The sequence below is a fragment of the Culex quinquefasciatus genome, chromosome 1 (genome assembly GCF_015732765.1).
Source record: "Culex quinquefasciatus strain JHB chromosome 1, VPISU_Cqui_1.0_pri_paternal, whole genome shotgun sequence".
Lineage (NCBI taxonomy): Eukaryota > Metazoa > Arthropoda > Insecta > Diptera > Culicidae > Culex > Culex quinquefasciatus.
This window is the reverse complement of record NC_051861.1, coordinates 47751311-48848402: the sequence shown is the minus strand read 5'-3', so window position 1 is coordinate 48848402 and position 1097092 is coordinate 47751311. Positions and strand designations below refer to the sequence as shown.

Sequence of the window (1097092 nt, the reverse complement as noted above, 5' to 3'; positions counted from 1 at the left end):
GTGTTAGGGTGGTCTGAAAAATGGCCGTTTCCGTCGATTTTTGCAAAAACCACTTTTTTCAAAAAAATCATCTTCGCACCATTTCATCCGATTTTAGTTGTCTTAGACGCAAAAGAAAGGTTATTAGTTTGGCTATTTGGGAAAAACAGTAAGAAGTTTGAATAATCTAGCTTAATATTTGAAAAGGTCGTATGAAAACTTAAAATGCTGTTTTGAAGGTCTGAAAATATTTTTACCTAATGGCCAAACAAAAAAAGGGTCTTATTATTTCGGCCATTATTTTTGGGGGTTCTAGAAAACTTGTAATAACGAACTAGGGGGCAATTACCACCACTACTTCATTAATTAAAAATGAAATAAAAAAACAGAACTTGAAACTCTTGGAAATGAGAGAGAGATATAGAGATCTGCAACTGCTCACATTTGACGTGGGGAAGGAGAATTGTACCTACCCTTTCAGAATCCTGGTTCGATTCAGCTCATCGCACTGTCCTGGCAAAAAGAATCTCAAAATATCGTCGCTTTGGTTTATGGAAAAAGTCAAGTCGTTTATTGCGTTTTAAGAGCGAGTCCACGAACAGGGCATACCCCTTTGTATGGGACGTCGTTTGGACCTCACCAATCTGCCTGAAATTTTCAGGGGTTGTTTGTACATATAAAACTAGCATCTAGCCAAAATATGAGCACTCTAGGTCAACGGGAAGTGGGGCAAATCGGGACACAAAGTTTGAAGGTTCAAAAACGTCAAAAATCGTAAAAAGGCTGTAACTTGGGCAAAATTCAATTTAATTTAAAAATTCAAAATGCGTCTGAAAGAGCTTAAAAAATGCAACAAAATGCAGGATAGAGCACCCCAATTGGTTAAATCTAAAGGGAGTTAATGACATTTTAGTGAAAAAATAGCATAATTTTCAAACTTAAATAAAAAAGTGTTCCATCCACATATCAACTCGGTTCGACCTGCATCTTGTAGGGGACATCTGGGACTACCATCTGAGACTGAGAACGCTTTGGGTAAGGTTGTTTAACATATTAAATAGACACTTTTACTTTTAGTGAATTTTTTGGTTGTACATTTTTGCTCGGGGGACCCCTTAGGGTGGATTTTCATGGATTTTTCGATGACCGACATCGAAAGCGGCTTTTGATGCTCGTGGTCAAATTTGGTCGAAAACTCATATTTTTCGACCAAGTTAAGTGGTAAAATAGTTTTGATTGATTGTTCATGGCAGTACGAACAATAAAAACAAATACTAATTGCCGGAAAGCCCCGAAAATGTGATTTTCCGACTTTTGATTTTCGATGCACGAGCATCATAAGATGACCGACATCGAAAGCATAGTCACTACCATGCTTTGCTAAAATGTCAGTGCATCGTAGTTCGATGCCTGTCCTGTCAGCCATATTGCTGCCCCGACACCATGGACACAAACCAAATAACGCTGTGAAATATTTCCGTGAATATTTCAAGCAGGCAAGCGTTTCACGCGTTTTGTGGCAAACACATGAGATTTTTCCGATGCCAAAATGGCAACAATGGAATCGGCTGATGTTGATGTCGACAAAGTTTTGAAAAGAGGCGATAGGCTACCTCAAATTATTTAAAAGTGGGTTTTTACGTTTTCAAATAACAAGAAAGAATTTTGATTTTATTTCACAGCATGAAATGTATGTCATTCAAGGAAAATGTTGATTGCCACCTATGATACTAGTGTTTCCCATACACATAGAACATTTTTAAACAGTACGCTAGATCAAAGTGTGTACGGTTTACCATGCACGGAAAGTTGAAAACATGGAAAAAAAATAGATTTTTTTTCATATTTATTTTTATGGAATAAATATTTGATAATTGCATCATAGTTCTAGCTGAAGGTTAGAAGAGAGGGAGAAATTAAGAAGAAAAGCAAGTAAAGAAAAAAATAAAGAAATAAAGTAATAAAGAAGTAAAGAAATAAAGAAATAAAGAAATAAAGAAATAAAGAAATAAAGAAAAAAAGAAAAAAAGAAATAAAGAAATAAAGAAATAAAGAAATAAAGAAATAAAGAAATAAAGAAATAAAGAAATAAAGAAATAAAGAAATAAAGAAATAAAGAAAAAAGAAATAAAGAAATAAAGAAATAAAGAAATAAAGAAATAAAGAAATAAAGAAATGAAGAAATAAAGAAATAAAGAAATAAAGAAATGAAGAAATAAAGAAATAAAGAAATAAAGAAATAAAGAAATAAAGAAATAAAGAAATAAAGAAATAAAGAAATAAAGAAATAAAGAAATAAAGAAATAAAGAAATAAAGAAATAAAGAAATAAAGAAATAAAGAAATAAAGAAATAAAGAAATAAAGAAATAAAGAAATAAAGAAATAAAGAAATAAAGAAATAAAGAAATAAAGAAATAAAGAAATAAAGAAATAAAGAAATAAAGAAATAAAGAAATAAAGAAATAAAGAAATAAAGAAATAAAGAAATAAAGAAATAAAGAAATAAAGAAATAAAGAAATAAAGAAATAAAGAAATAAAGAAATAAAGAAATAAAGAAATAAAGAAATAAAGAAATAAAGAAATAAAGAAATAAAGAAATAAAGAAATAAAGAAATAAAGAAATAAAGAAATAAAGAAATAAAGAAATAAAGAAATAAAGAAATAAAGAAATAAAGAAATAAAGAAATAAAGAAATAAAGAAATAAAGAAATAAAGAAATAAAGAAATAAAGAAATAAAGAAATAAAGAAATAAAGAAATAAAGAAATAAAGAAATAAAGAAATAAAGAAATAAAGAAATAAAGAAATAAAGAAATAAAGAAATAAAGAAAAAAAGAAATAAAAAAATAAAGAAATAAAGAAATAAAGAAATAAAGAAATAAATAAATAAAGAAATAAAGAAATAAAGATATAAAGAAATAATGAAATAAAGAAATAAAGAAATAAAGAAATTAAGAAATTAAGAAATTAAGAAATTAAGAAATTAAGAAATTAAGAAATTAAGAAATTAAGAAATTAAGAAATTAAGAAATTAAGAAATTAAGAAATTAAGAAATTAAGGAATTAAGAAATTAAGAAATTAAGAAATTAAGAAATTAAGAAATTATGAAATTAAGAAATTAAGAAATTAAGAAATTAAGAAATTAAGAAATTAAGAAATTAAGAAATAAAGAAATTAGGAAATTAAGAAATTAAGAAATTAAGAAATTAAGAAATTAAGAAATTAAGAAATTAAGAAATTAAGAAATTAAGAAATTAAGAAATTAAGAAATTAAGAAATTAAGAAATTAAGAAATTAAGAAATTAAGAAATTAAGAAATTAAGAAATTAAGAAATTAAGAAATTAAGAAATTAAGAAATTAAGAAATTAAGAAATTAAGAAATTAAGAAATTAAGAAATTAAGAAATTAAGAAATTAAGAAATTAAGAAATTAAGAAATTAAGAAATTAAGAAATTAAGAAATTAAGAAATTAAGAAATTAAGAAATTAAGAAATTAAGAAATTAAGAAATTAAGAAATTAAGAAATTAAGAAATTAAGAAATTAAGAAATTAAGAAATTAAGAAATTAAGAAATAAAGAAATAAAGAAATAAAGAAATAAAGAAATAAAGAAATAAAGAAATTAAGAAATTAAGAAATTAAGAAATTAAGAAATTAAGAAATTAAGAAATTAAGAAATTAAGAAATTAAGAAATTAAGAAATTAAAAAATTAAGAAATTAAGAAATTAAAAAATTAAGAAATTAAGAAATTAAGAAATTAAGAAATTAAGAAATTCTGAAATTCTGAAATTCTGAAATACTGAAATACTGAAATTCTGAAATTCTGAATTTCTTTAATTATGAAATTAAGAAATTCTGAAAATATGAAATTAAGAAATTAAGAAAGAGTTTCAGAATTTCTCAATTTCTAAATTTCTTAATTTCATATTTTCAGAATTTCTTAATTTCATAATTTAAGAAATTCAGAAATTCAGAATTTCAGAATTTCAGTATTTCAGTATTTCAGAATTTCAGGATTTCAGAATTTCTGAATTTCTGAATTTCTGAATTTCTGAATTTCTGAATGTCTGAATTTCTAAATTTCTGAATTTCTGAATTTCTGAATTTCTGAATTTCTGAATTTCTGAATTTCTGAATTTCTGAATTTCTGAATTTCTGAATTTCTGAATTTCTGAATTTCTAAATTTCTGAATGTCTGAATTTCTTAATTTCTGAATTTCTGAATTTCAGAATTTCAGAATTTCAGGATTTCAGAATTTCAGAATTTCAGAATTTCAGAATTTCAGAATTTCAGAATTTCAGAATTTCAGAATTTCAGAATTTCAGAATTTCAGAATTTCAGAATTTCAGAATTTCAGAATTTCAGAATTTCAGAATTTCAGAATTTCAGAATTTCAGAATTTCAGAATTTCAGAATTTCAGAATTTCAGAATTTCAGAATTTCAGAATTTCATAATTTCATGATTTCAGAATTTCAGAATTTCAGAATTTCAGAATTTCAGAATTTCAAAATTTCAGAATTTCAGAATTTCAGAATTTCAGAATTTCAGAATTTCAGAATTTCAGAATTTCAGAATTTCAGAATTTCAGAATTTCAGAATTTCAGAATTACAGAATTTCAGAATTTCAGAATTTCAGAATTTCAGAATTTCAGAATTTCAGAATTTCAGAATTTCAGAATTTCAGAATTTCAGAATTTCAGAATTTCAGAATTTCAGAATTTCAGAATTTCAGAATTTCAGAATTTCAGAATTTCAAAATTTCTGAATTTCTGAATTTCTGCATTTCTGAATTTCTGAAATTCTGAAATTCTGAATTTCAGAATTTCAGAATTTCTGAATTTCTGAATTTCTGAATTTCTGAATTTCTGAATTTCTGAATTTCAGAATTTCAGAATTTCAGAATTTCAGAATTTCAGAATTTCAGAATTTCAGAATTTCAGAATTTCAGAATTTCATAATTTCATAATTTCATAATTTCATAATTTCATAATTTCATAATTTCATAATTTCATAATTTCATAATTTCATAATTTCATAATTTCATAATTTCATAATTTCATAATTTCATAATTTCATAATTTCATAATTTCAGAATTTCAGAATTTCTGAATTTCAGAATTTCAGAATTTCAGAATTTCAGAATTTCAGAATTTCAGAATTTCAGAATTTCAGAATTTCAGAATTTCAGAATTTCAGAATTTCAGAATTTCAGAATTTCAGGATTTCAGAATTTCAGAATTTCAGAATTTCTGAATTTCTGAATTTCTGAATTTCTGAATTTCTGAATTTCTGAATTTCTGAATTTCTGAATTTCTGAATTTCTGAATTTCTGAATTTCTGAATTTCTGAATTTCTGAATTTCTGAATTTCTGAATTTCTGAATTTCTGAATTTCTGAATTTCTGAATTTCTGAATTTCTGAATTTCTGAATTTCTGAATTTCTGAATTTCTGAATTTCTGAATTTCTGAATTTCTGAATTTCTGAATTTCTGAATTTCTGAATTTCTGAATTTCTGAATTTCTGAATTTCTTAATTTCTGAATTTCTGAATTTCTGAATTTCTGAATTTCTGAATTTCTGAATTTCTGAATTTCTGAATTTCTGAATTTCTGAATTTCTGAATTTCTGAATTTCTGAATTTCTGAATTTCTGAATTTCTGAATTTCTGAATTTCTGAATTTCTGAATTTCTGAATTTCTGAGTTTCTGAGTTTCTGAGTTTCTGAGTTTCTGAATTTCTGAATTTCTGAATTTCTGAATTTCTGAATTCCTAAATTTCTGAATTTCTGAATTTCTGAATTTCTGAATTTCTGAATTTCTGAATTTCTGAATTTCTGAATTTCTGAATTTCTGAATTTCTGAATTTCTGAATTTCTGAATTTCTGAATTTCTGAATTTCAGAATTTCAGAATTTCAGAATTTCTGAATTTCTGAATTTCTGAATTTCTGAATTTCTGAATTTCTGAATTTCTGAATTTCTGAATTTCTGAATTTCAGAATTTCAGAATTTCTGAATTTCTGAATTTCTGAATTTCTGAATTTCTGAATTTCTGAATTTCTGAATTTCTGAATTTCTGAATTTCTGAATTTCTGAATTTCTGAATTTCTGAATTTCTGAATTTCTGAATTTCTGAATTTCTGAATTTCTGAATTTCTGAATTTCTGAATTTCTGAATTTCTGAATTTCTGAATTTCTGAATTTCTGAATTTCTGAATTTCTGAATTTCTGAATTTCTGAATTTCTGAATTTCTGAATTTCTGAATTTCTGAATTTCTGAATTTCTGAATTTCTGAATTTCTGAATTTCTGAATTTCTGAGTTTCTGAGTTTCTGAATTTCTGAATTTCTGAATTTCTGAATTTCTGAATTTCTAAATTTCTGAATTTCTGAATTTCTGAATTTCTGAATTTCTGAATTTCTGAATTTCTGAATTTCTGAATTTCTGAATTTCTGAATTTCTGAATTTCTGAATTTCTGAATTTCTGAATTTCTGAATTTCTGAATTTCTGAATTTCTGAATTTCTGAATTTCTGAGTTTCTGAATTTCTGAATTTCTGAATTTCTGAATTTTTGAATTTCTGAATTTCTGAATTTCTGAATTTCTGAATTTCTGAATTTCTGAATTTCTGAATTTCTGAATTTCTGAATTTCTGAATTTCTGAATTTCTGAATTTCTGAATTTCTGAATTTCTGAATTTCTGAATTTCTGAAATTCTGAATTTCTGAGTTTCTGAGTTTCTGAATTTCTGAATTTCTGAATTTCTGAATTTCTGAATTTCTGAATTTCTAAATTTCTGAATTTCTGAATTTCTGAATTTCTGAATTTCAGAATTTCTGAATTTCTGAATTTCTGAAATTCTGAATTTCTGAATTTCTGAATTTCTGAATTTCTGAATTTCTGAATGTCTGAATTTCTGAATTTCTGAATTTCTGAATTTCTGAATTTCTGAATTTCTGAATTTCTGAATTTCTGAATTTCTGAATTTCTGAATTTCTGAATTTTTTTGTTGTGCTCTTCTAAATGCTGCCAAACATTGTTAATATTAATATTATTTTGTTCTATCCGGAAATAAATTTTGAATGGTTCTAAATTAAAAGTTCTCCTGCATTTGTCTAAAATTTTTATCTTTGGTTTTTCCGTGCACGTGTTGCTTTGTGTTGACGTTTCCCCAAGCGTTTCTCTCCCATTTTCTACCGTTCCTTCTTGAAACGCTTGCGGGAAAAATGGCGGTCTGCCCGTTATTTAGGTTTGAGTCATAGCTATGTCATAACGCCATCCAAGAGCATCGTAAAAATTTCGATGCTCGTGCTTACGATGTCGTTGCATGATCCATGAAAATCCAGCCTTAGATCCCATTTTCTGATGATAATTTTATCATATTCGTGTTCCTGAGACAATTTCACAATAGAAACATGCATAAAAATGTTTATTTTCATCCATTTTAACCCTTTGAAAAATTAAAGTTAAAAAAAATTTAGATGCTGCTTTTTTCTGGTGTCATCTAGTATCCTTGGAAACGAACTTGAATTTCAATAAATGTGAATCGAAGATTTTTTTTTAACTTTCATTTTTTAAAGGGTTAAAATGGATGAAAATAAACATTTTTATGCATGTTTCTATTGTGAAATTGTCTCAGGAACACGAATATGATAAAATTATCATCAGAAAATGGGATCTAAGGGGTCTCCCGAGCAAAAATTTACAACCAAAAAATTCACTAAATGTAAAAGTGTCTATTTAATATGTTAAACTGCCTTACCCAAAGCGTTCTCAGTCTCAGATGGTAGTCCCAGATGTCCCCTATAAGCTGCAGGTCGAACCGAGTTGATATCTGGATGGAACACTTTTTTATTTGAGTTTGAAAATTATGCTATTTTTTCACTAAAATGTCAATAACTCCCTTTAGATTTAACCAATTAGGGTGCTCTATCCTGCATTTTGTTGCATTTTTTAAGCCCTTTCAGATGCATTTTGAATTTTTAATTTGAATTGAATTTTGCCCAAGTTACAGCCTTTTTAAGATTTTTGACGTTTTTGAACCTTCAAACTTTGTGTCCCGATTTGCCCCACTTCCCGTTGACCTAGAGTGCTCATATTTTGGCCAGATGCTAGTTTTATATGTACAAACAACCCCTGAAAATTTCAGGCAGATTAGTGAGGTCGATGCGAGATGGGTATGCTTTGCTCGTGGACTCGCTCTTAAGTTGTCCTAATTTATTGATTTTTCGTCGTTTTAAATCTAACCTAACCATGTGTGTGTGTGTGTGTGTGTGTGTGATGTTCGTGTGTTTTAGTGTATCCCGCGGTGGTCGAGTCAAGTCGGAGGTTCTTCCTCCGGCCAGGCCTGGCGCAGCAACGGTTTTGGTGTCTTTGGTTTTGTGTCTTTGTCTTGGATAAAAACCTGTACAGTATTTAAGGTTTGTTTCAGTACTTGTGCTCTCGTGTCTAGTGGTTAAACCAGGGGTGCCCAAACATTTAACCCTGTGGGCCAGATCTGATTTTTCTGATGCAGTGGCGGGCCGGAACTAATGATGGTAAAAGTAAACATATTTTTTCATAAGGTAAATTTTGTTAGGTTGTTTCAAGTAAACAAATAAATAAAGTAGTGTTGCAAATAAAATTCATGTATCTTGATTTTAAGAAAGAAAAACAAGGATAACTATCAATTATGTGTTTATTAAATTTATTTTTATTTGCTCTGGTTAAAATCGTATTGTATATTATTGACTAAAAAAATCTAATTTCGTCGATGCATTTTTTTTAGTTTGAAAAATCAACGATACAAAATAAAATGTATTAAATTGAAATTTGAATTCAAATCTTCTTTGCGAAAAAATAATTGTTGCGTTGTTGTGCATCTTTATTCAAATATTTTACAAAACATTTTAAAATGATTTTTGAGACACACAATTTAAAACAGTATAGAAAAATATATTTCTGGTATTTTTGTAATCGTCATTTTTAAAATTTCTTATTATTTATTATTAAAATTTATGAAAAAAATATTATTGGATTTCTTGACGTATTATGATTATTTTAGTATTTTTTTTTAAATTAGCAACGATCTTTATTTTCGACTTGATTAAATTTATGTTTTCAAACTTTTTTGCCAGCAAAACTTTATCATTGAAAAGTTGTTCTGAAAGAAAACATAATTTTTGCATATGAAAAAAATAAATTAAATTAGAAGAATAAATTAGAAAATATTATTAAAATAGAATTAGAAATGAAAACAGCCAAAACTTTAAGAAATTTAAATTTAGTGTCTTTCAGTTTTTTTGCCCATTTTTTAAATAAAATAATTTATTATGAAAATATAAGGCTGGAACAAATATTTTTAAAAGTTATTGTCACCCCCCCCCCCCCCCCTTCAAAATTGGCCCGAAAAATCAGGGGGCAAAAAAATATTTTTACAATAAACTTCAAAATTTCAATGAAAATTCAAGTGCAAGCAACTGAAATCAAATTAAAATACATTTTCCTGCGTTTAAAATCATTTTTAAGCATGTTTGGGTTTATTAAAAAATCTTAAGATTTTTTGAAAATTTTCGATGCAAAAACTTTTTTTTTCGATACAATTTTTGTTTTTGTCAGATCTTAGATTTTTAGAAAACTAATGATTGCAAAACAACTGAAAAAGTGTAAAATGCATTTTAAAACACTTTTTTCATTTAAATGTGAAGACTATGGCTTGTTATTAAAATTTTTATATTTTTTTATTTTTTAAATATTTGCATCGGCCTAAATATAAAAATGATAAGAATTAAATTCAAACATAAAGATTTTTTAAATCTGAAATAAAATAATTAAAAAAAGGGCGTAATATTGAATGTTTGGCCCTTTTAAAATGTAAGTCTTGATTTTAAAATTTTGAAAATATTGTTTTCGAGAAGATCGAAAATTTTACAAATGTTTCATATTTTAACATTGAAAATCGGACCATTAGTTGCTGAGATATCGACATTGAAAAATGGTGGGCTGTTTGGGTGAGACTTAGGAAACATCAATTTTCCGGTTTTTAAACCTTTGCATTGCAATATCTCAGCAACTAAAGGTCGTATCAACAAAGTCCGATTAAGCAAAATATAGAGAATTTTCTCAGCTTTTCAAAAATATTTTTGTCAAAAGTGGGCTATCATGTGCACTTATTTAAAAAATGAAAAACTTCGACTATTTTCAAAAAAGTCACCTAAATATGGATTTAACTTGAAAACGGTGAACTTTATCAAAATTTCAGTAAAGTACTTTTTGATTGCAAATTTGATTTTACATCGAAAAATGAAGTTGAAATGAAGTTTTTGAAAAAATCAATATTGATTAAAAAATTCATGACTCGGTCAAAGATTTTTTGCACAACCTGGAAATTTCAGAAAAGTTGTCATGTTATGTCTTCTAAAACATATCAAAAAATAAAAAAAAATTAAAAATTGTGTTTTTTTTGCAAATCAAATTTTTGGTGATAAAAAGTTAAATAAAAAAATCACCAATTTTTTTTTACCGTGTATTATTTTTTCCCGTGTAGTCCATATCCATACCTACAACTTTGCCGAAGACACCAAATCGATCAAAAAATTCCTTCAAAAGATACAGATTTTTGAATTTTCATACATCATTTTTGTATGGACAGCCGCCAAATTTGTATGGAAAATTATATGGACAAACTAATGATGCAAAATGGCTTCTTTGGGCATATCGAAGGCATCAAAAAAGTTTCAGTCGGAATAAAAAATATAAAAATTAAAATTGAAGAAAAAAGACCGATTTCATAGTCATTGCTCAAAACTATGAATTAGCCAAATTTTTTGTAATAAGCAAAAATAGATCAAATAAATGTTTTGTTATTTCTAAAAAAAATATCTCAGGATTATTTTTCTAATTTGGACACTCAATTTATTTATTGAGTATTTCATGAACAGCATTTAGGGCCAGTTACAGAACTATTTTCAAAATGCCATCGCAGGCCGGATAAAATGGCCTCAGGGGCCGGGTCCGGCCCGCGGGCTGGACGTTGGGCAGGCCTGGGTTAAACAATGAACTCACCGGATGGCTTCCGCCATTGCGCTCTACACAATTCTCGGGTTGGCGCGATTTGCCAACTTGAAGGTTCTGGAAGGAGTTCACTTTATGTGCTTGTGCAGATTTTACAATTTTTAGATCAATAATTACCACTATTTGTGACACATTATGCACCACCAACCAAACGACCTATTTTTACGTTGAGTGCGGTCCTTGACGGTTAGTTTGGATGGTGCGTTGTTTTGACCAACTCCCTGACACTAAATTAACAATAAAAGACACTCTTTAGACACGACTCATATAGTTAAGGACACTTATTAACCATTTTGCCGGCTACTGGAATGCTGTCAACATTTAACACTGTTTTAACGTTTACACTGCACTTTAAATTACGAAACATTAACAGGTTGGACTAGAACATATGTAACGGGTTCAAGTCGGTAGCGGCAAATGAGAAATAATCAAAATGACAAAGTCCCTTTTATCAAATCTTAAGCTTTTGTTTGCGTACTTCGAACTTTACGCGTTAGAGATGTGAGTCGTGCTTACCGAAGGGATAGCTTGTGTGTTTGTTTTTATGTTGTTAAAGTGTAACGGTTAATTACAATGTCCTAACTTGTCCCTACGGTTCAGTTTGACAGGATTATGCGTAGCATTGTGACCAGAGATTGTACTACGTACACGCGATAGGTTACAAACTTTTGAGCCCGATCGGAGAACTTTTTTTTCGGATCATGCTGTTTTCGTGGGGAACAGTTTTTCAGGTTTTTATTTAACATTTATCTTGTTCAAATTATGTTTGTTTCTTATAGTATTTGGTTTATTCTAGCACTCCCTCTCATTAACATTTGAATTTCTAGGGATTTTCACGTGTTCTGCTATGGAACGATACTATTGTCATTTAAATTGTTGAAAAATTAGTGGAGACATAGTCTGGGACATAAAAAAAAATTACTGCAGAAAAAAAACATTAAAAAAATCAAAGTCTCATAAAACAAGTCAAACCTCTTACCCTTATTTTTTATAATTTTCAATAGGTTCAATAGTTCAATCTATTTTTAAAATAGTTTAAAAATAGATTTTTGGTGAATTTTCAGATCTAATTTGCCTAGTGGTGGGGTTGGGTTGTAGAGGTTTGAAATACATTTTATATACATTAACAGTATGTAAAAAAGTATTTACTCCTCTTGGGCACTATGCATATTTTGTGATGAAACAATTTAAAATTTGACAGAAACCTAGTACTACGTTTTGTTCAGAAACTCATGCCAAATATGTTGCTACAAAAAGCTAATGAAAAGATGATTGCTATAAAAAGTTCTATAACAAATACTATTACAAAAATCAAAAAAGGGCCAAAAAATGTTTGTAAACCTTTCGTAAAATTAATATAAATAAATTTATTTTTTTGCAAAGCACCAAAAATCCAGTCTCCCAACTCCAAATAGGCATTCTTGACTGATTAAAAAAATAATTTGGATTGAATATTAAGTTTACTAACTACTTAGTATAAAAATTTATAAAACTTTGGAAATTCTATATAAAACTTATTTATACTTAATTTTGCAAACTTTTAATTTAACTACATGTCAATATATTATCATAGATTTACTAAATAAACATTTTGGAGTGGGTATAACATTAGTTTTGGGGTCTTTGAATCGCTAGAATAGATTTTTCGTTGGAATTTCGTACCAACCCGGAATTACGTCGTAGGAAAATCCGCCGGCATCCGAACCGGTCCACAATCCACGATCTTTTGATACCCATTGACAGGAGCAAGATAGCAACACACTTTTATTAATTTTCACAATTTTAACGCGTTTGTTAAAATTTCAATTCAAACGAAAAATAACAAAATCAAACTACAAATAAACTGCCGCTCTAATCAAGTCCGTCCCATATGTAAAAACAGCTAGCCGAGAAAAACGCAAGTCAAATTTGTCCCGCCCATTAGGTTATGTGTTGAAATTTCACCACAATGTGAATTTTGTACGGTTTTTTGGAACAAAGTACTAAAGTTTAAATGGTTTTTCTGACAGTTCACATGATTTCGATGCAGTCATTACCTCAAAATTGACGAAACTTGTTTTGAGTGGCAGTAAAGGTGGCAAACAAATTACCCAGCCCCTGAGGTAAACACCCCTGAAGACTACTGAAGAGTATTGGGACCGGATTGAGGTTTCGTGATATGGTCCAAATTGCGATGATACACTACCTTCTTCCAAAAGGGATAAGATTACCAGTTGTGTCAGTCTGAGCCAGTATTTGATCCCCAATCTAGGAAATCAAAAACGGTGGATAAGTAAATAACTCAAAACTCACCATTTCTAACACTTGTTTCTATACAACAGTTGTTAAATTTTTGATTCTGTCTTATACATTCTCCAAAGAGCACGAGGTAAGCGGAAAATTTGCATCAGACAGATGAGGTCAGCGGATCACAGGCCAAACAGTGGAACTGAACATAAAAATGAAGTTTTTCTGTAATTTCGCATGCAAACATGTCATCTCTGAAAGTGCGTACATGCATCTGAGAGGTGAGAAATCGATACGGCACTTAAGGGCAGTTAATTGCGCCATAAAACGGTTATCGGGTTGAACTGGTGAGATAACACTACCGTGGCGACTGTGTGTGGTTGATGTGTAACAACGACCTTTATTGGTTAAATGTGTTGACCGTGTCATTGGTTAATAAAAAAAAGCTTAACGATCAATTTAATATTGCTGGAAACGGAATACCTCTCCGATTTGATCCATAATGTGATTATACAATGAGTAAATTGTGTCACTTATCCCGTCCTAGGATAAACTTTTCGAATGATGCTAACAAACCTGATCGTATGTGATAAGTTTAGCCTAAATTAACAGAGAAACTTCAACTCTTTTCAGTGGTGTTAGCTGAGATAACATGGATGGATTTATGAATCCTAATTCATTACAATTGTTTAAGAATTTGCGTTATCTGATAAATTTCCAGCTCAGTATTTACTCTGCCAAGATGTTTTATGATCGCTTTACCTGCTGTTCCATTGATCGCCATGGTTACTGATGAAATTTTTAAGAAGCTGCCAAATTGATATCGTCAAGTATCTCATATTTGATTTTTTTCGGTTGTGTTTTTATAAATTGATCTCTCTGATAAAAAAAAAACGATGGGGGAGCGGTGGGTGGATTGAGATTTCCAAAAAAGTGTCCACGTGGTTTATGGATACTCCCATAAAGGTTGGTTTTGTAAGAAACTCCGTCTTTTATTCATTTTTATTTTGAAAAAGTAGATAAGACGACTCTAAAAGCAGTTTTATGGAAAATATCGTAATTAACATAATTTCTATTAGGATTCTGCTGAGTTATGAATTGATTTTAGTTGAAACTGACGATCGTTTATTCTTATCGAGTTCCAGGGAAAAAAATCGTCTAAAATTCATTTAAACTTCAAACAGAAGTGCCAGACCCTGTCTCAGCCAATCCAGCTCATATTTGGAATTCAAATTTGCAACGATGTATAAAATGCCCGAAAATTTGACTTTTTGTGTTACATTCTAAAATCTAGGGTTAGTGAATTTTCACGATTTCACGGACTGCGTGAAATTCGTGAAATTCGAGGATTTTCGTGAAATCCCGTGTAATTTGGCTTTTGGCTTTTTCAACCAAAACTTGTTGAAAATGACTGAACTGATTTGAAAAAAAAAAATATATGATTCCATAAGAGTAGAGAAATATATTGAGAAAATAGATTTCTATTTAGAGATTCAATAATAGTTAATCAGTTTTTTCTTAGGAAAGCACGGAGAATAACGAGTTCCCAAAATCGTGAATAAGCGTTCATGAAAATGGGAAACACGAACAAAGTGTTCAGATTTCATGGTACGTTTTCAAAATCGTACCATGAGAAAACTTTGTTCGAGGTTCCCATTATCATAAACACTTGTTCACGATTTTGGGAACTCTTTTTTCTCCGTGAGCATAGCATAGCATAGCATTGGTGTCTACCCGCATTTGCTACTTCGTTATTGACCAGGACCTCCAAAAATTGCTACGTGGACCACAGATGAAAAGTAGGAAACAATCATCACCCCTTCGCAATTTCCAAAGGTCTCTATCATGCTGATCAATACCGACGCCGGCCACGACCATTGGTAAGACACGAGAAAGTGGATGGGAATGTTAGTCCGATACTTGAGTGATGGGACCGCTGAATTGGCTGCGTCTCCGACAAAGTATCACATGAGTTTTTTGGGGGTTAGTAAGATGGGTATGAGGTCAGGATTCACTTTGGTAGGTGATGCGATCATAAGCTAATTGTTTATCTGTTCAAATCAGTGGTCTCTTGCACCGCGTTTTTAACGCTTTCTCTGTTTTCTGTACTCGATCAAACACCAGCACCGCGTTTGTACGCGTACAAGCAAACCTAAACTCTGCCGTGTACAGGCTGTACCCGTACCCGTAAACCTCCAGTTTAAACCGAACCTTGCAGCTCGAGTACAAACACCGTGCAGGCTGACGATGCAGAAAAGAAACAAAAATAGTTCTCTCACGCTCTCTCTGCTGTAAAATGTTGCCGCAGAGAGAGTGAGAAGCAGTAATTTTTTCGTCTCTTTATACGCTCTTCGCTCGCACGGCGTTGTACCCGAGGTGTGCACCCCGTGTTTACACCGCGTGTAAATTTGAGTGCGTCGTGCAAGGAGTCATGATTCGTCATGATTCGAAATCCGGACACTTAGTAGCAAATCATTTTTGTTAAAGCTGACAAAAAATCATGTAATAAGTTGAAAATGTAGAAACATCATCAGGAGTATAAACAGTCAGTTTCAAGAAAATGCATGCAAAATATGTCTTTTCTCACATTTTTTCATCAGAATTTTAAAATTAAAATGACTTGTTGTGCTTCGAATCCCGGACACTGTTAAAAGCTGATTCGAATTTCGGACACTTTTGCTTCGAATTCCGGACACTCGATTTTGCTTATGAATCGCACAAATTAGGACTGAAATGTTAGTGAATGGCATTCCTTAGGTCTCAAATAAGCTGTTTACATCAAAACAATCGATAGTTTATATATAAATTTGCTAGAATTTAAGGAAATCGAACCCATAAATTTCTGCTTTGCCTTCCCGGTGCTTCGAACGCCTATGAAATATTTCAAGTGAAATGTTTCGCATTTTTGGTAAAATTATAATTTTATTGTATTTAATTATTTTGGCATTAACTACAGCGTTCAAACAAACTTTAAATGAAAGTTGATGTTGAAATTCATCAAATAACACAGTTATGACATTCATAATGCGAACTTATATCCAAATAATTGAAATTATAATTATTTGCTTATATTGGCAATTTGCGGCGAGAAATATTAAGCTAATTTAGGACAGAAAGAGGAGAGACAGAATTGAAGATCGCGACAACAGTTTTTTCAAACCTTTTGTCACATGGTGGATAGATCCAGACAGGGCGCTGGCAGTTATAAGGGGAAAGGAGGTGAAGAAGCTAAGGGCCATTCATTCTAAGTGTAATATTTGGTTGAACTAGCTTTTTAGGGGTCTTCCATTAACCGACACAGAAGGTGTCGGAGAATGTCCCACATAGTTGATACACGATAATTTCTTTTCGTGTTTCGTCATCTATGGGACGACCCCCAAAAAGCTAGCTCAACCAAACTCGCTATATACTCTTAGGGTGCCTACAGAGTGGACGCTACAAGCGATGCTACAAGCGACGCGACTAATTTGACAGACCAAGCGACTATACGCGACAACGCGCGACTGGATTTTTGCCCCAGAGTGGACGCGACTAGAAGCGACTCCAAGCAACGCGACTGAAAGAAGCAATTTCGATGCAAACATAATATCTTTTGATGTTAAATGCAGTATTTGTTGTGCTCTAGTTCCAGAAATGGTTCTCCGAAATAATTTGGTGGCCACTCCAGAACCGATACTGAATGTCCCCGGGAACAACCGAAGAGGCCAATATCTGATCAGAGCAAAACCTGTCATTATTGGAATCTTTTTTTCATTTTGGAAGGACATCTCAGACATGGACAACCTAAATAATTGAATAGCCACTGGCCACTTTGGAACCGGTTCTGAATGTCCCCAGGGAACCACTGATATGACCAGTATCTGATCAGAGCAAAACCTGTCAAAATTGGTATTGAAATTCTTTTCTTTAGAAGAACATCTCAGAAAAAATATTTTGGAAGAACATTCTGAAAATTTAGATTGACCTGGCCACTCCGGAACCGGTTCTGAAACACATAAATTTAGAAATTCAAAATACAAATACAGAGCAAATGTTCGCTAACCGAAACGAATTCGAATTAAAAAGCACTCAAATGTTATAACCAGTTGTCAAACTGGCTTCGAAATTTCAACCCCATTGTTCGACGATATCCGAGCACGTTAATTTGCTTTTTAATTATCCGCACAATCCGTACTATCCGGATATTTGTAACAAAACATAATAGTTTTGGAGATTTTGCCTAATATTTTTTACTTTAATCATTATCTGGGGTGGATATGGTAGAGCACCCAGAAATCGCCATGCTCCAGTATTCACCCACTTACAGAGTTTAAACTGTGTTTAACTAACTTATACCATTTTGGATAGAATGCAGGTACTTAGCCGGGTCCGGTGGCGCAGTGGTTAGCGTGGTAGCCTCTCACCCCAGTATGGCCTGGGTTCAATCCCAGACGGACCCGGTGGCATTTTTCGAGACGAGATTTGCCTAATCACGCCTTCTATCGGATGGGGAAGTAAAACGTCCATTAGCGTAAAAGAGGTTTTGAGTGACTCACCACACATAACCTTCGGACGCCTAGAAATGAGTAGAAACTTGCAACAGAGCCCACAAAAGACCCGGGGGTCGTTAAAGTGGATTGCTTTTTTTGCAGGTACTTATTTATTGATTTCCAACACTTATCCAATTTTTTAAAACTAATGATTGCAAAACAACTGAACTAGTGTAAAATGCATTTTAAAACACTTTTTTCATTTAAATGTGAAGACTATGGCTTGTTATTTAAATTTTTATATTTTTTTATTTCCTCTTGACCTCGGCCAGGGCCGAGGGACAAAAACTTTTTTAAATATTTGCATCGGCCTAAATAAAAAATAATAAAAAAAATATTGAAAAACTAACATAATCCACCTATGTGGTTGATGCCTTCCTCTTTTTTTACCAACAATGGGTAATATGAGTGGTTTGGACACATACTTCAGCTATTTTTTTGAATCCAGAAAAAAACGTACACACATATAACATAAGTAATCATAACTCGAGACAGGGTTGCCAGATCTTCAATGTTTTGGACTCGTTGGAAAGGTTTTTCGATAACCTAACCAACGATTGGTCGGATGGTGGATCCGGACATAGTTTACATACATTTAAGTGGGATCCGGCTTCAAAAAAGTGCATCAATATCACTTAAGTGGACATATCTCGAGACAGGGTTGCCAGATCTTCAATGTTTTGGACTCGTTGGAAAGGGTTTTTCATAACCTAACCAACGATGGGTCAGATGGTGAATCCGGACACAATTTACATACATTTAAGTGGGATCCGGCTTCAAAAAAGTACATAAATATTACTTAAGTGGACATATCTCGAGACAGGGTTGCCAGATCTTCAGTGTTTTGGATTCGTTGGAAAGGTTTTTCGATAACCTAACCAACGATGGGTCGGATGGTGGATCCGGACATAGTTTACATACGTTTAAGTGAGATCCGGCTTCCAAAAAGTACATAAATATTACTTAAGTGGCCATATCTCGAGACAGGGTTGCCAGATCTTCAATGTTTTGGATTCGTTGGAAAGGGTTTTTGATAACCTAACCAACGATGGGTCGGATGGTGGATCCGGACATAGTTTACATACATTTAAGTGAGATCCGGCTTCAGAAAAGTACATAAATGTCACTTAAGTGGCCATATCTCGAGACATGGTTGCCAGATCTTCAATGTTGTATGCTCGTTGGAAAGGTTTTTCGATTACCTAACCAACGATGGGTCGGATGGTGGATCCGGACATAGTTTACATACATTTAAGTGAGATCCGGCTTCCAAAAAGAGAATCAATATCACTTAAGTGGCCATATCTCGAGACAGGGTTGCCATATCTTCAATGTTTTGGACTCGTTGGAAAGGTTTTTTGATAACCTAACCAACGATGGGTCGGATGGTGGATCCGGACATAGTTTACATACATTTAAGTGAGATCCGGCTTCCAAAAAGAGAATCAATATCACTTAAGTGGCCATATCTCGAGACAGGGTTGCCAGATCTTCAGTGTTTTGGATTCGTTGGAAAGGTTTTTCGATTACCTAACCAACGATGTGTCGGATGGTGGATCCGGACATAGTTTACATACATTTAAGTGAGATCCGGCTTCAAAAAAGTGCATCAATACCACTTAAGAGGACATATCTCGAGACAGGGTTGCCAGATCTTCAATGTTTTGGACTCGTTGGAAAGGTCTTTTGATTACCTAACCAACGATGGGTCGGATGATGGATCCGGACATAGTTTTCATGCATATAAGTGAGTTCCGGATATATGTGAAAACACATTTTTATATATAACTTTTGAACTACTTATCGAAACTTCAAACAATTCAATAGCGATGTATGGGACCCTAAACCAAGTCGAATGCAACCGGTTTGATTAAAATCGGTCCAGCCAGTGCTGAGAAAACTTGGCAAGAATTTTGAACACATACATACATACACACACACACACATACACACACACAGACATTTGTTCAGTTTTCGATTCTGAGTCAATAGGTATACATGAATATAGGTCTACGAGCTGTATTTCAAAAGTTCATTTTTCGAGCAGGATTATAGCCTTACCTCAGTGAGGAAGGCAAAAGGAGCAAAATAATCAAAAGTTTAAAATCTTCAAAAAATTATCGGTTTAGAACATAACAATTAAAATTTTTATCATTGCTATATAAGAATTAAAAAAACGAAGAAATTATAATTTCAAAAAAAAATTAACTTTTAAAAATCAATATTTAAAAAAAAATTAAGTACATTAAAATAATACGAAATCTCAACGTTTCGTACTCCGTAATTAATTTAAGAATTTAAGAATTTAAGAATTTAAGAATTTAAGAATTTAAGAATTTAAGAATTTAAGAATTTAAGAATTTAAGAATTTAAGAATTTAAGAATTTAAGAATTTAAGAATTTAAGAATTTAAGAATTTAAGAATTTAAGAATTTAAGAATTTAAGAATTTAAGAATTTAAGAATTTAAGAATTTAAGAATTTAAGAATTTAAGAATTTAAGAATTTAAGAATTTAAGAATTTAAGAATTTAAGAATTTAAGAATTTAAGAATTTAAGAATTTAAGAATTTAAGAATTTAAGAATTTAAGAATTTAAGAATTTAAGAATTTAAGAATTTAAGAATTTAAGAATTTAAGAATTTAAGAATTTAAGAATTTAAGAATTTAAGAATTTAAGAATTTAAGAATTTAAGAATTTAAGAATTTAAGAATTTAAGAATTTAAGAATTTAAGAATTTAAGAATTTAAGAATTTAAGAATTTAAGAATTTAAGAATTTAAGAATTTAAGAATTTAAGAATTTAAGAATTTAAGAATTTAAGAATTTAAGAATTTAAGAATTTAAGAATTTAAGAATTTAAGAATTTAAGAATTTAAGAATTTAAGAATTTAAGAATTTAAGAATTTAAGAATTTAAGAATTAAGAATTTAAGAATTTAAGAATTTAAGAATTTAAGAATTTAAGAATTAAGAATTTAAGAATTTAAGAATTTAAGAATTTAAGAATTTAAGAATTTAAGAATTTAAGAATTTAAGAATTTAAGAATTTAAGAATTTAAGAATTTAAGAATTTAAGAATTTAAGAATTTAAGAATTTAAGAATTTAAGAATTTAAGAATTTAAGAATTTAAGAATTTAAGAATTTAAGAATTTAAGAATTTAAGAATTTAAGAATTTAAGAATTTAAGAATTTAAGAATTTAAGAATTTAAGAATTTAAGAATTTAAGAATTTAAGAATTTAAGAATTTAAGAATTTAAGAATTTAAGAATTTAAGAATTTAAGAATTTAAGAATTTAAGAATTTAAGAATTTAAGAATTTAAGAATTTAAGAATTTAAGAATTTAAGAATTTAAGAATTTAAGAATTTAAGAATTTAAGAATTTAAGAATTTAAGAATTTAAGAATTTAAGAATTTAAGAATTTAAGAATTTAAGAATTTAAGAATTTAAGAATTTAAGAATTTAAGAATTTAAGAATTTAAGAATTTAAGAATTTAAGAATTTAAGAATTTAAGAATTTAAGAATTTAAGAATTTAAGAATTTAAGAATTTAAGAATTTAAGAATTTAAGAATTTAAGAATTTAAGAATTTAAGAATTTAAGAATTTAAGAATTTAAGAATTTAAGAATTTAAGAATTTAAGAATTTAAGAATTTAAGAATTTAAGAATTTAAGAATTTAAGAATTTAAGAATTTAAGAATTTAAGAATTTAAGAATTTAAGAATTTAAGAATTTAAGAATTTAAGAATTTAAGAATTTAAGAATTTAAGAATTTAAGAATTTAAGAATTTAAGAATTTAAGAATTTAAGAATTTAAGAATTTAAGAATTTAAGAATTTAAGAATTTAAGAATTTAAGAATTTAAGAATTTAAGAATTTAAGAATTTAAGAATTTAAGAATTTAAGAATTTAAGAATTTAAGAATTTAAGAATTTAAGAATTTAAGAATTTAAGAATTTAAGAATTTAAGAATTTAAGAATTTAAGAATTTAAGAATTTAAGAATTTAAGAATTTAAGAATTTAAGAATTTAAGAATTTAAGAATTTAAGAATTTAAGAATTTAAGAATTTAAGAATTTAAGAATTTAAGAATTTAAGAATTTAAGAATTTAAGAATTTAAGAATTTAAGAATTTAAGAATTTAAGAATTTAAGAATTTAAGAATTTAAGAATTTAAGAATTTAAGAATTTAAGAATTTAAGAATTTAAGAATTTAAGAATTTAAGAATTTAAGAATTTAAGAATTTAAGAATTTAAGAATTTAAGAATTTAAGAATTTAAGAATTTAAGAATTTAAGAATTTAAGAATTTAAGAATTTAAGAATTTAAGAATTTAAGAATTTAAGAATTTAAGAATTTAAGAATTTAAGAATTTAAGAATTTAAGAATTTAAGAATTTAAGAATTTAAGAATTTAAGAATTTAAGAATTTAAGAATTTAAGAATTTAAGAATTTAAGAATTTAAGAATTTAAGAATTTAAGAATTTAAGAATTTAAGAATTTAAGAATTTAAGAATTTAAGAATTTAAGAATTTAAGAATTTAAGAATTTAAGAATTTAAGAATTTAAGAATTTAAGAATTTAAGAATTTAAGAATTTAAGAATTTAAGAATTTAAGAATTTAAGAATTTAAGAATTTAAGAATTTAAGAATTTAAGAATTTCAAATGTTTAGATTTTTAAAATTTCAGGTTTTAAAATTCTATAGAATTTTAGAATGATGATCTCGATGATGATCTGTTTTCCTTGAGAATTAGTGACGGCTTCACCTGAATTGCTTTTTACATTACCATATTAGTCCTACATTTTTACCAATGAATCAAGATTTTGCATTGTGTCCAATGTCCATACAAAAATGTTTTCAAAATACAAATTCAAAAGACGCTTACTGAAAAGTGTTCTGATCGATACGATTTCTTTGACAAAGTTTTGCAGTCCAGCCTCGATTATCAGAAGGTTTCTATGGGACTTTGGGGTTCTATGTGGACTTCCGATAATCGTATAAAATTTTTGTTTTGTTTTTTTTTGTATTTTGTTACTTTGAACAAATTTAAGTTCTGCAACTCCATTTTATTAAAATTCAAATGGTTGATTGTCATCCAAGTACATTTTCCTTATGAACGCCATGGACCATTTCCGAGATGTCCTTCCAAAATGAAGAATTTCGATACCAATATTGACCGGTTTTGCTCTTATCAGATATTGGCCACTTCGGTGGTTCCCGGAGGACATTCAGAACCGGTTCCGAGTGGCCAGTGGCCACCAAATTATTTCGGTGGACCCTTTCTGAGATGCCCTTCCAATATGAAGAATTTTGATACCAACATTGACTAGTTTTCTTCTGATCAGATATTGGCCACTTCGGTGGTTCCCCGGAGGACATTTAGAACCGGTTCCGGAGTGGCCAGTGGCCACCAAATTATTTCGGTGGACCCTTTCTGAGATGCCCTTCCAATATAAAGAATTTTGATACCAAGATTGACTAGTTTTCTTCTGATCAGATATTGGCCACTTCGGTGGTTCCCCTGAGGACATTTAGAACCGGTTCCGGAGTGGCCACCAAATTATTTTGGTGGACCATTTTTGAGATGTCCTTCCAAAATGAAGAATTTCGATACCAATATTGACCGGTTTCTCTCTTATCAGATATTGGCCACTTCGGTGGCTACCCGGAGGACATTCAGAACCGGTTCCGGAGTGGCCAATGGCCACCAGATTATTTTGGTGGACCCTTTCTGAGATGCCCTTCCAATATGAAGAATTTTGATTTTTTTTATTTTTTATTTACAATTTAAAATTCATTTCGAACCATTTTGCAATTTTTTAATTAAATGTACTTAATTTATTGCATTAAACAATTCTTCTGCTCATTTTGTTCGAAATTTTGAATAGCGAAAAGCTGAACAAAACATCAGAATCAATTTAAATCGCTTGATTTGCAAGCGACTGACCTCGGTTTGCACAGGTCGGTCGCGCGACCAATTTGACAGTTGCTTGTTCGTCGCTTGTAGCGCAGCGAAAAATCGCTTCTAGGGTATTTTAACCATTAGTGGACCCCCTAGTAGAGCCGAAGCACATTTTTCACAAATTTTCAGTATTTTAAGCACTTTTTCATAACCCTTTGTACAAAACAATGAAATCTGAAGTCTTTTGAACAATTTTGACTATTTGTTTCATAAGTTATTTGATTTTGAGCAGAAAAATAGCCATTTGAAAAAAAAGTTTTTTTGCCTTGTTATGGACCCCCTTTTCCTATAGTGGACCCGGGTCCATAATCCGATTGTGGACCCGGGTCCACTATAGGCAAACTGTTATTTTTATACCAAATTTAACCGATATTTGATGTTTTGATGCATGGTGTAGGTCTAATGATAGATATAATGAATAAAAGATGGATTTTGCTCACTTTTCATTATAAACAAATATGTTTTGTGAACAAATTTGGCTTTTAACAACAAAAAACCTAACAGACATTTAAACACATTTATTTCCGAAAAAGATCAGAGAATACGTTTCAAAACCCACTATAAACATAAAAATAATTTTAAAAAAGTAATCTTGATGCAAATTTTTCCATATTAATTAAAGAAATGGTTGACCGAAACTAAATAATAGATTTGTTTACAGTTGCTGGTAAAACCACGCATGTTTATTTAAAAAAATGTTTTGTTATTTAGTTATTATTATAAAATATCATTTTAAACTGCAATTATGATGCTTCAGTTAAGTACAATTAACTATAGTTTTGATTAATTTTAAATTTTTACGGCTTCAGCATTTTTGGTACTTTTAACATGAAAACAGCTATATTTATACTCATAATTGAAAAAAATATGCGTTTAGGTTGATAACAACAAGCATTTATTGCATGTTTTAGAGAAACTTTTGCTTAAATACAGAGTTTTCTTCATTTTTGAAGGTTAAATTAACAAGGGTCCACTTTTGGAAAAGTTTGGATTTCGTTGTCCTATATTGGACCCCCCCTAATTTTTGCTCGAAAATGGCAGTTCTTCGCTTTATTTTAGTAAAGATCCTTTAACTTACATTATTTCGACTTGATGAAGTTAAATAATCAGTCAAAAATTGATTGGATGGTTAATTCAATCATAAAATATAAATGCAGTGTTGTTGTGAAAATGCTAGTGGCCATGGCTGATTTCAGATGTCGAACTCAAAACACTTATTTTGGTGAAAAGGACAATTCAATGTCAGTCAACATTGTTTTGAATGATGCTGAACATGCCAAATAAATGATTTGTAGACAACAACACGCTTGAAATTGTGATTTTATTGAATTTTTCATCAAAAACCCTTCAGAGGGTCCACTATAGGAAAGGGGTCCACTAATGGATAACGTACCCTACTCTGAATAGGCGAGCGATTTCTGCTGGCCGCAAATGAGTCGCGCGTAGTCGCTTCGCCTGTCAAATTAGTCGCGTCGCTTGTAGCGTCGCTTGCAGCGTCCACTCTGTAAGGGCCCTTAGTGGCGCACTAATTGATAAAACAAGATGAAGTGTCCGGGTTTCGAAGCGTCCGGGAATTCGAATCATGACGTTACTCGAACATGGTGGCCTGGTGTGTTTGAGATTCATTTGCACTGAAAACTTGTACGGCGTGCGTGCATTTCAGGATGACTGGTTGAAATTTTTAAAAAATCTTAGGCAGCCGGCTGCGGAAAGATACATAATTGATTATTAAAAAGTTTTTCAATCCAACGCGTGCCAACCGAGGAGTAGTGCTATGGGCTGAACATATCAGCATATTTGTACTGTTAATACAATAACGCGGGAGGGCCCCGTGGCGCGGTGGTTAGCGGCTTCGGCTACCGATCCCTAAGTTGCCGTGGGACATGGGTTCGATTCCCGCCTTATCCTCCTGGCATTCTATCGGATGGGGAAGTAACACGTCAGTCCATTTGCGTTAAAGAGGTTTTGGGTGACTCACCACACATAACCTTCGGACGCCTAGAAATGAGCAAAAACTTGCAACAGAGATCACAATAGACCCGGGAGTCGTTAAAGTGGATTTTTTTGATTTTTTTAAGATAACGCGAGTAAATTTCAAAAAAAGTAAATAAAAGACGCTTTACTCTTCATAAAATGGATAGTTTGATGAATTAAAACTTAATCTGCCAGTTGGAATAAATTATTTAGATCAACAAATTTGAACGAAAAGAAAAGAGGACACCGCGTAAACGAATGTGATGAAATTAAAACAATAACTTTAACGAACTAAACCAGCGGCGTGCCTTCCGATCAACGATGTTAATAAAAATAAAATATCAAATAAAAGGCTCCGAAAAACAAGAGTGCAGAGTGACCGCGGGTCCCGAGTTTATCATTTTTTCTTAGGAAACTAGCTAAATAGAGTATTATTATCACTTGCTGTAATAACAACACAGTAAAAAAAATCTGTGTAAAATCGCATGCAAAAGCATGCACATCATCTTAGTGAGCAAAAGCTATCTAGCCGCTGTTAAGGATCAATGCCATTTAGTGTAGCTCCGTTTGGTATAAGCCTTCTCGACTTGTGATAACTGCTGACACTAATTTATTTTTTTCATTCTTTAAGAAGGGAAAACTCTCTTTACTAGGGATAACTGCTAAAAGAAAATTCAACTTGTGTCAGCATGCTGCAGTTATTACAAGTCAACTTTTGGCAGACAGTTAAGAGAGTAGACCCCTTTTTAAAGAATGCAAAATTCAACTTTAAAGGGAAAATTAATTTTTTGTCAGCAATACTGACAGGTAAGTGAGTTCTCCCTTCTTTAAAAAAGGGAAAATTCAAGTTTGAAGGGAAAATTCAACATTCGTCAGCAATTATCACATATCAAGAGAGTTTTCTTTTCTTAAAAGAAGGAAACATTTAACTTTTATCAGCAGTTATCACAATGAAGGCGAAATCTAAATACTTCACACAGTCAAACTGATCATTTTTTGAAATAAAGTAAATTCATAACAAATAAACTTTTCTGGGGAATGGGTCATTCTGGGGAATGGATTTCTGGGGAATGGCATTCTGGGGAATGGGATAGAATCGTTTTATGTTTTGATCTATATATATAAAAAATTTCGACGTTTTTGTTCGAACGCGAATCAGTTCAATATGGAGCGTCGGATCGAGGTGCTTTTCGTTGCGTTGGGTTCGTATAAGCCCATGGAAGGTTCTTACGCTAACTAATTGACACTTTGGCCACTCTGGAACCGATTCCGGAGCATCGGCAAATTGTATGGAGAAAGTTACGTAAAATCATATTTTTATCACTGGAGGCTGAATAAGCAAAAAATCAAAAAACGTCAACAAACGAAAAAATGGCAGAACGAAGTTTGTTGGGTAAGGCTTGTTTTGAATAATAATTAATGATTTTTCAGGTCCCCGAAAAATTTAGCGTGAAATATCGCTAAGCCTACTAGGGGAACAGCATCTAATTCCAGCGTGCCTCTAATGTTGACAGGTCAGAACTTTGACATTCAATTAAAGCTAATTAAAAGCGTTTTCAACTGAAATCGAGTGATAAATAGCTCAATAAGAAGTAAGCAAGCAAGTTTCTATTAAAAGTTTTGCAAAATTTGTTGTTTAAATAGTAAAAATCAGCAAATTGGATGGAGTTAGGAGCGAGAGCTTAACCTGTCAAACATACGAAAATTTCCCCTAATATCCGACGATTTTTTTTCTCAAGAATTATGTTACATAATTCCGTAACAGTTTTTAAACAGCCTCCGGCTTCGGTGATTAAAACAAAGCATCGTTGGCACACCGCCACAAATCGACCATAAATCATGCGGCAATCAAACAGAACCATAAACAATAATGCCTTGATTGTAACAACAACAGCCGCAGTGCCTTCTCCCAGATCCTTGCGGCGACGCTCATTACCCACCATACCGCCGCAGCATGTTACATAAACCGCCCCGTGTAATACTACATAAATTTCATCATACCTTAACTCCTGAACAACAATATTCACACCACCACCTCGAAAAATCATACAATTTTTCCCTTTCACGTGGAGAGCACAAGCCCCGCCCTCCACTTTTGCTCGGTCTGGCACCGAAAATAATTAGCCGAGACATTATTGAAAATTAACAAATGTCAAACCAGCAATAAATAAACCATAACACGGTGAAGTGAATAAATTTAATGACACCCGGACCCCTGAATAAGTCGTAAGAAAGGGTAGCAGTATACTTAAGGGTCTTGAAGGTACTGATTCGATTCCTTTTGGTGAAAAGTGCAAAAGTTTTCGGGCTAGAGTCTGTCACCAGCTGCTTTTTCATCCCAATCGCGCCCCTTTCCAACCCTTTCAGTGGTCACCACCGGCAGGGGTCTCCCAGAAAAGGCCACTCGCTTAAAACAAGATTTATTCATAAAAACGTCGTAACTGTGCAAACTACCACATTGTAATGATTTATACACTCGGGTGGGCCTGATTGTCTCCCCAAACCGCCCACTTCACCCCACCCTCCCGTTTAAAGGGATTGCTTCGGAGGAAAAGGGTGCTCTGATTGTTGATTACATTTATTTCATAACCAAACGTCTCAAACGTGGTCATTTACATCCACTTAACAGAAATTAATTTCTACTCATTGGCGATAAAAATGAGTTTTTGTTTTGTTTTTCATCTCCTCTGGTCTACTAGTAGTAATAGTAGTAGTAGTAGGTACCTGGTAGTGAAGGCGCACGACGGTGGCGCTTATCGTGGCCGCAGGGCATCCACCGCGACGCGACGCTGACGCTGATGCTGTTCTGGTCAGGCCCTTAATTATGCAACCATGTCCATGTTTTTGAAGAAAACAGTTTCAGCAAAAGCGTGGTTGTTTTGGTTGATTGAATTCCGTGAACAATTAATCCAAGTCGTGGTCGGTGGTCTAGAGACACCGGTAATGATGGCAAAAGGAACAGATGAAGAAGTTTTAAATGGAAAGAAGTGTATTCTATTTTATCGAAATTTGATATATTTAAGGGTTTTTTAGGGTCAGATGATTGATTCAAATGAGGTATAGAGTGAACAAAATTTCTTTTTATGGGTTAAATACATCTAATATGTTAAATCTTAAATTATTTGCATAATATGCGAAGTCAGAAAACATAAACTAAATCACCAAACTGTAATTGACCGATTCTTCGGCTCCTTTTCAAAAAATCCCAAGTTTTTTTCAGCGTTTTGGCTGTAGTGGCACAATTAAAGAAGAAACCCCCCAATGTTATTACAAAAGATAATTGATTTTCAAACATAGAAATGACATGCATAATGAACAATATTATACCTGTGCTTCTCCTGAAATGAAAATGTAGCGTGACGGGACAACATCGTAAAACTGGAATTTTAAAAGGCACACCAAAAAAATCGACACAGTTTTGCCAGATTGATTTTTTAAAACTTTTGCTCTTCTACACATTATCACAAATTGAAAAACGAATCTTTTGCTCCTTGAACTGAAAGATTTGGTTGAGATTTGAGTTTTGCCAGCCATTTCTTTTCGTGACGGGACAACGAAAGGAGCAGATTTATGAAAAAACTCCTCTCCCATTCAATGACTTGCAGACCTTATTTGGTCAATATTTTTGGCATTTCAGATAAGAAAACGCATTTAAAGCACATTGCAATTATTAGATCATAATTGAAATGAAATTTTTCATATAAAAAATCACATTGAAAATTGAAAAAAGTGACATTTTGGTGTAGCTTCGCTAAGAATCGGTCAATTAATGACACGACCACAAAAAAGGGAAGCCAAAAATATACGTTGTGTTTCGTAGAACAAACATGAAAGCAGGGCTCTAATCCGAACAACTTTTGTTTTGAAGATTTTTATGATTGTGCAGGATCTCTTGATTCAAACATATTTTAAAATGTCATGGTTTAATATGGCAAAGGTTGCAAAAAAAATATGTGTGGGTTCAATCAATGTATCCGGTTAATGTGTTGCTGGATTTTCATGGCAAATCGTACAAAGAAATGATTCACAGTCTTGCCCCGGTTTTGCACTGCCCCGGTTTTGATCAGCTGCCTCGGTTAAGCACGGTTCAGTGCTTAACTGAAGCACAGATCTTATGGGATTTTGGCTATATGGGAGACATTGGCTATCATCGTATGAAAAATCATGCAAACATTAAAAAAAATATAGTGTTTTGAAATCAGGATAATGGCAGCTATCCCTTGTAATTATAATTACATTAAAATTTTCACAAAAATACGTATTTATCCTGTATTTTGAAAATGCCATGTTTGTCGAAAAAATATTCAAAATTATTTTTATTGCATTATGGGTATAAAACGATCGGAAATGTGTCACACATTTTCAATGTTATAAAATATTTTTTGAAAATACTCAAAATTTTCTTAAAACTACGTATTTTCGAAAAAATACTCAAAATTTTAGTTTTTCGCAATATGGGAATCAAATGATCGGGATTTTTCTATACATCTCGAATGGGAAGACAATTTTTTTGAAAATACTCAAAATTTTCACAAAACTTCAAACGATCAAACGATCGGGATTTTGTCATACCAATACTAAATTATTATTTTATTAAAACTCTGGCATCTTTTGTAGAGTTTCAGATCGCAAGTTTCAGATGTAACTTTCAGTATTGCTTGTAGTTTTTAATATTCTTCTTTTAACTTAATATTTACAGTAGACTTATAAAGGAAGAAAAACAAATTTCAAATACTACTTTGTATCGTTGCTCGTCATAAATCATAAATTTTAAGCTTTCAAAAAACAAAAAAAAAAGTTCTCCAAACGGACTAAATTTTTTCTGGGGGATCTTTGGCCAAAATAAATAGACCCATATATTTTTGTTTGGCCATTAGGATGACCGTGACAAGGTGGTTCCAAAAATGGCAATTTTCGTCATTTTGAGAAAAAAAAACATTTTTCAAAAAATCATAACTCCATGCCATTTCAACCGTTTTTGGTTGTCTTGGACGCAAATGAAAGGTGATAAGTTGGTCTTTCTAGGAAAAAATGGTCTAAAGTCCGAAAAATGTAGCCCAACATTTGAACAGGTCGAATGAAAAAATTAAAATGAAAACGAAATGAATGCCGTTTCGACGGTGTTCGATGCCGTTTCGACGGGGTTCGATCCCAGAAGGTCCCGGTGGCAAATTTTGAGACGAGATTTGTCTGATCACGCCTTCCGTCGGACGGGAAGTAAATGTTGGCCCCGAACGACTTAGGTCGTTAGCTCAGTCCAGGTGCAGGAGTCGTCACCCTGGGTCTTATCTTGGTGGAGTCGCTGGTAGGCAGTTGGACTAACAATCCAAAAGTCGTCAGTTTGAATCCCGGGGTGGATGGAAGCTAAGGTGTAAAAAGAGGTTTGCAATTGCCTCAACAATCAAGCCTTCGGACACTTAGTTTCGAGTAAGAATCTCGCAATCGAGAACGTCAAGGCAATGCTGTAGAGCGAATTATTTGATTTGATTTTAATTTTTTTGATTTTTCGTGTTATTTAAAGGCAAAACATAACTTTAAATTCACTCAAACCCCGATGGTTTGACAGCAACTGTTGTCAAACGAACGGGTTCACTTTTTAGTTTGATACCCCTTTTACACGGAGTTCACACATACTACCTAACGTTTGTTTTGATAGTGTGCGTGAGCGTCGTGTAAAAAGTGACAGTTCGTCACTTTTTAGTTTGACTTTGACCAACCACGGGGTACAAACTAAAAAAGTGTCAAACGAAAAAAATGACCATCCACCGGGGGTTGAGTGTACGATTCGTTTGACACATACTTCTTTCACCACACACACCTATCTGGTTGTACACACGTTGCTCTTTTTGGCGAGCATGCGCGCTTCTATCGCTCATTGACAGTGCGGCTACTTTATTTAGCGGCTAAAGCAAACAAACCACACGTTCAGGACGCAGCCTCTAATGCCGATTCGCGGTGTTTGTGCTTCACCAATACTGGCACGATTTTATGGGCCTTTCTTGAAAACAAATTTGGGGGTAATAAAACTCGAAAATAAACATTTTAATGCTGATCTGCTCGTATGAACCTCTATAGTTTGGAATTTAAAGATATAAAAGAAGCGTTTGCTAGAAGCGTCGTCGTAGTTTCAGTGAACAAGTGTGATCTATCCCTCTGAAGTCTCCCAATCCAATCCAGACAATTTGTGTATCAAAGAAGACAAGTCGCACATAACTTGAACACAAACACACCTCCACGTGATAAAGTAAACGCGATAGAAACAGGTTTATCAAATTTGCAGAGTGTGTGTTTGGTTGTTCCCTCTGGTATCAAACACCGGCTCTGTTTTGACAGTGGTCTACAAATTAAAGCAGATAACAGACTCCATACAGGAGTAAGAACCGTATGTAAACACTCACACACGACAGGGAAGGCACAGTTTTTTCTTCGAAGTTGCGATTTTTAATACACGATTTTTGGCTAAAAATAACCAGTAGTGCTGCGGCTGTGAACGCGTTTAGATCGAGTGTGACCGAAGGCCCGGAAAGTTTAAGATTGTCGACCAGTTCCAAGTGAAACATATAAGATGGCAAACCCCAACCAGGAAATCAAATACACCAAGGTAGGAGGGGGAGTTTGGTTGTTATAGTTTCAATTTGTCTCAGTTTTTAACGTTTTATTACAGAACTTTATACACAATCTAAGCAATGCTAGTCTGTGTTGAATTAACAGTTAACACAATTTAAATGTTTTTTTTTTTTATGTGAAAACTTAAAAATACACCCACATGTACTAACGAAGTCGACTTTATAGCTGTCAGCCGCTATTGCTAGTACCAACTACTAGTGTCTTCCTTTTAACTACAAGGACTTCGCCGCCCTGGGCTCCTAAGTGTTTGAAAACGGCACGGAGTCACCTCTGGATTGTGAGTCCAGGGCGCTGTCCGATTGATCCACACGGGCGGCACCTCCCACATGTACTACGTGTGCCGGGAACCGACAGAATTTCAATTTATATTTCAAATATTATTAAATCGTAAAGTTTATATAAATATTCATATTTTTAAAGATATTTTCGGGCATTAGCATTAGCATTAGCATTAGCATTTGGAGGACGCCCCACCACCGGAAGGCTCCACAACGCTTATCCCACTGTTTGGTGTGGTTGTGTTAGACCCTCATCCAGAACAATAATCCAATACGGGAAATACCATGTCTTCATCTTTTGATGAGTGTGTAATACAACCCAGGGCATAAGGGGATCCTGGCCGGGTCCAAGCTATCTTCAGGGATGGGAAGGATCGTTAGTAAACACCTATCTAAAGTGCGCAAGGACCCCTACGTCACCTTAGTGGTATAGATGTTTGTAGGGAGGTTTTGGACTCAATGTTAGTAGGAGAGGTAGAACCCTAGGATACACCTCGAAAGGCGTTGCGAGTTGGTTGTAGCAGTATTCCTAATTCCAGTTTATGCTCAATACGTCGTTATGGCCTAGTGGTTAGCATTTTTGCTTACCAATCCAAAGGACGGGGGATCGAACCCCGCCTCGAGCGACTTTGGTTTTTCGTTCATATTCATCATTTCAAATTTCTGTGTTCTTAACTTTCTCGTTGGGAGCAGATGGGATTCGAACCCAGAACCATTCGCTTACAAAGCAAACACCGTAACTAGTCAGCCACGGCCGCTCCTATTTTTAAAGATATTTTCGGACAGGGCAAAAAAAATCAACATTTGCTATAAAACTTGTTCTACTGGAAAACTCTATAAATTTAAAAATATTTTTAAACGTATTTGCGAATAATTCAAAACAAAAATCTACATTTTCGTGCAACGGCGAAAGCATGTTATTCCGCTCTTTATTATGGTCTGCCGCATAAAACAGCGCTCACAGCTTCGTTTTTGGGGCGTAACCAGTAGCATATCTCATCAACATGTTTTCGGTTCTCGCGCCGCTGCTGCTGTTTCTGTCCAGTGCTGGCAGTTGAAGCAGCATCCTTCCCCCCGAGGGCTGATGGCACGGTGGGGGGGCGCATCCAAAGTTGACAGCGTGAAAAATTAAGAAATTATATTTAGCACTAATTTCGGTGCATTTTCGGGGTTCCTTCGGGCGCATCCCTCAGGTTGTTCCGCGACCGGGGGCAATTTTTGGTCTCCGATACAATCAGGCCGTGGCAACAAAATAACCGGTTCCAGATGTGATGCACTCATCATCATTACTCACAATCGGTGAGTGCTCCAACTACCGAGTCGGGCAACATGTTCTGGAAGATCCTGTTATTCAGTTCATCGGGCTGAGCACACGTGGGAAAGTGAGCCCGGCTCTTTTGATGTGGTGCATTTTGTGGCCTACAACTTTCACTGGCATTTGACCTGGGTGTAGGGTTGATTTTGAATACAATATTGCACAATGTTGTCATGCTGAAGAAAATATAGTATTGTATATTATATCACTTTGTGGTTCAAAAAAAACTTGCAATAATAAATACTAAAATGTGTACTGTTTTGAAACCTGGAAACGGGTCAAAAAATATAATTTGAAAATGTTTTTGAAATGTTTAAGCCATTATTTTGTCAATAACAACAAAAGAAAAAAAGAAGATTTAAAAAAAAATCATGATAAAATTTTTGTCATGTAAACTTTTTGAAAAGTGTTATTAAGAATTGTTACTACTCACGGTGGGTATGAAGGGGATTATTATGCAACTTGCATGCACCTCGGAAATTCTTTCTGGAGGTTGTTGAGGTTGTATTCTGAGTCAGGAAAAAACGATTCCCAAAATATGCTGTCGATGAAAACTGATTTTATCTCAATTTGAAGTTAAAAACCTAATATATCTCCTAAATCTTCAAAAATACGTCTAAAATCTCAGTCTAACTCTGGACAAAGATGTAAATTTTCATCAAGATATCATTTCTTAGTTCCTAAAACATATTTCTGACATAGTAGACCTTAAATCGACCCATTGCTTGAGTTCCAGCGTCATCAGGAGGTGTAAAATAGTGTTATTTAAAAAAACCCGATTTAATCCCACCAGGGGTGAGATAGAGCCTTTCTTACTAAAGAATATAACTTCTTTCAACATCGACTTGATACAAAAAATCTAATGATAAAAGCAAGGTATTATTAATGATGTGTTTCCTAAAAGAAATTGAAAACGCAATTTTCACCATTGGGACCATCCATAAACCACGTGGACACCTTAGGGGGTATGGCGATTGTCCACGCTCCATACAAAAAGTTTTTTTGTATGGACAATTGTCCACGAAGGGGGGGGGGGGGGTTGAGATTTCCAAAAAAGTGTCCACGTGGTTTATGGATGGTCCCATTAGAATATTTTTAATCGTACAAATTCTTAATCAAACAAGCGTTTATGACAAACGCTAGCATAACTAACTTCCAATGCGCAAGTGACGACACACACCGCGGTTTTGGTGTTCTAGTTTTGGTATGAGCCCAAAAACCGAACAAAGCAGGCGCAAAGCAAAACCGAGTTAACCGCACAGTGGGAAGCTTGCCATTCAGCATCTACAAAAGTGAGAGAGTCAGAGATAGATATTTTTACAACCGCACAACTACACACTCAATCGCAATACCTTAGGTAGATAGCCATTGGCGTTGCGAGCATTGAAAACTTTGAAAACGATATAAAGCTTAGAAGCTTCGAAAGCTCCTATTGGAATCCAATGAACTCTGTTAAATAAAACGACACGACAAATGAAGCCTAATTAAAGGCGATTTAAGGAAAACCCGGGAAACAAATTGTTTGTACCCGGATGAATGTCCTATGTCAAAAAAGTTTTTACATAAACATTGGACAGTTATGCAAAAACGGACTGGGCAAAAGAAACCGAAAAGCTACGATGTCTTACATGTTGTAGGAAACATCGGTAGACAAGCAACTACAAACGAGTATAAGTCGAGCCAAAACTATATGCGCCAGCATTCTTGTGCCAGTATTCGAAGCTCAACTTGACCACTTGTCGGCTTGGCGACGAAGCGTCGAAAATCGATGCAGTGTGATTTTTAGCGATTTTTCGGATTAAAATTCATGCTGAATCGACATATTTACGAAGCTGGAAATGATGTCCAGGCTTAAAGTAAAACCTATACCTTTCTTTAGTAAGAAAGGCAAAAAGTAAATCGTTCTAAAAATTGATCGGGATTGCCGATCGATGTCTAATTTGTTTCAGATGCTCACTCATGGTCTGTACTATGAATGTAGTAAGAAATTTCGGATAAAATCAGAAATGAAAAATGTTGGCGATGGTCACCAGGTGGGCTTTTACCTTTTTTTAGGAATTTTTTTTCTTATGGTAGGTTAATCAAACGGCTCTAACTCCAGAACCATATTATGAATCTGGATGAAAATTTGGGAGGTTGTACAGCTCAAAAAATGCAATTTTTGAGATAAATAAAAGATATGAAACTGAAATTTTTTTTCCATATTTTCATTTGAAAACTGTGTATTTTGTTGAAAAGTCTGGCCGCATCCGAAAACAGATGGATATTTCGAAATTTGCGCGGCAACTCGCCCAGGTTCAGCACACTAGCTTTCATCTGCATTCAGAAGAATCAAAATCGGATTCAGGGGAGCTGAGAACGGCGCGACACAAAATTTTGCAAAATTTTACCACATACGAACATCACTCGACCTCCACGGAATTTATTTTCTCAAAATTCAAGGGTTCGAGATAGACGAGTTCTGTCAAGGTGAATCGATAGAGCGTCGAAAATCGATGCAGTGTGATTTTTTAGCGATTTTTCGGATTAAAATTCATGCTGAATCGACATCTTTACGAAGCTGGAAATGACGTCCAGGCTTAAAGTAAAACCTATACCTTTCTTTAGTAAGAAAGGCAAAAATTATTTCAATTTGCTCTGTCAAATAAACTGTCATGTCTGAATTCAAAAACTAATGTTGTAGCATTGTTGCAAACAAAATAAAGAACAATTTTACAGAAAAAAAGTATGACATTATTTCCATTTTCAGTAATGTTATGTCTATTTAAGTGGGAAAATTTCTGCCAATTTTCAAAATTCTTCGATATTTAACTCATTCCTGTTATAAACAGCTACTATGATCAAACTCGGTAGAATGTAACAAAAATTACATTTTGGCGGTTATTTAGGGGCTGGTTACGGTGGGGATACTGAGCTCAAATCCCAAATATAAAGTTGATTGGCTTTAACAGGAACTGGAACTTTGCATTTGAATTTTTAACATTTTTTTTGCATTTGAATTAAAACATTTTTTTTTTCAAAAATGTAGATTTTTTAAGTCACTATGGCCACTAAAGCGTTCATTTTCAACATCATTGGCGTGTAGATCAGATTCTTTGGTATATATGTTATATAGGGGAGATGGGGGTAAGACGGCCACCCTAAGGGAGAAGTCTAATAAAATTTACACAACAGATTATTTTGATCTCAAATTACGTACATATTGTTCTACTACTAGTCCATTATAGAAATGACATAAATTAGTTGGTCTAAAAACCAATTATCAATACTTTTCAGCAATTTTAAAAAAATAATTGAAATCGTATATATATGAAATACACGGGGTAAGACGGCCACTTATGTGGGGTAAGACGGCCAATGCTATAAATTAACTTAATAACTTTGCTAAATCCACCCAAACACCTATATGGTTGGTTCAACAGACTTCTCCGAACATCATAACTATTTTGGTTGAAAAAATCAGGTTTGAATGTGAAGAAAAATGCTGTTTAAAAAATTTCATTTTTTGGCTCAGTGAATTTCATATTATTGCGACCACATTTTATGAAAAACTATGAATTTTTACTACAAAACAAACACAATTTGATACAAAAAAATTAGTTTGTGTATTTCAATTAGAATAAGTAAATCAAAATTATATAAACAATATTAAATTAGCTATTTTTTATGAAAAAATTTATAGGATTTCATACTATTCAATGCGTTTTGCTATATCGCAGTAAAGAATGTTGTCGAAATTGTAGTTAACAGCATTTTGATTAAAAATGGATAGTTTTATTGAAAATGCTTTTCCATTATCTACAAATATGTCTTAATAGTCAAAAACCGTCAAAAATATAACCTATATCAAATAAAATCTACAAATTACGGGTGGCCGTCTTACCCCCGGAGGAGGTGGCCGTCTTGCCCCCAAATAAATTATTTTTTTAAACATTTTTTGTAAACAGTTCATCGCATTTTTTGAACTTTTTCGAGGGACATAATCTAGGAAAACTTCAATTTAACATGAAAAATATTTGAAGACAGGAAAACATATTGTTATTTAACAAAATGCCTAAGTTGTAATTCATGAAAATTACATCCAGTTTCAAGTTCAAAAATTATTTGTTTATTTTGAGCTATTTTTATACTATTTCAAACAATATTTCTGGCAAAGGGTACTCCATATGCATTATTTAGCATGAGGAACAGTATTGCTGAACATTTTAGTAATATTCATTAGCATACTAATTAAAACACTGGGGTGGCCGTCTTACCCCGCCTGGCCGTCTTACCCCCAGCTCCCCTATGTATTGGTATATATCACATTGAAGTTTTGAGCAAAATGAAATCGTGCGACGCCTATCTTTTCTGCAGAGTCGTTTTTTTTCGAAAAAAATCAAAACTTTGAAGGCCTGTACAGAGCCTTTTATGATTGAGAAATTTTGAAAATTGGCAGCATTTTTCCCACTAAAATAGATATAACATTACTAAAAATGGATAAAATGTCATACTTTTTTCTGCAAAATTGTTCTTCATTTTGTTTGCAACAATACTACAACATTAGTTTTTGAATTCAGACATGACAGTTTGTTTAACAAAGCAAATTGAAAATATTTTTTTTTGAATAGTACTCTTTTACACCTCCTGATGACGCTGGGACTCAAACAATGGGTCGATTTAAGGTGTTCTAGGTCAGAAATATATTTTGGGAACTAAAAATTGATATCTTGATGAAAATGTCATCTTTGTCCAGAGTTAGACTGAGATTTTCGATGTTTTTTGGAGGTTTTAGGAGATATATTAGATTGTTTAACTTCAAATTGAGATAAAATCAGTTTCACCGATACAATATTTTGGGAATCAATTTTATCTAACTCAAACCTCTAGAAGTAATGTCCGAGGTGCATGCAAGTTGCATAATAATCTTCTTCTTACCCACCGTGCCACTCCCTCAATTCTTACCTGTGCGTTGTTTATGCCTCTCTGCATAGGCCTTATTTTGACTTCACTCTGATTATGCGACCATACTGAATGTAGACTAGTCTACAAACGATAACTTTATCAGCCCATTGTTAAGGCAGGTTATCTTACAGCTTTTAAAAATATTGAAGCAGTTAATTACTTCGAAAACACACCTCTTAGCAACAGATTCAAATTTGCTTGTGGCTTTGTTATCTTGCACGATTTTTAAATCGTTCTGTTTCTTCATGGAAATTTACCTCGATAAACATCAACCCCCAGGTCATCAATAAATAAATTCATACAAAAAAATACAAAAAAAGACAAAATGCCCACAAACAAGACAAATGACTTTCGTAATGCGATACGATGTAACTTGCGATGGCTCATCAACGCAAAAGAAGAAAAAGCCTTAACACCAAGATTCAACTAAAAAAAAGTGTCGAACCCCGTTATCTGTGTCATGTACTAAAGTGTTGCGACGCGTTACCGGGATCTGACAAGCTGAGCGCGATGGCACTTGCAGATTTATCTGCTTCAGGATCTTCAGGACCCTCTTCGGCCACCAAACCACCCAGACCAAGAACGGAGACGATCCGCGAATACCTTAAATTGTTTATGCATTTTAGCGATGAAAATGTAAATTATGCTCAGGTCATAAAACTGACTCCCAGCCCGGCCCCCACCACCGGCGGCATGACCCTTCGAAACTGTTGCCAGGAATTTGTGGCGAAAAGAAAGACAAGAGAGGCTCCGTTGTTTAAGGTCTCGACAAAGTTTCCTGAAGGGGGTGACGAAAGTCGAATGATTTATCGACCGCGCCCAATCGAGGCTATTTTTAAGTTTGTTTTATTGACTTGAACTGCAGCCTTTGAAAAATTAAATAATGAATAAATATTATTGACAAAAAACTAACAGTTAAAAATGAACAGTTTTACAAATCACTAATCTATCTTTAGACAACAATGAAGTATTCAATTTACTACCAAAGTATACCAAAATTGCATTCTCAACAACTACATGGAAAGGTCATTCCTCTTTCTCTGTTGTCGAACAAGTTCTTGCCCCCGTGAGAGTCATTTGTCTTCCACTTGGGGTCTTTCTGGCGTAGTTGCACAATCGGCGGAGAACTCAACAGTTGCATTATGCAATGCCAGAGATGCACCACACCATTTGGGGATTTGTAAACAACAACTGTGAACACGAAGAAAACACCGCGAAAACCAAAGTCTTTTGTTTTATTTCAGCTTCAAAAGTTAAACTGCAGCTGGGAGTGCTGCCTAGCAGGATATTTAAGGGTGAAACATGTTCTTACTAATTTTGTCATGTTTCGTTCAAGTTGGGCTGAATGTACTCTGATTTGTTAAATCACGGCATGGCACAAGAAGTTTCTCACGTTTTCTGTTTCGCGACATTTCAGTAGCAGATATTGGACGGGGTTAAGAACTGCAAATCACGCAATTAAGGTGTTCGACAATTGAATGGAATGAAACATTGGCCGGCCACAATCCTACCTTAAAACTTCAGTGATTTTTTTTATCTTTGTTAAATACTGACAGAACATATTTTTTTTTGAATGAAATATAAACGACCAAAAATTTAAGAATACGTGTAAATTTCAAACTAGAAGAACTAATGCAATCCACCTACGATCCGAGTTCATCCGATGACTTTTGCATCCGAGTTGATCAGGATCAACTCGGATCTGCTTGCACCCTTGGACAAAGTTGTAGGGATTGAATTTCACTTGAACAAATCTGGGCGAGACCTGCGCCACCATTTCCTAAACTTCAACGATAAAAAACGACCCTTAAACCTTAACCGATTAGGCTCAGTTACTTTTTTATTGTCTAATCGAGCCAGGGGGTATCTCTTGAGATTTTCCCAAATATTCTATTTTTCTTGTCACCCTAGTGGACAACTATTTTTGAATTTTCAGATAAATATGGACAAATGCTATGGAAAATATGTAAGGTGGTCATAAATAAAGACAGGTCTGGCCAGGTATTTAAACTTCAAGACTTGTTGGAAGGATCTTTCGATTTTCTTCCAATGTGAGGTCGGAAGAAGGATCCAGACAATGTTTCCATTTTCGCATAAATGTCCCATACCCAAAAACAGCAAGCTGAGAAAAAATGCAAGACAAGTTTGTCCCACACATAAGGCTACGTGTTAAGTTTTCACGAAAAGAACTGGGATTCTGCTTAGTTTCTAGGACAAAGTACAGTCATCCCACATATTCGGAACGGTTTACAGATCAGCCAATGTTAAAACAAAAATCAAAGAAAATCGAAAGTTGAACATAATGATTTGCTTTTATCGTCATTTGAAAAGTTTTCCTGTGATCTTTGGATTGATGTATCGACCGATTGTAAAGTTTTACGTATTATATATATTTTTTTTTAAGAAAAACATTAACCCTTGAAATCAACAAATTTTTAACACTTTTTGCCTTTCTTACTAAAGAAAGGTATATGTTTTACTTTATGGCTGGACATCATTTTCATCTTCTTAAATATTACAATTCAGCATGAATTTTAATCATAAAAATCACACTGCATCGATATTTGACGCTCTATCGATTCATCTTGACAGAACTTGTCTATCTCCATCCCTCGAATTTTGAGAAAATTAATTTCGAGGAGATGGAGTGATGTTCGTGTGTGGTAAAATTTTGCCAAATTTTGTGTCGCGTCGATCTCAGCTCCCCTAAATCCGATTTTGATTCTTCTGAATGCAGATGAAAGCTAGTGTGCTGAACCTGGGCGAGTTGCCGCTCAAATTTCGAAATATCAATCTGTTTTCGGATGTGATATTATCACATTGTGATAAGACTTTCCAACGAGTTACACAGTTTTCAAATGAAAATGTTGTAAATCGCAAAAAAATCACATTCCATCGATTTTCGATGTCGTTTTTTTTTTGTAAAGTTGAGCTTCGAATACTTGTGCGAGAATTCTGGCGCATATATTTTGTGGCTCGAGATATACTTGTTTGTAGTAGCTTGTCTACCGATGTTTCCTACAACATGTAAGATATCGTAGGTTTTCGGTTTCTTTTGCCCTCCATTTTTGCATAACTGTCCAATGTTTATGCAAAAAAAAAAAAAATGTGACGTAGGTCATTCATCCGGCTACACTCAATTTGTTTTCCGTGTGCTCCTAAAATCGCCTAAAAGTAGGCTTCATTTTTTCGTAAGTTAATTTTTTAATAAACTCCATTAGGAGCTTTCTAAGCTTTTCATCTTATATATCAGTTTCAAAGTTTTCAATGCTCGCGACGCCAATGGCTTTCTACCTAAGGTACTCGCGATTGAGTGTGAAGTGGTGCGGTTGTAAAAATATCTATCTCTGACTCTCTCACTTTCGTAGAAGCTGAATGGCAAGCTTCCCTGCACCGTTCGACATACGCGGTTCACTTATACCTCGGTTTTGCTTTGCGCCTGCTTTGTTCGGTTTATGGGCTCGTACCGAAACTAGAAAATCAATTGTGGTGTGCGTTTCCACTGGAGTATAGGAAGCTTGCTAGCATTGTCATAAACGCTTGTTTGATTAAGAATTTGTACGATTAAAAATATTCTTTTGGTGAAAATTGCGTTTTCAATTTCTTTTGGAAAACACATCATTAGTAATACCTTGCTTTCATCATAAGATTTTATGTATCAAGTCGATGTTATGAATTGAAGGAAGTAAAATTCTTTAGTAAGAAAGGCTCTATCTCACCCCTGGTGGATTAAACCGGGTTTCTTTCGCATGTAAACAAACTTTAGTTCTATCCAGGAGTACATATTTTTAACAAAATAATGATTTTACACACTGAAACCAATAAAACTAAAGCTTAATGATGTTTATACATGGTCTGATAACTTTTTTGTGCAAATATCAGTTAAATTCAGGTGTTCCACAATTGTGGGAGACACAATAACATCCCACAACTATGGAACAGGCAATTTGGAGGCAATTATTTGCTGTTCTTGATAAAATAGTCTTGAAGTGAGGTTTTTTGTTAAAAAAAATACTACTTTTACTAGTGAAATAGCAAGAGAATTTCCAAATGAAGGTCCTTAAAATAGTAGGGTCAATAGAATGGCTGTATTTGGCATGCTTTTGACAAATTATCACAAAAGTGTTCCGAATTTGTGGGTGTCCTGAATATTTGTGATAACTGTATTGGATTTATTAGGCTTTTCTGAAACGTTCATTGTTTATTTTAAGGGTTATTATTGTTTACTCGTCAAGCTTATGTAGACTACTTACATTTTTTTCTTACATACTAGATATTATTTCTATTGTGCAGATTTTTTCGTAGTTCCGGTTTAGACATGTTCTAAAAAGTGGTGAATGTCTAAAAGTACGGCTTGGTTAAGTTTACGTTGTGCGTACAAGCAGATTATCCCAAGCAGCACACGATTTTAAATCCAACTGCATTAATAACTCAAAAGTGATGAAAATGCAAATGGGACATTTATGCGATCAGGGGCAATTAAGTGGTCATAACTTAATTAGGTTAAGGTTCAAATTTAAGATCCGGTCTTCTTTATATCAAAATTTGTTAGATCTGGCCTTAAACAAGTGTGCGTTTATCACTTAGATGGCTATACTGCCCATGTTCGCATAAATGTCCCATATGCAAAAACAGCAAGCTGAGCAAAAAGCATTTAAAGTTTGTCCCATACATAAGGCTACGTGTTATGTTTTCGCAAAAAAAACTGGATTTCCTCCTGATTTCTAGAACAAAGCACTGGATGTTATAGGCTCTTTTGAAAGAGCACACGATTTTGAACCAAACTGCATCAAAAACTCGAAATCGATGAAAATGCATATGGGACATTTATGCGATCAGGGGTTGGTTCAAGGCTTTTTAAAATAATTAGTCAATCATAAATTTTCCTAATCACTATAGAGCATTTTGGGGTCAAATTTAAGTTCAATGATCTTAAGCAATACAAGGAATATTGTTTTACTTGATTCGGCTAAAATCTGGACTCTAATCGTAATTCCTTTAATTGAAAAAATCAAGTATTTCACAAATAAAAAAAATCTGCGTTACCCAATTTCAAAACTGATCACTTCCGGAACGTTTTCCAGCTGACAACCAAAGTACAGCAGCGTGCCCAATTGCGCGCGATGATTTATCTCGTGTACCCAAAACGGCGCGTAATGGTGATAAAATCGTAAATATTGGGTCACACCATGCGAGCAGCAGCCCTTTACAATAAAATTATGAAATTAAGTTATTAAGTCCACAAGATTTATGAACCGTGGAGAAAACAGAGTTGCGTTGCGGTGTGATGTCCGTCCGAGCAGAAAAAGGGGACGACCAGTCGGACGCATGCCACCGCCACCGCCACCGTTGATCCTGTCCTTCTGGGACTGACTCAAGCCCGTGGAAAATGTTAAGTAAGTTATTTTCGCATCCTCTTGCAGCAACTCCAAACTGCCTTTGGTCGGGGCTACTCCAACGAGTTTTGCTCTCATTTTTTTTCGGGGCAGAATACTACAATGTCTCATGCTTCTCCACGATTTTCCTGCTCAAGAGTGTTCGCCTAGGGTGGTTCACCGGGTGTAAAAGGCATTTTTCCAAAAGGATGCTAAATTATTTGCTCTTCACAAATTGTGCTTGATCCATTTAGGGTGTCTTAGGGAATCTCAACATCTTATCATTTTTCCGAATAAGTAAATGATTTGAGAGCCTTTTGAAATCTTTCAAATAAACTTAGGGTAAAGGATGGCAAGAGAAACAATTGCTATACAACATACCATTCCTCTTGTCCCCTTTGATCGTCTTGTCTCACTTTGCCCTATTTGTTTTTTTGAGTTTATTTTCCAAGTTGGAATCTAATACAAAAATCAAACATGAAACTTCCAAATCAGTTTCAAATTTACATTTCACATCCTATACACAACACACATAAGTGAACCACCCTACTGTCCACCTTTTTCGTGGTGGTACTAACTCGCGGCAGCCTTTCCTGGCGGGGTGATGTTTTATGGCTAATTGCTTGAACTCTGCCGGCCACGGCCGACCGACAAGATCGAAAACATCGTGTTCGGAGCGGGAGGAAAACCTTGAGTCACATTTTTGACCTGAACCACATTCTGACATTCAGACAAAAAATAATGAGTTGCGGTTATGACCACAGCCCACTATGGGGTATTTCCATATAAGCGAGCGGCCAAAAATATTTTTTTGCTTTTTTGTGACTTTTTTGTGTTGTTTGTACTTAGTATAATGAAAACAAATGAATTTTGATATTTTTCCAAAAAAAAGTTTAATTTTCGATTTTTTCATATATTTGAGGCCACATGCATTAAAGTGGTGAATTTTAATATTCTTGCTCTGTCTATTTGATGCACGAAATAGCGGTTTATGCTATGTTAATGTTTCTGATTTACGTTCAATCTCCCTCCCCTTTTTCTTGAGTTAAAATCCACCTCTCTTTGAAGAACCCCCCCCCCCCCACCCCTCCCTCTCCAATTAAAATTTTGATTTTTGCGGTGTTTAGAATTTTAGACTGTTTATTTTATGGAACATTGTATGGATTCTCGTCCACGTTTTTGGTTGATCCACTTGCAAAATTCACGTTTTCCGCAATAAATTCTTCTAAATCAAAATCACTATGTAACCGATTGTCGTTAGATAACTTAAAATATGAACTTCTTCTATGGGCTTTTGTATACCTCGTTTTGAAGCTACAGAACAGCATGCGTAGTTTTTCTTCTGTGGTTTTTCCCTGAGTTGATCATGTGATGGTTCTGCAATGTTGTAATTCTTACAAATATAATCGAAAGCAGTTCTCACGTTTTCAGAATAGTGCTTCGTTATATCGTACAGGGACACTACGGTATTATTATCCATACTTTCAAAAGAACACAACAACGAACTGATATGAATATTCGACGAATCGTTACTGTAAAATACTTTGAATAGGAATTTCTAATTTTGTTAAACGTACCTAAGTACCGACAAAATCATGAATATCAAATCAATTTCAAAACATACATAGCTTTGCCTCCACAGGTAAATAATGCAATTTTAACCAAGCGTATACGCGAAATCATTAATTTTCTTGCATGAATCAAAATGTTCAAAATGGCATAACTCAAAAAGTGCACATAAGTGCACTTTGAAATTTGGAGACAAGTTAGGACATGGTTCAAATTTTAAGCTGCAAAATTTTCAGATCGCACAAATGCACACAAAAAAAGTACTCCATTAACAAAGTTGAAAAAACTAAATTTTGAATAAAAATCCATCTTTTTTGATTTTTATTATTTTTTTAGCCTGTAAAAGTGTGTTTTGTAAAATGTTATTGAAAAGTTGAATCAATTACCTTTCTGAATATATATAATGATGCAGGAAAAAATACATACAACTATGACAAATAATCATTTTTTTGTCAAAAAACATGTTTTTTCTTACCATTTTCGCCTTTTAAGGTCTGCAATTCAGTGAATTTTGAACCTACAACTTTCAAACTCCGGATTTTTCTTAGTTAGAATGTTTATTTTCGAAAAAAAATACCAAAAAAATAATTAGAGTATGTCGGTTTTTCGATTTATGGCCGCCTGAAACCCCATAGTGCAGCCTCTGCAGCAGCTGCACCATAATGTTCACACAGGGGACTCCCGCGGGCGAACTCATTTCCCAGTAAGGAACCGTAGCTTATGCAATTTGATTAAAGTTTTTTTCAGTGGAATGAAGGTGAAGGTGAAACTGGGGATGATACTGGCTGAAGGGGGGAAAAAAGTAAATTTACATTTCAATTTTTGTTTTCGGCATTGCGTAATCATGAGGCCAAAATTTTATGATGATTTATGGTAAACACGAACCATAATTATGCCGATCTTAAAAAAGGAGCGATTTATATGAAAATGCAATTGACAATAATGCTCAGCTGAAATATGTCTTCATTAAAACATGTTTTCGCTTTTAAGGTTCCTAAATGTATAGCTAATGTTTGTATAAAAATACAAAAATACCAAAAATACCAAAAATACAAAAATACAAAAATACAAAAATACAAAAATACAAAAATACAAAAATACAAAAATACAAAAATACAAAAATACAAAAATACAAAAATACAAAAATACAAAAATACAAAAATACAAAAATACAAAAATACAAAAATACAAAAATACAAAAATACAAAAATACAAAAATACAAAAATACAAAAATACAAAAATACAAAAATACAAAAATACAAAAATACAAAAATACAAAATACAAAAATACAAAAATACAAAAATACAAAAATACAAAAATACAAAAATACAAAAATACAAAAATACAAAAATACAAAAATACAAAAATACAAAAATACAAAAATACAAAAATACAAAAATACAAAAATACAAAAATACAAAAATACAAAAATACAAAAATACAAAAATACAAAAATACAAAATACAAAAATACAAAAATACAAAAATACAAAAATACAAAAATACAAAAATACAAAAATACAAAAATACAAAAATACAAAAATACAAAAATACAAAAATACAAAAATACAAAAATACAAAAATACAAAAATACAAAAATACCAAAATACAAAAATACAAAAATACAAAAATACAAAAATACAAAAATACAAAAATACAAAAATACAAAAATACAAAAATACAAAAATACAAAAATACAAAAATACAAAAATACAAAAATACAAAAATACAAAAATACAAAAATACAAAAATACAAAAATACAAAAATACAAAAATACAAAAATACAAAAATACAAAAATACAAAAATACAAAAAACAAAAAACAAAAATACAAAATACAAAAATACAAAAATACAAAAATACAAAAATACAAAAATACAAAAATACAAAAATACAAAAATACAAAAATACAAAAATACAAAAATACAAAAATACAAAAATACAAAAATACAAAAATACAAAAATACAAAAATACAAAAATACAAAAAAACAAAAAAACAAAAATACAAAAATACAAAAATACAAAAATACAAAAATACAAAAATACAAAAATACAAAAATACAAAAATACAAAAATACAAAAAAAAACGTTTCTTAATCCACCATTAGGTGGGTGGCGCTTTCCTCATTTTTATAAAGTAATAATGAAAATAAGTTTATGAAAAAATATATACCTGATACAGACTTTGCCAGAAAACATGCAGACTCTCATTTGAAGCAATATGGCAACCGGGAGTTTCGCATATGGCGTGACTCTCGCACGTAAACAAAAAGACCCGGCCTTTTGAGGTTAGGCAAAAAATCACCCTTTTTTGAATCTACAAAACCTTTTTCTTGGCATAACTTTTTAAATACTTAACTAAACGGAATAAAATTTAATAGGGTCTTAGGGGACCCCAAAACGAACAGAATAAGGCGGATCCGGCTAAAATCGGTTCAGCCAGTTCTGAGATAATCGTGTGGAAAAAAATCATGTCTACACACATCCCCATAGACATTTGTTCAGAATTTGATTCTGAGTCGATAGGTATACGTGAAGGTATATCTAGGAGTCGTATTTAAGAAGTTCATTTTTCGAGTGATTTTATAGCCTTGCCTCAGTGAGGTGAGGAAGGCAAAAATACAAAAATACAAAAATACAAAAATATAAAAATTCAAAAATACAAAAATAAAAACAATTGGTTGCATGCATGAGAGCAGGAACAAAACTATTCGATTGTGAAATACAGATAGTCATAAGATTATAGTAATGAATTGAACATAAATCTATAAATCGCTCTCCACCACTAACCAACAAGGCGTGCAAAATCAGCCAACCTATTGGCCTAATTCCAATTAGGTAAACAAATGCGTATGCGATCAAGATCGTTAGCTGGCCAACAACCACCACCGGCTCGCGCGGCTCGGTTGACTATGGCTGGTTGCGTTAAAACCTGCAAAATGGAGCCACACACTATGTTACAGACCCGCAGCCCGTTTCGCACCCTGGGAGGCCAACAACGTGATACTTATCGCTGTCAGCTAATTGTGCGCGCAAACCCGAGGACTCCCTGGACATTCGGGACACCGGCACAAGCAGCTGCCAGCGTTGGCCAACCGTGAGCGCCACGAGTGTATTTAATTGGTGCGATAAAATCACAAACGTTCAACCCCGACAGATGGACCTCCCTCGTGGTCATCATCCATCTTTTTGCGAAAGATTTGCCTCCACGAATAACCAATAGTGGCCGCGACGGAAGGAAAGCTTCCAAGGGAAAAATTGTTCGATGGCACGCCAGAGATTCCAGCTTTTTGATTAAATCGGAGAGATTTGACGCCTCAGATTACGCTGCCCGGTGCTGGGCCTCGCAGACTCTGATGACCATGAACGACTAATTGTCGCACCACGCAGTAATGTGTGTATCTAATTAGATGACGCGATGTAAAAGTTTTCTTCTCTACATCCACTTTACGTGAGGTTGGCTCTAGGATTGGTTATTAGCGGTTTGCACTAAGTTCCGTTTCGATCGGAGGAAGTGCGACAACCGAAAGTTGATTGACCTGAACAGGCAAGCTAAATTTACCTACTTTTGAAAGAAATAATAATAATAATAATAGCAATAATACAAGGCTATGGAGTTGGAGCCCGAATCGGTGAGAAGTTAGAGTCGGGATCTGAGTCAGCTAAGTTTCCACAACTTTGCAAAGGAGTCGGAACTCAATGTGTCGAAATGGCTAGACTTATAATAAAAAAAAGTCTACTTAATATGTTGGTTTAAATGTTCCAGATTCAGAGCATTGAAATGAGGTTCTAGTTTTCTACACCCAAAGTTAAATTCCATGCGGAAAGTCCGAGTAAAGTACTCTCGGTAATTTCGGGATTTATTTTCTCTGTCGGTCCACAGTGCCATTTTACTACCTCTCGCTTAACGATGCCCAGTTCTGGGTGTATAATTTTGAAAAGAACGGGTTAACTTCATAGTTTTAATAGATTTTTTATGGAAACGAGCGCTGAACCCCAATGCGAGAATTTCGATTATTTTCTGTTTTTGCAGTGAACTGCAAATGCGCAAAACACTGATAGAAAAATGTAAACAATCTTTTCGTAAAATTGAGTCACAGTGACGAGCCCCGTACAAAGGTCTTTTGGAGAGTTTCGTTAATTTAATAATAACAACCTTTAATCACGTGCACAAGATAACCCCAAATAACCCAATTAATCTTTGACGCAATTCTTTCTGCTTTCTTAATTTCGCAGCTCTTTATCAACAACCAGTTCGTCGACTCGAAGAGCGGCAAAACGTTTGCAACGATCAACCCCGCTACCGGCCAGAAGATCATCGATGTGGCTGAGGGTGACAAGGTGGACGTTGAGGCAGCCGTTCAGGCGGCCAAGACGGCCTTTGCCCGAAGCTCTCCGTGGCGTCAGATGGACGCGTCCGGTCGCGGCAAGCTGCTGAACAAGCTGGCCGATCTGATGGAGCGTGACATCAACGTGCTGGCCAATTTGGAATCGCTGGACAACGGAAAGTCTTTCGGAGATTCCGTATTCGACATGAATTGTGCCATAGATACGTTCCGGTATTATGCTGGCTGGGCTGATAAGATCCACGGCAGTACGGTCCCGTCGGACGGTCCAGTGATGACGTACATCCGGAAGGAACCAATCGGCGTGGTTGGTCAAATCATTCCCTGGAATTACCCGGTGCTGATGCTGACCTGGAAGTGGGCTCCGGCGCTGGCCGTGGGTTGCACTCTGGTTCTTAAACCCGCAGAACAGACCCCACTCTCCGCACTCTACATGGCTGCGTTGTCTAAGGAAGCTGGTTTCCCGGACGGAGTTATCAACGTGGTGAATGGATTCGGTCCCACGGTTGGCGCCTCCATTGTTAACCATTCGGAGATTCGCAAGGTGGCCTTCACGGGATCGGTTGAAACGGGTCGCATCATCACCGAGGGTTCGTCCAAGTCGAACTTGAAGAACGTATCGCTCGAGCTTGGAGGAAAGAGTCCGCTGGTTATCTTCGATGATGCCAATTGTGAGTTAATCAAAATAATAACGATTTCTCTATAACTCATTCATTTGTTTAAATTTACAGTGGACGAAGCAGTGGAGATTGCCCACAATGCCATCTTTGCGAATCACGGCCAGAACTGCTGCGCTGGAAGCCGCACATTTGTACAGGAGGGCATTTATGATGCGTTTGTCAAGAAGGCTGCCGAAATGGCCCGTGCACGAAAGGTCGGAGACGCCTTCGCGGAGGGAACCCAGCAGGGACCGCAGGTCGATGAGGAGCAGTTCAACAAGATCCTGGGCTACATCGAATCGGCCAACAAGGAAGGTGCCAAGCTACAGGCCGGTGGTAAGCGTTTCGGCAGTGTGGGTTACTTTATCGAACCGACCGTCTTTTCGGATGTTACGGACAACATGAAGATCGCCCGGGAGGAAATCTTTGGACCAGTGCAGAGCATCTTCAAGTTCAAAACGCTGGACGAGGTCATCGAGCGGGCCAACGACACCGAGTACGGCCTTGCCGCCGGTGTCGTCACCAACAACATCAACAATGCGCTGGTTTTCACGAATGCCGTCCAGGCCGGTTCCGTGTGGTAAGATTTATCCTCCATTGCAAACAATCAAACAGTTATTGATGGTTTCGATTGTAGGGTCAACTGTTACGACTACGTCGTGCCAACCACTCCGTTTGGAGGATTCAAGCAGTCGGGCAATGGTCGCGAGCTGGGCTACAGCGGAATCGAATTGTACACGGAAACCAAGTCCGTCACCATCAAGCTGCCAACGAAGATCTGAAAAGGTCTCAAGGAGCAACAAAAATATGGAAATTAAGCAGAAATCTGTCTCAGGATCTTCTCAGCCTCTGTATGCAACCGTTTATGTAATCAATTAAAGTTTAAATTCATTTTTCAATAATCGTGTTGAGCGTACAGTTACTGCGAAAGAAAGTTTCGATTGCGAACGGTGCAATATTCAATAAAGCACAGCGAAGCATGTAATAAAGCATAAACTTGGTAGGATGCTTGTACTTTGTCTTTCGGTTTTTTTTTTCTTGTCTCATTATGACAGTAAATTAATTCACTTTCAAACGAAAACGACAAGCCCAAAAATAAACACACGAAAAGAAAGTTTACTGCTGCTGGCAGAATTCTGAGAAAGCTGTCGAAACGAAATTAATGAACTCGATCGGTTATCGGCTCACCAAGGACAGTACTCAGGATGCAGTGTTGGCTTGGTTATGGAATTATTTTTGAAACAAAGTGGGTGAGCAGTAGAAAAGAAATGATCATGCATGAAGTAAAACCGGATAAAATTCATACTGAAGCTTCAAGCTATCGACCCATTTTTTGCTTTCATCTATTAGCACATTGTTGAAAGGATGTCAATAGAATGACGACACACATGATTAAAAACTCAATTTTCGCATATAAGCAGTTTGGATGCCTTTAGTACTTAGTTTGCAGAGTTAGTTTTTGTTCCAATTAGAAGTGTTGACGTTTGTGAACCAAATGAGTTTCACATTTGAATGTCTTCATCTATTTGCTAACAAAATTGCAGGATTAGCTCGGATTGCTTTCCGGTTTTCAACAAACTTTAACACAGCTTTAAATTTCTCGTAAAATTACTCTCATATCTGCCATATTGTTAGGTTGTTGTTGTTATTATTTTTTGCTTCTCTTCCATGGCATTTGAACACTTTTCTCGTGGCTTCCAATTTCATGAACGCTTGTTCACAATTCTGGGAACAGATTTTTCTCCGTGTGGTACGACTTGGTTTGATTTTTGAATGAATCAATCAATGAAACTAGCTTTTATTACAAAAATCCATGCTAGAAGAACTTACACGAATTCACTTCATCCTTCCAGTGTTCATAAACGCTACGAATATGACCTGCAGTCTTTCTCCATCTATCCATCATTATGTTGCAGTGACGCGATGCTCTCAGGGCAGCATCGCGTGCCTTCAAGAAATAAGAGACAAGCCTGGTAGTACCTAGTACACCTTCTTCCTCTTCAGCAGCAGTAGCTATACGTTACAACGCGTTATGTAACGATCACGGAGCGATTTGTACGCGCGAGCATCATCCAAGTGAGAGAGAAGAATATAATTACGGTTGTGGGGCCCATTTTTCTTCCTATCCTTATGATCCGCTGCCGGCAGCTGCCGTTCGTGGTCGTGGTCCGCTTCCCATGATCTCGAAGTGAACATCTCAACGGTTCAAGCGCATCGCATCGGAGAAGTAGTCCTCGCGTAGTCTCACGCGCGTAGAGAAAGAAGTTCATCAAATTAACATACACTTCAGTGACTAGAGAGTGCTCTCACTATGCAATGATACGGGCATTAGAGTGAAATATCTAACGCTCGTACCTCCTTCAGTTCCACGAACTCACGACATCTAATTTGTCAGAATGTCCCTGTGTGTGCTCGGCCGGGCACAATGATCTGCCGTGCGAACCCATCTTACCCCACGTTCTCGGCCTTTGCCCCAGTTGCGCCTCCAGCGTTGACCGCGTGTGGAGGAAAGCGCCGCTTCGACGTCACCGGGTGAGCAATTTATGGCAATCGATTTGTGCGAGATTTCACCCTTTCGGGACCAAAACGCTTCCTTCTCGTCGTAGCACGAACCTCTGCTGCTGCAGAGAACGTCAATGATATGCGCGCCTTGATCAGCACCAAACGCAACATTGGAACTTGGACCTGGGGCAGAAGGGAAAGAAAGCGCATCTCTCAAGACATATCGCTGCAATTTTGCGAGAAATTCTCGGAATGCTCTTGAGGAGCGTGGGTGCGCGATCTTGTTGCCAACGCGTTGTGATTGATGGTGGCCTGGCCAGAGGCTACCACGAAGAAATGTTTCGCCTTGGCTCCGAATGATGAAAATTGTTCTGGACATCCCAATTGGGCGATGACATCGAAAATAAGTGTGAAAATTACATTCCAAATAAGGTAAGTTATAAATTTGAATTGGACTGCCAAACATCGCATTGAAGCTGCGAGGCGCTTTTTTTTAACCGTAGAAAAAAATACTTTCAATGTAAAAAAAATCTGGAAGATGCATTTGGTAACAAAAGTTGTAAGCTTCAAAAATTTTTAAAGTATTTTTTTATCTAACAACCCCAGATGAAAATTACCGATGATTTTATGTTCTGAACATATACAAAATAGAAATCAGTAGGGTATTGACCTAAAATTCCGTAGTACCAGTTCAATAAGGCAAATCTGCGTTTGTAAACAAGCAGTCTATTCCCCTCTTACTTTACCGGGACTGTCACTTGAGCATAAAAGATAGACTGATTGTTTACAAACGCAGATTCGCTCTATTGAACTGTTACTACGGAATTGAAAAAGAAGTCTGAGTCAACAAATTCTGAAAAGCATTGAAATTCTCCAGAGTTCGCTCCCAGTCGGCCCCGGTGCCATTTTCGAGACAAGATTTAGCTGATCACGTCTTTCATCGGATGAGGAAGTAAACTTTGGTCCAGCCAATCTAGAAGTTAGGTCGTTAGCTCAGTCCAGGTGTAGGAGTCGTCTACCTGGGTCATGTCTAGGTATAGTCGCTGCTAGGTAGTAGGAATCACACATTTTTGGTTTGGATTGCCTCACCGTTTCAAGAGTTCGGACACTTAGTTTCAAGTAAGAATCTCGCCAAAGAGAACGCCAAGCAATATTGTAGAACAATCATTGCGCCCAAATTATATGGTAACAATAAAAAAATCGACTTCAGGGATATCTTTTGACACGATTCCTAGGACAAAAATAAGTAATTGTGCTATTTTTTTGTCAAATCGGTTAAGGTTTAAAGATCGTCAAAGTTGATAAAATCTCTTCATACAAAAACGTCTTTTTTTAAACGTTGATAACTCGTCAGGGGTAACTCGGATCGTTTGCGATCTTACCTAAGAATCTCATGCTTGACAATGATCTTGACCTTTTGGTAGAAATTTAAAAAAATGTTTTTCCTCATACATTTTTGCAAATTTTTGCATACAAACTTCAAAGATCAACCGACACTTAAACCTTATCCGATTTGGCTCAAAATTGGCAGTTACTTATTCTTACCTAAAAAATAGAGATTTGCCAAAATTTTCATTTTTTTCTTTTTACCCTAAGATACATTGTTAGGCCCTAGGGTGGACCTAGCTAAGGTAGGGCGGTTTCAGACAAGATGAAAAATCGAAAAAATATGATTCCACGTCGTTTTTACTGATTTAGCTTTAATGGAATCAAGTGCAAAGCGATTAGTTGGGCTTTTTGGTAACATAGACAGTTAATGTTACAATGTTTACACGTAAAATGTCACTTATCGAAAGTTATAGCTAGAATCAAGAGTGATTTATATAAAACTGATGTTTTGAGCTTTTTTAATAATTTCTACACAGTCTATAGTCTACTTTTTCACCAAGAGTCCTACTTTTATTTGCTCCAGTCCCAGGGAACTTGCCACAAGAAGTGAATATCCTACTTAATTAATTGAAAAGGACGTCTATACCTTGGAATCAACCAGAAGCCTCTAAAAGACCCACCCTGCCGCCATTTGCTTCATGGTTGACAACTTTAAGCACATTCGATGGCACTTGGACTGAAAAACCGCAGCCAAAACATCCCTCGGAGGGTATCACTTACGAGTTGGTTAAAACTACTTTTGCTACCAAAGCCCAACTCTTGGCCATTGTCGACAGCCACAGCCTACAGGGTGTCAACATTTATTAATCTCACGTTTTGCGGTTGACACGGTTGGTAAATTGAATTAACTGACACATCAACGGAAATGTACCAATCGGATGTATGATAAACGGTTGGCTTCTTAACACGACGCTGAAATTGTCTTATATAAAAAATCTCAAAATAATCTGGTTTAAAAAGCAAGAAACAATGTTGTCAAATAGTCCTCCAGGTAGATCAAATCAAACAAGAATTTACACGATCAATTTCCGCTCAATGACAACTGAGTGCTGTTTTGCGGTTTACGTTAGATTCAACAACAGTTGCGCCCTAGTTTAAGCACTTATCATCGAGACACACATTTTGGGACACGTGATGTAGTCTGCTCAATTTCACTACGATAGCCACACACTTGCATTGCTTCAATCAACAATTGTAACATTATCCTCCAACAACTTTGTAGGTGTGTCACTTCGGATCATCGAATACCTCAAAACTAGCGTCTCGTTATTACATCTTCCAAGCCTGGGGGTTTTCATCCACAACATCATCTTAAAAATCGATCGTGATGATTTGTGACAGAACGTCCCCAAACATCGACGCCCATTCTTTTTTGGGAAGAAAGCGAGCATTTCGATCGATTCCAATCGTCCGATAAATCACGCGCGACCGTGGGTTTAATTAAAGATTGGAACCTTAAGATAGCTGTTGCATCATCACGTCAACCCAATGAATTATGCCGACCTCGTCGATTTCATAGTAGAGCAACCATATACTCAACACTTGGCGGTATGGATTGCGCAATGACTTCCGTTTGAATGAAAAAAAAAAAAAAAACAGTTTGACCCGTATTTAGAGCGCACTCGGAAGAAAAGCATAGTGATACTTTTGTGCATTGATTAAAACTCAACCACAAGAATTCAATCAACGATTAGCATTCAACAATCAATAATAAACCACAACAATCAACAATCAATGATCTAAAATCATCATTTTAACGCACTTTATCCCACTGTGTAATCAGGAATCAAACATCGATCAGTGAGGAAATGCGATCACCGAACCGTTATGAATGAACGAAAGTGCGTAAAAACCCTTCTTCATTCTGTCTCTCCTCTTTGGTGTCCGCTACGAGAAGATCAACCGTATTAGCAGGCCGTCAATGCCCAAATCAATGACGTACATGGTCGATCATTTCCCATTCTCTCTCTCTCTCAACATAATTTACGCTCGATCTGCTGACACTTTAGCCCCAGAAAGCTCGATCGCACGTCGATCACGGGTGAAATGTGGATTTCTGTTTTTTTTTTTATTCGCAGTTCAGGTCAAGATATCCGAATGAAGTGGATGATGCAACCCTATGGTAGGACGGTGAGTATCATGACGACTGTTTAACCCAAACTCACCTTTCGGTAGCATTTCAAGCGATCCCGCGGAGAGTGATTTGTCGTTGGGTCCAAATTAGTGTGTGACATACACACGACGGATGGCGGCAAAAGTGACAAATTTTACGGTCAATCTGTCACGACGACGACGACCGGTGGCCACTGCAATGTGGCTGTGGGTTCTCATAACATTTTGTCAGTTGGTTGAAATGTGGATCTAACCGAAATGGAAGGCTTATTACCTCAGAGAGCGATTGGAATGTCGTGCAACCGATGACCTGGTCCCGCAGGGGTCGTAATCAACGTGACCGAATCGGACCGACGTCACTTTGCGAACATAATAGTTTTTTTTTCTGTTAGATTGTTGATACAGATGTCACTTGGGGTATCAGCGCGTGCTCGTCAAGGGGTCCCCAAATGCAACTCAACGATGTGTTCCGGTCACACTAGAAGCCACCCACCGATTGGTTCCCAAAAGGGGAAAGTAAACATCATCAGACATCAGCACCGAACTACTCTAGTAATTATGCTGGCCGGTACAGAGTTACAAAATCAATTGCCCTAGCCGTTGGCAGCTGAGTAATTACACCTGATGGAACCGATTCCCAGCGTGGCAATTAAAGACCCAAGCTCGCGCACCGCGGTGGGATCGATTTCGTCATCATCGACAAATAAACACTCCATCTGAGTGCGAGAGAGTGGTCAAGCATGCGGACTAACTGAATAATCAAGTCTGGCACAACAGGGAAGAGGACGCACAATAATTGCACACTCGGCTGATTAAACAAAAATTACAAGCAATGATCCAGTAACGAACTCCTCCAGTAGTGTACACACACATGGGACCTGCCAGAGTCTGTTGATGAGATGCCGGAAAGGCAAACAAGCCACTTTAAGTCACTCGGACGCGCTAAGGACCCTACAATTTGCAAAGCACCGTAATCGAATCCTTGAAGGTTAAGAGTGCAAAACATGTGAACGATTTACACCACGAACGCAAGTGGAAATTATTCTCTGTTTTTTTAATAATAGTAATATTTTTCAAAGTTTATGTCACCACCCCCCCCCCCTCCCCTCCCTCTTCAAAGTTGGCCTGAAAAATCAGGGGGTAAAAAAATATTGTTTCGAAAAACTTCAAAATTTTAATGAAAATTAATGTTTAACCTACTGAAACCAGATAAAATGCATTTTCCGCGTTTATGATCATATTTAGCATGTTAGAACTCCTTTGAAAACATTTTAAATCTTTATGAAAAAAAAAAAATTTAGGCGAAAAAAAATTCCGTCAATACTTCAATATTTTCAAAACTAATGATTGGAAAGCAACTGTACGCCTGTAAAAAGCATTTTAAAACACTTTTTTCATACAAATGATGAAACCTAGGCTAGTAATTTTAATTTTTATATTTTTTCATTTTTTTGCCCCCACCCTCGACTTTGGTCAGAGCCGAGGGACATAAACTTTGAAAAATATTTGCAACGGCCTAATGCAATGGTAATAAAAAAAACCTACTGAAATTTTGTGCAATTCTTTGATAACTCGACAATGTTGAAGTTGACGTCTGTAAACGCTTCAGTTTCGTCAAGGTATGGCTCCCTGAACACGCCACGATCGACAGAATTGAATTTTAGTAATTTCCCGGCCCATCAACAAAACTGTAAATTTTGGGTATAAATGAAACTGAAGCATTTATTTACTGCCATGTCCAGTTGTGTTTTCCATGCACATTATGAATGAAGAAACCATACGGCCCTCCCAAAAAAAAAAAGAATGTTTAAATTTCAAGTGATTCTGGGGACCTTTTAATGTATGATTCTCCATTATTGAAGCTATTTAGTTTTTTAATTCTCGCCACACTCTCTTATATAGAGTACTAACAACTGAATATCAGAAAGCATGTTCGCGTGCATGGATATCAAATTTCACAGGAATGTTTATGTCGTGTTGACATGCGGACGATCTCTGTGTTTATAGCTTGCATACAACAAAGTTGCAAAATAATTGACAGAGCTTTGTTAGCGGACAGGGTAAAAATAAGGTTTTTTTAGGTAATCAGCTTAATACTATTGTATCATTATAATGCAACCTAAACAGAATGTAATGATGTTGCAAACGTTTAAGTGACACTGCTCAAGAAATGAAAACAAAACAATGTACCACGTGGCCCGTGTTGGAAACCAGTAAACAACACGCAAAGGGTCCATTATTATCACTCTAATGCAGCTTACCAGAACAAAAAGCACATTAGGCTGGATAAAAAGGGGGCTTTAATTCTGTCTGGTTTAGTCTGGTGATCCACGCTGCAATTATGCAAGACTGCACAAGGAAATCTAAACTTAAGCAAACGTAGCTTAGAACGATCGTGAGGACGTGGTTCTTCCGCGAAAACACAGTTTTATGTGGAAAATAAAGTACATCGGAGAACGACATGTAAGGTACAAACAATCTTGCTAATATGTTTTCCGTGTGCTTCCAAAAGGGGAGATGACTAAAATTATATGACCAGAACGCATTATGCTGCAGAGGAGGGTTGTTGTCAGTCCATTGCATTGGCCAGAAACCATGTTCGTCCAACGAAACAACGATATCACTGGTGGTGTGGTATCATATTTCCAGCGAATGTTCTAAGCGTTGCTGGCTCTCCAGAAGAGATACAATGTATATGGTTGGGAAAATTATGTGTGTAATTTGTGTAACAAATAGAGGTACAGGTTTTTTTTTTTTGCTCTAATAAATGTAGTTTGGTTCTAACGTTATCGAGAATCGGTAGTTCTTCCACTTGGCAAACATTGTTGTAGTATTTCTTTTCAAATCTCCTGATTTCATCTACTTATAATATTTATTTTTGTTAAAATATTTAAAAAATTCTAATAATTTTATCATCTTTAAGAATATGAATGGCTTTCACATTTGCTAACATTAAATTACATGATAAAGACTGAGTGCAGCATTACCCACATATTATTTATCTTTACTGCTACTTTATAAAAAAAAGTAGATAAGCTATAAATTAAAGGAAGATGAAATAGAAACTTCCTCGTTGCATGAAATCTTTTCAATGACCACTTCCGTGTGATTACCGCACAAGCGAAATTCATTTCGATCTGTGACTGTTTAAAATATTACAGCAGGTGTGCACTTTGCTGCACGACTTTTCAAACATCAAATTCCGAACCGGAACAATGCCAACTGTTGCAGTTTCCGACTCAATAAATGTACCATTGGCAGATGGTCGGATCCAGATTTGAATGGTCCATTCAAGTTGGCGTTCCACTCACGCTTTCAGCATTCTTCTACTCCTTACCTCCTCCCGTCTGACAGTCATTAACCGTACTACCCCGCAACCAAATGTCTTGATGGAAATCTAAATCATTGGAATTTCTTCCCAGCTAAACTGACATCATAATATATTGGATAAATTTTCCCGCGAAAACTACATTGAATAGCGTTCCCAGCGAGCAGCACAGAAAATGTCTCAATTGAAATTTCTTAGCAGCAGCCCGGCTGGGCATAGGGCAAAAGTGAAGTTTGGGCTATTCAACCTGGTTATTCCTTCCGAGGAGCTACACTGCACTTTTCTCCCAAAGGTGGTACACCAGAGCAGGTTAGCACAAAGTGCACAAAAACCGCACCAGCAGCGTGTGCGCGCGCGCGTGACTTCTGAGAAGCTCTCTCGATTTGCTGACTTCAACGAACCTGTATCGCATCCCGAAGGAGTCGGCTGGCTGCGTTGGGTCACGCCACCGGCGATAGAAAGGCACGCGGCGGCGGCGGCCGCACGCCTGATGTCTCAACACTTTGGCGGCCTTTAACCCTTGACGTTGTGACTAATGGCAAGATTGTGTTTTGTTACAGTAACTTATACTTGGAAGTAATTTTGGCCACTGCAGTTCAATTGTACACAGAAAAAAAACGTGGTAATATTACATCTGGAAAGGGGTACATCTTTTATGTCAGAAAAAAGCTTTAATTTTACCACTAAAAATGTGTAAATTTACCCTAGAAAATACTGAAATTTACCCAGGAATGGAGAAAATTATATCTAAAAATGTTTAATTTTAGTCATTTTCGGTAGAGTTGCGAGAGGAGAACTGTCATTCAAGTGAAAGAACATAAACAAAACATGAATTAAAGTTTTTTTTCTTTAATTTGTTTATCAGGGGTCTTTTTTTGGACATTTGTTTAATTTTAATTTGAACTCTGACGGGGATGAGAGAGGCGAGACTGGTGCCAGCCCGCCAGATTTATACACATCCTCTCGAACAAGTTGTCTCGATCGTTGGATTTGATGGTGGTTTGGCCAACTGGTTTGGGAGTGTGGCCGATGCTTGCGTTGGTCATCCGGATGTTGTCTCACAACGCCGACTGTGTCGATCTGATCCTCAACGACGGAATGATTGGACCCGTTCGGATGGGTTCCGTTGGCCACCAGCTGAAGCAATCCGTTGGTTCTTCCGTTGTGTGGGAATCCGTTTTATTTTGGACGCTCTGACGGGGATGAGGGAGGCGAGGCAGGTACCAGCCCACCAGTTTTGAACGCTTCCTCTCGAACAAGTTCATGGTGGAAATCTGTGAAATAAATGATATAAATAAAGCTAAATGTTTTCTCGTTGAAAAAAAAAATCTAATCTCTTACGTTGCTGTTTGGAATTTTCGATCGTTTGATGTTGGTTCGGCCACGTGGTTCGGGAATGTGGCCGATGCTCGCGTTGGTCATCCGGGTGTTGGCGTACGATACTCCACCAACGCCGGCCGTGTCAATATGATCCACAACGATGGAATGATTTGGACGGGTTTCGTTGGCCACCAGCCGAGGCTATCCGTTTTTACCTTCGTTGCAATGACCCAGGGCCGTCACCGGTCCGTTGGTAGTTGGGTTGGAGTGTTAAAGCAGCTTCAGGATTTTAACCCTGTCACACCCGTTGTGATCAAACTTGACCAAAACAGCTTAAGAAACGCTAGAGCTGAAAAAAAGAAAAGCATAATAAATCGAGATATGACTTAACAGGGAAGCAAATATGAAGCACATTCTACGCATCACTGCCCCAGCTGTCGCTATTTGCTCTACATGTCGGAGGCCAGTTCCACTGCCTTCCTCCAAGGAGAAGTCTGAAATCAGAAGCTAAACGCAGCTTAGAAGAAGTTCGGTCTGGCCGTGCGTCAACCTTAGCGAGAGCGGTTACAATATTCCGATCGTGGCATTCTTAAATTCTTAAATTCTTAAATTCTTAAATTCTTAAATTCTTAAATTCTTAAATTCTTAAATTCTTAAATTCTTAAATTCTTAAATTCTTAAATTCTTAAATTCTTAAATTCTTAAATTCTTAAATTCTTAAATTCTTAAATTCTTAAATTCTTAAATTCTTAAATTCTTAAATTCTTAAATTCTTAAATTCTTAAATTCTTAAATTCTTAAATTCTTAAATTCTTAAATTCTTAAATTCTTAAATTCTTAAATTCTTAAATTCTTAAATTCTTAAATTCTTAAATTCTTAAATTCTTAAATTCTTAAATTCTTAAATTCTTAAATTCTTAAATTCTTAAATTCTTAAATTCTTAAATTCTTAAATTCTTAAATTCTTATATTCTTAAATTCTTAAATTCTTAAATTCTTAAATTCTTAAATTCTTAAATTCTTAAATTCTTAAATTCTTAAATTCTTAAATTCTTAAATTCTTAAATTCTTAAATTCTTAAATTCTTAAATTCTTAAATTCTTAAATTCTTAAATTCTTAAATTCTTAAATTCTTAAATTCTTAAATTCTTAAATTCTTAAATTCTTAAATTCTTAAATTCTTAAATTCTTAAATTCTTAAATTCTTAAATTCTTAAATTCTTAAATTCCAAAATTCTTAAATTCTTTAAATTGATGTTAAATTTTCGATTTTTTTAAACATGGTTTTTTTTGTAATTTCCAAATTTCTGATTTTTTAAATTTCTGAATTTCTACTTTTGATTTCTTAAATTTTTAAGCCATGAGTTTTTTTAACCCTAGAGTTTTTTAAACTTTTTTTTTTAAATTTTGGAATATTTATTTTTTTCTGTTATTTTTTTTCTAAATTGCAGATTTGAAAACATGTTGTTTTTTTAATGTGTATTTTCCAATTTCTAAAGTTCTAAATTTTTGCTTTTTACTTTTGTTTTCATTTTTAGAATATTAGTGTTGTTGAATTTTAAATACCTGATCATTTTTATTATTGACTGTTACTTCTGGAAAATAAGTGAGAATATGCCAATTAGAACGAATTCGCCTTTCAAACATATAAAAAATTCCCCCAATAAACATTCTCAATCACTTTTTAATGAATAATCTTTAAAAAAAAAATGGATTCCGAATGAAAAAAACTCGTATCACATCGTAATATTCATATTGGTAAAATTCGTGATATACAATAAACTTAAACATCAAATCGCCACTCTCACCTAACGATTTCGGAAAACAACCGTGCCCCCCCAACATTTTGGACTAGTCGGCGCCTCTGTTCGAAACAATGTTGGGTGCAATATTGCATCGAAATCGTCGTAAAATTACACTTTCCATCGGAATTTTAAACATTTTAATAGTAAAATCTGTTAGGCAAAATTTTTCGGTGACATTTCGTCTAAAACAGATGTAATATTACACGCAAAACCGCCAATGAGAATTTTCTGAACGTTGGTATAATTTTTTTGAACGTTTGATGTTCACAAACGATCATGCGCATTCGATGTTCAAAGCGAACTGACCATCCGATGTTCAAAAGGATTTTTGCCAATTTGACAGCTCGTTTCAGTGTATGCGTGTCGTCGTGAACAAAAAAATCGAAGTTTCCTCTACTCACCACCGGTGGCGCCACTATACGTAGCGGTATCTGGGTTAGTTCCACTTTTCGCCACCAGATGGATTTATTCGATACCCCAGGATGCAAACCAAAAATCATCAGAGATTATTCATCGAAACAGTCAATTTGTCCTGTTAACCACAAATTCAAACTAAATCAATCGAAATTAAAAAGAAATAACGACCGATTAAGTTTGATTTTTGGTTTAACAGGACAAATTGGCTGTTTCGATAAATATTCCTCCCAAGGGAGAAAATAGCTTATCAAAAACCATACAGCACCTCTTTTTATTTGTTATAACATAATAAATCAATTTTCTTATAGTTTAATACAAAGTTACACAAGCTTTTAAATGTAACTAAGTTGTTTGGTCATCCCTATGACAATAATTAATCACGAGAACGCAGAATCAGTTTGCGCTTGCAGTCCACCAAATTTCCGGCGATTTGTGTGTCGGAAAGGTCCTTCAAGTCCTTTGCAGATTCGAGCCGGTGATTAACCCTAGAGCCTTAGCTTCGGTGTTGTCGATCAGTCCCCCGAATCGGCGATGGCGACCTCCTGAGGACGCTGGGGTTTGTTTCGAGGGACCAACAAAGTCGCGCACACTCAACTTCTTGTGCTCGTAGTTCTTGTGACCCAATAGTCGTACCCTTGCTGTTAGAAAAGCGCCTCCGTCCGTTCAGTTTCGCGATCTCGTTGAAGGTACGACGACGCGATCCGCGGTCGGGAAGGGAGGAGTGATCCGACGGCTGTGCCGCGCAGTAACGATCATTGCCGGCCAGCACTGTATCTTCTGAGTGACGCCATGGTGGGACCAACTCGGCGGACACTGTCGACGGCAAACGGGCTTCGACGTCATTCAGGCGAGCTTTGGTTGACACGAACTACGTCTAGATGTCGCGAATAGTGGTCAACGGACTAACGTGGTCATCAACATCGGGGTGTTTCCCGTTCCATACATTCCGTTATGAAACCCTCCTAAAAAAGAAAACCTATGTCACAACCTTTGTTTTGATTCAACCTCTACAACTCGATTAACTTACCTCTCAGATAAATCGTGCCACTTCGGTCCAAAAATCCTGTCCACCTCCAAAAGCGGAATGTAAAAGCGCTGGGTTTTGCGCGACTTGAACCGCTCAACGGCTTGTCCGTATCCTTGGTGCTGCTCTCGAGCGTGTAGATGGTCACGTTAGGGAGAAAGTGCTTCATTTCAGCGAGCGCGTACAGCTGCTTGGCACAAACCGGAACCGGGCGGACCGGGTTGGGCTGAGGTGGTACAGCAGCAGGTTCAGCGTGTTTGCGAACTTGGTGCAGAGTGCGCTGCGCTTGGCCAGCGGGAAGGTGCGGACGTCGACGCCGCCGAGGATGATTGCGTGTAGAAAGCGTACCACGCGGGTTTCCCGGTTGTCCTTGACTTGAATCTTCTCGACGGTTTCTCCGTACAGCACCGTTCGCGGCGATGGTCTGCCGCAGGGGACGACTGCCGTTTGGGATGTTTCCGGACAAACGGATTTTTTCGTTTTGGCGAATTGAGCAGCGTAGTATTGACGTCCGCGGACGGAGCAAGTGTCGATTTGTGGTCCAACTCCCAGAAGCCCAATGCTTGTCATGGACAAACTCGTGGTCGATCTGGAGGCTGGCCAGTTTTTTGTTGAAGTTGACCTGGAAATGATAGAAATTGGATTTGGATGAGTATCTTCGCCACCAGCTGCAGAATGTCGTAATCCTGGTTGGACTCGAACATGTCCGAGCACTTGTTAAGGCATTTCTGGCACACGACGTAACAATCTGAATTGGCTGGCCGGGGAGTGCACAGTTTTAGGGTCTAAACCTTCGCGCACATCCGGGTCAGGGTGAAAATTAAGCCCACGCTGAACGGCATGTACAAATCAAAGACCTTGATAACTGCGTTTCCCCCGGGACGGATCACGGTCACAGCGAACTTGACCAGCACCAGCCTCGAAATGACACAAAATGTACCCCGGGACCTCCGTCCAAATACGTACCGAAAGTAAATTTACTCCTCCTCCTCCCCACAATCCTCCTCAACCAACTTGCACAACTCCCACCTGAAAACTTGATCGCGGCAAGGTTAATAAACTGCCCGGCCTTAAACTCGACGAAGTTGCTCCGATTCCCCGCCGTCTTAATCCAACGAGCTGCGCAACGGAAAACTTCCAGCACCAGCTGCTCATCGCGGGTTTCGGAGGTCATGTGGACGCCAAACTGCAGCCAGCTTGCTGGGTCCGGCACCGGAAGTGGATCCGTGGAAAAGGAGAGCAGTTCTGCAGAGGGAACTTTTTGATTAGAAGAAAATCACGGGGCTCAAAGTTTACCGCTAATAAAACGTTCCTCACGCTTTCTTCGTTCTCATTGCTCACTAAACATACCTTATAGAATCGGAAAACACTTTTGTCCACCTCCAGGAACCACTTTCAGGCACGCGTGCGGTGATCACGGAATCACCGGCTGAAAATTTTGCAGTCTGATTGCAAAAAATCTGAAAATGCTACTGCGAGAAAAAACGAAACGTCAAACTGCTCATGAAGAAGAGTGGGCTATTTTAAAAAGGATGAAGAAGAAACTCTTCGCTAGACGGCACGTTGCCCGCAAATATCACACACACTAGGCCGTACTGCTGTAGTGTGCGTAATTTTAGAAATGCTTTGAACGTCCGATGCTCAATAATATGAACATCAGATGGGTTAGGTCGGATGAGCATTCAACGTTCACCGGAATTTCTTTGCGTGTACACATTCCTTTATTAAACATTCCATTTTAAAGCTTCCAATTTTACACAATTTTTTGCGGTGAGATCATCCCATCATTCGTTTTTTTTTTTTGAATTAAATATACTTTATTGAATCTTTTTTATAATAATTACATTTGGTTTACATAATAAGTGGTCAGCTATGGCTCTTCAGCTTTAGTTTGCTTTTCGTGATTTAAACACTGTTCATTTTCTTAACTTTAAAAGTATATGATTTATCATTTTTGTAACACTAGGTACAATGAGGAAAAAAAAATAAATAAATTTAAGAAAACATAACCTAACCTAAAACTAACTTAATCTTACCATAAACTAAACCAATCCTTGAATCAAGGGGTATTCAGATATAGCACATTTTTCCCTGAATTTCAAACATTTTTCTTGAATCTTCTGATCCAACATTTTTACTTCTGCTAATTCATGAACCTCACTTGATCTTGTCCAGCCAGGAACATTCAAAACCATTTTGAGTACCTTGTTTTGGACACGCTGGAGCTTCAATTTATGAGTTCTAGCGCAACACTCCCAAACAGGTACTGCATACTCAATAACGGGGTAAATTATTTGTTTGTAAACTGCTAGCTTATTTTTCAAAGATAGCTTTGATTTTCTGTTAATTAAAGGATACAAACACCTGATGAGAATGCTGCACTTGTTCAATATTTTGTCTACATGCTGCCGAAACAATAGTTTCGAGTCAAGTATGAGACCTAAATAGACAACTTCCTTTGACCAGGGTATTGAAACATCATTCATTTTAATCAAAACATCATCCTTTGGGACAAATCTGGCCGATTTGGAAAGTGGAAAAATGCCCATCATTCGTTTGCAGTAGTGCTGCAAATAAATGTCAGAAGCATTTTCATCATATAAATGTAGCGGATTTTTGTTTGGGTTTACCTCAACCGCACTACGGATTAATGATCAGTATACTGATCGGTTTAGGTAAACCCAAACAAAAATCCACTTCATTTATATGATGAAATGCTTCTGACATTCATTTGCAGCACTACTGCAAACGAATGATGAGATGATCTCAACATCTGTACAATTGAACTGTATACACTAGGGTGGGTACGTTTTTCAAAAAGTTCTCGGATCAAGTTTTAGTATGGTTCCCCTTGTAGGGCATGCCCATAGGGACTTTCATGCCAAATATCAGCTCATTTGGTTGTAAACTGGCTGCGCGCATCAGGGTTAAAGTTTACATGGGAATTATTATGGGAAATTGGAACTTTTTGTTCAAACGCTCCTACAGGTCTGGGAAAATCACGCGCCAACTTCTGGTATGGTCAGGCCTATGGGGAATGGTCTGGAGAACACTTTTCCTGAAGAGAGCATATGGATTCGTTGTCCCTAGACCTGGCGCATCGGCAAACAATCCGATGTCTCCGGAATCAACGGTTTTCCCTCAAAAAGCATCAAATTTTCCTTAGCATGCTATGAAAGCTTGATGAACACCGCGACGCCATACGTCAGGTAGCCACGTGGGTGAGAAACGGCTGGAATATTCAATTGCAAATCTTCTTTTATCTAGAAAATGACCATTTCGAGTAATCCTGATATTATTTAGACGAATTCAGAATCTTTGCATAACAAATTTGTATTTTTTGCAAATATTTCAACCACGTAATTATATAAAAAAACTTTTTGTTAAGTAGATCAAATATTTTTCTTCAATATTAAAAATTCTGGCAGTTCTTCAAAATAGTTTAAAAATAATTGTGCTCTAATCTCCGTATATTTTGAAACCGTATCAATTTATCAGTAAACCGCCAAAAGTGCATGGTCCTGTAGAAGGTTAATGGAAGTATATGTTTGGCGAGAATCGCAATCTCTGGTGCATAGATACTATGCACAGAAGACTACCTCAGGGTGGCTATTCGGTGATTTTCTTCCACAAACGAATTTCCCGTTTCCCGCCGCTCAACGTGAAAGATATTGCCCACCCTTGTAAAGCACGAACCAACAACACTCCACGGCCCATGGACTTGTAAATCTCTCGCCACACGGCACGGCTGGCAGGACGGCCCGTTTGGGACGGCCAGTGTCGTGGAGCTCCCTTATGACTGCATATTACACGATGCGTAGGTGAAAGTGTTAATAAATTTTATAATGCAGTTTTGTTTACATGCAAAAATGGGTAGAAAATCCGACAGCTACAACCGCCATCAACAACAGCAACGGCGGCAACACACAGAACAATAATTCCACTCTCTTCCCCGTGGGTCTACTGTGGTGTTGGTGGCCAAGCAGAAGTTGTGGGCCCCCTTCGGGGACACGGTCTAAATGGAACCTGGTGGTCCGGTCGTCCGCGTTGTGCCGTGGCTGGTGGAACTTGGCTTGTACACAAATGAAAAGTGATGTTAAAGTGGCATTTGCCAAAGTGGAAATTTGAACAAGTCAGTGGGCGCGAGATTATGATGTTTGAGCTGGGTTGGGAGGTTGGGAAGTTTCGGTTTAAATCGCAGCAAATTGTGATTTGAACTGACGGCTAGATAATTACAGTTTTACGATGCAACAAAACTGTTTGTAATGATTTGTAGCTTTCATCCCAGGAATGCCATGTGCAGTTTTGCATTATTGTCGAATGTTGTTGTAAAAAAGAAACGAAATGGTGTGAAATCTTAACAAGATGAAATTAATTTCAATAATACAATATTCATTATTTCAATTATAGATTGTCAAAATATGGAAAATAGCTCTCGAAAACATTATAAAATTCGATATTTTCAAGAGGGCGCTGTTGCACACATCTTTAAAATTGCATGTAATATGTATGTTGTTTTTTTTTTTTTTTTTTTTTTAACTTCATCATCCCGGTACGAGAATCGAACTCACGACCTCTGGATTGGAAACCCAGCACGCCGCTAGTCGAAACCCATCCCCTACCGGTCAGTATTCCCAGTGAGCATATTTACTCTTTTAAGGGATCTGACATTGCCGAGCCAGACAGGAATCGAACCCATCACCTTCCGCTTACAAGGCGAAACCCGTAACCTCACGGCCACGGAAGCTCGGTTTATTGAACTATGGTGACTTGAACTGAATTGTGGACATCTGTCACAAAATGTGTATGAGGAACGAACTATTCCTGTTCTTCATGTAAAGATTTTAGTTTGTTTTTAATTTGAGGTTTAATATTTTTTCTTAGGAAACCAGACATTACGTTAAATACTCCCTAACATTTCGCAAAGGATCATAAAGCAATATTCGACTTCCAATTACTGAGTCACAACTGCTGCAATCGGGCAATTCCTTTTATTGTATTCATTAAATTTAATTCACTTCATAAGCTCATGCCAATTTCACAGGTAGCTTTGCGACCACGATCTTACCATGTGTCCACCACTAGCGGGGATCGTAAAACTCAGTTCGAGTCCATAATGCTACCCGTTGAAAAGTGTCTGATCGTGGTTTGGTCGCACCGACTCGCATTGCTCCAACGATGTCCGCATGCCGATAGGGATTTCACAGCTTTAAACTGCCAATCGAATTATAATGAAAACAAATAAAGTTCTCAGAGAAAGCGTATCTTCGGTGGGACCGTGACGACTTAGGATACGATAGAATATTGTCGGTTTCTCTCGTTTGTGGATATTTCTCTGACAATTGTTCGGAAATTTGGAGTCAAAGGGACTTTTATGTAAAATTGGTCATAGTTGATTACGGCCGCTCAAAGCACCCACGAGAGATGCAAACGACAAAACAAACTATGTTTTGCAAATCTTTTTTTATAGAATCGCGATAACCGGTGATGGTTACAAGCCAGCTTATAATATACATCATTTTATTTTGTAATTTTCTGCTCTAAAATTTGTAGGACATTGTTAAAACACGAAATTTTAAAATGAAGAATTTAGTTTTAAATGAAAAAAAAAAAATACATTTTTGGGTTAATGCAGATTCAAAAATTATAGGATCGTACCACCCCTTCGTCACAAGATATCGAAAAATGGAGCTCGGATACGTGATCAGGGACAAAAGTTACCCCTAAGCTCAAAGTTTCACATAAATCGAAAAGGGATCGAGATAACTGCTGTGTGACCGAAGTATCGAAACGATCACATTTTTCCATGCTGATACTGAGATAAGAATGATTTTCATGGGGAAAAAAGTCCCCAAGTTTTACATTTTCCTTTAAACATGTTTTTAAACGTATGAGCGAAATCGTGAATTATGTTTTTCAGATTGATTGTAAGCTCAACAAAAGGCGCAACAAGAAATTTCTGAAATGAATCTGCTCTCAGAATTGAGCCAATGTATCGAAAAATCGATTTTTGGTCATTTTTTGGGTTTCCATGTAAAATTATCATTTATGACCAAAATATGACCAAAAATCGATTTTTCGATACATTGGCTCAATTCAGAGAGCAGATTCAGATTCAGCGGGCAAAACTAAATGGAAAAGCATATATTTGGACAATTTTCAAATTTCGTTAGGGTGGTCCCATATGATTTTCCCTTGAAAATTAGACTTTTACAAATGAAGATATCTCGAGTTTAAAGAAAAACACCTCTGAGATTTTTTCAGCGTTTGTAGTGCTAGATTTCCTCTTTCAAATGCAACCTGGTGCTTAAAATTTGGCTTGCGCCTTTTCGAGATATTTAAGTTTTAAATTTGCATCTGTCATTTGTCCAAATTGACATATCAACAAATATAAATGTGTGATTTTTAGAGCTCTAAAAGTGCTCCGAATTTCACTTTTCTCTAAAACTTAACCTTTAGAGCGAGTCCACGAACAGGGCATACCCCTTTGTATGGGACGTCGTTTGGACCGCACCAATCTGTCTGAAATTTTCAGGGGTTGTTTGTACATATAAAACTATCATCTGGCCAAAATATGAGCACTCTAAGTCAACGGGAAGTGGGGCAAATCGGGACACAAAGTTTGAAGGTTCAAAAACGTCAAAAATCTTAAAAAGGCTATAACTTAGACAAAATTCAATTTATTTTCAAAATTAAAAATGCATCTGAAAGGGCTTAAAAAAATCAACAAAATGCAGGATAGAGCATCCCAATTGGTTAAATCTAAAGGGAGTTATTGGCATTTTAGTGAAAAAATAGCACAATTTTCAAACTCAAATAAAAAAGTGTTCCATCCAGATATCAACTCGACCAGCAGCTTGTAGAGGACATCTGGGACTACCATCTGAGACTGAGAACGCTTTGGGTAAGGCAGTTTAACATATTAAATAGACACTTTTACTTTAAGTGAATTTTTGATTGTAAATTTTTGCTCGGAGGACCCCTTAGATCCCATTTTCTGGTGATAATTTTATCATAATCGTGTTCCTGAGACAATTTCACTATAGAAACATGCATAAAAACGTTTGTTTTCATCCATTTTAACCCTTGAAAGTAAAAAAAACTCTGATTCACATTTATTGAAAATCAAGTTCGTTTCCAAGGATACTAGATGACACCAGAAAAAAAGCAGCTTTTTATTTTTTTTAATTTTATTTTTTAAAGGGTTGAAATGGATCAAAATAAACATTGTTATGCATGTTTATATTGTGAAATTGTCTCAGGAAAACGAATATGATAAAATTATCACCAGAAAATGGGATCTAAGGGGTCCTCCGAGCAAAAATTTGCATCCAAAAAATTCACTTAAAGTAAAAGTGTCTATTTAATATGTTAAACTGCATTACCCAAAGCGTTCTCAGTCTCAGATGGTAGTCCCAGATATTCCCTACAAGCTTCAGGTCGAACCGAGTTGATATCTGGATGGAACACTTTTTTATTTGAGTTTGAAAATTGTGCTATTTTTTCACTAAAATGCCAATAACTCCCTTTACACGGAGAGACCGGCCGGGGCAAATCTAAGAAAATCTTGGTTAATTTAACTAAAAGTATGGGTTAATTTTTTACACAGCTTTTTTTCAACAATCGATTGTTGATTTTGTTAACCCGAAATTGCTGACCACCGATAATTAAAATTAACTAAAAAAATACTTGGAATTGCCATTTTTGTTGGTTAAATGGCCGAAAAAAAATTCTAGCAGTCGACTGCTAGAATATTTTTTTCTGAAAATTAACTAAAAATTTCTTGTTTTCAGCTGAAATACTGTGGAATATTCTGTTGACGACTGGCTGGGAAATGTTTTTCAACTTTTTTTCAACAATTTTTTTTCGTTGTATCAACGGAAATATTTTTGCATGCAGCAAATTATTAGTATTTTTATAACAAAACATTTCTTAATTAGACATAATTTATGTAAGTGTTGATATATATTTTCTTTAATTATCTAACGATATAGGCTGGGCCGAATTTCTAGCTATATTTTAACTATTGTCTTACTTGAATTCAGAAAAATATTCGTACATGTAGTCAATAACTAGCAGTTGTTAGCGATATTTTTATTGAATTTGCAGTAAATTTTGTAATAATGCCTCACAAATTAATGCTGAGTGTTTTTATTTTCGCATTTAATCTGCCTAAAAATTTAACGTTTTGTACCATTTTTTTTTTTTTTTTTTTTTCATGAAGTTGTTAAGTTATTGTTAAAAGCATCAAAACAAAACTTTTTTTTAACTGCTGTTATAAAACATGTAAAGTTTGATTAATGTTTTAAAAAATTACGTTGCATTAAACTAAAAATAATGAAAAGCATATTACAAATTTTGTTAAACATATTTAAAAAAGATGTTTAATTTAACATGAATTCCTGAAAAATAGAAATCGAGCAAAATTTTCACCAAGTTTTAAGCTTATATTTTTATTATGTTGTATAAAATTAAGTGTTGTATCCACTTACCATCACTGTGAAATCATCCGATAAGTCATCATCATCTACAATGGTCTCAGGTTTAGTTATTTTTCTTGTGGTTGGAAACAGAATTTTCACTAAAGTGAACCTTTTGCTGCAAATAGACATGTGAAATGTATTAGTAATTTAATGCAATTCAATTCAATTAGAGTTTATTAGTAAATAATCAATTTACAATTTCGTGTTTCTTATAACATAATAGAGTTTTGGAGTTCCTTTCAACTATGATTTGAACTATAATTCATTTTGATGTAATTGGATATTCTAACAATGGATTTGACATTAATTTAATACAAAATTCTTAATTTCGGCTATAAACTGAAAAAAGGAACGTAAATAAATGAAATTATATTGAGGAAAGAAGAAATATCATTTGCATTTGATTCAATTTATTCAACGTACTTTGATTCCTGAAAAAAATATGTTGAGCTTTACTTACCAGTTTATTGAGCAGTCGTATTTGCAACAAAACTTTCAAGATAATAATTATCTTCTTTTATATATTTTATATATTTTTATTTTTTTTTATATTTTACTTCATCTCTATTTTTATGTTGTTTATGTTGCTTACACATGGCATTTCTATGTATTTAATAATTGATGATTCTGGAAAAAAATAATGGTTCATTAAGATTTTATCCGTCGTAAGCACGAAGCTTTTAATGATTCAGTTTTCTAATAAGAATCACATTAGATAAATTATTGTGCAAAAATAAACCCATACTTACTTGGATTAACCAACATTTTGTTAAATTTGCCCGAGCTGCTCTATCCGTGAAGAGTCGGCCCGCATTTCCCTTCTATTGCCCTCTCGTTCCATCAAACATTCTTCTAACAAGTTCAACTCACTCGCATTGGAGGTCCTCATGGCAAATCGTCCTCTTGCTCTTCATAGTTTATCACCTGCAAAGAAATCATCAACAAACCTACTCACCAATTCCACCTCCCCAGTTGCAACAATTTGATTTGCCACTTCAACATTAGCTAAATAGTGTAAGTTTCACCTTTCACATCCTCTCACTTCATAATTAACAACACAAACTCAACAAATCGACCGCTCTCGTTCGAATCCTGACTTCAAATGACAGACGTAAACAAACCCAAGTTCATCTTTTAAATATTCAACCAAATGTAAATTATATTCAACCAACAAAATTTTTGATTTTCCTAAAACCAAAGCTAACAGTCGAGCACGTTCATTCGAGTTCGGGAAATCTGTTCAACAAACAGGTTATTAAATTAATACTAAATTTTAGTTATTCTAACGGAATATTGGCAGTAACAAGTACGTTTTTGTTAAAATTAACGAAAGTAAAATCAACAATTTTAATTGTTAAAATTTCTGGGCACGGTCTCTCCGTGTAGATTTAACCAATTGGGATGCTCTATCCTGCATTTTGTTGGATTTTTTAATCACTTACAGATGCATTTTTAATTTTGAAAATAAATTGAATTTTGACTAAGTTATAGCCTTTTTAAGATTTTTGACGTTTTTGAACCTTCAAACTTTGTGTCCCGATTTGCCCCATTTCCCGTTGACCTAGAGTGCTCAGATTTTGGCCAGATGCTAGTTTTTTATGTACAAACAACCCCTGAAAATTTCAGGCAGATCGGTGAGGTCGATGCGAGATGGGTATGCTTTGCTCGTGGACTCGCTCTTAATTGCAACGTTCAATAAACTGATTTTTGAAAGGTTTGCTCAGATGCTTTCTATAGATTTGGTCATAGAAGGCGTAGATTAAGAGATACAAGTCTTCGACAAAGTTGCTTGAATTGGCAAGCCCAACAACTTTCTAGAAGACAAAAAAATCCCTTAAATATTCCTGTAAAGTTAGATTTTCAAAATCACCCTAATCGTGAACCACCCTAATTTTCAACCAAATCAAAAGTTGCCCCTTTCCATTTGCAACAACTCTTCTCAAGACACCAAAGCTCTAAAACTTAACTATTTTTCGGAAAATCCATTTTCCACTTAATTTTGCGATCAGGACTACTGTGCATTGTGAGTCTCTCAATATTTCAAATAAAATGTGCAAATTAAATTCATAACTTCAAGTGAAGCATCAGCAAAAATGCATTTAATGTTTTTTTTTAGAAAATCCACGATTAAATCTTTGTTTGAAATTTACAAAATAAAACTTTGAAATAAAATCCTAGAAAAAGATTTTCCATTAAAATTTATGTTTCAATTGCTTTAAAACCAACTTAATAAGTTTTTTCATCTACTGAAAATGCCAATTTATTTAAAGTTTCCACCGAACTTTAATCTTTAAAACTTCAAAACTTTAATCAAGAAAAGTCTAACCTGATTCACCCTTGTTGGACCCCTAGGAACAACCCTAGATGCGACCCTGGATGAGCGACACTGGTCGTCATCCCGTTGACATCCACGACCGGAAACCAGTTGTCATAATCCGCGAGCTCAAGAAGACACACGCATAATTTTTAATAAATTTAACGTGTAGACTTCCATCATTGTCATGATTTTTCGTTCAAAGATATAAATTTTGCGTTGCTATCAATATTTTGACAAAATTCCTTTAACAAGTTGTTAAGAATAGTGCCCTACACATGCTGATTCCTTTTGGTAACGATTATCCCATTCCTTGTGAAGTTATGGAAATCGTCATTAATCAATGATTGCCAACTAGATCGGCAACGACTGTGCCACTAAATATATAAATTTTGAAGCACAATTGATTTACAGTATGTAAAAAAAGTATTTACACCCCTTGGGCACTATGCACATTTTGTGATGAAACATGTAAAAAAATTAAAGTTTGACAGGAACCTAGTACTACGTTTTGTTCAGAAACTCATGCCAAACATTTTACCACAAAAAGCTCATGAAAAGATGATTTCTATAAAAAGTTATATAACAAATACTATTACGAAAATAAAAAAGGTGCAAAAAAAGTTTGTACACCTTTCGAAAAATTAACATAAATAATGTTATTTGTTGACAAATCACCATAAATCCAGTCTCCCAACTCCAAATAGGCATCCTTGACTGATTAAAAGAAGAATTTGGATTGAATATAAAGTTTACTAACTACTTAGTATAAATGTTTATATAACTCTGGAAATTATATATAAAACTTATCGAAACCTAATTTTGCAAACTTTTAATTCAACTAAATGTCAATATATTACCATATAATTGCTAAATAAACATTTTGGAGTGGGTATAACACCGTTTTGGGGGTATTTGTATCGATATAATAGATTTTTCGTTGAAATTTCGTACCAACCCGGAATTACGTCGTAGGAAAATCTGCCGGCATCCGAAACGGTCCACGATTCACAAGTCAACCTATGTGGAATCGGAAAGGGCATAAAATTTCCGATCTTTTGATACCCATACATCTAGGTTTTCTTTAAAACCTACGTTTTAAAATACCTAAGCAAAAACGTTGTTATGGTTTCGTTTGAGCAACCTGCCAAAAATGTATGGAATTTCGTAATTTTTGTTCTCGTAGATCAAACTTACTTTTTGCCCAGGTATTCAAAAACGTAGGTTTTAAAGAAAACCTAGATGTTTGGGTATCAAAAGATCGGAAATTTTATGCCCTTACCGATTCCACATAGGTTGACTTGTGAATCGTGGACCGGTTCGGATGCAGGCGGATTTTCCTACGACGTAATTTCGGGTTGGTACGAAATTCCAACGAAAAATCTATTCTATCGATACAAATACCCCCAAAACGGTGTTATACCCACTCCAAAATGTTTATTTAACAATTATATGGTAATATATTGACATTTAGTTGAATTAAAAGTTTGCAAAATTAAGTTTAGATAAGTTTTATATAGAATTTCCAGAGTTATATAAACTTGTATACTAAGTAGTTAGTGAACTTTATATTGAATCCAAATTATTTTTTTAATCAGTCAAGGATGCCTATTTGCAGTTGAGAGACTGGATTTATGGTGATTTGTCTACAAATAACATTATTTTTGTTAATTTTTCGAAAGGTGTACAAACTTTTTTTGCACCTTTTTTATTTTCGTAATAGTATTTGTTATATAACTTTTTATAGAAATCATCTTTTCATGAGCTTTTTGTAGCAAAATGTTTGGCATGAGTTTCTGAACAAAACGTAGTACTAGGTTCCTGTCAAACTTTAAATTTTTTACATGTTTCATCACAAAATGTGCATAGTGCCCAAGGGGTGTAAATACTTTTTTTACATACTGTAGATCAAAAATTCCTTCAGTGGCTTCAAGAAGGCAACAACCGGCACACGCTGATTCCTTTTGGTACTGAAATTCGTCAAATTGAATACAGAATATTTTATAGTGATGATCAATTTTCTTCGAAAATGATCAACGGCTTCACCTTAACTATCTTCAATGAATGTTTCATTATTTCTCTCCACTCGCGTGTATCATTTTTGGCGACGAGGATGGGATCCTCGACGAGTCTAACCGGAAAAAAGATTAGTTGAGAAATTTCTTTTTTATCCATTCTTTAATTGCTGAAGACGTCCTTGGTCAAACCTTGGAAACCCTGAAAACGAAGTAATTTAAAAAATATCATAAAACAACTGAAAGATTGCATTTTATTATTCATAAGGCTGGTACAAATTATATTTTAAGTTTTTTTCAAAAAAAACTACAAGTACAAAGTTGAAAATGCTTTTTTTTCATTGTAACTACCGGATCGAATACAATAACGTACGTACGGAATGTAATGGAATCATACTGACCATGGTAGAGACGTGTTCAGAGTACTTCTAAAAAAAGTTTTCATAAAATTTTGAAAAAACTTAAACAGTTTGTTAACTATGATAATATTATAAATATTACGTGTTTTTGAAATATAATTTAAAAAATCATAAAATTTATAGGCATTTTCAGTGGAACAAATTTGATTTAAAGTGTGATAACTTATGATTCGTGTTATGAATTCAGTTTAAAATGCAATATGGATCCATAATATTCTAAACAAAACTAGTTTAAACAAGTTTCAGGCAATGTTCTGATTTTTTCAATATTTTTTCCCATAGTTTACAGAGTGCATAATTGACAAAGGGAGCGCGTGGTCGTAAAAAATATTCGGAGTGAAAAGTGATTTTTTTTTGTGCGTGCCTTTTGTTTCGCATTTTTGACGTGTACTGTGTGCTGCGAGGAGAAGATTGCCCTCTGAAAATGCAGCGTCATCCGTGCATAATTGGCAAAGGGAGCGCGTGGTCATAAAAAATATTTGGAGTGAAAAGTGATTTATGTTCTGATTTTCAAAGCCCTTCCTATATCATCGTTGATCGGAAGGCACGACGTCGGGTTGATTGTGTTTAAATTTTTCGAATAAGGTTTTATTTTTTTGCGGTGAAAAAGCCATTTCTATATAATGAACGAAAGACGCACTGACAATTTGGATCGTTGAGTTTATAGTGGAGCAAAATAACTGTGTGTGAGCGATTTTGTGTGTTAACCAGAAAGACCTTCCCATAGCATCGTTGCTCGGAAGGCTCGCCGACGGGTCTGTTATGAAAGTCCTCCCCATAGCATCGTAGCTCGGGAGGCATCGAAAAGCCAATACCTTATCCTACTAACCCAAAAAAAAAAATGAATCACGTGATGCTTGAAGGAAATGCTGTGGATTCAACGGTCTTAAGCGGTATCAACAAGTATAAAGCGAAAAACTATGTGCTTGATGAGTCTGCAACTTCAACTGCAGGCTTCTTGGGAGGGCGCCGGTATTGACTAATAAAGTAGAGATCTTCAGAGGTTAAACAGTGAATGGATGGTTGGCTCCCACTGATCATTTTTGATTCACTGTTTAACTTCAGCTGATCTGTCAATAACGGAGTAGCAGCTCATTGGCAGTCAACCATGCTCATGCTCATAATTTTTCCATAGTTTACATATGTTTTGCTTAAAAAGCTTACAAACTTTGTTAACTAATTATGAACATTGATTTTTTTTAAAGTATATAAGCAACATTAGTGATTTAACGTAAAATAAAATGCGAACATTTTAAATCTGATTTTAACAAGAAAAACTATGAGTATCAAAGTCCCCCCCCCCCCTCCGTTTTATACACATAATAATCAGGAAAAACAAAATATTACAAAATTAAATTGAAATCCTATCAATTTCACCCAGGTTTACGGTACCCCAGGTTGAGAACCGTTGCAAAATGGGATTGAAAGTTTTAAGATAGATCGAGAGTTCTTCTGGTTCTTGCTTCTATGTTAGGCGGGGACAGACAATACCCAGTGTCCACGGAATTGGACCGCAAGCAGCTCTGTCATTCTGAAATGGATCATTGGAAGCAGCGCGAGGGCTAATACCATCATTATATTAATTAATTATATTAATCCGGGACTGCGATAAGCTGTATCAGCATACACAAAGCCTGATACAAACTATACTTCCCCATAATGTCGTAGTCGACCTCCGGATATTGGATTGGTTGAACACTTACACAAACAACTTTTCAAATCTAAGATTACATTTTTAAATTTGATCGATTTTTCCATTAAAGTCTTATTAATCACCTATTTTGCGTAAGAGGGAGCTGAAATCGGTTGATATGACGTGGAGTTATGATTTCTGTATTTTTTTTGCTGAAATAGAAGTAAATATGAATTATTAAGACCACCTTAACACGGCGTAGGTCATCGTAACGACCAAACAAAAGAAAAATACTTGTCTTATTATTGAGCTAAGAAACCTCCAGATTTACACAGCTTAAAAACTAAATAATAATAATACACGAATGAACAAATTATCAAAATTAGACACTCAAATTAAATGTCTAGATCATCGCCGAACTATTGCGCCGGTAGCAGAACTGACTAGCGCCTACACGAAGAAAAAAAGAGTTCCCAAAATTGTGAACAAGTGTTCATGAAATTATTAACCACGAACAAAGTTTTCAAATGTCATGGTACGTGGCATTTGAACACTTTGTTGTAGTTCCCAATTTAACGTTCACGATTTTGGGAACTAATTTTTCTCCGTGTATGTACCTACATTAAACATGGGACCATCTAGTGGCGGCTTTTCATTCAACTAGCGCGCGCGCCAGACAGCAAGTCGAAGATTGCAGGCTTATTCGGTGAACCGCTAAGGCGGCTTTCGAGCCGCTAAGTTGGGACAGGACTCTTGGTCACCCAGTCGCCTTTATGCCGTAGAAGGTAGCGCCAGTCAGCTGCCGGCGAAGAGCATCGCGATAAAATGATTAATCAGAGAGGTGTGTGCACAGGCCAGATATATCCTCTTAAATTAATTTATTATAATTAAAATAAATATTTATAAACGAAATTAACGGGTTGTCATGGATCGCACTGATAGCGACGCTGGCAGCAGCGGTGACTTGCACGGTGATGAAGAGGAGGTTCAAATCTGGTGAGTGAATGTTTTATGGTGGGAGATGAGTTGCAGTACGCAATGCATTGCGAATGTTATCTCAACTATTTGTCTCATTTAGAGTGTTTTTAAACAGTGCAGAGACGATAATCCGAACACGTATTTTTATAGGACTGTCGACATGTGCTTTCGATTTTTGTTTTAAATCTTTTGATCCAGACAATCAAATCAAAAGGATGTAGCCAAGTTGAAAGACAAAATGTCTTTGTTTCGATGCCTGGAGACGTGTTCTGACTTCAGATACGACCACTCTGAAGAAAGAACATCTGTTTCCATTCTTTGCTAAAAAAAAACCATGCAAAAACTCTTAAGAAGCTATGAAAGACTTCGCAGAACAAAACGCATCCCGAGCAGACGGAAATAACTTGGGAAGGTCAGTTTTTGATATTGTGAGAAGATCGAAATATGTTATTGGGATGATCGGATTAGTTGTTAAAATAACAAAAATCAATAACAAAAATTTGTTCGAAGAATAACTTAAACTGTTATTATGTTGTTATTGCAATAACAAACCAATAACACAGAAGGAATCATGAAGGAATAACAAGATTTGTTATTTTGTGCGGAGAGGTGGAGCAGCATAATAACAAAAAATGTTATTGAACTGGTATGTCTCCATAACAAAAAAAGTTATTGTTTTGGTTTATTTGTAATTTGCAAATAAACCTGCAGTTGCCATAACTCCTCTGTACTAGTCAGGGCTGCAGAGTCGGGTACCTCCAAGCGACTTTGAATCCATACTTTGAAGACAACTTCGACTCTGGATGCAGGATATGACGTCACCACGACTTCAGCTCTCTAAAAATACCCGACTTCATGGATTCCGACTCCAAGTAAAAGTTGCTGAAAATTTGCTGAATCCGATGCAGTCTCCGAGGTCTCACTCCAGCTCGAACTTCAACGTCAGCTCCGACTTCCTGGCTCTGTGAAAATAATAACAGTTTTTGTTATTCACACATCAGAAATTCTCATTAAATAAATCAATTCCGTTAGGGAATAAAACAAAATTTAAAAAAAATGAACTCTCAAAAGTTAATTTTATCGGATTAATTTTAGCTTGAAACCCCATTTCATGGTGAAATAAATGACCCCGACGAAATTGGTCAAAATTATTTCATAGTTCTAGCCAATTTTAGTAGAATCCCTTAGGGGGTATATCAAATAATTAAAAAAAAATCAACTTTCAAAATTTCAACTTTTCAGAGTAATTTTAGCTTAAGAACCCCATTTCATGGCCAAAATAATGACCCTGACGAAATTGGTCAAAACTATCCCATAGTTCTAGCCAATTTTAGCAAAGTCCCTTAGGGGGTATATCAAATAATTAAAAAATCAACTTTCAAAATTTCAACTTTTCAGAATAATTTTAGCTTAAGGACCCCATTTCATGGCCAACATAATGACCCCGACGAAATTGGTCAAAATTATCCCATAGTTCTAGCCAATTTTAGCAAAGTTCCTTAGGGGGTATATCAAATAATTAAAAAAATCAACTTTCAAAATTTCAACTTTTTACAATAATTTTAGCTTAAGGACCCCATTTCATGGCCAAAATAATGACCCTGACGAAATTGGTCAAAATTATCCCATAGTTCTAGCCAATTTTAGCAAAGTCCCTTAGGGGGTATATCAAATAATTAAAAAAATCAACTTTCAAAATTTCAACCTTTTAGAATAATTTTAGCTTAAGGACCCCATTTCATAGCCAAAATACTGACCCCGACGAAATTAGACAAAATTATCCCAAAGATTTAAATATATTTAACAAAAGAAAAAATAATAACAGATTGTGTTATGGACACTTAGAAACTTTTCCATTTGTGCGATTTATGGTAATTTTATTTCTAAGTCAGTATACCGAACGAATACCAAATTTTGTTATTAGGAGAGTTTTTGAAATGTATGACATTTCCTATTATTAGCGTGTTATTAAACATTTTCAATATAATATCACTTCAATACCAAATTTTGTTATTTTATCAGAAACTGTTATTTTTTTTTCTTCTTGAAGTTGAACTTCAGGATAAAATAATATCACTTTTTGTTATTTTAACAGGATTTGTTATTGAAATATTATTAATTTTGTTATTACCGTCTGCCCGGGATCAAAGGATTGTCTGTAAAGTTATATATAGCGTTGGCCTTGAGACTAATGATCGTGTTATGCTGCTTCCTCTTCAACAGAGTCTTGCGTAAAATTTCTAGATTCTTGAGACTGAATTGGGCACGGAAGAAATGCATAAGTTAAACCATGCTTTGGGTACTATTTGCCTGAAAAAAAAACACGAAAATTTTAATGTTAATTTATCATCATCACAAGGGGCATTCCATCACTTCAATCATTTTCAAATTTGTTGGTTTGTTTGTATCATCAAAACAAGAAATAATTCCGATTGTTATACTTTTTTAAAAACCGAAATCAATGGTTATATGAGGTCTATCCTTATTCTGAAACAAATTTACGTACAAACGATTGATTAAAAACAGTTTACACTGAGTGTTATCCAAATGGAAACTGAATATGAATTGAATGTCTCTTAATACCATACATTGCAGGGATTGATCAAAGAATTCTGTGCAAAAACCACTGAACTTGTCTGTGAAAAAAGCAGTTGACCTATTTGGAGTAAAGCATGTCACTATAAAGTAAAAGTAGCTCATTACACCTGTTTGCTTGACCTACCTGAAATGTTGCTCGATATAACAATTACCTTCAGCTCTCAGTAAATGCAGCAGAAATAAGAAAGTTTTCTACTTAATTTCATATAATCATTAATTAAATAACCATAAAAACCATCCTTTTCGTGATAAATACCAGCATTACGGATCTCCTGCTCACTCATTACCGCCAAAATTAAGCGGTTTCCATTGCTGCCGGGTGGCGACAACCACGGCGACATATTTGCATAAAGAAAATTGCTTCATCAGTTTCTGAAGCGCATGAACCTGCTGGAGGCAGGTTCGAACCAAATACAAAAAAAAGCAAAAAAAATGTCACCCGGAATGCACATTTCGAAGGGTATTCGAATGCCACCACAGGCATGAGCAATTGTGAAATTGGCAGGTCGCAGCGGTCTAGATCGACGAAGTTGTCGTCGCCAAAAGAGGGAGTTTTTTTTTTCTTCTCTGGGTTGAAGTCGGCAGAATTCATTTCGTGCCACAGATCGATCATTATTTCGTCGGGAGCAAAGGTATTGAAACACAAACATGCAAAAGTAGCAGCAGGTTCAAAAAGACTGTTAAACACAAGCTGACGTTTGTGATTTGGGAGTTGAGGCCAGTTTGAACTGAATAAATGGATTTAACGATAATGGATAAAACCATTACTTAGTTTAATTCAAAATTTGGGTACGATCTAAACTCTGATGAAAAATTACGATTTTTATTGAGAAATTACGAGTGCTCCATCACTAACATTTGACCCTACATGGTTATTAGTAGTAGGGTAACTACTAAGGTAACTACTTAGCTACTAGTACTAATCGGTTATTGCCACACGGCAGAGTTGGAATCGCAATGTAAAATTCATACCTTCCTTGAGTATTTTGTACATTTTACAAACTTATGACTGAAACTATTACATTAAACTCAACATCCATTGAAATGATAATATTTAACATCTTTTATAAGGTTTTTTTTTTTTTGTTAAAATTTTAAGGGGTAGTCCAAAGACACAATTCTGTTTAACCTTTTGTGGTATGTTTTGAAAATACAAAGTATACTTATTTTTGTTAGAAATCCACAATTAATTGCTGCAAAAATAGATTCATTAATTTTCTGTACATTGAACGTAATGGTTTTTGTAAAAGTCAATTTACGTCGTGCATACACAGCTTCATCAACGAACACTCCCGAGCTTATGAATGATCCACACAGCGCAACGAACCACGCTGGAATCAGATCAGAAAAGATTAAAATCTCTAACGAATGTGCGAATAATGTTTCGGATTGCTTAACACAATGAACTTATGCCGTCATCAACCAAGAATCCCAGACTCGAAGAGTGCCTTCAGAACAAAACCGTCAACTCTCTACGAAATCGGCCGATTTCGACCATTTTTATTTTTTGTATTTTTGGATTTGACTCAAACTTTGTGGGAGCCTTCCCTATGACCAAATAAGCTATTTTGTGTCATTGGCTCACCCATACAAGTCTCCATACAATTTTGGCAGCTGTCCATACAAAAATGGTATGTAAATATTCAAACAGCTGTAACTTTTGAGTGAATTTTCTGATTAATTTGGTGTCTTCGGCAAAGTTGTAGGTATTTTTGAGGACTTTTGAGAAAAAAATAGGTACACGGAAAAAAATTGCAATGAATCAAAAATGATCAGTGGGAGCCAACCATCCGTTCACTGTTAAACCTCTGAAGATCCCTACTTTATTAGTCAATACCGGCGCCCTCCCAAGAAGCCTGCAGTTCAACGAAAGGGAGGAATGTTAGTCCGATAGTTGAAGTTGCAGACTCATCAAGCACATAGTTTTTCGCTATATACTTGTTGATACCGCTTGAGACCGTTGAATCCACAGCATCTCCTTCAAGCATCACGTGATTAATATTTTTTTGGGTTAGTAGGATAAGGTATTGGCTTTTCGATGCCTCCCGAGCTACGATGCTATGGGAGGGACTTTCATAACAGACCCGTCGGCGAGCCTTCCGAGCAACGATGCTATGGGAAGGTCTTTCTGGTTAACACACAAAATCGCTCACACACAGTTATTTTGCTCCACTATTAACTCAACGATCCAAATTGTCAGTGCGTCTTTCGTTCATCATATAGAAATGGATTTTTCACCGCAAAAAAATATAAATAAAACCTTATTCGAAAAATTATACAAATTTACCCGACGCCGTGCCTTCCAATCAACGATGATATAGGAAGGGCTTTGAAAATCACAAAACAATTAATTTAGATCACAAAAAAAATCACAAAAACACCAATTACTCAACGAAAATAACGCTCAAGACACAAATAATTCCATAAGTCATGCTATTATTCGATTACAACAATCACTCACCCCATACAAACAGCGACACAAAAGCACACAAAAAAATTAACCTGGATAATCACGATTTCCAGATTTTTTTCTCAACTTTTTTAGCACTAAAACTCAATTTCCCAAAATACAGTATGTAAAAAAAGTATTTACACCCCTTGGGCACTATGCACATTTTGTGATGAAACATGTAAAAAATTTAAAGTTTGACAGGAACCTAGTACTACGTTTTGTTCAGAAACTCATGCCAAACATTTTGCTACAAAAAGCTCATGAAAAGATGATTTCTATAAAAAGTTATATAACAATTACTATTACGAAACTAAAAGGTGCAAAAAAAGTTTGTACACCTTTCGAAAAATTAACATAAATAATGTTATTTGTTGACAAATCACAATAAATCTAGTCTCCCAACTTCAAATAGGCATCCTTGACTGATTAAAAAAATAATTTGGATTGAATTTAAAGTTTACTAACTACTTAGTATAAAAGTTTATATAACTCTGGAAATTCTATATAAAACTTATCTTAACTTAATTTTGCAAACTTTTAATTCAACTAAATGTCAATATATTACCATAGAATTGCTAAATAAACATTTTGGAGTGGGTATAACACCGTTTTGGGGGTATTTGTATCGATAGAATAGATTTTTCGTTGGAACTTCGTACCAACCCGGAATTACGTCGTCGGAAAATCCGCCGGCATCTGAACCGGTCTACAATTCACAAGTCAACCTATGTTGCATCAGAAAGGGCATAAAATTTCCGATCTTTTGATACCCATACATCCAGGTTTTCTATAAAACCCACGTTTTTGAATACCTAAGCAAAAACGTTGTTATGGTTTCGCTTGAGCAACCTGCCAAAAATGTATGGAATTTCGTAATTTTTGTTCTCGTGGATCAAACTTACTTTTTGCCCAGGTATTTAAAAACGTAGGTTTTAAAGAAAACCTAGATGTATGGGTATCAAAAGATCGGAAATTTTATGCCCTTTCCGATTCCACATAGGTTGACTTGTGAATCGTGGACCGGTTCGGATGCCGGCGGATTTTCCTACGACGTAATTCCGGGTTGGTACGAAGTTCCAACGAAAAATCTATTCTAGCGATACAAATACCCCCAAAACGGTGTTATACCCACTCCAAAATGTTTATTTAGCAATTCTATGGTAATATATTGACATTTAGTTGAATTAAAAGTTTGCAAAATTAAGTTAAGATAAGTTTCATATAGAATTTCCAGAGTTATATAAACATTTATACTAAGTAGTTAGTAAACTTTATATTCAATCCAAATTATTTTTTTAATCAGTCAAGGATGCCTATTTGGAGTTGAGAGACTAGATTTATGGTGATTTGCCAACAAATAACATTATTTATGTTAATTTTTCGAAAGGTGTACAAACTTTTTTTGCACCTTTTTTATTTTCGTAATAGTATTTGTTATATAACTTTTTATAGAAATCATCTTTTCATGAGCTTTTTGTAGCAGAATGTTTGGCATAAGTTTCTGAACAAAACGTAGTACTAGGTTCCTGTCAAACTTTAAATTTTTTACATGTTTCATCACAAAATGTGCATAGTGCCCAAGGGGTGTAAATACTTTTTTTACATACTGTACGTATTTTTGATTTTTGAGATTTTTTGATATGTTTTAGGGGACAAAATCCGCAACTTTTGAGCCATAGAGAAACATGGTCAAAAAATCTGCCGCCGAGAAAAAATCGAAGTTTCATGCAAAAACAAATTTGACATTATTTTTTAATGCAAAATTGAATTTGCAATCGAAAACTACTTTACAGATTTTTTGATAAAGGGCTCCGTTTTCAAGGTATAGCCACCGAAAGTTTTATTTTAGCGAAATATTTGCAGTTTTTCAATTTTTAAAAATAGTGACCATGAGTGACCATTTCTAAAAATATTTTTTTTTGAAATGTTCAGAAAATTAGCTATTAAATTGTCTAAGAGACATTGAAGATTGGACCTCTGGTTGCTGAGATACAGCGGCGTAAAGAAAAAGAAACACGAAAATTGAAGTTTTCTAAGTCTCACCCAAACAGCCCACCATTTTCTAATAACGATATCTCAGCAATTAATGGTCCGAAAATCAAGCAGAAAATCAAATCGATACTGACCGTTCAATGCACCCAATAATGTTCAACGACGCCGTAATATTGCCACTGTTGTACTCAACATGCACGATAACTAGCGAGGGAAGCTTCATTTTATGAAACACTTCAGTTCCCAATTAAACGGACTGTTGGTGGCAAGTCGTGTGAATGGTTCTCCCTCTAATACCAGATAAATTTGTTGCAATAGCTGATTGCTTCCAGGTGGATTGCTGCAGACATGATACAGCCAGCAATCGAAGGATTCAACTTGTTGCGAGGTCAGATACTTTACCACCACGACGGTGTAGTTGGCTACGGATTGCTCATACCCAGAATCCTCCGAACAACGTGTTGGGTAAAGAAATCCTGTCAACAGTACAGCAATAAGAAAAGGTTATTGACCACAGATTCACTCTCCTGCGAAATGAAAAGTTCGCAAGAGATGTCGAACAAATTAAACCTTATTCCAAACCTTTTTGGAAACTTTCAAAGGTTCTTAAGAAACCTCAAAAACCCATCCCTTCTTTAAAAGATGGTGATAATATTCTATTAACTAATGGGGAAAAAGCTCAAAAACTTGCTCAGCAGTTTGAGAGTGCTCATAATTTCAACTTGAATGTTTTGAGTCCTATTGAAAATCAAATTTCAATAGAATTTCAGAATATTGTTGAACAAGAATTTTCATCAGATGAAGTTTTTAATACGGATCTGAATGAAATAAAATCTATTATCAAAAATTTAAAAATATGAAAGCCCCTGGTGAGGATGGCATTTTTACATTTTAATTAAAAAATTACCAGAAGCAACTTTAAGTAGCTTGGTCAAAATTTTCAACAAATGTTTTGATTTGGCATATTTTCCCAGTAGTTGGAAAAATGTCAAAGTAATTCCGATTTTGAAACCGGATAAAAATCCTGCTGAAGCCTCAAGCTATCGGCCCATTAGTTTGCTTTCATCTATTAGTAAATTATTCGAAAGAATAATTCTTAATAGAATGATGACGCACATTAATGAAAATTCAATTTTCGCTGATGAGCAGTTTGGATTTCGCCTTGGGCATTCAACTACTCATCAGTTGTTGAGAGTTTCAAATTTAATTCGAAGCAACAAATCTGAGGGCTATTCTACTGGCGCTGCTCTTCTAGACATAGCAAAAGCATTTGACAGTGTTTGGCATAAAGGTTTGATTGCGAAATTGAAAAGGTTTAATTTTCTGATTTATATCGTGAAAATTATTCAAAATTATTTGACGGATCGTACTCTGCAGGTATGTTATCAGAATAGCAAATCTGATCAACTACCTGTACGTGCTGGCGTCCCTCAAGGAAGCATTTTGGGTCCAATTTTATACAATATTTTTACTTCTGACTTGCCTGATTTGCCCCAGGATGTCAGAAATCACTTTTTGCTGATGATACAAGCATCTCCGCCAAAGGTAGAAGCCTTCGTGTCATCACAAGAAGATTACAAAAAAGCTTGGATATTTTCAATTCTTATTTGAAAGAATGGAAAATTACTCCAAATGCTGCAAAAACTCAACTTATTATTTTCCCTCACAAACCAAGGGCTGATTTTCTTAAACCAAAAAGTCATCACATTATAAAGATGAATGAAGTAAATTTAAAGTGGGAGGATCAAGTGAAATATCTTGGACTTGGTTTTGACAAAAACCTTACTTACAAGGATCACATTGAAAGTATCCAGGTTAAATGTAACAAATATATTAAATGTTTGTATCCACTTATAAACAGGAAATCTAGACTTTGTCTCAAGAATAAACTGTTAATTTATAAACAAATTTTCAGACCTGCCATGCTTTATGCTGTGCCAATCTGGACAAGCTGTTGCTTAACCAGGAAGAAAAAACTTCAGAGGATTCAGAACAAAATTCTGAAAATGATTCTGAAACTTCCTCCCTGGTTCAGCACCAGTGAAATTCATCAATTAGCCGAAGTTGACACTTTGGATGTTATGTCCAATAAGATAATTGATGCATTTCGACAAAAATCATTGCAGTCTTCAGCTGCATTGATCCGCTCTTTATATAGTTTATAAGTTAGTTTTAAGGTATCCCTTTTCCCTTTTGTACATGTAGGACCTCCTACATTTGAAATCACTGAATAGCGAAAGCTACAATATTTCATGAATAAATGAAAGTTGCTAGTATTTAAAATTGAGGTGAAAAGTCATCGTTTGTGATTGGACACTCAATAATATTTTAAATGAATGAATGTACATGGAAATTTGAAATTTGAATAAATATAAATTTAAAAAAAAAAAAAAGTACAGCAATAAGGATACGCAGTCGACTTTTCTGGCCATAGTCAAAGAAATATTCCACTTTGGATTTAATCTAAAGTATAAATGATGGCAATTTTGATGTATGTAGTGCATTACATTTTTTTATTCTCAAATCTTATATTTCATCGATTACACCGTTAATATCTAGGGACCTTAAATCTCATGCTTTCACATGACTCGTCTAGGTGTGTAAATTAGTTCTGAACGGTGTTACTGATAAAATATTGGAATGTCATGGGACTCATGGGATTTCAGTGATAATATCGTCATGAAAACCTGTAGATGATTGTATTTTTCATATCTTAATTGATTTCAGTAGGTACACCATATTTAAAACGGACCAACACACCACCTTCATTTAAAAAGTGTAAATTACACTTACGAGCTGAGTATTCATCCAAGTTTTCCCAAATCGGATTTTCTTTGTATTTTTTATTCAGATGGAACTTTGTAATTAATGTGACACCTAGCTACGATTGCGACTGCGTAATGCATTACAAAACCAATTTGCACTTATTCCATGAGCGCATACGTAACCATCAAGGTCTATCCTCCAACATACGATTAACGTCGGAAATCAGTCCTCACTCGTACTTTCATCTAATTTCACCCATTCACACAGCAAGTCAGCAGCCGGGTTGGTGTCCAAGTATCGGTTAGTCATTTCTTCGCCCAGGAAGCAACCACTTACGGGTCGAGATTTCCAGCGCATTTATCAAAATCACTAGCCTGGGCGTATATATTAATAACCGTGGAACAGCGTCCGTCTCTAGTGTCTTTTCGAGATTGTTTGGCACAAAGTTCACGCTCCACACCACGCAGCAGCGTTCAGGTTCAGGTTCAACTTTTTCCTCCATCCTTTGGCCACCGCTGGGCAGTTCTCTAAGGTTTTGGGAACTGATTTTTTTCCGCCGTATCTTCCTTTGATCTGTGATAATCTTTGTTGAAATTGAATCTTACGTATACTACGCTCTAAAAATATATTGTTTTGAGATTGAAAAATATTTGCCCATTCAACTTCAATTGCGTTGCACATTGCTAGAGAATTGCTCTTGCAAGGTTTGGTAACCGTGGTACCTGTTGCGCCGTATACGCCGGTCAAATCGCGATCGAATTTTGACAACCAATAGATCACTTGCGCGCCATCTCTCACGTTGTTTAGCCGCTGCCCCGCAAATCTCTCCCATCATCATCGTTCAATCAATGGTAAATACCAGTTATTTCACCGGCTAAATCATATGCGCCCGGAACCGTCTGACGGACGCGGACGGATTGTGAGCGATTTGAGGCACCGCCGCTACAGCTCAGTCTGGTGGTGTCGATAGCGACGACCAACCGCGACGCTTAAGATGGGGAGGTTCCGGAGGGCGGACGCCAAGTCATTGAACTCCGCGATCGGTGGATAAGGGGGGGGGGGGGGCTTGGCAGTGACCAAAAACTACGCCAAGTTCAAAACCGGTTCCCGAACGCGAACTGTTTATTACACTAGCTGGTGGCGGCATAGTGGAGGACGGAGCGTGGACGCCTCCGGAGATATCCTGCCGGATTCGCCAATGACCAGACGGACCGCCGCGGTGGAACATTACCGACAAATGATCTTCCTTAAATGGAGCACGGTGCGCTTATTGCTCGGTGAAAGGATGTATCCCGGAGGGGTTGATCTTACCGTACAGTAGCAAAAGGTAATAAAAAAGCATGAGTTGGAAGCATTCTTGATGCTTCTGAATATATATATATATATATTTTTTTTGTTTTTGAAGACTACCTCATTGACATTGACAAAATTGAGCCTTGAGGTTTTATCGAATGAATCGATATTTATATTATAATTTGATCATACTCTATGACCAAATTTTACAAGCCACATGTTACAGTAACCCCAGGTCGAAGATACCGAATCCATTTATTTTGAAGAAGCAAGATCATCACACCCCTGTTGACCACACTCTCGACTCTGCGCGTCTTATCGCGATTTTTAAATCCACCTGGATTTATGACGGCCAATTGGCTGATTTGAGACGAGCTTTTCGAGTGAGCTTGACTTCTTTCTACCCCAGATGGGAGGTTTTTCTCGGGATGAAAGCGAAATTTTCGCAAATTTATGACTACCGCAGTGGTCATGCTCACGCGGAACATGACTGATAATCAGGGGGGCTAAATGGGTTTGAAAAAAGAAAATAAAACGGACGCCCAGACGAGTGTAATTTGGGTGTTTGCGCGCGGAGCAAAATAATAACATTACGTGAAGTTTGCCAGGAGCACTTTTTTCGCTCCGTTGAACTTTGAAGTAAAGTTGTAAAAGGAAACAATGAGCAATGTGGTATAAAACAGTAATTATGTTGTAGGGCAGGGAATGAAGCCATTCGAACTTCGTGTGCAGTAGGTCGTAAAATCACGGTTTTAATTTTTGATTTTCACTTCAAGGTTCGATTCTTCCGAAATCCGTTTCATCAGGGACCACACCATGACTGACGATCATCGTCTGCTGACCTAGCCCTGATGCTGCTGGCGCCTCTGAGGAAGCATTGCGTCATCCAAACTGACACATTTGCTCATTAGGGTTTCACCTTTATGAAGAATCATGAGTCGCTCAAGAATTATATTCATCACATCATTTGGAAACGATGATCCATCCAAGCCCGAGAGTTCACTGTCCCTCAAGGGATACTGATGCGTCACGGTGTGAGCTTTCGGTCGATGCTCAAGAAAGAGTTGATTTACCGCGCACGTGTGTGTGTGTGTGTGTGTGTGTGTGCTTCTTAAGAAACGTGGTGTTTATTTATACACTTGTGCCAAAGCTGCTGTGTATAAAGTTCACACCAAGGGTCAATATCTGACGGGATCAATGGCCGTCGTGTTCCTTGCCGACGATCTACCGTCGTCTAAACTGCCACCTTCACAAGCGTATCCTCCTTCTTCACACCATGGCAAGTTGCATCAACTTGCATGGGCTGCAGCAGTCATTTTAAAAATCTCAATGAAACACGGAAAATTAATTAATCACTTTTGCCTGTATTCTTGAAATATGATTTTGCTTATTAATCATTATTTATTGATCATCGAACTTTTCACAGTCACTTCAAAATAGAGACAAAATCATATTTGAAATCTTAATTCCTACACTTTCCGTGCAGAATAGCCAAGTTTGAAGTGCACGACCGTATGACGCGCGGAGGTCGCTCGCTCTCCCTTGTGTGATGCTAATATCCGACCCTCCGCGTAACCACTGCTGGTCGATTCTGCCGTCCGAAGGCCGCAAAATCCCGAACTAACCCGGACCAGCCAGCCAGTCAGCAAACAAACTTTCCTTTCGACATAAAAGGGACCAACGACGGCGCGATCGGACGGACGGATGAAGCGCTTTTTACACCTTCCTGACCGAGCGCGCAGGGGACGGAACAAGGGTCGCGTGCACACGCGCGACTTGGCCAGTTTGCACCAGCTAGGAAAAGAACCCCGCGAAAACCGCGAAGAAAACGAATAATGTCACGATTTTTCGTAACATTCCTCAGGGTTTTCAACCCTAAAGTCTCATTTCAGTGGACCACGACCGGGGTGATCGCAATCAAATGGGATCGGCGAGGTCCTTCTTTTGGGGCTCTGCACTTTTAACGTCTGAGCAAAGTACTGTGAGCTAATGGAATCGGTGTTTTACTGTTTGTTCTGGTGCACATGTTGTGTGAAGGGAGTTTACCCGTTTCTCTGCGGTCTGATATAACCTGCCTCACCAGTTGGCGGTTTTGAGAATGGAACTTCATGTCCAACTGCTCTGCACTTATCGTTTAGAACGCTTTGACGGATTGAGGTTAGGATCGTTGTACTTGAGCATTGATTATACGAGGGGCTTTTTTGAACTTTTTTACAAATAAATGTATTCAAAATTCAAAAAAATATATAATTATGGTTTAATGTGTTTCAAAAACTTCTGTCTGCAAGAAGAAAAATATTGTACTAATTTAATGAAATTTAACTCACTTCCAATTTGGTAGTCCCTCGCTGTGCAAATTCCTCCAAGCACCATTAGAACTCAAGAACAGTTAGCTAAATTACTGGGCAACCCAACGAGTGCGCTTTACCGGCGGTGATTTATTGCTCACGACCAACCACAAGCTTCCCGTCGATTGTGACTTGGTAATTTTAGGTCTACATTTGATTTGCTATCGAGTTGTCGTCCTTCGCTTCGCTAAACTCCCGCGTAAGAGACGATCTAGAATGATTCTAAAATGAGAAAAAAATCACCTTGCCAAATCAAATAATCGTGATATTTCTCAAAATTCCATTATTTATCATTCAGATGGCATCCCCCTTGATGATTTGATAAATGTGTGTCCATTGCCGACTGTAACAGCGCTCATTAAATCATTCGTTCGTGCACTTTTTATTACCATCATTACAAGCACCGGTTGGAGATGAAATTTGAAACGAAGTCAAATGGAGAATCTCTCCAGGACATGGAATCAGAACGCAGGCTTCGGAAAAAGCAGAAAAGTTGCTGTTACGTTGAGCGGGATGAGAAGTACTAATCCTGATACTCAAATCAAGGACTACTGTAAATGGCCTACCTACAATCACTTAGCTTAGAGAATTGTAATTAGCTTAGGAATTAGGATCCATGGAAAACAAACTAATCTTCTAAAATGGCAATGTAATCAGTAGAAACGTGACGCATGGTTTGGAAAATTTCAAAATCTACGGTATGTTGACGTTTCCACATAAAAGGTAAATAAACAACTGCATAGCAACGTTTTCTGAGTTGATTGTAGATGACAGCCGTAAGTTGCGTACTTTTCTAAGAAATTTATCCATTTTACGTTACTTAATTATCCTAAGTTAAGTGACTTTAGAAAGTCCATAAGTGCCACAGAAGCCTTATAATAGTAGTTTATGCAACAAGTTGCAAAAAGAGCATTTTTTCTGCACGAGTCGTACATTTATCCAACGAGGTTTACGAGTTGAGCATGAGCATGAGCATGAGCATGGTTGACTGCCAATAAGCTGCTACTCCGTTATTGACAGATCAGCTGAAGTTAAACAATGAATCAAAAATGATCAGTGGGAGCCAACCATCCGTTCACTGTTTAACCTCTGAAGATCTCTACTTTTTTAGTCAATACCGGCGCCCTCCCAAGAAGCCTGCAGTTCAACGAAAGGGAGGAATGTTAGTCCGATAGTTGAAGTTGCAGACTCATCAAGCACACAGTTTTTCGCTATATACTTGTTGATACCGCTTGAGACCGTTGAATCCACAGCATCTCAAGCATCGAGTGATTATTATTTTTTTGGGTTAGTAGGATAAGGTATTGGCTTTTCGATGCCTCCCGAGCTACGATGCTATGGGGAGGACTTTCATAACAGACCCGTCGGCGAGCCTTCCGAGCAACGATGCTATGGGAAGGTCTTTTTGGTTAACACACAAAGTCACTCACACACAATTATTTCACTCCACTATTAATTAATTCAAAATGTCAGTGCGTCTTTCGATCATTATATAGAAATGGCTTTTTCACCATTAAAAATAAAACCTTATTCAAAACATTGTACACAATTTACCCGACGCCGTGCCTTCCGATCAACGATGATATAGGAAGGGCTTTGAAAATCACAAAACAATTAATTAAGATCTCAAAAAAAAAATCACAAAAAAACACCAATTACTCAACGAAAATTACGCTCAAGACACAAATAATTCAGTAAGTCATGCTATGATTCGATTACCACAATCACTCACTCCATACGAATAGCGACACAAAAGCACACAAAAAAATTAACCTGCATAATCACGATTTCGCGTCCCCACTTCCAGCGCACCATTCTTTAACCAACGAAGTTCACCGAGTTGGATAAAAACGAAGAGTGCTGAAAAAATCAAGTTTTTGCAACGAGTTCTATACAACATTTTTTGCAATTCCAAAAAACACACATAGAGTGAAATTTTATGTCAAATTTTCATGTATTTTGTCAATAAATCGTTTAAATAAAAAAAATGTTGAAAAGTGTTACTTTTCGAAACAAGTGCTGAAAAGTTCAACTTTTCAGCACCCATTTGAGTGATGAAAAGTAGAACTTTTCAGCATTTATTTTGAAAAGTGTTGCTATTCGATTCTGTTATTTTTGTTACAGAAGAGTAGGCTATTTCGTCGTTCAAGAATGACAGGAAAAGTAAGTAGTTTCACGACGGAATTGCAAAAAAAAGCATTTCGATGCCGGTTTGCTCATTTCAAGCTTGCTGGGATTCCTATATAGATTGAACAAAAGAGCACACCGGCATCGATTTGCACCAACTATGAAAGTTTACTTGTAAATACTTACTTTGTCGTGATCCAGCTATTGTGTCCAATGTGAGTTTTGGGCCAGATTGAGTTAAGAACGCCATTTTGTGCAAATTTCAATGCCTCACCTTATGACCTACGCTGATTCGCAAAATTCGATTTCAGTCCTGCACAGAAAAAAATATTGTAAATTTGGAAGCTGTAATTTTGGAAGGTTGAATATTACCTCTTTTATGATGTAATTTTACCTCAATTTAGGCTGAAATAGTGACATTACACCAGAAATGTGGTAAAATTACACCTTTCCATAGGTAAAATTACAACTTTTTGCTAACAAAAAAGATGTTCCCCTTCCCAGATGTAATATTACCATGATTTTTCTCTGTGTGAGGGATTCAACAAAGACGTTAAAATCCCGCGTAGTAATTCTCCATCAACTCACACATCACCCCGACTCCTCTTCGATTTGCGTGAACTTTGTCCAACGATGACTAATATTTCAAAACATGTACTCATAAAATCGCAATAACTCGTAATGGTTTCAAGCAGACCCCTTATGTTTACACATAACATTATTAATAATTGTTTGCTCTACAACTTTGTGGAATATTGTCAGACTCTAAAAAATGAACCTGCTTTCAAAGAATCTGCAAAATGCAAAATTTTATTTTCAATTCAATTCAATTCAGGTTTCATTGGTGAAAAATCAAGATACAATTAGTTTATGTTAGTACATAACAGAGTTTTGGGGTTCCTTTCAACTGTGAGTTATTTCATAGTTTATTTGGAAACTCTAATTGCTTTTTACTAAGGACTTAGCTAATGATAGAAAAAAATTCAAAAAACTATCTGAACTTGCTTAGGAAAGAGGATAGCGAGAGAGGAAAGCTTAAAACTATATCAATGCAAAAATTTAAAATGAAAAAAAAGTTCTTAAATGAATAAAATAAAACTTCTGGGCTGTTGAAGATTTGAACAGTACATTGAATTCAATGTATAAAGTACATTGTACATGTACATTCATATGAAATGACCAGCACAAAAAAAATACAGTTGATGAATGTAGAATTGCAACAAATTTTAATCGATTTAAGTTGTTTTTTTTTCGAAGAAAATACTGTTTTTCAATTCTGAGTACGCCATCCATCAAATCAACCATTCAATTGTACATAAAACTTCCTTTGAAGCCAAATTTTCACATTTAATCTTGTTATTTCTCGAAATGACAAAAAGTTACGTGCGAAAAGATAGCATGACCCTGGGATGGGATAAACAAAGAGTAAAAAACCTATTGTCAAACTAAACCACTTTCAACATGGCCGCTTCTGTCAACCTAAACCAGTCCTTTCTTATGAGGAGAAAATGAGAAGTATTGTAATTTGAGTTGAAAAAAAAATAAAACGAATTTAAATCAATTGCACAAATAATTGAAAATTGCATTAATAGATTGATTAAAATATTTTCAATTGAAAGGCATTTATTTCTATCGTTCACCGAATGTTGTCTTATCAGCATTTTCATTTTAAAAAACAATACATTTCATGAACCGACTATTCTTTTGCCCATTTAAAACTTTTGTTATATTTTTTTGCGCGTTACATAGAAATGTCATCTAGATTGAACAATATTAAACCTGTGCTTCCCATGAAATTAAAATGTGGCGTGAAGAAACAACATTGTTGAACTGGATTTAAAAAGCAAACAAAAATAATGGCCACAATTTAGCCTATTTGATTTTTTTCGCACTTTTTTATTTCAACACATTGCCACAAATTGAAAAACAAACTTTTATGCTCTTTGAAGTGAATGAATTGGTACAAATTTGATTTTTTTTTCCAGCCATTTCTTTCGATTCTGACACCTTAGGGCGTGCGACTTAAGGAATGTTAACTTTCTTTTAAGTTGAGTAAAAATTGCCGTTGAATTCGACGTGCTCCTCTTTGGGGAACTGGGAAAGATTTATTTACTTTCTTTGCGTAACGGGACAACGACAGGAGCAGATAAAAAAAAATCTCCCCTGCCATTTAATGACTTGCAGGCTCGCTTGCAGGCTTTTTAGGAATTTTTTTAGATTGATGTAAGAAAACGCATTGAAATCGTATTGCATTTTTCACATCCAAATGAAAATGAAAAATCTTTCATATAAAAACACATTAAAAATTGAAGAAATGAACATTTTTTGACTCATCTTTGATTTGCCAACCATTTCAAGTAATTTGTATCCGGAAGCTCCTTATGAACGGATCCACGTCGTCGGATCCACCGTAAAACGATGGAATATAAACTCAGGATTCTCCACCCACGTCCAACCGCAAATTTTAACAGCCAAATTCAAAAATAAATCAGCGAGGAGAAACTAAACAACAAGTCATCCACATGCTTGAGCACTGAGTTGAAAAACATCATCAAGAAAATTTGAATTGTCAAGCTATCTAAATCATAGATTGCTTGATATTTGTTTTCGAACACGAATTTTCTTGCAAAAAACAGAAGAAGAATACAAACGTAAACACTCAATAAGAAGACTCTATCCAGCCGTCCCGTCCCAGGCATGACCGTGCCGACTTGAACATTTTGCGTTGGTTTTATGAATGTTAAAGCCATTTTTGGCAGTTTAACAATTGTATTACCACAGTCGGCCAGATGAAAAATGGTCGCTGTGGTTACCCTAGTGTTACCCCAGTGTATGATTTATGCTTTTTTGGAACATATTCGCAACGGTCACCTTTTTAATGCAAAAGCTTGTACTGATCACTGCGGGAGAAACAGAGAGTCCAAATCGCCACTGTTTTACATGCCGTTGCATGTTGGGACTGTTTGTGATGAATAGCGTTGGATAACATTTTAAACATTTGCTTGAGCATTTTGAAGAATCAGAAAACATCTATTACTCTCGTCGAAGAGAGTGAAGAAAATGTTGATGTTTTCAGCGGTGGTGTTATAAATTCAGTAACATTTTAAATAGTCAACGAATCTATTCGCACTCTCATGAGTTTTTTAAAAAAATGCAAAAATCGTTAAGGGCCTCAAAACTGGTGAAAACCAAAACGCATCGATTTTACGGGTTAAATCCCATTTAAGCTTCAAATTCAAAGCGGGTCCTGTTGCAACCGATCGAGCTCATATTTGTGATTCTAGCTCAGTACACATAAGGGATCATACCCGGAAATGCCCGGAAAAATTTACCCGTTTTGTTGCATCCTAGTAAATATACCATGTTATTTTAAATTAGCGATCCTTAATGTGAAAATTGATCCAAACTGGTTAGACGCCTGACCGTGGATTCTATTGGTAAAACTAAATCATCGTCACTGATCATGCTGTTACCTCAAGGTGTTCAAAATGCGTTTCCAACGGTACCGATCTGAGAAAAAGGATTTTTCAATTGTAATTCAACTGACAGCCGCTACATCATGCTGAGCTTCTGCTGCAACAATAACGGACGGTGTCTGCCCGACGATGATGCATTATCATGGCAATAAATGCATCTCTGAGTCCCATAACGTGCGGGGGCAGTCGGCAAGTCAAGAGGGAAGGTCCCTGATAGCTCCAGCGAGAAGATTCCTACACGACAGACAGATAGAACCTGCAACTACAAGGTGTAAAGATACACCTTCACATGGTCTCTCTGTTAGTAACACTCTTTTGAGCAGTGGCATATTGATAGTTAAGATGATGGGGAAAGGTGCAAAGTTAACGTGATCTTGATTGTATTCAAGATTAAATCTACTGAACCATGCCTTCATGACTGCCATAACAAAACATTGAAAAATAAACAAGTTATAAAGTTGCCAAATGTGTTCACCAGTTTTGCACCATCTTGGTCCTCCTGAAGGTATACGAGTCCCGTAAGCTGCCGTAAGTTAAGTATGCGAAATGGATGGGTTCGCATTTTGAGGTTCAGGCAGAGAGAGAGAGAGTTGCAAGACTCCCGACGACGCTGCTGCTGCTGAAAACGGTCCATAGGCGGCCAGGTCGATGATATGGGACGACTCCTCGACCGGTGTGTGTCCCTCTGCTGACCGGCCAAGAGGAGCCCCCGAGATATACCCATGTCACGTTCAACGAAACATGCCATCGGGCTAATGTTTCAGTTTAAACAAACAGACGACAGGCAAAATTTGTGTGTTGTGTAGGGAAGGTGTTAAAATGTGAATTAGGTAATCACGATAACACGAAAGGCTGCCAGTGCCAAAACACACACTCACACATTCTGCCACGGGACATCAGAAACATTCGCACTCACAAGATGTTATGCGGCGCCGACGACAAGCGATAGAAGGGTGCTGATTTTAAGATGACGTTATTAGTGTCGTGTTTTTTCCGCTGGTGTTTCAAAGATTGTTAGCCGTTTTACTCTGCAGACAAATAAAACAGCAGTCAGGCTTAGAGCCAACAGGATGATTTTAATGTGGGATTAAGTGATGAGAGTTCAGACTGACGGCCGATTTCGAGATGAATAGAAATATGTCGGGTTATTTTTTTGTATACCTGGAAAATTAAACAGATGAATCGGGACGGAATTCAAACCTAGCACCAACAGTAAGGACTGGCGCTTTAGTACACTCGGCTATCAGACTGATGATAAACAGATGAGATAAACGCATATATGGGCTTGGCATTTCGGTCAAGTATATTTCCCGTACTGATGGGCTACATATTTTAGAGTGTAAAATTGCATAAAATAATTCAATATTTATTTTACACCCAGGCCTTTTACACGTTGCATGATTACTACTTTTGTAAATCAACAATTTTAATTGTTAAAATTTCTGGGCACAGTTTCTCCGTGTAGATGTCGATCAAAACATTAAAAACAATGAATCAAAATAAACATTGTTATGCATATTTATAATATAAAATCGGCTAAGGAAATCTAATTCAAAAAACATCATAAGATAATGGCAAACGAGAGGATAAATAGTACGGTTCGGTTGTAAAATGGTATTGTGAAAGACGGAGAGGATAAATCCCGAATTTACCGAGAGTTCTTTACTCATGTTTGTGTGTGGCAACCAACCAAACGGGATCACGTTGTCGCTTCTTACAAATAGAGTTGTTTCCATGTATTTTTAGATCTACATTCTATACATGCAAATATTTCGCATAGGCATTTGGAAGGTGTTATCTATGCCAAGCTTCGGTGACCCATTTCTACGCTGGCTAGCCGAGCGCGAGTTACCTCAGTTTTTTATCGACAAGCCCCGCCCTGAAGAACGTTTGCATCAATCGGATTCAAACGTTATTTAGAACTTCCGAATCCTTGTCAAATAGACAAAGGCCCAGCGCGTATAATGTTAATAGTAACAGTATTCTTAGTCTCAGATGGTCCCTTCTCCCTCGTCCCTTCTAGATATTTACGAGTTGATATCCTGAGGGAACATTTTTTTTATTTGATTTTCTAGATTTTACTATTTTTTCACTGTAGTGCTGATCATTCTTTAAGTTTTTGTTTGCATTTTCAAAATCTCACGAGTTTATAGCTCGTGTTCCAGGGAACAACTTTAGAATGTTACAGAATTTATAACACCACGGCTGAAAACATCAACTTTTTCTTCACTCTCGCAAAAATAATGAAAAACATTAGTGTTCCAAACTGACGAAAACCAAAAACGCACCGATTTTACGGGTTAAATCCCATTTAAACTTAAAATTCAAAGCGCTAGGTCAAGTCGCAACCAATCAAGAGATTCGGGTTCAGTATAACTAGGGGATCATGCCTGAAGTGCCCGCAAATTCACCCATGTTGTTGCATTCTATTGAATATCCTTTAACTATTTGTCCCGATTTTCTCCTCTTCCTGTTTACCAAGATCAGCTCATATTTAGCCCAGATGCATGGTTCATACGACATCACTACCAAAGGTGTATCCCTGTTCATGGACGTAATATACAGAATTCATACAAAATCCTCTTGATATATACTGTTCGCCAACAACAACTTATGAATTCCAACAATGTAACTTTGAGTAAATTTGACACATTCACTGACTAACGTTTTCGTTCCAATCACCTCCAGCCTCATTTCCACAGATCCCAGCCTAGATTGCAAACACGCGAATTTTCCCACTCCATCATTCTCGCGTCTCGACTATGGGGTCACGAAAGGGGGCAAACAAGGGTAAAAGACGTCGACATGCCCTGCTGTGAAACATGCACACGCGGACCCCAGAAGATCACCCAACCGCCGAAGCCTGCTGTGATCGATGCGTGCCAGAAAAGCGCGGGAAAGCATATGCTGCTGCCTTGTTGAACCTGCCTGGCTGCAACTTCACACGATCCACCTCCTAGTGCGACTGCCAGCCAAATGTCGAATCCTCCGGCCCCTCAGCAGCTCGGCAGTTTATCCCTACGATGACCGGGGCCGCGGCAAGTTGGAAAATGTTTTTTTTTTCAATTTACCCAAGATAAATCGTTGATATGATTACGAATTTTATTAGCGCTTTTACAGCGGTCATCTCGGTTAATTCCGCATAGCTCGCGGTTGAGGGTGCAGCATTTTTGCCGCGTAAGAAGTCGTCGTTGTCTTCATCTGACGTGAGCCGCAAGAGATATAACGCAGCGGCGGCCACCAGCGTACTGTAGTCATCGGGGTACTGGACCAACGCAAGGGATGAAGTCTATTAAAATTTGAAACTTGTTAGAAAACAATCTTAAGTAGCGTTCTAATAGAACGCCCAACCAAACAACATAACTTTTGAATTCATGGCAGAATATCTACCATCGATCGACCCTGTTCAACCCTGGATCCAATAAATCCGACTGACATCCATTATGGGTTCGCGACATGTCTAATCTCTGTTTGCAGTTCGGTGCGGACATCGGCGCTGAACTCCGCAGACACCCCCTAGTGACCATTGCTAAAGTGGCCAGAACTGCAAACGTACACTTCACTTGCAACTCCGTTGATCCATTTTGTTCAGGCAAATTTGCATCGCAATCATTCAGTGCTTGTGGCAAGCGCCGAGTGTGAGCGCAATTTGATTGATTTTGGTTTTTTTTTCTCATCGCTTCTTGGCGGTTCAAACACGGCTCGGCAGGGGCACGGAAGGAAAGCTTTGCTAAGCATTTCCGTCGTCGTTAGGGGCAGCAACAGGATTCGTAACTCCGTCTATCGCTTGGTTGGTTCCGCCGTCACCACGTTTGATGGATATTAAATGTCAGAAGTCAGCGGGAGGGTTCAATTAGAAGTGGAGCTCAGATTTGATTAAATTTACCTAATGTTTAAGTTCATAGATATTTTTTAAGTGTTGATGAATCATTAAATTAAAAAAGTTAAACAAAAAACACAAGTTTATGCCAGTTGAAACACGCCGCTTCCGGGAATGCATAAGCCCTGTCCTGTATTGCAGACTTATTTTTGTGCATACTCTCCTAAAGGCACTCTGCTCAGGTGGAAACTCAGAACACATTAGCGTTGGGCCAATTTTGGTTGCTTTGCGTGGCATGGCTAAATATTTAATGACAGGTGTGCAGAAGGGCATAATTCTTCTTTTTTGTTACCATCTGCACTTGAAAAATACAGTTCAACAAAAAAGCGTTCCGACTGGAATCATCTCTTGCCGTGAGCTATATTCAATTACGAAAATTATTATTAGCATTGTGTGTTTGGTGCGTGAAGCAGCATGCAGCCTCCTCAAGCATAACACAATTAAATTCTCCTACAGGAAAAGATAACCTTTCTTTGATTGCATGGTTGCTGTTTGTGACTGAACGTGAAATTCACGTGGTTTTTATAATTCAAGGTTGTTCACATTTTGTTTTTTGGTACAGTTACAATTAGTGCAGATTTAAGCAGGTGACCAGTACTGCTAGTAAAAATTTCAATCATTCACAATACTTTTCCCATAACATGCATTGAAATAGTAAGATTTTTCTGATCGTCAGTTTGTTGATAAGGTGTAATCAGCTTTTGTCTTATTTTATTGTTATTACTTATATTTGTGAGCACCTTTTTGGCAGAGGGATCGTGTTTGCCTTCAGGAAAAATGTTACTCATTTTATTTTTGGTTTCACTGATGTTAAAGCATAGCTGAATTGAATGAAAAAGGTGATATTCGCAGAAACATATTGCGTGTTGCAGTTTCTTTTCAAAAAGACGATTCGGTGAAATGTGCTGATATTTTCCTACGCTTTAGGGTTGTGTAATTGTTTGACTAGGACTGTGTATGTCTATTTTACTGAAAAACTATGTTAGAATTTTACTTCTAGCGCAAAACATGTGCAAAAAAATCAAAACAAAAAAAAATAAAAAAAAGCAAAAAAAAAAATACAAACATAAAAAAAAAATAAAAAAAAACAAAAAACAAAATAACGTAGCTCGTCGGGCATCCCGAATGATAAACCTATCTTATTCCTTTAAAGAAATGTTCGCAAATATGCGTGCTTTGAAGCTCATCCCCCGTTTTGCGCAGGTTAAACTCTCTAATGCCGTTTGCACATTTCTGCAAACGCGTTTGCGGGGGTGTTGTACCGATTTGCCGCCGGGGCCTGACACTGTCCAGATGCAAAAGAGTTTATCCCGCGCAGACATTTGCGGCGGCGGCATCATGTCAGAAAAGGTGTCTTACGAACCGACATTAATTGTAGGCACGAGGACTGCCAACGCACACAGGTTGACCCAGGGCAGGCAAGGGGAGAGCTTTTGCTGCGATGAGTTCTACGCCACTGCTGATTGCTGGCAAGCAAATTTCAGTGTGCTGCTTTTTGCGCATCTCAGCACCAAGCTGCCAGGTCAATCCGCGCGGAGGCTTAGGGACTTGAGGTGTTAAGCCAAAAGTGCTAGACAGAGATAGATGTACATTGTACACGTACAAGGTAGTAGGTACCGTCGAGTGTATAATGTCTTATTAGAGTCAAAAGGTTGCGCAAGACTAGAGTGAGTTACGATAAGTGCCGTGTACTACTAGTGCACACGTGAGTGGGTGGATGAAGAAGGATAGACGGATGAACTAGCGAGAGCACAGAAAGTACCATCAACTGCCACCGAAGACCTACCGACGACTGACTTACTGAGAGGTGACCGCGGGTTGCGGATGACGGTGTGCATCAATACTTTGCGTAATCTTAGAGTGCAAAGTGCGCACCGGAGGAAAAAGCACTCCTGGTTGGCACAAGTGTGAACAACGCTAGTACAGATTTGAACAAGAAATTGCTTTTCAATTTCCTTTCACGTCGCTGGGGATAGTGTATATTGTATCGAAGTTCATTTTACTTACTCATCTAAATTAATCAGGAAGATATAGCACATCAACATTATTACGTTACGTACCACAAACCACGTGACCTTGATAGGTTGTAGATTTTATTGGGCAAAAATGAAAATGCGAATTAACACTTGCAGCACCAAGAGGTATCGGATAGAAATTTTAATTCTAACAGCTGTATCTCATTAAAAGATTATCCTCATATTTTTGCCTCATTTGATCCGGGAGAACTATTAGAATGATCTCCCCCAAGGTAGGGGAAATATACCCATTTTAATCACACTAAGCCGTTCGATGAATTCTCATCACTTTTGCCGTTTTCCGCTATTAAATCAACATTTTCAGATGTATCATTAATAAAGAATTGCTTGCTCACTTTTATTTGAGCTATTTATTACTATGAAACAGTCAAAAACACTGCACTTTTGCCACTAGTGAACAACAAAAACATTCCCTCCCAAATACCCACGGGACTGTATGGGCGTAGCCTTGGAGCACAGTGTGGAAATTTACGTTCTTAGATATTCTTGGTTGTACCGGGCAGCAATCAAATTGTCTAAGAATATTGAATTGACCATTGTGGCACCCCCTACAGCGTGGTGCAGACCCGTTATGCTATGCTATGCTATTATGGACCTACCTTGTTGGAGATTTATTTAGAAATTCATCTGGATCAAATGTACTTATGTTTGATTAGAAATGAGTACAGGTGCATTATTTGAAGTTGCATATCCAACTTGTTTTAAATACTAATGGAATGGCATAAAGTCTTAATCGTCTAGATTTGTCAACATTATTTTCTTGAGCAAGAGTCGACTCGATTATTAAGGCAAAATAAATCATCTGTGTCAAATAAATTAAAGCTTAGGGATCGCTCTAACAAAATCGGTGGGCCTAACAACTAATTTCCTATTTGAAAACTATTTGTGGTATAGTTCACTATCCCACAAATATTTTTTACTACATGGGGAATTTGTTGTTAGGTTTACTGATATATTTGGTCACTGTCTAACATTAAAAAGAGGGTAAAAAAATCTGTTCATACAAAAACGATTTTTTTAAATCGCTAATAACTTTTCAGTATCAACTGAAATTGCATTGCACTTTTAGACAAAATTCTAGAGCATTAAATTTCACATTAGAATCTTACTCTTGAAAAATTTCACATAATTAACGCAGGTTGCGTTAATGGAGACTAATCGATTTTTTGTCTCCAATTATCTCCAATCTTTTTATTAATTCTAATAAAAACTTCAACTCTCAACAGAGATTCCTAAACCTTAACAAAGTTAGATTAAAATTGACAAAGATGCTTAATTTTACCCCGAGGAATCAAGCCAGAGGGTTTCACCTAAGATTTTCCAATATTTAACATTTTAATTGCCACCCTAATGATAAATAATCATGGTAAAAAAGCCTAAAATGGTGTGTGGAATGGAAAATCTTAATACATGGTTGCGATCGGTAGATCTGTCCTCCTGGCTCCGAGTATGGCGTTATAACATGAAAAAGGTAATATTCAACCAGGTGTAATTTTGTTACACCTTCCAAATTTACACGTTTTTTTACTGTGATAGGCATAATATTTTTTTAATTTTCAAACAATTTGTAACAGGCTTTAAACCGATAAATTTTGACAAATTTGGGGTCGCTGAACCCAAATAGGTATAAACAAATCGTTCCCATACCTGTTACAATTGATTGCACGTTTCAATTTAAATTTTGTTTATTTTTGGTGAACAGCAAAAATATGTGAAAAATGGGAAGGTGTAAAATTTGTAGGTTTATTATTACCTTTTTTATGATGTAATATTACATAATTTTAGACTAAAAAAGTGGCAAAACACTAAAATGGTGGATGTTTTACATTTTTTAGGGCAAAATTACACATTTTATTACAGTATTTTTTGGGATTTTTGTGGTTGAGCGGTAAATTATCTTCATCAACAAAGTTTCAAGTAGCTATTACGGAGAGATAATTTAGAAAAAAATACCGGCTCTCTACACTCAGTCTAATTTTATAGTTTCAAGTATAAAAGCTAAAAGGCTTTCTTTGAAGCCAGCAAAATCTCGCATTGAGCGATTCTTACTCGCTTCGATGTCAATTTGTCCGAGATGCAAGTAAAATTCCACACGAAATCCACACTAATGGTTTCACATTCTCAAGGTTTTTGTCAGCCCCAGGTGTATGCGCACGCGGTGACCCGTAGTGAAATTAAATCGAAAAATTTGCCAACCTGAGAAAAGGTAAATTAAATTCAAAATAGAAAGAGATATTGCATCCCTCAGCAGTCGCGCAGCCGGCCACACAGTGTTGGGATTGTGTAAGACTTCTATCAAACCCAACCGCCACCGCCACCACCAAAGTGTAAAAAGTCACTTTTTTGTACTGCGCTAGGGGAGGTTGGTGCGTAGTGCGCGTTGGTTTTGTAGACTTTTTTGAAAGAGACGGTATTATTGTATGGTTAGGAGTCAACAATTGGTCAAGCCCTCTTACCACTTATGTCGAATGGTTAAATTGAACTGGGTTTGTAGGCAAATCTTCGGCGACGACCTGGTCCGTCAACATGAGCTATCCGAGGGACCCTTCGATGAGGTGGGGGGAGGGGGCAGAGGACCCCTCAATTGCACTGACTGACAGATCGAACCCTCCCCCTAAAATTGGCACTGCTGTCCATTGTGGAGGCTTCGATTAGGTTTCGATTCGAGTTGGACTTGGACACACTGACTTGGGCAGGCGATGGTGGCCGCATGTGGTTTGGATGTTTGTGTTATTATTACGTATGGGGCGGTATTTTGGCCACAACCAAAAGCTCATTTGCCTATCATCGCCAATCCAATGAGGCATTACACTGAGACTGCATGGTTTGCACTACTGGCACACTGACTGACTGACTGACTGGCTGTTTTGTGGCCTGGCTAGACGAAGTAGGGCTCACTGCCTTGGACAAATTTGTGCGTAACGGCTATATCGCGCCAAACTGGTTGGGGTCTTTTTTAAGGGTTGAGCCGAACCTGCGCCCGCGTGGATAATTGGTTTTTTATTATTCGTATAATCGATATTGGGTATTGGGGCAGGTACCCAATAAATGTGATAATTATCTGATTTGGACCTGTTTTTCTTGCGATTGCTGTGTGTGAGGAACTCTATTAAATCTATCGTAGCTACAATTAGGCTCAACTAGGCCATCGAAGACCTTGGTTGTTGGAAGTGCGATAAAAACATGCTCGGGTATTGCGATGTTTATCACTGCTTTTTCAGCTTTGTTAGACAGACTCGACAAGGTTCGGGAATTGGAATGTATACGGTCGTAATAATGTTTTTGTGGATGGGTGACTCGACAAGATCACTTTAGGTGTTAATAGCTCAAATCAATATGCTAACCACGGCATCAACACCAGCGATTCTTTCTGGGGTTACGAAGCCTTATTTAACTCTAGCCTAGCATAAGTTTAAGATCTGATGATCTAGATAATTATATTACAAAACGTTCTCGGTCAAAACGCTATCCACCATTTACTCTACTCTACTCTACTCTACTCTACTCTACTCTACTCTACTCTACTCTACTCTACTCTACTCTACTCTACTCTACTCTACTCTACTCTACTCTACTCTACTCTACTCTACTCATGAATAAATTCCTTTGTGGTTCTGACATTCGCGTACTCAATTCATGATTACGAGAATTGATTTTTTTTCTGTGTATAGATTACTTTATTATAGGGGGAGAGGGGGTAATATGCACCCCCTAAGGGAAAACTGTGATTTCTCAACCATAACAGCATTTCTGTGAAAGAATTTCGTTAGATGTTCATAAATAACTATTATTCAACGTCATCCAAGTGAAACAAGTCTTTAAAAACCTCAAAATTATTTAAAAATAACAGATTTCTAAAAATATTTTTGATTCATTTTAAACAACAATGCGGGGCAATATGCACCGCAACATTGGGGCAAAATGCACTACAACAACGGGGCAAAATGCACTGGCTAAAAGCAGTTTTCACTAGTCACCACTAGATGACACCGCTGTTTTTACAAAGGAGCTTCACAGCGGTGCATTTTGCCCCGACCACGCTTTATGCAGAAAATTTAATTAAAAATGCATTTTTTGATGTTTTTGGGCTCATCTATCTACACAATAATAAAGATTATGGCAAAATCGATATACCTCAACACTTTTAAAATAACAATAAATGCTTTTTATATTGTCCAAAAATCATAATGAAAGTTCAATGAAAACTAGATGAAAACACAACATTTTAAAGTTTTGCAAATAACTTAAAATGTTTTTATACCACGATGCTCATTTTTTTTCAGCATGGTTTAGGATTGTTAAGCCTCCAATTTCTATGATTTTTTCCCCGGAAAATTCATCTAAATACAGAGAAAAGCAGGGGGTGCATTTTGCCCCGGGGGTGCATATTACCCCCTCTCTCCCTAAATTTATGCTTTACTAAAACTTTATTTAGAGTATAAGGACGAAATCGCGGTACGTTACAACGATGACTTTAGACAGAATAGACGCTCCTAGCGCCAATCACATAAATTTCCAGCAAAATCTGCGTGCATTGCGCACATAAATCTTCATCCTCGAAAAACCAGCCCCAAGCCGTCGCTTCGTTTGAGGCAGATGCAAACAGACGCAAAGTTGACTGCGCGCGATGCGCAGATTAGACGAAAGTGAAACTCTTTCCGTTTCAGAAATCTGACAGGAACCATCGCAGTGGTGGATGCTCGAGGCATGATGACGGCACTCTCTGCTAAAGGCTCCCAAAGAACTCAAAGCGAAAGTGCTCCGCGGGATGAGGGTAGATGAGCTCTTCCCGAGAGTTATAGCTGTTGTATGGCAGAGTCCCGAGTCAGTCTCTGCATTGAAGACCAATCAGATCTTCATCTAATGGCAGCTCTCTTTTCGATTCCTATTAGTGTTATTGAATGGAGTTTATTCAGCGAAAGGTAAAACCTGAGCGACAGCGGATTAATTTGATCGGCAGCAAGGCAGGCCGCCACCGCCGGAGCTTCTTATGCTGGACCAAAGCAGAACATAATGGCTAGTAGGCAAAACCGACCATGGTAAATGGGCATAAATGAGAGAGGCACAGCATAAATTTTAGTCTGCAAGCTCATGCAACGATGAAGATGCTGCCCAGTTCCGTCAGCCCACCAAAAAGCATCATGCCAAGTGGCGCGAACGAGCGTGAGAGTGCACCGAGATGACTCATCAGATATCGGATGGATTTATTGACCACCTGCAGGGGAACTGGTGTGTTGTGTTATGCTGTTTTGAATATCATCGAAACAGTGATTGCTCCAGTTTAAGGTGTTGAACTTTCAGTAATACATTTTGTGACTTCTGTCAAACAATTAATCCAAAACATATACGTTGATTGAAATCTCTGAAATTTTGTGATACAATTCTTATGATTCTTTTGATCTTCATGATTCTTATGATTCTTTCGACGCTGTCGTGCTATCTTGTCACACGTCACTTTTTAACGTATCGAGAAAAACGAATTTTAATGTTTGACCTTGAATAAACAAAAAATAGAGCACGCATAGTAAACAATAACAAATACGTTTTTTTTACCATTATTTGCATTGTCCCTAAGTTTGGTTATAATTGGTTGCCATAATCCCGAGTTAAAATTAAAAATGTTCACAGTAGCCAGGCGTGTACGTGTGTCTAACTCATTCGGACCCAAAATCCCTTAGGCCAGTTGTCGCACTTACGGCAATTTACAGGGTGTGTCATGGTAGAATGATCAGATTGAAACTTCTTTCATATGAAGAGAGATCATACTCAATTTAGCCCAAGATGCACGTGTGACAAGTTAGCAAGACAACGACGTTATGATTTAAAAGATTCTTATAATAAAATTACATTTCTTACTTTTGTAAGTTGATGTGCGTCGAAATGATCTCATATGACCCGAACGACACTGGGAATATGCATCCTAGAGATGTTTATGCAAGCTTTCTTTTCCATTTTACAATAAATCCCCCCTTTCAAAGCTAATCAGGTGTTACTTTCATCTCACGAGCTTGGCCGCAATCCTTCTACTCCATTCAACTTTGCTCCATTGATTGACTGATCATGCCCGTTTTCCGAGGCATTAGATAACATCTCCTGCATCTCAACACCCCTCGTGAGCAAAGAACATCGTCTCACGTCTCTAACTGGCTTCATTTCACTTTCTGCCCTCGTAACTGACAGCCAGTTCCTGGCCCCCCTCCCCTTCAATTGCCCCATCCAGCTTTTATAATTGAAAGTATGCATCCTTGACACCTTAAAGTGTGGAACCGATTAGAACCCCAATCGCGATCGATCTTTGGAAGCGATTTTCACGCCAAGCTGACTGATCATATTCGATGCACGATCGTCTCAATCGAACGAAAAAGTGGCATAATAATGGAAATAATAAAGAGAAAAAAAGCTTGAAAGTAAGAGTGATGAGGCTTGAGGAGTCTTCGAGCCAAGATGAGACACCTGAAGGAGATTGTCTCGAGGAGGCGACGATGACCGATTATTTCAGCATTAGGGCGGCTGGAAAAGCGACTTTTTGAAAGGAAACGTTAAAACGCGATCATGACCTGTCTGTCAGAAAAAAAAAACGGTTCCCTCGTCTGCACAGCAAGCCCCGAAGCTCTTTCTAAGAAGCACAGAAGAAGGAAGGTGTTATGCATGCCCGGAAGGTTCCCGGTGAGGCTTTTGTGGTGAATTAAATATTTGCTGGTTTTAAATTGGAGTATGCTAAAGGGAAGCGGATAGTGAACTTTAAGCGCTCAGTTGAGAAGATTAGATGAATTTAATATATTAATATGGATGTCCTTTGTGATCCAAAGTAAAAGATCGATTTTTGATTTGGTGGGGAAATCAGAAGAACTTTCCGGAAAAAATCTATAAGACTGAGAAATCATGTCTGTCACATAGAAATGACCAAAACCCACAAAAATGCCTAAATCCCTATTTTTTCAACATTAGTGCAGTGCCTGTCCTATTTTTTCGTGTTAAATTTTAGTTCTACTGTGTCGCTGATTATGTCAATGGGGTAAGTGATTCTGGTAAATGGTCTTCATATTAACTAGACATTAGTTATTATGAGTACTCTCCAAATGCTGCTTCATCTCAACTTAATACACAAAATATTTGCTTATTTTGCTCCATCGTACAACAATACGACCCACCCGTTGGCCAAGACATTCAACGTGTCACTGCCAAATTTAATGACTTCCCAATTTGCTTACGCAGGACAACAAATTCAATTATCTTCGAACGACCCCCTCTAGCACTCATTCATCAGCTCTCGTGAAATCCCCACAAGCGAAGACCCTACATCAGGTGGGTACTCTAAATCAATTAGTCTGATGGACCCGCGGACATCCTTCGTCAAACTGACCTTCGGGCAAAGCATAAACCATCGGTTAAAGTAATAATAATAATTATTAAAACACTCCCATTTGAGAGTATTCCGGTAACGATTGACTAGCTCGGGCTGAAATGTTTCAATAAAGAGCAGCTTTGAGTTGGGTTAGAACTGTAATGTTGGAACAATTAACTTTAACCCCCTACAACCCAACCCACCTCTAGGTCTATAGGATCTAAAAATTTGTAAAAAAATATAGCTCTCAACCATTTTTTTTAACAAACATTTCCTCTACATATACATGCAGTAATTTTTGTATGCAGTAATTTTTGTAGTGTACCAAACTACACAAAAAAGAGGGTAATATTCATCAGGAAATAGTGAAAGATTTTGTATAAAAAAAAAAGATTATTTTTTTTGTAATATCAAAAAAAGATAACGTCATGATTCGAAATCCGGACACTTAGTAGCATATCATTTTTGTTATAGCTGGCAAAAAATCATGAAATCAGTTGGAAATGTAGAAATATCATCAGGATGTAGTATAAACAGTCAGTTTCAAGAAAATGCATGCAAAATATGTCTTTTCTTACAATTTTTAATCACAATTTGAAAATTAAAATGACTTGTTGTGCTTCGAATCCCGGACACTGGTAAAAGCTGATTCGAAATCCGGACACTTATGCTTCGAATTCCGGACACTCGATTTTACTTATGAATTGCACAAATTTGGACTGAAATGTTAGTGAAAGGCATTCTCTAGCTCTCAAATAAGCTGTTAACATCAAAACAATCGATAGTTTATTTAAAAATTTGCTAGCATTTAAGGAAATCGAAACCATAAATTTCTGCTTTGCCTTCCCGGTGCTTCGAACGCCTATGAAATATTTCAAGTGAAATGTTTCGCATTTTTGGAAAACTTATAATTTTATTGTATTTAATTGTTTTGACATCAACTACAGCGTTCAAACAAACCTTAAATGAAAGTTGATGTTGGAATTCATCAAATAACACAGTTTTGACATTCATAATGCGAACTTAACGTCATGATTCGAAATCCGGACACTTAGTAGCACATCATTTTTGTTATAGCTGGCAAAACATCATATAATAAGTTGGAAATGTAGAAATATCATCAGGATGTAGTATGAACAGTCAGTTTCAAGAAAATGCATGCAAAATATGTCTTTTCTAACAATTTTTCATCAGAATTTTAAAATTAAAATGACTTGTTAAGCTTCGAATCCCGGACACTGATAAAAGCTGATTCGAAATCCGGACACTTTTGCTTCGAATTCCGGACACTCGATTTTACTTATGAATCGCACAAATTTGGACTGAAATGTTAGTGAATAGCATTCTTTAGGTCTCAAATAAGCTGTTAACATCAAAACAATCGATAGTTTATATAAAAATTTGCTAGAATTTAAGGAAATCGAAACCATAAATTTCTGCTTTGCCTTCCCGGTGCTTCGAACGCCTGTGAAATATTTCAAGTGAAATGTTTCGCATTTTTGGTATACTTATAATTTTATTGTATTTAATTGTTTTGGCATTAACTACAGCGTTCAAACAAACTTGAAATGAAAGTTGATGTTGGAATTCATCAAATAACACAGTTTTGACATTCATAATGCGAACTTATATCCAAATAATTGATAAAACAAGATGAAGTGTCCGGGTTTCGAAGCGTCCGGGAATTCGAATCATGACGTTATATCCAAATAATTGATAAAACAAGATGAAGTGTCCGGGTTTCGAAGCGTCCGGGAATTCGAATCATGACGTTATGATATTCAACCTACCAAATTTTCAACATTCCAAAATTCAACTTTTTTTCTGTGTATGCCATTTTTTAACAATTTAAATAATAATGGTATCGTTCTATAGTATAGAATGTACAAAACAAGCAAAAATTCGTAAAAGTGACTGTATAAACATAAAACTAGATAGGCAATAATAATAGGAGGTGGTAGAGAAAGCCAAATACTATCAGAAATAAAAAAAAATGTTACAAACACTAAAACGCGTTTTTCTCGGATTACTTGATTTGGCATAATAGCCGAATTTTCAATTATGGGCAGCTAAGAGAAAACTGTAATTTCTTAACCATAACAGCATTTCTGTGAAAGAATTTCGCTAGATGTTCTTAAACAACTATTATTCTACGTCATCCAAGTGAAAAAAAATAATTAAAAACATCAAATTTGTTTAAAAATAACATATTTCTGAAAACATTTTTGATTTAACGGGGCAAAATGCACCACAACAACGGGGCAAAACGCACCGGGTTATAGCAGTTTTCACTAGTCACCACTAGATGACACCACTGTTTTTTTTTTTTTAGAAGACCATTACAGCGGTGCATATTGCTCGGACCACGCTTTTTGTAGAAAATTGGATGTAAAATACATTTTTTTTTTAATTTTTGAACTGTTGCATAATTAAGATTACGGCAAAACCTATATACCAACCTATAAAAAACGCTTTTAACATTGTCCAAAAATCAAATCGAAAGTTCAATGAAAATTAGATCAAAACACAGCATTTTAAAATTATGCAAATAACTTCCCAAGTAACATTTTTTGTTGCGGATTCTTAAATGCAACTATTTCGTAACACCCAAAATGTGTTATCACAACATACTTAGAACACTCGTGGTGCCCTAAAAAGCGCACTAAAATTTTGTGTTGGCAACATTTAGCCGCTTGTTTCAACTTTGTTACGACGAAGTTCCAGAAACAATTTGTTTGTCTAAATATGTCGGTAAAGTAGTTTGTTGTGTTGTCATGATGTTGCCATTATGTTGTCGTCTTATTTGCGCGAAACAAAAAAAATCTTTTTAAACAAAAAAACATAAGTGCCCCTGTCGGGATTCTGGACTGGTATCTTCAGATCTTCACACCTTGCCTCTACCACTGAGCCACGGAAGAATTGATGAAAGGGGATATGGTTGCGCTGAACTGTATCTAAGGATTTTTGGTTTCAATATTATTCTTCCCAAGTAACATTATCACGCAAATCGGGCTAAGTCACATGTTGCAACAATGGAACAAATAAGTTTTCAATATGTTTCGATTACAAAACGAAATGGATTGTTGCAAAGTTGTTATCAATTCGAAAGGTTTGCAACATTGCAACGTATTGTTGCTAAAATGTCATTTTCATGTTTCTACAGCAAAACAAAACAAAATCTGGACTTAGTCAAATTTATCATGTTGCCAAATGCTACTTGGGTTCAGATGGTTTAGTACTACGATGCTCAAATTATTCCAGCATGGTTTTGCAATGTTGAGCTTCTAATTGTTATGTTTTTTCCCCTGAAATTCTTCCCAATAGCGAGAAAAGATTTTTTCCTCCGGGGTGCATAATACCCCCTCTCCCCCTATAATCAAATTGTTTTATGGGAACATAAATCGACCAAATTAATCCGTCTAGAAATAAATTGATAAACAATAAAATTCATGCTTATCAATGCAATATCTATTGGCTCAAAGTCAACCCATTTTTTGTTATTTTTGTGCAATCTATACAGCAATTCCATTTGAAAAGAGCCTAAACCAAAAAAAAAGTTCTCCGATCGGGCTCAAAATTTTTCTGGGGGTTCCTTGGCCAAAATAATTAGACCCGTATTTTTTTGTTTGGCCATTAGGGTGGCCTACATCGTGCTAGGGTGGTTCAAAAATGGCAATTTTCGTCATTTTCGCAAAAACCACTTTTTCTAAAATCATATCTCCGCGCCATTTCATCCGATTTTAGCTGTCTTAGACGCAAAGAAAGGTGATGAGTTTGGCTATTTGGGAAAAATAGTAAAAAGTTCCAAAAATCTAGCTTAACTATTGAAAAGTCGTATGAAAACTTAAAATGGCGTTTTGACCGTGTCTGGACCAAAGAGCCTATGTCTGAAAATATTTTTATCGGATTCCTCGGAAAATTTCACATAACATATCAAAAATTGGCGATGTCGAACCGTACGTTTCGAGATATGATTTTTGAAAAAAACTGCGTTTTTCGACGCGCCACGCGCAAAAACGGGAAAATGACGAAATCGGCAAAAAATCAACTTTTTCCACTAAAACTGCGATAACTTTAAAATTTCAGCGATGACCTATAGATGTTATGGTACCAAAAGTTGCGTCTCTCAATTACGAAAATTTTGGTACCCAGACATGTATAGGTCATCGCTGAAATTTTAAAGTTATCGCAGTTTTAGTGAAAAAAGTTGATTTTTGCCGATTTCGTCATTTTCCGTTTTTGCGCGTGGCGCGTCGAAAACGCAGTTTTATTTTCAAAAATCGTATCTCCAAACGTACGGTTCGACATCGCCAATTTTGATATGTTATGTGAAATTTTCCGAGGAATCCGATAAAATATTTTCAGACATAGGCTCTTTGGTCCAGACACGGTCAAAACGCCATTTTAAGTTTTCATACGACTTTTCAATAGTTAAGCTAGATTTTTGGAACTTTACTATTTTTCCCAAATAGCCAAACTCATCACCTTTCTTTGCGTCTAAGACAGCTAAAATCGGATGAAATGGCGCGGAGATATGATTTTAGAAAAAGTGGTTTTTGCGAAAATGACGAAAATTGCCATTTTTGAACCACCCTAGCACGATGTAGGCCACCCTAATGGCCAAACAAAAAAATACGGGTCTAATTATTTTGGCCAAGGAACCCCCAGAAAAATTTTGAGCCCGATCGGAGAACTTTTTTTTTGGTTTAGGCTCTTTTCAAATGGAATTGCTGTATATTTACATGACTTGAAATTCCCTGATGTAGGAGTTTTTTTTAAGTATTAAGGTATAAACTTGTAAATAACCACGCTATAACCACGGCAAATAGTGTCCAGGGCATTCGTGGAAATACAATGTCCCATCCCAGAGGGTCCCGGAGTACCAAACCTTCTTAGCATGGTGCTCCCAACGAATACAACCAATTCTCGGAGCGTATGGTGGTGTGTCCCCACGCTTCTTCCTCCCCTGTCGATTCAGAATTGTGTTGTTGTTCGAACACTCAGTGCTCAAACTCAACCCAATTACGAGTCATCTCTGCGATACGGCTTTACGCAGTAGGCCTGGCCGCTTTAACGCTTGTGATGTTTCAATGCATTCCGATGCAATGGTGCACTACAAATGTTAATAAATGACAAGAAGAGTGCTAGGCGTCATCTAACCTATGGCACTCTCCAGGATCCCTTCGAAAGATTGGCTGCGCTAGGGTCTGATTAGATTAGATTAGATTAGATTAGATTAGATTAGATTAAGGTATAAACTTGTAAATAATGTTCTCAAGTCACTTAACTTAGGCCTAATCCGACTAAGTCAGTGCCGTAAATCGTTTTTTATATCATTCTGCTACATTTTAGTACAATGAGTTGAGTTGGAGAATTTGAACGGTGCGCGTCGCGGTCATCACGCAGGATTTTCGTTGCCGTTTCCGTCTTTGTTGTCCCCCCGATTGTGTGTGTATTTCGATCCGGGCGGTTTCGGGATGTTTGACAGTTGCGTTGGAGAATTTGAACGGTGTGCGTCGCGGTCCTCGCGCAGGATTTTCGTTGCCGTTTCCGTCTTTGTTGTCCCCCCGATTGTGTGTGTATTTCGATCCGGGCGGTTTCGGGATGTTTGACAGTTGAGTTGGAGAATTTGAACGGTGCGCGTCGCGGTCATCACGCAGGATTTTCGTTGCCGTTTCCGTCTTTGTTGTCCCCCCGATTGTGTGTGTGTATTTCGATCCGGGCGGTTTCGGGATGTTTGACAGTTGCGTTGGAGAATTTGAACGGTGTGCGTCGCGGTCCTCGCGCAGGATTTTTGTTGCCGTTTCCGTCTTTGTTGTCCCCCCGATTGTGTGTGTATTTCGATCCGGGCGGTTTCGGGATGTTTGACAGTTGAGTTGGAGAATTTGAACGGTGCGCGTCGCGGTCATCACGCAGGATTTTCGTTGCCGTTTCCGTCTTTGTTGTCCCCCCGATTGTGTGTGTGTATTTCGATCCGGGCGGTTTCGGGATGTTTGACAGTTGCGTTGGAGAATTTGAACGGTGTGCGTCGCGGTCCTCGCGCAGGATTTTTGTTGCCGTTTCCGTCTTTGTTGTCCCCCCGATTGTGTGTGTATTTCGATCCGGGCGGTTTCGGGATGTTTGACAGTTGAGTTGGAGAATTTGAACGGTGCGCGTCGCGGTCATCACGCAGGGATTTCGTTGCCGTTTCCGTCTTTGTTGTCCCCCCGATTGTGTGTGTATTTCGATCCGGGCGGTTTCGGGATGTTTGACAGTTGAGTTGGAGAATTTGAACGGTGCGCGTCGCGGTCGTCACGCAGGATTTTCGTTGCCGTTTCCGTCTTTGTTGCCCCCCTCCGATTGTGTGTGTATTTCGATCCGGGCGGTTTCGGGATGTTTGACAGTTGAGTTGGAGAATTTGAACGGTGCGCGTCGCGGTCATCACGCAGGATTTTCGTTGCCGTTTCCGTCTTTGTTGTCCCCCCGATTGTGCGTGTATTTCGATCCGGGCGGTTTCGCGTTTTCGCATTTTAGTTGGTTTTATCTTTCCACAGTCGGCTGTCTAAGATTAAATCATTTATGCTAAACTCAACACCAAATAACCGGGAATAGTCTCATCCGCATACTCCGACTGTTTGCCTTGAGAATGCATAATACATCACACCATTAAACAAAATTTATTGATTATTGGGTCGCATCATCATCCTCTATGTTGAATCCTGGCCATTACCCTTACCCACTAACAAAATCCCAAGTAGAAGTAGTTTTCCGGCACACGCGGGGGTGTGGATATCGTATAGAACCCACCCTTGGTAGCAGCCTGTGCTAACTAACATTTCCGTCCCATTCCCTCGAGATCTACAAACTGACATGGCGGGCGCCGTTGGTGGCCAACGACTGTTTCCTATTCGCACCGGCTCTAGTTTTGATGATCGTGATGTTTTATCTTTTCAGCGCATTCATGCATGCTGTTGATAAGGGAAACATCATTTGATCGTTGAAGCGTGTGACCGGTTGTGCTGATGGGATATTATGGTCCTGTTCAGCAACGGAGAAGGACAACCATGGGTGGTCTCTCATGCTCATGCTCATGCTCATTCTGCTACATTTTAGTACAATATAAAATCATGACCAGTAACGTTTTGGAGTTTAAACATTGAAACTTTGAAGTTTTCCTACGCAATTTATATGCGATTTTCCCATAACTTCCACTCAAAATACTAAAACTGACCCTATTTGAAATTTCTGCCGGCAAATATTTTGAAACTAGGCCCAACGGTGCAGAATTGTCCCAGGAACCTTGGACATGGTTGGACATGGTCATTGGTTTGGGTGGATTTTTTTTTTCATAATAACGGTCTAAATCAGAGCAAAAGCCATCCAAAAATTAAGGTTGAGATTTAAAAATGTGTCGATTGTCATATACTCTTTGCCAGTACTTTTAATAATTTTAAAGCATGAAATGAGAAAAAACAGCATAAATCAAATGGTTAACTCTAAAAGTGAGAGTAACACGAGGTGCACGATGTTCAACCACTCTGCAGCGCTTGCAAATTTCGCAATAATTGCAACTTTTCGAACAGTTCAAACGTGAACTCGCAATTTTGCCAGTGTCAATTATCGGTCAAGCACCGCCGCAGTAATCAAAAAAGCTTAGAGAGTATAGCTTGAAGCATTCCTACACGCAACGCAAAAATGTGATACATAATTGAAAAATATAGGCGCACCGGGAGCTGTTGCTGGTGACATTTTAGCGAGGTGCGCACTCGAATCGGAATGCTCCCACAGACCTAGATATTGCCTAACATGTGATCATCAATTTTAATTAGCGAGGAGCGTGAGGCCCCCGGGACCGGTAGTATTTAATTAAGAACGCGCAATGAACTGCACAGGTATGCTTGCCCGCGTCCCGTGTGGTGGGATTTATTTGCTGAAATTGAGAGGGGACATTTGGGGCAAATATCTCGGAGGCAATATTTTCTGTTTAAAAATATACAGTTTCTAATCCAAAATGTGATCCATCAATAGCGATTTTAAAGTAAATTTAATGAATAATTTAAATATCCCAAATCTACACCCCATCAACCTCATTTCATCCGTTTTCCCCTGCCACCTTCATCGGCTCGGCAGAGTTACTACTTCATTCCAGCTTGGCACCACGCCGGCCATGGCAGACAGACAGACAGTCGCAGTCAGTGCAGAGTTAGTCCGACAGGTAGTCGTCGTCTGACCAGGCCAAAAGCTTCCTGCTGTCCACCGGTGTTCCACTCATTATGTTCCTTCACGCATATTACTCACTAACATGTTGGCCACACCACCAACAACCCCCCTTCGGATATACCCCAACGACGAACTACTCTGCACGCTTTAAGCTCGCACACTACCCCCCAGGGTGCGTGAACCACTAAAGCTTTCATAACTTCAATCCAGAAGAAATTTGCCAGAGTGAAAAGGGTACACATTTTAAAGATATCAACGAAAAAGCTATTAAACTGTCTATAAGTGTTGTTAAAATTTGTGTTCATGTTACAAAAATAAAAATTCTATCCGTGGGACCAATTTTGAGAACAAACGATCACTTCAGGGACACTCTTCATTCAAAATCAAGAAGTTTTATATGTCGCACGACTAGTTAATGATGATTGCCAAATACGGTCCTGATGCGGCCATCAGAAATTCGTTTGTCCAGTCTAGTCCACTTTTTGCAATGTTTCATATATAGTTTAGCAATACGACATACTATAAATTTGAAAGAAATAAATCTGATGAGAATTACTTAAAATTTAATCTTCCGGTGGTCCAAACTAGAGATCCTAAACAGGGAGACTAATCGAAGTGAATTTGACGTACCCAAACAGACACGAGTTTGACGTATCCAAACGAGCATTTGCCTTTACGCCCAGCAAAACTTATCAGTGTTGCCAAGCTCAAAACATACGTTGCCAGGCCGATTTAGCAAACTTAGACCAGTCTTCCTATTTAGGGTCTCTAGTTCAAACGGGTCGGCACAAATCCCAAACATGAACTTGATTGCTCGTGACTTGAATTGGTACTTCACAGTTGAATTTTAAATGGATTTTAATGCACGATATTATTTTTAATTTGATTATTTCCTCTTGTAAGACAAAAAAAAACTGCTGAAGGAAAATACAACTTGTGTCAGAAGTAGTCACAAGTCAAGAGAATTTTCCCTTCTTTGAAGATGGGGAAATTCAACTTTTGCCAGCAGTAATAACAGTCAATAGAGATTTCTCTCCTAAAGAATGGGAAATTCAACTTTTAGGGGGTAATACAACTTTTGACAGCAGTTATAACAAGTCAAGAGAGTATTCCTTTCTTTAAAGAAGTATTCAGTCTACTTTTGTCAGCATCTATCACAATAAAAGCGAAATCTAAAAACTTCACAATTTAAAAATATTAATTTTTTAAAATAAGTACATAACGAATCAAAAAGAAACTTGCAATAGAGACCACAAAAGACCTGGGGGTCGTTAAAGTGGATGGTTTGAATTTTTTTGTGTGTTTGATCATATAACAGTATTTGCATTTTTAATGACCACTTTTTGTTATTTTTTTAAGCAACATAACTATTTTTTCGAAAACACTTACTTTTACCCTTTTCCTGTCATTTTTAAGTGACGAAATTACCTACTTATCATCACCAAAACTACAGTGCCGAAAAGTGTAGTGGAAAATGTGGAAAAGTAGCACTTTTCGACACTGTTTTGGTTTTTGAGATGAAGCCAATCTAGGGAAAAGTCGCATATGTTTTGCAAGTTAAGAATTCGGTTCTATTTCCATCAAATTTGCTGATTTTTCAAAAAACAACTGTTTTGCAAACATTGATTGCAACTTGTTTTCTCACTTCATACTGTGTTATTTATCATTGGATTTCAGATGAAATCTCTTTTTAAATGCTAAAAGTTTACCCAAAAATTATGATCATAAACATTTATTTGATCTGAAATATGTTGTGTTTAATTAATGTTGATATTCGATCAAAACCAGTCAATTTCTCTTTTTGTTAATACTTAGGTAAACACTAATTATGAGATTCATTTTTCACATAAAAAAATCATGTTACAAACATTCGCATGACGATCAAATGTTGCTAATTCTGATATACGGTTTTTAAATTCATATAAGCATAGCATAGCACAACGGGTCTGCACCACGCTGTAGGGGGTGCCACAATGGTCAATTCAATATTTTTAGACAATTTGATTGCTGCCCGGTACAACCAAAAATATCTAAGAACGGAAATTTCCACACTGTGCTCCAAGGCTACGCCCATACAGTCCCGTGGGGAATTCTGATACGGTTTTTAAATTCAATATATTTTTTCACCTTCACCTATTTTTTTTTATTTTGTTTTTTGTTTCATTTGTTGCTATTCAAAGCTACATTTATTTTTTAAAGGAATTCGAAGTGCAGTCAATTCAAATCTATTAAAAATATATTTTCTGACATTGTTCAAAATTTAACTACACTTGAAATCAATTAAGAATAATTTATAAAATAGTGTTTTTCAGTAAATTTAAATTTTAGATTGTTAAAGATACCTTAAACATTAAAAATGTTTACAATGATAATTTTTTAGTAATATCGGGATGTTCATTACAAATAATGACAATCGAAGGTAAGTAAATAAAAAGTTTTTGTCATGGTTTATTTATTTTTTGCCCTTTTTCTAACATATTTTTAAAACATAACAATCCAAATTGATTTTCAATTAAAATATCACACGAAGACGTCGTCGTTGACCAACGATAAAAATAAAATGTGCAAATAGCACCAAACTACTCGCATACTATCTCATTTCACTCTTTCTCCCTTTTGGCCGATCGAGTCAACGATGCACGATCATCGGACGCAGCGTGTGCGTGTGCGTTTGTGCGCAAACTTTTGCTTCTTCTGGACGAAGCACGCGATCTTGGCCGCGTGCGAGCCGCTAGTGCTGCTCATCGATGTTTACACACGCTGCTGCGCTCCGAGAAGGGAGATCGAGCCTTCTGCTCCGCTCACCTCACTGGCACCTCACTGCCACAATGTGACTGGTGTGCAAAGAGAAATAGCGTGTAGCGGCCGTGTGTAAAGCATGGCATGAGTAAAGGTGTATTACTACTAGCTTGTTTACATTCGCATGCCCTGCGGCCCCAGTCGAAGAGAGTGAGTGAAGAACCACGTGGAGCAAGAGGTAGCGGAGGGGTGGCATTCCAGAGGCTCACCGCGTGGTGCTAAACTCTCTGCCGGGGAGATTATGCTTTCAGCTTTGGCGAAATAGCGAACATTGCACAATTAGAATAACATAATTACAATATAATTTTAGCGCATGGCTAATTGTAGTAAATGTTTAAAAAAAAATCTTAATTATTCGCTCCACAGCATTGCCTTAGCGTTCACTAGTTTTTCAAAGTATTGTTCTCCGAAAAGTAATAAGAAGTTTTCATAACATTTTAACAAGTTTAAAAAATAGTTTAAAAAAAAAAACGAAGTTGACTTTATAGCTGTCGGCCACCATTGCTAGTACCAACCACTAGTGTCTTCCTTTTATCTACAAGGACTTCGCCGCCCTGGGCTCCTAAGTGTATGAAAGTATGGCACAGAGCGACGGCGCCGAATACCCATATTTACACAAAGAATTTTAGAGCGCCCGCCGCGGGATTCGAACCGGCGACCTCTGGATTGTGAGTCCAGTGCGCGGTCCGATTGATCCACACGGGCGGGACGAAAAAAAAAGTTTACTATACTTAATAATATGTTTATGAATTGTAACATTTCAATATTCTCAAAATGGCATGATTTATTCTATGAATATGATTTTGAATCGGAGAACGGGATACATTTTTGGATTCTTTGGACAATTTTCTACTAGGAGAAGATAAAATAAAATTTCAGTAGAACCAATTTCACACAAAATGTGAAAACTTTTCATTCGTGTTTGGAATTCAGTTTAAAATGTCATGCGAATCGATTATTTTATAAACAAAATATTGTATGTATTGTGTTAAAAAAGCAAAAAATAAATAAACAGCAGTTGTCCACGAAAACAGCATGGGGAAAAACAAAAGTGCTCCGATCTTGCTCCATTTTTTTCTGGGAGTTGTCTGGCCGAAATATTTATACCCGTATTTTTTTGTTTGACTTACGCCGCTGGTAAAAAAAATGGCCATTTCGCCGATTTTCGCAAATAAAAACACTTTTTTCAATCGCTTTAAGCTGTATTATACGCAAATGAAAAGTGATAAGTTTCAAAGCAAAATAGTAAAGAGATTCAAAAATCTACCCTAACATATGAAAATGCCTTATGAAACATAAAAAATGTCGTTTTGACGGTGTCTGGACCAAGAAGCATATGTCTGGAAATATTTTTTTAAAATTCCTCGGTCAATTTTACGTAACATACTAAAAAATGGGAGGAATTCATTACCAGGATTACGAGATATGTATAATTTTTTGAAATAAAATCCGGGTTTTTCGACGCGCCGCGCGCAAAAACGAGAAAATGACGAAATTGGAAAAAAAATCTACTTTTTTCACTAAAACAGCAATAACTTTAAAATTTCACCGATGACCTATACATGTTTGAGTATTAAATTGTTCGTAATTGAAAGACACAACTTTTGGTACCCAAACATGTCCGGGACCCGTGGTGAAGGGATATGCGTGGTTGCCTCTCACCCAGTCGGCCTGGGGTCGATCCCACAAGGTCCCGGTGGCATTTTTAAAGACGAGATTTGCCTGATCACCCCTTCCGTCGGACAGGGAAGTAGATATTGAGTCGATAGCTCAATCCAGGTGTAGGAGTCGTCTCCCTGGGTCCTGTCTCGGTAGAGTCACTTGTAGGGAGTTGGACTCACAATCCAAAGGTTGTCAGTTCGAATCCCGGGGTGGATAGAAGCTAAGATGTAAAAAGAGGTTTGCAAATTGCCCAACAATCAAGCCTTCGGACACCTAGTTTCGAGTAGGAATCTCGCAGTCGAGAACGCTAAGGCAATGCTGTAGAGCGAATAATTTATTTATTTATTTTATTTTTTACTTCAGAGAAATGAAAAGGTTTGTCGCTTGGCGCATATTGAAATCCACACGTTGGTTTTCACTGGCGATAATAGTAACTTCCATGTCCCCTTTTTTGCCTTCCTCACTGAGGTAAGGCTATAATCCTGCTCTAAAGATGAACTTTCTATTAAAAGCTCCTAGACCCACATTCATGTATACATATCTACTCAGAATCGAAAACTGAACAAATGTCTGTGTGTGTATGTGTGTGTGTATGTGTGTGTGTATGTGTGTGTATGTATGTATGTGACCAAAATTCTCACTGAGTTTTCTCAGCACTGGCTGAACCGATTTTGATCGAATTAGGTGCATTCGACTTGGTTTAGGGTCCCATACATCGCTATTGAATTGTTTGAAGTTTCGATAAGTAGTTCAAAAGTTATGTATAAAAATGTGCTTTCACAGATACCCGGATCTCAATTATATGCATGTAAACGATGTTCGGATCCATCATCCGACCCATCGTTGATTAGGTAATTGAAGGCCTTTCCAATGAGTCCAAGACATTGAAGATCTGGCAACCCTGTCTCGAGTGATGACCACTTAAGTGATATTTATGTACTTTTTTGAAGCCGGATCTCACTTAAATGTATGTAAACTATGTCCGGATCCATCATCCGACCCATCGTTGGTTAGGTAATTCAAAGGCCTTTCCAATGAGTCCAAAACATTGAAGATCTGGCAACCCTGTCTCGAGTTATGACCACTTAAGTGATATTTATGTACTTTTTTGAAGCCGAATCTCACTTAAATGTATGTAAACTATATCCGGATCCATTATCCGACCCATCGTTGGTTAGGTAATTAAAAGGCCTTTCTAATGAGTCCAAAACATTGAAGATCTGGCAACCCTGTCTCGAGTAATGACCACTTAAGTGATATTTATGTACTTTTTTGAAGCCGGATCTCACTCAAATGTATGTAAACTATGTCTGGATCCATCATCCGACCCACCGTTCGTTAGGTAATTGAAAGGCCTTTCCAATGAGTCCAAGACATTGAAGATCTGGCAACCCTGTCTCGAGTTATGACCACTTAGGTGATATTTATTTACTTTTTTGAAGCCGGATCTCACTCAAATGTATGTAAACATTGTCCGGATCCATCATCCGACCCACCGATGGTAAGGTAATCGAAAGACCTTTCCAACGAGTCCAAAACATTGAAGATTTGGCAACCCTGTCTCAAGCTATGACCACTTATGATACCACTTATGAGCCCTTGAGTGATATGTGTTTTTTGTATTCTGGAACTTAACGAAATTAGACGAAATTTGTGTGCAAACCCACCATATCACATATCACCCATTGTTGGAAAAGAGTGAGGAAGGCACCAACCACATAGGTGGATTAAGATAGTTTTTTATCAGACATTTGTTAAAGATTTGGTTAGAGGCATCCACAAATAAAGTAACCATATTTTATTACCTTACTTGTGCATTAGTGTGCCCCAAAAAAGGCGATGTTGTGGAAACTTTCGAACTAACCTGGATTTCGATAGATTTTTGCCTTAGGAGCAATGTTTTCATACAACGAAAAACTCAAAAAAAAATCGTTAGAACTCGCGATTGTCGATCAATTGGAAAATGGTCTGTTTTCAAAGACAATATTATGAAAACCTTGAAAATTTCAATTAGGAGTCCTACCAATAATATTTTGTATAAATATTGATCCAGGAAGTCGTCATTTTGCATTGGCAGTATGTTAAAGCTGGATTTTTTTTTGTCTGAATTATTAAACGAATTTCTCTCAAAAAAAAAAATTCAAAACCAAAACCATCGTGTTGTAGGCAACTTCTTTCTAAGCAATTTTGATTGTTGGACCATTAGTTTTTGTCACTTCAATTCGCTTTTTTCCCCTTCCTACCTTACTTTGTGTTAGGTTATAAAAGTTATAAGTTCGTCTTTAAAAAGAAATCGTGCCGTAAAAATGCACCATTCGTAAAAATGTACCATTCGTGATAGTGTCACTTTATTAATAACTGCTCGAAACGAAATCTTTCAGTTACTATTTTTTGCAATTCTGTCGGTCTCGTAGATTACTATTTTCGGATCATTTCGTCATAAAATCCTGCAACACGATGAAATCATTGCAATCCTCACTATAAAATTTTGATATAATTCATTTGGAAACCACAGAAAATACAATTTAATATATTGCTTAAATAGTAAAAGGAGGAGCCCTTCTCAAAGCGTCGTTGCTCGGAAGGCACGCCGACGGGGGAATGAATGATAATTTGGCGCCGCGTTCGAATTAAAACTATTTCTAAATCAATGATTGTGTATCTTTCCGCAGCCGGCTGCCTAAGATTTTTAAAAATTTCAACAGATAAACAAATTGCTTATGGTCGCATCACCTACCACAGTGAATCCTGACCTCATACCCATCTTACTAACCCTCAAAACTCATGTGATACTTTGTCGGAGACGCAGTCGATTTGGCGGTCCCATCACTCAAGTATCGGACTAACATTCCCATCCACTTCCCCGTGTCTTACCACTGGTCGTGGCCGGCGTCGGTATTGATCAGCATGATAGGGACCTTTGAAAATTGCGAAGGGGTGATGATTGGTTCCTACTTTTCATCTGTGGTCCACGGAGCAATTTTTTGGGGGTCCTGATCAATAACGAAGTAGCAGCTACGGGTAGACACCAATGCTATGCTATGCTATGCTAAAAAGAAATCGTTAGCCATAGAAAGGTATTTCACTTGAAAGGTTCTTGAGATATATCTGGAGTTTTTTTTTTGAAAAGGACCAATAAACCAAATTTCCAGTTTTTGCTTTTTGGGTGTTTTTCAATACCCCTGACTCAAGGCGGTTTCAAAAACACCCAAAAAGCAAAAACTGGAAATTTGGCCAAGTCCTGCCAAGGCGGGGGTTCAAATACATACATACATACAAACACAACTCGGTAAACCTCGTTGGATAAACTACTATTTCGAAATTATTTGAAGATTATCGCTAAGGAGGAATATCGTCATGCTTCAGTCCCGGACGCTTCGAAACCCGGACACCTCATCTTGTTTTATCAATTATTTGGATATAAGTTCGCATAATAATTGTAAAAATGTGTTAATTGATAAATTCTAACATCATCTTTCATTTAAAATTTGTTTGGACGCTGTGGTCATTGCCAAAACAATAAAATAAAATTATAAAAATAGTTTACCAAAAATATTTCATAGGCGTCCGAAAGCGAAGCAGATTAATGGTTCTGAATTCCTTAAATTCTAGCGAATTGTTTTACATTAATATCGATTGATTCGTTGTTAACAGCTTATTTAAGACCTAAAGAATGCCATTCACATAAATTTCAGTCAAAATTAGTGCGATTTATATGCAAAAATTTGAAACAAAAGTGTCTGGATATTGAATCAGCATCAAAGTATATCAAGTTATTTTAATTTAAAAATTCTGATGAAAAAATGTTAGAAAAGTCATATGTTGCATACATTCTCTTAAAATTTACTTTTCTAATAATATTTTAATATTTCCAGCATATTACATGATTTTTGCCAGCTGTATTAAAAATGATATGCTACTAAGCGTCCGGATATCGAATCATGACGTTACATAATTTTATAATTAGATAAAATATGTTTGAAGTAAAGCTTACAGTAAAAAAAATACTTTTTCAACCGGAATCCCAAATCAGACACACCGCCAAAAAAAAAGAGTCGCGATCAGCCGGTTGCCACAGACAACGAACCTCGTCGTTCGGATAGCCGACTGGCCACGCCGCCGGTCGATCGTCGTCGGGGGCTTTTCCAGCCGAGCGCACTGTCGATCGCTCTCAGTTTCATTCTGTCGCACGGTCGCGCCGGTCGCAAAACTGTTTTCCTCCTCATTTGGTGGTTCGTTTGTTTGGTTGATCGTTTCGTTTCGGTCGTTCGCGAGTTTCGAGCTTGTTTCGGTACTGAGTTGCACTTTTTTTCTGCTGACGACGAAAAACGACGAATTGCGCGCGCGCCAAGTGCGCACATTTTCGCAACTTGTTTGTGTGTGATTTTTTCTGCAGTTGCGGTTTTTTGAATTTTCATGCACTCGCTCTCTCTCTCTCTCTCATGGACTGTCAATTTGAGTGTGTCTCTCTCTCTCCAAAAACGACTCCGGCGTCAAGAGTTTGTTATTTTTTCTCGTTATTTTCTGCGTAGAGTGTCGTGTTTTGTTGTCGCGATTCGGCTTGTATTTCGCTTTCGATCGCACGTTTTAAGTTTTTGTTTTGGGAAGGTTTTCCTTACCCACAAACATACACACACCCACAGACACTCCGTCACGCCGAGTCGGCGGCAGAACAGTAGAGGAAAACATAACAAATAGGGCGCAAGCACCTTGGCCGGTGTTTTTGTGGTTGTTGTTGGCTGCAAGTTAGTGTTTTGTTGTTCTGCGAAATTCGTCAAGCGTGTGTTTAGTTAGTTTGTTTTGCACACCGCGAGAAGTTAAGGGACAGTTTGACCAAACACGAAAAGTGCGTGGTTCAAGTGAAAAGGGCAGGGACATTTCAGTGACCTTGGAAAAATAAATGAACAGGAAAAAGTAATGTGATATGAAGCATTTTAGTGAATTTCATTAAGTTCTTGAATCAGGCGTTTATTTATTAAAAAAATAGTTTAAATAAAAATCCAAAATCCAAACTGAAACTACAAGAAATCCTAATCAGTTTCTGAACAGAATATAATCTGGCAAAAAATAAGCTCAAATCAATGGTTTAACTGCCTTAATAAGTATATTTTCAAAAACAAAAGATGGAATTGCTATAAAAAAATTAACAACATAATAAGGAAAAAAATCACATTTTCCAACAACAACATCAAAACAAAAAACTAACTTAATCCACCTATGTGGTTGTTGCCTTCTTCGCTTTTTACCAACATTTGGTGATATGATGGGTTTGGACACAAATTCTATCTATATTCTATATATATATATACAAAATTTCGACGGTTTTGTTCGAACGCGAATCAATTCAACACGGAACGTCCGATCGAGGTGCTCTTCGTTGCGTTGGGTTCGTATGGTAAGTTTGTGAGGAAGGTTCTTACGCCAAAAAGTTACAACTTTGGCCACTCTGGATCCGATTCCGGAAAATTTGCAGATTGTATGGGAAAGTTTAAAATCAAGTTTTGATCACAGGAGGCTGAATAAGCAAAAAAGTCAAAAACGTAAACAAACGAAAAAAGGCAGAACGAAGTTTGTCAGATAAGGCTTGTTTCTCAATAAAGAAATACACAAATGTCACTTAAGCGGTCATAACTTGAGACTGAGCGTTGTCAGATCTTCAATGTTTTGGATTCATTAGAAAGGTCTTTTGATTACCTAACCAACGATCGGTCGGAAGATGGATCCAGACATAGTTTAGGGTAGGGTAGTCATCAATGAGACACTTTTGGTTTTCAACTTTCAACGATTTTTCTGATTTTTTCATCAGCATGTTTTAATGAGCTTTTAGTTGCATTATCATTCTTTCAATGTGTTCTAACATTGACAAAAATATGAGATCGATCCGACATCTACAGCCAGAGTTATTCAACTGTCTCATTGTAGACGCACTTGGCAGGAACAATGAGACAGGTGGGGAACAATGAGACACTCTACAAAAATCAACATTTTTCTAGCAAAACATCATGTTTTTGTATTGTTCCATTGCAGGTGACTTGCCTTGAACATTTTAGAGCAATTTTGCCAACATGAAACTTTTAATAACAAAAGTTACACTAAAAAGTATTTCAATTTTGTAAAATCGATATATTAATACCAAATAACTTTGTATTTTTGATTTAATGAAGTTTAAACTCTATAAATATGCAAAAAATCACTATTAATTCATGTTTTGAAAGATTTCCATCGATTTTGAAAAGTTTATTGAAGAAAAATCAAAGTGTCTCATTGTTACCCATGGGCTGAAATGAGTGGGGAACAATGAGACAGCCCTGGATTCTGAGTTTATTCTAAATTTTGGCCAAATCTAATGAAAGGACATTGTAGCCCAACTTAATCCCTATGGAACGTCGAAAGAAATTTGAAGAAATATTAGTTTTGGTGTAAATGGCAGCCTACGAGCGAAAAAGTAATTTTTGTCCATAATTTACTTTTACAACCCAGAATCAAACATTTATGAATTACTTTTCAAGGGAGCGTCCATAACCAAAGCCACTAATATGGCAGACGTGTATCCAGTAGACACACCTTTCCCCCAAATATGAGCCTGATTGGTTGAAACTACGACTTGTGAGAGCCATTTTATCATTGTTCCCCGTGTCTCATTGATGACTACTCTACCCTACATGCATTTAAGTGAGATCCGGCATCAAAAAAGTACATAAATATAACTTAAGTGGTCATAACTTGAGACAGGGATGCCAAAACTTCAATGTTTTGCACTCATTGGAAAGGTCTTTTGATAACCTAACCAACGATGGGTCGGGTGTTGGGTCTGGACATAGTTTACATGCATTTATGTGAGATCCGATTCGCAACTCTGACACTTTTGTATACGTAACTTTTGAACTACTTATCGGATCCTCAAACAATTCAATAGTGCAGTATGAGGCACCAAACTGGATCGAATGCAACTTATTTGACTCAAATCGGATCAGCCAGTGCCGAGAAAACTTGGCAAGAATTTTGAGCACAAAGGGGAAAACGCACACACATACACACACACACACACACAGACATTTGTTCAGTTTTCGATTCTGAGTCGATAGGTATACATAAATATAGGTCTACAAGCTATTTTTCAAAAGTTCATTTTTCGAGCAGGATTATAGCCTTACCTCAGTGAGGAAGGCAAAACCAAAGTTGTCGTCAACGGAAATCGAACCAGAGACCTTTGACATATTATCCCAATGACTTAACTGCCTCGGCCACCACAGCTCGGTGACTAAAGATTGGTCAGATGTCGATTTATGACACTTGTTGGAGATTTATTTTTTCAATTAACAAATGAACACATAATCAGAACGTGAAGATAATTAAAAATAATTTCCTACAAGCTGCATGTGTTGATTTTACTGAGATTAATAGGCTACCCTAAATTAAATGAGTATTTCTGCAAAAAGTTTCATAAATCCGCTTGGTAGAGACTACAACTTTAATTTTGGTTCAATATCGATAGTGCATTTAAATCTATAGACAAAAACCTATCGTTGAAAAAAATACACACCTGATTGAAACAGTTTTTAGTATTGATTCCAAGCGATTTTAGAAAATTTGTTCAAAAGAGGGACCTTTTTCAGTAAATCGGGGGTGCGAAAAAGTATTTTATTATTTTTTCTTGTCTAAGAAAACATCATAATCTATCATTTAAGAAGTGAGCAACCAAAATTGCTCGAAATGACCTCAAAATGAAACGAGCCATTGAGAATGCGAATTAACCTTCGGATTTTGGTTTTCAGGTGTTTCATTCGATTCACGAAAAATTGTTTAGTTAACATTTCCCCTCCATTCAAGCGCATTTTAAAATATTTGGAATGATTAATCTAAAAAACTTTTCTCACAAAGGTTATGTGTAGTGCGTCCATCCCGGGAATTCTCGGGACAAAAATCCAGGGATTTTTCCAAAACAAGGAATTCATAGTAATCAGTAAGAATTTTAATGCATTAAAATTTGTTTTTTAGTTCATATCTAGCACTATAAATATTTTCAATTTAAAGTTTTATGTTTTTAAAAGACTGGGAATTAAATTTACGTATATTTATGATTTTAAATTTGAAAAAAAAAATCTTTTTCAATTATTTAAATCGCCGCAATCTGGGCCAAATCAGTCCAAATGTAAGCTAAATTTATTACAAAATGTGTTAAATGACTTCATTCAAAACAGGAACAGAACAAAACAATAAGTCCGCCGATTTCCGGCTTTATTGTTTTAAAACTTCCTTTACCTATTCAGACTGTTTACCCCAGTTGGCAGTAGTAACTAAAAGAAAATTTGTTAAGTATGTTTTTTTATAAAACATGAAATTCAAAATGTATCTCAAATTTTAAATTGACTTGTATAAGTTTATTTGTTTTTCAGACATTTTCAAAGAAATTTTTCAAGTTTTCCCAGCCATGTCATATAAAAATATATAAAAGATTTATTTATTTATGAAAGACTTATGTCTTTTATTTGAATCACATTGGATAAAACATTGTAGTTCATTTAAAATCAAAGCACATCAAGGAGCATCAAAATCCATTTTTAATTTCTTTTGAACTTTTAAAAAACTATCGTCCTTGTTAAGTGTAGATTATCACCAATTAATATAATTCAGCTTATTCTATGATTTAAAGCTTGATAAACATAACATATATAGAGAAACATAGATTTTATGACTGTTTCAAAAATATCCCGGGATCCCGGGAATTCCCGGAATTCCAAAAATAATTTTCCCGTTTCCCGGGAAATTAAAAACCCGGAAAAATTGGACGCCATAGTTATGTGCTGTTGCATGCAATTTTGCTATATTTTTCTGTGTAATTGGACATTTAATTAATTAATCCATTATTTAATTTATGTGAGACATTTTAATGCAGTGACATTATCGTTTATTGCATTTGATTTGACGTCAGTTACATCTCTCATTATAACGAGCTACGCGAGAATTTAGCAAATTGTGTACTTGAAATCTGATAGTATTATCAGCGCATCGATACAAAATACAAATTTATTTGTAAACACACTGTTTGATCCTTAATCAGATTATGCAACAATTACCATTTTAAGCATATTGATACCGTTTGCAATGCTATTGCTCTTTCATTAATGGTTTCCAAAATCACTTAATCAATTAAATTATACCAATCACCCAACGCTAACAACATAATTGTGTGAAAGTCAAGTGCACAGCAGTTGTGCCCTCGCTTGAATCACTGCATCCTTTACATAAGCGCTCTGCACTGCACTGCACTTCCCCCTTCAAGTTGCTGCCATAATTTAATCGGCAATTTTCCACCACCTCATTAAATCGACCACCTGTTTAAAAACGGGTGGCGCCCCCTGGCTCGGCACAATTGAATTTCGACCAGATGGCAGACTCATTGCTCCGAAACGGCTTGTGACAGTGTCTCAGGGAGCAGCAGGAGTGTAAAAAAAACGGAACCAAGTGTTAAACAGTGGAAATAACAGACCGAAAGCTCAAAACATCAACAAGACCCAACTATGTACGAGCCAGCAGAAATAATAACAACAACAACGTTATAAAAAAGCAGCGTACAACTTTATACCCAGCGACTGTGGCTGGTGTAGTGGCGACTGTGGCTGGTGTCGATCGAAATTTTCTTTGCAAATCTACCAACACTTAAGCACGGGATTGAAACTCGTCTGAAAAACATGTATCATTTTCTCATTCGAAACAGTGGCGCCACGTGGTGGTAGCTGCCCTGTTTATTACACTGTGAAATTATCCATGGCCAATCCAAGGAACCAGAAGTTGACAACAGAAATGTCCGTCCAAAAGGGGTTCTGCAAAAAAACTTATTATTTTTAGCAAATTTTCGAACAAATCAGCAACAAATTACAAGTTTGACAGTCGAACTACACTTAAAAGTTGGTTTTGTTATTTGTTTTTGCAAACCCGCATATTTTTTACGAAAGTGCCAAAAATATTCGTAATCACCATTTGCCTCTTGGTGGCGCTTTGTGTGTGGTCGATGTTTGCGGACGTGCACGCAGAACACAGAACAGTGAGAACTAGCAAAAATGTCCACTTTCTTCTGATACAAGTCGCCATATTGAAATTGCTTGAAGATTCATACCCGTGACTTTAGACTAGTCAGCTCAAGCTATGCATGGTTTGATGCTGAAAATGACGCGTCAAAAGGGTTGGGAAAATCTTGGGAAAATGATTCCATTATAATTTTTTTATGATTATCCATGTCCTAACATTACACTTACCACCAGTACGGTTTCGCGAGAAATATCTTTCAAAATCTATGTCGCCTCCCATCCTAAAAATTAGCTCGAAAATTTTCGAATTTTCTATGATAATGGATGTCTAATCATCTTCAAATCCTTTGATATAAATTTTCCTGCGTCGTGATTTGTTTCTAAATATTTTGTTTTTAGCTTGTCGAATTCGAATTTGATATTAAAAGTAAGAAAATACCTAGTTTTGTTGCAAATTTAATACTCAATAGAACAAAACAAATTAATAATGAACTGGTGTAAATGTGCCCAACCGAAATTATGTGTTTCTCCGCAGAATCTCGACACCCTCGCGTGTGTGCAAAACGTGTCCCGTAGAGGGGGCGCCGTCGCCTGTTTGCCGGGTCACAATCAATTTCGGGTATGAACTCATAGACACATTCCAATATTGACCACAATGACCACCCAGTATAGCTTCGGACAGTTCTACCTCTAGGCGGTGAAGAGTGCGAGCAGAGTGCGTGGGTGATTTTGGTGGTGTTGTTTACAAATTCCGGTGACCGGTGGGCCGCGCGTGTTAAATTAGTGACCGCCGTGTTGTAGAACACACAAACACAGGAACTTCTGTGAGCTGGATCGCGTCAACTAGCCGTAACTCAAGTAGGCAGCCAATCAAACTGGTTTACTCAAAAGGTAAGTCGGGGAAGTAGTTGTTTGCAGCACCAGGTTTTCTGGATTCCGTGGCGGCGTTCTCCGCATGAGTCATTGATTGGAAGTGACGATTGCTAAAATCTTGGGCCTGAGAAATTAAAACTTAAAATCGATTTTTATTCGAATTGAGATTCAAATGCCAGATTCTGGACAAACGCGAGAAAAGGACGTATCAATATCTTGAAAATTTGAGCATAGTTTGCGGTGTATTTCGTAGAACAAACTAAAGATAATAAAAATTGGCAGGACTGATATTTGGCACCATGAAAGAAGGGCTCTTTCCCTATGTTTTGCGAGGTTTACCAAAATGCTTCGTCTCGAGCAACTTTTTTTAAAGTTTATTTTTAGATTTTGTAGTCGCAGAATAGTCGCTGAAATTAACACAATTTCAGACTAGTTTGAAAGGTCTCTCGATTGCCTATCCAACAAAAGGTCGGAGGATGGATTGTTTATTGTTTATATACGCCATCCCGCCCGTGTCGATCAATCGGACCGCGCACTGAACTCACAATCCAGAGGTCGCCGGTTTGAATCCCGTGGCGGGCGCTCTAAAATTCTTTGTGTAACACTAGTGGTTGGTACTAGCATTGGTGGCCGACAGCTAAAAAGTCAACTTCGTTTTTTTTTGCATACAGACAAGTAAGATTCAGAAAATTACATAAATATCACTCAAGTCAGTTGTCACCAAACTGCGGCTCGCTAAAATAGTTGTCATGTTAAGATAGTATGCTATGCTTGGTGTCTACCCATAGTTGCTACTCTGTTATTGACCAAGACCTCCAAGAATTGCTCCTTGGACCACAGAATAAGAGTAGGAACCAATCATCACCACTTCGCAACTTTCAAATGTCTCTATCATGCTAGTCAATCACAGCGCCGGCCACGATCAGTAGTAAGAAACTGGGAAGTGGATGGGAATTTTAGTCCGATACTTGAGTGATGAAGATCGCTAAATCGGCTGCGTCTTCGACAAAGTATCACGTGAAATTTGAGGGGGTTAGTAAGATGGGTGTGAAGCCAAGGCCGTTCAAAGTTATTAATAGTCCTTAATTCTTCGTATGTTCTTAGATTCGTCTAAACAGCTTTCTAATTCGGTTCACCAAGCTTTTTAAGGTGAATTCTAGTCGTGTGTAAAGTTCAATATTCGCCTAACGAGTATGCAATCGAGTATGTTCTTGAATTCAACTTTTTATTCAATATTACAAGTCGTGTTCAAAAGGTTCTCAGATTCCAATCAAGTTTCTTGGATTCTTATAGCATTCTTAATCCTTCTAGTCAACTAAGCCTTGATGGTCTGGTGGTAAGCATTTTTGTATTCTGACCCAAAGGACGGGGGATCGAACCCTGCCACGAGGTAATGAATTTTTCGTTCATATTCAACAAGTGTTCAAAACTCCTTCTTTCCATAATTTTTCGATAGGATCAGATGATAATCAAACCCACAACATTCCGCTTACAAAGCGAACAGCGAACCATTTAGCTACGCCTACCCCTATTTGTCATGTCAAGATCTCTCGAAAATATAAATCAAATAAAAAATGTGATACCACACTCAACTTTAAATAATTACACAGAAAAAAAAACAATTCTCGTAATCGTGAATTAAGTTCACAAATGTGAGAACCACGAAGAATTTTATTCATGCGTATGGTGCATTTGCACTTTAAACGTGAATATATTCCTTCGTGGTTCTCGCATTCTTGAATTTAAATCACAATTTCAAGAATCGATTTTTTCCGTGCACAATATTTAATAAAAATTGTGATGTATAAAATGGACATTATCTCATTTTCAAGCAAGAATTTATGAAACGTTAAAATTTTCGTGAAATGAACATATTTAAACACTATTATTTTCAATTCTAAAACTAATACTTTGTAACATTCAATTATTCAAAAATCATGATGCTAAATTAAATCGCCTTTTGTCTAAAAATAAACGTCCAACAGCTCAAAACTTCGGGTTGTACCACCCCCTATCTTCATATAATGTTCAAAATTATTCCAGTGGGCCTAATTCTGTCGATGGTGATAGTGGCAGTTTTAAATAAGAAATTCTGAGTTTTTTGAGTATTCCCCTAGATTTAAAATAAAAAGATATAATAAACTATAACACTAAATAAAAAGTGCGGTACGGTCTTCATAAAAATACATAAAGAAAACCTTGAGAATTAAAAGAAATGTTTAAATTCTTAATTTGTTTATTTGTTAAAAAGAACATGAATCAATATTATTTATCAAGCAGGAAATATATATTAAAATCATATTGAGCAAAATTGTAGTACCACGGATGGAATAATGATGTTTTCGTATTTATTTAAACTTAACGCCAAATTTCACTTCGAAAATCATTGTTGTCGCTAAAAGATGCAGTAAACTAGTGTTTATTTTTGAATGGGTAATTCTCCACCAACACACGCAGTAGTTCTCCCGACCCTACTTCGATTTGCGTGAAACTTTGTCCTAAGGGATAACTTTTGTCCCTGATCACGAATCCGATGCCGTTTTTTGATATCTCGTGATGGAGAGACGGTACGAACCCTTCCATTTTTTGAACATGCGAAAAAAGAGGTGTTTTCAATAATTTGCAGCCTGAAACGGTGATGAGCCAGAAATTTTGTGGTGTTTTGTTATGTAAAATTAGACGCCCAATTTCATGGCGTACTCAGAATTCCGAAAAAAAAACGCATTTTTCATCGAAAAAATACTAAAAAACTTCTAAATCCCTGCCATTTTCCGATACTCATTTGAACACAATTTTTGAACCATTTGATTTTATTGGAAATTTTATGTACTTTTCCCAGAAGGGTTTTTACATTTAGAACAAAATTTTTTACTTTAAAATTTCGTGTTTTTTCCAAATTTACAGGGTTATTTTTTAGAGTGTAACAATGTTCTACAAAAATATAGAACAAACAATAAACAAAAATTTGATATGTAAACATAAAGAGTTTGCTTATAACCATCATGAGTTATCGCGATTTTACGAAAAAAAAGTTTTGAAAAAGTTACTTTTTGCGTTTCTCTTTGTTTCGTCGTCCGTGTCTGTCGCGGGTGACCATGAACGGCCATGATCAACGATGACCAACTTTTTCAAAACTTTTATTTCGTAAAATCGCCATAACTCGTGATGGCTACAAGCAAACCCCTCATGTTTATGAATATCAAAATTTTTGTAATTGTCTGCTCTATATTTTTGTAGAACTGCAAACTTAGGAAAAACACGAAATTCTTTAATGAAATATTGTGTTCAAAATGAAAAAAATACCCTTTTATGTCAATTTAAATTCCAAAAGTATATTGAATTTCCGATAAAATTAAATGTTCAAATTTTTTTTACAGTTGAGTAACGGAAAATGGCAGAGTTTTTAAAAAAATTTTGAAGTTTTTTTCGATGAAAAATACGTTTTTTCGGAATTCTGAGTACGCCATCAGATCGGGCGTCTAATTTTACATAAAAGTTCCTTTGACACCAAATTTCTATCTCATCACCGTTTCAGGCTGTGAATTATTGAAAAACACCTCTTTTTTCGCATGTTCCAAAATTGATGAGGTTGTACCGCCCCTCCGTTGTGAGATATCAAAAAAAGGCATCAGATTCGTGATCAGTGACAAAAGTTACCCCTTTGGACAAAGTTTCACGCAAATCGAGTCTGGGCAACTTTTCCCGATTTCGTGTGAGTTGGTAGAGCCCGAATATAAAACTAGATTTTTTTAAGGTCCAATAATCATATAAAATACAATAGCTAATAGGACCTTTAAAAGGCTTCGGCTGACCATCCCTAAGCTGCTGGGGGCGCGGGTTCGATTCCCGCCTTATCATCTTGGCCTTCTATCGGATGGGGAAGTAAAACGTCGGTCCATTTGCGTAAAAGAGGATTTGGGTGACTCACCACACATAACCTTCGGACGCCTAGAAATGAGCAGAAACTTACAACAGAGACCACAAAAGACCATGGGGTCGTTAAAGTGGATTGTTTTGCTTTTAAGACCTTTAAAAACACTCTTTAAATGCTCAATACCTTAAACATCATTTAATTGACTTTCAAATAACAATAATGCAAACAAAAGTTTATTTGGAACAATGCAAACTTTAATTTCATACCTTCAAAATTGTCCTAATAACTGAGAGGGCAATTTTAAGAGAAAATTTGTGGAATCGATCTTTGCATTTGCATTCATTTGAGGCACTTTACAACTTTTTAGAATCATGAACAAAAACATTTTTTTCGTACTCTTTATTTTCTTAATTTTAAACACAAAATTTAAGTTTTGTGACCCAATTTTTAAATTTAATAGTATTTTTAATACGCATTTCTAGATTATTTTTAATTTGGTCCCTATAACCAATGTAAACATTGAGTGTATTCCTCTCACACCTTATGTCAATGTCCATCTGAGTAAGCGGGTTACATTCAGTGTTTACAATTTTTTTATAGGATCAATAAAAAAATCAAGTTTTTTTGAAAACTTCATTGCCACCATTTTGGCCGCCATTATGGATTTGAAAATTCTAGAGTAGTTTAGAGGTCATACATGGACACACATTAGTTCTGAAAATCGTGAACAATCGTTCAAGGAAATAAAAACCAGGACAAAGTGTTCAAATTTCATGGTTTTAGTTCATTCCACTTAATTACCATAGAAATTCAGTTTTTATTAATTTACTGCACGACCTTAAAATTACACAAATGCAGTTATTACAAAATATAAATTTTTCGATAGCTTGAATTATCTTTGCATTTATAGGGACTGTATCATAAGAAGAAAAGTGAGCTGAAAGCTATTATAATGAATAAAACGTTTCTCACCTCAAACTTTGATCAACCGCTAACGGCTATTGAGGTAGGCTTAGCTGCATGCAAAAATCCAATTGTTTTCACATTAGTTCCTTTTTTCTTTGGTGTAAAGAAACGATTACTTTCGTTCTGTGAAAACAACCGCCTGGCACCCTCGACTCGACCAGCAGCTAGACATGAAAGGCCACAGTTTCCGCCAAAACGAAACCTCCACCAACGCCCATTTTATGCTCTTTTATTGATATAATATCTTCTTCTAATGCCAGTTAGAGGCCGGCCAGCAATAGCTGAAGCTGTTCAGTGCGCAATAGTTTAGCGGGGAAAAAAGTTCAATTTAGTTATCCATTCCGCGGCCGCAGCTCAACCAAGTATCAACCAAGCGCCGCTTAATGGCCTGTGGAAGAAAACGGTTCATCGTCCAAGTTGGCGGGTCCTGAGTCAAGGGAGCACATTTCGCGCTTTATTATCGCACAATGATCGGAACGACCCTTTCGAGACCCTTTTGCGCCCGCGTCACCCATTGAAGCAAATTGCAGCACGCGAGGAGTGCATCCACTTCCTGCAACAAAACTTGTTCAGCAATTGTCGTAAAACGGTTCTCTCTCTTGCCCAATGCCTCTCCAATGAGTGATGCTTTCTTCGACGAACGACAAAGCGGTCATTTCCGCGTCAAAACGGCGTCCATCAACCGGTAAACGGTCACCATTTCGAGTACACAACACACACACATTCACTCACTGAAGACATTTTGGCCATTGGGCAAAGCTGCCAATCTCGTGTGAAAGCGCATAAAACATGATCTGGCTACGGGGCCACCCGTCCCGGCCGCCGAAGAAAGGTCCACAAGCCCGCATCGATTATTGGAACATCGCATAACAATAAGAGCGGTTCGCGTGGGGAAAAAAGCAGTCCATTGATTTTAGTGGTTATTGCTTGGAATATCTTTCGAATCTGGAATTGATCTGAGCCAGTAATTGTTTTTTAACAGATTTTGTTTGGATATTTTAAAAATCAAGTTTCTAAAATTCCTGATCTTGATCCTGATTCTCTCTGCTAAACAGTTATTCGTTAAATCAGTCCATCCCAGTCATGACGTTTTAGTAGGATTTTAGCAGAATTCTTACAGAGCTCCACTGTTCAAGCAGGATTCTGAATGACTCTGAATTTTGACTGTAACTTTGAGAATAACTCTTTGAGCAAATAAACCAAATTAAAACTCAACATTAAAATTGGTGAAAACTCGAGTTCACCAAAACATGACCTTTTTGTACAGTCTTGACGATTATCCGAAGACTTTGGAAAAAATTCACTTCGGATGATCGAATACGAAAAAAGGTTGTTTCTTTATTTTATGTTGAATGTATGACCCCCAAACTTCGCTTAAGTGATCTAGAATTTCTATATCCAAGATGGCGGCCAAAATGGTGGCGATCGACTGTTTTGTGCGTGATTCTATTATCCGATGTCCCGTACAAACCTTTGGAGAATCGATCTTCGGACAATCGAAACTTCGAATTATCGAGTCTGGACTATATTCCTATGACCTTTTTAAGATCAAGTCGTAGCGCTTAAGGTTCTTCAAGATAGTTGTAGTGCATTTTCTAATTAAATTCATATAAACCCCTTCTTCAAGCGTCAACGGTTAAATACGTAACGATTTTGCTTGTATTTAGCTTTGAATTCCTCAGGAATCGATATTTGGCTTTGGGAAGCAAGATTTTTAATCAATTCCACATATTCTAAGAACCCTACACTGCTGCTCTAATCGGGTCCGTCTCATATGGGTCATTCCTTCCAAAGTGACCACGCGTCCAACATCGACCTTCACCTAATCAGCTCATATTTGGTATGGGGGTTGTTTTTGCCCCAAAAACAAAGAATCCCAAATTTGGTAACATTTGGTCAACCCCCGCACCCGTGGCACCCCCCTCTTTTTCTGAGATTTTTGAAAAACCTTATTTTTAAAATGCATTTTGCTAAATAAATACATACATACATAAATTAAATAGTGGGATATTCACTTACTTCAAATTTCAAGCTATAACGCAATGTACTGTTGAAAATTGATGGTTAAGTAAAACATTTGCTATGACATACAGGTTTTTCCAACTTAAAAATGTGATATCTCTAGAAATATTCAATTTACCCTGAGGTTTTGATTGAATTTAATGTAAAAAACGTTACTTAATCCATATTCATAAAGTCAATACATTCAGTAAAAATAGCAACATGTTTAACAAATCAGCTATATTACTCATTTCTTTTGATAGTGTTCGCAGACCTTCAATATTTCTGGCTCATCGGTAAGGTCTGATAAAAAACCTATTCAACGATAGTTCGCATGGAAGATTCAGACAATATTTCTATCACAATATCTGAAATCTGGCCTCCAAAAAGTGTATAAATAGCACTTAAGTGCTAATAACTTTTGATAGAGTTGTCAGATCCTAGATGTTTTAGGCTCATTTGAAAGGTCTTTTGATTATCTAACTAACGATAGGTCGCATGATGGACCCGGACATCATTCTTATTGAAATATCTGAGATCCGGCCTACAACAAAGTGTATAAATAACACATAAGTGCTAATAACTTTTGGTAGGGATGCCAGATCTTTGATGTTTTAGGCTCATTTGAAAGGTCTTTTGATTATCTAACTAACGATAGGTCGCATTATGGACCCGGACATCATTCTTATTGAAATATTTGAGATCCGGCCTACAACAAAGTGTATAAATAACACTTAAGTGCTAATAACTTTTGATAAGGTTGTCAGATTTTCGATTTTTTGGGCTCATTGGAAAGGTCTTTTTAATATCTTTCTGAAAATGTATAATATGATAGGTTTTCTTGCAAAAAACACCCTTTTTACAATCTTCCGGACATATCCCAAAATCGTTTTTTTTAGCATAACTTTTGAAGTACTTAACTAAACTTGCTGATTTTTAATAGAGACCTATGGCACCCCAAGACGGATTGAATGAAACTAATACGGTCAAAATCCGTTCATCCAGTCCGGAGATGATCGAGTGACAATTTTTTTGTCCACTCACCTACACACATCCACACAGACATTTGCTCAGAACATGATTCTGAGTCGATATGTATACGTGAAGGTGGGTCTACGAGGTAATATTAATAAGTTCATTTTTCGAGTGATTTTAAAGCCTTTCCTCAGTGAGATGAGGAAGGCAAAACTCTCAGCAATTGAATGCAATTGTCGGTTTTCCCGTAAGTGCTCGTCCGAAGGGTTAAAAATGCATTTTATAATTAAAAGCGCAAAATTTTCATATCTGGCAACACTGTCCATATCCAAAAGTTCACTTTTTGTAAACTATTCTCTTAGCAAAATGCATTTTAAAAATGAGGTTTTTCAAAAATCTCAGAAAATGCCAAATATGAGCTGATTAGGTGAAGGCCATTAGGGTGTAATATCAAAATCGATTTTCCAGCACAACACTTTTTGAGTTCCTTTTGGGGTCCTAAACAACTCCCCACAGTTCATTGTTATCCGAGCATTCGTTGGTGAAGGTTGTCTGAATCAACATGACTCGTCGCGTCCCGGCGCAAAACGCCGGCAATATTGCCCTACCTGCGGCTCAAGCAGGCAAAAAAAAGGGAATTTCCAAAAGGAAGGTTGAGGCCTCAACTGATGGCCAAAAACCGGGAATTTCCAAAAGGAAGGTGCTTTTGGAAGTGACATCGAACAGCAAAAAGACGAAAAAGAGCGACGGTACTGTACCGATGGATGAGGAGGAGGAGAACTCTTCATCGCACGAGGAGCAGCTTTTGAAGAACAACAAGTTTGCTGGACTGCCTGACGAGGACCAGGTAGCGGAAGCAAAGGAGAATGAAGTGAAACAGCGAAAGGAGAAACTGCCTCCTTTTTATGTGAGGCAATCAGCAGCAACGATCGACTTTCGTGCGGGGCTTGTTGAACTCATCAAGTCTGGGAAAGTCCAAGGCAACATTCGTCTGTGTCAGGACGGATTTAAGGTGCTGGTGCAATCCAGGCAGCACTATCAACTGGTCAAGGATTACTTGACCGAAAACGAGGCGGAGTACTTTACCCATGATGTCGTCATGGATAAGCCGTACAAAATCGTCGTCAGAGGTCTGTACGACATGCCAGTGGAGGAATTAGCTGCCGAGCTAAAAGTTTTGAAACTGGATGTGTTGGCCGTGCACAAAATGAGCCGACGCAACAAAGACATCAAGTACCGTGACCAGCTCTACCTGCTGCATTTGGCTAAGGGATCGACGACGCTTCCTGAGCTGAAGGCAATCCGAGCGGTTTTCAACATTATCGTGTCGTGGGAGCGATACCGACCAGTGCATCGTGACGTCACACAATGCTTCAACTGCCTGGGCTTCGGGCACGGAGGTAAGAACTGCCACCTGAAGCGTCGTTGCGCCAAATGTGGTACTGATGCGCACATCACATCCCAGTGCATCCAAGATTCGCTGGTGAAGTGCCTCAACTGCAACGGTGAGCATTCGTCAACCGACCGAAAGTGCCCCAAGAGAGCTGAGTTCGTGAAAATTCGGCAGCAAGCATCGACGAAGAATCAGCCTCAGCGTCGTAGAACTCCTCCAGCCCTGGTGGAGCAAAATTTTCCACCTCTTCAACCGCGACGCCAGGTCCCGAACTTGGCACCGTTGCCGTTGGATCCCAGGAAGAGAGCTGAGATGAATCATCCACGGCCGGGTTCCAGCCAGGAGCCGAGACCGCCACCACCGGGCTTCAGCCAGGAGCCAAGACCAACCCAAGAACCAGCAGTTGAGGAAAATGGTAATGATCTTTACACCTCAACCGAACTCCTCAATATTTTCAAACAGATGTCCGCTGCACTGCGTGGATGCAAAACCAAGACCCAGCAGATTGAAGTGCTGACCTCGTTCGTCATCCAGTATGGATCGTAGGTCCCTCAAGCTGCTGAATTGGAACGCTTGCTCCATTAGGAGGAAGAACTTAGAGCTGGTGGATTTTCTTCGCGAGAAGGAGATCGACGTAGCTGCCATCACGGAAACTCATCTGAAGCCCGGTGAAAAAGTTTATCTGCAAAACTACAAGATCGCGACGCAGCTCGATAGGACCACCTCTGGAGGAGGAGGTGTGCTTGTCGCTGTTCATCGTGATCTCAAGCCACGCCGGCTGCCACACTTTAAGCTGGACATCATCGAGGCCGTTGGAGTGGAAATTCCCACTTCGGTTGGCCCAGTACTCTTCATTGCTGCATACTGCCCACGTCAGGTGAATGCCAGAGATGGTTCAGCAGCAAAACTGAAGGGCGATATCCAGAAGCTGACACGGCGGAGCGCAAAGTACATCATCGCTGGTGACCTCAACGCGAAGCATGAAGTTTGGGGCAACAGCAGGAGGAATCGGAACGGAGTGATTCTGCACAACGATCTGCAAAACGGATACTACAACGTTGTGAGTCCGGATCGTCCAACGAGGGTGGCTCGGTCTGGGAATCACTCAATCATCGATTTCTTCATTACCAATATGGCTGAGAACGTGGCTCATCCTGAGGTGTTTGAAGAGTTGAGTTCTGATCACTATCCGGTGGTTGTGGAGGTTGGAGCTTCCGTTACTCCGCAGCGGCAACCAACCCGGAAAGATTACCACAACGTTGACTGGCAGCAGTTTCAGCAAGTGGTAGACAGCAACATCGACTATGATCAACACCCGGAAACTTCTGCTGATATTGATCGTTCGCTGGAGGTGATCCAGCAGGCTATCAACCAAGCAGAGGCTGCCAACGTTCGGGAGGTTCCTGTTAATTTTAAGGTAACTGATATTGACGTAGATACTAAACACTTGATTAGACTTAGGAATGTTTATAGGAGACAATATCAACGGACTGGGGACTATGACAAAAGATTTCAGTTAACAATTTGAACAAAATCATACAAGACCGACTTGACAATATCAGAAATCAAGAATTTTCAAAACATGTAAGCCAGCTTGGGAATTATTCAAAACCATTTTGGAAACTTTCAAAAGTTCTTAAAAACAAACCAAAGCCTATTCCTCCTCTTATTGTTGAGGATTCTCCTTTGATTACATCCGAGGAAAAGGCAAATGCACTTGGGCTTCATTTTGTTAGTTCACATAATCTTGGCGCTTCCATGACCAGCCGTAAAGAAACATCAGTTGCCAATAGTATTTCAACAATCAATGACTCTACCTTTGAATTTCCTGCAGATTCCCATGTTTCTGGTGAGGAAGTCAAAGTTGCAGTTAAACAAATGAAAAATATGAAAGCTCCTGGCTTTGATAACATTTTTAATCTAGTGTTGAAAAAACAGAGTGATCAGTTCTTTCAACATCTAGCCAATATTTTCAATAAATGTTTGCAACTTGCTTACTTCCCCACCAATTGGAAGCTGGGCAAAGTCATACCAATTTTGAAGCCTCAAAAAGATCCAACATCGCCAACAAGTTATCGTCCCATTAGTCTTTTGAGTAGTCTGTCCAAACTCTTTGAGAAGGTCATCTATTCAAGGCTTTTGGATTTTACCAACGATAATAATATAATTTTGAATGAGCAGTTTGGCTTCCGAAAGGGCATAATACTGCTCATCAGCTTACGAGAGTAACTAAAATCATCAAGCAGAACAAGCTTGAGTCTAAATCAACTGCTATGGCTTTGTTGGATGTTGAGAAGGCTTTTGACAATGTTTGGCATGATGGTTTGATACATAAACTGTATTTATACGGTTTTCCAATGTATCTTATCAAAATTATCCAGCACTATCTTTCGGAGAGATCGTTCAGGGTTTTTCTGAATGGGATTGCTTCTGGATTATTCAACATTGATGCTGGGGTTCCCCAAGGAAGTATTCTTGGCCCACTTCTGTACAATATTTTTACATCTGATTTGCCTACTCTTCCTGGTAATGGTGTGTTGTCACTTTTTGCTGATGACACTGCCGTTATTTATAAGGGTAAAATAACCAGATATTTAGTTGGCCGTCTTCAGAAGGGTCTTGACGTTCTTTCCGAATACTTTGGCGACTGGAAAATTCGCATAAATGCAGCCAAAACTCAAACCATCATTTTTCCACTTTCCAAATCGGCCCGATTTGTCCCAAAGGATGATGTTTTGATTAAAATGAATGATGTTTCAATACCCTGGTCAAAGGAAGTTGTATATTTAGGTCTCATACTTGACTCGAAACTATTGTTTCGACAGCATGTAGATAAAATATTGAACAAGTGCAGCATTCTCATCAGGTGTTTGTATCCTTTAATTAACAGAAAATCAAAGTTATCTTTGAAAAATAAGCTAGCAGTTTACAAACAAATAATTTACCCCGTTATTGAGTATGCAGTACCTGTTTGGGAGTGTTGCGCTAGAACTCATAAATTGAAGCTCCAGCGTGTCCAAAACAAGGTACTCAAAATGGTTTTGAATGTTCCTGGCTGGACAAGATCAAGTGAGGTTCATGAATTAGCAGAAGTAAAAATGTTGGATCAGAAGATTCAAGAAAAATGTTTGAAATTCAGGGAAAAATGTGCTATATCTGAATACCCCTTGATTCAAGGATTGGTTTAGTTTATGGTAAGATTAAGTTAGTTTTAGGTTAGGTTATGTTTTCTTAATTTTTTTCTTCATTGTACCTAGTGTTACAAAAATGATAAATCATATACTTTTAAAGTTATGAATATGAACAGTGTTTAAATCACGAAAAGCAAACTAAAGCTGAAGAGCCACAGCTGACCACTTATTATGTAAACCAAATGTAATTATTATAAGAAAGATTCAATAAAGTATATTTAATTCAAAAAAAAAAAAAAAAATACTCCCCACAGTTTGGGAATGATTGGTTTAGTTCTCACTTTGCGCAAAGCGATTCAATTTTCTATGGGAATTTGTATGGGAAAAACCATTTTTTTGGATTTTGATATTTATAAAATCCAAGTTTCACGCTGTACTAAAACCAGATTCATAGCCGGATGCTCTGAAAGGTGCTCTACAACTTTCCGGAAGAGAGTATGGTGCTAGCTTGCCCCTGGAACAAGATACAACGTCCTCAAAACTCGTCTAAAACGCAATTTTCGAGCTAAAAACACGTTTTAGACGAGTTTTGAACGCGCTGTATCTTTTTTAGGAGAAAGTTAGCACCATACTCTCTTCGGGAAAGTTTGTAGAGCACCTAAATATGAATCTGGTTTTAGTACAGTGTGAAACGTGGATTTTATAATTATCAAAATCCAAAAAAAAATGTTTTTTTCCATGCAAAATCCCATAGAAAATTGAATCGCTTTGCGCAAAGTGAGGACCTTAACCAATCGTTCCCAAACTTTGGGGAGATGTTTAGGACCCCAAAAGGAACTAAAAAATTGCTGTGCTCGTTAAATTTGAACAACTTTTTTTTTAAATTTATATTTATTCAAATTTCTTTTCTATGTACATTCAGTCAGTTAAAATATTATTGAGTGTCCAATCACAAATGATGACTTTTCACCTCAATTTGAACAACTTTATTTTTTCCATACAACCATATTACACCCTAATGACCCATATGTAAAAATAGCAAGCCGAGAAAAACGCATGTCAAATTTGTCCCACCCTTAAGGCTTTGTGTTAGAATTTCACGAAAAAGAGGATTTTCTCCGGTTTTCTAGAACAAATTACTAAATTTTATTAGTTTTTCTGATAGATTACATAATTTTGAACAGAACTGCATCGTTATCTAAAAATTGACGAAATTACATACGGAACGGACTAGTTTCGAGCGGCAGGCCAGTTTATACCAAAAAGGATTGAAAAGTAAAAAAAAATACTTTCTTTAAAAACGATTCCTTGTATCGATATTTACAAGAAACGATGGTATACAAAGGACTCGTTTAAGGGGTTACATACTTGTAAACAGGCCCGTAGCCAGGGGGGGGGGCTTCCGGGCTGCAGCCCCCCCCGAAATTTTTTCCAATTTTTTTTTAAATTGAACTACTTTAAAAAAATCTTAAATCAATGATTGTGTATTCTCTTCCCAGAAATAATTTGTAAGATAGAGAATCAAGAATTGATTGATCAAACTAAGTAATTTGCCTGTCCATTGCCGGGCTCAGTTTTTGTAGATTATGGATCCAAAATTTGGATATTTAAAAATTGAGCTGCAGATTTGAACATTGTTCCATTCAGTAACATCTCATTTATCTTGTAGTTTTAGCATTACATTGGTTAGGATGGTCCAAATCTGGGCTTACTTGGGGCTATCCCCTGAAATCAAAGATTTACGCATCACTAGCCTAAGTTCCAAAATTTGAGCTTTTTCTGACCACTGACCACCAAGTTTGGGCAAAATCGTCAAATTGTATGGAGAAAAGCTACTGTTTCAGTTTTTGACCAATGGAAGGCGCAATAACTATCCAGTTCTTATCAATTTTCAGATCTAATATCTTCTTTAAATTTGGAAAAACTTTCCCGAAGACACCTTATTTTTTGGGTTTTTGCTAAAGTTATTAACCTTCGAAAATAGCAATTTCCGAGCGGACTGCTCTAAGGGGCTACATAGAAATAATTACCGTCATCTGGGGCGAATCGGGACTACAGTCTGAATAGGGACAGCAAAAATCCTTAGATCTTGTTGTCTTATTTTTGATTGTAGAACTTAAGTATGACCCCTGAAGAACCATAAAATAATTTAGAATTTTTGGATTCAATGTGGCGGTCAAAATGGAGGTCAACCAAATTTCCAGTTTTTGCTTTTTGGGTGCTTTTAAACCGTCAGGGGTATTAAAAAACACCCAAAAAGCAAAAACTTGGTGTATTGGACCATTAAAAAAACAGATGCCGAATTTGATGTTAAAAACAAGCAAATAAAACATGCCGATTTCATTTGTTCCTGATTCGGTTATCCGAAGTCCTTCGAACTTCGGATAATCGAAACTTTGGATAATCGAGGCTTCGGCTAGTCGAATTTGGATTGTAAAATTAATAGCCCTCCTTTATTTGCATTAAAACCTTTAAACTGTTAATACATGTTTTTTCTCTACATTTTTCAAAATTTATCATAATTTCTCAAAAATATTTAGATTTTGTTTTCAAAAACGAAAGCATTTAATATGAAAAACATTTGAGTGAATTTTGACTATTATCAGAAATACAATTCTAATTTTATCGTTTTGGTTTTAAGAATATGGTTAGTAACATATCTAAGACCTTAGAAAAAATGCTTGAGAAATATCTGTGTGTTTTTTTATTACTTTTTCGTAAACCTTTTTCCGAAACCACTCGTCCAAAATTCTTTCTTCTGGTCACATTTTTAGTTTCCACCGTGGCCAATCTCAATTTTTATTTAATATATCAAAATCGGAAGATCAACTAAGTGAATACTTATTATCAACTAATTTTCACTTTGTGCATGAGCTTGCGATTTTAAAGGAAAAATAAAATGATTAAAATATTCAAAACGTTAAAAAATTTAAGCTTGGATTCAAAAACTCTGAAATTAAATTAATTAAACATCACTTTCAAATTATATAATTTCTGATCAATAATTCATTTTTAAACTATTTAATTTCTATTTTTGATTTTACAGATTGGAATTTGCATTTTGAAAATTTTAAAATTTCTTTATTATTTTTATAATTTCTTATTTCTGAATATCATTTGTAAATATTTTCCAAAGTTTATGTTGCCACCTTTTCAAAATGGACCAAAAACAGAGAGCAAATACAATATTAAAAAAATAGCTTCACAATTTTAATGGAAATAACTTATTTCGATTAAGTCTTTTAGGACCAGCGACCAGGTCGGTCCGGAAAACAAATTTGAAATGTTTTTCCTGCTTTGATAATCATATACGACATGTTTGGGCTCGTTTAAAAATATTTAGAATTTTTGTAACATGTCGCGGAACCGCGGAAAGTTTTTTCTCACGAAAAAAGGATTTCGCCATCAGCTAGATATTTTGAAAACTAATGATGCAAAACAACTGTACTGATTTAAAGTGTGTTTTGAACACTTTTAAAATAATAAAACCATAGCTTGTAGTTTTGATTTGTAACCCTCTCAACTTTGGTCAGAAATTAGTGACATAAACTTCAGATTAATATTCGCAACGGCTAATTGAAGATTTAAAAATTTTACACTTTCAAATTTCTAAATTTTCATAATTTTTGATTTAATTTTTTTTGGTATAAGACAAAGAAATGCCAGAAATCAAAAATAAAAATAATAAAAACATAAAAAATTTAAGATAACAATTCAACAGAATAATATCAAAAAATCTGAAATTCCAAAAATTAAAAAAATTTAAAACTGAAAAATTAATAAAATAATTGATACTTAAGAAATCCTAAACTAAAAAAAATATCATTTTAAAATTAAGTTATTCAAAATCCAATAAATTATGTTTTTTCAATCTTAATTTTTGGATGCTATAAATATTTTTATGTTTGAATTCTAGTATTCCTAAATTAATTTATATTTACCAGAAAATTAAGTGAGTGTAATGGCTTTTCCCTTATTTCAGCATTTTAAGATTCAGCGTTTTGATAGTCAGCTTCATGAGCCAATTCTTCAATATTATTTAAGCGAATACATTATTTTCAAACGTTATTTTCAGTCGCATCCAAATAAACAAATCAAAATCTCATCAACACATATTGCTCCCGAAGAAATATCAAACGACGCTTTTTGTTTCTGTTCCTTTTCAGCTGCGTACCGCTTAAGAGAAGTCTTTTCGTAAACCTTTTCTTGACCGTTCCTTGAGATTGGAGTTTTAAGAGCCTCCGTACTACAGGACATTTTTTAAAATTTTCGTTTGAAAGTAAAATATAGTTCTAGTAGCAAAATTCAGACTAAGATTTGATTTACAGGAAAAATGTAATTGATTTAATAATTCTTACATAAAGTATTCTTTACTTAAAAAAAAAAATAAGATAATAATTACACATGATAATTTCAAAAAAATCAGAAATTCCAAAAATGAAAAAAATCAAATACATAAAAAAATATAAAATAATTACAACTAAAAAAATCCTTAAATTATAAAAAACATTTTTTATCATTTTTAAATAAAGTAATTAAAAAAATAATTTTCAATCATTTCAATAAATTATGTTTTAATAATCTTATTTTTTTGATGCTTCGAATATTGGTATGTTTGAATTCAAGTGCAGACTAAGATTAGATTTACAGGATAAAACTAATCAATTTATGAATTCTTACATAAAGTTTTCTTTATTTTTAATTTAGCAACGTTTCGTAAATATAAAATTTCTAAACCTTAAGGAGCGGCCGTGGCTGACTGGTTACGGTGTTCGCTTTGTAAGCGAATGGTTCTGGGTTCGATGCCCATCTGCTCCCAGCGAGAAAGTTAAGAACACATTTGAAATGATGAATATGAACGAAAAATCAAAAGTCGCTCGTTACGGGGTTCGAACCCCCGTCCTTTGGATTGGTAAGCAAAAATGCTAACCACTAGGCCATAACGACTTGGTGAGCGTGGACTGGAATTAGGAATACTGTTACAGAGAGTGAGTTGTGGCGCTATAACCACGGCAAATAGTGTCCAGGGCATTCGTGGAAATACAATGTCCCATCCCAGAGGGTCTCGGAGTACCAAACCTTCTTAGCATGGTGCTCCCAACGAATACAACCAAATTTCGGAGCGTATGGTGGTGTGTCCCCACGCTTCTTCCTCCTGTCGATTCAGAATTGTGTTGTTGTTCGAACACTCAGTGCTCAAACTCAACCCAATTACGAGTCATCTCTGCGATACGGCTTTACGCAGTAGGCCTGGCCGCTTTAACGCTTGTGATGTTTCAATGCATTCTAATGCAATGGCGCACTACAAATGTTAATAAATGACAAGAAGAGTGCTAGGCGTCATCTAACCTAAGGCACTCTCCAGGATCCCTTCGAAAGATTGGCTGCGCTAGGGTCTGATTAGATTAGAATATAAAATTTCCAAACCATAAAATGTTTTGTTCCTAGAGTCAAGATATTGCTTGAACAAACATCGATTTTAATAAATGGTTACAATCCTAAATTATTAAACATGTATATAGATTAAAATTTTATTAAAAATATCTTTAGAATTGAGATCTGATTAAATTATTTTGTCATGTTTTAAAATTTTATTTTTGCTCAAATTCTGGACCAATTTTCAGAATACAATGAGTAATGAATTTGAAAATGGCGTTTAGTCGGAATATTAAAATTAAACATGATTCGTTTTAATGTTTGATGCAATCGAGGAAAATTTTAACGGTTACATATGCATTTAAAAATGGTTACATATGCATTATTAACAACTCTTCCAGTGAATATTTTGGCGTTAAAAATTGATTTAATACATTTTATCTAAATTTTTTAACACATTAAAATTAAACACAGGCACTGATCTTTTTTCTTCAAATATATATTTATTATAGGCCTACACAGAAAAAAATGTGAATTTACTCGACACGGAAAAAATGAATCACATGTAAACTCAGTTGATGTAAACTTGAGATTCGACGTAATTTTTTTGTTGCCATGGAGACACTTCAGAAGCTGAAATTTCAACGATTATATTTTTTGTATTTCATTAAAATTATTTATTTTTGAGAGCACCAGGAGCTTCGCAAAATATGAAATGGCTTCAATAGCTTAGAACAATTAAAATAAAACATTGTTTAAGTTTGTTTATAAAATTTTAAGAAAAACAAATATTCCAGTTATGAGTTTTATGTTGTGCTAGAAAAAATGAAAAATGTTAAATAAACCATCACAATTATCACACAGCTGAAAATGTAAATCCAGACGGTTTAAAATTTCTCTCAGTATAAAATACAGAAAACATAATACTTATGGTTACATAAATCGATATTTCTTTTAAAAAAAATTTATGCTTTCAAAAATTTGATTCAAGTTAAGTATATTTTAAATTTAGCGACGTTTATCACGAAATTGGATTACAATTAAACAATTCAAGAAAATGTTAAAAAAACACTTTCTCTACTCCTTTAATACAAACTAGCTGGTAAAATAAAGAAAAAAAATGACGAACGAGTTTCTTCAATAAATACATTGATAACTTAATATGAAAATCTTGGAAAACTTTTTTGCATACATTACATTAAAATTTTACAATTCATCTCAATAATTGTACCACAAACCAAGTGATAGTATAAATGATTTGCTGATTTTTATACTCCTTGAATTTTTGCACCCAAGCCCCCCCCGAACAAAAATCCTGGCTACAGCCCTGCTTGTAAATCAGCAAAAATGCCAGAGGTTGGTATGAACACACACTAGAACTTTTTTAAATCTGTTTTCAGAGCATTAAAATATAAATTTTCATCTATTAACATAACAAATTTGAAGAAATTTGGTTGTATCATTGCCGAGTTATAGCTATTTGAAGTTTCAAAAAACGGGTGCAACGATATCTCAACACTGCTTTGACCAAATCGGCTCAAAATTTTGTTGGAGACTCGTTAAAATTGTCCCGTGTGCATGACGAAGGCTGATTTTGAAAAACCTATTTTCAAGAAAAGATAAAAATAATTGTCTATTTTTCATATTAAAAATGGTCAGTTTTAAATTTTTGTATTTAAAAAAAAGCGAAATTTAAAAATCGGGCTTCGTCTAAGCCAATTTGGTCCATCCCTGATTCGGCAGAGAATACGCAACCAATTGGTTAAAATCCAAACAAAAAAAAAACACCCGAAGGCCGAACCAAAGTGACCACAAAAAACCGGGAATGAGTTGTTGGTTTCTGCGCTATTAATTATACCATTATACCACACCAGTGGGCTTTGAACGGGAGAGAGATTTTCGGGGGCCAACATTGATCGAATCGGGCCGTGGAACTCAAGACGACATTCCAGCGCGCGCGCACACGCGGTTTTGCGATGTTATCGGGATCATCTCTCGTGTGCGCTTTACGGCTTATAGGGAGAGATGTCCTCTGCAGCGTTGTTCGGTGATGTCTGTAGCACGGGGCAACAATCTATTGAATATGATAACCAGGTGAGCCTCACGCGGATGGCGCTAGTTTAACGGCCATGAGAAATATGTGATGTGTGTTTGGCTGTGTGTGTGTTTAGTTTGAATTAGGTTGTGCACTAATTTCCCCAGGTATTGATCGATCACCGCGAGCGTGCGCTCGTAGACTTGGCCAGGTTAAGTGGTCCGGGAGTTGTTGCATGGTGAGATTTGTGACACTTTTAAATTATTAAACAGAGATCGTTAAGTTTATTTTGAGCATGAGCTTGGAATGGGCAGAAAAACAACAATATGATCTCTGGCAATCTCAAAATTTAGTATTCAAGTGTTGCAAATCATTTTTTTTTTTTGCGAACAAATAAGGTGCTTGATTCCGTATGAATATATGAAAAAACTAACTTAATCCACCTACGTGGTTGATGCCTTCCTCACTTTTTACCAACAATGGGTAATATGAGTGGTTTGGACACATATTTCAGCTTTTTTTTTAGATCTAGAAAAATACGTACACACATATAACTTAAGTAATCACAACTCGAGACAAGGTTGCCAGATCAAAATGTTGTGAGCTCGTTAGAAAGGTTTTTCTATTACCTAACCAACGATTGGTCAGATGATGGATCCGGACATCGTTTACATACATTTAAGTGGGATCCGGCTTCAAAAAAGTGCATCAATATCACTTATGTGGCCATATCTCGAGACAGGGATGCCAGATCTTCAATGTTTTTGACTCGATGGAAAGGTTTTTCGATAACCTAACCAACGATGGGTTGGATGATGGATCCGGACATAGTTTACATACATTTGAGTGAGATCCGGCTTCCAAAAAGTACATAAATATTACTTAAGTGGCCATATCTCGAGACAGGATTGCCAGACCTTCAATGTTTTGGACTCGTTGGAAAGGTTTTTTGATAACCTAACCAACGATGGGTTGGATGATGGATCCGGACATAGTTTTCATGCATATAAGTGAGATCCGGATAAATGTGAAAACACATTTTTATATATAACTTTTGAACTACTTATCGAAACTTCAAACAATTCAATAGCGATGTATGGGACCCTAAACCAAGTCGAATGCAATCGGTTTGATCAAAATCGGTCCAGCTAGTGCTGAGAAAACTTGGCAAGAATTTTGAACACATACATACATACACACACACACACACACACACACACACACACACACACACACACACACACACACACACACAGACATTTGTTCAGTTTTCGTTTCTGAGTCGATAGGTATACATGAATATAGGTCTACGAGCTGTTTTTCAAAAGTTCAATTTTCGAGCAGGATTAAAGCCTTACCTCAGTGAGGAAGGCAAACATAAGGGTGTTGCTTGTATTTAACCATCACGAGTTATCGCGATTTAACAAAAAAAAACGTTTTGTCCATGATCGTCAATGTTTTGGACTCGTTGGAAAGGTCTTTTGATAACCTAACCAACGATTGGTCGGATGATGGATCCGGACCAGCCGTCCCCTAACATGACAGTTTTCGTGAGTTGCGCATGATGGCATGTGGACCTCGTCGGAGTTCGCCCATTAAAAACGCAACTCAAAATTTGCATGGGAAACTTTTTTTCGTGACGGCTTTCGCGGCACACTCCCCCCAACTGTTCGAGACTAATATTTTAACGTGACGTGACGAAAATGATTCCAGAATGCTTATTTTGTCGTTTTAAACCGAAAGTAGGCAAAAACTTTATTAATTTAAACTATTCGCCATTTTCAACTGTTTGGCTAGATGATATCAAAGGCCGCCATCTTAGGCCCACTGGGCCCACAAAAAGAGGTACGCTCAGTTTGTATGGGAGCTGTCAACATGCTCCCGGGCTGATCCGGACATAGTTTACATACATTTAAGTGAGATCCGGATGTATGTGAAAACACTTTTTTATACATAACTTTAAAACTACTGACCGAAACTTCAATCTGTATAAAACTCGATCTATGGAACCCTAAACCAAGTCGAATTCAACAGGTTCGGGTCAAATCGGTTCAGCCAGTACCGAGAAACATGAGCAAGTTTGTTGGTCACACATATACATACACACAGACATTTGTTCAGTTTTCGATTCTGAGTCGATATGTATACATGAAGGCGGGTCTACGACGATTTTATACAAAGTTCATTTTTAGAGCAGGATTATAGCCTTACCTCAGTGAGGAAGGCAAAACGAACAGAAAGTTTGACAGTTCGTTTTGCGCATGGCAAAAATTTTAACTTAAAAAGTTTCTTACTCAGTTTAATCATGAAGTATCTCCATGAAACAGTAGTGATTGAAAATCATCTTTTTAGTGGATTTAATAAGTTTCTGTATTACGAAATTTTTACCCCTTAAGACAAAAATTCGGCAAGTCTGATATTTTGCACCATAAATGAACCAAAATTGATACTTTTTTTGGAAATTGTTCAGAAAACTGTACATTGAAATCAATTCGAAAATGTTTTAAAATGTAGTGGTGTAATATGGCAAAACATTGAAAAAAAATTAGGAACCTTCTGGGTAACAAATAGCTTTTTAAAAAAACTACTCTAAGTTAAGCAGTGTTTTAAGCTCAAATTTGTATTTGGACAATTTGCTGTATTTTCATGACAAATTATACAAAGAAAAGATTTTTATTCGGTTGTCTTGATTCTTCAAGCATTGATTTTGGAGTTATTTCAAAGAAAGCCAAAAATCCGTTAAATTTGGATCGGAATATTTTTAAAGAAGGTCAAATATTGGTCGAATATGTAAGTTAGAGTCTCCTTAGGCATATTCTTAAGAAACTTGATGGATATCAACATGAATGCACCGATTTTCAGTGACTTTTCTGAAGAAAAAACTATAAAATCGAAAAAAAATCATCTAAAAAAAGGTGTTTTAGACCCCCCGACGAAATATTTCGGTATACTCCGCAAAATGTCGAGAAAGAGCGCATCTTTCATGGTGCCAAATATCAGACTTGCTGATTTTTTTGTCTTAAGTTTGTTCTACGAAACACATCGTGCAGAGTTGCCAGAATCGCTTTCAGGATTTCTATCCATATGTCATATTTATATTAATAGTATGTTTGTCCATCACCATGCAAAAGTTTTATACTAAAATTTCAACAATGATATTTTTCTTCTATCGTCTTTCCAATCAAAATCAAATAACTTTTCCCATCTAATTCTCCCTGAAGGTCTTTTCCAGTTACAGCACCTTCAATGAATGTTCTCTTTGCTCAAAATACATAGCATGTCCCAAAATTATCAATTGGCTATAAACACTGGCCCTATTAATATAGCTGCGCGGAAAAATTCACTCTCGCACAGTCACAGCCCTGGCTATCTGGGCTAGTTTACCTTCTTACACTAAGATCTACTCCAACCCCAACCAGCCAAACCCACACCAGACGGACGCAGTCGGTCAGTCAGTCAGTCAAACGACCAGGTACTTCTAAGCGAGAGACTGGGAAAGGGCTCGCTGAGAAAGGATTGATAAACTATTGGTGACCACCAATCAATGACCATACCGGGGTATCGGACCGGCATCGGCGGCGCTGGGGCAGTACTGTCCGGTCCCAGGGGTCGATCCATTACGTGCGAGAGACAGACCCTGACTCTCTGCTCTGTGGGTGCCCAACCGGCAGCAGCTACAGAGCCAGCAGGACTTGGACACGGTGACCGATTGACTCTTCGAAAAACGCCTCGAAGCAACGCGAAAAAGAAAAAAAAGAGCTCGTATTTTACTGCTATTGAGTAGTAGGAGTACATAATTTGCAAATTGAGTGTAATATTTTTCGATAAATCATTTCTGGTTACATTTTGTTGCTGTGCCGAGCTGGTCACGGGACTTCCCCCAGCAGGGTCCTGAGGTCCTGCGCTGTGTAGAATGGCATTTATTTGTGGCGAGGGCTTTGCTCATTTCTGCGAGTGCCTGAATAACCGTTATTCTCGATTTGCGAAAGAATGAAAAAAAAAGTTGGTTGGTAGAAAGCGCCGGAGAAGACGATAATCATTCCGCAGTCCGTCAGTGGCCCTGGAATTTACCGTGAAAATTGGCTAAATCTGCAATCTGCATACCTGGTGGCGTAAGATGACGATTGAGGTGGAACTGAACCACGCAATGATGGTGTCAAACTGTGCACTCCCGGTGCATGAGTCATGTGAGATTCGAGAATCCTGCTAGGCTCCCGTTCATATTTTTTTTTCTTGAAAAATTCTAAATGGTGGTTTTAGGGAACCTTAACACAGGGATTGGCTTCGTTTCGTCCATTCACTTATGGTATTAGGGTCTATATCTATAAATGTTTGGCTACCAAAATTCGGAATTTTCACCGATTTTGGATCTTTTTACCACAAATCAAAGTGGCCGTGCTATCTTGTTCCACACTCCTTTCAGAGAAAACGTGTTTTAAGGTTTGACCTTAGTTAAACAAAAAAATAGAGCACGCAATGAAAAACAAAAACGAACACGTTTTGTTTTGCTGACCAATCTGTGCATTGTCTCAAAATTTGGTAAAATTTAGTTGCCTTCGTCCCGAGTTACAATTAAAACTGTTTCCGGTAGTCGTGCGTGTACGTGTGTCAAACTCGTTTTGAACCAAAATCCCTTGGGCCAGTTGTCGTACTTACAGAAATTTTCAGAGTGTGCCAAGATAGCACGACAAACTTAAAACATCATTCAAATTATGAAGAATGACAAAAATGCACGGAGTTTTTCCGGTTGCTTCTATTGAATATTCCAAGATTGAAATCGAATTTGAGGAAAGGTCATGGTTAAAAGGTGCACAAAATGGCGTTCTAAACTCAAATCAGCCCAAAATGCACGAGCGAAAAGATAGCACGACAACAACTAAATGAAAGATAAGAATGAATTTTTTTGCGGTTCTGATCCGGAAAACCCAATCAATGACACTGGCACCGCGAACCTGCTAAAACTGAAAAGGACCTGACTTTTTGAACCTCTATCTCCGAAACGATAACGACGGGTTGCTTCCGGTTGCATTAGATGGGTTATTACTTCATTTTATTAGTGTTACGTCTTTTATGTCAGATACTAACTTAATCCACCTATGTGGATGAGACTCGAGATAGGGTTGCCAGATCTTCAATGTTTTGGACTCGTTGAAAATGTCTTTCGATTACCTAACCAACGATGTGTTGGATGATGGATCCGGACAAAGTTTACATACAACTAAGTGAGATCCGGCTTCAAAAAAGAACATTAATATCACTTAAAAGGCCATAACTCGAGACAGGTTCGGTTTCGGCCAGTCGTGGACAATCTTAAACCGGATCAAAAGTAGAATCAGAATGGTTCCAATAATGGTCTCGCTACAACCCAGTCATGTTGCATATCAAACATTATGAAATTGAAAGTTATGACCATCCTTTGACCAATTAGACCACTCCGAAACCGGTTACCCGGAAGCAGTTTGTATTGAATTTTGGGACCTTGTTGAGCAACTGTTGAAAATATGAAAATTGTAAAAGCTAACCATAAACTGGTATAAATGATTAATAAAAAAAAGACCCGATCACGCGACATATCAAACATAATTAAATTGGCTACGATGACCTTCTGAGGTCATGCCAACGTCCTTAGATTCAACCTGGCTACTCCGGAACTGATTAGCGGTGGCTTCTTAAAACTATTTCTGAAATGGATGGCTTATTCTCGAAATGTCGTCTTCAGTAGAAACCAGGGGTGTGTTTGATGGGCTTGAGCTAGGTAGATGCGCATTTGGCTGAGGGCGCCTACAGTGCATATATGATTTTTAGGGCGCTGACAGTCACTAACTGATATGTGAGGCGCTTATAGTGGAAACGTATTTTTAAACTTAAAAATAAAACAAAATCCTAAAGTACCTAAACATACACATGGTTCTTGATGGTTAATAAACAAAGCGTAGATTAAATTAAAAATTAAAAAAATTATGGTAAATTTACCTATTTTAACAAAGTAGTACATATATAACTTAAGTTTAATTTTTGGGATTAAAGATTACTATTTTTGCATAAATTTTATTTTGGTACGATTTCTGCTGATATTTTTTTCTGTGATTTTGAATCAATATTATTAGAAATTAAAAAAGTCTTGTCGCAAAAGAACGATACACGCCTGTGAATCCGTTGCCGAAACCGCAAGGTTTAAGAGGGCTAGATTATAAGGTGTTACGTCGATTCAACATTATCAGAAATAAAAGTTATTTTATGTTTTTGATTTTTTTTTCATTCAAAAATGTAAGCACCTTCCCGCAAATTTATTTTAGGAAAACATAATAAAAAGAATTTCAAAATTCTTTAACGGTTAGTAAGGTAATTCGCTTGGCTAAACACTTGCTTGAAAGTGTCAAAGATTTCAAGAACCTATAGGTTTGAAAACATTATTTAGTAAACTTCAAATATAAGATCAAAACAGACAAACAGTGACTTTTGCCCTTAACATACACAAACTTCACATTATTTTTGAAAATTCATAAAATTGACTCTAAACCTAGTCGTAAACCCTTTCTTTGTCCCGTCCTACTCGATAATGAAAATGCCCATCCCCCAACAAATAAAAATGTTTTGTCTGCAGCGTGGAAAAACGCAACCCATTGCAATGAAACAATAGAATCTTTTAGTTATTTAAAATTTTTAAGGTCGCACCTATCATAAAAGATAACTCTATCTACACATAATTAAATTTGATCCATTTTGGAATTGATAATAAAAACTGACTCTCACGTATTCAATCCAGAAGTCAGAATTATATATTAACAGGGTATCCAGATCCACGGTAAGTTTCGGAGAACAAATCTAAGATAAAAGTGAATATTTTTATCGATTTTAATGTATATTTCTATGGAAAAATCACATGAAATTGATAGAAACACGTACATTCATATTTATCAAATTTGTCATGAACATGCCTGGAATGACTTGAACAGGACCATCCATAAACCACGTGGTCACTTTAGGAGGGTATGGTGATTGTCCACGATCCATACAAAAAGTTTTTTTGTATGGACAATTGTCCACAAGGGAGGGGAGGGTGGTGGAGGTAACAGATTCCCAAAAAGTGTCCACGTGGTTTATGGATGGTCCCAACTTGAAAATAACATATAAAAATCCTTATTCAGCTATCCGAAAAACACAATTACTTAATAAGGAAAGGAGGCAGAATTCTTAAAATAAAGGAATTTCGTACTTTTTTTATTTCAGTGTATGGCTTTTGAACTTTAACTTTGCAATCAAATCGGAGAAAAAGATTGACTAGCTCTCAATAGAATAATCTGATGCGATTTAGTATTACATAAAGCGTCCATTTCCCAGGGTTACAAAATTCCCGGAAACGGTAAATTTTAAATTTATCCAAAATTGTTCTTATATTGGTTCTGGTTAATATTCTTTAACAAAATTGTATAAAATAGCAACATAAATGATCAAATTAAGTGCGAGGGTCAATTAATGTCTTAACTTCTTGCAAAAACATTTTCAAGAAAATATATTGATATTCTAAATCTAAAGACTATTTCTAAATTTACTAGTATTTTTTTTTTGCAGTGATATTTTTCCAATCACAGTCTTTTGACGGCGAGTAAAATGAATCCATGCTTCAAAACCATAACATTGCTATACATTATGGTTCTGTGAACAGTTTGAGAGAATATGATAAAGAATAATATTGAGCCGACGTTGAAATGAAAATAAAAATAATGAAGAAAATATGGATTTGTTGGCAAATCTTTTTCTTGAACAAATCTTACTTCTTTGAGCTCATAAATAAATAGATAAGCATTGGATTCACCTTAAATATCAGCTTTTTCACTTGAAATATCATTTTCATAAAATCACCTTCTACATAATACGGAGTAGTTTTTTTTAATGATTCAGCTTAATAAATGATTTCGTCTAAAAGAATTTTCATAGCAATAAAAGAAGTTCAGTTCATATTAAATCTCTTACGCCCTTGTTAGCTCAAGTTTTTTTCTTGATATTAAACTGTTAACACTTTTTAACAAATTTCCCAATTTTTTTATTTGGAATGACCCTCTCTGAGACATCAATTGATATTTTTTCAATTTTCATCCAATTTGGCCATGGTAAACAAAACCGTAAAAAACATAATTTGATCTTGGCAGAACAGGATACCTAAGTTTCAAAGGATATAACAACAATTTTTGTTTAAAAAGCTAACCAGAATTATAATAGTTAATTTTCATTTCATAATATCGTAATTTTTGTTGCTCAACGAATAAACAAGATCCCAGTTGTGAAAGCTTCAGAAACTAATATTTTTGAAATATTTATACTTTGATATGAAATTTTCAGGCGAACTGAATGGTTATAAGAACAATAAATCGAAATGAATAAAATAAAATTAAGTTTTTCATTACTATTTTTTTGAAAATTTAAAAAATGTGCCAAAAAGTTAAGAAAATTATGAAACTATATTATGTGCAATTATCGTTACTATTAACGGCATTGCTTTATTGAGACAAAAAATTGATATCAAAATTTTATTTAATTTCTTTAAAAAATAAATATGAGCATTCAAAATGTCTCAGTTAACGCTTCCTATTGTGTAACTAAGCGAAATTCGCATATCTCAGCTAGTAACGAACAAATACTGATATTTTATTATGAGAACTTGTTCCGAAAATTGTTCTTAGAGATCTAATTGATAAAGTCTAGATTATACAAAGTGGAATCAAATTAGATAATTTAGAAGAATATGTGCAATTTGCATAGATTATGTATATGTATTAGGATGTAACAAAAATTACATTTTGGCGGACATTCAGAGGTTTGTTCCGGTGGTCATACTGAGCTCAAATTCCAAATATGAGCTTGATTGGATGTAACAGGAGCTGGTGCTTTGCATTTGAATTTTAAATGGGATTTAACCCGTAAAAGATTTTTTTCAAAATGTAATTTTTAAGGCACTTGGCCACTGAAGCGCTTATTTTCAACATCACTGGCGTGTAGGCCCGATTCTTGCACATCTTTTGGTATATATAACATTGATTTTGGGGCACCCCGGAGCTCAGTACAGACCTTAAAAGTTTGGCATTTTTCGAAAAATCGATCCCAGTATAATCAAATAGTATCTCGGACGCCGCGAGATGCGACGTATATCTTTTACGATTCAGTAGCCAAAGTGCTTAACAAATATAATAAGTATATTGTTTCAATCAATTTTCAGTGACTTTCCAAAGAAAAATCTTATAAGATCGTTATAAAATTCTGAGATTCTTAGAAGAAGTTGCACTTGGCGCTAAATATTATATTTCAATTTAACCCTCAAAATTTCGGGAAATAGACTTTCTTACAAGGTGCAAAATATCAGACCTACCTTATTTATCTAGGAGAACTCTAAATAATCACACCGTGTACATTGTACACTGTATGACTTAATAAAAATCAAACTATGTTTCATTTCCCATATCAGTTCTCGATCTATAAAGTAAACGAAATCATTTAGTAAAGTCCTCTACTAGAATAAAGTTGCCACATAGAGCGATTTATTTTGAGTCCCTATCACTTCAAAAAAACTTTAACCAGAAGCGAAGATCTCTTTCATCAAAAAATAAAACAGCAATAAAAAAATTAATATTAATGGTACTGATTTCAAAAGTATTCTTTTTTTCAAAGCTTAGGGGTAAATGTTCCGAAAAACTCTACCCGTCAAAAATCATCCTCTGTTAGAGGATTCAAAGAGTAAGTCAGCCTACACAAGTCATCTGTTGGAAACATGTTGACAAAGCGATGCATAAAGTTTGCATGCCCTGTGAGGCTGTTGCTGCGAAGTGGTTGTTCAAGAATGCTACACCGTTAAATACTGTAAGCACAGAATTAAAGGATGAATAGCACGTATTTACAATATGAAAGATGATAATGTTCTCATAAACATTGATGATCGTGCCAAAAAATAAAACGCATTACGCAAATGAATGACGAATTAGATTTTGCGCACTTCCAAACAAATAAAAAATAAATCAATGCGATTGTGCTTTTAAAACGAGCTCCAACATTTTTACCAATTCGGAGTATCGAATCACCTGAAGGGTAGGCTTACTCCTTCAATCTGAGAAAGTCATTTGAAATCATTGGTCTAAATTTGATACATTTTGGTGAGCGAGTCGGCTTCTCTCGCTCTTGGGAAACATATAGTTGCGTGCGCACAACAACCAAAAATCATTTAGTCAAATAAAAAAAAAACAACCAAACCACAAAAAGAAACTTATGCATCGCAAGAGTGACAAAGCTAAATTTAAATAAAACAAACAACAAACCATCGCGCAGCGATCGCGCATCGACTTAGCGACTTTGCGACTGACTGCGACAGCACTACCTTGGAACATTGAAATGTTTGGTTGACTTTCCAGAAAGAGTGCATATGACTTGAAAAAAAGAAAAGGGCGCTTCAAAATTGAGCCAAGAAATTGGTGAAACTTGGTGCAAGCCCTTTTATGGTCAAAAATATCGTTTAACTTGAATATTTTTCCTTAAAAATAATTAAATTTAAGCAAACAGCTAAGTAGATGTCATCTACTCAAATCTACCCATAAGCACACCCCTGTTCAATTTTTTTCAGCCATAAGGGCGCCTCCAGTCAAATTTTCATATTGAGAAGTTTAATAATTTTTTTAAGTCGTCGCCTCCAGTCAAATTTTCATATTGAGAATTTCAATACATTTTTAAGTCGTAGGGGCGCCTCCAGTCAAATTTTCATATTGAGAATTTCAATACATTTTTAAGTCGTAGGGGCGCCTCCAGTCAAATTTTCATATTGAGAATTTCAATACATTTTTAGTTCGTAGGGGCGCCTCCAGTCAAATTTTCATATTGAGAAGTTCAATACATTTTTAAGTCGTAGGGCGCCTCCAGTCAAATTTTCATATTGAGAAGTTCAATACATTTTTTTAAGTCGTAGGGGCGCCTCCAGTCAAATTTTCATATTGAGAATTTCAATACAATTTTTTAAGTCGTAGGGGCGCCTCCAGTCAAATTTTCATATTGAGAATTTCAATACAATTTTTTAAGTCGTAGGGGCGCCTCCAGTCAAATTTTCATATTGAGAATTTCAATACAATTTTTAAATCCTAGGGGTGCCTTCAGACAAACTTAATTTAAAAATATCGCTCCTCGACTTGGCGACTTTGCGACTGACTGCGACAGCACTACCTTGGAACATTGAAATGTTTGGTTGACTTTCCAGAAAGAGTGCATATGACTTGAAAAAAGGGCGCTTCAAAATTGAGCCAAGAAATTGGTAAAACTTGGTGCAAGCCCTTTTATGGTCAAAAATATCGTTTAACTTGAATATTTTTCCTTAAAAATAATTAAATTTAAGCAAACAGCTAAGTAGATGTCATCTACTCAAATCTACCCATAAGCACACCCCTGTTCAATTTTTTCAGCCATAAGGGCGCCTCCAGTCAAATTTTCATATTGAGAAGTTTAATAATTTTTTTTAAGTCGTAGGGGCGCCTCCAGTCAAATTTTCATATTGAGAATTTCAATACATTTTTTTAAGTCGTAGGGGCGCCTCCAGTCAAATTTTCATATTGAGAATTTCAATACATTTTTTAAGTCGTAGGGGCGCCTCCAGTCAAATTTTCATATTGAGAAGTTTAATAATTTTTTTAAGTCGTAGGGCGCCTCCAGTCAAATTTTCATATTGAGAATTTCAATACATTTTTTAAGTCGTAGGGGCGCCTCCAGTCAAATATTCATATTGAGAATTTCAATACATTTTTTAAGTCGTAGGGCGCCTCCAGTCAAATTTTCATATTGAGAAGTTCAATACATTTTTTAAGTCGTAGGGGCGCCTCCAGTCAAATTTTCATATTGAGAATTTCAATACATTTTTAAGTCGTAGGGCGCCTCCAGTCAAATTTTCATATTGAGAATTTCAATACATTTTTTTAAGTCGTAGGGGCGCCTCCAGTCAAATTTTCATATTGAGAAGTTTAATAATTCTTTTTAAGTCGTAGGGGCACCTCCAGTCAAATTTTCATATTGAGAATTTCAATACATTTTTTTATGTCGTAGGGGCGCCTCCAGTCAAATTTTCATATTGAGAATTTCAATACATTTTTTTAAGTCGTAGGGGCGCCTCCAGTCAAATTTTCATATTGAGAAGTTCAATACATTTTTTAAGTCGTAGGGGCGCCTCCAGTCAAATTTTCATATTGAGAAGTTTAATAATTTTTTTTAAGTCGTAGGGGCGCCTCCAGTCAAATTTTCATATTGAGAATTTCAATACATTTTTTTAAGTCGTAGGGGCGCCTCCAGTCAAATTTTCATATTGAGAATTTCAATACATTTTTTTAAGTCGTAGGGGCGCCTCCAGTCAAATTTTCATATTGAGAATTTCAATACATTTTTTTAAGTCGTAGGGGCGCCTCCAGTCAAATTTTCATATTGAGAAGTTTAATAATTTTTTTTAAGTCGTAGGGGCGCCTCCAGTCAAATTTTCATATTGAGAATTTCAATACATTTTTTTAAGTCGTAGGGGCGCCTCCAGTCAAATTTTCATATTGAGAATTTCAATACATTTTTAAGTCGTAGGGGCGCCTCCAGTCAAATTTTCATATTGAGAATTTCAATACAATTTTTAAGTCGTAGGGGCGCCTCCAGTCAAATTTTCATATTGAGAATTTCAATACAATTTTTAAATCCTAGGGGTGCCTTCAGACAAACTTAATTTAAAAATATCGCTCCTCGACTTGGCGACTTTGCGACTGACTGCGACAGCACTACCTTGGAACATTGAAATGTTTGGTTGACTTTCCAGAAAGAGTGCATATGACTTGAAAAAAAGAAAAGGGCGCTTCAAAATTGAGCCAAGAAATTGGTGAAACTTGGTGCAAGCCCTTTTATGGTCAAAAATATCGTTTAACTTGAATATTTTTCCTTAAAAATAATTAAATTTAAGCAAACAGCTAAGTAGATGTCATCTACTCAAATCTACCCATAAGCACACCCCTGTTCAATTTTTTTCAGCCATAAGGGCGCCTCCAGTCAAATTTTCATATTGAGAAGTTTAATAATTTTTTTTAAGTCGTAGGGGCGCCTCCAGTCAAATTTTCATATTGAGAATTTCAATACATTTTTTTAAGTCGTAGGGGCGCCTCCAGTCAAATTTTCATATTGAGAATTTCAATACATTTTTAAGTCGTAGGGGCGCCTCCAGTCAAATTTTCATATTGAGAATTTCAATACATTTTTAAGTCGTAGGGGCGCCTCCAGTCAAATTTTCATATTGAGAATTTCAATACATTTTTAGTTCGTAGGGGCGCCTCCAGTCAAATTTTCATATTGAGAAGTTCAATACATTTTTAAGTCGTAGGGGCGCCTCCAGTCAAATTTTCATATTGAGAAGTTCAATACATTTTTTAAGTCGTAGGGGCGCCTCCAGTCAAATTTTCATATTGAGAATTTCAATACAATTTTTAAGTCGTAGGGGCGCCTCCAGTCAAATTTTCATATTGAGAATTTCAATACAATTTTTAAGTCGTAGGGGCGCCTCCAGTCAAATTTTCATATTGAGAATTTCAATACAATTTTTAAATCCTAGGGGTGCCTTCAGACAAACTTAATTTAAAAATATCGCTCCTCGACTTGGCGACTTTGCGACTGACTGCGACAGCACTACCTTGGAACATTGAAATGTTTGGTTGACTTTCCAGAAAGAGTGCATATGACTTGAAAAAAGGGCGCTTCAAAATTGAGCCAAGAAATTGGTAAAACTTGGTGCAAGCCCTTTTATGGTCAAAAATATCGTTTAACTTGAATATTTTTCCTTAAAAATAATTAAATTTAAGCAAACAGCTAAGTAGATGTCATCTACTCAAATCTACCCATAAGCACACCCCTGTTCAATTTTTTTCAGCCATAAGGGCGCCTCCAGTCAAATTTTCATATTGAGAAGTTTAATAATTTTTTTTAAGTCGTAGGGGCGCCTCCAGTCAAATTTTCATATTGAGAATTTCAATACATTTTTTTAAGTCGTAGGGGCGCCTCCAGTCAAATTTTCATATTGAGAATTTCAATACATTTTTTTAAGTCGTAGGGGCGCCTCCAGTCAAATTTTCATATTGAGAAGTTTAATAATTTTTTTTAAGTCGTAGGGGCGCCTCCAGTCAAATTTTCATATTGAGAATTTCAATACATTTTTTTAAGTCGTAGGGGCGCCTCCAGTCAAATTTTCATATTGAGAATTTCAATACATTTTTAAGTCGTAGGGGCGCCTCCAGTCAAATTTTCATATTGAGAAGTTCAATACATTTTTTAAGTCGTAGGGGCGCCTCCAGTCAAATTTTCATATTGAGAATTTCAATACATTTTTAAGTCGTAGGGGCGCCTCCAGTCAAATTTTCATATTGAGAATTTCAATACATTTTTTTAAGTCGTAGGGGCGCCTCCAGTCAAATTTTCATATTGAGAATTTCAATACATTTTTTTAAGTCGTAGGGGCGCCTCCAGTCAAATTTTCATATTGAGAAGTTTAATAATTTTTTTTAAGTCGTAGGGGCGCCTCCAGTCAAATTTTCATATTGAGAATTTCAATACATTTTTTTAAGTCGTAGGGGCGCCTCCAGTCAAATTTTCATATTGAGAATTTCAATACATTTTTTTAAGTCGTAGGGGCGCCTCCAGTCAAATTTTCATATTGAGAAGTTTAATAATTTTTTTTAAGTCGTAGGGGCGCCTCCAGTCAAATTTTCATATTGAGAATTTCAATACATTTTATTAAGTCGTAGGGGCGCCTCCAGTCAAATATTCATATTGAGAATTTCAATACATTTTTTTAAGTCGTAGGGGCGCCTCCAGTCAAATTTTCATATTGAGAATTTCAATACATTTTTTAAGTCGTAGGGGCGCCTCCAGTCAAATTTTCATATTGAGAAGTTTAATAATTTTTTTTAAGTCGTAGGGGCGCCTCCAGTCAAATTTTCATATTGAGAATTTCAATACATTTTTTTAAGTCGTAGGGGCGCCTCCAGTCAAATTTTCATATTGAGAATTTCAATACATTTTTTTAAGTCGTAGGGGCGCCTCCAGTCAAATTTTCATATTGAGAAGTTTAATAATTTTTTTTAAGTCGTAGGGGCGCCTCCAGTCAAATTTTCATATTGAGAATTTCAATACATTTTTTTAAGTCGTAGGGGCGCCTCCAGTCAAATTTTCATATTGAGAATTTCAATACATTTTTTTAAGTCGTAGGGGCGCCTCCAGTCAAATTTTCATATTGAGAAGTTTAATAATTTTTTTTAAGTCGTAGGGGCGCCTCCAGTCAAATTTTCATATTGAGAATTTCAATACATTTTATTAAGTCGTAGGGGCGCCTCCAGTCAAATATTCATATTGAGAATTTCAATACATTTTTTTAAGTCGTAGGGGCGCCTCCAGTCAAATTTTCATATTGAGAAGTTCAATACATTTTTTAAGTCGTAGGGGCGCCTCCAGTCAAATTTTCATATTGAGAATTTCAATACATTTTTTTAAGTCGTAGGGGCGCCTCCAGTCAAATTTTCATATTGAGAATTTCAATACATTTTTTTAAGTCGTAGGGGCGCCTCCAGTCAAATTTTCATATTGAGAAGTTTAATAATTCTTTTTAAGTCGTAGGGGCACCTCCAGTCAAATTTTCATATTGAGAATTTCAATACATTTTTTTATGTCGTAGGGGCGCCTCCAGTCAAATTTTCATATTGAGAATTTCAATACATTTTTTTAAGTCGTAGGGGCGCCTCCAGTCAAATTTTCATATTGAGAATTTCAATACATTTTTTTAAGTCGTAGGGGCGCCTCCAGTCAAATTTTCATATTGAGAAGTTTAATAATTTTTTTTAAGTCGTAGGGGCGCCTCCAGTCAAATTTTCATATTGAGAATTTCAATACATTTTTTTAAGTCGTAGGGGCGCCTCCAGTCAAATTTTCATATTGAGAATTTCAATACATTTTTTTAAGTCGTAGGGGCGCCTCCAGTCAAATTTTCATATTGAGAATTTCAATACATTTTTTTAAGTCGTAGGGGCGCCTCCAGTCAAATTTTCATATTGAGAAGTTTAATAATTTTTTTTAAGTCGTAGGGGCGCCTCCAGTCAAATTTTCATATTGAGAATTTCAATACATTTTTTTAAGTCGTAGGGGCGCCTCCAGTCAAATTTTCATATTGAGAATTTCAATACATTTTTAAGTCGTAGGGGCGCCTCCAGTCAAATTTTCATATTGAGAATTTCAATACAATTTTTAAGTCGTAGGGGCGCCTCCAGTCAAATTTTCATATTGAGAATTTCAATACAATTTTTAAATCCTAGGGGTGCCTTCAGACAAACTTAATTTAAAAATATCGCTCCTCGACTTGGCGACTTTGCGACTGACTGCGACAGCACTACCTTGGAACATTGAAATGTTTGGTTGACTTTCCAGAAAGAGTGCATATGACTTGAAAAAAAGAAAAGGGCGCTTCAAAATTGAGCCAAGAAATTGGTGAAACTTGGTGCAAGCCCTTTTATGGTCAAAAATATCGTTTAACTTGAATATTTTTCCTTAAAAATAATTAAATTTAAGCAAACAGCTAAGTAGATGTCATCTACTCAAATCTACCCATAAGCACACCCCTGTTCAATTTTTTCAGCCATAAGGGCGCCTCCAGTCAAATTTTCATATTGAGAAGTTTAATAATTTTTTTTAAGTCGTAGGGGCGCCTCCAGTCAAATTTTCATATTGAGAATTTCAATACATTTTTTTAAGTCGTAGGGGCGCCTCCAGTCAAATTTTCATATTGAGAATTTCAATACATTTTTAAGTCGTAGGGGCGCCTCCAGTCAAATTTTCATATTGAGAATTTCAATACATTTTTTTAAGTCGTAGGGGCGCCTCCAGTCAAATTTTCATATTGAGAATTTCAATACATTTTTTTAGTTCGTAGGGGCGCCTCCAGTCAAATTTTCATATTGAGAAGTTCAATACATTTTTTAAGTCGTAGGGGCGCCTCCAGTCAAATTTTCATATTGAGAAGTTCAATACATTTTTTAAGTCGTAGGGGCGCCTCCAGTCAAATTTTCATATTGAGAATTTCAATACAATTTTTAAGTCGTAGGGGCGCCTCCAGTCAAATTTTCATATTGAGAATTTCAATACAATTTTTAAGTCGTAGGGGCGCCTCCAGTCAAATTTTCATATTGAGAATTTCAATACAATTTTTAAATCCTAGGGTGCCTTCAGACAAACTTAATTTAAAAATATCGCTCCTCGACTTGGCGACTTTGCGACTGACTGCGACAGCACTACCTTGGAACATTGAAATGTTTGGTTGACTTTCCAGAAAGAGTGCATATGACTTGAAAAAAGGGCGCTTCAAAATTGAGCCAAGAAATTGGTAAAACTTGGTGCAAGCCCTTTTATGGTCAAAAATATCGTTTAACTTGAATATTTTTCCTTAAAAAATAATTAAATTTAAGCAAACAGCTAAGTAGATGTCATCTACTCAAATCTACCCATAAGCACACCCCTGGTAGAAACTCATATACGTCATAATTACGAGAAACTCGCCTTGCTCTGCGCTCCAAGGCGAATCGATTCTGTTTCGTTTCGGTTCCCCCTTTTGCGGTATACAGCAAATCCCTGCAATATTGTGCAGAGAGCAAAAGCGGGAAATTTATAAGTCATAAACGTACCGTCCAACCAATCCTCGCGAGGGAACGGGGGCGGTGGTAGGAGCCGGCAAAAAATGCAAGGAAGAAAAGCTTCGTGGCCGGTGGTCAGAAGCCAGCCAGTAGTCAACAGGTAATTTAGAGAAAAAAAAATAACTTTTGCCTTTCGCCTTTTGCTCTCTGCGGATGGATGAGGCGCGCGCGCGAACGAAACTTGCTCGCTGGCGCAGATTGCGGTTTTTTGAGCGGGGAATAATTTTGGCCCAGGAATCGGAACGAAAAGGCTTCGGTCAATCGGATTCGAAAGGTTTGGGTGTTGCGGTTTCATTTCTTCATATTTTGTTGTTGTTTTTGTTGTTGTTGACTGGACTGAGGTTTTGTTTGCCTCGTCGTTGGCCCGGAGTCCCAACGGTAAAGTCTGAGTAATTGGCGCAATTGTTGTGGAAAATGTGCGATATTAATCTATGGCGTGGTGAATTTGCAAACGATGTAAAACTCATTTGGCGACATTGTAGCTCTATACGGTTATGCTTCGGTATGATGTTCGAAAGTATGCACATTATGTAAACTGTACCGCGAACAACTCAAACAAAACACAAGGTGAATGCAAACAACATCGCTAGACTAACAGTTTTCACTTGTTTTAAAACAGTTTATAAATATTGACTTGGGCATCGTACAAGTATAAAAAATATGTCCTTCCGGACTTAAATAAACCAAAGAAAAATTAGCAATGCAGTTTCACTAACAACTCCTCTTATTATTTTGTTGAGAGTACGCGTTGTTCAATTTCAACGTTATTTTTTTTTTTTTTTTTGAAAATTGTATCATTTTGACAAAAAATAGAACACGTGATGTAAACAATATCAAACAAGGTTTGTTTGGCAGATAATTCTGGGCATTGTTCCGGAGTTTGGTAGAATTTTATTGCCGAATTCTCGTATTCTAATTAAATATATTTTTAGTTGTTGGGCATGTACGTGTGTCGAACGCGTTCTGACTAACATCCCTTTGGCCAGTTGTCGCACTTGAGCTGTTCTCTACGGAATCGGTATTTTTTTCTTTAATTTTAATTTTTGTATTTTTTCATCCGGCTGAAACTTTTTTGGTGCCTTCGGTATGCCCAAAGAAGCCATTTTGCATCATTAGTTTGTCCATATAATTTTCCATACAAATTTGGCATCTGTCCATACAAAAAATATTTGTGAAAATTCAAAAATCTGTACCTTTTGAAAGAATTTTCTGATTGATTTGGTGTCTTCGGCAAAGTTTTAGCTATGGATATGGACTACACTGAAAAAAATGATACACGTAATTTTTTTTGTGAACTAAAACTTGATTTGCAAAAAAAAACTATTTTTTTTAATTTTCAGAAATGTTTAAGAGGAAATACAGTATATAAAAAAAGTATTTACACCCCTTGGGCACTATGCACATTTTGTGATGAAACATGTAACAACTTAAAGTTTGACAGAAACCTAGTACTACGTTTTGTTCAAAAACTCATGCCGAACAATGTGCAACAAAAAGCTCATGAAAAGATGATTTCTATAAAAAGTTATATAACAAATACTATTACAAAAATAAAAAAGGTGCAAAAAAAGTTTGTACACCTTTCGAAAAATTAACATAAATAATGTTATTTGTTGACAAATCACCATAAATCCAGACTCCCAACTCCAAATAGGCATCCTTCTGATTAAAAAAATAATTTGGATTGAAAATAAAGTTTACTAACTGGGTAATTCTCCGCCAACTCACACAGCAGTTGCCCCGACCCCTCTTCGATTTGCGTGAAACTTTGTCCTAAGGGGTAACTTTTGTCCCTGATCACGAATCCGAGGTCCGTTTTTTTGATATCTCGTGACGGAGGGGCGGTACGACCCCTTCCATTTTTGAACATGCGAAAAAAGAGGTGTTTTTCAATAATTTGCAGCCTGAAACGGTGATGAGATAGAAATTTGGTGTCAAAGGGACTTTTATGTAAAATTAGACGCCCGATTTGATGGCGTACTCAGAAATCCGAAAAAACGTATTTTTCATCGAAAAAAAACACTAAAAAAGTTTTAAAAATTCTCCCATTTTCCGTTACTCGACTGTAAAAATTTTTGGAACATGTCATTTTATGGGAAATTTAATGTACTTTTCGAATCTACATTGTCCCAGAAGGGTCATTTTTTCATTTAGAACAAAATTTTTCATTTTAAAATTTCGTGTTTTTTCTAACTTTGCAGGGTTATTTTTTAGAGTGTAACAATGTTCTACAAAGTTGTAGAGCAGACAATTACAAAAATTTTAATATACAGCAATTCCATTTGAAAAGAGCCCAAACCAAAAAAAAATTTTTCTGCCTTGGCCTAATTAGACCCGTATTTTTATTAGTGGCCTACATCGTGCTAGGTGGTTCAAAATGGCAATTTTCGTCATTTTCGCAAAAACTTTTTTCTAAAAATCATATCTCCGCGCCATCATTTTAGCTGTCTTAGACGCAAAGAAAGGTGATGAGTTTGGCTATTTGGGAAAAATAGTAAAAAGTTCCAAAATCTAGCTTAACTATTGAAAAAGTCGTATGAAAACTTAAAATGGCGTTTTGACCGTGTCTGGACCAAAGAGCCTATGTCTGAAAATATTTTTATCGGATTCCTCGGAAAATTTCACATAACATATCAAAAATTGGCGATGTCGAACCGTACGTTTTGGAGATATGATTTTTGAAAAAAACTGCGTTTTCGACGCGCCACGCGCAAAAACGGAAAATGACGAAATCGGCAAAAATCAACTTTTTCCACTAAAACTGCGATAACTTTAAAATTTCAGCGATGACCTATAGATGTTATGGTACCAAAAGTTGCGTCTCTCAATTACGAAAATTTTGGTACCCAGACATGTATAGGTCATTGCTGAAATTTTAAAGTTATCGCAGTTTTAGTGAAAAAGTTGATTTTTGCCGATTTCGTCATTTTCCCGTTTTTGCGCGTGGCGCGTCGAAAAACGCAGTTTTTATTTTCAAAAAATCGTATCTCCAAAACGTACGGTTCGACATCGCCAATTTTTTGATATGTTATGTGAAATTTTCCGAGGAATCCGATAAAAATATTTTCAGACATAGGCTCTTTGGTCCAGACACGGTCAAAACGCCATTTTAAGTTTTCATACGACTTTTCAATAGTTAAGCTAGATTTTTGGAACTTTACTATTTTTCCCAAATAGCCAAACTCATCACCTTTCTTTGCGTCTAAGACAGCTAAAATCGGATGAAATGGCGCGGAGATATGATTTTTAGAAAAAGTGGTTTTTGCGAAAATGACGAAAATTGCCATTTTTGAACCACCCTAGCACGATGTAGGCCACCCTAATGGCCAAACAAAAAAATACGGGTCTAATGATTTTGGCCAAGGAACCCCCAGAAAAATTTTGAGCCCGATCGGAGAACTTTTTTTTTGGTTTAGGCTCTTTTCAAATGGAATTGCTGTATATATACATAAGGGTTTTGCTTATAAACATCACAAATTATCACGATTTTACGAAAAAAAGTTTTAAAAAAGTTGGTCGTCATCGATCATGGCCGTTCATGGTCACCCGCGACAGACACGGACGACGAAACAAAGAGAAACGCAAAAAGTAACTTTTTCAAAACTTTTTTCGTAAAATCGCGATAACTTGTGATGTTTATAAGCAAACCCTTATGTCTATATATCAATTTTTTGTAATTGTCTGCTCTACAACTTTGTAGAACATTGTTACACTCTAAAAATAACCCTGCAAAGTTAGAAAAACACGAAATTTTAAAATGAAAAATTTTGTTCTAAATGAAAAAATGACCCTTCTGGGACAATGTAGATTCGAAAAGTACATTAAATTTCCCATAAAATGACATGTTTCAAAATTTTTTACAGTCGGGAAACGGAAAATGGGAGAATTTTTAAAACTTTTTTAGTGTTTTTTTCGATGAAAAATACGTTTTTTCGGAATTCTGAGTACGCCATCAAATCGGGCGTCTAATTTTACATAAAAGTCCCTTTGACACCAAATTTCTATCTCATCACCGTTTCAGGCTGCAAATTATTGAAAACACCTCTTTTTTCGCATGTTCAAAAATGGAAGGGGTCGTACCGCCCCTCCGTCACGAGATATCAAAAAACGGACCTCGGATTCGTGATCAGGGACAAAAGTTACCCCTTAGGACAAAGTTTCACGCAAATCGAAGAGGGGTCGGGGCAACTTTTCCCGATTTCGTGTGAGTTGGTAGAGAATTACCCAACTACTTAGTATAAAAGGTTATATAACTATGGAAATTCTATATAAAGACTTATCTAAACTTAATTTTGCAAACTTTTCATTCAACTTAATGTAAATATATTACCATAGAATTGCTAAATAAACATTATGGAGTGGGTATAACACCGTTTTGGGGGTATTTGTATCGCTAGAATAGAATTTTCGTTGAAATTTCGTACCAACCCGGAATTACGTCGTCGGAAAATCCGCCGGCATCCGAACCGGTCCACAATTCACAAGTAAACCTATGTGGCATCGGAAAGGGCATAAAATTTCCAATCTTTTGGTACCCATACATCTAGGTTTTCTATAAAACCCACGTTTTTAAATACCTAAGCAAAAACGTTGTTATGGTTTCGTTTGAGCAACCTGCTAAAAATGTATGGAATTTCGTAATTTTTGCTCTCGTGGATCAAACTTACTTTTTGCCCAGGTATTTAAAATCGTGGGTTTTATAGAAAACCTATATGTATGGATATCAAAAGATCGGAAATTTTATGCCCTTTCCGATGCCACATAGGTTGACTTAAGAATTGTGGACCGGTTCGGATGCCGGCGGATTTTCCGACGACGTAATTCCGGGTTGGTACGAAATTGCAACGAAAAATCTATTCTAGCGATACAAAGACCCCCAAAACGGTGTTATACCCACTCCCAAATGATTATTTAGCAATTCTATGGTAATGTATTGACATTAAGTTGAATTAGAAATTTTCAAAATTAAGTTTGGATAAGTTTTATATAGAATTTCCAGAGTTATATAAACTATTATACTAAGTAGTTAGTAAACTTTATATTCAATCCAAATGGTGATTTGTCAACAAACTTTTTTTGCACCTTTTTTTATTTTTGTAATAGTATTTGTTATATAACTTTTTATAGAAATCATCTTTTCATGAGCTTTTTGTTGCACAATGTTCGGCATGAGTTTCTGAACAAAACGTAGTACTAGGTTTCTGTCAAACTTTAAGTTGTTACATGTTTCATCACAAAATGTGCATAGTGCCCAAGGGGTGTAAATACTTTTTTTACATACTGTATAATGCCAACTTTTCAGAAAGTTTGATTTTTGATTTTTTGGAACAACACTATTAAAAAAACTAACTTAATCCACCTATGTGGTTGGAGCCTTCCTCACTTATTACCAACAATGGCTGATATTATGGAATTGTACAAAAATTTCATCTATTTTTAAGATCCGGAATAAAAAAGTACATAAATATCACTTAAGTGGCCATATCTCGAGACAGAGTTGCCAGATCTTTAATGTTTTAGACTCGTTGGAAAGGTCTTTTGATAACCCAACCAACGATGGGTCGGATAGTGGATCCGGACATAGTTTACATACATTTAAGAGAGATCCGGCTTCCAAAAAGTACATCAATATCACTTTAGTGTGCATATCTCGAGACAGGGTTGCCAGATCTTCAATGTTTTGGACTCGTTGGAAAGGTCTTTTGTTAACCCAACCAACGATGGGTCAGATGATGGACCTGGACATAGTTTACATACATTTAAGTGAGATCCGGCATCCAAAAAGTACATCAATATCACTTTAGTGTGCATATCTCGAGACAGGGTTGCCAGATCTTCAATGTTTTAGGCTCTTTGGAAAGATCTTCTGATAACCTAACCAACGATGGGTTGGATGGTGGATCCGGACATAGTTTACATACATTTAAAGAAGATCCGGCATCCAAAAAGTACATAAATATCACTTAAGTGGACATATCTCGAGACAGGGTTGCCAGATTTTCAATGTTTTGGACTCGTTGGAAAGGTTTTTTGATAACCTAACTTACGTTGAGTCGGATGGTGGATCCGGACATAGTTTACATACATTTAAGTGAGATCCGGCTTCCAAAAAGTACATCAATATCACTTAAGTCGGGATATCTCGAGACAGGGTTGCCAGATCTTCAATGTTTTGGACTCGTTGGAAAGGTTTTTTGATAACCTAACTTACGTTGAGTCGGATGGTGGATCCGGACATAGTTTACATACATTTAAAGAAGATCCGGCATCCAAAAAGTACATAAATATCACTTAAGTGGACATATCTCGAGACAGGGTTGCCAGATCTTCAATGTTTTGGACTCGTTGGAAAGGTCTTTTGATAACCCAACCAACGATGGGTCGGATAGTGGATCCGGACATAGTTTACATACATTTAAGAGAGATCCGGCTTCCAAAAAGTATATCAATATCACTTAAGTCGAGATATCTCGAGACAGGGTTGCCAGATCTTCAATGTTTTGGACTCGTTGGAAAGGTTTTTTGATAACCTAACTTACGTTGAGTCGGATGGTGGATCCGGACATAGTTTACATACATTTAAAGAAGATCCGGCATCCAAAAAGTACATAAATATCACTTAAGTGGACATATCTCGAGACAGGGTTGCCAGATCTTCAATGTTTTGGACTCGTTGGAAAGGTCTTTTGATAACCCAACCAACGATGGGTCGGATAGTGGATCCGGACATAGTTTACATACATTTAAGAGAGATCCGGCTTCCAAAAAGTATATCAATATCACTTAAGTCGAGATATCTCGAGACAGGGTTGCCAGATCTTCAATGTTTTGGACTCGTTGGAAAGGTTTTTTGATAACCTAACTTACGTTGAGTCGGATGGTGGATCCGGACATAGTTTACATACATTTAAGTGAGATCCGGCTTCCAAAAAGTACATCAATATCACTTAAGTCGGGATATCTCGAGACAGGGTTGCCAGATCTTCAATGTTTTGGACTCATGGGAAAGGTCCTTTGATAACCTAACCAACGATGGGTCGGATGGTGGATCCGGACAAAGTTTACATACATTTAAGTGAGATCCGGCATCCAAAAAGTACATCAATATCACTTAAGTGGACATATCTCGAGACAGGGTTGCCAGATCTTCAATGTTTTGGACTCGTTGGAAAAGTCTTTTGATAATCTAATCAACGATGGGTCGGATGATGGACCTTGACATAGTTTACATACATTTAAGTGAGATCCGGCTTCCAAAAAGTACATCAATATCACTTAAGTAGGCATATCTCGAGACAGGGTTGCCAGATCTTCAATGTTTTATGCTCGTTGGAAAGGTCTTCTGATAACCTAACCAACAATGGGTTGGATGGTGGATCCGGACGTAGTTTACATACATTTAAATGAGATCCGGCATCCAAAAAGTACATCAATATCACTTAAGTCGGGATATCTCGAGACAGGGTTGCCAGATCTTCAATGTGTTGGACTCGTTGGAAAGGTCTTCTGATAACCTAACCAACGATGGGTCGGATGATGGTCCCGGACATAGTTTACATACATTTAAGTGAGATCCGGATATATGTGAAAACACATTTTTATACATAACTTTTGAACTACTTATCGAAACTTCAATCTGTATAAAACTCGATCTATGGGACCCTAAACCAAGTCGAATGCAACAGGTTCGGGTCAAATCGGTTCAGCCAGTGCCGAGAAACATGAGCTAGTTTGTTGGTCACATACATACATACACACACACATACACACACACATACACACAGACATTTGTTCAGTTTTCGATTCTGAGTCGATATGTATACATGAAGGTGGGTCTACGACGTTTTTATTCAAAGTTCATTTTTAGAGCAGGATTATAGCCTTACCTCAGTGAGGAAGGCAAAATCGAAATATTAGTCGCAGCAATTTTTCAACTTCATTTTTCGACTTAAAATAAAATTTGCTATCAAAAAGTACTGTAGTGAAATTTTTATAACGTACACCGTTTTCAAGTTATAGCAATTTTTCGGTAACTTTTTTGAAAATACAGAGAAACTTCATTTTACTCGATGCGTTACGTTTTTGTAATTTGTCGATTTCTCTGGAACGACACAATATTTCCGCAATCTTTTAAAAGCAATTTGTAGTTTGTTTTTTTTTTTCAGAATTACCAGACGCTTTTTGAAGCTTGCAAAAATAATGTATGGTTTAAAAGAAATCGACGAAACAAAAAGCGTAACGTAACCACGTAAAAAGAGGTTTCTCTGTTGTCGCAGTTATTAATTTTTTTAAATAAGTGCCTATGTTTGCACACCCTTGAAAAACAATTATTGAAAAGCCGAGAAAGTTTTCTGTAGTTAACTTGTTCGAACTCTTTTGATCCTTAGTTGTTGATATATTGCCATGCAAAGATACAAAAACGGAAAAAATATATTTTCCAAGCCTCACACAAACAATGTTGAATGTTGAAATATGAAACATTCGTGAGTATTTCCGATCTTTTCGAAAACAATATTCATTTTTTCAAATCAAGACTTACATTTCAAAATGGCCAAACATTCAATATTACGCCCTTTTAAAATGTTAGTCTTGATAAAAAAAGAAAATATTGTTTCACGAATATTTCACATCTACACATAGAAAATTGTACTATTATTGCTGAGATATCGACATTAGAAAATGGTGGGTTGTTTGGGTGAGACTTAGAAAACATAAATTTTCCTGTTTTTGAATCTTTACATGGCAATATCTCAGCAACTAAGGCTCCCCCCCCCCCCCTTTGTCATGCTTTCCTATACTTATAACATGCAATGTCACACTTGCTCAGACCCCCCCCCCCCTCCTCCCCTAGAGCGTGACATACTTTATGGATGACGCCTAAGGGTCGTATCAACAAAGTTCAAAAAAGCAAAATATAGAGAACTTTCTCAGCATTTCAAAAGTAAAACTGCGACTATTTTCAAAAAAGTAACCTAAAATGGCTATAACTTGAAAACGGATCACTTTATAAATTTTTTACTTAAGTACTTTTTGATTGCAAATTCGATTTTACATCTAAAAATTAAGTTAAAATGTTTTTTGCGACCAATACTTTGTTTTTTTTTTTTGAAAAAAACAGTAATGATTAAAAAAATTATAACTCGATCAGAGTTTTTTTGCCCGTTCTGGAATTTTCTGAAAAGTTGACATTTGATGTCCCCTAAAACAAATCAGAAAACATAAAAAATAGTGTTTTTGCAAATCACCAAAAAAATTACCGTGTATCATTTTTTTTTTTTGGAGTGTAGTCCTTATCCATACCTTCAACTTGCCAAAGACACCAAATCGATCAAAAAATGTCTTCAGAAGATACAGATTTTAGATTTTTTTTTTCATACAGAGTTTTTGGTATGGGCAGCTGCCAAATTTGTAAGGAAAATTATATCGACAAACTAATGACGCAAAATGGCACCAAAAAAGTTTCAGGCGGATTAAAAATACAAAAATTACAATAAAAAAAATAACGATTTCGTAGAGAATTGCTACTTTAAATCATTTCGACGAGATCGTGATATCTTGTCGCATTTCGTTTTTTGACGTCCCGGAAAAAAAAGTGTTCTTATGTTTGACCTAGAATAAACAAAATTTAGAACACGCAGTGTAAACAATATCAACCACGTATTGTTTGGCTGATGATTCTGTCCATTGTTCCGGAGTTAGGTTGAATTTTGTTGCCGGATTCCGGAGTAATAATAAAACATATTTTCAGTTGTCGGGCATGTACGTGTGTCAAACACGTTCTGACATACATCTCTTTGCCCAGTTTTCGCACTTTCATAAATTTTCTGGGTGTTGTTGAATATCTTAGGATTGAAATCGAATTTTGGGGATCTGTGAAGGTCAAATGGCTTGAAAGCAACACAAAATGGCGTTCTTAACTCGATTTGGCCCTAAATCACGTCGATTTGCTGATAAATTTGTTTGCTTATTTACATATAAATTTATCAAATTTCTCAGTGGGATGACATTTGATACAATAAATTTTCAATATAATTGAATAGAATTTAACTCACCACGGATGCAAATGCAATTCTCGAATTCAGCGGTTTACTTGATTTACATGGTAGGGGGTACCAGCCTAGAACAAGGTTGAGAATCGCTGCTCTAACTTAAAGCTTTTAAATATTGAAATGGATGTACATATTTTGCTGGCCTGAGTCTGTTATAACCGAAACCAACCAGAAAAATCAAAATATTGTGCTCAAACATGGTTAAAACTGCTGTCCCAATTCGCTCCATGTGTCCCGTTTGACCCCAGTTTACCGGTATTAGTGCAGTAAATCTGCTAAGCCTGCTCTTTCTAAGCCATAGCCGGGCAGGTACTCAGTCAGCGCTTCTGAAGCCATAATTTCAATTTGCTTAATTCGTAACCGTCAGTTAGGATTTAGAAACATCAAAGGGCGTCAAACTGCGCCAAACATTTTTCCTTCGAGTTTCCCAAGACGATGCATCGTGGAGGCTAGGGTGGTTCGGGTAGTAAATCTCCAACCGACCCCCAAACAACCCAATCACATCCGAAACAAATGAAATCTTTCTTAGAGTGCTTGAGTGCTTTGCTGTTTGTATACTCTTGAGAGGCCTGGTGTGCCCATGATGTGCGATAGAAGTTTTTAAGATCTCGCTCCGATGATTGCGGCAAGATTGAGAGAAGATGGATTAAAAGAGTGCACCCGCGTGGTTGGTTTGATGCACTTCAACTTGACACCGGCGGCTGCCGAATGGCTTGAATATGCTCCATTCAAACTGTCGAGATGTTTCAAGCGACAGATTTTGAGCTAAGCCAAATCAAACAAACATTGACTTAGGGTCACTCGAAATATGTCAAATCAAATTATTTGAATATTTTGTTTTTGCTGCTTTAATAATTGTCATAAAATTATGGCAAGATGTTCCAATGAAATTCTGTTCAATTGTCTTCAGGTACCTACACCTGTTTCAGCAGTCGGATTACAAACTTACAAAACGGACATCGGAGTGCCCATCAAATCGGATTAAGTGCAGAATACGTTTGAAGCGCTGTGACCTCGTTCGGTAGGCTTTAGCCCGACTCGGAGAATGTCTGCAATTGGATCGTTTCGAGGAGCCACCCTGTCGGCCAGACAGCTTTCCGCGAAGAAAAGCTCATCCATTATCCGATTACAACCGCGGTCCTCACCAGGGATGCCAGATACACAGATTTGTCTGTGTTTCACAGACTTTTGAGCTTGTGTCAGACAAATTTTGAGGTGCACAGACTTTTAAAAAACTTCATTAAATTAATATTTTGTAATCTTTTTTGTTGAAACATATTTCGTTAGACTTTAAATGCTTGAAAACGCAATTTTTGATGGATTTCAATGACCGTGAATTGATATATTTGGATTTTAGACAAATGCACAGACATACACAGACTTTTTTACAGACATTTTGAAAAACCAAGTGGCATCCCTGGTCCTCACAGTCTCTCGGCGGTGCTTTCTTCCCAGGAGAGGACCTTGAATAGGACACACACACACGCACCCGTAAGTGTTGGGCGTCGCAAACCTTGGACAGGTTGTTGGCCACGTTTTACAATGTGTTTTAAAAATTGGAACATAAATATTTGTCAGAGGGTAATTTAAGCCCATCAGCGGAACTTGTTTTGCTCTGTACTGAAAGAAGTGAGGTAGAATAGTCCAGCTTGACAGATTGTAATTGCAACGGAACCTGACAAAGTGGGAAGATATATTACGAGGCATAAATTTTGATAATCTCCGATTGCGATCAGGGAAAACATGACTTCTGTCATGTCCAAAAAAACATATTATGCATAATGAATTCTACAATTCAAGTTTAAAGGCTATCCATTCAAAATAGCAATTCTTGTAATGACTTTGTAATAACACTTGTAAGAAAGGCCAAAACACGCGCTTCCGGTGGGCAAACTGAGTCCAACTTGTACAAACATCGTAACCACGACTCCTATAACTCAGGACTCCGAACACCAAATTCAACAAAATTTTGGGACTACGCTCAGAATATTCATTTAAACAAAGCGTGTTTAGAAACCATGTCTCAGTAAAAATGTTTTAGTTTTCCTGACCTTTGGCTAGCTAATAAAATCAAGTTACTTGTTCTCAATTCACACCAAATTATGGAAAAGTAGATCAAACTCGAAATTGCATTATAAAGTTAAGCCCGAATGACATGAAAAGTGAATGTTGCAAACGCCGACTGTCTTGCATGTGACGCCGAAGCCGACGTCGCCGCAAAGGATTGGCCGGTCTCTTCGGCTTACTCACTGAAAGGTGCAACGGCTACCGGTTGGTCCTTTCGGCCAGTTAATCCGATTACCGTCGGGGTGCGCACTCGGGGCACGTTCGAACCAAAGACCGATTTCTGCGGTAGCCGCAAAAGTCCAAGCCCAGACACGTGCTCAGGCTCGTCTTATCAAATCGCAGTTTGTAGCACTTTTAATCGCGTTATACAAACGCTATTAAATAGTGCCATTTTTTTGTTTGTTCACTCTCTTCCTTCAACATAAAATTGTTACACAACAGTTTGTCAGCTCGGGCGGCTCTTTTCCCACAGCTGACTCTCTCGGGGGACCGCACCTCATTGAACCCCCCCCCCCCTCCCTTTCTCTCCCTCCTACGGAGGAACCGCCCTCCCTTGGGGGGATTTGTTTGAGCGGTGTGTCGTTAATATGCTGAATGGTTTATGATATTTATTTGCAAAAGCCACCGACCAACTGTGAAGAGAGAGAGAGACACACACACACACACACACACAGATCGTTAAAAGCCAAAGATCCAATTCAGCTGTCAAAAAATCAAACCGCGAAAAGACCCATTGATGCGAAACGTGCGAAGCCACTAAATAGAGTCCGCACAAAGCTCCAGTTTTGATACCCTCGTCAAAGCACCTACGGCTGGGGCTCTTGAAAGGCCTTTCTCCAGGCGGTCGAAACTAACATGCGATGACCGCGAGGAAATAATGTAACTTTTGGATGATTTTATGGTTTTCCCATACTTAAATTTTGCTAAATCAGTTGCCCTAACCTGTATTGACCTGTGTGGATGGCTTCCGATTGAGCTGTTAAGAGAGAGAGAGAGAGAGAGAGAGAGAGAGAGAGAGAAAGAGAGAGAGAGAGAGAGAGAGAGACCATTTTTGTTGTTTGTATTTTTTTTATATGGCTCAAACTTTGTGGGGACCTTCCCTATGACCAAAGAAGCTATGTTGTATCATTGGTTCACCCATACAAGTCTCCATACAATTTTGGCTGCTGTTTATACAAAAATGGTACGTAAATATTCAAACAGCTGTAACTTTTCAGTGAATTTTCTGATCAATTTGGACAGTTTCCACGCAAAATCGACCACTCAAAATCCGGACCATCTCCAATCTTAATGAAACTTGCTGGATTGTTTGTCCTACTCAAATCAACAACTCCTGTGCACTCAGTTTAGTAATTCACAATGGCATTTGAATTTTACAAATTCTTTTAGTTTTCAATTGTTTGTTATTACGTTTAAATTCAAAAAATCATATCTTTCGAAGGAGATGTTCAAAAAAATTGATCGAAAGATTTTTCCGAAAAACTAAATTAGGGTGATTCCTGTCGCGTCAGGGCAGTTCAAAGATGACAATTCTGAGTATTTTTTTATTTTTTTTTCCTGGAATTAAGTATGTCTTTATTAAACATTTTTATCATAATTACATTTCATTTACATTCAAAGTGGTATGGCTAAATGCTCTTCATCTTTATTGAGTATTTTTTGAATAATCATTGTCAAACGCTGTTTGAACTGAACTCATGCATATTTTTCCTTGAAAGTTTAATTCACTTTTCTTGTACAAACCGGATACCTAAAGTTGGTTGAAACAATGTCAAGTAATGGTTTTGGAAATATGCGTTTTCTTTTTTTGAAAAATCGTCATGATTGCCATTTTAAAGCACACCCTGACGTGCTAGGAACCACCCTAATGACCTAAGAAAAATTATGTATAAAACTATTTTGGGAAGAGAATCCCGAAGATTTGAAGCCGATTCGAGCACCTTAGAGTTTGGCCATTCCGTTTTGAAAAATAGTGATTTTTGGAAAAAATCGAAATTTCATGCAAAAACAAATTTGACTTAATTTTTTAATGTAAAATTGAATATCCAATCGAAAAGTACTTCACAGATTTTTTGATAAAAGGCTCTGTTTTCAAGATATAGCCACCGAAAGTTTGATTTTTACGAAATATTTGCAGTTTTTTTTTATTTTAAAAAATAGTGACCATGAGTGACCATTTCTAAAAATACTAACATTGAGCCAAACATTGAATATTACGCCCATTTAAAATGCTAGTCTTGATTTATTTATTTTTCAAAAAGATTGGAAAATGTCACGATTGTTTCATATTTTAACATTGAAAATCGGACCATTAATTGCGGAGATATCAACATTAGAAAATGGTGGGTTGTTGAGTGAGACTAAGAAAACTTCAATTTTCATGTTTCTTATTTTTAAGCCGCTATATCTCAACTTTTCAAAAGAAACATATTTTTGAAATGGTCACTTATGGTCACTATTTTTAAAAATCAAAAAACTGAAAATATTTCGCTAAAATCAAACTTTTGGTGGCTATACTTGAAAACAGAGCCACTAATCAAGAAATTTGTAAAGTACTTTCCGATTGTAAATTCAATTTTACATAAAAAATTAAGTCAAATTTGTTTTTGCATAAAATTTTGATTTTTATCAAAAATCACTATTTTTCAAAAATTCATAACTTGGCGGCAGTTTTTTTTACCATGTTTCTCTATGGCTCAAAAGTTGCAGGTTTTTGTCCTCTAAAACATATAAAAAAAATCTCAAAAATAAAAAAATACATACTTTAGGAAATTGAGTTTTTGTGAAAAAAAAATTGATTGAAAAATCCGCAATTTTTGTTCCGTGTACATTTTTTTCACTAGTCCTCAACAATACCTACAACTTGAGCCAAATAAAAAAATACAAATAAAATCCATTTCCGGTTTTGGTAGAGAATTGCTCAAATACTTAATAACGTAATTCAAAAAACTTGTGAAAAATCCAAGAAAAAAAGAATGGTAAAAAAAATACACAAATATCTTAAAAATTACAATGGAAATTGAAGTGCAACCAACTGAAATCAATTTAAAATACATTTCTTTGCGTTTATAATCTTTTTGATCATGTTTGGGTTCATTCAAAAATCTTTAGAATTTTTGTTAATTTTCGATGTACAGTACCACAAAATGTTTTTTTCGCCAACATTATTTTAAAAACTTATGATTGCAAAACAACTAAACCAGTGTAAAATGCATTTTAAATATTTGTTTCATTCATATGTTGAAACTATAGCTTGTTTCTCCATTTTTGGAGAGCCTCGTGGTTCGGTGGTTAGTGGCTTCGGCTGCCGATCCCTAAGTTGCTATGAGGCGCGGGTTCGATTCACACCTTATCCTGGGGCTTTTCGTTCAATGTTTGTCCCGGATAATACTAGTATTCAGTCTGCAAAGACGGTGCGATTGTTTTTTTTTTCAGAAACTAGGTACTCGAATGCTTGAAACAGTGAGGCAATCCAAACCTCTTTTTACACCTTAGTTCCCATCCACTCCGGGATTCGAACTGACGACCTTTGGATTGTGAGTCCAACTGCCTACAAGCCGAGACAGGACCCAGGGAGACGACCTGGACTGAGCTAACGACATAATCTCTGGATTAGGCCGGAGCCGACTGGGAGCGAACCCAGGCCAACTGGGGTGAGAGGCAACCACGCTTACCACTGCACCACCGACCCCGATCATAAGCTTTGATAAAAATAAGTTTTGAGGAAAAAGCTTTTTTGGTACTGTACATCAAAATTCAAAATAATTTTAAACGGATCCAAACATGAAAAAATATTGTCCTTTGTTTTTCTAGTTTTGAAAAATACTTGCAAATCATTTTATACGATAAAATGTTTAAACAACAGCTTACGTATGACTACGGGAAAGAATTGGTTATTATAACGATTCTGGGACCCAGAATTGAATTATAAGATTTAAAAACAATTAAAAAAAAATCAAACGATTGCCGGTACTCATAGTACACCTACGCCAGTATACCGCCAAGTGAACTCGTTCGAACCTCCAAACCATTCGGGCAAAAGCGTAAGGCGCATTGATTGGCACGTTCCAACGGCGCTACATTCCACAACGCGCAACGCGATTACGGTGCCAAGTTCCGCGCCAAGGTCAAGGCTGCCAAATCGCTCCCGAAACAGGCATCGAAGCAAAATTTGCATCATTATCTACCCGCCGTCCAACAGAGGAGGCACAGACAGATTGACGGAGCTGGCGTGCCGCCGTGGCCAAGTGTCCACCAGTGGTCATCTCCCACTAATGCCACCGCTGTTTGGGGGGGAGGTTTCCAAAGTGGCGAGGGTCGATTACGGTCAACCCCAGCTCACAGTGTCTTTTTAAAGGTTCGGTTGTTTGTAAATTATAGCCCATGACCGCGTGGTCACTACGTGGGGTCCGGAGAGGGTAACATAGTCGTGTGGCCAACTCAAATGCTCAGTGCAGAATACACCTACAAGTTGTAGACGTCGTATTACATTAGCACACTTTGACGTTTTGTTCAATGATTGAATGTAGGGTAGGGTAGTCATCAATGAGACACTTTTGGTTTTCAACTTTCAACGATTTTTCTATTTTTTTCATCAGCATGTTTTAATGAGCTTTTAGTTGCATTATCATTTTTTCAATGTGTTCTAACATTGACAAAAATATGAGATCGATCCGACATCTACAGCCAGAGTTATTCAACTGTCTCATTGTAGACGCACTTGGCAGGAACAATGAGACAGCTGGGGAACAATGAGACACTCTACGAAAATCAACATTTTTCTAGCAAAACATCATGTTTTTGTATTGTTCCATTGCAGGTGACTTGCCTTGAACATTTTAGAGCAATTTTGCCAACATGAAACTTTAATTAACAAAAGTTATACTAAAAAGTATTTAAATTTTGTTAAATTCGTATATTTATATCAAATAACTTTGTATTTTTGGTAAAATGAAGTTAAAACTCTATAAATATGCCAACAATCACTTTTAATTCATGTTTTGAAAGTTTTCCATCGATTTTGAAAAGTTTATTGAAGAAAAATCAAAGTGTCTCATTGTTACCCATGGGCTGAAATGAGTGGGGAACAATGAGACAGCCCTGGATTCTGAGTATATTCTAAATTTTGGCCAAATCTAATGAAAGGACATTGTAGCTCAACTTAATCCCTATAGAACGTCGAAAGAAATTTTAAGAAATATTAGTTTTGGTGTAAATGGCAGTCTACGAGCAAAAAAGTTTTTTTTGTCCATAATTTACTTTTACACCCCAGAATCAAACATTTATGAATTACTTTTCAAGGGAGCGTCCATAACCAAAGCCACTAATTTGGCAGACGTGTATCTAGTAGACACATCTTTCCCCCAAATATGAGCCTGATTGGTTAAAACTACGACTTGTGAGAGCCATTTTATCATTGTTCCCCGTGTCTCATTGATGACTACTCTACCCTATGTCTTGTGACAAAATTTAAGTGTGGATATGACAAAAAGCCCAAATTAATGCACAAATATTCAGGATTAAACCAGAGATGCCGAGTCTCAAGAGACGTTAAAATGCGGCAAGATAGTACAACGGCAACGGAATCACCTTTCGGTAGGACCTTGGACGGATGCGATCACGTTTCGATCGCGCGCGCTCCGCTCGGCAGGATTAATGATTTACAATCAGTAAACACAATTCGATAACGGATCTTTCCGACATCCTCCGATCTTTGCTGGAATCTGCGGTTAAAAATAACTGCATACAGAAGGTTTTGTGCAGAACATAGGGTGACAAATTTGTATATTTCACGACGTAATTTTGTTTGTAGAGTAATTTTAAGTAGTAATGTTAAACTGGGAAATGTCACTCAAATTTCAAAACAATTTCCAACTATTTAGATGAAATTCAATTTTTTAAAAACGATTTTCTAAATAAAAGAATCAAAAATTTTTAATTGAACTATTTAAAACAAAACAGAAATGCACTATCATTTTTTTTATTGAGTCTCATCCGTGTCTAAAATTCCATACGGAAATAAGTAGATCTTGTGAGAACAAATTGATGACCACCGGATAATCTATAAACATAGTTAAGGGCCCACCACAATCTGCTAAAACTTGCTTAGCTCTCCACGAAATGTCCATTTGGTTCACTTAATTCACTTAGCTGACTTTGCATAATAATCCAATTCTTATGGAAGTATTCCGACAAAGTGGGAGCCCTATCAGCTGACTCGCCAGCAAAATCAGCAGGTAGAAATGCTTCGACGGCAGTTCGATTAAAGTTCACGCCAACGCAAGAATCGTCAAAATCGAGTCGATCTCGAGTCGCGTTTCTGATTATAAATTCCGTTCGACCGACGTCTTGTGCAGTTATTGGCTGGGAAATTAGTTCCTGGCGCCAAAATCGTCGTGAAATACCACTCTACTCTACGCTGGAGTGGTTTTCTACACTCTCGTTGAGAGTTGCGTTCAAACTCTGGCTGGGACCGGAAACCACCGGCATAAAACTTTGGGGTACCCACGCACGCGAATTCATCTTTCTGTTTTCGATCGATTCATTGAACTTTTTGAAGCAAAACGGATGACAGGTTTGAGTGGTAATGAAGTGGTTGATTTTAGTGGCGTTGTAGATATTTTTATCTTGGGAACCACCGTGTGCTTTGAAACTAGAATTTATTCTAGTTTATGGATTCGGAGTCGGAGTCGCTGGAGTCGAATACTTTTCAGCAGGCCTGTAGAGTCGGAGTCGTCGGGTCTTTTTGAATAGTTGGAGTCGGGTATTTTTGGATAGCTGGAGTCGGAATCGCTCCAGATAACGTCATGATTCGAAATCTGGACACTTAGTAGCATGTCATTTTTATTACAGCTGGCATAAAATCATGTAATAAGGGTCTATACAAGCCAGATGACACATGTCGCCATTTTGAATTTTCTTTGTGCTAAAATTTAGTGCTCATTTAGTGCTATTTAGTGCCCTATACCCCACATTTAGTGCCCTTATAGTTTCCATACAAATTGCCATACAAAACTTGAAATACAAGCCAGATGACACATGTCGCCATTTTGAATTTTCTTTGTGCTAAAATTTAGTGCTCATTTAGTGCTATTTAGTGCCCTATATGTATGGCGATTTGTATGGAAACTATGAGGGCACTAAATGTGGGGTATAGGGCACTAAATAGCACTAAATGAGCACTAAATTTTAGCACAAAAAAAATCAAAATGGCGACATGTGTCATCTGGCTTGTATTTCAAATTTTTGTATGTCGATTTGTATGGAAACTATGAGGGCACTAAATATGGGGTATAGGGCACTAAATAGCACTAAATGAGCACTAAATTTTAGCACAAAGAAAATTTAAAATGGCGACATGTGTCATCTGGCTTGTATTTCAAATTTTGTATGGCATTTTGTATGGAAACTATAAGGGCACTAAATGTGGGGTATAGGGCACTAAATAGTACTAAATGAGCACTAAATTTTAGCACAAAGAAAATTTAAAATGGCGACATGTGTCATCTGGCTTGTATTTCAAATTTTGTATGGCATTTTGTATGGAAACTATAAGGGCACTAAATGTGGGGTATAGGGCACTAATTAGCACTAAATGAGCACTAAATTTTAGCACAAGGAAAATTCAAAATGGCGACATGTGTCATCTGGCTTGTATAGACCTGTAATAAGTTGGAAATGTAGAAATATTTCCAGAATACAGTTCAAACTGTAAATTTTAAAAGACCGCATGCAAAAAATATGCTTATTCGAACCATTTTTCATCTGAATTCCAAACCAAAATGACTTGCTGTGTTTCGAATTCCGGACACTGATAAAAGCTGATTCGAAATCCGGACACTTGATTTTGCTAATGAATCGCACAAATTTGGACTGATATTTAAGTGAATGGCATTTTTTAGGTCTTAAATAAGCTGTTAACATCCAAACAATCGATATTTTGTATAAAACATTGCTAGAATTTAAGGAAATCAGAAGCATACATTTATGCTTTGTCTACCCGGTGCTTCGAACGCCTATGAAATATTTCAGCGAAATGTTTCACCGTTTTGGTAAATTCATGTTTTTATTTAATTTAATTGTTTTATCATTGGCTACAGTGTCCAAACATATTTGAAATGAAAGTTGATGTTAGAATTCATTAAATAACACATTTTTGACAATGATTATGCGAACTTATATCCAAATAATTGATAAAACAAGATGACGTGTCCGGATTTCAAAGCGTGCTTCTTCTGCTTTTCAGGGCCCGGAGTCGGAGTTAGAGCTGGCTAATGAAGTGTGCTAACCTGCTAAAACTTAAAATGATTTATGAAATACAATTACATACACTCTTAAGGCTTCAAGCCAATCTATACAATGCAAGCATTTCAAACCCTGTAATGATAAGTTTCACCTAATCATTTGAACAATAAAGGGTCAAAAAGAAATATTTCAGCTTTATCTTATCTCAAATCTCATTTGCATCAGGATGTAACCGACAGGTAAATTTGAAATGAAAAACTCAATTGTTCCAACCTCCTAAACCCCGCACCACCTCGTTGAGCAGAGATTCCGATTGGGCAGCGTAAGAAAAGCAGCACGGGCTGTGGGGTCGCCACGGGGACTCCAGCTTAAGCTCTGAATGCACATAAGTGATACCCTAATCGGATAATTTGCAGATTGTCTCTGGCCGACAATCCCCGCGGTTCCAAACGAGCTCCGGAGTCACTCGATGGCGGTGGCTCGGTTCGACCTCTTTGGTTGGGTGAGGTGGAAGTTACTTAGCGGTTACTTTTTTTCGAGTAGAGAGTTTTTCATTTGAACCATAATTTATTGCCGTTGCCCGCTAGAAGTTGGAGTTATATTTTTGTAATTTTTGTTTTTGGTGTTGGACTGGACACTGAAATGATGAAGGAGGATGTTTTTGAAATTTTAAATTGTAATTAAGATTTGAATATGACTGTCTTAATCCAAAACTTAAATTTATATTCAAATAAATTTTCAGGGAAAACTTTAAATAAGATAACCGGAGGTAAAGGAAGCCCATAAAAATGTTAATAATAAAAGCTCACAAATCAATAAAATCAAACCCAAATCAAACCATCCACTTTAACGACCCCGGGTCTTTTGTGGTCTCTATTGCAAGTTTCTGCTCGAACCTAGGAGTCCAAAGGTTTGAATGGGGAGTGCACCCAAACCTTTTTCTACTATAGTAGAATACTATATAGTACACAAGAAACCTTACACCCCAGGGTTTCAACAGATGACCTTTGGATTGTGAGTCCAACCGCTGGCGAGATTCCACTGGAGCAGGCTTCGTTTGATGTGTTGTTTGTACTTATAGCATGGAGACTACTCCTAAAATTGAAAAGACTTAACGACCTAACAACAACTGAGGCCGGGAGCGACGTTTTACTTCCCCATCCGATGGAAGTTTGGAGCAGATGGGAATCTAACCCACGATAATCCACTTACAAAGAGTGTGCTGCACTTATAAGTTCCAAATTTAGATATTCTAAAATCATTTCATTACGACTATGTAGTATAACAATAGGTTTTGTTTGTTTTTTTATTCGATTTAGTTATATTCTTTAAATGCACACAATAATTACTATTAAAATATTAAGATACATATTTATATCACCTTATGAGATTCGAGGATCAAATATATAGTTTTGTTCAAGAGCATTTGTCTGTTAATCGCTTGAAGCCATATTTTTCTATTATCGTTTGTAACATTTCTACCATTCAAATTTTTTTCTAGCTTTGTTCCTATCGAAAAACGTTTATAAAAGTATATACAAAATTTCAAGCCTGTTTTTCTTACTATGGAAGCAAAGAGCATCGCAACCTTTTTAATTAACACTGAAACTGCTATGATCTTCCATCCAAATTCATACCTTTTCGAACTTGACCTTGTCACGTTTAATTAAAGTTTGTCTGAAATGTCTTGAAAAAACAATTGATAAGTACAGTCATCCCACATGTTTGGAACACTCACAAACTTGGAATATTTTTGTGGCATTTTATAAATAGTTTCCATAAAGCAACTTTTTTTAACCTTGTTTTTACCTTAAGACTTACATGAACTTTTGTTGGTCATTTTCTTGTCATTTCTCTGTAAAAGCAGTTTTTTTCAACGAAATACTGCATTTTGAGAGCGTTTTATCAAAGGCAGCAAAAAAGTACCTGAAAATGTCCTGTATCATAAATGCGGTTTGTCATTGTGCCTTTCACAATTATGAAACATCTATAGAGTAGAGTGAGGCAAAGGTGCGCACCTAATGTCAATCGTTTTGTCGCCGGTGACCATACAAAAAAATTTATTCGTTATAGGGGGAGAGGGTGTAATATGCACCCCTGGGGCAAAATGCACCCTCTGCTTTTCTATGTATTTGGATGAATTTTCCGGGAAAAAAACAAAGAAATTGGAATCTTAACATTGTAAAACTATGCTGGAAAAGTTTGAGCATGGTAAGATAAAAACAGCCAAAGTTATTTGCAAAACTTTAAAATGTTGTGTTTTGATCTAATTTTTATTGAACTTTCAATATGATTTTTGGACAATATAAAAACCATTTATTTATACTGTAGGTGGTGAGTTATATAGTTTTTGACATAATTTTCATTTTTCTGTAGATAGATGAGTCGAAAAACATCAAAAAATGCATTTTTAATTAAATTTTCTGCAAAAAGCGTGGTCGGGGCAAAATGCACCGCTGAGAAGCTCCTTTGTAAAAACAGCGGTGTCATCTAGTGGTGACTAGTGAAAACTGCTTTTACCCGGTGCATTTTGCCCCATTGTTGTAGTGCATTTTGCCCCGTTGTTGTAGTGCATTTTGCCCCAATGTTGCGGTGCATATTGCCCCGCATGGTTGTTTGAAATGAATCAAAAATGTTTTTTGGAAATTTGATATTTTCAAATAATTTTGAGGTTTCTTAAGACTTTTTTCACATAATAATAGTTGTTTAAGAACATCGAACAAAATTCTTCCACAGTAATGCTGTAATGGTTGAGAAATTTCAGTTTTCCCTTAGGGGGTGCATATTACTCCCTCTCCCCCTACTAGGATTTACCTCAAATCGCTTCTTCCTTCAGTCATTGAATTTTATTGACTAGGGGAATTTTCATACATCATATGTTGTCAACAAAACATGCTGCATCAACATTTTATCACTCAAATAGTCGTCGGAATAAATGTTTCTGGTAAAATCCTGCCATTTCTTAGTTCCCCAACTATTCGCTAAAAAAGCAAACAAAATAACCAGACAGCCACTTGAGATTTCCTTTATTTAATGCAGGGGTGCCCAACCTTTTGGCCCTGTGGGCCAGATCTGATGTTTCTGAAGCAGTGGCGGGCCGGAACTAATATTTGAAGAAGTTAACACATTTTTGTTCAATTTTTATTATTGGGTTCTTTTAAATAAGATTCCTAAATCTTGATTTTAAGAATGAAAAAAAAAATTATTAAAAAAAAACATTCAAATTTCAATGGTCGTTGCAATTTTTAAGTTTAATTTGAATGAGACATGATAAAATTTATTCAAAAGAAATTTGGACTCGAATATCCCTTTTAAAAAACAAACTTTTTTTTTTATTCAAACGAAATTTGGATTCGATTATCCCTTTTAAAAAACAAACTTTTTTGCGTTATTGTGCACCTTTATTCAAATATTTTAAAAAATATTTGAAAATGATTTAAAACACAAGGTAAAATTAAAAAGTGTAAACAATATGTATTAAATAATTTTCATCCCCCATTGATACATTATTTTTATATTTAAAAAAAAAATTGGCAGCGATCTATTCTCAGTATGGATGATTTGCATTTTTAGGATTCATCAAAAAAACTTTATCCCTGAAAAGTTGTTCTGGAAAAATTTATTAGCTTTTGCTTACTTATTTATTTAAAAATATAGAAAATAGAAAATAAAAACTTCGATTTGAATTAAACACAGTAAAAACCGAAACAAATTGAAATTTAGTGTCTTTTTGTACATTTTTGGACAACAATCCAAGATTTTTAATAAATTTCACAATTTTACGTAATGGGTCATTTTGTTTTCTTGCAATTTTTTTCAGTTTGGAAATATCGATGAAGAAATTATAAGAATAAAATTCAAACATGAAGAATGTTGTTAATTGATCATTTGATCTTAAGATTATTTTTTTTTTAATTCAGACAATCAATTTATTTATTTAATATTTTATGAACAGCCTTAAGGGCCGGCCATAGAATTATTTTGAAAAGCCGTCGCGGGCAGGATGAAATGGCCTGGTCTGATTAAATGTGTAAGTAATCTTATTGATTTGCTTCTCAATAACATTGTACGCCTAATAATTTACAAGAATATTCAATAGATAAAAATACACCAACCAAGTAACGAAATATACGAGCAAAGCTGGTTCTACCAGAACCCTGCTAGAACGGTGGAACATTTCTGCTAGAATGCTGTTAGAATATCTAGCTCTATAAGAATTCTGCTAGAATCCTGCTAGATCATCGTGACGGAGAATGAACATCGCAACTCAATTTTGATGACAATAATTTATTTCAAATTCGAGCATTCCCGTTGATATTGAACTTTCCAGTAAGGGCGCGGTCGAGTGGCCAAAGCAGCCGCCGTGGAGCCCTCCGATGTGACTGATTCCACGGGCTTTAAAGCTCTTGCGGTGCACACTGAGTAGAGCCGAACCTGAATGAAAAGCTCATTAAAATTATCTCCCCGTGGCGTATGTGTGCACGTGTGTGTGCTAAGCTTCTGGTGCGGATCACTCCACAGTCTAGCCGACTTGGCCGGCTCTCAAGCCCCGGTTGCCAGCAGCAGCCGTTGGTCAGAGCTTTCGCCTTCTTCTGGGCTCCATGGTGGCGATTTTTTTCCTCTCTCTCTTTTTCTATTTGGACTCATTGTTATTGCTTAAATTGTAATTCATGTGAAATAAGCATAAACTGGAAATTAATGATACGTCGGCGCGAACGCTCTCTGATCCGATGCTGCTGCTGGCCCAGCATGGCAAGAAAGAGAGCTAGGGCTTATTTATGGTTTTCTAGTGTAAACAAATTACTATGGTTCGATCTCGGTAGGAATTGGAAATAAAGTATTCCCAGCTGGTAAAATATTTGATTAATAAAGCATGCAAATTGGACATGCGAGTACTTTTACTTAGGCAATCAGTTGATTTCGAATCGTGGCCATAAAAAAGTTGAACGTTTAAAATTAATGTCTTAGCAGCAGAGTTTTTAGCAAATATTTTGGGTACAAATTTGGTGGGAAAATTCAAACTGAATGGTGTAGGTTTGTAACGAGATGCTTCAAAACTATTTGAATGATTTAAATTTGCTTTGCTATAAAATCAATTTATTATCTTATAAGTTACAGAAATTGCGTTAAAAAATCCAAGGCGTTTTGATTAAAAATACAGGAGTATTTATCATAAACATTGCCAAAGTTGACCCCCGAAAATCAAAATTATTCAAATTTAGTCAAAGTCATGTAAACATAAGTGGGCAACTGAACCCATTAAGGCAATGTAATTTCAAATCTTATTCCAGTTCATCCAAGTTATAAGAGCGTCTTTATCAAACCATTTTATCAAGTGTACGCATCGTGCGATAAAATAAAACGTTCCAAATGTGGTCAAATAAATCAGAACCCGTCGAGTTCCTTAACCTTGGAAACGTTGCACCAAGCAAACGCAGTTTCACAAAACCAGCAAATCTGGAAATTTGACACCACACCAACCTGGGGACATTCTGGTAGGTACAGTCAGTGTCAGCCCATGGCTGGGGCGCGGGAAACCACTGACGACTGTCAGCCAGTGGAGACAGTGTGGCCAGCGCCAGTGTTGCCAGCTTGTACTCATTTGCACCACCTTTTGGGAAGAGTCATTCGTTACTTTTATGGCGCACTTTGGAGTGAGATTTCGATTCGAGCGTGTGTTTTGTCTGACTTCTGCAGCATGTTTTGGTCGCGAACAATCTGCGAACTTGGAAGTTGGCTATAGAGTTACACGTGCGATGGCAGTAAGAAGCAACGACTGGTTCAGTGTCTTGCGAACCTTCGTGGTGAACGGACACTAGAGCTGCGGTATTATTTACTACCTAAGCTCAGAGTTATTTCAAAACAAAATTCACAGTCTTTTTAAAGACTACCTGAGTTATTTTCCAAAATTCTAAACAGTCTTTTCAAGACTAACCCCACCTGAAATTTTGTTGTATTTTACAAACGAAGCCATCTTTTAAGAGAACTTTGCTTGCAAAATGCGTCAAAACAAAGGTAAACGCAAATCTTCTGAAGATTTGGTCGTTACGTCGGTGAAGCGTTTGAACGCTAAACCGGCTAACGGAAACAGAAAAAGAAAACAGCCTCTTCTGAGGTCTGATTCTGATTCTGAATGTGAGGTCAATCCTCCAATTCCATTGACAAACAGTTTCGGTGTTTTATCCGAAACTGATGACAAGGAACCTTCTCCTCGTACTGAGCCTTCTGCCGTCGAGAAACGAGTAAAGGCTCCGCCAATTGTAGTGACTTCCGTCTCCGATTTGGCCAGCTTTCGAACGCAACTGAAGAATTGCAAGGAAACTTGCAATTTGAAAGTTTCGTTCCAGCTTGGTCGAAGAGGAGAATGTCGCTTGTTGACGGAATCTTTACAAGATCACCAAACTTTTGTTGGTTATTTGAAAAACCACAAACACAATTTCTACACGTATGAGACCAAGAATGCTCGGCCATTCAAGGCGGTCTTGAAAGGTCTCTCCAACGACTTGTCGGTGGATGAGATCAAAAACGAACTTAAGGTGTTGCTTGGCTTTGCCCCATCCCAAGTAATACCAATGAAGAAAAAATCAAACGGGAATATTTCTCGCTTTGGTTTGACTTCACAATTTTATCTGATTCATTTCAACAGAAATGAAATCAACAATTTGAAACTTTTGGACAAAGTTCAGTTTTTGTTCCATGTACGGGTAAAGTGGGAGCATTTTAAGAAACATGGCGGTAATGGCCAGAATCTGACCCAGTGCCGGCGTTGCCAGGCATTCGGTCACGGTACTGATCATTGCGCCATGGTTCCAAAATGCATGGTTTGCGGGGATTCTTCTCACGACAAGGACAATTGTCCCGTGAAAGAAGTCACCCAATTTAAATGTGCAAATTGTGGTGGAAATCACAAATCAAATTTCTGGGATTGCCCCATCAGAAAAAGGTTTTGGATTCTCGTGCTAAGCATCAGCCGAAATCCAAACCGAAATTTTCTCAAAGTCAGGTTGTACCTGCATCTTTAAATCAAACGTTCGTGCTGTCTCACTCGAACAATTCTAGAAATACCCCTACCGTGGAAAAGTTAGGTAACAACAATGGCATTTCTTATGCTAACGTCGTTTCGGGTTCATCCACGAATTTTAAATCCTCTACCAATCTTTCTGAAATTGGGCAGGTACCTCAAATCTCATTTGAAAATTTTTCTGCTGGCAACGCTTTGGGATCTTCTGATCTCGGCGATGTTACGTTTGAAAAATGACTTTTTGCAAAACTCACTGTTTGGTTTGATTCAAACAATGAGTAATGCTACATCCATGATGGAAGCAATCCAGATTGGATTAAAATTTGCGAATGATGTTGTTCTTACCCTGAAGTTTAATCATGGATCTAAGTAATTCCATCAATATTATGAATTTTAATGCTCGCTCTTTAAAAGCGAAAGAAAATGAATTTTTCAACTTTTACGAGTTCATAACGTGCATGTTGCTGTTATAACCGAAACATTTTTAAAAACTGGCACTTATTTGAAAAGTGATCCAGATTATAAAGTTATAACTAATAACCGAATGAATCGAAATGGCGGTGGAGTTGCAATAGTTATCCACCGTAGTATGACTTATAGCACGTTACGTGACTTTAAGTTAAAAGTTATTGAAAGTTTGGGCATTGAACTTGAAACTTCTTTTGGGAAAATTATGATTGCAGCTGCATATTTGCCATTCCAATGCACTGGGGAAAATAAAAATTATTTCAAAGGGGATTTGAATAAACTTACTCGGCATAGATCTCGATTTTTGATCATCGGTGATTTTAATGCCAAACACCAATCTTGGAATAATTCAAAAGTAAATTCCAATGGTAAAATTCTGTTCAGAGATTGCACTTCTGGTCTTTATTCGGTTTTATACCCGAATGGGCCAACTTGCTTTTCTTCTGTTAGAAATCCATCAACAATTGATTTGGTTTTGACAAATCAAAGTCAGTATTGTGGTCCTTTAGTGACTCATGCTGATTTTGATTCTGATCATCTTCCAGTAACTTTTTCACTTTCTCATGAAGCAGTTACCAGACCCAATAGTTCTGTGTTTAATTACCACAAAGCTAATTGGGACAGGTATCAGCATCATATTGAGAATAATTTAAATCATGATTTTGTTTTAGAAACCAAAGCTGATATTGATTCAGCCTTGGAATCTTTAACTAATGCAATTTTGGATGCTAGGAATATTGCTATTCCTAAAGTCCAAGTCAAATTTGATTCTCCCATTATTGATGACGATCTTCAGCTTCTGATTCGTCTGAAAATGTTCGCCGAAGACAGTATCAACGTTCTCGTGATCCTGCACTGAAGCGAATTCAAAAGATTTGCAAAAGGTTATTGACCACAGATTCACTCTCCTGCGAAATGAAAAGTTCGCAAGAGATGTCGAACAAATTAAACCTTATTCCAAACCTTTTGGAAACTTTCAAAGGTTCTTAAGAAACCTCAAAACCCATCCCTTCTTTAAAAGATGGTGATAATATTCTATTAACTAATGGGGAAAAGCTCAAAAACTTGCTCAGCAGTTTGAGAGTGCTCATAATTTCAACTTGAATGTTTTGAGTCCTATTGAAAATCAAATTTCAATAGAATTTCAGAATATTGTTGAACAAGAATTTTCATCAGATGAAGTTTTTAATACGGATCTGAATGAAATAAAATCTATTATCAAAAAATTTAAAAATATGAAAGCCCCTGGTGAGGATGGCATTTTTACATTTTAATTAAAAATTACCAGAAGCAACTTTAAGTTGCTTGGTCAAAATTTTCAACAAATGTTTTGATTTGGCATATTTTCCCAGTAGTTGGAAAAATGCCAAAGTAATTCCGATTTTGAAACCGGATAAAAATCCTGCTGAAGCCTCAAGCTATCGGCCCATTAGTTTGCTTTCATCTATTAGTAAATTATTCGAAAGAATAATTCTTAATAGAATGATGACGCACATTAATGAAAATTCAATTTTCGCTGATGAGCAGTTTGGATTTCGCCTTGGGCATTCAACTACTCATCAGTTGTTGAGAGTTTCAAATTTAATTCGAAGCAACAAATCTGAGGGCTATTCTACTGGCGCTGCTCTTCTAGACATAGAAAAAGCATTTGACAGTGTTTGGCATAAAGGTTTGATTGCGAAATTGAAAAGGTTTAATTTTCCGATTTATATCGTGAAAATTATTCAAAATTATTTGACGGATCGTACTCTGCAGGTATGTTATCAGAATAGCAAATCTGATCAACTACCTGTACGTGCTGGCGTCCCTCAAGGAAGCATTTTGGGTCCAATTTTATACAATATTTTTACTTCTGACTTGCCTGATTTGCCCCCAGGATGTCAGAAATCACTTTTTTGCTGATGACACAAGCATCTCCGCCAAAGGCAGAAGCCTTCGTGTCATCACAAGAAGATTACAAAAAAGCTTGGATATTTTCAATTCTTATTTGAAAGAATGGAAAATTACTCCAAATGCTGCAAAAACTCAACTTATTATTTTCCCTCACAAACCAAGGGCTGATTTTCTTAAACCAAAAAGTCATCACATTATAAAGATGAATGAGGTAAATTTAAAGTGGGAGGATCAAGTGAAATATCTTGGACTTGCTTTTGACAAAAACCTTACTTACAAGGATCACATTGAAAGTATCCAGGTTAAATGTAACAAATATATTAAATGTTTGTATCCACTTATAAACAGGAATTCTAGACTTTGTCTCAAGAATAAACTGTTAATTTATAAACAAATTTTCAGACCTGCCATGCTTTATGCTGTGCCGATCTGGACAAGCTGTTGCTTAACCAGGAAGAAAAAACTTCAGAGGATTCAGAACAAAATTCTGAAAATGATTCTGAAACTTCCTCCCTGGTTCAGCACCAGTGAACTTCATCAATTAGCCGAAGTTGACACTTTGGATGTTATGTCCAATAAGATAATTGATGCATTTCGACAAAAATCATTGCAGTCTTCAGCTGCATTGATCCGCTCTTTATATAGTTTATAAGTTAGTTTTAAGGTATCCCTTTTCCCTTTTGTACATGTAGGACCTCCTACATTTGAAATCACTGAATAGCGAAAGCTACAATATTTCATGAATAAATGAAAGTTGCTAGTATTTAAAATTGAGGTGAAAAGTCATCGTTTGTGATTGGACACTCAATAATATTTTAACTGAATGAATGTACATGGAAGAGAAATTTGAATAAATATAAATAAAAAAAAAAGCAACGACTGTTTTGGGCCAAAATATGTACCTGGACATTGTGTATCGGAATTTTGGGAAACAAGTTGACACGGCTTGGTGTCTTCTGATGGGATTGTTTTTTTTCTGTGGGTGATTTTGCAAACATTTGGTGGGACAAGTGTCAATCGTTGGATCATATTTGTGTAACAAAAAATGATATGCTAGGTACTAAATGTCCGGATTGACATGACGTTAGACCGATTTGATATCGCTTGTGCTCATTTGTTTGAAAAAAGTAAATTTTTCCAATGACTCATGAAGAGTATCGGGGCCGCATTTACAAAGCCAATTCAGTGGCTGTTTCTTAACTTAATGTAAACATGTTAAGGATAATGTTAACATTCCGTAGGTCGCCTTTTCTAAGGTGATTCCCTTGTGATGATACACTATCTCCCCTTTACTAAGCAATCGAATCCAGAAGGGAAACGATCACCAGTTGTGTTGGTCCCGGGAGCCGGGATTTAAACCCCAATCCACCGCTTACGAGGCGGAAGTGTTACCACAAGGCTACGAGGCTCGACATTTCAAAACACTGTGCAAAAATAATTTGCACTGCGAACATTTGAAATTGATTTTTGTTTTAACCATTTTTTTTAGATCGAAACCCGTCTAAAGGTGGAGTTGGAACGTGAATAGGAGTAAAGCTGCAGAATCCCGCAAATATATTCGTTATTTATTTTGTAATTATTATTGTGATTTAATTATATGAAAAGCCATTATACATCATATGTTTTTTTCATAAAATTTCGGGGGCATACAAACATACAAAATGAACATGTGAATTATCCAAAATAGAAAAGGACATCTCATCAGTTATTCAAACGTAGAAAGTTGTTGAATCAAAATCGGTAAAATTTGCGTTTTTGAAAGTTTTAAGGTTTTTGATTTTTTGTACGGATTTTTGACTGACCTGGTATAAGGCCAGTTGAAAATACGTACAAAATCAATTGATCCGAGGATCGATCCTTAAACATATTTTTTATGAAAGATTTTTTGAGAAAGTTCTTCTTCAGCCACGCCATGTGTTAATTATGATTTTGGGAAAATAAATAACTCAAAAATATTAAATCAAGTAAAGCGAAAAGCAGAGAAAATGTCCTACAATTTTCAACTTAGTTGATCAAACTGCTGGTGTGTGAGTTACAGTCCCCTATAGATTTTTTTTATGTCACCTGATTTACCCTCATTTTTCAAATTAAAAATCAATCTTTTGTTAATATATTGCTTTTCCGATTATAAACAATTGTGAATTAAGGCATGATTTCAAAAAATGTTACTCTTAATTTCTAAATTTTGAAAAAAGGCGTTGCAAATATTTTTTAAAGTTTACGTTTGCCCCAAGCAATGCTCTACCAAAACTGGAAATGGATTATATTTGCATTTTTTATTTTACTCAAGCTTTGTGGGGGTCTTCCCTATGACCAAAGAAACCATTTTGTGTCATTGGTTCACCCATACAAGTCGTCAACAATTTTGGCAGCTGCCCATGCAAAAATGGTATGTAAATATTCGAAAATCTGTAGCTTTTGAAGGATTTTTCCGATCAATTTGGTGTCTTGGGCAAAGTTGTAGGTATTATTTCAGAAAAAATGGGTACGCGGAAAAAGCATTTGCCAGTTTTTGCCTTTCTTACTAAAGAAAGGTATGGGTTTTACTTTATGGCTGGACGTCATTTCCATCTTCGTAAATATTACGATCGCAAAAATCGTCAAAAGATTACACTGAATTGCTCTATCGATTCATCTTGACAAAACTCGTCTATCTCCAACCCTCGAATTTTGAGAAAATAAATTCCGCGGAGTTCGAGTGATATCCGTGAGTGGTAAAAATTTTCCAACATTTTGTGTCGCGTAGTCCTCGGCTCCCCTATTTTCGATTATGATTGTTCCTAGTGCCATCCAAGTTGATTTGAGATTCAAATTACTTTCAGACAGTTAAGTTTGGATTTTTGATTCAAGTTAGTTAATTTTCCATAAATGAATAATTGGATCAAAATGATTAGTTGATTTGGTCGAAGTGTTCTATTTCATTGGCAGATCTGCTTCTAGTTATAATGTAAGACATTATTTTTGACGGATGCGACAGGACGGGGCCCAGAAAAAAAGGCCTCAAGATTTATGTTCTTTAGACAAGTTAGTTTTCATCTTTCGACTTCCAGTATATTTTTTATTTCCTTTAAATTTGAAATACATCATAGGTTTCTTTTGTATAAATCTCCGATGAGTTACATCTTCTTATTTAATTCACTTTTATTGAATGTTTTATCCTAAGAAGTAAATAACTTGAAAACGGAGCTAAAACTTCAGGAGTTGGAGTTCAATGTGGCGACGGAGCAACTTAGTTTTTAAGGGCTGAAGTCGCTTTCAAAATGGATTTTTGACGGCACATCACATTCCAGCTGCTACAGATTGAATGAATGGTATGGGGCATTGACACTTGATTTTGGTTCGAAATATATTTGCAGATTTAGTTAGTTTGATCAAAATCAGAAAACTGATGTGTCTAAGTCAGAGATTTCTAATTTCCAAGGAGGCCACTCAAAGACCCATTCTGCCCAGAAACACTGACAAAGGCAAACTTTCAATGTAACTTGTCATGGAGCTCCCGACTCGAACACCACGTGACACTGGCAGCGTGTAACGAGCGTACAAAATCCAACTCTGCACATCAGCATATTTTATTTATTTTGAAATCTAAATCAACAGCACTCGGTCTCGTTCGGAGAGAGGGAGACCGAGAAGCCTCGTGATTCCACTCAACCCAAGCATCAGGTTGAGTTTTGCTGTGAGTTGTGTTTGACTTGGTACGCGCCAACTCAATCTGTCCAATCGGGTGAAATAAATAAATAAATTTGCATATTTTCCCAGCCCCAATTCTGGCAGTCTCTGGACTCCATCGAGCTCCAGATGTACGGTACACACGGGCGCCTATTAGGTTAGGTATAGAGATCAAGTTTGTGAGTTGAAACGATGCAAAACAAGTGCCACGAAGTTGCAATTGATTAAGTAGATACAGGGAAGAGGCGAAGAAAAGCACTGCGAATTGAAGATGCATTTGAGCAATTTCCGTCCGATGGCCGGCGCCAGATTGGGGAAGCTCAAATTGCAATTTCTAGGTTATGTCGCTCGTTAATGGGATGTGCTTGTGCGACGGACTTGTTTTGGAATATTTTAATTTTATCATTTAATCGCTTCGCCTGCGAATCGCATTTCGTTACCCTCGGGAGGCAAATCGAGCCAACGACGACACCTGATAGCACAGTCTAGGTTAAGGTTTCCCGGGTGTTGCCGAGACCATCACAGAGAGAAGGTATCTCTCACTCTCGGAACGTCGGTTGAATATGAGGTGCCATAATATGAATGTAAGTGCCGGGACTAATCTTCCTCAATTGCATTTATTAAGGCAACAGCAATGCAGCATTAGATAGCTAGTGTTGAGGAAAAACGTTAGCTTCCTAGTGGTTACGAATACTTCTGAGAAACCGGAGAAATGCCACCTTATACGGTGTCCGATTACAGATTTATTATTTCATCACAAATGATCTCGATTGATGAAGCAAGCAAGTTCTTACAATTAATAAAAAAGTACTATTCCTTGAGTTGTCACTAGAATTTTAACAAGCATTACATTATTAAACATAGTGATATAAATTTGTTTTTTTTTTTTAAATTGAAAACAAGATTCTATATTCAAGTTTATTGGCTACATTATCAGCATGGTCACACAAAATTTTGGTTCAGGGAACAAAATCTTCCGAGAGATTAAATCATTACGCACTCTTCAAAGTTTTTTTCCGGAGCACAAACTGATATCAAAACCAAACTTTTTGTTCTAACAATACATTTTTTCTCTTTTTATTTTCAGATAAAACACGTTTCTTTATCTAGCTATAATCTCAAATAAATTTTAAATTTTGAAAAAATAAAATAATATGTTACCAAATAATCTCAACTGAAAACTTCAAATATACTTATTACTCTTATTAATATATCAATTTCTTATCTGGTTTGATTGTTTCGTTTCTAGGGAACAAGCCATTTTTTGCTTTTATTTTCTCTATTTTAGTCTATTATTGTTTCAATAATGTGAATAAAAATTGAGATTTTTTTAAATCCGAAACTAAAAAGTGCAAAACAAACAGACTTTTCGAAAAAGGAAGCCTCACCCATATGTAGCCCAAATGTTTCCGCGAACGACATTCCGATGCATTGGCATCTGAAGGGCCCCCAGAACCCTCCAGAATCAGCCAAACCGGCGGAAGAGGAGTGCAACCAGCCCTACAAGGACCTGCGATCTGGCAACTGGAAAATGACAAATTTGAACAAACTCAAGGTGGTAGTCATTGGCAGCTCCAAAGTGGGAAAATCAGGTGAGTCGAAACAAGGGAACTTGACCATGGCGTTGGTGGTTGAGGTAATTAAGGTTAAGTGTTATTGTTATCGCGCACTGTTAAACGTTTATTGTTGGAGGGTGGTGGTGAGTACCTCTCCCTCCTTCGGGATGACCAGTTAAGCTAAGATTATTATTGCTGTTGAATTGTTTTACTTGAATTTAATTAGCAGCCTATAGTTGGAAAATGTTCTATTTGTGTGGAGTGGTTATGCAAAGCTGGGCGATTCCTAATTGTTTATCTGTGTTTCCCATTTACTACAATTTAGATAATGGATATTGATTTTCGTCTGAAATGGATATGCACTTTTTTTTACCCTCTTGTATTTCTTGTAAGAATCTTAATCAATATAAGTAGAACATTATTTACCTAAGCATTCAGACTGCTGTCTCAATCAAACAATCCCCCATTTTTTAATTTTAGCTAAACAAATAAATCTTGCGCCGTCATGTGGGAACACAGTCACTTTTAGGTTACAAAGTAGGTCAAGAAACTTTGGTAGAGTTTCATATCGTTATTAAAAAAGAAACAAAAAAACATTTGAAACATACACACCACTCGATTGGTATGACCTTGGAGCAACTCTAGGTGAAACCCAAAAGCCAGGACAAAGGTCATTGATGACATTGTTGTGTGAGGGTAATATGAACACCCCTATGGGGTAATTTGGACATGCCTTGTGGGGTAATATGAACAACTTTTGTAGGGTAATTTGAACACACGTTGAAGAATAAGTTTGACATTTGATTTTTTATCATGTTTTGTATACTTCAACCTGATTTTGTGATTGCTTTATATTTTTAAGTGTTTGTTTTGCTTACAATATTTCATCAAATATTTAAATTATGATTTTGTGATAGATCTACATTTCAATAAGTAGATAACAAATATTTCCCAACCCTCAAATATTAGAACTTAAGGCAGTGCCAACCGGCCTTTGAAAACTTATACATCTTATACCAAAACTACTTAACCTATTCCAACTTTTTTGGTTTGTCCAGAGTCCAAAGCCATTACTAGTACTAGCCTTATCACTTAAATTGCTGTTTTCACTACACGGAGAAAAAAGAGTTCCCAATATCGTGAACAAGTGTTCATGAAAATGGGAACCACGAACAAAGTGTTCATTTTGATATCATTCATGCACTTTTTTTAAGGGTGGACCCGGGCAGACGGTAATAACCAAATTCATGCCATTTCAATAACAAATACTTTTAAAATAACAAAAAATGTTATGGAATATTCTTGTAAAATCCATTTTTGCATAAGAGCTTAATAACAGTTTATGTTATCACAACAAAATTTGTTATTGGTCTGATATTGGTTGAAAGTCAAAACAACTTGGGAATAACATTTTTTGTTATGGAAGAATAACTTCAATTGTTATTGGGATGATCAGATTAGTTGTTAAAATAACAAAAAATAATAACAATGATTTGTTCGAAGAATAACGCAAAATGTTATTAGTCTGTTATTACAATAACAATCCAATAACAAAAGAATCATAACGGCGAATAACAAATATTGTTATAAATAACATGAAATGTTATTGGCCTAGTATTTTCAAATAACAAAAAATGTTATTCCCACGTTATTTCCGTCTGCTCGGGGAATGATTAATTTTGTTAAATCATTACAGCCATTCAATATATACTTTAAACATGAGAAAGTCCACACTTACTGCAGTAATGTTCCACAATCGTCGTCCACGTCAACCTGTCCGGCGAACGCAATAAAACAATACTCGTCCAGCCGGTTGGTACGCGCGCTCAACGCGCATTTTTATTTTCAAAATCAAGGTCCCAATTATTTTAATCACTCCACGTGCAATTTGATTTTATTTTCCCCGTCCACCACTCCGCGTCGATGGACCTCCTCTCCACTTCCTCTGGTTTGACTCGACCTGCGGTTAACAGAGACATGCAAAAAAACATGATAGGAGGAGGGAAAAGTTGACGCATTACCGGAGAATATGGGAGGGGACTTTTAGAGTAAAATAGACCATCAATTTATAAAAAATATAATTCCAGCGTACCTTTTTAAAATTTTCATGTTTTTTTTTCAAAAATAAAAGTTATTTGAATAGATGCATTTTAAATGTTAGTGAACTATCAATTTGGCAAATTCGATCATTTCACCCAATCGTTCCCCTCGAATAAAAAGTGAACGCGCAAATCGCGATTGATGCGTACGTTTGTCTGGCGCGTGTGTTTTATTTTATTCCATGCTGCCAACTTCATTAGACCCGATGGATGGGTCGGGGCCCGTTCGGACCTTTCTTCTTACCCCGGCCAGCACAGCTGACTGCTGGCGACCGTTATGGAAAGTGAAAAATAAAAATGTGCTTAAAACGGCACTGTCGAAATCGTAAAAGGTAAAGTGACCGCAAAATGGGCCCGAGAGCTCACGCGCCACCGAGAACTTGATTGAAATGCGTGTAGCAAATGCAAATTACCGAGCTCATGAAGTGATGCGGAGACGCAAATCGATTTAAATTTATTTTCATGTGGCAAATTGACACATTGCGCTTCGGTAGACATTTTGACATACTTTTTGTGTTGTTCGCCACGCAAGTTGCATTGATTTTACAACGTGAAAATATAATTTAAAAAAAAAATTAAGACTACTAAAATTGTTAATTTTTAAAATAACATCTGATTAAGAGTAACAAAATTTCTGCGCAGACTCATCTCGAGGGGAAGCATGAAGTAATAAAAATTTCCTCATTATTCAGAATGTTATATGGCTAAATTTTGATATGATTTTACACTCCTTCTAGGTAGAAGAATACAAACTTTGAAAAATAATACTAACTTATTAGAGTTGACTTTTGTCATGCCTAATTAAATACGTTAAAAAAAATCTTAAGCCAAAACCTTGACCTTTGCATGGCGCCGCCACCACCGCCGCAAATCCTCTAGTACCTGCCATTGCTTGCACATTTCAACTTAATAAGCCATTACTGTCCGTCCGACCAGCCCATCAGTCCATCTATCGACGCGGCGTGACTAGTTCTTTTCCCTCCCCGCGTGCACGTTTAGTGTCAATTAATTGAAATAAACCTGTCACTGTGAGGTGACAGGCCTCTCTCACAACAAATCTCGGCTGCTGACGAAGGGAGGAAGAAGGTGCAAAATCATCGCCAGCTGAAGAAACGCGGGCTTGCTATGTTAGGGTGGTAGGAAATTTTTACTTTTAACATGCTGATCGCATATCGAGATAAAGTGACATTCCTCTACTCGAAGTACAATCAATGTCGGATCAATTCGAATCCAAAATTTCTGCAAGACGTTGACTATCTTCGAGCGCGAAATATGCGGGACCAAATTGCGCTAGTCATGTTTTGAACTTTTTCTTTTGACGAATAGCATGCGCATGAGCAAAAATCTTACTGATGTAATAGATCTATGCAACAAAAACTGACTGTCATTATAGTATGCATTTTTGAATTCCGATTACGTAAGTTATTGCATGTTCAAAATCAGTCTACAATTTTTAACAAACTGTTCTCAACAACTAGCGCAATCACAAAATCAAACAAAATGAACTATCTTTTTTCATAAAATCTTTATATCAATCACTTTATCATATTTACTAATTTTTATCATCATATTTGTACATGCACAATAGAATCAAAACTTTGTTGTCATATACTCTGTGCTCAAATGAATCATCTCTGCAGTAAACATTACGTTTACAGAAAAGACTAGTAAGGCAAAATGTAATTATGAGAGGTGGTAGAATAGGCCAAATATTATCACAAACAAACATAAACTAAACAAGATAAATTAATATAAATACTCAAGAGCGAGTCCACGAGCAAAGCATACCCATCTCGCATCGACCTCACCAATCTGCCTGAAATTTTCAGGGGTTGTTTGTGCATATAAAACTAGCATCTGCCCAAAATACGAGAACTCTAGGTCAACGGGAAGCGGGGCAAATCGGGACACAAAGTTTGAAGGTTCAAAAACGTCAAAAATCGTAAAAAACTGTAACTTGAGCAAAATTCAATTTAATTTCAAAATTCAAAATGCATCTGAAAGGGCTTAAAAAATGCAACAAAATGCAGGGTAGAGCATTCCAATGGAGCACTTCCATTCGAGCAGTTTTTGCTTTTTTCTACAATGTATTTCTTATGGAGCGAACTGTCAAAAACTGCTCGACTGCGGATGCTCCATTGGTTGAATCTAAAGGGATTTATTGGCATTTTAGTGAAAAAATAGCACAATTTACAAACTCAAATCAAAAAGTGTTCCATCCAGATATCAACTCGGTTCGACCTGCAGCTTATAAGGGACATCTGAAACTACCATCTTAGACTGAGTACGCTTTGGGTAAGGCAGTTTAACACATCAAATAGATACTTTTACTTTTAATGAATTTTTTGGTTGTAAATTTTTGCTCGGGGGACCCCTTAGATCCCATTTTCTGATGATAATTTTATCATATTCGTTTTTTTTGAGACAATTTCACAATAGAAACATGCATGAAAATGTTTATTTTCATCCATTTTAACCCTTTAAAAAATGAAAGTTAAAAAAATCTTCGATTCACATTTATTGAAATTCAAGTTCGTTTCCAAGGATACAAGGTGACACCAGAAAAAAGCAGCATCTGGTGAAATTGTCTCAGGAACACGAATATGATAAAATTATTATCAGAAAATGGGATCTAAGGGGTCCCCGAGCAAAAATTTACAGCCAAAAAATTCACTAAAAGTATAAGTATCTATTTGATGTGTTAAACTGCCGTACCCAAAGCGTTCTCAGTCTAAGATGGTAGTCCCAGATGTCCCCTACAAGCTGCAGGTCGAACCGAGTTGATATCTGGATGGAACACTTTTTTATTTGAGTTTGTAAATTGTGCTATTTTTTCACTAAAATGCCAATAACTCCCTTTAGATTCAACCAATTGGAATGCTCTACCCTGCATTTTGTTGCATTTTTAAGCCCTTTCAGATGCATTTTGAATTTTGAAATTAAATTGAATTTTGCCCAAGTTACAGCCTTTTTACAATTTTTGACGTTTTTGAACCTTCAAACTTTGTGTCCCGATTTGCCCCACTTCCCGTTGACCTGGAGTGCTCATATTTTGGCCAGATGTTAGTTTTATATGTACAAACAACCCCTGAAAATTTCAGGCAGATTGGTGAGGTCCAAACGACGTCCCATACAAAGGGGTATGCCTAAGGCTACCAACTGTACGGATTTTTTCCTTACCATACGGATTTTCGGACCTCTTCGCGGATTTTTAACAGGCCGGAATTTTTGTAGGGAATTTTACGCATAATACGGATTTGTACGGAATTTCAACAACTTTTTAATCATTGAATTGCTTTTTTGATTTGGTCGAAGCTTTTGTAAACTACACAGAAAAAATATGTGAATTTACTTGACACGGAAAAAATGAATTACATGTAAACTCAGTTGATGTTAACGTAAGATTCGACGTTAACGGTTGAATCACACGTAAAATCATGTTTTTACGTATAATTTGTTGCAAATTTACATCATATTGCATTTAAATTTAAATGTTTAATGACGTGCAAAAGTGTTACATCATAAATGATGTAACATTTGGAAATATTTTTTTGTGTGTAGAAATTTTTATTTTTCTGTGAGTTTGATTTAAAAAGGGAGAGTTTTCCTGGGTTTCCTCAATTCAAACTTTATTATCAGTAATTCTAGAGTTTTTGAACTATTGTCTTTCATATGTTGATAGGACCTTTAAAAAAACTCTAGAATTGTTCTTTTAGAAATTCCTTACTATATATATTTATCCATTTCCAAAGGCTTTCTAAAACTTGTGAAAACATTTGAACATTTGAATTAACAAATCTAGAGTTTTTTAAAGGTCCTATAAATTGATGTGTTTCACATGTTATAGGGCCTTTTCAATAAAAAAAACTCTGGAAAAGTGTTCGTGAAAACACTAAGAACGATATTATTCGTAAAAGCAAACTTGACATTTTGTAAACTTTAAAACGTTTAAGAAAAAACATTGAAGAACATAATGATTTGATTCAAATCACGGTTTATTTTATGAATACTTTTAAACGTGCAACGTGTGAAATTTGTTAGCTGTAAAAACGACACAGTTTTATGTTTTTAATTTTCAAATTTATTAAATTTAATTTATATAAATAATTCATTGACAATTTTTGTTATACCATGGTGTCATATCGGCAAAGTGTACGGATTTTTGCTCAGCAAGAGCTGGTAGCCTTAGGTATGCCCTGTTCGTGGACTCGCTCTTAAAATGGAACAAGAAAAACATAACACAAGAGAAGTTAAGTTTTTCGTGGAACAAAAGTTTATCAAAATGACCTCCTGAACACGGGAGAAATAAAAATTTTCGGTAAAAAATGGGCAGTACTTATTTTTTACCAAAGAATTGAGTCAAGGGGTATGCCTGATGTTTTAATTGTCACCCTACTACACAGGCTAAGCTGGAGAAAAAACATGAACTTTAGGTTCCCCAGGAAAACGTGCACTTTGAGTTTTTCAGAAAATATTTTGAGAGTGCCGAATGTTTTTTTTTCAGCGTTTGTATGGGTAATTAGGGCAGTAGTCGTTTGACAAACTAAGTTGTTATTCTAAAGAATTAAAATTTCTATTCGAATCTTTTAAAAGCAATTATAGCGCAGCCTATTTTTTGAAAGGATCGTGGAGTATGCCTAACATTAAATTACCTCCATCGTTCATCTTGTCATGTATTACCATTTGTTGTGCGCCATTGCATTATAATCCATTAAAGCATCACAATCGTTAAAGCTACCAGGTCTACCTGGTTTATACTAGCATTAAATGAACTCTATATGAGCATATATAACTGGAATTGAAGATAAAACTGTAGCTCAGCAATTCCCCACGAAAACAGAATGATTCGACAAAAAAGATCTCCGATCGGGCTCAACCATTTCCGATTTTAGCTGTCTTGAGCGCAAACAAAAGGGATAAGATAGACTTATAAGGAAAAAATAATTAATCCACCTATGTGGTTGGTACCCTCCTCACTTTTTACCAACATTTGGTAATATGATGGATTTGGACACAAATTCCATTTGTTTCTCAATAAAAAATACACACATATCCCTTAAGCGGTCATAACTTGAGACTGAACATTGCCATTTCTTCAATGTTTCGGACTCATGAGAAAGACTCATTACCTAACCAACGATGGATCGGAAGATGGGGACATCTTAGGCATTAAAAAAAGTACAAAAATATCACTCAAGTGGTCACATCCCGAGACAGGGTTGTCAGATCTTCAATGTTTTGGACTCATTGGAAAGGTCTTTTGATTACCTAACCAACGATGGGTCGGATGATGAATCCGGACATAGTTTACATGCATTTAAGTGAGATCCGGTTTTAAAAAGGTACATAAATATCACTTAAAGAAGTCAAAATTCAACTTTAAAGGGGAAATCAAACTTTTTTCAGCAGTTATCACAAGTCAAGAGTGTTTTCCTTTCCTTAAAGAAGGAAATATTCAACTTTTGTCAGCAGTTATCACAATAAAGGCGAAATCGAAGTGTTCGGACACTTTAAAACTGTTCACTTATTGAAATAAAGTACATTTATAATAGAAATAAAACTTTTCTGGGGAATGGCATTCTGGGGAATGGAATTCTGGGGAATGGGTCTTTCTGGGGAATGGGATAGAATCGTTTGGATAATTGTTGTCGGCTGTGTTGACGATGTTGGTGGCGTCGATCAATTGCGCGGAAAGCAATTTTTATTACTTATACTTGATATTTTTTCGAGATTTTAGCTTATATCATTAAATATTCACTGATAGAAGATTTAAAAAAAAGTTTTCCTGACTCGAAACAGTCGCCTCAACATGCTCCAGAATGAATTAGCGAGGTTCATTCAAGTTTTGAATGAAAATAACCTTTAGACAAGCCGTGACTTTTGAAGAATTCGAATAAGTGGATGATAGATTATTCTCTATATTTTATGAAAAGACTTATTAAAAAATAATCGAATTATATTAAACACGTTTTCAAAGCAAACGTTAAAGCAACACAATTTTAAAAAAAAGTTGCTAAATTAATGTCATTACATGAATTACTCACACACACACCCGTGCCACTGCCACTTCCCGATATATATTGTAATGTAATAAGCCTAATTACAGGTCTTTCATCCACACTAAATCAACAACATTTAATCTGGACCCCGGCGGGGTCCGTCTGGTTGGTGGCAAGTTTGTGCAAGCGTGCGAAAAATGGGGAGGGTCTTTGGGTGTTTTCCCAAAGTCACGGTGTTGAGGGCGAAGAGGATGAGGAGCAGGTGATTAACGGTGGATTTCATCTTAAAATAGGCACCTTGCTGAACGCCTCAAAGCCGGTACCAGCCTCGGTGGGCTGGCGTACTGCCTCGGCCCTCCGATTCGTTTGGACAAGATCATAATAATTAAAATTAACGATAAAAATAAAATAAACGGCCACCAGGCAGCAGCGTGAAGTATTTTTGCTTCCTTCAGCAACATGGCTTGTCGTCGCGACAAAGTTACTTTTTCTTCTCGCTTGCAAAAAAAAGGTGGAATTGATGCTGTCGCGGCATCCAAAGTGCCATATGCGAATGCCTGAACATACAGTAATGCATGTTGGAAACGTTGCTGGCTGGCTGGCTGAATAGCACGTGCAGGACATATTTCCGACCGCGGTGAAGACGCTAATGAGGTGGAGATCTTCATCGCGCGTTGGCAGAATTTTCTTTATGAGTGACAAGGTTTCAACGTAGCCTTGAACTTGAAAGTGAAACTAGGTGAAGTTGAAATATGGTGTTATTTTTTTTATTTCAGTATTTTGCTGGTTTTTTTTTTTTTATTTTATTAAAGCTTATCTTGTTGAACTAATTTTTCGGGCTTAGGTCTCGGAGTTTTCCTTTTTTGATTTTTGGAAAAAAAAGCTTACTTCTAAACCGAATCTATTTCATTTTTCTGACGTGATGAGTTTCCTGCACTTTAACATTGTTAAATAATTAAAAATGTTCTTTCGTTCCAGCCGTCACCGTGCGATACCTGACCAAACGCTACATCGGCGAGTACAGCTCATCGCGGGGTTCGTCACTTATCCTATTATCGTTCATTCAACGTCAGCCTTAGTTTAACGTTTGATCTTCTCACCTTTTTCAGATTTCGTCTACCGACACGGAGTCATCTACGACAATGTTACAACCGAGGTGGAGATCTTGGACACGTCTAAATGTGATGTAAGTACCCTCTACGGGTTCAATTAAATTCACGGTCAACTGGGTAACTTTTCGTTCAATTTTCGACAGAAACGAGGTTGCCTGTACGAGCATCTTCGCTGGGGCGACGCGTTCGTCGTGGTGTACTCCATCTGTGATAAGGCCAGCTTCGAGGAGGCCGCTGATTATTTGCAGCAGCTGACCAAGCTCAAGCTGCCCTCGTACTACACGATCCTGCTGCTGGGCAACAAGAGCGATCTGGACCACGCGAGGTAACTTTGTTAGTTAGTTTGTGAAGATACATACGCAAATTATACTAAATTGATCATACAATCGTGATACAGATTGCCAAACAATAACGTAAGTTTCTCACCCCCCGCAGAGAAATCTCCGTCAACGATGGCCAGGAGCTGTCCTTCCGCTACTCGTGCCAATTCTACGAGGTGTCGGCGGCAGAAAATTTCGCCGGAGTTTCGCTCGCGTTTCAGTCGCTAATTAGGGAGGCCCGCTCGACGCAGCTCTTTCGGGCCCTGCCCCTGCGGAGGAAACTGGGCGTCAACTCGGTGTCCAAGGCCCTCGGGAACATCTTCGGCAAGAACAGCAAGGGCGAGCGCAAGAAACGGCCCTCGCTCAGCATATGACCGACGACTATGCCGACCACGACGGCAGAACTTTTTTCCTATTATTTAGCTAAAGTAGACTTCAGTGTTGATAGCGCCTGTAAATATAGCTTTTTTTGTACAGAGTTAAGGCTAAAGTTAAGAGCATTCGTTAGAAGAGATAAGATAAATGAGAATATTTACGACAACCATTCCAGAGTTGAACATGTGCCATTTTATGGCCAATTGCATGCACAAAAGATTTTGTAAATAAATAGAGTTAAGCCATGCTCTCTACAAACTGATTAAACTGACAACTACTCTAACAATATCCTGACAAACGAACAGGGAACACCAATCGTTCCTATTTCATTTAGAGTTTAAGTTAAAAATTCAATTTGCAAAAAGACAACAGAATTACAAAATTTTGATTGGATTTATTTGTGTTTTATTCCAGTCTTTATATAAATATCACAACCTATGTCTTAAATGTTTTTTTTTGTTCGAAAAAAAAATAGCTCCTAATTCGATTATCCGAAGGTTTGTCTGGGACTTCGGGTAATCGAATTACGAACAAAAAAATTGTCTTTCGTTTTTATTTACTTTTCTTGTTATAAAAAAACATCAAATTCGAGTTCTGCGACCCCATTTTAGTCAAATTTGAATAGTTGATAGCCTATAAAAAACGGAATCGACGTAACACCACAGACAAACAGACGTGACTCTCCATACAAATTATTTTTGAAATCCATCGTCCTTCATCAAATCACCAAATCACGGCGACGCCAGCGCTGCCTGGTGAGCTGATGCGAAATAGATAAATCCAATTTAAACCTACCGGAAATAATCCCCACGATTGGCGTTTTGGAAATTTACACGGGGAACGTGTCCACGGCGCAGTTAAGTTGCGTCAAACAACAAAAGCAAAAAGTGGCAAAGATTCTAAAAAACGCTGCCACAAAATTTACATCGAAACAGAACCACAGAAACTGAACTGGAAAAAGATTGAGTGGCGCAACATCTCCAAAAGGCCAATCTGAGCAGTAGTCCACGAAGGGTAAGCAGGTTGCTTCGAAGGAGTAACTCCACCACAGGATCCGGCTTCCTCCGCACCAGCCGGCGCCTCAGCAGCAACCTCGACATCGGCAGGCAGTTGAGCAGGCCTACCGAGTTAATAGTGGGGCAAGAGGCTATGGCCAAGACTGCCCCAATTTTGTCCTGGACCTGGAAAGCCTGGATTGTGAAACACGGTTAGAATTCCAGAACTCCATAAATATTTGTGCTCTCATTTGCTGTTTCGCACGTGCTCACGCTCAACTTAAAAACAAAAACACGCTTTACACACACTGAGAATAGACGGGCGAGCTGTCACGACAGCAGCGCCATCAGCGCCGGGTGAGCGGATGCCGAAACAAAATTGCATTTGAAATAACCGTTTTTGGAGGACGATGGTTCGGCACTCGAGTGTCCCGTGTGTGGTGTTACCACACACCTTCTAATGTGGCCTTCTTAAACCTTGCGGTTCCGACAACGGATCCACAGGCGTGTATCGTTCTTTTTGCGACAAGACTCCGCCTCCCGGGTCTCCTAAGTGTGAAGGTATGGCACGGGGAGAGGGCACCGAATACCTATATTAACACTAAGAATGTTAGCGTCTGCCTCGGGATTCGAACCGGCGACCTCTGGATTGTGAGTCCAGTGCGCGGTCCGATTGATCGACACAGGCAGACGTTCATGTTTTCAATATTTCGTCACCGCCATATTGGCCGCCATTAAAAATTCTAAATCACTTTTGCGTAGTTTAGGGGTGTGACAGTGATTTTTTTTTCGTGATTTGATTATCCGAAGTTTCGATTATCCGAAATGATTGTTTTCCGAGTCCTTCGGTAATCGAGTCTGGACTGTACGTACAGCGATTCCGCATCAAACCAGCAGGATCCAAATCAAAAGTGGAGACGATTTTCGCTAAAACCACTTTTTTCAAAAAATCATATGTCTGGAACGATGCAAAATAAAGGTAATAAGTTGGGCAACCCTCCCCCTTTCTAACTAAGACATTTTAAAAACATTGCTGAGTACTGGAATGGAAACTTTATTTTTTTGTAGTTTTTTCCAGGTTTTTTTTTTACTTACACGATTTTTTCAAAAATCAAAAAGATCACGGACTATTGTTTTTTTAAGTCCCTTAAAACACATACAAAATCGAAAATTGAAAAATATATATTTTGGGAATTTAACAAGGATAGAATAAAAAAAAACAGTTTTTTTGTGATCCCTTTTTTCCTAAATTCCTGATCATAACCTATAACTTTACCGAAGACACCAAATTGACCAGAAAATGCCTTCTCTTGATACATTACACATACCGAAAGGGAATGATGCCTTTCAGAGCCTTAACTCCATGTTGCCGATTTGACAGCTCGGTTATGGTGGCACGATATGCAGATCAATCCCACTTACCTAATTAAGAAGTCAAAGGCTGGGCTTGAAAAACTTTGATGTGTTGTCTTTACAGTTAGGGGTCATCCAAAGTCCACCAATTAAAGGGAGAGGGGGGAACAAACATTGGCTGATGCAAGTGATTTGTTTTTTTTTTTTTTTTTTTTGGTACCCTCCGCAAACGTCAAACCATACAAAATTGCTGCTGGATCTTTTCCGGGAGGGATCCGGAAAAAGATCCGTCAGCAATTTGTATTGATTTGACGTTTGCTGAGGGTGCTGAAAAGCTTGGTTATTTTCTGCTTATAAAAGACAATACTAGTGTGGCCAATGTGCCTCAAAAATCGTCATTTTCGGAAAAAGTTCTTTCTACGGGGTTAACCCAATTTGAAATTCTTGAAAAAATATATTCATTACACATTTAAACAAAAACTCAATTTTTTATTACTCTATACACTAGGGTGGGTCATTTTTTTTCGAAAGTGCTCGGATCCGGCTGAAATAAAGTCCATCTTGTAGAGGGTACCCATAGGGACTCTCATACCAAATTTGAGCTCATTTGGTTGAAAACTGGCTTGTCGCTCGGGGGTTAAAGTTCACATAGAAATTACTATGGAAAACGCGAGCTTTAACTTCAAACGCTCCTACAGGCTAAGCGACAAACTATAGTGCACACTTACACTAGGTAGCCGTGTCGGGGGTGGTCCAAGGAACATGTTTCTCTAAGGGTTCATGGTCATCCGTTCAACCCTGAGCTTGCGCAAAGCCGAAACATCCGGTGACGCCGGAATCCTACGAAATCTCAGTTTTAACGGTCAACGCATGCTACGAAACTATGACAGAAGCATTGTTTGAATGAATGAAAACGCGACGCCGAACGTCAACAAACTAAAATGGAAGCAATAAGTGAGGGGTTGCGCTCTCCCAACAAGGTGTTTTTACTTGAAAATATGGTAATAAAATTTAATAAGCAATTTGAAAATAAAATTCAGCGGATCGGATCAAAAAGCTAAACTCTGATGAGTCCAGTTTCAGATCAAATGGTAGGGCTGCGACGATTCCGGAAACTCCTGGGAACCGAAGGAAAATCTCAACTGCCAGGATCTTCTGGAAAAATTTGCGCACGAGGAAGGTGAGAAGTGGGCCAGCAGCTACGGCAAGCGATCTTCGACGGACTCTTACTCAAACATGGAGCGTTTGAAGTTAAAGCTCGCGTTTTCCATAGTAATTTCTATGTAATGTGTTTTCAACCAAATGAGCTCAAATTTGGTATGAGAGTCCCTATGAGTACCCTCTACAAGATTGACTTTATTTCAGCCGGATCCGAGCACTTTCGAAAAAAATGACCCACCCTACTATACACCTAACTGCTCTAAAACATGTATCACTTCGGCAAAAACCTCGCGAGACACTTTTGAACAAAACTCACAATATCCCTTATTGCAGGTCAACCTGCGCCAGTGCGCATAACCCATACTCCCGTTACGCGTCCCGTTACATTTGGCTGAGTACTTTAACAAGGGATGCCAGATTATAGAATTTTGTTGATGCGTGCAGATTAAAAAATATGGTTGCAGGTAATTTCCACGTGCTAACTTATAAACTCATATTGTTTTTTTTTAAGTTCAAAGTATCAAAGTCACTAACAAAATTGGATCATCAGACATTAAAAAAATAAACTTTAGAAATCCCATTGAAAACTGCCTGCAAAGAATCCGCATAGCAAAATTGTCTGCCAGAAATTTAGAATAAGGCTTTCTAGGCCCAGTGAAAAAAATATAATTTAACTCAAAAATGACGAACTCCTCGTCACAGTGTCCTGATGCAAACAATGATCGAGCTGTAGCTGTCACAGCCCTGCGAAGTATGTTGGCTGACATATCGGGCAGTCAGTCAAATAAACCAGCTAGAAGTCGCTTGACAAAAAAATTTTGCTAGAAAGAGATAGGAAACCTGATGCAAACAAACGTCCAGCTGTCATGTAAACATACTTTGAATGTGTTGGTAAATTTCTGACTAGAAAGCCTTATATCTGCATATTTGCAGTGAAAAATTTGCAAACCTGGCATTCCTGCCCGATGCGTTACCTTGTTTACATTCGATCAGCTGTTTTGGGGCATCGTAACTGTCATCGTGCCGCGACGACGTTTGCGCGCTCAGTTTTGTTTTGATTCCGCGCGTGTTTGTTGTGTTTTTCGGACCGGCGAGTGGTTTTCAATCGTTTCGCGTGTGATTTTGAATTTCGGGAGTGATTTTAAAGTGGTTTCCGGAGGAATTTTGCGAGAAACAATGACCAAAACGAAGCAGACGGATGAACCGGCGGGGAAGATGCGGAAGGGGGCCCTCACGGTGGCCCAGATCAACGCCGATGAGCTGACTTTCGTGAGTAGCAGGTCAAAATTTGTATGTTTATTTTTTAACAATTCTTACTTTTAGTTGGCCAATCGCTTCTGGGCTCCGGACACAGCCGAAAGCCACGAGCCGTACAATCCGGCAATTGTGGAGGAAATCTACCGGCGTGAAATCTGTGAGTCTCGGTACTCGATGCGCCGGATTATGATGCTGGAGTTTAGCCAGTATCTGGAGAACTACCTGTGGCCAAACTATCGCGGTGAAGTGGCCACCCGGGCCCACCTGATGTCGATCGTGGTGATGTTGAACGAAAAGTTTCGCGAGAAGGTCGAGGTTTGGAAGGTTTTCAATGTGAACGGTGAGCAATTTCCGGAGTTCTTCCAGCACGTGCTGGAAGCTTGCCTTGAAGAATCCGCGGTCAGTGAGTACAACATGCGCGAGCAAACGTCGCTGCTGGTGTTTCTGAACCATTGCTTCAACAGCATGGAGGTCGAGCTGTGCCGGAACCAGGCGAAACGGCTGGTTTCACTTGCCATGTGGTCATGTCTGCAGCCCAAGAGGCGTGACCAGGAGCTGAAGGAGATTCCCGAGTGGCGCAAGTTCTGGAAGAAGCTCCAGAAGCGTGACAAGCCGGACCAGAAGCAAAAGCTTGAGTGGGAGCGGCACTTTTTGCAGAATCTCACGATTAAGTTTATGCACATCCTGGAGTCGATTCCCGGCGAGGGACCGGTTTGTGAGGAATCGGTACGGTACTGTGAGCGTTTTTTGGAGTTTCTCATTGATTTGGAGGCACTGCTACCGACGCGCCGCTTCTTCAACACCGTGATGGACGACTGTCACGTGGTGGTGCGGTGCTCGATGGCGCCACTTTTGCAGCGGGACGAAGGGAATCTGTTTGCTCAGGTGAGTTCTTTAAAAACTTGAAGTTACATCTGATAGCTTGAAAGATAAAACAAGTTTTAAATGTTTAGTTTAGACACCCACCATCTGCTACATTTTGCTTAGCAAAGATATATACCAGGAATTTCCAGTACAGCGCTTAAGCGGCCTAACGTTCTGCTTTTTGCATATCCATGGGGCGTTATGACATCGATATCAATTGCATCACTTCGATAACCGATTTCACTACGCAGTTAAAGAGGACGATCTTAGGTTGAACAACATTGCACAGTTAAAAGTCTGCTCATCGTCACCTGTAACCGGTTAAAAGACATTCAAAGCAATGATACGATCGAAATAATCTTTCTTGCCCTTTGTGAGAGATCTCCATATGTAGCATGCTGTAACACTTTTGGCTTAGCATTACGGGAAAATATTGAGCTGTTTTGAATTAGAGTTAGTGAAAGTGTATAATGGTTTTACTAAATCCTTCTGCGGCTTAAACACAACAGACTTGTTATACTGTACTGCATATCAGTTCGGGCCGTTAGTTAGCCATATTGCTGCGCAAGCGTCACCATATGTAGCATGCTGTAACACTTATAGCTTCGTTGATTTTTGCAAGGTATTGATACTGATAGTTAATTCATCCTATTGTTTCTCACCGTTAATATTGTTGTATTATTGTAAATTAGTATTTAGTTTTACGGTTAATACGAGTGGTCTTTCGTACCAACTGCTGTTCTCAGTCGATTAGCATGTGCAACGATATGTCTCCAGTAGACCAGAGTCCTTCAGCGATGCACAAGTGCTACTAGAATAAAACAGCTCAAATTATAAGCAGACCTAGCAAACAAAAATATGCGTAAAGTATTTATAATCCCAGCAGGGCAAACCACACTGGTTCTACAATTTAAGGCTTATTTCCAATCGCTTATGTTTGGTGTTTTGAAATGTTATGCATATTCGTTACAACGGGATTTTATGACGACACTTTTTTCATGAGTGAAGACTGAACAACAACAGAACTGCTGGCAAGGATCACTTACCCGGTTAGCTCTTCAAATATTGAGGAGAGAAACTGGCAATGGTTGTGCTTCAGTGTATGATTTCCAAGATCTGAGAGGAGGCTGGCGATGTATAAAACACTGAGTAGACCGGTAGTCCTTTATGGCCACGAGACCTGGACAATACGGCAGGTGGACGAACGTGCCCTTGTACATTTCAATCGGAAGCTGATGCGAACGATATACAGTGGAGTGTCTTTGAGGGCAGCGGCCACGCCAGGTTTTGGCCACCACCGTCGAAATGGCCATTATCATGTTCAGTATCAAAAACCATGAATTGTGATACCCATATTGCCACAACTCGTATGGTTCTGTAAAAGGCACTCCGGGCCCCGGGGGAACCTGTCGGTCCGCTTCGCTCGAATTTCCTCCTTCTGCTGCTGCTGGTGGTGCTTGTTTTGGTGGTCCTCTTCTTGGCTGCTGCTGCTGCTGCTCCGCGCCGGCCCGATGTACCCGGTTCGAGTGCTCGTTCCAAAGTGACTTGCTTTTGCGAAATTTTCTTTTTAAATAGCGGCACAGCCGGAGAACGGCACAAAAGGGGCGCAGCCTCGAATGCATACGCTCGCTCTGATTGGTCATCTGTCCGATTTGTACTGAAAAATTACTCATTTTGATTGCATGTTTTAAGTAAAGCACTATGTTTAGTCAAACTTTCTATGTAGTTAAACGATAGCTGAAGTCTTCCCCTTTCGATTGGTGGTTCAACCGTCTGGATTAATTCACAGGAAAAAAAGTTATAAACGTTCGAAATGTCCCCTTTTTTGAACGCTTAAAAGTGACGCTTTGGATCGAATTTCTGAACTGGCCCCCCAATATAGTAAGTAGAGACATAGGCCTATGTCAAAAAGTCAAACCAATCTCGGATGATTATGGCACGTTTTGAAGTGCCTCAAAAGACCTTACGAATGCATTTAAAATAATTGGAATTGATCAAGTTTCAAAGTTTCATCTAAATCGGAGCACCTCAATACGACCTCTAGAACAAACCGAGCAAAATCTTAAAAAAAACTGCATCTTAAAAGTCATTCGAGCAACTTTCGCTATACACAAGATAACGTGATGAAAAAAAATGGTTTCACAATTTATCAATTAAAACAACCCACTAAGCATACAATATCCTAACCTTTATTGAGTCTCTTTGTTAGTGTTAGTTCACCTTGAGTGTTTTGCGTTTTGCCTAATTCTAACTTAATCCTACAACAACAACACAAATTCTTCTTCGCACAAGCCACATTTTGTTCTAGCATTTTATTTCTCTCAAAAAGTTTTATCTTACATCGAGTAGCAGCAGCGCGTTCTTACAAGCTAGTGTTAATAATTTATAGCCTAGTGAAATTAGAGAAAAACTGGACGTTTGTTACGAGATTCTATCTTATGACATAATGCAGCACTTTTTGTATGTTAGGCAACTTCTTGTAATCTTCGATTCAGGAATGTCTGTTTTGTAAGTAGATTTCTTTTTTGGAAGCCGCACAAGGGAAGTTCAGGCAGAAGTTTCTTTCCGATAGATTCCCAGCTCGCTACTGTTGAGGCTCACGAGATTCATCGATGCTTTCCGCCTTCCGCTGATGGTGGCCACAGCTCGGGGTCAGTAGTCGCCCCCGTTCATGTAGGTCATCTCGTCGCCCCAATCGGAACTTTGCGGGGGCTCGTTGTAGCAGCAGGACTTTTTCAGCAGGAAGGTCACGTGCTTCTGCCGCAGAACGCACACGTATAGGATAAAGGGCGCTTGCAGGGCGTTGATCACGATGTGGGTGTATAGCAGGGCGTCGTAGTGCAGCCAGGACAGGATCAGAAACAGCCACGAGGTGGTCATGATGAGGAAAAGCAGCGAGAACATGACGAAGCTGAAAAGAAAAGAGATGGTGTTAGGGTGATTGCACTTGTTTAATTGCGTAAATTTGAACTCACTTGTTCTTCAGTTTGTGGTGAATCCTGCCGTACGTGTTCATCCGGTTGATAAACTTCAGCGTCGTAACGTAGAAGAAGATGTTGACCAGAATGATGAACGCAATCGGCGTGAAGAACACCGCAATTCCCAACCATCCAATGCTGTCCTGATCCTCAAAAATACTCGAGTTCTTCCTAGCATTCGCCCCGTCCAAAAAGAAGTGCGAAAAGATGGCCACTCCGGCCATACACCCGGTAGCACCCCAAGCATACGCCGAGTACCAGCAGTACTTCCGGCCGTCAGTCACCCGCAGGAACACATTCCGCGCCCGGAAAGTCTTCCAGATGTAGTAGCCCATGCTGTTGAGCCAGAAAAAGGCGGCCAGCATGCTGATGTAGAAGAACGAATCCGCCACGACGAAGCTGACGTGGTTGCTGAACTCGGTGAAGATACGCACCAGATCGGCCGCCTGGCTGATGATCAGACACACCGTGATCGAGGTGACGATGTTGCCGACCAGGTCTCTGTGGGTGGAAAAATGTTAAACATATGTTTTTATTTGAACCATATTTTCCAATCTTATTGCTATAATAACACAGTCCGACAAAATTTTGTATCTAATTTATGTTGAACTTCTTTGTAGACTGATTCCATGGGATTATTTTTTTTAAATGTCGTGGAAAATATATATATTTTATGATAAGGACTTAAAAAATAAACAAAAACCAAATATTTATATTTTTTCTACCTTGTGTCACTAAAAGTTGAATTCGTAAAATACATATTTTTTAATGTTCGAAATTTGTTGATATCAGAATTTTTTAAAGGTCCTTAAACAAATGTAAACATTGAGTTTATCCCGGATGACTAATGAATGGCCCGCGGACCCATTTTGAATGCGTATCTTAAATGGCCCTTTTCCCATTTTCATTTTTAATTTATTTTTTTGACCTAGAATCGAACATAAATCATAAACACTTATCGGGATTTTTAAAATGCAAAAAAAGACTGAAATAATTTGATTATGGCACTTGCATCTTTAATTAACTATTTAATTAAATTTTTGATTTAATTTAAATTATACCAGCGTTTCGGTATAGTCAGAAGAAATGAAAATGTAAATGACACATTCTCCGGCAATGTACACCTTGGGATGAATTTTTGAAAAGCGTGTATGAGCTATTTGGATATTTTTCCTCGATTAGACTACTTGAAGCTTCAAAAATCATGGTTTTCATTAATTGATCATTTGAATATCATTTTGTACAAGTTGGTTAAGTTTTGCATCAATTCGTGATAAAATCATCGATTTAAAACATTTTTCTAAAAACTCCTGGTTTTCAGCGAAATAAAATCCAAAAATTATTCTTTTGATTGCATTTTGTAGGTTTTTAGATGTACTTAACGGAAATGTCATGGATTTGCAGTTTATCTTAAGTTAAGTATTTTTTCGAACTAGTGTAAGTTTACCATTTTATTGCGTTGCAACGTCACGAAAAAGGGACAGTTGTTTATGCCAACTGAAAACTAAACATTCAATCATTTTGATATTTTGGATGCTCTTTGTACTTGGAATGAGCTTTCAAATGCAACCTAGAGCGACTAAATTGGTTGTTAGGTTTAGGTTTGCGTTGCAACGTCACGAAATTTTAAATCATATTAGTCACATGGCAAAAAAGGTGTATGCGTAGTTGGTTTTTGAAAATAAAAGGATACTAAATATTATATATTTTTTATATAATGTTTTCGAGCATATTTACAGAAGAATTGTACATGGGTCATTCACAAATTCCGTTACTTAAGTTTGTATGCAACTCGAATAAAAGTAGTTATTTTATGAAACTTGTTGAACAAATCAAAATAGACCGATAGACCAGGGGTAAAAATTCTAAAACTTTCTTAAAAGTAATCACGTGGTAACTGAATGGCCCCTTTATGATAAACTGATTTACGTGAGGGTTCATTCTAATACAACGCAACGATTTTTTTATCCCACACCCTTACGTAGGCCAAATTACATTAAAATTCACTAAACAATAAAAATCACGTGATTCGATTGTTTTTTTTTACAAACTTTTGTCACTTTATTGTTGGACGAACCCTTACCTAAATAAGTTGTATGCATCGTTTAGTTGTTCGCAATTAAATATGTTATGTTGCGCAGGCAAACAGTTTTATTATTTCCTCAAATTTTATTTAAAAAGCACAAAAGTTAACAAAATAAGTTACGTTGTTTGCAGATCACCCCTTAGGGGCCATCAACACACGATATGGGCACTTTATTCATAAATTTCAGCCCTCCTGAAAACTTGAAGCTCCCCCTTCCATTTTAAAACTTGCACGTGTTTTGTAAATTGCTCAAAACCATTAAAATATTTAGGGAGCGTTCTTGCATTACGTAACAAAATATTTATATTTTTAGACCCCCTCCACCCCCTGGGAATACATTTCCGATACATTTTTTTGTATAAATCTTGGACCCCCCCCCCCTTGATATTACCCCGTTACGTAATGCATGGACGTCCCATTACATGGATAGAGTAGAGAAGAGGGGGGGGGGGGTCCTTCGTGATAATGGAATAATACAAATATTTATTTTTACTTTGAAACGCATTGTAAAACTGTGTAAATCGTACTGCTACTGAGCAATTCTCTACGAAATCGGTCTGTTTTCTTCAATTTTAATTTTTGTATTTTTTAATCCGACTGAAACTTTTTTGGTGCCTTCGGTATGCCCAAAGAAGCCATTTTGCATCATTAGTTTGTCCATATAATTTTCCATACAAATTTGGCAGCTGTCCATACAAAAATGATGTATGAAAATTCAAAAATCTGTATCTTTTGAAGGAATTTTTTGATCGATTTGGTGTCTTCGGCAAAGTTGTAGGTATGGATATGGACTACACTGGAAAAAAAATGATACACGGTAAAAAAAATTTGGTGATTTTTTTATTTAACTTTTTATCACTAAAACTTGATTTGCAAAAAAACACTATTTTTAATTTTTTTTTTAATTTTTGATATCTTTTAGAGGACATGAAATGCCAACTTTTCAGAAATTTTCAGGTTGTGCAAAAAAATTTTGAGCAAGTTATGAATTTTTTAATCAATACTGATTTTTTCAAAACATCGAAATATAGGTCGCAAAAATTTTTCAACTCCATTTTTCGATTTAAAATCAAATTTGCAATCGAAAAGTACTTTACTGAAATGTTGATAAAGTGCACCGTTTTCAAGTTAAATCCATATTTAGGTGAGTTTTTTGAAAATAGTCGCAGTTTTTCATTTTTTTTTTTAAATTAGTGCACATGTTTGCACACTTTTGGAAAAAATATTTTTGAAATGCTGAGAAAATTCTCTATATTTTGCTTCTTCGGACTTTGTTGATACGATCTTTAGTTGCTGAGATATTCCAATGCAATGGTTTAAAAACAGGAAAATTGATGTTTTCTAAGTCTCACCCAAACAACCCACCATTTTCTAATGTCGATACCTCAGCAACTAATGGTCCGATTTTCAAAACAATATTTGAACAATATTTGAAAACAATATTTTCAAAAAAATTAAACCAAGACTAACATTTCAAAAGGGCCAAACATTCAATATTACGCCCTTTTGATATGTTAGTCTTGGTTTAAATTTTTTTTAAATAATGTTTTTGAAAAGATCGGAAAATTTCACAAATGTTTCATATATTAACATTGAAATTCGGACTATTAGTTGCTGAGATATCGACATTTAAAAATGGTGGGCGGTTTGGGTGAGACTTAGAAAACATCAATTTTCCTGTTTTTAAACCTTGCAAACATGTGCACTAATTTAAAAAAAATGAAAAACTGCGACTATTTTCAAAAAAGACACCTAAATATGGATTTAACTTGAAAACGGTGCACTTTATCAAAAATTCACTAAAGTACTTTTCGATTGCAAATTTGATTTTACATCGAAAAATGAAGTTAAAAAATTTTTGCGACCAATATTTCGATTTTTTAAAAAAATCAGTATTGATTGAAAAATTCATAACTCGCTCAAAGATTTTTTGCACAACCTGGAAATTTCTGAAAAGTTGGCATTTTATGTCCTCTAAAACATATCAAAAAATAAAAAAAATTAAAAATAGTGTTTTTTTTGCAAATCAAGTTTTAGTGATAAAAAGTTAAATTAAAAAATCACCAAATTTTTTTTACCGTGTATCATTTTTTTCCAGTGTAGTCCGTATCCAAACCTACAACTTTGCCGAAGACACCAAATCGATCAAAAAATTCCTTCAAAAGATACAGATTTTTGAATTTTCAAACATCATTTTTGTATGGACAGCTGCCAAATTTGTATGGGAAATTATATGGACAAACTAATGATGCAAAATGGCTTCTTTGGGCATACCGAAGCCACCAAAAAAGTTTCAGTCGGATTAAAAAATACAAAAAAAATCGAATGACCGAAATCCTAGAGAACTGCTCTACTGTGAAAGCGATATAGGGGGAGGGGGGGAGGGGGTCTTACATGGGCGGGCCAGTCAATTCACATGTCCTTGTACTGTGTATTAATGTCTTATAATAAAATCTTAACCTAAAGTTGTTCAAACTAACAAAAACTATGATTTATTTTGAAACTAAAATTTCGTGACGTTGCAACGCAACGAAAACCCCTGTTTTCAAAAACAAAGCGTTGCAACGTCACGAAATGTTAGTGGTCTTTAAAAATCGAGGTTTGATTTTTTCGTAAAACTAATGATTGCATTCGATTTGTTGGTCAATTTTACATTAAAAATGGAAGGAGAACTCAAAATTTGTCGTTTAACACAAAAAAGCAGAGTTAATGGCAAAACATAAATTGGGTCAGGATTGAGAAAAAGTCACGCGTTGCAACGTCACGCTATATATTCCCCTCTCAAAAATAGAATATTTACCTAAAATAATGTTTCAACACTGCTTCTTATAGGAAATTTAATGCCCTTTCCGAATCTGTAATAACATATATACCTTTTTTATGTATTTTTTGAGTTACAGCCGAAATACTAAAAAAAGAATAGTCAAAGCGTTGCAACGTCACGGCGGAATGTGTCAAATATAATGCATCAGATTCAAAGAATCAAAAATTAAAAGACTGACATTTGAAACTAACCTCCTCCTTCAATCGCCCAGTGCTTGTTCGTTTGAATTTTACTTAAATTCCAATCATTTGCCCCATGACTGCATTCAAATGATTGCTGTCAACAGACTTTCTCACAAAAGCAAAAAAGAGGTAGGAAACAAGAGAAAAAGCATGTTTCGTCGTCGTCCTCGTTTACACTCGAGCTCTGTCAAATGTAAGCAATTTCTGTCAGTTAGCGATGCCTTTTCAGTACTGACATACATTTTGATTTTTAAAAATTGGTCAAAATGATAGCAATTTCTTTGAAATGCTTTTTTTTGTAACTTTTCGCAATAAGAAAATCCTTTGTGCAAAAAGCACAGCTCTGCAAAAATATTTTTGCAATTCCGTCGTAAAACTACTTACTTTTCCTGTCATTCTTGAACGACGAAATAGCCTACTTTTCTGTACCAAAAATAACAGAATCGAATAGCAACACTTTTCAAAATAAATGCTGAAAAGTTCTACTTTTCAGCACTGAAATGGGTGCTGAAAAGTTGAACTTTTCGGCACTTGTTTCGAAAAGTAAAACTTTTCAACATTTTTTTGATTCAAACGATTTAAAATACAAAATACATGAAAATTTGACAAAATTTCACTCAATGGGTGTTTTTCGGAATTGCAAAAAATGTTGTATGGAACTCGTTGCAAAACTTGATTTTTTCAGCACTTTTCGTATTTATCCAACTCGGTGAACCTCGTTGGATAAATGTACGACTCGTGCTGAAAAAATCCTCTTTTTGCAACTTGTAGCATAAACTACTATTTCGAAGAGCTGATTCCCTACAATTTTCCTTTTATGACATTGTTGATCAGACTGCTGGTTGCTGAGATACAGTCTCTTAAAGTTTAAATTTAGTGATTCGCGATATCTGGAAAACTTTTGTTTCGATTTTCAATGGTAAAAATTTAAACATTTGTGAAATTTTCTGCTCTTTTAAATTGAAATAATTTCAAAATTATATAATCAAAAAGAACATTTTTAAAGAGTTTGTAATGCTTTTGAAAGAGCAGAATATTTCACAAAATATTCTGCTCTTTCCAAACATTGAAAATCGAACGAAAAGAGATATCGTGGGTTAGAAAATTAGAGCAGTAGAAGTATGAATGAGTAATATTCTATTTTCGTATAATTTTATTTTTTTATAAATCTTAGCAAACAAAATTTCGAACAACAATATAAACAAATACAAATTGAAGATTTTTTTAAATAGCTGGCAACAATGTTTAAGGTACCTTTTGAAATGCCGCGCGGCGTGTCACTTTGATAGAAACGGACAATATTGTTGCTTTGAGTTTTCAGCTAGCCGTGAATTTATCTTGCATTAAGAAAAAAAATTAAATAATTGAAAAAATAACTTTTTGAAAAAAATGCTAAAAATGCCCATTACTCGAAACGAATTAATCATTCTCGACAGAAAATTTAGTTTCGCATCCTTAAATACTCCAGTGTAACAAATGCTTTTTTTTAATAAAAATAACTCGACAATTTGAAAAATGACATATTTTGGGTATCAACTGTAAGTAACAGTCAAGTAAAAAATATTTTTTTAGGGTGCATTTTTTTTCAAAAAAGTCTCAAGCATTAGGATTGGTGTTACTTTCCTATCATTTGTTCAAATTGGACAATTCATGTTTTGAAGCTCGTTCGCCCTTGCGAGTCTTCCGATATCCACAGGTTGAAAATCCAATCAATCAAACACTCACCTCAACGTGGGCAGCACAAAGTACACAATCGCCACCAGCAGCAGGATAATCATCGCGATGCCGTGACAAATCGGGTTGATAATTTTGCGCAGCAAAAAGTCACTGTCCGTCCAGCGGATGGCCTTCTCCGGCGAGCAAACCGTCGCGTACAGCCCGTCCGACTGGTGCTCGTTGCTGGCCACGACCTTGTCCATGCAGTACTGGCCCTGCTCGTAGTCGTACTGGAAGGGCGCCTCCGAGTGCAGCCCGGCCGCGTACAGCTGGTCCCACTCGTCCTCGGGTTCGGTGCGCGCATGCGGATCCACTATCAGGTGGCGCAGCTTCCCGTCCGGGAACAGGATCAGTTTGTCCTCGCTCTAAAGGCCCAAACGGAGAAAGAAGAAGAAGGGGAAGCATTGTTTGAGCAAGTAATTTAACGCTTGTCTGACCTGCTGATCTTGGTTGCGCTGTTTTGTTTCGCTATCATCAACAACGCGAGGCAGGATAACGGTACAGTTGGTGCTTGGGACAGTGGCGTAGGTCAGGGTTTTCGTTTCAGGGAGATTCAAGATAAGGTTCGTCTTTCGCAAACTTATCTACGCCACTGGTCATCTTTTCATCATCCAACTACACCGTCTGGTTATGACACCCTTTGCACTAAATCTTCCACATTGTGAATAATGAAAAATCGGAAAACTACATTGCTAGCACCCTATCCGCTGTGAGCAATTCTCTAGAAAAATGACTTTTGGAATTTCTTTTGACTGTTATTTGATGATTTTTTTTTGGCTTTTTGCTTATTTTGAAGCTTGATGTTTTATCATCAGTTTAAGTTTAAAAATCTACATTGAACAAAACTTTTTTTTCTAGAGAATTGTATGAAATCCCTCTTCCCCTTAATAGACTCTGTCCTTCCATATACATGACTCACCTTTTCGTAGTGGAAGATGGGCCACTTTTGCATCGAGCCACAGTCCGGGGCGCCGATAACGTACCGGATGGCTTCGACCTGAACGTTCTGCTCGCCGTGACGACCGGTGAACTGGGGAACCCAGGCAGCTGTTTGGACGGGCAGAGAGAGAAAGAAAACCATTGAAAAATAACGAAACTGCATGGGTCAAACTGAGCGGGAAAGGAAGTGCTAAAATGCAGCTGCTGCACTTTGCGCCAAAATTTATACGATCCACACTCCCCGGGGAAGCAGAGGTGGCCACCGACAGGACTCTGGACAGGACCATGACAGACGTGGAAACTTGGAAGGAAAGAAAGAAAGAGCAAGAGCCAACGTGGCCGACGATGATTTAGGTCAAAGTCGGCAAAAGTCTAAAAACATTGCACTGCACGGAGCAGCAGCAGCAGCAAAAAAAAACGGCCGCGGGCCAAAAGTGTGAACTCGCTCTCTCTCCTGGGAAGACCCCCGGAAGAAGTTCAAAGAACAATGAGAGTACCTTAATTATTGTCGTTACGGCCTCTGATTTCAAAATGATGCATTGCTACACTGGCACTAGGGTTGTCACAAGGGAAACACCTCCAAGAAATCCTAATCTTATTTTTATTTTTTACATATAAGAATTTTCATAATCGCTCCCAAATATTTTTCTGAAGTTTTCTGAAAATTTTAAAAGGCTCTTAATTTGCAATGATTATTTGTATAATGCCAATTTCTAAATTCATCGAAGGTGCCTAAATCAAATAGAGCAGAAGTACAGATTTAGATACCTCTTTTAAAATTTTAGTATACTATCTGGATTGTTTGATCTAAGAAATATTGCAAATCCTTAAAATTAAATAAAATTAAAGGAAACCATAACTCATAAAATTCTTTTCTTTAAATAATTCTTTAAAATTTTCTTCAAATGAAATCATTTGCTCAACAACTTGGTCTTGGTAGTCCAATTGCAAATTTCCGACTCTGCTTTACACGTTCAAAAGCTTGATTATTAGCTTAAAAATATTTTAGTGATTCCGTTTTGAAAATATTTATTTTTTCTGTCACTCTTTAGTGCCAAAATGACCTGCTCCTCATCACCATAATAACAGTGCTGAAAAGTTTAATGTAGCCCCAACGGGGTCAAACAAGTTGGAAATGAAACTCCACCGGCTCATACAATCCTTAGAAAAAAAGTTGGAAATGCCTTTTTATTATAACTTAAGGTAGACGAATCTGTTTTGGTGATTCTTGTCATTCTTCCGGATCGAATGCAATAAGAATCATCCAAATCGGTTGAGTTTTCGCCGAGATACAGCCGGTTGAAGTTGCATTTCCAACTTTTTTTACCCCCTTGGTGATTCGCTTAGGGGAGAGATTTGATCCCCTTTTTTGTATCGCACATAACTCTGTCAATATCTCACAATACTTTGAACTTGATAAGGGCTATTTCATCAGATGCACTCTTCGAATCATGCCAAGCGTTTTGAAAAAAAAAAAAAAATTAACCGGAGTTTTCAAAATGTTAGGGAACAATTCTCTACGAAATCGGTCTTTCTTCTTAAATTTTATTTTTTGTATTTTTTAATCCGACTGAAACATTTTTGGTGCCTTCGCTATGCCCAAAGAAGCCATTTTGCATCATTATTTTGTCCATATAATTTTCCATACAAATTTGGCAGCTGGCCATACAAAAATGATGTATGAAAATTCAAAAATCTTTATCTTTTGAAGGAATTTTTTGATCGATTTGGTGTCTTCGGCAAAGTTGTAGGTATAGATATGGACTGCAATGAAAAAAAAATGATACAAGGTAAAAAAAATCTGGTGATTTTTTTTAACTTTTTGCCAATTTTTCAGAAATTTCCAGGTTGTTTAAAAAATCTTTGAGTGAGTTATGAATTTTTGAGTCGATACTGATTTTTTCAAAAAATCGAAAAATTGGTCGCAAAATATTGAATGTTTGGCCTTTTTGAAATGTTAGTCTTGGTTTAAAAAATTTGAAAATATTTTTTTCGAAAAGATCGAAAAATTTCACGTTTGTTTCATATCTTAACATTGAAAATCGGACCATAAGTTGCTGAGATATCGACATTAGAAAATGGTGTGTTGTTTGGGTGGGACTTGGAAAACATCAATTTTCCTGTTTTTAAGTCTTTGCATGGCAATATCTCAGCAACTAAGGGTCGTATCAACAAAGTTCAAAAGTGCTAAATATAGAGAATTTTCTCAGCTTTTCAAAAATATTTTTTTCAAAAGTGGGCAAACATGTGCACTAATTTAAAAAAAATGAAACACTGCGACTATTTTCAAAAAATGCACCTAAATATGGATTTAACTTGAAAACGGCACACTTTATCAAAATTTCCCTGAAGTACTTTTTGATTGCAAATTTGATTTTACATCAAAAAAAATGTAGTTGAAAATTTTTAAATCAGTATTGATTTTAAAATTCATAACTCGGGCAAAGATTTTTTGCCCATTCTGGAAATTTCTGAAAAGTTGGCATTTGATGTCCCCGTTGGTGCTACAAGTGTTAAAGATTTTAAAAAATTTAAAGATTTTAACATCTTAAAGATTTTAAAAAAGTTGATGATTTTTTATAAATTAAATATATTTTGAAGATTCAAATAAATGTTTATTTGTTCTATAATTTTTTTTAATAAGATTTTTTAAATTTTAGATTTTAGATTTCAAAGACATTTTTGATTTTTTTTTCAAATAGTTAACTTCAAGTTTATTAAAGATTCTATCATCACCATTCACTCAAAACATCAGTACCTCTGAGATCTTAAATCTTAAATAAACTTTTTTTTACTGTAAAATCTATTCAAATTTTCAATAATTTTAAAATCATCAAAAACTTTTATTTTTGCCTTCCTCACCTTACTGAGGAAAGGCTATAAAATCACTCGAATCTTCAAAAACTGTTATTTTTGCCTTCCTCACCTTACTGAGGAAAGGCTATAAAATCTCTTAATTCGACCTCGTAGACCTACCTTCACGTATACCTATCGACTCAGAATCAAATTCTGAGCAAATGTCTGTGCGTGCGTATGTCTGTAAGTCCGTGCACCAAAAAATATGCACTCGATTATCTCCGGACTGGCTGAACCGATTTGGACCCTTTTGGTCTCATTCGATCCGCCTTGGGGTCCCACAAGACCCTAGTTAATATTATGAAATTTTGATAAGTACTTCAAAAGTTATGCTAAAAAAACAATTCTGGCTAAAGTTTGAAAGATTGTAAAAAAGGTGGTTTTTGTAAGCAAACCCGCCCAAAAGATTGAAGATCTGATAACCCTATCAAAAGTTATGAGCACCTAAGTGTTATTTGTACACATTTTAGAGGCCGGATCTCAAATATGTTGATGAAAAAGTTGTCCGGATCTATGCGGAGATCTGGCTCCCGGGATTTTGTTGATTTGAATTTCCCGGGAAAAATGAACAGATTTTTTTTTACTGCCTTAAGGCTTACAAAACTTTAAAGTTATATAACTTTTCATGAAACAGCCCCGTAGGTGTTGCTCTAATATTACGTCCAATGATTTTTGGGATTCTAGACCCCATGCTCCATGTAGATATGTTGTAAGAAGTACAATTTAGATAAAATTTGTAGGTTTGACATTCTTACTACAGAAACAAATATGTACATAATTGTGAGGAAGGCACCAACAACCATCGGTGGATTAAGTAACGTTTTTTTTTTCAAAATACTTTCATCTTGTAAAATATAAAGTAAGCTTGGAAAATTAAGTGAAACTTTTAGTTTGCTATTTTTGGTTTTTTTTTTTATGATTCGGAACAACCCTCAATTTATCACCTCGTTTGCACCGAAATTATGACCGTTGCATGGTTCGGAAGGATTTAAGCCGATTCGAAGTCGTCATTAACAAGCGAACAAGCCGGATAAGCACTATTTAAAAATTCACTCTCTAGGGTCGCTGGCCAAACATTCCACCAACGCACGCAGGAAATGGCGGTCGCCCGAAGTCGCTGCACTTTTTTCGCTCACTTTCAATGCAGAGCGGGTTGATTTTTTTTTCGTCGCAATTTTCTGCTTATGCAATACACTTTTTTAAGGGGTCATATTAATGTGTCGAGTGGGTATGTGTGTGTGCTCAATTTCAGCGCTCCGCATAAAGGTGTACGCAAATACAGGCATAGCATTGCATACATTCCGGAATGTTTGAAAGTAGTTTCGATTTGGATTCGAGTGCTCCGGAATATTCACCGGTAGCAGGACCGGAATTGTGGGAATAGTTGAGTAACCGAGTTTCTATGTGGCGGTGTGTACTTTAGTTGAGGGAGGATACAGCGTTAACGTCAAGCTCAGTTGTCTCAAATTTATGTTTTTAATTCAAAGATGTCAAAATAATAGATAACTTTGGAGATAAGAACAAAAAAGTTTTTTTAACGATGTTAAATTTATTTGTTCAAATGTGTTGAATAAGTCAAGAGAGCAAACTCAATTTAATATATGCGTCCTATGGGATTTTTTGTGCCCTCCGTGTAGTTGCACCGAGAGCAAAAAGGAAAGGAACAAACCAAATGCATGGAATGCAGTATGCATATTTGGACCCTTTTTGTGGCACGTGGCGCAATGAAATTTCATTTGATGATAAAACGAGCATTCGCGCTGCCCCCGGTTTGAGTCTAGACGGTTGTCATTCAAGAGGGTTTTTGAGTTTTTATTTGGGCCCACAAAATGATGCACTGTGCCAAACTTCGTCACGGGGAGGTCGCGTTTTGGCAGAATTTTCATTTTATATAGTGTCCCCCGTCGCTACCTGAGAGGATTACCTGATTATACTCGCGAAGGTGCAATGTTTTGCCTGTTATTCGCTTTTAATTTGCTCAGTGGGGATTATAATGAGGGCGTGTTTGAATTATTAATGCCAGCCTTTGTGTGAGCCTTTTCAGCATAATTAGAGTTATGCAATTGGGATGAGATTTTGATTATGCTTGTTTGTGCTTTCAGTGAGACAAAAGACAAATAAACAATTGAATGAGTGTTTTGTTTTCGAGTTTGCTGAAAATAAATAATGAGTTACTACTTTTTATAATGCGATTTTCAGCATTCGATGCACGGTAACCATTGTTGCCGGGTTACCAGGTCTGGATATTCAGCTAGAATAATGTGTATCAGAATAAAATTAATTATTGTCTGTGCCAAAATTGAATGATTTTGACGAAATTTTCATTTTCTAACAATTTTGAACAAGTTTTTAATGAAAAATGACAAATTCAATTTTTAATTGAATCATTTAGCAAATATTAAACTTATTTTAAATGTAAATGAATTCTTTGTGAGGCCGTAAAATTAAGTAAGCAAAGTAAATCATTCCTAGTTCCTGAGGGGAACACCCTTGAAGAGTATCGAGGCCGGCATTTACAAAGCGGATTCAGTGGCAGTTTCATTCTCAACTTAATGATAACATGTTCAGGTTAATATTAACATTCGATAGGGCGCCTACCTAAGGTGTCGTGATAAGGTCCATGTTGTGACGACACACTACCTTCCCTTTGCTAAGCAATCGATTCTAGGAGGAAAAAGATCGCCAGTTCTGTTGGTCCGAGCCGGAATTTGAACCCCGATCTACTGCTTGCGAGGCGGAAGCGTTAACACTGGGCTACGTAGCTCGGTCAAAATTAAAGTAAACCATCTAATTATTCGCTCTACAGCATTGCCTTGGCGTTCTCGATTGTAAGATTCCTACTCGAAACTAGGTGTCCGAAGGTTTGGTTGTTGAGGCAATTGCAAACCTCTTTTTACAGCTAAGCTTCCATCCACCCCGGGACTCGAACTGACGACCTTTGGATTTTTAGTCCAACTGCCTACCAGCGACTCCACCGAGGCAGGACCCAGAGAGACGACTCCTACACCTAGATTGAGCTAACGACCTAACCTTCTAGGTTAGACCGGGGCCAACATTTACTTCCCCATCCGACGGAAGGCGTGGCCAGACAAATCTCGTCTCGAAAAATGCCACCGGGACCGTCCGGGATAGAACCCAAGCCGACTGGGTGAGAGGCAACCACGCTTACCCCTACACCACGGTGAAATTTGGAGAATATATTAGTGTTACCTTGTCAGCAATAAGTCTTAACTTTTCAACTGACTCTCTCAAATATCGATCCGATTTGTAAAGTAATAATTTTTTTTCAAATAGTTGAAGTTCATTCATCAACACTGCAGTGCACTGCTTTATCTTGACCTCTTTTTCAACAGTACTAAAACTCCACCAGATTCTCTTCGCGCACAGAATTTCCCACGTACAGGATTACCCCTCGAGATATGCAATTTGTCTAGACTGGTAGCGCAGCTCTTGCTATGAGAAGCCTTCCACAAACAGTAAAACCGGAAATCCCTTCAGCTCAACTCGACTCTCGCCATCACCAAGTTCATATATATCTGCGATGAAGCATGAAAAAGGCACAGACATTAAAACGTCAGATGATCTCGTTTATGACACACTGCCCTAGAACGACTCAATTTTGTTTTTTTTTCTCACTATCCGCTGCTATAAATCACGGATTTCCATTCTTATGGACCAATTTATTCGCTTTTATCTCGAACTTTTGCTGTTCTGGAATCGTTTCACTTCTCACCAAAAAACGAAGGCGAACTGATATTAATTCTCCAAAAGTGAAGACCATCAAGAACTGAGCAGTAAAAGTGGGAGGAGGCACGTTCATAAACGACCTGTCGTAAAGTGGAAAAACTCTGCATCGCATCGGAATGGTTTTCAAAATTAAATTTCCTCCCCATTCTGTTAACGACCCCCCAGCCTCATCTTTCGTGGTTGTGTGGTGAAGGGACTCACGGGGAGGGCCGGAATTCATAATGTTGTTTCAATGTGTCGTCATGTACCGGCATACAGAATTTTCTCGTGAGTTGAAATCGTCTAGACCGTTTCCTAAATTTTGGGTCGTTTTCGCTCTCCCTCCAAATGTAAAAAACAGACGCCGAAAATTGGCGACCTTTTAAAATTTACTACGCGATCTGTTGATCCCATTACGGTTTTTACGAGAGCACCAGCTAATGATTACCCTACTTTAGGTTGGGGGCCGGATGTCGAAAAGTTCAAATTTCCTTCTAAAAAAAAAGTTCAACAGAGCAGTTTTTCTTCGTTTCACGGGCGATTCTAAGGAAAACCTTTTTTTCTGTCGAGGAGGCAAAAGCGACCTGCAGTTATTGTTTTAGATAATTTTTTTTGATGAGCTTTTACCTTTCTTATCAAAGATAATATTTTATGTTCAAAGAATCTTAAATAAGTCGAAAGTCGCCAAGTCGTTCCTCGAACGCATACGTTCGACAACTCTCAAAGTTTCCCTTCTAGTAGATTCAACCAAACCTCCAAGCGCACCCGGCTGATGGTTTAGTGTCAAAACATAGAACCGAGCGAGGTAACGCGTGCCAAGACCGCGCGCTGCAACGTGCCATCACGAGAAGAGTAAAGTAGAAAAGTTTTGGCAGCCGCCAAAACGCCGTGTGGCTGAGGTGGAGTTTTCCGGGCTCCGGATTCGTCGTCCCGTTTGGTGCTTACATTTGAGTCAGCCGCGAAGAGTGCTGTTCCCCGTACTGCGATGTGGTGAAACTTTTGACGGAAAAACTTGCCCCTGGTGCTTGGCGGTGAAAAGCTTCGTGTAGTTGTTTGACAACAATTTTGATCAGGGGAACGTGCTTTTTTTGTGAGATGATCAAAGCTTTTTAAATGTTGAGATTGCGGGATGTTTTTGAAATGTTTGAAATAATTGAAAACTTATCAAATGAAACATCTTTGACTTTTTTAAAGAGGTATCACGCAAAAAAAAAGTTAGATAAGAAAATTTGCAATTTTTGAACAAAATTTGAAAGTTCCGTACAAATAAGAAGTTTAATTGTTTTACTTGAATACAATGTATAAATGTCATGTATTTTCATCACTTTTAAGTTAATTATGCTCAAAGCATGCAAGCTTTAGGAAAAGCTCTATTGACCAAAAATTACCTTTCGGAAAATAAACCTACTCAAGAAGAAAAAAAAAAATCATCACTTTCATTGTTGTTTATGTCAATTCGATTCTTGTTTTGATTCTATCGTGATGTTTGAGCATTATTTTAGTTTAATTTGACGCAACATTTTTCAGAATATTAAAAAAAATCAAGAAAATATTGTTTATCCTAAATGCCACTTTTGATGAAATGTTAAGAAAAAAAAATTATTGAATAAAAAATAAACGTTGATCAATGTATCCTTATTAGGTGAAGTCGCAGAATAGTAGTTTATGCAACAAGTTGCAAAAAGAGGATTTTTTCAGCACGAGTCGTACATTTATCCAACGAGGTTCACCGAGTTGGATAAATACGAAGAGTTCTGAAAAAATCTAGTTTTGCAACGTGTTCCATACAACATTTTTTGCAATTCCGAAAAACACCCATTGAGTGAAATTTAAAGACAAATTTTCATGAATTTTGTCAATAAATCGCTTAAATAAAAAAATGTTGAAAAGTGTTACTTTTCGAAACAAGTACTGAAAAGCTCAACTTTTCAGCACCCATTTCAGTGCTGAAAAGTAGAACTTTTCAGCATTTATTTTGAAAAGTGTTGCTATTCGATTCTGTTATTTTTGGTACAGAAAGGTAGGCTATTTCGTCATTCAATAATGACAGGAAAAGTAAGTAGTTTCACGACGGAATTGCTAAAAGTATTTTTTGCAATTCCGTCGTGAAACTACTTACTTTTCCTGTCATTCTTGAACGACGAAATAGCCTACTTTTCTGTACCAAAAATAACAGAATCGAATAGCAACACTTTTCAAAATAAATGCTGAAAAGTTCTACTTTTCAGCACTCAAATGGGTGCTGAAAAGTTGAACTTTCAGCACTTGTTTCGAAAAGTAACACTTTTCAACATTTTTATAATTTAAACGATTTATTGACAAAATACATGAAAATTTGACATAAAATTTCACTCAGTGTGTGTTTTTTGGAATTGCAAAAAATGTTGTATGGAACTCGTTGCAAAACTAGATTTTTTCAGCACTCTTCGTATTTATCCAACTCGGTGAACCTCGTTGGATAAATGTACGACTCGTGCTGAAAAAAATCTCTTTTTGCAACTTGTTGCATAAACTACTATTATGTTTATAAAGTCCAAAATTGTTATATGTTTATGGAGCCCAAATCTATCATACCTTGACGAAACTAATGCGTTTACTGACAGCAACTTCAAAAAGGTCGAGTTGTATAGCAATTTCGAAATAAAAACTAACTTAATCCACCTATGTGGTTGGAGCCTTCCTCACAACAATGGCTGTACACAAGTTTAATCTATTTTTTAGATCCGGCTTCCAAAAAGTACATCGCTATCACTTAAGTGGCCATATCTCGAGACAGGGTTGCCAGATCTTCAATGTTTTGGACTCATTGGAAAGGTATTTTGATAAGTTAACCAACAATAGGTAGGATGGTGGATCCGGACATAGTTTACATACATTTAAGTGAGATCCGGCTTCAAAAAAGTACATCAATATCACCTAAGTGGCCATATCTCGAGACAGGGTTGCCAGATCTCCAATGTTTTGGACTCATTGGAAAGGTATTTTGATAAGTTAACCAACAATAGATAGGATGGTGGATCCGGACATAGTTTACATACATTTAAGTGAGATCCCGCTTCAAAAAAGTACATAAATATCACTTAAGGGGCCATATCTCGAGACAGGGTTGCCAGATCTTCAATAATTTAGACTCGTTGGAAAGGTCTTTTGATAACCTAACCAACGATGGGTCGGATGATGGACCCGGACATAGTTTACATACATTTAAGTGAGATCCGGCTTCAAAAAGTACATCAATATCACTTAAGTGGCCATATCTCGAGACAGGGTTGCCAGATCTTCAATGTTTTGGACTCGTTGGAAAGGTCTTTTGATAACCTAACCAACGATGGGTCGGATGATGGACCCGGACATAGTTTACATACAGTTAAGCGAGATCCAAATATATGTGAGAACACATTTTTATACATAACTTTTGAACTACTTATCGAAACTTCAATCTGTATAAAACTCGATCTATGGGACCCTAAACCAAGTCGAATGCAACAAGTTCGGGTCAAATCGGTTCAGCCAGTGCCGAGAAACATGAGCTAGTTTGTTGGTCACATACATACATACACACACACATACACACAGACATTTGTTCAGTTTTCGATTCTGAGTCGATATGTATACATGAAGGTGGGTCTACGATGTTTTTATACGAAGTTCATTTTTAGAGCAGGATTATAGCCTTACCTCAGTGAGGAAGGCAAAAATGAAGTTTGCACTCCAAGCTCAAAGAACATTACTCGTACTTTTTTTTCAAATCATGTACTAATGAACAGGTAAAGTTGGGCTCGTGCATTTCTTCAAACGTTGATTCAACTCAGAAAAGATAAAATTGACTCAAAGTTATAATGTACACTCTGACACTCGCAAAACTTTGAGATCATTAAAGATTCACTCCCCCTCGTTTGAATTACCCCTGCCTCGTCCCTCCCGATACTCACTCTCATTGACCGCCACGGTGCACTTGCCGTCCATCATGACCTCGAACCGCTCGCAGCACTTGTTAATTCGCACCGCGTTGGGATTAAACTTTTGCACCGCCGGCACCGACGAGGACACGGACCCCACGGCAAGGGTGGCCAGCTCCAGCATCGTCAGCAGCGCCACCACCAGCATGGGCATCGTGGGGGACATCCGACGGGCGATTAGTGGCCTTTTTCGGCTTTTCCCAGAGGGACTTGGTGGTGGTGACGAGGATGACCGCAAAGTGCTGCTCCGTCGACGGGGTTGCAACATCCTTGTGTCGTTTCTTTCTTCTTGCTTGAGGGGGGAAAAGCCTTGCTGGGATCAACCTTGATACACACTGCAGAAAAAATTTGTCACCGCGAGTAAGGAAAAAAGGAGCAAACTTTAGAGCTCACGGCGTTTCTTGATGGAAGGAGATTTTGTTAGAGAGATGAGGGAGTAGACTGTTCGCTAGCAGTTTTGCTTTCTTCGCTGCTTCAGACGGTTTCTTCTAAGCTCACGTGGTTTCATTGGACTTTGTGCAGCGGTACAAATGTAATTGACTTTTCAGTTACGCTGAGGTAGTAGAACTGTCTGCGGGAAGCTTTTATGGTGGATTGCCTGTGGATGAGCGTGAGATCAGCTCATTGCGTTTTATTTGTGTATAAGATTTTCTTCCTGCGGTGGTGGCAGGAATGATTCTGATATGTTGAGTGGATGATCTGAAAAGAGATAATTATAAAAGAGTTTTGTAAGTAAAAATTCAAACCGGAATGAATTTTAACTGCAATAATCTCGTGTTTCAACCAGGTTTTGGTTGTAGTCCTATTTCCATACGAGAAAATAAGTACACGAAACAAAAGTTTCATATATTTTTGTTTGCCGTTATATCATTAAGAGCGAGTCCACGAACAGGGCATACCCCTTTGTATGGGACGTCGTTTGGACCTCACCAATCTCCCTGAAATTTTCAGGGGTTGTTTGAACATATAAAACTAGCATCTGGCCAAAATATGAGCACGCTAGGTCAACGGGAACTGGGGAAATCGGGACACAAAGTTTAAAGGTTCAAAAACGTCAAAAATCTTTAAAAGGCTGTAACTTAGGCAAAATTTAATTAAATTTCAAAATTCAAAATGCACCTGAAAGGTCTCAAAAAATGCAACAAAATGCAGGGTAGAGCATCCCGATTGGTTAAATCTAAAGGGAGTTATTGGCATTTTAGTGAAAAATAGCATAATTTTCAAACTCAAATAAAAAAGTGTTCCATCCAGATATCAACTCGGTTCGACCTGCAGTTTGTAGGGGACATCTGGGACTACCATCTGAGACTGAGAACGCTTTGGGTAAGGCAGTTTAACATATTAAATAGACACTTTTACTTTTAGTGATTTTTTTGGTTGTAATTTTTTGCTCAGGGGACCCCTTAGATCCCATTTGCTGGTGATAATTTTATCATATTCGTGTTACTGAGACAATTTCACAATAGAAACATGCATTAAAATGTTTATTTTGATTCATTTTAACCCTTTAAAAATAAAAACTAAAAAATATTATTAAGCTGCTTTTTTCTGGTGTCATCTAGTATCCTTGGAAACGAGCTTGATTTTCAATAAATGTGAATCGAAGATTTTTTTTAACTTTCATTTTTTAAAGGGTTAAAATGGATGAAAATAAGCATTTTTATGCATGTTTCTATAGTGAAATTGTCTCAGTAACACAAATATGATAACATTATCATAAGAAATTGGGATCTAAGGGGTCCCCCGAGCAAAAATTTACAACTAAAAAAATCACTAAAAGTAAAAGTTTCTATTTAATATGTTAAACTGCCTTACCCAAAGCGTTCTCAGTCTCAGATGGTAGTTCCAGATGTCCCCTACAAGCTGCAGGTCGAACCGAGTTTATATCTGGATGGAACACTTTTTTATTTGAGTTTGAAAATTATGCTATTTTTCACTAAAATGCCAATAACTCCCTTTAGATTTAACCAATCGGGATGCTCTACCCTGCATTTTGTTGCATTTTTTGAGACCTTTCAGATGCATTTTGAATTTTGAAATTTAATTAAATTTTGCCTATGTTATAGCCTTTTAAAGATTTTTGACGTTTTTGAACCTTTAAACTTTGTGTCCCGATTTGCCCCACTTCCCGTCGACCTAGAGTGCTCATATTTTGGCCAGATGCTAGTTTTATATGTACAAACAACCCCTGAAAATTTCAGACAGATTGGTGAGGTCGATGCGAGATGGGTATGCTTTGCTCGTGGACTCGCTCTTAATAGTTGAATTCCCAAAACATGAAATATTTTGACTTAATTCAGAGGACTAAAAATGCATCCTTTGCTCTACAGATTGGGATGAAGATGCAAAATAACCGAAAATTTAATATTTTGGAAATTTGTGTTTTTTCGAGAAAACTGTCAAACAAAATATCAACAATCTATTTTACTGCCGTTTTACGGCGATATGATGTATACGCCATTTTGGACATTTTCAATTTTATTGTACAGTCCGATAAAGAATCTCATAAGCTACCTCCTGACGAAAGAATTTTTTTAAAAAACTGCTCTGGGGCCCATTTGACTCATCATGATGTATGTATACATTGAGAATTGATAGAAGTCAAATTCAATACTGTTTGAATGTTGATTTGAGATTTTGGGACCAAATCAATATTTTATTACATTATTTTGATTTAATTCTTAAGGGGACATCCATTAGGAGTCATCCATAAAGTACGTCACGTTCTGAGGGAAGAGGGGGGTTTTGAGCAAGCGTGACATTGCGTGTTAAAATCATAGGGAAATCGTGACAAAGGGGGGTGGAGTAATTTTTGGTTGATTTTAATGTGACGTGCTTAATGGATGACACCTTATCCACATCCACGTAGACAGTTTTTTGAAAAGTGTCTTGCGGACAATTGTTCATGCTGAAAATGTGTTTATGGAACGTAGACAATCGCTAAGGGAGCGTTCTTTTATTACGTAATGCAAAAAAAATCGGATTTTTAGACCCCCCCCTCGTAACAAAATTTCCAAACAAATTTTAAAAATTTTGTATGGAGCGTAACACGGCCTCCGACCCCCCCTCCCCCCCAGCTGCGTTACGTAATAAAAGAATAAAAGAACGCTCCCTAATGCCCTCTCTCCCCCTTAAAGTATCCACGTGGACAATGCATTAAGGGATCCGCTCAGCTGTCAAAATAGCAGTCACCTTGGCAGTCACAAAAAATATAGCCTGCTTTGATCGAGCAATGTATGCATACATCATTGGGAAGGAAAAGTAGTGATTTTTTATTGCTATTTTTTCGGCCAAATGATGTTTGTGGTTTAAAATCGTAGGGAATAGGAAAAAACAAGAAATTATGTAGGGGTCACATTTTAATTGTACTTTTCAACAGTTTCTACAGAACAGACCTTAAATTAGTCATTTTAAATTGAAAAAAAATGAAAAAAAAAAAAACAGAAAATCGTGTCTACAGCAAAACCACCTCAATGGCGTATACATCATATCGCCGTAAAACGGCAGTTTAGATGAGCAATTCCAGCCCAAAACAGGAATTTTTTAGGCACTTTATTTTCTCGACCCTTTCCGATTTCAATGAAACTTTGAGGACATGTTATGCTACGCTTATATAAGCTATTTTTGTGTATATGGATCCAGTTTCACTCGATAAAGACATTTGAGAAGGGCGGAAGTGTTCTAAATATTTTTGTATTTCGTAATTTAAATATTGCTGTATCTCGAAGCCGTTGTATCGTACCAAAAAGTGAACATAGACAAATTTGTAGGACATTTGACGGGCTTTCCGAAAAAATACACTGAAAAAAACACGCAACTTCTATTAGACTTTGAGATTTTTAAGTTTAAAAGTCAAATTTAAAGGTGGCTCATGATTTTTTTTTCGTTAAATTTTTTGTGGAAATTGCCTAAGATATTACATATTATTAGATTAGATTAGATTATATTAGATTAGGAAATTGCCTAAGATATTACAAAAAGACTTACAAAAAGCATTCAGGATGGAGCAACTCACCTGAAAAACACAAAAATCATTTACTGAAACTTTTTTTTTAAAGTTAAATCGATTCTCTAGACATTTTTTTAAGTTTCCTGGCCTAAGGCTTCATCCATAAAGTACGTCACACTAATATCAGACAATTTTAACCCCCCCCCCCTCCCCCCTTTTGTCACGCTTTTCCTATACATATAACACGCAATGTCACACTTGCTCAGACCCCCTCCCCCTAGAGCGTGACATACTTTATGGATGACGCCTAAGTCAAATCTTTGTGAAGTTACAGCGGTTTAAAAAATAAAAATGTTGAAAAAATGGTTTTTTGATGGTTTTTGACAACACAGATAAAAAGTTAAATTTTGGAATGTTGAAAATTTGGTAGGCTGAATATTACTTCTTTTTTTAAAGTAATATTACATAAAAAAATGTGTGAAAACGTGAACCATATGAAAATTCATCATTTTTTGGGGTAAAATTAATAATTTTTTTGACACAAAATCTGTCACCATTTCCTGATGAATATTACCATAATTTTTTTCTGTGAATTTCTATATGACAGACTTGATTTTTAGTCTTGTAAATAATTTTACCAGAAAGCTTGTCCAATTTGCCTTAAGATTGTATTTGACCACATTTCAATTTAAAGTATTGCCTTACAAACATAAGCTTATTGCATTGCTCATAACTGAAACAGAATATTTTTTTCAGTGCGGTTCAGTGAATGGTAGTAACCAGGATAGTAAATTAGCTTAAATCATAAAAAACGAGTTATTTTGAAAAGTGGTCAAAGACAATCTTATCTAATGGGAAATTGGACTAGCTCACCGGTAAAAATATTAACGAGACTGAAAAATTAAGTTTGTCATGAAGAAATTGTAAAAAATCATCAAAACACAATTTTTTCAACATTTTTATTTTTAAAACCTTCACCAGGGATCTGATACGCACGCAGTTTCCTGATGTCCCCACCAAAGGCGTAATATTGTTTACGTATGGTTTTTGTAAAGGTCGTATGAAACAAATTATTTTTATTCCCAAATCATGGTTTTTGTTAGTTTCTACCTCGGTTTTTACTTTTTTTTTTGCATATATATGCGAGATAATAACAAGCATTACGTTATTTTTTTTACATTTAACATTTATTAGATCAATAAAACAAAGCTCTACTTGGCCATACAAGAAAAACAACATAACCGGCGATGGAATAGTCATCATCAAAAGAAAATCTTTGGATGTTCATCAAGAGAAAAAATCTGAAGGGAGCTACTACACTTACAAGTGTAACGTCACACGTCAAAAAATGACCTTTCACATTTTGTAGATGAGCAATGTGTGTAAACAAAGTTGAATAAATATTTTTGAGTGTTGCTGACACGGAAATTCACAACAAATCTCAGCAGATTGATTTTCTAGGAGAATTTCGGGAGAGATCTTCTTTTGCGTGATTTGCCTCCTATCTCTTTCGCGAGTGAAAAAAGTTCGCAAGCGAATTTTTTTTTTGCGATGATTCCATCCCTGAACACAACACACTGAACTGAACTAAAAACTGAATAGCTTCAGTTTCCTTGGAACAAAATAAAATTTGTTTGTTATTTCCTGTCCGTTGTATTAAAATGAATTTCGCTTTTAGAATACTAACTAAATTTCTGTCGAAAATGCTTTAAACTAGCTGTAACTGAACACCAAAGTGCTGATATGCCATTATTAGGTTCTCGTTGGAATTATATGCTGTTCCCCTAGTTCAAATTTATGTCCTATGCGCATACGACCTTTTCAAATGTCACGCGCTAAAAACTTGGTTCGATCTTGGTTCGATTTTGACTTCACTCGCTTTGTATGTGGATGACAGTCGTGTCGTAACCGTGAACTTCACAAGGATTGAACTTAGGACAGTGGTCAATATGGAGACTATTATGTAAATTATCTGGAGAATCGATTCCCGTAATTGGTTTTTGAAAATGTTGAGGTTTAGAGCACTTATATAAAAAAAAAAACAATTTCAGTTAATGATTTTAGGTGAGTTGCTCCATCCTGCATTTTTCGTTAGTCTTTTTACAACATCAAAAAATTTTGAACGAAAAAAACTCGTGGGCACACCTTGAAGAACTTTTTAACTTAAAATCCAAAAATCTCATAGAAGTGGCGTGTTCTTCTTACATTTTCATGTTCTTTGTTCGATCAAACTAAAGTAATTTTTCAGCAACACTTTTCACAAGAATTCCTACCACTAATCACACCATTAGCTATTTGTCCCTTTTTAAGCCCCCCTGAATGTCACAGCATTCAGCGCAGAGAACACCACTTCAGGGAAATTGTGCCGTTGCTCGCCGGGGAAAAACTCTACCAAGAAGGAAGGACCGGGCCAATAAGTACTTGTTTCTGCTGCTCGTTTCGAAGATCTTTTTTGCTTGCTGGCTCTCGTCACATAACGGGGCATTCCCAGTGGGACAGTGCCAAATATGGAATTAGGCCTCAAAGTGGTGGTCCATCCATAGCAAACACAGCCAGGTGGACACATCTCGATGTCGTTCGGTCGGAATCGCTGGGAGGGTGGGATGCATTCACCTGTCAGTGTCAACTGACTGGCTATTTACATGAATATTCTCCTTGAAATCGGCAATTCAAGGTTACTCTACCATGAATTTTGAACCGATTTTCTGCTTCTAAGCAAACTGAAAGCAATTCTTTTCGTAGAATTTCAGGCAAATTATATTCAAGATGATGAGTAGAGTTTGTGCTGCAGCAAACACAGCATCGTTGGCCATCGTTATCGTAGCTACGGCCGGTGACAAAAACGAACGACTCGCCATCATCAGTAGAATTGGCAAAAAAAAAAAATAGTCGGAAAAGGCACGATAATGAAAGGGCTTTGGTTCTCCACTTTTTCATGCCCGGCAGTGCCGGAATTTCTCGCGTACTTTGGTCCACCTAGTCCGTGTCCGTGGGTGGACAGTTATTGTTAGATACTACTTCTCCAGGGAACGAAAGGGGGCACACGCAAGAATGCGCAACTCTTCCGCGAAATTGCACTTTTTCCACCAATTTACGCGAAAAACGGACTCAGTCCGCGTGTCCTGAAACTGGCAGCGAAGATCCTGCGGCGGTAATGAACAAGCCATAATTTTGGCGGAATGGAATTATAATGCTGTACTCTCTGGCTCACTCCCCCGCAGCAAGACATTGTCAACCCGCGGAGTACAATGCGTCAGGAAAAACGGGGAAACACGCTGAGAGCTGACAAGTAGACGTTTTAATTGAGTTGCGAATAACTCGTTTCTTGTTGGCAGCACTGCTGCAGCAGTGGAAGCAGAATAGTTTGGTAATTCGTTCAAGAGTGTTGTTCAGTTTAAGTTTTCCGTAATGAAAGCGTTTTTTTTAGTGCAGCATTTTCGCATAAGGATTTTCCTTTCGACGTTTATTGTGGCACTTGGTTTGCTAGGGAGGTTACTGGAGGTAACATTTTATGAAGAAAATAAAATTTATGTCGATAAATTTTATATTAATTTGTTTTGTCATTGTTAGATGTCAACAAATGTGTCAGTTGTAATTTTAGCAATTTAAGCAATATACATCGTATTAACACCAATTCCAACTACTGAACCCACCCATATCGACGCTGGCTCTCTTGGCTTCTCTGCACCTGCGACTCCAAGAGCGGCTGACGAAGCCGGCTTTGGCATTCACGATGCTCAAAATACCGTTATTATGAAAAAAATGCAATCCGAGATTTTGGTGTCTCTCAATTCCTTACACCATAACACACCTCTGAGCAAAAAATGAAAACATTCGTTGATGTAGTTTACGAGATACAGCCCTTTTAAGATATTACATCCGATTTTCAATAAGAAAACCATAACAATCTATACAATTTCGGCATTTCAAAGAATATGCATTTCAAGATAATGACGAGTTTTGCTTCATATGACTGTCAAGTATCTCTGGGCAACCTTTCAGAAGTTTTGCTGATGTAGTTCTCGAGATACAGCCATTTAAAAAAGTTATTTCCGATGTTTTCTGAGAAAATCTTTAAAATCAATACAATTTCAGCATTTCAAAGAATATGCATTTCGAGATAACAATGAATTTTGCTTCATATGACTGTTATGTATCTCTGGGCAAAGTTTCAGAAGGTTTGCTGATGTAATTCTCGAGATTCAGCCATTTTAAAATGTTATTTCCGACTTTTTCTGAGAAAATCTATCAAATCAATACAATTTCAGCATTTCAAAGAATTTGCATTTCGAGATAATGATGAATTTTGCTTCATATGACTTTCAAGTATCTCTGGGCAAAATTTCAGAAGGTTTGCTGATGGAGTTCTCGAAATACAGCCATTTAAAAAAGTTATTTCCGACTTTTTCTGAGAAAATCTATCAAATCAATACAATTTCAGCATTTCAAAGAATTTGCATTTCGAGATAATGATGAATTTTGCTTCATATGACTGTCAAGTATCTCTGGGCAAAGTTTCAGAAGGTTTGCTGATGTAGTTCCCGAGATACAGCCATTTTAAAATGTTATTTCTGAATTTTTCTAAGTAAATCTATAAATCAATACAATTTCAACATTTCAAAGAATATGCATTTCGAGATAACAATGAATTTTGCTTCATATGACTGTTAAGTATCTTTGGGCAAAGTTTCAGAAGGTTTGCTGATGTAATTCTCGAGATACAGCCATTTTAAAATGTTATTTCCGAATTTTTCTAAGAAAATCTATAAAATCAATACATTTTAAGCATTTCAAAGAATATGCATTTCGAGATAATGACGAATTTTGCTTCATATGACTTTCAAGTAACTCTGGGCAAAGTTTCAGAAGGTTTGCTGATGTATTTTTCGAGATACAGCCATTTTAATATGTTATTTCCGACTTTTTCTAAAAAAATCTATTTAATCGACGTTAAAAGTCGGAAATAGTATGTTAATACGGCAGTATCTCAAAAACAACATCAGCAAACCTTTTGAAACTTGGCCTAGAAATACTTGACAGTCATATAAAACAAGATCAATCATTATCTTGAAATGCATATTCTTTGAAATGTTGAAATTGTATCAATTTTACAGATTTTATTAGAAAAAGTCGGAAATAACATTTTAAAATGGCTGTATCTCGAAAAATACATCAGCAAACCTTCTGAAACTTTGCCCAGAGTTACTTGAAAGTCATATGAAGCAAAATTCGTCATTATCTCGAAATGCATATTCTTTGAAATGCCGAAATTGTATAGATTGTTATGGTTTTCTTATTGAAAATCGGATGTAATATCTTAAAAGGGCTGTATCTTGAAAAATACATCAGCGAATGTTTTCATTTTTTGCTCAGAGGTGCGTTATAGTGTAAGGAATCGATAGACTTCAAAATCTCGGATTGCATTTTTTTTTCATAATAACGGTATTTTGAGCACCGTGCGCATTGCTTTGCTTGGTAGCAACGACTAAATGGCACACACACATACGTGAGTGAGCGTGCGGGTCTGTTGCTCTGTGTCCAACTCACTGGACTGTGTCAATCGGACCGGCCTTTCTTCGCCATTTCTCTTTCTGCACGGTTATAAAACATATAGAAGTTTTTCAGAACAAAATATACTTTAAAAGAAACTTTTTTCTTAATTATGAACTTTTAATTAGACGGTATTTTGAGGTGTTTTTTTCAACTGTGCAAGTTTGTGATTCATGTTTATGTACCAACGTCGTTTTGTTGCTGATTTTATGCTATCCTCCCCTGCACCCCGATTCCAGCAACCGTTTCGTCATCATTCACTGTTATGTTTCACTCAGGTTTTGTGAGAGTGTGTTTCTTCTTTTTATCAACCGTTGAAACAGGTCCCCGAAAGTAGTCCTACTGGCTTGTTTTGTTGTTTTCCCTTTTTCTGCTTAAAGTTTCGCACAATTTAAATTTATCGAGTTTTCGACAGAAAAGACACTCGTTTTGCTTGGAAATGTTAAACAGGTTTCGTGGGTTCAAATTTCCATTATCATTTATCATTTATTGCTTTAGTCATGTTTTCGATTTTTAACACGAGATGTTCCGTTTAGTTGTTAAATGAAAAATAATTAATTTAAACTGGTTTTTGCAGAAGTTCAGAGCATCCATGTAAGTGCTACCTTAACTTTTTAAAACATTCAACCTCATCTCGCAAAAAGGGCTCTCTGCTCGATCAATGATGTTCCCCAAAGGATGCGTGGGAGAAACTTTGCTACACAAACAGTCAACAGGTTAATTGCTTCTCTCGGTTGGGTTCCTTTTGACAGAGGTAATTGAATTTTTTCGTTCACTTTACCTGATGCCAAAGTGACCGGTAGCATTCTGACATTTTTGGTTGTACTCTCAGTTACATATAAAAGTAACTGTAGACAAAAAAATCGGCGTATCAAATGGACATCATTCAATTCAATAAAATGGTTTGTTATTCTATACATTTTTCTCAAAAAATAAAATTCTACTTTAATAAGCCGAGTGTATTTCCCACTTTTTACAACAAATGTGCTTAAAATTTAAGAGAGCAAAAAAAAAACTCAATTTGACACTTTTGTTTCAGCTCATCCCAGTCCTGCTTCGGACAGGCTCGTTTTCATTTCAAATTGTACCGTGGCGACCACGTGCCCCACGTGTTACAAAACGCGGTGATAACTATGCGCCAGCCCCCGAATTTTGGGCGCCAACCCTCCTCCCCCACCGAGCTGATATCGATCATCACATCTGTGGATTGCGTCATTATGTGCAGTCGTCGAAAAGCGAAACAACTTTCACGGCTGCGGAAGCGGAGCCGAAAAAAATCAAAATATTTTTTTTGGGTCGCGCTTTTGCACAACTTTTGCGGGCAAACTTTTTCCGAGCGATAAGCTTTTTTTGCTTCAAATGTATAACCAACCATAATTGCGCAACAGAGAAGAGCCAGCCGATGCAAAACGGACACGGGGTTGGTTGGGGTTTTCTATGTTGGCTGGCTCACACATGGAACAACCAAGGCTGTTCTAGTCGTATGGTTTGGCCTAACATTGGCACCGATTAAGAAGGAGGAAAAAGTGGTTCATGGGTGGTGGTGTATGGTAAATGGTTTTATGCTTTCTGTTTCGAGACTGCCGGTGCGTTTTAATTAAACGATTTAGATTGGATCGTTGTAGAAGATAGTGCTTCCACACAGTACTCTGTGGTGCTCCTTAGTTTGGATTGCACATTGAGATCGTTTCTAGAAAATCCATTGCCGGCCTGTTTCACTTTAGGGGGCAATGATTGGGACTTCTTGAAGATGTTTCACTTTTTAAGGGGACATGGGAAATTCTCCACGGTATCCCCAAATAAATTTGGCTTGGAGTTAGATGGTTTTTTTGGAAGGCATCATCTAAGAAGCCACCATAGCCGAGTGGCAATGATCATGTGCAAGGAATCCTTATTTCATCGAATTATCAGGGGTAGGAAGAAGACGTGGACATACCGTGTCAAACGCTTTGATTTATTTATAGGTACAGTGGTGACTGGTGTGTAGGGGAATCGTTTTGGAAAGTGATAGTTTTATTATATTGTAAATTATCTTGTTATATTATTTAATTACTACCTATCAATTTACTAATGAAGTGTTAATCCCTCGGTGACAAAGTGGCTCAAGTCTACCAATCCAAAGATGTTTGTTTGAATCGAACCTGATTCAATTCGCTGTTGTTCATATTTAAAGTTTAATTTTAGTCGAATAATTTCAAGAAAACCGGTATGGAATTAAATCCTGGACCTCCCACTTATGAGGCGGGAGCTATTGCCATTATGCTAAAATATGCTTTTCTTTTTTTTGCAGGTATTGCACTAGGATATCAATTTGACTACATACTAAACTCACAGGTAACATATATAAATGGATATCGAGGATCAGATTAGATTATTTTGCAGCTGAGCAGTTCTCTAGGATTTCGGTCATTCGATTTTTTTTTTGTATTTTTTAATCCGACTGAAACTTTTTTGGTGCCTTCGGTATGCCCAAAGAAGCCATTTTGCATCATTAGTTTGACCATATAATTTTCCATACAAATTTGACACTGGACTACACTGGATAAAAATGATACACGGTAAAAAAAAAATTGGTGATTTTTTATTTAACTTTTTATCACTAAAACGTGATTGGCAAAAAACCCTATTTTCATTTTTTTTATTTTTTGATGTTTTAGGAGACATAAAATGTCAACTTTTCAGAAATTTCCAGGTTGTGCTAAAAACCATGAAGGGCGTAATATTGAATGTTTGGCCCATTTGAAACATTAGTCTCGATTTGAAAATTTTGAAAATATTGTTTTCGAAAAGATCCGAAAATTTCACAAATGTTTCATTATTTAACATTGAAAATCGGACCATTAGTTGCTGAGATATCGACATTAAAAAAATGGTGGGCTGTTTTGGTGAGACTTAGAAAACATCAATTTTCTTGTTTTTAAACCTTTGCATTGCAATATTTCAGCAACTATAGAGCATAATATAGAGAATTTTCTCAGCTTTTCAAAAATATTTTTCCCGAAAGTGGGCAAACATGTGCACTAATTTAAAAAAAAATTGAAAACTGCGACTATTTTCAAAAAAATCACCTGAATATGGAATTAACTTGAAAACGGTGCACTTTATCAAAATTTCACTACAGTACTTTTTGATTGCAAATTTGATTTTACATCGCAAAATGAAGTTGAAATTTTTTTGCGACCAATATTTTGATTTTTTTTAAAATTAGTATTTATTCAAAAACTCATAACTCAGTCAATGAATTTTAGCACAACCTGGAAATTTCTGAAAAGTTGGCATTTTATGTCCCCTAAAACATATAAAAAAAATGAAAATAGTGTTTTTTTGCAAATCAAGTTTTAGTGATAAAAAGTGAGTATAATTGAACAATGCCGTCATAAGTGCAGTGCTTCTGGGGACGCGCAGTCCTGTTTTTTTCGCGATAATTTTCGTCTCTTTTGTGTGGGAATAATGTTCCGTCAGCGCAAGTGGATGGTTGTGTGTGTGTGTGCAAAATGAAAAAAAAAAACAAATCAGGATTGTGAGATGGATTTTTGTGGTGTTCTTTTTGTGCTGTATTCGCGATCGTGAAAATCAGGAATGAGTTGCGCTGTTGCTATAAAACAAGATCGATATTGGAATTTATTTATATTAATCGGTGAGTTAGTGTGTGCTTAAAGCCCTTTCTTCATCATCGCTGTTTGGAAGGCAATTTGACGGTTGAGTTCGTAAGTTTTATCGCGTAAAAAATATTTTGATTCATCAAGAACGTTGTGTGGTGCGCGAGTCTTTTTTTGTGTTGAAAAGACCTTCCCATAGCTCCGTAGCTCGGAGGGCTCGACGTCGGTTGTTTGTGTGTTAAGCCCTCTCCATAGCATCGTAGCTCGAGAGGCAACAAAAATCAATACCTCATCTAGCTAACAGAAAGAAGATCGGAAGGCATTGTTTGGTTGAGTTCGTAGCGTCTATTCCGTAAAAAATTTATGAATTAAATGGTTATATAATTAAAAATCAGACTACGCTATCATTGCAGAATTGCGTTTAACACCTCATTCTATAAATAAACATTATGTGGCTTTATCTTTCCACAGCCGGCTGTCTAAGATTAAACCATTTCAATAAAGATTTAACAACAGTTAAAAGGGAAATGTCTCATCCGTAGCATCCGATTGTTTGCCTTGAGAATAATATATAAAACCTTTCAACAAACACTATAATTTTATCAGCATCATCGCATCATCATCTTCTACGATGAATCCTGACCAAGCACCCTATCCTACTAACACATTTTCAGGTTCCTGGCGCTTGTGGGGTGTAAGCACAGAGTAAATCAGCTGCCCTAGTAGCAACCTGCGCTAACTAAAATTCCCGTCCCTTAAAATCGAGATCAACAAACTGACATGGTGGGCGCCGTTGGTGGCCAATGACTGTTACCTATTCGCAACTGATCTAGTTTTAGCAATCATGGTGTTTTATCTTTTCGGCGCATTCATACATGCTATTGATAAGGGAAACATCACTAGATCGTCGAAGCCTATGATCAGCAGTGCTGAAAGGATATTACGGTTCTGTTCAGCAACGGAGGGGCAACCATGGGTGGTCTCTCATGCTCATTATCAATTTTTTTTACAGTGTATCATTTTTTCCAGTGTAGTCCGTATCCATACCTACAACTTTGCCGAAGACACCAAATCGATCAAAAAATTTCTTCATAAGATTTTTCCTTTTTTTTCTTACTTTTAACGTAAAATTCAAGTTCTGCGACCCCATTTAAGTCGAATTTGAATGGTTGTTTGCTTATAAAATACAAAATGTATTTTTTTTTTTCAATTTTTAATCACCGCCATTTTGGCAGCCATCTTGGATTTAAAAATTTAAAACCATTTTAGCGCAGTTCAGGACATACAAAAGCTTAACAATCAAAAATAAGGCTACGATTTTTTTTTCGTGATTCGATTAGACGAGGTGAAATTTTGCCAAGGCCTTCTGATAATCGAGTCTGGACTGTACTCAGAAATCGTTAACAATTTAATAACATTTAAATTTGATTAGGTATATATCAGCATCGATTTTATCGATTCACAAAATGCCTCATGCTTTAATTATATGCGATTTTTTTATACATATTTTAAAAAGACCGAGTTTTCAGTTCATGTATATTTATGACATTCAATTTGAAAAATTATCAAATATTATAAATCAAGACCAGCATTTTAAATGGGCGTAATATTCAATGTTTGGCCCTTTTAATATGTTTGTCTTGATTTAAAAATTTTCAAAATATTTTTTCGAAAAGATCGGAAAATTTCACGAATGTTTCATGTTTTATCATTGAAAATCGGACCATAAGTTGCTGAGATATCGACATTAGAAACTGGTGGGTTGCTTGGGTGAGATTTAGAAAACTTCAATTTTCGTGTTTCTTTTCCTTTAAGCCGCTGTTTCTCAGCAATCAGAGGTTCAATCTTCAATGTTTCTTAGACAATTTTATTGCAAATTTTCCGAACTTTTCAAAAAAAAAAAATTTTTTAGAAATGGTCTCTCATGGTCACTATTTTTAAAAATCAAAAAACTGAAAATATTTCGCTAAAATCTAACTTTTGGTGGCTATACTTGAAAACAGAGCCCCTAATCAAGAAATGTGTAAAGTACTTTTCGATTGGAAATTCAATTTTACATTTAAAATCATACGTCAAAGTTGTTTTTGCATGAAATTTCGATTTTTTTCAAAAAATCACTATTTTTTCAAAAAACAACTCGGCGGCAGATTTTTTGACCATGTTTCTCTATGGCTCAAAAGTTGCGGGTTTTTGTCTCCTAAAACGCCTGTTAATTTTAATTTTTTTTTTTAATTAAATATACTTTATTGAATCTTTCTTATAATAATTACATTTGGTTTACATAATAAGTGGTCAGCTGTAGCTCTTCAGCTTTAGTTTGCTTTTCGTGATTTAAACACTGTTCATTTTCTTAACTTTAAAAGTATATGATTTATCATTTTTGTAACACTAGGTACAATGAGGAAAAAAAAAAAATTAAGAAAACATAACCTAACCTAAAACTAACTTAATCTTACCATAAACTAAACCAATCCTTGAATCAAGGGGTATTCAGATATAGCACATTTTTCCCTGAATTTCAAACATTTTTCTTGAATCTTCTGATCCAACATTTTTACTTCTGCTAATTCATGAACCTCACTTGATCTTGTCCAGCCAGGAACATTCAAAACCATTTTGAGTACCTTGTTTTGGACACGCTGGAGCTTCAATTTATGAGTTCTAGCGCAACACTCCCAAACAGGTACTGCATACTCAATAACGGGGTAAATTATTTGTTTGTAAACTGCTAACTTATTTTTCAAAGATAGCTTTGATTTTCTGTTAATTAAAGGATACAAACACCTGATGAGAATGCTGCACTTGTTCAATATTTTATCTACATGCTGCCGAAACAATAGTTTCGAGTCAAGTATGAGACCTAAATAGACAACTTCCTTTGACCAGGGTATTGAAACATCATTCATTTTAATCAAAACATCATCCTTTGGGACAAATCGGGCCGATTTGGAAAGTGGAAAAATGATGGTTTGAGTTTTGGCTGCATTTATGCGAATTTTCCAGTCGCCAAAGTATTCGGAAAGAACGTCAAGACCCTTCTGAAGACGGCCAACTAAATATCTGGTTATTTTACCCTTATAAATAACGGCAGTGTCATCAGCAAAAGTGACAACACACCATTACCAGGAAGAGTAGGCAAATCAGATGTAAAAATATTGTACAGAAGTGGGCCAAGAATACTTCCTTGGGAACCCCAGCATCAATGTTGAATAATCCAGAAGCAATCCCATTCAGAAAAACCCTGAACGATCTCTCCGAAAGATAGTGCTGGATAATTTTGATAAGATACATTGGAAAACCGTATAAATACAGTTTATGTATCAAACCATCATGCCAAACATTGTCAAAAGCCTTCTCAACATCCAACAAAGCCATAGCAGTTGATTTAGACTCAAGCTTGTTCTGCTTGATGATTTTAGTTACTCTCGTAAGCTGATGAGCAGTATTATGTCCCTTTCGGAAGCCAAACTGCTCATTCAAAATTATATTATTATCGTTGGTAAAATCCAAAAGCCTTGAATAGATGACCTTCTCAAAGAGTTTGGACAGACTACTCAAAAGACTAATGGGACGATAACTTGTTGGCGATGTTGGATCTTTTGAGGCTTCAAAATTGGTATGACTTTGCCCAGTTTCCAATTGGTGGGGAAGTAACCAAGTTGCAAACATTTATTGAAAATATTGGCTAGATGTTGAAAGAACTGATCACTCTGTTTTTTCAACACTAGATTAAAATGTTATCAAAGCCTGGAGCTTTCATATTTTTCATTTGTTTAACTGCAACTTTGACTTCCTCACCAGAAACATGGGAATCTGCAGGAAATTCAAAGGTAGAGTCATTGATTGTTGAAATACTATTGGCAACTGATGTTTCTTTACGGCTGGTCATGGAAGCGCCAAGATTATGTGAACTAACAAAATGAAGCCCAAGTGCATTTGCCTTTTCCTCGGATGTAATCAAAGGAGAATCCTCAACAATAAGAGGAGGAATAGGCTTTGGTTTGTTTTTAAGAACTTTTGAAAGTTTCCAAAATGGTTTTGAATAATTCCCAAGCTGGCTTACATGTTTTGAAAATTCTTGATTTCTGATATTGTCAAGTCGGTCTTGTATGATTTTGTTCAAATTGTTCACTGAAATCTTTTGTCATAGTCCCCAGTCCGTTGATATTGTCTCCTATAAACATTCCTAAGTCTAATCAAGTGTTTAGTATCTACGTCAATATCAGTTACCTTAAAATTAACAGGAACCTCCCGAACGTTGGCAGCCTCTGCTTGGTTGATAGCCTGCTGGATCACCTCCAGCGAACGATCAATATCGGCAGAAGTTTCCGGGTGTTGATCATAGTCGATGTTGCTGTCGACCACTTGCTGAAACTGCTGCCAGTCAACGTTGTGGTAATCTTTCCGGGTTGGTTGCCGCTGCGGAGTAACGGAAGCTCCAACCTCCACAACCACCGGATAGTGATCAGAACTCAACTCTTCAAACACCTCAGGATGAGCCACGTTCTCAGCCATATTGGTAATGAAGAAGTCGATGATTGAGTGATTCCCAGACCGAGCCACCCTCGTTGGACGATCCGGACTCACAACGTTGTAGTATCCGTTTTGCAGATCGTTGTGCAGAATCACTCCGTTCCGATTCCTCCTGCTGTTGCCCCAAACTTCATGCTTCGCGTTGAGGTCACCAGCGATGATGTACTTTGCGCTCCGCCGTGTCAGCTTCTGGATATCGCTCTTCAGTTTTGCTGCTGAACCATCTCTGGCATTCACCTGACGTGGGCAGTATGCAGCAATGAAGAGTACTGGGCCAACCGAAGTGGGAATTTCCACCCCAACGGCCTCGATGATGTCCAGCTTGAAGTGTGGCAGCCGGCGTGGCTTGAGATCACGATGAACAGCGACAAGCACACCTCCTCCTCCAGAGGTGGTCCTATCGAGCTGCGTCGCGATCTTGTAGTTTTGCAGATAAACTTTTTCACCGGGCTTCAGATGAGTTTCCGTGATGGCAGCTACGTCGATCTCCTTCTCGCGAAGAAAATCCACCAGCTCTAAGTTCTTCCTCCTAATGGAGCAAGCGTTCCAATTCAGCAGCTTGAGGGACCTACGATCCATACTGGATGACGAACGAGGTCAGCACTTCAATCTGCTGGGTCTTGGTTTTGCATCCACGCAGTGCAGCGGACATCTGTTTGAAAATATTGAGGAGTTCGGTTGAGGTGTAAAGATCATTACCATTTTCCTCAACTGCTGGTTCTTGGGTTGGTCTTGGCTCCTGGCTGAAGCCCGGTGGTGGCGGTCTCGGCTCCTGGCTGGAACCCGGCCGTGGATGATTCATCTCAGCTCTCTTCCTGGGATCCAACGGCAACGGTGCCAAGTTCGGGACCTGGCGTCGCGGTTGAAGAGGTGGAAAATTTTGCTCCACCAGGGCTGGAGGAGTTCTACGACGCTGAGGCTGATTCTTCGTCGATGCTTGCTGCCGAATTTTCACGAACTCAGCTCTCTTGGGGCACTTTCGGTCGGTTGACGAGTGCTCACCGTTGCAGTTGAGGCACTTCACCAGCGAATCTTGGATGCACTGGGATGTGATGTGCGCATCGGTACCACATTTGGCGCAACGACGCTTCAGGTGGCAGTTCTTACCTCCGTGCCCGAAACCCAGGCAGTTGAAGCATTGTGTGACGTCACGATGCACTGGTCGGTATCGCTCCCACGACACGATAATGTTGAAAACCGCTCGGATTGCCTTCAGCTCAGGAAGCGTCGTCGATCCCTTAGCCAAATGCAGCAGGTAGAGCTGGTCACGGTACTTGATGTCTTTGTTGCGTCGGCTCATTTTGTGCACGGCCAACACATCCAGTTTCAAAACTTTTAGCTCGGCAGCTAATTCCTCCACTGGCATGTCGTACAGACCTCTGACGACGATTTTGTACGGCTTATCCATGGCGACATCATGGGTAAAGTACTCCGCCTCGTTTTCGGTCAAGTAATCCTTGACCAGTTGATAGTGCTGCCTGGATTGCACCAGCACCTTAAATCCGTCCTGACACAGACGAATGTTGCCTTGGACTTTCCCAGACTTGATGAGTTCAACCAGCCCCGCTCGAAAGTCGATCGTTGCTGCTGATTGCCGTACATAAAAAGGAGGCAGTTTCTCCTTTCGCTGTTTCACTTCATTCTCCTTTGCTTCCGCTACCTGGTCCTCGTCAGGCAGTCCAGCGAACTTGTTGTTCTTCAAAAGCTGCTCCTCGTGCGATGAAGAGTTCTCCTCCTCCTCATCCATCGGTACAGTACCGTCGCTCTTTTTCGTCTTTTTGCTGTTCGATGTCACTTCCAAAAGCACCTTCCTTTTGGAAATCCCCGGTTTTTGCCATCAGTTGAGGCCTCAACCTTCCTTTTGGAAATTCCCACTTTTTTGCCTGCTTGAGCCGCAGGTAGGGCAATATTGCCGGCGTTTTGCGCCGGGACGCGACGAGTCATGTTGATTCAGATAACCTTCACCAACGAATGCTCGGATAACAATAAAACGCCTGTTTTTTCTCAATAGTCCTCAATAATACCTACAACTTTGCCGAAGACACCAAATTGATTAGAAAATTTACTCAAAAGATCAGCTGTTTGAATATTTACGTACCATTTTTGTATGGACAGCAGCCAAAATTGTATGGAGACTTGTATGGGTGAACCAATGACACGAAATAGCTTGTTTGGTCGTAAGGAAGGCCCCCACAAAGTTTGAGCCAATTAAAAAAAATACAAAAAATAGTCGAAATCGGCCGATTTTGTAGAGAGTTGCTCATGTAATTTACTCATAAGCTAAGATTGGATTATTTCAAACATATACTGCCGCAGCTTTAGTTGCCCAACAGTCAATAGAGATCCGTTGATTACAATCCCCTACATTGTGGCTGCTGACAACTCAACTTTATTCCATTTTCTGATCTTTTATTCGCCTACCCATTGTCCATTAGGAACCACTCAGTTACATTCTCCTTGGAGCTTTTTTTTTTGGTTCGTTCAAAAATCCATTTCCTCTCCCATTCAATATTAAAGTGCGTGGGCTTGGGCGTCCTTTTAACTTTCGAGGCTTTTTCGATCAAATCACAAACTAAACGTACACTTTTGACCAAAATCCGTCCGATATGGATCCCAGCTGTCACTGACAAAGCCATCAGCCACTCGCTAGAGGAAATTTTCGTATGTTTGGCAGGTTAATCACTCGTTCCTGCGTCCATCTAATTTGCTTATTTACTCTATTTAAACTACTTATTTTGTAAAACTGTTGATACAAACTTGCCTACTCACTGCCTATTGAGCTATTTATCACTCAATTTCAGTTGAAACCCCTTTTTATGAGCTGTTATTAAACGTCAAAGTGCTGATATGGCAATATTAGAGGCACGATGGAGTTAGATGCTGTTCCCCTAGCAGCTTTGATCCTTTTTGGACCTTCTGGAGGTGTTGGGTGGTAGTTGGAAATAAATTTCGACCAGCTAGAGAAATGGTGCTCGGTGCCTTTGATGTGCCTGGCGAGAGCGATCGAACTCGCCAATAATGCACGGTTAGGTTCTGATTGATACACTCGAAAATGGTTGATTGCAGTTTTTTTCTTCAATCTGAAAACAACTTTTTAATTTACTTTTTAACAAATTAATGTCAACATTCTGACATTTTGGAAGAAATTTAAAAAAGATTTTGCCTGAGATTAATTTTGAGTGTACCTTTTAGCAATTGAAGCATGAATGATTCAGCACCCGTCAATGCTAGGAACGCTTGATATTAGTCATTGCTTGGCGGAATTGATATCAGCTTCATGCGATGCCAGAATCAGATTGTACTTAAGTTGTTTAGTTAGAAGCAGCTTCTCGTATGATAAATTTTCCTTATTTTGAGCGGCATCAAAAGTAACGTAGGCATCGATTTTCCAATAAATTACCTCAGTGAAAAATTGATTTTCTGCCAGTGAAAAAAAAACTCTTTATCGTCCTGGCTTCTTTCATGTTTCGCGCGCAGCATCCGTTCACCGGCGTTTTGCGATAACCGATAATAAATATTCAACGAAAAGTATTGGATCTCACGATATCTACAACGGCATGGTCCTCCACGGTGACATGCTGGAATTGCAGATTAATGGATTTTTGAGCTTTCGGTTCAACAGCTGCTTGATTCTTGTCAATATTAAATTTAAATTTTTTTTTTTATCTCGTCTTTGGAAAAATACGATACGCATCGAAATATTTTAAGCGGTTGTGGGGTTTAATTTGGCAATTTGTTACTGTGTATTCAAATGATTACCAACCGTTCAACTCAACATAAAATTAAACAAAAAGGACAAAACAATACAAACCGTTGTTGACTGATGGAGCGGGGTCCACAACAACAATTTAAATGTGCCAACCCCGAAATGGTAATGGCGGTGTTAATGAGGCATGTACAATTACAGAGAGAAGCCGGTCCCGGCAACGATGGTTAAATTGGACCATTGGGATTAGAACCGAAACAGTACAGGCTGATGTTTGTTCGTGCAGACAAGGCCGACGGTCAGGACCTCTAGCGTGCGGTTGCTGTTCGTAGTTCATATCAAAATAAATGTTTTTTTTTACAAAAAAAAAAATCAAACAAATTTTTAAAATCTGTAAATTTAAGAATTTTAAAAATTACTGGAAAAAAATATGTAGAATGAAAATCTTATGTTTCTCTCAACCTGAATCACTGTGCAGTGTTTTCACGAACCAGGCAGCGCAATTGTTTGTTTTCGTGCCGGATAGAGATTAGAGTGTAATTTTTCTCGGTTTTGTTTTAATTTTAATCGTGCTCGGTGGATCTCGTTTGGGATTTTATGTATTTTATTTTTCCTAAGCTATAATTTTCCATAGCTTACACATTTCTCAGAAAATTTCTGTATTTTTTTCAAATCTTCAAAAATAAGATCAATAACCTTATTTTTATTTAATTTTTTTCTCGATACACTAGGCAAATAAAACAAATTGTTATTAGAAAAAGATTTATGGCAGGCCATTTTCTGATAATGTGGAAAGATGTTTTGTTTGAAAAAATCTGTTGTTTGTCCTAAATCAAAGTGTGAATTGGCGTCTTTATGTGCAGTTTCACTTTTGTAATAAAACAATGGAGTAAAATTATCTTAAAAATAAAAAGAGTAGTTTACTTCAGTAAAAATACTGACAGATAATAAAAAAAAGTTTATTTTTTCATGTTCTCTACTTTTTCCAACACGTGTTGATTCGTTAAAAGTTTACTCATCTCACTTTTGATTGATTACACTTGACAAAGTTTGGGTCGTTCAACAGTTCATCGATCAAACTGATGTTCTCATACAATCCAGTACCGCGCCCTCTTTCGCTGTGATGAAACAAACCTTTCACGAGACCGACTTTTTCCGCAGATGTCACGAACGCATTGTGTGCACTTGACAGCTCAGGTTTTTCTCTGCTGACCCCGCGGGGAAAAGTCACAATTTATGACTCGTCCACGTGTTTCAAATGGCTTTTTTCGTGTTTTTTTTTTGCTGCAAATATAAATTCAGGTAACTGAAACCGCACACCTTCAGCATGTCCGGTCGATAAAGAACGGAAAATAAAAGCAAAATTGTTATGACAAATGAGTTGGATTAGAACCATGCCGGAATGGGTACCACAATCCGTGGAAAATACTTTCTCTCGTCCATAACGACCGCCACCACCTTAATGCTATCACTCAAATCGTCTTAAAGCTCAGGGAATGGAGCTTATCGTGGAGGTAGAGTGGCAAAACAAACCGGCGAATGGCTTGTTTGTATCGTCCCTTTTTTTTGGAGGCATAGAAGCCAGAATTAGTAGTCACGAAAGCAGTCTGCCAACGGTGCATTATTTGGAGGGGAGGATAACCCTTAATGTTCAAGCTTGGAACTTAACATTTAATTTTTCAAAAATCAAAAATCTTATTATTCGCTCTACAGCATTGCATTGGCGTTCTCGATTACGAGATTCCTACTCGAAACTAGGTGTCCGAAGGCTTGATTGTTGAGGCTATTGCAAACCTCTTTTTACACCTAAGCTTCCATCCACCCCGGGATTTGAACTGACGACCTTTGAATTGTGAGTCCAACTGCCTACCAGTGACTCCACCGAGGCATGACCCTATACCTGGACTGAGCTAACGACCTAACCTTCTAGGTTAGACCGGGGCCAACATTTACTTCCCCCGTCCGACGGAAGGCGTGATCAGACAAATCTCGTCTCAAAATTTGCCACCGGGACCTTCTGGGATCAAACCCAGGCCGACTGGGTGAGAGGCAAACATGTTAAAATAAAGTCCATGAAATTGGGAAAAGGAGAAGGGAAAAAATCGATGGTAAAATCGCATTGAAAACCATGCAAAATTCACATCACTTTGTTGTGATAAGACTTTTGACATTTACACACTGATTAAGGAGATTTTTAGCAAACAAACAAATATTTCAATCGTGCCGCTATAAAGAATAATGACCGGCGTTGACGAGAAGGCAAAGGCAATCCGATTTAATCAATTTCCACACCCCGTCGAATCGTTTCGTGACGGAACGCAAAAATTTAAGTGTCGTGGCGCTCAATAAATTTCGGGTGCCAAACCTAGCTGCGGTGACATCAAATTGTGGCAAGGTCATGGTCAATTTGATGTTTAGTCAGTGGACTATGGTTTGCGGAAGGTGGCAATTCGATTAGACTTGTTGTTGTGGCTTAAATTGCTCCAAATCGAGTTAATCCATGTTTGCATACAAAGTGCATCCGCTGGTAAAATGTTTAATCCGCTTAGCTCTTGTCAGCAAGTTTGCTATGCATTGCCTCGGAATTGCTGCCACACCGGGAAAGTTCTGTTATTATCCGCCATTATCTCGAGGTTATTGAATCGAAACTAATTTAAACTTGAGCGCGAAACTTACTGTTGGTCGGGTTGGATACCGGTTTCATTCGTAATGTCGGAAACGTCGATGCAACCCGGGCCAATGGCACCAAAGTTTAACGTTGGGTTGGCTGCTGGCAGAGACGCGAGGACCTTCCAGTGAAAAGGTTAACGTTTCCGCAAGGGTGCTTCGCGGGGAGAATATTGTTGTTACTTTGGACTTTTTGCATTTGTTTGTTTTTAATTGGAAATGATTCTTGACTTGATTCATAAACTTTGATATTTTGTAGATACCTTTCTAAAAAAGGTTAAAAAAATTAACAAATGAAAAAATATAAACATGTGTTGACTTTTTGCAAACGATTTCCTATGAGCCAAATGATTTATGTATGCCTGCCTGTGAGAGAATATTCAGCAGATTTATTCTTGCCGAGCCCTAGTTTCACTTGCGCAAATGTATCCCAACAACGTGACTGATAAGAAATCCAAACTCAATATCCAGATTTTGTTAAGGAACAGAGCTAGAATATGCAAAATTGCACAGAGGAACTTGCTTGGTATTGATTTTTTTTTCGAGATGAATGTGATGGAAAGATAACTCTGCTAAATCTACTAAGAGTTTTTTTAATGTACTCATTTACTTAAATTTTCTTTTTTTTTCTCCGTGTTATTTGATTTGCAGCATAGCATGAATACAAAATTTTCCAACTTGCATCCTGTGCTCAGAACTCGGGTGCGATAAAATCAGAGTATCGAACCAACTTTCAATTTTCACCGGCCCCAACGAAGTTCGTTTATTTGCACAAACTCGATAAATAAAATCGAATGAAATCTGCACCCAAGGTGGAAAGCATTATAATCCAGAAACTTTTACGATAAAATAAGAATCCCGCTCCGTGACAACCCAGGCATCCCACACCCTCACACTCTGTAGATCTGCTTTATCTCATTCAAACCCGACTGTGTAGAGGAGAAAAAGAAGAAAAAACAAACCTCCGGAAGTGACACACTTAAAGGAGGAAACTGCCTTCATGAGGCGACCGGGCCGAGCTCGTTATGATTGAACTTGGGGCGGCATAATACAAAAAAAGGGTTCCGTGGTGCGCGTCCTGCGGTGATGCTAGACGGAAGTGGCAATCTGGAACTCGTCACGAAACTTAATTATGAGAGTTCACAAATAGACACACGTTGTTCACAGCTGAGGCTGGCATCTTGAAGGTTGTGTAGGAAAAGAAGATTATGAAAAATATTTGAAAATATGTTTAAGTTTGTAGATCTGGTAATTGTTACTCGCGACATTCGACTTCGGTGGAAGCTCTACATTTTTTTTTTTGATGGAAGAACTTTCTAATCAGGAAAAGATACTGAGGTTCTGGCAACCCTGGTTAACTAGATAATTAACGGAACAATCCTAAGATATACCGTTATATTTTGTGGTGATTCTTGATACGTCAAAAAGCAACGTGCAGTAGCAGGATCTCGTTTATATGGATAAAAGGTATTTGTAAGACAATCTGTTATTCTGGCATAACCTCTTAAGGTCGTAGAAGGTGTCTTTCACTTTTGGGACAATGACTGTCAATGATGGTTCTTGATTCAGGAGCTAGAAATAGTAAATTGATGTGAAAAAATAATCACTATATACAAAATCCTTTTACAAACAACACACTATTTTTGGAGAGAAACATTCTGAATCAAGATTTGAATGTTTTTTTAACAAGATTTTAGAAAGGAATCTGTCTTTATTACTCATTAGACAGAGTTCCTACGTCTTCAATAATTATGGCACTATGGCAAAGCATAAAGCTTCACCAAATTGGAATAGCTGATGGTAAAAGTACAGCTACATCCCCTAAAGCCGCCAACCTGCAGATGACTTCTTGGCAGATTTGTGACAGCGAGAGCGCTCAGGTGCGAGCTCCGGCTTACGTCATCATTTCCAGCTAAAGGAGAATTGATTCACCTGGATAACGTTGCGTGATCACACGTGCAGAGATACTTTACCTGTATGTAAACAAACGGCGCGGGGCCAAAGCCGGCACCAACACACCAGTACGTTGTGGCGTGCGCGCTCTCTGGTGCTCGGCATTTGTACTATATGCAAGCATATAAAATAAAAACAACGCGGAGCTCGGAATTTGCATAAATCCCCTACACGCTACACGAGTGTCCGACTGTCTGTCTGTTTGTCTGTCATGCCAAGCCAAGCAAGGAACGTCGAGAAGCAAATGAGAATTTTCTGCAATGTGATGTTACAATTTCCAAGTAATCAAATCTGTGCTCCAGCGAGCACCGCGCGTACCCGTATCACTATGGTGTGCATAAATCCGCGGATTAAGTTTTTTTATACGATCACATCTTCTCCGAGGCTCCCGGTAAAAGGTCGGTGGGGTTTTGGCTTGTACTCGCGCGCTTGCATCATCACACCCTGGGTGGCGCTTCTAGAACGTGTATCTGGAGCGACTTAAAATTGGGGCAATATAGAGTTTGGGATTCTTTAAGCGATCCAGTCAAAATACTTGATTAAAGCTGATTAAACTGTTTTTTGTGTCAGCAGTACTAAAAGTTTTAGATTTGCAGAACAGACAGACATTTGATTAAATTTTAAGATTCCCTGCAGTAAATTGAACGCTCTTACGATTCGTTCAATTTTAGTTAGGTCAAAATTGTTAAGTGAAACTTTGAGTAATGACTCATCTTTTCATTGTAAAATTTTCAGGCGCAATACGAACTGCAAGCATGTACGAGAGAAGTTGAATTATTTTGCGCACTTGGTGCCTCCTACATCGTGAACCCCTGACTGTGCTGTACCGGACGATGTGAAAATATTTCCGTCTATCAGGGATCTTCACGCGGTTGTGATTACCAACCAACGTGGATATATTTTATCTTAACTAGGGTTGTCTTCTAGTTTATTTCGAGAAATCATTCAAAGAAGCAAGTTTGAATCATTTTACACCAAAAAGCTATTTTTTCTATTTTCCAATAAGATACATGTTTGAATTTATATAGGGACCATCCATAAACCACGTGGACACTTTAGAGGGGGTATGGCGATTGTCCACGATCCATACAAACAAAGATTTTTGTATGGACAATTGTCCACGAAGGGGGGGGGGGGGGTATCAGATTCCCAAAAAAGTGTCCACGTGGTTTATGGATGGTCCCATAAGAAAAGCTTCATATATACAGAAGCTGATATTTGTTCGCACAATAAATTTCATCATTTTAAATAATGGTTGAACGCTTTATTTTATAAGGCTACATCCATAATCTAATAATATAGATTTTCAAAGTTGAGGTATTTTAAACAAAATGTTATAATAACGTTTAACAAACGTAAATTTTTAAGGACAAATCAACAGTATTTTTTCCAAAAGAAATCGGATTGTCAAAGCTCATGACTTAATGGAAAAGTATCTTAAATACCTTGAAAACTTTGAACTTATAATTCCGGAATTGAAATATTTTATAAATAATGCAGGGTGGCGGCCACCTCAAGAAAAACCGAAAAAAGTGCGAGTTTATTCCACTGAGAGAAAATTGTTCAAAATGGGAAATTCGACTGACAAAACGAGACAGTATTCTAAATTTTGTTAAATTTCGACAAACTTCTCTCAAATTATTTCAATAAGTTCTTTTCTCTATTAGCATATTATTCTAGTTATTCTAAAGGAATAATTCGGGAAAACTATGTTTGATTTCTTGTAATAGACTCAAGCTTTTTGCTTTAGATATTTTTTTCTGCTGAGTATCCCATAATATCTTTTTTGGGAATTTGTTATTTTTTTATTTGAAATAAATGTTAAATAAGATGCATGTTTTTCGATCAAATTTGCGTACCCATAGTTTTAAGAATCAAATTCAAAAAGTTTACACAGCCATACGATTTTTGATTTCCATAAATACAAAAAAAAAATCCGACAAATTAATTCTTTTCATTTTGTAATGTATTTCAATATTCACTTAAAAATAACAAGAAAATTAAAAAAAAACAATAATAATTTTAATAAATTTAAAAATAATGCTTGAATTGTATTTTAAAATTGTAACAAATTTTCTGATATTTTAAAAATCAATATTTTTAGAATTCTACTGCAAAAAAGTTGCTTTCAATACAAACAAGCTAGGTGATGAATAGAGACATTGAGAACACTTTGTTTACATCTACAAAGTAGGAGGCTGTTCAAGCACAACATGACTTTTTTTCTTACTGGTAAATGACCTGTTTTATAATCAGTAGTATGTGATTTATATTAGCTAGTTTTTGACATATTATTGCTGGAAAATTGTCACTTTTCGATCGGTTAGAAGAGATTTTTCTATTTTAATGGGCGACGAGGGACTGCGGCGAGGGTGCCATTCTACGATGTCGCAAATAAATTCTCTGGCTGATTTTGAAATCCTGCAGCACTTCCTGGTCCAGCGAAAAAACATCGTTAATTCTAGCGAAACTGATCCAACAAACAGAGATAATTTTCACTCACCCAGGTTTTCAAACGGAATCAAACAATAGAGACTGCTTCTGAATGGATACGACCGCATCGACTCCATAAACAACATCCATTCCTAATTATAAAAAATGACGATCTTGCCTTCAACTTTCTTAAGATTTCTTGACTTCAACTCCAGGTTCGGAAAAGCCACACCTTTTTCATTCTCGCAAAAAAAAAGCTATTTTTATTGATCGATAACTATACTCGCTAATTTTGGGGAGCAGTATATTGGTTCCACTTTGACGATTCAAAATTGAGGCCGCTTTGCGAACCACTATTCAGCACCCAGCAAACAAGGCGAGTAAAAATAAACAAAAAATAGTTCTTGTCGGTTTAAATTCGACTCTAATCTGAAAAAAATCGTATAAAAATGTGTGACTTTTTTCAGACGGTAACAGAAATTGATGGGCTGTTCAAAATCGCAACACGGTCAACTCAACTCAAAAAATTTAAAACATCTTATAAATAATTTCCCTTTTTATGTAAACATTAAAAAAGGTTATCGTTTTTAGACAGTTACATTTATATAAATTTTAAAATTTAAACCTTGATGTAATTTTCAAAATCAAAACGATTTTGTATTGATTTTGTGTAGGGCATAAAGATAAAAAAAAATCTGAAGCACTATGGAAATTGGCGGTTTACCTTGAAAACAGTTAAAAACGATTTTCCTTTCGTTTACAACTTGTACTTAAGATCTTTTTAAAGCCTTTTTGAGAAATAAAAATATTAAACCAAATGTATTTAATGTGAACCTGAAAAAACAATGTTTTTTGATGTAAAACATTTTCGAGGAAATTCCTTTTTGTCTCGGGAGAAAAACGGATAAAAACAGAAATTTGGATACCGAAATCTGGTGGCCACCCTGATTATGCAATTCAAGGCCTCCAAACGCATGTTCTGTAAACCTACTTCAAAAAATGTTTTATTATAATGTAGAAATTTGTCTAAATATCTTCATTAAAATCAAGTCATTTCAAAAAGGGTAAGGATGATTAGTTTTTCGAGCAAATTTTGTAAAAAATATTTGCAGTGGCCTAAGGTGAAAAATACTTGACCCGTACCGGATTTTAAAGACTTCTGAATAAAGCATTTTTTCCCCAATTCAAAAAAGACAATTTATAAATTTAGGATAAAAACACGAAACAAGAAATTATTTATTATGACAAAAGTGATCGATTTGACTGATTCGTTCACTGAAAGCAGCGTAAAAGAATAATAGCATGAAAACATTAAAATAATGGTTTTAAATTGAATAAATTTTAAAAATATCAATTTTGAAAAAACTAATCTGTGGACAATAGCAAAAATTTAGTCTGTTTTGTACAATCTTCTGAAAAATCAAATATACAAACGTTTTATCCAGCATTCATACTCAACTGCATTCCATTTCGATGCAAGACCTTTAAGGCACTTTGCAATTTGTTGACGCTGAAAAGTAAAAACCTGCAAAAACAAACCTACGTCGATAATCGCCAACGAACGAAAAACTTAAAACATTCCACCGGATCATACGAAGGCCATTCCGTTGACGTCGTCTTTGCCGACGATTATGACGATGGGGGCATTCCTAGTCGCGATTAATGCGATATTCGCCACATAATACATACTGACTGCGAGCAACAAAAACATCACCACTATCCAGAGCACCACCAACACTATATAAGGTTTCCGTTCTCGTTCTTTGACGATATTCTTGCCGGATTTCACTTCCACAACTTTGCTGGTTACGTCGATTATTGCCGGCCAGGCCTGGTATTGAGTGTTTTGTTCCTTCTTCTTTGCCCAACGAGAAAAGGAAACGTCAGAGCCGGTTATCCAGCGATTCCAGCGACGGGTCTGCGTTCTAATCCAGTTGAGAGATTTTCTTAACATTTTCGGAATAATATGCTTGTTGAGTGTTGACGTATCATTCCAGATTTCCTGAATACACAACACTCTCGTAACACCATAACAAGCAATCATTGAACATTGCTACACGCTTGGAGTGATTAATCGGGAAATCAAACCCAAACTCCCCTCCCCTGAATCACACTCTACCACCAGATGAGATGATCCTCACCAAAACATTTGACTGCTTCTGCTCAGCTTGGTGCAACACCACCCGACATGGTTTCCGTAGCTATAGGCTAATGCTACTGCTGTTGATGACTCTGTTGTCGTTCAGCGCAGGAAGGCACACACGCGGTTCAATTACACGACCATAAACATTACAAACACGTCGACGTCGTCATTGGTTGTGTTGGACCATTACCACCCACACCTCACTCATGCACTCCCAACTCCCGAAATCGTTGTTATCATTCGACGGCGACGACGACCTAGAGCGACGCAACGATGATGATGATGACGATGCTCGACGACTTTTTGTGCAAACGTGTAATGCACGACAGCAGTCAACCCCACACCGCCGAAAACCGAACCCAAACACTCCGACCGACCAACGAATGCAAACTGAATGGATCCGACCGGTTCCAAAGATTCAACACGATCGGTACAACACCTCTACCGTATTCCTACCTTACTTGGTGGGTTCACCTATAACTGCTGTTACACACACGTGTACGTGAGCTTACAATCACAAACTTCCATATAAAAAAAAACATCACAAAGCGAACACACTATACATACCTATAGACTCTCCACACAGTATAGACCTATACCAACGTGCCACACTTTGTGGAACATGATGAGAGAGAAGTTCAACCAACCGACGGCGACTCATCAGCTTTAAACGCTTTAATGTGGTTGTTATTGGTGCTAGTGGTGGTGTTTGTGGTGTGACGTTTGTGATGCTAGGTTGGTTAGTTTTATTAGTTTGCGTGTACACAAATTACCGGACGGACGACGGTGCGCCTCTGGAGTGAGTGGTGTTGTGGTGTTCAGTGGCAGTCAGTCTCGTAATGAGGGGTGATCGAGAATTTATTGAATGGTTGGGGCACGATTTCATTCAAATACGAGTTTGATAAGGTCCAATAAACCAAATTTTCAGTTTTTGCTTTGTGGGTGTTTTTAAAACCGCCTTGAGTCAGTGGTATCATATAAAAATTACTAATAAGATTTGTGCAAAGACTCCTTTTTTCTATTAAACGTGTTCACTCGTTGAAACAAACCGTGCAACTTGAACACTTAGTTCGTGGTTCCTAATTTCATGAACGCTTGTTCAAGATTTCGGGAACTAATTTTTCTTCGTGTGTCATTAACAAAGGCTGGCCACCAACACAACCTGCAGTGCGTGTAAGAGTGAGCCAGTGATGCCAAGAAACTTTCTCTCTAAATGCCACTTTTCGTGAGTTTTCGCTTAAAAAATCGTCACAAATGGCAGCTCTAGGCAGACAGAAAAGAGCGCTGAAAGAAAAAAGAACTCAGCCAATAATAGAAATTGTGTGGACTCTAGTGCATTATCGTTCTCGTGAAATTTTTTAACCAAATTGTGTATGAAAAGTTGCCACGTGCATAATTTTATGGTTTTCATTATAAAACTCAAAATTGAATTATATTGTTCTCCTGATATAAACTTATCAAATCAAAATCAAGAGGACATTTCTCCTTAACATATTTAACAAATCAACCTTATTACTCATTTCTTTTGATATGGTTCGCATACCTTCAATATTTCTGGCAAATCGGCTAGGACTGATAGAAAAACCAACGATAGTTCGCATGGAAGATTCAGACAATATTTCTATCACAATATCTAAAATCCAGCCTCCAAAAAGTGTATAAATAACACTTAAGTGCTGATAACTTTTGATAGGGTTGTAAGATCCTCGATTTTCTAGGATCATTTGGAAGGTCTTTCGATTATCTAACTAACGACTGCTCGCATGATGGACCCGGACATCATTTTCATTGAAATATCTGAGATCCGGCCTCCACTTACTTTTACTGCTCAGACAACCCCCGGGTCATGAGCTGTCTCCAGATGCGCTGCCACTGAACTCGGTCTTGGGCTGCTACTCTCCAATTCCGACTCGGGACTCCCACACTTCGAAGATCTTCCTCCACTTGGTCTAACCACCTTGCACGTTGCGCCCCCCTCCGCCGCGTTCCAGACGGCTCCGAATTAAACACCAACTTCACCGGATTGATAGTCTGGTTCGGTTGGCGCGCATCCAGCGCGTCCGGCATTCTCGCGACGTGTCCGGCCCACCTGATTCGGCCAGCTTTGGCGACTTTCCGAATGTTTGGCTTGCCGTAGAGTTGCGCCAGCTCGTGGTTCATCCTTCTCCTCCATACCGTGTTCTCACGCACGCCGCCAAAGATCGTCCTAAGCACTCGCCGTTCGAAAACTTCAAGCGCTTGCAGGTCCTCCTCGAGCATCGTCCACGTCTCGTGCCCGTAGAGAACGACCGGTCTTATCAGCGTTTCGTACATGGTGCACTTTGTACGCCGGGAAAGATGACCAGACCGTAGGGTCTTGTGGAGTCCATAGTAGGCACGACTACCGGTGATGATGCGCCTCCGAATTTCTCTGCTGCAGTTGTTGTCCGACGTAACCAACGATCCGAGGTACACAAACTCCTCCACGACCTCGAACTCGTCGCCGTCGATCGTCACGTTCGGTCCTATGCGAGCCCTAAGGGACTCGGTTCCTCCTGCCAGCAGATATTTCGTCTTCGCCACATTCACCTTCAATCCAACCTTCTCTGCTTCCCGCTTCAATTCGGTGTACCGCCTGGCCACCTCCTCGAACGTCCTGCCGACAATGTCCATGTCGTCGGCGTAGCAGATGAACTGGCTGGATCGGTTGATAATCGTGCCCCGCATGTTGAAGCCCGCCCGCCTCATTACACCTTCAAGCCCAATGTTGAAACAGAGGCCGGAGATACCGTCGCCTTGTCGCAGTCCCTTGCGCGATTCGATCGGGTCGGACATCGCCCCCCGAAATCTTCACGCTGCACCGTGCCCCGTCCATCGTTGATTTCACCAGTCTGATCAGCTTCCCGGGAAAGCCGTTCTCGTACATGATCTTCCATAGCTCTTCGCGATCGACCGAGTCGTACGCGGCTTTGAAATCGATGAACAGGTGGTGCGTCGGGATCTGGTACTCGCGACATTTTTGGAGGATTTGGCGTAGCAAAAAAGATTTGGTCCGTCGTCGATTTCCCCTCCACAAAACCGGCTTGGTACGGCCCAACGAAATCCTTTGCTCGCTCCGACAGACGACAGAAGATGATCTGAGACAGCACTTTGTAGGCCGCGTTGAGAATAGTGATGGCTCGATAGTTCTCACATTCCAACTTGTCCCCCTTCTTGTAGATCGGGCATATTACTCCCTCTTTCCACTCCTCCGGTAGCTGTTCTGTGTCCCAGACCTTGACAATCAGCCGGTGTAGACAGGCCGCCAGCTTGTCCGGGCCCATCTTGATGAGTTCAGCACCGATACCATCCTTACCCGCTGCTTTGTTGTTCTTCAGCTTCTTGATGGCATCCTTAACTTCCCTCATCGTGGGTGCTGGCTCGTCCTCGCCGTCCACCATACCGCTGACGTCGTTTCTCCCGTCGCCCTGGTACTCCGCCTCTGGGCCGTTCAGGTGCTCGTCGAAGTGCTGCTTCCACCTTTCGATCACCTCACGCTCGTCCGTCAAGATTCCTCCGTCCTTATCCCGGCACATTTCGGCTCGCGGCATGAAGCCAGTCCGGGATTGACTGAGTTTCTTGTAGAACTTACGCGTTTCGTTGGAGCGATACAGCTGCTCCATATCCTGGAACTCCAACTCTTCCAGGCGGCGCTTCTTGTCCCGAAAGAGATGGGTTTGCTGTCTTCGCAACTGTTTGTACGACTCCTTGTTCCCACGGGTGTTGCGCAGCAGCCTCCAATAAATGTATAAATAACACTTAAGCGCTGATAACATTTAATAGGTTTGTCGGATCTTTAATGTTCTAGGCTCATTTGGAAGGTCTTTGATTATCTTACTAACGACAGGTCGCATGATGAACCCGGACACCATTTTGATAGGGTTGTCAGATCTTCAATGTTTTGGGCTCATTGGAAAGGTTTTTTTAATACCTTTCTAAAAATGTATAACTGTTTCTTGCAAAATCCACCCTTTTTACAATCTTCCGGATTTACGCCAAAATCGTTTTTTAGCATAACTAAACTTGCTGATTTTAAACAGAGACCTATGGGACCCCAAGACGGATCGAATGAGACTAATACGGTCAAAATCCGTTCATCTAGTCAGGAGATAATCGAGTGACAATTTTTTGTCCACCCATCTACACACATCCACACAGACATTTGCTCAGGACATGATTCTGAGTCGATATGTATACGTGAAGGTGGGTCTACGAAGTCAAATTAATAAGTTCATTTTTCGAGCGATTTAATAGCCTTTCCTCAGTAAGGTGAGGAAGGCAAAAAGTGTAAAAATGTGAACCTGATGAATATTTCCCAGAAACAGATGTAACATTGCACATTATTTGGACACAGAATCTGTCATCATTCCTTGATGAATATTACCAAAATTTTACTTTCCGTACACAGAAAAAAAAGTTTAATTTTGGAATGTTGAAAATTTGGTAGGTTGATTATTATCTCTTTTTTTTTTTAGTAATATTACATAAAAAATGTGTAAATATGTGAACCTGATAAATATTCATCAAAAACTGATCAAAATTCTTCATTTTCTAGGGTAAAATTAATCATTTTTTGACACAAAATCTGTCACCATTTCCTGATGAATATTACCATCATTTATTTTTCCGTGTAATTACGACGAGTGCTGATAATAAATAATTTTTGCAACGGGTGCTCATTTTTGACAGTACCGAACTACTGAAACTTCTTACTTTTCCTATCATAAATATCAGAATCGAAAAGCAATACTTTTCGACACAAGGGCTGGAAAGTTGAACTTGACAACATGTATCGAAATGGTAGTTTATGCAACAAGTTGCAAAAATGATTTTTTTCAGCACGAGTCGTACGTTAATACAACGAGGCTCAATACGACGAGTGCTGAAAAGATCTAGTATTGTAACGAGTTGCGTACAATGTTTTTTTTTTGCGATTCGGAATAACAAATTTTGATTTGGATTTTTTCAGTTAAACGCTTGTTTACCCGCTCGAATGTTATTTGCTGTCAAGATAAATGTAAGACTTGACATTATCGATAAGTATTACTTTCGTTACAAGTACTAAAAAATTACTTTTCGCGACTAGTTAAGGATTTGTTTTAGCAATTTCATTGATATTTGCAAATTTGTGGCAGTAGCAAAACTGTAAGCATTTTGTGATACTTTATGTTTATGCTTGAAATTTAAAATTAAGTTTATTTAAGTTTTTTTTTTTATTTGAACCAGCCTAGCTTAACTTTTACAAATTTCCTAATTGTTGTCGATACATAGGTTAATATTGAAAATCTCATTCATACTCTAACATGAAAAAAACATAAATTATGTGTTTTACGCCCGCATTTAACATTGTTGACACACAACCCGAAATTGTTATGCAAGTTAAATTGCTTTTAATAAAGGTGCAGATTGTTCCCAATACAAATAATTTCTCATAAGTTTTTTTTTTAAATGACTTGATTTGTTTTCTAAATAAACAAATATAACGTAGAATCAATTTTATTTCAATGCTGCAGTCATAACATCAATAAAACGCCTTCAATTCTGCATTCTGCAGAGCTCATCGTCATGTTTATTCAATGTAAGCGTAAAGGCAACGATTTGAACGCAATGCAGACGGTGCTTGCAAAAACGGCAGCCATTTATCTTTAATTAACTGGTTCAGCTACAAAAACTCAACTGGCAGAAAACGGTAAATATTTTCCATTCACAGTCACATGAATGCACTCTGAAGTGCTCACTTTTCCAGAGTTTTCCTTCACTTTTTGCAGTACCCAGCATTAAAAAAACGAACAAACAACTAACGCATTTGCTGTGTATTTTCACTAACGCTCGACTGCGCAGCTCTGACAGCCTCGCGAAGAATGGTGAGGGGCAAATTCAAATGCAAACTTCGGTGTGGTGGCAGCAAGCACGTGATGTTGGTTCTGATGAAGAACCAGCTGTACCCGAACTGGTGCTCGTCCGTTAGGGCATGAAACTCGTGGTTAAGGTGCAGGGAAGTCTGCAGCAAACACACCGGTCCACGTGACTGTGTGTGTTTAGTTCTGTTGATCCACCACACAGGTATGCAAGGCACATTCGTACACATCACTGGTAAATACGACACCAGTCACTCATGTTTGTGGAACTGGGGCAGATGCGGTAATTACGTAACGATGGAATTTCTTAAACTCGTTTTCTTATATTTAGGCATTCGAAAATTGGTTGTAAGGTAACTTACCTTAATGCGTTACGTAATAAAAGTATAGTCCCCATAGTCAATCGGAAAGGACAACTGGAATGTAGTGAGTTCTGTTTTTTTGTTAACTAACGCTCATGGCACTCTCTATTCTGGACGGACGTGCGGAATGCGGCTGGAAATGTGTGGCAAAAACAGCAAACACTAGACATGAAAGGGACAAACGTAACTTGGTTAAACGGACCAGTAGCTGGTTGTTCAGAACCACAGCAAAAAAAAAAAAAGCCAGTTAGAAGACCATTTTACGCAACAATTTTTTGTTCAAATTGAATCGTATTTTGATTGAAAATAAACAAGGAACGACTTTTGATTAATTTTAAACTATGTGCACTGTTAGAAAGAATGATTCGTTCAATTTTATCCAATAAAATGTTTCTTTACCGTGAGTTCACTCCATTGCGAAGCACCTTAATCAACGACGACGGAGAAGGCTTTGGGTGGACAAAATTTACGCCCGACTATAAATTAAGGTTTCATTCACAAAACGGCACAGCACACACGGTTATGGTGCATAAAATACTTCAGCTGGGCGCATAAAATACCTCAAGTGTCAGTATCGAATTTTTGTGTGAGCCGCGGCTAAGAATGACGAACGCAATTTATGAGCATCCCCTCGGCTTGAGTACGCCTTAAGTTATACTGCATGGCTGCCGTTTGCGTTCTACATACTGAACAAGATAGGGAAGTTAGGGATCCTTTATTCTTCAATGTTGATAGACATTTTTTACCATACTTGGCTTCATAAAGTATAAAAATCTTCATTACAATCAGTGTTTACAAAAAGCTCTGTTAAATTTTAAAGTGTTCTAAATAGATAATTAGAGTTGTTTTTTAAACTATTTTTTCCACCTTTCCATACGGCTTTTGCTAGGTTTTTCCCCAAGAGCATTACACCGGCAAATTCCCAAAAATCGATTTACTGAAAAAAAACATAATATTTTCATAGCAAATATCATATTTCATTCTAAAACATTTTAACATCAAATTGCTCCGAATTTCACTTTAAATCAAAGCTGGGTTTTCAATAATTTTCTGCACTCAGTCGCCAGCCAGCGGCAAGTTAAGACGTGTTTTGCTCGTGTTGTCATCTCGCATGCTTGGAAGTTTTTGACAGATGGAGGTGGAGGAATCCTCCGAGGAGGAAGATTTTCGTCCCGTCCGCGGGAATCGGAAGCGGAAGAAGTCCAGCGAGGTCACTGGAATCGGCATCAAAGGAGAAAAAGTTGAGAAGACCCTGCTCAACAGCAACAAATTCAGCGCGCTTTCGGGCGATAAAAACAACAACAATGTCAGTCCAGCAGGAGGAGGGGACGCCCCGATGGTTCCACCAGTCGGCCAGTCGGCAGGTAAACAAAAGCAACCACCTTTTGTGGTGAAGAACACCACGGATTTTTACAAGCTCGTGGCGATAGTGGAATGTTGTAAACCTGGTTTCAAACCGATTTACAAACCAACCCGATTTGGAACCAAGGTGACCTGCTTCTCTGTCAAAGATTTTGATAAGTTGCAAGAGCTACTCAAGAAGAAGAAAGTGGAATTCTACACCCACGTTCGGCGGAGCGAACGAAATCATCGGGTGGTTCTTCGTGGTTTTCCAGATGAAATGAAAAAGGACGAGGTCAAGTACCTTCTGAAGAGGGATCTCAAGCTGGACGCGCTGGAGGTGCATATCATCAAGCGGAAGGAAAAGTCCACCGTGGACGAAACTCCGTACATTGTGGTCTTCCCCAAAGGATACACCAATCTGAAGAAGCTCTCTGCTATGAAAGTTGTGGCAAGCACTATCATCCGGTGGGAGGCCTACCGGAACAAGCGGCCGAACGTGACCCAGTGCAGGAACTGCTTGCAGCTGGGTCATGGGACCAGGAACTGTCACCTGAAAGGGAGATGCAACAACTGTGGGGATCCCCATAAGACGGACGAGTGCAAAGTCCAAGAAGACGAGCCGAAGCGGTGTGCCAACTGCTCTGGTGCCCACGAAGCCACGGACCGCAGCTGCCCTAAGCGTGCGGACTTCATCCGGTGGCGCCAGCAGGCGTCGAAACCGAAACCGCCGGCAAGGAAGGCGGAGAAGCAGAGTCCAGCAGTTCCGGCGTTCACGCCGGCGGAACATCGAAGGATCGCCCTCGCCCCGCAGGAAAAAGCCAAGGAAGCAGTGGCTCTTGAGACGGTGGAGCCACGAAGGATGAAGCCGGGGAGGTGCTCTACAGTTCGGCTGAGCTGTGGGGCATTTTCTCCGAGTACATCGGCAGGTTCAAGACCTGTAAGACCCGCTTGGATCAAGTAACCCTGGTCAGTTAAACTCCAGAAATGGTCGATAAGTATTTTAATCAGTTTTGAGTTATTTATGCAGTTTGTTTCGAAATCATGTACACTTTCAAAACTCAAACAAACCGATGATTTTAGCTAGAATTGTGATTTTTTTTCTGGAAATAGAAATATGACAAACTTTTTTTGCATCTTTCTCAACTTGTTGTCTTTGCATATGGGACGTTTATTAGAACATGGGCAGTGCAGCTGTTTTAGTAAAATCTAAATGGTGTATTCAGAACAATCAAATCAAAATCAAATCAAATCAAATTATAAGCTCTACAGCATTGCCTTGGCATTCTCGATTGCGAGATTCCTACTCGAAACTAAGTGTTCGAAGGCTTGATTGTTGAGGCAATTGCAAACCTTTTTTACACCTTAGCTTCCATCCATCCCGGAATTCAAACTGACGACCTTTGGATTGTTAGTCCAACTGCCTACCAGCGACTCCACCGAGGTAGGCCCCAGGGAGACGACTCCTACACCTGGACTGAGCTATCGACCTAACCCTAAAGGTTAGACCGGGCCAACATTTACTTCCCCATCCGACGGAAGGCGTGGTCAGACAAATCTCGTCTCGAAAAATGCCACCGGGACCGTTTGGGATCGAACCCAAGCCGACTGGGTGAGAGACAATCACGCTTGCCCCTACACCACGGTCCCGGCACAATTCATAACAGCCTTATGAAAATTCGATTTAATAATTTACATTTATATTCAATTTTTTGCCATAATTTTCATGTTCCCAAACCATTTGTGTAGTTTTTATACAGCAATTGAGATGCAAAATCGATAATCTTGATTTATTTGACTTTGTGACGTAAGTGCCATTATGAAGAAAGCATTTTTAATCAACTGCATTTGTACGTCAAAATTGTTATTTTTTATTGGTTGGACACCATAATGTTAATTATTCAATATACCCTTCTAATGAAGAATACCTGGCAACACCTCCAGAAATTTTTGTTTATGCATCGTTGGATTTGTTAACCATGAATTTAAAACAGTCAACAAGTTGAAGATCTGACAAAACTGTCATGTGATAGTGAGGCAAATTTAGAATGATAAAACTATTCAGTCACACATTCTTCTAAGACGTTCCTTCCGCTCAGCGACTTAATCAAGCGATGCAACTTGCTTGTCTCAACAAAATTCGGCTTATTTCTATCGAAAACAATCAAAAAGAGAACAAAAAATGACACGATCGCTATAAAACATGCAAGTAAAAAAAATGTCGACGCAATTTGATTTAATCTTCAAACAATGTAAAAATAATGAATCTTCCCTCTTTCTTCCAGAAAGAGTATAACATAAACTGTTTATTCATTAAACTTATGCATATATCTGTGTGTATGTGTGTTGCCGAAATTGGCACTTAGTTTTTTCTAGCACAAGCTGTACCGATTTAGACCAAACCGATCAAATTTTAATTGATTTAAGGTCCCATAGATCGAGTTAAAAAAATAGTTTCGATATGGGTCATTCCATCTGAAATTTGAAAATTACCATCTCCGATTCTGCTAAAATTTGGCAGAACTGTTAAGACTATCAAAACATACAAAAATCTCGAATTTCATTCAAATCGGACCACCCCCCCATTTTTGTACCCTCCCAAAAAATCCTCTTTTTGGCGATTATTGAGTGAAATCCCTATCTTCAAACGACGATAACTCAGGAACCACAAATCTCAGAAGGTCGGTATTAGACTAAATTTTGAAGGAATCCACTTCCGTGATCAAAACTTAGATCTAAATATTTTTTTCTACCTGTATTGCGCAATTGAAAACTTTAAATGGCCGTATCTCAAAACAGCCCTAATTATTTTTTAAATTTGATCTCACCATCGTATTCCCCGTCCGATTTTACATAAGAATCACTTATCGACAGAACGATATCGTTCCACAGATATCGAATTTTAAAGTTTTGAGTATTTGAGATTACCTAAATTAGCTACACTCGCCGCATATGCAGAAGCACTCAGTCGTGCTGATCAATAATTACTACCTGGTGTTCTGTAAGCTGAATTATTTTTATAATTTTATACGATTTTGAGATAATCAATACCTTGAACAATCTATTTTTTGTTTAAGGAATATTTATTAGGTAATTTTTATGCACTGTTTTTCCTGATCACAGTCATTGAACCATATTAAGTAAAATTTTAACTTTTAATATTTATTTGCAAATGCTACAACGTTTTCACAACATATTTAAAAAAATTCTATTGTTTTCATATTTTTCTTAATTCCATATTCCTTCCCACTTTATCAAATTATTTCTTTTATTTGAAGTGAGAACAAATGTAGAGCTGGCTGTAGTAGATGAAATAATTCTCATGGGTTCTAGAGCTTTTGCCATGTGCGGTAGTGAAATAGTGCATTTCAGCAAAAAACAAAAATCTGCCTTACGGTTTGAATGATTGAGCATATTAAACCGATCTTTATATTGTGAGCCAGTTTCATCTGAATAATTGATGTTTTTTATCAATTCTGGTACATTTAATTTCAAAAACAAAACCATACACTTCTGATACATGTGGACAGCACCTGTATCGTCTTCCAAGATTTCGAAATGGTTGACAAACAAAAAAAGATTATTGTTCGGACGGTGTCGAAATCAACTTCACCGAATATGATCTTAATCAGATAATAAATCCGATTAATATTTGTGATTTTCTTACATTTTTCAGTTTTATACTGTCCAGAAATCCTCCTCCTTAATCATGCTTCACGAGAGTATTATTCATGTTGATTCATAATTTTTAACACGATAATTTATTATTCACTTTTTCTAACGTGTTACTTACAAGATCAATTGCAATTTCCTGCTAGCTCTGCTGGAATTCCATTCTGCCCTGTATTGCGTGTCGTTCTTGCTCTGTTCTGTGGGCTAGCACACAAGTTCACCGTATACTATTTTTTTTTAATTTAAGATTATGCAGCAGTTTGCTACAGTGGTGTACATTCATTTTTTGTTTAATTTGATAATGATTTTGGGGTGAAATCTTATTTCAATAAATAACCAGGTAGCAGTTATTGATCAGCGCGCCCGAGTGCTTCTAGCAGATGCGGCAAATAAAGCAAATACAGGGAATCTCAAATACTTAAAACTTCAAAATTCGATATCTCTGGTCAAATTTAAATAATAAATAGGGCTGTTTTGAGTTACGGCAATTTAAAGTTTTCAATTGCGCAATACAGGTAGAACAAATATGTTAATCTGAATTTTGATCACGGAAATGGATTCTACGTCCAATTTTATTCAAAATTGAGTTTAATATCGACCCTCTAAGACTTGTGGAGCCTGAGTTATCGTCGTTTGAAGATAGGGGTTTCACTCAAAAATCGCCAAAAAGAGTATTTTTTGGGAGGGTACAAAAATGGAGGGGGTGGTCCGATTTGGATGAAATTCGGGATTTTTGCATGTTTTGATAGTCTTAACAGTTCTGCCAAATTTGAGCAGAATCGGAGATGGTAATTTTCAAATTTGCATTTTTTCTTGCACACTTCAGGTGGAATGACCCATATGTAGTTCAAAAAATATGTATTCAAATGTGTATCGCATGTATCGCATTTGTTAGATGCATGAACCTTCCAAAAGAATCCAAAAAATTGAAGAAGGCAACCCTGCATCAAGTTATGTTTTTTTAGTAATATTTCTGTAGTTTTTTTTTAAGCCGGATCTCACTTATCTGTTCAAAAACATTATCCGGATCTATTATAACCTATACCTTCCAAAAGAGTCTAAAAAATCAAAGATCTGGTAACCCTGCCAATAGTTTTTGACACTAGATCTTAATTGAACTCAGTTGATTCCATACCTGAATACCTTGATTTCTGCACACTTTGTTTCCAAAAAGTTTAAAATCCAGATGATAATTATTTCCGGATCTTTTGTGTGACTTTTATTTGGTTTAGAGTGTTTAGAGATTTCTTGGGTTAAAATGTAGGTATTTCATGGGTCGTTTTCTGTCGTTCCACCTCGTGATTTCTTCCATGTACTAACCAATCAAATACAGAATGGAAACGGCCATCAGTTCGACGCTTTCGTGCTATCATGTCGCGCCCGCCATTTCGACGTTCCGAGAAAAACGAACCTTGAATAAGCAAAAACGAGAGCACGCAATGTAAACAATAAAAAACACGTTTTGTTTGGTTGACCATTCTGAGCATTGCCCCTAAGTTTGGTTGTATTTGGTTGCCGGAGTCCCGAGTTATAATTACACATGTTTACGGTAGTCTCACTTGTACGTGCGTCAAACGCATCCTGACCTGAAATCCCTTTGGCCAATTGTCACACTTACCTAAATTTTCAGGGAGTGACAAGATAGCACGACAAGATTGAAACTTCTTTCATATGAAAAGTGACAAAAATCCGCGGAGCTTTTTTGGTTTTTATTTAATATCTCAGGATTGAAATCGAATTTTAGGGATCTGTGAAGGTCAAAATGTGAGGCATTGTGAGCTGCACAAAATGGCGTTCTTAACTCAATTTGGCCCAAAATGCACGTACGACAAGTTAGCACGACGGCGACGAGGTGTGTTGATCTAAGCTGGGGATTGAACTCTCGTCTTTCTCGTCAAACTCGACTCAAACACATTTTTATTTTAAATTTTGGGAATCTGTTCACTCCGGCAGTGCTGTAGCCTCTTAATGATGGCTAAAATCGTACAATTTATTTCGGTTTTCTTTTATCAACGTGAAATTATCCTGTAAACGGATTTATTAGATGAAAGCAAATGGTAAAGCAGTGCTATGAATTCAGTAAATATGATTGAAGAGAAACTTTGAAGGATTTTCTTTGGTAAAAAGTCTACTCTTAGTGTCATCAGTGTATGACTAACTCGAAAAATACCAAATTCTGTTAATTTCGAAGTTTCTCCCTGCTTTATGTTGTTTCAACAACTAATGTTATTTCAACTTTTACTAGCCTAATTAAGTACAACTTCTTCAACACGATGTTTATTGTTTCACAAAAAAGTGCTCCTCGCTTACTTTATGATTAAATCATACTTGGCGTATTCTCGACCTGAAACGAGATAGGAAAAAAATACGGTCACAAAAACAGAAACCCATTAAACTCGCCTCACTTTTCTCAAGTGGCTCACCGTCGTCGGCCGCTAGCTGCTCCTGCTCGTCGTCCCGCAGCTCGGACCAGCTGGCCGGCCCTCGGAAGCACAGTATCCGCCGACCGGACAGTTCCCGCTTGATGCGCTGCCGCCACACGATCAGCACCAGGAAGATCAGCACGCCGTGCAGACAATTGATCGAGTCTATGAGCAGCCTGCGTGTTTCAAGTGGAAAATCAAGTGGACGTTTAGGTTTGAGGGAATCAGATGGTTTTGTTTTCAAAGGGCGAAACTTACCAGAACCATGAACGGTGTGTGTGGCCCTCCTCGACGTGGAACGAGATAATTTCGAAAATCCAGATCAACCCGGCCAGTAGAAATAGCTTCAAGTAGAGCATGCATCTGGGGAGGAAAGTGCAGATAACATTATTCTTCAGTGGAGTTGATTACTTGAACTCATATGCAATACGAGGTTCGACTGTACAACGATACAACGGTGACGTTGGAAAACTTGAAAATTTCATTTGTCAACACACGAAAGAACCGACTAATTCCGAGATAGGCCGAATTAGGACCAAAGAAACCTGGTGGGGATGGTGCGAGCATACTCACTTGTAGCGTAGTGCCTTCTTCCGGTCCGGGCTAATGTCATCGCCGCTCGTGTGCAGATGATAGCTGGTCCATACGAAGAGGAAGATGTTGATGCTCAGCATGATACTGAGCGGCAGATACACGAAGAAGGACTGCTCCCGTTCCGCTGCAATGAGTGGCGGCTTAAGTGAGGCAAAAGAAGCAATTGTGGGGGTAGGGGCGGACAAAAAAGTGAGACTTCCTCCGGTGAAATGGACGCAGCAAAGTTCGGAACGGAACGAAAGACGTGGGTGCGCGCGCCAGGGAAATGGTTGTGTAATTGAATTGCTCCAGCAGCCAGCATATTGGGTTGATGTAACAATTTACCCTTGGCAGGGATGTAACTGGGGAAATCATCGATCATTCTGAAGGGTGGGCGAAGTCGAGTGAGTTAAAAAGTGTTTGGTCTGTTAAATCAATTCTTCATGTTTTGGGGTTATGTTTTTCGATCATAGTTTAAAGCCTAGAATCAAAAAGGGGAGCGGCCGTGGCTGACTGGTTACGGTGTTCGCTTTGTAAGCGAATGGTCCTGGCTTCGATTCCCATCTGCTCCCAACGAGAAAGTATAGGAAATATAAATCTTGAAACTCTGAACATGAACGAAAAATCAAAGTCGCTCGAGTCGGGGTTCGATCCCCCGTCCTTTGGATTGGTAAGCAAAAATGCTAACCACTATGCCATCGCGACTTGGTGAGCTATAACTGGAATTAGGAATACTGTTGCTACCAACTATATACGCGCTGGGTCCTTATCCATTTGACAAGGGTTCGGAAGTTCTAAATAACGTTTGAACCCGATTGGTGCAAACGTTCTTCAGGGCGGGGCTTGTCGATAAAGCTGAAGTACCTCGCGCTCGGCTAGCCAGCGTAGAAATGGGTCACCGAAGCTCGGCAGAGCTAACACCTTCCAAATGCCTATGCGAGTTATTTGCACGTATAGAATGTAGATCTAAAAAAAAAATACATGGAAACAACTCAATTTGTAAGAAGCGGCCGCGTGGTCCCGTTTGGTTGGTTGCACACACACACACATAGTTTAAAGCCTAGAATCAAAAAGTCAAGGTTGAAAGATTGGATATACATAATTTTGCATTTTCTATCAAGACTGCGAAGCCCGGCGTTTCATTGGTTCCAGTATGTGAGGTCATTATTTTGTAGAAAATATGTACTCCTGGAGATAATCAGAGTTTGTTTACATCCGTAAGAAAAAAGTGTTCCGAATTTGTGGATTTCAAGGGTCAATGTTTTTCTTTAAAAATTTGATATTAAACGAAAAAATGAACAGCCGGTCTATACATCAATCGAAAGATCCCAAAAAAAGCTTTCACATGTAGGTAAAAGCGAATCATTATGTTCAATTATCGATTTGCTATGATTTTTTGAACATTGGCCGATCTGTAAACTGTTCCGAATATGAGGGATGACTGTAACTGAACTGTCAAAAATCAAAAGACATGTCGTTTTTTGCGGATGTAGGTACTTCTCGAATCTTCAATAACCCATGTAGAAAAACAATCATTTTCAAATTATGTGTTTTTTAAATTCAATTTTCTACATAGTCTCTAGTTTGCACCGCCCCACCGTCACGAAATATCAAAAAATGGACCTCGGATTCGTGAGAAGGGTCCAAAGTTACCCCATAGAGTAAAATTTCGTGAAGTTAGGAAATCAAAAAGGGATCGGGTCCACTTTTCTAATGATTTTAATAGGGGTTTTGAGAAAAAATATCCGGATACCAACGGATATCGGATAATTATCCGTCTATACGGAGCTCCGGATTTTGGATATCCGGATACATTCAAAGTCCCAGCTCTAGTGCCCACCCGCAGTTGCCACTCCGTTATTGATCAGGACCTCCATAGGTTACATCCACGAGCCGTGGAAGATGGGTGGGAGCTATCTTTCCTCGCTTCGCAACTTCTCAAAGGCCCCTATCATGCCGATCAATACCGGCGCCGGCCACGACCAGTGGTAGGGTCACGGGGAAGTGGATGGGAATGTTAGTCCGATACTTGAGTGATAGAGATCGACTGCATCTCCGACAAAGTATCACATGAGTTTTGAAGGGATTAGTAGATGGGTATGAGGTCAGGATTCACGAGTGACAGTGATGTGACCATCGGTTATTTTTCGGTTATCGGTGTTTATCGGTTAAAATGTTTAAATCTTAGACAGCCGGCTGCGGATAGATAAATAATTGATTATTTAAAAAGCCAACCGAACAGTAGTGCTATGGGCAGGACTTATCAGTATATGTTCACTGTTTGTACAATTAAGATAACGCGAGCAAATTTCAAAAATAGTAAATAAAATACGCTTTACCCTTCATAAAATCGATAGTTTGATGCGTTAATACTAAACTGCCAGTTGGAATAATTTATTACGATCAACGAATATAAAGAATAGAAAACAGGACACCACCTAACCGATTGTAATGAAATTAAAACAATAACTTAAACGAACTAAACCGGCGGCGTGCCTTCCAATCAACGATGATAAAAGAAGGTCCCGCTACTCACAATCGAATCAAAAAATTCAAAAAAACGCGCGATTATGGTATATCCTAAATGTCAGCGTGTCTTTCGTTAAACGATTCTAAAGAAATGAGTTTTTCACCGTGAAAATTTACCACATTATTTGAAAAATAATTGCACAATTCACCCGACGCCGTACCTTTTGATCAACGGTAATATAGGAAGGGCTGTTAAAATCACAAAACAATTAATGTAATCTTAACTAAAGCACAACAAAATTTAATATTTGAAAAAAAAAAACGCTCGAAACACGTATAATCCTGCAAGGCGTTAGTCATCGTATAAACCTTCCTTGGGCTTATACGAACCCAACGCAACAAAGATCCGACCTCGATCCGACGCTCCGTATTGATCTGATTCTCTGAATTCTGAAAATTTCTTCAAACAAATAGGAGGCGAAAAACATATTTTGTTTACTCAAATTGAAAGTTTCATGCAAAAAACTCAAAATCGATTGTAAACTATCCAGAAAAGATTGCGTAACGCTTATTTGTGCATTTCCAATAAAGAAAGACTTTTTCATATTATAACAAATTTTAAATACTGGAACCACATATCAGCAAAAGAAGTAAGCTCTGAAAAAAAGGTGTTCACGAGTTGATTTTTTTTTGTGAAACATAAATGTTACGGTAGCATAACTGTAATCTTTTTGCGTTACCTTTTGTTTCAAAATTTTGAAAATAAGGCTTGTAAAATGTAGTTTTTTTTTTGCTATCCTGAGTACTATCCTCTCGTAATTATCAATATTCTGAATTTTATTGTTTATTCGTCAAGCTTATGTAGACTACTTACAATTTTCTTACATACTAGATATTATTTCTATTGTACATAAAATTGTACATAAAATAGTATTGGGTAATTCTCTACCAACTCACACGAAATTGGCAAAAGTTGCCCCGACCCCTCTTCGATTTGCGCAATACTTTGCCTTAAGGGGTAACTTTGTCCCTGATTACGAATCCGAGGTTTGTTTTTTGATATCTCGTGACGGAGGGGCGGTACAATCCCTTCCATTTTTGAACATGCGAAAAAAGAGGTGTTTTTCAATAATTTGCAGCCTGAAACGGTGATGAGACAGAAATTTGGTGTCAAAGGGACTTTTATGTTAAATTAAACGCCCGATTTGATAGCGTACTCAGAATTCCGAAAAAACGTATTATTCATCGAAAAAACACTAAAAACGTTTTAAAAATTCTCCCATTTTCCGTTACTCGACTGTAAAAAAATTTGGAACATGTCATTTTATGGGAAATTTAATTTTTAGAGTGTAACAATGTTCTACAAAGTTGTAGAGCAGACAATTACAAAAAAATTGATATACAGACATAAGGGGTTTGCTTATAAACATCACGAGTTATCGCGATTTAACGAAAAAAAAAGTTTTGAAAAAGTTACATTTTGCGTTTCTCTTTGTTTCGTCGTCCGTGTCTGTCGCGGGTGACCATGAACGGCCATGATCGATGACGACCAACTTTTTCAAAACTTTTTTTCGTAAAATCGCGATAACTCGTGATGTTTATAAGCAAACCCCTTATGTCTATATATCAATTTTTTGTAATTGTCTGCTCTACAACTTTGTAGAACATTGTTACACTCTAAAAAATAACCCTGCAAAGTTAGAAAAAACACGAAATTTTAAAATGAAAAATTTTGTTCTAAATGAAAAAATGACCCTTCTGGGTCAATGCAGATCCAAAAAGTACATTAAATTTCCCATAAAATGACATGTCCCAAAATTTTTTACATAAGAGTAACGGATTATGGGAGAATTTTTAAAACTTTTTTAGTGTTTTTTTCGATGAAAAATACGTTTTTTCGGAATTTTGAGTACGCCATCAAATCGGGCGTCTAATTTTACATGAAAGACCCTTTGACACGAAATTTCTATCTTATTACCGTTTCAGGCTGCAAATTATTCAAAAAACACCTCTTTTTTTGCATGTTAAAAAATGGAAGGGGTCGTACCGCCCCTCCGTCACAAGATATCAAAAAACAGATCTCGGATTCGTGATCAGGGACAAAAGTTACCCCATAGGACAAAGTATCACGCAAATCGAAGAGGGGTCGGGGCAACTGCTGTGTGAGTTGGCGGAGAATTACCCTATTGTAATAAAATTCTCTCAGTACAGTACGAGGTCGTTTTACTCTCGGTGTGATCAACGATCAATTGTGAATGCGTAAACATGTTGATTTATTGTTGTGAAACCATTTCGAACCAGTAAAACAAGTTTAAATCTTCCCATATAACTCTGTGGCGGTCATTGTGTTCTCACAGGGAAGTTAATCTTGTTAATCTTTTGTTTTTATTATCGATTCCAACCAACATTATTTGAAATTTCAATTAACTTTATACCACATGTTCACCTCACCACTAAATAACCGGTAATAACGTGGCCTGCACAACAAAGTGGCTGCTTGTTTCCGTGACGAATGTTCAGACGCCACCGTTTTTAATTAAATCAACTTTTGTTGTGCTCAATTTGTTACGACCACTAAAAATAACGCCTCAGGTCAATTTAAATAGAGCATTGCATGCAACGCAGTGAGGATACATGTCAAAAAGAATTCTAAATACAGAATGAGTTAGAAAACAGGAACAGTTTTGTAAAAGGATCTAACGATTCCAAGTTAAACTTGATAATGTGCACAAAACAAGTAACTGTTCAGCAAAACGGTGGTGTGCAAACACGTTAATTCCTTGCGCGATAATGAAGCACATTCAGCTTGCTTTCACCCAATTACCCAACCTGCGGGTGGTGGTGCTGGTTAGTTCTGTAATTACTGTGTTTAAAGCCAAGTGAGCTTGTGGCTTGAAACTTTACCGCCGTCCGCGTACCGCTTCCGCGATATTAACCCTGGCGAGGCATCTTCCGTTCCGTATTTGACTCTGTTTTTGTCCCAACCCTCCCTCCCCATTTGGCATGCAAATATATGTGGTCGTCCTTACAGTTGAACCAGCAGGATCCCACCCCGAAGGTCGTGTTCATCATGTGATAGACGTACACCATTGCCGTTAACGTGAGCGCCACCGTGTGTGCGTAGATGTGGTTCAGGATGTACCAGGTTCGCTCCCTAATTTTCCACCGTCGTGCGCTGAAATGGGGAGGTGAGAATAAAGTTTTTGGGGAAACAATATTTTTGTTATTTAAGTTGGGGAAAATAAAACGCTTATCTGTATGTGAACAGACTTGCGAGGTAGGGTAGGTGACTGTGTTCTGGATTTTTGTTGATTTTGTACAACAAGGTCAAAGTAACAAGTAAAACCTTACATCCCGGAATGGTTCTGACTCAGACAAACGAAACGAAACTTCATTACTTAATGTGATGGATCAAAAACCGTAATTTCAATCGAAATTTGAACAAATTACAGTTCTGGTATGGCGTCACGTATGTTTGTCTGTGCCACTCTCAGCTCAAAAGAGGAGGAAACCTTTGCGGTACGTCTTCTGTTGACAGTGTCCGCGCGTCAACCCACGGCGAGTGGACACAAAGCCTTATCGAGTGTGGGCATCACGTCCACCAGTGCTGAGAGATATGAATTTCACCCTCGGGGGATTCGCGCGAGCACGTCACTTTTGACGGATGATTGCGGCCGTGGTCACCACACACGTGAATGGGTCATCGTTTACCTTGCGGTGAAAAGAACTCGAAGAAGCAAGCAAGCAAAAAAAAATCTCATTACTCACACTGTCAACTTCCAGACGTTGGCCATCACCATGTTGAGCCAGGCAAAGTAGCTGATCAGGAAGAAGTACATCGGGAAACCTGCGGAGGTGACGAAAGACGAACGTAAGTGTGATGGTCCGGAAATGAATCAGTATCCTTCAGAAATGATAGACGATGAGTTGCGTTAAGTCTGCTTCTACGCGTTTGAAGCATATGAAACCGTGTTGAAACACGTGTTTGCAAATATGTACCACCAAAAATATATGCGTTATTTTTTCACTAGAAACGTTATCGGAGCACAACAGTCATCATACCAAACCAGTACTGGAAAGCCCATCGTTTTGGAGACTGTGGTAAACATAAATTTAGGCTTGTCCCATCTCGTGTGCCATCAGCTTCTGACAATAAATTTTCGGTTTTACCTTCTCGACCGGTGACATGCATTGCTCTGAATCATAAAATTAACTATGCCTCCATATGAAAAAAAAATGTTTTAAATTTATTACATATGGGTAAGTTGAACATTTATTTTGGTAACCCTATTTTTTCATTACTTTGTGCTATTATTTCTTGTTGTTCTTGTTGAAAATGTTTTCCGAATCTGCAAATATTAATTCATTTCTAAAACTTAATGGGAGCCAACACTTTGACGTATTAATTCTTTGCTATTCTTTATTGGCTTTGAGTGATTTTTTAAGGTTTAATTAATCCATCTGCGCCCTTGTTATTGGATATTTTTTGTCAAAAAGAGAAAAAAAATAAAAATATAGCTAAACCTCGAAATATTTATTGAAATTACTTGTACAATCCTTTGGAAACTAATGATAATGCATTTCAAGATGTAATGGGGGGCCAAATTTGAAGCTAACATGTGGCCAAATGTGCGGGCCTCGTGGCACGGTGGTTAGCGGCTTCGGCTGCCGATCCCTAAGTTGCTATGGGGCACGGGTTCGATTCCCGCCTTATCTTCCTGGCCTTCTATCGGAAGGGGAAGTAAAACGTCGGTTCATTTGCGTAAAAGAGGTTTTGGGTGACTCACCACACATTACCTTCGGACGCCTAGAAATGAGCAGAAACTTGCAACAGAGCCCACAAGAGACCCGGGGGTCGTTAAAGTGGATTGCTTTGCTTTTTTTCAAATGTGAAAAATTGTTTATTTGAAAACAATAAATAACGTTATTACAATCTATAAAAGTGAAAAACACATCAATCAGCTGAAGTTTTGCTTTCAATTTCACTTATCTTTTACATTTTCGTCGTTTAAATATTAGAGATCAAAAAATGACAATTTTTCAACAAAAATCAAATTATTCGTTCTACAGCATTGCCTTGGCGTTCTCGATTGCGAGATTCCTACTCGAAACAAGGTGTTCGAAGACGTGATTGTTGAGGCAATTGCAAACCTTTTTTTACACCTAAGCTTCCATCTACCCCGGGATTCGAACCTTTGGATTGTTAGTCCAACCGCCTACCAGCGACTCCACCGAGGCAGGACCCAGACCCAGCTAACGACCAGCAGACGCAGCTAACGACCTAACCTTTTTAGGTTAGTTCGGGGCCAACATTTACTTCCCCCGTCCGACGGAAGGCGTGATCAGACAAATTTCGTCTCAGAAAATGCCACCGGGACCGTCTGGGATCGAACCCAGGCCGACTGGATGAGAGGCAATCACGCTTACCCCTACACCACGGTTTCCGGCCAACAATATTATTTAAAAAAGCTTCTTATCATTTGGTTCAGCTTTATTTAAGTAAACAAAACCAAAAAAAAAAAAACAAAAAAAAAATATCCATAAGCTTTTAATTGCTATTTGCATGCCCCAAAACATTGATTGAACGTTTTATAACTCACTTCCAAAAAATATTTGATGGGAATTTTGACGGATAAAAATTTTCAATCATATTTAAACTTTCAATAAGTTTGATTTTTCAACAAAATATTTTTGTCGTATAATCGGGATCAAATCATGGAAAACCATTACTTTCAAATGAAGGTTGACATTTTTTTTTGACTAAACCTTAATTTTTAAAAATTAAAAATTTGTTGCTGTTCGTTTTATTAAGGTGAATAAGTTCAAAAAAGAATACCTATAACTTCCGCGATAGAATCTGCCAGAATCCTGATAAAATGCATCAAAAATTTCTTCCAGAATCCTGTTAGAGCTTATATCAACATTATTAAGAAAATCACAAATCAAATCAACTGCATAAAAAACGTAGGCTAGGTTAAAAAACAGTTAACAAATAAAATGAATAAGTTCATGAGGAAAATATATATTTTCAAATAAAACTGTGCGATAGATTTCCCACCTCTAGGTGGATTACGCAATTTATGTTTGTCAAGGGACACATTTTGACGAGGCATCGTTATACGTTACGTCCGTCTGTCGATGGCGATAATGCGTGCCAAAATGTTGTTTTTCTTTTGATATTGATTCCATTCTTGAAAGTAATTTTTGAATCATTATATCAATTATTATCATTAAATCAATCAATCACTGAATTTCAAACATATTTCTAAAAATCTTTCCATTCCGTGCCAATTGTTCAATATATCGAGCACAAACCACTATCACAGAGGGTATCCTAGCAAAACATAACAATGTGTGATATTTGAAAATTGGCCATCCATGTCATGTGTCAAATGTCCTCGAATTCTGGCGGAGGAGAAACGTGCTTGGTCTGAGCTCTGTTCCTGTCGATGTTTCGGGTAGGAGGGTAGCAGCGTATGTGCTCTACATATTTTCCGCCCTCCCTCTCACTTTCCAAACCATGCGTGCAGATTGGTTTCAATTTAAGGGATTTTTCTCTCTTTTAACTTTGTGACACATTGTCGTTGGGAAGTGGTGCGCACAAACACACATGAGACTGTGAAATTTTTCTTTGAAGTTCGTTGCGATAAGGGATGCTGAGTTTGGTCGAATTTGGTGGAGTCAGTCTTGGACAAAGGACCATAAATATCGATTTGAGAGGTCGAACCCGGTCGATAATCGTTCCTTAATGGAGTTTGCACTGTTGCAACCAGGGCCATTATCTGCCAGATAAATCTGTTCAAACAGGTCGTTAAAATGCAGAAACCAAAGTCACATCCTGGGAAGCCTAGGAATGTCTCGTTGCATTTTACGGTCACAGAGAATGGTATTACGATACACACGCTCCATGAAGTCAAGTCATTGCCGACCTGATGAGCCATGTGAGTGCCGTAATATTGCAGACACCGGTGCATTCCGATCCGTTGGCCAAACCGTGCCTTGCATAACCCGGTGGTACTCCGATAACGTGCGCGCGATAAAGCGTAATGTACACACACATAATCCGTTGCATATCCACGTGGTGTTCATATGCGCTTTATGTAGCTACAGTTTAGTGACGGTCCGCGAACCACGCTAAGCTTACCTATGAATTCGCACACGATGCCGTGGATGAAGGAGGACGAACCCAGCTGGACGAGTCCTAGCAGCAGCATGAAGAGCATGAGAGAGGCCACCGCTATGGACGTAACGCGGTCCTGGGTTTCCCGCAGGTCCGGAATCAGGTAGTAGATGTACAGTGTTATGGCCAGGAAGAACACCGAAATCAGCATCATGACGCCCTTCATGAAGAAAAACGTAACACTAGCTCCGTACTCATCCCCGTTGAAGCAGACCACGAACACCTGCTGAAACCCGTCAGCGTCGCTAACGGTGGCCGAACAATAGCTGGAATGATGACGAGTGGGTGGTCGTAAACAAACACTTTCATAATTTCATATTGCTGGGCACTTGGTTATATATACTTTACACTATCCCTAAGGGTCATTTGATATCGTAAAAGGCTTTCAATAATATGTGTAGAGCACTGTACCGGGACACTTTGTAATAATCACAAACTCTTGATAATTCCTGGGTAATTCAACACTTTACACATTTTTTTTTATTGAGAAAATCTCGTTAGTTAAGATTTGTTGACTTTTGCTTTAAACCTGTCCCAAAAACAAACAACATTCACCACTTTGAAAACTTACTCATCCCAGGCCACCTCGTAGCTCCCGTCCACCAGGTTTCCCTTTGGTCCTACGTGCACCTCCTGCTCCACCTCCCGGTAGATCAGGTAGTGCGAGGTGCAGTTCAGCGGCGTCTTGTACGTCGAGTTGCCGGTACCACCCTGGCATCCGATGTGCTCGAGCGTCAGGAAATCTCCCTCCTGGCAGCATCGCTGCTCCTTCACCGTCAGGTCGCTGCTGCTGCTAACGGCTGCCAAAGTCGGCGGAGGCAGCAGCAGCAGCAACAGAAGAGCACTCCCGGCGAGCAGCAGCAACACGGATGGCTTTGATATGGTTCCATTCCTGTAACCCTCACAGAATTTTTCTTTCCGCATTTTGTTGTCGATCACCTTAGCTCAGGGTGGTTCATTAGAATTTTTTGGAAATTTTGGCACTTTTATTTTCCTTTTCTTTTTTCAAAAACACATTTGTCACTAAAAGGCAGCGATCATCACTTTCCGTTAAACGGAGTTAACTTAGAATTTGGACTATATTCATCGAACCATCGTTAATGTTTGCTGGACGCCACCTATGAATCAACCGCTCGCCAGCTCGGCTGGGTATGAACTGCAAAAAGAAGTAGAAGGATCGAATTATGAACACGCTAGCATAATGTTTGTTTTTGCTTCAAGTGAATGGTTTTTTTTTTTGCTCCCTAAAGTATTGAATCACAATACGGCCCCTAAAATGAATGGAAATATGTAGGTATCTAATTTTTTTTTAATGTTTAACCTAAATGTTTTAAGTTAATGTAGTTGACAAACAAGATCTTCCATTGAGAATAACTTGTTTCACTGTCGCAGAACATGTTATATAGTCCACTACATCTGAAAGCAGAACGGCTAATAAGATGCTCGGTTGTCTGGGAACAAACCAAACGCCGATCATATCAATTGAAAAATTTCAAGCGAAACAATGTAAAGGGGACAAAGACCAAGTGTAAAAAATAAGTCCATCCTGTTCACGTCAGTTGACGTTCCGATGTAGACAAGCAGGTTAAACTGTTTGTTTACAAATGTGTACTCTATCTTTGGTCCATTTACATTAATTGTTTAGCTTGATTTCTGTGACAATGTGTGAATCATCACATTCTCAAAAGAACTTCAAATAAACGTCTTTCTCACAGATTCGTGCTTAGCAAACACGAACTAAAATAACACAGGACGGGCTAATTTAATAAAGAAGTGACACTAACAGAGCATACAATTAAGAATTCTGGGGAACTGCATAATGAATCGTTGATTTGCCTAATTTATCGAGACTTTAAACTAGGGAGGTATTTTTTTTATTTTCATCTCAATTCTGTTTTTTCCCTATGTGGTGAACTTTTGGTAATTCAAAACCAAACAAAAAAAAGTTGAGTAATTATGTCAAGGATCCATAAACTGGTAGAAATTGTTTGCTTTAGTTTTATATTTTTGACAAAATATGTTTATTTCAATTAAACTAATTGAATTTGAAACTAATTTTTTAATTCAGACATGTTGATCTTAAATTTTCTCATAATTTTTAGTTGTTGATAATACCAATGGATGTTTTTTTGTTTTGTTTGGCGATTATGTTTACCCTAGCCAAGCTCACGTTGTTTTCAAATGCGTTTTGGTAATATATACGCAAAATCACCAATAAAAAATCCGCAATAACAATAAGAACAAATTTAAATAAAAAAATGTTTGCTGCTTGGGACAATCTTTCTAAAAAACAGGACACGTCTCTTAACATTTCACACCGGTGACGACTCCACTCGTCTCGAAAAATGCCACCGGGAGACCTTCTGAGATCGAACCCAGGCCGACTGGGTGAGAGGCAACCACGCTTACCCCTACACCACGGGTCCCGGCTTAAACGAAACAAGCGTAGTCAAAACAGCTGAAACATGAGTAAAGTACGTGCAGGCACGTTCTTTCTTTGCTTTTTGCATGTTGGTCAGCATCATTCACAATCTCGTCTCGCAGATTTTTGTATCGGTCCGCAATAACTTGTTTATACATGGCAGTTAGCATGAATGAATATGCTGAAGAAAGCAAATCGGATGCCGACCGAGCTTGAGTCTCGTTTTCGTGAACAATCGCATCGTGTACACACAGAAAAAAAAATCATGGTTATATTACATCTGGGGAGGGGTACATCTTTTATGTCAGAAGAAAATGTGTAATTTTACCTCTGGAAATGTGTAATTTTACCACTTTTCTGGTGTAATGTCACTTTTTCAGTCTAAATTGAGGTAAAATTACATCATAAAAGAGATAATCTTCAACCTTCCAAAATTACAGCTTCCAAATTTACATTATTTTTTTCTGTGCACAGTAAAAAATTGTGTAAATTTGGAAGGTGTAATTTTGGAAGCTTGAATATTACCTCTTCTATGATGCAATTTTACCGCAATTTAGACTGAAAAAGTGACATTACACCAAAAAAGTGGTAAAATCACACATTTTCAGGAAAAAAAGCCGCCGCCGAGTTATGATTTTTTGAAAAAATAGTGATTTTTGGAAAAAATCGAAACAAATTTGACCTAATTTTTTATGTAAAATTAAATTTGCAATCGAAAAGTAACTTCAACTGATTTTTTGATGAAGGACTCCGTTTTCAAGATATAGCCACCAATAGTTTGGTTTTGGGGAAATATTTGCAGTTTTTCGTTTTAAAAAAATAGTGACCATGAATGACAATTTCTAAAAATCTATTTTTTTAAAGTTCAAAAAAATGCTTTACAATTGTCTAAGAGACTTGTGGTTGCTGAGATACAGAGGCTTAAAGAAAAAAAAAAACGGTCTCACTCAAGGCGTAATATTAAATGATTGGCCCTTTTGAAATGTTAGTCTTGACGGTTTTTTGTTTAAATTTTGTTTTTGAAAAGATCGGAAAATTTCACGAATGTTTCATGTTTTAACATTGAAAATCGGATCATTAGTTGCTGAGATATCGATATTAGAAGATTGTGCGTTTTTTTTGGGTGAGACTTAGAAAACTTCAATTTTCCTGTTTCTTTCTCTTTAAGCCTCTTTATCTCAGCAACCAGAGGTCCAATCTTCAATGTCTTTTAGACATCTTTATAGCAAATTTTCTGAACCTTAAAAAAATATTTTTAGAAATGGTCACTCATGATTACTATTTTTAACAATCGAAAAATTGCAAATAAATCAAACTTTCGGTGGCTATATTTTCATCAACAATCTGTAAAGAGCTTTTCGTTTGCAAATTTAATTTTACATAAAAATATTGGGTCACATTTTTTTTGTATTAAATTTCGATTTTTTTCTACAATCACTATTTTTCAAAAAAATTAAACTTGGCGGTAGTTTTTTTGACCATACTTCTCTATGGCTCAAAAGCTGCGGGGCTTTGTCCTCTAAAACATATCAAAAAATTTCGAACAACAAAAAATTACGTATTTTGGGAAATTCCAGAGTTTTTTTTAAATGACCAATAAACTATTGTCTTTCGTATGTTTATAGGACCTGATCAAAAAAAAAAAAACTAGAATTGTATTTTTGTGAAAAAAAAATGTTAATTCAAAAATCGGCAAATTTGTTTTTCCTTGTACCTATTTTTTTCTGGATAGTACTCAACAATACCTAGAACTTTTCCAAAGACACCACATTGATCAAAAAAATTCACTCAAAAGTTACAGATTTATGAATATATATACGTATAAATTGTATGGAGACTTGTATGGGTAATCAATGACACAAAATAGCTTTTTGGTCATAGGGAAGGCCTCCACAAAGTTTGAGCCAAATCAAAAAAATAAAAATGCTCGGCATCGTCCGATTTCGTGGAGAATTGCTCTAATACACTGCCGGTCAAAAGTATATAAACTTGAACGATTTAATTAACTTTCACTTGGTTTTCAACCAAATATTATGACATTTGTGAGGCTTACCCCTCTTGTTACTAATACAGTGCCGGTCAACAGTATATTAACTTGGACGATTTAATTAGTTTTAAACCAAATATTATGACATTTTCAGCATAAGTATTCTGGAATGTTTACGTTCAAACGTAAGCTTCAAACGAATGCTTCCGAAAATTTAAAAAATCATAAATTTTTGTTGAGACCCAAGCAAACGACGTCCAATTCAAACGAATGCTTCCGAAAATTTAAAAAATCATAAATTTTTGTTGAGACCCAAGCAAACGACGTCCAATTGAATTTGAGCAATATGAAAAAAAATAAACGTCGAGTGACTCATATTTTTGACCGGTACTGTATACAAACCATTTTTACATTTATTTTTTCACATAACTCGTTTTCCTCTCGTGCCTGAGATCGGCTTATTCTGGACAGTGTAAAACAAATGGTCGTAATTATCGCCGTTGATTTATTCAATGTTAGCCATTCTTCTTTTCAATATCAACAACCCTTAAGTGGGAAACCAGGCTCACAGGCGTGCCCAGCCAAATGACGTTGGGTATTGCAGCGCACGCGTCTTCGATGACTGCAAGCCATTGACATCGAGCAAATATTTGCGAAACCATATTTGTCAAATGCCCTGTCAACTGTGGCATTCCTTAAGGATTTGTGCATCGCCACTATGTTACTTCGGTGTGCCAAGTTGGTATAGTGCTGAAAACATTTAAAGAGTTCATTTGTTGTCAAAATTATTGAAACATTATTATACTTGAGTCCCAAGCTGTCCAGCAACCAACTGAGAGAAAATAGCTCTCAATTTGGTTTGAAAAGTTCTCACAATCCAAATCGAGAATGATTTATTCGTCCTTTCTAGTTTGAATGCAATTTGTATTCGTGTATTTGTAATCAATGTTTATGACGTAAATGACAATCAAATCTTAGATATTATCAGTTTCAGGAAGAAACCGTTGCAATATTTATTTATTTGCTCTGGCGATATTTTGCTGTAAATTAATATCCCAAGGGTATGTTTGCCATTCGGGCGCGTCTGGTTTTAATTTCTTGGAAGGTTCAAGCGGATTTTTACACGAGACTAATGTACGTCAATCAACGATCTACCCAAGATAATGCTCTATTGAAGCTGGCTTATAGCTGTCGGCTTCCGCTTTGAGCGCAATCAAACTATAAGTGGAATAGGAGCGATAGGTGTGACATGCAGATTAATTGTAATTTATCTCGATGAAACGAAACTATTGGCACTACGCCCCCCGGGGCATGGCCTTCCTCTAACGTGGGATTTCTGCTCCAGCGCCTCTGACGAGACAGGAGAAACCGGGACCGACGTTTTACTTCACCATCCGATAGAAGCTCAGTGGATAAGGCGGGAATCGAACCCGCGTCTCATAGCATCATCGGGATCGGCAGCCGAAGCCGCTACCCCTGCGCCACGAGACCCACTCGATGAGATCATATGTTAATTGGAATTCTTAGAACGTGTTGTTTTGTTCGAATGGTTTTCCGCACCACTCTTACAAAATTTATTTATTTTTTCATCATCCTATTAGCTCAAAAAACTTTTTCAAAACTTTCTTTAACATTCATCAACTTCTTAGACAAATGCAATACGGTTCTAAAAATGAGCCCGTCACGCTTAAACGCCCCCAACAAATTCTAGTTCATGTGAATTATTGTCGCTGGCTTTAATGAATGAAACTCTATCCACGATGCCAAGGCCGTTCTACTTCAGCTGATTGTAAACAAATGTGTTCTCATGAATGGCAATATTTACGCCATGTAAATATTAGCCGTTTTGATATCATGCATTATATTTGTTTACCACGAGACAATGTTTATTGAGCTGGTAATACTTATTAATTAGGATTCTTTTCTTCTTGTTTTGTGACGTACACGGAGAAAAATCAGTTACCAAAATCCTGAACAAGCGAATATAAAATTCTAAACCAAAAGCAAGTGTCAAAAATGTTCCATGCAGTTTTAACATATTTGGATTTTTTTTTCTCTCTGTTGGTTACACAAAAATGCTGATTTTGTCACCCTACATTTCACCAAAAAAACTTAAAAAGACAAATGAGAAAATTATGTGTTTTTCATTACTAAGAATAACAGTCACTTAAAATTCAATCTGAATCATGAAATTAAGCAAGATGGTTCCATTATATCCCAAATTCATGTCTGTTTCTCCGTGGCAACCTCGACCATCGGCATCGATCGACCTCCAGGGAAGCCAATAACGCCGGAATATGTGGCTGATGTGACCATGAATTGCTTTGTTTTGTGGCAGGTATGACGCAGCCACCTGGAACATTGCCAATATTTACGGTTTATAATCAAAGTGCGCCACCGTTGCCACGGTGGCCTCACCCTCCTACGCCACCTTTGCTTGGTTTATCCAGCCTTGACGACGACGTTCAGTCTGGGACCCGGTCTGGAAAGTGCATAGAAATGGGCGGATTATCGTGGATTTCCGAGGCCGCGAAACCGTGTGCAAAGCTGACATTTTTCTCACGAAATAACACTTACTGGCGTTAGTGACATTTTGAACTTTCTTGAATTCAGGCAAAAATCTCAAATAGAGTAAAATTTGAGTAAATTTAAACTATGTTGGTGCTTACGTCGCTTTGCATGTCGACGATAATGAAGCGGCATGTTTATTTGTGTTGGTAAATGGATTAGAACTCGTGTAGCGGCTGTGTCAGATGTAACTTATACTTGTAGTATGTGTGTTTGTTTCAGTGTATGTATATAGATAATTACCAACTGCGTAGTCAAAATTATTATTTTTGATTTTTTTTAGATCTGGCAACACTGTCATATGTTAAGAATAATAATCAAGTGGTTTATTAATTTAGTTAAAAATGTGTTCTGAAAGGATTATTTTGTCCAACTGGTTTTAAAAAATTCTTCCAATAAGCTATCTAGTTTGACTACCTGGAAGTACTGTCTTGAGATTTCGTCACTTTTTAATGCCTATAGTTTTGAAAATTTGGCTGATAATGTTTACCAGAACCAACTTGCTACCCATCTTTAGAATGGTAGTTTGTTGTAGTGAATCTTACTAAAATCATATCCATTTAATTTTTTTACAGTCTATTTGTTATAAGATCACATTTATAATATGTGTTCGACTATAATTTTCTAACATATGGTGTGAGAATGGCGTAAATATCCTTGACAGCTAGTGAATTAAAAAACCTAAGATGCTCTCATCGCACTTCTCAAATGACTCATAAATTTCCCGCACGGATAAATCAAATGTTTATCCCAAAAGCCGCCTCGCTTCCTTCTGGGAATACTCAATCTGTACCCGGAGGGGCCATTTAGCCTGACAGCAGATGCCATCAATAAACTATATCTCCCGATCTTGTTTATGCGGGTTAACCATGACCGAACTGACGTAACTGGATTAATTAACACGTTGTGTGGTTGCTGGATTTTAGCGACGCAACAGATGGGACTTCCCCAGATGTTTGCTCTAGAAATTTCAACCAGAGGAGAACGGTCAAGGTTGCGACGATCGTCATTATTTGGCGCTAATTTAATTATCGTTAAATTTTGCGATCGCCATTGAGTGCTAGAACGTGTTGGACTTTGACTTCTAACATTGGGATTATTTTGAGATCGAAATTGATTTGTTTCAGCCTGAAGCACTGAGCAAAGCATTCAAATGATCCAATTAATAGTTGTTGGCGTTCTGATCAACATAAAGCCAACCAACTTGAAGCTCTAGAACGATTACGACAAATCGTTTATTTTGACCCCAAACTAAATTCAGAGTATCAAATGCCTCATAAAAGTTATGGCAGCTGTTTTTGCATGAACCCACTATAAGCGGATCGTTTTTTCGTCTTCCCGACTCTGGAAAGCGAATTTATTGCATTACTTGAAAAGTTTTCCAGCAAAAATAAAAAAAAGAAATTCCAACGGTGGTTTGGGTTCCGGCTCACTTCCATCACTGGATAAACATATAAAAGAAACCCACTGCAAAAATGCAGTTAAACTCCTTCTTACAAAAAATACTGCCAGTTACCACCCACGAGCAAAATTGCACGGTGAGTTTTATGGAAACACAATTCAGCAAAAAAAATATTATTGATTAAAAAAAAGTTGGATACATTTTTGGAAAGTTCTACATAAATAAATATTTATATTTGAATATCTTGAGTAATACGTATTCCGTCTACTTCTTGCAGACTCCATGATAAGGTCTGCAATTGGTAGACGAAATGCGTTAAAATACATAAATTCACATAGACGCCCTTGCTCCAATCACGAATTCACCTCGTAGTTAATTCTTTGCTGACAAAATTGACGTTAGACTACGACACACACTCACATTCAAAATTGCTCAAATCAACCAAATTGACAGAATTTACAAAATTGAATAAATAAAAAAATTACAAAATTGTCAAAATTTACAAAATTTACAAAATTTTATTTTAAAACACACCGTGAACCATTTTTTGCATATCTTCGCAGAGCAGGATGAGCCGTGACAACAAATCTTGGCAAACAAACGTAAAAGAAGAGCTTCCTCGAGAGTTTTCATTCTTAAGTTTACGGGTATAAATGTTTCATGATGTTTATTACGAGCTACGCAAACAAGGCTACGAGAGACAGAGAGTGGGTAAATACGAACGGGGAATCAAGGGCGCACTGGTAAAAGGAGGAAAGCGGAATCAGTTGGAAAAGTTCGTTTTTGCCCTGTTTTCCCCCGGGAAGTTGGTGCTCAACAATGCCCTTTCCTTTGGGCCGCAAACATAATTTCTGTACAGGGCCTGCCCGTTGCATACGTTGCAAAGTTTACAAAGTTTGCTCGGAAATTAAATTCAATTCATTGTTTTTTCGTAGTTTGCGGGAATGTCGGATGAAATTGGGTGTACTCACAGAAAAAAAAAATCTTGTTTTGTTCAGCTTTAGATAAAAGCCATTTTTCAAAATTGAGTAATTTTGGCTTACTGTGCACCAGCAGCCAAGTGAAACTAATGCGAATTTAGGCACATGCTCGTAATTGGTTTTTGGTTTTGCATTTTGGATATGAATGCTTGCAGAAATATCCAGCGAGGAACCACTTGTGTTTTTGTCACTTTTCCATTTCGTTTGTTTCGTTCTGCAAGTTTTTCTTGTGTTGCCATTTGGCAGTCACATTTTAGTTTCATTTCAAATTAAAGATTTTTTTTTGCCACGCAGCATCTGTTGCAATCAACGTTGCGTGTATTGACATCCTACAGCGAATTTCAATTTGAGCAATTCTCTCAGATTTCGGTCATTCGATTTTTTTGCATTTTTTAATCCGACTGAAACTTTTTTGGTGCCTTCGGTATGCCCAAAGAAGCCATTTTGCATCATTAGTTTGTCCATATAATTTTCCATACAAATTTGGCAGCTGTCCATACAAAAATGATGTATGAAAATTCAAAAATCTGTATCTTTTGAAGGAATTTTTTGATCGATTTCGTGTCTTCGGCAAAGTTGTAGGTATGGATACGGACTACACTGGAAAAACATGATACACGGTAAAAAAAAATTGGTGATTTTTTTATTTAACTTTTCATCACTAAAATTTGATTTGCAAAAAAACACCATTTTTATTTTTTTTTATTTTTTGATATGTTTTAGAAGACATAAAATGCCAACTTTTCAGAAATTTCCAGAATGTGTAAAAAATAATCGACCGAGTTATGAATTTTTTAATCAATACTGATTTTTTCAAAAAATCGAAATATTGGTCGTAAAATTTTTTCAACTTCATTTCTCGATGTAAAATCAAATTTGCAATCAAAAAGTACTTTCGTAAAATTTTCATAAAGTGCACCGTTTTCAAGTTAAATCCATATTTAGGTGACTTTTTTGAAAATAGTTGCAGTTTTTCATTTTTTTAAATTAGTGCACATGTTTGCACACTTTAGGAAAAAATATTTTTGAAAAGCTGAGAAAATTCTCTATATTTGCTTCTTCGGATTTTGTTGATACAACCTTTAGTTGCTGAGATATTGCAATGGAAAGGTTTAAAAACAGGAAAATTGATGTTTTCTAAGTCTCACCCAAACAGCCCGCCATTTTTTAATGTCGATATCTCAGCAACTAATGGACCGATTTTCAATGTTAATATATGAAACATTTGTGAAATTTTCCAATCTTTTCGAAAAACTAATTTTCAAATCAAGACTTACATTTCAAAAGGGTCAAACATTCAATATTACGCCCTTTTAAAATGTTAGTCTTGATTTTGAAATTTTGAAAATAATGTTTTCGAAAAAATCGGAAAATTTCACAAATGTTTCATATTGTAACATTGAAAATCTGACCATTACTTGCTGAGATATCTACATTAAAAAATGGTGGGTTGTTTGGGTAAGACTTAGAAAACATCAATTTTCCTGTTTTTAAACCTTTGCATTGCAATATTTCAGCAACTAAAGGTCGTATCAACAAAGTCCGAAGAAGCAAAATATAGAGAATTTTCTCAGCTTTTCAAAGATATTTTTCCTAAAGTGTGCAAACATGTGCACTAATTTTAAAAAATGAAAAACTGCGACTATTTTCAAAAAAGTCACCTAAATCTGGATTTAACTTGAAAACGGTGCACTTTATGAAAATTTTACGAAAGTACTTTTTGATTGCAAATTTGATTTGCACCCTTTCAAGTTAAATCCAGATTTAGGTGACTTTTTTGAAAATAGTCGCAGTTTTTCATTTTTTTAAATTAGTGCACATGTTTGCACACTTTAGGAAAAAATATCTTATGAAAATTTTACTAAAGTATTTTTTGATTGCAAATTTGATTTTACATCGAAAAATGAAGTTGAAAAAATTTTGCGACCAATAATTCGATTTTTTGAAAAAATCAGTATTGATTAAAAAATTCATAACTAAATCAAAAATTACTGATAAAAAGTTTAATAAAAAAAATCACCAATTTTTTTTTTACCGTGTATCATTTTTTTCCAGTGTAGTCCATATACATACCTACAACTTTGCCGAAAACACCAAATCGATCCAAAAATTCCTTCAAAAGATACAGATTTTTGAATTTTCATACATCATTTTTGTATGAACAGCTGCGAAATTTGTATGGAAAATTAAATGGACAAACTAATGATGCAAAATGGCTTCTTTGGGCATACCGAAGGCACCAAAAAAGTTTCAGTCGGATTAAAAAATACAAAAATTAAAATTGAAGAAAAACGACCGATTTCGTAGAGAATTGCTCTTTAATACCACCTCCTCTGCAAGATGATCATTTCGAAGAAGTGGAATACAGAAATCTAACCGTCTTCTAATCTAATCTAATCTAATCAGACCCTAGCGCAGCCAATCTTTCGAAGGGATCCTGGAGAGTGCCTTAGGTTAGATGACGCCTAGCACTCTTCTTGTCATTTATAAACACTTGTAGTGCGCCATTGCATTGAAAATGCATTGGAACATCACAAGCGTTAAAGCGGCCAGGCCTACTGCGTAAAGCCGTATCGCAGAGATGACTCGTAATTGGGTTGAGTTTGAGCACTGAGTGTTCGAACAACAACACAATTCTGAATCGACAGGGGAGGAAGAAGCGTGGGGACACACCACCGAGATTTGGTTGTATTCGTTGGGAGCACCATGCTAAGAAGGTTTGGTACTCCGGGACCCTCTGGGATGGGACATTGTATTTCCACGAATGCCCTGGACACTATTTTGCCGTGGTTATAGCGCCACAACTCGCTCTCTGTAACAGTTTTCCTAATTCCAGTCTACGCTCACCAAGTCGTCATGGCCTAGTGGTTAGCATTTTTGCTTACCAATCCAAAGGACGGAGGATCGAACCCCGCCTCGAGCGACTTTGATTTTTCGTTCACATTCATCATTTCAAATTAATGTGTTCTTAGCTTTCTCGTTGGGAGCAGATGGGCATCGAACCCAGAACCATTCGCTTATAAAGCGAACACCGTAACCAGTCAGCCACGGCCGCTCCTAAACACAGAGATCTAACCGTCTTTGGGGAAAAACTTTGCGCACACCGCACATGTGTGTGCGCGCTCGAGCAGTTGCGAATTTTCCCGCCTTCCGTTGACGATTTTCTTGGCGCAAACTTTAATCCCCAGCCCGTCGATACCCGCACGTTTTGCCAGGGCTTGTTCGACCTCCATAACTCAACGTTGAAAGTTTTCAACTGGTTGTAAATTCTACCGGCTGCTGGAAGCGAAAAGCGATGTTTTCCACTCCCTCTGGTGGGACACCCCGGAAGGTTGACTCCATTAGAGTTCATTGCAAAGTGCCATTTGTCTGGCAACACTGCTCATATTTCATTGGAATCGGAAGAATAATTGAGAGAGGATAATAACTGTTTAAAATTAATTTCAAATTTTGTGTTTATGGAATTTATACTTATATTTCAAATCTTCCACCGAGTTGCATCCAATTATTTGAAGTGTGCAAAAAGTTGAAACGTTTTATAACACTCCACTATGCTCCGTAGATTTCCACCTCCGCACTACAGAAGTCAAATTGCAAGATTGTGTCATCGTTCTGGTGTAGGATCCATTAGAGAAGCGCTCGGTAAAACGACAAACAAACCGACTGTGTCGTGGTTATGCTTTGGTGACGCATATGCTACTATGGTTGTCAAACAAGAAAAGAAAGATTGAATAAATGATGGACAGTGATCAATACAGCAAAATTCTCAAAAATGAAATGGAAATAAAACTTCTTGATGATAATTCAGAGTTTTTGGAAGTTTTTTTACATATAAACTTCAAATTCGGCTTTGGCATTGCAATCTAATGGGAAGACGGAAAATTGCCGATGCTTCTGTTTTTTAATGGGACGAGGAAAATTCTCCACGGCATCTCTGAGAAAATTTTGCTACAGGAATTCAGTCTAAGTGCATTTAAGCTAACAAGTGACAACGGCACCAGTAAAAGACAACGGCGGCAAACCGTTTACAATGGAAACTAAAAGGCATCGAACCAGCAGAGACCAAATATGTCGCACTGTTCTGGGCGCCCTTGACCGTGTCGTCTTGGCACTTTGCCCCGAAATGGTCTGGAGGTGTGGGATTGTTTCAAGCGACAAAATGAAACTTTGTTTTGCTACATTTTTGCCTGTTTGTTCTTTGGTTTTTGATTTTAGGTATTTTTTTGTCATTCTAAAATGATAATAAAATGTAAATCTAAATTAAATCCTGCATGTAATTTCCGTTTTAGCAACAAAAAAACTAGTTTCTAGATCTCTGTGCTCTTGATTTCCTCTACACTGTTTGGTGATTCTGAGTCTCGCATACGAGCACCAAACACACATACACACTGTCGTTTCAGCAATGGAAAGGCGATAATGCTCGTTAAAGTCGAAAACTTGTTGATTTTGTTACGCTCTTGCACACCACAATTCTGGAAGTGTAATAAATCCTGGTTCATTGTCCCTGCTGTGAACAGTGGCGCGATGGCGTGGTAGCTATGAATTTTGTAGATTTAGCAAACTTGGGATTAGCAATATTTACGGCCCATAGAATTCAATTAAATGTGGGTAAGAAAACCATAGAAATTGTAGGGGAATCTGAACATATATTTTATGTAAGATTTTTCGATTTTTTACCGTTTTTTCGGTGTGCTGCAACTAAGACATGAACATTTAGACATAAGACTTTTTATACATTGAAGCTCGCCAAGTCCAAACCATTACAATTGTTGAGTTGGATAAATAACTTAAAATTTACATGTGTCTGAACCAGATGACTTTTTGAGAATGAATCCTTCTTCTGTTACCATTACACATAATTCACAAACTTGATCCTTTCTCGTGTTTCAACCCTTTTAATTTCCTTTCCCCTCTTGAAGAGGAGCCAAATCCAGGGCATGCTGTTTCAAGAAATCTGAATAACCATAAATTCATTTCCTTCATCGTGAGAATCTTTGCTGATCTCAGAGATAACGGTAGATGAACCTTTATTCTAATTTTTTTCATTCTATACAAAATTGCTATTCGTACCTTGTGGACTTTTGAGAGTTTTGACATTTTTTTTTAAATAAAATGTTCATATTCTTCAAAAATTGCTCTTACATTAAACTTTCCGGTCATTTCTTCTCATCGCAATAAGCATTAACGCACGTTTGGGCTTTGCTTTGATTAAAAACAATCTAAAGCTCGCTTCGAGACTACAAACGCGACAGCATACAAGCAAGAAGCACCCACTTTTGCATAATCTGTACGCAATCAAAAACCCTCATTACTTTGGCGATTTGGGATCATCTGCTTGAAAGGGGGGCATCCTTAAGTCATGCGATTAAAAAACACAAACTCAGCAAAAAGTCTTCAAAAATATGTGATAATTGGGAGATCTAAAAGTTGGCAACAACGACATTTAAGGACGACCCCCAAAGCTCTGGCAGGCTGTCTGGCTTGGGACGAATCTTTCCTTTGTAGAATTTTGATATCGTCACATCGAGAGCCAGCTGAGAGGAACAACTTTCGACATAGATTGAAAGGATACGATATCTACGTGATGCTATTTCGGGCAGGCCAAAGTTTACCGCCACTGTCGGAGTGTTGAGAATTTTATCTGACTTGGGCAATCCCGGTTTTGGGCGAGGATGAAAATCCCCTCACTTCTCCTCATTTCTGCATGTGAAATTTCACTTTGTGTGATTTGTCTCGAAGAAATACGGGGGGCTCATGTGGTGAAAGTTTAAGGGGTTTGATGAAGAAGTCATTCCAAAGTTGGTTCAAGTGGTATTTGGATTTACAACCACTCTACACTAAAAAAAAGTCCGAATGGTTTCATCACTTTTGCTTAAGGGGTTACATACATGTAGAAAATCACAAAATTTCTTATTACAGAACATTTATAAAATCCACTTAAAAGATGATTTTCAATCACTCCTGAAAGTTTCATGAAGAAATGTTACGATTTCAGCTGAAAATTTTGCGATGCGCAAGGCGAACTGTCAAAATTGGCGAGCGTTTTTCTCTGAACTCCGAGTGGATTTACGGGTGCCACGATATCTCATTTTGAAAAGTTGAAAAGATTAGTTAACTATTATTAAGAAAATGTTGATGAAAGGCATTATTTCAAACTTCTTAAAGTGTCATGATTTTCTTAATGAAGATTTTTTTTGAATCGGAAAACGGAATCCATTTTCGGATTCTTTGCACAATTTTCCATGAGGAGAAGATATAATAATTTTGTAAATATTAAATAATTTGTGTTTTTGAAACATAATTCAAAAAAATCTCCAAATTTATAAACAATTTCAATTTTACAAATTTCATATAAAGTGTGAAAACTTGTAATTCGCGCTTCAAATTCAGTTTTAAATGCTATATAAATCGTTAATTTTATGAAAAATACTAGATTTAACGAATTCCAGGCAAAATTCCGACTTTTAACAATTTTACCTAAAATTTATGTGTGGGTAATTCTCCGCCAACTCACACAGCAGTTGCCCCGACCCCTCTTCGATTTGCGTGAAACTTTGTCCTAAGGGGTAACTTTTGTCCCTGATTACGAATCCGAGGTCCGTTTTTTGATATCTCGTGACGAAGGGGCGGTACGACCCCTTCCATTTTTGAACATGCGAAAAAAGAGGTGTTTTTCAATCATTTGCAGCCTGAAACGGTGATGAGATAGAAATTTTGTGTCAAAGGGACTTTTATGTAAAATTAGACGCCCGATTTGATGGTGTACTCAAAATTCCGAAAAAACGTATTTTTCATCGAAAAAAACACTAAAAATGTTTTTAAAATTCTTCCATTTTCCGTTACTCGACTGTAAAAAAAATTGGAACATGTCATTTTATGGGAAATTTAATGTACTTTTTACATTGACCCAGAAGGGTCATTTTTTCATTTAGAACAAAATTTTTGATTTTAAAATTTCGTGTTTTTTCTAACTTTGCAGGGTTATTTTTAAGAGTGTAACAATGATCTACAAAGTTGTAGAGCAGACAATTACAAAAATTTTGATATATAGATATAAGGGGTTTGCTTGTAAACATCACAAGTTATCGCGATTTTACGAAAAAAAAGTTTTGAAAAAGTTGGTCGTCATCGATCATGGCCGTTCATGGTCACCCGCGACAGACACGGACGACGAAACAAAGAGAAACGCAAAAAGTAACTTTTTCAAAACTTTTTGTTGATGTTTACAAGCAAACCCCTTATGTCTTTATATCAAATTTTTTGTAATTGTCTGCTCTACAACTTTGTAGATCATTGTTACACTCTTAAAAATAACCCTGCAAAGTTAGAAAAAAACACGAAATTTTAAAATGAAAAATTTTGTTCTAAATGAAAAAATTACCCTTCTTGGTCAATGTAGATTCGAAAAGTACATTAAATTTACCATAAAATGACATGTTCCAAAAAATTTTACAGTCGAGTAACGGAAAATGGGAGAATTTTTAAAACTTTTTTAATGTTTTTTTCAATGAATAATACGTTTTTTCGGAATTCTGAGTACGCCATCAAATCGGGCATCTAATTTTACATAAAAGTCCCTTTGACACAACATTTCTATCTCATCACCGTTTCAGACTGCAAATTATTGAAAAACACCTCTTTTTTCGCATGTTCAAAAATGGAAGGGGTCGTACCGCCCCTCCGTCACGAGATATCAAAAAACGGACCTCGGATTCGTGATCAGGGACAAAAGTTACCCCTTAGGACAAAGTTTCACGCAAATCGAAGAGGGGTCGGGGCAACTTTTCCCGATTTCGTGTGAGTTGGTAGAGAGTTATCCATGTACTTTGTTAAAAAGCTTATAAAATTAGTTAACTAAACATAAACATTGATTTTTTTTTTCTTAAAAACTATATCTGCAACCTTAGTGATGGTACATTTAACGTAAAAATAAAGTTTGAACACCTTTAATCGGATTTTAACAAGAAAAACTACCCCGGAATTTAAAATAAGAACTTTTAACGTAACTAGTTATCTAAATATTACAGATTTTTTTAAATAGTGCATTCACTTTGTGTGGCCTACCCCAGTACATGTTTTAAAAATAATAATGTCTGAGAAAAACTTTAACAGTTGGAAAATATTCCGGTTTACGGTAGCTGTAGGGGAAAGTGGGGCAAGTGTAACAAGCTAAGGAAATGCTCGTTATAACCCATTAAAAAGTTAAAAAATCTGTCGGATTTTATTATAATCATCTTATTCTAGATCTTTACTAAGACTTTGTTTAAACAAGTTTTTAAAAAATCCTGTTTTTTAATGTGAAAAATTGATTTTAAAATTTTTGATTTTCCGTACGTTCTACTCAACTAGTGGGGCAAGACGAGCAACCCGTTGGGGCAAGAGGAACAATGCATGAAAAAATATGGTAATTTGCTAACAATTGAACTGTTATCACTTAGATACATCAGATTAGAATGTATTTGAATGGTTTCTTCCATTTTTAGATTAAATAATAATATTTTACTAAAATTTTTATCGTTTTTACGAAAAAAAATACTACTTCGATGATAAATAGTAAATTTTCATAATATCACTATACTTTGTATGTACAAATTTTTTTAACGATTGTTTATCAGTTTTAAGTACTTTCATGTATTTATTTCCCAATAAAATATGTTGTTGCAGCAATTCGTATTTTTTTCCATACTAAAAATCCATATGGTACACTTGCCCCACCTGAACAAGATTTTTTTAAAGCTCTCAACAAAAATAACCAAAGATTAAATCATACTTTGTAATAGGTGCATGTCACTACTGATCTAGGAAAAATTGCATTTTGATAAAATGAGCCTTAAAACGAACCCTAAGCCTTATTTTGTACTTTCCAAATATTATAAGAAAACAAAGGTTTCGAAAAAAACTTCATTAAATCTTATGCCCCGTGGCGTTTACGTCATTTTGGCAGTTATGTGGTAGTAGAATCAGCTAATTGCATTGCTAGCAACAATTCCTCATACTGGAAATAATCAAAATTGTACAAATTACGGCCGTAGAAGCGATTGTTCCTCTTGCCCCATATGGTCGTCTTGCCCCACCTTCCCCTATCTCGGCAATGATACAACCAAATGTCAAATTTATTTTGTTAACAGTTGAAAATGTAAGTTTAAGTTTGTGCTCAAGCCAACTTCTGCCATTTTTGCCGATTTACATGTATGAAACACCTCAACATTCCAACGCCCAAGGCTCCAAAAAAGTTGGAACGGTAACTTCAACTCAATGGTTCTCGGGCATAACTCAACCAATCTAGATTATTCTTCTTTCCAGTATTTTGTTAGGATGTCTAGATGATTCGGTCGGTCGGTCGTTTTCGGTCGCAGACATTACAGATTTGTTGAAATCAAGTTCTGCAAAATTTGAGGATCATCTAGACATTCTTAAAAATCACTGGAAACAAGAATCGTCCAGATTGGTTGAGTAATGCCCGAGAACCAGCGATTTGAAGTTACCGTTCCACCTTTTTTGGGAGGCTTGGGCGTCCGTGTATGTTGGACATGCGTTGAGCGTTCCAGTGTTAATTTTGTTAAATAGTATTTTTCTAGTATTTCTTATCTTTCTTGCCTTTTCTGTCTTTCTTGTCTTTCTTGTCTTTCTTGTCTTTCTTGTCTTTCTTGTCTTTCTTGTCTTTCTTGTCTTTCTTGTCTTTCTTGTCTTTCTTGTCTTTCTTGTCTTTCCTGTCTTTCTTGTCTTTCTTGTCTTTCTTGTCTTTCTTGTCTTTCCTGTCTTTCTTGTCTTTCTTGTCTTTCTTGTCTTTCTTGTCTTTCTTGTCTTTCTTTTCTTTCTTGTCTATCTTTTTTAAACTTGTTTTTCCAAAACGATAACTATCTTTATTCTTAAATTCCAAAGTTAACCCTTTCCAATAGCTAGACAATCACAACAAGTATCCTTTTACTCGTTCCCAAATTCCTATTTAAAGCGAAAGTATCACCAAGCAGCTGCTGTCGGCAAAGGGCAATCTCGATGAGCATAAATTTCCACCCAAAACCTGGTCAGTGCACAGCAAAATTCAAATCGCCAGCGCAGCATCCTAGAGATTCTAGCCCCAAACAATCTGGTAATCTGGTCTGGTCTTTCGTCCTTCCCATGCTCGCCCGATAGAATCCAAATGGTGATTAAAATTCCTCCGGTTTGGTTTGGCCAAATTCCACCCCCAACCGGCTTCGTTCCGTCGTTTTCGACTCAGAAAGCAATTATTGACTGACCACTAGGACGGCAAACAGAGCAATAAGCAAAAGCCGCAGGATACTGTAGTTTATTGATTTTGGGGGTAAATTTCGACACAGTGCTGTGTTATGGATGGCTTTGAGGGGATCCTGGAGGAGAGCCGGATTGTGGTTTTGGTGGGAAAAGCCATTTTTCGGCCACAGTTTCCTCATCTCTGTGCGGCATGTGAGTGCTTGCGACCAAATGGGAAAAGTAATTAAGGAAAAACCACTGGTTGGATGCAGAATTTAGCCTGTTTCTTCCTCTTTTTTGCATCATTGATAATGATGCACTTTCGAAGCAGTGTTGCAATTAAAATGTCAACCCTGATGGGGTGCTGTCAGACCGGCTTTTCCAGCATTTTTTTTTTTGTTGGTGCGGTGACGCCGTCGGCAAGCAGCAGAGCGGTTTTCCGTCAATTGTATTGCGGTTGATGTGTGGTTTTTTCCGTTGTCTCCCACGAATCGTAGGGATCGAATAACAAATGGGTTTCGCAATCCATGGGAATGGAGGATAAGTTGAATAACTTTTAAATTTGGCCTATAGATGTCGCATATAAAAAAAAAATAATGCAAATTTGTATCAACATCACAAATTAAGGAATAAATTAACAAAACATTCTCATCATTGGTAATCTGAAATCAACCCATGGTTTTCTTTTTCAATTGGGTCACGATTAAATCATAAAAACAGATATTTCCCACCGGCAATCATCGCAATGATTGATTGTCACCTAATGGAACGCTCGAATGGAGAGCAATTATCCGTGTGAATCGTTTGGAAAACTTGCAATTATTTGCAGCACCAGTTTTAATTGCGAAATGTCAACTTTTCCATTGTTTCTCTGAGGGATGCCAAATGGTTATTCAAAATGTCTGTAAAAGTCTGCATCTGTGCATTTGTACAAAATTAAACAAATCAATTTAAAGTAATGGAAATCTATAAAAATATGCGTATTTAAGCATTTGAAGGCTAACGAAATAAGTTTAAGTTGATATTTTTACAAAATATTAATTAAATAAAGTTTTTTTAAAGTATGTGCACCTAAAAAACGTCTTGGACACAATTGAAGTGTCTGTGAAATACAGACAAATCTGTGTACCCATCTGGCATCCTTGCTCTGCACCCATATATAGTTTAAACCATAGCGACACTATGTTTCACAAATCAATCAATCTGTGAAACACCCTGTGTACTCAAAAGAACAGGTTTGATCGCTGAATCGAATCGACGACACGATAGAAAAAGTTGATTGAGATGCTGCACGCCAGGCTTGTGTTATAATTATAATTTTTATACATCGATGTCACTCATTGTCAAAGTTGTTTAACGACGTCGGTATTGAACTAGCTTTTGGGGTTGTGCAGAAATCTAGAGCAAATTTTCAAAACAATTTAAGAGTCATGGGTTTCCTATGCAGATGGGACCTTTTAAAAATTCAATCTAAAAATGTCGGAAAATCTGCTATATTTTTTAAACAATCAGAAAGGTCACCATATAAAAAAAAGAAAAACATCATATTCAAATATTTAAATTTAATAATTCAAGAAAATGTAAACTACCTTAAATTGTCATTCTGCTAATTGAAATAAAATAAATAAATAAATTGTTCACTCTACAGCATTGCTTTGGCGTTCTCGATTGCGAGATTCCTACTCGAAACTAGGTGTCCGAAGGCTTCATTTTTGAGGCAATTGCAAACCTCTTTTTACACCTTCGCTTCCATCCACCCCGGGATTCGAACTGAAGACCTTTGGTTGTTAGTCCAACTACACAGCAAAAAATCCGATGGTAAAATCGCATGCAAAAGCATGCACATCACCTTCGTCAAAATAAACACTTAATATTACACACTGCATGTACAATTTTTGCAAACACAAAAAAAAAGTTGCAACCAACGGGATTCAAACCCGGCACCAACCGTAAGGACTGACGCCTTAGCCCACTCGGTCATCAGACCGATGAAAAGATGTAAGGATAAACGCATATATGAGCTTGACATTTCGGTCAAGTAGGTTTCCCATACTGATGGGCTACATATTTCAGGGTGTAAAATCACATAAAATTGCATAAAACAAGTAACATTTTAGGTTTTAAGTAGGCCATAAAAGCCCGTTAAGGCCGTATGAGGGGTTTCAGAACCATGATAAAACCTGTAAGTTTAAAAATGTTACTAGGGAATAATGCAATATTTATTTTACACCCAGGCCTTTTACACGCAGCTGGATTACTACTTTTTTAGCTGTGTACCTACCGACGACTCCACCGAGACAGGACCCAGGGAGGCGACTCCTACACTTGGACTGAGCTATCGACCTAACCTCTAGGTTAGACCGGGGCCAACATTTACTTCCCCGTCTGATGGAAGGCGTGGTCAGACAAATCTCGTCTCGAAACATGACACCGGAACCATCTGGGCTATTTAGAAAAATATGGGTTCACGGAAAAAAAAATCCGATTTTCGAATTCATTTTTGGTCAAATATTTAATTTCCCAAAATCCGTTATTACATTTTTAATTTTTTTTTATTTGTTTTAGGGGACAAAAAATCGTAACTTATGAGTAGGGTAGGGTAGTCATCAATGAGACACTTTTGGTTTTCAACTTTCAATGATTTTTCTATTTTTTTCATCAGCATGTTTTAATGAGCTTTTTGTTGCATTTTATTTCTTTTAGTGTGTTCTAACATTGACAAAAGTATGAGATCGATCCGACATCTACAGCCAGAGTTATTCAACTGTCTAACTGAGACGCACTTGGCAGGAACAATGAGACACTCTACGAAAATCAATACTTTTCTAGTAAAACATCATGTTTTTGTATTGTTCTATTACAGGTGACTTACCTTGAACATTTTAGATAAATTTTGCCAACATGAAACTTTAATTAACAAAAGTTATACTAAAAAGTATTTAAATTTTGTAAAATCCATATATTTATGCCAAATAACTTTTTATGTTTGGTTAAATGAAGTTAAAACTCTATAAATATGCCAAAAATCACTTTCAATTCATGTTTTGAAAGATTTCTATAGATTTTGAAATGTTTAATGAAGAAAAATCAAAGTGTCTCATTGTTACCCATGGGCTAAAATAAGTGGGGAACAATGAGACAGCCCTGGATTCTAGGTATATTCTAAATTTTGGTCAATCCTGATGAAAGGACATTGTAGCCCAACTCAATCCCTAAGGAACGTCGAAAGAAATTTGAAGAAATATTAGTTTTGTTGTAAATGGCAGCCTACGAACGAAAAAGTATTTTTTGTCCATAATTTACTTTTACACCCCAGAATCAAACAATTATGAATAACTTTTCAAGGGAGCGTCCATAACCAAAGCCACTATTATAGCAGACGTGTATCCAGTAGATACACCTTTCCCCCAAATATGAGCCTGATTGGTTGAAACTACGACTTGTGAGAGCCATTTTATCATTGTTCCCCGTGTCTCATTGATGACTACTCTACCCTAATATATGTTTTTGCTTCAGTTTGCAATGAAAATTTCAATCGAAAAGTACTTCACAGATTTTTGATAAGGTGCACCATTTTCAAGATGTAGCCACATAACGTTTATTTTTAACTAAAAAAATCTCGATTCTAAGGACATTGATGATTGGACTGCTGGGTACAAACATTCCCACATTTTCTTTTGCCATTGTCTCAGCAACTAATTTTTGTGTTTTTTTTTGACATAGGACTATGTCTCTATTTACTATATTGGGGGGCCAGTTCAGAAATTCGATCCAAAGCGTCACTTTTAAGCGTTAAAAAAGGGGACATTTTGAACGCTTATATCTTTTTTCCCTGTGAATCAATACAGACGGTTGGACCACCAATCGAAAGAGGAAGACTTCAGCTATTGTTTAACTACATAGATAGTTTGACTAAACATAGTTAAAGCACTTAAAACATGCAATCAAAATGAGTAATTTTTCAGTACAAATCGGACAGATGACCAATCAGAGCGAGCGTATGCATTCGAGACCGCGCCCCTTTGTGCCGTTCTCCGGCTCTGCCGCTATTTAAGCAGAAAATTTCGCAAAAGCAAGTCACTTTGGAACGAGCACTCGAACTGTGCACGTCGGGCCGGCACGGAGCAGCAGCAGCAGCGGCCAATAGAAGAAGAGGACCAGCAACCAGAAGGAAGAACCACCGGCAGCAGAAGGAGGAAATTCGAGCGAAGCGAACGGCGTGGAAGTCGCTATGATGCGGCGGTTCTCATGAAAAATGTCGAATTGGTGGTGGAAAAAACCTGGAGTGGCCTCGAAGTAGGTTCCCTCGGGGCCCGGGGGAACTTTTACAGAACCATACTAGTTGTGGCAATATGGGTATCAAAATTCATGGTTTTTGATACTGAACATAATAATGGCCATTTCGACAGTAGTGGCCACAACCTGGAGTGGCCGGTGCCCTCAAAGAAGGTTCCCCCGGGGCCCGGGGGAACTTTTACAGAACCATACTAGTTGTGGCAATATGGGTATCAAAATTCATGGTTTTTGATACTGAACATGAAAATGGCCATTTCGACAGTGTTGGCCACGACCTGGAGTGGCCGGTGCCCTCAAAGAAGGTTCCCCCGGGGCCTGGGGGAACATATACAGAACCATACGAGTTGTGGCAATATGGGTATCAAAATTCATGCTTTTTGATACTGAACATAATAATGGCCATTTCGACAGTAGTGTCCACAACCTGGAGTGGCCGGTGATCTCAAAGCAGGTTCCCCCGGGGCCAGGGGGAACTTTTACAGAACCATAAGAAGAAACGAAGTTGACTTTATAGCTGTCGGCCACCATTGCTAGTACCAACCACTAGTGTCTTCCTTTTATCTACAAGGACTTCGCCGCCCTGGGCTCCTAAGTGTATGAAAGTATGACACGGAGTGACGGCGCCGAATACCCATATTTACACAAAGAATTTTTAGAGCGCCCGCCGCGGGATTCGAACCAGCGACCTCAGGATTGTGAGTCCAGTGCGTGGTCCGATTGATCCACACGGGCGGGACATAGTAGTGGCCACAACATGGAGTGGCCGGTGCCCTCAAAGAAGGTTCCCCCGGGGCCTGGGGGAACTTTTACAGAACCATAAGAGTTGTGGCTATATGGGTATCAAAATTCATGGTTTTTGATACTGAACATGAAAATTTACATTCCGACAGTAGTGGCCACAACCTTGAGTGGCTGGTGATCTCAAAGCAGGTTCCCCCGGGGCCCAGAGGGTTTTTTACAGAACCATACGAGTTGTGGCAATATGGGTATCAAAATTCATGGTTTTTGATACTGAACATGAAAATTTACATTCCGACAGTAGTGGCCACAACCTTGAGTGGCCGGTGGTCTCAAAGCAGGTTCCCCCGGAGCCCAGAGGGTCTTTTACAGAACCATACGAGTTGTGGCAATATGGGTATCAAAATTCATGGTTTTTGATACTGAACATGAAAATTGACATTTCGACCGTAGTGGCCACAACCTGGAGTTGTCGGTGCCCTCATGGAAGGTTCACCTTGGGAGAACATTTATGATAATTTTGCCGACAAATCTATGAAACAAAATAAAATAATCTTATTCCAGATTTCACTAGCAATCCAACAACACATTCAAATTGTTTGGTCCTATGTCTTTCGGTTATGTCTCTGACATACCATCTTGAACTTTTTTTTAATGAAAAATACGTTTATTTTTTCGAAATTTTGAATACGCCATCAAATTGGGCGTCTAATTTTACATAAATGTCCCTTTGACATCAAATTTCCGTTTCACCTTAACACTACGTCAAACAACTGGTTCCTATGCCACAAAGACCGCTTTATTATAAACGCAAAGCTATTGTTAATGTAATTTCACCCCCGCACTGTACTGGCAAACCTCACCTGTATTCAAACGAACGGGCAAAGCTAACTAATCGAATTAGTTTCCAATTAACACGTTGCACACTCTTGTACTGGCGTGGTATCGCTCCAGGGATATCTAGTCATATACTAACCCATCTAGTACAGAACAAACGAGTTCTGCGGAAAAAGAGGATATTCAACTGAGCTATCGCAGTGTTAAATAATTGAATTTCCAGTGCCTACAAATACAAGTGCTATGTTGGCAAAAATAACAAGACAGCATAAAAGGCTGAGCAAATTTAAATTATTTATCAAAGAGACAAACTTTTTCTCCTGAGCATCAGTCAAATTAGCTTTGCAACAGATTTAAGTTGCACGTGTGCAAGCTAACCCTTGGCTCATCAGTTTTGATGTAAGACAAAAGAATGTGCTTCAGTTGTTAATTAAACTTTTATAAACTTTTTTATTCAATGTTTTGGTTTCTTAAACAGTTTTCTTCTTTAAGAAACGTCATACATGTCAAAGACAAGTACGCGCTCCGAACTTTGCGCCACATGAGATTTCTTCGTGGGGGGTTGCCTCCCCTACGGGGCAGCCTTCCCGGACAATTAGTATGTTAATCAAATACTCATAATTTTGTTACACTTTTATTAGAGCAGCGTCAGTGTGTTCCTCGTACGTGCCTTTCTCGGAAAAGGGCTTACATTTGCCGTCTCTTTCCGTCTCATTCGCCGACCAGAATGGAATGTGTGTGCGTGGAAAATAATTTCTAATTTATATCCAGGTCAGGGTTTCCAGAGTCTTTGTTGTGGGCTCCACCACATCGTCATCTACCCTGCTCTGATTTGGTGGGGTCGAAAAGGGCAGATCGCTGGTGGTAAAATAAACAACATAAATGCAGGTCTTAGAAATTTCTGTCGCCAACTTTGTGGGGACCCCAACGGCAGACACAGACACTTGGTTCGGCGTGGGCTGGAATGTTGGAAGTATTCTTTATGTGTTTAGTAAGCCAAATTGCACTTCACAAGTTTCTGCTGAATGAATTTGCAAGTTTATTTGGCATTTCGATTTCTCGTTGATTATTTTGTTGCGTCCTTCGTTTAAAATAAACATGTTTTGTTTTGTGTCATTAATTTTGTATCAAACAAAAGGTCTTAAAAGAGGACATTTGTGTGGAATTTCCATTGAATTTAACATTAAAACTTAACATAACTGAAAATAATACAAATCAAATGTATTATGTACACACCTATAAACAAATTAAAATTTAAAATTTATAGTCAAAGATTTCCTCAAACTTAATCCACCTATCTGATTTCTGCTTTCCTCATTTCTTACCAAAAAATAGTCATAGCAAAAATCCGGAAATAATTTACATCTGACATCAAATTTTTGGTATAGATCTACCAAAGAGTAATGGGGTTATAACTTGAGAACAGATAACAAGATCTTCAGTTTTAGGGGGAAAAACATTCAAAACATTGGACATTAATTGCCATACAGATATATATTTGTTCATTTTTTATTCTGATTCGATAGGTATAGCTGGGTCTACGTGCTTCTGTGAAATGACCTCTCTAATAATGTAATTTTACTACAATTTATGTTCAAAATAACGGAATTACAAATGAAAAAGGTTATATCAAACATTTTATGAGTTAAAAAAAAGATAAAAGATAAAAGATTTACCCATTCCCAGGTGCACAGTCGAAAATTGTTTAATTTTGGAATACCTCTTTTACGATGTAATTTTACCACAATTTAGACTGAAAAGGTGACATTACCCCAGAAAAGTCAAAATGGGATGGTACAGTATCACCAAGATTTTCTACAGATACTTAACCTCAGCTTATAAAAAAAAGTTATTTCAAACATTATATGGGTGATAATATTTATTTTGATTACGTCTGATGTGCGTATTGCGGAAGTATTTTTGTTTGCTTCTTTTTATTGAATTTATTTTAGTGATGTGCTTTCATTGATTATATTCAGCATTCGTGACTTTAACTGTCTTGTTTGTTTTGCCACACAATGCTTGCACGACGACTTTTAAGAACGATTTATATAAGCAATGTATTCTTGTCATGTTTCAGTCCACCCAGAACAAGTTTCGAACGATTTGCGAAGAAAACTTGATCATGAAACGTTTGTTCTGCTATTTCTTGTGGTATGTCATCAAAGATTTAATTAAATATGACATCAGCAGTTGGTGGGTCTCGTGGCGCAGGGGTAGCGGCTTCGGCTGCCGATCCCGATGATGCTATGAGACGCGGGTTCGATTCCCGCCTTATCCACTGAGCTTCTATCGGATGGTGAAGTAAAACGTCGGTCCCGGTTTCTCCTGTCTCGTCAGAGGCGCTGGAGCAGAAATCCCACGTTAGAGGAAGGCCATGCCCCGGGGGGCGTAGTGCCAATAGTTTCGTTTCAGTTGTTTCATCGATATTAGTATCTTGTTTAATTAATGTGATGGTACAAACTTGTTTTGAAAGGTTCAATCATGAATTATGTAATACCGCAAGGGTCCTGATTGCTCAAAATCAACCACTCCATTCGCGAGCACAAATAGCAGGCGACGCGATACTGCCCTGATGAATTCCTACCGTTTGTCACTCTATCATTCGCTCTCGAACACTCTCTTTTCTACTCTTCTCTCTCTCTGATCGGCTCAGTCTCCGAACGGCTCAGGCAGGCCGAACGTCGCCGATTACTCTGAACTGAAAACATTTTTTCTCTGATGCGCTGCGTTATACTCATTGATTTGGGTTGCCTAAAATCAATGTTATCAATTAAATTGTGCATTTATTTTGATTTCATAATATTATAGACACCATTCAAAGAAACATCCACCAAGAAAAATCAAATTGATGGCAAACTGAGGGCGTGAAGACAAAAAGACTGCCGCGCTGGCATTTTGTGAGAATGGCTCTTCGCTGAGCATGGTAGTGTGTGAGTGTCGTCGAGCGACGGAGTAGGCAAATATTTTCACGATGTATTTGTTCGCTGAGTGAACAGTTCGGGCCACTCGCTGGCTGCTTGCGAGACTCATTCGCTCATGAATGCTAGCGGGTTGGAATAGGCGACGAATGGATAGGCGATGAGTGAGTGGTTTCTGTTAATTGAACCGAAAATCAGGACCCTTGGTAATACCTGATCCAAACCTAATTAGTTGAGCTTTTTTTAATTTGCTTCGCTTCATTTTTTTAACAGAAAGAAACCACAGTTAAAGTTAATTTCTTTAGGGGAGAGTGGGGAGACTTGATCCCCGGGAACACTTGATCCCAAGCCTGTATCTCGTCAGCATATGGGTAAAACAATAAGCTTTGTTCTAGAAAGTTGTGCGAAATTGACTAAAACTCATTGTAGAAAACAAAGAAAAAAATTAAAAAATGTTTAGATTGAGTTACACACATTTTTCTAAAAAGTGCTGCAAAAAACTTCCAAGAGATCATTTTTCTTTGTTTTGATATGTATAGAAAACACTCAAAAATTATTCAAAAAAATATGTTTTATACGTGAATTGTTTGATAAACATATCAACTCCAAAATCCTTACGCATTTGACGTTAAATTTATCGTCGTACTGTTTTTACAATCAATTGTTTAAAAAAGTGCGTTTAGGGAGACTTGATCCCTGCATTTTTACAGTCACTGGAATCAGTCTCAAGATTAAATAATTGGGCTGGGTTTTCTTACAAAGTTTCCTTTAGTATAGTTGTACATAACTTACTGCAGTTTGAACCATTTTTCAAAAGTTTTGTAAACAAAAATTACCAGCTTTTGTAAACATGCTCAATTTTGGTCAAAAAAAAATGTTATGTTTTTAAATATTTTACAAACTAACCTTGTTATATTTTGAACACAAACGTACAGGTTTAATGCGAAATTGCTGTAACTTATAGAAAATTAACAGTTTGGATGAATAAGAAACATTTTGCTTAACATTTCATAAAAATGTTGAAAGGAGGATCAAATTACCCCCAACATTTTGAAAATGCCGGTTTAAAATATTTTTTTAAAACGCTTGGCATGATTCGAAGTGTTTATCTGATGAAATACCCTTGTCAGCCAAACATAGTTAAATGTTTAAGCTTTCAATTCATGCAAAAAGTTCAAAGTTTTGTGAGAAACTGACAGAGTTATGTGCGATACAAAAAAGGGGATCAAGTCTCCCCTATGTCATGCTATTGAACTACCGTTAGTGGGGGTGACTATGGGTCAAAAAACGATACACTTCTCGTAATTTCTTAATAATAAAAACAATTTATATAACATCGAACATATTTTATCGTAGAATTGTTTTTAGATAGTTTACTAACATTTTACCAAAATATGGTGTAATTTGATGGACTTTACCTTAAAAAGCAATCGTTTGAAAAATTTTCGAGAGGTCATTTTTGGCCAACTTTAGACAGCTTCTAAAACCACAGGATTTGTTCTTGGAACGAGTCACCCCCACTGACGGTACAAGAACACTTTTTCAAGGAATAATATCAGCACAAACTGCCGGTTCCGCTACCGGTGACAACATATAAATGACAAACGATTTGTTTTGTTTGCAAAATAATTGGATTATGACACCCATAGACTTCGCGCTTCGCTAGATAGCAGCAGCATAGTGGATAAATACGAAGCATCCTGGTAAAATGACGACATCCTTTAACGGAATGTATCGTCATTATGGAAACATTCCACGTTCTGGTTTCTTGCTTCAGCTGCTGGAGGAGAGACAAATTTTGTCGCATGGGTAAAACATATAATGAATTCGAATTTTGCCAGAAAAAAGGTTCTTAAAAATAACTAGATGAATTTCAAATTATTTAGTGTTGTGAAAATGTTTTATATTGTAGGAAGAATCTCAAATTTCTTAGAATGAATTTATGTTGCTGTTTTGTTTGATTTGTTTTGAAGACGGTACAAAGTTATGCACATTATTTATTTCCGCATAACACAGAATTTAGGTGGTGATGCGTACAAAAAAAAAAACAAGCAAAAACTTTCATTGAATGTTGTTTGGTTAATATTTTAGTCACGATACTATTTTATGGTACACAACCATTTCTTGTTCCTCTCATTTTGATCAGATTTTTGTTGGCAAATACATCGGTTTGCTCTTTACAAGTGAAATGATCCATCAAATTTTATCCACCCCCTGACAATGTGTCCGGTGACGGGCCAAACAAAACAGAAACACGAAAGCGCTTTTCTTTTCATTTCTCCGCTGTGGTAGAACCCATCCTTTTCAAAACAAAACGGGTTGCCACAATCTGGGAAAATTCATCAGCGTGACAAATAAAGGTTCCGCGGATCGTAATCTTGTGGGGAAAAATTGGTTTTGGATCCCTCGGTTATTGATGGTTCGATTTTTTACCACGCTCATGTGGTATTTTTCTCCATAGTCATGTGAGCTTTGTTGAATTAAATTTTAAAAAATGTTTAAATTCAAAAAAACTCTAACTTTGTCTAGCTTCAAAAATATCTAATTCAGCTCAATTTTGACATAAATCTAAAACATTGTAGCCCTCCCACCATAACGAGCATAAAAGCGCATAAAGGACCATGCGAATAAATTGAAAATTTGGTGGGGCGATAAATATTTGCGGCTTAATGTTTTTTTCCACTTATTCGTCGCAAAGAATCCCAGTCGGTCGGAATTTTGTGTTCTCGAAACAGTCGTCTTAAAATAATGCAATTCAGCAGAGGTTGCCGTGGCAACGGCTCGGTATTCTGGCCGGCCAACCTTGGCGGATCGAACCGCGTTTCTTTCTTTTATGTGTGCATTTTTAGCGAAAATAAACAGCTTCTGTCAAGAGTGTATCCGTACAAACACACAACACTTGACTGCATAAAACAAAGAAGGGCTTTTTCGATTCTATAATTATTATTGATGCATTGACTTTGACCTTTTCAACCTTTTACACATAAAGTTAATAGATATTTAATGCTTAATTGAAACCCATACCATATTTATCTTTAAATTATTCAAGCTTTAACATCATTTATACTGATTGAGAGTTTTTTTAAAGGTCCTATAAACGAAAGGGATTCCATAACTAGGAAATTAAAAAAAAACTCTAGATTAGAGATTCCAATACTTTAAATTTTCTCGTTCAAGTTTTGTAATTGGTTTCATAAAACAAAATCTTTCATTTTATTCAGCAAAAAATATATAAACTCCCTAAAATCTTGTTTCATGTTTATTTAATAAACTTGTGCTTGATTTAACAAATAACTGTTACTTAGTTATTAATTTGAGTCGACATTGATTTAATTCTGACTTGGGAAGTGTTTCAACTTTTGTAAGGGTAGGGGAAATATACCCATTTTAAGCCTAATAAGCAGTCGTGTTTGAATGATGCTGGATAATCTGGAGTGTTCCTTGAAATTTACTAAAACCAAGTACACCAACGAGTAGAGCAACTTTTTGTGAACATTTCTGTTTATTTTCACTTTTATTAAAAGTTATGCTTTTTCTTTTACAAGCATTTAAACAAAAATATTTCCCAAATACATTCTTATGAGTCGAGTGCATTGGGCCACGCCCATTTTTTTATTTTCAGCTTAGTTCTTTTTTTCTTCCAGTGCTCTTTTGGGTCTGCTTCGTGGTGCCAAAATTGATGAAATTTTAAGCGAACACATACGAAAAGTAGCATTTATAGAGAAAATTTCCTGGCATCACTGGCTTATTAAAACAGGCGCACCCTTTGTACTTTATTTACCTTCGCTTCTCGCTCGGTTTTCTTCAGCCTTCGATTGGAATGGGTAGTCAAAATTGAAGCGTCAAAAGACTTAGCGCGTTTGTTTTTTGGATGGCGCTTGCTAATTATTTACATGTTTCGGGATTATTGTTCAAGTGAGTGACTAAAGAATGTACAAAAGAACATGTTGCCGGTAGTTGGAAGCAAGTTTGTATCTTGAAATTTGAAATCGTTAGCGCAAGTGAAAAGATATTGATGGCGACTTTCGTTAAGCAGTTAACCTCTCACCTTGCGTGTGGATGTGTGTGCTACCAAATGATGAGAAATGGTCTCGCAAAATACAAATTATGATCAAAAGTTCAATAAATTTGATCTTTTTGGCCAGTAAATTGCATAAATTTGTGTGCTTACTCGAGGCGGTGCCGATGCTGGTAAGTTTACATTCTAAATAGTATTTTTGGGAGCTTTAATCGAGCATCAAACTCTTCATATGACGAAGATAGGTGTTTGATTGGAAAGGGTTTACTTCCCCTAGTACCATACATTTTTTGAATGAAACATTTTACATCAATTCCCTTGCCGAAAGAAGTCATTTTGAAATTTTTGGCAATGGTCTTATAATAAAGACATGGGAATGTTCCAAAACCTGTATCTTGAGAAGGAATTTTCGATTTGGTGTCTTCGACAAAATTGCAGGGTAATGTTTCAAGTTTTCAAGTTTTTCAATGATTTTTAAGTTTTCTTTTTTTATTTAGATTTAGAAAATTTCTTGCAATCTTAATTTTTATAGTGTTAATCGTACTTTTAGTAAACTGAGTGAGTTTTTTCTTAGCGTTATCTAATTTTCCCTAATTTTTCAACTCGCGATATCTCGGGAACTACCAGTTCAGTTTTCAATGTTAAAAATAAACTTTTGTAAAATTTACGCCTTTTTTTGAATAAAAAAAAATTAGAAATGATGGAATCATGACCATGACCATGGTTGACTAATTTAGAAATTTTAGAATCAAGAGCTAAAAATACATATGCTGGACATTTTGAAATGTTGGGTCAGATTTTCTTATTTGGAATGGATTTTCTTTGATGTCCTTATCACAACCTGCATTTTGCTAATGGCATCAAAACGATCAGAAAATTGCCTTGTATGCAGGAAAATGATGATGATGCAAAATGGGTTTTGTTCAAATAAACAAAAAAAGAAAGGAAAGTCGATTTCGGAAAGTAGAGAATTAATCTATTATTATTACTTATTAGTTTCTGTGTTTCTTTTTTCATAACTTTTTTGCTTTGATATTTTTTTATTATATTTTTTCTTTAAACAATACCAGGAATTTCAAAAACAAAAATGAGCTAAATACAAAAAAGTTTTAAAAATTCTATGGCATTGACAGGCTACAAAGAAGAATATTTGTGGATGGCACCTCACTAGCTTAGTGTAATAAAAGTTGTTAAAATATAGATTTTAAGTTTTTTTTTTGCGAAAAATAAGTTTAGATTTGTCTCCCCTGTAAATGAATTTAACTTAAATAGAAAGCATTTATTTGGAGTTGTTAGTAGAAAAAATCATCAAGAAAACCTGGAAGAAAATGCGTCTCCAGCAATGTTAACTTTCATGGTGTTGCATGGTGTCTATCATTTCGACGAAAAAAATTACAAAACTGGTTCAATTCTTTTTAATAAAACCAAAAATTAATAAAATCTGGATGTTATAAGAACCTATTTGTTCTCCTTTTTTTCATATTTCTTCAAGCTTATCACTTTAATGTATCACTGTTCCACTTTTCGCTTGAGCTTTCATGAGATATTCCATTAAATCCATTAGAAATCTTCAAATCGGTCGAGTGTCGATCGAGTGTCTCACTAAACATATTTTTCTTCGATGTTGGATCCTGTTGAATTTAATACAGTATTCATTTTAATCAATAACATGCTATCATATTATCAGCACTTTCATCAAGGTTGAGATGTTTTGAAAATATAGTGTTTTCATAGAAATAAGCTGCCAATTCATTTAATTGAGATGGAGATTTCTTTGAAGAAGATATTTTTTATCATCCATCACTTTTGAGATTACTGCAAATTAGGCAAATTATTTCGGGAAAACATCCATATGAAATTATTTTCATTGTTTCCAGTTTTACTATTTATGAAATTTAAAACAGAAAAAACCAAATAAAATGCTTAAACTATAAATGTTTAAACAATATCGATACAACACAAGTTGAACATTACATGATTGATGATTTTCGCTATTTTGTAAATTAATGGATTAATCATTTGATTAAATGTTTTGGCCATAAACTTTATTTTTGAAGACATTTGTTTATTTGTCTCAGTGTTTGCTATGGCAAAAAACTTGCTCGATTCTTCAAACAACTTACACCCAACACCTGTTATCGCTTCCAAGCCACTTTCGATACCTTGGGCAATGCTTTTTTCCAAATAAAAATGCTTCGCCTGATAAGATACCACTTTCCTGGTAGATTTGCTCTACCAACCGTCTGTTGTTCCACCCCGCACACCATTTCCACCACAACAATGAGCTCCATTGCTCAACCTGGCCTGATTGCCTTCGACTCATGTTCCACTGCGAGCCGTTTGATGTCACATTGCACATCAGAACTGGTTCGCACTCTCAGGTGACACACACACGCAAGCCGCCGGCTCACCGGTTTGTTTACCTTTGGCCACCTGTCCTGTCTATCGACGTCGTCGACGTATCAACCAGCAGCGATAACGCGTTGATAAACAACGGTTACAATCCACGCGGTGTTTGCACGGAATCCCGGCGACGACGAGGAACGTGTCGGAAATACAACCGTTCCGTTCGACCGTAGCGTCTAGACTGCTGGCAGTGGGAACCAGTTCTTGAGTGGTGATAAAGCAGCAACTAAAGGGGAGAGCAGGCTATTCTGAAACGTGTTTTCCAAATACCTCTAGTTTACGTCAGCTTTTTGGAAAGAACCTCTCAAAATCCATTCCAATGGAGACGCACGGGCTTTTAGTACAATAAACAACCATGCGTCTTGCGCCAAACACTGAGAAATCGAATTCTTTCAAACTGCATCAACCGTTTTATTGTCAAAAGATCTGCCATCACTTGTACCGTCGCTATCCATCGTTGCTGCTCTGTTGCAGTTGTGTTGGTGGGCGCGTTCGGATTCTTACTTGTGGTTGAACTCGGAGAGCACGAGAGAGCGTTTGTCCTTGGACCACGTGACTGAAACGAAGATTTGTTTGTAAATCCTAAAAAGCCGGTAGCTGGGCACGATAAATTTTGATACAAGTTCTCACCGTGTTAAATCTTATCTTACTTTCGTTGAAAAAAAACTAACTTTCCTTAAGGTTTATGATGTGAAAGCACTCCAGATTACCACATTGATCAAACTTAAAAAAAATCAGTAAAAAAAAACAAAGGCGATTAGTGTTAAGCCTCGTTGTATTGGTGACCCCTTTGGTGGAGGCAGCGATGCGTGCCACTTGAAATGCTAATAAATACTAACTTGAGAATCAACGATGATCGAGGGTTCGCGAAAACCGAGCGAGCGTGGTATAATTACGGGGATCCACCAGCCAGCCAGCAGTGGTCACTTTGAAAGAACCGTAAGACAAGCAGAAAAGTTGAATAATTTGTGGGTTCAGTTCACCTACTGAGTTACTTTTTACAGTTTAACAGAAGCTTTGGTGTGGTTTATTTTCTGAACAAATAATATTAACACAGAGGAGCAAAACTATTTCTTTTTTTTTAACTAAAAACTAAAAACTAAAAACTAAAAACTAAAAACTAAAAACTAAAAACTAAAAACTAAAAACTAAAAACTAAAAACTAAAAACTAAAAACTAAAAACTAAAAACTAAAAACTAAAAACTAAAAACTAAAAACTAAAAACTAAAAACTAAAAACTAAAAACTAAAAACTAAAAACTAAAAACTAAAAACTAAAACTAAAAACTAAAAACTAAAAACTAAAAACTAAAAACTAAAAACTAAAAACTAAAACTAAAAACTAAAAACTAAAAACTAAAAACTAAAAACTAAAAACTAAAAACTAAAAACTAAAAACTAAAAACTAAAAACTAAAAACTAAAAACTAAAAACTAAAAACTAAAAACTAAAAACTAAAACTAAAAACTAAAAACTAAAAACTAAAAACTAAAAACTAAAAACTAAAAACTAAAAACTAAAAACTAAAAACTAAAAACTAAAAACTAAAAACTAAAAACTAAAAACTAAAAACTAAAAACTAAAAACTAAAAACTAAAAACTAAAAACTAAAAACTAAAAACTAAAAACTAAAAACTAAAAACTAAAAACTAAAACTAAAAACTAAAAACTAAAAACTAAAAACTAAAAACTAAAAACTAAAAACTAAAAACTAAAAACTAAAACTAAAACTAAAAACTAAAAACTAAAAACTAAAAACTAAAAACTAAAAACTAAAAACTAAAAACTAAAAACTAAAACTAAAAACTAAAAACTAAAAACTAAAAACTAAAAACTAAAAACTAAAAACTAAAAACTAAAAACTAAAAACTAAAACTAAAAACTAAAAACTAAAACTAAAAACTAAAAACTAAAAACTAAAACTAAAAACTAAAAACTAAAAACTAAAAACTAAAAACTAAAAACTAAAAACTAAAAACTAAAAACTAAAAACTAAAAACTAAAAACTAAAAACTAAAAACTAAAAACTAAAAACTAAAAACTAAAAACTAAAAACTAAAAACTAAAAACTAAAACTAAAAACTAAAAACTAAAACTAAAAACTAAAAACTAAAAACTAAAAACTAAAAACTAAAAACTAAAAACTAAAAACTAAAAACTAAAAACTAAAAACTAAAAACTAAAAACTAAAAACTAAAAACTAAAAACTAAAAACTAAAAACTAAAAACTAAAAACTAAAAACTAAAAACTAAAAACTAAAAACTAAAAACTAAAAACTAAAACTAAAAACTAAAAACTAAAAACTAAAAACTAAAAACTAAAAACTAAAAACTAAAAACTAAAAACTAAAAACTAAAAACTAAAAACTAAAAACTAAAAACTAAAAACTAAAACTAAAAACTAAAAACTAAAAACTAAAAACTAAAAACTAAAACTAAAAACTAAAAACTAAAAACTAAAAACTAAAAACTAAAAACTAAAAACTAAAAACTAAAAACTAAAAACTAAAACTAAAAACTAAAAACTAAAAACTAAAAACTAAAAACTAAAACTTAAAACTTAAAACTTAAAACTTAAAACTTAAAACTTAAAACTTAAAACTTAAAACTTAAAACTTAAAACTTAAAACTTAAAACTTAAAACTTAAAACTTAAAACTTAAAACTTAAAACTTAAAACTTAAAACTTAAAACTTAAAACTTAAAACTTAAAACTTAAAACTTAAAACTTAAAACTTAAAACTTAAAACTTAAAACTTAAAACTTAAAACTTAAAACTTAAAACTTAAAACTTAAAACTTAAAACTTAAAACTTAAAACTTAAAACTTAAAACTTAAAACTTAAAACTTAAAACTTAAAACTTAAAACTTAAAACTTAAAACTTAAAACTTAAAACTTAAAACTTAAAACTTAAAACTTAAAACTTAAAACTTAAAACTTAAAACTTAAAACTTAAAACTTAAAACTTAAAACTTAAAACTTAAAACTTAAAACTTAAAACTTAAAACTTAAAACTTAAAACTTAAAACTTAAAACTTAAAACTTAAATCTTAAAACTTAAAACTTAAAACTTAAAACTTAAAACTTAAAACTTAAAAGTAATAGGGTAATTCTCCACCAACTCACACGAAATCGGAAAAAGTTGCCCCGACCCCTCTTCGATTTTCGTGAAACTTTGCTGATCGCAGCAAACCGTGCGCGAAGTCGGAAGCGAAAATTTTTAGCTGTCGTTTTTTCACCGATTTTTTTGTGAAAAAAATGTATTACTGCGGGCGTTAATAATTAGAATTTGTTGGCGTTGGTATGACCGCATAAAAATGGTCGCATGACAGCCGCATGACAGATAAACTAACTGAACTGAAACTGAAACGGCACAGCAAGCATTGAAATGAATATAATTTTCACCAACAACTGTCATTCTGAGGAAAATATCGATTCTTAACCTTTCAAGGTGGTATTTTTTTTTTAATATTAAAAGTAAATTTGAACACAAATCAATTGTTTTTTTAGACATGGCGCATGCTCGGCAGGAAGTGCTTCACAAGCACGCTTCACCCAACACGGCCCTCCATTGCATTTACGACTTTTTCTACTTAAAACTAAGTAAAACTAGATTGGCCAAAATTTATGGCAAGCACCCATCTACGATTTCAAACTAGATTGAAATGCACGACGAAAACGAGCTTTGCTCGAGAAAGGAAAGGGAGCAGGTTTATATAAAATTTTCACCGTCCGGAAGGTCATATTAGATCGACCTCCTTCTGGACGAGGCAAAACAATGTTTCAGCTCAAGTTCGGCTAGCAAAAATGCATCACAACCATCAATCGCATATTGCATGCCGAAGGATACATCTGGAAAGTTCTGAAGCATCGATCGGTGCAGTTGCGGACTCAAGATGTGTGCCCGGTATCAAGCTGAACTATCTGTTCTGATGTGGGTCATTCATAATTTGAGTTTCTTGGCGAGTTTGCTGTTGACAACCGAGGAATATTGAGGACCAAGGGGTACGCTCCTATTGGAGAGCGGATCGTGTTCCGAGGCGAGCTTACTCGCCGTTCAAGAGCTTCAATGCTTTGTTTTCTGGGTGTTAACGGAATGCTCGAGTCGTTTTGCAACATTTTGGAGTGTGCAGAGATTGTGGATACTTTCCGGGGGGTCTCTTTGATCCAAGTGTGGGTTTTAATAAGGCTCTTAAGGTTTAGCATTAGTTTTTATTGTACATGAAATAATTGTTGAAATGAAGTTTGATTTTCGAATATATTCGCCTTTAAACGGCTTTTCTTTTGCCTCTTGCTTCCTGACGGCTCGTTCAATGTAGACAACCCGTTCTGTAAGTCGTACAACAAGATCAATCGTCAACATTTTACAAACTGAAACAGATCAATTACCTTTCTCTTGGAAACCGATCTTGGTTTAAAGCCGGAAGCACGTGGTTCGCTTGCGTTGTTCGTCTCTTCTCTATTCCCCGACTGATCACGCGCGAAAAATTCGTTTACGAGGTACGAAGCAGAATCGGCCCCATCACATCGATCCAGTAGATCCTCGTAGCTCGACTCGTCTTCCGATGAATCGGATGCAGAGTTCAATGCGTCATATGTAATCAAATCATCTTCAGGGTATAACATTTTAGCTATACAAATAAATAACTATTAGTAACAATAAAACTTATCAATTTTAAACCAAACCTTCGGGTGAACAGCAAATTTCTTTTTATAAGCAGGAAAAAGCCAACTCAATAAAAAAACATTTGATTAGTGACAGATATTTTCATAGAACAGAATATTTAACGGTTGCTATGATCGTATTTTTTTAACAGGCCACGTCATGCGGTCATACTACCCAGACGTTTTGTAAAATCACTGAAATTGATATTATCTAGATACGCGCAATATTAATAATTTCAAGAAAAATTAGAATCCTGCGCTCCAATTAATCGCCGCAGAAAGATATCGCCGCAACGGAAAAACCTAACGAAGGCAAGTGAAAGTAGGCTTAGGCAAACCAAAATTGTTTACATAAAGTTACAATCTGAGAAAATCGTGGGAGCTTGTTCGGCTGGCTGGCGTTGGCTTTTTGGTTCTGCCTGCGGTTGCCTGGGTTCGACGCCGGACACAGTGGTTCTGCAGCCTTCGCGGTCAGCTAAGAAGTATCCGTGGATGCAGTCTCCGTACCGGGTCGGATGGACGCACAACGGACGTTGTTTGTCCCGTCCGGCAGGCTTTTTTCTCGTTCTCTCAAGCATCTGCTGAACCGGATATGTCGAGAGGGGATCTTCTTTGACGGTTAAGACCAGCGATGTCATCCTAGAACTAAATGGCGCGAGGAAAGGAGATGGTGGAGGTGGTTTGTTGAAGATGAGATGTGGAGAGCCACATGGAATTCACACTGTCTAAGCCGACTAAACCCAAAACGGACTTGCACTCGCGAAACCTCCAGGTTCCACCATTGGTACACTACCGTAGTGACTCACGCCGCAACTGAGTGAGACTAGCTGCTTCCTGTAGCTCAGCCTCTCCGTCCAAGCAAGCAAGCAGACCAACGCCAATCCTTCACCAACACGAGGCCAAAGCTGCCCTGGTACTACATGCGCGCGCTGTGCCGTGTAGTCGGCAACGCCACCGAGGACAACTCTGGAGCAGACGTGACGCAAATCACTCCCGAAAAAATCTTGGTCGGCTGAGCCCGACCTCTTCGGTGTCCCTACTAACCGGCTATCGCTGTGGCAAGCAATTCAATGGGAGTCCAGTTAGAGCTGCAAACTGTGGGCAACGGATTATCTTAACTTGACCTTAACCAGCTCTAGCACATCAACGATCTGCACCGGCAGCCGAACCTTCTGGTCGGCAAGCTGGTCCTCCTGAAACAAGATAATTTTCTGTCCCTCCCCCTCTCCGATGGAGCATGTGCCGTATCACCGTCCAGTCGGACGGACTGGTGCGGGTCGTGCGCGTCAAGGTTCCGTCGGTCGCTGTATACGACCGGTCAGATGTGAAAGAGTGCATATGATATCCATTAACAACCTCTCACCAGCGAACAAACCCGAATTAGATGAGTCGCCCAGCCATTCGGCGACCTCCCAAGACAAAGAATAAAGCTAGTTTATAAGAAGTGTGAGATGTAATTAACAAGTTTAGATTAAATTTAAATGGAATCGGGATTCGATTGGTATACCGGTCACCGGGTTGGGGCCGAAAATTAATTATGAACCTGAAGGACCCCATTTTGCGCTCGGTTGTGCACATGGCCTTGAGACTTGCTCCTGGCGTATAAAACCCCGATCGAACCCTGTAACCAGCTCTCAGCTCTGCGCCTCATGGCAAGAGATCGTGAATCCGTCCGCTCGACATGATTGTTATTCACCATCCGGAAGTAGTCCGTTTAATATATTCCCCTGGCCCTTTCCCCTGTGTAGACTGGACTGCGAAGTGGTGCCTCGGCGTGGACACCTTGCAAATGAAAGAAGCAGATCAATTATTGAGGATACACAGCATTTTTTTTTATTTTTTCGTTCAGTTTGAAAACAAATTAACATAAAAAGTTAAGTTGAACTGACAGCAATGAAAAGCGGAAATCAAAACGGTTACTGCGATGGATTGGAAAAATGCTTGCGCTCTTATCTTAGAGACCCCTTCAAGATAATCACCAAAACTGATTATTTCTTAGGACGCGCAATATTTTAACATTATGAAGATCAACGCCCAAATTTCTGATGATGGCCAGTGGAAGTTATGGAAGTGGAGTTTTCGTGATTATCTGGACCAGTTCTCTTCAATTTCTCAAGAGTCGTCGCCGGATGAAATGGCAGTTGTGGCCAGATAAGGCCTGCGGTCCGGATCCCCTTTCTTGGCCGGAATCTTTAAAAGCAGTTTCAAATTCCCGGATACATCCAGAGAAGCTGCCACACTTATGTTTCGATTTCGTGGACGTCATTTCAAGCGAAAATTCAAGTGCTGAAGTTCACCTGTGGATCAAACGTTCACGGAGTTAGGAATCAACGCTTGACGATTGAACGGGAGCTTGTCTTGAAGATTTTGTTGGAATTTGGTGAGCTCGTTTCTTTTGTAATACAAATATTCTATCATTTACTCTGACTTACTCTCATTTCAACTAAGACAACCACGCCAATATAACTAAATACGCGGTAGGTTACTACCCTGGTCGTTCGCTGTGAGTGTTCGATTGCCGGCACTCTGTTGAAGGTTCGGCTATGGGTAGTATGCTTATTAATTTTGCGACATATCATACCCTTAATGTCGTGACTGTTAAACAAGGGCGTCTGTGTGATGTGTCCCTACACCCGTTACAAATTTCCGTTGCTTTGGGGGGATGGGAAATTTTTTGTGATATAAGCACTGGTATTTGTAACAACAAAATTCGTACAAAAAAGCATATGTACGTGGGTGTACAGATTACTGAGCATAAGATGACGATCTGTTTGATCAAGCGAACACCTGTGAACTGGACCAAGCCGCCGGCGGGTATGAGAATTATTCATTCATTCATTTCATTTCATTCCTAATTTCTGTGACAATTAAGAGGGAGAAATGGTACAGAAACTTCAAAAATATCTGCATTTGTATTATTGTTCTAAAAATAGTCTATGACATATGATAGCTAAACCTGTCCAGTTTTTTTTTCAAGCAATCATTGTTCAAATTCTTCACGGCAGCCCAAAAGATAACTTTGCAGAGCAAATCATAAGGACAATTACCCGCTGTACCAAGTACCCTTCCCCCGAATTATATCGAACGAGTCCCAACAGGGTACTACAACTACTCAACAATGTTGGGCCGGCCGGGTGGGCGGACTAGCAAACTAATCGAGCCGCTTTTCTCTTTCTTCTCGAGGACGGCGTCCTGACAAGAAGCTTTTGTGTTTTACACGAAAAAGGAGATCCGAAGGAGAGTCGTGTCCATTCATTCATTGCTTGAATTTTCTTCCTCACGATTGTTGGCAACTGACGGCCCCAACAAGCCCAAGAAGTGGCTTTCTGTGTCTGTGTGTCTGAGGATCCAACGCACATCGCATGTTGGGAAAGGTTTGCTACTTCTTCTTCTTCTTTCATTTCTAAGGAACTGGGGCGAAGGGCAAGGACACTGTGTCTGGTGACTGTGCTGCTGTGGGAGGAGGAAATCAAAGACGGATAAGAGATTAGGAAAAGTTGGTCGTTGCCGAGATTGCTTTTCCTTCGTCACTGAACTTTGTGGATGCGTTTTGTGAAGACCAACTTCTAGGACTGCCTTGGTGCACTCGGATGTACAAAAAAATACCAAAATAATATATATGTTACGAAATATACCAAGTATAACTAATGCAATTCAGGCTTGTAGGTTATTGATTGGGAAAAAAAGAAATTCAACCCACTTCAATACTAACCAAAGGATGTATTTTTTTTCATCTTGATTTTTATACTGAGTGCATAACAAGGCACGTCCTTCTCCGGGATGATGCGTAAAGTGAAAGTGGACTGGTAGTGAGAGAGGTCCCCATGCGGGTGTTATCATAAAGTTTTCCCGCCACGCGTTTCTTGAAACTCAACTTGGAAGATGAGGGGGCTCGCCTCTCAAGGAAACTAAGATAAGCAAAGACCCAAATTTTGCCATCCAGCCGGCTGAGTGTTTGTTTTGGGTGAAGTCGCATGGCCACGGTTGATTTGATTTGGCCAAAGCCCTGGCCGGGGTTTATCGTTAATTATGTTTATGCAAATAAAGTTTACATCCGGCGGGGGACAAATTTGTGCTGATTCTTCACGATGCGATGACGCCTAAATTGTGTTTTGATTAACTTTTTGAGAGTCGTTGGGACAAGTATGTCCAGGTATGTGGTGTTAAATTTGGTTTATTCAAGTATTTTAAACAAAACAAGATAACCTGAGTTGAAAATATAAGCCCAACATTTCTAATCTAATCTAATCTAACACAGCTTTTCTGTCCGAAGAAAGCATGTCGTAGGGTCAGATTACGCCCCAGGTACTTTTCTTGTCAATTTTGATAATTGTACATCAGTTGTTGTTGTTGATTTTATTATGGGAACTTTAACTCTATAGGTCATTCACTCCCGTTGGTAAAATAGGACATCAGAGAAAACCCAAAAATGTATTATAAAAATTGAAGCGACGTTTTATGGGAAATTTAAAAAAAATTATTGAATCGAACCAGGACAAAGTTTTTTGGAGTCTTTTTGGGCATCGGGGTTAGTTACCCCTTAAATTTTGAACTGATTGGTTGCGTCCACTTTTTCTGCATTACATTTTAAGTTCCTATGGAAAAACTTATTCTTACAATACCGATAAAATTGAGAATATCCTCTAAAGCATTCCCGTAGAATGTATTGTGCATTTTGGCTCCTGTCACAAGTTACAGCGTCCTCAAAACTAATCTAAATCGTGTTTTTTAGTCGAAAATCGCGTTTTATACCAGTTTCGAGAATGGTTCTCTATGATTTCGCAAATGGACTTTTCTTTATATTTTTTTATCTGTAAAAAAGAAATCATTTTGCATCATCAATTTTTTATACAACTTTGGGGTCAAAGTCTTTGGCAAAGTTTTTGGTTATGATTAGGACTTTTCGGAAAAAAAAAATAGTTACACGGAATTAGAGGTGGGCAAAACCGCTCTTTTTTTGGAGCCGCTCGATTTTGTTCGCTCATTAAAAAGAACCGCTCTTTTGAACGGCTCTTTCGCTCTTTTTCAATGCTTGGGTTTTTTTGAGAATCGTGTGATTTTATAAGTTATTTCACATTGGACTTTTTTAAATTATTTGATAAAACAAATTAAAACTGAAAACGAGATGCCCTTGGAAACCATAGGTATTGGTGGTCTCTTTGCCAAGATTCCTACTCGAACCTAAAGTTTCGAGTAATTGAATGGCATCCAAACTTAAATCTAGGATGCTGGAAAAAATGATTAAAATTGCGTTTATTTTTGCAAGAATTGAACTAATGCTGATGTTTTATTTGAAGAAAATATTCTGTGAAGTCTTTTCTACATTCTGATTTAATCGATAAAGTTTTCTCGGACCAAAGGGTTTATTTTTTTCAAAAATCTCTAAACTATTCATTAGATTTTTGGTAATATTTTACAAATTATGCAATTTGAAATGCTCAAATTCATATTCTGGTAATACTTTAGTGTTAAATCAGTTGTACAATGATTTTTTTTTTCATTTTGTTTAGACAATCATTTACTTTAGAGATAAATTTTTATTAGCATTTGAATATGCATTTTCAATTCACAAAAACAAATTTATTACAATTTTTTTGAAATTCAATAAATTATATTTATAACATATATCATGCCATCTTGAAACGGTTCTTTCAAAGACCGAAGTTTAAAAAGAACCGCGGTTTTGCATATTCGGAATCCTCGGAAAATTTCACGTTAGTTAGAATTATTGGAGTTGTAAATTTGATTGGAAAAATTGCTATTTAGAATGAATTAAAATATTTTTAACAATTTGTTGGATTAGGGGTAAAACAGGTTTTCGCCTACTTGATACAGCATTTGACGTATTGATCAAAGGGAAATAAGATCTATTTATTTTTTCAAAAATGTTTTATTTAATTTTTTTTTTAAATCAAAATTACAAAATTGCATCAAAATCAGTTTTTTAAAATCTGTTTTATGTTTACAGAGGTTTTGACACGTTTTATCTAATATTTTTTCGGAAATAAATTAGTTTAAAAGTCTGTAAAGTTTCTATGTTGTTTTAAGCCAACAGATATGACAAAATTGATTTGTTTACAGTGATAAGTTAGCAAATGCCCATTTGTATTCTTTATATCTTTAACAAGCCTTATGGCCTATCTACAATCACTTAGCTTAGAATAGTTAAGTAAAGTAAAACTTAGAAAACGTCAACTTACCGTAGATTTTGAAATTTTCCAAACCATACGTCAAGTTTGTAATTTTATTCCTTTTCATTGTAGAAGATCAGATTCATTTCCATTGATTCAAACTCCTGAGCTAAGTGAAATTTTCTAAGTTAAGTGATTGTAGATAGGCCATTACTCGACAAACTTCGTCTTGACTTTTTTTGTTTCTTCACGTTTTTAGTTTGTTTGCTTATTCAGCCTCCTGCGATCAAAATTTGATTTACGTAAATTTTCCCATACTATCTGCAGAGGCTCCGGAATCGGTCCCAGAGTCGCCAAAGTGTGTTTTTTTTTTGCATATCAATCTTCCTTGGGCTTATACGAACCTAACGCAACAAAGAACACCTCGATCCGATGCTCCGTATTGAACTGATTCGCGTTCGAACAAAACCGTCGAAATTCCACGGGTCCACTATAGGAAAAGGGGGTTCATAACTGACAAGAAACACTAGTTAAAATTTAACCCTATGAGCAATTCTCTACCAAAACCGGAAATGGATTTTATTTGTATTTTTTTATTTGGCTCAAACTGTGTGTCATTGGTTCACCCATACAAGTCTCCATACAATTTTGGCCGCTGTCCATACAAAAATGATATGTTAATATTCAAACAGCTGTAACTTTTGAGTGAATTTTCTGATCATATTGTTGAGGACTATTGAGAAAAAAATAGGTACACGGATTTTTTTTTTGCAGATTTTTGAATCTCCTTTTTTCACTAAAACTCAATTTTCCAAAATACTTATTTTTTGATTTTTGAGATTTTTTTATATGTTTTAGGGGACAAAAATCCGCAACTTTTAAGCCATAGAGAAACATGGTCAAAAAATCTGCCGCCGAGTTATGAAAAATAGTGATTTTTGGAAAAAAATCAAAGTTTTTTGCAAAAACAAGTTTAATGCAAAATTGAATTTGCAATCGAAAAGTACTTTACAGATGGGTCATTCCAGGTCAACTGAGTACACTTTTGGACTCGACCTTCACTGATTTGGACCAAACTTGGAGGGAACGTTTATCTATCGATAGTTAACAGAAATCCCAAGTTTGGTGCTGATTGGACCATCCCTCTATTTTTGGCACCGCCCTCTTTTTTGGCGATTTTGCTAAAAAATTTTTTTTCTTTTAAACATAACTTTGCAACTATTTGAGCAAAAGACTTTCTACAGGTTGCATTTTATAAAAAATTGTACAAAGAATTCGATAAAAATAAAATGTAAACCCTTAAATGCCCACTAATATTATATTTTATCGTTTTAAGTATAAAAATTCAGTTTTGACCAATTGATTATATTTTAATTTTTTTTATTTTATCTCCATCGTGTTCCCCGGACAATTTTACATTATAATCAATGTAGACTTCAAACTAAAATGAACTATTGACGAGATATAGTGATTTTACTGAAAAAAGTTTGATTTTGCACAGCACTCGGAAGTTCATGGTGTACTTTTCAACAAAAAGGAATGAATCTCGCATATTTCGGTTTTTACATGTGAGAAACTTATTTCGGATTTGAATTCATAGGACAGAGTGCAGTGCAAAATCAAACTTTTTTCAGTAAAATCGCTGTATCTCGCCAATAGTTCATTTTAGTTTGAAGTCTATATTGATTATTATGTAAAATTGTCCGGGGAACACGATGGCGATAAAATAAAAAAAATTAAAATATAATCAATTGGTCAAAACTGAATTTTTATACTTAAAACGTTAAAATATAATATTAGTGGGCATTTAAGGGTTAACAGTTTATTTTTATCGAATTCCTTGGACAATTTTCTATAAAATGCAACCTGTAGAAAGTCTTTTGCTCAAATAGTTGCAAAGTTATGATTAAAAGAAAAAAAAGTTTTTTAGAAAATCGCCAAAAAAGAGGGCGGTGCCAAAAAAAGAGGGATGGTCCAATCAGCACCAAACTTGAGATTTTTGTTAATTATCGATAGATAAACGTTCCCTCCAAGTTTGGTCCAAATCGGTGAAGGTCGAGTCCAAAAGTGTACTCAGTTGACCTGGAATGACCCAGATTTTTTTGATAAAGGGCTCCGTTTTCAAGATATAGCCCCCAAAAGTTTGATTTTAGCGAAATATTTGCAGTTTTTCGATTCTTAAAAATAGTGACCATGAGTGACCATCTCTAAAAAAAAATTGTTTTGAGAGGTTCAGAAAATTTGCTATAAAATTATCTAAGAGATATTGAAGATTTGACCTCGGGTTGCTGAGATAGAACCGCTTTAAGAAATAGAAACATGAAAATTAAAGTTTTCTAAATCTCACCAAAACAACCCACCATTTTCTAATGACGATATCTCAGCAACTAATGGTCCGATTTTCAATGTTAATGCATAAAACATTCGTGAAATTTTCCGATCTTTTCGAAAAAAAACTATTTTGAAAATGTTCAAATCAAGACTAGCATTTTAAATGGGCATAATATTTAATGTTTGGCCCTTTTAAAATGTTAGTCTTGATTTTAAAAATTTCAAAATGTTTTTTTCGAAGAGATCGGAAAATTTCACGAATGTTTTATGTATTAACATTGAAAATCGGACCATTAGTTTTATTTTCTTTTAGTTTGTTGTTTAATTTCCAACCTATTCTAATTTCCTCATTCTACTTCCTCTTCCAGCTCCTGGACATGCTCAAGTTCTACGCGCGGTTCGAGATCAATGACGAGACGGGCGACCCGCTGACCGACCACGACATGACCCAGTTGCACTACTCCAAGATCAAGGCACTCCAGAAGGCGGCGTTTGCCAAGTTCCCCGACTTGCGGCTGTTTGCCCTGTCGAACGTGGCGAACGTGGACACGCGCGAATCGCTTGAGAAGCACTTTGGCGCGCTGGATGGTAAGAGCCTGAAGGAGATTGCGTGCTACCTGAACCTGGTGCCGGAGGAGTTGGCGGCGCCGTTCGAGTGGCATCGGCTGGATGAGCCGTTTTTGAGGGAGCTGTTGATTTCGAGACATGAGCGGCGGGTTTCGCAGCTGGAATCGCTGAACGAGATGCCGCTGTACCCGACGGAGGACGTTATTTGGAACGAGAACATTGTTCCGACGGAGTATTACTCGGGGGAGGGGTGTCTGGCGTTGCCCAAGCTGAATTTGCAGTTTTTGACGCTGCACGACTATCTGCTGAGGAACTTTAACCTGTTCCGGCTGGAGTCGACTTGTAAGTTAAAATTGTTCACTGTTCAAGAATTCGTTTTTAATTACATTTAATATTATTTTAGATGAAATCCGTCAAGACATTGAGGACGCCGTGAGTCGTATGCTGCCGTGGCAGTCGGAGGAAGGTGACGTTGTGTTTGGAGGTTGGGCTCGCATGGCACTGCCCATTCAGTCGTTTGCCGTGGTTGAGGTCTCGAAGCCTCACATTGGCGAGAAGAAACCGTCGCGGGTGCGTGCGGATGTGAGCGTCACGTTGAACGTTCGCAAGGAGATCCAGGAAGAGTGGGAGAATCTACGCAAGCACGATGTCTGTTTCTTGATCACTGTTAAGCCGACTAAGAACATCGGCACCAAGTATAACTACAAGGAGCACTTTATCCCGCAAGTTGGGCTTGTCCACGTGAGAGGGTGTGAAATCGAGGGGATGTTGGACGCTAATGGACGAGTCATCGAGGAAGGAATCGAACAGCGGCCACAACTCGCTGGTGAACAGCGAACCTACCGCGTCTGGCTGGACTCGAATCAGTACCGTGTGGATATGGACCTTCTCCAGACCGGAGGGGATGACGTGTACGAAGGGTTCAACATTATTATGCGTCGTAAGCCGAAGGAGAACAACTTCAAGGCGGTGCTGGAGACCATTCGCCATCTGATGAACACGGAGTGTGTGGTTCCGCCGTGGTTGCACGACATTCTGCTCGGCTACGGCGATCCGGGAGCGGCTCATTACAGCCGAATGCCGGACCAGGCGAGGGTGATGGATTTCAACGATACCTTCCTGGACATTGACCACGTCAGGTCGAGCTTTCCGGGCTACGAGGTGGTGGTGAATGAGAAGGACCCGGGTAAGCTGGTTCGTCCGTTTCGGTTGGCCTTTGAGGACGTGGCGGAACGGGTTGACAGCAGCGATGAGGAAGAGGACGACAAGAAGGTTGAGCTGCCCAAGCGAATCATCGTGGAACCGTACGAGATTCCGAGACGAGGTCCTTACAAATACAATGAACCGAAGAAGTGAGTAGTGACTTGAAGTAGGTATAACATATCTTTCCAACATAAACTTATTCGTTCTTCACTTTCCAGAAACGCAATCCGCTTCACTCCCACCCAACTGGAAGCCATCCGTGCCGGTATGCAGCCGGGTCTCACCCTGGTCGTGGGTCCTCCCGGAACGGGAAAGACCGACGTCGCCGTCCAGATCATCTCCAACATTTACCACAACCATCCAAACCAGCGAACGCTGATCGTCACGCACTCCAACCAGGCGCTGAACCAGCTGTTTGAGAAGATCATGGCGCTGGACATTGATGAGCGGCACCTGCTGCGTCTGGGTCACGGCGAGGAATCGCTCGAGACGGAGAAGGACTACAGCCGGTACGGGCGGGTAAATTACGTGCTGTCGAAGCGTATTGATCTGCTGGGGCAGGTGCAGCGACTGCAGGACTCGATGGGCGTCGTTGGGGATGTGGCTTACACTTGTGAGACGGCGGGCCACTTTTATTTGTACCAGGTGATTGCTCGGTGGGAGAAGTTTTTGAGTGAGTTCGAGGGTAGCAAGGAGTACAAGGAGGCGGCAGCGTTTGAGGAAGCGTTTCCGTTTACGAAGTTTTTCCAGGATGCTCCGCAGCCACTGTTCCGGGGCAGTACGTATGAGGAGAACATGGAGATTGCGCACAGCTGCTATCGGTACATTTCGCACATCTTTACGGAGTTGGAAGAGTTCAGGGCTTTTGAGCTGCTGCGGAGCGGTTTGGATCGCTCAAAATATTTACTGGTGAAGGAGGCGAAAGTGATTGCGATGACCTGTACGCATGCGGCTTTGAAGAGGAAGGAGTTGGTCAACATGGGTTTCAAGTATGACAACATCTTGATGGAGGAGTCTGCGCAGATTTTGGAGATTGAAACGTTCATTCCATTGCTGCTGCAGAACCCGATGGACGGCTACAACCGCTTGAAGCGTTACATTATGATCGGTGATCATCACCAGCTTCCTCCGGTTATCAAAAACATGGCGTTCCAAAAGTACTCCAACATGGAGCAATCGCTTTTCACTAGATTGGTTCGCTTGGGCGTTCCAACTATCGACTTGGACGGACAGGGTCGTGCTCGGTCCGGAATCTGCGAACTGTACAAGTGGCGTTACAACAAGCTGGGTGACCTAGACCATGTCAAGCAGTGGCCAGAGTACATCAAGTGCAACCCTGGCTTCATCTACGACTACCAGCTAATCAACGTCGAAGACTTTAACGGAGTCGGCGAATCCGAACCCAATCCTTACTTCTACCAGAACCTTGCCGAGGCCGAGTACGTCGTGGCCGTGTTCATGTACATGCGCCTCATCGGCTACCCGGCGGAAAAAATCTCCATCCTAACAACGTACAACGGCCAGAAGCACCTCATCCGGGACGTGATCGAAGCTCGCTGCGCTGAAAACACCCTCATTGGCAAGCCCCACAAAGTGACCACCGTTGACAAGTACCAGGGCCAACAGAACGACTACATCCTCCTGTCCCTCGTGCGCACTAAAACCATCGGTCACATCCGGGACGTGCGCCGTCTCGTTGTCGCCATGAGTCGTGCCCGGCTCGGGCTGTACATCTTTGGCCGCGTCTCGCTGTTTAAGAACTGCGTTGAGCTTCAGCCGGCGTTCAAGCTGCTTACCAAGCGCCCCCTCCAGCTGCATCTGGCCCTGGACGAAACCTTCCCCGGCGAGCGTAAGCTGGACGACAAGCCGGCCAAAAAACCCGAAGTCATCAAGGACATGACCGAAATGGCGCAGTTTGTGTACACGCACTACATGAAGAAGGTCAACGTTATTCGCGGTGAAATGGTAAGCAGTTTCTCATACCAAATCCGTTTTAAAAACTAATCAACTTTACAAACTTGCAGGAAAAAATGAAGGACCTGTACGAGCAGCATCAGAAGGAAAAGGCCGCTAAGGAGCTACAATCGGAGCAAGTCGGCAAGGCAGCTAAAGAGCGCGAAGCCGCCAACGAGTTGGCCCAGGAGCAACCGAAGGAGTTTGTGGCGCAGCCGATTCGGAACGAGATTGACGTTGACGAAGCGCAGCTAGAGCTGGTGCAGAAGCGCCCGAAGAAAAAGGCAAAGGTTGTCCCGCAGCCGGAAAAGATGGTTGTGGAGCAGGAAGTTGAGGAAGAAGAGGAAAAGGAAGAAGAGGCAGCGGGAGCAGCTGATCAGCAGGTTGAGGAGTCTGATGAGGCTACCGAAACTGCTGAAGAAGCCGATAAACAGGATGACGAAGGTAAGACTGCTGAAGCTGAAGAAGCTAAGCCCGCAGGTGACGCTGATGCAGAAATGAAGGAGCAGTAAGTTTTCCATCATTTTCCATATTTTCCACTTTATATTCACTCAATAAAAGTATTAAGCATTTGATCCGAACAAACATTCTTCATTTGAAATGAATTTTGAGAAATCCATAATTTTAATCGATTTAGTTGATATAAAGTCCCACCTATCTACTATCTAATACAAAAGTGATTTCAATACCGGCGCCGGTTACGACCAGTCACGGGTTACTCCGTAATTGGTCTCACTAAGTTGACCACCACAGGCATGTAATACGCAATCACAAATAAAACAAAAGAAAATACTAAAAATTACCCACACGGTATCGCGTCCATAGTACTGACGAAATGAATGTTCAATTTGGACAATGGCGATCAAAATCAACTAACTCTTTGTAGGGATTATGGGTTGCAGGATTGAATATGGAACAAATTATTAAATGGGTATTTATTATAAGATTGATATAATTCATAGATAAGATTTAAGAGCGCAACAAAAAGAGCGCACCTTTATGAATATTGCCTTGTTAGCAGACAGATTGCAGATTGAGTGCGAGAGCGCGCTAGCGAGCTGCGAGAGAGAACAACGAGCGAGAAAACAACGAGATGCGCGCGGCCGGCGAAAGAGAGAATGAAGATTGTCAAATCAGTTTTGTGGTTAATTTGTGTGGAATAAGACGTGTTGTTTGTTAATTGCGAAATATCTGTGTTTTTATTATAAAAGAAAGTCTCCGATCACGACACTCTTCAGAAAGCTAATTTTAGAACATAGAAAAAACAACAGTGGCCTGGTCACGTCAATAAATTAACATTTTGCCTTGTTTACAAAAGAAAAGTATAAGGTTTGCTTTTGGAAAAACGCTTGACTCGGAATAAAACAATTTTGTACCGGTAAAAATAGACAAAACAGTTTTATAAAAACACAAAAAATAGGAAACATGCGCCATAAACTGCTTGTGCCCACAATTTCAAGCTTTTTCAAAATTTATTTCCAGAAATACATCAACTTTAGTAAGCAAAACCAAATAGTTTTTTTGTGGGTATGTTTTTTCAACTAATTGTCAACACCGAAAATAAACGCATCAAAACGTCAGGTAGGGGAATTGCATCTAATTCCAGCGTGCCTCTAATATTGCCAAGACATTCAATTACAGCTCATTAAAAGCGTTCTCTACTGAAATCGAGTGATAAATAGCTCAATATGAAGTTAGCAAGCAAATTTCTATCAAAAGTTTAGCAAAATAAGTTGTTTAAATAGTGATAATCAGCAAACATACGAGAATTTCCCCTACGTCACCTCATAGATGGACGTTTTTGAAAAAAAAAACCCATTTTTCATTTCAAATTTCAGTTAAAATTCAAATGCAAAGGGCAAGCTGTTGTTAAGTCTAATCAAGATAATATTATTTCCAGTTGTAATGATGCAAAGTTCTGGTACTTTGAGGCATTCGCAAAGTTATTTGCTACTTCAAAACATTCCAGTGCTAATTTAGTACTGAATTAGTACTTCAATTAAGTGCTTGTGGTTACTTTGTAACATTGCACTTCAAAAAACTAGATGGCAGCACGATGTAACGCCACGTCAAAATGTAGTAGCTACTAGGATGTAACAAAAATGACTTTCTGGCGGGCATTTAAGGGTTTGTTCCGGAAACGGAATCGACGTAACACCTTATAATGTGGCCCTCTTAAACCTTGCGGTTTCGTCAACGGACTCCGCCTACCGGGTCTCCTAAGTGCGAAGGTATGGCACGGGGAGAGGGCACCGAAACCTATATTAACACTTAGCGGTTAGCGTATTGACCCCAAATTCAAAATATGAGCTTGATTGGACGTAACAGGAGCTGGCGCTTTGCATTTGAAATTTAAAAGGGATTCAACCCGTAAAAAAAGATTTTTTTCAAAAATGTCACTTTTTATGGCATTTTGGCCATTGAAGCGTTTAGAGTAAAGCGGTGCCTGTGTGGACGCGCAGTCCTGTTTTTACGTGTTATTTTCCGTCTCTTTTGTGTCGCTGTTCGATTGCATGGGGTGATTGGTCATTATAATTAAATAATGGCATCAGTAGTGCGGTGCCTGTGTGGACGCGCAGTCCTGTTTTTTCGTGTTATTTTCCGTCTCTTTTGTGTCGCTGTTCGGGTGAGTGCATAGTTGGCAAAGGGAGCGCATGGTCGTAGAAAAAATATTCGGAGTGAAAAGTGATTTTTTTTTGTGTGTGCCTTTTGTTTCGCATTTTTGCCGTGAATTGTGTGCTGTGAGGAGAAGATTACCCTCTGAAAATGCAGCGTCATCAGTGCATAATTGGCAAAGGGAGCACGTGGTCGTTAAACAAATATTCAGAGTGAAAAGTGATGTTTTGTGATTTTTCAAAGCCCTTCCTTTATCATCGTTGTTCGGAAGGCACGGCGTCGGGTGTACTGTGTTTAAATTTTTCGAATAAGGTTTTATTTTTTGCGGTGAAAAAGCTTTTTCTGTATAATGATCGAAAGACGCACTGACAATTTGGATCGTCGAGTTAATAGTGGAGCAAAATAACTGTGTGATTTTGTGTGTTAACCAGAAAGACCTTCCCATAGCATCGTTGCTCGGAAGGCTCGCCGACGGGTCTGTTATGAAAGTCCTCCCCATAGCGTCGTAGCTCGGGAGGCATCGAAAAGCCAATACCTTATCCTACTAACCAAAAAAATAATCACGTGATGCTTGAAGGAGATGCTGTGGATTCAACGGTCTCAAGCGGTATCAACAAGTATATAGCGAAAAACTATGTGCTTGATGAGTCTGCAACTTCAACTATCGGACTAACATTCCTCCCTTTCGTTGAACTGCAGGCTTCTTGGGAGGGCGCCGGTATTGACTAATAAAGTAGGGATCTCCAGAGGTTAAACAGTGAACGGATGGTTGGCTCCCACTGATCATTTTTGATTCATTGTTTAACTTCAGCTGATCTGTCAATAACGGAGTAGCAGCTCATTGGCAGTCAACCATGCTCATGCTCATGCTCATGCTCATGCTCATTTTGGCCATTGAAGCGTTTATTTTAAGCATCATTGGCGTCCTTGCGCATCTTTTGGTTTATATAACATTGACCCAAGCAAAACCAAATCGACGTCGTCGTGCTATCATGTCGCACCCGCCATTTTGACGTTCCGAAAAACACGCGTTTTAATGTTTGACCTTGAATAAACAAAACGGAAGCACGCAATGTAAACAATAACAACAACGTTTTGTTTGGCTGACCATTCTGTGCATTGTCCCGAAGTTTGGTTGAAGTTGGTTGCTGGAGTCCCGAGTTATAATTAAAAATGTTTACGGTAGTCTAACTTGTACGTGCGTCAAAAGCATCCTGACTTGAAATCCCTTTGCCCTTTGTCGCACTTACATCAATTTTCAGGGAGTTACAAGATAGCACGACAGGATTGAAACATCTTTCATATGTAGAGTGACAAAAATTTTCGGAGCTTTTTTGGTTTTCATTGAATATCTCAGGATTGAAATCGAATTTTGGGGATCTGTGAAGGTCAAAAGATGAGGCATTGTGAGCTGCACAAAATGGCGTTCTTAACTCAATTTGGCCCAAAATGTACGTACGACAAGTTAGCACGATGGCGACGAAATTGCGTCTAGAGCGTCGCGAGGCGCGACGCATATCTTTTTAGCCGGGGCCGATTTTTCGAAAAATGTCAAATTTTGAAGGTCTTTACCGAGCTTCAGGGTGCACCAAATTTCAATGTTATATATACCAAAAGATGCGCAAGGATCTGGCCTACACGACAATGATAATGAAAATAAACGTTTCAGTGGCCAAAATGCCTAAAAAAGTGACATTTTTGAAAAATCTTTTTTGCGGGTTAATTCTCATTTAAAATTTAAATGCAAAGCGCTAGCTCTAGTTACGTCTAATCAAGCTCATATTTTGGATTTGGACTCAATACGCTAACCGGAACAAACCCTTGAATGCCCGCCAAAAAGTCATTTTTTTACACTCTAGTAGCCACTCACTTGGCAGTCAACCATGCTTATGCTCACTTCAAAATGTGCCATACAGATCTAAATCGAGATGTTAAAAGTTACTGCGCATTTTCTATCGAAACTTCCGAAGATCATCGAACTCTTGTTGAACTTTCTCTGTTAATATTGGCATGAGCGCAACAATGTAGGTCAACGCAATCCCTTGCAAAACGTGGCCAAACTTTTGGCGGTTGCTAACAAACTTCTCCACCACCCTTCCATGAACAAACACCTGAACCTACCTGTTGATTTATGCTAGCAGGAGGCGCGTCTTGCATTCCAGCGTAGGCAATGTAACGAACAGATCCTAGCAACCGGCAGTTCCGGTTACCCCAGTGATGTCAGTCCGCGCTGGCAGTTATTTTGTTTATTTTGCTACTCAGTGTGTGAAAATTTTACCAGAAATAAAGGAATTTGAATTCTTTGGAAAAATCTTCTGAATTCCACCATGGCGGAGCGTAATATTGAGCTGCAGACGACTTTGGTGCGGTACAACAATCCGGTGCTGGTGGTGAAACACACGGAAAAGAAGGACACGCCACCGGATGTGTCGAAAGAGCAAACGGGTCGTCCGGGTTCGGGTGGGGCGGTGGTCGTCGAAAGCCCGCGGGAAACTGAGGAAATTTTGAACTGCATTCTTCCGCCCAAGACCTGGGAAGAGGACGGCCAGTTGTGGACACAAACAGTGTCAAGTACGCCGGCCACGCGCCAAGATGTAATCAACTTGCAGGAAATGCTGGACACGAGACTGCAGCAGACGCAAGCGCGCGAAACGGGCATTTGTCCGGTGCGGAGAGAACTGTACACTCAGTGCTTCGACGAGCTGATCCGCCAGGTCACGATCAACTGCACCGAGCGTGGACTGTTGCTGCTGAGAGTCCGCGATGAGATCGCCATGTCGATGGAGGCGTACGAAACGCTATACTGTAGCTCGGTCTCGTTTGGCATCCGGAAGGCACTGCAGGCTCAGGAGGGCAAGGAGAAGCTCCAGGAGCGCATTCAGCTGCTCGAGAAGGAGAAGGAGACGCTGGAGAACTCGATCAGTGACATGAAGATCAAGGCGGATCAGGCTGAGAGGAGAAACGCCGAACTGAGGGCGTCCGAAGAGAAGAAGCACGCGGAGGAGATTTCATTCCTGAAGAAGACCAACTCGCAGCTTAAGGTCGGTTCTTCAGAAATGATTTGTTTCACTGTCAACTTAACATTTCTTTCTTTTACAGGCCCAGCTGGAAGGAATCATCGCCCCCAAGAAATAAACGCTTAGTCACTAATTTTAGATAACTAGAATTGTTTAGCCATACAAAATCACACCTTTATTACATACTCTGAGGAAATGCATCAGTTTTCTAACAATTTTATTTCGGAAAGATTGTTGTTACACAATCTCCTCCGAACGATCCCGAATCAAAGCTTCCGATTGTCTGGTTGTCTGTGGAGGGGAGATATTTACAAACTAATTCGCGCGCGGGCGCCAAAGCCCACTCAACACTTTTCGTTCATCTCCGGCACGGCCTTGAACAGATCGGCCACCAGACCGTAGTCGGCGACCTGGAAGATCGGAGCCTCCGGATCCTTGTTGATCGCCACGATCGTCTTCGAGTCCTTCATACCGGCCAAGTGCTGAATCGCCCCGGAAATTCCAACCGCCACGTACAGCTCCGGCGCCACAATCTTGCCCGTTTGGCCAATCTGCAGATCGTTCGGGACGAATCCGGCATCAACAGCGGCACGCGATGCACCCACGGCGGCGCCCCACTTGTCGGCCAGGTCGTACAGCATCTTGAAGTTGTCGCCGGACTTCATGCCACGACCGCCCGACACGATGATCTTGGCGGCGGTCAGCGAGGGCCGGTCGGACTTGGTCAGCTCCTGGCTGACAAACTCGGTCGAGACGCTCTTGAAGTCACCCTCGGGGGCCTTCTCGACGGCGCCGCTTCCGGACGAACCGGCCGGTTCGAAGTTCGTTCCTCGGACGGTGATCACCTTGACGGGGTCCTTGCACTTGACCGTTTGGATGGCGTTACCTGTAATTTGAAAGATTTCAATTTATTTCAGAGCAAAATGTTTGATTTGTCTGCGTTTTCTTTGTAGCTGAATTTTTTTGAGTGTTTGCTGTATCTTTTTACCAGTTTAGAAGTTATCCAAACCTTTTTTTATATTTAAGGTCGTTGCAAATATTTTTTGAACCGGAATCAACTGGGATTGAACCCAGGAAAACTGGGTAAGAGGCAGTCACTACACCTCCAACCGCGGTAGGTTAAGTTAATATTTTTGTCGAGAATTTTCGATGCTTCACTTTTAACAGGATAAGGAAAAAACTTCACGGGACCCTCAAGTACGTTTCGGTTGAAGTTGGACGATTTTTGAGCTGGCGAATGGTCTAAGGAGCCACCCTATGAGTGTGTTAACGACCGTTTGCATTGTTGTTCCAATTCTTCGTGTGTTCTCTCATTTCTAGTTGCAAAACAGCAAGCTCAGAAAAACGCATTTAAAATTTGTCCTACACATAAGGCTACGTGTTAAGCTTTTGCGAAAAAACTGGATTTCCCTCAGATTTCTAGGACAAAGTACTGAGTGTTTTTGACCTTCGTCTAATTTTATTTGGGCAAATCCTATACTACGTGCGTTGTTCTTGTCGATCATGTTCTTCAAATCGCTTGGCATAGTTGCCAAGCATTGATGGAAGAATCATCATCACAAGAATATCTTTGAGCGTTTATCAAGAGAACAAATCCGAAAGGAACACTGCTCTCCTCTCTCGCGCACAAAAGATCGGTAAAAGGAATCTAAAAAATCCTCGTCTCGATTATTTAGCGAAACATCTTTTTCACTACAGTCATCCCACATATTCGGAACACCCACAAATTCGGAACACTTTTATGATAATTTGTCAATAGCATGCCAAAAGTAGCTTTTCTGTCGACCTTACTATTTTTAGAACCTTCATTTGGGCATTATCTTGCTATTTCACAAGTAAAAGTAGTACTTTTTGAACAAAAAACTTCATTCCGAGACTATTTTGTCCAGAGCAGCAAAACACTGCCTTCTAATGGCCTGTTTCATAATTGTGGGATGTTATTGTGCCTCCCACAATTGTGGAACACCTGAATTTAACTGATATTTCCATAAAAAAGTTATCAAACCAACTAAGCTTGAGTCTTATTGGTTTTAGTGTGTGAAGTCATTATTTGGTAATAAATATGTACTCCTGGAGAGAAAAAAAAGTTTGTTTACATTCGTAAGAAAAAAGTGTTAAGAATTTGTGGATTTCAAGGGTCAAAGTAATTCTTCAAAAACTTCATATCAAAGTTAAAATTTGCAGATGGTCGATACAGCATTCGAAATATCGCAAGAAAAGCTTTCAAATGAAGGTAAAAGCGAATCATTAAGTTTAATTATCGATTTGCTATGATTTTTTGAACATTGGCCGTTCTGGAAACCGTTCCGAATATGTGGGATGACTGTAGTTTAATTTAAAAAAATAATTTTGCTCCTTTGAAAAAAAAAATGCAAAACAGATAACAAACTTAAAGCTGTATGCTTGCTCTCCCAAATGATGACATAACGAGAATGACTTAGCAATTTTGCTAGGCGTTGAACAGACAGAACAAAAACATTTTTTTTGTGAATGCCTTATGAAGTTTCTATAGTAAAGAGCTATAGTACCAAAACTTGATCTAATCTACTACCTAATCCCAAAGTTCACTCGCATCGTCACTTGTTTACCTGACCTTTGCCCCCTCCTTCAAACTCACCCGCATAGATCGTCCTCACAAAGGTATCCGCCGACTTGATGTCGATAATGTCCGACACGGGCGAAACGTCCAGCTTGGCAGCGATCCGCGGCAGTACGGCCTTTCCAAACGCGGACGCTCCGGCCACAATGTGGGTAAACTTGAACTGGTTCTGGGTGGCCAGAACCAGCGGAGTGACGGATTCCGCCAACAGTCCCTTGAACACATCACCCTCGGCTACGAGCACCTTGGCCACTCCGTCCAGCTTGGCGGCCGCCTCGGCAACGGGTCCAACCTTGGTTCCGGCAACGAGAACCGTCACGTCTCCGCCCAGCCGCTTGGCTGCGGTCACCGCGCTGGCAGTAACCGGGTTCAGGACTTCATTGCTATGCTCGGCCAAGACCAGCGTACTTTGGAACCGGCGAAGCTGCAAAATACGAGAAGATCCTTATGTAATGTAGAGCAGCTTCAAGGTTCGCCAAATCCATGAACTCAAAGTTTAGTCGTCGACTTCTTCTTTTTCTACACCATCCGTATGGTCTGTTCGCAGTTGTCTTGCTATCAGTAATCAGCACTATCCTGATATGCTTCCACGTTCAGACGGTAAGGTAACATATTCTCTCTTTGAGCTGATTTCGTAATGGCCAGCGACGAGATCTCTTTTTGAACGTGAAGGATTCTTACCTGGGCGGAACGAGCAATGTTGGACGAATATCGGGTGAACATTTTGATTCGCTGCGAACAAAAAAAAAAGTTCCAAAACTTAATCAACCGAACGATTTAATTTAATCAAATCAAACGGGAGAAACTCGGTATTTTGGTTCCTCTGCAGGCTGTGGATGATGAGTATGTGGGACTGACTGAACCAGAAACAGACGTCGACGATGGCAAATACACAAAAGACGAGAAACGATGGAAGATGTTGTACTTTGGACGACACGAATACATGTACAGAGTGCTTACAGTAGGGTGACCTGGAGGTTTTAGCATTCGTAGTTCAATTTAACCGCGCGCTGGACTAGACAATTTTATACGATCGTGGTTCACGTATTGTATTTACATATTCTGTTTTTTAATACATAACAGTTTTTTTTAATTTAAAATTCAGTAGGTACGATCGAGTAGACACTTGAGACCACAAAAGACGGGGGTCGTTAAAGTGAGTGGTTTGTTTTGGTTTCTAACTAGATGGGATAAGAAGACCGAATGGATTAAATCTGGAGTTTTTTTACCTTCTTGGTTATTCGTTGCCCTATAGAATGGCCTGGTCTGCCAAACATACGAGAATTTCGCCTAGTTCCCAATTTTTCGTATGTTCTTGGATTCATTTTGAAAGCTTTCCCGCTTCCGTTCACCAAGCTTTTGTGCTGAATTCTGGTCGTGTTGAAAGGGTTGCAACTAGTAAGTGTCCTTGAAACTTCGCCACGTTGCGTTCATATTCAAGTGTTCAGAATTCCATCTTTCCATAATTTCTCGATAGGAGCAGATGGGAATTGAACCCAGAACATTTCGCTTACAAAGCGAACAGCGTAACCATTCAGCGACGCCTACCCTTTGGGCCAGAGAATTGATTTTGATAAAAATCAATGCAAATTTCGTGATTCGATTGCCTGAAGTAAAATTTTTGCAAAGACTTCAGATTTTCGTGTACACCTGTATGTCAAAACGAAAAATGCGACAAAATGTTATGACAAACAGGTCTCATAGACCATGAGCTCAATTTGATTGGAAACTTGTATTATTTTTTACTTATTAGCCACAAAAATATATTTGCTATTCACAAAAAAATCAGACGAATATTAAATACATTTTAAGCAATAACAACTGCGTTTTTGTAAACTGGGAGGAGCACTATTTAAGGTTGCTCTATACCTTAACCATTCAACAAGTATAAGCGTACCTACACAATACCTACACATCTTTTTTTGTTTGTGTTTTGACACAAGAAATGTGATAGAAAGAAGGTAACTGAGGTTACAATTTGGTTTGTGTTAGTTGAAGGTTTTGTTACGTTTTGAAGTTGATGATTTAAGAATATTTGGATTATTTACAAAACAAGGCAAATATTTTTTTATTTGATTTTAGAGAGTCAAGTTTAACTAAAAATTATCTTTTTTCGTACCTGTTTTCAATCAAAAATGAATGAACCTTTTTCTTTCAAATCAAATGCTTCCAACATAAAATAACGTTTATAACCCCAGTAACGACCCAATTTGTACGCTCTACAGGAACATACTTTTGGTGTTATTAAATATCAAAAATACAGTCATCCCTCATATTCGGAACAGTTTACAGATCGGCCAATGTTCAACAAATCATAGCAAATCGATATTAAAACATAATGATTCGCTTTTACCTTCATGTGGAAGCTTGTCTTGTGATCTTTAGATTGATGTATTGACCGACTATATTTTTTTATTTTTTATATCAAGTTTTTAAAGAAAAACATTGACCCTTGAAATCCACTAATTCGGAACATTTTTTTCTTACGAATGTAAACAAACTTTGATTCTCTCCAGGAATACATATTTTCTACAAAATAATGCATTCACACACTGGAACCAATGAAACTCAAGCTTAGTAATGTTTTATGAATGGTTTGATTACTTTTTTGTGAAAATATCTGTTAAATTCAGGTGTTCCACAATTGTGGGAAGGGTCGCCAGAAAAGATGCATTTGACATTCTATTGACAAATTATCACAAAATTGTTTCGAATTCGTGGGTGTTCCGAATATGTGGGATGACTGTATATACAGTCCAGACTTGATTATCCGAAGGTTTGTTTGGGACTTCGGAAAATCGAATCGTGAACAAAAAAAAAACGGATAATCGAATCGTGAACAAAACAAAAACGTATTTTTTTATTTTCTAATTTAAAACATTAAATTCGAGTTCTGTGACCCCATTTAAGAGGCAGTTTTTGTAGATTTTGCTCGGTTTGTTCTAGAGGTTTGGATAAAGCTTTCAGCGTTTGTTTGTCATCCAAATTGGAGCTCCTCGATACGACCTGTATCACAGTGGTGAAAAACTCACTCTTAAGTGAAACTTGAGTTGTTGATTGCCTTTCAGCATACCAAATACAACTTTTCAGTATTTCAACCTCGCCATTTCAGTTGCCATCTTAGATTTTTAAAATTCTAAGTCACCTAGGAGCATGTTTGGGGTCATATCAATAACAAGACAGCTAAAAAAAAGTTTTTTTTCGTGATTTGATTCTCCGAAGCGAAATTTTTCCGAGGCATTGCATTGTTTTTTATTACTTGTTTGTGTAGGTTGCAAAGGGACTATTAGGTATAATATCTGAAATTTGAGAAAATACTGCTGAATAATTAAAAAATACAATAATTTATGTTTTAGCTCATTCAAAGCATTCAAGTTTTTTTTTAAAGGTCTAATCTAATCTAATCTAACCCTATCGCAGCCAGTCTTTTGAGGGCATCCTGGAGAATGCCTTAGGTTGATTGACAACTTTTCATTTTTTTGGGACGGCCTAATTAACATGCATTGAAACATCACAAACGTCGAAGTGGCCAGGCCAACTGCGTACAGATAACCGCAAAGATGATTCGTCGAATGGGACTGAGTATGAGCACGAGTGCTCACACAGCAATACATTTCTGAATCTACAGGGGAGGAAGAAACGTGGGGATCCCCCGCTCACGTTCCTGTTTGTTTAGGCAATAAGTCGTTGGGAGCACCATGCTGAGAAGTTTTGGTGCTCCGGGACCCTCTGAGATGGGACATAATATTTCCACCACTGCCCTGGACACTATTTGCCACAACTCGCTCTCTGTTTTTTTTTAAGGTCTAATAAACAATGTTTTAATTTATTGCTTATTGGATGTTTTTGAAACCGCCTTCAATTTTCAGAAATTGTTTGTTTCAAGGTTTGACTTGTTTTTTCTAGTAATTTGGCCAGTGTTTTCAAAATTGATGTTTGGTCAGGTCAAAATTTTAGTTTATTTTTTTTTTTTGTAAAAAATTGGGTTGGTTTGGTTATAATTACACTACTTAGTTTAATAACGATTTGGATCGAAAGACACCAATCCGGCCAAAATTTGTTCTGCCAAAACAAAGAAATTAAGTGCACATTTTTGTCATACACATCCCTACACAGTGGCAGTGCGTGGCCGAATGATTACGCTGTCCGCTTTGTAAGCGGATGATTCTGGGTTTGATTCCCATCTGCTGCAACCTTCCATCGGATGAGGAAGTAAAATGTCGGTCCCGGCCTTGGTTGTTAGGCCGTTAAGTCATTCCAGGTGTAGAAGTTGTCTCCATGCCATAAGTACAAACAACACACCAAACCAAGCCTACTCCGGTGGAATCGCTGGCGGCGGTTGGACTCGCAATCCGAAGGTCGTCAGTTCAAACACTGTGGGGTGGAAGGTTCCTTGGAGTAGAAAGAGGTTTGGGTGCTCTCCCCATTCAAGCCTTCGGACTCCTAGTTTCGAGCAGAAACTTGCAATAGAGACCACAAAAGACCCGGGGGTCGTTAATGTGGATGGTTTGATTTTTTTCCCTACACCCACACATCTACAGACATTTGATCAGTTTTTGATCCTGAGTCGATATGTTTACGTCAAGGTTGGTCTAGGAGGGTTTCTTAACACTTTAGGGCCTAAGATTTTTTTTAATGAAAATTTCTTCCCTTTTCTGGAGCTTGAGAGTTTCGGCACTTACCCTTTGTAACACTCTAGACAGGCTTCGATCCAAAAATTTGCCAAAAATCCATTTGGTTGGATGTGTGACTTGTTTTATGTAACTTTTTCCAATGTTTTTAATAATGTCATTTTTTCTCGGGTTAACTATGCCTGTGTTTTTTTAATAACATTTCCTATATTTTAAGTAAAAAGAAGTATGCCGTAATTTTTATAGTGTATAGTTATAGTACCTCTAGGCATTTTTTTTACAATTTTATAATGGTACTGTTCTATAGTAGAAAATGTGAAAAACGAGCTTGAAAAAGTGAAAAAATGACTGTAAAAACATGAAAAAACTAGATAGGCAAAAGGTGATGATGGGAGGTAGTAGAGTAAGCCAAATACTTTTAGAAACAAACATTAACTAAACATGATAAATGCAAGTAAAAATACTAAAATGAAACAAGAAAAAAATAACACAAGCAAAGTAAAGTTTTTCGTAGAACAGGAGTTGCTCAAACTGACCTCCTAAACACGAGAAAAAAAAATGAGCAGTAGAGGGTTAACAAGAACATTTTTTGAGTGTTGTTAGTGACAACCTTTTGATCGAAATTAAGATAAATTTGTTTTGCCTTCTGCATTGCTTTGAATTATTTTGGAAAAAAGTCAAAATGACCTTATTGGGTTATGATTCAAAGGAAAATAGTTGGAAAAGGATGTTTAGAGATTCACGGATGGAGTTGGCTGGTATTGAAAAATGCATAGAATTTCTCATTATTTTTTAGTGAGTCAAAACACTTGTATTTTAAAATATTCAATTATTTATTTTACTTACACTCGTACCTCAGACATTTGGTTTTTTCCTCACCTAAGCATATCCAAACAATAACATAGTTTTTTTTCGAGGAAATAATAAACTAAAAAAAATATGGGAGTAAAATAATCAGTTAAGGCAACAGTTAGAGAAAAAAAAAATAAAAAAGAATAAATTCAAATACCCTCAATCTTTGTACACATTTCCAACGTGCAATGCACGGACACCACGAGAAATACACGTTCACGTCTTAATATAAAGCTTTCCGCATTCAGTTTTAAAACAAAAGAATAAATTACGCCACACAATTCTCTAAAACGCGCTTCCACCACAAATCTAAAAGGTTAATCGAGCTGCGTTCGCTTCGTCGTCGATCATTTTTTTTTTTGATTAATTGTTGTAAGTTTACTTCATTACTAGATATTTAACTACAGTTTTTCTTCGTTTCTTTTGTTTGAAAACTTGCGGAAAGAAAACGGAACACAAACTTTGTTTTTTTTCTCAACATTTCACTAATGGTTGGCTCTCTGTGATGCATTTATTTCAACCTTTTTCAAGATTTCCGCTTACTTACGTCTCTTAAAATATTCGCTAGCTGCGTAGTCATATAAAACAACTAATGGTTTATTTTTGTATGATTTTTGTTTTGTTCTCTTGTATTACGTTACTTTCTAGCTTGATCTCTTTATAAATAAGTGTGTTTGGAAATAAACGAACGGGACATGCTTGGTTGACTTGGTTGGAGTTACATTTACGGGTTTTTTTTTTCTGTTTGCACTACTTTTAAGGGAACGTAAACTATTGGACGGTGGTCTATGTTGAAATCAATCGACGTGTGAGAATGATTTCCAACTTTACTATTCGAGGAACTGAGTTGAAAGGGGGTGGAAAAACTAAAACAAAAGAGTAGGAAAGGAAAATGCGTTTAAAGTAGAGAAATTGACTAACAACTAAAATCACATTTTGGAAAACAAATAAAGGTTGATGTTTTGTATTTACAACACATTTGTATTCGAGTTTGGTTGATGCAAAAAGTCAAGGTTTTACAGAAAGTTGTTCAACTATTTTCGGAGTAAAACACACGGTTTACGAACTAGTTTTCATCATAAATTAAACTAACTCTAGTGTGGTCTAAAAAAGTGTTTCGACTCAAGTGGAATGATGCTGTCGATGTTTTTTTTGTAATATAATTGGTTGCTGGTTTGGTGCTTATTTGTTTTGGACTGTTTGACTGACGAAATCGGAGATGAAATCGGCATGGCCGCGTGGTTTGTGATGTTTTATCGTGAGATTCTTTTGCAAATCAAATTTGTTTCCCATTTTTTTGTCTAATTTTCTTACAAGCTCACAGACTTAGTAGTAAATTGTTTTGGTTTTTTACCCCCAATTAAAAAACGTGTTTTGCCATGCAGAATTAACGGGTTTTGGAGTTTTCTTCGGAGAGATTCTTTGTTTCTTTCAAGTGGAATATCTACAGCTTGTTCTATTTTGTATGAGTGAAGTTGAAACAAGATGATGTCTGGGGTAATATTGTTGTAATTTTCAAGATATTTTCTCGTACATTTTTGTCCACGCCAATCACTTTAAAATACTCTCTCGTATGCAATTGGATCAGTCCGATCGCGCTGTATTGCTCTAAGTTGATTAAAAATCGTTTGCATTCGATTGTGTTTGATTATTATCAATATTGCAAAAATGCAAATTAAATGTTTCCGCAATATCAATTAACAATTGACTGCAAATAACAAAAAAAAAAAAAAAAAAACAAATCAAATTATTCGCTCTACAGCATTGCCTTGGCGTTCTCGATTGCGAGATTCCTGCTCGAAACTAGGTGTTCGAAGGCTTGATTGTTGAGGCAATTGCAAACCTCTTTTTACACCTAAGCTTCCATCTACCCTGGGATTCGAACTGACGACCTTTGGATTGTTAGTTCAACTGCCTACCAGCGACTCCACCGAGGCAGGACCCAGGGAGAAGACTCCTACACCAGGATTGAGGTCACGAACTAACAACTCTAGGTTAAACCGGGGCCAGGCATTTACTTCCCCGTCCGACGGAAGGCGTGGCTAGACAAATCTCGTCTCGAAAAATGCCACCGGGACCGCCTGGGATCGAACCCAGACCGACCCCTACCCCTACACCACGGGTCCCGGCAAATAACAGTAAACAGTATTAAATTGAAGATGCACTAAAACCCCGGTGATTTGACACTGATTCGTGCCTTCCATTGCATTAGGGCACACAATTTTAACAAGAATGTATCCCTCTCACAATTTATGTGTCATTTGAGCCACTGGCATTTGAGTGAAAGGGATACACTTTTGTTTTCAAAAGTTATGTGCCATTTTGAAATGTTAGGACACATTTTAACTGTTTAGCAGTTTGCCTGCCTTGCTGGTTTGCCTCGTAGCTTTCTGTAAATTTTAGTCAATTAATCATTTCTAGAGAATCGAATCGATAAATGTTCATAAGTCTTTTTTCCAAAACGCTTGAAATTTTCAAAACTTTGTCCAACAATAATCGCCAAAGACATCACCCTAAATCCACCCCACTCGCCCGTGACGATAGAGAGGCTAACCGTCACCATTTCGCTACACACCTCGACCCCTCTTACTTCGCAAACGTAACATTGTACGTTCGCAGCTCCATCGGCTCCAGGAAGATATCCCCGACGGATCGCACCGGTTCGCCCGCGTGCAGCCCCGTCAGCGAGGTGCCGCTTATGTGCTCAACCCGGACGCCCCCAAACAGCTGCAGCTGCCCTCGGTGTTTACTACTCGAGCTACTACTGCTGCTACTGTTACTGCTGTTACAAAAATAGTTGACTACTTCGTCGCCGCCTATCCGGCAGTTGTACCCCTGCCGATGAAGCACGAGCAGAGCCGAGCTGGACGGGAACAGCGGCAGGTTGCTCTCCGTTAGCGTCCGCAGGTTGAGGATGTGCAGATCGCAGGGGAACGGCGTGGCCAGAAGTTGGACGGCCCTGTTAAGCTCGATCTGGTTGCTTTCGTCGTACTTTTCCACGATGAATAGATTGGCGGGGTAGTTAAGTCCGTTGGCGAGGTTGTTGGCGAAGATGCTCGGGAGTTGGTACTCGGCCGGTTTGGCATCGCCGGGACCTTCACCTTGCTGGCTGGGAGAATTGTTCGCTGCGGGGGCTGCCGCATCGGCTCCGCGTTCGATTGTCTCCAAGATGACCCAGAAGCGGTGCCGGGTTAATCTGCTGTCCACGACGCCTTCGCCCATACCGCGGTAGTCATCGTACAGAGTTCGTCGATCGAGCATGACTTCGAGTTGACCTGGTTCCAAACTTGCAGCGCCCTGGGCGTGGGTCGTCAACAGCGTAAGCCGCATTTTGTCGTCCTGAATAAAAGCCCCGCTGGTGATGGGGAAGTAGTTTCCTTCGATGCCGATCGAAGGTACCTTTACCCGCTTCTGGTACTGGAACCCGTTCAAGTCGGAGTAAAACTCTGGATTCTCACTCCCACCGTTCTCAATGTCCGTAACGAATCGCATAAACAGCTCCGTTTCGCGATTCTTTGGCGGCATCTCAAAGTCCACGTCGTTCTCGATGTTGATCCCGTTGTCCAGCACAGTGTTGGAGTTGAAAATCCGCACCGTGTGTGCCAGGAACGGTCCGTAAATCGCCGTCACATCACTCGCCAGTGGACCCGAAGTGATCAAGATTGTCATATCGTTGTACTGCTCCAAAACCTCCTTCTCCGAATTCCGTTGTTCCGGATCCGTCTTAAAAAGATAAGCTCCCGAGTGGAACTGCGCACTTTTATACGCCGCAAACTTGATCGCGCACTGAATCTGCTTGCCCATGTTCTTCTTCGTGACCGACTTCAAAAATCCACTTTGCTCGTCAAACAGCAGTCGCATCTTTGTATTCTCCAGCTGAATATCACCCGGCTGCTTGTTCCGAATCTCGAAAATCTCATTCTTCTCGTCCTGGCAATCGTTACAGTACAACGTCGCCATCTTGGGCTTGAACCCATCGTCATAACTCGCGGTGAACGTCGTCAGCGAAAGCGGTGCCAACTTTGCCACAAACATAACCTCGTACTCCTTCTCCGACGGGATGATCTTTCGCGAAGCGTAAGACGTTTCCGTTATGTTCCACACCGGATTGATCTGAATGTCCATCATCTTCCCGGTCGGATCCAAAATCTTCACCCTCGGTGTCAACGTCCGAATCAGCACCACCTCCAACCGTTCCTGCGCCAACGCATTGTAAACCACAAAGTCGGTACTCCTCGCTTCCGTCACGATCAACGGAGTCTTTCTCGGCAGCTTTCCAAAATTGTCCCGCTCCAGCTCCCCGATCAAAAAGTTCAACTCCGTATTCTTCTTCCGCTGCACAAGCAACTCAATCGTCTTCTCCTGCAGCTTCACCGTCTCCTGGATGCTTTCGAACAACCGCAGCGCGTAATCCCTCATAACATTTGCCTTCGAAGTTCCCGTGATCGCGTCATGGTGCTGGAACAGTCCCAAGTTCCGCCTCGCAAGAATCATCTTCTCGTAGTTCTTTTCGTAAATCTTGAACGCATTCGAGTTGCCACCCTGTCGAGCACGGTTGAACGCCAGCGTGAACAGAATCTCCAAACTTCTCAAATTATGCTCCAGCTCGCGACTCAATATCTTGTAGTAAGGCCGGGTCGTAAAGTAGCCCGACCAGTACGCCGGCCGACCCTCGTTGAAGATGTCCGCATACACAAAGAAGTCACCCTTGAGCGTGGGGAACTTCTCGTATCGCTCCTTAATCGCGTTGAAGTAGTCTATCGGCGTCCCAAAGCTGATCTCCGTCTTGTACTTGTGCCGGTTCTCGTTAATGTAATCGATCAGTTTCTTGTAGTTCGTGTATTGCTGCTCCATCTCCTTCTCCTTGTTGTACCGGAAGTCATCCCCGACCGGAATGAGTGCCACGTTGTGCGGAAACAGCGAGGCCGTCCGCGAGTACTGCTCCATCAACAGATCCGCCTTGGACTCGATGTTCTCCGGCGTAATAAACTGCGCCTTGATGGAGTACTCCGTGTACTCCCCCGGAATCTTACGGAAGTCAAAGTTTAAACAGATGAACGGATGCGGTCCACACGAGTGCTTGATCGAGTAGATATCGAAAGGCATGTTGTGCGTTAGCAGCGTGTGCTGCCGATCGGGAGAGCCCGCCTTGCTTTTCCAGTACGGCGTCCACAAAAAGTCTCCGTACCGGTGTTGGGCGAACCACTGCTTCCACGCGTAGTGTATCCGCTGGATGATGGTGCCCTCGAAGCCGGAAGCGGCGAGTAGGTACGGAACGGTGCTGCCGTGGCCGAACGGATCGATTGACCAGCCGCTCTTGGGCGTCACGTTCAGGTTCGTCTTGACCCATTGGTGGCCTGCAAAGAGAGAGATAGTTGTTGTTGTAGTACGCTTAATAAATTACTGTGTTCAGCAAAAAACGCTGTTCCACCAGAAAGATTTAAACGAAACATTTAAGTTAAGGGTAGAATCTTAGAAGTTCTGTAAAACTCGTCAGTGAGATCATATTGCTGTTTTCTGCAGCACAAAGTAGCGGCCGTATGGCGTCATCCATAAAGTATGTTACGCAAAAATCGGCGAAAATTGCGAGTATTTTTTTTTGAGTATTTTCAAAAAAATATTGTTATTACATTCGAAATGTATGAAAAAATCCCGATGGTTTGATACCCACATTGTAAAAACGGAAATTTTGAGTATTTTATTCGAAAATACGTAGTTTTGTGAAAATTTTGAGTATTTTCTAAAAATGTTGTTATTACATTTGAAATGTATGAAAAAATCCCGATCGTTTGATACCCATATAGTAAAAATTGAAATTTTAAGTATGTTTTTCGAAAAAACGTAGTTTTGTGAAAATTTGGAGTATTTTCTAAAAAATTTGTTATTATATCCGAAATGTATAAAAAAAAACCTGATCATTTGATACCCATAACAATATATTTTTCAGAGAAAAAAAAAATGCATTTTAAAAATACAGGAAAAATACGTATTTTTGTGAAAATTTTCATGAAATCATAATTTTTCATCATCCCGATTCCAAAAAACTATAATTTTTTGATGTTTGCATGATTTTTCATACGATTAAAGCCAATGTCTCCCATATAGCCAAAAACCCATAAGCTCTGTGCTTCAGTTAAGCACTGGGCCGTGCTTAACCGAGGCAGCTGAACGGTGCAAAACCGGGGCAGTGCAAAACCGAGGCGTGCAAAACTGAGGCATGACTGTATATAATTAATTATAATATGATACCGTCAACTTTTTACTGATGTTAAATTTTATCTGAGGGTAGAACAAAGCTGCACAGATAATTCAACAAAAAAAAACGAACTTTGATTTCAACTCAAATAAATCGCTAGCTAGTTATATCATTCCATCTTTGGTAAAACATAACATTCCACAACATGAAAATACCAACAGTACCGCGCAGTTTGCAACACGTGTCAGCGTCAATAAAACAATTAGATACCCTCAACCAGCACGGCGTAACGTGCCAAAACACCTTCGCAAACATTCCATAGCGAGGGTTTCCCAGAGAAACCAAAATTCATGATCCGATAAGTTAGATCGATATTATCCGCCGTCTGTTTGCGCTTCATGATACAGTGGAATTTGTTACTTATTTTGAGGAATTTGACGTAAAATGTCTGCACCTAAGCCACTTCTGAATGTCGAAAGTCTCGCACTGACCAACAAAAAGATCGCCGAGCTGAAGAAAAAAGTCCAACTTGCCGGTAAGATTTAGCTTTTTAAACAACCTTAAATTTGGTTATATAATCAACACTCTTATATCCACAGAGGGTCAGAAAAAGGCTTACACCGAGGAGTATGCAGACTCTAAAAAGATTCAATGCGAAAAAATCGCCGAGCTTAAGAAGCAGGTTCGCGAGCTGACCAACAAGTTGTCCTACCTGCACAACCCAAACAGTGCCAAAACGCAGCGGAATGTGCAGGAGATCAAGCGGCGGGTGCAGTTGCCACCGGGCGCGAAAACCGTCCAGGATGCGTTGACCGTGGTGGACTTGAAGATTATCGATTTGAACAAACAGGCCGATGCTACAGAGGCAAAGCACAAAAAGAGGGAGGCTTACTACAGGAAGCTGGTCGAGCAGTATCACATGCTGATGGGGTACAAGAACTCCAAGAGCGACGGGTCTAATCCACCGGAAACGGTTGAGGAGGATGCGAACCGGAAGTTGATAACACACCTGGAGAACGAGATTCACCGGACGTCGGTACAGTGGATGGAGGCGGAGCATATCCGGAAAAAGTATCGTGGGATAAAGCTGGCACTAATGGGGGATGCGGAAAAGTTTGAGAGTTCGCTGTTGGAGTTGGAGCAAGCGATTACGGAGCAGCTGGCGGAGATCACGAAGCTCGAGTCGGTCCACAAGGAGGCACTGCAGATGAGGGACAGTACCAAATCGGTTCTACAACGGCAGGAGCAGACGACGCACTACGCGTACAAGTCCCGGGAGAAGCAGTCGCAGGACTTTAGACGCCAGGTAGAGGAGAGAAAGCTGGAGTTGGAACGGCTGGAGCGGAAGATTTTCTCCTCGGGAAAGACACTGATCCATCAGGAAAGTGCTCTGTCCGCTTCCGGCGAGGGTGATGATGCGGCCGGACACGGCAAAGATTCGGCCACGGAGATGGAGCAAAAGTTCAAGAAGCTGATGCAAGCCACGGGGGTCAGTGCGGCCAGCGAAGTCGTGGATCGCTTCCTAGCTCAACGGGAAGCTTCCGCTCGGTTGACGTACCTTCGCACGGTCACCGAGAACGAGAAGAAGCAGCTGGAGTCCCAGCGAGAGCTGATGACGGCCCAACTGGATTCGTTCAAGTTCGCTGACGTCAAGGACAGTGATGTGTGAGTATGGCTGATGGTTAAAGTGTAGGAAATGGATGATTTACGGGTTTCTATTTGCAGCAACCAAGAAGAGCTGGAAAAGTTACGCAATTCGATCGAAGAGCAGAGGGCACGCCGTGAAGAGTGTGAAAAAGCGAGCGGTTACACGTTGAACGTGTTCAACACGATCAAAGACACGTTGGTCGAGCTGCTGATAGCACTGATCGAAATGGAAGAAAACTTGGGGATTCAGTTGATGCGCCGCTCACCCACCAAACAGGCAGAAATGGACGATATTTCCGCCGGCAACATCTCAATCGATGATCTGGGAAACATGCTGGAGGAGAAAATCAAACTCGGAATGATCGCGAGTGGTCAGCTGGCCAACGACGCCGACAGTGGACTGTCCGAGGACGAAGGGGAAGCACCTCGCCCTCCTCCCAGCGCTCTCCAAGTTCCCGCGCCCAGTCCATCAGCCACCGTGTCCTCTGTGGCTCAAGATGATCGAGACAAGCCGGCCGCTTATCCGCCGGTTTACATCAGCTTGGTCACTGGCAGGGCAGCAGCCCAGCAATCGGCCGCTTCGCCAGGCCCCGGAGCAACGGTCGTGCTATCCGATGACGAAGCGGAAGTTCCGTCGCGGGGATATTTGAAGCGGCAGGCGAATATGATCATTGAGGCCAAGTCCCGGCGCAAGGGCTTCCGAATGCCACCGCCAAAGAGGCGTTGAACGTAATAACTTTAACTTTTTGCTTTAGTTGAATAATAATAATGATTGCAGAACACTAGCGTGCTCAGCTCTTTGAGGAAGGTGGGGCAATAATATGGACGTTTTGAAAAATACGTAATTTGTGGACATCCCCTACCCAAATTTAGAACAAATTTCTGAGGATGGTGGGGCAGTTGCCCCGTTAGGGTGTAATATGGTTCTATGGAAAAAAAATAAAGTTATCCAAATTTGGCTAGCACAGCAACTTTTTGGTTCCTTGTAGGGTCCTTTACAACTCCCCAAAATTTGGGAACGATTGGTTTAGTCCTCACTTTGTGCAAAGCAATTCAATTTTCCATACAAATTTGTATGGGAAAAATCATTTTTTTGAATTTTGATATTTTAAAAATCCAAGTTTCACGCTATATCAAAACCGGATTCATATTCGGATGCTCTGGAATGTGCTCTACAACTTTCCCGAAGAGAGTATGGTGCAAACTTGCCCCTATAAAAAGATACAGCGTCCTCAAAACTCGTCTAAAACGTGATTTTCGATTAAAAAATGAAACGAATATGAATCTGGTTTTAGTATAGCGTGATACCGTAATCTGGGGCGAATCGGGACTACAGTCTGAATAGGGACAGCAGTTTTTAGAGCACTTAATGCTTTTAAATTTGGAAATGGATGTACACATTTTGTTGGTCTGAGTCTGTTCTAACCGAAACCAACCAGAAAAATCACAATATTGTGCTCCAACATTGTTAAAACTGCTGTCCCAATTCGCCCCATGTGTCCCGATTGACCCCAGTTTACGGTACTTGGATTTGTATGGAAAATTGAATCGCTTTGCACAAAGTGAGGACTAAACCAATCGTTCCCAAACTTTGGGGAGTTGTTAAGGACCCCAAAAGGAACTAAAATATTGCTGTGCTGGAAAATCGATTTTGATATTACACCCTATTGCCCCATGTTGCCCCACCCTGTGCAGTGTGCACGCTAGTGTTGCAGAATGTGATTTTGTGTTGTTTTCGAAGAGTGTTAGGACCACGTTTTTTCTTCAAAAGAATAGATTGTCTAATATGTTGAACACAGTGATAAAACGTAAGTTGGCCAACGATTAAAATCAAATCTGAGAACCCTAGATTAGTCATGGGACTTTTAAAGATATTTTGTTTGTCAAATTTATGCGAGCACGATTTATAGGATCAGTTTTTTTTCTCTTTAATAAGAATTTATCAAATCAACAACCAGAACAGATGTCAAATGCCAACCATCAAAGTTTACCAGTAGTAAAACATACAGCTCACGTTTTGATTTCAAAAATAGTTTTGATTTGCAACCCAAACAAAAAACCACAGTACAAGTCCGAACTCATTTAAATACAAGCTGTTATTTAAAAATTTATTTAATTATCTAACATTCCAAACTTAAAATGATTGACATGATTATGCAACATTGCCAAAAATGAAAGAACTCCAGTATATATGTCCCAAACCATGACTCAACAAAAACTTTATTGTTAAAAATGATATGGCTAAAAATATTGAAAAAGGTAGAAAAGCAAAAACCAAATATCAAACTATTGCGGTTCAGGCCAAATTCTTGAAATATACAAAAAATAGTCTACAAATGGCCATTAAAAAAAAGAAAGGAGCAAACTGTTAACTTTTCAGAAAAAAAAAAATGAAATGGAGAACAAGTTTAGAAGCCAACTTTTTTAACACACGAATTTAGTTCAAATAGACCCACTGGCGGTACCAGGCTCTGATAGAAGGGGTGGCACGCGTATAAGACAAATTTAAATTACGGAACTTGAGAACGACCCCCGGAAAAATATAGAAAAAAAATCAGTCTAAGGGGGAGCGACGCGACGCCCAGCCTTCCTGGTACCGCCAGTGAATAGACCTCATTAGTCTAGAGAAAATCAAAAACAAATAAAAAACTTTAGTCAAAATTGTTTTTTTAGCAGAACTTTCGGTTCAGCCAGTCTCGAGATAATCGAGTGACAATTTTTTTATCAACATCCCACCACACACACAGATATTTGCTCAGAATTTAATTCTGAGTCGATAGGTATACATGAAGGTGGGTCTAGGAGGTCTAGTTGAGAAGTTCATTTTTCGAGTGATTTTATAGCCTTTCCTCAGTAAGGTGAGGAAGGCAAAACGTTACTCAATCCACCCTTAGGTGGTTGGTGCCTTCCTCACATTTAGAGGGTAATGCTGTCCAAAATAGATATAAAAGGGCGGACCTTTTAGTATTCTATCAACTTTATTCATTATTCATACCATCAGGGCACTTATGTGCTTACAACTTTTGATAGGGTTGTCAGATCTTCAATATTTTGATTTCGTTTTAAGGTCTTTTGATAACCTATCCAACGACAGGTCGCATCATAGATCCGAACAACGTTTTTGTCAAAATATCTGAGATCCGGCCTCCAAAAAGTTCATATATAACACTTAAGTGCTTATAACTTTGGATAGGGTTGTCAGATCTGCAATCTTTGGAATTCGATGAAAAGTTCTTTCAAATACCTTTCTCAAAATGTTTAACATGACGATAAAACAACCTTTTTAAAATCTTTCGGACTTTTGTTAAAATCTTTTTTTTATTATAACTTTTGAAGTACTTCACTAAACTTTATAGTTTTCAATAGCGACTTATGGGACCCCGAGACGGATCGAATGAGACTAAAACGGTTCAAATCGGTTCAGCCAGTGCCGAGATAATCCAGTGCAAATTTTTTTGATCAACATCCCACCATACACACAGACATTTGCTCAAAATTTGATTCTGAGTCGATATATATACATGTAGCTGGGTCTAGGAGGTAAAATTAAATGACTTTATAACCTTTCCTTAGTAAAGTGAGGAAGGCAAAAGCAGAGTGTGAAACCGTATTATGCTAGTTTAATTGTAGATTTCATAAGAACAAAATGTTCTGTAGATATATGTGAAAAGGAAGAATTCGTAGTGTCAAACACCATATTTTTGTATTTTTAGCACAAAATAAAAAAAATAAACGTTACATAATCCTTTTATAACCTTCTCACATTTATATAGTAAATACATTTTTTTTTGAAATTAAATATGTCTTTATTGAACTTTCATATAATAATTACATTTCATTTACATTCTAAGTGGTATGGCTACATGCTCTTCATCTTTGATATATTTTTCGTTTTCTTATTATCTGTTCACATTCATTTATTTACTTCAAATTGTTTTACATTTTTGCATTGAATCGAATACATTTGGGTTAAAAAGAAAAAAAATCACTTTAACAACTAATCCTAACTTAAAACTAAAAAAGCAAATTCATTGAAATATTCAAAATCATTAGAACGAGTAAACTACGAACTGTATTTTAAGATAAATTCTCCAAGCGTTCTTACTTGTTCCGCACGAGTTTTGCAACCACGCAGTGTTGTTGTCATCTCGATGAAAATGTTCATAAATTCTTGTGGTGAAAACAGGTCACTACTGCCTTCATCCGTTGATGCTGGTTGGTTTTCCCTCGGTTGCTGACTGAAGCTAGGAGGTGTTGTATTCTCTGCAACTTTTTGGCGCTGATTCAACGGCAATGGCTGCAGATTTGGAACCACTCGAACAGATCCCGCTCCAGGTGACGCCAAAGCAGGAAAATCCACGTCCGTGAAAGTTGGTGATGTTTTGCGACGATTTGGTTGGTGCCTCGTCGTCGCTTGCTGCCGAATTTTTACACACTCAGCTCGTTTTGGGCAGCTTCGATTCTTGGTAGAATGGTCGCCGCCGCAATTGAAGCATTTGGCTTCGATGTTCTCGTTGATTGTTTCGCAAGCTTGAGTTTTGTGCTCACCTCCGCATGTTGCACAACGTCTCTTGATGAAACAGTTCCTTCCACCATGTCCAAACTGCAAACAGTTCGAACACTGTGTCACGTCTCGGTGCACTGGACGATAACGTTCCCAAGTCACGATGATGTTGAAAATTGCTTTCAGCTCAGACGGCGTTGTAGATACTTTCTCGAGATGAACCAGGTACAGTTGATCACGATACTTGATGTCCTTGTTGTGTCTCGTCATCGATCACGTTCAACTTAAGAGTTTTGAGCTCTTCTTTCAGCACACTCACATCCATGTCGTACAGGACTCGGAGGACCTGTTTCATGGGGCGTTTACCTGGATCGTCATGGCTGTAGTATTCAATCTTTGTGTTGTTCAGGAAATCCCGAACGTAGTTGTAATCCTTTCTGGTAGGTAGCAGAATTTTGAGTCCATCAGCACACAAGCGAATGGAAGCTCGTAAAGCACCAGATTTGATAAACCCGGTCAGCCACTTTCGCATCGAATCCGATGACGATGTTTTCACAAAAATGGGTGGCAACTTTTCCCGTCATTCAAATTCTTCCTTCTCGCTCACGTCCACAGGGAGGGTAGCGAACTGGTTTCCAGACAATTTTTGAGCGTCCTTGCTCAAACTGCATGGCTTTGCAGGTAGCGCTTCTTTAGCTTCTTCAAATCTGCCGATCCTGCTGGAGAGGACCGCCTCTTTTTCTTGCCGTTAGGCATTATTTGCACTTTTTAGCACTTTTTTGGTTTGTGAGGGACGCACGTCTGACTCGCTTCTCTGCTGATCGCAGACTCTAGTAAATACATTCATTTTGGTTTGTTTGAGCGTTTTAGCAGAATGCATTATTGTGAATACAAAGAGACGAATTGTTTCTTTTAATACCGACCGGGATTTGATCCCTGAGCCTTCTGCTTGTGAGTAGGAGTAGGTAGGTCCCAATGGTTTGAGCAAAACTACGCTTCGAAAAAAATTGGGCCCTTTTCAAAACCACGTGTTTTTAAAATCTTAACTTTTTGCATTTTTAACCGGTTTTTAGCTCTCAGGGACTGGGCCCTTAAAAAAGAATTTTTCGGGGATAAAAAAATTATTTGCAATTTTTAAATTTGATAATGTGTAAATTCATTTCTACCTAATTTCTTTGAAAATTTTACACCATGTTCAGGAGATCATTTTGAGCAACATTTTGTCCAATTTATATTTTTTCACTATCCTACATGGCTAGGACCACCCTAATCCCCGAAGAATAAAATTCAAGTCAAATTACTTGACCAAATCGTCGCTAGCATTGCAAATAGCGCCATGTCCATGCTCCATACATGGAGCATATGTTAGCAGTGAATAAAGAATGATCAGCCATTTTTAAATTTTGAATTATTACTTTCATATTGATTTAACAACAAATATTATCTACAAAAAAACTAATACCGAAACAACCAAATCTACAAACATTTTAACCAACTTACCCTCGATCAACTGGTCCACCATGGCGTACAGATGGGCGTTCGCTTCGTCCGTCATGACCCATCCTCCAGTGGTAATCTCCAACCTTCCGGATTTGACCAACTTTTTCAAAATCTAAAAAATAAAATGACAAATTTAAACCCTTTTTTTCTCTAAATCCACCTCCTTCGTAAAACAAACCCGTTGCTTGGTCGGATGCGCCTGGTCCCACCACAGCTGCAGAAAGCTGATCTCGCTCCAGATAAACGACATGTTGCCGTACTCAGGCATCTTGGTGACGGCCAGGTTCAGGATCTGCCGCGAGTCCGACTGAAAGTAGTTGACGAACGTCTTCAGCCAGCCCGGATCGTTGTGGGAGTGTGGCACGACCACGATCTGCGAATTGATTTAAAAAAGTAGTTAATTGTTTAGCGATTAGCAATCATCCCCGAACTACGCTCGTTCAAAAAATTTGTAATTCAACACTTCAGCACAACGACGACCGTTTGTAGAGGCTAACTGCTATTTCGGGTCGGGACGGGAAGGTCCCCAAACTGCCGTCGCCTTTCTTCGCTCACACAGTTTAAATTAATTTGCATAAATAATCACCTTCAGCGGGGGTCGGCCCGGGTCCTTTTGCAGCTTCTCGTAGCGGCTCTCAAAGTCCTTGTCCCAGTACTCCTTTGTCTTCATCCATTCGGGCTGGGGTGATTTTTTGTTTGTTTGACCAGGATTCGTCCGGGAACCGAGAAGGAGAGAAAGAGACAGAGGAAACAATGTAGAAAGATTTGATACAATTAAATTAAAAACCAGCGTTGGTCCGTCCGTCCCCCGTTGCTGTTGTTGATCATAATTTGAATTGGTAAAGTTTTTCCGGTGTTTTTCTGCTCGTTTGTTTTTAGGTTTTGGTAGGCTACGGTTTGTTGCCCTTTTTCTCTGGTTATGAAAGGTTGTGAAAGAAGATATCTGAAGTATTTTTTTTGAAAAGGTCCAATAAACCAAATTTCCAGCTTTTGCTTGTTGAGTGTTTTTGAAACCGCCTTGAGTCAAGGGTTTTAAAAACACCCAAAAAACAAAAATTGAAAATTTGGTTTATTGGACCTTTTAAAAAACAAAACAAACTCCAGATATGTTGTTTAAAAGTGTCACTGCAGATTTTCCAGACCTTCAACCTCCTCTTGGTATTAAAAAAACCAAACATATGGTATTTGAGTCCCTTTCGACCCCAAGATTAAAAAAATCGCCAAAAATACAGTTTTGACTAGGGCGTCCAATTTTCCCGGGTTTTGAATTTCCCGGGAAACGGGAAAAATATTTTTCAAGTCCCGGGAATTCCCGGGATTCCGGGAAATTTTCTAAAATGTCATTAAATCTATGTTTTCATCAAATTTGTTTTGTTTTTCAAGCTTACAATCGTAGAATTAGCTCAATACTGTTAATTGGTGATAATCTTTACTTCAATCTGAACAAGAACAGCAGTTTTCAGTTAGTTAAAAAAAATTGTTTTGTTTTTTTGTTCTTTGTTATGCTTTGGATTTTTTTAATGAATCATAATATTAAATCCAATGTGATTCAAATTATTTCATATTAATAGTCGTAAAATATTAATTATATCTCTTCATTTTTTTATGTGAAATCAATGCAAAAGCTAAAAAAAATCACAGTAACTGTAATAAAAAACAAGAAAAGAAAACAAATAAAATGAAACCATCCATGTTAAATTTTATAAAGTTTAGAATTTCATATTTTCAAAACTATCTTTAAGCCACTACCGCCAACTGGGGGAAATCGGGACAGCAGTCTGAATAGGTACAGAATATTTTAGAGCAATAAATTTGAATATTGATGTACTTGTTTTGATAATTAAAAATATATCAGAACATCATGCTGTCTTAATTAGTTACTATTGTCCTAATTTGTTCCAGATACCAGATGAAAAATAATTAAATATGATTTTTTCACGTTTAAAGCCATCGTTAAACGTAAATATTTAAAAAATAAATAATGTTTAATGAAAAATATTTTAAGCGCTAGGCATTTTGGGGATCCGTAAACTAAAATTAAAAAAAAAAATCCATTATAAGCCAAATAAATGTTGATATATGCCGAATACAAATCTGGAGTTTTTTTTTGAAAAGGTCCAATAAACCAAAATTTTAATTTTAGCTTTTTGGGTGTTTTTAGAACCGCCTTGAGTCAGGGGTATTCAAAAACACCCAAAAAGCAAAAAATGAAAATTTGGTTTATAGGACCTTTTCAAAAAAAAACTCCAGAAATTTGCTAATGCTTTAAAATTGATATCGATTACTAAGTATTCAACTGTTCATCTATTTCCACAACCTAATCTGAGTTTTCAGACCAAAAATGATTTGTTTTCAATTTCGGGAATTCCCGGGACAAAATATCAAAAATCCCGGGATTCGGGAATTCCCGGTTTAGGAAAAATCCCGGGATGTTTGTCCCGGGTATTCCCGGGATGGACGCACTAGTTTTGACCAAATCCTCTTTCCAAAACCAAAACCGGATTTGATTACTGTGGCTACCGGGAATCTGCTACCACCGAAAAAAGACCTTTTTGGGACCCCAACTTTGACGACCTGTATCGCCGGTAAATTTCAACCAAATAGTTTTCCTGTTTTCACGTATATGCGATTCTACTTCACTCACGATAAGTGACGTTGATCCATATAACTTAATTAACATTCCAACGCCCAAGGCTCCAAAAAAGTTGGAACGGTAACTTCAACTCAATGGTTCTCGGGCATAACTCAACCAATCAAGATAACTCTTCTTTCCAGTGATTTGTTAGGATGTCTAGATGATTCTAGAACTTTGCAGAACTTAATTTGATCAAATCTGTAATTTTTGCGATCAAAAACATCGTTCCAACTTTTTTTTTCGCGTGTAAAAAAATCGCCAAAAATTCCGCAGAGGCAGTCGTTTAAAAAAAGGGGGAACGATGTTTTCGGTCGCAGAAATTACAGATTTGTTCAAATCAAGTTCTGCAATATTTTAGAATCATCTAGACATTCTTGCAAATCACTGGAAACAAGAATCGTCCCGATTGGTTGAGTAATGCCCGAGAACCAGCGAGTTGAAGTTACCGTTCCACTTTTTTTGGGAGGCTTGGGCGTCCGTGTAAGTTGGACATGCGTTGGGCGTTCCAGTGTTAAAATACAATACACGTTTGCAAGGATCACTCTGCAGTGTTACTGATCTGTCCCAGGTAACCTGGAACCGGTTCCCGGATGCCCGATTAACGGCCAACCTGACTTTATTGACGAAACCACATCATGTTGCATTAGGGTGTAATATCAAAATCGATTTTCCAGCACAGCAATTTTTCAGTTCCTTTTGGGGTCCTAAACAACTACCCAAAGTTTGAGAAAGATTGGTTTAGTCCTCACTTTGCGCAAAGCGATTCAATTTTCCATATAAATTTGTATGGGAAAACCCATTTTTTTAGATTTTGATATATATCAAATCCACGTTTCATGCTATATCAAAGCCAGGCTCATATTCGGACGCTCTGGAATGTGCTCTACAACTTTGCCCAAGAGAGTATGGTGCTAACTTGCTCCTGAAAGAAGATATAGCGTTCTCAAAACTCGTCTAAAACGTGATTTTCGAGCAAAAAACACGTTTTAGACGAGTTTTGAACACGCTGTATCTTCTTTCAGGAGCAAGTTAGCACCATACTCTCTTCGGCAAAGTTGTTGAGCACATTCCAGAGCGTCCAAATATGAGTCCGGCTTTGATATAGTATGAAACGTGGATTTGATAAATATCAAAATAAAAAAAAATGGTTTTCTCCATACAAATTTATATGGAAAATTGAATCGCTTTGCGCAAAGTGAGGACTAAACCAATCATTTCCAAACTTTAGGAAGTTGTTTAGGACCCCAAAAGGAACCGAAAAGTGTTGTGCTCACTAAATTTCAACATTTTTATTTTTTTCCATACGATCATATTACACCCTAATGTTGCATATCAAACTTCATGAAATTGAAAGATATGACAAACCATGGGCATGCCGTTGTTTGCTGAAAAATTCTAGCCAATCTGAAACCGGTGGCTCCTTGGGGACACTTCCCGAATATGAGAGAAACCTTATCATCTGACACATCAAATTTCGTGAAATTGAAAAATATTTCAATTTTTGGTCATGTCATTGTTCTCTGACCTTTTCAGACCACTTTGGAACCAGTAACCGGTGGCCCCTTGAGGACACTTCTGGAATAAGCAAAAAATCATCCGACATTTCTCAAATTCTCCAGAAGTGTCCCCAAGGTACCATTGGTAATCATTTACCAATACATTTGACCATTTTGATGATTATGTAAAATGGCCCGTTGACCACTTGTAAAATGATTCTATACTTGTTCAAAATTGAGTTTTATTATATACTTTTTTTAGGCTAATATTCTATATTTTTTATTAAAAGCTAATGATTAATCAATATTTTGATCCACATTTTAGGACACAAATATTTAATTCAAAAATCATAATAATAAAAACAATTTCACACGTTTCAATGCGAGTGAAACTAAAAACATTTCTGGAAATATTTATAAAACACTCAAATTTGACAAAGACAGAAATCTATAGTAATATGAAAGTCATAATAGAGCAGTTCTCTACGGAATCGGTCTTTTTTCTTTAATTTTAATTTTTGTATTTTTTAATCCGGCTGAAACTTTTTTGGTGCCTTCGGTATGCCCAAAGAAGCCATTTTGCATCATTAGGTTGTCCATATAATTTTCCATACAAATTTGGCAGCTGTCCATACAAAAATGATATGTGAAAATTCAAAAATCTGTATCTTTTGAAGGAATTTTTTTATCGCGGTGCACGGGGATCACTGGAAAACATCAATTTTCCTGTTTTTTAACCTTTGCATGGCAATATCTCAGCAACTAAGGCTCGTATCAACAAAGTCCGAAATAGCAAAATATAGAGAATTTTCTCAGCTTTTCAAAAATATTATTTTCAATGGTGGGCAAACATGGGCACTATTTTTAAAAAATGAAAAACTGCGACTATTTTCAAAAAAGTTACCTGAAAAAGGTTATAACTTGGAAACGGTGCACTTTATCAAAAATTTACTACAGTACTTTTTGATTGCAAATTCGATTTTACATCGAAAAATGAAGTTGAAAATTTTTTGCGACCAATATTTCGATTTTTTGAAAAAATCTGTATTGATTCAAAAAGTCATAGCTCGGTCAAAGATTTTTTGCCCATTCTGGAAATTTCTGAAAAGTTGGCATTTTATGTCCTCTAAAACATATCAAAAAATAAAAAAAAATTAAAAATAGTGTTTTTTTTGCAAATCAAGTTTTAGAGACAAAAAGTTAACTTAAAAATCACCAATTTTTTTTACCGTGTATCATTTTTTTTTCAGTGTAGTCCATATCCATATCTACAACTTTGCTGAAGACACCAAATCGATAAAAAAATTCCTTCAAAAGATAAAGATTTTTGAATTTTCACATATCATTTTTGTATGGACAGCTGCCAAATTTGTATGGAAAATTATATGGACAAACTAATGATGCAAAATGGCTTCTTTGGGCATACCGAAGGTACCAAAAAAGTTTCAGCCGGATTAAAAAATACAAAAAAAATTGAATGACCGAAATCTCAGAGAATTGCTCAATAACCCTATTATGAACTAACCCTCAAAATTACTTTGTACTTAGAAACCTTCCCTCGAGATTCGTAATCATGACAGTTGGATAACGAATCTGATTACCAACAAAATGTTGAAATCGGTGGAAGAAGGCTGTTGAAAATATGTTACAAAGCTTTTGTCGACCAGCCCTCTCCTCTCCTACGACTTAAAATTGCGAGTGCTTAAAACATTTTCTTACATTTTTGCCTTCCTCACTGAGGTAAGGCTATAATCCTGCTCTAAAAATGAACTTCGTATAAAAACGTCGTAGACCCACCTTCATGTATACATATCGACTCAGAATCGAAAACTGAAAAAATGTCTGTGTGTATGTGTGTGTGTATGTGTGTGTGTATGTGTGTGTGTATGTATGTATGTGACCAACAAACTAGCTCATGTTTCTCGGCACTGGCTGAACCGATTTGACCCGAACTTGTTGCATTCGACTTGGTTTAGGGTCCCATAGATCGAGTTTTATACAGATTGAAGTTTCGATAAGTAGTTCAAAAGTTATGTATAAAAATGTATTTTCACATATATTTGGATCTCACTTAACTGTATGTAAACTATGTCCGGGTCCATCATCCGGCCCATCGTTGGTTAACTTATCAAAAGAACTTTCCAACGAGTCCAAAACATTGAAGATCTGGCAACCCTGTCTCGAGATATGGCCACTTAAGTGATATTGATGTACTTTTTTGAAGCCGGATCTCACTTAAATGTATGTAAACTAGGGCCGGATCCACCATCTGACCCCTCGTTGGTTAGGTTATCAAAAGACCTTTCCAACGAGTCCAAAACATTGAAGATCTGGCATCCCTGTCTCGAGATATGCCCACTTAAGTGATATTGATGTACTTTTTTGAAGCCGGATCTCACTTAAATGTATGTAAACTAGGGCCGGATCCACCATCCAACCCATCGTTGCTTAGATTATCAAAAATCCTTCCCAACGAGTTCAAAACATTGAAGATCTGGCAACCCTGTCTCGAGCTATGGTCACTTAAGTGACATTTATGTACTTTTTGGAAGCTGGATCTAATTTAAACGTATGTAAACTATGTCCGGATCCACCATCCGTCCCATCGTTGGTTAGGTTATCAAAAGACCTGTTCAACAAGTCCAAAACATTGATGATCTGGCAACCCTGTCTCGAGGTATGGCCACTTAAGTAATATTTATGTACTTTTTTATTCCGAATCTAAAAAATAGATTAAATGTTTGTACAATTCCATCACATCAGCCATTGTTGGAAATAAGTGAGGAAGGCTCCAACCACGTAGGTGGATTAAGTTAGTTTTTATCATTGAATTGATAAAATTCTGGCTCTTAACGATTTTTCATTGTTCACCTCTCAAATTGAGGATAAAATTACGTCGTTACATGCATTGTTCAGATGATTACATGTCACCATTTTCGAAATATCAAAATTGAAAACACAAGTACATTTAGCTGCAAACTTTTTTTCAAATACTTAAACAATAATATTAACAATATTGATTCTGTTGTTTTTTAGTTGTTTTTTAGTAACGAAAATATTCAAAAAAATACAGAAATTAAAAAGAAAATAACATATGGTTGTATTTTTTAGTATTTTAAATTAAAATTAAGTAGTTTAATTTTTTTTTAAATAATCTATTCTGTAAAATTGGCCCGCAAGCTCATTTGAGTTTCAAATTTGGCCCGGCCTCCAAAATCTTTGAGCACCCCTGAATTATACCGTGAACCAGGTGAATTGAAACGAGTGGTATTTCTGATTTGCTGATTTCCATATCCTTTGAATTTTTGTTCAATGAGATAACCAATATTACAAAGAAGATTTTAAACAAACTAACTATCATGTTTGAATAAACTTTCCTTTATATTTTTTTTCCAAATTGGGTACCCTATGTCAATTTTTATGTACAACGGTAAAAAACACGATTAAAAACCATTTCTGATCACTTTTTTTCATTTTAACACAATTTTTTTTTTGACAAGACAACATTTTTTCGATGGATCAACTATGGTCCCCTTGGAACGAGCTGTCAAGTAGGAGCTTTTCTGTCAAGAAGGACCGCGAGGTTAATTTTTCAAAATTGATTTAAAAATCAATTTTAAACTTTTTGTGGTCGTACAAAGGGTCATTGTACTCAGAAAAATAAGCTTTATCGCTGTAATCAATAATATCACCAATCTAAGCTTCATTTTAGGACCCAATTGTTTGATACGACGATAAAAACTACTGAAATAAAAACCCGCGAGTTTGCTCCTCCAGCATGCCAAAGGCTGGTCGTGGCCGTGGCAGTTCGAGTGCGGTCTCGAAAAACCCGCGAAGTTCTTCTACTGGCATAGTGCACAAAGGTAAACACACCAACGCCGCATCGACCGCCATCGCGCACAGGAGCGTGCCCAGTGACGTCACCGATTCATCGTTTTTACACGTGTCGTACCGTGTACCGTGGTGAAGAAGTTGAAGTTACGAAACTTCAAATTCTTCACATTTGACCCTGCAGAGAAGGTCCCAGTGAAGATCGTCCTTCAGGGATATCCGGACCGCCCGATCTCCGACCTAGAAGAAAACCTGACGGGCATCAAGATAAAGCCTCGAGAGATAAAGGTGCTCTCAAAATCGACAACGGTGTACCTCCTGTACTTCGATCGGGGGTCTGTCAAAATTCAGGACCTACGGTGGATCAAAGCACTGGACGGCTTCTTTGTGACGTGGCGATTCTACACGAAGAATCAGTCAGAAATTTGGACACGGCTCAAGAAACTGCAACCTCCAATTCCGGTGCGTAAAGTGCGGTGAGACCCACTCCATGGAAAGGTGCAAACTTCCGCGGTAAGACCAGCTGGGGGAAAACGCCCAGCAGCACAAGCGCGGAACAAGTACCTCAAGGAGCAGAACAAGAAGAAGAAAGCGCCACCGTCCCGCCAACCTCCGAAGACTTCGAGCTCAACCGCTGGCGGAGGAGCGATTCCATCGACCAACCCAGCGTTCCCTCCCGGTTGGGTAAGTTCGTACGCTAGAGTAGCTGTTTCCGGGAGCGGTTCTCCCTCGGGACAAGCTGATGTTACCGGTGATGATCTCTTCACGCTTCCTGTGTTTTTCGCCCAATTCCAAGCTCTCAGTGAGCTCATGATGAAGTACATCTACAACGGATAAGCTGTCTTGTGCAGCGAAGCAGTTCAATAGACAAAACATACTGTGATTTAGTTTAAAGCTTTTCTATTTCTATCCTTTTCCTTAGCAAATCTAGGAGTTTTTTTTTCCTTCTCTTGCCAAATCCATTGTTAGAATATCCAATTATATCAAAATGGATAATAGTACAAATCATAGTTGAAAGGAACTCCAAAACTCTATTAGGTTATATGAAATACGGAATTGTAAATTGATTATGTACTAATAAAATAAATTGAATTGAATTGAAAATAAAAACATTTTTTACAAGAGAACCATAAACAATTCTTCTCGGGTTAAACTTTGCCAATTTTCATCAAGAGTATATTGAAAAACTATCTTTCGAAAAATAATTGCCCACCGCAAGCACCAAAACTCATCACCGCGATTTTATCTCACCGGAGAAATGTAAACTTGGCCCAGTTTATAATCTGCGAAATTGCTATTTTATAACAACCGACGGCGAAAGCAAAACTTCATCTTTCACCAAAAAGGCATAAATTCTCGCGGCAGCCAGTTCACGCTGAATCAAAGTGTGATCTGGCCAAGATGATCTCGCGAGTTTTCAGCACCCTTCCTTGGCTCTCGAACTGCGCCGAACCATCATCCCGACTCTGGAAAACTTCATCAAAGGTTCCCGGCGTTTTTGGCTTTCACTACTGGCTTGTGTTTTGCGAGGCTTCCCCCGGCAATGCAGAAGAGTAAGGTTTTTTTTTTGTTTCGACTTTTCTCCATTTTCCACCGTTCATCTCGTGGTGTCGAAAGATTGATAGGCGATAAAAAGTTTTTTTTTCTGAGATATTTCCCTTCTTTGGTAAATTTTAGTTGGGCGAGTTTTTGATTAAAATTTTATTTTTAGCCCGTAAAGTCGAACCTCATTAGAAGTTAGTTCGTTTGCGCGAGGAGGTGAGGGGGAGAGCGAAAGAAAACGGTTAAAAGTGGTGAAAATTGTTTTACTTTATGCTTGGAAGGGTTTGCGGGATGGAAGTTTTGCGTTCGAGAAGGACCTGGAATGATTTGCGGATTTTCTCCGCGATAAGAAAGTTCCTAATCTTGAAGACGTGCCTAGAATGTTTGATTTCTAACTCTCTTTTAATTTTTGAATTTGATAAATGTTTAGGGCTTAACTTTCTCAAAGGATACTAAAATTAATTTTGCAGGTTCATACAAACTGTCTCCACTGTTATAATAAAATCGTGTGTGTACTTGAATGTCTTACAGATCAAATTCAGTCCTAACAAGTAACATGCCTTTTTCGTACAAAATATATATTTGCTCCATTCTGTGATGTTGTTTTTCCCTCGCAGGATGATTCTTGTTTGGGTACTGGAAAGGTCCGTCAATATGGAAATTCCAACCTTATGGTAAAATATTCATATCACCACTGCCACGTAGGGGATGTGCATAACTCAACTCAACTCATCTCTTTTCACGATGTAAGGAGGAAAAGTAGCAAAAACAATATGCAAACCACCCGGTCAGGTTATTGCGAAAAACATTTTCATTCTTCAACTCATCAAAAGTTTTTTTTTCTCTAAAAAATAGGATTATTTCGTTAGGTAAGCAAACACAATGCAAGTTCGTTGCTTCGACATTGACATCCGTTGTCTCCATGCCAAAGTAACGACGAATAGTTAAAGTCTGCGGTTCGACTTTCCACCCCGAAATCTACCATGAAAAATACGGTCTGCGGATTTTCTATCAAATCCCGCTCTTCTTTAGCACCAACTTCTCCCACCCAAGGATAGCGACGTCAATCTGCAACACACAGGGGGTAGCGAAGAAGCCGCCATCTTGGAAGTTCAGATAACAAACACTCAGAATCAGTATTATTCATATTACTTTGGTAACACGAAGTGTGTTATCCTGGTTAAACTCAAAAGTCCCATGCAAATGTGTAAAACCAAACTGAAAAATGTGTAATGCCGATTCAGAGTGTACGGGCGCTACTTTGATCGACCAAAAGAAAAAAGCAAAAAAAGGTAAACAGAAAAATCACTTTTTTCGATATGAATTTTCAGCCAATATTGGGATGGAATCTCCAAGGATATGATAGAATTTGGCATCAGCAACACAATTCACCTGTTTTTGCAGGTATTTATCGTTTGAATTGCGGGAAATTTTAAAATCAAAAACCCAAACAATGATTTGTTATGGGCTACCATTTGACAGCTAGTGCTTTTGTTGTGGGCTCTCATTTGACAACCGTGCTAATGTCGACTGTTGTCAGTTTGCTTTGGTCGGAATAGGGTTGCCATCCCCCCGGCAACACATCAAGTGGGATGCGCCCAAAGAATGGCAATGATGATGGTTATGATGACGACGACGACGACGGCGACGACAATGATGATGATGGGCTATTGCTCCCCTTCAGTTTTCAGATCTGGTGTTGACGGGGACGATGACAATGGCATATCACCTTACTTGCAGGAGGTCACACAAGTTGATGACGTTTTGTTGTCTAGTCACCGTCTGAACGCTGTCCTCGGGATCCAAAGCTCACCCGAGTCCTCCGCACCTGACCGACAAATGGTTTCGACCCGTCGTCGTTGCATGGTCTTTTCGGGCAGAATGTTAGCGAGGCGACGTAAACTGGTAGTGAATCGATAAACAGCTTATACTGAATTATAATTCTATTTATCTTAATGGTTGTGCCGAAAAGTGGTAGCACTGAAGTTTAACTTTAACTGTGTAGTTTGTCATCAAAAGACTTTATTATTTTTTTTATGAATTGCCAGCTTCAAGCAAAATAATAAAAACAAAATAATGAAAACAAATATAAATAATTCAAGGTCGATTTCAGACATACATCGGCACTAAGAGCTCTTCCTAACAGAACTCACCTTGTTCAAGATGGCGTTTTTGTTTAAAGTAATGTTTTGCTTGTTACCCGTTTTAGACGACTTGTTTTTGACAGGAATAATCTGTAGAAATCATTGGTTCATTGAAAAAACGATTTGAGCTATATTTTCATGTGACTGTGTTCTTAAGCTCTCAAGAAGAACTTCTTAAAGCTCTTTAAGTGCTTAAAGGTTTTTACCCAATATCTCACTTGGTTTCAACATAACCCCTCCGGGTTTCGGGAGCTTGAAAGATTGCTATGAAGTGTACTCTAATCACTGGAACAACATGCTGGGAATCATTTAAAAGTTCTTCTAAAAGAGGAGTTAGAGCGCATGCAAGTCTGGTCGAATTATCTACTGACCTACGAAAATTGACAAAAATATAGTTTTGAAAACTCAAAGTGCTCGTGTTTCTGCGGACCCCAATGTATATGCTTTCGCTTGAGTTGAGCCTGCGCGGAAATTTTGTTTGTTGGCTGGATTAGCAGAGTAACGAAGGCAGCAGGGAACGCGAAAAGGAGGGACGAATCCGGTTAACTTTGCCGGAAATAAAATACGCACGAGCAACAACAGAACTTGTCTTTATTGTTGCGAAGCTGGCTTAGAAACTAACTGTTTGTGTGTGACGTTTCAATTTTCTCTTGAACGGCAGCACCGTTGTGCGCAGGGTTGCATCCGCGCACGTCACCTACAATAGGGTGGCTCAACATTGTTGGCCGGTGTTTTGGGCACTTGATGTTGAAATTTATTTTTGAGATATTTGAATTTTTGTGGATGATTGGATTGTTCCTAAGAAACCTTCGGATAATCGAAACTTCAAAATGTAGGGGCTTTGGATTACTGAGTCTTTACTGTATTTGAGACAATGCAGAAAAAAAGAAGAAAAAAAAAACAATTTCACCACCAACTATGTTTTGCGTCGGATGGGTACACAGCAAAAAAAGGTAGTGCAGTCACCCCACAAATTCGGTACAGTTTACAGATCGACCAATGCTCAAAAAATCATAGGAAAACAATGATTCTCTTTTAGCTTCATTTCAAAACTTTTGTTGTGATCCACCAAATTATGTATCAATCAATTGCAAATTTTAACTTTTATTGTAAGTTTTTGAAGAAGAACATTGACCAAAAATTGGAACCCTTTTTTGTTACAGATGTTAAACAAACTTCGGTTCTCTTCAGAAGTGAATATTACAAACAAAAAAAAAATACTACAAACTCTGGAACCAAAAAGTTATAAGGTAATCGATGGTTTTGTGAACAGCTTGATATATTTTTTAAGTGGAATGTTCAGTTAAAGCAAGGTTGTTTCAATTGTGTCACGTTCCCCAGAAAAGTTTCTTTCGCGACAAATATGAGGGATAAGGTCGCTAAGAAAATTCAATGCTGAGATTTTTTTAGAATATCTTAGAAAATAGAAAATTGGATAATTTTATCTTTGCCAAGAAATTTTTCATTCTTTTTTTTGATAAAATAATAGAAAATGTAAAAAATCTTAGTTGAAAATAAAATTGGAATATGGGTGTCATTTAGCATAATTCCATTTGAAATCATGGACGTTTCACATAGTGCTCATTAGAGTGGTCCAAATAAGGGCTTTTTTGGGCTACCCCCTGAAATCATAGATTGACCCATTAGTAGGCTAAATTCTAAAGTTGAGCTCATTCTGACCAAGGGAACCAATCCACTATGGGGTATTTCCATATAAGCGAGCGGCCAATAATATTTTTTTGCTTTTTTGTGACTTTTTTGTGTTGTTTGTACTTAGTATAATGAAAACAAATGAATTTTGATATTTTTCCAAAAAAAAGTTTAATTTTCGATTTTTTCATATATTTGAGGCCACATGCATTAAAGTGGTGAATTTTAATATTCTTGCTCTGTCTATTTGATGCACGGAATGACGGTTTATGCTAGTTTCTGATTTACGTTCAATCTCCCTCCTCTTTTTCTTGAGTTTAAATCCACCTCTCTTTGAAGACACCCCCCCCCCTCCATCCCCCTCCAATTAAAATTTGATTTTTGCGGTGTTTTAGAATTTTAGACGGTTTATTTTATGGAACATTGTATGGATTCTCGTCCACGTTTTTGGTAGATCCACTTGCAAAATTCACGTTTTCCACGATAAATTCTTCTAAATCAAAATCACTATGTAACCGATTGTCGTTAGATTACTTAAAACATGAACTTCTTCTATGGGCTTTTGTATACCTCGTTTTGAAGCTACAGAACAGCATGCGTAGTTTTTCCTCTGTGGGTTTTTCCTGAGTTGAACATGTGATGGTTCTGCAATGTTGTAATTCTTACAAATATACTCGAAAGCAGTTCTCACGTTTTCAGAATAGTGCTTCGTTATATCGTACAGGGACACTACGGTATTATTTATCCATACTTTCAAAAGAACACAACAACGAACTGATATGAATATTCGACGAATCGTTTCTGTAAAATACTTAGAATAGGAATTTCTAATTTTATTAAACGTACCTAAGTACCAACAAAGTCATGAATATCAAATCAATTTCAAAACATACATAGCAGGTCATCATTTCTGCCTCCGCAGGTAAATAATGTGATTTTAACCAAGCGAATACGCGAAATCATTAATTTTCTTGCATGAATCAAAATGTTCAAAATGGCATAACTCAAAAAGTGCACATAAGTGCACTTTGAAATTTGGAGACAAGTTAGGACATGGTTCAAAGATCGCACAAATGTACACAAAAAAAGTACTCCATTAACAAAGTTGAAAAAAACTAAATTTTGAATAAAAATCCATCTTTTTTGATTTTTATTATTTTTTTTAGCCTGTAAAAGTGTGTTTTGTAAAATGTTATTGAAAAGTTGAATCAATTACCTTTCTGAATATATATAATGATGCAGGAAAAAATACATAAACAGCTACACAGTACAACTATGAAAAATAATCATTTATTTGTCAAAAAACATGTTTTTTCTTACCATTTTCGCCTTTGAAGGTCTGCAATTCAGTTAATTTTGAACCTACAACTTTCAAACTCCGGATTTTTCTTAGTTAGAATGTTTATTTTCGAAAAAAAATACCAAAAAAATAATTAGGGTATGTCGGTTTTTCGATTTATGGCCGCCTGAAACCCCATAGTGCAATCCCTCCAATCGCTTGAAATGTGTATGGGGAAAATCGTCAAAATATATCAAGAATGCAACTGTTTCAGTTTTTTACCTGCGGAGGGCGCAATATTCGTCCAATTTTCATCAATTCTTATATGTAAAACCTTCATTGAGTTTTGAACAACTTTCCCGAAGACACGTGTGCCCACGCACGTGCTTTTAACAATAATTGTTTCTAGATAGCCCCTTAGAGCCGTCTGCGTAAAAAGGGTCCTTTCGGAAGCTAATAACTTTTCAGCAAAAAATCTTAAAATCATGGTGCCTTCGGGAAAGTTGTTCAAAATTGAATGAAGGTCCTACATCTGAGAATTGATAAAGATTGGACGACTATTGCGCCATCCACAGGAAAAAAAACTGAAACAGTTGCGTTTCTCCATACATTTTGACGATTTTCCCCATACAAACTTTAAGCGATTGAAGGGAGGGGTTCCCGTGGCCAGAATGAGCTCAAACTTGGAATTTAGATGGGTCAATCTATGATTTCAGGGGGTAGCCCCCAAAACAGCCCGGATTTGGACCACCCTGGTGCTCATTTTGCATAATGATATTCAATTTTCAACAAAAAATCAATACTACACCCAAAACTGGGCATCGGCATACGAGAGAATAAAGAGCACGATTCGGTAGTAAAATGGTACTGTGTGTGGACTGAGAGGATAAATCCCAAAATTACCGATAGTGCTTTACTCATGGGGTTATCTTTAAAAAAAGTTCATCTATCAAAAAAAAAAAAAAGTACCGGTACCGAGACTCGAACCCAAGACCTTCGGCATATTGAACCGTGCCTTTGCCGTATGGGCCACCGCGGTTCGGTGACAAAGTGGCGGTCATTTGTCCATATAAGCCACTCAATAGGATGAACTGTTCCAATACACGCGAGAGGACTATACTCTAGCAAAATAGCAGTTTCCTCACGTTTCTTTTCATTATGACTATCATCTCGTTTTTTAACTTTGGGTGTAGAATCGCTTCAAAGTAGACATTCTGAATTTGATTTAAGGTGACAAAAATCGAATTTTCCTTTTTTATAGAAAGGAAACTGACTTACGATGACTGCTGCCTCATGGATAATTCACCCTTCTTTAAAGAAGGTTGAACTCTCCTTACTTACACAAACTGAATTTTACCTTCTTAAAAGAAGGGAAAACTGTCTTGACTTGTGATAACTGCTAACAAAAGTATTATTTTCTTGTTTCAATAAAGAAAAACTCCTGCAACATATTGAAAAAAGTTGTGTAAGTAGTCAAGAGAAATTTTCCTTTTTTAAAGAAGGGAAATTAATCTTGTGTTAGCAGTAATCACAAGGCTAGCAAGTTTTCCCTTGTTTTAAGGATTAAATTTATCATGTGTCTGTCAGGAGTGTTTTCCTTTCATTAAAGAATGGAAACCAAAGAGTGTACCTGCGGACATCATTTAACGTAGTGCTTATTGCATTCGATCGTAATATTTCTATCGTTATTTCTCGCATCACGATCGTAAGTTGCCAATGATAAGTAAAAAGAAAACTCAAAGCGTCACAAATTTTAACATTTGAAATAATTTCAAAAAAATTTAACCAAACTCAAAAATTCAAAAACCAAAATTTAATAAAATATAATTTAATTCGCATATTTCAAAACTTGCAAATTGCAAGAAAATGGCCACATTAATGGGTCCTGAAAATAGTAGGGTCGAATGTAAGTTATATTTGGCATCTTATAGACAAATTATCGCAAAAGTGCTTATTAATGGTTGCCTTTGCAAAATGCCATTATAACCTTTAAAAACATACAATACATTTTTATTCTCTTCAATTGAATGGAAAAAAATAACTAAAACTATTTTTTAATCAATCGGTGGCCAATTATGCCCCGCCAGTCAGTTCTGCCCCCCCCCCCCCACCTGCCCCTATAAATTTTATTGCAATTAGGTCCTGTGGAGGGTAATTTCTGGTTTCATCGATATGATAATTTATTATATTTTTTAATTTTATTCGCGAGCCAAAACGAGGAGGCGATTCGATTTAGATAAAAATCTGGATTCTTGAATGTAAATTTTTAAAATAAAATAAAAAACGATATGCAATCGTGCAAATAAGTGCAATTATAACTGGAAACCATGAAGAAATCTGTTCACTTTGAAATAATAATTCCAACCATATACTACTAACAACTAATACTACTACTAATTTACCAATCCTTAAGTATCAGGCAAAACCTCAACATAAACCTCTACAAAACAGTTTCTCCTTTTCAATGAGTACCTACAGGAGTCAATCATCCTCGAATGAATTCATAATTACCATCATTGGCAACCGCATGAATATTCCATCATTTCTATTAGACCCTGCATAAATGTAGCATGGTATTCATATGAATGTTTGAACGATGACGAACGGATCAAGCCTCTCATCAAATGCAAAGTAGCAACTTTTCCGCAGCGCCCCAAAAATTATAACATTCAACGAATGGGAGACGCATTTTCCGTTTTCCCATCCCATGTGCAGATCATTGCAAATTTGCCCAATTCATAGGCTTATCCCAACTCTTCCTAGCCCTTCTCCCTCGGATCACTCACTCACCTGGAAGTCAAAATTTCCATATTCATCACCGGTGGTGATATCGGTGGGCGTTTCCTCCAGTGCGGCACATTCGTCCCACTTGGCGCTGAACCGGGCCGGCGAGGCTTGGCTGCCGGAAAATCCACTCTCGACCTGCTGCTGCTCCTCCTCATCGCCGCCGCCACCGGTTTGGTCCGGAAGCTGCGCCACTCGGCGTCCTTCTTTCTCGCCACCACCGCCACCTCCTCCACCCCCCGGGGGCCGGTCCTTACCGCTGCCAACCGAATTGAGATTGTTCCGCAGCCAGCTATGCCACGATTGATTTGCATTATGATTGCCGACGCCACCGCCGCCATGGTGCGCATCGTGAACGTTGCTTAATCTGGAATTATTCAAGGGTGAAGAAAAAAAAAACGCTGTCAGAAAACTCACTGGAGTGCGGAAGAATTTTGGAGGAGTGAGAGGTTTTGCCGGTGGTAAAATGAGGCATATTTTTCGATAAGGATTCAATTCCGGTAGATGGAAGAGGGAGGACTCTTACTGATTTTGAATTGTTGGTTTGGCCACAGAAACAAATGTATTTTTTTTGTAATTTTTTTCCTCGTGAAGCATCTTATTGTAAAGATGAAGAAGAAAAAGCAATAATTATTGAAAATTGTTTGGATGAGTTGAACAATCACAGTTCGCTTTGGTTTGTTTCTGAGACCAGACTTGTTTTATCAGCAGTGCGAGTTTCTTTATTCAAACAGTTGTTCAAGGTCACAGTGAAAAATGGATGCCAAGAGTGTCCATCTTAACAAACATGCCATCGGACAAGGAGATCAAAGCCAATGTACACAGAAAAAAAAATCATGATAATATTACATCTGGGAAGGGGTACACATTTTATGTCAGAAAAAAGGTGTAATTTTACCTCTGGAAATGTGTAATTTTACCACTTTCTGGTGTAATGCCACTTTTTAAGTCTAAATTGAGGTAAAATTACACCATAAAAGAGGTAATATTCAACCTTCCAAAATTACAACTTCCAAATTTACATTATGTTTTACTGGGTACCTCTTTGTGCTCCGTACATTGTATACTGTATTTACTGCATATACGGTACATAGAGGTACGTCGGCTTTGATCGTACAGTTTTCACAGCGGCGAGTTGGCCGTGCGGGTTGGGGCGCGGACTTAGTAAGCTAGATATAGCTATCGCCGGTTATTTTTTCCTAGCGTCTACCAGATGTAAATTTACATTTTAAAATTAAAGCTTTTTTCTGACATAAAAGATGTACCCTTTCATAGATGTAATTTTGCCATGTTTTTTTCACTGTGTTGAGTGCCCAGCTACGGCAGCGTTCCAGTATGAGGACGGCGAAAGTGTTGAAGTTACATTTGCAACAGCTCGGGGCGAATATCAATATGTTCGCATATTTGGACTGATTTAAAAAGAGGTTTTTTGAAAAAAAAAAAAAATACGAAATTGGGGCGGTGTTAAAAAAAGGGTGGTCCAATTTGGTTAAAAATCGGGATTCTTACATGTTTTGATAGTATCAATAGCTCCACCAAATATGAGCTCGATCAGATAAAGTCGATTTCGAATTTGTACTTTTTTGTGTACAGTTGAGGCGTATACCGTTGACTTATTGTATGGAAACAAATATCAATATTTGTTATGACAAATAAATACCTGGAAAGACATCTTATAATTTTCAAACAATAACAATCCAAACAAACTTTACATTTCGCTTCAAGTGAATTACAGTTTCATCAGTTAAATTTAGAATCGATGCTTCAATTTGAATAGGGAGAAGGGAATAGGGGCATTTTTTTTAAATTGTCTCAAAATGTCAGGAAATGGCACATCTCACTAAAATAAATAAGATGAAGAATTTTAGAGAATTAGTTTTTTTTTGGACATAGCTCTAATGTTGGTAAGTTATAATTATTCTGTATCAAAATCGAAAAAGACAAGTGCGAGGAGCAGTTTATCACGATTAAGGTCAACATTTATTCCCGAGGTAAAAAATAACGAATAAAAAAGCTTATCAAAATGACTTTCGTTAATTGTATTTGTTGTACAAGTTGCAACGGAAAAATTTAAGTTTTGCAAAAAATTCCATTCAACATATTTTGCAACTCAGAAAACACCTCGATTTTCAAAGAAAATTTTCATATTTTATTTTTTCGTCGATGCGTAACCTCAATTTACTTTTTTTTCGGTCCAGTTGCCTCTGGCTTTTGGAATGTTTACTTGTCACATGTTTTCAAGTGCCGAGTCCGTTGGCGTGGTAGTCTCTCACCTCAGTAATGCATGGGTTCAATCCCAGACGGTACCGGTGGAAACGAGATTTGTCTGATCACGCCTTCTATCGGATGGGGAAGTGAAACGTTGGTCCATTTGCGTAAAAGAGGATTTGGGTGACTCACACCACATAACCTTCGGACGCCTAGAAATGAGCAGAAACTTGCAACAGGGACCACAAAAGATCCGGGGGTCGTTAAAGTGGATTGCTTTGCTTTTATATTTAAAAAGTAGAGCTAATTCGTAGTTTTATTAAGGAGTTGCATAATCATGAATCATAAATTTTTGGTGCAATCAAAAAAAGTTTTTTTTTCATTTGGATGGATACTCTTTAATACCGTAAACCGGGGTGACTTTGATAGGATTTCAATTTGTTTTTAGAATATTTTTCAACAGGTAAGGTTTTTCTCAAGATTATTATTTTTAAAACATATACTGGGGTAGGCCACACAAAGTCCATGCACAATTTTGGAAAAAAAAGTTTTTTCAATTGTGTTTAGAAAAATAGTTACGTTAAAAATTCTTAGTTTTAATTCCGGGGTGACTTTGATAGTCATAGTTTTTCTTGTTAAAATCATTTTTAAGATGTTCAAACTTTATTTGTACGTTAAATGTACCATCACAAAAGTAGCTGATATAGTTTGCAAGAAAAAAATCAATGTTTATGTTAAGTTAACTATGTTTATAAGCTTTTTAACTAAATACATATAAATTTTAGGTAAAATTTCACATTTTACATGAAATTTGTTCAATTAAAAATGCCTATAAATTTGAAGTTTTTTTTAAACTGTGTTTCAAAAACAGATAATATTTATTATTTACAAACTTATTAAACCTTCTCCTATTGGAAAATTGTCCAAAGAATCCGAAAATGCATTTCGTTTTCCGATTAAAAATCGTGATCATTGAGAAAATCATGACACTTTGAGAAGTTTAAAATAATGACTTCCATCAACATTTTCTTAACTATAGTTAGCTAACTTTATAAACCTTTCAAAATTTATGAAAAGTTCTTCTTGAGGTACTTTGAACACTTCTCTACCACGGTCAGTATGTTTCTGAACCATTCCTTACGTATTTTAATTGTACTCTTCATTTTGCGGAAAAATCGCAAACCTATCAAAGTCACCCCGGCTATCAAAGTCACCCCGTTTTACGGTACCTAAAATCAAAATACTTATTTTTGCCTTACAAAATTTCATATCCAATCAACAAAAAACGCCAAGAGACATAAACTAAGTAAAAATGCATCGGCTTCATTACATTTTTGTACATTGATCGAACTTGAAACACCATGCACCTCCACCAAAAATAACTTGAACAAAAATGACCTTATTTTTATGGAGAAGTATGGGACAGCGAATTTTGGTTTGCCATTTTAGTAAAATAAGAAAACTGGATGTGATAAATTTATCATTACTTTTGCTGGATTTCGGCAATAAACGAAAACATTGCTGACACATCAGTAGGGTTAGTGAGATTTCACGATTTCGCGGACAACGTGAAATCCGTAAAGTTTGGCTTTTTCCGCGCAATCCCGTGAAATTATATGTTTGTGTGAAACTGTAACGATTTTTCTCAAATAATTTATCAAGCTCAAATAGGAATAAACAAAATCTTATGAACTTCTGTAAAATTAATCAGATGAATATCCTTGTTTAATGAAGCGGATGCGGATGAATACCTTTGTTTAGTGTTAGTGTTTTTTGACTATTTTGTCATTTTTTCTTTTTTTTTGAGTAAATTTTATTAGTTTTCAATTGAAAAGCTTTATACGAACCATTTGAAGAATTGTTCAGATTTTTCCTTGGATATTTCAGTTTTTCTAGAAACTTAGTTTAGTAATATTTTCATTCGCTGTTATGAAAATTTTTCTGCTATTTTATTTGAAAGATATAGTTCCAAAAGAAATTAAAAGAATCAAGCTTTGTTTTATTCAAAATAAAATGAAAGCTTTTAAATTAACTTTTAAAATCATTACAGATTTTGTCTCAGTCCTGTTAAGAAATTTTTTATTTATTTGGGTGGAATATCGATTCCCGTGAAAGATAAAATACAACTTTTTGTTTTGATTTTATTCTGAGTTAAAATGTCGATTTCGTTACAAATTATATTATTTTTGCCTTTTAATTTAAATTTTAAATTTTGTAAAGGGAGATAAAATATTTTAAACAAATATTAATGTGCCAAATGTCACAAAACAATCAAATTATTTCACTCATTTTTTGCTGGACAAGATTGTTAAATCTTGCTTTGAAATGAAATTAATTAAATAAAGCAAAGCAGCGAAAACGCTTTTTTAATTTCATAAGTTGAAGATTTCAAAAAAGCAGTTTAACACTGGAACGCCCAACGCATGTCCAACTTACACGGACGCCCAAGCCTCCCAAAAAAGTTGGAACGGTAACTTCAACTCGCTGGTTCTCGGGCATAACTCAACCAATCGGGACGATTCTTGTTTCCAGTAATTTGTAAGAATGTCTAGATGATCCTAGAACTTTGCAGAACTTAATTTGATTAAATCTGTAATTTCTGCGACCGAAAACATCGTTCCACCTTTTTTCAAAATGACTGCCTCCGCGGAATTTTTGGCGAATTTTTTTTTGTACGCGAAAAAAAAAGTTGGAACGATGTTTTTAATCGCAAAAATTACAGATTTGATCAAATTAAGTTCTGCAAAGTTCTAGAATCATCTAGACATCCTAACAAATCACTGGAAAGAAGAATCATCTTGATTGGTTGAGTTATGCCCGAGATCCATTGAGTTGAAGTTACCATTCCAACTTTTTTGGAGCCTTGGGCGTTGGAATGTTAATAAATGAGATTATGCATGCCCTGCATTTTAATTCAAAATAAATATAAAGCCTGCCATTAACTAGGGCAATCATTTTTGAAAATTTGGAGATTTTTTTTTGTGTAACGTTTAAATTTATAAAAGGTTTTTTTTTATTTATTGAACAATAATATATAATGAAACACAAAAAGTAGTTTTTGTGATTTGAACATAAGATTTTCAGAGTAATTTTAACATTTTTATCGTTCCTTGAAGTTTACGTGTTTTGAAACAAGGGGTTTCCAGCATCGTGCCAGACTGGTCACTAATCCGGAATTACTTGGAATTTGAGCAAGTAATTCTGTAATTCCGGATTTACTGAGTAATTCCAGGGTAATACTGGTAATTCTTAACAATCCCAGTAATCCTGGTAATTCCATTATTCTTTTTTTGTGAAAAAATACTTCGGAAAATAGAAAAATAATAGAAAATAACTGTTTCAAAAGATAATTTCGATAAACCTTTTATGATTCTATTTAATTCCTATTAATTTTCATGTAAGAAAACATAGTTATTGCTAGTACGGGATCATTCAGATTTTGAGTAAGTAATTCAGTAATTCCAGAATAGATTCGCAATTCTCCAGTAATTCCTGTAATTCTGGAATTACCTAGTAATTCCGTAGTAATTCGTGTAATTCCATAGTTACTCAGTAATTCGTGTATTTCCCATCAATTCAACACAGAAAAAAGATGAATTTTGGAATGTTGAAAATTTGGTACGTTGAATATTACCTCTTTTATAAGTAATATTACATTAAAAATGTGTAAAAATGTGAACCTGATGAATATTCATCAAAAACTGATGAAAATGCATCATTTTCTGAGGTAAAATTAATATTTTTTTTTGACACAAGATCTGTCACCATATCCTGATGAATATTACCATATTTTTTCTGTGAAGTAATTACTAGTGAGCAGTTCTCTCAGATTTCGGTCATTCAATTTTTTTTGTTTTTTTTTTTTTAATCCGACTGAACCTTTTTGGTGCCTTCGGTATGCCCAAAGAAGCCATTTTGCATCATTAAATTAAATAAATCCATACAAATTTGGCAGCTGTCCATGAAAATTCAAAAATCTGTATCTTTTGAAGGAATTTTTTGATCGTTTTGGTGTCTTCGGCAAAATTGTAGGTATGGATATGGACTGCACTGAAAAAAAAGATACACGGTAAATTTTTTTTTGGGATTTTTTATTTAACTTTTTGTCACTAAAACTTGATTTGCAAAAAACACTATTTTATTTTTTTTAATTTTTTGATATGTTTTAGAGGACATTAATTGCCAACTTTTCAGAAATTTCCAGGTTGTGCAAAAAGTCTTTGACCGAGTTATGAATTTTTTAATCAATGCTGATTTTTTCAAAAAATCGAAATATTGCTCGTAAAAATTTGTCATTTTCATTTTTCGATGTAAGATCAAATTTGCAATGAAGGTGACTTTTTTGAAAATAGTCGCAGTTTTTCATTTTTTTAAATTAGTGCACATGTTTGCCTTTTAAAAACTTTTAAAAAAATATTTTGGAAAAGTTGAGAAAATTCTCTATATTTTGCTGTTTGGAACTTTGTTGATACGACCCTTAGTTGCTGAGATATTGCCATGCAAGTGTTTAAAAACAGGAAAATTGATGTTTTCTAAGTCTCTCACCCTAACAGCCCACTATTTTCTAATGTCGATATTGCGCAATTCTCACTAACTTGGACTTCGCACTAAATTATTGCTATCGATCGCACTATTGCGACTTGTCAAACTGGCTTGGGAAATTTTAATTTCCTCAAAAAATGATCAAAGCGAGCCGATGTTGCTCACCTGTCAATCGCAATTTTAAAGTGCGAATGTCCAGTTTGGTGGAAACTGCGACTTGAAATGTAAATAAACAACTGCTGGTTGCCTAGTTTTTGGAAATCTTGTTGTCAAAAGTGCGAAAGAAAAGTGCGGGCCAAATCCGAGTTACAGTGCAAGGATCAATATCTCAGCAACTAATGGTCCGATTTACAATGTTAAAATATGAAACAGTGGAGCATTTTTCCGATTTCTTCGAAAAAAGTATTTTAATTTTTTTTAAACCAAGACAAACATTTCAAAAGGGCGTAATATTGAATTTTTGGCCCTTTTAAAATGTTAGACTTGATTTAAAACTTTTGAAAGTATTTATTCGGATGAAAAAGCACTCAAACGTCATAATCAGTTGTCAAATGTCAAAATCAGTTGTCAAACTGTTCTTGATATTTACCCCATTATTCGATGATTTCCAAGTAGGGTGTCCAACTTTCCCGGGTTTTCAGATTTCAGAAAAACGGAAAAAAAAATTATTCCCCGGATTTTTTTTTTGAAAACGTCATAAAATCTATGTTTTCTTTACATTTGTTATGTTTTTCAAGCTTTAAATTTATTTAATTAGCTCAATACAAGAATAGCAGTTTTAATATTACCTAAACCAATTTTTGATGTTCTTTGTTTTGCTTTGAATTTCATATGCACCACATTTCTAATTCAAATGAAATAAGTATCTTATAAATATTTTTTTATTTATTTCTATATGACGTGACTAAAACAGCTTAATGAAAAATGACAACAAAAAAAATGGTACCAATTAATGTAAAATTTTAGAAATGTTTAAACTTATAAATTGTAAAACTAATGTAATTTCCAGGCCAAATAAAGATTTTTGTTTGATTCTGGGAATTCCCCGTGCAACATATAAAAATCTCGGGAATTTTGTGCAGGAAATTCCCGGGTTGGACGCACTAATGCCAAGCACGTGATTTTGTGCGTTTGACAGCTGTCATTCGATCCAATCCCAAAGACTTTTCTCAATATTCTGGAAGCTAGGCAGTAATTCAAAGTTATTTTTATAAATTTGAGCAATTCTGCGTGGTTTCTGGTAACCCCAAGTAATTCTGGGAGATCATAGTAATTCGTGACATATTGCTAGTAATCCTGGTAATTCCAGTTAAACTGGTCAGTAATCCTTGATGCTGGAAACCCCTTGTTTTGAAATTTAGGTCCCCGTGAAATTTACAATATTCGAGCGTGAAAAATCACTAAGCCTACACATCAGTTACAGTAAATCTGTCAGCCCAAGCAACACACTTTGTCAGATAAACGTATTTCCTAACTGGTTGTATAACCAATCCGCCTCAGAGTAAGTTGTACAAATGTATTTGAAAACAATGTGCTATCTAACACGAGATTCAACGAAAAAAAGGGGGCGTGGTTTACGGCTGTGCTGTCAAATCAAAGCGCACACTAGAAAGGGAAGTTAGATTGAAAACAGCTGTCTAACCGTCGACTAACGTACATGTAAACAAACGTTTCTTATTAGAATTTCAATCAACAACGAAGCTAATAAAAAAGTAAGCTTGTTTTTGCCACATTTGTTTAAAATAATTCGAAATTGAATTCAAAAAAAAAAAAAGAAAAACAATCATGACGCGCAGTCTACCTGTGATTAGTGTGAAATACCCTGCATGGAGAACTTATAATTTTTTTTATGAACTTCCTCTTTCCCAAGATTCGATCCGATGACTTCGACGATTTGTTGTTATCTCCACGGCAGGTCCAGGCGCCTCCACATCTCTCCACGTGGCTTCATAGTAAACAAGCTGGTCCAAGCGTCAATAAGAAGGCTGCTGCTGTTTTGTTAGCTAAAGAACTTATCTCCAACGAAGGCTGTCATTGGAATTGAAGTTATATAAGTTTGTTTCAAGTCAATTTTTATAACACTTTATAACTTTGTTATAACAAACCGTTTCAACTGTCATTTCGATTAACGTACCACGGCTTAAGCTGGAATGTCACTTTAACTTGCAGCCAAGTGCAAATCCTCGTTCAAATGTGTTGGGTTTGATTTTTAAATATTTTATAGTGATTTTTAGAGAGAAAAAGGCATGGAAATGATAAAAGCAAAAGTCTCGATGCTAACCAGTTGTTTTTCCGGGTGTGTAAAATTGCTCAAACCATTAACTTTTTCCATACGAAAAACAATAATAACTGCAAGTCTCAATGTAATCAGGATTGGAAGAAGAGCTGATAAAAATTAGATTTTAATGGTATTGTATTATTTCAAATGTAATTTGAGAAATATTTGTATCAAAAGCAGCATTGGAAACATTTTTAATGACAACAGAAATCAAATCTTAATAGTAACACGGATGAAAATCCTGTAAGCAAATCCGGTAATACTGTCTTGTTGAATTGTTGACAACATGGAAATGCTTCCAAAATCTTCATATTTTTTCTCGATTTCGAACAACAATGTTATCGATTTTGAAAACATTTGCAGCGAAATCGAGGAAAATGTTGACGATTTTGGAAACATTTCCATGTTGTCGAATTCAACAACACAGTATTACCGGATTTGCTAACAGGATTTTCATCCGTGTAACTGAAATACCAGCAACGAATGCTGAATCTTCAGCAAATGATCTGTCAAACACAAGAAAATAACTGAATTTTCAGCAACATTATTTGACAAATCTATTGATGGTATTTCAGTTAAACCATTTTCAACCATTTTACTGAAATTACAATAAAAAAAAAATTGTCAGGAGCATTTTTTATTTGGATTCCCTTGTTTTGACGTGTTATTGCTGGATTAATTGAGTTGAAACCCATAAGAGTTCAGTGTTGGCAGTAGTCGTAAACATAAATGGATACAAATCATATGAACATGTTATCTTTTCACGTTGAATCAGGCCAAAATTGTAATAAATAGTTTATTTTCAGTAATCCCAGCCTTTTACACAAAGTTAAGTTGTGATAGCCCAATTTCGTAGCGGAAAATCCAATGATATATCATTGGATTTTCCGCTACGAAATTGGGCTATCACAACTTAAAACTTAAATTTCGTAGCGGAAAATCCATATCATTGGATTTTCCGCTACGAAATTGGGCTATCACAACTCAAAAGTGTCGACAACGGGAATCGAACCAGAGACCTTTGACAACACAATCCAATGACTTAGCTGCCTCGGCCACCACAGCTTGGTGACCATGGAGAAGTCAGAAGTCGATGTATGACACTTGTTGGAGATTTATTGATTCAACTAACGAATGAACTCATTTGTTATGATGGTGTGAGTTGGTACCATTATTCTATCGATTTTGGCACTGAGCCCTCAATAAATTTTGAGAGAACGATTATCTCGATCCTGAATTTTGGGTGTACTACTTTTTTTTGCCTCTTCAATTCTTATGTATGTTTGAAATTGTGGTCTCATTGAAGCGAGAAATGCACATGAGCAAATAGGGTGTAATATCAAAATCGATTTTCCAGCACAGCACTTTTTCAGTTCCTTTTGGGGTCCTAAACAACTCCCCAAAGTTTGGGACCGATTGGTTTAGTCCTCACTTTGCGCAAAGCAATTCAATTTTCCATATAAATTTGTATGGGGAAAATCATTTTTTTGGATTTTGATATTTATCAAATCCACGTTTCATGCTATATCAAAACCGGACTCATATTCGGATGCTCTGGAATGTCCTCTACAACTTTGCCGAAGAGAGTATGGTGCTAACTTGCTCCTGAGAGAAGATATAGCGTCCTCAAAACTCGTCTAAAACGTGATTTTCGAGCAAAAAACACGTTTTAGACGAGTTTTGAAAACGTTGTATCTTTTTTTAGGGGCAAGCTAGCACCATACTCTCTTCGGCAAAGTTGTAGAGGACATTCCAGAGCATCCGAATATGAGTCCGGTTTTGATATAACATGAAACGTGGATTTGATAAATATCAAAATCCAAAAAAATGGTTTTCCTCATACAAATTTATATGGAAAATTGAATCGCTTTGCGCTAAGTGAGGACTAAACCAATCGGTCCCAAACTTTGGGGAGTTGTTTAGGACTCCAGAAGGAACTAAAAAAGTGCTGTGCTCACTAAATTTGGACAACTTTATTTTTTTCCATACAACCATATTACACCCCAATGAGCAAATAGATAGTGCCATATCTTTCAAGTAAACCTGAAAAAGAAGTTTCTGGCACGACAAAAAATTGCTAATCATCAGCAAAACCCCCAACTGGCTGGCACCACGTGTCCTGCAGCTTTCGCATATCGAAAGCTCCAAAGCTCGAGTGTCTGCGTGAAACGCAGGGCACGGTAGAACCAGCCAGAAACTGCATACGGATGGCACATAATGAAGAGATAATAAGATTGGAGTAGAGAGCTTACGAACCAGCTCCAGCTCCATAACGGGCATGTAGAACGCACACAGCATGCCCGAATAAAGCAAGGATAAAAACCGGGCTTCGGCGCCATCAGCTGGTGCCATGTGTTTCGCCCGAAGAGGAAGGAGGGTTGCCTGACGGGCGGCACCGAGGGAACATTTTGTCACAGTTGTAGGATTAATGTACTCTGTCGTGTAGCAGTCCGGAGTCGAGTCCAGAGCCGAACAGTAAAGGAGAAGCTGATGCAAGCAAGTGTTACTAATAGCTGCTGCTGGATTGGAGTGTGGGTGGAGAGAAAGGATATTTTTTTTTTACTTTCTTCAAGCAAAACTATTTGGAGCGAGAAAAATTGATTGGGATACTTTTTGACGCTTCGCAACAGAACTTTGGCTTGTGAGAAGTTGCAAAAGATAACGGATTTTTGGTGGTTGTATGCCCATTCAATGTTGACTTAAAGATAAAATGTCAAAATAGTCACAGAAAAAGTAAAATTTATGTTTATGCAGCCTGTTTTAACAGTACTTACTTTTCCTGTAATTCTGTAAAGGCGAAATCGCCTACGCCAGACAAAAATTAGATGACAAAATTAACAGAGCTTAATCAATCAATCTAAAATGTTTCCATCAATAAATTTTTAGCAGATATATTTATTTTTGATTTAACAGCATTGGAAATGAAAACTCAGTTAAATAAATTTAAAAAAATGTTTTTTTTCGGAGAGATTTGTTACAATTAACTTTAAGTGGATTAACTTGAAAACGAATGCATCGTTTATACAAAAGTCTGAAAAATTCTTCCGATTGTGAATTTTATATTTGATTTTTATAGTGAAAAGTAAGGTCAAAAAATTTTTTCGACTAAAATTTCTTTTAATGAAAAATACGATTGTCTATTCCTTTCTGTGGCTCAGAAGTTGCGATTTTTTGATTTTGGGAAATTTATCTCAATAAAAAAAATAGAGATACAGATTTTTTTAATACCTACGTAGGTACAATTTTTGTAGCTGTCAAAATTGTATGGAGCCTTGTATCGGTGACATTATGACACAAAATGGTTTCTTTGGTCTTAAGGGGAGAAAAAATATAAATAAAATACATTTCTGGTTTTGGAGGAAAATGATTAGATTAGTTTTTAACTAGTCCCATCATTTTATCATTTTAGACGTTTTAAAAAATATTTTGAGAGCTCTCACCTTTTAAAGAATGTTCGACTTTTTATTGTATTTGGCAAAAAATGTGCTTCTGCTTATTTATATGACACTATTAGTAATCCAAATGAAAATAAAATCGACAGAAATACTTTTTTTCAACTAACTAAGAGGTACTCTACCGAAGTAGCCTTTATAAAACCATGAACAAGCTTTTTAGAAAAAGAACATTTTTTGGAAAATAAAACTGACTCAAGTTCACATTTCGCTCGCAAATGGCAAGCGAAACCCGTTTTCACCAGAAAATTACAAGAACCCTTACAGCACAAAAAAATAAATAAAAATAAACCAAAAGCAATACAATAAAAGCTCGGAGCGTTCATATGTTTTCGCATCATTTAACCTTCATAATAAATATAATAGAGAAAACGTTTCGCCGTAACGCAACAGTACAATGGTCCGACGATCGGTGAGTTGCACTGCACGACGAAAATAGAAAAGTGTGGAAAATGCTTCAGGGAAAATAGTGGTGAAAAAACCAAACTCCCGGTTTCGTTGGAAAAACCTCCAACTGACTGTGGCGTCGCATGCGGGGCGCGGGAGGAAAATTCTGAGTTCGAGGCACTCCGCAAAACCATTCAACTATTCCAGCAGTCGCAGAATTTGAGCTGGGCGAGAAGAAAAAAAGGAGTAGAGAGTATTTATGCTCCAGGTTTTGGGGCCAACCGAAACAGAATTTTATATGCAGTACATTTTTTTAGGGGAGAGCCACCTATTGTTGGAACGTTAAGCTTTGATTTCTTAGCATTACGCTGATTCCTAAATGAATTTCAAAATACTCAAAAGGTGACAACAATAGGCACTTTCCCCCTATGTGTACAGTAGGGAGAAAAAAAAACAACTTTGGACCATTCAGGGGGTCCAAAACGGTACTCAATGTGCATTCATGTGCGCTAAAATACTGCTCTCTGGTGTGGAAGAGGGCCAATAATATGCAAATGATTTGAGTTACTTTTCGATTTACTACTACCGAGTTCTGGCGAGATGGTGAAGTTTGCCGGTCCACTTGGGAGCCATTTGAGCCATAGTTGAGCTTTATTATTCGTACAGCATTTGAATATTTGTGGCCATTTGCGACGGTCAATCGTTGCCGTCAATGGTGATCATCGTCGTCGTTGTCGTCGTCACGGTCTCGGCTCTCCATAGTCTCTGTTACGGTTCATTGAGATCGATCTATGGCGGAATGTTTTGCACGTTGTCTGTGATTCATAATATTAATCTAAATGTCAGTGTGAGGGGTTTTGATTGAAAGCCCGTATTGGAAAAAAAAATATTGTAATTTATGCTATATCAAGTAGAGATTTTCACTTAAAGTGGAGCAAATTCTAAAATAAAATTTCACTAAAATTATGCTTAGTTTTGGTAGCTGATGGTAGCTCAAACGAAGTTTATTGAGTTTATTTTGATTTGGAGGCCTAAAGCTGAATTTTCAACTGATTTTTTTTATTTCTTAAAAAAAAAATCAAAACAATTCATTTAGAACAAAGAAGTCCGTGAAGAGGCAGATCTCACTATTGGCATTTTTGCCATTTAGGTTTAATAATTAATTATTGCTCCAGCTTGTTGCTCCAGTTAGGCATAATTTCGATTTTTTTGGTTTCAGATTGTTGAAATTAAAATTATGTCACTTAAGCGAGATTTTTGCAAAATCATTATTTTTTAACGAGTTTTTTTAGTTCCGGTTTTTTATACAATGTCAATTTATTTATATCTGGCAGCTTTGTCCTTCAAGATCATTTGCTGCCCAAAAGTAATACAGTCCAGACTCGATTATTTGTAGGCCTTGACAAAATTTCACTTAGGACAATCGAAACTTCGGATAATCGAATCACAAACAAATAGCAGTTTATGCAACAAGTTGCAAAAAGAGACTTTTTTCAGCACGCAGCGTACATTTATCCAACGAGGTTCACGGAGTTGGATAAATACGACGAGTGCTGAAAAAATCAAGTTTTGCAACGAGTTCCATATAACGTTTTTGCAATTCGGAAAAGCACTCTTTGAACAGAATTATTTTACAAATGCCCATGCATTTAGTCAATGAATCGATAAAATGAAAAATGTTGAAATGAAATGTTTAACTTTTGAGCAATTCTCTACCAAAACTGGAAATGGATTTTATTTGTATTTTTTGATTTGGCTCAAACTTTGTGGGGGCCTTCCCTATGACCAAATAAGCTATTTTGTGTCATTGGTTCATCCATACAAGTCTCCATACAATTGTAAGTATTCAAACAGCTGTGTGTCTTGGAATATGCTAGACACATCTCAAGGGGGCTTTTGTCCACCTCCTAATAAAGAAAAATGAAAAAAATGTAACATTTGAGTGAATTTTCTGATCAATTTGGTGTCTTCGGCAAAGTTGTAGGTATTATTGAGGACTTTTGAGAAAAAATAGGTACACGGAAATTTTTTTAGCAGATTTTTTTTATCAACTCTTTTTTCACTAAAACTCAATTTCCCAAAATACGTATTTTTTTTATTTTCGAGATTTTTTGATATGTTTTAGGGGACAAAAATCCGCAACTTTTGAGCCATAGAGAAACATGGTCAAAAAATCCACCGCCGAGTTATAAATTTTTGAAAAAATTGTGATTTTTGGAAAAAATCAAAGTTTTTTTACAAAAACAAATGTGACATTATTTTTTAATGCAAAATTAAATTTGCAATCGAAAAGTTCTTTACAGATTTTTGATAAAGGGCTCCGTTTTCAAGATATAGCCACCGAAAGTTTGATTTAAGTGAAATATTTGCAGTTTTTCGATTTTTAAAAATAGTGACCATGAGTGACCATTTCTATAAATATTTTTTTTGAAAAGTTCAGAAAATTTGCTATAAAATTGTCTAAGAGACATTGAAGATTGGACCTCGGGTTGCTGAGATAGAGCCACTTTAAGAAAAAGTAACACGAAAATTGAAGTTTTCTAAGTCTCATCAAAACAACCCACCATTTTTTGATGTCGGTAACTAATGGGCCGATTTTCAATGTTATAACATGAAAATATTCCGAAAATTTTTAAATCAAGACTAACAAAGCCGAGCTCCTGTGGTCTAATGGTTACAGGTTTCGCTTTATGAGTGGAAGGTCGTGGTTTCAAACCCACATGGCTTGGCAAATCCTTTCCCAGATTATTCGAAAAAAAAAATACAAAAATCAGTTACTAAAACTGTTTTTTTGAAAAGTGGTCTAAACGTCAAAATTTTTAAAAACCGGTGGTGGGAATCGATTCCCTGGATAATTTTACAAAAAAGTCTCCATATTGACCATTGTCCTATGTCCAATCCTTGGGAAGATACAGCGGCTTTAAAAATAAAAATGTTGAAAAAACGGGATTTTTTGTGGTTTTTGACAATTTCTATATGAAAGACTTGGTTTTTCAGTCTCGTAAATATTTTTTACGGAAAGCTCGTCCAATTTCCCATAAGTTTGCCTTTGACAGCATTTCAATTGGATGTAAGGGCTTACAGATTAAGCTTAATTACATTGCTTATAACTGAAAATAGAATATTTTTTTCAGTGTGGTAGAAACCAGGATAGTAAATTTGATTACGTAAATATAAAAACGATATAAATCAAAAAGCTGTCAAAGGCAAACTTATGGGAAATTGGACGAGCTTTCCGGTAAAAATATTTACGAGTCTGAAAAACCAAGTCTGTCATATAGAAAATGCCAAAAAGCACCAAAAATCCCGTTTTTTCAACATTTTGCCTTCCTCACTGAGGTAAGGTTATAATCCTGCTCTAAAAATGAACTTCGTATAAAAACGTCGTAGACCCACCTTTATGTATACATATCGACTCAGAATCGAAAACTGAACAAATGTCTGTGTGTATGTGTGTGTGTATGTGTGTGTGTATGTATGTATGTGACCAACAAACTAGCTCATGTTTCTCCGCACTGGCTGAACCGATTTGACCCGAACTTGTTGCATTCGACTTGGTTTAGGGTCCCATAGATCGAGTTTTATACAGATTGAAGTTTCGATAAGTAGTTCGAAAGTTATGTATAAAAATGTGTTTTCATATATATTTGGATCTCACTTAACTGTATGTAAACTATGTCCGGGTCCATCATCCGACTCATCGTTAGTTAACTTATCAAAAGACCTTTCCAATGAGTCCACAACATTGAAGATCTGGCAACCCTGTCTCGATATATGGCCACTTAAGTGATATTGATGTACTTTTTTGAAGCCGGATCTCACTTAAATGTATGTAAATTATGTCCGGCTCCATTATCCGACCCAACGTTGGTTAGGTTATCAAAATACCTTTCCAATGAGTCTAAAACATTGAAGATCTGGCAACCCTGTCTCAAGATATGGCCTCTTAAGTGATATTGATGTACTTTTTTGAAGCCGGATCTCACTTAAATGTATGTAAACTATGTCCGGATCCACCATCCGACCTATTGTTGGTTAGGTTATCAAAAGACCTTTCCAACGAGTCTAAAACATTGAAGATCTGGCAACCCTGTCTCGAGATATGGCCCCTTAAGTGATATTGATGTACTTTTTTGAAGCCGGATCTCACTTAAATGTATGTAAACTATGTCCGGATCCATCATCCGACCCATTGTTGGTTAGGTTATCAGAATATCTTTCCAACGAGTTTAAAACATTGAAGATCTGGCAACCCTGTCTCGAGCCACTTAAGTGATATCGATGTACTTTTTGGAAGCCGGATCTAAAAAATAGATGAAACTTGTGTACAGCCATTGTTGTGAGGAAGGCTCCAACCACATAGGTGGATTAAGTTAGTTTTTATTTTTAAAACCGCTGTATCTTCCCAAGGATTGGACATAGGACAATGGTCAATATGGAGACTTTTATGTAAAATTTTCTGGGGAATCGATTCCAACGTTTTTAAAAATTTAGACGTTTAGACCACTTTTCAAAAAACCGTTTAAGTAAATGATTTTTGTATTTTTTTAGGAGAGACATACCATCCTGCATTTTTCGTCAGTCTTTTGGTAACATCTTAGGGTATTTCCTCAAAAATTTTGAGCGAAAAAAATCGTGACATCACCTTCAAATTTAACTTTTTAACTTAAAAATTGAAAAATTACATAAAAGTGGCGTGTATTTTTGTTTCAGTATATTTTTATCAGAAAGCCCGTCCAATTTCCTACAAGTTTGTCTTTTACCACTTTTTGATACTTTGCAACGGCTTCGAGATACAGTAATTTTTAAATTGCAAAATACTAAAATATTTAAATACCTTACGCCCTTCTCAAATGTTATTCTCGAGTACTATTGGCTCCATATACACAAAAATGACTTATATAGGCCTAAGATAACATGTCTACAAAGTTTCATTGAAATCGGAGAGGGTCGGGTACAAAAGTACCAGAAAAAAACCTGATTTGAGCTGGAATTGCTCAGAAATGAATCATCGTATTTTACAAAATGCATTTTTCTTGATTTAATCTCCACAATGTTGTCCACCATCTTTGATTTTAACAATCTAAATCACTTTAGCGTAGTTTAAGGGTCATACTTGAGCACGACAATTAATTTTGATTGTTCAAAGTGATTTTTTAAGGCCTTCGGGTAATCCTAAATATCCAATGCTTTTAAAAAATTCATAAACTTGTTGAAGTTTTTGAACATTTTTAAATAAAACAAAATAATTTCTATCATAATAGTGACTTCTGATTTAAAATAATTCCACAAAAAATGTTGATACTCAATTGAAAATAAAATCCCTTCAAACACGTTGAAATTTTAAACAGGTCAATTCAGTCAATCACTTGAAAGCGGTCATTCGTTCTTCCTCGTTTCCCTTGACTCCTCCTCGTTGTACCGAACATATTGGAAGCAATATATTGATTTTCGTACAACCGCTGCCCATCGCCAGTGGCAAGTCCTTCCAAGAAGAAAGTTTGAAATTCAATTTTTTATCCAATTAGACTGGCAACGGGAACAAAAATAACCTCCTCTCTCCCAAAGCGGCACCCCCCCCCCCCCAAGGTAGAAAAAGAAAACAAACGAAAATAAATGTTCGCAAAAGATGGACGAGAAACTTCTCCTCAGAAGTGGACAGGTGAAACGAACAACCTACTCAGCGCGGATCACTCTGGAAACTTCCTCCTTTTTGGACCAACCAAACCGGCGCTAGTTATTGTTCGTGGAAAACCGCAGCAGGAAAATTCTCTGGGTTCTCTCAATCAAACTATTTAATTTGTTTAGAATTGACAAAAATTATGGAATGATTCTATATCTTACTGGTCTTTTCTATTAGTAAATATTTAAAAAATCATACTTAATATACTGAATCTAGTTTTCAAATAAATGTTATGCATATTGTTCCAATAAAAAAAAAACTATGTTCTCAGAAAACTAAAAGTTCATTTTCCGTTTATACTTTTAATTGATTGACTAGTTTACGTTTTCCACGAGAACAGCTCAAAAGAGGCTGCAGTCCCAGCAGGAAAAGCTGTTGGCAACAAGAAACACTCCCTCCCCCTTCCTCCCAAGAGGACACATTTCTATGCCTTTTCGTCCAAACAGAACAGCATCAGGAAGGAAGGAAGGCAAAATTTTAAAGAAAAGAAACTTATTTCAATTTTATTATCCGCGTTGAGCGACCGGCAGGGGCGTGCGCCCAACCGTTCGAGTGACAAAGTAAAATGAAAATGGGATTTTTCTTTGCATTTTCTTCTCTCTTATTTTTTTTTTGTTTTCGACCGCTCTCTAGGAGCTGGTAGCAATTGAAGTGCTCCCACCAGCCCCTCAGGATGATGGCGGTGCTCGGTTACCCATCTGACAGATACAAGGGTGTTAAAGAAAAGGGCTTCCTACTACAGCTCTTTGTGGTCTTTACAGCAAAGGGACTTCTCCCATTGATGGTGGACCAACAATAGGCGAGATTGCAGTGGAAGAAAAAAAAAACATACAAAACGTTGCGTTAAGGAAAATGCTGAGAAAGTGTGTGGGGAAGTAGAAAATGCTTTAAATTAGTAAGTCTAGTCAATCTTAGTGTTAAGTTCGGTTTATATCAATAAAGTCGTAAAAATTTCAGCTTAGCATCTATCTACTAACTCTATACCGTATTTTTTTTTGATTTTGTCGTTTGTGTGTGTGTTTTACGGATCTGATTAAAAACAAATATCACGTCTAAATGATGTCTAGATTTTTTTTTGAAAGGGTCCAATAAGCTATTGTCTTTCATATGTTTATTGGACTTTATAATAAAACTCTAGAAGTATTCTTTTTATGAGAATGTTTCTAAAATGCATAACCTTTTTAGACCAAAAGTAGCATTTATCAAACCCATATGGGCGGAACCCTCTCCGATCCTGCTTAAATTTGGCAGGTACTATCAAAACATGCAAGAATCCTGAAATTCATCCGAATCGGACCACCCTCTCCATTTTTGTACCTCCCAAAAAAAACGACTTTTTGGCGATTTTGGAGTGAACCTCCTAGTTTCAAACGGCGATAGCTCAGAAAACACAAATCTTAGAAGGTCGGTCTTGAACTCAACTATGAAGGAAATTGGACGTAGAATACATTTCCGTTATCAAAATTTTGATTAATTTTTTTTCTACCTGTATGACGCAATTGAAAACTTCAAACGCCCGTATCTCAAAACCCTTCAACTTATTTTTTTATTTGACCTCACCATCGTATTCCCCGGACAATTTTACATAAGAATCACTTATCGACAGAAATGAATATATCGAATATCGAATTTTAAAGTTTTGAGTATTTGAGATTACCTACATAAGCTTCATTCGCCGCATCTGCTAGAAGCACAAAGGCGGGCTGATCAATAACTGCTATCTGGCCATTTGTTGATATGATATTTCATCATAAATAATTTTTACCAAATTGGGCAAAAATTTACTGTATAACACTGTAGGAAACAGGAGTTTAACAGTCAAAACCCGAAGCCTGCAAAATGCGTTACAGTAAATTTTCGCAGGCTTGGGAAATATGCAAAATAGCACCAACTTCAATGTTTTATAGTGTTTTGGAATTGTCAGAATGTCTACTTTAAGGAAAAAATATGCAAATTAGATTGCAAATTAGATTTTCGCGAATGTGTATCTGCTCAAAAAAAAAAAAAAAAGAACAAAAAATGAAGTGAATTTCTGTGCTAACCTATCTATCCTATAGGACAGAGCATTAACGACACTCAGTAGGGGAGAGTGGGGAGACTTGATCCTCGGGGAGACTTGATCCCAAGCCTGTATCTCGTCAGCATGTTGGTAAAACAATTAGCTTTTTTCTAGAAAGTTGTGCAAAATTGACTAAAACTCATTGTAGAAAACAAAGAAAAAAAAATAAAAAAATGTTTGGATTGAGTTACACACATTTTTCGAAGAAGTGCTGCAAAAAACTTCCAAGAGATCTTTTTTCTTTGTTTTGATAAGTATAGAAAACAATCAAAAATTATTCAAAAAAATATGTTTTATGCTTGAATTGTTTGATAAACATATCAACAAAACCCTTACAAATTTGACGTTAAATTTATCGTCATACAATTTTTACAATCAATTGTTTAAAAAAGTGCGTTTAGGGAGACTTGATCCCTGCATTTTTACAGTCACTGAAATCAGCCTCAAGATTAAATAATTTGGCTGGGTTTTGGTACATAGTTTCCTTTAGTATAGTTGTACATAACTAACTGCTGTTTGAACCATTTTTAAAAAAATTCTAAATAAAAATTATGTACCAGCTTTTGTAAACATGCTCAATTTTGGTCTAAAAAAGAAATTTTCAAGTTTTTAAATATTTTGCATGCTAAACTTGTTATATTTTGAACACAAACGTACAGGTTTAATGTGAAATTGCTGTAACTTATAAAAAATTAAAAGTTTGGATGAATAAGAAACAATTTGCTTAAGATTTTTTTTCAAAATGATGAAAGGGTGATCAAATTACCCCCAACATTTTGAAAATGCCGGTTTTAAATATTTTTTTAAAACGCTTGTCATTATTCGAAGAGTTTATCTGATGAAATACCCTTATCAGCCAAACATAGTTAAATGTTTAAGCTATCAATTCATGCAAAAAGATCATAGTTTTGTGAGAAATTGACAGAGTTATGTGCGATACAAAAAAAGGGGATCAAGTCTCCCCACTCTCCCCTAATGGGCAGAATTGTATTCCCACGGAGCGAGCAGGAAAATGCAAGTAATCTTGTTACTAACACTGAACAATAAGTGCACGATACATTATTGAGTTAAATACACAGAAAAAAATAATGTAAATTTGGAAGCCGTAATTTTGGATGGTTGAATATTACCTCTTTTATGATGTAATTTTACCTCATTTTAGACTGAAAAAGTGACATTACACCAGAAAAGTGGTAAAATTACACATTTCCAGAGGTAAAATTACACCTTTTTTATGACATAAAAGATGTACCTCTTCCCAGATGTAATATTACCACGATTTTTTTTCTGTGTATATGAAATGAACCCGCCCGTGTGGATCAATCGAACCGCGCACTGGACTTACAATCCAGAGGTCGCCGGTTTGAATTCTTTGTGTAAATATGGGTATTCGGCGCCGTCGCTCCGTGCCATACTTTCATATACTTAGGAGCCCAGGGCGGCGAAGTCCTTGTAGATAAAAAGGAAGACATTAGTGGTTGGTACTAGCAATGGTAACCTACAGCTATAAAGTCAACTTTGTTTCATATGAATTAAAATGAATACAATTAGTTGATACGTTGTATTCTAGTGAAGGACGATCACAAAGAGTAGGGAAAAGATTTCTGGAAAGTATAAAACTGAAAAACTAACTTAATCCACCTATGTGGTTGATGCCTTCCTCACTGTTTACCAACAATGGGTAACAACAATGAGTGGTTTGGACACATATTTCAGCTATTTTTTTAGGTCCAGAAAAATAAGTACACAGATATAACTTAAGTTGTCATAACTCGAGACAGGGTTGCCAGATTTTCAATTATGTGGACTCGTTGGAAAGGCCTCTTGATTACCTAACAAACGATGGGTCGGATAATGGTTCCGGACATCGTTTACATACATTCAAGTGAGATCCGGCTTCAAAAAGGTACATAAATATCACTTAAGTGGTCATAACTCGAGACAGGGTTGCCAGATCTACGATGTTGTGGACTCGTTGGAAAGGTCTCTCGATTATCTAACCAATGATGGGTCGGATGATGGATCCGGACATCGTTTACATGCATTTAAGTGAGATCCGGCTTCAAAAAAGTACATAAATATCACTTAAGTGGTCATAACTCGAGACAGGATTGCCAGATCTTCGATGTTGTGGACTCGTTGGAAAGGTCTATTGATTATCTAACTAATGATGGGTCGGATGATGGATCCGGACATCGTTTACATGCATTTAAGTGAGATCCGGCTTCAAAAAAGTACATAAATATCACTTAAGTGGTCATAACTCGAGACAGGGTTGCCAGATCTTCGATGTTGTGGACTCGTTGGAAAGGTCTATTGATTACCTAACCAACGATGGGTCGGATGATGGATCCGGACATCGTTTACATGCATTTAAGTGAGATCCGGCTTCAGAAAAGAACATAAATATCACTTAAGTGGTCATAACTCGAGACAAGGTTGCCAGATCTTCGATGTTGTAGACTTGTTGGAAAGGTCTTTTGATTACCTAACCAACGATGGGTTGGATGATGGATCCGGACATCTTTTACTTGCATATAATTGAGATCCGGATATATTTGAAAACACATTTTTATACATAACTTTTGAACTACTTATCGAAACTTCAAACAATTCAATAGCGATGTATGGGACCCTAAACCAAGTCGAATGCAACTGGTTCGATCAAAATCGGTTCAGCCAGTGCTGAGAAAACTTGGCAAGATTTTTGAACACATACATTAGGGTGGTCCAAATCCGGACTTTTTTGGGGCTACCCCCTGAAATCAAAGATTGACCCATCACTAGGCTAAATTCCAAATTTGAGCTCATTCTGACCACGGGAACCCCTCCCTCCAATCGCTTAAAGTTTGTATGGGAAAATCATCAAAATGTATGGAGAAAAGCAACTGTTTTACTTTTTACCTGTGGAAGGCGCCATAATTATCCGATTCTTACCATTTCTCAAATGTAGAACCTTCATTAAATTTAGAACAACTTTCCCGAAGACACAATATTTTTTGGATTTTTTCCCGCGAAGTTATTAGCGCCCAAAACTGACCATTTTTGCGCGGCCAGCTGTAAGGGGCTACCTAACAACGATGTTTATTTCCAATCCGTACACGCACGTGCTCTCTCTCAGGTTCACTCTCTCACGAGCTGCTCGCCTGCCTGCCTGCCTGCCTGTTTACTTACAAGCACGCGCGCAGTTTCTCTGCTTGAACTTTTGTCGTCGTCGTCGTTTTCGTTTGCCGTCCGCTGCGCTGCGTTCCTGGCATGTTTATTATAATTTTCAACAAAAATAGTCGTATTGAGATATAAAATCAAATGTAATATGTGAACAACAAAACGAAAAAAAAAACACAACAAAAGATATCATATTATAAGAGCGTCTGAGAAAGAATACAAATTTGATGAATTAGTTCATCCATGAATCGTCATCTGTTCTGATCCAAACCTAATTGCAAACGTTTTGGATTTTAATTTATCTGCTTTTGTTACAAAAAATACCATGAAGTATTTTTTAGATAAAAAAAGGAAGGAATTTTCTTTAGATTTTTTTTAAAAACTGAATCCAAAAGAGTATCTTAAAGGAAGGCCGCAACTGCAAGATCTGAAGGTTGTTAACGATTGTGCAGAAAGAGATGTTTCCTGAAACGAAAAATTTACAGGTAAACTGACAAAAAATGATAAACAGTTGCAATATTTGTTGCAGGTGGTCTAGAAACACAGAAAGAAATTTCCAGAAAGAATAAAAAAATAATTTTAGAGAGTATGAATGAAAATTTGCAGCAATAATTGTAAAATTGCCTTGATTTGTTCTGATTTGTACTAAAGTATATTTTTGTTAAAGCAAACTACCTAAAGGAACAACATTTGTATTACCTGAAGATTTTTTTCAAATAATTGAATCATTATCATGTTTCTTTAGCATATACGAAAAACTGCGTGTAGTGCTTGGAAAAACAAACAAGCCCTGTTGACATTTGCTGTATTTTTTAATTGAGCCTAAGCTGTGTTTTCTTTAAACTATTTTTTCAGCGCAGTTTTTATTTTTGACATAATTTACGAAATTATATGCTAAATATATCTCAAAACAATCCTGCTATTTTAGTTGAAAATTATAATAAAAATGCCAGAAACGCAGCGCAGCGGATAGCAAACGAAAACGACGACGACGACAAAAGTCCAAGCAGAGAAACAACGCGCGCTTGTAGGTAAACAGGCAGGCAGGCAGGCGAGCAAGCTAGTGAGAGAGTTTGAACCTGAGAGAGAGCACGTGCGTGTACGAATTGGAAATAAACATCGTTGTTAGGTAGCCCCTTACAGCTGGCCGCGCAAAAATGGCCAGTTTTGGGCGCTAATAACTTCGCGGGGAAAAATCCAAAAAATATTGTGTCTTCGGGAAAGTTGTTCTAAATTTAATGAAAGTTCTACATTTGAGAAATGGTAAGAATCGGATAATTATGGCGCCTTCCACAGGTAAAAAAGTAAAACAGTTGCTTTTCTCCATACATTTTGACGATTTTTCCCATACAAACTTTAAGCGATTGGAGGGAGGGGTTCCCGTGGTCAGAATGAGCTCAAATTTGGAATTTAGCCTAGTGATGGGTCAATCTTTGATTTCAGGGGGTAGCCCCAAAAAAGTCAGGATTTGGACCACCCTAACATACATACATACACACACACACACATACACACACACAGACATTTGTTCAGTTTTCGATTCTGAGTCGATAGGTATATATGAAGGTGGGTCTTCGAGCTTTTAATTAAAAGTTCATTTTTAGAGCAGGATTATAGCCTTACCTCAGTGAGGAAGGCAAAATGTAAGAAATTTACAAAGTTTGATCTGCTGCAAAGCGGCTAATTCCCCAAAATATGGCGCGATGATTTCGACACCGTCCGAACAACAATGTTTTTTTTCTTCTATTATTCTTGGATTCTTGGAACACAATATGGCTGCTCTCTTCACGTATAAGGATTTTATTTGATTAAATTTAACTTGACCAAAACCATCTTTTAATTAAATGGAGCTGGCTCACAATATAAAAATTTATTTAATATGATCAATTCATTAAACCATAAAACAGATTTTGGAGTTTTTGCTGAATGGCACTTTTTTGCTACCACCCATGACAAAGGCCCTAGTCATGGCCTCGGAGGTACTCAAAAACGGTTTGCAACACGTTAAAAACGGTGCATTCAAAATAACCCAATAAATATTCCTTACACAAAAATAGATTGATCAAGGAATTAGCTATTTGAATAAATATTTGCGTAAAATTTTAAAAATAGAAATTAAATTAATCGTCTCCCAGAACACCAGGTAGCAGTTATTGATCAACCCACCTTTGTGCTTCTAGCAGATGCGGCGAATGAAGCTGATGTAGGTAATCAAATAAAAAAAATGTTTGGGTGTTTTTAGATACGGCCGTTCGAAGTTTTCAATTGCGCAATACAGGTAGACAAAATAAATTAATCAAGATTTTGATCACGGAAATGGATTCTACGTTCAATTTCCTTCAAAATTGAGTCTAAGACCGACCTTCTAAGATTTGTGGTTGCTGAGCAGATGTACATCTGGGATCGAACTTATGTGAAAACGCTTTTGCTCTAAACAAATGCGTAGCATACAATCTTGCATCAAAGTAATAAGGGTGAGCAGGATACGCTTGGCGGCGCCACCGTCACAGCTGAGAATACTTGGATTAACATTGTAGAATGGCTCAATAAACTTGTTTACCACGTTTGAATATAAAATTCACTTCAGTGCAATTTTAGTTGACTAAAAGTTATGCAAAAATACATTAACGCCAACAAATACAGAACAGAATCCTAAATCAAAAATGATTTTTTAAGCGAAAACTTAAAATAGTCCCTTTAGACATGTTAACCCCGATTTCGTTTTGTTTACCTTCTTTCGCGCGTAAATTGCAACCCTCTGATAAAGGACAGTCAGACATTGGTCTGATGTCGTTCGTAAGGGAATGTTTTGGGCAGTGATTGGATGGTCAAACGTTCTGCTACTGTAGATATCATGATTTTGAAAGTGGCGCTATCTAGGCGGATGGTGCGCACCCTAGCTCTTTTCAACGTATTTTGGTTTGAATTTTTACACACGTTTTTGAATGCTGTTTGTTCAATGATGTTCATCTGTCCTCTGTGTCATAACCAACCGACAACACCAAATCGATCAGAATATTCCTCAAGTTACAGATTTTTAAATACTAACATTCTCATTTTGTATGATTATGCTTAAAATTGCATGGAAAAGTTTATGATGCAAAATAAATTCCTTTGAAAAAGTTTAGACCATTTTTAAAAAACCATGTCTGTAAGTTTTTGATATAGTGTTTTTGATTTTGTAATTGGATGAACCATACAACCAAAACCACACTTTTGATTTGTGTATTTGTGTATGGTCTTCACAATTTTGTCTCTATCACAAACTTTTATTAAATATTTGAACTAATATCAAAGCAAGTGTCTGTTTGAATCAATCAACTTTCACCGACTAAGGATGAAAGCAAAAAAAAATATATATTTACAAAAAAAAAAAACACAAGAAAGGAACAATACTCAAAACCACACCAACAGTCAAGAGAACCACTTGTTTTGGCTCCTTTCTAGCAGTGCTGGTGAAAACTCTTTTGCGAGACCGTTTCCCGTTTTAGAAATAGATTGCTTGGCGTCGGCTGCGACTTATTTTTCCGGCTTCTGGCAAATTCCTTCGGAGTGTGTGTCACCTCATAAAAAGAGCCGGTAAAGAGCCAGCACAATGAATGTGAAGATGTTAGACTTGAACACTGCGATGATATTGTGCTTTCTTTGTACATATGGTATATTTTGTTGTGTTTTTTGCAAAAGTTTTAGATATTTGCTATTGGACAAGCAAAGAATTTTATAAATTGTAACATGTATTCTTATTTTTTTAAGTATTTCAGTAAAATATGAAACGACTGCCTCTCACAAAAAAAGCAAACCGACACGTGCCTTCTGAGTGTCTCTCTCTAATGCAATAAAGAAAGGGCAAACTTGCTTACTTATTGCTGTCCTACAGGATGAGTGAAGTGGGGACGCTTGGGAAAACTTGAAAGGTTTTCTTTATTTTTGCGCCGAACAATGTGGACCAATCTGTATTCTTCTTTTGTGTGTGCCTATTCTTTTCAATATTATTTCCCTTTTTTCCTTTTCCTTTGAAGCAAAGTGATGAAAAAACAGATTTTTGCTGGCCTAAGTGTATCTTTTCGGTGGGACAAAAACCCCATCTTTCAGTTCCATAATGCGATAGAAAAGACGCAACATTTTGTTTTCAAGACCAGTTAGCAATCTGCTGCACAGTTAAGTAATGAGATTTATGTTATACATTTGGTTAAACCCACTTTTTTATGTTGGGAGGGGGAGAACAATTGACTCTGATACCTAACAAGTTTTGATGTCATTTGTACATGCGCAATGTGAATATGAGAGCAATTCAAGTCACTTTCCAACGGTATGCCATCCGATCTACTATGCTATGGAAAATACATTTTTGACATTAAATGCACATTGGATGTATGTAAACAAAATACTTTGGAATTTTAAATTAGAAAAAAACATAATTACTATCAGGTGCTGGCGCTTAACTCGCATTCTTCCTTTTTAAAAAATCCTTTATCCAACTACCAAGGTCGACTAATCCCAATTTTTCACCGTCAAGTTTACCCTCCGATTCACCTGAGTTCAATTATCGATATCTTTATGGTTGTTCGAGCAAAACACAAAATTTTCGTGTCCTTGATAGTTTTTCCCTCCGGCCCAGCTGCTGTCCGTGTACCTCCAATTTACAAATATTCCAAGATAACTTTTGTGTATGCAAATTGTTCCGTGCCATGTTTAGTAAAACTTGAGTCGATTTGCCTGTCAGGTTTCGCTTCTCGCGCTGGCTGTGCAAATGTCAACCCGCGCCAGATGTCGTTCCGATATCGATTCTGTGTGCGCCACAAGCCAAAATTTCCCAACTCAACGAACGAAAAAAACACGAGAAAAGCTTGACTTTTCGTCGACGACAACGTCGGAAACTTTTCCCGTCCCAGTCAGTTGAGAAAAGTCCGTCGGCCCCGCACACGGAGGGGGTATAAAAATAACGCATTCGCCAGTCGTTTCGAGCGGAAAACGTGCACAAGGACTGGGATCTCCCCCCCCCCCTCCACTCGAGGATGAGGTCCAGGACGACGACGCACATGCTGCTGCTAATGGCCCGATAATAGGGATATTATCTAGCGTGAAGGGGCAATAAAAAGCTCTGTTCGTTTTGGCTGCTGCAGGAACACCACCCCGATATATAGTGGCGAAACATTTTAAGTTCTTGGCTCAGTTTTGCGTTTTGTGTGTGTGGTTGTGGGTGAGTTGGAGAGAAAAAAAGGCGTGAAAAGTTGGCGCGGTTTATTTATTTTGAACTTTTTAAACTATGATTATGGTTTGGACTTTTAGTCATTAAAGTCCAGTTGGCCTGTATTAAATCAGGACTGTTAGGTTTGTGTAATACTCACAGCAAAACATCAGTTGGTTAAATCGCATGCATTTTCGAGAGATCTGACTTAATTTTACACAGTATAGCATGTAAAGTTTTTCTACACACAACAAAGATTGCAGCCGTCGGGGTTCAAACCCTGCATTTACAGCGCCTAAGTGTAATATTACCATAAAATTTTTCTGTTTAGGATAAACGCCTATATTAGCTTGGTGTTTCGGTCAATCGGGTTTTCATACCGATGGGCTACATTTTTTAGGGTTTTTCAATTTTTTTTTATAAATTACGTAAAATTTATTTTACACTCAAGACTTTTTTTTTGGCTGTGCTGTTTTGAAGTTGAAAATGCATGTTTTGAACAGATTTTGAAGCATTACTTATGAAAAAAAAAAACAAAATAAATGTTAAAGTATTACAGCAAAAAATCTGGTGGTAAAATCGCATGCAAACGCATGCACATCACCATTGTCAAAAAAGACACCTAATATTACACACTGCATGTTATTTTTTTGTAAACACAAAAAAAATGCAGCGGATTCAAATCCACCACCATCAGGAAGGACTGGCGCCTTAGCCCGCTCGGTCATCTGACCGATCAAAAATCGGAAGGATAAGCTTGAAATTTCGGTCATTAGATTTCCCATAGTGATGGCTACAACGTCCAGAGTGTAATGTTACATAAAATTTCATCAAATAATGCTAAATTAATTTTACAGTCAGGCCTTTTACGCGTAGCTGGATTACTATTTTTATTGCTGTGTAGAAATTTTGTGTAAAAACGACGTTTGTGTTAATTAATTCACTTGATGGTGTACTCAAAAAAAATAAAAAATAAAAAAAAACATATTTTTCACCAGAACAGATCGAAAATTGCTGCCAGTTTTCCGTTACTCAAGTAGAGTAATGAAAATCATGAGTCATGTAATTTTATTGGTAATTTAATGTTAATTAAGAATCTGCAATAACTCAGGAGGGTATTTTTTCATTAAGAACAACATTTTTCATTTTGAAATTTCGTGTTTTTTCTAACTTTGCAGGGTTATTTTTTAGATTGTAACAAGTTCTACAATGTTGTACAGCAGATACAAACAAATTTGTACGTTGTAATCGAGATGTAGTACGTTGTAAAAAAATCGTAAAAAAGGGTATTTAGAAGACCGTACAAGTCCAAAACATTGAAGATCTGACAACCCCATCAAAAATTATAAGTATTTAAGTGTTATTTATGCACTTTCCAGAGGCCGAACCAAATATTTTGATAAAAAAAACGTTATCCAAATTTGTCATGCAAGTCATGCTATTGTTGGATGGGTATTTTTTATATGTTCAAAAGACCTTTACAACGCGTCTAAAAGATTGAAGATCTAATAACCCTATCAAAAGTTAGGAGCACTTAAGTGTTAATTTGACACTTGAGCAATTCTCTGAGATTTCGGTCATTCGATTTTTTTTGTATTTTTTAATCCGGCTGAAACTTTTTTGGTGCCTTCGGTATGCCCAATGAAGCCATTTTGCATCTATAGTTTGTCCATATAATTTTCCATACAAAATTGGCAGCTGTCCATACAAAAATGATATGTGAAAATTCAAAAATCTGTATCTTTTGAAGAAATTTTTTGATCGATTTGGTGTCTTCGGCAAAGTTGTAGGTATGGATATGGACTACACTGAAAAAAAATGATACACGGTAAAAAAAAATTTGGTGATTTTTTATTTAACTTTTTGTCACTAAAACTTGATTTGCAAAAAATACTATTTTTTTTTATTTTTTTGACATGTTTTAGAGGACATCAAATGCCAACTTTTCAGAAATTTCCAGAATGGGCAAAAAATCTTTGACCGAGTTATGAATTTTTAAATCAATACAGATTTTTTCAAAAAATCGAAATATTGGTCGCAAAAATTTTTCAACTTCATTTTTCGATGTAAAATCAAATTTGCAATCAAAAAGTACTTTAGTGATTTTTTGATAAAGTACACCGTTTTCAAGTTATAACCATTTTTAGGTAACTTTTTTGAAAATAGTCACAGTTTTTCATTTTTTTAAAATAGTGCCCATGTTTGCCCACCTTTGAAAAAAATATTTTTGAAAAGCTGAGAAAATTCTCTATATTTTGCTCTATTGAACTTTGTTGATACGACCCATAGTTGCTGAGATATTGCCATGCAAAGGTTAAAAAACAGGAAAATTGATGTTTTCTAAGTCTCACCCAAACAACCCACCATTTTCTAATGTCGATATCTCAGCAACTATAGGTCCGATTTACAATGTTAAAACATGAAACATTCGTGAAATTTTCCGATCTTTTCGAAAAAAATATTTTCAAAAATTTAAAATCAAGACTAACATATCAAACGGGCCAAACATTCAATATTACACCCATTTGAAATGTTAGTCTTGATTTTAAATTTTTGAAAATATTTTTTTCGAAAAGATCGGAAAATTTCACGAATGTTTCATGTTTTAACATTGTAAATCGGACCTATAGTTGCTGAGATATCGACATTAGAAAATGGTGGGTTGTTTGGGTGAGACTTAGAAAACATCAATTTTCCTGTTTTTAACCTTTGCATGGCAATATCTCAGCAACTATGGGTCGTATCAACAAAGTTCAATAGAGCAAAATATAGAGAATTTTCTCAGCTTTTCAAAATATTTTTTCAAAGGTGGGCAAACATGGGCACTATTTTAAAAATGAAAACTGTGACTATTTTCAAAAGTTACCTAAAAATGGTTATAACTTGAAAACGGTGTACTTTATCAAAAATCACTAAAGTACTTTTGATTGCAAATTTGATTTTACATCGAAAATGAAGTTGAAAAATTTTGCGACCAATATTTCGATTTTTTGAAAAATCTGTATTGATTTAAAATTCATAACTCGGTCAAAGATTTTTGCCCATTCTGAAATTTCTGAAAAGTTGGCATTTTATGTCCTCTAAAACATATCAAAAATAAAAAAATTAAAAATAGTGTTTTTTTGCAAATCAAGTTTTAGTGACAAAAGTTAAATAAAAATCACCAAATTTTTTTACCGTGTATCATTTTTTTCAGTGTAGTCCATATCCATACCTACAACTTTGCCGAAGACACCAAATCGATCAAAAAATTTCTTCAAAAGATACAGATTTTTGAATTTTCACATATCATTTTTGTATGGACAGCTGCCAATTTTGTATGGAAAATTATATGGACAAACTAATGATGCAAAATGGCTTCTTTGGGCATACCGAAGGCACCAAAAAAGTTTCAGCCGGATTAAAAAATACAAAAATTAAAATTAAAGAAAAAAGACCGATTCCGTAGAGAACTGCTCACTTATGAGAGGCCGGATCTCAGATATGTTTATGAAAATGCTATTCGATTCATCGATTCATGTTGTGCGATCCATCGTTGGATTAGTAATCAAAAGACCTTGCCAACGCATCCAAAACATGGAAGATGAGCAGTTCTCTACGGAATCGGTATTTTTTCTTTAATTTTATTTTTTGTATTTTTTAATCCGGTTGAAACTTTTTTGGTGCCTTCGGTATGCCCAAAGAAGCCATTTTGCATCATTAGTTCGTTCATATAATTTTCCATACAAATTTGGAAGCTGTCCGTACAAAAAGGATATGAGAAAATTCAAAAATCTGTATCTTTTGAAGGAATTTTTTGATTGATTTGGTGTCTTCGGCAAAGTTGTAAGTATGGATATGGACTACACAGAAAAAAATCAATTCTCGTAATCGTGAATTATGTTCACGAATGTGAGAACCACGAAGGAATTTATTTTTGAGTATGGTGCATTTGCACTATGAACGTGAATATATTCCTTCGTGGTTCTTGCATACGTGAATTAAATTCACGATTTTGAGAATTGATTTTTTTCCGTGTACACTGAAAAAACATGATACAGGGTAAATTTTTTTGGTGATTTTTAATTTCACTTTTTGTCACTAAAACTTGATTTACAAAAAATACTATTTTTTTTTATTTTTTTGACATGTTTTAGAGGACATCAAATGCCAACTTTTTAGAAATTTCCAGAATGGGCAAAAAATCTTTGACCGAGTTATGATTTTTTGAATCAATACAGATTTTTTCCCAATAAATTGAAATATTGGTCGCAAAAAAGTTTCAACTTCATTTTTCTATGTTAAATCGAATTTGCAATCAAAAAGTATTGTAGTGATTTTTTGATAAAGATCACTGTTTTCAAATTATAACCATTTTTATGTGACTTTTTTGAAAATAGTCGCAGTTTTCATTTTTTTAAATTAGTGCCCGTGTTTGCCCACCTTTGAAATTTTTTTTGTTGAAAAGCTGAGAAAGTTCTCTATATTTTGCTTTTTTGAACTTTGTTCATACGACCCTTAGTTGCTGAGATATTGTCATGCAAAGGTTTAAAAAAACAGGAAAATTGATGTTTTCTGAGTCTTACCCAAACAACCCACCATTTTCTAATGTCGATATCTCAGCAACTAATGGTCTGATTTACAATGTTAAAATATGAAACATTCGTGAAATTTTCCGATCCTTTCGAAAAAAATATTTTCAAAGATTTTAAATCAAGACTAACATTTTAAAAGGGCGTTATATTGAATGTTTTACCCGTTTGCAATTTTGATGTCCTCTAATACATATCAAAAAATAAAAAAAATAAAAATAGTGTTTTTTTAGCTAATCAAGTTTTAGTGACAAAAAGTGAAATTAAAAATCACCAAAAAATTTTACCGTGCATCTTTTTTTTTCAGTGAAGTCCATATCCATACCTACAATTTTGCTCAAGACACCAAATCAATCAAAAAATTCCTTCAAAAGATACAGATTTTTGAATTTTCACATATCCTTTTTGTATGGACAGCTGCCAAATTTGTATGGAAAATTATATGAACGAACTAATGATGCAAAATGGCTTCTTTGGGCATACCGAAGGCACCAAAAAAGTTTCAGCCGGATTAAAAAATACAAAAAAAATCGATTGACCCAAATCTCAGAGAAGATCTGATTACCCTATCAAAATTTTTAAGCACTCAATTGTTATTGATCACTTTTTTGAAACCGAGTCTCAGATATGTTGATGGAAATATTGTCCGGATCTATTATGCGGATTATTGTTGGATAGGTTATCAAAAGACCTTACCAATTAGTTAGAAAGATTGAACATCTGAAGACCCTATCCGAAGAAATGAGTAATGATTTTTTCGACGTGTTATGGGGGAATGGTGCAATTATGCGTGAATGTATTCACTTTATGAATGTGAGGAAGGCACCAACCACCTTATTATGGATTTAGTATTGTTTTTTTTTTTTGAGTAGGTGACGATTTTGACCATTTTGACCAGTTTTTCAGAGTTTTTTTTGCAAAAGTTAAGAAAATTTTGCAATTTTTCGTCATTTAATATTAGAAAATTTTGTTTTGTTCAAACAAGCTTTCAATCAATTGGTTTTTATTGAGTTAAACAGAATAAAAAAAATATGCTAAACCATAGTTTTATTCATAAGCTTTTCATTACATTTTTAATGCCACATCAAACATTGATTAAGTTTTTGGCGCAACATTTTTTTTATCAAATATAATTTGTAAGGTCTGAAAAAAGTTTTGAAAAATTGATGCAACGGCGTTATTTTATTTTAATATCAAGTGCCACTAATGAAAAATCCGTGCAAAAGTATTTTCCAACAATCATTCCTCTAACGTCAATAACATTTCCATAAATTATTTTTAGTCACTCAGATTCGTTATCCAAATGTCATAAGTTAAAATGGTTTTAAGGTGAAAGGTGTTTAAGCTCAAAATATAATTGAAGCTCATTCTATAAAATGTGCTGTGCTATTACTTGTAAATCATACGGATTTCTTACTTTTTGCTATTACTACACCCAAAGTTAAAGAACGAGAGGATAGTCCTCACGAAAAGAAACGTGAGGAAAGTGCTATTTTGCGAGAGTATAGTCCTCTCGCGTGTTCATTCGTTCATTAGAACAGTTCATCCTATTGGGTTAGTTTATATGGACACATGACCGCCACTTAGTCACCGAACCTCGGTGGCCCATACGGCAAAGGCACGGTTCAATATGCCGAAGGTTCGAGTCTCGGAACTGGTACTTTTTTTTATAGATGAACTTTTTTTGAAGATGAACCCATGAGTAAAGTACTCTCGGTAATTTTGGGATTTATCCTCTCAGTCCGCACACAGTACCATTTTACTACCGAATCGTGCTCTATATTCTCTCGTATGCCGATGCCCAGTTCTGGGTGTAGGACCTTGAAATTATACTGCTTAAATGACCGTATTTTTCCGGTTTATATGGTCGAACCAAACCCTCCCGTAAACCACGGAGATTTCCACTTTTTATATCTTCCCACACAATGTTATCCCTTCAAATGAGTGTGTTCCGCTCGTATGTGTGGGTAAAAAAGTTCTCATGAAATTTTACGTTCTAGTTTAGAGGGATAGAGCAATAAAACTGCAAACACTTTCTCCTTCGCATTCGCCAACACATGAAATAACGCATTTCTTTGTTTTCTCCCCTGTGGCAAAGTACCTTAATAAAAGTTCATGAGAGCACACCTGTGGAGGAAGGGTGGCGTCCCAGCAAACGTAATCTACCGGTTTAGGGTTGGTAGTGCTAAATAAGTTCTTATTGAGTGAAGGATCCTTTAGGGTGGCATCAAACATATTTTAAGGGTTAGGATTTTTACTTTAAAAAATAAGGAGATAGTCCCAACAACATAATTTGAATCATGTAACGAGTACTGACCTCTTCTGGTGCTGCATTGCCACACCGGAACCGGAACCGGCCGTCGGCGTTGTCGAGGGTTGTCCCATCGAGATGTAGTAGAGGCAGAGCAGAATAGTGACGAACGCCGACAGCAGCCCAATGCAGCGTGCCGAACCGCGGCGGAAAATTTTCACGGTCATTTTGCTAGCTCGCTACTTGCCCTCTGGAGGGCACTTATTCTTCTCTAGGTGGGTTGGCTTTACTTTTCCCACTAACAACCAAACACCCCACTAAACTGCACACACACACACACTCCTCCGGGAACACTCTGGAGCCTAACCGTGCTGCCAGCAGTCACTCATTTATGGTGACTTTTTTTTATTTTTTTTTCCGTGATGTCACCAGAGCAACTGCAGAGGGCCCCTGGAGGCTATGAATTTTCACGACTTTTTCCAGATCCTGTTGCTTCACTGCCGCTGTTCACAGCTTTGATGGCTCTTTGATGAGGGCACACTTTATTTTATTCGCCGGTTTTACCGCACTATGACATTTGTTTTCACTTTTTCTTCACACCGCACTTTGCACAACTTTGTTGAGGGCTTTTCAGGCGATGATCACATTGTTGGAGTGTTGTTCTGTGCGGAGAGGAGAGAAAAAGTTTCAATTAGTTTTCGTTCAGAGATTTTTGAAGGAGATATTTTTCACGGATGTTTAGATTTGGGGGTGCCTTGGGGGTCCAGATGCTTGGTAATTGCACTTGCAATCTAATGATCGTGAGTTTGAATCCCGATGTGGACAAGTGCTTAGTTGTGATGAAATATTTCGTCGCTGTCGTGCTATCTTAACACGTGTTAATTTTGGGCGATATTTAATTAAGAATGCAATTTTTTGCAGCTCACAATGCCCCACTTTTTGACCTTCACAGATCCCCAAAATTCATTCTAAATCCTGAGCTATTCAATTTAATCCAAAAAACTGACATTGTTGTAACTATTCAAATGAAAGAAGTTTCAATCTTGTCGTGCTAACTTGACATACCCTGAAAATTGCTGTAAGTGCGACAACTGATAAAAGGGATATCAGAACAGAACGCGTTTGACACACGTAAAAGCCCAATAACCGTAAACATTTTTAATTACAACTTGAGACTCCGGTAACCAAATTTAACAAAACTTCGGGACAATGCACAGTGGTCCAGATGGCAAAATAAGTGGAAATTGGATATTCTGAAAAATGGTTAAGTTTTGGAGCTTCGGTGTCTTCAGAAGAGTTGTTACAAATGGAAAGAGGCAACTTATGGTTTGGTTTTAAATTAAGTTGGTTCACAATTAAAGTGATTTTGAAAATCTAACTTTACAGGAGTATTTTTGGAATTTTTTATGTCTTCTAAAAAGTAGTTGAGCTTGCCAATTCCAGCAACTTTGTCAAAGACGCCAAAATTTTAGCTAGTAATCTACCCTTTCTATGACCAAATTTATAGAAAGCATCTGAGCAAACCTTCAAAAATCAGTTTTTTGAACGTGGTAATTTTGGGTTAAGTTTTAGAGAAAAGTGATATTCGAAGCTGGGTCTCGTGGCGCAGGGGTAGCGGCTTCGGCTGCCGATCCCGATGATGCTATGAGACGCGGGTTCGATTCCCGCCTTATCCACTGAGCTTCTATCGGATGGTGAAGTAAAACGTCGGTCCCGGTTTCTCCTGTCTCGTCAGAGGCGCTGGAGCAGAAATCCCACGTTAGAGGAAGGCCATGCCCCGGGGGGCGTAGTGCCAATAGTTTCGTTCGATATTCGAAGCACCTTTAGAGCTCTGAAAAACGAACAGTTTTATTTATTAACATGTCAATTTGGAGGGCAGATTCAGATTCAGCGAGCAAAACTACATGGAAAAAATATATTTGAACAATTTTCGAATTTCATTAGGGTGGTCCACCTTTTCGAGATATTTATGTTTTAAATTTACATCTTTTTTACCTTAAAATGGCTGTAACTTTTGACGTTTAAGTCCAAATTGACATGTTAACAAATAAAAATGTTTGTTTTTTAGAGCTCTAAAAGTTAATATGATTTTTCTCTAAAACTCAACTCTGAATTGCCACGTTTTAAAAACTGATTTTTGAAGGTTTACTCAGATGCTTTCTATAAATTTGGTCATAGAAGGCGTAAATTACGAGATAAAACAACTTTTTAGAAGACATAAAAATTCCCAAAAATACTCCTGTAAAGTTAGATTTTCAAAATCACACAAATCGTGAACCACCCTAATTTTAAACCAACCCAGAAGTTGCCCCTTTCCATTTGCAACAACTCTTCTTAAGACACCAAAGCTCCGAAACTTAACCATTTTTCGGAATATTCATTTTCCACTTAATTTTTGCGATCTGGACCATTGTGCAATGCACAAAACAGTAAACAGCGTGTTTGTTATCGTATACATTGCGTCCTCTATTATTTTGTTTATTCAAGGTAATCATTACAACGCGTTTTGCTCGGAACGTCAAAAAGCGACGTGCGACAAGATAGCACAACAACGTCGGAATGTTTGAATTGCCTATCCTTCAGCTCATCATTTGAATAAGCGTGTTTGAGGGTATTTCAGCACATATTTTCCCACACGCAAACAAGAATAGTTTCATCGATTCGATTCTATCGAAACTTCCATCAAAGCCCATCGAGACGGGGTGCGGTTCCAATACTTCAAAGTCGACCAGACGCCGCCGCCGCCGCCGCGGCAACCCAAATTGCGTGAAACTGACAGCCCGAGCCGACGAGCCAGCACGTCAAGTGGATCGCTGTATGCTATTTCAATTCACGTGCTAATTCGAGCGCCTTAACCCCCACCATTAAACCCGTTCAGGATAAGTACGACTCGGTGTGAGCGGAGGAAGGACTCTATCATGTTAACCCCATTTCACTGACTAAACTCTGTTGTTACAATACAGACGTATGGAAGTTTGTTGAACATATTTTGAATCATGTTTTTATTTTTTTTTGAGAACTTTATAAAGACTTTTGAAATAAGTTTGGAAAGAGATTGGAAAAATTTCTTTCAAAATATGTTTTTCATGCAACTGAGTGTTCTTTCAGGGATCCTGAGTGGCAACAGGCAAACCGTGGGGAAATGCCTATCGCTGGAAAATTGTTGGTTGAAATTATTTAAGACCCTTCCTCCCGGCAGGGTGTTTCATGTGTCTGGCAAGAGTCATTCTCACGTCCGTTCGTGACGCGCCTCTTCCAGAGTCCTTTGGCAGGTTCGTTTAACCCGCCAACACTCGCCGTGCACATCACAATTCTCGCCCCTTTTCTGTCACAAGTCTCAAAGGGTGCGCTGTTGGCACGATTCAATTAAAATTTATAGAAAAATCAATTTGGAATAAAAAAACGTGGCCTTTTCTCTGTTTATACACACGCGTGCGTTGGCCACAGAGGAAATAATTGAGTAGGTTTATTCGAGGACCGTGTACGGATTTCAATTATTGTGAACCATATAGACAGGGCTGACGAGGGCGGTGATGTTGTCGAGTGAGGCGTGCCGCATGAAAGACATGTTCGTTTGGCAAAATGCATGCATTATGAATGATGAGATGAGCCTACGACAGGATATTAGAAAAGCCACCAGGAATTTACTTGTTAATGGTTCGATGAAATTGTGCCTAATCAAAAATTAATTTAAGACTAGTCATGGTGCTTTGTTATGATTCACTGGACTTGAAGTTTATGGTTTAACGTGGAAATTTATAGTAGATGAAATAATTCTCTCTATAAAATCATACAGGGGTCATTCCATGTCAACTGACCTTCACGATATCTAATCTAATCTAATCGAACACAAGCGCAGCCAGTCCGAAGAAAGCATCCTGGAAGAATTGCGGTTAGATTACGCCTCAAGCCCTTTCTTGTCTATATTAATAATTGCAGTACATCCGAGTGACCTCAAAAATGTACAGCAAAAATTAAAGCGGCCAGGCCTACTGAATTGCATTAACCGCAGAGACAGATTCGGTGAACGAATCACATTTCACAGAATCAACAGGGGAGGAAGGATGCGTGGACATACCGTACCAAACGCTCCGAATCAGTTAGGTGTGGTGTGTAAGTGTAAATTGGCAAATAATTATATTTTTAGGAGGGAAGTGGAATTGGGCAATTCAAGTTGGGGAAAATGGGAATTGGGAAAGGGATAATGGGGAAGGGATAGAAGGGTTATTTAATTTATAATATCATAATATAGGGGAATATAATGATTTACCAACTTATGATGGAAAGCTCTCACCAAGAAACAGCAAATCTTTAACATAAAGCTCAAATCTTCAAAAGCCGCCGCGAGGCGGTATCACGATCGTCTGATTCCAGGTTCTTTTCAGGAGACATGCCGATCGTTTGACGTGAACATTTTCACTTTTGCACTGAGTATGTCCGCTCTCAACCAATATTTCCCCATGGTTCGGTGGTTCTAACAAAGAAGTTGCACTTAAAACGATAGAAAATCTTATCACAAGAAAATGTGAAACAACAACTTTTATATTCTCTAGAAGCATTTCGAGCCGTCAAAAATCGTGCTGCAATTTTTTCCCCAACCGTTCGCGCGCGCGGCTTACTGGGATCTCCATGTCAACGATATTGAACCAAACTTGGAGGAGACGTTCGTCCAACGATAGTTAACAGGAATCCCAAGTTTGGTGGCGATTTGACCCTTCTGCCCATACTCGATAGAACTGTCAAACCCACGTGGGTGGAATTGCATGCAAAATTATCTACAATCCCTTCTCTTTTCTCAAAAGCATCGTGAAAACAAGCATGAAATCACGGAAATTTCCCACACCGAATCCTCGCTCAGCCGGAAATCGCATTTCGAGATCGCATTATTAGCTCGGAAAATGGTGCGCTCTAATGTGGTTCCAGTGAAGTGTGTATTTGTGGGAGGAAGTTCAGAACGACGAACGACGATTGCAATCGTACCAAAGTCCTCGAATGGCGCGGAAGATTCTCACTTCCGGTCGCGGACGGTCGGTCGGTGAATAGAAATCCGACGTCGGGCTGATAATTTTCGCAATCGTGCGGAAAAGGGGTTTTCTCTGTGAACGTGAATGATGTGCACACATGCAGGCACAATTTGCGAGGCACACACACGTGAATCAAAGCTCTCATAGCCGAACGAATGATGAACGTGAAATTTCGCTGAACAGGTGCCTTCAAATGATGACCATAAATAATGGTTTGTGGTATTGGAAGGCATCCAATTACCTGTGATTTATACCGATAACAAATATTCATAAATAATAAATAGCTAACAGTTTGGGAATCTCGAAAATTACATTTTGGTTGTTGTAGACCAACTGATTAATCATTATTTAATTATTAAATTTCATCATTTCCATAAAAATACTCTTTTTGAGAAATCAAATGAATGCAATTAATTTGATTCAGTTTTGCCAATGAACAATGATCACCACATTGTGTGGATGTGCTATTTTCGAAACAAATAAAGCACCTACAACATTAATTAAAATGGTACCTATCAAACCAAGTAAATTTAAGCTGTAAATGTGGGGCGCGTACGTCATTTCGCGGTGGTCCTTTTATCGGCTCACTGTCGAAGGATTTTCCACATTTTATGCCGTGGATTGTTTTTCCGCGGTGGATCTTTTTATTTTTAAAACAAACATCAACCAACCGTCAGAACATCGATAAGCGGCAGCAATGTGGGACGGTGGAACATCAATAAAATGGAGGGAGAAAAAAAAAATTGCCCGCAAAATGAATTGTGTTGTTTCACGGTTTTGGGATGGAAATTCCGTGAAAAGAGGGGGTGTGGGGGGGATGGTTATGTTTTCTTATGGGCCGGCAGACGAGCAAAAATCTCGGAAATTTATCATAAAGTAAACAATTCAACGGTGGGAAATTCGCTGAATGGTGAATTGCTATTGGGGGAGAGAGATTTTTCCTGGATATAGTTACATAATTAATGTTAATTGCATTTTTATGCCACATCATTTGAAATGGAGTAAAATTCTTGGAGTTTTCATTTTTAAATGAAAAATAACTGAAATCGAGAAAAGGTGAATTTAATGATTTTATCTAATAAGTTTTCCGATTTCCAACAATTTCACAAGCTTTTATGAAGTTTTCTTTTTGTTTTCCGTTACTTTACTCACTCGTTTAATCGCCTTGTTTGTGATTAATAGTACACAGTGCACAGTGGTCGAGATCGCAAAATTCGATAGAAAATTGATTTTCCGAAAAATGGTGAAATTTTGGAGCTTTGGTGTCTTCAGAAAAAATGGAAAGGGGCAACTTTTGGCTTGGTTGAAAATAAGGGTAGTACAAGATTAGGGTGGTTTTTTCGTGCTATCTCGACACATAATGAAAATGTATGTATCTAATTGCGACAACTGGCCAAAGAGATTTCTGTGCAAAACTCGTTTGACACACGTTCATGCCCGATTACCGTAAACATTTTGACTTATAACTCGGAACTTCGGCAACCAAATTCAACCAAACTTCGGGACAATGCACAGAATGGTCAACTAAACAAAACGAGTTTGTTATTGTTAACATTGCGCGCTCTCTTTTTTGTTTATTCAAGGTCAACCATTAAAACGCGGTTTTCTCGGAACGCCAGAAAACGACATGCGAGAAGATAGCACGACAGCGTCGAAATGCTGAATGCCAAAATGATGATTTTTACCTTTGCTGAGTTGGATAAATACGACGTGTGCTGAAAAATCGAGTATTGCTGCAAGTTGCACACAACTTAAAATTTCATACCCAAATTTAAGCTTGCAGAAAACATAGATTTTTCGGACTTTCTCTCAGTTGTTGTATAGTTTATAATCTGATTATTGTTAGAGTAATTGTAATATTTGAAACGAGTAGTGATCCAGTTCGATATACCTTTATTGAGTTCATGAATGATGTCCAGATTTCAATCATCCATATCCTCGAACCAGTATAGTGATGTACTCACGAGTGTGGGATGCACCAGCAGCAGCTAGTAGCCGTTAGTGTATTAAGTGAATGTACCAGAAGCACGCAAAGTGCCGATGAAAACGCGGTTGTAGCCACAGGAAGTAGTCATAAAAAAGATAAATTCATGCACCTATCAGGTAGAAAACTTTTTTTGATCTTAAAAAAGATATTAAAAATCAAATTTATCATGAACTTCTACAGCATTTTTGAAAAATTCAAAGTAAAAACAAAACAGCCCTTTTGAGTGCGATTCAGGTGATAAAAAAGCACAACACGCGACGAAGCAACTAACCACCCAACACCAACAGAATGCTGGATCGTTCTGAAGCTCGACAAAAAAAGTCGTGAAAAAGATATTATAACCTTTCCTGTCTGTTCTCTCCTTCACACAATTTACGCCGTTGCGCTTTGGTTTACATGTTTATTAGTGTTTTCATTCGATTGACAAATTGATAATTATTGAATCGCGGCGGGATCTGGTCTCCTCTGTTTTCCCCTTTGGCTTCATTCTCGTTCATTTTTTTTCTGTGTTGCCAGTTTGTGTTTGTGACTGCATTAACCCTTAGTTTGTCAATTTGTCAAAATTCAATGGGAAAGTATATTTTTTGCATTTTTTAATTTCGATAGATTACAACTAAATACATGAGTAATGTCAAAACTCCAGTTTGACATTCAAACACCGCCGCTGTTTCCGTGTTGCGAAGAATTCATGAACACAGTCTGGAGTTTTTTTAAAGGTCCAACCAAATTTTCAGTTTTTGCTTTTTGGGTGTTTTTGAAACCGCCTTGAGCCAGGGGTATTCAAAAACACCCAAAAAGCAAAAACTGAAAATTTGGTTTATTGGTCCTTTTTTTTAAAAAAAAAACTCCAAAAGTGAAAAGAGCCGCTAGATCAGCGATTCTCAACGGGGGTACCGGGCCTACTTGATTTACATGGCAGGGGGTACCGGCCTAGAAGAAGGTTGAGAATCGCTGCGCTAGATGAATAAGACTGATGATGATGTTTCTGTAACTTTTAAATCATCTTAAAAAATCCGAGTCATGAAGGGCAAAACAATATCTAGCCCTACTTTCATTTAACATTGGAACATTTGTAAAATAATCATCTTTCACGAAGGATTTTGCAAAAATAACATAGTTTAAGAATGCTTTCCGCCTCGGTTTCTGCACTTTTCACATATTGCGTCAGAAAGCTGCGTATCTGTCAAACCGTGTGTTTGACAATCGCTGATCGCTGAACGAAATCAGAACGAAAATGGGAAAGTGCGTTCTAATTTGAATTCTTGGTGACACGTCAATTAGCCGGTGATTTATTGTTATATTACTAGTACCAACCACTTGTGTCTTCCTTTTAACCACAAGAACTTTGCTTCAACGTGGCTTCAACGTGTTTAAGTTCGGCACGGAGCGAAGGCACCGGATACCATATTTAGATTCGAACCAACAACCTTTGGATTGTGAGGCCAGTGCGCGGTCCTGTTGATTTATACAGGTGGGACAAGTGATGTAATATTATGTAAATTTAGACTGAAAAAGCGGCATTACAATCGAAAAGTGCTAAATTTACACATTTTTAAAAGGTTAAAATACATTTTTTTGGCATAAAAGATGTAATTATTCCCGGAGATCGAAGTAAGCTATTCGCAAGCCAGAATTTCAACATTTAAGTGAAAAAATCTATTGGAAAATGCATGCAAATGCATACACCGATATAGTTGATATGCAATCATTAGTTCTCAAAAAAAAATATCATTTGACGAAAAACTAATATTTTGAAAAAAAAAAAAACATTTTAAATAAACTCAAACATGCTAAAAATTTGGGCCGTAATCTAATCACAAGACTTTCCAGCATGCTTTAATCAGACTGGCTGCGTTTGTGTAAGCTGTCGGTAGTTCCAACTGACGAGACCGGATTCGCAAATTCAAATGCAGTTTTATTGGAATTTACAAATTCTTAAATCCATATAGAGTTAAAATTATTTTCAACCAAAAGTGGGACCCAAAGACCAAGGGATTAGAAGCTTCTAGCTTTTGCACCAAATTAAAGCTTCCCCGTGCTAATGGCAGGCACGAATGATCACGTCGATGGCCCGGCCCGACATCGCGCTTGAAATTGCATGCTGTCATGAAATAAACCTTGTAACAAGCTGCTGCTGCATCGTGCCGCAACAACTTCCCAGAAACCAATCAGGGATGTGGTACCGGGTTAAGAGTTGTTTTGTTGTTCCCGCTGATTGAACTGCTCCGGGGTTTGGAATCTGGAATCAGTTTTTTCCAGAAGTTGACATTTTCAAAATTGACTCCCACAAACCACCTTAAATGCAATCAAACACAGAACCTCAACCGTAAAATGTCTCGTTATTTACCGGAGTGGATCCATCCAATCATCTGCCATTGCGGCGTCCAACATCAACCGCAGAAATGCCTCCAAATCCAATTAAAAGTTTGTTTATAATCCAGCGGTACAATTCTCTGTGCGCGGCCGCAACAGAAAAAAAGACTCAAAACGATTTCCCACTCGGGTTGGCTGGGTGACAAATTTTCCATCAAACGCTGCAGCCTCTTCCGAATGATGGCTCCTAAATATTCGTCACAGCGATTAATTAAGCAGAATTTACTCCCACCAGTATGTCCCTAATTACTGGGTGACCTTTGGCTTCAAACAGGACCTGCTCCAGTTGGTTGGCGGGCTTCCCCTTAAAAGGTTCAACTCCTGAATAGCATTAACTTTCGTCCCGTGTGGTGACGGTTTCACCGAACTGCGTTGCTGGGTGACAACGATTTGGGGAACAATTTCGGCAGTTCAACACGGATCCATCCGGGATAATGAAAGTCCTTTTTGTACCTCCTTCCCCTTCCGAATTTACAGTTCAGCATCGCTGGTTTGACAATGACTTCAGGTTAAACGAACTGGGTCACAATTTAGCTTTACTCAAGTCAAACTAGCGTGGTTTCCCTGTACCTTGTATCCTACTCCTCTCACCCAAACCTGCACAGGAGTACGCCGGGATAGACAGAATCCGGAATTGCTAATTAAATGAAGCGCTCGTGTCGGCTTCTGCATGTCGACATTCCATTAATTTTCATCCCCGCAACTTTTGTCTCATCGACGGTGGGGGAACCAATGCTGGGACGCAAATTTCTCGCGGGATGCGGAATATTTCGGTGTTTGGTTTTTTAATTATGATGAAAATGGAGAACCAACGGAAATCGTTTACATACATTTCAAGTGGAGGTGGTTCAGCGAAAAGCTTAATTAATGCTGCATGGTACTGCGCATGAGGTGTTGTTTAATTTGTGTAAAAGTGTAATTTTACTGCGTGAAATTCTTCGAAAAAATAACTAAAATTCCCAGTTTTGAAATTTAATATTATGAGATGAACAAATGAAACAGAGCATACCTTTTGCCTTCTTCATTGAGGTAAGGCTATAATCCTGCTCTAAAAATGAACTGTCCATAGAAAGCTCGTAGAATTACCTTCATATAGGGTGGTCCAAACCCGGTTTGTTGGGCTACGTCCTTAAATCAAAGATTGCCACATCACTAGGCTAAATTCCAAATTTGAGCTCATTCTGACCACGGGAACCCCTCACTCGGATCACTCGGAAATGGTCTCAAATCGAACCAAATAACATCATATTAAATATCGTTTGATTGGTATTCAAAAGACCTTTTCAATGATGGCAAAGCAATGAAGATCTGGCAACCCTGTCTCAAGTTATCAAAAACCTTGATGATGCTATAGATGTAATATTTTTAATGATCATTTGTGTGATATATTTTTGTTATAGAGTGAGGAAGGCACCAACCACATATGTGGATTAAGTTTTTTTTTGCAACTCCGTCGTGAAACTACTTACTTTTCCTGTCATTCTTGAACGACGAAATAGCCTACTTTTCTGTACCAAAAATAACAGAATCGAATAGCAGCACTTTTCAAAATAAATGCTGAAAAGTAACACTTTTCAACATTTTTTTGAATTAAACGATTTATTGACAAAATACATGAAAATTTGACTTAAAATTTCACTCAATGGGTGTTTTTCGGAATCGCAAAAAATGTTGTATGGAACTCGTTGCAAAACTTGATTTTTTCAGCACTATTCGTATTTATCCAACTCGGTGAACCTCGTTGGATAAATGTACGACTCGTGCTGAAAAAATCCTCTTTTTGTAACTTGTTGCATAAACTACTATTTTAATATCAGGTTGACATTGAGGCTTTTAACATAAAAAATAGTTTTGCTGTTAGCATTGAAAACTACCTCAGCAGTACAATTTCATGCGAAGTTTGGAGAAAAAAATCGTTGTTCAGCGATATTTTCCACGGCACTAACAACAATGTGAATCGCTAAATGTACTGCATTATGGGGTTGGTTTCCACCATTAATTCGGCAATAACTCATTTTTGCCGGGAAGATTAGTGTCTCGTAAATCTTTCCGGTCGGCTTTAATTGGAGTGGCCACTATATTGGGGTGGAAATGCCAAAATAAATAATCCATAAATTATGGCGATAACCCTTATAATGTTAGATAGCGATATCTCACACGTACAGAACCATACTCTTTTTCGTGTAGTCATCGTATGAATAGTTAGTTTTCATTGGGACGCAAGAGCCATGTAATTATCTTATTAGGTTACAAGCCCCAATCTATTGTTACAAATGTGAATTTTACGAAAATGATGCTTCAAAAAGGTATTACCTAAAACTACAAACTGAGAGGTGAGATCAACCGCAGGCTGTTTAGTTTACCCTATTTAAAAGTTTGTGGTCCATTCGAGCCTCTGTGGGTTAACATCATGAGTCTCTATCACACCAACTCCTGATGTCACTGTTAGCTTAGTGAGAATTTACTTGTTTGTTCAGTAAACTACGGGAAGTATTACCCTAGACGTCAATGTACCATTTCAGTTCATGACTTGGGCCGAATTTGCACCACAAATGACACCCAAAATGGACGACCTACTCCTCACCCAGAAGGGCTTTAATTATCGAGATGGGTTTTAAATTGGCTTCTCGTGGGGAACCCATTCCGAATTATTTGGCAAAAAGCAGACACTTTTTTGGGGATACAAACCAAGGATGAGGTCCAGAGGTCATACATGCTGTATCACACACTTCAAACGGACCGCTGCTGCCCGGCTGCTTTTTAGACGGAGCTGGTTATGGTGGTTGCACTAGTCAGATAACTGACTTTTATTAGTCTGACAAAGTTGCCACCAATTAATGTGTGCCCGACTAAATGATGTAGACGGGCCGCTTGATTGACAAAGTGTGCCGAATTGTTTGAAATTAGCAGTTTGAATTTGAGCTGATGAGTTCTAAATACAGTGACATGATAAGTGTTCATTAGGGTGCCCAGAATATGAGACTTTTTTTTCCAAAAACTCATATGGGAAAAATCTGAAAAATTTATGAAAACTCGAGTTGCTTACTGTTTTGTCTGCAGGGCATGCTACTTTCATCCAAATATTCTCAAAAGTGAGATTCATATTGCCAAAACTGTAAAACTCGATCCTGAAAAGTTATTAGCAATTTAAAAATGTATTTTTTGCTTGAAAAATATTTCACCAGCTTTAGGCTCGAGTATCAATGGGTTTATTCTATCCAATTTTGCTTAAAATTTACATAGATGCTTAAAATAACAAAAAAATCTATTCTGCTTGTGAAGCACGGGGTCATTTTTCCTGGGCACCCTCCGAATGTTACATCATTTATGATGTAACACTTTTGCACGTCATTAAACTTTTAAATTTAAATGCAATTTAATGTAAATTTGCAACAACTTACATGATACATGAAACAAATCTCAAGTTTACATCAACTGAGTTTACATTTGATTCATTTTTTTCGTGTCGAGTAAATTCACCTTTTATTCTGTGTAGTCAAACTTTGCAGATCATGCAAACTTATTTTGGGATATCAATACTTCACAAGATTTATCAAGCATTCCTTATCGTTTGGTATTTGTGTGTGAAATCATTCCCAAGAAATTGTTGACCCACTTTTTTCCACAAATGCTCACATCATGAGCAGTTTCGTCCTTCATCCTCGTTGACATTAGCACATTTCGGTTGTCGCCTGTCGATATTCGTCAGACGCAATATTGCAAAACCCATCTCAAACAATCGGCTCAAATAAACCGGAAACCGGAAGGGGGGAGGTATGCTACAAACCCTGGCCATCACTCACTCCAATTGACACTAACATTCACACATTCGCCGAATTCCGCCCGCTGCTTGCTGCCTCCTCCCATTTGTCAATCCCACTAATACCAGCTCTATCTGCCGTGTTGATTCAATTGATCCCGGCTGATCTGATGCTGTTGGGGAGCCTCCGAAAATTAGTTAGATTATCGCGCGAAATGTGATTGGTTTGACTGTGGGCAAACAATCCAATTAATCAACGTTACCAATTCGTCCTGAATGTATGGGTTTGCGCGCGTAAAAGAGTTGTGTGTATACGTGTATGTGTGTGTGAGGCGGATGAATACTTTTGAGGAAGATTAATTACCCCAAACGGTGCGGATGGAACCGGACTCTGGTGATTGGATGGACGGACATGGGGGTGGAGATCGTTTGGTAGTTGTGTGTTTGCAATATGTTTGCAGTTACTAATTGGTGAGTGAGTGTTTCACTGGCATTGTGCTGATGACCTGATAAGTACATCTTTCCCTGTTCCTGAGAGGAACACCCGTGAAGAGTATCGGGGCCGGCATTTACAAAGCAGATTCAGTGACAATTTATTAATCAATTAATGTCATTTAACATGTTAAGGTTAATGTTAACATTCCATAGGTTGTCTTCTTAAGGTGTCTTGATAAGGGTCCAGTTTGTGACGATGCACTACCTTCCCTTTACTAAGCAATCGAATCCAGAAGGGAAAAAAATCATCAGTTGTGTTGGTCCTAGCCGGGATTTGAACCACTGGGCTACGTGACTCGGTGATGACCTGGTTGGGTGTTTCAAATTGTAACGCATTGAAAGGGGTGTACCCTATTTGGCATAATGGACATTTGGCATAACGGGTTTTCAAGAAGGACGTTTGGCATAATGGACGTTTGGCATAATAGACATCAGGGACGTTTGGCATAATGGACATTTGGCAATAATGGACATTTGGCATAACTCGTTCCAAAACAATCAAGGACGTTTGGCATAATGGACATTTGACATAAGAAACGTTTGGCGTAATGGACGTTGGGCATAATTATTACTTGATTATTTTTGTTTTATTTGTCCCCAATAGTAAATAGTTTCCTTTTTGAATAATTCACAATAAATCTTTTTAATGAAATTTTGATATTTTTATTGAAAGTTTTGCTTAAAAAAGGAAATATCCATTGTTAGCTTTACATTTTTCCACAATCAATATAATTAGCAATGATTTTTTTTAAAATAAAATTTTCTCTTCTTTTATATGAAATTCAACTTAAAGATGAAAAAACCTCTTCAAATCTTTGACAATTAAACTGTTATAATGTAATTTTCCCTTCTTTTGATCATAATTTAACTTGAAGAAGGAAAAATCTCTAAATAAATTCACATGTTTCCCTTATTTTTTTTCGAATTCAATCTAAATAACCCAGAACTGGACAGCACTCGTCCGACAAGAGAGTAGCGGTAAGATTTACAGACACAGAGAACACAGTTGTAGATGACCGATAAAATTATGCCATCGAGTCCATTTCAAGGAAAAGTTCATCCATCAAAACAAAATGTGTAGTCTACGGGAATCGAACCAGGGACCTTTAATAGAATAACTCAATGACTAAACAGCCTTGGCCACCACAGCTTGGTGACACAAGGGAAGTCAGATGTCGATGTATGACTCTTGTTGCAGATTTAATGTTTTTATTAATTAATGAAATTGATTGTTTTGCAGGTGTGAGTTGGTAACATTATTCTATCGAGTTTAGCATTGAGCTCTCTATAAATGTTGATGGAACTATAATCTCAACCCTGTATTTTGGGTGAAGGGATGTCGATTTAGCCTTTCTTTAAATATTTTGCAATAATGTTTTTCTATGCAATTTTCCCATCTTTTTTCTATTCAACTTGAAGAAGGGAGATTCTCTTACAGATGTTCTCTTTAAACATTTCTATCATTTTTGCACATTTTTTGTCTGTTGCTTTATTTTTTGCAATAAAGTTGTTTATACAATTTTCCCTTCTTGTATAAAGTCAAAACTTATCTTAAAGAAGTGACAATTGTTAAAAAAATAATTGCTAATTAAATAGATTTTTTGAATAGAGGTAGGTGAAAAACATGAAAATAATGCGATTTTCAAACATATAAAGAGTGGCAAAATGTGAATCTTTGAAGAGACTTTTCCTGCTATAAGTTGATTTTATATACAAGAAGGGAACAAACTCAATTGTCAAATATTTCAAAAGTATTTTTTTAGAGATTTTCCCTTCTAAAAGTTGAATTTAAAATAAAAGAAAGTTTCATACTTTCATAACTCATTTGTAACATATTTAAAGAAAAAAAATGCACATCCCTAATTTAGGTTGAATATTAAAGAAGGTAAAATTGCATAAAAAACAATAATTGCAAAATATTGACCAAAATACACAAACTGAGCATCTTTTGAGAGATTATGCCTTCTTTTCGTTTTAAAAAAAGGAGAGAAAATTGCTTTAAAAATTTTAATTGCATTTCTTCAAAGAAGAGCAAAATGTACATACATTCTTTTGGTTGAATTCAAAAAAGGAGGGAAAATAGTATAAAATCTTTATTGCAAAATCTCTTTGTTTATTGAATTTAAAATAAAAGAAGGAAAAATTTAATACAACAAATTAGCTGCAAAGTATTTCAATTGGAGAAAAATCTTAATATTGTTTAGACTTTTTCAAAAAAAAAAAATAAAAAAATATGAAAAAAAAAATGCATTTAAAGCTTTATTAAGAAATACTCCAAAAAGGGGAAAAATCACATAAAAAAATCTTTTAAAGTAAAATTATCTGTTTAGAAAATAGGAAAAAAGCTATAAGTTATTATTCTTTACAAAAAATAAATACTAATTTAACAAAACAAAAAATGCTACAATAATTATGCCAAACGTCCATTATGCTAAACGTCCATTATGCCAAACGTCCTTGATGGTTTTTGAACGAGTTATGCCAAACGTCCATTATGCCAAATGTCCATTATGCCAAACGTCCTTCTTGAAAACCCGTTATGCCAAATGTCCATTACACTGAAAATATGCCACACTTTTTATTCAAGTGCCCAAACACTTGAATGATTGAATAAAGTCACATCGTAGATCTAATTGGTTTGTGTTTCAACATCAATCCAAACCACTATCAAATGCAAGTGTTTGGGCGGTTGACTTTTTGGTATTTTTTGACATGTTATTTTCATTCGGGTGGCTCAAGCTTTTCAATTGTTTTGCTCATGAATTTGTCCCACCTTCTTGAACTATTCAAAGTAATGAGCAAAACACTTGAAAATGATCTTAAGATCTACCCAAAACAGGCACTATTCAAAGTCAACGTGATTATCCACATGAATTTAATGTGTTTCACTGATTGATTTTTGCGCGACATTCATCGATGGCTAGAAGCGAGGCAAGAACCAATAGCACAAAAAACACTCACGTATTCAACTGGCCGGCCGGCGCAGTGGTAGCGTGCACGACTAGCAAGCGAGAACCTGTAAATCGCTTGCACGTACTTTTTTTTTTCAACGCCATTTAAAATTCAAGTGTTTGGCTATTGACATTATTTCATGGCCAATCACCGAAATTTCAAGTGTTTTGCGATTGATATTTGAGTGCTCTGTACAGCAGGGCCAGATCATGTGTAGAACACTTCGTTGAGCTGTGTAAGTTTTGCTCAGTGTATGCCAAACGTCCTTCTTGAAAACCCGTTATGTCAAATGTCCATTATGCCAAATGGGGTACACCCCATTGAAAGTATCAATTGTGCAATGTTTGGATTCTTAAAACTTTTAAGATGGGGTTTCAAATTAATGTTAAACAATTTGAGTTGAGATAATTAATGTAACAGTCAATTATACTACGTCAAAGGGGTTAGATTAGGCTGGAGAGGTGAATTTGGGCCAACGTGTTTTTAAAAAGTTTAGCCAATAGCTCTTAATTAGAGGGTTTCCTGAGAATCGAGAGTTAAATTCGGGATCAAAGAGCTTTATTGATTTTCGAGAATGTTTTATGTAACATTTCCAAAAATGGTAAACATGCATTTACAGGATTTTGAGAAATTATATGAATTTACCTTATAAAATAATCGAACTTAAAGTGCCATGCTTCTCCATCGATATATTCTTAACTTTTGGCAAGTCCGGTGGGGTGTTGGTTAGCGTGGTAGCCTCTCACCCCAGTAAGGCCTGGGTTGAATCTCAGACAGACCCGGTGGCAATTTTCGAGACGAGATTTGCCTGATCACGCCTTCTATCGGATGGGGAAGTTAAACGTCGGTTCATTTGCGTAAAAGAGGTTTTGGGTGATTCACACCACATAACCTTTGGACGCCTAGAAATTAGAAGAAACTTGCAACAGAGACCACTAAAGTCCCGGGGTCGTTAAAGTGGATGGATTTTACATTTTGTTCGAGACGCATGGTTTTTTATGTCCGAATAATGTATCAAAATCCGGTTATTTTTTTGTATAGATCTCATCACAGAATTCTGCTAAAATGTTGGGGTATAAAACGCAAAACATCAAGAAAATCATTTTTTCAGCTTTGAGCTGTTTGGTCCCCAAACATTCAAATCACCAAATGTTTTGTACATTTGATCAGTGAGTGAATTCTGCTACGTCTCAGTTTTTTTATATGAAGCCCATATTCTAGCCTTATTTTGAGGGCTAAAATTGGTTAAGCCGTTTAGGATACATAATTTTATGAAAAATGAGGTTTTCGAACGTAATTTTTCGTACCACCCTATTTCGCCAAACAAACAAAACACACAGGTTTAATAATGTTGGCCAAATTTGAGTCGAATCGGAGCACATTCGCTCTGGACCATGCTGGTTTGACGTGGAATCGCTAGCCAGAGAGTAACGGAGTACCAAATCATCCTAGCATGGTACTCCCAACGAATAAACCAAGTCTCGAAGCGCATGGTGGTTTGTCCTCACGCTTCTTTCTCCCCTGTCGATTCAGAAATGTGTTGTTTGCACACTCCGTGCTCAAACTCAACCCACTTCAACGAATCATATATATGCGATACAACTTTAAGCAGTAGGCCTGGCCGCTTAAACGTCTGTGATGTTTCAATGCATTCTAATGCAATGGCGCACTACAAATGTAAGTAAATGACGAGGAGAGTGCTAGGCGTAATCTAACCTAAGACACTCGCCAGGATCCCTTCGAAAGATTGGCAGCGCTAGGGTTTGATTAGATTAGATTAAAATCGCTGAATTTTCGAACGACCCCTAATTCATCGTCGCATCGTTAAAGTTTTATTCGAATTTAGACTGCAAAATGCCTAATTCCTGGTTAGCTATTTGTCGGACATATTTCTTTAAGCAAATCATTCAAATCTGAATCAGAATACATTCATACAAATGGAGATTTCCAAAAAAAGTGTTCACGTGGTTTATGGATGTCCCTAGGGGACATTTGAGCAATCTTTGCTGAGAAAATCTCGCTCATAGAACAAATCATGCCATTGTGGCAGCTGTCTTAATTTGAGGTTCATATTTAGCCAAAAATTACCTCTCAAAAAATCAAGCTTTTAGGAAATATATTTTTTGAAATTGCTCGAATCAAAATATTGTAGTTTGTAAATAAGATGGCATGATTTATCATATCTTTGCATTTTAACATCATTTCAGTTTCATTTGAAGCAACCAATTTGTTGGGATAACAACAAATCACTAGGTCTATTCCCGTACTGCAGAATTCTGCAATTCTGCACAAAAACGGCAGCAGAGCGTTTCCGTACTTTTCTGAAACAAAAGTAACTTTTCTCTCAGGTAGAACTTCTGCAGTGAGAGAGGTAGAAGTTGCAGCAAAACCGTTCCCGTACTTTTCTGCAAGCTCTCTCTTCTCTTTCTTGTTGAAAAGTTACTGCAATTTGGTGTGATGGATGTTGAGTACACGCTTACATAAAAGTTGCAAGTTGGGTGAAATTATGCATTTTATTATTAGTTGCAATAAATTTAGTAGTTTTTTTGAAGGGACGTTTGTATATTTTGAATTAATGGATTTTTGGGGTAGTTTTTTTAAATGTCTGTTTTTATTGAGAACGATTTCAGGCTTAGTTCATTATCTTATAGCGATTTTTTGAGTGTTAATATTTTAACTTGACAAAAAAAAGATAACTAAAGTCAGTATTACAGCACGGCTAATACCTCAACCAAAAAAATGTATTATACAAACAAACTGTTTTAAAAAACTTGTAAAAGACACATTTCTTTGTGTGTAATAATTTCAAATAAATATTTGTTTAGGAATAATTTTTGATCTTCAATTGTTTTTGAATAGGCTAAATATGTGTGTTTAAATAATAAGTAAATTTAATTGGCAAATAATACATTGTACCTTAAACGGTACTACCAATTTGTATTCTTATATGAACCAAAAAATTCGATGTAGTTTTGTCGAATTCTTCTATTTTAAGAAATTTAAATTCTAAAATTCGGAAATTTTTAAATGCTGCCATCTTGAATCATAAAAAGTACAATTTTTATTGGAGTCATATTTTAGGTTATAAGCTCAGATTAGAGGTTTTAGAGGTTGGAAATTTTGACAAGTTCTTCGGAAAATAGAGTACTAATCTCGGTACTAACTGTTTCTATTTTTTGAATATTTGAATTTTAAAATTTTTGATTCACAGAATTTTAAAACTTTACTTATTTTTGAAATTTTTTAGTATCTTTAATTTTCTTTTAATTGTAGCTTTTGAATTTTTGGTGTTCTGAACTCTGAAGTATTCAAACTTTTGATTTTTTTATTTAGAATTTCAAAATATAAGAATACTTAAGTTTAGGAACTTTTAAGTTGAAACCCTTTATTTTTGTTTTATTTTGAATTTTTAAAATTATGATTTTTTTTGATATTTCAAACATTTTGATATATTTAATTTTTAATTATTTGTATTTTTCAAGCTTTGAACGAGGCTTTGAATTTGTGTTTTATTTATTTTTCTGATATAAATAAGAGGATTTTTAAATTTCTCAGATATCAGATTTTTTTTAAGTTTCTCAATTTGAAAATATAAGTTTTTTTTTTGTAAATATTTTTAATCATGAATTTCTAAAAGTCAATGTCTATGTGTAAAACGTACCTGCATCTCTCACTATTTTTTACCTAATGTAAAAGTTTTGAATAATTTCTAATGTATAATTTCATCCTAAGCATAATTAATTTCTAGTTACCAAATAAATGGTACATGCTTGATCTTTCAAATAAAATTTTGAGTTGAATAAAAAATAATGCCCCCGTTCTAGAGGTAAACTCCTTTCAATTATTATTTTTCTCAATCCCTTTATTTGAATGTTTTGAAATAATTATAAAACCTTAAGACCCAGTTTGAGTAAATCTACTCAACTGTGTACAATATTGCAGAAAAAGTACTGGAACGCGCTACCAAAAAAAAGAGAGAGATGAAGAGAGCGAGCTGAAAAGTACGGGAACGTGCTGCAAAAAAGTGACTTATGCTGGCTGCAGAATTCTGCAATTCTGCAAGTACGGGAATAGACCTACTATTAAGGCGGGATAGTTTTGACTTTTAAATTTCGATTCAAAACAATATGAAACTTCGCGCTAATGAGCTATTAAAAGAGGTGAGAAATATGGCTGCTGAAAACAAAAATGGACCTTCGTCGTCATCTGCCAGATGATAGGTGAACCATCAGAGATTCGCCAGCAGCAACAAATTTCAACGATATCTGGCGCGTGTCCAAAGTAAATGACGCCACAACCTGGCCAATATGCTACGCTGCCGTCGAGATTTCCTGGGGGGTCATTCCCGTGCTACGTCACACTGGTAGCTCCAAATGAGTTTGCTTGTAAATTCTACGACGTTTAGGGAAGACCCCCCGCAAGGGGCAAGCAGTGACGGTGCGCCCGCCCCGTGATGAATTAGCGATATTTATCATTGTGAAAATGCTGTTTCTATTTCCGTTGGTCCCTTTTCAACCTGGGCCCAATGGTAGAAGAAGCAGCAGAGGGGCAGTCCGCGAAGGGATAATTACAATTGCAGTGACGTCAATGTTCTAGCGAGACCAGCATCTTCTTCATCGGCAACGCAGGTTCTATTTTTGCGTTCGCAAGCATTCGCAAATAAGCGTTGTTTGCACTTTTGGTGTTTATTTAGGGCACACACTTACCTTTTGCATGCGCTTGACGAACGTTCGCATCTGGAAATAGAAAAGACAACGAAATTAGACGAATGTTGAATTATGGAATTTGCACAGCGAATGAGAATGCTACCACTTTTGCAGTTAATTTGAATTATTTTTTTGTGCTTTTCTAAAGCTTCAAGCTTGCAGTTCGTAAAGAATGTCTCTTGGAAGAAAATTTATCTTTATTGCTTTCCTCGGTAAGAATAGCTGAGAGTAAGGATTATACAAGTTGAAAATAATCAGGATACAGCCAGTTGCTATTGAACAGGATATCTAATTTAAACTAAGAGTATTTCTAATGTCAACCAATAAATATCTTGAGTGTCCTTTGCAACGTTTGATGAAATTACAAATCATTTTCTTATATTGTTATATGACTATAATTATATGATCCAGGTTGTCGATTATGGACACCTACCCTAGTTGAAAAGCTTATTGATTTTTTTCAAGCGCCTGAGTCTGCCAGTTTCATCGAGGACCCCACGAAATGCTGTATGGCAATAGCAATAGTAATTATTCTTGAAAACGTTCTCACTTTGGTTCGAGAAAGCCAACAGAAAACAAAAGCCGGACTTGCAAACCCTAACCTCCTTTGAAATGCAGTTTCATCAAGCTTCCAGAATGGGTACTATTTCAAAGCCAGAGACGACACTTTCATTAAAATTGTATTTTCCAAACGACATTTGCCATACAAAAAAAAAAAAGAAGTAAAAAAAAAACTGTTCCCATTCATTGTTGGAGGTTCCATTCTCTATGCAGGCCATGTTTGCAGAAGCTGGTGGAGAGAGCAAATTGCTCATTGTTTGCGTAAAAGTCAACCTGAACGACATCGTTGTCGAGGGAATAAATTAGACGCATTTGAAAGTCTGATGTCTGATGTGCACAAGTTGTAGGTCAAAATGCTGAATGTTCTCGAATTGAGTTTGCTCCGAATCTTATGCAGCGCACAGAAGCTATCAAGAGAGCTTAACTTGTTGTTCCTCAAAAGGAATCGAATAATGACTCGCTAGAGGTTTTCAAGAATTTAAACTACTTTGTTTCTAAAAATAAGAGATAACTTTTGGAGAAAGGCAAACTTTCAAAGCATGACCCTCTTCAGCAAAAGGGAGAGGATACATTCTTATGCACACACCGGTTCGTGATGTTTGGATTCTTGAGCCAGAAAACCGCATGAAAAAGGACTTTTTTTGGGTTGAGTGCTTTTAGGAAGAGGAGTTTGCTTAGCTTGACATAAAATGACAAGTTTTGATACACCCAAAGAAAGCTGCCGTCAAAGGATGTTCAAGGGATCATCAAATTTCACAACTACCGTTAGCAGGGCCGGGACCGTGGTGTAGGGGTAAGCGTGGTTGCCTCTCACCCAGTCGGCCTGGGTTTGATCTCAGAAGGTCCCGGTGGCAAATTTTGAGACGAGATTTGTCTGATCACGCCTTCCGTCGGACAGGAAAGTAAATGTTGGCCCCGGACTAACCTAAAAAGGTTAGGTCGTTAGCTCAGTCCAGGTGTAGGAGTCGTCTCCCTGGGTCCTGTCTCGGTGGAGTCGCTGGTAGACAGTTGGACTCACAATCCAAAGGTCGTCAGTTCGAATCCCGGGGTGGATGGAAACTTAGGTGTAAAAGTGGTTTGCAATTGCCTCAACAATCAAGCCTTTGAACACCTAGTTTCGAGTAGGAATCTCGCAATCGAGAACGCCAAGGCAATGCTGTAGAGCGAATAATTTGATTTCGTTAGCAGGGGTGATTTCGGTCATACAAAATTGACGAAATTTGTATGATTCAATCCCACTCAAAATTTATATCACTTCTGCCGATGGTACACTAATTGTAGAGTTATGTTGAAAAATACTATAAATAATCAATTATGGTAATTTGGTTTAATATGAGGAATGGGAATACTAAATTATTTTTCAAAATCTCAGGTCTCTGTTCATAAATTTTCTCAGGATCATTACTAACCTATGTACAATGATTGATTCTAGGTGATTCTATGATAAAACGTTCATCTTCCGAAAAAATCACGACTCAAGTTATAAGGAGTGACACCAGATGGCTGGGAAAGTGCCACCCGCGGAGCGCTTTTTGGGAAATAAGACTGCCTCAAACTATCATATGCAGATGATATGCGCGGGATGATGGCTTTTGATGGGATTTTCTCGTTCGTCGAAGTGAGCACAAGACAAATGGAAAATGTATTTCGAGGCTGTTTTTTGTGTGTGTAGATGATGTTGATGTAGACATGATGAGCTTTGAATGATCGATCATTTTTTTGCAACGATTTCTTTAAATATTTCAAATTGTTTTATTTATGTAAAACATGCGAACGTTGAAATTGCAAATTAACTTCAATTACCTCTCAAACGTTTGCTCTCGCGAGGATAAGATTGAGTTTTATGACCTAAGAACGGACTCAATGCATACCCATTGGGACCAAAATTGGCAGCATAATTTTCCGCCGGCAAAAAGGCACAAACAGCCATAAAAGCCCCATTAGCTCAGCGAGCATGGTTCGTACACTGGCCGTACTTGTGGTAGTCAACCAAACCAGCAGCGGTCCGTGTTCCGGAGATTTCGCCACAAAGGCAAAAGTTTGATCTTCTGCTCTGTGTGCTCTGCTTTTTGGTGGAATTACGTGATACTCATCCATTATTAATCTGATTTTTATTTCGCTGGTCCCTCACCACCCCCAGCAGCACCTCCACCCACGCGGTTCAGCTGACCATATGTGATGTGGGTTTATCGCGGAATTTAGGTTTAGGTGGTAGGATTGTGAGTTTATGGATGTTGAGGGGTGGGAGATGATCCTGAATACTTTTTTGGGCGTTCTCCACTGATACGGATCAAATCTGGGGCATTAGGAAAACTTGCATTGCACTTTTTAGGTTGAAGGCTCTTTATGTACAGTATAATGTGCTTTAGTTTGAAAACATAGGTAAATTTTGATCAGATTTGGAACATCTTTCATTGGGTCTCATAATTGTAGAAATATGTTGCTGTACGATTTTTCGAACGATTAAAATAGTTTTTTTTGATCCTGAATTAGATATCGATTTACTGAACACTCGAGCGTCCCAAGTCTTGCAATTTTTGATAAATATTGTATGTGGAAACATTTCCAGATATGTCGATTCATGCCAACATTAAAATTGCAGAAATAATTTAAACTAAATAACTGTTCTTTTTTTTAACGATTTATGTTAGATTATGGGTAGCAACAGATTACTGGATAAAATATGTTTTTATTTTTTTAATCCTGTAAGTTTAAGTATTTTCATCAAAATCTCTACATCCAAACAATTCACATGAATCTTTTCCCTACCTCATCCCATCGCAAACAGTGTCGTGAGACTAGAGCGTCGAATTTCCCGTCCCGGGAAAAAAACTCCCTGGAATTCTTATTACAATTCAAGTAACTTTTTTAAAGAATAATTGGATATCGAATAAAGTATACATAAACCCTTCACCGCCAAAGCGAAATTGAGATTTTGTTACAAGAAGAATTACTTCAATTCGATCAAAAAATTTAAATTTTATGTAAAAGAATTATGGAGCACTGGTGCAACAATGGAGATATGAGACGCGGGTTCGATTCCCGCCTTATCCACTGAGCTTCTATCGGATGGTGAAGTAAAACGTCGGTCCCGGTTTCTCCTGTCTCGTCAGAGGCGCTGGAGCAGAAATCCCACGTTAGAGGAAGGCCATGCCCCGGGGGGCGTAGTGCCAATAGTTTCGTTTTGGTGCAACAATGGATGTTAGAAGGTTTAACATAAAAAAGGTAGAGGGATGATGCCAATTTATCTTAGAATTTAAATCATGTTTTCGTTCTATGAAAAAACATTTAACAAAAGTCAATTATAAACTTGAAAACCATGTGGAAAAAAACATAACAAAATCATTTAAAAACTACTTTGTATTGTTTAAGAGGTGCCCGAAAATACAAACATAGTTTAAAAACTTGCTCCTAATATGTTAAAATATTGAGTTGTTTGATGTAATACAAACACGAGAAGTTTAATTTTTAAGGAAAATCTAAAAAGCGCAACCATTTTGTTCAAGAGTTGAAACCAGTATAACTTGGCTTAGAAAAGTTATTTGATATAAAAAAAAATAATTTCTAAATGATTTTATTCGATTCAACATAATGTATAAAACTATACACTCTTAAACAGGTCACAGAGGCAAGTTAAAAAAAAAAAAAAAATTGTGGAGTATGGGTTCATTTTACTAACTGTTCTGAAACTTTGATGAAAAAATCTTGTCAACAAAAGATATCAGAGATCATTTTTTTTATTTATTACACGATTTGAGCTTATAAAATTAGAAAAAATAGACATTTTCTTGTAGTTGCATGAGTTAGTTGATCTTAACACTTATTTTAACCATTAGTGTCGCGTTCCTATTCAACTTTGATGCAAAATATGATTCAGATCCAAGATTAGAACCATTTTCAATAAATTTAAAATTTCGCGGGATTTCCCGGGAAATTGGTAGAAAATTTCCCGTTTCCCGGGAAATTTGTACCCCCGGGAAATTGGTCGCTCTACGCGAGACCTTCAAGTTGTAAAGGGTAAGGCCGTTTCAAAGACGCTAGTGACGCAAATGAGAGAATAGTTTGCACAGCATGAAAACATCCCGAGAGCTGGTAAACTTCGTGCTTGCCAGTTCATTAGGGAACATAACTTTTTTAGACAAGAATGCGTCCCTGTCATTCGAGTGAAAGGGATACACTATTGTTTACAAAAGTTATGTGCCATTTTGAAATGTTAGGCTCCACTTCGTCACGAGACTCACGAATCACGAAAATGAGCGAAGCATCAGGCAGTTCATGCGTGCTGAGTTAAGAAGACACGACACCTGGAAAGCGCACGCACACTGGAAAAAATGTTCAATTTCTAATTTCTCAATAGGGTCCTAAAGCTCTATGTATTTTTTTATATACAACGGTAAAAACACGATTGAAAACTTTTCGTGATAACTTTTTTGCTTTTTAAATCAAATAATAAATTGACAAGACAACATTTTTTCGATGGATCTACTATGGTCCCCTTGGAACGGGCTGTCAAGTAGAAACATTTCTGTCAAGAAGGCCGCGAAGTTATTTTTTTTAAATTGGTTTAAAAATCCATTTTAAATCTTATGAAGTCGTACAAAGAGTCATTGTACTCCCAAAAATAAGCTGTGAACAAAAATATCATTTTAGGACCCAATTGATGTTGATTTAGTTTGTTTAAGATTATTTATAAGCCAGGTAAAAATAACTACTATAAACATAACTTGTTGTGTGATAGCAAAGAATACCAAATACAAAAATAACCATTCTGTTAAGGCGAAAATAGCACACACTCAAGTGTAGGTTTAGTTTAATAGATGACTTTTTTTCTCAAAATGCTAAAAATTGAAATGTGTGCTGCTCTCACAGCAAATTTACAAACGCAATTTACTTCATGGTATTCGGTACTGATTTCCGAGTTCCATTCGTCAACCCAAGCAATCCTCTGTCTAAAAGCACACACCTGTGTACTGCCCCCAAGGGAGCGCTCGTTCCCTTAACTCGAAAATAAGACACTATTTTTAGACCCTTCCTACAATTCCTAACGGTCGAGCACGCACGTTTACCAGGGTTTTGTTGTTTTATTTTATCTTTTTCCATCATCAAAAATTTAACAGCAAATCCAAACGAGTGTTGGCGCTCGCGACTATGTGTGTGTTTTTGTGTTTGAATTGGAGAAAAAAAGGTGCTCCAAAATGAAACCATTTTCCACCGTGGGTGTCCACTTGAGGGAGAGGGGAAAATGGAGGGGAGGACATGCAGCCAAGTTGAAAATAAGGTTTTGGAAAATTGACGGCCACCGCGTTATAAACATCGTATAGATCTCGTTTCGTGTCGTCAAAGAGTGTGTGCTGCACACACACACACAAACACACGTGCACACTCTTTTACAAACATCCAACGAGTAGACGTCATATTTTATTTAGGCGCACTCACGTGAGTAGCACCGAAAGCCGATTTATTACTTAATGGCAGTTTTCCGTTCTAACCCCCGACCCCGGCCCACTCCCTCCCACCACGTGTTTGTTTGGCGTCGCGACGCCAATCGACGTCAGACGACGCCCGCCGTCGTCATCGTCGTCGTTCGTCGTAGGCAGTGTATAGATTAATGACCTGTGAGGGGGATAGAACTTGACGAGATTTTGTGATGGATTTATCCACGTTTTTTTCCATTTTTGATGGTTCTTTTCAAGTTTTTTTCACGGGTCGATCACGGAGTTTATCACCAGTTCAATGATTGGAAAGACATTTTTTTGAAAGAATGTTGCAAAACTAAAATACTACCATTATTTTTTAAGTGACCTAGTTCTACAGTATGTAAAAAAAGTATTTACACCCCTTGGGCACTATGCACATTTTGTGATGAAACATGTAACAACTTAAAGTTTGACAGAAACCTAGTACTACGTTTTGTTCAGAAACTCATGCCAAACATTATGCAACAAAAAGCTCATGAAAAGATGATTGCTATAAAAAGTTATATAACAAATACTATTACAAAAATCAAAAAGGTGCAAAAAAAGTTTGTACACCTTTCGAAAAATTAACATAAATAATGTTATTTGTTGACAAATCACCATATATCCAGTCTCCCAACTCCAAATAGGCATCCTTGACTGATTAAAAAAATAATTTGGATTGAATATAATGTTTACTAACTACTTAGTATAAAAGTTTATATAACTCTGGAAATTCTATATAAAATTTATCTGAACTTAATTTTGCAAACTTTTAATTCAACTAAATGTCAATATATTACCATAGAATTGCTAAATAAACATGTTGGAGTGGGTGTAACACCGTTTGGGGGTTTTTGTATCGCTAGAATAGATTTTTCGTTGGAATTTCGTACCAACCCGGAATTACGTCGTAGTAAAATCCGTCGGCATCCGAACCGGTCCACGATTTACAAGTCAACCTATGTGGAATCGGAAAGGGCATAAAATGTCCGATCTTTTGATACCCATACATCTAGGTTTTCTTTAAAACCTACGTTTTGAAAGTCCAGTGCGCGGTCCGATTGATCCACACGGGCGGGACAAAAACTAGAAGACGACGTCAAAATGATGCAAGAATTCTACCTTTCAAGATAAATTCGTAGATTTTAATGATTTCAGCCCGCTTATTTTTCTTCATTTATATTTCCGATGGAACCAAAAAGAAGAAATCAATGCATAATTTTAAATGCATTCAACTTTACATACCACATTTCCACTACCTTCATCCTGAAATCCCGTGAGCCATCGGCGATCGATTTTCACCGCCCATTAATTCTTCCATCTTTTGTTTTGTTATACACTTTGCCGCATGTGGCCCCTCTCAGCAACACCGGTGGTCCCAACGCCTGTAAATAAAATAGAGCAAGTAACTTGGCATTACGTGGCCCATTTTCTGTGCTCGGCTTTCCTTGCAGCAACTTTAGGTTCGAAAAAGAGTAGAGATGAAATTCCATGTCCCAGGTGAGAAAAGGCAATGCGAAACAACTGATGCTTGTTCCTTTGTTTGTTGAGAATGCAAGAATGTTTTTTTTTTTGAAAAAAAAAAAAAAAAACCGAAAAATGTTCATGAATATAATTTAACTTAAACGTGGAAATGTACTTGTTTAGTGAATTCTGGGACAAAAATATTTTTCATACAAAAAAGACTTTTTTAAATCGCTAATAACTTTATAAGATCGAGTTTTACAGCTTTGGTATGTAGCACAAAGTTGTAGAACATAAAATTTTGGATTGGATTGGATTTTCCATGCATTTTTTTCGATTTTTGTTGACCAATTTTGCTCATATTTGGCCGAGAGTCTTAAAAGGATTTTTTTGGTTTTTTTTTTTGAAATTAAATATGTCTTTATTGACTTTAACATTCTTATAATAATTACATTTCTTTCATGATAAGTGGTATGGCCTAATGCTCTTCATCTTTGTTGTATTTTTCGTTTTATTATTAACTGATCACATTTATTTATTTGCTTCAAATTGTTTTACATTATTGCATTGAATTGTATACATTTGGGTAAAAAGAAAAAAAAAATCACTTCAATAACTAATCCTAACCTAAAACTAAAACAAAAACAAAACAAAAATAAATCCATTGAAATATTCAAAATCACTAGAACGAGTAAACTACGAACTGTAATTTAAGATGAATGCTCCAAGAGTTCTTACTTGTTCCTGGCGAGTTTTGCACCCACGCAAAGTTGTTGTCATCTCGGCTAATCGAATAATAGCATCATTAGTGCGCTGGAAGTGGGGACGCGAAATCGTGATTATGCAGGTTATTTTTTTTTGTGTGCTTTTGTGTCGCTATTCGTATGGAGTAAGTGATTGTGGTGATCGAATAATAGCATGACTTACTGAATTATTTGTGTCTTGAGCGTAATTTTCGTTGAGTAATTGGTGTTTTTTCGTGATTTTTTTTGTGATTTTTTTTTGAGATCTTAATTAATTGTTTTGTGATTTTCAAAGCCCTTCCTATATCATCGTTGATCGGAAGGCACGGCGTCGGGTAAATTGTGTATAATGTTTTGAATAAGGTTTTATTTTTAATGGTGAAAAAACCATTTCTATTTAATGATCGAAAGACGCACTGACATTTTGGATTAATTTATAGTGGAGTGAAATAATTGTGTGTGAGTGACTTTGTGTGTTAACCAAAAAGACCTTCCCATAGCATCGTTGCTCGGAAGGCTCGCCGACGGGTCTGTTATGGAAGTCCTCCCCATAGCATCGTAGCTCGGGAGGCATCGAAAAGCCAATACCTTATCCTACTAACCCAAAAATAATAATCACGTGATGCTTGAAGGAGATGCTGTGGATTCAACGGTCTCAAGCGGTATCAACAAGTATATAGCGAAAAACTGTGTGCTTGATGAGTCTGCAACTTCAACTATCGGATTAACATTCCTCCCTTTCGTTGAACTGCAGGCTTCTTGGGAGGGCGCCGGTATTGACTAATAAAGTAGGGATCTTCAGAGGTTAAACAGTGAACGGATGGTTGGTTCCCACTGATCATTTTTAATTCATTGTTTAACTTCAGCTGATCTGTCAATAACGGAGTAGCAGCTCATTGCTAGTCAACCATGCTCATGCTCATGCTCATCTCGATGAAAATGTTCAAAAGTTCTTGTGGAGAAAACAGGCCACTGCTGTCTTCATCTGTTGATGTTAGTTGGTTTTCCCTCGGTTGCTGACTGAAGCCTGGAGGTGTTGTATGCTCTGCAACTCTTTGCCACTGATTTAACGGCAATGGCTGCAGATTTGGAACCACTCGAACAGATCCCGCTCCAGGTGACGCCAAAGCAGGAAAATCCACGTCCGTGAAAGTTGGTGGTGTTTTGCGACGATTTGGTTGGTGCCTCGTCGTCGCTTGCTGCCGAATTTTCACAAACTCAGCACGTTTTGGGCAGCTTCGATTCTTGGTAGAATGGTCGCCGCCACAATTGAAGCATTTCGCTTCGATGTTCTCGATGATTGTTTCGCAAGCTTGAGTTTTGTGCTCACCTCCGCAGGTTGCACAACGACTCTTGATGAAACAGTTCCTTCCACCATGCCCAAACTGCAAACAGTTCGAACACTGTGTCACGTCACGGTGCACTGGACGATAACGTTCCCAAGTCACGATGATGTTGAAAATTGCCCGAACTGCTTTCAGCTCAGACGGCTTTGTCGATCCTTTCTCGAGATGAACCAGGTACAGTTGATCACGATACTTGATGTCCTTGTTGTGTCTCGTCATCTTGAAGACTTTGGTCACGTTCAACTTAAGAGTTTTGAGCTCTTCTTTCAACACACTCACATCCATGTCGTACAGGCCTCGGAGGACCTGTTTCATGGGACGTTTACCTGGATCGTCATGGCTGTAGTATTCAATCTTTGTGTTGTTCAGGAAATCCCGAACGTAGTTGTAATCCTTTCTGGTAGGTAGCAGAATTTTGAGTCCATCAGCACACAAGCGAATGGAAGCTCGTAAAGCACCAGATTTGATAAACCCGGTCAGCCACTTTCGCACCGAATCCGATGACGATGTTTTCACAAAAATGGGTGGCAACTTTTCCCGTCGTTCAAATTCTTCCTTCTCGCTCACGTCCACAGGGAGGGTAGCAAACTGGTTTCCAGACGAATTTTGAGCGTCCTTGCTCAAACTGCCTGGCTTTGCAGGTAGCACTTCGGAATTCTTTAGCTTCTTCAAATCTGCCGATCCTGCTGGTGAGGACCGCCTCTTTTTCTTGCCGTGAGGCATTTTTAAGCACTTTTCAGGAGCTAAAATCCAGGAGTACCTCACTGAATGATGGTCCACAAAGGAATGGAATTTTTTTGGTTGATTTGGTGTCTTGGGCAAAGTTTTAGGTATTGATATGGACTACACTGAAAAAAAAGATACACGGTAAAAAAATTGTGATTTTTAATTTAACTTTTTTGACACTAAAACTTGATTTGCAAAAAAACTCAATTTTTATTTTTTTTTTTGTTTTTTGATATGTTTTAGGTTGATGTCCCCAACTTTTCAGAAATTTCCAGAATGTGCAAACCAACTTTGACCGAGTTAAGAATTTTTAATCAATATAAATTAAAAAAAAACGAAATTTTCGTCGCAACATTTTTCAAATCAATTTTTCGAATATTGTAGCGTCGTGTGGAGTCCACACATCAAAACACACGAAACCCGTATTGAATCAGTGCAAAAACAATTTTTACTATTTGCTCTTCGTAAACCCTTCCTTCGTATATGGCATGCTGTATGTTAATAAGCTTAGAAACACTTGCAAAGCGTCGTGAATTTGCCTCTCTCTCGTTCGTAAATGATCTTATTGCAAACCGAATTAATTGTCCAGAGTTGTTACAAACATTAAATTTCTATGAACCCACACGCGTATTGAGAGCACGTGAGCCTTTCGCATTGCATTTTCACAGAACTGACTACGCTAAACACGGGCCCATGAATAGAATTATGGAAACTTATATCAAATATAATAACATAATCGATTTCACAATGACAAAATCCACCATGAAAAAACAGTTCTACAATCAAAGATAGATGTTCCCCCCTTGTAATTAGAAACTAAGCAACGATCATGTAGTCTACGTATGTTTGACGAATAAATAAATAGAGTGCACAACAAGGAGTCCGATGTAAAATCAAATTTGCAATCAAAAAGTACTTTAGTGAAATTTTGATAAAGTGCACCGTATTCAGGTTAGTGTCATATGCCGGATGCCAGCGGATTTTCCGACGACATAATCCCGGGCTGGTACGAAATTCCAAAGAAAAATTTATTCTATCGATACAAAGACCCCCAAAATGGTGTAGAACCCACACCAAAATGCATAACCCACTCCAATAGCAGAATGTTTGGCATTAGTTTCTGAACAAAACGCAGTTCTAGGTTTCTGTCAATATTAATTTATTTCGATTTTTCATCACAATATGTGCATTAGGGTGGGTACGGATTTTGAAAAGTTCTCAGATCAAGTTCTGGTGTGGTTCCCCTTGTAGGGCATACCCATAGAGACTCTCACACCAAATTTCAGCTCATTTGGTTGAAAACTGGCTTGTCTCAAGCGGGTTCAAGTTTACATGGAAATTACTATGGGAAATTTTGAATTTTCGTTCATTCGCTCCTACAGGCCTGGGGAAAACATGTAGAAACTTCTAGGAAGGCCAGAAATGAGCGGAATCGTGTGGAGAACAACTTTCCCTAAGGAACCAGGTCGATTCGTTCAACCCCCATCGAGCTCAACGGCAATATATCCGGGGTTTTCGGAATCACCCGTTTTCCCCAGCAGAGCATCAAATTTTCCTTAGCATGCTATGAATGCTTGATGAACACCGCGACGCCACATGTCAAACAGCTACCACGTGATTGTAAAATTTTCACCATAACAATTTTTTTCTTATTTGGAGGTTAAGAATACAGCTAAATAGTATCAGGATCACCATAAATGATAATTCTATAGTTCAAAAGTAATAAAAGTTATTTTTATAGGCGATGCTAGTCCACGTGGTAGCTGTTTGATATGTGGCGTCGCGGTGTTCATCAAGCATGCATAGCATGCTAAGGAAAATTTGATGCTCAGCTGGGGAAAACGGGTGGTTCCGAAAACCTCGGATGTATTGCCGTTGAGCTCGATGGGGGTTGAACGAATCGATCTGGTTCCTTAGGGAAAGTTGTTCTCCACACGATTCCGCTCATTTCTGGCCATCCTAGAAGTTTCTACATGTTTTCCCCAGGCCTGTAGGAGCGAATGAACGAAAATTCAAAATTTCCCATAGTAATTTCCATGTAAACTTGAACCCGCTTGAGACAAGCCAGTTTTCAACCAAATGAGCTGAAATTTGGCGTGAGAGTCCCTATGGGTATGTCCTACAAGGGGAACCACACCAGAACTTGATCTGAGAACTTATCAAAATCCGTACCCACCCTAATGTGCATAGTGCCCAAGGGGTGTAAATACTTTTTTTAATATACTGTAGAAAGCATAAATTTTCCTGTTTTTAAACCTTTGCATGACAATATCTCAGCAACTAAGGGTCGTATCAACAAAGTTAAAATAGCAAAATATAGAGCAGCTTTCCAAACGTGGGCAAATTTGTGCACTTTAAAATAAAAAAAAAATAAAAAAAAACTGTGACTTTTTTCATAAAAGTTACCTAAAAATGGCTTTCACTTGAAAACGGTGCACTTAATAAAAATATCACTGAAGTACTTTTACATTGCAATTTTGATTTTGCATCGAAAAATGAAGTTGAAAAATGTTGGCGATCAATATTTCGTTTTTTTTAATCAGTATTGATTAAAATTTCTGAAAAATTAGCAATTGATGTCCTCTTTAACATGTAGAAAAAAATAGAAAAAATAAAAAAAAGAGTTTTTTTACAAATCAAGTTAAAGCGACAAAAAATAAATAAATAATCACTTCAATTTTTATTACCGTGTATCTTTTTTTTCAGTGTAGTACTTATCTATAACTATAACTTTACCGAATTGGTGTCTTCTTGATAAAAAAAATCCTTCAAAAGACACCGATTTTGGAATTTTCATACAACATTTTTGTATGGACAGCAGTGATGTCAACCATCGCGGAGCTCATTTTAAATTTCCCATAAAATGACTTGTTCCAAAAAATTTTACAGTCGAGTAACGGAAAATGGGAGAACTTTTAAAACTTTTTTAGTGTTTTTTTGGATGAAAAATACGTTTTTTTCGGAATTCTGAGTACGCCATCAAATCGGGCGTCTAATTTTACATAAAAGTCCCTTTAACACCAAATTTCTATCTCATCACCGTTTCAGGCTGCAAATTATTGAAAAACACCTCTTTTTCGCATGTTCAAAAAAGGAAGGGGTCGTATCGCCCCTCCGTCACGAGATATCAAAAAACGGACCTCCGCCCTTACCCCTTAGGACAAAGTTTCACGCAAATCGAAGAGGGGTCGGGGCAACTGCTGTGTGAGTTGGCGGAGAATTACCCATTCGTCAAAAATTAACACTATGTTCAGCAAAGTTGTACGATTTGGTGTGTTCTACAAGTCCTTCATACACAACTTTGGCAAATTCCGTAACTGAAAAGCACTAGAAACAAAAAATGTGCCGCGAACCAAAAATGGGCGTCGCGATGGTTAACATCAAAAATTATAAAAAAAAAATATATGGACAAACTAATGATGCAAAATGGCTTCTTTGGGCATACCAAAAGCACCATAAAAGTTTCAGCCGGATTAAATTAAAAACGATTTCGTAGATAACTGCTCTCTATCAGACAATCTCAATGACACAACAGTTTCGGTCCCCACAGTTTTGTAGAGTTAAGTGTGGTCAGGTGTCGATGAACGCTTGTTGGAGATTTATTGTTTAAATTAGGGAATAAACATATTTGTTTTAACACTTGGTGACGTGGTTCGCTCGAGTTAAGCATTAAACTTTCAATAAGATTTGAGAGAACGGAGCTCGCCATGACTGATTTTTTAAAATCTTTCTGGTTTTGGTGAATAGTCTTGTCGAAAAAGAAAAACAGATTTTTTCTATGTCACCATGTAAAAATAGTTGTCCAATTGGCTATAATTGGACTTGAGATTCCTTGGCTGAAAAAATCAGAACCGTATTTTTTTGTTTGCATATATGGTGACCTACGCCATGTTTACGTGGACCATTGACGTCGATTTACGAAAAAAAAACCATTTTTTTCAAAAATCATACCTTTCTTGAACGCTAATTAAAGGAGCATTGGAGGCAAAATAGTTTGAAGTTTTAAAAATATACCTTAACGTTTGAAAAGGTCGTTTGAAAACTTTAAATGCTATTTAGGTTTTCGCGACCAAAGTGGCCCGAAAACCTAAATGTTTGAAAATTATGCTTATCGGATTCCTCGTAAAATTTTCAAAAAAAAACAACGCATTTTTAATCGTGAATGCTCCCAAACAAACTGAGTGTACCCCTTTTTAGTGGGCCTAGTGGCCCTAAGATGGTGGCCTTCTAGAGAAACATTTGAAAATGGCAAATAGTTTAAATTTATTTATTATTTATTAATTTTTTGTCTTGTTTCGGATTAAAACGAAAAAAAGCATCTTGGAATCATCTTTTTGAAAAACTAGTTTTGGGTAAGTTGGATCGGTGAAGATAACTGAATAAAATATTTAATGATTATCATTTTCACTGATATTTTTTAAAGCAAGCACGAAGCAAAACTCTTCCATGCAACATGTGCATAACAAGAGCATCTTAGAATTAGCTCAATTAGTCTCGTAATTCGATCATAACATTTATCTCTTTAAGTTTGAAGAAAAAAAAAGAAATTCTTTGCGGTGGTGCTATAAACTCTGTAACATTCTTAATATTTGACGAATCATGGGCAATTAAAAAATGTTTTATTTATTTTTTGAAGGAAACCATTTTGAAAAACCTTTGTTAAGTATTTAAAACCACAACAGCGTTATAAATTCCAAATCTATGCCAAAAACCACAAACGCATCGATAACGAATTTCATCCGAGCTTTCAACAGGGACTAACACGCGAAGATAAAGTTTGGCTGACCAATGGTTCTGTTTTCCGCCATTTACCAAAGCATGTTTTTGGCACAGGAAATTTTTTCCCCTATCCAGTTTCGCATATCTTTCCGATATCCCTCGGTGTATCACCGTCACCAGATGGACCTGACGGCAAAGCCGCACAGCCATTACTCGCAAGCGACCACAAAAAAGGGCCCGGCCAAATGCATTTTGCAGTACTTTCAAATTGGTTTAAATCTAAATTTGAGCAGACTTTTATAGCCCAATGGTCCGTGTGTGGACCGCCGTTTAGTGCCTGGGTTCGGCCATTAAAATCAATTTGGTAAGAATCGTTGTCTTTTTTTTGGTCGTGGAATCCCAACAAGTTGAAAGGAAGCAATCCCGTGGACTTTAAAGCTGATTTCTATTCAGGACAGCGACAACCGAGCATGACAGTGAACGAGAAAGAAAACATCACTTTGTTTGTCACGTCGGTTGGGGGAAACCCCTTTGGGGTTCTTTTTTTTGTTGAGTGGCAAACCCCGGGAAATCTTCTTATCCGCAAACAACGTTCGTGCTTGGGTCTGGTTGGGGTTAGACTGGTTGAAAAATTCAATTAAAATTCTGTCTATTTTCACACGTACTTTATGGAGCTGTCACGATGGCGTGCGCGTTACATGACAGATTTGTTTCGTCATCGGACCCGACATCCCTCTGTTGGTTTTGCTACATTCCGTCACGACTTTGAGGAGCTGGAAAACTTTCTCGAAACAGTAAATGAGGTTGACTGGAAAAAGTGGAGTAATTTTGCCAACCAAACTTGACATGAGTATTTTCATTTAAGTAGGAAACATTTTTGTTTGTACAATTAACTTTAGATAGAGTTGCCAGATCTTCACTACAGAGCGAATTCGTTAATTCTTATGGAACTGTATTAGGATTAGCGAATCCTAATTCGTTAATTGGAACGATTGACAGCTGTCAAAAGCATGAAACCACGTGCTCGGAAAATGACAAAGAGGTCGAAATGAAATCATTAATTTTACCAGTCAGTTTTTACACATGAGTGATTTTAAATTCGATAACGTTTGAGCTAGCAAGCATTCGAATTAGCGAACACTAGAAGTAGTGAAATTCCAATGAAATTTTTTAATGCAAATCTGTGGCACTCTGTACATTTTGTGTCGTCATTTCAATTAAATTAAACGGATATACGATACAAATAACAAATTGAATCCATCTGTTTTGCGTAAATTGCGTAAAAATACAACAAACGCACTAAATCAGCCGGGATCATCTCCACACAGCCCTTAACGGTTGCAAATAAATTACCCATCTCTAGCGTGAAAAACGCCAAACCGGGCGGCAGAATTAAAATTGAAAATCACATCAATTTCCAGCCACTGGAACCAGCCAGCTCGATTGCCGCTTTCAACTCGACGAAAAGCTGCTTCTTCTCGTTTATTCATGGATTGATGGCTTTTTGCTGCTTTTCCTGCTCTCCTCTTGTTGGTTACCCAAATTCCCCCCTAGTTCCATCAAGTTCCGCCGGGGGGAACCGGAAACGAAAATGGATGTACACGGGCATTCCGGAACAAGATAGAGCTTTCTCTCTCTCTGTCTCCCTTTCCGACCAGAGGGTAACTTCGACGGGCAATCACGGCACATCCCGAAAAAGGGAAAAGAGCAAGCAAAAAGAAGGACGTGTTTTCCCTAACCACCCACAACATCCAGCCCTCGGAAGTGGGAGTAGAGTAAAAAAAAATATCGCCATGGTGAAAGTCGAAACCAAAATACCTTGGCAAAACATCTCCAGTCAAAAGGAGCTTCAGTTGACTGGCAAACCGGGGGAAAAATAAGCATCTGGAAGAAACAGACGGCAGCGTTCTATTCAGTTTTGCTCAATTAGGCTCTGATTTATTTCCACATGTGAATACAACGAATCGTAAGTCTGGTTTCGGTTTCACCTCTAGTGGGGTGGGGCTGGGCGTCCTGATAGGGGAATTTCGGTTTTCTTGGAGGGGTGGATGTCTTTAGCGTCAGATTAAGATTTGCTTTGAATGATCAGGATATCGTCGCCATCGTGCTAACTTGTCGTACGTGCATTTTGGGCCAAATTGAGTTAAGAACGCCATTTTGTGCAGCTCACAATGCCTCACCTTTTGACCTTCACAGATCCCCAAAATTCGATTTCAATCCTGAGATATTCAACAAAAACCGAAAAAACTCCGTGCATTTTTGTCACTTTACATATGAAAATAGTTTCAATCTTGTCGTGCTATCTTGTCACTCCATGAAAATTGATGTAAGTGCGACAAAAGACCAAAGGGATTTCAGGCCAGGAAAGTCAGGATGCGTTTGTCGCACGTACAAGCTAGACTACCGTAAACATTTGTAATTATAACTCGGGACTCCAGCAACCAACTTCAACCAAACTTTGGGACAATGTACAGAATGGTGAGCCAAACAAAACGTGTTTGTTATTGTTTACATTGCGTGGTCTCGTTTTTGAATATTCAAGGTCAAACATTAAAACGCGTTTTTCTCGGAACGTCAAAATGGCGGGTGCGACAAGATAGCACGACGACGTCGATATAAGGAATTTAATTTAAATTTTCTGGATATTTGGACACAAATCAATTTATTTGTCAAGTCTCTTTTTGTCGCTTTATAAACAATTTCACTTGATCTTAACTTAAAATTTAAAAAAATCGGCAATTTTGGATTTTCATACAAAAACGAATTAATTAAATCGATTTTAAATTTTCAGGGTCTACTTTTACAGCTTTGGTATGCTCTACAAAGTTGTAGAGCAAGCAAAATCAAATTTAATACTCAAATCTATTGGAAATTTAATTACTCATATGAACTTAAAAAAAGCACATTGGTGAAAAAGAAAAATCATTCCATCTTGAAACGGTTCTTTCAAAAGACCGGAGTTTCAAAAATAACCGCAGCTCTTTTTGTGTGAGGCATGGTTCATTCGCTTTTATTATTGAACCGGCTTTTTGAGCGGCTCGCTCTTTTTTGTCCACCTCTACTTAAAAACATGCCATAGTAAAAATCCAAAACAATGGAAGGGGTCGTACCACCTCACCGTGACGAGATATCGAAAAATGGACCTCGGATTCAGGGTCCTTGATGACCCCTTACAGCAAAGTTTCACAGAAATCGAAGAGAGGTCGGGGCAACTGCTGTGTGAGTTGGCGGACCCACTAGCTTTTTAATTATTTATTTTCTAATTTATGTTTGGAAGTTTCGTTTGTGAATGGCTCCTGGCATGAGCAAAAATTTTGCATTTACTCATACTTATTCGCAATACAGTTTTGCTCAATTCTTTGCATTGCATAAAAATAATGTTTTTAAGTTTCAACGCAGTTTCAGATTTTGCCGTTAAAGTGGTAGATTTTTAATTTACAAATTGATAAAACATTTTCCTCAAATTCCGGGATATCCAACATAAAACATACAGTATGGGTCATTCCACCTGAAGCGGAACACCTTCTAAAATTACCATCTCCGATTCTGCTCAAATTTGGCAGAGCTGTTAAGACTATCAAAACATGCAAAAATCCCGAATTTCATCCAAATCGGACCACCCCCTCCATTTTTGTACCCTCCCAAAAAATCGACTTTTTGGCGATTTTTGAGCGAAACCCCTATCTCCAAACGACGATAACTCAGGAACCACAAATCTTAGAGGGTCGGTCTTAGACTCAATTTTGAAGGAAATTGGACGTAGAATCCATTTCCGCGATCAAAATTTAGATTTAATTATGTTTTCTACCTGTATTTCGCAATTGAAAACTTTAAATGGCCGTATCTCAAAACAGCCCTATTTATTTTTTGAATTTGACCTCACCATCGTATTTCCCGTCCAATTTGAGTCTAAGACCGACCCTCTAAGATTTGTGGTTCCTGAGCTATCGCCGTTCAAAGATAGGTGTTTTCCTCAAAAATCGCCAAAATGTCGATTTTTGGGAGGGTACAAAAATGGAGGGGGTGGTCCGATTTTGATGAAATTCGGGATTTTTGCATGTTTTGATAGTCTCATCAGCTCTGCCAAATTTGAGCAGAATCGGAGATGGTAATTTTCAAATTTGCATTTTTTTCTTGCACACTTCAGGTGGAATGACCCGTATGTAAAAAAAGTATTTACAACCCTTGAGCACTATGCACTTATTGTGATGAAACATCTAAACAATTTAATGTTGACCGAAACCTAGTACTACGTTTTGTTCGGAAACTCATGCCAAACATGTTGCTACAAAAAGCTCATGAAAAGGTGATTTCTATAAAAAGTTATATAACAAATACTATTGCGAAAATAAAAAAGGTGCAAAAAAAGTTTGTACACCTTTCGAAAAATTAACATAAATAATGTTATTTGTTGACAAATCACCATAAATCCAGTCTCCCAACTCCAAATAGGCATCCTTGACTGATAAAAAAAAAATAATTTGGCTTGAATATAAAGTTTACTAACTACTTAGTATAAAAGTTTATATAACTCTGGAAATTCTATATAAAACTTATCTAAACTTAATTTTGCAAACTTTTAATTCAACTAAATGTCAATATATTACCATAGAATTGCTAAATAAACATTTTGGGTGGGTATAACACCGTTTTGGGAGTATTAGTATCGATAGAATAGATTTTTCGTTGGAATTTCGTACCAACCCGGAATTACGTCGTCGAAAAATCCGCCGGCATCTGAATCGGTCCACAATTCACAAACTTTAGCAGGTTGCTCAAACGAAACCATAACAACGTTTTTACTTAGGTATTTAAAAACGTGAGTTTTATAGAATACCTAGATGTATGGGTATCAAAAGATCGGAAATTTTATGCCCTTTCCGATGCTACATTGGTTGACTTGTGAATCGTGGACCGGTTCGGATGCTGGCGGATTTTCCGACGACGTAATTCCGGGTTGGTACGAAATTCCAACGAAAAATCTATTCTATCGATACTTATACCCCCAAAATGGTGTTATACCCACCCAAAATGTTTATTTAGCAATTCTATGGTAATATTTTGACATTTAGTTGAATTAAAAGTTTGCAAAATTAAGTTTAGATAAGTTTTATATAGAATTTCCAGAGTTATATAAACTTTTATACTGAGTAGTTTGTAAATTTTATATTTAATCCAACCCGGGCAGAAAGTTGCTTCTTGGAAAAATCTACCCATGTTCGTAAAAACACGAACAAGTCAAGTTCACCCCAGGGTATGGTTAAGAGATAACCGAACATGGCCACGAACATAAATTGTTCGAGGCGTATCTGCGAAAAATCTTGTTGAGTTTATTTGACCAACAATGCCACATCAAGTTGAGTTTATAGTAGCAAACAACTGAAATCTTCCAAAAATCATATCAAGTTCATAAAGTAGATTTTGATCCCAAAAATAATTTTATTGGTTTTTATTGCACCCCGCCACAATTCAGACCCCCTCCCCCCCCTCCCCCCTTCTTCCTCTTCACAAATATGAGTAATATTGCAGGAATATACGCACTTACATCAAAACAAGATTTTTCAAAGTTGAAACATTATTTTACTTTAAAAACTCATTAAAAAATTGTGGAGAAAGCGTTGAATTGCCAAAATGTCATAATAATTTTCCAAATCACGAAAAATCCAAAGTCTCTATATTCCATTTTTTTAAATTAAAAATAAAAGTTTATGAAAATATTCTTAAAATTGCATAAGTCCAAAAATCCACAGTAAAATTCCAAAAAGCCTGGTAATGTTTCTTATCAAAATAATTTTTCAAAATGTTGAAAAATATTCAACTGGCTGAGAGCAAAAATTTCGCAAAGTCCTGAAAATATAAAAAAAATCTACCAAAAATCTTATCGTGATACTGATCCCGTAAATTTTCTAAGTGCCGGAACGATTTTTGTAGGGGGTATATCAATAATTATTAAAAACCAATTTTCGAATTTCAAAATTTCAATGAAGACGTTTTGTTAGGGACATTATTTTAGGAACAAACTGATGTTTTTGTAAAAATCGGACGAAAATTTCCTGTAATTTCGACGATTTTTCCGAAATTTTACTGGCCAAAAGTCAAAATTTTGCTAAGTCCAAAAAATCAAATAAATTCTACCGAAAATCTTGTCGTGATACGGATCCCGTAAATTTTCTAAGTGCCGGAACGATTTTTGTAGGGGGTATATCAATAATTATTAAAAACCAACTTTCGAATTTCAAAATTTCAATGAAGACGTTTTGTTAGGGACATTATTTTAGGAACAAACTGATGTTTTTGTAAAAATCGGACGAAAATTTCCTGTAATTTCGACGATTTTTCCGAAATTTTATTGGCCAAAAGCCAAAATTTTGCTAAGTCCTGAAAATCTAATAAATTCTACCGAAAATCTTGTCGTGATACGGATCCCGTAAATTTTCTAAGTGCCGGAACGATTTTTGTAGGGGGTATATCAATAATTATTAAAAACCGACTTTCGAATTTCAAAATTTCAATGAAGAAGTTTTGTTAGGGACATTATTTTAGGAACAAACTGATGTTTTTGTAAAAATCGGACAAAAATTTTCTGTAATTTCGTCGATTTTTCCGAAATTTTGGTTCAAAGCAAAAATTAACATCAAAATAATTTATCATGTTTCCAAACTCCCGAAAAATGCTTTTTCTGTAAAAAGTAAAGAATTAAAAAATATACGCAAAAATTTCAAAGTCCAGCATAAATAAAATCAAGCTTTAAAATATCAGCTCATGAAGATTATTCGAAGTGTCGGAAATTGAAAATTCTGTCAGTGACTGCAAATTTTGCTAAGTCCAGTTTAAATTTGAAATAAAGTCAAAATAATCATTTCATGATGTTCGGGTAAAATTTTGGAAAAAATAAAATTTTCGAAATTTTTGCTAAGTCTAAAAAAACTACCACTAACTCAATATCAACTGTAGATAATGCAGTATGATCATGGAATATACTTTCCATGATACGCAGTCGGTTTCAAAAGTCGTCATAACTCGAAGAGTTTACAGCAAGATGCGAATAAACAAGCCAAGATAGTTCGAAGTTATATCCACCAACTCACTTTCCGCCCGGGAAATTATTTTTTTAATCAGTCAAGGATGCCTATTTGGAGTTGGGAGTCAACAAATAACATTATTTATGTTAATTTTTCGAAAGGTGTACATCTTTTTTTGCACCTTTTTTATTTTCGTAATAGTATTTGTTATATAACTTTTTATAGAAATCATCTTTTCATGAGCTTTTTGTAGCAAAATGTTTGGCATGAGTTTCTGAACAAAACGTAGTACTAGGTTCCTGTCAAACTTTAAATTTTTTACATGTTTCATCACAAAATGTGCATAGTGCCCAAGGGGTGTAAATACTTTTTTTACATACTGTATTTCCAGGAACCGGGGATCATTGCAAACAAATCCAAAACAAATGTTTCCGTTCTCTTTTATTTTTGAAACCAAAATAACAAAAAAGTTTCTGAAACTGAAATGAAGTTGAAAAATGATCTTTTTGAGTAAAGAATGCTCTTTTTGAATCTTATTAAGGATACATGATTTGTTTTGAACAATTTCTGACATCTCAACCAAAATGTTAAAAATTTACGTTGGTTTAACCATGTCAAGATTGAACGAAGAATAGAGATCATGGATCCTGAATAAATATATCTGTGAGTTTTGAATGAAATGTAAAGAGTTTAACACTCCATACAAAGTTGAAACAAATTATCTAGGTTCCAGATCGTTGCTCGTTGCAAACTGTGCCCAACATGACAATTGCGTGAAAAGTCGATAACTCGGCGCAACTACCAAAACTGAGTCCATGTCCGACGTGATCCCTTCGGTGTGTTGGCTCGCTGTTACATTGCCCTACCGCCGGAACTGGAACACGAATGTTCAGCGCAAAACTGTTAACAACTCCTCTACCTGTTTAACCCCCTCTTTTCACGAAACAAAATAACATCGCACAGGACACGTGCACGAAACAACTCTCCGGGAAAAGCCAGGATTATGTGCGCTTGTTAAAAATTTAGTTACATCACCCAAAGATCGACCAACGCCGATGTGGTACAACAGTTAGATGAAGGGAAAATAGGCTTTGGAATTTTCCTCGATGCCTGATCTATTCATTCCATGCTTCACCGAAGATTGATAAGCTAATTTAAATTAGTTCCGGTTCAACTCCTTTTCTAATCATGCTAATCCAGTTATCCGGTTTGATTAGTGTGTGGTTGTGCGTCTGACCAGGGTTAAATCGTTATGATGTACCATTTAGGTAACGTCAAAGGCTTTCTGACATGCTGATGCACAGTATATAATAATTGGTTATTTGCATTTTATGCATTTAATTATTCAACTTTACAAGCTTTTGAAGTAAAGTAATGAACTTTGTATTTAATTTCACTAAAACCTTTGTACACCTCAAATCCATTACAATATTTTGCACTGTACCAGACTCACGGCGCTCACATCCATGTGTCCATTCCAGTACCAGGATCCGTCGGTAGGGGCCGGAAGCCCAACCAGCAGAGGCCACAAAGCCACATACGAACAACCACTTTCCGCTCACGTCGAAGCGATTTGTGATATGTTTATGTGGTTGTGTAAACTTGTTTGTGTGTTTGTAAGACTAGGTGCTGAGCTGGGAACACTTGCTGGATACTGCTGGGGTGATGAGGTAGGTGGTTTGAAATGAGTGGGGCATGTCAACAATGAAAGTCCCAAATACAAATATGAAGTTCACACACAAACTCTCGGAAAACTTGCAGAAGAAAGGGCTGATGTTTTTAACTCTCACTTTAGTGGTTGTACGTGGAATTTGAGTCGTGTTCGTGATTTCACTAAATTGTATGAAACTGTGAGTTTGGATACTCTTCGAAATATTCCTAAAGGGTAACCGGCTTATTGATTGCTGAAAAGTTCATATTTTAAGCACTTGTATTGAAAACTAAAACTTTTCGGTACTGTTTTGATAAACACTTTTCTTGGCCACAAACCATTCAAGTTGTAAAACTATATTTTTCAGCACTTGTTGTATTTATCCAACTTGGCAGAGCCTCATATCTCATTACAGGAGGGCACAGAGGCATCGAAATTTACGACAATTGCTGAAATAATAATCATTTTCCAACTTTAAACTACTCAAATATAGTATATTTGTGTTGTTAAATTTCTAGTCTATTTTCCATCTATGTTTTATAGTTCTAAAACTACCATTTTACACTATAGTTTTTTTTACTGTAAAAACTATTCATAAACTGCAATCCTGTGATTGAAAATGTCATCACTTTGAGCGAGTTTATTTTTTCGGGTATCAATCTCCAATGTGTTCCCACCCATAAAGTGCCCACTCAATCGCTCAACTCACAGCAACTGGCGTTGCTCACATTTTGAATCGCCTTTGATGGCAACCAAGTCCGAGCGCGGAAAATGAAAAGCCCTTTTCGCACTCGTATTTCAACACGGGGCAAGTGATGAAATGTGAAAAATCTCACTACTCGATCGTCTCGCAGTGTATTTTTCCGTCCGCTTTCTCTCTATCTTTTTTTTTGCATAAACCTCAATTCGTTTGCGATAGCACGTTTTCCTAGATTGAAAAATAACGAAAATTGATGGTGATATGTGCCTCAAGGACCGGGGCCGATGTTCCGTCTATTTAAAGGGGTGAACATTTTGCTGTAGCAAAAGTGCAGGAAGCTCGATTGAGGATGAAAGACAATTGTCTGAGACACGTGCACGTACGTTGCAGAAATGGTGAAGAAAGTATGAATTTATGAGAAGAAATATTTATTTAGTTATTCATTCAATTTATTCCGTTGAACTCGATGCACTATTCATTCGGAATGACATTTTTTAGATTTAATTCAAGCTGGACAAAACCAAACATCAAACATGAAATAGCTTTTCCGGGAATTGGTCTGAAAGAATTTTTAATTTTCAGCTTTTCCCAAACCCACTTGGCATCATTTTCCGCGAAATAAAAAAAAAAATGACGCAAATTCCTCACTCGACGGTTTACAGTACCCGCGGGCCATGGTCCTTACACACAAAAAAAGTAAAAAAGAGCTTTTATCCTGCCCGGACTCCTCGTCAAAGGTAATCAATAAATTGGTGTGTATGTGCATTACTTGCTTTCCCGGGGAAGTGCTGTTGAAACCGTAATCCCCGGATGAACAAAAAAGATCGGTAGTAGTGTTCGTAGAGCACGTGTGTGAGTACACGCCAGAGTATGTGCTTGGAAAAAAAAATTAACTGCGACAAAAAGTGCATCCAGTTTTTTGTATGCAGGATATTGCTTTCAGCTTTGTCGCAGCATCCCAGAGCTTCGAGTGTCACACTTCAATAGGAGAGCTGTAGATTGACGCTAGTGATTTTTATTGAATTCGTTTGCCTTCTGGATTAGCTGAGCGATACTTACTTAGGGGTGGATTTCTGAAATGGAGAAAAAAAATAAAAGGTCAACATATTATGTGGTTTTTTAAAAATATTTTTAGCAGAATGGTTGAAAGTAATAGCAAATATTATTTTTGGTAGACTGGAAAACGTTCTGAAAAGAGGAACTTTTTGGAACTGAAGTGAGCCAGATAAAGTAAATAACACGGACCAACAAAATTTCTGCGCAGGCTCAACTTGAGGGGAAGTATGAAGTTTGAGGTCCCCAGAAACACGTGCACCTTGAATTTTTCTAAAATATTTAGACAGAGCTGATTGTTTTTCTCCAAAGTTTGTATGCAGAATTACACAAATCAACATTTTTGAAGGTGATTTCAGTAAATGCTTAAATTTCGGCAATGTATCATTGATTTTGGCTTCCAGAACACGCTCTAATCAATAAAATTAAATTTCAGTGACTTTCCTTTGTAAAGAATAAAATTGTAAATTTTGTGTACAAATGATATGATAAATTATATAGCATTTATACCTGACATATAAGCATGTAACAAAATTGACTCTTTGGCGGGCATTAAGGGATTTGTTCCGGTGGGCATACTGAGCCCAAATCCCAAATATGAGCTTGATTGGACGTAACAGGAGCTGTCCGCCCTTCAATTTTAAATGGGATTTAACCCGCAAAAATACTTTTTTTCAAAAATGTCTATTTTTACCAAAAACATCAGTGTCGTGTAGGCCAGATCTTTGCGCTTCTTTTAGTATATATAACATTGAAGTTTGGAGCACCCTGGAGTTTGGTACAGTCCTTATTAGTTTTTTTTTTCATTTTATCGAAAAATCGTCCCCGGCAAAAAAGATATGCATCGCGCCTCGCGACGCCCGAGACGCCATTTAAACGCAAAGGTCGAGGTACTTGAAGACTAGCAATCGGAAACGCCAAGACAATGCTGTAGAGCAAACAATTTGATTTTTTTAGAAGTTCTAGTTGCTGTTTACCCGGGACCGTGGTGTAGGGGTTAGCGTGATTGCCTCTCACCCAGTCGGCCTGGCTTCGATCCCAGACGCTGGTCGCTGGTAGGCAGTTGGACTAACAATCCAAAGGTCGTCAGTTCGAACCCCGGGGTGGATGGAAGCTTAGGTGTAAAAAGAGGTTTGCAATTGCCTCAACAATCAAGCCTTCGAACACCTAGTTTCGAGTAGGAATCTCGCAATCGAGAACGCCAAGGCAATGCTGTAGAGCGAATAATTTGATTTTTGATTTTTGATTTTTAGTTGCTGTTTACCATGTGTGTGTGTGGTCCAATCCAATACCCGCTAACCAGTAGCGATATTATGGGAAAGTATAGTTTGTATCAGACTTTGTATATACCGAATGCTGATACAACTTATCTACGTCCCGGGTATTAGGTGGTGATAGCCCTCGCGCTGCTTCCAACGACCCGTTTCAGCATGACAGAGCTCCTTGCGGTCCAATTCCGAAGTCGCTGGACATTGTTCGACCCCGCCTAAACATAGAAGCAAGCATCTGAAGGAAACTCGATCTATATTTAGACTTCCAATCTCGTCAGGCAAATCAGGGATCAGCGCGTATTTAATATGAGAAGATAGCATGTTTCGACACTACGGATCAATTCACTGCTAGAGTGTAAATCTTCTGATGGCCGACTGCGAGTTCGAATCCCACCTGATTCATTTTCGTTTTTGTTCATAATCAAAGTTCAAATTCCTGATCCCAAATTTCAAAGATACTGGCCGGGATTTGATCCCTGAAACTTCTACTTGAGAGGCAGAAGCCGTAACCATTAAACCACGAAGCCGGTAAGTTCTAGTTGCTGTTCACCATAAACCAAAATTAATCATATATAACAGTACATTTCGCTACGGATTGCATGGAGAAATTGAGAATACACTATAAAACTATATTTTAAAACAAACTTTTAAAGTAAGAAATTAAATTCATAAATACCTGACTCCATCGCTGAACATTCCTAGCAACAATGATACGAAAACAAATAGTGAATATAATAGCATTTTCAAATTTAAAAAAAAATGAGCGTTTCGGTATTCAACGTTCAAAATCACAGAAGCTTAGTTTCAAGAACAACATTTTGACAGTCTCTATCATTTTGATCGAAAATACCACAATTTCTGATACGCCAAGACGACATACAGAATGGTAGCAAAATGCATTCATCATGTCAGCATTCACGTGACGGTTCGGGTCCTTCAATTACCATACACTGGGATGCAATTAGATAGTTGCACAATGTACGCGTATGTACGTATGCAGTATGAATCTACCTGGCCTATAGTCCAAGTCCAAGTCTATTTCGGTTATCACGTGCGTGGGCACTGACAAGGTAGCACTTTGGAGGCCGAGTAGTCTGTGATGTTTGCAGGCTACGCCAAAGATGATGATGATGATGATGACGTTGCACGTGTAGAGAGCTGGAGAGTACGTGTATGAAGTAGTTCTGCACTCTAGTGCGGCGCTCTGTCTGTGCATCCAAGCTAACCCTTTTCCCTTAACATCGTCAGTCAGCCCCCCAACGGTTGGCTGACTTTCGTTTGCGCAATTTGCATACAACATTCTGCTGATGCAGCGTTGCAGGTCCTCTGGCCAGTCCTGGCCCAAGTCAGTACGGCCGTGGCTCATCATCTCGAAATCGTTAAAAAGGGAGCCCAATGCTAACGAGTCATCCCTTGGTGATGTTTTCAGTTATCAATTTTATAGCAACGTAGCTTGGATGGCACGTCGATGAGTTTGCTGATAATTTCTATTTTTCAACAAAAGTGCCCCATCCTCTAAAACTTGAAATTGTGACAAGATATCACAACGCTACAAAGTACACGCCAAGCTCTACTAGAGGTCTCAAGGCCTGCGTTTTCTAAAGCAAAGAAGCGAAGGATCACCATTTGCAGAATTGGCCCTTTTCCACACGCCTTGTTCACGCGCTCTCGCGACCGAAAGTGAGTTTGCTAGGCGGCCAAGAACAGGAACTTTTGATGAAAGCCTCGCCCTGCTCGACTCGCTGCTACTTCTATTTCATAGCGTGTGTCACCCTCTTGTGTTTGCTTACCACATGAGCAAAATATTTTTTTTTGCTTAAGTTTACTTCTTCTATCTCTTGTCATAGGCCGCATGAAAGAAATTGTGTTGATTTAGTGGGATCAGCGGGAGAGACAAAAACAGGGTACACGGAGATTAAGTCAAGTAGATCAAGCTTTTGAGATGCAAATTCAAAATCGATTCATCTGACGAGCTCTGGCAACAAACTAGTATGGTTTTGCCGATACGTAGCGTGTTTGTAACAGTTTTTTTATTATATGCGTCATTTACTTAATCTGAAAACGCAAATTATGGTGTTTTCGATTTGAAAATACTTCATTTTCTGTCATTGTAATGTGAAAATGAAGTCTAATAATTATCACCAAAAATGACAGTCCTGAAAAAATCTCTAATTTGATTGCTGAAACGTTCAACTTATTTAGAAATGATTTTCAGGAACTTCTAATTATTGCTGTAAAATCCACATCGCAATTAAAAAACAAAATTTCAAATTAGATTTCCAAGATCGTTTCCAAATCCAAGCAACGACACAAATATAATATTCATCCTTCATTAGTAGTACCACTCCGTAACCATTTAGCGAAGTCATTTGTCGTAAGTCGTAAGAAATGAAAGCGATAATGTTCTGTAAATAAATACGCTGTTTGCATGGAAAATTTGTATACGACAAATGAGGGCCATTTTAACGATCTCCTTTCTTCAGTTCTACTTTTTACCACTCCCTTCTATGGTTTGCGATAAACCAAGCTTTCGCGCAACCAAAGCGAGAGCTTTTGGTTCAATGTTTTCCCAGACCAATGATATTGTAGAAAGAAAAAAAAACACAGTTTATGCGAAATACTTATGCTGAGTCGCGTCGTCGTCTTCGTCGTCTCAGCTTCGAAGCTGTAATATAAAAATGCCGTTGAGGGAAATTTTCACTCGACCCACTCTGCCCCGAAAAAGTATGCATTAATTTGCTGTTAAGATAGAGACGAAAGGAGAATGGATTTGAGGGCTGAGAAAGCGCTTTTTCATAAAATTTGTAGTCAACGTTCTGAAGTAATCCCCAAAGAAGTGGTGCGAAAAAAATCCTGCTTTGAGTTGCAAAGTTTGATCAAAACTATTTACACCAAAAATGGACATCCATCAATGTAACAGTAGTTTCCGGAACACCTGTGGTTGTGCACATTGCTTCGCATTTCAACTCCCCACCACCATCGGAAAGCAGACCAAAATATTCAAATCCAAATCGGATTAAATTTTAATTAATTGATGTAAATGTAAGCCACCATGCATTCCTCCACCGTTTGCAACAACTGGTCCTGGTCCCACTGTCGAGAGGCAACGAACGAACGAACGTTCTGCTCTCCGGTTCTGGTCTTCTGGCCATGGAAACGGGGAGGATTCAAGGATTTTTGGTTTTCTCGGAACATGAGCGATGGCCAATCGAAACGGAAAGTACTCGTACATCCAGAAGAGTGCTCTTATGGTTAACCCTTACAGGACTTGTCATCCAAACTCATGTTTTTTTTTCAATTATTAGAAAATAATAAACGATTTCAATTTAAGTTAAAACCCTCATCTAGGGTGAATGGGGACTATAGTTTCAATAACGACAACTAGGGAGTTCAATTTTCCCGGGTTTAGAATTTCTTGGGAAACAGGAAAAATATTTTCTGAATCCAGGTAATTCTCGGGATCCCGGGAAATGTTTGAAACAGTCTTAAATCTATGCTTTTCAAGCTTAAAATCATAAAATTACTCTATACCATTGAGTGATGATAATCTACACTTCAATCGAAACAAGGACAGTACCTTAAAATGAATAAACAAAAAAAAATGTTTTTTTGTTGTCTAAGGCAGACATATTTTGAAAGAAATGAGAAACTTCAATCCAATGTCATTTAAATTAAATAAATCTCTTATATTTATATTTCTTTCTATATTTATATTATATTAAATAACATGTTTTGAAAAATCTTTGAATATAAAAAAACAAGAAACGACAACAAATTTAATAAAATGATACCACACAGTGTAATATTTCAAGTAAGTTTAGAATTTCATGTTTTATATAACATTTTAAGGTCACTACCGCCAATGGGGAAAAATAGGGACTACAGTCTCTTTAGCATTTTTTTCTGATTTTTTCTAACTCTTCCGAAACTCTGTTATGTACCTCAAATGAATTAATTGCATCTTTATTATTCACCCATAAAACATTATTGAACTGAAAAATTGGGACTACAGTCTGAATAGGCACAGGAGATTTAAGAGCAATTCACTTAAAAAATCGTAGTACTAATTTTGGTTTTATCTAACCCAAATAAATAACAAAAATCAAAACATTAGAGTAAACCGGGGCAAGAGTGCGCACTAGCCTTTTCTAGCCTAAATTGCAATGAAAATTACCAATATTTGACAGGTGAATGTCTCTAGGGGTACACCCAAAATTCAGAGTCGAGATAATCGTTCTCTCAAAATTCATTGAGGGTTCAGTGCCAAAATCGATAGAATAATGGTACCAACTCACACCATCATAACAAATGAGTTCATTCGTTAGTTGAATCAATAAATCTCCAACAAGTGTCACACATCGACTTCTGACTTCTCTATGGTCACCAAGCTGTGGTGGCCGAGGCAGCTAAGTCATTGGATTGGTTTGTCAAAGGTCTCTGGTTCGAATCCCGTTGTCGACACTTTTGGTTTTTTGTTTGACGGATGAACTTTTTTTGCAAATGAACCTCGAGAGAATAGTTCTATCGCCCATCTCGAGCTGTGTTCTCTGCGTCCGTGAATGGTACCACTATTCTCTCGACTCGAGACCATCATTCTCTCGGACTAGCGCTGCCAGTTTTGGGTGTTAAGCGTGTTTTTTTTTTCAGAGCAAAAATGATTTTTTCACTATTTTGATAATAAATTTCAGGTTTCAAATACAAGGTTTACAATACCTAAGATTAACCAAATAAAAAAACTAGTATGCAACTTGATAACTGAGGTAATTACTAGTAAAATCGTTGCAAGACATATTTCTCTAAATTATACATTTCAAAAATGAGAAAGTGTACGGGGCAAGTTTGTGCCCTTAAATTTCCCATACAAATGTTAAAGTTGGTTCAAATCGATTGATTCATAACAGAAATATGTTAAAACGATGAAAAAATTACAAAAAAATAGTCAATTATTGATATTCGTAAAAGTAGTTCGGATAATTATCCGTATTTATAAATCCCAGAAAAAAATATTAGGATGTCCGTGTATCGAGAAAGTTTTGTTCAGCATAGTATTGCTTACTATTCCCTCCTGTTCTGGTTATTTAAAATCATAATTTCCCGTTCTTGTTATCAATCAAAAACATATCTGGATATCTGAACCTGAACCCAGTCTTTTTTTAAATATATTAATTCAGTAGAAAATATTTACTGCACAAGGCATTTTGCGGATCCGTAAACTAAAATTTTAACATTTTTTCCTTACTACCCAAATCTGAATTTCCAGACAACAATTCGTTTTTTTTAATTTCGGGAATGCCCAGGACAAAATATGAAAATTGTCGGGATGGACGCACGAAGGAAAACCCTTTTGGGATTTGAAATTTTAAAATCAATTTATTAATTTTGTTGTTCTGTATCTTTTCTAATCAAAACCAATCAACAATATCAAAATATTGTGCAAAACATGGCTAAGGCAGCTATTCCAATTCATTCCAGTTTGCGGTAATGTATAAAACCTCGCATACTTTTCCAAAAAGATCTCATGTACATAGGATACTCATGGCTGATTGGTTGTTTTGAAAATGTAAAGTTTAACGTTGTTGTTGTGATTAGCTGAAATAAAATTTTAAATTAAGGAACAAAAAAAAAATAATCATTTTTCATTCATCTCGGTTGAAACGGAAATTAAACAAAGGCATAAGCACGCCGATTTCTAAACTCAATACTGCAAACATTATTGTCCCAATCCATATTTTAGTTCCGATTCATCCCATGTGGCATTATAACCTAAATGGAGTTGAAAAAATAAAGATATTTGCTATACTTTTTTCTAAACTTAAACAAAATTTTACATCGACTGGATGTTATTCTTTTTGATCATATTCGATAAATAGGTAGTTGTGGTTAATTGAAAATCTCGAGCACAAATTTCTTAGTTTAAAAGCTTTTCAGTTTTCAGTTAATAGACAATTTCAAAAATATCCCGGGATCCCGAAAATTTATTTTCAGGATTGCATCATTTACTGCAGAGTTCTTCACACCAACATATAAATCTTTTTTAGTTTGTTGGTAGAACTCGTCTTCAAACCCTCACCAGACGAAGTACTCGCCTCTAGTGCAGCTCAAATCCTGCACAGAAGAAGGACAAAGATGAGAACACTCTTCACCGTTGATGACGACTGTAGGTATCTTTTGCCAGAAGTAGCTACCTAGCTGTGTGAAAGTATTCGATGAATATTATTGCAAGATTAAATTTTCCATCTCTATTGAGTGGCTCTCGCCTCCTCGACTCACTTGGGATTGGGGTTCGGTGGTTGATCTTCAACCAGGATAGCACTTGTATGTGTGCATCCGGCTGTATTTGGGCGGAAGTGGCAAGTGGGTGGTGGTGACGACGACGACACGGTGCATACCGATGATGGGAACCGGAACAGTTGCCAGTTATGACTGAGTGTGTATTTGGGCGGTATGTGTACGTCGACGTGCAAGTATGGTATGATTTATGTGTGTGTGTGTGTGTGTGTGTGTATTTGTGTAGGTGTTCTTTTGAAAACGAAATTACAACGTGAGGGATTTGCTGCATGAATTTTCAATGATGGATTTTATTTACCGATGTGCACGTTTGATTGATTAAAATTGCATAGTATGATGCTGCTGGTATGTATGCACAGTTGGAGAGCAATTCCAGTTATGATCGTGTGTGTTTGTACATCACAGCAAAGGATTAAAAATAGACTCGTTTTAGTATGAATGATGGGAGATGAATTTTTGGTGTGTTATCAATCACAATTTTGAATAAATTTCCTTTGAAAAGTGAGGTGCCTTCAATCCATCACATTATGTTCGCATTGACAAACTTCAAAAACGCCCATCCCAACATCAACATCACCCAAATAAATTAAATTCCAACCGTTTTTCGAAGTAATCAAAATGTTTAAAGTCGCTCAGTGCATCCGAAAGATTTTAATGGAAAACCACGACCCATCACCTGGATGCCATTCATTTTTTTCCCAAAGACCAAAGGCACAAAAACTTGAGAAAAAGTTGGCCAGCGAAGGAGACAAAGACTAAAACCAAAAAAAAAATCAAAAGAGGGAGCTGCAGCGCAAGTGATTTAGCTGTCAATGTCTCGAGAAGGGCGCGCGCAGCGGTAGCCAGAAAACAGCACTCATCACACTCACACGTGTCTAATTCGTCAAATTGAAACCTGACTGAGGTCCCGCGTCCATCAGCTTCCGCGCCGTGGAGACGGTGGTTGTTGGCATTAACCCTGTCAGTCTCTGGAAAGTGTAACTTGACAAGAGTTTGTGCCCATCTATGATGGTTCCAAGGATTCGTGATTTTTAAAATATTACAAAAAAAAAAAAAAATGAAATTTGAGCACTTTTTGTTTTTTTTTTAAGTCTGGAAGCAATCAATGAGTAAATTGAGAAAATAGAAAAAAAATGTTGGCATTCTTATTTTATTTTAAACTTTCTTAGGCCTTTGCAAATATTTTTCAAAGTTTATGTCGCCTCCCCATGAAAATTGATCCAAATCAACTTAAAACAATCTAAAACGCACTTTCCTGCATTTATAATTGTATTAAGCATGTTTAGGCTGGATTAAAAGTATTTTGATTTTTAATAAAATTCCAATGCACAGCACCGCAAAAACTTTTTTTTTGCAAAAAAATAAATTTTCGTCAATACTTAGGTATTTTGGAAACTAATGATTGCAAAACAACTGGGCAGGTGTAAAATGGATTTTTAAATACTTTGTTCATTCAAATGTTGAAACCATGGCTCGTAAATTCAATGTTTGATTTTTTATGTTTTTGCCCCCACTCGACTTTGGTCAGAGTCAAGGGACATAAACTTCAAAAAATATTTGCAACGGCTTTATCGAAGTTTTGAAACTCACATTTTTTAAATATATATTTCGTGACGAAGGGGTGGTGTGAACCCGTCTATTATTGAACATTTGAAAAAGACATGTTTTTTTCAAAATTAGCAGCCTTTTTAATTCTGAAATGAACCAGTACACTAAAACCCCAATGCACAGTGGTCCGAAACCGAAATCTAGCGTGACAAAATTGATAGCGGCCACACGTTAAGATTTAGAGCTTTGGTGTCTTCGGGACAAGTTTTGGGCCCTTCTAGACAATTGTAGAGCTTGTCAAAATGAACATTTTTATTCTTGAAAAATGAATTTTGGTCAATTCTATCAAAAGTTATGGGCAAAAAACGATTAAAAAATGCTCATTTTCGAATTGAGATTAAGAGCGAGTTTTTCACCGATGTGAAACAGGTCGTATCGAGGTGCTCCGATTTGGATGAAACTTTCAGCGTTTGTTTGTCTATACATGAGATGAACTCATGCCAAATATGAGCCCTCTATGACAAAGGGAAGTGGGGTAAAACGGGCATTGAAGTTTGAGGTCCAAAACACATGAAGAATCTTAAAATTGCTCGTATTTCCGTAAAACTTCATCAATTCCAACTGTCGTAGATGCATTTGAAAGGTCTTTCGAAGCACTTTAAAATGGGCCATAGTCACATAGGTGGAACTTAATTTCAAAAAGAGAGAATCGTACGGTCCTGCCTCTAGTGGTGGAGAGCTGCAACAATTAGACAAGATTTTCTGCCAGATAGGATCGAGGGGTTTCAAAACTGTGTAAAACATTAAGATTGCAAAATCTATACCCCTCGTATATTGCTACCCAGTGAAACTCTGGTATAAACCTGTCAAAACACAATCAAAGTAATCCATGGATGAAACTGAGACAGTCAATCAAAACGATTGACAAAATAAATAAAAAATGGTTGGATATGGAATAATCCTAAAATTTCTTTAGATATAATGCCGTTCAAATCATTTATGTTTATTAAACCTACTTATAAGTTTTCCATATTGCTTTCACGCAAGTATAAATCTAACATAATTTGTGGAGTTGCTGCTAATGTTTTTGGTGATTGGTCATTGGACATGTACTACAGACAGTCGTGTTTCTTCAAGCAGCTTGACGGGGTCAGCAACTTTTCCTATGTGACTTAAAGGAAGCTTCTACAGTAAGATTTCAGTAATATTACTTGCTGAAATGTTTTAGTTGAAAATACCTCTCAGCTGCGATTAAAAAGTACAATTTTTCGCATCCGTAGAGCTTAGCTTAGCGTAGAGCAGAGCTTGATTGTTTACGTTTGGTTTTTGTCTATCTGGTATAGTGAAATTTCTTTGGTCAAAGGATGCCATGACAATGTCGTGGACAAAATCCTTATTATACCACTAGACAAATCTTTCCGGGCCCACTTTTTAAGAGAGAATTTGTACGGAGTTCCACGTATGTGCCATAGTCATCCAGGATCGGGTTGACTTTTTCTGATAGCTTTTGCAAATAACTGTTAAAAATTGATTTTTTTAAAACCTTAATAACTTTTGGCAACAGCCTCCAACACCCATACTCCCATAGATCAAAAGTTAGGGAATTTCATGGACTATAAGCCTACGGTATTAACTTTTTGGCCAATCGCAGTTTTTCTCATAGTTTTTCGATTTTTCTAGAACAAACATTTTACAACGTTAGTTTTTGCCCTGTAGGCCAAGAAGACGGCACTTTTTGGTCTCAATTTTGTCATATTCGGAATCCTCGGTCAATTTCACGTAAGTTAGAAGTATTGGAGTTGTAATTTTGATTTTAAAAATAATTAAATAAAACATTTTTGAAAAAAGAAATAGATCTTATTTACCCTATCATCAATACGTCAAATGCTGTATCAAGTAGGCGAAAACTTGTTGACCCCTAATCCGACAAAATTCTAAATAATATTTTAATTAATTCTAAATGGCATTTTTTCCAATCAAATTCAAAATTCCAACACCTCAATCTAATGTAAAATTTTCTGAGGATTTCGAATATGTCAAAATTGAGACCAAAAAGTGCCGCTATGGAGGCCTACAGAGCAAAAACTAACGTTGTAAAATGTTTGTTCTAGAAAAATCGAAAAACTATGAGAAAAACTGCGATTGGTCAAAAAGTTAATAACGTAGGCTTATAGTCCATGAAATTCCCTAACTTTTGACCTATGGGAGTATGGGTGTTGGAGGCTGTTGCAAAAAGATATTAAGGTTTTAAAAAAATCAATTTATAACAGTAATTTGCAAAAGCTATGAGAAAAAATCAAACCAATCCTGGATGTCTATGGCACATTTTAAAGTGCTTCAAAAGACCTTTCGAATGCATCGAAGAGAGTTGGAATTGATGAAGTTTTACGGAAATGCGAGCAATTTTAAGAATTTTCATGTGTTTTGGACCTCAAACTTCAATGCCCGTTTTACCCCACTTCCCTTTGTCGTAGAGGGCTCATATTTGGCATGAGTTCATCTCATGCATAGACAAACAAACGCTGAAAGTTTCATCCAAATCGGAGCAACTCGATACGACCTCTAGAACAAAACGAGCAGAATCTACAAATACTGCCTCTTAAATAAGTTAAACAAAAAAGACCCCCGAGATATTTTCAGCAAATGTACTCTAAAATGTGTACTTTCAGATGCTTCTAAGAGCGAGGTCAAACTCTACCACCTTTTCGAGTTATTCACATTTCAAAATGGCGGCTTTTTCGTCGTATTTTGGCTATAACTTTCGTTTTAAAGGTCCGATTTTTACTCTCTTGGAAGATAAATGTGTGTTTTGATAAGTTCTACAAATGTCTAGAAGACACCAACTCGCTACGACACAAGCCTCTTCAGCAAAGTTGCTCAAAATGGTGTTCTATACAACTTTTCCCGCTAAAATAAAAATTCTGAACCACCCTAAAATTTGGACCACCCTAATGCCCACCATACCAAAAGATGCTCCTATTGACCCTGATCATTTGTCCCGAAGACACCAAAGCTCTAAATCTTAACGTGTGGCCGCTATCAATTTTGTCACGCTAGATTTCGGTTTCGGACCACTGTGCAATGGTTTGACACCAATCGTTGTCAAATCAACTCTTTTAGTTCGACACTCAGCATTTTTATTTTTAAAACCACTGTATCTTTACAAGGATTGGACTAAGGCCAATGGCCAATAAGGAGATTAAACTCCACAATCGGTTTTTGAATATTTTGACGATTAGACCACTTCAGAAAAAACACAGTTTAAATAAATGATGTTTTTATTTTTTAGAAGATATTATTATCCTGCATTGTTCATGAGGCTTTTTGCAACATCTCCTAACAATTTTGAAAGAAGGAAATTTTTGTTTTGGGTGTCAACAAAATAAAGAATAATAAAGAAAACAAATCTTATATTCGGAGAGAATTGTTCAGGTAAAGCCAGGTTTAGACTTCATGTGCATTTCGTACCGGCGGTCTTCTCTTTCACTCTTTGCTGTGACAAGCAGTACAAATGGGATCACTAATTTAAACGAATTGTCTCCTTTGACCCCACTCCGTTCCCCTTCTGCTCGCCCATGGTCACCGCTGATGTGAGCATTTAAGAAATTCTCTGTCTTTGTTTCAGATTGGTTGGCATCTTTCTTGTCAACTTCCGTCGGGCGTCCGCGTCCGTCTTCATCTTGAGTCTCTTTCCTCTGTGTGACACTTTCGGTAGCCAAAGTGTGTGAGTGTGTTTTTTTTCAGACTGGATTGTCGCCCTTCACTGGCTTTGTTTGGATTTCTTTTGCTTAGGGACATACAGTGTTTTTGTACACAAAAAAAAATACTGAAATTTGGAAGGTTGACTATTACGCCTTCTTCGATGTTATGTATTTTAGATTATTTTAAGTAAAATCTGTAAAATCACTCACTTTTTCCATCGCAAAATCTGTCAAAATACCGAGATCTGTTTTCAATTCATAAGCATTTATTTTTTATTTTTTCTTGCTTGATTTTTTGTTGTAATTTGCCCAACTCTATTTCAAAACTTGCTGTTTTCAAACTGCTCCACCCTGACAACAGAAAACTGAATCACAAACATCTAGGTAAATAGCCTAAATAGTATTTTTGAAATTCCGTCATGAAACTACTTACTTTTCCTGTCATTCTTGAACGACGAAATAGCCTACTTTTCTGTACCAAAAATAACGGAATCGAATAGCAACACTTTTCAAAATAAATGCGGAAAAGTTCTACTTTTCAGCACTCAAATGGGTGCTGAAAAGTTGAACTTTTCAGCACTTGTTTCGAAAAGTAACACTTTTCAACATTTTTTTGATTCAAACGATTTATTGACAAAATACATGAAAATTTGACATAAAATTTCACTCAGTGTGTGTTTTTTGGAATTGCAAAAAATGTTGTATGGTACTCGTTGCAAAACTTGATTTTTTCAGCACTCGTCGTATTTATCCAACCCGGTGAACCTCGTTGGATAAATGTACGACTCGTGCTGAAAAAATCCTCTTTTTGCAACTTGTTGCATAAACTACTATTTTGTAGCTTAAATCGAGCATCAAACTCTGCATATGACGAAGATAGGTGTTTGATTAGAAAGGGTATATTTCCCCTATCATGGTTAGAATACCGAAATGCACTTTACACCGGGCCTTTCATCGAGCTTGGAAGGAGTGCATAAATTCTCGGCGGAGCGTTTAAAATTTCGAAGGGGACAGCCAGAATGCTCACGGCACGTACACAATGAAGATGACGACAACTGCCACAACCTGGCATGTTGTTTCCACCCATCAGTCCCTTCGACCTCCATGCTTTTTCAGCTGAAACGGTGTGTCGCCATCCTTTGGTGTGGTTGTCGGCTGATTATTACCCATGGCAATACACGTGGCCCCGCAACGGTGGAGGAGGAAGAACTTTTGAGCCCGTTTCCAGCAGAAAACCACAATGCGACAATTAGCGAAAATGAAGTTCAGCTGTGTGTTGAGCTTGTTGCAAAAGGGAAGAAAATGTACTGAAATTGAAACTTTTTGTTGCAATCCTTTGTAACACAACTTTTGTTTTGAAACAAATTATGTTGGCTTGTCTGGTTTTGTTTCAAAGCAATTCTTTGACGTGTATGCTATTTCTGTTTTTAATAAACAAATGTTTAGTACAAAAACCTATGAAGTTAATTATTCATCAGAATTATTTAAAGTACGCTTGACAAAATTTGAAAAAATAAGGTGGTAAAAAACTTTCAGTGTTAAATGGCAACCAGAAAACACGAGCACGAAAGGAAAACTACGCTGGTAACTGGTTGAATTTATGGTCGTACGTGAGCCATGAAGACCCAACTTTGCGGGTGAGCTTGAATCCCGGTCGATTCCAGTTGAAGTTAGTTAAGGGAAGGCAACAGAGAATGAGAGATGGTTAAATTTGGGAGACGACAAGTACCTCAACAGATGTTACAAATCTGAGCTGTAGTACATCTATTATTCTTGGGATTGGAGCTGATTCACTTTTGATTTTAGGGAGATCGTGGAGATTGAAGGTACTTTATTGTCAATGATTGACCATGGTGTGACAGAAATATGTAGTTGTTCTGCTGAAACTTATATTCATTTCTCGACAAAATTGATTTGTACTCTGTTTGAAAAATTGGCAAACATAAACGCGAGTAATGTTCATCTTTTTTTAATGAAACAGAACTGACAACGGATGTCAGCAGACTGGTCAGTATTGAAGGTCGTTGGACTTGGATTTGGCGGAACATTAAACTAAGTATCATTGACAATACTTAACTCCTGAGTTGTATTGTTAATTCAGCATCTATCACATTGATCACTGTGGTAGAAAAGTATCCACCGGTAGCTGCTTTGGTGGATTTTTGACAGTTCGAATTATTTCAAGAAAACCCACCGCGGGTAACCAAATTAAATCAACAATGCAACTCTGAATTCCATTCAAATTTTCACTCTTTCAAAGAGCTTGGGAGTTTAGCGAAGTGAGGAAGTTTGATTTAATTATTGTTTTAAGACAATTTGTTTGAATTGTTTGAATCGTTTTTTCTTTTTTTATTTGGGTAGAGGACCCAGTTTTCGCCCTGCTCCAGTTTTCGCCCACCTACTGGATTTAATCTGTATTTAGCTAACTTATATCATTTTTGGTTTAATTTATTATGCAGGTTTACATATTCATTCATTTCTAGCTCTAACTGAAACATTACTAGTGAATTTCTATTGTTTATTAAGTTTTTATAAGCATTTAAAAAAAAAGCCTTATTGCAGCCGCCATATTTTTGTCAATTTCGACTACAGCGGGTAATAATGTTAATGAAGGGAAACAACTTATTTTGTCCGCAAATAATGAATAGAATAATTCATTGCTTCACTGTATGTCTGAATTTCATGAAAATCTAGTGATTTACCTGTTTTAATAGTTTACCAAAGGTTATTTCAATAAAATAAAGTGGGCGATTTCTGGGGTCATGAAAAAACATGAGATCCAATTTTCGCCCAGGGCGAAATCTAGTATTGTGTTTTCAGATTTTATTTAGAACCAGTTTTCGTTCACCATAAAAACTTATATAATCGCAGCGAAATGTGCTTGAAAACATTTTTGGAACATTCTAGGCTATTTTTAAAGGTTAAATAATCATTTTATATTATTTCATTCATTAGGGTGTTTTGGTGAAAACATCAGTTCAAAAATTAACCTAAGCTAAGGTATGGGACATGGGAAGAGTTTACTGGTACATAGGAGAAAAAAATGAGCAGAGGATGGAAAAGTAGTTACACAATATCCTTCAAAATAGCACATGTGCTTTAATATTTTTATTTAAGAGGTACTCGAATTTTTCTATTAAGTCAATTCGGGAGCGAATGACTCATGGGGTTAAAGTTCCCCTAATAAAATCAACAACAACATGGAGCTAATTGTAACTGTAACCTAAATTTGTTTACTACAATATATGTGCACATCAATCAAATTGAGCTTCTGGAACATGTTATGTATCAACAGGAGACCATATTTGCTTAGCTTTGTGCCAAAATTTCGTCTGATTTCTTGATTTTTATCGTGGGCGAAAACTGGTTCCAAGGGTGGGCGAAAATTGGATTTAGAGAGGCGAAAATAGGCACTTCAGAGCACTTTATTGAAACGCAAAATTTCAACAAAAATGAACCCGTAAATACGAAAAACCTTGTGGAAACTTAAAATGAAATAGTTTATCAACGTTTTACAACAAATAGCACCGAAAACCATATATTGTCATTAAATTCTCGTCAAATTTCTTAGATTCCTACTATAAAGTGGGCGATTTATGGGTCCTCTACCCTACTTGGTTAATATTCTTTTGAAATCATTTAAAAATAAATGATAAGGTTAACGTAAAATTCCAAAACAGATTTATTTAAATTTACAGTTCACAATAATTTGTACTGTCATTTTTTATGACGTTTATTATTCTCAACTACACGTTTTAAAATAAATTAAAAAAACATCACTTTCTTAATTTTTGATTAAATTTTACAGCTACATGTGGAGTACATAAGAATATTTTTCAAAAGATGGGTCAATTTAAAACTGTTCAATTTTTTGCCAAATTGTTTTTTTTTTTTTTTTTTAATTTATATTTATTCAAATTTCTTTTCCATGTACATTCATTCAGTTAAAATATTATTGAGTGTCCAATCACAAACGATGACTTTTCACCTCAATTTTAAATACTAGCAACTTTCTTTTATTCATGTAATATTGTAGCTTTCGCTATTCAGTGATTTCAAATGTAGGAGGTCCTACATGTACAAAAGGGAAAAGGGATACCTTAAAACTAACTTATAAACTATATAAAGAGCGGATCAATGCAGCTGAAGACTGCAATGATTTTTGTCGAAATGCATCAATTATCTTATTGGACATAACATCCAAAGTGTCAACTTCGGCTAATTGATGAAGTTCACTGGTGCTGAACCAGGGAGGAAGTTTCAGAATCATTTTCAGAATTTTGTTCTGAATCCTCTGAAGTTTTTTCTTCCTGGTTAAGCAACAGCTTGTCCAGATCGGCACAGCATAAAGCATGGCAGGTCTGAAAATTTGTTTATAAATTAACAGTTTATTCTTGAGACAAAGTCTAGAATTCCTGTTTATAAGTGGATACAAACATTTAATATATTTGTTACATTTAACCTGGATACTTTCAATGTGATCCTTGTAAGTAAGGTTTTTGTCAAAACCAAGTCCAAGATATTTCACTTGATCCTCCCACTTTAAATTTACCTCATTCATCTTTATAATGTGATGACTTTTGGTTTAAGAAAATCAGCCCTTGGTTTGTGAGGGAAAATAATAAGTTGAGTTTTGCAGCATTTGGAGTAATTTTCCATTCTTTCAAATAAGAATTGAAAATATCCAAGCTTTTTGTAATCTTCTTGTGATGACACGAAGGCTTCTGCCTTTGGCGGAGATGCTTGTGTCATCAGCAAAAGTGATTTCTGACATCCTGGGGCAAATCAGGCAAGTCAGAAGTAAAAATATTGTATAAAATTGGACCCAAAATGCTTCCTTGAGGGACGCCAGCACGTACAGGTAGTTGATCAGATTTGCTATTCTGATAACATACCTGCAGAGTACGATCCGTCAAATAATTTTGAATAATTTTCACGATATAAATCGGAAAATTAAACCTTTTCAATTTCGCAATCAAACCTTTATGCCAAACACTGTCAAATGCTTTTTCTATGTCTAGAAGAGCAGCGCCAGTAGAATAGCCCTCAGATTTGTTGCTTCGAATTAAATTTGAAACTCTCAACAACTGATGAGTAGTTGAATGCCCAAGGCGAAATCCAAACTGCTCATCAGCGAAAATTGAATTTTCATTAATGTGCGTCATCATTCTATTAAGAATTATTCTTTCGAATAATTTACTAATAGATGAAAGCAAACTAATGGGCCGATAGCTTGAGGCTTCAGCAGGATTTTTATCCGGTTTCAAAATCGGAATTACTTTGGCATTTTTCCAACTACTGGGAAAATATGCCAAATCAAAACATTTGTTGAAAATTTTGACCAAGCAACTTAAAGTTGCTTCTGGTAATTTTTAATTAAAATGTAAAAATGCCATCCTCACCAGGGGCTTTCATATTTTTAAATTTTTGATAATAGATTTTATTTCATTCAGATCCGTATTAAAAACTTCATCTGATGAAAATTCTTGTTCAACAATATTCTGAAATTCTATTGAAATTTGATTTTCAATAGGACTCAAAACATTCAAGTTGAAATTATGAGCACTCTCAAACTGCTGAGCAAGTTTTTGAGCTTTTTCCCCATTAGTTAATAGAATATTATCACCATCTTTTAAAGAAGGGATGGGTTTTGAGGTTTCTTAAGAACCTTTGAAAGTTTCCAAAAGGTTTGGAATAAGGTTTAATTTGTTCGACATCTCTTGCGAACTTTTCATTTCGCAGGAGAGTGAATCTGTGGTCAATAACCTTTTGCAAATCTTTTGAATTCGCTTCAGTGCAGGATCACGAGAACGTTGATACTGTCTTCGGCGAACATTTTCAGACGAATCAGAAGCTGAAGATCGTCATCAATAATGGGAGAATCAAATTTGACTTGGACTTTAGGAATAGCAATATTCCTAGCATCCAAAATTGCATTAGTTAAAGATTCCAAGGCTGAATCAATATCAGCTTTGGTTTCTAAAACAAAATCATGATTTAAATTATTCTCAATATGATGCTGATACCTGTCCCAATTAGCTTTGTGGTAATTAAACACAGAACTATTGGGTCTGGTAACTGCTTCATGAGAAAGTGAAAAAGTTACTGGAAGATGATCAGAATCAAAATCAGCATGAGTCACTAAAGGACCACAATACTGACTTTGATTTGTCAACACCAAATCAATTGTTGATGGATTTCTAACAGAAGAAAAGCAAGTTGGCCCATTCGGGTATAAAACCGAATAAAGACCAGAAGTGCAATCTCTGAACAGAATTTTACCATTGGAATTTACTTTAGAATTATTCCAAGATTGGTGTTTGGCATTAAAATCACCGATGATCAAAAATCGAGATCTATGCCGAGTAAGTTTATTCAAATCCCCTTTGAAATAATTTTTATTTTCCCCAGTGCATTGGAATGGCAAATATGCAGCTGCAATCATAATTTTCCCAAAAGAAGTTTCAAGTTCAATGCCCAAACTTTCAATAACTTTTAACTTAAAGTCACGTAACGTGCTATAAGTCATACTACGGTGGATAACTATTGCAACTCCACCGCCATTTCGATTCATTCGGTTATTAGTTATAACTTTATAATCTGGATCACTTTTCAAATAAGTGCCAGTTTTCAAAAATGTTTCGGTTATAACAGCAACATGCACGTTATGAACTCGTAAAAGTTGAAAAATTCATTTTCTTTCGCTTTTAAAGAGCGAGCATTAAAATTCATAATATTGATGGAATTACTTAGATCCATGATTAAACTTCAGGGTAAGAACAACATCATTCGCAAATTTTAATCCAATCTGGATTGCTTCCATCATGGATGTAGCATTACTCATTGTTTGAATCAAACCAAACAGTGAGTTTTGCAAAAAGTCATTTTTCAAACGTAACATCGCCGAGATCAGAAGATCCCAAAGCGTTGCCAGCAGAAACATTTTCAAATGAGATTTGAGGTACCTGCCCAATTTCAGAAAGATTGGTAGAGGATTTAAAATTCGTGGATGAACCCGAAACGACGTTAGCATAAGAAATGCCATTGTTGTTACCTAACTTTTCCACGGTAGGGGTATTTCTAGAATTGTTCGAGTGAGACAGCACGAACGTTTGATTTAAAGATGCAGGTACAACCTGACTTTGAGAAAATTTCGGTTTGGATTTCGGCTGATGCTTAGCACGAGAATCCAAAACCTTTTTCTGATGGGGCAATCCCAGAAATTTGATTTGTGATTTCCACCACAATTTGCACATTTAAATTGGGTGACTTCTTTCACGGGACAATTGTCCTTGTCGTGAGAAGAATCCCCGCAAACCATGCATTTTGGAACCATGGCGCAATGATCAGTACCGTGACCGAATGCCTGGCAACGCCGGCACTGGGTCAGATTCTGGCCATTACCGCCATGTTTCTTAAAATGCTCCCACTTTACCCGTACATGGAACAAAAACTGAACTTTGTCCAAAAGTTTCAAATTGTTGATTTCATTTCTGTTGAAATGAATCAGATAAAATTGTGAAGTCAAACCAAAGCGAGAAATATTCCCGTTTGATTTTTCTTCATTGGTATTACTTGGGATGGGGCAAAGCCAAGCAACACCTTAAGTTCGTTTTTGATCTCATCCACCGACAAGTCGTTGGAGAGACCTTTCAGGACCGCCTTGAATGGACGAGCATTCTTGGTCTCATACGTGTAGAAATTGTGTTTGTGGTTTTCAAATAACCAACAAAAGTTTGGTGATCTTGTAAAGATTCCGTCAACAAGCGACATTCTCCTCTTCGACCAAGCTGGAACGAAACCTTCAAATTGCAAGTTTCCTTGCAATTCTTCAGTTGCGTTCGAAAGCTGGCCAAATCGGAGACGGAAGTCACAACAATTGGCGGAGCCTTTACTCGTTTCTCGACGGCAGAAGGCTCAGTACGAGGAGAAGGTTCCTTGTCATCAGTTTCGGATAAAACACCGAAACTGTTTGTCAATGGAATTGGAGGATTGACCTCACATTCAGAATCAGAATCAGACCTCAGAAGAGGCTGTTTTCTTTTTCTGTTTCCGTTAGCCGGTTTAGCGTTCAAACGCTTCACCGACGTAACGACCAAATCTTCAGAAGATTTGCGTTTACCTTTGTTTTGACGCATTTTGCAAGCAAAGTTCTCTTAAAAAGATGGCTTCGTTTGTAAAATACAACAAAATTTCAGGCGGGGTTAGTCTTGAAAAGACTGTTTAGAATTTTGGAAAATAACTCAGGTAGTCTTTAAAAAGACTGTGAATTTTGTTTTGAAATAACTCTGAGCTTAGGTAGTACAAAATACCGCAGCTCTAGTGTCCGTTCACCACGAAGGTTCGCAAGACACTGATTGCCAAATTGTTGAAAACGACGAGAACAAATCTTTACCTAAATGAATGAGTGAATTAAAGGACTTCCAATATTTGTAACGTTTGGTTCGCATTACCCCCGACTGGAACGTGAAATAAAAGTAATGAGTCAGCACCGGCCGCCATTAAGTGGGGCCCCTGTCACCTAATTCGATTTAATAAACACTGATTAATGGGTGTCATTTTGCAGCACACCGGGAGGAAAAGCTTTACTTTCCCCTGCTCTTCCAAATGGGAGCAGGCAATTTAATTCGATCGATTCTTCCAAAAAACTGTGAGCGCCTGTAATTACACAATTACGACGGGGAAAATTTGGAAATTTAGCCGAAATGGAAATTGCTATGGAAATTGTGCGGTTTCGTTTGCCAGCGTCTCCCGTTCACGTGGCTACTGTAATCGATTAGAGTGTAATTAAATTTTTGGGAGAAAATGCGATTGTCGTGACGGTATAGTATAGTTTGGCGTTTTCAGGGGGTTTAATTATAACATTTTTACGCTTAATTAAACTGTGCTGAAGGTTGTGAATGATTACCCTTAACAGATTTGTGAAAAGAGTGTTGAAAGCCGTGGAATGTAAGTGTCATCTGTTAAATTAACACTGGAACGCCAAACGCATGTCCAACCTCCCAAAAACGTTGTAACGGTAACTTCAACTCACTGGTCTTGAGCATGAGCATGAGCATGAGCATGGTTGGCTGCTGAAGTTAAACAATGAATCAAAAATGATCAGTGGGAGCCAACCATCCGTTCACTGTTTAATCTCTGAAGATCCACCTTTTTATAAACGACTGCCTCCGCGGAATTTTTAGCGATTTTTTTTTCACGCGCAAAAAAAAATGGAACGATGTTTTTGGTCGCAAAAAATAGAAATTTGATCAAATTGAGTTCTGCAAAGCTCTAGGGTTATCTAGACATCCTTACAAATCACTGGAACCAAGAATCGTCTCAATTGGTTGAGTTATGCCTGAGAACCAGCGAGTTGAAGTAACTGTTCCACCTTCTTTAGGGCTTGGGAGTTGGAATGATGATAAAATATGGTGAGTACCAAATTACCAAAAGTTATAATACGGTGTTCATGCGAAAATTAAATCAAACCAAAACACGAGAAAGGCATAAGATGTATTTTGTTCCAAACATCATTTAGTCCTCTCTCTTCTATTTTTAATGTAATTGAATGGTTATCAATGGGCAGAAAATTGGTTAATTAACACACCAACAATTTGAGTAAATAAAGAAACTTTTTTGCAAATCATGTTGGTATCCATAGGAAAGAGTTTTGAATTAACAAAGGTATCATTCAAAGAAATGTATATTTCCATGTCTATGAACGGTAATGGACTTTCTTCATCAAATGTTTTTCAAATTGCTTTTGAGATTCCTACTTTTGCAATTTTCCACTCGGCCACCGGCATCGGCATGTTTGGAATTGAAAGGATATTGTTCTTGTCGAGTTTTATGAGGTTGTCCAGCTGAGTCGGTCTTCCAACTGGTACCGAAGGTACATTGCAATGCTGTCCGACTGTCTGCGTTTGGTTTCCCACCTCATCGAACTCCAAAACAACAGCAGCACCAAAAAGAAGCACCATCTTCACTGAAACGAGCTATTTTCCATACGTTGAAGCCGTTGTCTTTGAAGCTGCTCGTTCGTATGGAAAAGGTACCCCAAGATCAAGACATGTACCGAGCAGAACCTTGTTGGCCCATCTTGTGGATTTCATTTAGATTATCATAGCAGCAATCATAAGAGGGAGCGAGGAAAATTCGAGCAGCATGTCTTCCCATGTAATATCTAACCGACAATGTGGAATACTGCAAAGACGAGCAGGGTTTTCCTCAGGTTTTCCAGACGGTCTTCGGTCGGCTCAGAATTGAAAATAAACGTAGCCCATGAAATGCGAAACGTCCCGATTCCATTTGCCTGCTCTTGTTTTTTTTTTTTGTTGGAAAAAGGAATGAAATTATATGTAAATTAAGATCTTTCCGAATACATGAGAAAATTCGCTGCAACCTTCGGTTGCCAGACGGACTTACATTCTTGGGACTCTTTATTGTACTTCTGCTTGGAAGTCCCATTCCAAGATGCTTGGTACTTGTCTTAGGTTACGACATCTTGGGACAAACGAAGAGAAAACCGTCTGCAGTCTGGCAAAAAGCAATAAAATATACCGGCATTAAGAAATTTGCTTAAAGTGTCAAAAAAGAGTTCAAGTTCAATTTCAATTTTAACAACTCTTTTCTTTCGGTGACCTTTAAGATAACCTTAACGATTTTCACAAAAAAAAATGCTCAAACTTCAGACCATCCCTCACCAAAAAGGGTCTTGGACAATGCGCACATAAATACCCCACCAGAAAATTAAAACCTTGATGAAGAAACAAAAGAAACCCGGGAATAGTAAAGTAAACGAGAGCAAATAACTTGACTGAAAAGTATTTTGTGATACTCGCCGGCGTCGTCGTCGTCGTCGTTCCGAGAAACAAATTAAAATTGCACTCCCGACCACGAGACGTTTGCTTTGGCGAGGATTGTCCAGACTTTTTGTTCAGCGAGTTGTCTTACTATTGGCCCCTGTAGGGTGGTGGTGCGTTGTTTGTATTCCGCTATCGTTCCCGAGGAAGGCACTGGCCGGGCACTCGGGTGCGGCAGGATTTTTTTGGCAATGGTTCGGAATGTCAGCGTGTTTTTGGGTTGAATTGCATTTTTCTATGTGTGCGCTCAGTCGGTGTTCGCTTTCTTTTGAACTTTACATGCAGTTTTAATGAGCCTCGATTCAATATTTTTAATCCAAAGTTTTTCCACCTTAAAAATAAGTTTTGAAAAAAATTATCTGTATTTTTTAGCCAATAATCAGAAATAAAATTCATTGAGGAAACTTAAAAAATTGCAAAATCCGTAACAAATCAGAATAAACCAAATCAAATTGAATGTTTTAACACAATTTAGTGCTGTCTGATAATTCGGAAAAAATATTGTAGAGTAAAATTGTCCTTATATCTTTACCCTTTAAACTAATACTTTATTTTACACTGATTACTCTGCAAGTTAGTGTTACCACATTTTAAACCTCAAGACGCCTAATTTGATTACAAATTGGAACCTGTTTTGACGATTCTCATAGAAAGCCAAAAATTTAAATTAGTTCACGTTCTTGGATTAGGCTTAAATTTTGAATGCATTTTCTGAGCTGTTGGCACTATAACCAAAGCAAATAGTGTCCAGGGCATTTGCGGATATACAATGTCCCATCTCCGAGGGTCCCGGAGCACCAAAACTTCTTAGTATGGTGGTTTTTCCTTCCTGCCCTATGGATTCAGAATTGTATTGTTGTTAGACCATTCGAGTTCAAACTCAATCCAATTCAACGAATCATCATTGCGGATAACTTTACGCAGTTGGTCTGGCCGCTTTAACGTTTGTGATGTTTCAATGCATTCTAGTGCATTGGGGCACAGCAAATGTTAATGTTGACAAAAGGATGCTATGCGTTACACAGAAAAAAGGTGAATTTTTGAAGGCTGAAAATTTGGCAGGCTGAATATTACCTCTCGTTTGAGTAATATTACATGAAAAACGTTACTTGATCCATCCACCGTAAGGTGGTCAGGACCTTCCTCACTTCCATATATTGAATACATTTATTAAAAGCTCTCCATAGATCCCTACAACGTTTTCATCCAAATTTCCAAGATCCGGCTTCAAAGATGTGCGTAAATAACACTTAAGCGTTTTTAACTTTTGATAGGGCTGTCAAATCTTCAATGTTTTGGACCCGTTGAAAAGGTCTTTCAAAAACCTTTCTAAAAATATATTGCATGCCAAGTTTTCTTACGAAAACCACCATTTATTGTAAAAAAACAATTTTCTACCCAAAATCGTTTTGATAGAATAACTTTTGAAGTGCTTTACTTAACATCATTATTTATAGATAGTGACCTAAGGGACCCCAAGACGGATCAAATGAGCCACAACGGTCAAAACTACTACTACTTTACTTGATTCTGAGTCGATATTTCGACAAAAAAATCTTTCGAAAAAATATCTGTCACCATTTCCTGATGAATAATGCCATCATTTTTTTCTGTGTTGTCAACCTAAGGCATTTTCCAGGATGTCCTCGAAATACTGGCTGCGCATGGGTTAGATTCACTAGCGTACACAGGGTGGGGCAACATTGGGCAACATGGGGCAACTGCCCCATCATCCTCAGAAATTTGTTCTAAATTTGGTCAGGGGATGTCCACAAATGACGTATTTTTCAAATCGTCCTTATTATTGCCTCACCTTCCTCAAAGACTCACTTTTAATTGCTCGATAGGTTTTACTTTATGGCTGGACATCATTTTCATCTTCGTAAATATGACGATTCAGCATGAATTTTAATCGGAAAATCGCTAAAAATTAACCTGTAGCAATTTTCGACGCTCTATCAATTCACCTAGATAGGACTCGTCGAATTTTGTGAAAATAAATACGTGAAGTTCGAGTGATGTCCGTATGTGGTAAAATTTCCAGCAACCTCTGGATTGTAAGTCTAGTTTGCGGTCCGATTGATCTACATGGGCTGGACATTTCAGCACTTCATTCTAAAACGAGGTTCTAGAAAGGTCTAGTACAACCATCACATTTTGAAAAAGATCTCTTTTGTTACGATTATTTTTGTAATAAAATCCTAAAAATTAACTAAAATGTGTTATTTAGTTGTTTTGTATACCTTTTTAAACGATTGGTCGATCCATTATAGTACGGTGCTTCTGAAAAGAGAGTTAAAAGTATAATTAGTGGTATGCTTGTGCAAAATTGACAATGTTTAAATATTTACTACAGAAACACAAGTAATTTGCAGCAAAAAAAATAAAGTTTACGCTGAAACTCGTGGGAATCAGTTAACTGACAGTTTTGTCCAGGTAACGAGCAGGTATTATTGGTAAAAGCACGCTTGAAGCTTTTCCAATTTTCGCCTCATGTATCTAATTTTGTTTACAATAAACGCATTCCAACACACACACAATTTGCTCATAGAAACACAAACACGCACCGTGTTTGGCTTCCACCCAGTGCTAATGAATTGAGCGTTTAATGTCTTAATGAAGCTCGTGCCATCATGCAGTGCCCACAAAGGGGAGATTTGGTTTAATCTATCAAAAGTTCCTCTTATTTCTAGGGATTTCCATGCTAAATAAATGTTAAAAAGTAATTTAAAAAATAACAAGCAAAAGAACATTACGATAACAAAACTCCACTCTCCCCTACAATATTATGTGAAGCTACTTCGTCAAAAATTTGTAACAGGCACGTGTGAGCGCTCTGGCTCTGGGTAAATTTGAAATCGAAACTGTGGAAAACAATGCTTGAAAATGGTGGAACGAAAAGAGCCCGGAAGGGGGTGCTTTAAGTGCTGGTACGATTGAGAGACCACCAGCAAAATCAGACCCGCTTCGTCTGTAGTGATTAGCACCTCTCTTCTCTTCGGAGCTGATGAGCAATAATAATAGGAACGCGTTGAATGGTTGGGTGAATTGAACTGGGTAACTCAGTAGCTACAAGCAGCATTATTAGTAAACAAAATGTGTGAGGTTCGAGGTGGGTGGCTATAGGGTTGGATTTTAAACTGCACGATTCTGATGGTTCAATTTAAAGCATTTTCATTCAGTTGCGTGAATAGCAGAAGCTATCTTTCGAAATATTATTTTAATATATTTCAGTAATAATGTATGTGAGGAGAAAAGTTTGTTATCCTGATAGTTTGATGTATTCCAAAAATTTCATGATCATTTCATGAATCATTAAATATTTTGCAAAATTCTTACAAACCCCAAGCGTTGAAAATATCCATTCAAGAGGAAATTCAAACTTTGTTCACATTCCCAATAAAATAGTTTTCCTTGATTGGAGATTGCATTCACCACGATGATTCCTTTTTCGGTGGATTTTTAAACATTGGATGATATTTAATTTGTATCGAAATTTTGGGAAGACAGTTTTGGATAGATAAGCTTTTAAAAAATGAAAAGTTAGTCAACTTTTGCACACATTAACATTCTACTTCACAAAACCACTTGTCAGCTGTGAGTTTCCAAACAAAACGAGCGTTCTTATTGCGATATTTTTCATCGCAATTTTTACTTCTTCTGCCATTCACCAGGGCCACTCGTTCCCAATTCGAACTTTTCAGCGATCTTGTTGTGTGAATGAACTTTTTTTCGCACACCAAAAAGTCAACAGTCTCACACACCGCAAACTCCGTTTCCCATTCCCAGACTGTATCGATTCGACCTCAACCAGAAAGCAAATAGAGAATGGAAAGCAAAACCGCTTGAAATACAGAACTAGAGCAAAAATCTCACACACAAAACCGCTACTAGCAAAGTGACTTACTGAGCTATTTCGTAGTGGAAACACACAATCACACACATTTACACACTTACACATTCCGTCGACTTCTTCCGTCGTCGTCGCGTTTCATTCATAAAAAAGCGGAAAACAAAAATCTCCCGGTCGGATTTACGTTCTTCAGTGGTGATTGTTTTGGCAGACTTGTCTCGTCTGAAATGTGTTTGTATGTGTGTGTGTGTTTGTGTATGTCTAAAAAGAAGAGAAGAAGAAAAATGCAGCAAAAACAAGAATTATGTTGCCTGCAGTGCATGGGTACAGCGAGAGAGTGGAACAATAGGGTGTAATATGGTTGTATGGAAAAAAAATAAAGTTGTCCAAATTTAGCGAGCACAGCAATTTTTCAGTTCCTTTTGGGGTCCTAAACAACTCCCCAAAGTTTGGGAACGATTGGTTTAGTCCTCACTTTGCGCAAAGCGATTCAATTTTCCATATAAATTTGTATGGGAAAAACATTTTTTTTGGATTTCGATATTTATAAAATCCACGTTTCACGCTGTACTAAAACCGGATTCATATTCAGATGCTCTAGAAGGTGCTCTACAACTTTCCCGAAGAGAGTATGGTGCTAACTTGCTCCTAAAAAAAGATACAGCGTGTTAAAAACTCGTCTAAAATGTGTTTTTTGCTCGAAAATCACGTTTTAGACGAGTTTTGAGGACGCTGTATCTTCTCTTAGGGACATGCTAGCACCATACTCTCTTCGGGAAAGTTGTAGAGCACCTTCCAGAGCATTTGAATATGAATCCGGTTTTAGTACAGCTTGAAACGTGGATTTTATAAATATCAAAATTAAAAAAATTGGGTTTTCCCATACAAATTTATATGGAAAATTGAATCGCTTTGCGCAAAGTGAGGACTAATCCAATCGTGCCCAAACTTTGGGGAGTTGTTTAGGACCCCAACAGGAACTGAAAAATTGCTGTGCTGGAAAATCGATTTTGATATTACACCCTAGTGGAACAACAGTGCCAGCATAAGTTTACGCGCGCGATGTTCTCTTTGTTTGAAAGGGTCGGTCGCTCGCAAAAGCATAATCTCAACCGCAATCATAGAGGTGAAATGTGCGATGCAAAATTAATGCTTTTTAAAATGCAATGCCAAAAACGATTTGGGTCCGATCGGGTCAAACGCAAATCACACAATCACACAATTACGGAAAGGGTTGGTTTCATTGAACATGGCATGATTAAATATTTAACAACAGTTGATGCTTTTATTTGTTGTGCGCGGTGATTTCATTAGTATGCAATAGTGCACACGGGAGTCAAATTAAAAAGCCATTTAAAAAGCGCGAACACGTGCGATCCCTAAAATAATGCATTATTTATTCATCAGCGGTGGCAGTTACATTGGTGCACTTAATATTTTACCAATCATGTGGACAGAACTGATTGGAAATATTGAATTGTTAATTGAATGAGCATGAGTTGTTGTAAATTCTCACACAAATATTTACAGACAAATAAGAGTCTATGATGTTTACCCTTTCATACAGCAATTGCCAGCAAACTTAAGGCAATACGGAAGGATACCGAAATACCGTGACTTAGAATGTTATGTGTGTTGCAAACGACAAATAGAATGATCGAAAGCGATCTGCCGAGTTCAGAAATTGTCAAGAATAAAGGCTCAAGACTCAAGACTCAAGACTAAAGACTCAAGACTCAAGACTCAAGACTCAAGACTCAAGACTCAAGACTCAAGACTCAAGACCCAAGACTCAAGACTCAAGACTCAAGACTCAAGACTCAAGACTCAAGACTCAAGACTCAAGACTCAAGACTCAAGACTCAAGACTCAAGACTCAATACTCAAGACTCAAGACTCAAGACTCAAGACTCAAGACTCAAGACTCAAGACTCAAGACTCAAGACTCAAGACTCAAGACTCAAGACTCAAGACTCAAGACTCAAGACTCAAGACTCAAGACTCAAGACCCAAGACTCAAGACCCAAGACTCAAGACTCAAGACTCTCATGAAACCTGAAAACTCACCAGTTGTAAAGAACAGACAATTACCGGATGTTTCGATATTCGCTTTTTTAGAAGAAATCATCAATGCAATCAACGATTCAAGTTATCCACCGCCACATTTCTCACCACGTCGATGGTTCTCGGAAGATATTCCACTCGGATATCGCTTCACTGGCAGCGACCTTCAAACAAAACCCAGAGTTCCATTAAGAATCACCCAAGCCTAACGAAATCCAATTACTTTACGCCACTGGTCTGACTCGTCCCGATCAGCACCAGCTGATTTCCAAGAAATTAGCGAATCATCTCGGCACCAAACGTTCCGCCTTTCGGGTGCCGAAGACGCTGCTGTCATGTCTCGCGTGCCGGAACATGCCTATCTCGGAACTCATCGTGTCAAATTATGTTGTACGTCAAAATTATCATTCTCCACATCCGCTGCTACCACCCGCTGCTAACTGTCTACACCTGTTTTGAGTCTGGCGGAAAAGCTCTCACCGAACGAAGCATAGGTTAGTCAAGTGTGAAAAAGAACGCTTCTCTCTTCCCACATTACTTCCCCTTTTTTCGAAAATTTTAGGGTTTGTGTTCCTGTGATTGGTTTGTCGTAAATCGGTTTACTTTCCAAGTGTCGAGCTATTGAAGTTTTACTGTATTCAATTAAAAATTGAGACAAGCAAACACATGATCTACGCCAAAAAACGATACACTTACCCTATAGATATTTGCAGTTGCAGCCAAGCGGCAAAACATAACGATCATAATCAAAGTGCTTCGCCGTTTATGCTAATTGAAAAGTGTGGTACTCGAGCGTTCGTTGTGGTTATTTGAGCGGATGCTGAACGTACACAGTTGTTAGTTCAAACGAGGGCTGGTTGTTTGACGCGTATAAACCTTAGATTGCAATGTTTTGAACAAATTATTGTGAAATCTTTCGCTTTTTGCTTTTTTATTTCATGATTGTTTTAAATTATAATTTGTAAATGTGCTCTTTGAAATACATAGCATATACATCTAGAATATATTCCAGGTAAAGCAAACCTTAAACCATTCAAATGCGTCATTTGGCGTTGTTTTTGACGCATCAGATGAATGCAAATATGTAAACATACATCTCAAGGACCTAGTGAAGTCCACCATGCTATGCTACTTTCGAATTTGTTCGTGCGAACACTTTACATTTCTACCAAATGGACAGCTTGAACTCGGCAGCTACATCCGAACGTTACTCGTCCAACATTGTAAATTATTAGCCAAGTCCATTAGTGAAACCACAATCTCGGCTTACGAAACCTGGAAGCGGAAGTAATATGGAAACGAAAACTCCCACTGCCTGAATGAATTTGCGGCTTTCTGGACACTTGTCTTACTTCTTGTTCTTTTCACAACAAGATGTTCATAGCATTTTCATTACCATTTTCAAACGATGGAAAGTAATTGCGAACGCAGGTCCTGATTCTTATGGGAGAGTGTCTGCACTTAGGTTTAAGAAAGTTTAGCTGATATCAACAAACAATAATTCTTAGATGGGCTTCCTAGCTGGGACCTATTTTAGTCGGTGGAGTCAGATTTTTTCAAGGTAGTTCCATAAAATAAATGTATCTAATACACCGCCCAAACCATCTACTTTTATTGAGCGCTTGTTACTAAACACGCTGTCGAAGCCACACATATGTCGCCACTTGGTAGCATCTTGTTTTAATTACCATACTATGCTTGCACGATTTCCACCCTGATTATATGCACTCTTTTCACTCTACACTGCAGTGTTGCACTTGCACACCGCAAAAACATATCACCCGACGGTGGATGACACTTAACTTCACACGTCACAGCAAATGGTCCCTTCTCTTCTTTCTACCAACTCTCCTCTACCAGCAATACATCATAATTTGATTTATACGTTTCATGCCTCATAGTGTACAGTAATGAATGTCATGTAGCCTGTCCCATTTTGAGGTCATGTCGAGGAATTTCAGGTGCTCACTTCTTAAATGATAGATTATGATGTTAGGAACAATGTTTTCTTAGACAAGAAAAAATAATAAAATACTTTCTCGCACCCCCTAGTCGATTTACTGAAAAAAGTCACTTTTTTGAACAAATTTTCTAAAATCGCTTGGAATCAATACAAAAACTGTTTCGATCAGGTGTGTATTATCTTCAAACGATAGGTTTTTGTCCATAGATTAAGATGCACTATCAATATTGGACCAAAATTTAAGTTTTGGACTTTCCCAGGCGGATTTGTGTCGAAAAAATCGCATTTTTTAGAAACTTTTTTCAGAAATGTTCATTTAATTTAGGGTAGCCTATTTTTCCCAGTGAAACCAATACATGCAGCTTGTAGGAAATTTCATGGCGAACATTTTTCCCTCTGAGAAAATGCAATTTCGACACTCCAGAGCCGAGATATTTGAGTTTTAGTGAGGAAAAAAGTGCCAATTTTCAAAATTTCTCAGAATTCAGAAGCAAGGCCTACTAATTACACGATGTAGCAAGCATATGTCTCAAAGGTCAGGGTATGCTTTTTTATAGTAATTTTGGCCGCTGAATCCGAATCTGAAATCAAATTTCGTGTAAACAGTGATGTTTTGGAGCTACACCCTTTTGGAATGCTATTTGCGTGTTTAAGAGGCAGTTTTTGTAAATATTGCTCGGTTTGTTCTAGAGGTCGTATCGAGGTGCTCCGATTTGGATGAAACTTTCAGCGTTTGTTTGTCTATACATGAGATGAACTCATGCCAAATATGAGCCCTCTACAACAAAGGGAAGTGGGGTAAAACGGGCATTGAAGTTTGAGGTCCAAAAAATATAAAAAATCTTAAAATTGCTCGAATTTTAGTAAAACTTCATCAATTCCAACTCTCTTAGATGCATTCGAAAAGACATTTGAAGCACTTCAAAATGAGCCATAGACATCCAGGATTGGTTTAACTTTTTCTCATAGCTTTTGCAAATTACTGTTAAAAATTGTTTTTTTTAAACCTCAATATCTTTTTGCAACAGCCAGCAACACCAAGTTAGGGAATTTCATGGACTATAAGCCTACGGTAATAACTTTTTGGCCAATCGCAGTTTTTCGCATAGTTTTTTCGATTTTTCAATAACAAACATTTTACAACGTTAGTTATTGTCCTGTAGGCATCCATAGCGGCACTTTTTAGTCTCCCTTTTGTCATATTCGAAATCCTCAGAAAATTCAAACTTCAATGCCCGTTTTACCCCACTTCCCTTTGTCGTAGAGGGCTCATATTTGGCATGAGTTCATCTCATGTATAGACAAACAAACGCTGAAAGTTTCATCCAAATCGGAGCACCTCGATACGACCTCTAGAACAAACCGGGCAATATTTACAACAACTGCCTCTTAAACACGCAAATAACATTTCAAAAGGGTGTAGCTCCAAAACATCACTGTTTACACGAAATTTGATTTCAGATTCGGATTCAGCGGCCAAAATTACTATAAAAAAGCATACCCTGACCTTTAAGACATATGCTTGCTACATCGTGTAATTAGTAGGCCTTGCTTCTGAATTCTGAGAAATTTTGAAAATTGGCACTTTTTCTTCACTAAAACTCAAATATCTCGGCTCTGGAGTGTCGAAATTGCATTTTCTCAGAGGGAAAAATGTTCGCCATGAAATTTCCTACAAGCTGCATGTATTGGTTTCACTGGAAAAATAGGCTACCCTAAATTAAATGAACATTTCTGAAAAAAGTTTCTAAAAAATGCGATTTTTTCGACACAAATCCGCCTGGGAAAGTCCAAAAACTTAAATTTTGGTCCAATATTGATAGTGCATCTTAATCTATGGACAAAAACCTATCGTTTGAAGATAATACACACCTGATCGAAACAGTTTTTGTATTGATTCCAAGCGATTTTAGAAAATTTGTTCAAAAAAGTGACTTTTTTCAGTAAATCGACTAGGGGGTGCGAGAAAGTATTTTATTATTTTTTCTTGTCTAAGAAAACATTGTTCCTAACATCATAATCTATCATTTAAGAAGTGAGCACCTGAAATTCCTCGACATGACCTCAAAATGGGACAGGCTAATGTCATGTTTATTTATACTAGCACACATACACACTCAAACGCACACACCACAGCCTTGGAAGTCAGCCGGCCCGGCAGCATCATCATCCTGATTTTCCAGCATCCCGAGACCAAACTCTGTTTTGCTTTGACGCCGAGATGAGAGGAGACCACGGGATGACACAGTCGACCGACGACGTTGACTAAGATGATCTCCGGCTCGGCTGGGCATCAAGAATGAAAACACACTCCTCGAGGTGTCTCTTCTCGCCCTACATCTCAAGTGAGTGACAACAAGACACCCTCCTCTCCGTCTTTGTCTCTCCTTGGCGTGACGGGCCACGATGGACGTTTAAAATGTTTCACTTGATTACTGGTCCAGACTTGTTTCAAATGGTCACAAATGTGAGCAATACCATTTTGAAATGTTAACACTTAAGATTTAAAGCAATTTAGAGAAAATGTATCAAATCATGCATTTTTAAATATTTTTTGTAACAATTCCACACCTCTATTTTTAAAAACAACTTCTATAAATTCCTGTAACAACATTTCATATTGATATTATCCCCAAGCAGGGGAATGTGGGGCAAGACGACCATATGGGCAAGAGGAACAATCACTCGTACGCCAGTTACTTTTACAATTTTGATCATTTCCAGTATGAGGAATTGTTGCTATCAATGCAATCAGCTGATTCTACTACCACATAACCGCCAAAACGACGTAAACGCCACGGGGCATACGATTTATTGAAGTTTTTTCAAAACCTCCAATTTCGTATAATATTTGGAAAGTACAAAATAAGGCTTAGGGCTTTTTTGAGGCTCATTTTATCGAAATGCTATTTTCCCTAGATCAGTAATTTCCCTAACAATGACTTGCACCGATTATTAGGTATGATTTAACTTTTGGTTATTTTTGTTGAGAGCTTTCAAAAAAATCTTGTTCAGGTGGAGCAAGTGTACCATTTGGATTTTTAGTATGGAAAAAAACGAATTTCTGTAACAACATATTTTATTGGGAAATAAAAAGGGGAGAGTGGGGAGACTTGATCCCCGGGGACACTTGATCCCAAGCCTGAATCTCGTCAGCATGTGGGTAAAATAATTAGCTTTGTTCTAGAAAGTTGTGCGAAATTGACTAAAACGCTAAAACTCATTGTAGAAAACAAAGAAAAAAATAAAAAAAATGTTTAGATTGAGTTACACACATATTTCTAAAAAGTGCTGCAAAAAACTTACAAGAGATCTTTTTTCTTTGTTTTGATAAGTATAGAAAACATTCAAAAAAAAACTTCAAAAAAATATTTTTTATACATGAATTGTTTGATAAACATATCAACTCCAAACCCCTTACGCATTTGACGTTAAATTTATCGTCATACTATTTTTATAATCAATTGTTTAAAAAAGTGCATTTAGGGAGACTTGATCCCTGCATTTTTACAGTCTCTGGAATCAGCACCAAGATTAAATAATTGGGCTGGGTTTTCGTACATAGTTTTCTTTAGTATAGTTGTACATAACTTACTTCATTTTGAACCATTTTTCAAAAGTTCTGTAAACAAAAATTACCAGCTCTTGTAAACATGCTTAATTTTGGTCGAAAAAAGAAAATTTTAAGTTTTTAAATATTTTGCATGCTTAACTTGTTATATTTTAAACACAAACGTAAAGGTTTAATGTGAAATTGCTGTAACTTATAGAAAATTAACAGTTTGGATGAATTAAAAACATTTTGCTTAAGATTTCTAAAAAATGTTGAAAGGGGGATCAAATTACCCCCAACATTTTGAAAATGCCGGTTTAAAATATTTTTTTAAAACGCTTGGCATGATTCGAAGAGTTTATCTGATGAAATACCCTTATCAGCCAAACATAGTTGAATGTTTAAGCTTTCAATACATACAAAAAGTTCATAGTTTTGTGAGAAATTGACAGAGTTATGTGCGATACAAAAAAGGGGATCAAGTCTCCCCACTCTTCCCTACATAAAAGTACTTACAAACTTATAAACAACAAGCTCTTCCCGGCAAACTTCGTTCAGCCCTTTTTAGGTTTCCTAACGTTTCTTGCTTGTTTGCTAATTCAGCCTCCTGTGATCAAAATTTGATTTTACGTAACTTTTCCCATACAATCTGCAGATTTTCCGGAATCGGTTCCAGAGTGGACACATTTCTCACTTTTTGGCGTAAGAACCTTCCTTGGGCTTATACGAACCCAACGCAACAAACAGCACCTCGATCCGACGCTCCGTATTGAACTGATTCGCGTTCGAACAAAACCATCGAAATTTTTTATATATATAGATTGTAAAAAAAATTGTCAATGTAAAATAAAGTGATATTATGATAAATTACTATTTATCATCTAAATATTTTTTTTTCGTAAAAACGATCAAATTGTTAGTGAAATATTATAATTTAATCTAAAAACTAAAGAATCGTTTCGAATACATTCTAATCTGATTTATCTAAGTGATAACAGTTAAATTGTTGGTAAATAATCATGCTGTTTCAAGCATTGTTCGTCTTGCCCCACTAGTTGAGTGGAACGTACGGAAAATCTAAAATTTTAAAATCATTTTTTTACATTAAAAAACTTGTTTTATCAAAGTTTTAGTCAAGACCCGAAATAAGATGATTATAAAAAAAATCCGACAGATTTTTAAACGTTTTTAATGTGTTATAACGAGCATTTTCTTAGCTTGTTACACTTGCCCCACTTTCCCTTATATCCCTAAAAACAGCCCTTAGCTTACGGCCTCATAAGCGAACTCACACAGCTTTGAACTGATAGTCTGAGACTCAGATCGTTTGGTATGGTATGTCCACGCCTTCTTCCTTCCTCTGATGAATCTATGGAATATGGGTCTGTCACATGCGATTAAAACAACGCTGTAGGTTTGACAATACATTTCGCGGTTCTCGAATGTACTACTAGAAAGCTCTTGGGGCGTAAAATAATCACAAGTTCTTCCAGACTTTTGTGTGCATCAGCGTCGTTAACATGTTTTCAAGGTCAGGAACCAAACAGCAAAGCTTCTCAATACCATTAAGAGGCAGTATTTGTAAATATTGCTCGGTTTGTTCTAGAGGTCGTATCGAGGTGCACCGATTTGGATGAAACTTTCAGCGTTTGTTTGTCTATACATGAGATGAACTCATGCCAAATATGAGCCCTCTACGACAAAGGGAAGTGGGGCAAAACGGGCTTTGAAGTTTGAGGTCAAAAAAACCAGAAAAATCTTAAAATTGCTCGCATTTCCGTAAAACTTCATCAATTCCAACTCTCTTAGATGAATTCGAAAGGTCTTTTGAAGCCCTTTAAAATGTGCCATAGACATCCAGGATTGGTTCGACTTTTTCTCTTAGCTTTTGCAAATTACTGTCAAAAATTGATTTTTTTAAAACCTTAATATCTTTTTGCAGCAGCCTCCAACATCCATACTCCCATAGGTCAAAAGATAGGTAATTACATGGACTATAAGCCTACGGTGTTAACTTTTTGGCCAATCGCAGTTTTTCTCATAGCTTTTCGATTTTTCTAGAACAAACATTTTACAACGTTAGTTTTTGCCCTGTAGGCCGCCATAACGGCACATTTTGGTCTCAATTTTGTCATATTCGGAATCCTCGGACAATTTCGCGTAAGTAAGAAGTATTGGAGTTGTAAATTTGATTGAAAAAAATGCCATTTAGAATGAATTAAAATATTTTTAACGATCTGTTGGATTAGGGGTAAAATAGGTTTTCGCCTACTTGATACAGCATTTGACGTATTGATCATAGGGTAAATAAGATCTATTTCTTTTTTCAAAAATGTTTTATTTAATTATTTTTTAAATCAAATTTACAACTCCAATACTTCTAACTTACGTGAAATTGTCCGAGGATTCCGAATATGACAAAATTGAGACCAAAAAGTGCCGTTATGGCGGCCTACAGGGCAAAAACTAACGTTGTAAAATGTTTGTTCTAGAAAAATCGAAAAGCTATGAGAAAAACTGCGATTGGCCAAACAGTTAACACCGTAGGCTTATAGTCCATGTAATTACCTATCTTTTGACCTATGGGAGTATGGGTGTTGGAGGCTGCTGCAAAAAGATATTAAGGTTTTAAAAAAATCAATTTTTGACAGTAATTTGCAAAAGCTAAGAGAAAAAGTCGAACCAATCCTGGATGTCTATGGCACATTTTAAAGGGCTTCAAAAGACCTTTCGAATTCATCTAAGAGAGTTGGAATTGATGAAGTTTTACGGAAATGCGAGCAATTTTAAGATTTTTCTGGTTTTTTTGACCTCAAACTTCAAAGCCCGTTTTACCCCACTTCCCTTTGTCGTAGAGGGCTCATATTTGGCATGAGTTCATCTCATGTATAGACAAACAAACGCTGAAAGTTTCATCCAAATCGGAGCACCTCGATACGACCTGTTACACATTGGTGAAAAACTCGCTCTTAATTAAACGTCCACTCAGAAGAAACTTTCATGAAGTACCTTGTCAGAAGATAATCCTTTCATAAAAGCTCTTCCCATCGTTTGCACCTGAAGTGCAAATAGTTGGAAAATGAGCCTGTGGAACATCATACTAAAATAGACCTGCAAGAAAAGTTTAAACTCATTCACTTGAACTCATCGTTTAATTCCATCGAATCAAGCACCACCACAAAGCAGCTTCAAAACCAGCCAGCTTGAGATGCTGCTCGGTAGAGGGTGGAATACACGTCGGAAAATACTCATCAATTCTCAATTTTCAACATTGCCAACCGCGACCAAAGTGTTGATCCAAATCGCGAAAAAAAGGAGTGGGGTGGAGTTGCCGATGAGAGCAGAAGATGCTGAAGGGCATCAGAATGATTGATGATTGCATCGCGGAAATTGGATCTGCTGTGAGAGCATGGCAAAAGTTCGCGATACAATTTGTTGTATCGAAGAATGTCACCTTGTCGAGTGACGCAAATGGGTTGTTGTTGAAATATCCTTTAAATTTCAGCAAAAATTACTTGAGGCTTTTGAAAGCATTTTAAACATGAGTTGATTTTCAACATTGAAAATTTATTCACTCAGTCCCAACACGAGAAGCATTTCGGTACGGAATGCAACATTGTGACCCATTCGCAACATAAGTTTGTAGGCCTCAGCCAACATGTCCGGTAAAACGTCACCGTGCTGCTCATCGGTAACAACCCGCGAACCGGTCAAAGTGTCAAAATTTTACACGCCATCCACAGCAAACTGCTGCGTGATGAGATCACAGTCGCAGGGCGTTGTGCTTGCCTGACGCATTGCTTGAGGATCATCCATAAACCAGGCGGACATTTTTTTTTGAAATCTCCGGCCCGTTCTCTCCGTGAAGTTTCTGTAATTTTCAGCTTGGAAGTCGACGTGCTCGTGCTACCTTGTCGCACGTCACTTTTGACGTTCCCAGTAAAAAATCGTTTCAATGTTTGATCTTCAATAAATAAAAAACTAGAGCACACAATGTAAACAATAACGAATGTGTTTTAGGCTGACCATTCTGCAACATTAAATTCCCTTTGGCCAGAAATTTGAAGAATGTTTCACGATAGCACGATCAGATCGATCGATGACACCCATGTAGCACAAAATCGTATGGTTCTACCGTCTTTGATGAAAACTTGGTCGGTATTAACACTTTTGACGGCTAACTGTTGACTGCATGGTGCAAAATTTTCGCATAAAGTTCTTTGTCAAAAATCATGACAATTTGAAAGATTGATGATCTAGGTAAAAAAGTACGTTAGATAAAAAATGAATCAACTCCATGATTCAAATCAAAACAAAATATGACAGCAAAGCACGTCGTGAGCATTTCGCATATCGGTGGCGGCTGGGCGGTGCACTAATGGACCAAATCCCGGCATCTGCTCGGATTATGGCCGTTCCGTACCCACCTCGCACCGTATCACACAGCTGGACTTCGCGTGGTCGGCGAGATCTGCGGCCACGGGGCATGGCAGCAGGCCAAACGGCTGTCAAAATTGTGCGCGAAATTTGATGGGTACGATTCGGCGGCCAAAACAAACAACAACAACAGCCATGGTCCTGGGTGCATGGTCCAGACAAACGGCGAGCTGCCAGTGTGAATTAAGCATAACACACGTCCACATGTCCCGCCGGTGGATGGACCCGATGCATCAAAATTGGACAGGGTTGAATCGTTGAAGATTTGTAAGTTATCTTATACAGTAATCGATTGGGCATCCTTTGGGTTAGTATTACTTTAGGTTTACAGCACTTCTGCAAACAAAAGTGTGTGTCCATTGCTAGATTAAAAATTCAAATTCATCCCTGGTAAATCTTGTCAGAATCTACGCTGATTCCAAACCAAGCAGGCATCTTCCCAAAATATCGGGTAGTGCAAATGCATATTTGAAGCGTTAATAACAAACAGCATGAACCAATGACGGACAAATCCAAACTGGTATCAACAAGGATGAGTTGTAGTAATGTATGAAAAGTTGTAAATAAGAGCCATTTCATGATTTACAAATTACGCTCAATGATGTTCAGACTGATAGTCGAAGATAATTCAACAATTCAACCAATGCAATTGAAGAAATAAAAGCAAACTCATGTTGAACAAATCACTGTTAGTACAACTTCAGCAAGTTAACATAAACTGTACAAAGTGATTGCAGAAACGCAAAGCACATCTTCCCCTAACGAACTCCCCGGAGGTGTTGATGAAATAAAAATATTAAAATGTTTATTTAGATAACACGGCAAATAGTCTGCTTCTCGACACTCCAACCCAAAAAGGGACGACGACCAGGGAGAAAGTAGCTGTGGCTTAAACGAATTCGCCAGCGTGGATTGCGCGGAGTTTACACGGTTTTACCACCCACGCTGGTGTGTAGTTAGAAAGACGTAGCCGAGCACTGAAAAAGGTACCGTCTTGGGGTGAATGAAACTTCTCGGCTGAAAGAACGAGGTCAAATGATAACGTCATGATTCGAATTCCCGGACGCTTCGAAACCCGGACACTTCAACTTGTTTTATCAATTATTTTGATATAAGTTCGCATTATGAATGTCAAAACTGTGTTATTTGATGAATTCTAACATCAACTTTCATTAAAAGTTTGTTTGAACGCTGTAGTTAATGCCAAAACAATAAAATAAAATAAAATTATAAGTTTACTAAAAATGCGAAACATTTCAACGGAAATATTTCATAGGCGTCCGAAGCACCGGGAAGGCAAAGCAGAAATTTATGTTTTTGATTTTCTTAAATTCTAGCCATTTTTTATATAAACTATCGATTGTTTTGATGTTAACAGCTTATTTGAGACCTAAAGAATGCCATTCACTAACATTTCAGTCCAAATTTGTGCGATTTATAAGCAAAATCGAGTGTCCGGAATTCGAAGCAAAAGTGTCCGGATTTCGAATCAGCTTTTTCCAGTGTCCGGGATTCGAAGAACAACAAGTCATTTTAATTTTCAAATTCTGATGAAAAATTGTTAGAAAAGACATATTTTGCATGCATTCTCTTAAAACTGACTGTTTATACTAAATCCTGATGATATTTCTACATTTCCAACTTATTACATGATTTTTTGCCAGCTATAAAAAAAATAATATGGTACTAGGTGTCCGGATTTCGAATCATGACGTTATTGGCAATGGCAGCAATACTTGCACGCACACCTATAGATTTGGCTCTTAAGAGTTCTTGTTTGGTTAGTAATACGCAGGAAATGGGAGGACTTTTCGCCAACCTTGAAGGAAATTTCAGTTTTAAAACACGCCGAGCTTACAGGAAATTACATGGTCGATTCAGGCGTAGGTTCGATTTCGAATTTTTGTGTTATCGATTAAAGCTCGATAAAAATTCTCGACTTGCCGAATTGACATCGCCTCAAAACGTCTTCATTTCTAGTTATTTTTTCAAAGACCTCTAGTTATTTTTTCAAAAACTCTAGATTTCCACTTATCTAGTATCAACTACATGTAGGTTTTATTGATTTTTAGATACTCTCGTACGATCCAAAACCTGGTTAGTGGTCTACCTAAACCTTCCTATGTGTTAGATGGGTTCATTTCTTCAACTCTGAGTAGAATGAAATACGACCTCAATTTGATGAAAACTCGAGCATCCCAAGCCAAGCAAATTTTCCATACAATTTTGTGGAGGAATTGTCACATTTCCTAACACTTCATATGCATGTAGACAAACTTTTTCGGATACGAAATTGTTAATCTGCATCTTGACTCTCTCTAGAAACATTTCTGTTCAATTTGGCATTTTTGTTGGAAGATTTATCACCTCAAACAAACAAAGCTTTTTTTTACGAAAAATTTGTCTATGAAATTGAAAATGCTTACTTCAAAATATGTTTTTTAAACGGTTATTGCATAATGAGTGATTTACATGTTATCACAGTGTTCGTAAATACAAATTTTACAATTGACTAACTTTCCTGGAATGAGTTTTAGAATGTTAGTGTCTTCGGGCAAATTTCAGTTATGACAGAGAACGCTTTGTGTCGTTAAGGGTTTGATGATTATTCCATCTTATAAAAATATATTTTTCTTTTTTTTTATTAATTGACTCGTAATGATTTCGGCAAAGTTTTTAAAAGAAAAATAAAAAAACTACATTTAAAAAAAGTAATAATTAACCTGCGTGTGAATGAAAGAAAAATTGCATTATTTTATGAAATTTTATGTAATATTATACCCTGAAATATGTAGCCCAAACATACGTTTATCCTTTCCATTCTTTATCGTTCCGATGGCCAAGCGGGCCATCCTTACTGTTGGTGCTGGGTTTGATTCTCGTCGGCTTCTTTTTTGTGTTTACAAAAATAACAGAGAACAGATGAACATCATTGAACAAACAGCATTCAAAAACGTGTGTAAAAATTCAAACAAAAATACGTTGAAAAGAGCTAGGGTGTGCACCATCCGCCTAGATAGCGCCACTTTCAAAATAATGATATCTACAGTAGCAGAACGTTGGACCATCCAATCACTGCCCAAAACATTTCTTACGAACGACATCAGACCAATGTCTGACTGTCCTTTATCAGAGGGTTGCAATTTTACGCGCGAAAAAAGGTAAACATAACGAAATCAGGGTTAACATTTGTAAAGGGACTATTTTAAGTTGTCGCTTAAAAAAATCATTTTTGAATGAGGATTCCGTTCTGAATTTGTTGACGTTAATGTATTTTTGCATAACTTTTAGTCAACTAAAATTGTACTGGAGTAAATTTTATATTCAAACGTGGTAAATACCTTGGTAAATACGTATTTTCTTTCAAAATTATTGAGCCATTCTACAATATATAGCGGAATTAAAAGGAACAACTCGTCTCTTTGTATTCACATTCTACAATGTTAATCCAAGTATTCTCAGCTGTGACGGTGGCGCCGCCAAGCGTATTCTGCATACCCTTATTACTTTGATGCAAGATTGTATGCAACGCATTTGTTTAGACCAAAAGCGTTTACACACAAGTTCGAACCCAGATGTACAAAAATTGTACAGGCAGTGTGTAATATTGCCTTTTCACAAAGGTGTGCAAAGCATTTGCATGTTTTTGCTATTGTTATTTTTTGTTGTGTGTTTTAAATTTTTTAAACAATTTGTGGGATTGAAAATCATAAGCAATTTTTTTTTTCGAAATAAAAATATCTGTCGATCGAAAATCACATTAAAATTTACTGATCAAATCAACTATTTTTAAACCAAGCATCAAGCGATATTTTAAACCAAACATTCCGAAGATTAAGTCTAGGTTGTTTTTGTTTGCTCCGCTCTGGCCAAGAAGCAAACACTAATCAGAATTCAATGGAGCATCGTTATTGCCTCGTCTGAGTCCGATATAAAATCCTCATTCACCAGACATCAAACAGCCCATGGCATGGAGAGATCACTCGCCAGTCGTAATCTCCTTTTCGAAGAAAGCAATCAAATGCAATTGAACAAATTTATTTGCACGAAAGCTCTCTTCCTGAGCAACTCAAGTACGTGTGTGTGCAAAATATGCTTCCAGAACATATTTTGAAAAATTGCAACTACTTCAAGAAGACACAAATGCATCATCGTCAAAAAGAAAAGATCTTCTCTCGGGCAAAACAGAAACATCCAACTCGTGGTTCCCAGGTCTCCGCACAGATACTCCAGGTTCGCCCCACCTCTTCAAGGTGAATTTCCGCTACGCCTCGGTACGGTACAATGACTTTGGTGGTACTTTTGCAGCTCAGCCACAAGCGGTTTACCTGGAACGCGTGTAAGAGACCTCGGACGACGACGACGAAGACGTGAAGAAAGAAACCTTCAGAATGAAAGAAAAACAAGTCGACGACGATGACGACCGGAGGAGGACACGATGGCCGCGGCACTGATGCGAGATTGATGTGAAGTAACCCACACAACCGTGGACTTACCGCAGAATTTGCCTGGCTCTCACCCCACCGCCACCACCCCTAGCGATTTTTTATCCCAGTTTTGGGAGGAGAGTGGGGGGATAATAACGGCAAGGAGATTTGCAAAGGCTGAGCCTTTCTTAGCCGGGAAAGGATGTTATTTTCGGCAGGGGATGTCATTAAAAAGCTTTTAGACTTATAATTGATTACACTAGATTTTACGTGTGGTGTAATCGGCCGAATTAGGATGTGAAACGCATTAATAATTTAGTCAAATATGCATCTGGTTTTGCTAGGATATTGAATTGAAAATTTTCTGATATTTTTCAGATATGCTAAGCTATGGCAAATTCAAAATTGTCATTTTTCGAAAGCAAAATTGGCATCAAATTAGAAGAAAATCCCCACCACCTCTCTACGTGAACAAGTTCAAACTTTGTTTCCAACCCAAGCAAAGCTCCAAGAAAACGACGACAACCGTCTGAAGTGGTCCCAGGTCGCATTATTATTGCTTCGGAGAGCTTGACTTTGCTCCGGTGGTGGTAACAAAGTACTCTTCGCTGCTGCCTCCCAGTTTCTCCTCCTCTTCTGGGACACCCCATCAGTGTACTACTGTTTTCTGTGTAAGCTGCTACAACGATGATGATGGTAACAACAACCACGGGAACGAAGAACTTTTCCTCCCAACATCATGATCAGATACGCCAAGTGGATGAACCAAGAGCTTTTTGACTTTAAATGCAGCTTGGACGGACGCATCTTCGGGGGGTATTCCATTCTATGCCGGCCGTATTTATTATTATTTATAATAATAATTTCAAAATATATACATTTCCAATATCAGAAAAGTGCCTTATACTTATCAGCGATATTTCATTCTCGCCTTGGACGCCGCCGGGGACGGTCGTATCGTAATACACGGAGAACGGAGAGCCAGGGTTGAATAATTAGGATTTTTGAATTTTTACGAAATGGAATTTTGCTCGAAAATAGCACGATTGTGGTGCATATTTGATTCCAAAGGCTTATTTTAAATATAAAATCAAAGGATAGAACTCGTTTCACCCCTGGACAAACCTCGAGAAACATCTGGCCAATCTTTTGAAGCTAATTTTTCATGTACCTGTGGGTCATCAGAAGTCTTAGCAAAGAAAGCCGAAGCCTTGCATCGCCCGACTTGCCCGACAGTCAAATTATGTACGTAATGATATCGTCACTGAATAAGCCAAAATGTGACAAAGTTCCCCAGTCTCCACCCCGAAAACAACAGGGCATGTAAAAACGAACTGGGTGGGACAAAGTAGTCGATCCCTTAGCAAAGAAACAGAAATATTTTTTTAAGGTTATATCTCTCATCAACGTGACACCTGAGCTAAAATGCTATATCAAACATCAAACTAAACTTTTCAACATCAATTTCAACAAAGAAGCCAAGGGTTACCGCCTGAATGGTCAATCTTTGGCCAGGCATTGGTCACACACATGCTCCAAAGAGACGACGACGACGACGAGATTGATGTTTTCTGATCGGTGCTCGTTCATTTCGTTGAGCTCCTCGGATGTGGTGGAGGGTAGCGAGATAAGAAACATCGAGGCAATGTCGAGAAAAATGGCAGCCCTCTAGGCGGGGCTTGTCCTTCTGCTGCCGAGAGATTTTTATCCCAAGGATTGGACAATTGGGCTCCAGCCGGCCGGCCGGTGTAATTGTACGGGTAAGCCGGAACGGCGCAATCGACTCGACGGATCAGGTAATTCAGCATGCCTCGAAAGCCCAAATTTGGCTTATCTGGGGAGTTTAATCTGCCGGAGAACTTGTGGGTTCGAAGGGGTCTTTTGAGAATTTCCTTAACTTTTTCCATAATTTTAAGCAGTACATAAAAAGCAGAGTTTACAAAAATGTTAAATTAAATATGAAAGCGTCTGCATTTACTCCTGCTGTGGCAACACATCATTTGCATGCCAAGTTGTATTTGCAGATTATTACCACACTTTATCGGCTTAAAGTTAGAAAGTCTATAGAACAGGCAATTTCAAAACTCTAGATAATGATTGCTGTTGTTTTGCAATCATAAGTTTAAATAAAACAAAGTTTGGATTCAAAATTGTTTTTACCAAAATGGTTCGGTGAATCAGCGCTACAATATTTTGAAATTATTAAAAAAATAATTCTCCCAAAAAAAGGAGACAAAGAAAAAAAAATTACCATTGGAAAAAAATTGCAAATGTTATATTTGCATTTGGTGGATTAGCTTAAAATTATTAAAATATTTTTTCTAATTAATGTTTATCTTAAAAAAAAATAACATTTATTTCTGATACCTTTAAGGTGCAGCCGTTGATAATTTTCGAAGATAATTGATCATCACTCTAAAAAGCTTAATATCTAGGCAAAAACGTTGTTATGGCAACCTGCCAAAAATGTATGGAATTTCGTAATTTTTGTTTTCATGGAACAAACATACTTTTTGCCCAGGTATTCAAAAACGTAGGGCGTCCAAATTTCCCGGGTTTTGAATTTCCCGGGAAACGGGAAAAATATTTTTGGAATCCCGGGAATTCCCGGGATCCCGGGATATTTATGAAACAGTCATAAAATCTATGTTTTTATTATATTTGTTATGTTTTTAAGCTTAAATATATTTCTTTTTTATATGACATGATCAGAACAGCTTAAAAAATTTATTTGAAAATATCTTTAAAAAAAGACAAGAGGCGACAACAAATAAAATGACAACAGTCAATGTAAAATTTTAGATAAGTTTTGATAAGTTTTGAATTTGAATTAGCGACTTTTGAATTGATTTTTTTTTCCATAAGTAAATAAATACACCGTTAAAATTAAAAAAAAATATATAAAATTTGCTTATTGATGCTTGTATTGAAAAGTTCAACTTTTACAACAAAAAAAACTTTTGCAGAAAAACATATTTTAAAAATTATCTTTAAGTTACTAGGAAAAAACAGGAATACAGTCTGGATAGATAAGTAGATTTTAAAGCAAAAAATTTAAAAATCGGTGTTCTGTGAAACTGTTTTGTTCTGTTCCTGTTTTAACCAAAGTTATTCAAAACATCATGCAAAAAATGACTAAATAAGTGTCTTAATTCGTTTCATTTGTTCTGATTTGCCCCTCCTGGCACTGTTTGATGAAAAATAATTTGATTTGATTTTTATTTTAAATCATAAATATACCTGGGTATTTCAATCTTTTTTTAAAGCGCTAGGCATTTTGCAGATCGGTAAACTAAAATTTCAACAGTTTTCCCTAATTACCAAATCATGCTGATATATGCCGAATACAAGTTAAAATGCATTAAAATTATTATCTTTCATGAGGTATTCAACTGTTCATCTATTTCCACAAGTAAATCTAAATTTCCAGACTAAAAATTGTTTTTTTTTTTTAATTTCGGGAATTCCCGGGACAAATTATGAAAAATCCCGGGATTCGGGATATCCCGGTTTGGGAAAAATCCCGGGAATTTTGTCCCGGGAATTCCCGGGATGGACGCACTACAAAAACGTGAGTTTTATAGAAAACATAGATGTATGGGTATCAAAAGATCGAAAATTTTATGTCCTTTCCGATGCCACATAGGTTGACTTGTGAATTGTGGACCGGTTCGGATGCCGGTGGATTTTCCGACGACGTAATTTCGGGCTGGTACGAAATTCCAACGCAAAATCTATTATATCGATACAAAGACCCCCAAAACGGTGTTATACTCACTCCAGAATGTTTATTTAGCAATTCTATGGTCATATGTTGACATTAAGATAAATTGAAAGTTTGTAAAATTAAGTTTAGATAAGTTTCATATAAAATTTCTAGAGTTATATAAACTTTTATACTAAAGTATAAAGTAAACGTTTTGCAATTCCGTCGTGTAACCTGAAATAGCTTACTTTTTTTACCAAACTAACAGAATCGAATAGCAACACTTTTCAAAATAAATGCTGAAAAGTTCTGCTTTCCAGCACTCAAATGGGTGCTGAAAAGTTGAACTTTTCAGTACTTGTTTCAAAAAGTAACACTTTTCAACATTTTTTTTTGATATAAACGATTTATTGACAAAATACATGAAAATTTGACATAAAATTTAACTCAGTGTGTGTTTTTTGGAATTGCAAAAAATGTTGTATGGAACTCGTTGCAAAACTTGATTTTTTCTGCACTCTTCGTATTTAATGTACGACTCGTGCTGAAAAAATCCTCTTTTAGCAACATGTTGCATAAACTACTATTATATTCAATCCAAATTATTTTTAAAATCAGTCAAGGATGCCTATTTGTAGTTGCGAGACTGGATTAATGGTGATTTTTAAAAAATAACTTTATTCATGTTAACTTTTCGAAAGGTGTACAAACTTTTTTTGCACCCTTTTTGATTTCTGTAATAGTATTTGTTATAAAACTTTTTTATAGAAATCATCTTTTCATGGACTTTTTGCACCAAAATGTCGTGAGTTTCTGAACAAAACGTAGTACTAGGTTACTGTCAAACTTTAAATTGTTTACATGTTTCATCACAAAATGTGCAAAGTGCCCAAGGGGTGTAAATACTTTTTTACATACTGCAAATGTCTGACTTTAATATCTGGCAACCAACTTCAACCCGTTTTTTGAACAATGAAAACAAACAAAACGTGTATGTAATTGTTTAAAATGCATGTTGTACACAGCAAAAAATCCGATGGTAAATCGCATGCAAAAGCATGCACATCACTTTCGTCAAAATAAACACTTAATATTACACACTGCAAGTACAATTTTTGCAAGCACAAAAAAACTGCAACCGACGGGATTCAAACCCAGCATCAACAGTAAGGACTGGCGCCTTAGCCCACTCGGCCATCAGACCTATATAAAGTTAGAAGGATAAACGCATATATCAGCTTGACATTTCGGTCAAGTAGGTTTCCCATACTGATGGGCTACATATTTCAGGGCGTAAAATTAGATAAAATTGCATAACATAATGCAATATTTATTTGACACCCAGCACATTTACACCCAGGTGGATTACTACTTTTTTAGTGCACAGCTATGCTTATTCAAGGTCAAACATTTAAACACGTTTTTCTGTAGATTCAAAGAAGTTTGCAAATATATTTTAGAATCTAGATGCACTCCCTATAACCATTCATCATTTCTCAATAAAATGTATTGCATTAAAAACGAAACAAATCGCTTACTCTCAATTCATTGCTGTTGTGCAAACTTGTCGCAAGTGCAGTTTTGAGCCAAATTGAATCAAGGACACCATTTTGTGTAGCTCACAATGCATTACCTTCTAACCTTCACAGATTATCAAAAATCAATCTCAATCCTAAGATATTCAATAAAAACCGAAAAAAAAAACAAAACTTGTTTGATATTGTTTACATTTCGTGCTCTCGTTTTTGTGTATTCAGGGTCAAACATTAAAACGCGTTTTTCTCGGAACGTCAAAAAGCGACGTGTGACAAGTTAGCACGACAGCGTCGACTTTCTGTAGACAAAACTCTTAACCAAATCATCAAGTGCCTCTGTCGAATACAAATCAAAACAACTCGGAAATCCAATCAACCAACCATTTGAGTCAAATTTCCATACCTTGACAATAAGCAAAACTTTATGTTACAAAGGCAAATCCGGTGGCCCAATTAGGGGGAGAAAGAGTTTGTTCAGTCAAAGGTGGATCGACTTTCCGTTGGTAATTCTTTGAGTTTTTATCCTCAACACCAAGCTGTTTGATTTGTTTCCGGACCTCAAAGGAAAAAGCAGCGTACGTTTTTGATTGCTCTTAAAAACCAACAACGTGAACTTTGTAGAAGAAAGACAGAATTTTGAGTTTATTTTTTTTCATCTTTGTACAGGGAAATCTCGTTGGTTGACAACAACAAGGCAATTACTTGTTTGACGTACAATCTAGTCAAATATAGGAAACAAGTCTGCAGAGAAAATATTGAAAGTTCATAAACGTTGTTTAACTGTAATATTGCACGAGTGGCGAAAGGGCAGGTCGGATGCATCATCAAAAACGAGTTTTCGAGTTTGTTTCTTCAAAAATAAGAAACGAACCAGCGAACAAAAACACAGCCAAGAATAAATAAATCATCAATCTTGTGAGAAGTTCCGCACAAACCCCTTCGCGTGATTCAGACGAAGGGATTCTGCGGAGGAGTCGTCGTCGTCTCGCGATGAGAATCGCTACATCATTCAGGAGTTGCACGAGCACGAAGGTCGTCGGAAGAGGGCAGAATCAAGGCGCTCGGGATTAACACGGTTGGGAATGCCCCTCGAGGTCTTTTCAAGAGCACAATAAAGAGGATTGGGGGGGGAGGAGGTCCCGTTCAGGGTTGTAATTTAACTGCCATTCGGAGTCAGCTGGGATTTGCAGCGGAAAAGCACTTAAAAGCGAATCTCGACGACCGTTTCTCGTTCCGCGGCCGCGCTAAGAAGTCCAAGTCCACGTCGTTGCCGGTAGTCATGGCGAAAAGTCTCGAGGAAGATTCGTGGGTACCTTTCCAAACGTGTGCTAATCTCGAGAGTTGTTGTGCTCGCGCCACGTGCCAAGGTGGTGGTCCATCTTGGGGGAGAACCCAAGAATGGCTGCAAAGACACTGGTGCTGGTAGGATTGGTGTGTTTCTGCGCGTTTTGCAGCAGTGCCCGCGGAACGTTTATTCTGACAGACATGAAGCAGATAAGATTATTTCACTCGCATTATAAGTACCTACTGCTACAAGGAAACACACCAAGCTATCGTCGTCGTCGGAGTTGGCGAAAGCTGCTTGCACGTGGTTGGTACAATGTTGTAAGTGTGGTGTCTAGGAAAAATAGTAAATACTTGGAGTATGGAATGGGAACTATCCTCTGTAACTTTGTATTGTATTCTTTATGAATGTTTTTTTTTGCAATTATCGAAAAAAATTATTCAAAAAACACAAGCCGATATCCATATTTTCAATAAAACATACAAATCACATAAACTTGCAAAAATTAAATGAGCTTCTAGAGAATGCATTTTAAGATTAACGTGTAAAGATCCCATGGTTTTAAAAAGGAATTCATTGTTTGAAAAACAAGGTGATTATGAGATCCTTGAACGTAATGATTGTACATTATTTGTTCTGGAACGTAAACTCTAGTTCCACGGTGTAATCGAGTTGAGATTTGTTTGAATACTGTATATATGTATAATACTGTTTAAATGTGATTTAATTCGAATTATGTATTATTGCTTGATGTAGCTTGAAAAAATAAAATAAAACTCTAGTATTTAAAAAATCCATGGAAATTGTCGAACACATTGAATTACCGATTCCGATTTAAATTAAAACAATTCGGAGCACTTCAAAAGCTTTATGTTATATTTTCAGGAATGAAAAAAACCCCTTTTTGTACATCATTAAATAAAGTAAAAGTGAAGAGTATCGGGGCAGGCATTTACAAAGCGGTTTCAGTGGCAGTTTATTAATGAACTTAATGTTAACATGTTGAGGTTACTGTTAACATTCCATAGGTTTTATTCCTAAGGTGTCTTCATCAGTCCAGTCACCAGTTGTGTTGGTCAGAGCCGAAATTTTAACCCCGACCTACGACTTACGAGGCAGAAGCGTTACCACTGGGCTACGTAGCTCGGTCAAACATAAGGTTTGTTTTAAAAAAATCGCTCCTCTACCATTTGATACTAGATATTCGAATACAGCAAACCCATTTTTATATCATAAACAGCCTTCTGACAGACTGCTAAACATGCTAAACGATAGTAATTTCCTGGGAAATGTACTATTTTCACTTTCATATTATCCTGTTTTTTTTTTGTTGAACTTACGACACGTTGCGACAAAAAAAACTGCACGTCGTTATACTTTTCTGTACACACACTGACTGACTAGATAAACATCGCACAAAAGCTGTGCATGTTGAATTGTGTGTGCTGTTTGTGTCTGCTCTCGGGGTCACCGCAATTAAACCAACCAAGGTTCTGTTATTATGAGTGTGCTGCTTCAGGGCTGTCTACTAATCCAGATTAAAGATTAAATTGTTGTTTTGGTCGGATTTCAAGGGTTGTTATTGGTTACTAGAGAAACTATGATGGCATCCAAAAAAATATTCTCTAAAGAAACCTGTCGAACTAATCGCCCTAATCTAGCCAACTCAAAGCATTAAGCATCGCAAATGTGAAACAAGACGTACACTAACACACCACACACAACTTATTTGGAGCGTTTGGTACGGTATGTCCACGCATCCTTCCTCCCCTGTTGATTCTGTGAAATGTGGTCCGTTCACAGAATCTGTCTCTGCGGTTAATGCAACGCAGTAGGCCTGGCCGCTTTAATTTTTGCAATACATTTTCGGGGTAACTCGGATGTACTGCAATTATTACTATTGACAAGAAAGAACTTGGGGTGTAATCTAACCACAAGTTCTTCCAGGATGCTTTCTTCGGACTGGCTGCGCTTGTGTTCGATTAGATTAGATTAGATTAGATTAAATGTGAAACAAGACGTATCGAGGTGCTCCGATTTGGATGAAACTTTCAGCGTTTGTTTATCTATACATGAAATGAACTCATGCCAAATATGAACCCTCTACGACAAAGGAAAGTGAGGTAAAACGGTAAAAAAAATGATTGAAAAATGCCATTTTTAATAAATTACAAAAAATAACATTTTATCGGATAAGGAGAAACACGTATTAATCACAGGGTAAACTAAATCATTTTTTTTCTCCAAAAAGTTTGATGTTTTTTTTTGTATCATAAATCAAATTTATCACTCCGACACCTTAAACTATCGTGGAATTTCCCGAGTATTCCGAATATGTGAAAATTGAGAAAAAAAGTGCCGTCTTGTTGGCCTACAGGGCAAAAGTTAAAGTTGTAAAATGTTTGTAATAGAAAAATCATAAAACTGTAAGAAAAACTGCGATTGGCCAAAAAGTCAATTCCGTAGCCTTGTAGTCCATTAAATTACCTAACTTTTGACCCACAAGGGTATGGGTGTTGGAGGCTGTTGCAAAAAGATATCAAGGTTTTGAAAAAAAAAAAACAATTTTTAGCAGTAATTTGCAAAAGCTATGAGAAAAGTCTAACCATTCCGAGATGTTTGTGGCTTTTCGAATGCATTTAAGAGAGCTGGAATTGATGAAGTTTTACGAAAATGAGGATGATTTTGAGTTTTTTAAATGTTTTTTGTAACTCGAAATTCATCACCCGTTTTACCCCACTTCCCTTTGTTGTAGAGGGCTCATATTTGACGCTGAAAGTTTCATCCAAATCGAAGCACCTCGATACGACCTCTACACGGAGAAAAAAGAGTTCCCAAAATCGTGAACAAGCGATCATGAAAATGGTAACTAGGAGCAAAGTGTTCAAATCCCATGGTACGATTTCCAAAAACGTACCATGGGATTTGAACACTTTGTTCGTGGTTCCCATTTTCATGAACGCTTGTTTTGTTTTGTTTTTGTTTTTTTTTTATTTGGAGGTGGGGAAAAGCCCCTTTGAGTTGTGTCAGAGGACACCCTCTCAGAGGGGCACAAAACCACCTCGTCTTAACGCATCAACAAGTTTACAAACTCCAATGATACAAGACGAGCATACTTAAATCTAACAATTATTACAATTAACGATTAACATTTATGTCACTTTCCTTAAAAATAATATCACAGATCTTCGCTACAAATTCCTAAGATGATTGAGGACTCGATTTTTGATAGTGTTGCGAGGGAGAGAGAAATCAAAAAAATCAGAACAGGAATTGAAAATACGACACATGCTGGATAGTGGCTCATGATGTCCGTAATTCGTAAGTGCTCGGGGAACCCTCAGAAAGTAGTGGGTGCGGAGAGTGCGCCGGCGTATGTTGAAGTCGATGAGTTCCAAAACTTGTTCACGATTTTTGGGAACTCTTTTTTCTCCATGTAGAACAAACCAAGCAAAAGCTACAAATCTCTCTTAAACACCAGCCATTTACTAATCTGCACTGCCACTATAAAGCGCGCGCCCATCAAAACCTGGCCGGGGTTTTCCTATTTATGGCACCACAATTGTCCATTCACAGAAGGTAGTATTGAATTAAACTGTCGCCAAGCCCAGTAATGAGTGGTTTAATTAGCATCCAAATGGCCCACCGAGCGCGGACCAACCGTCCCACGCACGAGCACGCTATATTGTACTATGCAAGCAAGTAATTATGGTGTGGTGTGGTGAATGAGTGTGTGTCTGGGTGTGCGTATGTGATGTTCTGGTTTTATGCGCTTTGGGACACAATGATTTGCGGATTTGGCGGATTCATTGTTTTAGTGCGATTTAATTTATGTGGTCGTATGTTCCGGATTTGGTGGCTTCTAAGCCGGTGGAAAATGTGTACCAGGAAGTCGGATTTTAGTTGGTTTCAATGTGAAACTAAAATTGTTACATTATTTAATGCAGGAAGTCTATTGTTTTCATTGTTGGTCCGATTTTCCAGAGGTGTATCATTTTTCAACTCAACCTATTTTCAAGAGTTAATTCAAAATTCTGAACTATCATTTTGTTGAGAATCACAAGGAATAATTTTTGAATTGATGTAATTAACGTTATACTTCCACTTTTTTGTAATGCGTGTTAAGACCTATATTGGAACATAGTTATTTAAAAAATACTTAATCTTCAAGAAAACAAAAAAACGTTGAAGAACTTTATGACATAGATGCAGTGTGATGAGAAATCTATCTTTTCAACCGTTTCGGAAGCAAAATTCACCACTTTTTGCCACCGTTGGCCTAAAATCATCCATTCCGCAGTGCCATAATACGGCCATCAGTGCAACGATGATGTGCAAATATCGCATTTTGTCTGTGCCATGAGCATAAAAAAGCTGCTGCTGCTATTAGCTTGATATTTTTAGTACACCATTATCGCGCTATGAAGCTCATCAATTATCTCCACTTTGAGCACAGCAGAGTGCAGCCAGGTAGTTCATGATGTTCATGATGGCGCACACAGGAAACTGAAATCTCACTGCACCAGCACAAGAGGTGTACAAAAGCGCTTAATGATTATCCTCACACTCTCACGGCATCGAGATGCCCCCAAAACACTATGCGAAGCCATGTAATAAGGTTTCCATTCCCCGTTCTTAGCTGGCGGATCCGTCAGGCAACGTTTTCGCAAGGAAGGAGGAGCTCCCAACGTCGTCATCGTCGTCGTTCGGGAAGCTATCATGTGCAGCTTACATATTTTATACATCAAAAAGATCTATGCAGCTAATCTGGGCCGGGTTCACATTCCAGCAGCAGACTCTGGAGTCGCCACCACAAAGGCCTTCGCCGTAATCGTCTGGACTGGGCGGGAACCGGGCAAAACCGGGAAAGCTCACCCAGGAACATCAGAACCATCAGCAGCAGCAGAAACTTCAAAGTTCTTAGCCACACGTCGTCCTGTACTCCTTGCCTGGTGGATGTTGCGCAAACTACTACCTTCCTTTCTATACGTTCTAGAGGGTGGGTGGGGTATCGAGAAACTGTGTAGTCTCTTGGATATAGAAGGCACGCTACGACATCACTGTAATCATACACCTGCCAAGCTCGCTGACTTGCAGGATTTCCACTGTTGGAGGAAGCTTGCATGTTTATGAACTTGATGCCCCCGGCTCGGGTCTTCGGGACATGTCGTCTTACTTCCGGAAGTTCAGGAGTGCTTTCGGTGAACTTTGTTACACAGCTTGGCCTTTCTCATCTTGATTTCTTTAAATTTTATTAAAGGTAGAAATTTAGACCCCACATTAGAACTGACTAGTAACGATCCCAGAATACATCCCTGCTCGGTCTCCAACCATGAAAGGCTCAGTGCAAATAATCAGTTGCTGCAGCAGGTTCAAAGGTTGCTACACTTGCAAGACATCTTCCACCAACTCTTTGCTGTTGTTGTTGTTGTGTTCTACCTTATTCGTCCTCGCCAGGAAAAGGATATGTTAACAACGTAATTATCTGTTCACACTACCATAGATGGCGTCATAGTCGAGGCACCTACTAGTACATACCTTTCTCACTGAATGAGGTCTACCTTTTGAGGGTAGAACGGGTGCGGCGAAGCAACATTTAGACGACCGTTCTAACGGAAGCAATCATCGTCGTCGTTGAAGGAGTCATCAAGAGGAAGCAAATCCTTGCGATGGTGGATTGTAACGAGGGAAAGCGCAGAATCCACAGTTCTATTATGTATGACAGGGCATAGAAGCGAAAATCTCGAAGACATTTATTACAAACGTATCAAAATACGATGTTGTTGGAGGAATCATCCTTAGAATATTTCAAATCTGCATTCACTTGCAAAAATGTTTCTGAAGGAGATTTGAGTCTCACTTTCTTTCCATAGCATCTTCACTCGGAAGGCACGTTGACGAGTGATCGTTCCAACAGACTCGATTTTATTTAACCCAATAATTTAAAATTCTGAGCCATAATACCCAATATTGACAGTGCCTTCGCAGTGCCTTTAACCAGATTTCCATTCCGCAAGCTCTCCACCGGGCACGCTTAAGCATCTGTGTATGGTCGTTAAAGCTAACCTCGTTAAATTATCGGCACTTGGGAAAGTTTTACCTCACAGATTGGCGTGGTCCGCGGAACAAAAACCCAACAAAAACAACCCCAAAACGGTCAGCAAACTTCCCGAACCCGTCATCAAAACGTGTCCAGCGGCTTTATGGGTTCGGGCATCGTATCGAACAATATTTTTATAATCCTTGCTGTACGCGCGCGCACGGCTCATGATTCTTGGGGGCCACAAATTCTGCCAGCCCCATCCGGACGAACCGACTGCATCGCATTTTATGGCAGGCCGCGGAAAGGATCAACATTTGCCAGAGAGGCTTTCCGTGAAGAACGCAGCTGTGGAAGATGACACTGGCTCGGAAAAATTGGTTTTTTTAGCGCAATAAATCAGTCTTTGTTTTAATTTTGGAAATAAAAAGTATTAGAAAAAAATAAAAAATAAAATGTATTGCCTTGGCGTTCTCGATTGCGAGATTGCTACTCGAAACTAGGTGGTTGTGAGTCCAACTGCCTACCAGCGACTACACCGAGGCAGGACCCAGGGAGATGACTCCTACACCTGGACTGAGCTATCGACCTAGCCCTTTAGGTTAGGCCGGGCCAACATTTACTTCCCCATCCGACGGAAAGCGTGGTCAGACAAATCTCGTCTCGAAAAATGTCACCGGAACCGTCTGAGATCAACCCAAGCCAACTAGGTGAGAGGCAACCACGCTTACCCCTACACCACGGCTCCCGGTAGAAAAAAATGTTGTTGTCAAATGACCAAACCTCAATAACATTTTTTTTACTAGAACCAGTGTAATCACCAGCTTTTATAAGGAGCACTTTTGGGGTGTGCTTTCGAGTTCCGAACCGTTTACTGCTGCTGGCGGCCAAAGCGATCGGCGGACGATGGCCTATAAACAAAGCTTCGATGGCAGTGCAACATTGTCGGGCGAAACATGGAACGTGGAACGGATTTGGGGCGAAGGGCTGAGAAAAGAAGGGTTTCGAGATCACCCCCAGAATCGAATCGTGATGGGGGCCTTATTTCGGGCTGACCAAGGTCAATATTTATTCTGGCGAGTGTGTATTGAGTGGGGAGCCTAGGATTCTTTGTCTGACAATCAGTTGCATCGATATTGCGAAGAATGATATGTAAAGGCGTAACTATCCTATAATCAATGTTGACAATTTCGAAAACATGCATTGTTTTTGCTAACAATTATATCTTAAATTCGGTTTGCATATCCACAAAACTCGATTTCAAAACTGAGATATAAAACTGAATTCGAAAAAGTCCATGCAATTCTGCCACACCTCATACAACATTTCATTAAAATTTCGTTCAGGTTGCTATGCTACAGACATGACCAATATGGCAAAAAGATTTTTATTAAGTGAGCAGTTTTCTCAGATTTCGGTCATTCCATTTTTTGTATTTTTTAATCCGACTGAAACTTTTTTGGTGCCTTCGTATGCCCAAAAAAGCCACTTTGCATCATTGAATTCTCCATATAATTTTCCATACAAATTTGGCAGCCGTCCATACAAAAATGATTTATGAAAATTCAAAAATCTGTATCTTTTGAAGGAAATTTTTGATCGATTTGGTGTCTTGGGCAAAGTTGTAGGTATGGATATGGACTACACTGATAAAAAATGATACACGGTAAAAATAACATTCCAAAAACATTTTTTTCAAAAGTGAGCAAACATGTGCACTAATTTAAAAATATGAAAAACTGCGATTATTTTCAAAAAAGTCACCTTAAAATGGATTTAACTTGAAAACGGTGCTTTTTATCAAAATTTCACTGGAATACTTTTTGATTGCGAATTTGATTTTACAACGAAAAATGAAGCCGAAAATTTTTTACGAACGATATTTCGATTTTTTTAAAAAAACAGTATTGATTAAAAAATTCATAATTCGGTCAAAGATATTTTGCACAACTTGGAAATTTCTGAATAGTTGGCATTTGATGTCCTCTTAAACACATGAAAAAATAAAAAAAAATAAAAATAGTGTTTTTTTGCAAATCAAGTTTAAGTGACAAAAAGTTAAATAAAAAATCACCAAAATTTTTTTAACGGGTATCATTTTTTTTCAGTGTAGTCCATATCCATACCTACAATTTTGCCGAAGACACCAAATCGATTAAAAAATTCATTCAAAAGTTACAGATTTTTGAATTTTCATAAAACATTTTTGTATGGACGGCTGCCAAATTTGTATGGAAAGTTATATGGAGAATTTAATGATGCAAAATGGCTTTTTTGGGCATACGAAGGCACCAAAAAAGTTTCAGTCGCATTAAAAAATACAAAAATTAAAATTCAAAAAAATACCGATTTCGTGTAGAATTGCTCAAGTGACAAATTTTAACCGCTTCTAACGAAAGCGAGCATTATCCCGGTGGATTTGGCAAACTCAACGGTTTCAACTTATTTTTTTGGGAATCACGAAAAATCTAGCAAAATTATTATTGAAGCTTGGCACTAATGTCTTAAACCGATCTTGTTGTTGTTGTTGAATTTCATGTCGTTTTTCGGGAGTTCACAAATTTGAGGATGTACGAAAAAGTTATGGAAAATTGAACGTGCACTATTGATTAGAAACTAATCTTACACCTTTGATCATTATTTCACGAAGATCGGGTAGAGGTTGGGGCAGCTACTGACATATAACTGGGTAATTCTCCACCAACTCACACCAACTTGCCTGACCCCTCTTCGATTTTCGTGAAACTTTGCTCTGAGAGGTAATTTTGGTCCCTGATCACGAATCCGTGTTCCATTCTTCGATATTTTGTGACGGTGGGGCGGTACGACCCCTTTCACTTTCATTTGTAGCTCCCAAACGTGAAGAGATAGAAAAAAAGAGGATTTTTTCAGTACGAGTCGTACATTTATCCAACGAGGTTCACCGAGTTGGATAATAACGAAGAGTGCTGAAAAAATCAAATTTTGCAACGAGTTCCATACAACATTTTTTGCAATTCCAAAAAACACACACTGGGTGAAATTTTATGTCAAATTTTCATGTATTTCGTCAAAAAATCGTTTAAATCAAAAAAATGTTGAAAAGTGTTGCTTTTCGGAACAAGTGCTGAAAAGTTCAACTTTTCAGCACCCATTTGAGTGCTGAAAAGTAGAACTTTTCAGCATTTATTTTGAAAAGTGTTGCTATTCGATTCTGTTATTTTTGGTACAGAAAAGTAGGCTATTTCTCGTTCAAGAATGACAGGAAAAGTAAATAGTTTCACGACGGAATTGCAAAAAAAAACAGTTTTAAAATCGCTGCCATTTCCCGTTACTCAACTGTCGAAAATCGTGAGACATGTCATTTTATGGGAAGTTTAATGTATTCCTAGAATCTGAAAAAAACCCAGAAGGGTATTTTTTTCATTCAGAACAAAATTTTTCATTTTAAAATTACGTGTTTTTTTTTCTAACTTTGCAGGGCTACATTTTAGAGTGTAACAATGTTCTACAACGTTGTAAAGCAGACAAAAACAAAAATCCAACAATCATCCAAGGGGTCATTCTTATGCAAAATTAGCTGAGCTTTCCGAAAAAATACTTTCAAAAGCACACAATTGAGTTTTTGGAATAAAAAATTCAAAAAACTGGTCAAAATCATAACTTTTTCAAAAAACTTTTTTGTAAAATTCTGATAACTCGTAAAGAATACATGCAAACTCCTTATGTCTATATATCAAAATTTTTGTTTTGTCTGCTCTACAACTTTGTAAAACATTGTTACACTCTGAAATGTAACCCTGAGATGTTAGAAAAAACACGGAATTTTAAAATGAAAATTTTTGTTCTAAATGAAAAAAATACCCTTCTGGGTTATTTTAGATTTGAAAAGTACATTAAATTTCCCATAAAATGACATGTCTCACGATTTTTGACAATTGAGTAACGGGAAATGGCAGCGAATTCAATACTATTTTAAAACTTTTTTGATGAAAATTACGTTTTTTTTTGGAAATTTTGAGTACGCCATCAAATCGGGCGTCACAAAAGTTCCTTTGACACCAAATTTCTATCTCTTCACGGTTGCGAGCTACAAATCACTGAAAAACGTGTCTTAGTAAAAAACCAGAAAAAATGAAAGGGGTCGTACCGCCCCACCGTCACGAAATATCGAAAAATGGACCTCGGATTCGTGATCAGGGACCAAAATTACCCTTAGAGCAAAGTTTCACGAAAATCGATGAGGGGTCGGGGCAACTGCTGTGTGAGTTGGCGGAGAATGACCCAACTGAATTATTTGTTGAACTTCATTAATGTTGAATTTCAAAATTATGTGTTTTACATTTCTCTGTTGACAATCTCAAAATAAATTTCATGTGCATATATTTACTCGTGGCATGCAAAGGTTATTGTTTACAAATCCAATACAAAGCACATGCGGGCCAAGCTCCTAATCCTGCTAATACCTTGGTTCGCCCTGGTCTGTTTGTTATCAATAATCGTCCTGAGTGCCATTGAAACATAATTCGTGACAAGGACATTATCCCCCGTAGCAATCTGGCTCGGAAGGGCGCCTACATACGAGGACGTGTCGACGTGAGTGGTTTTCTCCCGAAAAAAGTTTCCTGCCCAAAAATAAAGCAAGCAAGGCCAGCAAACCGTGTGGCATGGCACGTGTAGGAGTCGAAGGAGCAGCGTTCAGCTTATTTGTTTGCTTTGGCCCCGGAGAGCAACGCCTTCAGCATCCCACTGCCACAGCATTATCGACTTATGAGAGAGGGGTATCGGACTGATATGTCACGTTTAATAACGTTAATCCGACGGTTTCGGTTTGCTTTCGTCATAAGTCCGGGGGTTTTGCCTTGGGACGACCGACCACGACCGATTTAATTTGAGCGGAAGGAAAACAGTCATTCTGAAGGGGCAGGGGTGAAAGTTAACGCACTTTGAACGGATTCATTGTGTAAGAGTGTCAACGAAACGATTTGTTGTTTTGGTGCTTAATTCCGTTCGTTTCCATTTCTTCTTGTGATACACTATGCATTAGTGGGTTTTGTTGATTGAGTGTAGGATGACACACTTCCGGTGAGGTTGAGCAGAACTGTGATCTCGAGAGTAGGTCGATGAAATACGGATGAAAATTGAACATTTTCAAATTTATTAATAGCTAAGAAATAATAAATAAAAAAAACATTGAAATTTAAAACAAGACCTGAAATAAGAAATTTTTAATTTAAAAGTTTTTCACAAAAATGAATGTAAATATTCGGAAATAAGTATCTTGAGAACATGTTTTCTATTTAGTTTCATTTTTTTGTTGTCTTACTATTTTGAGAATGAACTTCAAAGCCAGTGAAATTTCATGCAAGCTACGCTGTACGATATCACCGGTCACAGGGCTTTTTACCTGAAAAGAAATAAAATAAAAAGCCAAGCATTAGTCCATTGTTTCAAGTTTAAATGAGCATGACGATGACACTTTTTATAATCCGTTATAAATTTAGGTACTAGGTAAAAGACAAGTAACAGTCTCAATGAACATAATTTGCCAGCAAACGAGCTCTGGCATAATGGTTCAGGTTGCGGTCTGGTTGTCTTCTAAAGTAAGCCCTTATCCGTTTCCTGTTTCCTTTGGTTGATGCAATTAAGTTCAGAGCTACTTTTGCGGTTGTAACTAGTTTGGAGAAGATAAAGCTTGCGTATAAAATGGTAAGATATCAAATAGCTCCTTTAGAATTGCTAACCAAAACCACAATGGAAACTTGAAATTCGAGCATATTTAGAATTCTCAAAACTGCGACCTCCTTCATTGATTGATGATGACTCCTCAAACCGAGTCATGATTAATTGCCCTGGTCGAAAATTTGTCACATATTTCGCCCCTTAATTTTGGCAAATTAGGAGGGAGGGGTCGTCACTCTGTTGACGCAGGTAGAAGTTTGCCTCGCTTCGTCGTCACGTTACGTCTTGACATTGTTGCTTGCGGCTCACGACAGTGACAACTTGCTGGCCAAAAAGGATTATCGATCGAATTTTATGATGAATTACTGTTTGCACAAGCGGAACCGTCTGCCACTTTGTCTCCCCGGACGCATCCGTTTCATAATTTGTTGAGGTTCTGCTATCTTATCGCATTGAGAACAATGCGAAAAAAAATGTGCAGTTTCTATGACAAAAAATGTAGTAAGTGTGGCAACTTTGCACCTAGTTTTATAAATATATTCGGCAACCATAACTCAATCAAATTAGTGATTGTGACAACTAAGCACAATGTCAACGATTTGGTTATCTCATCGTTGTGGAATACTCGCTTGCTAGCCATGTTTTCCAGAATATTCGATGCATCCGTACTCGTCCTGCTGCTACTGGACCGATTGGCCCGTTCTCGAAAAAGGTGCAAGTTTTTTTGTTCAACAAGACCCACACGTGGCACCGCGTTTCATTGTTGTTCACAAAGTTGTTTTATTCCGGAATGGATGTGCCGTTCACGCTAGTGTCGGCTCTTGGCCGCCGATCTTGGTGTAATTGATTGCCGTAGTGCTGCTCGTTCCGAGATGAGCCGTCTCTCGGAACATCGGACAGCTCGGTCCGTTGCGGGACATGACCTCATCGGAATGACCAACGAATGCGGTTGCACGGTGAAATTTTAAACAACAAATTTGAAACAAAAATTTTGAAAACGTGCGATTTGAACTCGAACGTTCCTAATGCTGAAGTTTGGTTTGGCAACTTTACCAACTGCACTGACACTAGCTGACCAAAATAGGATTGCAAACCTTTTTTTTGTGTTCGCCGGAATCAATTTAATTATTCCCATGATTTTTTTAAAACAAAAATCGCATAAAAAGTCACCGCGAATGCACCGGGGCTGCGGTGAGTAATTCTTTTTCCCTCTTCACAACGCCGGGAACAGGCCGACTCATCGATGATGGATTGGGCTGATGTTGTTGATGCTGACGAGGCTGCTGCTGCTGTGCGTACGAGCGTGGCTTACCCCTTTTGCCAGAGCTTTGGTGCGTGTACCCTAAACAAACATTCATATTCGATTCCGTGTGAGTGAGTGGTTGGTGGTGTGTCACGGTCTCCGCAATTCCCGGGCAAAACTTTCGGCGCAAATGTTTGCTACCGGAATAGGAGGGGGCCATTCGAGTCAACACACAACAGCAATCCGCAACAAAGAATCCTTCAGCTAGATAAATCGATTTGTTGCCGAGTCTTTTGTGCCGCGGACTAACAAAGTGTTGATTTGTACGGTACGCATTATTTCAGAAGAATCTCTTTTGAAAAGTGATTTCTCGTGGGGGCTCAATTTCAGCGAAAGTACTCGTTAGGTGGCACTCGATAATGTTGCCTCGAATTTCAATTTGTTGGCAATGCTGCAAGTACTGTTATGGAGCCAACTGTGACAAATAACAAGCGTATTGCAAAATCGAGAGTCCTTTCCACTGAAAATGTTCTGAAGAATTCTTAATTATTCTTCAACATAATATGAAAAAGTACTGAGATAGAAATTCTGTTAACAAATCCGGTAACTCTGTGTTTTCAAATAAGAAAAATTTGAAAATGTATCCAAAGTTTTCAATATTTTTTTTTATAGATTTTGAAAACAATGTTGTTGGTTTTGAAAATTGAAAAATCGATTAAAGTCTTCATTAGACTTTTGTCAAATGTTTGGCTAGATTGTTTAAACTTTAAACTTTTTTTTTAATTTGAAAGACCAACTAATCATCTGTCATTTGCGTTCAAGAGAGACAAAATTGATTTAAATGGAGTTGATTTATTGAAAATTCGTTTTTTTTTGCGAAAATCGATGATAAAGGCCACTCTAACACGGCATAAGTCGCCCTAATGACCAAAAAAATACGGGTCTAATTATTTTGGCCAAGAAACCCTCTTTTCAGTTGGTTTGATCGAAAAACTTTTTTTTCGAATGATACTGTTTTCGTGGGGAATTGCTGTAGGTATTTGAAAATACTACTGGAAGGATCATTTAATAGATTGTTATTGTTATTTCAGTTGTAATTTTATCTGGCTTCGATATCCTGTTTGTCAGACTTTATTTTATCAGCGAAAGGAGTAGTACAAACCGGAAATTTAAATTAGGACAAGCAAAATTTAGAAGTTATAAATCGTGTACACACATAAAATGAATGAATTTATAGCCTTTTCTCGGTGATAATGGTAACAAAATAAAAATGTTTGTATTTTCAAAGTTAAAATAACCGTTATTAGATTTTTGCTGGGTGATGAATAGAGAGAATGCGTAACGTGATTTCCGAATGATCCTACTTTGTTTTCATCTTCAAAATATTGTTCAAGCACAAGCATGATTTTTTTCTTACTGGTAAGTGAGCTGTTTCATAATCAGTGGTATGTGTTTTATTTTGTCTATTTTTTTTACTTTGCTATAAAATTTTGTGTGTTTTCAAGTTTTGATCGGTTAGAAGATGATTTTCTTTTTTACGGGTGACGGGTCATTCTGCGTTATCGCCGAATATTTCCCTAGCTGATTTTGGAATCCTGCAGCTCTTCCTGGTACAGCGAAAAAACATCGCTAATTCTAGCGAAGCTGATCCAACAAACTGAGAAGATTGTCACTTAACCAGTAGGTTTCAAACGCGCTCAAACAATTAAGACAGGTTCTGGATATATACAACCACATCGACTCCATAAACAACTTCCATTTATAATTATAAAAAGATTTCTTGACTTCAACTCCAGGTCCTCAACAGCCACAAATTTGTTATTCTTGCAAACAAAATTGTTTTAATGATCGATAACAATACTCTCTACTTTTGGCGAACAGTAAATTGGTTCCACTTTGACAGTTCAAAATTGAGGCCGTTTTGCGAACCACTATTCAGCACCCAGAATTCTTGTATAGCAGAAAAAATAAATAAAATGCCGTATTTTGGTAGCTAACAATTAAAGTAATTAAAGAGGCAGGTGTCAAGCTTAAGGGTATCGTGGCGCGGTAGTTAGCGGCATCGGCAGCCGATCCCTAAGTTGCTATGGGGCGCGGGTTCGATTCCCGCCTTATCCTCCTGGCCTTCTATAGGATGGGGAAGTAAAACGTCGGTCCATTTGCGTAAAAGAGGTTTTGGGTGACTCACCACACATAACCTACAGACGCCTAGAAATGAGCAGAAACTTGCAACAGAGCCGACAAAAGACCCGGTGGTCGTTGAAGTGGATTGCTTTGCTTTTTTTGCGTCAAGCTTAAAGCCAACTATGACAAACAAACAAACTTACACTTTTTCGTGTTTGAAAGTTTGCCAAACTCCCAAACATGATTTCTGCAAACTCGCAAACAGCTCAAAATGACGTTTCTGCAAACAAAGCAGACAAACTGTCAAAAGTGCGAGTTGGTTTTTTTTTCATAGTCTAATACCTGCTGAAGCATGCACGCTTGGTTCAATTTGAACATAAAATGATTTTGTTTTGTATGTTTTCAGCACAACTGAACTAAAATTAAGATGATATTTCGAACTGATTTTTATTTTTCATCGTTATTGCTAAACAGTTATTTCCAGCTCAAATTTATTTTCAAAAATTCAAATATTCACCGAAAACCCACAATCAATCAATTAATCAGCCACGTTGTTTGCTCGGACGAAAAGCTGCAAAGAGTGTTCCGATACAGCTTCAAAGCCTAAAAGTACATTGCACCCAATCAAGCTGAAATTGAAATCGTAATGGAAATATGAAACACAAAAGCTCGCAGCAACATACATGTTTGCATACTCGCAAACACAGAGAGGACATAAACAACAATCCTATAAAGTGAGTGGGGGAGGAGGAGGTCCTATGCGACAGTGACTGTTAGGTGTTTGCCCATGTTACATGATGGAAAATGGTAAAGAAACAGTACAAAAAAAAATCGCTCACTGCAAACTGATTCGTTCAATTTACTAAACAAACACTCCAATCCATCCTGACATTTATGTAACAATGAAGTGAATGGATTTGCAGGCTTGTGTCTGGATGAGTTAGGAGGGAAAAGAAAGCAACGACGAAGGACTGACGAACTCGAATGCTGCCAGTAGCGGTGCAGTTCAGCGCAGAGTGAGATTCTTGTGTTGTTGTTTTCTTGGTACGACACCGGAAGCAGTGCATCCTTTCCCCTCCCATGGATTGTAAGTTGAGGTAGAGGGAGAGAAAAAAAGGTACTGGTTGAACCGTTATTCCACTGAACGAACACCAGAGGAAAACTGACTGTTGCTGTATGACGTTTGTTTGTTGGCTCTAAGTAATATTAGTTTGGATTTGACAGGTGGATGGATAAAGGGTTAGACCAACCGGCCATGAGAGTTTGCATTTTTCTCATACTGACCTCTGTCTGGATTTATTGCAAGCTGGATGCTCACATAATCAAATCACGTCAGGTGATGTGCACTTAAGTGCATTACTGAAACATTGGATGGGTTGGAAATGAATTGTTTCTGACTGTTCGAGTTTAGGAACTCTTTTTAACATGAAAAATTATGAAAGTTTTCCTACAATCGATAACTTATAAAATCAGTACTGTAGAAACTTTTTCTTTTCTATTTTTTAACAAACAGCGAATTTAATTTTAATCCTTCTACTCCATTAGCATTGCAAACAATCTGGGAAAACACACTGATTGAAACCGCAGAATATCAGAGCCCACCGATAGACCCATTATCTTAAAAAAAGTTGTGAACAGAAAAAAAACCTAGGCTGACGTCGGTATCGATCAACACTGCCTCCCTTCTCTCGCAAAACCACTTAAACGAATCGGACCCGATAGGGCAATTCGTCTTCATTCCATGCCCCCCCCCCATCCACCCCCGCGTTCGCTGCAATTACATTGAACAACCGATAATTGAATTTTTATTTGCCTCCAGTTGGAGGGTGGTCCACTAGGCTGTGATGAGGGGAATATTTGCCAGGTCCAGCTAAAGTCCCTTGTGGGGGGGCGTGAGGAAATTTGCACCACAGAAAAAGTTTTCAGTCTTCTTCGTGGAGGGAAAATGGAATGCTAATGGAGAACAGCGCAGGAAATATTTAAATCATGGTCAGCTATATTTTATTTTTAAAATTAACAGAAAATTGATTTAAATTTTAGTGCCTCATAAGCAGAAGGTTCAGGTTTCAAATCCCGACCGGTACCTTTGAAATTTATAATCAGGAGTTTGAACTTTGAATATGAACAAAAACGAAAATGAATCAGGTGGGTTTCGAACTCCCACCTCTGGATTGGTGGTCCGAGACGCTATGCAATCGGCCATCAGAAGGTTTGCACTCTAGCAGTGAATTGATCCGTAGTGTTGAAAAATGTTATCTTCTCATATTAAATACGCGCTGATCCCTGATTTGCCTGACGGGATTGGAAGTCTAAATATAGATCTAGTTTCCTTCAGATGCTTGCTTCTATGTTTAGGCGGGGCCGAACAATGCCCAGCGACCTCGGAATTGGACCGCAAGGAGCTCTTTCATTCTGAAACGGGTCGTTGGAAGCAGCGCGAGGGCTATCACCACATAATACCCGGGACTGAGATAAGTTGTATCAGCATTCGGCATATACAAAGTCTGATACAAACTATACTTTCCCATAATATCGCTACCGGTTAGCGGGTATTGGATTGGGCCACACACACACACACAAGAAAAAACGTGTAAGGTCAAACAGCCCAGATTTTTTTTTAGTATATTTTGCAAACTTTTTCCCACAGTGCAACAAACAATCAGGGAGAAAAGTTTTTCCAACGCTTGACAAGCAGTTGTGTGGGTTGGATGGAAAAGTCTACAAGGGTGTGGTGTAACGGCGTACAATCAGTTGCATGAATATAAAAATTTCTCAGTTCGATGTTGTTTTAATTCCTCATTTTTTCCAAATTTTAATCAAAATTCAGTACGGTTGGTCCAATGAAATTTTAGTTATTGCTATTTAAAAAACGTCACTGAAGTGTGATTAATAATTCAAGGAATTATAACTTGGCATCACCCTAATGAATCACTTGAATTTTGGGTTCATTCCCAGTGAGAAATTTGTTTCGAAATTGAGCAATTTTGACAAGTGAGCAATTTGACAGTTATTTATTTGAATTTGAATTTAGCTCAAATTTAGTAGGGCCTTCCCTGTTACTAAAAATGCCATTTTGTGTCATTGGATCACCCATACAAAGCTCCTTACACTGTTGTGCAGCCGTCCATAAATTGAATTGAAAAATGTTACGAAAATATTTGAACATCTGTATCTTTGAAGGAATTACATTATCATTTTTGTGTGTCCAGCAAAGTTGTAGTTATTGATGTATTCAAAATGTTCAAACGCTTTCTTTCAAAGAGTTCAGTAAAGTTTACGAATTTTTGTTGTTTAATATCGAAAAGTGAACCTTTAATTGCTGAGATATTGCCATTACAAAATGGAGGGCAGTTCAGGTGAGACTTAACGAAGGTCAATAAACAAAAGCAAACAAATCAAAATGTATGCCGGCTGACGTTACTGCAAACAAATGAAGGCAAACAAACAAAGCTGGCAAACATTCAAAAAGGGTACGTTTGTCATAGTCTAATTCATTCTTGAGAAAACTACATGGTTCTTATTCTTTTATTCGCTGTATTATCAGCAACTAGAGGTTCAACGTTCAATGTTCTTAGATAAATTTATTGTATTTTTTTGTTAAACAAATCTGTTTAGAAATTGACACTCATGAACTTAATCCACCTAAGTGATTGATGCCATCCTCACCCCTAACCAAGTATGGGCCAACGAATTTTTATATGAATTTTATGATCTTTGAACACAAAGTGCGCAAAAACCAAGGTTTTTGTAATTGAACCAACTAAGTTCAAATAACCCTCTACAACCCAACCCCGCCTTTAGACGGGCTTCGATTTGAAAAATCACCAAAAATCCATTTTTCAACCAATTTTTGATCTTTAAAAAGCATTGGAAAGAAGAACTCTTAATGTTTTGGAAAATTTATGGGTTAGAAGTTTTACTTGTTTTATGTGACTTTGCCAATGTTTTTAAAAATGGCATTTTTAAAGGGTCAACTTTGGCTGTGTTTTGCCTTCCTCACGGTTTCTCCTGTCTCGTCAGAGGCGCTGGAGCAGAAATCCCACGTTAGAGGAAGGCCATGCCCCGGGGGCGTAGTGCCAATAGTTTCGTTTTCGTTGCCTTCCTCACTGAGGTAAGGCTATAATCCTGCTCTAAAAATGAACTTTTTATTAAAAGCTCCTAGACCCACCTGCATGTATACATATCTACTCAGAATCGAAAACTTAACAAATGTCTGTGTGTGTGTGTATGTGTGTGTGTGTATGTATGTATGTGACCAAAATTCTCACTGAGTTTTCTCAGCACTGGCTGAACCGATTTTGATCGAACCAGTTGCATTCGACTTGGTTTAGGGTCCCATACATCGCTTTTGAGTTGTTTGAAGTTTCGATAGGTAGTTCATAAGTTATGCATAAAAATGTGTTTTCACAAATACCCGGATCTCAATTGTATGCATGTAAACGATGTCCGGATCCATCATCCGACCCATCGTTGATTAGGTAATTGAAAGGCCTTTCCAATGAGTCTAAGACATTGAAGATCTGGCAACCCTGTCTCGAGTTATGACCACTTAAGTGATATTTAAGTATTTTTTTGAAGCCGGATCTCACCTAAATGTATGTAAACTATGTCCGGATCCATCATCCGACTTATCGTTGGTTAGGTAATTGAAAGGCCTTTCCAATGAGTCCAAAACATTGAAGATCTGGCAACCCTGTCTCGAGTTATGACCACTTAAGTGATATTTATGTACTTTTATGAAGCCGGATTTCACTTAAATGTATGTAAACTATGTCCGGATCCATCATCCGACCCATCGTTGGTTAGGTAATTGAAAGGCCTTTCCAAAGAGTCCAAAACATTGAAGATCTGGCAACCCTGTCTCGAGTTATGACCACATAAGTTATACATTGTGTTCTTTTTTTCTGGATCTAAAAAAATGATGAAACCACTCATATACCCATTTTTGGTAAAAAGTGAGGAAGGCATCAACCACATAGGTGTATTAAGTTAGTTTTTTACTTACATTTCCTATGTTTCAAGGTAAAAGAAGCATGCAATATTTTTTTAGCGTCCCAAACTGTTCCTCTACGCATTTATTTACAATTTGAATGATAATGGTCCCATTTTGTAGCAGAAAATGTGAAAAACAAGTAAAATTGATAAAACAAACATGAAAAAAATAGATTGGCAAAATACAATGATAGGAGGTGGTTGAATAGGACAAAAATCACCAAAAATAAAACTAAACAGGATAAATGCAAATTAAAATACTGAAAATGAAACAAGAAAAACATAAAACAAGAGAAGTAAAGTTTTTCGTAGAACAATAGTTGCTCAAAATGACCTCCTGAACAAGGGAAAAATAAAAAAAACGAAAAATAATTTGGGCAGTAGAGGGTTAAGATCTATTCTCAAAAAGTATAAATAGAATTATCAAATCTTCGATCTCTGAGTAATTTGAAATGTCTTCGATAACCGTTCCGGTTTTAGTGATATAATTAAGTGGTCCTTACTTGAGACAGGGTTGCCAAATCAACGTTCTTTTAGACTCCTTTGGAAGGACTTTCAATTACCTATCCAACGATAAATCGGATGATGGATCTAAACAGGTTTTCGTACAAATAAGTGAGATAGTCTCTGGACGAAATGTTTGAACAACCCCTATGCAGAACAACATAAAATATTTTTTTCTTTTTTTTATTCATTATGTTAAACACAAATGTGCTACGAGATATTTTTATGAAAATGTTCTCTTATTTTGCGAGCTGACAAGAAAATGCTGACTTTGATTTTGAACTAGTCATTAAAACATTTAATCTTGACTTTTAATTTGCGACTGAGTTCAGCAGTGCATCCTATCGACAACGACTACGAGAAGCGCAAAACTAGGCTGCACAATTAAAAAAGACGTTCTTCTTCCCCATCTTAGCCCCACCCAATCCAAACAATTTCCCCAAGCAGAAATTCAATACATCGATGGTGGCTCGGCTTTTTCCATTTTCCGCCGTTGTCGTCGTAGTCCTCCTCAAACTATTGTTGTTGAGAAAAAGCTCGGGTCGGGTGTCGATTCCGAACCGATGGGGAATGGCTCTATTTGCAGTTACTTTAATGATTTCCCCCTTCCCCATCACTCTCCTGCACTGACTTACTGTTGTCTGGGAAAAGTGACGTAAGCGACGGCAAAAATCTGGCTGTTTTTGTCACTTTTTCAGATTATTGCACTCAGAATGAAGGGCCAGACAAAGTTTTCCATCAACATCGAGATTGGCCTTCTTTTAGACTCCTCCCCCCCCCCCCCTTGCCACAAACAAAACGATTTCAAAGCCAACGTGAAGTGGCCCCGGGGAAAAATGGGAGGATAGTTTTCCGCGAACTCGACCCCCCATCCCCCAAAGGGGCGCTCGAGCAAAATTAAATGAGAGCGAACAGAACACTCTCTCGGAATGGAAGTTTTTAATCTGTGCTGAAGCAAAAATTGAATCGAAACCATGTTAATTAAGTTATTCGGAAATTTTGCAGTGCGACTATTGTTCGAAGCTTTTAGGCGCACCGACCAGCAGAGGAGGTGCCCTAATTGGACGGGAAGAATTATAATTTGGCATTAATTGGCCTCCTTTTATCGAGTCCGAACGGATCCTTCCAGCCCGGTAAAGGCAAGGCCCGTACGGGACAAACGATAATATCAGTAATTATCGGGGGATTGACTTGAAATTATACCTCATAGCACTCTGCAGCAGCAGCAACAGTCTCTGTTTGATTATATCGGAATAATTGTACTCGTTATCGTAATTGTGTGATGGTTGCCCAAAAATGTGAAGTTATTTTGGGGCGTTTATTACAATTTTCGTTTTATGTACTCAGACCAAAAAAAGCATTTTCCTGTCTAACGCTGTTTTCCAAACATCTACTGCCACGAGACAAACAACACCGGGGTTGGCAAGTAGCAATCAGTATGCAATGTTTACTAGCTGCTGGTCAGCAACGCAAACACACCGCCGGGAAGCTTTTCGCTGACTCTGGGACCGCTGGCTGGCTGGTGGTCATCACCAACAACGGTGCTGTAGAAAAACAACTGTTGATTGTTGGTGCTCTGCAATTTTGTTTCCAGGCAAAACATGAGAAAAAAGTGCCAATTCTGCGGTGGTAATTGAAAACACCCAAATTTATTGTTTATGTTTGTAAAAGTTGATGCGAGGTTTGAAATTTCTTGGGAGAAAGGCCATGCAAATAGTTTGTATATTGACCGTAATTTAAAACAGCTGAGTAGGGGAAATTCTTGTATGTTTGGTTGGTAAAGCACTCGCTCATAACTTCGATTTGTTGATTTTCACTATTTAAACCAGGGGGTCGACATCTATATCTCACTAAAGGCAGCTCACCCGCAGCCAACACAAGCTATCAACTTCGGCACCAGAACAAAAGGGAGCTGATAATTACGGCACCAGCACAAAAGAACAGCTGTTCGTTACGGAACCAAAACAAAGCTACTGCGCACTGTAAAAAAAGTACAAAAACTGCAGGCATAAAATGAAAATAAAGTAATTATTGTTTTTATGTAAAATTGTACCGCAATGTACGTTTAAAAGTAAGTTTATGTTTTTGAGGTGATTTTTATCAATTTATTTGCAAAATAAACTACTAAAGTTGCGATATTAAGCACACATCAGGCCGATGACCTCATTTTAAGTTGTACTTTTATCACATGAAACGTTTAACTTTTCTACTGTTATTATTATTAGTTTTATTAAAGACACTTTACCATTGCAATGGCATTCGTGTCGTAACTTTTCTACTGTGTCATTTGACTTATACTACAGTAATTCTTATAACAAAAAATGAATTATTATTTTTAAAAATATTTTAGTTTTCACTGTGCACAGTTTGCGCGCGTTATCAATCTCAATCACCCAAGATGGCGGCTTTTAGCATCCCCCTGATTTAAACACCATATTTTGTAAAACTGTTGATAGAAAATTGATTGCTCCCTGAACACGCTCCAATCAACAGAGTTTAATATAAAAGCATTTTCTGCGAAAAGATAACTTTTAAAATTTTGGGTATAATTGCTATGGAATTAACATAAGAGGCAGCATTCGTAAATTTTGCTCGGTTTGTGTCGAGGAAGTTAAACTAACAAATAACTTGAAACGACCAATAATATTTTAATGTTTTCTTTTTACAGTAAAAACACGACTATATACCATTTCAAATGTTTTTTTTTTATTTTCATGCAAAAAAAAATCACATTGTAACATTTTACGATGGAGCTGTCAAGTAGGATGCTTTTGTCAAGAAGAGCCACAAAGTCAAGGTACGTAGATTAGATAAGGGAAGGCGGGATCTTCACACTTTGAAAAGATCTATGTTTTCTTTCTTAAAATCAAGATATACGAATCTCATTTGTTACACTAGTTTATATATTTGTTTACTTTAAAAGCAGGTACCTAATAAAAACAACAAACAATCTATCGAGCCCGCAGGGCCAAAAGGTCGAGCACCCCTGTTCTAATGCATTGAGCTTGACCCATGTTTTTCTGTAATCATTTGTATTTGTTCCTATTTTTCAAGTCATGAAAAGCATAAGTTCGACAGAACTAATTTTTTTATCTAATCTAATCTAATCGAACACAAGCGCAGCCAGTCCAAGGAAAGCATACGTGATGAACTTATGGTTAAATTACGTCTCAAGTTCCTTCTTGTCATTATTAATGTTTGCAGTACTTTCCAGAACCCCCGAAGTATATTACACTCATTAAAGCGGCCAGGCCTACTGCGTTGCATTAACCGCATGAGAGAGATTCTATGAACAGATCCCACATTTCAGGGGAAGAAAAAGCCGGGGACAAACCGTACCAAACGGTACAACTTATTTATAGATTATAATGGTGTGTGGTGTGTAGGGGAATCGTTGGGAAGGGATGTTTGTATTATATACTAAATGACCTTGTGACATTATTTCACTACTTCGGATTAATTCACTCAAGGAGTATTAATCCCTTGGTGGCCGAATGGCTAGAGCATCCGACTTCCAGTCCAAAGGTGTGAGCTCGAATCCCACCTGATTCAATGCGTTTTATGTTCATATTCAAAGTTCAATTATAGTCGAAAATTTCAAGAAGACCGGCCGGGAATCGAACCCTAAGCCTTCCGCTTATGAGACGGGAGCTGTAGCCATTAAGCCACGGGCCGGTCCAAAGGAAACTAAATTTTTTATGTGAATTTTTCATTTTGATTTTTTTTCTGATAGTATTACACATTAAAATGTTGATTACAAAACATTTCGCAAAAATAAAAAATAAAGACACTGTTTAGCTAAAGACATGTCCTTACAATAATTATTTGGCTGTTTTGATATTAACCATGATGTATTAGTATTTTTGCGAAGACATTTTTTTCCGCAGAACATCTTTCCAACGCGTTATGAGGTTGTTGACATTTTCGCCTTTTCTCTAGTCACAATCTGTCGCCAAATATCAACCATTAGCGAAGCCACACCCTGGCTCTAGTCACAAAACCAGTAATCAAGATGTTAGCAACCAGCAGCGGTATGGTACGACTTCAAAATCAGCGCTTCAAAAGTGAATCTCCGATTGACACATAATTTGCATTCTAGCTTGACTCAAACTACAGGAGGTGATTTGTTGTATGTAAAAATACCAAAAACCTACAAATAAATCCCGTATTTATTGTGCAACCCTGAACCTACTACTTTGTGTTCGATTCCACGGCGAACCCTCAACCAAAAACAGTTAGTTTTCGCGGGCGCGTAGCAACGAGCCAGCATTGAAATTCAAATAGTTGTTTCCGATAAAAGTTAAATTAATTTGCATAATCAAAACATCCCAAGCCACTGGGGCCAATGGGCTTGTCCATGTGACGGTAACGGCGGCGGTCAGATGAAGTTCTCTCTGCTGTAGCGCTGTTTTGTTCTGTTCGCGACGCCAGCATATGAGGGGCCAAATCCCGCAACGAAAAAGGTAAAAGTGTTCGGGTTTACGACCCCTTTGGAACCAACGACGATGAACTCTCTGTGTGGGAATGTATGGAATATGGTTCGACGCAGTTGACACCGTTACGCGGTGGGGCTTAATTAGAAACAGTTGACACAAAGTTTAAATAAAGGTTTATTTTATAGCTAGTATGAAATTTCGGAAAACCATGCAAACAAAACTTAAAAATATAAACAGTAATGGTAAAACAATTGAAAAATAAACATAACTTAAATAAAAAAATATTCTAAGTATTAATTTAAAACATTTGAGACGACGTTTTTTTTTCAAAGCACCCACACCGTGCACACTGGAGTACAATTCTAAATCCCTACAAAACAGGTTGATGAACTGAAATAACTGAACGCACGGGACAGTTGTGGTTGGGTTGCAGTTGTAGTTGAAAGGTGGTAACCTAAACTAAATTGTTTTACAGTAACAATTGAGCTAGTCTGTTCCACAGCTTGTTGCCGGTTATGCGGTACTAAACTAGAGTGAAAGGGTTCATTTCATCGGAAGTTTTCCAGTTAACCGTTGGGTGCGAAACTAACTGTTGCTTTGTTTTTTATGATGCAAAAAATGTGTCGTCAGATTTATGGTGGGTAGGGGTCCAAACGCAGGGTTACTTAATGAAATCAAATTGATTCATCACCAGCCTAAATTCCTAAGTTGAGCAAATTCTGTCCACGAGAACCCCTCCCTCTAAGCCCTTGAAGTTTGTATGGGTAAAATTGTCAAAGTGTATGGAGAAAAGAAACTGTTTCAGTATTTTACCTGTTGAAGACGCATTAACTATTCAATTCTTACCAATTCAATTTTTTGGTAAAAAATATAAGCTTCCGAAACTGATCATTTTTGAGCGACGAGTAAGCCTGGATTTGGATCACCCCAATCATGGGCGTCACGTAACTTAAATGAGTTAATGTTTTAATGTCGATTTGTATCGTTAACAGAATCAGAGAAAACTCATTATGATCGATTAGGGAAATATCGAAAATCTGTCCAAAGTGAAATTTCTAACTCAAATTTACCTGATCAAACAAAAGTGGGATCGATTTAGTTAAAGCACAGACAATAGAACGAAATCTCTATCAAACTCTATCAATTGACAATTTAACTGTCAATGTGGAAGCACATTATCACAAATTAAGTGCGCTGCGCACGTTTACAGGTAGATGCTTCAGATGGGTTTCTGAAGCAGTCAGAAGGCTGGAAAAGTGTTTGATTAATGTAGAACACCGTACTTTAAAATATTTGGGTGCGGTGCTGGTGCATATTTTTAAAACAATGTTACTATGACTTGTCTTTCTTTGATACCACAGAAAAAATAACTGTTATCAACATAATCATTTAGAACTTGGTTTTTGGTCAGTTCCCAGCAGATTCTGTACTTCTTGGGGAGCAATGGCATGTTACAATGTGGCCATAATTAGACATCAGTGACCGAATTGTGAGTGTAGATCTTGAGAAGAAAACGGCTTCGAGTCCTATTTTTCAACAGACTTCCAAATTGGTAAAAAAAACACTGCCTTCAAGCGACTTTATTTAAACTTCTACCCGGAATAGGGTCAATTTGCGTGGAGGCACCAAATCCTTCAAAAAGATGAGACAGAAGAATGTAAAATTGAACCGTGAGTTATACAAGATGTTGTTGGTGGAGCTATTTAAACCTAATGAAGAGCCAATTTGAACGCTGGACACAATCCCCGATCTCTATGAGAAACGTTTCAAAAATGTCATCCGTCAATTCTCGCAAGGCCAAATCCGTGCTGAGGGAAATGCTGTGGCAATTCTTCCAGTTTTCAAAAAAATCCAAGAAGCAAGAAGAATGATATTTAAACCAAGAGCTACAGCAATTATCTCCAGATCTACATACAAATTTCATCAACTTAATGCCGAAATTAAAAAAAAAAACGTTGCAAAAAATAAGCACCTTCAATCTGGGGGTGCTTATTATAAGCACCCAAAATAATGGGTACTGGTGACACCTAAAGCACTGCACCTTTGATATTTCGCGCCTATGTTCGTTTCCTGATGTATATATGTGGCCAACAAACTAGCTAATGTTTCTCGGCACTGGCAGAACCGTTTTGACCCGAACCTGTTGCACTGAGTTTAGGGTCCCATAGATTGAGTTTAATACAAAATAAAGTTTCGATAAGAAGTTCAAAAGTTATGTATAAAAATGTGTTTTCACATATATCCGGATCTCACTTAAATGTATGTAAACTATATCCGGGTCTATCATCCGACCCCCATCGTTGGTTAGGTTATCAAAATACCTTTCCAACGAGCCTAAACCATTGAAGATCTGGCAACTCTGTCTCGAGATATGGCCACTTAAGTGATATCGATGTACTTTTTGGAAGCCGGATTTCACTTAAATGTATGTAAACTGTGTCCGGGTCCATTATCCGACCCATCGTTGGTTAGATCTTTTCCAACGAGTCCAAAACATTGAAGATCTGGCAACCCTGTCTCGAGATATGCCCACTTAAGTTATATTGATGTACTTTTTAGAAGTTGGATCTCACTTATATGATGTGTGACATTTATGTACTTTTTTGAAGCCGGATCTCACTTTAATGTATGTAAACTATGTCCGGATCCATCATCCAACCCATCGTTGGTTAGGTTATCAAAAGACCTTTCCAACGAGTCCAAAACATTGATGATCTGGCAACCCTGTCTCGAGGTATGGCCACTTAAGTGATATTTATGTACTTTTTTATCCCGGATCTAAAAAATAGATGAAATTTTTGTACAATTCCATCATATCAGCCATTGTTGGTAATAAGTGAGGAAGGCTCCAACCACATAGGTGGATTAAGTTAGGTTTTTAAAGGTTGAAGTTCCTTATACATAACTTTATATATAAATCAAATTTCAATCAGGCATAATTGCTGTTGTTTTGCTATCATAAATATTATAGAAACTCAGTTTGGATTGAATTAATTTTTATGATCTTAAATCTATGATGATACTAATCTAGAAATGTCCAATTCGTCATGGGTTTTCTATGTTGATAGGTGTTTTTGAAAATTCAATCTCAAATTCCAAAAAATCGTAAAAAAATGAATTAAAAACCAATTCAAATTTACTAACAAATTCAACAAAGAAGGATAATATAAACAGTTTTCAAAACACTGTCATTTATTGAAGTTATTGAAAAAAGTTATGTATTTTTGCTCCATGATTTTTTTTTACATTTTTAATTTTTTGAACAAGTTAGCAACGATTTTTTGTTTTCAGGAAAATTAATTTTGTTTTATATTTTTTTTTTGCTGGTGTAATTAAGAATAAGCCATGTAATTGAATTTGGAACATATTATTTATATTAAAAAAAAAGTGCGCAAAATCAATGTAAATTGTTTTTGAATCAGCATGATTTGATTGTTGTATCAAACCAATATTGTTATTCTTAAATAAATGTTTCATTTAAAATAAGAAAATTTAATCTCATATAAATTATTTGAATTTAACACTTAACTAACTTTATAAATAATATTTAATGAACATTCTAAATGGCCAGTCATTGAGTAATTAAAAAAATCATTACCTGACCTCTCCCGTGGACCAAAATTTGGGCAACTCAATTTAGAAGACTGCACTTTCTACTTCTACTAAACTTCTATGCTTCTGTATCTGGACATAACTCAACGAATCGACGACTAAAATCCCATTGCTACGCCTAAGTCACGTACAAACGTCCTAAAGCCAGCCAAGGGGAGAATAAAACAAACAAACGGTAATTCCAATCGCCATCCTGAGGCTTGACCTAACGATTTCCTGAACACCCAATGTCCTAAAGCAAGTTACACTGGGTGACAAAAATTGAACGATTTTTCCCCCTTTTTAAGAACAAAACTAAATTAGTTCAAAAATGATCATAAAAAAGTACAGAGTTTATTAGAGTTCACTGAGTTTGTCATCAACAAATATATAATTTTACCCAGAGCTCAAGGGTTCATTTCAAGCGGTCACCACTCTGAATCAACAAACGAATGGAGGCCGCCGCAGCGCAGGATTCGCCTCTTTCTGCCTAGGTCGTCATCTTTCTCCAGAAGCAGACCACAAGTCAGCAGTTTTTACGGGCCGAAGTCATAGCACGACCGACGACTCCTTCTGCTGCAGCATCGCACATTGTTATGACTCCACGTGGTGGCTGACCAACGAGGTCTCCCCCACGGGGGAGGACCTGTGCGTGACTTAACCACTGAGAAGGAGGACCATCATCAAGCCATCTTACGGGGCGGCGTTGTCATAGTTCCGCGTATCGTCCTCGACGTCGGTGTCACGCACGTGAGTGAAATTCACATTGATTCATTGGTTATTAGCTTGAGCACCCTTCTTCAAGGGGAGCCGCTGCTGCCACGTGGGACGTGGGAGTTTGTGGGTGGTCTCCAGCTCGGAAGTGGATCATTATTGAGTTCAGTTCCGAGAGCGGTGCAATAGAACTAGAACGTTGCCATTGAATAAATGATGTGCAGGCCTGGCCTGTGTCGCTCTGTTTCATGACACTCTGGAGGAAGCTCGCGCTTAGGAATAATTAACGCAAGTGTGCTTACTGAAGCGTACTCACGCGGGGAGATTCAATTAGTGAGAAGGTACCAAAGTAAAGGTGAAGATTTGACTGTTGAGTTTAAGGCTAATCTGAATGTTTACAAACAACAGGCACATAATTTTCAATCAATTTTTGTTGAGATGGATGACTGCCAAAGAGTTTATGCGATACCTTTTAAGCTGTGAAGCGATGAAAAGGACTTTAAAATCTTGCCTTCAGATGCTAAAGGGTGCTTGGCATAGACACAAGCGCGAGAAACGGCAAAAGATTTATAACATCAATTTCCGATTTCAAAAACACTTATTTAAATAAACTTTACCGTCAGTGTGCCTTTCAAGTGACATAAGTATGGAACGGACTTATATTAAAGTGAGCATCTGAGCATGTATAATAGCATGGTCCAAATCCGGGATTCTTAGGGGCTAAAAATATGGTGTCTTGAGGAAAGTTATTCGAAATTAAATGAAGGTTCTAGGTACATCTGAGAAATGGTTTGAATCAGATAAGTATGGCGCCTTCACAGGTAAAAAAGTAAAACAGTTGCTTTTCTCCATACGTTTGACGATTCTTTCCATGCAAGCTTCAAACGACTAGAGGAAGGGGTTCCCATGTTCGGAAAACTTCAAATTTTTCTTCAAGCTCTGCTGGCAACTATCAGCTTGCTTGGTTGCATGAGCGTCGTGACGCCTACCCTGATTCTTTTCTGCCATAGCAGCAAGTGCTGCCAGAAGAGAGTGAAGAAAAAATGAAATTTTCAGCGGTGATGTTATAAATTCTGTAACATTCTTTATGATGTGATAAAACTTTTCGCACTCTTCGGCAAAGTTGTTCCCAGGAACACGAACTATGAGCTCATGAGATTTTTGAATAATGTAAAAAAGAGGCTTAAAACTGGCAAAAACAGAAACGCACAGTTTTTACGAGTTAAACTTAAAAGTTGACTTAAAAATCTTTTTTTTTTACAAAATGCCGTATTTCATCGAAAATACTAAAATTTTATAACTCGCAGTATGGGTATCCAACGAATTCAAATTTTCACAAAATGCTGTTTTAGAGTTTATTGAATGAAATTGTCAAATTTTCACAAAATACCATATTTTATCGAAAAAAACTCAATTTTTTATAGTTTGCAAATATGGGTATCAAACGATTTCAAATTTTCACAAAATACTGTTTTAAAGTTTTTTTTTAATTAAATACAGTCCAGGCTCGGTTATCCGAAGCCTCGGTTGTCCAAAGTGAAATTTTCCCGGGGACTTCGAATAATCAAGTCTAGACTGAACTCACATTTTCACAAAATACCGTATTTTCTCGAAACAGTTAAGAAACATGCAACAATTCGAATCGTTCGATACCCAATTGCAAATTATGAATTTTTGAGTTTTTTCAAGTCAATACGGTATTTTGTGAAAATTCGAGCATTTCTTCCAAAAAACTCTGAAACAGTTAAAATGCATACTAAATTTCTAATCGTTTGATACCCATATTGCGAAATTATATTTTTTTAGTATTTTCGAAAAAGTGCGGTATTTTGTGAAAATTTAAGTGCTTCATTCAAAAAACACTTAAACAGTTTAAAAACATGCAATTTTTTTTTTGATAATTTGGTAATTTTCGAAGCATAAATACTAAAAATAAATGTCAAAATACGGTACTTTTTTGTAAATACTCAAAATTTGCAATATGAGTATCAAACGATTCGAAATTTGGCATGCATTTTTACTTATTTAGAGTTTTTTGAAAACTCAAATTTTCACAAAATACCGTATTTTCTCGAAAATATTATTTTTTTATAATTTGCAATATGGGTATCAAACGATTTCAAATTATGCATGTATTTTAACTGTTTTAGAGTTTTTTGAATGAAATACTGAAATTTTCACAAGATACCGTATTTTCTCGAAAATACTAAAAAAAATATAATTCGCAATGTGGGTATCAAACGAACGTTTGATACCCATATTGCAAATTATAAAAAAATTGAGTACTTAAAAAATGTGGTATTTTGTAATTTATTTTTAGTATTTATACATTGAAACTTACAATATTATCAAATAATATTTACTAAGGGTTGTAAGCTTCCCCTAAGTAAATATTGTTATGATAAAATTGTAAGTTTCAAAGTATAAATACTAAAAAAATCACATAATACCGTTTTTTTAAGTACTCAAATTTTTGTAATTTGCAATATGGGTATCAAACGACTTGAAATTTTGCATGCATTTCCACTGTGTTTCATTCAAAAAACTCTAGAACAGTAAGAATACATGCAAAATTTCGAATCGTCAACATAGTTTGGTAGGTTTAAGTCAGTTTTAGAAACATACTGAATATAAGTTATCGTCCATTATCTTCGATAAAATTATCGCCAAAAGAATTATCGGAATAACGATAACGATGACGATAGATTATCGTTATCGTCCCGGCGATAACGATAGAACTATCGTTATCGTTATCAAACGTCGATAATTTTATCGTTAACAACCTTGATTGGAACCCTGTTTTGACAGCTCGATTGAAACCCAAAAACTCTGGCAGAGAGATATGGCTATCTACCTGAAGATGATGCCAGAGAGTAACATTTTGCCTCTCCTTATAGATTCTCTTATTACTACCCACTGGGCTCCAATCGAGCTGTCGAAACAAGGTTCCAATCGAGCGAGTATAGTATAGTATGTTAGTATAAGGTTGGAATTTGATCAACATATTTTTGGTCGAAATATTAAAAATTTGCTGAAATTTTTGTCCCAAGAAATGTTTGCTGCTTAAAATTTCGTTATTCGATCGAAAATTATCTCTAGTGATTCCAACCTTAATCTTGCAAGGTCTTGTCACTCGATTCGAACCCCACTCCATATCTAACCAATGAAAAGTTGATTTGTTACAAAAATTCATTTAATATCCTCAAAGGTTGGCCAGTTCACTCCATTTGTTTGAAAATATGCTTGGCTCCAGGGTTGCCCAGATAAATCTGGCACTGCCGGATCCTTTGATTAAAGATCTAAAACAAATCAATATTTCTTCCAGATTAAGTAAGACAATTATTTTTTATTTATTTTGTGAAGCTATGATACCTAAAAAGTGAAAATACACCATTTTTGGATACAATTTTGCTTATACATACTTTGAGAAAAGTGACCTGCAAGATTTTTTCCAGATTTTTTTCAGATTTTTTTTCTGCTCAGACCTGGTAACCCTGCCTAGCTCAAGAAGATGTGATTGGATGTGTGAAAACAAAAAAATTAAAAAAATGTTTGCGAAAATGATCAGGTTGAAAAATCCATAAAAATTATGTGTCTTGATGAATTGAAAAAAAAGTTAAAAATAAATACTCAATTCAATTAAATAAAAAACCTCCATTGTTAAGCGTTCTGCTTTATTGGAGTACAAATTCAATTAAATTTGAAGAGCATACTATTCAATTCCGGTACAATTGATTCCATCGCGATTACTGCTCAAATAGCAAGCCTTCGGCAACCCATTACCGATTGATTTCTTTTCGAGTCTCTTGAAGCACACGGTAAAGGCAAGTTAAACCCCTTTTTAACCACATTTAAAAAAAGAAAGAGAGAACCCTTAACAAACCGCTTTCTGCACGCGGCGCCCAAAAAACTCGCACACAAAAAAAATGAACTAAATTTCATTCGAAAACCACCGGAACGGCCCGTGAACCAATCCAGAGCGCGCGTCCCACCGGGGCCGGGGGATCAAATTAGATTTTCCGACAAACACCGGCTAGTTGGGAAGCGGCCTCCCACCGGAGGGGAGAAAAGGTCCGGATTTGTTACGGTCGCATGCAAACGTACTTAGCCAAACGACTGACGGTTGAATTTGTGCAATTTGTGTTCATTCCCCAACGACTCCCAAGTCTGCGGTAATGGGGAAGGGGTGGTTTTGAGAGAGAGAGAGTGTATTTCGATATCCCGGTTAAAAGTTATTGACCAACAATGAAATTTATGTTGATTTTAATAAAATAAAACGGGCCGGTGGGCAATTGAGTGCCGGACAAATTCGATTGGACATGATTTGGCGGTTATTTTCGGATGATTCGTATTCGATACGTACCGTAAAATGTCTCAGTCTAGAAAAAAAGTTTTCGGAGAGTGTAAAGGATAACATTTTGAAACATTTGAAACTTCTAAGTCTGAAACAAAAATTCTTATGAATAATTGTAATCGTAATTGTTGTCCCTATTCACCCAAATACACGGTTTTCCGTAGTTTGGTCCGTTGTTGTCAGGCGCCGGAAGATTAACATTCCGGGTGAGTGTACGTTTTCGATGATGGCATTCGCGGTTCTCGTGGTCACCTAATAAAATTTGTATTTATGTTTGAGTGGTTTCGGTGCGTCTCCTGTCCTAGGCAGCGTGTAGCATCTGGGGGTGTATACATTTTAGACGGCAGGTTTTATGGCTTGGTGAGTTTATTGGTTTTGGCTAGATTCTTGATTTGTCAGTGAGATTGTAATCTGTCTTGTTTTGGGTATTGCTGTTTATTTTTTTCGGGAACGCTATGATGGCGAAACCACTTTGAGACTGTAAAATGTGATGTATTAGGTGATTTGATAAGTTTTCATGCAAATTTCTTTACGTCTTTTTGTCATCGCAAATCCAAGCCATTTTAAATTTGGATTTAAAACTAAACGCAATGAAATATACAATCGCAAAATCATGATCGTTACCGTTATAAAAATGATAAAAATTAATATTTCGGAGAAAAATCAGTCAGCGAAAAAAAATGCAGAAAAAGGTAATTCTAAAATAATAATTTCATAATTCAAAAAAACAGCTAATGTGCACATCGCTAGGCTTAGTGATTTTTCACGCTTCAAAATGGCAAAACAAAATAAATTTCACGCAAATTTCGCGGAACGTGAAAAATGTTAAAATAACTCTGAAAATCTTATGTTTAAATCACAAAAACTTCATGTTATGCTTCATTATATCTTATTCTTCAATAAACTAAAAAAAACTTCACTTAATTTATACGTGACAGAAAAACAATATTCTCCTAATTTTCAAAAAAAAAACCACCTGGTTTATGGATGAGCTCTTTATATTTTTTGAACAAAATGTAGGGTTTGCCGAGAGGGTTGGGCGCGGACTTGGTAATCTAAATATGACTCTCGCCAGATTTATGTTATTTTTGGTGTGAGCAGACCTGATTTTTATTTCTTCGGTACATGCCTTTTGTGTACACATTTTCTCATACAATATTAGGGGAAATTCTCGTATGTTTGGCAGGTTAAGCACTCGCTCCTAATTCCGTCCAATTTGCTGGTTTTCACTATTTAAACAACTGATTTTGCAAAACTTTTGATAGAAACTTGCTTGCTCACTTCTTATTGAGCTATTTATCACTCGACTTCAGTTTAAAACGCTTTTAATTAGCGTTAATTGACTGTCAAAGTTCTGACCTGCCAACATTAGAGGCACGCTGGAATTAGATGCTGTTCCCCTACATGCTTTTTCTCACAAAGGTGAGGTGCATGCTTTTGCATGCGATTTTACCATCGGATTTTTTGCTGTATACTTTAAAAACACAAAAAAAAACATCTCAAAATAAAAGTAGAGCAACAACGAGTGACCAATTGCTAACCGATACCCGCTTAACCTGAAGCTTCTATTTTCCGCCAAACTAGTTTGGCTTTTTTTCCTACCTGTGTCACCAACAGCACCGACACAGTGACAGCAAACCAATTTGGGCTCTTCTGCGTTTTCCCTCAGGGTGGTGCATGGGTGGAAACAAGAGCATAGAACCAATCGTGAAGGATTTATAGCTTAATTTTACCCCCAGAATGGTAAACGACGACGACGAGGATGCTGCTCACACAAAAGCCCGGGGTGAGATTTCGCCGGAAGTTGTCATTAGGTGATTAGTCTGCCGGATGTGTGTGTGGGTGGTGAATTATGGAAATTAGGAAAACAATTTTTCATGCTGCTGTCCGCTGCGGCAATAGATCACCCGGTGCGGGCAAAAATTTGCATGCGAAATTCGACTTTTATGCCATTTTGGAGAGTTTTTCGCATTCCCACAATGTAGGTCAGAAGTAGGCAATGGTTCAGTTTTGGTTTGACAAAGTCAGTCACCCACAGCTAAGGTGCTTAATTAATAATTATCCAAGTTTTCACATAAGCTTTGCCCATTATTGGTTCACACCCCCTTGCTGCGAATGGGCCATAATAATTTGCCAACAATGGCGCTAAACATGCCGAGAAGACAAAAAGTGAATGGGCTATGAACAAAAGTATGACGAAATGAGTCTATAGTGAGACGTTTTGCTGCATCTGGGTTTGTGTTATCGTGGATAAAGTTATCTCATTTGTCAAAATAATAGACGCAGTGATTGGGCAATTATTGCGTGAAACCGTAATATGTTCGAGTGAGAAGTTATTTTTTATGGATTATATTTATCATCTGTTACATTTTTTAAGGGTAAGGAAGAAGTATTTACTTAACATTCCAACGCCCAAGGCTCCAAAAAAGGTGGAACGGTAACTTCAACTCGCTGGTTCTCGGGCCTTACTCAACCAATCAAGATGATTCTTCTTTCCAGTGATTTGTTAGAATGTCTAGATGATTCTAGAACTTTGCAGAACTTAATTTGAACAAACCTATAATTTTTGCGATCAAAAACATCGTTTCAACTTTTTTTTTGCGTGTAAAAAAAAATCGCCGAAAATTCCGCGAAGGCAGTCTTTTTAAAAAAGGTGGAACGATGTTTTCGGTCGCAGAAATTGTTCAAATTAAGTTGGTTCAAAGTTCTAGAATCATCTAGACATCCTAACAAATCACTGGAAAGAAGAATGATCTTGATTGGTTGAGTTAGGCCCGAGAACCAGCGAGTTGAAGTTACCGTTCCACCTTTTTTGGAGCCTTGGGCGTCCGTGTAAGTTGGACATGCGTTGGGCGTTCCAGTGTTAAAATTGGTGATTTTACTGTTGTTACAATTAGAACTTACTATTAATTTTGAAGAGTGTTTGACAGCTTTCTTACCTGCAAATAGAGAATATAGTTCTTCAATTAGCAATGAAAATAAGTTATTAGTTATCACAGTTTAACCCTTTCATGTCTGAATCTTTATGATAATATGTATTATGACTTATCAGGCCTGAAAGAGTTAAGTGAACAATTTGATTTATTCCCATTTTCCCATCCGTTTCCTGTGTGCGGTGCGTTGAAAAATCCAGATTTTATTTTCAATAAATAATTTGCGATTTTTTGCAGTTAAGTAACACATATAAGCGGAGGTTTTAAAACTATTTTAGTATACAGCAATTCCCCACGAAAACAGCATGATTCGAAAAAAAAGTTCTCCGATCGAGCTCAAAATTTTTCTGGGGGATCCTTGGCCGAAATAATAAGACCCGTATTTTTTTGTTTGGCCATTAGGGTGACCTACGCCGTGTTAGGGTGTTTCGAAAAATGGCAATTTTCGTCGATTATCGCAAAAACTACTTTTTTCAAAAAATCATATCTCCGCGCCATTTCATCCGATTTTAGCTGTCTTAGTCACAAATGAAAGGTGATTAGTTTGGCTATTTGGGAAAAATAGTAAGAAGTTTCAAAAATCTAGCTTAACATTTGAAAAGGTTGAATGAAAACATAAAATGCTGTTTTAAAGGTCTCGGGACCAAAGAGCCTATGTTTGAAAATATTTTTATCGGATTCCTCAGAAAATTTCACATAACATATCAAAAAATGGTGAAGTTATGTTTTCGATACTCTGAGATACGATTTTTTGAAAATAAAAACTGGATTTTTCGACGCGCCACGCGCAAAAATGAGAAAATGACGAAAACGGGAAAAAATCAACTTTTTTCACTAAAACTGCGATAACTTTAAAATTTCAGCGATGACCTATACATGTTAAAATACCAAAATTTTCGTAATTAAAAGACGCAGACTTTTGATAGCATAACATCTATAGGTCATCGCTGAAATTTTGAAATTATCGCAGTTTTAGTGAAAAAAGTCGATTTTTTCCCGTTTTCGTCATTTTCCCATTTTTGGGCGTGGCGCGTCGAAAAATCCAGTTTTTATTTTCGAAAAATCGTATCTCAGAGTATCGAAAACATAACTTCACCATTTTTCGATAAGTTATGTGAAATTTTCCGAGGAATCCGATAAAAATATTTTCAGACATAGGCTCTTTGGTCAAGAAAATCTGATGAAATGGCGCGGAGATATGACTTTTTGAAAAAGTGTTTTTTTTTGCGAAAATCGACGAAAATTGCCATTTTTCGAACCACCCTAACACGGCGTAGGTCATCCTAATGGGCAAACAAAAAAATACGGGTCTAATTATTTCGGCCAAGGATCCCTCAGAAAAAAATTTAGCTCGATCGGAGAACTTTTTTTCGAATCATGCTGTTTTCGTTTTCGTTGCTTTATTTTTTTTTATAAAAAAAGGTTTTATCAAAATATAAAACGTTATAAAATCGGGCGACCAATTTAACAAAATGTTTCTCTGACACCAAATTTCCACACCATCACCATTTCAGGCAGCATATTTAATGGTGGCTGTCAATCAGGGTTACCGTTTTGACTTTGACCTATCCCGCGACACAATCAAAATCCGTTTCCTTAATTTCCTCAAGTCCCTCCCCTGACGATACACATGTAGATTTTAGAACACTGTGATATTTTTGTTAATTTATTGAGTTAGTTTTAAAAGTGAACCCGTCTTGTATCATTTGAGTTTTGTGTACTTGTTGATGCGAAAAGACGAGATGGTTTTGTGCCTTTTTGAGAGAGTGTCTTGGAATATGCTAGACACATCTCAAGGGGGCTTTTGTTCACCTCCTAATAAAGAAAATGAAAAATGAAAAGAGTTACCAGGTCAAAATTAAAAAAAAAAATCTGACAAAGTATCAATTATAAATCTGGAAAAATCTGGCAGACGAAAATCTAGCAATTCTGAATGGTAAAGGGAAGGGAGGACATGAATTAACTCGAAAGTTTGTAGAAATAAGATAGATAGATTTTTTAAGGAAATCCCATTCTTTTATATTTATTTCAAATAAAGTTCGTTTATTTTAATTAAAAGTAATTTTAAAATGGGCACAACATTGAACAATCTGTCAATATCCGGCACAGAGAAGGTTGTATCTTTATTCTGGCTGACACTTGAAAAATCTGGCAATCTGGCAACCCTGGCTGTCGCGAGAAATCGAAATATGGACCACAGATTCGTGATCAGGATTCAACTACCCTGTAGGACAAAGTTTCAAGCAAATCGAAGAGACAGGACATCCATCGAGTCTTTGTAAGTTTTTATCCATTTCAGGTACAATCCAATTCCGCTTCTAAACGTGTTCAGAATAAACATTTTTTTTATTTCATTGGGACCATCCAGAAACCACGTAAATAACCCTTAGGGGACCCTCAGTGGGGGTTTTGCGCTCCATTCAGTCAGGATTTTTTTATAATTGCCCACATGATGGGAAGGAGAAGGAAATCTGAAATTTCTAAGAAAGTGTCCACGTGGTTTATGAATTGCCCCTCACGGACAATAAAATCTGGAATTCATAGTATATGGTCAGAAATAAAATGCATAAAAAAAAATATGCAATTTTTTAAGTATTTTATCGAACGCCGCTTGTGACATGTATCAAGCAACTTAGTTTTCAATTTTTTTAAAACAGTGCCCAAAAATAAACAAAAAAAAAATATAAACGTTTTTGTCATACTAGCCTTTCCACTCATTCTCATCAGTTTTGCAGTTTTCCGCTATTCAAACTTCATTTTCAGATACATCAACAATAAATAGTTGCATGCTCACTTACTTATACTAAAACTGTAATTCATGACCAAACAAATAAAAAAAAACAAATTAATAATTTCTAAAAATAAACGGAATCTGTTTTTGAGAAACAGCTTTTTTTAAAATGGTTCAAAAAACGTGTGTGATAAGCAGGGCGGTAAAACAAAATCATTCGAAGAGAGCAATTCTCTACCAAAACCGGAAATGAATTTTATTTGTATTGTTTGATTTGGCTCAAACTTTGTGGGGGCCTTCTCTATGACCAAATAAACTATTTTGTGTGATTGGTTCATCCATACAAGTCTCCATACAATTTTGGCTGCTGTCCATACACAAATGGTATGCAAATATTCAAACAGCTGTAACTTTTGAGTTTTAAAATATTTTTTTCGAAAAGATCGGAAAATTTCACGAATGTTTCATGCATTAACATTGATAATCGGACCTTTAGTTGCTGAGATATCGTCATTAGAAAATGGTGGGTTATTTTGGTGAGATTAAGAAAACTTCAATTTTCGTGTTTCTTTTTCTTAAAACGGCTCTATCTCAGCAACCCGAGGTCCAATCTTCAATGTCTCTTAGAAAACTTTATAGCAAATTTTTTGAACTTCTCGAAAAAAATAGTTGTAGAAATGATCTATTTTTTGAATGTTTTTTTTTTAAATTGAAAAATTACAAATATTTCGCTAAAATCAAACTTTCGGGAGCTATATCTTGAAAACGGAGCCCTTTATCAAAAAATCAATAGAGTACTTTTCGATTGCAAATTCAATTTTGCATTAAAAATAATGTCAAACGTGTTTTTGCATGAAACTTCGATTTTTTTCAAAAATCACTGTTTTTCCAAAAAAATCATAACTCGGCGGCAGATTTTTTGACCATGTTTCTCTATAGCTCAAAAGTTGCGGATTTTTGTCCCCTAAAACATATCACAAAATCTCGAAAATCAAAAAATACGTATTTTGGGAAATTTAGCTTTAGTGAAAAAAAAGTTAATAAAAAAATCTGCTACCTACAACTTTGCCGAAGACACCAAATTGATCGGAAAATTCACTCACATTCATTCATTCATTCACTACAGCTGTTTGAATATTTACATACCATTTTTGTATGGACAGCAGCCAAAATTGTATGGAGACTTGTATGGGTGAACCAATGACACAACATAGCTTATTTGTTCATAGGGAAGGCCCTCACAAAGTTTAAGTCAAATCAAAAATACAAAAAATAAAAATGGTCGAAATCAGCCGATTTCGTAGAGAATTGCTCAAGTACAATTAAAAACTAGTTAGCTAGCATATAAATTTTAAAAAATGAAAGTAAATTTTAAGCAATTAAATAAAAAGTTCCAATTTTAAAAACAACAAAATTTAAATTTATTTAGAAAATTGTTTTGCTGAAAATACGTTTAAATAATAAGATATTTATGATTTTTGTTTATATAACGCTGAAAAGATGTAGCATAGAACAACGAACACTTATCTATCAAGCTTTGTATGGTTCCATACTTTTTGTATTCGCGTAAGTGTGAACTGAAATGTGAGTGATGTGATTAATTCAAATTTTAAAATATTTTAAATAAAGATTAGGTGTTGGAGTCGGAGTCGGAGCCGGAGTCAACATTTTGTGGAAAGCTGGAGTCGGAGTCGGAGTCGGAGTCGGCTAGAGTCGGAAGGCCGGAGTTGGAGTCGGAGCCGGAGTCAAAGTTGGAGTCGGCTTAACTCAGAAAGCCGGAGTCGGAGACGGAGACATTTGAATGCTTCGATAAGATCAGTTCTTCTTTCTATACGCAAAGATTATTTCCACAGGCGCCTCTCATCATTAGTCGTACAGATCCCTTGAATTCCTGAGAACGCTAATTACATTTATCCCCCATCAGATAATTTATCATATCGTTCCTCAATTGTTTACCTCATCTGTATTTTTTTTTGTCATAACACATGCGATTTTAATTCAATTCTCGCGAGCCCGTGCAAATTAATCTCTAAAGACCGTCGCAAAGGGAAATTATTTTTAACCTTTGACAGCTTGGCTGGTCAGCTCTCATTCTCTGCCTTCCTCTGCCGCAGTCAACAATGCAATGCAATGGTGCAATAGGCTAGTAGACATTCATTAGTTCAACGACAAATAGTGGAAGTAGCGGTGGCAGTGGTTACAGTAAAAAATACAAAAAGCACCTCTAATAATGCGCACACATTAAGTGCAAAACTGTGTGCACTGACTACTGGCAGCAGGGACCGACCGGCTGTGCTGGGGGTAATTAAAAATGCTTAGTAACTGTTATTCAGTGGTGTAAGGGTTAGGTTTAGTCTAGTTTGGCATACTAATTTTGTTGCCTAACGTAGTGAATTTAATGTTGGAAAAAAGTTTTTTTTAATGTTATCAATTTAGACCAAAACGAAACACCTTGGTACCATCAATATCTAGCTTTCCAATAGCCTGTAATACCTTTATTTTATGCTAAACTAAATTAAATAATTTTAAACAACATTTTAAGCGACAAATTCATGTGTTCATCAGCAATAAACGGCTATCATCACCCCCTTCTGGGACGCTCAATCGAGCTGAATAACCACGGCAGCCCTGCGTCTGCTTCTCAATGGTTGTCACTGCTGCGGCGGCTACCCCATAGAAGTGAACAATCACAGCGGTTTACAGCTGTGGGGGGTGGGGAACGCCCGATTTACAGATTACTTACACCTGGCCAGGTCGCCGACAAGCGTATGCGACAAGGGCAAAGCCGCAAAGAGCTGCTCGTTAATCACAATTTCCGAAACAATGCGTGGTGGCGGTCCACCCCTTAGGAAAAAAAAGTGAGGCAAAAAAAGGGTGCAGAAATGCCTGTTGCTCTATCGACGAGCTAGGAATGACGGTAAAACAATGAACCGGCTGGGAATTTTGATTTGGAGTTCTTTTTCGAGTTTCAACCCTTCGAGTGAAGGATGATGGTTGTCGCGACGTGGTTCAATTGAAGAAAGGTCGATGAACTGTGACGGTTCTTGTTGAAGGAAACTTATGGAAGAGGGAGAAGAAAATGTAACATAGACGCCCTTGTTTACATCCCAATATGATTAAAGTGTGGTTGCGCCAATAGAAAATACAATAACATTGCACTCAATATCAAAAGATAAGCATAACCTTTCAGGAATACAATCTATCAGTATCTAATACGCTTTCATCTTTGCACATTCATTCTAAGAAAACATCCAACATGGACCGCCCTAGGATACTATCGATATTGACATTCTAATTACGTGAGCTGTGCACCGTTGAGGCAGGTCGTTACTTCACTTCTCTGTCACTTCGATTCGTCGTGCACCCGTATGTAACTGGATGGTGGTGTGATACATAACCAACAGCTGCCTGACTGACTGACTGACTTTGGTCTGAGCCATATCAGCACTCCCTTGATGGAAGGCGTCACAACGCTCGAATTGCAATTTTATGTAATTTCCTATTGCTCACGAAGACTCGCCTTCGCTCGGCAGGGCAGCAGCAAATGAAGATTGTTCTGCTGCGTTGAGGACTGACAAGAAGGAAGACCCTGCGAGACGTTCTGGAAGAAGGACCTGATGACACAACCGATGGTTACATGTACAAACTTCCAATGTTTATGTGTCGATGGCAGTGTTGAACTAACTGACTGACTGTGAGCGAAGAAACTGGAAAAGACACAAGAAGCTTGCAAGATACTCGAAATGCTTCCTATACCACCATTTTCCAGGCTTCCTTTCCACGGGGAGCACTGGTTTCTTAATGGCTTCGGGGGGCGTAATGTGATCGATAAACCGAGTGACGACTTTGGCACATAGTCTGGGACTTCGTTGGAGATTTGTGTTTGATAGAAAGTAGGGCATGGTACCATCTCAAGACGATTGCCTGGAAATGAACAAACCTCAAAGGGGCATTTACATTAACGGGGACTGATGGTTCGCATGGATTCAAATTGGATTCTTATTCAATATTCATGATAAGTCTGCATCAAGTATAAATACTATCAATACACCACAGTGATTTATCATTCAATGTGGTGTGTTTGGTACTCAAACTGTTAGAGGAGTAAATACTTTGTTAGTCAAAGTTTTTGTTTGATCCGCACGATATGACAAGATGTCCACGAAAAGGAGATCCACCACCAAATCCGTGGAGAGATTTTCCTGGTTTGATTTTGATGATATTTGTCCAAAAATAATCCATAAGCCAACCGCTGAGCAAAATCAAAATAGCAACTTAGTTCTGCTGGATTGCTTTCGCTAATAACTGCTGATAATATTTGACAGCAGTCAAACTAGCGAAATTTTTCACGATTTCCAGCGTAGTTCTATGTGGTTCTATTCAACTTTGGCAGAAATTCTACTGGAAGGGGTAGCTTCAGAAATGACAGTTGTCATTCTCAAGTCCTGAAACAATGCTTTTGACAGTATCGTTGAATTGATGAATCAATCGAAATTTATAAATCTCATCGTGCTGATTCATCACAAAAAAATTAAAAATTTGAACGCTTAAGTAAAGATAACCCGCAGAATTAAGTAGAAATTTGTTTGTTACCTTTACAAAACAAATAGCATTATGTTTTGAAAACTTGGTCAACATATATTCATTCGTTCGAAAATGTCAATATAACTTGAAAATCATCCGATATTAATTGTGTTATCGTTTATCACAGCTCCCAGTACTATTTATTTCTAATGTTGAGATAGGCCGTCGCAAATATTTGTCAAAATTTATAGCGTAAGACAATTATATCTGGAAAACTTGGCTAAGAAAACTTTGGAAATGGTACAGTAGTTGATTTCGAATGTAAACTAAGGTAGAAACGATGGAGCAACAAGAAATAATACGACAAAGTTTTTAGAAATGGATTTGTTATCTTTGAAGAATACCTAAAAATAAACAGTCTTTAATATGGAAAAAAAAACACAAATACTAGCATTTTGGGCCGCTTGACCAGCGGATTTCCCGAAACCCGCAGATCAATTTTTGGTTTACTTTGGCGCAAGCGACTACCGTCGGAAAAAAAACTAGAGGTCGGTGAAATATCAGTAAAAAATAGCTGGACATTCCCAAAATCACACAGCAAAAAAAGTGTAAATTTGGAAGTTTTAATTCAAAAAGGTTGAATATTCCCTTTTTCATGATGTAATTTAACCTCAATTTAGACTGAAAATGCGACATTACACCAGAATAGTGGTAAAATTAAACATTTTCAGAGGTAAAATTACACATTTTTTCTGACATAAAAGATGAACCCCTTTCCAGATGTGATATAACCATGATTTTTTTTCTATGCACTACACGCAGAAAAATAAGGCATATTTGAATCAACAAAACGTTTTGTTGTTTGAAAATCAAGAATTGATAAAATCAAGGTTTGTTTCAATGCAAAATCGGCGTTGATTATATTCGTACAGGCAAATTCTATAAAATATTTATCTGCGTGTAGTTTTTCCTTACAAGTCTGCGTATAAATTAGAAGGCTTTCCAAAACAAAACTGAATAACCTGTATGTTGCATAAGAAATCTTGTACCAAAAATAAAACACAAAACTGATCAGAAAATCACTCGCATACAACTGATTTTTGCATGTTTCTACACAGTAAAAAAGTAAGCTGTAATTTTGGAAGGTTGAATATTACCACATTTATGATGTAATTTTACCTCAATTTAGACTGAAAAAGTGACATTACACCGGAAAAGTGGTAAAAATACACATTTCCAGAAGTAAAATAACACCTTTTTTCTGACATAAAAGATGTACCCCTTCCCAAATGTAATATTACCATGATTTTTTTTTCTGTGTATAAAACTATGCCATTACGCTCCGAATAACAATTAAGGGGTTACATACATGTAGAAAATCACAAAATTCCATATTACAGAAAATACATTAAATCCACTAATAAGATTACTTTCAATCACTCTTAAAAATTCATGAAGATATTTCTTGATAAAACTTAGTAAAAGACGATTTGAGTTTGAAATTTGTCATGCGCAAAGCGAACTGTCAAACTAAGTGAACGATTTTCTCTAAGACCGAGTTGATTTACAGTTGTCACGATATCTGAAAATGGGATGAACCAAATTGGCTGAAAGTTGGAATAAAGACTCTTATAACATATTTCGTGTGTATGACGAAGCCCGATTTTTAAAGCTTGCTTTTTTAAAAAATACAAAAATCAAAAACTGACGATTTTGTACATCAAAAACTAAAAAATATTTTTATTTAAAAAAAAAACTTTTTGGAAATTGCCTTTTTTCTTGCACTCAGAACCGTTTTAACGAGTCTTCTTGGACAAGTTTGGCAATTTTTCGAAAAATCAACCCCGGCAAAATCAAATGGCGTCTCGGGCGTCGCGACGTGCGATGCATATATGTTTTACCGGAGTCGGTTCTTCGAAAAAAAATACCAAGGTCTGTACCGAGCTCCAGGGTGCTCCAAACATCAATGTTATCTGTACCAAAAGATGCACAAGGATCTGGCCTACACGGCAGTGATGTTGAAAATAAACGTTTCAGTGCCCAAAATGCCACAAAAATTGACATTTTTGAAAAAAAAAAACTCTTTTTACGGGTTAAATCCCATTTGAAATTTAAATGCATAGCGCCAGCTCCTGTTATGTCCAATCAAGCTCATATTTGTGATTTGGGCTCAGCATGTCCACCGGAACAAACTCCTGAATGCCCGCCAAAAAGTCATTTTCGTTACACTCTAATGTATATAATCCCTTAAGTTACGGTTAAGTTGTAGTAAATATTGATGAGTCTACAAAAAAAAATCCTGGAAAGCTACGTCTTTTTCTGATCTCAAAAAAAAAAAAAGAAAAATTAACGTATTTTAATTTTTTATAATAGTTTATAATCGGTTATATAACATATTTCTTCAAAATTTAAACTTTCAGCAATTATTTTTGTTTGATTTAAAAATTTAAGTAACATGAGAAAACAACTTTAAATTAAATTTGCACTGCCTAACATATTAATCTTCCCTAATCTCGGAGCTCTATGTAAAAGTTCCATTATCTCCAGCAATGCCATTTTGAGCACTAATTTCAGTTCAATTAACATGCCAGCAAATGAAATCAATCTTGCTACAATTGATAGTTGTTGATTGGCCTTCTACCTTCTCCTTGAGACACTGCAATCAAACCATTTCAATTATTTCAAGTAAGGATCCAGTTACTATCGTTCCCATCAGAATCAGCAAAAGGCAGCGACTAGAGCCAAATCGTCTTGTAATTTCACACTTTTTAACTTTGTAGCTCACCCAGAATTCTCGTGCCACTTGTCATGTCGAGTGTCAAATTGAACCGCACAACACACATACACACTTGAAACAGTTGAGGGTAATAGCACGAAAAATCACCGTTAATCCATGCACATAACTTGAAACGGCACCCATCCAGTGATTCTTGTGCGCGATTTTAGGGCACATCGTCAAGGAGTAGAAGGACTGAGAAATGGCATCGCTGACACCCATCAATCGTCGTCAGAGTGGTTGGCACACGGGACGATGGCTCTTCAGCCAACCAGGGAAATTTTGATTGTCAACGTGGTTGAGCTAAACTTAGTTCATATGCTATCATTTTTCGTTGTTTCGATCTTTACAATGAGTCATAGGAAATTGAATTTGTTTACTGTTACATTGAAATTTTGTCTTTGGCATTTAAATGTTTTGTTCCCTTTTTAAACTTTTTTGATCGTTTTTTAACAAGTACATATGAATCAATCTCTGCCATGAGCAGAGAATAACAGCATAGGTTAAAGCAGCCAGAAATAAAGAAATCACAACAATCTCTGTCACTTCTTGAAATTGCATGCTAAAGATTGAGCACTGTTGACTGTGCCTCGTTTCACGAATCAATCAAATCATGTTTCCATAATGGGTAACAGATATGCCAATTTCAGCTCGAAACTTAACTACGGGTCGCTATGGTCAGTCTCGAAACCTGACTCTCCAGTCGATTTGTTTGCTCTAAACGGATCCATACGTTGGTTCAATGAGGTGCACCCGGGTAATGATTTTATTTTGATCAGCTGATTGCGTTCAATGTCTTTTTTTCTGATTGGAATCATACATTTGGAATACTGTGCGAAACACTAGTCATGTTAAAAAAAGTTACGAATAAATATCAAATTTGAGCTACATAATCTAACAAAGTCTCTTTTACTAAGCCGCTGTAACTACCTCGAATTCAAAAAATATTCATTTTTCATTAAAAACATAGTTGAACGCTCATTTTAAGTTAATGACTGAGATTTTGTACACTAATTGAGATCTGAAAAGGCCATCGCCACTCTTTAGTGCCATGTAACTATGGATTTAACAATTAATTTCTTGAAAGTTTCACAACATCTGTTTTCATTTAAGTTTTCAGTATTATTCATTTGTAATGATAAACAAAAACACTTCCAGTATGTAATACTGAGTACTTTAGTTTGAATACTTAAACAAAAAATCACATAAACGTCATGTCATTTGACTTAGGACCGTGGTTAAGCCCACATGGATTGACACATCCAATGAGTATGGATCGTAGTAAGATTATACACAGTAGTTTGATTACTTTTGATTTGATGATGAAGACGTATCAAGATTGAGTTGTATTCTTGTCGTCGCAGCTTCCAGCTCGTTGGGTAATGTGTTGCAATTATCGATGAAGTTGTAATCGTATTTTCGCAAGCGGATCTGTATCAATGCTCTGTTCTTTGGTAGCAATCTTCCAATACAACGAAACGCGGATTTGCCGTGTGGAATGAAGAACTGCTTTACAACGAGGTCATCCGCTCCTCCAGAAGGGGCCTCTTTTTTGCTCACTACTTGTAGTCTTGTTCCAATCCGGACAGACAAACACAAATATTAGATGACCTGAAGTGGGGTGTAGTAACTGGACCGGATACGGACACGCACCAAATTCACTGCAAAATCACTGCACTGTTCAAAACATTTTTCCCAAACACACACGTTCTTCTTGACGTTTCCCCAACTGGAGACCAAAAAATCACCAAATTTTAATCACATCCAATAAACATCTTTTCTTCTCCCTTTCTGGAGAGAGAGACACACACACACCAACAACACAACACCGCAACACTACGCTCAGCAGGAGAGAATGAGAGCGTCAAAGGGAATGAGAACAGCGCAAAACATCACAACATACAGGACACACACGGGGCCAACTTTGACGCACGCCGCTGTCACAAGACAAGGACAAACACCAAAACTGCTGTTTTTTTAACAGACACACATCCGCCGTCAAACGCCAAAATCTTCCTGTCAAGGGGAGAGAACCTTCCTGTACCGAACCGATCCGTTGAAACTCCGGAGTGCCAACCGACGAAGAAGACGACCGAACGCACGGACAGTCCAACGACGAATGAACGCGAGAGACGGACAACAACACGGGCTCAGCTCAGTCTTGAAGTCTTCTCAGCAGCAGTGTGCGTGTGTTCTGCCGTAGCAGACTGACAGTTCTGATGTTGTTTAGCTGCGGCGTCTGCCGCACAGGTGATTGCGGGTGTGGTGGTGTGGGTGTTGTTTCTTATGTTGCGTACATGTGAGCGAGAATGTTCTCGCTAAGTAAAATGAGAGAAAGAGAGAGAGAGAGAACCTGGAGCGGGAGAGGCATTGGTTTGAGTCTAGGATAGGGCATGCGCATGCCGTGTGACTTTATGCGTTACACGTGTACGTTATGTCTGTCAGGCGTGTTTGACGACCCTGTAGAAAAATTCTCACGGTTGTTATACGTTATGTACAGCGGAGTAAATATCCTATTTTTATGCAACACAAACCCAAACGGTGTTATGAAGTTAGTGTCGATGTTAAGCAATATTTTAATTTTGGTATGTTTAAGGCTGGTACAAATAGTTTTAAAAGTTTTGTCAAAGTCATCTTTTTAGGCTCCAAATTATTGATAAACATGTCTTTTATCGCGTGTTCAAAAATTGAAGGGTTCGTGATCAGGGACAAAATGTACCCCTTAGGACAAAATTTCACGTAAATCGAAAAAGGGTCAGAGCAACTGCTGTGCACTATGGAAGACCAAAAAAAATGTTACTTCTGAATATTGTTTTCGCCGATGCTGCATTTTAAATAAGAAAATTCCAAATTTCAAAGCTGTAGGTGCTATAGCATCCGAGATACAGGTTAATTTATTTTTCAAAAAAAAAATCTGTAATTTTCAAATGGTCATATTTAATTGAATTAACCATAAATTTCAAATATTTTAAGAGTTTTGTAAAGGTAACTTGATAAATTTTCTAAATTGACATAATGGTAAAATTTGTTTTATGTTTTGTTAAGACAACTATTAATTTGTCAAAAAATAAAAATAAATACCTTCGTTAATCCAGTGCTATTCTTCACTTTTAATTAATTTGTCGTAAAAATTGGAATTCAACGAACATGGTCATCTTTATAAAAGTTGCGCAAAAATGCGAAAACGGATTAAAGCATTTATAGCTAAAGCTAACAATTTGGATTTTGGTATGGAAACTCTCCAGTCTCCATAGTGCTGTGTGAGTTGGCGGAGAATGACCCACATTCCCCTGCGTTAAGAATTATTATACACTAAACCCCCGGTTTATGCTCAGGCGTTACCTAGGGCGTTACTCTTTTTATTAAATTGATTTTTCTGGAACGACGCAACATATTTGCAATCTTTTTAAAACAATGTAAACGGCATGTGCAGATCTAAAACCTAAGTAAACCAAATAAAAAGCGTTACGCCTGCCCACCAAATTGACTCATTTTATTACAGTGAAACCTTTTTTTATGCGGTGCGCTGCGTTTTTCTAATTCTTCGATTTCTATGGAACGACGCAGCATTTTTGCAATGTTTTAAAAGCAATTTGTAGGTTTTGTTCAGATCTAAAAAACGCTTTTCAAAGGATGCAAAAATATTGTATGGTTTAAGATACATCTACGAAACAAAAAGCGTAACACGCGATAGTGTGCAAAGACGTACGCAGTGGAGGAGTTCTCTACGGAATCGGCCTTTTTTCTTTAATTTTAATTTTTGTATTTTTTAATCCGGCTGAAACTTTTTTGGTGCCTTCGGTATTCCTAAAAAAGCCATTTTGCATCATTAGTTTGTCCATATAATTTTCCATACAAATTTGGCAGCTGTTCATACAAAAATGATATGTGAAAATTCAAAAATCTGTATCTTTTGAAGGATTTTTTTGATCGAGTTGGTGTCTTCGGCAAAGTTGTAGGTATGGATATGGACTACACTGAAAAAAAATGATACACGGTAAAAAAAATTTTGGTGATTTTTTATTTGACTTTTTGTCACTAAAACTTGATTTGCAAAAAAACACTATTTTTAATTTTTTTTATTTTTTGATATGTTTTAGAGGACATAAAATGCCAACTTTTCAGAAATTTCCAGAATGGGCAAAAAATCTTTGACCGAGTTATGATTTTTTGAATCAATACTGATTTTTTCAAAAAATCGAAATATCGGTCGCAAAAATTTTTCAACTTCAATTTTCGATGTAAAATCGAATTTGCAATCAAAAAGTACTTTAGTGAATTTTTGATAAAGTGCACCGTTTTCAAGTTATAGCCATTTTTAGGTAACTTTTTTGAAAATAGTCGCAGTTTTTTATTTTTTAAAATTAGTGCCCATGTTCGCCCACCTTTGAAAAAAATATTTTTGAAAAGCTGAGAAAATTCTCTATATTTTGCTTTATTGAACTTTGTTGATGCGACCCATAGTTGCTGAGATATTGCTATGCAAAGGCTAAAAAACAGGAAAATTGATGTTTTCTAAGTCTCACCCAAACAACCCAACATTTTCTAATGTCGATATCTCAGCAACTATAGGTTCGATTTACAATGTTAGAACATGAAACATTCGTGAAATTTTCCAATCTTTTCGAAAAAAATATTTTCAAAAATTTAAAATGAAGACTAACATTTCAAATGGGCGTAATATTGAATGTTTGGCCCGTTTAAAATTTTAGTCTTGATTTTAAATTTTTGAAAATATTTTTTTCGAAAAGATCGGAAAATTTCACGACTGTTTCATGTTTTAACAATGTTAATCGGACCTATAGTTGCTGAGATATCGACATTAGAAAATGTTGGGTTGTTTGGGTGAGACTTAGAAAACATCAATTTTCCTGTTTTTTAGCCTTTGCATAGCAATATCTCAGCAACTATGGGTCGCATCAACAAAGTTCAATAAAGCAAAATATAGAGAATTTTCTCAGCTTTTCAAAAATATTTTTTTCAAAGGTGGGCAAACATGGGCACTAATTTTAAAAATGAAAACTGCGACTATTTTCAAAAAGTTACCTAAAAATGGCTATAACTTGAAAACGGTGCACTTTATCAAAATTCACTAAAGTACTTTTGATTGCAAATCGATTTTACATCGAAAAATGAAGTTGAAAATTTTGCGACCGATATTTCGATTTTTGAAAAATCAGTATTGATTCAAAAATCATAACTCGGTCAAAGATTTTTGCCCATTCTGAAATTTCTGAAAAGTTGGCATTTATGTCCTCTAAAACATATCAAAAATAAAAAATTAAAAATAGTGTTTTTGCAAATCAAGTTTTAGTGACAAAAGTTAAATAAAAATCACCAAAAATTTTACCGTGTATCATTTTTTTCAGTGTAGTCCATATCCATACCTACAACTTTGTCGAAGACATCAACTCGATCAAAAATTCCTTCAAAGATACAGATTTTGAATTTTCACATATCATTTTGTATGGACAGCTGCCAAATTTGTATGGAAAATTATATGGACAAACTAATGATGCAAATTGGCTTCTTTGGGCATACCGAAGGCACCAAAAAAGTTTCAGCCGGATTAAAAAATACAAAAAAAATCGAATGACCGAAAACTCAGAGAATTGCTCAGTGGCGTTACGCTTTTTATTTCGTCGATTTCTCTTCAACCATATACAACATAGGCTTCATCCATAAAGTACGTCACGTTAAAATCAGTCAAAATTTACCCCCCCCCCTCCCCCTTTTGTCACGCTTTCCCTATACTTATAACAAGCAATGTCACACTTTCGCATACCCCCTCCCCCTAGAGCGTGACATTTTTTATGGATGACGCCATACAACAAAACCTACAAATGAGCAATTTTCTACGAATCTGTTAATTTTCATTGTATTTTTTGATTGATTTGGTGTCTTTGGCAAAGTTGTAACTATTGGTCATAGGTAGATCGACAAAAAAATTGTAATTTTTAATTAACTTTTTTTTTCAAAAAAAAAATCTCAGAATCCGTATTTTTTTTTATTTTTTTATTGTATTTTACATCTTTTAAACCATCCAGAAGTATAGACCAAAATTTTGAAGACGAGTTTAGATTTTTTTAAACAGTGATTTTTGTAAAAAAAAATCTCTTGCTTTAAATTAGTTTACCTTTTTTATTTAAAAATAAATGGATTTGCAATCGAAAAGTAGTTCACATTTTTTTGTTTAAGTGAACCGTTCAAAATAAAGTTATTCTAAATTAAATGTTGTCCAAAAAATTCCGGCTTTTAGATTTTTTTAATAGTGTCCATGATTTTTCAATGCTGAAAATATTTTTTTTTAAAAAAAAAGGTCAGAAAATTTCCTACAATTTCGTCTAACAAACAGTAAAGATTGAACAAATGGTTGCTGATATACAGATATACAGAGGATAAAAAATGGAAAAATTGTATTTTAAGTCTCACCCAAACAACTCTAAATTTTCTAATGTCGATATTTCAGCAACTATCTCCATAAATTTAAACGATTTTTATCATACAAACTTCAAGCGATTAGTGGGTGGGATTCCCGTGGTCAGAAAGAGCTCAAATTTCTTTCAAATCTTTGAATTAAGGGGATAGAAAGCCCGAATTTTGACCACCCTAATGGACAGCAAAATAAAACGTGGTTGTTATTGCTTACATTTCGTGCTCTTTTCATTATTATTCAATATCAAATATTAAAACGTGTCTTTTCGAAATGTCAAAAAGCGGCTAACAACACGACATCATGAGCGATGAGTTATTCAAAAAAAGTTATTTAGCCCAAGATTGATATTTATCTTCTGTTGGAAACAAGATGTGAGATAGGCATGAATCCCGAAGGTGCTTCTCTAGCGTTTTTTATACGTCTTTTTTACATAGAAAAAACATGTTCTGTTTTCGGCTGTACCTGAAATTCAAAACAAAGTTTATTTTTTTCAGTTTGCTATCCAATAGTTCATTAAATGTTGCAACATATTTATAGATTTTAAATATCTTTTTTAAATGTAGTAACAAAACGATGATCAAATAAAATCTAAATATCGTTGCTTGTGTGCTGTTTTGTGAAACGTCTTATTCTAAAAATATGCACTCGATTATCACGGCACTGAATGAACCGATTTTGATTAAGTACTTCAAAAGCTATGCAAAACAAAAACATTTTGATTCAAAAGGGTTGATTTCAAAAGAAACCCCTTCATATTGAATATTTGTAAAACAAGAATTTGAAAAACTTTCCAACAAGTTCAAAAGTTTGAGGATCTGACAATACTATCAAATGTATAAGAGGTCAAATTTTGAAATTATGTGTAGATCTATTTTTGAAAACTTATAAATGTAAGAAAGACATCAACCATTCTTAGGTGGATAATTTATAGTTTTTTTTATATTTGGTGCTTGAACTTTTTTTTACTCATAATTTTTATATTTTATTGTTCCATTTTTAACTTTTTCAAGTTATGATTTTGAATCACAATTTCATTTACTATAAACGAGTTTATTTTTAAACATTTTTTTTCATTTTTCATCTTTTTATGTTTTATTTTAAAGATATTTGATTTTGATCTATTTGTAATATCTCTTTTTCAAACTTTCTGAGCAGATTTCTAGATTAAATTTTCAAATGGTTTTATCTGCATCGGAAGCCCATGACTCATAGTTTGTTTTGAAAATTTACTCTGGATTGTTTAAACAGTTTTAAAAAGATTTTTTTTTTAAATTTGGGTGTTCCGTGCAAAGCAAATAATAAAAATTGTTATGGGGACATCTAGTAAGGAGTAGTGTAAGCTTTTGTTATTTCTTGGGATATTTTTGTTCAATTTTGTCGTTTTATATGAAGTTTTTTAATTAAAAAAATTACTGCATGTTTCATGATTAAGCTGATTCCTATATTTTAATCAATTGTTTGATTTTATCTTTTTGCTACCATTCTTAAAAATTCCAACAATATTACCAACAACGCACACTAACTTCATTTTCCTCAAATCACCGACAATGACAACCGGCTTTTTCCTTCTCCCTCTCCTGTCAGATAAAAGCTCTCTCACGGAATTTTATCGATTTTTCCTCCCCCTCGCCCACTGTCACTCTATTTTTTTTCGCTCTCACTCTCTCTATTTACGGCACTTCCGGATAAACGCGCAACCCCTTTTTATCCCAAACCGGTCGAGCCGACTTGGAGGACGTCGTTGGGGACGTCCTTTTTCCTTGTGCGTTCAATTCCTCTCCAGCCACTATCCGTGCAACATCGTCGACATCGTCCAGCCAGGCAGGAGCAGTCAGTCAGTCATACAATCGATACATCTGCAGAGGCAGAGCCAGCAGGCAGTGTCTTTGTGTGTGTGACTGTGATTTTTCCTTTCTTTCGTTGGAAAAGTTGGGAAAACTTGAATCGTGGTTTTGAATTTAAGGGTTTTCTCGTGCGCAATTTTGGGAGTTTCCCACTTTTTGGGGACTTTTTAACTCCCCGTCTGGTGGAGGAGAAAAAAAAAGGAAAAGCCCATTTTCCCCTCCTGCTGGAAGAAGAAGTGAAAGAACAAGCAAAAGTGGTTCACCAAAGTGTTGTAGAAGAAAATTTATCGATTGGGTATTTCTGTCTGCTGCGCGTTCGACGGTCCCGATAGGAAAAGTGGGTAAAACCCTTACCTACACAGTCGTTGCAGGGAAAATTGTTCGTGGAAGCATGTGGTGAATTATCAAAAGTGCGTGTGCAAAAAAGAAGGAAAAACGACCTTGTCGGTGTACCTTTCGAGGCTTCTCCACCAGTGGGAAAAAAAACGAGAGATTAAAAATTAAAAGGATTACTTTGAAGAAAAGCGCCTCCCGTGGAAAATGATCTCATTTATTGGTTCACTGAACGCCCACTCCAGAAGAAGCAGCAATTCCACCCTCATCAGCAGCAGCAGCGGTCGCGTTTGATTGAGGAGGACCCGGAAGAAAATCGATAACCACGGATTATCGACTTGGGTGGCGGACAGACGGCAACGGTGACGCGTGTGAGGCCCATACGTAACAAACCCTCAACCGTGCGCAAGCAAACGGCAGAGCAAATATTCGGAAGACGAAACTTCCTTACGAAAAGAATAAAAAAGGGGATCAACATCACCTAGTCGAGAGGTTCAGGACATCTCTTCGCCAGTACACAATCTAACTACTCTGGTGTGACTCAGCGAGAGTACCTCCTAGTCGACCGCGGAGTCCTTTTTGCTTCTACGCTCTTCATCCACTACTACTTCTTCTTCTTCTTCTTCGGTGTGTGACCTGTTTATCCAGGGAAACCAGCCTTCATGATCGGATCATTTTGGAATCTGTGTAGAGCGTGTCCTTCAATGCCTGTAGATAAGGTGAGTGAGATCGAGTGTTGCCTGACATTTCATAAATTAGGTATTGGAGCCATTCCCCTAATAGGTTGATGCTGTTCAAAATGGTTTATTTGAAAACAATTTGCATACCAAAAATAAAAATAAGAATTGAATTAAGAGATCAGGATTCATTATCCACGAGTATCCGGATAAATCCTCTAACTACTTCAAAACATCTGCTGTCTGAATATTTCAGCCTTAATACATTTGGATATCCGCAAATCTCAAATAGTTATCTGTCAACTGGGATGAATCGTGACTACAGTCAGAATTGGGGTAGTATATAGTACACAAACATGGCTAAACCCGCTGTCCCAATTCACCCTATCTGTTCCGATTTGTCCCAGATGAAGATCTGAGTGATCTTAAATCTATTTCACGCCCATACTGCTGCACCGAGGTCCCGTCGTCAGTGCGTCGTCAAAGAATATTTCGTAATTCTCAAAACAAATTGCTCTCTTTTGAGTTCAACATTTATTTGTAAACAACTCCGACTTTAGTTACTCTGATTCCGACTCCAACTTCAGTTCTCGAAAAATTGCCTAAAATAGCTCTCCTGAAAAGTTGCTGACTCCGACTCTGTAGCTCTGCTATCAATATTCCAAAATAGAAGTTTACTAAAATCATAGAAAGTAACCTTCCTCGTGAAAATTTCAATATAAATTCAGCAAAATCAAAATCATTACATATAAAAAACGTCACTTAATCCACCCTTAGGTGGTTGGCGCCTTCCTCACATTTAAAGGGTGCTATCCAAAATGCAAAAAGTGCTTAAATAACACTTAATTGCATAAAACTTTTGATAGGGTTGTCAGATCTTCAATGTTTTGAACACGTTGGAAAGGTCTTTTGAATACCTATCCAACGATAGGTCGCATGAAAGATCCGGACAGCATTTTCATCAAAATATCTGAGATCCGGCCTAAAAAAAGTGCGTAAATAATTATAATTATCAGATCTCCAATGTCTTGGACGCGTTGGAAAGATCTTTTAAATACCGTTCTAACAATATATAACATGATGGGTTTTCTGACAAAAACCACCCTTTTTACAATCTTCCAGACTTTTGTTAAAATCGTTTTTTAAGCATAACTTTTAAAGTACTTAACTAAACAGCATGATTTTTAATAGCGACTTATGGGACCCCAAGACGGATCGAATGACGCCAAAACGGATAAAATCGGTTCAGCCAATGTCGAGATAATCGAGTGACAATTTTTTGATCAACATCCCACCACACACACAGACATTTGCTCAGAATTTGATTCTGAGTCGATAGGTATACATGAAGGTTGAGAAGTTCATTTTTCGAGTGATTTTATAGCCTTGCCACATTGAGGTGAGGAAGGCAAAAAGGAAAAATCCTGCCCTGCACACTCTTCCAAGCAGTCAGCTCTCCAAGAAAAATCGCAATTTCTCACCCCACGTTCCGCGAGCATTTTTTTTCAGAATCGGGGCGTCCCCTCCCCTCTTCTCTTGAGGGTGCGAATGCGTCTGTGTTTGTTCTGCATATTTTCCTGTCTGGTACTCTCAGGAAATGGCAAGTGCTTCATGTATGAACCGAATGCGCTATTTACACATCGATGCCTCTGTGCTCTTTGGTTCTGGGTTCAGTCAGTCAGAATATAGGTACTCTTCCTCTAGTACTAGCAAGGAATCTAAGGGGGCGGAATTTGTTCTGCAGAATATTGCCCATTTATCATCGTTTGGTTGGGGGTCGGTCGGTTTCCAACGACGAATTGCGCTTTCCTTCGAGATTTTCCTTTCACTCGAAAGAGATATCCTGGAAGGAGAAACAGCTGGTAGGCGCAGAAGATCAGGGGATTTAGATGATCGGTTATGAGTTTGTGAACTAGGTCGAGAAGAAAATTTTATTGGAAAATGTTCGTTTTTCTTTTTTCAGCATGACAAGTACAAAACCAGTCCCAAAATTCATCGAATATTTAAGAAACGAAGTTGACTTTATATCTGTCGGCCACTATTACTAGTACCAACCACTAGTGTCTTCCTTTTTAACTACAAGGACTTCGCCACCCTGGGCTCCACAGTGTTTGATTACGGCGCAGAGCGACGGCACTGGATACACATATTTACGCTTAGAATTTTAGAGCGCCCGTCGCGGGATTCGAAACAGGAACCTCAGGATTGTGAGTCCGATTGATCCACACGGGTGGGATGTTTTAGTGCTAAGTACAACAAATTCGAGATGATTATTAAAATTTACAGAAAAAGTATCACAAAATTCATGATAACAGTTATGCTACTGTTAAAATGCAAAATATTTAAGAACTCAAAACAAAACTATTATTTTATTGAAGTTTTACGACTTTTTTCCCATATTCCCTAAATGTATGAATGCTTCAATTTCATTTTTTTTTCGTTCTAGCGAGAACCATCTAGACCAGTGTTGCAAATGAGTAATAAAAAACTTACGTAATCCACCTATGTAGTTGGTGCCTTTTTCACTCTTTTCCAACAATGGGTGATATGTGATATGATGAGTTTGGACACAAATTTTGTCTAATTTCGTTAAGTTCCGGAACACAAAAACACGCATACATATCATATTACATACATATCACTCAAGGGCTCATAAGTGGCATCATAAGTGGTCATAGCTTGAGACAGGGTTGCCAGATCTTCAATGTTTTGGACTCGTTGGAAAGGTCTTTCAATTACCTAACCATTGGTGGGTCGGATGATGGATCCGGACATTGTTTCCATACATTTAAGTGAGATCCGGCTACAAAAAAGTACATAAATATCACTTAAGTGATCAGAACTCGAGACAGGGTTGCCAGATCTTCAATGTTTTAGATTCTTTAGGAAGGTCTTTCAATTACCTAACTAACGATTTATAAAATGATGATGTTTGGTTCAGATTACTGCCATTTATTCAACTTCCGAAAATATGCGAAAACATTTTTATACATAACTTTTGAACTAGTCATCGAAACTTCAAACAATTCAATAGCACGGTATGGTACCCTAAACCATGTCTAATGCGACTGGTTTGGTCAAAATCGGTTCAGCCAGTGCTGAGAAAACTGAGTGACATTATTGGTCAATACACACAGACATACACACACACACATACACACAGACATTTGTTCAGTTTTCGATTCTGAGTCGATATGTATTAGGGTGGGTACGGATTTTGAACAGATCTCAGATCAAGTTCTGGTGTGGTTCCCCTTGTAGGGCATACCCATAGGGACTCTCACACCAAATTTCAGCTCATTTGGTTGAAAACTGGCTTGTCTCAAGCGAGTTCAAGTTTACATGGGATTTACTATGGGAAATTTTGAATTTTCGTTCATTCGCTTCTACAGGCCTGGGGAAAACATGTAGAAACTTCTAGGATGGCCCGAAATGAGCGAAATCGTCTGGAGAACAACTTTCCCTAAAAGACCAGGTCGATTCGGTCAACTCCCATCGAGATCAACGGCAATACATCCGGAGTTTTTGGAACCAACGGTTTTCCCCAGAAAAGCGTCAAATTTTTCTTAGCATGCTATGAATGTTTGATGAACACCGCGACGCCACATGTCAAACAGCTACCGTTTGTTTGTTAAACCACGAACATATCGTGGCAGACAAGAATGTTAAACGGCTCTTCATAAATTACGATCAAGGTGTTCGCTCAAAAAATTTTTTTTTCTTGATTTAATCCATTCCTTTATTTGTGAATAGTGTCGCTTTACGATACTTTAACTACTATTTTTTGTAATTTATTAGGAATACGCCATTTATGAATGATAATAATATGAATGATGGATAATAAAAAAAATATCACCCGCAAAAAAATCATTCTATTTCCTAATTATGCCTTTGGGGTTTTTTCAATGATGTTTGAGTGCTAATTAACATCGCTTGCTCTAATACTGCTGCTGGTTCCTGGGGCTGCATTTTCAGTTTTCCTTTTTGATGAAGAATGCTAAGGGCAAGAATCGAACTCAAGATCACTCCAAATGTCAAGTCCGGGCGCGCGTCTCCTTCTTTCCACGAGGGGTTATAATGGATGAGAAGGCCTAAACGTCAATAAGAAGTCTGCGGTCATTTAGGTTTTACCAAGTTCACTAACAGTTTGTTAAAATTTCTTTTGAACATAAGCTGTTTCTATTTTTAGAACTATCTGTGCTTGTTTCATCAACATGTTCTTGCTCGGTTTTTAAAACACGAACGCGATCTACACATAAACAACTTTTTTACGTGAAATCCCATCCAAAGCCAGAGGTTAATTCTACTAAGTTATCATGTTTAGCAAACTGAAATGAAACATCATGTCTACAAATGTCATTTTGCTTTTCGAGTTCTACAAGCATGTTCCATTTGAGTCAGAAAAATCTTTAAAATGAACTATTCGTAATCTGTTGCTAGATTTGGCATTTGTGTTACACAACCATGTTGAACAATGGTTTTTTGATCAAAATGAGAACAATTGACCAAATTTTATGACACTTGTTCTATAATTAACGTATAAAAACGCATGTGCAGCAATTGTTCAACAAAAAAATAAAAAACGATGTTTAACTTGCTACTTGGGAAATTTTTATTGGTTTAAAAAAATCAAATGCATTATCAACTATACTGCCCATGTTCGGATAAATGTCCCATATGCAAAAACAGCAAGCTGAGAAAAACGCTCTTAGAGTTTGTCCCATACATAAGGCTACGTGTTGAGTTTTCGTGAAAAAACTGGATTTCCTCCTGATTTCTAGAACAAAGTACGGGATGTTATAAGCTTTTCTGGAAGAGCACACGATTTTGAACCAAACTGCATTATTAACTAAAAAATGATGAAAATGCATATGGGACATTTATGCGATCATGGGCAGTATAGAAAAGTCCAAAAAATTAAACTAAAGGTTCACTTTTAAACATTAAAAATCTTAGTAATAGTTAACAATACATCCTGAGAGGCTTGATTTTAGCAACCAACAGTCGGATTAGCAATGGCAACAAAGTTTATTTCACAGTTAAATAATGAAAACAATCAGAGGTATAACAATATTTTTTTCGGAATTACGCCATCCAATCGGGATAATATTTATTCAAAAAATTCTTTTTGACACAACATTTTAAAATCATCACCAATTCACCATCACCAAACATATCAAAAAATTTCAATAATCAAAAAATACGTATTTTGAGAAATTGAGTTTTGTGGAAAAAAAGTTCGGCATTTTTTTCCGTGAACCTATTTCAAATCTTCAACGATACCTACAACTTTGCCCAAGACATTAAATTGATCAAAAAATTCACTCAAAAGTTACAGCTGCTTGAATATTTACGTACCATTTTTGACTGCTGCTAAAATTGTATGGAGACCAAATGAACCAATGACACAAAATAGCTTCTTTGATCATAGGGAAGGCCCCCACAAAGTTTGAGCCAAATCAAAAATATAAACAAATAAAAAGGTCGAAATCGGCCGATTTTGTAGAGAATTGCTCATATCTTGAACTGATACTTTAAGATACATACTTAATCGATCAGAAAATCCAAGATATTTCTTTATATTAACATTCCCATTTTATATGAAAAACCCCTAAACTTTGCCTTGAGACTTGCATTGAAAAGTTTATGATAAGGTTTAGTGATTCATCATGATTTAGATTAAGCCACGTAATCCGTAAAATTTGCTGTAAAGTTGGTAAAAATCGTCAAATGCCGCGAATTTCGAAATCAAGTTTTTAAAGTAAAAGTGTATCCTGCTTACTCCTAATTAGAGGGTGGCGAGTGGGACTTCCCGGGAAATTTACCATTTTTTAGATTCTCGATTCCCAGCAAATTTAGTAGAGTCTCCGGGAGTTTTTATACTCATAAATATTGGGTAAAAAAAAAATCAAAATCCAATTAGCGATAATAGAAGCAAGAAGAGTTAAATCGCAGAAAATTGCGGATGAGAAAACTTGACTAAATAATATTGAATGGCTCAGAAATTTCGAAAGAAAATAAATGTTTACCTTGTTCAAATATAAAATTCATTTCAGTACAATATCTGTTAGTTAGAAACGATGCAAAAAATCATTGACATTATCAAAAACAGACTAAAAAATTCATTCTTTATATATATTTTTTTATCGACAACTTATAATAGTCCCTTTACACATGTTATCTCCGATTTTGTTTTGTATACATTTTTTCGCGCGTGAAATTGCAACCCTTTGATGAAGGATAGTCAGACATTAGTCTGATGTCGTTCATACGGAATGTTTTGTAAAGTGATTGGATGGTCCAACGTTCTGCTACTGTAGTCATGATTTTGGAAGTGGCGCTATCCAGGCGAATGCTGCACACCCTAGCTCTTTTCAAAGTATTTTGGTTTGAATTTTTACACACGTTTCTATCAACGTTTTTTTAGTACTTTTATCATGAATTACAGCTTTCATAAAGTGTTTTTGACTGTTCCAAAGTAATAACTAGCTCAAATAAAAGTGAGCAAGCAACTCTCCATTGTTGATACATCTGAAAAACGGCAAAAGTGATGAGAATTGGTCGATCGGCTTAGAGTGATTAAAATGCGTATAATTCCCCTACATCTGTTCTTTGTGGTTAAATTCCATGCACAGAAAACAAACACATAGCCATTTTTAAATTTGATTCTATCATTGCTTGTTTGATTAGCAAATTCAGAAAGTGGAAAACCAAACTTGTACATAAATCTCAATATTTGAAATTGATGACACGACCACTAAGTTGGGGAGCTCAAATTTAACCTACAAAACTAGCAATAACAGCCCAGAAATAAAGAATTAAGTTTTATTTTGACCTTCAAAGATCCCCAAAATTCGATTTCCATCCTGAGATATTCAATAAAACTAAAAAATCCCCGGAATTTTTTGTCACTTTTCATAAGATTTTTTTTTTAATCTTGTCGTTCTATCTTGACGCAGCCTAAAAATTGATGTAAGTGCCAAAGGGTTTTCAGGTCAGAACGCGTTTGACACCGATACAAGCTACTCCGGCAACCAAATTTAACCATACTTCGGGGCAATGCACAAAATGGTCAACCAAACAAAACGTTTTTGTTATTGTTTACATCGCATGCTCTCGTTTTTGTTTATTCAAGGTCAAACATTAAAACGCGTTTTTTTCGGAACGTCAAAAAGCGACGTACAACATGATAGCACGACGACGTCATTGTGGCTTTGAGAATTTAGAATAGAAATAAAAATCGGTACTGTTTAAAAAAACATGGAAACCATTGATTAAACTTGTACTAGCAGATTTGGGACGCTTTTTTAACAAGAAGAAAGTAATACACAAAGTAATTGAAATTTTGATACTAAACATATATTAAAGAATAACTATGACTCAATGATATTAAATGCCAATGTTTAAAATGTGTTGTAGTTCTTTCAAATTTTGTCCACAAATCAATTGTTTTTGCCCAAAAAAATCCCGGGTCCCGGAAATTCCCGACAAATTGCAAAACTAAGCAAAACTAATGGGCATGTTGTTTGCTGTTGCTTACATCGAAATTTAACAGTATACGTAGGAATCTCTTTGAATCTATTCAGCTTACACATATGTAGCAACAGTTTTCTTTTTTTCAAATCTGCCCTTTGAGATTCAACGAGGCTTTCTACCTTTCAGAAGCTTTTCGGTTCTCAATATACTTTTCCATTCAATACCACTTTCAGTACCACTTTTATGTAACCAGCGAGCCATAATCCGTTCACCTACATTTCGCCACTCATTTCTCGCCAGGGAAGGTTTCTTCCACCCATTGTTCGTCGTACATATGCTCATTTCCCTCGAGAGCAAAAAAAAAAAAGCCCTCGACCGAAACTAAAACGCCAATGTACGACACACCTACGGGTTGATAAAGAGTGTCGGGGGAGGGGGAAATGCCGTCGGAAGGACTAATAGGGCACAGCCGCACATTGGAAAATTACACCGGCATTTCCATACCACACGAATACTCACACACACAACTTGAGTCTGCGTTTCCCTTACACTGGGAAATGTGGCCTCTGTGTGAGTAGATTTTTCTTGCTGTAGTAGTATGCGTGCAATGGCTTTCGGTTGTGGTGGAAAACACATGATTCGTGGTGCCGCATCCTGTCGGCGCTGTCGGACTGGAAGAAAAATTTCTTTTTTTTTTATTTTGCTGAAAGTGCTGCCAAATATCTTCCTTCTACGTAGAAAAACCTTGATAGTCTCCAAGTGGGAAGGTTTTTTTTTGTGTTTGGCGAATTGGATGCTCATGTCTGGTGTACACTAGCCGTTACGATGTTTGCCAGCATAATCGAATTTTTGCTTCGTGGAAGGCCGCATGAAATTTGAGGTATTTGCCATTTCGACCGAGATATGATGTCACGAATGAGAAATGTTTGAAGGGATTGGAAATAATTCCAGTCGCGCCTTGTTGTCGATGTCGTCAATACGTCAATCTTTTTTGCTTTTGCTCACCTTACTGAGGAATGGCTATAAAATCACACGTAAAATGAACTTCTAAATTAGACCTCCTAGACCCACCTTCACATTAGGATGTTAGGATTTTACCTCCAGCGCCACCCTTCCGAACATCCGAAAAAATCTGACAAAGCTGTATAAACAGGACTCGCTCGCTGGAGGGAGCTTAAAAGGGCGCGGCAGACAACCATTCCCTAAGAATAGTATACATGATTATCTATTTTCTCCTTGTATCACGTAGGATATCCACGTTAGCTCATCCAGTTTCCGCCATTACAGCATGCTGTCCACTACCCTGGTGCTCCCTACCCATTCACCGGCATTGATATACTAAAGAACAGAAATTCAAATAACAAATTCTCTATACAAAGATAATTTTGAAATTCTGAAAAAGTTTACAACAGTAGGCAAAGATGATATGAAAAGTTTTAGAAAACAGGATCAACTCAAGAAGAAATTGCTTTCAAGGCGGACACATGAACAAAACATACAATACAGCCTCTGTACTGATAATGACTCTTTTTTTTTCAATTATCATCCCCTCACCACCGCTTGCAATCACGTTACAACAAGAAACACATTGAGCTTGCACTGATGCCACTAAACTAGAAAAAAGATGAAAATGACGCGAAAAATAGGACTGCGCGTCCTCACAGGCACTGTACTAATTCTTTTTAGACCCACCTTCACGTGTGTATAAATTCAAGTTTTTTAATTTTATTTTAAAATTCGAGGTTAAACTAATGAATATTTCAAAATTTGCTCAAAATTTTCTAAATTTAGACTAAAAAGTAGAACTTTTCAGCCCTTGTACCGAAAAGTATTACTATCCAATTTTGTGAAAAAAATTAGGCCATTGTGGCCTTCGAGAATGACAGAAAAAGTAAGTATGTAGGTAGCTTCACTTTGGAGTTGCAAAAAAATGATTTACATCCGGAAAAATACTATAAAACCCGTTAAAAAATCCGTACATTGTTGACACTCATCACATAAAAAGTTATTCTACTGCTTACTTGATATTCAAGACCCTATCCACCAAATGTAAAGGTCAGCTTTCAGCTGGAAAATCTGAGCATCAAAGCATAAGAGCAGTTCTCTACGGAATCGGTCTTTTTTCTTTAATTTTAATTTTTGTATTTTTTAATCCGGCTGAAACTTTTTTGGTGCCTTCGGTATGCCCAAAGAAGTCATTTTGCATCATTAGTTTGTCCATATAATTTTCCATACAAATTTGGCAGCTGTCCATACAAAAATGATATGTGAAAATTCAAAAATCTGTATCTTATGAAGGAATTTTTTGATCGATTTGGTGTCTTCGGCAAAGTTGTTGGTATGGATATGGACTACACTGAAAAAAAATTATACACGGTAAAAAAAATTTGGTGATTTTTAATTTAACTTTTTGTCACTAAAACTTGATTTGCAAAAAAACACTATTTTTAATTTTTTTTATTTTTTGATATGTTTTAGAGGACATAAAATGCCAACTTTTCAGAAATTTCCAGAATGGGCAAAAAATCTTTGACCGAGTTATGATTTTTTGAATCAATACAGATTTTTTCAAAAAATCGAAATATTGATCGCAAAAATTTTTCAACTTCATTTTTCGATGTAAAATTGAATTTGCAATCAAAAAGTACTTCAGTGAATTTTTGATAAAGTGCACCGTTTTCAAGTTATAACCAATTTTAGGTAACTTTTTTGAAAATAGTCGCAGTTTTTCATTTTTTAAAATTAGTGCCCATGTTTGCCCATCTTTGAAAAAAATATTTTTGAAAAGCTGAGAAAATTCTCTATATTTTGCTTTATTGAACTTTGTTGATACGACCCATATTTGCTGAGATATTGCCATGCAAAGGTTAAAAAACAGGAAAATTGATGTTTTCTAAGTCTCACCCAAGAACTCTATAATAAAGAATAAAAAAAAAAAAAGTCTCACCCAAATAACCCACCATTTTCTAATGTCGATATCTCAGCAACTATAGGTCCGATTTACAATGTTAATATATGAAACATTCGTGAAATTTTCCGATCTTTTCGAAAAAAATATTTTAGAAAATTTAAAATCAAGACTAACATTTCAAATGGACGTTATATTGAATGTTTATTTTTTTCGAAAAGATCGGAAAATTTCACGAATGTTTCATATATTAACATTGTAAATCGGACCTATAGTTGCTGAGATATCGACATTAGAAAATGGTGGGTTATTTGGGTGAGACTTAGAAAACATCAATTTTCCTGTTTTTTAACCTTTGCATGGCAATATCTCAGCAAATATGGGTCGTATCAACAAAGTTCAATAAAGCAAAATATAGAGAATTTTCTCAGCTTTTCAAAAATATTTTTTTCAAAGATGGGCAAACATGGGCACTAATTTTAAAAAATGAAAAACTGCGACTTTTTTCAAAAAAGTTACCTAAAATTGGTTATAACTTGAAAACGGTGCACTTTATAAAAAATTCACTAAAGTACTTTATGATTCCAAATTCAATTTTACATCGAAAAATGAAGTTGAAAAATTTTTGCAATCAATATTTCGATTTTTTGAAAAAATCTGTATTGATTCAAAAAATCATAACTCGGTCAAAGATTTTTTGCCCATTCTGGAAATTTCTGAAAAGTTGGCATTTTATGTCCTCTAAAACATATCAAAAAATTAAAAAAATTAAAAATAGTGTTTTTTTGCAAATCAAGTTTTAGTGACAAAAAGTTTAATTAAAAATCACCAAATTTTTTTTTACCGTGTATAATTTTTTTTCAGTGTAGTCCATATCCATACCTACAACTTTGCCGAAGACACCAAATCGATCAAAAAATTCCTTCAAAAGATACAGATTTTTGAATTTTCACATATCATTTTTGTATGGACAGCTGCCAAATTTGTATGGAAAATTATATGGACAAACTAATGATGCAAAATGGCTTCTTTGGGCATACCGAAGGCACCAAAAAAGTTTCAGCCGGATTAAAAAATACAGAAAAAATCGAATGACCGAAATCTCAGAGAATTGCTCATAAGTAACTGCAAAATATCAAATATTAAAATTGAAAAAGCATGCACATCACCATTGTGAGAAAAGTTATTGTATATTATACTAAAATTAGTTTGACTCCTGATCATGTTATACTTCCATACTATTGGGCTACATGTTAATGCATGTTATGTAACATTAAATTTTATAAAATTATGCAAAATGTATTCAAAATCCAGGCATTTACTGCCACCGTGGCCGAATGGTTACGCTGTCCGCTTTGTAAGCGGATGATTCTGGGTTCGATTCCCATCTGCTGCAACCTTCCATCGGATGAGGAAGTAAAATGTCGGTCCCGGCCTTGGTTGTTAAGCCGTTAAGTCATTCCAGGTGTAGGAGTCGTCTCCATGCCATAAGTACAAACAACACACCAAACCAAGCCTTCTCCGGTGGAATCGCTGGCGGCGGTTGGACTCGCAATCCAAAGGTCGTCAGTTCAAACACTGGGGTGAAAGGTTCCTTGGAGTAAAAATAGGTTTGGGTGCTCTCCCCATTCAAGCCTTCGGACTTCTAGGTTCGAGCAGAAACTTGCAATAGAGACCACAAAAGACCCGGGGGTCGTTAATGTGGATGGTTTGATTTTTTTGCATTTGAACGCAGCATAATCTACCAAAAATAAAATTTGTTTGAAATGCTTCTTTTTTGTTTTCAAAACAAAACATGAAAGTTGACGATTTCTTTTAACTCAAAATTATGTAAACTCAAAAAAAAAATCGAATTATTCGCTCTACAGCATTGCCTTGGCGTTCTCTCGATTGCGAGATTCCTACTTGAAACTAGGTGTCCGAAGGTTTGGTTGTTGAGGCAACTGCAAACTTCTTTTTACACCTTAGCTTCCATCCACCTTAGGATTCGAACTGACGACCTTTGGATTGTTAGTCCAACTGCCTACCAGCGACTCCACCGAGGCAGGACCCAGGGAGACGACTCCTTTACCTGGATTGAGCTAACGATCTAACCATCTAAGGTTAGACCGGGGCCAACATTTACTTCCCCATCCGACAGAAGGCGTGGTCAGACAAATCTCGTCTCGAAAAATGCCTCAATTTAGTGCAAAAATAGAAAAACATATTTCCTGATCCCATACTCTCGTTAATAGGTGTACCTTAACGGCAGGTGCTTGCCTTAAAAAAAGACACAGCCCATTCGCTCTTGCAAGGAGGGTTGTGTTTCAATTTTGCTAGGATCATTTCGGAAATTTAATGCTAATGACGCACACCGACGAAAGGTGGAATCGGCAAAAGGTCAAGTGAAGCAAAATGTGCTGAAAAGGATTACATGAAATAATAAATGGCATTTTAAGACCGTTAACGAGATTCTGCAGGTTTTTCGGAATGAATACGGGTTTTTGCATGGATCGTAAAAATGGTGGTTTCAGGAAATTATATTTCTTTATTTAGCAATGACCGACTGCTGAGCCAAAAGCAAATCAGTTTATTATTTCAATTTCTTGGCAGTATCAATAGTTATGTCATTGTGTTTGTTTTCTAAAATTGAAACAACTTATATTTTATGAGCTCATTCAACATTTGACAACTAAATACACTGCATATCTCTCGATGATTTTGACTTTTATTTTCAGTTCTTGTGGATGTTTTGTTCTAGGAGCAGCATGACACGCTAAACACTGAACCCGTAGTGTTGGCTCCCGGGGTTCGGTTGTTGGTCGTGGTCGCGTGCAACTGCCAGTGGCATGACTGTAATAACCTCAATCTTGATTTGGAATTCGCTCCCAAACATGCATCCAGTATTTCTTTTTTGCTTTCCCTAGGGCCGAGCCTTTTTAGTACTTTTCGTCAAACCAATTCGTTCAGTGGGCACAGAAAAAAAAGTTAGTAGGATACACAACGATGAAGCTTAAGTATTTTTGCAGCATGAATTAAAATTTCAATTTTAAAACTATTTAAGATATGCCTCAATAGAAGCGATAAAATGAAAAAAAAATCTGAGGAAAAATTCCATTTGAAACTTTTTTTCACTGTGAAAAATCCAGCAAAAAAAATAAATACAGAAATAAAAAAAGACTCTCGGGCCAAGGGTCGTCGGTTGAGCTATCAAAAAAGTTGCTCCAAACATGTGAACAAACACATTAAGGAGAAAAGAGAGCTGATTCGCTGGCTCCGGCAGAGGAAAAGTCAATATTTCATTATAAGAATTATAATATTCAATATTTCTTATAAGAATTACGTCATTTGGGTTGGCTCCCGCTTGACCGGTCGGAGGGGGGGCAAAACGTTGACAAAAAAAAAAAAAAAAAAAAATGCGGGTCGGATTGGATTTCGCAATTTTTGAGGATTTTATGGAAGCTCTGGTATTTTGGTGTAGAACATGTTTGAGTGCAAAAATGAACGAATACTGTACCCAAAACCGGGGAGATTTTGATAGGTTTGAGATTTTTTCGCAAAATGAACACTGCTAAACTGCTAAAAGTCTCATATGCATTTTCACCACTTCGTCGCCGTCGTGCTAACTTGTCGTACGTGCATTTTGGGCCAAATTGAGTTGAGAACGCCATTTTGTGCAGCTTACAATGCCTCATCTTTTGACCTTCACAGATCCCCAAAACTTGATTTCAATCCTGAGATATTCAATGAAAACCAAAAGAGCTCCGAAATTTTTTCTCACTTTTCATATGAAAGAAGTTTCAATTTTGTCGTGCTATCTTGCCACTCCCTGAAAATTGATGTAAGTGCGACAAAAGGCCAAAGGGAGAGGATCGAAGCAAGCCGTGCGTGCGTGTTGACGTTTGTATGTTTCACTCTACGTTTTTTTCTCAAATTCAAAAAATCGGTGAATTTTCTTCCAAAAAATGAAATCATGGTGATACTAGGTGGTCAAAAAAAAAAAAAACGGTCAAGGCAAAGTGATTTATGATTTATGATTTATGATTTATGATTTATGATTTATGATTTATGATTTATGATTTATGATTTATGATTTATGATTTATGATTTATGATTTATGATTTATGATTTATGATTTATGATTTATGATTTATGATTTATGATTTATGATTTCTGATTTATGATTTATGATTTATGATTTATGATTTATGATTTATGATTTATGATTTATGATTTATGATTTATGATTTATGATTTATGATTTATGATTTATGATTTATGATTTATGATTTATGATTTATGATTTATGATTTATGATTTATGATTTATGATTTATGATTTATGATTTATGATTTATGATTTATGATTTATGATTTATGATTTATGATTTATGATTTATGATTTATGATTTATGATTTATGATTTATGATTTATGATTTATGTTTTATGATTTATGATTTATGATTTATGATTTATGATTTATGATTTATGATTTATGATTTATGATTTATGATTTATGATTTATGATTTATGATTTATGATTTATGATTTATGATTTATGATTTATGATTTATGATTTATGATTTATGATTTATGATTTATGATTTATGATTTATGATTTATGATTTATGATTTATTTTTAAATCGTTTTCTTGTTTTGTTTTTAATTGTATTTTTTTCAATTTTTTATTTCTTAAAGCAGACAATGATATGAAATCAAAGAAGATATTGTATTTCAGATAAGTATATAAAACGCAGCAAATATTCCTTTAGTAGCTAAAGATAAGACTCTTAAAAATAAGAGTAAGATGATTTTTTTAGAACTCAGGTGTTGTAAGAGTATGTTAGAAAAATGAAAAAGAAGGAAAATCTGTTCACTGATTTTTGATTTAGCTTTTTACGCAGTAAAGTTTTTGCAAATGAATACTGCTGCAATACTGCTCGAAAATTTGCAATCCGTTCCCTAGATTATTGCATGCTTCTATCCCAACAGTAAAGCTTGTGTGTCTTGGGAAAACTTTTGTGGCGAACCCCAACCGTTCCAGGAAAAGGTTCCCAACCAGCACACCGAAGGAAATCCCCGCCTCATTTCCATATTAAATCCATTTTAATGCAGCCGGTCGTCCGGTCCAGTTTGGCACTTTGGCGTGTTCTCCAGCACAATAAACTGTTATTACATCATAATTTATCTGTTCTCCCTTTTTTTCTTCCTCCTACTTGCAGCTCCATTCGGAATATAGAAGCACCTATCGATGGCACGAGTACACCGGGGGTCCCGAGGTCGTCCGCAAGCCACCTGTGCCAAACCAATTCGGTAACTACACGTGGCCACCGTGTGCCGCTCACACGCTTACTACTAAAAGTTTTCAACTTGATTATTTTTCGGTCACACTTTTCCATGTTCTAGCCATTCACGCTCTCTTACACCTGCCATTAGAGGAATACGATTTGCATACTTAAATAGTCGATAGAGCAGATTTCAACTACAGAAAAGAGAAAGTTTAGCAAACATTTAGCACAGTTCATTGTACTTCAATTTACTTCTTTCATTACTGTTCAACAAGTTTGCAGTTGAAACGAATCTTTTGTAATATTTTTTCACATTTTCATTTGATGGATTATAAGGGATAACGTGTTATGAATTCAATTTCTTAAGATAACCTAGACCTTAAATAAATTTCAGAACTAGACTTCAAATTTATAATTAACTACTAGTTTAACAGGGATCGTAGAAAAAAAAAAATGCAATTTATTTCATTATTTATTTTTACATTCAAATTATATCCCACGATGATCAGTTGTTCTGTTGTGTTGTCTTCCTTGGGCAACCAAATGAAGAAAAAATTAGCAAAATGTTTTCCAAAATATGTAAAATGAGCGGAAATTAGAGAACACTTCCATGAATAATATTGATTGCCATACAAAATATTAATTGAAACATCAAACTCGTCACATGTTACTCGCGACTTACAAATAAAGTAGGGAATTGGACTTAATCGAATGCTACCAGCACTTCCTCCTTTTTAGAAGGAACTCAACGATAAATTTGTCTGGAACGATCGTAAAATGTTTTATGTTTATGCTCTCCATACCTTCCTGCTAAACCTGTGTTAAAACGTGATTCGATCGATGGTGGCAAGCTTGACGCCACTTTTCCTCGGGTTTATGAGGCAAAGGGAAATTGGTAATGTGACAGACTATTGGCACACAGCAGTTGGGAATTCGGGCAACTTTCAAAGTCTGTGATCCAACGGGATTGAGCTCCACTTTGTTTTGGTGAAGTGTTCATGCCAGTTGATGTCGTTAAAAGAAAAATATTATAATCAGATATAGGATGATCAAGTGGGACTTTTTGAATCTTTGATGATTTCCTATGCATTTTGCTCACCTTCTTTTCTTTGTACCCTAAATCAACAGCCAGCTCAAAGGCGGACTTTTTCTCTAAATCAACGGAGGATGATAAGTTCATCGAAGGTGAATCTTTCTGTCTGTCTGTAACTTCATCATACCCTCTTTTTTCGCTGCTGTCGCTTCCCTTTTTTCAAATATCCTCTCCCACTCAGCTGCTCATTTTCCAACTCTTGTTCTGCGCTGATTATAATTTTTGCGCAATGGATCTTTTTCATTGCATAAACCTCCTCCTCCAACGCGTAATTTTTATACTACATGCTGAAAAATAATGGAAATGTCAGAATTAATGCATGTTTGCTTGCTTCGCCCCCTCGTCACCTTTTATGCTATCTAGTTGTGCCTGACTCATATCCTTTCCCTACAACTTTTTTTTGAATCCCTTTTCTGTAGCTGGATTTGATTTTTTGTTCTCTCTTAACTCATGATTATAATCAAGCAACGACATGCTGAAACATGCAAAATTGTTACCTAAAGGGGCGAATTGTGCAAAAAATTGCATTTTTTTTCGAGCACACCAACCCAGCTTTTTTTCTGTTAACTTACCACCAGAAGTGTTATGTAGACTTAAATGAAAGTTTTGAGAACATAACAACTAATAATAATATAAGAAATCTTTCCAAAAAACAGTTTATTAGTTCATCTCGAAATCCAGAAAGCATCACTCTCTAAATATTTGCAAAGGCTTTCAACCTTTTGCACTCATCGCATAATGGGTACGGTAAACAAAACGTAGATCTAAAATAGAATAGAACTGATTGGTATGTTGCGCCCACGTTGAACAACCGAACCCGAACGTTGATTGAAATCTAGATATAAATGGTTATGGCGTCACAATCAGGGACAAATAGTCTACATATATTTTGTATGTGGCTCCACGTGATTGGTGCCTCATCACAAATGTTGGGTGATTGAAAAACGTCACGGAGAGAATTCAATTACATTTACAGCAAAATCAATTGATAGCTAAAACCGACTGGGTAAAACAGAAGATATATCGAGGATTTTTTTCAACTAAATATGAACTACTTTTGATTTTCTACCAATTTTTCTCAATATCCAGCCTACACAGGGTGGGGCCTGAGCTAGATGAGGTAGTTGCCTCTCCATCCTCAGACATTTGTTCTGAATTAGATAGATGGCCATAGACAACGTTGTTTTTAACACATCCAATATTGAAAAAAAGAAATCATTGGAAAGGCGGGTACTATCCATTTCTGTCAAAATCGACATTTTTGCTCCAGGTGGTACACAGTAAACAAATTCTGTGTTAAATCGCATGCAAAAGCATGCACATCACCTTTGTGAGCAAAAGCATGTAATATTGTATGAGAAAACGTGTACACAAAAAGCATGCATGGAAGAAAAAAATCAGAACTGCTCACCCCAAAACTAACATCAATCCGGCGAGAGTCATTCTCAGATTACCAAGTTTGTACCCCAACCCGCTCGTCTATCTCGTCGCTGTGAAAATGGCTGGATCAATGCTAATGTAACAGTAGGTTTTCCGTACGTCATATACTATGTTGACTGCATACGATGTATGGGGAACCTACAGCTACATCGGTGAAGATCCTTCCATATTCTTAGCGGCGAGATAGCCGAGGGGGTTGGGGCGTGGACTCGGTAATCTGGATATGTTTCTTACCGGATTGATGTTATTTTTGAGGTGAGCAGACCTGATTTTTTTGGTACATGCTTTTTGTGTACACGTTTTCTCATACAAGGAGAACCCCGTGGCGCGGTGGTTAGCGGCATCAGCTGCCGATCCCTCATGTGTGCTAAGGGGCCCGGGTTCGATTCCCGCCCATCTCCTCTGGGTGTTCTGTGTTCGTCCCGTTTGGTTAGTAAATTCAGTCTGAAAAGACGGTGTGATGTCTATAAAAAAATATTACATGCTTTTGCTCACAAAGGTGATGTGCATGCTTTTGCATGCGATTTTACCATCGGATTTTTTGCTGCATCTTCTAAAACTTGAACGTAAATAATTCTCCGCCAACTCAAACAAAAGTTGCCCCGACCCCTCTTCGATTTTCGTGAAACTTTGCTCTAAGCCACTAAGCGATAATGTGGGTCCCTGATCATGGATCCGTGGTTAATTTTTCGTTATCTCATGACTAAATTTTTTGTTGATATCTAATTTTTTGATATGGCGGTACGACCCCTTTCATTTTTCTGGATACTTACTAAGGTACGTTTTTCAGTGATTTCTGGCATGAAACAGTGAAGAGATAGAAATTTTGTGTCAAAGTACCGAGAAAAGACGTACTTTTCATCAAAAAAGTTAGAAAATGGTTTTATAATCGCTGTATTTCCCGTCACTCAATTGACAAACATCGTTAAACATTTCATTTTACGGGAAATTAAATGCACTTTTTGAATTTTAAATAACTTATAAGGGTAATTTTTCATTAGTTTCAATATAAAAGTTTACTGCCGCTCGAAGCTAGTCCGTCCCATATGTAATTTCGTCAATTTTGAGGTAATGATGCAGTTTGGTCATGTAAACTATCAGAAAAAACCAATAAAATGTAGTACCTACTTTGTTCTAGAAAGCAGGAGAAAATCCTTTTTTTTTTCGTGAAATTCTAACACGTAGCCTTATGGGCGGGACAACTTTGACACGCGTTTTTCTCGGCTCGCTGTTCATATGGGACGGACACGATTAGGGTGGCAGTTTAGCAAATTTTGAATACCTAGCCCCCCCCCCCCCTCCCTCTTTATCCTTTAAATGCATTTTAAGTCAAATTTCGGTTGCACTTTTGGCATATTTGAAACTTTTTACATCTTTCAAACATCTAGAAACCAAAAATCTCGAAATTTTTATTGAATTTTCGTTAAATATTCTATAGTTTCAACTACATGAGAAAATATAAAATAACTCAGTCCCTTTGAAGTAGTCCAAAGGAGACACCTATTTTCGCATTTAATGTCGCATGGCATGTCGTTGATCCATTTTTCCAGTCTTTTTTGTCACCTCAAAAACAAGATAATTAATTACAGCCCACCTAGTGCTCAGTCGTCCAATCGCCGCCGTGGCTGTGACAGCCGACCGTGGGGCTGAAACAGCTTTTGTGATTTATTTTCTCCCCGGAGTTAAGTGACGACAGCAAGTGCGGCACAGAAATTGTGTGTTTGCATGTGGAATTTTCTTTTTTATGAAAAAAAAAAAAATTACTCAAACCATCATGAGTTTAAACTGGTTGTTATTAAAATCGTTCAAAAATTTGTTTGAAATTGAAATTGAACAAAACTACAAAAATTGTTTTGTTATTTTTTTAAAGAACCGCCCTGATTTGACCATGTTGTGCGAGTTATTGCCATTGCCGAAGAGAGATATATCGACTCGTGACCGGGAAAGGACTTTTCTCCTTTATTTATTCGCAGGTTGTATTGTATCGGTCCCCTGCTGTCATGTCACTTTCAATTAATGATGAAATATTCAGTCCTTTCCTGTGTGTTTCGTTCTATGTGCCCTGTGGAAGCACGAAGTCGTTTATTCACCTTTTTTCACTTTCTTTTGGAAGGATTTTTTTCCCTTTCGCGGTAGAAGCTTTTATTTTGTGCGTGAAAATATTTTTTCTCATTATATCAAATGAGCTCACATTCAACTTCACCACTTGTGTTCAGTTAAAGGCAGATTTTGCGCCACTTCAATGTTGTATTTTTATCAATGTTTTATTCGGTTCCGATTCCGTGATTGATGATGTAATCGGAAGCTCATTTCACGTTCTGTTACCTCAATTTGTATTTATAGCGGTATCGCACCACGCTTGTGCGAGACAGTAAAGTTTAGCAATTGTGTTATTAATAATGCTGATACATTTTGAAACGTCCTCTGCTGACAGGTCCTTATTTAGAATCATGTTTATGTTTTGCTCACTCCGATAATGTGCCAAAAGCTGTTCTTCACGAGTTGAGTCTAAACAGCCCTCGAAACCTCGACCAACAGGATTTCCGTTCAGGCTTAAAATACACCACCCCAGCTTATCGCACGCCCTGCAGGCTCGAAACTGATGGGAGAACCCACTCACTCCAATGTGGGTTCATAATTTTGGAATATCGCTGGCGGGCTTTGTCTGTGCTGGTGATGGAGCTTTCTTCCCTTTCACACGTGTTCTCAGACTTGATGACGATGATGAGATGTTGTGGATGAAATGGGATGGTGATGAATTAATTTACTGCTTATGCCAACCTGTCGAGATTGACGTAATGGAGGTTGAGCGAGGATCCGGAGATTGCACCGCCCCCACCACTTTCTTTCGTCGTCTGATGGTAATAATTTATGGCGAGTACAACGGTTACGAGAAGCGTTAACGCAGCTTGACGGGACTCTTAAGTTATTAGAGTTAATGCAAGGTAACATAAGTGGATTTGGCATTTAAGGTGCTTGAACATACTTGATAACCAGAAAAAACTGTTGAAAGAAAATTAAAGAAAATTATTTTTTCAAGCCAAACAAATTTTTTTTCTGGTTATTAAAATTATTAAAATAAATCTAAAACCGAAAACCGTAAGCCGTGAAACCGTAAAGAAACTGAGGAAACTAAAGAAACTAAAAAAACTAAAAAAAAACTGAGGAAACTAAAGAAACTAAAGAAACTGAGGAAACTAAAGAAACTAAAGAAACTAAAGAAACTAAAGAAACTAAAGAAACTAAAGAAACTAAAGAAACTAAAAAAAACTGAGGAAACTAAAGAAACTAAAGAAACTAAAGAAACTAAAAAAACTGAGGAAACTAAAGAAACTAAAGAAACTAAAGAAACTAAAGAAACTAAAGAAACTAAAGAAACTAAAGAAACTAAAGAAACTAAAGAAACTAAAGAAACTAAAGAAACTAAAGAAACTAAAGAAACTAAAGAAACTAAAGAAACTAAAGAAACTAAAGAAACTAAAGAAACTAAAGAAACTAAAGAAACTAAAGAAACTAAAGAAACTAAAGAAACTAAAGAAACTAAAGAAACTAAAGAAACTAAAGAAACTAAAGAAACTAAAAAAACTTGAATTTTGGTCCATGATCCAGAATCATAGGTAAATTTTTCGATATCTCATGTTGGAGGGGCGGTATGACCCTTTCAATTATTGATCGTATTATTTAGGTGTGCTTTTAATCTTTTTTCAAATCGACTTATTGTCACATTGGTGTCTTATTCTCAAAATTATGAATATTTTTATATTCCTAATGGAGAAATGGTCTCTAAATTTAGATTACTTTATTGGTAAAAACGCTGTTTTACAAAAAAAAAAATAAAACAATTCATTACAATTCAAGCAACCAAGAATTGAAACCACTTCCTATAAAATTGTAAAGGTAGATGGTAGAAAAGTTGTTATGCTACACTTGACCAATATGACAAAGAACTGTTTTTAAAGCTCTTAAAAATAAATTTACTTTCGTAATCAGTGTCGTGTCAACAATCAGTTTCACGAAGTGGGATTCAAAGAAAAATCTTAGATACCTTAAAATTGAATAATGTGTTCGGGAAAGGGTGCGTAAACCTATCAGGGACCAATAATCCGCTTTTTCTGATTTCGATTTTCTCAAAATAGCCTTACTGAATTTTGATGAGATAATATAAAATTGAAAATACGCAATTGAAACATGGAGTGCATAAAACATTGTTAAATTTTTTAAGGTTAGCGTCGGTAAGAGTATAGAATGTAAACTGACTTTAGAATTCTATTCTTCAGCTGTTGAAACGCATCTAAAAGTAGATAACGTTGCTACTTAATATACATAGTGCATGTTGTTATCTAATTAGGCTAGTGGATTATAATGTCTATCGAAATTAAACTTTTCTGGTAATTGGCATAAAACGTCAAGACATTGAATCCTTTCATCTTTGCTGCTAATAGTGATAGAAATATTTCAAACTAAAATCACAGTAGAAAATGCTGTTGGTGTTTTTAGCTGTAAAAATCCATCCACAAATCTCAACCGTCAATATCCCCCTCTCTTTTCATGGACCCCTCCTGCGACAGCTTCGATCAACGAACCGCCCTTGCCGAGACGGAAAAAATGTCCCGAGCTGGCCTACCGGTCACACGAGTTCATGTCGAGCCGGGGCCAGGAGCACGCTGGCGGAACCGGTGGCGCCCAAGACAGGCCGGATGCCGCAACGACTCACTCACGTGCAAGGGTAAGTGCGGTGGTGCAAGTGTAGAGTAGTCGATGAGCGTAGTCCAGCTGTTGTCTCCTGTTTCCTTTAGAGTAAGGTAGATCGTCTGAGGGTGGGGTTCTGGGGGGGATGATGGTGGAAAACAATCCAGGATGAAAACTGGGCTTCCTCTGAAACGTCATCTTCACCCAGACGCCACCGAGACGACACGACACTAGAGATTTATGTTTTTCTGTCCCCAGTTTCAGATGAGCCGAATAAAACTGTTTTTTTTGTTTTGGTCTTTTTTAGTTAAATTTATTTTGTTCAACTTTATGGTTTGGATTTAGTCTGGCAACTGTCGAAGTCATCAACGGGGGCAATTGGAACTGTTTTGCGAGGATTTGGGACCTTTTTTCAAATTGAAGTACTGATGAGACTTTTAAAAACTATCTATAGTCTACTGAAGACTCTACAGTAACAGTGAATAGCGTGCAATAAGCTTGAACACCAGTCATAACTTTTAAGTTTTTGTTTATCTTGTAAAAGATTTTTTATAGCAGTTTCCTAAAAAATAATATTAGGATTGATATTCGTTAATGATAGTGGTTTTATTATCATATTTTTAAATAAATGAGAGAAGAAATAAGAATATGGAAAGTTGTTATCGAAAATGTATTTTGTACAATGATGTAAAATCTATTGGTAAAATCAAATTGTTTGCCCTGCAGTGTGGCCCTCAGCGGTCTCTATTGCAAGATTCCTACTCGAACCTAGGTCGAAGGCTTGACTGACCTAATGGCCTAACCTTTAGGTTATTCTATAAATTATATCTAATTTCCCTTTTCTTTCCATAATCTAAGTGATTAAGACATTATGATTTGATCTAACCCAAAATCGCACAGAACAATGAAAATATAGTCGTTTAAACAAACGGTCCAATGACATTCTTAATCCAGGGCACAAATGACCACCATTTGGCTAAAGTTCAAAATCAATAATGACGTAAAAGCTTAGAACGTTTCGGCGATGGCAAAGTCGTGTGTGTTTGAATATGTCTCTGGCGGTTTGTTTTTTGTAGGTTGCCTCTTGTCAAAACCAGCTGGCTGGCTGGCACAGAGTGCATGCAGCTCGCCAAAAATGCAAATAGACACGCAATTTGAAGCAGACATTTGGTTGCATGCACTTTTTTTCTTTCTTTTTCGATCCCTCTCGAGGGCGCTGAAAATGTGTCAGTTGGGCGATTGGTTTGGTGGGGGGCATGAGTGTCCTATTTTCCGGAAATTACAGGTTCTGAAATTATAGCTTGAGATTATTGAGAAATTTCAAATTATGGATTCAAGCGACAGGATAAACTGGTTGGAAAATTGTTATTTTAGCTTAGTTGATATTTAAGAAGATTCTTTGAAAATTGTTACTAAAACTATTTAAGATTCCGATACTTTATTTTGATGATTATTTAGTCATACAAGTTAACATATTTGAAATAGTATGGTAATTTTCATTTTAAATCCAGTACAGTTGTTGCCCACGTCATAACAAGTCGAGTGCCCCCATTGATGATTGTTGATTTCGTTGCCCTTATTGTTGTTTGGTTGGTTTTATTTGATATTAATCAAAATCTCGATGTTCAATTAAACTTGCAAAACACACATTGTGTTTTGAAAGCAATCAGGATAAACTCTAAAAGCATTACAAACAAAAAAACCAAATTATCACATTGCGCTTCTAGAAATCAGCACACAACGAATAAACTTACATTTAACATGCACACATCACTTACATTCACCATCACATCACATCACAGTAAAAATTTGCTAACATTTAATAACTAGTTTGCTTCTCGTTACTCAAATCACGTAATCAGTTGAAAGTATTGTAGTAGAAATAAAGCAAAAGCAGCAGCGCTAGAATAATTTGTAAAGACAAAAATATATGTTTAAAACATCGTATAGGTAATTGTTAGTAAATTTTTTATGGTCGATTGTATTTGTTCGGAAACACCGCAAAGAATGTCAATTAAAATGAATACGTTATTTTGAAGTGAACCTCTTTCGATCCTGTTTCAAATTTTAATAGAAAGTATAGAAAAAAACCATAATGCATAAATCTTTTTCGATAATATTAACTCACGTTTTTTTTTGTTTCCTAATTCGCTTTTCTAATATGTCATAACCGTTCCTTACGTTGAAACGTTATTTATGCATGTGCTGTAATTAGTCATATAGTTCTTGCTCTATCATATACATCGCTACTCATTAAATCACGTAAGAACGATTAAAGAAAAATACAATGATTAAAATCTCTTGAAATTGAATTAACAATCATTCAATAGTTACTCATCTTTATCGTTTTATTACGAATTTTTATTTATAAGCGTAAAACTAATATTTTTGTGTGTGCCGCTGGCCGGCAGCGAAATTATGGGAAAGTATAGTTTGTATCAGACTTGGGTTGAGCTGATACAGCTTTTTTTTTTTTGATGAATGATCCTAGCGGCCCAATTCCGAGGTCATTGGGCATTTTTTGGCCCGCCTAGACATAGTACAAAAACCAGACGGGTACTCGACCTATCTTTAAACTTCCAATCCCATCAGGCAAAACAGGGAACAGCGCATATTTAATAATTGTTGAAAAGTAGTCAAAATGTGAAAATTTCAGTTTGGATGGATCTCATCAAATTTCTGGTTTCTGGTAGTCCTAAGCCCCGGGAGTTGTCTCCTATTTTGGTCGTATGCGTCCGGAATTCCAGTTGCGCTCACGAGCCTCTATCACGAGCAGCTTGATCTCTTGCCGACACGACTCACATCCTGGCGTACAGATATGCTGGCAATTCTTGGTCAGCTGCTGCTTCAGCACGATATCCACGTTCTCGGACCAACCTCAATCGATCACAGACCGCGCACCAAGCTTTGCTGATCTTCGAAGTACTTTTTCTCCATCTGCAATACCTTCTACAGTATCAGATAATGGCTTGAGCGCTGCTTGATGTCACTTCCAAAAATATTCCTTGGCAAACTGCTTTTATTTCTTTCGCACTATTTGACTTTTGTAACGCGATGAATACCACCCTTAGAACGAGTAAGCCCACATCACACTAATACTACTGCAAGAGCGAAGCCGCCGTGATGAACTGTCAAACCCTTGACCAAGCGGCGTAGAAAACAAAAATCGCGAAAAACTGTCAAAATTCCCAAAAACTGCAGGAGATCTTCACTTTCCACGTGAAATCTGCACATTGTATAATCTGTTCACTACTTTTCACGCGATTTACTATAAAAACTACCGACTAAACAATTCAAATTCCGCGGACCGCACACCGCCAGCCTCTGCTCTCGATGACAGGGCTGCCAACTCTCCAAGCGTAAAACTAATATTTTTACATTTGAAACAAATGTTTAACTGTTTGTTTCATTTATTTGGTACCGTCATCAGGGGGTGAGTTACGAATTTCACCACTTTTTTATGACCCAATTTACCCATCAGACTCAATTTCAACCCTGATGACCTAACATTTTTAAACTATAGTTCACCTGAAAATATTTGGATGCAAACATACGCAATTTAAGGGGTTGCATACATGTGGAAAATCCCAAAATTTTCCATTAAGGAAATTATTTAAATCTACTAAAAGATGATTTTCAATCACTCCTGAAAGGTAAAATGAGTAATAGACGATTTAAGCTCAAAATTTTGCCATGCGCAAAGCGGCCTGTCAAACTTTCTGAGCGTTTTTCTCGAAACTCCGAGTTGATTTACGGGAGCCACAATATCACGAGATGAGATGGACAAAATTGGCTGAAATTTGAGGTGAATACTCTCAAGATATATCTCGTGTGCACGACGAAGCGCAATTTTGAAATTAAAAAAAAATACAGTAACCAAAACATTTTGAAAATTGGCCTTCGTCATGCACACGAGACCACTTGAACGAGTCTTCACCAAAATTTTGAGCCGATTTGGTCTAAGCAGTGTTGAGATATCGTGGCATCCGTTTTTTGAAACTGCTGACTTAAAATAGCTATATTTCGGCAATGATACAACAAAATCGACGTCGTCGTGCTATCTTGTCGCACCCGCCATTTTGACGTTCCGAGAAAAACGCGTTTTAATGTTTGACATTGAATATTCAAAAACGAGAGCACGCAATGTAAACAATAACAATCACGTTTTGTTTGGCTCACCATTCTGTGCATTGTCCCAAAGTTTGGTTGAAGTTGGTTGCTGGAGTCCCGAGTTATAATTACAAATGTTTACGTTAGTCTAGCTTGCACGTGCGACAAACGCATCCTGACTTTCCTGGCCTGAAATCCCTTTGGCCTTTTGTCGCACTTACATCAACTTTCATGGAGTGACAAGATAGCACGACAAGATTGAAACTACTTTCATATGTAAAGTGACAAAAATGCACGAAGTTTTTTCGGCTTTTGTTGAATATCTCAGGATTGAAATCGAATTTCGGGGATCTGTGAAGGTCAAAAGGTGAGGCATTGTGAGCTGCACAAAATGGCGTTCTTTACTCAATTTAGCCCAAAATGCACGTACGACAAGTTAGCACGATGGCGACGAAATGTCTTCAAATTTGATTTGGTAATAGATGAAAATGTATATTGTAATGCCCTGAAAACAGATTTATTTATTTTTTAAATGTGTGCTCATATCAACCTTGGACATTTTAGACGATTTACATGTATGTAACCCCTTAAAACAAATCAAAAATAATGTTTTCTCGTTGACACTTTTTATGTTTGTACTCCATAGGTTTGACAAAGTAAAATTCAAAAGTGACCCCTTTCTTTTGACAACAGTTGTTGTCAAACCATCGGGGTTTCAGTGTAATGCTAATCGATAAAGCTACCTGAATCATGAAAAAAATAATTCATGTTTTTTTCGATTTCCATTCAAAATTGTCCCGAGGAGTTCACTTCAACTAAAGGGAAGTTTATTTTTATTTCATGTTGGGACAATGATTCATATGGTGTAACGAAAATGATAGGTGAAATTGGTTTGTTGGTCATGTATGACAATTCAGGCCTGATAGGTATACATAAGCAAGTTTTTTTTAATATTTTGCAAGTTTGTATAAACTTGTTTCACTCTGACAAAACTTAAATTTACCAAAATCATGATTATTTCGATTAAAAAAATATTTTGAGTTCGAAATCGGATGTCAAAGCATTCAAACTATTTTTTCAATTATCTTTTGAAGAATTATGAAATGTCATATTGACAGACACATTTTTTACAAAATTTTCATTTTTTGCTGCTCATCAATTCTATTGACATAAAAAGCATGCAAACAGACAGAAAATGCTATCATACAGCACACAAGTACACTCCTACACCCTTAAACTGCCTATCTAGAATCTGCGAAACTTTATAGCTGTCATTGGAATTTCCGTTGGTCATGTTTATTTATTGTTAATGATTTCCTGTTTATTATAAATATCCATTTTACGACAGGAAGTCGATAGTTAACCCCTGCCTAATTGGATTTCCTCTTTCGATAGCCAGATAAAAAAAGTAAAAGAAGATTTCCTCTGCGAGTGTCGTAACTTCACGAAGAAAAGCAATGTATTCATTTTAATTGCAGTCTGAAGAGCGTGGAACACCTTCCCGTCGCAGTAAATCGGAAGGACCGCCAGGTGTCGCTAACGGACGGCTTCCGACCGGAACCGGAATCGCTAACGGAACGCACGAGCCGGTCTCGGTCGAGGGCGGCGGCAGAGTGCAGCAACAGGTAACGTTTACGGACCGACCCTTTCCCAACAGATTCAGAGCAAATAAATGTGCGAGTTATCATTTTTTTTTGGTTAAGTCAATGTCGTTGCGCAAAACACCTGGGAAAATACACACACACACCGACACTAAACACTCACACCACCAGATCTAATGTGATGTTTTGAGGTACCTGCCTCGCGTGCGAGAGTGTTGCCGATTTGTACAATGATTGATGTTTGAGTGATGGTGAATAGCTCACACCAAAACTACACTAACACTTACACTGTACACTTTATATGTTGCTTTTGATTTAACTCACTGCTTTAGATGTTATAAGCTCGATAAAGGAAACAAATATAAGAATCAACATTAATTCACAATATTGAGTATTTTGTTTCAATCAGTTTTTATTCAAGATTATTTTCTAATTTTTGTTTTACTATCCTTTTCAGTTTAAATTCAGTTTAAACATCTTAATATAATAAAAGACTCGTATAAATAATTGGTACTTGAAAAAAAAAAAGTTTTATGATGGAAACTAAAATGTATTCAAATCGCCGTGATCATAATATCTTGTCGTATGTCATTTTTTAACATTCCGAAAAAACGCGTTCATATGTTTGACACTTAACAAACAAAAACTAAAGCAGAGCTTAAATTCCCTTTGGGATGTTGCCGCATTTGCAATGAGTTTCAAGATAACACGATCTGATCGAAAATACATTTTATATGTAGAATGGTAACAGTGCACTAGGCTTTTAAGTTTTTGTTGAATAACAAAACAATGACTTAAACAAAAATCGCTAAAATTTTCCCATAATTCTAACCAGATTAAGCACAGTTAAAAAACCGATTTAATATCACCAGAGGTCAAATAGAGCCTTTCTTGCAAAATGATGAATCTCCGAAAAATATATTGGTGCAATTAATTTTACAGAAACATAATAATACCACCCAGTGAGAAATTGGAGGGCCTCGTGGCGTGGTGGTTAGCGGCTTCGGCTGCCGATCCCTATGTTGCTGTGGGGCGCGGGTTCGATTCCCGCCTTATCCTCCTGGGATTCTATCGGATGGGGAAGTAAAACGTCGGTCCATTTGCGTAAAAGAGGTTTTGAGTGACTCACCACACATAACCTTCGGACGCCTAGAAATGAGCTGAAACTTGCAACAGAGCCCACAAAAGACCCGGGGGTCGTTAAAGTGGATTGCTTTGCTTTTTTGAGAAATTGACCTGAAGCTTCGAATCTTTTTAGACTAAACCTCGAATGCATTTTTTTAATTGAAGAAGAACATTCTGTGTCGCAAGATAATTATATTTGACTAAGAAAAACTTATTGGATTGACATTATTAGAAAAAAAAAATAAGTCTTTAATGTTAGCCTATGATTAACTTAAAAAAATATGTATCGATATTGCACTTTGTCGATCTATTATTAGAAGCCAGAAAGAACACTTTCACGCGCAGCGTAAAACGCACAAGCGTAAATGTGCTGGCGTTTATGCTACGATTTGACGACTTGTCGATCTTTCGAGCGAGAACGAGCCGGGACTTCGAATTTTATGTTCATTATATGATGAAATATTTTTTATTTATCTCTTTATATTTGTAAAAGTCTGGTTATTACATTTATGAATATTAATAATTTAAAAAATCGAAAAAATATATTAAACTATTCAGACTTTAGTCCCGGTTTTCCCCAGTTGGCCAAAGCAGCATAAAAAACCAAAAAAATATATATTTTTGATTTGTTTTAAGAAAATGCAAAAAAACTTATTACAGAAAATTTATTAAATCCACTTGAAAGATGATTACTCCTGAAAGTTTCATGAAGATATTTCTATTTAAACTGAGTAAGAGACGATTTAAGCACAAAATTTTGCCATGCGCAAATCAAACTGTCAAACTTTGTGAACATTTTTTTCTCAAGATAGGATGGACCAAATTGGCTGAAATTGGGGAGAAGACTCACAAGACCTCCCGTGTGCATGACGATGCCCAATTTTTGAATTTTACGTATTTGAAAAATGCAAGAATCAAAAGCTCTCTAGCTTTTATATGAAAATCATGAAATTATTTTTATCTCATTTCAAAATAAACTTTTTTGAATATTGGCATTCGTCAGGCACACAGAACCAGTTTAACGAGTGTTCACCAAAATTATGAGCCGATTTGGTCAAAGCAGTGTTGAGATATCGTGGCACCCATTTTTTTAAACTGTCAACTTCAAATTGTTATATCTCGGCAATGGTACAACCAAAAGTTTTCAAATTTATTTTGTTGATAGATGAAAATATATATTTTAATGACTTGAAAATTGATTTAAAAAAGTTTAAATGTGTTCTCATCCCAACCTCTGACATTTATGCCGAATTACATTTATGTATCCCTTTAAGCTATTTAAAAGCTGTCGTCTATGTTTAGATTGATGTGTAGATTATCACCAATTAATAAAATTGAGCTGATTCTATGATTTTAAGCTTGAAAACATAACAAACATAATGAAAATATAGATTGTATGACTGTTTAAAAAAAAACGGGATCCCGGGAATTCCCGGGATTTCAAAAATATTTTTCCTGTTTCCCGGGAAATTTAAAACCAATTTATAACCCAAGTTTTGGGGATGTTATTATTTTTTTCTTCTCATCGGTAAGGTCATAATTTTTCGATAACAAAATGAGATATTTTAACAAAATTTGTTACAGATATGACCTCCGTTTTTTTGTACAAAGGTCAAATGGAAACTTTATTTTCTAATTTGATGGATCTCTAGAAAGTGAATATCCAATAACCGGAAGAGTGGGAAGGATAAACTTTTATTTCAAATATTTAAATTTAAAATGAAATTTATTTGACTCAATTTCCACATTTTAAGTGACAAGTTGCACAGAGTTTTAAAGAATTTCGTTGTATAGAAAAGGATTGATATCAAGTTTGGTGCATGTATGAAGGTCAATATGAGGGACAATGGGCAACGCAAAATGGCGTCCTTAACTCAATCCAAGCAGCAAACTTGTTTCAAAACAGTCCTAATAACTGCTGTTTGTCAATTTTCAGCCAAATTGCTATGCAAATTATCCTTCATGTGTTTGCACAATTTTGCTGATGTTTAACCGTATAAATAAACACCATTTCTATGATAGGGTTAATATCTAGAGTTTTTTTTTGAAAAAAGGTCCTATAAACAAATGAAAGACAATAGCTTATAGGACCTTTAAAACAAAAACTCTAGATACGTTCCTTGAAGTATTTCGAAACAACTTAACTTATCACATAAATATCAGCTAATCGAATCTTGGTTTATTGACATTTAATTCCAAATTTCATCATTTCTATAAATTTTATATTTTGATAGCCACACCGTTTAACATTATGTAACGTTCCCCAGAGTTAACATCATCGAAATGACTAATTAACATTTTAATTGTATTACTTTTATTCTTTTCCTCTATTTTCATCAAAAATCAACAACAACTCCGATACCAGGCGGGTGAGTCAAGTGGCCTATTCAAAAAAACTATTAGCAAATTGAGCACAGAGTATCGCCTGCAGTTCGTGTGGCCCCACGTGCGCAGGGCGATCAAGGGGGCCGCCCCGGATGGCGAGGATTCGGCGGCGCCACACGAGCCGCCACCCCGCAAGTCCCTCTCGATGGGTGCGATCAAAGCCGCTCAGGCGGCCGCCACTAGCAGCCACGTGCCCACCGTGCACAAAAAACGAACCACGAACGAGCGAGAAGGTGCGCGCAGACACACTTCCTTCTTCCAAAAACCAAACTAAATTCAAAAACCAAAAAAGTTCCAATTTCATTAACTTAACCAAGCCAACCCCTACCACCCCTTCGACTGGCTCCACCTTCTCTCAGTTTCTGCTAGACAGGACACACATACACATGCATCTCATTTCCGAACTTCATCCCCGCCAACGTAAAATTTGTGTCTAACTTCGTATTTTAGCTCCAAACTTAGGAAATGTGTCCTTTATCACTCCTCCGTCCAAGGCATCTCGTACTTACACGAACGACCAAGGCGGAAAAAAAGTTGGAACGCTAACTTCAACTCGCTGGTTCTCAGCCAAAACTCAACCAATCTGGATGATTCCTTTTTCCAGAGATTTGTACGGATCTCCAGATGAGCCTAGAACTTTGCAGATCTCGATTTGATCAATCCTCTAATTACTACGACTAAATTAGTCGGAGCAACTTTTTTTCCGCGTGTATTTCCGAAAAGCGACTCAAGCGGGAACATTTTTGCTACGCTGCAAAAATACAATAACTTTGCTAAAATGTTAGCAAAACCCATAAAATTATATATCAAAATTTCCGTTATGATCTCAGGATTATGATGAGCTTCTCAAATTTCCATTATTTTCTCAAAAAAAAAATCACAAAACTACGTAAAACAACAGAAAAAATAAAAATGCCTCATTTTATGACTAGAACTTTATGGCAAAATCATTGATCTCATTGATTTTTTTATAAAAATGTTTCAAGTGATCTAAATTATATGTTTCAGATTCATTCTGGGTGTGTTTCTTCCTAAATGCTAAAATTTTTTACCAAAACTACGTAAAATACAGAAAATTTTAAACATTCCTTTAGAACTTTATTTGTTTCATGGTAAAATCATTGATTTATTTTATGAAAACGTTTCAAATGATCTAAATTATAAGTTTCCGAATCATTCTGAGTGTGTTTCTTACTGAATACTACAAAATTTTACCAAAACTACGTAAAATACAGAAAAGTTGATACTTTCATTTAGAACTTTATTTGCTTCATGGTAAAATCATTGATTTATTTTATGAAAATGTTTCAAATGATATAAATTACAAGTTTCCGAATTATTCTGAGTGTGATTCTTACTGAATACTACAAAATTTTACCAAAACTACGTAAAATACAGAAAATTTGATACTTTCCTTTAGAACTTTATTTGCTTCATGGTAAAATCATTGATTTAGTTTATGAAAATGTTTCAAATGATCTAAATTATAAATTTCCGAATCATTCTGAGTGTGTTTCTTCCTGAATACTACAAAATTTTACCAAAACTACGTAAAATACAGAAAAGTTGATACTTTCCTGTAGAACTTTATTTTCTTCATGGTAAAATCATTGATTTATTTTATGAAAATGTTTCAAATGATCTAAATTATAAGTTTCTGAATTATTCTGAGTGTGTTTCTTCCTGAATACTACAAAATTTTACCAAAACTACGTAAAATACAGAAAATGTTATGCTTTCCTGTAGAACTTTATATGCTTTATGGTTAAATAATTGATTTATTTTATGTTTTATTTAATATGATCTAAATTATAAGATTTCAAATCATTCTGAGTGTGTTTCTTCCTGAATACTACAAAATTTTACCAAAACTACGTAAAATACAGAAAATGTTATGCTTTCCTTTAGAACTTTATTTGCTTCATGGTGAAATCATTGATTTAGTTTATGAAAATGTTTCGAATGATCTAAATTATAAGTTCCTGAATCATTATGTGTGTGTTTCTTCCTAAATACTAAAAAAATGACCAAAACTACGTAAAATACAGAAAATTTGATACTGTCCTTTAGAACTTTATTTGCTTCATGGAAAAATAATTGATTTATTTCATGATGTTTTTTCAAATGATCTATATTATAAGTTGCAGAACCATTCTCAGTGCGTTTCTTCCTTTATACTAAAAATAAATTACCAAAACTTCGTAAAATACAGAAAATTTTATAATATTTATAATTTTATGTTGGTATTAGAATGTAGAGCATTGTTTTGGAAGCTTATTGTATGGGAGCACTTCTCTACAGAATCGGTATTTTTTCTTTAATTTATTTTTTTGTATTTTTTAATCCGGCTGAAACTATTTTGGTGTCTTCGGTATGCCCAAAGAAGCCATTTTGCATCATTATTTCGTTCATTTAATTTTCCATACAAATTTGTCAGCTGTTCATACAAAAATGATATGTGAAAATTCAAAAATCTGTATCTTTTGAAGGAATTTTTTGATCGGTTTGGTGTCTTCGCAAAGTTGTAGGTATGGATAAGGACTAATAATACACGGTAAAAAAATGGTGATGCAAAAAACACCATTTTAATTTTTTTTATTTTCTGATATGTTTTAGAGGACATCAAATTCCAACTTTTCATAAATTTCCAGAATGGGCAAAAAATCTTTGACCAAGTTATGATTTTTTGAATCAATACAGATTTTTTCAAATAATCTAAATATTGTTCGCATAAAATTTTCAACTTCATTTTTCGATGTAATATCGAATTTGCAATCAAAAAGAGCTTCTGTGATTTTTTTTTATAAAGTGCACCGTTTTCAAGTCAAGCCATTTTTAGGTAACTTTTTTGAAAAAAATCGCAGTTATTCAATTTTAAAATTAGTGCCCATGTTTGCCCACCTTTGAAAAAAATATTTTTGAAAAGCTGAAAATATTTTTAAAAGGGCCAAACATTCAATATTACGCCCTTTTGAAATATTAGTCTTGATTTTAAGTTTTTGAAAATATTTTTTTTGAAAAGATCGGAAAATTTCACAATTGTTTCATACTTCAACATTGTTAATCGGACCATTTGTTGCTGAGAAATCGACACTAGAAAATGGTGGGTTGTTTGGGTGAGACTTAGAAAACATCAATTTTCCTGTGTTTCAACCTTTGAATGGCAATATCTCAACAACTAAGGGTCGTATCCGAGGGGTGAGACACACCTAATCAATTATAGTAACGCTAATCAACTAGCGTTGATTTTTGTCAATTAGCTAATTGATTAGCGCTGATTTGGCAGATCATTCCCACCGTGAATTGAATAATCTTGTCATGTTGATAGAGGTTATTTTGACAGCAGCAAAGTGGCAGCAAACGTGTTTTGTTTCAAATTGGTGAAAATCAGTTTTCAATCATCAGATTCTGTCCAAGTTCCCCGCGGAATGTCCCCTTCGCCAAATGTGACCGTCCTACAGTTCGCTAAGTAACTACCCGAGCTGCAGGTGGACCCGGGCGCGTCCGTCATTTCAAAAACCGGAAATGCGGCCAGATGGCCGGATGCAGGATAAACCGGTCGTTATGTTCGTTAGGTTGGTGAAAGCGATAATGGAAACATTCTGCTCGGACTTATTCCGCCCATTTCTACCGGATGTCCAGCGCAAGCACCCTGCCTCTTCCACAAGCGGTTCCCAGCAAGGCCCTTCAATAAGGACTCCGACTCAGAGATTGTTGACATTCTTGAGGACGAGGGTGCCGTGATGTCCCCCAACGTTTCACAACAATCTCAATGGAATGAGCAAACATCTGAAGAACGATCACATCTACGAGAGCATCAGAAATCTGAAGTGCTGCAACCTGCAGGCAGCAGCCAAGAGCAATCTCCAAAGCCCAGCCATGACGATTGCGCTGAACAACTCTGCCACCTCGACGACTCTGATCTGCCAGGACAGTACGCTGGAACGTTGCTTGTTGGACGAGACGCTTCCACTAGGGGGCGACCTTGGTCATTCCGGCGGCAACCTCGGCCATCAGTCGAGTGAAACTCAAGGTACATAGTTCACAAGTAACGCTCCTCGTTCCTCAAAAACTGCTATGAGAACTTGATCATGGACAAGGAGGAGTGCCGGAAGAGTTCACTCTGCCGCCGGGAGCTGATCGAGATCATCCGGGATAGCAAGGTGAAGAACAGTCTTAGGTAGGTTTCGAGACCCTGTGGAACCTCTCCTTGTAACGCTTCTCCCCAATATAGGAAACTCCTGGAAAATTCACCAAAGCATCGCCACCGGTCGCACACGATTTCGGCCTGCGTCAACGGAGATCAAGAGCAGCAGTGCACCATGATCGGTGCCGACCAAACGCATGTGGTTGCCGCCCACAACGAGACTAACCTGTGCGGTTACGATTCCTATCTGCACCAGACGATCTGTGCGGCGGTTGCTTCGGCAAAGCATGCGACCTTGCATGGTGGAGTTCTCGGTGGAGCATTGACGGCCCTGCCGTAACGACTGGCGGGATTCTGCAGCAACACGACGCACACACACAGAGGTACGATGCATAACGCGCATTTCAAGCTGAAATATACTCATTTGAACAATTCGTTTTCAGGAAGGAACAACGCCTCGCAGTCACCAACCGGACCCAGCAATACCCGAATCTGTGCTCGACCAGCAATATCCGAATCTGTCAGCTGGCGGAAGAGATGGTCGAACGGGAAGGCCCCCGGAAGGCTGCCGCCCTCAAGCTTAAGCGATCCAAAAGCAAAGAGGAGATCATCCCGAGAACAGCTAAACTCGACAACGTGCTGGCCGCAGATCTCCTACTGGATATCCTCAAAATCACAGAAGACATCGCCGATCTAATGCCTCATCAGCTCGGCGACCAAAAAGAACATCCGGATGCACCACACGACCGCACTGCCAACGGCAGCCTCCGAGAGGCCGTCACCCACATCCGGGACATATTCGCCTACGACAACAGTCGTTACCAAGACGAGGACTCTGGTGATCGTGCGATGTAGTCCAACTTTGCGCAGGTTCATCGCGAAAAGTACAGCAAGAGTCAGCAAGAACAAGAAGATCCGACCTGGAAGACATGCGGCTGGTAGAAGAGGAGAAGCGGCTGAAGGCGCTGGCGAAGAAGAAAGCTGTTTCGAAAGGGAGCAGGGAGGGAAGGATTAAGATTAGTTTTTTCCTTTTTTTTGGAATTTATTTTGTTGCGGTATATTTATTAGCACAGGCAAGCTGGCAATCTTTCACCAGTTTTTAGACTAGCTGCTTCAACTCGTGACTTCCCCGGCGGATATCCTTTGCAGGCCCGTCCAAGTTTAAATATAGAATCTTAACGAAGGGGGAGCGGCCGTTCAACCGTCCCCGTTTTATCAACGATTCCTTGCACTACTCGTACTCGTGCTCCAACTATCCGAATCCGTTCACTTTCGCAGCTGATGAACTAATATTAGACGAAGTCGTTCGCTTGTTAAGCAATGGAAAATCGCTAGCGGAGAGGTCGACCACCGGCGACGTTGCCCCGGAACTAATAGCCTGTTCTACAACAGCGTTGTTTCCGCCAGTGACTCGCTATTCACTAGCCGCACTTGGTCTTCTGCGACTTGCTTCATGATTGATGACTGTTTACCATGGTTAACCGCTAGTTGGTGTTGTTAAAGCACTGCTGATGGTTGTCCTCGAGCATACGCCTGTTGACTTAACCTCCGGCGGATGTTCCGCAGTGACTTGGAGAAATCGTCCAGGATCGGTGACAAGAGAGAAGGCATCTCCATGACGCACTCGTTCAGAATATCGTCAATAAACTTGTACACGACCTTGGGCAGCGGCGATTCTGGAGTACTCGGTGGCCTTTGCGTTTTTTTTTTTCAAATTTTGATCAATTTATTTCCTTTTTAATGAAACATTAAACAATTTTCATGACCCGATTCGCTTAATGGGCTTGTGCCCCACAGCAGCACCAACGGTGGCTTCGTCTTCGGCGTCGGAACGCACATGATGTTGAGCAGAATCTGGCCGATGCTGGTATCGGCGGTGGCCATTCTGTCCGGCATGCTGTCCTCGGTGGGTTTGGCCACGTTGGCGAAGATGAAGCCCGTTCCGGGCGTGGAACTTGTCGAGCCAAACCCGAAGCTGAATCGTTTGGCTGCCGATGGACTTGGTGCCGCGGCCGTGTTTTTCGTCGTCACTGGTACGACGCTTCCAAACGTGAATCCACTGGTGGCCGGCTTTGCGGCCGTTGACTCCTTTGTGTCCACCTTGCTGCTACTCTTCTTGGCCTAGATATCATCCAGATACTTTTCGTGATCCTTGAAGATCGGCCTCAGCGTGCACACTAGATTCTCCTTGACCTTCTCCGAAATCCAAGAGGCCACGGCCACATTGAGCGCCTTCACGTTGGCTGCATACTCGTCATCCCCGGTGTTCGTGCCGACGGAGCCTTCTGTGTCCTCCTTCGGCCGGCTGCCAACCTCGGAAAAGACCATCTTGCTCGGGTCAGTCGTGGCACAGATGGTGGCTCGCAGCGCGGACGTCGTGGCCGCCGTCCCATAGATAGGTTTTGATATTCCACTGAGAAGCGAAAATGGACTGGCTCCTCCATCAGTAGGCGTCACAGCCGGTGCCAACGTCACCCCGACGAAGTCCTTGAATGCATCAAACACCGACGACCTAGCCGACGACGATTCACCGCTGCCCGCGGAATCTGTACCGGCGATTTCGTTTTAATGACGCGTTTTTTAAACTTATCCTCGGAAGTCTGGGCAAATCGGCCCGCCTCCTCATCCTCCTCGTTCCAGTTGTCTTGGTTTAGGCCGGACTGCGCACCGCGTTTGGCCATTTGCCAGGTTAGAACCAGGTTAGCCACTTCAATTCTCAGATGTTGCTTTACGGCCGCAACCACGAGTGATGTTTTAGGTTTGTTTTGATGTTTTGACGTTTGTCCATCAGCCCAAGATAACATTTGAAGGGTAGGAATACGCTAATTGATTAGCGATAATTCTAATCAACTAGTTGTAAATTCTAATTAACTAAACGATTATTTTTAGTTAATTAGAGCATGTGTCTCACCCCACGGTCGTATCAACAAAGTTCAAAAAAGCCAAATATAGAAAATTTTCTCAGCTTTTCAAAAATTGTTTTTTCAAAGGTGGGCAAACATCGGCACTAATTTTTAAAAATGAACGCGACATTTTTCATAAGAGTTACCTTAAAATGACTATAACTTGAAAACGGTGCACTTTATAACAAAATCTCTAAAATAATTTTTGATTGCAAATTCGATTTTACATCGATATATAAAGTTGAAAAATTTGTGCGACGAATATTTCGATTTTTTGAAAAAAATGTGTATTGAAGTTTATTTTGTATTTTTTTTTCAATATTACTTTTCGGATGAAAATATAAATATAAAGTTCTGAAAACTGATAATTTAGAGTATTTGAAACATTTTCATAAAATAAATCAATGATTTTACGATGAAGCAAATAAAGTTCTACAGGAAAGCATAACATTTTCTGTATTTTACGTAGTTTTGGTAAAATTTTGTAGTATTCAGGAAGAAACACACTCAGAATAATTCGGAAACTTACAATTTAGATCATTTGAAACATTTTCATAAAATAAATCAATGATTTAACCGTGAAGCAAATAAAGTTCTAAAGGAAAGCATAAAATTTTCTGTATTTTACGTAGTTTTGGTAAAATTTTGTAGTATTCAGGAAGAAACACACTCAGAATAATTCAGAAACTTATAATTTAGATCATTTGAAACATTTTCATAAAATAAATCAATTATTTTACCATGAAGCAAATAAAGTTCTAAAGGAAAGTATCAACTTTTCTGTATTTTACGTAGTTTTGGTAAAATTTTGTAGTATTCAGGAAGAAACACACTCAGAATAATTCAGAAACTTATAATTTAGATCATTTGATACATTTTCATAAAATAAATCAATGATTTTACCATGAAGCAAATAAAGTTCTAAAGGAAAGTATAAAATTTTCTGTATTTTACGTAGTTTTGGTAAAATTTTGTAGTATTCAGGAAGAAACACATTCAGAATGATTCGGAAACTTATAATTTAGATCATTTGAAACATTTTCATAAAATAAATCAATGATTTTACCATGAAGCAAATAAAGTTCTAAAGGAAAGCATATCATTTTCTGTATTTTACGTAGTTTTGGTAAAATTTTGTAGTATTCAGGAAGAAACACACTCAGAATGATTCGGAAACTTATAATTTAGATCATTTGAAACATTTTCATAAACTAAATCAATGATTTTACCATGAAGCAAATAAAGTTCTAAAGGAAAGTATCAAATTTTCTGTATTTTACGTAGTTTTGGTAAAATTTTGTAGTATTCAGTAAGAATCACACTCAGAATAATTCGGAAACTTGTAATTTATATCATTTGAAACATTTTCATAAAATAAATCAAGGATTTTACCATGAAGCAAATAAAGTTCTAAATGAAAGTATCATTTTTTCTGTATTTTACGTAGTTTTGGTAAAATTTTGTAGTATTCAGGAAGAAACACATTCAGAATGATTCGGAAACTTATAATTTAGATCATTTGAAACATTTTCATAAACTAAATCAATGATTTTACCATGAAGCAAATAAAGTTCTAAAGGAAAGTATAAAATTTTCTGTATTTTACGTAGTTTTGGTAAAATTTTGTAGTATTCAGGGCGTCATCCATAAAGTACGTCACGCTCTAGGGGGAGGGGGTAGGCGCAAGCGTGACAAAGTGTGACAAGGGGGAGAGGGGGGTCCGTGAGACTGTGACGTCACGCTAGACTATTTCCTGAATATGTACTGAAAATTCAGTCAAAGAATTTATCTAAAAAATTTTTTTTTAAGTAAAATATATCAAGGCTTTAAGAAACAGAATTTTTGATGATAGATTTAATATGATTAAATCATTAGATTAAAAACTGTTGATGGTGATTTCTATCACTACAACATTTAACAAATAAAAATCTAAACACAACCTGTAAAATTAAAAACTTTCTCGATTGAACTCCGAATTTATAAATAATCCTATTTATAAATCATGTAATAATTATTCAAAAAATCAATATGGATAAGGGGGGGGGGGGGACAGAATGTGACGTACTTTTCGAAGGGGGTTGGAGAAAGTGTGACAAAGTGTGACATAGGGGGGAGGGGGGGTTAATTTTGGCCGATTTTAGCGTGACATACTTTATGGATGACGCCCAGGAAGAAACACATTCAGAATGATTCGGAAACTTATAATTTAGATCATTTGAAACATTTTCATAAAATAAATCAATGATTTTACCATGAAGCAAATAAAGTTCTAAAGGAAAGCATATCATTTTCTGTATTTTACGTAGTTTTGGTAAAATTTTGTAGTATTCAGGAAGAAACACACTCAGAATGATTCGGAAACTTATAATTTAGATCATTTGAAACATTTTCATAAACTAAATCAATGATTTTACCATGAAGCAAATAAAGTTCTAAAGGAAAGTATCAAATTTTCTGTATTTTACGTAGTTTTGGTAAAATTTTGTAGTATTCAGTAAGAAACACACTCAGAATGATTCGGAAACTTATAATTTAGATCATTTGAAACGTTTTCATAAAATAAATCAATGATTTTACCATGAAACAAATAAAGTTCTAAAGGAATGTTTAAAATTTTCTGTATTTTACGTAGTTTTGGTAAAAAATTTTAGTATTTAGGAAGAAACACACCCAGAATGAATCTGAAACATATAATTTAGATCACTTGAAACATTTTTATAAAAAAAATCAATGAGATCAATGATTTTGCCATAAAGTTCTAGTCATAAAATGAGGCATTTTTATTTTTTCTGTTATTTTACGTAGTTTTGTGATTTTTTTTTTTTGAGAAAATAATGGAAATTTGAGAAGCTCATCATAATCCTGAGATCATAACGGAAATTTTGATATATAATTTTATGGGTTTTGCTAACATTTTAGCAAAGTTATTGTATTTTTGCAGCGTAGCAAAAATGTTCCCGCTTGAGTCGCTTTTCGGAAATACACGCGGAAAAAAAGTTGCTCCGACTAATTTAGTCGTAGTAATTAGAGGATTGATCAAATCGAGATCTGCAAAGTTCTAGGGTCATCTGGAGATCCGTACAAATCTCTGGAAAAAGGAATCATCCAGATTGGTTAAGTTTTGGCTGAGAACCAGCGAGTTGAAGTTAGCGTTCCAACTTTTTTTCCGCCTTGGACGGAGGAGTGTTATAAAACATATATTTGTCGCCTATATAACAAGCGATTTGTAGATGTTAGCTCAACCAATTGGAAATCATTACTTCATTCATAACAGTCCATTCTTCAAAACATTTAACCCTCATTGGTTGGATCTTTAACTTACTAATATAGTGTATTCGCGCGAGCCAAGTAGCTGCTAGTGTAGATATTCTGTGCCTTTTATATTTTAAGCGTTGATAATATAATCATTATATAAACAGAAATGGTAATGTTCAGTTGAAACAGTTATATTAATTTAAAATAACAAATAAGAAATCTAGCAGGAAGTTTCAAACAGACTATTAGTTTCGTGTGATTGACCAGATTGTGATAAAATTTCGTACACAGTACACTCATGTGTGGACATTAAAATCATTTTTAAAAAGCTTTAATTTGTATTTTTTTCAATTCAATTGAATGTAGTTTTTATTCAGTAAATAATCAGTTCACAATTTGTTATAATGAAACCTAATTGAGTTTTGGAGGTTCTTTCAGCTATGTTTTAATAATGTTTGTCCATGGACACAATTGATTATACTAAAAGGCTAATCAAAAGTAGGAAAAATTTCTTACAAAAAAAACCTACAGAATTTTTGTAAATTTTATTTTTTGATGAAAACATATATTTGTATATGAAAGGAGTTCACGATTTGCCTTGCTAATTCAAAACCAAAAAGAAATTTGTCATGAAAGCTTTATCACAATCAGTTCATGCTCGATTCAAACACTCAGAAAACAATTATTCAAAAAGATATCAAATTCAAGATTTTCTTTCATTGCAAAAAAAAGTTTAAAATTTGATCAACATCATTGGCACATAATCGGCTATATTAAGTGAGTATTAGTAGTATCCCCCGAAATCATCCACGAGTTTAGTTAACAGGATTTGTTACGTGAGGAAAGTGCCAGACACAAGTCACCATTCCCCAGTACTATCTGCCCCCTCTGCTCTCCGCTCAGCTCGTCAAGTAAAAAGTAAAAAGAAACTGTTTTAAATTGCAACGAGTGTAGAATAACAAAAAATCTGTACAAAAACGAGAGAGAAAACAACATTTTTTCTGCATCACGTTACACGTGGCTCCACGATTCAGTGATTTTGGCTCCAAAAAAGCAGAATCTGTACCGATATGTAGACACATTTATAGCAGCGTTATTCTTCTCGTTTTTCACTATTTTTCTCATGTTTTTTCGGCGTCGATTTTTTTTTCCTTTTTTTACCTTTGATGTTTGACTTTTCTTCCCGCATACACACACACACACAAACCCTCACTCCACATGCAGCAAACGCCCACGAACTGGAACCACTGGTGAACGACGTCGAAGCTGAAAGGCCGCAGCATGAAAAGTAATTATGGTTCTTGTGTTAGATTGTTTGGAACTTTGCTTGTTGCTTGCCAAAAAAATGTGGCGGGATGCACTGAAAATGGTATTTTTTTTTTACAATGAAGAAGTGAGTCACTGAAAGCATATTGAAAAGAAATATGTCGGATATTAACATGAATCGAACGATTTTCAGTGACTTTTCTTTAGAAATAAATTGTAAAATCGAAAATAATGATAAAAAAAAGTTAATATAAGTAAAATTACCTCCCTTAGAATCAAAATGACCAAACATTTCCTATAAAAGGACATGTCCCTCGATTTATGTCAGTTGAGTTTTGGGAAATGGCAGCAGTTTTTAATTTATTTTTATATTTTTTGATGAAAAAAAAACTACTTTTAAAATTTTAAGTACGCCATTAAATCGAGCTTACAGTATGAAAGGTTAATTTTATAAAAATCAAAATAAAAAAATGGGTTTCCCATACAAATTCTCATATAAAATTCAATCGCTTTGTGCAAAGTGAGGACCAAAGCTATCGTTCCTAAACTTAAGGGAGTTAGGACACAAAAGAAACTGAAAAATTGCTGTGCTGGAAAATCTATTTTGATATTAAACCTTATTGAGGCATACAGTTGAATGGCGCAAAATTTTGAGTTATATTTTTTCGACGATCTATATTTTAAGAAAAAAAAATAGTCAAAACAAATTAAATTGAGTTATAACATGACTTCAAATGGCAAAAGCAAACTTCCGTTTCCGTTTCAATCTGACGATTAAACAATATGCAAGTTATTTTTCTCAGTGCATCCCACTTAAAGCACCGCAAAAAGCATTCTCAAATTCCCCAAAGTGGGCTGCCATTTTTCTTTCGGCAATTTCCCTCCACCACACATCAAGTGGAGGGGTTCATTAGGGCCTCCTAATATGTGCGCATTTTCCAGACGTGACATGGCCACCGTCGTCGAGCACAAGCTGAAGGCGTACCGGAGCGACAAGGAAAAGTTCGGCTTCGAGCCGGAACTGGACGCCGGTGGGGACGGGCGGGCCCACGCGGGCTCCGACAGCACCTGGTACAAGGAGGTGATTGAGCTGCGGAAGAAGGCCGGCGAGTACAAGGTGAGTTTGTGGCGGGGGCTTTTCCGGTGAAAGTTGGGATCGATGGAAAATTGATGTTCGTTTTTTTTTTGTTTGCTACGCAGAGCCGAGGATGGGGCGTAGAAATGAATCCGGAGCTGTTCAACAAGCAGCAGGAGCTGTGGGAACAGGTGTCCCGGAGGAGTTCGCTGAGCGCCCTCTCGTTGGCGTCCAGTGTCAGGTACGATGAGTTGTCTGGAAAAGCTTCGGCAGGGTGAGATTGACGTTGATGGTTTTTTTTTCTCTGTCTTGCAGACCTATTACCAAGGAGGAGAAGGAAAAAGAGAACAACAAGAAGAGTTCACCGACGAAGCCTCACGCTGGCGGTCGTGGAAAGTTCCCCGGCAGTGCACGACCCGTTGACATGGGCCGCACTCTGCCAGATGGGTTGGCCTTCTCTCGTAGCCGCAAGGACAACGTCCGGCACCACCTGGAGCGTACCACTGGCGTAGAGATGGAGGAGGGAGCCCTGCTGCCGTCACCGACGCGGGAGAAGCTGATGCCGGCCATTCCGCGCTCCAAGGGAGACAGTCCGCAGCGAGGAAGTCCCCAGAAGACCGGGCTGTCCCGGCACGGAAGTCCTCAGAAGGGAAGCCCTCAGAAGAGTAGCCCCAAGAAGACGTCCAACAAAGGTTGGTTGAAGCGCGACCTAAAAAAAATAAAAACTATAGAATAGAAACTGACCAAAATCCCAACTTCCCCTCCCCTTTCTAACCGACAGACCTCTCCATTTTAGGACGATCACAGTCGGTTGGACCGACCGTAGCTAGCGACGGCAGCACAGTCGGAACCGTCGGCGGAGGTTCGCCGAAACGTCAGATTCGCTCTGGTAGCACTGCCACTGCCTCAACCGCTTCGTCGGCGGCCAAAGCGCACAACAAGAAAACGCCGACGACTACGGCCACCACGCCATCCTCCCAGCCGGAACGCCGACCCAGACCAAGTAAGTGACTCGGCATCCGAAACCTCGACTTGTACGCGTGACCGTCAACCAGTAGATTCCGGACTCTTGAGTTTTCTTTTCTCTGATTATTCTACAACTTTTGTTCCCACTCATCTGTGCTCTATTAGTTACTTTTAGTTCTGTTTTACCTAACACGTTACCAGTTACTGTTGTTGAGCTCATTTACCCCCTCTTAATCTCGAAACCCCAACGAGTACTCTCTCTGTCCTAATGGCAAAAAGCACACGAAACAAGGAAAATATTTCACTTTAATGAAAAAGCCCTACAACCGGAAAGCCTCCGCAATCCTATCCAACACATAAGTCACGTACACACACACTTACAATACACACTTAATCCCACAATGACTTCCACTTGCTTTCTATCATCCCACTACCACACATACACACACACACAGACCTTAAATGTTAAAAGCATGAATTAAACCAGCGCCCAATGTAAAGCATGAACGAGTACAAAAGTTCCCTTTAATGTTTTGTACTACAATTCATCCGTTTTCCACCAAACAACAAACACATACACACACACACACACACAAAAGTGCAGCATTTCAGCGACTCATATCAAGTGTGGTGGTCAGTAGTTTCCAACCTCGGCACTCGGAATCGACCTTAATCATGTTAAAACTATGTTATTTGAATTTTTTAATGCATTATCTCAAAAATTTGCAAATTTCCAATCATTACTTTTTTTTAATTTGGGTAAATGTTTGTATTAACCCTCTACAACCCAAATCCATTTTCAGGCTATTTTTGATCTTAAAAAGCATTGGAAAGAAGACTTGCGATCAATTTGCTGATGTTCACTATTTGAACAACTTATTTTGTAATACTGTTAAAAGAAACTTGCCTGCTCACTTCCTATTGAGCTATTTATCGCTCGATGACGGATGAAAACGCTTTTGGCAACATTAGAGAAACGATCGAGTTTGATGCTGTTCCCCTATTCTATGACCATAGAAGACATTTTACATTATCAGTGCGTTCTACAAGTTCATTGACAGGATTCCGAGTCACGAACATTTCCTATACCTTTAACATATGGACTGTCACAAATCTCAGATGGTAAATTTGGCTCAAAACCTTTTTCTTAGATGTCAAAAAATATTCAAATATATTTAGTTAGTCTCCCAAGGCATTTTCATAAGAAATTTTAGTGATATCAGCAACTTTTCTGAAGAAATATTCCATAAAATAAAAAAAATAATCTTTAAACAACGACGAAATATTTCGGTATATCCTACAAAATGTCTGGAAAGATGTTCATTCGAGATGCCAAATATCAGACATACCGAATCTTTTATCTTTATTTTCTCGAAAAAAAATACACCGTGCGGTTGAATCTTGTCTGACCATAATAGACTTTGGAAATATTTTTGTAAAATGCTTGAAAAATAAATGACAATAAATAATAAAATAGTACATTTTGCAAACCCGCGGTGAAACTGACAATTTTTCCTGTCTTTCTGGTTGCTAAACAGATCTTCAACACTTGTATCGAAAAGTAACATTTTTAATATTATTTTGTTTTCAACGGTTAATTTACTTAACACATGTATGTTTTACATAAAGTTCCATTCAAATAGCTTTTTTGCAATTCCGTCGTGAAACTACTTACTTTTCCTGTCATTCTTGAACGACGAAATAGCCTACTTTTCTGTACCAAAAATAACAGAATCGAATAGCAACACTTTTCAAAATAAATGCTGAAAAGTTCTACTTTTCAGCACTGAAATGGGTGCTGAAAAGTTGAACGTTTCAGCACTTGTTTCGAAAAGCAACACTTTTCAACATTTTTTAGATTTAAACCATTTATTGACAAAATACATGAAAATTTGACTTAAAATTTCACTCAATGGGTGTTTTTCGGAATTGCAAAAAATGTTGTATGGAACTCGTTGCAAAACTTGATTTTTTCAGCACTTTTCGTATTTATCCAACTCGGTGAACCTCGTTGGATAAATGTATGACTCGTGCTGAAAAAATATTGATTTCGCAACTTGTTGCATAAACTACTATTATGCAACAAGTTGCAAACACGATTTTTTCAGCATGAGTCGTAGTTCTTGTATTTAAACATTGTCAAAAATGTTAAAAAACAACTGTTTGACAGAAATGCTGAAAAAATCAACTTTTTAACATGAGCAATTCCATGTCAAATAGGGAATCGGTTGTACCCGACCCTCTCCGATTTCAATGGATCTTTGTAGACATGTCATCCTAGGCATATATAAGCCATTTTTGTGTATATGGAGCCAGTAACACTCGATAATGACATTTGAGAAGGGCGTACGTGTTTTCAATATTTTTGTATTTCGTAATTTAAATATTGCTGTATCTCGAAGCCGTTGCATCGTATCAAAAAGTGGTCAGAGACAAACTTGTAGGAAATTTGACGGGATTTCCGAAAAAAAATACACTGAAAGAAAAAAAACACTCCACTTTTATGAGATTTTTTGATTTTTCAGTTTAAAAGTTTAAATTAAAATTTGAAGGTGAGCTCAATTTTTTTTTGAAAATAGCCTTAGATGTTACAAAATGACTCACGAAAAATGCAGGATGGAGCAACTCACCTAAAAAAATACAAAAATCATTTACTGAAACTGTTTTTTTGAAAAGTGCTCTAGACGTCAAATTTTTTAAAAACCAAATACGGGAATCGATTCTCCAGACAATTTTACATAAAAGTCTCCATATTGACCATTGCCCTAAGTCCAATCCTTGAGAAGTTACAGCGGTTTTAAAAATAAAAATGTTGAAAAACTAGGTTTTTTAAAGGTTTTGGGCAATTTCTATATGACGGACTTGATTTTTCAGTTTCGAAAATATTTTTACCGAAAAGCTCGTCCCATTTCCCATAAGTTTGTCTTTGACCACATTTCAATTGGATGTATGGGCTTACAGATATAAGCTAATTTATTATCCAGGTTACTTTACTACACTGAAAATATGTTATGTTTGAATTACGAGCAATGTAATTAGCTTATATCTGTAAGCCCATACATCCAATTGAAATGTGGTCAAAGACAAAATTATGGGAAATTGGACGAGCTTTTCGGTAAAAATATTTTCGAAACTGAAATATCAAGTCTGTCATATATAAATTGCCAAAAACCATCAAAAAACCTATTTTTTCAACATTTTTATTTTTAAAACCGCTGTAACTTCTCAAGGATTGGACTTAGGACAATGGTCAATATGGAGACTTTTATGTAAAATTGTCTGGAGATTCGATTCCCGTATTTGGCTTTTAAAAATTTTGACGTTTAGAGCACTTAAAAAAAAAACAGTTTCAGTAAATGATTTTTGTATTTTGTTAGGTGAGTTGCTCCATCCTGCATTTTTTGTGAGTCTTTTTGTAACATCTTAGGCTATTTTCACAAAAATTTTGAGCGAAAAAAATCGTGGGCTCACCTTCAAATTTAACTTTTAAACTGAAAAATCAAAAAATCTCATAAAAGTGGAGTGTTTTTTCTTTCAGTGTATTTTTTTTCGGAAAGTTCGTCAAATTTCCTACAAGTTTGTCTCTGACCACTTTTTGATACGATGCGGCTTCGAGGTCCAGCAATATTTAAATTACGAAATACAAAAATATTGAAAACACGTACGCCCTTCTCAAATGTCATTATCGAGTGTTACTGGCTCCATATACACAAAAATGGCTTATATATGCCTAGGATAACATGTCTACAAAGTTTCATTGAAATCGGAGAGGGTCGAGAAAAAAGTACCTAAAAAATTTCTGTTTTGGGCTGGAATTGCTCACATTCGTTTTAAGTGCTTAAAGTAGAACTTTTTAGCACTTATTTCGAAAAGTGTTGCTATTTGATTAAATTATTTCTGGTACACATAAAAAAAAATGTGAATTTACTCGACACGGAAAAGATAAATCACATGTAAACTCGGTTGATGTAAACTTCATATTCGACGTAAACGATTGAATCACACGTAAAATCATGTTTTTACGTTTAAATTGTTGCAAAATTACATCAAATTGCATTTAAATTTATATGTGTAATGACGTGCAAAAGTGTTACATCATTCGGAAATAATTGTTTTGTATACAGACAAGTACTGCCGCTCGAAGCTAGTCCGTCCCATATGTAATTTCGTCAATTTTGAGGTAATGATGCAGTTCGGTTCAAAATCATGTAAACTATCAGAAAAACCAATAAAATTTGGTACTTTGTTCTAGAAAACCGGAGAAAATCCACATTTTCGTGAAATTCTAACACGTTGCCTTATGGGCGGGACAAATTTGACATGCGTTTTTCTTGGCTTGCTGATTTTACATATGGGACGGACCCGATTAGAGCGGCAGAGTATGCCTTCTGAGATTTTTAAACAATAATAAGGGATAAGTCTAAAGCTTACAAATGGAATAAAAGTTTTTTGTTTCCACAAAAAAAAGATACAAATATTTGAAAAGGGTTCATTTTAAACCGTAAAATCGCTCTAATTTTTGAATAAAATGAGCTAGAAACTGCTCTTAAGAAGACACCATATTCACCAAAAATAAAACAAGGTAGGAAGGAGTTGATGTCTTTAGCGCAGTTGTTCAAAATTGTCAGCATACAATACTGCTGAAGAAAGTATTTTCCTATCTCTTGTGGGTTTAGAAATAGTCGTTTGAAATGAATAATTATTCACGTTATGTGAAATTCTTTTATACTTAACACGAGGAAAAACATTTTTGATTGATGCATTCTGAATCAAGATTTTATTATTGTTTTCTAAAACAAACATGGCTGAAACATGCCTGACCGGGAATGATACTAATTATAAGTAGTTTGAAATTGTAATTATATAACATGTATAGGAAACATCAATCAGTAACATTAATGCTATAAGCTACATAAATGAAGAACGCACCATGCAACAGTGGAGTTGGGAACCACTGATCACATTCCAAGGCAAGACGCCATATGTTAAGCACTTACAATCAACGCTTTTCTCAACGGCCTGCCAAACGAGTCAAACGTGCGATGGTGGCATGGAAAAGTCCATGCACAATTGAGGCACCACACCAGCCACATACAACTTGGAATAGATAGCTATAACTACTAAAGCCGAAACAAAACGACGTAACAAAGCAATGAAGATTGGCATCAGCTGAGGAGAGGCACTGCCCACCCCTAAATTCCCACCTACTCTCAGTTAGAACATTCGTAAGGGAAAAAGAATGATTTAAAATAGCTCTCACTTTAATTCATCTTGTCTATTTTCCGTTGCCACTGCCCCGTTCCATAATCCAAAAGATTCTCGCTGGGTTACACAATTTTCACCTATAAAAATACATCTAGACACTCTAGTCGTTTAGTTGACGCAATGTTATACATGTCTGTCTCATTCTCTACTTTCCCGACGTATATCAAACTACTTCCTCTTCCTTATATCGTTTTTTGTTTGTTAGGTGTTTTACCCTATAGTATGTAGCCCAACGAATGGGACTAAGCATAGCAAAGCCATTGTCTCTAGGATGTGGACAATCGTGTGTTCTATGCTCGGGCTGTAGTCCTGTGTACATTTCATATGTATAGAGATAGATAGTTGGATACTAGCATAGTGTGAGGACATGACTTCCATTCTGGATCGTTTTTTAAAACGTTCTCACTCTGGTGACGACGACACTTGACTTTTTGCCAACCCAAAGTGACACCTTCCGGAAGAGTTTCGTTTTCTGCTTTAGTTTGTTTGATTATACACTGGGATTTAAATAATGATGCACACTCAGATTTTTATGCCGAACTTCGGCAGAATTCTGCCGAAATCAGAACAACTTATCGCTCGGCAGAAATATATGCCGATTCTCGGCAAAATGTGAGTCATTATACCGAATTCTCGGCGGAAAATGACATTTAATTTGCCGAAGTTCGGAATTTTTCTGCCGAAGAAATCAGTTGTTCTGTTTTCGGCAGAATTCTGCCGAGCTCGAAAATCAAAAATGAGTGTGTGAAGTTGGTTTATTGGCTACTAGTGTTTTGGTTTAAAAAATGGTCTGTAGTTGTACTATGATCTATAGAATAGTACTTTTTGTGTTAATCAGGGTTGACAATAAAATATTATTTAATTTTACTGGATTTTAATTTTTTTGAGTATTTAAAAATGCTTTGCAAAACATTAAAACAGGTTAAAACCATACTATTTTGGGAAAATTTATTGACACCACGCAGTGAAACTTAAACAAAAAAAATGTTTTGTACAGTATAGAAAAGAAAACAAGTCCGAGCAATTCCATGCCAAATAGGGAATCGGTTGTACCCGACCCTCTCCGATTTCAATGAAACTTTGTAGACATGTTATCCTTCGCTTGTATAAGCCATTTTTGTGTATATGGAGCCAGTTCCACTCGATAATGACATTTGAGAAGGGCGTAAGTGTTTTAAATATTTTTGTATTTCGGAATTTAAATATTTCTGTATTTCGAAGCCGTTGCATCGTATCAAAATGTGGTCAAAGACAAACTTGTAGGAAATTTGACGGGTTTTTAAAAAAATAAAAATACACTGAAAGAAAAAAACACCCAACTTTTATGAGATTTTTTGATTTTTAAGTTTAAAAGTCAAATTTGAGGGGGAGCCCACGATTTTTTTTCGTTCAAAATTTTTGTGAAGATAGCCTAAGATGTTACAAAGACTCACGAAAATGCAGGATGAAGCAACTCACCTAAAAAAATCATTTACTGAAACTGTTTTTTGAAAGTGCTTAAACGTCAAAAAACCGAATACGGGAATCGATTTTCCAGACAATTTTACATAAAAGTCTCCATATTGACCATTGTCTTAAGTCCAATCCTTGTAAAGTTACAGCGGTTTTAAAAATAAAAATGTTGAAAAAATAGGTTTATTGATGGTTTTTGGCAATTGCTATGTGACAGACTTGATTTTTCAGTCTCGTAAATATTTTTACCGGAAAGCTCGTCCAATTTCTCATAAGTTTGTCTTTGACCACATTTCAATTGGATGTATGGGCTTACAGATATAAGCTAATTTACTATCCAGGTTACTATAATACACTGAAAAAATATGATGTTTTCAATTATGAGCAATGTAATTAGCTTATATCTGCAAGCTCATACATCCAATTTAAATGTTGTCAAAGACAAACTTATGGGAAATTGGACGAGCTTTCCGGTAAAAATATTTACGAGACTGAAAAATCAAGTCTGTCATATAGAAATTGCCAAAAACCTTAAAAAAACCTATATTTTCAACATTTTTATTTTTAAAACCGCTGTAACTTTACAAGGATTGGACTTAGGACAATGGTCAATATGGAGACTTTTATGTAAAATTGTCTGGAGAATCGATTCCCGTATTCGGTTTTTGAAAATTTTGACGTTTAGAGCACTTTTCAAAAAAAAACAGTTTCAGTAAATGATTTTTGTATTTTTTTAGGTGAGTTGCTCCATCCTGCATTTTTCGTGAGTCTTTTTGTAACATCTTAGGCTATCTTCACAAAAATTTTGAACGAAAAAAAATCGTGGGCTCCCCCTCAAATTTGACTTTTAAACTTGAAAAACAAAAAATCTCATAAAAGTTGGGTGTTTTTTTCTTTCAGTGTATTTTTATCGAAAAACCCGTCAAATTTCCTACAAGTTTGTCTTTGACCACTTTTTGATACAATGCAACGGCTTCGAGATACAGAAATATTTAAATTCCGAATTACAAAAATATTTAAAACACTTACGCCCTTCTCAAATGTCATTATCGAGTGGAACTGGCTCCATATACACAAAAATGGCTTATATAAGCGTAGGATAACATGTCTACAAAGTTTCATTGAAATCGGAGAGGGTCGAGAAAAAAGTACCTGAAAAATTCCTGTTTTGGGCTGGAATTGCTCGTCCCCCACTGATGAAATCCAATCATTTTTTTAAGGAGTTGCTTGAAACCCTAAAAGGAATATGATAAGGCTGCTTTGAAAAAAAAAAATCCGATCATTCTAGTTTGAATTCAATGAAAAATCTGTAGAATCCAAAAATAAAACGGCATTTGAATCGACATAACCCAGTGAACTAACGCATTCTTTAAGACATTGATGAAGAATTCATGCCCAAAAATTCATTACTCTTCATAACCACTTCAAATACACCATATCGCATCACATGTTTTATTTCCTTCGGTTCCGCTCTTATTTTTTTTTTTCATTTCCGTTACTCACTTCAGTAGCTGAAAACCTTTCTAAGTGTGTTAGAAACATTTCATTAATTTTTTTCTATTCTTTTTTCCGGTAACTTACTATTTTTTTTCTAGCAACCCTATCCACCACCACCAATCATTCCCGCTCAAAGAGCAACACTCTGCCCCAAAGCAGTGGCGCTCCCAGAGTGCACTCCGCTCCCCCAAGTAGACCCCAACCGGCGACCAACAACAACAACAACAACATCAACAATAACAACAACATGAACAATAACAGCAACGTTCAGAATAATAATACCAATAACAATCATCTTCCCAATCAGACTCAGCAAACATCATCCACCACCGCCAAAACAAACCAAAAGCCCGACCAAGGCAATAATAACAATTCCATTCCCAACAATAATTACCACCCATCACCACCCACTTCCGCCCCCTCCACCACCACCACTACTACCACTTCGCAACATCCTTCACGCGCAAAGCTCACGCTCGGTTCCAAGATTGGCTCACATCCGCCTCCTCCGCCGAACCGGCCCCGAACGGCCTCGACCACGCGGGCAGCAGACCCTGGCCAGGCCAGTGCGGCGACGGGTCCGGGTTCGGCGTTGAAAAAGGCTGAACCACCCCGAAAACTGGCCGTCACTGGCCACGCCAGGCCCAAATTGGGAACCAAACCAAACCAAGCCGCCGGAAGTAAGTAGCGTGTTTTTCATCATCAACAACAACAACCGCAACAACTCAGCAAAAATTCACCTCCCCTTCCTGTTTTCACCATTCCCATTCCTTCCGTTTCACCACAAACAAACAAATTTTCGTAACCTTTCTCAACTCAACGCCATACATCCTAGTTCACCTCCAACGAATTAAACTAAAATCTTTGAAATTTGCACCCAAAATCCTGACCTACGTCTTTGTCAAATAATTTCCTCAAAATTCTCTTAAGATTTCTTTCGAGCGTGTGCATTTTCACTGATCTGTCACTGGGGTTTGACACAATGACGCCATTTGACAAGTAGCTGCTATCGTTTACCAACAAACTGTCACTTTTTCTAACCTAAAAATGCGACGGCGTAAACCCCCAAAGATCACGTGACAATACACCACTCCTCACCTGAAAAAAAAAACCAACGTGGACACAAATTGTACGAATCTATTCTTAGTGCGTGTTTGTGTGATTGAGTGACCCCCCATACCCCCACTTCTGCGTTGATGTTACCCCGATGCACGCCACTGACCAGCTTGAAGTAGTACCACCCTGTACTGTTGCCGATGCTGCTGGGGACAGTTCAGGCTCTGGGCGTGTCTGTTGGGTGTTTTTGGTGTTGTATTTGAGTGTTGGTTTTGTTTTGTTGTCTGGTTTTCCATATTTTTTTTTAAACTATTTTACTGTGTACATAGAAATGTGGAGTACTGAACGCGTTCCTGCAACCTAGCCTGTAGATGTTTCTATTGCTTGGTTTGTATAGCTTCTTTTTCATACATTCATCATTCTGTCATGATCGCTTTTTCAGTATTTGTCGTTTTTATGTTCATAGAACTGGTTAGGTCTTAGTGTAAATCAATCTGAATCATTACACAGGAATCAATCAACTCATATTTCAAACTCTTTCATAATAATAAATCATTTGTCACCATCAACATTAAAAATAACCCACAATGATATCAAAGTAAATTGTACTAAACCTATAAAATGAGGGATTACAATATCCTTGACAGTTTTACTCAAAGCTGTTGATTTTGCCGACAAATTATTTTATAAATTTCACACGAATAGGAATCTCGCAAAAAAAAAAAAAATGACGAATTTGCAAACAAGTTAAAAAGCTGTACAATTAAATAATTCCTCGAAAAGATTTTCAAAGGAGCGCTACAAATAATAGATGCGTCGGTACTTCTGGGTTTCTCTAAAATAAAACCAAATTTCATTAGTTTTAGTAGTGTAATTAAAAAACACAAGCGTTTTCAGAAATGAAATTTCGATAAATAGAGGAAAAAACAAATTTTAGGCACCAAGAGCGTTGAGCCTTCCTTTCCCAACACATCTGCAGTTTTCACTGTTCAAATTATTTTTAACGAGAAATCAACAAAGGGAAGTTGCTTTCTTACTTTTTACGCATTTTGGGATTGAAAGAAAACTGTTGAACAAAGCCAAACTGCTGCTACGCAAACAATATAATTATGACTAGGCGGGTTTATTTCACTAAAGTAGAATCCTTCAGGTCTTTCCTACAGCAGCAATGGTGATGTCAAGTTGTTGCAATTGTGCTGTCTTCCACGTTGATTTTAGGCTAAATTGAATTAAGGTTTCAATTTTGAGCATATTTTAAGGTAAAACGAAACACCAGCTTTTGGGAAACCTCTGTGTAACTTGAATCAATTTCTAAAATCGAACGATTGCTAGCTTTTAACCAATTTAGCATCTGCAAAAAAGCAGAGCTTAATAAATTACAACATTTTTGTGTCAATATGGCGCTGCCTCCCCGTTTCACCTTAATGTCTCTCTTTGTGACCTTCACAGATTCCCATAATTTGATTTCAATACTGAGATATTCTACTTAATCCGCTGGTTGGATTTTTTAATTATTGAACATTACCTCCTTTTTGAGTAATCTTACCTAAAACTATGTGTAAATATGTGAAAATCAGCAGAAACTGAAGCATTTTTTTTCTGACGCAAGATCTGTAAAATTTTCAAATGTAACAAAACATTTTTGTTTAAATATTTCTTATTTTGCTGTGGACACCATGGTGCAATATACAATATGAATTTTATTCCGAGGTCATTTTGTCATTCTAGGATTCATATCCATATTTTACATTTTTGATGACAACTCTGAATGGACAAAATTCATAGTTCAAAGCATCGTGTATAAAACTTTCATCATTAATTGAGACTTTTTAATAAATGTCTTGAAAACTTGTAAAATAATGTGTTTTATTTGCCATTTATTCAATTTTGCAAAATAAAACAAGAAACAACTTTGTAGAAGGTTGCAAATCGCTTTTCTGCTCTGAATTAGTTCATTTCATACTCACGTCACTACAAATATTTCAGGAGACATAAATTTATAGTTTTAACTCGATTATAAAATATGTTTTGTTTACATGCAACTGGTTAACTGCCCACCATTGAAAAAACGGCTAATATCCACTTTTGGCAAAAACGAGATATTAGCACCAGGTGGTAGAGGATGTTAAAACGCATCTTCTGGAACTTGAATTTTACTGAAATAGTGTTTAGACTCGGCTGCCGATGCGAAAAACCAAACGGCTAATATGCCACTCTTATGGGAAATTGCCTTGACGGAGATTTTGTGACAAACACTAAAACGCGTTTTTCTCGGAATACTTGATTTGGCATAATAGCCAAATTTTCAATTATGGGTAGTTTAATGCTTCGTAAACGAAATTTATTCATAAAAATGCAATAATAACCTAAGCAATCTAAGACCTAAAATTAAAACAATTTTATCAGAAAAAATAGAGCACACTGGTGATATTTGTACACAAAACGTCAGATAGTTATATTAATTTTTGCTGAAATTATATTTTTCTACGGTTACATGATTTTCATTTTCTAATAAATTCAACATATTCAAAAACTTAAATAAAACTTAACTTTATAAATGATTTGCTATTTTCACCAATCTACACAGTTGTTTCTTTTCTTTTTAATTGACACATAACATTATTAATTTTTACATTGCGTGCTGTAAAACAAGAAAAATATATGGTAGAAATTAGACTAGTGAATATTTCCTCTTTTTATGTCAATTTACTAAAAAATGACATTATTAATTTTTACATTGCGTGCTGTAAAACAAGAAAAATAGATGGTAGAAATAAGACTAGTGTATATTTCCTCTTTTTATGTCAATTTACTAAAAAATGACATTATTAATTTTTACATTGCGTGCTGTATAACAAGAAAAATAGATGGTAGAAATAAGACTAGTGAATATTTCCTCTTTTTATGTAAATTTACTAAAAAATGTGTAAAAATGTGAATTTCAACAGACTATTATTATTTGTTTTTACTGAGTAATTTTTGTTTATTCAAACATTAAAACGCATTTTTTGTCAAAACGTCAAAAAGTGACATACGACAAGATAGCACCATCACGTCGAAGTGTTGAAAAAGTTTTACCAGCGTCTGACAAATGACTGTCCAGTAGAAGACACATTATCACAGTAATGAATTGATGATAATATTACATCTGGGAATAGTGAATTGTATTGTGCCAAAAAAGTGTAATTGTACATCAGGAACCGCATTATTTAGCTAAAATTACCCAAAAAATAGGTAATATTCAACCACCCAAAATACAATCTTCGATCGAAAATTGGCAAAAAAGATGTAATGTTTTCGAATCATCATTTTTTTTTATAAAAAAAAAGTCACTCAAAGTATCAAAATCTATGATTTATTTTCTAATGAAACCCAGTATAAGTTTAAAATCTCAATACTCTGAGATACGATTTTTTAAAAATAAAAATTGGGTTTTTCGACGCGCCACGCGCAAAAATGGAAAAATGACGAAAACGGCAAAAAATCGACTTTTTTCACTAAAACTGCGATAACATGAAAATTTCAGCGATGACCTGTACATGTTAGAGTACCAAAATTTTCGTAATTGAAATACGCAACTTTTGGCTCTTTGGTCTCGAGACGTTCAAAACAGCATTTTAAGTTTTCATACGACCTTTTCGTGTGTTAGGCTAGATTTTTGAAATTTCTTGCTGTTTTTCTCAAATAGCCAAACTAATCACCTTTCTTTTGCGTCTAACACAGCTAAAATCGGATAAAGTGGCGCGATGTGGTTTTTTGAAAAAGTGATTTTGGCGAAAATCGACGAAAATTGCCATTTTTCTGACCACGGCTAACACGGCTTAGGTCACCCTAATGGCCAAACAAAAAAAATACGGGTCTAATTATTTCGGCCAAGAACCCCCAGACAAATGTTTAATGCTGTTTTCGTGGGGAGTTGCTGTATATATAAATAGTTCTTATCTCTTCAAGTTTGATGTAAATAAGTTCATAAATAAGAGCTTGCTATTACAGACAAAACACACACATATTGTTCAGTTTTCTTGAATATTTTGGTAACACAACTTGATTTTCTCTAATTGGGTTTGCTCTCGTTTTCTTCCATTTACTCATAATCAATTCTTTTTTCTATTATAATCTTCGCTGTGTCCACGTGTAGGCAAAACTGATCCCAACGAATCACACGCCCCAGGCCAAAAGCGCAATCAATAAGTAATCAATTTCTCTTCCTCTCCTTCCCCACCAACCACCAAACGCAGCCGAAGAGGACGCCGAAAAGGACAACTGCATTTCGGTGTCCAGCGCCAGTCCGCTGCCGGCGCCGGAAATCAACGAACAGATCATCAAGTCACCGCCAGAACCGACCCGCGTCAAATCGCCGGAACAGATCATCATGCGCTCGCCCGACCCGGTCAACTGGACCGTCCCGCTGGACACCGGCAAGACCTTCACCGTGACACAGAACGTGAGAGAAGGTGAGTGTCCGCCAGGTGAGGACGGGTCGCAGATTCTTCCGGTGGCCGCGGCGGGTAAATTTCTTTTTTTTTTATTACAAGGTTTTAGTTTTGACTGTCAACGCGTGTGAGAGTGGCATGCGATATATAATCTGTCATGTGTGATAACCTGGGTTGCATGGTTTGAGAAAATGTGTCTGAATAACTGAATATAAACAACACTTAAGTGTATTTTTTTTATCAACATCCCACCACACACAGACATTTTCTCAGAATTTGATTCTGAGTAGATATATATACTTTAAGGTTATTCTAGGATGTCAAACTTAGAATTTCATTTTTCGAGTGTTTTTTATAGCCATTCCTCAGTGAGATGCGGAAGGCAAAAATAGCTTGAGAAACAATATGAAAAGTTTCATACGAGAGAATCACTTAAGTGAACAGAACATGAGTCAGCGATGTCAGGTCTTCTAATGTTTCTTACTGATTCTTTTTAAAAGTGATCAGCTAGTTTAGAATTGGTAGATTTGAGTTTAATCAAGGTATTTGAGTTTAAAGTAGCAATTTATATAAAAAAAAAATATAATTTTTGACTATTTTATTTTGCAAGGATTTGATGTATCAAAATTACATGAAATTATTCGGTCAGTAAGCTCAAATCTATTCTTGCATAGTAAACATTACCTGTAGAGTAACTGATAAGTATTGAAGTATTGTTTTTCATTTGAAGATATATTAAGTAGGGACCTCAATTGAATTGCATGGTGTTACCATATTCCTCAGGCCGTGACAATGCTTAACCAACTCTTCTTTAATTTCTGCAGGTGATCCTATGATGCGACCTCATAGCGAAATCAAAGCTTCAACCCCGGTGGAACCTCCACCAGCACCTCAATCAGCACCGCCAGAGCTTGCCGAACAATCGAAAATGCCTAGTAAGACTGTTCTTCACTGTGAAATATTTAAAATAATTATTAAAACTCACTCCCTTCAATTCCAGGCAGCAAACTCGAACCGGACTCCATCAAAGAATCTGAAGACGAAGAGGACGAAGACTTGCTAAAGTCAAAATCCTCGGTCACCTCGTCGGCCAATCCGGTATCGGTGACCATTCCGGCAGTGGGGCCAGCTTCGACTACTACAGCATCAGCTGCACCTTCAGCAGCAGCAACAGCAGAAACTACAACGACCAAGGCTCCAGCCACAGCCGAACCAGCACAAAGCACTCCGGCTCCGGAAGTTCCCCGCTTCGATAAACCGGTTCCTGGATCGACCCTGCGCTGCCTGGACGACCCGACGTTCGATACGGCGGACATCAACTCGCCGGTAACGAACCGGAACGTTGCCTCGGACGTGCTGGACAAGGCCCGGGACCGGTTCGATCGCTTCTGGGGCAACCCGGACGGTTCCAAGCCGGACGAGCCTTAATTCGGAGATACATGGTCTGCTATGAGCTTGTTTTAAAATCTAAAGTCGTCGTGGTTTTTGTAGGGTAGTATTCTCAAGCATTCCTCTCCTTGGCCACTTGCTGTAGAGCACAGCCAAAGTTCTGAACAAAAATCGCGCGGATAGATCAATGGTTTTCAACACACTCTGCTTGCAAAGCCTGGAGTCCGTTCCCCCTTTCCCTATAATCTGAAAGATCCATTTGGCACATTGAAAGGTTTGACGTCTTTTCTCTAGAAACAACAAAATTTCAGCGAAACGAAGAAGTAAACCACTTGGACTAGATAAGCTACACTCAATACATTTATCATAAACCATCGTGACAGGGTAGACTTAGGATGTTAAACTTATACCTTTGAGCATTAAGTTTTTTTTTTCCTGATGAAGAAAACAAGAAACAAAACTAAAAATCCTTGAAAAGGATACCGTCAAGATTTCTCTTACACTGCACAAGCATGCACACCACACTAAGACAGGTAACGAACAACAGCAACAACTACAAAACTCACACTCTGTATTGCATCCATACACCGACCTGCGTTCATCTTGTTATCTAATGTTTAGAAACACACGGGTGGAGCAACAGCAGCAGCATCAGGCAATGAGGCGTTGTCTAGTGAAATTTTTAAAATCCATCGTTAGCAAACCATTCCTGTACGATCTCGAAAATATAGAAAATTAAAAAATGAAATAATAAGATCATAACGAATGCTGAACAGTACAGAAGAGCGAAAATATACGGGAAATGAGCAAAGTTTTGAACAGATGGCACGCACATCAAATGTCTTACTTGCTTGGAAGTCTTGAATGCAACTTGTAAGCCACATTGAGTGCAGAATATCTTTACAATTTGAATACATATTGAAATGAATTTATCCAGTCCTGTCCAACATTAGAACTCAAATAAAGCAAAAAAAAAAAAAAATTAAAATTGTGACATTTTTTTCTATTAGACTGATTCTGAACCCTTCCAAGAAGGCTCAAGTAACTTTAAATAGATTTTGTCATTAAAAAGTTTGCAAAGAGTTAACTTGGACCCACTTCTTAATTGCTGGAGGGGGGTTCTGTTTTAAGTGGAAGTGTATCCATTTCGGAGGAGAAAATTAGGCGTAAATAAGGACTTCGATGGAAGTAGGTCTTCGCGTGTGTGTGTCATCCCGAAGAACTCAATAAAGCAAATTAACGTGACCTATTTTGCAGCAAACCCCTTTTCCGACGCCACTTAGAGCGTCTAACAATTGGAGGAAAAGTGACACGGTCTTGTGTGAATTAGTATATTGAAAGTTTTTTTTAATTGTTCTTGTGTAATGTTTACTTTTACTGTTTTCGTTAATTAAACAACTATGTTAATTTCTTCTCTCTGATCAAAATTCTATATAATTTAAAATAGATGGTGAAGCCACAGAGATCAGATATACACCATTGAACACACAGCATTCAAAAACGTGTGTAAAATTCAAACCAAAATGTGTGCATATTTTGTCCGACTAGATAGCGCCAATTCCTAAATCATGACGGCCTACAGTAGCAGAACATTGGACCATCCAATCACTGCACTACACATTCCGTATGAACGACACCAGACCAATGTCTGACTATCCTTCATCAAAGGGTTGCAATTTACGCGTGAAAGAAGGTAAACAAAACGAAATCTGAGATAACATGTGTAAAGGGACTACTTAAAGCCGCTGAAAAATATTTTTTGAATTAATTTTCTGTTCTGTTTTCGTTAAAGTTTATGCATCATTGCATTTGTCAACATGAATTATACTGTAGTGAATTTTATATTTTAACGAGGTAAACATTTATTTTCTTTCGAAAATTTTGAGCCATTATATATTGTTAAGTCAAATATTCTTGTAACTTCTCTGATGCAAGTTTGTATGTACATCTGTTCAGTGTGGTGAAGCCATCTGCAATAATGATAATTGTTAACCCTTTTTTCAGATTTGCAGATATTTAAGAATGTTTTCAAATTAACACAAGACTGTTGTTACGAAAAATTTCAAGTACACATCACTGAAATGAGAACACATTACAGATAGATATTTGTAACTCAAACTACAACATCATCCGTCTACATTATACATCGCTTTTTGCCGAAAACTTTTTTGCATTTCCATTTTTTGCTTTGCAGCATGGGGCTCGTCACACTTTTATACATTATTGAAACAATACACAAACGCAGGACATTCACAGCAAAAATAGAATACAAAAACTTGACGATTTGGCCCAAATTAAATCACCTTTTGGGTCGTCCTTGGCACAGGTTTAGATAGGTCAGGATTCCAACCAATTACAGCTTAGATTTCTACAACAATTCTTGCAGAAAAGTAACGAATGCAAAAGAAATAACATCCACCAAAACGCGAACCGTACATTAAATCACAGGAAAAAAGGTCTAGAGTAAACTGAAAATGGCCCGTCCATTTTTCGAGTGTCATTTTTTGGGGCAACCACATACATCACAAAAACTTAGTTCCAAGTCTTACAGCAAAACGCCACATTTACAAAAAAAAAGAGCAAGATAAAATACATATAATACAAATCAGTAAACCGCTTTTCGTCCTCGTTTATAAGCGTGAGTTAGAAAAAAAAGCAAAACGTTTTCGAAAGCAGTTTTCCCCCCAGGTAAAACACGTGAAAAACGTGTATATTTTCCGGCAAACGTTTAGGATTTTAGTGCATATTGTAGCGAAAAATATGTCTAGCAACACGCTTTTTGTGTGCGACGATTTGTCCTTTTCGGTCCACCAAAATGTAGAGAGAAATTTGGTGAACAAAACAGATAAACCGCGCCAGTTTAGCTTATGCAGAATATTTTTTCAAAATTGATTTTATAAACAGCTTTAAGCATATTTAATTGTCAAAAATTAAAAAAAAATATCATCTTGACCTAACAAGCGTAAATTTGACATGTTACTTAAGGGTCGAGATGTTATAGTTTTTCGCTTTCATTTGTTTTTGTTATTTCTATTTAATAAAATATATATTAATTTTAAATTACTACTTGAACTCATAAAACATTACACCGTCATCCATAAAAGTTAAGGACAAATCGTTAGTTAGAGAGGCTAAATCTTGAGAATATTTAAGATCAGAAAAAAAACGCTGAAATATATCTGTAACCGGAAATGGTGGAATGATCAGCAATAGTGCTAAAATCACTGCTATAAAGTCACAATGGGCTAACTCTCATTGCACTTTCGCATCCTCACAGCGAATTAGCTGACAGAATAAATCATTCCACAACTTGGGTCAATAAAAGAAACACATACCTACAATTGTGCAAGAGAACAGGATATTTTAAATACTCTCTAGAAAAAGGGACAAAAACGACTATTTGAGGGATTATATTCAATGTGAGCAATCCTATTCAATGGTTACAGAAGTAAACAAAAAAAAACATTATTTAAAGGAAAAAAACACACACACACAGCATTTACATGTTACTTAACGAAAATTAAAACCAAGTAAGAAAAAAAAAACAAATTTAACCTGTTGTTCGTCACTAGTATTAATATTATATTGCAAAACCAGTCAAGAAATGAAACTTGAGAGAAAAAGAAACACATAACTTGCTTACAAAAACACGCAAATAAATGAACCTAGTTTTCGCTTTGTGATATTGGAGAGACAACTGTTTTGTTAAACTCGCGCATTACGTAGCAGAAATGATGCAAAATATTACAATTTTTAGGTAAGAAGAGGGGCGAGACTGTGAGATTGCGAATTGAGTGGAAATCGAAAAGGGGCTAAAACAAAAAAAAACTACACACCTTGTTTACAACACTTGACACAGTTCAAAATGAGTCAAGGGCAGATCTGTTGGTTCAACTCTACTGAAAAAATAACTATTGATTAGTTTTGTTACTGAAAGTATCTTTACAAGTCTCGCAGGATAAATAATTTAGTAAAACACTGTATTCATAATCAAAACCAGTGCTTGAAAGACCTATAAAAAATGTTGCAGAGAACACGAGAAAATTATGCTTATCCAATGATTTTGTTTCAAATATATTTCCAACTTTTATCAAGAGCCAATTTTATTTCATCCCATGCAAACATAATTTGATCAAACCTAAACTTTTGTAAAAACAATGTTTTGAAACCATTCAGTAAAATTGTAGTTGTGAGACGAATGAGCAAGCAACCAAAGGATAAGAGATCTAGTTTGTGATCGCAAAAAAAATACATTTTTATGAGATTTTATAGACTTTTATTACTAGTTGTACGAGATTTGATTCTAATAGAAAGTTAAAACAAATTGATGAACCTGAACCCCACTAAAGTGAATTGGCATTCATTTACTTTTCGAGTTTTTGATTTTCCTTACGAGTAGGTACAATGATTTTAAAAGTGAACAATAAATTTGCAACTGCTCGGAAGCGCTAAAAGTAAGCAACGTATTACAAACTGTATCGAAGTGAAGGATTAAGTGGAACGATAACGAGTGAACTTTCGAAGAGTGGTGGAAGCATGATACGAACATGAAGACGAGAGGAAAAACTCACATTTATTCTGGTAATCATTTTCAGTTACTTCAATAATTTATATACTAAACTAAACTACTTACTACAGAAGTAAATCATCGCGAGAAAACCAAAAATCGCTGAAATAAAATAGATTGGAAAATCGAGTAAAACGTGTTTTTATTCTTGAAACTATCTGAAACTCGTTGTTTGTGTGGTCTTTTGAACTAGGATTTCTTAGATTTCAACCTTGATCGTTAAATTTTTAAAGACTGTCATCGAAAAATTGCCAGGGTATGCCATCAATATATTTTTTTCATTCTTACCCTATTTTCCATGCATCGAATCTCCACTAATTCAGCTTCAGCTAAAACATGCTAAATCACCAGAGAAAATAACAGAAAGATGGTCGAAAGGTACGTTGACGGTTGAGTTGGTCGCGTTTATTCAGTAACAAATTTTAAGAACTAAATGATTATATCTAAATTACTTTTTCAAAACAACCAATGCGCCATGGGTTTCTATGTACTTAGTACCTTTTGAAAAAGTAAGAGAGATATAATTAAAAATTCTACGCTATATTTGCAGCATTGCGTTTAACATCTCATTCTATGATTAAACATTATTTGGCTAAATCTTTCCACAGCTGGCTGTGAGTAAAAAACTAGAAAGTTGTGCGAAATTGACCCAAACTCATTGTAGGAAACAGAGAAAAAATTAAAAAAAAAAACGTTCGGATTGAGTTTCAAACATTTTTCTTAAAAGTACTGCAAAAAACCTCCATGAGATCTTTTTTCAAAAAATATTGTTTACACCCAACCAGCGGTCGCATGATTGTGATACATGGCGGCATGAAAGTATATCAGAATCTGCATGAAAACTGTCCTCATGCATTTTTTGCGATATAGGGGTATGACTAAGGCTACCAACTGTACGGATTTTTTCCTTACCATACGGATTTTCGAACCTCTTCGCGGATTTTTAACAGTCCGGAATTTTTGTAGGGAATTTTACGCATAATACTAGAATTGTTCTTTTAGAAATTCCTTAATAAATATATTTATCCCTTTCCAAAGGCTTTCTAAAACTTGTGAAAACATTTGAACATTTGAATTAACAAATCTATAGTTTTTTAAAGGTCTTATAAACTGTTGTGTTTCACATGTTATAGGACCTTTTCAATAAAAAAACTCTGGAAAGTGACCGTGAAAACACTAAGAATGATTATTCGTAAAAGCAAACTTGACATTTCGTAAACTTTTAAACGTTTAACAAAAAAAATTGAAGAACATAATGATTTGATTCAAATCACGGTTTATTTTATGAATACTTTTAAACGTGCAAGTCATAGGCACTCTGATATCATTTTGTGAAATTTGTTAGCTATAAAAACGACACAATGTTATATGTTTATGTCTCAAATTTATTAAATTTAATTCATCTAAATCATTCATTGACAGTTTTTGTTATACCATGGTGTCAAGTCGGCAAAGTGTAAGGATTTTTGCTCAGCAAGAGTTGGTAGCCTTAGGTATGACATTTTTGCCCGTTACCGACAAATATCGACATTACTGACAGCTTTTTAGTTGTATTTCATAAAAAAAACGAGAATTGAACCACCAACGTCTTGGTTATTGATCCGACACAATACCACCGCGCCATGAACGAATAGTGAAGTGATAAAGACAGAGCACCAACATATTCTTCTTTCTGGAGTGTTGCTCGGGGATGCACCAGCTTTATGTGTGTTGGTGAGAACTGCAGATCGCTGAAATGTTTTCACGCGGGCAAAAATGATCTACGGGCTTGCTCCAAAAAATTTTTTAAAATGTGACATTTTCTGCAGCAAATCCACTGTTGCTGATTTTGAGATATATTTTTCCTTTGGGTGCATATATCTGGAGTTGCAGAGCGTTTCTGTTAAAAAAAAACAAGCCTAATCCGTCAAACTTCGTCTTGACTATTTTTTTTTGTTCGTGACGTATAGCTTGATTGCTTATTTTGCCTCCTAGGATCTAAAGTTGATTTTACGTATTTTATATATCTGGAGTTTTTTTTTAAAAAAAAGGACCAATAAACCAAATTTCCAGTTTTTGCTTTTTGGGTGTTTTTTAATACCCCTGTCTTGCCCCTGTCTCAGGCGGTTTTGAAAACACTCAAAAAGCAAAAACTGAAAATTTGGTTTATTGGACCTTTAAAAAAAAACTCCTGATATATAAAATACGTAAAATCAACTTTAGATCCTAGGAGGCAAAATAAGCAATCAAGCTATACGTCACGAACAAAAAAAAAATAGTCAAGACGAAATTTGACGGATTAGGCTTGTTTTTTGAACAGAAACGTTCTGGCAATATGTGAAATTGATGTAACTGATAGAAAAATCAATAGTTTGGATGAAAAAGAACCACTTTGCTTAAGATTTCTTCAACTGTTGAAAGGGAGATCACCATTTTGAAAATTCCGGTTTAATTTTTTTAACGCCTGGCATGACTCGAAGATATATAAGATATAACCATGGGCTCATGCTCATGCTCAAAATGCTAAATCAGCCAAGTAAACAAATAGCAGAGGTGGACCAAAGTCCCTCACTGTCCAACACTAGAGAAGCGCTCATGTTGAGTGTTTTAGCGTTAGCAGAACTAATAATAGTACATAATTCTGAATTTTAAATTCCAACCTAGCTAGGCCACCGCAGGTGAACCTGCGAAATTAGCTATAAAGTTCCATTACCACAATTGCAGAAATTGCGCGATGGGAAGAAAAACGCGGGTGTCTGTTTGACTTGTAGGCGACCACCACCACAAACCACCCACCGCCGTGATAATTTATTCTTGTTGATTTTGTGACACCGAGTCCCTTCTATAAATAGTTAATGACCGTTTTGTTCCCGGAAGGGCCGGCTTTGTCGCTTGAAGGCATGTTCTTACCCAGCAAAGGGACAGCTTCAAAGACAACACTACGAAGACTGTGAAATTAATTAAGAATGAATCTCACCAGAATCGTTTGAATTATCTCCTCCCCAAACAATCGAGCCCGATTTCGACGCTCCCATCTTTACCAATCAGTTGTGGGACGAATGCTGATTGTGCGATTCATAATTCATAAAATCAAACGTACCCGTAATGCCTGTTGCCGCTGCCATTCAATTGTGGAAACCAAACTTGATCAAATATTTATACAGCTGGAAATGAATTTATGAGGTTTAAAATCATGCCATTGCAATCATGTAACGTTAGGAAAATTTTCAACTTGACCAACATTGAAGAAAGTAACGCTTCAGGAGATGATTTCGCCCCAAGTTTGTGTTTTTCACACTCTTAAAAAAATACCACCACTCGAAGCGTATCATAAATGCAAAAATGACATATTCATGAGATGATGTCTAACACAAGAATTTTCTAACCTCGACACCTGACTCCCAAAAAAAAAGCACTGCCTTAATGAATTCAACTCAGAGCCAGTCACTTGAAGTGATCTTGAAAGCATTCAAAAAGTGATTTCTCACTCTGCGTAGCCATTTGAAAAGCCTTGAGCAAGACAGACTGCGAGAACAGTAGAGTGTCGAATGAGTAAAAGTGATGACAAAAAGCATCAAAGGCGAAAGCTGCTTAAAGGATATAAATGTCATGTTTTTAACCATGTCTTATATGAAAGATTCCAAATGAATGGGCGTTGGGAGGATCTTGGGCAGACGGTGATTTTTAACGTTTTTCTTGGTAAAATGGAAGAATTGATTTTGTGTCATATTTATCGTAAAAAATTGAATCACGGCATGTCAATATTTAAAATATCTGAGTAAATGTTTTATCTGGATTTCCGAATTTTCTAAACTTTATAATCTGATCTTCGTTTGCGACTCGAAAAGTAGCATTACAATGATTTTGTTTTACTGTGTAGCAATGTCTTACAAAATTGTTGGCAAGATACAATTACAAAAATGTTATTTACAGAGGTCCTTCATAAAGGAGTAATAGCGGTTTTACAAAAAAAATCTAAGTTTTAAAAAATCTACATAGTTGTTGAATATTCAATGGTTAATAGTTTATTTCTTCATTGATAAAATTTCATCCTAAATTATATGTAAAATAGATCAATTACAAAAAGTTTATGCAATGAGGCACATTGTATTTTTTTCTGTGTAGTTTAAGTTTAAGTTTCGTACTGCCTGATTTTCACATTTGGCGTCTCGACTAAAATAACTATGTTAATTTAAACTTATCTGATACATTCCATAAAGCCTCTACAGGCATAATGTACTGAAACAAATTAATGAAATCAACTCCTACTGGCAAGAATTGCGTTATTTATTTTTCATAGACCCGAAGCCCTCCAGTTACGAGCCTAAATGAGGATCAATCAAAAGACGTCGGTTTTTTTAATTGACGCTGTACAAACTTCATCATGTTGTGCTCGTACTTCTGAGTCTAACTTCAAGTAATTGAGGTCACTGTATCCTCCACCCTTTGATGTATTTTTTAGCTCTTCCATTAAAATTCTGCGAAGAACCTCGGTTGCGTTGGTGCGTGTGGAATGTTGCCACTGATAATCTTCGAGGTTTTTTCTGCCTCTCTTGAACACAGATTTTCCGCTTTTCCTTTGAACTTCTAGGGTTAAGAGTGAACACCACCTACAGCCATCTCTGGCACGGGCATCAAGCGGCGGTGGGATTGTAGTTCTCAAAAAAAAATAACTCATTTTATGCTTCGTCTTGGACACCGTTTCAAACATGCAATCCATCTTTGGCTTGAAAAACGAAGGAAAATGGGCGGAAAACGCTGCATAATGTTTGTGAATTTTTCCTAGAAACAGCTTACACAGCCACCGGAGTTGTTTGGCTAGACCTACAAAGAGCACAGAAACGTCGTTTATCTTCAAAAAATTTCTTCCAAAGTGTTTGGCGATAATGTGAAAAGTTTGTCCCGGTTTCAACGGACAGGGTAGTGTTGTGTTGATTATTGCCGTCTCAAGGAGAGTTTGTTATGCCGGGTAATGGAATGAACTCATACTTTAGTCTTGTCTTGATTAAAACTTTGTGATTGGTTGGCTTTTTGGGAAATAGTGACTTTTAGTATATTGGAAATAAAGTGATTAAATATCAAAACAGCAATATAAAAATAAACTAAAAATTTAAAAAAAATGTGATGATGCATTTTAAAAATATGTTTTTATTGAAAAAAAAATCTTGCACAAAACTGTCATGTTCACATTGGATAAGTTTGTTTTTTTAGAGAATTATATATGAAAATCTGAATTTATATTACTTGTCTGCTTGAGTTTCAAACTGCATTTGACTAAATTCCCCTTGCTTGTTCACGCAATTTAAGGCTGTGGCAAAATAGCACCATTTAGTGTCAAAATTGCACTGTGAAGATGCAAGTGAGACAAGGTAGCACGACCAGCCCTGAAAAAAGTAATTTTTATTGAGTGAATCTAACAAAAACGGCAACAAAAAAAAAACATCCAGGTGCCTTCCGATTGCCCAGCTCTCATTGTTACTTTAATTCACTGAACCGTATCAATTCGCTCGGAAAACAGCTCAGACAGTTTGGCCACGTGTGTAGGCGTGACATTCCACGCATTCCTCCAAAATCACACCACGTGCGACCAACGACCAACGCGATATCGCGGTGCCTTGATCCCAAGCTTCAAGCTCAAGCGTCATCGTCCTGTTAGGCCCCCGTGTGGAACATCTCCAGTATCACAATTGCCAATCAGGTTTCGGCTCTGTTGATCCTTGATGACGTTGTTGGCTGGTCGTTGTCACTAAGTCTTGGCGCGGTAAAATAGAGGAAAGGAAATCCATCAAACCACTGCTAAGCCTGGATGTGTGTGTGTGTGTGTTTCACCAATGTGAAAAAAAAAAATGAGGAAGTGTACGTTCCTTAAAAGCAGCTTGTTTTATGAAAATTAGTCTTCATTGTGTAGAGAAATAAAAATCTGAAATGTTTCACGATGATGTTATTCAAGTTCCAATACAGATTTGTATGACTTGCTTATACAGTATGTAAAAAAAGTATTTACACCCCTTGGGCAATATGCACATATTGTGATGAAACATCTAAACAATTTAATGTTGACAGAAACCTAGTACTACGTTTTGTTCAGAAACTCATGCCAGACATTTTGCTACAAAAAGCTCATGAAAAGATGATTTCTAAAAGTTATATAACAAATACTATTACGAAACTAAAAAGGTGCAAAAAAGTTTGTACACCTTTCGAAAAATTAACATAAATAATGTTATTTGTTGACAAATCACCATAAATCCAGTCTCCAAACTTCAAATAGGCATCCTAGACTGATTAAAAAAATAATTTGGATTGAATATAAAGTTTACTAACTACTTAGTATAAAAGTTTATATAACTCTGGAAATTCTATATAAAACTTATCTAAACTTAATTTTGCAAACTTTAAATTCAACTAAATGTCAATATATTACCATATAATTGCTAAATAAACATTTTGGAGTGGGTATAACACCGTTTTGGGGGTATTTGTATCGATAGAATAGATTTTTCGTTGGAATTTCGTACCAACCCGGAATTACGTCGTCGGAAAATCCGCCGGCATCCGAACCGGTCCACAATTCTTAAGTCAACCTATGTGTCATCGGAAAGGGCATAAAATTTCCGATCTTTTGATACCCATACATCTAGGTTTTCTATAAAACCCACGATTTTAAATACCTAGGTAAAAACGTTGTTATGGTTTTGTTTGAGCAATCTGCCAAAAATGTATGGAATTTCGTAATTTTTGTTCTCGTGGATCAAACTTACTTTTTGCCCAGGTATTTAAAAACGTGGGTTTTATAGAAAACCTAGATGTATGGGTATCAAAAGATCGGAAATTTTATGCCCTTTCCGATGCCACATAGGTTGACTTAAGAATTGTGGACCGGTTCGAATGCCGGCGGATTTTCCGACGACGTAATTCCGGGTTGGTACGAAATTCCAACGAAAATCTATTCTATCGATACAAATACCCCAAAACGGTGTTATACCCACTCCAAAATGTTTATTTAGCAATTCTATGGTAATATATTGACATTTAGTTGAATTAAAAGTTTGCAAAATTAAGTTTAGATAAGTTTTATATAGAATTTCCAGAGTTATATAAACTTTTATACTAAGTAGTTAGTAAACTTTATATTCAATCCAAATTATTTTTTAATCAGTCAAGGATGCCTATTTGGAGTTGGGAGACTGGATTTATGGTGATTTGTCAACAAATAACATTATTTATGTAAATTTTTCGAAAGGTGTACAAACTTTTTTGCACCTTTTTAGTTTCGTAATAGTATTTGTTATATAACTTTTTATAGAAATCATCTTTTCATGAGCTTTTTGTAGCAAAATGTCTGGCATGAGTTTCTGAACAAAACGTTGTACTAGGTTTCTGTCAACATTAAATTGTTTAGATGTTTCATCACAAAATGTGCATAGTGCTCAAGGGGTGTAATTACTTTTTTTACATACTGTAAGTATGAAAAAGAAAACCCACAGCTACTCGGGTTTGAGACTCGGTAACAATTAATCTAATTAAACTTTTTCATGTATTTATTAAAGAGGTAAGCAAGCAAAAAGATAAAGGACGGATTTTTGTCACCTCATTGTTATTATCTCTTATAAAAGCCAATTTGTACTCAGAAAGTTGTGATAAGACATTAATAACCAATTAAACTATTATAATAAATTGTAATTCTACATCGCATTTTTAAAGACTTCGACAGTGAAAAAGCGAATCAAAAGCGAACTATTGTTTTCTCATTTGCTGTTTTTCAAGAATAAAATCATGATACCGTATGTGGGGGTGACATTGGACCTTGGGAGTGAGATTGAATCAATGTGATTTTTTACGCAATTTTTTTCTTCTCAATGAAATTAAATTCTGTTAAAAGGGTTGTGTAGAGAAGGGCTGTGGAGTCGGAGTCGGTAGAGTCGGGTCTTTTTGAGGGCCTGGAGTCGGAGTCGGTGTCGGAGTCGTTAAATTTCGAACAGCTGGAGTCGGAGTCGGAGCCAAAAATTTCTGATAAACCAGGAGTCGGTATTTTTGCCAATTTTAATATAAAAAAATAAATAATTTGTCTAATTATGAATTTTTTACAATAAACATTGCGATATTAAAAAAAACAATTTTGCATCTTTTAAAATTAGAAGGGAAGGTATACCCTTCCCCCTTCGTCACATCTTGTCACACCAACGGTAACACCCCCCCCCCCCTTTGCCCCCTAAGAGCGTACGTACTTTATGGATGACGCCTAATGCTAGTTAATTCACAAAACTTTTTATATTTTTAATTGTTTTTTTTTTTTTTCAAGTCGCATGCACTACGTTGCCATTTATCAGATACCATTGTGTTATTTTATAACGATCACTAAATGATAACCTGGTAATCCTCTCTTACCCAAGTATGTAGTATCTAAACTCAAAAAAGAATAAACATTATTGACCGATTCTTCGGCTCCTTTTCAAAAAATTCCCAAGTTTTTTTCAGCGTTTTGTCTGTAGTGGCACAATTAAAGAAGAAACCCCCCAATGTTATTACATATTTGAAAAGATAAATGATTTTCCAACATAGAAATGACATGCATATTGAACAATATTATACCTGTGCTTCTCCTGAAATGAAAATGTAGCGTGACGGGACAACATCGTAAAACTGGAATTTTAAAAGGTACACCAAAAAATCGACACAGTTTTGCCAAATTGATTTTTTAAAACTTTTGCTCTTCTACACATTATCACAAATTGAAAAACGAATCTTTTGCTCCTTGAACTGAAAGATTTGGTTGAGATTTGAGTTTTTCCCAGCCATTTCTTTTCGTGACGGGACAACGAAGGAGCAGATTAATGAAAAAACTCCTCTCCCATTCAATGACTTGCAGACCTTATTTTATCAATATTTTTCGCATTTCAGATAACAAAACGCATTTAAAGCCCTTTCAATTATTAGATCATAATTAAAATGAAATTTTTATTATAAAAAATCAAATTGAAAATTGAAAAAAGTGACATTTTGGTGTAGCTTCGCTAAGAATCGGTCATTGGTTTTGTAGTTAGACATATTCAGTTAATTTTTACTGGTTCCTTTTGTCTATATTTAATAAATAAATAAATAAATAAATATTATTTATGTACCCTTCCAATTCAATTTTGACCAAATTTAATCAAGTTGTTTCTGAAAAAGAACACAAACAGCCATATTTTACCCCAATAGTTAATGTTTCGGAGGTTTTAAGTAAAATCATTTTTCAGTGAAAAAGATACGAGGTACATAAAAAGATTAAAAATTATAATCACTGTTTTTGTAAATCGAAAAAAAATCACTGACAAATTCATCAAATAATCAGCTATTCTAAAAATCTATTACTTGGCACTCAACATACGCATTTTGTTTATAACTAAGTACAAAATATCAAGGTGTCACGTTTAAGTTATTTGAAACTGGCAGAAAAATATCTAAAAAAGTTGCAATTTATTTTGAAATAATATTTGAATATGTTAATTATATCGATTATCTAAATGATTACTGTTTATCTAAAAAAAATATTTTGAAAACTATTTTGATTTCGTTGCTAATTATCGTTGAACAAATTTCAAGATTTCAGTACCGAAAAGGACATAATAACAAAATGTATCAATTTATTTTACGTGTAGATTCAAGAAGTATCGCGTACCTCCATTCTAAATATATAGATAATTTTGAAAAAAAATAAATAAAAAAAATCCCATAGTAAATTATTATCTAGGTCACGGATATTCCAAAAGGCGTCCTTTCCACGAAGACATTTTACACAGCTAAAAAATTAGTAATCCAGCTGCGTGTAAAAGTACTGGGTGTAAAATAATGCATTATTTTTTGCAATTTTATGTAATTTTACGCCTTGAAATATGTATGGGAAACCTACATGACCGAAATGACAAGCTCATAAATGCGTTTATCCTTACAACTTGTCATCGGTCTGATGGCCGAGTGGGCTAAGGCGCCAGTCCTTACTGGTGCTGGGTTTGATGAATCCCGTCGATTGCAATTTTTTTTTGTTTTTGCAGAAAATGTACATCCAGCGCTTTAAAAATTAGTTGCATTTTAAATTTTTATTCAAAACATAAAGGTGAAGAAGCACAGTCCCTATCAAACTGTGCTTCTTATAAATGTCAGCCTAAAAGTAAGAAAATTGAATTAACATGTAAAATTGATCGTTAACGCTAGATTTCTTTTATTGATCCATTCAAAAAATATTAATTAGATTTTCAAATTTATGAGCTAAAAAAGCAAACAAGCTAAAAACGTGAAAAAACTAAAAAAAGACAAGACGAAGTCTATCTGATTTGGCTTGCTGCTTTATTAGTAATATGAAATACATACTTATTTGTTTGCATTCATTATTTTTTTTAGTATAGTCAAAGTGTTTTTGAACGTTTCATAAACATTTCCCAGAATGTTTGATGGAAATGTTGAGATTCACTTATTTCATTGGAATTGTATAAATTAGAAAGATTGTTGAACAGTATATTAATATCGCAAAAAAGAAATCAACCTATGGATAAATTATTAGTTTTGTTTTGACAAATAAATAGAAAATATTAACATAACAAAGTTGTAATAATCCTTAATTTTAAGAAGTATAACATCACTTTACAAACGGTCAGCGGGTCATTTTACACGATCATTCAAAATGGGTTCGCGGGCAACAAAAAAGCACACGTGGCCCACGTTTGGCCCGTGGGCCATTTTTTTGTCACCCCTGATCTAAATGAATTCCGGAAATTTTACATAAGAGCAATTCTTTACGAAATCGGTCTTTTTTGTATTTTTTAATCTGGCTGAAACTTTTTTGGTGCCTTCGATATGCCCAAAGAAGCCATTTGGCATCATTAGTTTGTCCATATAATTTTCCATACAAATTTGGCAGCTGTCCATACAAACATGATGTAAAAAAAAAAAAAAAAAACGAAACTATTGGCACTACGCCCCCCGGGGCATGGCCTTCCTCTAACGTGGGATTTCTGCTCCAGCGCCTCCGACGAGACAGGAGAAACCGGGACCGACGTTTTACTTCACCATCCGATATTAGCTCAGTGGATAAGGCGGGAATCGAACCCGCGTCTCACAGCATGATGACAACATGATGTATGAAAGTTCAAAAATCTGTATCTTTTGTAAAAATTTTCTGATCGATTTGGTGTCTTCGGCAAATTTGTAGGAATAGATAAGGACTACACTGAAAAAAATGATACACGGTAAAAAATGGTATTTTTTGACAAAGAACTTTGTCCTAAGGGCACTGTCTACGGGTGTCAATCCAAAATTTCGCAAAGCGAAAGTGTAACGATTTTCTGTCGTTTTTCAAATGCTTATATCTTCCCCCCCATTCAAACAATCTTTATGTTTTACACACCAAACGAAAGGGGAAGTCTTAAAGTACAAGTTGACTACCTCACAAAGTTGATAAAACTTTGTTAAAGTACTTAAAAGTTAAGATGAAAATAAAAATGAATGCAAGAAAAATCCCGGCTGCTGATTGGCTGAAAGCACGTAGCAAATGTTGCTTCCTCTCCTGCTTTCGCAAAACTCTCACGCGAGAGTTTGGCACCACTGTTGCCACATTTCATGCGAACTATATAAGCTAGCACTTAGCCTCAGAAAATTTCAGTGCCTATCGCGGTTTCGTCAAAGACGGATCCACGGTGGTAATTTTATTGCTCACACACACACGCACACATTGAACGACACAGTATGTGTACCAAATTGGGAGGAATTCTGTTCTAATGAAGATTATTAGGAAGGTGACCGGAAAACTAGAATGATTTGGGGCAATGGGGTTGGGACCACATTGGTAGAACATTGGCCACACCCGGAGTGGCCATGGCCCTGGGGAAGGTTCTTCCGGGGGGACATTTACCGAACCATACGACTTGGGGCAATATGGGTATCAAAATTCATGGTTTTTGAAACTGGTAATTAAAATGGCCATTTCGACCGGATTGGCCACACCCGGAGTGGCCAGTGCCCTGGGAAAGGTTCTACCGGGGGACATTAATCGAACCATACTACTTAGGGCAATATGGGTATCAAAAATCATGGTTTTTGAAACTGGTAATGAAAATTGCCATTTTGACCGGATTGGCCACACCCGGAGTGGCCATAGCCATGGGGAAGGTTCTTCCGGGGGCACATTTACCGAACTATACGACTTGGGGTAATATTGGTATCAAAATTGCCCCAAGTCGTATAGTTCGATTAATGTCCCCCTGGTAGAACCTTTCCCAGGGCACTGGCGACTCCGGGTGTGGCCAATCCAGTCAAAATGGCCATTTCATTACCAGTTTCAAAAACCATGATTTTTGATACCCATATTGCCCTAAGTAGTATGGTTCGATTAATGTCCCCCCGGTAGAACCTTTCCCAGGGCACTGGCCACTCCGGGTGTGGCCAATCCGGTCGAAATGGCCATTTTAATTACCAGTTTCAAAAATCATGAATTTCGATACATATATTACCCCAAGTCGTATGATTCGATTAATGTCCCCTCGGAAGAACCTTTCCCAGGGCACTGGCCACCCGAGTTTGGCCAATATCCTATAAATGTGGTCCCAACCCCATTGCCTCAAATCATTCTAGTTTTCCGGTGACCATCCTTACAATCTTCATTAACACAGAATTCCTCCCAAGTTGGTGTACAAACTGTGTCTTCCAATGTGTGCGTGTGTGTATGAGCAATACAATTACCACCGTGGATCCGTCTTCGATGAAACCACGGTTGGCACTGAAATTTTCTGAGGCTAAGTGCTAGCTTAAATAGTTTGCATGAAATGTGACAACATGGTGCAAATTTTGCTTCCTCTCCTGCTTTCGCGAAACTCTCACGCGAGAGTTTTGCATCACTGTTGCCACATTTCATGCGAACTATATAAGCTAGCACTTAGCCTCAGAAAATTTCAGTGCCTATCGAGGTTTCGTCAAAGACGGATCGACGGTAGTAATTTTACTGCTCACACACACACGCACTCATTGAACGACACAGTATGTGCACCAAATTGGGAGGAATTCTGTTCTAATGAAGATTGTTAGGAAGGTCACCGGAAAACCAGAATGATTTGGGGCAATGGGGTTGGGACCACATTGGTAGAACATTGGCCACACCCGGAGTGGCCATGGCCCTGGGGAAGGTTCTTCCGGGGGACATTTACCGAACCATACGACTTGGGGCAATATGGGTATCAAAATTCATGTTTTTTGAAACTGGTAATGGAAATGGCCATTTTGAACGGATTGGCCACACCCGGAGTGGCCAGTGCCCTGGGAAAGGTTCTACCGGGGGGACATTAATCGAACCATACGACTTGGGGCAATTTTAATACCCATATTACCCCAAGTCGTATAGTTCGGTAAATGTCCCCCGGAAGAACCTTGCCCAGGGCAATGGCCACTCTGGGTGTGGCCAATCCGGTCAAAATGGCCATTTTAATTGAAAAAACGAAGTTGACTTTATAGCTGTCGGCCACCATTGCTAGTACCAACCACTAGTGTCTTCCTTTTAACTACAAGGACTTCGCCGCCCTGAGCTCCTAAGTGTTTGAGTACGGCACGGAGAGACGGCGCCAGATACCCATATTTACACTTAGAATTTTAGAGCGCCCGCCGCGGGATTCGAACCAGCAACCTCTGGATTGTGGGTCCAGTGCGCGGTCCGATTGATCCACACGGGCGGGACATTTTGATTGCCAGTTTCAAAAACCAATATGAATTTTGATACCCATATTGTCCCAAGTTGTCAAAAAAAAAGGTGCAGGTGGTTATGTTCTACATGACCAATATGACAAAGAACTTTGTACAAAACTCCTAAAAAATTATTCTATTACATTTTATTTTTAAATCATTGCCTATTTATTTGATCCTGAATAATCTATTCTAATTAAATGTTTCCAATCTTAGGCACCTCTGTGGGAATAAATTGCCAAAACACGAAAATATTGCCAAAACAAGTATGGTTCGGAAAATGCCACGGAACCGGCCACTCTAGGTTGTGGTCACCACAATGAAAATGGTTATTTTCATGTCCAGTATCAAAAACCATGAATTTTGATACCCATATTGCCCAAAGTCGGATGGTTCGATTAATGTCCTCCCGGTAGAACCTTCCCTTGGACACTGGCCACTCCGGGTGTGGCCAATCCGGTCAAAATGGCCATTTTAATTACCAGTTTCAAAAACCATGAATTTTGATACCCATATTGCCCCAAGTCGTATGATTCGATTAATGTCCTCCCGGTAGAACCTTCCTAGGGCACTGGCCACTCCAGGTGTGGCCAATATTTGGTGCACATACTGTGTCTTCCAATGTGTGCGTGTGTGTGTATGGGCAATAGAGTTATCTACGTGCGCATGTATTGCGTGTACGTACACGAAAAAGTGAGGTTAAAATTTGTACCCGCCAGCAAAAACAAATGGCGTGCTAGTGTGCGTGAGATCGGGCTTAGATAGCTCTATACAATTACCACCGTGGATCCGTCTTCGATGAAACCACGGTTGGCACTGAAATTTTCTGAGGCTAAGTGCTAGCTTATATAGTTCGCATGAAATGTGGCAACAGTGATGCCAAACTCTCGCGTGAGAGTTTCGCGAAAGCAGGAGAGGAAGCAAAATTTGCACCATCATGCGAACGATATAAGCTAGCACTTAGCCTCAGAAAATTTCAGTGCCTATCGCGGTTTCGTCAAAGACGGATCCACGGTGGTAATTTTATTGCTCACACACACACACGCACATATTGAACGACACAGTATGTGCACCAAATTGGGAGGAATCTGTTCTAATGAAGATTGTTAGGAAGGTCACCGGAAAACCAGAAAATTTGGGGCAATGGGGTTGGGACCACATTGGTAGAACATTGTGGCGGACCCGGAGTGGCCATGGCCCTGGGGAAAGTTCTTCCGGGGGGACATTTACCGAACCATACAACTTGGGGCAATATGGGTATCAAAATTCATGGTTTTTGAAACTGGTAATGAAAATGGCCATTTTGACCGGATTGGCCACACCCAGAGTGGCCAGTGCCCTGGAGAAGGTTCTACCGGGAGACATTAATCGAACCATACAACTTAAGCCGGGACCGTGGTGTGGGGTAAGCGTGATTGCCTCTCACCCAGTCGGCCTGGGTTTGATCCCAGAAGGTCCCGGTGGCATTTTTCGAGACGAGATTTGTCTGATCACGCCTTCCGTCGGACGGAAGTAAATGTTGGCCCCGGACTAACCTAAAAGGTTAGGTCGTTACCTCAGTCCAGGTGTAGGAGTCGTCTCCTGGGTCCTGCCTCGGTGAAGTCGCTGGCAGGCAGTTGGACTCACAATCCAAAGGTCGTCAGTTCGAATCCCGGGGTGGATGGAAGTTTAGGTGTAAAAAGAGGTTTGCAATTGCCTCAACAATCAAGCCTTCGAACACTTAGTTTCGAGTAGGAATCTCGTAATCGAGAACGCCAAGGCAAAGCTGTAGAGCGAATAATTTGATTTGATTTTGATTTTTTTTGACAACTTGGGACAATATGGGTATCAAAATTCATATTGGTTTTTGAAACTGGCAATCAAAATGTCCCAACCGTGTGGATCAATCGGACCGCGCACTGGACCCACAATCCAGAGGTTGCTGGTTCGAATCCCGCGGCGGGCGCTCTAAAATTCTAAGTGTAAATATGGGTATCAGGCGCCGTCGCTCCGTGCCGTACTCAAACACTTAGGAGCCCAGGGCGGCGAAGTCCTTGTAGTTAAAAGGAAGACACTAGTGGTTGGTACTAGCAATGGTGGCCGACAGCTATAAAGTCAAGTTTTTTCAATTAAAATGGCCATTTTGACCGGATTGGCCACACCCAGAGTGGCCATTGCCCTGGGCAAGGTTCTTCCAGGGGACATTTACCGAACCATACGACATGGGGTAATATGGGTATCAAAATTGCCCCAAGTCGTATGGTTCGATTAATGTCCCCGGTAGAACCTTCCCCAGGGCACTGGCCTCCGGGTGTGGCCAATATTCTACCAATGTGGTCCCAACCCCATTGCCCCAAATCATTCTAGTTTTCCGGTCACCTTCCTAACAATCTTCATTAGAACAGAATTCCTCCCAATTTGGTGCACATACTGTGTCGTTCAATGTGTGCGTGTGTGTGTGAGCAATAAAGTTTCCACCGTGGATCCGTCTTTGACGAAACCGCGATAGGCACTGAAATTTTCTGAGGCTAAGTGCTAGCTTATATAGTTCGCATGATGGTGCAAATTTTGCTTCCTCTCCTGCTTTCGCGAAACTCTCACGCGAGTTTGGCACCACTGTTGCCACATTTCATGCGAACTATATAAGCTAGCACTTAGCCTCAGAAAATTTCAGTGCCAACCGTGGTTTCATCGAAGACGGATCCACGGTGGTAATTGTATTGCCCATACACACACACGCACACATTGGAAGACACAGTTTGTACACCAACGTGGGAGGAATTCTGTGTTAATGAAGATTGTAAGGATGGTCACCGGTAGAGGTGGGCAAAACCGCTCTTTTTAAGGAGCCGCTCATTTTCGTTCGCTCACTAAAAAGAGCCGCTCTTTTGAACGGCTCTTTCGCTCTTTTTAAAATTTTCGATGAAATGGGATTTTCAAGAAACGTGTGATTTTATAAGTTATTTCACATTGGACTTTTAAAAAATTGGGCCGTACCACATATTTTTTGAATTTTATGTCCCTCAACTCTGATAAAAAAAAAACAAGCCATGGTATAAACATTTTTATGATAAAAGAGTTTAAAAATGCATTTTACACATCCTCAGCTGTTTTGCAATCATTAGTTTTCAAAGTATCGATGTATTGATGTTTTTTTTTTGTCGAAAAAAAAAAAACGTTTTGCCTTATTGTGCAACGGAATTTCACAAAAAATATTTCTACAAGTACTGAACTTATGATTTAATCGATAAAGTCTATAACGCTAAAGTTTAATCGGACAAAATGATTATTTTTTACAAAATCTCTCAAATATTCAGTTGATTTTTGGTAATATTTGACAAATTATGCTTTTGAAATGCTCAAATTTGTATTCCAGTATTAATTTAATGTACACTCAGTTGTACAATAAAAGTTTACTTCATTTTGCTTAGAAAATCATTTACTTTTGGAATTAATTTTTATGAGCATTGAAATATTTGAAATTGCATTTTCTATTCTCAAAAACAAATTTAATACTATTTTTTGGAAATTCAATAAATTATATTTATGACAAAAATCATGCCATATTGAAACGGTTCTTTCAAAGACCGGAGTTTAAAAAGAACCGCGGTTCTTTTTGTGAGCCACGGTTCGTTCGCTCTTTTCAGTGAACCGGCTCTTTGAGCGGTTCGCTCTTTTTGCCCACCTCTAGTCACCGGAAAACCAGAATGATTTGAGGCAATGGGGTTGGGACCACATTTATAGGATATTGACAAAACTCGGAGTGACCAGTGCCCTGGGAAAGGTTCTTCCGAGGGACATTAATCGAATCATACGACTTGGGGCAATATATGTATCAAAATTCATGGTTTTGAAACTGGTAATGAAAATGGCCATTTCGACCGGATTGACCACACCCGGAGTGGCTATATGTGTATCAAAAATCATGGTTTTTGAAACTGGTAATGGAAATGGCCATTTTGACTGGATTGGCCACACCCGGAGTCGCCAGTGCCCTGGGAAAGGTTCTACCAGGGGGACATTAATCGAACCATACGACTTGAGGCAATTTTGATACCAATATTACCCCAAGTCGTATAGTTCGGTAAATGTCCCCAAGAACCTTCCCCAGGGCCATGGCCTCCGGGTGTGGCCAATATTCTATCAATGTGGTCCCAACCCCATTGCCCCAAATCATTCTAGTTTTCCGGTCACCTTCCTAACAATCTTCATTAGAACAGAATTCCTCCCAATTTGGTGCACATACTGTGTCGTTCAATGTGTGCGTGTGTGTGTGTGAGCAATAAAATTACCACCGTGGATCCGTCTTTGACGAAACCGCGATAGGCACTGAAATTTTCTGAGGCTAAGTGCTAGCTTATATAGTTCGCATGAAATGTGGCAACAGTGGTGCCAAACTCTCGCGTGAGTTTTGCGAAAGCAGGAGAGGAAGCAACATTTGCTACGTGCTTTCAGCCAATCAGCAGCCGGGATTTTTCTTGCATTCATTTTTTATTTTCATCTTAACTTTTAAGTACTTTAACAAAGTTTTATCAACTTTGTGAGGTAGTCAACTTGTACTTTAAGACTTCCCCTTTCGTTTGGTGTGTAAAACATAAAGATTGTTTGAATGGGGGGGTAAGATATAAGCATTTGAAAAACGACAGAAAATCGTTACACTTTCATTTCGCGAAATTTTGGATTGACACCCGTAGACAGTGCCCTTAGGACAAAGTTCTTTGTCAAAACCATGAATTTTGATACCCATATTGCCCCAAGTCGGATGGTTCGATTAATGTCCTCCCGGTAGAACCTTCCCTTGGACACTGGCCACTCCGGGTGTGGCCAATCCGGTCAAAATGGCCATTTTAGTTACCAGTTTCAAAAACCATGAATTTTGATACCCATATTGCCCCAAGTCGTATGGTTCGGTAAATGTCCCCCCGGAAGAACCTTCCCCAGGGCCATGGCCACTCCGGGTGTGGCCAATGTTCTACCAATGTGGTCCCAACCCCATTGCCCCAAATTATTCTGGTTTTCCGGTGACCTTCCTAACAATCTTCATTAGAACAGAATTCCTCCCAATTTGGTGCACATACTGTGTCGTTCAATATGTGCGTATGTGTGTGAGCAATAAAATTACCACCGTGGATCCGTCTTTGACGAAACCGCGATAGGCACTGAAATTTTCTGAGGCTAAGTGAGAGCTTATATAGTTCGCATGAAATGTGGCAACATGGTGCAAATTTTGCTTCCTCTCCTGCTTTCGCGAAACTCTCACGCGAGAGTTTGGCATCACTGTTGCCACATTTCATGCGAACTATATAAGCTAGCACTTAGCCTCAGAAAATTTCAGTGCCTAACGAGGTTTCGTCAAAGACGGATCCACGGTGGTAATTTTATTGCTCACACACATACGCACACATTGAACGACACAGTATGTGCAAAATTGGGAGGAATTCTGTTCTAATGAAGATTGTTAGGAAGGTCACCGGAAAACCAGAATAATTTGGGGCAATGGGGTTGGGACCACATTGGTAGAACATTGGCCACACCCGGTGGCCATGGCCCTGGGGAAGGTTCTTCCGGGGACATTTACCGAACCATACGACTTGGGGCAATATGGTATCAAAATTCATGGTTTTTGAAACTGGTAATTAAATGGCCATTTCGACCGGATTGGCCACACCCGAGTGGCCAGTGCCCTGGGAAAGGTTCTACCGTGGGGACATTAATCGAACCAGAGAGTAATCGAACCATACTACTTAGGGCAATATGGGTATCAAAATTCATGGTTTTGAAACTGGTAATGGAAATGGCCATTTTGACCGGATTGGCCACACCCAGAGTGGCCAGTGCCCTGGAGAAGGTTCTACCGGGAGACATTAATCGAACCATACAACTTAAGCCGGGACCGTGGTGTAGGGGTAAGCGTGATTGCCTCTCACCCAGTCGGCCTGGGTTCGATCCCAGACGGTCCCGGTTTCATTTTTCGAGACGAGATTTGTCTGATCACGTCTTCCGTCGGACGGAAGTAAATGTTGGCCCCGGACTAACCTAAAAAGGTTAGGTCGTTAGCTCAGTCCAGGTGTAGGAGTCGTCTCCCTGGGTCCTGCCTCGGTGGAGTCGCTGGCAGGCAGTTGGACTCACAATCCAAAGGTCGTCAGTTCGAATCCCGGGGTGGATGGAAGTTTAGGTGTAAAAAGAGGTTTCCAATTGCCTCAACAATCAAGCCTTCGAAAACTTAGTTTCGAGTAGGAAACTCGTATTCGAGAACGCCAAGGCAAAGCTGTAGATCGAATAATTTGATTTGATTTTGATTTTTTTTTTTTTTGACAACTTGGGACAATATGGGTATCAAAATTCATATTGGTTTTTGAAACTGGCAATCAAAATGTCCCGCCCGTGTGGATCAATCGGACCGCGCACTGGACCCACAATCCAGAGGTTGCTGGTTCGAATCCCGCGGCGGGCGCTCTAAAATTCTAAGTGTAAATATGGGTATCTGGCGCCGTCTCTCCGTGCCGTACTCAAACACTTAGGAGCTCAGGGCGGCGAAGTCCTTGTAGTTAAAAGGAAGACACTAGTGGTTGGTACTAGCAATGGTGGCCGACAGCTATAAAGTCAACTTCGTTTTTTCAATTAAAATGGCCATTTTGACCGGATTGGCCACACCCAGAGTGGCCATTGCCCTGGGCAAGGTTCTTCCGGGGGACATTTACCGAACTATACGACTTGGGGTAATATGGGTATTAAAATTGCCCCAAGTCGTATGGTTCGATTAATGTCCCCCCGGTAGAACCTTTCCCAGGGCACTGGCCACTCCGGGTGTGGCCAATCCGTTCAAAATGGCCATTTCCATTACCAGTTTCAAAAAACATGAATTTTGATACCCATATTGCCCCAAGTCGTATGGTTCGGTAAATGTCCCCCCGGAAGAACCTTCCCCAGGGCCATGGCCACTCCGGGTGTGGCCAATGTTCTACCAATGTGGTCCCAACCCCATTGCCCCAAATCATTCTGGTTTTCCGGTGACCTTCCTAACAATCTTCATTAGAACAGAATTCCTCCCAATTTGGTGCACATACTGTGTCGTTCAATGAGTGCGTGTGTGTGTGAGCAGTAAAATTACTACCGTCGATCCGTCTTTGACGAAACCTCGATAGGCACTGAAATTTTCTGAGGCTAAGTGCTAGCTTATATAGTTCGCATGAAATGTGGCAACAGTGATGCAAAACTCTCGCGTGAGAGTTTCGCGAAAGCAGGAGAGGAAGCAAAATTTGCACCATGTTGTCACATTTCATGCAAACTATTTAAGCTAGCACTTAGCCTCAGAAAATTTCAGTGCCAACCGTGGTTTCATCGAAGACGGATCCACGGTGTATTGCTCATACACACACACGCACACATTGGAAGACACAGTTTGTACACCAACTTGGGAGGAATTCTGTGTTAATGAAGATTGTAAGGATGGTCACCGGAAAACTAGAATGATTTGAGGCAATGGGGTTGGGACCACATTTATAGGATATTGGCCAAACTCGGAGTGGCCAGTGCCCTGGGAAAGGTTCTTCCGAGGGGACATTAATCGAATCATACGACTTGGGGTAATATATGTATCGAAATTCATGATTTTTGAAACTGGTAATTAAAATGGCCATTTCGACCGGATTGGCCACAGTGGCCAGTGCCCTGGGAAAGGTTCTACCGGGGGACATTAATCGAACCATACTACTTAGGGCAATATGGGTATCAAAAATCATGGTTTTTGAAACTGGTAATGGAAATGGCCATTTTGACTGGATTGGCCACACCCGGAGTCGCCAGTGCCCTGGGAAAGGTTCTACCAGGGGGACATTAATCGAACTATACGACTTGGGGCAATTTTGATACCAATATTACCCCAAGTCGTATAGTTCGGTAAATGTGCCCCCGGAAGAACCTTCCCCATGGCTATGGCCACTCCGGTGTGGCCAATCCGGTCAAAATGGCAATTTCATTACCAGTTTCAAAACCATGATTTTGATACCCATTGCCCTAAAGTATGGTTCGATTAATGTCCCCGGTAGAACCTTTCCCAGGCACTCCGGGTGTGGTCAATCCGGTCGAAATGGCCATTTTAATTACCAGTTTCAAAACCATGAATTTTGATACCCATATTGCCCCAAGTCGTATGGTTCGGTAAATGTCCCCCCGGAAGAACCTTCCCCAGGGCCATGGCCACTCCGGGTGTGGCCAATGTTCTACCAATGTGGTCCCAACCCCATTGCCCCAAATCATTCTAGTTTTCCGGTCACCTTCCTAATAATCTTCATTAGAACAGAATTCCTCCCAATTTGGTACATACTGTGTCGTTCAATGTGTGCGTGTGTGTGTGAGCAATAAAATTACCACCGTGGATCCGTCTTTGACGAAACCGCGATAGGCACTGAAATTTTCTGAGGCTAAGTGCTAGCTTATATAGTTCGCATGAAATGTGGCAACAGTGGTGCCAAACTCTCGTGAGAGTTTTGCGAAAGCAGGAGAGGAAGCAACATTTGCTACGTGCTTTCAGCCAATCAGCAGCCGGGATTTTTCTTGCATTCATTTTTATTTTCATCTTAACTTTTAGTACTTTAACAAAGTTTTATCAACTTTGTGAGGTAGTCAACTTGTACTTTAAGACTTCCCTTTCGTTTGGTGTGTAAAACATAAAGATTGTTTGAATGGGGGGGAAGATATAAGCATTTGAAAAACGACAGAAAATCGTTACACTTTCGCTTTGCGAAATTTTGGATTGACACCCGTAGACAGTGCCCTTAGGACAAAGTTCTTTGTCAAAAAAAATCAAAATCAAATCAAATTATTCGATCTACAGCTTTGCCTTGGCGTTCTCGAATACGAGTTTCCTACTCGAAACTAAGTTTTCGAAGGCTTGATTGTTGAGGCAATTGGAAACCTCTTTTTACACCTAAACTTCCATCCACCCCGGGATTCGAACTGACGACCTTTGGATTGTGAGTCCAACTGCCTGCCAGCGACTCCACCGAGGCAGGACCCAGGGAGACGACTCCTACACCTGGACTGAGCTAACGACCTAACCTTTTTAGGTTAGTCCGGGGCCAACATTTACTTCCCGTCCGACGGAAGACGTGATCAGACAAATCTCGTCTCGAAAAATGAAACCGGGACCGTCTGGGATCGAACCCAGGCCGACTGGGTGAGAGGCAATCACGCTTACCCCTACACCACGGTCCCGGCTTAAGTTGTATGGTTCGATTAATGTCTCCCGGTAGAACCTTCTCCAGGGCACTGGCCACTCTGGGTGTGGCCAATCCGGTCAAAATGGCCATTTCCATTACCAGTTTCAAAAACCATGAATTTTGATACCCATATTGCCCTAAGTAGTATGGTTCGATTACTCTCTGGTTCGATTAATGTCCCCACGGTAGAACCTTTCCCAGGGCACTGGCCACTCCGGGTGTGGCCAATCCGGTCGAAATGGCCATTTTAATTACCAGTTTCAAAAACCATGAATTTTGATACCCATATTGCCCCAAGTCGTATGGTTCGGTAAATGTCCCCCCGGAAGAACCTTCCCCAGGGCCATGGCCACTCCGGGTGTGGCCAATGTTCTACCAATGTGGTCCCAACCCCATTGCCCCAAATTATTCTGGTTTTCCGGTGACCTTCCTAACAATCTTCATTAGAACAGAATTCCTCCCAATTTGGTGCACATACTGTGTCGTTCAATGTGTGCGTATGTGTGTGAGCAATAAAATTACCACCGTGGATCCGTCTTTGACGAAACCTCGTTAGGCACTGAAATTTTCTGAGGCTAAGTGCTAGCTTATATAGTTCGCATGAAATGTGGCAACAGTGATGCCAAACTCTCGCGTGAGAGTTTCGCGAAAGCAGGAGAGGAAGCAAAATTTGCACCATGTTGCCACATTTCATGCGAACTATATAAGCTCTCACTTAGCCTCAGAAAATTTCAGTGCCTATCGCGGTTTCGTCAAAGACGGATCCACGGTGGTAATTTTATGCTCACACACATACGCACATATTGAACGACACAGTATGTGCACCAAATTGGGAGGAATTCTGTTCTAATGAAGATTGTTAGGAAGGTCACCGGAAAACCAGAATAATTTGGGGCAATGGGGTTGGGACCACATTGGTAGAACATTGGCCACACCCGGAGTGGCCATGGCTTCTTCCGGGGACATTTACCGAACCATACGACTTGGGGCAATATGGTATCAAAATTCATGGTTTTTGAAACTGGTAACTAAAATGGCCATTTTGACCGGATTGGCCACACCCGAGTGGCCAGTGTCAAGGAAGGTTCTACCGGGAGGACATTAATCGAACCATCCGACTTGGGGCAATATGGGTATCAAAATTCATGGTTTTGACAAAGAACTTTGTCCTAAGGGCACTGTCTACGGGTGTCAATCCAAAATTTCGCGAAATGAAAGTGTAACGATTTTCTGTCGTTTTTCAAATGCTTATATCTTACCCCCATTCAAACAATCTTTATGTTTTACACACCAAACGAAAGGGAAGTCTTAAAGTACAAGTTGACTACCTCACAAAGTTGATAAAACTTTGTTAAAGTATAAAAGTTAAGATGAAAATAAAAAATGAATGCAAGAAAAATCCCGGCTGCTGATTGGCTGAAAGCACGTAGCAAATGTTGCTTCCTCTCCTGCTTTCGCAAAACTCTCACGCGAGTTTGGCACCACTGTTGCCACATTTCATGCGAACTATATAAGCTAGCACTTAGCCTCAGAAAATTTCAGTGCCTATCGCGGTTTCGTCAAAGACGGATCCACGGTGGTAATTTTATTGCTCACACACACACACGCACACATTGAACGACACAGTATGTGCACCAAATTGGGAGGAATTCTGTTCTAATGAAGATTGTTAGGAAGGTGACCGGAAAACTAGAATGATTTGGGGCAATGGGGTTGGGACCACATTGATAGAATATTGGCCACACCCGGAGTGGCCATGGCCCTGGGGAAGGTTCTTCCGGGGGGACATTTACCGAACTATACGACTTGGGGTAATATTGGTATCAAAATTGCCTCAAGTCGTATGGTTCGATTAATGTCCCCCTGGTAGAACCTTTCCCAGGGCACTGGCGACTCCGGGTGTGGCCAATCCAGTCAAAATGGCCATTTCCATTACCAGTTTCAAAAACCATGATTTTTGATACACATATAGCCACTCCGGGTGTGGTCAATCCGGTCGAAATGGCCATTTTCATTACCAGTTTCAAAAACCATGAATTTTGATACATATATTGCCCCAAGTCGTATGATTCGATTAATGTCCCTCGGAAGAACCTTTCCCAGGGCACTGGTCACTCCGAGTTTTGTCAATATCCTATAAATGTGGTCCCAACCCCATTGCCTCAAATCATTCTGGTTTTCCGGTGACTAGAGGTGGGCAAAAAGAGCGAACCGCTCAAAGAGCCGGTTCACTGAAAAGAGCGAACGAACCGTGGCTCACAAAAAGAACCGCGGTTCTTTTTAAACTCCGGTCTTTTGAAAGAACCGTTTCAATATGGCATGATTTTTGTCATAAATATAATTTATTGAATTTCCAAAAAATAGTATTAAATTTGTTTTTGAGAATAGAAAATGCAATTTCAAATATTTCAATGCTCATAAAAATTAATTCCAAAAGTAAATGATTTTCTAAGCAAAATGAAGTAAACTTTTTATTGTACAACTGAGTGTACATTAAATTAATACTGGAATACAAATTTGAGCATTTCAAAAAGCATAATTTGTCAAATATTACCAAAAATCAACTGAATATTTGAGAGATTTTGTAAAAAAATAATCATTTTGTCCGATTAAACTTTAGCGTTATAGACTTTATCGATTAAATCATAAGTTCAGTACTTGTAGAAATATTTTTTGTGAAATTCCGTTGCACAATAAGGCAAAACGTTTTTTTTTTTTCGACAAAAAAAAAACATCAATACATCGATACTTTGAAAACTAATGATTGCAAAACAGCTGAGGATGTGTAAAATGCATTTTTAAACTCTTTTATCATAAAAATGTTTATACCATGGCTTGTTTTTTTATCAGAGTTGAGGACATAAAATTCAAAAATATGTGGTACGGCCCAATTTTTAAAAGTCCAATGTGAAATAACTTATAAAATCACACGTTTCTTGAAAATCCCATTTCATCGAAAATTTTAAAAAGAGCGAAAGAGCCGTTCAAAAGAGCGGCTCTTTTTAGTGAGCGAACGAAAATGAGCGGCTCCTTAAAAAGAGCGGTTTTGCCCACCTCTACCGGTGACCATCCTTACAATCTTCATTAACACAGAATTCCTCCCACGTTGGTGTACAAACTGTGTCTTCCAATGTGTGCGTGTGTGTGTATGGGCAATACAATTACCACCGTGGATCCGTCTTCGATGAAACCACGGTTGGCACTGAAATTTTCTGAGGCTAAGTGCTAGCTTATATAGTTCGCATGAAATGTGGCAACAGTGGTGCCAAACTCTCGCGTGAGAGTTTCGCGAAAGCAGGAGAGGAAGCAAAATTTGCACCATCATGCGAACTATATAAGCTAGCACTTAGCCTCAGAAAATTTCAGTGCCTATCGCGGTTTCGTCAAAGACGGATCCACGGTGGAAACTTTATTGCTCACACACACGCACACATTGAACGACACAGTATGTGCACCAAATTGGGAGGAATTCTGTTCTAATGAAGATTGTTAGGAAGGTGACCGGAAAACTAGAATGATTTGGGGCAATGGGGTTGGGACCACATTGGTAGAATATTGGCCACACCCGGAGTGGCCAGTGCCCTGGGGAAGGTTCTACCGGGGGGACATTAATCGAACCATACGACTTGGGGCAATTTTGATACCCATATTACCCCATGTCGTATGGTTCGGTAAATGTCCCCTGGAAGAACCTTGCCCAGGGCAATGGCCACTCTGGGTGTGGCCAATCCGGTCAAAATGGCCATTTTAATTGAAAAAACTTGACTTTATAGCTGTCGGCCACCATTGCTAGTACCAACCACTAGTGTCTTCCTTTTAACTACAAGGACTTCGCCGCCCTGGGCTCCTAAGTGTTTGAGTACGGCACGGAGCGACGGCGCCTGATACCCATATTTACACTTAGAATTTTAGAGCGCCCGCCGCGGATTCGAACCAGCAACCTCTGGATTGTGGGTCCAGTGCGCGGTCCGATTGATCCACACGGTTGGGACATTTTGATTGCCAGTTTCAAAAACCAATATGAATTTTGATACCCATATTGCCCCAAGTTGTCAAAAAAAATCAAAATCAAATCAAATTATTCGCTCTACAGCTTTGCCTTGGCGTTCTCGATTACGAGATTCCTACTCGAAACTAAGTGTTCGAAGGCTTGATTGTTGAGGCAATTGCAAACCTCTTTTTACACCTAAACTTCCATCCACCCCGGGATTCGAACTGACGACCTTTGGATTGTGAGTCCAACTGCCTGCCAGCGACTTCACCGAGGCAGGACCCAGGGAGACGACTCCTACACCTGGACTGAGGTAACGACCTAACCTTTTTAGGTTAGTCCGGGGCCAACATTTACTTCCCGTCCGACGGAAGGCGTGATCAGACAAATCTCGTCTCGAAAAATGCCACCGGGACCTTCTGGGATCAAACCCAGGCCGACTGGGTGAGAGGCAATCACGCTTACCCCACACCACGGTCCCGGCTTAAGTTGTATGGTTCGATTAATGTCTCCCGGTAGAACCTTCTCCAGGGCACTGGCCACTCTGGGTGTGGCCAATCCGGTCAAAATGGCCATTTTCATTACCAGTTTCAAAAACCATGAATTTTGATACCCATATTGCCCCAAGTTGTATGGTTCGGTAAATGTCCCCCCGGAAGAACTTTCCCCAGGGCCATGGCCACTCCGGGTCCGCCACAATGTTCTACCAATGTGGTCCCAACCCCATTGCCCCAAATTTTTCTGGTTTTCCGGTGACCTTCCTAACAATCTTCATTAGAACAGATTCCCTCCCAATTTGGTGCACATACTGTGTCGTTCAATATGTGCGTGTGTGTGTGTGAGCAATAAAATTACCACCGTGGATCCGTCTTTGACGAAACCGCGATAGGCACTGAAATTTTCTGAGGCTAAGTGCTAGCTTATATCGTTCGCATGATGGTGCAAATTTTGCTTCCTCTCCTGCTTTCGCGAAACTCTCACGCGAGAGTTTGGCATCACTGTTGCCACATTTCATGCGAACTATATAAGCTAGCACTTAGCCTCAGAAAATTTCAGTGCCAACCGTGGTTTCATCGAAGACGGATCCACGGTGGTAATTGTATAGAGCTATCTAAGCCCGATCTCACGCACACTAGCACGCCATTTGTTTTTGCTGGCGGGTACAAATTTTAACCTCACTTTTTCGTGTACGTACACGCAATACATGCGCACGTAGATAACTCTATTGCCCATACACACACACGCACACATTGGAAGACACAGTATGTGCACCAAATATTGGCCACACCTGGAGTGGCCAGTGCCCTAGGGAAGGTTCTACCGGGAGGACATTAATCGAATCATACGACTTGGGGCAATATGGGTATCAAAATTCATGGTTTTGAAACTGGTAATTAAAATGGCCATTTTGACCGGATTGGCCACACCCGGAGTGGCCAGTGTCAAGGGAAGGTTCTACCGGGAGGACATTAATCGAACCATCCGACTTTGGGCAATATGGGTATCAAAATTCATGGTTTTGATACTGGACATGAAAATAACCATTTTCATTGTGGTGACCACAACCTAGAGTGGCCGGTTCCGTGGCATTTTCCGAACCATACTTGTTTTGGCAATATTTTCGTGTTTTGGCAATTTATTCCCACAGAGGTGCCTAAGATTGGAAACATTTAATTAGAATAGATTATTCAGGATCAAATAAATAGGCAATGATTTAAAAATAAAATGTAATAGAATAATTTTTTAGGAGTTTTGTACAAAGTTCTTTGTCATATTGGTCATGTAGAACATAACCACCTGCACCTTTTTTTATTATCTAAATAAGTGCACATGTTTGCCCCCTTTTGAAAAAAATGTTTTGAAAAGACTTGAATTTTCTCAGCCCTGGGTGGATGAAAGCTACACACCTCGAAAAAATCGTGTAATTTTCTGTCGATTCAATGCACATAACTGGAGCGTCAAATAAGACGTAAGATTGTGTCTGAAGTGAATATTACACGAACGACACAATCAACTGAGGTCGTGTAAAATTACATTTAACGTAATTCTTGTGGGAAAATATTCTTATTGGAATTTGTTGATTCTTACGACATGAAAAAAAAAACAGGTTAACAGTCTGGGCCCGAAGCCTGATTTTTCTGTTACATTCTTATTGGAATTCCATATAAACTGTAACGGGGATTGCAAGCATCGGGTCCTGACTATTAATAATTGAATTTATCGATGTTTTTATTGAACTTAGCCATAATTATATTTCACTCATCACAATAATTGAATCATTCAACACTTTGAGTCACAACACTTTTGGTTTTCACTGAAATCCCCGCAAGGTCATGTGTGGTTCCGTCTCCAAATTTCCGACGATTCCCCGGAGATCCACTTCCAATCACTTCCAATCTCTTGTACCATTTTTTGTCCTCACCGGGCTGAGTTCATCATAACAGGTCTTGAGAACCCGGCTAACCTGATCCGGTCTCCATCAGCATCATGGTTCACTTCGGCCTGGCCAAAGCGCACATTCCGGAACGAATTCCGACGAAAGGATGAGCAGCATCTGTGAAATAATTGAACTGCTAATAATAAGTTTGAAAAAACACACAAGCCATGCTCTGCAGTTACATTTACCTTTGTTATTGCCAAATAGATGTCCTCGACGGATGATGGGTGTTGGTTCCGACAAATTTAAGTCGATTTCTTAGGAAGACTGAGCCTCAGCTGCAGCCGCAGCGAAAAATTTGATTCACGCAACATGGCTGACATTTGTCAAACTGTCAAACAAGATGAGTCATCGCGTCGCGAAATTAAGTTTCATTTCACTTAAAATTACATCAAAAGATACGCTCCAGTCATGTGCATCAAACGAAACGTAAAATTCAGTCAAAAGTGTTTTGTTTATTATTTCATGTGATGTAATATTCTAGTTTTGTGTGAGCGGTTAAAATTTGAAGTGTTGTGTGATAATAAACAGAATTTTACATCGTATTTTGGATTACAAGGATTGTTTTTAAATGATGTTTGAGATTACGTCATGTGTAAAATTCAGATTTTTTTAGTGTGTAAGGTGTAAAAAAAGGTTTTCAATTGTCTCAACAATTAAGCCTTCGGAGACCTAGTTTCGAGTAGAAATCTCGCAATCGAGAACGCCAAGACAATGCCGTAGAGCGAATAATTTGATTTTTTTTGTTACTGAAAAAGAAATAAAGGGTAATTCGGTTAGTAAAATAACGGTATTTTATATCGATTGAATTTATCGTGATGATTCCATTTAACCTCATACATCATGCTTAACTCTAGTTTTTTGCTTGCTTCCAGACAGTTGGACGACAGCTTATTTTTTTAAATCTCTGCTCAGATTGATGACAACTTTGCGTGCTTTGGTCACCCCAAAAAAGGTAAACACCATTCAAAGTAACTTTTTACAATCAAGCTACAAGTCAGAAGATTAATTCCGTTCGTCGGTTGGCGCTCGGCTACCGTTTAGGTAAATTTCTTGGAATAAACCACAATAAAAAAAAGCGCCCAAAGATTTCCATCTCGCGTCGCGACGCTCCATCAGTTCAGTTTAGGATCACGCGCGTCGGTCGGTCGGTCATCGCTCGGGTCGTCTCGTGGAGCTGTCGGAGTTTTCCCTGCTGCTGGGGTTGCGAATTTTTCCGTCGGCATTTTCCTACCGGTGAGCTAGCTCAGTCGCGTGGTGACTGTCGTTCGAAACGGTTGGATATTCCGCCGCGAAGTCTCGTCAAAGTTTGAATCGCCGGCGGTTGAGTTGTTCTTGCGTGTGTGTGGGTGTGTGCAGTGTGAAACCGGATGTCCAAGTGGACCGTTTAGTGGCGCCAGGCAGGACTTCCGGTTAAATAGACCGTGTTGTTGGAGTTGAGATATTGTCTGGAAGGTGGAAATTTAATTAAATATTAAAAAATGAGTGACCTACAATGAGTTTATGAACTAGTGAACAAGTTAATGAGGATGCTTGGAAGACTTCCAAGGGCAGTAAGGATGGCTAGGATGACGATAGCGATGATGATGATGATACTGATGGACAACGATTTAATGATGAGCGCACACACGGCTTGGTTGAACTAGGTCGAAGGTGTTGGTTTAAGTCTGATGTCAACGGGGAGTTTGTTTACAAGTAAGTAACGGTGGTCAAACAAACTGGAAATTGATCGTTGGCGGCAAGAAACTATACGGTGAATTGTTGTAAACATTTTTGGCATTTGTCTGAGAAAAAGCACCATGTGTTTTAAATAGTAGTTTATGCAATTAGTGAAAATCTTTTCAGCGCAAGACGTACATTTATCCAACGAGGCTCTGCCTCGCACTACTAAGAAGGGAAATGCTGAAAAAATGTTTTACAATTTTCTTTCTTTAAGTTTGAAAATACGGCAAGGCTTCATCCATAAAGTACGTCACGCCAATGTTTTTGACATTGAAAATCAGACCATTTGTTTCTGAGATATCGTCAGATGAAAATTACAAGATGACACTAAAAAAATCATTTTCATCAATTCAAATTCTTTGTAAGGCTGTGTCTCAGAAACTAACTACCCAATTGTAATATTTCTAGTGAGAAAGTTGTAGGAAGTTTTATCAGCTTTTCAAAAAAAAAAAACAGATTTTTTAAATGCCAAAATGGATCAACAATCAACATTCAGTTTTCACATACGCCATTCAAGTACCAATCCTTCAATAAAGCAAGGTGGCACGTTTGCGCTGAAGTTAACACCATGTGGCTGAAGCGATCCACGTGCAAACCAACATGTTTGTTTACCTCTCAGCGATATAGTTTATCCTGACTTTGTATGGGATCATCCTGAGGTTCAATTGCACACACCGCCGGATACCTTTCGATAATTGCGGCTAGGATAAACATAGATAAAACTTAGAGTGATATGTTATACATTTTCTAGATTGTGAGGGAAATTGAACAATGAGTAGATTAAGTTATTCGAATTGTTTTTTTTCCTGTTTTTCTTTTAATTAATTTTGAGATCCAAAATAGACAAAATAGACACAATTTGACTCATTATTCATACCACTAGATTGGGTAGTCAGATCTTCATAATGCAGGGCACTTATGTGCTTACAACTTATGATAGGGTTGTCAGATTTTCAATGTTTTGGACGCGTTGGAACGAGCCAACGTAAGGTCGCATGAGAGATCCAGACAGCGCCGTACCTAGGGGTTGGCGCAGTTTTCATGTCAGTTATAAAATTCTCATTTGGTATTTGCAACAGAATGGGTGCCAAATTATAAAGTAGAACTATAAATAACTAAATAATTTGGTTTAAATTATAAAACAATATGATTTGGGTGCGTTAAAATCAATTATATGAATATTTCTACCGAAGTGTTTTTGAAATTTTTTTTTTTTATTTTTTGCTCAAGTGGCAGAAAGTTCAAGGAGTTCTAAAAGAGCTTCTCAAAATGAATACAGCATTCAAGTTTGGAACATTGTATAAAGGAGTTTAAGTAATACCTTCCAGACTACAAAAATTTACAACTATATGTTATTTTAATTTGGATGTAAATCACAATCAGCCAAAAATGATGGTCATATTTCGAGCTTCTTTGAAATTGGAATTATTTTTACATTTTAGGCCGTTGGAAATATTTTTCAAAGTTTATGTCGCCCCCTCAGCTTTACGAACAGCAGAACAAAAGAAAGGGAGCGTTTTTTTTGGGTTCTTATTCACCCTCTCTGGCTTGCTTTCGCTGCCGCTGCTGCCCATTTGAAATTTTTCTTGACCGATTCCTTCCGAAGTGCATACACCGCTTTGAAATGCAAATTCGTGCATTGAAATTTGCCTACGCTTTTTTCAAAATACTAGTGTTTTGAAATAGGAAAACTGCTTTAAATTTTCACTAATAAGACCAACATTATTTTTTCAAGAAAAAAAAATTTTACAGAGCACACAATATGATCTAAACATCACTTTTTCAGTTTTAGCTTAACCGGTGTTGTTTACTTTTTTAATCGTCTAAAAAGCTTTGGTAATGAGAAACGATTCAAACTTTTTTTTCAGTTAAAAACAGAAAAAAATATATTTTTTCAAGGTTTGAAAACATTGATATAGCATTGCTTAAAAAAATAATTTTCTGAAACATAAAATTTAATATCACGAATTAAAAATATACCGATCAAAAAAATCAATGCAAAATATAATTATAAATATAAAATTATGATAAATATTCTCAAGCCTCGTATGGGCGAATCACTTAAAATGAATAAAAATTTCTTATCTTGATATTTTTGCCCAAATATTAAAATAAGTTTCATCATGAATTGCGCTGGATTTTGAATGATCTTTAATTGATTTTGACGAAATATGGTTCTGCCGCTGCATGTTGAAAAATTATACTTCGATGCCGGTTTGCTCTTTTGTACTAAGCTTGCTGGGATCTAGATAAAACAAAAGAGGACACGGGCATCGACTAATTATTTTTTTATTTTGAAGAAAGATTTTTTTCTTTTTTCTAATTGCACCAAAATGAAATCCAAAGCCAAATCAACTAATTATTTTACGAATCCGGTTAAGTTCTTTGCTTATACAATAAATTTAATACTAGAACAGATTTATACAGGCTTAGAAAAAAAGACCAAATTTGCCAACAAATTAAAGCAACAGTTATAGTTCAATTCTGTGCATTTATCTGAAAAATAAATTAATAAAAAACAAAACCTAGCTTTCATTATCGTGTTATGAAATCTGAGAAAGATTCAGCCAACGCAATTCCCACAATGAATTTTTAAAACAACCTGTCTATTATTTTTTAAAAATTAAATATAAAAATTAATAAATAACTGTGTTTCTGAATTTAACCATATTAAGGTCTCCAATTGCAATTATAAATGAAAAATCATTGAAGCAATCATTGAAAATTAACCTCAATTTAAAATTTCTTGTAAATTTGGGAGGGGCGCCAAATTGATGCTTCGCCAAGGGCGCCGTGGACCCAAGGTACGGCTCTGGATCCAGACAACGTTTTCATCAAAATATCTGAGATCCGGCCTCCAAAAAAGGCATAAATAATAACATTTGATAGAGTCAATGTCTTGGACGCGTTGGAAAGGTCTTTAACACCCTTTTTACAATTTAAGGAACTTTAGTCAAAATCGTTTTTTTAAGCATAACTTTTAAAGAACTTGACTAAGCCGCATAATTTGTAATAGCGACTTATGGGACCCCAAGACGGATAGAATGAGGCCAAAACGGACAAAATCAGTTCAGACAATGTCGAGATAATCGAGTGACATTTTTTTGGTCAACATCCCATCACACACACACAAACATTTGCTCAGAATTTGATTCTGAGTCGATAGGTATACATGAAGGTGGGTCTAGGAGGTCTAATTGAGAAGTTCTCTGAATTTAAAGTCCTTTGCATGGTCTGGTTCAGTGTTTCCCAATGTGAGTACTGACCCCCCCCTCCCTAGTGAGGCCTACTGAGTTCCTGGAATGGCCGTGGACACTACTGGGCACCACCATTGTTGTATGGGAGTGGAGCCTGGGCCAAAAAAGTTTTGGTATCAGTGGTCTAGTTGGTCCTTACAAGCAGATAAAGTCTACAGTATTGTCATTTAACATGATAAATGTATTATTTCGTTTTATACAATAAAATTTAACTGCTATTAACAAAGATTCGGTACTTAAACTCACAATCCAGATCTCGTAAGACTAAAGCCAGAGTTTTTAAGGGTTCATAACGTTTATTTCAGATTATAAAATAAACAAGCTGTAAAAAATAAGAAATAGTTTCCTTAAATTGAGTTTAAAGATTGTTGTTTGGATTTGAAATCATGACGTTAAAAGCCCCAAATTCTTCAATTTGTTGGTTGTCTTGATTAATGAGCCTATTAGCCACATACGCTGGTTCTGTTTCTGATTAGTTTATGTTGTTTTTCTGTACAATTGTGTCATAACATGGCTATGTCTGGGAGAATCATGTGTCTAGATTTGCCCCAGATGACGCTTGTATAACGTCATGATTTGAAATCCGGGCACTTAGTAGCATATCATTTTTATTATAGCTGGCAAAAAAAAAAAACATGCAATAAGATGGAAATGTAAAAATATCACCAGGATGTACTAAAAATACCGTCAACTGGGGTGAATTGGGACACATGGGGCGAACTGAGACAGAAGTTTTAACCATGTTAGAGCACAATATTTTATTTTTTTCTGGTAGACTCAGACCAACAAAATGTGTACATCCATTTTCAAATTTAAAGCCTTTAATGTCCGGGTTTTGAAGCGTCTGGGAATTCGAATCATGACGTTACTTGAGTAGGTATGTCCAGAAACATCTATGAAATTAAATGCTTGAAATGGTGAGGCAGTTATTCGAATCGACGGCCTTTGGATTGAGAGTCAAACTGGCGACCAGTTACTCTACTGAATCAGGTATACACTGATTCCATGGAGACGACTTCAACAACACCTGAACCAACATTTACTTTCCCATCTAACGGAAGGCGTGATCAGACAAATCTTGTCTCGAAAAATGTCATCTGTACCGACTGGGATAGTAGTCACCAGCGGACCCGGCAAAGAGTTCTTGAATTACACGTTTTCCTTGTTCACTGTTCACCAGACGATAAAATTCGTATTTAATTTTCCATCAAATCCAGATTAAATTGCATGGCCGCGTAGCTGTAGTATCACTTGAACATTTTATTTGCGCTCGGTCACTTGATCACTGGTTTATTCCCAAAGGGGACTCCTGTTTGAGTTAGCAACACTGCCCCAAAAGTAGACATCGCAAAAAAAAAAACTTTCAATCGAATAAATTTGTTTAACACCCCAATAAGTTGAAACGCCAAACTTGATTTTGACGCCGACGCAAGTTTCATAACTTTGTTGAAGTTCAAGTATCGAAATGATGTGGAGTAAGAAGGAGCAAGCATATTCAATTTAGGCGATTTTCACACATTTCATAACTTTGTCACTGTCGTGCTATCGTTGTTGTACGTGCATTTTGAGCCAAAGTGAGCCAAACTCCGTACATTATTGTCACTCTTGACATGAAAGAAATTTCTATCATATCCCTGAAAATTGTAAGTTCGACAAATGAAATTGTACTTATAACTCGGGACTCGTGCAACCAAATTAAACTGAATTTTGAGACAATTAACAGAATGGTTAACCAAACAAAATGTGATTGTTACTGTTTACATTGCGTGCCCTGTTTTTTGCTTATTCAAGGTCGAACAATAAAACGCATTTTTCTCGGAACGTTAAAAAGCGACGTGTGACAAAATAGCACGACAACGTCAACTTGTTAGCTTCTTTTCCGGCTTTCAACAATTCTCTTTTTTTTTGTTATTACGTTCCAACTTTATTCACATTCAATTCTTTAGAGTTGAAAAGCCTCGCGTTGCAGCAACTTTGATGGAATGTTAGTACACGGAAAAAATCAATTCTTAAAATCGTGAATTAAATTCACAAATGTGAGAACCACGAAGGAATATATTCACGTTTATAGTGCAAATGCACCTCTTGAATAAATTCCTTCGTGGTTCTCACATTCGTGAACTTAATTCACGATTACGAGAATTATTTTTTTCGGTGTATATAGTTTTTTATTCTTCGGAGGTTATTCATTATCCTACTTGAAAAACGACGAAAAGCGAAAAGAGGTGTCGCAAAAAGTGGAGTTTTATCAAGTTGTTTTAAACAAAGTACAAGCTTTTTGTAGTTTTTCGATGCTTTTAAACAAGACAGCATCATAAACTCAAAAGTTATTGCAATAAATTTGGATATTTACCCTTTTAATAGACTTTTCAACATAATTGTATGGAGATTTGCATGGCGAAAAAAAAGTCTCTTAGGTCATAGAAAATGAACAACAATTCTTTCAAGTAAAACAAATATCGCTAAAACTAAGCACCGTCAACTGGGGCAAATTGGGACAGCAGTTTAAGTCATGTTAGAGCACAATATTTTGATTTTTCTGGTTGGTTTCAGATAGAACAGACTCAGACCAACAAAATGTGTACATCCATTTCCAAATTTAAAACCATTAAGTGCTTTGAAAACTGCTCTCCCTATTCAGACAGAAGTCTCGATTCGCCCCAGATGACGGCACTAAAAATTCCTTTCAAATTTGAAACCAGTTTAAAAGGCACCACTAAAACGATACTTTGCCAGCCTGTCTTAACAGTCTTTGGAGGGGTATCAAGTTAATAAGCTTTCAGGATTTCATCATGTGAAACATTGCCCTTTCAGCGAGGATTACGCAATTTTATAATTACCCCTCCTAGTTAGCTACTCCACCCGTCGGCTCACCACATCAGGTTAAGTTGAGAAAATTGTACACCACACACATGTCTCCCACAATCTGTTGGAAGAAGACAGCGAAAATTGAATAAAGCACCTTGCCAGGAGACGTGCGTGAATTGCTTGAAAGCTCATCCCCACTTTGAAATGCTGATTCAGTTCTGAGAACAAACTTCTCAAAGTGAGTGTTTGAAAATCCCCCACAGACCAGCAAATTTACCGTTTTGTGGTGTAAGCCATTAGCTTCAAATTTCTTGGAATGATTACTACGCGAAACCACTTGTCAGAATTATTTTGCAATTATTTAATTATGATATAACGCATGCTTAATGCAAAATTGCAAGATAAAAAACTAGAGAACTCTTCCGTTACTGGGCTATTGATTTTTTTGCCTATATGACCCAATTAAAAATAAACGCATTTTCAAATATACTGCAACACTTCTTAAGATTAAGAATTTAAGCATATCTATTGCGGAACTGTATTGAAAACGCTAAACTATTTACAATTTTTAAAAGATCTTTTTAAATGCTTATTATATTTTTCATCTAAAAGGGAAAACGCCATATTTTTGACCTCATGAGACAAATATTTTTTGAGGAAAAAAAATACCCCATAATAAGTAGAGATCTCTGAATTAAAAAGGAAAAAGGGATTGAAAATAATACGATCTTAAATGACGCATTTAAACAAAATCAGATTGTGATTTTTCCTTAAGATTTTGAATGGAACAGTTCTAATCTCAATTGGAGCTAGTATTTTTCTCACACTATTTCAAATACAATGTCAAACCACCATTCACAATGAAATGGTAAAATCTCTGAATATGCTTTTAGCATTTTTGTTTTTTTAGTACCGATGTTTGAAACCCTCGCACTTTTTTGTGGGTGCGAATGTGGGAAGGATAAAAATCTTTTTTCACAACAAATGCCCAAGGGTGATTTATGCAAGTGATTCGAGTGTAAACTTTTCAGATTTTCCAGAAGGTTAGCGTTGCCAACAACAATATTCATGATATAAATTGAGAGTCGAATGAAAAAAAAGCGATTTTCACTATCACAAGTTACATTTTTCACAATAAATAATACCATCGCTGATTTAAAATGTCTTTTAAAAGCTTTCATGAGAATCCTTTTGAAAATAAAATTTATAAAACTTATCACAAAGTCATTGCATTTACAGATTTTTTCTTTCAGCACGATTGTTTTTTTTATTTTGTACGGGATGTGGGATGGGCAAAATCTGTTATCTCAACAATTGCCGCAGGGTGAAAGGAACAAAATGATTTGATTTGGGGTGATGTTCTAATGGGATGATTTGTGACCGCATTTGAATTTACACTCTCAACATGGCAAGCATTTCCATGAAGGACTTGGAAAACATGTTCCAAGAAGGTCATCAATCAATCGTTATTTCTAGAGAAGGCATTTTTCCCCTCCAGCGAACAATTCCAAGAGCAAAATATTTGAAAGAATGTAAATGCATAGAGAATCTTTAAATTTTTTGAAATTTTATTAAAAATATTAAATTTAAAATTTCTGAAAAATATAAAAATAAACCATTCTGACGAAAGCATGAAAGATACGTTCTCCAGTCAATCCCAGATGTTTCAACTAACAACTCGACGAAGATTTCCCACGGGGTCAGTGATGATTGTTTAAAAGTTTTAAATCGGATGGCATTTTGTTTCCATAGAACTTTTTGTTTGATTGACTTGGATGGAAGTGATTTTTTGTGCATATATTTGTAATTTTATGTCATTTTTTAATGTAACAGCACTGTAAAGTACATTGCAACTTAGATTTATGCGCTGAAAAGTGAGAATAGTGGTGACATTTAAAGATACAAAGAATACAATTTGGGATGATCAAGAGAATTGTACCCTTGAGTTTAAAAACACACACACACACACACACACACACACACACATTTTGAATGGGATATTACCTTGCACTCCAAATGCTGATAATTTAAACTTTATAGTACCCATTTTGTTCAAAAGTTGAACTTTTTCAGACCAGGTCAAAAATTGTTACTTTTCATTTCTGTTATTTTTGGTGAAAAAAGAAGGCTGTTTCAGCATTTCAAAATGACAGGAAAAGTAAGTAGTAGGGGGAGAGGGGGTAATATATGCACCCCCGGGACAAAATGCACCCCCTCTTTTTATCGGTATTTGGAAGAATTGTCCGGGAAAAAATCATAGAAATTGGATGCTTATTATTTGCTAAACCATGCTGGAAGAATTTGAGCTTCGTAGTATAAAATCAGCTTAAGTTATTTGCAAAACATTGAAATGTTTTGTTTTCATCTAATTTTCATTGAACTTTCATTGTGAATTTTTGGCAATATAAAAAGCATTTATTGATATTGAAAGTGTTGAGGTAAATAGTTTTGTCATAATCTTCATTATTCTGTAGATAGATGAGTCCAAAAACATCAAAAAATGCATTTTTAATTAAATTTTCTACAAAAAGCGTAGTCGTTTCAAAATACACCGCTGTAGAGCGTCCAATTTCCCGGGGTTTCAAATTTCCCGGGAAACGGGAAATTTTCATCAAATTTCCCGGGAAATCCCGGGAATTCCCAGGAAATTTGAAATTTATCAAAAATTGTTCTGATCCTGGTTCTGATTCATATTTTGCAACAAAATTGCATAGAATAGCAACTAAATTGGTTAAAATATGTGTGAAGATCGATGAGTGACTTGACTGTTTGTAAAAAAACAAACAGTTTCAGGAAAATATATATATATTTTCTAAATTTATAAACTGTCTTTAAAATTCGTTCAAAATATCGAGAAATTGCGATAAGTGTATTTTGTTAGGAAGTTGGTATTAACACCACACAATTGCTGACAAACAGTTGGAGACAAAATGGTAAAGAATAATATTGATAATTAAGTTGAAAAAAAAGCAGTAAATCTGTTTTTCATGGCAAATATTAATTCCAGAACAAATCTTACTGGTTTTGCTCATGAATGAATAGATAGGCATTGAATTTACCTTTTAAAAACTGCTTTTTAATTGAAATACCATTTTATACAACCACAAGTCAACGTTTTCAAATATTTGGAGCGAAATTTTGAAATATTTTTGCCTCTTCTGGTACCTTATATATAAAACGACTTCGGTTAAACGAATTCTTCTTGCACAACTCTTTTTAGACATTTAATGAAACCAATTCAATTTTCATCCAATTAAGTCATGGTAAAAAAAACTAACTTAATCCACCTATGTGGTTGGGGCCTTCCTCACTCATTACCAGCAATGGCTGTACACAAATTTCATCTATTTTTTAGATCCAGAATAAAAAAGTACATCAATATCACTTAAGTGGCCATATCTCGAGACAGGGTTGCCAGATCGTCAATGTTTTGGGCTCGTTGGAAAGGTCTTTTGATAACCTAACCAACGATGGGTCGGATGGTGGATCCGGACATAGTTTACATACATTTGAGTGAGATCCGGCTTCCAAAAAGTACATCAATATTACTTAAGGGGCCATATCTCGAGACAGGGTTGCCAGATCGTCAATGTTTTGGACTCGTTGGAAAGGTCTTTTGATAACCTAACTAACGATGGGTCGGATGGTGGATCCGGACATAGTGTGTGAGATCCGGATATAAGTGAAAACACATTTTTATACATAACTTTTGAACTACTTATCGAAACTTCAATCTGTATAAAACTCGATGTATGGGACCCTAAACCAAGTTGAATGCATCAGGTTTGGGTCAAATCGGTTCAGCCAGTGCCGAGTAACATGAGCTAGTTTGTTAGTCACATACATACATACACACACACATACACACACACATACACACTAGGTTGGGTACGTTTTTCAAAATGTTCTCGGATCAAGTTTTAGTATAGTTCCCCTTGTAGGGCATGCCCATAGGGACTTTCATGCCAAATATCAGCTCATTTGGTTGTAAACTGGCTGCGCGCATCGAGGTTAAAATTTACATGGGAATTACTATGGGAAATTGGAACTTTTTTGTTCGAACGCTCCTACAGGCCTGGGAAAATCACGCGCCAACTTCTGGTATGGTCAGGCTTATGGGGAATGGTCTGGAGAACACTTTTCGCAAAGAGAGCATATGGATTCGTTGTCCTTAGACCTGGCGCTTCGGCAAACAATCCGATGTCTCCGGAATCAACGGTTTTCCCTCAAAAAGCATCAAATTTTCCTTAGCATGCTATGAAAGCTTGATGAACACCGCGACGCCATATGTCAGACAGGTAACACGTGATGTTGCGGTGCATATTGCCCCGCATGCACTATGGGGTATTTCCATATAAGCGAGCGGCCAAAAATATTTAATTTTCGATTTTTTCATATATTTGAGGCCACATGCATTAAAGTGGTGAATTTTAATATTCTTGCTCTGTCTATTTGATTCACGGAATGGTGGTTTATGCTATGTTAAAGTTTCTGATTTACGTTCAATCTCCCTCCCCTTTTTCTTGAGTTAAAATCCACCTCACTTTGAAGAAACCCCCCCCCCCCCCCTCCCCCTCCAATTAAAATTTGATTTTTGCGGTGTTTTAGAATTTTAGACGGTTTATTTTATGGAACATTGTATGGATTCTCGTCCACGTTTTTTGTTGATCCACTTGCAAAATTTACGTTTTCCACGATAAATTCTTCTAAATCAAAATCACTGTGTAACCGATTGTCGTTAGATTACTTAAAATATGAACTTCTTCTATGGGCTTTTGTATACCTCGTTTTGAAGCTACAGAACAACGTGCGTAGTTTTTTCTCTGTGGTTTTCCCCGAGTTGATCATGTGATGGTTCTGCAATGTTGTAATTCTTACAAATATACTCGAAAGCAGTTCTCACGTTTTCAGAATAGTGCTTCGTTATATCGTACAGGGACACTACGGTATTATTATCCATACTTTCAAAAGAACACAACAACGAACTAATACGAATATTCGACGAATCGTTTCTGTAAAATACTTAGAATAGGAATTTCTAATTTTATTAAACGTACCTAAGTACCAACAAAGTCATGAATATCAAATCAATTTCAAAACATACATAGCAGGTACGTCATTTCTGCCTCCGCAGGTAAATAATGTGATTTTAACCAAGCGTATACGCGAAATCATTAATTTCCTTGCATGAATCACACTTGCATGAAGTGCACTTTGAAATTTGGAGACAAGTTAGGACATGGTTCAAATTTTAAGCTGCAAAATTTTCAGATCGCACAAATGCACACAAAAAAAGTACTCCATTAACAAAGTTGAAAAAAACTAAATTTTGAATAAAAATTCATCTTTTTTGATTTTTATTATTTTTTTAGCCTGTAAAAGTGTGTTTTGTAAAATATTATTGAAAAGTTGAGTCAATTACCTTTCTGAATATATATAATGATGCAGGAAAAATACATAAACAGCTACACAGTACAACTATGAAAAATAATCATTTTTTTGTCAAAAAACATGTTTTTTCTTACCATTTTCGCCTTTGAAGGTCTGCAATTCAGTGAATTTTGAACCTACAACTTTCAAACTCCGGATTTTTCTTAGTCAGAATGTTTATTTTCGAAAAAAAAATACCAAAAAAAATAATTAGAGTATGTCGGTTTTTCGATTTATGGCCGCCTGAAACCCCATAGTGGCATGCTTGTTTTTAAATGAATCAGAAATATTTTTAGAAATTTGATATTTTCGAACAATTTTGAGGTTTTTTTAAAACTTTTTTTCACATGGATGGCGAAGAATAATAGTTGGTTTAGAACATCGAACAAAATTCTTCCACAGTAATGCTGTAATTGTTGAGAAATCACAGTTTTCCCTTAGGAGGTGCATATTACCCCCTCCCCCGCTATTAATGCAGTAATGTACGACTAGCGCTGAAAAAAGGGTGTTGCACCTTGTTACTTAAACTACTATTAAAGGTTGTTTTTGGTTCAGCATCCATCGTATTAGTCCACCTCAATAAACCTCGTTTATGATATAAAGTTTTCGAGTAGGAATCTCACAACAGGGATACCACTGCCATGCTGAGGAGTGGACAATTAATGAGTTTTGTTAGAGTTATATCGAATTCTTTTTGTTGTAATATTACTTCAATGTATGTTAATTTTTCTTCCTATTTGTTGTAAATACAATAATAAATCATGTTTGTACTGTGTAGTAAATTCATTCAAATGAGCATTCACCTATTTCGACGAATACATAAATCAAAATTGTACTAAAAGTACTGTTGCCATGTCGGCTGAGATAATTGAGTCATAATTTTCAATTTCGTTTTAATTATGCTAAAACGCACTGCTGTGCCATGTTTTTCTTTCCTACATAGAAATTTATTGTTAAATTGGCTTTAAATTAAACAGTAATTTAGTCATAAATAATTCCAGCAAATTGAATTTCCACTCAAGCGCCTTCTGCAAACACAGGCCAAAATGCCAGTAATTATATCGTAAATGATAAAGTTTAGCTGGACCTTCCGGTAAGCCAGTTAGGGAGATTTGACTCTCGTTCAGTGAAGCTATTTAGTTAATTAGCTAATGACAAAACAAGAAAAGTGGCATTTGCAAACTTTGACGTGGCTCGGGCTAGGAATTGCGTGTGGGCCGTAGCATCTTCGATTACAGACTGACAAATTTAGGGTGAAAATGAAGTGTCAACGATCCTTTCTATCGTTAGATTGATTGATTCTTAAGTAAGACTAGACAGTAATGAACATGATGCTTTGACGACTAGTACAGTTTCTTCTCCAAAATCATGTGATTGATAATTATTCAATATTGTTTTTTTTTTTTTGTGGCAAATACTAGAAAAAAATTCTTCATGCGGCTGTAATTTTAACAAACCATCGAACATATTTCTATTAAGGTACTTTAGTCGCTAATGCGATTATGTTGAGTTAGAGTGGGATATGGAGTTTTCATCAGAACGTTGTGCAAACTTTGTCATATTCAATATTGAATTTTTGAGTCATTTAAACTACGAAAATGTGCTATGGACAGTCAATATAAACTTTTTGCAATTCCACTGTGAAACTGTCAACTTTTCCTGCCCTTCTGGAGAAATGAAACGGCCTACTTTTCCCTACCAAAAATAACAGAATGGAAAATTAATACCTTTCAATAACAGTGCTGAAAAGTTCTACTTTTCAGCACTGAAATGGGTGCTGAAAAGTTGAACTTTTCAGCACTATTATCGAATAGTAACATTTTTCAATATTGTTTTGTTTTGAACGATGAATTGACTAAACACATGAATGTTTGACATAAAATTCCATTAAATAAGCGTTTTTTCGGAATTGCAAAAAATGTTGTAAGCAACTCGTTGCAAAACTTGATTTTCTCAGCATTCGTCGTATTTATCCAACTCGGTAAACCTCGTTGGTTAAATGTACAACTCGTGCTGAAAAAAACTTCTTTTTGCAACTTGTTGCATAAACTACTATTTTGCAATTCCGTCGTGAAACTACTCACTTTTCCTGTCATTCTTAAACGACGAAAAAGCCTACTTTTCTGTACCAAAAATAACAGAATCGAATAGCAACACTTTTCAAAATACATGCTGAAAAGTTCTACTTTTCAGCACTCAAATGGGTGCTGAAAAGTTGAACTTTTCAGCACTTGTTTCAAAAAGTAACACTTTTCAACATTGTTTTGATTTATACGATTTATTGACAAAATACATGAAAATTTGACTTAAAATTTCACTCAGTGTGTGTTTTTTGGAATTGCAAAAAATGTTGTATGGAACTCGTTGCAAAACTTGATTTTTTCAGCACTCTTCGTATTTATCCAACTCGGTGAACCTCGTTGGATAAATGTACGACTCGTGCTGAAAAAATCCTCTTTTTGCAACTTGTTGCATAAACTACTATTATAGTATTTGACATTACTACCATCACGTTCCAAAAGTACCAATCTTTTAAAAACAAAGGCTCTTTCCATCGCTTTAATCCGGTAGACCCCTGTCAGCTATAATTTAGCGAACTCACCTGAGGTTTGCTCAATTAATTTACCAAAGTTTATTGGGGGACATTATCGCTCAGATATCGCTGCTAAATTGGACCGATCGTCAACTTACTGGCAAAGTCTGGCTGCACAGCCAACATTTTCCACGCTGCTGAAAACAGGGTCAATCACCAGAGTCAGTGGGTGGTGCGGGGGCGTTATCCTTTCCCCACATCCGCACTCATTTTCCCCAACGGGCAAGTCCGACTTAGACGAATGCGACTGTTTTTACGACCAGGGAGTGGAAAGCAATTTATGGGGGAAATATTTTCGCACGCGGCCTGATAAAACAAGGTGACAGCTGTTATTTGCTTCATCGATTCCACCAGCCACACCGACTGATGGTGTGCGAGTTTCCGCCGTTTTTTGTTGTCATCAGTGTTGATGGAGATCAGTTTTTCTAAATGGGTTGGAAGGAAGTCATCAAGGTCATCATACAGTTGAACTAAGCTAGATGGATTCAGTGAACAGAGGAGCTGGATGTTAACATCTAGAGAAAACAACTTCAACTTGGATAATTATCGCATAAACATGATGAAATCTGGTAAAGTTGACCCGTTTAGGTTGGCTGAGGTACCTCAACGGAATCATGAATATCTCCGGCAAAAATTGACCATATTTGACCCCCATCTGACAGTTAAAAATATAGACAAACCTGGATCCTTTGCAACCGGAAGCATCCAATTTGGTAAATTCTACCAAAAGTTATAAGATTTTGACTACCCGAGCGTTTAAGTGTTAAACAAACATCAATCTGGTATTTTCTTATTTTTGCAGGAGAGGAATGACTTTCACAATTGAATTCACATGAACAATCCAGCTAATCTGTGAACTATCATCGGCCAGAAGAACGGTCGATGCATTCGCGCTGGTCAGTGATGGCTGTGAACGCAACCACGGCATCGATCACGATCAACTACACGGCTTCGTTCACGACCGTGTACCAGGAGATCTTCGTAAACCTTCAAATCGTCAACGGAGATCTGTTCAACTTTAGCGAGCGGATCGTGGTGGATTCTCCCAACAGCTCGTCGCAGTCCTTCACGCACGACACTGCCAGGGATCGCGAACGGGACGATGAGGACGACTGTACCAGGATCTGTCTGTCGTGGGAGAAGATGCTGCTGGTGGTGCTGTTCTGTACGCTAATCGTCATCACGGTGATTGGCAACACTTTGGTCATTCTGTCGGTGGCCACCACCCGGCGATTGCGAACCGTCACCAACTGCTTCGTGATGAGTCTGGCCGTGGCCGATTGGCTGGTGGGGATCTTTGTGATGCCACCGGCTGTGATGCTCTTTGTCGTGGGTAAGTACTTGAAAGCCAGTGTTCTACCTTGGTATCTGCGCTCAGGAGCTAGGCATTCATATCTGTCTATTGAAGTGTGAAAGTTTTTATTCATAGTACCGGTCGTATGGAAATGAGTGTAAACAATTGTACATGAAAATTTTTCAATTTTATTCATTGTGTGTCTCCACATGTTCAATGAAGCATACATATTCCATCACTCCCTTTCAATGTCTCATAAAAAAGCAAACATCGGTGGTGCACACATTTTTTAATAATCCATCACATTGATTGTTTGCACTCTCATCAGCCAAGGTTTTTTTTTCACTCGCGCATATTTTTCCACCGATTAAGCACAACAATTTATGATCGACGGCAGACGGTTGCTTAATTAAATTGTCCGATTTGTTTGCGCGCTGCTGATGAGCTGATTTGAAGCTGATCCTACACTATGAGCACTTTCACCCGGAGATGTTTGAGTAGGATGACTCGTTCTTGGCATAACGCAGCCTCAGACATTGCCAAGCTTCATCAGGGATTTTCTTCGGCTGACCTCAATGTGCGTCAAGATATATCTGAAACCGCACCACCAACGAAACAGATGATGTTATTCTTGTGAAACTTTGCCTTTAGTTGTAATTTTGATTCCCAGTTCATTTTTGGATACATTTCTCGCTAGGTAGCTCATCCATCAAATTAACATTGGATGGAACTTTGTTCGGTTGCTTTTAATAGATTACCTTTGACTTTGAACAGCAATGATATCCAAATTCCTAGGTTTGTTGACAGTACAGTGTCAATCACTTCAGAATGATGTAAAAAAATTTTTTTGGATGTCATATTTTTGGTTGTCGAGCATAAGTACAGATGACCTCTCAACTATTTGAAAGTGATTTAGAATGTATAGATCAAATATGACGGCCGAAAAGATGCTGATGAGATCTCTTGGTAATTTTTAAGGCAATAAACAATCCAAATTTGCCTAAACTGGTGTCAAATGATTCGAGTATGATGTTAAAAGAAAGAAATCAAAAGAACGCGAAAAAACGTTTTTTTTTTTTTTCAAGAATCGATTATCCAAAGTCCTTTAAAAACCTTCAAAATTGATGGAAATAAGACAGATCTCCATATTTTGGGCCTCCAAAACAAAGCGCTCATTAAATTTGATGTGTTCTCAAAGGCTGCTTCAGGCGGCATAGTTTAACTTACGTGATAAAAAGGCTTAATGATTTTTCACACAATAAAATGACAATTTTCACGGGGATCATAACTTCAAAACACCAAATTTGATGAATATGAATCCATGACGGAGCAGGCGAAAAGCAAAGATAGCCTAGTTCGGAATTGTTAAAAAATTACGATCAGGGTTTTTTCTCATAACACTTATCGTAGAGGCCTCGCATTTGGCGTGAGCCCATCTCATGTTATTGCATTTTTATCTTGTTGAGTTCACCACCTAAACTCCTAAGCTCCAAAGGGGGAATATTCATACAAATTACCCTAATTTCTCAAGATTTGGAGTTTAGTTGTTGAAATACAATGATTTAGTTGTTGAGCAATTCCAGCTCAAATCAGGATTTTTTCTGGTACTTTTGTACCCGACCCTCTCCGATTTCAATGAAAATTTGTAGACATGTTATCCTTGGCCTATATAAGCCATTTTTGTGTATATGGAGCCAATAGTACTCGAGAATAACATTTGAGAAGGGCGTAAGGTATTTAGATATTTTAGTATTTTGCAATTTAAAAATTACTGTATCTCGAATCCGTTGCATCGTATCAAAAAGTGGTCAAAGACAAACTTGTAGGAAATTGGACGGGCTTTCTGAAAAAAATACACTGAAACAAAAATACACGCCACTTTTATGTCATTTTTCAATTTTTAAGTTTAAAAGTTAAATTTGAAGGTGATGTCACGATTTTTTTTTCGCTCAAAATTTTTGAGGAAATACCCTAAGATGTTACCAAAAGACTGAAGAAAAATGCAGGATGGTATGTCTCTCCTAAAAAAAATACAAAAATCATTTACTAAAACTGTTTTTGAAAAGTGGTCTAAACGTCAAAATTTTTAAAAACCGGTAGTGGGAATCGATTCCCCAGATAATTTTACATAAAAGTCTCCATATTGACCATTGTCCTATGTCCAATCCTTGGGAAGATACAGCGGTTTTAAAAATAAAAATGTTGAAAAACGGGATTTTTGGTGGTTTTTGGCATTTTCTATATGACAGACTTAGTTTTTCAGTCTCGTAAATATTTTTACCGGAAAGCTCGTCCAATTTCCCATAAGTTTGCCTTTGACAGCTTTTTGATTTATATCGTTTTTATATTTACGTAATCAAATTTACTATCCTGGTTTCTACCACACTGAAAAAAATATTCTATTTTCAGTTATAAGCAATGTAATTAAGCTTATATCTGTAAGCCCTTACATCCAATTGAAATGCTGTCAAAAGCAAACTTATGGGAAATTGGACGAGCTTTCCGTTAAAAATATTTACGAAACTGAAAAACCAAGTCCGTCACATAGAAATTGTCAAAAACCACCAAAAATCCCGTTTTTTCAACATTTTTATTTTTAAAACCGCTGTATCTTCCCAAGGATTGGACATAGGACAATGGTCAATACGGAGACTTTTATGTAAAATTGTCTGGGGAATCGATTCCCACTACCGGTTTTTAAAAATTTTGACGTTTAGACCACTTTTCAAAAAAACAGTTTTAGTAAATGATTTTTGTATTTTTTTTAGGAGAGACATACCATCGTGCATTTTTCAAGAGTCTTTTTGTAACATTTTAGGCTATTCCCTCAATAATTTTGAACGAAAAAAAATCGTGACATCACCTTCAAATTTAAGTTTTAGACTTAAAAATCAAAAAAATCTCGTAGATATGGCGTGTATTTTTTTTCAGTGTATTTTTTTCAGAAAGCCCGTCCAATTTCCTACAAGTTTGTCTTTGACCACTTTTTGATACGACGCAACGGCTTCGAGATACAGAAATTTTTAAATTACAGAATACAAAAATATTTAAATACCTTACGCCCTTCTCAAAAATTATTCTCGAGTACTATTTGCTCCATATGCACAAAAATTTGTTAAAACTAGTTTTGTTTATAAAATTATTGATTTATATTGCATTTTATACTGAAGCACGAATCACAAGTTTAAACATTTTACATTAAATTTGTTCAACTGAAAATGCCTATAAAAACACATATTATTTATTATTTACAAACTTATTTAATCTTCTCTTAGTGGAAAATTGTCCAAAGTTTCCGAAAATGCATTCCGTTTTCAAATTCAAAATCATGTTCATTGAGAAAATCATGACACTTTGAGAAGTTTAAAATAATGTCTTCATTAACATTTTCTTAACTATAGTTAACTAACTTTTTAAAATCTTCAAAATTTTATGAAAACTCCTTCTTGAGGAACTTTGAACACTTCTCTACCACGGTCAGTATGTTTCTGAACCATTCCTTACGTTTTTTAATTGTACTCTTCATTTTGCGGAAAAATCGCTAACCTATCAAAGTCACCCCGGCTATCAAAGTCACCCCGTTTTACGGTACCGTCACTTGAAATCCTCAGCATTTAAAATGTTTTTTCTTCTCAAAAACCAGACATTTTTAAAGGTTTTATTCCCCTGCCTTTGAAACTTTCCCAGCAAAGCATGGATCAATTAGAAGAACTGAATGGATTATTTTTGATGTTCATTGATTTTACATTTTTCTGACAAACTTAAAAGTTTTCGACATAAAACACGACTTAATATCACCAGAGGTGAAATAGAGCCTTTCTTACAAAATGATGAAACTCTGACAAATATATTAATGCAATTAATTTTTCAGAAACATAATGATACCACCAAGAGAGAATTTGACGGAAAGCTTCGAATCTTTTTCGGCTTACCCTCGAATGTCATTTTTTTTATTTCAGATGTACATTATGGGTCGCAAGATAATTATATTTAATTAAGAAAAACATATTTGATTGACATTATTAGAAAAAATATAGAGTACACAGTTTTTTTGAAGTTAAATACATTTTTATTGAACATTTTTATAATAAAAACATTTCATTTACAGTATGTAAAAAAAGTATTTACACCCCTTGGGCACTATGCACATTTTGTGATGAAACATGTAAAAAATTTAAAGTTTGACAGGAACCTAGTACTACGTTTTGTTCAGAAACTCATGCCAAACATTTTGCTACAAAAAGCTCATGAAAAGATGATTTCTATAAAAAGTTATATAACAAATACTATTACGAAAATAAAAAAGGTGCAAAAAAAGTTTGTACACCTTTCGAAAAATTAACATAAATAATGTTATTTGTTGACAAATCACCATAAATCCAGTCTCCCAACTCCAAATAGGCATCCTTGACTGATTAAAAAAAGAATTTGGATTGACTACTAACTACTTAGTATAAAAGTTTATATAACTCTGGAAATTCTATATAAAACTTATCTAAACTTAATTATGCAAACTTTTAATTCAACTAAATGTCAATATATTATAATATAATTGCTAAATAAACATTTTGGAGTGGGTATAACACCGTTTTGGGGGTTTTTGTATCGATAGAATAGATTTTTCGTTGGAATTTCGTACCAACCCGGAATTACGTCGTAGGAAAATCCGCCGGCATCCGAACCGGTCCACGATTCACAAGTTAACCTATGTGGAATCGGAAAGGGCATATAATTTCCGATCTTTTGATACCCAAACATCTAGGTTTTCTTTAAAACCTACGTTTTTAAATACCTAAGCAAAAACGTTGTTTGGTTTCGTTTGAGCAACCTGCCAAAAATGTATGGAATTTCGTAATTTTTGTTCTCGTGGATCAAACTTACTTTTTGCAAACTTACTTTTTTAAAAACGTAGGTTTTAAAGAAAACGTAGATGTTTGGGTATCAAAAGATCGGAAATTTTATGCCCTTTCTGATTCCACATAGGTTGATTTGTGAATCGTGGACCGGTTCGGATGCCGGCGGATTTTCCTACGACGTAATTCCGGGTTGGTACGAAATTCCAACGAAAAATCTATTCTATCGATACAAATACCCCCAAAACGGTGTTATACCCACTCCAAAATGTTTATTTAGCAATTATATGGTAATATATTGACATTTAGTTGAATTAAAAGTTTGCAAAATAAAGTTTAGATAAGTTTTATATAGAATTTCCAGAGTTATATAAACTTTTATACTAAGTAGTTATTAAACTTTATATTCAATCCAAATTATTTTTTTAATCAGTCAAGGATGCCTATTTGGGGTTGGGAGACTGGATTAATGGTGATTTGTCAACAAATAACATTATTTATGTTAATTTTTCGAAAGGTGTACAAACTTTTTTTGCACCTTTTTTATTTTCATAATAGTATTTGTTATATAACTTTTTATAGAAATCATCTTTTCATGAGTTTTTTGTAGCAAAATGTTTGGCATGAGTTTCTGAACAAAACGTAGTACTAGGTTCCTGTCAAACTTTAAATTTTTTACATGTTTCATCACAAAATGTGCATAGTGCCCAAGGGGTGTAAATACTTTTTTTACATACTGTACATTAACGCTCTTCATCTTTGTTGCTTTTTTTCGTTGTATTATTCACTGTTCGCATTCATTTATTTACTTCAAATTGTAGACATGTTATCCTAGGCATATATAAGCAATTTTTGTGTATATGGAGCCAGTTACACTCGATAATGACATTTGAGAAGAGAGTAAGTGTTTTAAATATTTTTGTATTTCGTAATTTAAAAATTGCTGTATCTCGAAACCGTTGCATCGTATCAAAAAGTGATCAAAGGCAAAATTGTAGGAAATTTGACGGGCTTGCCAAAAAAAATACACTGAGGAAAAAAACACTCCACTTTTATGAGATTTTTTGATTTTTAAGTTTAAAAGTCAAATTTGAAGGTGAGCCCACGGTTTTTTTCGTTCAAAATTTTTGTGAAGATAGCCTAAGATGTTACAAAAAGACTCACAAAAAATGCAGGATGGAGCAACTCATAAAAAAAATACAAAAATCATTTACTGAAACTGTTTTTTTGAAAAAAAAAAAAAAAACGCTCTAAACGTCAACATTTTTAAAAACCAAACACGAGAGTCAATTCTCCAGACAATTTTACATAAAAGTCTCTATATTGACCAATGTCTTAAGTCCAATCCTTGTGAAGATACAGCGGTTTTAAAAATAAAAATTTTGAAAAAATAGATTTTGATGATTTTTGGCGATTTTTATATGACAGACTTGATTTTTCAGTCTCGAAAATAGTTTTATCGGAAAGCTCGTCCAATTTCCAATAATTTTGTCTTTGACCACATTTCAATTGGATGTATTGGCATACAGATATAAGCTAATTTTCTTTCTAGTTTACTATACTACACTGGAAAAATATTATGTTTTCATTTATGAGCAATGTCATTCGAGATACAGCAATATTTAAATTATGAAATACAAAAATATTTAAAACACTTACGCCCTTCTCAAATGCCATTAAAGAGTGTAACTGGCTCCATATACACAAAAATGGCTTATATATGCCTAGGATAACATGTCTACAAAGTTTCATTGAAATCGGAGAGAGTCGAGAAAAATGTACCTAAACAAATCTTTTTTTTAGCTGGAATTGCTCAAAACTAAAAAAAATCAATGAAAATTAAAAACCATTCGAACGAGTAAACTACGAACTGTATTTTAAGATAAATCCTCCAAGCGTTCTTACTTGTTCTGCACGAGTTTTGCAACCACGCAGTGTTGTTGTCATCTCGATGAAAATGTTCAGAAGTTCTTGTGGTGAAAACAGGTCACTACTACCATTATCCGTTGATGCTGGTTGGATTTCCTTCGGTTGCTGACTGAAGCCAGGAGGTGTTGTATTCTCTGCAACTTTTTGCCGCTGATTCAACGGCAATGGCTGCAGATTTGGAACCACTCGAGCAGATCACGCTCCTGGTGACGCCAAAGCAGGAAAATCTAGCAGCTAATGTTCCGATTTTCAATGTTAAAACATGAAACATTCGTGAAATTTTCCGATCTTTTCGAATAACATATTTTGTATTTCTTTGATTAAGACTTTCATTTTAAAAGGGCCTCATATTGAACGGTTGGCCCGTTTTAAATGTTGGTCTTGATTAAAAAAAAATTTGTTCAAAAAGATCGGAAAATTTCACGATTGTTTCATGTAGCTGCTGAAATATCGATATTAGAAAATGGTGGGTTGTTTAGGTGAGGCTTATAAAACTTCAATTTTCCTGTTTATTTTTCTTTAAGCCACTGTATCTCAGCAAACAGATGTCCAATCTGAAATGTCTCTTGTACAATTTTATAAGATATTTTCTGAACTTTTCAATAAAAATATTTTTAGATATGGTCACTCATGCTCACTATTTTTAAAAATCGAAAGACTGCAAATATGAAATCAATCTTTCTGTGGGTATATTTTAAAAACGGGGCCCTATATAAAAAATATGCAAAGTACTTTTCGATTACAAATTCAATTATACAAGCTAAGTCATTTTTTTATAAAAATACGATTTTTTCCAAAAATCACTAATTTTACAGAAAATCCTAATTCGGCGGCAGATTTTTCAACCATACTTCTCTATGGCTCAAAAGTTGCGGGCTTTTGTCCCCAAAAACATATAAAAAAATCTTGAAAATCAAAAAAATATATACATATTTTTTGAAATTGAGTTTCAGTGAAAAAAAGTAATTTAAAAATTGGCAAATTACTTTTTCTGCGTAACTATTTTTCTCAATAGTCCTCAACAATACCTACAACTTTGCCCAAGACACCAAAATGATCAGAAAATTCACTCAAAAGTTACAGATTTTTAAATATTTATGTACCAATTTTGTATGGACAGCAGCCAAAATCGTATGGATAGTTGTATGGGTGAACCAATAACACAAAATAGCTTATTTGGTCACAAGAAAGGCCCCCCCCCCCCAAAGTTTAAGCCAAATCAATAAATACAAAAAACCCATTTCCGATTTTGGTACAGAACTGCTCTATTAAGAAGCTGCAATTGTCCACCTACTGTGCACGATGGAAATACATGCCGTTCCACTACCTTAATCTATGTCTTATCAAGTAAAATGTGGCAACAAGCGGCTTATTTGTTTAATATAACCCAAACATCACGGATAAAATATATTTTAATGTGTCTCATTTTGAGTGCACCGTATCGAGAAAATTGAAAATAAAATAGTCAGTAATTTTCACGGAAAGTATCACATTTCCCGGATTTCATGCTTCGTGAATATTCACTAACCCTTGTAATGTGTGTAGTACCTGCTTCAACTGTAGATTGTGTAATCTTCGTTTGTATGACTTTGATTTTTTTTTCAGTTCCAACAGCCCATTCTGTTTGTAAAAGCTTGATCCTTTCAAGTCACTCGGGGAAAAAGAAACAAATATTCCACGTAAGCACGGCATTGTTTAATCCTTTCATTCTCAAAACGTATTTGATTTCAATTCGTAAGCCAAACATGGCAAAATAAGCCGTAGCCAGAGTGCAAACGGCAACCGTGTTCGGAGTTAAGTTCTGAGTGGTTGTAGCAGTTGTGTGCTTCATTTTATTTTTATTTTATTTTTTCAATTTATATGTTTTTTTTTGTAATGAAATATTACATTTATTTCACCATTTTCTATTTATTATTATGCAAGACCGATGAGTATTGTCTTGATCAATCAAGGGTTAGACCAATTACCCACATGTTGATTGGCAGCAACAAATTACGATATGCTGAATGGATTGCGATTAACGTTAAGTATTCGATTGGAATAAATAAGTTTCTTCATTATCTGCTTGATTGCTCCATCATCGACGTAGTATTACAAGCGTCGGTTTATGGAAGAGAAGTATCTTTAAAGAAAATTTGACCTCGCAGAAAAAATACGTGGTTTTTTCGTCAATTTGGTAAGGGTTAGTTAGGGGGAAGCGGGCATAAATTAATCATAATAAAAAAAATATGGAAAAATCTCAACCCCAAAACACTTATACAATTCATCGAAGGAGACACTTTACCCCGCGTTATCTATGGCTCGTCATCTCTTACATCCTAAAAAATACCCACATAGTTCGGTCTAGTCTTGCATAAACCATGAAAAGGCACGGAGAGAGGAAAATTTGGGAAACAAAATCGAAATAGTCCATAAAATTGCATGCGTATCTCTTTGGGCCCTCTTCTCGATGATCCTTTGCAGATGATAAAACCTTAATATTAACGATTTCTGTGTGTGTTTGTTTCTTCCGTCTGATTTTTTCATGCACTCGACTCAACTCGTTGGTCGTCCTTTTTGGCCCAATCTGACCCCGGCTGAATCCCCAACCTTGCCACCCGCTTTCATCATACGGGAGAACAACATCTTCAACAACATCAGACAAGTGGCAGCTAGGTTGGATCCTCTGTGATATTTGGATTTCACTCGATGTCCTGCTCTGTACGGCATCCATCCTGAGCTTGTGCGCCATCAGCGTCGATAGGTAAGAGCAGCGGAGAAGGGGCAAGTCCTGGCGCAGGCAAACGGTATAGTTTATTATTGGCAAATAAGCATTGCGCAAATCTTCCAAGGGACCTATTCAAGTGTCAATATTGCCCTGTGTAGGAGTTTTGACGCGCGTGGGTGGAGCGGACTTACTCACGAGTTTTATTCTTATTTATTCATACATTATTTATTGTTACAGATATTTGGCAGTTACACAACCATTGACGTACTCCAAACGGAGGCGGTCTAAACGGTTGGCATTGCTGATGATTTTCGTTGTATGGCTGGTGGCACTTGCTATCACGTGTCCTCCAATTTTGGGATGGTAAGTTGAAAAAAAAATGATCATGTTTGAAATATTAATTGTTATAACTCAGGGACTTATGTGGTGTGGACTATGACCTGACATTACCATCATTTTGAGATATGTTGGTCAATGAAGCGTGCATACGTAAACATATTTTCATGCTAAACCTCAAAAAAGATTTGTCGGCACACCGAGTGAGCCCATTCATTGTTACCTTGGTGAAATTCAATTACCTCCTTTCTCACCAAGCTCAAGATCCGTACGAGCCTATATTCCTGAATTGAATCATTCGTTTCTATTTTCCAGACAACACAGCCGCTTACTGACGGTAGACTTCACCACCCGGTAGTGAATGTTGTTCCACATCATATGACAAACATTTCTGCGAATAAGCTTTTGTAATCCGACAAACATATTTTTCGCTCATTCATTCGAGGTAATGAGGAAAGTAACAGATTTCGGATGTATCCAACGTGATTTTATTTTTCCAAATGATTGAACGATTGGGCGGATTCAAAGAACTTTTGAACATCTCGAGCCTATTCGTAAGTTTGAAATTGAATCAATTAATTAACTCTTTTGATGTTCATAGTCGTTGAAAAACTTTTCTCGAATTGATGCGTAGGTGTTTGCCAGAAGCCTATTTTAAAGATTTAATCAGCAGTATAGCTTTGGGTTGCTTCAGTGGCCGATTATAAATACTTAGTTGTATACTTTAGAACACCCAAAGGAAAAATATATCTCAAAATCTGCAACAGTGGATTTGCTGCAGAAAATGTCACATTTTATAACATTTTTTGCAGCAAGCCCCTAGATCATTTTTGCCCGCGTGTAAATATTTCAGCGATCTGTAGTTCTCACCAACACATATACTGCTGGCCCCGAGCAACACTCCAAAGACAAGCATGTGTTGGTGCTCTTTCACTCACACTCACACTCACAAGCGTCCATGGCGCGGTGGTAGCATGTCGGATCAATATCCAAGAAGTTGGTGGTTCAATCCTCGTTCTACTAATTTTTTTTTGTGAAATACTCAAATCACTCAAGTTGTAATGTATTTGTCTCCCAATCCAAAAGACGGCGGTTCCTACTCCGACAGTCCTTAAAAATCTCGTTGAGAGCAGACCAGTCATCCACTGCTTCCATCTCTCGAGAAAATTTCATCCTCCAATTTATTACCATATGGAAAAACCTAAAAGAGAGCAGGGCAGAACTTGAAAAGCGTTGGGCAAAGATTTCGGCTTCTATCAGATTTCATAACTTTATTAATATTTCTGGCACACGCGCCGCGTCTCGGCATCCTTCTGAATGATTAACAAGTTTTACTGTGCCTTGGGCTTTTTCGGGATTTTTTTATCTCTCAGTACTTTGTTCTTTCATCACCTATGCAGTCTTCAGATGAAACCCGTGACCACTCACGGTGGAAAAGTCAGCTGGTGGAAAAGTAGCAACCTGAACATATTTTTTTGTTTTTTTTTTTACAATTTGAATCAAAATAAAAAAATATAAAAGCGAGTTGCAAAACCAAGCTTGAACTTGAAGTTGTACTCACTCAATTGATTAATACATTGTGGAGTAAATAAAATTAAAAAAGGCTAGAAAGCACTAGCAATCAATCACATGCGTGTATAAAAATGCGTTGTTCCAAGAAAACATCAATGAATAATTCCAGCACCAATAAGCGATAAAGAATCAATCAAGAGAGCATTTATTCTCAGAACTTTCATTTGTGACTCCTCTTTTCATAAATCTCGTGTGGTTCACCTTTTCTTTCGCCCAGGTACGACCAGGATCGCAGCCGGAACGAGTGCCAGTACAACCAGAACAAGGGCTACGTCGTGTTTTCGGCGATGGGCTCCTTCTTCATTCCGATGAGTGTGATGCTGTACGTGTACTCGAAGATATGCTACGTGTTGACGTCACGGCAGCACCGGATTTCACGGACCGAGGTACGCGCGTGGCAGCCATAACAATGTAAATGTGGGGTCGATGATTATTTATTTTTTGACTTTGTCAGGTTTGTTTTTCTTAATTTGCTCGGTTTCTGAAATTGCAAAGTTTTTGCGGGTTTCCCAGAGCCTAATGGAATATGGAGTTAGAAGCAAATTGACTTTTCATTGTTGAGTCTTGGGTGCATAATCTGATTTTTATTTATAAAATTTTAATGGAATTTCTGGACGTCACTACAATGCTATAAATAGATATAAAATAATCTAGAGCATTAAACGTTTGAGCACGAAGTGCTTTAAATATAAGATCAGCACCATTCTATGGTTCTCGGGCAATTTTAATATGCCAAAAGTGAAATTGATGGCTCAAAATAAATTCAATTGGATAAAATTAAGCCTCCGTAGCACAGTGAACACTCGTAGCTTTGTTGTCACGAAAAAGCTTAATGTCCATCGACAAGACAGCTCAAACTCTTTCCTTTTCCGAGAAGTGATTAGTGGAATGGATCGAACATGCTTTGTTTTCGTCGACCCTTCACCGGCTGCTTAATCATCTGAGAGTTTATCTTTCGTTTGATCAGATTTAATTAATGAACCAATAATCACAACAATCGAGGATATTTTTTATATTTTTGGTTAACTGGCTTAGTCGTGCCTGTAAAGCATTTGGAATAATTTTGTTTTCTTAGCATTAGCAATAGCATTTGGAGGACGCCCCACCACTGGAAGGCTCCACAACGCTTATCTCACTGTTTGGTGTGGTTGTGTTAGGCCCTCATCCGGAACAATAAATCAACATGGGAGAAACCATGTCTTCATCTTTTGATGAGTGTGTAATACTACCCAGGGCATAACCCGAGCATGGGTAAATAACAAGGGAAATGCGTAATAATACCTTTCTCTGGTATCAATACCAAATTTTGGTATTCCTGGACCCTTTAAAATTTGTCTTAAGGATTTTGCAAGAGCAAAATGTGCTATCATACCAATTTAAGGTATTGTTTTGATATTGCAAAATTGCAGAATTTGTCAATGGTCGAACACCACATATTGGTATTCTTTTGGTATTACAGTGTTTTATCAAATTCCTCTGAAACTATGGGAAAATTTTGACCAATTTTGACAAGATAATTAATGATGTCTCAAAGTGAATGCTTTCATTGAAAACCGGAAATTTCAAACTTGATTTTAAACATTTTTGATATACCCCCTACAGAAATGACTTGAAATTGTGGAAAATTTTCTAAGTCAGGATGACACATTTTGGTATTATTTTGGTATTTAAGTGTTTTATCAAATTCCTCTGAAACTATGGGATTTTTTTTTATAAATTTTGATGAGATTTGCGCTTTTTGCGCTAAAATGGCTTGAAACCGAAAAATGTTAAAGCTGATTTTCATTTTTCTATATACCCACCAAGATTTTTTTTAAAACGTTGAAATTTCTCTAAGTTGAGATAACCATTTGAATATAACCTTTGAAAAACGAGTTAATCGACAGATTATAGAATTTTGGTGAATTTCAATCCAGTTTCATTTTAATAACGCTTATTTTTCAATCTTGTTATTTTTTAGAATCTTCAAGAACTTCAAGCACAGGCCGTTCATCAATGACAAATGCATTCGATGTGGTGAAGAATATCACTAAGAACAACATGGAATCATCAGTTGAGCAGATTTGGCTGTTGCATATGGATCATTTCTTTTGAGTTTTTTCACTAACTGCAACTGTTGCACTAAAAATGGTATGAAAATACCAAATTTAGGTATTACTTGGGCAAATAACAGGGACCAAAATGTGCTCTTGGTTGCCCAGTAATAGATGGTAAAATACCATGAAATCATACCAAAATTATGTATTTGGAAGACCACAGGAATACCAAAATCTGATTTTCCAAGGGCGCGGTAATACCTAAAAATTAAACCTTGGCAATACCAAGTTTTGGTATTCAAGCAATGTTCAAAAATCCAGAAGACCTCAATTTGGTATTGAAATGGTTTTATTTTGAGGTATTATTTTACCCTTGGAATAACATGGTTTGGTATTGTTGTGCCCTTCCACATACAAGACTTAGGTATGATTTTATGGTATTTTACCATCTATTACTGGGCAACCAAGGGCACATTTTGGTCCCTGTTATTTGCCCAAGTAATACCAAAATTTGGTATTCCCGTGTTATTTACCCCTGCTCGGGAAGGGTGTCCTGGCTGGGTCCAAGCTATCCTCAGGGATGGGAAGGATCGTTAGTAAACACCTATCTAAAGTGCGCAAGGACCTCTACGTCACCTTAGTGGTATAGAAGTTTGTAGGGAGGTTTTGGACTCAATGTTAGTTGGAAAAGTAGAACCCTAGGATACACCTCGAAAGGCGTTGGGGGTTGGTTGTAACTGTACAGAACCGGATGGGCCAGATCACTCTGGAGAGTTCCGGGAGAAATCAAACACCGCGGAGTTCGTAAAACACAAACTTTATTTTGCACTCGCAAACAGACCGAACTTCTCCAACGGACACTTTATTGGGATCTGACTATAACAAAAACTACATCGAATATACATGGATCTTCGCGCCACCGATCGCAGTAAGCTGGGAGGGTTAATTTTGTGAGAGTGGGACCACAGAGAGTTTAAAAATTAGAGAGAAAGAGCGACTTCAGAACTGCCACCTAAACAGGCGAGAATTAGTACTGCGCGGGGCAGCACCTGCCGCGCGTACCACAGTACATCATAGGATGATGGCGTCGCTATTTTTAGACCACGTTTTCCACTTTTTCTCATCTAAACCGACTACTTTATCGACATCATTTTGCTGGGCGAGATAGGACGCCGTCTATTTTTAGACGATGACTCAGCACTTTTACACTCTTGCGCTTAAAAAAACCAGGTGGCAGCACGATGTAACGCCACGTCCCTATTAGTCGTCTCATTGGCTTACCTCTACCAATTCTTTACACTGTAAAGTTTACAGTAACAGTATTCCTAATTCCAATCTAGGCTCACCAAGTCTCCATAGCCTAGTGGTTAGCATTTTTGTTTACCAATCCAAAGAACGGGGTTTTCGAACACGGCAACTTTGATTTTTCGTTCAGCATTTCAAGTATTTTTATGTCCTTAGGGAAGCAGATGGGAATTGAAGTCCGAACCATCCGCTTACAAAGCGAACACCGTAACCATTCAGCCACAGCTGCCCCCCTTATAATTTTGTTTTCTTTTCCTCAAAAGAAATTAAAATATTTCAGTCTTTTTAAATTTTCTTGCTACACCCAAAATTCAGAATCGAGATAATCGTTCTCTCAAATTTTATTGAGGGCTCAGTGCCAAAATCGATAGAATAATGGTACCAACTCACACCATCATAACAAATGAGTTCATTCGTTAGTTGAATCAATAAATCTCCAACAAGTGTCATACATCGACTTCTGACTTCTCCATGGTCACCAAGCTGTGGTGGCCAAGGCAGCTAAGTCATTGGATTGGTTTGTCAAAGGTCTCTGGTTCGATTCCCGTTGTCGACACTTTTGGTTTTTTGTTTGACGGATGAACTTTTTTTGCAAATTAACCTCGAGAGAATAGTTCTATCGCCCATCTCGAGCTGTGTTCTCTGCGTCCGTGAATGGTACCACTATTCTCTCGACTCGAGACCATCATTCTCTCGGACTACACACTAAAAAAATATGAAAGTTACACTTCACATAATTCGGAAACTGACAGAAAAATAGATCATGTAACCACAAATTTAGTGTAATATTACATCTCGTGAAACCTAATTATCATCAGAACCATAAAAAAATAGATTTGCAATAAAATGTGAGAAGCGTTTGAAAATCACCACAAATTTGATGTAATTTTATATCTCAGACGATGCACATAACTGGAGCATCACATTGAACAGAATATTCAATCATCTTACTCAATTTTACATTCAACGGATGGCAAATTTACCCACTTTCAACTGAGAAAATGGTTCCTCGCAGCGCAGCGTGCATAAACGTCAACGTCAGCCATTTTGCGTTGCAAAACAAAGCGAACGCTTCTCAAACAGAACTTTTTTTTTCATTTACTGGTTTTAAAACCATTTTCTAGTGTATTTCTCGTAAAATTTTGATATAGATCACCGTGAAAATCTACCGGCAATCCTGAGCGCATTAGAATCGAAAAATTTAGGTCGCTGTGACCAGATTAAACTTGGCGGATTGAACTTTTTATTTTTGAAATCGAACTTCTCGCCAAATTGAATCAAAATCGTCTCCGGAGGGCCGTTCAAACTGTCTTCAACAAGCAGTTTTTGGTGTTTATCGTAAGGTAGGATTGTTCTAATTGAAGTAGCTTCTTTACTAACTGTTTCATTCAACAGGATCCAAATGATAAACACTGTCAAATGCCCATCAGCATTGAGTGCCAGCAGGATCCGGAAGGGCAGTTTTCAAAATATTGGGACGCACCAAACCACTTCAAGAAATCGCATTAATTCTGGTGGAACAACATGAGACAAACGTGTAGTGAATCTGCGGTTGTAACTGCAGTCACCCCGTCCGCACGGGAGAAGTTCATGTGAAAAATTTGAAGAGGATTATCACGATCAGCGGCTTGGACCAACCAAGAGGAAGAAGCCAGCACCAGAGTCCTGCATGTAGTTGTTATCTTAAAAAGTTGCTGAGGCAAGATGAACATCAACTTTTGGCGTTTTCCGGTGGAATGATCCGAAAGTGATTGTAAAATGTCAGATGATGTCAGTCTGAGGTTCGTTCATGGTGCCGCGATGACAGTGACAAATGAAGATCAATGTTTTGTATTCATGCAAACGTGGAAATAAATAATGATTTTTAATGTATTTAGCTTGTGTGGAATTATTTAACTCATAACCTGAAAATCGTGCACTGCTATCTAAATCATCCCAGTGAAATTACGTCAATTTGAAATTTACATCAACGTAATTTTGATTCATGTAAAATTCAATGCGGCAGAAAGCTTCGGAAAGGTCGTGTAATTTTCAAATCGGATGGAATTTTGTGTCAAAAGGAACGCTCCAGTTATGTGCATCAAAGAAACAGAAAATTACACGATTTTTTTAGGTGTGATAGCGCTGCCAGTTTTGGGTGTATAATATGAAGGCTGCCTTTGATGGAAATGTTTGAGACACCTCCAATCATCTTGAAAATGTGCCCATTAAAATAATCAGTTCACCAGGGGCATTATTTTTTTTTGTAGAAAACCAATCGCTTTTCTAATGAAGTGGATCTCAACAGAATGAGCTCTATTGACCAATAGTAATCAAAAGTCAAGCACACTTTTTCAAATTTCTTTGATGTTTAACACCGCAAACCGATTAACTGTTCAAAGATCATGGTAGATGTATCGACGAAAGTAGCAAGTAGGAGATGCTTTTATAAACGAGTCGTTTTCATTTAATCCTGAGGCTATTTACAGATAGGCTGGAAATATTTACCACCCACTACGAATTGACGTGGACCCGTCTTTAGAATTGCCTTATCCTAAAATAGGACATTCTAGGACAGCTCATTCCAGTCATTCCGGGTGTGGGAGTCGTCTTCATGCCATAAGTACAAACAACACAACAAACCAAGCCTGCTCCGATGCCATCGCTAGTGGCGGTTGGACTCTTAATCTAAAGGTCGTCCGTTCGAAACTCGGGGTGGAAGGTTCTTTGAAGTAAAAAGAGGTTAGTTCCCCATTCAAGCTCAAGGACTCCAACACCTGAAGGAAAAAAATATATATCAAAATCTGAAACAGTGGATTTGCTGCAGAAAATATTACATTTAATAACAATTTTTGCAGCATGTCCGTAGATCATTTTTGCCCGCATGTAAACATGTCAGCGATCCGCAGTTCTCACGCTGGCGCGTCCCCGAGCAACACTTCGAAGAGAAGAATAAGTTGGTGCTCTGTCCCTCTCAGTTCAGTAAGCCTCCCTGAGGCGGTGGAAGCGATTTGGATCAGCAATCAAGAAGTGGATGGTTCAATCGTTGTTCCGTTTAAATTTTTTCCCCAATACCAGCAAACAGCAGTCGGTATTGCCGATAATTGTCGGTATTGGGCTAAAATGTCATACCCCTATATCGCAAAAATGCATGAGGACAGATTTCATGCAGAATCGCGTTTGGGTGAAGTTTCGAGAAGAAACTTGTAATAGAAACCTATAAAGACCTGGGGGTCGTTAATGTGGATGGTTTGTCTTTTTTTTTGTATAAATATTTGCCGAAGCAATTTGTTGTTGGTATTTTAACCTTTTCTAGGTAGGATAGCTTTGTTACCAGCAGAAATTAATGTTCAAAGACTTTATTTATGGAATCCTTGGGGGTTTTCTGTTGAAGCAACCATTTTAAACAAGTCGTTCTTTTCAGGCTACTGAGAAAAGCTGTGAGGTCGAGCCGGACAATTATACCTCTGAAATGGACACCAGCCCAAAACAGCAATCCGGAGTCGGTGGCTTGGGTTATCTGGGACGAAATCTGTCCTCCACGTACGTCGCCCAATCGCATCAGACGTTGTACGAGTTTCTGAGTTCGGCTCGAGCCACACCAAATGCACAACGGCACCAACTGGCCACGCCGACGGCCCGGTTAACCACCCTCGGATGTCACGCCGGTAGTAGCACCAACACCAGTGCCAGCGGAACCGAAGGTACGGGCAAGTACCGGAACAACTATGAGATGCGGCCAATTAACACGGTCCAGTTCAGCGCCAGCCAGATCTCACTCGCGGAATCGTGCGTGTCCAACGTGACCACGAGTCACGCCAAGGTGCGTGTCCACCACGGGAAGCGGATGCCGATGCGGATTTCGTCCCTCAAGCGGGAAACCAAAACGGCCCAAACGCTCAGCATGGTCGTCGGAGGGTTCATTGCCTGCTGGTTGCCCTTCTTCGTGTACTACCTGATTATGCCCTTTCTGCCGGAACGGTCCAAGAGCAAACACCTGATGGAGTTCCTTACGTGGCTTGGCTGGATCAACAGTGCCATCAATCCGTTCATCTACGCGTTCTACAACGTAGACTTTCGGATCGCCTTCTGGCGGTTGACGTTCCGGAAGTTTTACAAAAGTAAGCCTAATCTGGCGTTCTTTAAACCATAGAGGTGATGAGTTGTTATACGTGAGGGATTGTAAGAATATTTGGCAATAGTTTTGATTAAATTGATTTATTATGATCACCAGATAAATAAACGAATATTATACTGCCGAATTGCAACATTTTGCTTTGAATTGAAAGGTAATTTTAGTTTTAGAAATATTAAAAAAACGTCTTCAAAGAGAATGTTACCAAGAGCAAACTTAAAATCATGAACAGATTACCATAACTCTGCTTCAAATTGAGTAATTTTAACATCCATTGTTGGTTGATAAATCTAATAGCATTCCAGGAAACCTCAACAAAAAATCTCGAGATAATTGTGAATAATTAGACAATAAACAGTTGAATTTTGTCTCAATTTTCGTATGGTCAGGAAAAATTGCATAAAAAAGTAAAAGCCAAAAAAAAATGAAAGCACTCATCCCCGTAGCGGATGAAAGCATTAGGATTAAACCCTCGTCAAATCTTCCCACAATCCTCTGCTCGTGTGACGGACTCGTCATCAGCAAACATCGTACGCAACAGTACAAAACGTGGCAGCTTCACTGATTTACCGTGATGGTTGATAACAAAGTGACATTAATTTAATACTTAAGTGAAGAGAAAATAAAAAAGCTTTTCCACAAAATCTCAATGTAGTAGACATTAGTAAATTTTAGACTCTCAAAATAACTGTTGTAAAATAATTAGAGAAGCATAGATATGAAATATCTCCCACGGTAAAATACAGAGCACAAAATTTACACAAACTTAATAACAAGCAATCCAATCAAAAAGTATGGATTATTGTTTCACAATTCGTGAAGCAAGAATGGTTGCGAAATTTGGAACAGATTGATTCCTAGAAATTGTCGATTAAAATTAAGTGTAAGAAATTACTGCGAATTTGTTTGATTGGAACGTTGAGAAATTCCCCGAACCACTTTAATGCTAATCACGAATTTGGCCGAACAGGGTTTCAAAGATAAAACAGCAATTGTTAAAGATCATCAGATCAAAAGATTTGGTATAAAAATCGATAATGGTCTTTAAAAATTCATCTAGTTCCTCAACCCCTTTTCGATTCACGTTTATCTTTGCTCAAATTGATCATTTTGGTACCTGATCACTAGCCTGTCTCATTTTGAGGTCAGGTCGAGGAATCCTACGTTCGGACTTCTTAACCCACTGGCAGTCACATAGTGTACTTTATACAAATTATGGAAGGGCACTGAAATGAAAAGCTAAAACACGCGACTTCCGAACGGTTAAACGATAGATGATGATGTTAGAAACAATGTGAGCAATTCTCCACCAAAACCGGAAGTGGATTTTATTTGTATTTTAAAATTTGGCTCAAACTTTGTGGGGACTTCCCTATGACCAAATAAGCTATTTTGTGTCATTCACTGAAATAAAAAAATAGTACCAAATTCCTTTATTCTAGGAATTTTGCCTCTTTTGCTTATTTAGTAATCGGGTTTTATGGATTACTAAATAAGGAAAGGAGCCAAAATTCCTAGAATTTATGAATTTGGTACATTAATTTTTTTTCAGTGATGGTTCACCCATACAAGTCTCCATACAATTTTGACTGCTGTCAATACAAAAACGGTATATAAATATTCAAACCGCTGTACATACAAAATACAAAATACATATTATTTGATTTTAGAGATTTTTTGATATGTTTTAAGGGACAAAAAACCCGCAACTTTTGAGCCATAGCGAAACATGGTCAAAAAATCTGCCGCCGAGTTATAAATGTTTGAAAAAAATAGTGATTTTTGGAAAAAAAAAATCGAAGATTCATGCAGAAATAAATTTGACATTATTTTTTTAATGAAAAATTGAATTTGCAATCGAAAACTATTTTCAGCTTTCAACTAATGGTCCGATTTTCAATGGTAAAACATTAAACATTCGTGAAATTTTCCGATCTCTTCGAAAAAAAAAATATTTTCAAAATTTTTAAATCAGGACTAGCTTTTTAAATGGGCGTAATATTCAACGTTTGGCCATTTTAAAAAGTTAATCTTGATTTAAAAATTTTGAAAATATTTTTTTCGAAGAGATCGAAAATTTTTACAAATGTTTAATGTTTTAACATTGAAAATCGGACCATTACTTGCTGAGACATCGACATTATAAAATGGTGGGTTGTTTTGATGAGACTTAGAAAACTTCAATTTTCGTGTTTCTTTTTCTTAAAGCGGCTCTATCTCAGCAACCCGAGGTCCAATCTTCAATGTCTCTAAGACAATTTTATAGCACATTTTCTGAACTTTTCAAAAAACAAAATAGAAATGGTCACTCATGGTAACTATTTTTAAAAATCGAAAAACTGCAAATATTTCGCTAAAATCAAAAAAAAAAATGGTGGCTATATCTTGAAAACGGAGCCCTTTATCAAAAAATTTGTAAAGCAGTTTTCGATTTCAAATTCAATTTTGCATTAAAAATTAATGTAACTTTTTTTTGCAGAAAACTTCATTTTTTCCAAAAATCACTATTTTTTTAAAATTCATAACTCGACGGTAGATTTTTTGACCATGTTTTTCTATGGATCAAAAGTCTATGACTCAAAAGTTACAGCGGTTTTCCCTAAACATATCTAAAAACCTCGAAAATAAAAAAAATATGTATTTTGGGAAGTTGAGTTTTTGTGAAAAAAAAGTTGATTATTTTTTCTCAATAGTCCTCAACAATACCTACAACTTTGCTGAAGACACCAAATTGATCAGAAAATTCATTCAAAAGTTACAGCGGTTTGAATATTTATATACCATTTTTGTATGGACAGCAGCCAAAATTTTATGTAGACTTGTATGGGTGAACCAATGACGCAAAATAGATTATTTGGTCATAGGGAAGGCCCCCACTAAGTTTGAGCCAAATAAAAAAAATAAAAAATAAAAATGGGTAGAAATCGGCCGATTTCGTAGAGAGTTGCTCATTTGATGTTTATCCCACACATAAGGATACGTGTTAAGTTTTCGCGAAAAAAAAAAACTGGATTTTTCCTTATTTCTAGAATAAAGTACTGGATGTTGCAGGCTTTTTTGAAAGAGCACACATATGGGACATTTTTGCGGATCAGGGGCAGTAAACGTATGATAAGTTCAAATAAAAATACTAAAAACGACTAAGTTTTTCATAGAACAAAAGTAGCTCAATATGTATTTTTGGCAGGTACACAAAGACAAAATTTAACAAACTTTTAATTATTTAATAAGCGCAAGAACTAATGGTAAAAAATGTAGAGTGAAATATTTCAATCGAATAAATTTTAAGCGAATTATTGTTTTTTTGTTTGATTATTATTTCTAGCAGTGTAAGGTTTCCACCTTTTAAAATTACTCCTTTCGATGTAACATTGGTTCTTTGAAATTTGATAACCTAAATAAAAAACTACATTAAAAACTAAAATTTAAAAACTAGGATTTCACTTGACGGATTAGTCCTCAAGCACGTGTTATCTTCCTTGTTGTCGTCATGAGTTGTATTTCTCAGCGTCTTTATACGACCTCTTCCAGGGGCACTCGGGAGTCCGGGGAGTATTCCCTATTCCACTATTCCTGTTTGGGATTTTATGTGAATCATTGCAGAACTTTAAAATTTCAATAAAAATGTGTTTTATCCAGATATCAATTCAAATCAATTTGGAGCATGTAGAGATATTCAGGGAAGCTGAGAACGGTTTTGGTAAGGCAGTTTAACATATTTGGGTCTTTAAAATGTTTATTTTCATCTATTTAAACCCTTTACAAAAAGAAAAGCAGATAAGTGAGGTCGATGCAAGATGGGTTTGTTCTGCTTGTGAACTTGCTCTTATTTAGGGAAATTCTCGTATGTTAAGCAGGGTAAACACTCTCTCCTTCCTCCAGCCAATATTCTGATTTGCACTATTTTAACAACCTATTGTGTAAAAGTGTTGATAAAAGTTTGCTTGATCATTTCCAGTTAAGCAATTTATCACTCGATTTCAGTTAAACGTCAAAGTGCTGATATGGCAACTTTAGAGCCATTTTGTACAATTTATTCATTAGAAAAAAGGTGAAATTTTAGTTAGAGCAGCAACGAGTGTAAAAAAATATCTTTAAAAAATATTTAAATCTTCAAAAGGCTTCAAACCCAATTTTGAATATTTTATCGTAAAAAAATTACCAAGCCAATCTCAGGTCTATAAGCATCTTTATTTGCCGTACAAAGTGAAACATTCCAATATCAAGCTTTGCTGCCAAAGCTCTTGAATTATCCAGGAAAGCTTATGCATTTCGCAATATTGCGTTCAAGATGTTTTTTTTTCTTTTCAAAATCGGGACAAGCATGTTTACATTTCTCTTTTGACACTTTAAATTACAAAAAAATAAATATTTCCATCAACTTGATAAAATTTTTACTTCTTTTTGATTTTTCTATTTATTTATTCATTTATTTAACTTTTGATGAACTTTTATTCTGTTTTTACCTTGGGTTTTTAAAATGCTTTATCAAACAAACAAAGTTTTTAGACTTGCGTTTATGGAAGATAATCAACCAAGCTCTGTTTTTAAATAGACGCTAGCTAGTCGATTGCAAACGAGTTCAGACATTGATTCAAGTTGACTGTAGGGACCTACATTGGGAAATGAAATGTTCTGGGAGAAATTTCAAACACTCAAAGTCATTCAAACTTAAGGTTGAAAAACTTGTAGTTTTTCTTTGGTGCTGGCACTTTTCTTGTACCGAACAAGCACAAACATAACAAAAACTATCAGATTTTTATCAACAACAGTTTGACAATACTTTTGATTGTTATAAGTCTCGTTGTTTTGCCAAAATGATTTTAAATTGATTCCGACCTTGTTCTTACATGACCTTGTTGCTCGATTGGAACCCCGATTTGACAGTTCGATTGGAACCCTGAGAGTGACATTTCGCCTCTCCATATAGGCTCTCTAATTGACTGGCGTCTCATTTCTAGAGAGCCTATATGGAGAGGCGAAATGTCACTCTCAGGGTTCCAATCGAACTGTCAAATCGGCGTTCCAATCGAGCAACAAGATCATGCAAGAACAAGGTTGGAATCAATTTAAAATAATTTTGTCAAAAAACGAGACTTATAACAATTAAAAGTATTGTAAAACTGTTGTTGATAATAATCTAATAGTTTTTATTATGTTTGTGCTTGTTCGGTACAAGCAAAGTGCCCACACCAAAGAAAAACTACAAGTTTTTCAACCTTAAATTTATATGACTTTGGGTGTTTGAAATTTCTCCCAGAACATTTCATTTCCCTATGTAGGTCCCTACTCATTTCACATCAAATCGCTGTCATTTTTTTTAAGAAAAACTGTGGGATCCAACCGAGAACCGTGGTATAGAGGTAAGCATGATTGCCTCTCACCCAGTCGGCCTGGGTTCGATCCCAGATGGTCCCGGTGGCATTTTTCGAGACGAAATTTGTCTGATCACGCCTTCCGTCGGACGGGGAAGTAAATGTTGGCCCCGGTCTAACCTAAAAGGTTAGGTCGTTAGCTCAGTCCCGGTGTAGGAGTCGTCTCCCTGGGTCCTGCCTCGGTGGAGTCGCTGGTTGGCAGTTGGATTAACAATCCAAAGGTCGTCAGTTTGAATCCCGGGGTGGATGGAAGCTAAGGTGTAAAAAGAGGTTTGCAATTGCCTCAACAATCAAGCCTTCGAACACCTAGTTTCGAGTAGGAATCTCGCAATCGAGAACGCCAAGGCAATGCTGTAGAGCGAATAATTTGATTTGATTTTGTGGGATCCAACCATAAACCATGTGGACACATTAGGGAGGGGGTATTTTTGTATGGAATATTGTCCACAAAGTGTCTACGTGGTTATGGATGGTTCCGTATTGATGAAATGTATTTGATCTCTCGAGGCAGTGTAGCAAATGAACAGTTACTTTCGAATCCACTTTAATCACATCAAAACTCTCGTCTCCAAGTTTTGAGGGCAGCCCGCCAAAGTAAACCCGAAAACTTTAAATCTCATTCAAATCTTCAAAACCAATGAAAAGCGCTGACAACAGTTCACCCTCGTCGAGGGTAGTTGAGCTCCATAAATTTGACGCAAAACTTTACAAATCCCTGCAGATTTAACTGTTTTAATTTTCCCGGAAAGCTCGCGGTACGGCGGCACGGATTTGGTTTCGGGTTTGAGTTCCCAGCTGGTTTTCTGTTCCAATTATTACAGTCGTGGATTTCTGTTGGCTTGGAGTGTGATTAAGTTCAATGTCTTTTTGGGGTCTTTAGTGCATGTTTGTTTGAAGTCAATCGATGTTTAATCGTTATTCATTAGATTTTAAAATTAAAAATAAAATAATAAAAAATGAAAAAGACTAGATTCACCAGTAAATAATCAACAAATCCTTTTGAGGTTTACCTGGCACGTGTTTTTCCCCTCGGAAATAGATTTCCATGTTGTGCACGTGTTTGGTTGGATTCCGTTTGTCGTACCATGCACTAAAGCTGTTTGTTTGCTTATTGGGTAGTTCAGCCGTTGAAAGTCAAGGGAGCAGAAGACGCAACCTGATACGGCAGTCTATAATGATATCAATCATCTTGCTTTCACGGAAGTTGTCTTCGAGTCGAGTCATACTAGCAACACGACTTTTCCCCTTTCAACTCTTGCTTGGCTGGTGACGTTCGCCGACACATATCGTTCAGTGGAAACACACTTGTTGAGGTTAAAGGTAAGGAGGCTCTGGGCTTCAACACTATGAACGTACACCCAAATGAAAATTGTTCGACGACAACATTTATGTCCAGTTATGAATCAAGTTTCAGTACGAAAAATTTACACATACATTAGACTAGAAGTCCCTGCGGTTGAAATTAAGACCAGGTTGTGTCCTGATGTTGGAAATTAAGGTTAAAAACTATTATGACCTTAAATGATTTGTCATTGTCACAAATTTGAAATTCAGCTTTGCTCGTTTGAGTGCAGTGCTTCAACGATCTAGGAAAAAAAAAAACAACAACATATTCAATACAGGAAGAAAGGCGGCAGTCTCGGAAGAAGGTTGGCGGGTAAACGTGGCACCTAAATGTCTTCTTCGTCTTGACCTGGCAGGATGAAAACAACCGAGTGGGACAAGCGAGACCGTTGCGTTACTCAAAGAAATTGAGTGGGGGCAGGCGTTCAAGAAAGAAGCTGTAGCATTTGTGTGAAAGTGTTACATGCACCGAAAGCAGCAGTTTATAGATTTTTGAATTGGAAAAAAAAAATATTTATACATTGAATGACAATCTTAAGACAGTATAAAAATTCCATAAGAGATTCATGACTCCTAATTTCAAACATTTTTACAGTATTTATTCGTGTAAATTGACTCTCTTGCAGTATAATAACCCACGCTCAAATTCATTCTGAAACCGACCAAGTTAGGGTATGAAACGATTTGCTTGTCCTATATCCCAATAGCAAAATAAACGTTCCTTTCACTCTAGAATAGGTCCCCTACCCCTGCTATCAAGTGGCAACTTCCTTTCCCACCAGACTGCTGGAAAATCCAACAATATGTTAATAGAGTTGAACTGATAAGAAAAACAACACGACTGCTGCTGATGCTGCGCTTCCATGGGGGAGCAAATCAAATTACCCTCATGATTCAATTACCTTTGTTGTCATGTATTGCATCGCAGGCTTCCCTTTGAGGTCGATTTGATTTCGCCCACTGCACTTTTGAGTTTATGGGACGAACACTCAAGTTGAGAGCTTCGGCTGATTTTGCTAGAAGCTTACCTAGACTCTTATGTAAAGTACATAAAAAGAATAAACTCTAGTGGGAGTTTTCTTTCAATTCACCATGCGTCTCCATTGAACTGGTCGTTAAGCTTATTTCTCGGAAGTTGAGTGCTGTTTTAAAACAAATTTTCCAGAAATCTTTAATACTTTCTTCGTCCTTTTTGAAAAAACTTTCTCTTTCAAATTACTTCTTCAATTGATTCTTTAGAAGCAAATGAATCCCTACAAATTCCACATTTAAAACATAACGATTTAAGTTTTTTTTCATGATCATGGCAGTTATTCAATGATACAAAAAATCAGCAACAGTGTACCTAGCTTTATGGATCGATCATATAACACTGCACAGTGGTCCGAAACCGAAATCTAGCGTGACAAAATTGATAGTGGCCACACGTTAAGATTTAGAGTTTTGGTGTCTTCGGGACAAATTATCAGGGTCAATAGGGGCATCTTTTGGTATGGTGGACATTAGGGTGGTCCAAATTTTAGGGTGGTTCAGAATTTTTATTTCAGCGGAATGACGAGATAACGCTTCGGTGTCTTGAGAAAAGTTGTAGGGAACACCATTTTGAGCAACTTTGTTGGAGATCACAAAGCTCTATCTTCAAACGGGAAGTTTCTAGAGCCATTTTTGTAATTAAGTAACTAAGGTTGAGGTGTTGATGAAAAAACGAGTTTTTTGAATTTATCAACTCAAGTTTATGTCGTAGCGAGACGGTGTCTTCTAGACATTTTTAGATCTTATTAAAACATGCATTTATCTTCCAAGAGAGCAAAAATTGAACCTTTTAAACGAAAGTTATAGCCAAAATACGAAAAAAACGCCATTTTGAAATGTGAATAACTTGAAAAGGTGGTAGAGTTTGACCTCGCTCTTAGAAGCCTCACACATTCTAGAGTACATGTGCTGAAAATATCTCGGAGGTATTTTTTGTTAAACTCATTTAATCTCAATTTGAAAATGAACATTTTAAAATCGTTTTTTGCCCAGAACTTTTGATAGAATCGACCAAATTTTTTTTTCAAGAATAAAAATGTTCGTTTTGACAAGCTCTACAATTGTCTAGAAGCGCCCAAAAATGTACAAAATGATCTAGTGTTTGTAATAAAAGAAACAAGTTTTTGCTGAAATATTTCAGGAATAAATTTAATTATTTTGTAACTTTCAATATTACGCCCGTTTCAAATGTTAGTCTTGATTTTAAATTTTTGAAAATATTTTTTTCGAAAAGCTCGGTTTCACGAATGTTTCATATTTTAACATTGAAAATCGGACCATTAATTGCTGAGATATTGACATTAGAAAATGGTGGGTTGTTTGGGTGAGACTTAGAAAACATCAATTTTCCTGTTTTTTAACCTTTGCATTCCAATATCTCAGCAACTATGGGTCGTATCAACAAAGTTCAATAAAGCAAAATATAGAGAATTTTCTCAGCTCTTCAAAAAAAATTTTTTAAAGGTGGGCAAACATGGGCACTAATTTTAAAAAATAAAAAACTCCGACTATTTTCAAAAAAGTTACCTAAAAATGGTTATAACTTGAAAACGGTGCACTTTATCAAAAATTCACTAAAGTACTTTTTGATTGCAAATTCGATTTTACATCGGAAAATGAAGTTGAAAAATTTTTGCGACCAATATTTCGATTTTTTGAAAAAACCAGTATTGATTCAAAAAATCATAACTCAGTCAAAGATTTTTTGCCCATTCTGGAAATTTCAGAAAAGTTGACATTTTATGTCCTCTAAAACACATCACAAAATAAAAAAAATTAAAAATAGTGTTTTTTGTTGGGAGAGGAGCTACGGGCGCGTTTTGAGAGATGTCGTGTGTGTCGTGGCAGCTTTATTTAAATCGCGATTTCAGTGCGAATTTGAAGGATTGAACCTTCTTATTTGGTGTCATTCGGTCGGCCGTGAAGAGTTTGTCGCGAAAAGTGTGGAGTTTGCCCGTTTTTCTGCATTATTCGTTCGTTTTGAGCGTTTTTTTTTGCGGTCGGTGGTGACGTTTCTGGCCACCTTTGTTTTTCTTTTTGCGAGCGCCGTCGCGAGTGAGAGCATTGCACACGGTAGTGTGACCTGACCTGAACATCGAAGTGGTCAACTTGCATGCAAGTATTGTGCAGGAGCGGCGGTGGAATAAGATGGTGTTGGTCAGCCGATGACTCCCCCCACGGGATTGAAACTCGTCTGAAAAACCTGTATCATTTTCTCATTCGAAACAGTGGCGCCACGTAGTGGTAGCTGCCCTGTTTATTACACTGTGAAATTATCCATGGCTAATACAAGGAACCAGAAGGTGACAACAGAAATGTCCGTCCAAAAGGGGTGCTGCAAAAAAACTTATTATTTTTAACAAATTTTCGAACAAATCAGCAACGAATTACAAGTTTGACAGTCAAACTACACTTAAAAGTTGGTTTTGTTATTTGTACTCCCCCTCTCCACCGTACCCCGTTGTTGATGTGCTGCCTGGCGGGAGCACGAAGCAGTCTTTTTGAAACGCAATCGGCTCGACAGAGACGCGGGGTGAAGAAGGAAGCTGCTGCGTCAGTGCTTCCAGATTGTATCCTTTTCAAAGAAATTACTAAAATTTGTTTCTTAAATATTTTACTGTTTTTCTCACGTTTCTAAATTCCGTTAAATCTTCTCTTGTTTATAATTTGATTTTTCATTGAAGCTATCGAAATACTCATTAAAATACCTTTTCTTACCATTACTTCTTACAATCTCTACATTCCTTCTACTAAAACCAAAACGCTGTACTATACGCTCTACCTTATTTCATTTAATAATTTATTATTTTTCAGGTGGTTATGAAGGTAATTAACTGTATAAAATAAATTTATTTCATATATTCATTTATTATATTACACTTAACTATATATTGTTACACTAAACACAACTTACACAACAATAATGCGAAAATGAACCGGAGCGTTTGGTACGGTATGTCCACGCATCCTTCCTCCCCTATAGATTCTGTGAAATGTGATCCGTTCTCAGAATCCTCTCTGCGGTAAACACAACGTAGTAGGGCTGGCCGCTTTAATTTTTGTAATACATTTTCGGGTGTTCTCGGATGTACTACAATTATTAATAATGACAAGAAAAGTGCTTGGGGCGTAATCTAATCACAAGACTTTCCAGCATGCTTTCATCGGACTGGCTGCGTTTGTGTTAGATTAGATTAGCTTAGATTAGATTAGAAATAGTGTTTTTTGTTGGCAAATCAAGTTTTAGTGACAAAAAGTGAAAATAAAAATCACCAAAATGTGTTTTACCGTGTATCATTTTTTTTAAGTATCCATACCCAAACCTACAACTTTGCCGAAGACACCAAATCGATCAAAAAATTCCTTCAAAAGATACAGATTTTTTAATTTTCACATAGCATTTTTGTATGGAAAAACGAAAAAAACGAAACTATTGGCACTACGCCCCCCGGGGCATGGCCTTCCTCTAACGTGGGATTTCTGCTCCAGCGCCTCTGACGAGACAGGAGAAACCGGGACCGACGTTTTACTTCACCATCCGATAGAAGCTCAGTGGATAAGGCGGGAATCGAACCCGCGTCTCATAGCATCATCGGGATCGGCAGCCGAAGCCGCTACCCCTGCGCCACGAGACCCACATTTTTGTATGGACAGCTGCCAAATTTGTATGAAAAATTATATGGACAAACTAATGGTGCAAAATGGCTTCTTTGGGCATACCAAAGGCACCAAACAAGTTTCAGCCGGATTAAAAAATACAAAAAAAAATGAATGACCGAAATCTCAGAGAATTGCTCAGTATTCTCTGTTCGGTATTTTTTTTTTGTTATTTTAAAGTAGTGAATAAAATACGTGTAGTATAGAGTAGTGTAACGTGCCCTCTATTATATTACATTGAAAGAAAACCCATTAAACAGAAGCTGTAATCTTTAGTCAAAATGTTGATGAATATTTAAAGGGTTCTTCATTCCTATGCTTTTTAAAGATCAAAAATTGGTTGAAAATTTGATTTTGGGTGAATTTTTAGATCAAAGCCTGTTTAGAGGCGGGGTTGGATTTTAGAGGGTTGAAATCAAACATGTTCTTTATGTTACAAGTGTGCACAAGAATACAAGATTTTGCTAGAATTCATCGTTTTTTTTATATTTTTTCTTGATTGAAATCAAAAAATCAAATGATTCGCTCTACAGCATTGCCTTGGCGTTCTCGATTGTGAGATTCCTACTCGAAATTAGGTGTCCGAAGGCAATTGCAAACCTCTTTGTACAACTAAACTTCCATCCACCTCGGGATTTGAACTTACGATCTTTGGATTGTTGGTCCAACTGCCTATCAGCGATTGCACCGAGGCAGGACCCAGAGAGACGACTCCTACACCTGGACTGAGCTATCGACCTAACCTTTTTAGGTTAGTCCGGGGCCAACATTTATTTCCCTATCCGACGGAAGGCGTGGTCAGACAAATCGAAAAATGCCACCGGGACCGTTTGCGATAAAACTTAAACCGACTGGGTGAGAAGCCATCACGTTTACCCCTACACCACAGTTCCTGGACCTTAATTAATAAACTAAATCATTCAGGTAATTTTACGCCGAATTGTTCGGATTGAACATTGTGAGATTACGTGTTGTACAATTAGTTTTTTATTCAGTGCTGGTTTGGCTGAAACGACTACAGTATACAAAAATACTCATCTTTTGCAGGGTTGTTAAAATATCAAAATATCAGCTCTCAGCAGCTACAATTATCCCGCCTGAATATTCTTGCCTCAAATACAGGGCTGCGGAGTCGGGTCATATTTCAAGCGACTCCAACTCCGGCTCCGGCTTTCAGATCCAACCGACTCTGACTCCGACTCCAACTCCGTACCACCAACTCTAGCCGACTCCAACTCCGACTTCGAAGGCATTTTCAGAAGAACAGTTTGGTATGTAAATTTGGATTTATTTATTTAACCTCAAATTTTCATTACATTGATTAAAAGCTAAAATATTGAATTAATTGTTATTTTTTAATGATCATTAAAAGAAAGCTGGCCTTAATGATTGATTCAACATATAAATTCAATTTGCTCACTTTTAAGTTGACATTTATAAGAAGCACAGTGACTATCATAGTCACCTTGTATTTTTAAATAACAATTTTAAACGAAACTATTTTTTAAAGCCCCATTGAAATTTTTAAGACTTACATGAACATCACGCCAAGGCTGAAGAAGTTTATTATTACAAATCAATGTATCTAAAAAATCTTCCTGGAAAGAACGCTTAAGGGGTCCTTTTCAAATATCCGTGACCTAGAAAATATTTTACCTCGGAATTTTTCGATTTTTTTTTAATTTTTACTTTTTTTATATATTTAAAAGGAGGCGCACGATACTTCTTGCATCTTCACCTAAAACGAAGCTTTATGAATGGTCGTGCGCCTCCATGAAAATATATGAATAAACTTAGAATTGGATAAAAAACTAAAATCCACAGGATAAATATTTTCTAGGTCACGGATATTTTTTATCTTGAAATCCTGTCCTATCCTGAAATCTTGAGAACTTTTCAACGATAATTTGCAACAATATCAAAGTAGTTTGCCTAAGGATCAACATTCTCAGACATTTTTATTTTTTTGTACAGTCATAAAGTTATAAACAAAATGCGCATGTTGAGTTCCAAGTAATAGATTGTTATAAGCGTTGAATATTTGTTGGAAGAGTTATCCTGTCAGTGATTTTTTTTGTTTTCGATTTCCATAAATAGTGATTATTATTTATATTTTTTGATGTACCACGTAACTTTTTTCCTGAACATTGATTTACTTAAAACCACCAATACAATCGCTTTCGGAGTATAAGATGACTGTGTGTGTACTTTTTTCCGAAAGAACTAGATTAGGGCCTCGTGGCGCGGTGGTTAGCGGCTTCGGCTGCCGACCCCTAAGTTGCTATAAGGCACGGGTTCGATTCCCACCTTATCCTCCTGGCCCTGGGGGTATCGGATGGGGAAGTAAAACGTCGGTTCATTTGCGTAAAAGAGGTTTTGAGTGACTCACCACACATAACATTCGGACGCCTAGAAATGAGCAGAAACTTGCAACAGAGTCCACAAAAGACCCGGGGGTCGTTAAAGTGGATTGCTTTGCTTTTTTTTAGATTAAATTTGGTCAAATTTGAGTTTGAAGGGTTCATAAATGTTGGCAAAAGGATGCAGACAAAAATCAATTAAATATTTCTGACTACAAAACCAATATTGTCTTTTGAGTTATGGTGCTACTACATACTTGGGTAAGAGCTGATGTACAGGTTATCATTTAATGATCTTAAAAAAAATAAAAATGGCAACGCAGCGCATGCGACTTGAAAAAAAAAAAATAAAAATATAAGAAGTTTTGTAAATTAATCTGTTTTCTAGCTAATACTAAAAAATAAAAAATAAACATAATTTTTGTCGAATTTAAGATAACTCCGACTCCAACTCCGGGTAATCAAAAATTTTCGGCTCCGACTCCGACTCCGACTCCGACTCCAGCTATAGTGACGGCAGCTATACTCTCGGATATTTTTGGGGCAGAGATTATCAATTTATAGCTTTTCTATCACTTATTTGCAACATTGGGACCTTTAGCAAGTGCTTTTTATACACAGAAAAAAATCAATTCCCGTAATCGTGAATTAAGTTCACGAATATGAGATCCACGAAGGAATTTATTCATAAGTATGGTGCATTTGCACCATAAACGTGAATATATTCCTTCGTGGTTCTCATAATCGTGAACTGACTTCACGGTTTCGAGAATTGATTTTTTTCTGTGTATGTTTCATTTGAGTCGAACAATAATAAAATATAAATCATCAATATGTTGTTTGCAAACGTGTTGAGCATTGTTTTTTTTTTAATGTTGTGCGTTGTTACGGTTTTTTATACCCTTTTTCCTATTCTATTTACCTTATCTTTTTCCATCGTTCGAGTAAACAATATTCGTGTGACCAGATTGTTGCAGCAAAAATTCAATTCAATTATGCTCAAAGCATTCAACAACGCTCAACATCGAGATATGATTATGAAAGAGTCGGAAAGCAAGGAAACACAGTGTTTGCTGATCCCTACGGTTTTTTCCGAAAGCTATATTTTTCACCAAATTTGGCTCATTCACAAAACCGAATCATGTCATCACTTTCACGGCAGATTGGCAGCGTCAGTTGTTGGCTTTCAAATCGCTCGTGCGCCCGGTTTCGAATAACGTTGATGGGTTTGTCGTTATCCTCACGGCGCGTCGTTTTTTGCTGGTGTTGTTTGTATGATTTAACCGTATCTATACACATCAAGCAAAAGGGTGTACATTAGGGTTACAAGAAAAATTGTGGAAACTCATTCGCGAATTTCCCCTTATAAACCTCAACGATAAAAGCGACCCTTAAACCTTAACCGATTTGGCTCAAAATTGGCACAAATACTTATTTTTGCCAAAGGAATCGAGTGAGAAGGAATAAGGGTATCCTTGATGTCGATTTTTTTATTGTCACCCTGGTGTACAACCATCACGGTTGGTTCCATTTGCAACAGTTGGCTTTCGTGCGCGGCGATGTAACTTCGAATGGATGACTGAATCGACCGAATGGATCCAAACACCCAGAACGTACTAACCCTTGACTTGTCAATCCTCAGCATTAAGCTCCAGGTAAATTTTATAATAACCAAGGGTAAGCATGCAGCATGGCATCATATGAGAGTGTGTGACTTTGTATTAGTGTGTTTGTGGCAAAACCCTTTACTATCTGTGTCACTGAGCTGGAAGTGGGAGGAGGTGTAGATTCGTTAGAATTCAATTGAAGCTTTTAATTGTACCAACGCCCGGGTCATGTCATGTTCGGCTTACGTACAACACGAGCACATCACGTTCATGTGTGTGTGTGTGTGTGTGTGTGTGTGTGTGTGTGTGTGTGTGTGTGTGTAAGTATGTATGTGCTTCACAAGATGATGTTGACGACGACATCTTTATGTAGAAGTGGGAAAGTTTATAAAACAGCGTTAAGTTTGCTTGCCAACAACGTCTTTGGGCCATCATCGGGCGGAGCAGGAAAATTTGAGCGGAATATGAGCAAGAGGAAACATTACAGCCACAGATGTACGGTGCACTTTTGAGCTGTGGGTGGCTCGATGCGGGAAGACAGTGGTGTACCACCTTGTAAGCTAACAGTGTATCTTGATTCGATTGATTTAAGTTGTCCTTAGCCAGTGGAACCTATTGGGCCATTTTGGTAATTTGCCGTAGAATCGTAGGCCACATATAAAAAAATACTTTAACTTGCACATTTTTTTTAAATTTTATTTGTTTTAACTTTATAATTTAATCTATAATTTTACTTCCGTACCGACGGTACGGGGTGAATCGGGACTACAGTCTGAAAAGGGACAGTAGTTTTTAGAGCAGAGCAATTCTCTCAGATTTCGGTCATTCGATTTTTTTTTTGTATTTTTAAATCCGACTGAAACTTTTTTGGTGCCTTCGGTATGCCCTAAGAAGCCATTTTGCATCATTAGTTTGTCCATATAATTTTCCATACAAATTTGGCAGCTGGCCATACAAAAATGATGTATGAAAATTCAAAAATCTGTACCTTTTGAAGGATTTTTTTGATTGATTTGGTGTCTTCGGCAAAGTTGTAGGTGGACTACACTGAAAAAAAAAATGATGCACGCATTGCATTTTTAATTTTTTTTTTTTAGTTTTTGATATGTTTTAGAGGACATCAAATTTCAATTTTTCAGAAATTTCCAGGTTGTGCAAAAAATCTTTGAGCGAGTTATGAAATTTTGAATCAATACTGATTTTTTCAAAAAATCGAAATATTGGTCGAAAAAATTTTTCAACTTCATTTTTCGATGTAAAATCAAATTTGCAATCAAAAAGTACTTCAGTGAAATTTTGATAAAGTGTAACGTTTTCAAGTTAAATCAATTTTTAGGTGACTTTTTTGAAAATAGTCGCAGTTTTTTCATTTTTTAAAATAAGTGCACATGTTTGCCCACTTTTGAAAAAAATAGTCACAGTCACAGTTTTGCATATATGTTCGGTAATAAGCTATCCCTTAATGCTTACATACTCAAAATTCTCAAAAATGTTTAGATATTAATTTGACGGGCATTTGAAAAACCTATCAAAGTCACCCCGGGCTATCAAAGTCACCCCAGTTTACGGTATAATAAACAAAAACCATGCCTAACATATTAAAAACTGGTTACATCCTTTTAGCTCACTGAGCACTTTTCACACTTCTTTTCCAAGATCGTCCCAATTCAACCCTGACCACCTTCCTTCAGAGTCTTCCACGGGTAGACAAACGAGCGGTGCATCCACTTCCGTATAATGCTTGTATTAATTATGCTTGCGCTACTGACAACGGTCTTGTCACAGTCGGTCTGAGCGCGCGCGCGCCTGTCTTGCGGTGTGGTCTACAATCCGTAACGGAACGGAAGTGAAAGAGCTACATTGCTTGCAGCAGTGTCAGATGGAGAAACAAGTTCACCATTTTGCATTTCATTAGAATGCCTTAAGTTGGGATAATATCTAGATAATTTTTTTTTTTCGTCAACTGAATCGTTCAGCGACAATTTTATTGAGATTAACGGAGGTGAATTGATTTCTCGCTTGAATGTTTTCGGGATCTTTGACTTTGATCGATGTTTTTCGAAAATTGACAATCCATTGGACTACAACGTTGCTGTTTTCTACACATTAGTTTATGAAATACTATCCAAACACTGCAGTATTAGGAAGTCTAACAACAATGCAGTCAAGTATCCTGCTTGGTTTGACGCTGAAATCATATGCTTGCTGAAGGAAAAGAAAGACTCTACAACATATTTCGGCGATCAATGTTGGACCAGGACAAGCTGAGTTATAATTTGATGGCGAACACGTTAAAAGCGAAGCATAGGTTGCTCCACTGCACGTACATCGATAGTGTCCAGCAAGGTATCCAGTCTAATCCCTCAACTTTCTGGAGTTTTGTTAACAGCAAACGCAAGAACAGCGGCGTTCCTGTAAATGTGTTTTACAAGGCGGATACGGCAGGCAATGTTATCGAAGCAACCGACCTATTTTCAAATTATTTTAAAAGTGTTTACGCAACAGCTAGCCATGATGAAGTCCCATTCACTCAAGCATCTTCGAGGAACATTCCCATTTTAACACTGTCTGCAGAGGACATCCGTCGTAAAATCTCAACTCTCGATGCATCCAAAGGAAGCGGCCCGGATGGATTGCCAAATTCACTACTCATAAGCTGCGTTGAAGGATTTCTGGCGCCTTTAGTCTTGTTGTTTAACAAATCACTTCAAACTGGACATTTCCCATCACTGTGGAAAATCTCTCACATCATTCCCATTCATAAATCTGGATCGAAGCTAAATGTGGAAAATTATAGAGGAGTTGCGATTTTATCAGCTATTCCCAAGCTATTTGAAGCGTTAGTCTACGACAATCTTTATCCTTGGATCGAGGAAGGCATTTCGGATACTCAACACGGATTTTTGAAAAAGCGATCAACAGTCACCAATTTAGCAGAATTTGCGTCCAAAACAGCTCTTTGGATGGCTGATGGATTCCAAGTGGACACAGTTTACACGGATATGTCCAAAGCATTCGACGTCGTTAGCATCGAACCTCTTTTAGCTGTGTTGCGAAAACTTGGGATAAATGGTGTCTACCTTGAATGGATACGTTCATACTTGTCGCACCGGGTACAATACGTCAAACTCAATGGCACGACTACAGAACCATTCTTTGTTGAATCGGGAGTAACGCAGGGTAGTCATGTAGGTCCGTTACTATTTATCTGCGTAATGAACGAACTACCAGGATACATTGATAATGCTCACATTCTGATTTATGCTGACGACGTGAAGCTATTTGTTCCAGTAAACTGCGTTAAAGATTGTCTGAACCTACAGCGTAATCTACAACGTTTCGTCGAATTTTGCAGTACGTATGGATTAAAAGTGAACAAATCAAAATGCAAAATCATAACATACACCCGGAAACTGAACTGGATTAACTTCGAGTATCAAATGGAGGATGTTGTCATTGAGAGAGTCAGCAGCACATGCGACCTTGGAGTTGAAATGGATAGTAAACTCATGTACACCGATCACATCGACAAGGTAGTTTCGAAGGCAAATTCATTATTTGGGATGATCAAACGGCTTTGCTATGAACTTGACGATCCCTACACAATCATGGCCATTTATAAGAGCATAGTAAGAAGCGGAATAGAGTATGCAAACATAGTATGGAAGCCGATCTATGATATACACCGGAATCGCTTGGAGAACGTACAGAAAAAGTTCGTGATGTATGCTGTTCGCAATCTACCTTGGAGGAATATGTTCCAGACTATAGAGACATATGTATGCTTTTGGCGATGGACACACTGAGCAGCAGAAGAAATCTAACGGACGTATTCTTCCTAAAGGATCTTCTCGATGGTAAATATTACTCACCATACTTACTATTGCAGGTTACTAGGTACACGGGGCGGACTGGTTTGAGACGGGACCGTCAATTCCATATTGCTAACAGAGTACAAAATTACGCAAGGAATGAACCAATCTATCGTATGATGAAATTTATTAATGACAATCGTGAGAAGATAAACACAGCCATGTCTAAGGAAAAAATCAAGTACGAAGTAATGAGATTGTGATTACATGTTTTATGTTATTTCGACTTTTTTTGAGTGTGACTAGAATGTATTAGAATTAAGTTTGATAACGGGCATGACCCAAGATCAATAAACAACAACAAATGAAATTCTGTACTTTTTTTTTTGTAAACATTGAATATTTTTTGAAAATGTCTCATATCATATCATGAAATTGAGCTAAACGTCAATATTTCGTCGCTTGTGACACGTCCTATCTTTTTACAGCAGTCGTGTCACAAGATAGCACACAAGTGACGATTTGGTGAGTCCCCATTTCTAGTTTGATTAGTTCAAAACAATGGGCCAAACGTTGTAATCGAAAAACCGCCATAACCCCTAGAATGCCAATCATCCGTCGGGTATGTCTTCCTCATTGCTCTCCCTTTCATTCATTGTGAGTATCAACCCAGATAATGAGCGTTATGATGATTGATTAGATTGCCGGTCTGTCGGTGGGAGTGCATCATCGACCTCGTCACAGCCTGCAGACATCGATTGAGTGATATCGTCTAGCTGTGAGGAAAAAAAGGCCGCCGGCTTCAGTTTGTTTTTGTGACCAGTTTGTTCTATTTATTTGTGCGATTCGGTTGAGCTGCAATTAAAAGATCATAAGCCTCACTGGCACTAAGGATTGTTTGCGTTTGGGATTACAGATAACAGGGCATTTGATATCGATACCTGACGAATCCATGGTGTGTCTAGTGTTTGATCAAATATCATGATTAGAGATTGGATAATTCACGTGAGTAGCCAACACAAATATGGCTAATGGAACATGTAAGATCCAACAATGTAGTAACCCCAGTTTGGAAACTCATTAGATTTGTATTAGCTTATGAGTCATTTACTTCAAGAATAGACATGAAACGACTATATTACGACTTTTCGATAAAGACTCTCTAGTTAACTTCAAGTCCAAATAATATACAGTCGCAGGTGGTGAGTCTCTCAAACTTTTTTCATCAACGAAGCTCGCACTCTCGCACTTACCGGAAAAGTATGGTCGGTGGGCATTGTTTTCAAATGTAAATGTTGGGCCAGTGTCATTAAAAATGCGAGCGCTAGTTACTCCCAAAGCCAGCGATCTCCTTTGTCTCAATTGGATAAGTCAATCTGACTAAATCCAAAGAAGAAACCTTTGTTTGCGTCCAACTTTTTATCTGTTTTTTTTTTTTTTTTTTTGCAACTGTTTTCATTCACAGGACAACATTTACTGATTGTTTCAAATCGAGAGTTCAATTCCCGTACGATAAAAAATTCCTTGGTAAATTGCAAAACAAAAGTTCCCAATGTAAAACCACGCCATTTCGGCGAAAAACAAATCACCCAATTGAATTCAGCTGTGGCTCACAAAGAGAAAGTGACAATGACGACGACAGGATGTCTGGAAAAGTGCCTTTCCCAAGTAATTCGATAAGTGCAGCCTCAATTGGAAAATTTCCCAAATTAAGTCAAAAGCGCGCGTGTAATGGCTTTCTGTGTACCGACACGGATAGCTTCTTGGGCATTTTTCTCACCCGTGTCGCGCGTCGGTTCGGGGAAAAAGTCTACTCGGTGGAATTCGCTGGTATCGATTTTCCACACCGGCTTGTCACTTCCTGCTGCTCCAAAGTTCACCGCCCTTGAAGCACAAAGCCAGCTGAAAGTTTGAGCTTTTTTTTTTCAAGCGGGCATGATTCGGTTCAAAAAGTTGGATTAATTTTGAGCGAGTTGGCCGTCAGCGGACGCATTTAATTGAATTTCGCAATTTGGACGGGGGCTTTTACTTGGATTGTGTAAAAGTTTGTGCGGAAAAACGGGTGCAGTTTCTGGGCTGATAGGAATGGCAGTTGGTTTTAAGGGAATGTTTTTGATTAATGCAACACAAATTTTGGTGCTTTGTGCTTTAATGTTTCGAGTGTGTTTTTACAATTTACAAAGTATTCAATCAAAGAGCCTTCAAACTGTACTAGATGTTAAATGGGTTAAAAGGATAATTAAGGTTATCATGTTCGATGAAGACTTTCCTTACCCTTCCAAGTCTAGAAAAGTACTTTCTACCTTTATACATTTTTGATAAGCCCTCGAGTATCATATTTCGCAAGAGAAATAAACCGAATTCAACGGAATTTAGACGCAGTTAATCGTTCAACTTCAGGGGAAGCTATAAGAATCCAATAAAACTCAGCGCCATCGGGCACTCTCTTATTTCAATGAATTTGGCTACAAAATAATCCAAATTGGCTGTTGAAATTCTTCGTCATTTGACTATCAAGGATCTGTGTCTGTCGACAGTAAGTTGACTATCTGTGCAAAAGTTTTTCAACAGTTAATCCTTTGCTGATTATTGCTTCCAGATACACACGAAAAGGGGCAAAGTTTGTGAAGAGAAAACGATTTCCTGCGATTTGGGGTTTAGTGGGTAATGGATTGTTTGAGTTGAGGGTTTTTTTTTCCAAAGGCAGGTTAATTAAACTTTTTAAATTGAAACCCATTCGAATGGTCTTACTCTGAATCAGCATATCAGTTATATCTGAATGAAATTTGCACATCAAACTACTCGAGAATGGATTCATATTAAGAAATATTTCTAGCAACAGGGACACTATGCTACCCCTGTTCGCATTAATGTCACATACGCATTTTCATCACTCTTGACCTACTGAAGCAGTTTTGTTTAAAATCGTGTTCTCATGCAGTAAATCTAAAAATATTCTGTACCTTGTTCTAGAAATCTAGAGGAAATATAGTTTTCGCGAAAACTTAACTCGAAATTGATAACATTAACAATAGCAGATGGATTAGAGGAAAACCTAAATATAGATAAACATTTTTTAAAGCTTTTAGAGTCACGTTACAAAAATTAAGTCTATCCCACAATTTTCATTGGCTTTGCTTCTTTAGACTACGTTTCAACCATTGCCATTGCCTCACACATTTCGTCGGATTCTGGGTCGATTTCATTTGCACAGAAAGGACTATGAGCTGTGCTGAGCAAAGCAATCATGGTTACCGTTTTCTGTGTGAAAACGCCTTATGAATTTTAAACAGGGTAACAAATTATCACCACTGCCGCTTCATACACGCACACACTTTGGGCACTTATCCCAGCCAAAGTACTTTCAGTTCCTGCACACAGACCCGTCATGGGAAAAACTGTATGTTTGGGGGAGAATCCCAACTAAATTAGGACAGCTGCTGATTTGCTCAAGCGAGAATTTTCCGCACCAATCTAGTTATATCTTAATGTTCTCTCTAACTTGTATTTGGGGGGATTTTCAACTGTAATTGATGTAATAAAGCAAGACAGATAAGATAAAATTTATCTTACACGTTTCATTCTCATATTAATGTGCTATCTATACAACTCACATTATCACAATCTTAATTTTAACAATATTTTTTTTAACAATCTAATGTAATCTTACCAATGCAAACATTGTGGTTTTACTCGATAGTTTGTCTATCTGGAGGCTTCTGACTTTGGTTGGAAACGGTCGAGGGTTGGCCTAATTGATTTAAATGGCAGAGATTACCACCCTAGAATAAGCTTAAGAATTGATGGCTGGCTGGCCTAGGGGATCCAGAATGAAGAAAAAATAACAATTCTAGCAAAACAATAAAATGGTTCAAAAACAAAGTGTGAACAAACACATTCATCATCTAAAATTCAACATCAATCCTGCTCGTTTCGAATGCAAATATCAACGTACAAGAAAATTTGTAAGAATTTATTACAAAATAAGAATTCAGCTAAAAATATAATTTTCGACAGAAGATCACCCCTTCGTTTGGCCACATGTTCTGTAAAACAAAGCTGCAGAAAAAGTTGCTGTGACATTTTAAAGCCCGCATAAGCCTCACCGTTTTTTTCCTCAACGTTATTTCTCCATATTAGATCCAAAGAGAAACTTGGCGTACAATATTTCAAATCAAACTTTTCCTTATTTCCAAGAATGTAAATAAAGTTACGTACCATTGTTCAACAGGCAAATTGCTTGACCTTTTTTCTCAGAAGTTGCAACTCAGCAGTTTCACTCCCAAACTTCGATTTGATTTTTCGAGACCTCAACCACCCTCTTGTCAACCGCATCGATAAGCCGACAAGTGCTCAACGATACTTTCTTACCAGACCACACACACGTACAAACCCATGCTTGTTCTGGATACTCGTGATATTGTGATTTCGGTTTCGATGGCATTCGACCGCAGAAATCGATTTTCCAATTTTGCAGCACCACCATCACACGTGGGACAAACCCTGCGCTATTTCAAGCGGGAAATTGAATTTAACTACAGTTGGTTAGCAGATGGAATGCCACTATTGGGAACAACCAAAGAAAAAGCTTTTTTTTTTTGTAATACCGTAAACTGGGGTCAATCGGGACAAATGGGGCGAATTGGGACAGCAGTTTTAAACATATTGGAGCACAATATTTTGATTTTTCTGGTTGGTTTCGGTTAGAACAGACTTAGGCCACCAAAATGTGTACATCCATTTCCAATTTTAAAGGCTTTAAGTGCTCTAAAAACTGTTGTCCCTATTCAGACTGTAGTCCCGATTCACCCCAGATTACGGTACCATAGAATGCTCAGAAAACACATTGCCTAAAACAAGTACTCCAATAATCACACTTGCATAATATAAAATATGAATTTCGGTGCCTGCGAAGTCAATCAAGTCACGTTCATAAGAAAAGATTTTCATACTATTTTGGCTAAAGCCATACTAGAGTTTGAAATTTGAAATTTTCAATGTACCGTTAACTGGGGCGAATTGGGACAGCAGTTTAACCATGTTAGCGCACAATATTTTGATTTTTCTGGTTGGTTTCGGAAAGAACAGACTTAGACCAACCAAATGAGTACATCCATTTCCAAATTTAAAATCTTCAAGTGCTCTAAACACTGCTGTCCCTATTCAGACTGTACCCCAGATGACGGTACTTCAACAAGTAAGATTTATCAAATTGTTTATTTCTAAGCAAATGTGAGTCCAACATTGAATTTCTTGGAGTATGATGCTTTAAAACCAAACTCCATACATGTGTTCATAACAATGTTCAGTTTACCCCAAAACTCTTTATTTCAAATGAAACAAAGGCAGTTTAGTGAAAATTTTCTCATCTTTAACTTTCGGCAAACCACATTATGTGAACGTGAGCACATGGAAGTGATAATACCTGAGAGAGAACCCGAGCTTTGTTAACCATTTGAATTTCACATGTGAGAAATTCTCTGTGATTTCGGTAATTCGGTTTTTTTTTGCTTTTTTTATCCGGCTGAAACTTTTTTGGTGCCTTCGGTATGCCCAAAGAAGCCATTTTGCATCATTAATTCGTTCATATAATTTTCCAAACAAATTTGGCAGCTGTCCATACAAAAATGAACTGTGATAATTCAAAAATCTGTATCTTTTAAAGGAATTTTTTGATCGATTTGTTGTCTTCGGCAAAGTTGTAGGTATGGATAAGGACTACACTGAAAAAAATGATACACGGTTTAAACAAAATTGATGATTTTTAATTTCACTTTTTGTCACTAGAACTTGATTTGCAAAAAAACACTATTTTGATATTTTTTTAAATTTTGTTATATGTTTTGGAGGACATCAAATGCCTACTTTTAAGAAATTTCCAGAATGGGCAAAAAATCATTGACCGAGTTAAGATTTTTTTTGAATCAATACAGATTTTTTCAAAAAATCGAAATATTGGTCGCAAAAATTTTTCAACTTCATTTTTCGATGCAAAATTCAATTTGCAATCAAAAAGTACTTTAGTTAAATTTCGAAAAAAATAAAGGCTGAGAAAATTCTCTATATTTTGCAATTTAGAACTTTGTTCATTCGACCCTTAGTTGATATTTCGAATGTTAAAATATGAAAAGTTCGTGAAATTTTACGATCTTTTCGAAAACTATATTTTTAAAATTTTGAAATCAAGACTGAAATTTTAAAAGGGCGAAACATTCAATATAACGCCCTTTTGAATCGTTAGTCTTGATTTTAATTTTTTGAAAATTCTGGCTTTAGATCAGAAAAAAATTAAAAATAGTGTTTTTTTGCAAATCAAGTCTTAATGACAAAAAGTGAAATTTAAAATTACCATTTTTTATACCGTGTATCATTTTTTTATCAGTTTAGTCCATATCCATACCTATAACTTTGCCGAAGACACCAAATCTATCAGAAAATTCCTTCTAAAGATACAGATTTTTGAATTATCACATATCATTTTTGTATGGACACCTGCCAAATTTGTATGGAAAATTATATGAACGAACTAATGATGCAAAATGGCTTCTTTGGGCATACCGAAGGCACCAAAAAAATTTCAGCCGGATTAAAAAATACAAAAAATTAAATTAAAGAAAAAAGACCGATTCCATAGAGAACTACTCATGAACATTACGAAGAGTAATAGGTACTTGGACGTATTTCTTGAATTGAAAGCATCCGACTGAAAGAGAGATTACCAGAAAAGCTGATTTTCTTTGAAATGGATGCTGGAAACATCAAGTCAAAATTTACAGTGCTGAGATTTGTTTGCCATTTTCCAGACAATGGGTTACTTTTTTAAAGCGGCCAGCTTTTAATTGGAAATTGAGTCTTATAAACAAACATATCTAGAGAATTTGTAAAATAATTACAGATGTAAACATGCTTATACGACCAGATTTCTAGATTTTTTATTAAAACCCATAAAACAAATGTAAACCCAGAATGCATTACGCTAACTCTGATGAACATGAGGTGTGAGTGAAATACACTCAATGTTAAAACAGGACCTTATTAAAAAATAATCCAGATTTGCACATTTTGTTTGGTACAGAGTCATATTGCATTTTCACTATATTTGATTTGTATCCTTTCATTGAAAAGCCTACTTTCAAATAAATTTAATTCATGGCACAGGTGATATCAAAAGGGAGGCGGAGGGGTCACGTCACCAGGCTCTAAAATATTTTTTCTTATTTCGAGATGGTTTCAATTCGAGACATTAAACACGAATTTCAAGATAGACCAAAAAGAGCATTCGAAAGTTATTCAAGAACAATTACGTCTGTGTCTCTTCCAGTTCAGTTCAAACATCCAATTATTGTGCATTAAAAAATGTTACTTAATCCACCGGAAGGTGGTTGCTGCCTTCCTCCTAAAAGCCTTGCAACCACACACTACGAAAGCTTTGGCTAACGCTTACTTAGTAAAGACACTATACATCTGAGTGCTGCCATCTAGGTATGATAAATTTAATGAACCATTTGAAAGCACTGCAGTGTTTGTGTGCGTGCACTGAGCGTAAAGTTCCGACAGCTATCCGCCGGAGCTTTCAAATTATGTAAATAATGACCCTTTTTAGTATCAACCAAAACAGTTTTTCGAACATATCTTTTAAAGTACTGCACCAAGACGGATGAAATTTAAAAAAGACTTAAAGAACCAGAAGGCAAATCCAAAAACATCGATCCGGACAAAATCGGTCGAGCCAGTTCCGAGAAAAGTGAGTGAGAAAAAAAATTCTACGTCCATCCACACGCACAGACATTTGCTCAGAATTTGATTCTGAGTCGATATGTATACGTAAAGGTATATCTGGGAGGCTTATTTAAAAAGTTCAATTTTTGAGTGATTTTATAGCCTTGCCTCAGTGAGGTGAGGAAGGCAAAAAGAAAAAGGAAAGCATTGGTCTTAAATGTCTTTTTTACATTTTAAATATTTCCCAAACTCAAATACTACGAACAAGAGTTTAAGTAAGCGCCAAGATTGACCAATTACCCCAAAAGTAAATCACCGACAGCAATCTGGATTTACTTCTTCCCATGCATCCTTTGCGAACACATTTTTTCCTCAGTTGGCCTCTGCTGGCCTCGGTTGGTCTGTTTCCCGGGGCCACACCAGCTGATTGCGAGAAAAGCCCAGCCCGATGGCCTTGAGACGCGCGTGCAGCAGTATGATCAATGGCGGTTTCTGTCGACGCACGGAAGTATGACACCGCGGCACGTGGAGCTTTTGGGAAGGATTGAAAAAAAGGGAGAATGAAAAACACAAGCAGTTTTTTATGGCAATTTAAGAGCGTCGCGTAATCTAAGGCTTTGGAGGGTGATTATTTTTGGCACCGGTCCAGGGAGACCTTGTTAGAGGATATTGGATTGCTTTCGGTTTCCGATGGTTGAATTGGTTTAAGATGCTACTAAATAAAATAACTTTATGCAGAAATGTTACGCTATCTACAAGATGCAAATGAAAAAGAGAAAAACTTAATTTAAGAACTTTTATAAAAATTCTGACTACACTAATATACCCTCCCTTTTCTGGACAGTGGTTCATGCTCATAAAACTAACTTAATCTTTTTGTAATTCTTTGTTAATCAAAATCTTTTTTTTTTTTCAATTTTAATTTCTCTGGTTTAGGTTTTCATTGGTCCAGGGCGTTTGTTTGAAAATTATGTTAACCTTTTTTATTTGTTCTAACTAAATGATGCTTTGATCACAGGTACTCTGCGTGTTTTTCGGACAATGTTGAGAAAACAAATATTTTTTCGGGGGTCAATTTTGGCTGCGGAGAAATCATGAACAAGCGTTCATGAAATTCGGAACCACGAACAAAGTGTTCAAATAACATGCTTGCAAAAAAGTATTTAAAGTTTTCATAAGACCATTTCAATTTTTGGGCTAGATTTTTTAAGTTTCATAAAATCGCGAAATGTTTTGGGAAAAAACATTATTTAATTCACCTTTAGGTGGTTGGCGCCTTCTCATATTTATGCCTCTATTAAATTCACACAGACATTTACTTAGAATTTGATTCTGAGTCGATATGTATTTTTGAAGATGGGTCTACGAAGACAGAATAAGTTCATTTTTCGAGTGATTTTATAGCCTTTCCCGCCCGTGTGGATCAATCGGATCGCGCACTAGACTCACAATCCAGATGTTGCTGGTTCGAATCCTGCCGCGGGTGCTCTAAAAATTCTATGTGTAAATATGGGTATCCGGCGCCGTCGCTCCGTGCCGTGCTCAAACATTTAGTAGCCAAGGGCGGCGAAGTCCTTGTTGTTAAAAGGAAGACACTAGTGGTTGGTACTAGCAATAGTGGCCGACAAGCTATAAAGTCAACTTCGTTTTTTAAAGCCTTTCCTCATTGAGGTGAGGAAGACAAAACATCACAACATCCACCTGGCAGGTTTTTTTTCTAGGAAATTTAATTCCCTACAACGTTGTGCAAGGCTGCAAGAAGATCCGAGTTAATCCTGATAAGTTATTGGCAATGTGATGAAAAGAAATTGGCTTATATACCTACTTGAAAGTATATACAGCAATTCCCCACGAAAACAGCATGATTCGAAAAAAAAAATCGGGGGGTTCCTTGCCCGAAATAATAAGACCCGTGTTTTTTTTTGTTTGGCCATTAGGGCGACCTACGCCGTGTTAGGGTGGCCCAAAAATGGCAATTTTCGTCGATTTTCGCAAAAACCACTTTTTTCAAAAAATCATATCTCCGCGTCATTTGGTGAGATTGGCAATTTGGGAAAAATAGTAAGAAGTGCTGTTTTAAGGTCTCAGGACTAAAGAGCCTATGTCTGAAAATATTTATATCAGATTCCTCGGAAAGTTTTACAATACATATCAAAAAATGGTGGTGTAATGTTTTCAATACTCTGAGATACGATTTTTTGAAAATCGTAATTGAAATACGCAACTTTTGGTACCCTAACATGTATAGGTCATCGCTGAAATTTTGAAGTTATCGCAGTTTTAGTGAAAAAAGTAGTTTTTTTCCCGTTTTCGTAATTTTCCCATTTTTGCGCGTGGCGTGTCGAAAAACCCAGTTTTTATTTTCAAAAAATCGTATCTCAGAGTATTGAAAGCACAACTTCACCATTTTTTGATATATTATGTAAAATTTTCCGAGGAATCTGATAAAAAGATTTTTAGACGTAAGCTCTTTGGTAACGAGACCTTCAAAACAGCATTTTAAGTTTTCATACGACCTTTTCAAATGTTAGCTAGATTTTTGGAACTTCTTACTATTTTCATAAATAGCTAAGCTAACCACCTTTCTTTTGCGCCTAAGACAGCTAAAATCGGATGAAATGGCGCGGAGATATGATTTTTGAAAAAAGTGGTTCTTGTGAAAATCGACGAAAATTTTCATTTTTCGGACCACCCTAACACGGCGTATGTAACCCTAATGGCCAAACAAAAAAATACGGGTCTAATTATTTCGGCCAAGGAACCTCCAGAAAAATTTTGATCCCGATGAATCATGCTGTTTCGTGGGGAATTGCTGTATAAGGGATATAAAGAAAATACTTTGAAAAACACAAAAAATCAGGATCAACTCGAATCGTTTTGCACCCTTCGGAAAATTAGTAGGGAATTGATTTGGCGGAATGGTAAAGAATTTAACCATTTTTTTCTGTTTGAGTATTAAGCCACTTAATCCTGATTACGAGAACTATTGTAGCTTGTTACCCATTTTTACTCTGCCGTTTTACGGCGATATGATGTATACGCCATTTTGGACATTTTTAATTTTATTGTACAGTCTGATAAAGAATCTTAAAAGCTACCTCCTGACGAAAGAATTTTTCAAAAAACTGCTCTGGAGCCCATTTTATTAAGCAAACAAACAATGATGTATACGCCAATTTTACTCATCATGATGTATGTATACATTGAGAATTGATAGAAGCCAATTTCAATACTAATTGAAAGGTGAATTGAGGTTTTGGGACCAAATCAAGACTGGGCAATATTTTATTAAATAATTTCGATTTAATTCTTGAGGGGACGTCCATTAGGCGTCATCCATAAAGTACGTCACGTTCTGAGGGAAGAGGGGGGTTTTGAGCAAGCGTGACATTGCGTGTTAAAAGCATAGGGAAATCGTGACAAAGGAGGGTGGAGTAAATTTTGGCTGATTTTAATGTGACGTACTTAATGGATGACACCTTATCTACATCCACGTAGACACTTTTTTGAAAATTCTAGACCTACCCACCTCCCATGCGGACAATTGTTCATGCAAAACATGTGTTTATGGAGCGTAGACAATCGCTAAGGGAGCGTTCTTTTATTACGTAACGCAAACAGTCGGATTTTTAGACCCCCTCCACTCCTCGTAACAAAATTTCCATACAAATTTTAATTTTTTTGTATAGGCCTCCGACCCCCCCCCTCCCCCCACTGCGTTACGTAATAAAAGAACGCTCCCTAATACCCCCCCCCCCTTAAAGTATCCACGTGGACAATGCATTATGGGATCCGCTCAGCTGTCAAAATAGCTGGCATTATAAATATACCCTACTTTGATCGAGCAATGTATACATACATCATTGAGAAGGAAAAGTAGTGATTTTTTATTGCTATTTTTTCGGCCAAATGATGTTTGTGGTTTAAAATCGTAGAGAATAGGAAAAAACCAGAAATTTTGTAGGGGCCACATTTTTATTATACTTTTTAACAGTTTCTACAGAGCAGACCTTAAATTAGTCATTTTAAATTGAAAAAATGAACAAAAACAGCAAATCGTGTCTACAGCAAAATCACCTCAATGGCGTATACATCATATCGCCGTAAAAGGGCAGTACTGTTATCAAGCATTTCCAGATCTATAACACAGTCCCCATTGAGAGGGAAAGTGCTGTTCCATCCAGATGCTGTAAACTCCTTTCCTTGTGCCTTGTGCGCTATGTATCGCTAGAACCGCGGTGACAATTTTTTCGTGTCATTTTTCAAGCTCTTCCCAGAAGCTAATATTGCCGCGCGGGGTCTTGTAAAGACAATTGTCTTTTTGCGGCGCTACTCTTGCGGTGTTCCCTTTGCTCTGATCTGGACAATGCGACTGGACTGCAGTGCAATACCGATCGGCTGGGCATTATTTACATGCGAAGACACGAGGAAAGTATTTTTGGGAAGAGGCGCAAAGGAATATCCCAAGATCGATCACATGCTTGAAGAGCACGTGAAGCAACCGTTTTATACTCATGCGGTTGCTGCTACCTCTGAACTTAAACCTAAGGCTGCCACCCTGAGAAGAACCCATGACTTTCCGCTTATGAGGCGAAACCCGTAACCATTCGGCCACAGGAGATTGGCAACCTGAATTTAACCATGGAAGAGAAGTGTTCAAAGTACTTCAAGAAGAAGTTCTCATGAAAATTTGGAAAGTTTAAGTAGTTAGTTAACTATAATTAAGAAAATGTTGGTGAATAGCCTTATTTCCATATTCTCAAAGAATCATGATTTTCTCTTTGAACATGATTTTGAATCGGAAAACGGTTTGCATAATTTGTAAAGTAAGTTAGACAATAATAAATATAATGTGTATTTGAAATGTTAATAATTTTATTTAAAAAAAAAAAACTAGTTTTTTACGAATTTCAGACAAAAATGAGAGTTTTAAACAATTTTACCTAATTTATAAATATGAGGTGTTTTGTTAAAGCTTATAAACTAAGTTAACTACACCCAACCGGCGGTCTCATGATTTTGATGCATGGCAGCATGAAAGTATATCAGAATCTTCGTGAAAACTGTCCTCATGCATTTTTTGCGATATAGGGGTATGACATTTTTGCCCGTTACCGACAATTATCGACATTACCGACGGCAGATTGATTGTATTGCAGAAAAAAAAACCCTTAACAGAACGAGGATTGAACCAGCAACTTCTAAGTTGCTGATCCGACACGCTACCACCGCGCCATGGACGCTTGATGAATGGTGAGGGACAGAGCGCGAACATAATGTTCTCTCTAGATTGTTGCTCGGGACGCGCCAGCATTCTATGTGTTGGTGAGAACTGCAGTTTGCTGACGTGTTTACAAGCGGGCAAAAATGATCTATGGGCTTGCTGCAAAAAATGTAATAAAATATAACATTTTCTGCAGCAAATTCACTGTTGCAGATTTTGAGATATATTTTTCGTTTGGGTGTAAATATAAACATTGTATTTTTTTAGTGTAACCAACCGTAGCAATGGTAAATTTGAGGCGGAATTAAAATTTAAACACCTTCAATCTAATTTTACAAGAAAAACTATAGCTATCAAAGTCACCCTGGAATTCAAAATAGGAATTTTCTTTGGATTTTTTTAAAGCACTATTGAAAAAACACCAAAAAAGCGACTAAGTTAGGCTAAAATCTAATGATTTTTACAATCATAAATTAGACAACGAATCGCGAAGTTTTCATTTTCGAAGGCCTTCGGATAATCGAGTCTGGACTGTACCATACAAATGAGTTCAGTACAGTTTGTACAACTACTCATGTTTATATCTTATCGTTAGATTTTACTCATGCATGTCAATTGCATGTGCATAAATGTTCAACTTCAAGACGCAAACTCGAGCAACATCCGACCGTCAGTATGTATGCGAATGATAATATATCAGCGAATATCATACCGACCTCCACACCAACATAAATTTGCATTCACTCTGAGTGCATGGCGGTGTGCTGGAATCCCAGGGTTCTAGCACCAAGTCCCACAGATCAACAACAATCTGGGAAGCGGTACCCAGAAGCGCAACCACTAGATTTGCGGCCAAGAAAGCATACAACCGTCCACATTGTTTACAAATCCATTATATGAGATCATCGAACGCCCTGAAGCATCACACCTGGCAGCGTGTAACAAGAGATTCCAGTGTAATGTAGGATTCCGGACTCGACACGCAGAACGCGCATGCGTGCCAAAATCCCGCCAAAATACGCCAACTCACAGCATAACATGCAAGAACAATGCTGTCAGATTGATGCTGTTTGAACGCGCGATAGTGATAGCACTCAACCGGCTGTGATAGCGGACCGTTGAGGACAGTTTGCTGCGAACTGTCGGTCGGATAGGACGCGCAATCCGGAACAACCTCCGGTGGTGGATAGCTGGATCTAGCAAAACAGTTCTGAGGAATAGTTATTTTGTGGTGAAGATTGGGGTTTTGGAACATTTCTGAGATATCAACTGGAAACAGTTTAGAATTGCTCAGAATCCCCGGTAGACTTACAAACAACGTGTACCAAAAGCTGTAAACTCAACGATCTGTCTCAAAAGTAAATACTGCTTCAAGTGTGACCATGTGTGAGGAATCGAATTCCAATCTTCATTGAGTATTTTACTCGCCGCGGAGGCTGGCAGCGGTTACACAGTTCGACAATTTTTAACTCAAAGACATGATTAAACAAAAGTGAAATAGTAGTTTCAGAGTTTTTACAAGAAGAAACCCGGGCGGAAAGTGAGTTGGTGGATATAACTTCGAACTATCTTGGCTTGTTTATTCGCATCTTGCTGTAAACTCTTCGAGTTATGACGACTTTTGAAACCGACTGCGTATCATGGAAAGTATATTCCATGATCATACTGCATTATCTACAGTTGATATTGAGCTGTTAGTGGTAGTTTTTTTAGACTTAGCAAAAATTTCGAAAATCAATTTTTTTTCAAAAATTTTACCCGAACATCATGAAATGATTATTTTGACTTTATTTCAAATTTATACTGGACTTAGCAAAATTTGCAGTCACTGACAGAATTTTCAATTTCCGACACTTCGAATAATCTTCATGAGCTGATATTTTAAAGCTTGATTTTATTTATGCTGGACTTTGAAATTTTTGCGTATATTTTTTAATTCTTTACTTTTTACAGAAAAAGCATTTTTGGGACTTAGAACATTTTCGGGAGTTTGGAAACATGATAAATTATTTTGATGTTAATTTTTGCTTTGAACCAAAATTTCGGAAAAATCGACGAAATTACAGAAAATTTTTGTCCGATTTTTACAAAAACATCAGTTTGTTCCTAAAATAATGTCCCTAACAAAACTTCTTCATTGAAATTTTGAAATTCGAAAGTCGGTTTTTAATAATTATTGATATACCCCCTACAAAAATCGTTCCGGCACTTAGAAAATTTACGGATCCGTATCACGACAAGATTTTTGGTAGAATTTATTTGATTTTTTGGACTTAGCAAAATTTTGGCTTTTGGCCAGTAAAATTTCGGAAAAATCGTCGAAATTACAGGAAATTTTCGTCCGATTTTTACAAAAACATCAGTTTGTTCCTAAAATAATGTCCCTAACAAAACGTCTTCATTGAAATTTTGAAATTCGAAAGTTGGTTTTTAATAATTATTGTTATACCCCCTACAAAAATCGTTCCGGCACTTAGAAAATTTACGGGATCAGTATCACGATAAGATTTTCGGTAGAATTTATTTGATTTTTTGGACTTAGCAAAATTTTGACTTTTGGCCAGTAAAATTTCGGAAAAATCGTCGAAATTACAGGAAATTTTCGTCCGATTTTTACAAAAACATCAGTTTGTTCCTAAAATAATGTCCCTAACAAAACGTCTTCATTGAAATTTTGAAATTCGAAAGTTGGTTTTTAATAATTATTGATATACCCCCTACAAAAATCGTTCCGGCACTTAAAAAATTTACGGGATCAGTATCACGATAAGATTTTTGGTAGATTTTTTTTTTATTTTCAGGACTTTGCGAAATTTTTGCTCTCAGCCAGTTGAATATTTGTCAACATTTTGAAAAATTATTTTGATAAGAAAAATTACCAGGCTTTTTGGAATTTTACTGTGGATTTTTGGACTTATGCAATTTTAGGAATATTTTCATAATTTTTTATTTTTAATAAAAAAAAATGGAATATAGAGACTTTGGATTTTTCGTGATTTGGAAAATTATTATGACATTTTGGCAATTTAACGCTTTCTCCACAATTTTTTAATGAGTTTTTAAAGTAAAATAATGTTTCAACTTTGAAAAATCTTGTTTTGATGTAAGTGCGTATATTCCTGCAATATTACTCATATTTGTGAAGAGGAAGAAGGGGGAGGGGGGTCTGAATTGTGGCGGGGTGCAATAAAAACCAATAAAATTATTTTGGGATCAAAATCTACTTTATGAACTTGATATGATTTTGGAAGATTTCAGTTGTTTGCTACTATAAACTCAACTTGATGTGGCATTGTTGGTCAAATAAACTCAACAAGATTTTTCGCAGATACGCCTCGAACAATTTATGTTCGTGGCCATGTTCGGTTATCTCTTAACCATACCCTGGGGTGAACTTGACTTGTTCGTGTTTTTACGAACATGGGTAGATTTTTCCAAGATGCAACTTTCTGCCCGGGAAGAAGACTCCTGAATCCTAAATAAATCAATTCTAGTGATTCAAAACATTATTCGACTGTTTGAAAGCTGTAAATTTAATTAGGATGTGGATTGAATGAATTAATAAATTCAGAAACAACTGTTGTGCAGTGTTATTAGGAAGAAACTCGTGGAGGACCATTTGAAAAATAATAAAGGTGTGAATCGCGTTTACATTCTGTGTGTGTACCACCAGTGTCTGTGCGTGAGTGTGTATGTTGCTTTTTCGTAAACAAATAAAACTGACACACGGCGGCAGCGGACTGCTCAAGACAGTTGCTTGGGATATTGGCTGCGAGATCGTCCATGGTTGTTGTGGTCGGTTCCACTCGACGGGGAACTTAATACGGCCGAACCCAACCGGACAGTAGTGACCAGGCGCGTGGTGGTTCCAATCGAGTGGTGCTGATGAATCGAGTTTGCTGCAATAGAGTTGATCTCATAAAGATTGAACAGTTAGAATAAAAATTTCATTATTAGTTGGCTTAATGATTTTTCACGCAAAAAAAAAAAAAAAAATGACGGGGACCATTATTCGAAAACACCAAATTTCACGAAGCGTGAAAAATGCTAACCTTTAAAATCTTATGTTGGTATTTCAAAGATTTGATGACACTAAAATATAAATTAGTGACATAAACTAAATGATTTTCCATGATGAAAATATAAATTTTTACAAGTGCATCAAATATCATGTAAATTTTACAGGACTAAGAAAAAACAAAAATAATCCAAAAATTATTGTTGATTTTCAAAATTTTAAAAATATTCAGCTGTTGCAAATATTGCAAAGTGTTTGCCTCCCCTCTCCCGTAAAAATTGTGAAATTGTGAAATTGTAGGTGCAATTAGCTGACAAAAAATTAAACCTCTACTGTTTATATTTAAAAAAAAAATTTCTTGGTTCAGGAGATCATTTTGAGCATTTTTTGCTACGAAAAACTGTAAATCCTCTTGTTTTGTACTTTTTATGTTTAATTTTTAGTTTATTAATATGCATTTAAAATGTTAAGTTTACATTTATTTCTGATATATTCAGTCTTACTTTACCACAACTCTTGTTCTACCAGTTTGCCTATCCAGTTTTTTCATGTTTCATAGTTTTTTTTTTAGTTTTTGCTTGTTTTCACATTTTCTATCAAAAAATGATACCATTATCATTCAAATTGTAAATAATGCTTAGAGGCATAGTCTGGTAAATTAAAAACACTCCTGCAAACTTATTTTCACATAATATAGAGGAAATCTTAGTAAGAAACAGAACCAAAGTTAACCCCAGAAAAATGATATTTTTTTAAATATTGACAAAGTCACATAAAACCAGTCACCCTTCCAACTTAAAAATTTTCCTAAATTTTAAGAGTTCTTCTTTGCAATGCTATTTAAACATCAAAATAAATGGTTGGAATGGATTTTTTATGAATTTGTATATCGAAGGTTGGGTTGTAGAGGGTTAACATACATTCTCCTGCTTTTATACAATTTTCCACACGTTTAATTTCGTGTAAAATATTTTCAGTTTTAGCGTGCAACTTTTTTTTCTACGCAAACAATATTCTTTCGTCAAAACTTATTTTTTTGAAAACCTATGACTGCAAACCAACTGTCCTAGTGAATTATGCATTTTCCGACAACTTTTTCATTGAAATTTTGTAATTCTGACTTGAAATTTAATTTATTATATTTTGCCGCCCTCTCGACTTCGGCCGGAGCCAAGAGACAAAAACTTTGAAAAATATTAGCATCGGCCTTATAAAGCACAAGTCAATCTTCAATAATCCAAGTTCCGAGATTGAATCTTCCATTTTTCTTTTGAAGCTCTACTAAAAACATAAAATGGCAGTCAAAATTATTTTACATAATTGTAAATAATCCCGATCGTGATAACAGCAAGATTTAAAAAGTAATTTTCAATATTTTTTTTCCTGCTGAAAGCAGCATTTGTTTAAAAAAAAGGTAATGTATCTTGAAAAGAAAATGTTTTTAGCTATTTTCTTACTTTCAATTCAACATTAAATTCGATTTCTGCTTCCCCAACCAACTAGAATAGTTGGTTAGGTATCATATAACTAAATACATTTTCAATGTTTCTACACTACCATTTTGCCGCAATCTTAGATATCAATTTCACGCTGTCCACGAATTCGTGAAAATTCACGAACCCTAATTATCAGATAATGGCATCGAAAAAATAAGCAATTTAAAAATTTCTGACTTTCATTATGGCTGTATTTTGTCGCATATTAAGATTTGAGTAGGTAGCCATACTCTGTGATCAATGATCTATAAATTGGAGAGGGTCGGGAAAATAGCTGTACGGGTTGGCAAAGAATGTATCGAACATACTGAAAAAGTTATTTTCGGTTAAGATTGTTGAACACATCATATGCATCAAGTTCTTTAATTCAATCAGCCATCCGACATTGATAAGCAAATACCCGTACAGTTATTTGATATGCCAAATATTTAGAAGGAAGATGAGCTCGAATAATGCAATCTTTGGAATATTTACACGATTGAAAATGTCAAATTCGACTTTATTTCCATAAAAAAAATCGTTCAAATCGTTAAACAATGAGGTATTCCGAAACCCCAATAAATCTTTTTTTTGTCATCATCAGGGTCAGGTTCAGTATGGGAACAGCATCTAATTCCATCGTGCCTCTAATGTTGTCATATCAGCACTTTGACGTTCAAGTACAACTCAAAAATGCGTTTTCAACTGAAATCGAGTCATAAAAAGCTAAATAAGAAGTGAGCTAGCAAGTTCTTGTCGACAGTTTTATAAAATAGTTTTTTTTTTCAATTCAATTCAATTGGTGTTAGTTAAAAATTAACAGTTCTGCTCCAGAATGTTACATTTGCAATTCAGTGATTTGGAGAACCTTTCAACTGAGATCAATTCATCAGCCTTTACAGGGAGGTAGCATGTTTCTAAGTTTAGATTTTGCTAGCTGCGTGCTCTTTTAGGGAAAATAAATTTTGAGAAAAACCCCTAAATCTATGTGAAATTAGTTGTTTAAAGAGTGAAAATCAGCAAATTAGACAGAGTAAGGAGCGAGTGCTTTACCTGCGAAACTAGAATTCTCCTACATCTGATTTCCAAAAGACTACACCAAGATTGGCAAAATTGAGCTATGAACGCACTTTTGTACAGCATTCAATACCTCAGCTTATGACCAGATATAATACGACTTAAATCCTAAGATTTTTAATAAAACCAAAAAAAACTCGATGAGTAGTTTTCATATAAAAGAAGTTTCGATCTGATTAGGATGTCTTGACACAACCTGAAAATTGCTGCAAGTACGACTACTGGCCAAAGGGAATTTAGTAAGAGGACGTTTTGTCACACGTAACATTCCCGACTACTATAAATATTGTCTTAAACCCACTTCAATCAAACTTCGAGACTATGCACAGAACGGTCAGCCTACACGGTACAAAAAATCTGTCTAAAATCGCATGCAAAGGAATGCACATCACCTTTATGAGCAAAAGCATGTAATATTGTATGAGAAAACGTGTATACAAAAAAAAACATGCATCGAAAAAAAAAATCAGGTCGACTCACCCCAAAAATAACATCAATCTGGTGAGAGTTATATTCAAATTACCAAGTCCGCACCCCAACCCACTCGGCTATCTCGCCGCTGTTAAAATAATTGGATCAATGTCATTGTAACAATAGGTTTTCCGTACGTCGTGTACTGTGTTAACTGCAAACGATGTATGGGGAACCTACAGGTACATCGGCGAAGATAGCCGAGAGGGTTGGGGCGCGGACTTGGTAATCTGAACTTGACTCTCGCCAGATTGATGTTACACGGAGAAAAAAGAGTTCCCAAAATCGTGAACAAGCGTTCATGAAAATGGGAACTACGAACAAAGGGTTCAAATCCCATGGTACGTTTTTGGCAATTGTACCATGGGATTTGGACACTTTGTTCGTGGTTCTCATTTTCATGAACGCTTGTTTACGATTTTGGGAACTTTTTTTTCTCCGTGTATTTTTAGGGTGAGCAGACTTTATTTTTTTTTCTTCGGTACATGCTTTTTATGTACACGTTTTCTCATACAATATTACATTCTTTTGCTCACAAAGGTGATGTGCATTTTTTGCTGTGTAACGAAACATGTTCGTTTTTGTTTTTATTCGATTTTTGTGTTTTTTTTTGGGATTGAAGTATTAATTTAAATATTGTATAGTGTTTTAAAACAATTTCGTTTTCATTAATGTAAATTTTGTAATCGACTCTATTTCAGATCATCTCATTCATACACAAACGCATGCTCTCACAAACGATGAACGAGCCGCGATCGTCTATCGAGTTTTCAGAGCCAGATCAAATTGACTCTTCCTCCGGTAGAGAGTTCAGTATTTGACCACCATCGACGGCCACTAATTGAGTGTTTGTAGACGCTCGCGCGCGGGTATTCTATCCTCGGAGGTAGTTCGTCACCCTGAGACTACTAAGTGACTTGTTTGCTAAGGGGACCTTCCTTTTTTCAAACGTTTTTACCGATGACGATAGCCTTTTTCTTTGTTGTTGGTGAGGTGATTGAAAGGGCGACATCATAACTTTTCGGTAGAATTGGGACGAGTGTAATCAAACGCTTCAGTTTGAGGGATGGCTGAGTGCAAACAAACTTTTTTTTTTGAACACAAACACACCTTGTGAAGTTTCGTAGCAGAGGCACGTGGAAAACTGTGAAAAAGTGATAGGTAAACAAACCGAAATATTGCACGATTTTTTGTGTAACTTTTCCCCGTGGGATGGACCCAGTCTGACGAATCATTGCGTCCTGCTAAACGGAAGAAAAATTACCCGTTAATATTCCGTGACAATTAATTAACTGTTTGTACATAACCGGAAGCTCCGTTTTTCGTCAAGCTGACGAGGGACAAGTCGACGGAAGAACACTCAGTTTCGAGGTAAAGAATAGTATAGAGTGTTGATAGAAAATATATTGATGTGTATGTGTATCTTTAGAAAAGTTGTGCGTTAAAATTAGTACTTTTTAAAATGAATGAGTAAAAGGAAGCTAAAAATCCCTATAATTCCACTTTTTTCTATAACTATAAGGCTAAATAATTTATGAAATTTGTATGTTCTGTCACACATCAGACTCATCAGATTATGTTTTTAATCAAATCACCATAACAAATTTCTCTCGAAAGCGATGAATGCTTTGGAAAAAAATCTTCAAAAATCTTTTGTAGCATCACACACACTTTTATAGTTATGATCATTTGAAGTTTCTCATAAATTTTCCTGTAAAATATTTTCACAAAATAAAAGCACTGCTTCTAGCTGCGTTCCAAAATGTTTAATTCTCAAAATAGTATTTTTAAACCAGATGAGCTTGAGATATTTTGTGTATCATATTTTACAAAAAAAAAAATGTATTACTGCGGGCGTTTATAATTAGAGTTCACGCGCGGTGATACTACCGCAAGATAATGGTCGCATGACAGCCGCATGACAACCGCAGAACAAATTGTTGGCTGTTGTCAAAGGTTGCATTGAGTTTTCAGCTAACTATTTGGAAAATATTCAAAACAAATCAAATTGACAGCCAAATCAACGCAGAATTTCAGTTCAACTTGCTGATTTTTACACTGCGGTATTTAGGCGGCAATAATCTCCTGTCATTCACAGCAATGGAAAAACGTGATTTTATCTCGCAATAAGCAATATTTCTTTGACTATATTGACTATACTGAACGTTCAGCATGAATGAGCAGAGCCTGATCAAATGAAGATAAAGCATGCTGAGCAACAAAACCAGCACGAAGAGCTACTAAATCAGACAACAGCCAGCAGTGGTGATTTGTGGTTAAACGCGAACAAATCTAGTGCAAAGTGACAAAAGTTCGCAACGTAAACCTTATTCCGAGAAACCAAGCTCAGTGACCGAAACGGGTGCAGAAAAGTTAAATATTATCAGAGTGAAGCGTGTTGTAACTCGAGAGACATCACATCCGTGTCGGCAAGGCATCTTGTGGAAGCAGGAGTTGGAGAGAATCAAGATGCCAACAACGGGATAATCTTCAAAGGCGAGAACTGCGCTCTCAAGGATTGCTGCTGGAGCTGCCCCTCGCATCGTTTTCCCGTTTTTCCTGGGTAAGTGAAATTGAGCCCGCTGGCCAAGCAGCCGTGGCTAATCGGTGCTCTCGGGTTCTTGCATCCTCGATGGTTACCCGGGAAATGGTCCGTAAGAAAATGGGTGCAATATTCACCGACGGTTTGGTCGTAAAAGAAAAGCGTATAAAAAAAGTACAAAAATAACCACCGGTTGATACCGTTACGGGGCGTACTCTATGCTGGGAACATTACATTTTACAGTCAGGGGCATTTTGCGAAACACTTTGGCTAGCAATATTGGCCGGAAATTGACATGCTTGCCATCCATCGGGCAGCTCGTAACAAAAATAGACAGTGATCTTCTCAGCTGTTCTGAACAATTTGTTTCTAGTGGACTGAGCAAATGACGAAGAAAGTTTTGAACTTGCATGGGGGAAAGCATTTAAGTTATTGTTTTACAGCCTATTAGGTTTGGATGTGACCAGTATGATGATATCTAAAAACTAAAGAAAATAAAACACATAATTTTTACTTATTGTTTTCGAAAAGATCGGATAATTTCACGAATGTTTCATTTTTTAACAATGAAAATCACACCATAAGTTGCCGAGATATCGTCATTAGAAAATAATGGGTTGCTTGGGTGAGATTTAGAAAACATCAATTTTCCTGTTTTTAAACCTTTGCATGGCAATATCTCATCAACTATGGGTCGTATTAACAAAGTTCAAAATAGCAAAATATGTATAGAAAAAAATCTCAACTTTTCAAACATATTGTTTCGAAATTGGGCAAACATGGGCACTAATTTTACAAAAATTGCGACTATTTTCAAAAAAGCTACCTTAAAATGGCATTTATCTGAAAAAGTTTCACTTTATCAAAATTTCACTTAAGGATAAGCAGTTGATCATTTTCGAAGAAAATTGATCATCCCTATAAAATATTCTTTATTAAATTCAATTTAACGAATTTCAGCACCAAAAGGAATCAGCATGTGCCGGTTTTTGCCTTCTTGAAGCCACTGAAGGAATTTTTGATGTAAATCAAGTTTTCTTCAAAATTTATATAATTTTGTGGCACAGTCAATGACGTCCTAGTTGGCAAGCATTGATTAATTACGATTTCCATAACTTTACAAGGAATGGGATAATCGTTGCCAAAGGAATCAGCATGTGTAGGGCACTATTCTTAACAACTTGTTGAAGGAATTTTGTCAAAATATTGAAAGCGAAGCAAAATTTATATCTTTGAACGCAAATTCATGACAATGATGGAAGTCTTCAAGTTAACGTTACTTTTTGATTGCAAATTCGATTTAACATCGAAAAATGAAGTTGAAAAATTTGTGCCACCGATATTTTGATTTTTGAAAAAATCAGTATTCATTCAAAAATTCTAAACTAGGTCAAACATTTTATGCCTGTTCTGAAAATTTCCGATAAGTTGACATGTGATGTCCCCTGAAACATATCAGAAAATAAAATAAAAATAGTGTTTTTTTTTGCAATTCAAGTTTTACTAACAAAAGTGAAATTCAAAATCCCCAAACTTTGAGTTCGATTTGCGATGCCCTTTCGTCGGGTCGCAAAATTTTTCGCGTCCGTTGTCGGTGTGCAACAACAACAAAACACTATCATACCATTTCAGCTCGATAAACATTAAAACTCGTCGTTCGCAACGTTAACCAGTACCTCACTGAACATCAATCCTTTAAAACTCGTAAAATCATCTCATGTTAAAAAGTGCAAAATAATGATTTTGGTTCTATCTTTCCACAGCCGGCTGTCTAAGATTAAACCATTTCAACTAAAAGTTAACAGCCGCTAAACGGGAAATGTCTCATCCGCAGCATCCGATTGCTTGCCTTGAGAATAATACATAATATCGTTCAACAAACACTATGATTTTGGGTCGCATCATCATCTTCTATGATGAATCCTGACCCTATCCTACTAACACATGTTCAGGTTCCTGGCGCTTGTGGGGTGTAAGCACAGAGTAAATCAGCTGCCCTAGTAGCAACATGCGCTAACTAACATTCACGTCCCTTCAAATCGAGATCTACAAACTGACATGGTGGGCGCCGTTGGTGGCCAATGACTGTTACCTATTCACAACTGACCGAGATTTAGCAATCATGGTGTTTTATCTTTTCAGCGAATTCATACATGCTGTTGATAAGGGAAACACCACTAGATCGTCGAAGCCTATAATCAGTAGTGCTGAAAGGATATTACGGTTCTGTTCTGCAACGGAGGGGCAACCATGGGTGATCTCTAATGCTCATGCTCATTTTTAATTTGGCTCAAACTAACCTAACAAGCTATTTTGTGTCATTGGTTCACCCAAACAAGTCTCCATACAATTTTAGCAGCAGTCCATATAAAAATTGTACGTAAATATTCGAAAATTTGTAAATTTTGAATGATTTTTTGACTAACCCGCAACTTTCAACCCATTGAGAGGAACGGTCGGAATTTTGCCGCAGAGTTATTTTTTTTAATCAGGCTGGTAAAAATTTTATTTAAAGTTTTTGTCACCCCGCCTTCAAAATTGGCCCAAAAAACTAACTTAATCCACCTATGTGGTTGATGCCTTCCTCACTTTTTACCAACAATGGGTAATATGAGTGGTTTGGACACATATTTCAGCTATTTTTTTATTAAGTGGTCATAACTCGAGACATGGTTGCCAGATCTTCGATGTTGTGGACTCGTTGGAAAGGTCTCTTGATTACCTAACCAATGATAGGTCGGATGATGGATCCGGACATCGTTTAAATACATTTAAATAAAATCCGGCTTCAAAAAAGTACATAAATATCACTTAAGTGGTCATAACTCCAGACAGGGTTGCCAGATTTTCAATTATGTGGACTCGTTGGAAAGGTCTCTCAATTAACTTACCAACGATGGGTCGGATGATGGATCCGGACATCGTTTACATGCATTTAAGTGAGATCCGGCTTCAAAAAGTACATAAATATCACTTAAGTGGTCATAACTCGAGGCAGGGTTGCCAGATCTTCAAGTATGTGTACTCGTTGGAAAAGTCTCTCAATTACCTAACCAATGATGGGTCGGATGATGGATCCGGACATCGTTTACATGCATTTAAGTGAGATCCGGCTTCAAAAAGTACATAAATATCACTTAAGTGGTAATAACTCGAGGCAGGAATGCCAGATCTTCAATTATGTGGACTCGTTGGAAAGGTCTCTCGATTACCTAACCAATGATGGGTCGGATGATGGATCCGGACATCGTTTACATGCATTTAAGTGAGATCCGGCTTCAAAAAAGTACATAAATATCACTTAAGTGGTCATACCTCGAGGCAGGGTTGCCAGATCTTCAATGTTATGGACTCTTTGGAAAGGTCTCTCGATTACCTAATCAATGATGGGTCGGATGATGGATCCGGACATCGTTTACATGCATTTAAGTGAGATCCGGCTTCAAAAAAGTACATAAATATCACTTAAGTGGTCATAACTCGAGGCAGGGTTGCCAGATCTTCAATGTTATGGACTCTTTGGAAAGGTCTCTCGATTACCTAATCAATGATGGGTCGGATGATGGATCCGGACATCGTTTACATGCATTTAAGTGAGATCCGGCTTCAAAAAAGTACATAAATATCACTTAAGTGGTCATAACTCGAGACAGGGTTGCCAGATCTTCGATGTTGTGGACTCGTTGGAAAGGTCTTTCGATTACCTAACCAATGATGGGTTGGATGATGGATCCGGACATCGTTTAAATACATTTAAGTAAAATCCGGCTTCAAAAAAGTACATAAATATCACTTAAGTGGTCATAACTCGAGGCAGGGTTGCCAGATCTTCAATGTTATGGACTCTTTGGAAAGGTCTCTCGATTACCTAATCAATGATGGGTCGGATGATGGATCCGGACATCGTTTACATGCATTTAAGTGAGATCCGGCTTCAAAAAGTACATAAATATCACTTAAGTGGTCATAACTCGAGACAGGGTTGCCAGATCTTCGATGTTGTGGACTCGTTGGAAAGGTCTTTCGATTACCTAACCAATGATGGGTCGGATGATGGATCCGGACATCGTTTACATGCATTTAAGTGAGATCCGGCTTCAAAAAAGTACATAAATATCACTTAAGTGGTCATAACTCGAGACAGGGTTGCCAGATCTTCGATGTTGTGGACTCGTTGGAAAGGTCTTTCGATTACCTAACCAATGATGGGTCGGATGATGGATCCGGACATCGTTTAAATACATTTAAATAAAATCCGGCTTCAAAAAAGTACATAAATATCACTTAAGTGGTCATAACTCCAGACAGGGTTGCCAGATTTTCAATTATGTGGACTCGTTGGAAAGGTCTCTCAATTAACTTACCAACGATGGGTCGGATGATGGATCCGGACATCGTTTACATGCATTTAAGTGAGATCCGGCTTCAAAAAGTACATAAATATCACTTAAGTGGTCATAACTCGAGGCAGGGTTGCCAGATCTTCAAGTATGTGTACTCGTTGGAAAAGTCTCTCAATTACCTAACCAATGATGGGTCGGATGATGGATCCGGACATCGTTTACATGCATTTAAGTGAGATCCGGCTTCAAAAAGTACATAAATATCACTTAAGTGGTAATAACTCGAGGCAGGAATGCCAGATCTTCAATTATGTGGACTCGTTGGAAAGGTCTCTCGATTACCTAACCAATGATGGGTCGGATGATGGATCCGGACATCGTTTACATGCATTTAAGTGAGATCCGGCTTCAAAAAAGTACATAAATATCACTTAAGTGGTCATACCTCGAGGCAGGGTTGCCAGATCTTCAATGTTATGGACTCTTTGGAAAGGTCTCTCGATTACCTAATCAATGATGGGTCGGATGATGGATCCGGACATCGTTTACATGCATTTAAGTGAGATCCGGCTTCAAAAAAGTACATAAATATCACTTAAGTGGTCATAACTCGAGACAGGGTTGCCAGATCTTCGATGTTGTGGACTCGTTGGAAAGGTCTTTCGATTACCTAACCAATGATGGGTTGGATGATGGATCCGGACATCGTTTAAATACATTTAAGTAAAATCCGGCTTCAAAAAAGTACATAAATATCACTTAAGTGGTCATAACTCGAGGCAGGGTTGCCAGATCTTCAATGTTATGGACTCTTTGGAAAGGTCTCTCGATTACCTAATCAATGATGGGTCGGATGATGGATCCGGACATCGTTTACATGCATTTAAGTGAGATCCGGCTTCAAAAAGTACATAAATATCACTTAAGTGGTCATAACTCGAGACAGGGTTGCCAGATCTTCGATGTTGTGGACTCGTTGGAAAGGTCTTTCGATTACCTAACCAATGATGGGTCGGATGATGGATCCGGACATCGTTTACATGCATTTAAGTGAGATCCGGCTTCAAAAAGTACATAAATATCACTTAAGTGGTCATAACTCGAGACAGGGTTGCCAGATCTTCGATGTTGTGGACTCGTTGGAAAGGTCTTTCGATTACCTAACCAATGATGGGTCGGATGATGGATCCGGACATCGTTTACATGCATTTAAGTGAGATCCGGCTTCAAAAAGTACATAAATATCACTTAAGTGGTCATAACTCGAGACAGGGTTGCCAGATCTTCAATTATGTGGACTCGTTGGAAAGGTCTCTCGATTACCTTACCAATGATGGGTCGGATGATGGATCCGGACATCGTTTACATGCATTTAAGTGAGATCCGGCTTCAAAAAAGTACATAAATATCACTTAAGTGGTCATAACTCGAGGCAGGGTTGCCAGATCTTCAATGTTATGGACTCTTTGGAAAGGTCTCTCAATTACTCTACCAATGATGGGTCGGATGATGGATCCGGACATCGTTTACATGCATATAATTGAGATCCGGATATATGTGAAAACACATTTTTATACATAACTTTTGAACTACTTATCGAAACTTCAAACAATTCAATAGCGATGTATGGGACCCTAAACCAAGTCGAATGCAACTGGTTCGATCAAAATCGGTTCAGCCAGTGCTGAGAAAACTTGGCAAGATTGTTGAACACATACTTACATACACACACACACACACACATACATTTGTTCAGTTTTCGATTCTGAGTCGATATGTATACATGAAGGTGGGTCTACGAAGTTTTCATACAAAGTTCATTTTTAGAGCAGGATTATAGCCTTACCTCAGTGAGGAAGGCAAAAGCAGGGTGCAAAAAATTGTTTTCAAAAATCTTCAAAATGTCAATGGAAATTTAAGTGCAATTAGCTGAAATCGATTTAAAATGCATTCCCATACGTTTTAAAATCATTTTTAGTATGTTTGGGTTGATTTATACATCTTTAGATTTTTTGAAAAAAAAAAATAAGTTTATTATCGCAAAAAGCTTTTTTGCCTTCCTCACTGAGGTAAGGCTATAATCCTGCTCGAAAAATGAACTTTTGAAAAACAGCTCGTAGACCTATATTCATGTATACCTATCGACTCAGAATCGAAAACTGAACAAATGTCTGTGTGTGTGTGTGTATGTGTGTGCGTATTCTTCTTGATGCTCAAAATTCTTGCCAAGTTTTCTCGGCACTGGCTGATCCGATTTGAGTCAAATTAGTTGCATTCGATCCGGTTTGGTGCCCCATACTGCACTATTGAATTGTTTGAAGATCCGATAAGTAGTTCAAAAGTTACGTATAAAAAAGTGTCAGAGTTGCGAATCGGATCTCACTTAAATGCATGTAAACTATGTCCAGACCCATCACCCGACCCATCGTTGGTTAGGTTATCAAAAGACCTTTCCAACGAGTTCAAAATATTGAAGTTCTGGCAACCCTGTCTCAAGTTATGACCACTTAAGTGATATTTATGTACGTTTTTGATGCCGGATCTCACTTAAACGTATGTAAACTATGTCCGGATACATCATCCAACCCATCGTTGGATAGGTAATCGAAAGACTTTTCCAATGAGTCCAAAACATTGAAGATCTTGCAACCCTGTCTCGAGTTATGACCACTTAAGTGATATTTATGTACTTTTTTGAAGCCGGATCTCACTTAAATGTATGTAAACTATGTCCGAATTCATCATTCAACCCATCGTTGCATAGGTAATCAAAAGACCATTCTAATGAGTTCAATTCATTGAAGATCTGGCAACCCTGTCTCAAGTTATGACCACTTTAGTGATATTTATGTTCTTTTTTGATGCCGGATCTCACTTAAATGTATGTAAACTATATCCGGATCCATCATCCAACCCATCTTTGGATGGGTAATCGAAAGATCTTTCCAATGAGTCCAATTTATTGAAGATCTGGCATCCCTGTCTCAAGTTATGAGCACTTAAGTGATATTTGTGTACTTTTTTGTTGCCGGATCTCACTTAAATGTATGTAAACTATGTCCGAATCCTTCTTCCGACCGATCGTTGGTTAGGTAATCAAAAGACTTTTCTAATGAGTCCAAAACATTGAAGATCTGACAACGCTCAATCTCAAGTTATGACCGCTTAAGTGTCATTTGTGTATTTCTTTATTGAGAAACAAGCCTTACCTGACAAACTTCGTTCTGCCTTTATCCGTTTGTTGACGTTTTTGACTTTTTTGCTTTTTCAGCCTCCTGTGATCAAAACTTGATTTTTACCTTTCCCATAAAATCGGCAAATTTTCCGGAATCGGTTCCAGAGTGGCCAAAGTTGTAACTTTTTGGCGTAAGAACCTTCCTTGGACTCACGAACTTACCATACGAACCCAACGCAACAAAGAGCACCTCGTTCGGACGTTCCGTGTTGAATTGATTCGCGTTCGAACAAAACCGTCGAAATTTTGTATATATAATAGGGTGTTTCATCCAAAATCAAAAGTTCTCAGAATCAGGCAAACCTAGGTTCCCCTAGTAGAGGATACCCATAGGGACTCTCATGCCAAATATCAGCCCATTTGGTTGAGAATTGGCCTGTCCCCAGCGGTTTAAAGTTTACATGTAAATTACTATGGGATTTTTGTGCTTTTCGTTCAATCGTTCCTACAGGTCTGGGGACAACATGGATTCACTCGGAATAAAGACAGGTGTGTAGGGGATGGTCCAATGAACACATTCCAGAAGGAATTAGGGTTGTCCATTCTGTCCCCAAGGTGCGCATTGGATCGACGTTCGTTGTCTCCAGAATCATCGATTCACCCTTCAAATGTACGCATTGTCCCTAGTATGCTATGACGGTTAGCTGAAAATTACGACGCCCCATGTCAGACGGTGAACACGTGCGGAAGCATCGATTGCATTATTATTACAAAATCATCATGTTACGTTATTTAGAAAAGTTCAAATTGTTACATGAACATCAAAAATTATAATTTTATTATTTTAAAGTATGTTTCTGAGCCAAAACTTGAGTGAATGCTCTGCCACGTGTTCACCGTCTGACATGGGGCGTCGTAATTTTCAGCTAACCGTCATAGCATACTAGGGACAATGCGTACATTTGAAGGGTGAATCGATGATTCTGGAGACAACGGACGTCGATCCGATGCGCACCTTGGGGACAGAATGCACAACCCTAATTCCTTCTGGAATTTGTTCATTGGACCATCCCCTACACACCTGTCTTTATTCCGAGTGAATCCATGTTGTCCCCAGACCTGTAGGAACGATTGAACGAAAAGCACAAAAATCCCATAGTAATTTACATGTAAACTTTGAACCGCTGGGGACAGGCCAATTCTCAACCAAATGGGCTGATATTTGGCATGAGAGTCCCTATGGGTATCCTCTACTAGGGGAACCTCGGTTTGCCTGAGTCTGAGAACTTTTTTGTTTGGCTGAAACACCCTAATATATATATATATAGAAGAAAGATAGAATTTGTGTCCAAACCCATCATATCACCAAATGTTAGTAAAACGTGAGGAAGGCAACAACCACATAGGTGGATTAAGTTAGTTTTTGTTATTTTATTTTTGTTTTCGTCAAATCTTACTTTTTTGAAAATTAATGATTGCAAAACAACTGAACTAGTGCAAATTGCATTTTAACACTTGTATAGCACCAACGAGGTCAAAACATACGCGAAGCACCAAGGGAGACAACAATGTTGGGAATGCAACTTCATCCGGCTTTATCTCGGCGAAAACTTAACCGATTTGAGTTATTCTTGTTTAGTGCGTCCATCCCAGGAATTCCCGGGACAAAAATCCCGGGATTTTTCCAAAACCGGGAATTCCCGAATCCCGGGAATTTTCATAATTTGTCCCGGGAATTCCCGAAATTGAAAAAAAAAACAAATTTTGGTCTGAAAATTCAAATTTTGATGTAGAAATAGATGAACAGTAAAATACATAGTAATCGATACGAACTTTAAAGCATTAAAATTTGTATTCGGCATATATCAGCTTTAATTTGACTGATAAGAGAAAATTGATTATAATTTAGTCATAGATCCACAAAATGCCTGGCGCAATAAATATTTTCTATTTAATTTTTCGTATTTTTGAAGACTATTTACCATATTTATATTTATGATATTATAATTGAAAATAATCATCTTAAATTATTTTTCATTAAACTCCGGATTTTGGGGTAAGTAACGAAATAAGACAGCTATTTAAGAAAAAAATGCATCGTGTTTTGAATAACATTGGTTAAAACAGGAACAGAAAAAAAATAGTACACCGATTTCCAAATGTATTGCTCTGAAATCTCCTGTACCTTTTCAGCTTCTATTCCTGATTTTCCCTAGTTGACGGTAGTAACTTAAAGAGAATTATTAAAATATGTTTTATATAAAATAAAACATTCAACAGTTATCTAAAATTTTGCATTGACTGTTTTTTTTAAATATGAAAGACAATAGCTTATAGGAACTTTTTTTTCAAAAAAAAAACTCTTGTGTTGTTGTCGCTTTTCGTTTTTGTAGATATTTTCAAAGAAATTTGTCTAGCTTTTCTAGTTATGGCATATATTAAAATATATAGATGAAATTTATTTATAAAACGCTTAGGCCGATGCAAATATTTAAAAAAGTTTTTGTCCCTCGGCCCTGGCAGAGGTCAAGGGGGGGGGGGCAAAAAAATAAAAAAATATAAAAATTTAAATAACAAGCCATAGTCTTCACATTTAAATGAGAAAAGTGCCCTAAAATGCATTTTACACTAGTTCAGTTGTTTTGCAATCATTAGTTTTCAAAAAATCTAAGATCTGACAAAAACAAAAATTGTATCGAAAAAAAGATTTTGCATCGAAAATTTTCAAAAAATCTTACGATTTTTTAATAATCCCAAACATTCTAAAAATGATTTTAAACGCAGGAGAATGTATTTTAATTTGATTTCAGCTGGTTGCACTTGAATTTTCATTGAAATTTTGAAGTTTATTGCAAAAATATTTTTTTTGCCCCCTGATTTTTCGGGCCAATTTTGAAGGGGGGGGGGTTGACAAAAACTTTTAAAAATATTTGTACCAGCCTTATTTAATTTGAATAACATTGAAAATTTAAATTTGAACTTTTTTTTAAATAAAAAAAACAATTTTTATTTCTTTTAAGTTATTTAAAAACATTCGTCCTTGTTTAGATTGAAGTGTAGATTGTCACCAATTATTATTATTGAGCTTGAAAACATATCAAATATTATGAAAACATACATTTTATGACTGCTTAAAAAATTTCCCGGGATCCCGGGAATTCCCGGGATTTCAAAAATATTTTTCCCGTTTCCCGGGAAATTCAAAACCCGGGAAAATTGGACGCCCTATTCTTGTTGCGTTCGATCCGGAAGGATGTCAAGAATCGCCTACTGCAAGGTAGATTCAAAACAGATGCGCATTTCCAACTTTTTTTCCAAGTGTTTAAAGAACTGGTGAAGTTGAATTTCCAACTTTTTGCCTTTCTTACTAAAGAAAGGTATAGGTTTTACTTTAAGCCAGGAAGTCATTTCCAGCTTCGTAAATATGTCGATTCAGCATGAATTTTTAACCGAAAAATCGCTAAAAAATCACACTGCATCGATTTTCGACGCTCTATCGATTCACCTTGACAAAACTCGTCTATCTCGAACCCTCGAATTTTGAGAAAATAAATTCCGTGGAAGTCGAGTGATGTTCGTATGTGGTAAAATTTTGCAAAATTTTGTGTCGCGCCGTTCTCAGCTCCCATAAATCCGATTTCGATTCTCCTAAATGCAGATGAAAGCTAGTGTGCTGAACCTGGTCGAGTTGCCGCGCAAATTTCGAATTATCCATCTGTTTTCGGTTGCGGCCAGACTTTTCCAGAAAATACACAGGTTTCAAATGAAAATATGGTCAAAATTTTTCATTTTCATACCTTTTATTTATCTCAAAAATTGCATTTTTCGAGCCCTACAACCTCCCAAATTTTCATCCAGATTCATAATATGGTTCTGGAGTTAGAGCCGTTTGATTGACCTACCATAAGAAACAAAATCCCTAAAAAAAGGTAAAAGCCCACCTGGTGACCTTCGCCAACATTTTTCATTTCTGATTTCATTCGAAATTTCTTGTTACATTCATAGTACAGACCATGAGTGAGCATCTGAAACAAATTCGGCATCGATCGGCAATCCCGATCAATTTTTAGAACGATTTACTTTTTGCCTTTCTTACTAAAGAAAGGTATAGGTTTTACTTCAAGCCAGGACGTCATTTCCAGCTTCGTAAATATGTCGATTCAGCATGAATTTTAAACCGAAAAATCGCTAAAAAATCACACTGCATCGATTTTCGACGCTTCGTCGCCAAGTCGACAAGTTGTCAAGTTGAGCTTCGAATAATGGCGCGAGAATGCTTGCGCATATGTTTCGGCTCGACTTATAACGTCATGATTCGAAATCCGGACACTTAGTACCATATTATTTTTGTTAAAGCTGGAAAAAAATCATGTAATAAGTTGGAAATGTAGAAATATCATCAGAATTTAATATAAACAGTCAGTTTTAAGAGAATGCATGCAAAATATGTCTTTTCTAACAATTTTTCATCTGAATTTTAAAATTAAAATGACTTGTTGTGCTTCGAATCCCGGACACTGTTAAAAGCTGATTCGAAATCCGGACACTTTTGCTTCGAATTCCGGACACTTGATTTTGCTTATGAATCGCACAAATTTGGACTGAAATGTTAGAGAATGGCATTCTTTAGGTCTCAAATAAGCTTTTAACATCAAAACAATCGATAGTTTATATAAAAAATTGCTAGAATTTAAGGAAATCAAAAACATAAATTTCTGCTCGGCCTTCCCGGTGCTTCGGACGCCTATGAAATATTTCCTTTGAAATGTTTCGCATTTTTGGTAAACTTATAATTTTATTTTATTTAAATATTTTGGCAATAACTACAGCGTTCAAACAAACTTTAAATGAAAGTTGATGTTAGAATTCATCAAAAAACACAGTTTTGACATTCATAATGCGAACTTATATCCAAATAATTGAGAAAACAAGTTGAAGTGTCCGGGTTTCGAAGCGTCCGGGAATTCGAATCATGACGTTACTCGTTCGTAGTAGCTTGTCTACCGATGTTTCCTTCAACATGTAAGATATCGTAGCTTTTCGGTTTCTTTTGCTCTGTCCGTTTTTGCATAACTGTCCAATGTTTATGCAGAAACTTTTTTGACATAGGACATTCATCCGGGTACAATCAATTTGTTTCCCGTGTGCTCCTAAAATCGCCTTTAAGTAGGCTTCATTTGTCGTGTCGTTTTATTTAACAGAGTTCATTGGATTCCAATAGGAGCTTTCGAAGCTTCTAAGCTTTATATCGTTTTCAAAGTTTTCAATGCTCGCGACGCCAATGGCTATCTACCTAAGGTATTGCGATTGAGTGTGTAGTGGTGCGGTTGTAAAAATATCTATCTCTGACTCTCTCACTTTCGTAGACGCTGAATGGCAAGCTTCCCACTGTGCGGTTTACTCGGTTTTGCTTTGCGCCTGCTTTGTTCGGTTTTTGGGCTCGTACCAAAACTAGAAAACCAAAACCGCGGTGTGTGTCGTCACTTTTGCATTGGAAGCTAAGAATTTGTACGATTAAAAATATTCGATAGGTGAAAATTGCGTTTTCAATTTCTTTTAGAAAACACATCATTAATAATACCTTGCTTTCATCATAAGATTTTTTGTATCAAGTCGATGTTGTGAATTGAGAGAAGTTATATTCTTTAGTAAGAAAGGCTCTATCTCACCCCTGGTGGGATTAAATCGGGTTTTTGACCCCGTTGGGACTACAAGTGTTAAAACACTTTTTGCATTCAAATGTTGAGACTATGGCTTGTGATTTCAATTTTTATATTTTTTATTACGTTTTATTTACGATACGTTGGAGATTGGACCTCTAATTGCTGAGATACAGCCACTGAAAGAAAAAGAAACAAGAAATTGTTTTTTTTTAGTCTGACAAATGGCCCGATTTTTAATGTTAAAAAAAAATGAAACATTCGTTAAATTTCCCGATCTTATCGAAAACAATATTTTCAAATTTGTTGAATCAAGACTAACATTTCAAAATGGCAAAACATTCAATATCACGAATATTTATGCGATCAGGGGCAGGATAGTCAATTTAACGACTGGTCCGATCTAGAAGTCGTTGAATCATTGCGTCTGAATTTCAGGTCTCAAACCACGTTTGAAAAGTAACGCGTAGGTTTTACGTTCTTAAAACAAAACCGAAAAACCGACGCCTGTAAATCTAATGAACCTTCTTCCCGCAGCTTTTTTGTTTTGAAAAGCAGGCTTTTTTATCGTTCTAGAATGACAGGAATTGTAAATAGATTCGGGATGGAATTGCAAAATAGTAGTATATTCAACAAATTGCAAAAATAAGATTTTTTCAGCACTCGTCGTATTTATCTAACTCGGTAAACCTCGTCTGATACATGTTTGAGTTTTGCAACGAGTTCCATGACAACATTTTTTGCAATTCCGAAAACACCCTTTGAATGGAATTTTGTTCTTCTTTTGCTAATTTAGTCCTTTATCTGTCCAATTTCTAGTTTTTCACTATATACTTCATTATTTTATTTATTTATTTTTTCGTTTTTATGAAAACTTTAACATTTAGTTCCATTACTTCGCCGCCGTGCTAACTTGTCGTACGTGCATTTTGGGCCAAATTGAGTTAAGAGCGCCATTTTTGCACCTCACAATGCCTCAACTTTTGACCTTCACAGATCCCCAAAGTTCAATGTCAATCCTGAAATATTCTAGCGAAATCCAAAAAAAAAAAACTCCTTGCATTTTTGTCACTTTACATATGAAAGTAGTTTCAATCTTGTCGTGCTATCTTGTCACACCCTGCAAATTTATGTAATTGCGACAACCGTCCAAATGGATTTCTGGTCAGAATACGTTTGTCGCACGTACAAGTTAGACTACTGTAAACATTTGTAATTATAACTCAGGGCTGGTTAACCAAACAAAACGTGTTTGTTATTGTTTACATTGCGTGCTTTCGTTTTTGTTTATTCAAGGTCAAACATTAAAACACGTTTTTCTCGGAACGTCAAAATGGCGGGTGAGACAAGATAGCACAACGACGTCGATTACTCCATTTCAGTTCAATAAACGTTTTGGAACTTGTTATTGGAAAAGTGCTGATATGTCAATATTGCACGATTGAATAACATTGCCGGTCTCTGATGCGTTTCAGACAAAAAAGCGCTTATGTGAAGAGTCAATTATGCTTTGCAATATCAATAATTTTTCTGAAGAAGGTTAGCTTTTTTTATTTTCGTCTTATTTATTTAGGTATTATTGCAACGATAGCTTACGCAGCTTTCTAGCCGGAGATTTAGGAAGGGTTAATAAATTACGTGAGTATTCCAAGAGATTTGGGATATTTATTTGGGTTACGGTGGCTTGAAATAAAAAAAGGAGAAAATGGTGCTATCAAGTTATACTGCTGGACCTGAGTGTTATGGTGTGTCTCAGGTTTGCGTTTCGGATTAATTTTAGCTATGAGTTTCAGTTTGTTTTGGCCTTGAAAATAGTTGTGATAAGAAGTTTAATTAAAAACGGTGTTTTTTTTATCAAAAGAGATGAAGAGACCTTAAAACATCACAGAGACTTTTGTGCAAACTAATTTTACTCCCGTGGTTCATGAAGCATTATGGAGTATAATTTCAAGAGTCATATGTGTCTAAAGAATGGAAATGAAAGGCTTAACCTTAAAATGTGTCGTAGTTCCGAAAGGGTTGAAAGGCTCAGCGGTCTCTCAGTCACCGTCGTCTTCGGCTCACTTTGAGCTGATTTCCAGCGAAAATCATCGACCGTAGCTTAGTCACCAGTCAAGGCCGAATAGAAATAACCGTGAAATTACTTTTCGTCAGCTTTGTGGTGGAATCAAAACGTCCCGATCTTTGCTGGTGTGCCAGAAAACCTGATTAGATGGAAATTGAAGCTTTTGTTGTCACCCTTCTGGAAAAGGGGAAATGAGTGTGAGGAGAAGGAAATTTGCATCACTACAAAGAGTTTGTTTGGAGTTTTCTCATTTCTCGGATCGGATATTTCCAATCGCTCGTCCGGGAAATTGAATCATTCTCAGCGTTAGCAGCAACAACAGAGCCCCGGTGATCGCTAATTAACTCTTTCTATAATTCCAATTGTGTGTATTTCTGTAGCAATGTAAAGGCAACACTGAATACGCGGCCGTTGAAGATTTATTGATCCGCCACCCGGTGTTAATTGAGCAACAAGGTCTTTAGAATGATTCAGTTTATGAGCTTATGTTAAGTTTCTTTTCTTTAAATAATTATCTAAACAAATTGAAGTTGTTTTACTTATGATTTGCAATCATACAAAAAAACTAAAGATATAAATGAAAAGTCAAATGCATATTTGTTAACAAAAATTTAGAGTTTTTTTAAGGTTCTATAAGCTATTGTGTTTCATATGTTTCCTATTAAAAAAAACTCTTGAAATAAACTTCAAAATCTAAACGAAATAAAACTGTTACTCGAATCAATTCCATAGGATGAACCAATCTAATTTACACTGCAAAATCATTGTGTAATTCTAATGAGCATCTATGCATTATTGCGTTTGTTTGTTTTCGTCAGTGCTCGATGTAAAATATTGACCCAAGCGTGTGGTTTATTTGCGCGTTTATCTAATCCCTCCCGGTTACTAGCCCGGTGCCAAATGGCGCGACGAGACGCCTATGGTGACGACTAGCAATAGCATACGGCGCTTGTTTATCGAACCGTGCCAATTTGGATTCGGCTGAGAGAAGATAATTTATGGCGAATATAGGGGTGGCAGACCTAACTTTGGTTATAATTTGTTGTAATGGTTGCAATTTGTTTCAAATATTATTGGTGCAGGTTTAACTTTAAAAGAAAAGCTGTTTAATTCTTAAATTCTTAAAAATTCATTTTTTATGTTGCAAATCACATTTTTTGCAGCTTTTAAAATTTACTGCAAATCATAATAAAAACCCGTATTCAACCCCTAAGTCCAATGTCACCCCAACAAATAATAGTCGTTTTTGACAATGGAGCAATACATTTAAGAAAAAAACGACTTTGCAACATTGTTCATGATTGTGACATTCCAACGATGACCGCCCATTTCAACAGTAGAGACCTCACAAATGACATTATTTGTTGTTTTTTTTTTTCGCTTAAAAACTGCTTGAGTTGCTCGCATCATCAATCTTCAGTTGCATTAAAAGGCACAAACAGAAAAAAAAGGAAAACCTTCTTGAAAAATTCTCGCAACCACCGCGTGACACTGCAACACAATCAGACAATGCAATTTTCCCTTCTGCAGAGTGCAGACTACTTTAGTGGGGTTATACTTCAATGTTGGTATTGTTAAAAGATCTTGTTCGACGGTGAAAAAGAGAGAGAGAGAGCGAGAATAAAAAAAACTCCAACAAACACCACGCTTCCACTTGAAGTTTGCGCCTTTCCATTAGGAGGATCCATTGTGTCGAGTATCGGCAAAGAACGCTGCATTGTTCGGCCTCAGCGCTGCCGCCCACTAAACTGAAGGTGGGTGGGATGGATGTTATGGAAAACTGCTACCAGCATTTCCAATGAAAGCATGGCTTGCGTTCCACCGATATGATAAGGTGTATCCAACAGTAAAACTTCATTATTAGCGTGTACGAGAAATAAGCTCTTTTTTTATAAAAATTGTAGCAACTGAGGGTTTAATCCAGTTACGAAGCAGCCCAGTAATGTACAAGTTTGTTGGATGAGTTCAGTAATTTCAATAACATCATAAGCTGATTTTGAATCCAGATCTAGGTTTTAAAATTTAACTTATTTAAATAAAGTGTAACGTAATGGATTTACCATTCCCAGATTACTTTGAATCATTCCGCATAATAAGCCAAAAATCATAATTCACTTATCCGAACTTACTAGAACTTTACTTCAACAGTCGCTACTTTGGATAATCGATTGTACATGGCAAATTTTGCAAATGGGTCATTCCATCTCAACTGTGCACAAAAAAGTGCAAATTTGAAAATTACCCTCTCCGATCCTGCTCAAAGTTGGCAGAGCTGTTGATACTATCAAAACATGCAAGAATCCCGAATTTCATCCAAATCGGACCACCCCCTCCATTTTTGTACCCTCCCAAAAAATCGACTTTTTGCCGATTTTTGAGCAAAACCGCTATCTTCAAATGGCGATAACTCAGGAACCACAAATCTTAGAAGGTCGGTCTTGGACTCAATTTTGAAGGAAATTGAACGTAGAATCCATTTCCGTGATCAAATTGTTGATTAATTTATTATTTCTACCTATATTGCGCAATTGAAAACTTTAAACGGCCGTATCTCAAAACACCCCAACTTATTTTTTTAATTTGACCTCATCATCGTGTTCCCCGGCCAATTTTACATAAGAATCACTTATCGACAGAAATGAATATGTTTCGTTCCAGAGATATCGAATTTTAAAGTTTAGTGTTTTCGAGATTACCTACATCAGCTTCATTCGCCGCATCTGCTAGAAGCACACAGGCGGGCTGATCAATAACTGTTACCTGTTGTTCTGGGAGATGATTAATTTAATTTATATTTTTATAATTTTACGCAAATATTCATTCAAATGGCTAATAGGAGAAATTCTCGTATGTTTGGCAGGTTCAGTCCTCGCTCCTAGTTTTGTCTAATTTGCTCATTTTTACTATTCAAACAACAAATTTTGCAAAACTTTTGATAGAAATTTGCTTGTTCACTTCTTATTAAGCTTTTTATCACTCGACTTCAGTTGAAAACGCTTTTAATCAGCTAATTGAATGCCAAAGCGCTGATATAGCAACATTAGAGGAACGCTGGAATTAGATGCTGTTCCCTGTTTCCCTCAATCTATTTTTGTGAAAGGAATATTTATTAGGTTATTTTGAATGCACCGTTTTTACGTGTTGCTAACCGTTTTAGAGTACCTCCGAGGCCATGACTAGGGCCTTTATCATAGGCGGTAGCAAAATAGTGCCATCCAGCAAAAACCTGCTTTATTATTGTTATTATTATAGTTTATTATTGACACTTTACCATAATTTGGCAAATCTGATTTATGGTTTAAATGATTGATCATATTAAATCAATTTTAATATTGTGAGCCAGCTTCATTTGATTAAAAGATGATTTTGGTCAAGGCACATTTAATTTAAAAAAATCCTTATACGTGAGGACAGCAGCCGTATTGTGTTCCAAGAATCCAAGAATGAAAGAAGGGAAAAAGCTGTTGTTCGGACGGTGTCAAAATCATCGCAACTACATTTGGGGAATTAACCGCTTTGCAGCAGATCATATTTTTCACTCAATTGTTCAGTGTTACTGACAAGATTAATTGCATTTTCCTGCTCGCTTCGTTGGAATCCAATTCTGCCCTTTGCTGTTTGTCGTTATTGCTCTGTCCTGTGGGTTAGCACAGAAATTCACTTAATTATTTTTTTTGAGCTGATAAACATTCGCGATTCAACTCCAGTTTCCTACAGTGTTATACAGTTAATTTTTGCCCAATTAGATGTTTATTTATGATGAAATATTATTTTAATAAATTACCAGGTAGCAGTTATTGATCAGCCCGCCTGTGTGCTTCTAGCAGATGCGGCGAATGAAGCCTACATCAGCTTCTCTCGAAAACACTAAACTTTAAAATTCGATATCTCTGGAACGAAACATATTCATTTCTGTCGATAAGTGATTCTTATGTAAAATTGACCGGGGAACACGATGATGAGGTCAAATTAAAAAAATAAGTTGGGGTGTTTTGAGATACGGCCGTTTAAAGTTTTCAATTGCGCAATACAGGTATAAATAATAAATTAATCAACAATTTGATCACGGAAATGGATTCTACGTTCAATTTCCTTCAAAATTGAGTCCAAGACCGACCTTCTAAGATTTGTGGTTCCTGAGTTATCGCCATTTGAAGATAGGGGTTTTGCTCAAAAATCGGCAAAAAGTCGATTTTTTGGGAGGGTACAAAAATGGAGGGGGTGGTCCGATTTGGATGAAATTCGGGATTCTTGCATGTTTTGATAGTATCAACAGCTCTGCCAACTTTGAGCAGGATCGGAGAGGGTAATTTTCAAATGCTGTTCCGCTTCAGATGGAATGACCCAAATGAGAAATATGCTGGTATTCATCGAAATCTAATGAGAGCAATTTTCTTAATTAATCAATTTCGAAGATTTCTAAGTATTGACGAAATAGTAGTTTATGCAACAAGTTGCATAGTCGTCGTTTATATATTCACTGAGGTTTACCGAGTTGGATAAAAACGACGACATAAACTTTAAAAAATACTTGCAACGGCCTTATTTTAGGAAAATATCGAAATTTCATACACAAATTGTTTTTACCTGATTTTTTAAATAAAGTTGAATTTGCAATCGAAAAGAAATTCAAAGATAATTTGACAAAGGGCCTCGTTTTTAAGATGCAGCCACCGAAAGTTCGATTTCAGCAAAGAATCTGTCGTTTTTCGGGTTTTAAAAATAGTCAAAAAATCTTGACTTTTGAACTTTTCGATTGTAAATTCAATTTTGCATGAAAAAGGGGTCAAAAATATGTCATTTATAAAATTTAGATTTTCTGCCCATATCACTTTTATTCAAAAATTTATAACTCCCCGGCAGAATTTATGACCATACTTTTCTATGCTCAAAATTTTCGGGTTTAGTTTATTGGGAAATTAAGTATTTGTGAAAAACCTTATTAAAGAATCAATTTTATTTCCGTGTACCGTAAACTGGGGTCAATCGGGACACATGGGGCGAATTGGGACAGCAGTTTTAACCATGTTAGAGCACAATATTTTGATTTTTCTGGTGGGTTTCGGTTAGAACAGACTCTGGCCAACAATATGTGTACATCCATTTCCAAATTTAAAAGCTTTAAGTGCTCTAAAAACTGCTGTCCCTATTCAGACTGTAGTCCCGATTCACCCCAGATTACGGTACCTATTTTTTCTGAATAGTTCCATGCAAAGTCTACAACTCTACCCAAGACACTTAATTGATCAGAAAATTCATTCAAAAGTTGCAGATTTTCGAATATTTACGTACTATTTTAGTAAGGGCAGCTGCCAAATATGTATGGCGACTTGTATTGATGAGCCAATCACACCAAAAAGCTTCTTTGGTTATAGGGATGGCCGTTACATAGTTTGAGTAAAATAAACAAATAGAAACATAAAAAATGGTAGAAATCAGCCGATTTTGGAGAGAGAATAAAACCTGAACAGGTCCGAATCGCACCGCACTTAACGTTAAATCTCCGTATTTTTTTTTTTTTGTGATCAAATTAATCGAATCATGTTTGCCAGAAGACCTACGACACCGGCATCATGTAATGAACCAGATCGAACGGGAAGAATTTACGAAGTATGTAGGTAACAGGAAATTGTTGTACCCGGCTCAGAGGAAGTAAAAAATCGCGTCCCAGAAGAGGGCACGTCCTGGCGGATGTCGTGCCGCAACAGGTTCCTCGGTGATGCTATTTGCCTTCGTTAAATGGAGAATTAAACGCGCTGATCATGGTCCGGAAGTGGAGCAAATGTTTTCGATTCTGTGTTCATAGCCTCGGGGTTGGAAAATGAATCATTTGTGAAATCTATATCTTTGGTCAAAAAATTAAACACGCCATTTCATTGTACAATAAATGTTATTCAAACAATACCCAGCTCATAAAAATGAGTGTTCAACACTACATAGCAAAAAACTCGATGGTAAAATCGCATGCAAAAGCATGCACATCACCTTCGTCAAAATAAACAATTAATATTACACACAGCATGTATAATTTTTGCAACCGACAGAATTCAAACCCAGCACCAACTCAACTCAAGAATCCTTCGCAGTGGGAAGGTTTACCGAGAAATCATAGATATCGGATTAGTCGACTGCAATTGGGGTTTGAAGCAATATAAGAATTCGGTCCTTTATATTCTCTGCAAAGTTCGTTTCCTATACCCCTTACCACTACCCAGATTTATTTGCCAGATATTTCAACATAACATCGTTAACGTTAACGATCAACTCAGTAAAATTTGCCGTAGGTCACGTCTCAGCAGAGCTTTATGTTAAAATATCTGAATTTTCCCTTCTCGCATCGTACAACCCTGCCCCGACCAACCGAAACCCGTGAAGCACTCCCTGTGCAACCACACGCTGTTGCCCGGCCCAGGTCTATTTATGCGCAGTGCCCACATGATAATGAATTTTATGCTGCACCTCCAACCGAATTAGGCGCATAGTCTGCGGTGTGCGTGTTTCTGGTGGTGTGTGAAATGTACGTGTGTATGTTTGCAACCAAATTGAAGCACACATTCATTACTGGAACTTTCACGTTTTATGTTGTCATTGTCCATACAAAAAAGACAATGAACAATACCTACAACTTTGCTGAAGACACCAAATCGATTAGAGAAATCCTTCAAAAGTTACAGATTTTCGACGTTCCATTTTTCTATAAACAGTTGCCAAAATTATATGGAGCCTTGTATGGGTGAATAGGACGTAACAAAAATGACTTTTTGGCGGGCATTCAGAGGTTTGTTCCGGTGGGCATACTGGGACTAAATCTTAAATATGAAATCGAATGAGTGAACCACTGACACAAAATGACTTCTTTGGTTTGAACCAAATAAAAAAAATATTATTTTTTGTTAAAAATAGCTTGAATGTAAAATTTGTACTGATAAAAAATTCTTTTAGACTACTACTTCAGCATCAATTTGAGTGCTGAAAAGTTCAATTTTCAGCACTTGTTTTGAAATGTAAAACTTTTCGTTAATTTGTTGGTATTTGACGTGACGGCTAAAAACATTCAAACGAGTGAACACACGTTTTACTGAATAATTCCAATTGGTGTTTCCTAGAGTACAAATACATGTTTTTTTTTCAACTCTTTGTAGAACTTGCTTCTTTCAGCACTCAATATCTATAAAAATCAGGAGGATATCCATTTTTTTCGCGAAAACTTAACACGTTTGTGTGGGACAAACTTCACATGCGTTTTTCTCAGCCTGCTGTTTTTGCATATGCACAGAAAAAATCATGATAATATTACATCTAGGAATATTTTGGGTACATTTTTGATGTCAGAAAAAATGTGTAATTTTACCTCTGAAAATGTGTAATTTTGCCACTTTTCTGGTGTAATGTCGCTTTTTCAATCTAAATAGAGGTAAGTTCATCGTAAAAGAGGTAATATTCATCCTTCTAAAATAACACCTTCAAAATTTACACATTTTTTTGCTGTGTGGGACATTATTTGACCTGCTAGACTCACTTTCACGTATACAATGCATAAAATAAAATTCTTAGGACATGTCTGTGTAGGTGTGTGTCACTTGATTAACTCCGGACTAGATTAACTGATTTTGACCGTATTAGTCTCATTTGATCCGTCTTGGGATACTACAAGTCTCTATTTGTAATCAGCAAGTTTAGTTATGTACTTCAAAAGTTATGTTAAAAACGATTTTGGCTTTAGCCCAGAAGATTGCAAAAAGGGTGTGAGCAATTCTCTGAGATTTCGGTCATTCGATTTTTTTTATATTTTTTTAATCCGGCTGAAACTTTTTTGGTGCCTTCGGTATGCCCAAAGAAGCTATTTTGCATCATTGGTTTGTCCATATAATTTTCCATACAAATTTGGCAGCTGTCCATACAAAAATGATATGTAAAAATTCAAAAATCTGTATCTTTTGAAGGAATTTTTTGATCGATTTGGTGTCTTCGACAAAGTTGTCGGTATGGATATGGACTACACTGAAAAAAATGATACACGGTAAAAAAAAATTGTTGATTTTTAATTTAACTTTTTGTCACTAGAACTTGATTTGCATAAAAACACTATTTTTAATTTTTTTTTATATGTTTTAGAGGACATAAAATGCCATCTTTTCAGAAATTTCCAGAATGGGCAAAAAATCTTTGACCGAGTTATGATTTTTTGAATCAATACAGATTTTTTCAAAAAATCGAAATATCGGTCGCAAAAATTTTTCAACTTCATTTTTCGATGTAAAATTGAATTTGCAATCAAAAAGTACCTTCGTGAATTTTTGATAAAGTGCACCGTTTTCAAGTTATAGCCATTTTTAAGTAACTTTTTTGAAAAAAGTCGCAGTTTTTCATTTTTTAAAAATAGTGCCCATGTTTGCCCACTTTAAAAAAAAAATATTTTTGAAAAGCTGAGAAAATTCTCTATATTTTGCTTTCTCGGACTTTGTTGATACGACCCTTAGTTGCTGAGATATTGCCATGCAAAGGATAAAAAACAGGAAAATTGATGTTTTCTAAGTCTCACCCAAACAACCCACAATTTTCTAATGTCTTTTCTAAAAAAGTATTTTCAAAAATTTAAAATCAAGACTAACATTTCAAACGGGCCAAACATTCATTATTATGCCCATTAGAAATGTTAGTCTTGATTTTAAATTTTTGAAAATACTTTTTTCGAAAAGTTCGGAAAATTTCACGAATGTTTCATATTTTTACATTGTAAATCGGACCTATAGTTGCTGAGATATCGACATTAGAAAATTGTGGGTTGTTTGGGTGAGACTTAGAAAACATCAATTTTCCTGTTTTTTAACCTTTGCATGGCAATATCTCAGCAACTAAGGGTTGTATCAACAAAGTCCGAAAAAGCAAAATATAGAGAATTTTCTCAGCTTTTCAAAAATGTTTTTTTCAAAAGTGGACAAACATGGGCACTATTTTTAAAAATGAAAAACTGCGACTTTTTTCAAAAAAGTTACCTAAAAATGGCTATAACTTGAAAACGGTGCACTTTATCAAAAATTCACTAAAGTACTTTTTGATGGCAAATTCGATTTTACATCGAAAAATGAAGTTGAAAAATTTTTGCGACCGATATTTCGATTTTTTTGAAAAAATCTGTATTGATTCAAAAAATCATAACTCGGTCAAAGATTTTTTGCCCATTCTGGAAATTTCTGAAAAGATGGCATTTTATGTCCTCTAAAACATATAAAAAAATAAAAAAAAATAAAATAGTGTTTTTTTGCAAATCAATTTTTAGTGACAAAAAGTTAAATTAAAAATCACCAAATTTTTTTTACCGTGTATCATTTTTTTTCAGTGTAGTCCACATCCATACCTACAACTTTGTCGAAGACAACAAATCGATCAAAAAACTCCTTCAAAAGATACAGATTTTTGAATTTTTACATATCATTTTTGTATGGACAGCTGCCAAATTTGTATGGAAAATTATATGGACAAACCAATGATGCAAAATGGCTTCTTTGGGCATACCAAAGGCACCAAAAAAGTTTCAGCCGGATTAAAAAATACAAAAATTAAAATTAAAGAAAAAAGACCGATTCCGTAGAGAACTGCTCGTGTATTTTGTCATGTCATGTCATCATGTTATTCATTTTAGAAGGCATTTCAAACGAGTCCGAATGATTGAAGTTCTGACAACTCTATCAAAAGTAACAAGCACTTAAGTTTTATTCATGCACTTTTTGAGGCCAGATCTCAGACATTTTGATGAAAAACGTTGTCCGGATCATATGTTATTAAAGAATCATGCCGGTAAGACAGATAGAATGAAGTTCTGAAACCCTTTTCAAAAGAAATGAGTAAAAAAAACTTAATTAGTGAAACGTGTTAAGGGAGACTAACAACAAACAAGAACCTTCTAAAGGTGGATCTTGCAGTAGATTTTTTAGGGACAAATCATAAAAAATAACTGTCGTTTCATCTGTTGATTTTATCGGATTAAAAAAAACATTCACGTTCATAATAAACAAGCTTTCGCCTTTCTTTTCGACACTCTGAGGCTTAAATTAAATTATTCCACGCGTCATACTCCACCATCCTTAATGTGGTCGTACAAATCTCTCAAAGCACGAGCATTTGCTGTGAGTTTTCCGGTCGTATCCTTTCCCGGGGAAAGTTCACCACAAAATTTCGCTTGCTCATTTTATTGGATCACGATAATTTTTCCGCGCAAATCCCACGTGGATTGTGTCGCCTTCGGTCGCGGTAGTGGAAAAGTTCACCTGACCCGACGCCTAACACTTGACAATTTTGTAGCCTGGTCCCAGGGATCGTCGTTTGAGCACAATGCTGTTAAGGGGTTATGTTTTTTCTCGCAACGAGTGCAATTAAGGATACGCATGGTGTTGTTGGCGGTGGCGACGAGGAGGTGCCACAAAACCAATTACTCTGTCAGCAATAAAGGTGATTAATCTCCGGAGTCTGGTCTGAGTTAGCGCAGTGACGGGTTTTGTTTTGTTTGTTCCGGAGTTTCGAGAAGTCATAGAAGGGAAGTCTGCCGTGTTGGCAATTGGTAAAGTTCACAAAAATTTAAAGGGAATGACAAGCATTTGAAAGATCTTTTAAGTAGATTTGTGAAAATTAGCACTTCCAGCCAAACACATGTTTTTAAAGCTGTTTTCAACTCGAAACTCTTCGCTTTTAAAAAGTTTTGTAGATATGTTATCCTAGAATTATATAATCATTTTTCTATATTTGGAACTAGTTCTCGAAAATGACATTTGAGAAGAACGTAAGTTATTAAATATTTTATAATTCTTAATTAATAAGTGAACCATTCATGAAACCTGAATGACTCTTTGCTAGTTGAAAATTATTTCAGCAGAGATTCAACGGAAAAAACAGCTTTGCCCTAACGTCCGATGTAACTCCCGGAAATGTTGACACTTCCGATCAGTAAGCTCCATTATCGGTCCCACCGGCACAACACGATGGCCAACAGTTTGTTCCGAAAACAAAATCTTTATTTCATTCGAGACACAAAACTTCCGCATGGTTGGACTTTTCTTCGACATCTTGTTTATGCATTATTAAGCAGATGAATAACAAAGTCTGCCCCGAAAATCAGTCGATAGAAGGCAGATTGGAACGTCCCCTAAATCTAAACAGGGAAGCTAGGTGGGGTAAGTCAATGATGTGGAAATTGATCTCGGTGAGCTCACAATCAACAAAGCCTTCTCCCTGGATGCTGGAGGCAATCTGATCTCGTTCCAACCGTATACATTGTACCAATCGAACCCGGCTTCCAGCTACCGTCTTGCCGATGGATAGCTTTTGCACGATATTCGTTTACTCTTTTCCGTATGTCTCCCGACTATTCAAAAGGGTCTAGCTGCTATTGTTTGCTTTCGGCCCTCATTTGAAACAGGGAGCTTTGCTCAGATTTGTTGACTTAAAAGTATGGAAAAAAGATAAAGATTGGATTGGAAATTCAGCAAGCGTACCATCATATGTTATTCCAAGCACGTGGTGATGGGCCAAGTGAATTGCAAAGATCTGCAAACAAAACTGCTATGGGATAAAAGGTTCAACAGTTGCCTTTCCTATGCAATCCTGCAAAAGATTATCAATCATCCATTTTCTCAAAATAATTTAGAGCAATGCTTCGCTAAACATTTTTTGCTCAACATTGTACACATATCTTTATATTTTTTTTGTTTCGTGTTAGGTTTATCAACTTTTCAAGAAGAAATCACGGTCAATTCTTAACATGAGCAGGTACTTACAAACTTTTAAAATACAAAAAAAAATGTTTCTGTGGATGATAACACAACACGACAAAATAAAACTTGTTTCATGCTAAATCTGATATCCCTTTGGAAATGAAATGAGCCGTCTTCAAGAAAATGGAGGCGCCTGGTTTAAAGCCATTTTCTTAGAGCACATAGAATGCAACCAATACAAATGCATAACAATGTTCAAATTTGGGGGGCCCACAATTAGCATTTTTTTTTTTGTAGATTTATTAAAACAGCAATTCCCCACGAAAACAGCATGAAAAAAAAAACAAAAGTGCTCGGATCAAGCTCAAATTTTTTCTGGGGTTCCCTGGCCGAAATAATTAGACCCGTATTTTTTTCCTTGGCCATTAGGGTGACCTACGCTGTGTTAGGGTGGTCTGAAAAATGGCAATTTTCGTCGATTTTCGCAAAACCACTTTTTTCGAAAAAATCATAACTCCTCGCCATTTCAACCGATTTCAATTGCTTTATACGCAAATGAAAGGTGATAAGTTGGCCTTTCAAAGAAAAAAAAAAAAGTTTCAAAAATATAGCCAAACATATGAAAAGGTTGGATGAAACTTTAAAATGCCGTTTTGACGGTGACTGGAAATATTTATCAGTTTCCCCGGACATTTTTACGTAACATACTAAAAAATGGGAGGAGTTTATCAACAGGATTCCAAGATATGAAAATAAAATCCAAAAAATCAATATTTTTCACTAAAACTGCGATAACTTTAAAATTTCAGCGATGACCTATACATGTTTGAACCCCCCAAACTTGACAATATTTTTTTTTATTCCGTTGTGCTCTAGGAAATGACTATGAACCAGGCGCTTACATGTTCTTGACTTTAATTTTGAGATGGACGCATGGTTTTTTTTAAATCGTTCGATTTTTGTATATTAACATTTTAACCAAATTTGCACAGGAAAAAATTATGGTAATATTCGAAAGGGCATAGTGCTAGATTTTGTGTCAAAAAAAAGTTTAATAATACATATGGAACTGGTAAACTGGTCAGTTTCACAGATTTTTGAGGTAAAATTACTCAATAAAGGTAATATTCAACCTTCCAAAACTTAACTTTTTTTCTGTGTGCTTTAAAATAAAACCAAATTCTGTTGTTTGCATTGGATTCGGGTAAGCTTTTTCTAAGTGGAACCGAAAAGATACACAGTTAAAAAAGTAGTTATCCAGCTGCGTGTAAAAGTGCCGGGTGTAAAATAAATATTGCATTATTTTAAGAATTTTTATGTAATTTTACGCCCTGAAATATGTAGTCCATCAGTATGGGAAACCTACTTGACCGAAATGTCAAGCTGATATATGCGTTTATTCTTTTCATTCCTCAATGGTCTGATGGCCGAGTGGACTAAGGCGCCAGTCCTTACTGTTGGTGCTGGGTTTGAATCCTGTCGGTTGCAACTTTTTTTTTGTGATGGCAAAAATTGTACATGCAGTGTGTAATATTAATTGTTTATTTTGACGAAGGTAAAGTGCATGCTTTCGCATGCGATTTTACCATCGAATTTTTGGCTTTGTATCGGATTGCGCATGAAACAAGTTTTTTTTGTCGTGTACACTACAATAAAAGTTCGATCACTCAAAATATTTTTTTTTAGATTTCGTAGATTTGCACTTAATTACATTTAAAAAAATCTCAACTTGAGAGGAATAAACGGTTTCACCTTTGAAAGCTCCAAGGATATAACACATTGAAAGTAAACTGTCAAGCTTCAGTTTGTAAATGTCCCACATTAATTAAACAAGATGACCTTTTTTTCAATTATCGCTCAGAAAGGTTTTTACAAAGCTTTAGGGTAAAATGAATCGCATTTAAGTTATTTATTTATTCATCGAAAGGTTCGATGCCACTTAGGGTTTCTTAAACAATGACGTTGAGTTTTCGGGCATAAAGTCAGTTTGTCATCTGTTTTTTGAAAAAGTTTAACTTTGACGTGAATCGAAAACAAAACAAATGCGTTGTTTTGCTGTGAAGAGTGAAAAAGTCAACAGTTGATTTGTAAACTAAGAATTAATTGGTATTTTCTATTCGTTATTGATTTCCAATTTTAATTGGAAAAAACATTTAGTTATGAAAAAGTAAGTGACAGAACGCGAACAGAAACCCTAATAAGCAAATCCGGTAACACTATGTTGTTGAATTTGTAAACAATGCATTGTTTCCAAAATCGGCAACATTTTTAATCAATTTCTTTGCAAATGTTTTCAAAATCGACAACATTCTTCCAACATACCGGATTTGCTTACAGAATTTTTATGCACGTAACTATTACGATTTAAATCTTTTAGCGTATAGCTAAACCTTTAAAAAAATCCAGGTTAACGAGCGAATACAATGCACTTAAATTTTGGTGCCGTAAACTGGGGTGACTTTAATAGCCCGCGGTGCCATTGATAGAAATTTGATCAGTCTAGTAATTTTGACACATCCAATGGAACAGTCACATTTTTTCATATATGTTCGATAATAAGTTATCCTTTAATGCTAACATACTCAAAATTTTCTAAAATGTTGAGATATTAATTTGATCAAATAATATCAAAGTCACCCCGGGCTATCAAAGTCCCCCAGTTTACGGTACTGTCACTTTGACACCTCAAATATAAGACTTGTGATAATCAAATTAAAAAGTTGAGTCAAAAGTTTTAACAACTTGACAGGAGAAATTGCTGGCTTGACATCTTTTCCTTGCAGGTTGTCAAACCACCCAAAGCCGGGTGAAAAACTTTTAAGCTCAAAACAATTTTCAAATGTCATTTAGGGGAACAGCATCTAATTCCAGCGTGCCTCTAATGTTGGCAGGTCAGGACTTTGACATTCAATTAAAGCTAATTAAAAGCGTTTCCAACTGAAACCGAGTGATAAATAGCTCAATAAGAAGTGAGCAAGCAAGTTTCTATAAAAAGTTTTGCAAAATTAGTTGTTTAAATAGTGAAAATCAGCAAATTGGATGGAGTTAGGAGCGAGTGCTTAACCTGCCAAACATACGAGAATTTCCCCTAGCTCGAAACTCTTCCATCCTGCAACGACGGAACTATTCGTAAAGTGTGACCTCCATTGTAACGATTCCTCCAGCATCCTCGCCACTAAATCCTCGAAAAAGTTGATTCCACTCTTTTTCATCTGCATTAATGCAAAAAGGGCACAAAACGCTGCTCGATACACCCAAACGAAACACTTTTGACATCCATTGTTTTTTTTTTAGTAGTATTTTTTGTTCTTTTCAAACCACATTTCTGAGATTTAGAAATGATCTCGTTTGTGCTAACTTGTCGTACGTGCATTTTGGGCCAAATTGAGTTAAGAATGCCATTATGCGTAGCTCACAATGCCTCACCTGCACAGATCCCCAAAATTTGATTTCAGCCCTGAGATATTCAATAAAAACCGAAAAAACTCCGTGCATTTTTGACACATTTCATATGAAACAAGTTTCAATCTTGTCATGTTATCTTGACACAGTCTGAAAATTGATGTAAGTATTGATGTAACGCGTTTGACACAGGATCGAGCTCGACCTGCGTAAACATTTGCAATTATAACTCGGATCTCCAGCAACCAAATTCAACCAAACTACGGGACAATGCACAGAATGGTCAACCTAAAAACAAAACAAAACATGTTTGTTATTGTTTACATTGCGTGCTCTCGTTCAAGGTCAAACGATAAAACGCGTTTTTCTCGGAACGGCAAAAAGCGACGTACGACAAGTTAGCACGACGGTGTCGAAATGATCTAATGTGCAACTAGTATTTTTCCAGCCCTAGATAAATGTAAGAATACTACGCTTCTCTCGTTTGAGTGTGTAAGTGCTTATTTTTGCCTAAAACTTTACTCTACCGGCCCATAACTTCGAATGGTTTACGAGGTTTTCTGAGAGGTTCTGCAGAAAGCTGTCAACAGGCCGGGAAAGCGGGTAAAAAGGGTCTCTATTTTTCACCCTACACTCCTACACCAGATGTATCTGGATCGAAAACGGAACTGAGCTCCACTGCATAAAGATGGGGTTTTTCAGATATTGCCTGTTTGAGGGCATTATCATTTTGTGGGATCGAATGTTTTTTTTATTTAAGGGTATATTCTTTGTAAATAAAAAAGCCTTTAAAATTAAAATTTATTAAATTTAGTACATAACGTTACCGTTTCCGGAAACCATTCATTTTTCTCAGATAAAAGAGCCTTGATAAATAACCCGTAAAGGATGTTCAAATTACACTCTTGAAGCTAAATTTTGCACGGACACGCTTCACAGTCCAATCAAGATAAATTAACTGGATCTCTTGTAGATGAAAAGTTTTGCCCAAACTGTAACTAATCTTGCCACGTAGAGCAGCTTTATTCTTGGTCACAAAGAGACCAACCTGCTGCGCAGCCAGTTCTAATCCAGAGGCACCTGTCTATGATAAAGCAATTTCCACTAACCATTAGTCATGGGCAGGACACGACACGGGAAGCTTGACGCTCGTGGGGGTGGACATTGTGCTGAACTTTCACCCGACCTAACGTCAGCAGCAACACTGCTGGTACGACTAGCTTTTCCAGCTGAGGTAAACTAATTTCCGCAAAGTTGCCTCAATTTCATTAGAAAAACTTTACCATTCATTACGCTGCCATTTGTGTAGAAGGCAGCAGTGGCACGGAACGTCATTGTGAAGAATGCTTTTGCTTATCTTGTCTTGGAGCTGAATTAAATAATGATGAACTATTTGGGAAAATAATCCGATCGCTATCAACAGGACCTGGGATCAGCTAAACTGAACCGAACCCATCACGATAATCTATTATGAAAGCTTTTGTTTGCAGAGCAAACTTGGATGAAATGCAGAAAACTTTTGAAATTTTCGTGTTGCATAGGATGAGTCCGTTGGGTGATCAAAGCAGCTTTTGGGTAGGTTTGCTAATTTCCTTCTGGAGTTTTCTGGACGCAAAAAGGTTTCCACATTCTTCCTTATGATTGTTAACATATATTTCTTGCAAATTTAAGGAAATTTTTGAACAAAACTAACTTGATTCACATATGTGATTGGTGTCCTCCTTACATGAAAGATCCAACTACATAATATCCTGCTCAGCTAACGGGACTGCAATGAATAAGTTTTTTTTTCCAATTCCACTTAGAATAATATGAATTCTTCGAGTAGCTACAATACCACAGATTAAAATAATATCATCATTGTTACATCCGCCTCAGATGATGATGCCAACTGTGCATATGCAAAAAAGTTCATGCGCTAAATTCAAATTGCACACCGGAAGTTGGCACGCTTGCAAGAAGTTTTACTATTTTCACATGCCCTTTAAATCCTGCAAAGAATGTGGGATCCTGAAAAAGTATTCTTCCTTCCGAAGCAGCAGATGTTCTCCCAAGTAATTCTTCTTCAGCGATGACGACGATGTAGACGTCACCCACGTGCAAGAGAAGCAATGCTGGGCATAATTTATGGACAAAGCGCATTTGTTTAAACTTGAAATGTGTTCGTTTGGGGCGCACCATCAACCCTCCTGCTGCCTGCCAGAGCTGCGAGCATTGCCCCCCCCCCCCCAGATTTTATGTGCTGAATCTAACACAAGAGCAAGCAATAGCTCCAAAGGAAACCATCTGTTGAGTTGTTGGTGGTTCCAATTATAAAACAGCAACTCATGTGCGAAAGACTCCTCCAGCCATGAAAATCGACTGACGGGGCTCGAGGGTGCCATTTCGAGTGTAAACATGAAAATTCATTTACATGTTCTTGTAAATGCCTTTTTCGGTAGGGGTTTATAGATGACAAAAGGACAAAACTTTACCACTAGAATTTAGACAAGTGTTTATCCTTTGTTTTTTTTTCTGATGTAATTTTGAGCATTTTTACTTTTTCTATCGATACAATTACTCAGTAATTATTTATAACTTCATTTGTAGCATATATTTTTGTTACACCCAGAACTGGGCATCGGCATACGAGAGGATAAAGAGCACGATTCGGTAGTAAAATGGTACTGTGTGCGGACGGAGAGGATAAATCCCGAAATTACCGAGAGTACTTTACTCATGGTTCATTTTCCAAAAAAGTTCATCTAACCAAAAAAAAAGTACCGTTACCGAGACTCGAACCCAAGACCTTCGGCTTATTGAACCGTGCCTTTGCCGTATGGGCCACCATGGTTCGGTGACTAAGTGGCGGTCGTTTGTCCATATAAGCCACTCATAGGATGAACTGTTCCAATGAACGAATGAACACGCGAGAGGACTATACTCTCGCAATATAGCACTTTCCTCACGTTTCTTTACGTGAGGACTATCCCCTCGTTCTTTAACTTTGGGTGTAATATTGGTTGAATAAACAAAAATGATATTATTGTAATTTCGAACTTTCAAACGATAAATATCATGCACAACTAGGCAAAGGGTAAAAACTTGCTGTTGATTATCGCTAATTGTCTCGACCTTTTGAAAATGTGATAAGGCGCGGTTATTTCTACCTTAAACCTTTTTGAGAAACCAGTTTCGCCCACCAGAAAGCCACTGTTTGACATCTCATGATTAGGAATGATTTCAGACAGCACGTGCAGAGTACATTTAAAAGTTTGTCAAATCTTGGAAACATGAACGATGAGTGAAAGAAGTGTTGGAGTTTTAAAGATAGCTGAAGGCACTTAAGCAATAATGAATGCACTCACCTTCGTCAAGTCCGATGTAACTCGTCTTTTCATGACCATTTCATTTAGGATTAAATTTCTTTTTTTATTTGGTAAATTCTTGAAGAAAAAAAAAAACCACTGCATATAATTTTGTTAAATTTGTATTATACATATACCGTAAACCAGGGTGACTTTGATAGCAAAACGAAGAGTACATATCAAATACTTATGGAATGGTATGGAATCATACTATGTTACCCTAAAACTTTCAACCAAGCACAATTTATCGGTGATAAATTCTTTTTCGAGATAATAAAACGATAATGACCCATAATGTAGGAACCGCAGTCAGAGTCGGATGTGTTTAGAAAACTGAAATCAAATTCACTAAATGTTTAGAAGCACTTTGTATTCCAAGGCAAACGAACAGTTATAAACTAGATCAGGAAAATATTTTTTATTTCTCTTTTTGCCCAAAAATTAAAACACAATCAGAACCACGAGAAACCATTTTTATTACATCTTGCACATAATATTTGTCACAGTCATCCCTCACATTCGGAACAGTTTACAGATCGGCCAATGTTCAAAAAAGCATAGCAAATCGATAATTGAACTTAATGATTTGCTTTTACTTTCGTTTGAAAGCTTTTCTTGCGATCTTTCGAATGCTGTATCGAACAACTGCAAATTTTAACTTTTATATGAAGTTTTTGAACAAAAACTTTGACCCTTGAAATCCACAAATTCGGAACACTTTTTTCTTACGGATATAAACAAACTTTGGTTCTCTCCGTGAGTACATAATTTTTACAAAAATTCAATCTTAGTTATGTTTCATGAATGACAACTTTTTGGTGAAAATATCAGTTCAATTCAGGTGTTCCACAATTGTGGGAGGCACAATAACATTCCACAATTATGGAACAGGAAATTTTGAGGCAGTGTTTTGCTGCTCGCAATAAAATCGTCTTGAAATACTGTTTTTTTGTTATAAAAGTACTTCTTTTAATAATGAAATAGCAGAAGAGTATCCAAATAAAGGTCCTAAAAATAGTAGAGTCAACAGAAAAGATGCATTTGGCGTGCTATTGACAAATTTTCACAAAAGTGTTCCAAATTTGTGGGTGTTCCGAATATGTGGGATGACTGTACATTCACGATTGAACTGAACGTTCACGAATAATTGTTTTGAGTTTCACGTTCTGTACAGAACGAAGTTGCAGTGACACTGACAGTTTAAGTCTAACAGAATGCTGAAATGCTCTTTGGCCAGTTCGTTTGGTGTTTTTTGTGGTCGCTTTTGGCGTGACCTCTCTAAAATTTAAAACGCTGGAACTTTTTTTTGTTGTGAATGTATTTGGTTGAAATTTGGGGTAATATTTAATTAAGTGCTTAACATATAAAGTTGGCCCGATCAATATTTTTGGAGATTTCAGCAAAATAGTGACGAAAATGTTAATAACTTTGAAACGATAATAGAAATACAACCAAAGGAAAAATATGTATTCAAATCTGCAACAGTGGATTTGCTGCAAAAAAAAATTACATTTTATAACATTTTTTGCAGAAAGTCCGTAGATCATTTTTACCCGTGTGTAAACATGGCAGCGATCTGCAGTTTTCACCAACACATATGATGCTGGCACGTACTCGAGCAACACTCCAAAGAGATGAATATGTTGGTGCTCTGTCCCTCGCAAATCGTCAAGCGTCCTTGGCGCGGTGATAGCTTTTCGGATCAGCAACCGGATGGTTCAATTCTCGTTCGGTTTAGATTAAACAGCAGCCGGTAATGTCAATAATTGTCGGTAATGGGCAAATATGTCATTCCTAAGGCTACCAACTGTACGGATATTTTCCTTACCATACGGATTTTCGAACCTCTTCGCGGATTTTTAATAGCCGGAATTTTTGTATGGAATTTTACGCATATACAGATTTGTACAGAATTTTAACAACTTTTTAATAATTGAATTGCTTTTTGATTTGATCGAAGCTTTTGTTACCTAGAAATTTTTATTTTTCTGTGAGTTTGATTCAAAAAAGTAGAGTTTTCCGGAGTTTCCTCAATTCAAACTTGATTATCAATAATTCTAGAGTTTTTTAACTATTGTCTTTCATATGTTGATTGGACCTTTAAAAAAAACTCTAGAATTGCGTATTTCTATTACGAAAATTTTGGTACCCTAACATGTATAGGTCATCGCTGAAATTTTAAAGTTATCGCAGTTTTAGTGAAAAAAGACGATTTTTTCCCGTTTTCGTCATTTTCCCATTTTTGCGCGTGGCGCGTCGAAATACCCAGCTTTTATTTTTAAAAATCGTATCTCAAAGTATCACCATTTTATGATATGTTATTTGAAATTTTACGAGGAATCCGATAAAAATATTTTCAGATATAGGCTCTTTGGTCTTGAGACCTTCAAAACAGCTTTTTAAGTTTTCATACGACCTTTTCAAATGTTAAGCTAGATTTTTGAAACTTCTTACTTTTTTCCCAAATAGCCAAACTAATCACCTTTCATTTGTGTCTAGGACAGCTAAAATCGGATGAAATGACGCGGAGATATGATTTTTTGAAAAAAGTGGTTTTTGCAAAAAATGACGAAAATTGCAATTTTTTGGACCACCCTAACACGGCGTATGTCACCCTAATGGCCAAACAAAAAATACGGGTCTAATTATTTCAGCCAAGGAATCCCCAGAAAAATTTTGAGCCCGATCGGAGAACTTTTTTTTCGAATCATGCTGTTTTCGTGGGGAATAGCTGCATACAGATTTGTTTAAAATGGTTTTATTTCAAAATTTCAACAATTTGGTAATTGAATTATGCTTTAATATGATTGAAAAGCTTAAATACGCTGTTAAAAATTCAAAAATGTCTTCTATGGCTTCGAATTTGACATGATACAGGTAAAATACAGATTTATTTTAGAGAAATTACAGATCTCCCATAAAATAATCTTGCATCGTTGGTCCCGGACGGAAAACCAGAGGATCACCCTCGACTCACAGGAAGCAACAAAGAAAGCAGTGGCTCTCGAGACGGTGGAGAAACGAAGGAGGAAGCTGGGGAGTTGCTCTACAGTTCGGCTGAGCTGTTGCGCATTTTATCCGAGTACATCGCCAGGTTAAAGACCTGCAAGACCCACTTGGACCAATTAACCCTTGTCAGTTACATAATCTCGAAGTATAGAGCATAAGGAGTTTTTTTTTTGTTATATATTAGTTGTTGACCGATCCTCGGTCTTAACCTGGTCACAGCACCTAAAAGATAACAAAAATAAATCAAGAATAAAAAAATATATATTACCGAATAGAAATATGCTTAATAACTGTTAGTTTTTATCATAAACAAACTGTACTTGCAAAGTAAATTGGTGACTAACCTTTTCGAGCCCTTGCAGCTGCTTTCTCGGTTGCGCAAAGAAAACCAAATTCAATTGGCTTACTTCTTGCCAAGCTTTATCAATTCGCTGCAAAAGATGTAGCTGGGGGCTTTTTTCGACGCTAAAACTTCTGTTTCACCATAAGCCACGGAGGCCACAAAAACTTTTCGTTATCTATCCGGTCAAACTTTGCTGGTTCAAGACATTGCAGCGCCAAGGGTTCTGTGGAAAATGCTACCACATTTTCACACTTTTCAAATTTCACAAGAAGAAAAAGTATCGTTACTTTGTGGTGTTCTCACCCCAGGTCATGTGAAGAACGGGTAACTTTCAACTGAACGAAACATAAGGCAGCAAAAAAAAGAAAAAAAAGATGAAGCATCCATTTCGGTGGAACCACCATCATTACAAAGTCGCGACCAAGTTCACGCGCTCTGAGCTCTGAGAACATCGTCGTTGGCTGCTTTCCTTAATTTAGCTGGAATGCTGCCAAACAAAATTGATGTCATGTCATGTCTTGGATCGCGATGGCGGCGTGGCACCAGCTTCAGTATCGGCTTGGCAGGCCACAGAAGCTCATCGTTTGGAAATGGGATTTTTTCCCTCGAGCTTTTCAGAAGGAAAATGTGTGTCATTTAGTTTTATGCGAGCGTGCAACAAAATGAGATTTGTGACGGAATTCCTCTTCATTGACGCACTTTAGGGGAAAAAGAACGGAAGCATGCAAATTCTCTGCTGTTTCAATTATTCATACTTTCTCAAGGCGAAAAAATAAATTTTCGCCATTCCTTGTTGTTAATAAAATAATTAAAATAATCAAGTTTATTTTTTTGACTTTTCAATTAAAAAAAAACATTCATATTTGATTAACCAAAGAATATCTCAGCACCAAACGAAACCGTTTCTGACGAAAACGATATTCAAGGATTACGTACAAGAACACCGCTTTACGTTTTATGTCGAGCCATCACATCAAATTTGAAATAAAACGCTTAAATCATAAGCCCCAACCCCTTGTATGCGAATGCGTGTATGAGTGACAAAATTGTTAGGTCCCAACAGAGGGAGGTTGCACATTTTTGTCTCAAACCAGACAATCTCCCAAAAGAGCTAAGAAGATTATCAGTTCTCGTTGTCCATTTTTCAAGCAATCATTTATGCTGAAGGGAAGCTACAAATTCCAACCAACCTGGATCACAAAACCGGCTGTGCTACCAGAGCCCTCGTCAAGGAACCGCCCGTCCGCTTTCTTATCAGGAAATTTTTCGGGCCGGGCACATGATTCTGCAAAACCCAAGTAATTTGATGGTAACGGAGGGCACTGACATGTCAAGCTCCAGGACCAAGGGTAAACGGGTTTTTCCTGCGGGTGACTCAAATTATGACATGACCAGCAATTTAGTTACACATTTAACCCCAACCCGCGCCGCCTCCAAACGAGTTGGGTGTGCTCGTGCTTGATTAACGTAGGAGAGATTTGAGGGAAAGGATTAGGAATTCATTCGACCCTCGTTTATGGTCGATTACTCATAGTCCTGCGCCCACCGATGTGACACTTATCTTTCACACTTCACTGAATGCGGAAACTAGCTTTCACCGCAGGAAAACGCATAAAATTTAAATTAGTTGTAAATTGAAGTTGCTCAATTTAATAAATCGTAATCTAACAATTTAACAATTTAACAATTTAACAATTTAACAATTTAACAATTTAACAATTTAACAATTTAACAATTTAACAATTTAACAATTTAACAATTTAACAATTTAACAATTTAACAATTTAACAATTTAACAATTTAACAATTTAACAATTTAACAATTCAACAATTCAACAATTTAACAATTTAACAATTTAACAATTTAACAATTTAACAATTTAACAATTTAACAATTTAACAATTTAACAATTTAACAATTTAACAATTTAACAATTTAACAATTTAACAATTTAACAATTTAACAATTTAACAATTTAACAGTTTAACAGTTTAACAATTTAACAATTTAACAATTTAACAATTTAACAATTTAACAATTTAACAATTTAACAGTTTAACAATTTAACAATTTAACAATTTAACAATTTAACAATTTAACAATTTAACAATTTAACAATTTAACAATTTAACAATTTAACAATTTAACAATTTAACAATTTAACAATTTAACAATTTAACAATTTAACAATTTAACAATTTAACAATTTAACAATTTAACAATTTAACAATTTAACAATTTAACAATTTAACAATTTAACAATTTAAAAATTTAACAATTTAACAATTTAACAATTTAACAATTTAACAATTTAACAATTTAACAATTTAACAATTTAACAATTTAACAATTTAACAATTTAACAATTTAACAATTTAACAATTTAACAATTTAACAATTTAACAATTTAACAATTTAACAATTTAACAATTTAACAATTTAACAATTTAACAATTTAACAATTTAACAATTTAACAATTTAACAATTTAACAATTTAACAATTTAACAATTTAAAAATTTAACAATTTAAAAATTTAACAATTTAACAATTTAACAATTTAACAATTTAATAATTTAACAATTTAACAATTTAATAATTTAACAATTTTACAATTTTACAATTTTACAATTTAACAATTTAACAATTTAACAATTTAACAATTTAACAATTTAACAATTTAACAATTTAACAATTTAACAATTTAACAATTTAACAATTTAACAATTTAACAATTTAACAATTTAACAATTTAACAATTTAACAATTTAACAATTTAACAATTTAACAATTTAACAATTTAACAATTTAACAATTTAACAATTTAACAATTTAACAATTTAACAATTTAACAATTTAACAATTTAACAATTTAACAATTTAAAATTTAACAATTTAACAATTTAACAATTTAACAATTTAACAATTTAACAATTTAACAATTTAACAATTTAACAATTTAACAATTTAACAATTTAACAATTTAACAATTTAACAATTTAACAATTTAACAATTTAACAATTTAACAATTTAACAATTTAACAATTTAACAATTTAACAATTTAACAATTTAACAATTTAACAATTTAACAATTTAACAATTTAACAATTTAACAATTTAACAATTTAACAATTTAAAAATTTAACAATTTAAAAATTTAACAATTTAACAATTTAACAATTTAACAATTTAATAATTTAACAATTTAACAATTTAATAATTTAACAATTTTACAATTTTACAATTTTACAATTTTACAATTTAACAATTTAACAATTTAACAATTTAACAATTTAACAATTTAACAATTTAACAATTTAACAATTTAACAATTTAACAATTTAACAATTTAACAATTTAACAATTTAACAATTTAACAATTTAACAATTTAACAATTTAACAATTTTAAAATTTTACAATTTTACAATTTTACAATTTTACAATTTTAAAATTTTACAATATAGGGGAAATTCTCGTATCTTTGGCAGGTTAAGCTCTCGCTCCTAACTCCATCAAATTTGCTGATTTTCACTATTTAAACAACTAATTTTGCAAAACTTTTGGTAGAAACTTGCTTGCTCACTTCTTATTGAGCTATTTATCACTCGATTTCAGTTGAAAACGCTTTTAATTAGCTTTAATTGCATGTCAAAGTTCTGACCTGCCAACATTAGAGGCACGCTGGAATTAGATGCTGTTCCCCTAAGTCAAATATTTTTGAAGTCGTTAGTTTCCTCTACATTATGCTGTCCAGCTGTCAAACGAAATGTACGGCTCTTTGCGCACATTACACAGCCGACAAGCACGGATAAGCTAATGAAATTAAACGGTTCACAATGCTGGAGCAGAAATTTCGCTCCAAGTAACAAGCGCAATGGTTTTGCCTGATGGAATTTTCAATAAGCTTGGAGCTGTTCTGCTCGAATGTGAGTAATTTTCCTATTTGTTGAATTCTTGCGTTCCCCAACATATGGTCCACTGCCGCTGCCAAATGCTATTTTACGACAAAGTGACGTAAACGCTCCTAGGCTTGAAGTTTACGTTGTGTTTTTTTTTATTTTGGAGAGACATATCTCAGAAAAAAAAATAAACGAACGACACAAACGTCACTTTGCTGCCAAACGGCACATCTGGATCATCGCTTTTGTGCCTGACTTTGCCATTATCAGTCGTCGTCGTTGCTCGACCGGAATCGGAAATTGTACCCGTTTGATTCAATTTTAATGATCCCCTTCTTGAGAAAGTCCATGCAAACAAGGCACTTTGGCTTTGTACTTGATGGGTAAAACTGGTTTTTTTGCTGCTGTTTGACAACAAGTCGAAGCGCATTTGAGAAAAAAATATAGCTGAGTTGTTTGATATTGGTAAACAGCAGATTTGAATCATGCGTAAATTTATGCAAAGTCTCTAATCGTCGTGATCTTGCCACACGTCGCTTCTTCACGTTCCAAGAAAAACGTGTTTTACTGGTACAAAAACAAGAGCACGCAATGTTAACAACAACAAACACATTTTGTTTGGCCATTCGTTGCATTATTTGAATATCTGGTTGAATTTGGTTGCAGTTACAATCACAATTATAAAAGTGGTCGGGCATGCTCGTGTGCAGGGGTGTGTTTGATGGGCTTGAGCTAGGTAGATGCGCATTTGGCTGAGGGCGCCTACAGTGCATATATGATTTTTAGGGCGCTGACAGTCACTAACTGATATGTGAGGCGCTTATAGTGGAAACGTATTTTTAAACTTAAAAATAAAACAAAATCCTAAAGTACCTAAACATACACATGGTTCTTGATGTTTAATAAACAAAGCGTAGATTAAATTAAAAATTAAGCATAAGCATAAGCATAGGTGCCCACCCGCAGTTGCTACTCCGTTATTGACCAGGACCTCCAGAAGTTACATCCACGAGCCGTGGAAGATAAGTGGGTGCTATCTTTCCTCGCTTCGCAACTTCTCAAAGGCCCCTATCATGCTGATCAATACCGGCGCCGGCCACGACCAGTGGTAGGGTCACGGGGAAGTGGATGGGAATGTTAGTCCGATACTTGAGTGATAGAGACCGCCCAATCGACTGCTTCTCCGACAAAGTATCACATGAGTTTATTGTTTATTGTTTATTCGTCAAGCTTATGTAGACTACTTACAATTTTCTTACATGGGTAATTCTCCGCCAACTCACACAGCAGTTGCCCCGACCCCTCTTCGATTTGCGTGAAACTTTGTCCTAAGGGGTAACTTTTGTCCCTGATCACGAATCCGAGGTCCGTTTTTTGATATCTCGTGACGGAGGGGCGGTACGACCCCTTCCATTTTTGAACATGTGAAAAAAGAGGTGTTTTTCAATAATTTGCAGCCTGACACGGTGATGAGATAGAAATTTGGTGTCAAAGGGACTTTTGTGTAAAATTAGACGCCCAATTTGATAGCGTTCGTAAAATTCCGAAAAAACGTTTTTTTCATCGAAAAAAACACTAAAAAAGTTTTAAAAATTCTCCCATTTTCCGTTACTCGACTGTAAAAAAATTTGGAACATGTCATTTTATGGGAAATTTAATGTACTTTTCGAATCTTCATTGTCCCAGAAGGGTCATTATTTTGTTTAGAACAAAATTTTTCATTTTAAAATTTCGTGTTTTTTCTAACTTTGCCGGGTTATTTTTTAGAGTGTAACAATGTTCCACAAAGTTGTAGAGCAGACAATTACAAAAATTTTAATATATAGACATAAGGGGTTTGCTTATAAACATCACAAGTTATCGCGATTTTACGAAAAAAAGTTTTGAAAAAGTTGGTCGTCATCGATCATGGCCATTCATGGTCACCCGCGACAGACACGGACGACGAAACAAAGAGAAACGCGAAAAGTAACTTTTTCAAAACTTTTTTTCGTAAAATCGCGATAACTCGTGATGTTTATAAGCAAACCCCTTATGTCTATATATTAAAATTTTTGTAATTGTCTGCTCTACAACTTTGTAGAATATTGTTACACTCTAAAAAATAACCCTGCAAAGTTAGAAAAAACACGAAATTTTAAAATGAAAATTTTTGTTCTAAATGAAAAATGACCCTTCTGGGACAATGTAGATTCGAAAAGTACATTAAATTTCCCATAAAATGACATGTTCCAAAATTTTACAGTCGAGTAACGGAAAATGGGAGAATTTTTAAAACTTTTTAGTGTTTTTCGATGAAAATACGTTTTTCGGAATTCTGAGTACGCCATCAAATCGGGCGTCTAATTTTACATAAAAGTCCTTTGACACCAAATTTCTATCTCATCACCGTTTCAGGCTGCAAATAGTTGAAAACACCTCTTTCGCATGTTCAAAATGGAAGGGTACCGCCCTCCGTCACGAGATATCAAAAACGGACCTCGGTTTCGTGATCAGGGACAAAAGTTACCCCTTAGGACAAAGTTTCACGCAAATCGAAGAGGGGTCGGGGCAACTTTTCCCGATTTCGTGTGAGTTGGTAGAGAATTACCCACATACTAGATATTATTTCTATTGTATAGATTTTTTCGTAGTTCCGGTTTAGACATGTCAAAATGTATGTACTGTGAATTTTCATTATAAAAGCGCATCATTTGATTTAATGGCGAATTTTTTAAATAATTTGTCGTGTATGCAGTTATTCTAAAAAGTTGTGAATGTCTAAGAGTACGGCTTGGTTCATGAATACTATTGCGTATTACTGAAAATAATGCTGCTGACTGTATGCGTTGAGAAATAATGTCGTTGATGAAAGAGAGCATGGCAAATTTACGACGTTCTTGTAATGATTGTATGTTTATGAGCATGCAGCGTGCTTCATACGATGGGAGAGGAAATGCAGTCCAGTTAAGTTTACGTAGTGCGTACAGTAAGAATTGTTTTTGGACAGATTCAATACGTGCTTGGTGTACGGCATAGTATGGATTCCAGACGATACTACAGTATTCCAAGATTGGCCTGACATACGTTATATAGAGTAATTTAATAGTATACGGGTCCTGGAAGTTGAATGCAAAGCGCTTTATAAAGCCTAATGTACTTTTGCCTTGTTTATTATTGTGTTATAGTGTTCTACAAAGTTAGTTGTGAGTCTAGGATGACACCTAGATCACGTACTACTTTGCATTTTTCTACTGGTTGGTTTCCTAATAATACTGTTATGTTTGGTGTTTCATGTTTTCTGCTGAAGGCAATGGAATTACATTTCTTTACATTCAATTGGGGTAGGCTTTTACTACACCATGTGTAGAAAAGATTAATTTCGTTTTGGAATACATGACTGTCATTGGCATTTCCTATTTCCATATACAATTTCATGTCGTCTGCATATACAAGTACGTTAATTTTTTAAGAATGAAGGAAATGTCGTTTACATACAAGATGAAAAGAAGAGGTCCTAGATGGGATCCTTGCGGAACCCCAGAGGTGACGTGAATTGATTCCGATAGTACATTTTGGAAGCGAACAATTTGTTCGCGCTTAGTCAAATATGACTTAAGCCATTCCAAAAGATTCGGTTGAATTCCAATTTTCTGCAGTTTGAAGAGTAATAATGGTATGTCGATTCTGTCAAATGCCTTACTAAAGTCTGTGTAAATTGCTTCTACGAAATTGCGATTATGCATTGCATTCAGTGTAAAATTTACAAATTCTAAAAGGTTGGTGCTAGTAGAGCGGCCTTTAAAAAAGCCGTTCTGTTTACATGTGATGCGGTTTTTACTTGCTGAAAGATTTTTCATTTATAATAGATTCGAAAAGTTTTGGAATGCAAGACAAAAGGGCAATTCCGCGATAATTACGTATGTCTGATTTTGGGCCTGACTTGAAAATAGGCACCAAAAAGACTTTTCCATGTTTGTGGGAATTTTCCAGTATTTATTGACATGTTGAAAAGATGATGCAGTGGATATGTCAATTCTTCTGCAAGGTTCTTTAGGAATGCAGGTGCTATTCCGTCGGGTCCTGGTCCTTTTGATGAGTCTAAGTCCTTCAATGCCTGGCGTACTTCCGTTTCTGACAAAGAATTGACTGAGACGTCATTTGGAAATTCCGGTATATAAGAAAAGTAGTCGCGGTCGCGGTCTTCTTCGGAAAATGAGGTGTATACTTCTTTGAAAAATTTTGAAAAAAGATTGCAAATTTCTTTTGAGTTACTGCCTACATTTTCGTCCAGTTGCATTTGCGATGGGAAGTTACTACTTTTGGATTTGGATTTTACGTAATTAAAGAAATTTTTCGGGCATGATTTGACTTCAGATTCGACTTTACTATTATATTCTTCGTTGGCAGAATTGAGTGCCGAAAAAATGGTCGGAAATATTCAGATAATTCAGAAGATTTGTGTCATTTGTATTGTTTCTGTATAGTTTGTAGGCTTTTTGTTTTCTATTTTTAAATTTCTTAGTTGTGGAGTGAACCACACTGGGTATTTATTGCCTGTGTTATTACGTCGTCTTCTTCTAGTAGGTACGGTTTCAGATGTTATAGTGTTAATTTCCGTATAGAATTTTCCTACTAATTCGTCGACATTTCCTTCATTATTAAATAAATTTTGCCAGTCAAATGCAAGTAGTTTACGTTTGGCTTCTACAAAGTTTGTTTTATTGTATTCCAGGACTTCTTCATATTCCCAGTCAATGGGCAAAGTGTTTTTATGGACATAAATAGAATATTCAATTGCTGTATGGAAGACTTCATTCTTCCAAAGGGGGGTTACAGATTCTTGTACATGAAAGTCTTCAATACAGTTACGACTGTTTATTTGCATGGTCCGGCGGAAAGTATACTGATGCAAAAATGTGTACTTGGCCTGCAATAGTGGCTTTGGCCCAGACTTTGAGGGGGTTAGTAGATGGGTATGAGGTCAGGATTCACGAGTGGCAGTGATGTGACCATGAGCATTTTGTTTATCGGTTGAAATTTTAAATCTTAGGCAGCCGGCTGCGGAAAGATAAATAATTGATTATTTAAAAAGTTTGTTTTAATCGAACGCGTGCCAACCGAGCGGTAGTGCTATGGGCTGGACTTATCAGTATATTTTTACTGTTGGTACAATTAAGATAACGCGAGCAAATGTCAAAAATAGTAGATGAGTCAATACTAAAGCTGCCAGTTGGAATAAATTATTACGATCAACGAATATAAACGAAAAGAAAACAGGACACCACGTAACCGATTGTAATGAAATTAAAACAATAACTTAAACGAACTTAACCGGCGGCGTGCCTTCCTATCAACGATGATAAAGAAGGACTTATAAATTTAAAATATAAAAAGACTCCAAAAATACGTTGCATAGTAACCGCGAAGTCCCGCTACTCACAATCGAATCCGAAAGATAGCTATCTAGAATTTTAAATATAGTATTAATTCGACCGCGATCCTCCAGAAATTCTTCGTCGGCGTGCCTTCCGATCAACGGTGATGTAAGAAGGGCTTTATTCATTAAAATGATTTTATATCATAAGTCTTAAAACATATTCGTCGGCGTGCCTTCCGATCATCGATGATATAGAAAGGACTTAATCCAGCAATACGACTTGCTTGTCTCGAAAAAAAAAAGAATTCGTATCGTTTCTATCGAAAACTATGTAAAGAGAACAAAAAAATTGGCCAACGAACGCGCGAACTAAAAATAAAGAAAAAAAGAAGAAGAAGAAGACCAATCACCCCATGCACACAAACAGCGACACAAAAGAGATGAAAACAACACGAATCAGAAGAAATCCAATCACCCCATGTACACAAATAGCGACACAAAAGAGATGGAAAATAACACGAAAAAAACAGGACTGCGCGTCCACACAGGCACCGCACTACTGATGCCATTATTTAATTATAATGACCAATCACCCCATGCACTCGAACAGCGACACAAAAGAGACGGAAAATAACACGAAAAAACAGGACTGCGCGTCCACACAGGCACCGCACTACTGATGCCATTATTTAATTATAATGACCAATCACTCCATGCACTCGAACAGCGACATAAAAGAGACGGAAAATAACACGAAAAACAGGACTGCGCGTCCACACAGGCACCGCACTACTCAAAGCGTAGATTAAATTAAAAATTTAAAAAAAATTATGGTAAATTTACCTATTTTAACAAAGTAGTACATATATAACTTAAGTTTAATTTTTGGGATTAAAGATTACTATTTTTGCATAAATTTTATTTTTGGTACGATTTCTGCTGATATTTTTTTTCTGTGATTTTGAATCAATATTATTAGAAATTAAAAAAAGTCTTGTCGCAAAAAGAACGATACACGCCTGTGAATCCGTTGCCGAAACCGCAAGGTTTAAGAGGGCTAGATTATAAGGTGTTACGTCGATTCCACATTATCAGAAATAAAAGTTATTTTATGTTTTTGATTTTTTTTTTCATTCAAAAATGTAAGCACCTTCCCGCAAATTTATTTTAGGAAAACATAATAAAAAGAATTTCAAAAATTCTTTAACGGTTAGTAAGGTAATTCGCTTGGCTAAACACTTGCTTGAAAGTGTCAAAGATTTCAAGAACCTATAGGTTTGAAAACATTATTTAGTAAACTTCAAATATAAGATCAAAACAGACAAAGAGTGACTTTTGCCCTCAACTTACACAAACTTCACATTATTTTTGAAAATTCATAAAATTGACTCTAAACCTAGTCGTAAACCCTTTCTTTGTCCCGTCCTACTCGATAATGAAAATGCCCATCCCCCAACGTGGACAAATAAAAATGTTTTGTCTGCAGCGTGGAAAAACGCAACCCATTGCTATGAAACAATAGAATCTTTTAGTTATTTAAAATGTTTAAGGTCGCAGATAACTTTATCTACACATAATTAAATTTGATCCATTTTGGAATTGATAATAAAAACTGACTCTCGCGTATTCAATCCAGAAGTCAGAATTATATATTAACAGGGTATCCAGATCCACGGTAAGTTTCGGAGAACAAATCTAAGATAAAAGTGAAAATTTTTTATCGATTTTAATGTATATTTCTATGGAAAAATTACATGAAATTGATAGAAACACGTACATTCATATTTATCAAATTTGTCATGAACATGCCTGGAATGACTTGAACGGGACCATCCATAAACCACGTGGTCACTTTAGGAGGGTATGGTGATTGTCCACGATCCATACAAAAAAGTTTTTTTTTGTATGGACAATTGTCCACAAGGGGGGGGGAGGGTGGTGGAGGTAACAGATTCCCAAAAAAGTGTCCACGTGGTTTATGGATGGTCCCAACTTGAAAATAACATATAAAAAAAATCCTTATTCAGTTATCCGAAAAACACAATTACTTAATAAGGAAAGGAGGCAGAATTCATAAAGTAAAGTAATTTCATACTTTTTTTTATTTCAGTGTATGGCTTTTGAACTTTATCTTTGCAATCAAATCGGAGAAAACAGATTGACTAGCTCTCAATAGAATAATCTGATGCGATTTAGTATTACCTAAAGCGTCCAATTTCCCAGGGTTACAAAATTCCCGGGAAACGGTAAATATTAAATTTATCCAAAATTGTTCTTATATTGGTTCTGGTTAATATTCTTTAACAAAATTGTATAAAAAGCAACTTAAATGATCAAATTAAGTGCGAGGGTCAATTAATGCCTTAACTGCTTGCAAAAACATTTTCAAGAAAATATATTGATATTCTAAATCTATAGACTATTTCTAAATTTACTAGTATTTTTTTTTTTTGCAGTGATATTTTTCCAATCACAGTCTTTTGACGGCGAGTAACATGAATCCATGCTTCAAAACCATAACATTGCTACAGTTTGAGAGAATATGATAAAGAATAATATTGAGAATAAAAAATAATGAAGAAAATATGGATTTGTTGGCAAATCTTTTTTCTTGAAAAAATCTTACTTCTTTGAGCTCATGAATAAATAGATAAGCATTGAAACGAAACGAAACTATTGGCACTACGCCCCCCGGGGCATGGCCTTCCTCTAACGTGGGATTTCTGCTCCAGCGCCTCTGACGAGACAGGAGAAACCGGGACCGACGTTTTACTTCACCATCCGATAGAAGCTCAGTGGATAAGGCGGGAATCGAACCCGCGTCTCATAGCATCATCGGGATCGGCAGCCGAAGCCGCTACCCCTGCGCCACGAGACCCACCAGATAAGCATTGAATTCACCTTAAATATCAACTTTTTCACTTGAAATATAATTTTCATAAAATCACCTTCTACATAATACGAAGTAGTTTTTTTTTAATGATTCAGCTTAATAAATGATTTCGTCTAAAAGAATTTTCATAGCAATAAAAGAAGTTCAGTTCATATTAAATCTCTTACGCCCTTGTTAGCTCAAGTTTTTTTTTCTTGATATTAAACTATTAACACTTTTTAACAAATTTGCCAATTTTTTTTTATTTGGAATGACCCTCTCTGAGACATCAATTGATATTTTTTTCAATTTTCATCCAATTTGGCCATGGTAAACAAAACCGTAAAAAAACATAATTTGATCTTGGCAGAACAGGATACCTAAGTTTCAAAGGATATAACAACAATTTTTGTTTAAAAAGCTAACCAGAATTATAATAGTTAATTTTCATTTCATAATATCGTAATTTTTGTTGCTCAACGAATAAACAAGATCCCAGTTGTGAAAGCTTCAGAAACTAATATTTTTTTGAAATATTTATACTTTGATATGAAATTTTCAGGCGAACTGAATGGTTATAAGAACAATAAATCGAAATGAATAAAATAAAATTAAGTTTTTCATTACTATTTTTTTTTTAAATTTAAAAAAATGTGCCAAAAAGTTAAGAAAATTATGAAACTATATTATGTGCAATTATCGTTACTTTTAACGGCATTGCTTTATTGAGACAAAAAATTGATATCAAAATTTTATTTAATTTCTTAAAAAAAATAAATATGAGCATTCAAAATGTCTCAGTTAACGCTTCCTATTGTGTAACTAAGCGAAATTCGCATATCTCAGCTAGTAACGAACAAATACTGATATTTTATTATGAGAACTTGCTCCGAAAATTGTTCTTAGAGATCTAATTGATAAAGTCTAGATTATACAAAGTGGAATCAAATTAGATAATTTAGAAGAATATGTGCAATTTGCATAGATTATGTATATGTATTAGGATGTAACAAAAATTACATTTTGGCGGACATTCAGAGGTTTGTTCCGGTGGTCATACTGAGCTCAAATTCCAAATATGAGCTTGATTGGATGTAACAGGAGCTGGTGCTTTGCATCTGAATTTTAAATGGGATTTAACCCGTAAAAAGATTTTTTTTTTCAAAAATGTAATTTTTTAAGGCACTTTGGCCACTGAAGCGCTTATTTTCAACATCACTGGCGTGTAGGCCCGATTCTTGCACATCTTTTGGTATATGTAACATTGATTTTTGGGGCACCCCGGAGCTCGGTAAAAACCTTAAAAGTTTGGCATTTTTTCGAAAAATCGATCCCGGCATAATCAAATGGTGTCTCGGACGCCGCGAGATGCGACGTATATCTTTTTTACGATTCAGTAGCCAAAGTGCTTAAAAAATATAATAAGCATATTGTTTCAATCAATTTTCAGTGACTTTCCAAAGAAAAATCTGATAAGATCGTTATAAAATTCTGAGATTCTTAGAAGAAGTTGCACTTGGGGCTTAATATTATATTTCAATTCACCCTCAAAATTTCGGGAAATAGACTTTCTTACAAGGTGCAAAATATCAGACCAACCTTATTTATCTAGGAGAACTCTAAATAATCACACCGTGTACATTGTACACTGTATGACTTAATTAAAATCAAACTATGTTTCATTTCCCATATCAGTTCTCGATCTATAAAGTAAACGAAATCATTTAGTAAAGTCCTCTACTAGAATAAAGTTGCCACATAGAGCGATTTATTTTGAGTCCCTATCACTTCGAAAAAAACCTTAACCAGAAGCGAAGATCTCTTTCATCAAAAAATAAATCAGCAATAAAATAATTAATATTAATGGTACTGATTTCAAAAGAATTCTTTTTTTCAAAGCTTCGGGGTAAATGTTCCGAAAAACTCTACCCGTCAAAAATCATCCTCTGTTAGAGGATACAAAGAGTAAGTCAGCCTACACAAGTCATCTGTTGGAAACATGTTGACAAAGCGATGCATAAGGTTTGCATGCCCTGTGAGGCTGTTGCTGCGAAGTGGTTGTTCAAGAATGCTACACCGTTAAATACTGTAAGCACAGAATTAAAGGATGAATAGCACGTATTTACAATATGAAAGATGATAATGTTCTCATAAACATTGATGATCGTGCCAAAAATATAAAACGCATTACGCAAAACGAGCTCCAACATTTTTACCAATTCGGAGTATCGATTCACCTGAAGGGTAGGCTTACTCCTTCAATCTGAGAAAGTCATTTGAAATCATTGGTCTAAATTTGATACATTTTGGTGAGCGAGTCGGCTTCTCTCGCTCTTGGGGAAACATATAGTTGCGTGCGCACAACAACCAAAAATCATTTAGTCAAATAAAAAAAAACAACCAAACCACAAAAAGAAACTAATGCATCGCAAGAGTGACAAAGCTAAATTTAAATAAAACAAACAACAAACCATCACGCAGCGATCGCGCATCGACTTAGCGACTTTGCGACTGACTGCGACAGCACTACCTTGGAACATTGAAATGTTTGGTTGACTTTACAGAAAGAGTGCATATGACTTGAAAAAAAGAAAAGGGCGCTTCAAAATTGAGCCAAGAAATTGGTGAAACTTGGTGCAATCCCTTTTATGGTCAAAAATATCGTTTAACTTGAATATTTTTCCTTAAAAAATAAATAAATTTAAGCAAACAGCTAAGTAGATGTCATCTACTCAAATCTACCCATAAGCACACCCCTGTTCAATTTTTTTCAGCCATAAGGGCGCCTCCAGTCAAATTTTCATATTGAGAATTTCAATACAATTTTTTAAGTCGTAGGGGCGCCTCCAGTCAAATTTTAATATTGAGAATTTTAATACAATTTTTTAAATCCTAGGGGCGCCTTCAGACAAACTTAATTTAAAAAATATCGCTCCTCGACAGCACTACCTTGGAACATTGAAATGTTTGGTTGACTTTCCAGAAAGAGTGCATATGACTTGAAAAAAAGAAAAGGGCACTTCAAAATTGAGCCAAGAAATTGGTGAAACTTGGTGCAAGCCCTTTTATGGTAAAAAATATCGTTTAACTTGAATATTTTTCCTTAAAAAATAAATAAATTTAAGCAAACAGCTAAGTAGATGTCATCTACTCAAATCTACCCATAAGCACACCCCTGTTCAATTTTTTTCAGCCATAAGGGCGCCTCCAGTCAAATTTTCATATTGAGAATTTCAATACAATTTTTTAAGTCGTAGGGGCGCCTCCAGTCAAATTTTCATATTGAGAAGTTCAATACATTTTTTTAAGTCGTAGGGGCGCCTCCAGTCAAATTTTCATATTGAGAATTTCAATACAATTTTTTAAGTCGTAGGGGCGCCTCCAGTCAAATTTTCATATTGAGAATTTCAATACATTTTTTTAAGTCGTAGGGGCGCCTCCAGTCAAATTTTCATATTGAGAATTTTAATACAATTTTTAAATCCTAGGGCGCCTTCAGACAAACTTAATTTAAAAATATCGCTCCTCGACTTGGCGACTTTGCGACTGACTGCGACAGCACTACCTTGGAACATTGAAATGTTTGGTTGACTTTACAGAAAGAGTGCATATGACTTGAAAAAAAGAAAAGGGCGCTTCAAAATTGAGCCAAGAAATTGGTGAAACTTGGTGCAATCCCTTTTATGTTCAAAAATATCGTTTAACTTGAATATTTTTCCTTAAAAAATAAATAAATTTAAGCAAACTGCTAAGTAGATGTCATCTACTCAAATCTACCCATAAGCACACCCCTGTTCAATTTTTTTCAGCCATAAGGGCGCCTCCAGTCAAATTTTCATATTGAGAATTTCAATACAATTTTTTAAGTCGTAGGGGCGCCTCCAGTCAAATTTTCATATTGAGAATTTTAATACAATTTTTTAAATCCTAGGGGCGCCTTCAGACAAACTTAATTTTAAAAATATCGCTCCTCGACTTGGCGACTTTGCGACTGACTGCGACAGCACTACCTTGGAACATTGAAATGTTTGGTTGACTTTACAGAAAGAGTGCATATGACTTGAAAAAAAGAAAAGGGCGCTTCAAAATTGAGCCAAGAAATTGGTGAAACTTGGTGCAATCCCTTTTATAGTCAAAAATATCGTTTAACTTGAATATTTTTCCTTAAAAAATAAATAAATTTAATCAAACAGCTAAGTAGATGTCATCTACTCAAATCTACCCATAAGCACACCCCTGTTCAATTTTTTTCAGCCATAAGGGCGCCTCCAGTCAAATTTTCATATTGAGAATTTCAATACAATTTTTTAAGTCGTAGGGGCGCCTCCAGTCAAATTTTCATATTGAGAATTTTAATACAATTTTTTAAATCCTAGGGGCGCCTTCAGACAAACTTAATTTAAAAAATATCGCTCCTCGACTTGGCGACTTTGCGACTGACTGCGACAGCACTACCTTGGAACATTGAAATGTTTGGTTGACTTTACAGAAAGAGTGCATATGACTTGAAAAAAAGAAAAGGGCGCTTCAAAATTGAGCCAAGAAATTGGGGAAACTTGGTGCAATCCCTTTTATGGTCAAAAATATCGTTTAACTTGAATATTTTTCCTTAAAAAATAAATAAATTTAAGCAAACAGCTAAGTAGATGTCATCTACTCAAATCTACCCATAAGCACACCCCTGCTCGTGTGACAAAACATGTTCTGGGGATCTGTGGAGTTCAAAAGATGAGGCGTTAAAAGCTACACAAAATGACGTTCCTAACTCAATTTGATCCTTAATCGACGTGTGACAAGATATCACAATCATGGCGATATAGTCTCCCTTGTTACTTGAAAACAAGATACTTTCCCAAAACAGTTGTCTCACATCACAAATACGTAAGGAATATTCGAATCCATTGAGAAAGTAACATATTTAAAAAACAACTCGTTTTGAGCTTTCTCAATTGTTTATAAAACTTTTAAATCCAACACCCTTTTTGTAGCTCACCATAAAGCATAATAAAATGTTGGAAGCGTTCCAAGCCTGCATTATTCGTATTATGTGTTTTTAAATTGGCTTGGTGCGCACCATCGCATACATACATGGCATACTTCCGCATGAAATTTCATTCCTCCCTTGGCGACAATTGTTCCGGCAGGCAGGCAACAAGCTGGAAAATTTGGTGAATTTTGGCAAGTTTTAAATTTAAATATGTGAGCCTGCACTCTATGATTAAGAATAATTATCAACTTGCTTTGTATTTCGAAATAATACGATTATCACATAATAAACTATTATGAAATTTATTTTGAAGCAGACGCCTCATGAAAAAAAATGCATTAATGTAATCATAACTTACACCCCCTCGAACTCGCTCAGTGGCCGTTAATATCAATTGACAGTTTATATCGAGGTAAATCTAATTATGGTTTATTTAGATAACCGTTTACCCCTATAGTCATCGTCGAAACTAATCCACTCTTTGTGCCTCAATGCAGTTTCGAGCATAACTCGTGTCGTTGTCAGAGCTACAGAGTAACCCGTGTGCGAGTACGCTGATAAAACATGTAAATTTTATGTTCATAATTAAGCAACCCATGATACAATAAAACCGCTTTTGGGTTTCACTTTATTCCGTGGAAATTATTACCGACCCCACTTGTTGTTGCTGTTGAACGCCGCAGGACAATCAAATTAATGCCATGAATAAAGATGTACGGTGCGTTGGAGGAAAAGGGGGACTATTGGAGAAAAATTGTGCTCTGTTTCGAATACAATTATTCTTTTTTTTTATTATCACCCTTTTCATCGGACACAGCAACGTGATTAAGTAGTTAGGACGAACATTCGTTATCAAGCGTGATTAGATTATCCGGATGATTAAGTGATATCGCCTATATTGAAAATACCAGTAAAAAAGTTTTAACAAAAAATTTAAATTTGTTTTGTTGTTTTAAATTAGCAATTCAATAAAAAAATGCACCTGATTAAAAAAATGTTATAAAAAGCATTCTGAACTACATAAATTTGAAATCATCATATTTCACCCTTAGTACAGTTTCATTTCGTACTACTTTTTCTTGACATGTAACTAACAAACAAAGCATAAATCTGCTAACAAATCGGTTAACTTGCAGCAAAGATGTTATCTACCGGAAGCCATATATTAAGATGACAAGTAATAAATTCACCAAAATAACCGTTGTTTTTATGTCTCTATCCCGTCCGCAGGTCACATGAAAATGTCTCAATCCACGGTTCCTGCAGCAGGCTCAACCTTAATTGACCATTAAGATGGACAGTCGGCCCGATGATAAATGTACGCTCCAGAACATTACGGTGACGCACCATCCCGACGACAGCAAAAACAACAGCTTGGGGATCGATTTAAGCCAAGAGTCCCCTCGGCTGTTGTTGCCAACTATCACAACGAAAATATCGCAGCTGTTGACAGCTTCTGTCTCCTCATCGTCTTCGAGTTCGACTTCATCGCTGAACAGTTTAGGAACCAGTATTGTAAACATTAGTAGTCTTCTGCCGCACCCATTCGGTAGTATCGTGTCGGCTTCAAACTACAGTGGCGTCGTCCCCGGTGGGCAGTCCGTACCGAACGCGGGCAGTTCTGTGGATGATCCGGATCGTAGTCCGGTAGTGGCGGCGACGGCGGCCGTAATCGCGACGACGGATGGAGGAGTCGGCAGCAGATTCGGCATCGACTGTAGCGGTACAAACTTCGCGACCGCATTCAGCACTGCTGGCCAGGGTACGGATCTTGGCCAGAAACTGGAAGTTCCGCTGGAAGCCGCAATGGACCATGCTGTTGGAGGAGGGATTGGTAGCAGCAGTGGTGGGGGAGTGGAAAGTAGTGGCCAGCAGCTGTTGCTGGACAACTGGCAAGACTGTGTCGTTGTGATATTGTTCTGCTTACTGATCATCGTGACTGTGATTGGCAATACGCTAGTGATCTTATCGGTTATTACCACCCGGCGGCTCCGGACAGTAACGAACTGTTTCGTGATGAGTCTGGCGGTGGCCGACTGGTTGGTGGGGATCTTCGTGATGCCGCCGGCGGTGGCAGTTCATTTATTAGGTAAGTTGGAGCAGTAGCTTCTAGTAATCTTTGTTTCATTTAAATAACACCGACCAAAAAATAATTGAGCGCAGGCCAGAAACACAAAAAAATCAAATCACTTTCACGACCCTCGGGTCATTTGTGGTCTCTATTGCAAGTTTCTGCTCGAACCTAGGAGTCCAAAGGCTTGAATGGGATGAGTACCTAAACGCATGTTTACTCCAAGGAACCTTCCACTCCAGGGTTCGAACTGACGACCTTTGGATTGCGAGTCCAACCGCCTGTCACGCGGAGTGGGCTTGGTTTTGTGTGTTGTTTGTACTTAAAGCGTGGAGACGACGCCTACACTTGGAATGACTTACTATGGCCAGAAACACGTACAATTTGAATTTTTCAAAAATATTTAAACAGGGCTGAATAGTTTTTTATTCTTCCAAAGTTTGTATGGAGGATAAGAGTGGTTTGCTTCTTTTGCATATTGCATGCAATTTATGGGTTGTATGCAAGACAGACGAACCTGTCATAACTGTTAGCAAACCAAATCTTACTGAGCAAATTTAACCAATATTTTAACTATTTTTTTTTTGAACACCCCTGTATGGCAACGTGTTTTCAAAACATATCCGCCAAAAAAATTTGCCAGCCAATGTCAAATGTCGGCAAATGTGTCATTTTGAAGAAATTTCGACAAAAAAATTATAGCTAATATACCGAATCTTGTGCCGTATTCGTAAACTGAAACTTAGTTTGTAAAATTACAATTTGATTTAATTGATCTCAAGCAAAGAGTAAATGAATGTGGGCTTCCCCTTTTCGGTTCGAAAAAAAAACATATTTTTGGAGAATGCAGAAGCTATCTTGGAAAATTTCACCGTTTTTGCGTCATATTTTTTGACAGGAAAGGGCTTCGGGGATGATTTTTAATAAGGTTCTACACCAAGCTACAAATGAAAGGCGACCAGAAGTGTCGAAATCCGTTTTTTGCCAATTTTCAAGTGGTTTTGTATGGCATTTCTCGAACATAAAACCAATTAACCATAAAAATACAAAATGTCGAAGTGAAAAAGTCCGAAATTTAAACAAATGGTTGTCCGAATGTTTCAATAATCTACAAAATGTAACCAAATTTAATGAAAAACATTAAAAATGTGTCTCAAAACCCAACAAATATAAATTGAAACATAAATCGGAGCGTATATCCACGCGTCGTTTCGCTTTAGATTCTTTAAGTTGTGATCCGTTCTTAATTTACTTTTACGGTTTACATGTACTTGAAATTTGTATAAATACAAATTTTAACATTTAAAATCAAAAGCTTGAAGCAAAAAATGAGAAATAATATTAACAACGGCTTTAACATTGAGCAAAACTTAAAAAAATGTAACAATGTCATTTTAAAGTAAAAAAAAGCGTTTTGGAACATTAATAATCGAACGGATCCCAAGTGAATTATATTCCCGAACATATTCAAACGCTAATAAAAGCTCTGTCAATGTTCGAAAAATCATAGAAAATCGATAATTCAACATAATAATTTGCATTTACCTGGATGCAAAGCTTTTATTGCGATCTTTCGATTGATGTATAGACCGGCTGTAAATTTTTACGTTTTATATCAAGTTTCGGAACACCTTTTTCTTACGATGTTAATTTTTTTTCTCCAGCAGTACATATTTTTTACAAAATGACACACACTGAAACCAATAAATGTTTTATTGATGGTTTGATAATTTTTTTTGTGAAAATGTCGATAAAAAAACAGGTGTTCCACAATTGTGGGAGGTACAATAACGATAAAATAGACTTGAATGCAGTTGAATGTTTGAAAATTACTAGTGAAATAGCAAGAGAATGACCAAATAAAGGTACAACAAATAGTAGGGTTGACAATACTGTTGCATTTGGCATCCTATTGACAAAGTACCACAAAAGTGATCCGCATTTGTGGGTGCTCCGAATATGTGGAATGACTGTAATATTCATCAGGAAATGGTGACAGATTTTGAGTCAAAAAAATGTGTGATATCGCATCAGGAATTAATGAACATTCATTTTTACACATTTTTTAGTAAAATAACTCAAAGAAAAAACGGGACCCGGGAAGATGCGAGATTTGTCTGATCACGCCTTCCGTCCGAAGGGGAAGTAAATGTTGGCTCCGGTCTAACCTAGAGGGTTAGGTCGTAAGCTCAGTTCACGTGTATCCCTGGGTCCTGTCTCGGTGGGATCACTGGTAGGCTGTTGGGCTAACAATCCAACGGTCTTCAGTTCGAATCCCGGGGTGGATGGAAGCTAAGGTGTAAAAAGAGGTTTGCAATTGCCTCAAAGATCAAGCCTTCGGACACCTAGTTTCGAGTAGGAATCTCGCAATCGAGAACGCCAAGGCAATGCTGTTGAGGAAAAGAATTGATTAATAGATTACTCCAAAAAGAGGTAATATTCAACCAACCAACATTTCAACCTTCCAAACAGAACCTTTTTGTTTCTGTTTGGAACTTCTGGACTCCATTCAGATAAAATAATTAAAATTGATTTGAGGTTCTATTTCAATCCATACAATACAAAATTTTGATTTCCACCTCCTGGTTGGTACTGAAAAATTAAAATTTCCTTCCAAATCATCGCCAGTAGCAGTATTTCACCATCCTGCCATCGTCAGCTGGTTTGTGCTAATGACGTCGTAAGAATTCAACGAGATGAGCAATTTTCTCAATCGCGCTCGATTTACGAACGCTTTTCCCCAAGGGCCACACCACGCCATGCTACAAAATTTGCTCGAATGGTTCCCGGCTGTTCTTTCCTCGACGCTCTCTATTTTCGGTACGTTGCAAACGTTGCGTTACGTTGGCAAATTTTAATTCCTGACATGGCTACAAAACCAAAGAGCTATAAAACGTCAATTCAGCTGAATGGCACAAAGTTGCGTTCAGCTGAGTATTTCTCATGAGTCAATGTTATTTTTTCCTTCTATGCTATCTGATCGGAAAACGATTTTCGATTTTTCCTACGATTTTCAATAATATTTAATGTCCAAGCTCCTCTAGCTACCACAATCCCAGCTAAATTGTTCCAGTTTCTGAAAAAGCTTCCGTAAGGAAGGAAAACATTTTAACAGTGATTAACCGCCGAACAATCTAAAAGAAAATTTGCAAAAGTGTTGTAGGGCCAAGTGTTAACAAATGATTGAACTTGTAAGTAAAATATCCCAAAACAAATGAACACGAACTTCGGATCTAATTAAGAGTCGAAAATCATCTAACAAGTTGACCCACATTATTTAATTGAATAAAATTAATGGCTGTTAAATTTCAATTGCAAGTACCCACCTTTTATTATTCAAATTTGTTACAGGTGTGAAAAACCCCACTTTTTTATTTCATTACACGCCCCAGTGCTCGTGCCCACAAAAACGCCTGTTTGCTGTTCATAAAAAAGTTGAATTCATTTTGCAGATAAAACCTCTCCTCACCTTTCACCTTTCATTGCATTAACGGCAACCCGGGCCTGTCCATTTATTGCTATAGTCCTCTCTACCCTCCCACCTCTCTCGTTTACCCTGAGTAATGATGACATTCTACCGTTGATGGAATGAATTATTTCGAGCAAAACCAGGCTGACCAAAGCCACGCTCGGCGCATCCATCAGGTGAAATGACTTCATTGCAGCCGGAGAGTGTTGCAGAGTGTGCCATCAGCAGCAGCTGTTTGAATGGTTTTTGAAAGTGCGAGGAAATACAGTAGCATATCTCACGATAGAGCAAAAAAAACAAACAAAAAAAAAATGCGCAATGAGATCGCACTGCTGAAGAGCATTTTGAGCACACCGCAAATGCTGCATAGTTATTTACAGCTGAGGACGAGATCAAGATTCAAGACAGAAAGTCCCAAACCGAATAATTATTGTATCAAAATGAAAAGAAAAGATTTAAAACATGATTTTTTTTTTGCTTCGGATACGGATTACTTATAAGTCTTTGACTACTTTTTCCATTCGTTTTGGTGCAGTGCTTCTGTGAATAGACAATGCAGATTCTTTTAACTAAACGAAGGTTTAATTCTCTGTGGTTTAACAGTTTGTTAAATGTTTATTATTGAAACAATAAATATTAATACATGAACTTTTGAAAGGGTTGACCAACATTCGTTTTCCAAGAATAAAAATGTTCATTTTGACAAGCTTTACAAATGTATAGAAGAGCTAAAAAATGTACAATGAGATTTAGTGGTGGTGAAAGAAAAAAAAAACAAATCCTAGCTGAAATATTTGAAGAAAAATAATAAAATAAGTGCCTGAAATATTTAAGTTAAATTCAGAAAAATTGAGTTTAACAAAAAAGACCGATAAAGTTGACTTTATAGCTGTCGGCCACCATTGCGAGTACCAACCAATAGTGTTTTCCCTTTAACTACAAGGACTTTGCCGCCCTGGGCTCCTAAGTGTTTGAGTATGGCACGGTGCGACAGCGCCGGATACCAATATACACTTAGATACACTTAGATTTTTTAGAGTGCCCGCCGCGGAAATCGAACCAGCAACCTCTGGATTGTGAGTTCAGTGCGCGGTCCGATTGATCCACACGAGCGGAACATGAAAAATCAAAAAAGAAAAAAAAAGAAAGAACTCCCAGACAAAAAAAAGTACAACGGTAGAGGCCACAACTGATATCAAAAGAGAATAAATTGTATTTTTGATAATTTTCAGTAAAATACCTGATTTTTTTCAAATTCTGTATACAATAATATGTGAAAATTTCACTACATTGCTGTTTACATAGCTTTAAAAAAATAAGATCCATAAATAGAAAACAAGATTCATAAATTCAAAACTTACATTTCAACAACGAAAGGTTGAATAAACAATGTACTGTTTTTTTAACTTGGCTTGGTCGTAGGCGAGGCCAACAAAAAAAATCGCAAAAATGCAGCTACCTAAATATTGGTACTATTGGCTTACAAATATAAATTTAAAAAAAAATGATCAGCAAATCCCATCTCTAGATACAGACAAAATTTTGGAAACTTTCACTTGCAATGATTGACAATGTTTTCAAATATTGGTGAATTTTTGTGTCTAAAATCGGTTTGTTTTTTTTTTCTCAAGGATTTTGCATGGAATATTTTTCAAATGTCAGGGTATATCTTCCGGTGCCCCTTGAGACCGCTCTTGGTACCACCTGGGGTACATGTACCCCAGGTTGAGAACCGCTGAACTAAAGGAATCCATGTACAAAAAACGAAAACGAACTATTAAACTTGTGGCTGGTTTCAGTGACTGTGGAAATTCAGGGTTCAATTATATCTATAAGAATTTTTCAAACAATTGAATGTGAAAATAGTAGAACGAGAAATTGAAACTCAAGTACATGCCGGTTTTGTAATTTACCATCATAATTCTTTTGGTTTTTAAATAATATTCTGAATTAATTTTAAGTGTTTTCTTTTTAATAAAGCAAAGAAAAGGAAACTTTCAAAGGTATTTTTTACAGCACTTTAAAAAAAAATTAGGAAACACATTCCGAACATTTTTCGAAATATTGGTCGCAAAATTTTTTCAACTTCATTTTTCGATGTAAAATGGAATTTGCAATCAAAAAGTTCTTCATTGAATTTTCGATAAAGTGCACCGTTTTCAAGTTATAGCCATTTTTAGGTAACTTTTTTGAAAATAGTCGCAGTTTTTCATTTTTTTTATTTGGTGCCCATATTTGCCCACCTTTGAAAAAACAGGAAAATTGATTTTTTTCTAAGTCTCACCTAAACAACCTCTGCCTGTGTGGATCAATCGGACCGCGCACTGGACTCACAATCCAGAGGTCGCCGGTTCGAATCCCGGGGCGGACGCAAAAAATTCTAAGTGTAAATATAGGTATTCGGTGCCCTCTCCCCGTGCCCATACCTTCACACTTAGGAGACCCGGGAGGCGGAGTCTTGTCGCAAAAAGAAAGATACACGCCTGTGGATCCGTTGACGAAACCGTAAGGTTTAAGAGGGCCACATTATAAGGTGTTACGTCGATTCCTAAACAACCCACAATTTTCTAATGTCGATATCTCAGCAACTATAGGTCCGATTTACAATGTTAAAATATGAAACATTCGTGAAATATTCCGATCTTTAAAAAAAAACACTATTTAAAATTTAAAATCAAGACTAACATTTAAAATGGGCGTAATATTGAATGTTTGGCCCGTTTGAAATGTTAGTCTTGATTTTAAATTTCTGAAAAAAAAAATTTTCGAAACGATCGGAAAATTTCACGAATGTTTCATATTTTAACATTGTAAATCGGACCAATAGTTGCTGAGATATCGACATTAGAAAATGGTAGGTTGTTTATGTGAGACTTAGAAAATATCAATTTTCTTGTTTTTTAACCTTTGCATGGCAATATCTCAGCAACTATGGGTCGTATCAACAAATTCCGAAAAAGCAAAATATAGAGAATTTTCTCAGCTTTTAAAAAATATTTTTTCAAAGGTTTGCAAACATGGGCACCAATTTGATGAAAATGAAAAACTGCGACTATTTTCAAAAATGTTACCTAAAAATGGTTATAACTTGAAAACGGTGCACTTTATCAAAAATTCACTGAAGTACTTTTTGATTGCAAACTCCATTTTACATCGAAAAATGATGTTGAAAAATTTTTACGACCAGTATTTCGATTTTTCGAAAAAATCTGTATTGATTCAAAAAATCATAACTCGGTCAAAGATTTTTTGCCCATTCTGGAAATTTCTGAAAAGTTGGCATTTTATGTCCTCTAAAACATATCAAAAAATAAAAAAATTGAAATAGTGTTTTTTTTTGCAAATCAAGTTTTAGTGACCAAAAGTGAAGATAAAAATCACCAAACAAATTTTTACCGTGTATCATTTTTTTTTTCAGTGTAGTCTATATCCATACCTAAAACTTTGCCGAAGACACCAAATCGATCAGAAAATTCCTTCAAAAGATACAGATTTTTGAATTTTCACATATCATTTTTGTATGGAGAGCTGCCCAATTTGTATGGAAAATTATATGGACAAACTAATGATGCAAAATGGCTTCTTTGGGCATACCGAAGGCACCAAAAAAGTTTCAGCCGGATTAAAAAATACAAAAAATAAAATTAAAGAAAAAAGACCGATTCCGTAGAGAACTGCTCTGTTATGAGCTACATTTTTGTTTTTCAAATTCAATAATTTGAAAGAGTATTGAAATTCATTCTATGTAAAGGGTCGTTCACCGGATGCAGTTTGTACCACATTTATTTCCTTGGTGTTTTTCTGTCTCCGAGATACCACACATATATGTTATCATTTTTTTTACCTCACTTCATGTAATTCTCTTTTTCTTTTTCCTTATTACATTTTTTTCAGGAACGTGGCCGCTCGGATGGATACTGTGTGATATATGGATCTCATTAGATGTTCTACTGTGTACGGCGTCAATCCTTAGCTTATGTGCAATTAGTATAGATAGGTAAGTAAATGTCGGAATGTTTTGTCTTGTTCTGCAATCTTCTAGGACTGGGTCTTAACATAGAACAACATATCCCGATGAAATTTTCCAAACTACACAGAAAAAAATATTTCTGTAAATTTACATTATTTATCATGTACCAAAAGGTATCATGATAAATGATGTATATTTACATTAATTACATTGTAAATTTACATGACTTTCATTGTAAATGTTTCTTTTGAAAATTTTTGGAAATCGTGTAAATTTCCAATGAATCTAATGTAAATTTCCCCGTACCAAAAAAAAATTTTTTTTTTGCTCCATTGAATCCATAACCTGATTTTAAATCGTTGTGTGTGTGTGCTCTCTTGTACTATGTACAAAGATTTTGATATCACAACCATCGATAATCAGATTCAAGATTCAGCGGAGCAATACATGCCAAAGTTCAACTTTAAATCGACTTGTTTAAAGTGATACTAACAAGGCGGAACACACTCACAAGTGTTGACGTACTGCGCCAACAACTCATCAATTCCAGCGTGTGGTCCAGACGACAGAAAAACATGCTTCAGCAGCTTCATATAATCCGGCTGACAACCAATGGACGGCCGATCCAGTATGGTCCTGGAGTTTCTTGAGCGGCCGAACTAGTCTTCGTACCGGAAGCACTCTCAAGGGGTGCTTGTTTTGGTCCGAGCAGTTGAGCACCGACAGATGGAGACATCACCGCTGGTGGCTAACATGGACAAGGGGTCCTCTCGATGAAATAGCAGCGTTGATTCTTGAATACCAACATCGTTCTTCTGGCTGATTTGACTGCAGACTAGACGATCGGACCGGGTCCTTCAGTTGCTGCGACGTACCGGAAGCATTACTCCTCGAATCCGTCGTACACATACCAGTGTCGTCGTCTCTTTGGAGAATCCGACTTCTCAGTCTCCATCGTCATCTCCGCTGATGTCCAGAAGTGCAATAGTGCCATAACCATTCTGAACTGAACCTGAAATTGTGCAAATAAAATTAGAAATTTGAATAGTGACATGAAAAACAAACTCACTGCTGATGGTATGAGTTCGCCAGCTGAGACAGCTCGCGCACGCAGCGCAGACTAGGTTCCGTTGCTCGACGATTCCCTCTTGTAGGTGCGCGATGTTCTGCTTGCTGGCCACTGTACATACTTGCACGTTAGTATGTTCGTTGACGAGCATTGCTACTACTTCTGAAAGACCGGCTTGAAGTTGTCCCGTTCCTTTCAGATGCAGCCGAAAGTGTCAAACAATCTAATAGAAGATTGCGGGCTTTTCGGGCGGCTCACGCCCTGGTTAAAAATTAATCCACGAATCATGGATCGATCCGCGGGGAATCTTCTCCGCTTGGGCAATCTCGGTGCGATTATTTTGCGTCAACATGACCGTCAACTTTGACAGTCAGACCAACGGCTGGTCAATTTGGATCCGACGCAAGATGTTACCACCACTTCCAGCTTGGCTTTGTCCACCGGAACGCTGGCATCCTCCGGTAGCAGCTTGATGATGTTCTCCAATGCCTTCCCGTGCGCCAAGTAATGTTGCTCAGGAACTGGTTCTATCGTCACCTTCTTGTCCTGAATGCGGGCAATTATACTTTTCGCCGCCAGATGTGTGTCAATCTCAAGCAGGATCGCATTATCGTCAATGATCATCACGATTTCGACCATCTGATTCATCAGCATCTTCAGCATGGCATGCGGTCCCAAACAGGTGCAGATCAGATCGGCAATCGTCTAACGGAGAGAAAATAAAATGAATTAAATTAACCACATTCAATAATCCGCCTAAAAATAACGAAAAAAGAACGAAGACTAGTGACGTTCATGACTCACCTTGCCGGCAGCTATTATCCAGATGTTCTAACCGGAATGTTGCCAATTTTGACCTGTTTTATTAATGCGCCCGGTTAACCGTCCGCTTTTCCATTGTTAAAGTTGGTGCCTACCTAAAAAAAAAAACAAATAAACACAAAGTATCCTTTCATAGACAAAAATAAAATAAAAAAATACTTATCTAAATAAAATTTGTACTGATTCCTCCTACAGCTTCTTTCAGGTTCTCTATTCAGTTCCGGGTCGAGTTCCAAACTTGCTGCTGCTGCGGTGGCATAGGTGACGGGGTCTCACGGAAGATGATTCGTGAAATTAGCGAAAATCGTCCTGCGTCTCACTGACAGCACCTGTGTGTGGAGGAAAAGCATTTCAGGAACATGAAAGGCAGCCTTCAGTCCGGCTTTTTTGGCCTCCAACAAGGAAATACGACAGCTTACCTTATCTTCGCCACCACCGCAGCTGCAGGTGCAGATCGCACTGAAAGTTTGGGACTCGTGCCGGAACTGGTCCGTGAGTCCGTCTGTTGCAGAAGCTTCACGACGATCATCACAACACAAAAATATCCAGCCTACCGTGTTTTGACGGGTCAGATTTGACAGTTTTTGTTGAAAACGTTGACGAGGGAATGCCCGGTGCGAGCGAATCGAGTTTTTATCGTAGCATAAACAAAGGCGTTAATCACAAAAACATATTTTAAAACGACCGCTCTCAAACAACTTCACATTCGATCTGTTTTGTTTTGATTTGCTGTCACTCGAAACAAAAAGTGTGGCACTTCAAATTTACATGTGTTTTGTGATTACATTATACAATGTTTACATCTATTTCAATTTTTACATGTTTAGATTCATTATATTTTGACAAAATCATTTCCATTTACATGAAATTTATTATTTACATTCGATTAGATTTTACATGATTGCTAAAAACATCAAATTCAGCGATTTACATTGGATTTCAAATTTACATTTAGTGAAATTACATGAAAAACACACTTTACATGACTTGGAAATTTACATATTTTTTTCTGTGTAGACAAGAAACATTTTCTTTTTTTATCATTGCAAAAAATCTGCATTGCAATCGTGATTTTATTACACTGAACCAAATTTCCGCATCAAAGAAAGCAAAAAAAACTCAATCATTCCTGCATTCATATAGAGGGTACTTCCATGTCTATTCTACCGGGGTTTAATCAGCGCTCGTCTATTTTATCCCTCAATGAAAAGCTTCTGATGTGGGTTACCGGAGTGGATTTCCCAAGTTTTTTTTCCGCTCTTTTCGAAAAGTGAACTTTATTTAGTGTTCTTTCGAGCTCTTCGATGGTTTTTGTCGATTGCAAATAACTTAGATTGCGTTTTGGAAACGTCACATTGGAAGAAGCAATTTCATCTGGATCTTGTTAAATAAATCGGATCACATAATGTTTTCTCATTCCTTGATTTACATTAATAGCCAATAAACAGGGTTAAACATTGCCTCCTATAGCCGTCTATGGCAAAGATTATCCTAACCTGGTCAAATATTCTGGGGATGGTGAAATCCTTTCCTGAGGCGTATTAAATCAAAGGGCAGAAGGGACATCGCATTAAAATGTTTCCATGCTTCTCACGTCAGCCTGTGACTCAATGAGTTTTTGGATGTGGTCATGTAGTATGTACAAAGTCACATGTAAACAAAGTGATAAGAATAAATTGTGAATATTTTAAAGGAATATCCGTATTTGTTGATGTTCTTGGAGTCATAATTAGCAGGTATTACTAATCAAATGATTAATGTATTATTTATAAATGTGCCAAGCAAGATAAAAACTTAATTAACGTTCATAACTGGAAATTGGCCTATCGCAACCAAAAACTCATCCAAAATAAACTTTTTCCGTAATTTCAATCAGACAAATCATGGAACTACTCTGCACTGCTCTTCAAAACTTTTTTCACCAGAGTTTGTTTTATTTGCGGCAACACCTGCAGATGTGAAAATATTCCCATAGAGAACCCAAAAACATTCCGTCAAACATCCCAGCGCTTGATCCCAACATCTAATGGAATGTTGCCCTAGCGCGCCCTTTGCTGGATTCATACAATTCCCAAAGGTTGAAAACTTTTTTGCAGCATTCGACACAAACGGCAAAACAAAAGCTTCATTGGTGCGAAATTCCCAAACACAAACATACTCACACACGATAGAATAAGCAAACACATAGATAAATTTACTGACCATCACACATACAAACACGGGATGCGATTTAGAAACTTTGACGAAACTAATTCGGAATTGTAGGGACCATCCATAAACCACGTGGACACTTTTTTTTAAATCCATGACTCCCGCTCTCCCTCTCGTGCACAATTTCCATACAAAACAAACTAATGTGACCACGTGGTTCATGGATGGTCCCCTATCCGCTTAACCAAAACTGTTGGCCATTTGCTCCGACCTTATGCGATAATATGTGGTGGAAAGTCAGATGTTTCAGCAAACGAGTGAATGGAGCTGTCAACAGGGAAACTTTGTTCTCGAAGGTATTAATAATAAGTGTGTGAATGAAATATAATTGAAGGAGTTTATACGAGTTATTTTTTTTAAATTAAATATATCTTTACTAAATATTCTTATAATAGTAACATTTATTTATTTATTTATATTTATATTTATTTATTTGTTTACTCAATTAAGTAGCGTAAGACTTCATGTCTTTTAAAATGTTACAATGTTTCAAACTGAGTGAGGAGGTTTTTGTTTAAGCTTCTTGCTATTTTTGTGTTGCTCTCATTCCCTAACTAATTAGTCAAAACGATTGAGTTTTTCTAAAAAAAAATCTCTGCTTAAAACTCCCAATTGTGGTACACGACTTGTGTAATGAATTCCAGAAGACAATGCCTCTTGCAAACATTGACTGACTATAATAAGAAGAATTTAAATGAGGTTAAAAGTAGTTTAATGTGCGCGTTTGTCGAAAAGGTCTTGAATTTCATTTGCATACTAAGTGGTTTGACTATATGCTCTTCATCTTTGTTGTGCTTTTTTTTTTGTTTTATTCTTAACTGTTCACATTCATTTAATAACCTCAAATTGATGAAAATGTTTAAAAGTTCTTATGGAGAAAACAGGTCACTACTGCCTTAATCCGTTGATGCTGGTTGGTTATATCTCGGCTGCTGACTGAAGCCAGGAGGTGTTGAATTCTCTGCAACTTTTTGCCGTTGATGCAACGGCAATGGTTGCAGATTTGAAACCACTCGAACAGAAGCAGAAAAATCTTCTTTCGTGAATGCTGGTACACCCAAAACTGGCAGCGCTAGTCCGAGAGAATGATGATCTCGAGTCGAGAGAATAGTGGTACCATTCACGGACGCAGAGAACACAGCTCGAGATGGGCGATAGAACTATTCTCTCGAGGTTCATTTGTCAAGTTCATCCGTCAAACAAAAAACCAAAAGTGTCGACAACGGGAATCGAACCAGAGACCTTTGACAAACCAATCCAATGACTTAGCTGCCTCGGCCACCACAACTTGGTGACCAAGGAGAAGTCAGAAGTCGATGTATGACACTTATTGGAGATTTATTGATTCAACTAACGAATGAACTCATTTGTTATGATGGTGTGAGTTGGTACCATTATTCTATCGATTTTGGCACTGAGCCCTCAATAAATTTTGAGAGAACGATTATCTCGACTCTGAATTTTGGGTGTAGTGTTTTGCGACCATTTGATTGGTGCCTCGTCGTCGCTTGCTGCCGATTTTTCACAAACCCTGCACGTTTTGAGCAGCTCCGATTCTTGGTCGAATGATCGCCACCGCAATTGAAACATTTGGTTTCAATGTTCTCGTTGATTGAGTTGCAAGCTTGAGTTTTGTGCTCACCTCCACAGGTTGCACAACGACTCTTGATGAAACAGTTCCTTCCACCATGTCCAAAGTGCAAGCAGTTCGAGCATTGCGTCACGTCACGGTGCACTGGACGATAACGTTCCCAAGTCATTGAATGTTGCCAAGTTGTTCCCAAGTCATTGATGTTGAGAATTGCCCGAACTGCTTTCAGCTCAGACGGCGTTGTCGATCCTTTCTCGAGATGAACCAGGTACAGTTGATCACGATACTTGATGTCCTTGTTGTGTCTCGACATCTTTAAGACTTCGATCACGTTCAACTTAAGACTTCTGAGCTCTTCTTTCAGCACACTCACATCCATGTCGTACAGGCCTTGGAGGACCTGTTTTATGGGACGTTTACCTGGATCGTCATGGCTGTAGTATTCAATCTTTGTGTTGTGCAAGACTTCCCGAACGTAGTTGTAAACCTTTCTGCATGGAATCAAAATCCATCAGCACAGAAGCGAATGGAAGCTCGTAAAGCACCAGATTTGATAAACCCGATCAACCACTTTCGCACAGAATTCGATGACAATGTTTTCACAAAAATGGGTGGGACCTTCGTATCTTTATCCCGCACAGGGAGTCAGAAAAAAACCTCAATGGGGCGGCACTTCGGCTAGGTGGTTCCTAACTTTAGGAACGTACGGGATCTTTTTTCTGTTCAAGATTATCCGGCGTTTTCTTGGCGTAATGGAGACGCCTTGTCCGGCCAGGGCCAGGGCCCCATAAACAATAATCCATGACGTTTTCATCAAGAACATAGATTATGATGTTAGTAAAATCTGTTGAATTCATTTTAAAAACTTTTTTTTTATTTTTTCCTGCGTGACTGAAAAAATCTCATTTTTATTGAACACCCGTTAGCAGAGCGCGACGCGATCTTAATCCGAATTCACATGAGTTTCGCAAAATGATTTCATTGTTTCGAAAAAAATCTAGATGAAGTGAAGTGAATCTGAGACCGGCATGTCAACAAAAATCCAAAACATTCCGTAATCGTCCGTTATTTTAAATGATCGAAACATTTAAAATGATAAAATACACAAACTTAAAAAACATGTTTAATAAATTCAGGTCTGAATGGGTTAAGTGCGGCCTTTTAAAATCGAAGATGGTAGACAAAATGACGGTGATAAAATATTGAAAAAAAAAGTCATTTGTTTATTTAACAGGCAATTAACCATTCCAAGTTTTTGTTCACGATTTGATCATTCCAAGTCCCATACCTTCAGATATTCAAACTTTAGATAATCTAGTCTGGGCTGCAAATAGATTTTTAGCAGCCCCTGCGACATCTTGGATGTAAACAAACAGTCTATTCCACTTTCTCTAGCGACAGTTCAAGTTGAGTAAGAGTGGGATCGGCTGCTTGTTTACAACATAAGTTCAGCCCAATTGAAAATTTACTACAGATGTAATGGAGTTTGGTAAAAATAATTTATCGGATGTGGGTAAAAATATAATATCAATCGAACGTAAAGTACCATGCTTCTCCATTGAAATAAGCTCCAATGACATTTAAAAAGAGACCCGACTGTACATCAGCTCCATTTGTTACAATTTTATAAATGGAAGCACTTCCAAGATGAGTCTGAACTAGAAAGGTGTTAATGAGAAATTTTCACACGCATGATACTGTCACTAGGAATAGAATTTACGAGAAAGCTACACGAATGGAATAAACAAACGCCCGAACTTCGCAAAGGTGTTCGGTGTGCAGAAAATGACCGCACATTCCACGTAGCATCAGTGTGGCACGTAAAAAATGGTCACGACCCACAGGTCCATCCGTTACGTTATGGTTGAAAAAAGTTCACCCCCTGCTAGCTCAAGCCAACAGCCAAGATCCCCAGGGAATTGATAAATAAGAAATTATAAGGGGGAAATTGCATTTACTTTCTGAGTTGAATCATAAATCTCGACGGACGCCGATAGCCGACCCTACAGCCTTGGGCAAACATCCTTCCAGATGGTCATCTGCGGAAATCTTCTTACGATACGCTTCACTTTGCAGTATCTTTTTCGAAAGCAGTTTCAGATATCGTGAGACTCAGAGAAAAAAAAAACACGTTATCAACGTGCCAGAGCTGGGGGGAGTGATATCCGTGAAAGTTGTAAAAAGTCCCTCTTCTAAGAGCAGCTCATAGACATGTCCCGGCATCCTGTGTGGTCCCCAAATGAGTGCAGCACTAGATACGTGCCCACCACTCAACCTGCCGTCCGGTGTGCGGTTTAGATAGCCAGTTGGATTAATCCGCCATTCCACTACTCCGCTATTCGCTTACCGGAGTTTAATAACATTTTTAAACCGTCTTTACGTGGAGGAGATGTCGTTAACTTTTTTTTTGCAGTTTAGTAGTTTTCATTTCAGCTGCCTTCTGAGAATCCTGTTCTCCACATCTGGATAATCCTCGGTAATCTCAGCCGTACACTTTAATTAGATAAAAATCTTTTGATGTGCAATATTACGAAAGTACCTGAAAGCAATTACAAACTAAGTTGAAAGGACCACAGATTTGAAAAGAATAAAGAAATGAATGTATTTAAATAATTTGAAATTAAAGCTCGCCTCGACTTAACAATTATGTTTGTCCTGCTAAATTACACTGCAGTCCGCTTATTAAACCCAGCCTTTACAGCCCAGTCATATTTGCTCTCATTGCCGTGTATTGTGCTAGCTACCTCGTTTATGTTTCTGAACGAAACAAGGGTTAATCATTGTTTCGTTTCCCTTAGGGGCTTGGTTTAATCTACACAGTAAAAAATATCATCGTAATATTACATCTGGGAAGGGATACATTTTTTATGTGTGTTCAATGTTACTTCTGAAAATGTGTTATAATTATAACTATTACGTTACTTTTTCAGTATTAGTTAAGGTAAAAATACATCATTAAAGAGGTAATATTCAACCTTCCAAAATTACACTTAAAAAAATAACACATTTTTTTACTATGTACATGAAATGTTTTCTCTCTAAACTGTGCCAGAGAAAGCGATCCAAGAACTGTCACGCGTCTGTTGTACTGGGTAATCAAAATATCAAGGCTTTTGCTTTTATAAATCTGCTAGTTAAAAATATAAGTTTTTAGCTGTTTGAACACTTTTAAAAACAAATCCTTTTTAGATTGCACCAGGGAAAAACATGGTTACAAGCAACACTAAACTAAACGAGTCATGCCAAACATCAAAAAACCGGGTGGTTCATTAATTTATGCAGAAGATATTCCGGTACCGGATTTGCTGCCAGAGCCCGGAATCTACTACGTTTACGTTTCCTCTGACACTTTTAAAAGCCTTCGTCAACAGACTCTGCTCTTTTTGCTCTGCAAAATAAACACTTTTTTCTGGGAAATGATTTTAAATGTGATTGCCTGTAATCTGAATTTATTTTACGATTAGTATGTACTAAATATTCATTTAAATGCTGCATTTTATTGGTTGAATGAGCTGAAAATACCCTCCACCAGGAATAGAAAACACATCTATAGAATAAACCGCTAATTTTAGCAAACCACAAACCGCATCAGACTTATTACTTTAATCAAGTTTCTACCAAATTATGTGGTACACGAAAGAACACCACCAATCAAGAAAACCGCGGGTTCGCAAGATAGAAGAAAATGAACGTCAATTACATGTTTTCCTTTAATATGTCGAACCACAGTTTGAGGATATCGTCAGCCTAGGAAAAAACACGGAAAAATTTCTCTTTTTCATGTTTTTTATTGAATTGAAAATAACTTTCAAGAAGGAGTAAAAAAAACTAATCTTAAAATAATTATCGTAAATTAGGCAAAGTTTTTTTAGGCTATAGCTTTCCAGTGTACCACTACCCAACGGGTAACCACAATAAAGGAATTTTGCATTAGTCATTAGTGAAGAAAGCCAGAAAACGGTACAAAATTCTTGTGGTTTGGATAGTAACTGTGTGACTATGCATGGAACATTTCGTTTGTCGTCTTTCGCGTTAGCTTTAATTAGGTCCCGGGTTTCACCGCAGGGTGAAAGGCTGTTTTCTTTGAAGGGATATGTTTGGGATATTTTGATAAAACTTTTAACCAGTATGCACGCTTTGAGCACGCTGTTTAGCAACGCTTGAATAGCTTGAACGTTCGGGTTATCGAACAAGTACTTCGCTGCCGTGGCTTTAAGTACCCACTCTCTAGGGGGGTGCCACTTTTCCCAAGTAAACAACAGACCCTTGTCTTTGCGTCCTTGCGAGCTGTTTATCAAGTATCGTGGTGCCTCAGACGCCCACCTCTGAGCCGAATGTTATTTTATCTCCACACCAAAAACAAAACTGAACCCCAAGCTAACTTTTCTAACCCACAACCTACCCACACATTGTGTTTATCTTTTGCAGATATTTGGCGGTAACGCAGCCCTTAAACTATTCCCGCCGGAGACGCTCGAAACGGCTGGCGCTGCTGATGATTCTGGTGGTTTGGGTTCTGGCGCTGGCCATTACCTGTCCACCGATTCTTGGCTGGTACGTATGATAAAGAGTGTTCGATTTAAATCTGGAACATGAATTTTTCATGTTAGCTGTGTTATTTATTTTTTTAAGTTACTTAATCCACAGTGAGGTGGCTGGCGATGGCGATGCCCGTCTTCACTCTTGTCTAGATCAATCTAGATAGGAATCCAAGCAAGCATAGTAAAAGAGATAGAACGTCCAATTTTCCGGGGTTACAGAATTCCCGGGAAACGGGAAATTTTCAACAAATTTCCCGGGAAGTCCGGGAATTCCCGGGAAATTTGAAATTTTACGAAAATTATTCTAGTCCTGTTTCTGATTAATCTTTTGCAACGCAAATGCAAGTGCAACGCAATTGTATAGAACAGCAACTTTAATGGTCAAAATGAATATGAGGATCAATTAATGGCTTGACTGCTTGTAAAAAATCATGCAACTTTGAGAAAATATATAAACTTTCAAATTTTTAAATAATTCAAATCGTCCCAAATGAAAGAAAATATTATTAGTATTTTTGTTGAGAATGATTTTTTTAAATCAATGTGTTTGGATAGTGAAAATCTATGCTCCACAACCATAAAGTTGCTTTTAAACTTGTCTCAGTGACCATAAAGTTAAAAAAAAACAAAAAAATCAACTTGTGAATAAATAAATAATCATTGAATTTTCCTTAAAAATCTAATTTCTAGCGCTTTTTAACTTGAAATACTATTTCTTGAAATAACAACTCAAAGTTTTCAAATATTTGGAGCGAGTTTTTGAAATATATTTGCATTGTTTGGGTAAATTTCATATGACACGAAGTTGTTTTTAATGGTTTTTCATGGTTTTATGATATGATTTTAGAGCAATTCCAGCTCAAAAATCAAGAATTTTTCTGGTACTTTTGTACCCGACTTCCTCCGGTTTCAATGAAACTTTGTAGACATGTTATACTAGGCCTATATAAGCCATTTTTGTGTATATGGAGCCAATAGTACTCGAAAATAACATTTGATAAGGGCGTAAGGCATTTAAATATTTTTGTATTTTGCAATTTAAAAATTACTGTATCTCGAAGCCGTTGCATTGTATCAAAAAGTGGTCAAAGACAAACTTGTAGGAAATTGGACGGACTTTCTGAAAAAAACTAGCTTAATCCACCTATGTGGTTGGTGCCTTCCTCACTCTTTTCCAAAAATGGGTTTGGACACAAATTTCGTCTAATTTCGTTAAGTTTTGGAATACAAAAAACACACATATTACTAAATTTTACTGATCTTCAATATTTTAGACTCGTTGGTGAGGTCTTTCGATTACCTAACCAACGATGGGTCGGATGATGGATCCGGACATTGTTTGCATACATTTAAGTGAGATCCGGCTACAAAAAAGTACATAAATATCACTAAAGTGGTCAGAACTCGAGACAGGGTTGCCAGATCTTCAATGTTTTAGACTCGTTGGTGAGGTCTTTTGATTACCTAACCAACGATGTATAACATGATGATGTTTGGTTCAGTTTACTGCCATTTATTCAACTTCCAAAAATATGCGAAAACACATTTTTATACATAACTTTTGAACTACTTATCGAAACTTCAAACAATTTAATAGCACCGTATGGGACCCTAAACCAAGTCGAATGCAACTGGTTTGGTCAAAATCGGTTCAGCCAGTGTTGAGAAAACTGCGTGACATTATTGGTCACATACACACACACATACACACACACATAATACACACATACACACACACATACACACAGACATTTGTTCAGTTTTCGATTCTGAGTCGATATGTATACATCATGGTGGGTTTTCGAACTTTAAATAAAAAGTTCAATTTTAGAGCAGGATTATAGCCTTACCTCAGTGAGGAAGGCAAAAATACACTGAAACAAACATACATGCCACTTCTATGAGATTTTTCAGTTTTTAAGTTTAAAAGTTAAATTTGACGGTTATGTCATGTTTTTTTTCGCTCAAACTTTGTGAGGAAATAGCCTAAAATGTTACAAAAAGACTCACGAAAAATGCAGGATGGTATGTTTCTTCCAAAAAAATATAAAAATCATTTACTACAACTGTTTTTTTTTTTGAAAAAGTAGTCTAAACGTCAAAATTTTCCAGAATCGATAGTGGGAATCGATTCCCCAGACAACTACATAAAAGTCTCATATTGACCATTGCCCTTAGTCCAATTCTTGGGATGATACAGCGGTTTTAAAAATTAAAGTGTTGAAAAATTTTTTTGGTGGTTTTTGGCAATTTCTACAGACTTGGTTTTCTGTCTCGTAAATATTTTTAGCGGAAAGCTCGTCCCATTTCCCATAAGTTTGCCTTTGACAGTTTTTCATTTTGACTTGTCGCCGAGTTTCCGTGGTTACGGGTTTCGCCTTGTAAGAGAAGGTGATGGGTTCGATTCCTATCTGGCTCGGCAAAGTCAGATCCCTTAAAAGAGAGCAATTCCAGCTCAAATCAGGTATTTTTCTGGTACTTTTGTACCCGACCCTCTCCGATTTCAATGAAACTTTGTAGACATGTTATCCTAGACCTATATAAGCCATTTTTGTGTATATGGAGCCAGTAGTACTCGAAAATAACATTTGAGAAGGGGTAAGGTTTTTAAATATTTTTGTATGTTGCAATTTAAAAATTACTCTATCTCGAAGCCGTTGCATCGTATCAAAAAGTGGTCAAAGACAAACTTGTAGGAAATCGGACGGGCTTTCTGGAAAAAATAAACTGAAACAAAAAAACACGCCACTTCTATGAGATTTTTTGATTTTTAAGTTTAAAAGTTAAATTTTAAGGTGATGTCACGATTTTTTTCGCTCAAAATTTTTGAGGAAATAGCCTAAAATGTTACAAAAAAAAACTCACGAAAAATGCAGAATGGTATGTCTCTCCTAAAAAAAATACAAAAATCATTTACTAAAACTGTTTTTTTGAAAAGTGGTCTAAACGTCAAAATTTTCAAAAACCGATAGTGGGAATCGATTCCCCAGACAATTTTACATAAAAGTCTCCATATTGACTATTGTCCCAAGTCCAATCCTTGGGAAGATACAGCGGTTTTTAAAATAAAAATGATGGAAAAACTGGTTTTTTGGTGGTTTTTGGCAATTTCTATATGACAGACTTGGTTTTTTAGTCTCGAAAATATTTTTAGCGGAAAGCTCGTCCAATTTCCCATACGTTTGCCACGGACAGCTTTTCAATTTGACTCGTTTTAATATTTACGTAACCTTATTAACTATCCTGGTTTCTACCGCACTGAAAAAAAAAATATTCTATTTACAGTTATGAGCAATGTAATTTGACTAATATTTGTAAGGCCATACATCCAATTGAAATGCTGTCAAAGACAAACTTATGGGAAATGGGACGAGCTTTCCGGTAAAAATATTTACGAGACTAAAAAACCAAGTCTGTCATATAGGAATTGCCAAAAACCACAAAAAAAAACTATTTTTTCAACATTTGTATTTTTAAAACCGCTGTATCTTCCCAAGGATTGGACTTAGGGCAATGGTCAATATGGAAACTTTTATGTAAAATTGTCTGGGGAATCGATTCCCACTATCGATTTTGAAAAATTTTGACGTTTAGACCACTTTTCAAAAAAAATGGCTGTAGTTAATGATTTTTGTATTTTTTAAGGAGAGACATACCATTCTGCATTTTTCGTGTTTTTGTAACATTTTAGGATATTTCCTCAAAAATTTAGAGCGAAAAAAAATCGTGACATCACCATCAAATTTACCCGGGAATTTTTTCCCCGGGACGGGAAATTGGACGCTCTAAAAAGAGAGCACACCCCGAGGGTAAATAACACAGGAATACCAAAATTTGGTATTACTTGGGCAAATAACAGGGACCAAAATGTGCCCTTGGTTGTCCAGTAATAGAAGGTAAAATACCATAAAATCATACCAAAATCTTGTGTGTTAAAAACCACAGGAATACCAAAATATGATTTTCCAAGGGATCAGCTTTAACATTTTTGGCTTTCTAGTCATTTAAGCGCAAAATTAATTATCTTGTCAACATAAGTCAAAATTTCCCCATAGCTATAGAAGAATTTTTAAAATACTTTAATACCAAAATGTGGCATCATGGCTTAGAAAGTTTTTCACAATTTCAAGTCATTTCTTTAGGGGTGTATATCAAAAATTTTTAAAATCAAGTTTGAAATTTCCCGTTTTCTATGAAAGTATTCGCTTTGAGACATCATTTCAGCGCAAAATTAATTATTTTGTTAAAATTGGTCTACATTTTCCCATAGTTTCGGTGTTTCTATCTCAAAAACAGAGCCCTTTATCAAAAAATCTGCGAAGTACCAAAATGTACAGAACCGGATGGGGCCGGATCACTCTGGAGAGTTCCGGAGGAAATCAAACACGGCGGGCTACTTAAAACGCAAACTTTTATTTGCCACTCGCAAACAGACCGAACTTCTTCCAACGGACGTTTATTGAGATCTCAAAAAATAATAATATTTTGGGAAGTTGAGTTTTTGTAAAAAAAAGCTGAATAAAAAATCTGCAGTTTTTTTCCGTGTTCCTATTTTTTCTCAATAGTCCAACTTTGCCGAAGACACGGAATTGATCAGAAAATTCACTCAAAAGTTACAGCTGTTGGAATATTTACGTACCATTTTCGTATGGACAGCAGCCAAAATTGTATGGATGAACCAATGACACAAAAAAGCTACTTTGGTCATAGGGAAGGCCCCCACAAAGTTTGAGCCTAATAAAAAAATACATAAAAATGTGGTGGTAATAAATGAACTTATAAATAAATCAATTCTGTAAACAAAGTCATTGCGACAATAGAGGTGAAATTCGTGACGTCAGAAATGAACTTAAATCAGTGTGAGTGACTTTAACAGTTTGGCCTAGTTTGACAGCTACATTGTCCCGAGTTTTCTGTAGGAGAGAAAAGGAGGCGAATACTTTATGAAAATCATAGCTGTCTAAATTCCTAGCCTCAAAAAAAAAAATATAGAAAAGTTTGAAATTTCAATACCATGTTGTTCTGAAGATAATACAAACAAAAATTAAACAGTAAACTGTAGTGCGGATAAAGTTTTGCCAAGTTGCCATAAATTCTAACTCAATTTCTACGAATCACCTTAAACTGGTGCTCCATATCATATTTACCTACAATTGCCACACAAATCTGCATAATCTCATTTAGTATTGTTTTTATTTTCGTCTCGTTCCATTACGTGTACCACTTTTCTTTCGTCATGCAGGTACGAGCCCGGTCGCCGCGAGCTGGACCAGTGCCGGTACAACCAGAACGAGGGCTACGTCGTCTTTTCGGCGATGGGCTCATTCTTCATTCCGATGGCGGTCATGATCTACGTGTACGTGCGGATATCCTGTGTGGTCGCGTCCCGCCACGACAAGATGACCGAGATCGAGGTGCACAAGGTAAATCGAGTTGGGACGCTTTCCCAACTTGAACTTGAACTGAACAAAAACAATGGCCAACACTCCATCTTGAACTTTGCTATAAACTCTGGAAATCGCTTAGCCAATTAAATGAATGGTCTATAAAAATCAAACACAATCAATAAAGCACATATCAGTTTATGCTACCGCGATAAATCTGGCGTGCTTGCTCCGCCAGCAACCCTCAAATGTGTATACGACCGTTGATTAAAGGAAACCTTTCTGCTCCTCCGCAGCTGTGATTACTTTCATGTCACCCAGTTACAGGGCTCATTCATGCGCCATAATCAATTCCATGACATAAGTGAATTACAGTGTGGATTTTATACCACAACCACCGGCAAGCAGAAGCTGCCGCACTCAAGTACTCAAGCCCTGTGTGTCATCACATTCTGCAGAGATTTCCACCGAACGCAGTGTCGCGTGGTGCTTAAATTTTCCAAGTGGATCATAAAATATTTGTTGAGCTGTGTTTATTTCTCGCGAAAGCATTAAGGGCATTTGAGTTAAGCGTTTTCTAGAGAGATTTTTTTTTTCAAAGAGCTTTTACATGAATTTTTATAAATCAATAGCTGAAATGCTTTTAAAAAAAACTTTCAACATGATTTAATTGTAGATGTCTCAAAATCAGACGAAATCCCTTAATCCCGTGGGTGTAGCGTAGCTTATGTCTATAAGCACGAATTAATGAGACTCATTTAGAAAACGTTGATTCCCACGCATCAGCAACCCTGTAGCGTTGGCATGGTAGATTTAATGATTACGATCTGCCTTTAAGGAGATAACACTTCTGATTACGATTGCTGAAACGTGTTTGTGGTGAAAACGCTTGCTTATGTTAGGCTCTGGTTGAGAAACTTAAAAAATCTTGAATGATGAAATTCTTATTTTCACGCTTTAAAAGTTTAAACTGTAGCTTGAAGCATGTTCACTGGTTATTGTTTTTCCAAGCAGCTTTGCTATTGTTGCAGATTCTTAGAAACGCACCGCATGGGAAAGTGTGCACATGATTGTGGTGAATCCGATTTTTTACTTCGTTACATCACAATGATGCTTTTCCTCAGAATCAAGTGCTAAAAATACGCTTTTGAATGAAGTAAACTGAAATGAAAATTTTAACTGATGAGTACTTACTTCAAATTGCTTCAATCGTACAAATGTGTCCGAGAGAAGGAAGAGAAATGTACTTCTTATCCGTGTAATCTGCTCTTGTCAACCGGTTTACCTGTCAGTAGCGAAAATTCCTTCTTGGAACGAAGCTTGAACCAAAACTTTTTAGCCACTATTGCTACCAATACATTTCAAATTAACGAGGTCTTACTGATTTTAAGGAACGTAAGAACTTTTCCTCCCCTTGTAAAACTTTCTGAAGTCGCTCGGTCTCACGCTCAATCACTGGTGCCGAAGCAGTTATAATCTCGATGCCGGTGACAGTCTGATTGAATCAATCGCAACTTGACATGTCACTTCCAATCGTAATCACTCTACTATACAAACATACATTACGACGACGCAGGAAAAAGCTTTTCCGATTTCCTCAACAAATTGTTGTCGGGCCCTAATGGGAGTGGGATTCGCCCACCCTCCGTCACGTACCACCTGGGCCCAGCCCAAATCGAGCACGACACTCCGTAACATTGAAGTTGGCGGCAATCCGTATTTATCTTGACAACTTTATGGCGTCTCCGTTGTGCTTTCTTGCCGTGAGGAATATTTTGACGCATATCTAGCATGGAAGTTGGAACGATGTTTTTGATCGCAAAAATTACAGATTTGATCAAGTTAAGACCTGCAAAGTTTTTAAATCATCTAGACACCCTAACAAATCACTGGAAAGAAGAATCATCTTGATTGGTTGAGTTATGCCCGAGAACCATTTAGTTGAAGTTACAGTTCCAACATTTTTGGAGCCTTGGGCTTTGGAATGTTAAAAGCTTGACGCCATTGACTGTTTTATTTCTGACTAAATAAATTATAGATCGATTTTAATGCTTGCTATTTTTTGGTAGTACTTTGTGAAATGTAATAACACAATTATGTCGAAAATGTTTGAGTTTTGAGTGGCGATGCTTAAAATTCTAAAACATTGTTACCTTTAATTAAAATATTTTGATCATCAGGATCAACCATAGGCGTAAGAAGGTTAAACGTTTGAACTGTGCTCGGCCCTAAACCTGCGATCTGATAGTACCAAGGCGACAATGTCTGTGTGTGCCGGTGTGGGCAATTCTTTCTCTAACAAAACTTTCTCTTTTCTTGTCCGGTTGTTTTGATTCACAGAAAAGCCATCACCGCACCGCACGTGATCCAGTGGATGAAGACTGCTACCACTACGCATCGGAGATTGATCCGGCCCAGCTGAGCCCGAAGCAAAAGCGGTCCTCGTCTCAGCTGTCGACCGCGACTACCACATACGTCACCCAGCTGGGTCCTGCTGGAAGTGGAGGTGATGGGGGTGGGGGGAGATGCGTATCGGCCAGCATGATGGCCCTCAGCGGGGACGATTACCCCGTGAATAAGCTGGCAAGCCAAGTCTGCGGAGGTGGCAACAAGAAGAACCACAAGAATGGCCACTACGAGCTGGTGGACATCAACTCGATGGGAGGTGGAGGTGGTGGCAAAACCACAACTTCAATTGTGCGCAGCGGCTCCGGTGGCGGTGAGGGAGTCGGGATGACCCTGGATGAATCGATGTCCCAAGGGGGTCAATCAACGGTAGTGGCTGCCGGCGGAGGCAAGCGTAACTCGACTATCCACTACAAGCTGGCCTCCACCACGGAGCTTTGGTCATCGGCCAATAACGTTTTCAATCAACAGCCCAAGCCACAAGTGGCAAATCACCCGCCGGGGATGGTGACGGCCACCGGGGGCCTCGGTGCCGGACTCCGCCGGACCAACACTATTAGTAACTCAATTACGGCGTCGACCACGTCGTCGTCGGTGGCGGCCGGACGCAATCTGCGCATCCATCAGCAAAAGTCCCTGTCGTCACGGATTCTGTCGATGAAGCGCGAGAACAAAACAACCCAAACTCTGAGCATTGTCGTGGGCGGTTTCATCGCGTGCTGGCTGCCCTTCTTCATTCACTACATCATTACCCCCTTTCTGCCGAAGGAGCTGGCCGCGCCCAAGCTGGGGGAGTTTTTCACCTGGCTCGGCTGGATCAACAGTGCCATCAATCCGTTCATCTACGCGTTCTACAGTGTAGACTTCCGGGCCGCCTTCTGGAGGCTCACGTTGCGACGGTTCTTCCGAAACAGCGAGAAGGCACCGTTCGCCAACATACACAACATGTCGATGCGAAGATAAACCCCACCTCCCGGTGTCATCCGAATGTCATTCAATTATTTATAGAATAACACACCCACGCCCACGAGTACCGTGTACATATTGTTTTCGTTTGTTGTTGTCATTATTGTTACACATAGTAGAGAAAAAAAAGTACGAAATAAAACCGCATAGCGATACATAATTTATTGATCGTGTTGTTCAAGCTGACCGGAAGATGAAACCATAGTTCGAATCGTGTATTTTCCCCTTTCCAAAGATGGCTTTAATAAGTCATGTACATGTACGAGATTAGTTGTCTTGTATTGATTCAAAGTATAACATCATTAGAAAATTTATTCGTTTGATTTTCAGAAGCGTGACACTGATAAACTTGTTCTTCTTATAAAATTAAATCGAATACCTATAAGCTTCAATGTATGACAACTAATCTTAAATATGACTTCGAATAAAAAAGTTTAAATCAAGCAAAAATAGTTTTCTTGTGTTTGCTCAATGTTCCGATAAAACTCATCAATTCAACACTGTCGTGCTATATTGTCAGGGTATGAAAATATAGCAGAACAAGATTGAAACTTATTTCATATGAAAAGTTGCAACGATGACTGGAGTTTTATAGGTTTTTATTGAATATTACTGGATTGTAATCGAGCACGGGTCAATTTTGCGGGCATAAAAAAATGCAAAAATCGTTAAGGGGCTCAATCCCATTTAAAATTCAAAGTTAATGCGCCAGGTCCTGTCGCAACCAATCAAGCTGGGATTCTGGCTCAGTACATCTAGGGGATCATGCCCCAAAATACTCGCAAAAATGACCCGTTTTGTTACATCCTATTTTGTACAATATTATAGAGCAATTCCAGCTCGAATCAGGATTTTTTTCTGGTACTTTTGTACCCGACCCTCTCCGATTTCAATGAAACTTTTGAGACATGTTATCCTAGGCCTATATAAGCCATGTTTGTGTATATGGAGTCAACAGTACTCGGAAATAACATTTGAGAATGTCGTAAGGTTTTTAAATATTTTTGTATTTTGCAATTTAAAAATTACTGTATCTCGAAGCCGTTGCATCGTATCAAAAAGTGGTCTAAGACAAACTTGTAGGAAATCGGATGGGCTTTCTGGAAAAAAATACACTGAAACAAAAAACACGCCACTTCTATGAGATTTTTTGATTTTTAAGTTCAAAAGTTAAATTTCAAGGTGATGTCTCGATTTTTTTCGCTCAAATTTTTTGAGGAAATAGCCTAAAATGTTACAAAAAGACTCACGAAAAATGCAGGATGGTATGTCATTCCAGAAAAAATACAAAAATCATTTACTAAAACTGTTTTTTTGAAAAGTGGTCTAAACGTCAAAATTTTCAAAAATCGATAGTGGGAATCGATTTTCCAGACAATTTTACATAAAAGTCTCCATATTGACCATTGTCCTAAGTCCAATCCTTGAGAAGATACAGCGGGTTTTTAAATAAAAATGGTGAAAAAACTGTTTTTTTGTGGTTTTTGACAATTTCTATATGACAGACTTGGTTTTCTGTCTCGTAAATATTTTTACCGGAAAGCTCGTCCAATTTCTCATAAGTTTGTCTTTGACAGCATTTTGATTGGATGTATGGCCTTACAAATATAAGTTTTTTTTTTGAAATTAAATATGTCTTTATTGAACATTCTTATAAAAATTAAATTTCTTTTACATGCTAAGTGGTATGGCCTACTGCTCTTCATCTTTGTTGTATTTTTCGTTTTATTATAAACTGATCACATTTATTTTATTTACTTCAAATTGTTTTACATTATTGCATTGAATCGAATACATTTGCGTAAAAAAGAAAAAAAAATCACTTTAACAACTAATCCTAACATAAAACTAAAAAAATAAATCCATTGAAAAAATTCAAAATCAATAGAACGAGTAAACTACGAACCATATTTTAGGATAAATGCTCCAAGAGTTCTTACTTGTTCCTGGCGAGTTTTGCAACCACGCAGTGTTGTTGTCATCTCGATGAAAATGTTCAGAAGTTCTTGTGGTGAAAACAGGTCACTGCTGCCTTCATCCGTTGATGCTGGTTGGTTTTCCCTCGGTTGTTGACTGAAGCCAGGAGGTGTTGTATTCTCTGCAACTTTTTTCCGCTGATTCAACGGCAATGGCTGCAGATTTGGAACCAATCGAACAGATCCTGCTCCTGGTGACGCCAAAGCAGGAAAATCCACGTCCGTGAAAGTTGGTGGTGTTTTGCGACGATTTGGTTGGTGCCTCGTCGTCGCTTGCTGCCGAATTTTTACAAACTCAGCTCGTTTTGGGCAGCTTCGATTCTTGGTCGAATGGTCGCCGCCGCAATTGAAGCATTTCGCTTCGATGTTCTCGTTGATTGTGTTGCAAGCTTGTGTTTTGTGCTCACCTCCGCAGGTTGCACAACGACTCTTGATGAAACAGTTCCTTCCACCGTGTCCAAACTGCAAGCAGTTCGAACATTGTGTCACGTCACGGTGCACTGGACGATAACGTTCCCAAGTCACGATGATGTTGAAAATTGCCCGAACTGCTTTCAGCTCAGACGGCGTTGTCGATCCTCTCTCGAGATGAACCAGGTACAGTTGATCACGATACTTGATGTCCTTGTTGTGTCTCGTCATCTTGAAGACTTCGATCACGTTCAACTTAAGAGTTTTTAGCTCTTCTTTCAACACACTCACATCCATGTCGTACAGGCCTCGGAGGACCTGTTTCATGGGGCGTTTACCTGGCTGTAGTATTCAATCTTTGTGTTGTTCAGGAAATCCCGAACGTAGTTGTAATCCTTTCTGGTAGGTAGCAGAATTTTGAGTCCATCAGCACACAAGCGAATGGAAGCTCGTAAAGCACCAGATTTGATAAATCCGGTCAGCCACTTTCGCACCGAATCCGATGACGATGTTTTCACAAAAATGGGTGGCAACTTTTCCCGTTGTTCAAATTCTTCCTTCTAGCTCACGTCCAGAGGGAGGGTAGCAGACTGGTTTCCAGACGAATTTTGAGCGTCCTTGCTCAAACTGCCTGGCTTTCCAGGTAGCGCTTCGGCATTCTTTAGCTTCTTCAAATCTGCCGATCCTGCTGGTGAGGACCGCCTCTTTTTCTTGCCGTGAGGCATTTTTGCACTTTTTAAGCACTTTTCAGGAGCTAAAATCCAGGAGTACCTCACTGAATGATGGTCCACAAAGGAATCTTTGGATTGTGAGTCCAACTGCTTACCAGCGACTCCACCGATGCAGGACTCAAGGAGACGACTCTTGACAAATATAAGTTAAATTACATTGCTCATAACTGTAAATAGAATATTTTTTTCAGTGTGGTAGAAACCTGGATAGTAAATAAGGTTACGTAAATATTAAAACGAGTCAAATTGAAAAGCTGTCAGAGGCAAACTTATGGGAAATTGGACGAGCTTTCCGGTAAAAATATTTTCGAGACTAAAAAACCAAGTCTGTCATATAGAAATTGCCAAAAACCACCAAAAAACCAGTTTTTCCATCATTTTTATTTTAAAAACCGCTGTATCTTCCCAAGGATTGGACTTGGGACAATGGTCAATATGGAGACTTTTATGAAAAATTGTCAGGGGAATCGATTCCCACTATCGGTTTTTGAAAATTTTGACGTTTAGACCACTTTTCAAAAAAATAGTTTTAGTAAATGATTTTTTATTTTTTCAGGAGAGACATACCATCCTGCATTTTTCGTGAGTCTTTTTGTAACATTTTAGGCTATTTCCTCAAAAAATTTGAGCGAAAAAAATCGAGACATCACCTTGAAATTTAACTTTTAAACTTAAAAATCAAAAAATCTCATAGAAGTGGCGTGTTTTTTGTTTCAGTGTATTTTTTTCCAGAAAGCCCATCCGATTTCCTAAAAGTTTGTCTAGACCACTTTTTGATACGATGCAATGGCTTCGAGATACAGTAATTTTTAAATTGCAAAATACAAAAATATTTAAAAACCCCACGCCCTTCCCAAGTGTCATTTTCGAGTACAATTGGGTCCATATACACAAAAATGGCTTATATAGGCCTAGGATAACATGTCTCAAAAGTTTCATTGAAATCGGAGAGGGTCGGGTACAAAAGTACCAGAAAAAAAACCTGATTTGAGCTGGAATTGCTCTATAGCCAAATTTTTGGTTATAGGTACACCCAAACGGCGGTCGCATGATTGTGATGCATGAAAGTATATCAGAATCTGCATGAAAACTGTCCTCATGCATTTTTGTGCGATATAGGGGTATGACATTTTTGCCCGTTACTGACAATTATCGACATTACCGACGGCTTTTTTGTTGTATTTCACAAAAAAAAAAGTTCAAGATGGTATGTCAGAGACATAACCGAAAGACATAGGACCAAACAATTTGAATGAGTTTTTGGATTGCTAGTGAAATCTGGAATAAGATTATTTTATTTTGTTTCATAGATTTGTCGGCAAAATTGTCATAAATGTTCTCCCAAGGTGAACCTTCTTTGAGGGCACCGGCAACTCCAGGTTAGGGCCACTACGGTCGAAATGTCAACTTTCATGTTCAGTATCAAAAACCATGAATTTTGATACCCATATTGCAACAACTCGTATGGTTATGTAAATGTCCTCCCAGGCCCCGGGGGAACCTGCTTTGAGATCACCGGCCACTCCAGATCGTGGCCAACACTGTCGAAATGGCCATTATCATGTTCAGTATCAAAAACCATTAATTTTGATACCCATATTGCCAAAACTCGTATGATTCTGTAAAAGGCCCTCCGGGCCCCGGGGAAACCTGCTTTGAGATCACTGGCCACTTCAGGTTGTGGCCACAACTGTCGAAATGGCCATTTTCATGTTCAGTATCAAAAACCATGAATTTCGATATTCATATTGCCAAAACTCGTATGATTCTGTAAAAGGCCCTCCGGGCCCCGGGGGAACCTGCTTTAAGATCACCGGCCACTTCAGGTTGTGGCCACTACTGTCGAAATGGTCATTTTCATGTTCAGTATCAAAAACCATAAATTTCGATATCCATATTGCCAAAACTCGTATGATTCTGTAAATGTCCCCCCAGGCCCTGGGGGAACCTGCTTCGAGGGCACCGGCCACTCCAGGTTTTTAGAGTGTTGCTCGGGGACGCTGCCATAGAGACGTGGCGTTACATCGTGCTGCCATTTTTTTTAATGCAAGAGTGGAAAAGTGCTGAGTCATCGTCTAAAAATAGACGGCGTCCTATCTCGCCCAGCAAAATAAAGTCGATAATGTAGAAAAAGTGGAAAACGTTCTCTTAAAAATAGCGACGCCATTCCCCTATTGTATGTGTTGGTGAGACTTGCAGATCGCTGAAATGTTTACATGCGCGCAAAAATGATCTACGGGCTTGCTGCAAAAAATGTTATAAAATGTGACATTTTCTGCAGCAAATCCACTATTGTAAATTTTGAGATATATTTTTCCTTTGAGTGTAGAAAAAATAGACGAGCAAGCAGACATATTTCTTCGAAATACCATTCTGTTTGCATTTAGCCATGCAACAAGAATTTCGTGAAGTAAATTTAACGATTCCTTGGTGTTGATGTTTTTGGAGCAAAATGTTTCAAAGCATTGTTGTCTTAGAATGTATAAAGCAAGAAATAGCCAACGCGTATCGCAAAGTTCCTGGAAAAAGTGCTTGGAATAACGATAAATTGCCCTTGTCTGTCACTTTACAAGCACGTCTAATAGCATGAATGGTCATCTCCGAAGGAAATACCACGAAGAGAAGTTCATTGAGCTCATTAATTCTCGTTTACAGCAATGCAAGACGATAGCAATGCAAGACGAAACTTTAAACAAGCTGAATTCTTGAAAAGATAGGAACAATGATTTTGAAACAAAATTAAGGTTTAGCAACTTAAAAAAGAGGATTATAATTCAGTTAACGACAACTCAATCAGTTATTCTTTTATTCCATTATTCCAAACTTCTAATTGACTACGTGATGAGTTGTCTACATCAGAAATATATTAATAGATCGGCGATTGTTAATTTGAAGAAAAACTTCTTTTTTATTCATCGTCACTGTAGTTGTTCAAGATCAGTTTTACGACCACGACCCGATTTTGCACCAAATCTCGGCTAATCGTCTCGGATCTGATGAAGGAAAAATGATAAAAAAATGCTACGTTGGCACTCGACATGAAAGCCGGAAAAATCTTTTTACATTGCTGGGTTTTTGAAACATTGCGTTCTTAATAAGTTTTATTTCTCCGAGGAAGTTTTGGTTTAACGCAATCTTAAAGCTTTAAATAAAAACTATATGATGTTTATTTGAAGTTTCGTTTATTCTTCAATTGTTTCAATAAAATAAAATAAACATTTGTTTTAAATGAGGCTAAGCTATGCATTTAAAATTATTTCATTCATAAAAAATGTTTTTTTATCGTGATTACATCCAAGCACCAAAGATTTCAAAAATTCTAATAGCTTAAATAAGCTCCTTAGAAAAAAACAGCTTAGCTACAAAACCAACCTAGACTGTAGGCCCAGCATAACCCTCCCACCCGAGCTTCATTCGGTATTCGACAGGCACGTCAAATGTGGTGGACTCTTCCGCTGTGGATTCTGCTAGTTGGCAATAGAGAGGTGTGTACGTGCCTTATCGGTAAAATCCAGATAAAAAAAAACCCAAAGAGATGGCTTGTATATGTGACGTGGCCACCAACGAGAAAAGATAACAGCAAATCGTCAAGGTGGCCTCGCGAGGGCTGATGGTTCGCACCGGAAATGGATGCTTCTGCCAGAACAAACACGCACACACGAAGTAGAACTTGAAGCCACTAACAATCAACGGTTCAACCGTAGAAAATGAAGGCCAGCGTGATATCAGATTATTAAGGTCTGGGTACTAAAGAACCAACATATATAATTTTCATCATAGTTGGAAATTTCGCTTAAGTGGGATAATTTTATGAAATGTCGTTTTAAGCAAAAATAATTTGTTGAAATGAGTCAAGACTGCACAAATTACTTCATTTTTTAACACCAATAAAAATGTAAATTCTCGCATTACCCCTGAAGATGTTTGACCTTACTCAGCAGTTCCCTAACCGCACTGGGTTGGGCCCTCATCGTACGCACCATCATCACCAGCATCATTGCTCTCATCAACATGGGAAGTTATGGTCTGATGGTGAGCGGATGGTGCCAAACCAGACCCGGCAGGATGATTAGAGATCGGTGCGGTGTAATTGGAAATTAATGAACTCGTCTATTAAAGACTGATAATGTTTACTCAGCAAGCCAGCGATGTGGCTCAGCGCGGATGTGATAAATTACGTGTCATCACGCTGATCTGGGCGCTCGGACGTGTCCTTTTTGGGCTCTGCTATGAGCAAATTCCTTCCAGGGGTCGTGTTTTTGCTTGTTTAAGCTTTGTGGATTTGATCGATCATTTATTAGATTATCGTGGATCTGGTCTATGAAACAAATTAAAAAAAATCAAACATACAGTCATCCCACATATTCGGAACACCCACAAATTCGGAACACTTTTGTGGTAATTTGTCAATAGGATGCAAAATGCAACTTTTCTGTCGTCCCTGCTATTTTAAGACCTTTTTTTGGACATTATCTTGCTATTTCACCAGTATAAATAGTACTTTTGAACAAAAAAACCTAATTTCAAGACTATTTTATCCAGAGCAGCAAAACACTGCCTCCAAATTGCCTGTTCTATGATTGTGAGATGTTATTGTGCCTCCCACAATTGTAGAACACTTGAATTTAATTGATATTTTCACAAAAAAGTAATCAGACCATGTTTAAAACATTACTAAGCTTGAGTTTTATTGGTTTCAGAGTGTAAAGTCATGTTTTTTGTAAAAAAAAATGTATTCCTGGAGAGAATAAAAGTTTGTTTACATCGTAAGAAAAAAGTGTTCCGAATTTGTGGATTTCAAGGATCAATGTTTTTCTTTAAAAACTGTATATAAAACGTAAAAATGTACAGCAAGTCTATACATCAATCGAAAGATCGCAAGAAAAGCTTTCACATGAATTAAAATGCATATCATTACGTTCAATTATCGATTTTGTATGATTTGTTGAACATTGGCAGATCTGTAAACTGTTCCGAATATGAGGGATGACTAATGAGCAGTTCTCTAAGATTTCGGTCATTCGATTTTTTTTGTATTTTTTAATCCGACTGAAACTTTTTTGGTGCCTTCGGTATGCCCAAAGAAGCCATTTTGCATCATTAGTTTGTCCATATAATTTTCCATACAAATTCGGCAGCTGTCCATACAAAAATGATGTATGAAAATTCAAAAATCTGTATCTTTTGAAGGAATTTTTGATCGATTTGGTGTCTTCGGCAAAGTTGTAGGTATGGATACGGACTACACTGGAAAAATAATACACGGTAAAAATTTGGTGATTTTTTATTTAACTTTTATCACTAAAACTTGATTTACAAAAAACACTATTTTTAATTTTTTTATTTTTGATATGTTTTAGAAGGCATAAAATGCCAACTTTTCAGAAATTTCAGGTTGTGCAAAAATCACTGACCGAGTTATGAATTTTTAATCAATACTGATTTTTCAAAAATCGAAATTTTGGTCGTAAAATTTTTCAACTTCATTTTTCGATGTAAAATCAAATTTGCAATCAAAAGTACTTTACTGAAATTTTGATAAAGTGCACCGTTTTCAAGTTATAGCCATATTTAAGTGACTTTTTGAAAATAGTCGCAGTTTTCATTTTTAAATTAGTGCACATGTTTGCCCAGTTTTGAAAAAATATTTTTGAAAAGCTGAGAAAATTCTCTATATTTTGCTTATTTGGACTTTGTTGATACGACCTTTAGTTGCTGAGATATTGCAATGCAAAGGTTTAAAAACAGGAAAATTGATGTTTTCTAAGTTTCACCCAAACAACCCACCATTTTCTATCGTCAATATCTCAGCAACTAATGGTCCGATTTTCAATGTTAATATATGAAACATTTGTGAAATTTTCCGATCTCTTCGAAAAAAATATTTTTGGAATTTTCAAATCAAGACTAACATTTCACAAAGGCCAAACATTCAATATTACGCCCTTTTAAAATGTTTGTCTTGATTTGAAAATTCCAAAAATATTTTTTTCGAAAAGATCGGAAAATTTTACAATTGTTTCATATATTAACATTGAAAATCGGACCATTAGTTGCTGAGATATTGACGATAGAAAATGGTGGGTTGTTTGGGTGAAACTTAGAAAACATTAATTTTCCTGTTTTTAAACCTTTGCATTGCAATATCTCAGCAACTAAAGGTCGTATCAACAAAGTCCAAATAAGCAAAATATAGAGAATTTTCTCAGCTTTTCAAAAATATTTTTTTCAAAACTGGGCAAACATGTGCACTAATTTAAAAAAATGAAAAACTGCGACTATTTTCAAAAAAGTCACTTAAATATGGCTATAACTTGAAAACGGTGCACTTTATCAAAATTTTAGTAAAGTACTTTTTGATTGCAAATTTGATTTTACATCGAAAAATGAAGTTGAAAAATTTTTACGACCAAAATTTCGATTTTTTGAAAAAATCAGTATTGATTAAAAAATCATAACTCGGTCAGTGATTTTTTGCACAACCTGGAAATTTCTGAAAAGTTGCCATTTTATGTCTTCTAAAACATATCAAAAAATAAAAAAAATTAAAAATAGTGTTTTTTTGTAAATCAAGTTTTAGTGATAAAAGTTAAATAAAAAATCACCAAATTTTTTTACCGTGTATTATTTTTCCAGTGTAGTCCGTATCCATACCTACAACTTTGCCGAAGACACCAAATCGATCAAAAATTCCTTCAAAAGATACAGATTTTTGAATTTTCATACATCATTTTTGTATGGACAGCTGCCGAATTTGTATGGAAAATTATATGGACAAACTAATGATGCAAAATGGCTTCTTTGGGCATACCGAAGGCACCAAAAAAGTTTCAGGCGGATTAAAAAATACAAAAATTAAAATTGAAGAAAAAAGACCGATTTCGTAGAGAATTGCTCTAATAGTCATTGACTATACTATTGACGTGAAATATCATGATTTTCCCAAAAAGTGTGACAAGATCAGGGTTGCTAGCCATTCCGTAAACATAGCATTCAGGAATGGGAATGGGGTAGAATGATATGCTTATTAAATTAAGCATTAATGATTTTTTCTTTTAAACTCGTTCAAGTTATTTAAATAGTTGTACAAAATTGCCAGCAAATAAAAAAAAAAATTTTTTTTATAGATCTGGCATAGATTACACCTACCAACAAGATTTCTGCGCAGGCTTAACTCGAGGGAAAACATGAAGTTTGGTGTCCCCAGAATTTTTCAAAAATATTTAGACAAGTTCGAATGGTTTTCTCCAAAGTATGTCGATAGCGGTGTGCTCTCTTATACTAACTGACATTTTGGTAGTTGCGAGAAAATCGATTTTTAAACTTTGAATTACTGTTTCTGGAAAACTATTCGACAAACAATTGTTCTAACAATTTTAAAGTATGCATCTGACATTACTTAAAGACATTGTGAAATATAAAAACTTTTGAAATGCTAGAAAAATTTTGGCAGAGAAAATACGAAAAAAAATCATGCTTGCAATTGGCACAAGTGTGTTTTGGGAGGTAATTTGTATGAGTTAGCACAAACGTGCACAGGGCTTTGGTACAAAAACGTGCAAAGTAATTTTATTGTTGAAATAGTTCAAATTAGTTGTTTCAATGTTATTTTTTCACGAGTTGGTTAATTTAAGCGTAAGAAAAACATTTTATATCAAAACTTTTTTCAAACACTTATTTTAGTTTGAATTTGGTAGGAAAATTAACCTTTGAAAAAATAGCATTTAAATCAAAATTTTTGTATGAAAAATTAGTGAAATTATATTTTTATGAATATAATTGTAAAACCATCCATAATACATCAACTATGACGAATACTAGGTTGATGTATTCCTAAAAACATAAGAAAATGATGTTGTAAAAACTTTTAGCTAGTTTATTTTATTTCAATTATATCATACGACCTTTCAAAAACGAATGGTATCCAAGGCACAAACCGTTATTTAGATTTATGGTGAATTGCAGTTGGAACAAGTGTGTCTCATGCAATGGAATCGATGAATGTATTGAATAGAACAAATGTGCCCTAAATAAATTAAATACGTAATATTTTTAAGTATGGACGACCCATACAGTTGTGCCAAGTGTGCACATCAACTATGGGAGATGTTGTTACGTCATTTTTTGCATGGACGACCCCTGCAGTTGAGCTAGGAGTGCACAACGACTTGAAGAATGTTAAAATTTGACTTTTAGGTTGGGCTTAGTGGGTAATGAGTTGAGGAAAAATGTTGTTACGTCGTTTTTTTTTTTGCATGGACGACCCCTGCAGTTGAGCTAGGAGTGCACAACGACTTGAAGAATGTTAAAATTTGACTTTTAGGTTGGGCTAAGTGGGTAATGGGTAGGGGAAAAATGTTGTTACGTCATTTTTTTGCATGGACGACCCCTGCAGTTGAGCTAGGAGTGCACAACGACTTGAAGAATGTTAAAATTTGACTTTTAGGTTGGGCTAAGTGGGTAATGGGTTGGGGAAAAATGTTGTTACGTCATTTTTTTTGCATGGACGACCCCTGCAGTCGAGCTAGGAGTGCACAACGACTTGAAGAATGTTAAAATTTGACTTTTAGGTTGGGCTAAGTGGGTAATGGGTTGGGGAAAAATGTTGTTACGTCGTTTTTTTTGCATGGATGACCCCTGCAGTTGAGCTAGGAGTGCACAACGACTTGAATAATATTAAATTGGACTTTTGGGTTGGGCTAGGTGGGTAATGGGTTGGGGAAAAATGTTGTTACGTCGTTTTTTTTGCATGGACGACCCCTGCAGTTGAGCTAGGAGTGCACAACGACTTGAAGAATGTTAAAATTTGACTTTTAGGTTGGGCTAAGTGGGTAATGGGTTGGGGAAAAATGTTGTTACGTCATTTTTTTTGCATGGACGACCCCTGCAGTTGAGCTAGGAGTGCACAACGACTTGAAGAATGTTAAAATTTGACTTTTAGGTTGGGCTAAGTGGGTAATGGGTTGGGGAAAAATGTTGTTACGTCGTTTTTTTGCATGGACGACCCCTGCAGTTGAGCTAGGAGTGCACAACGACTTGAAGAATGTTAAAATTTGACTTTTAGGTTGGGCTAAGTGGGTAATGGGTTGGGGAAAAATGTTGTTACGTCATTTTTTTTGCATGGACGACCCCTGCAGTTGAGCTAGGAGTGCACAACGACTTGAAGAATGTTAAAATTTGACTTTTAGGTTGGGCTAAGTGGGTAATGGGTTGGGGAAAAATGTTGTTACGTCGTTTTTTTTGCATGGACGACCCCTGCAGTTGAGCTAGGAGTGCACAACGACTTGAATAATATTAAATTGGACTTTTGGGTTGGGCTAAGTGGGTAATGGGTTGGGGAAAAATGTTGTTACGTCATTTTTTTTGCATGGACGACCCCTGCAGTTGAGCTAGGAGTGCACAACGACTTGAAGAATGTTAAAATTTGAATTTTAGTTTGGGCTAAGTGGGTAATGGGTTGAGGAAAAATGTTGTTACGTCGTTTTTTTTTGCATGGACGACCCATGCAGTTGAGCTAGGAGTGCACAACGACTTGAAGAATGTTAAAATTTGACTTTTAGGTTGGGCTAAGTGGGTAATGGGTTGAGGAAAAATGTTGTTACGTCGTTTTTTTTTGCATGGACGACCCCTGCAGTTGAGCTAGGAGTGCACAACGACTTGAAGAATGTTTCAAACTGGACTTTTGGTTGGGCCAAGTGGGAAATGGGTTGGGGAAAATTGTTGTTACGTTGTTTTTTTGCCTGACGACCCCTTCTGTTGAACTAAGAGTGCACAACGACTTGAAGAATATTGAATTGGATTTTGGGTTGGGCTCAGTGGGTCGTGAGTTTTTAAATCTTTTAAGTACTTTGTATGGGATTTTGTATGAGCTTTATTGTGCAGGAAACATGTAAGCAAAGTTTCGGCTACGTAACAACATTTTACAAGTGGGTTCCAACCCAAAAGACCAAATTGAAAACATTCTTTAAGTCGTTGTCCACTCTTAGCTTAACTGCAGGGTTCGATTATGCAAAAAATACTACGTACCATTAGTGGGGGTGACACTGGGTCTGGGGGTGAGATTGAGTCAAAGTATTTTTTTTACGGATTTTACCATTTCTCAGGTGCGTCTCTATGACTCTAAATTCTGTTAAAATGGTATAATATGGTATAGTAGCCCAACCCAAAAGTCCAATTTGAAACATTCTTCATGTCGTTGTGCACTCCTAGCTCACCTACAGGGGTCATCCATGCAAAAAAAACGACGTAACAACATTTTCCTTCAACCCATTACCCTCTTAGCCCAACCCAAAAGCCCAATTTTATATTCTTCAAGTGGTTGTGCACTCCTAGCACAACTGCAGGGGTCGTCCATGCAAAAAAAAACGACGTAACAACATTTTTCCCCAACCCATTACCCACTTAGCCCAACCAAAAGTTTAGTTTGAAACATTCTTCAAGTCGTTGTGCACTCCTAGCTGACGTATAGGGGTCGTCCAGGCAAAAAAAAAAACGATGTAACAAAATTTTTCCCCAACCCTTTGCCCACTTAGCCCAACCAAAAGTCCAGTTTGAAACATTCTTCAAGTCGTTGTGCACTCTTAGCACAACTGTAGGGGTCGTCCATGAAAAAAAACGACGTAACAACATTTTTCCCCAACCCATTTCCCACTTAGCCTAACCCAAAAGTCCAATTTGAAACATTCTTCAAGTCGTTGTGCACTCTTAGCACAACTGTAGGGGTCGTCCAGGTAAAAAAAACGACGTAACAACATTTTTCCCCAACCCATTTCCCACTTAGCCTAACCCAAAAGTCTAATTTGAAACATTCTTCAAATCGTTGTGCACTCCTAGCACAACTGAAGGGGTCGTCCATGCAAAAAAAAACGACGTAACAACAATTTTCCCCAACCCTTTGCCCACTTAGCCCAACCCAAAAGTCCAGTTTGAAACATTCTTCAAGTCGTTGTGCACTCCCAGCAAAACTGAAGGGGTCGTCCAGGCCAAAAAAAACGACGTAACAACATTTTTCCCCAACCCATTTCCCACTTAGCCTAACCCAAAAGTCCAATTTGAAACATTCTTCAAGTCGTTGTGCACTCTTAGCACAACTGTAGGGGTCGTCCAGGTAAAAAAAACGACGTAACAACATTTTTCCCCAACCCATTTCCCACTTAGCCTAACTCAAAAGTCCAATTTGAAACATTCTTCAAGTCGTTGTGCACTCTTAGCACAACTGTAGGGGTCGTCCAGGTAAAAAAACGACGTAACAACATTTTTCCCCAACCCATTACTCTCTTAGCCCAACCTAAAAGTCAAATTTTAACATTATTTAAGTCGTTGTGCACTCCTAGCACAACTGAAGGGGTCGTCCAGGTAAAAAAAACGACGTAACAACATTTTTCCCCCACCCATTACCCACTTAGCCTAACCCAAAAGTCTAATTTGAAACATTTTTCAAATCGTTGTGCACTCCTACCTCACGTACAGGGGTCGTCCATGCAAAAAAAACGACGTAACAATAATTTTCCCCAACCCATTTCCCACTTAGCCCAACCCAAAAGGCCAATTTGAAACATTCTTCAAGTCGTTGTGCACTCTTAGTACAACTGCAGGGGTCGTCCATGCAAAGAAAACTACGTAACAACATTTTAAACTAACCTACAGAATCTAAATACACTAATCCTAATCAATGGGTCGTCCAAACAAAAAAAACTACTCCACTAAACCATTTTAACACACTTCACCTAACTGATAATTCCTTCTCGCTTCCAAATGTGCTCACTTGTGCTATTTGCCTTCCAAAATAGTGCTCCATAATATTGCTCAAACTAGTAAGGACACCTGGCAATTTACCATAATATTATAGTGTAATCTTTTGCCTTCCTCACTGAGGTATTGCCTTCCTCACTGAGGTAAGGCTATAATCCTGCTCTTAAAATGAACTTTGTAAAAAAACGTCGTAGACCCACCTTCATGTATACATATCGACTCAGAATCGAAAACTGAACAAATGTCTGTGTGTATGTGTGTGTGTATGTGTGTGTGTATGTATGTATGTGACCAACAAACTAGCTCATGTTTCTCGGCACTGGCTGAACCGATTTGACCCGAACCTGTTGCATTCGACTTGGTTTAGGGTCCCATAGATCGAGTTTTATACCGATTGAAGTTTCGATAAGTAGTTCAAAAGTTATGTATAAAAATGTGTTTTCACATATATCCGGATCTCACTTAAATGTATGTAAACTATGTCCGGGTCCACCATCCGACTCATCGTTGGTTAGGTTATCAAAAGACCTTTCCAACGAGTCCAACACATTGAAGATCTGGCAACCCTGTCTCGAGATATGGCCACTTAAGTGATATTGGTGTACTTTTTGGAAGCCGGATCTCACTTAAATGTATGTAAGCTATGTCCGGATCCACCATCCGACCCATCGTTGGTTAGGTTATCGAAAGACCTTTCCAACGAGTCCAACATATTGAAGATCTGGCAACCCTGTCTCGAGATATGGCCCCTTAAGTGATATTGGTGTACTTTTTGGAAGCCGGATCTCACTTAAATGTATGTAAACTATGTCCGGGTCCATCATCCGACCCATCGTTGGTTAGGTTATCAAAAGACCTTTCCAACGAGTCCAACACATTGAAGATCTGGCAACCCTGTCTCGAGATATGGCCCCTTAAGTGATATTGGTGTACTTTTTGGAAGCCGGATCTCACTTAAATGTATGTAAACTATGTCCGGGTCCATCATCCGACCCATCGTTGGTTAGGTTATCAAAAGACCTTTCCAACGAGTCCAACACATTGAAGATCTGGCAACCCTGTCTTGAGATATGGCCCCTTAAGTGATATTGGTGTACTTTTTGGAAGCCGGATCTCAATTAAATGTATGTAAACTATGTCCGGATCCACCATCCGACCCATCGTTGGTTAGGTTATCGAAAGACCTTTCCAACGAGTCCAACACATTGAAGATCTGGCAACCCTGTCTCGAGATATGGCCCCTTAAGTGATATTGGTGTACTTTTTGGAAGCCGGATCTCACTTAAATGTATGTAAACTATGTCCGGGTCCATCATCCGACCCATCGTTGGTTAGGTTATCAAAAGACCTTTCCAACGAGTCCAACACATTGAAGATCTGGCAACCCTGTCTCGAGATATGGCCCCTTAAGTGATATTGGTGTACTTTTTGGAAGCCGGATCTCACATAAATGTATGTAAGCTATGTCCGGATCCACCATCCGACCCATCGTTGGTTAGGTTATCGAAAGACCTTTCCAACGAGTCCAACATATTGAAGATCTGGCAACCCTGTCTCGAGATATGGCCCCTTAAATGATATTGGTATACTTTTTGGAAGCCGGATCTCACTTAAATGTATGTAAACTATGTCCGGGTCCATCATCCGACCCATCGTTGGTTAGGTTATCAAAAGACCTTTCCAACGAGTCCAACACATTGAAGATCTGGCAACCCTGTCTCGAGATATGGCCACTTAAGTGATATTGGTGTACTTTTTGGAAGCCGGATCTCACTTAAATGTATGTAAGCTATGTCCGGATCCACCATCCGACCCATCGTTGGTTAGGTTATCGAAAGACCTTTCTAACGAGTCCAACATATTGAAGATCTGGCAACCCTGTCTCGAGATATGGCCCCTTAAGTGATATTTGTGTACTTTTTTATTCCGGATCTAAAAAATAGATGAAATTTGTGAACAGCCATTGTTGGTAATGCGTGAGGAAGGCTCCAACCACATAGGTGGATTAAGTTAGTTTTTTTTATGGATTTGCGTGTTTTCAAAAGGTCAAGCCATGATGGAAAATAAGAGAGCACATCCATGATGCGTTCGAAAATGTCAGTTAGTACAAATGGTTGCAAGGCGATATCTCCGCGTAGGAAACGAATTTTTCAGATCTCTTAGAAGCGTTTTGTAGGGAATTTAATTAGCTAAAAATTGGCATCATTTACTCATTTTGGCCCAATTTTCAGTTAGAACATTAGAGCACACCGCTATCGATGTATGGAAAGTATGCACTCCCACCTATTGCATGCAATTTTTTGGTAGTATGCACTCATCAGAATCAACTCGGGCCGTCTCTTACCCTTCTACAAAGTTGTAGGGAATTAAATTTCCTACAAGAATCTCACACTTGGACAATTTTGGGCGAGATCTGCGCCACCTAGCAGAATCTTACAGAAACGATGTTTTTCCCCATACATTTTCGTGATTTTCCCCATATAAACTTCAACGATGAAAAGCGACCCTTTAGCCTTAACCGATTTGGCACAAAATTGGCACAGATACTTATTTTTGCATTAGGAATCGAGTCAGAGGATATCTCTGATGTCGATTTTTTTTATTGTCACCCTAATGTGCACGTGTTTTTGGGGCTCCAAACTTTATGCTTCCCCTCGAGTTGAGCCTGTGCTGTCATTTCTGTCAATTGGTCAGTGTTATGATTAATAGGGTGAGTACGGATTTTAAAAAGTTCTCAGATCAAGTTCTGGTGTGGTTCCTCTTGTAGGGCATATCCAAAGGGACTCTCACACCAAATTTCAGCTCATTTGGTTGAAAACTGGCTTGTCTCAAGCGGGTTCAATTTTACATGGAAATTACTATGGGAAATTTGGAATTTTCGTTCATTCGCTCCTACAGGCCTGGGGAAAACATGTAGAAACTTCTAGGATGGCCAGAAATGAGCGGAATCGTCTGGAGAACAACTTTCCCTAAGAGACCAGGTCGATTCGTTCAACCCCCATCGAGCTCAACGGCAATACATCCGGGGTTTTCGGAACCAACGGTTTTCCCCAGAAAAGCAACAAATTTTCCTTAGCATGCTATGAATGCTTGATGAACACCGCGACGCCACATGTCAAACAATTACCACGTGGACTAGCATCGCCTATAAAAAAATACTTTTTATTACTTTTTGAACCATAGAATTAAAATTTATGGTGATCCTGATACTATTTAACTGTATTCTAAACCTCCAACTAAGAAAAAAAATGTTATGGTGCAAATTTTACAATCACGTGGTAGCTGTTTGACATGTGGCGTCGCGGTTTTCATCAAGCATTCATAGCATGCTAAGGAAAATTTGTTGCTTTTCTGGGGAAAACCGTTGGTTCCGAAAACCCCGGATGTATTGCCGTTGAGCTCGATGGGGTTGAACGAATCGACCTGGTCTCTTAGGAAAAGTTGTTCTCCAGACGATTCCGCTCATTTCTGGCCATCCTAGAAGTTTCTACATGTTTTCCCCAGGCCTGTAGGAGCGAATGAACGAAAATTCAATATTTCCCATAGTAATTTCCATGTAAAATTGAACCCGCTTGAGACAAGCCAGTTTTCAACCAAATGAGTTGAAATTTGGTGTGAGAGTCCCTTTGGGTATGCCCTACAAGGGGAACCACACCAGAACTTGATCTGAGAACTTTTTAAAATCCGTACCCACCCTAATGATTAATCTTTATTCTGGCTGACACTTGAAAATCGGGTATTCCCAGATTTATTTGGCAACTTGGCAACCCTGGACAAGATAAAAAAGAAAACACTTAACCATGATTCAAAAAAATTATTCAGGCGATATTTGCAACACAGATGAGTATGTGCTGAACCTTTTTTAATAACATTTTGAGAAAACAAAATCAACAATACATTTTTTGCTGATTTTATAGGTACTATTTTTAGAACGATGTACATAAAAAGTTTCTAAAATTTCTTTATTAAATTTAGTTCAAATTACAGTGTCAAAATAAAAGATAAGTAGAAATCTTTCAATATCAATAGAGAGCCTAAACGAAATTTGAAATTTCTCCCAGAACATTTAATTTCCCTGTAAAGGTCCCTAAATATCATGCTTCCACTTTGCAGTGCTTTGACATATCGTCAGCTGTGTGCTATCTTGTGACATAGACCATATTGGTCGAAAATGAGTTAATGATGACGTTTTGCTATACTTAACAAACACTACAATACACCGAATATCGCAGTACACACTTGTGACATAGACCAATTTACCAAACATTCAATATTACGCCCAAATGAAATGTTAGTCTTGATTTTAAATTTTTTAAATATTTTTTTCGAAAAGATCGGAAAATTTCACGAATGTTTCATGTTTTAACATTGTAAATCGGACCTATAGTTGCTGAGATATCGACATTAGAAAATGTTGGGTTGTTTGGGTTAGACTTAGAAAACATCAATTTTCCTGTTTTTTAGCCTTTGCATAGCAATATCTCAGCAACTGTGGGTCGCATCAACAAAGTTCAATAAAGCAAAATATAGAGAATTTTCTCAGCTTTTCAAAAATATTTTTTTCAAAGGTGGGCAAACATGGGCACTAATTATAAAAAATGAAAAAACTGCGACAATTTTCAAAAAAGTTTCCTAAAAATGGCTATAACTTGAAAACGGTGCACTTTATCAAAAATTCACTAAAGTACTTTTTGATTGCAAATTCAATTTTACATCGAAAAACTAACTTAATCCACCTATGTGGTTGAAGCCTTCCTCACTCATTACCAACAATGGCTGATTTGATGGGGTTGTACACAAATTTCATCTATTTTTTAGATCCGGAATAAAAAAGTACATAAATATCACTTAAGTGACCATATCTCGAGACAGGATTGCCAGAGCTTCAATGTTTTGGACTCGTTGGAAAGGTCTTTCGATAACCTTTAAAACGATGGGTCGGATGGTGGATCCGGACATAGTTTACATGCATTTAAGTGAGATCCGGCTTCCAAAAAGTACATAAATATCACTTAAATGGACATATCTCGAGACAGGGTTGCCAGATCTTCAATGTTTTGGACTCGTTGGAAAGGTCTTTTGATAACCTATCCAACGATGGATCGGATGGTGGATCCAGACATAGTTTACATACATTTAAATGGCCATATCTCGAGACAGGGTTGCCAGATCTTCAATGTTTTGGACTCGTTGGAAAGGTCTTTTGATAACCTTTAAAACGATGGGTCGGATGGTGGATCCGGACATAGTTTACATGCATTTAAGTGAGATCCGGCTTCCAAAAAGTACATAAATATCACTTAAATGGACATATCTCGAGACAGGGTTGCCAGATCTTCAATGTTTTGGACTCGTTGGAAAGGTCTTTTGATAACCTATCCAACGATGGATCGGATGGTGGATCCGGACATAGTTTACATACATTTAAGTGAGATCCGGCTACAAAAAAGTACATAAATATCACTTGAATGGCCATATCTCGAGACAGGGTTGCCAGATCTTCAATATTTTGGACTCGTTGGAAAGGTCTTTTGATAACCTATCCAACGATGGGTCGGATGGTGGATCCGGACATAGTTTACATACATTTAAGTGAGATCCGGATATATGTGAAAGCACATTTTTATACATAACTTTTGAACTACTTATCGAAACTTCAATCTGTATAAAACTCGATCTATGGGACCCTAAATCAAGTCGAATGCAACAGGTTCGGGTCAAATCGGTTCAGCCAGTGCTGAGAAACATGAGCTAGTTTGTTGGTCACATACATACATACACACACACATACACACACACATACACACACACATACACACAGACATTTGTTCAGTTTTTGATTCTGAGTCGATATGTATACATGAAGGTGGGTCTACGACGTTTTTATACAATGTTCATTTTTAGAGCAGTATTATAGCCTTACCTCAGTGAGGAAGGCAAAATGAAGTTGAAAAATTTTTGCGACCGATATTTCGATTTTTTGAAAAAATCAGTATTGATTCAAAAAATCATAACTCGGTCAAAGATTTTTTGCCCATTCTGGAAATTTCTGAAAAGTTGGCATTTTATGTCCTCTAAAACATATCAAAAAATAAAAAAAAATTAAAAATAGTTTTTTTTGCAGATCAAGTTTTAGTGACAAAAAGTTAAATAAAAAATCACCAAATTTTTTTACCGTGTAGCATTTTTTTCAGTGTAGTCCATATCCATACCTACAACTTTGTCGAAGACACCAACTCGATAAAAAAATTCCTTCAAAAGATACAGATTTTTGAATTTTCACATATCATTTTTGTATGGACAGCTGCCAAATTTGTATGGAAAATTATATGGACAAACTAATGATGCAAAATGGCTTCTTTGGGCATACTGAAGGCACCAAAAAAGTTTCAGCCAGATTAAAAAATACAAAAATTAAAATTAAAGAAAAAAGACCGATTCCGTAGAGAACTGCTCGGGTTATAAAGAGAGCCGAAGCCCCTTTATGTTATCTTTTTTCTAATTTCGAATTCATTTTAACTGTTGTAGTACATGATAACCAAGCTTAGCATAGCACTCCATATGGTTCAAGAAGGCATAGATAAGCTAAGTTTTTTCTTGGTTTTTTTATATTAATTACATTTTCGTAATACCTCTTTACACACGTCATGTCTACTACCAGCGTTCTTGCTCGAAAAGAATTGTTGATGTTTCAGCGCTGTTGAAGTGTCAGTTAACCGAAGCATGCGTTGTTAGCGTGTCCCAAAAAAACACGAAGTCGAGGAATTCAATGTGCTCAGTTCTCAAATGATAGAAAATCATGTTAGAAACAACTCTCTCATACATGAAAACTTTCGGAAAAATCGTTTGTCACGTTCCCTGGGCATTTTTTTTGAAAAAAGTCAGTTTTTTCGACAATTTCACAAAATCTGCTTAGAAAAAATGGAAAATTTTAAAATTTCAAATAGCCTATACCATTAAATGATGGTCTGTGGTCCAATAAACAAGTTAATGTATCGATTTTGCCTTTTAAAACCTTGTTTTCACTTTCCCGGTAGTTTTTATGTCGAAAAATACGAGTTTTTGCTTTACTTTTTTTCAATCTTTTCCCTCGGTATTGAACACAAAAATTTCCTCATATGTGAGAATACATGCATCTTGTAGGAAATTTTCCGCCGAAGATTTTCGTCTAAGCAACTTTGAAGTTTCATCAACTCTGAGCTGAGATATTCCAGTTTTTGTGAAGAAAGAATATTGAATATATGAAAATGTTGATATTAATCATCATTGGCATACAATATTAAGGATAATTTAAGCCTAATTTGAAGTGCGGCTGTATCGCATCTGTTTTTAAACATGATTGGTTCATCCTTCAATATTGATCCTTGCACTGTAACTTGGATTTGGCTCGCACTTTTCTCTCGCACTTTTGACAACAAAATTTCCAAAAACTAGGCAACCAGCAGTTGTTTATTTACATTTCAGTCGCAGTTTCCACCAAACTGGACATTCGCACTTAAAAGTTGCGATTGACAGGTGAGCAACATCGGCTCGCTTTGATAATTTTTTGAGAAAATTAAAATTTCCCAAGCCAGTTTGACAAGTCGCAATAGTGCGATCGTTAGCAATAATTTAGTGCAAAGTTCAAGTTAGTGAGAATTGCGCAATACTAAGGGCCACCAAATAACTGCACAGATGCATCGATTTGTTATTTGTTTATTTGTATCCATGGAAACATAGCAAACGTGCATCGATTGGTTTAAATGCAAAATGCTCTAAATATGAGTTATTTGCTAAAAGTAATTCATTGATTTAGCACGTAGTGTGCCATGAGAAAACAAAACTAGGTGGCCCTTAGTATTGAAGGATGAACCAATCATGTTTAAAAACAGATGCGATACAGCCGCACTTCAAATTAGGCTTAAATTATCCTTAATATTGTATGCCAATGATGATTAATATCAACATTTTCAAATATTCAATATTCTTTCTTCACAAAAACTGGAATATCTCAGTTCAGAGTTGATGAAACTTCAAAGTTGCTTAGACGAAAATCTTCGGCGGAAAATTTCCTACAAGATGCATGTATTCTCACATATGAGGAAATTTTTGTGTTCAATACCGAGGAAAAGATTGAAAAAAGTAAAGCAAAACTCGTATTTTTCGACATAAAAGCTACCGGGAAAGTGAAAACAAGGTTTTAAAAGGCCAAATCGATACATTAACTTGTTTATTGGACCACAGACCATCATTTAATGGTATAGGCTATTTGAAATTTTAAAATTTTCCATTTTTTCTAAGCAGATTTTGTGAAATTGTCGAAAAAACTGACTTTTTTCAAAAAAATGCCCAGGGAACGTGGTAAACGATTTTTTCCGAAAGTTTTCATGTATGAGAGAGTTGTTTCTAACATGATTTTCTATCATTTGAGAACTGAGCACATTGAATTCCTCGACTTCGTGTTTTTTTGGGACACGCTATTGCGTTGTTGTTGGGCGCGTCATGATAACGAATATATAGAACCGGAATGTTGGACATTAGTCTTTGTAGCGGAAGGTTTGTAACGCCTACAATGTACATTGGTAAAATAAAAGGCAATTCAAAGTAGTATATATGTATAGTTGATTCACATTATTTCATTTATTTAATAAACACACTTAAAAATTATCATACGTTATACATTAAGGCACAGCTCAAATAACAAAAAAAAAACAATTCAACGCAATTCCCACTTTTTCACATAAAAAAGTAAAAAGTAAATCTTTTCCTGTTCCTGAGGGGAACACCCGTGAAGAGTATAGGGGCCGGCATTTACAAAGCGGATTCAGTGACAGTTTATTATTAATCAACTTAATGTTAACATGTTAAGGTTAATGTTAACATTCCAGAGGTTGTCTTCCTAAGGTGTCATGATAAGGTCCAGTTTGTGACGATACACTACCTTCCCTTTACTAAGTAATCGATTCCAGAAGGGAAAAGATCACCAGTTGTTTTGGTCCGAGCCGGGATTTGAACCCCGATCTACCGCTTACGAGGCGGAAGCGTTACCACCTGACTACGTGGTTCGGTCTGAGTCATATAAAAACATCACTTGTTTCCCCTTTAGAGTTAACAACACGCACATCCAAGATTAATTTAACCTTATATTACTATCGATCTTTATTGATGACCATGGGGTGAATAACCATGGCTTTTTTGTCACCCAAATGTGCGCAACGTGGGGCAAAGTTAAAGCCAGAATTATTTCGCTCTCAAAACATATAAACGACGTCACCAGCGCTAAAGGATGGCAATTTATTTTTTACGTCCCGCTGTTACCACGGCCTTGTCCATATGATGGATTATGAGTTGATCTAGATTGGCACCAAAATGCTTTGTTTTTTTTTCTTACCTTTCTTTCCAACAAACCCTGATCCTGTTCCATCCGACTTTAACGTGTCAATCGTTGGCACAGACTCAGCCAGAGCCAAAATTTTCACTTTTGTAACCTCGTCACGCCTCAACTCACCTTTGCTACTGTTGTTTCTGCTGCTGCTGCTCCTGCTGTGGCTTTGGCAAATCCAATCAATCACCCATCATTGGAATGTATAATAAATTGCAATGTTGGGGCCACCTCATGACTGGCAGAAAGCTTGCTGTCTTCGAATAAGGCAAGGCTGTCGGATGAGTGACATGATCTCGTTTGATTTGATCAGTTACAGTAATCGAGCCGGAAATAGACTGATGGAACTCGTTTGATTGTATTATGTATTTTTGTACATCGCAGAATGCAGAAAAGCAAAACATAAAATTGGATTATGATTTCTTTGATTTACATCAATCGATCAGTGCTTAAAAAATGAAACAGTGTTTGCAAACAAAAGTTTTCCACATTTGAAATGCTAAGAAAGCGTGATTGTTCATATAAAGTGCATCCAGTAAATGGATGGAATATTTTAACAAACCATAATGGGATCACGCCAAGGTTGCACACCACTCAAAATTGACTTTTTCTGATCAAGCTCAAATTTGGTGGGGTTATTCATACTATAAAAACATTTTCGGAACGGAATCGACGTAACACCTTATAATGTGGCCCTCTTAAACCTTGCGATTTCGTCAACGGTTCCACAGGCGTGTATCGTTCTTTTTGCGACAAGACTCCGCCTCCCGGGTCTCCTAAGTGTGAAGGTATGGCACGGGGAGAGGACACCGAAAACCTATATTTACACTTAGAATTTTTGGCGTCCGCCTCGGGATTTGAACCGGCGACCTCTGGATTGTGAGTCCAGTGCGCGGTCCGATTGATCCACACAGGCAGACAAACACATTCTCACCAATTAAAAAAAAAATGAGTGAAACTCGACTGTTATTTTTAAAGGTTCCGTCATCAGTGGTGCCATTGTTGCTGGGAAACGTACGTAATGTACCAATCGCGAAGAAAGCCGTCCGAGCTACGCTTAAAGCTCCGCGGCGTGATAAAGTGAAGTGCCACGATTCACCACGGAGAAGGACTTCACGGAGGACACGGAAGGACCGTGCAAGACACCCCAGGACATCCAGGTAAACCCGTGAACCCGTCAACAACCCTGATCCGTGCCCCGAAACCAATGCCCAGTGTAACCGCCATCTTGTTTTCCCATCTCATCACAGGACCCCGTAGCTTTGGCTACGAAAGCCAGAATCCGCAACTCGGTTATCCTGTCCACCGTGCACAGTCGGTGTCGACCAGCGACCAGCCGCTCAATGCTGAGTCGCATGAGTACTCCATCTGGAAACCACGAGCCACACCCGAAGACCTGCCTACACCACAAAACCCTGCACCGGAACCCGGGCAAGACCAGCGGTACCTTCGAGGACAGCTAAAGCTCGAGTCCGCCAACAAACTCGAGGACGCACAGAGGGCAGCCAACGAGGGTCCAGTGACGGCTGCAGCAGTACGAATCCGTGCGTCGGAACGCCGACGGCCACGACAAGCCACCCAGAGACCAGAGACAGCGATCGCCACAGTCGATCCAGCAGCAGCGGCAGCAGTAGCTGTGGGGCCCCGAAGGAAATGGGTTAGGACAGAAGGAAGGAAAGGTCAGGTTTAGGAGGAAGCCATGGCCAGTAAAGTGACGACTTGACGAGTTAAACGCAGAGTTTATTTCAAAGCGAACGCCAGTGTTTTCCTGCCTCGTGAGCATAATTTATGCCGACCCTGAGGCTCAAAAGGGAGTTATTTGGACAACCCATTCAACCCATTGAGTTTTATGTCTCAATCCCCTTGCCTTGTAGCATTAACTTAACTAAGAGGGTCACCCTAGTAGACCCTAAAAGTTATAAAGGACATTCGAATAGATCCAGTTGGAATGCCATATGCTACAAATCAAAACTTTCCGTCAGGAAGCTTTTTAAATGTATTGTGTGAAGAAGCCAAGAATTACCCAATATAGTAGTGTAGTGTTTTTTTGTGTAACCAAAAAAACGGATCAATTCCAATCAAAAATTGCGGTCAAAAAATCAAACCATCCACATTAACGATCTCCAGGTCTTTTGTGGTCTCTATTGCAAGTTTCTTGAATGGAGTGAATGAGGAGAGCACCCAACCTTCCACCCCAGGGTTCCAACTGACGGCCTTTGGATTCCGAGTCCAACCGTCACCAACGATTCCACCGAAGTAGTTTGGTTTGTTCTGTTGTTTGTACTTATGGCATGGAGACGACTCCTACACCTGGTATGACTTAGGGGGAGAAGGGGTAATATGCATCCCCGGGGCAAAATGCAAAGCGGGAGGTTATGTATGGTGAGTCACCCAAAACCTCTTTTACGCAAATGGACCGACGTTTTACTTCCCCATCCAATAGAAGGCCAGGAGGATAAGGCGAGAATCGAACCCGCGCCCCATAGCAACTTAGGGATCGGCAGCCGAAGCCGCTTACCACCGCGCCACGAGGCCCTCATATAACCCCCCTTCCCCTAATGGCCTAACAACAACCAAGGCTAGGACCGAGGTTTTACTTCCTCATCCTACAGAAGGTTGGAGCAGATGGGAATCAAACCCAGAATCATCCGCTTACAAAGCGGACAGCGTAACCATTCGGCTAAGCCTGCTGCGGTCAACGTGGGTGAAATAGAATAATAGCAACGTATCGCTCAAATTTTACTGAAATGACGCCCATAATTCGAATGTGATTTTTTTTGTCAGAATCTGCGGATAATATCGATTTAGATAATTTATGTGATACAATATTTGTATTAAGAATGTTGTTATGCTAAAAAAAACAAGTTGTTATGCGGTCACGGCCAAAAATAAAGGGATGGTCCAATTTTGCTGAAATTGGGGATTCTTGCTTGTTTCACTAGAAGAAACAGCTCCTACTAATTTGAGCACGATCAGAGAAAGTCAATTTCGAATTTGTACTTTTTTGGGTACAGTTGGCGTGAAATGGCTCTTTTGTCACAAACAAAATCGGAACCCGTTTTATCACCCAAATCAATGATTACGAAATTGTCACTCTAGAGTCTAGACCAGGAAATAAAGGCAAATATGATGATATTGTACGATCAGTTCCTAGCTGGACTCGGTCACTGGAAACGACCGGCGACTCAGTGACCGACGAAATAGGCGGCGGGCCAGATGCGGGCATAAAAATGTCAAAATCTCTTCCCCCCTCACTTCGTCTTACCATCCAGCTGCAGCTTTGTTGACAAACAAACGGAGCACGCGGTCGCATGCACTGAAAAAATCAGACATAGCAAATTCATGTGCTTTTTCCCGTGAGCTGCTCCAAAAATCAACACGATAATTTGCCATGCTTTTCCCTTGACAAAGATGTGTTTTTCATGTGACGTTTATGTGATAATCATTTGAAATCAGCTGATCGCAAGCGAGATGTTTTTCATTCTTTTATCGCTTGGAGTTCACTTTGGATTTAACAGAATTTCACTTGGATTTGCCCCATTTGACTTTTCCCATGATTTCAAAGTGAAAAACACGTGAGAATGAAATGTATTGGTCTTTGAAGTTGTTTGATGAAATGTCCTTATTCGTAAGATGGCGTCGGACGACGGCAGTCCAATTTGCGATTTCTTCTGTCGAATTTATCGTTTAAATTCATAATTTTGCTTAACATTCAATCCTACTAGAACTTTTTGGTAAGTATTTAATAGAAAAACTGTGAAAATTTACACAAAGGCTAACATTCAGCAATGAATTTTCAAGAAAAACTCCGGCGAAGGGTTGGCCTCTGAATTCGTTTTTTTCAGCACTGACGCTGAATTTGTCGATTGATCCGGAAACGTCGGCATCTGGCTGCGGTACGATTCGCGTTCCAGAACTCACAACATGTACAACCATCGACAGTTACGTGATGCTGTGCTGGCCACTCGATCCAGATCATCAAGGTCGAGTCAGTGGAGGCCTCCAAGAACCGTCGTTAAGCAGTTTCTCGGCTCGATGGTCCGGTTGTTTTGATTCAAATGTTTTTTAATTTCAAGTATCAAAAAAAAAAAAGTTTAAGAAAACTTATAATCGTATTATATTTTTTAATAAATCTAAAATCAAACGCAATATTTAGCTCACATGAACATCACTGGAAAACCATTGCATTTATACTATAAAATAATTTGAAATTCATATGCACACCATTCAAAAGTCATGTGAGCTTTCACGTTAAACTCACGTGTTTTGCATTTGGATTTGCCGGTTTGCGCGATTGATATTTTCAAGTGATTTCCACGTGACATTCACAGACTAAGTAGTATGGGGTGGATTCATGTGCAAAACATGTGATATTGCTATGTGCTTTTCTTTCAGTGTGATGGCGGCATTGAGCCAGAATCAGGGGTGACCATGTGATTAAAAATGAAAGTTTTTTCAAGAAAAATAATATTTTTCCGACCGAATAAAAAAATTGCAAGCATGTTCAAACAATTATTCCTGATGTCGGAGAAGAAATTAAAAAGCAAAATGTTAATCCGTAATTTTTCTATAAATTGAATTTTTTCACTCCAACTGGGAACCCCTAGGTCTATCCACGACCGTTTCCAATGACCGTGAGAAGATGCCAGAAAATCCAGCTACGAGCTAAATCCACAATACTATAACGATTCAACCAAACAAGCTGTTTATCATCAGTTCAGCCATCAATAACTTTTCTAGTCCACAGACTGATTCCGAGTTCGTGAACCTCTGGGTCAACAAGCAATAAAATAAATCTCACCAATCAACCCTCAACGCCACCCTAATCATCACTGAACATCAACATCGTGTGGCCAAAGTTTTCCCATATCTTCCATCAATGAATACATCGTGACGAATTACTTTCCTCTGCTCTGTTCAAGCACATAAAACTTGTCTATATTTGTAATCCTATCTCTTGGTTTCCGTCGACCGTTGCCGACCACACGGTATCCTGCCCGCCCTGGACATGCAGATGCGGCCAATCTTCATTGTCACTTTTCGAAAGGGATTTTTGTCCAGCTTAGTAGAAAAATACGTGATCAATACGATTAGCGTGCGTGTTAGTGGGTCCACACACTGACAAATTTCTACACCGAGGTTCCAGTATCACATTTAGAATGGGAATGAACATGAGTTGGGTCGAGTCCGGTCGCGAGTAGCTCGCAACCCGTTGAGATTCACTCGTGGAAAGCTTTTTTTTGTTCATTATGGCACCATGAAGTTGTTCATGGGAGCTTTTCCGGTGCCAAAGCTCAGAGAAAAGTTTCACTCTCCTCCTCTTCCGCGATTATGGTATGGCCGTTGCTGTTGTTGTTATTGTGGGTGGCGGTGGTCTCGGCATTTGCGCCGCCTCCATCGTTCATGTTGACTACCATTGAGTTGTTGTTGGTCACGGTCGTGCAGCTGGTTCCGTTGGTGGTGGAATTGGCCGTGGTTGTCGTGATTGAACCCCTCGCCGGTGCAATCTGAATCGTGTTCGTTGGCATCGAGTAGGTCATTTTGTACTGTTGTGCTCGCTGGGTGCAGATGCCATAACTGAAATTGAAAAAAAATGGAGAAAGAGCTTTTAAAAGCTTGCAAACGAGCTTTTATCCGGAAACCCTTACTTGGAAAGCAGCATAAAGAGGTCCTTCCGGTACTGCATCGTCAGGATGGCATACAGATAAGGATTAGCGCAAGAGTTGAGTGGATAGAAAAACACCAGCAAAATCTTGGATTTGGTAACATCGATCAGCGGGTATCCAGCGATGGCAGTCAGTCCAAAAAACGCAATCGGAGCCCAACAGGCAAAGTTTGTAAACACCAGCAGTGCCATCTTCTTGGCCACGGTCATCTCACCACTACTTGCGGTTCTAGCAGCCTGACGAGTTTCTTTTCCCAGCGAAAGATAAATCTGGGCGTAGCAAATCACAATGATGACAAACGCCAACCCGTTAATCCCCAAAACCGTCAACAGGTATGAAATGTCCCAGCTGTCGCGAGCCTCCATCGGCAGGCAGATACTCGTCGATGAATAGTTACTGATTCCCACCAGCGGCAGTGCTGCCATCACAATCGAGTAGATCCACCCAGCAATCATGATGTACGTAGCGGCCGACAGCTTTATGCGTTTGTTCAGGTAGATGGCGTGCGTAATGGCGAACCAGCGCTCCAGCGTTACGATTGTCAGCGTAAAGATCGACAGGTGGCTGGCGAAAACGGTGAGGAAGCCGGCCACCTTGCAGCCGGAACCTGCAAGTGAAAGGAAGTGTTTCATAAATGTGTATCTCGTTGGAGAATTGGGACAGGTCAAACGTTGGAACTTCAAACATAATTTTCGTTCATTAACTCGTCCATACAAATTTTCATAAAAATTGTAAGTTTTAAATAATCAAGAATTTGATTGATTTTTCGACCTCATGAAGGTTGAATTTACTTTTTGATCAAATGTTGTTGTTTATTTTATTAACGTGACTTTAACCTAGAGAGATCATTCGTCACTTTTGATCGAATGAGTATTTACAATTTTGTTAAGTTTTTAATAAAAATCTTTTATTTTAATCAAAGATTGTTCTAAATTTCAAAGAAAACAAAAAATCTGTCAGGCATTCTCAGATTTAGCAACCCTGTTGCTTCGGCTAAGTTGTAGGTGTTGCTTAAGAATTCCAAAAAATAGTTACACTCTTGAAAAATATACCAATGTTCACTATTCACTGAGGAGAAGCTTTAAAATCACTCAAAACTAGAGGTGGGCAAAAAAGAGCTAGCCGCTCAAAGAGCCAGTTCACAAAAAAAGAGCCGCAGTTCTTTTTGAAACTCCGGTCTTTTGAAAGAACAATTTCAAGATGGATTGATTTTGAAAACATATATCCATTTTTATGTATACAGCCATTTCACGTCAAACAGGAAGTCTCCAAATCAAAACTGCTCCGATTTGGCTCAAATTTGGAGTGGGGGTTCTTCGGCCCAAATAATTAGACCCGTATTTTTTTGTTTGGTGATTAGGGTGGTCCTATCCGAAATAGGGTGATCCAAAATAATGCGTTTTTCGTCGATTTTCGCAAAAACCACATTTTTCAAAAAATCATATCTCCGGAACGGCTGAACCAATTTTGGAGCGCCACAATTCGAAAGAAAGGTTATTAGTTGGGCTTTTAAGGAAAAATATGTTGAGGTCCAACAAAACTAGCTGAATATTTGAAAAGGTCCTATGAAAATTTTATTTGCCGATTTCAAGGTCTCGAGACCAAAGAGCCTATGTCTGAAAATATTTTTACCTGATTCCTTGTAATATTTTACATAACATATCAAAAACTTAAGTACCAAAAGTACCAAAATTTTCATAATTGAAAGACGCAACTTTTGGTACCCTAAAATGTATAGGTCATCGCTGAAATTTTCAAGTAATCGCAAATTTAGCGAAAAAGTTGATTTTTACCCGTTTTCGTCATTTTTCAGTTTTTCCGCGCGGCGCGTCGAAAAACCCAGTTTTTATGTTCAAAAAATCATATCTCCGAAACGTGTTAATGGATATTCGCAATTTTTTGATATGTTATGTAAAATATTACAAGGAATCAGGGAAAAATATTTTTAGACATAGGCTCTTGGGTCCCGAGACCTTGAAATCGGCAAATGAAATTTTCATATGACCTTTTCAAATATTCAGCTAGTTTTTTTGGACCTCAACCTATTTTTCCTTAAAAGCCCACTAATAACCTTTCTTTCGAATTGTGGCGCTCCAAAATTGGTACAGCCGTTCCGGAGATATGATTTTTTAAAAAATGTGGTTTTTGCGAAAATCGACGAAAAACGCAATTTTTTGGATCACCCTATTTCGGATAGGACCACCCTTATCGCCAAACAAAAAAATACGGGTATAATTATTTGGGCCAAAGAACCCCCACTCCACATTTGAGCCAAATCGGAGCACTTTTGATTTGGAGACTTCCTGTTTGACGTGGAATGGCTGTATACAGATATAATTCATAGAATATCCAACAAACTGTTGTTTTTGAGAATTGAATATGCAATTTCATACATTTCAATGCTTATTAAAAAAACTAACTTAATCCACCTATGTGGTTGATGCCTTCCTCACTTTTTTACCAAAAATGGGTTTATGAGTGGTTTCATCATTTTTTTAGATCCAGAAAAAAAACACAATGTATAACTTATGTGGTCATAACTCAAGACAGGGTTGCCAGATCTTCAATGTTTTGGACTCTTTGGAAAGGCCTTTCAATTACCTAACCAACGATGGGTCGGATGATGGATCCGGTCATAGTTTACATACATTTAAGTGAGATCCGGCTTCAAAAAGGTACATAAATATCACTTAAGTGGTCATAACTCGAGACAGGGTTGCCAGATCTTCAATGTCTTGGACTCATTGGAAAGGCTTTTCAATTATCTAACCAACGATGGGTCGGATGATGGATCCAGACATAGTTTACATACATTTAAGTGAGATCCGGCTTCAAAAAAGTACATAAAATCACTTAAGTGGTCATAACTCGAGACAGGGTTGCCAGATCTTCAATGTTTTGGACTCATTGGAAAGGCCTTCCAATTACCTAACCAACGATGGGTCGGATGATGGATCCGGACATAGTTTACATACATTTAAGTGAGATCCGGCTTCAAAAAAATAAATAAATATCACTTAAGTGGTCATAACTCGAGACAGGGTTGCCAGATCTTCAATGTTTTGAACTCATTGGAAAGGCCTTTTAATTACCTAATCAACGATGGGTCGGATGATGGATCCGGACATAGTTTACATACATTTAAGTGAGATCCAGCTTCAAAAAAGTACATAAATACCACTTAAGTGGTCATAACTCGAGACAGGGTTGCCAGATCTTCAATGTTTTGGACTCATTGGAAAGGCCTTTCAATTACCTAACCAACGATGGGTCGGATGATGGATCCGGACATAGTTTACATACATTTAAGTGAGATCCGGCTTCAAAAAAGTACATAAATATCATTTAAGTGGTCATAGCTCGAGACAGGGTTGCTAGATCTTCAATGTCTTGAACTTATTGGAAAGGCCTTTCAATTACCTAATCAACGATGGGTCGGATGATGGATCCAGACATAGTTTACATACATTTAAGTGAGATCCGGCTTCAAAAAAGTACATAAATATCACTTTAGTGGTCATAACTCAAGACAGGGTTGCCATATCTTCAATGTCTTGGACTGATTGGAAAGGCCTTTCAATTACCTAACCAACGATGGGTTGGATGATGGATCCAGACATAGTTTACATACATTTAAGTGAGATCCGGCTTCAAAAAAGTACATAAATATCTTTTAAGTGGTCTTAACTCGAGACAGGGTTGCCAGATCTTCAATGTCTTGGACTCATCGGAAAGGCCTTTCAATAACCTAATCAACGATGGGTCGGATTATGGATCCAGACATAGTTTACATACATTTAAGTGAGATCCGGCTTCAAAAAAGTACATAAAATCACTTAAGTGGTCATAACTCGAGACAGGGTTGCCAGATCTTCAATGTTTTGGACTCATTGGAAAGGCCTTCCAATTACCTAACCAACGATGGGTCGGATGATGGATCCGGACATAGTTTACATACATTTAAGTGAGATCCGGCTTCAAAAAAGTACATAAATATCACTTAAGTGGTCATAACTCGAGACAGGGTTGCCAGATCTTCAATGTTTTGGACTCATTGGAAAAGCCTTCTAATTACCTAACCAACGACGGGTCGGATGATGGATCCAGACATAATTTACATACATTTAAGTGAGATCCGGCTTCAAAAAAGTACATAAATATCACTTAAGTGGTCATAACTCGAGACAGGGTTGCCAGATCTTCAATGTCTTGGACTGATTGGAAAGGCCTTTCAATTACCTAACCAACGATGGGTTGGATGATGGATCCAGACATAGTTTACATACATTTAAGTGAGATCCGGCTTCAAAAAAGTACATAAATATCATTTAAGTGGTCATAGCTCGAGACAGGGTTGCCAGATCTCCAATGTCTTGGACTCATTGGAAAGGCCTTTCAATTACCTAATCAACGATGGGTCGGATTATGGATCCGGACATCGTTTACATGCATACAATTGAGATCCGGGTATTTGTGAAAACACATTTTTCTGCATAACTTTTGAACTACTTATCAAAACTTCAAACAATTCAATAGCGATGTATGGGACCCTAAACCAAGTCGAATGCAACTGGTTCGATCAAAATCGGTTCAGCCAGTGCTGAGAAAACTCAGTGAGAATTTTGGTCACATACATACATACACACACACATACACACACACAGACATTTGTTCAGTTTTCGATTCTGAGTAGATATGTATACATGAAGGTGGGTCTAGGAGCTTTTAATAGAAAGTTCATTTTTAGAGCAGGATTATAGACTTACCTCAGTGAGGAAGGCAAAATAATCAAAAAATTGTCCCACGGTGAATTTTCTCAAGTAATTTTTCGTTAAGGGGTCTATTGCAGCTTTCTAATCAATATATATTGAATGACTCCAAATAGCATTGATGTCCATATTTGAACGAACGAAGTTGACTTTATAGCTGTCGGCCACCATTGCTAGTACCAACCACTTGTGTCTTCCTTTTAACTAGGGGAGATGGGGGTAAGACGGCCACCCTAAGGGAGAAGTCTAATAACATTTACACAACAGATTATTTTGATCTCTGATTACGTACATATTGTTCTACTACTAGTACATTATAGAAATTACATAAATTAATTGGTCTAAAAACCAATTTTCAATACTTTTCAGCAATTTTAAAACAAAAATTGAAATCGTATATATCTGGAGTTTTTTTTTAAAGGTAAAATAAACCAAATAAGACGGAGACGGCCAATGCTATAAATTAACTTAATAACTTTGATAAATCCACCCAAACACCTACATGGTTGTTTCAACGGACTTCTCTGAACATCATAACTATTTTGGTTGAACAAAATCAGGTTTCAAATGTGAAGAAAAATGCTGAATAAAAAATTTCCTATTTTTTGCTCAGTGAATTTCATGTTATTGCGACCACATTTTATGAAAAACAATGAATTTTTACTACAAAACAAACACAATTTGATACAAAAAAATAGTTTGTGTATTTCGATTAGAATAAGTAAATCAAAATTATGTAAATAATATTAAATTAGCGATTTTTTAGAAAAGTTTGATAGAATTTCATACTATTCAATGAGTTTTGCTATATCACAGTAAAAAATGTTGTCGAAACAGTAGTTAACAGCATTTTGATAAAAAATGGATAGTTTTATTGAAAATGCTTTTCCTTTATCTACAAATATGTCTTAATAGTCAAAAACCGTCAAAAATATAACCTATATCAAATAAAATCTACAAATTACGGGTGGCCGTCTTGCCCCCAAATAAATTATTTTTTTAAACATTTTTTGTAAACAGTTCATCGCATTTTTTGAACTTTTTCGAGGGACATAATCTAGGGAAAATAGCACTGCACCACTGCTTTTTGCAGGAGCCGGATTCTGATTCTCACCAACTTGATTTTGATGATACTAATTTGTTTTAAGTAATTTGATTTTTGCTCTGAAATTAACGAACAATTATCTGAAGCGATACTCAAAATAATTACAACGTAAATGACTGATTCTTTGGAAGTTTTTGATTTTTTTTGAAGATAATTCATTTATTTACTTAGAAATGTCACGTCATTTAAACAAAATTGTACCTGAGCTTCCCACGAAATGAAGTTGTCTTTGAAAAAGCATAAAAAAATAATCCAGTATGAGTATTAATGAGTTATAATTCGACTCGATTATCATTTTTTATTTTGAGATATGCAAATTCAAGTTTTACCAAAGGGTGCACAGAGAAATATTCAACTTGTAGAGCGTGGTATTGAAACATTTTCTGGACACACATTGTATTGTCTGATTTCCCAACAACACGAATAATATCTTCATTCAAAAATCTCTTTTATGCCAACAGGTTTTCGTTTTCTATCTGAACATCAACTCACATTGAGAAAAAAGCCTTTCAACATCACAAAGTGAATTCCCATATCACTTTGACAAGCACATGTTGTAAGCCTTTATGGAGCAAACACATTTTCCAGCTAGCTACTTACCATACTGCCAATCAAAGGCAAAGTTAAAGTACTCCCCCATCGAGTGCGCATCGATAGACGCAATCAGCAGCAGATACAGTCCCATGCAAAGATCGGCAAAGGCCAGATGACATATCAAAAACTTGGGCACGCTCATGTCGGTGCTGGAAACAGAAGGCCAAATGATTAATCTCCAATTTTGTCAGGAAGTCATGTATAACCCTGACAGTTACCGATTAGAAAACAACACGACCAGGACGGCAACATTTCCGAAAACTGCCAACAGGACAACGACCCAAACGGAACCACGCAGCCAGTGGGATCCCATGACATCTTCACACGGGTTCAAAGCATCGGGCATGGGGTAGCATTTCACGTCGAACGTCCTACAAATGACGAACGATAAAGTTAGCGGCCCATCAAATGACGGTTATAATTAGTTTTGTTGAAATGCTAACCATCCTTTTCGATTCCAATAATAACAAATCATACTCACGCAGGGGTAAGATTACCGCAGAGAGCTTCCAGCGATTCGACCGGATGAAGTACCTCACCGTGGAACGTTCCTGGCAGGGGGTTTTCCGTGTACAAATCCGATACGTCCTCCCGTAGGATATCTTCCAGCGGTAGACCGGTAATTGGCTGCAAAAAACTGTCCCCCATTGTTTCGTGGCCACTTCGGATGGCATCTGCCAGTGAGGATCCATCCTTGACAAAGTGGTCAGATTTGAGTTTTAGATTGTTTCTGGAATGGTAGAAAGTCTTTCAGTCAGTTTGGATCAGACATGCATCAATTAAAAATTACCAAGACACGTTTCCACATTCTTTTACAACCCAAAAAACATACCTGGACAGAATGGGCAACCATCCGAAACCATGAGCATCTCCCGACGGTGCGTGACGCTTTTCACGCTGTGAATTTTCCCGCTGACTGCCGTGCTGGCCCTGGGCGGGAAATGAGAAAATAAAAGGGCCGTTGATTGAATTTTATACCGAAAGAGTATCAAATGTTCAAAGTTTGATGAGTTTTGCTCAACCGTGTAGCTGAAGTTATTCAAATTTCTTTGCTTGCCACCGGAAATGGGATATTCATTTCTTGGGTATTATTTCCGCGATTCCTGGAAGTGCGGGCATAAATTGAACGAAAGAAAAATAAAGCCGAAAAAATTTTTTTTTCTATCAGCACTGAAACGTGGTAAAATAGATTTAATCTAGTAGGGTGAAATCACTCACTCTTTTTTTGTTGTGATGCTCATTTAAGCAGTTTTTTATTTGCAAAAAAATGGCAAGGCCTCCTGAGGGCGCGATATCTTTTTCAAAATGCAAAGTTTCTCCTGGGCCCTGCTGAGGGCGCCCAATTGTTTAAAGGGTCGGATATATAAATAGACATGGCAGTGCGTGAACGAATGGTTACGCTGTCCGCTTTGTAAGCGGATGATTCTGGGTTCGATTCCCATCTGCTGCAACCTTCCATCGGATGAGGAAGTAAAATGTCGGTCCCGGCCTTGGTTGTTAGGCCGTTAAGTCATTCCAGGTGTAGGAGTCGTCTCCATACCATAAGTACAAACAACACACCAAACCAAGCCTACTCCGGTGGAATCGCTGGCGGCGGTTGGACTCGCAATCCGAAGGCCATCAGGGGTCGGGATGGAAGGTTCCTTGGAGTAGAAAGAGGTTTTGGTGCTCTCCCCATTTAAGCCTTCGGACTCCTTGGTCGGGAGTCGTTAATGTGGATGGTTTGATTTTGATATAAATAGACGCACGGCTCCGTGATGGCAAGGCCGATTGAGCCAGTTAGGGTGTAGGTTAAGATAGAGGACAAAGAATTAAAAAAATAATATTACAGATGAATTGTTTTCTGCAGATTAGGAATGCAAAAAAAAACGCTTTTACATCAAGTATTAGGAATATGTTTACTATAATTTATGATTTATTGAACAACTATGACCAAATGGACTTGAGCTCAGTTGGCAACATATGTTTTTTTAATTATTAGCAACATATCAACTTTCGATTCCCGGAAAATTGAATAGCTCGAGAATCGTTACCCTCTAGAACCAATACCTACAACTTTTTCAGCGGCACCAAATCGATCAGGCCTTGCAAAGCATTATCATGTTTACATACCATTTTTGTATGGATAGCTGCCAAAATTGTATGGAGACTGCTATGGCCAACCAATTATGGAAAATAACTTTTTTGTCTATGAACCGAGCCGAACCAGCGCTTATGGCGTTCATAATGACAACTTACATACTTTTTTGTCTTAGAGAAGTCCCCTGAAATGTTTAGGCCGATTAAAGAACAAATGAAATCCATTTCCGGTTTTCGTGGGTAAAGCCACATTTCGTCGCCATCGTGTTAACTTGTCCTACGGGCATTTTGGGTCAAATTGAGTTAAGAACGCCATTTTGTGGAGCTTACAAGTTAGACTATCGTAAACATTTGTAATTATAACTCGGGACTCCAGCAACCAACATCAACCAAACTTCGGGACAATGCACATAATGGCCAGAAACGTGTTTGTTATTGTTTACATTACGTGCTTTCGTTTTTGTTTATTCAAGGTCAAATATTAAAACGCGTTTTTCTCAGAACGTCGAAATGACGGGTGCGACAAGATATTACGACGACGTTGATTTGTATTTTTGTGGTTACTTCAACAATTTGTCCATGGCTATAAAATTTCGATTTGTTATTTTTACGCTGGCGTCACTATATTAATTAATTATTGATGAGTTTCAAAAATATATCGCGATAAAGAAGGTCACCGCCAGTTAAACCATTCCCGCCACATGTCGATTAACCTCCCATTAGTTGGTTGGTCACGCGGCGTCACCGGGGCTGGAGTTGATCTATTTTCAGCTCCCGGGACGCGACCTGGCCTTGCTGGCTAACTGAAGGCGTGGGAAAATTCAAACAACTTACCAACTCCTGCAGCTGCAGCTCTTCCAGCTTGACGTTGGGCGTCGCGTAACCTTTGGCGATGCACTTTTTCTGATTTTCCTTGAAACGTCGCATATTCTGCTCGTGCCCGTCCGGATCGTGCCGCGCCGGGAACCGGAACGCACAGCAGTGAAACGAGTGCGTCAGGTAAGCGGTTTGCAAATTCTGGGGGGAAATACAGGGGACGGAAAAGTTTTAATTGGAGAGATTTAGACTGTTTGAATGGAATCTGTGTTCACGTTCAGGAATGGCAAGTTTACAAAGATTGTCACTTTTCATTCAAATCAAAATCAACTATGTTATTCTTGGAAATGTAAAATTCATACATAGAAGAGACAGCATTACCTTAAAATTGTACACCGATGGAATCGTCTTGAGCGTGTGCGTGTTCTGAATGCGCAGTTCTTCCAGGTCACTTAGACCTTCGGTTGGCATGGCTTCGATAGAAGTTCCCGACAAATCCCTGTGAATTGAAAAGTAGGGCGAAAAGTCAGGTGCTTTGAGTCAGCACAATACAGTTCAACCTCTAGACTAGAGTTTGAGCCTTTAGTGATAACTTTGCATTGTACTGCTTTTATGTGCAATCTAATTCTGTTTCTATTTTTAAAACGGAAAAGCACTCACAGCTCTCGGATATTTTTTATTCCCAGGAAAGCCAACCGATGGATGTGCTGCAGCTGGTGATTAAACTTCAGGCTGCTGCACTAGGCGGTATCATTCCAAGTATCCAGCAGCAACAAATGGAAAACAAGCAGAGAGCGCTGGTCAGAAATGCTATCCAAATACAACTGTTAGCAGGATTTAAGTGTTTTGATACCTACAGCTTTGCTACTTCTGAGCCGGAAAATGCGAAACCATGGATAAAGGTGAGAGCGTTGTTGTCTAGTATTCTGTTTGCACGATTTTATGCGTGTTTTGCGGAAAAAAGGAACAAATCTAGAGATCAAATCCTTCAAAAATAGTTATAGTTGTTTACTTACAATTCATCAGTCTTAATTTGAAGCGCCTTATCCGCGATTTCTCTTATCTGATTGCCATCTAAATCTCTGTTTAAGTAGAAAGGTAAACCATCAACATAACAATAAAACACACTTTTTAAATGTTTGTTTGTTGTCAGTAATGATTAACATACGATCACCCCGACTGTGAATGTAAAAACGATACACCTCTGGTAATTTCTAGACAACAAAATCAACAACAAACTTGACCCTACACAAAGTGAGCACTGTTGCAACTGTGGAGGTGGAATTGGTGAGTAGGTTTGTTGATGATTTCCTTCCTATGAAGAGAAAGAGGTGGACATTTACCATGAGGGCCCCTGATGCGAGGGAACTTTATGAAAATGTTTTAAGGGAATAGAGAGGCAGTGGAAAGAAGAGGGTCAACTCTTGCATGGAAAAGCTTCGTGCATAAGATGGATACATTTTTATGAACCATTATCTTTTTCAGAATCATCATCAATAAAATAAATCTAGATTTTTTTTGAAAAGGTCCTATAAGCTATTGTCTTTCATATGTTTATAGGACCTAATAAAAAAAACTCTAGAAATGAATAAGCATACACATAATTGTAGGGAATGAGAGCGGGTACAACAGAATTAAAATGTTGATTGTTTTGTAAAGAAGCATACAAAAGTATTGAAATGTGAGAAAAGTTAAGCAAAATGATTGAAGACAAGGTTTAGCGGATTTATAATGTCGGATTGTTTTGAATTAAGTGTAGACAACAGTAGAGTCCCGTTTCGGCATGAAAAGGCGTATTTTATTTATATTCGAAACGCGGTCTACAAATCGGTTGAAATAAATTAAGTGCCCCGTTCACGACTATAATAAGACAACAAATGTCAAAAAAAAGTTTAAAAGAAATGTTGTTAAAAGAAGGCGGCTCAATAAGCTGGTAAGGGTTCGTTCAAGAATTATGTCCATGAATAAGGGGTAGGGGGGAGGTCTGTGGGTTGTGACAGCGCATTTTATAGGTATAGGAAAAGTGTGGGACAGGTGGAGGGGGCGTATTTGAACAAACCCTAAATAAAACTGGATTTTTTTCAGGCATCGGGGTGCAAAGATTTAAGATTGAATCATATTTGCAATGATAGTGTGTTGACTTTTTAAATTTTTTTGTAGAAAAAAATAAAAGCTGGGTAAGTAGCATTATTGATATACTTCTTTTTTCTTATTAATGTACGGGTCATTCCATCTGAAGCGGAACAGCATTTGAAAATTACCCTCCCCGATCCTGCTAAAATTTGGCAGGGCTGTTGATACTATCAAAACATTCAAAAATCCCGAATTTCGTCCAAATCGGACCAACCCCTCAATTTTGGTACTTCCTCAAAAAAAACCCTTATTTTCAAACGGCGATAGCTCAGGAACCACAAATCTTAGAAGGTCGTTTTAAAGCTCACCTTGAAGGAAATATTTCATCTGAAACAGAAAATTTTTAGTAAATTTTCTCAATAATTATTCTGATAGTCGACTGCTAGAAATAGACAAAATTGCCATTTCCAAATATTTTTTTAGTTTCAAAAAATTCAAAATATTCATATACGAGTCAAAAAAAAGTTTGGGCTTTATTGCAATTATCACGCATTAACGCGATACCCACGCAGATGGATATAACTTGGGAATAACATTTTTTGATATTTGAAAATACTAGACCAAAACATTTTGGTATTCATAACAATATTTGTAATTCGTCGCTATGCATTTTTATTATCGGATTATTATTGTTATAACAGACTAAAATCATTTTTGGTTTGTCGACGAACAAATCTTTGTTATTATTTTTTTGTTAGTTAACAACTAATCCGATCATTACAATAACAGTTGGAGGTATTCTTCCATAACAAAAAATGTTATTCCAAAGTTGTTTTGGCTTTCAACCAATATCAGACCATTAACAAATTTTGTAAACTGTTATTCAACTCTTATGCAAAAATAGATTTTTAAAGTAGATTCCATAACACTTTCTGTTATTTTAACAGTATTTGTTATTGAAATGGCATGAATTTTGTTATTACCGTCTACCCTGGTAAAAAAGTTATGCAAAGTTATTCACTGAAAAGTTTATTTTCTTCTCGCATCCGTGAACTAATTATAAAATAGTTAGATTTATAATATTTATGTCTACACAATATGATCAAGGTTGAAGATGGTGTCACTAAATTTGCCACCTTGAAAATTTTAATTGAATTAGAAAATGAATCACAATATGAAAAATGCTTATGCAAACAGCATGTAGGAAATTATTTTTTGTATGATTTCATAGCAAGAATTGGATGTCTTTCGTATTTTTCTTATATCTTAAAAAATAAATTGATATTTGCCTTTTTCCAAACCTGCCATAAAAAAAGTAACAAAAAAACAAGTACATGTACCTACTAACTTCCAGATCAGGTCGGAGTAACAAAATGATGCACTAGCCACTGGGATGATTCGTGATGGGTGACGGGTGCTATGAAGGCGTGATGATGATTATGACATTCACGATGAAACTGCACGACAGATGGTACACGATGGAACACTGAATAAATGCATACAGAGTACAGATGAATGCCAAAAATAAGCACAGAAAGGTAAAAAATATATTCTTTGCAAACAACAAGGAACACGAGCTGAAACCATTTGAATTTTATGAATAATGATGAAAGCTTTTTCGTGCTGATCGTGGGGACGTTAAATTTCGTAGTGGAAAATAAGCCCACGGGATTGCTTTTTTTGGTTTACTTACACCATGTGCAGGATGATGTGCTCCGAGAGCATACGCATATCCGGTACCGCCAGCAGTCCACAGTTGATTATGCGCCTGAAAATAATAAATTGAATGTGAAGCTGGAAAGTTTGGTGCTATTTTAAAAATAAATGATGACTTGGAAAGAATCGTTTTTTTATTGCAAAATTATTTGTTTGAAAAAGCTGTATTAAACAGGAGTAGTTTGAAGAGCAGCCAAACTTCATAGTAATCAATCTATTTTTGTTTTTTATAGAACATATATATTTTTTGTAACAAAAATTTTAAATAAATATATATTTTTCCAAGTAAGTTCGACATTTCTTTGCATTTTTTTTTTTTTTTTTTTGCTTTCCTCATCTCAATGAGGCAAGGCTATAAAATCACTCAAAAATTGAACTTTTTAAATAAGCGTCCAAGATGAACCTTTTTTTCGGCTCAGAATCAAATTCTAAGCAAATGTCTGTAGATGGACTGGACATAGAATTTTTTTCTCACTCACTTTTCTCGGAACTCGCTCGACCGATTTGGTCCGGATCTATGTTTTTGGATTCGTCTTCAGGTCCTTTAAGTCATTTTTTTAAATTCCATCCAGTTTGGTGCAGTACTTTAAAAGTTATGTTCGAAAAACTGTTTTGGTCGATACAAAAAAGGGTCATTATTTACATAATTTCAAAGCTCCGACGGATAGCTGTCGAAACTTTCCACTCAACGCATACACTGCAGTGCTTTCAAATGATTCATAAAATTTATCATTGATGGCAGCACTCACTCAGGAGGAAGGCTGCAACCACCTTCTGGTGGATTAATTAACGTTTTTATAAATATAAATAAATGTTTATTTAAATCTATGATTATACAAAAACTGAAAAGAAGATGAATGCTTTTTTTGAAAAGTATTTAAATTCTAGATTATTTTTCAAATCAACCAAAACGCCATGGGTTTCCTATTTACATAGGACCTTTCGAAAAAGTAAGTGAGAATAAATAGTTAAAATTGTTAAACTGTGAAACATGCGTACTTCTGCCCTTTAATTTGATCAAATCCTTTTTGTTTTGTATTCAGATGAAATTAAGCCGCACCCGTTTTGCTAGCCTACAATACCAGTTGATGTGGAAAATCTTTTGATAGCACCCACTTTAGGGTGGAACGAGCCGCATTCCATTGTGATTTGATGCCTACAAAGCATTCTAGCATTTAACTTTTAATTTCATCCAAGAGTGTAAATTGTTTAACCTTCCTTCTTTAATGCCAATTAATACCAATGGAAGGTTAAGCTAAAAATAACAAATAAAGGAGTAATTTCGCCCAATTGAAACGTCAAATCGCATCGTGATCCTAGGATGTGATTCAAGATTACGTTTGTTGGAATTTCGCTCTCGGAAGCTCTGTAACTCACTTAGAATAGAACAGACACATTCCTTTGCAAACATCGAAAACCAGAAACCACCAAAGTGTGAAGCAGCTATAGATACTTACAATGTCCTGAGTTTGCTCGAAATTCCCTCAAACACGTTCGATTCCAGATACTGCAGCCGGGGTGCGTGGGCGATGTACAACGTCCGGAGCTGTCTCAACTTGGCGAAGGCTCGTCCTTCAATTTTGTAGAAATCTTTGAGATAGATGAAGAAGCTGTTTGGGGGTAGATGAATTTGTAAAGTTTTATTCGGGGGAAGTAGTCAATGGGAGAAAATATTTGTGGTTTTGGGAAAGTTGTGAAATTCAGATGAATGCTCTTAAGTTTCGAAATTTTACTTGGCACAAATTAAATTCAACAGCAAAATATGGTTGAGTAAACTAATTGATATCATGAAGTCTTAACCAAGTAGAAATGACAAAATTTACTTCTTCTTGAAATTAATTAACATCCTAAACCGCATGCTTAATCTTACTACAATTACAGCAATCTAAAAGCCTCAACTATTAGACCATCAAGCTACATCCACACTTGCTGCGGTTAATCTTATAAACCACAGTGTTTATGGTTGTTTTCGGTTCTTTATTGCAAACATCTCAATGTTCCGGAGCTAGTATTAAGCTTCCTAAATTTAATTATTTTGCGTTGGCTGGACCAGTATGAGGCTATCTGTTTGGATTAGTAAAAAGAATTTTTGGTAGATATAGTCTAGTCATGTTCATTGTCTCTGGATTCGATTAGTTACACTAAGTCTTTAGCCGTATTGTTAATTTTACAATTTTGATGATTTTTACGCCGATTGTCCACGATCCTTACAAAAAAGTTTTTTTTGTATGGACAATTGTCCACGAGGGGGGGGAGGGGGATAACAGATTCTCAAAAAAATGTTTACGTGGTTTATGGATGATCCCCAGCCAAAATTTTCACCAACATGGCATAAAAACGTACACATCAAATGTTCAAAAAAAATCACCAAAAATTAAGGTATAGACGGAGAGCCTGTGCCCAGAAAATTTAACAATTAAAATTGTTAATTTTACTTTCATAAATTTTAACAAAAACGTACTTGTTACTGCCAATATTCAGTTAAATTAATCTAAATCCAGTATTCATTAGATAACCTGTTTGTTGAAAATGCTAAAGACAAAAAGCTAACAGATTTCCCGAACTCAAATGAACGTGCTCGACTGTTAGCTTTGCAATGAAAGTGTGTTGCCAAAAGTAGTTGTTAAATTAATGCAAGCTTAGTAAGAAGCATTAATGATATTTCTTCTTACCTTGTCATAATTACAGTAATTTACGTTCCTTTTATCAGTTTATGGCCGAAATTTAGAATTTTGTTTAAAATTACTAATAAATTTCATATGTCTATTTGCAGCAAAAGGTTCACTTTAGTGAAAATTCTGTGTCCCACCACAAGAAAAATAAATAAACCTGAGACCGTTGTAGATGACGATGACTTATCGGACGATTTCACAGTGATGGTAAGTGGATACAAAACTTATTTATTTAAAAATAGTTGAAAAATATGATTTTTGTTTTCAGCTGAAAACAAAAAAATTGTTAATTTTCTGAAAAAAATTCTAGCAGTCGACTGCTAGAATTTATTTCGACCAACAAAAATGACAATTCCAACTATTTTAGTCACTGGTGGTCAGAAATTTCGGGTTAGCAAAATCAACAATGAATTGTTGAAAAAAAAGCTGTGTAAAAAAATTACCCATTCTTTTAGTTAAATTAACAAAGATTTTCTTAAATTTGCCATACCACTTTCTTGTATATTTTTATTGGAATGGTTTAAGAAATAATAGACCAACAACTAGCCATTTTAAACAACTTTCTCGAAGACACCAAATCTCTATATCTTAATCTGATCATTATACAGCATTTTATATGAAAAGCAGTAGGGTGGCCCATCAAAAAAAAAATTTATTGCGTATCTTTTTTTGGTATTATTTTTGGCAATTTTGGTGTCTTGGGGACATATTTAGAGCATAAAAATACGCATCTTTTTAAATGTCAACGATGTCGCTAGGTCATTTGGTAAAAAGTTACAGCGTTTTTAAAGTTTTTAATAGGCCTTTTTCAAATGTTTGTATCCTTTCGAGGGGGACACAAAAAATACGCATCTGAAAGCTTAAAACTTCTTCTTTTACATGAATAAAACATCTCAAAAGGGTTTTTCTTAAACTCAAGTTACAGCGATTTAAAAATGGTAATTTTATGAGATTTTGTACCATGCTCTATGAGAAAATTTACATGAATATCGCATTAATCAGTATCAAAACTTTAGTGAGCTCAAATGCAGGTTAAATTTGTTTGCGGACAAACGTGGTAGAACCTGGTTTTTATGGCAACTAGGGTGGTCGTAGATGACCTAGGGTGGTTCATATCCGTTCACTGTTATAAGATATGATTTTTTTTTAATTCGCATAGAAAAAAAACATTTAAAGTTAAAATACATAACCTATTTTAAATAGTAAAGCAGCTTAGGATATGATATCGAATATGAATATGAACCACCCTAGGTCATCTAAGACCACCCTAGTTGCCATAAAAACCAGGTTCAACCACGTTTGTCCACAAACCAATTTTACCTGAATTTGAGCTCACTAAGAGCAGTTTTGATACTGATTAATGTGATATTCATGTAAATTTCATCATAGAGCATGGTACAAAATCTCATAAAATTACCATTTTTAAATCGCTGTAACTTGAGTTTAAGAAAAACCCTTTTGAGATGTTATATTCATATTAAAGAAGAAGTTTTAAGCTTTCAGCTGCACCGCGGAGCGTATTTTTTTGTGTCCCCCTCGAAAGGATACAAACATTTGAAAAAGGCCTATTAAAAACTTTAAAACGCTGTAACTTTTTACCAAATGACCTAGCGACATCGTTGACATTTGGAAAGAAGCGTATTTTTATGCTCGAAATATGTCCCGAAGACACCAAAATTGCCAAAAATAAAACAAAAAAGATACGCAATAAAAACACGTTTTTGATGGGCCACCCTACTGCTTTTCATATTAAATGCCGTAGAATGATCAGATTAAGGGATAGAGATTTGGTGTCTTCGAGAAGGTGGTTTAAAATGGCTAGTACTACAATACTGCCGAAGAAAGTATACCTCTATCTCATCTAGAAGCGAAGATAGTTTTTGAAAATGTTAGAAATTGTTGGATCACCCTAATATCGTTTTGACCAAAAGATGTAGAATTTTATTTTTAACAAATGCTTCTTAGACACCGAAGCTCGAAAATGCATCCCTGAAGCGGAAATAAATTATTCCTGCTAAATTTGCGGTTCCGACCACTGTGAAATCTACAGTAAATTTTCAAAACAACCTATGAGTTATGGGTTTCCGATGCAGATAGGACATTTCAAAAAATTTATCTAGAAATATACTCACATATCCTGCAAATCCATTGCATACACCGTCAGCGCATTCTCCCGGAGCGTCTTGATGCCCACTTTCTCCAGGGTAAGCTTCTGCATCGATGTTAACTTCTGGGGCACCCTAAGCAGGGTGTGCCCCTCGCAGCGACACTGGATCTCCTCTAGAAACTCTGTTGAATTCCAGCACCTGCAGTGCGGCCGCTTTGTTGCCGCTGGATCTGTCCAACTCCCATTTCCTCCAAGCAGAAGGGTGTGATTGACCCCGTGGGCCGGAGTGAAATCCGGCACGGCCATTGGAGAAACCATATCAACTGCCGTCACGATACTGCTCGATTCATTGCCCTGGGAAGTAGCCCTGGCAAAGCTGGACCGTTTTTTGGATATCCAAAACTCAACACCACCGCCGGTCACCAAAAGGACCAACGCACCCCAAAATACCTTCCCTTGGGCTCGATTTCTCCGACTGCTGTTACATGACCTCATTATTTTTCCAAATGTTGGGTTTTCGAACAACCCCACGAAACGACGAAACGGGCTTTTCAGCCCTTCAATTTTGTACTTTTTCTCAACACGTTTTTAGCGCACCTTTTTCCCACGAAAACTTTTTTCACTTTTTTTGCAGCTGACGACTTTTTTGTCTTTTCCTATCTTTTGCATCACCTCGTTATCGAAATTTGCTCACGTTATTTCAGACTGAAACTTTTCAAACAGACGGAATAAGATTTCAATTTCACACCTCATTATCACCCGCGGGCCAGTTTTCTTCTCCGTTTTCCTCAAGGACCTTTTTGAACTTTCGTCTTCGGAAGCACTTTTGATTCACTGAAATGCCAGTCCGTCATTTTATTGAACCAGGAAAACGCTCGTCACTGATGATGGTTAGTCCTTCTTCAGCAGCAGTGTCACTTGGTGACGTTTTGCTAAATTGATAACGATGGGCACTAATTGACTAGCCTCGTCTCGAAGTTCAGCTGACGGGAAACCTGCAACAAACGGAGCGGAAAACCAACGAAATATAATTAGCTAGCAGCTGATGGAGCGTTGAATTCTGTGCTGAAAACACAATATTATGATATAATAAGGAAAGTTCCCCACGATGACACTGACGATGAATGTTCTTAATTGGTTTTGTTAAAATTGCGCTTGATTAGATTTTTATCGCAATAAAATGAACCCATCATAAATAAAATTTATTTCAATCCAGCACCCAACATAAAACCTCGAAGGCAACTCAATAACCAAATACATAAAATGTTTTTATCGAATTTCAAAATTTCTACCTTCCGTCAAGCAGCGCTTGGATTAAATTCCAAGATGGTTTTAACCATCAACTTTGATAGCACCCTTGGGGCAAGGTCAGAAATCAATTATAAGTATCTGGCCGGATACGGATCGTGTCAAACTTGAATGATAAGGGTGCCTCAAGAGTTAGCATTTGCGTTCGATACTGAGTATTTAGTGAAATATATATAAAAAAAATCACATTTTGTATGAAATTTCATAAAACACATTAGAAGTATTATTTGCAAACTAACTATATTTTTTCATAGTAAAAAATTGCCCAACTAATTAAAAAAAATCATTCCGTTTTCCCATTCGAGAAAATCATTACAATGAAACTTCAACTTGAAGTACTTTGATTGTTCCTCTACCACGTTATGAATGCTTCCATACCATTCCGTATTTATGATTTATTTGTACTCTTCCTTTTGCGGAATAATCTGAAACCTATAAAAATCATCTCGGGTCACGGTATTTATTACCTCAGTCGAAAATATTTAATAAAAGATGTAATTCATGATCAAAGTGCTGATAGGCCGATAACAGAATTAGGTCGAGAAAGGAGATATTCGCCTTTGTCCCATTTTTTTTTCTAAACAGACCATCCATAAACCGCGTGGACAACTTAGGGGTGGGAGGTGTTGGCGATTGTCCACGCTCCGTCCAAAAATGATTTTATTTGTATGGAAATTATCCACGACGACATTAATTTGAAACCCTTAAAGTCAATCCCCAAAGTTCTGATTTACACCCCTAAGAAAGATGTTTTCCCGATAAGGGGGTGTTGTTGTGACATTAGTCGAAGTTCAACCTGGAGATACACAGCAATATCCGATTTCAAACAGTAGTCAGTGTTTTCACAGACGTTTACGTTTTCCTGCCATTGCCATCATCTTTGTCTGAAATTTCTAAGCTAGCGTGCGATCATCCTTACAGGTTGGCACCCGGGGAGTGAGAGTATTAATTAGCACTATAATTAATATGCCTTTTTGGCAGGGAAAATAGACGAGACGACGACACACGTGCCGCTTCAAGTAGCTTTCGCTGGTGGACTTTTACTGGAACAGTTCCAAGATTAGCGTCATTTATTAGGCATATATGGGGGCAATTTTGATAAGATATACTCATCATTTTGGTGCTATGACGCACCCATATTTTAAGGTCTGGCTTGGTGGTCTCATTATTGTTTCAAACAGTTTGTCTGTATTTTTATCAAAAATCTTGAGAGTCACAACTATAAGGATAAAGCATTTTGTATCAGATAGATTATAAATGATACCAAACATATCTCATTATAAAAACCAAATTCCACATAATTAGGAATTCCTTCAAATCTTTAACAAACACGATCAGAAATTTTAGTGACTGTGTTTGGACAACATTGACCGTAACTGGGCATATTTTTAAACGAACCCTTTTTTCTCAGAATTACACCGATTTGGAGCTAACAGCGTTAGAATCGAATTAAATTTATAAAATATATCTTTAAGTGGGCCAGAACCCTTTCGACTTCAACGAGTCTGAGTCAAATCCTGGAAGCGCGCATCTTGTGTATATTTTCTTCAAATTTAGTGTAAAAATAAATACACCAAAAATAAGGTATTTACAGAACATAATGTTCAGAAGCATCTGCTCCAACATTCCATCGGATTGGAAAGGAAAACGTCAGTCCCGGCCTCAGTTGTTGTTAGGCCGTTAAGTCATTCCAGGTGTGTTCCAGGTCGTCTCCCTGCTATAAAGACAAACAACACAACAAACCAAGCCTGCTCCGGTGGAATCGCTGGTGGCGGTTGGACTTGCAATCCAAAGGTCGTCAGTTCGAACCCTAGGGTGCAAGGTTCCTTGGAGTAGAAAGAGGTTTTGATGCTCTCCTCATTCAAGCCTTCGGACTCCTAGGTTTGAGCAAAAATGTTCGCCGTGAAATTTCCTACAAGCTGCATTGGTTTTACTGGAAAAAATACGCAACTCTAAATTAAATAAACACATCTGAAAAAAGTTTCGAAAAAATGAGACATTAATTTCGACATAAATCAGCCTGGGAAGTCTGAGAGTCCAAAAACTTCAATTTTGGTCCAATATCGATAGTGCATCTTAATCTATGGATAAAACCTATCGTTTAAAAAAAACACAACGGATTGAAACAGTTTGTGTATTGATTCCTAGCGATTTTAGAAAATTTGTTCAAAAAAGTGACTTTTAAAGTACATCGAAGAGGGGGTGCTAGAAGTATTTTATTATTTTTTCTTGCCTAATAAAACATTTTTCCTAACATCCTAATCTATCATTTAAGAGGTGAGCACCCAATATTCCTCGACATGACCTCAAACCCTAAGATGCTATGGGGCGTGGGTTCGATTCCCGCCTTATTCTTCTGGCCTTCTATCGGATGAGGAAGTAAAACGTCGGTCCATTTGCGTAAAAGAGGTTTTCGGTGATTCACCACACGTAACCTTCGGATGCCTAGAAATGAGCAGAAACTTGCAACAGAGCCCACAAAAGACCCGGGGTTCGTTAAAATGGATTGCTTGGCTTTTGCTTTTTATTGACCTCAAACTGGGACAGGCTACTCTTCATATCGCCACCGTCGTGCTAACTTGTCGTACGTGCATTTTGAGCCAAATTGAGTTTAAGAACGCCATTTTGTGCAGCTCACAATGCCTCACCTTTTGAGCTTCACAGATCCCCAAAATTCGATTTCAATCCTAAGCTATTCAACGAAATCCGAAAAAACTTCGTGCATTTCTGTCACTTTACATAATAAAGAAGTTTCAATCTTGACGTGCTATCAACTGGACGTGCTATCAACTCCAACCAATTTCAACCAAACTTCGGGACAATGCACAGAGTGGTCAACCAAACAAAACGTGTTTGTTATTGTTTACATTGCGTGCTTTCGTTTTTGTTAATTCAAGATCAAACATTAAAACGCGTTTTTCTCGGAACGTCGAAATGGCGGATGCGACAAGATAGCACGACGACGTCGATATAGTGATGACGATGAGGGTTTCCTGTTTTTGTTGAGAATCATAGGATTGAAAATTTTATGGATCTATGAAAGTCAAAAGGTGAGGCATTCAAAGCTGCCCAAAATGGCGCCTTTAACTCTATTTGGCCTTAAATCGACATGCGCTAAGATAGCATAATCACGTCGAAATAAAAATTAAATCTTCGTTTATCTGGCAATTGTTACGATAACCAACTCCATGGTCGCTTTGTGATCATTTGTTACGCGAATAATTTATAAAGAAGCGTTTTGTGCTGAAGTGTTACCTATTGAACAACATATTAACGTAAGCACCACCGTCATTTTCAATGTAATCCGTCGTTTAGATGAATCATGAATACACAAGCTTTTAGCTCGAAGCGTTGACTGAAAAAAAATCGTGGAAAATCTCGACGGCTTGTTTTCCTATCTATTAAGCTGTAGCTCTCTTGTTTGGGATTCTGGGGAAATTCAACTTCCGTCGTCACACCACATGTAGAATGAACAGTTGATGGCATTGAATATTCATGAATTAACGGAGTAATTTACGCGGCAAATATTGTGCTTATTTGATATTATTGTTGATTGTTGCCAATTTTGCAGTGATGTATAACAAATCTTGCCTGCTGAGGAAAGTTCTCACCTGTATGATGAATCCTGACATTTACAGATTAGTTCGTGGCATACTAATGACAACATGTGTGGAATGAAAACATGTGTTTTTGGGTATATGGAAACGCTCCACAAGAATCGAAAACTCACGATCAAGAGGTAAATTTTTTCCGAATTTTCAGGAAGCGAAGGGTCTAATCAAAAGTTTCCATCTTCACAAGTGCATTTTAAGAAAAAAATTTTAAACGCTTTTAAACTTAATCGACTACAATCACGTATCACGTACGTATCACAATTGAAACAAAATAACGACAAATGTTGTGTGTTAGCTTTTTCTAAAGTCATCCATTATCAATATCCTGGAAGTACATTCCGATCCTATTATGTTATCGTATTGTTTTTTGTTTACTTATGCATTTTCGACTTATCCCAAGTAGCACACTTTGTTCGCCAAAAGATTTCCGAACTTGTTGTAGAACTCATTTGCTATGTTTTGCTAACGTCCCTGAGAACTCTTGAACGCTGGAAAAAGCACACGTTTTTCTGTTGTTGAACATCTCCTAACCTGTTAGAAATGTGGGTGGTATTACCAGCGCACGTCCTTCTTGCATAGAGAACGTTTGTTGAACATGTCATTAGAACTATTGACTATAAGATTCTGAACCGGGTTGGATAACGTCGTTTGAACCGTTTAACAACATTCTGCCTTTAAGATTCAGGAGGGTGTTAGGCAAACGTTTTTATAACCGTCCAAGAACATATCGTGGCAGACAAGAATGTTAAACAGGCTTTTCATTAAATATGTTCAAGGTGTTCGCTCAAAAGTGTTCTTTTTCTTAATTTAATCCTTTATTTGTGAGTAATGTCGCTTTACGATACTTTAACTACTAGTTTATTGTAATTTATTAGTTTGGACAGGGATACGCAATTTATGAATGATAATAATATAAATAATGGATAATAATAAATTTCAACCATAAAAATCATTCAATTACCTAATTATGCCTTTGGGGATTTTTTCAATTATGTTTAAGTGCTAATTAACATCGCTTGCTACTACTACTCTACTACTGCTGCTGGTATCTGGCAGTTTTCCTTTTTGATGAAGAATGCTCAGGGCAAGTATCGAACCCAAGATCACTCCAAATTTCAAGTCCGGATGAGCAGACGTTAATAAGAAGTCTGCGGTCATCTAGGTTTTACCAAGTTCACTAGCAGTTTGCCAAAACTTCTTTTGAACATAAGCTGTTTCTATTTTTAGAACTATCTGTGCTTGTTTCGTCAACATGTTCTTGCTCGACTTTTAAAACACGAACGCGAACTACACACAAACAACTTGGTTACGTGAAATCCCATCCGAAGCCAGAGGTCAATTCTACTATGTCATCATGTTTAGCAAACTGAAATGAAACATCATGTCTGCAAATGTCATTTTGCTTATCGAGTTCTACAAGCATGTTCCATTTGAGTCAGAATAAACTTCGAAATGAACTATTCGTAATCTGTTGCTAGATTTGGCATATGTGTTGCACAACCATGTTGAACAATGTTTTTTTCAATGGCATGTCAATTAATTATTCAAAAGGTATGCTTTTGAAATACCTTGAGTCAAATTTATTATTCGTACCCCCCCCCCCCCTTCGGAAACTTTTTGTGGTAAAAATACATAAAGTTCGACTAAAGTACCAAGTTTTATAAATCAAAAAATGTCCTCTTAAAGATTCTTTCATTGAATTTGTAAAAAAAACTTATTCTAAAAAAATACAAAAATAGTTTACAGAAAAAAGTTAACAAAAGAGGTAAATAATTGTCCGTACCCCTAATAAAAGAACAATATCTGATTGATTTAAGAAAAAAAATATGAAATGTTTTTTTCTGTGTCAAATACAAGTTTCTCTAACCAGTTTATAACAACTTTGAACTTCGATTGATAAAACTTGATACTTTAGTCGAATTTTATGTATTTTTACGTCACAAAATGTTTCCGTACGGAGGGGTACGGACAAATATTTGACTCGCTGTATAAAACTCGAATCTTTAAAGCTGAAGGTTCCATCAAGAAGATTTCCTTTTCACCCATTTGTTTTGGGTGACCATTAATTAAAATCGAATGATGTCGTCGTGCGAAAAAGGTTCCTCATTAAATATAAAGTAGGTGTCCCAAAAATCTGCATGACTAAATTTCATCCTCAATGGTTCCTTTTACTTTGAATACTGTGCGTTACCTGTATTTTTTTAATATCCCATGAATTAGTGTAGTTCTGCTCCAAAATTAACTTCACCATCCGCGGACAGGCAAATTTGCCTTTTTACACCAAACAGATTTCGGTAAATAGCACTGTTTACCTCCGAACTTTTTTTTTTTGATTATATTTTTTTGCCATCACCTCTGAAACATGCCCACCTCTCGATCGGTGTGGTTAGCACGCCACCACAGCTCACTTGGGAACATTTCACACACCGGTCATATTTCCTTCCCGTCTGTTTACACTGCTGGTTAGGATCCGGGCGATAATCAAATCACTGCCGTTGCTCTGCTACTGTTGCTTCCATTTCTGGCCCAAGCTGCATCGTATGACCTGGCCAGAAAATACGAAAATTTCCTTCGTAAGACGCTCAACTGCCACCAACCTTGATCTTGCACTAACAGACAATTAGTTCACAGTTTTACCACCCACCAAAGCTTAGCTGCCACCGCAAAACTCAAACACCAACTGCTACTTTCCCATGAGAAACCCCTTGGACCGAAGCGCGCCGGGACTTGAACTCGGTATGTCCGCGTGGTAAGACGGTTCAGCCTAAACTGATGACGGATGGCGCGAGATAACTCTTGGTTTGGATTCGGCTTTAAACTGCCGGACGAATGAACACGACTTCATCGGTGAATCTTTCGTGGTTGATTCCGTGAGCAGTTCATTTCCAACGGTGAACATTATGGCGCTGAATTGTGACGCTGATAAAGGATAAAAATAGAGCGCGCCAAGCCGGGTTCCAGCTCGTGTTACAAGTCCTACATCCAGATCTCACGATGTCGTGTTCATGCTTTTTTGTCGCAATCTTAATCAGAACATTTTCAGCCACAATTACATAATTTTCTACTGGCACTTAGGAAAACAGTTCCTTCGGGTACCTTACGATGGCCTATCAGCATCTTGACAATGAATTACAGCCAAAGAGCGATTTCATTTGTAATAAAGTAATGAAAACTTTGCAAACAAATGTTTTTTTTTTAATTTTGCTATATCTAATCACTGAATAATGAAACTTTTTTATTTGAATAAAACAACACTGAAATTTAAAATCTTCCAGTTTTCTACTGTGATAAAAGAGCACAACGGCGTCGACTTGTTGAGCTCATCAAATATTAGTGCTGCATCCAGCAAAGCATTCGATGCCAATTCATTGCCATCTTGAATTAATCAAAACGCGAGTGTGAAAAGGACCAGATACGATGTTGAATCGGGTTGAAATTTGAATCTAATAGTATGAAGAATTTTGAAATAAAGTAATCTTTGTACTCTTCGCATCATTACCAGAATGCAGAACCTATGTTAGTTGATGTCATCAAATATCAATCTAAAAGCATTTGATCCAATTTAATATAAAACGGATATTGTCTAATTTTGTCAATATCGATTAAAGTAATCGTCTTTAAAATGCTCTTTTCTCATACTCATTCTCATTTTACATGGGATGGGACATGGGTAGTCCCACCTCAATCGCACACAAACAAGTACAAATTTGAAATCAACATTGTCTGATCAAGTTCATATTTGGTGGGCTGTAGTTACAATATTCCGTGAACTATGAAGAAAACATTAAGATTAATAGTGATTCTCACAGGAACACTTTCACAGGAACTTGTATCAATATCCGTTTTAATCTTTCTATAGAGTGAAACCTTGGTGTAAACAAACATCTATCTCACTTGCTCTAGAGACAATTCACATCAAATTGCCACATAACTGTGAAATCGTCGCCATCGTACTAACTTGTCGTACGTGCATTTTGGGCCAAATTGAGTTAAGAACGCCATTTTGTGCAGCTCACAATGCCTCATCTTTTTACCTTCACAGATCCCCAATATTCGATTTCAATAGATATCAATGAAAATCAAAAGAGCTCCGAAAATTTTTGTCCCTTTTCATATGAAAGAAGTTTCAATCCCTGAAAATTTGATGTAAGTGCGACAAAGGGCAAAGGAATTTCAGGTCAAAACGCGATTGACGCACGTACAAGTTAGACTACCGTAAACATTTGTAATTATAACTCGAGACTCCAGCAACCAATTATAACACAACCTCAGGACAATGCACAGAATGGTCAGCCAAACAAAACGTGTTTGTTATTGTTTACATTGCGTGCTTTCGTTTTTGTTTATTCAAGGTCAAACATAGAGCGTCCAATTTCCCGAGGTTACCAATTTCCCGGAAAACGGGAAATTTTTAACCGATTTCCCGGGAAATCCCGGGAATTCCCGGGAAATTTCAAAATTATTGAAAATTGCTCTAATCTTAGTTCTGAATCATAATTTGCACCAAAATTGAAAAGGACAGCGACTTTAATTGTTAAAATAAGTGTAAACATCAACTAATAGCTTGACTGAATGTAAAAATTCATACAACTACAAGAAAATGTATATTTTTATAATTTTTTTATGTATATTTTTCTAATTTTTTGTTGAAAAGTATTTTTTCATTAAAGTGTTTATTTATTTATTTATCATCTTTGCAGACTTCAGGGTTTCTTACTAACTAAGCAACAAAATTCTACTTCTAAACACAGATTTACACACATTAAAGTCAAAATTTTCCAAAATAGTCGAGTGATTGAACTTTCTACAGCAGGCGTCAAGAGGGTTGTGGTGTCCGTAGTTCGTCGTGTGTCTTGGTATGTCGAGAAGCTGATGGTTCCGAAGTTCTCTTGAGGGAACTCGGATGTGGACTTCTTCGAGTAGGTCACTGCAGTCGATGTTGTTCCGCAAGACGTCAAACACAAACAGTCGTTGAAGGAGAACTCTTCTGTGTTGGAGTGTTGGCAGGCCGACCAGAGCGCACAGGTTCGTGTAGGGTGCCAGCGTCACAGGGTCGTTCCAGGGCAACACTCGAGCTGCAAACCTTACGAACCGACGCTGGATACTCTCGATCTTCTGCTGATGGACGGCGTAATACGGCGCCCACACCGGTACGGCGTACTCCAACACACTGCGAACTAGCGAGAAGTACAGCGTTTTGAGGACCCTCACGTCGGTGAAACCAGCAGCATTTCTTCGAAGGAAACCGAGCATAGCGTACGATTTGGCCACGGAGATGGAGACGTGCTGGTTGAATTCCATCTTGCAGTCAATCGTGACGCCCAAGTCCACGATGGAGTGAACGCGTTCGAGTGTGGATCGGCCCATGTTGTACTCCGCAAGATTTGAGCTCCGAATCCTGTAGAACGAGATCAGCTTGCACTTTTTCTCGTTCACTTCCATTCCGTTCTGAACGCACCAGCGAAGCAGCACGTTGATGTCTTCCTGGAGAGCACGGAAGTCGTACAGCAGCTTGCATGACTGGAGACGAAAACACAGGTCATTGATAAACAGCACGAAAATCAACGGCCCAAGGTGGCTTCCTTGCGGGACGTGTTAGAACAGTAAGTAAAATAAATCCATACTCCGCAATATTAAATTTCTTTAAACTTGCCTCTGTGACCAGTTTGAGAAAGAATGGTTTGGCACATTTAGTTGAAACGAATAAAATCATTCAAATTTTTTTTTTCATAACAAATAACTTCTCTAAACCAAGTTATACTGATGTCGGCTCTTGAACAAAATGGTTAAACTTTTAAGTTTTTCCTAAAAAATCTAACTTCTCGTGTTTGTTTCACTTCAAACAACTCAATGTTTTCAAATATTTGTAGCAAGTTTTTAAAACATGTTTGCATTTTTCGGGCACCTCTTAAACAATGCAAAGTTGTTTTTCAATGATTTTTGCCTTTCTCACCTTACTGAGGAAAGGCTATAAAATCACTTGAAAAATTAACTTCTTAATTCGACCTCGTAGACCCACCTTCACATATACCTATCGACTCAGAATCATGTTCTGAGCAAATGTCTGTGTGGATGTGTGTAGGTGGGTGGACAAAAAAATTGTCACTCGATTATCTCCGGACTGGATGAACGGATTTCGACCGTATTAGTCTCATTCGATCCGTCTTGGGGTCCCATAGGTCTCTATTTAAAATCAGCAAGTTTAGTTAAGTAATTCAAAAGTTATGCTTAAAAACGATTTTGGCGTATGTCCGGAAGATTGTAAAAAGGGTGGTTTTTGCAAGAAACCCTATCATGTTATACATTTTCAGAAAGGTATTGAAAAGACCTTTCCAATGAGCCCAAAAAATTGACGATCTGACAACCCTATCAAAAGTTATTAGCACTTAAGTGTTATTTATACATTTTTTGGAGGCCGGATATCAGATATTTCATTAAAAATGATGTCCGGGTCCATCATGCGACCCATCGTTAGATAGATGTAAAACATCAAGGATCTGACAACACTATTAAAAGTTATTTGCATTTAAGTGTTATTTATACAATTTTTAGAGGTCGGATTTCAGATATTGTGATAAAAATATTGTCTGAATCTTCCATGCGAACTATCGTTGGATAGGTTTTTTATCAGACCTTGCCGATGAGCCAGACATATTGAAGGTCTGCGAACCATATCAAAAGAAATGAGTAATAAAGTTGATTTGTTAAACATGTTAAGGAGGAATGTTGCTATTTTTACTGAATGTATTGACTTTATGAATATGAGGAAGGAACCAACCACCTAAAGGTGGATTAAGTAACGTTTTAATGTTTTTTTTTTTCTTTTGGTTTTCAGGTTTATAATTGACTTCTGTTAAACGTATTTTTATAGAACGAAAACATATTTTAAATAATACGATAAATTGTCATCATCCCACTACCACATTTCGATTTTTTTCAGGTTAGACATTCAATACCCATTGTTGCACCAGTTCTATATAATATAAATAATATAAATATTTAATGATACCAATTCAATTTTCATCTTATTTAATCATGGTTAACAAAAAGGTAAACTATTCGTATTGTTTATTTTCACTAAGTCAGGTCTATTTCCAGTTGCTTCAGAAACCAATATTATCAGAAATAAATCATGATATGAAATTGAGTTTCTCCATTTTTCTAGAGCATTTTTAAAAAATGGATCCAAAACTTTTAAGAAAATGTATACTTCCGCTTAAATTTCGGGAATTCCCGGGAAATTTATAAATTTCCCGGGAAACGGGAAATATTTTTTAACGGGAAATCCTGGGAATTCCCGGGAAATTTTTTTTCCGGGACGGGAAATTGGATGCTTTAGTCAAACATTAAAACGCGTTTTTCTCGGAACGTCGAAATGGCGGGTGCGACAAGAAAGCACGACGATGTCGAAATGTGAGTTCTGCAGCGCATCCATAGACCGACAATGTTGATATCATGCCCAAAAACCAAAAAATATATATTTTTAAAGGATGGTACAAATTTTATTTGATGTTTTTGTGACCGGAGGGGTCCTTCGAAGTTGGCTAGAAAAATCAGGGGACAAAGCATATTTTTTCGAAAAAGTTCAAATTTTCAATGGAAGTTTAAGTGCTATCAACTGAATTGAATTTCAAAATTCATTCTACATGAAGAGACTTTGCCCAGAAATTTTAACAATTAAAATGGTTGATTTTTTTCTTTTAACAAAAACGTACTTGTTACTGCCAATATTCAGTATTAATTTAATAACCTGTTTGTTGAAAATGCTGAAGGCAAAAAGCTAACAGATTTCCCGAACTCGAATGAACATCCTTGACTGTTAGCTTTGGTTTTAGGAAAATCAAAAATTTTGTTGGTTGTATATTTTAAAGATGAACTTGGGTTTGTTTACGTCTGTCATTTGAAGTCAGGATTAAACAGGAGCGGTCGATTTGTTGAGTTTGTGTTGTTAATTGTGAAGTGAGAGGATGTGAAAGGTGAAAATCACACTATTTGGCTAATGTTGAAGTCGCAAATCGAAGTGCAAACTGTTGCAACTGAGAAGGTGCAATTGGTAAGTAAGTTGGTTGATGATTTCTTCGCAGGTGATAAACTATGAAGAGCAAGACGAGGACATTCGCAATGAGGAACTCTGATGCGAGGGGACTTCATGACAATGTTTGAAAGAAAGGGAAGAGCACTGAAACGAAGAGGCGGGTGAACTCTTGCACGGGCAAATTAAACAAAATGTTGGTTAATCTAATTAAGAATCGATTTATTTTTACACAACGATGTATCTATTGTGATTTTGATTAGAAAACTGAATCATCACGAACCTTCATGCTTACGATGGATACAATACAACCATAAAATACAGAGAAATGCGTACACATAAAATCAAAATAAAAATTTGATGAAGAGAAATTTCTAAAATATAAAATAGATAAAAGATAGATAAAAGAAGTAAATTAATATTTTAAAAATGCTGTTGAAAGAAGACTACTCAATAAACTAAGCTAATCTCAAAATATTGATTTCAGGAATCGGAGTACGTTGAATAAATTGAATCAAATGCAATTAAAGTGGGTTGCAGAAATTAGTTGTTAAATTAATGCAAGCATGGTAAGTAGCATTATTGATATTTCTTCTTTCCTCATTATAATTATACTAATTTACGTTCTTTTTTTCAGTTTAGTTTATAGCCGTAATTAAGAATGTTGTATTGAATTACTACTAAATTTCACATGTCTTTTTGCAGCAAAAGATTCGCTTTGGTGTCAATTCTGTGTCCAACCATAAGAAAAATAACTAAACCTGCGACCGTTGTAGATGATGATGACTTATCGGGTGGTTTCACAGTGACGGTAAGTGAATACAACACTTAATTTTATACAACATAATAAAAATATAAGCTTAAAACTTGGTGAAAATTTTGCTCGGTTTCTATTTTAAGGAATTTGCGAGAAATTTAATTTAATCTTTTTTCAATATGTTTAACAAAAATTGTAATATGCTTTTTTATTATTTTTTTTAGATTGATGCAACATAATTTTTTAAAACATGTTCAAACTTTACATGTTTTATAAAAACGAAAAAAACGAAACTATTGGCACTACGCCCCCCGGGGCATGGCCTTCCTCTAACGTGGGATTTCTGCTCCAGCGCCTCTGACGAGACAGGAGAAACCGGGACCGACGTTTTACTTCACCATCCGATAGAAGCTCAGTGGATAAGGCGGGAATCGAACCCGCGTCTCATAGCATCATCGGGATCGGCAGCCGAAGCCGCTACCCCTACGCCACGAGACCCACCCATGTTTTATAACAACAGTTAAAAAAAGTTTTGTTTTTATACTTTTTACAGTAATTTAATAACTTCATGCAAAAAAAAAAAACAAATTAGTACTAAAATTTAAAATTTCAGGCAGAATAAATGCGAAGTTATGGAAATCGTCATAACTCAATGATTAAAAACTAGGACGTCAATGACTGCACAGAGCATTTTAGACTGATGATCAATTTTCTTTGAAAATGATCAACGGCTTCACCTTATATTTTAAGAAAACAACAAGGTTTCATGGATCAAAATTCTAACTAAATGATCAATGCATGAAGTACCGTTGAAATAGAAAATTCTTGATGATAAGACTAAAATTAAAACGAGCAACCCCTCAGCAGAAACGGATCTAATTTGCTTTGAAAAAAAAAACGAAGCCACCAATAAACCAACAACCAACCAACCAACGTGCTAAAAGTAGCACACGAAATAATGGAATTTTACTCCTTTCTGAATGATTTATCCAAACAATCAAGAGCGAAGGATTATAACCTTTGCGTGGGGGGGATTTCACACTACCTACCAGCCAAGAGAAAAGCTCCAATTTAGAAGATTGGATTTAGATTGCCCGATTAGTCTCAGGTTAGCGTCCACAGCACCATTCGTTTGATGTTGAGATTTTCTTTTGTGAACATAATTCAATAAATTGAAGAGGGAAAACTGGATTTAGACATGGAACTCCCATTTGAGAACTTTTGTTGAAAGTTTCCTTCATAGTGATTGGATCCTCATTAAATAATCCTCAACTCAGGATTCCATACAAGTAAGGCCAAGCTAATCCGGTTCTGATTTCCCTAAGGGAAGCAATCCGGTCCATCTCAAAAACTTTCCACACTTGAGAGTGCAAAAGTGAAGATTACACACGTTCGCGACCTCTAATAAATGTAACCTCCACTGGAAGCTGGCCAATTCAAGCGTTCAATTTGCAGACCGCCAACAGTCTGCGTAAATAAGACCAAATTTTGCCCAAATACTAGTCAGCAGAAATAAATAGATCCGCAACTCGTCGGGAATGAACCTCTGAAATGTTGTTTGGTTCCAGCATTCACCTTCCGTCATAGAAATAAAACGAGTCTGCGCAGTTTGAACGCCAATGAAGTCATGAGCTCTGTGCTTTTTTTTAATTCATCGGATTGTATACACATAGAGAACTGGCAGCCACTTGTTGCATTTCACTTACGGGAAAGTGCATTAGTCTTTCCGAGAATATTGCTTCCATCTGGGACGCTAGGCAATGATTAACAAGAATTGGGGGTTTGAAGTTGTGTTTTTATTTGGTACGTTTAACACAATGACAAACTTTGGACGCTACTTAACTTACTAAAATATCATTGAACAGATATAACATTTTCATGAAGAAAATAACACATTTCAAAACAAACAATGAACAATTGTTAAAGCTGGCACCTAATCTTTCCATGCCCTGAGGTCCAGTCCATGGAACTTTTCGCATGAAATCGGTTCATTATCCAGCCCCGACTTAAAAAAGGCCCTCGGAGCTTGGTAGAAATCAAAACGCCGATCCACATTGGCACAGATGATTCCGGCCAAGCTAACTCTCTGGATCTGCTCCAACTGGTGTGGTTTGAACGCACCCGGGTTGACCTTTGGTCCATTTTTGTAGTAGAACCGATCGCCATACTTGAGCCGAGCGAACTGCTCCGAGATCAGATGACCGAAGGTTTCTCCAACCAGGCTATTTTTGGACCCGGACTCAACCACAAGCGCTCCCACGAAGAGATCGATATCATCCGGGCTCTCGTAGACCTGAGCCAGCTTAGCGCCAGCGTGACCGAGTTCTTCAAAGCTTTGAATCTTGGGCAGGCCTGCCCAGGTACGATAATCGTTGTACGGTCTCAGGGCGTGATCGCGACCTCGCTGAATGTTGAGCGACGCTAGATCCGATCCGAATGGGTTTTGTCCGGCAAACAGGAACCCGGTGAGGCCCAGGGTGATGGATGGATCGACTTGCTGTTGCGGTTGGGCACCGAGCGAAAACAGATAATCGTCAAAGCTGGTCGGAGTCAGCACCCGGGACGGATCGTTGAAGGTTCGGTGGAGAGGGACCGTTTCGGTGGGGGCGTGACGGTGCTGGATGCTGTAATAAAATTTTATATTTTCAAGTGGACTTTAGTTTAAGAATAAAGTGTATTATTACCGGAAGTGCCCCTGCACTGTGGAGTGTCCAAAGCGGAAAGCAGTTCCACTAACTTCGCTCAGCACAACAGGTTTGATGTCCGAGCTGTACTGCTCGGTGAACCCGTCCCGCTCATCCAGTAGACCGTACTGCTTTGCCTTATCCCATCCCACGACCAGCGGAAGGTATTCGTTGTAGACGATCCGCTGGAGTTCCGCTATGACGATCTTCCGTGCCTCCTGATAAACAGTCTCATCGTTCCAGTGTGGATTGACGTGGCTCAGAATTCCCGCCACGCGATTGTGCTCCCGCAAGAACAACACCTGAACCTGCACCAACGAGACGACCTGGTTGACACGATCGTCGCCAGCTTCGAAGCAAACTTGGGCCCATGGTTCACACACTCCCGGATCCTGATTCAGTGGAAGTTCTTCAATGCCGAACGGAAAAGAATTACGCAGCTGACCCTTCTGGAACGTGCGCAACGACCGTGCCAACTCCTCGTTAGATCCGTATATCGGAGATCCGTCGATGAAGTGCGTAACCTTGCTGAGCTGCTTGGCGTAGCCCAGCCGACACTCGGGATCTCCCGCCAGTGCCAGTCGGACAAAATTCAGGCAGCGAACGCCAAACTTTGAAAAGAACGGATCATCCGGTCTGACCTCGATCGGGAGGCACGCAAAGTGGCGCTGGTCACCCTGAAGAGCGTGCGATCCTCCCTCGGCGCAGCACTCGATGTCTTTGTCACCTGCAAGAAGAATAACGTCACAATTTCGCAAATTAAACAACCTCATGATCCTCACCTAGCTTTATGCTGGAACTCCGCGTAAAGTCGTGGGCGACAAACTGTCCAAACTGCATCGTAAGCAGGTTCAGCTGAGGATGGGGCCGGTCAATGTCCGGCAGCAACGACGCCGAGATTGTACGCGCACTCGTCAGAGGTCGTCCCGTAACGGAGTGAGTCCTTGCGGCCCATACACCGTCCTCGTAGGCCGGCGGCAGCAACTTCTCGAACGGATGTCCGGCCGCACCCCAGCTGGTCCGATCCGGGTGCAGATTGTTGCACGTGCCGTCAAAAGAGCGATATGGACAGCGATGATCACACCGAACCGGTTTAAGGCAACGCTTGGTCCGGGCTTGAAAATGATCACGTTGACGCTCGTCCAAGGTCATGTTGGTTAGCTCGGCAAAGTGCTTGGCAGCGAAGATGTTTTCGTAGATTCCGTCTTCGGTGTCGCCATTCGGATGGGCAAATTGTAGAAAGTGATGAAAGGGTGCTGCCGATTCAGTTTTGGATGTCATAAATTTTCGATTTTTGTTGATTGCCTTTTGTGTTGCGGCGTATTCGCGATGACCTTCAAGAATGGCATTGTGCGACACGGTTTCGAAGTCTTGCGAACGCTTTTGCAGTCTTGGTGGAGAACCGCTGCGTTGACAGCATATCCCGTCGGTATTGAACTCCGTAATACATGGGCGCAAGCTAGCTGAACCGGAAGTTTGCACGGTACACCTGGCGGCCGGGACACACTTTTCAAACTGTTCGCATCCTGTATAACAAATGTAATTAATTAGTCGTGGCCTTTTGCAGTCAATAAAAGCTACTTACCAGAACCAGAATGCCGCACATGTGGCCAAGACTGACCACTTGCATCGAGGCTGAATCGGGAAGCCGGCACTGGTAGGAGTTTCCGTTCACCTCGTACGTTACCACCTGGCGATATGCATACTACCAGGACAAGCCTCAGCAAGAAGCTCGACCAACGTTTGGGCATTTTTTAAAATATAATTATCACCAATATGAATCACTATCTATTACGCCATCTACTGCTAGCAAGTAGCTTCTGCAACACTAGTCGTATACACAATAGATTTCTGCCCTCAAGGTAGACACTGTACGAACAATGTAGTATCGTTATATGTCCACAACTACCTACAAGAGAAGCAAGTTTTATTTTCTAACCCACACATACACAGGCAGCGAAATTGTTTGTGCAAAACCGGAAGCTATGTGATGCAAATTATAATCAAAACTAATTGAACGATGGTTAACAGTTTTAATTAATTTCAATCTGTTTTGGATCGGGCAACTATATTTTATTACTTTATTCCAAGAATAGATAAATTGCCATGTTAATGTGGGATATGGCATAACTGTGAAAATAAGGTGTGGTAGCATAACGGAAACATTGAAACGCAACCCGAGGCCAGTGTTTGTTGCCAAAAAGATTTTTGGTCATTTTAAAGTAATTTGGTACTTCAGATTTTTTTTAATACAAATAATCAGCATTCTTCCAAATTATTTTACTAATTAGAACACTATTAAAACACAATTTTGTCAATTTCAATGACTCAATAAATAATCGAAAATAATTGAAAGAATTATTTTCATTTGATGTATTAGTTCAACATTTTTTGAAATAGCGTCCTGTTTAAAAAAACTCGTTTCTATTATTGTTTTTATTTTTGATTGGTCCATTCTTTTTTTTCAATTCAATTCAATTCAGTTTATTTCTTTAGTTTATCGACTAACAGTAGTTTTGTAAGTGCAGTACAGAGTTTGGGGGGATCCCTTCAGCTGTGTATAAGGCATTTATCACAATGGATGCAAATAAAGTTGGTTGTAAAGGAAACAGAAAACAGGAAAACAACTCGCAAAAAACTTGTAACTATTGCTGGGACTGGTGCATTCTCAATCAAGATTTTTTATGTTTTTTTTTTTAAAACCAATATAATGTACAACTCCCAATCCTCTAGATGATCCTAGAACTTTGCTGAACTTGATTTTATCAAATCTGTAATTTTAAGCATAAGCATAAGCATAGGTGCCCACACCGTTATTGACCAAGACCTCCAGAAGTTACATCCACGAGCCGTGGAAGATGAGTGGGAGCTATCTTTCCTCGCTTCGCAACTTCTCAAAGGATCCTATCATGCTGATTCATACCGGCGCCGGCCACGACCAGTGGTAACTGATTGTAATGAAATCAAAAAAAAAAACTTGAACGAACTAAACCAGTGGCGTGTCTTCCAACCAACGATGATAAAAGAAGCTCACATAAGCTTGCGGAACAAATGTGGCACATAGTTTTTTTTAATGAAAAGTTTCTTGATCCAACTTAAGGTGGCTGGTGCCTTGCTAACATCCATATAGTACATTACATAAAACAGTTTTTTTTTTAATTTTATTATAATACTTTACACCATACAATGAAAGACCTTTTTATTACCCTATCAACGATGGAACGCATGATAGATCCGGACATCATTTCAAATTCTGAGATCCAGGATCTAAAATATCACTTAAGCGCTCATAACTTTTGACTTTGTCATCCGATTTTTTTATGTTTTAGGCTCATTTTAAAGTTTTTTGATTATTAATTTAGACATTTTCAGCGTAAGAAAACAGAAAATTACAATTTCCAACAGTTTTGTTAAAAAAAACCTCCAAATCAGTTGGTTTCAATTTGTTAAAATCAACAAATAAAGTTCAACTTACGAAAACCCGTTGCGATTTTAATAAAATATCAATAAATTTCATTCTGAATAAATCAGATGGTAGTAACTCAGGATCGTGAGCCCAATGTTATTAGTTCGAATCCTAAGGTGGGAGGTTTCTTAGTGCAAAATAAATTGGACTTTTTTAATTACTATGAGTTCTTATATATTTTTTAGCATTAAGGTTGCCTACTTTTGTCAAATTTGAATGTTTTATAATTCAAAAACGTTACATAATCCACCGAAAGGGGGTTGATGCCTTTCTCACATTTATATAGCTTTTTTGGCTAACAAATTTTTTTAACCTACAAATGTTCTCTAAACACAACTTCATATACAGCGGTTCCATATGAAAGCTAAAGAAAAATAATGTTCTTCGAATTGGCTCAAATTTTGTCTGGGGGTAGGGATCGGCCAAGGAGGCCGAAATAATTTGACCCCTATTTCTTGTTTGGTCATCAGGGTGATCTACGTCGTGTTAGGGTGGTCCAAAAAATTCGAATTTTCGTCAATTTTCACAAAAAAACACTTTTTTTTAAAAATATAACATCGCATCATTTTAACCGATTTTGGCATTCTTGGGTGTAAATGAAAATAATAAGTTTGATTTTCAAGAATATCAAGAAAAATAGTTTGGAGTTTCAAAAATCTAGCCTAACTTTTGAAAAGTCTTATAATAACATAAAATGCCACTTTGACGGTGTCTGGACCGAACAGCCTATATGGCTTCATCCATAAAGTACGTCACGCTAAAATCAGCCAAAATTTACCTCCCCCCCCCCCTTTGGCACGCTTTCCCTATAATTATAACACGCAATGTCGCACTTTCTCAGACCCCCCCTCCCCCCTAGAGCGTGACATACTTTATGGATGACGCCTATCTGAAAATATTTTTATCGGACAGGATTTTAAAATATTTATTTTTGAAAATAAAATCTGATGAAAATGCATATGGGACATTTATGCGATCAGGGACAGTACACACATCCACACAGACATTTGCTCAGAATTCTGAGTCGATATTTATACGTGAAGGGGAGTCTAGGAGGCCAAATTAAGCAGTTGATTTTTCGAGTGAGCCTTTCCTCAAAAAGTATAGAAGTAAATAACGGGATCAAAACATCATTAAATCATAACTTTTACATTTAAAAAAAATAAAAAGATTAACAAAAAAATTAAGCATAATTACTATTTTTTTAAATCTAGTCACTTTATAAAGCTATTTTACATGGTCACTAGAAATGGGTCCGCGGTAAAAAAAAACTACTGAATCCTTTTCTTTGGTATATTTATTTCAATTATATTTATTATATTTAAAAAGATATTTTAAAATCCTGCACATCTCTGAATTTACCCTGCAGTCCACTGAAAATAAAAAAAAATATGATGATGGTAAATGTGCCTCTTGGTCACGAAAATAAAAGGGGTTCCAAGGTCAACCATCGCACTACCAGTACATCGACACGTATCATCAATAGCCCGAAACATTTCTTTTGAAGTGCCACTTGGCAAGAAGAACACCCTTTTTAACGCCATTATCGAACGTATGCGCGAAGTGTGCGATTTCCAGCAGTTGGTGTTGGTCGGTTGGTGTGCCATAGTGAGGAATTTTATATTGGATTTTTTTGGGATATGAAAAATTTCTCCTTTTCAAGGTAAAAATGAAATTTCCCCATGTGGCTGGGGCCGGCAAAAAAGTGATCAGTTATATGGCTTCACTGGTGAGACTGACGGTTGTTCTCGGTATAACGATTCCGGTGGCAGTTGTTGGAGCGAACCAGCCCCAAATTGATAAAGTTTTTAAAGGTAGGTTTATAGGAGAGCAATTCTCTGAGTTTTCGGTCATTCCAAACATTCAATATTACGCCCATTTGAAATGTTAGTCTTGATTTTAAATTTTTGAAAATATTTTTTTCGAAAAGATTGGAAAATTTCACGAATGTTTCATGTTTTAACATTGTAAATCGGACCTATAGTTGCTGAGATATCGACATTAGAAAATGTTGGGTTGTTTGGGTGAGACTTAGAAAAAATCAATTTTCCTGTTTTAGCCTTTGCATAGCAATATCTCAGCAACTATGGGTCGCACTAACAAAGTTCAATAAAGCAAAATATAGAAAATTTTCTTAGCTTTTCAAAAATATTTTTTTCAAAGGTGGGCAAACATGGGCACTAATTATAAAAAATGAAAAACTGCGACAATTTTCAAAAAAGTTGCCTTAAAATGGATATAACTTGAAAACGGTGCACTTTATCAAAAATTCACTAAAGTACTTTTTGATTGCAAATTCGATTTTACATCGAAAAATGAAGTTGAAAAATTTTTGCGACCGATATTTCGATTTTTTGAAAAAATCAGTATTGATTCAAAAAATCATAACACGGTCAAAGATTTTTTGCCCATTTTGGAAATTTCTGAAAAGTTGGCATTTTATGTCCTCTAAAACATATCAAAAAATAAAAAATATTAAAAATAGTGTTTTTTGCAAATCAAGTTTTAGTGACAAAAAGTTAAATAAAAAAATCTCCAAAATTTTTTTACCGTGTATCATTTTTTTTCAGTGTAGTCCATATCCATACCTACAACTTTGCCGAAGACACCAACTCGATCAAAAAATTCCTTCAAAAGATACAGATTTTTGAATTTTCACATATCATTTTTGTATGAACAGCTGCCAAATTTGTATGGAAAATTATATGGACAAACTAATGATGCAAAATGGCTTCTTTGGGCATACCGAAGGCACCAAAAAAGTTTCAGCCGGATTAAAAAATACAAAAATTAAAATAAAAGAAAAAAGACCGATTCCGTAGAGAACTGCTCAGGAACGTTATGGATGATACAATGAGAACTAAACAATCCTATTTGATGAAAAACCCCTCTTAAAAATGCCCCAAAAAATCAGGGGGATTTTTTTAAAGCTGAGAATTCTTTATGGATAAAAATATTCAATTCATTGTAAACAATTAAAATGCCAATTTTGACTAACCAAAAAACACATTCAGACTTTTAACAGGTTTTGATAGTAGCATAACTGTTATTTTGTAAAAAGCATTTTGTGATAATTGTGAGGCTTGAAATTAGAAATTTATTTTTTTTTCTGGGGAAGTGTCTGTGTCAATTGTAAATTTATTTTCCGAAGCTAGTGGACGGCTATTACAAAATCTTTTGTGTCATGTAATGATTTCAAATTCAGAAAAACAAAAAAATGTATTTTTTTTTCTCAGAATGACTTTATTTAACTTATTGATACACACAGTCAAAATTTTCGCGCGGTGCTTGTTTGCAATATGTTTTGATGAAAAAATCAAAGAATTTGAATTTTACTTTTTGAATGCGACTGAAAGTTACAAACGTTTTGAGTTCGATTTGCGATCGGTCGCAAAATTTTTCGCGGCCATCGTCGGTGTGCAATAACAACAAAACCCTATCATACCATTTTAGCTCGATAAACATCGTAACTCGTCGTTCGCAACGTTCATCAGTACATCACTAAACATCAATCATTCAAAGCCGGCTGTCTAAGAATAAACCATTTTATTTAAAATATAACAACCGATAAACGGGAAATGTCTCATCCGCAGCATCCGATTGCTTGCCTTGAGAATAACAATTTGATTTTGGGTCGCATCATCATCTTCTATGATGAATCCTGACCAAACACCCTATCCTGCTAACAAATTTTCAGGTTCCTGGCGCTTGTGGGGTGTACGCAAAAGGCAAACCAGCTGCCCTAGCATAGCAACATGCGCTAACTAACATTCACGTCCCATTAAATCGAGATCTACAAACTGACATGGTGGGCGCCGTTGGTGGCCAATGACTGTTACCTATTCGCAACTGATCTAGCTTCAGCAATCATGGTGTTTTATCTTTTCAGCGCATTCATACAGTTTGTAAAAAAAAGTATTTACACCACTTGGGCACTATGCACAATTTGTGATGAAACATGTAAACAATTGAAAGTTTGACAGAAACCTAGTACTACGTTTTGTTCAAAAATTCATGCCAAACATTTTGCTATAAAAAGCTCATGAAAAGATGATTTTTATAAAAAGTTATATAAGAAATACTATTACCGGGGCGGACGCAAAAAATTCTAAGTGTAAATATAGGTATTCGGTGCCCTCTCCTCGTGCCATACCTTCACACTTAGGAGACCCGGGAGGCGGAGTCTTGTCGCAAAAAGAACGATACACGCCTGTGGATCCGTTGACGAAACCGCAAGATTTAAGAGGGCCACATTATAAGGTGTTACCAGAGAGAAGGTTGGTACCATGAATTTGTTGGAAATTTATTCCGAATCCGCGCTCTATTTTCAATACTCTTTGGTGTTACGTCGATTCCGTTCCCATTACAGAAATCAAAAAGGTGCGAAAATAGTTTGTACACCTTTCGAGAAATTAACAAAAATAATGTTATTTGTTGACAAATCACCAGAAATCCAGTCTCCCAACTCCAAATAGTTATCCTTGACTGATTAAAAAAATAATTTGGATTGAATATAAAGTTTACCAATTATTTAGTATAAAAGTTTATATAACTCTGGAAATTCTATATAAAACTTATCTAAACTTAATTTTACAAACATTCAAATTAACTAAATGTCAATATATTACCATAGAATTGCTAAATAAACATTCTGATGTGGATATAATAACATTTTGTGGGTCTTTCTATCGATAGAATAGATTTTTCGTTGGAATTTCGTACCAACCCGGAATTACGTCGTCGGAAAATCCGCCTTCATCCGAACCGGTCCACGATTCACAAGTCAACCTATGTGGCATCGGAAAGGGCATCTAGGTGTTCTTTAACATTCCAACGCCCAAGGCTCCAAAAAAGTTGGAACGGTAACTTCAACCAATCAAGATGATTTTTTTTCCAGTGATTTGTTAAAATGTCTAGATAATTCTAGAACTTTGCAGAACTTAATTTGATCCAATCTGTAATTTTTGCGATCAAAAACATCGTTCCAACTTTTTTTTCGCGTGTAAAAAAATTCGCCAAAAAATCTGCGGAGGCAGTTGTTTTTAAAAAGATGGAACGATGTTTTTGATCGCAGAAATTTCAGATTTGATCAAATCAAGTTCTGCAAAATTTTAGGATCATCTAGACATTCTTACAAATCACTGGAAACAAGAATCGTCCCGATTGGTTGATAAATGCCAGAGAACCAGCGAGTCGGAGTTACCGTTCCACCTTTTTTGGGAGGCTTGGGCGTCCGTCCGTGTTGGACATGCGTTGGGAGTTCCAGTGTTAAAACCCACGTTTTTAAATACCTGAGCAAAAAGTTAGTTTGATCCATGAGATCAAAAATTACAAATTTCCATACATTTTGACAGGTTACTCAAACGAAACCATAACAACGCTTTTACCTAGGTATTTAAAAACGTGTTGACTTGTGAATTGTGGATCGGTTCGGATGCCGGCGGAATTTCCGACTACGTAATTCCGGGTTGGTACAAAATTCCAATGAAAAATCTATTCTAGCGATACAAAGACCCCCAAACGGTGTTATACCCACTGCAAAATGTTTATTTAGCAATTCTATGGTAATATATTGACATTTAGTTAAATTGAAAGTTTGCAAAATTAAGTTTAGATAAGTTTTATATAGAATTTTCAGAATTATATAAACATTCAAACTAAGTAAATAATTAGTTAACTTTATATTCAATCAAAATTATTTTTTTAATCAGTCAAGGATGCCTATTTGGAGTTGGGAGACTGGATTTATGGTGATTTGTGAACAAATAACATTATTTACGTTAGTTTTTCGAAAGGTGTACACACTTATGTTGATAAGGGAAACCCCACTAGATAATCGAAGCCTATAGTCAGTAGTGTTTAAAGGATATTACGGTTCTGTTCAGAAACAGAGAGGCAACCATGGGTGTCTCTCATGCTCATGCTCATGCTTATTGCTACACACAGTTAAAGTAAACACAAAAAAATAAATTACTCGCTCTACAGCATTGCCTTGGCGTTCTTGATTGCGAGATTCCTACTCGAAACTAGGTGTCCGAAGGCTTGATTGTTGAGGAAATTGCAAACCTCTTTTTACACCTAAGCTTCCATCCACCCCGGGATTCAAACTGACGATCTTTGGATTGTTAGTCAAACTGCCTACAACCCAAGTAACATTTTTTCCAGGAGTTTTACAAGAACTCTTCAAGATAGCTACAGCATAGCAGTTTGGACCGCGGCAGGATAAAATTCTCTTCAAAACTTCTTAGGAGTTTGGAACTTACTTGAATAGATACTTGAAGAGATTTTTATCCTACCGTGGTCCAAACTGCTATTCTGTAGCTATCTTGAAGAGCTCTTGTAAAACTCCTGGAAAAAAATGTTACTTGGGAAGCGACTCCACCGAGGCAGGACCCAGGGAGACGACTCCTACACCTGGTTTGAGCTATCGACCTAACCTCTAGGTTAGACCGGGGCCAACATTTACTTCCCCATCCGACGGAAGGCGTGATCAGACGAATCTCGTCTCGAAAAATGCTACCGGGACCTCCTGGGATCGAACCCAAACAATACTTATGATAAACAGAAACATCAGAAACATTCACACTAGGGTGATTGAAAGCCGAGTACCTCTTTGTGCTTACAGTACAAACTGACCCATCACTAGGCTAAACTCCAAATTTCAGCCCGGTCTAACCACAGAAATCTGGGTAATATGAAGAAAAGCATATGTTTCAGTTTTTTAGCCCTGTGAAGGCCGAAGAAGTTATCCGATACGTATGAATTCTAGAACCAATTTTCCCGAAGACATCCTATTTTTGGATTCGCATGCAATATAAACATCTACTTCTAAAACTGAGTCATTCTTTTTCTATATACATTCGGACGATTTACTCCATAAAGCTTAGGGGAGGTGTTTTAAAATCCTTTTGAATAATTAATCTTTATATAAAGTTACATTCTTGACAACCAGAATGTCAAAATTCATTTTCACGTTCCAAGAACAATGTATCAATTAACGTTAAGTTTAATATAATGTAAAACATTTTGAGGAGCTTTTAATACATGAATTACCATCAATCTCAATCTTACCTAACTTGTTGTTTTCTTGGTAGCAAACACAAATCCATTGATTTATTAAGTTATTATCGCTCAAAAACAGAATGGAAAAACGTCTGATGATTTATTGCAACGAATGAAAAGGGTTTCTACTGAGGAAACCTGTGGACAGCAAGCACAATCTGGCGTAGGGAAATTTCGCACAAATAAACAAAGCTAACAAAATGCGGCGGCAAAGCAAATAAATTTCCATCACGTTCTCATTTTTCACTCACTAACGCTTTCCTTCTCCTTCCTTCCCCTAGCAGGTTCCACGTCATGCCCCACCGAGACTACATGTGTACCACCGTTGCAGTGTGCCACCATGATGATGGATCGAACGGATTTAGTGGACGAATCGATGACGCCACGACGACGGTGCCGGATTAAAGCCAACTTTGACGGCATCTGTTGCCCCCAGATGAGAAATGACGAAGACAATGACAGCGAGGAAAATTCGCGTTTTTCCCCTGCTCAAAGCAGCGAAATCAATCACGGTCGTAAAAGTGGCAAAAGAAATGTTCCAGATTTGTTACTTGGGTAAATATTCATTGGCGATTTTAATTTGTTTTGTGGTTGATCATTTCGATGGGTTTGGCTCAGGATTATTCAAAGGGTGATGTTTGCCAAATGGATCCATTAATGTTTAATGATTATTTTATTGCTTAAGCTCAAGCATTAGCCAAAGCTCAGCACGAGGTCTTTTTTGAGAAATAGCAAGAAAACTATCATAAACATATGAAAGTTTGGAATCCCCGTTCATTTGCGGGTTGAACGGAAATCTTTTGTCGGGAAAAATTACAGTTATCCTCGTTTGAAGTTTTTGAAGTTTTTGTATGAGACAAAAATTCGCCTATATTTCAATTTAGTATTGTTATAAGTCCACATGAACATGATTTTTGGTTCAGACCATATTATTTTATATAGGAAATGATGCAGGGAACATTTTTCTTGAAGCATTGCGTGATTTGAAATAAGCGGAAAAAGTTAAAAAGGATTTTTTGGAAACTTTGCACACCCTGTTTCCCAAAAACTGCAATGTTTTTGATATTGAAATTATTATTTTGATGGATTCTCTTTGAGAAATGTTTCTGCACCCAGAACTGGACATCGGCATACGAGAGGATAAAGAGCACGATTCGGTAGTAAAATGGTAGGGGAGAGTGGGGAGACTTGATCCCCTTTTTTTGTATAGCACATAACTCTGTCAATTTCTCACAAAACTATGACCTTTTTGCATGAATTGATAGCTTAAACATTTAACTATGTTTGGCTGATAAGGGTATTTCATCAGATAAACTCTTAGAAAAATGCAAGCGTTTTAAAAAAAATAATTTAGACCGGCATTTTCAAAATGTTGGGGGTAATTTGATCCCCCTTTCAACATTTTGAAGAAATCTTAAGCAAATTGTTTCTTATTAATCCAAACTTTTAATTTTCTATAAGATACAGCAATTTCACATTAAACCTGTACGTTTGTGTTCAAAATATAACAAGTTTAGCATGTAAAATATTTAATAACTTAAAATTTTCTTTTTTAGACCAAAATTGAGCATGTTTACAAAAGCTGGTCATTTTTGTTTACAAAACTTTTGAAAAATGGTTCAAACTGCAATTAGTTATGTACAACTATACTGAAGGAAACTATGTACGAAAACCCAGCCAAATTATTTAATCTTGAGGCTGATTCCAGTGACTGTAAAAATGCAGGGATCAAGTCTCCCTAAACGCACTTTTTTAAACAATTGATTGTAAAAATAGTATGACGATAAATTTAACGTCAAATGCGTAAGGGTTTTGGAGTTGATATGTTTATCAAACAATTCATGTATAAAATTTTTTTTTTGAATAATTTTTGAGTGTTTTCTATACTTATCAAAACAAAGAAAAAAGATCTCTTGGAAGTTTTTTGCAGCACTTCTTCGAAAAATGTGTGTAACTCAATCTAAACATTTTTTATTTTTTTTTTCTTTGTTTTCTACAATAAGTTTTAGTCAATTTCGCACAACTTTCTAGAACAAAGCTAATTGTTTTACCCACATGCTGACGAGATACAGGCTTGGGATCAAGTCTCCCCGGGGATCAAGTCTCCCCACTCTCCCCTACTGTGTGCGGACTGAGAGGATACATCCCGAAACTACCGAGAGTACTTTACTCATGGGTTCATCTTTTAAAAAAAAGTTCATCTATCAAAAAACAAAGTACCGGTACCGAGACTAGAACCCAAGACCTTCGGCATATTGGACCGTGCCTTCGCCGTATGGGCCACCATTGTTCGGTGACTAAGTGGCGGTCATTTGTTTATATAAGCCACTCAAGAGGATGAACTGTTCCAATGAACGAATGAACACGCGAGAGGACTTTACTCTCGCAAAATAGCACTTTCCTCACGTTTCTTTTCGTGAGAACTATCCCCTCGTTCTTTAACTTTGGGTGTGGGATCATTGAATATACTAATCACCACAGAAAAGAAATTGGTTGGGTTTATGCTAAACTGTAAGTAACTTTTATTAATTTTGGATTTTAACCGAATCAACAAATCTTTGCGTGTTTTTTTTACAAAATGAACCGTTTTCATTATATTTTCACATTTGTATTAGTCTTATTAAAACTCACCGGAGATCTCGTGTTAAATGTAATCAACAACAAAATTGCGTTGAAACAAACCATGATTTTCTCTATTCCACAAAAAAACTTATGTTGTTTTGAGAAAGCTGATTTGACGATTGGCGTTGATTCAACAAAAATCATGGTTTTCAAATCAACAAAACTTTTTTTGATTCAAATATGCCTTATTTTATGCGTGTAGAAATAGAAACCCTATGATTGTATTTAAACTGCAGATATTAATTAGATAAAAAACGGTACATTTTAAAACCAAAACACACAAAAATATGTTGATTCGGTTTAAATCCAAAATGTATAGAAATGACTTACAGTTAAGCATAAACAAAACCAATAGGGAGATTTTTAGACCACGTTTTCCACTTTACAGTTCACGTCCCCATTACACTTTTCTGTAGTGATTTATGTTCTCAATGGGCCCAGAAACATATCTCTAAAAACAATTCATCAAAATAATGATCTGAATATATCTATTTGCCGTGGCTATAGCGCCACAACTCGCTCTCTGTAACAGTATTCCTAATTCCAGTTCTAGCTTACCAAACCGTCATGGCCTAGTGGTTAGTATTTTCGCTTATCAATCCAAAGGACGGGGGATCGAACCCGCCTCGAGCGAATTTGATTTTTCGTTCATATTCATCATTTCAAATTTCTGTGTTCTTAACTTTCTCGTTGTAAGCATATGGGCATCGAACCCAGAACCATTCGCTTATCAAGCGAACACCGTAACCAGTGGGCCACGGCCGCTTCCAACCAGGACTGATCTTACACAAAGAAAAAAATCATTCAGCTTGAAGAATACTAAAAAACAATTCAGTAAGGTTTGAAGTACTCAAAAGCTCTAGAAATTATCATTTAATTGTTTGATTTGGGAGTTTCTAACAAATACAAAAAAAAAAACAACGTAACAAAAAGGTAACTGAAACTAATGTACAATGAATAAATAAGACTTAATGTAATTGGATTCACCAACTAAGAACAAATTCCCGGGAAATTGCAAAATTCAACTCTCGATTTCCGGGTAGTTGAAAATCTCGAGAATCGTCACCATCTATTTGTAAATGATCATGCGCATCCATCAAAATATATGAAAAAACTTAAAATAGTAGAAAACTAAAATCCCTGGGAAAAATATTTTCTAGGTAACAAATATGAAAAGGACCCTCTATCCTTGTGCCATGGCGTGTGACAGTTTGCTTACTATCGTCCTTTTCCGGTCTGCAACAAACAAAACACTTTCACGTTAGGTACAGCCATTTGTGTAAAGCTGCCTTTGAAAACTTGAGTCGTGGAATTAACACGACAATCCCTATAAGATGACTTTAACCGAAATGTGGTATATATGATCTTGATAAGCTTTTTATCCAAATATTTTAATTCTCATACCACCACGAATTTAAAAAAAAATCAAGTTTCAAGTTCAAATTCAGTTTGCCGATCGATCAGTTAATTGAAATTCAAGATTGAATGTCAAATTAACCGAACCAGTAGACTTTTGCACTGCATTACCGAACGATCAGTAAAATAAAATCAATATGATATGAAAAATAACCGAAACATCGGTAAAATTTAACCTAGATTACTGAAATTGAAATGTTGGTTAAATTTGAGGTTATGATCAGTTTTTTTTGTTAATTTCTACGTTCGATTCAACATGTTTTCTTTTAGAACTATTAAGAGTCAGTGCAGTGGCAGTGCGTGGCCGAATGGTTACGCTGTCCGCTTTGTAAGCGGATGATTCTGGGCTCGATTCCCATCTGCTGCAACCTTCCATCGGATGAGGAAGTAAAATGTCGGTCCCGGCCTTGGTTGTTAGGCCGTTAAGTCATTCCAGGTGTAGGAGTCGTCTCCATGCCATAAGTACAAACAACACACCAAACCAAACCTACTCCGGTGGAATCGCTGGCGGCGGTTGGACTCGCAATCCGAAGGTCGTCAGTTCAAACACTGGGGTGGAAGGTTCCTTGGAGTAGAAAGTGGTTTGGGTGCTCTCCCCATTCAAGCCTTCGGACTCCTAGGTTCGAGCAGAAACTTGCAATAGAGACCACAAAAGACCCGGGGGTCGTTAATGTGGATGGTTTGATTTTTTGAGAGTCAATGCATGAGCCTCCGGAATTAACGGGTTTCCCTCAAAAACCATCAAATTTTCCTAAGCGTACTATAGAGTTATCTACGTGCGCATGTAATGCATGTACGTACACGAAAAAGATTGAGGTTAAATTTTGTACTGGCCAGCAAAACAAGTAGCGTGCTAGTGTGCGTGAGATCGGGCTTAGATAACTCTTTGAAAGCTTGATAAACATCGCGACGCCATATCGTCTGTTGTGTGCTATCTTGTGATAACGAGATAGAAAAACGAGAAAAACTTTTTTTAAAGTTTGATGCTAAATATTTTCAAAACTATAAATGATTGAGCCAAACTATTTAAAGCAATCGGTTCGTATACTAACGCTTAACAAACGCTCCAAGTTTCAACTTATTTGGTTACACCAGTTAAAAGATACAGTAAATTATGTAAACAAAAATCTGAAACGCACGTGTCACACGTGTGTTTCGAAAGTAAAATTGTTACGTGTTACAAGTGTGTAAGGAATTCCCATCCTAACTAAAATAGGCTTAAATCAATAGTTTAACCGACTTCATTAGTATATTTTCAAAAACAAAAGATTGCACTGCCTTTAGAAAGTGTGTATCAATATAAATTTGTGAAAAACAAGACCAATTTTCAACATTTTCCAACAACGGAAGCGAGTTCCCAAAATCGGGTTAAAGCATCTTGTAGTGTTTGTTAAGTATAGCAAAACGTCATCATCAACTCATTTTCGACCAAAATGGTCTATGTCACAAGATAGCACACAACAGACGATATGTTAGGCAGGCATTAGTGCCCCTATGGGCCCCACCCTAACGAATATTTAAAAAAAGTTAAATTTAAAATCATAACCATTTTCCATTTTTTCAGAAATGACACATCGGATAACCCACACATCCGCACCAAACGCTGCTTAGTTGGAGGTGACTGTCTGCACAAGCACCTGCGCTATCGTAGATACGATGGAAAATGTAATAACGTGCTTCACGGTCGAACCCTGTGGGGCTCAGCAGGATATCCGATGGAACGCATCCTGCCACCGGCTTACGGCAATGGGGTGTGGTCCGCCCGGGTCCTTTCCGTCACGGGGAACTTTCTTCCAAGTGCGAGAAGTGTTTCGGCGAGTTTGTTCGGAGATCTCCACGTTCCCCACTCGAAGCACAACGTTTTGATGATGCAGTTTGGGCAATTTTTGGTGCATGACATTACCAAGAACAAGGGACATTCGGATACGGCTAAATGTTGTCTGGATGATGGCAGCCATCGCGTTGCGAATCCTCATCCAGCATGCCTTCCGATTCCGGTTTCGAAAGTTGATCCGTTTTATTCGCAATTTGGCGTGCGATGTCTGGAGTTTGTGCGGACTGCGGTAGCATCGAGGCAGAACTGTAACGTTGGACATGGAAGGCAGATCTCGGCGGTGACACACTTTATTGACGGTTCCGGGATTTACGGCAGTTCCGCTGAAGATTCGATTCTACTGAGAGCGCTTGAGGGTGGTCGATTGAAGTCGTTGAAGCACGTGAGGTTAAATAACGAACTGCCACCGCTGGACGAGACTGAAGGAGCTTGCGATAAGAAATCTGAGATGTGCTTCAAAGTTGGAGATGATCGTGTTAATCAGCTTATTACATTAGTAGCCGTTCATACACTGTTTTTGAGAGAGCACAACCGAATTGCTAAGACTTTGGATAAGTTAAATCCACATTGGAGTGACGAGACAATCTTCCAAGAAACTCGCCGAATCGTGATCGCAGAAATTCAGCACATCGTATTTAATGAGTATCTGCCGAACGTTGTTGGTCCAAACTACATGCAGAAGTATGAACTCCACCCATCGAAAGGATACAGCAACTTCTACAATCCCAAGGTGAATCCCTCAATCCTAAGTGAATTCTCCGCTGCCGCCTTCCGCTTCGGACACTCCACCATTCCGGACTACCTCGAGTAAGAATCATATTTTAACAAGCATTTTGATTAAAACTTTTAACCACTTTCTCGTTTCCAGACTCCCAGGTGGGTTGGAAAAGACTCACAAAACTTTCTTCGACCCGACCCGACTGCGGGAGCCTCACTTCTTCGACGGACTTTTCCGTGGAATTTTGCACCAGCCCCAACAACTTGTTGACGATATGTTTAGCCACAGTGTTACGTGGTTCCTGAATCCCAAGGAAGGCTTCCCGTTTGGAAAAGATTTAGTTTCTCTAAACATTCAGCGTGGCCGGGATCATGCACTGCCTTCGTACAATCATTATCTGCACCTTAATGAGCGACATGTTAAGAATGAGTTTAGTCATTTTGGAGCGGTGGTAAATTCAAACTTTCTTTTAACCAACACATACACTGATATCCCACATCCTTCCAGGTATCCCCGAAATTGGCTGACCTGTACGACCATCCGGACGATGTTGACCTATACGTGGGAGGTATTCTGGAAACTCCCATCTCCGGAGCGATCGTGGGAGAAACGTTTGCCGAAATCATCAGTGACCAGTTTGCGCGGTTGAAGGAAGGCGATCGGTACTTTTACAGCGAAGGGCCGCACACGAACCCCGGTCATTTTACGCTGCCACAACTTGAGGAAATTCAAAAAATCACACTCGCTGGATTACTCTGTGCTAACGCAAACGATCGCCACAGCTTCCATGTCCAACCGCAGGCTTTTGATTTACCACATCACGCTGGGTAAGCGGTGGTTAATTTATCTAGTTGTTTTTTTTATTATTATAATAATTAATATTTTTTGCAGTAATCAACCGCAATCCTGCCACTCGAACCAAATACCGAGCCTTGATTTGAACTGGTGGAAGGATTAATTGAATATTTATCTCTTTTTTTTCTGTGGCTAGCTATTCGTTCAGCTATTTGTTTAGATATTTGTTTTGTTTGTATTGTTAGAAAACATGTTTTGTTAATTATTTATATAAATACATTTGTGTGTAAAAAATGAGTTTGTATCGATTCTTATTGAGAGTAACAGAAGAGTAACAGAAAATTTCGTCCAACTTGTTTGAGTTATTTCTTCCAATTCTAAGACTTCAACCCATTTTGCAGTTACTCCGACATCGATTTCTAAAAATGTTGCCGATTTTCCGATTCCGATCCCAGCTTCCAAAAAGATCCAACTCCACTGACTCACATACAAAGTGTTTGGATTCATCCAACTCCAGCTCCGGCTTCTGTAGATTATGCAACAGCGGTTCCAACTCTGGCTTCGCAGAATTTCTCAACTCCGACAGGATACTTCAGAACACATCGACGCTCTGTCGCAGTGACTAAAATGCTTTTAATATGTATAGTTCTGTAAGAACTCTGTCAGAATCTTACCAGGACGCCGTGCTATGGGATGATCACATTCCGCGTTCGTCGTTGCTGGCTGTGTAAAAGGTGTTCTTGGAGATAGTCAAGCTGGTTACCGTCGTACTCTCATGATTTGAAGCAGCAGGCACACATAAGGTATTTGCCCAACAGATCGTGCCTTACGACGATGATGCTCCAAACAACGGCGATTATCAGGTGGCGACGAAACTCAATCTTGTCTCTCGCCTACATATTTTAATTTCGGTCTTGTGTTCAGATAGCGCAATCACGACGGTTTCTGATGACAGTCGTAATCCTACCGATTTCTCCGTCCTCAAATAAAACAACGATCAGTCAAGTGGACAGAAGCCTCCCTAGATACGTTGAGTTTCTTGTAGAACTTATGCGTTTCATTGATTCAAATTGATCGTAGAAACATAATTAAAATATAATAACATACTTTTACCTTCTCCAGTTGCTATCACCAGACTGTTCGAGCTCTGATTGTAGAAACATCACAAACATCACTCCAGTCCACCTCGTCTGTTTCTTCTGCTCTGCTTTTCTACTCTTGCTCTCTCGTTCTCTCTTTCTCTCTACTCCACACCACTGAGCTGCGCGCGTCGCCATGTTTACAGTCGAACATCACACAAACTTCAAACTGGTGGCGTCTAGCGGAACTAGCGCAGCAATTTCAAGGTGGTGATTGTCAAACGCGAGATTGTCTTTACACCGAACTGTGCCGCAGGATCGTATCGTCGCGCTGTTTTCGCCAAAAGTGTCGTGTAAAATCGTGCTGTTTCGGGTAAATTCGGTCACGTCGTGTAGCGCTCGGTCGGCGCTTTCGTTTGCGCTAGCTTTCAGCGATCGTCGCGCCGTGAATCCTCGTGAAAATCGTGAAAACAAACGTTGCCAATTTCAAGCAGAGGCGACATTGGATCACCTCTTTTGTGTCGTCGTTGTCTCCGCAGTTCGTTTCTCTTTTTGGTGCGATCTCTCACCGATCTTTTCTTCCTCCTCTCTCTCTTTCTGGGCTCGGACCCAGTTTCTCCTCTCGCGCGTCACCGACCAAGCGTGTCCGCGTTTTCCAGTCTCGAAAAAGGAGGTGAGGAATAACAACAACAACAACAACGGCATCAACAACAAAAACAAGCAAAGTGGAGAGAGAAAACAGCGCCGAATAAACACAAAATACCGTCACATACACATGCACGTGCGTGTTTAAAATCGCGGTGCAGTGCGGAACAAACATAGCCTAAAACGAAAGAAAACAAAATAAGCGTGTATGTGAGAAAGGGGGAAAAGTTGATGTTTTTAATTCGCTAGTCACCGTGCAAGTGTGAGTGAAAGGTAATATAATAAATAAAAGAAGAAAAAAAAAAGTTCGTTGAAAAGAGAGTGCGAAGAAGTAAAGTGAAAGACGAAGAAGTCTGGCAAGCAGAAGAAAGGCAGCAAAACAAAAGGTGGCTAGTTTTGGTGCGCTGAGTTACTACTACCTTCTCCGTATCAGTTGTAAATGGTTAAAAAGAAAAGAAAATAAAAGAAGTGAAATTGTGTCTGTGTGCTAATTAGTATTGGCTGAGCGATTTGCAAACCTGTACGACGTGTATATCTGTGAAACTAGCACCTGGATATTTAACGTGGAATAGCAGCCAGACTGGTGGACAGCGAGCGAAAAGTTCTTCTCATTGAAGAAGCTAGCTCAAGATAAGGTAATGAATGTAATCTTGAGTCAGCAAATATATAGTCAGATGTGAATATATAACAGGAAAGTGTAAAGAATATCAGTTCAATGTATTTGGAAAGGTTAGTGAAAAATTTTTGAACTGCAAAAGACTGTAAAGACACTACAGTCAAGTAACGGAAAATGGGAGAGTTTTTAAAACTTTTTCAGTGTTTTTTTTTTTTATGAAAAGGCGTTTTTTTCTGAATGCTGAGTACGCCGTTAAATCGGGCGTCTAATTTTACATATTAGTTCCTTTGACACAAAATTTCTATCCCATCACCGTTTCAGGCTGCAAATTATTGAAAAACATCTCTTTTTCACATGTTCAAAAATGAGGGGTCGTACCGCCCCTCCGTCACAAGATGAGCAATTCTCTACGAAATCGGTCTTTTTTCTTCAATTTTAATTTTTGTATTTTTTAATCCGACTGAAACTTTTTTGGTGCCTTCGGTATGCCCAAAGAAGCCATTTTGCATCATTAGTTTGTCCATTTAATTTTCCATGCAAATTTCGCAGCTGTCCATACAAAAATGATGTATGAAAATTCAAAAATCTGTAACTTTTGAAGGAATGTTTTGATCGATTTGGTGTCTTCGGCAAAGTTGTAAGTATGGATATGGACTACACTGGAAAAAAATGATACGAGGTAAAAAAAAAATTGTGTTTTTTTTATTTAACTTTTTATCACTAAAACTTGATTTGCAAAAAAACACTATTTTTATTTTATTTTTTTATTTTTTGATATGTTTTAGAGGACATAAAATGTCAACTTTTCAGAAATTTCCAGGTTGTGCAAAAAATCATTGACCGAGTTATGAATTTTTTAATCAATACTTATTTTTTAAAAAAATCGAAATATTGGTCGCAAAATTTTTTCAACTTCATTTTTAGATGTAAAATCAAATTTGCAATCAAAAAGTACTTTAGTAAAATTTTGATAAAGTGCACCGTTTTCAAGTTAAATCCATATTTAGGTGATTTTTTAAAAATAGTCGCAGTTTTTCATTTTTTAAAATTAGTGCACATGCTTGCACACTTTAGGAAAAAATATTTTTGAAAAGCTGAGAAAATTCTCTATATTTTGCTTCTTCGGACTTTGTTGATACGACCTTTAGTTGCTGAGATATTGCAATTCAAAGATTTTAAAACAGGAAAATTGATGTTTTCTAAGTCTCACCCAAACAGCCCACCATTTTTTAATGTCGATATCTCAGCAACTAATGGTCCGATTTTAAATGTTAATATATGAAACACACGTGAAATTTTCCGATCTTTTCAAAAACAATATTTTCAAAATTTCAAAATCAAGACTAACATTTTAAAAGGGCGTAATATTGAATGTTTGGCCAGCTGCGAAATTTGTATGGAAAATTAAATGGACAAACTAATGATGGAAAATGGCTTCTTTGGGCATACCGAAGGCACCAAAATAGTTTCAGTCGGATTAAAAAATACAAAAAAAAAATCGAATGACCGAAATCTGAGAGAACTGCTCAGATATCAAAAAATGGAACTCGGTTTCGTGATCAGGGACAAATGTTACCCCTTAGGACCAAGTTTCACGCAAATCAATGAGGGGTCGAGGCAACTTTTCCGGATTTCGTGTGAGTTGGCAGAGAATTACCCACATCGAAAAATGAAGTTAAAAAATGTTTGCGACCAATATTTCGTTTTTTTTAATCAGTTCAAAACTCTGTCAAAGTTTTTTTTGACACTCTGGAAATTTCTGAAAAGTTGGCATTTGATGTCCCCTAAAACTAGGGACCTATAGAGGGAAATTAAATGGTTTGGGAGAAATTTCAATAACCCATAGTCATTCAAATTTAGCTGAAAAACATGTAGTTTTTCTTTGGTGCTGCCACGTTTCTCATATCGAACAAGCACAAACATAACAAAAACTATCAGTTTTTTATAAACCAGTTTGTAATTGTTATAAGTCACGTTTTTTAACCAAAATATTTTTTGTTTTTTTATATATTTTTTTATTTTATTTACTTATTTTTATTTAAAGTCTCTTAAATCTTAGTATTTTAAGTTTCTAAAGAAAATAATGTATTTATAGTTTTTAGATATTTAAAGTAATTAAAGAATTTCCATAATGTATTGAGCGTATTCAAAGTAATCAAAGTATTCCGAGTATTCTAAGTAAAAATAAATGTCCGATTCTAATACAAATACAAAGTATTTGAAGTATTTGATGTTTTTAAGTATTTAAAAGTATTCAAAGTATATAAAGTATTTAATTTATTCAAAGTATTTAAGGTGTTTATAGTATAGTAAAGGACACAGAGCTTTATTTGCTCTCCATCTACGTTGACTATTTCTTATTCCTGATATTCTGTTCTGCTCTCCCTACCATCTGTCTCTTTTATGTCCTTGTGAGGGGATCATCGATCCATCCGCATTGACATACTATTTTTTTTATTTTTCTTCTTATCTTTCTTCACATTTTTCATTCCTTTTTAACACTTACTACCAGTCTTTGTGAGGGGATAATGAGCTCGATTTGCTCTCCATCCGCATTGACCTTTTTCATCTATGATATTCCTTTTTATCAGTAGCTAGAATCAAAGCCGGGGATTGGGGAAGGAGCATCAGGGAAGTGGACAGTATGCTGTAATGATGGAGACTGGAGGTGGATAGTGGAAGACCAGAACTACGTCAAAAGGGGGAAATAGTTTAATAATTGTACAATTCTTCAGGATTGTTTAATTACTACATCTATTGACCTTTGTCAGTTTCCAGCTGTCTGCCACGCCCTTTTAGGCCCCCAACAGGGTGCGAGCCCTGTTTTTCAGCTTTTGCTCGATTGGAACCCCGATTTGACAGTTCGATTGGAACCCTGAGAGTAACATTTAGCCTCTACCTTAAACATATCAAATTATAAAAAAGTGTTTTATGCATCATATATTAGTAACAAAAAGTGAAATTAAAAATCATCAATTCTTTTACTTTCCCGCTAGAAATATCATGTTATGAACATACCTTTCTGGGTTAGAAACCGCTTGTATTTAGATAGCACTTCCTTACTATGGTCTTCTTTAGATTTTTTCGATTGTTTAAGGATCCACTACACGTGAACATTTTATCTAATAATATAATTTTTAGGTTAATCGGTCATTCCCCATTGACTCAGCATCTTCTCTCAAACATTTACTTGAAGATTCTCCTTCCAGACAAAACAAACAGACATCGCGTCTGACGGGTCAGCCTCGTCGCGTGGGCAGCCCGGCTCCCTTCGTTATCTTTTTCACGCAAACCGTGACCAATCTCTCGGGGATGTTTACCTTGACCCCTTCGCTGGACCTTTTTCCTGGAGTATGCATTGCATCGGCACACACACAGACATAAGCTGAGCTATTTACTATCTTTCAGCTGCACACACACACATACCTGAAATGTGCATCGTCGATGTCTGGAACCGGAGAACAAGGAGGGTTGGCATGGAAGACCTAACAGTACTTCTCAGAATGAGGCAATAGCATCCAGCATCGAACGCAGTGTGTGTACCTGAATGCAACTCAAGTGCAGCCGCAGTGTTTTGCACTTTGCTTTACGATGCGATGTTGGCTGTTCTTGTTTGTTTATCGGTCATAAAATAGTTTGAATGGCTTTTTGAATGCAGTGTGTGCGTTTGATAAAGGCTGTTTGTGATTTTATCGACTTACGCTAGTTTGACCCGTAGAAATTACCGGTTATGAGATCGTTTAGAGCTGGAATACTAACAATGCTTTACAAAAAACTAAAATTTCGTGGATCGTGGACAATTTCCATACAAAAAATTTTTTTTTGTACAGATCGTGGATAACCGCCAACAACCTTGGACAGCGGGGCAGCGGGTGGCGTGGGTCTCGCCCAAAATTGTCCAAGTGTGGGATTCTTCTAGGAAATGTGATTTCCTACAACTTTGTTCACAGAAAAAAATTAATTCTCGTAATCGTGAATTAAGTTCACGAATGTGAGAACCCCGAAGGAATTTATTCATGAGTATGGTGCATTTGCACTATAAACGTGAATATATTCCTTCGTGGTTCTCGCATTCGTGAATCAAATTCACGATTTCGAGTATTGATTGTTTTTCCGTGTAGAAGGGTGCAAGAAGATCCGAGTTGATCCTTATGAGTTTTTAGCAACGCGATGAAAAAAATCGGCTTATATACTTGAAAGTATATAAGGGGTATATACTGCCCATGATCACATAAATGTCCCATATGCATTTTTTCACTATTGAGTTTGGTTCAAAATCGAGATCCCTTTCTGAAAAGCCTATAACATTCAGTACTTTGTTCTTAAAATCATAAGGAACTCCAGTTTTTTCGCGAAAACTTAACACGTAGTCTTATGTGTGGGACACACTTCAAATGCATTTTTCTTAGCATGCTGTTTTTGCATAGAGGACATTCATGCGAACATGGGCAGTATATAAAAAAAAACCTTTTTACTAAAAGAAATCATCAAAAATCAGGATCAACTCGATTCGTTTTGCACTCTTGGGCATAGTTGTAGGGAGTTGAATTCCTTACAAGAATTTCACAGTTGGACAATTTTGCGTGTGACCCGCGCCACCTGGCAGAAAAATACTGAAACGATGTTTTTCTGCATACATTTTTGCTATTTTCCCCATATTAACATCAACTTTAAAAAGCTACCTTTAAACCTTAACCGATTTGGCTCAAAATTGGCACAAATACTTACTTTTGCCTAAGAAATCGAGTGAGAGGGTATCCCTGATGTAGATTTTTAACCCTAGTACTCATGGGTTGTACAAAAAAATATTCAGGATTCGTCAGATTTGCATTTGGCTATCCACAATATGCCTTGTAGTCACGATTTTTCCTTCCCTTGTTAAGTTATGAAAATCATCACTATTCATTTATTGTCGACCAGGTAAAAATGATTAATTCTCAAATTCAAGTTGATACTGAAAATTTAAGAGTGGCAGTGCGTGGCCGAATGGTTACGCTGTCCGCTTTGTAAGCGGATGATTCTGGGTTCGATTCCCATCTGCTGCAACCTTCCATCGGATGAGGAAGTAAAATGTCGGTCCCGGCCTTGGTTGTTAGGCCGTTAAGTCATTCCAGGTGTAGGAGTTGTCTCCATGCCATAAGTACAAACAACACACCAAACCAAGCCTACTCCGGTGGAATCGCTGGCGGCGGTTGGACTCGCAATCCAAAGGTCGTCAGTTCAAACACTGGGGTGGAAGGTTCCTTGGAGTAAAAAGAGGTTTGGGTGCTCTCCCCATTCAAGCCTTCGGACTCCTAGGTTCGAGCAGAAACTTGCAATAGAGACCACTAAAGACCCGGGGGTCGTTAATGTGGATGGTTTGATTTTTGATTTTTTGAATTGAAAATTTAAGAGTGATGATAAATTTTCTTTAAAAATTATTGATGGCTTAAAAATTTTGATCCTTTAAAAAAAACTAATTTAATTACTACTACTATGCATAGAATCTACTTCCGATATGTTCATCGAATCGGGCAAATTCCCCTACTCTTTCAACCGTAAAAAGAACTACACCTAATGACGGCTGTATAGACGGGGGTGGGATCACCCAAGTAACAGGCAAAACTCGAGTACCCCGAACTTGAACCAAACCAAACCAAACACCAGGACCATCACAGGGGGTAATCGTAATCGACTAAACAAAGTCACAAATACCGACACAGTTGAAAGACTTCCTCCCATTTATATTGTATAGTCATTATTTGCCATTATGATTGCAATAGACTTCTTCGTCGACCCGTCGTCGTCCGACAGTTTTTCGGTTCTCCAACATGGGGACCCCCTGGGAAAAGCATTCAGGTATGGAACTTAAATTGTGGGAGGAAACCCAGGTATGACTGCCAATAAGCAACAAGCGAGGAGGTTCGCGCATTCAAGAACAAGTCCAAGCCGCCAAGTTCCCGTAATCATAGTGCCAATAATGCAAAGAAGAGGCACACAGCCAAGAAGACGCGAAGGAGAATCCGTCTAGAACCCGTGACGCGTGACCCCGGAATTGGAGCTGTAGTTGTACCCTACCTGTCTGTGTAGTGGTGAATGGACTGGTGTGTGGGAATGTGCAGTGAAGAGGAACCCTCCTGCGACCGAACTTTGGCTCTGAGCTTTGCTGGTGCCAGTTCAGTACTAGTAGCAGGTACTGGTGTGGTGTTGGTGTGCTTCAACGACACAAAGTTGAGGAGTGATTCTCACTTGTTCTGACGGGCGCGGACTTTTAACCCACGAGTCATTAGCGATCAAGAACTGCAGGAACTGAAAAGTTACTGTTACCGAGGGTTGTTACACGGGACTGCAAAAGTATATCGTGGGGAGATTTTGGAAATACCAACTCTACACAAATGGGGAACACAGTAAAAAAGTGTAAATTTGGAAGGTTTAATTTTGGAAGGTTGAATTTTACCTCTTTTATGAAAGAATTTTACCTAAATTTAGACTGAAAATATGACATTACCCAGAAAAACGGTAAAATTAAACATTTTCAGTGGTAAAATTACACATTTTTTCTGACATAAAAGATGTACCCATTTCCAGATGTAAAATTACTATTAGAAGTGGGCAAAGCCGCTCTTTTTTAGGAGCCGCTTATTTTCGTTCGCTCTTTAAAAAGAGCCGCTCTTTTGAACGGCTCTTTCGCTCTTTTTCAAAATTTGAATGAATAGGGGTGTTTCAAAAATCGCGTGATTTTATAAGTCATTTCACATTGGACTTTTATAAATTTGCCGTACCAAATATTTTTTGAAATTTATATCCCTCAACTCTGGCCAAAGTCGCAAAAAAAAATAATAGCAAGACATTTTAATGAAAAATGAGTTCTAAAATGCATTTCACACCTCAGTTGTATTGCAATCATTACTGTTGAAAAGATCGAAGTATTGATGAACGTTTTTTTAAACCGAAAAATAAACTTTTGCATTGGGTACTAAGCAACGGAATTTCACCAAAAATCAAAATATTTTTGATCGATCCCAAAATGCTTATTAATTTGTTTTCAGTGGATAAGACTTCTTTTTTCATTGAAATTTGAAAGATTTTTGAAAAAAAGAATATTGTTTTGTCCCCTGATTTTTCGGACGGATTTTGAAGGGCAGGGTGCTTTGAAAATTATTTGTAACGGCCATAGTTGATAAAAAAATGAAAACGAGAAGATTCCCTTGAAAACCATAGGGGTTGGTAGCCTCAATGTCATGATTTCTACACCCAAAGGAAAAATATATCTCAAAATCTGCAACAGTGGATTTGTTGCAGAAAATGTCACATTTTATAACATTTTTTGAGCAAGCCCCTAGATCAAGAACCGCTGTTCTTTTTTTGTGAGCCACGGTTCGTTCGCTCTTTTCAGTGAACAGGCTCTTTGAGTGGTTCGCTCTTTTTTTGCCCACCTCTAGTGTAGTGTATGTTTATATTGTTTATATTGTTTGTATTGATTGAACTGCTTTCAGGATGATCGGAAAACACTTTAAACTATTCCAATGGTGTTTCCACATTGTCACTGGACCCTGTTCGCTAGTTTTCCTATCAGTTGCGCGCTCCGGACAACGTCGAAAAAACATCGCGGCACGTTTCGCCGTCTGCTGATTCCGTCTTTTGGCCATACGACTACGTATTGCCACTACCACCACCATCATAACCATGCGGTGTCGTCATGGCTTTGTATTAGTAGCTGCTGCTGCTGCTGCTGCTGGTCCAACACAGGTTGTCACGGACACCACGCGGCGGAGGTTCCCTGCGCCGCGTTGTTTCCCATTAAGGTGTGTGCGAATACTTGCGTGTGTATTACGCCACCAGGCCACATACCGTCGCACAGCGCAGCGAGGCGGTATTGTCTGACGTCGTCGTTGAACTAGTGTCCGTCGAGTTGCGAACGATTCCAGTCCAGAGGTTGTCGGTGTCGTGTTTTGCTGCGAGGTTCCCTGAACGGTTTATGACGGTTTTTGGGCTGTTTTTTTTTCGGGGGTCGTTCTTTACGAGTTTTGGCAAACCTTTGCGCGTAGATCGGCTACCTGCGTATTGTGTGGGGATCATACGGAATCGTAGAGCGTTTTTTTACGATCGAAGAAGGAATGTGCAAAGTTTTCTGCGAATTCCAAGGAGAGTGAAGGTACCTGCAAGGAATACAAGTTCAGCCGTAGTGAGTCACACAGCAGTCTCGAAGTTCGAATCGTGCAGCAAGTGATGACCTCACGTCGCGGCCACGATTGATGCTGATAGTGGAATACCTTGTCGTGGATGTATCGGATGAAAGCGAAGAAGTGGTACCGCGAATGGTTGTGAATGGTGCACTGGATATCAACTTGTTTGTGCAGATTCTGTGGGTTGCAAAAAGTGTGACAAAGAGGAAGTGCCGTAGGAGAAAAAAAAAGTTGTTGTGGTTCTCTACTACGAGATCGAAGCAGTGAAGCAGCTGAACCAGATTGCATCGAGCAGATAACCCTTCAACCGTAAGGCAGACCCACATAATCTCTGCAACTGGAGAGCTCTTAAAACGTCTACGAAGACGTCGAGTACCCGCCGAAGTTGCCCGCTTGAAGTGTGTGCGCGCATGTGTGAATGTATTAATTGGATTATCGTTACAGTTTTCTTGTTCCTACTGGTGACTAATACAGTTGGCGTTGTATGTACAGTGGCAAAAACGTGATGGCATAAATTAGCATTTTTTTTTGGGGTGGTCTGAAGTGTTTGCAAATCTGTTTTCATCGCGTGCTCGCGCTTCCTTGTTCAGCACGCTGTTGTCTATCTATCCGGCCTGTTTCATCTTGCTTCGTTCGTGTTGTGTGCAGGTTTGTACCTCCTCTCTTGTGGAACTGGTTCAGCGACTATCGTTGCGCGACTTCCTTAAAACTAGGGCTAGGCTTGTCTCTCGTGAGCAACGGTTTTGCGCGCGCCCTCGTCGATTTGTGAATCAGCGCATCTCTTTTCATCAATGAAGCTCGGGAAGGGTCGTCGTCGTTTCGTCAGCATTCTTGAGATGTCGGTTGAGATGTTCGTTCTAAATTGCGGTGGTGACTCTCAACTTTGAGTTCCTGGAATGTGTCATCTGGAATGTTCCATTTTCGGGTTTCATTGCTCATTTTGCTAGCTTGGAGTGGGGCATGATTCAGGTAGGGCATTGCACATATTGTGATGAAACATCTAAAAAATTTAATGTTGACAGAAACCTGGTACTACGTTTCGTTCAGAAACTCATGCCTAACATTTTGCTTTATAAAACTCATGAAAAGATGATTTCTATAAAAAGTTCTATAACATATACCATTACAAAAATGAAAATAGGTGCAAAAAAGGTTTGTACACCTTTCGAAAAATTAACATAAATAAAGTTATTTGTTGAAAGATCACCATAAATCCAGTCTCTCAACTCCGAATCGGCATCCTTGGCTGATTAAAACAATAATTTGGATTGAATACAAAGTTTACTAACTACCGTAAACTGGGGTCAATCGGGAATCGGGATATATGGGGCGAATTGGGACAGCAGTTTTAACCATGTTGGTGCACAATATTTTGATTTTTCTGTTTGGTTTCGGTTAGAACAGACTCAGACCAACAAAATGTGTACATCCATTTCCATATTTAAAAGCTTTAAGTGCTCTAAAAACTGCTGTCCCTATTCAGACTGTAGTCCCGATTCGCCCCAGATTACGGTACTTAGTATAAAAGTTTATATAACTGGGGAAATTCTGTATAAAACTTATTTAAACCTCATTTTGCAAACATTTAATTCAACTAAATGTCAATGTATTACCAATAAAATTGCAAAATAAACATTTTGAAGTGGGTATAACACCATTTTAAAGAAAACCAAGATGTTTGGGTAAAAAAAGATAGGAAATTTTATGCCCTTTCCGATGCCGCTTAGGTTGACTTGTGAATCGTGGACCGGTTCGGATGCCGGTGGATTTTCCGACGACGTAATTCCGGGTTGGTACGAAATTCCAACGAAAAATCTATTCTATCGATACAAAGACTCCCAAAACGGTGTTATACTCACTCCAAAATGTTTATTTAGCAATTCTATGGTAATATATTGACATTTAGTTGAATTAAAAGTTTGCAAAATTAAGTTTAGATATGTTTTATATGGAGTTTCCAAAGTTATATGAACTTTATACTAAGTAGTTGCTTATTTGGAGTTGGGAGACTGAATTTATGTTGATTTGTCAACAAATAACTTTATTTATGTATATTTTTCGAAAGGTGTACAATCTTTTTTTGCGCCTTTTTTGATTTTAGTAATAGTATTTGTTATAGAACTTTTTATAGAAGTCATCTTTTCATTAGCTTTTTGTAACAAAATGTTCGGCATGAGTTATTGAACATAACGTAGTACTAGGTTTCTGTCAAACTTTAAAATTTAAAGTTTAAATTGTTAACATGTTTCTTTAAAAAATGTGCATAGTGCCCAAGAGGTGTAAATACTTTTTTTACATACTGTAGCTGAAATTTAAAAGTTATCGCAGTTATAGTGAAAAAAGTTGATTTTGCCGTTTTCGTAATTTTCCCATTTATGCGCGCGGCGCGTCGAAAAACACGGATATTTTTTTCAAAAAAATATTTCCCAATATCCTGTTAATGAACTCTTTGCACTTTGAGTATGTTACGTAAAAATGTCCGAGGTATCCGATAAAAATATTTCCAGATATGGGCTTTTTGGTCCACACACCGTTAAAACGGGCTTTTAAAGTTTCATACGACTTTTTCATATGTTAGGCTAGGTTTTTAAAACTTCTTACTATTTTTCTTTGAAAGGCTAACTTATTTCATTTGCGTATAAGACAGCAAACAGTAAATCGGTTGAAATGGCTGGGGGTTATGATTTCTTAAATTAAAGGGTTTTTGCTAAAATCGACGAAAATGGCAATTTTTAGGACTACCCTTACCCCGTGTAGGTCACCCTAATGGCCAAACAAAAGAATACGGGTCTAATTGTTTCGGCCATGGAACCCCCAACACATTTATGAGCCTGATTCGAGCAATTTTCTTTTTTTATGCTGTTTGCGTGAGGAATTGCTGAATGTTACTCTTTTTACTAAGGCCGTTGCGCCGTTGCAATGAACTTATCATTGTAGAACTACATGTTTCTGCGTTGATAACTTATTTTAACAAGGTATCTACAGTAACATTCAATGGTTTGCCTTGAGAATACATTTTTACTCTGGTTATATACTAACTAAAATAGTTTTTTTTCTATTGTTTTGCCTTTATTTATTTTGTTCGCTCTTTCACCGTTTCTTCCGACGTGAATAAAACGTGAATAAAACGAAAAAAGCTGCGCGAACACTAAAACAACTTTATTCCGTTTGAAAGAGGCGCTTTTACCTGGTTGGTAGTTGACTGGGATCTCAATAATTCTGATTCAAATTCTGCTGCTGCTGTTGAGGGTCCCGCGATCGAGTACGATCGGGGAGAGAAATGCCTTTTCGCTCCTGCGAGCAATTATCAGCTGTCCATAAGAGACAGAAGGACTGCAGTTGGAGTAAGAGAGTGCGATCTGAGGATCACTTTTGTGCTCTGTCAGCAAACCTTCTTCTCGTGTACAAATAAATTTAAACCTGTTTTTTTGCCGGGTTCATTCAATCATTTCCATTTTGCAAATAATGCAAGGTTATTGCTGAATAAAATTCCCATCCCAAACAATCACGTCCATTTACTTTAAACGGTACACCAACGAGTGCGACCGCATCTCTCCCATTCGTTTATACTTCCCAAGAGATTTCAAATTGACCAACTCAGGAAGGTGGGGAGGCGATGTAGTGCCCCTAAGCTGACAACCGACAACCGCAGCAGCTGAGGACAAAGATTGTCTTGGTTCGTCGTCCGACGGGTACATTCCATCCATCATACGAGAGAAGGTCTCAATGCTTGCTCACATAATCACAAACTCACACACAGACATTCACTTGTTTACAATTCAATCAATTTAAATCGCTTCCGGCGACTTTCAGTGGACCCATGGGTACGTTGCTACCAATCACTAGCGTGAAAAATTAAACAGTGGCTTTATTTGTTAGTGTTTGTTGTGGTTACAATTTTCTAGGAATATATGATTTTGTCCAATTCTTTTTTTTTTTTGCCTAAATAAACCCACCGTGCCCATCGTGCAGTGGTCATTCAGCATCACTTTTGCACCATGAAAAAGCCCCTTCAATATCGCGCACTTTCCCTTTCTTTCAACGACTGCGGCGACGTCAAGTGGGGTGTTTTGGCAAGCGCACTTGTGTGACGTGTGCGAGATAGTGATGATACCCACCCAAAGGGACGGCTTCGGCCACAGCTGTCAGGTGGCTCGCAGGTCAAAATGACATAACCCTCGTCACGTCACGTTCAGATTATCGAACGGCAGAACGATTTATAGGTTTAAAACAGGCTGTGTGGGTCAAGTTTCAACAATCAGTTTGCTTTTAAATTTAACTTAATTGAATTTAACTCGAGACTACTAAGACAAATAAAACAAAATAATTTCAAATCCCTATACGCCATTTGGAATTGTTCCATCCGACTCTTTCGATACATCGGCTTTCCGGTATCAACATGTCAACGTCCTCGACTTGGCATTATGTAATGTTTTGACCATGGAGCGTCGAGTACATGACGATGGGCAGCATAATCAGCCTCATCAAAACTAGATATTATCGCACTACACTACACACACCCAGTCACAAGGTGTAGATCTCAAGCTGTCAATCATTTTAGCAGCTTGTTGTCAACACTATAGTTCAGTTGCTTTATAGTTTTCGAAATAGATGATACATTACCGGAAAGTGCATTATGTGCAGAGTGTGGCCCGATCAAACCTCCGGATGAAATAAGATATTTACACGCTTGGATGCCATGGGATAGATGGTAGTGTGTGTTGACAGATCCCCGAAGAGGGATACATTGCCAGTTTGATTGGTTTTGACAGGCCTCGGTGACTCGGCGGTGAGCACGCGCTCAGGTGGCCTTTGGATAAGAAACAAATTCGATTGCGTTTAAGCGAATTGGAAATATCAAATAAAAGACATGTCATTTCTCGGAAGGCGTCTTGCTAATCAAAATTTTTAACGAACGGATGTTGTGGAATTGAGTAGAACCCACGAGGACGCCTTTTTTTAATTTTTGGTACATTACTTCGAAAGCCTATCTGCAGGCTAATATTGATTTAAAAATATTGAAAAAGAATAAGTCGACTCTCTATATGACGACATCGAAGGGACCGTCAAGGAAAGTAACTTCATCATTTCGTCGCCGTCGTGCTAACTTGTCGTACGTGCATTTTGGGCCTAGTGGTAACGCATCCGCCTCGTAAGCGGAGTTCAAATCCCGGCTCAGACCAACACAACTGGCGATCCTTTCCGCCCAGGATTCGATCGCCTAGTAAAGGGAAGGTAGTGTATCATCACAAGCTGGACCATATCATGACACCTTAGAGAAAGCGACCTTTAAAATGTTAACATATTAACCTTAATATCTAGAGTTTTTTTGAATAGGTCCTATAAAAATATGAAAAACAATAGTTTATAGGACCTTTAAAAAACTCTAGATATCGTCTGCTGTGTGCTATCATGTGACATAGACCATTTTTATCGAAAATGAGTTAATGATGACGTTTTGCTATACTATAAAACACGACAAGATGAGTTAACCCAATTTTGGGAACTTGCTTCCGTTTCCCGAATATCACACTTGTGACATAGACCAATGTATCGTCAAAATGACACTTGTGACTTGTTGTTGGAAAATGTGGAAAATTTGTCTTATTTTTCACGATTTTTGTTGATAAACATGTTCTAAAGGCAATGCAATTTTTGTTTTTGAAAATATACTGATTAAGTCAGTTAAACTAATGATTAAAGCCTATTTAGTTTGTATGGGAATTCTGTGCACACTTGTGACACGTAGTAAAATTTTATTTTCGAAACACACTTGTGACACGTGCTTTTCAGATTTTTCTTTACATAATTTACTTTATCTTTCAACAGGTGTAACCAAATAAGTTAAAATTGGTAACCAAATTAGTTGAAACTTGGAGCGTTTGTTAAGCCGAATTGCTTCAAAGAGTTTGACTCTATCATTCATAGCTTTGAAAATATTTATCATCAAACTTTAAAAATTCGATTTACTCCAATAGTACTAAATGATCATTGTCACAAGATAGCACACAACAGACGATATCCTAACATTGAGTAAAAAAATACCCACTGACTCCGCGTTATAAATGTGGCCCCGATACTCTTAATGGGTCATGGAAAAAATCTACTGATGAACCGTTTTAGAGAAATATATTTTTGATAGAAATATATAAAAAAATTGTGGAACACACAGTTTCAAAAAATATGCAATACTATTTAAAGTTGCATTCTCCTCAATAAACATTGATGTATTAACAATAATTGTTCACAGTCTTCAGCCTTTTCTGGTACCATCAGTGGGGTTACATTGGGCCTGGTGTGAGTGATGTTTTACAGATTTTGCAATTTCTCGGGTTCTTCTCAATAAACCAGAATTCTGTTTAAAGGGTTATGGAGTGAACATCTTAAGAAAACGGTCCTAGAACAAATCCTAGCAATTTGGCAGCTGTCTTAACTTGAAGTATGTTTTTGGCCGAATATGATCACTCGAGAAATCTACCTTACAATGTATATTTTTGAAATTCTCAAAATCAAAATCAAATTATTCGCTCTACAGCATTGCCTTGGCGTTCTCAATTGCGAGATTCCTACTCGAAACTAGGTTCCGAATGCTTGATTGTTGAGGCAATTGCAAACCTCTTTTTACACCTTAGCTTCCATCCACCCCGGGATTCGAACTGACGACCTTTGGATTGTGAGTCCAACTGCCTACCAGCGCCTCCACCAGGACAGGACCCAGGGAGACGACTCCTACACCTGGACTGAGCTAACGACCTAACCTTTTTAGGTTAGTCCGGGGCCAACATTTACTTCCCGTCCAACGGAAGGCGTGATCAGACAAATCTCGTCTCAAAATTTGCCAGTGGGACTTTCTGGGATCGAACCCAGGCCGACTGGGTAAGAGGCAATCATGCTTACCCCTACACCATGGTCCCGTCGAAATTCTCACTAAGTACCTAAATTATTAAATATCTCCACTTCCAACATTGTAGCACGTCAACTCGATACACTTTAACAAGACACACGGTTTAATGACTTTTCTAGATCCTATTATGTATTTGAACATCATTTTAGTTTCATTTGACCCGATGTCATCCCCTCTAAGTAATGAGATTGGTTTAATTGGCAATTGAGGAAGAATTCATAAACATCCTTCATATTTTGGGAAAATGTTGGTCAATGTAGGTCTAGGAACAATTTTACGTTAAATGTTTTTCAATATCGTTTAAATTGTTTTTGTTATTTAGAAATTACGAGAGCTGTATCGTGTTTTGACCCATAGTCAGGGTTACCAGGTCTGAAGAGTAAAAAATCTGGAAAAAAATCTGTGAAAAATCTGGCAAGCCACTTTTCTCAAAGTAATAAGTAATTTTTTGTTCAAAAACTGTGTAATTTCATTTTTATACATTATAGCTTCACAAAATAAACAAAATACGTCAATAAAACAATGTGAGGAAGAAATAGAAAATTATTTTTTTTTAATTGACGCTCAAAAAATCTGGCAATGCCAGATTTATCTGGCAACCTGGCACCCCTGCCCATAGTCAAGCCCACCATAATTGTGAGAGTATTTTGTTAAAAAAAAACTACTTATACGAGTAAAGTAGCAAACAAGATCATAGAAAGGAGAGTCGAAGATGAGTTTAATTTTTCATCCTAATGCCAAATTATCACGTAAGTATTCCTAGTTTGTGGGATAATCCACCGACAATCGCATAAGTGTACTTAGTACAAACTTTGTAAAGGTATGCAAGTATGCAACTGGAATTTGAATTTTATTACTGATATCGGAAACATGGAAAAGGTTACGTAGAATATGCAAAATAAGTCTGTTCTAGTTTAGGATTTTATATTTTTAATGGGTCGTATGATGGAATAGGCCATTTTTACCAACATAACTATTTAAGAGCCGAGCCGTTTGGTTTAACTGATTTTGGTAGATTAGTGGCAGATTTTCTTGAAATAATTCGTTTGCATAGAACTGTCAAAAATCTACCAAATCATCTATCACAAATAGGGTGACAACAAAATTGAAATTTTAGAAAAATCTTGACCTTGACTCAATTGCTTGGGCAAAAATAAGACACTGTGCCAAATTAAAACCAAATCCGTTTAAGGGTCGCTTTTAAATTTTGCTTTTAAATTTAACTTAATTGCTTTTAAATTTAACTTAATTGAATTTAACTCGAGACTACTAAGACAAATAAAACAAAATAATTTCAAATCCCTATACGCCATTTGGAATTGTTCCATCCGACTCTTTCGATACATCGGCTTTCCGGTATCAACATGTCAACGTCCTCGACTTGGCATTATGTAATGTTTTGACCATGGAGCGTCGAGTACATGACGATGGGCAGCATAATCAGCCTCATCAAAACTAGATATTATCGCACTACACTACACACACCCAGTCACAAGGTGTAGATCTCAAGCTGTCAATCATTTTAGCAGCTTGTTGTCAACACTATAGTTCAGTTGCTTTATAGTTTTCGAAATAGATGATACATTACCGGAAAGTGCATTATGTGCAGAGTGTGGCCCGATCAAACCTCCGGATGAAATAAGATATTTACACGCTTGGATGCCATGGGATAGATGGTAGTGTGTGTTGACAGATCCCCGAAGAGGGATACATTGCCAGTTTGATTGGTTTTGACAGGCCTCGGTGACTCGGCGGTGAGCACGCGCTCAGGTGGCCTTTGGATAAGAAACAAATTCGATTGCGTTTAAGCGAATTGGAAATATCAAATAAAAGACATGTCATTTCTCGGAAGGCGTCTTGCTAATCAAAATTTTTAACGAACGGATGTTGTGGAATTGAGTAGAACCCACGAGGACGCCTTTTTTTAATTTTTGGTACATTACTTCGAAAGCCTATCTGCAGGCTAATATTGATTTAAAAATATTGAAAAAGAATAAGTCGACTCTCTATATGACGACATCGAAGGGACCGTCAAGGAAAGTAACTTCATCATTTCGTCGCCGTCGTGCTAACTTGTCGTACGTGCATTTTGGGCCTAGTGGTAACGCATCCGCCTCGTAAGCGGAGTTCAAATCCCGGCTCAGACCAACACAACTGGCGATCCTTTCCGCCCAGGATTCGATCGCCTAGTAAAGGGAAGGTAGTGTATCATCACAAGCTGGACCATATCATGACACCTTAGAGAAAGCGACCTTTAAAATGTTAACATATTAACCTTAATATCTAGAGTTTTTTTGAATAGGTCCTATAAAAATATGAAAAACAATAGTTTATAGGACCTTTAAAAAACTCTAGATATCGTCTGCTGTGTGCTATCATGTGACATAGACCATTTTTATCGAAAATGAGTTAATGATGACGTTTTGCTATACTATAAAACACGACAAGATGAGTTAACCCAATTTTGGGAACTTGCTTCCGTTTCCCGAATATCACACTTGTGACATAGACCAATGTATCGTCAAAATGACACTTGTGACTTGTTGTTGGAAAATGTGGAAAATTTGTCTTATTTTTCACGATTTTTGTTGATAAACATGTTCTAAAGGCAATGCAATTTTTTGTTTTTGAAAATATACTGATTAAGTCAGTTAAACTAATGATTAAAGCCTATTTAGTTTGTATGGGAATTCTGTGCACACTTGTGACACGTAGTAAAATTTTATTTTCGAAACACACTTGTGACACGTGCTTTTCAGATTTTTCTTTACATAATTTACTTTATCTTTCAACAGGTGTAACCAAATAAGTTAAAATTGGTAACCAAATTAGTTGAAACTTGGAGCGTTTGTTAAGCCGAATTGCTTCAAAGAGTTTGACTCTATCATTCATAGCTTTGAAAATATTTATCATCAAACTTTAAAAATTCGATTTACTCCAATAGTACTAAATGATCATTGTCACAAGATAGCACACAACAGACGATATCCTAACATTGAGTAAAAATACCCACTGACTCCGCGTTATAAATGTGGCCCTGATACTCTTAATGGGTCATGGAAAAATCTACTGATGAACTGTTTTAGAGAAATATATTTTTGATAGAAATATATAAAAAATTGTGGAACACACAGTTTCAAAAATATGCAATACTATTTAAAGTTGCATTCTCCTCAATAAACATTGATGTATTAACAATAATTGTTCACAGTCTTCAGCCTTTTCTGGTACCATCAGTGGGGTTACATTGGGCCTGGTGTGAGTGATGTTTTACAGATTTTGCAATTTCTCGGGTTCTTCTCAATAAACCAGAATTCTGTTTAAAGGGTTATGGAGTGAACATCTTAAGAAAACGGTCCTAGAACAAATCCTAGCAATTTGGCAGCTGTCTTAACTTGAAGTATGTTTTTGGCCGAATATGATCACTGAGAAATCTACCTTACAATGTATATTTTTGAAATTCTCAAAATCAAAATCAAATTATTCGCTCTACAGCATTGCCTTGGCGTTCTCAATTGCGAGATTCCTACTCGAAACTAGGTTCCGAATGCTTGATTGTTGAGGCAATTGCAAACCTCTTTTTACACCTTAGCTTCCATCCACCCCGGGATTCGAACTGACGACCTTTGGATTGTGAGTCCAACTGCCTACCAGCGCCTCCACCAGGACAGGACCCAGGGAGACGACTCCTACACCTGGACTGAGCTAACGACCTAACCTTTTTAGGTTAGTCCGGGGCCAACATTTACTTCCCGTCCAACGGAAGGCGTGATCAGACAAATCTCGTCTCAAAATTTGCCAGTGGGACTTTCTGGGATCGAACCCAGGCCGACTGGGTAAGAGGCAATCATGCTTACCCCTACACCATGGTCCCGTCGAAATTCTCACTAAGTACCTAAATTATTAAATATCTCCACTTCCAACATTGTAGCACGTCAACTCGATACACTTTAACAAGACACACGGTTTAATGACTTTTCTAGATCCTATTATGTATTTGAACATCATTTTAGTTTCATTTGACCCGATGTCATCCCCTCTAAGTAATGAGATTGGTTTAATTGGCAATTGAGGAAGAATTCATAAACATCCTTCATATTTTGGGAAAATGTTGGTCAATGTAGGTCTAGGAACAATTTTACGTTAAATGTTTTTCAATATCGTTTAAATTGTTTTTGTTATTTAGAAATTACGAGAGCTGTATCGTGTTTTGACCCATAGTCAGGGTTACCAGGTCTGAAGAGTAAAAAATCTGGAAAAAAATCTGTGAAAAATCTGGCAAGCCACTTTTCTCAAAGTAATAAGTAATTTTTTGTTCAAAAACTGTGTAATTTCATTTTTTATACATTATAGCTTCACAAAATAAACAAAATACGTCAATAAAACAATGTGAGGAAGAAATAGAAAATTATTTTTTTTTAATTGACGCTCAAAAAATCTGGCAATGCCAGATTTATCTGGCAACCTGGCACCCCTGCCCATAGTCAAGCCCACCATAATTGTGAGAGTATTTTGTTAAAAAAAAACTACTTATACGAGTAAAGTAGCAAACAAGATCATAGAAAGGAGAGTCGAAGATGAGTTTAATTTTTCATCCTAATGCCAAATTATCACGTAAGTATTCCTAGTTTGTGGGATAATCCACCGACAATCGCATAAGTGTACTTAGTACAAACTTTGTAAAGGTATGCAAGTATGCAACTGGAATTTGAATTTTATTACTGATATCGGAAACATGGAAAAGGTTACGTAGAATATGCAAAATAAGTCTGTTCTAGTTTAGGATTTTATATTTTTAATGGGTCGTATGATGGAATAGGCCATTTTTACCAACATAACTATTTAAGAGCCGAGCCGTTTGGTTTAACTGATTTTGGTAGATTAGTGGCAGATTTTCTTGAAATAATTCGTTTGCATAGAACTGTCAAAAATCTACCAAATCATCTATCACAAATAGGGTGACAACAAAATTGAAATTTTAGAAAAATCTTGACCTTGACTCAATTGCTTGGGCAAAAATAAGACACTGTGCCAAATTAAAACCAAATCCGTTTAAGGGTCGCAACAAAGAAAAAAAATCATGGTAATATTACTTTTGAAAAGGGGTACATCTTTTATGTCAGAAAAAAATGTATGATTTTACCTTTTTAAAGTAAAGTAAAGATCTGCGTTTAAAGATAACTCATCCAAACCAGGTATCGTATACTTCTTGTGCAGTACTGCTCCCACAAGTTAAATGATTTTACCTTTTCTCAAATAACACAACGCTGGCACAGAAGACTTCCCCAACAACAACAAACATCTCAAACAATCAACAACAACAATGGCTGACTCGTTGTTGGACTCATCAGCCAAAGTAAACGCACTTTTAATATCAGTTTTCCTCCTCCAGCAAGGCGGGACGCAGCGACATTCAGTGAACCGTAACGCCATGGGCGGTGTCTCATCTTCTGAAGCGTTGCAAAAGCGGCCTCGGGAGGCTACTCCACGTTGGCACTCCCGGGGGCTTGAAGACACACGAAAAAAAAAGAAGTCCAATAATCGCATTTTAATCTTTGACCTATCCGCTCGATAGCCCCGGGCAGGCAGGCAGCCCATCTGATGGACCGGAACAACGGACACTAGGTCAAGTGGCCCACACAGACACGAGCCGATGGGAAACGCCCCCGTTAAAATGCATATTTTCGATGATGGAAACATTGCATTCCGGGAAAATCGGCTTTTATAATGGTAATGATAAATGATCTGGATAAAAATAAAATGTTTTTAAGTGGATTTTTATGCAATGATTCTGAAAGTCGCAAAAATATGAGAATTTCACGTGTGCATAAAATGATTGGAAGCTTTTTGTTGCTACACCTACACACGAGACCACCACTTCAATTGAAAACCATTTAGTGTGTGGTTTATGAACTCACCCCCACCTCACCCAGTGGTAAACGAATTTAAGCCAATCATATAGTCCTCTTTTGCGTAGCAAATTGTGGTGTGTGGTCAAAAATTAATTCAACCTGCAGTTATTTATGAACAAACACGCCAACTCTTTCAAAGAACTGGTGATCATAATGTGAAACGGGAACAAAAATATTTTCAGAGTTTTGGACATCCCGAGTTTGGAATTGCCTAATGCAACGTGCATAATGAATTGAGTCAGTTGTCAATACATATAAAAACACGAGAGTTTATTCAGCATACTTACCCATTGAACAACACTTTTCCCACGGAACAAGTTCTTTCTAACCTGCCACCGGCAATCACCGGAAATCATGTTTTTACTTCCCTTTTTACACAATTTTGCCCCCGTCTCAATATTGCACCATCATCAGCAGATTGCATCGACATCAATGACACGGTTGAAGTCAGTGTGTATTAAAGTGAAAGTTGTAGTAGATAAAGTTTGTTACTTATTTTCCCTCTTCAAAATGCCAAGATCACTTACCGAGTACCTGCGTACTAGTGTTTATCACTGAAAGCAGGCGTATCGATGTCACAGAGCAGAGAAAATTAAAATTCCTACCTAGCAAACGAGAAGCTCACCATGGTCTACGATCCCCGTAGCTCAGGTGAAGTGCACAAACGAAAGAGAACCGGAAGTCAGCACTACAGTTCATTTCCGCTGCTGTTCACCGTCCACTGTGGCCTCTCGCGGATTAGTTGGGAAATCTTATCAGAGCCAGTTCGTGATTTTTATTAAATTGCTCAACGCGAAAGAGTTCCTCTGCTGCTTCGAGCTACTGGGTAAGGTGCATACGAGTTTCCGGCCGAGGAAAGTTGTTTATGTCAGTTAACACTTGTAGCACCAACGGAGTCAAACAAGTTGGGAATGCATGCATTTTTTTTTTGGAAAAAAAATTTGGAAATGCCTTTGTTATTTTTAACTTAAGGTAGACGCATCTGTTTTGGATCTACCTTGTTGGAGGTGATTCTTGACATTCTTCCGGATCGAATGTTGCAGAATCATCCAAATCGGTTGAGTTTTCGCCGAAATACAGCCGGTTGAAGTTGCATTTCCAACTTTTTTGACCCTCTTGGTGCTTCGCGTAAGTTTTGAACCCGTTGGTGCTACAAGTGTTAATGTGGTTATGAAGTGGAAAAAGTTTCAATAATTATAAAGCTATTTTGCATGATCCCCCAGGTGTACTGAGCCCGAATCCCTAATATGAGCTTGATTGATTTTTTTGTTTGAAAACCTCTTAAGCTTCAATTTTAGATTCCAGGAAACAACTCTTTCGAAAAGATTCGCCCACTTTTAAGATTATTACAGAATTTATAACAAAACCACTGAAAACAATAACTTTTTTTCAAGCTTTTCTGGCAACCATCAGCTTGCTCGGTTGCATGAGCGTCGCCACTTTAACTACCCCAGCTTTTTTGTGGTCTCTATTGCAAGTTTCTGCTCGAACCTAGGAGTCCAAAGGCTTGAATAGGAAAAGCAATCAAATCTATTTGGGTAATTCTCCGCCAACTCACACAGCAGTTGCCCCGACCCCTCTTCGATTTGCGTGAAACTTTGTCCTAAGGGGTAACTTTTGTCCCTGATCACGAATCCGAGGTCTGTTTTTTGATATCTCGTGACGGAGGGGCGGTACGACCCTTCCATTTTGAACATGTGAAAAAGAGGTGTTTTTCAATAATTTGCAGCCTGCAACGGTGATGAGATAGAAATTTGGTGTCAAAGGGACTTTTGTGTAAATTAGACGCCCGATTTGATGGCGTACTCAGAATTCCGAATAAACGTATTTTTATCGAAAAACACTAAAAAGTTTTAAAATTCTCCCATTTTCCGTTACTCGACTGTAAAAATTTTGGAACATGTCATTTTATGGGAAATTTAATGTACTTTTCGAATCTACATTGACTCAGAAGGGTCATTTTTCATTTAGAACAAAATTTTTCATTTTAAAATTTCGTGTTTTTTCTAACTTTGCAGGGTTATTTTTAGAGTGTAACAATGTTCCACAAAGTTGTAGAGCAGACAATTGCAAAATTTTGATATATAGACATAAGGGGTTTGCTTATAACCATCACGAGTTATCGCGATTTTACGAAAAAAGTTTTGAAAAAGTTGGTCGTCATCGATCATGGCCATTCATGGTCACCCGCGACAGACACGGACGACGAAACAAAGAGAAACGCAAAATTAACTTTTTCAAAACTTTTTTCGTAAAATCGCGATAACTCGTGATGTTTATAAGCAAACCCTTATGTCTATACATCAAAATTTTTGTAATTGTCTGCTCTACAACTTTGTAGAACATTGTTACACTCTAAAAATAACCCTGCAAAGTTAGAAAAACACGAAATTTTAAAATGAAAAATTTTGTTCTAAATGAAAAATGACCCTTCTGGGACAATGTAGATTCGAAAAGTACATTAAATTTCCCATAAAATGACATGTTCCAAATTTTTACAGTCGAGTAACGGAAAATGGGAGAATTTTTAAAACTTTTTTAGTGTTTTTCGATGAAAATACGTTTTTCGAATTCTGAGTACGCCATCAAATCGGGCGTCTAATTTTACATAAAAGTCCCTTTGACACCAAATTTCTATCTCATCACCGTTTCAGGCTGCAAATTGTTGAAAAACACCTCTTTTTCGCATGTTCAAAATGGAAGGGGTCGTACCGCCCCTCCGTCACGAGATATCAAAAAACGGACCTCGGATTCGTGATCAGGGACAAAAGTTACCTCTTAGGACAAAGTTTCACGCAAATCGAAGAGGGGTCGGGGCAACTTTTCCCGATTTCGTGTGAGTTGGTAGAGAATTACCCATTTTGTTTTGTAATTAACATTTGTAATTAAGTTTCGGGACTTCGGCAAGCAAACTCAACCAAACATTAGGACAATGCACCTAATGGTCAACCAAACAAAACGTGTTTGTTGTTGTTTACATTGCATGCTCTCGTTTTATTTATTCCAGGTCAAACACGCGTTTTTCTTGGAACGTCAAAAAACGACGTGCGAAAAGTTAGCACGGCAGCGTCGTTTTGAACTACCTATCAAAACTTCAAACAATTCAATGTATGGAACCTTAAAACACGTCGAATGCGACCGGTATGATCAATCGTCATCGAAATGTAAAACTTTCTTTTAATTAATGCATTCTGTTATCATGATTTTATGAGCGAGCATGGCTGCCAAATTACCAGGTCCAGAAATAATATCTTTTAGAGCATTAAATCACGGCAAAAACGGTTCTGTGTTTTCATGCATTTTCCAACCTTGATGTCCACTTTTCAAAATACTGATTACCATATAAATTGAAATAATCATCAACGACCCGCGTCGCCCATCCTTTAACCTCCGTAATTTCATCGTGTACAATAGCCGTAGTCAAAATAAACAATTTTTCTTTATAATCTACGAAATCGGCTAATTTCGACCATTTTTATTTTTTGTATTTTTTTTAATTTGGCTCAAATTTTGTGGGGGCCTTCCCTATGACCAAAGAAGCTATTTTGTGTCATTGGTTCACCCATACAAGTCTCCATACAATTTTGGCTGCTGTTTATACAAAAATGGTACGTAAATATTCAAACATCTGTAACTTTTGAGTGAATTTTCTGATCAATTTGGTGTCTTCGGCGAAGTTGTAAGTATTGTTGAGAAAAAAATAGGCACACGGAAAAAAATTGCAGATTTTTTTATCAACTTTTTTTTCACCAAATCTGAATTTCCCAAAATACGCATTTTTTTTATTTTCGAGATTTTTTATATCTTTTAGGAGACAAAAACCGCAACTTTTGAGCCATAGAGCCACATGGTCAAAAAATCTGTCGGTTTTGGTTTTTTGTAAAAATAGTGATTTTTGGAAAAAAAAATCGTAATTTCATGCACAAACAAATTTTACTTAATTCTTAAATGTAAAATTGAATTTGCAATCGAAAAGTAATTTACATTTTTTGATATCGGGTCCCGTTTTCAAGATATAGCCACCGTAAGTTTGATTTTAGCTAAATATTTGCAGTTTTTTTTATTTTTAAAAATAGTGACCATGAGTGACCATTTCTAAAAATATTTGTTTTGAAAAGTTCAGAAAATTTGCTATAAAAATGTCTAAGAGACATTGAAGATTGGACCTCGGGTTGCTGAGATACAGTGACTTTTCACAGAAATTTCAGTTATGCTTTCTTTTACAACCGAGTGTATAAAAGAAAGAATCTACCTCGTTTGGTTATGAATTATAATTACCATACTATGCCCTCGCTATAACTTAGCATTACATTGTTTTCTGTGTCATTTCGATTCGTTTCGTTTCGTTTTGTTTTGCCAACTGTTCAGCACATCGGTGATTTACGGTACGGTAATTTTCGAATTTAGTTCAGCGAGCACGCATCGAAACAAAGACATTCCCCGAGTGTTCTGCCGCTCGAGTCTTGGACCGAATGGCACATGTTTGGCTTCCTTTTGACGACGTCGCCGTTGCGGGAGTTGGAGCTCACCCATGAACGTGACAGAATTTACTGTGGATATTATTCATAAACGAGTAGTGTAGCTTGCAACTGGTGGGCTGAGCTTTGAGTTTGTTTTTAGCTTTTAAAAGTTTTCCAATTGACTTTGACAGTACTGTTTGTGGTGTTTGGGTTGGAATGCTAGAACCGGTTGGAGTAGAAATTTATGACCGACAAGTTACTATGTTACGCTTTTGTGTCGTGACAAATGCTCATCCAAAGAACTCGAGAAAGTTTTTATTAACTCAGTAAGTTGTTTAGAACGTTCGCCTTGTTTTCTGGGAGGTCGGTTAATCAAATATTTGGTTGGATTTTGGTCATATCTAGAGAAAGATAATAAACTTTCTTATTAGAATGATAAGACATACCTTTTTCAAAGGTGCCAACCAAAACACCTGTAAAATCAAATGTGAAATGTAGTTAAACCCATAAATAAACAAAATCAGTAATTTTAACAATGAAATTGAGCAATTCTTTACAAAAAGCAGCCTCTTCCATGCATTTTTATTTTTGTGTTTTTTTTTTTATTTGGCTCAAACTTTTTGGATGTCTTTCCTGCAACGAAAGAAGTTATTCTGTGTTATTGATTCTCCGATACAAGGCTCCATATAATGTTGACAGCAGTTAATACAAAAATGGTACGTTCATATTCGATATTCATATGTACAGAAGGAATTTTCTGATGGGTTTGGTGTATTCGGCAAAGTTGATGAGGCCAATCTAGAAAAAAAATGTTACGCGAAAAAAAGGACTGATGATCAGGCTTTAAAACAGGGGTGACCAAAGTATGGCCCGCGGGCCAAACGTGGCCCGCGAGGTGATTTTTTGTGGCCCGCGGATCCATTTTGAATGATCACGTAAAATGGCCCGTTGACCACTTGTAAGTTTAAGTTTATTTTATGTTTTTTTTTTTAAGTTAAGGTTTATTCCAAACATTTTTATGCTTATCTTTTATATTTTTTGTAAATAAAAAGCTAATGATTTATCAGTATGTTGATCCCCATTTTAGGACACACATATTTTGTCAAAAAACCTTTCCCGGGCAGACGGTAATAACAAAATTAATAATATTTCAATAACAAATCCTGTTAAAATAACAAAAAGTGTTATTATTTTATCCTGAAGTTCAACTTCAAGAAGAAAAAATAATAACAGTTTCTGATAAAATAACATAATTTGGTATTGAAGTGATATTATATTGAAAATGTTTAATAACACGCTAATAAGAGGAAATGTTATACATTTTAAAAACTCTCCTAATAACAAAATTTATTCGTTCGGTATACTGACTTAGAAATAAAAATAACCATAAATCGCACAAATGGAAAAGTTTCTAAGTGTCCATAACACAATCTGTTATTATTTTTTCTTTTGTTAAATATGTTTAGATCTTTGGGATAATTTTGTCTAATTTCGTCGGGGTCATTATTTTGGCCATGAAATGGGGTCCTAAAGCTAAAATTATTCTAAAAAGTTGAAATTTTGGAAGTTGATTTTTTTAATTATTTGATATACCCCCTAGTATACCCCCTTAGGGACTTTACTAAAATTGGCTAGAACTGTGGGATAATTTTGACCAATTTCATCGGGATCATTATTTTTGCCATGAAATGGGGTCCTTAAGCTAAAATTATTCTTAAAAGTTGAAATTTTGAAAGTTGATTTTTTTTAATTATTTGATATACCCCCTAAAGGACTTTGTTTAAAATGGTTAGAACTATGGGATAATTTTGACCAATTTCGTCAGGGTCATTATTTTGGCCATAAAATGGGGTCCTAAGCTAAAATTATTCTATAAAGTTGAAATTTTGGAAGTTGATTTTTTTAATTATTTGATATACCCCCTAAGGGACTTTGTTAAAATTGGTTAGAACTATGGGATAATTTTGACCAATTTCGTCGGGATCATTATTTTGGCCATGAAATGGGGTCCTTAAGTTAAAATTATTCTAAAAAGTTGAAGTTTTGAAAGTTGATTTTTTTTAATTATTTGATATACCCCCTAAAGGACTTTGTTTAAAATGGTTAGAACTATGGGATAATTTTGACCAATTTCGTCAGGGTCATTATTTTGGCCATGAAATGGGGTCCTTAAGCTAAAATTATTCTAAAAAGTTGAAATTTTGAAAGTTGATTTTTTAATTATTTGATATACCCCCTAAGGGACTTTATTAAAATTGGTTAGAACTATGGGATAATTTTGACCAATTTCGTCGGGATCATTATTTTGGCCATGAAATGGGGTTTCAAGCTAAAATTAATCCGATAAGTTAACTTTTGAGAGTCCTTTTTTTAAATTTTGTTATATTCCCTAACGGAATTGTTTTATTTATTGAGAATTTTTGAAGTGTGAATAACAAAAACTGTTATTATTTTCACAGAGCCAGGATGTCGGTGCTGACGTTGAAGTTCGAGCTGGAGTGAGACCTCGGAGACTGCATCGGATTCATCTAATTTTCAGCAACTTTGACTTGGAGTCGGAATCTGTGAAGTCGGGTATTTTTGGAGAGCTGAAGTCGTCGTTGACGTCATATCCTGCATCCAGAGTCGGAGTTGTCTTCAAAGTATGGATTCAAAGTCGCTTGGAGGTACCCGACTCTGCAGCCCTGACTAGTACAGAGGAGTTATAGCAACTGCAGGTTTATTTGCAAATTACAAATAAACCAAAACAATACCTTTTTTTGTTATGGAGACATACCAGTTCAATAACAATTTTTGTTATTATGCTGCTCCACATCTCCGCATAAAATAACAAATCTTGTTATTCCTTCATGATTCCTTCTGTGTTATTGGTTTGTTATTGCAATAACAACATAATAACAGTTTAAGTTATTCTTCGAACAAATCTTTGTTATTGATTTTTGTTATTTTAACAACTAATCCGATCATCCCAATAACATATTTCGATCTTCTCACAATATCAAAATCTGACCTCCCCAAGTTATTTCCGTCTGCTCAGGTTTAATTAAAACAATTTCACACGGTTCAATGTGAGTGAAACTTATAAATATAAAAAATATAAAAATATAATCTAATCTAATCTAATCTAATCGAACACAAGCGCAGCCAGTCCGAAGAAAGCATCCGGGAAGAACTTATGGTTAGATTACGCCTCAAGTTTTTTCTTGTCATTATTAATGATTGCAGTACTTTCGAGAACCCCCGAAGTGTATTACACTCGTTAAAGCGGCCCGGCCTACTGCGTTGCATTAACCGCATGAGACAGATTCTATGAACGGATCCCACATTTCATAGAACCAACAGGGGAAGAAGAAGAAGCCGGGGACATACCGTACCAACCGGTTCGAGTTATTTATAGATTATAATGGTGTGTGGTGAGTAGGGGAATCGTTGGGGAAGGGATTGTTGCATTATATAGTAAATGACTTGTGTGACATTATTTCACCACTACGGATTAATTCACTCAAGGGGTGGCCGAGTGGCTAGAGCATCTGACTACAAATCCAAAGGTGTGAGTTCGAATCCCACCTGATTCCATGCGTTTTTTATTCATATTCAAAGTTCAATTATAGTCGAATAATTTCAAGGAGACCGGTCGGGAATCGAACCCGGAACCTTCCGCTTATGAGGCGGGAGCCGTAGCCATTAAGCCACGGGCCGGTCTGAAACTTATAAATATAAAAAAATATAAAAATATAAAAATTGAAATTACAGTCGACTCTCTGGTGATATTATTATTCCTCATCCTTTTCCTTTCCTGTAACATACCATCTCCTCATACCGTATATGATCAAATTGTTTAAATTAACGAAACTTTCTAGAACAGCATGGGAACCATCTGGAGCATTTATATTTTAAATTACTGCAATTTATTTACAGCCCCTGGGCTTTGCCATAATGAGTGTCATAGGTTTGATGCTTGTTTGGCAAAGAGTATGATTTGATTCGATGTGGAATTAAAATTGAAGTGTTCAGTATATTGCTGAAGCTTCCATTTTTACACATGGACACCACTTCATGCTGCGAGAACCCACTTTGGCGTAGTCTCAGGGCTTAATCGATGGCCGGTAAGCTGTCATCGAGACAAGGAGGTTCTCTGATAGTGGAAATATCACATTTGTACAATGAACCGCTACATATGTGATTTTTCCCTATCTTAATGTGGGTGTCCGGTTAGGATGCGGGTTTAAAAAAATAGTGTTTGTAGAATTTAGGATTTTAACTATAAATATCAACTTTTTATACTTTGCCTTTAGTTATTTAGGGACAAAATTAGTAACAGTGAATTTAGTAATTCTATCAGAATCGGTGATTTTCATTCAAGTACCATAAAAACCATTCTGATTTGTCAAAATTTCCATAGAGTCTCGATCAATCAATAGTGAAATGATATCGGACTAAATTCGTTGATCTGTTGAACTAACGGTTGTCGGATTATGATTGTATCGACCATTGTTGCGAATCGAGGATCTACTGGAATTCTGACGAACAAATGGTCGTCTCTTTTTCAATTCACGACTTGTAAAATATCAATTGTTATTTTTTTTTGTTTTTTAAAAGAAGCCAGACAGGTTTTAAAAGAAACGTTTTTTTTTGTTTGGTTAATAATTAAAATGTCGGGGATTTGAGATAAGAGTAGCTTTCGGATAGGTTGCTTTAAATCTTGTATTCAATTCAAGTTAGGTAGTTATCCGCAAATGAATATTTGGACTTATATGAATAATTGAACATTTTGGACTTATGAATAACACCCAACTGTGCATTTATTCTAGAGTCAGATCCATACAGCGTCAGTGTTTATTTGGTCGAAGTGTACTAATTCATTGGCAGATCTGGTTCTAGTTGTAATGTACGACAAGACTACTGACGGACGTGACAGGACGAGGGCCCAGTTTAGAGGTTTCGACATCAACGATGTGCGGCTGGATCACCCTCCCAAAAAAAAAAAAAAAAAAAAAAAAATTACTGCAATTTATTTACAGCTTCCTGGAATCATCTTGATTTTATTTATTATATTTATTATATGTATTATATTTGTTTCATTTATTATTTTTACAAAACTACATGCTTATTATATAATACACTAAAGACTCACATTTACACGTACAAACTTCCAAATCATTTAATACATTACGCCTTCAACCATTTTCATCGGCCCGATGAAATTCCCCTAACCCCCATTCTAGAGCGTCCAATTTCCCGTCCCGGGAAAAAAATTCCCGGGAATTCCCGGGATTTCCCGGAAAAAAATATTTCCCGTTTCCCGGGAAATTTGTAAATTTCCCGGGAATTCCCGAAATACAAATAGAAGTATACATTTTCCTACCTTTTTGGCACCAATAATTAGAGAACCTTATTTGATTTTATTCATTTCAATTTAATGTTCATATTGAACTATGTCTGTTAATTTCATGCCAAGTTTTAATTCAGATAATATTTATTCCTAAAGCATTCACAACTAGGAATATTGTTTGGTTATATGTTGGGCAACACAAATTACGCTATTATGGCATGAATATTGCCTTTTTTTCGACAATTTATTTTAACGACTTTTTTTGTTATATCATTTGAAAATATCATTTTTGTTTACCTTGACCAAATTGGATGAAAATTTAATTGATAGGATTAAATTTTTCAAAAAGGTTTGTTCAAGAAGAATTTGTTTAAAAGTATTTAAGATATAATCGGTAAATTTTAAAATATGAAAAAAAATATCGTTTAATTTCAACCACTTTTACACTATGAAAATTATTTTAATCTAATTTATTTATTAGGACATTTAACCATATAACTAAAATCGTTCCATAAATGGAACCATGAAAAATCTTATGATTATCTTATAATCTTATCTTATTATCTTATCACCCAAAGAATCCAACCATTATTTCAAAAACTCGCTTCAATTTTTGTAAAACTGTGAGTTTGGTATCAAGAAACAGTGATTATCTATTTGTTCACAAGTTGAAAATACTTGTTCTGAAATAAGTAATTTGCCATAAGAAACATTATTTCTACATGATATTTTTTTTTGTTTCAACGTTATGGTCACTGAGACAAATTTAAAAGCAATTTTATTTTTGTGGGGCATTAATTTTCACTTTCCAAACACTTTGATTAAAAAATACTTTTTAACAAAAAAAATAATAATATTTTGTTGATTTGGTACGATTTGAAAGACAGCATAAAAAACAAAAAAAACTTATACTATCTTCTCATAGCTTCATGATTTTTTACAAGCATTCAAGCCATTCATTGATCCTCACACTGATTTTGGACATTAATGATGCCGTTCTATACAATTTTGTTGCAAAATATTAACCAGAAACAGGATCAGAATAATTTTCGTCATATTTCAAATTTCCCGGGAATTCCCGGGATTTCCCGGGAAATTTGTTGAAAATTTCCCGTTTCCCGGGAATTTTGTAACCCCGGGAAATTGGACGCTCTACCCCATTCCAAACCTCCCAAAAATATTCCGTTCACTTTTAAAAGTCGCATGGGTTCCCTGCACTTTTGCCACTAGTGAACAACAAAAACATCCCCTCCCAAATCCCCACGGGACTGTATGAGCGTAGCCTTGGAGCACAGTGTGGAAATTTACGTTCGTAGATATTTTTGGATGTACCGGGCAGCAATCAAATTGTCTTAGAATATTGAATTGACCATTGTGGCACCCCCTACAGCGTGGTGCAGACCCGTTATGCTATGCTATGCTAATTACATACAAGCCTAGGTTTCAACATTTGTATGATAGTGGTTTAAAATGCATTTTGCAGGCATACAGAAAATTTAAAATGTTTTCAAAGGAGTTCAAACATGCTGAATATGATTATAAACGCGGGAAAATGCACTTTAACTAGTTTTCAGTTGATTAAACTTTAAATTTCATTCAAATTTTCAAGTCATTCGAAAAAATATTTTTTTGCCTGGGGGGGGGCACATAAACTTTGAAAAATATTTGCAACAGCCTAATGATTGCAATTTAACTTTACGGTTGCTTAAAACATTTTCTATCATTGAAATTCTAGCTCTAAAAGATTTTTCATTAGTCATACTCGATTTAAAGATAAAATTATCTCGTTACATAAATTGATCAATTTACATGTCATCAATTTGAAATATAAATACAAAACTATTATTCGTAATTACCGAAAATGTTCAAAAAATTAATAAAAAATCAACTTATAGATGTACTTTCCAGTGTTTTAAATTAGAATTATTTAGTAAATCTGGCCCGCAAGCTCAATTGAGCTTTAAATTTGGCCCGGCCTCCAAAAAGTTTGAGCACCCCTGCTTTAAAAGAACAAAACAAAAACATAAAGAACAAGTAGGAAAGAAATCGCACAGCCTTGCAGGGTGGGGTGGAGGCACCCTGAAACTTCGTTAACGCTTTCTCTTTGTGGCTCATCTTTTCGATGCACCTGTCAAAACGGTCAAAACGGCTTACATAACCGAGGCATGGCAAGGTTGAAACTTTTGGCCAAAATTAGTTCCGCACGTATGTTACGCGCTGTGCGCGTCTAGTCTGCACAGCAGGGCACACACTGTCTGTGGATCGCATGAATGTCTCATTTATAATATTACCAGCAACAGTTTGAAAGAATGTGAAAAAATATTGATAAGATTATAAATTAACATTGTTTTGTATGTATTTAAACTTTCAGCCATCATTTAATCAAAAAATTAAACTGCACAAGCGACACTTTCGCTAACAAGACTCAAACTGCTGTTTGTTAATATCGATGAGTTACTTGTTGTCGGCTACAACTCACAGGGCTGAATGGAGGGCAGGTCGTTATTAGTTTCGACATTCGATGTAATTAGTTCTATACTAGTAATGCAAGTGCCATGTAGTCACTGAAATCATGCTTTTTATTTGAGAGCTTATGAATCTAGTGAGATATGGAGAAAGTTCATGCTTTTTAAGCACTCTTAATCAGTTTCAATACGGAGAAAGCTTTCTCGAGTGCCCTTCTAAAAGAGCAAAATCTTAAGTTCTATGGCAATATATAAAGCTCCTCCTTGATGCCATTTATCGAATAACAAGACCCAGCAGCCTCGAGTGTATTCTTAAATCGTTTCCTTGCCTCTTTTGTTTTACTTTAGTTGGTTGATGTTGGCTTGTTAGGAAAGACTTTGTAGTATTTTTTTTACATTTTCTCAATATTGGGGACCAAAATATAACCTCGTTTAGAGGTTTGTTTTTACATGGGCTTTGATTTTCGATATCCTGCATACTGTGAACCACTTGGCATGGCAACATAGCTACAAGGCATTGGGGGTTTTTTGAAACAAACTGACCGTGTTGGTCAACATTGGGTGAAACTGTTTTTGCGCAACAGATTTGGGTTACAAAATTACAGGAAAATTTGACATGATTGTGTCTTGACAAACAGGGCTCAACGTTTTAAAGTATTAATTATATCATTTTGGATTTTTTAGTTAAATTTTATTTTATTTTTTATTATTTTTTTCTTATTTAATAATTTAATTTTTACCAATCAGTTGTACTTAACGATTTCGCAAATCGCTGTCAAACATGTTAAAAATGGTTGTAAACGTTGGATTGAAATTTGGATTTTATTTTGAAAAAATATGAGTTAAATTTGGAGTAAATAATGTTTGCAAAACGACTGAACTAGTGTAAATTGCATTTTCAAACACTGTTTTCATTCAAATGTTCAGGCTATGGCTTGTTATTTCAATTTGTATTTTTTGCCCTAGACCCAACTACCTCCACTCCCACCGCACTTGACCCCGGCCAGAGCCGAGGGACAATCTTTAAAAAAAATATTCGCATCGGCCTAATTGGTGTATTTTTATATTTTTTTTATTAAATGATTCTCGTCTTGACTGTACGCTGAAGCAACCATAAACATTCCGGACAAACCACTGACTTCACTTTTGTTCATTTCAGTTGCTACCTGCCATTATAGCAACTTCATTTGCCGGTTCGTGTTTAAGTTCATTTTCATGTTCTCATGAACCCGGCTGAACAGAGAGTAGGCCAATCTGGCATGGTTGATATTAGCTGGAAATAGTGGAAGTACCAATATTGTGCCAAGCCAGAAATTGAATAAATACAGTTTGCTTTCGTAGAAAAATAAAACACTTCCAGCGGTTCGCTAACTTAATTGCTTTTTGAACATTGATTTCTGTCACTTTCAACTGTTGGTTGCCACAGGTCGTCACTTTAGCGGGAAAAATCTAGCTCTGTACTGCTTCCTCGTCCAGTGGAAACGCTTGAATTGAAGCCTAACGACACTCCTTCGACAGCTACAATTACCGGCTGGCGGTAGTGTTGATGACAGTGGTTTACAGACTTGTCCTCTACCTCGTTACTTCTGGCGGGTTGGTCTTTGGTCACCAACTTCCGTTCTCTCACACTCACTTTCTAGTGATATATGATACACTGCCAACTAGCTTCCACTTCCAATTCCGAGGAAGCCGGTGCGGCCCCGGGAATGCAATCCAGATGATTATATTTATAGCTTCAATTTGCATAGATCAAGTGAACTAATATTGCCTTTCGTTTCTTCTTGTTTGTTGCAGGTAATTCCAGCCAGAGGAGGCAATTGTTTTTATCCAGTTAGACACTCATGCATCACGTGTAAAAAAAACATGCACTCTAATGTCAAGGTCAGCTTGATGTTGGTGGTGTGGATACCGGTACCTGAAGCAATATCACTCGAACGTTCGTCGTTCCTGCTTAGACGATTCACTGGAACGGTCCTGACTGAATAGCATTAATGTCAGTAAGTAGAAATAATGATGAATGGCGGCATTTCATGAATGCTGACTCCCACGCAATGTAAGCCAGTCTCAACCCACCACTACCAATTGAATCAATGCTACACTCATAATTGTGTGAAGTGGACATGATAATTAGAATCTAATTATGACTCTCAGCTTGCTACCGAATACTTACTGGTGCTTTGTTAGATGAAGGAAGCTTATTACGAAGTTGGCTTTATAGCTGTCGGCCACCATTGCTAGTACCAACCACTAGTGTCTTCCTTTTTATTTACAAGGACTTCGCCGCCCTGGGCTCCTAAGTGTATGAAAGTATGGCACGGAGCGACCGCGCCGAATACTCATATTTACACAAAGAATTTTAGGGATTCGAACCGGAGACCTCTGGATTGTGAGTCCAGTGCGCGGCCCGATTGATCCACACGGGCGGGACAAGGAAGCTTATTAGGTGGACCTAATTCTTCTCGTTAGCAACGTACTTGTTCCTGTTACAGTTGTTGTCAGCGTGTCCTCACATTAATAATAAGGGCCTCACATTAGCCTGTCCCATTTTGAGGTCATGTCGAGGAATTTCAGGTGCTCACTTCTTAAATGATAGATTATGATGTTAGGAACAATGTTTTCTTAGACAAGAAAAAATAATAAAATACTTTCTCGCACCCCCTAGTCGATTTACTGAAAAAAGTCACTTTTTTGAACAAATTTTCTAAAATCGCTTGGAATCAATACAAAAACTGTTTCGATCAGGTGTGTATTATCTTCAAACGATAGGTTTTTGTCCATAGATTAAGATGCACTATCAATATTGGACCAAAATTTAAGTTTTTGGACTCTCCCAGGCGGATTTGTGTCGAAAAAATCGCATTTTTTCGAAACTTTTTTCAGAAATGTTCATTTAATTTAGGGTAGCCTATTTTTCCCAGTAAAACCAATACATGCAGCTTGTAGGAAATTTCATGGCGAACATTTTTCCCTCTGAGAAAATGCAATTTCGACACTCCAGAGCCGAGATATTTGAGTTTTAGTGAGGAAAAAAGTGCCAATTTTCAAAATTTCTCAGAATTCAGAAGCAAGGCCTACTAATTACACGATGTAGCAAGCATATGTCTCAAAGGTCAAGGTATGCTTTTTTATAGTAATTTTGGCGGCTGAATCCAAATCTGAAATCAAATTTCGTGTAAACAGTGATGTTTTGGAGCTACACCCTTTTGGAATGTTATTTGCGTGTTTAAGAGGCAGTTTTTGTAAATATTACTCGGTTTGTTCTAGAGGTCGTATCGAGGTGCTCCGATTTGGATGAGATGAGATGAGATGAGGGAAGTGGGGTAAAACGGGCATTGAAGTTTGAAGTTTCCAAGGATTTCGAATATGACAAAATTGAGACTAAAAAGTGCCGCTATGGATGCTGTAGGGACAATAACTAACGTTGTAAAATGTTTGTTATAGAAAAATCGAAAAACTATGAGAAAAACTGCGATTGGCCAAAAGTTATTACCGTAGGATTATAGTCCATGAAATTCCCTAACTTTTGAACTAAAAGAGTATGGGTGTTGGAGGCTGTTGCAAAAAGATATTGAGGTTTTAAAAAAATCCATTTTTAACAGTAATTTGCAAAAGCTATGAGAAAAGTTAAACTAATCCTGGATGTCTATGGCTCATTTTGAAGTGCTTCTAAAGACCTTTCGAATGCATCTAAGAGTGTTTTGAAATGATGAAGTTTTACTAAAATGCGAGCAATTTTAAGATTTTTTATGTTTTTGGATCTCAAACTTCAATGCCCGTTTTACCCCACTTCCCTTTGTCGTCGAGGGCTCATATTTCGCATGAGTTCATCTCATGTATAGACAAACAAATGCTGAAAGTTTCATCCAAATCGGAGCACCTCGATACGACCTCTAGAACAAACCGAGTAATATTTACAAAAACTGCCTCTTAAACACGCAAATAACATTCCAAAAGGGTGTAGCTCCAAAACATCACTGTTTACACGAAATTTGATTTCAGATTTGGATTCAGCCGCCAAAATTACTATAAAAACGTTACTTAATCCACCTTTAGGTGGTTGGTGCCTTCCTCATATTCATAAAGTCAATACATTCAGTAAAAATAGCAACATTCCCCCTTAACATGTTTAACAAATCAACTTTATTACTCATTTCTTTTGATATGGTTCGCAGACCATCAATATTTCTGGCTCATCGGCAAGGTCTGATAAAAAACTCATCCAACGATAGTTCGCATGGAAGATTCAGACAATATTTTTATCACAATATCTGAAATCAAACCTCTAAAAAGTGTATAAATAACACTTAAGTGCCAATAACTTTTAATAGGGTTGTCAGATCCTTGATGTTTAAGGCTCATTTGAAAGGTCTTTCGATTATCTAACTAACGATGGGTCGCATGATGGACCCGGACATCATTTTCATTGAAATATCTGAGATCCGGCCTCCAAAAAGTGTATAAATAACACTTAAGTGCTAATAACTTTTGATAGGATTGTCAGATCCTTGATGTTTTAGGCTCATTTGAAAGGTCTTTCGATTATCTAACTAACGATGGGTCGCATGATAGACCCGGACATCATTTTTACTGAAATATCTGAGATCCGGCCTCCAAAAAGTGTATAAATAACACTTAAGTGCCAATAACTTTTAATAGGGTTGTCAGATCCTTGATGTTTTAGGCTCATTTGAAAGGTATTTCGATTATCTAACTAACGATGGGTCGCTTGATAGACCCGGACATCATTTTTACTGAAATTTCTGAGATCCGGCCTCCAAAAAGTGTATAAATAACACTTAAGTGCCAATAACTTTTGATAGGATTGTCAGATCCTTGATGTTTTAGGCTCATTTGAAAGGTCTTTCGATTATCTAACTAACGATGGGTCGCATGATGGACCCGGACATCATTTTTACTGAAATATCTGAGATCCGGCCTCCAAAAAGTGTATAAATAACACTTAAGTGTCAATAACTTTTGATAGGATTGTCAGATCCTTGATGTTTTAAGCTCATTTGAAAGGTCTTTCGATTATCTAACTAACGATGGGTCGCATGATGGACCCGGACATCATTGTCATTGAAATATCTGAGATCCGGCCTCCAAAAAGTGTATAAATAACACTTAAGTGCTAATAACTTTTGATAGGATTGTCAGATCCTTGATGTTTTAGGCTCATTGGAAAGGTCTTTTAATACCTTTCTGAAAATGTATAACATGACAGGGTTTCTTACAAAAACCACCCTTTTACAATCTTCCGGACATACGCCAAAATCGTTTTTTAGCATAACTTTTGAAGTACTTTACTAAACTTCATAATTTTCAATAGGGACTTATGGGACCCCAAGACGAATCGAATGAGACCAAAACGGTCCAAATCGGTTAAGCCAGTGCTGAGATAATCGAGTGCATATTTTTTGGTGCACAGACCCACATCCCTACACACACACACACACACACACAGACATTTGCTCAGAATTTGATTCTGAGTCGATAGGTATACGTGAAGGTGGGTCTACGAGATCAAATTAAGAAGTTCATTTTTCGAGTGATTTTATAGCCTTTCCTTAGTAAGGTGAGGAAGGCAAAAAGCATACCTTGACCTTTGAGACATATGCTTGCTACATCGTGTAATTAGTAGGCCTTGCTTCTGAATTCTGAGAAATTTTGAAAATTGGCACTTTTTTCCTCACTAAAACTCAAATATCTCGGCTCTGGAGTGTCGAAATTGCATTTTCTCAGAGGGAAAAATGTTCGCCATGAAATTTCCTACAAGCTGCATGTATTGGTTTTACTGGGAAAAATAGGCTACCCTAAATTAAATGAACATTTCTGAAAAAAGTTTCGAAAAAATGCGATTTTTTCGACACAAATCCGCCTGGGAGAGTCCAAAAACTTAAATTTTGGTCCAATATTGATAGTGCATCTTAATCTATGGACAAAAACCTATCGTTTGAAGATAATACACACCTGATCGAAACAGTTTTTGTATTGATTCCAAGCGATTTTAGAAAATTTGTTCAAAAAAGTGACTTTTTTCAGTAAATCGACTAGGGGGTGCGAGAAAGTATTTTATTATTTTTTCTTGTCTAAGAAAACATTGTTCCTAACATCATAATCTATCATTTAAGAAGTGAGCACCTGAAATTCCTCGACATGACCTCAAAATGGGACAGGCTACCTCACATATATCGCGTGGAAACATGAATTATATCTTATTCCTCAGAATGAACAATTCCATATATATATATTTTTTTTTTCAGAGTTTTAGATATAAAAGGCGATTTCAGAATTCAAAACATGACTATTCGTGGTTTTTGGATAGCCGCATAAAATTTTTGGAGGAAAATGTACTTCTATTTCGAAACTCTAATATTTTTTTGGGTTGACATTTCGCGTATTGCAACTTCGAGGAATCATCAGAACTGCACAAAGTTCTCTAGATAGAAGTACCAGCATGCTTAATGGGTTAAACACATCTAAATCGGCTAAAATTTCAAGTGTTGGGCCAGAGTCTCGGCCCGAAACATCAAACACGAACAAAAGCAGCGAACCGAAGATTGACAATGACGTTTTGGAATTTTGACAGTCTGGAACGCGTGAATTACCCCATTATCGGTTTCCCGCACGGGTCAAGTGGAAATTGTTGCACATGACTGAAGTTGGGAATTTTGCAACTTATCTTAAATTATGCTAAATTTCAAAATTCAAACACGAATCTAGAGCAAACGATTTGAAACCTAGCATAGCATAGCATTGGTGTCTACTCGTAGCTGCTACTTGAGTAATTCTCGCTGAAAGTGGACCACTATTTACACAAGGTGCTCAAAAATCAAAAGCAATGTACTTTTCCAATAGCCCCCACCAAGTTATGAAAGAAACCATGTTTGGTTGGTTGAATTTGTCCTCACCTCGGCGCCACGAAGCTAATACATTTTTTTAAATTGGTAATTTTTGACTTAGGCGCGTTTACAAAATTGCCAATAACTTTGCAAAACTTCAACGAACCCTTGATGTTTAGGGGTGTTTTGGAAAGGAAATGAGCAGAGCTTTCGAATGCACTTGTCAGAAAAATACCGTTCCATACATTTTTAGCCATAAAACAACAATGTATTTTTAAAAGTCATTTTTGAAGGCCGGCGCCCCGCTTTATCGAAAAACTGACAAATCCATTCGAAAGCTGAGACGATTTCACATAAAGGACCAATAAATCTAAGGTGTATGTTCCTCCTATCTTTTTTAATCTTATTTTGATTCTGAGAGCGCAGCGCTCCGTTCGTATTTCGGGCGCCCAAAATGTTGCATTAGCTTGCCCCAATTTAAGGTTTTGTCAAAAAATATAGGTGCTCACTTTTTAAATGATAGTTTATTATCCAAGGATCAAGATGCACTATCGATAATTGACCAATATTTTAGGTTTTGGGTTCTGCCAGGCAATTTAATGTCGAAAAGTTGTTTTTGTTTACTTTTTTTGTTGTTAAATGCTTATTTACAATTTGGTGGACATTTTTACAGTAAAACTAATGAATGTAGCATGTAGGAAATTTCACCACGAACATTTTTCTAGAGGAGAAAACGTAATTTCGATACTCCAACGCAAAGATATTTGAGTTTTAGTGAGAAAAAAGTGTACAGATTTTCCAGAATTAACCAGCACGAACTATTATTTACATGCGGCATATGTTTTGGAACCCAAAGTATGGTTTCTTATAGTTATTTAGGTCGCTGAATTCGGATTTGCAATCAAATTTCATGTAAACAGTGAACAGTGATATTTGAGCCACGCCTAAATGTTATTTGCATGTGGTGAAAATGATTGGAGGCGATTTTTCTATTCCTTGCAAAGTTATGGAAATCATAAAAAAAAAACCTTAAATTGGGGCAAGCTAATGCAACATTTTGGGCGCCCGAAATACGAACGGAGCGCTGCGCTCTCAGAATCAAAATAAGATTAAAAAAGATAGGAGGAACATACACCTTAGATTTATTGGTCCTTTATGTGAAATCGTCTCAGCTTTCGAATGGATTTGTCAGTTTTTCGATAAAGCGGGCGCCGGCCTTCAAAAATGACTTTTAAAAATACATTGTTGTTTTATGGCTAAAAAATGTATGGAACGGTATTTTTCTGACAAGTGCATTCGAAAGCTCTGCTCATTTCCTTTCCAAAACACCCCTAAACATCAAGGGTTCGTTGAAGTTTTGCAAAGTTATTGGCAATTTTGTAAACGCGCCTAAGTCAAAAAATTACCAATTTAAAAAAATGTATTAGCTTCGTGGCGCCGAGGTGAGGACAAATTCAACCAACCAAACATGGTTTCTTTCATAACTTGGTGGGGGCTATTGGAAAAGTACATTGCTTTTGATTTTTGAGCACCTTGTGTAAATAGTGGTCCACTTTCAGCGAGAATTACTCACTTCATTATTGATCAGGACCTCCAAAAATTGCTCCGTGGACCACAGATGAAAAGTAGGAACCAATCATCACCCCTTCGCAATTTTCAAAGATCCCTATCATGCTGATCAATACCGACGACGATACGATACGATAACGCGCTTTTTTTTAATCTTTTTTCAGGGCATTAAAATCTACATTTTGTACTATTAACCAAACAAATTTGATGTTATTTGCTGGCATCACTACCGAGGCTGTCGACTGATTTGACAAAATTGGCTCAACAATTAGAAGAAGACTTGTCAAACTGCCCGTTTGCATCAAAAATAGCGATTAATTTTTTTTTTCAATATAAAAATATTTTTAAGCATTAATCGTTAGTTTTTGATGTTTGAATTTTTTAACCATTTATCTGCCGTTCTACGCATAATTGTCCCATGTCATTTTTGGACGATTTTGACTTTATGACATTTTTAAGTTTAGTTTGTCGTATATTTTAAGAAAAACACATAAAATCTTTTACTTTGTTCGGAAACTCATTAAAAACAACACCAAGTCTGTTTGTCCCATCGTTACACTTCTACGCATAATTGTCCCACCAAGTATTTTCATTCACGGAATCATTAGTTTAACGAAGCATTATGTTGTGTTTTCGTATTGTATAGCAAGAAGATCATAAATAAGAGTGATATATAACTAACTGGGGCGATTAGGGACACATAGGGTGGATAGGAACTCACGGGACAATTATGCGTAGAAACACAGAAATCGGTCGAAAAATTTCAACTGCGTTTTTTTGAACATGGGACAATTATGCGTAGAACGGCAGTTATGGTGTGCATGAATTAAGGGTAGAAACTCCTTAACCCTAATTTAAGCCAATTTGGTACATCCAATCTCGAGATATCTGGCACCCGTAAATGAACTCGGTGTTTCAAGAAAAAACTCTCAAAAACTTCGACAGTTCGTTTTTCGCATGGCAGAATTTCAAGCTTTACATACAGTCATCCCACATATTCGGAACACCCACAAATTCGGAACATTTTTGTGGTAATTTGTCAAAAGGATGCAAAATGCATTTTTTCTGTAGTCCCTGCTATTTTTAAGAACTTCATTTGGACATTCTCTTGCTAGTTCTTTACTAAAATTGGTACTTTTTGAACAAAAAACCTCATTTTATCCAGAGCAGCGAAACACTGCCTCCAAATTGCCTGTTCCATAATTTTTTTTTTTATAAAATTATTTTTATTAGGTCCTTTTCGGTACTGGGACCTGGTTAGGACCGAGTCGGCTTTTGTAATTACATTTGACTTAATAATTACAGAGGATCTTGTGTGTAAATGTTAGTGGGAGGGGAGCCGATTACCCGCGGCGTACTCGGGGTTAGTAGGGAAGGGATTGATGTTGAAGACAAGGCGTGGGAAGGACCTGTTCCATAATTGTGTTATTGTGCCTCCCACAATTGTGGAACACATAAATTTAATTGATATTTTCACAAAAAAGTTTTTCAGACCATGTTTAAAACATCACTAAGCTTGAGTTTTATTGGTTTCAGAGTGTGATGTCATTTTTTTGTATAAAATTTTTACTCCTGGATAGAAAAAAAAGTTTGTTTACATCGTAAGAAAAAAGTGTTCCGAATTTGTGGTTTTCAAGGGCAATGTTTTTCTTTCAAAACTTGATATAAAACGTAAAAAAGTACAGCCGGTCTATACATCGATCCAAAGATCGTAAGAAAAGCTTTCACATGAAGGAAAAGGCCAATAATTATGTTCAATTATCGATTTTCTATGATTTGTTGAACATTGGCAGATCTGTAAACTGTTCCGAATATGAGGGATGACTGTACTTTCATCATAAAATATCTTCATCTTGTCGTACAGCCATCCCTCATATTCGGAACAGTTTATAGATCAGCCAATGTTCAAAAAATCATAGCAAATCGATAATTGAACTTAATGATTTGCTTTTACCTTCATTTGAAAGCTTTTCTTGCGATGTTTCGAATGCTGTATCGAACATCTGCAAATTTTAACTTTTATATCAAGTTTTTGAAGAAAAACTTTGACCCTTGAAATCCACAAATTCGGAACACTTTTTTCTTACGGATGTTAACAAACTTTGGATCTCTCCATTAGTACATATTTGTAACAAAAAAATGACTTCACACACTGAAACCAGTGAAACTCAAGCTTAGTGATGTTTTATCCATGGGCTGATAACTTGTTTTGTGAAAATATCAGTTAAATTCAGGTGTTCCACAATTGTGGGAGTCACAATAACATCCCACAATCATGGAACAGGCCATTTGGAGGCAGTGTCTGCCTGTGTGGATCAATCGGACCGCGCACTGGACTCACAATCCAGAGGTCGCCGGTTCGAAACCCGGGGCGGACGCAAAAAATTCTAATTGTAAATATAGGTATTCGGTGCCCTCTCCCCGTGCCCATACCTTCACACTTAGGAGACCCGGGAGGCGGAGTCTTGTCGCAAAAAGAACGATACACGCCTGTGGATCCGGTGACGAAACCGCAAGGTTTAAGAGGGCCACATTATAAGGTGTTACGTCGATTCCGTTTTAATGCTATGGGTAAAATAGTCTTGAAATTAAGTTTTTTGTTTAAAAAGTACTACTTTTACAAGTGAAATAGCAAGAGAATGTCCAAATAAAGGTCCTAAAAATAGTAGGGTCGAGAGAAAAGCTGCATTTGGCGTGCTATTGACAATTTATCACAAAAGTGTTCCGAATTTGTGGGTGTTCCGAATATGTGGGATAACCACGTATTATCGTGACAAAAAATCCTGAAATTAATGTAAGTTCGGCAAACGGCACGATAGCGTTGATTTGCGTCCGGGAGAGCCAAAATCGGTCGAAATGGCGCGAAGTTGTGATTTTTTGAAAATTGTAGACAAAAATGACAATTTTTCGGACTACCCTAACACGGCATAGGTCACCTGAACGGCCAAACAAAACAAAAAATACGGGTCTAATAATTTTGGCCAAGAAACCCTTACTTGAATTTTGAGCCAGATCGGACAACTTTTTTTTAATCATGTTGTTTCGTCTGTCATGTCTGTCATATAAAATTTTGAGATTTTCTACTTGTATGTAACCCCCTAATAAAGAGGAGTACACGGGCGTCGATGTGTTGCTGCGCGTTAAACTAATTCGAACGCAATATCTGCTCTATCTCGTTACGGTGCATTGATTCTGTACCGCTATCGTGCGTAAAAGGGTAGTGGTATCTGGACAGAGCGATAGGACGACACTCTGCGGTTCATTGATTATGGTATGGAGCAAATCACTCATGCGACTAGGTTGTGCCAATCAGGTGAACAGATATTATCATGAAGCTTAACGAAAATCTGCAAGTTAGTTTTTGGAGCAACATTTGAAAAGAACGGTTATGCAATTTCACAGCTGGAACTATTTTAATTCCGAGACAACAAGTAACTTTTAAAAACCCGGAGGGTGCTGGGAAAGTTAGCTTTTGTTGAATACATGGAGTTTTGTTGATTTAACTCTTACATGACCACATTCATCATGTTTTTTCATCGGGTACCTAAGAGCACCCAACTGCACATTGACCATCGATTTTTTCAAATGATTTTCGATTATTATTTTTTTTTTCATTGAAATCAGGTAATAAATAAGATAATAGCAAGTGTTTATCCTATTCTTTAAAGTTTTGCAAAAGAAATGTTGAATATACAGGTAAAAAGCTACAAATTGCATAAAAATAGGAATTTAACCATGAACTGCCTGAGATACGAGATTTTTCCCTAGTTTAGATTTGGCACCGCATCATGCATTTTTTACTGAATTCACATTTAGGTTACATCCCAATTTGCATTTAAATTGTAGCAAACGAATCCTCCGACGGCTCAGTTCAGTTCAGAGGTTTCAATCTGTTCAATTTTCCCCAGTAGCAATACCCCCATTTTGACACACATCCTACACTGGTGCAACCAGAAGTGGCTGCCCCCGGTCTTCATTCGCACGGATTGCATCGTATGGCATTGGCATTTACCGCACAGTTATGGGGTGGTGCATTTTTGTCTTGGTTTGGGTGTTCATGTGGCATTTGATAGTGCGAGTGCTCACACTATGGTGCATATAATGACCTGAGAAACCAAAGAGCTGAGTAAAATTTTGCTTTTGAAAATGTGTATGTTATATGTAAATTATATTTTTCACTTTAAGACAACGATGTTTGTTTGGATTATTATTTTATTAATTAAAATTTAACTAGACATCTCATCGACGAGTGTATAGGATAGGTATTTCAATATTCTAGCCGAACATTCAGTAAGAGGAATCTAGTACCTGAAAGCTCAATGCAGACTTGTACTTTGATACGTTTCTCTTGAATTATCAAATCAACTCCTGGTAGGTCAGTTTCATTTTATAGCCGTAGTGTACTTCCACCACATTTTTTTTTTTCAATCGCTACCTCTCCGTCATGCAAATGGTTGCCACCCAAGCATTCCCAAAATTTTTGCAGTACCGATTGAACAGACCTGGGCTAGGTTTCAACTCGACTGCCACGAGCTGTTCGATTTCCAGAATTCATCAGCTTTGATTAGATATCGGTTGTCAAACAGCTCGCACCACAGTCAACAAGAAATCTTGCTTTCGTTTACAGATTCAATGATCGATTGGTGGTAAATTAGTTTGGATAACACCCGTCTCGATTTGTTTGTCAGTTTTGCTAAATGAGTTCATAGTAGGATTTCGATCTGATCCCGAGCAGGTGGAAATAACTGGAAAACTTCATGTTCTGTTACTGTCAGGAGGTTTAAACTTCCCGATAACTCAATTCGGTATTGGCGTGATATGTTTTTTGCGCTAGTTAATAACTGATTTTGATATTGATTTTTTATTGTTAGCTTATTATGAAATTTTGATGTTATTGCTTGGTTCGAATGAAATATTACATACATATATTAAAATGCTGAATAAAATCACTAAACATTGGCTGACGGCTTGCAAATTTTGTTCAAGATTTGAATAGATGTAAAATTTAACAGAGACCAGGCAAAATATCCAAAATTGTCATACCAATAATTAAAAGATTATTCCAGGTTGGGTTATGGAAAATTGTTCAAAATTTTCCCATAGTTCAAGTAAAATTCAACAATAAAAAATATTAACAATTTTGGTTATGACTCAGATTGTTTTTTAAAACTTTCCATATTCCATACTTTGAGTTGTTGTTGTCTTACTTACAGATCTCAATCTGTTCAATAACAAGTTTTAGACCAGGGGTGCTCAAAGTTTTTGGAGGCCGGGCCAAATTTGAAGCTCAAATGAGGTTGCGGGCCAAATTTACAAAAAAAGGTTATTAAAAAATTTAATTACGTTACTTTGATTTAAAAGATTAAATTTTAGTTATTTAAAAAAATGTCAATTCAAAATAATAGACAATACAAACTAACGGTTTCCTATCGGTATTGTTGATTTTATTGTTTTAGGTAGGCAAGGCAATTTGAAAAAAAGTTTTTAGCTGAATGTACTTGTGTTTTCAAAAAAAAAGTTTTGTTTCGAAAATGGTGACATAAAATGTTGAATAATTTATCTAAAGGTGTAATTTTATTTATAAGTTTAGTGTGGCTTATGAAAAATCGTTGAGAGCCAGAATTTCAACACTTCAATGAAAAAAATGTAAGCTTCCGTATGGTTAAACTGCAATCATTATTTTCAAAAAAAAATCGACAAAAAAACATTTAACAGAAAAAAACATTTATATATTTCAACGAAAATAAACAAGAAATTATAATATTGAGCATGAGCATGAGAGATCACCCATGGTTGCCCCTCCGTTGCTGAACAGAACCGTAATATCCTTTCAGCACTACTGATTATAGGCTTCGACGATCTAGTGGTGTTTCCCTTATCAACAGCATGTATGAATGCGCTGAAAAGATAAAACACCATGATTGCCAAAGCTAGATCAGTTGCGAATAGGTAACAGTCATTGGCCACCAACGGCGCCCGCCATGTCAGTTTGTAGACCTCGAGTTTAAGGGACGGGAATGTTAGTTGGCGCAGGTTGCTACTAGGGCAGCTGATTTACTCTGTGCTTACACCCCACCAGCGCCAGGAACCTGAAAATTTGTTAGTAGGATAGGGTGTTTGGTCAGGATTCATCATAGAAGATGATGATGCGACCCAAAATCGAATGTTTTGTTTGGAGGGATGATGTATTATTCTCAAGGCAAGCAATCGGATGCTGCTGTTGAGACAGTTCCCGTTTATATGTTGAATTTTATATCAACGGTTTGATCTTAGACAGCCGGCTGTGGAAAGATAAAACCAAAGCGATATGTAAAAAGAGGGTAAAATATTAATCTCAGTGAGTGATTTGGAGCGATCTACATACTTGATTATTTAATTAAACGTAAAGCGTACGATCGTGACAATCTGCGATGCGACATAAATGCTACATAACGGAAGGGAATCTATTGAAATCGCGAAATCGTGAAGAGATAATTGAAAACAAAGGCTATAATACCAAAAAAAGCTTTTATTTAACGCTCGATCGTTAATCAAAAACGCGGCGATGACGAGATGTCTGTATTTAACGAATTTCATCTGTAATAAACTTTAAATTCTACAAACCCGACGGTCACGGCGAAACCGGCAGAATGCACAAAATCAATTGTCAAATCACGCAAACCGCCCGGAAGGAACACTCAAAAAATGAAAATAAAAATGCACGCACATATAAGGGGAGACAACAAACAAGTCGACGACGACGAAAATTAAGCGCGACGGACGCGACGCGAACCGGCAGTAGGCAAAGGTAAAGATTTGATAGAGAAAGAAAATTAAGAAAATAAAAGAGCATTAAAGACTCGATTCTACACGAGATAGTTTCTTAAAAAAAAAACAACTTTGTGAAAAATTATAATCAAAAGAAAAGAAGATTTTTTTTTTTAACGGAGAAATTATTGTTAAATAGAAATTAAAGAGTGATGTAATAAATTGGGATGATTAGGGAGCGTTCTTTTATTACGTAACGCAAAACATCGTTTTTTTTAGACTCCCCCCTCGTAACAAAATTTCCATACAAATTTTAAAAATTTTGTATGGAGCGTAACACGACCTCCGACCCCCCTCTCCCCCAACTGCGTTACGTAATAAAAGAACGCTCCCTTAGCCAAGTATGAGCAAGCATGACGGGGTTCTTTTATGGCGTAGCGCAAAATTTAGTATTTTTGACCCCCCCTCCCCCCCTTCGTAACAAATCGTAACAGATGAGCGATCCCCCCTACCCCCCCTGTAACGCGTAACGAAAGGTCTTTTGCAAATTTTTATGAGTACTTATATGAAAATTTTGCGTTACGTAACAGCATTTTTCGTCACTCTCCCCTACCCAATTTTCGTAGCAGACACTGACACCCCACTACCCCCGTTATTGCGTTACGTAATAAAAGAACACCCCCTAACTTCGTATTAGTATAGAATACAATTAAAAGTTTATAGTAATAAGAAAAGAAGAAAATGATGAAGAAGAACATTAGCATTAGGATTTAGATAACCACAACAGTTCCATTTTGCTCTCTTTTCTCACACTTCCATACACACATACAGTCATTCACATCCACACACACTGAGCTTTAAATGGAACAAACTCACCAGGAATAATGTTAATACAGCTGAGTCTGCAAAGACGGCTTCCAAGGCATTTGCAGACTTTTTCCTCATTGATGCAGATTTCCACATCAATGATTTGGCATCCACGAACACGCTGCAAAGCTCGCTCGAGAGAGCAAAAACTTCTCTCTCCAACCTCAGCAAGTCATGCTCCCGTCGACCGGAACCGCGCCAGCACCGCCGCTTACAGCTCTCGGGTGCTCCTCCTTGCACCAATGCAAAAGCACTGATGCACCGTAGCATCAAACTTGAACCAACGTATACCAAAAAAGCTTCACCTATTTTCATTACCCCTGGTAGTGCGAAACTTTCTTTTCTTCTTCTTTATCACTATATTTTTCCAAACTGCATCGGTTCTTCCTTAATATAATTTTTAATACACTCAAAAAGCCTGAATGGAGCATGTCGCACATTCATCAAACTTCACTCTGTAGGACTGCTAACTCACCGATTTCACCTTTTCAAGCAAAATGAACTCACTAAATCAATCTGACACCACTGCACAAAAGCTCACTCTCAGCAAACAGAGCAGAAGCTTTCATTGACTTGTTGTCAAATTGCCAACTCGAAGGAACGGTGGAAATGAAACGTAGCGAAAAAGCTACGTGTAAATAAAAACAAACAACACATGCTGCAAAAACAAAAATGCATGGAATGCGTTTTAAAACAGCAAAACATATCTGGAAAACACTTCTATCGGGGAATGCGCGTCACTAACTATCAATAAACAAGAAATTATAATATTTTTCATAAACCTAAACATGTCCAAATGATTCTAAATGCAAAGGAATGCATATTTATTTAATTTCAGCTGATTGCACCTAAATTAAGTTTTTTTTAAGTTTTAAAGTTTTTAGGAAATATATTTTTGCTCCTTGTTTTCGAGCCAATTTATTAAAAATGGAAGAGGGGTGGGTTGATATTCATCGACGAAAGTTTTGAAAAATATTTGCAACAAACTTGATCCTCAGATTTCCACAACTTGTCTGCCTGAATCAGTTGGTAGTCAATCAGATGCGTTATCTAACTGTAATGAGTTCAAATCCTGAAGGAAGTGCAATGTATGTTTCAGAGTCAGTTCATAAAAGGGTTATTATGACTTGCAAATTAATAAAGAAAACTTATATTTTGGCAAATATTCCAGAATTCTACCAAAGTCAAACTTGATCTTTTTTTATATATTTTTAAAAATGTTTGATGGAAGTTTTGACAATATTTACTAGTTTCACTCACATTGAAACCTGTGAAATTGTTTTAATTATTAAATATTATGAACAATTTTTTTGTATCCTAAAGTGGGGATCAAAATATTAAAAAATCATAAACATTTTTTATTAACAAAAAATAAAAAAGATTAGCGCATATAAAAGTTTAATATAAACCTTAACTTTGAAAAAGTAAAAAATAACATTACAAGTGGTCAACGGGCCATTTTACATGATCATTCAAAATGGGCCCGCGGGCCATAAAATATCACCGCGCGGGCCACGTTTGGCCCGCGGGCCATACTTTGGTCACCCCTGTTTTAGACAAAGTGTTGAGGATGTTTTTATTTTTTCTTCTCATTACCGATGATCATGACTTCCTGATAACAAAATCAGATATTTTAACAGGACTTGTTATTGAAATGACCTCCGTTTTGTTATTCCCACCTGCCCGGGATTGGATTGGCTGGCAATCAGTAAATCGCGTTATCACTGCAAACATCACTGAACAAAAAACACTTAATCTGGATTAAACGGCATCAATGAATCCAAAACGAAACTATTGGCACTACGCCCCCCGGGGCATGGCCTTCCTCTAACGTGGGATTTCTGCTCCAGCGTCTCTGACGAGACAGGAGAAACCGGAACCGACGTTTTACTTCACCATCCGATAGAAGCTCAGTGGATAAGGCGGGAATCGAACCCGCGTCTCATAGCATCATCGGGATCGGCAGCCGGAGCCGCTACCCCTGCCCCACGAGACCCACAATGAATCCAACGAGTAATATAAATCAGATGAGTCCTGCTTCAAAAGTTCAACTTCAATGCTCTTGGTGGTGGACGGCCCAGCAAAACGGCTTTTACGGTCCATGGAATCTATTGACATGACATGAAAGCTTATGTCCAGATTGTTTTATAGCTACGTCTAAGTCGTCATAGTTGTGCTATCTTGTTGCTTTTTGGGCTTTATTGAATTAAGGGCGTCATTTTGTGTAGTTTTCAATACCTTTGACCTTTACAGATGCCCATAATTCGAATTCAATCCTGAAATATTTAATAAAAACTAACTTAATCCACCTATGTGGTTGGAGCCTTCCTCACAACAATGGCTGTACACAAGTTTCATCTATTTTTTAGATCCGGCTTCCAAAAAGTACATCGATATCACTTAACTGCCCACCATTGAAAAAACGGCTTATATCCACTTTTGGCAAAAATGAGATATTAGCACCAGGTGGTACACAGAAAAAAATAATGTAAATTTGGAAGCTGTAATTTTTGAAGGTTGAATATTACCTCTTTTATGATGTAATTTTACCTCAATTTAGATTGAAATAGTGACATTACACCAGAAAAGTGGTAAAATTACACATTTCCAGAGGTAAAATAACACCTTTTTTCTGACATAAAAGATGTACCCCTCCCCAGATGTAATATTACCATTATTTTTTTTCTGTGTAGATGATGTTCCAACGCATCTTCTGAAACTTGAATTTCACTAAAATAGTGTTTAGATTTGGCTGCCGATGCGAAAAACCAAAGGCTAATATGCCATTCTTATGAGCAATTCTCTACCAAAACCGGAAATGGATTTTATTTGTATTTTTTGATTTGGCTCAAACTTTGTGGGGGCCTTCCCTATGACCAAAGAAGCCATTTTGCATCATTAGTTTGTCCATATAAATTTCCATACAAATTTGGCAGCTGTTCATACAAAAATGGTACGTAAATATTCGAAAATCTGTAACTTTTGAAGGAATTTTTGATCAATTTGGTGTCTTCGGCAAAGTTGTAGGTATTGTTAAGGACTATTTAGAAAAAATAAGTACACGGAAAAAAATTTCCCGATTTTTTATTAACTTTTTCACAAAAACTCAAATTCCCAAAATACGTATTTTTGATTTTCGAGATTTTTGATATGTTTTAGGGACAAAATCCGCAACTTTTGAGCTATAGAGAAACATGGTCAAAATTTGCCGCCGAGTTATGATTTTTGAAAAACTGGTGATTTTGGAAAAATCGAAATTTCATACATAAAATTTTTGACCTAATTTTTATGCAAAATTGAATTTGCAATCGAAAATTACTTTACAGATTTTTTGATAAAGGGCCCCGTTTTCAAGATATAGCCACCGAAAGTTTGATTTCAGCGAAATATTTGCAGTTTTTCGATTTTTAAAAATAGTGACCATGAGTGACCATCTCTAATTTTTTTTTTTTGAAAAGTTCAGAAAATTTGCTATAAAATTGTCTGAGAGACATCGAAGATTGGACCTCTGGTTGTTGAGATACAGCGGCTTAAAGAAAAAGAAACACGAAAATTGAAGTTTTCTAAGTCTCACCCAAACAGCCAACGATTTTCTAATGACGATATCTCAGCAATTAATGGTTCAATTTTCAATGTTAATACATGAAACATTCGTAAAATTTTCCGATCTCTTCGAAAAAAATATTTTGAAAATTTTTAAATCAAGACTAACATTTCAAATGGGCATAATATTCAATGTTTGGCCCTTTTAAAATGTTAGTCTTGATTAAATTTTTTTCAAAATATTTTTTTCGAAAAGATCGGAAAATTTCACGAATGTTTCATGTATTAACATTGAAAATTGAACCATTAGTTGCTGAGATATCGTCATTAGAAAATCGTGGGCTGTTTGGGTGAGACTTAGAAAACTTCAATTTTCGTGTTTCTTTTTAGCCGCTGTATCTCAACAACCAGAGGTCCAATCTTCAATGTCTCTTAGACAATTTTATAGCAAATTTTCTGAACTTTTCAAAAAAATATTTTAGAAATGGTCACTCATGGTCACTATTTTAAAAATCGAAAACTGCAAATATTTCGCTGAAATCAAACTTTCGGTGGCTATATCTTGAAAACGGGGCCCTTTATCAAAAATCTGTAAAGTAATTTTCGATTGCAAATTCAATTTTGCATAAAAATTAGGTCAAAAAATTTTATGTATGAAATTTCGATTTTTCCAAAATCACCAGTTTTTCAAAAATCATAACTCGGCGGCAAATTTTGACCATGTTTCTCTATAGCTCAAAAGTTGCGGATTTTGTCCTAAAACATATCAAAAATCTCGAAAATCAAAAATACGTATTTTGGGAATTTGAGTTTTTGTGAAAAAGTTAATAAAAAATCGGGAAATTTTTTTCCGTGTACCTATTTTTTCTAAATAGTCCTTAACAATACCTACAACTTTGCCGAAGACACCAAATTGATCAAAAATTCCTTCAAAAGTTACAGATTTTCGAATATTTACGTACCATTTTTGTATGAACAGCTGCCAAATTTGTATGGAAATTTATATGGACAAACTAATGATGCAAAATGGCTTCTTTGGTCATAGGGAAGGCCCCCACAAAGTTTGAGCTAAATCAGAAAATACAAAAAATAAAAATGGTCGAAATCGGCCGGTTTTGTAGAGAATTGCTCTTATGGGAAATTGCCTTGACGGAGATTTGGTGACAAAGACTAAAACGCGTTTTTCTCGGAATACTTGATTTAGCATAATAGCCGAATTTTCAAATATGGGCAGTTAAGTGGCCATATCTCGAGACCGGGTTGCCAGATCTTCAATGTTTTGGGCTCGTTGGAAAGGTTTTTTGATAACCTAACCAACGTTGGGTCGGATGATGGACCCGGACATAGTTTACATACATTTAAGTGAGATCCGGCTTCAAAAAAGTACATCAATATCACTTAAGAGGCCATATCTCGAGACAGGGTTGCCAGATCTTCAATGTTTTAGACTCGTTGGAAAGGTATTTTGATAACCTAACCAACAATGGGTCGGATGGTGGATCCGGACATAGTTTACATACATTTAAGTGAGATCCGGCTTCAAAAAAGTACATCAATATCACTTAAGAGGCCATATCTCGAGACAGGGTTGCCAGATCTTCAATGTTTTGCATTCGTTGGAAAGGTCTTTTGACAACCTAACCAACGTCGGGTCGGATAGTGGAGCCGGACATAGTTTACATACATTTAAGTGAGATCCGGCTTCAAAAAAGTACATCAATATCACTTAAGAGGCCATATCTCGAGACAGGGTTGCCAGATCTTCAATGTTTTGCACTCGTTGGAAAGGTCTTTTGACAACCTAACCAACGTCGGGTATGTTAACTATGTCCGGAACCACTATCCCGGACATAGTTAACATACATTTAAGTGAGATCCGGCTTCAAAAAAGTACGTCAATATCACTTAAGAGGCCATATCTCGAGACAGGGTTGCCAGATCTTCAATGTTTTGGACTCATTGGAAAGTTCTTTTGATAAATTAACCAACAATAGGTCGGATGGTGGATCCGGACATAGTTTACATACATTTAAGTGAGATCCGGCTTCAAAAAAGTACATCAATATCACTTAAGAGGCCATATCTCGAGACAGGGTTGCCAGATCTTCAATGTTTTGCATTCGTTGGAAAGGTCTTTTGACAACCTAACCAACGTCGGGTCGGATAGTGGAGCCGGACATAGTTTACATACATTTAAGTGAGATCCGGCTTCAAAAAAGTACATCAATATCACTTAAGTGGCCATATCTCGAGACAGGATTGCCAGATCTTCAATGTTTTGCACTCGTTGGAAAGGTCTTTTGATAACCTAACCAACGATGGGTCGGATGATGGACCCGGACATAGTTTACATACAGTTAAGTGAGACAAATATATGTGAAAACACATTTTTATACATAACTTTTGAACTACTTATCGAAACTTCAATCTGTATAAAACTCGATCTATGGGACCCTAAACCAAGACGAATGCAACAAGTTCGGGTCAAATCGGTTCAGCCAGTGCCGAGAAACATGAGCTAGTTTGTTGGTCACATACAAACATACACACACACATACACACAGACATTTGTTCAGTTTTTGATTCTGAGTCGATATGTATACATGAAGGTGGGTCTACGACGTTTTTATACGAAGTTCATTTTTAGAGCAGGATTATAGCCTTACCTCAGTGAGGAAGGCAAAATTCCGTGCAATGTAATCTGTTTGCTTCTTTCAGTTTTGTTGTTGTTATGATTCAATTTATGAATTCCACAGGATTGTTTAGGTAAAGATTCGATTCCACTGTGAGTAACTAACAAACTTTTGATAACGCGCAAATGCATCCCAATCCAAACCGTATAATTTCACCATGAAAACATCAAACTGAAACAATACCCGAATGGCAACAACCAGAACCGTGAAATGTGAGCAGCTTCGAAATACAACCGGCGACCAGAGTATAATTCACGATAACCGATTGCCGTTTGACGTGGTGTGACCTTTACCAACCGTTCATTGCCAAAATAAGCTAGGGAAATGAGATACTGTTTTGAAAAAGCACTCCCACTCCGAGTGTTTGCAAAGCGCAGCAAACGATTGAAGTTTGGTTCAATCGAGTGCATTAAATTCATGATGTCTGTAAAACAAATGAGCATCATTGGTCAACAGGACAGGGAAGTTGTTGTTTTGTGTCTTCGTATGGTATTCCAGTCCATATGGATCAAATTTACAGAAACATTTAGCTATGCTATTGTCTTTCAGACTATAAAGTATTCAAGTATAATACCGTCAGTGGGGGTGACATTGGGTCAAAGTGTTTTTTTACGGATTTTTCCATTTCTCAGGTTCTTCTCAATAAAGCTGGATTCTGTTAAAAGGGTTGTGTAGGGGACATCTTAAGATGACTTCGCTGAAAAAATCTTGTTGCTAGAACAAATCCTGTTATTTTGGCAGCTGTCTATAGTTGAGGTACGTTTTTGGCCAAAAATTACTTCTCGAAAAATATTTTTTCTAATATTTTTGTTGGAATTGATCGAAAACTACCCAAATGTTTGAAAATCTCCACTTCAAACATTGTAGCATGTCAATACGATTCCCTCGAACAAGAAACACTGTTGGATGACTTGTTTTTACCATATCGTTGTATTTAGGCATCATTTTAGTTTAATTTGACCCAATGTCACCCCCCTCTAAGGGGTGAGATTGGGTCAATTTTCAATCTTTTGGCATTTAAGGTAGTGTTAATTAAAATCCACCATATTTTGAAAAAATGTTAGTTAACTATCTAAGAACAAATCTATGTTGAAAGATTTTCAATGTTATTTAAATTGTTTTTGTTATTAAGAAATTACGAGAGGTGTATCGTTTTTTGACCCATAGTCACCTCCATTGACGGTAAGTTTTCAGTTAGGGAAGATTGGGTCGACTTGTTTAACTTAAGACTTAGTTTCAAAAAAGCTTCGTTGAACCGTTTGTTTTAAGTAAATTTAACAAAAACACTACATAAAATTTCAGACAAAAAACCAAAAAGTTTTTGTGCAGTTTGTGTTGTTGTGGATGTGCTCACCATTTTACCTCACTCAAGCACACTGTTTTTGTTGTTTGTTGTTTATAAGCATATGTTTATTTGATGCCAGCAAACAAACGCGAGCTCTCGCGATGCTGGGTCATGTGTGAGTCGGTCTGTCGGCAAAACTTTGTCCAATATTACAAACCAGGATATGTTTCCTGTTTGCAGAGTGGCGGTGGGCAAATGTTTCCATGAAGTGCATCAGTTCAGTCGAATAAACTCGTATGGGTGCAGTAAAACATTTAAATTGCAACTGAATTTATATTGTGCGTGACATATGAACTCACTACATGATGCAATGTTTCGGATAAATTGCTCAAACTATTTTGCACTTTTCTTGTGCCATAGAAACGTGAAAGTCAGAACGTCAGAGCATAAAAAGTCAATAATCTTTTCCAGTCTGATGCATGGAGTTGACAAACAAAACATTTTTTGTCATTTCAAACGTATTTCTCCGAAATCGATTGCAGGAGAAAAATCAAGTTCTTTTATCATATGTGCAAACATGAATATAAATTCATAATTTTTGTGTATGCTCGACATTTCTTTTTTAAGGTTTTCTCGGTTTTTATATCTTTTAAATCAGAAAGCAAAAACGAATAAAGGAAGGCAATTAGCAGTTGCATATGCAAGTATCAGAAGTGAAATCCGAATAATTCGATTTAAGTCCTTTTGCACAAACCCACAAATTTGGAGACTTGTATGGACAAACCAAAAACAAAGACGGAAACGGCAGCGAAAATTCTACGTGACGACCGCGACGCCCAGTTATCGAGCGTCCGTTAAGAAGCAGCCCAGTTGAACAACGCCCAGTTACCGAACAACTACTGTAGTTATAAATAAAATCAAATCAAGTTCTTTTATTATTCTTTTTTTGCAGATTTTCATAACTTAAATGCCAGAAAGTTAGAAAAATGGTTGAATTTTGAGAATTTACAAAATTTCCAAATTTCACGGGACACGGAATTATTTTTTTCGGAAAATCCCTGGAATTTTCGGGACGGGAAATTTAACGCTTTTGAAAAATGCGGCCTAATTGCACTTTTCCAAATAAACATTCAAACAATTGTAGTCACTGTCAGCAAGTTGAAAACATTTGAGAAACTGATTTGTTTCGAAATTGACCTTTTTTCGCAAATTTTGTGAAAGTTATGAACATTTTTGAAACAAGTTGAACCACTTTCTCCAACCCCGGGTCTTTTGTGGTCTCTATTGCAAGCTTCTGCTCGAACCTAGGAGTCCAAAGGCTTGAATGGGGAGAGCACCCAAACCTATTTTTACTCCAAGGAGCCTTAAGGCTCCTGGAATTCCACTCCAGGGTTCGAAATGACGACCTTTGGATTGCGAGTCCAACCGCCGCCAGCGATTCCACCGGAGCAGGCTTGGTTTGGTGTGTTGTGTGTGCTTATAGCGTGAAGACGACTCCTACACTTGGAATGACATAACGGCCTAACAACAATCAAGGTCGGGACCGACGTTTTACTTCCCCATCCGATGGAAGGTTGGAGCAGATGGCAATCGAGCCCATGATCTTCCGCTTACTAAGCGGACAGCTTAACCATTCGGCCAAGTCTGCTTTAGTTTTTCATATTAATCGCGTATCTGCTCACTCAAGTAATACTCCATTCCAACGAGTAAATTCGAAAAACCGAATTGGTGAACAATTTAATTGGAATACAATCATCAATTTTTCTACCATTTTTTGCAGTGAGTGCGTTTTAAAAGAATTCATTTGGCTCGTTTGAATTATTTGCACATGAATTTTGTTATTTTTTGGCTTTCACTAAAATATTTTCAAGCGATTTTTTGTATTTTTGAAGTTTTTGTTTTTCTTTCACCCAGAAATGAGCACTTTTTTAAAGACGATCTTTTAGATGAAAACGTTGAGGAAAATTGCTAGTACAGCTGAGCAATTCTCTACCAAAACCGGAAATGGATTTTATTTGTATTTTTTTGGCTCAAACTTTTTGGGGGCCTTCTCTACGACCAAATTAGCTATTTTGTGTCATTGGTTCACCCATACAAGTCTCCATACAATTTTGGCAGCTGTCCATACAAAAATGGTACGTAAATATTCAAATAGCTGTAACTTTTGAGTGAGAGATCGAAGTAATCTGGGAGCGTGAACGGACGTATTTTTTTCCGCTGTCTTATTTTTGAATTTTTAAAACGTTCGATTTAATTGTTTAAACCGGAGTTCCTGTACAATTTTAATTGAGGTAGCGGTTGAGGTAGTGTCAGTGGAATATCAAAACCCCGATTTCAATTTCTTCATGGGGGTGACGACTACACAAACGAAATTCATCGTGTGGTGATCTGTACCAACTTGCGGCGTCGTATGCCTTTGCTGCCGGTCGAGCGGTACCAGGATCGCTGCTGGAAGAACCGAAACCTTGATTGTGGCTGCCCGCTACTTTACTGTAGTCCTGTTCAAGTCTAGAAGTCTTAGAAGAATTACAATTCAAGTGGCATTTGATGATAAGTTCAAACCCTGCTGGAGCTGTTAAATCTTGGTTTGGTGAGATCTATCCATATATCTATCATTATTTGATATATGATTTTATTACTTTATTTTATGTAATATTCTATTGATCAAATGATATATCCATATTATCCCTTTCCAACCTTCCCTTTCTCCTATCCTCATTTCCTCCCCCTTCCCTCCCCACGCCACTAAATATTATTATCTGCCAAATTTACACTTACACACCACACCACAACTGATTCGGAGCGTTTGGTACGGTATGTCCACGCATCCTTCCTCCCCTGATGATTCTGTGAAATGTGATCCGTTCACAGAATCTGTCTCTGCGGTTAATGCAACGCAGTAGGCCTGGCCGCTTTAATTTTGCTATACATTTTCGGGGTAACTCGGATGTACTGTAATCATTAATCTAATCGTAATCGTAATCTTACCACAAGTTCTTCCAGGATGCTTTCTTTTTTTTATTTTTTTTTATTTTTTTTTTATTTTTTTTTATTTTTTTTTATTTTTTTTTATTTTTTTTTTTTGACTGGCTGCGCTTGTGTTCGATTAGATTAGATTAGATTAAATAGCTGTAACTTTTGAGTCAATTTTCTGATCAATGTAGGTATTGTTGAGGACTTTTGTGAAAAAAATAGGCACACGAAAAAAATTGCAGATTTTTTAATCAACTTTTTTTCACTAAAACTCAATTTCCCGAAATACGTATTTTTTCATTTTCGGGATTTTTTAATATGTTTTAAGGGACGAAAATCCGCAACTTTTGAGCCATAGAAAAACATGGTCAAAAATCTGCCGCCGAGTTATGATTTTTTGAAAAAAGTGATTTTTGGAAAAAAAATCAAGGTTTCATGCAAAAACAAATTTGACGTTATTTGTTAATGCAAAATGCAATTTGCAATCGAAAAGTACTCTATAGATACTTGATAAAGGGCTTCGTTTTCAAGATATAGCCACCGAAAGTTTGATTATAGCGAAATGTTTGCAGTTACTCAGCTGTAATATGAGAAGATTTAAGGAGTTCTTTTATAAGGAATTGTTTATTTTGATTAATCTTCGTTGTTTGCTTTCGAATTATTTTTCATTCGACCTTTTACCTTTCAACTTTTAGTCTTTTGACATTTTTATTCTTTTTGTCCGTTGTCCATTAGGAGTTGTGCGACACGACCTTTTTTTTCAAAAACTCGGTGTCGATGTACATTTTGTAGCAAAATTGCATTTCATTTTCATATCCCTCCCCTTATTAATCACCAGCATAAGCCGGTTAGCATTAGCATTAGCATTAGCATTTGGAGGACGCCCCACCACCGGAAGGCTCCACAACGCTTATCCCACTGTTTGGTCTGGTTGTGTTAGACCCTCATAATAATAATAATCCAACACGGGAGATACCATGTCTTCATCTTTTGATGAGTGTGTAATACAGCCCAGGGTATAAGGGGGTCCAGGCCGGGTCCAAGCTATCCTCAGGGAAGGGGAGGATCGTTAGTAAACACCTATCTAAAGTGCGCAAGGACCCCTACGTCACCTTAGTGGTATAGATGTTTGTAGGGAGGTTTTGGACTCAATGTTAGTAGGAGAGGTAAAACCCTAGGATACACCTCGAAAGGCGTTGCGGGTTGGTTGTAACAGTATTCCTAATTCCAGTTTAGGCTCACCAAGTCGCCATGGCCTAGTGGTTAGCATTTTTGCTTACCAATCCAAAGGACGGGGGTTCGAACCCCGCCACAAGCGACTTTGATTTTTCGTTCATATTCAGCATTTTCAAGTTTTTCTATGTCCTTAACTTTCTCGATAGGAGCAGATGGGAATCGAACCCAGAACCATTCGCTTACAAAGCGAACACCGTAACCATTCAGCCACAGCCGCTCCTTAGCATAAGCCGGTTTTTTCCTTGGTTAAATTTTTCAAGTCGACAGTCTGCAGCAAAAGCAATTAAAAGAAGGGGAACAGCATCTAACTCCACCGTGCCTCTAATGTTACCATATCAGCTGACGACAGCTCATAAAAATCGTTTTCAACTGAAATCGAGTGATAATCAGCTTAATGGGAAGTGAGCAAGCAAGTTTCTATCAAAAGTTTTGCAAAATAAGTTGTTTAAATAATGAAAATCAGCAAGAGGAGTGGAATTAGGACGGAGTGCCTTAACTTGCCAAACATACTAGAATTTCCCCTAGTAGTAGCCTGTGATGTGACTAAGGAAGGGTCAAGTCCAGCTTGCGAAAGCAATTTAGCAAAAATGCACTAAAATTCAGCTGGTCAGCATTTGTCATATTCTAATTTTAAATTGTATCGCGGGACGTCAAGGGTCGCATTAGCAGTGACTTTAATGTATCCAATTTATTTTGTGAAACAGTCCTTTATATTTCAAGTTTTAGTTTCATTAAATATTTAAAGTAACTTATATTTATCATTCGGATATCTTCGTTCAATCCAATGATGGCCACAAATTGTGCGATTGTTCTTCTAGTCTCCGAATCATACCAAAGATAAACAAAGATGTTTTTCCACCTGCTTGTGTGGATCATTAACTTCAAATGTGGAGCACTTCCAGACTTATCCTCTGACCAATCGCTTTAAGTCCCCCTCCCATCGCAACAATTCCTTCGGCATAAAACAAAAAAACTAATTCCTAATTGATCTTAATAAAACCAATTATCGTTCCTTCGTTGTTCATAATTTCGCTCTAATCTCTTTTTCTTATTTTCTCCCCCTTCTCTTCCCTCCTTAGGCGCCGAATAGCGTGAGAGAGAGATTCCGGGTCGGTCCGTTGGTAACCAAGTGTGTAACTCGGTGTGTGTGTGTGTGCGCTTTGTTCACGCGCACCAATTAGTTGAACTTTACAGCGAATTAACGTAAGACGACGGCCCCAAATGCCCCACGCCGTCACGCGTCCCGGCCCCGCCACCCTGCTTCTGCTCTAGATGACAATGTCAGCAGGGAACGAGAAGCGAATGCTCGACCGCGAAACGCTTCGTTCCGTTATCCAGCAATGGAACACGGTTCGGCTGGATATCTTTGCACTGTCGGAGCCCAACGAGGTAAGCCCGGCCGCGTTAAATGTTTTGCTTTCATTATTACATGTGACCGGAATATTAGCTTTGTCGCACCAGCTTTGTAAACAAAGAATTTGCTTTGAAGCTTGCAAGCGGTTCCGGCGAACGACGTGCAATAATGTCATTAAAACAACTTTTTTTCCTTATCCCTATTTTTTTCCTAGAACTTGGAGTTCCATGGGGTTATGCGGTTCTACTTTCAAGATGAAGGGCAAAAGGTAGCAACCAAATGCATCCGGGTGGCGTCTGACGCCACCGTGTCGGATGTGATAGGTGAGTACTTTGCTTTCTTTATATATCTGAAGATTCAAATCAAATTCGTGATTCTATGAAGGTCATAGGGTAAAGTATTGCAAGCAGAACGGTTCCACCATATTCCCCAGAAACTCGTTCCCGAGTAGGGGTAAATAACACGGGAATACCAAATGTTGGTATTACTTGGGCAAATAACAGGGACCAAAGTGTGCCCAGTAATAGATGGTAAAATACCACGAAATCATACCAAAGTCTTGTATGTGGAAGGGCACTACAATACTAAACCATCTCATTCCAAGGGTAAAATAATACCACAAAATAAAACCATTTCAATACCAAGTTGAGGTCTTCTACATTTTTTAACATTGCTTGAATACCAAAGCTTGGTATTGACATGGTTTTATTTTTAGGTTTTCCCGCGCCCTTGGGAAATCAGATTTTGGTATTTCTGTGGTCTTCCACATATGTACATGATTTTGGTATGATTTAATGGTATTTTACCATCTATTACTGGGCAACTAAGGGCACATTTTGGTCGATATTTTCATGCCATTTTTAGTGCAGCAGTTGCAGTTAGTGAAAAAAAACGTATATGTTTCATATGCAACAACCAAATCTCCTCACCGGATGATTTCATGTTGTTCTTAGTGATATTCTTCACCACATTGAATACTTGTGTCATTGATGAACGGCTTGTGCTTGAAGTTCTTGAAGCTTCTGAAAAATAATAAGATTGCAAAATAAATATTATTAAAATGAAACTGAATTAAAATTCACCAAAATTCAATAATCTGTCGAATGACTCGTTTTTCAAAGTTTTTCCCGCTTTAGAGAAATTTCAAAGATTTTAAAATATTCTTAGTGGGTACATAAACAATTTTTGAAAAATCAGATTTAACATTTTAAGGTTTCGAGTCATTTTAGCGCAAAATTAATAATCTGCCTACAAGCGACTCCACCGAGGCAGGACCCAGGGAGACGACTCCTACACCTGGACTGAGCTATCGACCCAAACCTTTAGGTTAGACCGGGGCCAACATTTACTTCCCCGTCCGACGGAAGGCGTGATCAGACAAATCCCGTCTCGAAAAATGCCACCGGGACCGTCTGGGATCGAATCCAGACCGACTGGGTGAGAGGCAATCAGCTGTCCATTGATAAATTCTACAATATCAAAACAATACCTTAAATTGAGGTTTTGCAGCGCGCCTGTGTTTCAAATGTAGGTGGCGCCAAAATGAGGTTACTTGCCAAAAATCGTATTCCTTTCTGCTGGATAGAAGAACAAAATCGCTTATTTCTCATGATTCCCTGCATCAATCTTAATGAAACTGGTTGCAAAAGACGAGAAAAATTGTTTGCTTTAAAATAATGAACATAATTTTTTGAGCGCGCAAAAAAATGTGACCTTTTTCTTTAAAAAACATGTTTTGGAACACGAAAAAATGAGTTTCCCCGTATATATCAATGAAATAAACAGTTTTATAGTTGATAACAGCTGTGTTAACGTATGTGAGCAGTTCTCTAGGATTTCGGTCATTCGTTTTTTTTGTATTTTTTAATCCGACTGAAACTTTTTTGGTGCCTTCGGTATGCCTAAAGAAGCCATTTTGCATCATTAGTTTGTCCATAAAATTTTCCATACAAATTTGGAGGCTGTCCATACAAAAATGATGTATGAAAATTCAAAAATCTGTATCTTTTGAAGGAATTTTTGGTCGATTTGGTGTCTTCGGCAAAGTTGTAGGTATGGAAACAGACTGATTTTTTCAAAAAATCGAAATATTGGTCGCAAAAAAATTTTAACTTCATTTTTCAATGTAAAATCAAATTTGCAATCAAAAAGTACTTTAGTGAAATTTTGATAAAGTGCACCGTTTTCAAGTTATAGCCATTTTTAGGTAACTTTTTTGAAAATAGTCGCAGTTTTTCATTCTTTTTAAATAGTGTACATGTTTGCACACTTTTGGAAAAAATATTTTTGAAAAGCTGAGAAAATTCTCCAAATTTTGCTTTTTCGGACTTTGTTGATACGACCTTTAGTTGCTGAGATATTGCAATGCAAAAGTTTAAAAACAGGAAAATTGATGTTTTCTTAGTCTCACCCAAACAACCCACCATTTTTTATTGTCGATATCTCAGCAAGTAATGATCCGATTTTCAATGTTAATATATGAAACATTTATGAAATTTCCGATCTTTTCGAAAACATTTTTTTTCAAAATTTTTAAACCAAGACTAACATTTTAAAGGGCGTAATATTGAATGTTTGGCCCTTTTTAAATGTTAGTCTTGATTTGAAAATTTTGAAATTATTGTTTTCGAAAAGATCGGAAAATTTCACAAATGTTTCATATATTAACATTGAAAATCGGACCATTACTTGCTGAGATATCGACAATAAAAAATGGTGGGTTGTTTGGGTGAGACTCAGAAAACATCAATTTTCCTGTTTTTAAACCTTTGCATTGCAATATCTCAGCAACTAAAGGTCGTATCAACAAAGTCCGAAAAAAACAAAATATAGAAAATTTTCCCAGCTTTTCAAAAATATTATTTTTTCCAAAAGTGTGCAAACATGTGCACTATTTTAAAAAAATGAAAAACTGCGACAATTTTCAAAAAAGTTACCTAAAAATGGATTTATCTTGAAAACGGTGTACTTTATCAAAATTTCACTAAAGTACTTTTTGATTGCAAATTTGATTTTACATCGAAAAATTAAGTTGAATTTTTTTTCGATTTTTTGAAAAAATTAGCATTGATCAAAAAATTTATAACTCGGTCAAAGATTTTTTGCACAACCTGGAAATTTCTGAAAAGTTGGCATTTTATGTCCTCTAAAACATATCAAAAAATAAAAAAAATAAAAATAGTGTTTTTTTGCAAATCAAGTTTTAGTGATAAAAAGTTAAATAAAAAATCACCAATTTTTTTTTACGGTGTATCATTTTTTTTCAGTGTAGTCTGTATCCATACCTACAACTTTGCCGAAGACATCAAATCGATCAAAAAATTCCTTCAAAAGATACAGATTTTTGAATTTTCATACATCATTTTTGTATGGACAGCTGCCAAATTTGTATGGAAAATTTTATGGACAAACTAATGATGCAAAATGGCTTCTTTAGGCATACCGAAGGCACCAAAAAAGTTTCAGTAGGATTAAAAAATACAAAAACTAAAATTTAAGAAAAAAGACCGATTTCGTAGAGAACTGCTCATGTTCAACAATTTTTATTGATTTCTGACAGACTTTCTTGCAAAATAGTCCAAATAACTATCTTTTTCTAAATTTACAGTTTTCTCATAGAAAAATCAAACAAATATTGGAAAGTTGTACACCAAATTGCTGGAAATAATTTTTCTCATCTGAATCCGGCATAAGTTTTATAAAAATGTTGTTTATGAAGGAAAAAACACATTTTTTTCAAAAAATCATAGGTTTACGCTATTTGTTCATAGGTGGCGACATGTGTCTTTTAGCTTTGCTGCAAATTCTCTATTGGTGTGAATCAAATTTTGTTCTTGCATAATCCTTAAGACAAATGTTAAAGGGTCCAGGAATGTGGCAGTGCGTGGCCGAATGGTTACGCTGTCCGCTTTGTAAGCGGATGATTCTGGGTTCGATTCCCATCTGCTGCAACCATCCATCGGATGAGGAAGTAAAATGTCGGTCCCGGCCTTGGTTGTTAGGCCGTTAAGTCATTCCAGGTGTAGGAGTTGTCTCCATGCCATAAGTACAAACAACACACCAAACCAAGCCTACTCCGGTGGAATCGCTGGCGGCGGTTGGACTCGCAATCCAAAGGTCGTCAGTTCAAACACTGGGGTGGAATGTTCCTTGGAGTAAAAAGTGGTTTGGGTGCTCTCCCCATTCAAGCCTTCGGACTCCTAGGTTCGAGCAGAAACTTGCAATAGAGACCACAAAAGACCCGGGGGTCGTTAATATGGATGGTTTGATTTTTTTGATTTGGAATACCAAAATTTAGTATTGATACCAGTGGTACAAGTCTAATCAACTGAAAACAATTTGAAATGCATTTGCCTGCGTTCAGAATTTTTCGCCAACTAACACAGCAGTTGCCCCGACCCTTTTCGAATTGTGTCCTGTAAATGTGATGGTGGGGCGGTACGTTCACCTTTTTTTGCTAAGTCGCATTTTCAGTGACGTGTAGCTCGTAACCGTAAAGAGATAGAAATTTGGTGCCAAATTGGACGCTCGATTTGATGGCAATTCCGTCAAACGCTTTTTTGGATGGAATTTTGTGTCAAATAATCATGTGTTCACAGTTCAAAAAAAAAAATAATGAAAAATGTTATTTTTCGATACTAGTGTAGAAAAGTTCAACTTTCCAGCATCCAATTCAATGCTGAAAGGTAGAACTTTTCAGCACTTGATATTAATTTTCCATTCTGTTATTTTTGGTAGGGAAAGGTACGCTTTTTCGTTTCTCCAGAAGGACAAGAAAAGTTGACAGTTTCACAGCGGAATTGCAAAAAATAATGCTTTTATGTTTCAGATTGACAATACTATATTTCAGACCTAGCATCCGGAAAAAAACTCAAAATAAAAGCACACAATTGATTAGATCAATAAAGGAATGCCATGCTGATCTCTCTTGTTGTCCAAGAATTACCCCGCTGCAACGGCTGCAACAGGATATTAATATTTCATTGCGCTTTTCCACAGAAACGCTAATAGAAAAATTCCGCCCGGACATGCGGATGCTTTCCCTGCCGAACTACGCGCTGTACGTGGTGCACGCGAACGGCGAGGAACGGAAGCTCAACCCGGATGAAAAACCGCTGCTGGTGCAGCTCAACTGGCACAACGACGACCGCGAGGGACGCTTTTTGCTCAAAAACTGTGCCCAGAAAACCAACGTAGGTGGAGTGTGCGGTTCTGCACGTGAACACGGAAAACATCCTGTTGGAAAGATGCAAAGCACGGAAAAAGCGTATGACATTCAGTTTTTTCTAATTTCCTACATTTCCGTGTTTGTGCATCAATTTTCCAGCAATCATCAACCAGCCACAATACACAAAGAGCATTTTCCTTCTTTTTTCCTCCACTACCCCCCCGACAGACTCTCGACAGCATCACGGATCAGCCGAGCTTCAAGCGGAAGCTGTCCAAGCGGGAGAAAAAAGAGCAGAAGAAAAAGGAGAAGCTGTCGAAGCTGGGCTCCGGTGGCGGAAACGAGAACCATGTGGCCGAGAAGCTTTACACAGGTGAGTTTTGCGGTTGGGATCTGCCAGCCAGCGCGGTTTAGCGGGAGTAGGCACGTGCAAGAAAATCTTTTTGCTTGTGCATAAATAATCGTTGAGGAAACGATAACAATAATATTTTCGTTTCTTTTAAATATTTGTTTCATTTCTTGAAAATTAAAATCTGTTTCTTCAGGTGCTCCCTGAGAACATCTCTGGTTGCCCTTGGTGCACCTACAATGTAGGTTCTGCATCACATTCATCAATCATGCTTATGAAAGATCATTAGTTGTAATGAAGTGGGATGAACAAAGTGCAGCTGGGAGCATTGTGTTGAATCATATTAGTTTTGCCATTCATGTGAAACAAATGAAAACATGTTGCAACCAATATAAAAATGCAATTAAAAGGGCACTCTCGCTGCAAATCAGTTTGAAAGCATAAAAAAACCCCTGTTGAGCTATAAATACGAACATGCCGTGGGCAGTTTACATTTTCCACTTTTAAAAACTCATTTCAACTCTCCCACGCAGAACTGCCGGAAACGTCGTTCACGCGGTCCATTTCCAACCCGGAAGCCGTGATGCGACGACGGCGCCAGCAAAAGCTCGAGAAAAAGCTGCAGCAGTTCCGGTCGCGGGACGGCGGCCCGGACACCGGTGGAACGCTCAAGATCTACGGCGAGAGTCTGTGCCGGGACGTGCCGTACAAAACGCTGCTGCTGTCGATCCGGGACTGCGCCCAGGCCGTCGTACGCGAGATGCTCGCCAAGTACGGCATGGACAAGGTCGACCCGCTGCACTACTGTTTGGTTCAGGTTAGTAATTTACTAATTGGATTATTGGGTCGAGGGGATTTCCCGGGGTGCGTTGTGTTGTTCATACGAATTACTCAATTTCACCTGCCTTCGTCGGCCTATTTTGAAATCTATTCTTGAACACCAATCTATGGTAAGGCGATTAGAAATTAATTTAGGGAAAATCCGCTTCAAGATATCTCCAGCAGTCAAAATTAACGCCTCACCGCCTCGGATCATTGAATTTCTGCGTAATTTACAGGTGAACAGCGATGGTTCCGAGTACATCCTGGACGACGACGAGTGCCCGCTGTCGATATTGATGAACCATCCTACGTCGAGAGGTAAGTTCTTGGAAATGTTTTGCTTATCATGATAGCCAATTTCTGCTTTGACGACGCGTCGGTAGGTGGCGCGTACTGGCGCGTTTCAGACCACTTGGGGGGACATTTGTTGTCCAATATATTTGGAGCTGCTCTCTTTGTCCGACGAGATCAGTTACCTAGCAAAGTTCGGTAATGATTTTCCGCGACTTTGGCATCGACTTTCAAAAGAAGTGAGTACAAACAACATGCTTATCGAGCAAACGAAAACAAAATTTCAATTGGCTTCAAAAGCATAAATTTACGTCAAGAAAAAACAAACTTTTAAGCATTTTTACTGTCTGCATTCATCAATGACGCACCGAACAAAATCGGCTAAACGAATAATCGAATTAAACTTTTGCCTGCTATCAACCAACGGTCACAGCACAGACCTTGTGCAACGAGCCATCGAATCGAAACATTTTCCCTCGATTTTTTCGGTTCCATTGAAATTGATGCCACCTCACCAAATTCAATTTTGAAAATTTGGATTGAATTACGTGCGTTAGTCGATTGTTGGGATGCCTTTACGCATCCGAAGGAAAAAAAGTTTTCGATTTCAATTTCGGCTGACAAACAGAACAGAGGTCAAGGTCGATTGTAATTAAAAACGTGATAAGCTGAAATTGCCTGTATTGATGATAGTCACGCCTGATGATTTGATTTAGAGAAAATAAGTGGTATCTTTGGAAATACTGGGTTAGCGAACAGTGCAAATTTCTTCGCTATTATTATTGGACATGGATACGTCTTTTGTTTTTGAAAATATTTCTTATTAAACCTCTTAAAAATGTGTTGACTAGACTCTTTTCCAGTAAAACACAAGAGAGATTGATGTAATAAGAATAAACTGAAATCCGTAGGTATAACTAATTAAATATGGTTTAGGTGAACACAAAAATTCGCTGATGCTTTTAAAATCGTCGTTTAAATGTTTGATTTTAAAAATCCTATTTATTCAATCATAGCTTACACATAATTGTACAGTTTAAAACAGGTTTTTGGGGCAGGATATCACACCCTTTCTGTAATTCCATTGTATCAACATAAATTGAGGTAGTATTCCATTATTACAATTACCTCAGCTATTCCCCACGAAAACAGCACGGCCGAAAACAAAAGTGCTCGGATCGGGCTTAAACTTACACTTTGGGGGTTTCCTAGCCACAATAATAAGACTCGTCTGTTTTTGTTTGGCCATTAGGGTGACATACGCCGTGTTAGAGTGGTCAAAAAAATTGCGATTTTCGTCAATTTTAGCAGAAAGCAATTTAAAAAAAAACTAAACTCGTGGCCATTTCAACCGATTTTAGCTGTCTAGTCGATACTCGACTGACATCTGGATCTGGATTTGTTGATTGTTTTCGCTATGTTTTGCGAAAGTTTGATTGTAGATCATGCTTCAACCTTTTTTTGGCAGCACTTGCTGTTACGGCAGAAAATATTGAGGTGGTGTTATAAATTTTGTAACATTTTAAATAGCGGACGAATCTTTTTGCACTCTTTGGCAAAGTTGTTCCATGGCACACGGACTTTGAGCTCATGAGGTTTTTGAAAAATGCAAAAATCTTTAAGAGGCTCAAAAGTGGCAAAAACCAAAACGCACCGATTTTACGGGTTAAATCCCATTTAAAATTCAAAGTCAAAGCGCCAGGTCCAGTCCATATGAAAGTTAAAGAAAAAAATTTGGCTCCAACTTTTTTCTGGGGGTTCCTAGGCCAAAATAATTAGACCCGTATTTTTTGTTTGGCCATTATTGTGACCTACGCCATGTTAGGGTGGTCCAAAAAATTGTCATTTTAGTCGATTTTCACAAAAAAAAAAATCATAACTTCGCTCCATTTTAACCGATTTTAGGTGTCAAGGACGCAAATAAAAGGTGATCAAGAAAAAATAGTTTGAGGACCAAAAAATCTAGCCAAACATTTGAAAAATTCATATGAAAATTTAAAATACCGTTTTGACGAAGTCTGGACCCAAGAGCCTGTATCTGGAACTATTTTAACGCATTCCTCGGAAAAATTTTCGTAGCATTTAAAAAAAAGGGGCGAGGTTCATTAACAGGAATAGGAGTTACGATTTTTTCAAAATAAAATCTGGGGTTATCGGGGCGCCGTGCGCCAGAACGAGAAAATTACAAAAACGACAAAAAAAAACTTTTGTCGCTAAATCTGCAATAACTCCAAAATTTCAGCGATGACCTGTACATGTTTGGGTATCAACATTTCCGTAATTTAAATACGCAATTTTTTGTACCCAAACATCTCTAGGTAATCGCTGAAATTTTCGAGTTATCGCAGTTTTAGTGAACAAAGTTGATTTTTTGCCGTTTTTATTATTTTATCGTTTTTGCACGCGGCGCGTCGAAAAACATGGATTTTATTTTCATATTTCCGAATCCTGTTAATGAACATCGCTTATTTTTTGAATATATTAGGTAAAATTGTCCATGCAATCCGTTGAAAATATTTTCAGACCTAGGCTCTTTGGTCCAGACACCGTCAAAACGGCATTTTAAATTTTCATATGACTTTTTCAAATGTTTGGCTATATTTTTTGGTCCTCAAACTATTTTTCCTTGAAAGCCAAACTGATCACACTTCATTTGCGTCCAAGACACCTAAAATCGGTTAAAATGGAGCGAAGTTATACTATTTTGAAAAAAGTGGTTTTTGTGAAATCCGGCGAAAATTGGAAATGCCTTTTCTATTACAACTTAAGGTAGACGCATCTGTTTTGGATCTACCTTGTTGGAGGCGATTCTTGACATTCTTCCGGATGGAATATAACAAGAATCATCCAAATCGGTTGAGTTTTCGCCGAGATACAGCCGGATGAAGTTTATTTCCAACTTTTTTTACTCTCTTGGTGCTTCGCGTAAGTTTTGACCCCGTTGGTGCTACAAGTGTTAACTTTCATATGGAACTGCTGTATGTTCATATTTGGGATTCGGGCTCAGTACACCTAGGGGATTGTTAACCCGGGCATGGTCTCCTAAAAGTGATGGTAACTTTTGACCAAAAACACCTAGAGATCTGAAATTTTGTGACTTTGTGTAACTAAGACACACATTCTGGCCAAAAATGAACTTCCGGTGGCCACCGGAAGTGCCCGCAAAAAAAACTGACACCAATGGTATTCCGGGGATATAGGACCCAGAAATGTTTTCGGCTGCCAAAATTCGAGATTGTAACCGATTTTGGATGTCTTGACCTCTAATGAAAGGCTAGGATGTCTACTTTTTGAATCCGACCGGCAGAACCGGTTTTGGACACCGTGGCCACCGGGAACCTGCTATAACTGAAAAAAGTCCTTCTTGAGGCCCCTACTTTAAGGAACTGTATATCCGAAACGATTGCACATAGCAGGTTGCTTCCGGTTGCATTCGACAGATAATAACCTGAATTTTAAGCTCCAGAAAAAATAATTGGTCCATAGTGGCCACCGGTTCTGGTAACCCGGAACTTCCGGAAAACTTGATTTTTGCAGTTATTGACATAAAACCGTCACACGGACCAGTCTTTTGAAACGGATTATTTTGCAAATCATTGCAGAAGGATACTACATACTACTCCTGACTATTTGGTATCGGTTCTGGCCAACAATGGCCAATCCGGAACCGGTTCCAGGGTACCACTAAAACGGATCCAATAATTGTCACGCTAGAAACCCGTCATGTTACATATCAAACTTCATGAAATTAAAAGTTATGATCATCTGAGGTCATGCCGATGTCTTCTGACCCACCCTGGTGACTCCGGAACCGGTTACCGGTGGCCACTGAGAGACACTATCGGAATATGCAATGAACCCTATCATCCGACGTATCAAACTTCATGAAATTGAAAGTTATGACCATCTGAGATCATGCCGATGTCCTCTGACCCAACCTGGTCACTCCGGAACCAGTTACCGGTGGCCACTTGGGGACACTGTCGGAATATGCAATCAACCCTATCATCCGACGTGACCTCAGATCGTCATAACTTTCAATTTCATGAAGCTTGATACATCGGATGTTAGGGTTCATTGCATATTCCGATAGTGTTCCTCAGTGGCCACCAGTAGCCGGTTCCGAAGTGACCAGGTTGGGTCAGAGGACATCGGCATGACCTCAGATGGTCATAACTTTCAATTTCATGAAGTTTGATACGTCGGATGATAGGGTTCATTTTATATTCAAATAGTGTCCCTCAGTGGTCACCAGTAACCGGTTCCGGAGTGACCAGGTTTCGAATTTCGGCAGCCGAAAACATTTCTGGGTCCTATAGACCCGGAATACTATTCGTGTATGTAGAAAACGAAGACCATGGCCAGGTTAAGGTGAACCGCGCCGGCCCATAGAAGCGTCGCCGTTGAAGCAGCGCGTCGAAACAAAAACAAACGGAACGAGCGCGAAGTCGATGTTCGCGCGACTTGGATTCAATTTACGTTAGGGATTTGTAGTTCGGACGAGGTAGACAGTATGAAGTGTAACGAATGCACACAAAAGCAATTCTCAAATGTAGGGAAGTTCTAGCCAGGTTGAAACCAGCAGTTTGGTGTTAGGGTTAGTAAATGCACTGGAAAATAATTTAGCTTAATCTTAAAATAGTGTTAGTACTTACATCTATCTAAAATCTACTACCACAGGGCATAATTAGCTGACGAATCAGTGTGGTAAGGTGTGAGATTGCCAAAGACTTCTGAATTTCTATTGTCCCATTTCAAGATTATTTGCAAATGTACTGCCACCTCCATTGAAAAGTAAACCACCGCTCGCTTCCACCGGCAAAAAGCTTTCGTTCGCTTTTCGAAAGAAAAGCTTTCACCCGGCCCATCGATTCCGTGCTGCCATCTTCTGATCGTGCACGCGCTCTCGTTTCGCTTGCTCAAAGCTTCTTCCTGTTATGCTTTGCTTGAGAGATTTTCCCAATCCTCTCTCTCTCTTCCACAAACACTCTCCTGCTTGTGTACAAAAGAAACGACGGCGGCGTGCAGCAGGTTGTTTGTTTTGCTTCCGATTTTCCAACATTTTATCGCTCTATTAGCAGTGGCGCGGCTTTTCCTCTTTTATGAACCTTGTCGGCCGGAGAGGACAGCGTGACGGAGAGGTGGTGAAGCTCTCATTTTCCTGCGCTCGTGCTCACACATGGCTCTCTCGCTCTCGAGCGCGTGTTGAACCTGCATGCTCTCAAGTGGGTGGAAGAAGTTCAAGTGTGGTGGCCAACTTGGACCACGGTCGTCGTGGTTAGAACGGCTCCATTTTCCATCGCCGCCGGACGGACGCATGGAAAAGTCGCCGCGCGCGTTTTTGTAGTTTGTTCGCGAGCCTCGTAGTTTTCACTTTTTAGCTGTATTGCTTTGCCAGAGAACAATAGAGAGCACCAACGAACGGGGATATCGTTTTTATCGTTTCGCTTCTTATCTTAAAGCAAACAATCAATTTGTTATCTTGCAATTTGTTGCCCTTTTGTTTGTTCAAGATCGACTTCTTTTTTCTCCACTCTCTCATCGTGATTAATCGCATCGATCGCGCTCTGATAAGGATTGTCGTGTCGCGTTGTGCTTTTTTTTCTGTTGTGTACTTGCTCTTCGAATCGATAAGGTCGCGAGGGTGTTTGTGATTAGTGACGTGGTGGTGGTGATGGTGCTGGTAGGTGCCCTCAAAGGATGGCAATGCTATTAAAAATAAAGAGGAGGATGATTGGGGAGGTTGCGATGTAATCTGCTGTGTTTGTGTATTTATGTAAATGTGTGTGAGTGTGAGTGTGCACAGCAAACGGTGTCATTTGTCAAATTGAACGACTATTGTTAATTGTGTGCACTCAGATAAGAACTTTTGAACAAAAGAGAGTAAGTTTGAGAGTGATCATAAACTCTGGAAGGGCAGCCAGCAGCGTGTGAGAGAGAGGGATGAGAATAGAGAGACAGAGAATAAAAAATGTGCCAATTTTCCAAAATGAGATTCGTGGCAGGAAACAGCTGAAAGCAACGAAGTGTAAAAGCAGCTGATGAACGATGCAGGATATTTTGCATCAATCTTATTACACGTTTTAAAAAATACGTCTTTTTAATTTTTTTATTGTTTCTATACTGGAAATAAAAAATTGAATATGATTGGATGTTAAGATTCTTATTTTGATTTACTGGTTAATTTTAAGTGTTTTTTTATTTTATTATAAAAAATCGATTTTGAATCATTTTTTTATCACAGTTACACTGATGAGTTTTGTCCCGCCCTTGTAAATCAATCGGACCGTGCACTGGAATCCAGAGGTTGCCGGTTCGAAACTCGCGGTGGGCATGAATTGAGAAACTTTTTATGTTTTTTATGAGCTTATTCATGGACAAATGTCTTTTTAAAATATTCAAGAAAACAAATTTTCTGAAAAAAAATCTATTGTTCTATAATCTCAAATCTATTTTTTCCATTTTTTCTCATTGCCTCTCATTTCACAATACCCACTTGCACCGAAACAATCCTCACTCGTTTGTATTTGTATTTATAGTGGTATGTGCCTGTGTGTGTTTGCATGCAAACAACGTTGAGCAACATCCTTCCTCATATCCGCCGTCGCCGCACTACGCCGTTTGATATTTTCGGGAGTGTGAGAGGCAAAAGTTGCACCACACTACGGAGAGTCGTGTAGAACGTGTCACGACCACGACAACTCCAAGTCCCAGTTTAGTCTGTGTGGCCACGGCAAACGGAACGGATCGTGGTGGACGTGGCACGCGAGTCGGTCGGTTATAGTGATTAAGGATAGTGGTTTTTGGAGACGCATACAGACACGTTCAGAAGCACAGAGTAATAGTAATAATAAGCGCATAATTCACAGGGGACTTGTTTTGTCAGACGGGGAATTCTGTTTCTGTCTAGTGTGACGTATCTTAAAATTGTGCAGACAAACCGGCCACGACCGCAACACTGGTCCTAGTGGAGTGGATGAAGAAAAACCGGAAGAAGTCTACCCTCGTTGGTCCCTGAACGACCATGATTTATACTCTTCAGCTGAGTAAACTGTGAGTGTCTTATCCTTTTCGGGGGGTCTTTTGCTTCAAGATTCAAAAGCTTAAAGTGGAAGTTTATTTGTGTGGTCAAAATAAATGCTGAAAAATGTGAATAGTTTGAGTGCAACCATTTGCAAGTGCATCACTTCCGGTGGAAAGTGACCGAGCGTTGAATGCTGGAGGCCATTACGGACTAGAATCACCCCTTCTGGCACATGCGGTTCGTGCCGGCTAACACTGTGACACTATGATGGACTGGGGGATTCGGCGTAAGTATTTGCATACTTGAACGAAAATATTATTCTTAAAATAACGTTTTAGTTTACAATATATTTAGTTAAAATTATTCCAAAAGAAATTTCAAACAAATGACTTTAAAAACAAGATTTTCTTTGAGACTTGGTCTGTTCTGGGGTTCTTTTGCATTCGCAGAAGTAAACCAATCATGTGCTGTTCGATAAACAAACTGAAAAATGAAACTCTCGTGTTTTTGTTGCAAACTAACACACACAGCATCGTTATGGGACGTGCCCGGCAAATAAAGAAAATCAAACAGCACAAACCTCCCACCGTTTAGATTAATGCGTGTGTGTGATTTTGATGGGGAAGAAGGGGGTTTAGATATAATTTTGAAACCTAAAAAAACTTGTAATTATTGGTATTGATTTTTTTTTTGACTTAAAAATTTACAATTATAAACTCGAATGAATTAAAAAAAAGATAAATTATTAAAAATGATCAAAAGTAAAAGCCATTTTGCATTTGTACCAAAACCTTTCTGTTCGATTTAGAAACAACAAAACATAATCATTTACGATTCCCACTTAACCCACAATGCCCTTAAGTGTATCATAACAAAACGGCCGGTGCTGCTCACGGGCACGTTTGTTATTTTATTTTTTTCAATATTGCAGTATCAGCCGGGACTCGGCAATGTGTATCAGTCAAGTGGGTGGATATCGTAAAGCTTGGCTGCTGTTAAAACGCAACAAAGAATAAAACTAGCCACGTGTGACTGACAAATCTCCACTTGAAATCACCCAGAGGAAGAGAAGTTTTCCTATTAACCTCTTCGGTGGTTTGCTTCTTTTCCAAAATCACATTAAATCAAAATGTTTATCTATGCTGATGTGCTACATTTATTCATGATTGCTGTGCTGGCACTGATTGAATCTGCTGCCAATAACATTTATTTTATTCTCGGAATTATTCATCGCGTACCTTTGAAGAAGTGAAAAAAATCTATTCCAGCGAATACAAAATCAAGTCGATACATTTTCATATTAACCTAAAAGCATTCAGATTGTTATCGCTTTGCTTGAAGACGGTGATTTTAGCGGATTGCAGACTGGATTTCACCATGTGGTGTGATGATTGTCTAAGACCAAGCTGCCAAGGAATTGATAATTAGGATTAAACTCAACTCCCTCAGAATAGATCTTCATCACCATGGCAGCCATCCATTGCAGGCCGCTCCCATCTCCAACGTGCAACTAGGAAAAAAAAAAGAATGGGATTTGGAAGACGGAAGGTGTTGATGCTCCTCTTTTTTAACAGGATGATGGAAATTCTCCACGCTTGGAATTAGACGGTTTTGGGGAAGGTCTAAGGCAGTGGTCAGCAAACTGCGGCCCGCGGGCTGGTATTGAATTTACTATGGCCTACTTAGGAATCATCATGTCAAGTTCTCAAAAAATATATGTAAAAAAACGAGACGAACAAATTTTTATAACAAAGAAAACATAAAATAATAATAAGAATGATTTAGTATTATAAAGGTATGTGATATCACAATTTACTTTTTGAGGGCATGTGAACCTGATGAATATTAGCATCCCAAATAGTAATCCAAATGCTCCTAAGTTTAATCAATTTTTATAAAACATTTGAAAAAGGCGTCTCGTTTTTATAAAAGCTTTTATCAAGTCTTTTTGGGTAAGCAAAATACTGTTCTAGAAATATCTTGAAAAAATCTTAAAAAGTTCTCGAAGAACATGGAGCAAAGTTTTATTAATCTCTTTTTTTACGTACTTACGGTTATCTTGAAGAAGTTACTCCCAGAACAAATTGACTTCGCCAAATCAGTATTAAAACCAAGTTGTTTAGAGAAAGCTTTATTCATAATCTATTAGTCTTGTTCTTTCAAATGACAAATTCAGTCTACTATTAGCAGCAAGAATATTGGACGTTGGAAGACGTTTCCGAATCATTGGTGTCAAAGGTGACAAGTATTCTTTTCTGTTGTTATAAATAAATTAAAACGGTGAACTGAACGTAATCCTAGTTTTATTCAAATATGACGAAAACTCGCTATTCGATTAGTGCGCTGCCCACGGGGACGCGCTGTCTTGTTTTTGCATGTTCATTTTCATTTCCTTTGTGTCGCTGTTTGTGTGCTTGGGAGAGTGGTTATTATAATTAAATAATGGCATCATTAGTGCGCTGCCCACGGGGACGCGCTGTCTTGTTTTTGCATGCTCATTTTCATTTCTTTTGTGTTGCTATTTGTGTGCATGGGGTGATTGGTTATTATAATTGAATAATGACATCATAAGTGCAGTGCTTCTGGGGACGCGCAGTCCTGTTTTTCCGCGATAATTTCCGTCGTAAATGATCGTAAAAATTTATTCCAACTGGCAGTTTTAGTATTAACTCATCAAGCTTTCGATTTTATGAAGAGTAAAGCGTCATTCATTTGCTATTTTTGAAATTTGCTCGAAACGAAACTATTGGCACTACGCCCCCCGGGGCATGGCCTTCCTCTAACGTGGGATTTCTGCTCCAGCGCCTCTGACGAGACAGGAGAAACCGGGACCGACGTTTTACTTCACCATCCGATAGAAGCTCAGTGGATAAGGCGGGAATCGAACCCGCGTCTCATAGCATCATCGGGATCGGCAGCCGAAGCCGCTACCCCTGCGCCACGAGACCCACACCATAATTTTCATAAACACTTCAACCTAAATTACAAAAATTGCTCTAGAAACTTCCCGTTTGAAGATAAAGCTTTGTACTCTTGAGCAAAGTTGCTCAAAATGGTGACCCCTATAACTTTTCTGTAGACACCAAAGCCCTATCTCGTCATTCGCCAAAATAAAAATTCAGAACCACCCTAAAATTTTGACCACCCTAATGTCCACCATCCCAAAAGATGCCCCAATTGACCCTGATCATTTGTCCCGATGACACCAAAGCTCTAAATCTTAACGTGTGGCCACTATCAATTTTGTCACGCTAGATTTCGGTTTCGGACCACTGTGGATTGGGTGCAATCATTTGAGGAACAGCAAAAACAAAAATATATCTTCGAGTTTAAAAAATAGTGTCCATCTTTGCTCATCTCTTTTTTCACGGCGTGTTTCCTAGTACAATGTTTCTAGGAAAAATAGGAAATTTTCTCAGCTTTCCATTGGTTTAAAGAGCGAAATGTTTCATCGAGTTATTTCTGAGATATGTTTTTTTTAGTTTTTGTTTGTTTTATTTTGCTTCATTTTTTATTTAAAAATTTTATATGACAATTCAGGAACGTGTCAAATTATTTGTTTTATGTGTCAACTATTCATCAAAATGTGTAAAATTAGACAAGAAACATTTTTAGGAAAGATATTGCTAAATATTTTGAAATTTTGTTTTTAACTGAGGTTTTGAATATTTGGGAGGTATTCAGAAATGAAAATCAAGAATAAATAGATTTTTATATCATATTTTTTCCCAAATACCAACCTGTCTGCTCTGATATATCTGATTCAACAGATTTTGTTCAAGATTGTTTATGGTATTATTGGATTTTTATGAAGACATATCTGTTGATAATGCATTTTTAAATAGCAATTAAATTTTGTTTGCTTTCATTTCAAAAAGTCATCAAAATTGTTTTTTTTTTCATCATTTCATGCTCAGATAAAACTGAATTTTCAAATTGTTTTGCGATTTGCAACCGTAAACAAAAACAAATAATTTGAAATGTTTTCTGAACTGTTATTAAAGGCCATATAGTACGCCACGCTAAAATTTTGATAATGCAAAAAATATCTTTTGACAATTCAAAAAAAAAAACCAAATCATGCAATCAAATGTCAATATGATTTTTGTTGATTTTTTGTTCGGAAAACATACATTTAATTAAATAGCATCCTTCAGAATTACTTTCGCTTAGCCACCACTTTCGATTGACGTCACTTTCCCCAATGTGAGCGCGCTCAACGGCCCAACACACAAAGTGCTGCTGCCCTTTTGAATTAGAAGAAACAGCAGCCAGCGCCGCTTTCAATATGCCGCATATGTGACTGCCACGTAGCGAGTCCCTCGAGTCCCCTGGTCGCAGTCGAACGATTGAACGAGATAGGACACCATCCGTGGCGTGTCTTTGTTGCAAGGCACCGCTGGAGTGATGAGTGGGAGGAGGGGGGGGGGGGGGGGTCTCAGGACAAAGCTCCACGCGAAAAGCAGAACAGATTCTTTGTCCCCAGTTGGAGGAGCACACGCCACTTCTTGGCTGTTTTTGCCTTTTTTTGAGGGTTGCTCTGCTTTTGTTCTTGTTGAGATAGTGAAACAAAAAAAGCTCATTTTGGGAGTAACATTGCTTTGCTTTTCCTTTGAGATATGAGAGAAATTGCATTTAAAAAAAAGTATCCTTGTAATTTGTAATGGCGTGAAGACAAAATGCCTTTTTCGGATGTTAATTTCTAAATTTGTCCGTAAGACCGCAAGTAAATGAAAGTAACACATGTTTCTATGTAACAGGCTCCAACCTACGACACCGCAGATTGTGTAAGGTCATTGGCGCAGATAGTGCAAGTGTGTGAAAGTGTTTGTGTTATTAAGAATAATTGGATGGGAGAATTGTTTTCTTCGTGCCATGACGTGAGACTTGCGATGCTGTCCTGGGAAGGATTCTGACAGCGATTCTTTCCTAGTAGCTTCGGGAGCCTTAATTGCTTGTTGGAATGATTTATTGTGTAATGTGTTTTTTGCTGCGTGGAGCTGGATTTGCTTTTAAAGTTGTTGTTCTTTATGACGTACTTCATGTTTGAGTCCAGTGGAAAAAATAACTTTTGACACTTTAAAAAGTTCGTGATATTTATACGGACGGACTTTACTGCTTCTGTTTATCTAGGTTTAGAGATTAATGTTTTCAAAAATCAAACATTTAAAAACATAAAGGATTTGGTTACTTGATATTTTATTTATTTTGAAGAAGATTTGAAAATAAAAGATTTTGAAGGTCTAAGCAACGGTTCTGATCGCGCATAATCCTCCACAAGTGTCTCACTAACACACCAATCACTACTGAAAATTATCACTTCTGCTCTTTGCTGCTTTGCTCTCTTTTTTATTGATTCAATTGCTTGAAATTAATGCTTCCATTAGGTTGAGTAGGCCTAGCAAATCATAAAGGTTTTGGATAGCTGTGTGAACCAATCAACCAAATCTTCAACTGCTTGCGAATCGTGGTAGCTCACGGTTGGTTGCGCGCTGACGATTCAAGTGATTTGATCAGGATTATTGGATTGAACATTCATTGATTTGATTTTTATTTCAAACATTAAAGAACTTTTTAAATGTCTTTGAGTTAACATTTACGTGTTATTTTAAAATATGGATCTGCAGACTTTGTTTGTCAGATCAAGCAAACCTAATGCATTCCACACTATTACCACGCTAATGCATTACCATTTTTTCTCACGCGTGGGAGGGAAAAAAAGAATATTCAACCGATAGCACGAGAATGCACTTTGCAACGATTCTTGACGTCGCGACGCTGTCGTCGCCGTATCCATCGTCTTAGTATGTGACTGAGTCAGCAGTTCAGTCAAACAAATTGAGGCATAAAATTCAACGATCAGTTAGCGGAAACTACAGAAGATAACAGAGGTACCGTCCCGCTGGTAGTCAAAACAAGAATTTCACAACGCTCCGCGATCCATCACTGTCGTCGGCCAAAGCCATGTGGTTCAAAGTATGCCGTCACGTTCGTGCTATGTTGTCGCTTTGAATTTCAGCTAAAGCCATCTCGAATCGTCACAAATCGTCATGAGACCAGATGGCGAGTTTGCTTCGAGGTCACCAAACTAGAGTGCACGGTCGAGTGAGACACGTGAGTCGTCTAGCAACAATCAACAATTTGCCGGGCTGTGGAATGTTTTTTCCTGTTGTTGTTGTGTGCCCGGAATTCTCGGAAGTATCCCGGAGTGTGTAAAATCGATAGCGTTCACCTTTGCCCTTACCGACCGACCAGCTGGGGACATTCTCGTTTTTTTTTATGTGGAAGCTTTTAATGGTTCAAATGTCGAAATGGGAAATCAAACTCGAGGTGGGAGGAAGGTTGGCCTTTACGATCTGACTGTGAGGAAAGCAGAATTATATTGAACTTATAGTTTGGGTAATAAAATCCAGGGAAACCGCATACATTTTCATTAGAAATGAACCGTGAGTTTTCCATTTGGGACGGTCTGATTGATGGATTAGGAAACGATGTAGGAAGCAAAATTTATGTATTCGTGCTTCCTTCCTTGTGGCTACCATAAATATTCAAACGAGACTTGCCTGACAGTAGCAAATTGGCTCTCGCCCAAAGGAACAATTTGATTGATCCGGCAAGAAATTTGTGTTATCACTACTTACATTTGAATATATTTGTTAGCCTAATAGAAGTCATATGTTCATGTAAAGCATTGATCCTATAAAAAACTAGGTTTTCCATAAAGCAGCTTAGTTTGGCCAAACTATACTTATACGTTTATCAAAGATGTCACATTGTCATTATTATCTGTATCTATCCCTTGGCGCGTCATCCTTTATGTGGTAACTAGCAGACAACAACCGCCCAATTCACGTCTCAGACAGGACATTAGCGTGGTTCACGTTCCTATGAAAAAGACAAAAGTTTTTATTTTGGCTTGCATCAACCGGAATTTCGTTTTTTTATGTCCCTAGAAGCACTCCTGAAAATTTGAGCCCATTTGGTAATGTCTAGGAGCTCCAGTTTTAATTTGAAATTTATATGGGATTTTGATTTATTTTCCATGGGAAACTATCTTTTTTTACATTGTATTAGGATTTTTTTATAAATCGATGAAATGACTTAATTCTTATAGTAGGAGATAGGTTTTGAACTGGGAACAACTTTGTAGAACATACCAACAAGCTAAGTGACCCTTTAAAGATACAGATACTTTTAGATGGTGGCTGGCCTTCAAAAGCCACCATCTAAAAGTATCTGTATCTTTAAAGGGTCACTTCCTAGCTTTTGGTTGTTCTACAAAGTTGTTCCCAGTTCAAAACCTATCTCCTACTATAAGAATCAAGTCATTTCATCGATTTATAAAAAATCTAATACAATGTAAAAGATAGTTTCCATGGAAAATAAATCAAAATCCCATAAATTTCAAATTAAAACTGGAGCTCCTAGACATTACCAAAAGGGCTCAAATTTTCAGGAGTGCTTCTGGGGACATAAAAGAACGAAATTCCGGTTGATGCAAGACAAAATAACAACTTTTGTCTTTTTCATAGAAACGTGAACCACGCTACAGGACATGTTACTCATCGTAGCCACGAACCAATATCAGCACGATCCTTGCGGTTGACGAAGAGTCTTCCACGCTGTGTCCTTCGTGTCTGGACTGGTTTCGTAGGCACAAAAGTGAGTGAAACCCGAAGCCCACAAGAGTGACAGAACCGAAAAGAGTAAAGTGTCCATCCATGTGGCACATAATAATCGTGACATACATTATACATGTGTCGTGCACTGTCACACAAGCACCACCTCAGTCTAGAAATGGGGGGTTTAGAGTTAGGCGGTGGAGAGGGGAACTCTTTCGTTCTAGATTCCGAGGGTCCCCACTAGTTTCTCCATTCTCGCCTGGCCTGGGGCTGTTGGTGCGCTGATGGTCCTCGAAAGCTCTCGATGCTTCGCCCGAAGAACAGATCCTTTCTATTGTTCTGCTTGCTGTGCAAAAGGATGGTGTTCAAATCACGTAAAACACTATCGATGAAATTCAAGTTTGGAAATGGGCTCGTCTTTTTGTTATTGAAACAAACCTCTATGTTAAAGAAAAAAAAATCTGTCTATAGTTATACTCAAATTTCCCGAACAAAATTTGATGCAATCACGCTGTTTAAACATTTTCAGAGATACAACAAAGTGTGTCCAAAAGCTTGAGGATGTGGCAACCCTGTCTCATGTTATGACCACTCAAGGAATATATATAAACAATATATCAACTTTTTGAATCCGGATCTCACTTAAATTTATGTATACGATGTCCGGATCCCTCATCCAACCTCATTAGGTAATTGAATGACCTTTCCAACGAGTACAAAACATTGAAGATCTGGGAACCCTGTCTCGAGTTATGATTACTTAAATGAAATTTGTTTACCCTTTTCCCGGTCTAAAAAAATAGATGAAAATTGTATTCAAACCCTCCATATTACCCATCGTTGGTAAAGAGTGAGGAAGGCAAGGATGCCAGATGCACAGATTTTTCTGTGTTTACAGACATTTGAGCATGTGTCAGAGGTGCACAGACTTTTTAAAACTTTATTAAATTAATATTATATAAAAATATAAACCGAAAAATATTTCGCTTGTTAGGCAATTTCTAATGGATTTCCATGACAATATGGGTATATTGGAAGACAATTGCACAGACATATACAGACTTTTTACAGACATTTTTAAAATAAAAATTTGCCGAAAACATATTAAAATGATAGAATAATTTAATTTTAGAAGTAATTCTATAAAGAAGGTATTTAATTCGATTAGCTATGATTACATTACTGTTTAAAATGTAATCATATCGTCAGCTGGGCCATATCTGAACTAAAGTCTGAATAAGAAATGTCATGTTCTGAGTACTGAGAAGCTTCAAACATGGAAATCAACAAGCTTTTTGTTATTTTGTTTTTACAGAAAAAAAATATATAGTGCATCATGTGGATTCTCATCAACTTTCTTATTTGACTTATATAACAGAGCTGTTAATTGTCATCTTTTATTGAATTTTATCGGGTTGATATAATGTTAAATTTTTCGCTCAAATTAAGTTGAAATTGCGAATGATCTCTATAAACGTGTAAATTTACTCTATCTTTGAGTTGATATTATTTATTTGTGATACCAAATCTGCTTTAATTTTTAGTTGATTTTAATCCATTTTCTTGTTAACTATTAATACCGAAATTATAAATAATTTTACGTTAGATAACTTTGGTCCCAGTCAACTTTAGTCAGATAAAGTAATATTTTCTTCTTGTTCTCACTAACATCAGATTTAAAACTTACTAATTGCACAAATCCTCCAACTAAACGACATTTTTACTAACAATTTCCCAACGTTTACTGGCGGCTATCTGGAAATTTATCAGCACTTGATAGCACTGACTGGTTGGTCCCTTTCCACGTTCGAAATGCACCGCACATTACCGACAATCTACACCGCAAGATAAGCCGAGAATTCCAAGCCAGTGGCAACTATAATATCGGCGCGACGCCGCCGTCCACAAATAGAGCATTGGTGCTCAAAAGAAAAACCTCCACAACTCTTTCACCCCTTTACTTTTCCATTTCCTCCTTTTATCGGAAGTCTGTTAAAGGAGGGTTGGGGGGGGGGGGGAGAGAGGAGTGGGTGGAACAAGGGGAGCAACAACCACTCGAAAACTCGGGCTGCTTACCGCTCAACCCAGCGAACCAACCAACCCAAACGCAACGGCTGAGGAATCGATGGCGGCTCCCCCGATGATGACGATGACGACGACGCCGATGTGTCCATGATGTTGTCGTCATTCAGGGCAGAACCAGTTGGTGTCGGATTACTTGCCCGGTTGGGTCGGTTTTGGTGGTTGGTGTGCAATCGCGCAGGAGGACGTTCGGTTTTGTTTAGTGTCCGTTCCAGAACACTTTGGTGGCCAAAGCTTTGTCCTCGATTTGGCCCCGGTGCCGTTGGTCAACTGCTTCAAGTGGAGACGATGCCCTTCCACCGAATGCAGTGATAAGAAGAGTGGTGCCAAGTGTGTGGCCGGATGCACCAACAACACGCAAATCAAGGACGAAAAAGTCAAGTGTACAAAGTCGTCCTTGCAGCTGAAGGAGGATCCGGTGGTGGTGGTAGTGCACTCCATTCGGATGGTGCTAACTCTCTGGTCTGAGTTGAGACCGGCGCCAAAATTTATCTCATTTGTCGCAGTAAGTTTTTTTAGGGCTGAGACAATACAATGTATGTGTGGATAGCAATACATACCTAAACAAAGCTGAAGTGCTGCATAAGCTATTTTGTTTTTCGTTTTGACCGGCTTAAGAAGCTGGTCTCATTCATTATGAAACGCATAAGTTACTGACTTTTATCATAAAATTTAATTTAAGTGATGACTTGTATTTATAAGAAATTTGTTATAAGAAATTTGTTGATTTTTTTCAATCTACAAAACTAGATCATTTCAGGTAAAAAAAACTTAAAGTTCGATTATAAATACCAAAGCACCTTCGTATCATCTTGAGGTAACTAAGATCTCTAATAAATCGGCCTTTCTTTCTATTTATCTATTGAGGCAATGAGTCTTTTTTCGAAAAATTTCTCTCTAAACGGAGAAAAAAGAGTTCTCAAAATCGTGAACAAGCGTTCATGAATTTGGGAATTTGAACACTTTGTTCGAGGTTTCCAAATTCATGAACGCTTGTTCACGATTTTGGGAACTCTTTTTTCTCCGTGTATTTGTCTCTGTTGCAAGATTCCTACTCGAAACTAGTTGTCCGAAGGCTTGAAACGATGAGGCAATCCAAACAACCAAACAACAAGCTCCCCTCCATCCCTGGATTTGACCTGACTACAATGAGAAAGTAAGTCCAACTGCCGATCAGGGACTCTACCGACACATCTTTATCTTCAATATCGTTTTTGCGTTCCTTGTTTTTTTTTTATCTCATGTTATGTTCAACATACTGCAAAAGTGATGGAACCATCAGTGCCTTTGCTGTAAGAGATTTCTTTGATCTACTTCTTTATCCTTGTTGACCCATTTATCTCAGATTGCATCAAAAGAAGTATTCGTTACACTACCAGCAGATTACATTCGATGGTGGAAACTGAATCTTTTGAAAGAATAATCTTATCTTTTTTCATTAAATTTTTAATCAAAATTTGTCTGCTGTGATAACAAAATAACATTAAGAGCGAGTTTTTCACCAGTGTGTAACAGGTCGTATCGAGGTGCTCCGATTTGGACGAAACTTTATGCGTGTGTTTGTTTATTCATAAGATGAACTCATGCCAAATATGAGCCCTCTACGACAAAGGGAAGTGGGGTAAAACGGGAATTGAAGTTTGAGGTCCAAAAAACATTCGCGTAAAACTTGATCAATTCCAACTCTCTTAGATACATTCGAAATGTCTTTTGAAGCACTTCAAAATGTGTCATAGATATCCAGGATTGGTTTGACTTTTTCTCATAGCTTGTGCAAGTTACTGTTAGAAATAGATTATTTTAAAACCTTAATGGGTAATTCTCCGCCAACTCACACAGCAGGTGCCCCGACCCCTCTTCGATTTGCGTGAAACTTTGTCCTAAGGGGTAACTTTTGTCCCTGATCACGAATCCGAGATCCATTTTTCGATATCTCGTGACGGAGAGGCGGTACGACAGAAGATTTTTGAACATGCGAAAAAGAGGTGTTTTTCAATAATTTGCAGCCTGAAACGGTGATGAGATAGAAATTTGGTGTCAAAAGGACTTTTATGTAAAATTAGACGCCCGATTTGATGGCGTACTCAGAATTTCGAAAAAACGTATTTTTCATCGAAAAAAACACTACATTTTTTTAAAAAATTCTCCCATTTTCCGTTACTCGACTGTAAAAATTTTTGGAACATGTCATTTTATGGGAAATTTAATGTACTTTTCGAATCTATATTGACCCAGAAGGGTCATTTTTTTCATTTAGAACAAAATTTTCCATTTAAGGATTTCGTGTTTTTTCTAACTTTGCAGGGTAATTTTTTAGAGTGTAACAATGTTGTACAAAGTTGTAGAGCAGACAATTACACAAATTTTGATATATAGACATAAGGGGTTTGCATATAAACATCACGAGTTGTCGCGATTTTACGAAAAAAAAGTTTTGAAAAAGTTGGTCGTCATCGATCATGGCCGTTCATTGTCACCCGCGACAGACACGGACGACGAAACAAAGAGAAACGCAAAAAGTAACTTTTTCAAAACTTTTTTTCGTAAAATCGCGATAACTCGTGATGTTTATCAGCAAACCCCTTATGTCTGTATATCTATAATTTTTGTAATTGTCTGCTCTACAACTTTGTAGAACATTGTTACACTCTAAAAAATTACCCTGCAAAATTAGAAAAAACACGAAATTTAAAATGAAAATTTTTATTCTAAATGATTCTGGGTCAATGTAGATTCGAAAAGTACATTAAATTTCCCATAAAATGACATGTTCCAAAAATATTTACATTCGAGTAACGGAAAATGGGAGAATTTTTAAAACTTTTTTAGTGTTTTTTTTTCAATGAAAAATACGTTTTTTCGGAATTCAAACGCCATCAAATCGGGCGTCTAATTTTACATAAAAGTCCTATCTCATCACCGTTTCAGCTGCAACTTATTGAAAAACACTTCTTTTTTCGCATGTTCAAAAATGGAAGGGGTCGTACCGCCCCTCCGTCACGAGTTATCAAAAAACGGACCTCGGATTCGTCATCAGGGACAAAAGATACCCCTTAGGACAAAGTTTCACGCAAATCGAAGAGGGGTCGGGGCAACTTTTCCCGATTTCGTGTGAGTTGGTAGAGAATTACCCTAATATCTTTTTGCAACAGCCTCCAAAACCCATACTTTTTTAGGTCAAAAGGTAGGTTATTTCATGGACTATAAGCCTACGAAATTAACTTTTTGGCCAAACGCAGTTTTTCTCATAGATTTACGATTTTTCTATAACAAAAAAAAAATTTGATCGGACAACTTTTTTTTCGAATCATACTGTTTTCATGCGGAATTGCTGTATTTTAGAAAAAAAAAAAACAAGGTAACACTTGTTTTTGGTGACCCCAAAGTTTATGCTTCCTCTCGAGTTGAGCTTGGGCAGAAATTTAGTTGGTCGGTGTAATCAAGAAATTTGTTGTATACTTCTGATTTGATGACCCATAAACTGTTTTTAAAATTTTAAACATTGAAGAAAGAAAACACTGGAGTTTAAACGGCGTTTCTGAACGACCCCAAACGCTGATTGGCTTCTGCTTGAACTTCATTCTGCGATTTTTCCTCTGTTTTCCATCATCATCCACATCGTCGGTCGCGTCGTCGTCGTCTGCATCTTGGTGCGCCGGCACGTCCCCGTTATTAATACGTATATAAATAAGTAATGCTGAGCCGTTTCTGCTGCCGGCCGAGTTCGCTCCGCTGGCCTCATCGATTTCTCATTAGTGTACGGACTGACATTTTTTTTTTTTATTTATATTTATTCAAATTTCTTTTCCATGTGCATTCATTCAGTTAAAATATTATTGAGTGTCCAATCACAAACGATGACTTTTCACCTCAATTTTAAATACTAGCAACTTTCATTTATTCATGAAATATTGTAGCTTTCGCTATTCAGTGATTTCAAATGTAGGAGGTCCTACATTTACAAAAGGGAAAAGGGATACCTTAAAACTAACTTATAAACTATATAAAAAGCGGATCAATGCAGCTGAAGACTGCAATGATTTTTGTCGAAATGCATCAATTATCTTATTGGACATAACATCCAAAGTGTCAACTTCAGCTAATTGATGAAGTTCACTGGTGCTGAACCAGGGAAGTTTCAGAATCATTTTCAGAATTTTGTTCTGAATCCTCTGAAGTTTTTTCTTCCTGGTTAAGCAACAGCTTGTCCAGATCGGCACAGCATAAAGCATGGCAGGTCTGAAAATTTGTTTATAAATTAACAGTTTATTCTTGAGACAAAGTCTAGAATTCCTGTTTATAAGTGGATACAAACATTTAATATATTTGTTACATTTAACCTGGATACTTTCAATGTGATCCTTGTAAGTAAGGTTTTTATCAAAAGCAAGTCCAAGATATTTCACTTGATCCTCCCACTTTAAATTTACCTCATTCATCTTTATAATGTGATGACTTTTTGGTTTAAGAAAATCAGCCCTTGGTTTGTGAGGGAAAATAATAAGTTGAGTTTTTGCAGCATTTGGAGTTATTTTCCATTCTTTCAAATAAGAATTGAAAATATCCAAGCTTTTTTGTAATCTTCTTGTGATGACACGAAGGCTTCTGCCTTTGGCAGAGATGCTTGTGTCATCAGCAAAAAGTGATTTCTGACATCCTGGGGGCAAATCAGGCAAGTCAGAAGTAAAAATATTGTATAAAATTGGACCCAAAATGCTTCCTTGAGGGACGCCAGCACGTACAGGTAGTTGATCAGATTTGCTATTCTGATAACATACCTGCAGAGTACGATCCGTCAAATAATTTTGAATAATTTTCACGATATAAATCGGAAAATTAAACCTTTTCAATTTCGCAATCAAACCTTTATGCCAAACACTGTCAAATGCTTTTTCTATGTCTAGAAGAGCAGCGCCAGTAGAATAGCCCTCAGATTTGTTGCTTCGAATTAAATTTGAAACTCTCAACAACTGATGAGTAGTTGAATGCCCAAGGCGAAATCCAAACTGCTCATCAGCGAAAATTGAATTTTCATTAATGTGCGTCATCATTCTATTAAGAATTATTCTTTCGAATAATTTACTAATAGATGAAAGCAAACTAATGGGCCGATAGCTTGAGGCTTCAGCAGGATTTTTATCCGGTTTCAAAATCGGAATTACTTTGGCATTTTTCCAACTACTGGGAAAATATGCCAAATCAAAACATTTGTTGAAAATTTTGACCAAGCTACTTAAAGTTGCTTCTGGTAATTTTTAATTAAAATGTAAAAATGCCATCCTCACCAGGGGCTTTCATATTTTTAAATTTTTGATAATAGATTTTATTTCATTCAGATCCGTATTAAAAACTTCATCTGATGAAAATTCTTGTTCAACAATATTCTGAAATTCTATTGAAATTTGATTTTCAATAGGACTCAAAACATTCAAGTTGAAATTATGAGCACTCTCAAACTGCTGAGCAAGTTTTTGAGCTTTTTCCCCATTAGTTAATAGAATATTATCACCATCTTTTAAAGAAGGGATGGGTTTTGAGGTTTCTTAAGAACCTTTGAAAGTTTCCAAAAGGTTTGGAATAAGGTTTAATTTGTTCGACATCTCTTGCGAACTTTTCATTTCGCAGGAGAGTGAATCTGTAGTCAATAACCTTTTGCAAATCTTTTGAATTCGCTTCAGTGCAGGATCACGAGAACGTTGATACTGTCTTCGGCGAACATTTTCAGACGAATCAAAAGCTGAAGATCGTCATCAATAATGGGAGAATCAAATTTGACTTGGACTTTAGGAATAGCAATATTCCTAGCATCCAAAATTGCATTAGTTAAAGATTCCAAGGCTGAATCAATATCAGCTTTGGTTTCTAAAACAAAATCATGATTTAAATTATTCTCAATATGATGCTGATACCTGTCCCAATTAGCTTTGTGGTAATTGAACACAGAACTATTGGGTCTGGTAACTGCTTCATGAGAAAGTGAAAAAGTTACTGGAAGGTGATCAGAATCAAAATCAGCATGAGTCACTAAAGGACCACAATACTGACTTTGATTTGTCAAAACCAAATCAATTGTTGATGGATTTCTAACAGAAGAAAAGCAAGTTGGCCCATTCGGGTATAAAACCGAATAAAGACCAGAAGTGCAATCTCTGAACAGAATTTTACCATTGGAATTTACTTTTGAATTATTCCAAGATTGGTGTTTGGCATTAAAATCACCGATGATCAAAAATCGAGATCTATGCCGAGTAAGTTTATTCAAATCCCCTTTGAAATAATTTTTATTTTCCCCAGTGCATTGGAATGGCAAATATGCAGCTGCAATCATAATTTTCCCAAAAGAAGTTTCAAGTTCAATGCCCAAACTTTCAATAACTTTTAACTTAAAGTCACGTAACGTGCTATAAGTCATACTACGGTGGATAACTATTGCAACTCCACCGCCATTTCGATTCATTCGGTTATTAGTTATAACTTTATAATCTGGATCACTTTTCAAATAAGTGCCAGTTTTTAAAAATGTTTCGGTTATAACAGCAACATACGTTATGAACTCGTAAAAGTTGAAAAATTCATTTTCTTTCGCTTTTAAAGAGCGAGCATTAAAATTCATAATATTGATGGAATTACTTAGATCCATGATTAAACTTCAGGGTAAGAACAACATCATTCGCAAATTTTAATCCAATCTGGATTGCTTCCATCATGGATGTAGCATTACTCATTGTTTGAATCAAACCAAACAGTGAGTTTTGCAAAAAGTCATTTTTCAAACGTAACATCGCCGAGATCAGAAGATCCCAAAGCGTTGCCAGCAGAAAAATTTTCAAATGAGATTTGAGGTACCTGCCCAATTTCAGAAAGATTGGTAGAGGATTTAAAATTCGTGGATGAACCCGAAACGACGTTAGCATAAGAAATGCCATTGTTGTTACCTAACTTTTCCACGGTAGGGGTATTTCTAGAATTGTTCGAGTGAGACAGCACGAACGTTTGATTTAAAGATGCAGGTACAACCTGACTTTGAGAAAATTTCGGTTTGGATTTCGGCTGATGCTTAGCACGAGAATCCAAAACCTTTTTCTGATGGGGCAATCCCAGAAATTTGATTTGTGATTTCCACCACAATTTGCACATTTAAATTGGGTGACTTCTTTCACGGGACAATTGTCCTTGTCGTGAGAAGAATCCCCGCAAACCATGCATTTTGGAACCATGGCGCAATGATCAGTACCGTGACCGAATGCCTGGCAACGCCGGCACTGGGTCAGATTCTGGCCATTACCGCCATGTTTCTTAAAATGCTCCCACTTTACCCGTACATGGAACAAAAACTGAACTTTGTCCAAAAGTTTCAAATTGTTGATTTCATTTCTGTTGAAATGAATCAGATAAAATTGTGAAGTCAAACCAAAGCGAGAAATATTCCCGTTTGATTTTTTCTTCATTGGTATTACTTGGGATGGGGCAAAGCCAAGCAACACCTTAAGTTCATTTTTGATCTCATCCACCGACAAGTCGTTGGAGAGACCTTTCAAGACCGCCTTGAATGGCCGAGCATTCTTGGTCTCATACGTGTAGAAATTGTGTTTGTGGTTTTTCAAATAACCAACAAAAGTTTGGTGATCTTGTAAAGATTCCGTCAACAAGCGACATTCTCCTCTTCGACCAAGCTGGAACGAAACTTTCAAATTGCAAGTTTCCTTGCAATTCTTAAGTTGCGTTCGAAAGCTGGCCAAATCGGAGACGGAAGTCACTACAATTGGCGGAGCCTTTACTCGTTTCTCGACGGCAGAAGGCTCAGTACGAGGAGAAGGTTCCTTGTCATCAGTTTCGGATAAAACACCGAAACTGTTTGTCAATGGAATTGGAGGATTGACCTCACATTCAGAATCAGAATCAGACCTCAGAAGAGGCTGTTTTCTTTTTCTGTTTCCGTTAGCCGGTTTAGCGTTCAAACGCTTCACCGACGTAACGACCAAATCTTCAGAAGATTTGCGTTTACCTTTGTTTTGACGCATTTTGCAAGCAAAGTTCTCTTAAAAAGATGGCTTCGTTTGTAAAATACAACAAAATTTCAGGCGGGGTTAGTCTTGAAAAGACTGTTTAGAATTTTGGAAAATAACACAGGTAGTCTTTAAAAAGACTGTGAATTTTGTTTTGAATTAACTCTGAGCTTAGGTAGTAAAAAATACCGCAGCTCTAGTGTCCGTTCACCACGAAGGTTCGCAAGACACTGACGGACTGACATTTGGAATGCGCTCCTTTCGACGATGTTTTCAAGCGGGCTCAGCATTTTGTTGTGCATCAACTAACTGAGGATTACGACGACGACGACTAAGACGCCATCACTAAACGATGTTTACAGCTGATGACGGGTACTAAAGTTTCGTGGAATGACGAATCGATGGATATGTTTCCTTCCAGCCTATTTAGTTGCACAGAAAAAAAAATCATGGTAATATTACATCTGGGAAGGGGTACATCTTTTATGTCAGAAAAAGTGTAATTTTACCTCTGGAAATGTGTAATTTTATCACTTTTCTGGTGTAATGTCACTTTTTCAGTCTAAATTGAGGTAAAATTACATCATAAAAGAGGTAATATTCAACCTTCCAAAATTACAGCTTCAAAATTTACATTATTTTTTTCTGTGTGGTAACTAACACCTGTATAAAAACACACGTGTTGGAAGGGAAACAGGTAGTTCTGGAAGCAACAGTAATTTTCGGGGGCGGTAGCCTCTATGGTATGCCATAAGTGTTACGGCAGCGTTCTGGATTAATTTCCTTGTATGACACAGTAAACCCTCTACTGAAGACTTATTCTGGTGATGATTTGTTTAGTGGATTTCTTTGATAAAAAAATAGGTTAAGTTTTGGCGTGATACAATTTATTTGAATGATCAATGCCTTCTATAATTTACTAAATCATAGAAAATTTCTCTATAAATTGAAATTGAAGATTATTTTTATGTCTGCCAAATTTACAAATGTTTAATTTATGTTATTAGATAAAACAAAGTTAAAAACACACCAAATTTCATTAACTGAAAAAAAACAAATTGCAATAAAATAAAACTGCTTTCCCCCCAAGCTGCTCGGTTAAGCCACAACTACCAAAACATCAAAGCCACTACCGTGTAGAATATAATCCAGCAAAATGACCTGGAATTATCCTGCCATTGCTGCTGGTCCTGCAAATTCCCTCGAACGGAGGGAATTTAATTTCGTAGAACAAATCCCACCAGAGCAGCACCTCTGAGCCCACGTCAGCGCGCTCGGGGTATCAACGCAGACATCACTAGCCCAGCTTTATTTCGGTTCCTGCAGAGGAAAATCTCTGTATCGAAACGTTCCGAGAGCCACCGCTTGGTGGCATTGTTGGAGGGGAAAAACACGTGCACAAAAAACAGAGTTGCGACATGAAAACCAGAAGGAAAATAAAACGTCACCAGTGGTCCCCGGAGCGGAAATGTTGGCCGTGAAGGACGGTGCTTTTTTTCCGTCCTGGTGGTCCACCGGGGACGCACAAAAATGCTGAATTTAGTCAACCTGGTGCTGGAATGAAAGTAGGTACCGGGGGACCGATGGGGTAAAACTAGTGCTGGAAGTTGATTTTTTTAAAGAGTGTTCTTCACTTCTTGATCAATGTTTAAAAAATATATTTGTAATACATATTGTCATTTTGTTATTATTGAAAAACAAATTTCAATTGAGCTTTTTCTTCCAAAAAGTGCTTCAACATAAAAGCTCAGCTTTATTAGACGGTTATGCTGAGAATTGTAGCTCCTTCAAGACAGTGCACTCGAGCATGGAGCTAAAGAAATGTTCGTAGGAAGAAATCTTAGCTCAGAGTAGTCTTTTCTTCCCGACATAGAGTGGGAATTTCTTTTCTTTGCTGATATTTGGAGATTTTACTTACATTTGTTAGATTTATTTCACTATGATCACAATTTAACTCTAAGAATTTGTTTATGAATATTTTATTAAATTTAAATCACATTATTTGAACTAGTTCATTTGAGTAAAATTCAATGCTAAGCTATTCTACTGAACTTTATTATCCAACTTTCAGTATCGTCTCTGGTAGCCACCGGAAAATTGCTGGAAAGGAAAATCGATTTCCGTCCTCACCTGTTCATCTCGTGCACATCTCGAGGGTATCATCCAAATCACGGGCGGCGAATCAGACACCCTACTTTTATCCTTCCCGAACGAACCTGGCTGCTGCTTCTGCTGTCTTTCAGTCAATCAATTTCAATCACGTCGGGCGCAATATTTCGCACGCCGTACCTGATTCTTCGGCAGACGCAGACGGACAGGTGGTGCGAGCGCGTCGTCACGTTTGATTAACGCGATAAGGACGTGTGCGGAAAACGGAAAACGGGATTCTGATCTCTGCAACGTTCTGTGTACGCAGCATCCTTCCTGATCTTTTGTACTTTAATTTGGATGCTTTCATTTGTGTAGGCATTTATCCAAATAAGTGAATTTTCGTTACTTTTTAGAACAAATATATTTAATACAGTCCAATTATTTTTTCATAAAAGCAATTTTATGAAATTTATGAAAATGAAACGTCTAAAAGCCGATAATGACAAAACAGGACAAACATTGAACAAAAAAACTCCAGATAACTCATATCAAATGATAGCTGAAGCCGCTAACCAACATTAGACTGATTTTCTATTCTGTATTTTCGTTCAATGTAATCCGAAATATGCCCAATTTTGTTTAATAAAAAGCGACTTTCTCCAAAATCTGTTGAATAATTTCTATTTTTTTTTAATTAGCCCACCGGCAGTCGCGTACGTGTACTTTGTACACACTTTGTAAGGCCATTTGTAAGAAAGGCGAAAACACGCGACTTCCCGAAGGTTAGGCATATTTCTGCCTCTTTTGAACCAAAATTAATACTTTTCTTTACAATGTGATTGATTCAAAATATTTTAAAATTTGAGGGTGTAATATGGCAAAGAATTGAAAAACTAATTTTGGGAACTTTTGGGCAATAAATATCGTTTTAAAAAAATACTCTAAGCTTAGCAGCGTTTTATGCTCGTTATATACTCGAGCTATATTTTCATACCAAATTGAACGAAGAAAAGATTATAATTCGTTCGAATTGGGGTTTCCAGATTGCATTTTCGAACACTTTTTATTAAGGGTCAAATATGTAACTTAGATTCTCTCAACGTAGATTCATAAGAAATTTGAAGGATATGGTCATGAATCTATCAAATTTCAGATACATTTAAAAAATACTGAGCCCTTTTTCCATGGCGCCAAATATCAGACTTACCTAAGGCTACCAACTGTACGGATTTTTTCCTTACCATACGGATTTTCGAACCTCTTCGCGGATTTTTAACAGGCCGGAATTTTTGTAGGGAATTTTACGCATAATACGGATTTGTACGGAATTTTAACAACTTTTTAATCATTGAATTGCTTTTTTGATTTGGTTGAAGCTTTTGTTAACTACACAGAAAAAATATGTGAATTTACTTGACACGGAAAAAATTAATTACATGTAAACTCAGTTGATGTTAACGTAAGATTCGACGTAAACGGTTGAATCACACGTAAAATCATGTTTTTACGTATAATTTGTTACAAATTTACATCAAATTGCATTTAAATTTAAATGTTTAATGACGTGCAAAAGTGTTACATCATAAATGATGTAACATTCGGAAATATTTTTTGTGTAGAAATTTTTATTTTTCTGTGAGTTTGAATTAAAAAGGGAGAGTTTTCCTGGGTTTCCTCAATTAAAACTTGATTATCAATAATTCTAGAGTTTTGTCTTTCATATGTTGATAGGACCTTTAAAAAAACTCTAGAATTGTTCTTTAAGAAATTCCTTACTTTATATATTTATCCATTTCCAAAGGCTTTCTAAAACTTGTGAAAACATTTGAACATGTGAATTAACAAATCTAGAGTTTTTTAAGGTCCTATAAACAGTTGTGTTTTACATGTTATAGGACCTTTTCAATAAAAAAAACTCTGGAAAAGTGTTCGTGAAAACACTAAGAACGGTATTATTCGTAAAAGCAAACTTGACATTTTGTAAACTTTAAAACGTTTAACAAAAAACATTGAAGAACATAACGATTTGATTCAAATCACGGTTTATTTTATGAATACTTTTAAACGTGCAACGTGTGAAATTTGTTAGCTGTAAAAACGACACAGTTTTATGTTTTTAATTCTCAAATTTATTGAATTTAATTTATATAAATAATTCATTGACAGTTTTTGTTATACCATGGTGTCATATCGGCAAAGTGTACGGATTTTTGCTCAGCAAGAGTTGGTAGCCTTAGACTTACCTATTTTAATGTTCTTAAAAAAATACATCCTGCCAGAGGTTTTCTTATTCAAATTTAAGTTGAATTTAAGCTAACTTACCGCGCTTTTATGCGGTTTCTAAATAAAATAATCATTTTGCATAGCAAAAAAAACCGAAAATCACAACATTCAAACAATTTTTATTTTAGTTATCGAAAAAACCCCTCTTGGGATTTTTTCATCATTATAAAGTCTTTAGCTTTCAAAAAAAATATACAAACATGGCCTATTTGAAACCTTTTTTACAGTTGTAACTTTTAAACGAAAAGAGCTTCGTCTTTTGTTCTAAACGTAATAAATGTAATGTAATTTTAATGTAGTAATGAAAGTATATTTGTTAGAGCGTTCAGCACAACTGTTTTGTTTGTGAAATCGCAACACTAAAGCTGTGTTTTTAATGTTTAAATATGCTCCCAAGACATCAAAAATGCTAAAAATAATTGAAAATGTGGAATAAAAACACTTTTTGAAGGATAATCAAAAGTGCTTTTCATATAAAATGTTCAGATCTGAACTTGAATAATAGTTTAAAGGTTCGAAAATGAATCAATGAATACACACTAAATCAGGAGCGCATTACTCGGTAATCTTTTTACCGAAATTGCACTGTAAAAGTAAGATTTTACTGAGCTGTCGGTTATTTTTACTAAACTTACTGAGCCATCGGTATTTTTTCTTAAAAATACCGTACTTCAGTTAAAAAAAATACTGATCTATTCAGTAAACCAGTTTTGACGGTAAACTTCTGATTCTCGGTAATTTTTATACCGGTTGCCCAGTAAATATTAATGTGTTTTACTGTGTTGCACAGTAGATACTTAGGGGAACTATACCCTTTCTCAGCCTATTTCTATTATCGGCTTATCAGCACTTTGATCATGAATTACAGCTTAAATAAAGTGTTTTTGACTGTTCCAAAGTAATAAAAAGCTCAACTTAAAGTGAGCAAGCAACTCTTCATTGTTGATACATCTGAAAATGTTGATTTAATAGCGGAAACGGCAAAAGTGATGAGAATTGGTCGAACGGCTTAGTGTGATTAAAATGGGTATATTTCCGCTATGTCATTTTCTTGCTGTCATTTTTAACTTTGAAGTTAGTCATTGATCGTGCATTTTTTTTAGATAGGTGATGAAAAAGATAGTTTTAAACAAGAACAATTATTTTGGGTAAGTGATATCAACTTTGTAAATGTAGCATGTTTTTTATTAAAACATCTTTTCAGTTTGTGTTGAAGTCTCTTACCTTGGTTTAGACCTTCGGAACAATAAATTTACTTTTACACTGTCATGCTCTAGTTCTGAGTCTGCAGCGGAATAATGGAGATCTCCAAAAAAGTGCATTGATTGAAAAATTGTTTTGAAATAAATGTATTTTCAATTTTAAAAGTAATTTTTTTATAAAACAAGAAAAATGAGGAAAATAAAGCTTTACTGAAGGCACGGTAAATTCTCGGTAATTTTTACCGGGTTGTTCGGTGAAATTTTAAGCAAGCTGTCAAATTAACGTTTACCGAGCTCGCGGTAGTTGTAATTTTTACCGAGCTGACTACCGAGCGCTCGGATGTTGAGATTTCGGTAAAAATTTTACCGAGAACAGTAAAAAAATCTAAGTGTGTAGGCTTTTTGTCAATAAACAATACAACGTATATATGTTTAGCTTTGTTTAATGCAGCATGGTTTTTTTTATTTTTCTCCAGTGAACATAACAGTTTGTAAATAGCTTTAAAGGCTCCATAGGAATTTTCCAAATTTTATCGATTGGTTTCATCCTCACTATGAGCAAAGCTATTATAGAGTTTGTATGGGAATAACCATGGAAATGTTATTTTTTATTGCAATTTTTGTTTTAACAACTTAACAAAAAAATTATGTGTACCTTAAGAGGCAGTATTTGTAAATTCTGCTCGGTTTGTTCGATCGAAAAACTATGAGAAAAACTGCGATTGATACCGTAGGCTTATAGTCCATAAAATTACCTATCTTTTAGCCTATGGGAGTATGGGTGTTGGAGGCTGTTGCAAAAAGATATGAGGGTTTTGAAAATATCAATTTTTCACAGTAATTTCTAAAAGCTATGAGAAAAAGTCTTACCGATCCTGGATGTCTATGGCCCATTTTGAAGTGCTTCAAAAGACCTTTCAAATGAATCTACGAGAGTTGCAATTGATGAAGTTTTACGGAAATGCGAGCAATTTTAAGATTTTTTAGGTTTTGTGGACCTCAGACTTTGAAGCCCGTTTTACCCCACTTCCCTTTGTCGTAGAGGGCTCATATTTGGCATGAGTTCATCTCATGTATAGACAAACAAACGTTGAAAGTTTCTTCCAAATCGGAGCAACTCGATACGACCTGTTACACATTGGTGAAAAACTCGCTCTTAATGTACTGTGGCTCAAAGGATTCTAGCAATAAAAATCATAAAACAATGAAATTGCTTTACTGAACAGCGCACCGCTTCCAGTTGTCATTACATGCAAAGCAGTGCAACGATTTAATCGTAAGGATTAACTCGTCCAATTACAATTCGCATTTTGTACAACATTGGTACTCGTTTGGGACAGATTCCCGTGCTGCTCGCAAGAGGAGCATTACAACGATTACAATACCATTGCTGCGTTGTAACATCTGCGTTTGTTTCCAGGGATTTTCTGTGCTCAACTTGCTAGAGGGGCCATTCATAAACCACTTGATTTTTTCAGATATAGAATGGTCATTAAACCCAGAACAGATTGTCAGTATAAAAAGAAACCATATTAATAAACATGCAGAGACTGAGTCACGTGATTTATGGATATCCCCTACCGTCTATAGTTATCGTGCTATTTTCCGGCTGTACATTTTGTATATTCTAATTAGTACATGTGTTCATAATTAATTGCCCTCCCCCTCACAAGACCGTCGGCTGAAAACAGTGCGCCGAAGGCCAGTATCAGCAGGTGTCACCCAATCGTGCATGAAATTAACACCAACGTATTTATACGCACACATAGGCGAGGTGCCATCTGTTGGTCACACTCGCTAGTCCCTGAACGTCTACCACTAACCGATAGAGAGCCATCCAGGGATGCCCTCGCCCCCGCATCGGGAGACCCCGTTGAAAGCATCATTATCGTTTCATCGTGAGATATGATGGCAAATTGAATTGCAAAACAGTGTTTATTCCGAAAACCAATAACCGGCTAAACTATTAGGTCAACGAGCCACCAGTCGCACTCTGCTAATCGTCGCTGTCGGTCGGGGCACAAACATTCGCACACATACAAATATGCACGATGATGTTTGCATTTGACGCCCCCAGTTGGAAAATGCATGAACCTCGGACTTCCTCGGTTGGAACTTGGAACTGCTATCGGATTGGCCAAGAGAGCAGGCGAAAAGGGAGGAAACGATATCGATACCCAGAAGCAGCACCGACTGCTTTGAAACGGTGATGGAGACTAAACCACCATCAACCTGTCGATACCGATTGAGTACTACACTAGGGTGCACCATTGAGATGTAACTGATATGATTTTGCAGATAATTGAAAACACTTTAAAAAATATTTAAAAAGTTAAAGACAATATAAAAGTTAAGCCATTTGAAAACTGTCTGACCTTAAAATGAACTAAGAAATAAAGTTTAAATATAACTTCAAACCGCCCTACTTTGATAATCTTGACTAACTGAGCAAGTTCCGAAAGCGTCGTTGGAAACCGACTAGTGCAAACCATCTGTGAAGTTATTACTTCTCCACTCACACGTCCCTAGCGTCCACGTGTACCTCCATAGTCTGCGCTGGCTCAACCGTACATCAACCGTACATCTGTCCGTCCGACTGACTCGCTATGTCGTCGAAGTAAATCAATTTCCAATAAAAATACAACGCAGTGGTGGAAAACCGCCACTAAACGGTAGTCTGTTTGCTTTTTACGCCATCGAACCGGCGTCCGTCCCTGAACTGATACACATGGTCATGGAAAAGAGCAAGGGAAAATCGGTTGCTCTTTGCCGCGGGAAATTTAAAGTGGTTACGCCATCGCCTTTTTCCCTCGGCGGACTCCAATGTGTACCGAATAGATCAATCATAACCGAATGGGTGTCTCTTGAGACTATTTTGAAATCTTTTTTTTTTTTTGCGCAATTTACTTGTTACAATTCTTCTTCCGGCAAGCTCAAAAAGCCCAACAAAAACAAAGATTTTGCTCTTCATATTTGTATTAATACTACATAACGATACCGACCTTCGTGGTCCCCTACAAATTCGCCTTGACTCGGAACTGTCGTGGTTTTCTCTTCTTAAAAACTAGGTGCACGATACCTGCGCGTTTTCTTCTTAGCGGCGCCGCTTGTTCTTCTTACCGCCTCTCGCATGCCAACACTGCCACTGCCGCGCGTGCGCGGTTCTTCAAATGCAGCTCGCTCAACACACCGCTCGACGAGTGCCGGACTCCGATGTCCTTCGTGCGCCAACCAGTTGAAGCCCTGCTGGGCAGTACGGGATTCCGCACTCCGTCGTGCGCCCGCCAGTTGAAGCCCTGCTGGGCAGTACGGGATTCCGCACTCCGTCGTGCGCCCGCCAGTTGAAGCCCTGCTGGGCAGTACGGGATTCCGCACTCCGTCGTGCGCCCGCCAGTTGAAGCCCTGCTGGGCAGTACGGGATTCCGCACTCCGTCGTGCGCCCGCCAGTTGAAGCCCTGCTGGGCACCGTCACCTCCAACTCCTTCCGGCAGCAATCCGTCGCGTCGACACAGATCTGCTCAGGCGCCGATTCCGGCGATCATCCGCAGAAGCGAATTCGCCCCAGACAAAAACCCTGAATGAAGCACAATGTTATTCGCCCATCCAAAAAGGCACCTTGACACCCCAACTCACCCTATTTGGGGCCTTTGTCTTGCCGACGTGCTACTTTGGGGACTTCCTCTTGCGTCGTGTTCTTCTTCCTACGACAGCCGCTGTCAGGGAGGTGGATTCTGCAGCAGGGAACAAAAGAGTCAAGAAAGTTCTTTTTTGGGCTACCCTTTGCGCAATTACCTTAAAGTGCGCTTTGGCGCTGTTCTGTGGAATTCGTTCCGATCTTGCCTCCGTGTGGCCGTTGGCGAGTGGTGATCTAGGGGAGATTGGCGTTTGAGATCGACTCGGTAAAGCTTGGTCCCACATTACCTTTCGTTTGTTACTGTCGGTCTTCTGCGTGCGACAATCCGATCCTTAACACCGACGCATTTGTCCAGGCCAAGGTGTGGCGTTTCTGCGCTCGATTTGTTCGCTGGGGGTGGCCAAGGAATCGTGCCGACACGTGCTGCAGAGATTTCTAGGGTTAGCTGGGCGACACGCTTAATTTTGTTTGCACTCACTCTTTCTTTTTTCGACGGCGCTGTTATCCGGACGGCCTTCTGGGCCAAGACGACGGCCAGCACGAGCGAATCGTTCACCGCACCAAATTTGCCCGCACACGCGTTGTCGAACGTCGCGAGTACGCAGGTCGTAGACGTGCACGACCGAACCCGACGAGAGCTGTCGCGGACTGACTTTTGTGTGTCCGAGCGGAAGTGGTAGCGCGAGTTTGTGTTGGTGCGCGATGGCAAGAAATTGCAAGCAAGCGTTAGAGGCATCTGCTTGCGAACGGGGGGTGTATTGCTTCTGATTCAGATTTCTAACAATCTTGGTCTGTTTACACTAGGGCGGTACAACTTTTTCTTATCTAACAGACTAAATGTTACATACTAATATTTCCGTTTCGCATTTTTTCCCCTTCTTCCCCGCAGGATCCATAATGTTCCACGTTCGCCGACGACCAGCAGATTCCCAGCCGCGAAGGCGGAAGAAAAAGCCCCTCGGCGTGTCCAACGGGAGCGGGAATCTGAGCGGCGATCGGGAGGGCCCGATGTTGATCGAAATCACCCACAGTGGCGATGGGGGGCGCCGGGTCAAGCTGGGCAGCGAACCGATCGAGGTGGGGTCGGCCAACACGAACGCACTGCAGCTGTTCGGGCCGTCCATCCAGGCCCGGCACTGTTTGATTTCGATGCACGACGGCGTGTGCACCGTGACGCCCCTGCACGCGGACGGGACGACCTTCGTGAACGGGCACCACATCCAGCAGCCGACGATACTGCATGTAAGTTATTTTTTTTTCAACAGTCATAAATATTGACAATTCGAGTGAAATCAATTTTAAGCATGCATTGCAAAATAAGAAAAATAGATTTTGAATGTGTTACAATCTTGCATTTTAAATTTTTTTTCTGCAAGTTCAACCAATTGTGCATAAGAATAACCATTTGAACGTTCGTTTTAATTCGCAATAATATACGGCTGATACAATTTTTATTTAATTTTTAACCAATTTGCAATGGTTTTTTTTTTTCATATTTCCCGGCTTGTTATATTTTTTCTGTGTTATTGCAATCTTGACTCGATACATTTTCCGTAATATTAGATCGCCTTCAACTTTCTGTACTGAAAATGCTAAAGGTTTTAAAATATATTTTTTGTAATTCCGTCGTGAAACTACTGATCAGTAGTGCGGTGCCTGTGTGGACGCGTAGTCCTGTTCTTTTTTTCGTGTTATTTTCCGTCTCTTTTATGTCGCTGTTCGAGTGCATGGGGTGATTGGTCATTATAATTAAATAATGGCATCAGTAGTGCGGTGCCTGTGTGGACGCGCAGTCCTGTTTTTTCGTGCTATTTTCCGTCTCTTTTGTGTCGCTGTTCGAGTGTATGGGGTGATTGGCGCAGTCTTGTTTTTTGTGTTATTTTCCGTCTCTTTTATGTCGCTGTTCGAGTGCATGGGGTGATTGGTCATTATAATTAAATAATGGCATCAGTAGTGCGGTGCCTGTGTGGACGCTCAGTCCTGTTTTTTCGTGTTATTTTCCGTCTCTTTTGTGTCGCTGTTCGAGTGCATGGGGTGATTGGCTATTATAATTAAATAATGGCATCAGTAGTGCGGTGCCTGTGTGGACGCGTAGTCCTGTTTTTTTCGTGTTATTTTCCGTCTCTTTTATGTCGCTGTTCGAGTGCATGGGGTGATTGGTCATTATAATTAAATAATGGCATCAGTAGTGCGGTGCCTGTGTGGACGCGCAGTCCTGTTTTTTCGTGCTATTTTCCGTCTCTTTTGTGTCGCTGTTCGAGTGTATGGGGTGATTGGCGCAGTCTTGTTTTTTTGTGTTATTTTCCGTCTCTTTTATGTCGCTGTTCGAGTGCATGGGGTGATTGGTCATTATAATTAAATAATGGCATCAGTAGTGCGGTGCCTGTGTGGACGCTCAGTCCTGTTTTTTTCGTGTTATTTTCCGTCTCTTTTGTGTCGCTGTTCGAGTGCATGGGGTGATTGGCTATTATAATTAAATAATGGCATCAGTAGTGCGGTGCCTGTGTGGACGCGTAGTCCTGTTTTTTCGTGCTATTTTCCGTCTCTTTTGTGTCGCTGTTCGAGTGCATGGGGTGATTGGCTATTATAATTAAATAATGGCATCAGTAGTGCGGTGCCTGTGTGGACGCGTAGTCCTGTTTTTTTTCGTGTTATTTTCCGTCTCTTTTGTGTCGCTGTTCGAGTGCATGGGGTGATTGGTCATTATAATTAAATAATGGCATCAGTAGTGCGGTGCCTGTGTGGACGCGTAGTCCTGTTTTTTTTCGTGTTATTTTCCGTCTTTTTGTGTCGCTGTTCGAGTGTATGGGGTGATTGGCTATTATAATTAAATAATGGCATCAGTAGTGCGGTGCCTGTGTGGACGCGTAGTCCTGTTTTTTCGTGCTATTTTCCGTCTCTTTTGTGTCGCTGTTCGAGTGCATGGGGTGATTGGCTATTATAATTAAATAATGGCATCAGTAGTGCGGTGCCTGTGTGGACGCGTAGTCCTGTTTTTTTTCGTGTTATTTTCCGTCTCTTTTGTGTCGCTGTTCGAGTGCATGGGGTGATTGGTCATTATAATTAAATAATGGCATCAGTAGTGCGGTGCCTGTGTGGACGCGTAGTCCTGTTTTTTTTCGTGTTATTTTCCGTCTTTTTGTGTCGCTGTTCGAGTGTATGGGGTGATTGGCGCAGTCTTGTTTTTTGTTATTTTCCGTCTCTTTTATGTCGCTGTTCGAGTGCATGGGGTGATTGGTCATTATAATTAAATAATGGCATCAGTAGTGCGGTGCCTGTGTGGACGCTCAGTCCTGTTTTTTCGTGTTATTTTCCGTCTCTTTTGTGTCGCTGTTCGAGTGCATGGGGTGATTGGTCATTATAATTAAATAATGGCATCAGTAGTGCGGTGCCTGTGTGGACGCTCAGTCCTGTTTTTTCGTGTTATTTTCCGTCTCTTTTGTGTCGCTGTTCGAGTGCATGGGGTGATTGGCTATTATAATTAAATAATGGCATCAGTAGTGCGGTGCCTGTGTGGACGCGTAGTCCTGTTTTTTTCGTGTTATTTTCCGTCTCTTTTATGTCGCTGTTCGAGTGCATGGGGTGATTGGTCATTATAATTAAATAATGGCATCAGTAGTGCGGTGCCTGTGTGGACGCGCAGTCCTGTTTTTTCGTGCTATTTTCCGTCTCTTTTGTGTCGCTGTTCGAGTGTATGGGGTGATTGGCGCAGTCTTGTTTTTTGTGTTATTTTCCGTCTCTTTTATGTCGCTGTTCGAGTGCATGGGGTGATTGGTCATTATAATTAAATAATGGCATCAGTAGTGCGGTGCCTGTGTGGACGCTCAGTCCTGTTTTTTTCGTGTTATTTTCCGTCTCTTTTGTGTCGCTGTTCGAGTGCATGGGGTGATTGGCTATTATAATTAAATAATGGCATCAGTAGTGCGGTGCCTGTGTGGACGCGTAGTCCTGTTTTTTCGTGCTATTTTCCGTCTCTTTTGTGTCGCTGTTCGAGTGCATGGGGTGATTGGCTATTATAATTAAATAATGGCATCAGTAGTGCGGTGCCTGTGTGGACGCGTAGTCCTGTTTTTTTTCGTGTTATTTTCCGTCTCTTTTATGTCGCTGTTCGAGTGCATGGGGTGATTGGTCATTATAATTAAATAATGGCATCAGTAGTGCGGTGCCTGTGTGGACGCGCAGTCCTGTTTTTCGTGCTATTTTCCGTCTCTTTTGTGTCGCTGTTCGAGTGTATGGGGTGATTGGCGCAGTCTTGTTTTTTTGTTATTTTCCGTCTCTTTTATGTCGCTGTTCGAGTGCATGGGGTGATTGGTCATTATAATTAAATAATGGCATCAGTAGTGCGGTGCCTGTGTGGACGCTCAGTCCTGTTTTTTTCGTGTTATTTTCCGTCTCTTTTGTGTCGCTGTTCGAGTGCATGGGGTGATTGGCTATTATAATTAAATAATGGCATCAGTAGTGCGGTGCCTGTGTGGACGCGTAGTCCTGTTTTTTTTCGTGTTATTTTCCGTCTCTTTTGTGTCGCTGTTCGAGTGCATGGGGTGATTGGCTATTATAATTAAATAATGGCATCAGTAGTGCGGTGCCTGTGTGGACGCGTAGTCCTGTTTTTTTTCGTGTTATTTTCCGTCTCTTTTGTGTCGCTGTTCGAGTGCATGGGGTGATTGGTCATTATAATTAAATAATGGCATCAGTAGTGCGGTGCCTGTGTGGACGCGTAGTCCTGTTTTTTTTCGTGTTATTTTCCGTATTTTTGTGTCGCTGTTCGAGTGTATGGGGTGATTGGCTATTATAATTAAATAATGGCATCAGTAGTGCGGTGCCTGTGTGGACGCGTAGTCCTGTTTTTTCGTGCTATTTTCCGTCTCTTTTGTGTCGCTGTTCGAGTGCATGGGGTGATTGGCTATTATAATTAAATAATGGCATCAGTAGTGCGGTGCCTGTGTGGACGCGTAGTCCTGTTTTTTTTCGTGTTATTTTCCGTCTCTTTTGTGTCGCTGTTCGAGTGCATGGGGTGATTGGTCATTATAATTAAATAATGGCATCAGTAGTGCGGTGCCTGTGTGGACGCTCAGTCCTGTTTTTTTCGTGTTATTTTCCGTCTCTTTTGTGTCGCTGTTCGAGTGCATGGGGTGATTGGCTATTATAATTAAATAATGGCATCAGTAGTGCGGTGCCTGTGTGGACGCGTAGTCCTGTTTTTTCGTGCTATTTTCCGTCTCTTTTGTGTCGCTGTTCGAGTGCATGGGGTGATTGGCTATTATAATTAAATAATGGCATCAGTAGTGCGGTGCCTGTGTGGACGCGTAGTCCTGTTTTTTCGTGTTATTTTCCGTCTCTTTTGTGTCGCTGTTCGAGTGCATGGGGTGATTGGCTATTATAATTAAATAATGGCATCAGTAGTGCGGTGCCTGTGTGGACGCGTAGTCCTGTTTTTTCGTGCTATTTTCCGTCTCTTTTGTGTCGCTGTTCGAGTGCATGGGGTGATTGGCTATTATAATTAAATAATGGCATCAGTAGTGCGGTGCCTGTGTGGACGCGTAGTCCTGTTTTTTTTCGTGCTATTTTCCGTCTCTTTTGTGTCGCTGTTCGAGTGCATGGGGTGATTGGCTATTATAATTAAATAATGGCATCAGTAGTGCGGTGCCTGTGTGGACGCGTAGTCCTGTTTTTTTTCGTGTTATTTTCCGTCTCTTTTGTGTCGCTGTTCGAGTGCATGGGGTGATTGGTCATTATAATTAAATAATGGCATCAGTAGTGCGGTGCCTGTGTGGACGCGTAGTCCTGTTTTTTTTCGTGTTATTTTCCGTCTTTTTGTGTCGCTGTTCGAGTGCATGGGGTGATTGGCTATTATAATTAAATAATGGCATCAGTAGTGCGGTGCCTGTGTGGACGCGTAGTCCTGTTTTTTCGTGTTATTTTCCGTCTCTTTTGTGTCGCTGTTCGAGTGCATGGGGTGATTGGCTATTATAATTAAATAATGGCATCAGTAGTGCGGTGCCTGTGTGGACGCGTAGTCCTGTTTTTTTTCGTGTTATTTTCCGTCTCTTTTGTGTCGCTGTTCGAGTGCATGGGGTGATTGGTCATTATAATTAAATAATGGCATCAGTAGTGCGGTGCCTGTGTGGACGCGTAGTCCTGTTTTTTTTCGTGTTATTTTCCGTCTTTTTGTGTCGCTGTTCGAGTGTATGGGGTGATTGGCGCAGTCTTGTTTTTTTGTGTTATTTTCCGTCTCTTTTATGTCGCTGTTCGAGTGCATGGGGTGATTGGTCATTATAATTAAATAATGGCATCAGTAGTGCGGTGCCTGTGTGGACGCTCAGTCCTGTTTTTTTCGTGTTATTTTCCGTCTCTTTTGTGTCGCTGTTCGAGTGCATGGGGTGATTGGTCATTATAATTAAATAATGGCATCAGTAGTGCGGTGCCTGTGTGGACGCTCAGTCCTGTTTTTTTCGTGTTATTTTCCGTCTCTTTTGTGTCGCTGTTCGAGTGCATGGGGTGATTGGCTATTATAATTAAATAATGGCATCAGTAGTGCGGTGCCTGTGTGGACGCGTAGTCCTGTTTTTTTCGTGTTATTTTCCGTCTCTTTTATGTCGCTGTTCGAGTGCATGGGGTGATTGGTCATTATAATTAAATAATGGCATCAGTAGTGCGGTGCCTGTGTGGACGCGCAGTCCTGTTTTTCGTGCTATTTTCCGTCTCTTTTGTGTCGCTGTTCGAGTGCATGGGGTGATTGGCTATTATAATTAAATAATGGCATCAGTAGTGCGGTGCCTGTGTGGACGCGTAGTCCTGTTTTTTTTCGTGTTATTTTCCGTCTCTTTTGTGTCGCTGTTCGAGTGCATGGGGTGATTGGTATTATAATTAAATAATGGCATCAGTAGTGCGGTGCCTGTGTGGACGCGTAGTCCTGTTTTTTCGTGTTATTTTCCGTCTCTTTTGTGTCGCTGTTCGAGTGCATGGGGTGATTGGCTATTATAATTAAATAATGGCATCAGTAGTGCGGTGCCTGTGTGGACGCGTAGTCCTGTTTTTTTTCGTGTTATTTTCCGTCTCTTTTGTGTCGCTGTTCGAGTGCATGGGGTGATTGGTCATTATAATTAAATAATGGCATCAGTAGTGCGGTGCCTGTGTGGACGCGTAGTCCTGTTTTTTTTCGTGTTATTTTCCGTATTTTTGTGTCGCTGTTCGAGTGCATGGGGTGATTGGTCATTATAATTAAATAATGGCATCAGTAGTGCGGTGCCTGTGTGGACGCGTAGTCCTGTTTTTTTTCGTGTTATTTTCCGTCTCTTTTGTGTCGCTGTTCGAGTGCATGGGGTGATTGGCTATTATAATTAAATAATGGCATCAGTAGTGCGGTGCCTGTGTGGACGCGTAGTCCTGTTTTTTTTCGTGTTATTTTCCGTCTCTTTTGTGTCGCTGTTCGAGTGCATGGGGTGATTGGTCATTATAATTAAATAATGGCATCAGTAGTGCGGTGCCTGTGTGGACGCGTAGTCCTGTTTTTTTTCGTGTTATTTTCCGTCTTTTTGTGTCGCTGTTCGAGTGTATGGGGTGATTGGCGCAGTCTTGTTTTTTTGTGTTATTTTCCGTCTCTTTTATGTCGCTGTTCGAGTGCATGGGGTGATTGGTCATTATAATTAAATAATGGCATCAGTAGTGCGGTGCCTGTGTGGACGCTCAGTCCTGTTTTTTCGTGTTATTTTCCGTCTCTTTTGTGTCGCTGTTCGAGTGCATGGGGTGATTGGTCATTATAATTAAATAATGGCATCAGTAGTGCGGTGCCTGTGTGGACGCTCAGTCCTGTTTTTTCGTGTTATTTTCCGTCTCTTTTGTGTCGCTGTTCGAGTGCATGGGGTGATTGGCTATTATAATTAAATAATGGCATCAGTAGTGCGGTGCCTGTGTGGACGCGTAGTCCTGTTTTTTTCGTGTTATTTTCCGTCTCTTTTATGTCGCTGTTCGAGTGCATGGGGTGATTGGTCATTATAATTAAATAATGGCATCAGTAGTGCGGTGCCTGTGTGGACGCGCAGTCCTGTTTTTTCGTGCTATTTTCCGTCTCTTTTGTGTCGCTGTTCGAGTGTATGGGGTGATTGGCGCAGTCTTGTTTTTTGTGTTATTTTCCGTCTCTTTTATGTCGCTGTTCGAGTGCATGGGGTGATTGGTCATTATAATTAAATAATGGCATCAGTAGTGCGGTGCCTGTGTGGACGCTCAGTCCTGTTTTTTCGTGTTATTTTCCGTCTCTTTTGTGTCGCTGTTCGAGTGCATGGGGTGATTGGTATTATAATTAAATAATGGCATCAGTAGTGCGGTGCCTGTGTGGACGCGTAGTCCTGTTTTTCGTGTTATTTTCCGTCTCTTTTGTGTCGCTGTTCGAGTGCATGGGGTGATTGGTCATTATAATTAAATAATGGCATCAGTAGTGCGGTGCCTGTGTGGACGCGTAGTCCTGTTTTTTCGTGTTATTTTCCGTCTCTTTTGTGTCGCTGTTCGAGTGCATGGGGTGATTGGTCATTATAATTAAATAATGGCATCAGTAGTGCGGTGCCTGTGTGGACGCGCAGTCCTGTTTTTCGTGTTATTTTCCGTCTCTTTTGTGTCGCTGTTCGAGTGTATGGGGTGATTGGCGCAGTCTTGTTTTTTTGTGTTATTTTCCGTCTCTTTTATGTCGCTGTTCGAGTGCATGGGGTGATTGGTCATTATAATTAAATAATGGCATCAGTAGTGCGGTGCCTGTGTGGACGCTCAGTCCTGTTTTTTTCGTGTTATTTTCCGTCTCTTTTGTGTCGCTGTTCGAGTGCATGGGGTGATTGGCTATTATAATTAAATAATGGCATCAGTAGTGCGGTGCCTGTGTGGACGCGTAGTCCTGTTTTTCGTGTTATTTTCCGTCTCTTTTGTGTCGCTGTTCGAGTGCATGGGGTGATTGGTCATTATAATTAAATAATGGCATCAGTAGTGCGGTGCCTGTGTGGACGCGTAGTCCTGTTTTTTCGTGTTATTTTCCGTCTCTTTTGTGTCGCTGTTCGAGTGCATGGGGTGATTGGTCATTATAATTAAATAATGGCATCAGTAGTGCGGTGCCTGTGTGGACGCTCAGTCCTGTTTTTTCGTGTTATTTTCCGTCTCTTTTGTGTCGCTGTTCGAGTGCATGGGGTGATTGGCTATTATAATTAAATAATGGCATCAGTAGTGCGGTGCCTGTGTGGACGCGTAGTCCTGTTTTTCGTGTTATTTTCCGTCTCTTTTATGTCGCTGTTCGAGTGCATGGGGTGATTGGTCATTATAATTAAATAATGGCATCAGTAGTGCGGTGCCTGTGTGGACGCGCAGTCCTGTTTTTCGTGCTATTTTCCGTCTCTTTTGTGTCGCTGTTCGAGTGTATGGGGTGATTGGCGCAGTCTTGTTTTTGTGTTATTTTCCGTCTCTTTTATGTCGCTGTTCGAGTGCATGGGGTGATTGGTCATTATAATTAAATAATGGCATCAGTAGTGCGGTGCCTGTGTGGACGCTCAGTCCTGTTTTTTGTGTTATTTTCCGTCTCTTTTATGTCGCTGTTCGAGTGCATGGGGTGATTGGTCATTATAATTAAATAATGGCATCAGTAGTGCGGTGCCTGTGTGGACGCTCAGTCCTGTTTTTTCGTGTTATTTTCCGTCTCTTTTGTGTCGCTGTTCGAGTGCATGGGGTGATTGGTCATTATAATTAAATAATGGCATCAGTAGTGCGGTGCCTGTGTGGACGCTCAGTCCTGTTTTTTTCGTGTTATTTTCCGTCTCTTTTGTGTCGCTGTTCGAGTGCATGGGGTGATTGGCTATTATAATTAAATAATGGCATCAGTAGTGCGGTGCCTGTGTGGACGCGTAGTCCTGTTTTTTCGTGCTATTTTCCGTCTCTTTTGTGTCGCTGTTCGAGTGTATGGGGTGATTGGCGCAGTCTTGTTTTTTTGTGTTATTTTCCGTCTCTTTTATGTCGCTGTTCGAGTGCATGGGGTGATTGGTCATTATAATTAAATAATGGCATCAGTAGTGCGGTGCCTGTGTGGACGCGTAGTCCTGTTTTTTTCGTGTTATTTTCCGTCTCTTTTATGTCGCTGTTCGAGTGCATGGGGTGATTGGTCATTATAATTAAATAATGGCATCAGTAGTGCGGTGCCTGTGTGGACGCGCAGTCCTGTTTTTTCGTGCTATTTTCCGTCTCTTTTGTGTCGCTGTTCGAGTGTATGGGGTGATTGGCGCAGTCTTGTTTTTTTGTGTTATTTTCCGTCTCTTTTATGTCGCTGTTCGAGTGCATGGGGTGATTGGTCATTATAATTAAATAATGGCATCAGTAGTGCGGTGCCTGTGTGGACGCTCAGTCCTGTTTTTTCGTGTTATTTTCCGTCTCTTTTGTGTCGCTGTTCGAGTGCATGGGGTGATTGGCTATTATAATTAAATAATGGCATCAGTAGTGCGGTGCCTGTGTGGACGCGTAGTCCTGTTTTTTCGTGCTATTTTCCGTCTCTTTTGTGTCGCTGTTCGAGTGCATGGGGTGATTGGCTATTATAATTAAATAATGGCATCAGTAGTGCGGTGCCTGTGTGGACGCGTAGTCCTGTTTTTTTTCGTGTTATTTTCCGTCTCTTTTGTGTCGCTGTTCGAGTGCATGGGGTGATTGGTCATTATAATTAAATAATGGCATCAGTAGTGCGGTGCCTGTGTGGACGCTCAGTCCTGTTTTTTCGTGTTATTTTCCGTCTCTTTTGTGTCGCTGTTCGAGTGCATGGGGTGATTGGCTATTATAATTAAATAATGGCATCAGTAGTGCGGTGCCTGTGTGGACGCGTAGTCCTGTTTTTTTCGTGTTATTTTCCGTCTCTTTTATGTCGCTGTTCGAGTGCATGGGGTGATTGGTCATTATAATTAAATAATGGCATCAGTAGTGCGGTGCCTGTGTGGACGCGCAGTCCTGTTTTTCGTGCTATTTTCCGTCTCTTTTGTGTCGCTGTTCGAGTGTATGGGGTGATTGGCGCAGTCTTGTTTTTTTGTGTTATTTTCCGTCTCTTTTATGTCGCTGTTCGAGTGCATGGGGTGATTGGTCATTATAATTAAATAATGGCATCAGTAGTGCGGTGCCTGTGTGGACGCTCAGTCCTGTTTTTGTGTTATTTTCCGTCTCTTTTGTCGCTGTTCGAGTGCATGGGGTGATTGGTCATTATAATTAAATAATGGCATCAGTAGTGCGGTGCCTGTGTGGACGCTCAGTCCTGTTTTTTCGTGTTATTTTCCGTCTCTTTTGTGTCGCTGTTCGAGTGCATGGGGTGATTGGTCATTATAATTAAATAATGGCATCAGTAGTGCGGTGCCTGTGTGGACGCTCAGTCCTGTTTTTTCGTGTTATTTTCCGTCTCTTTTATGTCGCTGTTCGAGTGCATGGGGTGATTGGTCATTATAATTAAATAATGGCATCAGTAGTGCGGTGCCTGTGTGGACGCGCAGTCCTGTTTTTCGTGTTATTTTCCGTCTCTTTTGTGTCGCTGTTCGAGTGTATGGGGTGATTGGCGCAGTCTTGTTTTTGTGTTATTTTCCGTCTCTTTTATGTCGCTGTTCGAGTGCATGGGGTGATTGGTCATTATAATTAAATAATGGCATCAGTAGTGCGGTGCCTGTGTGGACGCTCAGTCCTGTTTTTTCGTGTTATTTTCCGTCTCTTTTGTGTCGCTGTTCGAGTGCATGGGGTGATTGGTCATTATAATTAAATAATGGCATCAGTAGTGCGGTGCCTGTGTGGACGCGTAGTCCTGTTTTTTCGTGCTATTTTCCGTCTCTTTTGTGTCGCTGTTCGAGTGCATGGGGTGATTGGCTATTATAATTAAATAATGGCATCAGTAGTGCGGTGCCTGTGTGGACGCGTAGTCCTGTTTTTTCGTGTTATTTTCCGTCTCTTTTGTGTCGCTGTTCGAGTGCATGGGGTGATTGGTCATTATAATTAAATAATGGCATCAGTAGTGCGGTGCCTGTGTGGACGCGTAGTCCTGTTTTTTTTCGTGTTATTTTCCGTCTCTTTTGTGTCGCTGTTCGAGTGCATGGGGTGATTGGTCATTATAATTAAATAATGGCATCAGTAGTGCGGTGCCTGTGTGGACGCGTAGTCCTGTTTTTTCGTGCTATTTTCCGTCTCTTTTGTGTCGCTGTTCGAGTGCATGGGGTGATTGGCTATTATAATTAAATAATGGCATCAGTAGTGCGGTGCCTGTGTGGACGCGTAGTCCTGTTTTTTTTCGTGTTATTTTCCGTCTCTTTTGTGTCGCTGTTCGAGTGCATGGGGTGATTGGTCATTATAATTAAATAATGGCATCAGTAGTGCGGTGCCTGTGTGGACGCGTAGTCCTGTTTTTTTCGTGTTATTTTCCGTCTCTTTTGTGTCGCTGTTCGAGTGCATGGGGTGATTGGTCATTATAATTAAATAATGGCATCAGTAGTGCGGTGCCTGTGTGGACGCGTAGTCCTGTTTTTTTTCGTGTTATTTTCCGTCTTTTTGTGTCGCTGTTCGAGTGTATGGGGTGATTGGCGCAGTCTTGTTTTTTGTGTTATTTTCCGTCTCTTTTATGTCGCTGTTCGAGTGCATGGGGTGATTGGTCATTATAATTAAATAATGGCATCAGTAGTGCGGTGCCTGTGTGGACGCTCAGTCCTGTTTTTTCGTGTTATTTTCCGTCTCTTTTGTGTCGCTGTTCGAGTGCATGGGGTGATTGGTCATTATAATTAAATAATGGCATCAGTAGTGCGGTGCCTGTGTGGACGCTCAGTCCTGTTTTTTCGTGTTATTTTCCGTCTCTTTTGTGTCGCTGTTCGAGTGCATGGGGTGATTGGCTATTATAATTAAATAATGGCATCAGTAGTGCGGTGCCTGTGTGGACGCGTAGTCCTGTTTTTCGTGCTATTTTCCGTCTCTTTTGTGTCGCTGTTCGAGTGCATGGGGTGATTGGCTATTATAATTAAATAATGGCATCAGTAGTGCGGTGCCTGTGTGGACGCGTAGTCCTGTTTTTTTTCGTGTTATTTTCCGTCTCTTTTGTGTCGCTGTTCGAGTGCATGGGGTGATTGGTCATTATAATTAAATAATGGCATCAGTAGTGCGGTGCCTGTGTGGACGCGTAGTCCTGTTTTTTTTCGTGTTATTTTCCGTCTTTTTGTGTCGCTGTTCGAGTGCATGGGGTGATTGGATTTCTTCTTCTTCTTTTTTCATTTATTTTTTGTTCGCGCGTTCGTTGGCCGATGAATTTTATTTTTGTTTTCTTTATATAGTTTTCGATAGAAACGATAAATAATGGCATCAGTAGTGCGGTGCCTGTGTGGACGCGTAGTCCTGTTTTTTCGTGCTATTTTCCGTCTCTTTTGTGTGTTTGAGACAAGCAAGTCGTATTGCTGGATTAAGTCCTTTCCATATCATCGAGGATCGGAAGGCACGTCGACGGATATGTTTTAAGGCTTATGATATAAAATAATTTTAATGAATGAAGCCCTTCCTACATCACTGTTGATCGGAAGGCACGCCGACGGAGAATTTCTGGAGAATCGCGGTCAAATAATACTATATTTAAATCCCTAGATAGGTATCTTTCCGCAGCCGGCTGCCTAAGATTTTTAAAATTTCAACCGATAAACAAATTGCTCATGGTCGCATCACCTACCACAGTGAATCCTGACCTCATACCCATCTTACTAACCCCTCAAAACTCATGTGATACTTTGTCGGAGACGCAGTCGATTTGGCGGTCCCATCACTCAAGTATCGGCTAACATTCCCATCCACTTCCCGTGTCTTACCACTGGTCGTGGCCGGCGTCGGTATTGATCAGCACGATAGGGACCTTTGAAAATTGCGAAGGGGTGATGATTGGTTCCTACTTTTCATCTGTGGTCCACGGAGCAATGTTTGGGGGTCCTGGTCAATAACGAAGTAGCAGCTACGGGTAGACACCAATGCTATGCTATGCTATTCCGTCGTGAAACTACTTACTTTTCCTGTCATTCTTTTCTGTACCAAAAATAACAGAATCGAATAGCAACACTTTTCAAAAGAAATGCTGAAAAGTTCTTTTTTTCAGCACTCAAATGGGTGCTGAAAAGTTGAACTTTTCAAAAAAAAATTGATTTAAACGATTTATTCACAAAATAGGGACCATCCATAAACCACGTGGACACTTTTTTTGGGATCTGTTACCCCCTTCGTGGACAATTGTCCATACAAAAAAATCTTTTTGTATGGATCGTGGACAATCGCCATACCCCCTAAAGTATCCACGTGGTTTATGGATGGTCCCATACAAGAAAATTTGAAATAACATTTCACTCAGTGTGTGTTTTTGGAATTGCAAAAAATGTTGTATGGAACTCATTGCAAAACTTGATTTTTTCAGCACTCTTCGTATTTATCCAACTCGGTGAACCTCGTTGGATAAATGTACGACTCGTGCTGAAAAGATCCTCTTTTTGCAACTTGTTGCATAAACTACTATTTTATTATTGTTTATGCAAAATACTTTTCTTGAAACTATATTCTAATACATTCAAAGTAAGGAATCGAATTAAAAGGAATAGAAACATTTGAAACAATACCGTATTATGTTTTATGTTTGTCTTATCAATTGATAAAATTGTTCAATTTTAGGGGTCCCGTCACAACGTTCATACATCGGCGGTTGAAATTAGCTGAGGTGAAGATGGTATGGGCGTCATTACAAAATTGCATGTAAATTTATTTAGCACACTCGTGAAAAAAAATTTGTTATATCGGCATCAAAATGCTCATGGTCACATCACTGCCACTCGTGAATCCTGACCTCATACCCATCTACTAACCCCCTCAAAACTCATGTGATACTTTGTCGGAGAAGCAGTCGATTGGGCGGTCTCTATCACTCAAGTATCGGACTAACAATCCCATCCACACTCTACCACTGGTCGTGGCCGGCGCCGGTATTGATCAGCATGATAGGGGCCTTTGAGAAGTTGCGAAGCGAGGAAAGATAGCTCCCACTTATCTTCCACGGCTCGTGGATGTTACTTCTGGAGGTCCTGGTCAATAACGGAGTAGCAACTGCGGGTGGGCACCGATGCTTATGCTTATGCTTATGCTTACATTATTAAATACTTTTTCTCACATCATGCACATCACGATTTTACCATAGGATTTTTTGCTGTGAATCTAACACCCCAGACTTAAGTCTTCCTCACAGCAAACACTCTCGATAATCACCGTGAGTGTGAGGGCTGAGTAAATTTACTCATATTTGAGTAAAATGAGGGTGTGAGTAGGACGCTTCCAACAATTTGTTATTTACAAAATCAATGACCATATCAATCCAAAATCAAACGGTTTTATTAATCGGTTGTACATTCGAGGTAGCGTCAATGTCTAATTCTCTAAATACGAAGGTTCACAGCAAAAAATCCGATGGTAAAATCGCATGCAAAAGCATGTACATCACCTTTGTGAGCAAAAGCATGTAATATTGCATGAGAAAACGTGTACACAAAAAGTATGTACCGAAGACAAAAAATCAGGTCTGTTCACCCCAAAAATAAAATCAATCTGGCGAGAAACATATTCAATTCAGACTATCAAGTCAACGCCCCAAACCTTCTCGGCTATCTTGACGCTATGTTTATAAATGGATCTTCACCGATGTAGCTGTAGGTTCCCTTATGCATCGTATGCAGTTAACACAGTATACGACGTACGGAAAACCTACTGTTACATTGGCATTGATGTGTCCATTTTTACAGCGGCGAGATAGCCGAGTGGGTTGGGGCGTGGACTTGGTAATCTGAATATTGCTCTCGTCGGATTGATGTTGTTTTTGGGGTGAACAGACATGATTTTTCTTCTTCGGTACATGCTTTTTGTGTACACGTTTTCTCATACAATATTACATGCTTTTTGTCCCGCCCGTGTGGATCAATCGGACCGCGCACTGGACTCACAATCCAGAGGTCGCCGGTTCGAATCCCGCGGCGGGCGCTCTAAAATTCTTTGTGTAAATATGGGTATTCGGCGCCGTCGCTCCGTGGCATACTTTCATACACTTAGGAGCCCAGGGCGGCGAAGTCCTTGTAGATAAAAAGGAAGACACTAGTGGTTGGTACTAGCAATGGTGGCCGACAGCTATAAAGTCAACTTCGTGTCGTGCTCACAAAGGTGATGTGCATGCTTTTGCATGCGATTTTACATAGATTTTTTTTGCTGTGTTGGTGTGGTATAACTATATGTATTTTTTGTTATCTGTCTGGATTCTTTTTCATTGCTGCAAAAAAAAACCTTGGTCGGCGGGCGATTATTTTCATAATTTTGAGATCAGTGGCCGGTCGATTCCGTTGTAATATTGATTTACCGCAGGATGAATCGGAGGCCACACAGTCAATCTTAGTTTTTCCTCATGGTTGGGTTGAGTGAGTTTCCGAACTCTGAAAATAATCACCAAAAGTGTCTCAAAAGTCGAAACTTCGAAAAAAATATGTTGAGAATATTTGCATAAGTGTTTTTTGATTAGACATTTTTGATAAAAAAAAACACATCGAATACAATACAAAAATAGTTTTAAAAATTCGGCCATTTTTCGTTACTCGACTTTATTTTTTTTGGACTCGGCATTTTAAAGCAAATTTTATGTATTATTCAAATCTCTATTTCATTTTAAGTTTTCGTGTTATTTGTAACTTTTTACATAAATTTTTAGAGTGTAACAATGTTGTACAAAGTTGTAGAGCAGACAATAAAAAATACAATATATTAACATAAAGAGTTCGCTTGTAACCATCACGACTTACTGCAATGTTACGAAAAAAAAGTTTCAAAAACGTTGGCAAAAAAGTTGGACGTCGTTTAACATGGTCGTTCAAGGTCACCCACGACAGACACGAACGACAAAACAAAGAAAAACACAAAAAGTAAAAGTAATTGTCTACTCTATATCTTTGTACAACATTGTTACTCCCAAAAAATAATCTTGAAAAGATACAAAAACACGAGATTTTAAAATAAAATTTTTGTTTTAAATGAAAATGTGGCCCTTCTGGGTTAATGTATATTCGAAAAGAACATAAAAATTTCCATAAAATGACAGGTCCCGTTTTTGTACAGTCGAAAAAACCGAAACTGAGAGGATTTTCTGTAAGTATTTTTTTTGATGGTTTTTTTTTCTAAACTATTACCAAATTTCCAAACTATCACCATTTCAGGCTGCAAACTATTGAAGAACATTTATTTTTTAAATGCCGCTCCTCCATCTCGAGATATCGTAAAATGGAGCTCGGATTCGTGATCACGGACAAAAGTTACCACTTAGGACTCAGTTTTATGCAAATCGAAGAGGGATCGGGACAACTTTTTCAGATTTTGTGTCAGTTGGCGAAGGATTACTCGACAATTATTTGTCAAATTTTATGAAAAATTCAATCCTTGAGATATTTTCTAAATAAATCGAATAAAATCATTTTGAAAAATTCAAAAACAAGCCTAACGATTTGGACCAACATTTGTATTTTTAAAAATGTAAGGATTGTTTTTGAAATTTGTTCACATTTTTATTCGAAAGATACGCAAGTTTTCACAGCTTTTTTGTATCGAAAGTCATACAAATTGATATTGTATTTTTTTAGTAATTTTCTGCTCAAAAATGTTGTTTGATAAACAAAAAATTCCTTCCTGGGATAGTTTTTCTATTATTTTCATACCATTTTTGCATGGACATAAAAATTTAGATAATTGGTAGTGATGACAGCATCAACCACTTATATTTTTAATGCGCAAGAAATTCGTTCAAGACATCTTGAAAAAGTCAAACACTATGGAGCAAAAGTTTAAAGCGACAATTACGCTCATGAATAAATCAAATCGCATGCTCTTACGTAGATCCAGTCCCAGTCTGTTTATTCGCAACCCAATCTACGTCATCAGAATAACTCGGAGTTTTCCCACCGTTCTCCTCGATCCAGGTGGCGAACCGTAATCAACACGATGATGTAAAACGATGACGAAAATGGCCATGCAATTATCTTTCTCCCTGCTCGTTTTCGGAAGCCCCCCCCGGTCGACCCCGGTTTGGTTGGTGAAAATTTCCCGGACAAGGATGATGAGAATAAACAGGAGGAAGAAATTCTGCCGTTTCTATATTTGTTCCCTGCCGGGGCCGGGACCGGTTTCGGACCTATCTTTTCGATACAACCGTTCCGTTCCACCAGCTGTGGGCCAACACGTAACCAACCAGCCAGTTATAACACAATTACTGTGAAAGTTAAAAATAGAAGCAGTTTTTTTTGTATTTGTGCTCATCCCGACAAGATACCGGGGAAAAAGTTTTGAGAGTTGATGCAATGAAAAGGTCATCCGACCTGTTTAGCCGGACGCTCCGGCAAACGAGAAGAACTATGGTCATTAAATCGATTGAAAAAGTTTTCTATTGTGGTTTTATCGTATTGGAGCACTGGAATTGAAGGTTTTACAGGTTAGTTTGACGATGAGATCGGCACGTAATTGTTTGCTTGCACTGAAAATTTATCATTGATCATATCGTGTTGAGATTTTTTAAAAGTACTTTTAAACTAATGCCTTAAATGAAATTATGCAATGGGTGGGCGACTCTTCTCGAAATAGCACACCAAACAAACTTTGAAAAAGCAAAATTTGCAAACAAAACACTGCGGTTGCTGGAAGTGAAGGATAAACACTTGACTGAACTCTTCCTCAAAGGACGGGTCGTAAACATAACCATAACACCTCTTGAGGGTGGTTTCTTCAACAAGCTGTACGACATAACTCAATGCTTAGTATATAAAAGTGTTTTCTTCTTAAAATTAAAAATATTTCACATATTCGTTGGCAATTTTGAATGCTCTACTCTGCCATTAATGTGAGCAAGATCATGTGGCATTACAGTTTGCCAAACCACATTATTGTGCTGTCTTTTCCAGCGCATCGACTGTAACAAATGGAGCTTTAGATTGAATCCCCGCGCCCAAATTCTCTCGCTATACATCACTCCCAAAAGCTCCACCGAAGCTTATCGGTATCGCATGAACAATTTTTGATAAATGCTATCGCGCGCACCAATCGACGAGGATGTCTTTGTGGCCTTGTTTGGAGGAGGATTTATCTGCTCCATCCCAGAGCCTGATCGAGGGTGACCCGTTTCATCAAGTTTTTGCGAGGAAAGGGCATGGGAGGTTCACATGGCTTTGCCATAAATCGCCCGTCAATAATCTAGATTAAATGTCCCCATCGGAAAGGGACGACCCCAGCTGTCAATGGCGTTGTTGTTGTTGAACCAGGTCGCGTGACACGTGCTGTTTTGAAGGGAAATGCAGTGTCCCGCAACGGATTCCTGTCCCCCACCAGTCAGGGCCCCCTGTCACCATGCGTCCGTCGTTCGGATCGGTTCCGGGTGGCAGAACGATTAATGACAGCTTGGTTGGTGCCAAAGCGTATCGACAATAGAAAAGTGCGCTTTTTACAGGTTAGGTACGGATTAGGCACGGAGGGGCACAATGCGGTTATCGGAAATGGATCCATTTGGTTTGAGCCGAATTTATTGCGTCATGCTGCAATTGTCAACTGTAACTCAATTGACGTTTTTACAATTTGATATGGATTGGTGTTTTATGCCAACGAATTTTCACAATGATATTGGCAAAAGAAAATAAATTAGCAAACATTTTGCCTGTTTCCAGATGGATTTTGAGCAATCATTAAGTAAGACCAACAAAATGACTGAATGTTAAAAGCATTCATTACCAGCCATGAGCCTTCACTGAAATATGGTCTTCGATTGTAAATTCAATGGAGACGCATGGTATCTCGAATTCACTCAGGTTGGTCACAACTTTATCTTTTAGGAATTTCTTTTTGTGTATTTAAAATAAAATAATTTGTCATACATAGTAACGGGTAGGCTCTACTCTTGATAACTTGTAATTTCGAACAAATACTCAACTGTGGATATAAAAGGGGAAAAATGTGTTTTAGAAATTTGATTTTTGTTTACGTTCCATGCAAGTTCCATGGTTAAAAGGTTCAACAATTTATCACTGGAACACCCAGTGCAGGCCCGTAGCCAGGGGGGGGGGGCTTCCGGGCTGCAGCCCCCCCCCGAAATTTTTTTAAATTTTTTTAAAAATTGAACTACCTTAAAAAAATCTTAAATCAATGATTGTGTGTTCTCTTCCCAGAAATAATTTGTAAGATAGAGAATCAAGAATTGATTGATCAAACTAAGTAATTTGCCTGTCCATTGCCGGGCTCAGTTTTTGTAGATTATGGATCCAAAATTTGGATATTTAAAAATTAAGCTGCAGATTTGAACATTGTTCCATTCAGTAACATCTCATTTATCTTGTAGTTTTAGCATTACATTGGTTAGGATGGTCCAAATCTGGGCTTACTTGGGGCTATCCCCTAAAATCAAAGATTTACGCATCACTAGCCTAAGTTCCAAAATTTGAGCTTTTTCTGACCACTGACCACCAAGTTTGGGCAAAATCGTCAAATTGTATGGAGAAAAGCAACTGTTTCAGTTTTTGACCAATGGAAGGCGCAATAACTATCCAGTTCTTATCAATTTTAAGAACTAATATCTTCTTTAAATTTGGAAAAAACTTTCCCGAAGACACCTTATTTTTTTGGGTTTTTTGCTAAAAAGTTATTAACCTTCGAAAATAGCAATTTCCTAGCGGACTGCTCTAAGGGGCTACATAAAAATAATTACCGTCATCTGGGGCGAATCGGGACTACAGTCTGAATAGGGACAGCAAAAATCCTTAGATCTTGTTGTCTTATTTTTGATTGTAGAACTTAAGTATGACCCCTGAAGAACCATAAAATAATTTAGAATTTTTGGATTCAATGTGGCGGTCAAAATGGAGGTCAAGAAATATTTCTGGTGTTTTTTTTTAAAGGTCTAATAAACCAAATTTCCAGATTTTGCTTTTTGGGTGCTTTTGAAACCGTCAGGGGTTTTAAAAAACACCCAAAAAGCAAAAACTTGGTGTATTGGACCATTAAAAAAACAGATGCCAAATTTGATGTTAAAAACAAGCAAATAAAACATGCCGATTTCATTTGTTCCTGATTTGGTTATCCGAAGTCCTTCGAACTTCGGATAATCGAAACTTTGGATAATCGAGGCTTCGGCTAGTCGAATTTGGATTGTAAAATTAATAGCCCTCCTTTATTTGCATTAAAACCTTTAAACTGTTAATACATGTTTTTTCTCTACATTTTTCAAAATTTATCATAATTTCTCAAAAATATTTAGATTTTGTTTTCAAAAACGAAAGCATTTAATATGAAAAACATTTGAGTGAATTTTGACTATTATCAGAAATACAATTCTTATTTTATCGTTTTGGTTTTAAGAATATGGTTAGTTACATATCTAAGACCTTAGAGAAAAATGCTTGAGAAATATCCTTGTGTATTTTTTTATTACTTTTTCGTAAACCTTTTTTCCGAAACCACTCGTCCAAAATGCTTTCTTTTGGTCACATTTTTTAGTTTCCACCGTGGCCAATCTCCAATTTTTATTTAATGTATCAAATCGGAAGATCAACTAAGTGAATATTTATTATCAACTAATTTTCACTTTGTGCATGAGCTTGCGATTTTTAAAGGAAGAAATAAAATGATTAAAATATTAAAAACGTTAAAAAAATTTATGCTTGGATTCAAAAACTCTGAAATTAAATTAATTAAACATCATTTTCAAATTATATAATTTCTGATCAATAATTCATTTTTAAACTATTTAATTTCTATTTTTTGGATTTTACAGATTAGAATTTGCATTTTGAAAATTTTAAAATTTCTTTATTATTTTTTTATAATTTCTTATTTCTGAATATCAATTGTAAATATTTTCCAAAGTTTATGTTGCCACCTTATCAAAATGGACCAAAAAACAGAGAACAAATACAATATTTAAAAAAAAAATAGCTTCACAATTTTAATGGAAATAACTTATTTCGATTAAGTCTTTTTAGGACCAGCGACCAGGTCGGTCCGGAAAACAAATTTGAAATGTTTTTCCTGCTCTGATAATCATATACGACATGTTTGGGCTCGTTTAAAAATATTTAGAATTTTTGTAACATGTCGCGGAACCGCGGAAAGTTTTTTCTCACGAAAAAAGGATTTCGCCATCAGCTAGATATTTTGAAAACTAATGATGCAAAACAACTGTACTGATTTAAAGTGTGTGTTTGAACACTTTTAAAATAATAAAACCATAGCTTGTAGTTTTGATTTGTAACCCTCTCAACTTTGGTCAGAGTTAAGTGACATAAACTTCAGAATAATATTCGCAACGGCTAATTGAAGATTTAAAAATTTTTCACTTTCAAATTTCTAAATTTTCATAATTTTTGATTTAAATTTTTTTGGTATAAGACAAAGAAATGCCAGAAATCAAAAATAAAAATATTAAAAACATAAAAAATTTAAGATAGCAATTCAACAGAATAATATCAAAAAATCTGAAATTCCAAAAATTAAAAAATCTATAACTGAAAAATTAATAAAATAATTGATACTTAAGAAATCCTAAACCAAAAAAAAATATCTTTTTAAAATTAAGTAATTCAAAATCCAATAAATTATGTTTTTTCAATCTTAATTTTTGGATGCTTTAAATATTTTTATGTTTGAATTCTAGTATTCCTAAATTAATTTATGTTTACCAGAAAATTAAGTAATTTTTGTAATGGCTTTTCCCTTATTTCAGCATTTTTAGATTCAGCGTTTTGATAGTCAGCTTCATGAGGCAATTCTTCAATATTATTTAAGCGAATACATTATTTTCAAACGTCATTTTCAGTCGCATCCAAATAAACAAATCAAAATCTCATCAACACATATTGCTCCCGAAGAAATATCAAACGACGCTTTTGTTTCTGTTCCTTTTCAGCTGCGTACCGCTTAAGAGAAGTCTTTTCGTAAACCTTTTCTTGACCGTTCCTTGAGATTTTTGTATGGAGTTTTAAGAGTCTCCGTACTACAGGACATTTTTAAAATTTTCGTTTGAAAGTAAAATATAGTTCTTGTAGCAAAATTCAGACTAAGATTTGATTTACAGGAAAAATGTAATTGATTTAAGAATTCTTACATAAAGTATTCTTTACTTTTAAAACAAAAATTTTATGATAATAATTACACATGATAATTTCAAAAAAATCAGAAATTCCAAAAATGAAAAAAATCAAATACATAAAAAAATATAAAATAATTACAACTGAAAAAATCCTTAAATTATAAAAAAAAATTATCATTTTTAAATAAAGATATTCAAAAAATAATTTTCAATCATTTCAATAAATTATGTTTTAATAATCTTATTTTTTTGATGCTTCGAATATTGGTATGTTTGAATTCAAGTGCAGACTAAGATTAGATTTACAGGATAAAACTAATCAATTTATGAATTCTTACATAAAGTTTTCTTTATTTTTAATTTAGCAACGTTTCGTAAATATAAAATTTCTGTGCAGGATTTTGTTCCTAGAGTCAAGATATTGCTTGAACAAACATCGATTTTAATAAATGGTTACAATCCTAAATTATTAAACATGTATATAGATTAAAATTTTATTAAAAAATTATCTTTAGAATTGAGATCTGATTAAATTTTTTTGTCATGTTTTAAAATTTTATTTTTGCTCAAATTCTGGACCAATTTTCAGAATACAATGAGTAATGAATTTGAAAATGGCGTTTAGTCGGAATATTAAAGTTAAACATGATTCGTTTTGATGTTTGATGCAATCGAGGAAAATTTTAACGGTTACATATGCATTTAAAAATGGTTACATATGCATTATTAACAACTTTTCCAGTGAATATTTTGGCGTTAACAATTAATTTAATACATTTTATCTAAATTTTTTAACACATTAAAATTAAACACAGGCACTGATTTTTTTTCTTCAAATATATATTTATTATAGGCCTACACAGAAAAAAAAATGTGAATTTACTCGACACGGAAAAAATGAATCACATGTAAACTCAGTTGATGTAAACTTGAGATTCGACGTAATTTTTTTTTGTTGCCATGGAGACACTTCAGAAGCTGAAATTTCAACGATTATATTTTTTTGTATTTCATTAAAATTATTTATTTTTGAGAGCACCAGGAGCTTCGCAAAATATAAAATGGCTTCAATAGCTTAGAACAATTAAAATAAAACATTGTTTAAGTTTGTTTATAAAATGTTAAGAAAAACAAATATTCCAGTTATGAGTTTTATGTTGTGCTAGAAAAAATGAAAAATGTTAGATAAACTATCACAATTAGCACACAGCTGAAAATGTAAATCCAGACGGTTTAAAATTTATCTCAGTATAAAATACAGAAAACATAATACTTATGGTTAGATAAATCGATATTTCTTTAAAAAAAAATTATGCTTTCAAAAATTTGATTCAAGTTAAGTATATTTTAAATTTAGCGACGTTTATCACGAAATTGGATTACAATTAAACAATTCAAGAAAATGTAAAAAAAACACTTTCTCTACTCCTTTAATACAAACTAGCTGTTAAAATAAAGAAAAAAAATGACGAACGAGTTTCTTCAATAAATACATTGATAACTTAAAATGAAAATCTTCGAAAACTTTTTTGCATACATTACATTAAAATTTTACAATTCATCTCAATAATTATACCACAAACCAAGTGATGGTATAAATGATTTGCTGATTTTTATACTCCTTGAATTTTTGCACCCAAGCCCCCCCCGAACAAAAATCCTGGCTACGGCCCTGACCCAGTGCATGTGCTACTTACACAAACGCACAATCTATTTTTGCAATTATTAATTTTGAATGATCAGCAAAAACTAAATTACCAATTTACTACCTAATTAAAAAAAATAACTTTAAATATCACAACACATTTAAAATGTTTATAAACTACCCATGTTCGCCTAAATGTCTCACATGTATTGCGACCACTTTTGAGATACTCGTGCAGTTTGGTTCTAAATCGTGTATACTTAAAAAACTAAAAATATGCAGTGCTTGTGCTACAAATCTGAAGAAAATCCAGTTTCTATGTGTTGTGCATACTTGCCTTGTGTGTATTCCAGCTTGCTGTTTTGCACATCGCCGCCGTCGTGCTAACTTGTCGTACGTGCATGTTGGGCCAAATTGAGTTAAGAACGCCATTTTGTGCAGCTCACATTGCCTCACCTTCTAACCTTCACAGATCCCCAAAACTCGATTTCAATCCTGAGATATTCAACGAAATCCGAAAAAAAAACTCCGTGCATTTGTGTCACTTTATATATGAAAGAAGTTTCAATCTTGTCATGCCATCTTGTCACTCCCTGAAAATTGATGTAAGTGCGACAACTGGCCAAAGGGATCTCTGGTCAGAACGCGTTTGACGCACGTTCAAGTTAGACTACCGTAAACATTTGTAATTATAACTCGGAACTCCAGCAACCAACTTCAACCAAACTTCGGGACAATGAACAGAATGGTCAGCCAAACAAAACGTGTTTGTTATTGTTTATATTGCGTGCGCTCGTTTTTGTATATTCAAGGTCAAACATTAAAACGCGTTTTTCTCGGAACGTCAAAATGGCGGGTGCGACAAGATAGCACGACGACGTCGATATGACATAATATGCAATCATAGTCAGTACCGTTATGATGCTGTCAATAATATGCTTAATATCAAAAAATTATTTAACATATTTCTCATCCCACTGAAAATTTAAATATTTTAAAATCGATTATTGTACAGGTTTTTTTCAATCTTGCATTTCTAAAAAAAACCAATTTTAAACAGCTAAGAAATTTCTCTACATTTTTCTTTATTAACGGATGTCACCCCTGATGACGGTATAGGAAAAACATAACTACGAAATGAAATCCAATCGTTTTTCCTGTTTGATAGGAAACGATAAACACTATTCTCAGTTTTGAAAATTTGAAAAATATACTGAAAATGAAAAGCTGACATTTCGAAGCCGGTGTGCTCTTTTATTCTAAGCTTGCCGGGAATTCTATCTGGATAGAACAAGAGAGCACACGAGCATCGAAATATTGTTGTTGATTTTATCGAGAGGAACTTAAACCCTACAGTCGTTCCCGTAAAAATGACAAAACTAATTTTTGAGATGTTGATTTTTAACAAATATTTTTGAAGTATTTGTCATTTAAAAATTATCTCTTTTTTTAGCATGAATTTTCTTTAAAGTGGATTTTCCATTGAGATTAATTTTTTTTCAAGATACTGAAAAAATAAGATACATCAACATTGATTTCTTGAGCAACATTTGAAAGGGCCGCTTACGGCCTTTCGTCCTATTTAAACGCATGTAATGAAAGGCCTCAAGAGCAATGTCGTACAGCCCCTTTCAAATGCTGCTAACATTTGACAACTTACAACCAAGTATGTTATGCATCATTAGTTAGGTAATCAAAAGGCCTATCGAACGAGACCAAAACATTGAACATCTAGCAATCTTGCCCAATGTTACGACCACTAAAGAAATATTTAAGTACTTTTGAGAAGCTGGTAAAGAGTGAGGAAAGCTCTAAACACATGGGTGGATTATGCCAATTTTTTTTGAATGTAGAGTTTTCTTTTATAAATCTGACAGTTGTTTATATTTTTGGTTCGGTTACAGTCAAGACTCGATTATTCAAAGGCCTCGAAAAAAATCACTTCAGATAATCGCATCTTTGGATAATCAAATCACGACATTTTTTGTCTTATTTTTGATTGTCGAGCTTTAAGTAACCCTAAAGTGATGTAAAATTTTTGAATCCAAGATGGCGGCTAAAAGGGCAGTGATGAAATATTGAAAAAAATGCATTTTGTTATTTAATAGGCAATCAACTATTCAAATATGGCTAAAATGAGGTCGCAGTACTCGATTTTTTTTAAATGTTTAAACAAAAAAAAATGAAGAAATAAGATTTTTTTCATGATTCGATTATCCGAAGTTCCATATAAACCTTCGTATAATTGAAACTTCACTCAGTCGCCATCCAGCGACAAGTTAAGACGTGTTTTGCTCGTGTTGTCATCTCGCGTGATTGGAAGTTTTTGACAGATGGAGGTGGAGGAATCCTCCGAGGAGGAAGATTTTCGTCCCGTCCGCGGGAATCGGAAGCGGAAGAAGTCCAGCGAGGTCACTGGAATCGGCATCGAAGGAGAAAAAGTTGAGAAGACCCTGCTCAACAACAACAAGTTCAACCCGCTAGCGGATAACAAAAACAACAACAATGCCAGCCCAGCAGGAGGAGGGGACGCCCCGGCGGTTCCACCACCCGGCCAGTCGGCAGGTAAACAAAAGCAACCACTTTTGGTGGTGAAGAACATCCCGGATTTTTACAAGCTCGTGGCGATAGTGGAAAGTTGTAAACTTGGTTTCAAACCGATTTACAAACTAACCCGATTTGGAACCAAGGTGACCTGCTTCTCTGTCAAAGATTTTGACAAGTTGCAAGAGCTACTCAAGAAGAAGAAAGTGGAATTCTACACCCACGAACGGCGGAGCGAACGAATGAGGGTGGTTTTTCGTGGTTTTCCTGATGAACTGAAACCGGACGAGGTCAAGTACCTTCTGAAGAGGGATCTCAAGCTGGACGCGCTGGAGGTGCATATCAACAAGCGGAAGGAAAAGTCCACCGTGGACGAAACTCCGTACATTGTGGTCTTCCCCAAGGGATACACCAATCTGAAGAAGCTCTCTGCAATGAAAGTTGTGGCAAGCACTATCATCCGATGGGAGGCCTACCGGAACAAGCGGCTGAACGTGACCCAGTGCAGGAACTGCTTGCAGCTGGGTCATAGAACCAGGAACTGTCACCTGAAAGGGAGGTGCAACAACTGTGGGGGTCCCCACAAGACGGACGAGTGCAAAGTCCAAGAAGACGAGCCGAAGCGGTGTGCCAACTGCTCTGGAGCCCACGAAGCCACGGACCGCAGCTGCCCTAAGCGTGCGGACTTCATCCGGAGGCGCCAGCAGGCGTCGAAACCGAAACCGCCGGCAAGGAAGGCGGAGAAGCAGAGTCCAGCAGTGCCGGCGTTCACGCCGGCGGAGTTCCCTCCGTTGCCGGGTGCAGTCCCGGACGGAAAATCGAAGGATCGCCCTCGCCCCGCAGGAAGAAGCCAAGGAAGCAGTGGCTCCCGAGACGGTGCGGTGGAGCCACGAAAGAGGAAGCCGGGGAGATGCTCTACAGTTCTGCTGAGCTGTGGGGCATTTTCTCCGAGTACATCGGCAGATTCAAAACCTGCAAGACCCGCTTGGACTAAGTAACCCTCGCCAGTTACATGATCTCCAAGTATGGAGTGTAATGAGTTTTTTTTTTATTTTATATTTTGATTGTAAACTGATCCTAGGTTCTAACCTGGTCGTAGCACCTTAAAGGACCTAATAAAAATAAGTTATGAATAAAAACAAATAATTGAATCTTCGGATAACCGAGCCTTTGGACAATCGAGTCTAAACTGCATTAACTTTTTCTTAGCAGTTAGTTATTTGAGTAACATATAAGATTTTAGAAATTTCCGAAAAAAAAGTCGGGAATTCGAAAATTGGATTTGAGTGGTCTCCCTGTAATGATGCAAAGTTGCTTCTTTTTAAACATGTTTTCCTGATAATTTTTCTTGGACAGCCTATCAAAAAGAAGAAAGGAAATAAATCTAAATGGCATTCAACTTAGATTGACGCAATTCTATTGAAATAACAAAAAAGCTTCGATGAACCTAATTGTAAAAATCCTAGAATTCGGCACATCATAAAATGACTAAAATGACCATGCGTTTCCATTTCGACCCTTTCGGTGGAGACGCACGGTTCAGCGGTTCAAAAGTGCTCTCCCGCCCATAAACTGCCTGATTATTACAGATGATGGCAACGTGACAGTTCAACAGCGCTTACATCGGATCCTGCTTCTGTGCTAGAGAAGTCACCCCGTGAAAGATAAACTCTGAACAGAATACAGAGGAGTGCCCCTTTCCTACTTGTCGCCGGCTTGGGGGAGCTGGCAAACTTGACTCAGTGTTGTGTGTGTGTGTGTGTGTGTGTGTGTGTGTGTGTGTGTGTGTGTGTGTGTGTGTGTGTGTGTGTGTGTGTGTGTGTGTGTGTGTGTGTGTGTATTTATCTAAAAGCTTTCGGAACTTAGCTCACGGGCTAAAGTGATTCCGATCCTCCTTCCTCCTCTATCGCCTACTCCTTTTGGCACCTCGCTGAAGGATGCTGATTCTAGCGTTTACGTTACGCTACGTTGTAAAAGCTCTCTTTACGTGGGCCAAGTGGCGACTGATGGTGGAAATTTTTGGATGATGTTGCTACTGGGAGATAAAGTGCCCGTTTTATGTTTTGGTTGTCTATTAGAATGATGCGCTTCAATAATGTTCGCATAAAAAATAAAATGGTTTGAAAAAACCTACATCAAGGTAATGCTATAATTTACTGAAATTACTAAAACTGTTATTCAACATTGTTTGGTGATAACAACCAACTGAATCACCCTAATGTGTTTGCCCTAGTAATCATGAATGACTTGTCTCTATCTATGCGAGTGAGACAAAGTTGACTCCATCAGAGCATTTACAAATGGGGAAATTATTCGGACTTTTTTTGCCTCCCTCTCTGGGAGTGGGTTGTGTATGAAATTTATCTTCCAGCTCGAGGTCAATTGTTTGGGTGTAATGAGAATGGTAAATTATGCTATGTGTAAATGTTTGCATTTGAAATTTGTTGTCTGTATGATATGATCTTGAGGCGTGTCACTAGACTTTGTCGCTCAGTAAATGGAAGAGTTCGACCTCAAGGGACTTATAGTATGTGAATTTGTATTAGTATGCCGCAGCAAAAAAAAAGAAAAAAAAAACAATATTTTGTGGCATAAATTCAAGTTGTTTTGAGAAGACGACTGAAATGCATAAATCTTATTTTCAATCAAATTTTGAAACTTTCCAACGATTTTCCCAATCAAATCACCACTCGTCATCGTCGACCTCGAAGATCCCATTTCCAAGGAAAAACTCGCATCTCGCGACACATTTTCATACGACGACACCGTTCACGCTGGTTGAAACTGAATCCAACACCGAGAGGCAACGATATTTCCTGATTGTGTAAGCAATAGTGCACTCCCTAAGGGGGTGGGTGAGGGGGTGTAATATCATTCTGCCAATGCCACCATATTTCAAGCACGTTTCACCATCCTTACACAGTTTGATGGTTGATGCTGGTGCCATTGCTCAAAAGTTTCAGAACTCAAGAGACGAACCTCGCACCGCCTTTTTCTTGGAGCAAAATCAAATAAACATCCCCCTCGGTGCGGAGTTCACGTTCGAGCGTAATAAAGTTTGCGGACTGGAATCAGGTGCAAAGCATAAAGAATATCAGGTTTGCTCCACACAGCTAGTTAGTCGCTCTCACTAGTTTGCTGGGCAGTGTTAGTTGGTTGCGGTGGTGGTGGTCGTGGTTTGGCTTTTTGCCTGCCATGAACACCCTGACCTGGACCAGAAGCAGGACGACCGACCAATTGGTTAAGTGAAACAGTAGAGTGAAAGTGGAGGCAATCTTTAAAAGATCGTAAATTTAATTTTGTGCTCCCCAGTTGCTGGCCAACTTCCCAGTGGTGGCTCATAGAATATTTATAAAACGGCAGAACTTTAGAGAAGTTACGTAATTGAAAACGAAACGGAAAGGTTCGTATCGGATGGATGGTTCCGACCAAGGACTGGTTCCTCGTACGAGTTGGGAAAAAGTCATCTTAAGGATATGCGTTGACTTGATGTATCAGATTGAACGTCAGGCGATATGGCTCTGGCATATCTATTCCGGAGATGGTTTTCTTAGATATATTCTAGATAAACTTGGAAGTTTAATTTTGAATCAAGGACATCTTTATTACACGACTCATTCCGGGTTTTTGGTTTGTTTAGAAAAGTTATTGCAGATTTAGCAGCAAAAAGCCAATGGTAAAATCGCATGCAAATGCATGCACATCAGATGCACATGCACATTCGTCAGAAAAGACACTTAGTATTACACACTACATGTACAATTTTTGTAAACACAAAAAATAGTTGTAACTGGTGGGATTCAAACCCAGCACCGATAGTAAAGACTGGCGCCTTAGTCCGCTCGGCCATCAGACCGATGAAGAATGGAAAGGATAAACGCATATATGAGCTTGACATTTCGGTCAAGTAGGTTTCCCATACATATTCCAGGGTGTAATATTACATAGAATTTCATATTTCATAAAATAATGAAAACTATTTTATGTGATTTTACTCCCTGAAATTTGTAGCCCATCAGTATGGGAAACCTGCTTGACCGAAATGTCAAGCTCATATATGTGTTTATCTATATAGATTTACATTGGTCTGATGGCCGAGTGGGCTAAGGCGCCAGTCCATACTGTTGGTGCTTGGTTTGAATCCCGTCTGTTGCAACTTTTTTTTGTGTTTGCAAAAATTGTACATGCAGTGTGTAATATTAAGTGTTTATTTTGACGAAGGTGATGTGCATGCTTTTGCATGCGATTTTACCATCGGATTTTTTGCTGTGTGTGTAGGGTCCCGACATTCCTAATACATTGGCAATATGTCGTCATTTGTTTATCTACATGAGATGCTCTACATGATGTAGAATAAAACAAATGGATACACCAACAGCATAACTAGCAGAATTATTTCACCATTATAGCAGGATTCTGTCAGAGCCTGCTCTGCTAGAATTGGTACATATTTTATCAATCAGAAAAATATGTAATTTTACCACTTTTCTGGTGTAAAGTCACCTTTTCAGTCTGAATAGTGGAGCAATTCTCTACGAAATCGGTCTTTTTTCTTAAATTTTAATATTTTTTTTTCAATCCGACTGAAACTTTTTTGGTGCCTTCGGTATGCCCAAAGAAGCCATTTTGCATCATTAGTTTTCCCATATAATTTTCCATACTTATTTGGCAGCTGGCCATACAAAAATGATGAATGAAAATTCAATAATCTGTATCTTTTGAAGGAATTTTTTGATCGATTTGGTGTCTTCGGCAAAGTTGTAGGTATGGATATGGACTACACTGAAAAAATGATACACGCTAAAAAATGATGATTTTTTTATTTAACTTTTTGTCACTAAAACTTGATTTGCAAAAAAACACTATTTTTTTATATGTTTTAGAGGACATCAAATGCCAACTTTTCAGAAATTTCCAGGTTGTGCAAAAAATCTTTGAGCAAGATATAAATTTTTGAATCAATTCTGATTTTTTCAAAAAATCGAAAAATTGGTCGCAAAAATTTTTCAACTTCATTTTTCGATGTAAAATCAAATTTGCAATCAATAAGTACTTTAGTGAAATTTTGATAAAGTGCACCGTTCAAGTTAAATCCATTTTATGGGGACTTTTTTGAAAATAGTCGAAGTTTTTCATTTTTTTAAACGAGTGCACATGTTTGCCCACCCTTGAAAAAAATATTTTTTAAAAGCTGATAAAATTCTCTATATTTTGCATTTTTGAAATTTGTTGATACGACTCTTGCAAAGGTTTAAAAACAGGAAAATTGATGTCAATTGATGTAATATTGTTAATTGATGTTAAATTGAATGTTTGGCCCTTTTGAAATGTTAGTCTTGGTTTAATTTTTTTTAATATTATTTTTTCGAAAAGATCGGAAAATTTCACGAATGTTTCATATTTTAACATTGAAAATCACACCATAAGTTGCCGAGATATCGACATTAGAAAATTTGGTGTTGTTTGGGTGGGACTTAGAAAACATCAATTTTCCAGTTTTTAAACCTTTGCATGGCAATATCTCAGCAATAAAGGGTCGTATCAACAAAGTTCAAAAGTGCAAAATATAGAGAATTTTCTCAGCTTTTCAAAAAAAAAAATTCAAAATTGGGCAAATATGTGCATTTATTTTAAAAAAAGTCACCTAAAAATATATTTAACTCGAAAACGGTGCACTTTATCATAACTTCAACCAGTACTTTTTGATTGCAAATTTGATTTTACATCGAAAAATGGAGTTGAAAATTTTTTGCGACCATTTTTTCGATTTTTTGAAAAAATCATATTCAAAAATCTATAACTCAATCAAAGATTTTTTGCACAACCTGGAAATTTCTGAAAAGTTGTCATTTGATGTCCTCCAAAACATATAAAAAAAATAGTTTATTTTTGCAAATCAAATGTTTTTACCGTGTATCATTTTTTTTCCAGTGTAGTCCATATCCATACCTACAACTTTGCCGAAGACACCAAATCGATCAAAAAATATGTTCAAAAGATACAGATTTTTGAATTTTTATACATCATTTTTGTATGGCCAGCTGCCAAATTAGTATGGAAAATTATATGGACAAACTAATGATGCAAAATGGCTTCTTTGGGCATACCGAAGGCACTGAAAAAGTTTCAGCCGGATTAAAAAAAAATCGAATGACCGAAATCTGAGAGAACTGCTTAGAGGTAAAATTACATCATAAACGAGGTAATATTCAACCTTCCAAAATTACACATTTTTTTACTGTGTAACGTGACCGGGACAACATCGTAAAAATTGACTTTTAAAAGGCACATCGAAACAATCGCTACAATTTCGCCAGTTTGTTTTTTTTTAACTTTTTCTCTTCTACACATTAATAAAAATTGTAAAACGAATCGTTTGCGCCTTGAACTGAACGAATTGGTTGAAATTTGAGATTTTTTTCCGGAAATTTGAGTTTAGGCCATCTCTTCAGAAAATTACAAAAAGGGTAAAAAATCTTCGACCGATATAATTTTTTGAAATTGATTTAAAAAAAAATCTAATAAAGTCGAAACTATTTTTTGAGTGCATTGTTGAAAATATTTGTTTTGAATTGGCTGAGAACACTGTCATTTGAAAACTTTTGGCCATGTTTTGAAATTTCGAAATAATTTTATTGAAATAATCAGAAATTGAAAAAAAAAATGTTGATGCCATTTTTGTTATATATATTTGAAAAGAAAAAAGAATGAGAATAAATGCATTATCGTTTCCATCTGACATGTTTTTACTGCGATATCATCGCGGGTCATTTGGTGACCATATAATTGTATGATGAGATACAATGATCGCCATATCCTTAATCCATGAAACCAATCAACCCCATAAGTTGTTCCCCAAAACGGAACCAAGCGTTTTCCCGCGAATTAACAGAACCCCAAAAAACAAGATTTTCCATAAATCCCGCTCTTGATGGGCCAATTTCTGATTTAAACGGTGCTGTTGTTGTGGTGTGTGGTTGGCAGCAAATGGGTTCTTATAAAATATTCAACCGTTTCATTCTTCGATGTGTTTTGGGTGGCAGAAGATGGGAAGCAGATTTGTACGCTTAAATTCCCCCTGACGAGGCAACAATCGGCACGGTGTCATCGACGTGCGAATAGAGCACATTTTTTGGAAAAGGTAAAAAGGACCTTGATTCGGATTACGTCAACGTTTGTAAAGCAACTCCACAGTTTTTTTTTAATTGGTCCTATAAACATATGAAACACAATAGCTTGCAGGACCTTTGAAAAAAGCTCTAATTCTTGATTTGAACTTTGGTATGAAAAGACGAAGATAGAGGTACTTACCCTAACCTAGGGGAGCCCAACAAAGCACTGAGAGGATGATCCCTTTTGATGATGCCAGCGGATTCTCGTGACACGTATTTTACGCTTCACGCAACCAGCCCCAATGGACCATCCTGGAGTCCCTTCCGCCGCCGCTGGGAGATGTGCGTATTGTTGTTTGCTTCAAGACCAGGGCTTTTTTTGCTGGATATTCTGAGGGTGGAAATTTATTGCGCGACTCTTGATGAAGCTGTTTGGAAAGTCGTAGAGCTACCTTTTTGTTTGCCGTAAAGCCAGATTTATGGCGTGTAAGAATTGACAGGAATATCTTGTTTTAATAGAGGTGATTTGTGCAACAGCAAATCACGAAGCTGTTAAGTTGGAGGGATCGCGTAAGATTAAGGGAAATAAGGTGATATTTATTTAGGTATGTCTTTTAGAATGAAACAGCAACCTTTAAAGATAAAACTTTTGGAATCTTTCCAAGTAAGGGAGATTTTATGGATGAACTTGGTTTCTGTGAACGGTTCTATTGTATTTCTACTCGGCTTTTTATGTTTGATATTGGCTTAAAACGAACTATAATTAGTTTTAACTATTGATGTTGCGGAAGCTTAGAATTGTTTTGGTTATTCGATAAGTAACTGTTGTACTACAAAAAACACGAAAATTTTAAGCAGCAAATCTTCAACTTTCTGAGAAGATATCAATACAATAAAGTAAGCACATAATTAGGGAAAGCGACAATTCGATTAGATTTTGTCGATCCATGTTATGCACCACCAATCAACAATGAAAGCATTTTGGGTGAAAAAAACATGCTTGTGAAACCTTACCGAATACTTTCCCAACTCACCGACGATTAAAATCCAATTCTAATCCAATCAACTTTGACTTTCTGTTAACTTTCAGAACGGCTCGGTCGTGATGTTTGGCCGGGTGGCGTCCTACCGCTTCGTGGACTCCCCCTCGGACGGGCGGTACAACCTGGCCCTGTCCCAGTCGCAGCTCGATTCGGCCTGTCTGTATGAAAGGTAAGTGTGCTGAAACGACCTTTCCCAATTACCACTACTGCTAGCAAAAGTTCGCTTTCAATGTCGTTGATTGTGTTAACAAGCTTGCTCGGCATATCGAAACCAAATTGTTTTGCTTTTTTATTCAGTTTATTTCAATTTTTATTTCGTCAATATATGTGCTTTAGTGTGTAACTTATTTCGTTCGTTTTGTGCACCATTTTGTATTTTTATGTTCATCATCCGTCCGACATCATGTCCACATCACCACAACTCCCCCCACCAAACCAAACCACCCTCCGCACGTGTAGTCGTTCGCCAACGTCCCCAACGTCCTGGAACGAGGAGGAGAGCCGCCCGATAAGTCCGGTAAGTTCGGTCCAACCTGCGCCGAGTCAAAAACTGGGCGGCAGTTTTTTGGATTCAACCGACGGCTCCAAACTGCAACTGGACCAACAGCAAATCACGAAGCCACCTTCGTTCGAAATTCCAAACAACGCGTCGCAACCTCCGACACCGGCCATGGCCAACCCGGGAGGACCACCCGCCCTCCCGCCGCACAACATCCACCAGACGCAGAACCTGCTGATGACCAGCCTGGACGTGGTCGACGTGGCAGCCACCGCCGGCGGAGTGGCCTTGAACGATGACGCCAAGAGTCAGGTCGCCGGCACCGAGTTCAGCAACGACGGTGACGTCGGAAACATCGAAACGGAAACCAAGTCGATATCGAGCCTGAAATCGATCGGATCGGCCCAGGACAGGTAAACTCGCCTCGCGCACACCCTTCAATTTTACGCGCGGAAGCCCTCCCTTTACTTTCCTCTAAACACCGTCATTAAGTGGGTTGGGTGTGGGATGGAATATCCTTTTTCATTCACGCCATTTTCTTTCATTTTTTTATGTATTTTTCTATGTGAGTTTGTAGTAGTATTCGCCCTTTGGGGTCCATCGTCCTAGCATCAACAATTTATGCTAATTTTATTGTGCTCTTTCCTTCGTTTATTACGCCATATTATTTCCCCTCACATCGAAGGTTTGCTCGGTTTGCTCACAGTGATACACAGATAAACATACGAAAGCCTGTGAAATTATTTCAAAGTATTTATTGATACTTGCACTGTAACTTGGATTTGGCCCGCACTTTCCTCTCGCACTTTTGGCAACAAAATTTCCAAAAACTAGGCAACCAGCAGTTGTTTATTTACATTTCCAGTCGCAGTTTTCACCAAACTGGACATTCGCACTTTAAAATTGCGATTGACAGGTGAGCAACATCGGCTCGCTTTTACCATTTTTTGAGAAAAAAAATAATAAAAAAATAAATAAAAAAAAATAAAAAAAAAATTAAAAAAAATTAAAAAAAATAAATAAAAAAAATAAATAAAAAAAATAAATAAAAAATAATAAATTTCATTTATTATTTCCGAATGAGTTTTAAGTTCATGTAATTTATGATGATGATTATAAAACAATACTCTTTAAAAAAAATCACAATCCGTCTCAAGAAGCTTCAACCCTATCCTTTGGAGCTGCGTTCTGGCCCAAAACATAACCAACAAAAGAATATGAAACTAACATCTGATAAGAGCCAAACCATTTGTTCGCGCACTTCTTGTGCGAATATTATTAATTTCTGAACCAGTCTAGAGTCTGGTATTTTATAAATTCTGTATTCACATATAACCGGATTTCACTTAAATGTATGTAAATTATGTACGGATCAACCATCCGGTTAGATTATCAAAAGACCTTTCCAACGAGTCTAAAACATTGAAGATCTGGCAACCCTGTCTCGAGATATGGCCACTTAAGTGATATTCATGTACTTTTTTGATCCGGATAAAAAATAGATTACATTTATGTACAGCCATTGTTGGTAATGAGTGGGGAAGGCTCCAACCACATAGGTGGATTAAGTTAGTTTTTGTGAAAAGTTTAGTATTTTCCAATAGAAATACAAAATTTCGCTTGGTTTGATACCCATATTGCAAATTTTGAAAATTCTAGTATTTCAGAAAAAAAATGGTACTTTGTGAACAGTTTTGATTTTTTATAGTTTGCAACAAGGGTACTGATTTTCGGTTCAATGAACAAAAACCACTCACTCATCGCCTATCCATTCGTCGCCTATTCGAACCCGCTAGCATTCATGAGCGAATAATACTCGCAAGCAGCCAGCGAGTGGCCCGAACTGTTCACTCAGCGAACAAACACATCGTGAAATTTTTTGCCTGCTCCGTCGCTCGACGACACTCACACACTACCATGCTCAGGGAAGAACCATTCTCACAAAACGTCAGCGCCGCAGTCTTTTTGTCTTCACGCCTTCAGTTTGCCATCAATTTGTTTTTTTCTTGATGGAAGTTTCTTGGAATGGTGTCTATAATGTTATGAAATCAAAAGAAATGCACAATTTAATTGATAACATTGATTTTACGCAACCCAAATCAATGAGTATAACGCAGCGCATCAGAGAAAAAATGTTTTCAGTTCAGAGTGATTGGCGACGTTCGGCCTGTCTGAGCCGTTCGGAGACTGAGCCGATCAGAGAGAGAAGGAGAGTAGAAGAGAGAGTGTTCGGGAGCGAATGGTGTGAAAGTGACAAACAGTAGGAATTCAGCAGGGCAGTATCGCGTCGCCTTCTATCTGTGCTCGCGAATGGAGTGGTTGATTTTGAGCAATCAGGACCCTTGGTTTGCAATTTAATACGCTTTCAAAAAATAAATCTTAGTTAAAAGATAAAAAAATTAACATGATATGATCGAATTAAGTCGAATTATCAAAATAGAGATATAGCCATCGTTATCGTTACCGCGTCTCGATATTTTAATCGTTAACAACCTTGATATGGACAATTGTCCAAAATTGTCATCTGAGATTTGGAGAAAAGTGTCCACGTGAATTATGGATGGTCTCTTTATTATTAGACTTTAAAAAAAAACTCTTTGAATATTTTAATTCAATTCGGTATGTTAAAAATCATCTAATTTAAATCTGTTTATAAATTTATTAATTCAAAATCTGTTTATCTGTGAGGAAATTCTCAAAAGTCCCAGCAGACCACCCGTCTTAACGAGAAAAGGGAAAAGGATTTCAGCTACATTTCACCTTCCTTTTGGTAGTTGCAACCTTAACCTTTCATTTGCTGCTTGATTTAAATGATTGATTCCCAATTTGTTGCCCTGTGGGCTTTCCCTTTCTGTAATTATGTGTAGAAAGTCAAACTTTTCGCTGGGCATTTTTGCATTGTTGTTTCCATTGTCTAACATCACGCCTTAACAATGTTGTATCATTTTCATTGTTTGTACAAATGTCCCCAGAAATACTAATCGCATGGTTTTCCACCACCGTGTTTATTCTAATTACATGTTTAGTACCAACCTGTACTTTGTCGTCGCTGTTTCCTTTTCTCGTGTTTTTACTACACACCGTATCATTAAGCTTAATAGTATTGATTTTTGTGTTAGCCTCTTATTTCGTTCGCGTTTGTGCTGTTAATTTGAGGATTAAGTTCGTTTTACTCGTCGGAACTTAGCCGAAACATGTAATTTGACCGATGGCTTTACCGACATAACTCCGTCCTCTTAGGTAAGGACAGGGACATTCAAGCTTCAACAACTTATTTGCAGTATGATGTGGAACCAACATCTGATCTTACTCCTTCTCCCCAGGACCAGTACATTCCCCAAGCTGCAGCCGTCGCACGCGGCCGCCTCCATCTCGAGCGAACCCGGCGGCCAGGAGCCGATCCTGCCGGCGGTGCTCGAGTTTCCCGAGCAGCACCAGGAGTCGTTTCTGCAGGCCGTCATCAGTGAACTAGACGTCAATTCACCTAACTTTAAGCTAGCCCCAGTGTACACGCTTTACCTGTGCGCCCGGTAAGTTGCGGATGCGGATGTTGCTTGGACAAATTGTAATTGCTTCCTCCTTCGGACAGATACCGCGCCTCCACCCACTACCGTCCCGACCTGCAGCCAACCGAACGTGCCCACAAGTTAACAGTATTCCTTCATCACGTTGCCAACCTGATCCAGAACGTCGTTCAGGAGCAGTACACCGATGCCAAAATTCTGTCCTTTTGGATGGCCAACAGTTCCGAGTTTTTGCACTTCCTCAAGTCCGACCGACACATCTCGGCGTTCAGCGTCCAGGCCCAGGAGGTGCTGGCCGAAAGCGTCCAGACGGCGTTCCGCAACCTGGTGTCGATCTTCCACGTGGAGCTGTCGCAGACGCTGAACCAGTTTCTGTCGGAGAACATCGACCACGACTCGGCCGCCGGGCTGGTGCTGTCCGTGCTGGGCTCGGCAATGGCGCTGCTTCGGAGGTGCCGCGTCAATGCGGCGCTCACGATTCAGCTGTTCTCGCAGCTGTTTCACTACATCAACGTCGTTTGCTTCAACAAGGTGATGTTTCAGTTTTAAATTATTTTTTATTACAGACTTAAAGACTTCAAGACTTGGAGACTAGAAGACTTAGAGATATCAAGACTTGAAGACTTCAAGACTTGAAGACATTAAGACTTGGAGGCTTCAAGACATGAAGACTTGAAAACTTGAAACTTGGAGACTTGGAGTCTTGAAGATTTGATTGGAGACTGAAAACTTGAAGACATGAAGATTTGAAGATTTTAATGTAAACATTGTTCATATCCAGTTCGTCACGACATCACACATGTGCACCAGTGCGTGGGGCCGGGCACTAACCGAACGCCTCTCCCTGCTGGAATTGTGGGCCGAAAAGCAGGGCCTCGAGCTGGCCGCCGATTGCCACCTGGCCAAGATCAACCAGTGCGCGCAGTTTCTGCAGGCGCCCAAAACATCGGTGACCGAGGTGCAGCAGCTGGCCTGCTCGTGCTTCCGGCTCAACTCGCTGCAAATGGGCGCTCTGCTGTCGCAGGAGACCATCCCGCGGAATCTGATCGACACCGCCGTCCGGATGGCGGAATCCGTGGCGGACGAGCTGAGCAGGGCCGACGGACGGGAGATTCGGTTAGAGGAATCGCCGGAGTTGCCGTTGGCGCTGCTACTGCCGGACGATGGCTTCAGCTGTGACGTGGTGCGGGGCATTCCCGCCGGATTGGTGGACTTTTTGAGTCCGTTCCAGATGGCCAACATGTGCCGGCTGGCGTCGCAACCTACGAGCATTGGGCTGTGGACGGTTTACATGCATCAGTTTAACGTGAGTCATCTAGAGTAACTGTTTAGACTCTTTTAATCTAAAAAAATCTTTAAAACAACAGCAGGGTCGCTCACCGAGCGTCATGTCCAGTAAGTTGCCCCAGCCGGAGATTCAGCTTATCAAGCTGCACAAAAACGCCAACGGAATGGGTCTGTCGATCGTGGCCGCGAAAGGTGCTGGCCAGGAGCGGTTGGGAATCTACATCAAGTCGGTGGTGACGGGTGGAGCGGCTGACCTTGACGGTCGGTTGCAGGCCGGCGATCAATTGCTGGAGGTTGACGGTCAAAGTTTGATCGGAATCACCCAGGAACGGGCGGCGGATCATCTCGTGCGAACGGGGCCCGTAGTGACCCTGAAGGTGGCCAAACAGGGTGCCATCTACCATGGGTTGGCCACCCTGCTGCAGCAGCCAAGTCCGGTTATCCAGCGCGGTAAGTACTTGTTGTTGGCGGTACGCCAAGTATTCGCACGAGCTAGAGTTGTAATACTAACAGGGTAACATTTGCTAAACATTCCCATGCTGCTTGTAAATGTATGGTCATCAACAAAAAATACGGTAACATGGTTCCCATTTTTTGTAACAATCGCTAACTTTGCATGCTTTGCCAACTACTAACAAACAAACATAACCTAGAAATAGAAAATGAGTTCAACTGCAATGTGTACGACAACGATGGCAACCAGCGGTACCACTTTGGCCGGTCGAACGAAAGTCTCAACTTTCACGGCAGCTCGCGGTCCATGTCCCGGCGGGGCTCGTTGCGCCAACCGCTGACGCCGGTCATGACGCACACTACCTCGACGCCGTACCTCTCGTATCACGACGCGTACCGCCGGATGTCCAACCCGGACATCAGTCAGGGCCGTCGGTTCAGCGTGTCCCTGTCCAATGACGACATTCTGTCCAACGACCAGCTGCAGCAAATTCACTTTGACCCGCGCTATCGGGACTGCCGGTCAACGGTCAGTTTGAACAGCAGTTTTTACAATCGCACCAGAAGCAATAGTTTGGGTAGCATCGGAAGGGGACTGGCGGCCGCCTGTAGCACCGGAATCCCAACGATGCCGTGCATTCCTCCTCCCATCACACTCAGCAAACCCACCCGTTACGACACGCCACCCTCGATCTACGTCGAGGATTACGACTCCAGGGGGAGCAGCCACAACAGCAGTCGGGAGATGATCAAGATCGAGGAAAGTGTCGAACCGGAACCGGAATCGCCGGTGGTTGCGCACGTGCCCGTGTTTGAGGTCCGGATCGAAGGACCCTCGACCGAGTCCAACCTGTCGTTCGTGGCGGACGTGAATCTGGACGACATTCCGTTCATCGACGACGATGACGACGAGGAAAGGGTAGGAATTGTTTCGAGCGCGGGATGAGGTTCTCTTTCTAGTTTTTTTTTTCGTTTAGTGATGATGTCGGCGTTGCGATTTGTGCCGGTTTAATGAGCATTTTTTGTTTGTCTGTGTAACAGGTGCTTTCGCAATTAGAGGCAACACCGACTAGTGAAGCTCACAATTCGAATGTTGTTCATATAGACATTGTAGACTGTCTACGATACATTGTGAATGAATTTTAGGAAAATGTGATTTGTTTTTTTTTCGATTGATTCCCGTTTGGAGCAGTGTCTTTCTAGAGCAGTGAGATTAGCCTTTTCTTTGTTTTGCATTTAATTTTTATAATAATCTGCATCATCAAATTGACAATTCAAAAAAACACTAGTGTAAGCTGTTTATGTTCGCATAAACATCCCACAGCAAGCTGAGAAAAGCAAACCCCGAGAAAAAACTCCGTGCATTAATGTCACTCTTCATATGAAAAAAGTTTCGATCTTGTCGTGCTATCTTGACAACCCCTTAAAATTGCTACAAGTGCGACAACTAGCCAACGGGAATTTAGTCAGAAGCAGTTTGACACACGCACATGCCCGACTACTGTAAACATTTTTAATTATAACTCGCGGCTCCGGCAACCAAATTCAACAAAACTTCGGGACAGAACGGTCAGCCAAACAAAGCGTGTTTGTTATTGTTTACATTGCGTGCTCTAGTTTTTTGTGTATTCAAGGTCAAGATTTAATCTACTGCTCTAGATGCATATCACACTAGACGAATATTTGGTTTAAAATTTTCTGTGAATGATTGTTTCGTTTTCTTTAGCTAACACTTCTTCAACTAGAATTTTTCAGTAGGCAGTATAGATGGAATAACAATTTAACGTTAAATAGACACACATTTTGTATTTTTAAAATTATATGGAGACGCACGGTACGACAAATATTGTGCTGAACCACCAAGCGTTTCCACATTAAAATTTAAAAAAATCTCCTTATTCAACGTTTTCTTAGACGTTTTTTTTTTATTGAGTTCCTTACGATGAATGAGAGAAATTTTTATTATTTTATGGTGTACCAATGATTGATAATTCTATTTTTATGAAGTGAAATTATGTTAAAATTACGTGTACAGTATGAAATTTGAGCAAATGTGCCACATCATCCTGCATAATCACGTAGATAATCTCAATCGAACCGGCCTCTATATGTTTTGATTTGATGGCAGACATCACATTCACCGCAGGACGATTTCCTAACGACATCGTCCAACGAAAAATGAAATCCGTTCCAACACGCACTAATTTTACTACCAAATCATCCCCCTTGTTCCTCACCCCCCAAAACACTCCCACCCTTCAGGAAACTCGTTTCTACACCACCCGCAGTAGCGAAGAGGACCTGCGACCTTCTGCACCACCACCACCGGTGCCCCCACCGTATGTGGCCGCCCCACCACCACCGCCCGCACCCACGCCGGTGTCAAATTCGGCAACCCTTGGCAACATTGCCAGCATCATGATAAACCCGGGCAGCCGGCGGGGCAGCAACTCGTCCTGCCGTAAGACAGTCAGTTTCGACATCATCACCGACAATGGCAACGCTCGTTCTGGAAGTCAACAGGACATCAACGGCGGCACGACGACCTACGAGGATGACAACTATTCCAGTCATTATCACCATCATTACCAGGATGCCAACGGCGGCACCAACGATGGCGAGGCCGACGACGACGAAGGTGTCCTCGGGGATGAGGACGAGGACGACGAGTTGTCGGGCACGGCTTCGTTCCGGAGTCGGCTCGCCAGGGGGACCAAAAAATCACCAAGTGAACCTATATTCAAATTTTGTAAAGTCAAACCCAGTGCCAGCAGTAGCAATAGCAACATCAGTTTCAGTAATAAGAACATCAACAACAAGTATAGCAATAGCAGCGCGACGCGTGGTAACAATAACAATAATGATAGTAATAACGACAGCGAGGAGGAGGAGTACGACGATTCGGAGGAGGAGGAGGAGGACATTGACGACGCTGTCCGGCAGAGCCACGTGGAGGCCATTAGGGAGTACGTGTGTAGTAATTTTGTAACGTCGTCGTCGCCGCAGGATTGGCCTAGAACGAGGGCCAGGCGGAGGATGTCGCAATCGAACAATAACTACAACACCAACAGTGTGGCAAACGGTGACGACGACCACTGTAAATTGCTGCGGAACATTCGATTGCTCAAGGAGTCATCCGGCGCTAATCATCCTCACAGCGTTAACAGTAGTAGAAGTCCGCTGAAAGGTAACCTGCTCGTCGCCGGAAACGAAAGCTGTTTCATAACTGATGTTTAAGGCGAGGATGCGATGCGATTCGGAAACCAAAAAAAACACCAACATAACGTATACAAGTCTCATACCAGAATTCTTTTGTTGTTTTTTCAAAGTAAGTGCGATGCACGCTGCTGCTGAATTTTTTTCTTTCTTAATGTTGTTCAGTGTGTTCAAAGTTGTCTTACAATCTCAACCCTCGAAGAAAGCATTACAGAATATGTGTCATGTAATTTTCATTTCCTTTTCCTCACCACGTGTATCGCCACATGTAAACATGGTTTAGATTTTTACAAACATTGCATTGCTCGTGCAACAAATACATTTTGAAATCTTACTGCTATCTTCTTACAAATTGGAATCAAGATTTAAAATTGACCAGCAAAAACTGTTTTCACTAGCACATGCATGTAAATTTACTTGTATTTCTTTTTTACGGAATGGCACAATTCAAACAATGGTTTGGGTATGGATTGATTTCACTGTTGTTGTTTGAGTGTTGTCAGAACGAACTGATTGAACCAAGATTGAACAAGGTTTCAAACACCTGTATCATTTTCTCATTCGAAACAGTGGCGCCACGTGGTGGTAGCTGCCCTGTTTATTACACTGTGAAATTATCCATGGCCAATCCAAGGAACCAGAAGGTGACAACAGAAATGTCCGTCCAAAAGGGATGCTACAAAAAAACTTATTATTTTTAACAAATTTTCGAACAAATCAGCAACGAATTACAAGTTTGACAGTTGAACTACACTGTTTTTGCAAAACCGCATATTTTTAACGAAAGTGCCAAAAATATTCGTAATCACCTTTTGCCTCTTGGTGGCGCTTTGTGTTAGTATGTGTGTGGTCGATGTTTGCGGACGTGCACGCAGAACACAGAACAGTGAGAAATAGCGAAAATGCCTCACTTCCTTCTGCTACAAGTCGCCATATTGAAATTGCTCGAAGATTCATACCCGTGCCACTATTGAAGTTACACCTCTTTACCATCGTGTCGTTCGCATTCATAAACCTGACAAATAAATTGCTATCTTGGAAAGAAAGGCTAGCACTAGGAGGCTCGCGAACGCGAGTGAGGAGAGGAAAGGATTGCAAGTTCTTTCACTCGCTCGCGTGTGAGAAAAGCTTTCCTTCGTCTCACTCAGATCCCAACACTGGTAACTGTTAATATTTCAGCACCGAACCTAGAGTCAGAAATCAATTGTTCAGAAATCCCGTTACTGCAGACTGATATTTATGCATTTTTTTTATTTAAATGCATCAGTTGGAGCAACCAGGACACAGACAGATTCATTTAACGTTGGAAAAATCACTCAGTGATAACAGGGTTGCCAGGTTTCCAGATAAATCAAGTGTTAACTAAAATAAAGATTTTTGTGTTATCTGTGCCAGATTTTTACATATTTCGGCAGATAAATATTACATTATCTGGCAATTTTAACATCTTTTTGATTCAAATGAACGAGTACATTGAAAATCGACCAACTTAGCAGGCTAGGTCAGAGATTCTTTCAATTTACTAGGTATGTTGACATATTTTGTGTTAAAAATGTGTAATTTTAAATCACGAAATGGTGAAATCGTTATCAGTTTCTGTTTTTTTTTTTTTTTTTTTTTTTACATCTCAATTTAGATATTACACAGAAAGAGCCGGGTCCGGTTCGCAGTGGTTAGAGTGGTAGCCTTGTAACCGTACGGACGTTGGACCAGAACGTCATGGTACGGTACAGGGAAAAATTCCAAGAAATTGTTACAGGGAAATGTGCGAGATCGCCGAAGCGCACTGGAAGAAGCGGATAGCTTAAGCGCCACCTCGTTAGAGGACCACCCGCCTGATCTAAAGTTGCCCAGCTTGAGACTCTTCCTTAGGAAGGTCCAGTTTACTCGTGAGAAGAGTTTTGGAGAACGATTCAGCTTTCCCCGCAGTTTCCCTGCGTCCGACTTACCGAACTTCAGTATTATCCGAGCCCATAATGCCCGAATTGACATAAAACCAACGTGCTCAACGAATGCTCCCAACATCAATACTCATTCATCATCGATAGTTACTGATCCCACCACCAGGTGTCGCAGAGTGACCGGTGCGCGGCAGACCGCTGAAGCGTAGCGCAAGCGCTCATAACTAAATTCTTTCCCAAGCATCAACCAAAGCAACTTGAGTCGGGTTAAATAGGGGCTTTATTAAAGACGGCATTTAAAGATCGCAGATTAACATTTTTGAGTTCAGTTTTATTCCCTAATAGTTACAATCCATCTTCTAATTACGACCACCCTATCCTACAGTGTGCGTGCTCTTAATTCTTCTCCGGAGATCTTCAACAATGGGGCGTTTTTTTGGGGGGGCTAGCGGTGCGGGCTAGCGCGGGTTGTACATGCTTGCGAACTCTGTGGTTCAAAGGACGTCACATGTGCACACGGACAACTAACACAGAGTTTGTACTTACGAGCCCGTCGTCGTCGTCGTGCGCGTTCTTTCTCCTCTACTTCGCCCTTGCCGGCGCCGTAGACTGCTGCTCTGCGAGTTCTGCTACCTGCTACTGCTGCTGTTGTGCGATCACGATGGTTGTGTGGCGGATGATCGACTCACCTACCAGGCGTCGGGAACCGATCGATTTGCCACGTGGTCGGTCTTCAGGTCTGCCGACCTTCGGTCCGTGACAGCGTCACGGCGTGTTCGAGGCGTTCGCTACGGACCACGTGGTTGTTGGGGGCCAGGCAGCTTCGAACGGTGATTCGTGAAGAATCCTCACGAGTCGACGAAGATCGCCGCGGCAACTAGGTTGCGGTGCGGCCAGGCGTTTACGTCGAAAAGGCCACAGGTGACTGGAGTGGCTCGGTCGAAGGTTGCGGTACGACCGGGGGTTTTTCTGCCACGATGTTGACGGCGTGGCGGCTGGCCACAGGGTTGTAGCTCGGCCAGCAATCCTGTCCGCGGACGAGGAAGCCGCCGGAGACAAGTAAACTTGTGACCACGCTGCCTAAAGAGAACACGGACCGTCGAAACGATCGTTTTAGAGCACGCACTATTTCGCACACTGACTACATTACCTTTCTTCGCAGGTTCTCGCACAAAGGTCACAAAAGCTAGCTATCTATCGCACTACTTTTCTATCGGCCTAGCTTCTGAAAAGTTAACTTTAAATTAACACCGGAGATCGAACCTCGCGCAGATTACCTACGTTACAACTCCAGCAAATTCACTGCACTTCCGAATCGTTCCACGGGTTAGGAGAATGTGATCGAGTCACTAAAATTTCTCAGACTCGAGCCTGGGAAACTGATCGCCGAAGTTACGTACGAATCCACCGGATGCACGTAAACGTTGCGTTGGGCTTAGCCTATTCGGGAAATATCGCTCTCTAATAGTGTGTCCCGCTCCCACTCGGTACGCTGAAGGTACACGGCCTACACGCTCTCCTTTTCCAATTCTCACGAAGATAATCGAGTCAAACCCTTGGTTCAGAATCTGCACGTGCGGCCTCTTAAGATCGTAACTGAGTTCCAATCACGTGTCGGTTTGAGCAACCGCTCGTCAAAGCGCGCGCAGCGAACTCACGTCATGGGGGTTGCCTAATCATCAGGGGTAAACGCGAGTGCTTGCACTCCGTCACTCACTGTGAAGCAGTGAGTGTCTTTACAAAGGGGCTATCTTTGAAATCGTATTTTAAATTCAATTAATAAGGTAATAATAATAAATGAAAATGTTATATAAATAGAGTTTGCGCAAAGCGCTAAATTTGTGATGTTTTTTAGAATCAAATAAACCAATTTAGTACAACGGTTACAGCCTCTCACCTCAGTAAGGCCTGGGTTCAATCCCAGACGGGGGTTCAATCCCAGACGGACCCGGAGACGAGATTTGCCTGATCACGCCTTCTATCGGATGGGGAAGTAAAACGTCGGTCCATTTGCGTAAAAGAGGTTTTGAGTGACTCACCACACATAACCTTCGGACGCCTAGAAATGAGCAGAAACTGGCAACAGAGACCACAAAAGACCCGGGGGTCGTTAAAGTAGATTGCTTTGCTTTTTTTCACACACAAGTTTCCGTTCAAAAATTAAACTTCTATTTTGCTGTGTTTGCTAAACGTTTTATTGCGCAAAATGGTTATGTATGAATATTTTTAGTTATTGTTGCGTTTTAAATGGATCGAGATTTTTTTTGTTTATGCCTTCCTACAGATTTTGGATGTCGTAATAGGCTAAAATCTTACATATATTTAGTTAAGAAGCTAATAATTGCTCTTCTTACTACCGGTCTTCGTTTTTTTTTCAACCACCGAATTCGGTAATGAAATCTGAGTGGATTCACCGGAATTTTAGCTGTGTATGAAAAACTAATTCATTTCATAAAATATTTTATTTTTTTATTAAATCGTTCAAGATTGCTATTGAATTCCATTGGATTTTTTTTTTGTTACTTTTGATTTTAAGTGTCATGTTGTTTCAAATCCTCAAAAACAGTTTCCAAGCCATATCAGTAATCAAACAGATCAATTCGTTTTTTTGCGCTAAAAATATTGTCGTTTCCCGTCACAACTGCATCGCATGATCGTTCATTTTGTATTGTGTTTTGAACGTGCCCCATTCCTTCCAAAACTTCATATCCATCGTTCCAGTCGAATTAGAAACCCATCGTCAATCTCCCGTACCCACCACTTGCACCCTAATTCGAAAGCTCGTCGAAGAAGAGTTCAGTCACACTTCGAAACCGCTCGAATCGGATTCGTACTCGTGCCAGGTCCGTTGGAGCGTCGAGAAACAACCAGCGGAACCGGTCCGGATTGGCCACGGCAAGGTGAAGGCATTGACCGCGTTTTACGACTCGCTAAAAGATGGAAACAATAACTTTGACTTGGGAAAACCTATGGACGCTAGGTCGCAGAGGTTGTCATCTTCAACGCCTAATCTTGGGAGTTGTGCGGGGGTTGAACGGGTTGTAAAGGAAAAGTTGACGACCGTTGAAGAGGAGGAAATCTTGAGTCAACTGAAGCAGTGGAGTGAGTTTGGATCGATGAGCGACGACTTGGACAAGAAGTGCAACCTTCGCAAAAGTGCGTCGTGTGAGGATTCCGTGCACAAAGTCGGGACTGAATCTCGCGACGACAAGTTGGATGGACGCAGAAAACCCATTTCCAGAAGCTCCGTAAATCTGAACCACTATCAGGTGGTCGATTACAACTGGAACCACCAACAACCTGACGGGTTCATCCTCAAAAAGGTCAAACGGTGCAGCAAAAACTGCACCAACATCGAGAGCAACCGGATCCAGCTAAGGCTGACGTACCTGACAGGCGGTAGCTGTCCAAATTTGCTCCCTTCCGTTCGTCCGGCTACGCAGCGACCACTCAGTCCGTGCCAGCCACCGCCGAAGCAAACGCTGCGCCAGCTGAAGAGGCAGCAAAATTTGATTAAAATTTTAAAAGCCGTCAATCGTAGATTTGCACCGCCGGATGGGAGAGGGAAAGTGTCCGCGCCTGTCAACAGTTGACAACCGCCGCTGGAATCGTCACCGGGGTCGTCAGCGTGGATACCGGCCAGTATGAATCACCGTTCTGAAAATTTAGCGCACAAAACAACACATTCACCATTATCCATTGCAGCTTTGTTTTTGGCTCTGGCCGTATAAAATCACTTTTGCATACGTAAAATATTTGAAATTGCCTTTTGGGGAGTAGAAACTGAGAGTGGGGAAACCGAACAAACTCACAACCAAGAACAGGAATTGGTTTCGAAAACAATTGCTTGACAAGTTATGTAGAGCTGGATGTAATCGGTGGTGTCATTTCGTAGAGTAAATCAAGCAGCTTAGTTTATAAATCTTCACAGTTACTTGATTAGAACAAAACATTTTACAACTTTTAACAATTTTTAATAGATAATTAAAGATAGAAGTCCAAAAAAAAACTCACCATAACACCATCGATTTCATCTCAGTTTTAGAATTCAGTAGATGCTATGAACTTTCACAACAGTTAAGAGTACTGTAGCTACGAAGCTCTTTTTGCCACTTTGCTTTTTATTCTGTCAGAATTAGTGACCATCAAAGCACCACTACACGGAGAAAAATGAATTCCCAAAATCGTGAACAAGCGTTCATGAAAATGGAATCCATGAACAAAGTGCTCAAATTCCATGGTACGTTTTTGAAAATCGTACCATGGGATTTGAACACTTTATTCGTGGTTTCCATTTTCATGAACGCTTGTTCACGATTTTGGGAATTCATTTTTCTCCGTGTATGTTCTGATAAGCTTTGTTTTCCGAACAAGCACAAGCATCGTAGAGTTTGTTGTTGCTCCGCACCATTAGAAATCACAATATTTCTAGCAAGCAGCACACTTTCACAAGTGCAGTCCGCCCTCGTCACCTTTCCCGTCTGCAACGTTCGATTGTCGTAACATTTTTGGTAGTTTGAGAAGAGTTCTTTCCAGTAGATACGGCTTGCCAAACCACTTATTGCATGACCCCCGCCCCCTCGTTTGAAGTAACCCGTGGAGTTGTAAGTGTAACCCCCTCCCCACAAATTGACTAAAAATCTAACAAAATTGGACATGGTCGGTTACAAGTGCTCCTTTTCCGTTAGCTCAGCCCCCACCAAGCTAGGTAGTTTTGTTCCGTTTTTATGTTTGGAAAGTTAAAAACAAGTATCGTAATCAAGTCAATTTGGCACTTCGTTTCTAAAATCAACCCCCGTTTCGCCCAAAACCCCCCAAATTGGAACCCCCGTCTCCAGGTGGCAGACGAATGTCCGAACGAGACATGACACGCGTAGGCACCAGCAACGACCCCACCAAACCACCCGTACCCTCAACCTCCGGACAGCAGTTGCTCAACAGCAAGTCGGTTCCCGCGCTGCACCACGTCGGCGGGGGCGGCAGCGTCGGCAACATTGGTAAGATTTTCGCGTTCGATGCGCTTGGAGCGATTGTTTCATTGAGTTCTGTTAACTTTTGTACATTTTTGTGTGTTTCATTTCTTTTCTTGAGTTTTATTAATTTTAAGTGCACAAATCAATCAGCACGTTTTACTCCATCACATTGATTACAAACGATTGCAATTTTTAACGAAACTAATCAATTTCAGCACTATTTTAAAGGAACTTTTTAACAAACATATTTCAGTATACTAAATCAAAAATCATTCCGTAGGTTCGTCGGTCAACAAGTCGCGCAGTATTCACAACTTGGCGGGTGGCAACGTCCAGGACCAGGGATTCTATCAGAACCTTAGTGTGTACCGGGCGCAGAACCAGAGCCACCCAAATTTGGGCGAAAGGTAGGTGGTTTTGTATAAATTTGTGTGCATTTAGGAATCCTCTAAATATGATAAAATAAAAACGTTACTTAACCCACCTTTAGGTGGTTGGTGCATTCCTCTCATGTCTATAGTTTTTGGATCTGAGCACCTAAGAGGTCCTCATAAAAATAAGTTATGAATAAAAAAGGTGCAGGTGGTTATGTTACACATGACCAGTATGACAAAGAACTTTGCAAGATGATTGTTGAAATTTTTGATTAGAATGTCCGGTCCAAATTCCCCCCTTATAATAACCGTCCTATCGAACTAAGGGGACGGAAATTGCAAGTGGAGCTGAAATAGAAATCGAAGTGAAATCAATTTACTTTCCTTCACCACTCGAAAGTTACCAAGATGCGGGAATGTTTTTGCAAGGCTGTTGCAAGCAATCGGCGGCAGTAAAGGAAATTTGAACAGCAGACATTAAAAACTACCCTTTACATGGCTCTTTATGATTACGAGATAGATATTCTAAATTTCCAGAAACAGATTTTCACAGTGGCACAAAAAAATGTGCATTGCAGTAGTCTATTTATTACTTCCTGCCTAATAAGCAATATATTTTAACTGCTTAGCATTAGCATATTTTAACTGCTTAATTTCAGATAATGGCCAAATGCAACTTTTTATGTCCAGTATCAAAATCATTAAGTTTGATACCCATATTGCCCCAACTCTTACGGTCCGGCAAATGTCCCCTCATCGGAACATCCCCGGGGCCTCCGGCCACTTCGGATTGTGGCCACTACTGCCAAAATGTCAAATTTCATGTCCGGTATCAAAAACCATTAGGTTTGATGCCCATATTGCCCCAACTCTTACGGTCCAGCAAATGTCCCCCCCATCGGAACATCCGCGGGGCCTCTGGCCACTCCGGATTGTGGCCACTACTGCCGAAATGTCAAATTTCATGTCCAGTATCAAAATCCTTAAAGTTTGATACCCATATTGCCCCAACTCTTACGGTCCGGCAAATGTCCCCCCATCGGAACATCCGCGGGGCCTCCGGCCACTCCGGATTGTGGCCACTACTGCCAAAATGTCAAATTTCATGTCCGGTATCAAAAACCATAAAGTTTGATACCCATATTGCCCCAACTCTTACGGTCCGGCAAATGTCCCCCCATCGGAACATCCCCGGGGCCTCCGGACACTTCAGGTGGTGGCCACTACTGCCAAAATGTCAAATTTCATGTCCAGTATCAAAATCCCTAAAATTTGATACCCATATTGCCCTAACTCTTATGGTTCCGCAAATGTCCCCTTATCGGAACATCCCCGGGGCCTCCGGCCACTCCGGATTGTGGTCACTACTGCCGAAATGTCAAATTTCATGTCCGGTATCAAAAACTATTAAGTTTGATACCCATATTGCCCCAACTCTTACGGTCCGGCAAATGTCCCCCCATCGGAACATCCGCGGGGCCTCCGGCCACTCCGGATTGTGGCCACTACTGCCAAAATGTCGAATTTCATGTCCGGTATCAAAAACCATAAAGTTTGGTACCCATATTACACCAACTCTTACGGTCCGGCAAATGTCCCCTTATCGGAACATCCCCGGGGCCTCCGGCCACTCCGGATTGTGGTCACTACTGCCGAAACATCAAATTTCATGTCCAGTATCAAAATCCCTAAAGTTTGATACCCATATTGCCCCAACTCTTATGGTTCCGCAAATGTCCCCTTATCGGAACATCCCCGGGGCCTCCGGCCACTCCAGGTGGTGGCCACTACTGCCAAAATGTCAAATTGCATGTCCAGTATCAAAAACCATAAAGTTTGATACCCATATTGCCCCAACTCTTACGGTCCGGCAAATGTCCCCCCATCGGAACATCCGCGGGGCCTCCGGCCACTCCGGATTGTGGCCACTACTGCCAAAATGTCAAATTTCATGTCCAGTATCAAAAACCATAAAGTTTGATACCCATATTGCCACAACTCTTACGGTCCGGAAAATGTCCCCCCATCGGAACATCCGCGGGGCCTCCGGCCACTCCGGATTGTGGCTACTACTGCCATAATGTCAAATTTCATGTCCAGTATCAAAAACCATAAAGTTTGATACCCATATTGCCACAACTCTTACGGTCCGGAAAATGTCCCCCCATCGGAACATCCGCGGGGCCTCCGGCCACTCCAGGTGGTGGACAGTTCCAATGATCGACTCACGCGACTGGCATGTCTTAGCTGGTCCTTGCCTCCAAGCCATCTGCTCCCGGACCTCCAGGCCGTCTGCTACCGGGCCACCAGGCCATCTGCTTCTGATGTGTCCTCGTCGTCGTCCAGCAATAGAATGAATTTTCGGGACCGACCGAGCCGAGTTTTGTTGGCTCGTCGACGATCCGAAAATTATGAGGTGGAGTGGGGGAGATTTTAGATACATCAATCTCACGTCTCTCGATCGACTGATTGGGAAACGTTCGTTCATCCAACCAGCGTGCACCAAAAAGAGGGGAAATTTGCCGAGAGGGGAATTCGTCACGTAACGTTTTCGCTTCGCGAAAATTTTGGATTGACACCACGTATAGAAACCTTAGGACAAAGTTCTTTGTCAAAAACAAAATACCTACAGACTGTATGTCAAGAATATACAGTTTCAAAAAACGGGTGCCAAGATATCTCAACACTGCTTTGATCAAATTGGCTCAGCATTTTGGTGAAGACTCGTTAAACAGGTTCCGGGTGCATGAAGAGAACCAATTTTCAAAAAGTTTATTTTTAAAAAGATAATAATATTTTTATGTTTGTCAGTTTTTGATTTGAGTATTTAAAAAAACAAAATTTTAAATTCGAGCATCTCACCTCAAATTTCAGCCGCTTTGGTCCATCCAATCTCACTCAACTCATTTCTCAAAAACAATTTCAATACTAAAACTTATTGAAGATTCAATAAACTATACAGTCCAGACTCGATTATACGAAGCCTCGATTATCCGAAGTTTCGATTATCCGAAGGTTTGTCGAATAATCGAATCACGAAGAAAAACTTTTTTTCGTGTTTTTCTTTTTCTTGATTTATAAATAAAATTCAAGTTTTGCTATTTCATTTTAGTTATTAAGCCCATTAATTAAAAATGACCGATTCTTCGGCTCCTTTTAAAAAAAATCCCAAGTTTTTTTTTCAGCGTTTTGGCTGTAGTGGCACGATTAAAGAAGAAACCCCCCAATGTTATTACATATTTGAAAAGATAATCGATTTTCCAACATAGAAATGACATGCGTAATGAACAATATTATACCTGTGCTTCTCCTGAAATAAAAATGTAGCGTGACGGGACAACATCGTAAAACTGGAATTTTAAAAGGCACACCAAAAAAATCGACAGTTTTGCCAGATTGATTTTTTAAAACTTTTGCTCTTCTACACATTATCACAAATTGAAAAACGAATCATTTGCTCCTTGAACTGGTAGACTTGGTTGTGATTTGAGTTTTTGCCAGCCATTTCTTTTTGTGACGGGAAAACGAAAGGAGCAGATTTATGAAAAAAAACTTCTCTCCCATTCAATGACTTGCAGACCTTATTTGGTCAATTTGGCATTTCAGATAAGAAAACGCATTTAAAGCACATTGCAATTATTAGATCATAATTAAAATGAAATTTTTCATATAAAAATCACATTGAAAATTGAAAAAAGTGACATTTTGGTGTAGCTTTGCTAAGAATCGGTCAAATATGCAATTTTTCAATATTTCGTCACCGCTATTGGCCGCCATCTTTGATTAAAAATTTCTAAATCACTTTAGCGTAGTTTAGTAGTCAAACTAATGATCGTCAGTAAAAAATTAGACAAAGAATTTTTTTTTCGTGATTCGATTATCCGAATTGAATTTTTTCCGAGGCCTTCGGATAATCGAGTCTAGACTGTAAAATAGACACAAGATCAATAATCATTCCATCTTGAATTGGTTATTATTGATGGTGATGGTTTGTTCCGAATTCTCACCCTTATTTTTTACTTTCCACTTGACAGACCCCAGATGCCGCTCCAAACATCACTCAACTCGCCGGGTGCGTCCATCAGCAGCGGCAGCAGCAGCCAACACCAGCTACAACAACAGCAGCAGCAACAACCCATCTTAAGCCGTCCAGCATCTGCCTATTTTAATAGCAATAACAGTACTAACCCAAACACCTTATTGTTGACAACACCAACCAACTCAATGTCGTACGGAATGCCCAACCAGCAGCAGCAACAGCAACAGCCACCTCTTAGTAGTAACATATCACACCCGAACCTGGCCGGCGCAGCCGGTGGAACCATGTACAATCGACTGCAGCAAAAGATGCAGCAGCAGCAGTTTGTGCGCGACGCCCAGGGTCAGCAGAGTCTTCGGTTGAACCAGATGATGGCGCCGTCAATGCCGAACATTGCCCATCAATTCCAGCAGCAGCAGCAGCTAAACCAACAGCAGCAAGGTCATCAACATCCGTCGCAGCAACATCTGGGTGGAATCTCCGCCAGCCAGAGTATGCAGAATGTTAACATGATTGCCGGAGGTGGTGGCACGTTTGGCTACCAGAATGGCAGTCCAATGATGTCTCCGCAGCTGTACCCGACCGAACAACAACAGCATGCTTCACTGCTTCGTGGCCAAGCGAAGCTGGCCGAGATGAACGAACTGTTGAAGCGGCGCAATCAAATTGTGCCTCCCCAGCAACAGCAGCGATCCCAAAATCCCCAAGATTCTTCAATGATGCCATCCCCTCAAATGCCGCAACAGCAGCAAGCCCAGCAACATCCGGGCTTCAGCGGTGCTAGTCCTCACCCCGGTGGAACTCCACTGAGCTCCCACAAGCAGATGCTGCCGCCGACGACCGCCCCAAAGCCACAGCAACAGCAGCTTCGTCCCGATCAAGGGATAGAACACCCGCCACTTCCGCCGACCGCGACACATCCGCTGTACAAAACCGGTCCTGGAAGCAACTCTACGTTGAATGCCCCGTACAGCTCGTCAGAACCGCCAAAGGTCGGATACTACCCACCCCAAGTGCCAACGACGCAAAATAAAAACATGATTGCCCCGGGCACGAACCCGTGGGAGCGCGAGGAGAAGGAAAAGGAAACGGAACTGCGACGGGAGCAGATCCGGGCCTGGCGTGATCAGCAGATCGCCGAGTTGCAGTCGCTGCCGCACAGAACTCCTCAGCAGGAGGACCAGCTGCGAACGCTTGCACTTGAGCGTGACTTTGAACGGCGCGCCATGGAAGAAGACCAGGACTTTGACAATGATATGTCACCGTACGGCAAAGATTCCGCAAGCGTGCAAGAAGTGCTGAGACTGGCGCAAGCCCCAAACACCATCACGGCTCCGCTGACCAAGATGAAGCAAGTGGACATCAAGATGCCGTCGGCGCAGAACGTTGATACTGGCTCAAACGACGGCCAATCAGCCAACTCGGTAGCCAACACGATCGCCAGTTTCCAGCAACAGGTAGCTTCGGCCTCGGCCTCCATCCAGCCCAAGAGCATCCTTAAACACAACAACAGCAGCACGCCCTCATCACCCTCCAAGAGCGCCGCCGTCAAATCTGCTAGCTTTGCCGCTCAACACGACAAAAACCTGAACCTCAGCGAGATCACCATGAACAACACCAACGCCAACCAAATGATGTCCCAGATGGCGCTGGACATGGCCCAGCTGAACCTGGCCGCCGATCGCGTTGACGAAGACCTCAACGACCTGCAGGCGGCCGTCAACGGGTACGGACCGCAAGACCCCAACAACCAAAACATCAACAATGGCATCGTCCCGCCACCACCTCCGCCGGAGCGCAACAGCTCGTACGTGATCATGTCCCAGCAGCAGCAAAAGCTACGCAGCAGCTCCAGCAAACTCACCTTCAACAACACGGTGACCACCGACGCTCCCCAACAGCAACAACAACAGCAGCAGCAGCAGCAGAACCTCATCAACAACAATCCGAACAACGGCAACAACAACACGCTGGGAAGATACAGCAGCAACAACCTGCTGACGACGGCGCAGAGTCCCGTGACGCCACAGCAGAACATCGCCAACAACAACAACAACGCCATGATGATGAACAACGCGGCGCTGCTCAATAGTCGGCGGGTGTCGTTCCACGACGAGGACGCCGTGCTGGCGAACATGATGAACAACAACAACGGGATAGGCGCAGCGGGAGGCAGCATCGGAAGCAGCTATACCGAGGCGGGTCATCTGATTGGAAGCAGTCGGGCGGGCGAGCAGGGCGACGGAGGCGATTTGGGGACGATCCACGAGCGACCGGATCCGGATGTGAGTACTTGTTAGATTTGTTTTATCACAACTTTTTTCTATTACGGACTTCAATGTTTTTAACTTCCTAAAATTTTGGTTGGATTAAGACTACATATAAGAATTTACTTCATCGCATAACTTGAATACCCTTCAAATATCTGTACTCCGAAAAAAGCAAAAACTGAAAATTTGGTTTATTAGACCTTTTCAAAGAAAAAAACTCCAGATTTGTCCTTTGCTTTTGCGTCTCACATTCTGTCATCGTTTGAGGTGACCTGCCTCCTTTGATCGTTGACACTTGTTGTTCGCTGACCAAAGAAGCATCCGCCAAACATTCTGATTTTCAACTTGTGCAATGATGTAATTTTACCAGCCTACTGTTGGGTATTCTGTAGAACAGATTCAGAGTCGTTATATTATAGCAAACTAATCTGCCCTTTCGCTACTCACCACTACGTGGCGCTAATTTTATAGTAAACCTCCCCGTAATTGTGCCATAACTAACGCTCTCTCCCTTTCCCAAAACAAAAAAACAGCGCTTCATCGACGAAACGATGCCGGCAATGCTGCACACTCCGACGACCCCGGAAGCGGGCGAAAGCTGGAACATGCAGGTCCAGGCCACTCCCGGCGTGATCGGTGCCCAGGAAGTTTACCGGTGAGTTGTACTTCTTCCAAACAAATCGCTTAGAAATTTAAATTTGAAACATTATTTTTTCGTTGTAGTGACCCCCGCACCCGCCGGCTGGCCGAGCAGCAGCAGAAGCAAAAGGCCGAACCGGTGCCGGAGAAGCTGTCCTTCAAGGAGAAGATGAAGATGTTCGCGCTCGAGTCGGGCGAAAACAACACGCCCAAGGACAAGCTGAAGATTTCGCGCGCCCAGCGGGACATTGACGCGGTTCACTGAGGGTGAGAGGAGTGGGAGCTGCACAAGTTTGAGTTTTATTTCTTTAAATATGACTACTTTTGCGACACGACTACAATTATCTATTGGTAAGAGGGAAGTGATGACGATGAGAGAGATAACAACACGTGTTTGTGTATAGAAAAGTGATTGAACGAGAAGTTGCGAAACAGCTAGGAAACTTTTTATAGCAGATTTTTGTTGTTACTTCTTTAGAGGTGTGTGTATAAAGCAGCGTTGAACTATTGAGGAAAAGAAAGTGTAATCGATTCTTGTGTAGTAAAAACCAGAGATAACTCTACATTGCTGAAATGTAAGAATATTGTGTATTGGAATCAACCCTCAATTATGCTTAAAATGCAACTCGAAACATGGAAATGATAACTTCACTAGCGAAACCCATCGGACCAAAAAACAAGAACAAGAAAATATATTGATTTTTATACCTTTTATGCAAATGTATGGAACTATGTGTGTGTTATTTAACGAAATCAGATGCATATTTTAGAAGAGAACATAATCCCACGTCGTGACGATGCGACTATAGAGAAACATATTTAAAAGTAACAATATCTTGGATTTATAGGGAAATGGACAGCCAGAGCGAGAGAAACATAGAGAGAAGTAAACTGTGGTAATGCAAGCGGAACAAAACGAAACAGAGTTAAACTTTAAACAGCAACAACAACAACACATTTTTCTACGATTCTAGAGCCGGAGCGGTTCGCGCATCCGAAGTCCTATATTTGAAGTAGAGTGTTAGCTATTTTATATCGAAACAAAATATAAACAAAAACTATTTGAAATAAGTGACCTAAAACTGATACCACAGAGATAGAGAGCGAAAACAAACAAGGAATTACTACTCAAATCCCCCTTTCTCCTTCTTAACCACGATGTGTCTAACAGCATAGGAATTTGCAAACGCAGCCACGTAATTTGAAAACAAGTAATTAGGTCAATTTCCAGCCCCAAAAACTACTCACAAAACATCCACTTTTACAACTAGCAGCAAGCAACAAACCTACTGAAAAGTTAAACCCAGCAAGAAAACAAACAAAAAACTGTCTCCCTGAGAGCATAAATAAACTTTGATAGATGTGTACTTTTATGAAATTACTGTAAAGAAATTAGAAAGCGCGCGCTCGTTGAAGGGAAGCGCGAAGAGTTTCCCACTTTTGCATTTTACAAGAAATGATAAAACATAGCGTGTACTAGGAGGGTAAGTTAACCTAGAGATAAGAGAAGAAATATTTAGGGAAGAGAGCGCAAACACACAACTTATTGAACAAGCGAACAGGAATGTTTAGGGAAAATGGTTTTATTTGTTACAACATTTTTAATGTATTTCAAGAAATTAATCTTTATATATAAAGTATATACATACGAGTCCACCTAGATTCTAGTGAAAATAAAAACCCCTTTTTTAATCTGAATGAATTCCACTAAGAAAATATTATAAACAAAAGAGCACACACAAATACAGAGTTGCAGCTAAAAAAAAGTAGGTATTAAAGCAGTTGCGAAAGCAATGCATGAGTATTATCTATATCTCACCGTCTGTTGAAATTGTTGAACCGATCCTGTCCGCGAGACAAGATCCTGTTGAGCAGTACTATTTATCGTTTGAACCACATACTGAGAAAAAAAAAACACTCCAAATACCCTCTCTTTTCAAGAAAAGGGAGAGTCTCAAATCACAGCAAGTACTAACTTATACAAGCAGACCTAATCCACACACACAAACACACCACTTTGTATCTAAAGTAAAAGCAAGCAACACACACATAACATTCTGCAAAAACAAAACAGTAAACAAGCACTTTATCTCAGATCATAGCGTAACGGAAAGTATAACTCATAATAAAGTGGTAAATTTTTAAAAACTAAATACAATACAATAACTAACATTCAGTTTAAAACGAGGAAATACACATCAAACATGTCAATGTTAAAGCGTGGCGTTTTTGTTTATTTTCTGTTGTCCGAAATATCCTTGTGGTTATGGTTAAAATCTTTCGTAAAGAAAAAAATAAAATAAAATAAACGCAAAGAATGCAATTAGTTTAAGAACATTTCGACGTCGTCGTGCTATCTTGTCGCACCTGCCATTTCGACGTTCCGAGAAAAACGCGTTTTAATATTTAACCTTGAATATACAAAAACGAGAGCACGCAATGTAAACAATAACAAACACGTTTTGTTTGGCTGACCATTCTGTGCATTGTCTCAAAGTTTGGTTGAAGTTGGTTGCTGGAGTCCCGAGTTATAATTACAAATGTTTACGGTAGTCTAGCTTGTACGTGCGACAAACGCATCCTGACTTTCCTGGCCTGAAATCCCTTTGGCCTTTTGTCGCACTTACATCAATTTTCATGGAGTGACAAGATAGCACGACAAGATTGAAACTACTTTCATATGTAAAGTGACAAAAATGCACGGAGTTTTTTCGGTTTTTGTTGAATATCTCAGGATTGAAATCGAATTTTGGGGATCTGTGACGGTCAAAAGGTGAGGCATTGTGAGCTGCACATGGCCATGGCGTTCTTAACTCAATTTGGCCCAAAATGCACGTACGTCAAGTTAGCACGATGGCGACGATTTAATCTCGTCATGTAATGCAACTTGCATTGTCTCACCTTTCGACCTTCACAGAACCCCGAAATTCGATTTTAATCCTGAGATCAACAAAAACCGCAAAAAACTCTGTGCAACAGTGTGCAATGATGGCGCTCGTCATACCAAAATTTGTTCCGATCAGATCGTGAAACCTTGACACAACTGCAATTGCGACAACTGGACAAAGAGAATTTTAGTGGCATCCCGAGCAGAAATAAATAACACGGGAATACCAAATTTTGGTATTACTTGTGCAAATACCAGCGACCAAAATGTGCCCTTGGTTGCCCAGTAATAGATGGTAAAATACCATGAAATCATACCAAAGTCTTGTGTGTGGAATGATTTTAATATGATTTCATGGTATTTTATCATCTATTACTGGGCAACCAAGGGCACATTTTGGTCGCTGGTATTTGCACAAGTAATACCAAAATTTGGTATTTTCATGCCATTTTTAGTGCAGCAGTTGCAGTTAGTGAAAAAACTGGATGACGCCTTCCAGAGCCTTAATGATATTTTTCACCACATCGAATACGTCTGTCATTGATGAACGGCTTGTGCTTGAAGTTCTTGAAGCTTTTTAATAATAACAAGATTGTTAAATAGGTGTTATTTACATGAAACTGGATTGAAATTCGTTTTTCGAAGTAATTGGTTGTCCCGACTTAGAGAAATTGCTACGATTTAAAAAAAATCTTAGCGGGTATAAAAAAAAAAATAAATCGGCTTTACAATTTTTGAGTTTCAAGTCAAAAACGTGTTTGTTATTGTGCTTTGCTTCTTCAAGGTCATCAGAATATGTTTTTTGCAATTCCGCTGGGAAACCTTCAACTTTTCCTGTCCTTCTTGAAAAACGAATCGGCCTACTTTTCCCTACCAGAAATAACTGAATGGAAAATTAAATAACTTCCAATACCAAATGAGTGCTGAAAAGTTGAACTTTTCAACACTAGTATCGAAAAGTAAGATTTTTCAATAATTTTTTATTATTTTGAACGGTGAATTGACTTAACACATGAATGATTGACATACAATTCCATTCAAGAAGCGTTTTTCGGAATTGCAAAAAAACGTTGTAAGCAACTCGTTACAATACTTGATTTTTCAGCACTCGTATTTAGCCAATTCGTGCTGAAAAAATCTTCTTTTTGCAACTAGTTGCATAAACTACTATTTCTCAAAATGTTAAAATACTTGCTCAAACAACATGAAAAGCTATGTATGTATGTATGTATTATCCCTATAGCCGCAGGCAACTTGGTCCCGAAACACATGTGAGCGCTAGGTGAACAATTCGATCCTCTTTTACTCCGGAATCTGTACACCCACGTACATATGTATTTTTTGCACGAATTTTAGTGCTTTAGTACCTCCCTAAGCGCCGGAAATTTATAGCGGGTGTAGGGACACTTTGCATAGACGCCCTTGCTCCCATCACGTCACTGAGGGTATGCACTATGGGGTATTTCCATAGAAGCGAGCGGCCAAAAATATTTTTTCACTTTTTTGTGACTTTTTTGTGTTGTTTGTACTTATTATCATGTAAACAAATGAAATTTGATATTTTTCAAAAAAAAAAGTTAAATTTTCGATTTTTTTTATACATTTGAGCCCACATGCATTGAAATGGTGAATTTTAATATCCTTGCTCTGTCTGTTTGATGCACGGAATGGCGGCTTATGCTTTGTTATAGTTTTCGTTTACTTTCAATCCCCTCCCTTCCTCTTGAGTCAAAATCTACCTCTCTTTGACCCCCTCCCCCTCACCACCCAAATTAAAAAAATTACGATGTTTTAGGATTTTCTGGAACATTGTACCATCACAGAAGGAGGAAACAAAGGAATGTTTATGAAAATGCAATTAATTTGATTATTAAAAATTTATTGACCAACACTTAATAAATATTACATGACTAGATATATCTCAATGCACTTCATCTGTCAAAAATCTAATCTTCGTCCACAACATCTTCGTTTTTTCGTTGATCCACTTGTTAAATTCACGTTTTCCACGATAAATCCTTCTAAATCAAACTATGCAGGGCCGTAGCCAGGATTTTTGTTCGGGGGGGGCTTGGGTGCAAAAATTCAAGGAGTATAAAAATCAGCAAATCATTTATACCATCACTTGGTTTGTGGTATAATTATTGAGATGAATTGTAAAATTTTAATGTAATGTATGCAAAAAAGTTTTCGAAGATTTTCATATTAAGTTATCAATGTATTTATTGAAGAAACTCGTTCGTCATTTTTTTTCTTTATTTTAACAGCTAGTTTGTATTAAAGGAGTAGAGAAAGTGTTTTTTTAACATTTTCTTGAATTGTTTAATTGTAATCCAATTTCGTGATAAACGTCGCTAAATTTAAAATATACTTAACTTGAATCAAATTTTTGAAAGCATAAATTTTTTTTTAAAGAAATATCTATTTATCTAACCAAAAGTATTATGTTTTCTGTATTTTATACTGAGAGAAATTTTAAACCGTCTGGATTTACATTTTCAGCTGTGTGATAATTGTGATGGTTTATCTAACATTTTTCATTTTTTCTAGCACAACATAAAACTCATTACTGGAATATTTGTTTTTCTTAAAATTTTATAAACAAACTTAAACAATGTTTTATTTTAATTGTTCTTAGCTATTGAAGCCATTTCTTATTTTGCGAAGCTCCCTGTGCTAAAAAAATAAATAATTTTAATGAATTACAAAAAAATATAATCGTTGAAATTTCAGCTTCTGAAGTGTCTCCATGGCAACAAAAAAAATTACGTCGAATCTCAAGTTTACATCAACTGAGTTTACATGTGATTCATTTTTTCCGTGTCGAGTAAATTCACATGTTTTTCTGTGTAGGCCTATAATAAATATATATTTGAAGAAAAAAAAACAGTGCCTGTGTTTAATTCTAATGTGTTAAAGAATTAAGGTAAAATGTATTAAATTAATTTTTAACGCCAAAATATTCACTGGAAGAGTTGTTAATAATGCATATGTAACCATTTTTAAATGCATATGAAACCGTTAAAATTTTCCTCGATTGCATCAAACATTAAAACGAATCATGTTTAACTTTAATATTCCGACTAAACGCCATTTTCAAATTCATTACTCATTGTATTCTGAAAATTGGTCCAGAATTTGAGCAAAAATAAAATTTTAAAACATGACAAAAAAATTTAATCAGATCTCAATTCTAAAGATAATTTTTTAATAAAATTTTAATCTATATACATGTTTAATAATTTAGGATTGTAACCATTTATTAAAATCGATGTTTGTTCAAGCAATATCTTGACTCTAGGAACAAAATCCTGCACATTTTATGGTTTAGAAATTTTATATTTACGAAACCTTGCTAAATTAAAAATAAAGAAAACTTTATGTAAGAATTCATAAATTGATTAGTTTAATCCTGTAAATCTAATCTTAGTCTGCACTTGAATTCAAACATACCAATATTCGAAGCATCCAAAAATAAGATTATTAAAACATAATTTATTGAAATGATTGAAAAATGTTTATTTAAAAATGATAAAAATGTTTTTTTATAATTTAAGGATTTTTTTGTTGTAATTATTTTATATTTTTATGTATTTGATTTTTTTCATTTTGGAATTTCTGATTTTTTGAAATTATCATGTGTAATTATTATCTTAAATTTTTGTTTTAAAAGTAAAGATTACTTTATGTAAGAATTCTTAAATCAATTACATTTTTCCTGTAAATCAAATCTTAGTTTGAATTTTGCTACAAGAACTATATTTTATTTTCAAACGAAAATTTTAAAAATGTCCTGTAGTACGGAGACTCTTAAATTTCCATACAAAAAAATCTCAAGGAACAGTCAAGAAAAGGTTTACGAAAAGACTTCTCTTAAGCGGTACGCAGCTGAAAAGGAACAGAAACAAAAAGCGTCGTTTGATATTTCTTCGGGAGCAATATGTGTTGATGAGATTTTGATTTGTTTATTTGGATGCGACTGAAAATAACGTTTGAAAATAATGTATTCGCTTAAATAATATTGAAGAATTGCCTCATGAAGCTGACTATCAAAACGCTGAATCTTAAAATGCTGAAATAAGGGAAAAGCCATTACAAAAATTCTGGTAAATATAAATTAATTTAGGAATACTAGAATTCTTGATAAACGGAAGGTCGTGGTTTGAAACCCACATGGCTTGGCACCACCTTTCCTCGTACTTTTCACATGTTTCGAGGACCGGCTGTGCTCTGTATATTTGCATCTGCGGAGTGCGCTGGGCCCAACCGCAAAATGTGCTTGGAGGGACAAAAAAAAAAAAACTGCTTAGCAAGAGTCCCTTGCTTTTGGGATTTCACTGGGAACACATCCTAAGTAGCGTAATAAAAAAGTGCACTTCAGTTTTAGCGACACATATGGAAAGTACAACAGCACAGAGGAAAGGAAAAAATGTTACGGCGTGTGGACAGATCAACACACTTGCTCAACAATAGCGCGTGTGCTTTGTTCCCCAAATACCCAAGAACAGCAAATTGGCAGCCTCTGCAGATCTAAAAATAGATCAGCAGGTCGACAATAGATCAAATAAATGGTCGCAGTGGACTTATGGCAATCAAACAAAAAAAAATACTAGAATTCAAACATAAAAATATTTAAAGCATCCAAAAATTAAGATTGAAAAAACATAATTTATTGGATTTTGAATAACTTAATTTTAAAATGATATTTTTTTTAGTTTAGGATTTCGTAAGTATCAATTATTTTATTAATTTTTCAGTTTTAGATTTTTTAATTTTTGGAATTTCAGATTTTTTGATATTATTCTGTTGAATTGTTATCTTAAATTTTTATGTTTTTATTATTTTTATTTTTGATTTCTGGCATTTCTTTGTCTTATACCAAAAAATTCAAATCAAAAATTATGAAAATTTAGAAATTTGAAAGTGTAAAATTTTAAATCTTCAATTAGCCGTTGCGAATATTATTCTGAAGTTTATGTCACTAAACTCTGACCAAAGTTGAGAGGGTTACAAATCAAAACTACAAGCTATGGTTTTATTATTTTAAAAGTGTTCAAAACACACTTTAAATCAGTACAGTTGTTTTGCATCATTAGTTTTCAAAATATCTAGCTGATGGCGAAATCCTTTTTTCGTGAGAAAAAACTTTCCGCGGTTCCGCGACATGTTACAAAAATTCTAAATATTTTTAAACGAGCCCAAACATGTCGTATATGATTATCAAAGCAGGATAAACATTTCAAATTTGTTTTCCGGACCGACCTGGTCGCTGGTCCTAAAAAGACTTAATCGAAATAAGTTATTTCCATTAAAATTGTGAAGCTATTTTTTTTTATAAATATTGTATTTGCTCTCTGTTTTTTGGTCCATTTTGAAAAGGTGGCAACATAAACTTTGGAAAATATTTACAATTGATATTCAGAAATAAGAAATTATAAAAAATAATAAAGAAATTTTAAAATTTTCAAAATGCAAATTCTAATCTGTAAAATCCAAAAAATAGAAATTAGATAGTTTAAAAATTAATTATTGATCAGAAATTATATAATTTGAAAGTGATGTTTAATTAATTTAATTTCAGAGTTTTTGAATCCAAGCTTAATTTTTTTTAACGTTTTGAATATTTTTATCATTTTATTTCTTCCTTTAAAAATCGCAAGCTCATGCACAAAGTGAAAATTAGTTGATAATAAGTATTCACTTAGTTGATCTTCCGATTTTTGATATATTAAATAAAAATTGGAGATTGGCCACGGTGGAAACTAAAAAATATGACCAAAAGAAAGCATTTTGGACGAGTGGTTTCGGAAAAAAGGTTTACGAAAAAGTAATAAAAAAATACACACAGATATTTCTCAAGCATTTTTCTCTAAGGTCTTATATATGTAACTAACCATATTCTTAAAACCAAAACGATAAAATTAGAATTGTATTTCTGATAATAGTCAAAATTCACTCAAATGTTTTTCATATTAAATGCTTTCGTTTTTGAAAACAAAATCTAAATATTTTTGAGAAATTATGATAAATTTTGAAAAATGTAGAGAAAAACATGTATTAACAGTTTATAGGTTTTAATGCAAATAAAGGAGGGCTATTAATTTTACAATCCAAATTCGACTAGCCGAAGCCTCGATTATCCAAAGTTTCGATTATCCGAAGTTCGAAGGACTTCGGATAACCGAATCAGGAACAAATGAAATTGGCATGTTTTATTTGCTTGTTTTTAACATCAAATTCGGCATCTGTTTTTTAATGGTCCAATACACCAAGTTTTTGCTTTTGGGTGTTTTTAATACCCTGACGGTTTCAAAAGCACCCAAAAGCAAAAACTGGAAATTTGGTTTATTAGACCTTTAAAAAACACCAGAAATATTTCTTGACCTCCATTTTGACCGCCACATTGAATCCAATAATTCTAAATTATTTTATGGTTCTTCAGGGGTCATACTTAAGTTCTACAATCAAAAATAAGACAACAAGATCTAAGGATTTTTGCTGTCCCTATTCAGACTGTAGTCCCGATTCGCCCCAGATGACGGTAATTAGTTATATGTAGCCCTTTAGAGCAGGGCCAGAAATTGCTATTTTCGAAGGTTAATAACTTTTTAGCAAAAAACCCAAAAAAATAAGGTGTCTTCGGGAAAGTTTTTCCAAATTTAAAGAAGATATTAGTTCTGAAAATTGATAAGAACTGGATAGTTATTGCGCCTTCCATTGGTCAAAAACTGAAACAGTTGCTTTTCTCCATACAATTTGACGATTTTGCCCAAACTTGGTGGTCAGTGGTCAGAAAAAGCTCAAATTTTGGAACTTAGGCTAGTGATGCGTAAATCTTTGATTTCAGGGGATAGCCCCAAGTAAGCCCAGATTTGGACCATCATAACCAATGTAATGCTAAAACTACAAGATAAATGAGATGTTACTGAATGGAACAATGTTCAAATCTGCAGCTCAATTTTTAAATATCCAAATTTTGGATCCATAATCTACAAAAACTGAGCCCGGCAATGGACAGGCAAATTACTTAGTTTGATCAATCAATTCTTGATTCTCTATCTTACAAATTATTTCTGGGAAGAGAACACACAATCATTGATTTAAGATTTTTTTAAGGTAGTTCAATTTTAAAAAAATTGGAAAAAATTTCGGGGGGGGGGGCTGCAGCCCGGAAGCCCCCCCCCTGGCTACGGGCCTGAAACTATGTAACCAATTGTTGTTAGATGACTCAAAAAATGAACTTCCTTTATGGGCTTTTGTATACCTCGTTTTAAAGCTACATAACAACATGTGTAGTTTTTCCCTGAGTAGATCATGTGATGGTTCTGCAATGTTGTAATTCTTACAAATATACTCGAAAGCAGTTTTCACATTTTCAGAATGGTGCTTCGTTACATCGAACATGGACACTACGGTATTATTATCCATATTTTTAAAAGAACACAACAACTAACTGATATGAATATTCGAAGAATTGTTGCTGTTAAATACTTACCATAGGTATTTCTAATTTTATTAAACGTACCTAAGTACCAACAAAGTCATGAATA

The 1097092-nt window shown here is 37.3% G+C and overlaps 18 protein-coding genes and 5 long non-coding RNA genes across 61 annotated transcripts; 13 read left to right on the top strand and 10 right to left on the bottom strand.

Annotated features, from left to right (window-relative positions):
- Positions 1-31735: 31735 nt before the first annotated feature.
- On the top strand, positions 31736-51747 carry LOC6034941 (retinal dehydrogenase 2). Its single transcript, XM_001845150.2, has 4 exons — positions 31736-32330; positions 50076-50856; positions 50917-51424; positions 51482-51747. Exons 1-4 carry the CDS (start codon positions 32295-32297, stop codon positions 51624-51626), a joined length of 1470 nt encoding a protein of 489 aa, XP_001845202.2. The 5' UTR covers positions 31736-32294; the 3' UTR covers positions 51627-51747.
- Positions 51748-64036: 12289 nt separating this feature from the next.
- On the bottom strand, positions 64037-66265 carry LOC6041126. Of its 2 annotated transcripts, XR_005276788.1 has the most exons (4): positions 66092-66265; positions 65708-65986; positions 64745-65363; positions 64037-64679 (listed from the first exon to the last, which is right to left on the bottom strand). XR_005276788.1 is itself a non-coding variant. In XM_038249516.1 (3 exons), exon 3 carries the CDS (start codon positions 65309-65311, stop codon positions 64907-64909), a length of 405 nt encoding a protein of 134 aa, XP_038105444.1. In that variant the 5' UTR covers positions 65312-65363; positions 65708-65986; positions 66092-66265; the 3' UTR covers positions 64037-64906. The 2 variants fall into 2 exon arrangements, 1 of the variants encoding a protein (XP_038105444.1); XM_038249516.1 differs by having other exon boundaries at positions 64037-65363.
- Positions 66266-129743: 63478 nt separating this feature from the next.
- On the top strand, positions 129744-219184 carry LOC6034943 (ras-related and estrogen-regulated growth inhibitor). Of its 3 annotated transcripts, none has more exons than XM_038248066.1 (6): positions 129744-129847; positions 208619-208922; positions 217963-218019; positions 218094-218170; positions 218240-218421; positions 218532-219184. In XM_038248066.1, exons 2-6 carry the CDS (start codon positions 208757-208759, stop codon positions 218788-218790), a joined length of 741 nt encoding a protein of 246 aa, XP_038103994.1. In that variant the 5' UTR covers positions 129744-129847; positions 208619-208756; the 3' UTR covers positions 218791-219184. The 3 variants fall into 3 exon arrangements, with proteins under 3 accessions (XP_038103994.1, XP_038103995.1, XP_038103993.1); XM_038248067.1 differs by having other exon boundaries at positions 129750-129788; XM_038248065.1 differs by lacking the exon at positions 129744-129847 and having other exon boundaries at positions 208580-208922.
- Positions 219185-223339: 4155 nt separating this feature from the next.
- Positions 223340-352334, top strand: LOC6034950 (RNA helicase aquarius). Its single transcript, XM_038249518.1, has 6 exons — positions 223340-223569; positions 223624-224442; positions 348399-348939; positions 349001-349949; positions 350019-351765; positions 351825-352334. The coding sequence occupies exons 1-6, from the start codon at positions 223477-223479 to the stop codon at positions 352263-352265; spliced, it is 4590 nt and encodes a 1529-aa protein (XP_038105446.1). The 5' UTR covers positions 223340-223476; the 3' UTR covers positions 352266-352334.
- LOC6034945 (probable G-protein coupled receptor Mth-like 5) lies at positions 226589-276675 on the bottom strand. Its single transcript, XM_001845154.2, has 7 exons — positions 276219-276675; positions 246081-246386; positions 245661-246022; positions 235127-235254; positions 234217-234572; positions 227397-227900; positions 226589-227332 (listed from the first exon to the last, which is right to left on the bottom strand). The coding sequence occupies exons 3-7, from the start codon at positions 245953-245955 to the stop codon at positions 227074-227076; spliced, it is 1542 nt and encodes a 513-aa protein (XP_001845206.2). The 5' UTR covers positions 245956-246022; positions 246081-246386; positions 276219-276675; the 3' UTR covers positions 226589-227073.
- Positions 289448-335101, bottom strand: LOC6034948 (probable G-protein coupled receptor Mth-like 11). Its single transcript, XM_038249520.1, has 9 exons — positions 334921-335101; positions 300688-301272; positions 300081-300382; positions 296705-296783; positions 295966-296111; positions 290468-290612; positions 290153-290257; positions 289895-290070; positions 289448-289815 (listed from the first exon to the last, which is right to left on the bottom strand). Exons 2-9 carry the CDS (start codon positions 301038-301040, stop codon positions 289778-289780), a joined length of 1344 nt encoding a protein of 447 aa, XP_038105448.1. The 5' UTR covers positions 301041-301272; positions 334921-335101; the 3' UTR covers positions 289448-289777.
- LOC119765517 lies at positions 339190-339649 on the bottom strand. The gene is made up of 3 exons (XR_005276789.1): positions 339590-339649; positions 339293-339534; positions 339190-339232 (listed from the first exon to the last, which is right to left on the bottom strand). It is a non-coding gene; the product is annotated as an uncharacterized LOC119765517 (long non-coding RNA).
- A 4215-nt stretch (positions 352335-356549) lies between the features above and the next one.
- On the top strand, positions 356550-357615 carry LOC6034951 (putative inner dynein arm light chain, axonemal). Its single transcript, XM_001845158.2, has 2 exons — positions 356550-357410; positions 357469-357615. Exons 1-2 carry the CDS (start codon positions 356697-356699, stop codon positions 357502-357504), a joined length of 750 nt encoding a protein of 249 aa, XP_001845210.1. The 5' UTR covers positions 356550-356696; the 3' UTR covers positions 357505-357615.
- Positions 357539-360869, bottom strand: LOC6034952 (electron transfer flavoprotein subunit alpha, mitochondrial). The gene is made up of 3 exons (XM_001845159.2): positions 360667-360869; positions 360004-360409; positions 357539-358272 (listed from the first exon to the last, which is right to left on the bottom strand). The coding sequence occupies exons 1-3, from the start codon at positions 360706-360708 to the stop codon at positions 357731-357733; spliced, it is 990 nt and encodes a 329-aa protein (XP_001845211.1). The 5' UTR covers positions 360709-360869; the 3' UTR covers positions 357539-357730.
- A 4561-nt stretch (positions 360870-365430) lies between these two features.
- Positions 365431-578501, bottom strand: LOC6034954 (alpha-mannosidase 2). Of its 5 annotated transcripts, XM_038265543.1 has the most exons (12): positions 577609-578501; positions 566240-566274; positions 541022-541102; positions 505097-505136; positions 479208-479221; positions 453758-453787; positions 432527-433122; positions 396683-397043; positions 379902-379994; positions 379494-379688; positions 379316-379427; positions 365431-370825 (listed from the first exon to the last, which is right to left on the bottom strand). In XM_038265543.1, the coding sequence occupies exons 7-12, from the start codon at positions 432685-432687 to the stop codon at positions 368055-368057; spliced, it is 3693 nt and encodes a 1230-aa protein (XP_038121471.1). In that variant the 5' UTR covers positions 432688-433122; positions 453758-453787; positions 479208-479221; positions 505097-505136; positions 541022-541102; positions 566240-566274; positions 577609-578501; the 3' UTR covers positions 365431-368054. The 5 variants fall into 5 exon arrangements, with proteins under 5 accessions (XP_038121471.1, XP_038121420.1, XP_038121565.1 ...); XM_038265492.1 differs by lacking the exon at positions 566240-566274; XM_038265637.1 differs by lacking the exons at positions 479208-479221; positions 566240-566274.
- LOC6034956 (coiled-coil domain-containing protein 151) lies at positions 371887-374093 on the top strand. The gene is made up of 3 exons (XM_001845160.2): positions 371887-372199; positions 372264-373329; positions 373390-374093. The coding sequence occupies exons 1-3, from the start codon at positions 372109-372111 to the stop codon at positions 374036-374038; spliced, it is 1806 nt and encodes a 601-aa protein (XP_001845212.1). The 5' UTR covers positions 371887-372108; the 3' UTR covers positions 374039-374093.
- On the top strand, positions 424543-436276 carry LOC119770592. Its single transcript, XR_005278908.1, has 3 exons — positions 424543-424626; positions 425782-425785; positions 436257-436276. It is a non-coding gene; the product is annotated as an uncharacterized LOC119770592 (long non-coding RNA).
- Positions 578502-584463: 5962 nt separating the features above from the next.
- LOC6034957 (mucin-5AC) lies at positions 584464-651085 on the top strand. 11 transcript variants are annotated; one of them, XM_038249923.1, is made up of 16 exons: positions 584464-584569; positions 584699-585631; positions 601176-601266; positions 602370-602426; positions 608343-608500; positions 614052-614198; positions 617665-617917; positions 629214-629277; positions 630198-630372; positions 630456-630571; positions 630646-631022; positions 631112-631333; positions 639609-640190; positions 644805-645074; positions 645824-645934; positions 646000-651085. In XM_038249923.1, the coding sequence occupies exons 2-16, from the start codon at positions 585575-585577 to the stop codon at positions 646425-646427; spliced, it is 3108 nt and encodes a 1035-aa protein (XP_038105851.1). In that variant the 5' UTR covers positions 584464-584569; positions 584699-585574; the 3' UTR covers positions 646428-651085. The 11 variants fall into 11 exon arrangements, with proteins under 11 accessions (XP_038105851.1, XP_038105857.1, XP_038105856.1 ...); XM_038249926.1 differs by having other exon boundaries at positions 584484-585631; positions 644805-645035; XM_038249922.1 differs by having other exon boundaries at positions 584484-585631.
- LOC6042591 (protein naked cuticle homolog) lies at positions 621757-622410 on the top strand. The gene is made up of 3 exons (XM_038249935.1): positions 621757-621864; positions 621919-622214; positions 622275-622410. Exons 1-2 carry the CDS (start codon positions 621776-621778, stop codon positions 622169-622171), a joined length of 342 nt encoding a protein of 113 aa, XP_038105863.1. The 5' UTR covers positions 621757-621775; the 3' UTR covers positions 622172-622214; positions 622275-622410.
- A 28952-nt stretch (positions 651086-680037) lies between the features above and the next one.
- On the bottom strand, positions 680038-680776 carry LOC119765348. The gene is made up of 2 exons (XR_005276659.1): positions 680455-680776; positions 680038-680399 (listed from the first exon to the last, which is right to left on the bottom strand). It is a non-coding gene; the product is annotated as an uncharacterized LOC119765348 (long non-coding RNA).
- A 752-nt stretch (positions 680777-681528) lies between these two features.
- Positions 681529-717116, top strand: LOC6039678 (probable G-protein coupled receptor No18). The gene is made up of 6 exons (XM_038249256.1): positions 681529-681961; positions 696879-697409; positions 706793-706895; positions 707097-707222; positions 708985-709153; positions 715512-717116. Exons 2-6 carry the CDS (start codon positions 696959-696961, stop codon positions 716238-716240), a joined length of 1578 nt encoding a protein of 525 aa, XP_038105184.1. The 5' UTR covers positions 681529-681961; positions 696879-696958; the 3' UTR covers positions 716241-717116.
- A 17494-nt stretch (positions 717117-734610) lies between these two features.
- LOC119765578 lies at positions 734611-735779 on the top strand. The gene is made up of 2 exons (XR_005276827.1): positions 734611-734887; positions 734953-735779. It is a non-coding gene; the product is annotated as an uncharacterized LOC119765578 (long non-coding RNA).
- Positions 735780-749491: 13712 nt separating this feature from the next.
- On the top strand, positions 749492-840771 carry LOC6039674 (octopamine receptor). 5 transcript variants are annotated; one of them, XM_038266797.1, is made up of 8 exons: positions 749492-749710; positions 756095-756764; positions 757492-757956; positions 813338-814196; positions 821542-821644; positions 831739-831864; positions 837094-837274; positions 839576-840771. In XM_038266797.1, the coding sequence occupies exons 4-8, from the start codon at positions 813401-813403 to the stop codon at positions 840602-840604; spliced, it is 2235 nt and encodes a 744-aa protein (XP_038122725.1). In that variant the 5' UTR covers positions 749492-749710; positions 756095-756764; positions 757492-757956; positions 813338-813400; the 3' UTR covers positions 840605-840771. The 5 variants fall into 5 exon arrangements, with proteins under 5 accessions (XP_038122725.1, XP_038122727.1, XP_038122726.1 ...); XM_038266799.1 differs by lacking the exon at positions 756095-756764 and having other exon boundaries at positions 757565-757956; XM_038266798.1 differs by lacking the exon at positions 756095-756764.
- Positions 840772-869735: 28964 nt separating this feature from the next.
- LOC6039671 (thyrotropin receptor) lies at positions 869736-896161 on the bottom strand. 5 transcript variants are annotated; one of them, XM_038248062.1, is made up of 16 exons: positions 895971-896161; positions 895548-895901; positions 888460-889429; positions 885113-885265; positions 883633-883707; positions 880883-880948; positions 880724-880792; positions 880527-880601; positions 880248-880365; positions 879885-880067; positions 877804-877901; positions 877453-877701; positions 877190-877342; positions 876978-877120; positions 870486-871110; positions 869736-870414 (listed from the first exon to the last, which is right to left on the bottom strand). In XM_038248062.1, the coding sequence occupies exons 3-16, from the start codon at positions 888927-888929 to the stop codon at positions 870132-870134; spliced, it is 2760 nt and encodes a 919-aa protein (XP_038103990.1). In that variant the 5' UTR covers positions 888930-889429; positions 895548-895901; positions 895971-896161; the 3' UTR covers positions 869736-870131. The 5 variants fall into 5 exon arrangements, with proteins under 5 accessions (XP_038103990.1, XP_038103989.1, XP_038103992.1 ...); XM_038248061.1 differs by having other exon boundaries at positions 896001-896161; XM_038248064.1 differs by having other exon boundaries at positions 895784-895901; positions 896001-896161.
- A 7758-nt stretch (positions 896162-903919) lies between these two features.
- On the bottom strand, positions 903920-906676 carry LOC6039670 (chorion peroxidase). The gene is made up of 4 exons (XM_001849182.2): positions 906415-906676; positions 905612-906355; positions 904830-905556; positions 903920-904769 (listed from the first exon to the last, which is right to left on the bottom strand). The coding sequence occupies exons 1-4, from the start codon at positions 906578-906580 to the stop codon at positions 904079-904081; spliced, it is 2328 nt and encodes a 775-aa protein (XP_001849234.2). The 5' UTR covers positions 906581-906676; the 3' UTR covers positions 903920-904078.
- Positions 906677-909724: 3048 nt separating this feature from the next.
- LOC6039669 (chorion peroxidase) lies at positions 909725-923084 on the top strand. 2 transcript variants are annotated; one of them, XM_038249253.1, is made up of 7 exons: positions 909725-909903; positions 909959-910109; positions 915642-915912; positions 920960-922036; positions 922098-922398; positions 922455-922774; positions 922839-923084. In XM_038249253.1, exons 1-7 carry the CDS (start codon positions 909850-909852, stop codon positions 922903-922905), a joined length of 2241 nt encoding a protein of 746 aa, XP_038105181.1. In that variant the 5' UTR covers positions 909725-909849; the 3' UTR covers positions 922906-923084. The 2 variants fall into 2 exon arrangements, with proteins under 2 accessions (XP_038105181.1, XP_001849233.2); XM_001849181.2 differs by having other exon boundaries at positions 915639-915912.
- A 1003-nt stretch (positions 923085-924087) lies between these two features.
- On the top strand, positions 924088-1088873 carry LOC6039666 (afadin). 13 transcript variants are annotated; one of them, XM_038266690.1, is made up of 20 exons: positions 932971-933556; positions 933692-933895; positions 987155-987464; positions 987644-987752; positions 992428-992621; positions 992825-992969; positions 993479-993762; positions 994004-994085; positions 1028892-1029244; positions 1063528-1063649; positions 1063940-1064392; positions 1067303-1067509; positions 1067569-1068034; positions 1068285-1068809; positions 1068871-1069240; positions 1079199-1079357; positions 1079614-1079740; positions 1083742-1086031; positions 1086550-1086671; positions 1086740-1088873. In XM_038266690.1, exons 3-20 carry the CDS (start codon positions 987348-987350, stop codon positions 1086918-1086920), a joined length of 6306 nt encoding a protein of 2101 aa, XP_038122618.1. In that variant the 5' UTR covers positions 932971-933556; positions 933692-933895; positions 987155-987347; the 3' UTR covers positions 1086921-1088873. The 13 variants fall into 13 exon arrangements, 12 of the variants coding, with proteins under 12 accessions (XP_038122621.1, XP_038122619.1, XP_038122620.1 ...); XM_038266691.1 differs by lacking the exons at positions 932971-933556; positions 933692-933895 and adding an exon at positions 924091-925101 and having other exon boundaries at positions 1068874-1069240; XM_038266687.1 differs by lacking the exons at positions 932971-933556; positions 933692-933895 and adding an exon at positions 924092-925101.
- On the bottom strand, positions 1075402-1075881 carry LOC119771178. Its single transcript, XR_005279068.1, has 3 exons — positions 1075642-1075881; positions 1075511-1075585; positions 1075402-1075440 (listed from the first exon to the last, which is right to left on the bottom strand). It is a non-coding gene; the product is annotated as an uncharacterized LOC119771178 (long non-coding RNA).
- Positions 1088874-1097092: the final 8219 nt, after the last annotated feature.

Coding starts and splice junctions, on each gene's coding strand:
- LOC6034941 (XM_001845150.2), top strand. CDS start 32,295: ATGGCAAACCCCAACCAGGAAATCAAATACACCAAG. Junction 50,857..50,916: donor TATCTTCGATGATGCCAATT/GTGAGTTAATCA, acceptor TTAAATTTACAG/TGGACGAAGCAGTGGAGATT. Junction 51,425..51,481: donor GTCCAGGCCGGTTCCGTGTG/GTAAGATTTATC, acceptor TTTCGATTGTAG/GGTCAACTGTTACGACTACG.
- LOC6034945 (XM_001845154.2), bottom strand. CDS start 245,955: ATGTTGCAACCCCGTCGACGGAGCAGCACTTTGCGGTCATCCTCGTCA. Junction 235,255..245,660: donor CACCGTGGCGGTCAATGAGA/GTGAGTATCGGG, acceptor CCGTCCAAACAG/CTGCCTGGGTTCCCCAGTTC. Junction 234,573..235,126: donor CCATCTTCCACTACGAAAAG/GTGAGTCATGTA, acceptor TTGGGCCTTTAG/AGCGAGGACAAACTGATCCT.
- LOC6034956 (XM_001845160.2), top strand. CDS start 372,109: ATGTCTGCACCTAAGCCACTTCTGAATGTCGAAAGTCTCGCACTGACC. Junction 372,200..372,263: donor GAAAAAAGTCCAACTTGCCG/GTAAGATTTAGC, acceptor TTATATCCACAG/AGGGTCAGAAAAAGGCTTAC. Junction 373,330..373,389: donor GACGTCAAGGACAGTGATGT/GTGAGTATGGCT, acceptor TTCTATTTGCAG/CAACCAAGAAGAGCTGGAAA.
- LOC6042591 (XM_038249935.1), top strand. CDS start 621,776: ATGGACAAGGAGGAGTGCCGGAAGAGTTCACTCTGCCGCCGGGAGCTG. Junction 621,865..621,918: donor AAGGTGAAGAACAGTCTTAG/GTAGGTTTCGAG, acceptor TCCCCAATATAG/GAAACTCCTGGAAAATTCAC.
- LOC6039669 (XM_001849181.2), top strand. CDS start 909,850: ATGCGCGAAGTGTGCGATTTCCAGCAGTTGGTGTTGGTCGGTTGGTGT. Junction 910,110..915,638: donor AATTGATAAAGTTTTTAAAG/GTAGGTTTATAG, acceptor TCCTTCCCCTAG/CAGGTTCCACGTCATGCCCC. Junction 922,399..922,454: donor TTAGTCATTTTGGAGCGGTG/GTAAATTCAAAC, acceptor ACATCCTTCCAG/GTATCCCCGAAATTGGCTGA.
- LOC6034943 (XM_038248066.1), top strand. CDS start 208,757: ATGCATTGGCATCTGAAGGGCCCCCAGAACCCTCCAGAATCAGCCAAA. Junction 218,020..218,093: donor CGAGTACAGCTCATCGCGGG/GTTCGTCACTTA, acceptor CACCTTTTTCAG/ATTTCGTCTACCGACACGGA. Junction 218,171..218,239: donor TGGACACGTCTAAATGTGAT/GTAAGTACCCTC, acceptor AATTTTCGACAG/AAACGAGGTTGCCTGTACGA.
- LOC6041126 (XM_038249516.1), bottom strand. CDS start 65,311: ATGACAAGCATTGGGCTTCTGGGAGTTGGACCACAAATCGACACTTGC.
- LOC6039674 (XM_038266799.1), top strand. CDS start 813,401: ATGGACAGTCGGCCCGATGATAAATGTACGCTCCAGAACATTACGGTG. Junction 831,865..837,093: donor TGTCCACCGATTCTTGGCTG/GTACGTATGATA, acceptor TTCGTCATGCAG/GTACGAGCCCGGTCGCCGCG. Junction 837,275..839,575: donor CCGAGATCGAGGTGCACAAG/GTAAATCGAGTT, acceptor TTTGATTCACAG/AAAAGCCATCACCGCACCGC.
- LOC6034948 (XM_038249520.1), bottom strand. CDS start 301,040: ATGCGGAAAGAAAAATTCTGTGAGGGTTACAGGAATGGAACCATATCA. Junction 300,383..300,687: donor TACGAGGTGGCCTGGGATGA/GTAAGTTTTCAA, acceptor TCATCATTCCAG/CTATTGTTCGGCCACCGTTA. Junction 290,613..295,965: donor GGGATCCTGCTGGTTCAACT/GTAAGGACGACC, acceptor CACTCATTGCAG/CGGAACGGGAGCAGTCCTTC.
- LOC6039671 (XM_038248060.1), bottom strand. CDS start 888,929: ATGAGGTCATGTAACAGCAGTCGGAGAAATCGAGCCCAAGGGAAGGTA. Junction 880,366..880,526: donor ATAAAAAATATCCGAGAGCT/GTGAGTGCTTTT, acceptor TTCAATTCACAG/GGATTTGTCGGGAACTTCTA. Junction 880,068..880,247: donor CATCGGTGTACAATTTTAAG/GTAATGCTGTCT, acceptor ATTTCCCCCCAG/AATTTGCAAACCGCTTACCT.
- LOC6034954 (XM_038265543.1), bottom strand. CDS start 432,687: ATGACCGTGAAAATTTTCCGCCGCGGTTCGGCACGCTGCATTGGGCTG. Junction 397,044..432,526: donor GCAATGCAGCACCAGAAGAG/GTCAGTACTCGT, acceptor GAATAATTCCAG/ATTAAGCAACGTTCACGATG. Junction 379,995..396,682: donor ATGGAAATTTTGACTTCCAG/GTGAGTGAGTGA, acceptor AAATCACCCCAG/CCCGAATGGATGAAGACAAA.
- LOC6034950 (XM_038249518.1), top strand. CDS start 223,477: ATGACCAAAACGAAGCAGACGGATGAACCGGCGGGGAAGATGCGGAAG. Junction 223,570..223,623: donor ACGCCGATGAGCTGACTTTC/GTGAGTAGCAGG, acceptor TCTTACTTTTAG/TTGGCCAATCGCTTCTGGGC. Junction 348,940..349,000: donor GTTCCGGCTGGAGTCGACTT/GTAAGTTAAAAT, acceptor ATATTATTTTAG/ATGAAATCCGTCAAGACATT.
- LOC6039678 (XM_038249256.1), top strand. CDS start 696,959: ATGCATTCGCGCTGGTCAGTGATGGCTGTGAACGCAACCACGGCATCG. Junction 707,223..708,984: donor TGTCCTCCAATTTTGGGATG/GTAAGTTGAAAA, acceptor TCTTTCGCCCAG/GTACGACCAGGATCGCAGCC. Junction 709,154..715,511: donor ACCGGATTTCACGGACCGAG/GTACGCGCGTGG, acceptor CGTTCTTTTCAG/GCTACTGAGAAAAGCTGTGA.
- LOC6039670 (XM_001849182.2), bottom strand. CDS start 906,580: ATGCCCAAACGTTGGTCGAGCTTCTTGCTGAGGCTTGTCCTGGTAGTA. Junction 905,557..905,611: donor GAGTTCCAGCATAAAGCTAG/GTGAGGATCATG, acceptor TTCTTCTTGCAG/GTGACAAAGACATCGAGTGC. Junction 904,770..904,829: donor ACAGTGCAGGGGCACTTCCG/GTAATAATACAC, acceptor ATTTTATTACAG/CATCCAGCACCGTCACGCCC.
- LOC6039666 (XM_038266687.1), top strand. CDS start 987,348: ATGACAATGTCAGCAGGGAACGAGAAGCGAATGCTCGACCGCGAAACG. Junction 1,063,650..1,063,939: donor TCGGCCTGTCTGTATGAAAG/GTAAGTGTGCTG, acceptor CCGCACGTGTAG/TCGTTCGCCAACGTCCCCAA. Junction 1,064,393..1,067,302: donor ATCGGATCGGCCCAGGACAG/GTAAACTCGCCT, acceptor CCTTCTCCCCAG/GACCAGTACATTCCCCAAGC.
- LOC6034951 (XM_001845158.2), top strand. CDS start 356,697: ATGGCGGAGCGTAATATTGAGCTGCAGACGACTTTGGTGCGGTACAAC. Junction 357,411..357,468: donor AGACCAACTCGCAGCTTAAG/GTCGGTTCTTCA, acceptor TTTCTTTTACAG/GCCCAGCTGGAAGGAATCAT.
- LOC6034957 (XM_038249923.1), top strand. CDS start 585,575: ATGATCGGATCATTTTGGAATCTGTGTAGAGCGTGTCCTTCAATGCCT. Junction 614,199..617,664: donor GCGGCAGAGTGCAGCAACAG/GTAACGTTTACG, acceptor CTCCGATACCAG/GCGGGTGAGTCAAGTGGCCT. Junction 630,373..630,455: donor AGAAGGCCGGCGAGTACAAG/GTGAGTTTGTGG, acceptor TTTGCTACGCAG/AGCCGAGGATGGGGCGTAGA.
- LOC6034952 (XM_001845159.2), bottom strand. CDS start 360,708: ATGTTCACCCGATATTCGTCCAACATTGCTCGTTCCGCCCAG. Junction 360,410..360,666: donor ACATTGCTCGTTCCGCCCAG/GTAAGAATCCTT, acceptor CGTATTTTGCAG/CTTCGCCGGTTCCAAAGTAC. Junction 358,273..360,003: donor TGTGAGGACGATCTATGCGG/GTGAGTTTGAAG, acceptor TTCAAATTACAG/GTAACGCCATCCAAACGGTC.